Here is a 1,054,156-nt window from a genome sequence, read left to right as displayed (position 1 = left end):
GTACCGTAATATTTGATTGACTTCATTAAATCAAGACCACATTTCAGATTAGACAAGCCACTTCAGTGAAATTGGAACCTGTTCAAAGCAATATATATTTATCTTTACAAATAAACCTACAGTTTTAAATACTATATGTGTCAGTCTACTTTATGGCGGATCGTTATATCAGTTTACTCTTCTTTCTTTAGTTTTGCCCAAAAAGACATTAGTGTTTCAACATTACTTGGAACTTTGTGCTAAAATCAATGTCATCTTTGTCGATGGCTTTCCTGGAAACATCTCTGATGAATTCTTCCTCAACCTCATTGTACTCCATGTCCATCACAGGTCAGAACAGACACATACAACCACACACATTCATGCCTAAGGGCAGTTTTAGAGCAACCAAATAACCTAACATTTGTGTTTTTGGAATGTGGGAGAAGACTGGAGAACCCAAAAGAGCCTGCTGTTGAAAAGACAAAAACTTTTTGCTACAGGTAGCAAATAAAGAAAGGCATATCTACACCACCACCAGTATTGCCTGACCAATAAACGTACTTATCCAAAGCATATTTTTAAGGATGTTAGTTACAGTTAGACCCATAAAGGTGGGTTGTTCCACAAACTGTGAAAAGATCCAAAATACTCACAATAACAGACAGACAGATGGGGCTTTTCAGATGGATTCAAAACGGGAGCTTAAAGGTATTACTGCATGTTGACAGGTTGTCCTGCAAATAAAAGCATGGATTAAATGGAAAATAAAAACCAGAGTCCTGAGAAACAGGCATTAGAAAAAAAATGTCTGGAACACTTGGTTGAACGCCAAAACACAATCTGGCAAAGACTGAATCCCAAAAGCAAGTGAAGGAGAGCATGAGCAGGTGAGCTCCTTTGCTGCCTCTGGTGGAGGGAAGCGGTAATGCAGGGAAAACAAGACGGCTCTGCTGCTCTGCAAGAGCTTGTCTTACATTTCGCAATATATCGCAAAACATGGAAATTGTTAGAGCTATCTTGGGGAAGTGAATTATGCTTGGGATACTAACCAGTTAAACCACAAATATGGCATTCTAAAGTAGGTAATGAAATAAATTAATAATATGAGACTGTTTTTTGTTGTATTCAAAGCAATGTGGTGGGAAAAATAAAACTCCAGAACTACTTCCACAAATCATGTATCCATCCACACTCTGTAGTTTATCAGACATCAGGTATTGGGAGTAAAAGATCTGGTAAACTAGGACTCTCCTTTGAGCTCCCCTCATTTTACAGAGCTCTGCACCTTATCGCTGAGGGAAGCATTACTTCATCCACTTGTATCAGGAATTAATTTTTCCAGTCATGATTCACATCTCTATGCCATAGATCAAGGTTAGCCATTAGCAAATAAAGCTGAATGTAAATTTAAAAACCTGGACCTGACCTGGACAACAGTAATACTCTTGTTCAACTCAACATGTATAGCTTACCTTACAATAAAATACCTAATCATGTTTTCTTTTTACTGAACATGTCCATTAAACACACACAAGCACAAACTCCCTGCTGTGCTGGGAAGAACGCCTACAATTTCCATTATCTTTGATTTATTGTATTTGTCAAAGTAGAAAAAGCATTGTGTCTGTACGACAATGTATATGCGCTGTTTAACCACAATAAAACTGCTTAGCTCGATATGATTCTTTTATAGTTAACTTTGGAACCAGTTGCAAATGTTGAAGTTCAGCCACTTTTGTGACACACCTTATACTCTCGCCTCAACCACCTACGCTTCAGTGTGCTGCTTTGCTTAATAAGGTGTTAGTTTAAAATTTCCACAAACCACAAATTTGAATGAATGACATGTAACAGTGACAGTCACCTCATTCATACCATGACAGACACACCGGTGCCTGACTTTTTCTGGCAGCACTGAATGTTTCAATGCCAGGGCACTTTGAGGTTCGCAGTGTTGCCTTGGAAATGTCTTTTGTTTTACGTCTATCAAAGAGAACACTGAGAAGGTGAGGACACACCCTGAGGCACACCTCAAATGCCAAACGAAAATAGAAACGCAGGTCTCTTGCCTTCCAAAACCTCTTCAGAAAACCTGTTGGTGTACAACACATATTTCTGCTTTAGAGAGATCTATGAACTGGTGCACAAACAAGAAGTTCCTTTCAATATTTCCTTTGTTGTTGAGTGACACATGCTTGAGCTAAAACGAATACAGCTGACGTCCACTTAGTGGGACTGACGTTTTGCAGGCGTGTCTGGATTCTGCATGAGAAAATCACAGTAGAGAAACACAACCGCCAGTAGCTAGACTCAGGTTTGTTTCAGCCAGGAAAATGTTTGTGGTTGGCTTTGTGGTTTAGCTTTTCTTGGATTCTGCTGTGGGAAGTTATGCTCCATGGAAATGAAGACATTATGGAAGCTCCATCAGTTCATTTGGCAAGATTCTGTTGCCAGCACAAATTGGGCTCTTCTGTCAGGTAAAAGTTCTGGTGGTGGTGTTGCACTGTTTTTGATTAGAACCAGCTCTTCTAAAGTAAAATGACTGTGAACTACATAAATCTAAACACATAAGTCTAAATTATGCACTTATAAACATATAAGTAGTTTTTAAATACATCTTTTTGTGTTTTATATACTGATACATGTCATTCAAAACAAGTACTCTCACATATACGTATACATTTCACATTTTATTTGTATAGCTCATTTCAGCAGCAAGGCATTTCAAAGTGCTTTACCTCATAACAAACACAAAAACATTAAGTCATGCAACATAGAATCAACAATCAAAACACAACATTAAGTTCAGAGCCATTAAATTTGTAATTGATTAAGTTTCAAATAAACTCTAAACAGGTGGGGTTTTTGTCAAGATTTAAAGGAAGTCAGTGTTTCAGCTGTTTTACAGTTTTCTGGAAGTTTGTTCCAGATTTGTGGTGCATAGAAGCTGAATGCTGCTTCTGCTCATTTGGTTCTGGTTCTGGGGATGCAGAGCAGACCAGAACCAGAAGACCTGAGTTAGGCAAGCCAACACCAACTGTGCTGAACCCAAACCAACAAATAGACTTGACACCATGTTCAAAGATATTCATAAGTTCTCACCTGTCATTCTGATTAAAACATAAGACTGGAACATTTTTTTCAAAGTCTAGACATTTATATTTTATCTCAAATGTTGGATTTTATCAAAATGTTCGTTATCCAGGCAGAAAACCACAGCTCTTCAAGGATTCAAACTGAGCTCTGAGCAATCAAAATTCAGTCCTCCTATCTGAGGAGAATGTCAACAGATGACTTTACTGGGTTTAACATAGTTAAGATAATAGTATGTTCCGAAAAGCAATAATTAGAATTTTAGCTAAAATATAATGCCTTCATCCTCCATTTAGTTCACAAAGGTTCACAAATGATTTCTCCTTGCAGTTCTCAGCCAGATCAAATTGCTTGCAATAAAACGTACACAGCAAATGGAGGCATCAGATTTCAAGTCATCTTTACTTGATTCACTGAACATTAACAATACAGCATCATAGCCTTCTATGATGGGATCTAATCTGAACAACAGAGCACCGTATTAATGGAAACTTCTACACAATGTAATATACAATGAACTCTGTTTGCTTTTCATCACTGATGCCCGTGTCAGGGTGTTTTTACTTTTTTATTTCCTGTCCCTAATACTAATCCAAGATGTCGGCCGATACTCAAAAGCCAACATCTCAAAGGAAGTTTTATCAGTAACATTTTAAAAATCGTATGTAAAATATTGTTTTCACCAAACCAGCATTAAAAGATTTTTAAAAAGATATGGTGTGTTTCAAAATCAGGAAAATTAGAGCAACTTAAACTTTGAAATTCTGAATTGGTTTATGCTCCTTAGTTTACATAAAATGTACAAAATTTTGTTACAAAACCATATGTATTTTTACAGAAGATGTAGTTTCTACATTTTTATTTTAGATACCACCATGAAATATTTAGTAAATGGTCTTTAAAGACTGTACTAATCTTTTCACTTGATTAAAATACAAATTATTCATTTTAACTGACTTCCAATATGATTTAATTTAGCTAAAAGGCAAAGTTAGTTATTGTAAAAGTGCAATTTTTCTACAGTGACTACTATTGCTAGAAACAGTAGATGGAAATATTAAGGAATTGAACAACAAAGTCATTGAGTCGTTTTTCAAGATAAAAAGATTTATAGATTAATTACGCTGTTCCACTTGTACAGTTATTTTCAACACCTTAAACACAGAAAAAAAAATTTTCTTGGACTAATAAAGCGTTTACCAAATCAGTAGATTTTTGGTTCAAACATTTAAAACCAAATATTGGCAAAATATTTTTAACGGATGTATAGCCATTTCCCCACACTATCTGATACTAAATGAGACTAAACCATTTTTGTTTTAGGTTACATTTCATTCAAACAGAAACATTCGGCCGAAGTATTTTAGAGCAACACCCCTAAAACACAACTTACTTGTATGACATAATAAAAGAAATCTGGAAATATTTCAGGAATAGAACTGGCGGACCTCCACAAATCTGATTGATCCTTGGGTACAATTTCCAGATTCCCATTGGTGCCACATTAATCTGATCTCATAGATATAAACACCATTGAGATTTCCAACTTTCATACAGTTCTGGAAGGATACAATTTCTTTGTCCCTCAGATAAAAGTGTTAAATGTTGGCCTAAACAAATAATAGAGTGTTATTATCCGTAGTAAAATGAGTCCTATATCAATATGGACAAAGTTAATGCCATATGAGGAAAGAAAATGATGTGAAAACATTTAGGCAACATCTAAAGACATTTATAAGGAAGTTAAAGCTCAGACATAAATGTTTCCATGTGGTGCAACCACCCCATTAGTTACTAATAGTTTCTTCCTTGTACTGTGAGAATCATTGTAAAAGTTGAAAAACAAAACACAGACTGTGTGGACAAGTTCAGGTGTGGTTGACCAATGAACTAATTTGCATGCCCCGTTGAGGGTGATATTAAATTTGCTCTAGAAAGGGACAAATATATGAATGTCAGTTCAATTTAATCACAACAAACCTGCAGGCCCTGCAAACAAAAAAAGGCAGTGTTTCTTCACTACAAAAGACTCCCAAAATCTTAGGGAATTTAGTGATATCAGTCTTTTGAAACCAATATTTATGTTTGCAATTTTGACTGGTATGGTTGAATAAGAGTGTTTGATCTGTTACATAGGACTTCTCAGGAAAATTTTTCTCGCATGTCTCATTGCTTCTGTGACAAAGATCAGACAGACTGATGAAAATTAAAGATAAGCTTATCAGAGACTTTATCCAGGTTGTTTGGTGTTTCTTGTCACAAAGAGATGTTTATCTTTAATCAAAACTTTCCATTACGTACTTACTAACTGTAAATTATTTCACAGACTGAAGAAACCTGGTTCTTGTGTTACATATGCAATGTGGCTGAAGATACATCTACTTATTGTCCTCCTGTCAGGTGAGATATGACATCACTCGCAGTATGACTAGAGACGTGAACAAAGATTATTAGCAAACAAAGTAAAAGAGCATTGAATCAACCTGCACTAATAAACGACTTATGACTGCATTCCACATAGTTCATCATACCCGCATGTTAAATTCCTTTCCTTTTCATTCTGTAACCTGTTTATCAACATTGATTCCAGTCTGACTCAAAGTACAACACCTCCAGACTGCAGATTGTTATCATGCAATTTTCAAAGCAGTAGTTGCGCGACTTTTCTTGATCAGAAAGTTTGTTCCTGTGACTGTGACCAAGACTGAGGCTATTGTATAATATTTCTTAGTCATTGATATGATGTAACTCTTTAACATGGCTCCATTTTGGGCAAACAGACAAGTTGTGAATGACTGGTGTCTGAATGTCTCATTGAAAAACCCAACCAGACTGATTCAAAAGACACAATACCTTACTGTAGCTGTTTTATTTCTCTAAATCAGGTCAAGCTTTTGGTCAACTAACCTCCGCCGCTCCGGCCAGCATTGCCACATCAACAACAGCTGCACAAACCTCAGGTAAATAATATGCTAAGGCTTGTACAACCTAAAATGAGAAATAAGACAGAACTGAAAACAACAGTACTCGAGACAAAACAAGGATAATTGGAATTACCATCACTTTTACAATGCAAACTTTAAATTCGCACAACATTTCTTTCTACCTCTATTGATTGACAGTTACAGATAGAATGATGGAGAAAATAAAGCGGTAGCATATTACACAAGAAATTAAGCTGTCATGTTAAGAAAACTTAATACAGAGGACAAAAATCACAAACTGAAAACAAAAATGAAAGTAATAGTTTTTTTATTCTTCAGCAGGTGAAACATCTGTTGTTCCAAGCTCCCAAGTTGCTTCCTCTACTTTTCACACTTCTACAATTACAGCAGGTAAATTAAACTCCTCAGCAAAAATATGAACCAGCTGTAATACTTGTAGCTGTATAACAGAGAAACAAATCCAAAGGCGGACAAGTGGTCACATTATGTCATTGGTAAAACAGCCAATTATTTTGTGAATCAAATTACTCAGATTATTTAAAAGATTACTCAGCAGTTGGTCTTTGCAACAGCATTATATTTGAGGTTGTAGTCTTGTATTTAAATATGCATTTTAACAGATTTTCCATTTCTTCCAATCAACTGAAGTTTCTGATAGTCAGTCTTCTGCTGCTTCATCCGTTATTCCAACCTCTGCAACCACCACACAGACCTCAGGTAAACAATTGACAGATGTGTCTCACCTACAATAAAAACATAGAAAAATATTTTACCCAAAGGTCTTTACAAAATTGATTTTGACATTACTCTTTTAAATGTTTTATAGTAGTGTTTTATTTCCTTGACGTCAACGTGGATGTCACCGGACCAAGTAAGAATGAATCCGACATCATTGCCTGGGTACGTAAGGAAAATAGATGGAGGTCGAAATTCGATTATATTACCAGAATTTAGAAGTCTGGATCCTGTAAATAAATGTGATCATGGTCATTTTCTTTCAGCTTGACCAGGTTTTCCGAAATGAACTGGGGCACTGCATGTTTCCAGGAGCAACAACTACTGCCCCCACATCTCAGCAAACTGTAAATGTGACAGAACAAGTGGCAACAACACAGACTTATAAATCAACAACAGCATTTTATACTTTACTGCAAAACTTTAGTGCAACTACAAATGTACCAACAGTGTTACACGGCAACATAACAACTGAGGCTGCAACAATGCTAAATGGCAACGACACAACAACAATGGAAGCAATGATAAATAGTAATATCACAACTACAGCTGCAATAACAACACCAGTAACTGAAAACGTCACAACACCAGCTTCGATAACAATGTTACATGACAACACAACAACCACAGTTGCAGCAACTTCAACATTGAATGACAACAAAACAACAGCGACATCAATGGCATCAATCAGCAACAGAACAGTTACAGCTGCAGGAACTACAGCATTTGATAGGGACATAACATTAACAGCTGTATCAACTACTGCAACAAATAGCAACATAACATTAACATCTGCATCAACTACTGCAACACAAAGCAACATAACATTAACAGCTGTATCAACTACTGCAACAAATAGCAACATGACAATTACATCTTCATCAACTACTGCAACACAAAGCAACATAACATTAACATCTGCATCAACTACTGCAACACAAAGCAACATAACATTAACATCTGCATCAACTACTGCAACACAAAGCAACATAACATCAACAGCTGTATCAACTACTGCAACAAATAGCAACATGACAATTACAGCTTCATCAACTACTGCAACACAAAGCAACACTACAACTACTACTGCAACAACTACAAACCTAAAAAGCAATGATCCAACAACTTCAAGAACTACAGCACAAACAAGTAACAATCAGACAACTCCAACAACTACAGCACTAAGAAGCAACGGTTCGACAACTCCGACAACTACAGCACTAACAAGTAACGATCCGACAACTCCAACTACAGCACTAAGAAGCAACGGTTCGACAACTCCGACAACTACAGCACTAACAAGTAACGATCCGACAACTCCAACTACAGCACTAAGAAGCAACGGTTCGACAACTCCGACAACTACAGCACTAACAAGTAACGATCCGACAACTCCAACTACAGCACTAAGAAGCAACGGTTCGACAACTCCGACAACTACAGCACTAACAAGTAACGACCCGACAACTCCAACAACTACAGCACTAACAAGTAACGGTTCGACAACTCCAACAACTACAGTACTAACAAGTAACGACCCGACAACTCCAACAACTACAGCACTAACAAATAACGATCCAACAACTCCAACAACTACAGCACTAACAAATAACGATCCAACAACTCCAACAACTACAGCACTAACAAGTAACGATCCGACAACTCCAACAACTACAGCACTAACAAGTAACGATCCGACAACTCCAACAACTACAGCACTAAGAAGCAACGGTTCGACAACTCCAACAACTACAGCACTAACAAGTAACGATCCGACAACTCCAACAACTACAGCACTAACAAGTAACGATCCGACAACTCCAACAACTACAGCACTAACAAGTAACGATCCGACAACTCCAACAACTACAGCACTAACAAGTAACGATCCGACAACTCCAACAACTACAGCACTAAGAAGCAACACTCCAATCACAGTTACAACAATTACAGCGTCACAAAGCAACAGTCCAGCCACAACTACACCAAGTCCCATCTTGCCATCTTTGATCACCAGCCTGTCAACTTTATTGCCAGACATGACTGTGTTATCGCGGTCATCTAATCAAGGAGTGAATCCTCAAGCCTCGCCTTCAGGACTCTCCAGAAGGAAGCGTGCCGTCCCCCAGAACAGCGACAGTTTGACGCGAAGCAGGTATGAAAAATGAACTCAAGCGAATGGATAAAATAATCTATTCTATCCTAACATTCAGAGAACAGTATATGTTTGATTTGTAATGAATTGTAAACATAAATGGCTGTAATTCAAAATGACAGGTTATCCAAAATAACTGTCAGCCTAATTAGGCAGCACTTTACATCTGTTTTGTTACAATGTTGATTTTATTTATTTATTTATTTATTTATTTTTTTTTCATTTTTAGCAATGACACGGCTTTGGTTTTTCAAGTAAGTTAATAATTACATCCAGCATTAGGTTTTATGGTGAGTAGAAGTATTCAATAATAAAGTCTGATTTGTGTTTTAACAGGGAATGGAAGTGTCCTGCTCTATAAAAACTGAAATAAAGTAAGTGAAATAACACAGCTCTCATATTGGACACATGCATATCTCCATTCTTGTTTTTGAGAAAACTGATGATATGTTTCAGTCATACCAAGTGCACCGTCATCCTTGGGCTCAGTCAAACAATACCATCATGCTGTATCCTCCAAACGCTCTGTGCAGCCAGCAAAAGGTCCTCTGACATCCATGTGGTGGGAAACAGGATAGATGAACAGAGTGAGTGATAAATTAGACTTTTAACCAAACTCAGAAGCTTCTCATTTGTAACAAAGTCTTGATCTTTCTGAACAGATCGGCTTCAAAACGAGTGCAATTTAAAGGAGCCAAACAGCTGCATTTATTCTGGTCTGCCGGGTGCGTCATGGTAAGGGGTTTGGTATTTGCTAAGCATGTTTACAACATAATGTGTGCAGTACCTGAAATAGAACAATTCCACACAACTGATCATGATACTCTAGGATAATTAAGTGGAAATTCATCAAAAGTGACACACATACTTCACAGATTTCACTGGGCTTGATAATTCAGAAAATCATTAAAAAAAAGAAGAAAATTTAGATTTTTCTGGAGCACAAAAAATCTCTGTGCTTGATATTGATACCAGTAACCGACTCGTACTTTCCTATACTGATGTGGAAAGAAGAAGAAAATATGTTTCAGTGCGCAAAGAAAGACTTTTACTTTTATATGTACAAATTACATTAACCTCTTTGAACCTGAGGGTGTTTTCAGTGTTGAATTTAAATTAACCTACTGATGTTTTCCTGCATTTGACATGAACAGATTAATAATCTTTACAGATGTCCTGAACCTAAAATATTTATTTTCAATGTTTAAATCTTTGACAGCAGTATCAGCTCATTGAATAAAAGAAATGTTATTAAAAAGCCAAAAATATTCTTTCTGTGTTATGCAGTTGGGGAATATTTTTATTTCTAAAATATGCAAAGAGCAAAAATGAAAAAAAAATATCAAAATATGATGTTTGTCTTTTATCAGTGTGGAGTCTGGGCCTCCATATGTCATTCCATCAATAAACTTAACAGACTGTGTGACAGGTGAGGTATTTATTTAAAATATATTAAAAATGCATATAGTATTTAGATTTTTATGCATTGTTTTCTTCTTCCTTTTTTAGAGAACAATTGTAGCTGCTCTTCCTACTGCAACAGATCTGGTTAGTATTTCATCAGTCAAATGAATGCCTCTCATCGTTCTCAAAATAAATACAAAATTTCTGATGTAATTTGTGTTTTTGTTTTCAGATGCGTACTACACTTTTTCCATTTCACTACAAGATCAAACAATGAACTCTTCGTCTCTTTCGTCTCTGGTAACCTCCTTTTTTACACCCTGCTTATGAATTACTCTCGCTACACACTCTTGTTGTATAAAATGATAATATTTACCTACATTTACAGATTTCAATCCTGGCACAACCACCTGTCTGCTCCAACACTACAAAGTATGTTTTGGTTTTTGTAACAATACTTTTTCTGTAAATTTTATTATCAGTTCACAAATATAAAATTATCTATTTGTTTATTTATAACAATAAAAATAAGAAACAGAAAAACATAGTCATGCTAACTGACAATTGAAATTATGTTTTTAATGTTTTGTTGCAGTGTTACATGTCAATTATTGGCCACGATTGCATCTGAATACAGGGTAAGTAGAAGCTCAATAAAACTACCACAAAAGGTCAAGTTCTGAATTTCTCCTGACTAAATTTCATAAGCATCATTAAAGTGTTAGACTGTGCTGAATTTATCAAGTATAATTTTAAGAAATGAAAATATAACAATAAACAAGTATCACAAAATAATAAATATATAAAAGTATCCAACAATGCACAATTAAGAGATCACATGTGTAATTTACATTTTTTGCATGTTTATTAATTTCACCATTGTACAATTTCAGAATGCCAGTGTGAACTGTGAAATGACAAGGTAAGTCCATTTGATGTACTTTCATTTCATAGCAGGACTAGTCACCTGCCCACACTGCAAAATGTAGTTAATTTGATGACACTTGTATAAATGTGTTGATTGGCCTGCAAATCACCTAACTTAAACTCTAAATTTAGGTCTCTCAGCAAAGCAGATGAGGTGAAGGCCCCCACACAAAATAAAATATAGATTAATTACACTTAGATTGATGTTTTCATGCCTTTATTTTTGAAAAACGGTTATATTTAGGATTAGAATATAGCATCACACCAATAAAAACATTTTCAATACAAAAGTGTGGGTATTATACAAGTTATGTTTCATACCTGCCTAAAATTTGTTTTGATTTTCCAGCTGACACTTATCTCACAAATGAGCCTCATCTGAACATATATTCCAATTTATTGCAGTAATCTGTGTAAAAGAGGGCTCCAGCAAAGAATTGGGTGCACATACTGCACAGTACACGGAAATATTCAACAGAAAGTCAACATTTGTACAAATGAATTGAATTACTGACGTAACTTAGCTTTTCATTGATATACTAATTTTCTTAGTCACCTGTATGCTCATATGTTGGAAACCTTTTAAAAACTATTTTATTCCCTTCTTTTTATTGAAGGCAGAGGTGCAGAGTGATATTAGGTTTTGCACGGGAAGTCTCAATTTGTTCAGTGGCAGAAGCTGTTTTAAATGTGTTTCTACTTGAAGAAAAAATTCAGTATGACGGGCAAGTGAGACGAGCAGGTTAGTATCTCAATGTATTCACTAAAATTTGATTCAGGCTAAAAGTAACAAGAATGATGTATTTAATGTAGCTTTTGCTTTGTGTTGCAGCAATTTGTGGAAGCGCAGAAATTAATGCCAACTCACTCAACTTCCAGTTCAATTATACTTATAGAGAGATAAGCCCAGGTGACCTTTGTGTCAAAAAAGAAGGATCTAACTTCACATGGTTCGTATGATCTCACTTTTGGCTATAAGTAAAGTTTTGCAAAATTACCAACTCAGTATTATTGTTATCTTTGCATGGTTGTTTCTGAAACATATTCCATGGAAACTGAAATGCTTTCAAACAATACAGTGTTTTACTTCTTTTTCATTGCAGCCAAACTGGAGAAAATATTGTTGTACCTTTGAAAGAACAATGCGTTGTACCTACCACAGCTAGCCCAAATGTGACAATTAGTCCCAACGTGACTATCCTAAATACAACAGCAAGCCCAAATGTTACTATCCTAAATACAACAGCAAGCCCAAATGTTACTATCCTAAATACAACAGCAAGCCCAAATGTTACTAGCCTAAATACAACAGCAAGCCCAAATGTTACTATCCTAAATACAACAGCAAGCCCAAATGTTACTATCCTAAATACAACAGCTAGCCCAAATGTTACTAGCCTAAATACAACAGCTAGCCCAAATGTTACTAGCCTAAATACAACAGCTAGCCCAAATGTTACTAGCCTAAATACAACAGCTAGCCCAAATGTTACTAGCCTAAATACAACAGCTAGCCCAAATGTTACTAGCCTAAATACAACAGCTAGCCCAAATGTTACTAGCCTAAATGCCACAATTCCCATAAACTCTACAATTGGCCCAAATGTGACAACAACCCCCAAACCACAACAGAACACAACATGGGCCCCATCAGTGTCCACAACTGCTGCTGGAGGAAATCCATCATCAAACACAACTAGGAGCACAACAAGTGGATTTGTTTCTGTGACCACCTCAGTGAGTTCAACAGGAAATGGAACAGGTTTGTTGCCACATCATTTTTTTCCAGCTTATTTTGTAGTATTAACTTTTATTTTAACTTGCATTTGGGCTTTGACTCGGCCAGTCTAAATATGTAAACTTCCGCATAAACCTCAGAGTGGTCATTGTTCTGTGCTTTTGGTCCTTTTCAAAATTTATTTTCATTTCTGATAAATGTCAAAAGAAATTGCTAATAAATTTTTTTTAAAAATCCCACTGCATAAGGGTGCCACCACCGTATTGCACTGTAGGTGATGGTGTAATGTATAAAATGATTAGAAATATTTGGTTTTTGCAACATCTAGATTGCTTAGAAAATAGGCTTCCAGCTAATAACTAATTAACATAGCTCTACTGTACACTTCAGCAGAGCTATGTTCTTTCTGTGTTTGCTCCTTTGGTTTTATGGGAAGATAACAGTGATCTTTTTTCAGAACATAACCTCTTTTCAATTTTGTTCACTGCAGCTGAAAGCCAAGCCAAAGACCTTCTTGCACTGGCTCAAGACGTGTCAAAACTGACCACAGCGCAGATAGATCAGCTGGTGTCACAGCTAGAGAAGCTTCTGTCAGGCCCGACGGTCAGCAAGGAACTGGGAGACATCTCCGTCAACATTGTCAGCAATCTGTTGGATGCTTCACCTGACAAGCTGTCGAGCTCCTCTAACAGGTTACTCTCACATATTCAACTTTTCCCAACACTTTGACATTTAGAAAAATATCTAACTCTTAAGTTTTGATCATATCGAAGAAAAACAAGGACATATGAAAGGTTCAGATGCAAATAAACTTCACTTTGTTTTAATGTTGAAATTTGACATACTGCTATATTATTATTATTTGCTAAATATCAGAATAATATATAATAAATATTTTTGGAGAATCTTTACTTATTTCTTCAAAGTCAGAAGTGGATATTCACTGTACATAAATAAGTTTTACTTGTATGCTGAACAATTAAATATGATAGCGATCATAACCTTTTAATTTGTAAAATGCTTTTTGCAATTTTATGTGGCTAAATATTGTTAGTAGTTAAATAGATTAGTCATTCTGCTTGACACTGACCAGTTCCTTTGTTCCATCAGGATTATTAGGATTGTTGACACTGTGGGGTTAAAGTTGGTGATTGGAGCCACCGCTCAGAGCCTGCTGTACCCTTCTTTGGCTGTCTCTGTGAAACCAGCAGATGGCGCCAACTTTCAGGAGACAGTTTTTTCCACCTTAGCTCCAAATAACGTACAGGTGAGACTATGGTCACTCAGGTAAAGGCGTATTTTTCTCTCAGGGCTTAAAAGTTTGAGAAAAAACATAAATAATAACTCAGGTCTAGCACATTTTTTTGCCAACCACTGAATTATATCCTCTTCTGTAAGACTTTTCACACATTTACACTTTTTAGATTCTGTTGGTAAAATTATAGTACTATTATATTGTGAAAAATATATTCTTGAGAAAGATCTATTTTCCACCATGTATGTTCCCGTGTGTGCTGCAGATTCGGGGGAATCCAAGGTTGAAAAGGAGCACATTAAAGGACTCCTCCATCCCTCAGGGCTCCATTACTCTTCCTCCCTCCCTCACTCAAAATCTAACCGCTGAGGAACAAAAGCTGGCCTCCAGGCTTCAGTTCAATTTCTACCAGAAGAGCTCAGTCTTTAAGGTCTATACAGTCAGCCTGTGTCATTGATATCAAATAAAATAACAAACAAATTGATGGCAAATAGAAGAAAAAAATGTGCAGTAGAGTTTTTCCCACAAACTAACGATTTGATGTGTTTCTGCATGAAAACACAGGATGTCTCATTACAACAAGGCAAACTTAACAGTGGGATCTTGGGAGCAAGCGTGGCCAATCTGTCAATCAAAGGATTAAATGAAAGTGTTGTAATTCGTCTGAGAAACACAGAACCTGTTCCAGTAAGTCTACTTCTAACAGGAAATGCTCAATATTTTTCCCAGGCTCATTAACAACAAACTTTGAAAGGAGTTCTGGTGGCTATTAGAATAAAAAGCTGCTGAGTACTTTTTTTTTTCAGACTTAAGCTAAACAATACTTATGTGGAAACTGAAACCTTGCTTCTTTTTCCAAATTTCAGGCTAATTTTGTGGCAGTGTGTGTTTTCTGGGACTTTACATTTAACAGTAAGTCAAAAAATGTAAACACACACTCTAAAACCCTGAGATTAGGCTGCATTTTTGAAACTGTTGTTGTTCCTACAGAAGGTTTAGGTGGCTGGAACTCAGATGGCTGCTTTGTCAAAGAAACCAACGACAATGAGACAGTTTGTGGCTGCAACCATTTAACCAGCTTTGCTATTTTACTGGTAAGCACAATTACCTGTTGCAGATTTCACACCTCTCTGTGTGTCTAACAACAATAGTGGACACAAATGTCATTCTAATGTCTTTTATTTGATTTCTTTTACTTTAAGGACATCTCCAGAGAGACTGTTACCAGTCGTGTTCAGGCCACCATCCTCACCTTCATCACATATATAGGTTGTGGACTTTCTGCCATCTTCCTGTCCGTAACTCTCCTCACTTACTTGGCATTTGGGTGAGTTGTTCTCTTCGTTTAACCCAGTACAAGGGCTTGTAAATGTATGTCACAGGGTTTTTGGTTTAGGGTTGAAAGACACTAGATGTCATTGCATAAGTTTTCAGATTTTTATTTGTGAGAGCAAATCCATTAGTATTAGTTTTACATCAAATCTCAGTAAGTTTCACCGATAGTGGTTGGATTTGAAGAAAATATGGAAAGGTAAAAGAATTTTAGCATGTAAAACAGCTTTCGACTGATGTATCAGTGATTGATGTCTGAATCATTTCACCTCAACAGAAAGCTGCGTAAAGACATCCCATCCAAAATTCTGATCCAGCTTTGCCTGGCTCTTCTGCTGCTCAACCTGACCTTCCTGGTGGACGCCTGGCTGGCGCTTTATCCCCAAGCCGTGGGCCTCTGCATTTCCACGGCCTGGTTCCTTCACTACTTCCTACTGGTGTCCTTCACCTGGATGGGACTCGAGGGCATCCACATGTACTACGCACTTGTGAAAGTCTTCAATGACAACATATCCCACTACATGCTGAAGTTCTCGCTGGTGGGCTGGGGAGTCCCAATGATGGTGGTCATCATTGTGATCGCGATTGACAAAAACAACTACGGCCTCATGTCCTATGGAAAGTTTTCAGATGGCACGAGTGATGACTTGTAAGTTCAGTAAGCTGAAAGTGGGCTTACTCACAACTACAATCACTGGAAAATAAAGCATGCCGTTTTCAAGTTGAGCTTTTATGTGTCAGGGGATAATGAATAGAAATTCTCTGGTCTTTAACAAGTTTTAAAATTAGTCAAATTTAATCTCAGGAGTCCAAAATTACATTATCATCAACAGATTTTAAATCTAAGTTGATGATACACAAATAAGGCCCAAAGCTACATTAAGGAAGAATTGTATCCTGTCCTCCTTGCAATACTTCTCTAATATATTAAGGTTTAGACCCTTTTTATCCCTGATTAAACTTACATATGAAATCAATAATAATAAATCGCTTATTCACTCTTCCTCCTTGTTGTCTTGCAGCTGCTGGATAAAAAACGACATCGCCTTCTATGTGGCAGTCGTGGCCTATTTCGGTGTAATATTCATCTTCAACATCATCATGTTTGTTGTGGTCTTAGTCCAGTTGCACCGGATAAAAAAACAGAATCCTCATAACAACAAGCACCGCAGCACGGCGCAGGACGTACGCAGCATGATCGGGATCACCCTGCTCCTAGGTCTCACATGGGGATTTGCCTTTTTTGCGTGGGGTCCTGTTAATCTGGCATTTATGTACCTCTTTGCCATCTTTAATTCTCTGCAAGGTGAGTTGTTGAACCCTACATCTTTCCTATATCCTAAAGAGAAAGTTAAACTTTGCTGATCCCCAAAGATTTTTCTTACATTTTGTAGGATTCTTCATATTTGTGTTCCACTGTGCGGTGAAAGAAACCGTCAGAAGGCAGTGGAGGACCTACCTATGCTGCGGCAGTATGAGACTCTCAGAAAACTCAGGTGAGTCTGGATAAAAATGTGCACCTGTGTCCAAGGCTCGCAAACTAGTTTTCAATGCATTTTTCAAAAGATAAAAAATTATTTTCTTTCCTTCTTTCTTTTTTTTCCTAATTCTTTTAGAGTGGAGTCGCACTACAACACAGAAAACCGCAAAGAAGTCTCCATTGACCTCCTTTACGTCCTCACAAAGCAGTCGACCATCCAGATCCACTTTTGTGCCCACTACGCCATCAGGGCAGATGAACGGCATTGGTAAGGAATAATTTCTACTTTCACAATGTTATGCCTTCTGTAATAGGTTTTGACTGATCCAACACGCCACATGCATTGGCATCCCTTCTAAGGATTTGTAAAATACCTGAAAATAAATATTATTGCAGAATAATCTCACACAGAATTAAATAACTGAGGTCATTCTGTCAGGAAAGATCTCAAATTGCTTATAAAATCATGTTTACCAATGCTATTGGTAACAATTTTGTTATTGTTTTGAATCATTGTCCTAAGGATAGTCCCTGAGCATGTCTTGGTTTCACCTAATGACCTCTGGAGCAAGGTACCAGACATGCCCAGTGGGTCCAGTATGGTATGAATGCTAGCAAAAATAGGCTTAATTTAAGCCTAGCTTCAAGTAGCAGCAAAGTGACTTCAACATGATCCTTACGTGTTGAATATACATGAATAGGATTCTGCTTGTACTTCAACTTTAAAGAAATAAGCTGCTGGCTAAGATATGAAGTATTGCCTTCTATTTATCTTTACCATAGTTGCCAATAATTGTGGATATGTTTAATTATTTATTTTCCAACATATTAGAAATAATGTTGTGGTACATTGCAGGAAATCCACTTGAAGATAGAATAATTACAGCTGACGAAGAACCGAGGACAGATGTGGTTCTCAACGAGATCAATGGACAGCTCCGGAGTCGACGGGGGTCCTGACCTACAGAGAGGAGCTTGTTAACTGCCTGTATAGAATGTAATTTACCAGAAAATATTTATTGTTTATCTCCGTCACATGTATTAGTTGACTGATTTCTAAGAAATTTTAAGTCTAAAGTTTTGTTTTTTTAACTCTAAAGCTATTGTACTTATTTTTTTACATATTCTTTATTTAATATACAAACCTATTTATTTACTTTCAGATAACATTTTAATGTGTATCTTAGATTTAAGGATCTGTTTGAAAGCTGTTGCTTTCGAACAGCAAATTAAATTTTATAACAGTACATACATTTCTTTTATGTCTTATTTATGATTTATGGATTTCCCTTTTCAAATCTAAGAACTGACACCGAGTGGGTTGAGATGTCTTCAGTTTAGATAATCCGATAACAGCAAATTTTAAAATCCCACACACACGTCCAAAAAGTTCTGTCACATTAATAAACAGCTGAAATATGAATGACTGAAGTTAAATATTTGCCAAAAAAAAAAAAAAGACAACTGACAAAAAGAGATCAATCTGAGTCATGTTTGTCAACTGACTTCACAAGCTTTTTATACTGCTGCTGGTGAAATTACCAACACTGAAAAATGGTGGATAAATCACTCAAATCTCCCTTTACCTGCTTGTTTATAAAATAATAGAAAAACATAGAATTTTCTGTAGTTTAAAGTTTTAGACAAGCTTTCTGTTTAAGTTTTGGATCAAACTTCAGTCTGTCTGCTGAGAAACAGCATTATGCTTCAGACATTTTGTGTGACAGAACCATCTGGACCACGGTGCCGTCTTCAGGCTAACCTTGACAACAGCCGCAAACACACCAAACGATTTCTCTGTGCATCTTACATTACATCCATCCATCCATTTTCTATACACCCTTTGTCCCTAATGGAGTCGGGAGGGTTGCTGGTGTCTATCCCCAGCTAACGTTCCGGACGAGAGGCGGGGTTCACCCTGGACAGGTCGCCAGTCTGTCGCAGTCTTGCATTACAATTTCACTGAAATTATTAGAAGAAAACGGAACCACAACAGAAGCTAAGTGAGGCAGGTTGACATTGTGAATTTCCTGTCTGCAAAAAAGCTGCAGCCAGGACACAACGACTTGGCTTTGTTAAGAGGCTTATATCAATTTTTTATGTTTATTTCAGCATTTCTTTACATAAGCGTAAGCAGTAAGGCATCCAGTTGCTACAATGCAATGTGTGTTGCAACATATTTACTCTACAGCTCCAAACATTTGGTATTTTTGCTATAAATATGAAACTTAGTGGAAAAAAACAAACAACAGAAACCATTTCCCCCAAAACTCTTTAATTGTAGATGGTCAAATAGTTTCAGAACAGCATTTGGTGAGTTTGTAATGAATAAATAAATGTCCCAGAGGGTTAGTCTAATGTGCTGTGTACTGTATATATATGTAAGCTACATTCACAGTCCTCAGCATGCACCCAATATACGTAATATATCAGGAGAAATCAAAGATGCTAAAAACAGAACATAAAAACCCGCACAAGCACAAAAATGGCAACAATGAGGAGGAATAAGTTCCCTTTTAAAACACACCTGGACTACAACACTTAGCACTCACTGGGGATGAACCACACTGCCTTTATATAACACTGAAAGAGCTGCATCGTATTTCAGTGGCAGAAACAAAAGGAGAAAAAAAACAAACAAACTTAAAAACAACTTACATCAGGCTCACAACTCAAGGTTTAAAATAAAGAGTACACACATATGGTGGGCAAAGTTACCACATTGTCAGTGTACCAGATCAGTGTTTATAAATTGCAAAAGTTTCTTCCGAAGACATGCAAGTCAGGGTCAAATCTAATAACACAAAAATAGTTGCAGCAAACAGTGATAAAACAATCAAAACCTAAGGAGCAGGAGAAGGATTCGATGGCATTGATAAAAACATTATTCATGTGCACTTTCAAATAAGATCAGTTTGAATTTACAGCAACCTTTGCATGTTCCTTTTCACATTAGCCGGCTTAAAATAGGGTGGAGTGTTTCACCATCACAAAACAGAAGTTTGCTGATTTCGCAATGGACATACTGAAGTCTGCCTTTTCCCTCCAAGTTTTACTTCACCGGGATGATCAAGCTTAAGAACAGAGCATTAAGATGAGATCTCAACCTCAAACAGCCTAATTCCTTCAGACTCTGACGAAACTCACTGTATTAACTCAAGAAATTAAGCATACACAGCATTGACGTTTTCAATCAGTAAATCTGCTTCTTAAACCTTAATAATAAACTTAATATCCAAGAAGAGCCTGAAAGTTGGATCTAATCGCAACTCGTCACCCGAGACGCAGTCTCTCAGCACGTTGGTATTTATTAACAGATATACTTTTAAGATCTATGTTAATGGTTGGTGCAACAAACCTTGCGAACAAGTCAGTAACTATTTAATAATAATTTTCCAAGCCTTCCGTGTTCATGTCATGTTCAATCTGACCACACATTCAAGCCAAAGTGAAAAGCAGAAGGGAATTCAAACGTTCACATTCCAGCTGCTCGGAATCTTCGAGAAAACTGGAAGTCTTCACTTCTTCCATGCAGTGTAGAAAACCCATCTGAAAGGATGATTAAGGGCTGCCAACAAAAAGAGTCTTTTCTATATTAAGTGTTTTTATGACATGTTGATCTGCATGTCATCATTTAAACCCATGATTGGGGGGTAAAAATAAAGGATACTGCTCCAGGTAGGAGGGTACGCACACCACCTCTTTTTGGAAATCTACAGGACAGGAGAGCTTTCCCAGCTGCTCTTCATATAGACTCAGCGCTTCTTTCAGATTCACGCTGTTACCCTGATGGAGTAAAAAGGGAAGAGAAAAAAAGTTATGATGCATGTATTAAAAAAAAAAAAGTTTACTGCATTCTATCTCTATCGATATCATCTGATATATTAGTTATTTTTCAATTTATCAGTATTGATCCGATAAATAAAACTGGGCCGATATTAACAACAGATATTTCTTTCCATCTTGTTGCCATTTGAATGGAGGAGTTTGGTTATGTTATTTGTTTCGTCATGTGACAGTATTAGTGATAAAGAGGGGGATTGTGGGAGTTTAACTGAAGAGGAGAAACAGTGGTGAATCGTGTGTGGTCTTTTTCAAGCCGTCAAAAAACGTTTTGGAATATTTCAGTATAATTTTATATCAGTCCATCCCTTCTTTGAAATTATACTTCATTTGCAAAAATGCCTGACTATGCTTGGGAAAAAACAGCATGAAGTCAACATACATTGGAACAAAATATCATTTTGGGTTAATGTCTGAAGGCCCTGTTTAGATTGCATTGTGTTGTTCATGTGATTTTAAACAACCCTGAATCATCACACCTTCACCATTATGCTTGAAAGTTGCCTGGTTGGTTTTTGTCAAACATGTTTACTGTGTTATAAAACATAATACCACTTGTTTTCTAATTGTTACAATCGTAAAAAACAGAAAAGTCTTTAGACATACATTTTGTAATTTGGAGCAAATTTGCCAGTTTCTCTTAAGATAGTACATCATCTTTTGACAAAGATCTTTGATAAGCTTAACTGCTTCATTTGCAGCTTCACTCTAATCTCTGCAGATACTGCAAAAAACCCAACTGACCTGTGTAAAATATTTCCCCTTGGGGTGCAGGACGCGCACTGACAGATCTAAGATGAGACGTAGAAATTCCCACATAGAGTCTGCAAAGAGCACACAGTTTCAGAGAAAAGGCTGAACACGACTTCTCTATATTATGCATATGTAGCCACAGCCTGTGCAATAGATTAATGGATTTGCAGGAACCTTCTTCTGGTGAAGTAGATATTGGGATTGCAGTGAGGTCATTAATTACATAATCAAATGTTCTTCCTTCCTGGACATACTTCTTCAGCAAGGGGACACAGTCTTCAATCAGAATCTGCAATTCACAACACATGTTGATGACAGTAAAATCTTTATTATTAATTTTTTTTTAGGTATTTAACATACACAATTTGCTCTGAAGAAAACTTTTACTGTAAAGCACCTCGGCCAGCATTTCCTGTTTTTAAACGTAACAACATGCGTACACCTAGAAGTCAACATTTAACATTGAAAGCATCTACAGCATATATAAACCAGGTAATGTACAATCATCTGGTTGAACACAAACAGCAATAAATGCATTATTGTTAAAAACAATTCTATTCAAAGTCAGTTACACCCTAATTTTTAAACAATGCTAAAAAGAATATTTAAACTAAAGAAGCAAATAATAAAAGCGTTATTTGTACCAAACTCTATTTTGCCTCACAAGTTGTGAGATGGCAATGAATTTTTCCCAGTAGATCATTATTTTCCCAGCACTCACTTGATAACAATCGCCCCTCAGGTTGTCCAGGGTATTCCCACAAGTCCTCCTCATGAACATCTTGCATCCATCGATTACCTTCTGGTCAATGTGCATGCCTCGTCAAGGAGGAGTCAGGTTAAGTAAGTAAATTTTATTTATAAAGAGCTTTTCACAGACATAAAAACACAAAGCGCTGTACAGTAAAAATGAACCATAAAAACCGTACAAAACCAACAAAAGAATATTAATCCTTGTAATATTTCCATGTTAAGATGTCGACTTACTTTCATTTTGGGTGTTTGGGTCAGAAAAAAACAGAACACAATCTCAAAAGGATATCTCCACCATGGTGACCATCTTTGGCTTTTGTTTGACCAACTCGGCGAGGATGCCTCCATCACCTCCTCCTAAGATCAGCACCTCCTTCCCTGCATAATTCTCTCTTCCATTCCCTGTGATGGCTTGTGTGTACGCCAAATCACTTTCTGCCAGGTCTGCAACATAACATTTATACATCAGTTACGTACAATTATTAACAAATAAGATGCAGTTTTGTGCAAAGCAATCCTCAGTGAAGCTGAAGTTACCAATAATGGGCACAGTTGTCCACAATGAAAAATATTTTTCTTAATGAACAGAAATATAACATAAGGTGTCCATTTGTCCCCTTTGTTGCCTTCTGTTAACATTTTTAAAAGAGTCATCAGATGTCTAAATGAGCTTTCTTGTGTGTAGTAGTTTATTATATAAATACTTACTGACATCTCCATCGAGGACTAGGATATTTCCATACTGTCGTGAGTGCAATATCTTTATGTTTTGGTATGCAGAATCTTCTTCGTAAACCACTTCATCAATGTCATACTCCACCAGTCTGCCATCAGCTGTGGGCCAGTATCGGTCAACTTTTGCTCCTCGTACTAAGGCTGGAAGCCTGGAGGGAAAATGAAAACAATACGTTACTGCAGGACAGATCCATGATGAAATAAAGTCTTCAAACATCCAAAATGGAAACACATCATGAGAACCAGGACCCTTACCTTTTAATCCTTGTAATATTTCCATTTAACAGAACTTTTAACTTCTTTTCCAGTGCATTTAAAAGCTGTGGAGGAAATGAAAAAAAAAATGTCTGTGCACAGCTGTTGTTCACATCGAGTCTTGCATTTTAAACTGTATGCCATGACAAGCTAGAAATACAGTAATTTAATATTGGAAACTCCACGTTTTTTGTTTTGCTTTTGATCACTTACATTGTCTAGCTGTGCAATGCTGTCGTCTTCATGACACTGCAGATCGATGGTGACCAACCCATGGGAGTGCACACGCAGAACAACGAGCCTGGTAAACAAGATTTAATAATGCAAAGTTATAAAACCTTTTATTGTTGAGATGACACTCCACCCATAACATAAAACTACAACATCTAACCCCACTTCTACTCCAACAGAGACAACAATTTTTACTTCCAAGGTATTCAGGGGACAGTAGCTTGAAGGTTTAAATTCAAACATTCACACTGGACTAACCTTGCTTGCCACTAATGCAATCAGTTTATTTGAGAAAATATTTAAAAATAAATGTAAAACCTAGAATCCTCTCAGTTTACCTTTCAATTTCTGAACATTCCCTCTAAAAGAGGAGGACTCAAACATCACTAAATCCTGTTCAGAGTAAAGGATTTCATTCCAAAAGAATACTTTAAACTGTACTTCTCAATTTTGATTCAAAAGTTGGTCAAACAACAGGTAACAAAAACAGACTGAGCATTTAACCTGGGCGTTCCTAGTTCATTCTGAGAAAAAAAATCAGTTTATACTTCCACAATTGAGAGCCAAGTCAGAACCACCTCAAGTAATTTTTATTGCAAGATTTATTAAGAGCACTTTTTTGTTATGAAGTAACAAAAAACTGAGACAGAAGCACATGTCAAACACAGCCAATTACTGCACATCATTGGAAAGCTAATTTATCGATATTATTTAACAATAGCATTTCTTTTTTAATCTTTACAAATGGATATTTAAAGCAACACAATGACTCAATATCTCAGGCAGTCATAATAAAATAGCACAGTAAGTTGTGTATTCAATTTAGACTTCTTACTTTTGGTCACTAGATGGCACCAAAGAAAAGCATGTTGAAAATTATGAGGAATACAACTTAATTCACCTTCACTAGACTCACTATTAAACTCTGAGACGGGAGATGTTAAAATAAATTGCTGCCAACTTGTTCTTGGTTTAAAATTTGACATATTAGAAAGGAAAATAAGCTCTGGATCAGAGGTCGCGTTAGCCGAATATTTTCCGTATTTGACCGTTTGTTTTACTTTTAAACGACGGGAAAATTTGGAGCCCGGTCATTTTGACAGGTTACAATTAACACCCTTGACTGGTGCACATGCGCAGACCTCATAGACTTTACGCAAAGAGTCCATCGCAGAAGCAACTAAAATCAATCAATAAAAAAATCCTTCCTGAATATGGTCTCATGGACACTGAACTAAATGCCTCTTTCTGACCGGGAGCTGACAGCGTGTTGAAGAGTTATGGACGGGACGCTTTGGAGTGTCTAGTTAGGAAGAACGTAGAAATGACGTTTAATTCTAGTTCAGAATCCAACATTGTGTAAGCAGAGGAGCCGGCAGTTTATCTTGAGGAAATAAATAATGGTGCAGAAGTAACATGCGCAGTGCACTGCGGCTGCACAACCAATGCGGGCTCCGCCGCTGCGACGAATTAAACTTAACTCATCCTGCGGTTTTAACAAATGGAGCCATTTATTTGTCCACATTACCCTCCCGCACCCAGAAGGAGAATGGTGCTCAGGACAAGCGTGACAGACGTAACATTTGTCCGTGTCGGAGAAGCGAAACCACGCAAAAAATAAACAATAAAAAAAAATAAATCCTCGTAAAAGCGCACGCCCGGACCGCGCACAGGGTAAAAAAATTTGTAGAGTTCAATTGATCGGGTTGGATCAGGCGGATCCAACTGACTGATGAACTAGCGCAGATTTCTCTGCAGATGTGGACCAGGAGGAATTTGTGAGGCTGTGCGTTCAGAACCCAGCGGGTGAAGCATTGGTAATTAAATTAAATTTATCATAAGTTATTGGGGCCACGGTGATTTTTGTCACTACAGACAAAAAAGTTAAATGCATTTATCTGCTTTATGTGTGATGGGATCTGGTTTCGGTTAAACTAGGTGAATATTAACTAAACCGCATAAAAATGCAGCAAAGTATAGCCTTTGTTAATAAAAAAATAGAACATGACCGATTGTTTTTAATTCTGTCGGGTCAAGATGACGAAGAAGAAAAAGCCTAGCGCGACCTCTGCTCTGGATACCTCAGCATCAGTGTCATATACAGTTGCTTTCTTGCTTTGCTTACCGCCCATTCTTGCCAACAAATGTAGCTAGATATCCATGGCCATTTGTGTCATGGATAGTCTCCGACAGCTCCTGCTCATGAAATATGGACAGCAGACCAGGCACTACAGAGGTTGAGTCGACTTGAGATAGACAGAAACAGAAAGATGGAAAAAATTATAGCAGTCTGCCACATTAGAACAATTAATAAAGTCACATCTGAATCGGTAATGAATACCTTTTTGTCATAGATAGATAGACTTTTCAATTACAGGTAAACAGTTACAAAAGAAAATAAAGTATTATTATTTTTTTTGTTTTTATTTTGTTGCAGTTTTAAATTTATGCCTTCCTTATTTTATAACTAACTCACTTATAAAATAGTTATTTCATGGCACATGTTTTCAGTTGCCGGGCATATTGAAGCCAGACATATGGCTAATGTCACTTTAAGTTAAGAATAATTGTACATAATTTGTATTTCATCTATAAAATACCATGCGTAGTTTTTAATCAAAAAATATGTAAACGGGTCTCCTAAATGTACTTTAAAAACAAATATATTATTTTAAAAAAATCATCATGCAGGTTATAAATTAACCTGCACGATGGGAGGTTATTATTTTTTTTAATATATTCAATTGTTGTGACATTAGTACCTGCAAATGTCTATTTTTGTATTTTTTAAACAGCGAGGTTTTGGGGTCAGTTCAGCCTTCACAAGCAAAACTACAAAAATGGCGGAAGAGGGACTACTTCCTCTGCGACAGCGCAGAATTGAACATGCTTTATTCACATTGTTAGCAAGACAAGCATCGAGCCGCGGACCAGTGCCTCGGAAATTTGCGAGAAAATCCCCCATAACATTCAAGTGCATAACAAGCAGCAGCATATAAATGTAAAATGTTTATCCACAATAACTTTAAACTTCAAACCAAAATTTACCGAACATGCTCGAGCTAAATTCCGTCTAAATCACTCCCAACCTGCAGTTTTGAAGGGCAATTACAAAATAGCAAGTCAATATTAGCTGTTCAGCCGGCTAGCTAATATACAGCCTGGGTGCAGGGGCCGTAAGCTGAATAAACACGTAATTTTTGGAGACTTTTTCCAGGCATCTTACCTGGCGTAGAGAGATTAATGTCGAGAGTATAATGTCGCACTGCCATGTCTCGCTGCAACCGACATCCATGCCTGGGATAGCAGGCTGCGAATACTTATCTGCAGAGACAGAGAGAGGGCCAGGCTACCACTGCTGCTGCCGCTACGCACCACACTCAACCAAAGAGGCGGGGCCAGACTGTGAGACCAGCAACTGAGTCCTAAATACACGTTTTTAGGACTTGTACTACAGCGCTTAAAACAAATGCTTCTTTTAAATTAACTAGTGCATGAACATCATTATGTTGTAATGTCGATCTTTGCAAAACACTTTTTGGCAGTTGTTTTAGATAGTACATTTAGAAAATAGTAAGTGCAGGGTGTTTTTTGGCCTGTTTGAAAACATTCACAAGATGTCAGAGGAAAATGCAAACATTAATCCTGACAATAGGTTTTCAACCTTAAGCGTAAAGAAATAATTCTCTATAAGGTATAATTACTTTGTAACGTATGTTTTATAAAGTACAACAATTTTTTTGTTGATTAGTTTTTCTTCACGTGCATCTTAACATTTTGTGCGTTAAATTAGAGCATGTCACTTCAACGCACTTTACAAGACAGGTAAAAATTCTGATGTGATTGCATTTTCCTACTGAGGATATTTTATTGTAGTAATTTGTGGATAACAGGTGCAAATATATTTAATAAAAAAACTGAGAAACAGTGAGATCTCTTTTATGAAAGAGGTAAAACAGGTGAAGGAAAGTCCCTTTAATCGTCACTGTTTTCTTTAATTTGTAACAAATTTTTCATCTTTGTCTCTGACTGAGGCATTTCATCTACATGTGAACAAGCATGTGTGCGTGATGTTCTGCTACTTACTCCCTGAAGGTATACAATATGTCACAATCCCAGGTACACGGGGGAAAAAAAGGACTTTCAATTTTGGATTTTGGGTTTGCTCAGTGAAAGTGAAAGACCACGTTTTCTCAGTAACATAACATGTGAATTTGTTCCCAGTGGACAAGTGTGTCATCACAGTCAAATTGAAGCTTTGCGAATTTACAGACTGGTCTGTGAAGAAGGGTCAAAAGTGCATGCGGCTAGATTTATGTGTGAGTCTATTGTATTTCCTACCCTTGCTGGAATTTAGGGAGGGTTCAGAGATGCCAGAGGTATGACAGAAATAAGGATGGAGTTCTCTGTTTGGTCTTTGTCAATATTCTAATAGAAGAGTTACAAGGCTGTTTATCTGAGCTGGAGATGAACAGCTCAGATAAACAGCAGAGATTTCAGAGATTTTCCTCTCTGAGGAAAATCTGAAATGTGACCCCTCCAAGTGTTAACCCTGGTGTACTAGATAGTAACGTTTGTTGCCTTGTTAGAATAGGCTTGTAACAAATATTTGCTTGTTGTTCTGATTCTTGCAAAAATCTAGAAAATGCTGCTGAGTGGAAATCATAGATCGCTGTTTTGTAAATAAGAGCAACAATTAATTATTGTTTCTTATTTGCACTTTTCCTTTATCACTCTACCACAGTTTGGTGGAGTTATAAAACATTAGCTGGTAATAGGTTTCATGAAAACTGCGGTACAGTGTTGGTACTGGAGTAAACCTGAACTTATTCACTTTAACTATCTTAAGGGAGCAATTTCTCATAATTTGGTACCAGAATTATTAGCTATATCGTTAGAACTATAGCAATAGTCCAGAATCATCATTTTCAGAGTTATATTTAACAATTTTAAATGCATGTTTCTGTCTTTTGAGATCGGCCTGCATAAAAGGTAATCTGTGCTCCCACATATACAATGATGGTGCATCGTTTGGAACAGCAATGATCTCTGCCACATTTTCACAGTTTCTTTTTTAAAAATTGCTATTGTTTAAAATGCAGCAATTATTAAAACTGCTACTTCCAGAGATGTGTAAGATTGCCAAATTTCAGAGATTAGTGTCAGGCATTAATGTCTAATCAATTAGCTGAACCACTGAGACAACTTAAGACCATGTTTTACTACAGCTTCAATCTGATTGTAATTTGGTATTTTAACTCCTCCCATCCACCACATGTTTAGCATTAGCTTTCAGAGATTTTTAAAGACCAAACAGCATGTTCTTGTTAGAGTCTGAGTGGTGTGACAGATGGTGTTTTGACAGCTTACGTTGCTATAGTTTAGTGAAAGCCCTCAATAGTAAAACATGGACTGTTCGTGAGAGTAGGAGTGAGACTCTTCCATCAATTCCCACAATGATTTAGATAACCACTGCATGACTTGCTGATATTTAGAAAACATATTTGTTCCGAGGACAAGGAGTATTGCTACACATGTGGATTAGCAGGTAAGGAAGGAAAACACAATTCATTCACATCTAAGCTAGCATTTTTTTGTCACCAGAGTCTCAAATCACATGCAATCCTTGGGGTGGACAATGTGTTGTTGTTATTTTACTGCCAACGGTTCTCCTAACTTCATTCTCCTCACTGGAGAAATAACTAAAAAAATAATTTCATTCTGCAGACTTAACTATCATTACTTTCCTCTTTGGTGTTCATTGAATTATGTATTATTGCTTGAATTTGAGTTACCTGAGAGAACTTACTGCATTTTTACTTGTTGGTGGGCAGTAGAAGGACAGACCTCCTAGGGAGCCATCCATCCATCCATCCATTTTCTTTACACCCTTGTTCCCTAAATGGGGTTGGGAGGGTTGCTGGTGCCTATCTCCAGCTGCCTGGACAGGTTGCCAGTCTGTCGCAGGGCAACACAAAGACATACAAGACAAACAACCATGCACACATACACTCACACCTAGGGAGAATTTAGAGAAACCAAGTAACCTGACAGTCATGTTTTTTTTGGACTGTGGGAGGAAGCCGGAGAACCCGGAGAGAACCCACGCATGCACAGGGAGAACATGCAAACTCCATGCAGAAAGATCCCCGGCCGGGAATCGAACCCAGGACCTTCTTGCTGCAAGGCAAGAGCTCTACCAACTGTGCCACTGTGCAGCCCCTAGGGAGCCATTCATGCAAAAAAAAAACAAACAACCAAATAGACACCCTTCTGTCAAAGTTTAATCGGGGAGTGATTTATGATCCTAATCATTAAGTCATTATTGAGAATAATATACAATATAGTATTTTTCTCAAAACCAGTTTTTGCTCACAAAACCATTTGTGTTTGTGTATGTGTGTCCGGCTTTAATACAGAATATGGGGCAGTCCTCTCCTGTTGCGGGATAAAACCGGACATGTCAGCATGGCGTGCAAGGAAACTCTATGTCTCTGGAAAACACATTTTCAAACCGACAGCTCTCTGGATCTGCGCTGAACAGGCCTTACCTGTTGTGGGACAGGCCTTACCTGTCAGGATTTTGCACGGGAGAGGGCTCTGCTCCAAATTTAACTTTTAGCATTCCTCAGTTAAAGTGAAAGACAAGCTCTAACATCACTCCCTTTCTAGAATTAGTCCTCTCATCATTGTGAATGCTACTTTCATTTAGTAGTAAAAATGCAATTGGAAAAATTTTGTTTTAATTTCTTAGTTTTGTCTCAAAAATGAACTTTTGATGTTACAAGAAAATGCCAATCTTTGCTTTCATCCACCCATAAAACATCGCTAATCATTTCTCTTCAATCCAGTCATTCGGGAAAATTTCTTAATTCAATTCAGTTGAGTTATAAAAGTTGATTTATAAAATCTTTCGGTAACAAAACAATTCACCATGTTGTGATCAACTCTTGGAGCGTGGCTGTGTAATGCGTATGTTTAATTTAATTAAATTTTTTTTAGGTAAAGTGTACCAATAGCAAACTTAGTAAATGTTATCATAAGTTGGTCTAGCTGTCAGAAGATGTAAGTAAGTCTCTGTGAGAGGGAGTATTTAAGAAAAATCACAAATTCACTGATTGAATTGTTGGTTGATAGCCTGAATATATTTAAATGTGTGCAACAAACACCAAAAGAAACTATATAAAACCTGAATGGCCTTTCAGTTTGATAAATATTTACACATTCAATAAATCGATAGAAATCCAAATGCACACATCAAATCTAAATACATAATATGAATTGCATTAACTATTTTAATACAGACTGATGGTTTAAATTGATTGTTTATAAGCTTTAGTAATGGAACCTTCAACAACTTCAGATGTACTATATGTTGTTAAATGAACACACTCAAGTGTGTGAGATAATGGATGAAGGGAAAACATCATTAAGGCCAAGAAACATGCAGCATATAAGTCAGAGACAAAAGTAGTGGATAATGTTAAAGGTAAAAAAAAAATAATTTCCCATGTTGGAGCAACTCTTGGAGTGTGGATGTGCAATGTAAAAAACTTCCAACTTTAGGACACGTATGAAAGATACACATGAGTATCCTCACCTAGGCCTGTTTAGTGTCTGTCGGATATTCTTCAGAAATAAATTTACAGACGAGGAACTTTTACTGACATGTATCACACTAGCAAGTGTTATGGAAAAAAAAATCATCAAATTAAAGAGATGAAGGAAATCACAAACTCATAGTCAGCACTCACTAATCGTGCTACCATAAATAATGCAATAAAACAGTTAAACTCCAGGTTTTCTTTAGAGGTATGCGTTTATTCTTACGCAGGGACGCGCGCACACACACACACAAACACACACCCATATACACGCGCACAGACCCACACCCATGGGGCGGGGCTGGGGGTCAGCCCCTGTCCAGCGTTATGCCCTCTCCTGTAGTGGATCATTTTAAAGGTAAAAATAAAACCCAACAATTTCCCATGTTGGAGCAACTCTTGGAGCGTGGTTGTGCAATTTAAAAAAAGAAAAATGTTTTCAACTTTGGGGAAAGCTGAAAGATACATATGAGTAGCTCACCAGCCTGTTTACTACCAGTCACATATTCTTAAGAAGTACATGTACAAATGAGGAACTTTTACTGACATGTATCACACTAGCAGGTGTTACAGGGGAAAAAAAATCTCTGAGTTTCAAATGTATTTAAACCAACATTTACTATTTTGGAGAAAGCATGAAGCAGTGGGGAGATCAGTGTTGAATCAGCAGGAGCAAGAAAAAAAAAAAAAACTAAATGAAAGTAGCATTTACAATGATGAGATGACTAATTCTAGAAAGGGAGTGATGTTAGAGGTTGTCTTGTCTTTCACTTTAACTGAGGAATGCTAAAAGTTAAATTTGGAGCAGAGCCCTCTCCCGTGCAAAATCCTGACAGGTAAGGCCTGCCCCACAACAGGTAAGGCCTGTTCAGTGCAGATCCTGAGAGCTGTCGGTTTGAAAATGTGTTTTCCAGAGACATAGAGTTTCCTTGCACGCCATGTGTTTTTGAGCCATAGGTCATGAGACATGCTGACATGTCAGGTTTTATCCCGCAACAGGTGAGGACTGCCCCATATTCTGTATTAAAGCCAGACACACACGCACAAACACAAATGGCTTAGTGAGCAAAATCTGGTTTTGAGAAAAATACTATATTGTATATTATTCTCAATAATGACTTAATGATTAGGGTCATAAATCACTCCCTGATTAAACTTTGACAGAAGGGTGTCTATTTAGTTTTTTTTCATGCAAACAACGCAACTGAGATTTGGGCAACTGTCAAATATTTTTCTGCAGAAGTGCTACATGATACAGCAGAAGTTTTACTTTTTTAGTGAAGGACTTCACATATAAATCATTTGCTGAATAAAGAATGAGAAAACACAAGCTCAACAAAGTTCCAAAGCCAGCTTTAATCTTGTAAAATAAATTAGTTCACATCAAGATTTTTCATGGGACAAACATTAGAGCCACAGGGTGATGACAAGTGGATGACTGTAGTGAAGCAATTTAACTGTGAGGAAACAAAAAGTTTTAAATGAGCTCTGTGGTTTCTGTGCTGTCTGAAGTTACTAAATCCATTTTAATCCAGTGAGGGTTATACAATAACACTCCTTAAACTTCATGCAATATATCGTATCACCAGTGCAAAAGAGACAGATTACTCACTTTTATTAAAATGTACTATCAAACAGAATGATAATATTCACAACATAAACAGCCTGAAATCAAAGAGACACACATAAAAAATACACAACAATATAGTTTTCTGGTCTGGTATCTGCTTTTTAAAGAATAATACAACATGGCAGTGAGAGGGAGTTCTTCATTGCGATCGACTTCAGATTAATCACTCAGATCAGTTCATCCTTTCACCACTTTGTAACTTTTGTGCTCACATTTGTCTTCTCTGCCCGTTAAACCCAGCAAATGTGCAAAACTAGAATACCAAACCAGCTTCTAGCAAAAAGCGGAATTGTATGTTTAAAAAAAAAGAATAAAAATAAAGTAAAAAAAAAAGAAAAGAAAAAAAAGCGGGCTGAACTCTAAGAGTCCATTTGGATTTTTCACTTTGATAGAAAACAAAAAGGGAGCCCATCTGTTTTCATCTAGGGCTTGGCTTCTTAAAAAGTAAACCCACCACAATCAAAAGCATCAAAATCAGAGTCCCCCACCTCAAAGTCAAAGCTGTTGAAATGGGGGGGGTTGAGTGAGGAGCTACCGAGGTCGTACGCCCCCACAGGTCCTGTGCCGGTGAAGTCCGTGTCGGCAGCCAGGTCGGCTTTAACGTCCAGATTAGTGGATGAGCACGCGCCGAGGTAACCCAAGGCAGAGGAGGCAGCAGCCCCTCCCATCAGCATATAAACAGCCTTCATGGCTTGGGCATTATTGAGAGTGCCGTGACGCAGGCATCCCACCGCCTGTGCACCCCGTCTGTAATTCTTTGTCTGAGGGGAATTTCTGCCTGTTGGATTAAGCGTTTTTTTCAAAGATCATTTTATATATATTTCCTCATCTTTATTGTAACAAAATGCATGAAAATAATGTCTAAACTCACAATTCTCCCTTGGAGTAGTGTTGCTTGTTGATCCTGGAGAGGGTGCCTCTGTGTCACTTACAGGTGGAGTTGGCGGATCTTTGTCCAGAATTTGCTCAGGGACGAGGTCTTGTAGAGTAATGCGTGGGGGAACAACCTGATGGCGCTTACAAGGGCTGAGGGGCGATGGCAGGCTCTGTAGGTAAGAGAAATACAGAGAACAGTAATAAGATGACTGCAGAAATTTAATTTCTTACATTAACCTGCAAAAATAGTTGTCAGCGAAAAAAACTGATTGGAGATTTTAAAGTTGACACCAAGTCTTACGACAAACACAAATGCTGTAATTTAACCACTGCTAAGTGCACACATGTTACATTAACTACTACAATGTACCTTGCATTGAATCCCATTTATAAAAAAATGGACAAACATTGGTGCTCCCATGGAACAAGTTAGTTGAAGAACAGTAGGAAAATCAACCTTGAAGTCATTTTTTATATGCAAATTACAACATTAGAGTCTGTCATCTCAATGATAAGTCGCAGTTACTATGTTTTTGTTTTTTTTTCCCTTTAAATGATAAACAATAAATACAATAATCTGTCTTACCTACCAATAACATTTCTTTGAAATCTAATTACCTCCTCTAACTCCTCAGGCCTCTTGCAGAACATTACTGGACTTTGCTTTGGAGGTATTTTGTTCCTCAATAATGCACATTTTTCTTGCAAATTGTCATCACATTTTTATGCAATGGCTGTTTAATAAGTACACACATCTATGTCATTTGCACAAGAATTACAACTGTTGTTTTCTGTAAGCAGGCTGCATTTTGATAGAAAAGGTAATGTAAGATGGAACCAAGCTAATACTGGGAAGCATCTAAAGCCGGGGTGGGCACTCTTGGTCCTTGAGGGCCAGAGTCCTGCAACTCTTAGATGTCTGCCTGGTCCAACACACCTGAATCCAACAGTTGAATGACCTCCCAAGTGCAGTCAGGTTCTCCAGAGTCCTGCTAATGACCTCATTATTTGACTCAGGTGTGTTGAAATAGAGATACATCTAAAAGTTGCAGGACACAGGCCCTCAAGGACCAGTTTTTTTTTTTATGACTATACAGCTCCAAAAGTGTTATCCAAACTCAACTCACCATTTTGACTTTCTTCAGCACGTTTAGCCACTGACTGAAAGGTGATCAAAAATATACATTTTGTTAGCTTTAAAAAAAGCAGCATAAAAATCAAAACATTCATTTAGATAAACTGAAATAAGATGCAATGTCTCTTCAGTTACTGGCAACCCATGCTAACGACGAGGGCAAATTCAGGCTATGTTGTAGTCACAATGTCTTCACGTAGATAAGATAGATAGAAAAAGTTACTCCTGCCTTATTCTCACCATATTTTCTTGTCGTTTCACTTTTGAAGAGCAGGTAACTGAAAGCCCCTCCTTTGTGCTGTATTACTGTCTTCATGTTGTTTTGAGTTCACACAAGTCATCCTGCTTTAACACCCCACAGCCAAATGGTAATGCTGCAGACAGCCATTGTCTCCCAATCCATCCATCCATCCATTTTCTTACACCCTTCTTCCCTAATGGGGTCGGGAGGGTTGCTGGTGCCTATCTCCAGCTGCGTTCCGGGCGAGAGGCAGGGTTCACCCTGGACAGGTCGCCAGTCTGTCGCAGGGCAACACAAAGACATACAAGACAAACAATCATGCGCACACACACTCACACCTAGGGAGAGAATTTAGAGAGCCCAATTAACCTGACAGTCATGTTTTTGGACTGTGGGAGGAAGCCGGAGAACCCGGAGAGAACCCACGCATGCACAGGGAGAACATGCAAACTCCATGCAGAAAGACCCCGGGCCGGGAATCGAACCCAGGACCTTCTTGCTGCAAGGCAACAGCTCTACCAACTGCGCCACTGTGCAGCCCGTCTCCCAATCCACAGGTGGTAATCCCAATCGCTGCAATAGAATGTGACTCTCCCATGCGAAGCTGTGTGGGATCTTATGAAACACAACTGCTTGTGACTTGACAATAGACTGTAAACCAACCCCCCCATTTGGGAAAGGGAGGAACTTTGTGTGTAGATGAGAAATCTACTTACAGTAGATTTCTCATCTACTGTAAGTAAATGAGAAATCTTGCATCTTTCAGGGATGTTGTGTGTAGTTTCTCCCTCTGCAGATCTATTTTATAAACAGTCAAGGAGTCCAAAGCAGCTAATGTGGGATTAACACTCTGGTTTGGGGATCCAGAGGTAATACGGAGGCAATCGGCTTGGGGCCAAAGAGATTTGGTTGAGGACTAGCTTCTTTAATATTTTTAATATTAAATATTTTTGATATTTAATATTAAAACATCATTTTACTATTGATCTATGTTAAAATACCAAGTGCCAATTATGGCAATTATGGCACTTTGCAATGCCATAATTTATCCAAACGAAACCAGACAGTCACAAATTACTATTGAAAATCTTGCTGGCACTGATTACCTGAAGGAATAGTGTGAGATTAAAAATTGCTTAAGTCACATTTATTTGTATAGAGATTGCTAGGAGTGTCTCTAATAGCTTCACAAATAATTTTATGTATTTTTTTGTAAATCATGTTATTTTTAACCCCCAGTGTTTGTGTTTAAATCAAAGGTTAGATCTTTAAAAAAAAAGAAAAGAAGGTGTGATAATAGAAAGATTGCATCATTTGAAGGCTTTTTGCAGGTCTTTACAAGGGGTGCCAATATGAGAATGTGATCTTTACTTACAAGAAGGAGTGTTTTATACAGTAATATATGTGCCATTAATTAAAAAATAGAAATATTTCATCAAATGTAGCAATGTTGCCTTATGAAAAAGAACATAACTGTATAAAATAGCAGCATTTAATGTCAACTCCAATATGACAATATTAAAGCACACGGTCTGTCTGACCTGCAGTCTGTGGGGCTGTCAGTCAGCAGCAGGAGGTACTTATTCTGGGTGAGGATCAGAGCGAAGCAGCTGTCTCTGGACGCACCGGAAGGTAACTTTGGCAGGTCCAGGATCTCCTTGCCTTCAACAATTGTCTCACAGTGACTTTGCAGCAGTACAATCTGGTGAGGTGGAGACAGAGCATCATGGCACACGAAGAGGCTGCCTTCAGCAGTCAGACGCACAAAACGTTTCTTCCACTGTTTGAAAATGAATCCACCTTCAGGAAAAAAATAAATAAAAATATGCACAGGACATTTTGAGTAATTACTGGAATAAAGAGGCCCAAAGAACAGCTTTCAAGGTTCCTACATGTTTTCCAGGTAATACTTCCTGACTTTTCCGCATCATAAATTTTAGTTGTTTTCTCCTAATCTTGTTATTTTTGCCAAACGAATGGAGTTGTGAAAAAAACAAGGTCGACAGCCATAAAAAAACAACAACAACACAAAAAACAGGATAGGCAGTTGTGGAAAAAACAAGGAAAAAAGTTTTGAAAAGATACAAGACCGTTGTGAATAAATAAGGTTGACAGTTGTGAAATAACAAAGACACTGAACTGAAATTTGCTCGCTGTACACAGATGTGTACTGTCTATAGCAACAATGCAAGCGGGGCTCAATCAGAGGCTCCTGGTGCCAAATGTAGCCTCTCACCTGGTGACTTTTAAAGACAATTGGCAGACCCTGTTTTTTGTTTTTTGTTTTTTTGTTTTTTATCTAAAAAGGAAACTGTCTGATTTGAGTTGACCACTGAGGTGAATCAGCATAAATCATTTTCAAATTGATATTTCTTTATTGGGTATCTGAGTTAACTCCTCCTTGTGCCTAAGACTGGGTTCAGGACCATACTGGCCACACTTATCCAGATTCGACAACAAATCAAACTGCATACATCTCCAGGCTGCGTGTGAACCTTAAGCATTAGGTGTGGCCTCAGCGATCACAGTGGCAGCGTGAGCAATGTACATGTGGATTAAAGAACGGACACTGTGTCATTCCATCATCCCACCAGATTAGATTAGAGAAAGTCAGATGGAGAGAGGATCAGGAGGCTGTGGACGCTGAATGCGATCAATCCACATGGATTTTCTCATTTCGAAAAGGTCTATTTATATGTAAGTAAAGAGAAAGGACCAACAGAAATGCTGTACTTTGCATGAAAAGTAAAAAAAAACAACTTAACTTTTCCTTTCAGGGCCTGCAGTAAAACGCTGGCTTTAGAACATACTAAAATGTATCATGACTGAGACTGCACAGTTAATTTCTGAACAATTCAAAATTTATTACAAAATTATTTATAAACGTTTGACATCATACATGCGAAGTAACACAAAATATGGTAAAGATTGCAAAACTTCCCTACAGCTGAATTTGGTTGTTGATTGTATTTTCCCTCTAGAGTACAGAGATGTTTGTCGCTCCGCTTTTACTCACCGTACATCCTGAGCACCCCGTGGTGTATCCCCGAGACATTCATGATTCCAGACTGTGTCGCGCAGTCCAGCGCTGTCACAGAGAAATACTTGTGGACGTTTGGAGCACAAGAGATTCAATGTGAGTTTTTAATGCCCACCCTTAATCCCCCTTGGTCAGCTGGGATGCTGCAGAGCCATAGCTCAGCAGATTGGTGTAAAAATGGGTTGTGATGATCTGCTGGACGCAAACTGTTGCACTGTGTGCAGAGAGTCAATGGAGAAAGATATTTTCTCATGTTTTTCTTTATTATCAGATCAATTTTACATACACAAAATCAGGATTGAATATAAATAAACAATATTGTGACAGAAAATCACCTCTGTCATCCTGCTGTCTTTCCACAGCAAACATGAAAACAAAACAAAAAAACAGTTGTCAACTTACTTTGAATCCAGTAAACAAAGATGACAAGACAATATATTTCCATATTCAGACTTCCATATTCAGCCCAGCTACTGGGGTCCACTTCATCAAAGTATTAGTTTTAATGCGCGCACACTTATTCAATGTTATTGCAGCCTTTTTATTATTACGCTAAAGCATTTTGAAGTTTCTTTCAAAATGCTTTCAAACGCTTGTTTGAAATTGTGTGTCACTCAGGATAGGATAATGAACAGATTTTGACACCATATTTATAATATATTTGACACATTAATAGTAGGAACACTCCTGAAATGATTTATTCTGATTACACGTGTTCACATCAGAATATCTGGTATTTTGACTTGGCAGGTGTTGTTTTATAATCTTCTGTATATAGGTGTGTGGTGACTATGCAAGTAATTTGTCATTTAAAAAATACCTAATAATCAAGTATTATTTAGTTACCATTTATTATCATTTGTTGAATAAAAAAGGAGGCTGCAGCCACATCACTAGTGATTCAGGATATGCAGCGCTAGAGATGGCTTACAGGCAGGTAGGCATGATGTAACAGAGTATAATCCAAAATACAATGTGAAAGCTTACAGATTTATCTACAAATCCACACGTAAGGTTATATAAAGAATAAAACTCCCAATATTTCAAAATGACCAAACTGGAAATAAATAAATTAAGAAATCACACGGTAGAAATGGATACTTGAAAAACTGATAATGACTGTAAAAATTACAGCCACATCTAAAGTTATTAATGTTATTACATACATGTGCATTGTGTGCTTACTTAATCTTACATACTGGCAACTATTAAAATCCCTTCTAGAAATAAACCACACTGGATGGACATGAGTGGTCCTAAAACAGGAATGAGGAGGATGGGTCAGGAGAAATGATACGTAGGGATGAACAGACGATACGTGGGAAGTGTCTTACACAGATGAGTGTGCTGCTAGGCCTGCTGGTTGATTAAAAGTATAATTCAGGCATGACCTTCCCTTCATTCCAAAAGTACTTTTTGTTTATTTGTCGATTAGGAAAGCTGATCTTCAAATTGCTTTCTGAAACAGTCTCCAGCAGGAAAGAAGTCCCAGCATCGTTCCTGGTACATCTTCCACACGTATGACTCCTGCAAGCAGAGGATGCAAGAACAAGAATTCAAAAGTTCAAAATTTAAAATGAAATAAAAAAATTAAAACACCTCAGACCGACCTGCCCAGTGTGTTCTGTCTCATCTTTGTTAATGAGATACATCAAGAAGAACCTGAAAATGAAACTCCAATATTAATCTGCTCTCATCTGCACCTGTGCAAACACTGCAGTACAGAGGAGATGCTTACATGTAGTTGGCCAAGTTATGTTCGTCAAAGGTGTGGGTCTCAAAGCCATGCGGGGTTGTATCAAAGTAGTCACTTCCAATGCCACATATGAAGCATTTTGTCTGCACAAAAATCAACAATGAAGATTATAAACACTCGTCCCAAATGTACTTTAAGGTATCAACCAACAATAACAGTACTATACTGTACCTCCATGTCCTCCTTAACCTGCTCCTGTTGGTCTCGGAGTTCTCCAAAGGCATCAATGATCAGACCTGCAGGGTTTTAACATATTATGATAGGAGTTGAAAATCTGTTGCAACCAAAACATCTGTTCAGAGTTTTATTTGTCGATTTTTCTGATTTCTCTTTAAGCCTTATGATATAATAAGGTTTAACAACAGTTTTCTGCCCTTCCTGCCTTTAGAGGCTGCTATTCAAAAGTATTAGGAGGAGACCAGAGGCCATAAGTAAAAGCTACAAAACACATTTGAAAGCTGAAAATGATGACACAGATCTGCTCAAAGTCTCATCCTCCAAGCCTGAATGAACCTGGACCTGCCTTGTTTCTTTCTTTCAAATACCCATGAAAATTGCCAACTTAAACCTTCTTCTCTCAGTAACAACATCCATGCCAAAGAGTGTTGCCTGACCAGCTTAGCTATGGTTCTTTCACTGAGTGGAAAAGATCAAATTTTTTTTTTACTTTGCGCTCCTTTTCAAAATAGTCTGATTCTGGTACCAGCCAGTTTCATTGTGCATCTCCATTTCAAGTATCTTCACATATTGTTCATTTAAAAACCATCATCCAGGATGTGTTTACCCTGAATAATGGCCAGCAGAATGACAATGACGAAGAAGAAGAAGGTTATGTCAAAGACCACTCGATAAAGCTCGTATTCGTCTCCTGCGGGATCTTCTATCTCGTCTCCAATTCCTCCACCAGCACGCACGCCCACGTACATATGGAACAGGTAGCACTGCACAGGAGAAAACCTCATACACATAAACTGGGGGGTTATATATGATTAAAATCAGCCGTCTTTTGCAAAAATCTGTGGTTTACAGTCATCATGTCGTCGCATTTCATGTCGGGCTCGTCTTCGTCCTCGCTCTTGTTGTAAAACTTGCGGAAGAAATTGAAAGCAACCACGGTGTAAAGATACACCACCACAGCCAGTAAGCCCACTGTCATCATGAGCTGCAACACACAGCACAAAAAAAAAAGTTAATAGTTCATTGTGCATCTCCATTTCAAGACGGCTAATAGTTAATTAAATAGTTAATTCTGACTAAAGCTAAAGATGCATTCTGAAGATCTTATTTTGCTCTTGCCTGTTTGCCGTTGTGTGTAACTGATGACAGGATAGTGCGTAGAGTTTTGACACCCATTGCAATGTCGAGCAAATGGCAGGCAAAGAAGAAGTTGTTGTAATGACCAAGCAGGGACATCACCAGGTACCAACAAAGATAAAGGAAGGTCTACAGGAAAATACGGGAAATAAAGTATCAAGGGGATGGACAAAGCACAGAGTGAAATATACAATTACTCATTTTCTTACCCCGTCTGTGAACACAACTCCAAATTTCCAGATCTGGTACTTGATATCAATGGAAGTCACCCTAAAACATAAAATATGGTTTAATAATTACTTTTTTCAGTCGAAAGTAAATATGTAACCCATTTTCTTGTCCTTTTATAGCAAAGCTCTACTTCACCATGCAAACACAGAGTTGTCTGGCTCCTCTTGTTTCTTCTCATGTTGCTGACTGACATCCAAAGAGGCTAAATCAACGCCCAGCAGCTCAGCAATTCTTTCTCTCCCATAAATATCTCCATACTTATCCAGGACCTGGATACAGACAGTATGTTACATATTAGAGAGCCTAAAATCTCTATTGCACCACAATCAAGAATCCACTCACTTTTCGTTTGACAAATTTATCCCAGTAGTTGTTTGGGAAAGAGCTGAAAAGACAAGCAACATGAAGCATTAACTGCATTAACAGAAACCTAATAATTCTGATATTATTTAATAGTATCTGTAATGAAACAGCCATTTCTTCCTCCGGTCTCCCTACGGTGTGTTCAGGACTAGACGATCCCATTGGCCCTTGATGTCGTCATCCTCAGGCTGCTCAGTGATGTAGAGGCCATCAAACTCCAGCTTTCTTGCAAGTTCCTTTTCTCTTTTAAAGATCACCAGCGGGATCTGATGAAACCAGACTTAAGTTAAAAATTGCTTCATTGCTAGAATAATAAGCTAATAATTTTTGTTTTCAACACTGATGCACAAGTATTCATTCCTCTTTTTCCAAATCTGGTCAGATTACAACCATAGATTTTCAGTTACTTTGTGATTACTGCAAAGTAGTGTATTATTGCAATGTGATGAAAAATGATACCTGCTTACAAATATAAAGCTCAAAGGCGGGGTGTACATTTATCTTTACTGGAGTACCCCAATTCAAATCCAATGCAGCCTGTTGACTTGGACGCTTTAGGCTGCATTGGATTGAAGAATCAGGCATCCCACAGTTGTGGCTTAACATGACAAAAATGTGGAAATATCGAAGGGGCATGAATACTTTTGCAAGACACTGTAAAAAGTAAGTGCAGGTATGTTTTGTGATACCTTCAGACAGTTGTACCCAATGATACAAATAAATGAAATGACTGTATGGAGAATGGCTAGGAATGACAGTGTGGGCTGCATGTATCCAGTGCTCTCCTCTAAATAGTAATAAAGTAGAACATCTTCTTCCTCGTCTTCTCCTCCTCCATCTGCTCCAGATCCTTCAGCTTCATCCCCAGAGCCCTCAAACAAGCCAGAATCCTCAAACAACCCGCTTCCCTCTGACAGTCTGGATCCCTCCATCTCATTTCCTTCAGGTGGCGTATCAGAGACCTTTACAAAACAAAAGACCAAGACGAGCCATAAAATCTATTGCTGCCAAAGAACAGAAAGTCAGAATGTTTAGTAGGCCTAATTCAGCTACAATCTGTACAACATCTGAAAACAATGTTTCAATACAAAATGCTTTACCCGGTAGAAAAGAAGAATGAAGTTCAGGGCAAATGCAAGGAACAAGGCCAAAAATCGCAGATTGTAGAAGTTCCTGGAGAGGTAGTTCTGGTAAAGAGAGGTAAGCATTTGTGGTGCTCCATAAACAATTTAAAATGGCATGCCATTACATTAGTTTTTACCACAAAAGGAACAATGCCCTCACCATGAATTTATTTCTTTGAGTTTCCAGCTCAGTCCAGATTTGAAAACCCTCGGGCTTCTTCTGCTTTTTCTCTTTCTTGGCTGCAGATTTCTTTGGTTCTTGTGGCTTTTCTTCTTTGCTCTTGGCTTCTTTCTCTGATTTTTCACCAGTTTCAACACTGGAAATGAAACACACAAGTTTCATTGTATAATTTCAGTCATCAACATCAACTTGGCACTATTGATCCATCTTAATGTGCTTTGCTTTGATCGATATCGTTGTTACTTTCTAGTACTTAGATTTTAAGTCAGTTTCCTACACATTAAGTACTTAATAGAAAACTTAAACGTACTCTGACTTTTCTGGTTCTGGAGGGGTTTCTTCCACAGGTGCAGGCTCAGGTGGTTTTTGGCTTGCATCAGACTCTTCTCCTGGCTGTAGTGAAACGGAAAGATCATCCATAATACAATAGTTTTTTTCAGATTAGTGATTTTTTAGAGATGTCCTTACCATTTTTCTCTTTGTAATGGGAGACCCTTCAGGAGTCGGAGGTTCAACTGGTTCCTCAACACCCATATCTCCAAGTCCACCTGGAGCATCCATACCCGGAATCCTTCCTCCTTCATTTTCCTGCGTGTCCTCCTCTTCCTCTTCACCACTCCCAGATTCACCAGTGTCTGTTGTCCCCCCAGCTTCTTGTTCTTCCCCTGTCCCCAGCTCTCCTGGTCCATCTCCGTGCACGTCGTCTTGAGTGGGATCTGGCATACTTGCTAAAATCTCAGTGACTGTTATGTTTTTAGCTCCCTCCACCAATCCACCTCCAAACAGCGCTTGCCAGATGATCATGAAGAAGCCTTTGCACACATTGTAAATGAAGGTCAGGATGCTCATCAAGATAGCCCAGAAGAACTTGGACAAAGCCACCATGATCTCCTTAAAGGTCATCTTTCTGATTCTGCGATACTGTCTGCGGAGGTTACGGAAGGTGAAGATGCTGAGGAAACTCGACATGCTGTGGAGGAAGTCTGTAAACGCTGAGGTTGATTCGGGTCGCCCTTCGTCGCCATTGCTATCTTCATCCCCGCCTCCTTCGTCTCCCTCATCATCCTCTTCTCCCTTCTCCTCTTCTTCCTGCTCTGAAATCTGTGAAGCGATATTCATCTCAAAGATGGTATCCTCACAGAAGTTGACGAACATCTCCATTTTCTCAGATTCCCCGCCCTCGTTGACGACATCAAATATAAACTGCCGTTTGGACTCTCGCACTTGTGGCATTTCCCACTGTCTGCGGTTGACTTCGCTGATTTCAAAGTAGATGCGCTCAATCTTTCTACTAGCGCCCATTATCTCAATACGGCCAAGGAATGGGCGGAAATAGTTGAGCACACTCTCTGCTTGCTCCAGGAAATTCTGCAGCCGGGAGTCGTGCGGCACATGCTCAGAGAGGTTGGTGAGCAGGACTGCGATGTTGAACCCGATGTCCTTGGCTGGCTCTTGAAAACGATTGGAAAACTCCTCGTAATTGATCATGTCGTTCTCATCTGCTTCTGAGCAGGACAAAAGAAACTGGATCTCAGAGGGGGAGTACTGTTTCTGACTGTCCATAGCCTTCTGAAAGTCCTTCTTGGAGATCAGCCCTCGAGGGTCAGTGACATAGTCACGGAAAGCATCAGAGGCAACAATGTCTTTCAGTTTGAGAAACATGTCAAAGAACTTGAGAATCATCTCAACGTTGCTGGAGGACTCCACCAACATGTCGACCATTTGTCGCGCAATTGTTCCATTAACTATGTTCCCTGAAACAAGAATAAAAAAAATCAAACAAGTGATCTAAAGGCATCACATGAATCAAGTTTATTTGGCAGTATTTAAGTTGTTTTTTTACCCTCTAATAGTGAGAGCAACATAACAACCATGTCTTTTTCGAGGTCAAGAAGCTCCTTCAGCAGAACAATCTGGCTGGAGTCCTGTGGTCATAAAGAAATGCGGTAATGATATCATGACTGGAATGCAGTTGGTAATAAAGTACAAGATATTGTACTCAGTGGACAACTTAAACATATAAGGAAGAATTAGCAAGGAAGACATGTCTTATTATGAGACATCTATGGATAACTTTTATAGAAAACATTCACTGTGCGTTCATTTCAACTGCCTAATTTAAGAATACTGAACTTATGCAAACTTCTTGGTGACATGATGTAACAAAACTGAACATAAAACAGTAATGTCAACTATTATTTTGGGTCATTTTTGTTTGAGAACATTTGTTAAACTCTGCTTTATTATGATGCTTTTCGCACAATATTCTTACTTCTCTTTCATTTAATGTTGTTTGCATTGAAATCTGCACCGGCAAGTCAAAGCTTTACAAAAACTCATTTGAAAAATTATATAAAAAGTTATGATAAATGCATTTTCGTTTTGTATGTTTGAGTTACGTCCATTTGTGCACCTGTGCCAACTTCATCATCATGTGGGCAAACACATGAAGGAATCCAACAATAGCATCCCACAGTCTGCTGTGGGCTAAGGACTGCTGGTTGCCTGTACACGGGCCCTGCAGAAAACAAAAAGGCTCCTTGTTACAAACTAACTTTCAAAGAAACAACATAAATTGGTAATTTGTTGTAAAAGTACCTGAATATATTCTGTTAAGCTGTTAAAAATCTGTTTTGCCACTGTCATAGCTTTGGAGAAATTCTTTTTGCCTGGATCATCAATGATATCCTTCCCAGAATAATACCAGTAGAAATCACTGATAGATTCCTTGATTGGAAAAAAAACAACAACAAAAAAAACTGTTAAAAGCATTGGATTATTTGAAAATTATCTATACAAACACTGACTCTGGAATGATTTGCTCACATGTACTGCACACTTTATTATTTTAGGTCTCTAATAATATTCACCATGCGCTGTGTAGGGCAGATTACTGTCAAAGTGTACCTGGAGTCGAAGGAGGTAATCCACAGTGCAGATGATGACGTTGATGCTGGTTGTGCTTCCTGTCTGTGTCCGCAAGTAGTTTTGAAAATCTGCGGAAACAGGATTATTCAGCTTGCAAAGTCTGTTTTGATGGAATTCATAGTTGATTTGATTTCAGTCCAACTTGAATCTGAAACATGACTTGTTCCCACCATTATTGTGTCCTTCACAGAGGAGCTGCAGGAAACGGAACAGGTCACAAGTGAACTCATCGTCCGCCATGACTTTCTCATCTTCAGAGGAAAGATTAACACAAATAAATGCATGACTCAAAGTACCTGAATTCACCTAGATTATTAAACAAAATGAAAAAAAAGGATTGCTGGCAACAACTTAAACATATCTCTTAAGAATTGATTAAATAAATTTTTTAACTTACCATCATAGGTAAATGAGTTTTAGTGTCACATACTGCAACTGTCACCGCTTACAAAGAGTTATAAATACGTGGTTAATTTGAAGACACAGGTATGCAGTCATATTTTATGTCAAACAACATACAAGAGGTGCTAACAACAGATACAAACACGTCAGGTGAAAACAAGCTGCAGTGGAAAACAGCCACATTAACAACAAGTATAAATTGAACTAAGAATCCACTGCTTGACAAATGGAGAGATGGAATTAATGGCAAGATTTTAAAGCGTTCAGGGGTGAACTGATTAGTTAGCCATATTTATACTACATTGCAGAATGCAAAAATTGTAAAGTGCACAAAAATTACAGATGTGGCCCTTTTATCTGTTTTCTAAAGTCCTCTGTATGTAATAAAGCTTTTTCGGACGAGGTGCTAGATCTGAAAACGTTTGCCTCCAAAACAAGTAAGGTGGTGATCATTTTCACAATGTATATATAGCATGCTCCAAAATGGGACTTCAAAAATAACACAATTGTATAATACCAATATTCATACTTCTCACTAAAGCAGAAACAATCTAATGTTTAGTTTTCTATGTTTGTCCCATTTCCATTTCATCATAATTGTCTTTTGTCTTGTTAGGTGGGAACATTTATGGACACATTTAGAAGTTGCTTAGGATAAAGAGATGTATAACATCCATATATTTTCCAGAAAACTAAACTTCAGTTGGTGTTTGCATACAATAAATTGAGGGCAAAAAGTTTGGATCGAACACCTCGTGCCTGACAAATTGACAATTGACTAATCAGCTGCCCCATTTTAATGACGATTTATACTACCATGCTTTCCAAAGCAGTGCACCCCTGCCTGCAGTGAACACACACAAACACTGAACAATTCAGGACATGTCAATTAAATGTAAGAGAGGACATTGTCCATCAACGTTAGTGATGCACCAATCAATTATCCAGACAAAGAAATGAGACCAATTTACATTGATTGGCTCATTGAGTGGTTTGTTTCACGTCTGCATCGACAGAATCAAAACAGAAATGACCCACTTTATCCCCATCTACAAATGCATCAACATATTGTGAATCTTATTAAGTCAGCTTTACCAAGTTACCGAGCAAAACTCAAATTTATTGATCAGACCTCGAAGGAGAAGAAAGTTTGTCAGTGAATGCCTGATTGGCGCATCTCATTGAAATGTTGAAGGGAATCCAGTATTAGATCAGTCTGAGGCTCTAAGGGACCAAACAAAAAGTCCAATGTGAAAATGACTTTTGAGTCAACTTCCTGTTTCCATCTAGGTTTATCTTTTAAGGCGTGCAATCAGAGTTGAATGGAAAATTAGTTGTTTGGGTTGGAACAAGTAAATGAACATAAAATATTGGATTCCATTCATGGCATTTAAAAATGGAAAACACATGGAATATCGAGTGCCAAAAGTGCCATAATGTAAAACAAAATTAACAAACCAAATCAACATTTATATGTGAAATTTGGAATAAAATTAAAAGTGTTTTTTAATTAAGTAAATACTAACAAAATGAATCTATACATAACTAATCCATAACATAATACGTACTGATATTCATATAAACAATTCAATTCAACAGTAATCAAAATTATGAGATATTATAAAATAAGAATACAATTTTATTTCAGTATACATTGAATTATTTAATATTTGCTGAAAAGTGAATTTATCTTAGGCTTCCGCAAGTTTAATAGGGAGGGCTAACAGAGCCGCGGAGCCTAACAACCAATCAAATGTCAGGCTGAATCCGACATCATGATGACGTAATTTCTACTTTCTAAACACCAGAATAACAAGGGAGCATTGATTAAGAATTGTTTATTAGCCTCAATTTCTGAAGTTTAACTACACTAAAATTATAATTCATTTAAATAGTTTGGGAGAACATAGATGATGACGTTTAAATTACATTTGGGAAAGTATTTTAAGGCCACACCTCAAACACAATGTGTTATGGTGTGGGATTTGTGCTTGATGAGAACAAAAGCAAAGGACCTTGTGGAGATAATGGCTTAAGCTGGTTAGTGAGAGTCCCTAACCACAACAAATTAAGTCACAGGCCTTTCAAGTTAAAAGGGCGCTAAGCAACATAGAAATCAAGATTACAGTTTGCAAGTCAGATCAGGGACAGCAGCCTTAAAGTGAAATTAGAACCCAAATCAACTTGTTGTTGCTGATAGACTGTCCTGTGGGCTAATGAAACTAAAAGTGGAGTGTTGGGTAACATTAAATTTAGGGGGAAAAGAGCGAACTTTCAAATTCCTCATTAAACTGGCATTTAGAGAAGAGTGGTTATTTGGTCATTTTGACTAACCTAACACAGAAAAATGTCATTGTGAAATCAAACTTAGGAAAATATTTTGATTTGTCTTGCTAAAGATCTGGTTTCAATTCATATTTAGTAGATAAACTATGCAGTTGTTGGATTGTGCTCCTTTTGACCCTCGATAATGGTGGAAGGTGCACACCAGGTGCGAACATGAACAATGGACAATCCCCTCTCAACAGAGTCATCATCATAAAAAAAAAAATAAAAAAAAGATAATTGAGCAAGTGAGACAGGGGAATGAGAGAGCAGAGAGGCCGATGGAGAGGATGATGATTTACCCCGATCTAGGTTCATGTCTGAGGACCATGAAAGGAGGGACATGGGGAGGGTGGCAGTGATCATGGGGAAGGGAGAGAGGAACAGTGTGTTGACAACAGCAGAGGACTAAGAGATGAGGTTGGGGAGGATATTAACAACATTCCATGGCAAAATCATTTTGGTTGAAATTTCTAATTATTCTCCAGAATTAGACCACTAATAGACATACAAATGAAATGATTTTTTTTTGGACTAAATTCTGTTACATTTTCACCGTGTTAATGGTACTTATGTTAGCAAACTTGTCATTCTATCAGATCAAATTTGTGTTTTAATGTTGAAGATGGTAAGCAAATAAAACAAAATGAATTAAATAGTAAATTACTTATTTTGGATTCACATGGAGAACTTATCTGATATCTTGTTGAGAATGCGCAGCAAAGAGTACGTACATTTAATTACTTAGCAAAAAATATCAAACTATGGTGTGATATCATTTTCACTGTCTGCATCTTAAATATCTTATGCATGAAAGTTAGAGAGAAGAAATCAGAGACTTACTTGTTCCTTCCTCTGAAACCATGCCAAGCCCCTCTGCCTTGTTTTGCCTCTCAAAGGCATTTAAATCCAGTACGCTGTTTAAAACATAAACCTTTGATTTCATTCAGTAGTCCTAACTGGTCAGAAACATACAACTACTTTACTATTCTCCACAGAAAATAGCTTAAGGACTGAAAACCAACCAGCACGTCTGCATTAGAGCTTGGACGCTCAAAAAGAAGCCCACATCCTTTTTGTCTTTCAGGTACTCCAACATTTTCTGACAATACAGTGGAAGAAAATCAGTTTTAAAACGGCGTCACTAAATTAACAAATAAACGGCTTGTTTCAGAAACACATACCCGCTGAACCTCGCTGTTTCCACCATTAAGGATAGAAATACCCAGCTTGAGGGTTGTAGATACCATTGGGCCAGTTTCACCTAGAAAACAAAGGAAGATTCGCGCACAGGGAGACAGTGAAGGAAAATATTCTTTAGAGTAAAAACAGAGGAAGATTACCTTTGCAGGCACTTATCATTTGCAGGACCATTTCTGCAGCGCCACGGTTATGAAGTCTGGACTGTTGGTAAAGAAGCCTTTGCTTCTCCATTTCTTTTTCCTTTGGTGGGCAGAAATCAGGATGAGTTTTTGGTGGTGATACATTTCACACAGATCATTAAAATAGGAAGGTGAGGCTCTTTACCAATTGGTAACGTATTCAATTAAAGAGCGCCACCTATCACCGTAGTTAAGGTGACACAGTTTAATAATTCCTTGTTACAATATATGAGAAAGAAGGTATATTAATCCGCACACAATTAAGTTGATCTTTACTCTACATTTAATCTACATTCATTCATAATTTGAACCTTTATGAAAAATAAATAAAATGTTCTAACATTAGTAAAATATAATAATCAATACTGTATATTACTTAAGCCACAGAGATGGTTTGCTTTTTTAGTAGATCAACATGTTTTGGTATTTCTATGGTATTTGTATGGACAGTTGTCATACCTTCTTGGAGCAGGGGAAAAAGAAAAGTTAGTTTCTGCCATTTTAGAGAAGCTAGATTCCAATTTTGTAATATTTCCAGAGGACAGTAAATTGTGCAGTTTTACACCAAGTCCCTTTAGAGCGATACATTGAAAAATAATGCTGTATATTTATTTTCTATTTCTTTTTGTAATCACAAGGGGCTAAACTCTTGACCGCAGCAGGCGGCAGCCAGAGTGACCTCAGTTTAAAGAATCAGAGCATATAGTGGAGCACTCGAAGCAGTGAAGTAGTTTAGAAATGTACAATGTGTCATTCACTTCAGTTTAGGTTTAAGGATTAACACCGTTAAGATTGCATTTTTCCTGTTACTGCACTAACCATGGTTTAAACTTGCACTGACTATGAAGGTTTCTTCACAAATCTTAAAATGTAAAAACTCTGTTGACTGCCTTTAAATGCTACAAATTGCCACAATCCTGCTAAAAATAGACCTGGATTGTCGATCACTATAATTATTTATTTTTCATCTACAGCACTAAAGTTTCCTTACATGCATCATTAGGAATTATCACTACTATTTCAAAGTGTCTGTCTTTTACACACATTCTCATAGCTCAGTTCATTAGTAAAGGATCTGTTACACTAATTCTTCACGTTTGCTGGCTTGAGCAAGCGTTGGACTACAGGAAATGACCCCACTGATTTGGCATATTGCCCCCAGTATCGTTTCCAAAGTATCTCAGTTGCAGAAACTCTGCAAATAAGATGTTTTGGACAGAGGCTAACAACTACCCACTGGGATTCCTCTTTATTGGCATTTCATGGTAATGTTTCAATTAAGAAATATATCGACGACAATACAAAGAGGTATTATTTTTACTTTGAAATAAAATGACATGTGCAAGAAGACAATGGCTGTCAAATGAAAGTCCTGAATTTAGAGAACATTCATCTGCTCAACCAATTCACAAATCATTTTTAGAAAACCTTTGATCCCCGCCCTCCCTTGCCTCCCACCACCACCCTCCCACCCACATACATTTAGCTGTTTTCTACCCACTATGTGTCGTGCGACCTGAAAGTTACGCTCGAGCTCGTGTCACCGACAGTCTAGTGATATCAAATTGTTCTAGGATTTTTGTGTGCTAACTTTTGAAAGCGTGACTGCATGAACAGACTGCCAACTGTGATGCGTGTCCTATTCTGGCTTTCACTGTAGTCAGTTTGCTATGTGAGTGGGGGAAGGGAGCATGGGTCAGCAGCATCCAGTCAGTGAGACGGGTGTTATGAAGGTGAGGGACATTACATGGAGCAGTGGAAGAAGCGAAAGAGAGAAAGACAACAGGCAGCAATATAAACTGGGAGGAATAACATTGTCCTTGATCTTCCTTAACAGCATCTTGAGGTATTTTGAAAGATCAAATAGTCTTAAAAAGCTCTGACTTGAGGAATGTCTTACTCCCCAGTTTGCAGTAAGCATTTAGAAACATTTAAAAGCCGTTTTTGGATTCATAAACATTTTAGTTGTGTAAAATGATACATCTTGACGAAGCACAAAAATGCCCAAAGGAAACAGAGAAAGCTGACTTGACTGATATTGGAGCTTGCAAGGTCAGCACAGGGTGAACAAGTGAGTGCACAGACTCGGATGGAAAGGAGTGATGGTCTGCTCAGAAACAGCTGGAGTTGCACATTAATATTGCATATTATCTCCACCAAAAAAGACAAACATTTAATTTTTACTCTCTTATTCTTACTTTTTGTTTTAATATTTTACCTTAAAATAAGGTAGGACACTAAAGGTTAATTGTACTGTATACAAAGTTTATTGCAGTTTTAAGAAAAAAAATATGTATGCAATAATAAAGCAGAAGATTAGTACGATGGAAACGTTTATATTAACTTGAGTTATGCTGCTGAAAAGTTACAATGCCCTTACAGATTTTTATGCCTTTTTGGTTGCATTTGAATGTTTCAGATCATCAACAAATTAAATATTAGATACCTGAGTAAATACAAAAAATAATTCTCCAAAATATTGATTTCATTCATTTAGGGACAAAATAAATTTAAGCCAAATCCACTTTACATGTGAAAGGTAATCCCCTCCTCCATTACTCTCTTCTTGCTTAAACATGAAGTAGTAAACAATTTTTCTGTCAGTAACTGCACTCATTCCTGGGAAAATGCAAACCTGTCTTCATGTTCTATAAAAAGAGTTTATTGACCTTTCTGAACTTCCTAGCTGTTTCAACCACAACTTTTTTTCTTTCCTAAGTCTCATCTAGTTGCATAGACCCGATATGAAAACACCAGACTTGATTCCTCAGTCTTGCGTTCACAGTCATTTCCTTTGAATGCCATCTCTGTTGTCGCTTAGGCAACACTTGTTTTTCTGAACCCTACACTTGCGAGCGCTTGGTCCTCATTCTAGCCTGTATCAGAAATGTTATTAAATATTTGTTTTCTGGGATGTTTATTTTTATTTAGGCTAGAGGCAAAAGGATCTAAAAAAAACAACAACTAAGAAACCAGAAACAAAGTCATTAGTATCTGTCCATCTTGAAAGTGTCACAAAACTGTTTCCAGAAAACCACTGTGACCACTATCCCCATGTAGAAAAAGCTAGGAACACTAATGATCTTTTCCAGAGTTGGCTGGCCTACAAAATTCTTTCAAAGGATAATAAAACTACATAAACCGTTTTTGATGATCTGAAATATTCAAAAGAAAATGAGCTAAAACAGAAGAAATCTGAATATTCAACACTGTTGTTAGACCCAATCCAAGTTTAGGCCATGAAAAAATAGATGTAGTAACAAACTCTTTGAAATGGTATACGCCACATCAAACTACCTAAGATGCTGCTTTACAATAAAATCATATGTAACGTTTTGTTTTTGAAACCGAGATACTGGTAAAAAAAAAAAAAAAGAAAAAAAAGAGGACATCTGGATTGGAGCTTTGTGATTGATGAGTTAGAAAACTAGTAATGAATGAAGCAGAGCCGACAAAAAGCACATAAAGATAACAAGACGGGACAGAGAGAAAGAGATGTGGTTGTGACGTAAATGCTCCAATGATGAGTTCACTCGATGCATCGAAAGCTACCGCTCCGCCGTGTTCCTGGTCCCTAGCCCCTGGTCGCCCATTACCAGTTCTGACTGTCGCACCTCAAAGGACATCTCATCTTCAGATTGTTCCATCATTTCCTCTCCCATTTCTTCTTCTTCACCAATATGGCAACTCTAATATAAAGACGGAGTGAAAAGTCATTTCAAGCGAACAATAAACAAGATGGCAAATATCAAATCTCGCAGCTGGGATCTCACGTGAGAACGCACCTTTGCCATAATGTCTGCATATGCCATATACAGGTGATCTGTATCGAGTTTGCTGCAATTGAAAGAAGAGGCAACAGTCATGGTTTAACGCTCTTCATATTATTAACTGTGTTTGGTTGGACCTGCCTGACCTCTTTTCTGTCAGCGCTGTTCGACTGAAGTGAAGAATAAGCTGGTGAAGGGGATCTGGCTTGGTTTCCTTCTCTTCTTCTTCCTCTGCTTCTTCCTGCTCCATCGCTTTCTAGACGTCACAGGAAAAAAAAAAATGTAAGAGAAAATCTGAGAAAATCTGGATCTAGATGAAGGAAATGTTACTCACAGATAAATCATCTATCATCCTGTCCTCAAATGAGCAACCCTCAGTTTGAACCCAGTTGCGCTTGTATCCCTCAAGGAACATGTTTGAAGCTCTGTGCCTGGAAGGAATGTAGGCAGTCATAAATGTTGAACTCCATTCAGTAAATATCCACGGTATGTGTGGCTTCTTCACCTTGCAATGTTGTAAAGTGGTGTCATTCTGAAGCAGGCCACCACAGCTCTGCGTCTCTGCTTAGACAGCAATTTGTGCCACACCATCTTCTTGGATTTAAAAGGATGCTCCGTCTTGCAGAGACAGAAACATTTTGGTGTTTACTTTTCCTACTAATGTCCCTTCCTATCTACTTATCTGTGGTTGAGATACATAATTTACATTTGCCATATTACTGGTTCTCTTGTGCTTACCACTTCAAGATGGTAGAGGACAGCAGACACCTCCTGCACTCTCTTGACAACTTTCACTGGAGCATCAGCATCTTCAGCCTTTCCTGCCATCTCTTTGTAAAGGGCCATCTGCCAGCGCATGGAAGGGTTGTCCACCTTTATACACAAAAACAGGCCACAAACATTTCTGAGATGTGATCTGTCTGATTACCTAGAATCTTGACTCATCTGTAAAACTTGACCCTGCTGTGTTAACAGATATTACACCTTGCCCTGAAGATGGAGGTTGTTCTGCAGGAACTCTCTTACTTCTTCATCTGTGTCTCTCTGTTAAGTGAAACAAAAATTAATTAGCAATAAATAACAATCTTCAAACCCAAATATTTACTATACCAAATGAAGAAACGTTACTAAAGAGTAGCGGATTTTGGCCAAGTTGATGAGCTCCTGATCCGCAGGAGAGCACATGTTGAGACCGATGGGCAGCATCTTCTTCAAGGCAGCAACAATAAGTGACGTCTGAACAGAGTAGCGATCTCCACGTTTCTTCTTCTTGGTGCGCTCAGTGTCTGAGCCTCCACCCTGAGAACAGGAACGACAACAAACCAAAAGCATTCACAATATTCCGTAAAATCTTACAGGTGCCACACCTGGGATATGCACTGTTATTAGTCATATATACAATGTTCTAGAAAACAGAAAATAACAATAGCTAATTATTTAGATTAATGTGTATTACAAAGTCTAATTGAGTGTGTAAGCTTTGGCCTAAATTGCATTCACAAGACTTAAAAGCACATTTTTGAGCATAACTAATTTACAAATACAAGGTATTCACTCTTTTGATCCTATCTACATCCATCAGTATCTTTTAATGGGAGCGTTTGTTCACTGGATCTCTCCTGCAGCCTATGCAGCAGAGTTAGATTTATATAAAGAACAAATTACACACAGGTAGGTAACGTCTGAAGGTGAGGCATTGCACATTTGCAGGGGTGCACTCAAATGTGAGTGAATAGAAATTCACACCAGAGTTTTCACATTTTTATGACTAGAAAAGTCAAAGCTGTATCCTTTTAATTTTACTCTCATATACTACTCTTTCACCAAACATATCAATCAAATACATTTAGGTTTGTAGTGACTACTCAATCATTTCAGCAAAACTTGAAATTATTACTTTTACAAGGCAATGAAGAACATGAAAGTTGTGCAAATGTGGTGGGATGGTGTTCCACCCTCCCAACTACACACACCAGGTGTAGCGACTGATTGGTGGGCGGGGCAGATAGCTTTAAAGCTGAGCAGTCCGCTGCGAGGTGCATGTGCCTTGTTTCCTTGCTGTATGTTGGCTGCCCAAGTGGCTGGTGTGCTCGATCCACTCATCCAAAATAGTAAGTGCCATTTTTGCCATCTGGGCTGGGATTGTTGTCGGGTTCTGGTGCAATACCTGCCGTGCGTTTCTGCAGCGTTGCGCAGCTGGCGTTGGCGGCTGCAGTTGGAGGTTGGTGCGGCGAGCGGCTTCCATCCAGCCCTCGCCTGCTGATCCGCTCCCTCCCTGGTCGGCTGTGTCACCACATCTGGGTAAGCTACCGGTTTAGAATTTAATTTATTTTACCTGAATCCGGGTTAACGAGTTTTCTAATTTAGGATTCTTCCAGAGTTGCAGCGCTTGGACTCCTGCTGTCTTGTCTTGTCTTGCCGGTTTTGTTGAGCCTGCTGGACGCTTGGGCTGGCTGAACGAGCGGGCACGACTCCTCTGGCCCCCGTGAAAAGACATTGGAAGTCGGACAATGACAATTTGTCCCATCGTTTGTAGTGGTTGTGTTCTTTTCTTTGCCGTTTGTTTGCTTATTATTTAAATTACTAATTTGTTTGCTTTCCTTTGTTTGATTTACTAATTTGTTTTCTTTTGCATTGCATGTTTTGTTTGTTCATTCATTTTGTTGGGAATAACTTAAATTGTCCTTATTTTTGATGCCTTTTCCTTCTAGGGGCTGAGTAGTGGGCCTGAGGCCATGTTTTAAAGGAAAAATGTTTTAATGGAATTTGTTAATAAATCATTGTAGACTACTCCGTGCTCTGGTGCGTCTTGTGTAAAAAGATCAACCCCCTCTGCTGGTCACATTTGGCGCTGTGAGCAGGATGCACCATTGAACACGGACTTGTCTTTGTTTTTTTTTTTTGTGTGTGTGTTTAGGGTCTTAGCTGTGTTTTTATTCATGGTGTTGTAAGACAAGACAGCAGTAGCTATCCAAGGAAGACTTAACTGTGGGTTCAGGATTTATTTTCACTATTTTTGGGGTTTTTTTCTCGCGTTTCCTTTTGGTAGTCTTCCCCTGCAGGTATGGAGGAGGTGGCAGGCCGCCCGGTGGATGGAGTGGGTCAGCAGAATGTGACGGTTGGAGGTTCGCTGGGCGCCGCTCCTTCCCCAGCTGTGGCTGGTGGTGTCATGCCTGCTGGCGCTGTAGTTGCTGAGCGGTTGGTGGTTGTGCCCAGGGATCGGCGATGTCCCATGTTCGGTGGTAGGACTGGCATTGGGATTGGTGAGTGGATCGAGGAGGCCCAATCATGTATTCGGGCCCGCCATTTGTCAACGGCAGACCAGGCTTTCTTCCTTTTTGATCATCTAGAGGGGGAAGCAAGGGAGGAAATAAAGTACCGCACCAGTGCAGAGAGGAATGATCCAGCTAAGATCTTGGCTATTTTGAGGGAGTTGTATGGTTGCACCGAGTCCTATGTAACTCTTCAGCATGCATTCTTTTCTAGGAAGCAGCAAGAGGAGGAAACCCTGTTGCAGTTTTCCCTAGCATTGATGGCCCTTATGGAACCAGTTAAGCAGAATGCTCCTGATGGGTTGTTGAATGCTGATATTCTGCTGCGTGACCAGTTTGTAGAACATGTGTTGGATAGTGCTCTCCGCCGGGAACTTAAGCAGTATGTTCGGGGTCATCCCACTGCCACCTTGTTGGATGTGCGTGGGGAGGCAATTCGGTGGGAGAGGCAGGGGTTTCCAGGTGGCGCTAGGGAGCGTAGTCATTCTCTCCCTTCTACATATGGGCTGCAGTTCGGGGTGTATGGCAGCTCTCAGCTAACTCCACCTACTGCTGCCCGCTCTGAATTTAGTGAGTTGAGGGAACTTCTAAAACAGCAACAAGAACAGATTAATCAACTCACCCAGTGTATTGCTTCTCTGCAGACTTCTTTACCACAGGTGCGGCATCCTCGTCCAGGTTCTGTGGTCTGCCACAGGTGTCAACAGCCGGGTCACTTTGCCAGAGAGTGTGATGGTGAGCGGGTTCGTGCCAAGGTTAACTCTGTGGCAAGGCCAGCTAATGTTAACCAGGCGGAAAACTAGCACCCACTGAGCTGTTGAGCCACAACTCAGGTGGGGGAATAGCAGGCTCGCAAACAGCAGCCGCGTCAAAATTGTTGGCATCCTGCCCAGTCATTGATGTCGTCATGAGTGGTGTCTCTGTTACTTGTTTAGTAGATACAGGTTCCATGGTGTCGACAATCACCGAGAGCTGTTTTCAGGAACATTTTGCATCATTGGGGCATGATGGCCTTCAGTCATGTCACTGGCTGCAGCTTCGGGCAGCCAATGGTCTTTCCATCCCATACATTGGCTATTTAGAGTTGGATGTCACTCTGTGTGACAAAGTGCTTCCTCATTGTGGAATTCTGGTTGTGAAGGACCCCACTAATGTTGGTTCTTCTGTTCCTGGCATTTTGGGAATGAACATAATTAATCGTGTCTACCAAGAACTTTTTGGGGCACATGGAGGCTCTTTCTTTGATTTACCTTCAGTAACACAGTCTCCTGGTCCAGTTGTGGAGGCCCTGCAGCAGTGTCATCAAGCAGCAGCTAAGTCCCCAGCACAGTTGACTGGTGCTGTTAGGGTCCGGGGCCCTCGACCAGTGAGGATAACTGGTGGGGTTATGAAATTTGTAGCTGCAACCTGCCCTGAACAACTTGCTGGTCAGGTTTTATTGTTTGAGCCTCCAGAGTCCGGCTTACCAGCTGGCTTATTAGCCTCTCCATGTCTTATTCAGGCTGTGCACGGTACTGCTTATGTTCCTGTCCTAAATTTTGGAACTACTGATGTAGTACTCTATCCCCGAACTCACCTTGGTTTGTTGAGTCGAACTGAAGTGGTTAGCCTGCCCCGTGATGTGACAGAAATAAGGCCCTGTGCTACAGTTTCTTCCCAGGTTGCCCTTGGTCCAGAACAGAGTTTGCTTGATTCTGTTGATTTGTCTGCACTGACAGAAACTGAACAAAGGCAGGTCCAGTCGCTTCTACAGAAGTACAGCTCTGTCTTTTCCACCCATGAAGGTGACTTGGGGTGCACTAATCTGGTTTCCCATGACATTCCCCTGTTGGATGAGGTCCCAGTCCGGCAGAGGTACCGACGTATCCCTCCCTCAGAGTACGAGGCTGCCAAGTCACACATCAACCAGCTCCTACAGAACCAGGTAATAAGAGAAAGCAGCAGTCCTTATGCCTCTCCCATCGTTCTTGTTAGGAAGAAAGATGGCAGCCTGCGTATGTGTGTGGATTACCGTCAGCTTAACAGTAAGACGAGAAAAGATGCTTTCCCATTGCCTCGCATTGAGGAAAGCCTGGACCATCTTTCTGGGGCCCAGTGGTTTTCCACCCTAGATCTAGCCAGTGGGTACAATCAGGTGCCTGTGTCAGAACAGGACAAGTCAAAACTGCTTTTGTACGCCATTTGGACTCTTTGAGTGGAACCGTATGCCCTTCGGGCTTTGTAATGCACCTAGTACCTTTCAGCGTCTTATGCAGAGGATGTTTGGGGACCAGCAGTGCCAGTCTCTTCTTTTGTATTTGGATGACATCATTGTGTTTTCAGGTTCAGTCTCCCAGCACATTGAGCGTCTGGAAACGGTTCTTGCTCGGCTCCAGAGAGAAGGTCTGAAGGTAAAGCTTGAAAAGTGTTCATTTTTCAAGCGACAGGTTAAATACTTGGGGCACCTTATCTCAGATAAGGGTGTAGCTACAGACCCAGCCAAGACTGAAGCAGTGGCTAAATGGCCACGTCCACACATGTTTCAGAGCTTCGCTCTTTTTGGGCTTTGCAAGTTATTACAGGCGTTTTGTGGAGGGTTTTGCTAGGCTAGCGGGTCCTCTTCATAGGCTGGTGGCACAACAAGTGGGCACACAGCCCAGGAAGGGGTCTGGCCAGGCTTTTCAATCTGCTTGGACATCAGAGTGTGAGGAGAGCTTTGAGGCCTTAAAAGTTAAATTAACATCTGCACCAGTGTTGGCATATGCTGATTTTTCACGTCCCTTCATTCTAGAGACTGATGCCAGTCACAGTGGACTTGGGGCAGTACTGTCACAGGAAACAGAGGATGGAGTGAGGCCCATTGCATATGCCAGTCGAGGTCTTAAACCTTCAGAGCGTAACATGGCTAATTATAGCTCTATGAAGTTGGAGTTTCTGGCATTAAAATGGGCCATGACTGAGAAGTTCGGGAGTATCTCTTGGGCCACCGGTGTATAGTTTACACAGATAACAACCCGTTGAGTTATCTTCAGTCGGCCAAGCTTGGTGCCATGGAGCACCGTTGGGTTGCTCAACTTGCTGCTTTTGATTTCGATATTAAGTATCGCTCTGGACGCAGCAATAATAATGCTGATGCGCTCTCCCGCCAGCCAACATCAGGTGCCAGCCTGGCAGAACTCTTGTCATGTACCTCTGTCCCAGAGGCTCTTCAGTGTGCCCCAATTCCTGCTCCATTGTCAGTAACCCAATCTATGGTGACTGTTTTGCCGTCTCATTCTGTGTCTGATCTTTGTGCTTTGCAGGAAGCTGATCCTCTCCTGAAGGACATTTTGGGTTTTGGAGGAGGCAGGTTTATCCTACTCCTGAGGAGAGGCAGCGCTTTCCCAAATTATCCTTGGTTCTTTTGAGACAGTGGGGTGCGTCTCGTGGCGAGAGATGGTGTGGTGTACCGTCAGGTCCATCGGTCAGATGGTGGTGAGGAGGTCTTACAGCTGGTTTTGCCGTCAGTTCTTAAACCGGATGTTCTGACTCAATTACATCAAGAGCATGGACACCAGGTGTGGAGCGCACCACAGAGTTGGTGCAGCGCTGTTACTGGCCTGGGATGTCTAATGACATCAAAAAGTGGGTACAAGAGTGTCAACGGTGCCAGGTTGCTAAAAATGTACCATCTAGCTCTGGCACTTTCATGAGTCATCTGTTGGCTTCTCGGCCAAACGAGATTGTTGCCATGGATTTTACCATGTTGGAGCCTTCACAAAATGGCCTGGAAAATGTTCTTGTAATTACTGATGTATTTAGTAAGTACACCATTGCTGTTCCAACTCGGGATCAGAAGGCAGCCACTGTTGCCCAGATTTTGCTCACTGAATGGTTCTTTAGATTTGGGATTCCAAGTCGCATTCATTCAGATCAGGGTAGGAGTTTTGAGAGTGCATTAATTCAGCAGCTCTGTAACCTGTATGGGGTTAAAAAGTCGCGCACTACCCCTTACCACCCAGCTGGAAACGGGCAGTGTGAGCGCTTTAATAGAACACTTCATAACCTGCTGCGCACTTTACCAACATCTAGGAAGCGGGATTGGGCTTCCTGTCTTCCACAAGTACTCTTCTGTTATAACACTACCCCTCATCAGAGCACTGGCGAGTCTCCTTTTTTTCTTATGTTTGGCCGTGAACCTCACCTGCCTGTGGATTTCTTGTTGGGTCGCATTCGGGACCCTGCACCAGGTGAAGTGGTGGACTGGCTGGCTGAGCATCAGACCAGGTTAACTATGGCGTTCCGTCATGCTCAGGATCACTTGTTGGCAGCTGCAGGGCGTAGAAAAGAGCATCATGATCAGGGCATCCGGGAGGTTCCATTGCAGGAGGGACAGTTGGTTTACCTCTTGCGATCATAGTGCTAGAGGTCGCCATAAAATCCAGGACCTCTTTAGCCCGGTTATCCATCAGGTCGTGAGGGCCCCAACAGCTGGAGGGCGGTTTATACTGTGGCTCCTGTAGGTGATTTGCAGAGAACTCGAAAGGTGCATCGTGACATGCTGAAAGCTCGGGTTGGGCCAGAGCCTACGCCAGTACCCCTGCAGTTAAAACCTACCTTTCCTTCAGGGGGGCTGGATGACTCTATGGAGGATGATTTGTGCTTATTGGTTCCCGATACTTCAGTACCATCCACCTCTGCAGCTCCACAGGTTGCTTCAGGACATGGTCACCCTGCTCAAACTTCTGGGACAGCTCCTCTACCCTTGCGTCGCACTGTTCGTTCCAGGGCTGGTCAGCATACGAATGTCCATCATCTTCCTCGACCTGTGGGTCATACTGCAGGATCTAGTCAGCCAGTCTCCAACTCCCAGTTAGCAGTTTTTCGTCCTTGGTGCTGAGGTTTGTAGATTCATCGTCGGGGCGACGATGCAACACCGGGGGGTAGAATGTGGTGGGATGGTGTTCCACCCTCCCAACTACACACACCAGGTGTAGCGACTGATTGGTGGGCGGGGCAGATAGCTTTAAAGCTGAGCAGTCCGCTGCGAGGTGCATGTGCCTTGTTTCCTTGCTGTATGTTGGCTGCCCAAGTGGCTGGTGTGCTCGATCCACTCATCCAAAATAGTAAGTGCCATTTTTGCCATCTGGGCTGGGATTGTTGTCGGGTTCTGGTGCAATACCTGCCGTGCGTTTCTGCAGCGTTGCGCAGCTGGCGTTGGCGGCTGCAGTTGGAGGTTGGTGCGGCGAGCGGCTTCCATCCAGCCCTCGCCTGCTGATCCGCTCCCTCCCTGGTCGGCTGTGTCACCACATCTGGGTAAGCTACCTGCTTAGAATTTAATTTATTTTACCTGAATCCGGGGTTAACGAGTTTTCTAATTTAGGATTCTTCCAGAGTTGCAGCGCTTGGACGCTCCTGCTGTCTTGTCTTGTCTTGCCGGTTTTGTTTGGGCCGCTCTCGACGGAGCCTGCTGACGCTTGGGCTGGCGGAACGAGCGGGGCACGACTCCTCTGGCCCCCCGTGAAAAGACATTGGAAGTCGGACAATGCCAATTTGTCCCATCGTTTGCAGTGGTTGTGTTCTTTTCTTTGCCGTTTGTTTTATTATTTAAATTACTAATTTGTTTGCTTTCCTTTGTTTGATTTACTAATTTGTTTTCTTTTGCATTGCATGTTTTGTTTGTTCATTCATTTTGTTGGGAATAACTTAAATTGTCCTTATTTTGATGCCTTTTCCTTCTAGGGGCTGAGTAGTGGGCCTGAGGCCATGTTTTAAAGGAAAAATGTTTTAATGGAATTTGTTAATAAATCATTGTAGACTACTCCGTGCTCTGGTGCGTCTTGTGTAAAAAGATCAACCCCCTCTGCTGGTCACACAAATAATAGTAGAAATACCTAGCTAACATTATCAAGGGTTCTTGCAAGGATATAACTATCATGCTTAGCTGAAATATTACACTTGAGCATGAAATTCAAATTACAATCTTTTAGCTCAGACTGATAAACTGAGGGAAAATTTCCTCTAGAGAAAATTAGAGGAAAGGAAATGTGACATCTCTGCCTTAGGGAAAGGGAAGGCTGAAAAAATTGGGTCTTATTAAAACAGATGAAATTACAATTACAGCATGCAATAAATATATTCCACTCAGGCGAGGAACCAGTAAGCATTCTGTGAAAACTGTTACTTGTTATGTTTGTTAAGAGTTAAAATATCAGATGGCGTTAAGAGTATAAAACTATTATTCAGGTTGAATCTATTTGCTGCATGCAGTTAAACTGTCAAACATCTGTTTGGGGTTTTTATCACTTTACATGCCTCAAACTCCGACTTTGTTGTTGTGAAAGTTCAGTTCTTCTGTTAGCTGCTCTTTCTGGATTCCTCCAATGTGGACAAATTGATGGGAGAGTTTACTGTGTTGCATGTGAAAGTACTTCACGGTAAAAATATTTATCCTTCAAAATGCCTGGTTTTTGAAAAGACTGATGCTATCCACCTTTGAAGCAGAAATAAAACTACAACAAAAGGCAGAGACTGCTCCCATTTGAAGGCTGCTAAACAACACAATCTGTGAATTCAATCTGGCTAGCTGGCTGAGTGAGCTTTGATCCAGTGAAGAATGTTAAGCAAAAATAGTTTTTAATAAAATTGAAGATGCAACAAGTATTGGCACCAATGCTATTTTTGTTTTGTATGAACCTTTGTTGCCACTAAGACAGCAACAAGTTCTTTGTCACATTTCAGGTTGACGTTTACAGATAGAGAGATCTTTCTTTCTTCTCGCCTTGCAAGTTTTCTATAAGATTTAGGCGTAAGGACTGGAATAGCCATGGATAATGGTTGATTTTGTATCTTTTGATTTTGGAACTTTCTTATTTTTTTTAGCATCTCTCTAAATACGAAAATCCGAACCTGATTTATTGGTTAGGATTGTGTGCAGAAACAACGTGGATGTGCTAAAAGCATGCAGTGAGTTTGAGTTGTTCTAATCTGTTGGTTGACAGTAGAAACTTTGGGTAATTGGCTATTTTTTCCTAACAATATCAGCACAACATAAAAAATACTAAATAGTGACTAAGACAAAATAGGCCTTTATTTCATTATTTCACATAATTTTTATAACCAGGAGAAACAGAAAGTTGTGGATCACTAATTAAAGGTTCCTTGAAATTATGTTATAAAAGATTAATTTTATGCTTTTTACACATCTTTACCATAATAGTTGTATCTAAAGTAGTTATAGTATAGCGAGTAAATTGCTACATTGGCTAATGTGTACGTTTTTCATTTAAGAGAAGTCAAATTTTAGGCATAATTTCACATAAATACTGAAATCAAAAGCAAAATGATTTTCAATGAATTTCTTTCACTACATATGAAAGAAATTCATGCAGGGAAAAGTGCTGCGAATTAGCTGTTGCTGTTGCACTATGACGCAAACATGGGACTGCAGTTTTGTTCAGTTTTGTCTATGTCGATGTGTGTCTGTCCCTACCAAATAAACGTAAAAAATAAATAAATACGATTTTGCTAGATGACACTTAAAACAATTGATCATTCTCTGCTAACTAAGGTAATATCCAGTACTAATAGCAAATGCTATTAAGTAAAACATATATTTATGTTACATAGGAGTGGTTTAGAGGGTACAAACAATTTAGGGAGTTTATAAAATAAGTGTGAATTAATGTTTTAGTTAGGTTCATGGTCATTTTAATTTTAAGGGGGAACCCAACAAGTGTGAGAAAAACCTACTTCAGTGACATTAAGCATCAAACCACGTATTAGTCTGCAAACTAACAAGTTTAAAGGAAACTGAGCCAAAATGTGCTGTGGCATTTTAAGGGAGGAGAAAAGAAAGAGCACAGAGAAGACTAACATCGTCCCCTAGAGGCGAAAAGCTACATTACAAAAACATACAGCTCAACCACCCATCAATGAAAATAAAAATAGAAAAAATAAATAAAAAAGGCAAACAAAAAGTCTCCAACTCAACTATGATGAAATAAAAGGGCAAACTCAGTGAGAGGATGATGGCACTGTTCTTTCATGGCCTCAATAGGATCCATGTAAAGACCAGTGCCATGAGCCTATCTCTACAGATGTTTACTTTCATCAAGCGCCTCCAGACTCCCCTCCACACACACTGGCAGGACTGGGAAAGGCCCACAGGCCTGCCCGTCTGTCCTGGGATCCACTGAGAATGTCAGCAGGTTTAACTCGTGATCATTTATCACCAATTCTCTACCTGGGCAACTGTTCACAAGTTAAAGCAGTTAGACATGTCTCTTTGTATGAACCATACACATGTTTATGTGTGTTTCTGTAAGTATGACCAAATGCAGAGCTGGCCCAAGGCAAATGTGAACTAAGCTGCTTAGTAAAACGTCCAGCGTGAAAAAGAGGGCCTTCAAAACCTTAAACTGAAACCCAGAAAATAGATCTCAAACATGACATTTCCCTTTACTTAACTTTTTCAATTAAATTTCAAAGATTTTAAATTCTTCTTGATCTAAACATATTGAGGATTTAAGAAGGAAAAACTCAAAGTTTGTTGTTGCTAGTTTTATAATTTCAGTTGTCTGTGCTAAAGTCAGTGTATAGACATATTGTAGTTGCAAATTAACTAATGTAGGGAACACTTAGTACTTAGGAAAATAACTTTGATCTCTTTATTATTTTTTTCTTAAAAAATGCTTATGGAGCTTGAAGACGTTACCACAAAAGCATATGCTTTTAAATCATACATTTTTATAGAGGAATCACATTAGTGGTAAACAGTATTTAATTTTTTTAATTAAACCATAACAACAGTGGTTAGTGGGATATGTTTGTCTTCAAATGGCTTAAGAGAGTAGTAAAATTTAACCTGTATGCTGCACATAGACAAATGATACATGAAAGTCAATATTTCCCCTGAGCCTTGGCATGTCAAAGGCCGATTAAAAAACACCCAGCTTTACATAGGGTAAGAAGCAGAAAAAATATTGGAGGGCTTTTTTCTCCTTCATGACTCAAGAGCAAATTTGCAATAGGGTGATGCCCAAAAGCATAAAAGTCACTATTTTGGCAATATTTTCACATAACTAAGACTTACTTTTTTTTTTAAAATGTCCCAAGCCACTAAACATTTCTTATACAGAATTAGAAATGAGCATTATTGTAGTTTTGAGGAGAACTAAGGTTTTGTTTTAAATACTTATGGCGAAAAAAAATCCAGAAAAAATGTATCTGTTTAGCTTTAATATCTTCCATTGCCATGAACTCTGGCCCTGTAGGGCTGTGAAATAAAATCGGGACCCCCCATATCAAATTCTCCTCATGGCCCCACACAATCTTGGATCAGCTCTGTCTAAATAAAAGCACCAGTATGCACATTTGTTTGTGTATGGAATACACGTGAATGCAGATTAGATGTGCCAGTGTGCTGGAGGGGTTGATGAAAATTTCCCCCAACAGTGAGGTGCCATGCGGTCAGCACAGCGGTCGTGCAGAAAAAAAGCCTAACCTCTGTGTCAGCGCCCTGGAAACCCAGCCGCAACCCAAAGGAAGAGGACAGCCAGAGAGAGAATATTGTTAACACAACTGCTACTCTTAAGAAAAATGGGAACTAAAATGCAAGCCTTAAGAAATGACAGCAAACTACATCACATTCCACCGAGCCCTGCGGACAGGATTATTGAAAAATATACCATAAGCAAAACCAGATATACTATAAACATATATATTTTTAAATACGTGCCAAATAAAAATGTTTAATTTTTTTTTTAAAGAAGTTGTTGCATATGCCAAGGACACCCATCTGCTCTTTGAATGGTTTCAATGTGGTTTTCTTGAGATAAGAAAATCATCAAGTCATGATGAAGAAATATTTACTTTTGGGAAAATGCTTCATTTTTAATCTCATCAAATGACTAAGTGCAGAAATCTAAAGTTATTGTCTTCTGTTTAGTTGATCAGTATTTCCATTAAATATAATATTTAAATAGTATTTGCACTTCTACAGAGCTTTAAGTGGCACCACATATAGATAAGGATATTCAGATATTAAACTACAAACCGTAAGGCTAAAAAATCTGTTAAATTTCAAAATTATTCCTTCTTTATCAGAAAATTTCACTGCAGCTTTGTTTAGGAGTATCAAAAAACTATAAAATGCTGAAAAGGGAGATAATACAGGAGGCTACAAATCCAAACTTGTTTGTAATTTTCAAAAACTACTTTTTGTATCGATAAGATCGTAATCAACGTAATCTGTTGCTTTATGGGTAGCCCAGTGGTCAAGTTCCCAGCTGAAGTGGAAAATCATTGATGTCTAGTTAAATTAAATCAAACAGCACATTTTCCCCGAAGCAAATGTCTCATGATCAGGCAAAAAATAGCTTCATCATTTCTGGATCAAAACATGATGAGTTATACTTTCTCCTAATAACAGACTGATGTTCACATCATCACAAGAAACCACACAAAAATTCAACATCCATACTTTTACTACAGCTTATTGTTGACCAACGGTCAATGTCAGAAAATGGTTATAGATGTAAAAACAAATCCTAAAAGAACAAAAGACATCTACACAAAAATACAAAAGTATATGTTCTATGCCAATAACAGTGACAGAAATGCCTAAAATGAGATTTAGCAGTACAGTAAGACTGCAATCGCTCACCTTGCTCATTTTGCTTTTGCTGTCAGCAGTGAGGAATGACATGTTATTGATCTCATTCATCACAACAAAGTTCTGTTCTTCTCGCTTGAAGTTCTACAAAGTAGAAAGCAAAGAGAGCAAGCAAAGTCAGATAAAGGAAGTCAACTTTCCAACTGATATTTGTTTTCAAAGGCTAGATGAACAAACTCACATGGGATTTGGACCAGAAAATAAAGACTTCTCCAACCATTCGGAAAAGTTCTTCAGCATCTGGATCAGGGCAGGTCAACCACCTCGCTCTGTAGCAGAACAAGACAAGATGGAATAAGTAAGTACCCTGGTTTAGAGGCTATAAAAGACGGTGGTCATTTTCTTTTACCTGTTGTTGTCCACATAGCGAATAAGTAGAGGATAGAGGGCATACAAGTCTCTACAGAGCACAGCAAACTCATCGCGTATCGTCCCATCTTCCTCATCACCCTCTGATTTCCCCTCCATCCGCAAATGGTCCTCTTCAGCCACCACCTTTGATGTCCGCTTCTTCAACTTTTCCATTGTTGGAATGAAGTGGGATTTCAGCATTTCTGGCTTTGCCCTGCTCACAATGGGCTGCGAAAACACTAGCAGAGAAAACAAATTGTGCCATTTCATTTGAGCCAGAAGGCGAATTCAGGGATACACGGCTTTGCAGTAAATGACCCAGTGCTCACCAGCCAATCTCTTCATCCAGGAGGCTTCATCAATACCCAGATTGTTGACTACGATTTTCATGATGCTTCCCAGGAGTTGATTCAGATGTTCTGAAGTGACCTCGGTGCAGAGTTGACCCTCCATCTCAGAAAAGTTTTCAGGTCCTCTCTCCCACCACCGTGGCAGGTAGTTGCACAGCATGGGCAGAGTGATTTCAATGACGTGAGGCATCTCAGTATAGCGGGCCCCCGACTCTGCCAAGTCTCCAATCTCCTTTAGCAGAAGGTCCAGCGGTGGGATGTCAGGGCATAACTCTTGAACCGCACTGGGAAGACCCAGGACTTTGCACAAAAAGGGATGAAAGAAAACTCAGGAACAAGGCATTGCCGAGCAGGAACATACGTGAATAAACATTGGTTTTAAACTCACTAGATCTCTCTCTTGGTGTCTTTGTGGTGTACACAGAAAAAGCGTTGAATTCATTTAGATGAGGCTCTAAGTAGGCCACTGGCATTGCAGCAGCAAGATGAGCCAGACATTCCCCAAGAGCTGGCTTTTGCCTGTTTACAAAAAAAGACAACTTGATGCCAACACAATCATTCTTCTCTACTCTCAAATTCCCAGAAGTCCTAGTCAATTCACAGTGCAGGAAATGCTAAAGAGTGCTGTATTCCTTATTACTATAGCATTTGTGTGAGCAAAGGTTAAGTTACCTCTCAACATGTGGGTTCTTGACTGTCCCAACTGAGTAGATGCTACACATGATTCTATAACAGGAAATCTGCAGATCATCCACTGTGTACAAGTAACCAGAGAGAGAGAGACAGCAGATTCAGTTCAAATAATACAATAAAAGCAAAGGAATAAACAGAAATATGAGGAAACAACTCACGCATGACATCATCTCCGAAGAGATGCTGAGCGATGTGATCAAACAGGGAGGTAAGGACAGGCAACAGGGCAATGGTTGTGTAGTTGATATTCTGGGAAACGCCTTTCACTTGCTATCATGGACAAGGCAGATGGTATTTTGAAATTAGATTTAATTCCAGTGTTTAATTTCTTTGCACAATTTGTTTCGAATTTTATGTACCTGATTGCCTTTGGACACTTTACCCAGTTTGAGGTTCTCCACCATCTTCTCCACATCGTCGGCCGCACTCTCGAAGAATGACCGCAAGCCTGCTTTCACAATCTCAGGACCTGATTTCATCACAGTCCTAAAAAAAATGCAGTAAGAACATGTCGCAACAGAAATTTCAAAGAGTAAGAATAAATACACATTCATCTTGAAAATTGTTTTAAGAAGCAGCCAACCTTGCATCCAAGGACCGGGCCAGTATGTGAAGACAGTTAACTATTGCAGAAGCATCCGTTCCTACAGAAGCAAACGCAGGTTGTTTTATAAAACCACGCAAGATTTTAGTTGAAGTCATCCAGGTTAGAGTAAAACGAGGTCTCCACAGTCAGAGGGAACCAAAAGACTCAGAAATAGTCTTGTGAGAAATCTTACCAAAGAGAGAAACTCTGTGCCTCACCAAAGCAGCCATTTTACAGAAGATACTATGATAAGCAGAAAAAAAGAAAAGGGAGAGAGAAGTCCAAGAAAAGGGACATGCATAAAGAAATGAGGGTCATTTAGAAAAAAGAATTCAAAGCAAATATTTGCCCACTAGAAGAATGGGAGAACTTACCTCGCAATCATCTCCTTCTCCTTATTAGAAGAATGGCCGCCACTGCCCAGGACTTTTGCAGGTGTTGATAAGAAGTAAAGGCAGTGATTTTTGAAGTACTGGTTGATTAAAGGCATCAATATCTACAAAAGTGTATTTTTTTTAGATTAGTACTACAAAGAGATTTAGCATTTAAAATTATTTTCTCACAAGCTTTACCTTAGCAAAAAATTTGATTTCTTGCTCATGAGGAGACTTTTCTACTCGTCCACTGCTCACCACAGCCTCTGCAATAGCAATATCACATTAGCACTGGCTTAACAAATCTAGATTAGGTCTATTAATACATTTCTTTTGCAGTTTTGCCCCACAGTACCGAGATGAGCAATGAACTCCTGGGCTATTTCCATCCATTTCAACAGCTTCTGCAGGAAGCCATAAGCAAACCTCTTTTCAATAGACGATATCTCAGACTCCATGTCTTTCAGGCCCCTGAACACAGACAGAGGTGAAAATATTTAAACTTTCTTTGTTTTATATGAACACACTTGTCTTAGATCAATGCATAAATGGAAAGTGGAAAATTCAAAGATCTTCCTCTGTATGCTGCAATTTGTGGAAAATTACAAAGTTTGTGAGTTGCGTTGTTGTGGAAAAAAGAACTTTCTACCCATACATCCATTTTTTACCAAGAGACCAAACCAGTATTTATGTTGTTTCTGATATTTGTACACTTAAACAAGTATTTAATTTGCTTCAGTTTTCTATTACCAAAGCTTGATAAAAAAAAAGTCAGCTTTGGTCTTTGGAACGGCCAGGAGAAAAGACTAAATCTATTAGGACTGCACAATTAAATCACAGAACATAAACAAAAACTGATGTAAAAAATGTAATTCCCTGCTCCTTATAACCAGCACCCCAGATTATTTTTTTTTTTACCTTGTGACAGCATATCCATTAAGTTGCAGGAACTTGAGCAACTCGTAAGCTTTTTCTCGGTCTCTGGCCTTTTCCTTCGCTGTCAGAGTGTCATAAGGCACCAGCAGAGGATGTGTCCCCCCTCCTATACAAACAATCCCACAACCAAAGAGAAATTAGGAAAAGCTCCATCCTCAATATTAAAATATAATATAGCAGCAGATTTTTTTTTCCACCTTTTGCTTGGAGCTCTAACTTTTTCTTTCGTCCCCAGGTGTTGTGATAATTTTCAGCAAGTTGCTCTGCCATTGACTGTGTTCAAATGTAAGCTGTTATTATTGACTAAAAATTGAGATAAAAGCAGGCGCTGTTAAACTTTTACTGCCATACCTGCAGATCTCTTGAAAGAGCCATGTGTGAGATGTCAATAGGCTGTGGACTATAACCATGGCTCGGGTCATAAGTTGCCTGTAACAGAAAGATAACCTTATAACATATACGTAGCGCTGCAACATAAAGTGTGGAGACATAAAAGACCTTCAAACCTGAGCAGTCTGGGAAATTTTTCTAGAAGCTGCCTTCTTCTTCTCTGACTCCTCTTCCTCTCTGGCTTTTTCTATGTTCCATTCCCATGCCAGCATGGCTTTTATCGACTCTTTGATTGGCCAGCGGTAGATCTCTTTGTCCTTTGCAAACAATAAATAAATAAAAATCAGCCTCACATGAAGAGGAGAATGAGCGATATGAAACAACCTGCAATGGACAGCTTACCTTCTCTGAGAAGGTTTTGTATGGTCTGAGCATGGGATGAGTCTTTGCATTCTCATCCAACACCTCTCCATATGACCAGTTGTTTTGAATCTGCCACACAGAAGACAAACGGGATCATTTATTGTTAGAAAGAGAATTGATTTCTGTGGTTATCATATCAGCTACAATCAAAGAAGTTTATTGTGTTGGTTCTGAATTGGTATAATGGATATACTGGAAACTAAGCAAGCTGGTAGGAACATGTCTTGCCTTTTCAAAGGCCCATTTATCATGGGTGTATTCAGCATATCTGTTGATGAAGGGATCCAGTCTTTCAGGGATAATGGTGCTATTGTTGGAGGCAAGAAATCAGAGAAGATTTAGCTATAATATTAAAACAAATGAAAAATGTGTTCATCAAACAGATTCAGAAAATATTTACTTTGTGGTCTCAACTGGTTTAGGATCAAAGTTTCCCTCTGCATCTACCGATGCCTTTTTCTCTGTTTTGGAGGAGTAGCTGGCATCCACATAATCTGGAGGAATGGCTCCAGCAATGGCACAGAGGCAGGGCATTGAGATCTTGAAAATTTCAGCATCAAATTTCTGGAATGATTAATGACAATATGTTACAGTATTAACAGACACTTGGCAGCTAATGCATTTGAGTATTTGTACATCAAGAACTTTTTTCACTTTTTCGCATGTCAGAGCCACTAATCCCGGTTTGTGTTGTGTAACATGAGAAAACTTGAAGAAGTTCAAATTTTGGCAGTTCCATTTCCGGGACCTCACCTTGTGGGCCAATGATTCAAAAATACCCCAGAAAAGTTTGCGAGTCAAATGCAGCTCTTCCTCTGAAGCAACTCCAAAATTAGCCCAGCCATTTGGGAGGCAGTAATATTTCCAACAACGCTCATAGTGGCTGGTGAGTAGCTGCAGATCCAAGACAATAAAAGTGATAAAACAAAAAAAACAACTTGAAACTCAAAAGAAGACACTTTTTTTAATCAAGAAAATAATCAAACGTCTTCACACCTTCAGTGGTCGTTTGGCATATTCATTTAGAATGGGCACATCAAACACCAGGCGTCTCAGCAGGTGCTGAAGCATGGCCGGGCGCAAATTTCTGAAGGCAATACAAACAAAGCCTCCTTCAGGAACAAACCTAACAATATTAGATAAAGGAGAGAACTGCTATATTTGTTTGAGGCGTTAGCTTACTTGCACAAAGCCATGAGGCACTCCTCTATGATGTCTCTCTGTGCCTTTGTAAAGGCTCGTCCTCGAGACAGTCTGTAGATCGTGTGCAACATGGAGTCTATCATTATGGCTCGGTGGTCACTGCCGGCAAACAGTGGGGCACACTTGGTGATGAGTGGCAGCACAGCAGTGCACAGATAGCGGTTCAAAGCGAGAGCCATCTCAGTTGTGCTGAAAGCGGCCTGTTGGAAATAAAACCCAGCTGTTAGCTGAATCTACACTTACTGGACACTGAGTATTGAAGCAGTCCAGAAGACGTTTCTGACTCACTGTGTCTAGAGAGGCGGCAGCCCTCATGTCAGGTAAGAAGCCCACCTCCAGCACATGCAGCAGAAAATCCTGGTTGTCAATCCCATAAACTCTATCCAGGAATAACACCATGGGGGCCTTGTGGTCTGGCACAAAACTAGCGGACATCTTTGGCTCTATGATGCTATTGTCTAAGAAAAGCATAAAGCATGTTTAAAAGTATGCACACAAAAGGGCTGTATGATACACTGACAAAAAACGAGTTATTAAAACAGTGAAATAAAACAACTCAATAATCTAGAAGTGATAGAAAAAGACTAAAGTTCCAGTTTGTTAATGCCATTAAAAGAAGTAAATGGTTTTTCATGACTTTTGCTATTTTTCCTGCAGTCTGAATGGACTGCAGGAAAAATTGCATTTTGTCCGACTTTTATGTCATTCAACTGAGACGTGCATCATAATTCTGCACCAGATAAAGCCAGACATTGTAAATCAGGATGTAAACAATGGCTGAAATTATAATTGTGAACTTGTGGAAGAAGTCTGTGTCACTGAAGAGAATCACATCAAAATCTTATCACTCCTGGTCTGACTTCGCATCCACAAAGACTTCCCCGTCAGCGCTCTGCAAACGACCGCTGATATTATTTGTGCTTTCTTTTTATTAGCATCCTCTGTCTCGTTGTGATTGTGTGACGATACTGTCATCTGCCCTTGATGAATAAACTTTAAAAGCAATCTATAAATGGCTCCATCCATGATTACTTCCTCTAGCATTGCTCTGCGGTTTGATATGTCTATGTTCCTCTTATAGGCCGCTTTGGGGTCATAAACGTTCCACACGAAAGTCTAACTGCACTTACAATTAATTAGTGGTGTGTTATGTATGACTGTACGATATTTATATGTTTTTAGAAAATACAGTAAGTGACAAAGTATATAGTTAAGTAAAATATTATTGCACAGTGCAAAAGTATTAGAATCGCTCTGTTAAATGAATTAGCAGTGTAAATGCTTTAACATTGCCATGCTTAAACATTTTACCTTTCCCCAAAGCAGGAATCTGAACAGGAAGACTGATGACTCCTACAAGATCCTCAATAGGAACCAAGGACCTCAGAATTGCCCTGATCCGAAGAGCTTCACCCTTTCCAGCTTGAATCAACTGTAAAGAACACATTTGTTTACTATTATATCCGATATGTTATACAAATCTAGCATGAATGCTGTGACTCTGCTCCTCTTACATGCATCTCTGGAGCACATCGTCCCAGTAGGTCAATGAGAGCAGAATAGAAGGACATGATGGCATTTCCGAGGTGCACTCGATTCTCCTCCTGCTGCTCTTCTCCTCCAAACCTTCCAGGAATAAAGGAATACATTTTGTAATTTGTTCTTTAACTCAAAGTGGCTAGGACAAAGTTCTTTCTGATCCAACACTGAGACCTCTTACATGGGGAAACGTCTGTCTTTTTTAATGCTGGGACCATCTCTTGCAGGGTCCTCTGATATTTTGATGGCTTCCTCCACAGCAGCCAGCAGACCATTACCACCCTCGCCTCTCAACGCCGGACCGAAGCACTCGGGTCTTCGAATGAGAAGACGCACAACAACGTTGGCATTCTCTTCCACGCTTTCTCCTAGGTGAATGAAAATCATCTTATGTCTTGTTATTGTCAAACAAGAAAAGGAGAAGGTAAGTGTGACTTTAAGTTAAATTTTAGAATTTAAATATTTGGTAAATTACCATTGACAAAAACAGCAAAACGAAGAAAGTCAAGGTATTTCTCTCCACCACAGGGATTCCAACCGATGTCGGGGTAGCCTTTAGCCAGCAGCATGGGGCAGCTCTGAAGCCCACACCCAGCCAAGTACTTCACCACCTACGAAAATATTAGCATTGACAGATAAGTAAAGTGAATCTACTATTTAGGGTGTCATAGGAATCTTTTACCATTTCTAAATCCTGCTCCTGGAGAGCCAGCGCCAGTTCGTTATTGTCGATGCAAGATGCCGCAGCCACATCCAGCGGGGTAGAGCCGCGCATTCCTGAACAAACAGCACACCATGTTCAGCTAGGCTTCAGCAGTAAGAATTGTAGAAGTGAACAGAGACAGTCACCAAGGCCAATGCCGCTGTTCTGCAAAAGGTAGCTGAGATGATCAAACATGGAACGTTGATTCTGGCGACTGATGCGGCAGAAGTAGCAGAGGAAACGGCAACAGTTTGTCACCACTCGAGGGAAGCGGATTTCCTGTTGAAAGACAGCATGATCAAGTTGAGCTTAAGGCTATTTAAGGCTTAAATAGCCTTAAATGTACTTCACATGTACATGTATGTACTTCACATATCCCACAAAATTTTACTTTTTCAGCCTTGAGTCCCATCAGTATTTAACCCAAACAAGGACATTGAAAATGAATACCTTTGAGTCACCACCACCTAGCACATTGACCATAACCTCCATGACAGTCTCATGCATCCCCAGAGCACGCATCAAGTTGGGGTGCTGATAGAAAACTCTGTTACTCATGATGTTTCTAAAGAGCAGAAAATGATTGGATTAATGTCTTGTCACCTTCGGTTTTAACCAAAGGAAAAACCTCAATCAAAAATTTTATCCATATACCCAATGCTTTGAATTATGAGCCTCTCCTCCTCTGGACCCATCTGCACAATAAGCAGGGAGCGGATCTGACCCAAGCACTCCAGGAGATCCATGGTGTCCTGTATCGACACCTTGTTGATGGTGTAAGCCTTGGGAAGTGCTCGCATCAGTTCACCGAGTCCGTCATACTGCCTGTGAAGGAGGCTGAACATCATACGCACTAACTCTGGGTTTTGGATGAATGACTCCTGGGCCCAATGGATCATGGTGTGGGAAATGAGCTCCTGCAATGTGCCTGGTAGAATCGGGAAAGGGGAATAAACAACAAGGACAAAACAGAATTTCAAAGATTAAATGTGAGATTCTCTTTCAAGCCAAACCTGCCAGAAAAAAAAGGTATATCCGTGTTGTAACGTCATGTGACAGAGCGGAGTAACAGCTCACTTGGTTTTTTATCTTCCTGCGGTTCAAGCTCCACCTCCACTTTTTTCTGCCGAAACTTTTTCACCCTTTCCAGCAAACGAAGCAGGCGCCCGCGAAGAGAATTGTCCACCTCCTCCCCCTGTTCTTCCTCATCAATATGAACACCTGCAAAATTTAGTTTGGAAATTAAGCCTTGAACATTTTATTTATTAGCCACTTGAAGAGGAGAGATTTAAAGAATTCATGTCAGACTGGGTATAGCAGATTAAAACTGACCACAATGTGTCAGAAGAGCATTATGAAAAACCAGCAAGGAGTCACGGACTTCATCAGGAACTGGACAGTCTTCGTCGTCTGGGCAGCTTTTAAAGTTCATGAGCATGTTGACCTACACAATAGTGCACAAACAAATGGAAACTCTTTGGAAAGAGATCAGCAACATATGTAACAAAATGTTATTTAATGTCGTCTAATCAGAATCATATTTTTACTTCAAAATCTATATAATAGGACAACCATTTTCCCCTCAGCCTTTAACGTTAGATAAGTCTAGACTTTCACTGTTTTATGTTAGGAAAACCAATGCTACTTTTTAAGCTTAATGACAGAATAGCAAGATAGTTTTTTTTATTACTTTCTATGCAGAAATATTGAACAGGCTGATTTTATGTCAGACAGTGGGAAAAAATTTTGTATAGTGTATGTAGGTGCCATTTTATACAGTGTTTGAAACCAGGGGGTTCAAACACTATAGATAAATCTGATTTAAAATAGGTATTTAATGAAAGAAAATCTAATCCATATTTGTTTGATTTTCTATTTGCATGGGATGAAAGTTGCAGTTGTAGGTTCGTATACGGTTTTCTTACTTGCTCCTGGGGCGGAGAGCGAAATTCACGGGTCTTTCGTGCGGTCTCTGCAGCTGACATGGTGAAGGCCATCATGAGCTCATTGTAGCGCTGCCTCTGGTTGGTCTGTATCTGGGTGACGAACTCATCTGAGAAAGCAGCAATGGCCTCCACTCTGTGTCGTAGCTCGCAGTCACAGAAATACTGCAACAGGGTGCACATCTAGATAACAAAAGCAAAATGAATACTGACATTGTTTAGAAACCTTTTTGGTGAAAAAAGTAGCAATACTAGTTTGTACCTGCAGTTTTACAGACTCTGGTAGTTTCATCTGAAAAAGTCCTTGTTCGAGGTGTTCCTCTTTAGACTCCCCACAGGTTTCCACTGGTTTTGTCTCTTTCTCTGTGTCCTCAGCTCCTTTCTCACCATTTATGAAATCTATTTCCACTGCTTCCCCTTGTGGCACATTTACATCTGTTTCCTCTAGTTCTTCCTCTTCCTCTATTTCTTCCTCATCATCATAACCATAATCTTCAAACTCCTCTTCCTCTTCTGCCTCAACTCCCTGCTCATCCTCGTTGACCACTGCGACTTTTGATGGTTCCTCTTGTTTGTTCGACTTTGACGGCTCCTCCAAAGGCTCCTCTGATTTTGAAGTATGAAAGACTGTGGGCTCAATCATTTTCAGGATGTGCGTGACATCTTCATCGTCAAACACACCCATTATGAGGAGGGTGCTGATGAGTTTCAGGATTGGAACAAAGTGAAACTCAACGCTGCCTCCCACAGGATCTCTCATGGCTTGACTTCCATCCTGGACAGCTTCGATAAGCATGTTCAGAGCCTTGGTCTTTAACACCTGCAAATTTAATACAAGAAGATTAATGTATTTCTTTCTCTAGAGAGTTTCTATAACATACGACAACGAGTAAATCTCACCTGTAAGGGGATGGTTGGACTCAGTGTGTAAATATCTGGATCTGTCCCCACAAACCCAACGGAAGAGAAATGCAGTTTTGGACGGAGGCACGTAGTGAGGCCAACCCCGGGTAAAGCGTGAGACTTAGCGGTGTAAAGAGTGATGCTGCGCGTGTGGTCTGTCATCGGAACTATAAATTCCTTATTCGTTCCGAGGCGATTGCGTTTAGCAGACTCTAGATGCATGCTGATGAGGAGGTCGTAAAACCCGCTCCTCATTGGTCCCGGCAGGTAGGTGCTCTCTATGGCGTAGAAAAGCTGAGATTCATCCACATGGCTGCACAGTGCGTGTGCCACCCGGTTGTTACCCAGAGCGCACACAGAGCCATAGAGCTTCAGAGTGTGATAGTGGAACTTTAGCAAGTCCATTCGTTCAGACAGTTCCAGTATGTCTATACACCTAAATAAAACACAGAGTCAGGTTTAACTAGAAAAAACTGAAATAAATTATTGTTTTCTCTTTGGCATGCAGGAGGAAATATTTCTGACCGACTCTCCTCTGGGATGTGAAGGGCCATCATAGTGAGTGGTACCATACACTGCACCATCCAGCCAAGTCTTTCGCTAACACGACCTGTCTCTGGAGCCAGGAAGTTGTTGGGCATACGACTCCAGATCACTGGGGTTAGCATCTGGACATCCAATCTAGGAGGGCACTGCGGAACTGGATTCTTGCGTTCGCTCCGAAACATGGCCGCTGACAATGGCATGATGTTCTGGCAAAACGAGAAGGATCGATCATGACGGTGGCAAGGAAAACTTATTTGGACATAAATAAGTCTGACCTTTGGCCGATAATTCTCTTTGCATCTTAATTTAGTGGAAATCCAAATTCGCTAGCCATGCAGGTTAAACATAAGAACCCCGAAAACATAAGCTAAACTTGAGTGCACTGACTACAGCTCTCTCAGGTGTGAAAGTCTTTGCTGCAGGGAAAAGAATAAAAGTTGGATAGTTTCAGTAATAAGGCAGTTCAAAGTGCCATTTGATGACGAGTGAATAATTTAAACTTATTCCTTATTTCATCCAAATTGCTCTATTGTAGAGGGGACTGCTGTCTTTAATCCTAACTGTTATCTTTTATCCTTATCTTTTTAGTACAGGGGGTATGCAAACTCTAATTTTGGGGGGTTAAATCATCTTACAATGTCTTCATCCAAAAATGTACCCAGAGTGTTGCTTGGATTCATTGATTAAGTTCTGTTTGACATATACAGGATAACAACTGAAGGTAACATTTATTGTGCTATAAAATGGAACTCTGTGTGTGGAAAATACATAGTACCCCTCCTTTAAGTAATTCTTAAACCTTTTTAATAAATGTTTCATATAGTAACATAGATTTACGCAAACTGAAGTCGAAAAGAGAGGCACCTTCCTCAGGTAAGATGTAGATTGGTGTTAACCTCGTAACCTGTACAGCTGCAGTGTGGATGAAGGTTTGGTAACAGAGAAGATCGTGGATGTTTACCTTGAGCTTGCCGAGTTCAAACTGAATCACATTCTGGTTGGAAGGCTGAACGAAGACAGCTGGGAAAAGCTTTGTGTTCGGCTCCACCTGAAAGTAGATGATGCTGCAGCTGACCAGGACTTCATGAGAACTTCACCGTATCAAGGCAGAAGCCCACAAACCTGGTAAAAGGTGTTTATCTCTTTTCCGTTAGCAGTGAAAGTCATGAGTCCTGTGTCCAAATCAACGAGGCAGCCAATCACAAAGTCCTCCTGACTGACACGAGTTTGCTGGGAGTTTCCAAACTCTCCTCCCCACACCATGTAACAATTACTGCGCTTTATACTGCAGAAGGCAAACAAACCAAGAAGATTCAGGATTTTGGAGCACGCTTTTACATTTTTAGGGAAACAAACCCACCTGTCATGAATATTTCCTCTGTCGTCCCCAACAGTTACTGTTACATTTCTCACTTTGCTGAGGTCAAAGTGAAGATCATACTGGTGATAGTCTGGTGTGACCCAGCCTACCCACACACCCCCTGGTTCCTGTCCTGCGAATATTCGCACCGAGTAATAATACTGAAAAAGGACATGAAAAGCTTATTGGTTTAAGCATATTATTCATAATTGTTACAAAATAAACCTTCAATTTCTGATTTTAGAGTCTAAATTGCTTCCACTTGATCATTGACAATGAAATAACTATGAGTAATAGTCATACAGTTGTGGTGTTCAGGATTATGTCCATGTCATCCCTGTCATCTGGTACGACATCTTCCACTAAGCGAGGCAGCGTGGGAACGACAGGGGGTGGAGTTATTAATGCAGCCTTCTTGGCCTTAAAAAGGAATCTGTAAATGACAAAACCACTTACTACATGTATAGTACAAGCTGGTTCAAATGTTGAGACTGACAGAAATCTTAAACTGCTTTGGTTTTTATAGCATTTTCATATTGCATTTTGCATTATGTCTAGGTTGCTATGAAAAATGATCATATGAAATGCAATTATGTCAGGACTCAGGGTTGTTAGATTTTCAAGTTTCTCTAGCAGCAAATGTCAGAGAAAATTAACCTCTGTTGGTCTCAAAACTTTTGGCTATTATTATATTTTATCAACATCCCAGCTGCATAGAAATCAAATTGTCTCAGAATACTAAATAACCACATACCCTTTCTTCTTGCTTTTCTCGGTAGAGGCATCTTTCTCGTTCTCTCCATTTTTGATGGCCAAAGTCTCTTTAGGCACAGAGGGTTCCTTCTTATCATCTTCCTGTTCTTTGCGAGTGGCTGACTTCTTCAGTATTTCAAAGTCTGAATTTGGGTCGACCTCTAAAACCTGGTCTTCGGGAATGGTCAGCGCCCGAGTTAGGAGTGTTGTCCCCGCAGGGACTTTAAAGGTCTCGTGAAACTCAATTGGTATGCTGACTCTGAAGAACAGCAAGTCTGTGTTGGCATTCTGAGACCCAAATGTCTTGTGAGTCACCTTGAGACAAGGGGGAGTGTCAACTGTCCCATCAACACGTGATATCTAGAGAAAAGCACGCAAAGAAGTTACGTTTTCATGTGAAAAACTGATATTTAGAAATAATTTGAGAAAAGCATTGCATTAATACCTCAATATGTGGATGATCTGTAGGAGCAGTGATAAACTGGGGAAGGCTTTTACTGAACCACATTGTAATGTCTCGCTTCATGTTGATAGCAAATGGTTCGAATCCTTCTTGCAGGCCACAGATAGTAAAGTAACGAAGACTACTGACATTCTGGCCCAGGTTGATTCTACCAACCTGCGACAGCCCCAGGCTGCACACGGGTATGAAACCTATAAATGTTTAAAGCATGATCATCAGTGTCCATTTATTCGATTATTTCTGCTCCGTTTTGGATCTGTGCTTACCTTCCCCTATCTCAATATCCTTAAAAGCCATTTCTGAGCCTGAGTCACTGATCAGCATTTCTCCATTGAGTGTGAACATGATGTTCATTTCTGTGAGGTCGATCATACAACCCACCACATCACCAGACTGCCACTGGCGGCCAAATGGCTCATTTCCAATATGCCAACGTTGGGCCTAAAACGTCGATCAAGAGAATTTAACATCATAAAGGGTTTAGCCCACTTTCACAATCAAAGTGAGTCTGCATCCCACCTTGAAGCCATTGAAGACATACGCCAACTCGTCGGCACCAAGTTCAGTATCTGCACGAACACAAGGCCTGGCCCAGCCCACTCTCATCTCTCCAACAGTCACAGCCTCAAACTCAAAGTACCATTTCCCCTGTGTGACGGCGTAAGATTTCTCAGCTCTGAACACTCTGATTTTATCGCCACGGGCGCTGCCCGGTCCATGCCCACCTAGAGTAAAAACATGGCAGTAAATAACATGCTACAACCAGGATTTAAGGAATACTGGTGGGACGAAGGCTGCCTTTAGAGGTACGCAAAAGAAAGTTTGTTAAAATGTTTTTTTCTGGTAAATAAGAAAACATGGAGACAAGGCAAAATGGAAAGATTTCTATTAATATAGATGAAATAGCAGTGCAAACTTACTACTCTCCTGATCAGGTGGTTCTATGTTGTAGCCATAGCCGATAAGAGTGCGAACTGCTGCACAAACTGTCTCTCTGTTGGTCTTTTTTGTCTTTTCATCCAGCAGGTTGTAGGGAACCAAACGGGGATTACGCTTGTTCAATATATCCTATTTGAAAAAAGTCCAACTGAAGTTAAAACGAAATCAATTAAACACTAAACATTGAAAAGTTTTTATTACTCACTGTCACAGCATTTTTGCACATAATGAAGTTGATACCTGTACAATACTGTATGTCCAGCCCTGTCGAACCCGGTCTCTTGCCCACACATTGTGTCCATTTTCTGCCAGTCTCTCCACTAGAGTGTTTTGATTTGGAGTCAGTTTGACGTGATTAAGATCCAAGGGAGCTGGCTTGTATCCATTACTTTGCATGTAGCTAACAAGCAATACATTGTGATGTGAAGGGTAAGTGAATCTTTCAAATACACAACTATGGCATTTATTATTAAAATGATACAATATCACATGGTACCACACTCAAATGCCATATGTATAACATGTTGCAGCTCACGTTTTGGGGAGCTTGGTCCTTTTCAGATTTTCCTCCGCTTTTTCATCTCCCATTCCCACATGACAGCCCAGAGCTAGCAGAGTCCTGTTAAAGTAAACACAATACACATTAGACACAGGTCCTACACATTTTTCATGTCAAACTTCCACAGATATACTCCTGGCTGCACTTTGGGCACCCTTGTTTTAGAGGCAACAATACATATCAAAGTCTGGTAATACAGTTACATTTCCACATCTACTTCCTCTTCTATTCTTGTTCAGGTTTCAGTATAATTAAAATCATAGATTATGCTACTCCACACTAAGTAGAGTAGCATAATCGTCAGAAGTACCAAGAACTGTTGATTTAAACTTCTACGTACTTCAGTGTCTCTCCTGACATTGCTAAATTGTAGTTCTTCTCCGGCTCCGGTAAACTCTGGAAATCTACCAGGCAGGGGTGCATCTTCTTGTTGTCATCACGAAACTTTAGAAACAGAAAAGCATAAACATTTGCTTGGAGGAATAGTTTTTGTTCCCAGCAATGCTTTCTCTACAAAGTTAAAATAAAAAATTTAAAATCCTGAAAACCCTCACCAGTCCATATGTCCACCCTTGTTCAATGCGATTAACAGCCCATAACTCATGACTGTTTTCCGCGAGTTTCTCTCGAATGCGCTCCAAATGAGGAGGAAGTACAATCTGAAAGAAGAAAATAAGTTAATAAACTGAGACTAAAACCAATGCAATATGATTTTTAAGCAAAATGCAGTTTTTGCTTAAAAAGATTCCTAAAAATCTTTAGAAATTTTGTCAAAATTCCTAAAGATGAGATGGAGATTTGACTAAAACTAGAATTTGTTCTCTACACTATACGTTTTGCAAGAGCTAAAACTCCTTTGCAGGATTTACCTGAATTGTGTCCACAGGACAGGGAGTGAATGCTGTGTGAGACAGGGACTGGGTTGGACCGAGCAGGTTGCGAACATCATTAAAATCATGTTTATATTCCTTGATGGGCTCAATCCTCAATCGGTCCCTTGGCAGCACTGCCTCATAACAGGGAGCATAGCCTGGAGGGGGATGAAACTTGAAGTCCCCATGACGACCCCCAAGAAGAAACCGTAGCCTTGCATTTGGAACAAAAAACAAACATTAGCTGTTTAAAATACTGAGCCGTGGCACAGGACAAATAGAGAAACTTTGAGAATAAAAAAACCTTCAAAGTGCCATACTTGACGCCTGCAGAAAAGCTGACAACTGGAAAGAAGAGGCCGTCGAGGTTGAAGTTCTCAAACATTCCCTGCACAGGGTGTCCGTTGATACGAAAGGAGATGCTCGGCACACTTAGATCCAAACAGCAGCTGACCACATCCTCTGCTGCCAGAATGTGTTGGCTGGGAGAAGCAACATGCCGTGGTACGCGCCCTACAAGTAAATCCACAATATAAAACAAAGAAATTAATTCACTTGGCTTGAGAAACAGGGACATGTTATGCTTAACCCACTCAGCTGGTGATTACCCTATATAAAAAAATTAAACCACAGCCTTTATTTCCTGTCAATGAATGTTCCATATCAAAATGCTAACAGGTTAATCAGAGAGCAACAGTTTTTAGAGTTGAAGTATAAACTTAGGGAAGAAGACATATTAGCCATCTTAAATATTAATAAGATGTCTAAAAATGACATCTGAGGAAGCATATAAGATGTAGCTGCTTTAGATAATTAATGCAGAAAGTCAAAACATTTCCGCTGAAGGCAAACTGGCAGTGTGCTAAATGATTCATCTGTGTGTGACACAATTCAGCTGTGGTGCTCACACAGTTTTTGTAGTCTTGGTGGAAATTGACAAAGTTTACCTCTCCACTTGCTTGAAACTTGAGTAAAACGTTTTTAGCTTTGCTTTAAATGTCAAAATTTAGACTCAAGCTGTTACCACTACGATGAACATAAACCCCAATTTTATTATTTATCATCAAGCGATTGTTTGCTTTACCTGACCACAAGTGAAGCCCATCAAAGCCATAGGAGTAGAGGTCATCGCCGACACCATTACCCCCCCATCCTTCCCCTCCACCGGGGTACGGACTGTAGCCCTCCGTCAGAGCCCAACCTACTCGCAGGTGATACGCCTGGGCAGTAATGAACGGCTCCACGTGATCCACCATCACCTCAAAGTACCACTTCTTATACTGAGTGGATCCTTCACAAGTTCCAAGGAAAATGTTGGGTCTCATGCTAAAGCATTAAAAAAAGGAAAATCAATTCAGATTAACTGTGCAGGGATGGGGGGTGGAAAGTATTCGCTCACATAAACTTACCCACCTGGTTACATAGTTAATAATGTTGGTTTGAAGAAGGAGGTCACGACCTGGAAGTAGGTTCTCTGTGATGAGATTTTGGTTAGATCTCACAGCCACGCCATTGCACACACACAGGGAGCACAGCACATCCAAAACCTAAACAGAATACGTTGTTAGAGGTCTGTCAGTAATACAGTCAACAAATGGACTGCTCTTAGAAACAGTCTAGACAAAGTATTTTGAATTTACAAACCTTGTGGTTGCGCCCATGCTTATCCAGGAGAGAGATAATTGATTTAATGTGATTCTCCTGAATAATATTCAACACTTCTGGACTCTCAATCAGAACACAGTACAACACCTCCAGAATTCCTGTCATGCAAATGAGAACATACAGAAGTTTAGGCATTAGAAAAGTCTTAAAGGTATTTAGAGAAGTTCCTGAGTCATCCAAGAAATAATAATAATAAAAAAAACTAAATAAAATCTCCTTTTATTTCTCTATATACTTTTTATAAAGAATGAGCTCAAACCAAACCATTCTGCCACTGATACCTGAAGATGCCTCCAAACGATCGAGCTTACTGACCAGCCAGTCCAGGTTGTCACAGAAAAGAGCACAGTTAGCGCGGTTTCCTCTGATCAAAGAAGCTTCAGGAAAGCGGAAAAGCAAGAAATAAAATTAACAAAACCAAATCATCCCAAAATATGTTTATCAAATGTAATGTGCAGGACCTACCTAAAAGCTCATACAGTAAGTTCACGATCTCCTTCCATGACTCTGCAGCTTCCTCTCCAGCGTACTCTGAGAAATGGGCTGCAGTGTTGTACACATTGAGCCGATCGATGCAGTCCAGAACCAGGGAAATCATCCCCTATAATAAAATAAGAAAGGTTTGAGAAAGTCAACTTAATGAAAGTGACATTAAATCTATCTTCAGCTAATTTCCACTGATTAAATCCTCATTGGGCTGGCCAACCTCCTCCTGGAAAAGGTTCTGTCTGTTCTTCAGGGAGCGAAGCTTGAACTGCTTGTCCTCGTGCTCCAGCTCCTCCTCAGGTGGTCGGAAGTAAAAGATGAGATCCTGCAGCGAGAGCACCACTGCGTCCATTGGCATAGACGGCGGATTAGCAGATTTGTTTTTTCCACTCAACGCATCCAAACCTCTGGGAACGTGACACAACCATAAAGGGTAAAAATAAAATGTTGATTACCGGATAATAAAGAAACACATTCATAAAGGTTAATATGGAAGTAATGAAGTTACTTGATGAACTGGTTGAAGAGGCCTGTTGTGCTGTATATCATTCTGGCAGCTTGAGACTCTTCGGTCTGAGATCGAGCAACTGTGAGTGCATCATCCATGTGACCTTCTTTATGCAGTATGGCCTGAGAGACAAAGTCATGGACACTTAAAATCAGGCAAAAACGCAAAACGTAGACATATCACATCATATTTCAGTCATTTAGGTGATTTTCCTAAAAGCTTTTCAAATCTAAAGACTGACATTTCCACCCATTCTGGTTTGAAAAAGAAGCTCAAGCTCACTTCATGTACATAGCTAAATAACTTCTATTTTACTGTCATTCCTGCACTTTATATTTAATATTTATATTTTATGTTGTATCTTATTTATTCTGGAGTAACCTCATTGGAACCTCAATGAGGTTCCAATGAGTATACATAACATTTTGTTATGTATACACATAACAAAATGTATACACAATTTTGTTATGTGTATACATAACAAAATTTCGTTATGTATACACCCTGTGCATACAAAATGACAATAAAGTCTGTCTAAGTCTAAGTCTAAGTCAAACTGGAGGGAGAGCGTCCGTGAAAATCTATTTTAAATTTCGGCCACTGATTCTCAATTGTATTTATGACTGGTTGCATCTTTCGGGTTATTGTCCTGCTGGAAGGTGAACTCACTCCCCCAGTCTCAAGTTATTTTAAAAGTTGTTTTTTTTTATACTTCATCCTTATTTGCTGCTTTGTATTTTACCTACAATCCCTAAAAACAGATAGATGTTTTGGTTAAAACATGACAAAATGTGGCTTTAGAATATCAAAATCACATTTGATTTAAATATGGAGAAACATAACAAAATTTTCTAAATCTTGTACACTGTTGGAAAACCACTTTTAGAAACTCTACATTTACCCCCAAACTTGACATATTTTACCTTTCTTTTCAGAGGTCCTAGGCGAGCTGATTTGGCATCTACAGCAGCATATGTAAGCCAAAGGCCAGACGAAACATGCTGTACAAAGCACATAGACTCCCCATACTTAATCTCCGGTATTCCCATGCCTTCCACATCCCGCTTCTGCGCCACTTCAATTTTTTCCTTTAAATGGAAAAGAGGTTTTGTTTCCTTATATGTACAGTACAGACCAAATGTTTGGACACAAACTTTAGGACACAGACCTAAAGTTTGTGTCCAAACTTTAGGTCTGTACTGTACATCTTAAATTCTAATCTAGACAAGTTAAAATAAATCTGACAGCTGATTGAACAGAAACCTTAGAAATTCTGAAGCAGAAAGCAGACATCTTGGAATTGGCTTTCTCTGGGTCTACCAACAGAAGTCCCTTCTCCTCGTCGAGGAACAAATATCGCCCTGTTGTTATGTGGCGTACACGGAAAGACTGTCCCCATTTGATGTGGCCTCCGCTCCACCTGTATAAAAATGCAAAAGTAAGCCAGCAAAATAAGTCTTTCCAGTTAATGTTAGAAAAGAAAGAAAGAGGAAGATACCCACGCGATTCGCAGTGGCTCTAGTCTCCATAAGGATCGAGCATGACTGCAAACGGCACCACCTTCATAATGGGCAACTCTGGGATGTGGAGAGTAATATTCTGATCAATTTGGATATTTCCAGATGGTGAACTGACAAGCTGATTAAATTCCCAACAAGGTAGGGGAAAAAAAGATCTAACAAAACAAGGCGACAGCCACCTGCGTTGGTCATCCCCCTGATCTGCACATGGGATGACCAGACACTCATCCATATGACCGTGAAAGAGTCTGAGCACATATCCACCGATCAGAAAACCTGGAAGGCAACAGTTTCTTTATAACAGAATGTCAATCTCCTGGGGCAGAGCCAATTTTGAGGGGAACTACAGACCTTCGGCGAGCTCACAACCAGACATCACAGGAGTCATGGTCCAGAGTGTTTGCATGAAGGATGCATCTACCATTAGGTCACCACTTGCATAGGAAAGGTGCTGGAAATAGCAAGGTTTTTAAAATTAGTAATATTCATTATCAAACAAGCACCGTTTAATAGTAATAAAATAATAATTACCAGGTATCTCTCTGAAGAAACACTGACAAGAATGAGGTCATCTCCCACCCTGACCTTTTCACCCTCTGATCTTTGCTTGGAGGCTGGATGTATGGTCCACCAGCAGGCCTCTCCTACAACAAATAAATTGAATATTTTTTTCCCCCTACGATCCATGTGTGTGTTGTCCATGCTTAGTAGTAACATCTAAAGCCACCTGTGGAGTCTTCCTGCAAGCCCACATCGAAGGCCAGCTTGTCAGTCAGTGATCGAGATGTAGTCAGACAGCTCAAGTACTATGGTGTAAATACAAGACAACAAATTACGATTGTGGAATAACGCGGACTTCAGAGTCTTTATGAGATAATACATGAATACAACCAAAGCTTTAGTTAGAGGGATTCAATGCGAACTGAACTACCTCTGTCTAATGCTGCTATTTAGAGGTACTCGGGAAAGGTGTGCTTTTGTCCTAACAAACCTGGATCACATATCTCAAATTAGGAGTGTTGATCAGGGAAACATCAATGCTCAGGAGAGAATCCAATGAGAACTGGAATAGGCTGCAGGCTTAGGCTGCCAGAGGATCTCCTGACATTATCTGACCATTAACTCTGTGACCATTGTTTCAAAAATACTCTTGGACCAGTGTTTTTCTTTTTGTTTTCTTTTAATGTATCTGCCTGTCTTCCAAACCACTGCATCATGGCAGACGGCGACACAGAGCCTGGTTCGGATGGAGGGCTTTTTTTCTGATAAAGGGAAGTGGTTCCTTTCCACTTTCACCACATGCTTGTTCAGGCTGGGGAAATGTTACAAATTAAACAATTAAATGCAATCAGCTGGATTTAAACACAAATCTCTACAAAATGGAAGTAATTTGTTGTTCTATAGTCTTGATTTAACCGGATCACAGATAATACGATTTGAGTATGACTTTGATAATATTGCATTGAAATTAATTTGATTTGTTTCATCTAAATCAGATGTCATTGGATATGAACCACACTTTTTTGTCTTGACATGATATGTGTTGCTAATTGGCACTACATAAACAAACTCAATGAACTGAAATGCTGTAGTATTATGATGCCTACCTGCTGTTAAGTGTAGGCAAGCAGAATGAATATCACTGTGCTCACCATGCTGGAGTGAGTGTGTTTCAGGAGAATGGCGTGTCCATACAGAAGAGTTCGACTACCCCCACCTTGTGATGACTGAAGAAAATGGGAAAAGGCAGAGCAACATTAATCATAAAATGAGGCTGATGAGCTCATAGCACATTTATGTAGAGACATAAAAACAGCTGCGTCTTTATAATTGTGTTGCCATGCAGTGATTGAGTGTAAAAGTAAATACATTAAACTCCAGAGTAACAAAATAAAATATGTCAATGAAACTGCTGAAATATGTCCATAAGGGCAGCACTTACCCATTTGTCCAGATCAACCGCCTCCAGCCATCAGGTTTAGGATTTGATGGGTAAAACAGAAACAATACATTTAACTTAAGTAAGTAAGCATTGCTTAAGCATATGCACACCATTTGAAGGGAATTACATTTTAAAACTATGGTTGATTGTGCAATACCTCATCCACAGAGGAGTTAGACAGCATCTCTTGCAATGCTCGCACGGACAAAGACTGTTCCAAAATGAAACAGCAAATTGCAAGGTCTGGTGGGACATTCTGAGAAAAACATAACCAGTGAACGGTGATGGCTAGAGGGAATAGCAAATCAAAAAGCAATGAATCTCGCTTGTGTTGTATACCTGAGCATTTGATGTGGTCTCCAAGAAACACAACCGATTCCCAAACCCTTCACATGACAGACACAGTTTGATCTGTTCCTTGAGAATGGATGCAGTGCACTGCAGCACCACTTGATCATCCTAGAAAGAGGAAAAGTAAAAGGCATTTTTGCTTGAAGCATATGAGCTGCCAATTTACCAGACAACAAAGTCAAACAGAAACTTCATCTTTTGGACAGATCCTCTGTATTCCCCTGTTAACCTTAATTCATTTGCTATACACACCACTTTCCCAATATGTTTCCTTCACTGCAGTCATTCTAGTGTGAAGCTTCATCTCCAAAGTCTGGCTTTCTTTAACTATGCATCAGATTCTACTCTCAGAATGTGACATTTTCAATCGTTATGTCATGATGTCATGACATCGTTACCATTCGCTGACAGACCTTAGACCTTAGACCTATTCCAAGCTGAAGGTCACAATCACAAGATTCTTTCTAGCTGAGAAATTCAAAGTTTGAATCATTCTGTAATTGTTTTGTGGCTTCAAATATTAGATGACTATGTCACATTTATGAATTGATTAGCCTATTGGAGTCAATAATTGTATAGTTCATGTTTAGAGTGTTGATATGGTTCTAATGATAGTTTTCATGTTTAAGGCAGTTTAAAGTGTTGTTTTGGAAGGGTACGGGAAATTCTAAGGCCTTGTGCAGAAACATTTTGTCCTTGGTAAGATTGAGTTGAGGATTGTCCCCCAAGGGAGTGACACACTTTGCCCACACCATTCTTTAAATGCGTTCTGATATTACTTGCACCCCATATCCCATTCACGGCTCTTCCTATTTAGAGCAACATTACAGAGGTGTCTTGATCTTTCGGGAACAGAGAGACATGTTTAAATGTGACCATTGAACAGCATGTCAGAGATGGGTGCAAGCTTTTGTTTTATCAAGACATGCCGTCTGTGCAGTCGAGTCTGATCACTGAGTTCTAGCATGAACGGAAACTCTTGAGAAGCTACATTTCCTTTTCATCCATTTGGTAACTTCCAGTATCTAAATCCAACAAGTAATCCTTTTTTATCCACTGTGATGCTGGTAAAAAGCTCTGGCAAGGATCTAAAACCTCATCTATAAGCAAAAAGGTGTGTAGCTGTCAGATAACTCATTTTTAACTGCTAGGGCAGCTACTTGATCCAGCGGTGCCCAAAGCGAAGAGATTCACCCACCACTGCCAACGGGTAGCGACTTAACCATTTCAGCTGTTGGTTTTTTAAAAACATATTCAGCATATTCAAATTAAAGATGGGATTTTATCTGGAGCAGCTTTTAATGTCAATATACAAACTTATTATGAAGTTAAAAACCTTTCTGTGAAACATCGTAATTCTCAATTTTTTTAATATATATATTTTATATTTTTGCAAACAAAAAAGGAATAGAGGTCCCATTATTTCCGTACAGCAGGGCCTCCTTGCCATGGCGACAGTCACAGACTCTGTGCCAGCTTCGCTTCCCTTAGCGTTGGCAACATGCAGTGTAAATCATGAGTTCAACCTATCGTTTTCGTTGCAGCTGATCGGCTTTGAACAGTCTGATAGGATTGTTTGATGCTACGATCTCAGCAGAAACAGCAGTAAATCAAGCAGCACTGTCCCCCGCCTGGACTGAAGCAAGCAGGTGCTGAATTGGGTGAAGCTTTGAACCTGTTAATCCTCACGCAGTAAATATAGAAGCCAGCTGAGTTCAAGCCTAAACAGCGCAGGAGTGACAGTAACTTAATGACACATCGCTCACATATTCCATATAGTGCTGTGTTTCACACCAAGGGACAATATCTGAAGACACGTCTAAACTCCATCATGTCAATGCATTCACACATGACTTGTTTCTGCAAATGACTTCTTTAACACTTGATACATTTTAACCAGCATGTGAGCACTTTAAACGCACCCCACCCCTGCCCAGAAATGTAGTGCACAGATAATCAGAGTCCGGTTCAGGCCATAAGGAAAAAAAGAAAAAAACGTGAGAGACACAATGTTGGAGTATAAACACTGACCCTCCAAAGAAAGAGTGTAATGTTACCGCAGTCCGCTTGCCAACACACAGTGTCCTTCAACAGGCGGTGGCATGGAGATCAAAAAGGGAAATATGATACACCGGCAACGGATACTGCAGCAAAAATAAACTAAATGTCTCTAACACTTAGATATAATACACTGAAAGTACACAGGAGAAAAATGGTACGATGAAAAGATTACTAAATCTTAATTATTTAGAAGAGATTTGATGAACAATGTACTTTTGTTATGTTTTTGTTTTTGTCTTTTTTGGTTCTAGAATCAGGTTCTGGTAAAATATAAAGCATTTTTGAATCTGTAAGAGAATTGTATAATTAAGAAGAAGAAAATCTTTCATAATATAATATCACAAGTATCACTAAAATGTTGTCTAAAAACCTGTAATCCAAACATCTCTTTCTTTCTTTCTTCCTTTTTTTTTTTTTACAAAACAGAGAACTAGTTTCAATCACATAAATTTATTCAAACAACTTCAACTTCTTTGAATATTCATACCACAATAAGAACCCATAATGCAGTATAATCCTAAAGTATAGAGCAACCGAGTCAAATTATCCAAGTTCATTCATCTATAAGTATAAAGTTCTGCTTATATTCTTAGTTTCATGTTTCTTCAAAAATACAAATATTATTCTTTCAAACGTTGCATATGCCTAAAACTTCAAAAAATATATCATGGAACTTCTTTAATCATCTTCCTCAGAACATGAAGGTGAACTCCTATTCAGCCATCAACATTATTTGTTTTACAGGACTTACTTTTTAAATTGCATTAAAAAGGTCAACCTGAAGTTAAACCTGTTGTCAGACATTCCTGTATAACAACTTCGATTGTTTTATGAGGTCTGTAGTTAAGTTTTTTTGTCACGAGACAAAACTAATATATCAAGTGCTTGCTGGGATATAAATAGAGAACAAGGCAAACAATAGCAGCCACCTGTCTTTGTCTGTCTCTGTTCTATCTAAGCAAAGAACAAGTTACAGAATAGCCCAAGATTTTACAATTTGCAGTGTTTAAAAAAACGTGTACTCCAGTCTGTGAATGAAAGTAAATAGCACTTACTGTGCGCAGGAACTGGATCTCTTCCTCCCCATCAGCGCCTTCTGCCATCCTCCGAAGGTGTTAGGACACAAACCTAGAGAGAAACGGGAATCGGCTGCATTCACGGATCTGCGACTTCAGAGTGCTGTTGTGTTCCAAACATAGAGCAGGTTTCTGAAGGACAAAAAATAAACCCCCTGCTGCCACTGGCTTACCCAAGCTGAGTTATGAAGCTCAGAACTGACTGTTCATTATTCACAGCTGTTCAGAAACAGAATCATGAAGAGGTGGAGCAAGCTGACAAACTCACATGGCTTACCTTCACAAGATGACAGATACCAATATTTTTGAACTTTTGTAATACTATTTTTTTATTTAAATATCTTACAATGCAATTACTAGTTTACAAATTTATTTATTTATTTTCTCTTTTTTTCAAAAATATTTAAATTCGGTTTGCAGTTAAATTGTCAGTTGCATGATTTTCACCTTCTCCTAATTTCTGATGGCACAGAAGGAAATTTTGTGCAATATATCCTGTTACATGGTGATGGCAGCATCATGCTGTGAGAATGGGTTTCTTCATGAGGCACAAGAAATACAGGACAATCAAGGGCGTGCACAGACAGACAACAGGTGGTGCTAGAGCACCACGATCTTCTTTCCCTTTGGCGAAAAAAAAAACTGTACTTATTTTTCCATGTAGGCTACTGTGTGTAGCCCAAAATAGCATTTCTGCCCCAGTATATGTGTACCCTGTACGATATTGAAGTACGTCACTACTTTGTAATTAAAAAGTAGTTGTAGTTTATGGTGACCATGTTGTGTTGTACTCAACAAGTACATTGTACTCTAAATATTTTAGAACCCCTTTTTTTCTGGGAATAGTTGATTTAAAGCTGCAGTATGAAACTTTTATAAAATATGTCGTGACGATATAACATGAGACAGAGATAATTCTTTGAAAAAACTCAATGTCATCTCCCTTTTCTCTGTAGCCATTTGTAGAAATACAATGACAGTCACTGGTGTACGCTGCAGAGTGTTGATGGAGAAGAAGCAACTTACCATAAAAACTTTATCCGCCATCTTCGAGCCATGCCAACTAGACTGTGTATTCCAGGAGCTGTAGCCTAGCAGAGGTGTTGAAGAGGGTGCTGAACAAAAAGTAAAGGTTTGAAATATTATATAGGTTTCTGTAATAATTTAAAGAAATGCCAAATACTAATTAAAATTGCCCAGCTAATGTTTTCTAGGAACATTATTTAGTTAAAAGGTTTTAGTAAAGTTTATATTTGTCGGGGTCGAAAATAATAAGAACAATATTAAAATCCTAATGAAGCGATCAGCAAACCACTAAGCATTTCACAGCGAAAAACTACAGTTTTATCTTATATTTCGTGTGGAAATGAACTCATGTCTTTACACTCACGTTCCTCCTGGGGGCAGCAGCGGGCACGTTTAGCATCCATTTCCAGTAGAACGAAAAAAGAGTGCAACAGGGAAATAGTTCCCCATTACTCCAAAAACAAACGTTATAAGGTAAGACAGATTTACTTTCTGTTTGCGCTTATATATTACATTGCACTTAATTAAAAATGTACACTAAACGAATCATGCCTGTACTAACTGGTAAAAGTTAAAACGTAAGCGTTGTGTGTTTTTTAAAGTTAAGGTTAGCTTACATTTGTGCTGCTAGGTCATTATTATCAATCAGATTAGCTGGAGAACATGATTTTATCTTCACTTTATTTTGGAAAATATTGATATGATTCCCGCAGACAGCTCTGACACTGGAGAATGGCTTTGATAAATTATTCTCCACCTCACTGTAAAACCATGAACGTTCGTAGGCAGAAACAGTGAACGATTAGTTACAGAAGGCAAAGAAGGAGGAAGATCAGAAAGACCTTGTGGTTTGTGAAGTGAATGACTTTTCTGTTTGAAGCTTGGTGGAGAGAGGAATGGATCCGCTTGAACACATGCTGACAGACCCTCTGGAGCCTAAAGAGGAAGACGGAAGACAAATCACTGAGGAGTGTTTGCTTGGGAACTGTAAGGTGGACCTCCCAGAGGATCTGCTGGAGGATGTAAGATTGTGGATATCTAGAACCTGGAATACATTTGCAGATGATGTTTGCGCTCTTGCAAGCATGTTGATTTTTTGTTTCCTTTTTCCACAGCCTGACATTTTTTTCTCTGTGCTGAGTGAAAACACCTGGGACGAAGTACTGACAGACTCCCAGAGACAACATCTTCAACAGTTTCTGCCACAGTTTCCTGACAACAACACAGAGCAACAGGATCGTACCATCAGGGAGTTATTCAACAACACCAACTTTAACTTTGGGAATCCACTCCATCTTGCACAGAGGCTGTTCAGAGGTGCTTTTCTTAAACTTTTCTGTTGCATTTACACCTGCTTTGTTGCCCCCAAGCTTGTTCAGTTATTTAATTATTTAGTTTCAGAACTTTATTGTGTGCCGGAAAGTCTATAATATGATCAGTTAATCCTTTGTTCACCTTTTTCTTATTGTTATGGTTGAAAAAACGTAAAATAATGATAAATTTAATGCATATATGTTAGCATTTTATTTTGATTTATGCAATTATTAAATACCTAGACCAATATGCATTTAATACCTATTGGTATTAAAAACCTTTCACATTAAGCTATTTTTTAAAAACCAATGAAAATATACAAAATGATTGCACATCAGACAGAACTTAATCCACAGTTTTTTGTTTTTTGGGGGGGTTTTTAAGTTCTTGTCAGTTATGCTAATTTTTCAATAAATATTTTGATATGGCATTAATTTATGTTGGTATTCCAACTGAAACATAGTGTTGCATTATTAGGTCTAATTGGTGATATTTTGAAGACAAATTATTGTCTGAAGTCATAAATCCTCACATGTTTCAGATAAAGTTTGAATATTTCTTGGTTATAAAAGATGCTTTGCTTTCCATTTAATTTGGGAAATCTTGAATGTATGTAATATAACAAAAGGTTACCATGACTTTATTTGTGGTAGGTATGATAGCATACCTACCACAAATGGCATGCTATCATACCATACATCTTATGTTGAAACGTAACTAAATGAATCTTTACTCCTCTTCCTGATTACAATCCTGATCTTCTTCATCTAGATGGTTACTTCAATCCAGAGGTGGTCAAGTATAGACAGTTGTGTGCCAAATCCCAAAGGAAGCGCCAGTTGCATTCCCTTCAGCAGTATTACCACAGACTCTTGAAGCAGATTCTTGTTTCCAGAAAGGTTCAGATATTTATTCTACATAGTATCAATTTATTTGCCTTTCGCCCACATCTTATTTCATCAGCTTACAAGTCTTTTTCTTCTCTTTGAATAAGGAGCTGCTTGACTTCACAGTTCAGAACGGTCTGGACTTTCCACCCAAACGACGGCTGCCAAACAGGACTCAGCCTGAAACACGCGAGTCGAGAGTGAGAAGACGACTGAGCCGCATCCTGAAGGAGGTCAAAGCTGAGTGTGAGGACAGCAATGCTTCCTCTGATGACGAAGGTCTGTCTTTTGTTTGAGATCTATCGCTGCAGACAGTATTTACCTGTATATAAGTTGAAATTTGTGTAAGAATAAGTGTGAGAACAGAAACAGTACAGAAAAAAAATTGGTATTTTTATTATTTCCTAATCCAACTCTCTAAAAATGTTTATTTTATCAATTTCTTCGCCTGTTCATTGACGCATTTGTATATGCGTCTGTCTGTCTGTCTGTCTGTATTCACCCATCCATAGAAATTTCTGCCATAAATTTATTGAGAACTTTTGGATTTCTGCTTTAAAAATGCTAAAAAGAGGCAACTCCTGAAATTTGAATCTGGAAATATTTTCAAAACGCTGTAGGAACATTGTCACCTCAGGGCTCAATACAATTAAACTGAATTTTGATTTCTTCTTTCATAAACTGAATGAAACTGAAAACACCCAATAGCAGAAAATATAGTCATAAAATATTTCGTTGACCATCGCTTTTCTGTTTTCCACCACCGTGTATCTTAGACGTGTCAGTGTGGAATCCAGCCCCTCAGTCTCCCTCCTCTCCCACTCCCACCGTCTCACTCAGAGTTCTTCCTAGCCTCTCTACACCAGACATGAAGATTACAGGTCAGTGAGTTTTTGCCTTAAAGGTGACAGCAATCCTTTAAGCCGAAAATGCGTCCCTCAGTGTTCAAGATAATGTTTTTCCTTTTACAGAAAAAGTAGAATTGGGGGAAATGGATTTAAAAGTCATGCTGCATCACCATCGTGAGAAAAGGAAACGCCAGCCAGTAAGTTATGATTTGAGCAGAAAAATTTGCAGGATTTAAACTTTCCTTGTGTATGTTATGACTATTTTGGTGTCTTAAGGATCATCCAGACTTGATAACCTCTGATATCCACCTTGGGGATGTTCTCTCAAGAGCAAACATTGGTCGGAAGGGAGCTTTGCGTAAGTAAATCTGCTTAAAGCAAACTGCTGTTCCTTTAGGATTTTCACTCAAACCTGACCTTTTTTTTTTTTTTTTTTATCAATCAGCACTTTTTGATGTGTTGCTTCCCAAGAAGAAGATGAGAGACGAGAGAAAGAAGAAGAAACTCAAGGCAATAAAATTGGAATCTGAGGATCCTTGTGAAATTCTGACTCCTTCAGACTCCTGCTCAGCACCACCAGTGAATATCATCAACTCTTTGCCAGAGGCGCCTTCCACACCTCTCGCCAACATCAAGGAGGAGTGAGTCTAGTTCCTCGAGACCGTCCTGAAGCTTTTAACTGTTGCTTTGAATCTTTGAATCTGAGTCTTGGATTGTTTATTATTATTATTATTATTACTATAATTGCAGAATTGTGGAGGAATCTCAAAGCAGCCCTGTTGCAGTTGAGGAAATAACCGCCAGTTTCTTCAGCTTGTTGGAAAGCATCTTCAGAACAGAGGGTCCTGCCAGTACCTTGATGGTACGTCCTCATGTTAAAGTGCCACTTTAACATGGAATGCAATCAATTGTGTTACCACATAGCTAATATGTTTTGATCTCTCAGTTGGAGGAAAAGGTTCAGATGTGGCAGTCCTCTCCAGCCAGTTCGCTCAACACCTGGTTTTCATCTGCCTCCTGCTGGTCAGATCTAGTTCTTCAAGCTTTGCAGTTTCTCGCAGGAGAGACTAAAGGTAAACTATAATCAACACTGGAGCTGAAATGACAAGTTTTGCACTAATTTTTATTTTAAAGCACCTCTGAACCTACATAATTTTTATTTTAAGCTTTATTACTCCCAACAGAAAAGTGGTTTTAAAGACGAAAGTTTAAAACTTTCACTTTTTAGTGGATTTTTTTTTAATTCACACAAGGTTAAAATCAACTGGTTTTTTAAAACCTGGTCTAATTAACTAGTCTTAGTATCTGACAGTAACACTTTTCTCCAGGAGACATTTGATTTGTCCCAGCTGGACACTGGACACTTGATTTTAAAGGTGGAAGTGTCTGTTCTGCAACTTGGTAAAGAACATTTATACAAATATTGCAGGAATGTTTGTTTACATATTTTTACCTGGCTATGTAAACTTTACCCACAATGAGTTCAAATTTGTCACTCAGTTCTTGATAAAAATGATTGAAGACAAGTGTCGTATAGTCGCTCTGTCCTTCAAAAGTGGAAAAAGAACCGTTGAAGTTAATAATTAAAAGCTGAAGATATAACGTTATTCATAAATGTTAAAAGGACTACATTTTTATGGTGCTGGAATTGAACCAACAACTCTCCTATTGCAAAATGACTTTGTCCATGATTGATGTACCGGTATTTAAACTTCTGACTGGAATGTAAGAAGTCAAATTTCTCACATTTTTTGTCGATCAGATGGCATGATGGCGCTCCCTAGTGGCTTTTCTCCGTTTGTGGAGTTTGTTGAAGATTTTCAGCAGTGGAGATGGATCGGTAAGACGGCTCGTTTAACGTCTTACCTTCTTGATGGTTGTGTTTTGTGTCCAGAATGTTTGGATTCAAACCAGTGGTTTCTTTCAGGCCCCACTCAGGACACAGAAAAGGACCTCAGTGCACTCTGTCAACTCTGGCTGGACTCCAAAGACTTTGTTGTCAAAGTTGTACAAATATTCAGTTTTAGTTTAAAGTACTGTTATGATTTTCATATTTTCACTTTATATAACACTGTTTCTTTGTTTCTATTGTTTGTTTTTTTTCTATATAGACAGAGAATGAAGACCTGTTGGAGCTTACGTCCTCCACTCCCAAACTGTGAGCCTTTAAACATGTTACTGTATTTTGTGTTGGGATTTTTTTGCAGTGTCAAAATAACTGTTCATTGCCTTTACTATTGCAGTTCAACTGATTATGTGGTGCGGCCGAGCACTGGAGACGAGAAACAAGTGTTTCAAGTTCAGGTTTGTGCTGCAGTATTTGCACTGTTTCACACCTGATCTCGACGTAAGCTCTCTAAATTTGATGTTTTGTGCATTAGGAGCAGCAGCGATATAACCAGCCTCACAAAGCCTTTACCTTCAGGATGCACGGCTTCGAGTCCGTGGTGGGGCCAGTTAAAGGCGTGTTTGACAAGGAAATGTCCTTAAATAAGGCCAGAGAGCACACACTGCTTCGCTCTGACCGACCACCATACGTCACCATCCTCTCTCTGGGTTAGAAATCTTTTATGTTACCACGCAGGAACAGTATGCTGGGTTTTTATTTTTATTATTATTTTTAAAGAACATTACTGAAAACCAATCCTGCCTCTATTTATTTTTTTTTATGTGTTATTTTCCAGTTCGGGATGCAGCTGCCCGGTTACCCAATGGAGAGGGAACAAGGGCGGAAATCTGTGAACTTTTAAAAGATTCGCAGTTCCTTGCTCCAGATGTCACAAGTGCACAAGTACTGCGATTGTTTTCCTCTATTATCCTGCTTTTTGTTTGAGTAATGTAAGGGTTTGCGGGTTTGCATGACTTGTTCACGTTGCAGAAATGGATGCTGACTTTGCATTGGACTTCCTGGTTGTACCTGTTAATAGACAGCTTCTCTTCCTTTTAGGTGAACACAGTTGTCAGCGGGGCTCTGGACAGACTTCACTATGAGAAGGATCCCTGTGTGAAGTACGACATCGGCCGCAAACTGTGGATTTACCTGCACCGCCACCGCAGTCAGGAAGAGTTCGGTAAGCAGGAATCTGCTTTAGAAAAACACATTTTAACTAACTACATTATAATTAGTGATTGTATAATAACTGGTCATATAATACATAGCTAGTACAATTTTGAAAATTGAAAGTTATATACTGTAAATATATATGCCAATTTTTGCTTTTTATAAAGCTGTTTACCAGATTGGTCTACAAGTTTTAGTCATTTCTGCTTCCTGAGCTCAAATCAGTGTGAGGTCATAATGTTCTCTGCTGCATTCAGAGAGGATCCATCAGGCCCAAGCTGCGGCTGCAAAAGCAAGAAAAGCTCAGCAGCAAAAACCCAAACCAGCATCTAAACCGGTGAGTTCACTGCCTAAAATGTATTCAATAAAAAATGGTCAGCATTTGGTTTTTCACTCTTAAGTAACTACTTTTTGACTTGACCCTCTGTTGGGAAAATAAGCACTTTTGAGCATTTTTTTTGATTTACTAGCATGATTGGGAAACATAAGGGAAAAAAAAAACTTAGCTCCATTCACTTCCTGTCAACTTACCAGCCTCCTGGTTTCTGCTGAGGAAGAGTATCCCCACAGCATGATTCTTCCACCGCTGTGTTTCACCATAGGGATGATGTGTGGTGTTAGTTTATCGTCATCTCTCATCTGAGCAGGGAGCTCAGATGGCAGAGACTCCAAACAGAACTTCTTTCAATAATAGTTTTCTTCTTGCCTCTCCTTCACTAAAGCTGCATTTGTGAAGTGAATGACTAATAATTCTCCCAGCTGAGCGTTGGATCTCTGCAGCTTGGTGTTGGCCTTTCACGTAAAACTTATTGAAGCGATTGAAGTTTGCATTGTGAAAAAGTCCAAGGGCATTTTATCACTTTATCACTTATCATTTGACTAAACGATAATTTTTTTTTTTTTTTTTTGCTTTTAGTTGTAAAAGAATGTCATATTTGCATTCATATTGTAGAAGTCCGGAAGTAAAGACGGAAGCAGCAAAACACCCGGATCTCTGGAGGCCGGACTGGACCTGGGCTGTAATTCCATGTCTCCAGTCCCAACAACTCCCACCCCAAACACTCCTGGAACCCCCAAATCACCTCTACCTCTCTCCGCTACCACACCAACAAAGACCGGAGTTCCAGACACGCTCAAAACCAGCCCGGGGTCAGTCAGACTGAAGCTTTTCTTTTGTTCAGTACTTTGATTTCATCTGTCCAGTTTGAATGTGCATCTTCTTCTTCTTCTCTCTCTGGCAGTGTTCTCCTCGTCTCTCCTCCATCGCTGCCTCAGCTGGGAACGATCCTACCCACGAGTCAGGCTTGTCCGCCGGCCTCCCAGCCAGTAACTTCCCAGCAGGCAGCTCGGATAGTGAGCCACCTGGCGGCAGGGTCCCTCCCTCAGGTCCGGGTCGTTTCCGCTCAGCCCAGCGGTCTGGGTCCATCGGCAGCCGCTCAGCAGGCCACTCTGGTGCATCAGACTTCGCACCAGATCCGGATGCCTGTGTCCATGGCAGCCAAGGGCATTTCACAGGTACGTTAAACACAGAGGGTTAACTGTTTGGCTCCTGCTTTTTTACATTTTAAAAAGGAAACGAAACAGGTTAAATCCCTTAGAAAAATTTTATTTGGGTAACTTACTTGCAAATATATCATGCAGATCCGAGTGAAAGAGAATTGTAGTTTCTGTTAAAATGAACACCAGATTTCTGCCGACACTATTTGTTCCACAACGGGCACAAATAGCTCTATAATTATACTTGCACAGAGGCGGGTCTTCACCTACATGCTTTTATAAAGCACCATGTAAGCATTGTCAGTCTTGGGTTGAGCTATTTTAGAAACTGATTCGATCTCTGCATTACAAGCAAGTACAAACTGTGATCGCTAAGCATTAAGCATCAGAGGTAAGCTCCTTGCATCTGTCACCAAGTATGTTTTGATTTTTTTGTGTCCTGTCTGGCAGTGTGGCACACAGAATTGTTGTCCTTGTGCCAAGGTGAGGCCCAACAGATTTCCTTTCACAAGCGAAGCATTGCAGAGTTTGCTATGATTCTTCACTTGCTGTATTATGTACAACATTATTATAAATTGCTTTGGTTTTATTTCAAATGTAATGGAGACAGAAGTGATCTAATTAGAAAAAAAGAGTTAATCCCAGTCAGTCCAGCAACCTGTGAAGAGGTTTGCTAGAGAACATAAGAATCAAGACTAGTGATGAGTTAATGTCCACTTCAATCTGTCTGATCAATACCAATAAAACATGTTGAAGTTTTAAACTGTACTGACAAAAGACAGTGATGTTCCAGAAATACAAACACTTATCAAGATGCTGTACTTTTCTTTTAAACAATACAAATATATATGTTTTTCTTTCGTGCAATAGGCTGTTGTTTCCGTGCCTCTAAGAAGTCCGTCTGGTAGCAGTCCTGTCCAGGTTCCAACCAGTCTCTCTGTGTCGGCTCTTAATGTGACCAAACCTCAGACCGGTTCTCCAGGTAGCCCCGCTAACAACCCTACTCCTCCAGCTGTGCTGCAAGGTGTCACCTCCTCGAACGTCAAACAGGTAAAGAATTTTACTCCGGCATGCAAGGCCGACGTTTTGATTGAAAATGCTGGTTATGAAACCAAAATCCATATACCTAAAAAAAAAAAAAGTTAGTGATTTCTGAGTTAAAGTTTCATCTGCTGCTGTTTGAGGTTTCCATCACTGGGCAGCTGGGAATGAAGAGTCCAGGTGGAGGAGGAATTCCAATAACTGCAACAAACCTGCGTATCCAGGGTAAAGATGTCCTCCGTCTCCCCCCATCCTCCATCACCACCGATGCTAAAGGCCAAACAGTGCTGCGGATAACCCCAGACATGATGGCCACGCTTGCCAAATCTCCGGTCGCGACTGTAAAGCTCACCTCTGACTTCCTGGGTGGGGCCGCCGCCGGCAGCAAGAGCATATCAGCCACGCTCCACGTAGCACCGCCTCACCCTTCACCGTCACCTGCCTCCGCTACCCCACCCAGCACCGCGGAGGCGCAGTTGGCTAAATCGGGCTCTGTCGCCTCCACCTTGCTGAAAGCTGGAGGAGAAACAGCCATAAGGCTGATGCCGACTTTGGCCGTCAGCGTGGCCGACCAAAAATCCAGGACCTTCTCCACCGTGGCGTCCCCGGACAAGAGCAGCGCTACCATCCGCATAATGCCCGGCCTCGGGGTCATTCCCCAGAAACAGGGTCAGACCATCACCATGACGACTGCCAGTGGCAGCAAACCACTAGCAGCGTCTACATGTGGCAATATAGTGACCATGGCAGCCAGCGTTGTGGCTGGAGCTAAAGGCATCACCGTGGCTCCCGCAGCCTCCGCTTCACCGCTGTCTTTGGGAGCAGCTACAGCGACTGTGAGACAAGTCCCTGCTTCGGTTGTTACAACACAAACGGTAAGAAAATGTCCGTCTGAAGGTAAAACCGAAGGTCCTTTACCAAAAGAATGTTAGCGTAAGGTTCTAAAGTGTTCAAAATCCTTAAACATGTCACAAACGTCAGTGTGTTTTCGTGGAATTTTATGTGAAAAACCAACAAAAGTACATCATCATTGTGTAAGGGATGGAAAAGGATACGACATTTTCAGCTTTTTTGTTTTTGCTCGTTTTTTACAGATCAAAATCTGAAGTGTAATGTGAAATCCCATTGTGCTTTCTTCACTTTGACACCCCAAAATAAATTTTTTTTGTTATAAAACAATACCCAAAGCACTGCACTTTTCAGATTCTTGCTTGGCAAAGAAATTTTAAATCTTGTATCACTTTCATTCCTCTTCACAAATCGTGTTTGTCAAACGAAAAATAAATTAGTTAAATTTGTCTTTTGAAATGTCTAAAAAATTGAAGGCGTATGAATACTTTTGTAATCGGGGCCAAATGTTTTGAGCATTTTTTTTCCCACCAACTTTACCAAGTCGGTGCTTCATCTTTTTGCGAGGTGAGCCAAGTTAAACTTCTGTTTAAAAAGGTTTTTATTGAAAAACCTTTGGCCACAGCTGTAAAAGGAAGAGTCATATAATCACTTTCTAGACGAATGGAGTAATTCTCACAGAGAGCTAACAATTTTTTTTATTTAATTTATTTTTCTTAGATATTTTGTTTCAACTCGACTATAAAATCTCATCACCGATGTTTTGAACATTGCTTACACTGAAACCTGAGCTGTTAGAAACTGAGATGATCTCTGATTACATTTCATTATAATGCATAGAGACTCTTGCTGCAAATGCTAATCTTGCTCAGGGAGTTGTTGATTTCTTCAGTAGTAGTTATTTTAAATGATCCACCCAGCTGACTCGGGAGATTTTATATAATATTATATTATATATAATATTATATTTTCTTTGCTGTGATTGCGATCGGTAGGGAAAGCTACCTGCACGGATCACTGTGCACTCCGTCCTCAACCAGCCTCTGAAGAGCAAGAGTGTGGTGACGACGCCGATAGTCAAAGGGAACCTCAATACAAAGTGAGTCAGTTTAGTGGCGATTCTGGTTGAGTTTAAATAAATTTTTAAAAAAAATCTTTCTTCAGCCTGAAATTTTTTCTCTTTATATTTTAGTCTTAACATGACTTGATTTTTTTTGTTTCTTGAGCAGTATCAGCAGCCTGGGTAGGAACATCATCCTAACCACGGTGCCTGCAGGCACAAAGCTAATAGCCGGGAACAAGCCGGTCAGTTTCGTCACCGCACAACAATTCCAGCAGCTTCAGCAGCAAGGCCAGGCAACACAGGTTAGTATGGGCCATGAAACACAATGACATTATTCCAGAAAACTGTTTGGCACATTATGGAGAATGTTGTGATCGCTATTTCAATTTTTTTTCCTTTATTTTTTTTTAATTTTCATTATTAATCCATCAACAAATGTTTTTGAAAAAATGTATTACGTTAGGGAGCTTTTTATTTCTTATTTTGTTATCCAAATTTGGTATTTATGAATGTAAAAGTATTATTTTATTAGCTTGGATTACATTTTATCCATTAACATTGGGTAAGTAAGTAAATAAAAATTATATGCTTGGTTGTAGAAAAGTTTGCACATTAATGTGCAAGAACTGGAAGATACTAGAAAAGACTAATAGCTTTTCTAGTCTAAAATTTTCCTCAGGCTTTTATTATATGGGAAGCGTAGCAGAGAGGCATTCAGCATCATTAAAAATTACTTGGTGACTTTGTCTTGAGTGGCTCATCATGTTCAAACCTCTGCTTATTGTCACCAGACATGAAATACTCCAGTACTTCACACAACTACTGCTCACAAAATCTTGATGGTTTATCTGAAACATTGAAGTATAAAGACGCTCTATCCACTAATATTCTATTATTATTATTATGTACAGTTTGGATATTCCTAATAAATGACTGGAGCCAAACGTTTCTAAATTAGGTAGCACCTAAACACAAGAGATGTGTTCTCTTAACATGTTTATTGATAAAGATTATGTGCCAACTGAACATATCAAGTCGCTATGACAACTAGTCAAGGTAGCCGTATTTTGACATGACAAAAGCTTACCAAACTAATTTATGCCATATGCTTTGACTCTGAATGCGTTTCACTCGCATTCTGTTTTCTTATCTGATTAAATGAAAGTTATCCAGAACGTGTTTAGGCTCACCAAATTAAATCTCCTCAGGTTCGGATCCAAACGGTCCCGACTCAGCAGCTCCAGCACGTGGCAGCCAGTTCCCCCAAACCCGTTTCAACAGTGGTTGTCACGACAGCACCGTCACCTAAATGTACACCCGATCCTCCACCCGCTCCTCAGCAGTGACCTGACCAGCGATACGCGTTACTGTGAGGGTTTGTATGAGATTGACGTGTTTTCTGTTTGAGAGCGTTGACATATTTAAGGTATTTTCTGAAATGTTTTCTCCTTTATGATCTCCACATTGTTAGTCTAAATTATTTGGAAGCAGAATGATTAAAAAGATAGACCGTTTGATTTCCAGACACTTGCTACTGAATGAGTAATCTGAATGAGTTTGTCATTTGAAAATTTCATAAATCCAGATATGGTTGGATTCATTTAAATGTTGTGATTTGTGTTCTCCTACAAGGTGATGTATTTAAAAACAGATCATAATGTTTCATGGTCTTCCCATTTTTTTTGGTTTTGTTTTTTTTTATCTTTTCCTAAAGAACAAATAAACCACACTAATATCTAGATTTGTCTTTTATTTCAAAAAAGATAAAGTTTATTTGGCCAAACATCTGGCTTGTTCAAACATATGAAGCATTATTTTCTCCTTAGCACATAATGAAATGAAATTTTGATTTAAAACAGAAAATAGAGAGTGCAGTAACCTTTGTTTTACTCTTCATCCGACTCTTCAAGTAAAGCTTTCTGAGAGCTGCTCTTAGAGGAAGTGTTTCGCATTCCGATCTCTACATCCCGTCCTTTTGCTGAGAGTCTTGTTGTGGTACTGTTGGAACAAAGATAAAGGCAAGGCAGTTTATTTTTATAACATTTTCAGCAACAAGGCAATTCAAAGCGCTTCACATGATTTTACTTTGCCATAATAGTGGCAAAGTAAAAGTAAGAGGACACAATGATAGGCTGAAAGTGACTATAGTTAATGATACACCAGTTATTAATCAAAGGCAGCTCTATGCAAATTGATTTTTATTGTTAAAGAAACACAATCCCCTAATAAAAAAATAAATAAAATCATATTTTATAAATAACTGGCTTTAAGATTCTAAGTAAGTCACTCAAACTGAGAAGAAATTATACATTTTACACTCTCTGGAGATGAATCTAAAATAAATCAGATTTATTCCCGAGACTTTGATTACCAAAAATATAACTAGCATTAACTTTACTTTGGAAACTCTAAAAGTGCACACCTATGGTAAAAACTAAGTGTGCTTTTATTTCCTGTGTTTTGTCAGTGCAGACTGACTGTAGTTAGTAATGTGCCTTTTGCACCAAACTTTGTCCTTCCATTCAACTTTATATTGATACACTTGAATGCAGCATTCAGACCTTATTTAGCAATTAACTTTTTATTCATCCTCTTTGTGGAACTTCTCATCAGCAGTCTTTTACCTGATGTGGGAGTTTTCATCCGCTGTAAACCATAATCATTCAGCAGACAGAAACTTAATTTGATCTATATGAAATCTATCTGAAGATTATTCATAACCAAAATTAGACACAATTTTTTTTTTTTTTGGTAAATTTGAAAGGATGGAGGGCTCCAAAACCAACCTAGCTTTATAAGAAAAGTGATTGCATCCACCTTTGTAATTAACAGAAACATGGAGTCTTCTCCCCAGCAGAAAATACTCAGGGAGAATCTTTGGCTGCCAGTTTGTGACATTAAACTCAAGTAAATGTGGGTTATAGATCAACAACCAAAAGGACAACAGCAAATGAGAATGTGCCAAAATTCCTGTAACAGTGATGAAATGACATTATCATAAACACTTGATGCACCTATACCACTACTGTGTGTGGGGAAAAAAAAAAAAAAAAAGATCCACTGGTCTTGTTTCCATAAACAACTTTGTAAACACTCTGCCCATTCCTTCCATTGTTCAAGTACTTTCTGCGCTGATGTAATCAAAGTCACGTTCTTGCTGCATTCCAGCACCGGTTAATCTTGATGGTGGCAACTTAGAGCCAAACGGCTCTTAACTGCTCTTGTAGTGTCTTCTTAGCAACTCCACTAATATAGAATTTAAATCAGAAATCTGCAAATATTTTTGATAAAAAGAGGCACCTGGATGTTATGCATCTCTTAAAAAAAAAATCTCTTGATTCAGTTCGTGAGGAAACAATCGAAAAAAAGTAAGTGTTTTCTAAATACTTTATTCTGTTCTGCAGTCACTATTACTTAACTATTCAACATTTTAAATCCTGCAAAGGTTGATAGATGAGATACTTACAACCAAACTATGGAGGCGGTACAAGAGACCAAAATGAGAGACAACGCTAAATGCCAGCAGAAGCACATCGTGACGAACATCTTGTTGGCAGGTAGTTTCAGGTCCCACTGGTCTCCATTTAAGGGGTAAAGAACAACTCCAATCTGGAACAACAAAAAGAGCCAATAAGACAACATTTACAAATCATGTTTAGTTAGGTTAGAGGCAAAATTACAGCTGAATTTAATAAGCATGCGTGGATTAGAATCGTCTGTGACGGACTGGCGACCTGTCCAGGGTGAAACCCGCCGCTCGCCCGGAACGTTAGCTGGGGATAGGCAGTAGCAACCCTTCCGACACCATTAGGGACAAAGGGTGAATAGAAAATGGATGGATGGATGGATGGATTAGAATCGTCTATAATCCTCTTTGATTTTTGTGCATTTCAATCCAGTCTACACTGAGAAAATTTTACACACTGACCCTTCATAAAACAAACTCTGGGGTGAAAAACATCTTAACACAGGTAATTTGTCAGTAATAAATGTTTTCACTTTCTGAATGAATACCTTCTAGTTCTACTGTAAAGTGATATCATTGTTCTGAGTACAATGATACAATCATTGTAGCCCTTTATAGCTTATCACTTATTTGCAGCGTCTTAGAATGGCATCCGTTACTCTTGAACTTCCTTGTGTTCGTCATTTTAAAGCTACATACTTTATATGTGCAGTATGCAGCTTTAAAATACAATAAAGCTGCATACTTTATTGTATGATTGTATTCTGTTGTGATTTCATGTGACAGACTAACTTTCTTTTAGGCCTTAACAAACCTCTTGTTTGTAGTTTGTTTTTTTTTTTCTTTACAAATTAAAGTGAAAAGTCTTCAGCACCCCTGAGTTAGTATGCCAGAATTATCTTTTGTCTTGGTCTCTAGAGTCTTTGAACATGTACACACTACCATTTTTGCCTATTCGTCTTTGCAAAAATCCCTAAAGTCAAGTCAGAGTCGAATATTCTTTGATCTAAACTTAAGTTAGTTTTCATCTCATTTCTTTCCACATGTTTGATTAAATTACAACACACATGAATTTGTAGTTTCCAATTCATGTGCATCAATAGGTTGCACTGGATATTGTTTAGGAGTATCCAAGAAAAGAGTTGAACACAAATGATTAAAATACAATAAAGTTATATGTGATGTGACAAAAAAAGGTTGAAAAGTTCTAGGTGTGTGAATACTTTTTCAAATTTCCCATGAGTTAGCAAGATAACTTATGGGGACAATAGTCAGACAAGATAAAACCTCCTTTCTCGGATCACCTGGTAGAACCAAGAACCCTGCAGGATGAACATGTCTGCCCTGAACAGCTCCAGAAGAAAGTTGTTTCTTATGAAGACCTCCAGCATGGTGCTGGCCGATCCAGCGAAGACGGCAAACAGCAGCAGGGTATGGATGTGAGCATCCAGGGGCTCACGGCCGTGCACATGGTACAAGAAGAGAAATCCTGGGTGATCCGAATGAAATCGTATTACACACAAAGACGCGCAATGAAAAGCAACAACAACAACAAAAGTTATTTACCCTCAACAAAAAGAGCCAAGGAGAGAGCAAGGCGGTCGGCACCAACCGGCACCCGTTTGGTTGTTACGCTGGCAATCAGTGCTATTCCTGCGATCCCAAAGAACAAATACATGGTGCTGTGCTGCCAGTTCATCAGCTTGACCCATGAGGCGTTCTCCCGATCATACAGGCGGGCATGTGGACCGTCCACAACAAACTGCTCCACCATAATACCTGTCACAGTCAAAACAACATGCAAATCAGATGAAGGGGCAATGTAGCATTTTGTGATGTAGCAACCGCAAGCTTCACCACGTTACATTTGGGATATGATGTTACAAACCAACATCATATCCCAGCTGAAGGAAAGTGATGCTTGGTTTTCAACCTTTTTTTCTTTTCCTTTCTCCAAACAATACTCAGTTTACTCCCCTTTACTTTTAAATAAAAAAAATAAAAGCAGTCAAAGAGACTTTGCCAACTAAAGAGGAGCTGCAGGTCAAAGAATCTTCTGATGTAACAGTTCTAGTTGCATTTAACAAATTTGGACTTTGGGGAAGAATGGCAAGACTGATGGCTCTTTGAAAGACAAGCCAAAAGGAGTCACTTTTTGTAAAAATCAACACCACAACTCAATCTGAATATACCATCCTAATGGTGAAACAGTGTAGTGGCAATATAATGTTGAAAATGTTTTTAGCACTACAGGAAACGAGGGCTGGTCGGAGTTAAAGAGTTGATTAATACTCCGTTTTCAGAAAAGTTTGTCTAATTTGAATGGTTTCTTGGTCTCATTCTTTTGAAATATGTTCCTTATTTCAGGAATAACCTCCAGAACACATTTAAGTTACTTTTGTTACCACTTAGTAACCTAAAAACAACCGTTATATTATATTTTTCTTTTTAAGTATTAAATTTGCTTTCTACCATATTGATTACTGTGATACTGTTTTAGATTTGTAGTTTCCAATTCATGTATTGAAAGTTTTTGCTGCTCAACTTGACCAGAGCTCCTAAAGGAGCTATAATTTCTCAATGAGGTATTACTGGTAATATAAAATACACTTAGTAAAGTAAGTAATATGAAAGGATGGGTTTAAAAACATTTTCACAGCAGGAAAGAACTGAGTTTGTTCCATCATGGCCAGGGCTACATATAGAAGAATGTTCTCCACTCAATCTGACTGATCTATTTTGCAAAAAAGTTCAATTCAAAAAGAACTGCAGCTGTAATTGCCTCAAATTGATAGAAAACAAATACCAGGATTTTTAGATTTTGTTTCCCTGCAGCTTCAGAACTTCATGTTGGTCTGTCACATAAAATCCAAATAAAATCTATCAAACGAGGATTTTATTTGGACTGTAAGCAATTTGTCGGGAAACTGACCGACAAATGATGCAAAGACTTGGAATCCCCCTTCAACGTATTCCATCCTCCTTAAGAAAGGAGGCATGCCCTGTCTTCCTTTGGGTTGGCTCGTCCTCCAGTAGTGTTGTAGGACACACTTCACTGTTAGCCAGAAGCCATAGAACAGGAAAAAAGTGCCTGGTATAGCGTGTCCTCCAAAGTTGGCCATTGTTTGGCCTGAAAACAAAAGAAATGAAGTTTTGCTTAGTCATCTCAAACACAAACACAACTGTTTTTTTTTTTATTTAGGTCAGTTTATCTCTTCTGCCATAAAAACCATTCAGCTTGGAGATGTTAAGTTATAAAACTCACTAATCTGCTTAAACAACAGCATCTGGCAATGGGAAACCCACAATCCTCACATGTTTAATGTCATAGGACAGGTGTTTAATTTATAAATACAGTCAGGAATATCCCGCATTCTACCCAAACAGGAAGAGCTTATTTACCGTCAGTATGGTCTTTTATTTGTCTTGCAAAACTGGCATTCAAATTTCCTGCTTTGGAGGCAGCGCTGAAAAATAAATAAATAAAACAATATTCCAGACTAACATATTTCAGTTTCTATAAAACAATGGAAGACAGTTAGTCTTCACTGCTTTTTTTATTTTTTATTATTATTTTAATTTTTATTTTTATGAACACAGGTGTGATACTGGGCATACATTATGGGTGTGTACAGTCACCTACTGAGTCAGGTGGACAAGTTTTTCCTGATCCGCCTCGTTTGACTGCGTGACTTCTGCGTTGCCTACATCTACTCTAATGCCAGCATCAAGATACCCGAGCATAACAAGCACAAAGCAGAGCAAACGCTATTTCCTTTTCTCCTATATCAAATGAGAAGCTGATTTAACACTAGCTAAATGTTAAGATAAAGATCTCCTTTTACAATAACTAATGACCAAATTAAACATACCTTATTCTCTCAGCTGTTTAATCCCCTCCCAAAAAAAAGCTTTTAGTTCTCCCTGCCGGTCAGATTCACACCGAGAGCTCCCTGCTCTGTGTAAACCGTGCACACCTGTTGTGTTTCTCCCCTAACCTGTATTGTCACAGCACTTAACCACTCCCCTTATTTATCTGCAATAGCTTCAGTGAGCTGTGGCACATCCCTCTGAGACAACAACCAGGCAGGCAGCGTCTGCTCACTGCAGCTTGTTTACCCAGGCATTCATTTAACAACAAAAGCAGCGCGTGCCACCCGAAAACCCACTCTAGTTTTTGTGGTATTACAAAAAAAAAAAAAAAAAGCTTTTTAAAAGTATATTTAGATAACTCTAGAAATTATCTAAATAAAATAATAATAATTTTAAAAAAGCCCTCCTTTTTAGTTTTTCATCAACCGTTGGCACTGAATTAAAAATAGCCAAGGCAGTTTGGAGAGCTTTAGAGGAAATGACATGCAAGCAGTGAAAACACAGATACGTGATTTGGTTAATGTGTAAACCGTGTGCACAAGGCAACCGTGTTGGGCTGTTCAAATGAACCTTGCACTCTTTTTCAATAAACTTTTATTGCCACTTTATCATGTCGAAAAGACAGATCATTCGTTTGCATCTGGAAAGTCGCTCAAGATTGATTTAATTAGAAAGACAGTAATGCACAAAAAAAAGTATTCTGCCGACTTTTCAAGGCATTAGAGTACGACACAGAATATCTTCTTCTCTCTGAAAGGGTTCTCCGATGAAAGGACAGGAGTCACCAGAGGGTCTTCTTTAGCATGAGATTCACAGTAGGACATCAGTTCCGCTGCTGCTTTGGATATCTGTGAAAAATAGATTGTTAAAGATAGGACATTACTTTTGGATATACTTGGTTGCATTGATTTGACACTCATTTAATTTCATCAAGCATTGTGTGACAAGAATTAGATTTAAAATCATGTCTTAATTTGAATCTGTCGATATGTTTCACAGGATTCCGAAGATGTAGATATTCCGTATATAAATTGAATACTTTTTCTTAGAGTGTCTTTTGATGACATCTGTAAGCTAGCACTTTGTAAATAGACTGAACTGAGCTAAATTTAATTTTAAAAATGTTTTAGTATTCATTATTGATTGTTTTGTATTTGCAGATTTAGTGAAAAAAAACATTTAAACTTTTAAAGCATAATCCTACCCTAAATTGTGAAAGAAAAAAACTTATCGTTTTCTGACTTAACCATATATGACAAAAATTTTATCTTTTTATGTAACTTATCAGAACATTCAAGAACTACACAGTATTAGTTAGGTGTCATAAAAAATACTTTGTACATAATGGAATGATTCATTTCAAGATGATCATTAACATTCGATGAGTTTTACACTTAACCAAGTTTAAGGATATCAAAATGAAAATGCTGTTTTGTGTTTAAAAAAAAAAAAGACAGAAGAATTTTGCAAGTGTTAAGCTATTCCTTCAGGAAACATCAGGTTTGGTCAATCTAAGTATAGGCGATTTTAACCACAGAGGATTAAATGCAGTTCAGGATCATTCATGAACTGCAATAGCAGTTCATTCAGTTCATTCAAAATGCTGCAATAGCATTTTAGTGCCAGATAAGAAGCTGTGATGAAGGTACCAATTTCAGCATCATTGGTCAGCCAAGGTTTATGGGCATGTTTTCCCACCTTCTGAACAGCCATTCAAATGAGGAAACTTTAAAACTCAACTTTTTGCTTCTCAGTTGCTCGTGCCACCACCTAAGGTAGTGAGCCACATCAAAAACCTGTCACTGAATACGTATAGACACAGGGTAAACTTCAATGATGACTTATGCTGACGTAGTTAAAGTATTGACTTTTGTTTGAAGTCCAATTAGGTGCTCACTCACCATCATCCTCTCTATGTTGACCTCCAGCTTCAGCTGCTCCACTGTCTTTCTTGCGTCTGCAATCTTGGCCATGTTGTTAGACATCTTCCACTTTGCCTCTGAAGTCTGCCACCCTGCAGCAAATTAAAAAGTGCATTGTGGGCAGAAAAAGAAGAAAACTCTGAATCACGTATAGTCAGCAACTCATGTGAAAAGCACATCTTAGAGTCTGTTTCAATTTGCTCGTTAATTCTGCTCCCTGGGTCTCAGCTGTGAGTGGTGCAGGGAGGGTCTCAAAGGAGGAGGGCAGGAGACCGGAGGCAGAGCCCTCCCTGGGGGCGTCATCCGGCCACCCGGAGCAAATACATTTTACATTACCATGTCAGTCTTAAAATATATACATTTATGTTATACAGAGCCGATTTAACTTCGTGCAATGCTTCCACTTTTGTTTTAATACAATGCTGGAGCTACTTTTGAATGAATTGTATATAATATTAGAGTGCATCTAACAACAGAGGTAAAGAATTAAAGTTAACAAATACTGCTCACCACAAATAAGAAAACCATGTATTTAGTGTATCAGTGTACATGAATTGTTGTCAGACATTAATTGTTTTTAAGTTGATATCCTTTGATAAAATACTGACAACAGTTATATCGTTCAATTAAAGTCTCCCCCCCCAATAAAAAAAAATAAAAAATTGTACTTACCACCAAGACAAATTGAGCAGCAGCTGGGTTCCTGCAATCAAATCACTCTTATCTTCAACAGGGTTCGCTACACACAATAACAGTAACAATGAAGTGAGAGTAATAGCAAAAGATGATGAGGAGGAAGGCTTCAGTAGGTTCCCTCCTTCAAACAATTAGCGCAGGTGGCTCTGCCTCCAGGACTGGCTCCATGCAGCCGCTAAAGGCAACCTGTGGTGCGACCTTCATCTTCCAAGTCTCCATTAGTCTCTCACCTGAGATGGCAGCCAAGTTGAGACAGTGCAATAGTTAAAAAAAAATATAGAGGAATATTTTTGCTATAATTACTATAATCATATTATACCTGAAAGCCAGACAAAAATTGACATTTGATAAGAAGAGAGGGAGATGGAAAATCTCAGGGAATTATTTCCATGACTTTAATTTTCCTGTTGTACTACATTCCCAAAGGAAGTATTTATAACTAATTTGGAAATAAAATTAAGGAATTTCATTCTTTCTGGATACTATACTTTCACACCAGGAGTAATGATAAGTGAAAGTAGATCTTTATGACATGGCCTTAATTTTCAGAAAGAAGCTTTTTCTCTTAGAGGAAAGAAAAAAAACAACCCAGTGATTTGTATGATTTTTATTATCCACCTTAAATATTATTTGATGCACCACCTCATGTAGCATTATTACCTGACAGCATCTGAAAAGCTGAAAAGAAATATCTGGATGCGCTATTTTTTGTCCAAAATTAGTTTCACAAAAGAAACTTATATATATATATATATATATATATATATATATATATATATATATATATATATATATATATATATATATATATATATATATATATATATAGATATCTATAGATAGATAGATAGATAGATAGATAGATAGATAGATAGATAGATAGATAGATAGATAGATAGATAGATAGATAGATAGATAGATAGATAGATAGATAGATAGATAGATAGATAGATAGATAGATAGATAGATAGATAGATAGATAGATAGATAGATAGATAGATAGATAGATAGATAGATAGATAGATAGATAGATAGATAGATAGATAGATAGATAGATAGATAGATAGATAGATAGATAGATAGATAGATAGATAGATAGATAGATAGACAGATAATTTCTCTTTATTTACTGACATTCTAAGAGGCTTTACACTGTGTTATTGTTTTTATTCATAAATGTGATTTTTCATATAATGATAGCACACTCAACTGACTTACTGTCTTATTATTATGTTTTATGAACTGTGACAGTTTTTGGAAGCTAAACAATTCAATTGGTTTGCTTTATCGTTAATAATACTAATGAATTGTTTTGTAGATAAATATTTTATCTAATTGTACACCACAATATAAATTTGTAGAATTAAGAGGGAAGGCAATGATACTGAACATTATTAGCAAAATGTATAAAATCTTCTGATTTTGAAGAAAGTGAAAAAAATTCAATTATTGGTAGAATTTGGCAAATGTTTATATTACATGACCTCAAATAGGAAAGGCTTAATCTTATTTATGGTCTGAGAACTAGAAAAAACTCTAATGTGATTACGCTTTATGAAGCGTATGTAAATATCTGGTTTCAATAGAATGTGTTTCTGGCTGTCACTACATTCCCTCAAAGGCTGCCAGTCTTCCCTGGCTGTTATTTCAAGGAGCAGCAGGGGGCAAAGTGACAGTATTATGGAGTTAAATGTCAAGTGTCTCATTAACATTTGTTTCCCCTTAGTAATTGGCTTCCCTTCATGAGGGATATGGAGACCTTATGAGTGAAAACAGCTACTGTCACCAAGAACCAAAATCCTAAATAAGCTAGTTGTGTGGTATTATTATTCCTATATGGTTAGAATCCTATTTAATAACATCATGTCACTGTAAATATGTATTAACTTCTCAGTAATGCCAGTCTCTTACTGTTCATGTGTGATTGATGCTACACAGCTTCAGCCTTAAAATCATTAAAAGATATTAGCACGAAGACTTCATGAATCATACGTGATATATATTGATATTATACAGTGTTGTATTTTGTTTTAAAGTATGGACTGGAGTATGAATTTACATTGCGGGACTTAACAGCATGCAATTTTTACAAAAAGCTCACCAAATAAAACAACTCCTAATTCGGCTTTGCATGAATTTGAGTCTATGACATCACAAGAAACATAAGAATATAGTCGATCACTATGGCAAAGAAGCGACTCCTGATAGATTTCAAAGCATTTCAGTTGTCATCCTTATGTGCTAAGCACATCTGATGATGTAGTTTAATAAGTCTTTCTTTTTCTATGAGCTCATTTTTGGACAGAAAACATTTTGACTGATTCAGCTGATCCCGTTTTTCAAGGTGTGTGTATTGTGCTTTTTTTCTACCACTAGATGGCGATAACGTTCCCCAAAATAGGACGTCAGGTGTAAATTAAGCTGAATTAGATCTGTCAAAAACGACGTCATAGGAAAATAAATTATACGAATACATTTATAACAAGCTTGACATAAAAAATAGAATTAAATGGATCTGAACACTGATTGTAGATTAAAGACTGAGTTGTGGTAATGCTAGTGCTGATAAATTTTTATATACTGTTTTTCTCTCCTCTGCATAACTCTCATCTCAAATATGACATTGCCATATAGTTTATAAAACTTTTTACAAGCGATATTTATTATATTTAACAACTTATCTCAATTGTTTAAAAACGACCAAATAAACCTTTACAGAACTTTTCAAACCTTTTTTGAAATCTCCCAGATCAAACCAGGTTCAGCCTAAGCAATCCTGACTGAAATGCTCCATGCAGGTTTTTCCAGTTTTTCTGACTGTCTTGGATGATTTATTTTTAACATATAAAACCCAAAACCAGCTTTTCTAGCTTGTGGCCTCTGCTGCTAAGTATATGACACATCTATGCCTCGTTTCCTTTCTTTAACAAGTACACAGTTAGAACACTTCCCCATTTCTATTTGTTATACTGCTACTACAAATTTAAAATACAAGAATAAATAACAGTCTGTTTTACTATTTTGGTTTTTGTAACCAGAGCTTCCCCACAAAAGTCAATGTCGTTGATCTGACTTTGTATTAGCTGCAGCTGGTTTCCCTTGTACTAAATGACATGAACATGAATCATACCTGCCTATTAAATATTTTGCTCATCAATCAGAACATATTCCATGTTTTAAAGACATGTCTTTTAAACAACATTAAATCATGTAAAAGTCTCGCAATAGTACCTCAAAAATGGTCTTTGTCATTTAAAATACTATATGGTATGGACTCCTGAGGTATACTCAAATTTTTCCTTCTTATGTCACTGCGTTTATTTAGCACCGATTGCTCTAAAATTTAAGATTTTAATTGATAAGCAACATAATGTTATGTTATGATCATATGAAGTAAGCATGATGACTAATGATATTGCACAGAATTCTCAGTTCCATTAAATATTGCTCAGTTGGTGGATAAATAGAGGTAAGTCTGGGTTTTAGGGGGAGTTAGACATTCAATCAATGCATGTGTGAGTTTAGAGTAGTTTTGGCATTTGACATAAAACTCTTCTTGAGTGTGTTTGTACTTTTTGTGATGCACCTATAGCACCTCCTGGAGGGCAACAGGTCAAACAGATGAAAGTCAGGATGGGAACAGTCCTTAAATCGCATGTGACGGTGCATCACACAGGTAGGTTTTGCTTTCCTATCTTTATTATTAAGTATAATTTGTAAAAATAAAATAAAATAAATACAATTTAAAAAAAAATATGGGGCCTTGGGCAGAATCTATTTCACCCCGCTTTCCCACCCTCCTTTCTTTCCTACTAAGAATATCAGCATCACTAATAGAGTTTAAATATAGATTTAGTGAAGTTTGTGAGCCCAGGTTAGTGGGGTGAGCTTAAAATCAGTCACTGATTATTGGATATTATTTACTGTGTATCTGTGACCAAACCCATTTCAAACACAAAGATTACAGACAGCACCATATCCTAGCAAAGGTAACATAACAGTCAAACTATCAAGATGGATCTTTGTACTTTTACAAAGTAAACTTCCTTATTAAATTCTAAATTTATTTGTTTATTATTTCTCTGCTGAACGCATTAAAAAAATGTAATAGATTGTTATTCTTAATAAATGAATGATAAAATTGGTTTGTGTTACAATTCAAATTTGCTTATTTCATAACATATGTCATAACCTGTGACATTCTCTCCTAGGCTCTGTTTAAAAACTACAGTCTCACATCAACACAGCCCTTCCACCACCATCAGCAGCAGAAACCCCTCAACAGCAACATTATACCTATAGTGGGAAACAGAGTGAATTTGCTTTGCAGTGATACCATATGATCCGTTCAGATATCAGATTCTTGATTAATATGGGTTGTTGCTATGTTGTATGTTGTTTTAAGATCTTGTTTAATGTACCCGTCTTTAACTTTGAGCCCTGCCCCTCCAAAGGTCCATGTTTGTTCTTGAAGATGTAAATGTCCATCAGTGACAACCAATGTTCTTCTGTGCTGCCTTTGCTTCTCTCTAAAGCCTTTTCTTGTCTGGCATGGTGGAGCTGCCATACCGTACTGTGATGCAGAATGTCAGCAGAGGATCATGAGGGATGTGCAGCGAGTTTTTTTTGTAACTACTGCCTACACATTTGTATTTGGAGGAAAAGTAATTGGGGGAAGTCACATCAGATTTATATTTGGAACAATTTCTAAACAGATGTGAGGTTGTATTTTCATCTGGTCTTTCTGTGCATACCCCATTCCGATGATGCCCTGGGCAACTGCCCATAAGACAATTAACTAAACCAGTCACTGGTGGTAACCTAACAAAATGTGGAAACGTTCAAGGGGTATGAACACTTTTGTTTGTCACTGGAGATTGGGATAAAAATAAAACACTTTTAAGATCTAAAAACCAGATATTTGCATAAAACCAAATCAAGCTAACTTCTATAAATCGTTTAGCCTTTGGGGGTTGTACCATCATCATAAGTGAGGTGGGCGTGAAGGGACAGTTCACTGCTAGCTAGAATGACAAATAACCTTGTGAGTAGTGAGCTAAAATCATAGGGGGGCTGAATGCAGCTCGGTAGCTGAGTTTCTGCAAAGGTTCTGCCGAAACTAAACCCTTTGCGCTACTCCTAACTCAGTCAGCTGAACGCAGCTTTCGAGCTAGCTAGTTGGAGTCTCCAAGTTACAGCACAGAAGAACCGCAAGAATGGGACGGTGATTCAGCGTGCTAGCTAAGAGAGGGGGGAAAATCAGCCTGAACGCAACACAGACTGATGTTCACGTCCACAGTTTGTCTGTAGGGCTGTGTCGTTTTCGGTCGCCGTTAGCCGTGTTTTATCGCCGGGGTTTCCTCCAACAAGATGTATGGAAGGTCGGGATGACAGGAAGATGGCAAACGGGGTTGGAAGTGAGTAACAGTGGCGCACACAGCCAACGTTACTGTTGGAATAAGCAGCACTAACTTCTCTTCATGGCAGCCCTGCAGGGGAGCTTGCCGCAAGGATTAATGCATGTCATCACGAGTTGACAGCTCCATCTAATACACTGCTGTTTATTGAGTTTTCATTAATGTGCACAAACGACATTTTGATTTTCCGTGGGGGTCTGATTTACAGCTACTGCTGGAATTTCGTTCATAAAACTGCACGAAAACAAGCCACGGTCATAACATGAACAGTAGAGTCGATCCTAGGCCTTTTCTGAACGACACGAGCAGTAGAGCATGAAGGTTTTATTTATTAAACATTATCGGTGCGTAGTGTGTGTGTATGTCATGGCTCATCCACATCCTCCCCTCGTGTAGAGCACAAGCTGCTTGTGATTGGACCAACGGAGCCATGGTCAGTGAGGGAGAAGCTGTGTTTGGCCACATCTGTCATGAAGAGCGGAGATCAGAACTGGTAATGCATTCTCTTCCATCCAGTCAGTGCAAAACCATTAAACTCTTCATGAAATGTTACTGCATGATGTGCACATTTAATGTGTAACAAACTTGTTATAAATGTGTAATAGCTACAGACCGATCGAAATGTTGTATCCATTCAACTAGCTACATAATTTTTTTTTATGTTGATAATTGGCTATTAAAGATGCATTTGTACCTCTTATTTGTAGGGGGAGGTTCCAATTATAAAATATACACATATTATGCTAATATATGTTGTGGTTTTTTTTGTCTGCTTTTTTTTTTTTTTTTTTTTTTAACAGAGCATTTAGCTCCGTCTACCAAAATGCATAACTCAAATGTCTTAAATTTTTTTAATTTTCCGCCCGCAGGGTTTTCGTACCCCTTGAACTTTTCCACATTTTGTTAGCTTACAACCAATGCTTGACAGTTCTTTTTTTGCAGAATTGCAGAATAACATAGAAGTGTGAGCTCCAAATGTGTTTTGGCTGAGAACAGCAGCTGGATATCATATTTAGTTTCATATTTAAAAGAATCAAGCAAGCTAGCAATAATCATCTAATAACAATAATAATACTAATGTATTTTATCTGTATAGCACTTTTCTAAAAACCCAGACACCCAGGTTTACAGGAATCAACCAAACTCATAAAACAAGCAAAAAATAGAATAGTTCTGACCATTCTTTGTGTGTATTAGAGAACCCAAATTTGTGCTAAAAAAATTTGTTTTTAGGAATCATAAAAGTTCAGCTTTATTATTAGTTCACCCTAGAAAAATAAAACAGTTCAAATTAATAATTGAAACCCCCAAATTATATGAACTTCATGCAAATGAGGAGTGCATATACATATACTCCTGGCCAGAATTCAGTGTTTCCGCTTTTTAGTTAATGATTTTTATGCATGCTGCTCAATAAATTCTGCTTTTAAAATGTAAGGAGATTTTCCAAAATGACTCGCGTATCTCTCCGTGTCAGCAGGGTGTCTGTCAGTCGAGCCATCAAGCCGTTTGCAGAACCGGGCCGACCCCCAGACTGGTTCTCTCAGAAGGTATCCTGAGTTCTTTCTTGTTGCATAAATTCATGCTGCAGCTGTGACTCATCATGTTTTATTGAGTCACAAAACCGATCCCCTTTCTTTTTCGCATCCTCACAGCACTGTGCCTCCAAGTACTCTGAGCTCCTGGAAACAACAGAGGCCCCAAAGTGAGCAAACAAGGGCTTTGTTTCTGATATATGCTAGCAAATCACAGTGCCATAAATCGATGTTTGTGTCACTCGTAGGCGGAAGCGCGGTGAGAAGGGTGAAGTGGTGGAGACGGTGGAGGACGTGATTGTACGCCGATTGACGGGCGAGAGGATCGAGGAACTGAAGAAGCTGATCAAAGAAACGCAGGAAACTCACAGGTTACCTTTTAAACTCCATACAAATCAGCAGCAAGTCGAGGTTTAGTGAGTTAATGTGCTGCTGGTTTAACAGGAAGCTGAAGAGAGAGGCTGAGCTGATTCAGGCTGGACATCTGGATTCCAGGTTGGAGGAGTTATGGGAAGACATTCAGCTGTAAGACAAACTAAATCTGTATTAATATCTTAATAAAATGCGACGTGTAAAAATATTCATATTTTGTGTCTGCCAGGAAGAGAAAGCAGGAGGAGGAGGAAGCGGAGTTGAAAAGAAAAAACACAGATGCTGCTTATCAGGGTAAATGCTTCTTATTGCTGTTATTTTCACTCAATATTATATTAATTCAATTTATTGAACTAAAAATGAATGCCATTCACAAGTCAGTGCAATCTATTTCGTGTGTCCCAGGACTGCTAGACAATTTTACAAACACCTGTCCACATTGCCAAAAGTACCAAATACCATCTTTAATGATCACACTGTGCTGGATTAGCCAGAAAACCACTGACCTAAACGCCTCAGAGATCCAACAATGCAGACGGCTTTTCAGAGCACAGACTTTCCAGCAGCTAGGCATTTATATAATAAAAATCCATTTTGTTAATTGCCCTTAGTTAATAGTGACCTTATTGAGAAATAGATTTTTTTTTTTAATTAATCATTAAATTTAACAGAAATAGATGCGTAAAATATAGCAGTCTATGTGTAATGAATCTATAAAGTACAAGAACATCAGTTTTTTAAAATCAAATGCCTGGAATTAGAGTTTTCTACTAATTTATCGAGATGCATCTATTTACCACCAACTACTGATCTGATCGCACAGCTAAAAGCCGGAGCATCATTGTTATATTTCCCTATTTGAGGCAGAAAAAAAAAGCATGTATGATTAGAAAACTGCTGCTTCCTCTTTCAGCCAGACAGGCAGCAAAGAGCCTGTCTAAACGGATACCCAGCGTCACCATGCATTCGCCCTCAGCTTGTAGCTCCCCAAGGCAGGACTTCCCACCAGGTGACCAACTGGAGAGCGTGACGCCGGATGGTCCACCGGCAAAAAATGTAAGTCTCTAAAGTTTCAATGCATAAAAATTGTGTTGTTCTTTCAATATGTGTATGACCAGTGTAGGAAAAAAGAAAATGCCACATTGAAAAACCATTGAAAACCAGTGCATAAGTGAGCAGATTTCTGTTCTGACTTATTCTCTGCGTTTCTAGTCTTCAGGAACAGCAGCATCAGTAACGTTTTCCCAAACCCCTGGACCTGCTAACGATGACATCAACCATGGGGCAATTCTGGATGACCCCACTCAAAAAAAGCTCCTGAGCCAGAAAGCCACCCCACCGCCGTCTCCGCTCCTCTCAGAGTTACTAAAGAAAGGCAGCATCTTGGCATCAAATTCCAGACTGGTAAGCAGCTGGACTTCCACTAAAACTGAACAAGTTGAAGAAACAGATCTTCCAAAGTTTACATCGATATTTCAAACTGCTGCATGTAAGAGAGTGGGGTTTACCGTGATAGTGTTTGATATTTATTACTAGAAGAGTGATGATAATGATTATTTAAAAATCAGGTTTCTTTATCAGTGCACCTACACAGACGAATCAGCTTGTATATTTATTTTGTTGATTAGCAAAATTACAAAGTCTGGAGGTTTTCCTCACAACCAAATGATGATAAAAACGCAAACTCAGAGAGCTAATATTCGTCAGTGGTGAAGAAGAGAGCAAAACAAAAATAAAAACATCAGCTGGCCAAACTGTTGCCATTTACTGCTAATGACCACCAGACAGTGCAAATGTACTGAATAAACTGCCAGTTCAGTTGTTTAATAACTCTGAGTACAAATTCTATTTTATAAATGGCTAATTTGCAATCTATCAAACAAAAAATGCTCAAACAGATGGGATCCAATTTATTCCAACCAGGGATGAGCATAAGCTTATAAATAGCAGAAACTTCTATTTATGAAACGCAATAAATCCCACCTCATTGTTTTTACAGCCATTATTTGCTTTCCCTGCTCCTGCTTCAAATAAAACCCACAAAAGGATGTAAAATCCATCAGGAAACTTAAATGATTTCCTGCTTAGTTTCCTCACCATTCAGCTTTTTAGATCTCTCTGTTTTTGCTGTAATATCTGACGCCCTGAAGCATAAACAGTCACTTCCTAAAGCATGAGGGAACGCACTCTCAATGTAAAAAGTCTACACTCCCTTCTTAGCATGAAAGTTTATTTTGTAAAAAATAAGAGTTTAATAATTCATTTAGAAAGTTTTGTTATAGGAACTGTGACTTGTATGCTTTGTTCCTAAACTGGGTCAGGGAAAAGATGAATCAGTTTTAGTGAACCTGATTAACCTGAAATAAAGTTGGTGTCCTAGAAGAGCTTTCGTCAAATGACATCAGAATCAGTTACAAGCTTTAGCTCTTGCTGCAGTTTAATCTGTAAAAGAACAGTGGAACAAGGTGGTGGCAGCATCATGATCAGGGATTACTTTCCTTCACATGCAGTAGACAGTTTTGAAGGATTGTGGAACTTATTAATAATCTGTATCATGTGATTTCTTTTTGCTGTTGTTCTTCCCAGATTGGAGAGAGTGACGGGTCGCCTAGTAACGTATCAGGATCACACGACTCACAGCTGCATTCACCATGTCAGCCTCTTTCTCAAGTAACAGGTACGCGCTCTACACGACTGATGACGCGTATGTGATATTTCCTTCTTATTGTTTGCTTCAGTACATTTGTGTGTTTGTGAACACGCTCGGCAGGTGCGCCGATGCTGTCCCGTCTTCTGGAGGCGGGTCCGGCCCAGTTTTCCTCTCCGTTAGGTTTCATGGTCGGTGCAGACTCCGCCTCCTGCGGTCCAGTCCCCGCACCTCATTCGGCTTCTGTCGACCCGGCCGTCTCGGAAAGTACAGGTAGGCCCTGTGCTTTTAACTACTAACTTCTGTTGGTAGTAAATTATGGTTTTGCTTAAATTAAGTTAAATTATGGCTTGCTCTATCTGCAGTGGTCGATGTGATGGCGCCATCTGCACATCCAAACTGCCAAGCTGACTCTGCAGAGAGTAAAGTGGCAGAGCTCAGCGAGGCAGACGTGACCGCGTCCTACATGGGAGACGAGTTGGACCTGAAGACAGTGGGGGACATTATCGCCATCATTGAAGACAAGGTTGAAGAAATTATTAAAACCACAGCTCAGGTGTAGATAGAACGACATTTATAATATGAGTGTTTTCATTACAGATACACCAATCAGGATTTTGTGGATGATTTTGTGATCTACTGATATTTTTTTCCTGATTCTTATTTCCCCTTGTTTGCTAGCTTAGTTTATTCAAACTGGACGATGTACAGGTGGATCCACCTTAAAGGAAATTAAGTTTTTTTACCAGATTTTATTACACAATTAAAATGTATATGACAAAATAAGAGGAAATATATAAACATTAAAAATAATTTTAAACATACACCTATTCTCAAGCCACTCTACATCTCTCCAAATATGCGTCCAATATTACAAAATATGAATTTGAATGGAGGAAATGAAGCTAAATGATCAAATTAATGGTCATACATCTGTTTTATGTTTGTGTGCAGAAAATGTTTTCAGGCAGCATTTTAGTTTAAATTCTATGGAGAGTGTGCTCTGTTCCATTCCCACCTTACAGCTGTAGTAAGTAACTTTTATAAACAATATGTTTTTTACCTATTTGTTTAAACTGTCACTATGTCATGACAGTATAAAATGAGACAGATAATATGTGAAAAGAATCAAGCTCCTCTGCCTCCTTCCTGTGGTCTTTTTGCCATCTGCAGAAATACACCACACAAAAATGATTGGCAGCACTAGTACCCTCCTCCTGGCTCTGATTGGTTGTTTCTGACCAGTAGCAGTGCATTTCTACAGAGGGTAATAGAGTTTTTCACAACGTGAAAAACGTTTTGCTGTCACTACATGGTGACAGTTTTAACAAACGTGTAAAGAAATATTGTTCACAAAAGTTACATACTGCAGCTTTAACTAAAGCCAACATTTCCTAATTCATCATTTTAACAGCTTAAAAGCTAAAAAAACAATAGAACAAAGGAGTTTTGCTGTTCTCCAATCAGCCTTCCTGTTTTCTGCTGAAAGTCTTGCTCTCTCTCGCAGCCTGAATGTCTCAACATATAGCTAAATAGCCTACTTCTCTGATTTCTGGTTTGACTGAAGTTTCCCCGCTTTGCAGGCGGACGAGGCCGCGGAGGCGCTGGATGCTGCCGCCGTGGAGGCCGCCCTGTCCCTCTGCGAGGAGAACGACCACGCTCTGACTGCGGCCTGGGACGCCGGGCCTTTACAGCCCCAAGAACCGCACCCCACTCACCGGATCCTTGAGGGCAGCGCAGAAGTGTCGCTCTCTTCTCTGTACAGCAGCCAAGATAAAAATCTGTCAGCGTTTCCCCTGGAACTGGAGAGCCTTCCTCCCTCTTCCTCGTGCGGCTCAAAGACTTTGGAGCACAGTGCCACACCTTCACAGGTCAGAGGAGCGAGAGAGGCAGAGAGAGAGGAAGGCTCAAGTAAACACATTTCAATAGATGGTAGCACAGATTGTGAAGGTAAAAAGCAACCAGCACAAAAACTGGAAAAAAACTTTGGAGGTATGTAGACGCAAATATAAATACAGGTGTGTGAAAAAGTGCTTTCTACCTCAGATTTCTTCTATTTTTTTGCTTTTTTTTGGTCACAGTTAAATATTTCAGATCATCAAATAAATTTTAATGTTGGATAAAAAATAATCTGAGTAAATACAAAAGGCTGATTGTTTCATTTATTAAGGGAATAAGGCCTTCTGTTACACTTTAGTTGAACAACAAAGCAAAAACAGAAGAAATCTGTGAGGATAAAACACTTTCACAGCCCCATATTAAAACCTCAACTGTTTTTTTTTTTATAAACAAACCTTCCTATTATTCATCTTTGCAGTTTTAGCAGACTCAATATTAGAAGACAAAGAAGAAGCAGACTGGGACTCCCAGGTAAAGCAAACGTGATGCCTGACATTCTTCTATTCAAACGCACTTTTATCTCCGTATGCGTCTTCGTTTTTGTCCTAGGAGACGAAGGTAGAGGACGGACTCGGAGCAGAGGAAGGAGAGAACGTTTCGGGGTCAAAGGCGGACAGCGAGGTCACGGGACCGGAGCTGTGCGAGGAAGAAGAGGGCGACGGGGGGGAGGAGTTCTCGTCAGAACCCGACGGCGAAATGGAGCTGGAACCTGCGGCCAGCGAGAGTGAGGATGGGTACAGCCTCCACACGGCGTCTTCGTCCCTCCAGCTCCACACCACAGCGGACTCTAACCCCAGCAGCCCCGCATCGTCACAGTTGTGAGTGGAACACGTCGAGGGACACGCGAAGGAATGACTGTCATCAGCGTGTGACGGCGGAGAGGTGTTGCAGCTTCCACTTCCTGCTGACATCTGCGTTTCTTCTTCTTTTCTGCCTGCACTGTGCAGCTCGGTGTGCAGTGAGGACCTGGAAGCTCTGCAGGCTCACAAGATCTGGAAGAAAGCCATTATGCTAGTGTGGCGAGCAGCAGCCAATCACAGGTCAGGAAACGCATTCACATCAAAATAAAGTTATTGTATTTCGTTGCATCATTATTTTCCATCGGACTTTAACATAGTAGACCAACACCCAGTTAAGGCCAAAATTATTCATACCCCCAGCAGATTTACATTTCAGATGTTCATTCAGCAAAGAGGTTTGTTTCCAATAGGAAATGATATGTGTGTCTCTTAAAAGATAATAAAATGATGTGAAAGAGTATCGATTTTCAAACAACAGATTCTGTTTTTATTTACATATTAACAGAAAATAGCTTTTAAAAAAATTATTTATGCCCTTCTCAATCATCAAATCCTGATTTGAGTCGGGATTCTGGCTGGGCCATTCCAAAACATTACACAGTATTACTTTTGGTCAAACGACAAATGTTGGACAAATTCTAAGATTAAACCCCCAGCTTGGCAGAGAAATACCGTAAATAATCTGGGTTTAAATTTAGATTACTTAGAGCCCCGAATCATTTCTTTTTAGAACTATGTTTCACTGAAGTCACATATTTTAGGGTTGCTAAATCTCAGTCAGGTTGGATGGAGATCATCCGTAAAGAACTTTAGTCCTGGCTGCATGTTTTGGGTCATCGTCTTGCTAAAAGGCCCCAGTCTTAAATGTTTTGTAACCTCTAGCATCTCCACTTTTCCTACCACGTATTCTGATCCGCTTCATTATTCCTGGTGAAGAATACAATATCCACAACATGATGCTGCATCCATTATGTTTAGCTAGACTTGGATAGTGCTGGATAGTGTTATCAGTGTTTTCAGGGTGAGGTACAGTTTTAGTTTTACACACGCAGGGTTTTTGCATGTTGGCTAGAAATTTACATGTTAGCTTCATCTGACTGGTGTACCTTCTACTACATTTAGCACAGCTTGTAACAAACTCAAATTGGAACTCATGGTTCTCTGGTAACTCTGGTTTACGTCTCGCCTCTTTAACATAAAGGAAAACCGTTGAAAACTACTTTATTTCTTGTTTTTGGTGGACTAAAATGTCTTGGTAGGTTGAGAATTGATCTGTGAGATGTTCACAGCTTTTCAACCCAACCCTGATTCTCTCCAACTTCATCCCTGACATCCCTGCTGTGTTTCTTGGTTTTCATTAAATTGTTTATTCACTGATGTTCTCTGACACACCTCTGAAGCCTTCACAGAACAGCTGCTTTTATTTTGTTGCAGGTATGCAAATGTCTTTCTTCAGCCGGTAACAGATGAAATTGCTCCAGGATACCACAGTATTGTTCACAGGTCAGCACTAAATCCACCTGCAAATGCTAATAAATTAAAGAAATCCCATCACTGAGACTGAACAACTCGTCTCTCTGGTGGTTTCTTCTGCAGACCCATGGACCTGGCCACCATCAAAAAGAACATCGAGACCGGCTTAATACGGACCACCGCAGAGTTTCAGAGGGACATCATGCTGATGTTTCAGAACGCGGTCATGTACAACGGGCTGGACCACGACGTGTACCACATGGCTCTGGAGATGCAGCGTGACGTCCTGGAGCAGATCCAACAGTTCCTGGCTACACAGCTCATCATGGAGACGTCTGAATCCGGCATCAGCGCCAAGAGCCTGAGGGGCCGCGACAGCACCCGCAGACAGGACTCCACTGACAAGGTGCTTCACTAGACCTAAGACAAAAGGCAGGAAGTGGAGAAAATGAGACCAGAGAGAGACATAACGCGGATCTAAAGACAGAGGATACAAAACTTTCAGTCTTCACCAAAGATTTAAACTAAAAAGGGTTTTAAATTTCTTACACAAATGTATACCTACTTCAAACTCCCAAATGTATTCAAAGTTTCAAACTTTGAATGTTTACTAACTTTATTAGAGCTTTATAGCTGATTAGGTTCCTGAATGTGTCTGTGATTAGCAACCAGATTAATTAATCTGATTGCATCAGTATTTTTTAGACAGTCCCAGGTGCTCCATGTTGCCAAAAATGGACTATTAAATGCTCCATTAACATTTATTAGGACTACTTTTTATCTCACTGCTTTTACAACACAACACCATGCAATTTACAACGTCTGCATTTATTATAAAGAGATTTTTTACTATAATTCACATCAGTCCACTGTTCAGCCATTGAAGACAGATGCATGAGATTATTTGTTTTTCCTCTCATATTATGGAGCAATATTAAGGGCGCCAGAACTTCCTCTGTGTGTTTGTTAGTTTTGTTCATTTACAGTACACACCTGCAGATCCCGTGACATTTGACCTGGTATTCTGTACAAATAGCACAAATGTACATTTTTGCTATGATCTTTTTTAGAGGTACAAAGAAAGAAAAAAAAGGAAGTTCCTAAACATTTTCTTTCAGGAGGAATTACCTATCTGAAGCATATTTCTAATGATTTTGCATTTATTTATTTTGAGAGGTAGTTGTGTATTTTTTTTACATCATGCATTTAAACTGATTACAAAGAATATTAATAAACATGTGGCACACTATTTGTTGAATGTAGCTCCCGAGTCAAACTAGTTGACATGTTTCAGAAGTATCTGGAGCAAAAGAAACAACCCAAATGTTTCTTTATCAGTTTATACAGAAACGTGGTTCAGTGCATTTTTTAGGAAGCTTGTCTAAAGTCATGTTTTCATGTTACAGGACACTGTCTCCATGTCCTCGCCGGCCTTTCTCCTTTCTCTTTTTGTAAGTAAACATCAATTACCTTCAGAAACGTTTCCTTTAACACTTTAAATCCAGATTCGAGGTTTCCGACATGCTACTGTGTGGATTTTTTGATCACAGGACGGTGGCACCAGAGGGCGCCGTAGTGCCATAGAGGCCGACCTCAAGATGAAGAAGTGAAATCCGTAAAGGAAAATCTTGTCAGTTGAGTTTGTGAAGCAAAAAAAAGAACATGAATGAGTGTAGATCAACTGTCTTTGACTTGCTGTCCAGGGTGATTGGACAGAGTGTAGCTTGGGAAGGCTCTGCTCTAAAACAACCTTTCAGACATGGATTATATTCTCTATAATCCCAGATCACTGTGGGGTGTTCTGTGTGACCAGGTCAAACCTTTTATAAATGTTACTGCGGATCGCTTAGACTAAACCTGCTTCTTATATTCAACCGCCTGGAACATTAAAACCTTTAAAATTCACTCCTTCACAATGTTTTAATAGGTGTGGTCCATACATGAGGATATGAGTTACTCCTTGCCTGCAGTTGTGTTGAAATTAAACCAGTTTAGTGTTTTTAATTCATGAACTGTGTGTGTGTGTGTGTGTGTGTGTGTGTTTTTGTAATATATAAAACCAAAGGTCAAAGATTCTGGTTAAAGATTTGCGCCCTAAAGCTGCAGAGCAGAAGGGCACATTTTTGCATCTCAAACAAACGCATTTTGTGTAACATTTCATTCTTAGCCTCTTAATTTTATATATATATGAATATGGTTGTTTTGATTGTGTAGGACTGATTTTTGCCTTTGTGAAATTTCCTGTGAAACAGTTACTCTTATGAAATTTGCTTGGATTTATGTTCGGTGTACCGAGAAGATATGACATTAATATTTTTGTTCTGCGGACCAGAAAGCGTTACAACACAATAAAATTGTCCTTACAGCAAAGACGAGTCCAGTTCTAGTTGTAGATGGACGGATGGATGAAAGGATGAACAAATAGATGAATGGCTGGATGCATGAATGGTTGGTGGCAAAGATGGAAGGATGGATGAACAAGGATGGATATATGAATTCTCAATAATGGATAGATGGTAAGCAAATGGACAATAAACTGGTTAGCTGGATGAACAGAGAAATAGTTAAATTGACGAATGAAGGATAAATGTATGGAGGGATAGAAGATCGGCCGAAGGATTTATTAATAGATGATAGACAGATAAATTAGACAGATGTATGGGCAGATAAAAAAGATTCATAAATTGCTGAACAATTCACTGATTGAGTATGCAACAGGTCTGGAAATTCAAATATTTTTCAGACATTTCCATACAAAATTGTAACACTTACGCAACAGGAAGTTTTAAAAACCCCAAAAAATTGTAAGCAGCCTTTGTTGCCAGGAGATCAAATTAAAATTACAGCATCGGGCATATAGGTAGACTTACCTCAAGCCGTATTATAAACTGTAAAGATACCCAAAACAGTGAAAAAATAATGCTGATCAAGGGATCATTATTTTTGTTACTTAAAAGAGCTCAACCCCAAGTCCACAAGCTCTTAAATAACTTACCACAAACTGAAGATAGTTTCTAATATGAGCAGAAGAGAAGAGACAATAAAGGTCCTCAACATGTCAGTATTATAGAACAAACCTAACCAACATCCCATTTAATATTTAATGCTCCCTTTAATCTAAATTAATCAAGAATATTCTGTGACAAATGTTATTTTGCTGTGGAAGTTTCCTTCAGTCATTGTGTCCTTGAGATTAAGTCAAACATCTAGCTCAGGCTGAATTTGGCTCAACTTCATCTAATTTGATCCATATTCATATTTTCTTAAAACAGGGCCCCCTGTTGACTTCACTAAGTCAACCTGAAATCACAATGGAATCAAAAAAGACAGTAAATGTTTCAATACTGGTTACAGGTTTAATTTTCATGTATTTTTGGCCGACAGCTTACAGTCAATTCAGCAACATAACTTGTGGTTATACATTTGAAACCTAGCTTGTGTTTTCTGTCACAGTTAAGGATTTAAGTGTTGTAAGATAACAGCGTGAACCTGAATATTCTGCTTCATTTACATTTATAGTCAAATAATAAATATGCAATAGAAAATAAAATAAAATAAAAAAAACAACTTCTGGGTTTCATGCAATTGTCACAGTATGGAACAAAAAAAAAAAAAAAGATGATTTAACTTAAAAGTGCTCAAGATGAACCTGAATATTTCAGAAGTACAACAGCTAAGGCAGTCTGGTAAGCGCAGTGCATGGCAACAAATCAGACTTTCAGCTATAGGGAAGAATGATTTTGTATTAATATCGCAAAAGAGATTTGGACAATGTCAGCATAATATTTAGTAAGATTATAACACCCCAAATGTCCACAATATGAAATTGGTTTCATCTAGTTAAAAAAAAGAGGAGTTTTAGGCCCATCTGGTTATATTAATTAATTTCTCCTTTATAAAAGATCTGTACAAAATAGGGAGACTGGATTTAGAAAACACTTTTAGATGGTTAAGCCTTTTTGTGAAAAGAAAATAAATCTTTGTATATTTATAATAATATAGTGCTTGCAAAAGTATTGATGCCGCAGTTGTCAAATTTCAACCACAAACTTTAATGTACCTCTATGTGACAGACCGACACAAAGCAGTAAATAATTGTGAAGTGGAACGAAACACAAATAAGCATCTGAAATGTTTATTTCAGACAGACGCATGCATTTGTTTTCAGTGATTTTTTTTTTTTAATGCCCCTAAACAAATCTAGTGTAATCTGAATGAGTGTCCCTGTGCGTAATGTAACCTGAGTGCATCTACAGTTGTTCAGTGAAGGCCTCAGCGATCTGCTAAGGAATATTAGCGACCAAACGCATCATGAAGACCAAGGAGCACGCCTAACTAAATCAGGGTTACGATGTAAAACGATGTCCATTTGAAAAACAGAAGTGTTCAGCTCATCAATTGAAAGCACAGAGTTTGTAAACCTACGAAGACAAGACGCTCTACCTAAACAGAGAAGAGCTCCATGGGAACTCTGGAGGAGCTTCACAGCTCTGGGAGGAAAATCTGTTGATAGGACAACTAGCTGTGCAAAAATCCATGAGAAGTCCCATTTCAAGTTTGCCAGGAGTCATGTAGGCAACACAGCGAACACGACAACATGGCAAATGGCTTTATGGAAGAAGACTAACACTGCATATCACCCCAAACACAACTTTTCCATGGTGAAACATGCTGATGGCATGTTGCAGGAATGGTTTTCTCTGGTGGATTGAGCTGAATACAGGCCAGTCCTGGAAGAAAACCTATTAAAGGCTGCAAAGACTTGAAACTGAGGTGGAAGTTAATTTTTCATTCTAAAATTGAATCTAAACATACTCTGAGTGGCTCAGTCAAAGTGCATATCTAAATTAGAAGAGAATCTGTGACAAAACATGGAAACTGATTTTTCACAGACGCTCGTCATCCAATTGGACTGGGACTGAACCGTTTCACAAAGAAAAAAGACAAACCATATGGTGCACAGTATTGACTCATGACAGCTGAATGAGTATACCCACCAAATTTTCAACAATATTATGAAAAAAAAAAAAAAATCTATCAATCAATTTTGGTTCAATTATTTTAAAAAACCCCAAAGCATTACCATGTATAATTTTTCTGCTTTTTTCTCAAATATGCACTACTGTGTGTTGGTCTATCATTTAAATCTGATTAGAATTCCAGTTTGTGGTTGCAGTGTGACAAATTGTAATTTTACTATGACTACTTCTGCAAAGCACTGTGTGCAATTTCAAATATTAGCTTTGTGCATACTGCCATCATATGAGCTCCTAATGATCAGGAAACATTATGTTGGAGCATAAATCAATCTGAAATTTCAGATAAACAAGACTGTTTAAATGCAACCTCCAAAGGAGCTGCAAATAATCCTTACACAGCCACCAGTACCAGTAGTGCTTATGGGGGCAAGGAAGACTAAGATTCCTTGCAGAAGCTTTAACTGTCTTGGTTTTAAACACCTAAAAGGTCCTTCATAATTTCACAAGAAATATGAGCTGATTTGTCCAAACACTGCAGTATTATTTAGGTCTCTGTACTAATTTCCTACTGGAAAATCCTCACGAACATTCACCCTGTTATCTACCAAATAAATACATCAAACATTTCAACAAAGACGCAGGAAAACACAAAACCTAAACAGATAAAACATGTATGTCCCAAACATACAACTGCCTTTGTAGCCCCAAGGGGAGACTGCATATGTCATGCCATTTCTATAAGAAAGTTTGAAGGCTGTGAGACACCATACACCCTGCCAGAACGTGTTTCCACTCCCTGCTGCTAACGCCACAGTGCAACTCCTTATGTTCCTAACGACAAAGAGAAGGCACGTTGTTTTCAGAAGTGCAATCTCCCATTGTCTGCACCGTCCCCAAAGACATGTCGCAACAAAGTGGCCAGAATGGGTAAATTACACACTTCGCTAAAGAAACGTTTCCTCCTCTCAAACTGTCCTCATTTGACTCTCAGGCGGCCGACCAATCGCTGCAGCTTCTCACAGTTGTCCAGCCTCATGGACTCTGCCTTCTGCTTTAACCGCTCGTCTCGGTAAAGCTGCCCCAAGTTTGCCAAGTCTGACTCTGAAAAAGAGCAAGAGAGAGAGAATTTAATCAAAAATAACAAAAAGTCTTTGGCATGCATTTAAAAAAAATAAAAATAAAAATCAAACTTTAGTTAACTGTGTGTTAGCTGTACATAAAGGGAAAAGTAAAATAACTTAAGAAAAAAATGCCTCTGGCAAAACTTTTATCTGTGACCAGCTTGCTTTTACACAGCTGTACCTGAAGTCACTGGGCGATGAAACTGCCTAAATGTACAGATAGAATAGTTCAATTATTCAACTTAACCTGTTTCAGTTCTTCATGTACACCACTGTAAGCCTGAATGTTCATTTTGGGATTCCCTTGCGCCCTCTTTTAATGACCCCTGAAAATCTACACTGGCACCATATTTATATTTAAGGTGGGAAACCAAAATGACAGATAATTTTGGATCACGGCAATTACTTTAACCGGGTTATTAATCACGTTTTAATAAGGGTTCTCACTTACTTTGCTGCTTCTCCTTCCAGCAGCTGCTCTGCAAGTGTTCGATATAATCGCTCTCGATGCTCTTCTCTAGCTCCTCCAGTGCTGCCCCGCGGTACTCTTTCTGAAAACTTTTGTCCACATAGTACGGTACACCCATGTGTTGTGTTTCTCTGGACACCACCAGTCCCATCGCCCTGACGCCACAAAAAAATATAAATAAGCAAATTCAAATATACTCCATGCATCTAAGGTGGACAGGAATACGATCTTTCTAAACTCACGGCTTGTAAAAGAGACTGTAGGGCGGGTTAGTTGCCATCATCTGAGTAAAGACTGATATGAGGATCAACACCAGCACAGGCAGAAGCTGCAGAAGAGCTGTGAAGGTGTTCTGAGGGAAGATAAAAGAAAGACTGTAAATCACGTAGGCTGATTGGATTCTTGACGTTCAAGTGGATTTCATATGCAGCGCTGATGTAATCTTTTAATCCAGTGAACGAGACATCTGCACCCTTGTTAAAAACGTCCACAGTCCATCAGAACCCGCGGCTAATTAAAGCACCGCTGCCTCTCCAGGCGGAGACGACGTCGTGGTCAGCTGTTAACGAGGGATTGTCTTTACATTGAGCGAGCCACTGACCTGACTCTGGTTTTCCTCCACCACCTCCTCCCGCCTTTCGTGAGCCCGCTGCCGACGAGGCTGGTAGAACTGAGAGTAGGAGGCGCCCTGGTTGGTGTATACGTGAACGTTTCCTGCAGAGTCAAACAGTACACACTATTCTTAAATTTATGTGAAAAATAATCTGTTAAAATAACTCCTTCACACACACACACACACACACACACACACACCCACGCACACACACACACACACACACACACACCTGTGGGAAACCTTCCACCAAAGAAAATGTTGAAGAGCTCCTCGGGGGAAATGTCGGCCTCAAAGTCTCTGTAAAAGTTCCGGTAGTGTCCGGGCCGGCTGTTGCCAGAGCGATGGGGTACGCTTGAGGTCGGACTCTGTTCTCCGTATTGATCGTACTGCTGCCTCTTCTCTGGGTTACTAAGCACTGCATATGCATTACCAATGGCTGTTGGGAGAAACAAAGGATTACATGAAATTCAAATAATACCAAGGGTTAAGTCATTCTCAAACCACTGGTGGTCCGTGTTCGCCCTCTAGTGGTTTGCAAGGTACTGCATGTAAACGACAGTTTATTTGTGGGCCGTGAGCTCAAACTGTGACATGTACAGTTTAGCTTATCACAGAATTGTGTTTAAAAATAATAATGGATAGGTGGCGTAAGAGAACAATGCCATGACTACTTATATGATTGGAGGAATTAACGTCTGCGAGAATATATTTAAGTTTTTCAAGGTAAGTTATAGAACCTTTTAGAACACTATTATGATATCATACCACTGACACACAGATTTAGTTTGTCGACTCGTGGCTAGTCTTATTTACAAAACAGCACCACACATCTCATTAAGATGAACAGAGAAGACAACAATAAGTGAGTTAAGATTTGTTATTGCGGGGGCAATTTCAAGTTAAGTGTTTGTTAAATGGTCCTCTAATTGAAAAAGTTTGAGAAACATTGGTCTAGTTTGATCTGGTCAACTTGGCTGTACTGCATCTGTGCAAACTTTCAAAAACTGTCTTCTTTTACTAGATATCACCCAATATCTTCCCTGTGGCTTCCTAAGGAAGGTAGAGTTTTGTTATAAATGACTGGTTGAAGAACTGGGTGTACACATTGAGAAAATCTCATCATCGCTCCTCAGGTAGGTTGTCAGTTTGATTTCAGCCTCCCTCCACGTAATCTTTGGGCAACATGTTGAACCCTGAGTGAACCCATACATATCAGGCTGTGAATGGTTGACTGCGGTTTGGAGTGTAAAAGAGCTTTGTGTGGTCAATAACAGGAAACGGCAGAACAAGTGCTGTCCGTTCCCCACTTACAACACGACGTTTATCAGTGTGGATATGCATGTGAAAACATAAAGCAGCATCTAACCAGTGGACGACTAACCTACATTTCAGACTGATGGCGTTACAAGGAAGAGACTCAGAACCAGGAGTAAAAATGATTTGTTGATTTAGAAGCTATGGTAAGAAAAAAATTACTAGTGCCTCTAAGGTTGTCACATTACAAACACTTTAGTCTATTTTATTGAAAACATATTTGACAAGCCACTGCATTGTGGCGTAGAAGGACATTTATTTCACCATCTAAAATATGAAAAGTGTGGCATGCATTTGTATTCAGACCCCTTTTTACTGTGATACTCTGACATAAAGTCAAGTATAGCCAACTATCTTAAGAGGTCACCCAATAAGTAAATGGAGAGAGTGTAAAAATCTGTCCTTAAAGAGCAGCAAGAAGAAACAATCTGTTAAAAGAAAGCTGTGCTTTTTATCAACAGCGATAGAGAAAGATGAGAAGATAACTAGAAAATTCCTGAAGAAATTTAACTGGGGCCTGCCAAAGTGTGCCCGTCGGTTTGGACCCAGCGTTCTGATGCTAAGAATTACCATCAATGCTAAAGAAAGCTGCAATGTAATCAATAGCATGTGGAGAATCACAAGAATGTTAAGTAAGCTGGACATGCAACATTCAGTATGATAAAGTAAGTGTATTAGCTAAAATGAGCAAATATGCTAATGTAAGCATAAATACTTTCAGTAGCATGTGGGGTATCATTAGAATGTTTACTGTCATTTACTTACTCCATTAAGTATACTAAACATGGCTAATAATTCTGAAAAATAGAAAATAGCTTATTTAAGCTAAAAGGCTAATGCTAATGAACTGCCTTGCTGCGCAAGGCAGTTCCCTAACCTCGGATAAACAGATAATGCAGCCGCCTCCGGTGATTGCTCATCCAGAGGGGCATTTGAGGCTTTTATTTTGAAATTTGCAGTAAGCTTCATATTAAATGCCCACACTAATCCAATGTGTAAGAGTGCTTTGGATAAACCAGTCACATAAAGCCAAAAAGAGCAATTACATGATGTAAAAATTCCCAAGGCTTTTATTTTGAAATTTTGTTAAGCTTCATTTGAAAGGGTCAAAGTCATCCCATGTGTAACAGTCATTGGATTAAATCAGTCATATAACGCTCAAAAAGCAATGACCTGATGTAAAATTTTCAAGGGCTTTTATTTTGAAATTTTCAGTAAGCTTCATTTCAAAGGGCTAGACTCATCCCATGTGTAACAGTGACAGGGTTAAATTAGTTATATACAGCCCATAGCAGCAAGTTTTTCTAAAGGCCAGCTCAGTCCTCCTCTGTTTTAACTGAACTACTAGTTAGAACTACAGTGATGCGTATTTGTAGTCCTCAGCAGCTCTCCCTGCTCTGGGTTCCCATGGTAAATAATCCTCTCTGCCAGCTGTGAGTGAGACATCCAGGGGAGACAATTCTCTGTTTGAGCCAGCCAGTTTGACTAAAAAGCATTGCAAACAACTGTTTCCTGCTCGGGAACCGTAATACATATTCAAAAACCGTTTGAAGCATATGAGAGGGCTATTTGTCGTCTCACATAGTCCCGCCATTCATATCTCTACCTCACTCACAGTATTAACAGCGATGAGATAAAAAAAAGTGTGTGCCAAGGTCTGAAATTTTTCAGAAATACATGGAAGTGAATCAGTGAGATCTGTCTGCTACCCTGGCGCATGACTTTGCTCTGAAGCACCTGGAGAGAAAACTGTAAGCGCTAGATAATTTTTGAAAACATTTGACCGGAGCAGGCACGCGTATCCATGTCATGACCAAGTTTGATACCAATCATGCAATATTTGTGAGCGTGAGGGCGAGTTAAAAAATGATTTGGGGTCAAAATGTCGCTCTGACTCTCACTCTAGCGGAGCGGCCTTCACACTCTGATTTTTCCAAAAATCAAAAACTTTGGGTCGCTAGAAAGAAGTTGTGGACAAACCATAATACATATTGACGTGTTGTCTTCACTTTAAAAGAGATCACGGAATCTACAAAATGAAGTTTGAATGGCGTTTCTACATGAAGTTATGACGACACAGAAAATCCTCAAAATAGGGTATTTTCAGGATTTACTGGTTACCTCATCAGACTTGCACCTGGTGAGCTCGTTAGTGATTTTAGTCGTCGTTTTTTGCTTTTTACGCCGCCATGGTAACTCCAAATCCCACCAAAAGAGGTCACCCAATAAAGAGACATTCTATTGGGTGTAGAAAATCTGTCCTGCCATGCAGCAAGAAGAAACAATCTGTTAAAAGAAAGCTGTGCTTTTTATCAACAGCGATAGAGAAAGATGAGAAGATAAAAACATAACAATACTGGGGAAAAAAAATTCTGTTAGAAAGTGTCAAAAAATTCATGGGCTGCATTCTTCCAAGGCAGCATTTGAAGGCTAAGGAAAGCTTTTCAAACTCCAAAACCTCCAAATGCAGCCAACTTCTCTTTAGCATGTTACTGCTATGTGCTACGGAAATGTGAAGAATAAATCTGAAGACTGGTCTGTCCAATTTCATAGCCACTCATTTCTGGTCTTTAGATCCAGCCTACGTCAACTGGATCCTCAGTACAATGAGTTTAAGATAAATAATTATTGACAACAAGAATGAAATTGCCTTTCTATTTCCCCCAAAAGAATGTTTAGTGTTGTGTTTTACAAGTACCTTTGAATGCATCTGTGGCCCCTGGGGCAAAGTTTTTGTCTGGGTGAAACTTCAGAGCCAACTTCCTGTACGCCTTCTTCAGATCTTCATCACTGGCACTTTTGTCAACACCCAGGATTTCATAGAAGTCCTTGCAATTCTTTATTCTGCATTAACAAAGCATGCCGGGTGTTAGAAGAGAAGCATGAAGAGCTGTGGGAAGGAAACCTTGAAAATGTTCAGAGTGCATCACTTATCATCTGTAACGGTACCATTGCCTTTTCAGAAAGGTAGACTCAAGGAAGACGAACTGTTCACCTGAAAACACCTTGTCGCTGATCCTCAGTGTAAGTCTTCTTTTCATCATGATTCGTATTCCTTGTTTCTTGGTTTCCAATGTCCTCATCCCTCCAGCCTGTGGGCGGAGGCACGTGGTTCGTTTCTTGGGACGCACTGCCTCCATTTCTCAGTATGGCATCTATCAGCACTGTAACCAGTAGCACAAGTGTTTGCACTCAACAATGACTGAGTCAAGAAGTCTTAGAGACAGATATGAATATTAGCAAACATAGGATAGAATTAAGCTGCACATTTTGGTTTTTAGAACTGTTTTTAAATATTAGGATTCCCGTTGTGTTGGAGCACCCAACAGTGCTCAAATTTCAACAATCTGACAAATGTGGTCTCCTTAAAATTTAAGGATAATGCTTATATTGTTCAGGAAAAAACTCAAAGGCCACACAGACTCATAAACTGCAACATGCTAGAACCAGAATCACTGTTCACAGTGGGGCAAGGTTCAACGTTAACATGGTAGAGTGGGTTCAGGCCAAGAAAGAAGAGCTGCTCAAAAATGTAGGTCTTATTATCACATGAATAAGCCCAAGGTCTTCTGGAGAGCAAGTTTATGGTCAGACGACGCACAGTGACAAGAAGTGTGCTTTAAGGAGACAAAGTTAGTCTTTCAAATCTAATAACACTTTACTAACCACTAAGCATGGTGGTGGTAACATTATGCTTAGGATCTGTTTTGCTGTATCCAATATTGCACGAAGTAGGGTGAATAAAAAAGGAGAACAAACAGCTAATTCTTCAACTTTGACTCAAATCAGCTTGAATATTCCTAACACTTTTGGGCAATCAATTGTTGCAAATCATAGGATTACATTATGTAAATGTAATATCAACTATTGTCTTAATTAAGCATTAACAGACTTTTGTCCCAGGAGAGATTGAATATCCTATGTTGTCTCAGATTTGACCTTTTCCACACTTCCTCACATCTGGAAAACGATAAAAGCAAATTCCATTTATTAAGAATACATAGAATGCCTGCTATAAAGGATCTGCATTAATAAGAAGACATTGACGTCCATGATGTAAAATCCTAGTCAGAAATGTATGCAATTTTAATGTAAAGTATGAGAGTGGAGACATCTAAGCTTTTCCCAAGCTGCATTATTTGTGCACTCACTGTCGTGCCTACAGGAATCCTGTATGGCAATAATGCAGTTTGGATGCCAATGCTGCACAATGCATGAATAAATAGACTTTAATACATTTCTGCCTGATGGTCTCCAAGTAGGCTACTGTGAGGGGCGGCGTGGGAGCCGCAAAAAACAAGCAGATCTACATTTTAGCATGAAGCTCACTCATATCTAAAGGATTAAAGCTAAATGGCTTTTCTGGATCCACAACAACTTTAAACTAGCTTCCCAGCACCATACAGGCCCGGAAATAATAAAATGAAACAAAAAAATTTACCAAAAACAATCAAAGGAAGCCTATTTATAAAATTTATAAAACAAGACAAAACTACAAATATAATCCAAAAATAAATGAATTCAAGTTTACTATTTGAAACACAACTATCTATCACAATTATAATCTCACATAACAACTAGGAACTTAATTGCATGCATTGATGCGTTCCATACCATAGATGCTGTGTTAAGTCACTTTTTGTCCATCTTTACTTCACACACCTTTATCACTGAAAAGAAAAATGGCATCCAAACCAGGACAACATTAATGAATGACCAAAAATTCAAGAAATTTGTTGCAAGGTGGGCATCAAAGATGTTTGTCATTCCGTTTTAGATATTTTACTCAGGATGTTTCCTACTCTAGAGGTACTCCAGACTCTGAAAGATTCACATAATGTTTGGGAATAGTGATTAATTGCATTTAATCACAGTGAGACTTTAGCTTTTATTTAATATCAAATTATCCAGTTTTGATTATGTTCTAGAGTAAAAACAAATGAAAAAAGTATTCAGAAAAAATAAAAGTTTGATTAAATAGTTGAATACAAGATTAAATTATCAATGTTGGCCTGTTGTTCCTTTTTTCATAAAGAAAGTATTACAGATTAGCTATACTGGTTCAACGGTACATCTTTGCAAAACGAAAAGGCATTCTGCCATAGACTTATTCTTTAAAGTCTTTCTAGACTACTTCAGATATACAGTTTTAAAATGATCTTTTCTCATTTTTTTCTCTATTTTTGAAAAAAATAAAATAAAATCTGAGTCTACAAAGGCTATGGGATTCCAAACAAACTGCTGTAATATCTACACCAGGTCAGAAAGTGGTGAAAATGTCGGAAACCACAGAATCTAAATTTCAAAGAAGTGCCTGAGCTTGAATAAATCAGTGCTGGGTTGAAGATTTTCCAAAGCAAATGTAGTTTGTTAGCATGGCCTTTACCCTCATCCCATTATAATTAATCAAAGGCTGTGAAATCCTAAGAACACCAGTACGGATGCTGTTTATGATTAACTGAAACATAACAATACCTGCTGAACGTCTAGAACTTCCTTCCTTGTCACATTTTGCAAGCATAAAAATCCAAGAATATTTTGGAAAAGCAAAAGATGCAAAAAAATTTGCAGGATACTGATGTATGCTGAAGTCACTGTTTGTATTCTTGCTATTTCTTTAGCAAGAAGCAGGAAATAAATAACAGTTCATTAATAACTTGAAACCAAGGTATGTCTTAACATTCAATGTGACTTTTTTTCCCCTCTGAAAGCTGCGTCAATGCCGAAGGGAAGAAAGGTTATTGTTAGACAGAAATGAAGCGTAAATATCCTGAAATAAACTATGATTTTTTTTTATGAATTTGTAAGGTGAAATTGGTTTTTAACATGAAGCTGTTCTGATGTGAAGTTAGGCATGGGCTGGTTATGTCTATTAAGTTATGTCATGCATCCAAAAAATGATGACTTTAAAACTGATTAAATTTTCCATCACACCGGTGGGATAGTTTGAAGTGAGATTAATAGATTAATACATTTTGTATACAAGATATCAAGTTGGGCAATTTGGGAATATTTAGTAAAAGAGATGGTTTTCTCATTGCTAACAACATACTGTAAAGCAGGAGGCCGCAGCATTACAAACTAATCAGCTGATATTTACTTTTTATACTGCTGTTACTCAAAAACATAATTCTGTGCAATAAGCACTTACAAAGTAGGCTGTCACTAAATTCAGTTTTTCTAGTCTATAGTTTTCCTTACTTCTAAGAATCAAAGTAAATATAGCAGAAAAGTGATAAAAAATATTAAACAACTTATTATTTCAGCAGCAGTAGGGATATTCGTTGCATTTGCTGACTTGCCAGGACTACAGATAAAAATGACCTTTCAGATAACTCTGATACATTTACATCAGTGTCCCGGCCAAATATACCAATTAAATTATATTTCATTTATTCTATTTTTTGAAATTAGGGTTGTTTGATTAAATTACACATTATTGCTTCAAATCTTTGTGTTAATATTGTGAGAAGCTCAAGCCAGCCCATGCCTACGTACAATGCTCTTTTGGAAGAGACGTGAAACACCATAAGACTGAGATTAAAAGGAGTAAATGATATATTTCAAAGTCAAATCTCTGTGTTTAATCTGGGGTGCTGAGGTAGCATCAGCAAACAGTGGGACTGCGTCTTCTAAATCATCTCTCCTTTTCCTCCAGGTTCTGTGATCCTGTAAGGTGGTAGATTTCGAGGAGAGAAGGAACGAGGAAATGCCGGAGGTTACTAAGACATATCCAAGGTGGATCTGGGTCTGCAGTGGATTTGTCCGTGATGTGAGAACCCCGTCTTCTTTTTTCCCCTGCAGGTTGGCAGCATCTTACAACAAGGTAAATCAATAAATTTAAGTTCACCGATAAGATGGCGTGCTGCAGAGTTCGAAGAGGTACACACATTTACATATTCTCTTTTTCCTTTCCGTGTTGTGTCTCCCAAAGTGACGTGACCTAATACTAGCAAAAACAATAACATAAAGTAGATAATTCTCCTTTTGATGTGCATTTGTGAGTGATTCATAATAAATATTTTATAAAACATTATGTGATATGGATACTGCACTCATGTCGTCTGTCAGGCCCTGCAATGAAGGAGCACACGTGTGTCAGCACTTGCAGCAAAATGACTCCCAACAATTCAGTCTGTAATCGAATTGAGAAAGGGAACTACAGTCGGACACAACTTCCAAAAGCACTTCTTTGCTGCAGCTTGTGGGTCTCTCTGTATCCCTGCCCCTTTGCTGTGAACCCCAGCTCCCCCCACCCCCTAACAGTGCAATGACATGCCGTCATGAAATAAATGACCTTTTCGCCCAGTGTTTAGATTTGCTGCAGGTTTCATGTTCTAGCGGTAGGCCTGTTTGATTTCTGTGTTCTGAGGCCTGGATTTCCCATTAAGCAAAGTCTTCCTGCATGACTGCAACAGCGGCACAGTTTCCGTGGCTCAGACAACACATTACTGGATGTTGCTGTTGTCTTCTGTGCCGTTTGCCTCCGACATATTCATCTTGCCCATGGAGTGCCCCACGTGGTTCACCCCATCCTTGCGAGGTGGCATGCGCTCATTGATGCGGTCTAAGCCCTTAGCCTCCTCGAAGCTGGTGATCTTGTGCTGGGGGGAGAACCCACGAATAGCTGAAGAAGAGGAAAAACGCAGGGTCAGAGTTATGTCACTCAACAATCTAAGAGTATTCCGCAAGTCGTGTACCGTGTCAGACAGTTTACATGCACCCATCATGGACTGCATTAGTTTTGTGCTTCTCATAGTTAATTTTGGACAATTAGTTTTCCATGGAAGCTTGATCACACAACATATAATTCTGATTGACTTTTACAAACAAGAACTAGCAAGAGGAAGCTGAAGAGTTTGGATGTACTCCCCTGTCTTGTTTATTCCACACACTTTGTGCAATTTACCAGAACCTTTTGCAAGTGAAGCAGAAAGTTAAGGCTATTGTGTGGAATATGCTTAAAAAGCAGCCCCCTGCCAGGAATCAATAAAGAAATTTGGTCAACCACTTTTTATAAGAGGAGTTTCCAAATATTTGTCAAGATGAGCATGTAAACATTTGAGGTAATATGTATAATATTAACAGAAAATCCAACATAAATTCAAACCTGTGGACTTAATTCTCCTTTTGATGTTGCTAAATGTTGGAATGTCCAGCTAATATTAATAGATTGTTATGACAATCATGTCCATGATGAGTGAATGCAGACGTCTGGTAGCCATTATAAGTGCAAGTTATAAAAAGCTATGATATGATATATGATATATCCCCTCATGTGCCCAAACATGTCATGATTTAATAGCGTTAGATGCATCAAAAGTGTTATCACATCTAGGAGTGACAATCAAGAATAATAATTACACTTCCCTTTGCTAATTTCCTTTACATTATATAGTCATCAATACCAATTGTGAGTCACTGCCTCATAAGCAATGTTTAAAATACAAACTAAAACTATGATCAAAGTTCTTTTTACCAAGAGAAAAAGAACGGATCATATTTACAATCCGAATATGAGTCAGTGTTCAATAAATAAAGTGACAATATAAAAACCCAGATTTGCTATAAACTGACTGCAAACTATGATGATTGAGATATTCTATGCGATTCTTGTAAAGAGAGGCAAAAATGGGTGTATTTATAGGATGAAGAGGAGATCTTTTTCTGCAGATCTTAATCTAAAATGCGTACATACTGCCAGCACACCTTACACACATTTTACACATGTGTGACACAATTTGGAGAAAATTTCACAACATAAAATTGAGCAGGTGATCTCAGAACTCAACTTGGCAGAAATAAAAAAAAATATGTTCACATATTTCTATAAACGTATTATTATTATTATTATTATTATTATTATTATTATTATTATTATTATTATTATTATTATTATTATTATTATTATTACTTTATTTATTTACAATTGAATTTATTAAATCAAATGCAGTCTGTAAAGTCTTTGTATCTGAACTTTCTCCCAAAAAACATTTAAAACAGGCTTTGATTTTTCTTTCTTGTTCTTTTGCTTGGAACACATTGTAGACCAAATGGAGGACATTTATAACCCTAAACAATAAGCTTTACTTATGAATCCCTTAACACTTTTTTTTTTTTTTTTTTTTGCTTTGCAGAGTTTTAATTTATAATAAACATTCTTTAATACATTAAATAGCTACATGTTTTTTATTTTGTGGTTTTCCCTAATTTCCTCCTGCTCCACATATAAACTCCACTTGTTCTGTAAGCTATAAGCTTCTCTGTTTTGGTAGCAGCATTTTATGACGGCTGGAGCTTTGTTTAGGGCACACATAACTTCTAAGTTCCATCCATCCTCGAGCCAACAGACCTAACAGTTTCTGTTCTAAAAAATCAACAAGTATTATTCAGAAAAAATAACCTTTTTTCTTATGCTTTAACTCTATTTGGATGAACTTCACAATAAGTTGGAGCTCTATGAACAGAGAAAAGCTAAGCGTGGACTCTATATTGTTTCAACTATTGTCTAGAAATATTTTATAGCAGGATACCCTGATATTAAAGCAGTGGGACAAGGAGCACCAGTTTTACCTTCTCTGTCTTCATCATGCGTCTCGATGGCTTCAATGGCTTCAATGGTGGCTGAAGGGGGGAGGAGGGGAGCAGGTTACTCCTGATAAAGCCATGCAAATGTACAATGCAGCCCCAGGGAGAAGGCGACTCATGTTATTTGGCCAGATGAGCTGTACATGTTCACTGTTATTGAAGCCAAACTCAGAGGAGCGCCATGCATTAGAACTGAGTTAGTGTCAATCTTGGGTTAGAAAGTTTTCATGAAAAGTCACACAAATAGATCCACGAAGAGAGACACAGAAATGAGATGATGGAAAGTGCGGGGGCTGAGATGACAAAGATGTGAGAGCATCTGAATTACTTTTAATGCTTTGTGCTGTTTAAGGAGGTAGTACTTGTTCCTGCATGTCTGATGAAACAATTTATATAATTGCTTAGGACGGTCCTTATCTGAGTAAACTCACCTGGTCCTCCTGATAAAAGCTGTTACAACTCTCAAAACATTTTTACCATTTACCACTTTTCCAATCATTGAAAACACAATACATAAGCACTTTATGCTACATTCTCAGTGTGGAAGTTGCCTCAATGTTAAGAGAACCCAAAGAAAACATTTATCCTAGTTACATTTCATCCACGTAGTTGAAATCGGCTCTTATTAACTCAGCCGTGCGATGAAAATTGCATCTGCGTCCTCTTCTATTTTTCACATAATTCCGTGCGGTGAGTTGTGTGATTGGCCTGAAGTTTGTTGCCGTGTTTTATGCCGAAATGCACTACGACATCAGTGTTGATATTTCGCTTTAACTGGTCAGCTTCCACTCTCCTGCTTTTGCATCTGCAAGACGCATGAATACTTTTGAGGATTGTTTATCAGATGTGGTGGGGAATTATGTACATTTGTATGATTCTGCACTAAATGACTACAAAGACAGTCAAACATTGTTGTCCACAGAGGAGGCTATATGCAGCGGCGTTTTCTCTGTGAATGATTTGTAAATCATTCACAGAAAGCACACGTGTGTCAGCACTTGCAGCAAAGATGAAGGACGCATGGGGGGAGTGGACACTCAGGAGGTTAGAGGCGTGACGCAGTTGATAAGCTGTGGCTACAAGTAAGATGCTGACAGCAAATAACTTTGTCACAGAACCCTACTTACAAAACTCCAGCTGCTGAAAATAGGCAGCAGAAAAATCTAAATTATACCCCATAAGGTTTGGATTAATATACCATTGGAAGATCCAAAAAGAGACTAAAACAGCATTTATTGGCTGCTCTTTATTTAAGGGGGTTTGGAGAAAGAAACAGATAGAACAATAGATAAAGGCAATGGAAGAGATGAGAATGCTGATGAGTACAAGAATGAACCGAAAACAAAGAGAGAGAACCAGTGTTGGGAAAAAAAGACTTAGGCCGAGCCTTCTGCTCACCACTCTGCAGTGTCTGTCTGCCTCCAGAGAGAACCCCACTTGGCAACATGCCAGTGGGCGTCAGGCCCTTAAGCGTCAACACATTTTCACTCTCCTCTCTGCAGGAAGAACAGATACAAGCAAGCAGGTCAGAAAGCTATGCTGAACCCAGATCAGACTGGAGAAAAAAAAAACACTTTGCCCTCACTTTCCCCACACACAAACACCCACACACACTGTACACGCACGCATACAGAACAGACCTTATATAATGTCTGTGTTTCAAGATATACATTACAATCATGTATATATTTACTAACACACTCTTCAACAAAACGTCTACCTGAGAACTGAGAACATTTTGGCCATTTTTCCAATAGCACGGATCTTGTTTCTGATCACCTCTTTGCGAGCCGCGGCTGCATTGGCTGCAAACAAACACAGGTAACCCATCCACAGCGATTATAGACACACATTATAACAGTAAGACAGAAATCAGAATTTGCCACTTTGGTTAACTCTGACAGATCAAACACTGAAAGCTTTTTATTCGTTAAATATATGAAAAAATAAACAAGTATTTTTTGTGTATGACAAAAAACAGGTAAGTATGGCCCTTAATAACAATTAATCAGTAATTTCTGAAAAACAAACAAACAAACAAACAAACAAAAAACACTCCATGCCTTCTTTTTAACATGCACCTTTAAAACACACTATCCTAAATAACTGCTGAGCTGTTTCCCTTTCTGAACAGCGACGTGCGCAGATCTAGGTCAACCCTGAACCCACAATGGACCCGTGAGAAATGCAAAAGATGAATTATGAAACGTTCTTCTTTAGACTTCTCACCATCAAATATCTCATCTTCATCATTCATGAGTTCATCATCAGAGCAGATGCTTAACACATTCACCAACATTTCAGTGACTGTGGAGGAAAAAGTGGACAGGAAACAGGTAGTCACAGAATGATGCAGAAAACAAACCAGGGCGTAAAGATAAACTGCCTTACAGTGTCTATAAGAATTATTCGCCTTCTTGGATGTTTTGCCATTTTTATTGCTTTGACAAAATAAGTAATTGCATAAATATTCAACCCCTTCAAAGTGTCTGACTTAATTCAACAGTGGTCTAGTCAATTGGTCCTATTAGTTTCACAATAAGTGGAATGGAGATTACCTCAGGAAAAAAACACCTGGGTCTGCAAGCCTTTCACTGGTTAACCAGTGTTCTTGGCTAGCATTACAGCATGACGACAAAAGAAATCAGCAAATCAGAGAAAAGGGTTACTGGAACGTATATGTTAGGGGAGGGATACAAAAATAAATCTCTAAGCCACTTAAAATCCTCTGGAGTTCAGTTCAATCCATCATCAAGAAACAGGAAGGATATGGTCCATGTTTAAATCTGTCTAGATCAGCTTGTCCTCACAAACTGAGTGAACCATGCAAAAAAGAAAAAAGCCTAGAAAGACATCAACAGGTCACCTCAGACAGCGTTACAGATGGGAGAGACTCTGAGTTCAACAATTGTGACCAGTCCAAGCTTTCTGGGACAACCCACTATTGAAGGAAACTCATAATGGAGCTTTTGGGCCATCAGACAAGATGCTACATACATCACCACCACAAACATCCTTACTGTGTGAAGCATGATGATGGGAATAACTCTTGAAAAAGTAGAGGGTCAAATGGATTTATCAAAATATAGAGAAATTCTAGATGACAATTTGTTTTCATCTTCAAGAGAACTACAGCTTCAGAGAACATTTATCCAGGCCAGTGTCCAACTTTTAGATGTGTCCCAGGTTCAACAAGCCTCCTCAAGTTCTTCAGAGACTTGCTAAAGACCAGACTCTCATTATTTGACCCATTATTTGTTGAAGCAGAGACACATTTAAAACCTGCAGGACACCAGCCCTGGAGGACTCACAAAACAATGAGTTGAAGCATCCAGCTAAAGCCTGGCAGAAACGATTTGAAGACAACAAGCTGGACGTTCTGGAGTTGCCAAGTCAAAATCCAGATTTCAGTCTGATAGAGAACTTGTGGCAATGCTTGACCGGGGTCGATCCCCATGTACATCCTCAAATGTTCATCTAATGACTTGAGAGGGAGGGATATCTATGCATCCACTTATTTACCTGCTATTATTTAGTAGAAATCTGTTTTCACTTGACAGTTAAGGGGCTTTTTTTTCTCAAAAAAGCCAAACTTTGTTGATCACAAGTAATTTGTAAAAGCAATAAAAGGGGTAAAACATCCAACGGGGCGGATACATTTTATAGGGCAACATAAAAGAAGCGAGGAAGGTTTCTACCTTTTTCTCCAACAAATGGCAGGGACCAAGTAAAGACGTCCATGAAGTTGGGCAGCCAGTAGGGGTGTGGCGAGCAGTTGAACTGTCGAATGTTCATGACGTTATTTTCATATTTCAGTACAGCAGCTGTAAGGGAAGCAGCGAGAACAGGGGAGTAAAATGTTCCACTTAAACCCGACTTCTCCTTTCAACCAACACACCTTAATGATGCTGTATGACATCCAGCTCGTTACATACAATCACAATCAAACTACGTCATACCGCATAAGGCAACAGAAGCTGTGACAATAAGACTGGACAAAGACACAAGATAACAGAGAGGATCACAAGGAAGATTCTGCTCCTGCAATAAAAGCTTCATTTATATCAGGATTTTTTTAAAGGTACAGTTGTTGTATATTTAGATTTCAGGTCAAGAGAATTATTCCTCTGCCTGATTAACACAATTATAAGAGGTCTATTGAGGCATAAGAAGTCTATCTTTTTAATTATGAATTCACAATTGCATGATGAGATGATGACAAGATTAATAAAGCATTCCTTTTGAAGTTAAAGTAAATGCGAGTTTGCATCCTACAGTTTGCCATCACAAACTAATCACTGGCATTATGCCAGAAATATATTGGCAAATGACAATTTGTGACGACAGCACAAAAATGTAATTAATATATTCAACTCAAAATAACCCAAGCTTGAGCTGTTTGAGAGCACTTACCGTAGTTAAAAATGCATTGAATTGAAAAATAACATCACTTTTCTGGCATCGTTACTCTAAAATCTACCACAAAATCACAACTTTTTAAATGAAGGCAGAGAATACTTTCATACCTTGTTATAGATACAAGGCTCTGTTTACATTTAATATCATATACTGGATGAAAAAGAAGAGAAAAGAAAATGTAATATTCATCCACTAGGTGGCCTTGCTGAGGCCAGGGATTGCTGACACTGTTACATCAAGAGGCATAAAGCCACATGGAGATAGTCAGCAAAGCTGACAGTCCCTCCCACGCTCCCCATCTCCCATAGCCCATGGCAACCAAGACACAGATCTGAGAACACAAACAAACGGGGGCTCCCTGATGCTTTATTATGCCTGTTCACAGCTAAATGCACTTATATTAACTCATACACTACAATTTGTTAGTTAAACTCATTTTTCACGGAAAATCACAGGAAGTCTTGCTAATTATTTACAACTGACAGGGCCGCTTTTAGAGGATTCTCAAATGTCAGATTTCCCACATGGTCCTGAAAAATTTAGCAAACATCTGTGAAATTGTGCAACGTATTTAACGTATTTAAAAGAAGCATGGGTACTTCAACTATAAGAGAAAATTAATTAAGACACTTCTCTTTTACACCATTAGACTCCTATTTTATACTTTTTTTATGTAATTTAAAAAATATATGTTCTATTTGACCTTAGATAGTTGAATACATCGTATGCATGATGAGGATGACACATTTGAAAGCTTCTTGTGATAGTGGGCCAGTTTCTGTGACTCAAAAATCACCAAAAAGCAACTCTCTAATGTGCAGAAATAAGACAAAGATTAATGTGATAAAAGGTACAAAGAAGCAATGAAAAGAAAGAACAGAAAATTAGAAAATAAATTCTGACCTTTATTGTTGTAAACATCCAGGTAATTTGGCGCAGAGAAGATGGTTATGAGGGATGGGAATCCAGTTGTCTGACTTTTACGGTACATCCGGTAACTTCAGCATAGAAAGGAAGAAGTGAAGACAAAACAGAAAGAAGTTCATTCAGAAATTAAAAATCAAGTTGGATTTGTCTTTAGTCAAGAATTGTTTTATTATTGTCACAGACGTGCTTTGTGTTTCAACGTACCCAGCATCTTGTGCTTCATGTGCTCGGATAATTGATAATAGGTTATTGCTCTGTAGGAACTCACATACAGCTGGATAACTGGAAAATAGAAGAAAACAACGGTGTTTAGGGATGTGACAGAAAAACATGATTAAAAAGGATAAAAAATCCTAGAAAATAGTGTAAAGTTAAGACAGATATTTTACAGGCAGAAACTTGCAAAATTGGCATGAAATACATTCAAATATATTCAAACAAAACATTACACTCTTTCATTAAAAAACTTACTGGAGGGGAAGAGAGTCATAGTGCTTTTTTCATAGCATCCATTATTTCCTAAATGCATAAACCCTCACCCTGCCGGGGGTGAGGAAAAGATTACAAATTAAATGTTTCAACTTTCACCTAAATCTATGATATTTCAACTGATCAGCAGATAGACATGAGTGAAGGTTACAGCAACTATGATAATGTCCAAAGTGTCTCTATGAAACATGTGAAAGATGGATTTAGCACTGTAATTAAAACTGTCAAATATGTGGCTGGTTATTGAAAAAATGAAAAAAGTTGGGAGTGAGCATCTCTGCATTTCCCATTACTGTTGTGCAGCTAAGCCTTACCCAGTAAAATACATGGACTAAATACTGTATGTGCAAGAAACCTTTGAAAATTGTTCATTATTACAGTTTCCCACATTTGGATCTATTTTACTTTTTGCATTATTTTTTTCCTGATGCACATTTCAAAAATATAGAGTTTGGTTTTATATACTCTATAAAGCCATCACTATTAGGTTACTCATATTCAGTGGTCAAGAACAAGATGCGGCTGACATGAAGCAGCGGTGAAAGTATTAATTAGTTTATAGGCTTTAATTTAAAATTAGCTAGATTTAAAGAAGCTTTCCCAGACATCATGCTACCTGATACACTACAGGGCACCTTCAGAAGTGTATGCATCTGCATGATAGAGCTTTTAAAGGTAATTGTAAAGAATCAAAAGTATATTATTATGTTACTTAATGCTAAAATGTTTCTGTGAAGCTGCTCACTTCTAACCGGCTTTTTGCTTTAGGCCGGCTCTTATTTATTTATTATTATTTATTGATTTGTTCCTATATATTTTAATAGCAAATTTGTTATTTTAAAAACGGTTTATCATTGTGATTTTTCTTAAGCTTTAAATAGTCAAAAATATTTCCTTTAAATCTTCTACACATGTTTTTTGTGTGTCCTTGATAATTTTTATTGTCATCTGCTTTTCGCACTGGGTCATTTTTTTTTCTTTCTTTTTGCTGAAAGCGTCAAGCTTCACGCAGACAGAGAGACACCAGGACACAGCATAAAGCATAAAGAGCTCGAAGGGCGGCACAAATGAGTAGCCAATAAGTTGTCCTCATTATAATACCACTAACAGTTAGATTGTTTTTCAGCAGGAGATTATGCTACTTTGATAAATAGATCATTTTTGTAAAAGGCTTTTCCAGCATCTTTTGGGTGTTTTGAAATACTAGTTTAAAATTCCAGTCATGTAGTTACTGTTTGCACTGATCATAATTCAGTGTTTCCAGATTAATGTGTCCAACTGTGAAGGCATAGAACAAGAACACAAAAAGAAGCGGAAATGCATTATGTATACACCGAGTCGTCATATTGGAATCTTCAATGCAAAACAGAATCACTAGATGTTAAAGCTGTGATCAATCTCTGTCTCTATGTGACACTAATAATAATTTCTTCAGTTCTTTTGTTTTACTCAATCATCATGCTCATTAAAGAAATGTATAGAATTTACTGACAATTATTTAAGAGTGTCTCTAAATTCCTCATTTTTTTCCCCTGGAGAATAAACCATACAATTATTGCATTTTGACTCATGAAATTTAAATTACATATCCAAATTGACTCAAACATAAAACACCTAATACCATCAAGTTAAACCTTCACAGTAATAATCGTCTTCTCCTGCTCTTCGGTGCAGTCGCTGCCATCCATGGACCCATCAAACGTTCAGCGGTGTTTAAAATATTAAAGTGCTCCAAGGTTTATGCCGGAAGAAAAACAAGGGGAATGCTGTGCCCTAAGCACCTAGCAAAACTGTGCCATCCTCCCCTTTTATTTAGGTCACACAGGTAACACTCCCTTGAGGAGAAAAATATGCTTTAAATTACATGCGTAGCTACGGAAAAATGTTCTAAGGTTTCCTCTGTGGCTGACATTTGAGTTTAACAACACAGCAAGATACTGCACTCAAAAGAACGTTACATAACCGTTTCTATTAAAAAACATCTACAGCACATTTTAATATCCGACGTAAGACTGAAACTCGCCTTGCTTTAAATCTATGATAATATTCAAACGAAATCAAACATACATTAACATTTTAGTCACATTTTATTTGGTCAAACTACATTTATCGATTAATGCAAGGAAACACAGTATGGATTCAATAGCTGCCCTCCAATCATTCCTTTTCTCTCCTTTGTGAAAACGCACAATGATATGTGTTGGTGAGCCTGTGACTGAAAACGAGTGAGGAATCTGACAAGTGAGTATGAGTGAAAGAGACAGAGAGGGATGGAAGTGCTGTGTCGTGAGTGTGAAACTGAGAGGTTTTTTTTCCTTTTCTTTCACCTAAGATAATCCATCTGTGAGGCTGCTGGTCATCACACTCATTTTCCCCCAATATTAAAAAAATAAAAAATCTTCCCTAGTTCATCTTGTTGTAACCACTACACAAAACTTTACAAGTGAGCAAAGATAGAAAGCCAAGACGAAATGTAAGCTAGACTTTAAGTCCGATTCTTAAAGTCTAACTTACGACTTTAAGAATCTGACTTAAAGTCAGATTCTGGTAGGTTTAACCAGAGTGGCAGCCTATCAAAAATGGGTAATTTTGACTTGGTCACATTTGTTTTTAGGTTACAGTAACAAGCATAAATGGTATTTCATTGTAACTTTAGAACAACTCAATGTAGGACACAGTTGTGAAGTGGAAAAAAAAACAAAAACTTATTTGGTTACCAGTTTTTATTAATAAAATTTGAGAAATATGGTTTGCATTTGTACCAACCTGAATCAATAAGAATACAGAATGTTAGTAAAGAGAAATTTTTAAATCATGTAACATATTCTTTAGATTTAGGGTTATAGTTTAACTGGGACATCTTAATACATGAATATGTTTTGATTATATAGCCTATGCCATTGTAGCATAGGCTATACTTTAACCTTAACTTCACAACCAGGTCTCTAACAAGTTTTCTTCCAGCGCCTCCAGTGTGTTGCTCTCTTCATCCTTCTATCAACTCTGACTCGCTTTCCAGATGCTGCTGAATTAGCACTAATTCAGATCATCAGAGGTATTCAGTTCTATGGAGAACTGTTTATATATTTTCAATTGATTTCCAACCCATAAAAAGCTGCATTTATGAAGTTGCTATCATAGCTTAGCTTGCCTTTGTATACACTGTGTTTGAAACTTTTTTTTTTTTTATTTACATTTCTCTCATAGTTCCCAACTAGAATTTGGTACATTCTGCTGCATCCACAGTGTACGGATGTTGAGAGTCATGATGATGGAGAGGTGTGTTGGAGAGTGAAGGCAGAACAAAGCCAGGGGGAGATAGATGACTATAATAGCAGCATCCTCCACACATGTAGAGAACAATCCTCACTGAGTTCCCATCTCACTGAATACCAGTTGGCGACCATTTTGCTCTGGTGGAAGAGAGAGCGTTTTGTTTTATTCATCTAAGACATCTGGATTGTTTTGGTTGCTATTAACTAAGTACTTTGACTTTTAGGTCACCATTTTACTCATAACGGTGTCATTCATGTTTGTGCTGGTCACAGTGTCACGGTTTATTAAATTTAACCTTTAAAAATGATCATTGTATTATCTGTTACCATGAGCTGGAATAGACAGCTATTATCATTATTATCCTTTCCATATGGAAAAAATCTAAACATGAATCACAAAAGAAACTTACTCTTCAAGCTGAGGAGTTTTAAACTGAATCTTTTGTAAGGCAACTCTGCTGCTGTGCTAACATAAATAGTAAGATGAAGATAGTAGCACAAGAAATATGAATTTTAGTTTCCCCCATAACATTGCTAATGGTGTTAGCATTTCATCCATCCATTTTCTGTTCACCCTTTGTCCCTAATGGGGTCGGGAGGGTTGCTGGTTCCTATCCCCAGCTAACGTTCCAGGCGAGAGGCGGGTTCACCCTGGACAGGTCACCAGTTTGTTGCAGGGCATCACAGAAAACAGACAGGACACACAACCATTCACACACACACTCACACCTAGGGAGAATTTAGAGAGACCAATCAACCTGACAGTCATGTTTTTGGACTGTGGAAGGAACCCGGAGAGAACCCACGCATTCACAGGGAGAACATGCAAACTCCATGCAGAAAGACCCCGGGCCGGGAATCGAACCCAGGACCTTCTTGCTGCAAGGCAGCAGCTCTACCAACTGCGCCACTGTGCAGCCCACGTTAGCATTTCAGTCTTCTATAAAAAAATTTAAACAAAAAGAGGCATTTTGTGCTGAACTAAGTTGCTATATTATTCAGCCAACCACAAAATGATGTTCTGTGTCCAGAGAAGCTAATTTCTGATTATAAAAACCTGTTTCCTTGAAGTAGTCGCACATTTTCTGAAATCATATGAAAAAGAGAAAAACCCTGAGAAGAGTACACAGCGCAATAACGGCTAAAAATATTCATGGCTGTCCTCATTGTTGTGTCTCTTGTGAAACTGCCAGAGGTACTTGCAAAAATCAGAGAAAATTAAATTTTAGCTGTATGGTTGTATGATTTTTAGCAGCACACCCTGCCTGGACTGTAATTTCCCCTCTGAAGGAACCCAGGAAGTCTTTCAGATTCTTTTGGAGCCAATGTGGTTCAGGTTCTGAGCTTTCATTAAGAATGTTTTCACTGTAATTGCCACCTAACATCGTCCCCTATCCACCACAAGCTCCCTATCATCCCACAGCAATATCAGGTGAGATCTTACTTCTTATTATTTTACCTCTTATGACTGATACAAATACTTTTGTGTCTCCTTTTTCGTGCCCATCCATTAAATCATCTCCATATTGAGTCTTTATGAGCTCTTTTAAGTTGTCTTGCAATTGATGTCTATGAATAGATTATAATCTCAATATCTATTTTTAATCTCTAGTCACCATTTAGTCACCAGAGATCAGTAAAAATTTTGATCTTATTTATATACGGTTCTCTTCTTTGATTTTTGATGTTTTACTCAATCTAATTAGAGTAGAAATGACACATTCAAGAAAAACTGTGTAACTATAATTTAAAGCAGTTCAATTTATTGTGAAGTGTGACCTGCAACTCATAAGTGCTGCTGCAGACACAACAGCCACATGAGTCAAGTGACTGTGATCACTGTAGTATTTGGACTTTATGTCAGGAATAAAGAGCAATGCAGGCTGAAATATAAAATCTTTTATTACCCAGGGATCTTTATAGACCAGAGGCTGTTAACGGTCTCGACATTGTATTTATATTTACTGTGGTTTCATAATAATGAATACACAGATGTCTCTCAAATAGAACTCAGAATAAAAGGACTTCAGGGCATTTCAAAACAAAAAATACTCAAGTTACCTGAGGTGTGTAGCTTTTTCACTGTAATTGATTCATTTGGATATTCAACATTGAGTGGTGTCAGTCTTTTTCTACTAGTTTTCATTGAATGTAAGGTGAAGTTGTACAACAGGCACCATGTGGCCACTATGTCTACTAAGGTAACAGGAAAAAAAAGGCCAGAGAAAGACCTGGAGAGGTGATACTCTTTCTTTAACCCTCTGATGCATGACATGTTGATGCTACAGTCTTCCATGAGTGGGTCTTTTTGGACCCGTGTTTAAATCTGTGTTTTTATGCTACTTTTGTCATTTCGATTCAAAATAATGTTTAGTTTGATACTTTTTGCTGTGTTTTCTCCGTGCATATTGTTAGTAATGAGATCAATTGAAAATGAGGTGCATCAATGGAGTATCCATGCAGGACATGGACTAATTACGTAATTGGTGATTTTTTTTTATGCAGAATAATTCAAGTTAAATCTGAGTTGTCCATGTTTTTAACAAGAAACCAAAGTAGTCTTTTTTAAAAAAAAACAACAAAAAAAAAACAACCAACAAGCAAAGAACCTAAACAATAACAAAGACTGTAAAATAGCTATTCACTGCCAAACAAGAATTTACAAATCAGATGTAAAGTTCACCACTTTTAACCTCCCCTGGAAGTTACCCTCAAATCCACATTATTCTTGTGCTGCTCACCTGTAGAAGTAGGAGCAACCTCGCACTGTGTTGTGGCTGAAGTATTCCTGGGTTTTCTCATTTCCAAAGTCTTCCAGAGGATCAGACCAGAGCAGGTCACACATGGGCCCAAACGCTGGCGGCTCTTTGAACCGATCCAACTAAACATGAAGAAGAGAAACGTTTTAAGGCAGGAAACCCACAAAAATGACAAAGCATTACATGGCAGACGCCATTCCGCTGTTTGTTTCTCCGTTACCTTTTTAATGTCATCTAAGGTGTGTATTTCAGGTGAGAGTCCTCCGTGGACACACAAAAACTGCTGGTTCATGAGTGCAGCCAAAGGAAGGCAGTCAAACGCATCCATACATGAGTCATACACCTGCTCTGAGTACTTGATTTTACCTGATAGACAAAACAATGGATCAGCTGCACGTATGAGAATTTATGCTAAATCTCAACTCATATTCTTCACTAAAACATTTAGCTATCAACATAACATTTTCATCTGTTGACAGAAAACTCCAACCTTTCATACTGTCACATGTGCTAGACTGTAGTGGATTAGCTCCTCCCGACATGCTGCAGGCTATACAAGAGCGTTTCAAGACCAGAAGAAAAGCCTCAAAAGCAACGCGTTGAACCCTGCGAGGTACTCACATTCTTGTTTGAAGGTGAAATATTCTGTCAAATGTCTACATTCATGGTTTCCACGAAGTAAAAATAGTGTCTTTGGATAGAGGATTTTCAGCGACCAAAGGTATAAAACACACTGTCAGAGCAAACAGACAAGCATAGATTTAGTTATTTTGGAGCACGCATTCATTGCTTTTAACAATAGTTTTTTTTTTTGCCTTTTAGCACATATAAAAATATATTCTCACCTCAATACTGAAGTAGCCACGGTCAACATAGTCCCCAAGGAACAGGTACCGTGTTGTGGCTGGCGATCCTCCCACTTCAAACAACTTCATAAGATCAAAGAATTGACCGTGGATGTCCCCACAGACTAGAAAACGAGCAAAGGAAAAAACATGGTATCGAATTAAAACTTTTCCTCTGAATGTTACTTTTTTGAGCACAGCAACTTTGTCAAGTTTGCCAAAAATGTCCTAAATTATATAAAAATAAAGAACTCCTTTAAACTAGAGATATATCAATAGTTTTTTATATTATCTAAACGCATACATGTTAGTTGTATTTGTGTTGTGTTGTGTCGATCTAATGATCTATTTAAGGTAAACACAGGCCTCGTTATTAGTATAATTTCAATTGATACTAATCAATTGAAATGATTGGTATCATTTCAACCGGCAATTGAAGAGTTTTTTGGAGTATTTTTTGTGATATTGGTTTAGTAAAAAATAATAAAAACCCATCCATCCATCCATTTTCTATACACCCTTTGTCCCTAATGGGGTCAGGAGGGTTGCTGGTTTCTATCTCCAGCTACATTCCGGACGAGAGGCGGGTTCACCCTGGACAGGTCGCCAGTCTGTCGCAGGGCAACACAGAGTCATACAGGACAAACAACCATTCACACACACACTCACACCTAGTGAGAATTTAGAGAAACCAATTAACCTGACAGTCATGTTTTTGGACTGTGGGAGGAAGCCAGAGAACCCGGAGAGAACCCACCATGCACAGGGAGAACATGCAAACTCCATGCAGAAAGACCACGGGCCGGGAATCGAACCCAGGACCTTCTTGCTGCAAGGCAGCAGCTCTACCAACTGCGCCACTGTGCAGCCTTATAACGAAAACCAGAAAGGCATTTTTCTTGTTGGTGAAGTCGTATTTTATTATTTGGGAGATCAAAAAGTACTTTGGAGGGAGAAGAAACGTTTACATCCCTTGATGCCCAGCAGTAGGAAAACTTGCAAAGGAAATCAGTGTGACTCCACAGTCAGCCTGAGTCAAGCGTCTCCATGGTAACAAACTGTTCCACTGGCCAATGAATGGTGATACGAACTTAAAATCCTTTCTCTTGGTATTATGTGTCGTTTAATGAGATGAAAGGTGATGACAATTAATGTCTAATAATCCATCAGTTTCTTTGTCATAAATCGATCAAGTATAAGATTCTTTTGTCTGGCTAACATTTCTCCAGTTCTTTAAGTAACAATTGGAATATCAAAAAGTGAAGTCTGTTTTTAAGCATGCCATTGTTTTCTTTTAATTTGTTGAGCAAATATAATGTTTTTTTGCTTGTGATTTTTTTATTTTATATATTTCTTTTACTTCTAATTATATAAAACACTTTGAATTTTGTTATTAAAAATGAGCTGCACAAATAAAATTGCTTTATCTTGCATATTACTGGGGTCAAGGTTGTGGCATTCCCAGTGTTCAACTGCAGAATAATCAAGTCCTTTTGCAGTGACATTAACACTGCAATGTCACTGCAACTGACCTAACTGGAGATGAATGCCACTTGAGATGTCCCTAATGGTGAGATAACAAGGATAGACCAAAATGTAGGTCAACTTATCAGATTCAAGCATAAATGAATCCACATCATTGCAGACACCACGGCTTTGAGTGATTTTAAATAATGTTAATAGTGAGTCATTGCTGCAATATTTCAATTGATTGTTTAACATTAAAGGTGTGCGAGAGCTCATTATCGACATTTTCACAAAATCCTTGGCAGCCTGACTTATCTTGATCAAATTGAGCGTTCCTCTACATCATAGAAAAGAAATGCAGATTTGCAATAGTGTGAAGTGGATATTAGAGATAAATCAGCAGATCAGACCTAAACAGATACCAAAAATCAGTCTTTACCAGAACAAACTCTCAAGAGATCACCCCTAATGTTGATCAAAAAGAAAAACAATGTATTACATAGCTTACATCTAATCACCAGAGAAATAAAAGCAGATATTCAGAGAGGAAGTCAAAAACAGGCATACAGAAAGCAGTATAACCTCAAAAATCCATCCTATTGGAAGCACTGCATTATTTTCTTCATTTAAAAATAGACAATACACACACATTGGTGTAAACCAGATGCCTTGTGTTTAATCTTTCTAGCAAACCTGCTTTTGTCCATATAAAAAGAAAAAAGGGAAAGAAAGGGAAAATAGCATAAATGAATGACAAAAGATACAACTGATAAATAATGTTTGTTACATTTTCACATGTGAGCAGGTCTGCCCAGACTTAAACCACTGCTTTAGATCTGTACCTCGCCAACATTACAATAAACATGTCAGTTTTAGTGCAGAAATATAGGAGACTGTTTTGAAGGGCTTTACCCATCCTCTGCAGATATCTGCTATTCTATCAAAGAACCATGTCATCTTTTTTATCGTCAGTGTTGCAATGACATGGGATAACAGCAAATCACAATGACAATAGTCGAGGTGTAAATACAAATTCTAACCCATCTCATGCAATCCGTCTGCCACATGCAATAATGTTTTGAAACAGACGTATAAATCTGTGTGTATGCAGATCAGAAGATATCTGTGCAGATACAGTGACAATAAAATCATGGTGATGATGTTTGTAAACAACAAAGCGCAGAGTACATTATTGGTGCTGAGATCATCAGTGAGTAAAGCAAGATTTTGTCCATGCAATATGGCTGTTGTTTGTACAAAATGTAAAAAAAAAAAAAAAAAAAAAAAAACATTTATAGTTTGGAAATAATGAAGATGATTTGTGCTACTGACGAGACCTTTAAATAATTATGGAAGTACTTTGAGCAATTACATTGAGGACATGATGGTAATGAGATATTTCTGTGGTCTTTAAGGCCTCCTTTCTCTACTTCTGAGAAATGAGAAGCGCAAACCTCAAAGGGGTAGAAGAAACCCAAGCCCCCAGGGAGATGTATGCTTTTTCACAGCGAACACTATGGCTCTGGAGTGCAAACCTACATCTCATTTCCTTGCTGCCTTCAATTTTTCATTATCTACTCGCTCTGTCTCGTTCTCTCCTGCTCGTCCTCCATCTCCTCTCGCTTTTCCGTCTCCCCTATCAGCTCCACAGTGGCCTTCGCCCACTCAAAGCTCAGAGCAATGTGTGTGGGAGACTGCTTGTGTGACTAAAGCAATCAAACACACACATGCGCACGTAGGTGCAGGCCCATGCACAAACACCAATGTATTACATGCAGGCAAAAGCCACATTGAAATTCAAATGCAGCCAAGCTCACAAAGATGTGAAACAAACGCACAAATGCCCGCACACAATACTTTTACAGATTTTCACCTCAATACGTTCAACATCTATTTAGACCAGGAGGCTGAGGCCTGAAGGTGTGATTTTCATCAGTTTGTCTCTTCTGAAAATGGTGATCTGATCATGAGCTAATTAATTAATACTGGTGGTTATATGTATATTTAATATCATGCATCTTGTCGTATTAATCATGCATGTGAAAGTAAACAAAGCATTAACGAACCATGAGAAGTGGTTTCAAATCAAATGTCCAAAGAACTAAACCTTTGGGAATCAGAGGAAATTTAGAACAACGATTTGCATGAAACGTGCCCTTATTAAGTACACATTCAGTCCTCAAGACCTGCCATCCAACAACCTTTAGACTCTCTTGACTTCAACACACCTGAATTTCTATACCATCAGTCATTCAGCTTTGGGGAGGCCTGGTAAGGCGAAGTTAATTTGATAGAAGTATGTTGGAGAAGGGATGCAGGATGGTAGCTCTTTAAGACTGGACTTGGGAAACACTAATGTAAACCGTATGGGTATTGGTTAAAGGGTAAAATTCACAGTGTCCCGCTAAGTGATGATAAAAGGTTCATGACTTTATCCATGATTTCACCATCTGGTTTCCATCCATCCATCCATCCATCCATCCATCCATCCATCCATCCATCCATCCATCCATCCATCCATCCATCCATCCATCCATCCATCCATCCATCCATCCATCCATCCATCCATCCATCCATCCATCCATCCATCCATCCACCCATCTAAATGGAAATGTTAAAAGCACTTCCCAAAATAATAAAAAGAGGTGAGTACTGCTGGATAAGTCCAAAACAACATTTATACATTTATTTATTTTTTAAATTATGGCGTGACTACACTTCTGTTTTTATTATTATTATTATTATTATTATTATTATTATTATTATTATTATTATTATTATTATTATTATTATTATTATTATTATTATTATTATTATTATTTTAATAATAGGCCAATGTTGCAACTGACAAATAAGCTGCTATGCTATTTCTTGTCCTATGTTTTATGTTGGTATATTTACAAAACAATTATTTGTGGGTCTAAATGTAGGGAAATAAAGCATAATTCCTGAAATATCAACTCTTATTAAGTCTATAAAGTCTTTCTCTAAATGATGTAAAATATTACATTTGCCATAGACTGAAAATGCCTCAATTAGTTTCCTTTTAATTCAGTAATCTCTGTTTTCCTACATCAAAACAATCAGTGCAAAACTACTTAAAATTTAAATCTGACCAGGGCAACATCAGTAAAGCTCTCCTGGTCAGTTCCTATCTGAACCAAACATCGACTGGCCTGAAACAATAACAAAGATCAAAAGAAGGAGGCGAACTAAAAATACTCATCCTGAACATCACCAAAGAACAGACTGTCTATGATTATTATCTACAAAACTGGGCCAAAATCAATAACTAAATAGTGCGTGCTTTACTTTTAAGACTCAGTTTCAACTTTGGAGTTATTATTTCTTCCTTCTTCAATAAAACTACTGCAACCCACTACATCCGACAATAACTTCAATCCTCGTCCAGTTTTGTTTGGGTATTTTAAATATTTGAATTATTAACATGACCGCAGATAAGATTACATTGAGCAACTATATTCTTACTGCCATTTCCAGACTAATCATGATGAACACACATCTACCTCATTCGAGAATGATCTATTGTCTTTCCCATTTTTAAGAGTAGCTAAGTAAAAGGCTATTCTCATACTTATACAACAAGGACAAATAAATTGAAGGATTACTCATTAAATGCTCCTCAATAATGATGCACATGAACAAAGAATAGACATCAGATCAGAGACTAGGATGTACATCAACATGTCAACGATATATGTGATTTGTATAACTGCTGAAACAGAAATTTACTGGGAGTCATCAGCCTCAATTGTACATTCCCTTTTTAGATAATTGTCCCCTGTTTGGGGGTGAAAATAAACACAAAGAATGATTTAAATAGGACTGAAAGAGGTAAACAAAAGTGTTTAATAATATAACCGCCTAATAATAAAATGGCTAGCTTTAATTTAAGTGAGTAAGCTCTATGGTTTTGATGCTGATGCTAAACATGCTAAATCACTGTCAGAAAGAGCCCATTTTCAAACTATGACATATCAAAACATATGTAGTGAATTACGGTCTTTCGTATGTTTAACTAAAGATCATAAAAAATTAGTTCCAGGTTTAGCCTAACTCAGCTTGCCATGAAAAGCTGGCAAACATCCCTAAACCATGCGATACCTGTGACTGGTGCCTCAATGTCGAGAATAGTTTTCTCCTGACGGAGGATGGCTGCTCCCTCATTGATGATTCGAAGCGCGACAGCTTCCTCCACACGGCCCTCCTTGGTCAGGTGAGCCTTCAGCAGATCTACGCGAGGTTTGCCTTCACAGTCGAACACTTCCTTCATTGTAAGGCGGTGGCTCAAGGGGAAAGGGACAGCTAAGGAAGGACAGAGCATAGAGGCAAAAGTTGTAATTCAAATAATTGGCATACAGCAGAAACATCAGTAACTGTTAGTGCTACTGACAATCCAGTTATTAAATAATTTGCTTATAATGTATGATATTCACAAGAAGATCTGCTTTTTAATGCAACGTATTCCAGTGCAGATGTGGAGTTTTGTGTTTTCTGATTCCTGCATAAAACATTCAAGCAATTGGTTCACTCTTCCCGGTTTTCTAAAGTGTGTGGTCATTAAATCTGCACCAGTCACCTACCCACCAGACAAGTTTGTGAAACTGTGAAATCCAAGCACAAATCATTACTGCGGTGATGGCAGGCAAGGATCATTGTTATTATTTTCAAATTTGCAGATGGTCTGTGTGGCAACTAGTTTCTGGGCACATATGCAAACATTAATCTAGATATGCAGAAAAAGTGTCAAAAGAATGAATAATTTACATGGGAAGAAAATGTAACGAAATGAATTGAAGCGAAGGCACCAACACATTCTTACTGGAAACATGCACATATGTTAGAAGTAAAAAAATAATAATAATTAAACTCAGAGAATGAGCACTTGTATGTGTGCCAGATTTCTGCAGTGTGCATCTAACAAGGCCACTCAGCACAGCCAGAGAAAGAAAAAACAAAGAAAGAGGGTCTGAACTCAATGTGGTGAAGATGGTCTTTAATAATGAATGCTAAACTAGAGAAATCTCAAAGACACTACTTCTGGGATAATAAGGCAAGCCCCTGCAAGTGTAGTTAAAGGGCCTAAAATTTTTCACAGGGCGCAGTGTGTATCTGTGATGGCGACGTGTGCTTTGACACTTAACCAGCAAGTACAAAGCAGCGTTGGATGCACTGCAGAGGAAGTGAAGGAGCCCACTACATGTAACAGCACTCAAAAAATCAGTTCATTTTTTTGTAAGCAGTATGAAAAGCAGTTATCAGTTTAAAACGTGAAGAAGCAAACTATGTTGTATGAAACAAAAATCACCTTATTTCTGCAAAGTTAGCATACAAATTAGAAAAAAAGAGTGGGAGGAAATGCACACTTTACTTCTCAGTAAGTAATTTGTTAGTTAGAAACATTCTTTGTTATTATATTTCAGATAGTTTAGGATTTTTTTTAAAGTAAGGTTTTGTGTAACCCTAACCCTACAATAGCATAGGTAATGCTCTGAAGCTAATACTCCAAACTAACGTGAAACTAAAAGCTAGTCCAAAGGGCCAAAGTTAAAAGTCTGAAGTTAAACAACTAGACTGAGAAGAACAAAGCTCGTGTTCTGAAGCTAAATGGAACATGTAAAATAATTTATTAGCCTAATTGTTTAATAAATAAGGTAAACTAAATATCATTCAAACCACTACAATGTTTTTGGTTTTTTACACCACTTTACATTCACATCAAAAGGTTACTCTGTGTTACTGCTACTCTGTTCTCAGTATGTTTCATGCAGAAAAATTATTTTTGGTGCACCACCTCCAACGTCCACTTCTTGAGGAAATATTCACAGATACTGTCCAGCGCAAAAAAGTGACATGTAAAAAGCTCACAAAATAGTCTTAGCATACTATGTTGAAAAAAACAATAATTATATTTGTCTGAACTTTAACTCTGGCAAAGGTTTCTTTAAATGACAGTGTACTTTTTTATCTGTTTGTTTTAGTGTGGATTTTTTTATTTATTCTTTTTTTTTTTACTAAACTGGAATAACACTAAAACTTAATGTTAATGAAATACGTTGACCACAGCTTTAGCAATTTGGATCAATTTGTTCCACATTTGGAACAAATTTTGCTATAAAGAAACTTTATATTTGATAATAAAATATGGCCATTCCATTGTGCTTTATTCATTGCACTCAAATTGTACAGCCAAAAATGAAAAGCATGCAAGTAAAGAATAAAAAATAACAACAATATTCACATATATTCATATAGCTCTTTTTTCTTTCATAAATTAGAACATGCTTTGCTTTTTGATTATTATATTGTAAAAATCTTGTAAATGTAGCTCCTAATTCTTCTAAAACAATTTATCATAAAATTATTAAATAAATTCCTGACTCTATGAGAAAAACATTTACTCACTGCGTATTTACTCAAAATGCATTTAGCCTACATTTTTATAATAGTCTTCTTAATATGGGTAATAACAGTAAAATCCTAAATATAATATCCCTGCATCTTATGTAATATCTTTCCACAACACCTTCTGCAGAAGCAAAGGCACATTATACAAGTACACTGATATAGATGTGTGGTGCAGAGATGAAAAGCTGACTTCTGCTCAGCGCCAAGCTCAGCTGAGCTATGAAATACTGTATGTTGCCGGGCAACAGCAGCAGCAGCGGCAGCGGCAACAGCAACAGCAGTTGAGTGTTGGAGTGCAGCCAGTGGTGCTCCAGAAAACTGCAATTTGCACTGGAGGCTCACATAGAGACAGGGATTTCTTAGACACGGTCAGGCAGCTGACAACACAAATTTTCCAATCAGCTTTGAATAAAACTTGTGTTGTATTATGTTCATGATGCCTGACAAATATTCCTAAGACACGTTATCACTCTGAACAACTGAAGGAAAAAAGACAACCATATATGTAACAGATATTATTGCAAAAGAGGGATCCTGGATCCTATTAGGAAATACTGTACAGCCCCACGTGATTGGACTAACTAGAGTAGGTAGGTGTCAGGTTTCCTTCACCCCTCCATGTGCAAGGTCTACTCTGTAAGATATTCCACTATTTGAACCTCCAAACAAAATGTATTTATTACATTTAGCAAACACTGGCCTACTTCTATCTAGTCAAACTATTCCATCAGTGTGACTGTCATTAGAAGTGACTTTAGGATGAAGGAACAAGTGACAAAGTGAGGAAAGATTGTGCACAGGTAGAAATATAGCCTCCTGCCTGTTGATGCTAATAGTTCGGCAGACAATCAAACTGCACTGGCCAGGAGAAACCAAAGTGTACACGTGTACGTGAAAAAACAACTGAAGATAAACCTAGTTTGCTTTAGGTTAAAGCTATGCAAAGAAGGATAAAAATATCCCAGTCTCACGTAGTGAGTGCACCAGAACACAATAACTCACTATTGTCATGATTTCAAACTTTGATCAATTGATGCCACTGTGATTCAGTTCTTTAGGACTTTTTTTTTTTTACATTTGGCACTCTGGGGATTGTAAAAAGAAAGGCTTGTCTCTTCAAAGCTGAATACCAAAATAGGAAAAGCAGATAAAAGTGACAAAAGGAATATCCGCAAGCCTGTCAAGAAATAACAAAACCTATTGCACGGTTTAGAGCCTCTAGAAAATGACTCGAACTTGGATTTGAGTAAATTTTTTCCTATTTTAAATGGTCAGATAGTTTCTACAAAATACACAAGAAATAAAACTGAAACAAATGCGTAACATATTTAGAGTTTCAGATTCCTCACAGTGTTTGGTGTTACATGTTCATGTTACAAAAGCAAAGCGTTTCAGTCAGAAAGCTGGCTGTGTGCCTGCGCTGGTATGGACTTTCTGTTTGCTTCACACGTTTTTTTCAACTCTTGGTCAACAGTCATGTTTGTTGTTCGAATTGCCAATCAACCTTAGATATACAAGTGATCGCATAGCTGCCCTCTATAATACGCACAATATTTGTAAATCATGCCATGGTGATATCAGATGCGATTAATCCCCATTTTCCTTCGATGTTGCTCAATTTCTTCTAATTCTGTGTAATTCAGTATTTTTGATAATATCAGCTACATTGAGGAACCAAGAGGGCAGCTGTCACCAAAATTTCCTTGCAGGTTTTTCCATTATTTCAGTTTTAATTTGTGCCACATAAGTAAGGGAAAAGCATTTTTGGGTTTAGCATTTAAGCTGAATATGTTGGTTAAAATTCATCAAGTCCTCTCTGCCAATGGAAAAAAGATACTGACTTTGTTTTTGTTTTTGTTATTGGCCTGGATGTTTGGGGCTTGAAGGGACAAGCAAGTCTCTGATGCATTCTGGTCAATGTAAACATGTGATTGCAACTGGTTGTGGTATCACACCTCGATATGTATGTGCATTTAGACTACCTGCAAGGCTCAGACATTAAACCCACATATTAGAAAAGTTTTTACTGATAAAATGTAATCTTATGTTTTCATTAGGTGTAAGTGTAAATTAATCATAAATACAGAAATAAAGGCTTATTAACATCAGTCTTGTATATTTAATCTATAGTATGTGTTTTTGTGAATGGATATATTGAAAGGAATTAACTTTTCAATAATATTTTTAATTCATTGAATATGACACTAACTATTTCCCCAACTGCAATATTAATTTTAATGTTGAACCTGATAAATAGTTATAAAAAAAAGTTGGCACACAATAATATTTGAAAGATAAGTTATCTGCAACACCATGTGCAGCTCAACTCTTAAATATATCTGTTATGTGTCTTATTTATTTCATTTGCAACTATCAGAAAATAAAATGTAATCAGATATGCATTGATGAGATAATGCTTCTTTAAAATAAGTTAGTGGGTTGATTTGAAAAACTAAGATTCAGCCAGTTAATTTTTTAGAAAATTTAAGCCCTGAGTAATATTTAATTTGGGGCTACCTCCAGTAAACCGAACAGCAGGAATAAGACAACTGATATTTTATTTTTATGTATTTGTTTAAACGATAACTCTTTGACATGTAACGGGGATCCTTAACACACACATTTTTTCTCTCCATCCTGTTATTACCCATAAACTGTGAGGACCTCTAACATTGCATTCACAAGAACTAAAATAAAAGGCTTTTGGTTAGAATGTGCAACTTGTACACATGTCTTGTCTAATTTCAATTTCTGTTGGGTTACCCATCAAGCCAGAAGCACCAAGCAGTGACAAAGTTTACTCATACCTTGGTCTGTCCCTGCATTGGGGCATCTACTGTGCAGGAACTGCAATGAAGACACATTTTTAATATACGGTGCTGTGCTGCTGCCTTGGCAATATGAAGAAAAATTTTGTGAGTCAAAAGATTTTCTTTAGAATGCCTTGTATGTCTGTAATGGTTTATCAAACTAAATCACTTTGCCCATATAGATTTGCTGTGTTTCATGTGGGCTATAAGGCTTGTTGCCAAGGGCAGTGCTGCCTGTTGGGGGGCAGCCACAGCAGAAAAAAATTACTCTACACAAAAGTTGGAATCCATGCCAGCGTATGAATTGGCACTACATGAAAGTGCTGTTTTGGTGTCTCTGTTATGGAATCTGGACAACATTTTATCATATCTAGTTAAAAATCTTGGCTTTAAACCTGAACTGACAGATTCTTCTCCACCCATTTTCGTTTCCAATCAACAGTAGAAGTCAAGTATTGTGGTTTCTTATTGGTTATATAACAAAAATACTGCTTGCAGTACAAGCTTTGTTGGAGAGTGGGTGTATCTGTTAGTGTGAGGGGCAGCAGAAGCAGGTACTCTTTCATTCACGCAAGGACCACCAAAATATATATATAACTTTAAGCTTATATTTGATGGTTTAATAGATAATTATCACAAATATGTAGCAGTTCACATATTCCTGTGTTTCTCCAAATCTTGGGCCTATAGTGTTTCTAATGCTGATAGATCTGCTAGGCCATCCTGATAATGCACTGGACTGTATACATTAGAAATACATTCATGCACAGTGCAGATGCATGCTCAAAATGAGCTGGGCCGAGTGAGCTATGGCAACTGTGAGGACCTCATCATCCCACATCCATCAGTCCCATACATGCCTTTTGCTTCTTCTTCTTTATTCCCCCTAATCAAATGAAAATGTGACTCACTCCTGGTAAAGTATATCCCATTAAATGTCAATTTCATGCCCCCTTCCTCCTCTGCTGCCCCCGTTAAAGCCCACGAAATCCTGCTGCATCACTGCTCCAGCTTCTACCACAAAGCTCGCCAACTGAGCTTTTCTTCCTCCTCACTTCTCCTGCCTGCTACAGCCTACACGCTATGTTACTGTAAAACCGAGCAACAGCAAAAAAAAAGAAAAAAAAAAAAAAAAAAAAAAAGAAGATCCAGTTAGATCGTGGAATGCATGCGTATTTATATACAGATATATGTTTGAGCAATGCTTCGTGCTTTATGCCTGACTTCCTTGGGGGAGGGCTTGTGCAGCAGAGAAACCTGGGATTGTTTATCAACATCAAAGCTTCTCTTGTCCACTATAACCTCCCAACCAACGCAACTTAATCAATCATTATGGCACGGTGAAAATAACAATAAAGGACACGTTACCCCCCCTTCCCCCCAACCCCCTCTAACCGCAGCGCTTGAGATATTATGTAATGCAGCCACATCCGAGCGGAAAATGTAGGCTAACTTACATTTTACCACCCGATCGGTGGGGTTTAAGACGGTGTCAGCGTTAGACATCTTCATGGGCAGTTGCCGTCTTCGAGGCTGAAGCAAATTTTCCTTCACCCCGAGCTCTCCTTTGCGGGATTAACTCTCGATTATTTCGCGTCGAAATGCGGATGATGCTGTGGCATCACTCACACGGTGTCACGCCGGGTAGGACTGCTGCTCCCCAGGCAGGGATAGAGGGATGCTGGCTGCTGGATGCTGTAGGATCTACTTCTGCCGTGCTAAGCTGTTATAATGTGGGGGAGGATGTGTGGAGAAAGAGAGAGAGAGAGAGAGAGAGAGAGGGAGAGAGAGGAAGAAAGAGAGCGATGCGCACCATCCCGACATGGCGGTGGAGGGAACTCCCACGCAAACGTTTCACGGGACTGCCTGATGCTGCCATCAGATGGAGGGTGAGTTGGGGTTGCCCCCCACGCACGCACGCCGCAGAACCATATAATCCTTGGTATTCTGGAAATGTGGTTGCGCAGCATGAGAAGCCTGCAGGCCGGTTTGAATATTTTGTGGACATTTTTTTGTTGTTGTTGTTGTTGTTGCAGCATCCACAGTAAACGCAGGTTGGTTCTATACCCTGCTTACCGGCGGATAATTCTCTCTCGGTGGCGACAAAAACGTCAAAATTGTTTTGAAATTGTTTGTTGTCATGTCGGAAACCTCGAATTTCAACGTGATTTATTGGAATGTCGTGTCATAAACTAACACATGGTAGGGTAGTGTTTAAATGTGAGCTTTAAAGAATATTATACAATTTACTTTCAAAGCTATTTAAAAAGAAAGTTAAAGGAAAAAACTGTTGTCAAAAGAAAACAAAGCACTGAAGCCAAATATGAGCTCTTATTTGTTGTTGAACCAACCAATTTTTATTCCCCCAAAATACAAACACTTTGAAAAGATTTAAAATTTATATATGTGCTTTATTTATTTTTTTTTCTTTTGTGGGCTCTAGTGTCCCTTATTTGAAAGTAGGCTGAAAGAAAAGAGGGGAAGACATGCGGCAAACGTCGGCCAGGTTCGGGAATTGAACCCGCGACCGCCGCGTCGAGGACTGAAGGCCTCCAAACGTGGGTCGCGCTATCCCAAGCGCCACCACAGCACGCCCATGTGTGTTTTATATTTTTGACAGAATTTGGACATTGAGGGGTAAAAATGCCGGTCAAATAAATACATAATTTGCCTGAGAAATATTTATACATGTGACAATTTGAAGTAATTGTGAAGTGCATTGAATAAGTTAAAAAATATTCACAAACATCTACAAATGTGCAAAACAAAGGCCATATGCAATCTTAATTCATCCAAAGTATAATTTTTCATGGAAATCTTCTTCTATTAAGTGTAGAAGAGTAGACAAATGTTTGACCTGATTTATTTGACTGCATTGTGCACTGAAACTGGAAACCACACAATGCGAAACACTGACTGGCTGGACGTCAACATCATTTAATGGTCTATTAGTCTAATGAACTGAAGGACAAGCTATAATTATAGTTTACTGACAACTGATTAAAAATCTATCTAGTGCAGAATAACTGCAAAACATACTTCCCCTGTAAATAATTTGAAAGTAATTTTTATGAATCAAAGCAATTTGGATCAATTAGCATTCAGATTGAGTTTAGTGGAGTATGAAACTTCTGGCCTGTGGAGTTGGTCCAGCTGTCTGCAAGGCAAATCAGTCAAGCAGAGGCCGTCAAAAGTTCCTCAAGATAGGTTTTAAAGGATTCAGCTCAAGCAGAAAATCTAGTCATCTGAACTGAGTTCGTTAGAGTTTTATCAATGTAGATCTACAATAGAGGCATTTCAACCATTCTCTTTTTTTAGTGTGAAACACACAGGCAACAAATGTGATAAAAACTAAAAACTGAGGGATTTTCTTTTAATAGCTGTCAACAAACGTCATGTGTAATTCTCGCTGTTTACTTCACTACTACACTATCAAACATCAGTCAAATATACTGGCAGAATTAAAACCAATTCTGAAAAAAATATCCGTCATATCTGTTTTAAAATCAACATGGACGTTTTTTTGGGTTTTTTTTTAAAAGTGATGTTGCATCACTTTTTATTTTTTAGCACTGGTCAGTGAGGAGAAGAAGAGGGGAGAGCTCCATCAAGTTACAGAAAAGGGCCATTAACTATAGTTCTTATATAAGCAGAATTTCAAATACTCAACTTTAGACTTTAAGATGATGTCAGTGTTTGATATTTTTAGTTTATTAGTGAGCTGTGAACACATTTTAACTTGTTTGCCTTATTGGAATAAAACTACCTGAGGAATGGGGTGCAGTGGAACCACTGAGCTTTCGAAAAAGTCTGCAGGACCCTGGTACAAGACAGACTTTTCAACAAATTGTCCCCAATTACAACAACAGGCACATTTTGGTATTGCAAAGACATCTTAAACTAAATGAAAAAAGTTCCCTTTGTTAGGTGTCGTTGAGTTTTGATATTACAGACCAGTTTTATCTCTAAACAAATGGTTTTCCTGTGGTTCCAGATATTGCCATGTTCTGTATTCATTAGGCACACTATTCATTAGGTGCCTATAGGGAATGTTGAATATGTTATAGGGAGACATACGATCAGTTCCCATCACAGTACCATCAAGAATATAGGAATCTGGTGCCACGATTGGTCAAAGCCCGGACCTCAACCTTTGGGCTTTACTTAAGATTTTGCCACAGATTTTCTCCCCACGCTGAGCTTACCAGACACGTGTTATAACTGTGCATCTGTGTGGTCATTACTGTCAGGCGCATGACAGCTGCTCTGAAACATGAGGAGGACTTTTCAGAGCTCGTGATGCTTAGAAGTTATTGCTCTTGGCAATTAAAGCTGAGACCACAAAGCTGCTTTTGTTAACAGTTTTGAGTTCCGTTTTTTTTTTTTGCCTTGTTAATTTGCCATCGTGCCTCGTATTTCACACATTTCCAACAAGTGTAAAATAGTTTTGAAATGAAATTTAACGGCACCAAAGGCATTTTTTTTCTTTCTATCTTACGTGTCATAATAAATTCCCTTATTATAGGCGGAACACACAGTGCTACATTCTGCTCCTTTGAGACTATAAAATGTAAAATATTAATAATAATTATAATAAAAAAAGCTGACAAAACTCTCAAGTTTTACCACAGCAGACTAAAATCCCTGCTGCTGTCCAACACAAAGAAACAAACAGGAGCAGAATGTTTTTTATTGAATTTACCCCGGGTGATCAGCGCTGCGTCAGCAGGATAGCTGGTTTGATATTTGGAAGCTTTGATTTTTATTTTTTTTTAAGAATATAAAAGACTCATATGTCATTGTAAAGTGAACGAAAAGACAGGAAATGCTTTATATAGCTCTAAGAATAGGCATGGACCGAATAATATGTGAAAATCTAAAGAAAAATTGACAATATCTGACTTAAAATTCGTATTTTTTCTGATCATTTTTCAAATTTTGATGTTTGGATTCAAGATGAAAAAACTACTTCTTACAATAAATAGTTATTGTAAAACAGCACCTCCTAAATCCTGCAAAGAGATAATGAAGTTTAAATATTTTGGCAAATAACCAGATTTGACTCATTATTTGGAGAATTCATTATTAAAATAAAATTAAGACACTGTTTATTTCCTTAAATAATAACAAAAACTAAATCACTAGGGTGTTCTGTAAGATAATATCAGAACAGTTTTGATAGAAAAAAACCCCCCAATTGCTTAAAAATATGCAATGCCACAATGTCTACCACTAGATGGCGAGCTAACCTTTAATTTTCGTCTCTCCAACAGCTGGTCTGCTGGATCTGACACACGAGGGGCAGTGTTTGCCTGTTTACTGTGAGTCATGATCATTTGAGAAAGTAGTCACCCCATTTAGGTGGCAGTACATGCAGCTGTTGTTGTGGCTTTGGCTTCTATTAGTCGTAAAACTAAATAACTTTGTTTGTGTCAAATTGATGAAAGGGTAAGTTGCTCAAGTTTGCTGCTCACTAATGACACCAAAATAAATAGCATTCAACCTCACCTTCAGTAGAGAGAGGCCAATTATTCAGTTTTAGCACTGTGGAGAAAACCCATGCATGCAGAAGGAAAAAGGCCCCATATTGAGATTTGAAGTTAGGACCTTCTTGTTGTCCCTCACTGTGGAGCCTTTGTTTCATACAATGCATGAAAGAAATGGTTTCAACTGTAGACAGAAAGCAGACAACCCCATATTTGATAAGAAAATCAAATATGAAATTGATTTCACATTTGAAATCAATTTCAAATATGAAATCAAATGTGAAACTTGTGAAATTTCGCAACTTTCACAAGTTGCTCCAGTGACCTGTTGGCGACCAACATTGTTAGACGCCAACTTGAAAATCCACTTGGTGGAAAGCAGTCCTGGCACAACTGTGGAAGGAGCTTGCTGGTTGAAAGTCTCTTAATTATTCAAAAGGTATCTTCCAGATCCAGGGCTGGTATAAACAACAACAACAACAAAAAACAACTTTTTTCTGTCAGTCCAAGTCCACTCATATGCTTTAAAGCTATTTTAACATAAAACTGCAATCACTATTATGTTAGTCTCTATAGAAGTTTATGGAAGTGGTCTTAAGAGATACGAGTAATTTAGCTAAAATAATAAAATAATAATTTAGCTTTTTTTATTCTAACCTAAGTACTTTAAGAAATGCCAATTTGCAGCAGGCTGCAGCTTCTTCAGAGCATTCTTCGAAAGCACAAGCAATTTCCTCCCAGGTGGAGCCGAGGGGTGTACTTCATGTGCTCACTCTAACAGATGTTGCTCCATGCACGGTTCTGTCCTTTAAAGGAGCTTCATCTGCTGCTTATTTACAGCTGCAGGACAATTTGCTGCTTGATCATGTTATAGCTCTACTTTATACCTACATCTACATTGTTTCCTCCTCTCGTTTCACACCTCCACCCAAACTATTTTCGTCTACATACTTAATGTTGTAGCGCTGAGTATCGAGTTATTTCACTTGGTAGTTGCAGTGGCGTCGTATTCATCCACTGCTGTTGTAGTTGCTAAGAAATTTTTGCTTAGTTCTTTTAGGCAACAAGGCTTGAAATTCGTAAATTTTGTGCTTGTGTGACGCAACCAAATTTTCAAGCTGTAAAGGTTTGTCGATGATCAACCCTCAAACAAGGTGAAAATCGGTGGTGGCACCAAGCTTACAGCATCATCAGGTCAGACAGCACTGCAGATTTACAATGTGCTAACCGACAAACTAATACAGCTTAAATATACAACAATGTTTACAGTTTATTTCGAAAGATGCAAAACTGTGTCAATTCCCTCAACTTCAGTACACTTCCATCCTCATTCTTAGTCCAGTGGTCTGCCCCAATGAGGCGGATGGTTAGAGAATTTCCTCCAGGTGATTTCATTATTCTGTGAATACTGTCAGGAAGTTGACTTTAAAAAGAAAGAATGGTTAACAGTTTTCAAAATAAAAGTCTGGCAATGGAATTGTGTGTGCTTCCCATCATGTTTTCCTTACACAAAGCATGATGGGATTCATTCCTGACTGCTTTATGTTGTGTTGTATTTGCCCGATGCAGTAGATTACTGCAGATGGACCGAACAAAGGGTCTTAATTTACTTTTCTATGTTTACTCCCTAATTTCTTCTGTTTTTGCTATTTTTTTCATCAAACTTTTAAAATTACAATCGTAATTGAGTGAAAAAGTGAAAGTGTCCTTTGATAAAATATAATTGTCCCTCATAATAAATATTGAATTGACTTCATTTAACCACATTTTTTGATTTCAGTTTTACTAACCACACCAGGCCTGGTTAATGTCAGACCAGGAGAATCAAGAAATTATAAAATATGAACATGCCTGATAGCATGAAGTGGGTAGGAAAAAGAAGCACCATGTTATGCTTAGAGTTTGTAAACATAAATAATATAAAAGTGTTAAAGCAGATAAGAAGCAAAGTCATTGACATTCTCCAGCCTGGAAAGATTTAAAGAGATTTCTAAAGATTTGGGACTATAATAGAGCAATAAAAAAAAAACAAAAAAAAAAAACATAGAATAATTTTATTAAACATTTATGTTTATCTGTAAATGTATCCTTAAGGCTTTATGATTATTGGAAATTTCAACCAGAAAGAACACAAGTTGAACACAACCTGACTACATTTTAACCTCAGAATGGGCATTTGTCTGTAAATAATGACTTCCATTTGTTTTACTGCTATAAAAAATTAAAACGGACCCCACAGACCCAAAGAGCTTGCAAAGGTTAAAGTTGTTTAAAATAAACAAAAATCACTAAATATAATTTCAGTGTCATGCTGGGGGAAATATTTCACTGTCAGACGCCTTGAACTGGCAAGTCAAAACTGACAGATTACTAAACTGGGACTTAAGTTTAGTCATGTTTTACTTATAACACTAGGACTAAAAGACAACATATTAGAATTAACACTGGTTGTTTTTGAGCCAGAGTAGCTGAAATAAGGATCAAAGAAAGTACGAACCAAAGGGTAAGGAACAACGCATACCTACTGGCACTAAATCCAGATGCACAAAGAACAGAACGTAAGCGTAATTGAAGAAACAAAACACAAAGAAATAAACATATAGCAACTCCCTTTCAACAATAATCAAGATAGAGAACCAAATATAGCTAGACCAAATTAATGTAAACAGAAAAGGGAAGGGTCAGCATTCACAGATCATAATAATGTTAGTTATGGAAAAAAGGAAAGACGTACAAAAAAAAAAAACAAAGAAAAAAAAATCTAAGAAAAATACTACATAAATTAAAAAATGTACGTTTGAATGTTTGAACATTTTTAACCTGGAGAAAAGCCTTTTTAATACTGAAAAGTCACATTGCCATATTTGTGAAATAAAGCTAAATAAATAAAGGCACTAGAGACAGAAAAAAAGGCAAAAATGACCAATTTCCAGTCAAATGCCTCTTTAAAATGCATTTGTTCCACCATGCTACTTCCAGTGGGAGCCACATCCTTTTCCCGTAGGAGCATGAACACTAGAGTGGCACAAACATTTGAAAACAATTAAAGCGGAAGGTTTTTTTTGTCTTTGGTGATTACTCTTTGCTGACTTTGAGTATTCTGTAGCTGTGCTTAAAAAAGAAGTATCTCTTGGTGAGTTGTGAAATACTCGGTTGATGGACCACATGCGCTAAATAAATTTGGGTGTTATTTTACAGAAGATCAGCCAACATGTCAAGCATGTGTGTTGGGTTTGAGACTCCCGGGGAATTTTCTTCGGAAACTTTATTTGCTGCAAAAGGAGCAATTTATTGCTGCTAAACTGACAGAATAGTGTGATGGCGTAAACTAATGCGGTACAAATGCTGCAGCACAAGTAGTAATAATAAAAGGGGAACAGATCGCTTTAGGGAGAAAAAAAAAATCAACATTAAACTGCACTTCCAGAAAGAAACATGTTATTTTAAATGGTTAGTGTTTAAAAAGTTCACAACATTTTGCAGGAATGGACGAAAGAAAGCTGGTCGCTCCTTGTCTCTCCCAGCTCCCTTCAGCCCTGACGTACCTCTTTTTGGGCCATCATGCGGGGCTTTCCTGCAGCGCTGGTCATGTGTGCAGCTGGGGATGGAGGCCATGCAACGCTAATCCTCCTCCCCGGCTCAGGAAAGTACCGTGCCTGGCTGTGCAGAACGAAAACAACAAAGAGCCGAGTGTGGCTGCAGCCTCCGGGGTTCAGCGCACCCACCAGAACATGTCCAAGAGTCACAGCTTGCTGCTCCTTCCAACCCATCTATCCACGCATGACTCTCCTTTCCTCCCCTGCTGTCTCTTTCTGACCCCCTTTAAAACCCATGAAAGGCCCAGATGATTGCAGATTGCAAAGTAAAAAGTCTTCCTGTTCTAGTACAACTGACTAGATTAAGGGCAGAATAGAATAGAATAGAATAGAATAGAATAGAATAGAATAGAATAGAATAGAATAGAATAGAATAGAATAGAATAGAATAGAATAGAATAGAATAGAATAGAATAAAGACCTTATTGTTTTACAATTCACAAGCATTATTCTTAAGGTTCACAGACATGGCTAAAACAAAGATACATTTACTCAAAATGTAGATAAATTCATTTCATGCTTGTGTCATGGTTCTTATAGCATAAACTAATAAAAAGACAAACACCAATGGAAGTAAAGACAGTATGGCTTATTTTATCTTTAATGGCTGAACAGGACAGCCTTTTGAGCAAGAGTGGGCAAATTTACATTAGAAGTAATAAAAAAACCCCAAAAGTGATAAGCTAGGGGATTGCATTTTCATCCGCAATTTTCTGGAAGTGCGTGTTAAGGACCAAACTAATGTGCACATTTTTGTTGCTGTTCTAACATTTTTTAACTCGCTTTTTTTTTCACACTGGGAGCACGTTGTTTCACCTAACTTGTGGCAGTCACTTCCAGGTTTTGATGATGTCAGCATGGCTGGGAAGTGATCTGAAAAGCCACAGTACATTAAATCTCAGGCAGCTGGAAGCAATGCATTGATAAAATAGCTTAGTTTGTCTAGTTGGACTTCTCAGATTTAAAACAACTTTGTATATATATATATATATATATATATATATATATATATATATATATATATATATATATATATATATATATATATATATATATTTTTGTGATGTAAGGACAGAAAAAAGGTTTTTCATGGTTTCACTTTCAAACAACTGGTGGCATGTAGATAGTAGATAATGGTTGTTATGGAGACTTGGTAAGCGCAACATGCTATCTGGGGGTTTTGAAACCATTCACCCACATCTTTACCTCGCATTGTGCAAGTCAAACTTGGATCCTTGTATGGTCAAAGAGATATGAGCATCTATCTTGTAATATTCATTCCCTGCAGACACAGATATCTGTGGATTAGAAACAATGATCAATTTAAAAAATAATCAATATAAAAATTATCCACTTATATTTATTTAAAGGTAACTAACATATGTGCCGCTAGGGATTTTGTCAATTATTCCTGGAACAAAGGGTCTTCTCATTGTTAAATAACTGTAATAATATGCTGGGTTTTTTTAGAGCGCAGAAACTTCAAACCTTCTTTTGCCTTCAAAAGGAATCTTATCTTACAAACAAATCCAACCACCATAAAGCACAAATGTAGCAACAAAGGTGAGTAATGACGAATTACTTTTACTCAGTTATTCTTACCTTCAACCTGCTGACCTGAATTTAACCTTTAGGGGGCAAATAAATGTTTACACCATCTCTTGTCAATGGATGTAGTTTGCATTGTTTAAAGACATATGTTGGCTACTGTAGGTACTGGTTTCACAAGTCTTGTTTTGTGATAAACTGCATTTACCATTGTGTTATTTATGTTTTATAAATTGCATTTTATTAGTTGAAGATATCACAATCTGCAAAACTTTCTGTCTGTCTCAATTAATTGCTACAACTGTTTAACATTTTCACTTTTACTTGAGTTGTTTAAAGTATTACTAAACTCACTTGAATACAATTTTTGTCCACTCAAGGCTAATAAGATTTAACAAAAAAAACAAAAAACTTAACTGTACAATTAATAAAATGTAAAGTTTTTCACATATGTCTGAGTGTGAGATGCAAAATTCAAAAATCCCAGCATCTAAGGGTTCTGTTAGGAAACAAAACCACAATAGTATGTGCAAATATCAAATGGGTTTTAGGAACTTTAAATGACATTTCTCATTTTTTTAATTCACCTGTTCAAACTATTGAAATAAATTCAAAAACAGAATAAAACATGTTCAACCATACAAATAAATACAGTTTAGAGCGATTCTCTTATTGTAGCTAGTTATTTAATCATAAACGTGAAATAACCTTCACTGTAAGTACGTTCGGAACTCAAATCCCGTGCGTAATTACGCACGCAGTGACTTTTTGACTCCCGTGTTTGCATAGTGAGCGTCATGTTTATGAGGGTCAGAGCGCATTTATTTGCAGGGATGTTTGTTGGCTACGGGCAGAGTTGAGTTGAACACCCCCTCCTCTTTCTCTCCCTCTGTCTCCCTCTCTCTGTCTCTCTCTCTCTTTTGCTCTCTTCAACTGCCGCGATATTTTCCAGCTCTGGAGCCTCAGCCGCGCAGCTCGATCGATTCGCATTGATTGTCCCTGACGAGCTGCTCCACTTTCTAGCCAATGTCAGCCAGTCTGCGATCGGGAAGGAGAGAAATGAAGGAAAATCTCTGCCGCCCTGGCGGTGTCATTTCCACACACTTGGATTGGCCGCCTGCCAGCAGACAGGACAGTCGGAAGAAATGGAGTGGAGTTTTAAGAGCTGGATGAAAAGGTTTGACATTGCTGTTGCTTTGCGTTTTGTTTTCGGTTTCTCCCGTTCTTCCTCATCAGGTTGCATAAAGCTATACTCTGGTTTAATCCACCACCCATAAGAGCCCAGCAGGTTCCATTTTCTATACTTGAATTTTTGTTGTAATTATACCTCTGATCCAAACCAAGCTGAATGAAAAGAAACCACTGAAAAAAGTCTAGTACCCAGTGACCCAATTACAATTAATTGTATGTACAGTTACAATTTTTCATATGAGCACTATGGGCACAAGCATCAGATAAAAAAAACAAAAAAAATATCTTACATCCCAGTTGCACCTTGAACTTTATCTGAACTTTTCAGTTACAGTTTTTCAAACTTTTGAAAATAGTTGATTTCATACATTTTGATTGGTTTGGAATAGAAATAGCTGGTCAGGGCCTCAACTCAAGAAAGAATCGTGACTGTATGGGCATAAGGTCTCATCTTTGTCATTTTTTTAAAAAGTTATAGCCACTGAAATGCAACTTTTTTTTTTATTGTGAGATTTTCTTTCTCTCAACGTGCATCAATTTGTACCTTACACAGGAAACATTTGTACCCGCTTTGATTACAAATGATTTAATTGAATCATCTGTAAGCTTTTCTTTGTCTGTTGTAACAAAATATACTTACATGACTCTAATAAACAACGTCTATCCAGAGGAGGTCTATCAGAGTCATTTCAGGTGTGATAAGGAGTCATGTGTCAAATATTAAATGCAACTTGTTCCAAAGTACATATTAACACGGCGTAAAAAAAAAGAAAAAAAAAAGGTTTTCTGGAAAAAAAGTTTGATTAACTAAATAATACCTTAAATTGTAGCATTCTTTTCCTTAATTATCACCATAACGTCTGAAAATACCTTAATGCACAGAAAAATAAACTTATACACAACAATTTAAGTGCTACGAGTACAAAATGGATTATTTAAGCATCTGAAAAGGAAGTAATAAAGAATGAATCGGTAGTGCAAGATTGCTACACAGTGGGGGTAAGAATTGTGGAGGTGATGAATTGACTTTTGCATAGAATGTTTCTCCAGCTCAGAAAGAAGCAGCATAAATAACAAAAGGTAAACAACAACACGCAGGTTTTGCATAACTTGTATACTTGTCAACATGTATGGCGTAAATAAAATTACTCTGCATCAAATTCTACCAACAATGTTTTTCAAGCAGCCTCATTCTGTCAAGAAATGCAAAACAATAGAAAGTGTTGGGCTTTTTTTTTTTTTTTTTTTTAACAATAAATGAATAAAATAGTCTTGCCCATTTGTACAGCATGTTTGTGAATTAAAAAATATCTTATTTCCAAGTTGGAAAACAAAGATAAGAAAGCCTTGTGATGAGTTTCACACTAACCTAATCTCAAAATCCAATATGGCTGTTGTTTAAAAATAGTTGCATTACGCAGTTTTTTTTTCTTTGTTTGTTTTGTGTTACGTAGTTCTTGCAGTCTGCATCATTCTCAAATCATTTCCAAAGATCAATACATCTAAACCCTCCATTGGTGAACATGTTTATTCAGTGTATGATTGCATAAAATTCAGGAACACATATCTACTACTATAGCTTGTTTTGCTCAAAGTAATTAATCTTGTTGCTTGTTGCTAAGTAGCAACTGAGAAATCTGCCTGACTTGTTACTAGAATATGGTTAAGTTGTGTTTGACGTTATTCCTACATAAAACTAGTAACTTTAGAGGTAGATTACGACAGAAACAGCTGTTCAAATTGCCAAACACTACAGACACTTTAAAAAATTGTCTGAAAATAGTGCTTCTGAGGTCAAGCTATGTAGTGAGACACTCTGGCATCCATTGCTGAATACATGCAGACACATACTGTTGTCCATTTCATATAGGACCCATTTGTGCATTTTGATCCCTTGAGGTGTTGATGCATTTAATATGAATATTCAGAAAAAAATAGGAAACTGATTTAAAGCTCATAAGGGTCCCACTTTTCATAGAGAATGGTCCTACAACAAAGTTAAACAAGCTAAGAACATGGTGTCGTTATGTCAATGGCAGACAATGGTGTGAGGACTATTTTCAGACAATTTTCAATGTGGCTTCATTTGTAAACTTTCTCTAATCCAGATGTTTTTGGCATTAAATCAATGTAATCAATATTAATTTTCAATAAGACGTCAAAAAGAGATCATTTCCATGTTAGGTACAGGAGTAAACAGATGAAAGGGAGGATATTCTTGCCCCGTTAGCCGGCAGCTGTATTTTGAAACAGCTTCTGTTTGGCTCAGATCTCGCACAGAAATCCACTCCGGGTTTTCCACCAGGCTCCAAAAATCTATGAAATGTGTTTGCATGTTCCTCTCTGCAAACGGGGATGTAGAGGTGGGATTGCAAGCGCCGAGAAAGCTCGGGGAACCCACGCGTTCAACACAGCCTCAGAGAAAGTGCGCTTTTCTCATTGAAGCGACGCAAAATCAGAATTTTATTTTATTTTATTTTTCTTCACGTTTGTCACTAACAAGCAGGCACAGGGTTAGGATTGTGTCTTTGGAAAAAGAAGCTTTTTGTGCCCCTGTCTTTCCTTGTCTTCTTTCTTTCTCTTTTTTTTGTCACCATTCGCCACGGAAAGGCTGGGAGAGACACGGACCGCTCGGACTGTGGGAGACCTCCCTTCTGTTTGAATCTGCTCTGGTAGGTGCGAATAAAAATATGCAGTTTGCAAATATGCAGATAAATGGAAAAGGAGGGAGGAGGGGGTGGATTATGGTCCGAGGTGGTGGAGGGAATCATACTTTGCTGAAGTCTGATGAAAGTTGGGATGTGATGTTTGTGTGGGATGAAGTTAAAGCATGATGTATCTGTAACCTGAAAGGTTTGATCGCAAAACAATATAAAATACTATTTTGGTATTTAAAAAATGTTATAGGGAAATAAACTAAGCTGTAACTAAGGAGACGCCACGCTGGTGGACCTAAAGTACCTGCAGTTTTACGTAAACCAACTGACAATATCAGTTATAGTTAGGATCCATTAATTTGGACGTGGCTTTATTAAAAGTCGCCTGGTGTCTGTTTTGTTACAAAAACTCATTTGCGTATCCGTGCGGAGCCTAAAATTAAAGATTCCCACTTCCTCGGCTTTTTTTGTTGTTGTTGTTTCCAGCTTGTCCTCATTTGGAAGTTTCCCACAGATGTTTTATTTTTCCGCCACCACAAAAGGTACATAGCGGCTTCTCCAAGTGGATCCAAAGAAAAGAAAAGAAGAAGGGGAAAAAAAAAATCCTCTAACTTTTTCTGTGTGCGCGCCCGCAGCCTATTCGGGGGGGTGAAAGAAGACGCAGCAGCAGGTTATGGACAAAGGATGGAGCGTTGAATCTAATTATTGCCACCAGGCTTTCTAACCTCCTCTGCGTTTGTGCGCGTGTGCGCGCGTCAGTCGAGACGGAGGGAGCTCAGCGAGAGGACAAGTACATACAGAGTCCGCCTGAAAATGGAGAGCTGCGTTCCGCGTTAGGTGTTCCCAGCGTCTGTCGCAAATGATTCACAACCACGCAGCTATAAACCAAACAATGCTCCCCCCTCACATCACCACCACTACCGCTGTTAAATAAAAGCTGCTAACCTGGCACCTGCGCATGCACTGACGTCAGTCACGGAAACTCATTCAGGACTGATTCCCAAACAGGGTACCTGACAGTTTATATCTGGCTCACCAGGACAAGACTAAGAATCTGAAAGCAGACAGTTACAGTGCTATGTTCATTTATACTTGTTGTATTTTCTAAATTTGACTACATCACACACTATTTTTGACTCCTTTTTGCCTACAGAACTGACAAAATTGTTTGTTGCATAGACTCAAGGTGTTGGAAACATTCCTTAGAGATTTTGGTGTTTCAGATTTGTCAGCTGCACATCCATGATGCTAACATCCTGTTCAGCAATATCCCAAAGCCATGTTTGATTGAGATCTAGGGAGTGGAGGCTACCGTACTTGAATACAGCGAACTCAAAACAGTTTCAGCTGATTAGAGTTTCATGCCATGGTGCATTTTCCTTCCAAAAACTATCCATCAGAAGATGAGGACCCTTCAGATATGAAAGGATGGCCTTGAACACCAACAATAACAAGCTGTCTTGTGGTGTTTAAATGATAATCATTTGGTACTAAAGTGGCCAAAATGTGCCACAAAATATTTTTACACCTAATTTTGAATATACCATCTTAATGTTGCAACTGAAATTCAGATCCATCAGACCAGGAAGCATTTTTCCAGATCTATTACTTTCCAGTTAAGGTGAGGAATTGGGAATTGTAGCCTCCGTTTCCTGTTCTTAGCTGCATGAGTAGCATCTGGAGATGGTTTCTGAAGCTTTGGCACATCTGCTTCAAGCTTTCACGTTTTGTTCACTGACGGTGTTCCACGTACTTTGAATCAACTGCTAAATGCATTTAAAGTTACTTTAATCCCTGTTTAGTCCTTATCCTAAAAAGGACTGACTTAAGTTGTCTCTTCTACCTCTAGACTGACTAAGTGGCAGCAATAATATTTTCTTGTTCACAATTAAATAGCACTGATTAGATTGTAGATTACAATTTACAATGTCAATCACTGCAATCATCTGGATTGCAGTTGCTAGAAAACATACAAATTAAAAGTACACATTGTACTTTATCCAAAAATCAAAGTTAAAATGACAGAGATAAAGGTGGCCTCAGCATTTATTGTAGCGCTGTTCCTCACTATGAGTAAAAAGTCCTCTAATTTGAGTCTTTGGTCAGGAATATCAAACATTTTAAAAAGTGACATTTAACTCACAGAAGACTTCAGACTTGATTTTGACTTGCACTGTACAGATTCAAGACTTTACTATGACCCGCTGTCTGGGACTCAAGTCTGATAAACAATATTTATTCCATTCAATTGGGGGCAAAAATGAGGCAGAATATACATTTTCTTTAATCACACTTGGTGAATGATTGATGTTGTCCTCAAGTTTCATAGTGTATACAAATGACACACTATCATTGTAATGTTAGGCACTATAAGTGTGGCTTCTCTGTGTGGTTTCTCATCAGTATGTGCCAGTAAAAGGAGCAACCAGCCCCTTTCAAGTTTACCTGCTTTTATTAAATGCTACCATCAGTCTATATCTAAATCAAACATTCACTAATGTTTTGTTTAGGCATGACCAGCAGACTCAAGACCTCAACTTATTGCATATTTATTATATGCTACAATTAGCATGCTATTTCTTTAGCCTTCTCCATGGTTTACAGAGCTTTGCATTATACAGTATTGTGTTGATAGCATATATATATCTATGTATACACAATTCATGTTTGAAAAAAAAAATATATAAAAAATATATACACATATATATATATTTTTTTTTTTCAAATGTGAATAGAAAACTCTTTTGGAAGGAAAACATAGAGAGATGACAAATTCTCTATACAGCACAGAAAATGGGTAAAAAATGGTAAATGGGCAACAGGGCTGACATTATTTGGTAGTATGTGAACATTTGTGAATGAAATCTCTGAATGTTTGTCAATGCTTCAGTTCTTAGTTTATTAGCTCTTTTAGTACTTCCAGTGTAATGATCATATTCCAATAATTTACCGTACATAGATTAAGATTAATAAAAGAAAAAAGTCACAACATCCTAATTTAACACATGCATAGTCCTGCATATTTATTGGCACCTCTCATAAAATTTTGTTAAAGATCCTTAAAATAAAATAATTGATTTGGAGATTTTGCATTCTCTCATGTCTTTCCTATTCTGGGGAGAGGCTAAATGAAATTGGTGCCAGTGTCACTTAATAATTCTACCCCATGAAAGCAGGAAGGCTCAGATGACTGATCAAAAGTTTCTGTTCATTCCGATCAACTTACGAAAAGTTCTTATTCTTTCATATCTATAATTAGGAGTTTTCATTAATGATTACTGTATTTTTCTTTTTTGTTAACTTATAAGTGGGATCATTTTCCCCACCCCAATATCTGGGGTCTTTCTAGATGGAGTTTGCATGTTCTTCCTGTGCATGTATTGGTTTTCCCCTGGTACTCTGGCTTCCTGCCACAATCCAAGAACAAACTGATCATTTAAAGATCAGTTTACAAAAACAACACTTTGTATTGGTGAACTACAATTTCATTGATGTCATTACTTGTAATAAAGGGAAAACAATGTGCAAACTGTAAGAGAGAAGCCTTAGGTTGCTCTTGTGTGACTGTGCTTGGGACTTTTGTCTTAAACTTGGCAAGATTTGTCACTAGGCGCTTTTAAGTGGGGGGAAATAAATGATCAGAAGATACAAAATGTAGTTACAAGGTTGATCATTGTCAAGAAGGAGGTGAGCAAATATGCTTAGATCCTTATTAAAACTAAGAAGTTCAAATGTGATGCATGGGAAGTTCTACTACTCACTCCTGCTTTACAGCCATAAATGCCAGGCTATTACATTATTGTAGCAGAATTAAATTGGTTATTCTGTGCTAATGCCAAAAAGGCAAACAGTTTCTCTCCTGCTTGTAGTATGTAGACAATCATTTCTGGCTGTAGCTTCATATTGTGTAAATGGATCTCAGATTCCTGTACAGCATGTAAGGGTGAAGTGCATACACTGTTTTTTTTATTTTTTTATTTTAGGTTTAACCTCCAGCTAATTATAGTCACTGAAATCATGCAAATTATTTCATTAAAATAAACCCACAACATTTGTTGTCAGGGGAGTGTGCACACACACATGCAGGAATGAGGGGTGAGGAGTGACAAATTAATGACAATGCAGTCAGTTGTATGTAGGAAAACAGCTAAATAAGTATAATAGCTTATTTATCTGAATACTTCTTTGGTCATTTTAGAATGTTCTCAGTTTTTCATTTAATATATTTTCATATAACATGTAAGGGAACCTTTAACTGCAATGAACCTCTCCATTGCAGATGTATAGAAATTCAGAAATATATCAAGTAATCCAATGTGGCTGAATTAACAACAATAAAACTCTAAATCCAATTCAGATTGTCTGTGCTGAGTGGGCACTAAACCTACAGCGAGATTTATCTTGCCATGTATGTTGGCATATGTGAAATGCTTTCCATGTAGGTCCATGAAGAAATAAAGCATGTTCTATAAAACATCAAGTCCTGCTATGATGCACTTCCGTAATCAGTGCGTGCTTTTAGAAGACAAGTGTTAAACTCAGTGTTGTTTTGCATTGGAGTAGCCTGGCCAGTGCCTTCCTATGAAATTCTTCTTGATTAAAATGCCGCTTCACAGCACAGTCTGGGCTTTCTCCCATTTACTTGGATTCCTCCTGTAGAATTTCTAATTTCGTCAGCGATTTGGTTAATTAAAACTCCAACAGAGTCCACGCCTCCAGAAATCAATCATTTCTCAGTAACCAAGCTTCCACTCCTTCTGTACAAAGAAAAACATGGAGGCTGGTTTTTAATCAGGCTAGCTTTGGAAGTTACATTTTGCCCTATTGTCACTGCTTCGTTTTAGTGATTCTCTATATTATGATTACCTGTCTATTTTGGGCTAAAGGTAACAAAATGTGGTAGTGTCTCCAAGTGGTCCAGTCAGAGAAGTCCAAGTCTCCTGGCATGTCAATCCCTCCAAACATTCGGCCTGCTGACGTGGTTGAATCCTTCTCAGTACAGACAGAGCTTCTGCATAGCATGCCATGAGATTAAGTTACATATTACCAGGTAATTGCTGCAATGTGGGTTTAGCTCTCGCATGTGAACTGCAGCAGTTATTTAGTGGTAAATGTGGTATTTCTAAGTTGCAGCGTTAATTTTACAATTTAAAGCCGTCCCTAAAGCTGTATGTCTCTTTATTTGCCATTAAATTAAAAGACGGATAAGCAAACATGTGAGGGCTTTATATCATTTAAGGATAAATTTGAAAAGGCTTTTGACAAAGCTTCCCAGTGTTTTTCACTAGTCAAATGGTATTTTGTATGATGACCTTAAATGTATATATGCAAATGCTTAAACTTGCTCTCTTCAAACTGTGAGGAAAAAAAAGCTAAATTATGACAAAGCTTTAAAAAAAATAAACAGTTCCAAAAGAAATACCTCAACACTATGACCACCGTTTCTTCTCCTGTGTAACTTCACCTAAGGAACTGGTCACCAATTATTTTTGCAGATGCTTTAATTATAGGTTCTCACAAAACACTAAGGCTTTTGCAGTTTTGAGCTGAGCTATCTGACCATTCTGAAAAATAATTCAGTTGTGTAGTTCTTGGACTGTATTGATCTTTTGGTAATTTATACATTGGTCTTTATCTCTGTGCTGGCATCCAGTGTTGCGCGTTGTGCACAAAGAAATTTGCAAAAAAAAGAACACAAGAAAGAACCATTGAGATGTCAAGAACAACTTATACGAGCACGTTAGGAAACGGAGGAGGCTTAATGTGTAAGAAATGCCACTTTAATAGGTGGCTATTAGCTTAAGAAAAAACATTTTCCTAAGAGACGTTACTTAGTCTTTATATTTTGGATGTGCCAATAAATAAAGTGAGCCTGCCAGATGAATTAAACTACATCAGCTATCCTGTTTTACCAAAATGACATCCAGGCTGTCTTTAGAATGCAGCTGCAGTTTAGGAGACAGTTCACATGAGGACACGAGGCTTCTCTGTAAATGATGCGCTGAGGGGAGCTGAGAAGCCAGGGTGTTGGAAGTAGAGGAGGGTGATTAACTAGGGACTATATGCCATGCTCAAGGTTTATTATGATTGAAAGAGTGTGACTGATAGGGCACACAGCACAGGAGGATGAGTGCAAAGCTAATACATTGTAGGTGGACTTGCTGTCAGTTCTTACCTTATGTTTTAATGCAGTAACAGTGCTGTATGTGTGCATGCTGGACAACTCCTCACCCCCCACATAAATATGGTAAATAAATATTTGCCATTGGCAGCACTTTTGTAATTTTGCAGTTTATATTCTTGTACATTTTTACGTTTTTTAGCCTCATAAACAAAACAAACATTAAACAACGGGATCTGAGTCATTCAAGACCAGTGCCAATTCCTAATACAGTGCTACGTTAAATTAACAAACGTTATGCCATGTATATTGTTAAAAACAGAGTAGTTTTACAGCGTAATAATATGACACACTGTATCCCATTAGTTTTACATGCCTTACATTAGTGCTTGGATTTTCACTCAGTGATGATGTTCAGGACAGTGAAGCACAGCCTCAAAACATAGTTAAGTTTTGGTAATTTATTCATTGGTCTTTATCTGTAGGAGTTATTAGGGAACAAGTCTTACAGTTGTTTACTTAAAAGGGAAATAGCTTTTATTATTTGTGTCTAAAGGTATGTCTGACTCAACACATGCAACAGGCTTTATTAAACTTACACTTGTTGACACTTACTGTGTTTCCACTACAAATGTTTGCAAATCCTTATTGATTTTCCACCAATATCAAAAAAATACAATTTCGCAATTGAGGTGTTCCCATTATATAAGAAACCCTATTAAAAACATGTGACTACGTTTTGTCATGCGATGAGTAATTGAAAAATATGATGCACCGTCATCCTCCTATCTCGTCCATACGTCGTCTTCGTCTTTTCTGTCAGTAGTAACATCTGGTTGTTGGGTGTGCTGTGGTGGCGTAGGGGACAGTGCGACCCACATTTGGAGGCCTTGAGTCCTCGACGCGGCCGTCGCAAGTTCGATTCCCGGACCCGGCGACATTTGCCGCATGTCTTCCCCCCTTTCCTGTCAGCCTACTGTCATATAAGGGACACTAGAGCCCACCAAAAAAAAACCCATCTGGTTGTTGATCACATAACTTGTGTGATGATTGCAGTTTTGCAAAATACACTAATTTTGAAATGGATGGAAAAGCACCTCATTTTATTGCAAAATAGCTTTTGTCAAAAAAACCTGAGGTTTTTTTTTTATTGGTGTGTTTAAATGGGCAAATTTATTTTCCTAACTCCAGGTTACGTGACTTCATGGTCAATGGAAATAAAAGCTAATGTTTTTAGCAAGGAGCAGGATTTCACAACGCTAGACTGTTAGTTTGTTTGCTGTCTGACATAATATGACCTTCATCATGTTGATAAATTGACTTGCAAACATATGTCAGTTCAGACCCAGTTAGTTGTTATTTTATTCTCTTACTGTTTTGTACATTTATACCTTTGTAACCATCAGTGGTTGCTAACATTCGCAAACATTTACTTTCCTGTTTAAAAGTGAAGTTTTTAAAAATGAATATGTTTACATGTTATTGACTAGTGCGGTATACAGTATATGTGCTATTGTTTTCCTTTAGGACTTTTTAGATTATTTTGGATTATTGTACATAGTTTTCACACAAAAAATCTAGCATAAGGGTTAAGGTTAGGGTTATGGTAGACCAAAATACTTTTTACATGCTCTTGATGTGCTCATTTTCACTCCCTTCCATTTTGACACAAATTAAAAGCCGTCGAGTTTTAAAGAGGTTAGTAAATCTTCGTCTTTGAAGTTGACAAAGACAAAGATTTTATTATCACTATTTATGGAGTTTATTTAAATCCACTTCTTCCACTTAACTTTCAGGAAAAGCCACATTTATGCAAGTTTATATGTAATTTAAGTATTTTTCAAAGTCTGTGCACTACTAAAGTTGCACTTTTGTCCCTCTCTGACACTGATTTTTGCTTTCTTTAGGTCTTACTTGGTAGTTATGCATTTTTATAGAAAAATGTCTTAGTTTTGAGGCTTTCAGTGACTTGGGGAAAAAATATCATTTATTTGCAAATGAACCACCAAAACTGAAATTGGCTGATTCTGATTTCTGACCAGGAGTGCATCTCCTGCTGAAGACCTGCTGACTCAGCTGTTTGTTTAATTTCCTGCAACCCTTCTGGCTTCTTCATTCAAAACTCAAATAGCTTTGGGTTACATGTAAAACTAAAGACAGCATACAGTAGATTGAGATTGGGTCTGTACAGTTGAAACACACACTGGAGGAGATGGCGACTTGAATTTCAGAGTCCGACTTAAATTGCACTTAAGTCACAAAAACAAATACTTGAACCTTGAATTTGACTCACGGTCTGGGACTCGAGACTCATTAACACATTTTAAGTTTCAGAACGCAGCTACTTCATTACCAGATATATATGGCTAATCAAAATACAAGTACTTTCTGTTCTGTTAACGCTTAAATTCACTCACTAGACTATGTTTTGTTCATTACGTTTTAATTTGTAGCGTTCTTCGCCTTATGTTTTCTATTTAAATTGACATGATCGGTTTTAAATCTAAATTTAGAACATGGTTTCTTAATGTAAAAAAAAAAAAAGCTAAATCAGAGTGACAAGAAGAAAACATTTTCAAAATAGTTCAGGTGATGACAATATGAACACACGAGGAACAGTATTTACTCCATTACTTCAAATAAAAGAAAAACGTTTGCATGAAATGAGATTAAATGTAAAACTCATTCCATTAGTTTACACATATTTGTATTGCTAATTGGTTAAATATTATGATAAATCAATCAAAAATATATTGAAGGTGCCTCATTGCAATTACCTTGCAAGTTGAATCGAATGCTAAAATATTGTAAGGTAATTGCTAATTAGTGTTAAATGATGTGTGTTAAATGGTCAAATTACAGCAATTCACTGTTATTATAGGTTGCAAATGTTTGCGAGTGCTTTTTTTTTTTCAAAAAAGAAAATCTTGTCATGTATTCACTTAATTAAACCATAACTAAAACAATTGAATGTTGACTGAAGATATAGTTTAGAGGAATTTTTTAGTATTTTTCTTAGTCACATACAAGGCCTTCTCCAGAGACTATAGAAAACATGAAATTCACTAATTCAGCACTCTTTACTCGCAGCTGAGCACAGATTCTGGTAGGAGGGGATGCTGTCGGGAAACCAGACCCGGGTCAGTGCAGCACCGGGGAAACTGAAACTACGGGGTTGAAGGGCTGCAGAGCTGGCTCTGGTTCTTTGGCGCCGCATCCCCCTGAGCTGGTGAAAATGTGGGGGCTGTGCTTTAGCCTTTGAAGCTTTACCTCCCACTAATTCTGGCCTTCCAATTTCCACACACTGCACAGACACCCCCCCCCGACCCTCCATCCTCCGCCCCTCTCTTTGCCTTTGTTTCCCTTATAAGGATTTGCCCGGCCATTTCCTCAACGTTTCTGAAAGGTGGTGCGCCTGTTTGTTAACCTGGACAGGTCAAAAAATAGTGTCATTATATAATAAAGTATTTCCTTGCTCTGGACTGGAGTGTCACAGGTTTGTTTAAACTACAAGTAAAACTCGTCATAAATAAATACCACTTTACATTGTTTACATTTGAAATTTTGATAGATAAATGAGAATTTCAAGATGACAAACTTCTTTTTTCATTCTGAAAGTAAAAGATAATGACAAACAGAAATGTTTGTCAGTGAAAAGTGGATAATCTGCACAATCTTGAAAATCTGGGATTTTTGTTTATCATCTTTCAAGCCTGATTAAGTATGAAAAAGTAAAACGAGTATAATAATTATATGAATATATATAATTATAATATAATAATTAATAATTACATTTTTTAATAAAATTCAAAATATTTGAAAAATAAAGTTTTTTTTTGTTTGTTTGTTTTTTTGCTAAATAATGTCATTAGCTTTGATTTTTCACACCAAAACATACATTTATGTCAAAACCTTGAAGCTTTTATGCTCCTGAGTTATTGACAGAGCCCACAGATAAATGGAAAGTCATTCAAAAATAAAAAATAAAGCAATTTTGGAACTTTCTTCCAGCTTCTAAGGCCATTTTTATATATCTTTATAAATTGATTTATAAAAAGATTCATAGATCACAAACTTTTTCTATGCAATATGTATTTATTAAAGGATGATGCAGTGGAAATTTGATGTTATTTGAAGGCTAAACATGATACATTTTAAAACATACCTGTTATAAGTTGCTCCATATTTTCTACAGAAGCTGTGAAATAGCCCTTTAACACATTGCTAAATTTGAAGTCTACTTCACATTTATAGTCATTCATTCATGGTATCAATATTAAAAAGAACCTTGTAAATTAGTTGTTCTCTGTGTTATGAACTGCTGCTGAAAACATCCTAAAAATTAAATCTGATAAATAACCGGTGTTGTTTATGAAAAAACAACTTTCTACTGCTGTGGCAGCAGTAGAAAGTTTGGACATGAACTCATGTGTCCAAACTTTTGATTGGTGCAGCCAATATGTCCTGTTAGAAAAAGACAAAAACAGACTGTTTTGGAATACATTGCAAGCACTGCCTTGCTTGCGATAGGAAGTCGTTTATCAAGAAAATTATTGTCCTCGCTACAAATTAATTCATTAGATTGTATTATATTGAAGTAGCAGGGACTTGGCTCCCCACCTTGTAATTTCCTTGCAAGCCAATCAGAGAATCTGCAGGGGAGCAGGTGTTGCCTCATCAGGCAGGAGTGTGTAAGGTTTGATTAATGGATTGATTTGGTAAGAAAAGAATTAGAGGTGTTGTAAAAGCTGTTGTTCTTGGGCAGAATTTTCATAAAATTCTTCCACAGTTGGGCGAGAGTTTTCAATGCTCCCAATGAAACTCATCCCCAGGTAACCATGTTTTTCTGCACAAATTCCCTAATGAATAGCAAACGTTACATCAAATCTGTATTAAAAATGTTTTATATTAAATTCTAGTTCAGAGAGATGTGATAAGTTGATTGATTTTGGGACCTCACCTGTGGAATGATTTAGTTTTGTACTCATTTGCTGTCAGGTTTACAGAGTTTTAAGTTTAGCATCTTTGTTGCTTTTCAGCCACACAGAGCAGCTTTTAAACCAAAATGCTCTAAAATGTTTGTGCCCCACTCGCTCAGCAGATGACACACTATATACACCCTTAATGCGATGGGCTGATAAGAGCAAGCGAGACGTAAAGCAGAACTGAATCTGCGTGTATAGTAAATGCTTTAATGTTTCTAGAAGCCACAAATGTTGCCAAATGAGCGGTGCAACAGAAGATGGAAAGTGGATAGGTGATGAATTTTTGTTCAGAATCAGTGATTCTGAAAAATATCTGATTGTGAAGTGGTAATTGATCATTTTAACCGACCTTTTGTATCTTACATTAGTAACTAACACGGCTAATCATGCTTTAAGAACGTAGATCCTTCACTTGAGTCTGAGATTTCTGAAAGGCTGTCACCATCTCTAAATCTAGCATGATCCATGACAAAAAGAGCTTGAATCTCAGAACAGAGTAATTTTACTCTGCTTCATTCAGCCTTCTTGTTATCTGCTTGTTGTCTTGCTCTTTCTCAGATTGTTGCAGTGTGAATGAAGTGAAGAGATGCAGTATTTTTATGCGTCACAGAAAACTATTCCTCTTTCAGCAGCTTCTTACATCTCTGTGCATGCTCTGTGTTCATTTTATGCAATTCTTGGTTTGGTTTGCGCAACCGCAGAGATTACAATCGTCCTATTTCAGACACAGGGCAATTTCTTGGTGACTCTCCATAAATCAGGGTTCCGACACAAAAATATGGAATTTGATTAAATCATGTTCACTCTGGATGAATGTGGAAAAATTTAAATTGAGTGCCAAACAAGTTTGTGATTCCAGACTTTTAACTTTTTTAATTATATCTACAAATTAGAAAAATCCTAATTTCAGTAATAATAAAAATATTATTTTACTTAAATTTATTTAGATGATGGTCTTTAGTTTTTATGGACAAAATAACAAGCAAGATTAGATAAACACTCATTCTAAAATTAGCTTTTTTGCCCTCCATGTCATTTTAGTTCTAGGTTTAAATTGAATCCATGGATCTTGAAGTGATGCCAAACAAATTCTGATTTCTCTTTTTGTTTTGGGAATTTAAGATAGAACTGATCACAAACTATGATTTAAAGGATCTGTTTGCAATCCAGGACAGTGTAGTTTATATATTTCAATGTTCTATACATTATACTTGATCCAAGTAGATATGTCAAAAAGTTGTGAAATGGCCCTCACTCATGAACAGAAAACCAGCTTCAGCACAGACAATAAAAAAAACCCAATGCATAACTTATAAGTTAATACATTTACTTAATGCAAATGTTCCTGCTTAATGTAGGAATTTAAGTCGGCAGAGTTTTGGAAATATTGAATGAAAACATCTTGAGAACTTTAAATAATAACCCTCTTTCTCTTCTCTCCCTGTAAAGTTTCCTGAAAGCCAATGGAAGAACGTGGATGAGGGCCGCGCTTCTAAGGAGGAGGAAGGCTTTGGTGCCTGTCTCTTTCTGACTGGCTGACTGGTCCGCTAACACCAAGCAACACTCTCACCAGGGCAAATAACGGGCAGAGTAAAAGTCCTTCATTGCTCACCCCTTTCCCCTTTCCACCCTCACCCCCGACCCAGGCACGTACGCACCGGACCATGTCTAGTGGGCTGTCGGAGGGACCCCAAACAGAGGACCTGGAGCGGAGTAGCTGCAAACAGGACTCTCCTGTCATAGAGCGCAGGAATCGGAGTGGCATCATCAGCGAGCCCCTCAGCAAGAGCCTTAAGAACTCGCGCACCCTATCTCAATATACAGCGGTCTCCTCTGCCACCACCAATGGACACACGGACAATAGCTCAACGAAGAGCCACTCGGCCAAACCTCAACCGCCCCCAGTTCCCCAAGCCACTGTCTCCACACTAACAGCAGCCAAGTTGGACAGAACCTTAGAACAGGTTCTGGAGGGACAAAATGGCCTGCTGCACTTTGCCCAGGCAGCAGCGCTGCTAAAGCGAGCCGGTATGGAGCACATGCTCCTGCCTGGGGGCATGGGAGTGGGAGTTGGCGGCGGAGACGCAGGCTCGGGGGCTAGCGACTTGGAGGGTACGTCTGTCACGGACGCCGTAGGTGGTCCCGTTGACTTCCCATATGGAGTAGGGAGCGGCTTCCCCTTCAATCCGGGCCTTTTCATCATGACACCGGCTGGAGTCTTTCTGGCGGACAGCGCGCTTCACATGGCTGGCTTGACCGAATACCCGGCACAGAGCGAGCTGGCCTCTGCTATCAACTCCGGCAAAAAGAAACGGAAACGCTGCGGCATGTGTCCGCCTTGCCGACGGCGGATTAACTGCGAGCAGTGCAGCAGCTGCCGGAACAGAAAAACAGGCCACCAGATCTGCAAGTTTCGCAAATGTGAGGAGCTGAAGAAGAAACCCTCTGCTGCACTGGAGGTAAGACAGTGGTGGTTAAGATGTACTATTGCTTAGTGAGGTGAAACACCTGCTTGAATGGGTTTGATTCAGAGCGACAGAGACAATCTAGCAGAATTTGAATGCACCAACCTCAGCCCCCAAGTAAGACACAACAATTCAATCATATAGAGGGGGATACAAAATGATGTGGAAAAGTCTGAGGTTGAGAAGTAAACTCCTACTTAAAAATACAAATAGGACTCTTGAATAGTCTTCCCCCTGAAAGAAAATTAGCAAAGTGGGGGTATATGGTGGGCTGAAGCTTCTCGAGCAAGGAAATGACAGGTGGTGAGTAGAACGGAGGGCATGTTCAGTGTAAGCAAACACTATGGGGTCTCTTTAATCTGCCCACTATGGCCACACAAGCGCCATGCCTACATATTTCAACCCGAACACTGATTCAACCTGCCACCACAACGCAACTGTATTATTCAAAACGTTCTGCGGAACATTATACTTTCCTCAAGCGGGACCATTTTAGTCTGATCCAATATAACTCTTGTTTTGCCTACCTTGGCGACAGAAATTTGACTAAAAATAATGTGTGAGTTTGTGGAATAAGATTGGCAGTAATTGTGGATATGTGTACAGTATGTGTTTGAATGTCAGTATACATGTGTGGGTATGTTTGTATATGAGTGTGCGTATAATGAGGTCCATCTGGCTGCAGAGCTGTCATCTGGAGCACCAGGTGTCAGTGTGGCACACTGCACCCCCTCTTCTGCTTGCCACTGTCCTTCTCTCCTGTGACACTCCTGCTCATCTAAATGGCCCTCCATACTTCCTGTCTGCTGCCTCGCGCTCTCTGGCCTAACTAAGCCTGGCCGTGGTGGCAGATGTTTCATCTCAAAGGAGACAAACTTTTGTGGATAATGGTGTCACTTTTGCATTGCATAATAAATTGATAGACATGAAACACTGTGTGAACATAAACCAATAGAGAGGCCGCTGGTCTAATTGACCCAAACCGAATCTATGCTGCAAACAGCTAATGGCCTTGCTACGATCTCTGTCTGATGTTGATTGGGACGGACAGCTTAGTCTTGTGTTTGCAGGCTAAAAGGTTAGTTATCCAGGCCTGATGTGCTGAGTTTGGCCCTTCATGATAAACTTGATAAATGTGTAAATATCACATAATTTTGAGTGATACAGCTATGCACATGGCAGGAGATTTCAGAATAATGAAATGCCACAATTCTTTTTGTCAGCATGGTTGTGTTATTATACCTGTCTTGTACATAAGTATAAGGACATTCTTTAATTCTGAGTCACAGATGTGAAGGTAAGTTCTCTAAGCTTGGAATCTCTCTGTTGCAAGCTTATAGCACTCAGCTCTCCATGTTGAAACTCTTATTTTGATAAGAGAGAAAGTAGTTCCTTAGGTTCCCTGTTGTGTTGAGAAAGTTGACTACTTGCCTGATTTGCTGAAAGCACTCTGTTGCAGAAGCATCAATAAAGCCTCGATCTTCTTTCAGTGGCTTATTTAACCAGTTTTTTGGGTACGTGAAGTAAAAAAGATAAACACTGACAGATTGATTGATAACTACAAAGGATTTATAAACAGAAAATATCACAGTTTGCTAATCTTAGTTGCCAATAAAGTTAATATCTACTTCCCATCAGCTGCAAATGAAATGACTACCGGTATTTTGGTTTTAATCACTCTGGACTTTATTTTAACAAATCAAGTTCTAATATTAGAGGTCACAATAAATGTTAATAAGAGACGGCATTATATAGTTTGTCACTTTGTAGCTTTCAGACAAGAAACCTCCTCAGAAGAAGGGTGGGAGAGAGTTTTCAATACTATATTCCATTTTTAGTGTGGTAAAAATGCCTGAAAAACATTGAAATTTGAGGTATGACCTTTTTACCAGTTGGCATATATATAAAGTACAGACCAAAAGTTTGGATATACTTTCTAATTGAATTCAATGAGAAGGTGTGTCCGAACTTTTTTTAAAAGTTGTTCATTTCGAAGGCTAGTGATAGTGGAATGGATCAGAGTAAAAAATCAAATTTAACCCTTTTTTCATTGGATTTACAAGTGGAAAAGGGCTCAATACGCCTGGCCTGAGAAGGACTCCTACAGAAGAATACGTCTCATCGGGGGCAGTGAAACTGAAAATTGTTCAATTCTTGTCACTAGCAGATTTCTATTTATATTTTAGTACAAAAAGAAAAAAAAAACTGTTGTGGCTTGTAAGTCAGTGTCACGTTATCAACATAACTCTTCTTCAGTACTTCTCAAGCGTCCTCAGTGGGGTTAAAGTTTTGACGTGGTGGTGGAAGTGGAGAACTTGTGTACCAGTATTTTGATTTAAAACCTGTTTGGGTAAATAGTTACTTTACAGTGAGTGAGAGAACATGAGCCCTGTGGGTTTCTACTGTCCCTGTGACGTACTGCCGATCTGTCTGGGGTGTATCCCGCCTATTGCCGGATGACAGCTGGGAGATGGCAGCTATAGCTGACCTCATTTTTCTGGGCACATACAGTTGCTGATTGTGGACTTGACCAACTAAAACAACCTCATATCATAACCCTGTCCACACAAGCTCATACAGTGCTCAAACCAGATTCTTCACAAATCATTTAAGTGCCTTGTTGGTTTTGCTAGGGATAAAATGAATTACTTTAAAAAAAAAGATTTCTCCACAAAGCTTGTTAAGACTCTTGGATGTGTATTTTGAATGTATATTTGAGTATGATTCAGTACAGCAATCAACAAAAACCTGAAGGAAAACTTTAGCGAGCTGCAGTAAGTGATACTTAATTTGAGGTTTGGAAGTAAAGGTCATTGTCTTCCTGAATCTTGGTCATCTGACCACTGGCCTGCATGTTTTAGCTGTTTGTCCCTCCATCAAACCTGATTCAAATAAACAAACTACCTCCTTGACATTTATAGAAATTCAAAAGAAGTCTGACCCAATAGTTTAAGAGAGGTGTGTGGAACAGGGAACTCTGCAGGACATTGGTTCCCAGGGGCCAAACACTGTTGTGAAATTTTACTTTTAAACTTTGTTGAACCACTTTTGCTTCTGGAATTTACTGGAACCAAACTGAATTGTTTCTGAAGTTGTACTTTCTTCTAACTTGTGGCTACATTAAAGTTTATGACCTCATAGAAATTGTTTCTATAGCAAAACTTTTTTAAACATGTACCCCCATTTTACATGCGTGTTGGTAACCATGTACATAACACAGTACATAAGTTTACTTGTTTCTTTGGTTTAGTATTTTTTGTTATATATATATATGTATATATATATATACATATATATATATATATATATATATATATATATATGTATATATATATATACATATAAAAATAGTGATAAAAATGTTCAAATCCTCCCTGTGATGTAGCGGCCTAATTCTATTTTATTCTTGTTCTGATCCCTTTGGCCGGTTGAATCTGTTGAAATATGATACATTAGCTTCTGATCAGACCAAAATAAACCTAAATGACCTCCACATTTTCCTCCGGTTGACTATGAATAGATTTTAGAAAATTATTTTAAATTTGCCAGTTGTCAAAGCGGGTACGGTACGTTCCCAACGAGTATAAATTGATTCACAGTCATTGCAGCAAAAGACACCACTTACTAAAATAAAAAAGTCAGGCACCTTCTCAACAACTCCATCTTTATGTAAATATTAATTAGCAAAGCTGTAGCATTCAATTTTGATTGGAATAAGCAGGAGGCTCTCATCTAAAGACTTTGAATGTCACATAGGTGCAGGTGTTACACATCAGACCATTGCAGTGGAGTTTGGCTAACTGATAGTCTTTCTGAATGGTTTATGCCGCTTCAGTTACTGCTTTGTCAGATTAATCTTCCTGATGTCAAATTGCCTCCACCATTACTGTGAACTGCCACTTGTTTTATTCATAACACAAAGTAAAACACAACCCAACTGAGCTAGTACTTTGCTGTACATTTTTTTGTACTAAGAACTGATCATGAAAAGTTTTAAAATGTTAAACAGTTGCTTATATGAGCATGTCAGACTCTTTTCAAGTCACTCATTCAGTGTCAAAGCTTGGGCTCCTTGTGACATCTAAACTTTTTGTTTCCTTTTTTCATCTTAAATTTGTATGTAGAATAAATAACTTTGAAATATTGAAAAGAAATTTGGCATCTTTAACTTTGACCTGTCAATGTTTAGGGGCTAGCCTTGACTGCATCCTTGTGAGTCTCTGTTCCAGTTGTTTTAATCTTAGTCATTAGCCTAATGACTAAGGCTGCAGAAATAGCAAATTTGGGTAAATGGCTATTTTCTTGCAGCCATTTTCCTATAAAGATCAACACACATTGGACTTCCTTAAATAGCATTGTCTCTCATCTTTCCTATTTTGAAGAGTCGCAAATAGGACTCTACACATCATAATTATGTCAGAAGAAAACAGGATGTGAATGACTGCAGCAAATTCTTTGAAAGCCCAAAAGGATGAAACAGATAAGACAATATGACCAGCCTTCCTGTTATCTACTAAAAATCTGAATTTCTTTCAGTCTCAGTCAAACATGCATGCTAGCTTCAGCAATACAGAAAGACTAACATGCTTTAGCAAGCCATCTTTTGGAACCAGTGTCCTAATTTGATTGCAAATGCTATGTTTGGTAGGAGCTCTCGCTTTCTCTTGTTCATCTAAGCTGTTAGCGGGTACGACGTCAATACAGACATGAGATTCATAGCCAATAAATTAGAAATGTCTAATTCAACTGATAGGTTTAGATTGCAATTCAGTTTTTACTTATGATTTATGTTTGTATTGTCTTTCAATTTTGGCTTTTTTTAAGTGGGATTTGTGCTTCCCATCAGCAGCTTTAGTGCATATCCAGGGTGACTTGGGCACCACCTGCGCCAGAGCAGATCTCCTGGCTCTGGGAGTCACGCTGAACTGCGATGAGCCTCAGCTGTAGTTCAGACAGCCCCTGAGTGTCATGTTCCACTCCAATCAAAGATGGCACAGTACATCCCCGTCTGCTCTGACTATTACACCCTGTGCACGCTTTCAAAGGGGGCATGATCTCTTATTTGAAATATGTGTTGGTCTCAGTTATCCTGGATAGATTTCACCGCTTTCTTCACATATCTATGTGTGCACTCAGTGGACGTGGCACCACGTGCACGTGTTTCACTGCATTTGCACGAAACACATTTTTATTCGCCTCTTTATCCGGTTGTTTGTTTCGGGCTACGAGTGCATGTACGTAAGAACACAAGTGTAGTCCAGCGACGACGACGGTGGCAGCGTGCTTATTTTGGGTGTTGACGGTTTCCATTGAAAGCTCATGGCAGCTCAAAGAAGAGCGTAAAATTGGCAAGTGAGGGGGAGTTAGCATGCGGAGGCCTTTGCCACCTCACCGCTCACTGGCTGAAGATGTCTGGATTTATTCTGGGAATGCTATGTTTGAGAGAAATAAGTGCAAAGGCAGTTCTCTTCTGCTCTGCGTCTGAATACCCTCCAGGGGTGTCAGTCTCAGCAGTGGTGAAAAGAGGGGAAAAGTAAAGGTTTGGAAGTTCTACTCCTCCTTGTTGTTATCTGAATGTCAGAAGACTTTTAGGATCCACTGTACTAATGGCTAATATTTAAATATCCTATCAAAAATAAGAGGAGCTCAGCTTTTGTAGACGTTGTGAAGCAGCGCTGGTTAAACGTATACACTTGGCCCTGCATGTCGTTATACGCAGCTAGCACCTGAAACATTTTCCTCTGAGACCCACTTTGCCAGCATCAGATGGCGATATGGGAGCAGTATATTCCCTCACTGTCTTCCCTGCCTCCAAGTTACCGCACACCAGAGAGTCAGGACAGCGGAGACTCATAGAAAGTGACAGGCATGCAGACTGACGCCGGAGATGCAAAGATGTGTGGGCAAGTTGCTGGGCAGGCGGAGGGACATGTTGAAGTGGACAAGAGGGGGTTTGAGGGAGAGGACAACTAAGGCAGCCAAAGTGTCACTGTGGACTGACATCCGCATTAACCTATGAAACTTTTAGCTCAAAGAGTTTTCTTTTTTTTCTTTGTTTTGCAGGACAGTTCCTAGCAAACATTGTTCACTCCTTACTGTTTTTTTTGTTGTTTTGTTTTTTTGCCATTTTCATCAGACTGCAACCACAAATAATATGGTATTTTATTAGGAATGTGATGGATCATAACATGGATCTGTATGAAGACCCTTTTACTTTGATAACCTCAAATAAAATATTGTCCAACCAACTGATCTCAGAAGTCACTTAATCTCCAGTGAGATTAAGATCTGCATGGTGGCAACATCTGGCTCTGGAAATGTAAACACGTCTTTACTATATTTAGATCCCTTCAGCAACTTTTCATCCAAATAAAACAATGAAGCAGAATTCATCTGCTTGGGACCTGGAGAGGCCAGCAATGAGATGGTGTCAAGCAAAAATATTGCAGAACTAAACAAATTTACACTCAATTATCAACATTTGCACAGAAACATAAAAATAGAACCCTAAATGACCTATTTAATTATTTTTATTGGCAAAAAAAAAAAAAAAAGAAGCTTATTTTGGTTTAATTACACTGTAAAAGTGTTCCGTAGACTTCACATGTGATTAATGGACTCAGATGTCAGAGGCTGGACTGGAGGTACTTTAAAAAATTTAAATTGAATAAAATTGATAAAAAGCAATGGAGGTACTAGATTTCTTGTATTTATTGACATAGGCATGTCTCTAGCATCCTCTGTGTCATATTTATGCCGAGAGCTGTGACAGCCAGCTGATTAATTAGAGGATTAGCTGAAGATTAGTCTGAAATTATTTTGATGATTAGCCTCTTCAGACTCTTTTCTGGACTGAAATGAGCAAAGGCAATTATCTGTTATTTTAGTTCACAAAATCTGATGCTTTTCAACACTGTGTTGCACTGAAGAACCAAAAAAAAAGAAAAAAAAGTAAGAAAACAAGAAAAACACTGATGTTTTGTTGGACACTTGAAGCCCCTGATGAGTGTTTATTGAGAGGGATATTCTGAATCAGTATTGTTTGTCTTACATATCAATCAGTCCTTCAAAATTACACATTTGTTAACATCTAGTCACAGTCCTACAATTCATTAAAGTCAATTCAATGTACGTACTGGAAAACACAATAGCTTCAATATGCAGTAAAATAACACACCACACATCAACAATATTAGTTTCCATTAGTTATGTGGCTTTCCACCATTTCACTGACACATCATAGTGCTGCAGCATCTGTTTTTCTTAGAAGAATCTTTTTTTTCCAACTTGAGTTTCTGTTGGATAGCCTCCACATGCTACGCTAATGCAGGATTAAAGCAGTTAATAAGGCTTCTATACTGATCCTACAATGCTTCTTTAACATTTGTTACTAAAGATATGTTTGACTAGAAACAGAGCTGGTGTTTAACAATCTCATGTCTTGGTTGTGCTAAAGATGTTTTTATTTGAGCAGCTAAAACCAAGGCTGATGTTCATATATTTAGTCTCTGTTTTGATATGACTTGTCGATATTTTAGATGCTTATCTAGTTACATTTGTCTGGTGACACATTGTGTTTAGTTACCTGTTTCTGAACGTCATGGAAACTGTCAACCATGGCTTGGAAGTCCACTTTCTGACACACCAATGTCTGTGCTCTAAATCGGAGTGGTCAGGAACTGCTCTGCTCCACTGCGCACTTCTCCGGTGGCGAGGAGTGGAGACGCATACTGTGTAAATACGGAGGTTGCATAAAATGTAGCAGTAACCCTACAAAGTCATTTTCATTCATTTTCTTAGCAACCAGGGCATGGAGACATACCTCTTGCCTCTCCCAGCAGCATTTTGTTTAAGCATCGAACTGTGGAGTTGTAATGAAGTTTCCTGGTGCTCTGAAGGAAACAGGCTCACAGCTGCCCAGATCCTCCCACATATGAGTTTGTTTTATCTGGCCTACTTTGAGTGTAGACTCATCACACAGATCCTGTGAAAATCTCAGTAGAGTTCCGGTAACTCCACATGTTTATGTTTGTGATTGAAAGAGGGAAAATGCTTTCTCTTTAAAAAAAAAAAAAGAAAAACAGCCAAGTTTGTCACGGTTTCTCTTGTTTTGTACTTTCTAATATTGGCTCTAACTAAAGGGGCAGGTTTAGCCAATAGCTAATTCCTTAATGCCGTACTTGCATGTTCTCTTGTCTTTCACATTTTGAATAAAGCTAAGAGAAGTGTATAAATTTGAAGCATAAAGAAAGGACTGTCATGGATTATAAACAAGAAGTTTAATTTCACTCAAATCAAATTGTATAGGAAATAAATAAAAAAAGCTGGATATTTTTTTATTTTAGTGTATTTCTTAATTTCCCCCATTAAATAAACTAAGTAAAGCGTGTGATTAAATTACTTTACAGGAAATCTTTTTCACATTTTTACTAGTGGTGCTAATAAATGTGACAGGCGCTCTTTATCTAAGTCTTTTTTTTTAAGCAGACATTGTAACATCTCACATTTGCTTCAGCATGTTGAGATGTTTTGAGTTGATTTCCTTATATGTGTTTTGGGAATCCATTGAAAACAATCAGCTGAACACTCAGCGGTGCCCTGAAGCCAAAGCTGAATTAGGAATGGTTTAAACAGGTTTACAGATTCTTGCATCACTTATGCTTTCCTTTATTTGGTTTATTACACGGAAAATGTTTGTGTCACGTGTCAGCCAATGGGTTTGCCTTTATTTGAGATGACGGGGTGGGGTGGGGGGAACACATCCATCGACTTGTAGTGATTGGCCTCTTCACACCCACAGATCCCATCTGCGTGAACTCTAGCAATCAGTGTTGAGGAAGGATAGGAAGGAGGTTTTCTATTTCTGAAATGCTGCCATAACCCCAGCAACCCCCCCATCCCATTGATTGCACACGCTTGATAATGAGGAAAAACAGCATTACCGCTCAGTCCCAGCCGTGTGTTGTTTTTCCTCCCACACATTACGTCATGGTCGGTCCAGCCCTTACCAGGTTTTTAACATCTGTGGCAGTGCCAGATGTTGCTGTCCTCCAAGTCGCTGCTTAACAGCTGAGCGCGGCAGCAGAAAGGTCACCGTCAAGATGGAGGAGACGCTGCTGCAATATGTCGGTAGTTAACCTCGGGGTCGTTTGTGTTAAAAATGCTTTTCTTAAAACGCATAGGCTGAAGGCTTGAGTAGCTTTCAGATGTTAATTGTAGGTTTAGTTGCTAAAATAATCATGTTATCCATACATTTTTGTGAGTTTTTGTCTTCCTGTAGCTAGCTAGTGTTCAATATTTTTGATCAAAACTAGAGGCTTTTATTGACAGTCATTAGATAGGAAAAGAGGGTGTTCAAGTAAAGGTCTGAGGGTCTTGAAAGTAGACCCTATACATGGCATGCCCACTCTACCTCACATGTTTCCTACTCGTCACTGTCAATAAATTCTCTTGGTCCGTGAAAGACCAACCATCTGGGCAAATGTGTTATTTGCAAACAGGGCTTTACTGTATCTCTTGAAATATATTAATCTACTAAGCACTATATTTGAGCAGTCCTGTGTGATCGCAGTTTCACTTATATTGATTTTGTGTTGATGATTGTACAACAAAAAAAGCTTCTTCTTATTGACGCTACCCTTTCGGATATAATCATATGATAAGGTTTGTTTTGGGTATCAGACCGAAACATCCATCCAAACAAGAAAATGTGGAGCCTGCACCTTGTTGCCACAAATGTTCATGTCCATGTGAAAAACCAATAGTGGCCACAAAAGATCAACCCTGACCTAAGTGTAAATTAATGATTTAAATCAGCCTGAAAAATAACTAAGGCAGGTATTGTTTGTGCCTGAACTAATTTGAACTAATTCCTTTGCGGAAAACACAATTTAACAGACTGTATAAGAAAGCTGAACATAGCTACACCAAAAACTTTAGTCTGATTATGTCAGTGGTAGCCGCTCTTCAGTATTGTTTTTTTATACCTCAGTTTGACTTTAACAGCAGCAGCAAAGACAGAAACATGACAATAAGATCTTCTTTCATTTAAATAACAGATCAGTATTTGTGTTTCTACTCACTGTTTGGGTGGTTCTTTATTTTTTTTTAAATATATCTGTGCTGGTGAGTGTTGAGGGAAAATTGAGCCTGATTCCAGCATATATGAGAATTTCACTTAACAGTCTCACTGTTTGGTGTGATTTCGGGGGTGTATTGCGAGAGTCGGCTAACGTGCCACTGTGTGTGGAGGTGTGTGACTGCACTTGAATACATATTGGTTTCGATGTGAGAGTGTGTGTGGGTGCGTAAATGTTTGCCGAGCTTCTGCCCCTCACTCCCTCCCCACCCCTCCATCGCTGCCACCGCCGCCGCCGCCACCGCCACCTCACTCCAGGCAGTTCTGGCAAACGGAAGAATCCGTGCTGCAGAATAGAGGCGTGCTTTGCAGGACGCCAGCCACGTTCTGGCTCCCGGGACCCGAGCTGCTCTCTATCTCCTGACTGGCAGGCTGCTGCTGAGCCCTGCAGCTGCATGCATGTGTGCCACCCCTGCTCAGTGCAGTCAGACACGCTGATAACCACAGCAACAGGGGGGGTGGAGGGCCGGTTTTGGTTGGGGGGGGGTGCAAAGCAACATCGCCATTCACGATGGTGTGGGAGAGCAATGTGTGTGGTGGCTAAATAATAAATGTGACGTATTGGGTTTTCTGTGAGCTGAGGCCTGTTCCTCCTCTGGTGCTGAGGGCAGTAATGTAGAGATTTCCCTCATGCTGCTAACCAAGGGTCAAACTCCGAAATAGAACCACTACTGAGTGGATTACATATTCAGTTTATTAGCTGATTGACATCCATATTTTAGGTCACCAGAAGTTTTCCAGAGAGGTTTTGTTTTTCATAACTTTACAGTTAAAATCCCAATCTTTCGTCTTGTCATATTAACTTAGCAAAACTACTTTAAATATGCTTTCGACATTAATAGTAGTTAGTAGTAGCAACTATCATACCTGCTGTAAACACTGTCTTGTACTGGTTTTAATTTGGATGACAAAAGATTAAATAGAATCAGTGATGGGACATTTAAACTCATATAATTCAACATGAGAGACCAATGAAGACTATTCATGTCTAAAGCCAACTTCTGATTCAAATATTCAAGTACATAAAAGCACCATTTCTAAAATCTGGTGGAAAATTTTACAGCATTCGATTAGTAACAGTTGTGGAAAGATTGTGGAAATTCAACTCTGAGTAGTATTAAAAATAATTTTCTAACTGTTTTTTCCAGCCTCCCCGTCATAAACCAACTGTTGTATTTTTATGGAGAACAAATATATATATTTAACAATTCCCTGGAAAACTGATAACTTTGGGGTTGACATTTTAAACAACCCTATTAATTTTTAGTGCAATTAGCAATAGGAAAACAATAATCCCTGCATGTATTCCATAGCAAATAAAGGTCATAATATTCAGTCTTAAATTTCAATAATCAGCTGATATTTCCAAATTCACCAAATTCCATGACAGACTGAAGACGAACATACAAAAATGTGTTCTGTCCTTCTGTTGTCTGTGGCAAATCACACCTTCTTCTAGTCTGAATTAACAGCAGATTTCAATATGAAAATGTGGTTTAGAACAATGGCACCAATGTGGGTTATTTAAAAAAAAGCAAGAGGAAGTCCTCACACCATTATTTCAAACCCTTAATTCATTCATCCCTCTACCTTTATTTCTTCTAAAAAATTTACTATTCCTTCTTATTTGTAGATCATTTATGTAATTTTTCACTACTGCTGTGTATTTTACTACTTGTTTAAAATGTATGCTTTAAGCTTTATTAATTTTTTCTCATGTAGTAAAGACAGAGTGTTATTTTATTGTCTACTATGCATTGATATGTATGTGTGTTTGCGTAAAAATTATTTATGTATGCAAGATGTGGACATTTTTAAGCTTAAAAGGAAGTTGTGTATTTGAGGCTAATATTTGCAAACAGACACACAGAAAAGTATAGTTGGTGTTCATTAACAACTACTTATTCTTTCTTTCTTTTTTGCCCCCTCTTTCCTCTCTCCTCTCCCTTGTTGTCTTCTGTTTCTCCAAGAAGGTGATGCTTCCTACAGGAGCAGCGTTCCGGTGGTTCCAGTAGGGCTCCCTCCTCCGCTCCTTTCCCAAAGCTCTGCCATCAAGTGCAATGCCAACTCCTGGATTGTCTCCGGAACAGACACTGGTTAATAAACAAACTAGCAATGAATAAAATTCTATATATAAAAAAACAAAAAACAAAAACAAAGCAGAAAAAAACAAAAAAATCAATCGGATTATGGATGCACCTACTTATTCCTTGAACCAAAAATGAAGCGTAAAAGAAAAGCATCTATGGCAACTTTTCATTCCCTTTTTCTATGTTTCCATTTTTCATACCTTTTTGTCCTTTTCCCAGCTGGATTTTTTCCTCTTTTTTGGTTTCTGTCTCTTAAACACGGAACTGCTCATTGCCAGAAACAGAAATAACGGACAGATGGTGGACAATCAACTAATTTCTGTGTTTGGTGTTAATGTTGTTCATGTGTGAAAAGATTCGGTACTTGTGTAGAGAATGTAAATTTACAGCTATATTTTAAAGCTAGCGGCTAATGGCAAACATCGTAACTCTTCACTGTTTTGTTACCTAAACCCTTGTCTAGTTTATGGTTAAGTTTGTTGAAGATGGAGGCAGGAAGTGATTTAAAATGTGACGCTGTCAAGTTCAGAGTGAAATGAAAGTGAATATTATTGCTGGGCAAAACTCTCTTGAGTTTAAGCCATCACTACTGTAATCTCCTTAATGAGCCCTCCTCTGCATTTCCAAACTTTTCCTTTCTTGTAAGACTGGCAGCCTTACGTTACTGTGGCCCTACTGAGCATGTGCCAGTACTGCTCAGGGCAATAGCACCAAGCAACAGCACTTGCTCTAAGTCTACCCTACTGAATGCACTGAAAAAGATGCATTTCTTTTTTTTTTTTTTTGGTAATTGTTGGTTTATTTGTTAAATTTTCATGAGATTTTTTTTGTTAAGTTGTTGGGTAGCTGCAGCTTTTGAGAGAGAAAAAAAAACTCAATCTTTGTATTTGTTTAGGAAATTCGACTGGTTTTGTGAATAAAAGGAATGCATGTATTTGTGTCGAACTTTACAATTCTGAAGTTTTGTCTGATTGTCTGTTTTGCATGTTTTTTTTAAGAGCGGTTTTGAGTAAGAAAATGAAATTTTCCACGGGTTATGAAAAATGTTTTCCTTTGTTTTATAATTAGATGGCATGAGACGAAGAAAAAAAAAAAACAAATCCTTCCCCCGCCAAAACTCTTAAAAAGCAAATGAAAGATGGTGGTTACAGAGATCACCATCATGTCCCATTTTGCTGCCTGTGTTATCTTCCTACACTGGAATGATGGAGCCTTGCTGTGCTAAAATGTAACCAAAATGATTTAAAAGATGTTTGAATAAGAACAAGTTTGATTGCCGTGTTTCTTCAGAGTGCATGAAAACCCTGCGAAAATCCTCCTAAATCTCATTTATTGTCAATGATTTTTGGTCTCCTTCGAGGTCTTTGTGACACTCGCCTCGCTCACTGACATTTATAGTCAGAAAGCACGAGCTGAAATGCAGGAGATCGATGGCAGTCATGGATTACTGAAGAGAAGTAAGCGGAAGCTTAGGTAAAAGTGTTAGGAGCTGAAAATCTTGTGAGGTTCCAGTAAAAATAAGGTTCTGGAAAAAAAAAAAAAAAGAAGTTTTTTTGCTATGTTCTAAAGGTGGATCTTAGTTATTTATCACTAAAATGTTATTTATTACAATAATTAATTTGAAAAGGGTTAATTCACACATCGGATATGATGCGTCTGTGTATATTTCAATCTCTGTTCCTTTTATTTATTGAGGCTTCAAGCTCATTAAAACCAAAAATTTAATTGATCAGAGAAAGAAATGCTGACTTGGCAGTTGTTCATTGACACGCCACGAGGAGAATAAGAAGCAAAGTTTTATTGCTAAAGAATGTCCACAGAGTTCTGCATACAAGCATAATTGTGGAAGATTTAGTGTAAAGAAAAAGTGTGGTGGAAGAAAGTTGCAACAAGCCCCATGGATGACTGCAGCCTTTAGATGATTATGGAACAAATCCTAAGTTTTTGTGGTTGAAGTCTAAATGTTCTTACCTGATCTATAGACAGAAAAATTCTAGTTGTAGACATTCTCATTCTTCTCGCTGTTTACAAGCTTCAGGGTAGATATAAATATATGATTTTTTTTTTCAACATTTCAATAGGAAATGAATACGTGGATGAAATATTTTGTCGGCCAATAACACATTTGGCTAGACTTTCATGCAAACTCCTGATATAGATTCTGGTGATAAAAAGCTTAGGGGGAGTGGTGGAGACGTGGGAAAAGAGAATAGTCACGACTAATAACAGCAGATGTAATGCGTGAAAAATATAGGGATTTTATGTTTTCCTAATGTTGTGAAACCCATGTTCAATTTCCTGCAGGACATGATGCCTCTTCTCAATACCAAAAGTAGCAATACATGGTTCAAACTTGGTATCACTGCACTGGATAGACCGAAACAGAAAGATATAAGGGACACCAGACCTAACAATGCAAATACACTAAAGTCTTATTTTAAAGCAACCTGTGTTTACTTACCACAGAAGTGGCACAGGATGATCATCTCCATGCCACACTATACTGATGCAGTAATTCAATCAAAGTAACCAAGTACGGAGCGCATATGATCAACAGTACATAGGCATTCTTAACAATGGACCAACATTTCCTGTTCACAATCCCTTACTTGATCGGCTTTGTATTATATTTACATTTAGTAAGCCTTACAAAACGGGGCCACATTCAGACGGCTCTCTGCATAAACACTCATTTCCATCTGCTGATAAGTGATGACTGCCTGTGTTGTTTTAAAGGTGCTTCTTTGCAGCCAGGTGGGGAAGTGGATGCAGATTCCTTCCGCAGCCAAAAGTGTGGTTTTAATTAGCGGCCGTCCACAGTGGAAGGCCCAGCGTGGCGCGCCTGTGTACGAGCTTGTGATCAGCTTTGTGAGAGCTGGAGAGCGGAGCTATATCCCAACTCACCCCCCACACCTCCACTCCACCCCCACCTCCCCCTAGGTGACAGCACTGGGCTAGTGCCATCGCCATGGCGATGGGGGGAGTGTGTGCGTGATTGCGTGACTGCGTGTGTGTGTGTGTGTGTGTGTGTGTGTGTTTCTGGGGGTGGTGGCTGAGGCCTTTCATTATTAATGTGCACCGCGGCGTCCTTACCTCCTCCGAGCCCGCACAGCTCACCGCCTGACCTGCCATCCAAGGGAGAGGAGAAGGAGAAGGAGGGGGAGAGACGGAGGGAGTGGGGGGGGGGGGTTAGTGAGGCGGCAGAGATAAAGAAAGAGAAGTGAGCCGAAGAGAAAGAAAGAGACAGCACGCCCAGCGTAGAGTTAGAGGAGTGTGTGAGTGTAAAGCACAGATTCATTTACGTGTTCTTATTAAACACCAAGAGTATCTCAGATTAAGATCACCACTTTGGAGATTCGGGGTGTGGTTTGCAGGTGTTTGTGTCGAGGGGAAGGAGCCCAGGAGGAGTGGAGGGTAGGGGTGTGGGGGTGAAGAAAGTCAGGGAGGGTCATGCGGTGGCTGTACGGCTCATGAGCTGGGCTGTCACACTGGGAAAATCCTGGAATCTTATCACTGCTTCACAGACACTGAGCCGCACTGATCTACTCACCCTTGTTGCCAGCAGACATGCCCTTCCCCCCCTTTTGCAAATGCCCCTGCACAAGCTGGCCCTTCGCAGTTCCGACGCCACCTTCTCCCCGAGCAGGGAGATAGCAGAACCGATGCAGTCCAATTGTTGAGGAGGGAGGAATGCTCCTCGTGAAAATGGGACTACCAGGAAGAAAAACAAGCTTTGCAACTGAGCAGGCGGCAAAGAACCGAGAAGCCCGGAGAAACCCTGAAAAATAGCGCAAAGTCACAACCAAATCTCAGTGAGGAACATAAAGAAGTGTCTGAATTTTAAACATACCTGGTAGTTGTTTTTGAAATAGTGTTTTTCAATAGTGGCACAATAAGTATTAAACTTACTGTGCCACACAAACTGTTTGGATTTAACAATTCCAAACTATTGTCTCAAGCAAAATGTGTTATTATTAGAAATAATTATTAGAAATTATAGCATTAATTCTCATTGAACTGAAAAAATTTAAGCACATTTGTTTCACTACATTCACAATATAAGATATAGAAGTCTTAGGCTGATATCTTCATCTTTTTTCCTTGACAATTACTTTCTGTCGAATGGCTTTACATGTTGCTCCGTGATGAGTTTAGTGTAGTTAAAAACCTAACAAAGTTTTCACAACATGTCACCTAAAACATAGATAGCATAGCAATTTGTTTCTAAATACATATCAGCTCAACATTTACAACTATAGTCTTCAATAAACTCATGTTTTGTGCTGACAATGTTTTCATTCACCATTTTGCTATGCTAATGCTAACATGCTTCCTATTTGTTTTGATAATACTCCTTGATATAGCAGCTTGCGATTGAAGTAAGACGGTTTGATAGCAAAGGAAATTGTTCTCCTGCTTCATTATCTTTGTTATCCTTCTAGCATCATTAATTTTAACAGATAAAGTCAAAATTAATTTTAATTTTCAGTTTTAGTAATAACATTCTGTTTGCTTAAATTTAGAGCAATGAACTCATGCTGCAAAATGGCCGGTAAAGAAATCAGCTATTAACTATTGGTAACATTACTAAAAATTACATCATTATAAAATTACCAAAATAGTTACTTTTTTTCTTTCTTTCTTTTTTTTTTTTTTTGCATGTAAAGGTAATGAGTGATGTAGGAGGGATAAAAGACTTGGTGGAAGAGACAAAAAGTAGGTAAAAAGGTTCTAAAAGGAGCATTCTTCAGACTAAATTATTTAACATAATTTAATTTCACATTTTGTTTAGTGTCACTTTATTAAATCTAAGCTAAACCAGAAAAATCTGACAATTCTGCCATCTCCACCCAACTGGTGTACACCACACACAGAATCAAGCACGCCATTCCCTTTCGCTGCTCAATCTCGGCAGCAAAATCTATAAGGTAACCCCCCCCCTCACCTGTGCTCACATAGTGGGGTCTCTTCAGACAAAGAAAGCTTTTGCAGAATCCGTTTACCCCAGTTTATGTTGTATTATACAGCTAAACAGCTGGGACAAAACATTATTACGCTACGATATGATTAAATGTCAAAGAATGTAGAATGTGTTCAATTTCAACTTCAATGACTTCATACGTATTTACCTTGAAAAGAGTCATCAAATTAATTCATCAAGATAACTGAGCATGATGAATTTTCTTCATAGAGGACGATGAACAAGATGTGGAATGAGTACGGTAATCAGCACCTCAGAAGGTATCCTTCAAATTCCTGGCTTCAATGGTTCCCAACTTGTAAATTTTTTATTTGTAAAAAGTGACTGCTAAACACAGGGTCAGCGCAAAGGTCATGGATGGAAATCAGAGTCTCTATCTAAGCTCAGATGGTGTAAAGGTCACAAGATAAAGTTAAACTGTGGATAGGAGCCAAGAAATAAACTTCCTTGTTGGCACAAAACTGTGAGACAAAAACCTTTTCGACACTCACTAGTTCATTGTTGTTGTTGTTTTTTTTATTTTATTTTGGGAGCAGGGGGTATGTAAGTAAGTTATGAAAGTAAAGCGTGGAGGTGAGAGTATGATAATATCAGCCTCCAAGATATTATTGTTGTAATCCTGCAATTTAAAAATGAGGCAGGAGGGAAATAAACGTTATACGAAACTTTTCTTTTTCATTTAGTTCCTCCATGCACGTTTTATTTTAATGAAAGTGGTTTTCTTTTAGTTCCACATTTAGATAGATAGTTAGAGATAGGTGGATAGTCACAAATAGATAGATAGATATCTAGAGAACTGGACAGATAGATATGTTCAGCCTGTGGAGGATCCTCCAGCTATAGGATAAACACAAAAACAAAAATTTCAGATGAACAGAGCGCCACATTCTGACCTCTGTTTAATGCAAACCAGTGTGAGCTGCAATTTATTGGTCGGACATGAACCTGCACTGCATTATTTATCCAAGCTAATTAGATTGTGGCTTCCCTCTTCGCTCCATCACTGCTGTCTATTGGTTAGCTTTTCAGTGACGAAATAAAATCTGACATTAGTTGTTTTTTATATCTCTAAATGAATCTACAGGCAAAACAAATACGTAAGGTGAATGAAAGACAAAAAAATCTACTGTTATCCTGCTTATTAGATGCTGAACTTAGGATTCTTCCTAGATTTAAACGGTAATTTTCTGAGCTCTAATTTATTTATCAGAGTTTATTGGGATTCACCAGAGAAAGATATGCTGTTGACCAGAATCGGATGATTTACTGCTCAAGAGCATAACATGCATTTGATGTTTTTAAAATCAGTGAATGCACCATATATAAGTGCCAATAGGTTGTCCTGACAGCACTTTACAGAGTGGAAGCTGTGACTGAGGGGAGAATGGTAAAACCTAGCTATTTTCATAATAAGTAAGGTGTTTAGAGTAAGTCAAAGAATAGAAAAAGGTGTAAGATGCTCCAAAAAAGAGAATATTTTCCCTGTAAGCATGTTTACAGTTAATTAACATCCAGTTTAACTGTGGATATTAAAAGCATATCTGGCATATCAGCTCTAGATTGTTTTTCTGTCTTTTTTTTTTTTTTTTACCTTTGTAAGCTGTTTGGGTCTGTGCGGCCCATTTTCACTTTTTATTGTAGCAAAACAAATAGAAGTAAGTATCTTTTCAAATTGAGACTCACTGGCCTTAAATCATTTTCTGTGTACAACATAATTCAGAAAAAAAAAAAATTGATGACCACTGGCCACGTACACCCTCCCTACACATTTACTATAGTTTTGTATATAGATGACCATTATAACCATTTTCACCAACAAGAGGAGGTTCATTCATGGAAAAATTTTCCTGGTCTTCGTTTCTTTCAGTTATGCTGAGCTCTGTTAGTTAGGTTTGATGTAGGGTGTGAAAAAGGTTTTGGCAAATGTTGGGGTTAGGAATATAATTGTGATGGTAAGATTATGGAAAATGCCTGGGTTTGGCATAAATGCAGTTACTAAGATGTATTGAAGTCTATAGAAAATAATTGGACCGTATAAGGATGTTTGTGTGTGTATCTGTGAATTTTGTCTTACTGCACCTGGCTTTCTGGACAAAGTTGAAAGATTGTTGCAATGTGCAGGTGCCAGATCTTTTACTACTGACATTCCTAGGCCAACATGGTGCCCATTTGCATTCAACTTGTGTTTTTTGTTGTTGTTATTTTGATTTTTTTTTTGGTTGAAATTTCTAATAGAAGTAGAAAAAAGATCAAATTAAAGATCAATCATAACTGAAAAGCTACATAATATAGTAAAAATATTTTTCCATAATTTCCATAAAAAAATATTAGTCCATAATTATTTTCTATTGTTTTTCTGTTTGGTAACTCACTCCAATCACCTAGAGGGTTACTGTTGTAGCTTTCCAGTGAACAGTTGTCTAACTTCGGTCTGTTTTTGAAAAATATGAAGTTTTTTATTATTATTATTATTATTATTATTCAACAGTAGCCTGTCAGGAAAAAGGGCAGAGAAAGAATGAGAAAACATTCAGTAAATATGGCCCAAGGCCAGGAATTGAACCAATTGCGGTCATAAATATGATGTTTAAACAAATTTTATGAGTATACATTTTATCTACAGCCACAGCTAAGGTAGAAGTGCTGCAGTTGTTAGACTTTGATTGAGCTCTCATGTGAAGACCTGTTGTACCTTTTCAACCTGGACCATTGAATATGTGGAAACTGTCATTATGTGGGTCTTTTGTGCTAAAATATGTACTGGTGTCAATGTGAATTTACCAAACAGTTATTCAGTGTCAGAACTTCTAATAGCTTCCTGCAAGAGTTGGTTCTCAGCTATAAAATAGTATAATAAGCCTTCAATACCTGTTTACTGGTGTTATTATAATACATGCTATTATAAAACAAATTAGATTTATTGTCTATTTAAGACTAAAATATACAGATTATTTTATAACTGAAAATAAATGGTTAGTAACATTAACCATATATGCTAAAATATATTTTTAAGACTAAAATAGGTAAAAATGTGCTTTTTACTGCATTTATAAATAATTTGTGACATAAAAGTTCATCTTCCAGACTTTGAGCCTCAATTTCCAGATTTTAAATACATTATTGATAAGCACAAAAAGATGCCTCAGAGTATCCTCATCATCAAGAAATTCATTGTAGATCAGCAAGGCTTACTGCTGACCTTTCTCGGGGGAATCTTTAAACCATTAAAAGAAGAAAAATCTTTTACGTATAAAGATTAATCTGGAGCCTGGTGATGGACTGGCGACCTATCCAAGGTGTATTGGTTTCTCTCGCCCAGTGACCACTGGAGATGTGGACCAGCCCAGAGATAAGCAGTATTAGACAGTTGATGGATTAATGTGGATCTATCTTTCCTATCTAATCATCTTCTAGTAAACCAAAGAGTAAAAAAAAAATCAAACTAAATAACCAGCTTATATGATTGTGGGACTAAGTTTTTGGGCATAATTTTCACATCAGAAGTTAAACCTGGAAGCAGAAATAAAATTATTTTTACTGTTTTAACAAAAATTTCATGCTTAACAGGCACGACCTTATCTTTGATTCATATGTATCAACATTAAATTACAAGAAATATATTTAAAACTCATTGCAGTCTTTGAAAATGACTCAAATGAAAGTAAGTGGCTAAAATATCTATTTGAGTATCCCACCCCAGAGAATGTATTATAACTTAAAGGAAACAACATGCATGGTTTACACAAATGAATTCACATTGGTTTGTAAACCAATTTTTTTATATGTACAAGAATTTCGCCTCACTCTTATTTGAAGGAATTTAAATTCATTCACACTGGTGGACTTTGATACATAAATATTTAAGAGTTGCCACAGTATTTCAACTGGATTGAAGTCTGGATTTTGACTAAGCTACTGTTGCGAGACAGGCGTTTTGTTTAGCTAATGGCAAAACTCTCACATGTGTGCCAGTTTTGTCCTGTCCCATTTTATTGTTGAATAAAAATGTGTTTATATTTTTAGACGCTTTGATTACGTCATGATGTCAAACAGGTTTTGTTTAGTAATCATGTCGGGGTGTGGCATAGGAAAAGGGGTTAAATAGATTTTCCTTGATAAGTGAAGCTATCATTTGAAAAGTCACATTTTGTATTTTTTATGATTAAAAAGGAAAAAAAGAAAAGAAATACATACACTTTTATGAAACTGATAATCCCTTTGAAAATAAGATATTGCCCCCCAGCTACATTCCTTAAACAATACACAACATGTATTCTATAATGTTATTGTAATTTAACTCGGTTGTGTTTATCAATGTATGGACATACACCTCGGTCTTTGCGTAAATGTGAGAGAGCTGTACACACTTTTTGAGCGGCCACACAAACACGCTGAGGCCCCACTCAGGCTTTCTTTCCTTCCTCTCACCTCTCACTCACGCGCTAACAGCTCTCTCGCGCGCCGACACGCTCACGCGGACACGTAGGAACAGATTAAGTCCAAATCAATGGCAGTGGCTGGACTGGGAGGGAGAGGGAGAGAGATTTCACCCAGGGTTCTCGTTAAGGTCTGACACATGCGGCAAAGGCTCGGGGGAGTGTTATTACCAAGGTGATGGTTGATAAGACACTCGTTTCTCCACGCTGCGTCCTGCGGGGAAATGCGTCTTGCAGCCATGGAAACCATAAGGCTAGGTGTTATGCTATAATTGGGACAGCGTCTCTAACGTTGCAGCTGCACTGCCAGGTATGCCACCGTCTCCAAATGAGAAATTACAGTGGAGCCACAGAGGAGAGGATGCGCCCAATTTCCAAGAACCCCCCTTCTCTCCCTCCCTCAATGGTTTCCTTTTGATTTTTTTTTTTTTTTTGGCCAAACTAAAAATAATTTTCTAGGACAAGTTAAGACATACAACTCCAAAAAACAACTCCACATCATTATCTAAAAGTCTAAGTAATACACAAAGTATCTGAATCAAATCAGAGTGCAGAGTGGAACATGGAGAAGGAAGATGGAGGAAGAACGAAGAGGAGGAAAGGAGAAAGATGGTTGTCGGCCAACCCCTGCTCACTCTCTGTAACTTGGTTGATTACGATCAATTTCCACGGTATCGATGGCCTCCCTTGCCCTGAGCTACACTCCCTCCTGCACTTTGCATGGTACGTGCTTTGTGTACCGTGACGTGACGCACACTCCAGCACATCTCCAACCAACCCTGCCTCCTCCACCACCTGCATCCCCCCGATGCCGGCCTTGAGAAATATCAACAGCTGGGTTTACCACATTCTGGTAGGAGGGCTATAAACAAGCATTCAAAAAAAAAAAAAACAAGCACAAATGTTTCCACTTCTTGTTCTCAGAGTGGGTGAAAATCTGGGTTAGCGCAGTGGTTTCGCTTTTTTTTTTTCTTCCCTTCCATCGACTGCCTTGTGAGTCTGATAGGTGTAAAAAAGTTTGGGTGGTGTTACTGCAGCAGAAAAGAAGAAAGGAGATTTTCTTGTCTTCTCTCTCTCTTATCCTCTCTCTCTGCCAGGGCTGCAGTGGGACTGAACACTAGCCAAAAAACTCCAGGAGACAAGGTGGAAACGATGAGATGAGGTCTGGTCACGACGTGCACGGACCAAAAGCCCCCAAATCTGTATTTGTTCTGGGGAATGGGAAACTGTCCTCCCTCCGGCATGTGCGAGGGCGCATCCCGCCCGCTCTATCTCTGCACACTTGGCACGCTCTATGCGAATTAATTGCATCTCTGCGAGGGAGAGAGTGAGATGGATAGAGAGAGACGGAGTGAGGTTTAGTCCTTCTGTTGGGCTAGTCTCGCTACGAGGGGAGTCATTTAAAATTCTGCCTCCCATGTGGCTCCTGGTTTTCACTTTAATGACTGCCCCCTCCCTTTTTTATATCCATGACTTTCTAGAGTTCTAAGTTTCTTAACTTATGGCTCATATACATCTCACTCAGGCAACTAATACAGCCGAGATGTCTTGCTTGTTATTTAGGATTTTCCCTCCTGCAGTGCCTTGCAAAACATACTTATACGGCTTTAACTTTGCCAGTTCTTTGTCATGTTACAGCCACAAACTTCAGTTTAATTTATCTAGAGTTTTGGAGGTAGACTAACAGGAGGAAAACACATGGTTCCCACTATTCTTTACAGAATAAAAGCAGAAAAGCATCCACTTCAAGTCAGTCCAACGATAGTTTTCAGAGCAACATTTTACTGGAACTACGACTGCAGGTCTTTTGGGGTATATTTCCACCGGTTTTGCATGTCAGAGTGAAATTTTTGTCCATTCTTTACTAATACCTCCAACTGAGTCAAATTGGATGGAGAGAGTCTCTGAGGAACTCAAGAATAGCCATTGATACTCAAATGGACTTCTGTCTAGGTGATGACTAGTCTTTAGCAGCCTGTGAATATGCTCAACCTACATCTACATCTTCGCAACAGCTGTATGTTTATAACTGTTGCTCCACAGGAAAATGGAAGGAGTTTTATATATGAAGGCCTAAACAGTTCAGTTTTTGTTTCTTCCACATGTTTGCAGTGTCTCCTCCATGGCTTAACTGCCTAATATGGCTTTCTTTAACCAATCTTCTTGCCACTCTTCAATAAAGACTCAATAGTTATCTTGTTGACCAATTCTGCAACCTGAGCCATGTATCTCTGCAGCTCCTGCAAAATGTTTACAAACCATATATGATGTTCCTCCAACGTGCCCTACACTTTGTTAATCTACTACAATAATGTGAAAGCGTTGAAAGGATATGAATACTATTGCAAAGCATTGCGTACCTTTCAACTTTGCCTACAGACATCAACAAGTTTAGCTCCGCTGCTATTGTTTGCTTTCCAGTCACTTGTCGTTTCTCACACCAAATTTTCTCCGTGTTGTCAAAAAAAATATTGGATGAATGATGCTTTTTAATGGCAGTAATGATACCAGATAATGGTTGAATCATGTGGGCCTGTTCTGATCCATGAAGCATCTTTAGCAGTGCGAAGTAGAGACAGCAGCCAGCCCAGTATTAACTGCTGCAGCGCGCTCCTCTGAGCCTTCATAGAAGGCACGATAGGAAATGGCCTCAACAAGATAAAGCTGAGCTCTCTGCATGGCTCTCAGCAGGGGTCCCTGCCTCTCTCACGCACACTCGCACACATATATCTTCGTGTGCGAATAGTGGGGGTAGAGTGATGTGGGCTGTAGGACAGCAAAGTCCCACAAGGTCAGAGCAGGCAGTGTATATGGTTGTTTTTCTCAGTTTTTTTTTTTCTTTCCTCTCAGCGGTGGAGCTGTGTGCAGCCTCCCTGGGTCTCTCCTCTATCTGGTCAATACCAGCACGCAGCTTCTGGCGATCAATGGAGGGTCAATACCTCTCAGACGCCTGCCTCTTTGTGCTCTCACTGATTTAGCTACCACCTACCCAGGCCTTTTTTTTTTTTTTTTTTTTTCCAACTTTTTCCTTCTCGCTCGCTGTTTTTTTATGACCCAAAGGTCTCAGTTAAACACACCAGCCTTCGGAAACTGGAGAGACACTGCAGTAAATCTGAAGGGCAGAGGGCATGTTTTAGGCAAAATGCTTTAAACCGAAGCCCATCATTAGCTAGGAACATAACTGCAGTGACCTCCTGTTAGCTGGAGCTACTTTTAAACATTTTAATGAAGTTTAAGAAATTAAACCGCTCTCTTGTCTTACAAAGAATCTATAATTCACACGCTGTGAAGAAAAGATTAGGTTATGCCGGTTTATTTTTTCATAAGAATAAAGTTCAGTTCACCTGGGGGCGTCCATGTGCTGAAGAAACTGAATGAAACTAGCAGCAATTCATAAAGACCTACTCAGTCGTGTATGTTACTACCTGATCCCAGAGCATACAATGAATAATCAGACTGACGAAAAGTCTTTGTGTAAACGTTAAGGTGGCTCCCACTCAGCATTTCCTCTCTGCTGCTGTTGATGTGAAAGATCAATTTTGGCTCCTGTATTATGCACCACATCCTTCCCTCCATCTGGACTGAAGCTACTAAAATAATCTGGTGGTGTCTGGTGACTTTCCCACCTCTCTTTTTTTAACTTAAAAGACTACATTAAAAAGAAAATAGTAGAAGACAAGAACAAGGGTTAATCATAATTTTATTGGAAAGCAAATAGTAAGCTCTTCGGTCCCATTCTCTGCTGAGGTCAGACGTTAACAAGGCCTTTTTGTCCACACAACTGACACTAACATGATATTTTCTCTGTTGTTGTTGTGTTAAAATCCCAGTAGATTAGCAGTCTCTCAAACCCAGGCCCTCTAACACCAACAAAAAAGTTACTTGAATCCAGTTTCCTTCCTGTTTTGATGCTGGATTGAGCAGCAATTTCTCTTCACTATTTCATTTAAATTCTCTGAGTTGTAGAGTTGCTATTTGTGTTATCTGGCAATTAAAAAGCTGCCCCCAATAAAGTGGCTGTGTAGCTCATTTTGCGAGAACAAAGATAAAGTTACAAGATTCTTTTTAAAGCTGTGTTGTTGCTATTTTCAACAACTAATGTCTAATGTCATGACTTCAGGTGTGGCAGCAAAATTAAAATCAAGTCATCATATACATCTTGGTAAACATCAGTAATTATACAAATATGAAGCTTTGCTCTTTTAATGTCTCTAACATTTTTAAGAATTAAATTACAAATACATTCATTCATAGTCAGAATACAAAGTCCAGTGTTTACAAAGTCCAGTATTCTTCAAGGTAACTTTCTTCTACAACTCACAACTTCATTAATATAAAACTGTCAAGAAGACGGATTCCAGAAAGTATTCCAACGATTTTGTGACGTGAAAATCCTTTGTAGTCTACAGAAACTCAGAAAAACACTTCCTATTCTTTACACACCTTCTGAATAATATGATCTGATCAGACTCCAAAGACCGTCTTTCACAGGGTAAAATAGCAAATGTAAGGGTGGTAGATATAGTAATGTGGGTAATGACTTTCAAACTAGACAGCAGTTTGCTCCATTAAGATGATTAAGACTCCATTAAGATTATCTGTTTAGCTGCTAAGTAAGTGAAAGCTAGAAAGCTTGCTAGCAAATGTTTACTCTCATTTTGACCTTAAAATCTTTTTGAAGTACTGGTCATTAAGTCAATATGAAGAGGAAATGTATTTTGTATACATTTCATATGTTGAACATGGTTTCTGTCTTCAACTTCAATTGTCTTGTCAGATCTAACAAAAGTAGATCTGACAAGGGTTATTTATTTATCTCAAATACTGAGCTGTGGCTGGGGCAGGAGATGGATAGTTTTATATAAACGCTGAGGAAAAAAAAAATTACAGTTATTACATTTAAATAAGCACAGTACTTAGCACAAGTTAGTACTATGTTGAACATTCAAATTATGACAAAAGAAGTGCGTATAGAACCATTATTGACATTAGTGACAAGTCCTTTTCTGGAGTTTTAGTATTTTGATAAATTTGTCAAAGTTAGATTGATTAAAAATCTAAAGAACAGTTAACAATAGAAAACAATTATTGCTTGTGGTGCTAAGCTCATGCTGTGTGATACAAGTTCAAAATAAATAAACTTTTTTATTGTTGTCATGACTCTGTCAGTCAAAGCTGGAACAAAATTGTCTTAATAGATGAAGACTTGACATGATACTTCACTGCGGCGTTGAATGTCTGTGCAAAACTGAGATTTGTAAATTGTAGCTTAATATCTAGTTTGCTCTTTGTAAAAGTTTCTCCTTTGTTCTCTGTAACAATGCTTCTTTTTTCTTCAGGGGTCACCACAGCGAATCATCTGTCTCCATTTAGTCCTGTCCTCTACATCTTCTACCCTCACACCAACTAACTTCATGTCCTGTTTCACCACATCCATAAATCTTGGTCTTTCTGGTTTTGATGTCTGTTGGTGTTTCACTGGGGCGTTTTAGCTTGCTTTACACTTTTAGAGTTATTCAAGAACGTGGTTTTCCAATTTAAAATAATGTAAAAAAAAAAATAAATAAATCAGGAAGGAAAACAAACCATCTTGCCCTATTAAACTTTTGCTCATCTTGCGTTGAGTTTAAAAGGTAAATGAATACATACAGCTTCATATAGATACATCTGATGGCCCATACGCACCTAAATTAGGCTGGTACTGAATTTTGGAAGACGTTGAAAAACTATGATTTCATTCTTGCAACTTGTAAACAATACATATGGATCGCATGTGCCAGTACCACAGAATTTAATGCTGCTCTGTGGTCCATCAGCGAAAAGTTTTCAGACCTCTCCATTAAGGAAGCAAAACAAAATCAACTCAAAAGAAAGAGCAGCAAGAAAGGACAAGTTAATCAAATCAACATTTGTGATGCTCAGAGAGAGGTTTGTATATACTTTATGTACCTTTGTTGACAATCACTACTATCCCTTGGCTTCCCATTAGATCTGGGAATTTGCTCAGAAATTGCAGTTTGGGGTGATCTGGTCACAGGTCAGGTGCTTATTTCATCTTCATTTTGTCATATGCATGTTAGCAACCTAAAATAATGGACCAGTTCAAAGAAACAGTTAATTTTACGTTTCTTTTGACGTGATACAATTTGAGTCAGAAAATTATGAATCTCGTATCAACTCTCGGCTTTAATGCCTTACAATAGGTCCTACTTAAAGGAGGAGTAATACCTAAACAATATGTGTCATTCTAAAAGCAAGAATGCTGGTGGACAAATCTCAACTTATAGATTTTCCTTCATCCAACCCAAATAACATTTGAATAAATGCCTCTTGGCAAGTTGCACTTCAAGTACACATTTTTTGTTGCCATGAGCAAACCTCTGGCAAAACTCTGGGTGGATATTTGACCATTTCTTTAGGGAAAAAACAGTTAAGGCCAAGGGTTTGGGTTGGACGTTCAAGAAACTTGACTATCCAAAACCAGTTTGATAGTCCTGTTTATGAGTTCTGCTGGAACATCCAACTATGTTCAAGTTTTGTTCATTTTAGCCAAATTGTCACCACCATATTAACAAAATCAGTTGGGTTGTTTGGAAACAACCTAGGAACCACAACGTCTACAGGCAATTATTAAGAACAAGTTACTGGAATTTCAGTGTCTCTGTTCACAATGAAGTCAGTGTGGCATCAACATGGACTGAGAGGATTCTGACTAAGGAAGGAGGCATTCCTGGAAAAGTAACACCTTAAACTCCAAGTGGAATGCGCAGATATTCATGTGGATGATCTGAAGACCTTCTGGGGAAAAGGCTTATGATCAGAGAGACAAAGATAAAACTTTATGACAAAAGCTACTGTATTTTGGAGAGGTTAAAGTGATTCTTTTATGCTACTGGCTTGTTTCACCGTCACATGCAGTGACATGATGCCTAAAATCAAGGTCTCTAGCCAAACAACTTAAATGAACCCCACCATTTATGCCAACACAAATAGCAAAATATTCATCTCAAAGTATTCCAGAACATTGCTGATGGCATGTAGTTTTTTTCTTTTTTTACTAAATGTTAGGAAACACTTAACATTAGCAAATAAGAGGATATGTATAATTTAAACTGTACATTATTAGACCTATGTGTGTGTGTGCGTGTGTGTGTGTGTGTATGTATGCGAGTCCTCTATTTATTATGATATTAATAACCATAATTAATCCATTTGTAAATTTCTGATTGAAAAAAATGTTACTTATATGTTCTCACAAATAGTCTTCAATCAAAGTAAAGGAACTAAGTTAAATAAAAGAGAACTGTCATTTGTATGTTTAGAGAATATTTAAATAAAAAAAACAGATTTTAGAGCTGAAGTCAAAAGATAAAACTATATGAACAAATTCATACCTTGACTTTGTATTCTCTTAAAAATATTTAACAGTTATAAATACATTTTTGATTATGTCCTTGAGTAAGCGGTCTGTACAGGCATCGCTCTGACTGTCAGTCTGTGTGTGGGCGTGTGCGTGCGTATATGTTTGTGTGTGTAATCTTCCCGTTTCTGTCTGTTGAAGCACGATGATTAAGAACCAGCTTTCAGTGAGAGAAGGTATCATAATCAAACATGGTGTTGCAACCTTTTAATCTCCAGCAGCAGTTGACTAACATCCCATCTCCCAAAATGACAGATGATTGGACGGCCCCTGTGGAGCCCGGTGACATTATGGTAATTGTCATTACCAGGGCTGGGGTGCTTGCGTGACCGACGCCATTAGAGAAAGTGCAATTACAGTGGGCTTTTGGTGACCTTGCTGACGAGTGGAGGTCAGGGCTTCTCATTAGAGTGTGGTGGAAGGCAGCCCAGTGTCTCCTCTGTGCCAATCAATAAGAGCGTAGCTTGGTCGCTGCTAATCATAGCTTTGACGCAGCCTCACGCCCTGGCCACCACCACCCACCCTCAACCCCACATATACTCACCCAACCTTTCTGTGTCCCACCATTTGTCAGATTTTCCACCAAAGCAAAAGGGATAAAGCAGTTAAAACACATACAATGTACTTATATAATTTTAGATATACACATGCTGTAGAAATTTAAAGATTAACAGGAGCAGATTCTACTTCCAATAAACTTATGGGTAGTACGGGAAGCGCTCACTCCAGGAAGCACATGAATAATGACAGAAGGTGTATTAAGTTATTGACACAGCTTTACGATGCAGGAGAATGATAAAAGAGGGCTTTTCCAGGTGTGAATATAAAAAGGCAATGAATACATGTAGAGGCTTAACACACCACAGCTCAGGTTTTGCGACCTGGCAGGGTCAGTTTAGGGACAACCCATCATTTTCTCAGGCTTCTTTCCTTTAACCAGCACTTGATTTTTAGAAGTTTCCCTCATAGATGTTTCAGTATCTTATCTGACTTCTGCTAAACTATCTGTTTAGCTGTTTCAAAGCAAATTTTGGTTATGGCAATTAATAACAGTGAGGCATCAGTTTTTGTTTTCCTATACATAGTTATGGATTCAGTATTTCTAGTTTCTTGTTTTGGCAGGAACTGATCACACACAAGATATGATGTTTTGTGGCTGAGAAAACAATTCTGCTGCCCAAGGAGTCTATAAACATCATAATAGTGAAAAACACAATGTCAGGGTCAATTTTACCCTTGTTAAATCCCTTCTTAAGAACTTTTATTATTCTTTGTTTCAAATCAAAATGAGTTCACATTTTGCTTTTTTTCCTGCTTAATTTTAACACTCAAGATTATATTGTATGTTTTACAACTTTTTCTTTTTAAATGTCAGGCATGTGGCTCACAACAGTCACATCTACTTTCTTCTTTTGGACTAAAATTTGGAGTCAAATGAAAGTTTGGGGATGACTGAAAAATACAATGGCCACCAAAGACATAAGCACCAAAGGTTTTTTTTTTTTTAAGCAAGAAAAACATTTTGTGTTTACAACAGCAGTTAGCCACAGTTAGCCTTTTCCAGCCAACACATCATTTACAATAGTGAAGATTATGTTTAAAAGTTAGCTTTGAAATTACCTTAATGCTTTGAAAAACCATTTTGATTTACTCTTGTTTCGTACTTTCAAGATTGATATTTTATCATTACAAAGAAGTATGAAGTTTGATCTTCAATATAAGACTGGAAGATGCTTATAGTTACAGTGTTAATTTAAAAGCAAAAATTCTTCACACTAACCTCTAATAAAAACCCTAAGAAAACTTTAGGACAATACAACAGATTTTATTCAGGGCCTATGTTTGAACTTTTGCATTGCAAATTAAGATCCCACAATGCACTGATGACACACAACTTTATCAGTTTTCCGTCTTGTTGACGAAGACGCTGCATTATTAATATGCTGAGCTGAGGAACCGTTAACGCTGCGGTGTGATGGAGGTGTGCTGCGCCATGAGCTCTGTCCATGGCGGTGTGAGGTATGCGGTATGGCTTGGGGGCAAGTAGTCAGGCAAACAGGCTGCGAGCCAGTTGTTGAGTTGTCTGCAGAGAAAGAGGGGAGGAGGGGTGGCTTGGCTGGAAAACTCTAGATCTGCCACAGCTCTTTTTCACCGTTTGCACTCCAGTGGTTTAGTCACCAGACCTGCCTATTAAATCAAGGACCTCCTTTGAATGAGAGTGACAATTATGCCCCGATGAGTTGCAACCTCCCCCCCCAATCCTCCATTCTGCTCCATGTCCTGTCCCTTTGCTTTTTCTTTCTTTTTTTTTTTTAACATTCCCTACCTACTCCGTTTCATCCTGCTTCCACCGGTTTCTTCCTTTGCTCTGTGTGACTTGTTTTTTCAGGTCTCGCTCAAATGGGAAAACACTGTGTTGCATCTCTGGCCTTCTCTCAGTGTCTGCGCAGCTTCTCTGAAGAATAAAGAGACGAAGGATTTCATTTGGCAGTGGCAACACTAATTGTGGCAGAGGTGTAAAACACATATCCCATGACTATTATGACTTCATATGTCTTGTTTGCTGAGGCTCTGTCATTTGGATCAGGAGGGACAGGAGGAGCAGAACTTTTAACTATGCTTGTGATGTGGCATGAGGGACAGAAGTGTCCTCCTGTCTGTCTGGCATATTAGAGCCGAAAGAAATATGTCAACAACTTCTGAATGGATCATTTCTAGCACAGGTGTATGCGAAATATTTGATCTCATGATCTCTCAGGAAATCTCATGATCGGTAGAGTTTAGCTAAAGTAAGAAATAATCTTTGAAGAGGTAGATAAGTCAAGTCAATTTTGTGTCAAATTTTCTGCAAAACAGCAGCTTTACATGTTAAACACATCAATTATGAAACAAGCAACACATCTTCCATTCGGCTGTCATCAAGAATTATCAACAAATTTACATCAAATACTGTATATCAATCAATGTTCCTGTTATTGTTACTCAAAGGCGACTTTAAATAGGTGGTTTTTTGGTTTTTATTTAATGGTTTCGGCAGTTTTGCAGTTTTCTGGAAGTTTGTTCCAGATTTCAGAACTACATGCTGCTTCTCCATGTTTGGTTCGGACTCTGTGGTTGCAGAAAAAACTTGGACCAGAAGACCTGAGTGGTCAGTAAGGCTGATACGACAACAAATGTTTAAAGTATAAAGCCTGGCCAAAAGAAAAACTGCCATCTGAATTTAACTGCGCAAATAAGTCCAAGCTTCCTATTGGATAGTTACTGCATGGACAACTGTGTATTACAAGAAAAAATTGAAAACAAATCTAAGGAGATTGGAGAAAGTACTCAAGTTTGGTTTAAATCTAGGCACTGTTGCATTTTATTTTAGATCTTTTCATGTTGTCATCTTTCCAGGTTGTCAAAAATATTGTGTTTAACTTGTGAAAATTAACTAAAAATTATGATATGACAAAGGGGCAAAGACAAGTCTCCAAAGGTTTGTTTTGTGTCAACTTGTTTGCTTTGAAAAGAGTGAAAATAACAATAATGATTTATTTATGTGTCTTGCTTTGAAATGTGTATGTTTTCTGGCTCAATAATATCAACCAAGCGCAACAGCTCAAATGTTTAGTCACCAAGAAGAGCCTCAAAAGTGAACAATGTGAACAAGTAACATTCAAACTCTGTTCAGAAAAGATTAGACAGAACAACCCTCAGAATAATCCTTATTTATATGCAACACGTTTGGCTAGAGCCGAGTTTCACAGTGTAAAGTTTACCTGCGTTGATGGGAGTTGTTTCAAATATCATCTTACTGCATGTTTCAGTTGCAGGGAGTCTGACAGGCTCCACGCTTACAAGTGTAACTGTAAACTCTGGAAAATGTTGTCGTTCACTTCAACTGGATTTTTCAGTCTTTTGTAGACCAACATCAATATGTGAGCAACTTGGGTTTTTGAGTAGATGCTACAGTCTCAACTCTTGACCCCAAACATGCAGGGTTACTGCATAAACTTCTTTCTCCAATCAAATGGCACTTTTAAATAGTAAAAAAAAAAAGTTAATTGAAAGAAAGCCATAAAAAGTCTCCCCCTAAGCCATGAAGAAAACACGTGGAAGAAAGTGCTCTAGTCAGAAGAGAAAATCTATTTTTCATCCTGCAAAAAAGTCTTACCAACATCTTGCATCTCTCCCAAAAGGACTTACAGATGTAACTGCATCAGTGGATCTGTAAGTTATTGACTCTGGGGACTGAATACAGATACATGACACTCATACGCACAAATTGTAATAGTTTTTTTAAATGTGTGAAAACAGTGCAACATTTTTACTGTAATTATTTTAAAACATACAATTTTAAGAATTCTAAATGACCTCCATATGACTAAATCAACAAGTTCGTAAAGCTCAAATTAATAATTAATTAATTGTGAGCACATCAAAGTAGCTGAATTTAGCAAATCTGTACCCCTTAAATCAGCAAAAGAAGTTAGTAAAAATGTGTTTTTCAACTGAAATATGCAAGACTTTACTGTTTTGCCTTTCTGTTGTACTCAAGACAGGATGTGATAAGACAACTGCTTGTCCCACAGAACGGATGAACAAACTGAGGGATCCATTCAATGGATGGATTAAGGCTGGATGGACTGAGGGGTTGATGAATAAATGTACAGAGGGTCTGTGGACGGAGAACCAGAAGGATGGAGTTGATGAATAGACAAACCAAAGGGTCAGTGGATAAATGGACTAACAGACAGACTGAGGGTCACTAGATGGACAGACAGAGGTGACCACACTGAGGAGTCGATAGGATGGGCAGATTGGCCATGAGGGGTCATTGGATAGCTGGACAGACAGACGGATGAACTTAGGGGTCAGTTGATGAACAGATGGACGGATGCTAATATTTATCTTATAAGCAATGCGAAAGGAAAAAGGTCTTAAAATACAATTGAGTTTTATTTTCTTTTGCTTTGCACCTATCCAGACCTACAAACAAATATTAGAATCAAATTCTGTACCTCTTAAGACCTTCCAAGACTAACTTTAAGTGTCATGGCAGCATTGTTCCCCTACATTTCATAACTGTTTTGCCTGTGTCTGCGTTGGGAATGAACCGAAGACTCTGGTGCAGGCACACAGCATTACAGAGCGAGCCGCACCCCTATACCTCCAGGCAATGCTCCAGCTCTGCACGCTGCTCATACGCCACGCTCTGCTTCCCTCTCTTGCTTGGCCCTTAACTCTCTGGTCAGCACTCCACCTAGCTCCAGTTCTTCTACTCTGCTTCCCAAATGCTTAATGACCTTCCCTCTACAGCATGAGCAGCAGCTGCTACCTGTCTTTGGATTTTGGCACAAACAGTGTTGCAGAACCCAAATCTATCTTTACAAAGGCTTTATTTTGTATTCCTATGATTAAAACTTGAACAAAGCTTTTTTTCCAGGGGGCCCAATAACTATAATGGAGTATCTTTTTCTCCAATATTACACCACAAAGGTTCATGAAATTTTCTTATGAATATCAGGAAGCAGGCACTCAAGAAGGGATACAGGGAGAACGTCACCAAGCCAAAAACAAATTCAACAAGGCAATCAGGCTTGAGAGTAAGGTTGCCAACAGTGACTCATTCTGCAGAAAAAGAGTGAAAAAGACTCCTTATTCTTTCTCTTCAACAGCCTTAGCCCCATTTATTGTCTCATGAAGCAGTAAATCCTATTTATTCAGCCTTCCTATGTTTGTAAGTCATAGGTTATTGTACCGTATATATGTACATGAGGAAATTTTGTCTCACTTAATGGTAAGAATACTTTAAAGTGCTACATGTAAAATAAATTCCATAAAATGTATCATTGAACACAATGGTGGCATAATTTAGATTCAAAGCCATGATGTCTTATCCTGTTGGAAGTGGAAATCAGCGCACTGAGACAGAAATGGTTAACAACAATACTCAGGTTGGCTGTGGCATTTAAATAACACGCAGTTGCTAATAAGGGGCCTAAAATGTGATGAAAAAAAAACAACTCCTCACCAACATACCAACACCAGCAGTCTAAACTATTGATTTTGTTGTTTTTACACTAAACTCTACATACTGTAGTTGTAATAAGTGGTTATATGAGCTGCTGTTGTCTTTCTACCATTTGAACCAGTCTGACCATTCTTATCTGACCTCTGACATAAACAAAGCATTTTCCCCCCCAAACAGCAACTGCATGTTCTCTTGTTGGCATTCCCAGTAGATCAGCAGTTTCTGAGATACTCAGAACATTGCTCTTCTCGCTCCAACCACTATGCCAGATTCAAAAAAATCACTGAAATCCCTTTTCTTCTCCATTCAGATGCTCAGTTTGAACTGTAGCAAATTATCTTCACGTGTAGATGCCTGCAAGTAAACATATACCCCACTGAAGCTGCTGGTGAGTTTGTTAGTCAGTATTAATATAAACTTATAAAGATCGATTTTTAAAAAATTATAGTACTTAGTAGGTCACAGTAGACGTTAACTACTCACATATGACCTCAGTAAGCAGTTTATAGCCCTAAACAAAACACATGTCTTAAGAAAGTATTTGAGTCTCAAAAGAGTCTCAAACTCCTGCATTAGCTAGCTAGAGGTCATATCTAGGCTCTAATTCAATTTTCTAGGAGTTGTTCTTATTTTCACCCTCTCTAGTTTTGCCATCTACAGCCATACGGGGACAGTGGAGAAGAAGGGAAAGGAAATGGGCTGGTCTGAGTGGGTTCACCTTTCAGTGGGTGAGACAGATGCTTGTTTACTGGCCTCATTATGTCAGCAGCTGTCCTGAGCAGGTCACTCGGCGGTCCTCTGTCCACCTACTGAGACACATAAGTCCAGCACCTGCCAGGGGACACACTGTAAAGCCTTCCAGACATGAGAAGAGCTTGACAAGCTCTAGTTTAAATTGCTGTCACTTGGCCTCTGTCCGCACAAGCATAATAGCATCTTGAAACTAAATATACCCTGGAGTAATGGCCTCATGAAGTTATGTAAACGTGCAGAGAAATTAGTGTTTTAGACAATACACACTAGAAGGATATTCACTTAAAATGATAAAATAAAGAACAGCTTGAACTAAAGCTATGCTTTAAAGGCACATTCAGGTATGTTTGTTTGAAAACACGCAGTGAGGCTAGAGAACAAATACTTTGAGTCCTGCTAATTACAGGTTTTGTAGAGAAACTGGGATTGACTATAATCTGTATCAGTAAATCAAAGCAGGACAGTCTGCTGGACACAAAACTCTGGTTTGTACATCTCCGGTCTTAATTGACAATTGAAACTCATCAATTCTAAAAATATAGCATTGAGATACCCTCAGTAATTAGAGCTACACATGCAAGACCTGGCATAGTATTTTAGAAAAGGTTCAAGTGTCACAATAACACTTCAGAACATTGAAGTACCCACTTGAGCACCCTAAGTGGCTTGTGATGGAGATAAAACGGGGATAATTTTCTCAAATTTACACTAACTTGACAGAATAAATGACGGATTATTTAAAACGAGATAAAAACCAACCTGGTTTTCTCAAGATTGAGAGCTTTCAATTCATACTTTAGAGAAAATCCACTCTTTCAATTGAAAGAATTGAGTTCCTCTCATCATGCAACTAGATCTCTAAAAAAAGATCTCTAAAAAAATATCTGACAAAGATAACCTGAGTGATTACGGAGCACATTGTTATTTATTCAAAAGACATTAAGGAGAAAAAGCTATCCCATACAACCTAACCCTATGCAAAAACATAAATACCCCCTTGTTTAATCAGGAAATAACTATAATTACCCGCATTATTTGGTTCAGTTTCCATAGCCTGATTACTGCCTGACTCAAAAAAAATAAATAAATCACTCAAACATAATCTGTTAACATGTAGTAGGCTTAAATATCTCTAAAAGAATATTTCCTGATCTAAAAAAAAATCTAAAAGAGATGAGAAGCAAAGTGCATGTCATCATTTAACGTACATTAAATTATGTCTTTAACAGACACTTAATGCTTTGTGCAGAAGTGTGCTGACAGGACAGGTTCCTCGATTCAAGTGTTGGATCATTTTCTCAGAAGTATTGATGTTTCTGGATAGAAGAGGTCAAAAAGGAACGAACGCTCAGCCCACAAGAATTATCCTGAGTGAATCAAAAACCTCATCCAGAAGGTCAAAACAGAGCTTAATTTTAAAACACTGCATGTCTCACTTGCCTCAGTTAAGATCAATGTTAATTTTTCAACCAAAAGAAAGAGGCAGGAAAATAAGAGACTTTCCGGGAGAACACGGAGAACTTTCTGTGAGAACACCATGGCAAAACCAAATGAACAGAAAGGCCCATTAAACATTTCCCCAAATGATGAAAGATATGCATTCAGTTCCATCTGGTATAAGACTAACAGTATTTCAGAAAGAGAACATAACTTGGATGTTCTTGGGTGGCTTTGCTTCTTCAGGATCTGGACGACTTGCCTAACTGAAGGAATGATGAATTCTTCCTACCAAAATAATCCAGCCAAAAGTTTATGATCTTAAGCATAAACACTCTTTGATTATGCAGTAGGGCCATCTGAACGTAAATCCAGCATGGATGCTGTAGCATGACCTTAAAAAATAGGCAAAAAGGAGAGAGCCAAAGACTTATTGCTAACCATAACAACTGCATGATGGCTGTTGTTGTCGTTAACGGTGAAAGAACTAGGTAATAGTTTTAGCAGGGGTCACATTGGCTTGGATTGACATATTTGTTTCTTTAATAAATTAATTCATCATTTGATTTTTTTCTGATAACTTGAGCTGTGACAGACTGGCGACCCGTCCAGGGTGAACCCCGCCTCTCGCCCAGAACGTTAGCTGGAGATGGGCACCAGCAACCCTCCCGACCCCATTAGGGGGAAGGGTGTTAGAAAATGGATGGATGGATGATAACTTGAGTTCTCTTGTTTGATTGTAAAATTTGACAATTAAAACATTTAAGTGTGACAAAGAAGCTGGAGCTTGGGACAAATGCATTTTTACAGCAGGCCTGTGCAGTTTAGAAAATAAGTAGTTTGTATTAAGACACAAGTTAGATGGTAAAAACTTGTCTTGTCACTGAATCAATATATTGTCACAAAAAAAAGTCCTGTTCTTGTCCACAGGACATTTTGAAGTCACGTCTTTGACCGTCCAGGCATCCATTAGCGTGTTGTTTTTCCTCTCTGCAGTCCCCACAGCTATAATCCCTTTTATTGAAATCCGTGTCACCTGCCACCTGCGCAGTCCAACACCCTAAAGCATTAGATGGCTGGCATAGTGATGGCCACTGCAGTAAGAGGAGACCACACGGAGACCTTCTTTTACGTTTATTGACGGCCTTTTTTTATAGATTTATATGAATGTTCTTCATGATGAAACTCAACCGGAAGGCCACAACATACACAAGAAAGAGAAAGTAAGAAAATTAGAGGTTTTTCTTTACATACTGCCCAGCTCAGGCAAATCGGGAAATCTCCCCACGTGTGTATTAGCATTTCATCCTCCAGCAACACCAGAGAGAGCCGTGTGTTTTAGGGAAACATGGAGACGGAGAGGGGACTCAAACCACGAGGGAAGAGGAAGAAGAAGACAGAGTGAACAAGAAAAAGGAAAGCCAGAGGGAGCAAGGAAGAAGGGAAGATGGAGAGAGAAGAACGTGAGGCAATTTTGCAAACCTGTGACACATTAATTATTAACAAACTCAGGGCTACATGCGTAAACTCTCCCCTTCTTGTTCATTCCCTCTCATCCTTCCTTCACGCTCGCCTCCTGCGGAAAATGGTCGCACTCGAGATGCGTACGGATACTTGTCCGCACACCGTTCGTAGAGGCAGCATGTGACGCCCATAACATGAAGTGAAGCATGTCAAAGGGTTGGAGGAAGGTGTGAGGCAAGAAGAGTCCACAAAGAGTGGGAGGACAGGAGGAGAAAAAGGCAGTGAGGATTACAGGAAGTGGAGAAAGGACTGGGCCAGGCATCCAGCTGCAATATAAAGTAGAGGTAAAAGACAAAGAAAAGCTCCAAAGAAAGGGAAGGACATAAAATAAGAGATAAGGTCAGTGGGAGAGAGTCTGGTAGACTGGGAAATTTAAACAAAAGTGAAACAACCAAGAGTTTACTTGCATCCTCGAAGAAAACAAGCAGAAAGCAGAATTCAACCTAACGCTTGTGAAAACTTACTGAACTCAATCCTGCAAGGAAAATCTCACTTGCATATCTTTGTTTGCTGCTAATCATTAATTTGTGGTCAGCCCGTTTGACTTTCAGCATTGTCTAATCAATGGTCTGGGGTGTTGCAGTAGGACAGCACAAACACACCTCTGTGTGTGCACACCCGGTCTTGTCTGCATGCGAGTGTGTTGAAATGGTGCTGCTTGAACGGTCACTCTGCCCCTCAGGCAGTGATGTGTGTTTGGAAAGCAATGGATCCTCCCCCAGGAATGGAGAGAGGAGATGCGTGTGAATGTCGCTACATTACTTTTGCAGCTTTTTTTTTTTGCTTCTCTTTCTCATGGCTTTTGGGCGTCCGTCAGGGAAACAAAGCAGATACAGAATTTACAAAGACAAACGCCAGACGGACAACTGAAATGATCCTAGGCACCCAGCCAAAGAAGGACTCAAACAGTTATAATTATGAATAATAATAATAATAATTCAACAGTTCTAAACTTTTTTTAACAAGTACAACCTCGAAAAATTATAACTTTACCATTCTTTTGACATATGTAAAACAACAACAGGATTTGGATTTTCTATTTTTGTGCATACGTACATATTTAAAAAGAAAAAACACATTCTTGTCCATTTTTGGCATGTCTATCCTCCAAATTTCCAAGCTTGAAGTTGGAAAAATACACAGACAGATACCCAGAAGTCAGTTTTTTAAGGGCAAGAATCGCAGGTTTCTAACCAACCTTAACCTCAGAATCCAACATGGCCGTCTTTCATATAAAACTGTCAAAAAGGGTAACGTGACATTCTATGAAGTTATTATTGAGTAAACAAATCTTACAGTGTTTAGAAATTAAAATGATCTATAAAAATATGCCTTCCAACCTTTGATAGATTAACTGATCATGAGTACTCCAGCATTATTTTCTAAACTATGAGAAGTAGAAACACAGGAACATATCTTCTTTGATGCTGCTGCATGACGCATATTTCCACACATGGGAATGTCAGCAACTTAAGTAATTACCACAATAAAAATGTTTGTTTGCTCTCATTATTTGTATTTGTTCGAATTCCCAAAGTACAGTTACAACCTCCTCTACCAAATATTCTGCGGTGGTGTTTGAAGTACAGCATGCTGATAAACACAGATAAATATTAGCTTGTAAAGCTAATAGCATGTAGTCTGATTATTGAACATATTAGTTAGCAAAGGTAATTTGTTTCCAAGGAGAGAGACTGTAGCTGGAAAATCATTCCCAGCTACAGTCTCTAGCTTCAGCGGTTTTGGACCAGCATAAGTTGCCATCGGTATTCGTCCATGACTTGCCGCTTTCCATTTCATCTCGGCTAATTTGTTTGCATTTATCTTGCGAATAATTCCAACTCCAAAGTTTCTTTTGTGTTCCGCTAATGGCAGCCCAAGAACCACCCATGATATTTGTACCACAGTTTGGCAACCATGGTTAGAATGCATTTATGAGCCATTGGGGAGGCAAGATGCAACTCTGTGATGACAGTTAAGCCCATAAACGTGTTTTCGAAAGTCATTTTTTGCAATTTCACAAACCCCTGTTTGTTTTATATATATATATATTTATATATATAAAATGAGCCAAATCTGTGCTGTTGAACTAGCAATATCATAGTTTTATTCCATGTGATCTTCTGTTTTATCAGACTGGAGGCTTACATTTCCCACAACATCAACATGAACATGAGGGGCTCAGTTCTAATACTGTAGGTTTAGGTGAGCCGCCTCAAGCCTTAAGCCTCAAGCAGAGAAGAGCAAGCCAAGAGTCCGGGTAAGCTCGTGTCTTTCCAACACCTCTCCACAGGATTTTTTTTTTTTTCCCCCAACATTACTTTTATCCAGATTGTAATAACTCAACTGAACCAGGTTATAATAATTTTTACTGCAACTTCTGAAGCAGTAAAAAACTTTTTTTAAGGTGTGCAGTATCTCCCCTTAGGCCTATCAATATACTTTGATCTACTGCTATTAGCACTACTAGCTAATATTTATGTGTGATGGAGAATTAACATTTTGCATCATCCTGAACTATCTCCACATTGCTGCAAGGATGCTTTCTTCAGACTGAACAGAGGAGTAGATAGGAAGATGGATAGAACAAAATACAGGATACACCTGCATTTTTCAGCCTGTTAGAGGAAGGGAAATAGTTGAGGCATACAGCTAGTGCTAAGATAGTTTAGATCCATTTAGTTCAAATCAGTTAATTTACTTTAACAAGTGGCATTTCAACACACTTTAGAAGACAAATGTACAAGCAGAACTACACTGTTTAATTCAATCATTTAAACAGATTCAATTACATCAATTTCAGCTCAGCTCCTGTCAAAACAGAAAGTAATTAATGCCATCTTTTTATGCAACTAGCTAAAAAAGGAATCTATTTTTAGGAAACTCAGTCCCCTGCATTGAGTCACTTGCATCTCCTTAACGAACATCTGGCACCATTGAAAGGTTCTCTGCATCAAGTTGTTAACTTTGCAACAATACTCCATTAGAGAATCCATGTGGCGACAGTGGAGCGAAAACTCTTTTTCAAATGGGGGAAAAAAAAAAAAAAAAAACTCCAACAGAACCCAGTGCAGCAGCCATCTGCTGCTGAGTCTGTTTGAGAAGACAAAGACGGCTCATTTAAAAAAAACACACATTAGCACTGGTTCAGAACACGTTTCTGTCCAAGACAAAATTAGGAGTGAATTGTAGCAGCAGATTTAGTTTTTTTTACTGGCTTGAACCAGGATAAACTCTGAGCCTGAAGTAAAATCCTTGGAAAGAAAAACAACATGTACATGGAGTCAGTGGCAGCAACAGTTTTGTCAGTGGCTTTTTTCAAAAGGGAAAAAGGATTAATCACATAAAAATTTCAAGTTAAAATTTAAGTTCTTTTCCCAGACAGAAATTGGTGTACATTTCTTCCAGAGTATGACGATCTATGTTTTGTGGTCTTCTGCACAGATTTTATGACCATATGCAGAGCTGTTGCCATAACACACTAGTATCCTATGAACGCGTCCAAAGAGGATCAGTGAATAGACACCAGCAGCTGTTGGGAATGTTTCAGTTTATGAGGCAATCTCAGTTGATATGTAATCTTCGTTGGGCCTTCTTGACCAGAGATTTGAGATATTTGTGTGAATTTGGTGGGAGTTCTCTAGTGGATGGCAAAGCCACCATGAAGTATTCCAGTACATGTCCTACCAGGCAGATAATGAGTACTGGTCCTAAGGCAACTAATCTGTTGCCCTACATATTGAGACTGTTAGTTTCAAACTGATTTGTGACTTGATTTAGATTGCAATAGTGTGTGACGGTTTACAAGGTTTTTGCTTCTTTTGTTTTTTTTTTAAATGGGATGCCAGCCACGTATCCCTCCTGACAACTAGCATTTGCAAAGTTATTTCACTTTTGTTGTTATTTTAAAACCAGTCACACTAGGACCATACACTTCATCACTGTTGACCCTTTAGTAGGCTACAATTAAAAACAAAAAGTATTTGTTAAAAAATAAAAAAAAAGGGAGAATTCTTTTCTTGTCCTCTCAGAGCAGGCATAGGCTCCCACACAGAATTTAAAATTTGTAATTTAAAATTTAAAATTTTATTTACAATTATGCATATCACAAAAAAAAGAATAAATAGACTTACTGGCCACGTGACAGTCTCCCAGTAAGCAGAACTAGGAATCTTTTCTTTATATCTGCACCTGACAAAAGTAACAATTTAGTATCATTATTGAGCTTAAATGATTAGTTTTTAGACATTTAATTTTTGTTGAATTTCTAGGACTTACGAGTAACTTTTAAATCTTTGACGTCACAAACTTCCCATGACTTCCGGCTTCCCATGTCGAAGAGACTGGCTCACAACAGTCGAGGTATTTTTACTTTTTTTTGTTGTCTTTATCGGTCCACGTTAATTGTAGCCACTCGGATGCGATTAGGAACAGGTGAGGTATTACACCGCCTTGGATTTAATTTTAATAGTTCCAGCAAGGGACGGCAACGTTGGTGAAATGGTGGCGGCGATTGTTGCTATGATACCGCCTGAAGGCTATCAGTCATCTTTACAAACAATCAAAACCAATTTGAACAGCGGACCAATCAGGTGAATTCTGGGCGTGACCAGGGGCGTGTTTGGAAGTGTGACAAAATAGGACAGACAAGATAGGGATAGACGAAAATCGTGCAAGCAGCTTTGTCCAACAAGGGTTGTTGCAAGCGTTCAGTGATAAGGATGGATTAAGGGCATTTGTTGTTAAAGAGTAGCTTCAAATTAATATTCATCCATCTTTTAACCCACTTGTCCTTGCAGGGACACTTGAGGTACCCTGAGAGAACGCGCCGTATGCACAAGGAGAACATGCAAATTTGATGCAAAAAGACTCCAAACAGGACATTCTTGCTAAAATGCAGTAGTGATACCAATTCTGCCATCATTTAACCTTATTAAAATAACATTTGAAGTTCAAATATAATATCGTTCTCTTCATTGAAAATAAAAGATTACACAATTTTACATTTGATAAGTTGGAGTCATTGCTTCCTGTTTTCCTGTTTTTGCTGCAGTGGTATTAGCATCTACAAGAGTACAAACAGCATTTATTGCAATAACTTCTGAAAACATTTTATGGGTTGCTGCTTGGTTCACCTTGTACTTTTGGGAGCTTAACAGACAATATGCTGATGTACAAACAAAAAAATAGAAACATCATCGAATGCACTCCTGTGCAACAGATCACAGTGACTTCACAATGTGCGCATTTACGCAACAATGCTGCTCTAATGTGTGCAGCAGGGTGTGGAACAATTAAGTAATTCTGTGGAATGACAAAATGCTTTGCTTCCTTTTGTGATGAACAATGAAACCCATTCTGTCACACTGGATCAATGCTGGCACCACGCTGGGAAGTGGACATTTTCAGTCTTGGTTGTGCACACACATCTTCTCCTGGTTTCTCTCATTTTCTGTTGTCGGATATTTGAAATCTAAACTCTTCTCATACACAGGCACACCAATTGTATATGCAGAATGTGAAATTAGATTTGAATTATTGTAATACGTTTAATTTATTCATGAAAGGAAAATATAATCTGAGTTTACCTTTTCTTCATGTAATAAATAGAGAAGAGCAGTGAGGAAGAGCCTTGACTTATTAGCTGGGCTCCGTTCAACAGCACTGCACCAAGCAATTTTTGCCAATGGTTGCAGTAATGCCATGTTGACTTTTATGCATCACAGGTTTGGCTGGTAGCCATCTTGATAAGGCCCTTTGCATGACCTCAGGGCTTCTCATTACACCTAAAAGGATGCAGAGATGCATTTTGAGGGGTTGGTTGAAAAACACCAGCAAACAGGTGATTAATCAATCAATCAAACTTTATTTCTATAGCACACCCACCAGCAACACCTTACATTGGCCAGAAAATAAAACAAATAAATGCAGTACACATTAAAACTGAAACAGTGCCAAATAAAAAGCTAGAAAATACAACTCCATTAAAATAAAACATAAAAGTACTAAAAGTCAAGTATGAAAAGCCTTTTTAAATAAATGACTTTAAGTTTGGCTTTGGACAGAAACAGCTCGTAGATGGGAAGACATTTCCAGGATGTTGGGCCAGCCACAGAAACAGACCAGTCCCCTCATTGCTCACCCGCAGAGCGAGGCACCTCCAGCAGATATTGACCGGCAGACCGTAAAGTTCTGCTGGGCTGGTGGGTTTTCAAAAGTTCAGATATATAGGGCTGATGCAAGGCCATTCAGTGCTTTAAAAACAAACAGCAGTGGTTTAAACTGTATCCTTAGCTGAACCGGTTTAAAATGTGACCTCAGCTGAACCGAGAGCCAGTGCAGATATACTGTAAAAGGACAGCAGTGATAATGTTGATGTTTATGTGAGTTTGTCAATAAGCGAGCAGCAGAGTGGGTTTTTTTACAAGGTGTAAGCAGGAGATGGAAGACTGATTGATACAGACTCATAAAGCATTGCAATAATCAAGCGTACAGGTCATTGTGGCTAAGAAATGGCTTTTTTTTTTTTTAGACTGAAAAAAGCTTGTTTTCAGAATCAACCTTTTTGTCAGGTTTTAAGCTGCAGTCAAGTTTTGCCCCTAGATTTTTTTTTCAAACCTGCTTGAAGACCAAGACTGAGTGAAACATTACATAACTTACCATTGAACAACATCCATTTGGTTTAGGTGGAAAAAAATATTTGAGAGAGCCATTTCTAATGTCCGTTAGGCAGCTGTGAATTTATAGAGTGGAGAATTTTGAGTGACTGGCAGATAACGGCTGCATGTAAAGCGAGAAGAGCACAGGCCCCAGAAAGGATTCCTGCGGCAAACCAAAGGTCACAAATAGGGTTAGTTTTCCTCTTTATTGCAAATTAATATGAAGAGCATTGTACAAAATAATTTTTAAACATCTTCTGTTAGAAATGCAAGTAATTTGTTGACATGATTTGTGGCCATCCAGTCATACTGATCAATACGAACAGTATTTGCATTCACATTGTTTTGCTTTAAAACTGTGTTGAAATAGACACTGGTCATTTCTACACCTCCTCCAAGCTAATATGGCAAGTGTGTAAAAAATCTGCCAATCCTCCACAATAGGACATGTTTTAAACCTGCATTTATTTTGGCTTTACACATACATAAAATGGCATATATTTTTCTCCTTGGCAACTAAGTTTTACTTTTTGATTCAATATATTCCATTTGCAATTAGACACATGAGAAGCGATAACAGTCCAATCTTGATAGTGTAGAAGTCATGTCCAGCCATATTTTCACTCTCTCTGTGTGTTGCCACTCATATCACTGAAACAAATTTAATCAAAACTGAATGGCACAACTGAATTAATAATCTAGAAATAAACTGTGCCACTAAAATTGACGAAGTAGAAAAAATCTATTGTGCAGTCTAACTCCTCTTTTCCAGACAGGTACAACTTGTGTTTATTTTGGAGACTTTGTTAAAATAATTTTCTTCTTTTGCATAATTTCAACAGAATAAAGACACTGAAATTGAAGTTTTGATTACTTTGAGACGCTTGCGTATTAAACAAAGATAATGTTAAGAAATCAATAGGAAACGTGTGGTAAACTGATAGGAACAGACATCCACACAAAAACACACATGCACAGACATTTTAGGTGCGATCCTCTAGCTGCTATTTAGGGGAAGGTGTAGAATTGTGGGTAGGAACAACAGGACAAATTCAGTTTGAAATCCAACACTTCAGGAGAGTGTTGCTGATTTAAAGGAACAACTGTAACAAAACGAAAACCATGCCCAGAAACAAAGAAGCATGAGTTCCAAAAGTAATGCAACTGGGTCTCCAGTAGGTTTAAAAATCAATCTTTTACCACCGTTTGGTCCAGGATTTGGGATAAAATTAAGATAAAAGCACAAAAATTCTAATCAGATTGTAAACTTTTCATGCCAGATCCAACATAGAAGCTCATCTGAACTAAATGTGCAGGAGTTGAACGACGTATTTAGAAAGTGGAACTGAACATTGCAACCTACTATCAGCAAGAAAGTGAACAAGCTTATTCCAAAATTGAACTGTACATTCATATCTTTGCACATACACAACATCCATGGTTTCTCCAACTATGTTCAGGGTAACAAAAACTTTGCTTCCTTAGTCCGTCACACACAGATGACTTTAGTAGACACATTGTGCTTGGACACTGTCACTGTTCTTCTCTGCAGGCTCTGCCTCCGCATTGCTGGTCCCAGTGGACAAGATCTCTGAGGACATCTCATTCTGTCAGCTGCTGTGTCGGAAGAAGAGGGGGAAGAAGGAAGCACAGTTTGAAGTAGCCTCTGGATTTGAGCACCCCTGCTGTAGCTGTTGCTTATCTGTGCAAATCCAAGACATATTGTTGCAGTTTTGGTGTTTTGTATTTGTGCAAAACAGTGTGTCTACCTCGACCACACATCAGTGACTGCAGCAGCAGCCAACCCAGCTGCAGTGAACATGTGGACGGGTAAGAACGGTCTTTCTGGGCCTGATAGCCCATCTCACCATGGCAACACTTCCCCACTGTGCGTCCCTGCTGCTGCATTAGTTTTCTGCACACTGCGTGCAAACCAGGTCTGCAGCATCCCTTACACTTACTAAAGGGCGCACGCACAGCAACAAGCCCATCTTACCAAACTGATAAAGACTTCTGATCCAGTAACTCTCATGTAAATGTGCTCTGAAATTAGAAAACAATTTGGAGTCAAATATGATACAGAGATGGTTATTATCTTAATAAATTCATAAAATAAGTCTTTTAAGGGATTTTTTTTCACATTTGTGTTATTAAAGTTTTAAAAAATACAAAAGTCGGATGTTGGCACACATATCTATGGTCCATAATCAGTGTGAAAGTAATGCTATTGATAAAATATTGTTATCTGGTCAAATATTAATAATACACATCACTTTACAAAAGCACAGAAAGAGCCTGACATTTATTCATCCATTCATTGTTGTAATTTTAATTTGATCCCACTATAAATAAAGCTTTTCTATTACAGTGGCAGAGACCTGCAACACAGTATTCAAGTTGGGAATGAAAGTGAACGAAAGTGCAGGGTTCAAATCCCAGGCTTTGAAGAATATGTCATGAAATGCTTCTCATTCAATGAAAGAAGGTGCAGCATGATTGAATATTTTGCCAAATGCTATTGCCTGGGAGAAAACTAATATTATCCAGGAACTCTGACTATTTCTGTGGTGGAACATGGTCTGAAGTACATCATGCTGTGGCTCTGCCTTTACTTCAGCAGGAACAGAAAACATGTTAATTATTACAAAACACTTTAAAAGAAAAGGTTAAAGACACTCTTCAAACAGAGCAACAAAACTGAAATGGTTTAGCTCAAAGCATCTTCACTTCTTAAAAAGGCTCAGAGTCCAGACATAGATCCTATTGAGAATGTGTGGCAAGACTTATAAATTTGACGTTCCCAGATGGTTTCCATCTAAGTGTGTGCAAAGTTAGAGGAGAAACACACCAAAAGAATTGCTGCTGTCAGAACATTATATTTTACTGCTGTAGTGTCTAAATACAGATATTCCACTCATATTTCAACAGAAACACAAAACATAGCATCTGTTTGATTGTTGAACACCTTGTGAACCTTGGTGTTCATTGTGTGTTAATTATTTAGTATATTACATATCTTTATATAACACACATCCTGGTTTTTTTACTTGAATTTGACCTGTGAGAAATGTGAACAGGTCAGGTTTTATTTTTCTTCATGAGTGGCAGATATTTACAGTTTAACAAGATATTTATAGTTCTATGAGAAAAGGGAACACTACACTTATATATGTGAGCTTCTACTGTTTATAAAATACTAATAACTTTATTATTGCAAATAATACATTTGAAGTATTGATAATTTGCACAGGACCTATTGTAAAGTAGCCATTTGTGCCTTGTTATTAATATTTATCCTAAAAATATATTTGCAAAAGGAAAACAAGGAAACTAACAAAAGAAAACAAACACAGTGTAATATTAACATCAGTTTACAATGTTGTTATCACATCAAAGACTCCTGGCAATCACTGGTAAAGAGCATACATATTTTTTTATTATTTGTCTAGAAATGCATTTGCACGGGGGAAAAAGTTGCACGACTTGCCTGTTTTTAACCCCTGTTAAATGAAGCAGAGGCAGGGGTACGTTAAGCCAAAATGTAAATAATTAAAACTAAATAGTGCCGTGACCTGGAGCTGAACTGAGGGTTGCTAAGGTCACAACATAAAGTACCAATGCCTCTATGATATAGACGCTCCTCTGCTGTGAATCGGCTTGGCAAACAATAAAGGCTTACTATAAATCAATAAATATAAGAGGGACAATTCAATTAGAAATAATATCAGAAAAAGTTAGATTGGAATTAACTATTCAAATTCAAAGGTGAAACTAGTATCTAATTTTGATGACACACAGATGGATATATTTCCAAATAATCAATTGCATAAAACCAATGAAATAGAGATTGTATTGGAGAAACGTTATTATTGAAAATTATCTACATGCACTGTTCAGTAATTGATCTCAGAACTTGGTCTGGGCTCCATTCGCGTGAGTTTTTGGATCAGTGCAGCTTATCATGGAGGTGATCAGCCCTATGGCTGTGCTGAGGTGTTCAGGAAGGTTGCTATAGAAACTCCTCATCTGTCAGGTGTCGATGACAATACTCTACAGGTTCTCTTTGCAGTGTAAGTCAGGCCAGTGTGCTGGCTAATCCAGCACAGTGATAGCATGATCATAAAACCAAGTATTTGTGCTTCTGGCAGTGTGGGCAGGAGCCAAGTCCTGCTGGAAAATGGTATCCACATCTCCAGAAAGCTCATCAGCAGAGGAAAGCATGGCGTGCTCTTAAATTTCCTGGCAAATAGCTGTGCTGACTTTTCGCTTAATGAAACACAGCGGACCACCTCAAGCAGGTGGAGGGGCTCCCCAAATCCTCGCTGGATCTGGAAACGTCACGCAGGACTTAAAGTGACTTGGAATTTACGCATCCATGGTCTTCTTCCTGATGCTGGCAAATAGATTTTTAAATGAAATTGGTGTGAAAAAAGGACTTATCTAATAAAAAGTCAGTGTTCATCTCTTTATGGCATAAGTAAGATTCTGTTGATCCCGTCATTGGTTCAAGAGTGTTACAAGGAGAGTGACAGTGGTAGCCTGTGTATTGAAAACGTCACCACGCTCGTAACATTGCGTGCTAGCTTTTGACTTTCTGACCGTAGCCACAGTTCGCACATAAATCTCTTTTAGTCCCTCAAAAGATAGACTTTGACTCGCTGTCCTCTCAAAGCTGCATTTACTTCTGTTCAAGTTTTTCCTTCAGTCAACTCTTTACTATCATGCTCAGATTTAGCAGTCTATAAACAGCCAGCGGTGACCTTTTATGGTTTACCCTCTTTGTGGAGGTGGGCAATGACCGTCTTCTGGACAACTGTCAAGTCAGCAATTTTCCCAAAGATTGTGAAGGTCACAATATGACATTTCTGTGTTAATTACTTTGCTTTGGCCTGGGAAACCACAATAACTTAGAAAAATGTATTAAACACTTGAAATTATGTCACAGTATATGTCTGTAATGAATTTATATACAAGGTTTTTCATTGAAATTAGTAAAATAGATTCCATGATTTTTTTAATATTCTTTTTAATCAATATTCACTTATAAACCTCCTCTGAAGTGTGGATGTCTGGTGTTACCTGGCCTTTGCTTTCATTCCGTTCAATTCTCATCTCCCTTCAGTGCTCTGTCTGGGATTTCTCCCTTTGAATTCAATTTCTCTGATTGAATTTTAATCAGGCTGACCACTGAACAGAAGGGGGAGTTGTGAATGATGACGTAGATTTTCTTCCATGGTTGTATTTTGGCAATGGCAGTGAAGGAAGCCGATCAGTCCGTGTTGCCAACACTTCCAATACTGAATTAACATCAATAGATATGTTGTCGCAGTGGGGGATGGTTGTTTACAGCACACAATTTCCAGTAAGCTTGATATTGTGGAACTGCTGCATTGCATACACATTAACGATTGGGTGAAATTTAAGACTTTGACATAGTCCGCTCCTCCAGCAAGCAATTGTTTCTCAATAGCCAAGTGTCCAGACCCTAAAGCAAAACTTAGAACAAGGAGCTGGTTTTTACCCGGCTGGTGTCATAATAATATCTGTGAGCTGTTTAAGAAACTAACTTCTGTTAATTTGCCCGTTTTTTTCCCCTTACATACTGCTTGAGATCTTGCCTGTGTTTGCATCTTCCTACCTTAACATATAAGCACAACAAGGATCTATCTTTCCTACTGACTCAATCTTGAAGTATGCGGCTCACCTGATTGGTTGGACATAAGTACTGGATCAGAGGTAAACACATACATTCATGACCAACTGCCAAGGTCCTCTTAAAGTAGATCAGATACACAGTGACACTCTCACACACCCACACACGCACACACACACTGAGCCCCTGGTTTGTCCCCCTGCCCATTTCCTCTGCAGCCTATGGTGTTTCCGCTGGGGTGAGGCAGTGCCAGCTCCCTCCCTCTGCTTCCCAGTGGGGTCCTGCCTCCCGGCATCTGTCAGGGCAGCTGTCTCTCCTCTCCACTCTGCACTGCGCCACGCTATGCCAGGCCTCTACACACCATCGTCAGCTACGTGCGTACACTTTCATTAATATACAGGCAGACAAGATGGGGCACGTCTGCACAGATTTATCGCAGGAGGTAAAATGGCTTGCGATAGAGGTTTTACTGATTTAGAGTACTGAATCACCCTAAAATCCAGGGAGGTGAAGGGGGGGAACATCCAGTGACAGTGATATAGGCTTGTGCACCTATCTTGTTATTAAAGTTAAACTACAGAGAGAGCGCAGGACATCTTTCTGATAATCAAAATAATGTTGGAAAAAGAAATTGGGATTTTGCATCCAAACAGAAGCGACAGTTCTGCTCGGAAATTTAAACGCTGGCCCGTATTGTTGCACTGGTTAGTCATATGAATCAGACTGGGAAGAGACTTGAGACTTAACTGCCAAACAGGGGAGGAAGGAAAAAAAAAAAATGCAACCACGCTCCAGAGCAGAGATGAAAGAAGAGCGGCTATCTCAGCTCCAGGTGCGCCAGGAGCTTCGCGAGGTAAACATAAATGCAGGTGCTGAAAAATGATCCTTTTCCTGGTGAGGTCAGGTAGAGCAGGAGAGGAGTGTGCACGTGCAGGCGTGGGTGAGTGTGTGTGTGCGTCACGGGAAGGGGCAGGGGAGAGAGGTCAGGCCTGTTGCTGACACCGAAACCCCAAGAATAATCTGAAAGTGGAGGAGGCGAGCGAACCAGGAAGGGTTAGTCACGAGAACTCATAAAACAGACAAACCTTTCTTTATTCCTCAAGCATTTAACATGCATGCTGAGCACTCCCACAGGTAGCACGCACGCATGCACACACGCATGGTTCTGTTCACGCACACAAGAACAGAACCGGGAACATTAAAGTGTGAAGACAAAAAGTGCTTCCACTCCGCCCCCTCCCCTCGAGGAAGAGGTCCATCCAACACAGATGTAGCCTTGATTAATTGGGCGCAACGCAGGGAAGTGGGTCTGGAAACTACCTGGCAATTTCCCTCAACCTCCACCTCACCCCAGTCCAACTCCTTCCCAAAGCTACCCGCTCTGCACCTTAACCCACACCACACCACACCACCCCACCCCGTCCTCGAATTTGGATCACGTAAGTCAGCAGGTGGGCTGCTGGGCCGAGGATCTGCCGCGTGGCGTTGATATTCTGCCCGCGTCCAGCTCGCCGGGCGCCCTACATTGCAGGCGCTCCCTCTGGCAATGCTTGCATTGGCTCTGGGCTGAGTGCTGGAAACGGCGAGAGTCTGACAGACTCTGTGGGTGCACACACAGGTATACACACAAACCCACAGACGCACGGAGAATGGACCGCTCTCCACTTGCCAGGAGCAGAGCATAGAAAGAGGAAAAAAGAGAGAGAGAATTGTAGGGGAAGAGATAGGAAAATAGAGGAGATGCAAGCAGAGGAAGGGATAGACATACTGTATTTACCTCACACTCTTTCAGTAAAGCATGCGGATTACCCAGTGAAGCACAGGGAGGCTTTTTAATGAAAGCACAGGAAGGGGGCAGCAGCTGGTGGCATGTGTTTGAGCCGGGAGGATAAGACCCCTCGTGCTGGGCTTGCCAGCTCTCTTCCTTTCCTGCTTTCCTCATCTCCTAGCGCTCCCTTCGTCCTACCAACACCGCCAATCTCCCTGTAGAGAATGAAGTCCTTTGTCTGCTCCACTGCTGCCTGTCCTGGAGCTGTGGCTTGAGCCGCGGGGGCCTGCTGATCAGCCAGCCAGCACCAGAACCGGAGGAGAACAGAGCTGAGCCTGCCACGGCAGACCTACTCAGAGGGGTCTCTGGTCACCATTTGCAGGGAGACGAAGAAAATTAGCTAAGCTGAGAGAGAGCGAGAGAGGAGACATCAGCAGAATTGTTGGACAGGATCAGCGAAAGGAGAACAATAGAAATGTACAGACGAACTGAGGCCACAAGCTCACAATTAAAAAAAGGACATGATGTCTTTTATTTTGCAGATCTGTTTTGAATCAGAATATCATTAAACAAGCAACAGGTAACTTACTGACATTTATATGAAAACACATGGGGTAGCTACATCTTGTCATTTCAGGTGTTTTTTTGTTTTTTTTCTTCAGTAACATACCTGCAAGCTTTCATACCCACCTAACGATCTAATAAGTTATTGGAGTCATGAAACAAAACTTCATTAGAGTGCACTGCGTAGAACGTAGAAAGCTTCTTCAAATAATTGATTGTCAAAGCAGATATGACATGTCCCCCTGCTGGGCACTATTTGACACGTGGTCAATATGAAGCATCCTGTGGGAGGCTGAGATGTTCCATATCCTGTTCAAAACAAACAAAAACTGCAACAAAATCCATAAAAAGATGGAACAAAAATTATTACAATTAGAAAACAAAGAGTGAAATGAATTAACTTTCTTTATTACTTCATACATAATATAAAGATAGTTTCTCCTTTTAGATGTTATAAAAACATAACAGAGAGCTATTGGTGGAATTTCACTCAAGAGGTTCTCTCATCAGAAATGCTCAACACTCAAATGTTCTTGTGTTTATTCAAGGAACTTGATTGACATCAACATGTCCAGGCCCACATCCAGACTTTGTTAAGTAATACCTTAGACTGAAACATTTAGATATGACAGTGTCAAACGTCTGCTGGTTAATAATTTGAGGGGCCAACATTTTGTCCATGAAAAGATTTCTTTTATTGCATCGTTACGGCTCAAAGATTACTGTCATAACTGGTGATTTTTTTTGTTTTTGTTGTTATTTCATCCACTTCTTCTCAAGTACAAGACTTGTAACAGACATGTTGTCTGCTACAAGTCTATTCAGATCAGAATCAAAACCTAAGCAACAACTTCCACACTTTTCACTCTACTGAAATTAATGTAAAATATATGCACATATTTTAAAGCACATTTATGACTACAGACACAATATCAAGAACATTTTGTAAAATATATGAATCAAGGTGATGAAGTAAACCGCATCATGAAGATGAACTGTGTGTCGAGGAAAGGGCTTCAGAGTGGCCTCTCTGCCTGAAGGACTTTAGTTGCACCACCTAATCAGCTGTACTGACTCTACTAAAAACCTATTTACAGTAATGTGCAATAAAATACAGTTCTGTGAGTGCAAAAATGCATTTCTTCTGAATTGCTGCTGTACTGTGGGTTTGTGTTAGCGAGTGATTAGCTTTAAGATGCAAAATGAAAAGTAAAGCAGCCTTTCACATAAAAGCTCCTTATTTTTGATACTATTGTAGTAACGTCGAACCCCCCTGCATACGGGTTACCACAACAAATCTTAAACACGAAGGATGAACAGAAGAATTTGTGGAAAATGCCCTCACAGGACAAAATTAAAGGTCATCAATAGTGATTGGTTGGTTTCAGCTGTATTGAGCTGATTGAATTTAGAAATGAAAGTTAACTGAATCAAAAGGAAAATTGCTGCTGTTGTAGCATGTGTCAAACTCGCTATCCTGTTCATTTTTTATATATTCTTTGAAGATACAACTTCTCTATGTCTGCATGCACTTGTACAAATATCATCAAAAATAACAATCAGTTATTGATTTTAAGTAACGGACCCCTTGTTGTATACTTTCTGAAATGAACTAAACAGTTCAGAATTTCAGATCAGTTACTGCACCAGTTTGATTCAAAGTTTTACATACATTTTATATTCTGCCTTGCTTATTTTTATTTAACAATATTTAACAGAAAAGATAATAATAATAATTAAAAAGGTTATAATTATCATATGACACTAAACATGTTCAAAGGTCATTTGATGATGAGATGGGACCCTAGAAATAGAGGAGTCAGAACCTTTTCTAATTTGGAGTTGCAATTATGAGTAAATTTTAAAAAGACATAATTTAAAATGCTTTTGTAAATGCTCTATTAAAGTTTGAGTCCTCTTGTACTCCAAAGTATGTTTTTCAGCAGCATCCATGCATGGCAACTCAGGCCCAGCCTCATCCGTCGCCTAGCAACATCGGCACTCGGCCCCTAAAGGAAACTGGAGGTCTCTGCTGGAGTCACACCAAGTGATTCCTGCAGTGCAATCAGCTTTTTCTCCTCATCTCCTTTCAGATTCCTCACAGCGATCACCCAACACCTCTTTGAGCTTCCTTTGTCCAAGTGCTTCGCTCAAGCTACCTGGATTGTTTGGAAGAACGCTTTCTTGCAAAAAGATTAAAAAAAAAAAAAAAAAAAAAAAAAGAAATCCAAGGATATTTTAAAAATCAGGATGAGATCTCGACTTGTTAAGAGACAGTAAAGAAAACAAAAGCATGAAAGGAGTTTTTGTTGTAGTCATTTTTGTATTTCTATATATTTTTTTATTTTATTCAAGATACTAACTTTTATGTTTTGATATGTAGTATTCGAAAAAACAGTTTTTAAAAAAGATTGTATCATTTTATAATTATTTACAGTGTTTTGTTAAGATTCCACATTTTATCGTGTTATAGCCACAAAAGAAAATGTGTTTTACTTGGATTTCATGTGACAGAGCAGCAGAATAAATCAAGTCTGTGAAGATAAGTTAGAAATATGCTGCTATACATATCTCATTTCCCCTCTGTGGCAGTCCTCACCTTCCCAAACCACCATTCCCAGTATTCCCAGGATCCTTTGCTGGAGTCCTCCACCCAGCTCCACTTCCCGCAGTGGGTCCAGACATGATAACAGGGGGGCTGCGTTGGCGAGCAGCAAGCCGCTCTAGACCACCTTCCTCACATCTGAGAACCTCTGTGAAATCCTAATCCCCGGAGCAGGGTGAAGCACAGGCCCAGCTTGCCTGACCTCTCTGGTTGCCATGGATACAGCGCACTATAAATAAAACAGAGGGGGCTTTTTTTTCTAGCAGTTTGGCAGGTCTGTGTGGCCTGCTCACTGGTGGGGCTTATTTTTCTCTATCCCTCGTTCCGTCTCTCTTCACTCTCATTCCACTCCCCTCGTTCATGCATTCTCTCGCTCATTGAGTGCTCCGTCTCGCGCTTCCTCCCTCTTCACCTTGTCTCTCCTCAATTCTTTCATTCAGGCCCTCCAAATCAGAACACCTAAGTTTGCTATGCACTTGCAGAGGCTCTTTCAGGTCTTTCAAAACCCTTCTTCAACAAGTTACGGCGCGCATCAAGAAAACGCACAACCTAATTTCAAAAAGAAGACTCATCGTCTTGTTTGTGGCGTAAAAGCAACAACCATAGCTGACTGGACTGTGCAGCTGATTTTTTTATTTTTTTTATTTTTATTTTTTTGGCAAGACAAATCTTGGGAGGCTGGAAAATAATTTGGTCATGGCTGTGGGAAGGTTGTTGGGTGTGGGAGGCATGCGGGTGATGTGGGGGAGAAGGGTTGAGGGGTGACTGGTCTGTAGGAGGAGGAGGAGGAGGAGGAGGAGGAGGAAGAAGAGGAGGAGGTAGGGCTTTGACCGTCTCGCTGCGGTGGAAAACATGCTTGACACTTCATTCCTTTCCAGTTAATGTGGAGCGGACCGCAAGATGTTAACCCTCTGCCTGCCTCTCGAGTCTTGCTCTTCCACTTTTCAACAAAACCCAGCGCTCAAGGATCACCTTGGCACAACTTTCCTTTAAAATCTGTGAAATTTGCGTGACATTCAGTTCAACGTGTCATTGTCAGTTTTGCCAGTTGTTTTCCTAGTTGACTGTAAATGTTTACTTATTAAAACAACATGTACCTCAACAAGAAACCAACTCTCACAATCTATGTAGGGGATCTGACAGAACGCACTGGCTAACAGAAAGCAGTATAGTCATGCTCCAAATAATATTATTGTGTTTTTATCTATGTTTTTATTCACATTTGTATAATCCTTTCTTTAACCTTTATGTCTCATTGAGCTTAAGAATCTCTTTTTCAAGAGAGACCTGGCCATTTGTTCTCTTTTGGTGTATTTTTGCAGAACAATGGCAGAGCCACAGATCAAGACCAGTGCATAGGTTTCTGGACAATTCAGAAACGAAAACATACTTAAAACCGCTCCGATAGTTTCATTTTCAAGAACCAAAGCCGCTGCATCCTTCACTACAACTGCCGAGACTGATCACTAGACAGACAGACTTATAAGGGCTGCAGACGAAACACGATCCGAAGCATGCTATTAATTCAGTTCAGTTTATTTATAAAGTAGCAATTAACAACAACTGTTGTTTGAAAGCTCCTTTCTAGATAAATGTATCCAATATATAAACAGAAACATGCAATTACATCAATCCAATTACACCGACTCCAATTCAGTCCTATTTATGATACATTCAAATATGGTTTATATGCTAACTAGCAACTAATATGCTAACTATCTACTTAAGGAAGCCGTTAGGTATATGAACAAGCATGTGGGGACAGTGGTAAAGAACAACTTCCCTTTAACAGAAAATAAACCTCCAGAAGAACCAGACCGTCTTCTGGTGTTTTCATTATAAAGAGTGAGGCATCAAAAAACTGAGTCCTCTCTTTCTGGACTGTATGAAGAGCTTGAAGGGTTAGTTTGGATTTTTATTTAGTGAGGTTCTGTGAAGTTGTAGTTTGAAATAGTTCCCGTAACTCTAGTAGAATGTCGTGTCACTATGAACTTGTTGAAAATCTACATACCTTTTCAGAGTTGTGAAAGCTAATCACCAGTTAGATTGTAATTAGCTTTTAAAAAGGCCTGATGTTCATATTAATATTTAACAATGAAAAAATATGTATTGGAAATTCTTCTTTTTTTTTTGTCCCATTAATTTTATACAGTGGTTGAAAGGAGACGCACCTCTGGTCTTGTAGAGGTCCAAAAATAACACCAATACTTGTCTTCAGCGCTGTCCATTAGCAGAGTGTAAATCTGCAGGACAATATGAAGCGCCTCAGCGGTCTTCAGGAGTAATGATGATTTTTACTGTCAGATGTGCTTTTGTCTGGAAGAGTTTTGAAGAGCAAGCCACATTTTCCGGGCCCATCTGCCTCGTAAGAATTACACAAAAAGAGGAGCCCGGCATCAGGGAACATCCACAATGTTGCCTGGGAGACAGAGGTCACATGAGAGGATGAGTCACCGAGAACCGCAACTACCTAGAAACCAAGACTATCGAGCGTCCTCGCGTCATGGAGCTCCGCTCGGCTTGGGGATGGGCGAGAGGATCACTGTCATGTCGGCCTGTAAGCAACATCCAGACTCTGTCCTTGGCGGAGAGACAGAAGTTAAACTTTCTCCAGTCTCCACTGTTGCTGTTTTTCTCCAAGTTATAGCTCCAACCTCAGTGTGACCATGGGTCTTCTGCTGATCTGTGAGTTTGCTTGCGTGTGTGTGTGTGTGTGTGTGTGTGTGTGTGTGGAGAGTAGGGAGTTAATGCAGGCAGGGCCGTGGCAGTCCTCTTGCCCCTCAGCCAGATTAATCATGCAGGAGAGACACAGCAGGCCCCCGTTTATTCTGCCTGGGGGTGAAGCTGTGCCCGCATGCTCTCCGTATCACATGGCCTCGGCCCCCCCCTCCCTCCTGCTTCTCTCTCTCTGTTGCTCTACCGGGGGTGCTGTGGATGGTCCTGGTGTTGGAGTCAGAGGGAGGTTTGCAGTTGTTGGCAGTTAGGGGGAACACCACAGCACACTGTGTTGCATTTTTTTTAATCTTTCTTTCCTCCATGTTGTTTTTTTTCCCCTCTTCCCTCTTCTTTGACTGTGAAATAAGACGTCCGTCTCTCCTGCAGAACAACAAAACCCCCTTTTTTATACCTCCCCCCCCCCAACTTCGGTCGGAGGGCCCTAACCACAACAGAGGCCCGGCTTGCTGGATGAAGAGGAGAAGTGTGTAGGGCAGAGGGGAGGAGGTGGGAGGACATACCAGGGGACTCGCCACAGATATCTCCTGGAAACTGCTCGACGATGTCTCTGCGCATCAGAGAACAGCCACGGCCATTGTTGGGCTCTTTGGGAGACAGAGATCTGAGTGGCGGAGAACAGTTGCGTGCTTCAGCGTTTTCAGTGCGCTTGCATGCGGAGCCCAGTGTGCACAACAGAGACAATATATTTTACCACATGGTGTGACCAGTGAAAAGATGAGTGACTCTTTGTAGTTTTTATGGGACTGGGACGCACTTTGCTTCGAAAGAGTGAAACTGGGCCAAGAAAGGGGGAAAAAAAACAATATGGAAGATCAATGTATATCTGGCCTGCAGTGTTTTATTTGCAGCGCAATGCTTTCTCATCCAGATCTGATTACTTTGACTATAAAATTACACAGTTGCACAGCTTTTCAAAGGGTTACTGTTTCAGTTTTGGGAAAATCCACTAATCCAAGCAGCCATCCTGCTAACTACCAAATAGTGCTTTGAGATAGCTTTTCAAAGCTTTTTATTCATTTTCACAAAACATTGTAAAGCTTTTTTAATCATGAATATAATTCTGATAACTCAATTTACTGTGAGCTGCTTCTTTATTCCCTCCTGTTTGGAAGACACAGTAAAGAACTTGAATCCAGATTCACACCCCTCATCGCGCTGGTTGAAACAATGCATCATAATGGTGGCAGAAGAGTGCGTTTGTTTTTAAGAACGCAGCCTGTTGAAGGGAGAAAAGAGGCTTGATGATCAGTTTGCTTCTGGACTATGAACAACAAAAACAGCAGATCTACAACACGAGCACAACACGCTGGGTTCCCTGTGGAGAATGCAGCGGCTGCTGCACATTGTTAAGCTGCATCATTGCTTTGTTTCATAAATGCACATTTACCACAGTGGTGTAATGAAACGTTTCCATTTTATTTATTTTTTTTATAAATCTTTCTGCATTTGTAAAAGTGGGCCAACAAAACAGTGTCCAATCTTTTGTTTTTTAAAATGTAAGTTATTTAAAAAAAATACGTTTGTGCTGGTTTATATCTCACAATCTATTCTATATCTTTAGCTCGGGCATCGAAGAAAGACCTCCATCTGAGTTTGTTAATGATGCAGTTAACCATAACTCATCATAAAGAGTTTTTTAGAAAGTAGTGCATCTTGGTATTTTCCAATTAGATCCCAAGTTTCAATGTAAGGGGTTGGAATCAAGGCTTTTGTTAAAATGATACACATCCAGGCTCATATCAGATGTATACAGTGGCTTATTGTGTTTTCGCTGTAAGTGAGGAGGGAATTAAACTTCACTTTTAGCGGTTTGTGAGGAGCTTTTGACTAAACGGAGATTAATTTTCGTATTCCAGAGATATTTTTGCCTCATTCATTGTCTCAGTATGTCGGTTCATCAGGTTATGCCACAGTATCTTTCTTGAATTTAAGTTCAGACGTTGACTATTCTATTTCAGAAGCTTCTCAGAAGTTCTGATTTTAAAAATTTTGAGATGGATTCACTGTTCTGCTTCTAATCTTTGTCTTATTGTAACCAAAGTCCTAAGCTTAAGGTCCCAGACTGAAGGCCTGACATTCTACAAGCTTCATGGGTTTTCTACAAGAGACCAAAACTCATGGCTCCATCAATAATGGCAAATCATCCAGATCCTAAAGCAACAAAGCAAAAAGCCTAAATTTCTTTCTGAAATCATATAGATGGTTGTTAGGATGGCCCTTATGGTTTACAGAGGAGTCTTGAGGCAGAGAAATAGTGCAGACCAACCAGGTGTTTATTCTCCAGCATTTAACATAGAGACAATCCTGCTTACAATGGCCATGGGTCTCAGCAGCAGCCACACCTACTAACCTGCAATGTGGCCAACATACAGGTTTTTATAGTCCCTGGCTGCTCCCATTAACAACCCCACCAAGAAACAGGGTAGGACAAAATACCTATACACAGACAATCTTGACAAAACAACTAAATCTTCAACATAATAATAACACTCTTCATTTTTAAGCAGCCATTTGACCTCTAAAATACCTTTCTATAAATATAAATCCAATCATTAAACTTCTAAAATACACAGTTTCATCGCTCCCCCTCTTCCATCTGCACGTGGTCTCTTCCGGAACCTTTATAAGGTGTTCAGACCCCTGGGGAATCTTTTAGCCTGAACACCCTGCAGAGGAAGAGACAGAGGTAAGCCCTTTCTACAAACATTTCAGTGTATTTCAGACAGTTACAAAACCCATCCATTTGTTTGTTTTATTTTAACAGGACACCATCAGTTCCAGGCACCTCAGTGCCACTGGACAAAACACAAACAATAAAATACTTCAATTTGTATTTGTCTCATCATTCAACCCCTTTTAAGTGTTTTTATACAAGTAATGAAAACCTTCATTACAATGGTTTTTGGGAAATGTCAGCCATGGCTCTCTCCTGGTAAATCTCCCATGGATGCCATTTTAGTCTAGCCATCTTGCCCTGAATTATAAATACTGACCTTAACAAGGTCAAGACAATTATATCATTATTTCAGTGATGGAAAGTGTTGAACATTTGTTTTCTACATGTGGAGAGCCATACTGAAAACTAAGCACAGACTGCCTTAAAGTAAGCATACTGTAGGTAAACAGCTTTGCTGCAATTCAAATAAAAATTCTAACTGAGTTTGTGAATGTGAATCTATGTGCTATGATTTAAGATTTAAACATACATCACTTTTTAAATCGCATCAATTGAATTACAACATCAGAGAGTACTGTCAAATACTGTCAAGCATGTTTGAAAAATCATTAGTTTGCATTTTATGAGAATTATTCAAACTGCTACTTTCCCAGGGTGCAGTATATAAACAAGATGCAGATTTAACGATCACAAAAACTAGACCGTGGTTTGCAAATTTGAATTAATGAAGGATTTTCTGTAATCTTTAGAGGGTCAAAATTATGCATACAGGCTAAAAAATTCACTTGAATTTCTTACCTTGACAAGACACGTTAGCGTATTTTTAGTAATTGTGCCTATTTGCAATTTATAAATTTTTACCACAAGTTAGACTCATTAACACAGATTAAAGCAATTAATTATCATTTATTTTTTTGTTTACACAAGTGGTTGGATCATCCAAGATCATCAGTTTAAATTGCAGCACAGATTAGTACTGTGCGTCAGTGCTTTACCAGAAAACTCCTCAAAACTCACTCAAAGGTAAAGAATATTATTAATATTAGATATTTGGGAATACATTTCGGAACCGCCATGCCTCCAGCCTGCCATAGACTGGAACCTGCTGGGGCACCAGTGTCACCGTCTGTGATGAGGCCGGTTTTCCAACAACAAGGACAGAGAGACTGAAAAAGAAAAAGAAACCCAAAAGGAACACCTTTAACTCCTTAGCAGCAGGGGCTGGTTTGGGGAATGGTAACACAAAACGTTTGTTGGATGAACAGTGAGGTGAGGGAGTGACGTGCTGTATCACACACTGAACGACCGTTGGTGCATTCCCACTGTTCTCTCTCTTTGCATCATCTACATACATGTTTAATTAGACATGAACACAGTTTGTCTGTTTAATCTCTCAGGCTGGCCTTAAAAGGACATTGAAAATGAACAGGGTGAGGCAGAAAGCACAGTGTCACATTGATAGGGGGCAGCACTGAGCCATATATTTTACAATGGCCAACAGGTGCTTTTCTACACACTTGGAAGACTAAAAACTTAAAAACAAACACAAACAAGGATGATTTTGAAGATATTCATGGAGAACAGGAGGCAGATGGACTTCCTTTACAAATAAAGGTAAGATCATCCATCCATCCATCCGTTTTCTAACACCCTGGTTTCTAATGGGGTCGGGGGGTGCTGGTGTCTATCTCCAGCTAACGTTCCGGGCGAGAGGCGGGGTTCACCCTGGACCGGTCGCCAGTCTGTCGCAAGATCATACATTAGTTTCAATTTTAATTAAAAAGAAAAAAAAACTGCTAACATTTCAACTTTTAAAAACATCTTCTTTAACCTTGAATTTTTCATCTTGTTGAACAGCATGGAATTGAAAACTTTTGAAACTAAGTGATTTGATTAAGGTCACAACTGAAATAAAGGATTCTATGTTGGGTTTTATATGTTTGAACATTATCAGTCACGGACCTCGCTGCACAAGACTGCAACAGGACGTCCCAAACACACGACAACGGAAGCAGACTAACATTAAGGAAATGTCTCGCCAAAACAACAACCTGAACTTACTGAATATTTTTAAACTATGCCTAGTAGGTTCAGAAAATATTTTAGATTTTATCTATGCAGTTAATTATGCAAGAAGCTTCGACAAGTCAAAGTGAAAACTTCATCAGACATATTCAAACAAATATTAGCACTGGTTAATGCAGACAAGAGAGCAAACTCATACATTACAAAATGTGATTTAAACATATTTATTGAACTGCACCCTTCAACCTTTACATCAGAGACTTTGACATACATCATATTTAAAAAGAGCATTGTACTAATATCAAATTCCCCCTTACAAAATGTGCATCCATATAGAAAAGATAAAAACAACAACAACGGCAACCAATCACATCTCAAAAATAGGCATGGCAAAAAGAACAGCAGAGCACAGAGCTGGATTATTTGGCACCAACTGTCTAACTTGCCAGGATTTGATCCACTGGGAGTGACAGATGAGTGTGCGTTTGGCACTGTCATTGGTCCACAACAAGTCGCAGTGAGACTCCTGCCAGGTGGCGGAGGGAGACATACATTGCAGTGTGACAAATAAACAAGCCAGCAGCATCCTCTGGGAGGAGACGGTAAGGTGAGGGAGGACCCTTCTGTACCTGCTTTCACCCCTCCGTACCTGCCCAGGCCCTCTCTTTTGTTGAAACAGACAAAAACCAGGAGGAAAATACCACCGCTTTGTGTTTGTGGCTGGGAGAAAATGAAAATGTCATAAATTGATCGAAACGCATTATGCAATCGGCGACATTATACTGTGTTAATTTAATTAAACTGTAAATATCGCTCCTCATCATACAAAGTAGAAAGCATCCAAGAAAAATCTTTTGAAAAATCATAGATTTTTTTTTTTTGGAACAACAGGTAAAAGAATTGCCACTTTCAAAACATAATATTCAAATACAATCAAATGTTTTTGGAATTTCTTTCCCACAAAGACCATTTACAGTACTGCAGCATTTGATATTAAAATAAATCTTTACATTTAAACCTTTGCCTGTTTAGGCTTTGGAAACAGAGCGACAGAGTTCATTTGGTTTCTTACATTATCTTGTGTGGCACTAATTCAAGCAGAAGGACTCTTGGACCCGGGTGAGAGGGCGTCTGTTGTCGTTTATGGATTACCTGACGGAGGGTGAGGTTGTTAGGCGCAAGTGGTCAGGCTTTGTGGGAAGGGGTGGCTTGAGGCCGCGGGACGGGGCCAGTCCCGGGTTGTCAACACTGAAGTTTTTCATCAGATGAGCCACCCGGCCGCGCCCTGTGAAAGCTGTTGCAGTCAATGCTTTCCCGGCCTCGGCTGAGTCAGCCCTCTGAAACTTTCCCAATGCGCCAATATCTGAAAAAGAAAAGATTTGATCACTTTTAACAAAGGGTGATTAGTCCTGAAAGTCCTGGCATGAGATTAGAGGTGCACCGATAAATTGGTCGGCTGATCGGACGAGATTTACTTCATTTCTGGTGTTCGGATTATTGGCCAAAACTTACATGTGAAACCAAACTCATCTATCTCTACTGAAGTCTGAAAATCAGTCCCTGCCCCCTTTTGCTCTTCCGTGGGAGAGGGCCGACTGACACAATCACCCACAAGGTCACGTCTGGACGTGTGCCATTAATAATAGTCACCCCACTGTTGCCAACGACTGTGTCACAGTGTCGGCTAAGAAAAAAATAAATAAAAAAATTGGTATTTGCCAAAATTTGAATCAGCAGGTCAGGCTTTTAAAAGATTGGTGATCGGCCAAAATACTGGAATCGGTTGCCCCCTACATGAATTATTAAAACACACAATATTTCTTGCCATAATGAAGACTGTCTCACAGACACTATAGTTCCAGTTTCAGTGCAAACTATTATTTGGATATAAAACTCAGGCAAGGCTATGCCAGTTTGTTTAAATGCCAACATTCATACCTAAGGCAATCAAAAGTACTTAAAAGAGAATCAAGTGGGGGAAGAAAAAAAATCTTCTTTCGTTTTTGCCAAAGTGTGGCAAAAACGACAACAAATATTAAAATGCATATTTAAAAGTAAATTTCATATTACAACAGCTCATCAGTGATTGAGCAAACAGTTAACTGGTGGGACTGTAGAGTGCTGTGGTTATCAGAGTATGGCGAGAAATGTTGTAGCGGTCTGTAATTTTAAATAGGGGAATAATTAATTAGCTGTTAAATAAAAGAATAGATCCTTGAGAAAATCCAAAACTGATTTGTTTGCACAGATTTATAATAACTGGATGACAAACAGTGCTTCTGTCAGTCAAATGAGTTTAGGTTATTTGCTAATACAATGATACTATACTGTGAAACTCTTATTTTTACAGAAGGATATCAAAGTATCTTATATTGGAACATTCTCCATAGATACTGCAGTTATGAATCCAACTCAAATGCAAAATATTTCAACTGATTAAACATGAGATCATTTCAGATGAGCACAGATTAAGATAAAATAAAAAATCCCTAATTTAAGAGAATACTTTTTTTTTAATCTTTATTCATTTCATTCAATACAAAGAAAAAAATTCAATACAAAGAAAAAAAAAATTATTAAAAAAAAAATGAAATGAAAGGTAGCAGAAAGAAGAAAATAATCTTATAATATCTGCCCCTTTTTCTCAACTATGGATCAAAACAACAAAAAAACAACAAAAAAAATTTTTATTTGTCTTATGTGACAAAAAAAAGAAAACAAAGGAAGAACAAAGAAACAAGATCAATCATCAATCTCAACTGAACGATACTATACTCTGACTTTATACTATTTCATACTTCTTCAAAAAACCAATCTTTAACATTCTTTTAAACGTGTAATGATTTAACATTTTTAACATCGTTTTGTAGGTCGTTCCACAGTTTGACTCCTTGTATCGAAGTACATCATTCTTTCAAACAAGTTCTGAATTTAGGTTTCTTAAAAATCTGTGTCCCCTTAAGGTTATAACTACTCTCTCTCTTTTCAAAATTTAATACTTCAATGCAAAGACACCAAAGCTGAACTTTTGGTCTACATGCAAATTGGCAAAAATTGGCTATATTAGGCAAAAAAAAAAAAAAAAGACCACAGCAGGAACAATACTTTTCTTAAGTTATGACATGATTACAGTTTTTTTTTGTTTGTTTGTTTTTAGGAATTCCCCAGGTCTCAGAAAAACATCATCACACATCCTTGACGTCTTTCTCAGAAGTAAAGGTGTCAGAAAAACCGGCATCAGAATAAAAGCTCTCAGGTGTCACAAGAGACTCCCAACAGGTGTCAGGTCAGAGGTTTCAAAATGCGTAATCAACGTGTGATAGAGGCAGACAGGAAGGTAAAGCTGGTATATACAAGAGGATCTAAAGCCACACCAACAGCAGCAATGGAGGTAGAAATGGCAGAAAAACACAATTAGGAATAAATTAATGGTTAAATTTGTAACGTAATACCCAGGATCATGACACATGAGAAATTTGAAATTCATGCAGGAAATAAGAGAACAAAGTAAAAAAAGACTTTTGGATGGACAATTAAAGAGAAAATACAAAAAAAAAAACTCAAGTGGATAGCTTAGAAATTAGCCCAACATAATCAATATCAGTTATACTTCTGCATTCTTCCAAAGGCAATATTAGATATGACACTAATGGAAAGGAAAAACAATATATTATATTATACAGCCATGTGAAAAGCCTTTAAGCTGTTTTATGTTTGGTAGAATAATCCAACACTAAAATAACTACACAAGTACCTTTAATTAAAAAACATTTGCTACCAGGTTAGTTTCACTTTGCCAAAGGCCATTAGGTGAAGCAAGGAACCAAGTTCCTCTCCTCACTACACACAGAGAGAATAGCGGTGAAAAAAAAAATTATTAGCTAACATCTACCTGCAAAAATATTTGGGATTGAGGTAATAAAGTTTTTCTGTTTCTACCGTCAGAAATGTAAACATGTAAAGTTCACTAAACTTTGGTTTTAACTGGAACCATGTGTTCCAAACACATGAGAACAGCACCAATCCTTCCACATCAGTGTGCCAGGAAACAAATTAGAAGTACTTGCAAGTATGGAGGAGAACCTATGATGCTGTGGGCTAATTTCTCTTCCAAACTTGATAGAAGATATAGCATTCTGAACACTTAAAAGAAAAATAAGCAAAAAAAAAAGCAGTGACCTTCAATAAAAATCTTGGGTCACTTGGTTTTTGTTTTGATAGGAAGAGCATTATGTCCAGTTGAGATTTTGTGGAATAATGTGGAGTAGCAACTTGATTTGGAAAAGCTATCAGCAGCACCAAACCGGTTTCAAACAGGAGTCTACACCACCGAGACAGATTGTTAATGGTCAAAGGTTCCTGTTCCCCTCTCTCTCGCTCTCTCTCTTGCTATGATCCAACCTTGTGAAATTATACTGGAGAACATTAAGTTCTGTTTGCAAAAGGTACAAAGTGTTACCCACAGCAGAATCAAAAATCATTCCATCTGCAATATCGTTAAAAAAATTACTTCTTAACATGAAAATTTTTCCCCCACACCCCAGAATGTACTCAAATTCAAGGGTGGATTTTCCTAAAATATTAGTGTGGGATTATTGGTACTTCAATAAAACCACATAAATTTATATAAAGGCTTTTTATCTAGGGTTTGAGTAAATTAATAAAAACAAAATCACAGGATCGGTTTAACATTCACATCAGTACATCAAAAAAACAAAGCAAATAATAAAGTAAACATGCAGCTATAGTTTTAGATAGTTTCCCAAATGTAAGATTCTAGCTCAGCAGCAGCTACCATTCCCCTACTCCAGATGTCGTCCATCTATATTCCTTCTCTCGCTTCCATCTTTTCTCTTTTCCTTCGCTTCCCTCCATCCAGCCGTGGGTGAGCAGAGGTCATCCTCGCTGGAAGTGTAGCGGGGACACAGCTGGGCGTAGTTTGTGTGTGCGTGCTCGCCACGGTGCCATGTTTTGGAAGAGGGTTGTAACTGAGGGAGGAATGGAGGGAATGGAGGGAACGAGAGTAACGAACGATAGGGGAGGGAGGGCCGCAGGGACGGCAATGGAGGAGCGAGCAGACAGACGCTGCTCAGACACCAGAAGGCTTGAGGAGCCACATATTTTTAGCGTCGTCCCCTGGGGGACAGAGATATGTGAGAGTACCCGAGTGCGTGGCTGCAGAAAGACACACGAGCGCTCTCTTTCTTTCTTCCACACACACACAAGCGAGCGCGCGCACGCACGCAGCAGAGTGAAAACATGCACACACTGACGCACATGCCACATATCGTTCAGGTCCGTGCATGCTCTTTCGCACACAAACACTCACACACCCCTGCTGCTCACGGATTCAGTCATGCATGCCGCCATCTCTGACTAATACCCCGGCACTGCACACGCACAGAGGTGGTTGTTAAAGCCCAAAAACACAGACAGATACACCTAGGGGCCAGGAAACCTTTAAGGCGCTTTACATCTTGCAGGCATGAAGGGAGGAAACCTGAAGTAGCCTTTAAGGGGGTTTTATTGTTTATTGTTGTTTACCCTCTCCTCTTCCTCGGTTTTGGCCCCTCTCCCTGTGGTGACACTTCATCCCTCTACCTTTCTCCTCATCTTCCTCCCCACATGTCCTGCCCTGCCTTCCTTTGCCCCCTGACCTCGCGGTTCCTGTGTTAATGTCCTCTCGCCGCGCTGCGTGGGCTTGCCTCTGATTGTCTCGTTGTGTTGTGCGGTCACCACGGAAACCTTGGATAGGCTCCAGCAATTGAGGCCGACACACATCGAGGCACGCACCCCGTGCAGGCGCACGCACGCGGAGGCAGACGCACACACCCGCGGTCAGTTTTCTGAGCTCGGAGACTCGGCGCGGGTCTGAGCGGAATGCTTAATGGAGAGACGGAGCGATAGAAAAACGGAGAGAAGAGAAGGAGGACTGGTGTTGTGGGCATTCACTGTAAAATCTAAGGCAAAAGACCAACACCTTCCCTCAGGTAGCCTGACTAACCTGTCCCAACACACCCAGAAAATGCTTAAACTCCACGCCTTCGTGCCTGAAACCCTCCTGGGCAGCTGCACCCTGATCTCTGCTCACAGAAACTGTGTTTGAGGCTCCCTGTAAATCCTGTAAATACTCCCATCGATGTAATAAGCATTAAATTAGCTATCAGCACAAATTTATCTTCTGCTTGAGCTTTTAAGTGTTGCTCAGCACCTTCCGGGACAGCATGTGGGAAGCACAGGGAACACGAGGAGGATGAGTAAGCTAGCAAAAAAAAAAAAAAAAATTAACGCCAATCTATCTCTTTAAAGATCTCTGCGTCTCTGGCTGGAAAAGAGGAGGAGCTGTGTGGGGTGGAGGGGTGGGGTTGGGGGTGAGGGGGGTGGGATGGGGCAGGAGCGGGGCATAGGGCAGAATTCCTGAGCAGCACATCTGTGGACTGAAGGGCAGGGGAGAGGAGGAGGAGGAGGAGAGGAGCAGGAGAAGAGTAGGTGTGCGTGTGTGTGTGCGTGTGTGTGTGTGTGTGTGCGTGTGTTTGTGTGTGGAAGCGTTGGCTCCTGTGTGGGGGGCTGGGGCCCCTGTCACTTATCGGCTCTGGCTGAGCGTCACCTCGGGCTAGAGTTGGGAAGCGGCGCTGGAATGCCTGTCCTTTCCTCTGAAGGTGAAGACAGAGGAGAGGGAAGCCAGCGGACTGAGTGGGAGTAGCTTTGAAACGCAAACGCTCTCGCAAATGTATGGGTGCTGAAAAATCGCTCATGGAGCTGTTCTCAAAGCGCACACGCTACATAAACAAAAACTGCTAATCTTAGTTTAACTTCAGATCAAGCTGACACACTAGTTTCCACAGCAATAAATGTCTTTAAAGCAGCATCAGATAGCCCTGAATTCACTGAATCAAATTATACTTGACGCATCTGTGCAGGAACAAAAAGAAAAAAAAAAAACAGCAAAAGACAGAGCTATTCAGTGATGGCATTTGTTTTCCTACTAATTTCCTGGAACAGTCAGCACTCACATGTTCTATTATGTGTTAAATAGGTCATGTGAACGGAAAAAAAAAAAGTGTGTTTCTTCTTTTGGATTTATTAGGGCGAGAGTTTGGCGGTTTCCAACTGATTACAATGAGTCGGTATTTGATGTTCTGCACCATTCGTGCCATTACATCAGTGAGACACTCAGGATTTCACCATTTCGGTCCAGTTCAGGAACTGAGGTGCAGAGGCTTTCCTGATATTTGGGCAGCACATTAAAGGCCAAGCAAGAACACCTGAATGCAGACACAATATTTTCTTTTGATATTTGGGAAAATATCAAAAGCTCCCCATTTAATGGTTTCCTCATTTGTATTATTTTACTAAAATTGTAGAACTGAGGCATAATTGCTTTTACACTCTTTCCCAATTTGTAAATGTAATGTTTTTTAGTAGTTAGTTATTTTCTTATCTTTTCCTTTATTTTACACAATGTCAAAATATTGTTGCTTAACTTAAAGCACCTTTAGTCCAGTTCCTCCCAGTTCATGTTAACACAACAGACAGCCATGTCGCTGTTAGCTCTGTAGGTGTCTCCTCTCCGTGCTGACGGGAATGCTTGTCAGTACTTCCATTCAAACGAAAACAACCGAGGCTCAGTTCGCCTCGTCCTCCCAGAGGAACGAGCTTCCTGCAATTGTCAAGGTCAGACCGTCGTCCAGAGTCACGACCCGTTCATTCAGGACGGTTACAGACCACTAGGAACTCACCCGCCCACCACAGCAGCTGTTCCTTCAAACTGCCGTCTCTCCTTAAATCTGTGTTACACGCTGTCCTCGAATTACCAACCCTTAACCACATGCAAAACATCCTCTTTGCTTTCTTTCCAACTTGCATCTTTTAATTCTTGTGCAGAACCACTCCTTTTTAAAGAGAAAAAGAAAAGAAAAGAGAAAAAAAAGCCCACTTTATATCCTTCTATAAACTGGCTTATTCCAGCAAAGTGAGTGAGACCAACATTTCATCTGGAGGACAATATGATGAGCAAAAAGTAGTTTTTAACTCTTCAGAGTCCACAGAGATTCACCAAGATCGTGTAACAAAAAAATGAATTATTTCAGTTTTTGTTGTTGCCGTTTTTAGCAAAAGTGCCAAAAAGATGAGGCAAAATAAGGTGCAAAGCTTCGACCCTGAGGAATTCTCTGCTATGAAGTCAGTATACTGGCCGCTTGTATTTTTTTTCTCTCCAAAGGTGCATATATACACAGAAATATTCAAATGCTCTTATTTATTTATTTTATTTTTTTTGCAACATTTTTTAGAGAAAAATTAAATCATTGCCTTGTGATCAAACTTCTGTGTCACTTCCCAGCTGTGTAGTCTGAGACGGATTTGGACAATGAGGTGCAGCAGGATATGGAAAGGAAGGTGTTGCAGGAAGAGGATTTTTCCAGCAGAGGGACGCTGTGGGAATGAGACACTCTCCCCAGCTCAGCTTCCCTTCGCTAATATCACAATTCTCCACTAGGTGGTGCTAACTTCACCCTCACACAACAAATGTTTTTGCAAATTTGGGTCAATTGAGGCTGAATAATTGTCAGATCTTGAACGTGAATAATGTGTTGTGATAAAAAAAAAATTTGAATTGTCTGTAAAAAAAAAAAAAAAAAAATGCCTGTAATATTTAAAATATCTTTCAGGAAGAAATTCAAATTCTGTCTTTTTATCTGGAAAATATTTTTAGATTCAAAATGGATTAAACATAGTCGAAAGTTTTTAGTTTGCTGTAGGGTTTTCATCTCTAAAAGTTCATCCTAAATAAAAATAGCTTCCCTTATTTTAATCCGTTAAAGAATAAAGTCAAGTTACAGCTTTATGTTGACACATTAAATGACCATAAACTTTACATTTTTGGTTTTTGGGCTGCATCTCATCAATATTTTCCCAAAATAAAACACTGGGGATGCGACCAAACATGCAGGTGTGTAGCAAGGGCCAAATCGCAGACTCATTTTGCCCCCCTCCTCCCTCTCTTTGGCAGGCCCCTGGTTCTTTGCCAGTCCATGCGGATTCCAGCAGGCTGAGGCACTGTTTGGCGAGCGCTCAGGGCTCAGAGAAATAAATCGTTCCGCCTTACTGCAGCACAGAAATCCGTTTCTAGTGTGAACTTTGCTCAGTCTGTTTCTCCTCAGCTCTCGGCAGCCATTGTTTTTCTTAAGCGTTATGCAGATATTCTGACGAGGATTCTCATATACAGCGACTTGCAAAGATACATATGTGGCTTCAATTCTTCTACGTTTTCTCACGGCACAACCACAATCCTCAATGTACTTCTTACACCTGACATAAAGCAGCACATAGCTGAAATGCAAATTGATACATCCTTTTTAAAAATCAGGAAAAGTGGACGGAAGAAAACTACTGCTGACAGGAAGCCGTAAGAAGCCCAGAGGATGCTTGTGTTCAGTAGAAACAGGAAAGCTTGTCAAAGTTGATGGAAAAGAGGGATGGAGGTAAATACAGAAAAAATACAGGAAGGAAACCTGTTTGAAGCTACAAAGATGAGAGATGAAAGTATACCTCCCAAAGGCATAACCCATACAGCCAGAGATCCAGTGGGATCAAAGCAGAATCATAAGTTGTTAGAACGGTCTAGTCAAATTCCAGGCCTATACACCCAATTGAGTAACTGAAAACACTGATGCTCTCCATCCAACCTGAGTGAGTTTGAGCTGTTTTACATGCAAGAATGACTGAACATTTCTGACTCCAGATGTGCAAAGCTGGTAGAAACATACCACTGCAGCTGGGATTGTAGTAAAAGTCAATTCTGTAAAATATCTACTGGCGTGCTGTGGTGGCGTAGGGGATAGCGCGACCCACATTTGGAGGCCTTGAGTCCTCGACGTGGCCGTCGCGGGTTCGATTCCCGGACCCGGCGACATTTACCGCATATCTTCCCCCCTCTCCCTTCCCCTTTCCTGTCAGCCTACTGTCATATAAGGGACACTAGAGCTCCTGGAGGGGAGAAAAAAAAACCAAAACAGAAATATCTACTCGAGGACAATGAAACACCTTTCCCTATATTGTCAATAATTTTCTCCACTTTGTGTTGTTCTGTCAAATAAAACCGCAATAAAACAGATTGAGACCATAAAATATGGATCAGTTAGGAGGGAGTCAATGCATTTGTAAGGAACTGTATGTTCTCTTCAATATGTTGAAGATTGTTTCATTGCCAATGTTTAATTTTCTTTTCTATCTATGTGTGAGCCTATAATAAGTGGCATACAGGAAGTATTATTAATGATGGAAGGTTTTCTGTGGGGGCTTTTTTGTGCATCATCTGAGAGTAAACCAGGATATGATCCAGTAAGTGGGCAAGTCATCCACATTCAGGCTTACAACAATCACTCCCTAAATTGATTTTGACATCTGACCCAACATTTACCTTTATCTGTGGCGCCGCATGCTCACTCACCTTTCCCAACCTGTGAATCTTGGGCCTCCTGGGGCTTCTCAGAGCACACGCTGCCTTTAGCGGTGGATGCTGACGTGGACTCTAATTGGACAGCGCTGCTGGAGGATGGCGTAGAGGATGCCAGTCTGAGATTTCCGAGGTCAGCCCTGGCGTTGATGCAGCCCGGCGTGGGGTTTGAAAAAGCCGGTCTGACGATTATGGCGTTGCTTCTCGTGGGCGGCCTGGAGCTCAGGGGCGCCTGGGAGACGGGATTCACCTCTGCCGGACCGGACGCCTGTTCCTGGAGCTGCAGAGCCAGGAGTGACACAAAGAGGACCAGAGAGGAAGATCAGTGTTGACAACCAAATCACACGCAGTGGAGATACTGTCATGCGCATTTAAATCACAGGATCAATGATTCACTAAATTACCGCTATCCAATGACAGCCCTGTGTGTACCCAAGCACACACACAGACACGGCTATGACCGGTGACTCGGCGTTTGCGGATGTGAGGGGAGAAAATTATAAGGCGACTTGAAAATCAAGCAGACTTGCTAATCTTCCTCCCCAATCTTACGCCTTCTTAATCAACAGCTCTCCGCCTACAGAATGAGGCCGCAGAAAACCAAGCTCCTTCCTCCTTCCAGAAACAAACCACTTCATTTATAAGAAACACATTGAAAATAAGGATTTGGTAAAGGGTTGTCACACTGATCAAACTTCGTAAAGAAGAGGGGGATCAGCAAAGATCGGCATCTGTCAATAATTTAGACTAACAAAAAGACTGACATAAATAAATTAATACATCAGTGCAGTGCGCTCTGGAAGCAATGGGCCTCTCTGCTGAAGTGTTCAGAATGTCCAGGTTGCTTTACTAGTGACCTTCAGGTCATTGGACTCTACAGTCAAACCAGACTCAGTTATTACTTAGCTACTTTACTATCTTATTAGTAACAATAACCACATCAGGGCAACAAGGCACAAAAAGCAATTATCAGTTGAAATATCCATTAAAATAATCATCACACTGTAAAAACACAAATTCTTACCAAGTAATTTTGGTCCAGTTTCTAGTGCAAATATCTTAGTATGCTTGAAATGAGACAAAACTAACTTACTAGTAACTTATCAGCAAGATGTAGGAGCTTCTTTTGAGTCAATACTTCCTTTATATTGGTTAAAAAAAAAAAAAAAAATTAAATGAAGTACTAGTCCTATTGGCTGATTATTTTACTTGTAACATGGGAAAAAGTCTTGTTATAAATAAAATTATCTGCCAACAGAACTAGTACTTTTTACTTAAAACAAACTCCTATATCTTCTTGATAATTTACTTGTAAGTTAGTTTTGTCTTATTTCAAGTTTGCTGAGATATTTGTGCTAGAAACTGGACCAAACATTTGGGCCAAAATTACTGGACCAAAGTAATTTTGATTACTTTGTAAGATTTTTGTGGTTTTCTTTCAGTGTAGATACTAGCATATAAACAAATACAATTAAAAATGTGTCAAATGAAAAACCTTAAATGAAAAATACAAAGTCCAGGACTCTATGTGATGGTGAAAAGCTATTCTGATGTTTTTATATATAATTCACATTTTCTGAGAAACTAAATGTTGGTGTTTTTTCAACTGTAAGCCATAATCATAGAAATTAAACAGAGATTCTATACACAATCTATATGATTGGATCTATATGAATGAACTGAATGACTGAAATTAACTTTTTGATGACATTTTAATTTGAGATGTAATATGAGGAGGCTGGCCTAGACTTTGTGGACTTGAGGTACAGACGTTTCTTTTGTGGCAAAGAGGGGAAGGGGAAAAAAAAGAAAAAAGAACGCAGAACAAACTCGCTCGCCCAAATCTCAAGGGACTGTTCCACAATCCCATCCATCTGCGACTGACGCATTCTCCTTCTCTGGCGTTTTAATTCCCTGATCAAGTTCATCAACCATCTGTTCTGGGGCAGTCCTGAAATCCTGTCTCATATCAACCCCCTCACACATACCTACATACACACACACACACACACACACGCGCGCGCACACATCGTTTACACACTCATAAACACAGAAACAGAAAGCAAGCAAGCAGAGATAGGAGGCACAGTCCCCCGACAAGGAAAGTCTGGAAAGATAATGCACCCCGTGGGAGGACAGTCGAATACAACTGCCCCAACTACCCCAGAGTGAGCGATGAGGGCTGGGGGGGGGTTTAGGCCGGACGGAGTACAGAGAAGAGGGAATGCAGAGAGAAAGACGATCTGGAAAGAGGTAGGGAGCAAAGGGACAACTGGCCCTGACAGACATTTCCTGCTCCAGAGGAAGGGGACCTGTGAGCAACGTCTATAAAAGGAATGCTACACAGTAAATCGTCTGTTTATCACAAAGACCAGTGCACTAAAACATTTAAAACAAGATGCTCCTTCACAAAATGTCTGCGTCTAATTACACACTGCGGAAAATTAAACAGGAAAAGTATAAGAATCTGAGAAAAATTCAAAGCCGTTTAAAAATGGGTCCTCAGCTGCTGCTGAAAGTGAATGCTCTCCACCTGATACCTGTGGGCTTAACAAGGGCTCTGCAGGAGTGAGAGCCGATGGAACAAAGACTGGATGCAGTTGCTCCAACTTACCGGCAGAGGGCGTAAAGTGCTGGTTTCCTCATGTTTTTCCTGCTGGGAGAGAAAGGAGCATTGTTAGTTGGTGTAAAAGGTTGCACTTTCTATGTGAGGCGGTATTCAGATCTATATTTGCAGCGTGAAAGCGGCAGAAGCTGGAAGAAGAACAGAGCAAAACCTAAAAATTCTGAAAATGCCATGAAGCATTGGGAGCAGCGATGTGTGAAAACCAGACACGGCGTGAGATGCTCTCATTTCCGCTTCAGGCCAGATGAGACCTGGATCATTACAGCTTACTGTGTGCAAGGTTGCCATGACAACACACCAATGTAGGGGAAAAAAGGTTACTATTATAAAAAAAAAAAAACTACCCCAGAAATGAAACATACAGCTGGTCTTCTGGGACTAATTTATCTACAAAAAATTATATTTTCATTTTAGGGTGTGAGCACAAGATCCCATTTCAAAGAACTCTGCATATTTGCCCAGATTATCTTTGAGTTTAAAATGTTGTCATGATCTAAAACTTTTAAGTTTAAGTTGTTAAGAAAAGGAGAAAATCTGTAAGAAAGTACTTTATAAAAATGCCAAAAGCAAATGTATTTGAAACAGATAGAAAACTCCAGAGAGACATCATGTTTGGTAAAACCATTGTACATCGGCAGAAACACTCCGTCTCCGCTGTGAAACACGGTGGTGGCAGCATCATGTTCTAAAGATGCTTCCCCGCAGCAGATTCTGGAAAACTTATGAAGGTGGAGAAATTTATAAAATGTGTAAAATTCACACGGACAGTCTACCTCAATATGCAACATAACTACAGCTTGAAAGGAGATTTCATTAAAAGATTCAAAGACATCAAAGTGAATGCTTTGGAGTGGCCAAATCACAGCCAGGGTTGACAACTAATCAAGAATACGTGGTTGTACTTGAAAAGAGTTGTGTAAGCTTCCTGGGAAATCTGACAGACGATGAGCTGTTGTGTAAAGAACGGAGAAAAACTGTCCAGACGTGGCAGCCTGACATACAGTATTCACAAAGGGAGAGTTTTGTCTTGTCAAAAAACTTTTCCTTTTTAGAGTTTTCTAAGTTACCTGGTCTAAAATGTTCTTCCCAATAAAATATGTTATTTGGTGACGTACTTTCAGAAGGAACCGCAGCAACAATTACGATCACTTCCTGTTTGGCAGATTGTTGTGACATAATGAAGCTATAGACTCATTTCTAGTCGCCTTTAACTACATTCTTTGCTGTCAAAATTAATCACTTCCAAATCAAAATTGATATCAAACATGTGGGGTAACAGTCCTACAAATAAAATGTTAGTTTAAGATTTCTGCAGTTGATGTTTGTGTCATAGAATTATTAAAGAATTCAGTGCATGTCTTAAAGTTTTAATCATTTTAATTGCCTGTTTAAATAATTTTGTCTTGTAATTTACTTCTATTAAATTTAAATCTACAAATTAACATTTTTAGCATGCCTTTTCAAACTTTTAAAAATATAAACATTTCTAAATGAGCTGTAAAAAAAAATACCTGCATTCACAAGTGCATGAAAATAACTTTAAAATAAAGACTTAAAAAGGAAATTCGTTTTTCAAAAGCTATGCTAAAAAGCTTTACCGATTGACATAAATCCAAGTAAGAGGATGAAACAATGGGAGTAGTCAAGAAAATCTTATTAAAATCGATTTCTTTTTTACTTAAGCAGCTTTTTTCACGCGTTAACAATGATATGCTAACATTTGTACAAGGAATGAATTATGGTATAATCACACAAAGAATGTAGGGAAACAAAAATATCTGAATTTCTTTTTCCTCTTTGTCTCCAATGTTTAAGTCATTAATAAGGTTTTCTAAGAGTAACCCACCTTTAAGTTCAAGGAGACTTCTGCTTGTGTTTTCTGAGGGATGTGCTGGCCCTCACTTTTGACCTCCTGTGTGACCATGATGCTCTTCAAGGTAGTTTGGTGGCTGTGAAGTATAAACGTCACATCATTTTCTAATTTAAAACAGGAAAAAAACACCGATGTGGTTTTAATTTTCTGAGTAGTTCACTGCCTGTCACGTAGAAAATCTGTTTTATTAATGGGAAGTATTTACTGCGTGCTGTCCTGAAGACTTGGTGGTGACTTCTTGTCTACGGCTGCAGAGTTGATGAATTTGGAGGTCAGTTCATCCACTTCTCCGATTACAAGGACTGAAACGTCTCCATCCCGGCCGAGCAGCCAGCTCACACTCTTACTGTTGGCTGTAAAAAAAAAAAGAAAAAAAAACACAGTTATACAACTCTATTCCCCAAATAAATTATTACTTGCTAAATGTAACTTAAGCTAGTTTTTGATACCATCGTAGTTTAATATAAGAGATAAAAGATAGAAGGGATACCGAAAGCTACATTTATCAATCACCTCAATTTATTTTAAAAATAACGTTTTTCTTAAAATCACCCCATGACAAACACCAGTGTCGTTATTTCTTTTTCTTATTTTTTTTTTTTTTGGGGGGGGGGGTCGTTTTCTACACAATTCAGACAACTTGTCAGAAAAAAAAAAAAAAATCTTCCAAAACAGGAACATTTAGCTTTTATTATTACTTAGAAACTGTGGAGTACTCATTACTTTTACAAATTTAGAGCACACTTAGTCCAGAGAATACTTACTTACAGTTATTTATTCCCAGAACAGGGATTAGACCTTGGAATCCAGAAAAACCATCCCTGAATAGGAATATATCTAGAAAATATCTAGATTATTTACTTTGGATCAACATTATTAGCTTTTTCATCTTTTGCTCTTTCTTTTGGTTTGTTGTTTTGTTTGTATTTCCTTTTAAATCCTGTAAAGCACTTTGCATTGCCTCGTTGCTGAAAATGTGCTATATAAGTAAAATTACCTCTACCTTTACCTTATAGATATTTAGATACTCTAATCTGATTGGAAGGCAGAAATTTGCATATGACAAGTTTTACGTTTAACATTGAGTATATATTGACTTTTCAATCAATAACTCTCCCTAATGTTGCATAAATTTTAGAATGAGTTTTTCTGTATCTGACAAAAATCCCAGAATATTATTTCATCATTCATTTTTTGGAGCAGAGTGTTTCTCTGAGCTTTAAATCCATCCTTACTTCTGATGGGCTAAACTGGGTTTAGCAAGAGTTGGTTTCTGGTATGTCAAGGTTACAGAGAGTTACAGTTTTAAGCCTGATTTCATTTCCCATCATACATTTCCTACAGCTTTAAGTCAGTTCAATGAGGTGACGGAGTAACCGGAGCAAATCAGAAAGAAAGGGAGCAACGTTGGACATCATCTTGTTCTCAAACTTTTTTTCAAAACTGAAAATTACTACAGCAAATTCTAGACTGTTCCAGGTACCTTTCATGACTAGTTTTTTTCTTCTTGTTGTTGATAAAATCTTTGCAGATTTCCCATCTACTCATTGCAGATGAATGCCTGCGCAAACACTTGGCCTCATCTGATTGGCTACTGCTCAGCTGATTGTTTGAAAAACACTGCAAACCTATCAACAGTGTATCTGATGTGAATCCAAATGGAAGATATGATCAACAGGCGTTTGCTTCAGCGCGGCAACTGTAGGTCACAGAAGGTTTATATACTATGTAAACAGATCAGGAAGCCCGGGGGAAAAACCCGGCCACACTGGTTTGCCTCCCATCATCACTTCTGACCAGTACTTAAAAGCTGAATATCCATCTTCTTAACCCAAGACGCACTGATAGATAACCGACATCTCCAGTTGTCTTGGTGTAACTTAGCAGCACAAAGGCACACAGACACTTGTATCTGAACAAACATGTGTGTCACTGCCATGTGACTGTGGGAGCTGAGAAGTCAATTTATTCAGATAGCACAGCCAACACAATCCCAGGGCGAGAGCTTGTTGGGTGAAAACATACATTCATGGTGAGCTGGTTGCACCAGTCTGCCCTGTCGATCGCATTCCTACCCACATACCAGGGTCACAGAGAAAACACGGCGCTCACAAACAAAGGTGATACGTCAGGAGCACACCGGATTCTTTTAATGCGTCGGCTTCTCGATTCTAATAACAATAAGCAGAACAAAATAAGATGAATTTTTTTAATCAGGGGAATGTGCTGAATGCTCTCGAGTCTTTCCTGGAATTTTCAAAATTGTTCCGGATACATTTTTGGGTGTCAGCAGTCTCCCTGCATAAACAACAAAAATAGAGTGGAATGCCGACATACTGAAGGTATTTATAGGACTTAGCATAAAAGTCAGGTTACCCACAAAGATCACATGACCAGAAAAGCCTCAGGGTTAAACATGAGCTCACAGTGCCGATAAGAGAAACATCAAACTTTATTCTGTGAACAAAACAAAACAAAAAAACCTTTCCACCTACTCAGACAGTTAAACATATGTTTGCAGGACACTTCCTGTTTTGCTCCCTGCTAATTGTTTGAAGAATTTAGTCTTGACTCACTTCCTATTTCTCCCCCACAGCAGCACAACATCCACTGTTTCCTCTAAAGGAAAAAGGAAAAAGGGAAAACGAGGCGCATGGAAGCGTTGCCACTGTGAGTTCTCAGCTTGCAGTCTCCGTTGCGAGGCTGCAAAGGACAGCTGCACCAGCCATTAAAGACAAAGAAAGGCCACTGTTCCTTCACTATGAGCGGCAGTTTATAGGAAGATCCTTGTGGTCAGTGAGAAGACAGAAGGGTTAATTCATACACCGCGATGTGCTTTTAAGTGACTGTAGGTCATGCTGTCATTTTGTGATTTTTCTCTTGTGAAAATAACCTAGAAGAGCGTTTTGCTGTGTCCGGGTTAATACACAACACTTTCTCACATTATAGCTCCCAACAAGGACAAACGAGACAAAATGTGGACTGACCACATTCTGCAGAGCAGCGTCCTGAGTTCCTGGCTGTTCAGTTGTTGACTGTTTCAGTCTGTTAACTCCAGCGGTTGCGCCTGATAAACAAGGATACTATTTAAAATCCATGAGTAATTTCCCCTCTGCTGAGAATTTTATTTATTTTTTGTCCTCCCGATATTTTCATCAAGCACCTGCTTCCTGCTTGGTTCTACATAAAACTGTGCATTTTGGAATGTGTTGCAAAATGACCCATCACAAAACAACCTGGAAATAAAATGCACAATGCCTTGCAAAGATTTTTGTGCACATTTAAATTTTTCACAATTTTTCATGTAACAACCACAGACCCTGATATACCTTATTGGGATATTATTTTTGTCTAGTGGACAAAAATAAAAGTAGGGCACAGTTGTGAAACAGAAAAATAAAACATACAAACATGAATTTCAAAGTATTTCATCATTTGATACACTGTTAAAAACAGCAAAATCCAGTTTACCAACTGCTTATGGTTGTCCACAGGGAGTAATTTAATTACAGCATAAATTCAGTTGATTTCTGATGTTTCTTAGAGACCATAACTGAACAAACAGTATCATGATGACCTAGGAACACAGCAGATAGCTCAATGATAAAGTTAGGAGATTAAATCTCTGGCAGTACTTACGAATTCAACAAGATGCTTTTCATCTAATCTGACTTCTTCGTAAAATAGCTCAACGGTTTGAGCTATTTTATGAATAAGAACGGAAAAAATATTCAGTCTCTAGTTTTGCAAAAACAAATCTACCCCAAAAGACTTACAGATACAGTAAAGGGCATCCTAATACTTGAAAACAAACAATTTATAGTTTTGTAGTAGGGAATTTTTAAAACAGTCCTTTCTTTGCCCTTCACAATGCTGCATCGCTTTGTGTTGGTCTATCACATAAAAATCTGTAGAAAAAGCTTGAAAGTTTACAGCTGCAACAAGTGAAAAGGTTTCTAGGGTTGTGAATACTTCTGCAACACACTGACTACTTAAGAATGGCCTTTATGTCAGACCTATGCTGCCCTTCTTTTATACATTTTTATTTGCCGTAAAACGCTCACTGCGGCGTATTTGCAGCTTTTCAGAGTGGGAACATCTGTGAGTGAAATGCTAATATTAGTTTATTCATCATTAATCAAGGGGGAACTTGTTTATGGCCCCGAGGCGTTCATCGTACTTTCTGCTTCAGCTCTGAGTATGTTTGCAAACAGCTGCTTAAAGAATGGAGAACATGAGCTAAAGCGGCAACAGCACAACCAGAGACTCAGGGAACATTTCACAGGTAATGCACAGGCGTCTCCACAATCCCCTTCTCGAGGTCTGTGAGTCTATCAGGCGTTTTGCAGGAGACTACACAAACATCTTAAGTGAAGGGATTTCGAATGAGGATCTCAGGTGGTTTGAGTGGCAAGCTGCACCGCTGTGCAGCCTCTTCTTTAAAGAGACAGGACGTATCAAAGTACAGATGTGTTCAATGCAGCAGCTGCCCGTGCCGTCTGATCGCTTTTTCTTTTGGTAGATTCAGATTGATAAATTGCAAATAATTCACTTGTAGGTGTAATAAAGTAACGGAAAACCTACAGACTTAAACTCCACACTGGGCGAGCTGCTTATTTTGTGTGACTAAAATCTATAATCGAAAGGGGGATGTGTTAAAAAAAATAATAGTGTGGTGAAGTCACTCATTCTGTGAACAAAGAAGTGTCAAACAGGAGGCCGATATGAGAGGATACAGACAGGAAGAGTTCAATAAGCTTTTTATGGGGCATTCTTCTACAAGCACCTGAGCGTCGTGCTAGAATTACAAAGTTGATCGAAAAGATGGAAACACACGCAGAGGTGCTAAAAATGACAGGCTGCTCAGCTGACATGATCTCAGAGGCCTTGAAAACGGAAAACACAACAACGTGGAAGAAAACAGAGAAGTGCTATTTGAACAGATCAAAGGAAAGCCAAAAGGATGAAGGTTTCTGAGTTATCGCCTGTATGTATGTACTGCAACAAATAGAAGATGATAATCAAAATCCAAGGAAAGGTGAAGAGGAAAGGTGCGAGATTTTAAAGAACTTAAAGTAATGTCACTTATTACACTGAAAAATCCATGTATATTGTTAAGCTCAGGGTCCCAAGTATCTTGGTACAGACACGTCTCTCATACTGTGGTGTCAAAACTACAATCAGATGTTGGCGATCGGGCGATCAGTTTGAAAACATCACACTAAAAAAGAGGTTATGCTGCCTTATGCTGAATAGGAAATAGCTTTGAAATGGGTGTTCCAACAAAACAATGAACACAAACACAGCAGTGAGAAAACAGCATTCTGGTTCCAGACCAACAAGATTAACACGATGGAGAGCTCAGCCTAATCCTCTGACCTTAATGCAATAAGAAAAGAAAACCTATAGGGTGACATGAAAAAAAAAAAAGTTGTTTCTGACGACAACCGAAGCAAAACAGGGGAATAAAGTCCAATCGTACTGAGCTGGAACAGATGTTCACCACAGCCAGAATTTGGTCAACTACATGAAAACGAGAGATGTGAAACAATTATCACAAAAAAAAACAAAAAAAAACGATCACTGGGTCAGGGATTCTAGCATTTACAGTTTATACATTGAATTTCTGAGTTTGTACATAAATGTTTTTGATTTGCGATAGAGCATGTGGTGTATACATGCAGTTTTGTGTGGGGAGGGGGGAGAAAGTTATTAGAAAGGATTCTGAGCTTATTTTGAACACAAACATTTCAGTGTCTGGTCGGTGCGGTTACCGTTTCTTGGTTTTGTCCCCTTCGACTGGGCAGCACCTCCCTCCCTCTCCAGCATCTCCTCGTGCTCTTTCCAGCGTCGGACCTGCTCCTGGCGCATCTTCAAGAAAAGCGTCTTTTTCTGCTCCTCGTTCAGAGCTTCCAGAACGTCGGGGTCGATGTACATGTCCTTTAAAATTTGCTGCAGCATTTTGGCGGCGGGGTATATTATTTATTTATTTTTTTATCTAATGTAACTGGGAGAAGTAGAAAGAGGGTCTCATGGGCCGACTGCTGGAGGTGACAGTTTATAGTCTCATCCTGTTAGATTTTCTTGTCTTCTTTAGCCTACCAACAACCCACACAAACTTTTCTCTGTGAATCACAACGCATGCATATCTTCTCACAATATCACACACACACACTTGAAACCCTGTTTCCTTTCTGTCTTGTGCTCCCTGCCCTGCTAAGACATCAGATTTTTGGAGGCCATCTTTGGGGGAAAGATCTATGGAGAAAAAACAAACAACATATAGAAGATCATGTTATTCCCTCAATTTGATAGGTAATGCTACACATATTTCTTGAAAGACTACTTCGTCTTGCAAACTTTCTCCTTTTTGTTTATTTTTAAATTTTTGGGGGGGGAATCATTTGGTCTAAAATGATGCACCAGTTTTTATCTTGTTCTTCCCTTCAAGAACACGGAAGATCCTGTTTCTGCTCCGACAGAGAGGCTGATGTCAAGAATGGGAGGAGATTCCAGAGGAACGGGGGCGATTCTGTCATCAGCTGCCGACCTCACTCCTTCCCCTCCCCAACACGCATCCCTTCCTCTAGACCATGTTCTTGTCTCCCCACAAGCTAAGCACGATAGCAGCTCCATTTTAGCATGTTCGGAGTCAGCTGTTGGACATAAAGAAGTTGGCTATATCTTCGGAGCATGTGGGCCAGTCTTCCCAGCAGTGGGTGTGAAACTGGCTCCTCTGCTCTCTGCGATAATAAGTTAAACAAAGGCTTCCACCAGCAGTAACAACACTTGGAGGGAAAGAAAGGTTTTGCTCAAACTGACACATTAGTGGGACACAGACTGCTGTCTGCTACACACTGCAGAGGAGGAGGGGGGGATTTAGAGGGGAAACCCAGAGGGGGGGCGGGGGACAGGAAATGTGAGGGAGGAAAGTGAGTGATAGAACAACAGAAGGTAAAAAGGGTAGAATTTGTTCAAGTACTCACAGTGGGATGTAGAGAGCCGCCGCTCCACAGCACAGTGTGCTAACTGAGCTGAGAGTCAGAGAGCCTGTGGGTCCTCCTCGTCTTTGTGTGTGTGACTGGCTGATGACATCACAGCATTCCACGGTTCTCCCTCCCTCCCTCTCGCTTGCTCTCTCTCTCTCACGCACACACACACACCCTCATGCCCGCACACACGCACACACACACACACACACACACACACACGCATACACACATATATCTCAAATAATTGGAAGACTGCAGTCCAGGAAACACTTTGGGAATATTAAAAAGAAGAGATGAGAAGAAAACTGCTTCATTTAAAGATTGCAGGCCACATCTGGAATTCACCCTGATCATAACTAACACAGAGCTGCTAGCATCAGCTAAAACATATGACACCCCGCAGAATCATTGGCACTTTATTGGACTCTATCAGGCTTTTAAAAAGTGACAAAATAAAACAGTATTTCTTTTTTAAGGCTTTCTGCACAGCATCTGGGGTGGTAACATAACATTTTTAGAATTAAACATACGTCCACAAACTAAAAGCATTGTGAAATGTTCCGTCTTAGAGTATGTGACAGCAGTAAAAATTGAATAAGGGTTTCTGCAAATCCTAATCTGGGAAAACCACTAACTAACAAAACACAAGGTCCCAGAAAAACACATATTTTCTTGATAAGAAAAGAAGAGACAGAAATAAATGAAAATATTTATACATAAATAACAAAATAAAACTGACAAAAACATTGTCGTGTATTTCATTTCTTTTAAGTACCTTTTTAAAAATTGATTTTACATTTATTTTCCGAAAACGTCACTACTGCTGACACGTAGCTAAATTAGGTCAGGTTTTGGCATTTCAAAAAGATTTGTAAATACCTATTTTAACAATGTAACCATTCCATGCGAAATAAACACACTGCAATTTTGCACCACACTGTAGAAAAGACACTAATCATATAAATGTGTTGAAACACGAATTAATAATATTTCCCTTTGTTCCATAACGTCTCCCAACAAATCAATCTTCTAAGGTTCCTACTGTTGGCTGAAATTTCGAGTTAGAACTTTCGCTTAGCCAGTCATTCATTGGTAAAGGTCTCCATCTAGCGGCCGTAGGGAAAATGTCCCTGCAATGAATTACGTCACTGGCAAAGTCTGGCCCAGACAACAGTAGAAAATTAAAGTTCATTTACAAAAAATGCAATGGCAGCGACATTAGGAACAAAATCATCGCCACCCGCACACATACTACCACACCACACGACTGTACAAATGTTGACCATGTCACCACAACTAAATATGGAAGCAGATACCTTTACAGCAAGCAAAAAGTATCCAATTTTAACTAAGGAGGTGTAGCAGGACCATCAGTTGACAGAGGTCATTTTCAACTGAAATAAAATATAAATGTGACCGCCTTTCACGGCCTACTGTCGATATGTCCTTTCTGTTTCTAACTAAAATCTGTTCGAGTTCAACCCAGAACCTACATAACGAATCGTGTTGGTAAACACTAGCTAACGTCTTTGCTTAAAAGAGTCTTGATTTCCTCGTGTTGACCCCTTGCCAAAAATAAGTTTAAACAATTTCATGATAAATATTCTACAGAAAGGCCCGCGAATGTGCATGAAACACTCACCATGGTCGCTTTGGAAGGGTAATGGAGGTATACCTTAGGTTTCTGTGTTTTTTTCAGAATGCATTGGGAAGAGCCAAATGCGATTGGAAGCAAAAAAATTTATAAAATTATTTTCCGGATTAAACGTGCTTGTGCCTTGAGTCAACACCAACTTGTTATTGTATTCTGACACTAAAACCAATAATTTCTATAAGATATAATTTCTGTCATACTGCATTGAGTCGTTTTTTTGATTTCCGCCATCTAGCGGCTAGCTCAAGTAATACAGGTGATAAGTACACGTTTTATTCAACAATTCAAAAGCTGTGTGCCCCTTATAATGGAACTTAAAATCCTTTAAAAATATAAAGGAGAAATTGTTTTTATTTTCCTCTAGAGTCTGGTGGTAAAAACATTCAACAAAAGTCATAATTTAGATACGGACAGAATGCTGCACATACATTTTAATATCAGATGAAGATAACCTGAGTAAATAAAAAAATCATTTAAAATATCTGGTTTTGAAAGAATATTGGATGTGTTAAGGAACAAAAGCTATCCAAATCAACTGTAAGCAAAAAAAACTAATTGCTGACACTTGTCACATAAATTAACTGCATCTTTTTTAATTTGACATCACTTATGCTAACTACATCCTCAGTCCTCATCAGTTCTAAGCAACCAAAAATGCATGAAGTACCATTTAATTTTTGCCATAAAACATCTTTATGATCCTCAAGACTCTTGGGAAAATGTCCCATGAAGTCGAGAGAGAAAGAAAAATATTTTTTTGCAAAGTATATCTTCTGTTATACTAAAGCCATATCAGAATTTCCAAGGACTTAATAAAACAAACAAAAACTCTACCAAAAGTCACTCTGGACTTAATTCCAATTAGAATACAGCAGCATGTCCTTAAACAGGATGTTCTTTCTCAAATGCCATCATATATTGCTTAATTAAAACAATTCAAAATAAAATATTTTTTTTTACTCTGGACATCAAGTCTGGGCATTTTTAGCATAATTCAACAATATAATCATGTAAAGGGATGAATATCTTGTCAAAAACAACTGAGCTAGATGTTTTTTAAAAACTTGTGTTTTGTGTCAAGCATTAAAGGGTTAAACAGAAATGTGATTGATGTAGAGAACCACAAATCCCAGTCAGTCTAGATGATTAGAGAACAAAGTAATGCTTTATTTTACAGCCTGGCATTTATTACATATACAGTACTTTGAAATTTTCCAAGAAGACATAAGTCATTAAATAGTTGAAAGGTTTGCATGTTGGAGGCTGTAAAATTAAGCTTTAGTAATTAGTATCATTGCAAACGCAGATTCAGACATCGTAGACAACACTACATCAAAAATAAACTTTTTCTTGCTCCCCGACCCTCCTGCACAGGAAACAAAACATTGGGGGTGGGGGGAAGACATAGTGGGAGAAATAAATTTATTCTTTCTTTTAAATTTGTCAAATGTACATAAATTATACTTAATGCATCAAATGAGCAAATCATATATATCATCTGAACAAAAACAAAAAAGAAAAGAAAAAGAGGCAACATAAAAGAAAGAACAACATTCTTTGATGAGATCATTGTTAAACAAGTATTGGTCAGGCGTTTCATTAACCTGGGAAAAACAAAGTGCTACACACAACAACCACTGAAAGACAGTTCACCATACATCTTAATGAGGATTTAGACTGAAGCACCTTTTCTTAGCTTAAAGCTAAAAATGGAGATTTCTTCTTTTTTTTTTTTTCCTTTCATACAAAAACAAAAAAAACAAAAACAACCTCCATTTGGATGTTTATAGTCTATCTTCAACAACCCACGACCCTTTTCTCAGAGGGACACATTGCAGTGACAATGTTCTGTTTCAAGTTAAAGTACATTTGTGAACTGCTTGACCCAACAGGCTGCCAAGACCCTTGGTTTCTGCTTTTTTTTTTTTTTTTCCTCTTTCTCTCTCCAGGGTGAAACTTTTGAGTGCAAATAAAGGCGTACGACTCCTTCATGAGAAAAACACATGGAATTCAGTCACATGCTTTTCAAATTATAATCATATATTTAATTGATATACATATATTGCCACCATTGGCACATATGATATTGCACACAGTGATGAAATGTTGCACAGGAAAGCAAAAAAATAAAATAGATATATCTCTTTCATGGGCAAAAACATTCCAAAATCACAAATAAAGTGGAATAATGCTGAAAAGGTAGAGTTACATTTAAATTAGAGAAGAAAAAAATAATAGTTATGTTCGCTACTGCCCGTTTACTGCCACATATAACCACCACTTAACCTTTTAAGCTGGAAAATTAGCAATTTAAGTGGGGTGGGGGCTTACCGTCGAGGTCTTATTTCCCACAATTAGCCCCCGCTCAGCGAGACACAAGCCTGCCCCTCTGCATCGTCTTGCATCGAGGTGACCACCCCCTTCCATGTTTACATGTAGGCCGATACCTGGATGGCTAAAAAGGGAATGGCAATGGAGTTATATAGGGAAGAAAGGAAGGTAGCAGAAAGAGAGTTAAGAATTCTGCTCCCAGGATTTGTAGCAAACCCTTTTAGCACCACGAGTCGTGCGCTAGCACACAAGGGGGCCGAGACAAAACTGGAAGAAGAAGAAGAAGAAGAAGAAGAAAAAGAAGCGTGAAAAAGAAAAGCTAAAACTGCAATCCAAAGCACCAGGCCAGCGTGTAAGCATGCGGAGTGTGTAAGGCACCAGGTTGTTTTACATGCTGAAAGTGGACGCTCCCCCATACAGATGTGGTTTAGGCTTTAATCTGGATGCTCCTGAAAAATAAGGTGGTCAAGGAAAAGGACAGTCTAGTTTTGCTGGTTTCCAGTCAATTGGAAGGCGGGAGCAATCGTTCGATTCATTGATGAGGTAAATCTGAAATAATCCGATTGTTGCCAATTTCTCTGGAGTTTACTGACAAAAGAGTTTATAAAACTGCTATCGAACATCTATGAGATGCGACTGAACTGGTTGCAGAACCAGTCTTTTTAACAAGTGGCAGCCCGAATATTTACAAATAGAACCAGTCTGCCTCCAATCCCAAATCTGACGTAAAGCTGCAAGCGTGCATCCAAAGTAACCACTCAGGCCTTAAACTTGTAGGGCTAAAGTCGGAGAACCACCAACAGGTGACTAAACCCCCTCCTCATCATCTTCCTCCTCCTCCTCCTCCTCAGCTGAGCCAGGTGTGCACCTAGGGGGGGTAGGGGGGCCTCCTTCTAAACCAACTGTGATATTCTGATTACCATTTCTGCTTTAACTATGCCGAAGCCTTTTGGATAAGTACTCAAACTTGAGATTCGTATCAATGAAAAAGTTCATATAGTGCAGGTTAACATGCAGCAATAGCACTGCTTGGCACCATGTAGACTCTTGTGACTGAACAAGATCACGGAAAGATGTTTCAGATAGAAATGCACCGATCATTTACCCAGATGATGACCTCTCCCCACCGAAAGCTAATCACAAAACGTTACTGGCCAAAATAAAAAGTGATCGGTGCATCTCTAAAGACCAGACATGTCAACAAAAAGTTACTATTAGGGTCGAGATGCACCAAACAATCGATCGGAGTCAGACGACTGTGCCTTGATCGACTCCGATCAGTTATCTGCAGGTCAAATATTGGGGGCGGGGGGAAGCTTTTCCTATTCTCTAAATGCATAAAAAAAAAAAACACAAAAAAAAAGCATCAACAAATAGCATGTACTTAGAAATTTGTTTTAAAACTTTAAAAAGTACACCTAAAAGACATCAGAAAAATTATAATGCCTTCAATTTCTAATAGACCGTGATAAACACAAAAGAATTAGCTGGTTGGATTTTAAAGAAAACTATCAATCGTGATCGGTGCATCTCCATTTCCACTCATTTCAATGCGTCTCTGCATTTAACTGGGCCAATTAACACAGCTCTTGTGTGTGTCTTGTTAAGTAATTTGCAAATAGGGCAAATTGCTACATGTTGTCACCGCATTTCCTCTATCAAATACACATAACGTACCTTTTCTAATTACCACATTGCATCAACAACGAGACAGAAAGGTAGTCTATAATATATCGATCTGCATGGCAACAATTTCAACTCAAACAGAAAAAAAAAGAAAAATTACAATATCTATATTTCTTTGAATGCCTCTAGCAACGGCCATGTCAACTGTTGACCAGTTCAATATAAATCGATTTATCTGAAATGCATATTGCACAACAAAGATAGCACTTATTTCATTTCATGAAAATGCCTATATATTCCTTTTTTTTTATATACTGCATGACATCTAACCAGTTTCCATAGCAGGCCTAGCCCTCGTATATATGATTTATGTGTAAACACATCTCCACTCACAGGTAAAGGTAAATAGGATGGCAAGTACACGTGACAACCTTTCACAAAGATTTGGAATTTTGTTTCGTTTTGTTTTTTTGAAAAATTAAAATATCTGATTTGTGCTGAAGTCATTAGCTCACATGTAAAGGACCCCTGACCTCGCAAACACTTTTTCTTCTCCTTTTTTTTTTTAACAATAGCTTTAACTGGTACAAAAGTTCTCTGTTAATAAGGGAAATAAACACTCCGTTCAATATTGTTTGTCAAGTAGGAATCAATGTTCAAATATAATGTTATTACTTTGTTTAGCAGCCTGTTACTGTATTAATGGTGATAAGTGGGGCAACATCCAGCGATGAGTGACAACATGTCATAACTGTCAGGTTGTGGTTTCTTATACTGAGAGTGATGCTCCCTTGGAGTTAAACCTTTACAGTTAAAATATTTAGATTCTTTCTTTATACAGTAGAGTTTTTACTTTAATTCTCTTGTTATTTTTCATTACTCTTGCACGTTTTCTCTATTATCAATCCTCGTCTCCATCGTCCGCCTGCATCTCCTCTTGTTGCTGCAGCTCGCATGCCCTTTTCTCCCGCTGCTTCTCCTGGATCTTCTTCATCTCCTCGGCGTATTTACAGAAAGTATTCCCGAATTTGGACCACACTTTGTAGGGCACCGTGATAGAGTTGCGGTAGGTGGGCTTCACCTCGCTCACCCTCATAAACACGCCGTACTTATTGGAGCCGACGTCGAAGAAAAACCGCTTGTTGTCCACAGTCAACGACGATCCCTCCGGCAGCTCCGCGGGCTCGTCCTCTACGCCGTAATCGTCAATAAGTTTAGCCAGAGCGTCGCGAAACTCAATAAGTCCCTGTGCGGGCAGAGCGATCGTCTGGCCTTGCGTCGATCCCAACCCGGGCCCCCGGTTAACGGTCTGTCTGATCCGCAGAAACCGTCCTCTCTGGTTCTCTTTCAGATCCATATAGTATTTCCGATTCTCCCGGACCAGGAACTCACTTTTCAGCGCCCGCCTGGGCTCGTCCTGTACCATCCCAGGGTTGCTCGGTCCCAGCTGGGCGTAGTGCTCGATGAAGTCCCCCAAGTAGTCTCGGAACTCGACCGCCACGGACATGGAGAGAGTGAGGCGGCTCTTGTTTCCGCCGGCCCCGACTTCGGCTATCTTCAAGAAGCGGCCCTTCGCGTTCTGCTTAACGTCCAAATAGAAGCGCTTGTTCTGGATGTCGACCCGTTTTGACGCCAGCTCCTGCGTCTCATGCTGGAGCCCGGAAGCCGAGCCCGCCCCTCCTGCCGCTAGGTGCATGGAGCCGAAGCCTGGGCCCGTGGCCGCTCCTCCCTGCTCACTTCCACTGTCTCTGTCCGCCATGATGCTGCCTGCCTGCCTCGCCTGCCTTCTCCTTCCGTCTGCTGCAAAGCCACGGCCAGCTGAGCCCGTGCTCGGAGCTCTCGCGAGATCTACACAGAGGTATAAAACAGCGAGGAAAGGGAAAGGGAGGGTGCGTTAATGCAGATCGAATACTGCTACTGAGTTCTCCATCTCCCGGTGTTTTCCTAATGTCAAGAGCTATCTTTTCGCTTCATGTGAAACGAAACTTACGAATTCCACAGATTAATATCAGTTTCGATTCTTCAGGACACTCGACGAAAGATCAGGTACTTTTTCTTTGTGGGAAGACCCTACTTTCTTTTTCTAACGCTGATTACGTGAAAAGCATTAGATTGTATGTAACTAACCAGCCATATATATAGTGTATGTTTTTAAAATCTTTTCAAAATCATATCAAAAGTTGGAATTGCCTCAAGGCTGTTTCTTTCAATCGCGCTTTCGTTTCACAGTACCCTGTGGGCACATTAAGACAAATAAAATAAAATAAAATAAAATCATAGGTCAGTCTAATCGTGCCTGTTGTTTGGTGGCAGAGATGTGGTGTTCTGTGCCTGTTGCACAAATTAGACCCACCTCTCTTTTCCAGCAGAGTCAGCAGGATGACTTATTATGAAAATGTAAATATTGTCCCTTTTATAATTAAGGAATCTTCACACATTTCTATAATGATCTTGGCATGGCTATAGTGAGTCATTAAGTCACTTTCTCCAAATGACTAAAAACAAGTCAAAGCAAGAAATTTGCAGAATCCGACAGGCTGGTTCGCTGCGTTCATTCAGGTCCCCTCCATTTTAAACTGAACAGTTATGGTACGCTTTAACCTCAACCGGCGCTTTGGGAAATAAAAAAAAAAAAAAAACACCTTATTTATTTTAATATTTACTTTAAAGCCAACATGTCCTGCCGCCGTATTGATGTTGGCGGTTGCCACGTTGCTTGGGGCCTTTAATTAGCACAGAGGCCTCTCTCCTCCCCGCTGTATGGCCGCACGTCGTTTACGAGCCATTCCTTATACTTATTCTACGGGTTTTCCACACTCACGAATCAGGTGGCAGATCTTTCTTTGTAAATGTCTTCCGAGTGACACTACACGCCCTGCTGTGTAGTAGAACCACGATCAGTAGCATTTTGTCACAGTTAACTCACATTTTGCCTGAAGGCACGGTCATCTTTGAAGGAAGGCATTTATATTCAAAAAGTGTCACCAGCGTGATAAGTAATTTGTATATTTGTTGTCTAAATTAGCTAATTGGGCGACGCATCTCCTTCATAGCACACACACACAATAAAAGAAAACTACAAATAAATAAATAAAAAACCTGCAGCCTATGGAGTTCTACCCCCTTTCTGGAAGGACGCGTATATTAACTGGAACACATTTTTTTCTGCACACTGTCGTACCCAACTATTCAACTAGAACTAATACAACTTTTATAATAAAAATGAAAAAACAACAAATAACTTAAAATGTAAAATAATGCATAATAAATACATTTATTGAAGTTAAAATATATATCTATATTTTAAAAAAAAGGGAAAGTCGTCGTTTACTGCCAGTCTAATAAAAAACATATCGTAAATAAAAATAGGTGGAAAAATATACAGTTAGCTATTTCTGGTCCACTATATGATTAATAGTTGGTTAATTTTTATTTGAAATATTTCAAATGTGTTTTTACGCCATTTTGAGCAGCTGTTTTGCCGTGCTTCAATTAATGTTCAATTGAAATTCATTTCTAAAGACCAAACAAAGGATAACAATAGTGGATCACGTCGCCAACGGAACGTTTCACTGAGTTGAATACAGTTTCTATGAAATGTGTGAGCACCGACTCAGGAGATTTAATACGAATAAAAATGATAAAATAAATAAATAAATAAACGTAATTATTTTTTGGCCCCAAACATTGACTTATGTGATCACGGTCTCCTCTTTTTTTTCTCCGTTTTGCATTTAATCTAAGTTACTTTTATTAATAATAGCAAACAAATTTTTTACGTACATTGAAGGCCATATAAAAGAGTAATTCAGTATATTCTGTTGAAAGATTATATTTATATACGCTTTTCAAAGGTACTTTGAAGGTCCTGGATGAAAGGTAGTCTATCATCCAAACAATACTGCTAATTGCTTAGATATGAAACTTTGTTCACAGTTTAAGATCCAAAATTAGTTTTTAAAAAACTGTTAACGAGGAATAAAATATATTAAGCAAAAGATTTAAAAGAGTCCAAAATCACAAAAAACACAAAATAAATATTTTTAAGAGCAAATAATTATTTTTGATATCCAGAGCAATAAAAATACTGATGATATAAATATCTTTAGTGATGGCTCATTTATATTCCTTATAAATGGAAGTCTATGTAAAATAAATTAATAAGTCGACGTGTGAATTAAAATTTTGAGACTGTATGTTGAAGGCCTAGAGAGATTTGGTCAGTTTTCTATTGTTACATTTCTTTATTTAACCATTACTTTTCATGCCTGAAAAGTAATGGTTGTCTTTCTGAATCCCATTCTACTATATTACGTAGCATATTAATATTTTGGAGTGCGAAAACGCGCTCGTTTTATACTGGATGCTGTCCAAGAATGATCCGTGAAGCAGGTATAAAATGAAACATTATTTTTGCGTGAAAAATAATTAGTTGTGACAATGCATCAGATATTTATTTAATTATTTTAGTCTAAAATACGTGTAGTGTTTTTAAACGTTTACATAGCCTAAAATAAGCGGATTTCTTTCTTCTTCTTTTTTTTTTTACATGTATTTATTTTATTTATATACAGAGGACAACTGTGACGTACATAAGTCTAATTGTTGTGCAATTAACGTTTCTCAAGCGTATAACCACGGTGGTTTTATGAATGCCGCGATGTTTTGCCCACTGCACATAAACTGGGCAAAGACACAACCAAACTTCAGCAGAGTTTTAGATCCAAAAACCTGGTCAACATATTTGTTTTATAAACCCTGCATTTCCCCCCCTCCCTTCTTCCTTGCCTCTTTTCCTTGCTGGCTGATTCATTCACTGCTCCAGTATGCGAATAACCAATCTATCAACATATTTACATGCTGTCAGTGGGTCACCTTATATTTATTGAGGTGTTTGTTATTTATTTATTTTTTCTTTTTAATGGTGAACAAAAAAGTATTTCTGTTCGGGTCCAAAACAGGCTTCTGTCTCAATAATAAGGTGCTGTCGCAGTTAGTGGAAGCCAGACCCCCGTAATCTCCGCACAAAGTTTTGCCCTACATCCCAGCACTGAAATGCTGCGTGGCGACGCTCCAGACGACAAGCTCCGTCGCTGCTCCCGATCAGCCATATGTTGAGGTGTCATGCTTTGGAAACTCTGCAGAGCGCTGTCATATGCTCGGTCGCACGTCACGGCACTTCGATAGGGCGGCTATAATGACCCAAATCGCAACTATACGCACGGGATTTCGTTCCACAGACCGTGGATTTCCTGCTGTAGCCTTACCTTTCTTTTCCCCCTCCCCGCAGCTCCGTCTGCGGGGCTGAGAGCCTTTTACAAACCAGAACACGCAACGCAGGCGACGAGACGAGGCGTAGGATTCATGGACAGACGCTCGAACGGCCCCTTCTTTAGCAGCACCCAACACTACATCTGCCTGCTTCTCAAGATGGACCAGAAACGGCGAGTCGTGGCAAGCCGAGCGACACACGCACAAGTTCGGCGCAGCACGTTGTGCCGCTGATGTCAACACGTAAAGTGGTGAACGATGCCTCACTTTGGTGGAGGAGAAGAATTGCAGGCTTTGCTTGAAAATGGTAACTGTTAGGTAGGAAATGTGCATAAAGGTAAGCGGTACTTGTAAATGTTTCAGCGTTTTGATGACTTCTGTCATTAATTTGCGTCACCTTCGCGTGAGAATTATGCTACATTCTCCTGCTTTTCCTGAGGATATTTTAATGCTTTAACGCTTTACAATATCCAAAAGCAATAATGATGCCAAAAGCAAAATATAATTTTGGGTGTCCCCAGTTAAGTCTACCAGTTCCTACAACTCCACTTGTCTAAATTTATACAAATTAAATTTATTGTGAAGCATATTTAGCAAGTTTGCACAAGGTGCTGCACAATAATACAATAGATAAAATATGTTTTCTAAAGTTTAGTAGCCAAAACAGAAAAAAGATACATCCACTCTAAAAATCCATTGACTCTTAATTTTTGGGGGGTCACCTAAAAGCAGCTGGTCAGCTGATCTAAGGGTCTGTGGAGAAAGATACGTTTGGAATTGACAAGTTCATGTCAATAAATCAGACAATCATAAGAAAGTTAACTTATTTTAGTAATTCATAAAAAAAAAAAGAAACTCATCATCACATCCAGATCACAAATTGTGATAGTTCAAGTATTTATGTCATCTAAATTTTATAATTATGGCTCAAAATGAATGAAAAGCCAACATTGAGCCACATTTGAGATCATTATTGATCTCAATTTTGCTTTGAGGTCAATAATATATTTTTGAATTTGAATTTAATATCGTTAAAATTGACTTTCCATGTAGAAACGTCATGTTATTGGGATATTGTAGCCTAAACAATGGAGCAGTGCTGTTTTGACAGTTGTCCAGCAGACAGTCATCAATGTTCACAAGGAGATCAGGTCACCAAATATCATCAATAAAGCAGCTTGTTTTACCAAAGCAAAACGAACTAGGTTGATGGAAAAGGCATGTAAGAGTGTGGGAGACATTCACAAAGCTTGAACTGGTGCTTCATTTAGCAATTGCTTCTTAATATGTTTGGTATTTTTCTGTTAAGTTCCGGTTTATGGGCTCTGATTGAAAATTTTGCAACTTCAGCACCATGGAGAGTAGCTAAGCCTGAAGCCCAGAGGGCAGTCTCCAGAGACACAAAAATTGAAGTAACAGCGATAAACTTTTATACAGGTTATTAAGCTAGATAACTTTATTTTGTATACTTGAACCATAAGCAAACTAAGTTGTTGCTAGTGACCCCCAAACCAGCAAAGGCCTCTCGGATTTAGCTATAAATAATTTTAAATGATTTAAGTTTGACTTTGAAATTTTTTTTAATTTAGAAATAATGTCATTACAGATCTACTAGTGTTACATGTCCTTAATTTGATATCTATGTCCACAACAACAATTTACGGTGAACAATCTATCCTTCCTGCTGATTGAATCTGTCGCAAGGTCAAACTCTTTTGCAAACTGTAACTGTTTGAAAATAAAAATCTCAATCAAAAACAGCCAATTTATAGCACCTTCACCAGAAGTTCAGTTTTTCATGAATTTCTTTCAAAATTTTGAACTCTTCTCCTCAACACCTTTGCACTCAGTTGCATTTTTTCAAGAGCATTTTTCTTCACCTTCATTTATTTGCTGCATTTATCTAAACTATCTAACAAAGAATCCCCTTCAGGTTGGCTGGAAAAGCTGCAGAAGGTTTGGACATGCCAGTTAAATACTGGGAAAATGTAATCTAATTACCTGTGGCCAAAGTTGAACTCTTTGGATTTCAGTGCATGCATCATGTTTGGAGGAAGAATAGACCTGCATATAACCACCAAAACACTATGCCAAAGGTGAAGTTTGCAGGTGGGAACATTATGCCGTGGGCTGGCCCACCACATATGGTGCTGGCAGACTTCATATAATTGAAGGGAGGATGATTGGAGAAATGAACAAGGGCATTTTTGATGAAAACTTGGAAGACGAAACAAGGTGTGGATTTCTGAGCAATAGTCCCAAACGCGCAGCCAGTGAAACTCTTACTTGGCTTGAGAGGAAGCAAAACTGTGAAAAGGACCAAGTCAATCACTACATCAATTTGAAAATGTATGTTAAAAAAAAAAAACCTGAAGACCAGAGTGAATAATCTGTACTGACGAATGAGTCAAAATTACAGCAGAGAAATGCTTATAAGTAGTTTCTCCACACAATAGAGAATTTGATGTTTTTATTACCAGAAAAGGTTTTTACATAAACTACCTAATTAAATTTGATTTATGTCTTTTTTTTATCTATACCTTCACTTGGTGAATAATTTATTTTGATTGCTTTCCATGTTTGATTTCTTTGGTAGTGTATGACCAATGGCCCCAAAAGACTGTAAAATATGGAGAGAAAAAAACATCGAGGTGTCCAATAATTTATTTTATAGTTAAGTAGAAAAACTAAAAAAAATTCTTTGAGGGAAAATTATAGAGCATCAAAAAAGATGCAATACTCTGTATACATCAGTGAGCATATCTGAATATGTTGTTGCTTTTTTTCTTTCTTTTTTTCTTTTTTTTTTTTTTTATACATGTTTGCTTAAACTATCACCATGTCATGACAGTATGATATGAGACAGATAATCTGTGGAAAAAATTATCATACTCCTTTGCCTTCAGAAACAACCAATCAGAGCCAGGAGGATGGCCTTAGAGCTGTCAATTACTCTTGTGTAAGTGCTGCTCACACTCTCCCCATTGCTCTCTGCTTGCCTACAGTTAGTTCCCCACAAGAGACTCTGCCATGAATAGCCAGGCCAGCTTGCTTGGCCTCCGATGATGGTGGATAAACAGTTTTCCTAGAACTGTAAGTTGTTTCTCTGCCATTAGCATATTGAGCTAAGACCTTCCTCCTGGCTCTGATTGGTTGTTTTTCACTGGTGAGCAGCGCATTTGTACTTATGGCAATAAGAGGAAGTGGAGGAGCTTGATCTTTTCACATATCATCTCTCTCATGTTTTCATAAACGTGTAATGAGCATATTGTTGTAAAGGTTACATACTGCAGCTGCATCTGAAGCAACTTTTAATTCAATTTTGTTGATAATTTTTAACCATTCATCCTGTTGATACCTTTCCTTGCTTTTGAATCAGAGACGCATCTAAACTGAACTGAAGACCCCTGCCTTAGACTCAGAGACCTTTTTTTGAATTAAAATGCAAGACTGACTTTCAACTGAAGAATAGACTTTGAATCACTTAGCAACACTGCAGTCTTGCTTCCCCATAGCCCAGATTAGAAGCTTCTTACTTTAATTCTGGAACAGCTATAGTCCATGTCCTGGACTGACTGTCTCCATGCCATGTAATTCCAGTAAGAATGATTTTTACTTCACAATTCTTTCATGGTTACAGTGTTATCTATTGCTCATCCATATTTTTCTATCACACTTTTACCTTCCACTAAACCAGGGGTGGGCAATCCTGGTCCTCGAGGACCGGTGTCCTGCAACTCTTAGATGTCTCCCTGGTCCAACACACACCCAAATCCAACAGCTGAATCGCCTCCCAAGTGCAGTCAGGTTCTCCAGAGCCCTGCTAATGACCTCATTACTTGACTCAGGTGTGTTGAAGTAGAGATACATCTAAAAGTTGCAGGAGACCGGACCTTGAGGCCTGGAGTTGCCCACCCCTGCACTAAACTTTCCACTATGTGTACCATCTGGAAGCCAACTATTGGAAGCTTATTCAGTAATGGACCTTTGTGACTCATCCTCCATGTGGACTGTATGCTTGACAACAGTGAAGTCTCCATGAATGTTTCAACCCCAACTTAAGATGGCTTACATTTCGGAGAAATTTGAGTTTTCCTTTGTTGTAGCTCTTACTCATAACATCATCAGAAATAAACATTTAAAATATAACACTTTGAGTATAGTGCATCTAACTTTTCGACTACTCCAAATTTATAGAGAAGCTGCGGAGAGACGGTAACATAGCTGCTCCCTCCATGTGTGGATGCTCCTTTTTTTTTTTGAATGACCATTATAGTCGGTAGATGTCGCTCTTTGTGAATACCTACTTCAACGTCCTGTATCCGCAGTGTATTTGGCACACAAACTAAACCTTTATCTTCCTTCCCTGAGTTAGTTTGTCAATAACATTTATCAAACAAACCTTACACAAAGGATTCTATTTGATTTTGGTTGGAGGTTTAAAGCTCTGTGCAAAAGTGCAAACCTAAAACTGCGCTAAAAACATACAAAAAAGAAAAAGGAGAAGCTTTTATATAATATTTCTTCTTATTATTATTATTATAATTTATTTTTTTTTAGTTGTGGACTTTTGTAGTGTAGCTGAATTAGATGTGTAGATTAAATGTGGGTTCTTCAACCTCAGTTTTTTCCGAGGCAGAGCGGCGAATGTGACCTGAATGCAGGGCATGACTTAATGGGATGAGACGCAAAACTCATTCAGAACAGTCTCCTGAAGACTCCGAAACGCTTTCGCAGTGTTAGTCATCGCCAGAGTTCCAGGACTTACATATGCGGCTTCATCTTTCTTCCCCCTCTACCCCTGTTGTTAATCTATATGATTTTTTTTCTCTTTTTTTTTATGGAGGGGGCGAAATGCCTTGGCTACAGTAGGATGCGCTTGTAAGGAGGGGGAGCCATGGATTTAGGATTTGCATTCGTTTTATTAGAGCAAGAGATCCTCGCTGAAGAAACACCATGGAGTGACTGACATGCAGAATTAAAAGGGGGGGAGATAGACCCTTTTGGTCCATCGGTTTCTTGTATTCTGCTTTTCTTTCTTTCTTTTTTTTTTTTTTTTTTTTTTTTGGAGCCCCTTGGCGATCGGTCTTATTTTCTCTCCGTCAGCGGCTGGTAGGGGAGGCGGAGAGAGAGCCGCGGTGGAAGACGGCGTATTAACGCTGTAGCTGGCGTGCAGAAATAATTCCTTTTATTTATTTTTTTTAATTGTTATTATTTTTTATCATTGTTCTATTTTGTTTTCGTGGAATGACACGGGTCCTTTTGTTTTGCGATCAGGCTCCCCCAACTTGTGCTTCACTGCAGCATTTTGCGTCTCTTCCCTCCGTTGCAGATGATACGGAGAACCATAACAGCGGCACCTTCCCACTGCAATTTTTGGGGGTAAAGATAAAGAGTGGCGTCGTTTCATGGCAGAATAACGAAGAAGGGAGAGGGTCCACAATTCCTTCCTTTAAAAAAAAAGAAAGAAGAAACATTTACAATGCCTTATCATTAGTAGGAAGCAGTGACTGGATTTAAAAGCCAGCGTCATCCCTGCTGCAAAAGCTGCTGTTTACCCGCTGAAAAGCATTTGGGGAAAAAGCAGCGGATCCCGATGGCATGGACACTTATGCAAGGTCCGCCGCGCTGCCGTGCTACTGCTGGAGCCTACTCGCTTTCTCCTCCTTCAACCCAGGTCCACCGCCATCGCCCCGCAGCCCAGAGTGCCCTGCCGCAACGCGACCAGCCCCCACCGAGCCAAAGCAGGCGGCATGAGGCTTGATCCGGTGCATCTATCTATGCTGCTCATCGGGGTCTCATTCGCCTGCTACTCCCCGAGTCTGAATTCCCTGCAGGACCAAGCCTACAGGTCCGCCGTGGTGATCGAAGGCAAGGTGCAGTCCACGCCTGCGGGGAACGCGTCCGTGGAGCCGTACCGTGTGAGTGTCAAAGTGCTGGAGGTCTGGCCCCTGAACAGCGGCGGTCTGGAGCGGGAGCAGCTCGTCACCGTGGGGGTGTTCGGATCCGAGGCTCCGTGCGTCAAAGTGAAAAAGAACCACAAGTATATCTTTTTCATGGACCCCACGGACGAGCCCTTGGTTTTTAAGGCATCGTTCGCGCCCGTTGACACGAGTGGGAAGAACCTGAAGAAGGATGTTGGGAGGATCTTGTGTGAGAACTGCGGTAAGTTCATGTTGCCTTTCTGAGGTCCAGAACCCGGAAGAATGGGGGAGTGTGTTAACAGGTATACCCGGCTGCAGCTGCAGGTTGTCTGCTTGGCCTCGGAAGGGCTTGGAGTCACTAGCCGCTAGATAGGTGCCAAAGGGGCGTCTATGCAGCAATTTTACACAATTCTCGCAGGCTTCCATAGCCCACATGATCAATCAAACTCTCTTTCTCTCTCTCATTCTGTAAACGGAATTAGTCTCGGCATGCGCCTCGCACTGTTGCTTTGGAGGAATTACAGTTTTAACAGTTGTACAGCGTTTTATTAAAATTATGCGTTAAACTGTTAACCCAGTTCTATTGCAGCTCCAACATAAATAGGATTCAAAGTTAGATGTCTCTGATTTATTATAAATAAAGGCGAAAACCTCTACCGGATGCAGTTTCAGCACCAGGGACAGCGGCGTGTTGCCCGTTGCCTGTCACGTGTAGAAAATCACGCTGTCCTCAGCAAATTGGTTCCTAGGCTATTTTTAGTTTCACACCCAGCTTTAATGCTTTAATACCTAAAGCGTTTGGAAGTCTAAGTCCTTCTCACCCACATGCTTCTTTACACATACAAGTGTAGAGGTGTGAGCGGTACTTATCACCAGGAAGAAATGAGTGCTGCAGCTTTTCAGATTCATTAATATTTTCATATTAAATAGTCTGAAATAAATATAGAGGGACTCATAAGTTGTAGACATTCTTGTAAAAATCTTTGAGAAAACTTGTCAAAATGTGTGACTTCAAACAACACCATGATAAATTACTTGCAAATTATTGCCCCATTCAATGGGATTATTTTATCATTTCAGCAAAAACAATGAATTCATCTTTAAGAGAGGGAATAGAAGACGAGAAGCTGCAATAACCCCAGTTACATAAGTGTCCACAGAAATACTCTAAAACTTTGTCAAACCCATCGAATTTCAAACTTCAAACTTCTGCTGCTTCCTGTTGCCATTAATTGGAGGAAATTTGATCAAGCTAGAGGTTTTTTCTTATTTGTTAGTTTAATTGTACATACTTTTGGTAAGAAAAAGGTTACAAAACGCTCTGTTATTCTCAAAATTATTCATACCCCAGGCAGATTTAGTTTGCAGTTCATCTTTAAATTTTGGAGATGCGTTTCTTCTGACAACGTGGATGTTTTTGGAGTGGGCTAGCCAGTGTACCGGCTTCGGTTTGAGCTGATAAACCTCTTGATTGGGAAAAATAATCTAAAATCTAAAATACACCAATAATAATATTAAATATTATCGAGCTTATACTGTGGTCTACTGTATTAAAGTGAAGCGAGCCATTATCAGTAACTGAAGGAAATTTGGGGCAACAATGACCGAAACATAAAATTTCTCCAAGATGAGGTAGAACATAAGACTGAAAGTAGCTAGAGAGGTTGCCAAGAGGCATAAAGTAACATCGAAGGAACAGCAAAAGTTTATAGCAAGTGCTGTTTGTGCTCTGTATGTGACAACAATCTCTTGTATGCTCCATATGTTTGGAGTAAGAAGTAAGTTTGCAAGACAGAAGTCATTTATTTTCCCAATCAAAGTATCTGGATCTGATTGAACGATCTAATGAAACCAAACTGGGACTGTATGGCCATTGTTTCAAAAGGCAATGAAATAGTACTATGCACCAGTAAAAAGAGCACCGTACACATAGTGAAACATGTTCGGGGGGGGAACATTTCTTCAAATTGTAGTGTATATTTTTGTTTAGGTGGATAAATGTTTGAGCAACATCTCTAGGGCTTTGTTGATAAGTGCCTTAAGGTGGCAACCATTTCTAAACTGAATTGAACTGAAATTGAATTAGAAAGCGGAAGAAAAGCAGAGATATTAAACAGCATCATTGTGAACCTATTTTGTAAAATAAAGGTGTCAATAGAAGAAAAGTAGATTTTTTTTTCTCCTCATAAACAGATTCTCAACTCCCCTGCCACTGCATGCAAAGTGTTAACTGAAACTGGACCATGAAAGGACAACACCACATGTACAGAAGTCTTGTTGATCTCTCAGAATGTGGGCTCCATTCAGACAGGCAAAAGGAATATAGTCACTTTCTTTGTTTGATTAATCTGTAGTTTAGCTGCTTTTGGAGGAAACAGATGTTAGATTCATAGTGCCAAACATTAGAAAGACCCTCCAGGTAGTTATCGCAGAAACAACTGTGATGGCGTAGGGGGTGTATTATTGCCCAAGGCATGATTGATTGGGTTAAAAGGTTTAATTGCTGCAGAATTAGGGAGATAAATCAGCTACAATAAAGGAGATGTCTTTTCCAGGGCAGCCTGCTGTTATTTTGAAAGCAAAGCTTCATCGGCGCTGAGAGTGTTTGCTGTACTTGACTCTCTGCAGTACACACCTTTCTCTGCATGGCACATCATAAAGAGGAGAAGAATGCTACAGTTGAGATCTGCTGAGCAGCTGGAGCTTTGACTTCATGTTTAATAGAAACTGCCTATGAAACCTACACCAGATATTCTCAGCTCTCAAACTTAAGAAAAGTATTTTTAACAACAGCAATAGAACGAATATTATACCCGCCTGCTACTTTTATGTTAATGCGCAATTAAAAGAAAAAAAAACCCAACAAAAAACAATTTACTTATCTGTCTGCTACAAAAAATGTTAATAAATAATTACAAATTCTACTTTATGTAGAAATTTTAAAAAAATCCATCATTTTGCTAAAATAACCCCCAATTGTTCCAACAAAAATGGGAACAAGTGTCTTTGCAATCAAAGTTGAATTCAATAATTTTTCCACTCTTCTCTCATGCTTTTGACTTTTATATTTTGAAGAGTAGCAACAAGAAGTTTTTGTCTTCACTTAAATAACCCAGGGAATATGAGGTCATGGATTTCTATCCTAGAGTTCCTAGACGCAAATGTATATGAAAAAGAAAACATTAAATTGCTTTAGTTCTATTTACTTTACAGGAATTTGTAAGCTTGAAAGTAAGTTTACTACTGATAAAAATAACCGTACAATGGGATCCCCTCATGAAAACATTTTCATAAATCAAACATTGGGTTCTTCTGAAGAAAACAGCAGCAATTACAAATACAACATTATGCTTCTGCAGGAGCTTATACATTTAATAAAGAGGCTTTTCCGATCTTTACCAGGGAAACTGATTCAGATTGTTTTCTTTTGACTTGTCAGCAAGTTTTCCTGTTCTGTCAACTCTGTTCATAAAAATATTTTAGTGTTTCTCCTTGATGTTTAACTCATTTACTGCAGCTTTTAATCTCTGTTGAGTTAGAAGCAGCCCACACTGAACCGTGTCACATCACAGCTTCAATAAAGGACCATCAGCAAGTTGTTAAGCTGGTCCGGCCACCTGTCCCAGCTCACTCTTCAGCATAAAGCTCCTATAAGATAAGGAGTCTTGTACTCAGAGGGAGCACTCTCATCATAGATTCTTATGCTATACCTTCTTTTGATCAATTAAATTATTTCTAGTAAAATATAGTCATCCCCACATAAAAACCTGTGTTAGTATCAGTCTAGCTGGTTAAATTTGTGTTTCAGTTGCCATCATGGCCTTCAATATCTCTGTATAGGTCAAGAAACTCAGACAACATATCTAACATGCACTCTGCTGGATGACTACGATATGAGGTCTCCTGCAGACATTATGAAATGAATGCATACAGGTCGTATTCGGCTGCATTAGGTTATGATAAAATGTTAAAGTTGCTTTCAAAAAGCCAAACTTTGTTTGCATCAGACTCTCTCTTCTTCATATGTTCTGGATCGACAGTACTCCGTGCTTTGAAGGTCTTTTGAAGTGTTTCGAGGAATTTGTAAGATTTTTCTGTTCGTACTTAATCAGTCTTACCTGGCCATGGACGGTGCACAATCATGTGTTTGAGTGAGCGTGTGCGTGTGTGTGTGAGAGAGAGAGAGACGAAAAGAGAGAGGATAGACAGAATATGAGAGAAGGAGAAAGATAAAATATTTAGGGCCTGGAGATAATAAAGAGAGGATCTATCTGTGAGAATAAAGACATGTATTTAAGTATAAGTAAAAGATAATGGAGATCTGACATGGGCATGCTAATTTTTGCCAAATTGTCATGTCACTTTTTTTTTTTGTTGTGAAAATGCTATTTTCTGTTGTGCTGTCATCCTCGTATTTTTGTAGATTAATCTAAAGAGATGGGAATAAAACAAGCCTTTGTGACAATCTGTCTGAAACAAACTGGCTAAAGGAACCATTTAAAAATATTATCTTCATTCATTAGTTGTAGATGTGATAATCACAGAACAAATGGGTCTAACACTTTCTTTCCCAGTCACATCTTCCTTCCCCAACTCAACAAAGTCTTGCAAAAGTGTTCATACTTTGCTGACATTTTTACAATTTGTGTCATTATGGTCAAATAAAATTGAAAGAAAACACATTTAAATTTGTGATAGTTATATGGTGAAATGTAAAAAGCTTTAATGTGTATGAATACATTTGCAAGTCACTGTTTAGTGCCACATCCACTGTGTGGTTGTTGCTCTGCTATCAAGGAAACATAAATAAAATACACACATACGCTATAAAACATCCCTCCAAATTTGAGTGTGTTTTCTTTTTCTGGATGAATAGAATAACTGTTTTTTTTATAACAAACAAATGGTGTATAGGATATTTTGTTGTGTATTTGTCAGGTTTTGTCAGATATTTGAAATGGGAAACTAATTAAGATTAACATTGTTTCATTAGTAACTTGGGTTTCTTCCGCATCTAATACACCTGGAATCCATTCAAATTTTGACATGTTAAAACTTAGTCGTTCTTGCATGAATGGGAGCCTAGGTAAATCTCTTTTGCAGTCCCCCAATCAATACAAATGCAAGATAACAATTTTAGAGGTGGGATAAAATGTATCGCTGTCCTGCAACACAAAATAGTCCTAGTAGCAAGCAGAGGGCGCCAACTCCCTATTGACTGCACATGCATAAAAGCAATAAAAATTTGTTCATGGCTCAACTGGCAAGTAAATTAGATCTGCTGCTTGTACACTCCATTTCTAATGCCACCCTGGGCAACTGCCCATTGGCACATGTTCATAAAAGCCAATGGTTGCAGCCAGAAATGTAAGTATATGTTAGTGTGATTTTTTTAAAATATAAGAACAAGAAATAGTTCACAGCTATTAAGTAAAACTATGCTCAATTTTCATCTTTTTTTTTGCTTCTAAAAATTAAAAATGTTTGACATCCATATTTTACCCGTTGAGTCAGAACTAGATTCACATTTTGCTGCAATTACAGGGTATGTTTGGGTATATCTGAACCAGCTTTGTAAATAGCTTAGACACAGTTAGATTGGATGGAGAGTATCTGTGGGCATGAATTTGTACGTTTTGCAGTAGATTCCTAATTGGCTTTAAGTCTGGATTTTAATTGCACAATTGACATGGCGACATCTGTCAATCATTCTACGGGGTTTGTCAGAAACTGACCAATCGGCCTCGCAATTTGTCCCTAAGTACACGCCCCTTATCTGGAGGAACATTGCCGGGGTTTATCGTCGCTAACGGCTGCGGTCATACAGATTTTGAAGAAAATAACAAGAAATCACGGTCCAGTGTTGTCAGTGAGGAACATGCCGTTACTCAGAGCGTGTAGAGGGCGGAAAACAACTTATGACATTTCCAAAACCCAAACAGAGTGTGGAATAATGCAAGAAGTGGACCAAGGCCTGCAGCCGACCTCATGTCCACTTGAATGACACTGTGAGGAAGGGCAACTAAAACGTCGTCTGCTCTAAGGTAACTGGTAGATCAATAAGTGAATGTAGTTATTCTTGATTTTATGTGTGTAAATTCCAATGGTAGCTCTACAGCAGCGTGAAAACATGCTGCAGTAACTGCTGTGTTTACATGTGAGAACCTTCTTATCCTACAGTTTATTTTTAAGCATTTACGTGAAGGCAGATTTTCACAAGCAGGTATTATTTAAATTATTAGTCACCCATTTTCTACGTGCAAAATGTGCCCGCCACAGTTTTTACAGTCACATCCAATAAGTCTTTGTGCCCCTCAATCTTCCTCTGGCTATGAAAGTCTTGAGCTTTAACATTGATTTCTTCGTTGTTTCTCGTAAATAACCTTACAGACCTGATATAGGACTCGTTGGAGAATTTTGCCTCAATAGAAGCAAAAACGACAGGCAAGAAAAAAGAATCTAAGAAAAAACTACTCTTAAAATGTTTCGGGTAGCCCCTACACTGTTTGCTTGTCTGAGGTTACTTCCGCTTGGGGGCGGAGCCAGCGTCATGTATAGATCTGCATGTTGGTTTAGGGTAATTTTTCTGCTGGAAGGTTAACCTCTTTCTCAGTCTAATGCCTTCAATTTCTTCTACTTTCTGTTGTCCTATTTCAGAAATGAAAAAAAAAAAAAACTTTGAGATTGTGGTTGAAATTTGGCAAAGGGAGAAAAAGTTTAAGGGGTATAACTATTATTACCCTATTTTTATTTACCTTGTGGCTGTTTTTAGACTAGTTGCATCTTTGCATCAGTGAATATATTGACAACTGTGTTCAGAAGGTGTGTTAATTTGTGGAGTGATGGATTGACATATTGCTACTCACCAAGCATTGTGATCGTTTTTAATTGAACAGGCCTTTATTTAGCTTGCTTATTTTCAGATATTGTGATGTTTTTCTTTTTAAAAAAGAAGCAGCCTCATTTCCTCACAAATCTGTCACAATGAAGTGTGTGCAGGTCGCAGCTGTTGCATGGAGGTGGCAGACAGAGTGAATTTCACCCCGAGCTATGCATCTGTCTGTGACCTGAAAGAGTTGCTTCAGTGAGCTGGATGTTGTGCGTGTGTGACAGCTGCCTGATGGCTTCAGGGTTCTGCTTCTGCACCACAGTTTGTCTGGTGGCTAATTTAACTCGTATGTATCTATAAATTTACCTTTGAAGAGTTTTAATTAAACAACCTGACATCAGTGGCATGCTCTTATGGTATTAGAGTGCCAAAAATGTTCTTCCCTTTATGTAGACCTTCTGCTCCAATTGTCTTTCTTGAGCTGACAGGAGAATTTGATGTATATTTATAGGGTGTGTGGGGGAAAAAGAAAAAGAAACAGTCATGGCCATTTCGGTAATTGGTCACTGATTTTCTTGTCCATTAGGCACTTTCTTGCCATCATTCAGATTTGTACTCCACATTCCAAAGACAGAATTTAACAAGTTATATTATGACACCAGGGGCAAATTAGAATCCAAGCAGAAAACGTTTTACTGGTAAAGTTAGAGTTTACGGAACCCCTTTTTGCGTTACACATTTGAGAGAAAAATACATTTCATAAGCCTTCATTTATGTTCTTTATTACATCCTAAAACAGGGTTGTCCAAAATGTGGTCCACGGGCCATTTGTGGCACTTGAAACGCTTTTGTGTGACCCATTACTGTAGTTCAAGAAGGGTACCAATATGTAAATGCCTGGTTCCATTTTCTTAGGATGAGATATCAAACAAAATATTTGAAACAGGAAGTTGACTGTTCATTTCAACGCAAAGTGTTTATTATGAATTTATATATATTTTTTTGTTCTGATTTTAATTTCATAGTACATTTGAAAAATATTTAGCAACTTTTACTCAAACCCAGGCTTAAACTTGCTGGTTATTAGTCTTGGCTGATAATGGTCACCAAACCAGTGCTTAGACCTGACCGGATGAAGTTGGGTATATTTACTTGAAAAATTTGACAAATTCCAGTTTTCTTTTCACACAACCATAAGTTCAGTCATGTGATAAAAGATCAATTGTGGCAGAAGGAGACTTTCCAATGTACTGTGTTTACTACACAGCAGTGTAATCAAAATAATATCTTACTGCTGTTTACCGTTTTATCAGGTGCTTCCTGACATCACTGAACACAAAACTGGTAGGTAGATATTTTCATAAATGGGAAAATATAAGTAGTCATTATCTGTCAACTAAATATAGCAAAATATGAGATTTTAAAAAGGACGTCATGTTCTCCTGTCCTGAAAGACTTTTGTTTCTGAATAAGAAAATTTAAGTTTAACTAAGGTTTTGTTTCTGCACTCCTTTCAGTACCAAGATGAACACTGGCATGCAAGTGCACTTTGAGCTCCTCTTAATTCTGAAAAATTGTTAGAAATTGTTAGCTTTTACATGAAAATGTTTTCTTATTAACACTAATGCAGTTTAATGTAGGCATTATAAAGGTTATGTCTGTCATATGTGAGGTCTAAGCTGCTTGTCTGGCATTTCACCCTTGCAGTCCTCCGACGAATATTTCCAGAGTGTGAAAACGTCACTGATGAGATCAGTAGCGCCTGTGGGCTAACTCGCCACATAATAATCCCCTCAAAGCTGATTTTAAAAAGAAAACAGAGCCGATGAAAAGACTTAACATTTTATTTGTCTTCTCAAATATAAAGGACGGAGTGAAATGTGAAAATAATTACTTGCTGTTATTTGTGTAATCCTCCTTTAAAAAGATCCAGATTTCTCACTGAGCTAAAGGAATTCCAGGAACAGAAAATATGTGCATGGAGATTATCTGGATCGGTTTCCCAAAAGACTTAAAAACACGAGAGAGGCAAAACAAAGCTGTGTTTTTATAGCCTACTGTAAGCATACAAAAGTAACATGAGGCAGTTGTCACTCTTATCACTAGAAAAATATTTTTAGCACTCAGAACTGAACTGGCAACATTTGAGTTTACCTTAGCACATCTGAGTTCTAGGTCTAAGCTCTCTGTGTGACAGATACTTTGCGCGGATGGAATGACTGTTTCCTTGTCCTTTAATCACACTCGCAACAAAACAAAGCTTTGGATGATTGCATATCAATGCTGCAATACAGAATTACCTCTAGGCTTGTTGGAGGACAATGAGCTTACTGTAAGATCTGCTGGATAAATACTGGGAAGACAAGTCTGGAATTCTGTTCTGGGTAAGACTTTGAACATGTTTCCTAACTGCTAACGACTTGAGAAAGACCGTATAAAGTGTTTGAATAGCAGCTAGGGTAAGGTGTGTGTAAGTCTGGCAAAGTGACATGGAAACTAATGTCATTGGATATCAGCCCTTTATAAACAAAAGTCAGTGAAATCTCCATGCACCCAGTAAGAAAATAATTTTGGGCTATAAAATAACTTTCTGCACCACTTCGACAGGGGTTTCAGTAGGTGTGGAGGAGACTTAAAGCAAGAAGAACTAAAGGTCACTATTTTAATTAAATGATAAGCAATAATCCCAAATAATGTAAGTGAGACTTACCATTTCACTGAGCCCATTGAATTCTAACTCTGAGAGCTGCAGACAGCTGGCTGAAATCTCAGGGAGCAGCAGGACTGGGTCAGCTGGCAGTGTCAACGTAAATCAGATTTGAACTCCTCTCACAACAACAATTTTTCATTAATCTCTTTTTTTTTTTTATTAATTTTCTGACATGAAAGTGGGGTTTGTTGCACATGTATATATTTCGGATAGAATTTGATTCAGATCAGTGAGGACAAATGAGCATAGAACCATTGCCCACTATTTAATAAACTAAGCCAGTGCACGAATGCAGAGAAGATGTAGAAAGTTAAATAATTTTCAATTTTTATTTACAACAAAAAAAAGAAGAAAAAAGTTTGTATTCTGCCCCATGAGATAGTATTTTGTCTCTTCCAGTTTTGTACATATGAAGATTGAATTATTTTTTCCATAATAGCTAAGGCTTACCGTATTTTCCGGACTATAGAGCTGCACCTACAATTTTTTGGAAAAAAACTGGAAACGTACATATATAAGCCGCACTGGGCTATAAGCCGCTGGTATTGCCGCCACTCTCGGTTTTCTACAGCAGAGGGCAGCATTCTAATAAATCTGCTAGATATATTAAGGCGCAGCCCTCCGCCTGCAACACCGAACCATGGTTTTGTTCACGCCGAGCTTATGTGCAGTGGCTCCATTTCCCTCCTGTACTGCCGGATCGATAGCCCTCAACTTAAAAGCTGCATCATATGAGTTTGAAGAAATTTCTCCGTCATGCCTAGGGCTAGCATGTGGTTGTTCTAAATGAAAATTTGCGCTTTCTTCTTTGAATTCCAATTTTGACTTCCAATGATTCACTTCCTGCTAAAGAGCCCCCTGGCGGTTGAAGAAAAATCCATAGAAAAGCTGCTCCGGGCTGGAAGCCGGATGGTTCAAAGCGTAGGAAAAAAGTAGTGGATTATGGGCTGGAAAATACGGTAGTCAGACTTGAGAGAGAGTGTCGGTTAATGACACTTTTCAACTCCTGGCATAGATTCTCAAGTGTGTCTAGGTCTGGACTTTGACTGGACCATTCTAACATATGAATCTGCTTCAACCATTCTGTTGTAGCTGTGAATTAATTCTTAGGGTTCTTGTCTTGCTGTAATTTGAACCTCTTTCCCAGTGTCAGCAGCCCCCACTCACCTAATAAGTCTAAGTATGCCCCTTTAGTTCTTCACTACTGGTTCATGTACTCAATATGCTTTGCGCTCAAACGCTGCTAAGTCTTCCAGCTCTGTTTAATTTTTACATTCTTTCTTCAAGTGTTTGGATTTTTTGGACCTTGCTTTTTTTTTCTGTATCTGTTTGGCAAATTAAAAATGTTTATTTTTTTCATCCACCTCTGCATCTCTAGCCTGCTTTTGGACCCTCCAAAGGCAGTCCAGTTATTGACGTACGGCTAGTGGAAAACTCAAAGATTCACTGCAGTCATACTTAGATTAAAAGTCGTACTTAGACCAAATTAGCTGACAAGCAAAGGCAGTGGGATGTGTTTAAGCGTATTAGAGGACAGGGAGCTGAATTCAGATGGACAAATTTAAGAACCATCTATAATTTTTATTTATTTTTTTTCTTACAGTTCATAATTATGCACTAGTTTGTGTTGCTCTATTCCAGACAACAAAGGTCACTAGATTTTGTGCCGAAATGTCATAAGATTCAAGGAGTATGAATAGTTTTACAAGGATAGATGTAAAGTCCTGGTGACCTGTCCAGGGTGTACCCCGCCTCTCGCCTGAAATATTCGCTGGAGATGGACACCAGAACCCCTTCTGACCCCACTAGGGACAAGGGTGAACAGAAAATGGATGGATGGATGGATCACATTTCAGCGATGATGATACATAATTTTCTTCCACAAGAAGCTTGAAGAAAAGTAACACAAAGTGACTCTCTAACCTCTTCTGCTGCATGTTGTCTCTATGAAGCAACTTACACAATACATTCTTATAAACATATTCTATGCACTCTGACATAAACAGAGAAAAGGACCAGAAACAAAATGCTCACGATGCAAAAAACCCAAAAACTTAGCCTCTCATGTTGACTTCACCACAATGAGGCAGTATATGATCAAGATATGGAAGCAGGAGAAACTCCCAGAAAAAAAAAAGAAAAAAGTTTGAAGGGATGACTCCGTTGGGAATGTCACAGCAGTTGTTAGGCCTGCGGCCCCTGGAGCTGGAACAGTGTCAAAAAAAACTCAAAAGCCCCACAGTTGAGTTCAGTCCGGAAGATATGTCCAGTGCAACAACTGTGAAAGTCAGTGCCATTTGGATTTCAGTGTGATCGCTGGAGTGAGCCAAGTTTTATAAGGCTACAGTAAAACCTGGGCAGTTAATTCTGCAGGCAGCCTAGAATATGTGTTCCTTTGACTAAACTAAGAGTAATGGTGTCTCCTGGGCAAAAACAATCATGTTCAGCATTGGACTGTAGAAAAACAGATGGCCAGTAGTAACTTTATCCAGAGATTTGTGTAGATAAACACATCTATTGCTGCCTCTCTACTGAATATCCCCAAGATACAAGAAATAAGTCATTTTTAACTAAGACTCTTCCTGAAAAACAGGGAATCTGGACTAATAGCATAAAATTATGAGAGCACTGCCAAAAATAAAATCACAGTGGAAACATTACTACAACACAAAATCTCAAATACGGAGAGAAAACTCGCTTTGTTGTTGCTATTCATTGGGTTACTCGTGATATAATTTAACATGTTTCATGTCTGCCAGCTCTACTATTGCTCTTGAAGGCAGTTTAAGTTTATCCAGGCTTTTGAATCATTCAGTTATTTGCAGCTATCTTGGGCTGCAATACTCTTCCTTCTCAAGCTGCAGCCACTGGATGTAATTAATTATTGAAACATTTTTTTTCTTCTTCTGTGCAAAGCAGGAAAGGTTGTTGGAAAAAATTAATCTTTTAAACAGTCAACTTGTACCAGAATTCTCATCCCAAATCTGTTGCTAAAGGAAGCGCGACACAGCTGACCATTGTCAGAAATGCTTTATGCTGCCTTGCAAAAGTATTAATTCCCTATAAATGATTTCACAGCCACAAACGGTGTACTTTGTTGGGATTTAATGAGGCAGACTGACACAAAGTAGAAAATAATTGATATTTATTTCTAAATAAAAATCTGAAAAAGTGAGCATGTCTTTATTTTCAGCCTCCTTACGTCTGATTCCCCTTAATAAAAATTCAGTGCAACCAATTTCCCTTCTGCAGTCACCTAATTAGTAAATGACGTCTGGCCTTGTATTGTTTAGTCTCAGTGTGAATACAGCTGTTTTGGGATTTTTATACAGGTGTGATAGAAAAATCATATTTTGTTTTACATGAGAAAAGACAATTTGTGAAAAAAAGCAGGTCTATGATTAAATACTTTAAAACCAAGTTAAAAGTAAGACATATGCAAAAATATATGCATGTTACCATGATGGGATACACGGACTGTCCTAAATGTTAGAAGAAAAAGTAGATTTATGTTCTAACGTTGAACTAATAACACTTACAGGAAAAATAGGTCATATTTTTATCAGGTCTATTAACACTTTTTATATACATTTGGCAGTTCTGGTTCAATAAATACCCATTAGATCATGTCTCTGTGATCTTAAGCCTATTCAGGTTGCCTGACTCACTGCAATAAAAGAATATTTAAAAAAAACTGGTTGCCGTGGCATAAAAAACCTCCGGTCTAAACTTCTGGAACTTGTTATCATCCCAGACAGAGTCAGATCAGCATTTGATGGATGCTGTTTATGAACTGTATAATTGTCTGCAACATAAGGCTGGTGATTGGGAGTGTCAGGATCACACAAATCAAAGTTGAGATCAACACAGTTTTGGCATGTTGCTGGAATAATCTAACGTTTCCTACGCCAAGAAGGGATGGAGGAGATGACAAGCTCTTCCGTGCTTGTTTTCAGCCAAATCTGTCTGGTTTTGAAAAAAATAAAAATAAAAAATAGCTCCAGAGGATAAAATAAAACTGGTTTATAAATGACAGGAAGGCTTTTTTATTATGATTTATTCACGGATTTAAGGAGGATTAGTATCAGTCATCTGGTAGTGCACAATCCTTATTGAGGATAGGGGTGAACCTTTTTTTGTTTTCTTCAGGTAGAATTCTGTGCTTCGCTAAACATACCAGGAAACAAAACATGAAAGAAATCCTTATCCAGCTTTCTGGCAAAGGATAACCTGATGATGATGATGACGACGATGATGTTCCAGGAAGTGAACAGCCGGTTTTAGCTGAAAGCCGTAGGGAAAGGAAATGGAAAGTATCGACAGCGGATTTTAATACCTTGTCACTATTTGCTTTGCAAATGTCTAAAACGTGCATCAAGTAAACCAGAAACGTATCCGACATGCTGTTATGTATCTGCGTTGGGTGTGGATTTTCCTTTATAAATGTGCATACTTCATTGACCTTAGCAGCAGCCTGGGGAAGAGAGCTATCACAAGGCTCTTTATGAGAAAACCTAACTGGCAATAAAACATGAGCAGATCCGGGTTCCTCCTTGTTGCAACATCTCCTGGTTGAGGTGTCAGTTAGATTCACAAGAAGCAACATGACACTGAAGGATAATTCAGGAGATAACCTTCTGCACTTTCTCTCTTCTTGGGATTCATTGAATATAAGCCTCAGGCCACTGTTTCGCTCTTATCGAGCATTTCTTTCTAGTCCCCTTCTGGTCTTATCTGTTCAGATGAACCTGCTTTGTAACATCACTGACTTCAAGGCTGAGACACCCAGGCTTTCTTTCCGTCTACAGGGTCATGTCATGTTAAGTAGATCACCCTGAGCACTGAACAATAACTGCAGCATGCTACATGCATATGAATACCAGTTAATTCATTCTTGAAATGCACTAAAGTTTTGTTTTCTGTCTACTCAGCCTTGCAGAAATGGTAAAATTCAGTTCTGTTTCAAGCTCTGACTCCAGTGACTTGCTGGATCCCCTTCGTTGACGTGAGCAACTTGAATTTCTGTAAAGTCGATCTGCAAAATTTCTGAATTTGCAAGCAAACAGTGCCTTGCAAAAATAAACAAACTACCACTATAAAATGACTCTGCAATGTGCTGCTTGCAAATTCTGCTTCATCATTTGGTTGTAAGATGGCTAGTTTCATTAATGCACATTCTTCTGTTTCATGAGTGAAAAAAAGTGACTTTTCTTCTGATAGTTTTTGCACAGTCTTCATGAAATATCAAAGAAACACTGCAGTGTGCTTTGTTTCAAAAATACTCACACTTCTTGGAGGTTTTTCAAAATTTTGGCATTCAGAGACCAACTTCAGTAAAATCTCCTGAGAATTTATTTAATAGAAAAAAAGATCAAACATGAAGGTTTGTTTATTTGTAATTTTTTTTTTTTATTTACCACAGGAACAGTGAAAAGTCCCTTTAGAGTAATTGTGCATTACATTTAGTTTCAATGTAATCCATTGGGATTTTAGGGGATAAAACAACACAATGTAATGAATAATGAAATAGTGAAGGCAAAGCATTCTTATTTTTTCACTACCAATAAAAAGAAATGTTGTAGCATGCATTTATAGTCATCCCCTGCAGATCTAGTGCTCCAAAATAAAATCCAGTGCAACCGAATCTTTCCTTTACACTTACTATGTACTGCATTGTGTTGCTCTTTCACGGGAAGTTTCTAAATAAAGTTTGTGGTTAGGTGAGTGTGATTACTTTAGCCAGGCTCTTTATGCACACAGACTTTGAGTTATTGTAGATCTACACAACTTGGGCATTCAAATTACATTGTGTAAACATGCCAGTTGTAGATATCATCTCTGCAGACTTTAAAATGGTAGATGTTAAGTGGAAGGTTTGCATGTATATGGGATTATTTTCATGGTATCTAACTTTAGGAGGGTTGAACACAAATGTACCCCTGGGATTTTAATTATTTTTCTTCTGAAACTATGCAAAATTTTCCTATCGCTTTCTGTTGGTTTATCACAGACAATCCTAGTAAAATGCACTTATCTCAGCAGTACAATTGCAGTGCTTGCATTGCAAGAGAAGAGCCTAGTTGGAGAGAAGTGCCTCCTTTTGTTTAGTGATTTTAAAATGTGATTGCTCTCACATAATCTTTACGAAATATCAGGGAACACTGAACTGAGTTCATCCTGGTGTTTGCCAGCTATAAATGTCCAAAGAAAGCTGAACGTGCCCATGACAGGAAGTACCCACAAAACGACAGGGAACAAAAGGACCATGGAAAGGGCAACTGTGTTTGTGTGCACCGTGCCGAAGTGTTGAAAAGAGGGGCTGCTGGCACTCCTGCCGGGCGCCTCCCGGTGCGTTCAGGGAACGTGTCCGGCCACGTTTGCCCCACACACACATCAGCGCATATCCTGAGAGAGGGTTTGTTTCCTCAGGTATGTTGTAGGTGTGGATTGATGTGTGTCTTAACATGAAAAGACTTTACACAGAATGGAATGGCTTGTTAGCAATGTTTGGAAGTGGACCAGGAGAAAAACCATGTTTCCCTCTGCGGGGGTCTCCTGCTTGCAGAATTGAGGCTTATTTCAACAGAGCTCGTGACAACACGCCACCGCGGCAGAGAGGAGATGAATTGCTTAATTCTGTGGTCTTATTAAATGAAAGAGAGAGGAGGAGCTGATAGAATATTATGACACTGCTGACTCACAGAGAAATAAAATGTCAACAACTGAACACAGACATTCCTCAGTATTTGCTACACGAATTGGACAGTTTGACATATGTAGGTTCACCACAAAGCCTTCCATACAAAGTGCCTTGAAAGAGTATTTACAACCGCTGAAATTTTATTTTTCATGACAAATATCACTTTACAGCCATGGACTTTAATTTTTTTTCTTTTTTTTTTTGGGAGTTTTAGTGATAAGCTAACACAAAGTGGGGATTAATCATGACAAGGAAGTGGGCATGGTGGTGGTAGCATCATGCTGTGGGAATGTTTTTCTTTATCAGGGAAAGGAAATATAGTCAGAGCTGTTTGGAAGATGAATGGAGCTCAATAACGGACTTCATTCCAGGAAGAAAACCTGTTGAGACAGAGGCTCAAATATCTTTTTGTCTATTTTTATTGTCTTTTTAAAATTTCAAGTGTGTGCTTTATTTTATGTTTTTTTTATGTCTTGATTTTTATTCCATGTCTCGGTTGTCTCAGTTTTGTACAGCACTTTGGGCAAACTTCTGTCCTTTAAATGTACTTTATAAATAAATTAGATTTGCATTTGGATTATACAAAATGTGGTAAAAGATGAAGCTTGTTTTCAATAAAAGATCTGTGAAATTGCTGTTCAAAGACATTCTCCATCTAATATGACTGAGCTCTTTTATTTTAGGTATTTTGCAATGAAATGTCCTCAAATTTTTTTTTCTCTTGATGTTCAAAGCTGGTGTTGACAAACCTAAAATTAGCTCTAAATGGAGCGAGTTGTGGCCCTTCAATGTGCTGACTCGGGGTGGCTGGAAAAAATACGCATAGAACAAAAAGATCTTTATTTGTGTCAAAACATTTCAAAACCACAAATTATTTCCCTTCCACGTTATAATCATACACTTCTTTGTGTTGTCGTATCAAATGAAACCTGAATAAACTACATTGAGGTTTGTGGTGGTAGCAACGTAATAAAATATGTTCAAGACCCATAAATACATTTTCAAGGCATTGTATTGAACACAATACAATGCCTTTTTATGCTTGTGATACTGATACCAATGATTTTTTTTTTTCTTGAAATATCATCATCATTGCATAATTTGGCAACTTGACTTCAGTTAGTTAAATCTGATTTTGATAAAACACATGACAAAGTTGGATCTTTGCCATGTAATGTTACATTGCATTAGTATAATGCAATGTAACAGAAAATAAATTAAATAATTCCCTTTTTATCTTTTTCTACTACACACAATTGTTTCTGTGTTGTAGTGGACACATAGCCTTATCGTATTGAGCCATATTAATATTTGCAAACATTACAGAGGCATGAAATCCTGCTCACAAATTGAAAATGGAAGCAAAGTGATTGTTGGCATTTTCATTCTTGCATATGTGACTGGCATGAACTTCAACAGATTTGAGTAATTTGTTAGACATATGGAAGAGGAACTGCAAACACAAATATCATTCTCCTCACGCTGATATCAATCTGATACTAATCCTTACTTTATTGAAAGTATAGATCTTTAGACCAATACATCCAGTCCTAGTTTCCACAACTGTGGGGTTATTCATATTCATTTTGACTCTTTTCCATCTGATAATAGTTTTAGGAGGAAAGGAAATGGATGGTGAACCTTCCAAAAGGATACATTCATATGAAAGGGGAAATGTCTCATTTGAATAGTTAAATAATAAGTAAATTAAAGTCAAAATTATATTTTGTTGCAAATTCATCCCTTTGATTAGCATAAACCTGCCGAGGTAATGGGACCAACTGTATGTTTCTTGCAAATGTTCCTGCATATATAATGCATTGTGGAAGTGTGTGTTTTAGCAGCTTCCCTGTCCTTTTTACCAACGCTCGCTCCTGACCTTCCACCGGTGCTGCTGCTTTGCTCATTCTTGTGCTGCTCTAATCTGGATCGGACAGGACTGGGTGCAGAAGTGTATTTATCTTCCTGCACAAATAGGACCTCTTTCCGTCTGGTCCTTGCTCAGCTTGTTGTTGAAAGATAGCGAGCAGCATAGAGCAAGCTTCAGTGTGCGTGTGTGTGCATGGGGTGAACTCAGATGTGTCCCAGCTGGCCCACAGACCAGCACGCTAACCATCACCTCACTGCAGCAATGTAGACAAAAGGGGGATATATCTCCCCTGTGATATCGATACTACTCGACTGTGGGGTTGTTTTACTCAGAATGAAAAAAGCAACATTCCTCAAAGAAGTCTGGTAAAAAGTCTGTAAGATCACAGTTGCAGAAAGTCCCTGCAGAGTCTTCTCCATAAGCCCTTTTCTGCTTTTCCTACATCCCATCTGCTCGGAAGCGAATGGACTGTCTAAGCATGTTTCATTGTATTCCCTTGCCGTCTCCCTGATATTAGGCTCATAAACCGAGCTTCCAATGGCTTCAAGCCAAGTAACCAATACGGGTTAGCCAGCAATACAAAAACGCAAAAATCTACCTTTAAAAAAAATGATGCAGCTCATCTTTCTGTCATTACTTGCCATGAGTGCAATGATACATTCAGCTCACAAGACAATAGGATACATAATATTGGATTTATGAGAACAAGATTCAGGCAATATTTTGGAGAAAACCAACAATCTACATTTTTGTATTGTATATACAAATACAGTATATGTTTGACAAGTGAAAAACTGCGTTTTAAACTATTTCTACTCAGTATAGAACATCTTGACATTCCTTCCCACTTTAGTTCTTAATAGGAAGGTTCAAAGCCAATGTTAACTTTCGTGATATCCTCATAATTTATGCAAACCACTTGTATCTTATTTAGGATGCTGGTAATCATTCTAATTATTGTCTATAGAGGCTATGTCAACATATCCATCTCAAGAAACCATAAAACAGTAATCTTAAATGACAATGCGTCTTGTAAAGAATGTATAAATGCTGAATAGTTCAGGTTTGCCAAGTTAATTTACTGCAGTTTATCATGAATTCCACTTCCAACAAATGAAAACACAACATTTAAGATTAGGCTATTACATCAGACCAATGAAAAAAAAGTACTTTTTACGCAGAAATGTGGTCTTCATGGAACGGAATGTTCAATACCAGCTTAAAGGTTATAATTGTCAAAAAGGACTTTTAATCTGACAAACGAGCCTCGTTGGAATGCAAATTGTAATTAATTAAATATGTTATAAATTACTTATACTGTTCTCACTTATCAGAATCAGGACCAGAATTTGCTTTCATTGGCCAGAACTGTGTGCACAAACAAGGAATCTATCTTTGGTTTCACAAGCTCACAGCAAAAAAAAAAACAAAAAAAAAAAACAACATAAATTTTAGCAGACGTAGAATACAAGGAAGGATATATATACATGTATGTGTATGTTCACACACTATGGTTTTTTTTCTGAAAGGTTGTGGTAGCTCAAAATATACTTATTTTGTTTCACATTGGAGTAGTTGACAACTTTTCCTCTAAGATGTGTTGAGATTGTGTTCATCAGAGAGAACCTGACAGAAGAAACTGTCTCTATGGCTTTTGCAAATAGTGCTCCACAGTGCTGACCTGAAGATGAAAGGCCAAACAATTTGTGTCCAGCATGTGTGGGGTATGTGGAGATGTAAGCTGCCCCTTTCCTGATGCTAAACCTGTACATCCAGACCTAAACTATATAGAGGGAAGATCATCTCTGAGGATCCTCTCTGTAGATCTGATTGTTTGTTGCGGTTTGTCTCTGTCTTGTTTTTTGGCTGAGTGAAACCACACAGTGATCGACGAACACAGGACAGACTAAATGGTACCAGGGTAAAAGACCCAGTAGTGGGTTTTATTTCTTCAGTTGCAGCAGGAATTACATTCTCTGCTGGGCTCTTCCAAACAGTATCTATGTGCTAGGATGATCTCAAGTCACAAGAAAGGTTTTCCATTTGTAAGATGACAATTTATCTTTCATGCTGTGCTCCAAGTCTTTGAGGTAGGAAGGCCTCCTTGACATCAGCTTGATGCTTTGCTTCAGATTCTCCATGAGAATCAGTCGAGACTCTAGTTGAACCACTCCAAAACTTTAGTATTACCGAAGAAGAAAGATATAGTTAAAACAATATATTACTTTAAACTTAAATCTGTTTGGGACAACAATATTTTAACTCTGTATATTGTAACATTCATGAAAGAACCACTTCAGACAACAATGAGGAAGTAGATAGATTCCAGTTTGATGAGAACAATTGTGGCAAGGCTTTGGCCTACATTTCTACACTTGATCAATTCATCCTGATCTGCATGTTTTGTATTACCTTCTTTTTTCATGCAAGGCATCTTAAGATAATTATCATTAATGTGTTTTTTTTTTTTTTTTTTTTTATTTGATTCTGTGTCTTTGTCCATAAGCTGCTCAGCAGTGGCAGCGCTTTGCCTCTTTTAGCTATTACAGCTTGAGTAAGACTTGACCTCCTTCTTATGCTTGTCATTCACTGCCACGATGGGATTTACCCCGCTTGTCCGGGTCTTTTTTTTTTTTTTTGTCCATCCGAGCGGTCATGTTGTTGCTTTGAGATGACCCAACTGCCACTCTGGCTCTGTGGCTGTCGGCCAGAACGCTGTGTGAGGCCCTCCTGGCACTCTCGGCCACTTATCAGGCTCAGTCAATTTGAGCCCGCCTTCATCTGGACGTACGCTGGCCGAGGCATGATCTAAGCTTACACATGCGTAGTGGCCTGTTTTCCAGGAAAGGCCGACGTTGGCGAAAAACAAACAAAGAGATAAGGCATACTTTTGATAAGCCGTGAGAGGGGCAAGCAGAAATGTAAATGATGTAGCCAAGATGCTGGTTCGACTCTGTGTGAAACTCCTCACAGTGTCCTCATGCTGACATGTTTGTGTTGCTCCAAAAGCACATTCTGGAGATAAAGGACAAGTGCAGAGCGCTGGAGGAATTTGATTTGATGCAAAGAATGTGAAGCAGAGAGCGGATGCTTGTATGTTTTTGAAGAGGGGGGTCTGCTGATAAAAGGGCAACCTTCCTGTGTTTTCCTTTGAGTAAACTCACAATTTTGTGTTTTTATAAAAACCTAATTGACAGAATCAACCCTCAATGAAGACAGTTAGAATCCTGTTTAAATCTTTAATTTCACTTTAATTCGAAACAAACAAAATAACAATCCAACCAAAACAGGGTTAGACATCTCTATGTGAAAAGTTTCCCATCGTAATTTATGATTAACCACCCTGTTTTGGAGTTGCATTTCACTTTTTGCAACCGGACCCAGTTATTGTCAAACTGGCAGAACCAAGAAAAAAGCACCTCAATAGAACCTGTTTTACAGCATGAAGTTGGCAAAAATATGACAAAAAGCAACACATCATACTCTGACCTTGATGGGGTAAATAACTCCCAATGCTGTATGTCTGAGGGTCAATGTTAGTTTGAGTCTCCTAAAAGCAAATCTACGCATTACCAACAAGCAGTAAAGTTATTTAGAAGGTGTGAAAATGTGAGCGTAATGGAAATAAAATCGCAATTCTGGGGAAACACTGTGATTCACATGTGATGTCCTAAACGCCGATTTTGTACATGACGCATGGCATCACACAGCCGAACGGTTTACGTTCTCAGTTAGTGGAAAAATGTCCATTTTGAAGACATCAGAAACTCATGAGCTTTCTCGACAGTATTTACTTGTGGATGCACCTGCGTGTTTGCATGCGTATGTACGTGTTTGAGGGGGTCGTGTTTGGATCCGAGTGTGACAGTGTATACTTAGTCAGCCGGAGGATACTTAGTTTGAGTGCGTACAGTCCTCTCTTTGGCGAGAGCGCACATATGTGTTTGTGCGAAGACCCGGTCCTATGTGGGTGTGTGTTTGATAAACTGTGAGAGCATGTGGGAGACTGTTTGTCTATTCATCTGGGTGAGAGCGGGAGAGAAAGAGCAGAATGAGGAGGTGGAGGAGATCTGCTTTCCAGCCTCTATCTTCAAGTCAATCTGCTCACAGTAACACAAACCTCTTTATCTCTGCCTTAAACAGAAGGGAGGGAGACAGGCAGAGAGACAGACAGAGGGACAGACTCAAAATAAATGCTTTTAGAAGGAGGAAAAATACAGAGAGAAGGAGACAGAGATTCAATCAAACACCCTTAAGAAGATCAAGCAGATAATCATATAAGAGGAGCGTGTTTTTAGCATTCGTCGTTAAAGATGTTTGTTCTGTTGTAGTGAGCCATAGTTGTTCTATTTAGAGGCCTCTTCTGGTTAGGTAGATAAAATACATGTCAGTACCTTTGTTATTTCAGTGCTTGTTATTCCCAGTGTTGCAATTGATTGTAATAGTTAAAAAAAAAAAAAAGGATAACCAACTGGCTTTACTGATATGGTGTCTTGCAGAAGTATTTAAAATTCTAAATGTTTTTTTAGAAATTGTGTCGGATTCCAACCACAAAATTTAATGCACGTTATTGAAGTTTTATTTTAGAGACCAATTCAAAGTTGTACATAATTGCAAAGGGCTAAAACATAAAATATGGTTTAATTTAATTTTTATTTGTTTTTGCAAGTAAAATTGTGTTGCGGCTTCCACAGACTTTCCTTTAGATTCATCCAAACCACCATAAACATGATCTCCACATTTTTCATCTGCTCCATTACTTGCAGCAAGACTGCAAATAGGACTTTGTGTGTGCTTTTTTTTTTTTCCAACAATGTTTTTCTTTAATCCATTTTTTCAGAAAGTCCAAATTTATGGAGGAAACAAGTGATAGTTGTTCCATCAACATATTCTATCACCTGAGCAGTGGATCTCTGCAGCTCCTCCACAGTTTGTGGTAAAATGATTTGCTACATGCATTTTAAACCCTGACTTATATCTTTTTAGTTCACCAACATGCATTGTTTCATCCCAATACAAAACATGAAGTTTCAGATTGTAAAGTGTGACACTTTTCAAAAGCTCCATTGATGTAAATACTTTTTTAATGCCGCTATTAATTTCTGAGCCACTATATGGACTTCTCTTTTTTGTCCCCCCTTGTCTTTACAGCAAAAAAAAAAAAAAAATAAAATAAAAAAAATCACACACATAACCAGACACTTCCTCACACAACCATGACCGATGCCAAAGATAAGAATCATCTTCCAGGCCTGAAACAAGGAAAACCACACAGTTTTATCTCTGTCTTGGTGAGTGTATGTCTGCCTGCAGAGCAAGCATGACCAGCAAAAAAAAACAAAAAAAAAACAAACAAAAAAAAAACAAAGAAGTTGGAACGCGATAGGAAAGAAGGAATCATTATAAACTCCTAATTGTAAGGAATCATTATAAACTCCTAATTGTAATTTAAAGACGAGTGGGCGGGGGCGGGGAGGTCATTCACCGCTCGGCTTTTGCAACCGACCGAATTAGGACGGCGGCCAGTGGGAGGGCTGCAGGCGCAGAGATCACATCTGGTCGCAGGGTGTTGTGTATGTGTTTATGTGTGGGTTCAAGGCAGACGTGGTCCCGGCCCGATGTTGCAGTATCATGCCCCATTGGCTGATGTGTTGCTATGCTCATCTGTCGGTCCTCTCAGCGCCGATCAACCCTGTCACAATCTGACTCACTGTGGCCGTAAGTGGGGAAAGATGCCTCTTACGATTACATCAATCACTTATCAGGCGCATCAATCAAGCCACGTCCACTGAGGGGCCACGTCTGGGAAGGGATCGGCCGTGTCATGTGCTTGTGAAGTGAGTGGAAGACTGGGATGGAGGGGGTGGGGGGAAAACTGAACTAACCCATACAGCTGAAATCTCATTTTCTCCACGGCCTTGAGAGTGGAGCATGCCCAGTACTGATGTTTGTCATGTCTCCTCTCTCTGAGATGCTGCGGCAGTGCTTCCCAGCAAGCTTGGCACAGTCTTACCCATAGACATTTCTCTTATTGAACAGATTCAGCGCACTAGCCTAGTAGATACCTCTCTCTCTCTCTCTCTCTTTCTCTTTCTGTGTTTGGGCATTGCACTTCCAGCTCTTCACTGCTCCCCTGCCTTTGCTTTTCTCGCTCTTCCTCTCGCTGTATTTCTCACACGTTCTCTCCTATTTTCTCTTATCCTCGCTCAGCCATTCTCTCCCTCTCTTTCTCTCTCTCTCTTACATACTCTCGCTGCTACCCTTAAGACTGTGGTTGTCATGGTGACAGCTTTGTGCTGCAGGAAACGTCAAAGAGCCGAATCCGCCCAGCATCACTTCCTCGTTTAACACATAAATTCTGCTTCATTGTTTCCTCCTTGCTGTGATTGCTGTAACGTGACAAATAGCTGAACTTGAGTTGTGTGATTAAATTTACATTTATCCATGCAGGTGTGAGCATTGTCAATGAGTCAGCAACTTTGAATTTGACATACCAGCTCTCCACTCTTTTACCTTTAGATTTGCCACAATTGACCTTGGAAAAACTCGCTTAGACTACAAAGAATGCTCAGTGTTTCCCCCAGGAACTTGGTCCTGAGGCATGTGGACGGGTGCTAAAAATTTCATTGATTGATTGAATCCAATTTCCTTTAATTTTGGGTGATCAAAGTTCAGCTGAAACTTGCATGTGAAGCTTATCTTATCCACTGATCCAATCTACCTCCACAAAGGTCTTGAAATTGGCCACTGTCCCCTTTTGCTCTCCCGTGACAGAGAGCTGGTCAATTCTGCGGGTGCACGTCACAGTCAACTGACTGTTGCCAACTTAGCAACTTTCTTTTGCTATAATTAGACCAAAAGAATATCTGTATCAGCAGGTCAGACTTTTTCATCCCTACTTTCTTTTATTAGCAGCAATCTGTAGAAAAACTGCTGTAAGACGTAACAGTGATTAATACAAATAAATATATTTAACAGTTGTTGAAGAAGTCCTTGAATATGTCTTGAATATATGCACATGTTTAACAGAGAAGTCCTAGTAAAAGGAAATAGATCATGCTCTTTATTTCTCTGCAATGTACGACATTATTATAATTTTTAATACGTCTCTCTCTATTTTTCAATCTTTATTTACTGTATCTTTGTCTCCCTCTTCAACAGCCACAGGGAAAATTTTGCCCCGACAGCTGAGCCAGGTTAGGCTGGCTGTTGCGTTCCTGTCCGCTCAATTCTCATCTCCCTTCAATGCTCAGTCTGGAATTTCTCCCATTGAACTTGATTTCTCCAGTTGAATTTCAACCAAGCCAATTAGCAGACAGAAGAAGGAGTTGTGAACAATGTAAAGGCGATGAACATGCCATATTATGTAGGGGGATTGCATGCAATGACAGCATAACCTGATGGACAAGTTTCATCTTAACAATGTTAATATATTTCTGCTTTGGATTCATTGCAAACATAGACCCCAGCGTGTGAATTGTCTTTGCAGTGACTGAAAAACATAAGATTCATTATTTTGAACTTTATAACATGTTTTCTATTTTTTGTTGTTGTTTTTATCACTAATCTGCTGTGTGATGCAGGGTTAATACTACTGCCCCCAACAGGTCAGTTGTAGTAATTTAACTTTGCTTAGGTAGCGCACCTGTCGCTTCAGCACATGGAGCAAATTTGCAATTAGCAGCCTCAAAGGATATACGCCCTTTGCTGCTAACAGTGTTAGGAATCAGGGCCCTTGAAGTGAGGAAAATCTAAAGCTTAAACTAAGAAAAGCGTCAGCTCTCACAGAGTTGGCTATAAACCACAGAACATGCGCTTCTTTTGTGTCTCCTGAAACCGCCACTAAAGCCAAATGAGCAGCTTTTTATCTCTGCAGTCAGTCGGCCTGCATTTGTGTTTTGTTACCACAGCATGGTTCAGTGCCTGGCCAAGGAGGCAGATGCCTTATTAAAAAAGGTGAAAATCAGCAGGTGAGGCTTTTTTTCTGCCATCTGATGTTTAGGTCGTTATCTTTTAGCTCTCAAATACCTCTGTCACGCTTTTTACCTTTTTTTTCCCCCTCCCTCTTAAATTTTTTTGTGTTAATTCCATTTGATCTCCCTTTAATTTCTATCTCCTGCTGCGGTTTTACACCCCTCTACTCTCCTCCCTCACTATAGAGAATTAAACCTGCAGATGGGTGTCAAAAGCAAGCACCAAACAGTCCTCCAACTCCCTCAACCCCCCCTGCAACCACCACCATCACCACACATGCAAGCACACCCATGTCCACTCTATTGGAGAAAAAGAAAGGGGAAAAAAAAAGCCCAGACAGATGTAAACAACAAAACCTAATGGCTGTTTAAAGCCATTATGTCGAAAAAGATAAACTCTCCTGGCTGTGAAAGGGCAGGAGTGCTGTTGAGCGGTATCAGTGTGATGATGTGCAGGTATGCTGCTGTTAGGAGTGAACTGCTCGGCGTCTCTCTCTCTCTTTTTTTTCTTTTCTTTTTTTCTGGGAGCAGCAAAAGGAGGGATTAGGAGGCAGGCAGAGATGGGTTCTGTGAGGCATTTATGGCAAGCGCACGCAGTATCAATCAAAAGTTTGGACCTATTTTCTTCAGGCTTTATAAATATGAGCCCCATAAAAATAGTTTCATTTTATTACCGTTCCATATTTTTGCAGAATTTTTTAAAAATAGCAATGGAAAAGCTCATAATTTAATTAGATATTATTATGTCTGAAAACTTTGTTTTGCTCTTCGTACCTAGTTATGTCGCTTGTGATCTCAAAAAACTCTGGTATGAAGTTGGGAGGAAGTGATCACCAGTTTTATTCATTATCATTATCAAATTTCCAACTGTATTTAAAAATGGAGAAAAAAAAAACTATTACATTTCTTTTTTTGTTGCTGTTTTTCTGTGGGCTTTACTGTCCATTGAACGCACCATCTTAGCTGCTCACTAAAATATTTCAACTCATTTTCAATGACCAGATGCTCCAGTGTTTGTATCCTGGCCCATTTAGTTTGCATGTTTTCCTCATGCTTGTGTGAGTTCTCTCCAGACATGCGGCTTCCACACACGGCCCAAAAACATGACTGTTAAGGGGCAGTGTCATGTATGTTCCAGGCATATAGTGCCAAGGAGAAGCTTTTGTAAATAGGCAGCATTTAGTATGAGCTGGCATTTAGGAATGGCTGCCAAGGGAGATTCAAGGATTTCTCAAATATTCACGAAAGAATCAAAAGATTGAAATGTGGAAATATTTCTGTTTGGGGAAAAAAAAAAAAAGACACTTCTGGTTTGGAACAAAAGGAGCACCATTTGTTATTCTGACAAAAGGTCAGCTTTAGAAATAAAGTTGGCAGGTGGCTTTAAATCAAAGTATCGAGATGGTAGAATACATTTTTATTTTGAATCTTAATGTTCATATGTGGATTCTGTGGAACCATGAGAATCTCATGCCAGCCAATGCTTAGCTCTTGTGCATTCTCGTAATTCTAACCTCGCTGTATTTGCATTGTTTCATAAATTTGTTTCAAAACATGCTTACGATGTTGAAAACAGCAGACGACAAACATTTCCACAGAAAAGATTTCTTTCCAAATCTGCATACTGTCATCCTCAAAAGCTGTTTTTTTTTTTTTTTTTTTTTTTTTTACAACTTGACGTCATGTGTGCTCACATAAACTCCGTGCCCACCCAGAAACGTGCAATCCTGGACACAAGTCCCATCTTGTCAAAACGGCAAGTGGAGGAAGTGAGCGTTGAGATTGGGGAGATAGGGCGGGACGAGGCGGCAGGAGCGTATCCCTGTCACACCGCGGCCCCTGCCAGCTCTTACTCCTTCCTCCGTTGATAGATTAGATCATGGAGAACTACCACAGGAGGAGAGAGCAGAGGAAAGAGCTATTTGTTTTTTTCTGAACTCGGGGAAAAGCACTGCGTCGGAGCCGGTTGGTGTTTCAAACCTTGGCCTCGTTTTGACCCCGTTAGCCCATAGATAAGGATTATGCTACTGAGTGCAGTGACCTGTTAAGACATGACCCATGAGCTGCCCCTCTCAATCCCTGCCGCTACCGCCTACTCGAAAGAAACGACAAGAATCCTCTGAGGGCTTGACAGAGACAAACCCCGGGATGGCCCCACAGATGACTCATCGATGAGTTTCATTGAGAGTAACTGTTGTTGTTCTTCTGTTTCTTTTTGTCTACATTTTTTTTTTTTGACACTTTACCAGAGCAATGACGTGCAGGAAGCTTAATTTCAGAAAACCTTGCTTTAATATGTAGTGCCTTGTTTTCCCACATTTTCTCATATTATAACTGCAACCTGTGCTATAGGAGTTTTTTATTGGAGTTTTTGTGTGATTGAGCCACACAAAGCAGGACATAATTCAGCAGAGAAAGGAGGCGATACAGGCTCTCCATTTATTTTCCCAAATTAAAAATCCGAAAAGTGTGACTTTATGTTTACTCTAATGAGCCTCGGTAAAAGCTTATGCATCCAGTTACATTCAGTATTTAGTTTTATCTCAGTATAAGTCCAACTCAGGGGTTTCTAAGATGGCAATTGCAGATAAAGAGGATCATGAGGACAACAAGGAGCACACCCGATTGGTCAGGGGAAGTTGTGTAGAAGCTTAAAGAAGAGTTAAGTTCCTACATATTACCTAAAGCTTCGGACTCAATTTGATCAATCGTCGGCAAAGAAAAATGCACAACCACCAACCTGCTTAAATTAGGAGCCTGAAACCTGGTGGCTTCTAGTAACTTTGACCAAAGACAAAATCAAAATGAGCTATGTTTTAATTTATAAAGATAATATCATTTCTACGCCAGGGTTATAGATGAGGATCTTTAAAGTCATTTTTGGTCATTTATTGTTAACCTATGTACTTTTTGATGTGTTTTTATGTCCTTTATGAAAAAAAAAGAAACATAGCAAATTTTTTTTTATTCTTAACTCTAAATAAATAAAATAAAGTGTTGTTTGTTTGGCTTTGTTTCACTAGACTAATTGTACTTTGGAGTAATGTGGATAAAAACGACTGTTATCAACACGCATTCATGTTTCTGAATTGCCTAGTCAAAGTCTGTGGCAAGAATTGTTGTTCAGGGGCTCCTTATCTAATCTGACTGATTACTCTGTGAGTAAAGCTGATTGAGCCCTAGCCAGAAGAGGTGGTTCTACAAAGTATTCATTCGGAGGCGCTGAATACAAATATGCATGCCACACTTTTCAGACTTTTATTTGGAAACCAAAATTGGTTTTGTGAAGCGTTATTCTTCCACTTCATAACTATTTTGCTGTCAGCCTGATGTATATAATCTTAGTAAAGTATACTGAAGCTTGTGGTTGTAAGTGACGCTGTAAAAAAATCTTTCCTTTTATAAGACAGTGCTGTAGGTTGAAATAAGAGTTGGAGGAAGCCGTCACTGACTCACTGTTGCGGACATGTCAGATGGACATGAAAGGGAAAGTTGTCCCTCTTCTACAGTGTCACCCTCCTGTCTTTTGGAGCCACGAATGTAACTGTCCTGATCGTCTTCTCAGTTCTGCCTGCCTTTTATCCAAAGTGTCTCCTTTGCTCTTTTTTTTTTTTTTTTGTCAGTGCTCCAAACTGTCTAGACAAAACATCAAGGCTAATAACGCTTTTTAGATTGAAGAAAGATACAGAAAAATATCACAATATCAGTGTAAAGCATGCTGTACCTGTTTTGCACTCTTACTGCTGCTTGGACAATAATAACAACCGGCCAGAGGCGTCGGTGAACAGAGAACCTCAGGCACCGGCGTGCTGAAACTCGCCTATCGTACCGGTGGAGGTACTGACAGACGAGCGAGGAGGTGTGGAAGTGCAATTTTGAGCAGCAGTCCTGCATAGATTGTTATCCGACATTCAGCACCTCACACACGCATATCCACAGAATCTGCGCTCGGCAAATGGGAACCAGATGTGAGGCTGCTCTGGGACCCCGACATCATCCTGGCAAGGGCAGGTCGTCTGCAGGCTTATCTGGGTGGGGTGAGCAGCGCTAAGGGGGGGGATAACTTAACTAGTCTCATTTCGCTTTTCTTCTATGGGTCAGTAAAGAGGAGAAGATGCTGCCCGGGATGGCGAAACGGAGCTCTCCGGAAGCACTGTTGTGAAGTTGAAGATTTATGATCAGACTCCTTGGGACACCCTCTCGGCCTCCGCCTTGACTCACGGCTTCAGGGTCCGGACGATCCAGTCATAGAAGGGTTGATTGCCATCATGCAATGGGAAATGCTTTTCTTGTTCCCACCCTCTTCCCTCCCTCTCTGTCAGAGTTGCTATCCTTGATCAGTGCAAGTCTATATAGGAGCAGAGAGACGCTCTCTCAGCTTCAGAGAGTCTGGTGGTGCCCATTTGCCACACGTTTCCTAAAAGGACTACCGTTTGACTGCAGCATGACAGAGCCCAAGAAGAAAGACAGGAAAGGGAGAAAGAATGGCGGTAAGAGAGGACGAAAAGACAACGATCCTATTGGAGGTAAATAAAATTTAGTTTCTGTGTTACATGTTTAAACTTGTGTATGTTTACAACAGAGGGGAACAGTGACGCAGACATAGACTCGGACAAACGAAAGAGCAAGATTAGGATTGAATTACTGTATTAAGAAGGGGAAATTATAGCCTTGTTTTGTAAAAGTTGCAGCCAAGTTGTCACATGAACTTACCATTCAGTAGCCAATGACACACAGAGGCACTTGTTCTGGCAGCTCTTTATTTAAGCAAAAATGATAAACCAGATTAAAAAAAAAATCAGATTTTGAAACAGTGAACAGATGTAAAAACTTGCTCACAGTAGAGTTTTAGCAGTCCATGTGTTTTATCCCCTATCACAGGGTATTAATTGAAAAGTGATGTCTGTGTGTCAGCAAACCCTGCGTCATAATGCACTGTTTGACAGGGTTAATATTTCAAAGGTTGCTAAAGTGTTTTCACTTCTCATTTTAATATTGAGTCTGCCGTGACTCATCCAGCATAAGAGTCTGCACTTTTCTTTTCTTTGTGTGTGTGTGTGTGTGTGTGTGTGTGTGCCCTAAGCTGATTTAGTTTTACAAAAAAGAAAAAGAAGCTGGAGACCTGTTTGTATTTCATATACACAAGAGGTAGAAATGTGGTTGCTCTGTAGTGAGTTCAACAAGCTGCAGCATGTCACTTTAGTTTGACCTCGGGTCATGGGGAGGCCCAGCCCCCATTTTAGTGGCACTTTAAGGACAATAGCTTGATTATTACTGTAGTTTCTACATATGTCATTCCTTGCTTGATCAGATACTGTCTCTTTGAGGGTTCATCTTGATAGACATTTTGTACCTGGTGATGTCACCCCCGTCAGCCTCCAGCAGATAAAGCCGCAGATTAAATGGGATGTTTTTCTCCAAATCCAACTTTTTTCTGTTTGTCCGTCTGTCTTTTTTTTTATTTTATTTTATTTTTTTTAAGTCTGCTAAATGTTTCAGTTTCCTTCCATTATGTAAGCTTTACTGGTGATCTGGTGATCTGGCTTGTTTTATTGTTTTAAACAAAGTGTTGAAATACTTGCTGGCTGCCATTCTAGATTTGAGGGTAGCCTCTAAACTTGTGAAATACGTAGCTTAAAAAAATCATCCTTTTTCAAACAGCCTGAGAGAGGTCAGTGAGTTTATGATCAAAATGGTTTGTTTTATGGAAGTGTTATCTTGCAAGAAAAATTTACTCATGGCAAAGCAGCATTGGGTGTATTTACAGGGGTTTATTGTTTAAAACAAAAAGTATGCCGGGAAAAACCTTTTCCAAAGCTCAATGACGTTTCTTCAGCTCTTCATTAAACATCTGACTCTTGATTAAACAGGGTAATTAAAGCTGAATTATTTGGATAGGCTTAGTAGTGTTGGTCCATGAAAATTTCTATATGTCATTGCATGAGTAGCCACCGGGGGGCAGTATAGTGACCTTCTTGAACAATCTGGTTGTCTTTTTCTTGTGCAAATGAAATTGAAAAATCAGTATTCGCGCAATGTGTTTCCTTTCACTGTTGTAAGTGCATCGCAGTCTGGAAAATACATGTTTCTTGTGCTGTATCCAGGTCTCAAATAATAATGTAACCAGACACATTTTGGTACACAAGCGTTGTGATTTATTTATTTATTTTCGGAAAGTTGATAATCCTTAAAATAGCAATATATAAGTGTGAATTCTAGCTGTGCACGGTGTAAGTAATGGGACTTTCACATATCCAGATTCTTCTAATTTTCTCATAATAGCGTTTCAGTTTTCACCTAACTTTGTTGAAGAAAGGCCACGAGTCAGTTTGGCTTCGTAGCGGAACGCAATATTAAACATTAATCTAGTTTAGTTTTGATTATTTTACACGTCTTTGTTCTGTGAAATTAGTTCATTAATTAATTAGTTAATTAAAACTGCATGCAACCTTTTATTTTTCGATATACACCCATAACCCTGTATTTACATTACCAATGTGTTCTTTTTAATCTAACTTAAACAGCTCATGATTTATTTTAGCAGGTGGTTTATGATGACTATAACACTGACACTAGTGTCTTCAAAGTTGTTCAAGTTATGCATAAAAAGTTATTTTACAAATAAATATAACTGTAATTTGACTATGAATTATCTTACTTCCTACTTCTGAAAAGTAAGACCATCATTCATTTCCTCTTTTTTTTTTTACTATATTTGGTCTTATTCAAATTTTAAACTATGTGTGCTCTTTATTTTTATAACAGCCCTTTTCACTGTTGTGCTTGTGGTTTTATGTAATAATAATTTTGGACTCTTGCTGGTAAAAGGTCAAAAAGAGCCAAAACTAAACCTGGTTTTCTTATTTGATCTAAAAAAATATATAAAGAGACAATGTACAACATACCTAGGTTCATTATTTATATTTAATTTTCACTTAACATATAGATAATGAAGTTTATTTATTGCCTTCTAGATTCCAAATTTCACACAAATTATCCTTTAAAATAGTTTCAAGTGCACTTTGCCCATTCAGCTCCTCCGGACTAGCGGCAGCAATTAGCAAACAACCCGGTGGAACTGTGCATCTGCTGAGCTTATCGTACAAAATATTTCTCAATCCGATGTTCCTCAGAACGTTATGAAGCTCATAATGGCTCCTCATTGTTGTGATAATGTCCTGGAGACAGAAAGAGCAGGAGCTTCTTAAAGGGATAGAGCCCAACTTCAAGGTGTCAAATTGTGAAGTCAAATTTCTCTTATATTCAAGATATACATAAGATGGCCGTATGACGTTAAAATACATAATTCTGCCCCTTTAAGTAAAGTGAATAATCCAAATGAGGAATAATATGCCAGGATTTGAACATGCTCACATTCAGATACATTATGTTGTTTTGCAACCAAATTTTTTGAGATACAAAATGGTGCCAATTGGTTGGTCTGTTTTACACCGACCTTTTATAGCCACCTGGAAACCACTGACAATTTACAGTAATTTTCTATCTTCTACTCATAAGCTTTAACATGAATTTATTGAATAGAGCTGAACTTTATGCCCTTTTAAGGCAAGCAATATTGTGCTAGCTGGAGAGCATCATTTCCAACTTTTATTATCAGTCCTAAGAGAAAACATTCTCCATGTGTTTTTAAGCATCTCACGTATTGCATTGAATTAACACTTAAAGTAATATATTTGATCACTGATGATGGTTTTTGAAAATATCTTGTTTTTAAGTTTACGCTGTTGAAAAATGATAATGTAAGTGTTGTAACCTGGAGTGGAATTTCACTGCTGAAAAAAAATGTTCGATGTATATGTTGTGAAAATAAGCAGACTGAATATGAATATGTGTATTTTTTTAATTTAATTCATGAATTATTGCTTTTCATTAGTTCACGCTATCTCCTTTTAACTAATTAGCCAACAAGCTAGCTAAAACTAGCTAACTCATTTAAAAAAATAAGACAAGAATTATATATTTACTTCCGCCAAATACTCCAGTGCTCAATTGAAGTTGTCATATTTGAACAATTTTTCTTCGCATGTTTCCAAATTGGCCAGTCGCATGCCAAGATATCTTTTACATAGATGCAACGATATGCAGCACAATTTGAAGTTATACAATATGCTGTGGGAGCATGTGCATGTGTATACGTGCCTGTCTGAATTAGGTGTGTCGACCCATAATTGTATGTAAACAGGAGCAATCTGCCGAAGCCGTCAGTCGGTGATCAAAGAGATCAATGTGGCATTGGGGGCGTGAGACAGGTTCGTCTTCTGGTTTTTTTGTTTTGTTTTTTGCAGATTTTTTTTTTTGTTCACATTAATTTCAAGACATCTCCTCATAGCAGGTGCTTCTTAAAGTAAGCGCCCTTTCATTCAAGCTGACATCTTTGAACCAAAAAGCGTTGATGTGTGCTATTTTGCATCTGCTTTGTTGTTACATGATTATTTACTGACTCATTTATCTACTTTAACTACTTGTAAGGTAACTGCAAAGCTGGTAGTTTCTAGAAAATGTCAAAAAAAAGGGACAAGTTTAACACACTTTTACAATGGAAGGCCTTCATTTTTTTAATACAAGTTGTTAGTGGAAGAAAATTGCATCTCAGCAGAAGAAAAACTACGCACTAACTGTAATTGGATATCTTTGCAGTCTTCCTGACCTATTTAAATAGGCTGCTCCTGTTCGTGATGTTATAATTCATAATCGTGCACCTCCCACCTATCGTATGTCAAGACAAAACACAACAAGTTTCTCTCTGCGTGGATGGGTTTGCGTGTGTAGCCAAGGATTGCAATAATTACTCAAGGAAGTAAGGAAATGGCTGTTCATTTTGTGCTTGTTGCTTTTCATCATGTTGTAATACCTACTGCACCTTTAAATTTATGGTGGTGCTGTTTGAATTATTCAGCAACTAGTCAGTGGAGGCAGCAGGGATTGCTTCCAACTATTTCAGAGTGATCTTGCATTTATTTCTCATAAGAAGAGGATTCTCACAAAGAAAATAAAATCCAGTCCATCGTTTCGCCTTCACTCTGTGACACGTCTTATTTATTTTTATTTTTATTTATTCTTTCGAATGCCCCTTAGGTGTGTTCATTAAAAGAGATGGGGGTTGAAATGTGTCCTTTCAAAAGCACGGAGCTAGAAAGTCCTTTTCAGGCTGAATTTTATGAAATATTCAGATAAATTCTGATCAAATCTTAACTTGAACACAAATTTTAGATGACAGCAAAGATGTAAAATTTACTCCTTGTCTTTATGACGATACATTATTCATATAGTGTCTGTTTTTAGCAGGATTCAGGTGTGACTACAGTCAACACTACCACACTGTCAGCAAAGACTTGATTCATCATTAATTGTAGTTACACAAGGACTGGCTAACAGTATGACAATATAGAGTTTAAATAGAACAGCAGAACATTATCACCACCCACGTTTTAAAACAAAAATGTAAACAATTATATAATTTCTTTCCAATCAATAAAGCAATAGCTTTTGCATTGCTGCTGCTAAATAATATTGAATATTACAGGTAATGTTGTCTGTAACATTTATTATTTATTGACAAAATGATTACAGTCAGTTGTTTCATGTATTACAATAATTAAAAAAAAAAAAAAGTTTTGCTTCAGTTGCAAGCACCCAAATAGACAGTAGCAGATACTACTGACTGTTATCTGCATCAAACTGCAGATGATTTTAAAGGTTAGCTAGCCTGCACTCTGCTTAACATACAAACTGCTACAGAATGATGGAACAATATCTGTAAATTCAGAAGAGCATTATCTTATAGTAGCAAGTAATGTATGGTGTCCTATACTTTCCAGTTTGTAGCTTTCCAAGTAGCTGTGACTTTCCTCCAGACACTCCTCATTTTACTGGGGAGTGTCGCAAGAGCAGAAGCTTCTTAAAGAGACAAAGGCCCATGTCAAGGCTTCAGATTACTGTAGTCAAATGTTTTATTTTTTATGAGACATTTTCATAACTGAAGGTAACATGGTTACTTGATTGTTCTATAAAATGGCACTATGTATCTGGAAAATAAACTCCCTTTAAAGGAACTTAAAACCGTTAGAGTGATATAATAAAAACTCAACATAATAAAGACGGGAGACACTTGTTAAGCTGTGACAGACTGGCGACCTGTCGTGTACCCCGACAGGGTGAACCCCGCCTCTCGCCCGGAACGTAGCTGGAGATTGGCACCAGCAACCCTCCCGACCCCATTAGGGACAAGGGTGAACAGAAAATGGATGGATGGATGGATGAACACTTGTTAAGCTTTTGCACCATGACTGGCTTTCATTTTACAAACTCGTACCGTTCCAGTGATATGACTGGATTAACTTTGCTCTTGTCTGGGAAAACATTTATCTGATGTGCTGACGTGTGTAAATTTCTTCCTGCATTTAAATGCAACTGTGGAAACTTCTGCTCCGTCAAGGTAGAATTAGGATTCAGTCCATTAAAAAAATGTAAGGTTTAGAAGTAAGTTTTGAAGGGATAGTGTTACAAATAGAATAGCTGGCTGCTTGCCAAAGCAATAACTAATAGTTTGTGAGCTGCTGGGTGGCCAGCAATGTTCCTGCAATGATCTGAAACATCCTGAGTTGAAATTCTTCCCTGGCTTTATTTAATTTAATTTTTTTTTTTTTTTGTATGGCATTTGCATGAAATCTCTGTGCATGGATAAGTTTTCTCTGGGTACACCAGTTTCCTCCCATTGTCCAAAAACATTCATGTTTGGCTGTTGGTCACTACCTCTTGCCCACTGATCACTTGAGCTGGGAACCAAACAGTTAGTTAATGCAAATGATTACGCAGCATCATCATGATGACACACCACAGAGTTAAAACTAATACATTTAATTACTTTTTGTGGTGTCCTGTCTGTAATTTATAATTCAAATTTGTAGTGCACAATATAGAAACATTTATGTCAGGATTGGCCGATGTTAGTCATAGTTGATGTTGGTGCATCCATAGTTATACTACAGATGAAGAAGCTGGATTTCAGTCACTGAAGTAGATTATTAAATCTGATTTCAGTTTAAAGCCTGATAAACTGTGTTTCATGCAGACTGTTTCAATACCACCGAGGTTTCAGTGAGGTAATGTTGGCATCACGCAAGTGCAAACAAACAAAGATGTTTATCCTCTGAAAACATCAAGTAACCATATTCATTACTAGCTGAAGTTTGTGCCGACATGTTTTGAATAATGTGGACCGTTGCAAACAGCACGTCAATAGTTATTTGAAATACGAGTGAAATGGTCTGATTAAATTAAACATAGTCCAACATGACTTGTCAAGATCCTTGGCTCCAAACAGCTTCTTATAAACAAATATAAGTCGGCTGGCCTTTTTTTGATCTGAGATCACAAAGTGAAGGAGATTATTATTTAGCTTTTCCTGTTGACTTCCTCAGTTTTTATGAAGTGATTCATCTCTCTTTGGCATAATGCATTAGGTGTTGAACACCGGGAGGGTTTTCAAAGAGACAAACTAAAACTGTAAATTGAGAACTATGACTTTCAAGAACCTTACCTTTTGCCTCAACCCCTGAACACATGATATATTCACATTCTCTATTAAAACCTAGAATTGTCCTTTAGACCTGAAGGACAATTGTCTATCATGTAACAAAAAGTGTACTAGAGAAAGTATGCATGTATAGTCTGACAATGCATGAATAGTTAGACATTTTATTGATTGTTAAGCTTGGCTCAAACGTGCAAAAAATCTCAACTAATACAGAGTGTTGGCAATGAAGTATCCAATAAAATTTTACTTCCAAAGGTTAGAAGTAGGTTTGTTGTTTGAATTTGTCCACAGCTGAAAGTTTCAGTACAGGATTGATAGTAATTTGGGGGATCTCCGGATGGTAGGTAAAACAATCCCAAGAATGTACAAGGTCCTCACTTTGTAAAAGCAGATTTGGCTGGATGCTGTTAAACTGATCTTTTTGAACAGATGTTGTGTTACAGTAACTAGTGTATGGCATCTGAGGAGCATTTCCACATTTAAACGGCATATCTGGCTGCCTTGCAATGCGGTTTGTCTTTTGACAACGTGCAGCGAGGTGACATAACACCGCAGTAATCAGGGATACTTTGTATGGGGGAAAAAAGGGAAAAACACAAAGGCATGCCTTAGATTCCTTTCCTAAGCTCCTGGAAATGAAACAGAAATGTTAACTCGATAATAAGGGTAAGGCATTGTTAATATATCAAATAACTTTGTTTTTGAACAGCTATGTGGGCTGAGATCTCCAACTGTTACTCAAGGCATGAGCTGTTGACACGCCAGATAGGCTTCTATTCTCAAATTGGGTTTTTATAGTCCATGTCTGCAGCTGTCCCTGTGCTTCAAAAAGAGAGAAACAGGCTGTTCTTGAGGCCACGGTTTATCATCACTGCTGCACAGTTTTTCATTGAGGATAAGGAAAACGACTGTTTGGTTATATTGACTACTTGTTTGGTGATCATAGCATAGTGCAGAAACTTTAAAGGTTATTTCAGACATTTTAAGAGTGAGGTTCTGCAACATTATCAAGCGGGACAGCTCATTTACCTGGATTATGAAGATTTTAGTGAATCTATAGAGTGTATTGCTAAATTAATGAATATTTACATTCTGCTGTTACAACTGTTATCAAGTTTATCTCTGCTGTCTCAGTTAAACAGCTTTCTATGCTAAAGATGGTTGACTTTGTTATTAAGTTTATTATTGTCTTCATATTACTATTCTAAGATGACATTTTGTGAAGTTGTTACCTGCTTCATTTGTGGCTGCAGATATCATTTTTAGATGTCTACAACACCTATAAAATCACCATTGAGATCCATCTTTGAAGACACTGCATATATTAGAGACTTATTAACTATGTACATTTTACTTACAGATTTAGAATAGAGTGATTTTAAGGATTAATCTTGTGTTAATCCTGTTAAATATAGAAAACCACATGTGAGAGGACAGGTAAGTTCCACTGAAATAACACACCCTGTCTTGGTAGAGAGGAACACTGTGAATTCCACACCCTTGATCCCAATACTCATGCTTGATTCAAACTGGGAGGAGATTAAAACCAACACATTTCATGACATTTATACCTGCGGAACGTGTTTTTTTTTTACAATGGCCATGTTGCAAGAAAGAAAATACCATGAGAGCAGCTTTTAAACTGTCTTGCTATTTTTGTGTTAATGTTGGAAGAGAGCATTTTCAGTCTGAGTTGTGTTGAGTTGTGTTAAGTTGCTAAAATAAAGAATCTGTCTGATTACTTCTTAGCCATCCATGATTTATTTATTATGACAGTCAAGTTACATCTTTCTACTACAGGGAAGGGAAATATTTTGATGACTCCACAGAACTTCACTTAAAAACCTTAACCTATTCTTTTATTTTGTTAGATCTGTGTACAAGGGGGATTAATTTAATGATACTGATCAGTGTCTGAAAGCTGAGCAGATGAAGCAGACCCTCCAGCACATCTGGCTAGCTGGACTGATGAAAAGTAGAGTCCTATGTTTCTGTTGCTTCTCTTGCCAAGGACAAATCTTTGCTAATTCTTTTGGCAAGGACAGACTCATGTCCAGACATTTTTTTTTTTTTCTTTTCCGTATAGTCGGTGCAACCTCATTCTTGCCGCTCTCTGACTGACGAGGCTTTCCTCAGGCAGTATGCACGGGTTCAGTCTGGCACAGTTCAGTGTGTGTAGATATCACGAGCAGAAGTTCAGCTTCTCAGACTTGGGTCGGCTCACGCAAGCATTGCTAAGTTCTGCTCTCCGTGTTTCAAATATCTGAAGAAGACAATGAATTGTCTAAGCCTTTCAAATGCCAGACATTTGCAGACACTCTTACGCAGTTACAGTGCGACTAATACAGTACTGGTATTTTCCTTTGGTGAGAGAAACGTAAAAATTAGAGGTAGGTCAGTAGGGTAGAACACAGCACTGTTTAACATCAACTCCCATGTAGTGCATTAAATTGTTAAACAGCTAAAAATCTTTACCGCTCCGTATTATACCTCGCTTCTAGCTATCAATAAACCTGAAGCACTTGCAGAGTTGATGTCAAATGGCAATATGTCGTATATGTTCAGCCCATATAATGTTATGACTCTCAGCATATCTGCAGTAATGCTTTGCCGGATTAATGGGGGGTTTATATTTCCAAACTCTTGGGACTTCAGAATCTTGAAGCAATTCCTCGAGCAATTGCACCACCAATATCTATCTTGAGACCGAAAGCTCATTAAAGTTTTAAAGTGCTACATTACAAAAGTACATCTTGCCTTTTCCCTCAATGTTAGATTCTTTGTCTTTGTTTTCCCACTGCTACAAATATCATCAGCCACATTCCCCAACTGCATGCTGTTTGTAGATAAAAGGCCCTTGTCTTAATGAAAACAGGATAATTTTAGCAACAAAGTGACCGCTGTAAAGCTAAATATGGCTATGTTTCCATTGATCTGTGTGCTATTTTGATTTTTTTTCATTTGTAAACTGATCTATTTTAAACAGAGGATGTGCTATCTTCATTAATATATCAGTTTTCCTTGGATATATTCAGGCCGCTTTGCATTTAAAAATTTAATGCGTATTACTTTTCAAACTTTGTGAAGTACACTAAACGCAAAGACTTTGTGAAGCTTTTGCTGGGGTTTAAGTTTTAGCAGATCATGTTATCTGCATGATCAGGAATAAAACATCTTTCCTCTGAGCAAAGAGATGCTTCTCTCATGAATATTAGTGCCAAATGCAAAATATGAGACATACTTAGAAACTTATGCACTGCTTGACAAAAGATTTTATTCTCCTGGAACTTTTCTGCATTTTGGTATTACTGCAAACTGCAATGTAAATAATTGGTATTTGGTTTGTCCTGCAATGTATTACTCTGGCGCCCTCAAATAAAATCAAGTGCAATCAATTAACTTCAGCAATGTCAAGAAGACAATGCCTTACCCCTATTTCTATTAATTACTATCAGAACTCTCAATAATTACTTGTGGGACTTCTGAATGCTAAATGTGTTGGAAAAGTAGCACTGTATTACTATAAGACAGTAGTATTATAGTACAGTGTATGTGTGTATAATAATAAATGCTGTAGGGCTGCTTTTCCTCAGCAGAAACAGTGAAACTGGTCAGAGTTGGTTTGATATGGATTGAGTTAAACACAAAAAAAGCATAGCTGGTAAGATGTAACCCATAAGAGTTGCAGCTCTAATTGCAGTGACAGATGGTTCTGTAAGTGTTGACACAGGCTGGTTGAAAACATATGAATCTCTTACCTCTTAGATTTCTATTTGTGAAAAGGTTTAATAAGTTTTAAAGTATTATTTTTTAACTATTCATCACTTTGTGCTCGTCTTTGTGGAAGAAGGTGCTCTGGTCAGATAAAATCAAGACGGAGAAATTTGGTATACATGTAAAACGTATAACTGTGAACATGCCACCCCCACTATGAAACATGGTGGTGGCAGCATGGTGCTGTGGTAATACTGCAGGGACAAGTTCCCAGCAGCCCAGTGACCCCATCCAAACAAACAAAGTCTTCAGTGCAAATCCATGAGATAAAATGAACTCAGTCAGTATTTACTCAGGGGGCTAAACACAAATGTAAGCCTCACTTTTCAGATGTCGATCTACAGAACATTTAAAAGACATGCACTATTTTCCTCTCAGCAATTATGCGTTATGTTTGTCAGTCATACGACACATGTTGATATTTGTGGTTGCAGCAAGACAAAATGGGAATAGCATAAAGGGATTAAATACTTTTGGAAAGTACAACAGTTCACTGTTGTAAGAGTTCCTGGCATTTACATTTGCAAAAGTCTCCCAGGTATGTGACCTCTCGAGAACTGATGATTTCTTCAAATCCAGGAGAAGATTATCATAATGGCTGTTTTGTCATAACTCACTTAAGTGTTTAAAATTTTCACTGACAGTGGAAAAAAAAGTGTCTCAATACCTCTGTGAATGCTAACCGAACATTACCCTAAATCCATCACAACTGTCTACCTAAATCCACCAAAATGTCTTAAAAACTGCAACATCATTGGATTTTTTTTTTCTTTTTTGGCTCTGCGCAGACATGTCTTCTTTTAATAGGTCAGTAAAGTAGGACAGTCTCTTAAAAAACGAGGGCAAGGGGGGATAAATTTGGTGCAATGCTATTTCTGTGCCCAGTTGTTACCTGCGGGAACTTTATTTTGCTTGTCATGGTTTGTTCGTCTTCATTCAAGTGTCGTCTTCAGGAGGTAACTGCAGCAAGCAGCTGTAATTTGCAGGACAGCATGGTGCAGATTGTGCATGAAATTGTGAATGTTACTCATGGTTATTGGAGGTGATGGAGGGTGTGAGTGTACCAGGGGTCATCCCCGGGCTGACCCTTGCTCACCCCTTTTCTTACTCCACCTAAACGTGTGCAGCTGTCAAAGAATGTATGTATGTACACAAATGACGTACATGCATTCATTGATCATATACACAAATGATAGCATTGTGTATATGATCATCACAAATATGGTTATTGTAGAACGAAAGCACAGAATGAGTGTTATGATTTAGCCTGTTTTCTTTTCCCCCTCACAAACACAACAGGCCAGTTTTACAATGTTATAACTTTTCTTATTTCCAGATTGACTTTAATTGTGCGTGATATTTGCGGTTGCATATTTTCCCTCCTCAGCTGGTGGATGTTTGCTAAATACCGCCTCAGGTGTTGTTGTTGCAGCAAAGCCAGAGTGAATATGAGCGTGTTTATTAGTCCAAGGCGAAGTTGATGATGTCTCCAGTGACCACATCTGGAGGTCACCAGAGAGAGCTGTTGGCTCACTCCATTAAGAGGGGTTACTGGCTCAGCTCCTGTTTCTCCTCTCTTCCCCTGTCTCGTTTTGTAGCAAACCATGATGCATAAACCTGAAATATGTTTTCCTTTTGTTACACTGCATTAACGCTGAGTTTTTTTCTTCTTCTTCTTTTTATTCTATCTTAGCTGCTGCTCCAAAGTTAAAACCAATCAAGAATCCCATCGTCGTTGGTGAGGGAAGCAAGCTTACGGTGAAGTGTGAGGCCACAGGAAAGCCTGTCCCAATCTACAGATGGTTTAAAGATGGCAATGAGCTGACGAGTAGTCGAAAAGTCAAGATCAAGTCCAACTTGTGAGTACAAAGAATCGTTTTCTAGTAAGCCAAACACCATCACACTATCAAGAATGTTGTAAGTTGTCTACAAATGATCTTCTTGTAGTCGGCCACCATCTAATAAAAAACTTAGACAATGAAAGAATCAGTAGAACAGCCCATGTACTGTGATATTTCACTTTTTACACTACGGTTTAATCTGAAATAACCTTCAACTTTTTCTTTCAAAGCTTTTGTTTATACATCAGTGGTGTTGCACCGCCACCTACCTCCATTTCTGATTAAAAAAAACGTTCAGCTTTAATGTAAAAAGAAATAAGTGTGACACCAGCTTAGGAGTTTGTAAAATAGTATTCTCATAAACAGCTAAGAGATTTTTGAGGACGGAGTGTTTTTTTTTTTAAAACACTCATTGCTGTCTTTGGTCTTGGTTCCTCCTAGGCCACGCATTAGCTTGAATCCATTAGCTTTTCTTCTGAGTAGCCATTCACTTCAGACTCTTAGATTAGCCTTTAGATTCAGATAATCAGTTTGACCTCTTTTTGATTAGCTGTTTGCTTCATTCTTTAAAACTAACTAATCTGGATTTATACAAAATAAAGAGCATTAAGTCAATTATGCGCTAAAGGACGTTAGGACCTACTCAGAGGCTTATGACTGAACCTCACTTCAAAAATCCTGAACTATGTCTTTCAGAAAACATTTTACAGTTAGTTAAAAGCTAAGTTACTAGTTTAAATAGCTTGCAAAAAGAAGTCTTACCAACACTTAAGTTAGTGTAGAGGCCATGTAATGTTGCTGTCGCCAGCATCTTTTTTGTAATAAGCTTAAATAACTGAGAGACGCAGCTCAAAGCATTTAGCCAAAGATAAAGAAAGAAAGACAGCTTTTCATTGTGCTTAAATCCTGTAATTTCTCCTTTTTGACAAAGTGGCTAATGGTGAGCTAAAGTTAAACATACTCACTTTGAGGAGAAAATACCCAAAATAAGAGCTTACGTTGACAATATAATAGCAAGGTCTTTATTGATAGTAGAAATGTAAACAAGTTAAGCTGCAAAGGAACATGTTAGGTAACCTGGATGCCATACTGAAGCATCATAAGTTAGAGATGAGCGTTTGCCATGATTGCTCTTCAGCCTCTTTGTCTCTCTATGTTCCCACTTGTATTTCCATACTTTTTTTTTTTTTTGCCTCCCTGCCCTGATTCCCCTGACTCAGCTGTGCAAGTGTTGTCACCTGCAGGAAATCCTCCAAAGTCCAAATCAACAGAGCGAAACTGGAGGATTCTGGGAATTACACGTGTGTGGTGGAGAACTCGCTGGGGAAGGACAACTCCACTGGCACCGTCAACGTACAAAGCAGTGAGTACCGACTCCCAAGCAACGGGCAGAGGAGCGCAGATGCGCTGGCGTTGTTGTTGTTGTTGCGACTGTTCTCTTGCCAATTGAGAGATCTGACAGAGTCAGATGGCATGCAGGGATAGTAACATGCATGGAGAACAACTGTCCACACATGTGGTTTTGGCCTACTATTTAGTGGAATGGCACATTATACTTGGCAATGAGCAACAGTGAAATGTATCGGAAGGTTTGTCTATTTCAAGCAAGAACAGCAATTAATTAAAATGGGAAGTTTCAAAAGGAGCATGGGATAGAAGTTAATGGGATTGTTTGGTAGAGATTGATGTCTGTGGGTTACAGATTTTCACAAAGCCTGTAGCAGATGAAAGAGTTTTGATAACAGCTGCTTCCATTTGGTGAGGTGGTGAGTTTGCCTTTGGTCCAAGAAGTGTCGGGAAAGTTCAAGGCTGCTCTTGGTCGCCTTTATTTTTATGTTGATTAGTCCAAAATAACATAAGAGTTGAAGGAATCTCACCTATAGATCTTCTTCTGCTTCTTATCAAGAAACAACATGCTGGATATTGGATACAGATTGTTCAAAAAAGATGCTGCATTGAACTTTCTGTGCAAGATGAAAACATATATGTACAGAATATCCACATTGCCTTAGAAAATATCCATATTTATTCATTTAATAACTGCACACTTTATTGTATTTTAATGGGATTTTATCTGACATGCATAATTATGAAGTTGAAACAAAATAGTCAAATCTAAAATGTGTGGTAAATATTTTCATTCAGACTTGTCTACTTTGTTGCCACTGAAGAATTCCCATGCAACAAATTACGCATGCAGTGAAGCTTTTGGACGCCTTCTGACTGGTTTAATGTCAGTCTAAATATATGTTCTCTAAAGGGATAAGTGTTGGAGAACTTCAGTGAAGACCCAGGAACGCAATATAGGTCAGAAAGAAATTTGTAGTTTGGGTAAAGCCATGTAGAAGACACAGCAAACATCTGGAAGAAGGCGGAGTTTACAACTGAACATTTTGGCCTACAGGCAAATAGGTTCATGGTTATGTATTACATATTGTTGATCTATTACATAAAATCCCAATATTATATATCCAAAGCTTTGGTTACTGTATAACTAAAAGTCAAAAAGATGAAGGGGAGATAATTAGCAAGCCTCTCAATAGTTTTGAATATTGTGTGACTTCAAAACAATGGACACCATTTCTGACCTTGGCAGCTGGTTGATTTTTGTTGACATCCTGCACACCTAGAGATATAGCTGCTGAAAAAAGACGAAAAACTGGCTTGGGCAACCGGGGGCTCTTGAGTTACACTTGGTGTCCTTGTAATCACTTTCAGGCACAATATCTGAACTCCCCCGTCTTTCTTTACATTAGTCAAGGCCACCTTTTTAGAGCTATTGTTTAGCATTTGCAGCTTGAGCTGCATTATTATACTTATTAGTATAGCTGCTCTTTTCACAGAAAGAAAGCGCCCATTGTGTTTGGGGAAAAACAGAAAAGGCTTGATATCCAGCAAACAATTTTTGCAGAAAAGGAGCCATCCATCTTGTGTTTGTAAATCGGCCGCAGATTGCCTCTTTTATTTCTCTGACATCTAAAAAGCTTTAGCTGCGTTTTATGAGCGGATCATGTGACTCCTACTTTATGCGTACAGTGCGACACTCGGCTTTGTCCAGACACGGCGTCTTATTTTTCTTTGCCAAAATCAGTGCAATATTTATGCATCCTTCTAAGACACACTGTGCTGACATTTATTAAATGTTAATGTCATACAGGTAAGTAGCTGCACATCAACCATGTTTATTGGCAATTAAAAGGAAATGGGTTGAATCATGCTCTGAAGCCTCAGAGGTTGGGGAAACCCTGGTGACAGCACCTGCTTGTCTTCATATTCAGTGAAAGCTCAAGAGCATGTGATTGGTGGCCCATGAAACTATATATGATGATCTTAGCAGGCTGAAATCCTGGTGATGCAGAAATATCACAGAAAAATCTAAAATTACAAAGCAGTGAGCATGTGGGCTTATTCCCACAGTAGCCATAATGGAGAAAACATGACAGAGCAGCAATATGGAACAGTGTTTTCACTTGCAGTGCAGACGATTTAAAACAAGTTGAACAGGATATCCTTACGTGTAGCTCAATGTATGATAAACAAGAGCTGGCAACTGGTAGAACAGACGCTAAAACAAAGGAAAAAAAGTTTCATCTTTCTTATTTACCATCTGTGCATATCTTTGTGTAAAAGCATCTCTGTGCTTTTCCATCTGTCAGCAGGGACGTTTCTTTAAGCCGCTCAATGGCGTAGCTGTCCTTCCTTTAAAACGCCAGCGATCGCTGGTTGTATGTCACAGTTGGGTTTGTTTGTGTACGTGTGGATGTGTCTGTTCACCGTTCCTTAAAAAACATCCCATTGTGCTCCAACAGCACGCCCACTTCTGTCATGCTTCAGGGAAGAAGGCAAGACGGGGCGAATCGGGGGTGACACGTCTATAGGCAGGTCTGAAGACTTTGCTGAGGAGATGTACGCTAATTATCCATAACATTATAACTACTTTTTGACTTTTAAGCATCACTGACTTGATGAAACAAGGACTCCATTAATCCTCTGAAGCTTTGTATTCATATCCAGCTCCCGTTTAGTCCGATTTCCTTAAATTGGAGTAAATCCAGCGTAGCCTAATGAATTCAGAAGTTTTCTAATTGATAGAAAAAGGGTCAATTTGTGTACAGTAGTGAACAAATGTCATCAAGACGACAAGAGAACACAGAAAACTGATTAGTGATAATGTTTTGTGCAACTTTAAAGCATTGGTAGGTAGGATGTGCTGTGGTGGCGCAGGGGTTAAGCACAACCCACATAAGGAGGCCTTGGTCCTCAACGCGGCCGTTGCGGGTTCGATTCCCGGCCTGGAGACCTTTGCCGCATGTCTTCCCCCTTCTCTCATTACCTACTTTCCTGTCAATTAACTTTCAAATAAAGGCCACTAGAGCCAATAAAACCTTTAAAAAAAAAGAAGCAGTGGTAGGTGATAAAACAATATCCCAACCGTATTCATGTGTATTAGTGGCCCAGTCAAACTCTGTACTTAAATCCCACTGAGAATCTGTGCAAAGAAGTACACTTCATAACAACAGAACCCTCCATTCAATGTAATTTCTGTTTCTAGATGTATGAAACAGGTGAAGACGTATGTAGATGAACTGCAGCTGCACATGCAGTTACAAGGCATTGACTTGTGGAGTTGAACACAAATGGACGACACTTTAAACCTTGCATCACCTAAATGATCTACTGTGTGTTGGTCTGTCACATAAAATCTCATTAAAATACACTGACATTTGAGGTATTTAAGTACTTTTGTACTTCACTGTAACATTTTCACTTTTTCAGTACTTTATTTACATTAGCTGTGCTACTGAGTACAACAACATGGACCAATAGAGGCTTTGTTTCAGCCTGTTGCCAGCTTTCATTTCTTAAACAAAAATCTTCTTCTTTCGATGGCTTTAGGTAAGCCCTGGCCTTCGCAGGCCGGAAACATCCCACAACAGCTGCAGATGTTGAGATGCTATGACTCAGCTCTTTAGGCATCAAATTTTGGCTGTTGCAAAAGTCTCCCCTGTAATCCTTAGCCATTTTTTTTTTTCCTGCTTTCAGCATATCATCTTCATGGACAAAATGTCCACAATGTGCCTAAACTTATCTCTGGTTCTACTGTAACAAATTATTTTTTTTCACTGTCTTGCTTTCACAACCTTGTGGCTAAATATTGTGTTTCTTTAAAGAGGAATGTTGCCGTGATTACAACATGTGGTTGCGAGGCTTAAGGTAGTTGTTTAGGGAAAATGACACATTGCAGTTAAAGCAAATGTGATCAAAGAAAGGCTTGTTGGAAGCTAAGAGCACGGTTTTATTAAAGACGACACGTAGTTGATTAAGAGAGTTTCTTTCCATCCTGTTGGGATGGAAACACAACTGGCTGTTGTGTTAAAGGGCTGCAGTGGCGCGCGCTTTCCTGCTGCAGTATGTTGCCAAAGCAGCATGTAGCTGCAGTATTATCTGTGTATGTGTGCCTTCAAGTGAGGGAGAGCGAAAGGAGGGAGGGTCGGGGGGGGGGGGGGGGTAGGGTGCAGATGTAGATGGACAGGGGGAGCAAAAGAAGAAGAAGAACAGAGCATGGATAAAGGGAGGGGAAAACATGTAAAACGAGGGAATGCATGACAGAAAACAGACAAAGCTATTAGTAAGAGCAAGAGAGATATATATTACTTGTGGAAGGAGAATAGCAGAACCAGGAAAAAAAAAAAAGAGTGTGAAGAGGAGGAAGATGTGTTACAGTGCAGTCATCGGTTGCAAGCTTTCCCCCTTCTTCTTTCTGCTGTATCTGATGTCTGCATTAGGGTGCAACAGTGTACCTCCTTTCAGGGTGTGATGGGTGTTTTAGCCAAACCTGAGCAAAAAGAAAATGTTAAAAATCTTTCTTTTTTTTTTTTATTAAAAAAAAAGAGATCAGAGATAAATTGTAAAGCCGCTTGGTGCAGCAGCTTCAGTTTGACTCACAGCGTTACCTACAGTGTAGCACATGGCTGTGCCTGCATGCTGCCTGAAACCAGCAGTCAGCTCCACCACATGGTGAATCCAGGCCACCACAACCTACTTCTGCAGAACGTACAGACTTCCTCAGACAAGCATTTGTGTGTGTTTTTACTTCCATATTTGATAGTTATTACAGAAATGTATGTTCATAGATTTTTGAAAAGGTATTAGGCAGTGAAATAATACGTCTCTGGCACGGTAAATATAGCAAAGACATTTTTATCAGCATGTCTGGGTAGCACTGAAGGGTGATGACATCTGAGTTGCCTAAAAAAAAAAATTCCCCAAAGTGAAAGTGATAGCTGGATTTGGTGCAGAAGCTTCTAACTAAAAACATATAAGACGTTTTCACTGATACAACACTTTACAGCTGGCCACTGTAACAATATTTGTGCAGCAAGACAAATGTAACCAAGTCTGCCTCGGACAAGAAAAACATGCCAGTTTTCCTCAGAGTGAACCCCATCTCGGCGTTTGAAGGCATGCAGTGGCTTCATGCCAGCGGATGGAGTTCGCCAATAATATTGATTGATTGGACTTGTGTGGGGATTTTGCTCATGCCTCTCTGTTGGACGGGTGGAAGAGAAACATACAGTGATTAAGTGCCAGTTACTGAATATTCTACACAGATGGCAGAGATAAGAGTTTGAGTTTCTTGTTTTTTTTGTGTGTGTTTGTGTATGTAAAGGTACAGTTTTGGCTGCATTTATTCCAGATTTTCCCTGGCGGGCGGTTCGCCGTGTTTTTTGTATTAAAACATGTTCAATGTAAAATGTGAATTGGTAGTTGTACGTTGCTGGAAGTGATTGTTGACTCCCAATTAGCCAGTGGATCTACAAACACTAAGCAATACTGTTCACATTTATAACAGACCCAAGGCATATATGAACTAAGCAGCTGATTTGGGCCCCCCAGGCCTGCAGGGGCCCCATAAATGCTCACATTTTAACACAAACCACAGCTATAGAACTTCATCACGTGTTTATTGAGAATATCAATACTGTTGAATTTGATTTAATGATTTCAGCATAGATGAATTAAAAGAACTCAATGTAAGATTTTACAAAAGATCCTTATAAAAGTGCAAAGAATATTTTTTTGTAGTTGGATTAATTGTTGTTAAAATCACAGCATTAGTGAGAGCTTAATGCTGTGAGTTTAATCTTTGAGTTTGAGCTCTGTTTGTTCAGTAATACACCTCAGTAAGTTAAATTTATTACTGATTGCTTTTATACTTGGCCAAAGCAAAGACGCATGCAGTCCGGGGTTCCTAGTCTATAAAATAAGCCATTTTCAGCAATTATTCTTTTTTTTTTTTTTTTTTTATAAATCCAGCGATGCTTAGCCTGTCGGGGCCAAGTGCAGCCTGGCGACCCGACAGGTTTATAACACATTGGTGGAAACCCTGTTAATTCGTTTGAAACGAGGTCAATTATTATTATCAGTAGTTCCCCACCAGCAGTAGTTTAGATGTCGTGTTTTAGTGAGTTTGTAGAAAATTTAACACATCCTCTAAGGGGTAGAAGACTAATGGCAAGTAAAAAAAAAACAAAACAGTTATTTCAAAATAGGAAGTTTGTTTTTTGTCTACTAAAGATCTTTGGGGTTATTGTTCAAATTGCTATTTGTTGCGATACCAAACAGTAGGACTAAATGAACTTTGGGAAGTGTAATAATACACTTTTACGGTTTGATATTGGTTCAGAATTTCTTTTTTCCAGTTGTCCATCCAGTTGTGATTTTGAGGATTTTGCGAAAAGGAAGAAATTTGTTCTTTCATGCAAGGTCGCAAGGACACATTTCTTTCATTTTTCAGAAGAACTCACGTTCAGAGACCCTGGGAAGTCCTCAAAAGTCCCTCCCAACTTTAGACTTCTAACTAAATGTTATATTCAAATGTTGGGGTGTAGTGTAGATTTTTGAAAGCGTAGCAATGCATCTCTTGAATATGTAACATTGTAGTTTGAAATCTTTTAACTTCTAATATGAGACAAAACCCAGGTCTGACAACCTTCTAGCATTTAAGCTCTCTAAAGATCGAATCGGTTTTCTTTAAAGTTTCTTTCATTAAACTATGAAACACCATATGCTGTTGACGGAGTACATTAGAAATACTTTTTCTTTCAGGTAAATGGAACTTTGTTTGTCCTCTCCAGACATCTCGGCAACAATTGCTGCCATTTAGCAAGTGCTGGCTTAAACTTCATCCACGACCCCCAGTGTAGACGCCCGGGGACCATTTGTTGTCCATGTGGTCTGACCTCTACCCTGTAATCAGTCTGGCATGGTGAGACCTGCTGGCCCTCTGCAGCGCGGTGTAGTATATCATCAACTGTTTTCTACAGGGCCAGCTTTGAGAGGCAGCAGCAGTCAGAGTTTGCTTGTTTCCACGTGGCTTCAGATTAAGGCCGCCATTTATCCTGCAGGCCGCCGTGTTGTGATAAGCGCCTGCAAGGCAGCCATGTGTCTGCAGGCTGCAGGTCACATCCTTGGGGGGTGCTGCACACAGCTCCACAGAGAGGCTGTGTGAGCGTCCAGGAATGTGTTGATGGAAATCACAGCTGAACATATGATTGCTCCAACCTCAGTAGTCATGCTGAGGCCCACTAGAAACAATTTGCACGCACCGGGACCCTCCTCTTTACCCCCAGTCACATACACACATAGATGTGCACATGTATGTTTTCCCTCTGTGTCCTGAAGTAATGATTAACTAATTCGCAATGTCTTAATAGTTTTATGGTTGAGTGGAAGGAAGCTCTTTAGCATCTTTTCCACACCACAGTTTGGTTTGTGATCTATACACAGAGGCAGAATCCGGTCCAGGAGAGATGTTGTAATCTAACTGACAACATTGCAACAAAAAGATTGTTTTTCCATGGGTCGCTTTGCCTTTAGAATCCTCCTGATTATCTTTAGGCCATCTAACATCATACATCAGTAATATTTGAATTTTATTCGAGGGTTTATTGTTGAGATTCTGGGATGTTTTGGTGTAACATGACTAAACCAAATACAGGAATAACTTTTGTCATCAAGCAAAAACAAAACTGAAATTTCTTCCTGCGTTCTTCCAGTAAATCTGAAGATCTGTTTTACGTAAGCGAAACTGTAAGCACTTTGACTGGGATAAACAACAACTTCCTTCGTACCTACTATGTCACCCTTTAGCCTGCGTGCGTAAAACAAAACTTACTCACTTGTACCACGCAAACAGCAAGCTAAACTCGACTCCAATGACGCTAAAGGATGTTAGTTGTGGCCTTGTCGTAAGCCAGTCAATTGTATTGATCGCTGTGTGTAAGAAGGAGCAGCAGCAGCTGGACCGTCTATATCTAAGAAGAGCAACCCTTTACATCTGCCAAATGATTTGTATTTACAGCCCACCAGAGAAGACCTCGTCAGGCTCTGTGGATGTAGCCGCTGTGCTATTAGTCATACCCACTTTTTCCAAATAATCCTAAGTCTTGAGTTCTGGATAAGAATTCCTGTTTGTGCCAGAATCCCAGGTTCTTTTTTAGTTGGAATCAAATACACAGAGGCAGAATCCGGTCCAGGAGAGATGTTGTAATCTAACTGACAGCGTTGCAACAAAAAGATTGTTTTTCCATGGGTCACTTTCCTTCAGAATCCTCCTGATTATCTTTACTTTGTTGAGTAAACAGAAATGAATGGAACTGATCATAATCGGAGGATTTAGGGCTAAAAATAACAAACTTGCAAAAGAAGATTTTTACCATATTTAGTTTTCTGTGATTATCAAAGCGAAGTGCGTCAAAGATATTATCCCTAGCAACAGCTCACTGACCGAGGGTGGCTTGTTTCCAATGGAGACATGACAGTTTGCACTTATCCGAGTTCAAGCCCTCTTTTTTTTTTTTTCTCAAATCCAGCCATTTCACCCACGCTGGCGTTTGTTTTTGTTTACTGTTTGGGCCTTTCTGGAAATCTGGTCAGTTTCCAGAAGTGTGGGAGGATTGAGAGTAAGTGGAAAAATTTCTGCTTTGAGCAGATGAACACCTCCAGTATCATAAGCACCAATCATTCACTGGAGCAGCATTGCTGAACTGTGAGGCTGCAGCATGGGATTGTTATAGCATGTCTTTGGCCGACTTAAACTAAGCTGACTTGATCTTAAAGTTTAACCTTAAAAAAATTCAAAGTCTTCAAACTAAATGTATTTTAGTGTGACTTTTATGTGACGGGGCAGCAAGGGCAGTGAAGACTGCAAAGTGAAAGAAAAATGTTTTTGAATTTCTTTCTCCTTTTACAAATAAAAATCTAAATAATGCGTTTTTATGTTTATGTATTCAGCCACCTCTACTCTAAATAGTTTTAGCAAAATCCAGCACCACTATTTACATGCAGAAGTTATCCAAAAGTGGCAGAAAGCTAAACGATGACATCGTCCTCATGGGAGAAACATGGTGGTAGAAGGATCACAGTATAAGAATGCTTTCTCTTCCTCCTGTGTTTAATGTTCCTTCTACCTTAAGTGGACCACAATAGATAGACCTGCAACATAATCCAATAAAAACACAAAAACTGGAGTTTTAAAGCCTTGAATTGGGTTAAACCTCCTTCACGAAATTGAAATATTTCCCATTTTTGTGCTTCTTCTTTGATGCTTTCCAGATTATTCTGAGAAACAATTAGTAATGTTTGACTTATAAAACACAATTAAGCACTTTAATGTGGCGTATCCTTCTGATCATAGCCTTTTATATGCTATACAGGCTTAAGAAGCATAATTGGACAAACAGAATAAAGCAGCTTCCAAATGTTTCCCTCAAACTTTTGTTTTCTCTCTCAGCTTAGTTTCATCCGGCCATTTTGGTGTCCTAATGCTCTAAATAATCAAAGCACGTCTCATTTCATAAGATATCCAGTGATCTCTGTGTGCTCTATGGGTCAGTTAAGCCATCAGTTTGAATGGATGAGGATATGGCTATGAATGCAGGAGGAAGCAGCTGTTACACTTGAAAAGCTGAGTGATGTGAGCAGGAGGTGACACAAGGTTTTCGCTGTGTGCAGGGGCTTTGTTAACTCTTCCAGTACTCCTGGACTGAATGTATCAGGGCCTTAATTTGATAGCATAATAAAAAAAATCCCTCTCAGCCCCCTGTCAGCTGTCCTGGTGGTCTTTTCTCTGCTGGTGACCCCAGCTGTGGCTGGCTGTGCTCCGGGTTCTGTTTTAACTTGCCAAATAACTAACAAACACAGCCGCGTTTGTTACTGTTTTCAAAGAGGAGAATTATGGCCTAAAATGTTTCATTGCATCATAAAGGCTTGTTTGTACTGAGGCCGTAATAATTCGCAGTTGCTTGGATGTTTTGTGAACAGAGCAGGAACATTGAAAAGGGGCTTGCCAGAAAACTATTGTTCACTCACATCAAACAAAATCGAGGCTCCTCCTGTTGCCTTACATTTTTCAGAACGGGGTATGACTAACTCTAGGTGTCTTTGTGCTTTTTAAAATTTTCTTTGTGCACCAGGGGAACATGTACTTACCATTCCATTGCTTAAAGCTCAGCAGCTCAGTGTTGTAGTTGAGTTGCCACAGATGTCTGTTATCCTAAACCTCCCATTACTCCATCATTCTGTTTCCGTTCCGTTGGTGATTTGGCACCTGTACTCATCATCACATCATGTTTGTTAAGGTGAGCAAGGTTCTTCTCCGGGATTTTGTATGAGTAGTAGGTACCTGTAAGTTCACACTGTCCATGTTGAGGCACAACTTGAGGATGAAACCGTGAAGTCGAGGTGAGGCCCAAAAGCCTAACAAATACCCTTGCTACATGGCCTGTTTTCAGGGTGTAAGACAAGTGTGGGTGGTGTGTGTATGCAAGTGTGTTTATAGGCATAAGAGGGCTGTACTCACGCACGCACACACCCACTAAAATACACATAGGCTATGTACAAATAGGCTGAGTGCTTTTTGGCTTTCGGGGAATAGCAGTGGGAAAATCTTTGGTCTGTACAGCTGGCCATCACAATAACCGTGAGTATGAGACCCAAATTTGGAGTAGGGTTTAAAGGGTTTCCTTTTAGCTCACTAAATCTACTTCTCCTCGGTATAAAGAGCATCTCAAATGCTGACTTTCCAAGTGAAACTGGCATCTGTATTCGCATTCCCTATTCATAGTTAACTCCAAAATTACTGATGGTTGATAATCAGATTTAAAGTAAAGTTTTAATTTTATCAATATATTTATAGGCTACTGACTGGAGGTAATATTTTCGAGTGACCCAGCTAGACCCGCCACAGATAAATTGTGAAAATACTGGTGGAACTTTTAAGAACAGTTTCATTGCTGCAACACCAGTAAAGCTTTTGATTTTTGACAAGTGTGTAAATATTTTTAACATGCCATTTTTTAAAATAAATGCAATAAAGGTTTTCATTAAAAATTGAAATTCATTTGACATTTTTACTGTCTTTACAGAGATATCAGAAATCTGCTTATGGGTTGAGATAAAAAGTGTGAAGTGTGGTGTTTGAAAAATGAGTTGATTAAAGCTGCAGTATGTAATTTTATTTTGACCAACGCGTTGCTCCAACAAAAGTGTCTACTTCGCCTGTTACTTTCACCTTCAGCTAACCTTGCTTAAGACTTAAAACTGTGGAGGGAAAAACATCATCATCTTGCTGAGTGACACATTGTATTCTACACATGCTGAAGGAATTTCCACACAACTTACCATTTGGCCTTTAAGTTCAAATGTGTCACCTTATGGCTGCAAATCTACTTTGTTGACACAACTATCAGGAGCTCTGCCCTGTCGGGGGCCTTTGACCAAAGACGTTGGCAAATTTAGGGGTTCTAAAGTGGATGGGCGTAGGTCCTCAGGGTCAGTGGTCAGTGCTAGATTTTACCTTTCCGCATCAGTGACTTAGTGTTTCAAATCTATCCCAACTGGGTCTTCAGGGTCCGTCCAGCACTGAAAAGAAGGACACTCCAAAGGAAGTTTGTTCACCACTTCTTGCTCAGGAGCTTTATTTCTCAACCGGAAAAGATTCAAGGCTGCATTCATTTTTATTTTTTTAATTAATTTTTTTATTTTTATATATATTTCAACATTTAAAATGTGCAAATAGTTTGAACAACAGAAACGACCAAGCACAGAGCAAGCCTGCCTGGAACTGAGCTGCAGAAAGCACAGTTTGGCCATTGGTTGCCATTTGCGCTCCAACTGGTGTCCGACAGCAGCCATAGCAGCGCCCGCGTGTGTGTCGTGCCATTTTCCCGCCCTGCCAAAGACGCACTTTGCTTCCTTACAGTGCCTGAACAGCTGTTGTGCAATCACATACTAGGTTGCTCTTTGATTACACTTCAGCGCTAAGACGTTTGAGGCAGACAAGACCAGGCATATCAGCTATGTGACTGAAAAATGGTAATAGGAGACAAGAATATAAAAGAAGACGCACTGGTTGTGGTGGTCCTACTGACGAGTGGGTGGTAGATTAATGTTGCGGGCGGGTTCCATTTTGTTCATTTTCTAAACGCTCCTGTTTTCATTTCAGAGGTGTTTGAATTGTGGGCAATTTTCTATTGGAAAGAAGCTTTAAAGGAACTCTTATTCAGAAAGGTTTTTTTTGGGGGGGGTTTTTTGTACATCACACCAAGAGTAAATAGTAATTTAATTCCTCTGGTTATTTGACATGAAATCTCCCTGGCTTGAAGGCACAGATGCTGGATGCAGCTATTGATTGGGTGTGGTTAAACGCTACGTACAGTATTTGGTTTTTGTTAGTTTTGGCACGCTTTGATATTTTCCTTCTGATCGTGTCAACACACCATCTTTTCTCTTCCGTCGTCTTCCAAGCATTCAGTCTGTATTTTGTGCTTTCTTTCAGGCTACCTTTTTATTTGTTACTGTTTTTATTATTATTATTATTATTATTAATCTTACTTTGGCGACAGCTTTATCTCGGTTTCAGCTTCTGTCAACATATGCTGTAATTCCGAATCTGGAAGTAAAAACATGTTTTATGCGTCGGCGTTCATATTGATACATAAAAATGTCAGTGCTTGCTAATATCTAAAAGATAAAGAGCCTTCGTGTAACTTCTGCTTCATCTTTTGCTTTGTTTCGTGTTTAATTTGTGTTCAGCTGGATAAATGGAAATTTTGTCCCCTTTCTTTCATGCACTTTGTTTAAACCACAGAACTTAAGCCAACAAACTTACATCTAAAACTCTCTGCACATCCTCTGCAACCACATCAGACCAAGCTGTCAACGACTTTTTATTCAACCAGAGGCATACTTCCCACTTTGGTCTTTTGTGCTGCCAACTTATCAGGTTCAGTGTATTAAGTCAATTTAGAGAAGACAGCCTTTGCACAATGGCATAATAGAACATTCGGCACGCAAAAGTGTAGCAAGAATGCTTGCAACTTGAAGTGGACCTAAGTTGAAAGATCCTGGTCCCAGCTGTAACAGGAGACCTGTCAGATATTCTCTGCCAAGAAGTAAGGAGGTGAAGGGAGGTGAAGGGTGTGTGAGTCTGAAGAGGGGGGAACAATCTGAATTTTTTTCCTCCCCACTTCATAAAAGTGAGTTGTGGAAAAGCATGTATGGGTGACAGAGATTACAGGTACCATCACCCTCTTTATTTATCTGCTTAATATCCTGTACTTGTGGCATTTATAACGTTCTTCCGTCTGATTTTCACAGCCCAACCAGGATATTTGTTTTTTGTGTTAATTGTGATGGAGATTTACTGGATCTCGCGTCTGTATATTTTTGCAGCTGAATGTCTGAATGAAGGCCTGTGGACTGTTCTCTTACGACTGTGATTTACTCCTGAATCAGAGACACGATTTATATGTCTTATCTTGACAACGTTGCTTTTAAGAGCAAAAGTAAAAAAGCCGTAACAAAGACCAGATGGATGCTGGTCCAGCGGTGTTTAAATAACTGCCTTGACGCTCGCCCTGCTCGGATTCAGATTCTATCTCATGCTTTGAGATGCTTTCCTGTTCAACGGCGCTCCACAGAAGTAAAACAGATTAAGCAAAGCTGAAGAAAATTATCAACATTTGTCATGAATTAGCAGAACATGTGTAGAACTTTGCATCGTAGTCGGGCCAAACTGAAAACTGATTTCATTACACAATTCTGGATAAATGGGCTGGACTGTGAGGTGCGGTTCAGGGCTATGATTCGGTGCAAGCAGTTTTCTGTTTGCTGCATATGCAGAGGGTGCCTCAGGAGAAGGGGGAAAAAAAAAGAAACGTGCAAAAGGGACCTCTCTTTTCACTTTTACGATTTTCCTAGAATCCTTTGGAGAGCGTGGAAAGACAGGCATGTTTATGAAGGCTTCCAGATGGTCCGGCTTGCACCCCCAGCTTTTCCTTTTCAGTTCTTGGGCCATGAAGGATTAATCAAAGTCAGTGGCAAAAGCTGATGCCTAAACACTGTGGCTCTCACTAACCCAGGAGGAAACCTCTTCTCAACTCTCTTCACATTCAAACCCCCGGGCTACACTGCTGTGGAAAACTGAAACGCGAGGTTAAGAAACCAAGCAAACTTATCAAAACCTTGGCTGCATGAGCATGTATAAACAGCACAGGAGAAAAATCCTCTTACTTCAACCCTCATCAACCCAGCAGCTAATCTCCTACTTGGGGTAAAAGTGAATTGCCCCCAACGATCGGCCAAGAATTAATGAACATACCTAAACCCTTGTCTCTTTAACTTTAGATGATGGATAAAGAGCAATATGTGGAATGCAACTGAACTATTTACTCTACAAAACACAGATTGTTAAGAAAGTAGGAAGTTTAGATACAAATGATTCAATGTGACGAGTTTCTACATCTTTGGGAGCTACATATCAATAAGTTGGATGTCAGAGAAAGCAGCATTCAGAGGGCACATTGGGAACTGACAAACAAGTTGAAGGTTTCAGAGGAAATTTATTTTAAAAACTCTGATCTATACCTCACACAAATACTTTAAAAGAATGCCATGAATTCTATTTTTTAAAGAATACATTTTATTCATAATCACCCAAAGTCATCTCTATGTGACTCAATAAAGTTGTGACTTTGCATTAGTTTTGCCACTGAACTAAGATCATTTTTGTTGTCGCCTACTGATGATGACAATTATGCTTTTCTAAAAATATAGAATGTCATATTACATTTGAACTATTTATTTGTATAGATAGATTGTACAGATAGCCATGCCTGATAGAGTTGTATGAAAATAGTGGAGTCAATTTCTCAGTTTTTAAAAAAAGACATGTTTGTAGGTGGCTCACTTTTGCTATATTATAAAAAAAACGTTGCTCTAAACTGGATGAGCACATTCAAACACCAGAAATAAATATGCACCTGATTTACCAAACACATTAAATGTTGTATATTTTAGAGCTACAAACTGTTCCAGATTACGTGCATAAAAAAATAAAATAAAACCGTCACTGCATTATGAAAAAATAATGTAAAGGATATCAAACCCACAATCAAGAATCTAGTGGTGCTATTTATTAGCAGTGGCTGAATGAAAAGAATAAAGGAATGCAATAGGACTAAAGGTGTTGTAAGTAAAATATGTGCTTTCACTGTGATTATTTTCACTTGCTTCATGTACAGACATTATTTTGAGAAAGATTTAACCCACTTAAACCTAATCTTCCACTCAAGAAAAACACTCGTCTGCTGCAAAACCGATGTGACTGAACGCAATTAAAGAAATCCAAACACACACATAAAACAGAATAACTACTCAACATTATAAACCCACACTGCGTCTATCTCACAGGTTGTGAATGTGTACGTAAGCTGAGTTTACTGAGCGTGAGAAATTAAACTCTTCTTCAAGCCGTGAACTGAACCATCACAACATATTGAAAATAAGTGAGCCGGTATAATACTTGAAAATGTTTTTTTACACACTTACTGCCAAGAAATTTGTAGAATTAAAAAAAAATGTGTGAATGAGCAATTGAGGAAAACAATATCTGTTATAATCACAGAAAAGAAATGTAGACAGGATGAATGTGCTGTGTTGTCAGAGTTTGCAACAACTCTGGAAGAATATTCAGTCTGTGAAGAAAATCTGGTCAAAATGTGCCATCAAGTCAGCGATTTACGTGACAGTGGACGTTTTGCTGCATCACATTTACACAAGAGATGCTCTGGTGACATGTCAGTGTTGATCTCTAAACAATTCAATAAATACTTAGGCTTTATCATGATGTTTAATTTCAAGCTAATATGTTGTTGAGCCTGGACAAACATCAGCACAAACAAATTAGAAGAGAAACACAAAGAGATGTGAGAAATCAGCAGCCTCATCTGTAGCGTTTCTGCAGTCGGGTCATTAGGATCACTGATTGCCCTATAGAAAAAAAAAACATTTTATTTGTGTATTGGAAATTAGAAAAACTCAAATGCTCAAACATATCCAAACTTTTTTTGCTTTGATAAAGAGGGAAACTTCAGCCTTTTTCACACCCTTATTTTGATTTTTATTGTTAGCCTAATTATGGGCTTTCCAAGTGATTCAACTGTATAGGCTGCGAACAAATGACGTGGTTCCTGTAATCTTATCACGTTTTGTGTTGTGACAAAAGAAAATGCGTCAAAAAAGCAGTTAGGGAAAAAACACCAGCTTTGTTTATGACATGCAATACAGACAAATTGCACAACATCAGTACCAGAGATGGTTTAATTCCAAACATGTGCCCCTTTTTCAGTCATGTTTGGATGAGACACGATGGGTTGCACAACAATAAAAAAAAAAAAAGACCTTCATTTAATTAGGTAAGAGCCAGCAAATCGATCGGTTTATTTTTGCAGCTTGTCGAAGCGAGTTATGGTATTTATACGTGTTTGTAGCCTGATAAAACCTCCTGCAGATGTGCAACTCACTGAAAAGCTTCCAGAGGATACTTAACTTAATGTTAAGTATATTTAATAAGTAAGTTTTCAGAACGAAGTGGACAAACTTTTTTTTTTTTTTTTTTTTTTTAGCTTTCATCAGTGCTTCTGAAATCCACAGTGACCTACATTAAGCACTAAGGAGAATTTCTATCTGTGCATGAAATTCTTGCATAGACAGTGATCACCTTTACTGTCCAATGTGGTTACTTTTATTTCATGGTTATTTTCACAGAATTTTATATTTAGAGTTTATTTAGACTTAGTTTATGTGAGAACATGCTAAAACTACCCCTTTATTTTTGTCGAGCATCAGTGGTAAAGTTGTGCAAAAAGGGGTTGGAGAACAGAAAAAATTAGAAACCTTGGATTTTTTCTTCTGTAATGCCTAAACATTACATATAATAATACAATTTTTTTTTACCGTTGCATTTAGTGAAAATTTATATTTACGCCGCTGAAAAAAATTTACAATATCTTAATTTTCGTACATACGTTGCTTCTATTTACAACTTTCACACACGTCAATCCATAATTATTTGTTGACTTTTAATCAATTATGAAGAATGCATTTATGAAAATATTGTTAGTAGAAAAGCTATTTGAACATTTAAAAGCAAATGATATTTAACCCCCACAGAAGTAGACACAGTCTCATCAATTGCAAAATCATACTTACAAACACAGATATTGTATCAAACGTAAGTACAGCAACAAATTGTGGAGCAACTTTTTTTTTTTTTTGGAGTTCTTGAATCGTCTAGGAAGACTGCTTTCTTTTTTTTTTTTTTCTTTTGATTTCACTGTAGGAGGGTAAAGCCACACTTCTGCTTCTTAGAAAAACCCCTTGAAGACAAACAGATGGGATTTGTTGTTTGGCCAAATGAATCCTGTGTACGGAGTGTAGATGTGTGGGCTCCACCTGCAAGTACTCAGCTGGATGTCAACACCAGACCAGCCTGCTGCTATAGCTGTCTAGCAAAGGTTCCCATTTTAAGGACGTTTGACGACAAACCTGTTTGCTGTACTTTAGCCCCTACTCTTCGTTTTCACAATGTATTGATTTTGAACTTCATGTTTAGATTTTAAATAAACATCAAGTGAATCGAAACCTGCTTAATATCCAACTAATATCTCTTAAAGTGATTGCCAGAGTTCTTTGTGTCTGGAGGACATACCTGTAATGTACCAAACTGATTGGATTTGACAGGACTTGTCAACAAATATTGCTGAGTACGAAGAAGCATAAAAATGGAAATCAACCCCATGCTTACATTATCTATTCCTTTAGAAATGCTCAGATGTGCTGCAGACACTAAGAAAACAGCACTAGTCTGATTTTAGACAATTTTAAACCACGTCTAAAAGTGATTTCAACCATTTTTCTGATATTTTTCTACTCATTAGAGCTGCTTATAGAGAACCACAGGGTATAGTGCTTGAACCAATTTTCCTTTTACAAAAATATCCATCCATCTATTGTCTTATATCAATAAACAATTGTTGCATGTCAGTCAAGAATCTTGCCATGTTTGAGTGGAATAAGTTCCATGAAGGACCAAACACAGCTGGTGTTATTTTACAGAAACTAATAGGGATGATGTTTATTCATCTGTGACCAAAATAAGCTTGGCTGCTGTACCCTTATCACATTTTAAAATAAAACTTTTCCCATACTGTTAGCAGCTGAAGAATTGTTATTGACTAAAAATAATAGACTTCGGTAGTTAAAATATTGCTACAAAAAAAAATCACAAATTACACATACAAATGAATTGCAGAATATTTGAACAATATTATGATATTTTTCTTTCTTGTAAGCGAGAAAAGCAGTACAGTAGGCTTCTGTCAGGCAGCTGACTGGCAGTGTGCAGCATTATGATGGGAAAGAGCAACTCTCGAAACAACTTCGAAACTTTATGAAAACTTTGCAACTCCTCTCTCCCCTCTTTCTCTGCCCCATCTCGACATCAACAGCTGCTGCTCTGTTTAATGATCCACCCAGCTTGTTTTGCAGTCTTTCCACTAACACTTTTCAGAGCCAAACCCCTAGGAAAGCTTTCCATTTTTAGCATTGGAGGGTGCGTGCAGTCCTTCGAGGTGCCTCAGTCCTTACCTGATCTTTTTATCAGGAGTTTTACCTGGCAGGACGCAGACTGAATGAGTCAGGTGAAAGTGAAGTTAGCTCCGATCTGCTGCTGAAGCTGAAAATGTTTTCCCACGGAAGTGGCAGCGGATAACGCCGAGGGGTGTGCTGGTATGAAAATATTATTGTGTTTTGTTAAACCCTGGAATATGGGTGACAGTGAAACTTAGGAGTTTAGACATGTAATCCAGTTGCAGCTGAGATATTGGCCACGAATCACACATTAGCTAATCTAATCAGATTAAACCTGCCGTAAACGTATATCTTGGTTTATTATTTGGGAGGATGTTTATTGGAGTTAAACCTGAGATTCTTTGAGTGCGGCCTGCTCTGCATTTTGAGAGTTGAGCAAAAGCTTCTTACTGCTTCGCAAGGCGGTTGTACTTTCATCATGTATGCTCTGGCATTTTAAATTTTTATAAAAGCTCTATGTTTTCTGACTAGAAACAAGAGCATTGACTGAGTATATATTTGATTCACCCTGTTTACCAGCAGAAGAAGAAACCTTTCGAGTCTTTTGTCAAAGCAAAACATCTCTACCTTCTTGAAATAATAACGAACGAGAAGCAAGCGTTGTGAAACCTCGCCGTGGAGGGAGACAGACCCAGAGGTCTCACTGAAGAAATTCCTTGAGCAATTTCTTGTCACAGCACTTTGCACGGCATGAGTATCAGACTACAGATGTATTGGAGCTATTGACAATTTTTTTTCCTCAGTCCAAGGCATCTGTATCTCCACCAGCAAACTGCAGCATCTCACTTCAGGTACAATTGCATGTCAGCATCTGACATGCAAAGCACAGCCCTCTCTCCTCAAGCCCAATCCTGCCATGTTTTACCTGTCCCTGTGTTTTGATAAGCAGACTTCATCCCAGGCATGTTATGTCGGCTCAGTCAGAGGAAGGGGGATTAAGTTCAGATACATGACATTTCGGGCCATTCCAACGAATTGAGTCAGTGCATAAACAACTCCTACGTTATGTCAGGGAAATATTTATCTTTCTTCGTAGAAGCTTCTTGAGATAATGTCAACACTGCTTAGAGACACAATTACATCTGAGGCTGAGCATCGGAGAGTCCTTTTGGAGATAAAAGTGTGGTTTATGAGTAAATCACAAAATACTTGTAGATATACAGGACTATCACTCTGATAAAACTGTCCCAGAAGTGCATATTTAAAGAGATACTAAGCGTGGCCATTAATCACATCTTTTATTCATAGTTTGACTTGGAGAGATTGCATCCCGGTAATCTTTTGGTGACTATTCAGCTTCATAATTACAGCAGCCTTTATGCTTTTGTCACCACAAATAAACTTGAATAAAAGCCTTAAAATAAGTCACAGTACCATAAATTTAACTTTCCAGTGTTCAATTTAATTCATTGATATCACCATTTTTTGTCACCTGTACTATCGACAATATTTCCCTTTTTGGAGCCTAACTCCACAGTACGGCCACCCACTCTCCACAGCCACGTGCACGCAGACTTGGGAGAGGTTTAATGTCTGATGCCCGGCCTGACACCCCCAGGAAGGGAGGGAACTAGGATGAATGGGAGAACCTCCAGGCCTACAGCAAACCTGCTCTACCACCCAAACCACTTAGCACTACTTCCATCTACTCCAAAATTATTGCAACTAAGCCATTTTGCAAATCTTTTCTTTTCTATTTGTCGTGATTGGTTGTATCTTTTTTAACTCGCATGCAGAATCACTCAGACATGTTAATAAATTTATTGTATTTGTTGTAAAACACTGGTTTCTTTATTATCTTTCAGGCGTGGATTGTACAATGAGCAACTTCTCTTGCAGCACCACTACAGAAAGGACAAAAGGAACAGGTGAGTACATGGAATAATGTACAACAAGTATGAAAATCTTTGGTTAATGGGGGCAGAAAGGTTAGACTGACAAGAACAAGAAGGTCAGCTTTGGAGGAGGACGCTCGTGGCGGTAAGTGTTCCAGGTTTGTTCTTCGAATTCTTCTTAGAACTTGGACGATTTCCGAGGAAGTAACTACAGAAAACGCAAAAGGAGAAACTCAGTTGAGTTTCTGAAGGGAGACAAGTATACACAAAGGTATACTAGTAGACTAGTAATATAAAGAGCAGCAGAACTGCATTATTCCTTTCCTGATACAGAGATTACACGGGGATGTGAGAAAGGAAAGCCATGGACCCCAGATCTGTGCTGGCACCCTGCCTTAACAGATGCCTCTTGGTGGCTCAGAAGATCCAGATGGTGGAGAAGCCGTGCAGCTGGTGATCATGGAGTCATCTCTGCTTGATTTTGGGCAAACAGAAGGTCGTGCTCTTAGGTTAGCGAATAGACAGCAGTGGGATTGATGTTGGATGTTATTAAGGCACCTTGTATGTCTGATAATAGCACTTGAAGGGCAAGTCTTTTGCAGAAAACCATGCCTTGTTCAGTGGTTCTTTGGAGGGGTGAAGTAGTTTAGTTCCACATCTTTCAGTCCATATGGTGGTGAACTATATGTACGTTGGCATGGGATTTATGTGCATGTTCAACCAACGGTAAACTTTGACTTCGTGAATAAGGATTAGAATTGGTCGCAAACCTAATTGTGACTTCCATTTCCTGACTGAGTTGTTTATTTTCACCATTATTTCAAGCATGGCAACCTGAACTAAGCATAACTATTCTGATTGGGAGATACCATGAAGTCTACACACACTTTGGATGAAAAGGTTGGTCATCTTGCTGCCAGATGGGAGTTTTTTTCTTGAGGAATGAACCAACAAGACTTGGGGAAGCAATTATTCATAGATAGGGTTATTTTTGAAGAACCCAGTAAAACGTATCAGGACATCTTTGACCGGGACTTGGAATACAGCAAGGGGGACTCTGAGTTTGAAGGGTTTCAAAAGCTTTTTCCATCATTGCAGGTCAGTTGATAAGTTTTGTGGAGGTCTTTGTTGGCGAATGCAGTGGTGTAATGTACTGATCTGAATGCTGTGAAAATGAGAGGCAGTGATTTGGTTGAGAGCGTGGTAATCGGTAGACTTAGGGAACTATCTTTCTTTAGAGCAAACTTGATTTCAGGTCTTGAAAACTTGAGACCTAATCTCAGGTTTTGAGAAACTTCATAATTATCAATTCATACAAAGTTTCCCTATGACATAAATATAATGTGACACAGGTTAAAGGCTTTTCTCACATCTTTGCCAACATGTGTGGGGTTTCCTGTTAATTAAACTGAATAATTTTTCCATCTAAATATTTTAAGATTATTATTTATGATCAAAATATGGACAAAAACTATGATAAATGGCCGTGCTTAGTTCTTATTTAACGTAGTTCTTAGCTTAACTTTGTACTTGTGATAGGTTTATCACAAGTATTTTTTGCAGAAAATGCACTAATATTTCCTAAAGAACTCTTCAATATTCATCTCCCTTCATGGTGTCTGCATTACCTGACTTTTTGCACATCTTTACAAGTTTTGACAATATTTGTTGAGGTCTGGGCATGTATGTGAAGATGTCTTAATGTTGTCTTTTGTTTCTTTTTGTTCTTTTTTTGTTTGTTTGTTTTTTTACTAGTAACCACAACGCTATCTCCAGGCTCAGGCCATGCCAGAAGATGCAATGACACAGAGAAGACCTTCTGTGTGAATGGCGGCGACTGTTACTTCATCCCTGGTATAAATAAGATTTCCTGCAAGTGAGTTTTCTTCCTGGGGATGCTGGGACTCCCCGTTTTTATTGTCACGGTTTGATCTTTACAAGATGTTTTGCTGTGTAATAACATTCTAGCACCATATTAAAAAAATGTTTTCATCATTATGCTGCAGTTTTCTTTCAGCAGCAGTAGTTGCACATCAAGTGGGTGGTGGAGAAAAACTCAGTTCCTCTAATCTGCCACCTGTTGTGTATTTTAACGCTAATAATGAAGTGAGGCGGTGTGCTTACTCTTTTAAGTTTTGTTTAGTGTAGAGAAGGGCTGCACATTGAAAGCCCTTTTAAAATGTCATGAGTCACTGGTTTAGTAGTGAGCAAATATTTATGCTTGTTCGAGGCCTCCAATGAGATAAATACAATCATTGCTTACATTTGACAGAAGGGATCAAGGCCAGTGTGCGAGGATGTGTTTAACTCTGTATCATTGCTTTTTAAGTGGAGAACGGGTTGACGTTTTCCAAGAAACAACCATTTTTCTCTCCCTCTGACGTTTAGATTCGAGTTTGTCTGATGCTTACAGTCAAGAAACATTAGTAAGGATGGTGTGTAGCAGAACATAAACAAGGAGTTTTCTATTTGTTTTCATCAGACATTTTTATTTTTGAGCAGCTGTTTACTCACTCAGTTGTTTTCTCTAAACTTTAAGACATTTCTAAGTTCAGGTTCTGAGTTGGTTAACCTTGGCTGGATATCTTCTAATCTGTTACGGTACCTTTAAAAAACAACCCAATCCAAAACTGTTTGCTAATTTTATGATGAAGCTTTGCCGTCAAGCCTGTGATTTTAATTTAGGTTTTTGTTTAGCATTATTTTCGTAATGTGGCTAGATGCAAATTCATGCTCCTTATTTTCAGATTTTTAAGTAAAAAATATTCTATCAGATGCAATTTTACTTCCGCTTCTCCATTTCTGTATATTGTACACTACAATATATTGGCTTACCACATAAAATCTAGAAAAAAAAAACAATACACAAAAGTTTGTGGTTGTAAAGCCACAAGCTATGAAATGATTCTAGCAAGGCACTGTGTTTTACTTGGGAAAAATTTTTAGATTTTTATCACTTCTAGTTTATGAACTGGTTAAATTAAAACAATATACAATCCAATGTGAGTTGCATGCAATATCTGTTCAAAATCTGGGAAAAAATTGTACATCTTTGCTTCAGGTTAGATTATTGAAAGAACAATGCAAACCGTTCCAAATTTTGATGAAAAACAAAAACAGTCGGTGAATATGATATTGCTAGTTTGACTTTATAAAGTAAAAACTAATATCAGAAAACAAATGAATCTCCCTCCAAAGGTTGTCAGGCGTTACCATGCAGATTTTTTGAGGAGCACAAACTGTCACATAAGTCTGTCAGCCGGTTTGATGTAAAGTCGAAATATTAGCAAGGCTCTGCTGCCAAGTCGGCCAGAGAAAGAACGTCTAAACAACCAGCGAGGACACGGCTGCAACCGAAGTTTGATAGGCTTTGTACAAATCAGACGCGGCAATAACTCAGCCGCTGCAGCTAATTCACTCACGGCCGGGGCATAGGTCCAGAAACGTTGGATAATGCAGGGAAGGCCTGCAGCAATTTGTTGTCTCACTGCCATTTCACTCGATACCGACCAGGTTTCTCTTGGGTTACAACTGAGAGGCTAAACAATCATGTAGACAACAAGTCTGTGTTTTACACCCATCTGCTTCTCATTGATGTACAAGTTTTGAAAAAGTGAGGTTAATTAATAAAGCTGAATATATGTATGTGTAATCAAATATAAACAGAAAAATAAACAAGATTAGAAAGAAAGTAAAACACAAACAGAATCAACAAGAATATTTTTTACTGTTAAACATGATGATTTTCTTTTATATTAGATACTTTTATGCAGTGGGAAACAAAGATGGTCAGATTTTGCTAACAGGAATTGATCATACAATTGCTGGCAAAACGTTTTTTGTTTTTTTTTTACATTTTGTGACAGGTTAACACAAATTACTTTCATAATAACAAAGTGTAAGAAAATTGATAAATGGTTTTCAGAGAGTTTTAAAATTACATTTTTGAAAAGTGTAGCTGGCATTTATATTCATCCCCCTTTACTCTGACAGCCCTAAACAGAGCAATCAGTTGCCTTCAAACATTACATCTTAAGTAAACACATGTTCAAATATGTTAAGTTTGATTTTAGTATAAATCCAGCTATGCATTAGTGAACAGTATAATGAAGCTCAGCACAGCAGACAGTTCCAGTATCAAGTTGTGAAGCATTTAGCTGGCAGCCTCATGCCACATGTATGCTTAAGGGATATGGATATATTTGTAATCAATAAATGTGACACCAAAGGTTTTACTCTGAGGTTCAGCTCATTACAGTGAGCTGGACACAAATTAACACATTTGTGCTGACAACCTTGTCTTGCTTTTTCTTCCAAAATATGTTTGAAATCTATAAGAAGAAATTAAATAACTATTACATAAGTAAGTACAAAAAAATATTTCCGCCTCACTTTGGGACTGAAATATCTGTGCAAGTCCAAACCCATGCTAATTTGCTTATTTCGTTCTGCATGTAACAAGTTTGGTTTTGGCCCCATCCCAGAACATTGTTTTCTCTTCTAATTTTTTCTTAATTACTCATCAGGGTTTGTTTTTGTTTGTTTGTTTGGTTTTTTTAAACTGTCAGCAAAGTTTTCTTGGATTGGCCAGTCTTGTGTTACTTGTCGGTAAAACGTTGGTGGCCCTTTGAAAGGCCCGCTGCCTTATCCTAATGGGATTATAATGAGGAAGTTTGGTCAACACCCTTGATCCTGGAGATAGTCTGTCTTCAGTTACAAAAACATGAAGCTACATGCTATCATCATAAACCATGTAAAATAAACAGTCCAATATTAGGAAGCATCTATGTTTTCACAAATTCCAGTGAAAAAATTAGAGTTTGCTTTTGTCTGATTTGTTGTTGCAATAATAAAACTCCCACATTTGCAGGTTGTGAGCAGAGCTACTGGGATTCCAAGAGGCTTTACAAAGGAAGACCTCATTAATCTGTTTTCAGCTTTGTTGCACAGGTTTCCTTCAGGTGATTTATGGATGAAGACTTGCACGGGGAAAAACGAGGGGCTATCAGAAATCAGCTTTTATTTGATAATAGCCATTTGTTGATTATTTTGTTATAGATTTGTGTTTGTTTTATTGATATGCAGAGGCTCTAGAAGGGCCTTTTTATATGTGTCGGGATTTTGTGATGGAAAAAAAAAAGTCAGACCATAATAATGTTACTATCAGGGAAAAAAGTTTAATCTGGCATTTTGGTTTCCTTGTAGGAAAAAAGCCTCTATCCATCACCACTGACTGGGTTTTATTAATGTATACATTTTCTATAAATGTATCAAAAAAAGCATTAAAGTTTAATCAAAGAGCATGAGTTTACATTTAGAAGGAATAAACTTTTTTTTTTTTCAATGGCCTGAAAATGAACATCTTTGAACATGCAACTTTCACAAAAATCCACCTGCATTTGTAAAACATATGAAAACTCCACTACCATGCTTTACTATTTGTATGTCAGTTTAACTCTTTCTTTGAATTCATTTAAAGCCAAAAATGTATTTTGATTTAGCACCTCAGTGCTTTAGTTCAACTTAGTTACAGCAGACCACAATGCCTTGTAAGATTATGGGGAGTTTTAGCCAGGACTGCAATTTATTTTACAATCTCATACCTTCAAACAACAAATGTGAAAATTAGGAGACTTTTTTTACATGTAGAACACAACCAACACTTGACAGAATTTATTTACCATTTATTCACCTTTTCTTCTAATAGTTTCTTTTATGTTAATGTTGTTGTCCCATCAAAAATGTGAAAAAATTCTTGAATGATTTATGTTTTTTTTTTTAATCATGTCACTTTTTAGGTCTCAAAAGCCTGGCTTTAAAACTGGATATAATCTCGAGAGCCCCTCTTTTTTTTCCCCGTACATGACATGTTACGCTGCACGAATGAATGCCTTGAAATGTAAAAATGCACCCCACTCCCTGTGTTTTCTTCTTTCATAACACATGTCTGCTCTTTCCCAGTTGTCCACCCGGATACTTCGGTCGTCGATGCTCGCAGACCGAGCCCCTGCGGTCGTACATGCCCTATCCTAATAAAAGTATGTCCACCTGATATGAGCAGCTGAGAACAGAGATGCAGTTGTCCCTGGATTCTTCCAGTGGACTCCTGTCACCCCGACCGTCTTGCTCTTTCTCCTTCTCTTCTTCCCTCTTAGGTCAACTTCGCAATGAGCAGTGCGAATGCACACAGTGGTTTCATCCATGGGGAACACTCTGCTTTTGCTGTCTATAGTTTTGCTGTTGTTCTAATTCTGTGTCTCTCTCCCTCTCTCCCACCCCTCCCCTCCTGATTTCTCCCCCTTTTTTTTTCTTACACATGCTCTTCCTTTTCACTCCGCTGTCCCTCTATCTTCTCCCTTTTTTTTTTCCTCACTGATCTCCTTCTTCTGTTCCTTTGGCTTTCTTCCCATCAGGTGTCCAAATGACTTTACTGGTGATCGCTGTCAAACCTACGTTATGGCCAGTTTCTACCGTATGTCAACTTGTCTCTTCTGTCTCTGTGTCAGACTGTCCTCGTTGTGATGCATGTACGCTGGATGTAGAGAGATTGCACTCATTTCCTGTTCTTACCTAATAATTATATCTGTGTCTCCTTTGATGACTCATTCACAAGCTGGCACAGATTAGTAGAGCGTGTTTCTGTGGTTGGTCACCATGTGATGGCGTGTGTGCGTGTGTGTGCTTCCCCTGTAGCGCAAGAGCTTTGCATGTGCTTTCCCGTGGTAGATTTGCCTGCAACCTGTTGTGAAGTGAAGTGATTTTGCTTTAGATGCTGCCTGAAACAACTGTTTGCACATAATGAGCTGCATGTAACAACACCGGCAGGATAAATGCTAAAACACACCTCCTTATGCAATCAGTTGCAGACATGCAAGCTTGTGCAATATTACCTGAGACAGTCCATTAATGCAGAACCAGATCTGAACAAAACTTATCAATGAAAAGGCAGGTGAAAGGTGATGTTCAGTGTGTTCCAGCCTAATGAAAGAAGAACACACTACTGCTCTACTGCATAATGTCTCTCACTGAAGTCCTTTATATTTACAGTTTTAATTAGATGTATTGTCAGACACACATGAACCAACGTGACAGAACAGTTCCCGAGACTTGTTTAATTCTTGACTAATTGTACCTGCATGCATCTGAAAGCCAAGCATCACATCCCTTCAAGCTGTGACAAGAAGCCCCGGCTTGTTTCACTTTCAGACCAGTTGATTGCATGCTGAGTTCCTCAATTACAGCCATTCTGAGAAAATTAAAGGTTAGGGCTCCATCATTAAAAATACAGCTAGTTGTTTTTGTTTTTTTGGGGGGGGGTTGTGTCTGCTAACATGCAGCACTTTAGAAAAAAAGCAACAAAATGGTGCTCACAATTGGAAGAGCCCCATTGCACAAAGTGCCTTGCGAAAATATTTAACTCTTTTCATCTTGTCCTGTCACATCTGCAAACATCAGTGTAGTTTTTTAGAGTTTTATGTGATAAATCAACAGGAAATAATGAAAAAGTGTGAAGTGGAGGGGAAAATGACACATTTTCACATGAACAAAAACATTGGAGGCATTAGAAATGATGAATTTTAATATGTCAACTCTACATGGTGACATTGGCAGAGACAGCCATCACCTGAAAGATTATCCTAAAATTGCTGAGAACTCTCCTGGAAGGATCCTGCCCTCCAGGCATTTTCCTATGAAAACAGTCTGGAGATGAAGCTTCTCCTTCAGCCTGTCTGCCTTTAAAGCCGCTGAAGTGCTTTCAGTATCACAAAAGTATTCAACAGTGTTAATAAGTGATGCTGCATTACTGTTCCAAAAGCATAACAGCTACAGAAAACATTCATTCTTTCTGTTAAAAGAAAATTACCTCCTGCTAATCCCATTGCATATTTGAAGTCATCGAGTGTTTGCAAGGTCATACAGTTTCAATTTAAAGTACATAGCAGTGAGTGCATCTGCTCTTGCTGATTACAGAGACCCGTCTCTGCAGTCCGTGTTACACAACTCACATATGCTGTTTGTTGTATGTTGGCAATGAATGAATTGCAAACAGTCCATCTTTCCCCCCATTGTCTCTCTTCTCCATCTCAACTACAAGTAATTTAGCCTCACACTAAGCAGCAATGCACTGCGGTGAAATTACTTGTCTTTTGGCAAAGTATTGTTGCGTTTTTTTTCCCCGACACTCACTCACTTTGGTGCAGCTGTTCGTCTGCGTCAAGGTCGGCGTCTATTTCCTGTTGCTGTGTAGTCGTACGGAGACAGGCCAGCCTTTCTGTGCTTTGTTCCTTGTACAACAGCTTGTCGGCATAAAGAGAGACCAAAAGATAAAAGACGAGGAGTTGATTATAAGTCTTAATAAAGTGATTTTATTCACACTTCTTGAACGCGTCCATGTTTGGTCGCATTGTGGCCACAAACTTTGCACGTGATTGTGGAGTGGAAGCTGTTTTAGAAAAAAAAAAAAAAAAAGTAAAAATTTCAATTTTAAGCAAAGATGGAAAGGGCAATTTTCAAACTTGTATCTCTAAAAGATTCTGGTAACCATGCATCATGCTCCTTCCACAACAAAATGAGGGTGTTTCATATAAGAGCCCAATAAAACACACTGCATTAAAGTCTGTGATTGTAACATGAGAAGATGTGACAAAATTCACTGGATACGACATTTTTGCAAGGCACAGTAAAAACATCTTAATTGTACACTAAATTAAGGTATTTAAAAAAAAAATCATATTTGAAAGAGCATGCACAAAAAAAAACTCCCATTTTGTACCTACTGAGCTTCTCCCAGATAAAGGATGCATCTCTCCTCATGAGATACAGCAGAGAAGGAGGATGGTTTCTTCCTCTCCGCCGCGAGGGCTTGAATTAATAAGGCATGTTGTCATAAGGACAGCTGGGACTCGCCTAAGCCCAAGTAAACCAACAGAGTTGCCAGAGTTATGGACTCGGCTAGTTGGTGCCACATCCCTACGGCCTCGCTCTGCCAGAAAGCTTAGGCCCAGCAATAATTCAACGATATTATTCCAATATTGAGTACAGCTGTATTGAAGCAACCCCTGTACTAACAGCAGCCCTTTAACTTGCCTGTTCATGTGATGGGTGTGTCAGGGAGCTGACAGTGTAGCAGTTCTGCACGGCAGAACAGTGAAAAGCACGGGTAATCTCTGCATATGACACATATTTTCCCCAAACAGCAGCAATAAGGGTTACTATGCAACCAAAATTCAAATCCCATTCACAGAGTTTGTTTATGTAACAACTTGAAACGTCTCTGAAGAACGGAATTGTATAAAAAAATAAAGCTGTGCTGCTTTCACTGGTTGCACGACAAACGGTGCCTCGGAGAGTAGCCATGCAAAATGAGATGTTTAAGACTAAAACTAAAAAAAAAAATTTTTTTTTTAAAGTGGTTCATTCTGTTAGGAGTTGATGAGTTAATACAAGACGGTGGCACCATCATCCTGAGGGACGCTATTCTCAAAACGGCGTATTCTTTTCCTCCAGCTTCTCAATTATTCTCGACGTTGTGCTGATTTGTCCCTTAAAACACAATCAAGCACATTAAGGTTTGTAGTTGTGACAAAGTTAAAGACTTTATATGTTGGGTTGAGACATGCAGCTACCGGAACACGTTTCACCTCTCTAAACTGAGAGCCCCAATCGTCAATGTGAAATTAGCATTGCTCATTTGTGTTGTGTGGAGTTGCATAGTCTAGTTTAAAGTGTGTGCTGCATGCTTTTGTCTCGTCTTGCACAATTTCTGACGTGTTTGTTGTTTCAGTTGGCTGTGTTGTCAAGTTACTTATCCGCCACTATGTAAATGTATGCTCCGAGGTGCCACTGCCTTAATCTGCTCTCTTGTTTCTTGTTTTTGTTCTTGTTTCTCCTTCCATCTGTCAACCCTCTGCAATGGCAGAGCATCTTGGGATTGAATTTATGGGTATGAAACAATCCATTTTGACTCTGTCTAAGCCTAGCTCCCACAATGTCCGTCAATGTGACATGCTTGTTGATTTGTAAAACACATCGTTCCCCCTTTTTTTTTTTTTCATTAACCAATCAACGTCTGGAGTGATCATAACTCATACGAATGACAAGCTCACATGTCCTCCGCCCGGCATCATTAACATGGATTCAATACGTCCCTCCGTACATGTGATCAGAAGTTTCCACCTTTATACTCACGATAGTTAGTTTTCCCTTTCAGAAGCTTGGATTTTAATTTAATTCATAACAAGCATGACGTCTCATGTTTGTCCCTACCAGATGATTTGACTCCGTTTTCAGTCCAAGTCATTTTTCCTTCATCTCATCTCTCTTTTTTTTTCTGACATGCCTTGTCTCACTTTCGATTTACATGTGATCTCGATTTTTCTTGCGATCGTCTGTTGTTAGCCGCGCAGAAATCCAATGTTGAAGTCTGAATCATGATATGTGTGTTCCTGGCTCAAATTCTCCCTCTTCTAATGCATGGTATTTTAATGTTTGACAGCTTTCCCTTTCCTTTCTATCAGCTTCTGTCTCTTTTTCATTGTTGGCTTTTGTCTTCTGACACTTTTTTTTCTTTTTTTTTGCTTTTACCAGAAAAGAGCTTCAGAGTGTGAGATTTTAGAATAATGGCTAGAGGCATCCTTTCAGACATCATGCAATTATACAAGTGTATTCATGCACTGGAACAGAGGAACACTATGTTATTGCAGAAACACCAGTATTATTTCCTCCATGTAAAGTCATTAACAGCAGATGACATGCACCGTGAAATATTTCCCACTTTACTCCCATTGATAAACTAACTTTATTTATGGTGCCATAAACTTCTCACAAATTGGCATGATGACGAACATGGCTGCCGGTGAATGAAAGACGAAGCCTCCTATGAGAGGGGATGAGGGGAATCTATCACATTACTTATCAAAGACCCCGTCAGCACAGCATTTTCTGCCTCAGCCATGCCGCACTGGAGCTCCTTTTTGTTCAAAAAGCAAATCACTCTTCAAAATAATCATATTTAACTTTTAAATTAGCTTGTTTTTGTAATGTTGTGACAACATGTTTCGTTCCTTGCTGAATTCTAGAGCAAGGAACGACATATATGTACATATATGTAGCAGTCCTTGCTACATATATGTTAGACATTTTAGATTTTATTGCTGCTTAGAGTATATTGTGTTTGTGTTGCTAGGAGGATGAAGGTTTATCCGACAGAATTTAGAGCTGGAAAGTACTTTGGGAAGCATCACCTCCTTTGTGAAGCTAATCGTTTCCTGTCTTTTCTCTCTGTTGTCTCGTGGGTTTAATTTTGACAGAGGCAGAAGAACTCTACCAGAAAAGAGTCCTGACAATCACGGGTATTTGTGTGGCTCTGTTGGTGGTGGGCATCCTGTGTGTGGTCGCCTACTGTAAAACCAAGTAAGTCCTGCAGATGACATGTTAATGTGACTCCGTGTGGCTATTTCAGCCAATGGATTTCAGTGAAAAGATTATGAAATCTTACCATAGGATTAAGTTTATAATCTAAAGGACGTATATCATCACTTTTTTTCTTCAGTAACGCACATGCTTACAGCTGAAAATACTTGTAGATAGTTATATCTAGTTTGGTTAAAGAAATTGAGAAAAATGTTTTCTAGAAAAAAATTATCTGGCACTAGCCTGACTAGAATGCAATGGAAAGTAAAGACTTCGTTTGACATGCCAAGATTTATTTATTTTTTTTAGATTTGCCAAAATGTGATTTTTAAAGTGACCAGTCTGATTTGAAAAACAATGAGTAGGTCACTATACACACACACACACACACACACACACACACATATATATATATATATATATATTTTTTTTTTTTCATTTATTTAATACAAATAAGCTTTAAAATATAATATGATCCCTCTAATATGCAGTTCTACGCATAATTAATTCTAGTTTTTTGGTTAAATTGCAAGCTTAGCATAAAAAAAAAATTCATCAAAAATCGTTCAACAGGAAACAAAGAAAGAAGATGCACAATCATATGCGACAGAACATGTGTCCTGAACATCCCAATCGTAACCTTGCTAATGGACCTAATCACCCAGGACCCGGCCCGGAGGAAATCCCCATGGTGGATGTACGTTTTTATCAGAACATAACCAAAGTTTTCTCTCTTTTGCATTTCTTACTCTTTTAATTCTATCTTTACAGTACATATCAAAGAATGTCCCTGCAACCGAGCGAGTCATACGGCCCTCGACAGAGCGATCATTCCCAGCCAGTCACACTTCTTCCAGATCTCACAACTCTTCCACACGAGCCCACTCATCAACTCAGAGGTAAGCAGTCATTGTGTGTCATGCTGTGTGCGTCATGTTATGCCTTCTTGTACTGAAGTGATGTTCTGCAACAAAAATCAATCCTTGGGTTAGATTGTGTGACTAATTTTTGTTGGTCCACTCATTTTCACTGAATTTCTGACGACTTGGGTTAGGTTTGATTTGAAATTGACTTCTTCTTATTGGGCTGTATCTGTTGTGTGAGAGCCTTATCTCTTGTCCCAGAGAGTTTTGTTGCCTGTTATCATCACTAGGTGTCCTCAGTTTCCCTCGGGTTCTCGCAACCTGCTTCCTTCAAATCATCTTCCCACCTGTTGGCTGTTTCTGTCAAACTATTTTCTCTGTTCTCCCAGCATCTCAACTCAGAGGATCCCTGAATCTGAGAAACAGAGGATGCTTTTCAGATTTCCATTTTTCAGACTGTTCCTTTGATGTTAGTGTTTTTGTGTTTTCCAGTCTGTTTGGTTAGTTGTTTGGCTCATGCTGCTTTGTTGAGATTTTGGCTAGTTTTAGTCAAAGAAAGGTTTTCAGTTGTTGATCTGCTTATGTTTTCACTACAGATGGACAATGCAACAATATGCCAGTCATGAAATAATTAATATGATGCAGTATTTGCCAACATACATAAAGTATTGAAATGATTATCTAATTTATTATAGAAAAAAATGCCATCCAAAGCAACTTCAACAAGGGTGGAATAAATAATCTCCTGGATTATGCCGGACATTGATCCAAAACACACCAACATGCTAGCAACTCAATTTCTGACAGGGTGGCGAGAAAACAAGTTAAGTGATGGTTTGGTTTTAGCCTAGTCAACACCCGGAGTTAAACAAGCTGTAAGCAGGAAATTCTTGTTTGAAAATCATCATTTTTTTATCGAAGCAAGCCATTGTTTAGAGGAGTGGGCCAAAATGCAGCCACAGCAATGTAAGACTGATTTCCATTTATGGTAACTTTTTTGCCCCAAATGCCTGAAATCACCATTTAAGAATGACTTGTGTGTATATTCTGGTTGTCGATGTCTGAAATTTATATGACAGTCAAAAAACCCCTAAAAACTGTGATGAATTTGTTGTGATTTAGGGTAATGTAAAACAAAATTGTTTACATGTTTGGTGAATTCAATTCATTCGAAATATATTTTTTTAGATAATAATATAATGAAGCTTTTAATGTTCATAACAAATACAAGTTTTTTTCACCTTTTAGAAAATACTACTGATTAATTTTTGCAGCATTGAAATAAACCCATCTTGTTTAGCGTATAGGAATATCACCAGCATTAGTTCCTGCTGGTCAGCTCAGCTACGAGGGAGGAAATTACGAAATAGAATTTGTGGTTTTAACACACATGAATTATACCCAAACACTTGCGCCTGCGGAAACAGTAAAACGGTTCCTTTTGTTCTCCAAAGGCATTCTTCAGAGTCTACAAAGAAAGAGAAATATGTCTTGGGGGACACTTCAGGGTGTGGGTATGTTAACACCTATTTTATTTGACAGACATGAGGAACGGACATGGAGCCTGGAACGTTCGGAAAGTTTCCTCTCCGACTCGCCGGGAATGATGTCATCGTCCGTGGGGACCAGTAAATGCAGCAGTCCTGCGTGCATGGAGGCGCGGGCGCGGCGAGCTGCTCACTGTGGTTACTCTGATCCCCATCGGCCGGGGCTGCAGTACGGGGACTCGTTCGACTCGCTGGGAGACTCTCCGCACAGCGACAGGTGGGAAAGCGAGGCCTGCCCGGCCGATTTGGCTCTCAGGCTGTAATAAACACGCTGAAAAGTTTCGCCCTCTCTGCTGGCTCCGTGTCCACCTCCAGAGGCCAGCGAGGGCAATCAGTGGAAACTGACACACAGCAGGCATGATGTTCAATTATGCAAAGGAAGGCAAAAGTTAGAAAAAGTGCTCGTGTCAGTGGGAACTCTGCTCTTGCAGCTATAGGACCATTTTTCCTTTCCTAATATGTTGTTCTTGAGGCTGTTTTTCACTTGCTGCTTTCGTTTTTTTTGTTTTGTGTTTTTTCTTATTTTGTAGTAGGCCACGTGTCAGTCACAAAAGACGATAATTCTGCCATAAAAATAGTTGAAGCTCAAGTTTGCACAAAGGGAAAGCCTGACAAGGGAGGAAATGAGGCTTTCATCCACTCTGCTGTAGTCTATATTTATCCCCTGCATATTTCTTTATATTGTAGGCAGCAAGATACCAATCTTCTTATGCAGCTCTGGGCATGACAGACAGTAACCCTAACACCTTATCTTCTAAAACATCAGGCTAGTCGCCTTAGCATGAAAGTTCTGCACAGCTGCTCAGTCACAATGGACTTTCTAAAGTATTATGCTTTCATGTCTGCCGTATGCATTTTATTCGAAAAATCTGTTTTTTTATGTACAGTAACTCACTTTTTATGGCTTTACTGTAAGCTGAATTGAAATTTGCCAGCAATAACAATGGCAAAAGATCCAAGCAACAAAAGATTCCCTCTTTTCTATATTGTAATGTTTGAAATTCTAGTTACAAAATGTGCATTATTGCTTCCTTATCCAAATTTACAGCTGTTCGGCTGGACGTTTTCATCCAAGTATCTGACTTTATGAAAAACTGGTTGTTGTCAGTAACATCAATGTATCTATTTCAACTCTTTCCATATCTTGGGACCCGCCACTAAAACCTGATTTGTGCACTTTTAAGGTGTATCAAAGTTTTAAAAATGTAAGACTTTCAAACAATATTTTTTTTTGGGGGGAGGGGGGTTGTCTTTATGTTACCAGGTAAAATGTCTGAGAATCAGTTTTAATCAGAAAGCCTGACTTGGCCAAGAGGCTGTTAAAAGAAAAAGTGCAAGAACACACAAATAAATGGGAACAATATGGAACAGTCATGTAAATCATTAAAATGGAATCAGAGCTACGAAGTAAAATAAATCATCTAGGACTAACGGGAAAGAAGGAGGACAATGTGTATATGTTACTGTGACTTAAACTCTGTTTAATGGGATCCTAGAGAAAGTGCCAGAATGAGAAAAAGTTTTTGTTTTGTTTGTATGGAGCATAGAATAATACAAGTCCTTCTCTTCCCTACGGACTACGTTACACCGGCCTAATTACACTTTAAATTTTTTTATCAAGTTAAAGAAAAAATTTGTGATTGATCACAAAATTGTTCCACTTTAAGAATATGTCTATTTTTTTATTGCTGCCTGTAGCCATTTGAATGCAGAGAAGATGCAAAAGTTGTCACAATCTGTTAACAAGGAAGATGACGAATGTTTTTGGGCACTAACGGAAATTATTGTAGACATGAATTTTTATTTATATCCAAAGCAGATCAATATGATATACGTGTATTATTGGATCCAACTGTTAGCAAAACAGCGATCCAGAAAAGCAAACTCACTGGGGAGCTGTTTTGAGCCTGAGCAGGATGGTTTCCAATGAAGACTATTTCATCATCAGCAAAAGTCGAGCCAGCTTGAGCAGTAAAAAGAAAAGAAATCAGCCAACAATAGCATGTTTTGTCTTGAATCAGTTGTAAAACGTAATTTGACAGACACTTGATGAAAGACTTTCTGCAGAAGGAAGTAGATTAATGCCCACCATGTATCCCAACTTGTTGATGTACACAGAAACTCTGTGGAAAAGTACCTCCCACTCACTATTCTAGTTTCTGCTCAACCTGACAATAAGGGTGTGATTTGTGTTCAGTTATCAAAACGCTGTACGCTCCTCCTTCTCTGCTCTGTTCTTTGTCCTGCTCCGATCACCTGTAAATTTCTCTCTGTATTTCAAACAGGTACGTGTCGGCCCTGACAACACCAGCCCGCCTGTCCCCGGTGGATTTCCATTACTCGTTGCCCCCCCAGGTGCCTACCTTCCAGATAACATCCCCCAATGCCAGCCACGCCATGTCGCTTCCTCCTGCTGTCCACAACCCCTATCCTCCAGAGGATGACCAGCCGCTGCTGCGCCGCTACCAGGTGCCCCTACATGACGCCCAGTGCCAGGAGCCCTACCGGCAGCAGCGCCGCACCTACCTAAAGAACAGCAGGGGCAGCCTGCCCTCCAGCCCCTACCGGCTGGCCGAGGAAGAAGACTATGAGACCACCCAGGAGTACCTCTCCTCTCGGGAGCAACCAAAGACAAGTGGGTCCAGTGAAACCGGTAGCCGGCGCTGGAAGAGATCCAGACTGAACGGCCACGTGGCCCCGCGTGGATACGAGGCATCTCGGGACTATGGATCTCGAAGCTGCCTAACAGAAAGCGAGTCAGAGGAGGACGGTGAGAGCACTCCCTTTCTCAGTATGCAGAACATGAACGCCGAGCCCTCTACCATCTACAGGCCGGTGGACAGTCGGACTTCTCACTCGTCAGGGTGGCACAGCGGGCGTGGCAACATGCATACAAGACTCACACAGTCGCACTCCAAACCGGACAGTACGCCCCATTAAAGAGTGACGATGAACCAACAAAAATCAATATAGTATAGACCTGCATCTATAAGAAATATTTTTATTTTATATAACTGACAGATATTCTAAACAAATGAAATATTTATTTTCATTTTAGCAAAAGTTGTCTACTAGTTAACAGCAAAGAATTTTTTATAGGGAAAACTCTATTTATATGTACATTTTGATTTACAGCATAAAAAAAAAAAGATGTGCCAGTTTTTTCACAACGTAAAAAAAAAAAAAAAAAAAAAAATAGAGTAATATTGTGGTGCCTTTTGCTGTTTGCCGATGCCAGAGGGCCAGTGGAGGTTTTTGTAGCCTTTCTTATATGGACGCCTCATTTTTTATACACATTTATGTTCTTTTGTTCTGTCTGATTTATTTTTATTTTTTTTTTCCTGTCTCACTTTCTTTCCAAAAAAAAAAAAAGGCATTCTTTGAGAAGTCTGTCCCCACTGGAGCATAACCCCTTCCATGTCACGCAATATAAACCACTTCAACATAAAGTGTGTGTTTACATTAATATGATTCGTCCTGTAGGGTTTGGTGGTTCGGGGGATATACCAGAACGCCTGACAAATACAATGTAGAACATTTCTGACGTGTGTGCCCTGAGAGACGAAGAAAGAAGATAGTGATGTTCGGTTGAGTGCAGGTACAAATGAATCTGTGCGAGTGTAACGTTGCTTGCATGCTTTCGTGAATGTTAGGAGAATATCATGTTGTGAGATTAAATGTGTGGATCTCAGGAGAGCTGCCACTGACCCCTTCTCCTCTTCGCCTCTCCCTCCCTTTGGGTAGTCGGACAGGTAAGGCCGGGTTGTATTATGCAGGTCATTTCTTAATGATGTATTTACAACTATCTGGCCCCCAAGACTTCCCCTATTCTGTCCTTTTTAAAGCATCCTTGTACGAGGCCAACAAACGCTTAGCCGATGGGCACGGAGGGGGCAAACCGACGTAGGAGACCAAATCAAAAGATATCATCTGTTTTCACTCAAAACGACTTCTTCTCCTCCCACATCTCATTGTCATTCTGTTTTCATTTTGTTTCTGTGGCTTGTTTTAAAGGCCACACAGTGTCTCAGGATTTCCACATTCCCCACTCCACCCCACACACCCACTTTCACCCCTCCTCACCCCTTGAGTAAGGCCTACCTAAGACGACGGTTCTCGGAAGTTGAGGACCTGGAGGTAAACGCGCAGTCTGCCAGTCCCACGCAAAGAAAAGGTGGAAGCAGCTCTGTTGAAGGAGAGCAAAAACAACGTGGGGAATTAGCTGTGAAAACTGCGGAGGATCATACAATGCAAAAATATGCAAACTTTACATTTTGCTGTTTGACTACATCATTTTCTAAGAGGTGACTGTGGTGTGTTGTGTGCACAAAAGAAAAACTCTGTAATGCCTGTGGAGAAAAAAATGGGAACCCACCTGAGTTATTTTTTAAAGCCATTATGCAGACATCTATCCACTTCTTTGATCCATCCTTTACTTGCTCACAGAACAACTGTGTCTGTGACACAGGATTTAATTAGACCACTCCACATCACACACGCATTCCCAAATATTGTCAATTCCAGTAGTGCTGTGTCCTGCTTTGTCTGTTTGACACGTTTTATCATTTTGAATTTAATCTGTAAATGATCGTTTTACCAAGGTGCTCATATAGTTAGTGAAATCACCCTCGTTTAAAGTAGAGATGTGCCAAGAATCAAACTCAACTTGTCCGGAGACTGTTCAATCAAACGGACTTTGCAAACCCAAAGGAGGCGACACATGGAGATGAGTGGGGTCGATAGAGTATTAGTCTATTTTGTTAAACATTTCAGCTCTTTTCAGTTTTATTCTTTTTTTTTTTAAGGCTAAACAGCATTTGCAGAAAATCCAGGGATCTGCCTTGTTGGTCTTTAGTATGTCCCATGCTACATGACATGATGTGCGTGGTGAAGGTTTCGCCTTAAATATGCTACTTACCTTGGCACATGGACCATCTGTAACCAGAGACCAGCTTTCACAAGTCAGCTGATGCTATGACTGACTTGCTTGACGAGTGCGAGGACATAACGGGGAGAACTTGACCTCAACCGCCCCAATCCCCCTTCACTATTTGATCCATTCATCAAACACATGGAGAGAATAAAATAGTTCCACCTGTTCTCATTATCAATGAGGAGTTTGAAAAGGAAGTCTAAGGAAGTATGTAGATGTAAGAAATTGTGCAAACTGAAACTATTTTTTATTGTTGATTTGTTTTTTCATGCTGCAAAATTAAAGAGCAAGTATCCAGATGCTGGGGATTTTGGTCCCTCATCACCAACTTGTACTTTTGCACTTTATGTAGTGTTTTCCCCTTTTCACTAGTCATAGGAGAGAATTGTCCTCTTCCTGGACCAATTGATGTCCAGGCAGAGGACATCAGTTGGTGACTCTTACAATATTTATTATTTAAAGACAAATCTTGGGAATGGACATCTTTTCAGACTCGAAGATGAACACTTATCTAGGTTTTCTTTTTCTTAGTGAGAAGCATGAGCTTTCTATCCAAAACATTCAGAGGTCACCCAGTCGTCTCTCAGCAGTGTGTCCCAGCTGTAGACAAGAATAAGAGAGCTTCATCCCATTTGTGTCCAGACAGTAATGGCTGTAATGTTGTCATTTTCCTAACTTCTACATGGATTTAAAAAAAACCTAAACAAATATAAATAAAATTTGAGAATGTATTTTAGCTCATTTTTTGTCACGTCCAGATAAAAATCTAAAATTGTGACTTGTGAAGAAAGTTTATTTGTAATCCAAAACATCACTGGGGTGCGTTTTACCCCATGTTTGCTTTCCCAAAAGGCCCTTTGACTTTTAGAACAGCTGTTACAAATATACACACTTCTCCAATTGCACAAATTAGATGCCAAATTATTGTTAAACCAATAGCTACTTTGCTTAGTGAGGAGCTGACAAAACAATGTTTCGCTACATTAGCAAAGAAGCAAAATGACTTGGAGTTGTTTCCTGTAGATACCAGGACGGCCGAACACATTACCGAAAATATTCTCTGAATTTCAGAATCTTAAGGTAATGGTTTACATTGTCTTGGGGATACACACAGAGACTGGTGTTCATATTTACTTATACTAAGAGCACTAATCAGACCAACTCCTAACATAAGATGCTAAGTTCAGTTTTAAAAGGGCACGCCATGTGATCTTGTTTTGGATTAAAAGAGTAAACCCGTTTTAAAGCTTGTGCTCTCAATAGGATGTCAACTCTATGCTGAAGACAGATAACGGAAAAAGTCTAATCAGAAAACGGTCACAAATCTCTTATCGGTGCATCTCTACTTTAAAGGGACATGGTAAGAAATTAAGCCAATGATCACATGTCACAACTGGTCCTTTTTGTTTGTTTGTTTCTTTTCAAGAAAAACTGAATACTCAGTTGTCCCATGAATATTGACTCACAACTGTATCTGCAATTTGGAAAATGCACAGAGGTGTTGTTATAGACGGCGATTTCTGGTCACACCTCCCTCACATCTGCCAGATATTTCATCAGGTTTCTCACCTCGGGCCGAATTTTGTGTGTCTGAATGAGATGAGAGACGTCTCCACACCTCTAGTTCAAATGTGACACCCTCTTCACTTCACCAATCCTCTCACACAGTTGATACGGTACCAGGCATGTACCTGCCAGTCTCTTCTTTTTAAAAAAAATTATTTTACGATCCCCCACCCATCCACGCCTACACACACACACCCACATACACCTGACCCCGCCCCTCGCTTGAAATGTTTGAACACCTCTCCTCTGCATGTCTTTGTGATCAAGGTTAGATGGGTGCATGGATACTGAAAAAAAATAAATAAGGAAGAAAAATAAAGCAGCAGACAATTATTTTCGAGTCAGTGAATGTGCATTTCATTTAACATTCAGCAATAAAAAGGAATCCTTGCCCCCCGGCCCCCCATGTCATTCCTGAAATATGCTAGAAAAAAAAAAAAAAGTTAAAAATGCGAGACTGTCATAGATTGTAAAATAAAGTGAAAAAATGAATCCACCTGTTCATATGAAAAATAAATCTTTATTCATATCATTTTATGTTGCATTTATTTCTGGAGAGCATTTTTCTTTCCTTTTGGATCTCAGCCCGAAGGCTGAACTCTCTTTTGGCATGTTGTTGCGCCTCTCAGGAGTGCACACATAAAGTCTCAAGGTGAAAGGAAATCTGTTTAATGTGGCGGTCGGGGCTTTATAAATTATACTAAAAGGGTTACAGTCTCAGATGCACAAAAAATTAGGGCAAATACCATAAATTGATTTTTAAAAGGTGAAAAATGTGTCTTTGGGCTCTTTAATAAATAAACTGACATAAATTGGCCTTTTAAAGAAATATAAATTCCGGCGATAGATATTTTTCATCCGCCTCATTGACGCAATAAGAAAAATAAGTAAATAGAAGCTATCTTTAGCATTTTACTCTAATTTACCAATGTTAATGTCACTTAAACCTTTACCACATAATGGATTGGGATTTTATTTTTTTTATCCATTATGCAATACTACAAAAGGTCCACTAGATGGAGACAAAGCAAACAGTCTCAAGAGCACAATTGGCCTTCTGTATGCGGAGACATTCGGGTTTTTGGTCCTTTAGTATAATAGTATATAAACAAATGATTCTACATTAGGATGTAATTATTAGTATATTCTTTTTAAATATTTGGATTTTTGCTTATTTATTTTTATTTGATTTCTTTTACATATGGGTCAAACTAAACCAATATATGGAAATTTAGTGCATGAATGACACATTTTGTATTTCCAGAACTTCATTTATTTCACATGCGTTCTCTTGCAATAATTACTTGTATAAAGTAATTTTCTCAAAATGGGTTAAAAAACAACAACAAAAACACACCAGAAAGATATGCTTTCATTAACAAGAGAAAAAAAGAGAGAAAATGATCCCACATAGAAAAACCATTTAAATTGACTGTCTCTCAAATAAAAATGACTGAAGGGTAAAAAAGGAGTCCATTGATACTCCTTGAGCTTTTCCTCCCTTGAATCCACTAAGTGCTCAATAACTTAATTGGGACTGCATGTGACAGACCAACACAGGAAGAGTTATGAAGGACTTGCAGTGGTAATTATTCAGGTAATTGCAGCAAAAGGAGTTTCTACTCAGTATGTAATCTGGGTGGTTGCGTTCTTATAATATGTATCATTTACCCTCCATTTACCTTATTTTCTTCACGTAAAATTCCATTAAAATACATTGCATGCAGATGTAATGTGACAAAACATGGACATTTGTATGTGTAAAGAGCGCTCTGTTTCAAGATTAAGAATTTTTTTTCTTTTATTAAATTATCAGCCTTAGGAAAATGCCTTGCGAACATAAATAATATTCAGAAACAGTGATGGTATACTTTCAAGGTTCATCAGCTGAAAGTTGAATTAGCAAAGATGATGTTATTAACTTTTGCATTCTTTGGTTTCTTCTGCTTTTTAAATTAAACTTTGACAGCTCCCACTCTAGTAATATCTGAGTTAAAAACAATAAAACCAAACTCAGAAGTGGAGTATGTGTTCACTTTTATTGAAAAATACAAAGTGGTACATACAAAGCAAAACAAATTTACAAAAGCACCAATAAACACATAGTCAGCCTTGCACTCATTCTACTCAAAGATTTGGGTTATAGACATGATTGTTGCAAAGAAGTGCTGAATTTCTCAAAGCTACTGTTTCACCAACACACATACTGCAGATCAGATTTTCTGATGCCTTCAGGTTATTTTACTGACCTTTTTAAAATAACACTCTTTCTCCATTTTTCGGGATAAAACAACACAAAACAAACTGTGAAAACTAATATGCAGTTATGGAGAAAACAAACTGTACAAACGCCATTTTTTATTTACGTGTCTACACATCCACCAGGTTTATATGCAGGGATTTCAGGCAGCCTGTTTGAGGAGATCCACTTTAGTGTCCTGCAAGATCGTTGTTTCCTTTGTCGGCCTCGGACACTTGGAGCCTCTTCCAGAACCCCTGAGATCAGAACAGAGAAGGAAAAACTGAACAAACTATCCTGCTCTCTGCATTTCAAAGTGTTTTTGCAAGACGAAGCCATTTCCTGTTTTTAATTTTCAACTTTACATGTTGATCTTACCTGTCCTCCACATCCTGTATTGTGTCAGGGAGATGTGTGCCCAGTGTCTCCGGAAGAAAAACTGCAGCAAACCCTGAGATAATTGGAGCTCCTCCGAAGATTAAACCTGGCAGCCAAGGTATGTAGTCCCCAGTGAGCTGAACCATTGGGGCCACCATAGCTCCCACGCGAGCAGTCATGGACACCCAACCCATGCCACTTTGACTGAATGTGGAAAGAGTCAAAATGACACAATTAAAGCAGAATCAGTGGTCTAGTTACTGTGCAGTTAGAAATTAAATTATTTTACAGCCTTTTATTGGCATTTTTGTCTAATCAAAGCCTGTCAGAGGACATTCTTAAAGGAAGATAGTAGGGGCTCCAGAAGTGCATGAATGAATGAGTTTAATATGATTAAACTAAATTTGAATATTGAATCAATTTTTGTATTTTTGCAGAGTTCACACACAATTCCACCATAAAAATTTGACAGAGTGGACGATTTTAAAAATGTAACGAAATCAGAAGGGGGAGATCTTTGACATTTAGCTCAAGATAGAGTCCATTGCACTTTAGAGGCCAGGAAATGACAGTGTTAAGCAGCTAAGGGGTTTACTACAACGTCTACAGCTCATGAGGGAGAACTAGTAGCATCCTGTTAAATCCCATTAGCAGGTTGCTTCAAGTCAGAAGCGAGGTGTGGGAGAAGGTGCTCCGATCAGATGAGACTGAAAATAGACTACATACAAAACGTTATGTGGAGGAAAACTAACACCACACATGCCCGTTAACACACCATCTCCTGCTGGGTTGCATGAAATATGGGGGAATACTGAGAAAAATAAAATCTGAGGCTTAAACAAACCGGGCACAGAGGTTCACCGTCTGGCAGGACAACGCTAAGCAAACGGTCACAGCTGCAATCAAAAGATTTGGATCAGTGAATGACCTGAATCCAAATGCCCACAACAGATCTTTGAAAGAAAAAAAAAAATCAAACCACACATATTTTTCCACTTCAGAATTATGCCTTATTTTCTCTTTGTCTGTCCCATAAAATCTCTATAAAATACACCCAGCTTTGTGGCTAGAACATGACAGCATGAAAGATACTGTATCACCAACACTGTGTGCGTTTAACCAAATTACTCAGGGTCCAGTGCTTCAACAAACCTGGATTTGCTTCAGTTTCTTTTAAATAGGAGTGGAAATGTTTTGTGGAAAAAAAAAGATTTTGTAATAAATAAGTGAACAAAAACCATGTGATGTTACAAACTTTATATCCCAGAAAAAAAACAAAAAACAAATACTGTGTAGATCTCATCTGACACATTGGCAGTCCACAATAAGAGGATATATTAGCCTGCAGTCATTGACACTCATCACCATCTGTTTGCAGAACCTGTTTGAAACTCAAGAGTATTTATCCTGGCCAAAGGTCACCTGGAGACTTCCCAAGCTCAACCTGAAACTCTTAGATTGTTCTTCCTTTTTTCTCAAAACCTTTTCAAACTCCTTGAATGCTGTCTTTCTTTCTTCCTTTTTTTGGCACAAATTCCTGCTGGGATATTTATCTGTATGTCTGTAAATGTTTCTCAGGTAATGTTTAAAAAAATCACTCAGCTTCATGGTTAAATCGTGTTTTGTTTTCCTTGATTGTTTGCTGGTTCGAAACATCGCATTGAGATGAATAAAAATAGTCTTATGAATCACTGCATTCATACTGTTTAATAACACGCCCAATTGTTTGTTCTAATAAAAACTAACAAGTCTGGCTTGCACTTGAATTTACCCGTTTGCACTTGTTAGACGCCTTTCATCCAATCTTGCTGAGCTCGAGCTGCTTTGCAAGAAAGAATCGCTATTAGTTTCAGTCTGTAGTTGTGCACAGCTGATAGAGCTGCAACCCCAAAATAGTTGCAGCTGTAAATACCACAAAATGTGGCACTGCAAAGATTTGCAGAGCCACAGTACTTCTTTGGATTTACGACACTCCTTTAACACCAGGCACCACTTTACTTCCTCTTTCATTCTGTTTTCTGACAAATAAAATCAGAGTAAAATACATTGAAACGTGTTGTAACTCAATGGAATCTGAACGGTTTGAGGCGCACGGATCCTTTTGGTGACATGTGAGAAAATGGTCACTTATTTAACTCAATCCCTCACTGTTTAGTTTGGAGTTTGGATTGAATTGAACTCTGAGTAACACTGTTAATCTGCAAACCTCCGCCCTCTGACCTGTTTCACTGAACAGTACATAAACAGAAGCAAACATAATTCATTGTGTTTTCACTACTATATCACAAACCTTATCAACTTTAATCTTCATTTGTTTTTATATTTACATTACTTTCTTTCTCCTGAAATTGTTAAGCAAATAAACATTTACGTTTTTTTTTATTATTATTATTTGTATCAATTATCACTTTTGTGTCTTTAATCAGGCTTTAATTTAATCATGTTTTAATTTTGACATTTTTCTTTTTTTTTTTCATTTTTTTTTGTCAAGACGTTTGTGAACTGAACAAAGGCACAAGTTCTATTTTTGTCAAAAACACCTGTCCGGTCCAGAATTACACTCACAACTTAAAACTGAGGAACGCTGATCTTCATCAGGAGGAATCAAAGTCAATAAATTCATTTCTGTTTTTAAAACGTACCGGATGATAGTCGGGAAAAGTTCTCCAGAGTAAAGGTAGCAGCAGCTGAAGGATGCAGCCAGACAGCCTTTGCCCACCACCGCCAGACAGGTTCGCACAGTTTGTTTGTCTAAAGAAAAAAGACACATTACTAAATGTATAATAACTTTTTCCATTTCAGTAGATAACTGTATGTTTAGTTTATTATGAAGCATGGAAAAAAAAAATCCTTTTTTCTTTCATTTTTCAAATTATTTTCGGGAGTTTTATTTTCTTTTTTGCCTTCTCACACCATGATACTGCCACCACCATGTTTTACAGCAGGACTGGTATATTCAGGCTCAAGCGCAACATGAGATTTCTAATGCAACGCACTTTACTGCATGGTTTTCATGGATGCTCTCCTACAAGCTTGGGAGCCCTTCCCTGAGCAACTGAGCAACATTGAGGTTTAATTACACACAGATACTCTATACACTAATTAAACCACTTCTAAAGTCAATTGGTTGCTGACACAGTTTGAGTAAACATATATGCATACAAAAATTTTTAGGTCTTCACTTGGAGAAAAAAAAAAAAATGTTGTACATTGTTTATTCGTCCAATTCAAAATTATGCACTGTTTTGTGTTGGTCTCTCAATTATCGTCTCAAGAGACACTTTTCTGGTTGTAACGTAAAATCTAAAGAAAAGTTCAACAATATAATACCAGTATAAGAAATGTGTTCCATATTTACCATAAGGTACCAGTAAGTTGATCAGAATTGTGACTCCTGCTACGACAAGAGCGCCGCATTGTGACGGCCGGCGTCCAAAGAAACTCATACACACAGTAATGACAACTTTAGCGGGGATGTCGACCGCTCCAAAGATCACTTGTATCAAGTAGATGTTCACCCCAAATTTCTGGAGATCCATAGCAAGGCCGTAGTATGCAAAGCTGGTTGATAACCTGAGAGAGAGAGAGTGTCCTTTACTGCAGGTTATTTAAAGATGGGTTTCGTTTGTGTCTTTTTATAGAAAAATCCGGATGTCTACCAGGTGGCACTGAGGCATAAAGTCATGATGCGCATTTTGGGCGTGCGGAACAGATCAAGGGCAGAGTGGGTCCCCTGGGAGCAGGACAGTTCTTTGTTCATACATTCTTGCAGCATCTACGCATAAAAGAAGACATACTTTCAATGCACATCCCTTTTATGAATAAAAACACAAATCCATGAAAATGACATTGCCATACTTTTACATTAATCTTTTCCCCTTCTTCGTGGCGGCCATTAAACCTGGCCACGCTTTTAAGCATCTTGACAGCCCGTTCAGGTTTATTGTTTATCGCCAGCCATCTTGACGATTCGTGAAACCACCTGAGAATGCACATGTGTTTATTTTGTTAGATGGTTTTTACCATTTTCAGACCCTCCCAACATTGGAACAGTCCATCCACTTGCATCTTTGTATTCACCATCTTACCATGCAATAAGAAAGAACACGTAGAAGGGCAACGACACAGTCAGGGTCAACCACCTCCAGTCCGTGATGAAGTAGGCAATGGCTGGCAGAAGCATCTGCCCCGCAGTGTAACAGTAGCCGGTTGCCGTCCCTGTGAATGTCCGCACACGAGTCGGGATCCACTCCACAACTTCAAGTGAAAGAATCACAGAAAAAAATTTCAGTTCCAGATAAACATCCATAAAAAGTCACATGAAAGTTATAGATTACAATAGAGAATATAGAAAGAGGCAGGTGAAGAGACGGACAGATATGCTGCTCAAGAATTTTATTTCAGTTTATGTTAGTTATAAACAGCCATTTAAAAATAAAATCAACATCAATAATGATAATTAAAAAATAACATCTTGGTTATTATTGTTATTGCCTTTCACAGTTTGTCTGACGAGTTGTAGTTTAGACAACATTTTATCCATTTAGCAAACAAATTCTTGTTGTTTTGGTGTTTTTGAGTGAATGTCACTTAATTACTGAGTGAGAAGGTGTTGAGTCCCACGCCGGACAGAGCCATGCCACAGCCAAACCGGAACAGACAGAAGAGGGAAAAGGAAGGGGAGAAAGCAGCACACGTTCCTGAAACGGCCATGAGCAGGTTAGAGATCAGCAGGAGGATCCGGCGGCCATATCTAGGAGGGAAGAGTGATGTTTGGAATTTTTTATAAAAATTTTTTTAAAGGCAGTTTAAAGGAAAAGACTATTTTACTGGTTTTGAAAATGTTTGCAATTAGCATCAGATAGAGTTGGAACTACTGATGAAAATTTGGAGGATACCTGTCTGAAAGGCCTCCGAAGACAAGAGCCCCCACAAGCACACCGCCCATATAAATGGTTTGCCCCATTTGCTTTAAGGAGCGAAGGTCGCACACCAAATGCCACTGAAGAAAAGAAGATATACATCAAAAAACAAACATGTAAGTGTCTCCTACAATCATCTCTGGCTTGATTAAAACCCCCATGATAGCAATAAAGTCTGAAGAACGCAGCCCTACATCAGATATGATAGTGGAGGTCATATCCGTCATGTTGTAGGACCATCCATCAACACATCCCTCCAGGACGACGCCATTATTCATCTGTGTAGCGGAACTACCATTCTGAGCCAGGAGGTGCCACTGTGGAGCAACGTATCGCTGGCAACTCTGTGGTTTCCCTGCTTCATTCAGTGGTACTGTGATCTGCAGAATCTCCTCTGGGCTCAGCTGGGTCCGAGACATGTTGGAATGTGTGCTGCAGTGATGAGGCGGCACCATGGCCACAAAGTTCTGCAGCAGGTTGTGACTGGCCATCAACAGGACGGGTGTGCAGAGGAGTATCACATGGAGGACCTGGAAGCGACCCGTGCTGCCAACCTGTTCAAGGAGGTCTGCAAAGGCCATCCTTCTGCACAACCGCAATGTTGATATTAAAATTCAGGTTCAGCTGCATTAACAAACTTACAATAGATGATTAAAATTTTTTTTAAAGCAAGCACCCTGTAACCATCTGTGACATCAAAGTGTTGAAAGATGAGAAATGTAACAAACGTACCTGATTGATCACGCTTTGCTTTGTAAAGAAAAATTCCTAAAACAACTTTAAAAATGCTGATGTGTAATGCACAAAAACTAACCAAGTTTAAACAAAAATCCCCATATAAGTCCTGAAAATGTGGGGGAAAAAAGGGCACCACAGAGAAAAAACTACACCATATTTAAATCCATAAGCGGCTCTGAAATTCCTCTACTTGTTCTCAACCTTAGTAATTAGCAGCTTTCTGTTTGAGCACAGAGGTAAAAGTACAGAGTCCTTGCTGCACAGATCTTGTTGAAAGATCTGAAAGAACTCCAGCATCAGTCGAACCTCAGCTCTTTTCCCTCTTTGCACTGAGAAACTCACTACCCTTTAGTGGTTACTTAATGTGAAGACGTGTGTGTGTGTGTGTGTGTGTGTGTGTGTGTGTGTGTGTGTGTGTGTGGGCATGTGTGTGCGCGTTGGTATATGTGTGTATGTGTGTGTGTGAAAGAGAGAAAAAGAGAGAGAGGCAAACAAGAGATCAAGCAATAAATGTTTTTCTTTGCAATTTTTTGCTGATGCTTCTGATTACAGCACCACGAAGTTAGCAGGATTACAGATAAACAACAAGAAATGAGGTAATAAGTGAGTGAACAATGAGTGAGTCATTGGCGTAAGTTGCAAAAGACGTTGATCAATATTCAACAATTGAAATGCCCTTTAACACTACAAACCTTATCTCCTTCTCTCTAGCACCTTGTGTTATAACACTGTAAATAAGTTACTGCGCTTTGCTTTGCAAACTAAATAATATAAGAGAAAATGACAGAGAATAACATTTTAAAAAATCCAACAATTATATTGTCAAGGTGAAAAGATATTTAGGCTTGATCTGATTGTTACTTAAATATGAGCTACTTTAGCTTTGTTAGATTCCTGCTGATTAGTTTTGAGGAATGTTTTCTCTTATGTAATAATCAGCATGAGACGTCGGAGCGAATGAAGCCGCAGGTGCACCGGGGCTAAACAAGAAAGTCTTAGTTTTTTCAGCTGTCTGACTCAGAAACTGACTTGGGCTGCTAGATTATTCCTTCTTTAGCATATTTCTCGTTTATCTATGTATTTAAAACTGGAATCAGTGTAAAAATAACTTTTGCTCTGTTCCATTTTGGAAAGCTTTAATATTTTTTTTTTAAATGGGTTGTGAAAAAGCAACACAAATTGTTGCATAACTGTGGACGGGAATTTTTTTCTTCAAGATTTATCAAATAAATAAAAATCTGAATAATGCAGCTGGTATTTATGTGCAGCCCCTTTAATAATGCAACAGGATAATTCAATCTCAGTATAAATACTGTGGCTCAGTGAAAAAATATGTAGATTTGATATGAATTTGGGGGGAAATTTTTATATATATATATAAATGAACACAGAACTATCTTTACTTTTGTTTCTTTTTTACAAATAAAAAATTGGTTGTGAGAGCTCCCTCTTTTCCATTTCACACACTTGAGATATTCTTTAATGAATATATCCATAAGAAGAAATAAAAAAACAAGAAGAAGAAAGAGAAACAGGAGATATTAAATGTTCTGCTTTCATCTTTTATTTTGTTCTTTCCCTTAATCTCACATTATTCAAAGAATAAGGGACTGAAACAGAAAAAAACAATAATTAACAGAGAAATCATCCATAAACTATAACATAAAACATTGATGTTTAATGTCTGACACGAGATGTGTTAACATTTTGGCAGCTTTCTATGGTCAAGGTTGAATGACTAACCAGACGGGACAGAATATGCAAATTATTTATCTGATCCTAGAGGTGAGCAGGCAAAGTTTCTGTGATGTTATAGTGAGACAGGAAGCAACAAAGCTTCTCAGATCAAAATAATAATAATAATAATAATAATAATAATAATAATAATAATAATAATAATAATAATAATAATAATAATAATAATAATAATAATAATAATAATAATAATAATAATAATAACAAACAAATGTTACATTTTTTTTAAAGCATGTACACCAGAGAATCAAATGCAAAGGAAGATTTGTGGCATCGTTTATCTTAAGTTGAGTTGGGCTGTTCCATTAGGTCCACTTTACATGTCACTGTGTTGCTTAAGACCTGTTCAGAATATTATTTCCCATTGCAAAAGTATTCAGAACCCAAGAACCTTCTCACATTTTGTCACCGTGCAACCAGAAACCTCTGTCTTCTTTGTAATGATGAGCCAACATAAATACAATCTTGTCGTAAATTTTTTGCTCTTCTTGGAAAAAACCTTTTTATAAATGAAATTAAAATATCAACCGGTAACCTGGACTACCATACAGGAAGTCTTTTGGTTAAAATATTTTCTGTACCCACTTATTTCTTGCAGGATGCCTCCTGGCAACGGTGATCCTAACGTCCAAGTGAAGTCTGATCTCATCATTGTTTAGTTAAAAATGGCTGACTGAGAATAATTGTGAAGCCCCTCTTAAGGATTAAACAAACCAAGTCACAATTTATGACTCAATTATTGGTTAAAGTTGTGCAACATTTGTCACAACTGCAAGAACCCAGCTTTTGGCTTAAACAAATAAATCACAAAAAATCAGAAAGACTCCAGCCTTGCTAGCAATTCAAGTTTACCTTTAGATATGAAAATAGATAGATATGTTTATTTTGCTCCACATCATGGTGAGAACATGAGTTGAAGGCAACTGAAGTTTCCCTAGCAAGCATCATGTTTGTGGTTTGTAATTGCAGTGCAGTGTTTTAACAAACTGGACCAAACAGAAAAAGCCGTATACTTTTATAAATACAGCGGCCAGTTAAACTAGCTGGGATATTTGTTGATGTGAACTTATTTAATGAACATTCTCCTCTAAAGTTCTTAGTCCTTCTTATATCAGAAGAGTCTGACTCTGTTGAAGAGGGCAGCAGGGGCGACTTGTTTCTTGGACTGAAAGACTGACTTATTGAGCGAGACACATTTATTTTTTTTAAACAAGAGACTGTTTTCTGTCTCTGTTATATATTGATCAAAGCGAGTCTCAAGCATTTCATTTACACCTCAGGAAAGTCTGTCACAAGGCATAATATCTCTCCACAAAGACAGAGCTACAAAGTGAGCCATTTACAGCCAGTGACTCCTCGAGAGGAGCATATTTACAGACCCACGGACAGTGGTGCAAAAAGTGGATATGCACTGTATGCTAGGGTGACCAAACGTCCGTATTTCCCGGGACATGTCCGTATATCACGTCCTGTCCCGGGCGTCCTGGGATATTTTTAGAAAGTGAGGAAATGTCCTGTTTTTTTGCAGGACCCGGTCCAACGTGTCGCAGTTTCTCTTCCCCCCCACACTAGGTAAAGTTATGTTTTACAAGGGAACAAGACATAAGTGGAAATCTTGTTTAAATTCATTATATATCTACTGTTATCTGAACTTGTACCGTGGGATTTATGCTTGATCCTTGAACTCAAAGGTAAGCCCAAAAGCAACAAGTTATCTTACAGTTTACTGCAACTCTAAAACCAGACTATAGAAGCCAAAATTGATTAATCTGACATAACGCATGTATCCTTCTATCCTCTCGTCAAGTCTGTTAATGTTTTTTTCAGGATTAAACACACTGGCCTGATCTTTTGTCACTGTGCAAGCAAAGCTTATTGAATAGAAATGTGTGAATCATCAATTTAAAGTCAAGCTCCAGCATGGTTAGGAAATAACACAACTTTTTTTATTGGTATCAGATGTATATAAAACGATTCTCTTCTTCACTGGCAATTGTTCTGTTTTTCTTTTGTTTGTCAAATTTAAATATTTCAATTCATCAAGCAAAACTTAATAGCAGCTAAGAGGAGTAAAGTGAAAATCATTTTTAAATGATCATTTATTCTCAAATTAAAACCATGAATTAATTGTAATTAACAACAATTTGTGGAAGACTGAAAAGACTTTCACACATGATACCCATTGGAGGGAAATCAAGAAATCATTGACAACATAGCAGGCTAAAAGGTCTCAAAAAGCAGAACATTCTGTCATAGTCATTGGCAACTAAAACACCTCACTTGTTGGTTAGTGGTTTTTGAGAGCAACGTAGATCTTAGCTGCTCCGGCGTGTGTTGCTTTGAGAAAAAGTGGTTGTCAAATTTAGCATCTGCAGCAGGCTAATATTCAGCTTCTTTCATGGGTTTGTCCACATTACTTCCAGGCATTCACTACTCACCGGGTTTGTTTTTCTGCTTCCTTAGATGTCCTATCTACTTGTTGACATTGTCGTCACCAGGCACAACAGGGCCTCTCAATGTTAATGTTCACTTCTTTCAAATCTTGCTTCACTATTTGCTACAGCAGCTTCCTCAACCTCATTTACTTCTTATTTATCCATGAATTCTAAAAATCTTTGCAAAGTCAAGTGTCACAGTTGAATTCTCTCTAGTCAGGTTAGTTCAACCTGACCAAAGAGAATTCTGACCAGTCAACCTGACCAGTCTCTGGTTATTTCAAATAGTCTTCAAACTTGATATCTGATGACCTTGAATTTCATCGATTCTTTGTATGCGGTTCTTTCTCTGACTATTACTGAGAAAAGTTTCTGTTCTTTAGTGGTTTAGAAAAAGAGGGTTTAACTCTGCAGGTTGTGACTGATGACATACTCGGCATTTCAAATGCTTGTATTTGCCATCTGGTCACAGCCAAACTCCAAAAATGTCATTTATTATTCACTTTTAATACTGTAAGCATATCACAGATACAAAAGCTATTTACTGTACAAAGGTTTTAGATTGGCAGAGATTAAAAAAGCCTGGATAAGATTTTTCTTTTTTTTTTATGACACATTTGAACCCACATATTACAGAGGCTTTATTTATTAGCTGTTTTTCAGTCATTTGTACAATTTTTAATTTAGAGTGCTCTTCCGCACAGGAGTATTTCTAACCTTTAAACTTTTTCACCTGTTGTCACAAGGTGAAAAAGTTTCACGTATTTATTATGAGATAAAAATGTCGAAAGTGTAGCATCCCTTTGTATTCTTCGTTATGTTTGCTGAACTAACAGCTGCAAATGTTTCCCAATAGTAACTTTGCATATCAAGGCACTAAAATAGTTCAAATTTAGTCAAATTGGCTGGAAAGTGTCTATCAACAGTGAATGTCAGTTGGTTGTGGGTCTAGTCTTTATAAAAACCAGTCTATTGTTGCTCTGGCTGCATGTTTAGGGTTGCTCCTCTGCTGGAAAACGAACATCCCTCTGACTCTGTTTAGTGATAAGGAAACTTCAGAAGATAATGGAGTGCACTGGACTTTATTTGAATAGAAGTAAATAGATCTGAGCATGATATAATGTGCTAGCAGATAAAAGACTTCTAGTTGGGATTGCAAAGGAAGGGGTTCTTCTCTAAATCTAAATGTTGTTCAGCACATGCTGCCAAATTAGGGCCATTTAAATTCAACACTCAGTTTTTATTCCAGGGCATGACCTCATTATTAAATGTAAAGAAAAAAAAAAAAAAAAAAATTGAATAACCGCTCTAACAGGTCACACATCCTATCTGACTGGAGAGAGGAGCCGGTTTATTGTAGCAGATGTTCTTATTTTATGCTGATGTTGTGATCCGTGGCTTTTTATTTGACTTTATGAGTACATTCGTTGCGCTGGAGCAAATGTTATCAGGAAGAGCCTGTGATAACAGCTCGCATTAAGATTAACTGCTTCTGGCTGCATTTTTCCACTGGAGTGCTGCCCTCACAAACGAAAGTGCCAAAGTCCTGTCTCCTGGTAAACTAGGTCTCGTGCTAATGTTGACACAGAGGTTTACTGTGGGGCAACAGCCTTATCAAACACCCATATCACTGTTTTTGTGCTGCCCTATTTAACTGTGGCACATATTGTCCTTTTATTTATCTATTTTGCAAAGCCATCCCATGTTGGATGTTGGTGTTTTGTCCAAAACAATCCATCCTGAACTCATTCACATCTTGACTGTTTTGGCAGGTACAATATTTATTTTCCCAGCAGCTGGTATGCTTTTACTAGGGCATAAACGAGTGCATTTTGTGATACATTTATGGAAATACCTGTCACATCCATTAACGTTAATGAAGGGATGTGCTTGTTAAAATGTAAAATCTGCAGGTCTGCGGAAAAAGAATTGACTCCCTTACTTTGCTTTTTTGCAAGAGTGAATGTTTCAAATAATCAAACAAATGTTATCAAAGGAAGCACTAAAAGCAGTTTTCAAATGAGGATTTAATTTTTAGGCAACAAAAGCAATTCAAACAACATGGCCCTATCTGCTGCGACAGACTGGCGACCTGTCCAGGGTGTACCCCGCCTCTCGCCCGGGACGCAGCTGGAGATAGACACCAGCAACCCTCCCGACCCCATTAGGGACGAAGGGTGTTCAGAAAATGGATGGATGGATGGATGGCCCTATCTGAAAAAAGTTATCTTTCCTTACCCAAACATAAATTAATTAAGATGAGTTTGTTCAGGTAGGTAAAGGTCATCTTGACCTTACTTAATACAGGATCTTTCTCACAATCTGCAGAATATAGCTGGCAAACACTACTGATTTGGGTAGACCATTTAAGCTGAAAAATCTCTTAACTGTACTCTTAAGTTCATGAGCTACCACTGGCCGCTTTGTTACCTTCAGCCCCTCCATCTCCCCTGCACCTGTATGGGCTCTGAGGTCAGAAACCCTCTCTTCATTTTCTGAAATGTGGAAGAGATAGTCAGGGTGTTTACATGCACTTATCACTGATATGTTAAAGAGCATGCTCATGTTTTAAAGAGACTGAAGCTAATAATCATTTCATTTTAAATTTACATGCAAGTTGTCTGTGATTATGCTAATTTTTCAAAGCTAAGTGCAGGATCACCAATTACATAAAGGCCTGATTACTGCTAGACAAGTAGAATCAAGAAGCCACATAAATGGAAACCATCATACATCATTAGGTATGCTAAAAGATCATAAACAAAGGTCATGGCACAAAGTAAAGAATTTCAAGAACAAACCCACTTTTTTATGTAGAGCAATATATAGATGTGTTTTCATTATTAAAGCAGTGCAGTGGTCCCCAACCTTTCTATCACCGCGGACCGGTCAAGACTTGGCAATTTGGGGGTAACAGGAGGAGGAACCGTCAGATAATGCTTCTGCATGTTGGTGTACCCGCTAAAGCCTTTTTTTTTGTTTGTTTGTTTTTGGGGGTTTTTTGGTGGAAGGAATCTTACAACGTCCTGCAGTGTGCGGTGTGTTACGTGGTGGTGTGTTGAATATGCCCGATCTAAATTCGTGCATATTCAACATTGCCTTGGCCTGATTATCGCAGGTTGTGGGGTCTGGTCTCCCTGACTGGGGGGGAGAATTAAGTCTGTTGAATGTGACAGGTAGCCAATCAGAAAGCGCGGTGACGTAAGAACGGAAGAGAATTCCAAACATCGGAAGTGATATGTGGAAATGTTTATTACTTTATGTAAAAGTAATTTTTATGTATGTTTATTATATGTGGTTATTTTTATTCAGTTAAAAATGTTAACTACGAGGAAATATAACTAATCTCCAAATTATAGTGCAGCACATAGAGCGGCTGCTCCTGCCGTCTTTTCTTTATGTTTCGTCTTTTATCGTTTAAAGTGAGTCCACAAACTATCACTACATAGTTATGCGTGTTTGAGTATGGTATAGTATTCACGTATGGTATGTTGGGGTTTTACTGAATTTTCTTGTGGAATCGGGATGTTCGTGAGTGGAATCGGTTCGTGTGTGGTGTATTCCTCCTGCCGTATGGCTGGACACACGAACCGATCGAACCTGTTGGACTTTTATCGGCTCGTGTCGTGTGTGGTCACAGAGGTTTGGAAAATCGGCCGACAATCTTTAAATCGTGCCATGTGAACCAGACCTAAAACTCACAAGCTCTACTCCTCCATCTCGTCTCGACCACTGCCGTAACTCTCTCTGACTCTGGCAACGTTTACATATCCCTTCAAAATAAGAGACAGATGCGCCACAAAAACGAACATTTTACTTTCGTGAAAATTTTAACTCAGGATAACGACTAATGGGAGTCCTGGGCTTGTTTCTCTGCAACGAGACGGTCCCATCTCGGAGTGATGAGAGACCGCATCTCGGAATGATGAGACCGCATGTCATGCAGAGCAGGCTTGGAATAAATCCATTCTCCCGTGTCTTCTCTGGGCCTTTTTCCCTTCGCAAAGAAACTTTCCAAAGACGTGATCTGTTTCTTACTCATTTTGCTGCTTGTGGGCTCAATGTTGGCGTGCAAGACGTAACTGAGAGAATCCGGTTAAAGGTTTTTCAAAATAAAAGATCATCCAGACTCAAATAATACATAAAACGGAAATGGTTAATTACTTCGTGCGCGGCCCGGTATCAATTGGTCCACAGACCGGGGGTTGGGGACCATTGTATTAAAGGATATTAAAGACATAATTTTTTATTTACTAAGTAAAGATCTGATTTAATATATATATATATATATATATATATATATATATATATATATATATATATATATATATATATATATATATATATATATATATATATATATATATATATATATATATATATATATATATATATATATATATATATATATATATATATATATATATATATATATATATATATACATATATATAACGTGAAAATGTTAAGTGTGAAAATAAGGTAAAACCTTTTTTTTTCTACTTGTAATACGATTGACATTATGAGACAAAGCGTTAAAGAAGCAGTAAAAAGAGTATGGTGACATCTGGTGGTCAAGGTACACATTGCAACCACCCCAAAACATTTTCCTAATGAAGCACAGCATCACCCTTTTCATCCAACAGTTTAGGTGAATTTCAAAATAAAACAATGTATTGTACTTCTATTTATTAGTCAGATTTGCATAGAAATACATAAAATAATGCTTACTCATAACATGACTTTTAGACATTTTCTCTGTAGTTACTTTTCTGAAACAAATGTGATTATATCCCAAAATATATATTAAAATTAAAATTTAAGGTGGGTGTGCTGTGATGGCGCTGGGGTTAAGCACAACCCACATATGGAGGCGTAAGTCCTTGTCGTGGCTGTCGCAGGTTCGATTCCCAGCCTGGCGACCTTTGCCGCATGTCTTCCCCTTCTCTCATTATCCACTTTCCTGTCGATTAATTATCAAATAAAGGCCACTAGAGCCAATAAAACAACAACAACAACAAAAAACATTTAAGGTGGAAAATAATGTCTAAAACCCATAATGAAGTCCACATAGCCCAATAATAGTGTTTCAAGTAAGTAAAGAATCAGAAAGGAAAGTTAAAACAAATTTTATTTAGAATGAATCTGAATGGATATATAATACCAGAAACTTTTAAACAACAATAAAAAATCATCAAAAAAAAATGTACAAAGCCCACCACAAAGCTCTTTCAATCCACTTTACATCAGACACATATCAACTCCTACATCTCCAAAGAAACTGCAACAGTTTTACTTTGCCAGCATGTTACCTGGATTAGTAATAAAGAAGGTAAAGAGAAATGCAAACTTTTTGAGGTTTGAATGTACTGTGGATGCAAGCTTGTGGGGCCTTCTTGCCTGACGTTACAGAGCCAACAATACCGGTTCAGCAGGTGTCGGAGCCTAGGTGAGAAACTGTGTGTGTGTTGGCTGTCATAAGGAGAGTTTATTGCTTATCATCAGGGGCAGGCAGTTTCTCAAGTGTGGGCTCCATGCCCCAGATCTCACGCGCGTACTGGGCAATGGTGCGATCACTGGAGAACTTGCCACATCCAGCAATGTTGTAAATCACCTTCTTGGTCCATTCCTTAGGGTTCTGTTATAAGACGAAAAAAACAAGTAAGCAATAGAAGCAGTCACTTTTGTCTCCCTCTATTAAGACTATACTAACAGTTCACTAACAGGACTAATCCAAAGCAAGACAGTTAGAAATAATGATTTATTTTGAATTTATACCTTGTACAAAGCATTGACTTTCTCCTGGCATTTAATGTAGTCTTCATAGTCGGCAAAAACCTTGAATCTGAGAAGAAAACATGAAAAACTTAATGAATAAAATGTCGACAATACAAAGGTAAGGTTACAGAGATCAGAGATATGACATCTTGATGTCTGATTCCAAATTCCTAGATTCAATGCCAACTTTTATCAATTTCTTTTCTTTAAAATGCTTAGACTAGTCAGACCTGACAAACAATAGAAATTCATCAAGGCGTAATCCAGTGTGTTCTACCACCTGCACAACCAGGGGGCCTATATGTCAATAATGTCCCTATTTGTACACACTTGCTAGAGTCCACTATGACTTTCTGCACACATATATATGTACATAAATATCTCTATATTCAAATATACACAAATACTAGGTTGTTTGTACCTGTCGTGATGCATCAGCATGTTGACGATTTCCTTAAAAAGGTCTGGCTGCTTTGGGCTGAAGAAGCCACTGGCGATCTGGTCAATGGCCTGTTTCAGCTCAGGCAGCCGGTTGTAATACTCCTCAGCATGGTATCTAAGCAGGATGAAAAATAAAAATGAAAAACATTGACTAAAGCACAAGCTTATCGCTGTGGTAACAAGCTCTTTCATCGGTGCAAATACAAAACAGCTCTGTGTTCTTTACAGTCCCTCATTTTAATGTACAAAATCCTCATTATGCGAGGAAAAAACAGTCTTTGAGCAAAGGAAAAGGAAAAGATTATTATTAAAACCAGTGAAACAGCTCAGAGCAGCTGGACTGTCAGAGCTTGTGGAGCTCACTGCGGTGATTTTAAAAGGTCTTGACAGTTGGCCTCTCTCGGAGGTATTTCCCCAAATGGATCTGATAATGATACTCCGATGGCACAAGTAAAAAGTAGTACAAGATTTAGACTTAGTACAAGTCTAAGTCTTCCTATAAGGAATTCTAACATTTTTCAGAGCCAGTAAAAGATTTTCCTGTCCTCTTGATTACACATAAAAGATGGTGGGTGTGGTTCACTCCTTACCCTTTCTTGTCGAGTGCATCAACGTCATCTACTCTCATGCCAAAGATGAAAAGATTGCCTTCCCCAGCTTCCTCTGCCATCTCAACGTTAGCTCCATCCATGGTGCCAATGGTCAGGGCTCCGTTAAGCATGAACTTCATGTTGCCAGTGCCGGATGCCTCAGTGCCGGCTGTGGAGATCTGCTCTGACAAGTCTGATGCTGGGATAGCTGCAAGATGGCAAAAGAAGAATGTTGATCTCTGCAGTAAGCGCTTCATATTAGTCTTTCACTCTCGACATAGAGTGGGTTCTTACCTTTCTCTGCCAGTGTGACTCTGTAGTTCTCCAAAAAGATTACCTTCAGGCGATCTCCAACGACAGGATCGTGGTTGACGACCTCGCCAATTGCTGTGATCAGACGAATGATCATCTTGGCTGTGTGGTATCCAGGAGCAGCCTGCAAGTTCACTTCAATTAAAGATGTGGTTACATATCTTGTCAAAGTGTAATTTTTTTTATTGTAAAACAAACCTTTCCTCCAATCATGACTGTTCTTGGAGTCCACTGCTTGTTTGGTTCTCTCTTAATGCCTGGTAGGAATAGCAAAAAAATTAACAACCAAAAACTACAAAAAATTATATTTTTTATGTAAATAAATTGCTGTAGCTCCAACACAAATACTGAAATGAAGGACCCATTTGAATGAGCGGTAGAAGAACTCCAAAAAAACGAGTCAAATTCCTGTGTCCTTTGTATGTTTTATGTCCTGCCTAACTGATAATAGACACCAGAAATCTCAGAAGTTGTTACAGAAAAAATACAAAGAGTTAAAGGGCCTCAACAGTGGAGGGTTTTACATAATAAAGTAGATGTGGAACCAGAGGCAGCTAAACGAATACTTACGATTGTAGTAAGTGATGATGTGGAGACAGTTGAGCAGCTGTCTCTTGTATTCGTGGATTCTCTTGACTTGGACATCAAACATGGAGTTGGGATTGATCTTCACCTTGTAGTGCTCCTCCAAGTGCACAGCGAACTTCAGCTTGTTCTCCTACAGGATCAAAGCATTTGTTTTTGTTTATAAAGAAAAAATTTTTTTACTTCAGTGTCTGCCACTGTAAACAGATTCATTATGCAAATGCGGTTAAAGCAATTACCGGAGACAAACAATGCGCGAAAACACAAACGCGGGAAAAATGCCAATGAAAACTCATAAAATGTCATGTCACCTCTCTACGCTGATTGCTGGCTGTCACAGCCTGGGTGGGCTAGGGGCCAAGGATGTATTCATCATAATTGCTTTTTAATTACACAGAGTTAGAAGTAATGAAACTGGGACACGCCTGTGATGTATAGAGGAGAGATATCCAGATGGAGCTTGGCTATGCCTGGGAATTATATTTGTACTTGAAAAGCCAGTAGCTGTTTCTATGTGTGAAGGACATGATTTTGGTGTTAACAGCCTGCAACTACACAAACAATTTTATATGTTGTCATAATCCAACCACAAGCTTTAAATACGTTTATTGGGATTTTATGTGATAAACCAACTAAAAGATCCATGGTAATACTGGAGGAGCAACATGACATCAATTCATTGTGCACCCCACAAACATCTTTGACAGAAGAGAGAAGACATCCATTGTTGCTGTGACCTTCAGGATAGGGAAGCTGACCACAGCTTAAAGAAAGATGGGTGAAGGTAAATACAAATCAATCCTGGGGAAAAAAACGACGTGAGAAAGCAGAACAATGACTCTTTACGTGCAGCCGAAGCTGCAATGGAATGGTTTGGACCAAAGTATATTCTGAAGTTAGAATATTCAAAATCCAGACCAAAATCTAGCTGTGGCAAGAACTGAACATTGATGTTCAGACATGCTTTCCATCTAATCTGACTGAGATTGAGATAATGGGCAACAACTTCAGTCTCTAGAGGTGAAAACCCAGAAGAGAGAATCCTCAAAGATCAACAGCTATAACTGCATCATAAGGAGGATACACAAAGCATTGAGTCAAAAACACTGAAAACAAACAAGTAGCACATTTATCAGAATTATATTAGTGAAATCAACAAACTACTGGGATAAAATGTGCAAATGGTTAGAGGATACAGTAACATTATCAAGACACTGTTGAAAGCATTATGTGAAGACATACAATATATGTGAAATCTTGCAAAAACCTATTTTCTTTCACAAAGCTGCTGAAAAAGATACCAAGATCAGCAGTATGCTCTATTTTTGTGCTGCTAATTAACCACGCTGTGAACCCCAAGGAATGTTGCTACTAAGGTGAGGGAAGTGGCTTTTTAGATATTTTTGCTGGGTTAGTGAACAGTTGATGAATCACAAACTCAAGCACATACAGCTAAATAGTCCATTGTCCACCTGTTTCACTTTGGCAACATCCCGAATAAATGCCTCATCATTCACAAAATCCCGGAGACGCTGCAGCTGGTCCAGATCACGAATGAAGTCCTCCCCAATTCTCTGATGAGCAACAAAACGACATCAAGTCAGCCCATACTGTGAAGTGGTTCGCTCTGCCAGATGACCTAAACATTAGCTTGGTTTTGTTTATGCCATCTGAGCGCAGCTGACCTCAGCAATGACCTCTGCCAGCCCAGGGTTGCACATGACCAGCCAGCGGCGAGGGGTGATGCCATTGGTCTTGTTTTGGAACTTGTGTGGCTCCATTTCATAGAAATCCTTAAAGCTGGTGGGAAAAGAAAACCTTAGATGTATCTGCACACAGCTGCTTGACATTCATTATGTAATCATATTATTTACAATAGAAGTCGTTAACAAAGCATTCAGGACACGGTGAAGGTTCTCTCTCATTATTTGCAAACCAGCTCAGATTTGTCAGATCAGACTGGGGCAGTCGGTTTATTTGATTTTTTTTAACCATTCTGTTGTATCTCAGCAGTATTCTTTTTCTTGGTAGTGACTAAAATTCATCCTAATCTGAAGTGTTTTCCTGCCTTAAATGTAGTCTTAAGTTATTGTCCCATATTTACCTCTATTGATCGCATCAGATCTAAACAGCTGCCACCACCATGTTTCATGTGGAGATAGTGTGAATGAAGTGAGAAGGTAAATGAAGATAAACAAAGCTGCCCACTCTGCTTGCGTCTTTTTCTACTTCCAAGATTGCATCCTGCTTTACGTTGCTGCATCACAAAAAATCCCAAAACATAAAACATTGTTTGCTCTAATATGATTAAATGAGAAAGTAAGTAAAACAGGGATATATGCTTTTTCTAGGGACTGTAGTTCTAATTTCATTACTGGTAAAAGGTTTTTGGCTACTTACATTGTAGCTTTCAGGATATCAGAGTGGATTCTGGCCACACCATTGACAGCATGAGAACCAACTATGCACAAATGGGCCATGTTAATCCTCTTCTGCCCTCCTTCCTCAATCAGCGACATCCGACGAAGACGATCAACATCTCCTGGAAATGCGGCGGCAACTTTCTGCAAAATCAAAAGGAATTCCTGATTTTAGAAAGAATTAAAAACACATCTTTTGCTTGCTACATCAAAGCTGGTCGTTGTCTGTACACGAAAGGTCCCACCATACATTTAAAAGTTAGCAGCATCATGACCATTTCCACCAGTGTGACAGTAGATGAAAGCTTTCACATGAAAGCTTTGTCTGTTTTTATTGTGTAGCTCTGCCCACCACTTCATGTTAGAAATATCTTTGTCTTGTTTCAGAAGATACGTGGGAGTTTTTTTCTGACAGATGTTGAAATTAAAATTCAAGATACATCTTTTTTTGTGTGTGTTTTCACATTTTAGAAAATATTCATCTTTAAAACAACCTTTTTGGCACAGAAAGTCACTACTGCACTTTGTGTGTTAAATAAATTCTCATTTAATTGTTTTCTAATCTTGTTATTGTTACTGTAGGAGATTAGATACAATTTAATTTCTTCATCATTTTATTTTCAACTATGCTGCGTATATTCTGTAAAGATTAAACAAAAGTCTTATTTCACCATCCACTGAAATAGGGTTTGGATGCAACACATTGCTGTCTGTACAGATGTTGCAGTTTGCAGCACCAACCTCTAGGTGGCGTCGGTTGATCTCATAGACGATTTCCAGGTGACGGGGCAGCAGATGGGAAAACAGGTCTACTGGCCAGCGCTCCAGAGCTTCAGGAAGGACCGTGTGGTTGGTGTAGGCACAGGTCCTCACACAAATGTCCCAGGCCTGAACATCAGCCACAGGAAGCAACAGTTAAACATCTTGGTTTTGTCTAATATCAATAAAATCACATAGTTTCTTGAATGATATGCCATTACCAACACAAACAAACTCACATCACTCTGTTTGTAATCTATTATTTCCAGTCTTATGAATTGAATAATTTACCTTTTCATTGATTTACTACTTTGTTAAGATATACTTGTGCCTGGTACCTGTGAAGAGCTTTAGGCAGATAAGGAAAACAGGACATTTACCGATTCCCAAGAGAGTTTTTCATTATCAACAAGAACCCTCATCAGCTCCGGAATGGCCATTGCAGGGTGGGTGTCATTTAGCTGGATTGCAACCTGCATGTGCAGAACATTTGGTCGATGTAAAAAATGCACAAAATGCCAGTAACAAATATAAAAAGACATTGTAGGTGCTATTCATGCCAACTTATACTTAAAATGATCAATAAACAACTACAATATCTACTCAACACACTGACAGAAAGTCCTTCATGCAGACTGTTGTGGCCATTTATGCTACATTTTTGTAGTCTGTAATTTCTACCGATTTAATTTTCTTCTTTGAGTAGTTAGAATATATTCAAGTTAGTTTAGAACCAAAATTTGTAATTAATTTTTGTATTTGGAATTGTTTAGATTAAGCTGTTAATTGTTAGACCCTCCCATTAATTTGAGTAATTAAGAACCCACTGGGTCTTGGTAAATGATTGTTTGGTAAATGCCTCATTAAATTGAGATTATTTTCGTTTTCAACTAAGTTGCAAGACATTTTTAGTAATTATTTTGTCTCTTCTTTTACAACAAATAAATAGTCTTAAGTGCATACAAATCCTAAAACCACCTGTTAGCACACATGGGCTTTGTTGGAAATTTTGGTTTTCAGAACACAGAAGGCCGCGACACAGACATTTGACAGAAGTGACTTTGTCAAGTTTTCCCACTGTACCTTGTCAGGGAGTTTGCTGAAGTCTGTGCGAGCGACCTCCCTGGAGCCAAACTTTGAGACCTTGAAGCGGCGGATGATGTCTTGCAGGGTGGCAGACACCACAAAGTATTCCTGCTTCAGACGGAGCTCCTTCCCTTCAAAGAACTGGACACAAAGACAGCATTTTGTTCTGAAGTCAAATTTCAGTTATTTTTATTCATTAAATGGGTACTTTTATTCAAAACATGTTTGTTTTTTACCTAATTAGAATCAAGGCCTTGACTAAAAGGAAATTAGGTGTTTGTTCAAGTTTGTTGCTGCTGTTGTGCTCTTATCTCTTGTAGATCTGCATTAGTGTGAGTTAATTTTTTTTTTTTTTACAGTTCAGTAGACGGTTTCACATCCATTCATCCACACCCAGACATCCTTCTCCACTAGTCCATTCTAGTGAGTCCCTATACATTCCCAGGTCATAAGGAATATATAGTGCCTACAGCAAAAAATGTATTAATACGCTCAGAAGGCTTCCAGATCAGATATCCATAAATATCTCTGCTGACTCCTTCCAATGCAGAAGAGCAGTACCTCTACCCTAAATAAAGTAGCACCTCACTCAGTTTCTGAGCGTCAGTGAATGTTGCCACACAGCCAGGCTAAACAAAAGAAGCTGATATCAGCAGCTTGTGTCTGGAATAGTGTTTCTTGAGTCACAAACAATAAGTCATGACCATAAGCTTTGATGTTTTAAAAACCGTCAATGCTTTGTTTATTATTAAAAATAGAAAAGTGTGGCATGCATTTATATCCTCCATTCTTCCCCATATACACAGACACACACACACGCACACACACACCTACACACACATCTCACCCATCAAGCAAATACTTTGTAGAACAGGATGTTGTCACAGTAAAAGCTGCATATCTTTTGATGTGTGTATCTTCTAGTTTTGCACATCTACACAAACTTTTTTTAGCCAAACTTGCTTTCAAAATATCTCAAGCTCAGTCAGATTCGATCTAAACCTTTTCACTGTAGCTTTGTCCGAATGTCTACCGTTGTTCTGATGGAAGATGAACCACTGCCTCAGTTTCAATTGGTTTTCAACCACTGACAGGTATTTTCAGACTGAAAAGACGTCCTGATAATACATATGAACAAATATTGTTACATCTTAATGCAAAAAGTACACTGTGTTCCAAATTATGATGCAGGTGATATTTTCTCAGATTTTCTCAAACGGTCAATGCAAATGATGGTCAGTATAATTTTCAAGTCATGAACTATTACAGTATAAATCAAGTTTTACAGAACAAAGCTCCCCATGAGAACAGTATGTTTTTCAAAAATAAAAAGCTCAACATGCACTGTTCCAAATTATCATGCACAGCAGATTTTCTAAACATTTTTTGGATTATAAAGAACTGCAAAGGGTCATTTTTTGAATGAGCAGCATTAAGTGGTCACATGTACTAAAATCAAAAGCTATTTCAATCAAAAACATCTTAATGGACAGAGTTACATGTTAACATAGAACCTTCTTTGATATCACAGCATAATTCCTGCATGCATTGAACTTGTGAGTTTGTGGAAAGTTTCTGCTTGAATTTCTTTGCAGGATGTCAGAATATCTTCCCAGAGCTGCTATTTTGACATGAACTGCATTAGACCCTCAGATCTTCTGCTTGAGGAAACTCCAAAGGTTCTCAATAGGGTTGAGGTCAGAGGTCAGAGGAGGATGGTGACCACACCATGAGTTTCTCTCCTTTTATGCCCATAGCAGCCAATAACACAGAGGTATTCCTTGCAGCATGAGATGGTGCATTGTCATGCATGAAGATGATTTTGCTACGGAAGGTACGGCTCTTCTTTTTGATCAGTCAGAAAGTCCATATAGTTTGCTGAGGTCATTTTCACACCTTCAGGGACTGTGAAGGGGCCGACCAGTGATTCTCTCCCCATGATTTCGGCCCAAAAATGACCCCACCACCTCCTTGCTGACGTCACAGCCGTGTTGGGACGTGGTGACCAGCCACCACCAATCCACTACTGAGCCCATCTGGGCCATCCAGGGTTGCACAGCAGTCATCAGAGAACAAGTCTGTTTGAAAATTAATCTTCATGTACGGCTGGGCCCACTGAGACCGTTTCTGCTTGTGAGCTCTGGTTAGGGGCTGAATTGTAGGTTGATGCACCGCAAGCCTCTGGAGGATCCTCCACCTTGAGATTCCAGAGGCACCAGCAGCTTCAAACTGTTTGCTGCTTTATAAGGGAATTTTAACAGCTGCTCTCTTAATCCGATGAATTTGTCTAACAGAAACCATCTGTACAAACCCATCTTTGTTCTGAATCAGCCACAAATCTCTTCACAGTACGATAACGCTTTAGTTTGTGTTAAATATCTAATGTTTTCGTACCTTGTCATACGGCACTACACTATCTGATGATTTTCGTCAGCAGAGATCCTTTCTCTTTCCCATATTACTTGAAACCTGTGGCCTGCTTAATAATGTGGAACATCCTTCGTAAGTAGATTTTCTTTAATTGAGCTCATGAGACAAACTAATCAATCCAGCTCTCTGAAATTACAGTGATTCAAAGAGCCCTGACACACAATACCATCTACAAATTTAATAACACAACAAAAAATTTAATCTTTACGACACTTAAATCCAATTTGCATAATAATTTGGAACACGGTGTATATAGTGCTGCAAAAAGCTCTGTTTCAGTTCACTAAACATTTGTGATTTCACAGCTGCAGTGGCTGACCATCCCAACGTCTGCTCTCACTTGCACAGTCATAAATTTCTAAGCTCTTCCTGACTTATAGCTCAAACCAGACGTCTGCCTCCTGGAGTAAATCCTTATTCTTGGGCTTTCAGAAAGCAGAGGTCAGGCCTTAACTCAGCTCTAAAAGACACCAGAAAACTCCTTGGAAATGGGACAGTGATTAAACTGAAGACAAAACACATTCATTGTCATGTCAGGTGGGTCCAGTCTCCAGGTTAATCACACAACAGCCACACTTTCTCATCCTCTCACCAAATATACTGTGCAGTGAAAAATCAGAAGACAAACCTGTTTTCCATGATTTGATTCCATGCAAACAAACACCAAAAGAAACATTATGTTATTAGTTAAGGGAACAGTTTATATATTTTCCAGGCATTTTATAGCACAATCAAGTAACTATGTTACCTCCCGTTCTTATGCAAATGCTTTATATTACAAATATGACTTTAAAGATATTTGACTTTATAATTTAACACCTTGAAATTGGACGTCTGTCTCTTTAAAAACTCCTGTTCTTTCTGAAACTCTGCTTTCAGGAAGTCATCACATTATTTGTGCTTACTGGGTTTTATGAGGTTTTATGCTGGAAATGTTTTATTTTTTTTATCCCAAACTGGTCCTCTCTCTTAATGTCCAACTATTTAAATTTCAGGCTCATCTGTTGAAACATTTTCTTTACATTTTCTGCGGCAAACTTCAATGTTGGTCTCATCTTCAGTTTTCTTTTTTGTTCGTCAAGAGCAGAACCTCCTTGCAAACCTGCCTTGAAATTTAAACTTGTGCAGTCTCTTTCTGACTGTACAGACATGCAGTTAAATATTAATAGGGGCCTGTTGTAGGTTTGGTGAGAAAAGGTTATGGGGGACGTTTAGCATTTTGCAGACTTAATGGCTGGGGTTTAAACAGCAATAACTTCCTTTAAGATCTTTATTTCTCACCATTTTAAGTGGGCAAAAAAGTGGGATTTTCTATTAAATTGGTATTAAATGTCCATATTTACAAATGTGTTAGAAAAACACATGGTGTCCAAAATGTTGGGTGAGTGGCTCCAGTTCTTGTGGATTAGAAGGTAATATGGTTTTTCTTACATTATCATTGGGATAAAGCACACGGGAGATGTTCTCAGCCAAGTTCCTGTCCAAAACAGCCTGAATGTAGCCACCAACGTTGACTATGAAGAGAGCATAAAACACAAACTCATTGGTTTAAGCAAGATCTGGAATTAGAGAATGTATTAAAAAGCGTCACTAATTGTCAGACACGCACAGTCTTTGAGGTTAAACTCGCAAGGTGCCTTTGCAGACCACAGCCTCATGGTGTTCACAACGTTGTTTCTGTAGCCAGGTACAGGCGTGTCATATGGCAGAGCCAACACAACCTATCAGTGCATGAAGGGACAGAAGTATTGTATGTCAGCAGTGTCCCATCTGAACAAGATTTAATCTTTGTTACTTCAAATTATATTTTCACCTGGGTGTCCACCCATTTCACGCCGTCGGGCTGATGCTCAGTTCTGCCATAGAAATGAATTGGACGCATGTACTCTGGTCGAGCCTTCTCCCAAGGGTTGCCATAACGCAGCCAGTCATCGGCCTCCTCCACCTGATAAGTGACAGACAGGACAAATGCATGAGTAAGATCACAGACAAAAATTAATCTTCCATGCGATTTATGGTACAAATAATAATAATAATAATAATAATAATAATAATAATAATAATAATAATAATAATAATAATTACTGCTAATTGCAGTGCCTTGTAAAATTATTCCTACCACTTGAACTTTTGATATCATCCAATGTTTCAACATTAAGGTTTTGCATACTTTTTATGATTGTGTGAGATACGGTAGCAAGAAATTTGGCATGAATATTATACCCACGGTTAAACAGTGCCATGTTTTATTAATGACAAGGTAAAGGATGAGCTGCAGAACTGTTTAAAAGTCACATTTTCATCTCATCTGCCCAGAACCTCTTCTTAAACATGTTACCTGGATGGTTTGTGCCAAACTGTATATGGTAAATTTTTTCTAGCTTTCTTTCAACAATTTTGTAAATTGTTATGAAGAGCGTGATTGTCGCCATGACTATGAGCTGTCCTGTTAACAGATTCTACCACATTTCCCCCAGGGCTCGGTTAAGAGGAATGAACACAATATTTGTTTTGCAGAACACTGTATTAACATTCACTATTTTTTCTATACCTGCCATCCATTGACAATTCTTTGGTTAAAGATGCCAAATTCATAGCGAATGCCGTAACCATATGCAGCCAGTCCCAATGAAGCCATTGAATCCAGGAAACAGGCTGAAAAAACAAAAGCATGTAAGAATGTGTTCATAAAAAAACAAGAGTGATAATTTTCATCTCATGCAAAGTGCAACAAAATAAAAGACGTACCAGCAAGACGACCCAGACCTCCGTTACCCAAGCCAGCATCTTCCTCCATGTCCTCCAAGTCCTCCATGTCCAAACCCAACTACACAGAATGGACAGAAGGAGAGGGGGTTTGGGGGAAGCTGCTCCTTTATGCACTCTTTGGAAACAGAATTTCACTCTCATAAGAGGATTAAATTAAGCTGCTTTGTCTCACCTGGTACATGGCCTCATCACAGGCGTTCTCCAGTGCGAGGTTCACCATGGTGTTTTGGAGCGTGCGGCCCATGTAGAACTCCAGAGAGATGTAGTACACACGCTGCAGATTGGACACAAAGAAAGATGAAATCCTGTCACCTTCAATAAACTGAACAAATGAATAAAAAGCCGTTAAGAGGTTTCATTTGTGTCACTGTTATAACAGTGAAGCCTCCTTGGATGGTGGCGGTGGTTCTCAAAGGTACACACATTCCTGTTAAAATTCCAGGTCTATATGCTATAAGCAAATGAGAGGAAGAAAATTTAGCACTGTTTCAACGTATTCTCCATCAACAGAATTCACCATGTAATGTCAGAAGAAAAAGACATTAATGATAAAATTAGTGCAATTGACTGATTAAATATGTGTGCACAACTTAAACTAATATTTTACTAGGGCAACTTGAGGTCAAATTTCATTATTTGGTTTACGTCTCAAATTAGTAAAAATTTTTCCTTTGTCTAATTTGACAAAGTTCTCTGTGCAATTGCAATCCTTGGTAAAAAGAAAAAAAAAATTCCTCTCATTAAAGCTACAGTATGTGATTTTTGCGCAAAAAAAGTTGCATATTTATTACAGCTGCTACTATATCCTGATAGCGTAATATCAAACAGATAATGTGAAATATCGAGCTCCGCTGCCTTCTCCCTGTGTTTCTACTGCCATCGGCAGAAATACACCACTCGGTCAAAAACAACCAATCAGAACCCGGGGAAGGGTTTTAGCACTGTCAATCATGCTCGTGTACACACTGCTCACACCCTCCTCCTTGATCTCTGTTGCACTACAGCTCCTTTCCTTCTTTTCCCTCCTGTGAATGCACAGGCTAGTTAGCATGGCCACGATGACAGCAGAAGATAGATTTTTCTGAAACAGGAAGTTGTTTCTCCGCGATTTGCACAGCTGCAGTAAACCGGCAATCTTGACCAGTACATACACTAGCATGATCAACAGTGCTGAGAACTTCCTCCTGGCTCTGATGGGTTGTTTCTGGTGCAGCGGTATATTGATGGTAGTAGGACCACAAGCAGGAAGGAGAGGAACTCGTTTTCCCCAGATTATCTGTTTCATGTTACACAGTCATGACATAGTGACAGTTTGACCAAATATGTAACAAACCTATTTTTATAAAAGATACCGACTGCCGGGTTTCTTTTGTGAACATCTTATGCATGCTTGAACTCTCAGTGATGCTTGAATTCATCAGACCTTAACACATTCTCCTAGAAGGCTTAAACATTGATCTTCAAATCCAGGCCTTGAGACCTGGTGTCCTGCAGGTTTTTGATGTGTTTCTGCTTTAACACACCTCAGTAAAATAATGAGATCATTAGTAGGACTCTGGAGAACTCGACTTGCATGGAGGAGGTGATTCAGCCATTCAGCTGTGTTGGACCGAGAACTCATCTAAAACCTGCAGGGCTCCAGACATTGAGGCCTGAACCAGAAGACCTCTGGTTTAGGAGACTTTAGCCAGGCCTGGATGGTTTCTTTGAAGGAATAATATTATTTTAATACCCCACTTATTAGTCCAGACACATGAATAATACAGAACATTGTTGACATATGTAGAATTCAACTAGTTCATGCTTGAAATGTTGCTCTCTGACCCTTGCCTGCCTCCCTGACCACTACAGTGTCTCACCCTTTTAAGCAGTTGCTGAAAAGATTCAGTTTCTATGATATTCCTCTTGATCCATAGATGAAATTATTGATAACTTTCTACATTGTCGGCATATATAAAATGCTAAATGATGCATATATATATATATATATATATATATATATATATATATATATATATATATATATATATATATATATATATATATATATATATATGTATATATATATATATATATATATATATATATATATATATATATATATATATATATATAACCATTTTCTGCACTGTAATGATGGGACAGAATGACATCAAGAAAATCTTACTTGTGCAGCTTATCTTAATTTCAGGTTAACCCAAAGATCCTTGATATATTACCAGTGTTGGGTAAGTTACTTTAAAAATGTAATCCGTTACAGTTACAAGTTACCTTGTTTAAAATGTAATTGTAGTGTAACTTTTTCGATTACTTTTAAAAAGTAATGTAACTAATTACTTTTGATTACTTTTTGATTACTTTAAGATTTTAATGAGTATTGACCCATGTTCAACATTTTATTTTTCTTAGTGCACTGCAGGTTAGTGCACCGCCACAGGCAGTGCAATAATATGATTCTGCATTATCTGGTTCTCTCAGGTTAGGGAACTGCATAGCAAGGCAGTTTATTAGCATTAGCCTTTTAGCTTAAATAAGATATTACCTATTTTTCTGACTTAATAGCCATGTTTAGTATACTGAATGGACTAAGTAAATTATAGAGAACATTCTGATGATACCCCACATGCTGCTGAAAGTATTTAGGCTTACATTAGCATTTTGGCTAATTTCAGTTTATAGACTCATTTTAACAGACTGAATGGTGCACGTCCAGCTTACTTAACATACTTGTGACTTTCCACAAGCTAATGACTACTATTCAGCTAAGCTTAGCATTGATGCTAATTTTTAGCATCAGAACCCTGGGTCCAAACCAACGGGCACACTTTGGCAGGCCCCAGTTAAATTTCTTCAGGAATTTTCTAGTTTACTTTATGTTTATGAAAACCATAACACTAGCACATTGCATACAATGTCTCATGGGAAAGAATACATTCCTACGTTTGTCATGCATCAACACCAAACAGTCAAATATTCGTAAAACAATACGCTTCGTTTATCAGTGAGCTGCAATTACCTCTAAATGTTTCCTCAGGTTTGACATAGATTGCTTTGACGTGGACAAGTTCTTGATAGCTGGCAAACACTTATTGCACTGCACGGTTAAATTTGAGCCATTTTCACAGATGTAAATGTAAAGCAGTGCATAAATGTTACAGAAGAGGGTACTATTGTTTTCTGTAATTGCTGGTATTACCACAATTCCGAGATGTTTGTCCTGCCGGGGACACCGTAGTGCAGGGGGTTTTTGCGCGCGAGCTGCTGTATTTCTTACAGTGTGTTTACTGCCTGTAAGGTAAGCAGCAGCTCCGCTAGCCCGGTGTAAAATATACATTGCGTTGGTATGCCGATCTTTTTTTCTGTTTGTTCAGTGTGCCAGTTGGCTGCAGATTGCATCTTGTTTTGCACCGAACACACCCCACTTTCACGAAAAGAAACACAACGCAGAGCCCATAAGGTGTCTTCCACCAGCTGCAGGTCTGAAGAGGGAGAGCCTGGGTTACATAAATAAAATGCTCCTTATATTTCCAGTGCTGGAAGGTTGTCATTTTTGAAGCGCTTCTTGAGCTGAAATGGAACCGTCCGCTCGCTTGCTGTTCCTCCAGGAGGGTCCGCCAGCACAGGATGGAACATCAGAGTGGCATTGCGGCTATGATAGAGACAAGGAGCCGGAAGGGATAAAGGCAAAGCAATAAAAATATCATTACATATTTCGCAAAGGTTTTTGTTTATATTTTTTTTTAAAATGTAACTAAATTTGTAATTTTTAATATTTTCGGAAGTAACTGTAACTGGATTACATATTTTCTCAATGTAACTGTAACGAATTACAGTTACTCTTTTTTTGTAATTAAATTACGTAACGTCGTTACATGTAATCCGTTACTACCCAACACTGTATATTACAGCTTTGAACTCAATTCTGAAACTGATTTAAAAGGAGTTCAAACAAAACATTAGCTCAAGGGTGTGCGTATTAATAAAGCCAGAATATCGCTGCTCTTTATTTTCATATATTTCCTCTAATAAAGTTGTTTTCAGTTTAACTGTGCAGGATCTGTGCCACTGACATTATCTGTGGAATAAGATTTTTTAAATCCTTTATCAAAGTCTAATTTTCTTACCTCTCACTTTTGAACAGGGGTTTGAACCCTTTTAGAGAGTCTCTGTATTTGGCACCGAAACTATAAACCTGTGAAATCATATGCCAAATCATATGCCACACCTTTCTTAAAAAAAGGAAAAGAAAAAAAGTCAAGTTTCATGATTTAGTTTCATGGTTGGGAGCTCTTATAAATGTGCCACCTGAGACAGTGTTTAGCCTTTGCCATTTAGATGTTGTTGTTTTTTTCCCCCCTTTCCTCTGACATGGAAGGGCACACACAGGCAGAGGAGGGAAGGAGGAGGACCAGGAAGGGGAGCGGGTAGAGAGAGGGAGCGGGGGGTGGGACAAGGGGAACAGATTGCTTTGGGTATTACATAACATCCAACATTTTGGGCCCGGTAAAAAATAGCTCCTGTAGAGGTCGTTGTAAAGGTCAGCCAGAACCTGATAACCTTTAATTGTGGAGTTCAAGTCCTGGTAGACAGAGACAGTAGAGATAGATGTTTAAAAACGACGGCGAGGGGAAATGACAGGGGCTCCATTTTGAGTGGTGCTGAGGATTCATCAAGTTATATATAACAACACGTTCCTATCCGGTTTTATTTAATCTACCCTGCTTTTTCCAAGAATGCAATCAGTATTAAGAGAATGGATCACGGAAGTCCACACCTTATTTTAGTTTGGATGACCTTCCTCCCTATGCTTTCCAGTTAAACCAACATGTTATTTACCTTTGACCTTTCAGTTCAGAGCCCAACATGCCACTCTGCTTCTGATTGTGCTGTTGTAGCCCACTGGTGGTGTGCTCACAAACATTTTCAGACAATCACCAGGATCTTTCTTGAAAGCATCGCCTCAGCACGTGTTGTTGAAAAGCGGGTTCCCTCTTCTAGCTTTGCTCAAGTTGGTTTATTTATGAGCCTCCAAAGAACATATTATCACACAACGTAAGGGGAGATGGAGCTGACTTTTCTCCTTCTCAACCCTGCGCCTGTAATTACATACGATTCCGGCTGACATTTCTAAGTACAAATGTGTTGCAGCTTGCAGTTTTATTGTTCTGTTCAAGAGAACCACAGCCTTATGGTTCCTCTAAGGTTCCCAGCTGTAGCTGCTGCTTAATGACTGAGCGGCTGCTGGCACAAAGCTTTAACGTAACTGCATTACAACAAGCGGGCTTCGTACATCCTTGGATCTCACACACTCACACAACCTAAGCGAGGAGGAGGAGGAGGAGGAGTACGTGTTGGTGGTCAGAGGGGACAGGAACAGAAGGTCAAGGGTGAGTTTAGTGTTTCAACACACTGTAAGCAATGGGGGCATACCAGCAGAGCGCTAAGAACCCCCTACCCCAAAGAAGTCTAAATGTCATGGCTGACAAACATTGGCATCAGTATGTTAAAACTGTGCTTGGTATTACTATCCTGGGATCAAAGGAAGAGTTCATATAATTTACCTTCAGTACAACACAGTTTAGTTCCTTACTGTATTTGGTCATATAATAATATTTTATTCTTATATATTATTTTATCTATATAAAGGCAATATTTTGTTTTGGCTAAACACACAAAACCCTGGCTGGGCTGCTGGTAACCAAAACCTCCACAAAAATACTGATGATAAACTAACATACTATTACAATACAATTACGCAATGTTTATATAAAAAATGCTAGTTCATCACTGCTTTCAGGCTGATAAAATCTTAAATTTTTACTGATCAAGAAACAGCACATGGGCGTTTTAAATTGCAGCAGACAGTTCTCATTGTTGTATTACTGTACAGTACAAGCAACATTTGTTGCTCTATGCGACGGTAAGCAGCAGTAAAGCTGGTGGTGGGTTCAGTGGTTCTAGACTTAACACAGTTGTTACAGCCTAAGTATGGCATGACTGTTAATTTTAATCAAATACTGTGATATTTTGTTACAAATTGATCTTTTCATACAATATAAGTTATGGTGATATTTTAGGTATGAGTCAAGGCTGATAAGGGAATAATGTTTATTACGCATGTTTAGTCTTTTCTTATGGGAATGTTTCCAAACAGGGCCAGTAATTATCAAAGTAAGTATGACTCCACTGCAATTTGTGTTTGTAGTCAAAGCCTGCTTTGTGTAGGTAGGGCCCCAAAGCTGCCTTTTGACTTTTTTTCTTCTCTGACTCTAGACAAAATTGGAGTCAACTAAAGATGTCCCACCTTCTTTAAAGCATTTACTGATTACTTTTCATCTATTTAGACCTTGCATTAAATAATTTAGCAAAACAAGTGCAAATAATTGTAGCACTTAATATCTTTTTGAAAATTGTGTTATTTGAAAACTTCAAAGCTTTTTTTAAATTAACTGATGGGCAGACTTTGAGGGTGGCACACCAGAACCAAAAACTAAACCAGAATTTCAGTATTTTTGTCATGCTGGGGAATGATAAACCAGAATAAACGGCCTGACCATGAGGTCAAATAAATAAATAAATTATGCCATTTAATGAAGCTTGCACTATGATTCCTTTAATTAATGTAATAGACTTGATCAGGGAGAGAAAACTGGTGGGTGTGGCTTTTTTTTTTGGGGTGCCATATCCATCCTTTTTGGATCCCATCAGTGACACCACTGTTAAATAAAAATGGTAAAATCCAAAATATTTGCATATAATGATTGTGATCATTGTTCATGATATAGGTGTGGGCATTTTAATTTAATCTCACGAAAACAATCTTTCACTCCCTTTTTCCCATAATAGTTAGAGAAGTGGCTTTGCTTTTGAACTCTTACTGTTTATATATATATATATATATATATATATATATATATATATATATATATATATATATATATATATATATATATATATAAATTGGAATATAAGCATATTGGCTTACATTTAGTGCTGTACTGAGTGTAACTTACTTTGGGATCTTTCTCATAGTAGTGCTGCTGGGTTCTGATCCACCTGCCCACCAAGTGGTCTCGCACCGTGTGGGCGAGAGCAAAGTAGTAATCCCTTTTGGTGGCGACATTCCTGTCCTTCACCAGCGTGAAGTGGAGATGTCTGTTGAAGTTCTGCTTCAGATCTGTGACGTTCTCGACGCCGGCAAGACCCCTCACTGAGATCTGTTTCTTCCTGTCGTGGTCGGACAGAGGCTTGGACATGTTGGCAGCTCAGCTCTCTGAGGTGGGTAGCGATGTAAACAATAAACAAAAGCTCAGAGACGCAACTAGAGAAGCAGCCAACACCGCAGGCTGAGGGTGAGCATTTTATAGACACGGGTATGAATATTAAGCAAAGGGTGGAGTGGCCTCCTTGTATTGGGTAAACGGGAGGAGAGAACATGCTGAGGCAGAAGACATCACTGTCAGACTCATGAATAACCCAGGAGGGGCTGTTTGGGCCCAATGAGGTTTCCCTGGCAGAAAGACAGAACACCCCATAACATGACAGTATCATTTACAGGACGCAAAATCATTCTAAACAATGTAAAGATTTTCATAAATGTTGCATTCAGTCAGTACATTCAGTTCCATGCAGAAGTATCCATACACATAAGGATTTACACATTTTGTCAAGTTACAGTCCCAAAACCCAACATATTTTGCCACAGAACAACACAAAGTATCATATAATTGAAAGTTGAAAAAAATTGATTTAACAGTTTTCAGAGGTTGAAGAGGTCTAAAAAACGTGAAACTTAAATTTTTATTCAGCCCCATTTACATTAACAACCCCAAATATAATCTTGGTATAAATTGGCCTTAGAGGTTTTTTGAAGAACATGTCAATGACGCTTTAGCTGTTTTTTTATCTATTCACACTATGAATAATGTCTCATTTCTGCACTGGCTTGTCATGCTGCTGTATTACTACACAATGCAATACTACTGTAAGCAGTGAGTGATCGATGCAACATGTGTGTTTAAATCAAATCTGTTCAGCAGCCCAGAGCAACGTCAGGCACAAAATTAGCAGCAGCAAAGCAACTAAGACCCACTCTATTCTCAGTTATCACTCTGGCCCGTACACTATCATAAAGTCTTGACCTTCTATAAATAGTTACTCTGACCCAGTCCCAAAGGCCATGATATTTGAAAGGCGTATCTTGTTAATGTCAGCAAGAGCCGGCAGAAAAAACTAGTATATTACTATCAGTCGGACGGCAACAGCAGTAGTTTCCTCAGCTGGTCTCAGTGGGACGCAGTGCTGCATGATTATAATTTCTCCCGTAAAGAGGCGTTCTACCTCTGGACTGAAATTGGATAAAAGCTGGTTGAGAGAGTGAATCCTGCTTTGCACTTTGCAGCGCCGTTGAGTTGCTCAGCACTTTGAATAAATGTTGACAGGGAAAGTGTGAGGAATAAAATTACCATGTCTCTGCAGCTATTTCTCCAGTCTGTCTCAAGATGCAAACAAGAAAGAGAGAGAGAGAGAGAGAGAAAAAGATCCCGCTGTCAACCATTACACCACTCAGACAGAAGCTAAATAGAAATCAAGCCGCAGGTGGCTGAGGTGCAGTGCTGCAGAATCTTTAGAATCTGAGCAATATGTTGAATTTAGTCAGTGCAGAAAGGTTGTTTCTATTATGTTCCTGGATGCCAAACGACCCGCAGGACAGGAGAACAACCGCAGAGCAAGTGACAGAGATTGAAGCTGGCATGCCCCTGATTTGTCCAGCATGATGAACGAATTATGCTCTTACATGTCTACCGGGTGTTCAGTCAAAATGCGTGTCAAGCATTTCACAACCAAGCTAAATGAGCACACTGGCTAATGAAGACGGAAAGGAATAATTATACAGTCTTAGGAAGCCTGTTTCCAGCAATATTATGAATTTCTTGAACTAGACTCCTCTTTTCCCATTTCTCCAATACTAATAAGAGACACTGCAGAGCAGTTTCTTTCACACAAGTCAGATAAAGCGGATTGTTTCTACAGTAACAGAAAATGTCAAGAAAATATCCATGTTTCCCAAACGCTTTCACAAAACAACAAGTTTCAAGGTTAGACCGAAGAGATGTGATGTGTGTGAGTTTAGCAGGAAAGAGAGCTCCATCAAATGTGGGCTCTAATAGCGAAAACCCAAATGCCTCAGCAGTAAAAAACTGTGACCTTGGTACAGGTAGCAGGGAGCTTTTGTGGATATAAGCAGCAACAGGTTAGTCTTAGAAATGGATTTAACTGCTGCATTTTGTCCCAGCTAAGGAGGTGAAGGGAACTGCGATAGCAACTTGAATTTATGATGTGCGGACTTGTCTTGAACATAAATTTGAACTGACAACATTTGCATGTTTTATTTGTTTTCGTACACTTTAGAGCAGGGGTGCTCAGGTCCAGTCCTCGAGAGCTACCATCCTGCAACTTTCAGATGCATCCCTGCTCCAGCACACCTGAATGAAACGAATGGCTTGTTACCAGGCCTGTTTAGAGCTGATCCCGGTCTGCTGGAGTAAGGATGCTTCTAAAAGTTGCAGGATGTTAGCTCTCGAGGACTCGACTTGAGCACCCGTGCTTTAGAGCGATTTCCTATTGTGCAAACTACAACCTAAGGCTCATTAACTGACGGCTGGACAATCCTTCAGGATTTTTCACCATTTGAAAGTTGAATTTACTTTAGTTATCCCTTTACCTTTGTTGATGATCACAAAAAATTATAATAATGTGAAAACAAATCAAAAACAGAAGGCATCTGTAAGAGAGCAAATACTTTACAAGTTCGTGTCAAATAATTCAAGCAAAATTTCACACTGTCTAATACAGAGATGCCCAAGTCCGGTCCTCAAGTCCTCACACCTGAATCAACTGGCTGAGTTCCCTCATCAGCAGGTCATTCAGCTCAGCAGAAGCCTGGTAACGAGTCATTCGTTTGATTCAGGTGTTTAGGAGAAGGGACGCTTTGAAAGATTGCAGGATGGAAGCTCTTTGGTGCTGAACTCTGGCGACCCTGCTCTAATGTATAATGTCAGTTGTCTGTGTTTATTAAAGTTTTATTAAATCATGATTAAACACAGGAGTTGCAATAATTAATTCAAACTCTGTCATTTTGGCTCTTTGATCCAATAAAATCTGGCGACAAAACACTTTAGGTAAAGACAAAAGTCAAAGAGTTGAGTCAGTCCTTATGTAAACACCAACCTTCCTGGTTCTAAATTTGCTTCCTTGACAAGAAACACTTGAGTCTCTTGGATCGTCACTCAAGACACACCCCGGAAAATCTGCATGTCTACTGAGACTAAATAAACACAGCTAGACTTTATTTACTATTTCAGTGAGTTCTGAAGGATATTTGCACTGGATTTCATTTAGTGGGATCAGACTAAACAGGGATGAAGTCTAATGTATTTAGATCTTTATTCCAATTTAAAAACGTTTTTAAAACAGTATATCAATTTGGTCATGCTTGGTGTTAGTATTTTTTAGATTGTCATTTTGTTTTGTTCTAATTTTGGTTAGTTTTTCTGCTCCTTGTGTTCTGAAAAAGTCAATCCCCAGCCAGATAAGGTCCAGCGCACAGTAAGTTTAACCTTTAGTTAGATTAAAGACACTGTTCAACATGACTGAGTATAAATCCTGCTAGAAAGAGGATTCCACACAATAAGTTCTATTATTTTCTCCCTATTTTGTTTTTTGTTTTACAATTGTGCATAGTCATGCACTACCCCACCTTGGTGTATCACATGGCATCCCAATAAAAATATGAAGGTTTATTGGTGTAGCATAAAGGTTGTAAATCAGTAAAGTAGATTATAAGAGCTTTACAAATTGCTCAATGAAACCAAATCAGAAACTTCACCTTGCTTTCAAAAAGAGATTTGCAACTAGTGGACTAAAAGCAGTGCTCAGCCTGTTTCGTGCAGCAGAGACTGGCTTCTAAGCAAAGATGACAGAACACTTAATGAAAAATGTTGAACGATAAAAGAAACAGAGTTAGCTGGGAAAACAACCTACTCAAAATTTGATCCTGTGCCATTTACAGTATCTGCTGTATCCACAGCATACCGTACTTATATGCATCAATGTGGATGAAGATTTCTGTTTATATAAACACAGCAGTTTAACTGACATTTATTTTAGGCCACATGGCTACTTCCACAAGCTAAAACAACTGCCTACTTCTCATAAAGAAATTTCAGCTCACTTTTGAATGATGTAATTATTTTTTTGGGTGTCCTAATTTTTTATGGGTGCTTTTCACAATTTAGAGTCAACGTTTGCTTCCCATCTTTTATGTTCCTTTGATGGATGCAAAAAATGTATATTTCACATGCAAACAAAAGGTAAACAAACAACATATTTGCCTGACTTTTAAAAAGAAACATCAGCAGAAAGGTTTTGGTGACATTATTTATGGATCATATTGCTTTGTTGTTGTTGCTCCATTCTATGATGTGAACTTCAGGGAAGATTTGGTTTCCCTTTTTTTTTTTTTTGCGTTTGTAGGATGAAAAACTGTAAAACAACAAGCCCACCACTCCTTCTCCTTACACAGCTGTGAACATATCTGAAAGCTGTCATACAAATGATGTGCTACATTTGCAGGTGTAATATTTGTCTCGCACTTCAATGTCATAAACATGATGTTTCTCCGTAACCTTTCACAAGCTTTCAGGTCATGCATTGGCTCCCTTTTCCTTTTGCTTCTATTTTTCTCTTATTTGCCTCATATTCTTGCCTTTGGCTGGTTGTTGAAACCTTTCATGATGAAGGGAGGATTTACATCCCTTATTTCCACAATATTAGATCAGAGATGTCATGGGACTAAAAGGATGAAAGGATTAAAAAATTTAAAATGACAGTAACAAAACTCTGGTGAAGAAAGGAAAGTCTTTCCTTCTCTCATACGCTAGTGCAATCAAAGCCTCTCATTTTTGTGTTTTCAGCTCATGATTTTATACTTGTCTACATTCTACATTACAACAATGCAGAACAAGACAGGACTACTCTATAAATATTGTATAAAAAAGCAAAACAGCCAGACGATTTGATCTTGAAACCTTATGTCACACAGGAACATTAACATTGTTACACACAGTTAGCTGTTTCCCTTCTTTAGCTGAAGGGAAGCTGCATCTTTGTTTACATCTCACCAAAACTGAGATGTAAAATTTATTAGCACTTTGGGATTCACTGTTGTGTGTTTCTGTGTGAAACATTAATTCATCCCTGAGGTTTAAGCAAAATAACTTTTCTTTGTATGTGAAAAAAAAATAATAATGTTTTTTTTGCCGCAAATTCTGTTTGCAAAATTAGTTCTAGAGGTTTTCCCACAATGTAACATTTTACAACCACAACCTACAATTTATTATTCTGTCTGATTGGACCTACAAAAAGTTGAGTGTAGCTTCGAGGTGAAAGGAAAATAATGCACGACTTTCAAAAACAAATTTTTATTTTTTTTCCTCTTCCACTCTGATACCCCTAAATCAAATCCAATACAACTCACTGGCCAAATGGCCTCTTCAGTAAACAGAGTTCCCCTGTATGTAATTTCAACTCAGTATAAATATTTTTGTTCTGAGAAGAGATCAATGTTTGTCAGAGAGTATTACTGGATGTTTTCATCCACACAACCTGTTTTTCATCTCCTGCTGCACTTGCTTTCCTTAAGTGGGCATGGATGCTCTGTTGTGGTGTCTGCACAGCTGATCCTTATCGTCTCATCAGGCAGGAGATATAGGTGCAGCCACCTCATAGTCACTTTTAGATCCCATTTTTGCTGCTGATCTCTAACTAGAATCTCCCACACAAACACCCAGAACTCTTCTGCAACTCTTTACCACAAGGATTTATAAGAATTCCTTGGTCCTTATTCTCAAAGCATTATAAGACTAAAGGTTGCTCCTGACATCATTTCAGGAAAATTCAAATAATTTCTAGACAACCACTAAGTGTCTTAAGCAGGGACAGTCAGTGGTGGAGAGATTGACAGGAGAGCTGTTCTCCGTAAAATGGATAGAGCTGTGCCAGCAGCAGGCCCTGCACCTCTGTCCGGTTGGGATTCCTTTTCTTCGTTTTATGTTGGTAGTTTCGTCAGCTCAAACAAGTTTATACAAGCTAACAGTCACAGCTAAAAGCTGATCATAATATCAAATGACATTGTAAAATGACCAGCATGATGAGAAGTTGTGACAAATCTCAGTAATGATGATGTAAATAAGGTGCGGTTGAACATGTTGATGCTGTGTGGTGATTAATTCACTTTTGGATAGTTTCATCATCATGACACACTTAATATTCCAGCCGACATTCAAAGATCGTTAAATTTCTACCAACTGTTTGGGACACATTTGTCTTATATTTTCTTTGTGTTCATCAACCAATCACAGTCAAAGCTAGAACTTGAACTCACCTTGCTCTTGTGCTCAGTTACGCACTCTATTTACGACATACACTGATGCCATTTAAGACACTATTTTCTCACTGTAAAGTATTTGATAGAGTGTAGGTCAGAGAATCTGGGCGCTGTTTATAGCGGAAAACTAGAACAGTGGTTACATTTGTTTAATTAGTAATTCAATAAGTGCATTTGTAGTTGAGGTTTGGGTAGAATTATTATGTTACATGTAGGTAATTTCATAATATTTTATTGTGAATAAGTCTTTTATTAGACGTTTGTATGTTTTCTAGCTTAATTGGCCACTTCGCAATTTATGCAAATGAGGAGCGATAACAAGGATAGATAGCAAAGGAGGGAAGGCCCTGTAAAGTAGATAGAGCCACACGGTTTTTCAAACATAGTTTGTTTTGTGGATGTTATCTACGATTTAATTGTGCTTGTAGAGGATAAAACTGTGGAATAAATTGTTTTGCATCTTTACATCGGAGCACAGTGGAAGTTTTTATTTTTCCTCTTCAAACACACGAGTGAAATCTGAGAAATTAACCTTGTGGCAACAAACTCACCTTGCATATTGTAAGCATTTGTTGCAACCATTCAAAATCAATCAGCACGTCACTCTTCTGTCGATAAATGGAAACAAGTTTGGCAATTTTCTAATCAACAATCTGCTTTTCCTCTTGCAAGAAAAATCAACAAGACATACTGGACCTTTGCATATAATAAACTTTATCATAACTTGTACAAGTCAAAAAATAAATCTTTTAAACATAATATGAAGACTGTGGAACACACAGAACATGGCAGGGATAAAGCTGTGCTTAAGTTCTGGTCTAGTTCTGGTAGAAGAATGTGTCAGCAAGACAGCTGTGGACTCGGTTTACAAATCTGACCTTCAGCCGCAAGAAGAAAGCAATCAAACTCTTTGACCTACATGTAGAAAGCACAATGTGTGATAGACACATTGCCCTGGCATTATGCTGTGGGGATGATATTTTGTTCCGGCAGAGCAATTGAAGCCAGTCAGATGTTATGAGAAGATGGATAATACAAGAAAATTTGTGAGGTGCAGCAAAAAGTTTGGAACTGGTTCACTATCCAGATGGAGCAACAACCTGAAACGCACAACCAGAAATGCAGTGAGTGCTTTATTCATGTGCCAGAATGGCTCAGTCAAAGTCTAGTATCCCCAGTCTGAATGAGCTGGAGCTAATTTGCAAAGCTGAGAAATGCCACTGAAATTCTGTAATTAAAGTAAAATATTGACTCAGAGGAGCTTATTACACAAGTAAGTCGTGCTGTTCTTATCTTTAAAAAAAAAAAAGTAAAAATTATGCAATAATTTTACCATCACAAAAATGCTCTCTGCCGCTCTTGAGGTTGTACCACCTCAACTTATATACAAGCTTGAGGGGAAATCAATATATTTGTAAAACATTTTTCTCTGGTGGCGAATTGCAGAATATTTCATCTAGATGGGTTCTTGTTGCAGCATGTTTGACTCGGGTCCAAGGCTTTTATTTTGTCTGTGATATCCTCAATGGTTTGGGTGGACGGAGAGCAGTAGGAATACTGTCACCTGCTGGTGCATGAGGTAATCTCACAATGAAAGCCAGGTTTTGCTCTGTAGCAGACTGGAGCAGCACCAGCAGCTGCACCTGTTAGACGTGAGCATTATCAACTAATTACATTTACAAATTGACACAGAGATGTAGAGTAATCACCAGCTACATCCTTATTTGTGCATGTGTTGCTTAACTTTATCCAGTTTCTAACAGGAATTAAAAAAAAAACATCTGTAACAATAAAAATATTATACAGATTATAGTTAAAATTTGTGAATTAATTTGGTTTGTCTGACTTTTCCATTATATTGTCATTCCTCTGATGCTTTTTCATCTTGTAGTTGGTAATTGTTTCTTTCATGTTTCTGTTTTTATGTGTGTTTTTGTCTAGATATATTCCCTCATATATTGTCTAGATATATGTTTGCATTCATTCACCAGCCATTTTATAGGTGCACCTGTGCAGTTGCTTGTTAACACATATAACAAACTATCCACTTAGCGTGGTAGCAAGTCATTGTATTTAAGCGTCTGTACATGGTGAAGACAACTCGCTGAAGTTTAAACATAGCATCAGAAAGTAAAGAAACATGATTTAGGTGTCTTTGGCTGTGGCTGGGTTGTTTGGTCCCAGACCAGCTGCTGTGGGTATTACAGAAGCTGCTGATCTGCTGGCATTTTACACGCAACCAGCTCACGTCTACAGAGAATGGCCTGAAAAACTAATTGTGCAGATAAAAGCACCTGCTTGATGTAAGCGTTCAGAGAAGAATGAACAGTCTGGTTCAAGATGGTAGAGTACCAACACCAACTCAAATTGCAACCAAGGTGTGCAGAATACCATCTCTGATCATGCAACACGAAGGTGTGTGCTACAGCAGCAGAAAACACATCGGGTGTGACTCCTGATGTCTGAGGCTACAATTGGCAGATGCAAATAACAGACAACAACAGATTGCAAAAATATTATCTCATCCAATAAATCTCAGTCTCAGCTGTGACATTCGTGATGTTTTGGGTCCCTTAACTCTACAGCCTACCTGAATTGTAGATCACTATCACCATGACGACCACAGTGTGCAGATCGTCTGATGAAAACCTCCTCAACTAATGTCTTAAACATAATGAGCTCAGTGTATTGCATTGATCTCCACAGTAACCATAGCTCCATCCAATAGGATACTTTTAAGGTTGACAAACAGGAGATTTAGAAATAGATGTGACACCAACATATTTGCAGCAACTGCTTGATGTTATGTCCATGTGGACAAAAACTCAGGAATATTTCATAAACCATGTTAAATGGTGTGAGTAAGCAATTTTTTCCTATAATACAGTTCTCTTTGTACCTGTGTTTATGCTGCCCTATAATTTTTATCAGCTGTTCCCAGGCCAGTTACTCAGACTCACTGTTTTTACACCAGCAATTACCTGTCAATAATCAACTTCGCTGCTGATTTTTTTCAGTTTTCTTCCTGCCCTTTGTCGCTCCTGTGACAAGGGGCAGCTTGAGAGCTATTGAGAGATATTGTTTTTCTCTCATATTTGGATTTCCTTGGTGCACAAATTCTTCACAATAACCTTTTCAGTTCCATTCCTATTAAAGTACTGCTGTCCTATGAAAGTACTGCTTTATATTATACCAAAATGTCCCATGTTATGCTAACATGTGACGTAGATGTTAATGGTGGAGTATATTATGATTTTGAAGTTGTCCGATCGGAGCCAGCACATAAACAACTTCATAATCATCATTATCCGCCATGGCGGTTGTCCTTTTTTTCCAGCTTGCACAGAATAGTGACGTTTGTCGAATAGTGACGTTTGTCGAGTATCAATGACGTTTAGGTAGAATGTCAAACGTGACATTCTGGTCACGTTTAATGCAAAAAAAAAATCGGATTTGGGTGACTACAAGCTGCAGTGTGAACATACATAGCCATATATATATATATATATATATATATATATATATATATATATATATATATATATATATATATATATATATATATATATATATATATATATATATATATATATATATATATATATATATATATTTATATATATATATATATATATATATATTAGATAATTAATAGAGACACCTATGCAGATGTTCTTTCCTTTGCTGCTCTGTTCTAGTGTGGGGGGTAAGTTTTAAGGAGTATCCAGCCTTGTGAGAACAAACTGACAATTGTATACATGCTTTGCACAAAGTTGAACTGTTCCCAGTGTGAATTGGACTTCCTCGCAGCTGCCCCTTGTCACTGATTGTGTTCGTGGTTTTCTAGGCATCTTCAGATCATTACCTCTAGGATGAACTGGAGCAGTTAACAACTCAATCTGAAGCAAAAGAGGGTCAAATCCTTGGAGTTTGGAGCCATGCTTCCCAACATCAAAAGGATGGATTTCTCTCTCCAGGTAGGAATTATTCTCAACTTTTGTCATAATGTAATGTTGTACAGAGCAAAAACAGCAAACCTGAGAGTGAGGTAAAGGATAATTTATTAAGAAAATGGAACAAGAAACCAGCATGTAGACTACAGTATTATCTAATATCGTGTCACTGAAACCGAGAAGTGTAAAATACTAACTTGACTCCTGGATGCAACATAGGTGAGTCAATGAGCAGATGGAAAGCAGGTGTAGATGAACCAGAAGCTTGGGCTCTGATATAAAAATGACACTATTTATCTAGAATTTAAGAGAAAATTAATAAAATGGAAAAATATAATGAAACTAAGTCATCTTAATTTCAGTTCCATGTTTCATCAATAGTCATTTAATGTGGGTTATGATTTTATAAATGAGATCCCAGACCCAAGTGGATGAAAAAGCTTTCAGAAGCACATTCTCACCATAGACATCAGATTCTGCAACTTCACTTACAAGGTACCTTCATTTCTTTTTCTGTGCCATATTCCAATCAGAATCTCATTGTCAGCCATATTACGATCTCTCTTTTTTTTTTATAAAATGTAATTTTAGAAAAAGCAAAATTGATCTGTTATTGTAAATTAATTTGACATGGAATTAGAATGTTCGCTCTTTATGGTCAAAATATTTCTTTTGCCTCTTATAACTGTTACCTATATTGTTTGTTTTTAGAATTATTTTGAAAAATCAAAATACATGTGCCTTTTTGCTTTGAAAAGTGTGCTCACTGGAAAAGTAACTTGTCACAGAGAGTGATTCGGGAATGAATGACAGGCAAGATTTATGAAAGACCTTGAAAATGTGGCTGCCAACCTGAAAGCAGCAAGTCACTAATTGTATCGTTCACACCTGGGATTTTCTGACTGAGGTGACAAAATACTGTCAGTGAAAGTAATTATTGATTTTCTGACTTTCTCCATGATATTTCATTTTTTGACAAGCAATACTGATGCAACAACCATTATGAGATCAACAATCGACCTGTTATACTGTTATTATTTGATGCTTTTATGTCATTAGGCAGTCACCTCTGGTTTTTCTGCTTCCTTGTTTTCCTGCACCTCGCCTCTCATATCAGTAAGCTATCTGTTTAGAGTCCGGTCTTGACTATACAAGCCACAAAAGTCTTGTAAGCTGATGTCTGAGTGTTCTTTGTTCTTGTTCTGCGGCTGAATCCCAGATAGAATGCTCAATAACGTGCGTGCTTTACTTAAGTCCTGAGGGCTTTCTCCTAATATGGGCCTTTCAATATTTTATTGCAAAAAGTAGCTCTCTGCTCCGCAGATAAGCACCCCTATTTCCTCGACGAGGCCGCAGAGCTTCAATCTGTCTTACATTGGAACAAAAATCAATAATTGGCCCAGACAGGGCACTAAAACACAGACGCACACACATATCTGTTTGGTAAAGTGTTTTTGAGGTAGAAATTACTCAGATGTTCAAAAACAAAAGCGCTGGTTTCAGAAATACTCCAACACTGGAACAACAGCTGTATGATTAAAGCTAACTGTGACGTGGTGTGGTAAAGCAAAGCACCCATTCTGTCGAGTTTGTTCCTTGCTACGTTGTTGATATTCTACTTGGCAGCCTTGGTTACAATTGCACAACATTTTTGCTTTTAAACAGCATCATAATAAAATCTGCTTCCGTGCCAGTAAGCAGCATAAAGCGCATACAGTGATGAAGCTCAATGAAATGCCTAAAACTGTGTAGATCCCAAAACAACCGCAGCGCCCTCCACAATTGTTTGCACTCCTGGTAAAGATGTGTGAAAGGCATTAAGCTGGATTCATCTTTTATTGCAGCATGATTTCACGCAGCAAAATAGAAAAGCTGTTTTTTTTTTTTTTTTTTCTAAACGGTGAGGTTTTAGAGCCTTTTAATACCTCCACTCTCTGTGAGGGCTTTTCAGATAAACTAGAATGCTCTACAAGCTTTGATTGACACACTTCAAGTTATTTTAATGAACATTTCATTTGTTCCTCTTATTAATATTATTATATGTACATGTAATTTTTTCCTACCTCAAACTTTAATTGATCTTAATTGGATTTTATGTGACAGACCAAAACTAAGTAGTGCATAATTGAGGAGTGGAAGTTAAATGATTTTTTTTTTTTTACACATCCCTAAATCCAATCCAGAACAAACATTTTCTTTTAATAGGCACAAAGAGTTCACTTGATTAACAAATGTGTGGCGCATTCTTCTAATTAAACAGTTTATCCACCTCATCTCACAATTATGCACTACTTTGTGTTCATCTGTCACAAAAAATAAAAAATGTTTTATTATGTGAAAAAAGTGTAAAGCTATGAATAATTTTGCAACGCATTTTTGGACAAATCTGGGCAAGTAGCTACTTATAGCCATTTTCTAACTGAGTCATGTACATCTGGCATGTCCTCTTGTGTTTCCTGTTTTGAAGGGTAGCTAAAAGAACTGGACCTCTTTTCCATGTCCTAGTTATATTTCAAGGACTTTGAAATTTACTTAGTACCTTAAAAAGTAAAGTTACATTAAATAGTTAAAATGCAACAATTGTGTTTTTTTATGTACATATAAAATTAAAGTGGATTTTTCTTAATGAAATTATTTGAAAGTTGCATTTTTCTAGATTTTCCAGAAAGTATGCTACTGCAGTAAAATAAGATCACTTATCTTTTCATATTTACTATAGGTGTCAATGAGTTTGGAGGGTATTGTAGTGCTATAGTTTTGGAAAAGAAATGACGGTCCTAATTATCCTCTTTACTATTAAAAGGTACATTTCAACTTCAATGCTACAACTAAATCTTTGCCCATCATTGGGCTGCATTGTTGATCACTTATTTGTGATATTTATCTGTGACTTCCACATCTTTGTCGATCTTCACTGAAACACATTCTGAGAAAGTAGCTAACCTTCATCATCCGAAAAAATTTTTGAACACCAGTTGTAAAATCCTGAGGAGGAACTGGAACTGGCATTCTAGAGATAAAAAGACAGAAAATTGATACCACTTCTAGTTTCTGTGCTAAACAAGGCCAGAAACTATGCAGGGGTGTCTAACCTCTGAAGTTTGAGCGTTCAAACAGGCCTTTGAAACAGTCACACCTCTGAAGTGGACTTTGTTTGAAATTCACCGCACATTTCCCACTATGTGACTGACAGGCAAATGTGTTGTGGAGCCTATTCTTTCTATTCAGAACCAACTGGTGGGCTTTGCTGAGGTCTTCCTGTACCATATTTCTGTAAACAATATTATTATGACTTTGGGATTTTTAATACCAGGACATAAAAGCTTGAAAACAATAACAGATTTCCATATTATAATTTGGAATCCACAAAACTGCCTCTTTGTTGCTATTCTTCAGGGTCCAAATGCATTATCAGGTCTGACCAGTTGCCATTCTGGTCAGAAGTTTACATACATTCATCATTGTTGTGACTGTAAATATAATTTGGAGCTTTTAATTATCCAATTAATCTGTTTTTAAAAACTGAAAAAACTGTTTTTTTGATGTGTTTTGGGATCATTGTCCTACTGCAACATTCAATTATATGCAGGCTTCAACTGTCCGGCCTAAACTGCCAACCCTGATAAAAGGAAATTGGACATTTCACCTGGCTGCTGAGAGACAAATGCATACATTTAAAACAACTCTTTTCTAAAACTTTGACATTTGCAGCTGCCCACATGAACAAGCTGAATAGTTCCAGGTGATGGTTTTTATTCGGCTGCTGTTCCCTATGAGCCCGCCTACTGAGGTTTAGAACCACAAGGATCCCAGACACATATGTCTGGAACTAGTTAAAGGAAATGTATCTAGAATTAGCTGAGTTTATGTATATTTTTTAATCTGCGTGTAGGAAACCAATGGCTTCAATTGCATAACGGCACGCTTAGCCCAAGCTGAATACCTAAATTTGAGTTTTTTGTGGTGCCTACTCAGACATTACTAGTAAGTGTTACTTACTTCCTCACTTGGACTGAATTATTTAGCAGGCAAAAATAAAATTTTTGAGCATTTATTATTTATCCATCGCCCTCAGATTCAAGATTGCTTTGACTTTTACCCGGAAGTAAAGTCTTTGATGTACCTCGGCGCTCTGGAACAGGCGTTTAGAGGTTTGTTCATCTGAGTCAACTGTCACTGATATGTCAAATAGTCCACACTCCCAGACAGAGCTTGTGCAAGGCACACGATATGAAATTTGACTTTTGAAAACATTAACGTGCTTAAAATTCCTCATAGCAAAAAAACAAATGCTTTTAGCGTTCCATCTGGTTCCCTGGTAGCTGTAACCTTTTGAGTCTAAGCCCGAAATGGAAAAGCATCAACATTTTCACACAGCTGAAATGAAAATGAAGTGCTAAAAAGGACAGCTTGCACCTTCATAGAGCACAATTTAACCACAAAGAACCCTACAAATTAAAATAGACAATTTAAATGTCTCAATTTGAAAATGAATTAGCTCTTTTTTTAAAAAAAAAAAAAAAGAAAGACAACAAATGTTTGAAGTGCTTGCTTAACAGTTTGGCTTTGCCGGCAGAGCATCTCGGGGTTAACCTCTAAAAACGACACAAAGCTGTCACTGAAACAAGTTATTTTGATAGACTAACCATTGTTGAGAGCTGCTGTCAGCTCGAGTAACTTTGTCTTTCTTTCCCTTCTCTTTTCTCCCTTCTACTCTCATTTTAAAGGAAGCACCTTCTCATTACTTTGCTGTCTTCACTCTGATAAAGCAAACATGTATCATTTGTGAATCCAAAAGTGCTATTTAAATCTCTTTATGATTTATGCACACAATTTTGTTATCTGTGTTTATAAATACTGTAGATGTGGATTGTCTATGGATAACAAATGTGCTAAAGTGTCATAAATTGAAGATTTAAGGAAGAGAAAAATTAATTCAGTGAAGAGAGGAAATTTGTAGGCACATACATTGTTTTCTTTTACTCTACCTGTGTGGCAAGAATTTTTTTTGTACTTAGAAGTAGTATATACAGTAAATTTAATTTAGATTAAAAATGTGCATATTTTTAAAGGCAAGATAACACCCCATCTACAAGGGAAAGTTTTTATTTTAATTTTAATATTTATTTTTAAATTGGTTGTCACTGTTTTCAGAATGTTTCATCTACACAGAAATGCAGAGAATGGCCCAAAACATTTTTTCTTTTACTCTCCCAGACCAATAAGTTGGATTATAAAAATTGTTATAAAACAGGATTCAGCTTGGCTTTTAGCTGAAAGGAATGTTTTATTACCAATTCATGTTTTCATAAACTAGAAATTCATCATTTGGATTATTGAAATCTATGGATTTTAATAACTATTAAAGTCTAGATTTATGCACAGCTATTGTAATGTACTTCTGTTAAAACTTTAGTAATTGAATTTCTACTCTATTCATCAAACATTATGATAACTGTATCGTTAGTCTTTAAGATTTTACCACTTATCACTCCATTTCAATGTTCACTAGTTAAGATTCTATAAATCAATTTCTCACTACATGATAATTTTCTCAGTAAATCTATATGTGATTTTTCTCTTTTGATTTTGTTTATTTTGCTTGACATATTTCAATAAACACTTCTATCTAATTTTACCCTATATAAATGCCCATGCATGTGATTCTGACTGTTTCTTTGCCTTCATAGTTACAGTTCTGTCACAGTAATTGACCCCAATGTAATGTAAAGTTCTTTTACTTTTTGATTACATTTTAATAATGTGTACTTTACAGTTTCAGGATTGTGTTATGTATTTGTATGAGGACTTTTATACCAACTTGCTTGTCTGTTTGAAATGTCACTTATTTATGTAGAACTTTTAATGTCCACCGAAGAAAAACGCAGAAATGTAAGAATTCTGGATGGGTAGATTTTTATCCTTTGACTTGCTGAGAGGTTCTTAAGATTTGGGTTTTAAGGTCCACATGCGTTTGATCTGTATCTGGAGAGGGTTGACAAGTGTGGACCTGGAGGCATTCTGTGGAGTAAGATGTTCCACAGTAGGTCCTGCTATGTCAAAACGGGACATGCTCAGATGTCCCGTTTTGACACTTAAGGATTTCATCTCTTCATTTTGCAAATGAAGTTGGTATTTTCCATCCTTTACTTTCAGAGCACAAAGAGCTCTGGTATCTGAGCTCTTTGTGCTCAGGGAATAAGTGAGTAAAAAGAGGTGACATTGATCACATATTACAAAAGCAATAGTGGTAATGTTTATTAATATATATCGATGGGTTAAAGTGCAGACACAGGTCTGCTGCGTTGTGTCAGTACAGGTAGTTTAGGCATCAATTCAGTATAGCTACCTCTTAAACGCCTCCCTTAGGTGGTTTTCCCAGACTGTCCCACTGAGAGGGAAACCTCAGAGTAGACCCGGAATCTGCTGTAGAGATCTAAAAACCATGTGAAGAGAGAGAAGGGTAGAGTTTGTAATTATCCCAAAATGTGGATGAAATTGTGGGGTTAGACATGCATCCATTATAATTATGTTGCTTACTTTGAGTCTTACAGCCTGGTCACTGATGAAGTTAATGTCAGAAATGTTTAATTTCTAAATCTCACATTCATCACTCCATCCCTGCGTATAATGTGAAAGGCAAGATCTAATGACAACAGAAGAACTTTGTATGCATTTGTCAGCGAGTAGCGTAAATTGGAGAGACCGAGAGGAAATGAATGTAATTGATCCTGATCTGTTGAAAATAAAATCATTCGCAACAAATAAATTTCCCTTGAGTCATAAGGATTTTCCTGAGTGAAATTCACAATTAAGGCAGGCTGCTGTTGTAGGAACTGCATGGGGATCTATTGAGTTTAATATGTGATATAAAAGGTTTTCATTTTATGTCATGGTAAGCCAATTGAAACCAGATAAAAAATGAGCTGAGTATGAAAATAGCTTAAGTTTCATTTAAGAGAGTGAAGACCCCCAGTGGACCAAAGCAGAATCTGACGCTCGTGAAGAGGCAAAATATTCTTGTAATTTTATTTAGCAAATGTTTGGACTTCAAACCTAGATTGAGTTTTACCATTTGACTATGGAAGAAATGTCATTTGTTTTAACATATGAAATCTTAAAAAGGAACTTACTAAAATCTGTTGAGTATGAACTGCAATTTGTATCTACCTACATGGACACTCTCTCTTGAGGAAAAAAGATTTTTATGGGTGGAGAAAACAGTGGGTGACTGTTCCCCCCTCCACGAGGACATGAATCACAAACACAGGAGTTAAGGTGAGGCTTCAAAATCCAAGAAAGCAATCCAACTCTCATGCTGAGGCGTCTGTTGCTTGTGGAGCTCCTGCTTTATGCAAAGTGAATGGTAAGACGAATTATTGTTCCCTTCAGATTCGTTAACTTCAGCACAAATTAGCAGCTTGATAGTTGAAAGTTGGGCAAGAAAATGATCCCAATCACATGTAATGGATAAAGTAACCTTAAGCTTACTAAAAATGTACATCCAATTAAAAAGAGCCATTTGTGATCATCATTAATGTTTAGTGTGTTACCAGATGTTCCTATGTTTATTTAACAGTAATCTAACCGGAAGCAGTTAAATGTTAGCTCTCGATTTTTAATGCATGGATAAAAAGTTATCCACCAAAACAGGGAATAAGTGAGTAAAAAGAGGTGAGTGGCTTACGCCTTGCTCAAGGGCACTTTAGCAGGAGGAGGACGTGGGGGGCTGATGGAGGGAGAGGAAACAGGAAACATGAGATGCCTCCTGTATCATGATACCTGATCACGGCAAATTAAAATACACCCGCTCACAAAGCAGGGGTTACGATCCCGCGTGGTATATTTATACGCAGGTTAATCCTCCATGGCAACGTTGATGTTCTAGTTTTGATGGGGGTGGAGGATTGGTCAACAGCAGCTGACCGCGCCCTCAACCCTTATAAGCTACCTACTAAACTATTACCATCAAGTGTCGGGGGAGAGAGGGATGACGGCTCTGCTGCTGCTGCTGCTGCTGCTGCTGCTGCTGCTGCCCTCAGTGCGGCGGAGGAGAGAAAGCATCTTTGTCTGCACAGAGCAGCTCTGCTGGGCTTCCCTGCCTGTCTGCTTTCATCTACACAGCAACATCTAAAGATAAGGGAGACTCTTCCTGAAAACGGGGTTCGCGGATTCATCTGCCGCATTCATCTCAGCTTAAATTTTCGGACTTTTCCTCCCCGTTTCCTTCTCTCTTCCTCTCTCTCTCTCTCTCTCCATTGTGCTTTCCGGGGTTTTTTTTCTTCTTCTCTTTTTTCTGTTGCCTTGCTGGAATAATCCAACCCTCCCTCCGTGTCCATGTGTCGGATCGCTGGATGATGCACAGGTAAATGACACCACGCACCTCCTACACACAAACGACCTTACGGACGGAGGTAATTGCTTTTTTAAAAGGCATGCCGCAGCGGAAAGCCACGTTATACACGCCGTGTATTTGTGTTTAAAGCTGCGAGGCTGAGCTTCTTTTTTTCCTTCTTCTTTCTTTCTCTCTCCTATGTCAGTGATTTGTTTTCCGTCTCAATTCGGGGGCTTCTCATTTACTTCTTCTTCGGGGTGTCTTTTGGAGATCTCAGTCTCTATGCAGGTAAAGGTGATCTGGGTTATTTCAGAATTTGCATACATTTCCAGTCAGCTCAGCTGGGTGGAAGAGGACAGAGGTATGGTTTCAGAATCTCGGCACGGTTTTGCGGATGAGGTCGCCTAATTGCGCGCCGGAAGACATGCCCCGTGGTTGGGCTGTACATGCACCACATACTGTGGGGGCTTTTCCTTTGAATGCATACAATACAGAAAACTGGCATGGTTTCAACAGATCCCACGTACCAGGCTGACTGGTGAAGATGCTGAATATTTTATGTGGACGGGGGGTGGGGGGGGGAGAAAAAAAAAAGTGAAGTTGAGGTGGTCTTTGAGTCATGCAGCAGGCAGGGCCCTTGTCTGTAAAATGCTGGAGGTAGCCTATTTATTATTGAGGGGGATTTTGTGTTCTGTGCCAGAGGACCAGCTAGTTTAAATAAAAACAGAAGGAACGGGAGAGGGAACAGTTGCAGCCAGTTCAGCTCTAAATACGCTAAAAATATTTGAGAAAAGTTGCTATTCCTTCCAGCGTTAATGGTTGCAAAAATCAAATTGTGTGGTTTGCATTTTAGGAGGTGTTGTGGTTCAAATTGCAGCTTGTTCTCTATCTTCTTCAGAATACATTTGCTGTATTTTATTCTCGGTACTAATTCACAACCCCGCACATTATAACTAGATTATTGTGACTGAGCAGAGGGAAACAGCTTATTTAATCACAACCTATTGTTTATGGGAAGGCATATATTGTCATGGTGCACTGTTTGGGTGTTACTTTCCTCCTCGCTGGTGTTTGTTTTTATTTTGTATATCTTTTGTGTCTTGAATATTTTTTTTATAGAACAGTAGTGACTGATCACAGCTTGATGTTTCCCCCTTAATAATTAGATTAATTTATCCAAAAACTGAGGGGAGGTGCCCAAGGGGGTTGCTGCCGCTCTTCTCAAAAGGAGTGTGGCTGCCCTCCTTGCACCTCCTGCAAACCAATTTGCTTTGCAAATTTCAGCTCCACCTGTGATCTGATGGACACCGTTACTTGTCTTCGTCAGGATGGAGCAAAACATCCAGCTCAAGATATTAGGCAATAAACCAAGTTGGGTTCACAAGAACACAGCAAGATTTTTTAAAGATATTATTAAGCAATAGTATTTTGGGTAAAAATTCTTACTTTATATATTATTTATACAAATAGAGTAGTCTCATAGTGTTTGAAGAATCTCTCATTTACATTGGACATTGAAAATGCTCCTTTTTGTGTTTTCACAAATAGAACAAATGATTAATTAATGTCAAACTTAAATCTCTCCAGTGAAGAATTACCCACTTTTAGTTTTTTCAAATCAAGTATTTTAGATTTTCAACTAGAGATGATTAAATATAGTCTTTAAAAGAGTGCAGATGCAAAGATCAGCTCTAAAGCAGATGCTAACTTTAGGATAGTTAGCAGCTAATAGTTATCCAGACGCTGTATACTTCCATTGCGTACATGTAAGCTGTATTTTTCTGTTGGACCTTCCTTCAGTGCCTTTGGAAAATAGAGTTGTCGGTCAGCACAATGGAGAGTTTTGTTTTTTTTCTTTCACTGAGTCAATATAACACAACATCTGGTTACATCCTTAAATTGTCGACTCCAAATCAAATCAGAAACAGTTAAGATCAATTTAATCCTATACAAACTGTGTAATGGACCTTTAATTTAACACCCATAGGAAGCTCCGAAGCAGATGGGAAACATTGCGTCATTAGTGGCTGATGGCTTTTGCACACACTGTAGTCTCACAGTGCTTACAAATCATTTGTGTCTTGTCTACAACTCTTTTAACGTTTCTATACTGTGCACCCAAATGCTACTTGACCCACAGCCAGAAAGTAATGAGTGCTTTTGTTCAGCTTTCCCAAACAGAAATATTTTTTAAGTCGACTCTGGCAAGAAGTAAACTCAAGAACTACTTCCTAGCTTACAAAAAAAAAATTGAAATAAATACATAAAATCTATCCCACCATAAACACAAGAGGTCTGTCAAGGTTCAGAAAAGTTTTAAACAGTTAAAGCATCTTTCAGCGCTGCCCCACCTGTTGCTGCGCATTGATGGTCAGCTGACACCGTTATGCTTTTCAGACGCACAAGGCAAAGATGATCTTCTGGAAATATTTCCAGGTGCTGCATACTTTTTCCAGTTGTCAAAAGTATAGAGTATCATTGTGCCTAAGCTTCAAAACAATGATAAATATTATAATATTGCAACCAAAATGTTTTACTATTTCAGCGGTAGCAGAAATAATTGCTGGTTTTCTGTTTTACATAACTATAAAATCGTTTTACATATTTTTGGTCAACATTACCATACCATTAGATTGTCATACCTGCCCAGGCCTACTAATTACTGAGGTCAAGCTTAAAGTACTAACCTTCATATCATATTCATAATAGTAGCTTACACTCACCTCACTAGATAAGGTCAAATCCCAACAGCAACTACTAGGTTGTGCTTTTGGAGACAGACTTTGTCTCGTTTTGATGAGAAACATCATGGCGTTTTAGTAATGCAGTGACTTCAGGTTTCATTGAATAGAATGACCAAAATAAAGGATTTTGCAAAGAATAAAAAAGGGCGAGGGACCCTTCAAAATAAGGTATTGCTAAGGTCATAGTTACAGACTTTGGTGAACTAAGCTTTAGTTGCAATCGGATTCTTAATGGATTTACCAATCTTATTGCTTAATACTACATTTCTGATTTTTAAATCAAATTTCAGCTTTAGCTTCACTCAATGTGTTATAGCTAGGATTTCTCCCATTACCCAGTTGCTATTTTCTGGAGGGGGAGGAGCTTTCAGGGCCACACTTTCAACACTTGTGTGGCTAAGATCTGACTCACAAGGCATCTGCTTTCATTACTGCCTCCAATAAAATGTGAGAGTTTGGGAAGGGTTGGGCGTTTAAGAAAGAGGGAAATTGTGTCACTGCTGTCATCACAGCAACTTATTTAATACCAAGTCATTGGAATCATTTTGTAAATAATTTTGTAATATTTTTTTCAAAGCTATTAGAATGTGGCAGATCACATAACTTCACTTTTATTTAGTTGAGACATTTTTCTCCCGAAGGTATTTCTTGTCTATCGGAATGAAACAGAAATGCAGAATCCAGACATAACATAAAGCACCAGCTAGAACGCAGCGAGAGATGGGTGACTTGACCAAGGAGACTGCTTGAAATAACAAGAGGGCAAAGTTGACGTGGTGTGTGTGGATGTTTGTGTGGTTTTCATACATGTGTGTCACAGCTCAGTGGCTTCAGCATGCATTCTGGGGAAGCGGAAGGTTACAGATATTGTGTGGCATTGCAAATCGTGTCGCTTCCTCTTTATCATACCCCATCAAGGTCATACCCACAGACTGAAAGTGGTGGCCCTGGCCTTTTCCACTCCTGGCTCTGGCAGAGGAACGGGGCCCGCGGACCACTGTTGCTTCTAATCAGGACTGACGCGTGACTCAGTTGCATGCCAGCTGCAGAGCCAAACAGGGTTTATGTCCCTGGATGATGAAGACAAAAAAACAAAGGTCACTGTTGAGATCTTTGTCTCTCTGCACCTTCAGGGAGCTCGAGTTATTTCATCATTTGTGCGTTATTTTCTAATGAACTTTGCTCCACAGAATGGAACAAATGGTAGAAATAAAAAGAAAATCTTTTACCCAGTACAAGTCATATAGCCAGAGGGCTGTATAGTTAGAGTTGTGACACCAGCAGCATAGTGTTGGTTAAATTACAATCTGGGTCATTGTGCCACTTGTTTCAAAGGGTAGAAACAAGGATTTAAAACATTGTTATACGCAGCCGAAAATCACAGGGGACGGACCCCCTGCCCTCTTTTCTGGGAAAACTGGAGCGTTATGCCGCAAAGTATTTCACTGAAATTGTAACTATATAATTTTATACCCTTCATTATGCATGCTAGGTGCATGTGGTAATTACAGATACAAAACAAGTCCTTTCAGAACTTTGAATTTATTTTTTTTCCCTTCTCCTACGCCTCACAATGCTATATATGTTACAGCCCACTCAACTGACTGGAAGTATGTCAGATGCTGCTGAGAACTAGTAAACAGATTTATTTTTTTGTAGTAGTAGTAGTTAAAACAGGGCAGGATTTAAAAAAGACCTTTCCCAGGCAGAATAAAATATGCACTTTGTCTTACCTTGCACTAGACAAAACGTCTAACTTATGAGACAAAACATGTAAAGAAGATGCATGAAATTGGACTTGGGAAAACATGAGATGATGAGTATTTTTGTTGAAACAAAAAAATTCTTCTTCTTTTTTCACAAAAATTTGTGTTGAATAGTACAGCCCAAGTTTGGCTTGTGTAGTCTTTACCCATCTAATCTAGGGTGCTCCTGTTGTACCAAAAACTAACTAAAATGTTTCCTCCTGTGTTTTCAAAAAATAGACTAGAGGTTTCATATCTATTTCAAAGAACCTGTCTTCAAAGTTGAAATATCCAGTTCAGTCCTGAAAAGCCTAGTTGTCTTTGAAAGCTGACCAAATGCAGTCCACACTAATTAAACACACTGAAACATGCAAATGTGAAACAGATGCTAACTTAACAGTGAGCTTGTTGTGGTTTTCTTACTGTGAGTTGTCTATCATCCTGTCACAGTGGCTTTTTCCCCTCTACTTTCATTTTAAATTAGTCTTTTATGCATATTAAATATGTGGAAATTACTGATGCAAAACACGTCTTTTGAAAGCTTTGAAATTTCATATTGCTCTCCTATACTTCGTAATCATCAGGTGCAATGTCTTACAACCCACTCATCTGACTTGGAAGATAATTATTGCTTAAAAGTCAGCATCAGGCATTTTTATTTTATTTATTTATTCATTTTTGCACGTTTCCCACTCAGAATAGACAAATGCTTTGCATTTGTTTTCTCCATTAATGCTCCATTTGGGATATAATAATACATACACTCACAGTACATGCCATACACCATTGGCTCACAAGAGCTTGACAAGATTAGATTTAAGTAATATTTTATTTGTTGTTGTTTTTTAATAAATACAGTAAAGATTTCAGAAATTAGTATGTTTAATATTTTAGTCCATGCTTTGCTTGTGTATACACTGTAATTTTTATTCTTTTCTAAGGTGATCCCACAAAATCAAAATTTTCTAAATTCTTTAGATTTTCTAAATCTAAATTTATAGATGTTGAAAATCTGTAAAGATTTTCTAAATGTAAGACTGTTCTCAAAAATGGTTCCCAAATATTTTTGCTGGCTCACAAAATAGGAATGAAAGTGACTTGTCACTGTAACTATTAGCCGATTACGCAAGCATTACATGAAGTCAGTTAAAAAAATCTATTACACAAATCAAACATCATCCACGGCAACATTCCTTATCCATGACTGATGTAAGATTAAGAGCATCAATGTTTTAACATAACCATTTTCTTCCTATTTTTGTTTGGATTTCTTAAGAGAATCTGTCTAGTGTGCAGTTATCCATATCTGTCTTTCACAGTCTTTTTAGATTCTAATCTTTAGTTGATCTTTAATTCTACGCAGCACTTTGAGTTGCTTTTAGTATGAGGCGTGCTCTATAAATGTCAAATGTTTTGATTGATTCATTGATCAAGCACTCAGCCAGCCCAGATTCATCAGCAACTGGTCATTCAAAGTTTCACTGCTAATGATGCTAAAGTTAGCATCTGCTTCCAGCTGCAAGCTGAATCTTAAAATTTATTTTTTTTCTGACAGTTTTATTTTTCTTATTTTTAGTTCTTTTGGAGCTGAGTAGCATATTGTTTTCAGTTAAAATCCTTATTTACTCCGTCAACACAACATCTGGTGTGACAACATCTGATCATAAATCTGCCTGGCACCAGCTCCTTATCTCAAATTGTGAAATGTCAGCTCGGAATCAGTTGAGATCATTTCAATCAAATGCAAGTGTTTATCTGATACACCTTAGTTAAGCTCAAAAGTCAGGTTTTAACACCACAATGCTTTTAATTTAATCATTTTTTTTACACCCCGTACCCGCCAGAATGTCTGACAAAAGCATTGAAACATGCTGTTGAGGACCAAACAGGGGCCTTTTGAAACATCTATGAAGAAAAATAATAACTTATTTGCATATGCAGTAGCTTCTGATTTTAAAAGCCTGATTGGTCCTGCCATATATCTGTGAAATAATTGACGGTAAAATTGCCTGTGATTTTCACCACAGGTGGTACAGTAGGTGGAAAGGAACGAAAGGCGGCCTGTAATTTTCCGTAAGCACAATGCTACTTAGGATTCATCAAAGGTTGTCAGCGGAGTCTGTCATACTTAGGAGACACGGTGACAAAAATGTCTCATGAAAAGCTCAGCTGTTGTTCATTAAGTACGCGCATGACAAAAATGTACCCGGTCAGATTTTCCCCCCGACATCTTGCACTCAAAATGGAGAGACATTTATATTTGTTAGGTGTGTTTTTTCTGTCATATGTTTTTAATAACACAGATGCTGTTAGATGGAAGTTGTTGTTTTTTTTTTTTCTTTTTTGTAAATGAGCCACATAATTTACGTAGGGTTAATGTGAGAAACATGTGGCATGCAGAACCTAAAGTCTTTTTCCCTTCATTCTGGAAATTTTACTCTATTCTATTTTGCTTAACTTAACAAATACGTTTCCTCCCACCCCGTCGAGCAGCTGAATTTTGTAACTGATGGGCTCCTGAGGTTGACACCACAGACTCCAATCAGCTCCAGTCTTGATTAAGAGGCTATTGTAGGCCAGTAAAGTAAAAAAAAAAAAAAAAAAAAGTAAAAACAAAGTAATGTAAGTGCTCATTATCACCCTTTTTAACTTTGTGATCTGCTATAACCTTGCTAAAATATCATAGAGTAGTGGGTTCTGAGAGTGCTGATTGAAGGGGATATTTATTCACTGTTGAACTGAAGACGTACAGCCCCCTAGTTAAACAAAGTGGCTTCATCTTGCAACGCCGTTCAGGTATCTTTTGCACATTTAAAAAGTGTTGCATTACATTGCAGATGTAGGAATTTTTAAGCCCATCCATCTTTGTGACAGAATGAGTAAAAGGAGGCTGAAGCTGCACTGTTAAGCGAAAGGTGCCTAGGCAGCATAATCGGTGCCCTTAGTGAAATAAAACACAACATCACTTTGTCAGGACATACGTTGTGCCGTTAGACTGCTCAAGAAAACAGCAATCCTACAAGGACCAAATCTGCTGCTGGAAGGAAAAGGATTTGAGTTTGCAAGAATAAAAAACAATGCAGTTATAGTATTGCTTTGAATTAGTATTTTCTTTGGTCTAGAGAAATGGTCTTGGTTTTCTGCTATCAAAATTAAGGATGCACCAAATGCTCAGTTGGCCACCAGAACCGGATGATCTTCAGCTTGACCGACTTGATTGCTAACAGCAAAACATAAATACAATTTAAAATGAGTTACAGAAAGTATGAGATGTAAGAAGGTGCTAATGAGGGAAAGAAAAAAATGCTGTGGAATTTGTTTGTTACTGACTGTATTTCTCAGCGCTGGATTGGCTGAGGTTTTCTTTGTATCTATGACTTAAATAGTTAATCTTTTCAAATGTAATTAGTTATGATTTGAGGCTTAGCAAAAATGTGCTTGGCCTGTGCACTTTTGTGTTTTAAGTCATGATTAACTGCATAAAAAAAAAATAATTAGTGGTTTTAGGGCAGGTCACATTGTTTTGCCTCCCTACAGCTCAGACTAACTCCTCCCTCTGTTTTAAGTCAGGTGTGTCCAAAGTCAGTCCTCAATCCTGCATGATTTAGTTTTCTTCCTGGTGGTAGTTACTACCTCCTCAGCATATCAGTGTTCTGCAGAGGCCTGCTAATGAGCCATCATTTGAATCAGGTGTGCTGAAACAGAGGGAAAACCGTGCAGGATACTGACTGGCCTTTTAAACTGACTTTGGAGACCCCTATTTTAAGCATTCTCAAACACTCTCTCACATAATGTAAAGCTGAAAAGTGCACATATATTTCTCCTGTCTTTTTTGATTAATGCACCGCAGCTTGGAAAATGAGCGAGAAGGTAGATGGTGTTTGGAGGGTTTTGGAGATGTCTCCTGTGCTGCATTGAAAATAGTTTGCGTCCCTCATGATATTTGATGAAGTGTAAAAGCTCTTAGCCATGCAGAAAACAACCCTGTTGTTGTAGTGGTGGGTTGGTATTGTCGTAGCAGTTGTTATTAAAGATTGAAACTCTGGTGTAGTGTTTGTGGTATTCACTTGGATTTCACTTTGGTTTGAAAGCCAAAGTGTACTGCACTAAGACTTATGTACAAAATGGCAGCCTCTGCTGTGCATTGTAAAGGCCCCTCACATACATTGTCAGATGTTGATAAACTTATACAGTCAATATTGTTTTCCTCTTACACAAAATGGGTGGAGCTGCTAGTCAAGGTGCAGAAATCTCTCATATAAGAGAAATTAGGCATATTGTGAAGGAACATGTCAATGCAGGTATGATTCTTGTGGCTGTAGCATCCTGACAGAATTGGTAAAAAGTACACCAGGATCTTCCTATTTTTCCAATTAAACTGTGTTTCCTATGTTTTTTGCATTCACACTTGGATCTCTGGACAGTCTTGAACAGCCATGAAGGGAATGGTACTGTCTTCCTGATTATTTATATGGCATGTGTGGGCATTTTGACTTCGGGCCTATTTGTGTTAAGAGTGGCACTAAGAACTGATGAAATACCGGTTTAGTTTTGCATTGAGATATTTTAAAACACTATTCAAAAGATAGTGGTAAGGGTCGAGTCTCAACCAGGTGTATATGAAAGCTTGTAACTTAAAAGAAACATGCATTTTATGCTGTCTGTTCTCAGTGAGAAATTGGAATCTGCCAAAATCTTAATTGACAGGTCAAGGCGTTGTAAGTGTAAAATGCTGCTGTTGGTGCATCTCTAATCATGATGAGATTGTGCGTGTTCATCTGATTGTAAAAAGCCAAATTGTAGTAAAGTGTTCCAAATTACAGAGTGTAATTAACTGTAAAGAGACGCACATTCCCCAGGCTGTTATTCAGATTTCTGTATTCTTTATGGTATACAACAATCTGAAGCTTTTAGTTTTGCAAACTACATATTTTGGGTATAACGGCGTCAACTGGAAAGACTTGCTGCATTATTCAAAGGCCAGCTTTAAAGAAACGTGCGCATCAGCCTCTTTCTTCTTGAAAGATGAAAACAATGATGACACGGGGAAGGTTAAACATTCACCTTGGCTGACAGCGCGTGATTATGTATTATCTGCATCACCTCAGCAACCCGTGGCTCTGAATTAAGAAAAAAAAAATAGACTACATTTTGGTTTGCTGAAATATTTTTGATTGAACTTGCATCAGATTTGTTGTCAGAAACTCCTGGTAGTTGCCACAGAGGTTTTGCTCAATCTTAGTTGCAAATCGCACAGTGGATCTTTCTCTTTCATACCAGCATTACTGTCACCATCAGGGGAATTCATCTTCTCAAGGCAATATCCACACGGCTCTCGCATGGGAGGCGGGAAGGAGTTCACAATGAATGTGTTGGAAACCTGGGCAGTCTTGTAAAAATTGCACTGGTACCTGTGAGCTTTTAATAATTTTTTTTTTCTCCCCTCTCTTATCATGTGACAACAGGGCGTAGGGCAGATTTACGTGGATGCAGTTGATCAGTGAATGGCAGGCGGGTTGCGAAGCAAAAGATTCCTAGCAGCTGTCTGGCTGTCCATCCATCACGCCGCACTCAGGCGCGCCAGTCACACTTAGATGACCAGCAGACTGCAGAATGGGGGATGCTGTGGTAAACACTGGTACAGTCGTTTATTTCAATTCAAGCTGTGTCTTCTGGCATCTCTCATGGGGAGCGGATTCTCACTAATTTGTTACAGTATGCAGCGGAAATCTTGCCTAATGCTGCATTGCAAAGTCAGTCTTTTCCTTGCCCGCGGCTGCTTCATCTATAAAGGTGTCTGTCTCATGTGTCCTATCTGTGCGAGGGAGCTTTATGCCGTATCAATGTCAGCTTTCATTGGGTCTTAGTGGAGCTTTCTGATTCTGGCAAAAGGAGCTGTTACCTAAGATCAACCTAGGCCTTTCTTTTGCTTAGCCGCCGAAGAGGAAAGAGGAGTCGTGGGTTTGTGTGCAAGTCTGTGTACATGTGTGAAAAGAAAAGGCTCAGCGAGCAGGATCCTCGCTTTGCTTCCGCTCAGGGTTTTTGTCTGGTGGCATCCTCCTCAGGATGAGATGTGACAGTGCTGGATGATCTAATCATGGATGTCATGGCATAGCTGCTTATTAACCGAGATTTCAAGGGCAAACATTTCCATCATTAGTAGCTAGTATACTGTATAAATGGCTCCATGAGCAAGTGGTGCAGTGGTGATGGCTTCTGGTAATGTCACAGTATGTGGTGGTGGAGAGGAGCTTGTCTCATTACATTTTTTGCACATATATATGAAGAACTTATCTTCATATATATATATATATATATATATATATATATATATATATATATATATATATATCTATATATATATCTATATATACATATATATATATATATATATATATATATATTATATATTTTCAGAGAAATTTTAAGTCCTCTGAGGTTCAGAATTACAGAGGGTGTAAAATATATGCTCATTCATGTTATTTTCAGAGAAATTTTAAGTCCTCTGAGGTTCAGAATTACAGAGGGTGTAAAATATATGCTCATTCATGTTATCTAAAACATTAAAAAATTTTACATTTTAATTTTTTGAGTGCTGTCATGAAGATTATTTAATGCACATCAAATATGTTGGTCAATGTTTCATTTATTATGGTTCAAAAGCAGCTCTAAAAAGTTGACGTTTTAGTGCAGATATAAAGTAACTAGGTGTTTCAGCTGTTTTGGAGTTTTCTACAAGTTTGTTCCAGATTTGTGGTGCATAGAAGCTGAATGCTGCTTCTCCTCGTTTGGTTCTGGTTCTGGGGATGCAGAGCAGACCAGAACCAGATGACCTGAGAGGTCCAGAAGGTTGATACAACAGCAGCAGATATTTAATGTATTTTTCTGCTAAGCTGTGACGTGATTTATAAACTAACGTAACTATTTTGAAGTCTATTCTCTGAGCTACAGGGAGCCAGTGGAAGGACTTTAGTGTGAGGTTCTCTATCTTCCTGGTTTTATTGAGGACACGAGCAGCAGCATTCTGGATCTTCTGCTGATGGTGTATAAAAGATTGATGTTGATGTTGATTTTTTATTTATTTATTAGTAGACCTGTGAGGACTCTGTTGCAGTAATCAATTTAACTCAAGATAAACACACAGATGAGTTTATCTAGATCTTGCTGGGACATTAGACTTTAATCCTAGAAATGCTCTTTAGATGATAGAATGCTGACTTTGTAACTGCACATGTTAAATAAGATTGAATACATCATTTGCACTTGAGTCTCGTTTAAAGGTCAGTGGCAATAATTGACCTTTACTGATCTTTTCTTATTTACATCTCTAAGCACCATCCATTTAACATGTCCCTTTAAAATTTGTGGAAAGACGAGAAGAAAACTGGTTGCTGGTGCTGCTAAGAGGCCCACCTCTATGTTTAAACTACTGGCTGTGTTCACTGCACATGACTGGACAGAAGACTAATAATAAAAACAGCCAGTCATAGCAAAGTCTCTGTAAGCATGTGTGAAAATTGAATTTAGTGCAATCAAACTATGTTTGGCACAAACCTACGCTGCACATCACCAAAAGAACCCCGGCCTGAAATGAAGCGTAGTGGTGGCAGCAAGACTGAAGCTTTGTTTAACCCAATTCAACAAGAGAATAGTTTATTTCTGTCACATTTCAAAGACAGGATTTCATTTTCCTGTCCTTAAGTAGCAATGCTTGAATAGAAGATAAGGGAGTAAAAGTTAGCAGACTGAATTGCTTTCTAATGCAAATTTGTGTGCATCAGTTTGAGCAGAGAAGTTTGAGTCAGACTTGTGAAATTGCATTTCAAAATACTCTATTGTTACTACTGTGGTGAATTTTCCATCGCTGCCTTGCCTAAGTCACCACCTGTCTCTGAGATATGCAGAAGAAATCCTCTGGCAGCAGCACGGAGACATTTTATGCCTGAAGCACATACTGTCTGTCTTACATGAGAAACAAAATTGTACACGTCAAGTGACGGAGTGTCTCTGTGCACTGGACACCGAACCATTAGCTGTAAGTTTCTGCCCATATCATCCACTGACAGAATCCACCTATATTATTTGGTGACGCTCTAAGTGATGTCACCGGCTCGGTTGTTGCCATGCTACAACCACAACATCCAGATACAGTCACTGTGATCCATAGAGATTTGAAGCACACCTCTACCTTTGCCACACATCCAGCTTTCCTTCCGTTTACTCAGATAGAACATGCTGTAGAATTATTTTCACAGTGTAACAGATGCCTACCCTAATAAAATGTATTAAAATGAGCAAAAAAAGGTAATTAACTTGCCAGAAAAGCAACCAAAAGCAGCCAGTTGAAATAAACTGCCAATTTTTATGACAGTAGATGCTAAAAATCCAGCCAAAGTCATGCCACAGCCTTTCTGACGGTTACAAAAGTGATATTCCAAATATTTGCATGAATGTATGTGAAGATTTGAACCTGTAATATTCCCATAAAATTCACATTCATTTAAAACTCAAAGGTCACGTAGTATACCAAATTCAGATACAAACCAAAGGTGTGTGAACACCCGTCCTGTGACAGTTTGACATGGAGGGGCGCTAACATGTTGGCGGTAGAAACGGTCTCAGTTCACATTTTTGATTTCCATACGTCTCACCAGAACATAACACCCTCAGTAATGCAGCTCCTTACCTTCTGTAAGGCAGCCTGGATTTATTTCTGAGATCCGTCTCAGGCGAGAAGCTTTTCTCGAAACTTTAGGAAGGGCGGAAGATTACTGTGTATTAACAGAAAATCAGAATCATTTATGATGCTGTGACATTGATTGGCTAAATTCAGTCGAGCCCTAAATTTTTCAGACTCTATCAGATTTTGGTTTAAAGTAATCTTTTAAGTTTACCAGCATGTTTCTTCTGATTTAAAATAATAGTAAAGTTTTGGGTTAGTCTCAGTGCTGGATCATCTATGGAGGGAGCATAGGATTAAAGTCATGACAAAGATCTGGAACTCATTTCCAACTATAAGCCATTCAAGTTCCAGGTAACTTTATGCAAAAAGCTGAACTAAAAAAAATATTATTCTACTCATTGAGAAGAGTGTAATTTTTAAATTTTAATTTGTGGATAGACATCTATATCTCACAATTGAACCTTTGCACTTTCATTGTCATTGTCTTATTTCTTATGAGAGACAAACTTCTTGGTTAACTTGAAGTTAATTTTTTTTGCATCAAAAGCCCTGAATATACTCTGCAAGAACAGAGAATTTTGTTCCGTCTCCGAGGGATGCAAGAACAAAATGATATCATTCTGTTCTTGCAGATTATCTTGACACATTTTAAGGGGAGAACATTTTTCTCTGGTGGTGTCTGAGATAATATTAAGTAATTGAAAAGAATTTAAAGAGGGCAGTGTTACTACGCTGAGAAATGGGAGCGTCCTATGAGGACTTCCCAGGAGTTCTGCACAAGTATTGATATTACACTGTTGCTAAATGCTGTTGTAATTCTTGATATATTAATATACTTAAAGACTTGGGGGGTTTTCACATCTGATAGTCTGCTAGACTGTTCGATTGGGACCAAAATTGGAACATTTGTTACATGTTCAACTGGTGTGGTTCACTTTCACACTGTTGTGTTGAACAAACCAAACGCTTTGAGCAACCTGTTTACCTTCTCACCTGTGGTGGCGCTACACCAGGAACCAAAGAACTACTGGGAGAAAGCACTCAACAAACAACACCTATGAACAACACAGCTTCCTTCTTCACAAGGATGTCACACAGTAAACAGCAGTATGACATCTGATTTTAATGGTTGTAGAATTTCTCTTTTGTCTTTAGCAAAAGGCCACAAGGCATTTCTCTAATCAACGCCATACACTCATTTGTTTTGATTGCATTTACCCAGAATGCCATGGGCTAAAGTCTGCTTCGGTCTTGTGGGGTTGTCTCCGGTCCACTTGCCATTTACATCTGCGTTCAAACAACACCACTTCAACCAAGAATTAGGTTTTTAGGCGGACCAGAATTCACTTTTTTGGTCCGGCATCAGTTTGATCACACCTCCCCAAACGATCCAGACTTTCTAGGCAAATTAACTTGCGTTAGATTAAAGCTGACTAAAGTTCAGAGGGCCGGTCTGAATGCTCCCTTATACTTAAAAGTCATATGTTAATATTTTTCTATTAAAGCTTTTATATAAATTGATGTTTATAAAATATTTAATCCTGTCAAGAATCCTGCTGTTTTTTTTTTTTTTATTATTTTAGCAGTTATATGCCTTTTTTGTCTCATTCTTCATCTGCTTTCTTTTAGGTTAGACTTATTAACACTATTTTTAAACTACCTTCTGGTAAAAAAAAAACCATCAGCTCTGGATTTAGACATCAAAATTGTGCTCCTCTGATCACCGGACACCAGTGCATTTGGCTGGGTCAGAGGTGAGTCTCTAACAGCTATCAGCTAACTGCTAACTGTTTGACATGTGATCGGAGGAGCATAATTTGATTGGCTAAAAGCTGCTTGACCTGATCTAGGGCTGATTGCTTTGGCTTGGGTCACCAGAAGGTCACCACTTTGGCAGGTATATTTCTTTTGCTAGTGAAGTTAAAGGATATATATATATATGTATATAATTGAACAGGAAAGAAATTCAGTGTTTCAAGTCAGAAAAAGTCTGATTCAAATGAGACTATATTTCTTCCATATTAAGACTGTATTTCTTCCTTGCTAAAGTTAACGTCTAACTGCTTGTATCATCACTTTCTTTGGAGCCAGGACTGCATTTGGTCATTTGTAGTTCAAATCTAAAACGCTTACAGTAGTGAAACCTGAACTGATTCATCCTATACTGAACATTCTTTGAAACACACATTAAGTCATATGAAACCTTTGTTTTGTTTGAGAACAAAAAAAGGGTATTCTTTTTTTAAACGTCTTCTCTCATTCTCATGAAACCAACATCAAACGTGGTGTTGTGTAGTTAGCTTGATGTAGCATCACACCCTGACAAAATAGCACTTCATACCTCCATACTCATTCTCACACACATCATGCCTGCCATCACATGCTGAAGTGGGTGTCAAGCAGAGAATTTTAGTCTTCACTAAGCTTGCTAAAACAAATATTTCTCTTCAGACACGGTCATGTTCTGATTCCCTCTTACCCACACCGTCAAATGTTAATGGAGGAATTTCATCTTGATGGTGTGCCAGGACAAAAATCTGCCTAATGATGCTTGGGAGGGTTTGGTGCCTGAGCTGAAGCCTCTGTTAACTCAACCTCCACCTCAGTGTGTGATAAGGGTGGCGCTCTGATCCTGCTGGGTTGGACACAGACAGCGAGGCAGGCTCATTTGCAACGTGCAGGCGCACAAGCTGCACGATGCCTGCCGTGTTGTCGTTTAAATCACTTTTTTTCTAGCTGCGGGTATCCAGCCAAATGGCATTTCTGAGGAAGGTTTTTCAAACGCCACAGTTACAGCCATGCAGGGAGCAGATGTGCATGCGTTGTATCATTACTACGCCTACAATACATTTACATTCGCTTAATGAGGGCATTGTGCGCAGTACCATGTTTATGCTTGTAGCGACTGTTACGTATTTAGTTACCTAATTACCTGGCTTGCTGGTTTGTGAAAGTGTCAGCTGTTATAATGTCTTGTACCACAGAGAAAATGGAAGCCTGTGTTCTGTTGACATGAGCTCGGTGTGTACGGCCTGTGCAGGATTCCACTGAGCTGACAGAACCTTTAAACTGGATGTTCCGCCTGACACAAGATCTGCTTATATTTATCCAACTCGCATCGAGGAGTGCTGTAAAAAAAAAAATACAGATTTTTTTTTTTGGTGTGTGTATTTGTGTCTAAATGTGTTAGTGCTTCCTCTGTGGGACAAATTGGCAGTATGTGTGAGGAAAAATACAGGAGCGTGATCACAGATTCTCAGAAAATGGTTGACATGATCGTTTACAGTTAAAGTCAATATTCTAGCCGGCGCTTTCTGTATATTTGAGATAAAAAAAATGTGGAAGCAAATATTGATCACTCCATGAGGTCTTCTGTTTCTTCAAATGGCAGAAATTTCAGAATAAGAGTGGGTTACATGCCACACAATCAGCTAAAAAGTACAGGTTTGGCAGTAAAGCTGATTTTGGCGTTGGTTGGGAGACAAATTGAGATATTTCTTAAGCTTGCTACTGAAGTAAAAAGTATTTTAAAAATCCAGTTGATGCAGGAAAAACACAAATATAAGACAAAAATAGTTTGTTTTGTGACTACACAGAAGCCTTTATATTAATAATAATAAGTTACTATAGTAAAAAGCAATCATAAACCTTTTGAACTGAATATCAAATGTTTTATTCTCCCAAGCCATTTTTATTTACCTGAAATCCCAATGCTGCATTACAAAGCAAAAGTTCAGTGCTTTGAAAAGGGCTTTTGCTATTTTGTGTCTTGCTGAGAGTTAGATGAGACAACTGATAACACTCCCGTGTCTGGACAGCCGATATGAAGAGATTGCCAGCAGCTAGCCAACTTATCTTTCCACAAGAAGGAAAAATGGTGGGAACATAGCTGCACCTCATTTGTTCAAAGGTAACAAAAAATGTGCACACCGGCAACTCTAATGCACCTCCATACTGACATGTTATGTTTAAGATGGACAAAAGGTGTAAAAACTAAAAATGAATTGGATTTTACAGAGATCAGTAAGGATTTCTGGAATGTGCAGGTGGTGATCATCAGTAAAAAGTAGATTTCCTCTATGATTTTCTTTCAACCTCAGACCCTCTTTATTTCTGGTGCTAAATGTGTCCACATGCTACATTTTCCTGTTGTTAGGATTTGTGATCAAAAAAAAAAAAAAAAAAATTGGGTTTTGATTTTATTTTGACTCCAGAAACAGTGAATTTGACAAAAATAAATATTATGAAGAAGTTTTGGCCACAAGTGCAATAAATGTAATGTTTTTTTTTTTTCCAAAGCTAAAGGATATAGTGGCAAATCATGAGGAAGAAAACATATTTAAATATCAAACAAAATAATTGTGATTAAAAAAATAAAAAATAAATAAATATACTTTCCGATTTTCTTAATTTATATTTAATGTTACCTCCTTGGTGAGTGCACTTATGTAAGTAGAAGACACAAGCTAAAGGATATAAAAGCGGGAAAAAAAAAATCACTCCTACATTCTAACTGCTCACCAGCACTTAAACGTTTAATCCATTACTATTTTCTATTTTAACTAATTTCTTTCCAAACTCACTGATAAGTGTTCAGATAATTTTCCTCTTCAATTTTTTGATTGCTGTTCTCTCATAATTGGATAATCTCAAATGCATTTCAGCTGCAAGTCTGAGAAGCTCCTTACTTTGCTTCTTACTTACTCATATTTACTAAAAATCAAATCTGTTTTGACATAATTTAAGGAAGCAAGAGGACAAAAATGTAACTGTAAAATGAAAAACATCCATAGAGCGTAAAGTACAAACAAGATGTATCAAATAACTAGCGTTTGTAAAAGATTTAATGAAATTTAACATATTTCTGAAATTAAACTTAATAAAATTAATTTGAGATTTTATTGATGAAGGGATAAATGTGGCCGGAAGGGATTTTGTCCAACTCGTATTATTTATTTTTGCTTGTACCCATTGTAAAACTTCCAATTCCCACCACAACATAATCTATACGTCGGTGCACCAAATGATTGGTCATTAATTACACATTCTCTGTGTGAATTGAAGTCTGTGGATGATGGCTCTCTGTGAGGCATTATGTGTTTTATGGTGATGGATCTATAGCGGTAAAAATCTTTATTGTCTTTGTGCTGATATTGAACTCTCCTTTATTTCTCATATTGACATTGTCAAAGGATGTAGTTACACTGGGGGAGAGTTTTGTGGCCACAGAAATACCCATTTTGTGTCCTCATGTATAGAATACAGATTTCGAAAACATTTTTTTAAAGACTGACTTTGAAAAGTGAGAACACCATACCATATTATACTCGCTGCTCACATCTGTTAGGGAAAAGTGGTATCACAATAAAACATGTTTTAAAAATACTTACCCTTCTCTAAATGCATCAAAATAGTAGACATGGTTTTTATGTTCCTGCTTTTTTTATATTTTTAGTTGCAAAAAACAATAAAAAGCAGCCGCATGGGAAGCATCAATTGTCTGTGCTTTAGAGCTTAACTCTCCCATCAATCTATTTCTTAAGCAAGGTGCATTTTCAGCAATAGAGAGCAAAAGAAAGACAAATACTAGATCCCTTGTATCTGTAATTAAAGTTTTAAGTTACACCAGCCACTATGGGTAAGTGCAGGCCCATCATAAAAGATTAAGTTACTCCAATGAAGTTGGCTCCAAAAAAAGACTGAGTACCGAGGAAAAGGCAAAAGGAATAAAATGTAAGATTCATAAAGCTGGAGGAAGATGAGAGAGTGTTGTTTGCAACGTGACATACATTAGAAGATGGGACACTGACATGCACTGTGAAAAATGTGGATCTTTGCTATAGAGAACAACACGGATATAAAAACAGCAGGCATGTATTTACTGAGCAAATTACAGCACACAACATGGGTTTGTGTGACAAAAGTAACGCGGGAGGAGAGAGATCGTCTTAGTGTCTAATACACTTTCTTATGGGGAAAACTGTCAAACAATTAACTCCAAATTAAAAAAAGATTATTGCTAACACATCGTTACTGCCGATGAATTAGAAAAGGAGCCATGTGGAAGAATTTGTAGCAGTAAATAAATGCATACACACGCTCATTAACCTTCTTTTGATAAAGTGACCGTTTTCCTGTCTCGCCAAGACTTTGCGCAGTATTTTCTGTTCCTTAGAATGCTCCTTTCAGACATAAAAAATGCAGCCATCAAGGGACTGAAATGCAAATAATTGATGCTGTCCTCTGGCTCCAGAAGGTTGAAATGATAAACAATGACTGAACATGTCCTCAGATTTAGTCTCTAGGTTAAACTTGAGCAAAAAATTTAAGAAGAAAATGATTGTCAAAAAATGCACTTGGTTTTTAACGCGACAGAAAAATGAAGTTCAGTCATAAAATATTAGTTTTCTCCAACATTCATGACGTAGACTTCAAATAAAGCAGCAAATAGTTAAATATATTCATGGTTATTTGAAGAGGTATTCTTCTCGGCGGAAAACCGTGGCGAATATTTGGAAAAAAGCACTAGGAAAACAGTCTTTTCTAATTACAGCTCGACACACATCACAAAATAAAATAAACAAGACTGATGGCAAATATTGCAACATTTTTTGCTGACTTGACTGAATGCCTGAGAGCCCGGATGAATAGATCTGCATAAACCTTGAATTCCCCACACAGAAGTAAAAACATAGCTAAGATTCTTAAGTTATTGAAAATTTAGTCGCGTTCAAAGTCTCATGTATGCGACAGAAGAGAAAATAAAATGAAATGTTCTTTTCTAAAGAAAGGACGATATTGACTCAACAGATTTGTTTCTTTTTTTATTTTATTTTTGCAACATGCCTTCAACATATCTGAATTGAAATTTTATTTTTATGACTCAATATATGCTTCCTTATATTGTCTAAGTAAATTTTGCACAAATTAAAAAGCGCTAGTGAAACATTTCAAGATTGTGAATTGCTTTGCATTTGTGTCTTAGCAAAGCCCCACAGAAGCACTGGCACGCTAAATATGTTTCGTGGCAGACATTTTGACATGTCTTAGCAGGAAATAGACTGGTCTGCTAATTAATTAGAGGTTGATTGCCAAGGATTACTGGGGCACTGAAAGGAACCGAGCCATCATTCATGTCACTCAGTAAATCTGTGCTCTGAAAACGTCTTCTGTGGAAACCAAGCAGGTTTTAGAGTCCGATTTTATAGCAGTTCATCTAAACTTTCTATCAAAGTGCACCTTGTTGTTTGTTTCTCTGAGTTTATTTATTTTTAGAAATTATTCACTTTAGAGCTGTAGAAAAACTTGCACCTTGTTTTTGCAAGATCTTTTCCTCCTTTTGTGTTGCCTCCACTTCAAGGGACACATCTGCTGTGGAAATTGTCCCTGAACACAATTAACCGTCTGGGTTATTGCTCAGTCAGGGATTGTTTACGTTGAGAAAATATTTGAACTGAATCGGCCTTGTTCAAAACTACACCTTATGGCCTGACAAAAGGGTGACCTGTGAGGATTTTTTTAATTTTTTTTGTTCAAAAGATGCCATGTTGCTTACTGCAGTATTAAAATTAGCATGTTTGTTGACATTTCTAAAAATACTTTTTACAGTATGCGACTCAGAATGTAATCAAATGAAGCAAAACATCACCAGTAATGTCACATACTGTCTATTATGCGATTGTGTTGCTAATGATGTCCCCTGTTTCATCTGCTTTGAACTTTATAGCATTTACTGAGAGAACCCTGTTTTGTGATTCTGTCTCTTTCTTTTGGAAAGACCATCTTGGGCTGAAAGGTCTATGCTACAAATGAAGTTTGATCGCCTTGACACGGTCAAGTAATTAACTAAAGTATTTAAAAAATAAGTGCAGCTTCCCCGTCACGTCAGACACACATTTGGTGTACAAAAGTGAATCTTCACCAGTAAAGATAGAGCGTCTGCATATCTTATCTTGACATGAAAATATGTTATTGAGTTATTACTGTCATTTACAAAATACAAAATTTTTTTCATAGCAGTGTTGTGTGTCATAGTGTTGACACTGATGCTACAAAATGTTCCAACATGTCCACAAAAGTCTGATCCCACCTCGACTAGCTTGAGTTCACAGCACATGCTGCTCTAGCGGATGTTCAGAAATACAATGTCGGTGCCACATTTGCTATATACTTTGAAGTTCTTTATCTCGACACAAAATCGGAAAAACAAATGCAGTTGTGTGATGCAGGTGTAATGTTGAGGTAACCTAACCAGGATACTACTGTTCCTTACGTCAAACTAAGCTATGTAGAGTGTCAAATTTAAATGCTAAGATAGTAGCTGTAAAACTGACCCTATTAATCTACTTGTTACATCAGCTGGATGGCACTTCTTGACAAGACAGACCTCCCTTTGACAAGTATACGTGTGTTTTAATATCTCGTGATCTCATGCCACAGGATCTCATCATACCGCTAATAAATGCTTTTCAACTTGACAGAAATTGCATAGTGGTGACATTGATTAGTTCTCAGTGGAACATGCTTATGAGTTTAGATCTCATTTAAATAATATAAGAGGTTTATGAAACAAACGTAGCTCTTCAAAATCTGATCTTCTGACTTAATGCTGACTAATTGTGTTCCCTATATGTATAGTGTTCAGCATCTCTAAAAGTATTTGAATTTTTCTTTCTGTTTCATCTGCAATTAGCAACTTTCTTTGAGGATAAGCTGGCAGTATTGACAAACCACCTAGACATTTTCTGTATTAGAGAAACAGCGTCTTGTGCATGTGCAAACAATGCTTAATTTTAGAACATTGCACTTTATCATATTAACTGTACATAAAGATAGATCTTTGTGTACAGAACTTTACATAATGACAGAACATTGATGTAAAGTCAAATGACATAAGAGGATAAATGCCCTCACAGTTGAAAGGAAGAAAGTCCTTGTGACAGCTGGCGAAGATCCGCTGTGGACTCACTGACAGGAGGAATTTGTTGTAACAAAGGCAGCCGCAGCTCGCTGAGGCCGCCTGTAAGCAGAGTGAAAAGCTTCAGCCAGGCCAGACTGAGGTAGCAGCTTGTTAGAGCGACCCCACACAGCTGAGCAACCTTCTGTGGCTCGTCCTGGCTGCTGCAGGGTGGAGGACGGGTGCAGTCCTTGTGACTTTGCTGTAGCTCCCCAGGCATTATCAGTGCCTGAGTGACAAGTCCCCCCCGTCTCCTCCCCCTGCTGCCTTTTGCTCGATCCCATTTGTATGCACATCCTATTTATAAACTTTCACTTTAGCACAGCAGATTTTGCGCTTACATATTTAAGGTTGATGAATATTCATTAGTGTTATGATAGTCATCCTCGGAACTTTGCATAAATGTACAAATATCTGTGACAGCGGCTTGCAAATATTCGTTTTTGACATTAGCGAAAGCTCAAGTTTAGATTGGTGTGAATCACAAGGAGTGAGAGATTCCTGCAATTCTTGTAGATGTAGAGAAATTATGACACAAACACTACATGGCTTGGAATCATAACCATATACCGAGCTGTAGAAGAAAATAGATAACATTATTGTGATGTTCTCTCATTTTTGTATTTTCATTTTGAGTGCAGGATTCCTTATTTTCAGTTTAAGATGTACTGAGAAAAACTCTGCGCTCACGCTCAAGTCAATTTGGCTTGCTTCCAAATTCACCTTTCTGCATTTCTGCTCTCAGATTTAAAACCTCTGGCACAAATATTTCCATCACCTGTGTGCTACTCCTTGTGCTCAAAACAAAACTCTGAGGTTTCTCTTGTCTCCTCATGGATTATTTTGCTCTTGCAAATCTGCCTAGTAACGATTTAAGCCAATAGAATGTCAGTGTGTGACTGTAGCATCACGGCTTCTGTGTGGAGTTCTTGTTTTACTGTCACTCTTACCAAACTAGCTTTGAAAAGTATTTAGGTTAGGTCAATGGTTGAGAATTGAGAGACAAATAAAGGGAATCTTTGTGCTAGAGAGATATCTGTAAGCAAGCAACAATGTTGTGCTTTTGTGGTTTGAAATTAAAAGTCTCCCATAGTTTGTGCCCCATCCTTAGAAGCAGACAGGCCTGTGATCTGCCAGTTTTGCTGGTAATTCAGGTCAGATTTACAGCATCAAAGAGCTTCGCATTGATTAAAACGTGTTTATATATATATCTACTTTGGGTTTTACCGGGAGGTCATTTAGTTCAGTACTTCAAATGCATGAAATTTATATGGTTTGCACGGTTCTGACAAAACTAGTGGGGAGAAGGGTATTTTAAAGAGTTCTCACTGTTTTCCTGGGTGTAGTCTGTGCATCCCGATGCGTGGTAGACTTACAGGTTTGTAGAGCGTGAAAATCTTCCGGTTCCAGCTCTTTTTGTCTGCCATGCAACAGCACAGCACTTCCCAACATGCTGACCTAGTTGGGTTTCCTAGTGTGATTGAGGCTCCACTTGTTGGATAATGTTTTGTCTCTTATTTTATTTCTTAAATAACATTCCTTGCTCTCATAGTTTTGCCACATAGAAATTGATGAGGCTGTTAGTGGAAATAAAATTCTAGTGTGAACGAAAGCATACAGCTACATCAAGTTTATTTGAAGAAATCACTCTCCTTGTTACACTCTGTAATTAACATACCACCAAGAAGATACATAGATGATTCATTTTTAGAGAGGAAACAAAACAAACAAACAAACAAACATTTTTGTGACTCAGTGGCTCTCCATTTGGCAAAAAAAAAAAAAGATAGCTTGTGCTGACAGATGACGTGTGAAGACAGCACAGGTTAACAGATGTCCATAAATGCTCAAATTCTACTTCCTTCTTTTTGTTTCTGGTAGATGTTTTACTACTTCTAAGAGCTTCTTCAGTTCTGAACATGGATTAGCAGTACCAGGTTTAATAATTTGATTGTATAAAAAGCCTTAAAGTGTTCTACTTAGGCCTACACAATAAAATAAATGGCTATATCAAGTGACATTGCAAAGCATGGTTTAGGTGCAATGTCTGGTCGGCTTTGTCAGTTATGTATTTGGAGAGTTGGATGGCCTTTTTTGCCTTTGGTCCTGAAATAGTGCATAGATTTTTCTGATCAACATGCTGCAGAGTGATTTTTGAGAATATTACCACGTTGTAAATATAAAGGTGTGCCAAGAAAACACCACGATCTTATTATCTTACTACCACCAGCCCGAAACATGGATTCAAGGCAGGACTGATCCAGGTCTTCATGTTTTCTATCCCATTTTCTGACTCAACTATCTGAATGTCACAGCTAAAATCAAGTCTAATTGGTCCAAAAATATGTTTTTCTCCAATCATGGTGAGCCTCTGCAGCTTGTAGCCTCAGCTTCCTGTTCTTAGCTGACAGTAGCAGCATCCCGTCTGTTAATGTTTAATTCCCACCATGTTAAACTAGCCTGCCTCTTCTCCTCTGGCACCAATAAGGGATTTTTGTTCACATGACTGCCACACATTATTTTTCTTTTTTTGACTATTCTTTGTAAACTCAAGAGAATGTTGGAGGCCTGTCTGGCACCAACCACCATGTGACATTCAGACATTTAAATCCTCTTTCTTCCTGAGTATTAAGTTTTATTCAGCTTGTCACAACGACCAAAGGTTTTGAGTTTCTGCCTTATAAGAAACTCAAAACCTGATTTGCTGTTAAGTAGGAATTGTACAGTGGAGGGATATTAGGGGTGAGAGTAAAATAGAGTACCCAAAAATTGTACTCAAGCAAGAGAAGCATTATTTCAGAATATTTTTTACTTGTGTAAAGATAAATTGTAGCCATCCAAGAAATTGCTCAAGAGTAATATGGTGGTGAAAAGGCTACTCAATTATGGAGTAACTGACCAAAACAATCATTTAATATTTAAAAATTACATGATCAAATGGACCAAAATGTAATGTTATGTGGAAATTTTAATATCTTAACAAAAATGAGCATAATTCATACAAGTAACATAAATGCAAAATAACAAAATCAGGCAAAAGAAACATGTTTTCCAAATCAGTTTCTTTCAATACAAAAATTATGAAACTTGGACAGTTGTGAACAAAAACTGCAGGCGTATATCTATTTCACTTTTGATTTAAACAAGCTTGTTCTTCATTCAGTGAAATTACTCAATGGGTAGAGTATCCAGGAATTATACTGAGGAGTAGTCATAATAAAATTACTCCCAAAGGTTCCTTCTTGTCCAAAGAGTTACTCAAGTAAATGTAGCTAGTTGCTGCCACCTCTGCTACAACTATTCATGTTTTTAAACAGTTTCACCATAAATGTGACCCAATTTTGTAGTCTGTTTCTGTCTTTCCAAACAGCTACAGAGAAACTTTAAACAAATTCAATGGGTGAAACATACACAGTTTTGTGACTCTTTTTTTGTCCAATTATTGGAGCAAAGCTATAAAAAAACCTCCTCCTAATGATATAAATAATAAAAAAAACACATTAACTTGAAAGTAAATTGAAGAGTCGTCCCCCTCCCCCCTCCCAACAGGTATTTCCTTGAACATTTCCGCATGTTGGAGCGACTTCTTACACCCAGGGAATCATCTGCTCAAATGCAGCTCCCAAACGTCATGAATACTTCATTAGATGTTTGTGATTCATGGCGGTAATTAATATCCAAAGACATGCCCTATTTTGCTGCTAGCATCGCACAGACTACGACGCCGAAGATTGAGGGGGTAAAAGATCACAGAGGCGTAGAGAGAAGTCATTGCTTGCCGCCCAACTCTCACTCTGTGCACAAAGCCATGACACGCCCATACCTTTTGAAGATTGGGCATGCATATTGAGTGCAGTTTTTCTCCTATTTGCTCCTATTGGGACCTATTGGAAATGCATCCACGCTCTCACAGGCCCCATTTAGAAAATGACTGGATATTTAGCCCCCTCTGGTCCTCTAATAGAAAAAAAAAATGATGGATGAAAGCAGCAAAGCTAAACAGCTGGAGAAAAAAAATAGCCACAAGGAAGATTGGGTTCAAATGCTAAATTCTTCTTCCTATTGGAAGCCTAATGTGCTTGGATAAACGTTGGTTTAAAAGAATAGCTTCAGAGCATGTGCAGTTTATTTAAGCATTAAATAGAAACCAATCCGTGCAAGGAAGGCAAGCTGTAAGACAAGAAGACCTTGAGCTGTGTCTGCAACAAAACAAACTCTGTCTGCGTCGCAGTGTTTGAAGATGCCTCCGTGACAAGCAGGCGCAGACGCCATATATGATTAAGTCAAACTCACTAATGCATTTTAAACAGTGCCGCAGCATTACATACATGTTACGGTATCTGCTGTGTCACACAAACTATAGCAAAAAAAATTTTTTAATAAATGTTCTATACTGTTCTAAGATCTCTTGGACACATTTCAGCCTCTCTGAGCTGTTTTAGTTTTGTTTAGCCACTTCACAGTCCACTTCCTGCTCTGCTCTTTAACCCGTTTGCTAAGTTGATTCCATGCAGGGAGTCTTTAAGATCACCACTGTGTTTACTGACACGCTGCTGAGGATCAGGAACACGGCGAGCCTCACGCCATGATCCCTGTTGTTTCATGTCAGCTTGTAGAATCAAGAAAAATGGTTTGGTCCTATTCCCTGCAACACTCACTCTGTGGGGAACCAACACGTATAATCAGTAATTGGTGACCCCTGGGCCCTTCCTCTGGTTACCTCTGAGCTTCAGCAGCAGCTCATCTGTTTATCTCCTGTGCAACACAATACTCTTAAAGACTGTGGTTGTATATATTTAAGAGAATGTTTTGATTGGTAAGATTATGTTTAATTGGTAGAAATTTTTAGCTTCCTTGAGATTTTGATGTATTATACGGCTACATTTTTATGGCCAGTAGCAACAGCCTGAGATTAATGGTTGTTGTCGGACAGCAGTTTCTACGATATCGCATTCTTGAGACGTGTCATAACTATTATCATCATGACTGTCTTATATATATATATGTGTGTGTGTGTGTATGTGGCATGTAACAAAACTAGCAAATCTGTTGCAGTGTCCAAGAAATATGAATTTAGCATATTGTTTAGATTGTTTTTTTTCTTCTTTTTGCTCATGTAGCATGACTCATACAGTTTTTATGACATGGTTGTCCAACCGTGTGCAGCTGTACAGAGAAAGGCTCCAGGATTGTTGTTACGCCTCCAATACAGAGGTAACATAAAAATGTTTCCAGGGAAAAGTGGAATGTAAAATGATTTATTACAATTAAAATATGGTTTTACGGAAGAGGATTAGGGCCACCGAAAAAAAAAAAAGAATTCCGAGATTAAAGAAAGTCCGAATTTTTTATTTTTTTTATTGGTGGCCCTAATCCTATTCCGTATGGTTTCACAAAACCAAAACACAATACAATTTAACCCAATTAAAACAAAAGAGCTAACAAATTCAAGAATGGTTAAGTGCAAATTAAATTGCAAAATGTTCAAACAAGGGCCGCAGTCCTGTAAAGTAAACTCAAAACAACCCAAAGGAAAGGACAAAAAGGGAGCAGCAAACATGAGCTTCTAGCTTGTATAAAGTCAGTCTAAAACAGAGTCAAACTACTTAGCAGAACAAGCAAGAACAAAATAGTTCAAACTGCCCAAAGCAGTTAAAAACACCAGAGGTGGGGGAACAGCTTAACAAAACCTCTTCCTGCCAGCTGCCCCACTGGAGGAATAATTTCAGGAGCCTTTTATAGGGAGCAGGTGAGGCTCATCAATGCCTGATTGGCTTGCAATTCCCTGCTGGTCCAATGGGGTGGCTGCTCTCCTGCAGCCAATCAGGAAGGTGTGCCCTCACAGCTGAACCTGCATAACAAAAAAGGAGCCTGCACAGCCTCAAGAGGCCAGGGGCCATAACAATGATAAATTCCTATAACCTGCTCTTTAGCAGTGTTAAACTCTTTGCTTATCAATTTCTGCTACGTCTGTCATAAAATTGACCGAGCAGTCTTTATTGTTTTTATTTGCTAAGAGGCAAATAAAAACAGTAACACTTTATTTGGCAGTGAATAAGACTGTCATGACACTGTCATAAACATGACATAACAGCTGTCATGAACATGAGTAAGTCTTCATGAATATTTATGACTGTTGTCATAAAGTGGCATTCGGTAAATTATGAAACTTTTAATTCAAAGTTGACATTATTCAAAATGTCTTTGTTATGACAACTTGACATTAACCAAGAAATTGTGATCTGACATAAATTTGTTCTAAAAGTGTTATTGATTAAACTTTAAAAATTCTGTAGCTTTACGTTATTAATGCTAAAGTTTAAGTGTTATGTCATGTTTATGACAGTGTTATGACAGTCTTATTCACAACCCGTCAAATAAAGTGTTACCATAAAAACAAATCTTCTCACCAAAAGATTGTATGTAGTTTGTTTTAAGAGAAAAAAAAGTTAAGTTTGCTTATAAATGCAATATGATTTATGTTAAGCCAATTTACATTAAACTGTAATAGAGTAACTTTGTAGTTGCATAGAAATTCTACTTGTAGTTTTAAAATAAGTGTAGAAAACACGTCAAAGGTAACAATTATTGAGTTATTTCTGCTACTGAATTTACATAATCTTTAAAAATTCTGAAATAAAAAGCTTAATTTGAAAAACATTTTTAGACTTTGCCATGAAATGATGAAGAGCAGGACACAAATGCAAGGAGAGCAGGCAGGCGAAAATAAACAAAATTAAAGAATGTTTTTCAAAACCTAAGGCCAAAATTATACATTGCTATGGCAACACCAAGAAACAGACAGCTGGGAACAAAAGGATTTGACCAAGTGAGAGATTTTTAAGCTTCAGAGTTGATTGCTGAACATGGAAAAGATGGTTGACCAAAACCTGGGTGCAGCTGTGAGGCAATGCAAGTGACTGAAGTTGAACTGAGGAGAAATGGCTGCTGGAGTACACAGGAAACATCAGGGTGTGCTAAAATAAAGCTGAACATAAAATCTCCAAGGTCATTGCAATAGATAGCCAGCTTTTTGTTGCTATTACTTAAATTGCATTTGTTACTGTAGATCAGGGGTCTCAAACTCCAGGCCTCGAGGGCCGCAGTCCTGCAGTTTTTAGATGTGCCACAGGTACAAAACACTGGAATGAAATGGCTTAATTACCTCCACCTTGTGTAGACCAGTTCTCCAGAGCCTTAATTATTCTATTCAGGTGTGCTGCAGCAAAGGCACATCTAAAAGTTGCAGGACTGCGGCCCTTGAGGACTGGAGTTTGAGACCCCTGCTGTAGATGGTTATGTTTTACTTTTTAAAAACAGCGCAGATAACACAAAAATAGATACAACCCTATTCAGAGCTCCACATTTAATATTTAGTTACAAACAGGAATTAGAATAGCAAACGCATTAAGTTTAAAGACAGGCTAATATTACTAAAGTAAACTATTGATTTATCTTTTGTACAGATGGTCTATTAAGTTATTTACTTTTTTCATCTGTTTTGCATATGCATGACGTTTGCATAGTGTGCAAAAGAGAAGCAGAGAATATTCTCTCTTTAGCTTCAGGAAAGATTTTTTGTTCATCAGACTGCAGTCCAAAATCTTTAATACATTGATGAAATATGAACTAATTTAATATCTAACAAAAGCATTGAAAAGGGTGTCAAAAGAAGTCAATCTGGCACTCGTTTCTTTTTTTTAAAGTAATTGCAATTCAAGATTGCTTTTCCCAGATAAGAAATAAATCTAATAAGGCAGCTGTTGTCAAAACCTGACCTGCAAATCATTAGTCTTGCTTTTGTTTTTACTAGGTTACTATATTTCTTTTTTTCATCTCTTTTTAAGAAATTGATTTTAATTTATTGAGGTTCCAAAAAAAAAAGCAGCAGCAAAAATTTTATCTTGCACAAATAAACAAGCCACTGTCAAACTCCTGTTTTAACTTCACTCCACTTGTTGCCTGGCAATTTTAAAGTTTAATATTCCTGTACAAACATTTAGATGAAAAGCTCCTCAATATATCTCAAACCTACCAGAAACTTATTCTTCCTCTTGGCGGTCTTATGTTTACCAGCCAAAGGTTGCTGATGGTTTCATGCACTCTGTGTTCAACTCTTCAGTATTGATCTTTTGAATCAGTTGCACTGAGACTTTGGAAAGCATTTCCTCTATCTATTGGGTACAAAGAGACTATTGACTCTTTTAAATAGCATCTGAAGGCACTTTTATATAGACATGCATTCTGTTAGCTCTGTCACTTTGATGCTTCCTGAAAGTGAAGCATCATTGAACACATTTTACAAATTTGTTCAATGTATTGTTTTCAATTTCTCTGTTTTTAGTCATTTCATTAACTTGTTACTTTAAAATCGTTGTTACTAGAACTTTTTAAACTTGTAAATAAACCTTACCTACGTTAGAATCCTATAGCCACAGACTTGCTTTATGAAACCTAAACTGTGTTTGTGAAAATAACAAATATTGTATTCTTAATTTTCCATAAAATATTTAAATAAAGTCTATTTGTAAATTATTAATTTTGACTAGCCAGACAAATGTAAAGGGACAATGCCTTTTCTGAGCTGCTTAGTTTTTTTACGCAGGCTTTTAAATATAAACAATGCACAATCATTGTTCATATGCATTCCAGTATTTACCAGGGAATGCATTTAATATTACTCTTAATGTTTGTTATATAAATGTTGGTTAATGGGTGTACAGTGCAGTGCAATGGATTTGTCAGGGTTTAATAATACATGATGGCACACAGCCCTGTTCTCTCATTGTGTTATTAGTGCCTTAATATGGATAAAAATCGCCACTGTCTTTAATTTGAACTATATACATCTCTAGAAAATAAACCCAAAAAACCTCTGCATTGAACCCCATTGAAATCCTCCTGGTTATTCCACCAAATCTTGATTTCTGAACTCTTCCTGAATTTGAACATTAGTATTGTTGTTTCCAAATGAATGTGAACTTGTTTTCTTTGCACTATTTGAGGTCTGAAAGCACTTAATCTTTTTCATTAATTTGACCATTTCTCATTTTCTGCAAAAAAAATCTACATTTTTGGTTGGGAGTTTGGAGAAATGTTGTCAGTAGTTCATAGAATAAAAGAACAATGTTCATTTGACTCATTTTGAGTTCATTTGAACTCAGTATCTTTATAAAGAGATACTGAGTCAAATAGTACCCAGGACTAACGGTACAGTTAGTCCTGGGTGCAGATGATCTGATGGATCTCAGTGAGATGTTAGTCTGGAGAAGATGCATGGCATTTATATACCACGGCTCAATAAAGACTCATTAAATAATTGGACAAATTGGGTTATCAGTGACATTACAGAAACTGGAGATTTATCTGAGATTGTTTTAAAGGCAATCTCACATGGCAACCATTGTTTTAGCAACAGTGCGGCAGCTGCAGGTATTTCCAGCATTCACTGGTAACGTTCTATAGGTGATAACCAGCTTTAAGGTTCCTAAGCTGAGGAATGTGGTTATCAGGCAGAATTATTGCCACCCAAAGAAATTATCCTGGAGTTGCTTACATCTCCCTTATGACAAAAATGCTAGAAAGGTGTTGTATAGATTAAATTAATGCAAACTGAGATACTTTGCAAGGAAGATCACTGAGTTAAGATGTGGCATCAAAATGTGCAAATTTATGTAATTAATTTTTATAGTTTTTTTCCCCCCATGTTTCAAAGGGTTTATTTGGTTTTCTGTTGAATTTTACAGGATAAACAGAATAAACATTTTATGGGTGCAAACCTTTGAAGCAATAAAACATGCACACAGTTTTCACAAAGGGTGTGTGTAATTTTGAGAGCCTCCGTGTGAATAAAGCTTTCCATTGTAAAGTGTTACCAGGCATATTTTATTTTGAAGATGTTCTGTTTCTATTCGTCTTTTATTCAATTTAAGAAGAAAATCCAGCAGGCTGAGTGGATTAAATTCATGTTTTCAGGGTTTGTCGGTTGGCAGAAGATAGAGATGCACATTTGGCTTCGTTATTGTTTTGGGCAGAGGTCTCCAATTTAATGACATTAATTTACAACCCCGAATAAACGCTAGAGCCCATTGTGCTCATGATCTGTAATTGGTCTGCTGCTTTTAATGGAAAAAGTGGATGTTATCCAGTGAGAAAAGCCATTAGATGTACAGAAGGCTCTGGGCCATTTTACAAGCATTGCTGTTAAGTTGTCACAGTATTGTAATGCAACAGGCTCCGCAAACACAAAGAAAGACACTTTAAATTCTGCTGCATCTGTATAATGTTTTAGAAGTTTTCTGTAGATTTTTATTTTCTTGTTTTTGGTTTTCATTGGACATTTTATTTCATTTTCTAAAGCTGTCTTTAAACAGTCGTCGTAAACTGAATAAATAATGTGAAGTGCTACTGTGTGGTTTTAAAAAAGCCTTGGTTTCTGAAGAGTTTACTATAAAATTCCTTTCAAACATTAAAGATGACAAGGCCCACAGTTCCTATAGGAGCTAGATTCAGCTGGTTTGCTGGATAAGGATTAAATTTATTTATTTATTTTCACGTTTGTAGACAGATGACATTGACCGAGTTGCCTCTCATAGCTCTTGTGGGGAATCACTGTCTCTATTAGCTATGGGTACCATGTTGATAGAATTGGCTGTAAAAAAAGATAGAGGATTATTACTGTAAAAAAAAAAAAAGCACAGAAAATGTGGCATGCGGAATCATAAATAGGTTTGAGCTGTTGCACAGTCTTCTTGCTGTAAAGAAAACCTGTTTGTCCTGCCTTCATGTTTGAATTTTAATACCTCTAGCTCATTTTAATGAGTGCAGGCTGGAGGAGGATCGACATGCGATGATGCTTTAAACCTGAAAGGTGCCGCAGCCCTCCTTGTTTCAGCGTGTACAAAACGACCAATGTGTTGTTTTTCAAAATCAATACAAACCCCGGCTGTATCAGAAAACGTATTTCCCACACCGTGCGTGACCCTGACAAATAGCAATTCATTCTGCAAGGAAAGTGTCAACTTTTATGACCTTCCTCGATGCCGCCGTTCCCTTGATAAACCTGTCTGTCAGTAAGTTTTTTCAGCCTACAGCAATCTGATACTTTGGTAAGAAATTTGGATTGATCTTGTCAAGAAATCTCTGTTGCACTTCTTTTATTCATTTAAATGTTTTTTTTTGTTTTTTTTTCCCTAGGAAGCTGAGTTTAGCATCAGTTTGCTCTGATTAATAAGAAGAAGCCCTGGTAGCTGCAAATATTCTTGGATGTTTAAAAGGAATCAAATGCCCTAAATAAATTATACTTTAGGTGGGACTGTGTGAGCTAATGTATTCTGGAGGAATCATGAACATCTACAACTGTTTCATTCTTTTGTGAAAACTGTAATCGATTGTGGCTGTTGATTTTGTGTTTAATCGCTTAATTGGATCAGACAACGGGTTTGTTCTTTTATCTTATTATAATAGAATTAAGGCAGCTTTGGGAAATTAGCTCTACTAAGGTGTGTATTCTGTACACTCCATACTTACTGTTTTTTTTTTTATTCTCTTGCTAAAACGTAAATATTCTGGGAAGAGTAGACAGAAGGAATCATTCACATAGAGTCTGAAACTAAAGTTTTCCTTATTTTATGAGTTGTAGCGTTGTTGTACTAAGTCTGCTCCCATTTTATCATTCCCATCCTTCAATTCTAGGACTACTATGTCATGTCAGCGTTACAACATAAACCTACAGACTAAATAACTTACAGTTTCACTCAATCTGCCAGCGACCTTCAAAGCACATTTGAACCTAAAGTACATGAGCCTGCACATGTTACATTTTAAAAATTTTGATCCTTTAATACTGTATCCCTTTTGAATGAAATGGGACTATTGTGTAATCGCACCTTATTTTGGCACTTTACTGATGTCCTTTTTGTTGAAGCCAATATCTCTTGTGCCAAAAGTGGGAAAGTAATTTAGGCTAATTAAAGTACTGCCTGGCCATTGTGTGTGTGATGAAGGTGTATCCCTTCATCACACACACAAGGCTTCACATTGTGTGATTACCAAGTCACACAGGTGCAGGTGAGCTCCCCATGTCACCAGGACAAAGATAAACGATAAATGGATCAAACTGTATGTACTGCTGTGTAGGACTGTACAATATTAGGAAAACTTGTGAAACGGAAAAATATTGGAATAATATTGGTTAATGATTTAGTCTGGTATTGAAGTGGTGTCAGGGGTTACTTCAGTGGGGCGTTGTTCTAAATGATTGTTGCTAAGTACAATATGTGATAGCGATCCTTTTCTTATCGACAGAAAATAAACATTTAATTTTGCTTGTTTATTTACAAACCGACTTGTTTTGCTGATTTCTACCTTCTTTCTTTGAGTGCCAGTAGGAACCTGTTAGGTTAGCTTGATTTTTTTTTTTCAAGTTAGTCAGCCTTTATGTTGTGCCAACATATTCTTGTGAGTAATTTTCAAACATCCCACTATCATTTTAGAAATTAGTTGACTTTAGCTGCTTTCTCTGTTTGCTTGATTGTGAAGGGATATGGTAGGCTGCCAGATTTTAGAGAATCCATTACTATTGGAAAACATCTTTTCACTAGTCAAAATCTTTGTTTTTAAAAGTTGCCCTTAAAAGCTTCTAACTGCTGATTTCTGAATAAATTACCCTGATCTCCATATCTCCCTCCTTAATAATTTGTTAGATTTTTGTAATTCATTCGCCACGGTATTGGTAATGAATGCAGGTTATTTACCTTTTTTGTGCAATCAGAGGCTCATAATGCTTCCAGCTATTCATTACACATTCTTCTTTCATGTTTTAGGATATTGGGATGCTGAGCAGAGTGGAGGCTGTACCTAGGCTGCATGCCTAGCTAACCCATGGAGAACTGACAGGAGCAGTGCTGGATGGAGGCCAAGTCACTGGATGGCGAAGACGAGGAAGCACACAGTACTGTGGATCGCTCGCATTGTTTGTTCTCTTCCTCAGATGAAAAGTAGATGCGCCTCGATTGTCAAGAGATGGCAAAAACAGATCAGGATAGGCAGTCAGTGCTGAACAAACTGTGCTGCACATAGGATTTCAAGTGTTTTTTTTTTTCTTTCGCCAATTTTATGGTGACTTTGAAAATATTATAGACATTAGATAAAATTCCCTGATTAAATTGGAGAACACACAGACGCCAACAATAGGAAGCAGAGAGAAACCATCATGGGCAGCTGTGAACACAAGGTGTCCCGGTTTTTGTTTTTAGCGTGTTTAGCGTTGACAGGAGTAGCCTTGGAGTACGAAGGGGTACCTGGTCAGTGGACTCGCTATGCTCAGTGGGACGCTAAGACGACAGGCGAGCTGAGCTTTATTCTGAAGACCAACATCACCAAAGCCCTGGTCCTCTACCTGGATGACGGCGGGAACTGCGACTTCTTGGAGCTCCTGATCGCAGAGGGGAGGCTCCAGATGCGATTCACCATCCACTGCGCAGAGCCGGCCTCCCTCCACACGGAGACGTACGTCAGTGACCAGCGTTGGCACAGAGTCCTCCTCACCCGCAATTACAGGGAGACCCGATTAATGCTGGACAATGAGGAGAAAGTGGCCGAGGTGAAGTCCAAGAGGAAAGAGATGGTTGTGGCCAGCGACTTGTACGTCGGTGGGATCTCACCCGATGTGCGTCTCTCCGCTCTGACGTCGAGCACCGTCAAGTACGAGCCCCCGTTCCAGGGCTTTGTAAGCAATTTGAAAGTTGGAGATGCTCTGCCTGTGCTGCTGGATGGTCAAGCCGTGCACAATGATTTGGAGTACATATGTGAGGCATACTCACCCTGCAGCAACCAAGGCCTGTGCTCTGTCAGCCAAGGAGAGGTCCTCTGTGAATGTATCAATACCAGCTTTAGGGGAAGGTACTGCCAAGAAGGTGTGTAAACTCCAGTCTTCTTTCTTCTTTCTGCAAGATGTGTGAAAAGATTTACAGGCTAGACAGAGTTTCATTCGGTAAGCAAGACCAGACGCTGTTTTAAAATTCATAGCAAAACTATTAATTTGAGGCTCGTGCAATTATTAATCTGAGTCCCTCATAAGTTTGCCAACAGCTGCTGAAAATTACCTAAATGTTCAAACGGTACATCTGCTCCAGGAAAATAAATTTTAATCTTCAGTTCTATTATACAAATGCACTCGATTTGTTACAGCCTAAAGACAAAATACACTGATTTCACATTGGGCGACTCATAAATCACGTTGATAGAATATGCCATTAATATTCTTGTTTTTGTCTTTAGTTTTGCTGACTGGTTCACTGTTTATGTCATACTTAAGAGAATATTTTGGACTTTTAGTTTGAGGTCTGTTTTTCAAGGGTGGAGTGACTATACAAACAACTTTAACAAAATATATTTGTTAATTTTCATCTTTCTTCAAAAATGCTCAAATATTTACATGCATGCACAATGTTTGTTTAGTGTTCATTTTTAAGGACAATTTTAAAAAGGAATTAAGTAGCAGTATAATTCTGACTGCTACAGCTCTTTGAAATTGTTTTCCTTTCTGGAATGGAATCAGCACTGATTTGTGTTTCAGAATTTTTTCAACAGGTTTGAGGTTAAACTGGACTTTTCCAGACCAAACCAGTTTTTACAAATGTTTGGGTTAGTTGCCTCATCTCAGGCAACTGCTGAGATGAGGCAAGATTGACCTTTCACCTCATCTGTCCTCAACTATCAATAAAAATAGTTTTATACAGTAATGCTGCCACCATTCTTTGGTTTTCTGTATAATCTTCCTTTTGAGTTCACCTTTATTTATACAGGTAAAAATCTTGTGGAGATCCATTGTCTCCTTTTCAAGAGCACCTGCTTTATATACACATACAAAACTACAAAAAACAAACAATCATCAGTATATTTTATACAACAGATTAACTGTAAAAGTACAACTGAGTAAAGATAGTAGCAATAAAACATTAAGAACGGTGATGCCATCTCTTTCGTCCTATGACACAGGATCTACTGTGGTTGGCGACTGGTGCAACCGTTCCAAAGCTTAAGATGGACACAGGTGGCTTTGTGCTTGGAAATCAACTCATTTTAACAATCTCTACCCTTTCTGCCTCAGAGAATTGTAAAATATTCAATCCAGATTGTACTTTAAACTTGTTGATGGCTCCGAAGAGGGCACTAGCCTAATTTTAGCAGAGATGTGTATATTTTTTTGATTGTGTGGATTAAAAATCATCGAAGATGTATGTTTAGTATTCACTCCACCCTGGAAAAAAAAACTAAACAGAGTGGTTTGTTATGTTAACATGACAAACACGCCCATAATATGATGTGCATGCAGACTTCTGAGTGGAGCAGTCTTTTGTAATTCTTTTGCGCTAAATGGCAGATGCTACCATCAGCTGCATTTGTTTGGCCCGTAAATGGTACCAATATGTTATTAATATCCCCTTCTAAACATATAGTTCAAACTCTCATTGAGCTCCTGGGGATAATCAATAAAGCCCACTTAACAGCAATCCAAGACAAAGTACGCTCCAGCAGTGCTCACAGGCTGCTCGGTGAAACAGTTATCTTCACAAGACAGAGGATTTAAGCCGTCTAATGTGATCGGTGTTCGCATCGTCTTTTTTTTTTTTCTTTTTTAAATGCTCAGACATCTAACGGGCCTCCCAAAATGGATGTCATTTTCTTCTTCTGGAAAACGCTGAGCAAAGAATTTAGCATTATAAAGTGAGCTCTTAATCTCCTGCAGCTCGGAGCGGAACGTGTAAACGCAGAATATACTTTCCACTCTGCACTTAAGGTTTGCTGTTCTATGAATGTTGGTCATTAAAAATATGACTGACGTGGAAACCATGCAGTACAACCGCAGGGTTTCTTTATAGTCTAAAATACTAAAAATCCCAAACTGCGGTCCTTTTAATTTAACAGTGATTGTATGAAATGCATTTATATGCCACAGATGTGATACAATGCCTCCATTAAAGGGTATTCATTTTATTGCTGTGAATATAATGGGCAAAAAAAAATCACACCCCACCATGCAAAGCTGAATTGTTTTAGCCAGCATGTATTTTCTTATTCAGAGCAACAGCAAGAAGCTATATAACATAGCATGGCGTATCCACGGTTTGGTATGCACATTTCATGTATTATTCTGTTGTCAACATTGTAAACATCAGTTTTCTGTTCTTTATTCCCCTGCAGCTGTCCAGAGAGAAGTTGAAGGTAAGGAAATACATCCGATAATGAGCGCAAACGGAGAGCGTGGCCTGTTTTATGGTGATGTTCTTATTTGCAAAGGATATCACCTTAGCATGACTGTGTGAGAGAGTGTGTTTGGTTATTATAAGGTTGTTATTTTCAGTTTGGACTGCAGTTCCAACATCCAACAAATTAAGCTGAGCTGAGACATACTATTGCCGGTCACAGGGTCACAAAAAGGGAAAAGCGCCTAATGTGCTCAACGCTCATTGTGTACATAATCAGTGTGCTCAAGGTGACTAAAGGTCTGCAGAGTGCGTGGGTGTCACACAATATGGACAACATTCACAAACTCCATAAAGGAGCAAATGACAGTGCAAAGTTACAATTCAATTATTTATGAATCCTTCTTTTTCCTGCCTCTGCAGGGCATATTTTTCACATCTTAATTACTGTTATAAGGTTTAGTGTGTTTAGTGTGCCATTAAGTGCTGAGGTCAGTAAGAGTGCAGTATTAAACTCAAAATTACTTATCTCAACATGACTTATCACTGAAACCTTAACAATTAACTTGTGTGTAATAAGATTTAGAAAGATGGTTTTCTTTTCATGAAGGGGGAAAAAAAAAAAAAAAGCTTGTGCTACTTCTCCTGACTACATTTTGGTTTGTAATGAGGTGCCCATACCGAGCTGAAATGAAGATTGAGCATGAGTTGGGAGATTTGTTTAGTTGACACTGGAGAGATACATCCATCTCCCCCCAGTAAGGACTCATGGTTCTGGTGAAAGGGCAGCCAACGGACTCAGGAGACCAGTATGAGGTGTGCTGCTCTGGTGCACGTTATAAATCACCGCAACTTACACAAGATGCCAAACCCATACACACACCTGTTTTCTGAAGTCCTACCTCTGGCACACACCTGCCATGTGACAGCAAAATAGACTAAAAAAAATTCATACCTTTTGAATGTTTTCCCATTTTGTCACATTACAAATACAAAGTAAAATATTTTTCTAAAACAGAAAAGAAACTCTGCATGGTTTTCTACAGTGTTTCACAAACTAAAACAAAAAAAAACCTCTGGCCTTGATGTGATTTTATTTAGGGTTACTCTGATAACCCTAACTGGTGCATTGAGTCAACTTGTGTGTAGAGTAGCAAAAATCTTGGGAATGGGCAATATTAAGTAAAAAATAGTCTACAGTATTTTGTTTTATTTGTTACAATAGTGGTTAAAAGAAGCCATTAAAATTCTCTGCAGTCTAGTAAGCAATTATATAACTATGACTGTATGTCACTGCATACAATCATAGCGTCACAAACACAAATGCAGCTCTTAAAGTTCCCTGGTCTTCATGCAGGGACACTGAAACAAAGTTCTTTTTTTTTTTAGATTTTTATGAGAAATTTAAGAAAACCATGTACTGTTTTCTTTCAACTTTACATTTATGCAGTGGTTTGTGTTGGCCTATCAAATTTCATCAATATACACAGAAGCACGTGGTTGTAATTTGACAAAATGTGAAAATGTTGAAGTGATATGGACACTTTAGCAAAACTCATTAGCTCAAAAAGCATGAGGACAGAATGTGTAGAGATAGTAGCCTTGGTGTAGATTCTCTGCTGCTTTGACGACTTAGTCACAGAGATATGTGATTTTTATTTTTATTTTGAAACATTTAATGGGTTTCATCTCAGCACAAATAGCAAAAGCAGGCATTAATCATTACTAATGTGAGCAAAGATGTCAGGACTCTGCTTACAGCTAAATTGCAAGGAATATCAAATGACATGCGCAAAAAAAAGAGCACATCAGAATGTTTATTGGATTAAAGCTTGACACGGAAACAATCCCCCATTGCAGAATGCATGAAAACAACACTGACAAGAGTGGGGGGGGAAAAAAACACATTCACCAGATGCCTCTTTTCTGTCCTTCACACCAGTCTGTGAGAAGGAGCCCGTCTTCTCTGTTGCCCTTGCATCAGCTGAAATAGACCGATCTATGCATTACCTAAATCGCCTACTCCCAACAGAGATGACAAAGATGGTAACCCAAATGCTATATTTGGTCTTTGCTGTGTGTTTTTAAGTGGCACAGGAGTAGTCTTTATTTGTCTGAGGAGCTGCTCTAAGATGGTGAAAACCTTTCGGATTAGCAGGTGAGTCCTCTGAGTTGTCCATCTGCATTATGCGGCACGCGAGCTCGCATTGATCTGTCCCCACAAAGGCCGCGCCGGAGCCTGCTCAGCCGGCGAAACAGTGCAGCAGCCTCTGACGTGCTGCGAGATCTGTGAACAAGAGATAAGGAAAGCCACCACAAGAGGCAAATAGAAAGAGTAATCACTCCAAATATATATATATATATCTTAAGCATACATATATATATTTATATGAAACACATGCTGATAGTGCAATTGTAGTTTGAGGGTGGACAAGACAAGTGTTAAAGTTTGTGAAGGACAAAGGACACGTAGGCTTGCATTTTGGAGCAGCCGTGACTTTGGTCTAATCCGTCATTACTATTAGCCCCTAAACGCTGTACTTTTTGTGGGGGGAAAAAAAGAAAAAATTGGTAAATCCTAATCCGTCTGTGCTGCCTCTTTCTTCTCAGATGTCTGCTAATTAAAGCCACAATAATGATGCCTTTCAACATCTCCAACTGTTTCCACTTTATTTTTTTGTTGAAACATTCGGAGATAATTGTTTTTATGCTATGATAGAACATCTTAAAAGGGTAATGTTGTAATAATAAATTATTTTTCGCTTTACAAAGTCATGCCAAAAAGTATTTTCTCCTCAAGCACATAGTTTTAAAAGTAAAAAAATCTATGTGCTTGCCCATCAAGAAAATCATGATGGGCAGTAGACAGGAGAAAATGTCTCAAGGAATACCCTTTGCTCTTTGCCGTTATTTCACGTTATTGAACAATGGTGAAAAGCTTTCTTGCTCAGTGGAAACAGGGCTTTTTTACCAAACCAGCTAAAGTGCTGAAGTAGAAGTAGAGCCACTTCTTAACTGGTTCCATTTTTCACAGCCAGAGAGCCAGCTTGGTGCTTCGGCATTAATTTAATTGAAACCTCTCTTCCAGTAAATGTTGGATCCTCCCCTCGGTTATATTCAAAATTTCTGCTCAGATCACATTGCATCGAGACAGTTTATGTCTTTCACATTATTTAACTCCTTTTCCATCCAAACATTTATGTTAATATCATCAACTTGATTGATTAATGTGAAAACAACAGTCTGTTTGTGAATACTTTACATACTCATAACCAGCTGTTCTCTAAAGTATATTTACAGGTCTAGAAACCATAATTAGGCAGGGTTCATTCAAATAACCATAATTTTAAAATGCAGAAAATGTTTGATTTAGAAAGGATTTTTGCAGCTACGAAAAGCAATATACCGTAATTTCCGGACTATAAGCCGCGACTTTTGTCTCACGCTCTCGACCCTGCGGCTTATACAACGATGCGGCTTATTTATGAATTTTTTCTAACGGCCAGTAGGGGCGCTGGAGCAGAAAAGGTAAGCGTGAGACAGCTGGAATATATCTGTAGAGGAAGACTAATGTAACATCGTGAGTTGTGCATGAATAAAATTAGCTTGAACAGACCCTCATCATGAAGAATGCAAGAAGAAATGCGATGCAGCTTTTAAGTTAAAAGCAATCGAGCTGGCTGATAAAGAAGGAAACAGACACTGAGGAAAAAGACTTCCATGGTTTTCAGAGCACAGGAGGAAGAGGATGACAGCTCTCCGTGACTTTTAACTGTATGTTATTTAAACCAGCCCTGTTAGTGCTGTTTTGCTATATTGCTGCTGTTCAGAAAGAAAAGCTACGGCATATTATTAAAACTTTAAAAACACTCATGTTTCAATGTAGGCACATGCGGCTCATACACCAGTGCGCTTATGTATGTACAAAATGTGTTTCCTTTAAAAATGTAGGGGGGGCGCGGCTTATAATCAGGTGTGCTTATTCCATTGCTAGCCACATGTTATATATCTAATCAGTGTGAAAAATTCATCTTAAGAAAATTAGATTAGAAGCTAAAGTGTAACTCAGCATGATGCTGTTAATGTTTTGATTATTAGTTTTCATAAACTTTACCTTTAGCTCCTGGCGAAAACAGTTCCTTTCACCCAGTGAAGGTTTTGTGCCAAGATGGTCTTTACAGTGACAAGGTTGGTGCCTCTGGCTGTGGAAAAAAGAACCAGCACTAAGAAAGAACTGGTTCACCAAGTCCTGTTTAGTAATGGAATCGGCTGCTTTGGCTAGAATTGGGACTTGACTATTGTAGCAAAGCAGAGAGGTTTTTGGTTAGGATTTTTTTATTCATATACATTATGCATACAAAGCACATGGATGTGAATTAGAGATGCACCGATTAGAGATTTGTGGATGATTTCCAATTGGAATTGGCATTTTAAACGGTCTTAATTGTAAACACTGTAAGCAACAAACCTTTGCTTGGAGCACTCAAATAAAGTTGAACTATACCTTAATTTTGAGAATTACAAAGTCTACCAGCATTTTTAGCAATTTATGTGAAATTTATTTATTTATTTGTGAAATTTAACAGATTATTTCTGAAAGAAAAGTTCCAGCTCCCCGGGTCTAGCATAATCAAAAGACTAATCATTATAATAAATAAGTCTGTCAAAAGTAAAGGACTATGGAGCTGGAAAAAACACCAGGAAGAAATAATGAATGAATGAGTAAAGGTCTTTTACAGCTTATGCTATTAGTAGGTCTCAGTTGGCTATTAAAAATCAGCTTTTTTCTGTCTTTATATTATAGTAGAATATAAAAATACATGTTCATTGAGTGAAGGCACTAATCTGTTTGTTGTGCTGTTGGAGTTCTATGTGTCTTTTTTTATTTGATAGAATAAAGATTGCCATCCTTTCCCATGTTGATTGTATTCTCAACCTGCAATAGATCATAAAAATAGTTGAATATGAAACTACTGACCGAAATTAAAGAGCAGATAAAAAAAACTGCAAAATGTGTTAATTTGTCTCTAAATCAGCAACAGAATTTCATTTTATCACTTGATCTAGAAATAAGATGAATAGTTTCTTTTATGTTGCTTCTTTTTGCTGCTCACTCATCCCTAAAATGAGAAAAATCTTCCATCTGTTACAGCTTCCACACTGAAGAGTCTTGTGCTTTTTGCAACCTTGTAGCACTAAGGTTTAGTGCATTTGTTTATTCCTGTATTATTATTATTATTATTATTGTATTTCAAAGCAGTTGGTCATATTGGAAATCATTCTGTTCCAGTTACCATCAGATTTCTCGGTGCATCTCTAATGTTCATTCACAGAATGTGAATATGAACAAACCAAACCAATTATTTCCTGAAGCTTCCTCAGAACAAAAATCATCCAATTTACATCTTCCTAGTTCAATTAGAAATTAGCAATGGTTATTTTACATTGTCTGACAATAAAAACAAATGATTTGACGTATATAAAGGCCAAGTCAGAAGGAGAAGCAAAGTAGTTTTGTTCAGCGGTTTAGTTTGCTTCTTATTTAAAAATAGAAAGCTGGTAGATTATGGGTAGGACGGGCAGCTTATTTCCACAGTCTTCCTCCTCTACTGGGACTCTACAGGTCTGAGCCAGTTATCTCTGCATTTCCACTCACTGAGATTTGGGTGGAAGGCGCAGCAAAGTAGGAAGCACACATTCAATAGTTGGCCGCCTCTATGAAAGGGCAGGAACGACACCTCTCCTAATCCACACGAGTGTTTTGAAATATCGTCAGAGACTTAATTCACTGACTGGTGTGTTTGCGAGTCAACCACCTTGACCTGTTTTTTTTCTGCCAGCGTTTCAGAAAGATGTGGATTTTCATTGCCCGGTGCACTACAGAAACTGGTGGTGTGAGGAGGCTAAATGTTTTGGTCAAAAACCTTTCTTCAGCTTTGTAGCAGAAAAGCTGGAGGAGGAGACCAACTGGATTTTAATCCAGTCGCATTTAGAGAGAGAGTGAAAGAGAAAGCTTTTGTACTGTACATACACAAGCTAGTAGTGGTAAAGAAAAAGTGAATTACTCGTAGGTTTGTCAAAAGCAAGTACAATATGCAATAATAAGCCATCCAAGCAGCAATAAAATACATAGCAATACAATTTAGCTTGACTCCTTGTGTTTCCATCGTTGAACATCAGAGTCTGAAACCCTTCTGTCACACCTTCTTTATTCTGTCATGTATTCAGATATTGTTTGTTTTCTGGAAGATGATTGTACATATTAGAGATCTGCAACCGACTAAACACCAACTTTTTTTCCTCTCTCCCTTTCTGGTGACTGGGTTGATGCATAGATTGGCCTGTCATGTAGATTGCACAGCCGCAGTGTGGGTGCACACAGCAGCTCTTTGTCTGCTATGCAGACCGGGCTTTGGCTGAAACCTGTGAGTGAGCAGAGGCTCAGTCACTGGCTTTGCGATGGCACACTCTATCAAAAGCCTACGTGTTGGCAAGCAAGGACCCTCCCAGGGGTAATTATGTTCATTCCACACTCAGAGCTGCAGCATTAATAGCCTTGTTCAGCTGTACATGTGAGTAGATTTCTACAACCTGGCCCTTCTGAAAGTTTTAACTAATGACTAAAATGGGACAGTAGTGGTAATGTAAGTATTAATGAGTAATATAAATGACTTACTGTGCAGAGCTGTTTGTGTTTATTGGCACAGTGGCCTCATGTGCACAAGTGTAGCAGAAGGAGCAGATGACGTACGCCGTGCAATTTTCAGCTGACCTATTGAGATGTTTCTGTGTCTCACGTGTGTATGTGCTTTACAAAAGAGGTAAGGATACAGAACAGAGGTGTACAGGAATGTAATTTTCACTGTTTTGCTCTACATAGTCTACATCTTGCAAACCCCCAAGGATTTTATCCATTGTCACCTGCAGTAAGGTGCCTCGTTACTTTGCATTTACTTTCTGTTGGGATGAACCGTATCACTCCTTCCCCTTTACAGAGCTGTGCTAAATCAAAATTTAGATATACAGAGCCTTGTAAAAATATTCACATCCTTGAATTTTTGCGCATTTTTGTCGGCTTACAACAACCAACTGTAATGCATTTCATTGAGCTTTTATTTGGCAGCTCGACACACAAGATCATGTAATTTTGAAATAGAAGGAAGATGAAGGTTTCATTTTTGGAACAAATCAAAATGGTGTGGGTTGCATTTTGAATCCATCTGTTCAGTGAAGGCTTCGGAGGTTTTTAAGTGGACAACAGTGAGCAAGCGTCATCATGAAGTAGAAAGCACAACCGATCAGGGATGAAATTAAAGAGAAGTTTAAAGCAAAGTTAAGTTATGAAACTATCTTAGGAGCTCTGGTTAGAACTACTAGAACAAACCTTTAGCAGGGTTGGACATAGTGGTGGCAACATTATGCTGTGGGAATACGTTACTATAGGAATGACAGGACAGCTGGTAAGAGCTGATGAAAAGATGGATAGAATCAAATTCAAAGCAAGATAATGTTTTCAACATTTCCTCGTGCTTAAGCATATAATAAGGGCTACATTGGGAAGGCTCAGATTTAAGCAAAACTGGTTGATGGAGTCCAATCTAAATTCAGACCTAAATCCAACTGGGACTCTGTGGCAAGACTTGAAAATTGATGTTTACATGAACCGCAGTGAACATGGAGAAATCAATACAACTGCACACCACACCGTTTAGGTTTTTAAATGCACCATTGTGTTTCACTCTTGTGTTGAACTGTCATCTAAAATCTTCAAAAATGACACAAATGAATATTTATTTAATACGCCAGAAGGTAAAAAAAACGTTGAAGGGATATGAATATATTTGCAAAGAACTTCAAAAATCAACTGTGCATCTGCAAAACATAATAAAAATCAGTGAATGAGCCTTACCAAGTGCGGTTTATTTATACGAGGTGTTTTCAACACACGGCAGCCTCTATGTACAGTAACACATCCCAAACGTCTGCATCTACTAAACATACAATATGTGTTCCATTAGAAAAAAGCATCTGTGTGAGCAACTACCTGTGAGGGTTGCGCCGGTCAAGATGTTTTTTTCTCTCCTTGCCTCCCCTCTCCTCCCTTGAGATGTTTGTCTGTTTGAGTTTAATTTTCCCCTTATATTTTAGTTTGAACTTTGACATCCGTACCTACCCCCAAGGATGTCTGTCACAAACTGCAGTCCAACATTGTGACAATGCTTTTGTTCTCCCGAACCTCTTTATGAACTTCCTGTTTTCGTATCCTTTTTTCTGTTCTTTCCCTCAAGGTCTGGCGCACCTGATGTTAAACCGCCAAGGTATGGGGTCTATTGTTTTGCTTTTCCCTCCCAGCCACCTGAACACCCAGAGATCATTCGGTTTACTGTGCTGCACTAATATTTCCTCTCCTCTTTTTATTTTTTACATATACTTGCCTGTTCATTTTATGCTTCCTCTCATGTTATTCTCACTACTCACTCAATATTTGTCCGTCAAACCCTTGTCCTGACCACTGACTGATCTACTGGAACATCTTCATCTCTGCAGTTTTACGCCAAGGTAATGCTTCTAATGCTAATAGAACTTATTCGGTTTGGTTTAATGGTGTTTTCAGATGATTCAGTGATGAAGAGCAAAGGTTTCCCATCCCAAAAGTACCGTTAGCACTTTCAAAACAATCAAGACAGATAATTGTATTCTGATAGGAATAAATTCTTGCATTAGGTTTTTGCTATTTTTCATTCTCAGGGTTTAATTTCAAAACTACCCAGATTTCTCACTGAGTTGCTTATGATCATTGATCAGCAGGGGATTTCAAAGCACAAATGGAAGCGAAATCTTTACCTTGGGGAGTTTCACTAATAAAGAGCTAGCAGCCCAGTCATACACACTTGGCAATGCTGTTATTTATCATTTTTCACACTCTGTAGAACGCTTAAATTAAAATAAAGCCACAGCAGTGAGAGTAAAATCTTGGAAGGCAAACATGCATCTGCTGCTAAACTGGGAAAAAAAAATTACCTAAATTAATTCTGAGATGCATACGTTTACCGTGCTAAGAAAAAGCATTAGCTCCCTTACAGTTTTCTTCTGCTTTTGCCTTTGTGTCAATTTAAAATGTTTCAGATCGTGAACTTTTTTTGTATATCAAAGATGACCTCGCTCAAGTAACAAAATAAACCCATAACCACATTGAATGCACCGCAGGCCTCACTTGCATCAATTATGTAAGGTCAGTATTGATGATTCAACAATATGAAAGAGACTTTTCAAAACGGCATCCAAGGGAGAGTTCTGAGATGAAAATCACTGCTGGGAAGAAAAAAAACATAATGTCTTGTCTTAGATTTTCCAAAGAAATCGTCTTTATGTTTCCCAAGATTTTTGGGAAAATATTCAGTGGAGTGACGAGACAAAAGTGGAAACTTTTTGGGAGGTGTGTGACCTGTTAGGCATAAAGTACATCACAGCTGCAATCAAACTGCAGGTGTGAATGTCTGGAACTACCTTGCTACTTCAGGACAACTTGCTTTATTTGATGAAACCACAAATTCTGATCAGTTTGTGACATTAATCTGAAGCCCATTTGGGTTAAGCAGGAGAATAACAATACTAAGCGCATCAGTAGGTCTAGCATTGCCTGGTGCACAAAATAAAATAAATAAATGGAGATTTTGGAGGCACTTACTCAGTCTGGTCCATAAATTTAATTAAGATGAGGTTGCATACTCTTAAGCAGACTTTTCATGTTCAAAAAACCACCAATGGGGTTGAATTAAAACAATTCTGGAACTAAAAGTGGACCACATTTTCTCCATAGCAATTTAAAAGACTTATTGCCAGTTATAGGAAATGCTTAATAGTTATTGCCTCCAAGGCTGGACAACCACTTAATGGAGCTAGATGGCTTTCACTTTTTCCCAAAAGGGCATCTGAAGGTTTAGTTCACTTCATCTCCTTTTTTAAATTTAAATCACAATTTGAAAAAAATGGATTTTTGTCATTTTTTGTTTATTTTAGATTTTCTCACCAAAATTTCTCCACAGCAATGTAAAAGAATCATCACCGATTGTAGGAAACACTTGATGACAATCCTCAGTCGGCATGTTTAATGGACAAATACTTTTTCACACAGAAACAAGTTGGTTTGGATAGCTTACACCCCAAATAAATGAAATCCTCCTTCGAGAACTGCAGTTTCTGTGAAGGTTATCTTTGTCTAATGTTAAATTTAGCTTCATGGTCTGAAATATGTAATAGTGCCACAAAACTCAAAATCTGTAGAAGAAATCTGTAAGGAGATAATTCTTTTTTAAAGCACTGTCTGTACATATAAATTCAAACACATATAGATATTTAGTTTTGAAGCATGTGCTGTGCCTTCAGGTTTTCCTCGTGTCTCCTTGGGAGTCTGTATTGCCTTGAAACCTACTTGAGACGTGGCTTTGATGACCCATTCTGGCCAAGTCCTTGAGATAATGAGTTACCTAAACAGAAAAAAAACACTGCTGTTGGGTTATCATTACACTTCCTGTGTTCTTTGCTTTTTCTTTTCTTTTTTTTTTTAACTCAATTTCCTCAGAGACGTAAAACTGAATAATCTGCAGCTGTGAACTGAAATTGCTTTGTCTGTCATCTTGTGTTATTTTCACATCCTCTGAAAAAAGAGGGTGTGGCGGCACTCTCAATGTTCTCATGCACATGTTTTGTGCTGAGCTGATTATGATATCAAGGCTATTCTGATTAAATTACTTAATCGAATTAGACCGGTTTATCTGCACCTACAAATTATGCAGCTAGAGGCCAAGCATGGGTCTGATATTTTAGATTAAAGTCTGCTTTTATTGTTTTCTAATTGTGGAGCTCATTTCTGCATGTTTAAGGGCAGTTAAGCTGCCTGAACGCTGTGACTGAACACACTGAATGCTTCCACATCCTCTGCTTTCTCAGAAGAACTGCTCTATAGCTGATTCAGGACATTGTACAGTAAGTGTGTCCCAAAGCCACACACAATGTGAGTTATCATGAACTGAAGAATGGGATATGTAATTGCTTAATTTCATGCATTAATGTAAAAGAGAAATTCATTTTAGAAGGAAGATTTACAGAATTGTATCTGCGAGTGATAACCATAACGCAGCCCACAGTTATTAAAATGATATCATAGCATGTACATGAGACATCAAATTTTTATTCAAATGGTAAATGTTTGAAGGACCATTAGTTATTAGCAATTACCCAGCTTTAGCCTTAGGGGCTGTTCGAGATAGAGTTCTGATATGATGTGATAGATTCATGCAGACCTCAGGAGGTTGAATATTGGCTGGTGTGCACAGAAATCCTTGATGTAACGCAAATTGTAAAATCATTCAGGCCCCCATGGACTGTGCTGGTAAGCTACACTTTTTTTAATCTCTCCTTATCTGCTGTAGCCCATTGTTGAGATGATTGTCCGACTGTATGTGAACACTGCTTTTATTCATGCTTAAGAATTAGATTACGGCCTGCTCCATTGACAGTAACTTTGCTTTAAGGTTGATATTAATGAACAGATGTGTTCATTATTGTGGTCAAACATGCAGAAGAAATAAGTGTAGAAAAAAACACCACAGTTACTTGGTTACGAACTCCCTAAGCCAATTCTTTGTTGAAGGACTTGCTGTTTCAGTTTCAGTATTCTCTTTTCTTTCGTAGGAATTTCTAAACGTCACAGATTCTCACCAGTAGAGTGATTAGTATCTGATCGGCCTCTAATATGAAAATTCTACAAATCCTCCAGATCTTGACAACATCTCTTGAGGAGACCCCACAATTTTCCTGTCAGATTTAGTTGTGAACATTTTAAAGTATTCTTTTTGTTTATTCAGGGTTTATTCTTGGACTTTCTGCAACACAGAGAAGTTAAATGGGGGATATTATGCAAAATTGACTTTTATGAGCTTTACACCCATGTTATAAGGTCATTGTTTCATCAAAAACATACATACAGTGTTGCTTTAACTCATTCATGTATGTTTAAAAAAAATCATGGTGGCCATTTGAGGAGCCTAAGTGCCTTCCTATACCATTCGCCACCTTTTTACCCAAAGCTACACCTTGAAGCTGCAGTTGCCAGCTAAGCTTCCACCCCACAGAGCATCGCTCCTCCAGACTAGCAGCAGCAAATAGCAAACATCTAGTGGATAGATAATCTGCTGAGCTCATCATGCAAACTATAATGCTCCTAAGAACGGTGAGCAGCGTGGAGAGGCCTTGTGATGATGTGCTGAATAGGTAGTGTCAGAAAGTGAAGGAAGTTCTAGACAGACGCCAATTCAAGGCATCAGATATAACAATGATGCAAAGTCAATTCTTTGAAGGTGTTTTTGATGCATAAAGCACTTTTTTATAACAACTGATGGCAAGATAGTTATTTGATTGTGGAATAAAATGCCATTAGGCGTGGAAAATACACAATGCCTCTCATTTAAGAACCTTTTAATTTTTTTCTGCAGACACCTGAAGGTTTTGGGGTCTAAATTAATCATTGAAATGATTCACAATTTCAAACACTTTTACAAAAACGTAATATTTCACATTGGGTATGTTGTTTCTTTGGAGATACCAAATGTACTTTATGGAATTGTGGTCCAGGGGTTTAAGGCCTGAGTGTTTTGTTTTGAAGGAAGTGATTCTATGTTTCAAATGTCCATCTTATTCCAGACATATCAAATTTAACAGGGACTGTTGTCATATGTATAATATAACCAGTACATGACCTAGATTTTTACAGCTTCTTCCATTATGTTATTGGCCTCTTAAGCTTTCCCGACGCTTACATCTCGTCGTTTTCTTATTTTTGAAAAACATCCAGTTTTTGTTGTCTTTTCTGCTGTATTTCTTTACTCTTTGCTGCACCGTGGTGTATAAAATGTTATAAAATGTTCCTTATCTTCTCCTCACACACCCTTAAACATTAAGATAATTTTAAACTTTTGACTCCGTATGCAAACTGCAACCTTAGCTAAAAGATGTAAAGGTCATGAAAATCCATCTAGGACAGCTGATCTTTATTTCTGCTTAATCAAATTTACTTTAGTTGATGTGAGGCATGAACCCAAGAGCAATGAATGCTAAAACTGAACCAAAAGCTACTTCAGTTAATTCAAGGATAGGACAGGATATATGTTGTGTTAAAACGTGAGTTAGCTGTACCTGGCCCGCAACATCAATTGTTTTAATGTAATATTTCAACAAAGGCAGCTAAAAGTAAAGTATACAGCGCCTCTTTTCCTGTTTATTTATTTATTAGCAAAGAAATCAGATATCTTTAGATGTAAAATGACTTTGAATGAGACACTTTTTTAAATCCAAGGGCATAAACTGTTAATGAATTGGTACAATTATTAGTTCACAGGCAGTTTGATATGCTAGACAATGCTACAATGCTGTTTCCTTTGGGAAATTAGGATAGCTACATGCTAGACAAAGACAAATAACATAACAGTCATCTTTATGCTGCTTCCAAATAAGAGATATATATGTATTGTAACACATTGTTGCATATTTTTCCCACTTTTCAATGCGATATGATCCCTCTAATTGCTTTTATTGTGTTAAACAAAGTGTGAAACCAATAATATTTGAGGCCTCTCTTTTTGGAAGTAGCTCAATAAATCATAATTTTTTTTGGGCACACACATACTTGCAGCGATGGCTTTCAGGGAGTGCCGAGGTGGTTGAAGATCACTGAGAAGGCAAATTGCTGACACAAAAAAGAGCAAGACATGACATCCAGTGGAGAAGTAGGAGAGATTCCTGGAGACTGTTGGTGTTTCCATTATATTCTGCTGAGCTTTCATTTTCTATCGAAGGGTTCTTCTATTTGCATCTTGGTTCAGCACAATGGTCTCATGCTTAATTCCAAGAGAGTTTGAAAGCAAAGCCTCCCCCACCTTATTGCCTCCAGTCAGCAGCAACGTACAAAAAAAAAAAAATCTGCTTGGAAAGCATCTTTTGCAATAATGACTATGGCCATCCTCTTAGAAAGCGTTTTGACAGAGTTAGCGCCAAAGTATGTGTGATGTTGTGACTAAAAGAAAAACACTGTAATAAATATTTCTCATGCTGGGAAATTGTTGTTGTTTCTGCAGATATTAGTCCACTTTCTAGATAGGCTCCCCATGTAATTACTCATAATCCCCTACAGAAGACCTTTAAGATGGTGTCATAGTCATTTACAGAGGACATTTTCATGGCAGGAAGTTATAATGAAAAAAAAAGATTGCACTAGTTTCGGTTTCATTTCTTAAAAATTTTACTTTTTTTTTTTTTAGCTTAAATTGTGTAGTGTCTACTTCTGGGTTGTTGTTTTTGGTAAGAATGCACTTATCAGTAGGGAGGCTAACTGATAATTTATCAATTTGTTGTGTGCACAGTGTTTGAGCACCTACATAGCCTGAACAATAAAAAGTAATGGGGCCCAGTCAACCCACAGCCTTAAATTGGCCCTGGAGCATCGGCGCTGACATTTACAGTACAAACAAGCACAGGCTTTACGGACGGCTTATCCGTCCTGCTTGAAATAGCTTGCTCAGTCGCAAACACTGCAACTATCTAAGGACAAAGCTTGAAACAGCCTACACATTTTAAATGGGGGTATTTTATTGGTTAACAACTCCTATTCCATGTTAATGTCAAACAACAGGTGAATGGCAGAAATTATAGCGTTGGTACTGTACTGGAGACGTTTGTCATAGTCAAGAGTGGTTGTCTCAGCATACTGTATTTATGTGGTCGTCTGTCAGTCTAGCATTTGTCTGTCTGTTTATCTAGCTGTCTAACTTTTTTATTATATATTTGTCATGTGTTTTAGTGTTATCTACCACATATATTTGAGTGGGTTTCAAATAGAAATTCAAACTGCTAGAACAGTCAAACCAGCAAAAACATCGTTAGTCATCCTCTATATGATGTCCTCTGTAGTGTTGGGAAAACATTTCACTGTGCATCTATATCACCCAGTGACAAGTCTTGGAAAGTAGGTGTAAGACAAATATTTGACCAATATTTGACATTGTCTTGCAAGAGTATTCACATGCCTTGGGTTTATCCCAAAGTGTATCACAAGTTTAAACTTTGCCATATTGCATTGTTTTTTTAGACCAACATAAAATAGAGCGTAATGTGAAGGATGAATGGCCTCAAACTGGGATTTTTCAGAAATACTTTGTATTTAGCTCCATCCATCTTCTCACTAACTCTGACAAGCATCCTTGTCCTTCCTTTCAGATTTGTATTTGTAAAATAAGTTGAAAATAATATAACACTTTTGTTTCACTTCACAATTATGCTCTTCCTTGTTTTTGTCTGTCACATAAAATCCCATTAAAATAAACAGCTGTTTGTGTTTATAACGTGACAAAATGTGAAACCCTTTTAGGGGATGTATATACTCTTGCAAGGCACAGTAAATGTTAATGTTGAAGAAATAGCAATACTGTATAATGCTGAATGTATTTTTCAAAAGGGTGAAAAAAGGTCATGCTTAGATAGCTTGATCTACATTGTGTTATACTCTTTACTTGTTATTTGTTTCTATTTAGTTTAAATGCATGTAGACAGTTTGTCTAAATAGCTCTGTCATGCAATATTGTCTTTTCTACTCATTTTAGTCCTTACTTTTACCCGCCGAACATATTTTACTCAGCCATGCCTCAGAAGTAAATGCATTCATTTTGCAGAGTCACAGTTTTATCTAATTATACGGACATTTTCCCAAGATGTTTCTTTTCCCCTCTCAGGGCGCCAAGAGTCGGTGGCCACCTTTAAAGGCAACGAGTTCTTCAGCTACAACCTGTCCACGACTCCCATTCAGAGCAGTTTGGATGAGATCACGCTGTCCTTCCGGACCCTGCAAAGGAACGGCCTGCTGCTCCACACCGGGAAGTCAGCCGATTATGTTAACCTGTCGCTGAGGAACGGAGCGGTGTGGCTGGTCATCAACCTGGGCTCGGGGGCCTTTGAAGCGCTGGTGGAGCCTGCCAGTGGAAAGTTCAATGACAATGTTTGGCATGATGTGCGAGTGACACGCAACCTTCGCCAGGTGTGTATGCAACTGTTACCTCAGCATTCAGTGCTTGGAATCAGGACTTGAATTTAAGGCACCGAAGCCTCAAATTCAAGTCTTGAGCATTAGCCCAAGACTTTACTTTGGCTGATGCTCTAAAGATTCTGGAGTTTACTAAAAAAAAAAAAAAAATGTATTAATCACCTGCAGGCTATAATGTAAATAGGCAAGTTAGCTCCAGAGTTTGACAGAGATGTGCATATTCTCCTGTGAAAGGGAAAGTTCTGATTTATCTGGCATGGTGGTGGTGCAGGGCATAGAGCGCTGAACCCACGTCCTCAGTCCTTGACGAGACCGTCACAGGTTTGAGTCCTGCCTCTTGAACCTTTTCCAGATGTCTTCCCTCTTTGTCTCAACCCTCTTTTCTCTCAATCTAATGTCTCTCACAATGAGCTCTTTAATTATTTTCAGGTAATGTCAGAACAAAACAAACTTAACCTCCCTGAAATGTCATATGACATTGCAGATAAAAACAAAACTTACCAAAAACTTTTCAGTTAAATTTTTTTACCTTTTTACTTTACTTTAGTACACCTGACTTTTGTTTCATAATTTCTCCAATGCCTAGGAACATGAGGGAATGAGGGAAGCATTGCACCAATTAAGTTTCTAGCGGTTTCTTTAGATGCTGAGCGAAATGTGAAAAAATAAAGAGAATTGTTGATCGTCACGTGTTAAAGGACAAAGCAGTTTCACAACCCTGAACAGTCCCACTGTTAGAGGACAATAACTGCACTTTTTGTATTACTACAACAATAATTTCAGTCATTAATTAAATTAAATTCAGTCAGACTCGACTTGGACATGAGTTGAAAGAGTGGAGGCCTGACATTGGTTGAGATGAAATACTTGGCATTTGACTTGGAATTGAGATGAAATTGTTGAGGACTTGGTTGGACTTTTCCCTTAAGGGTTTGATACTTTGACCCGAGACGTGAGACTGAAGACTTGACATGAGCTTAAAATGGAAGGTTTATAACGTGAAAGACCTGATATTTAACTTTGATTTGGAAACAATTTGAGACTGGATTTAGACTTGGGGATAAACACACAAAAAAACCCATCTGAGGCTTTAATTGGACTTAAAACAAAAGAGTTAAGCAGATTTTCACCTCTGAAACTTAATGGTACACATTCATTTTGCTCCCCATTTCACTTTGTGACTAGTAGGTGGGGTGTATTTTGATCATTATTTTATCATTTAAAATGAAACATATTATATTGTCTTTTCATACAACACTTTCAATTATTTATTTTATTTTAATTTTTTTTACCTCAAAGTCAATACAAACAAGCATTATAAAAAGACCATCTGTCCATTCTAGGGCTTAAGCAAATGACTGACCTATAATGATAAGAATGCACTGCAGACTGCAGTAGTAATAATTTTCCAGGAGTCTGCTCGTTTTGCCACGTCTATCGTCACTCAGATTGCCATATTTTTGTGTGCTTCAGTTTCACAAAGCGCTCTGAATTTGTTTTGGTATCTGCAGACTCTGATGCAACACTGCAGCAGGATAAGTAAGTTATACAAAAACGAGATGGGCTTATTTAATGAACATAGCAACTTTATGTGTCCAGCATTGTTTTCCTGTATTGTTCTGCAGCCGAGTGTTACTTAGCTTTAAATCTTCTATATTGGAAATAATCTGGACAATGTGCTGATCTCCCAAACTTATCTAATACTTTCACTGTTACCTTTAGTGCAATTGTTCTCATTTCACTGTGACTTACATGTTTGTTTTTTTCAAACCCACCAAATTTAAATTATTATAATGTAATTCACACTACTTGCTTGCAGTGAGAACTGTGCAAATAATTAGCCTTTTTTTTCATTATGATACATTTCTATGCAAAACAGTAAATGGTAATAAAGGAACAAACATTTAAATACAATGTCATTACTTTTTTCAATCATTTTATCTAATAGCAGCAATAATATGTTAATAATCTTTATTATCATTATCTATTTTATATTCATGTTTTCTATAACTTGGATTATCTCCAACCTAAAACAGGGACTAATGCCTGTGCCCACAGATTCATCAATCTGAGTTTGGGCTTTGTTTATATTCAGGTTTTTCTACCAATTAATTTTATCAGACAAAACACTTTTAGACATTTTAAACTGTTCTCAGCCTCACAGTTACCATTAGAAACAGCAAACAGCTAAGAGAGTTTAGACCCTCTACATTAAAACAGAAAGTTTCATTTGATTTATGTTTTGAAAAAAGGCAATGTAAGCAAGTAGCTGTTTTTTTTATTCATACAAACATCTTTTCACATAAAAATCGCATAAAGTTAAAGCCACATATTTTATCTATTAAAGTAAATAAATATAGTAAATAAAGTAAATAGAACATCATTTGATATAATTTCCAATGTTTAAATCATTGTTGTAAATTGTACTGACTGTAAACTTGTCTACATTGATTTAGCTCATGTCTGACGGTTGACTTTGCTCATAGTTTTCAGGCAGTTCTTGGCCTTTTCATTTCTGACTTAAAGGACTCAAAATTCATTGCAGTGTATGCATTTTTTTTGCGTTAGAAAAGAAGCCCTTTTTTGTTAGTTGAGAGCAGAAGGCTAAGTTAGTTTGGTCCTGGTTTTTTAAATTATTATTATTATTATTTTATTTATCTTAAACTCTACCTGTAAATTGTGTCACTCACTGACATTCTTTTTTTCACTTAATATTTACTATTATGAATTTGCTTAAAACCTGCAGCAGCTCTTACTGCTCAACCCCACACACCACCCAAAGAAAAAAAAGGCCATGTTTTCTGCCAGAAAAGTCCAAGCTACATTAATGCCCTTAAATATTTTGAGCATGCCATCTTCTTTGGCAATGGTGTTAATTGGGCCCTCGCGGCGCGGGGCAATTCTGTTACAGTCGATAACATTGCTGGAGACTGCAATAAAAAATTGTTAAAAAAGCAGAACACATTTGAATAATCCATATCCAATACAAGCTGGTGATGAAATGCAGTATTTTAAACATGGTTTTGTTTAAAAAGGTCAAATTTCTGCATGCTGCAGTGACTGAATTTATAGCACTTGTGTTTGAAATGAATGTGTCATATTGAAGTACTGTCTATGAGATGCTTTTAAATCCATACAAAAAAAAAAAAACCTCCACAAAGTCTAACATGATGCATTTCTAAAAATGACAATAGAGCATCTACTCTCATGGTGGTTAGTCTGCATAAATTATCTAAGATTAACTTAGCTAAACATGAGATATTCAATACACTCATAGCAATCTTTGTGAATGCCAGTTGTTTTTAACATAGCCACATCTATTTTGTATCTAACCGGCTCATCATCACCAATATGTTCTGAACCCGTCATACAAAAGCTGTGTGTGTTGCATCCTCCTCCACATCTATTTCTTTACCCTAGCTTCCAGAGGAGCAGCAATCCAATGTTAGCCACGTCACTTATGCTTTCAGGCATGCATTTGATCCCTGTGTAAATTGCTTTCCCTTCAGATAAGTTACCTCACTGACATGTAGATAGGGGGAACTGTTACTCCCGAGAGATTGTGGGTGGAAGCATTTTATTAGATCTGGTTGTGCTTTTGAGGCTAGAATTTCTCCTATTACTTTTTTTCTGATTGGCAGTGTGTTTCAGTCATGGGTGAGCAGGGCTTGGTTCGTCCTTAACCTTATTTTTTCTGTTTGGGTGGAAATCTGCTCACTCCACACAGCATACCCAATGAAATTCTCCATGAGAGGTCAGTTTCAAGTTGTTGCCACCCAAATACTGAAGCGTAGCCGTGGCTGTGTGTCTTAAATTAATCATGACCCAGTTCTGCATGTCTCTCTGAATGCATTGATCCCATACCCCAGATATTCAGTCCAGTTCAGGTACTATCTATGTGCTGCACATGGTGTAATTTCATGCCACACTGTGGTCGTGCCGCGTTATCGTTATCGAGAGAAAAGGAGAGCAACATCAATCAGTTTGTAGCCATGAAAGCTTGTTTTTCTAAAGGTTCCTAATGTTTCGTGTCATCAATTTGAAGCCTTTTCATTGTCTGCTGTCCAAGCCAACGACTTTCCGAAGACTTAGATGGACACAAATCAATATAGGATGTTGAATAAAGAAAGACTTTTATCTGATAGAGGTTAAAGCCGAGCATGCCGTCCCAGGTATTCCATTAGTCTATTGTCTAGTTTTCACATGACAGACACAAGCATCGCATAAATTTAGGTAAAATGTTAACCCCTAGTGATCTTTGTCGCTTGATTATAATTTATTAAAAACTATTTCTACATTTACTATTTACAAATGTTGGCACTACTAGTAAAGATTTGCTAAATAATTGAGTCTTTTTTTTTTTTTTTGCAGGAGCATAATATCATACTGAAAATTAAGAAAACAAAATCCAACCTATAATTTGATAAACTATTTTTTAGACAAATCTTATGACCTCACTTATATGACACCACTTAAAATTTTTATATGCTTTTTTTTTTTTTTTTTTTTACCATTCCTCTATATATACAATTTAACTACATTAACTAAAATTCTGTTTTCTCTCTGATGTCGTCTTCAGAACATCCAGCAGCTTTTCTGCAGCATTTAGTCTTTAAAGAGTGAATGTCTGTGTGGATTTGGCCATATGTTGTGGATCATTATCCATCTGAAAGACCCACCAATGACACATTTTCACTTCACTAGCAGAGGCCAACAGATTGTTTCTTAAATCTCCTGGTATTTCAAACAGTTGATGCTGTCCAACAAGGTCCCCAGAAACAGGCCAACAATATCATGGATCTCGCCTCCTGTGTGTTTTGCACAGGTTTGTCTTTTGTCTCACACCAAATCTACCAGAAGTTGTTGTTGTCAAAACGTTTAATCTTATTGTGATCAGACCAAAGCACACAGTTCCAGCTACATTCCAGGTAGAGTTTTGCAAACTCCATGTTTACATCTGAGATGGTTAGACAGAAAATGTCTCTTTCTTTCTACCTTTGTCCCATGTGGAACAGTATTATAATAAATATCACCAGTGCCAAACATAAATAAAATATAACAATAATTTTTGTTTTAGGTAAATAACATTATTGCAGTGGGTACATGAAATATTTAGAGAAAATGGAAAAAAATCTTTAGTCTTTAGGCACCAAAATATTTCCTGCGTGACATTTTCCCACTCAAGATTTAAGAAATGATGTTGAATAACCTCAATGACCATTAACAAAAAAGAGAGATTTCACAAGATTGTTATAGTGGTCATTTCCATTTTTTACCTGACACACATTTTACAAAAGAATATTACGTTTGGTTAAAAATTGAGACAAAAAAAATGGAGAAATTGTTTTGACATGCTACTCTTAAGTGGGAGCTTTTACATCAGTGCAAGATTCTGTCTTAAATGTAGGCTTATTGTCATGGCAACAAGCACATCGCTTTTACCTCCACAGCCCCGTTCAGCCGTTTTGTTTCCTTCTCTAGGTAGTGATGAAACTGATATGGAAATTATCTCATCTTGTTTATGATGAAGCACAGGTACTGCGGCTTCCTGGTATCTTTCATCTCAAATTAATTGAGCAAACTGTGGCATTCTGATCACTTTGGAGCTGAAGGAAAATTTATGGTGCATTGACTCCGCAGCCATCCGGCTCACATATCAGAAACTGGGATCAGCTGAGATTAGTGAACTCTTTAAAGCTGTTCTTGTAATTGCCTCCAAGTGCCAACATTAAGGCGAGCTCAACCAGAATCAAGAAATGAGGCGTGAAATAATTAGGCCACTTCTTTCTGTTTAGGCTCATAATCTCTGCTTGGTTTTGTAGGTGACGATCTTAGTGGATGGGATCCTCACCACCACTGGCTACACCCAGGAGGACTACACCATGCTGGGCTCTGATGATCTCTTCTACATCGGGGGAAGCCTGAACACAGCCGACCTGCCTGGCTCCCCGGTCAGCAACAACTTCATGGGCTGTCTGAAGGATGTGAGTACTACTTGACCCCTCGCTGTGGCCTGCAAATATTATCTGAACCTCCCTTGATAACAACGCCCCACCCTGGAGCAGAGTGCATTGAAAAAGCTTCTGTTGTGTGTGTACTGATGCCGCTGCTGGAGGGTGTTTGAAGGAGAAGCTTTCAGTTGAGAGGCAGCACTGTGCACTTATGGATTCCTCTGGGAAACGCTTTGAGAATGTTAAACTAACACACATGAGAAACAATGCTATCTGATGTTCGCTCCTGACACACAGGACCAAACTCACTCCTCATCACTACTTCCACTATTTTTTCTGAAGCATTTTCGCTCCAGCTTGCGCTTGTCACATTGATTGTCTAGGACACAGGTGTCAAACTCCAGTCCTCGCTGGCCGCTGTCCTGCAGTTTTTAGGTGTGCCACAGGTAGAAAACACTGGAATGAAATGGCTTAATTACCTCCTCCACCACACCTAATTATTCTATTCAGCTGTGGTGCAGCAGAGGCACATCTAAAAGTTGCAGGACACCGACCCTTGAGGACTGGAGTTTGACACCCCTGATCCAGAAGATCAGATCATGCACTTTGCATGAGAAGTAACATGCAGCGCTGCCATCCTACATATTTCTAATATACAATCTGAATAATAATAAAATATGATCTGAGTCAGCTGCATCTTTCAATTTAACTATGTTTTGGGGGGTGTAGACCAACCAAACTAACTTAGTTATATGTGAAAAAGTGTTTGCCCATTAAACATAAAGACTGTTTGTCCCACCTTGGGGGCAACAGCTGCCATCAAGAGTTAACTAGCAATGAGTGTTTAACATGTCTGTGGATGAATTTTAGCTTATTCTTCTTTGCAGAAAGGTTTTCACTCATCACCATTGGAGGATGCCTTTTTGAAGTCATTTTAATTGGATTTAATCTTTTATTTTATTATTTTTTTATTAAGGTTTTGAGTCTCTCACAGGTAGTCTTGTTGGTAGGCTTCAGGTCTTTGTCATATTGCAGGACCCAAAATGTACTTAATTTTAAGCTGAGAAACTGATTGCTGGATCTTCTCCTGTACAATTGTGTGGTAGACAGCATAATTCAAGGACCCATCAATTATGGTAAATCATGCAGGTCCTGCAAAGCAGCCCAAGACAACCACCACCGTGACTGTGCTTGTGATGTTCTTTATCTGAAATGATGTGGACGGATTTATGCTGGATGTAAACAGACTCACCACCCATGAAAAGTTTCATGTTTATCTCACTATTCCACTAAATAATACATTAAAAGTCTTAGGAATCATCAAGTTGGTTTTTGGGCAAATGCTACCCTGGCCTTTGTGTTATTTTAACCTTGGGACTCTATCAGGATGCCACTTTGCTCAGCTTCTTTTGTTTTGTTGAACCAGGAAACCCTAATGTTAACTGAGGAAAGTGAGGCATGCAGCGCTATAGTTGTTCTGAGTCTCTTTTGTGGCCTTCTGCATGTGGAATACTTACACTCCTGTTTTGTAACATGGTAATTTTGGCTTCATAATAATATAATAATGATAATAAATAAATGATTATTTTGAGGCCACTCGTCAGAAGGTTCTCCAATGTTCTATATTTTCATTTAATAGTTCTCACTGCTGGTCAGTGAAATACCAACGACTTAAAAAATGCTTTGAAGAAAGACTTTGTCATGGATTTGGCTATCTTTGTCTGATATTAAAATGTGCTTAAGATTTGAAATGTGGATCTTGGAAGGTGTGTGTGAAAATGAACATCCAGAAATCACGTCAACAGTTGCACTTCGGTCCGACCATGTTAGGCGCTTTTGGGTAACGCAAGAGAAACATTACTTTAAACAATCAATAGTAGAGAACTGATTTAAATAGGCCACATTATTTAGACTAAAACAGACGCCAAGATTAAAGTGTCCTTGCAGATACAATATCTGAAGCAGATGTTACAAATAAGGTTCTAATCTTATTTTCTTTTAATTCTGCTAAAATAAAAGACAGGTTTATAACTAATGATATATAAAGGACTGTGACTTGTATTGGCAGGTATATTGTCTTACAAGGGCATCTTGAAGGCACTGAAAGGAAAGCACCTAAAAGATAAAACCTGGTGTTTTTGTGTAAGCTAGAAAAAGCAGCAAATGTTGGTTTTCTAAAAGAATCTTAACAATCTGCCTTATCTTTAGGAAACAGTGATGAGTTATGACCGTCGTTTTATAAGGGTCAGTGCCCAACTACAAATAAGTTGACTTCTCTGAGCCTTTAACGTCATAGATAAATGAATTATTTCATTATATAAATTGCTGTTAAACTCTGCTCCCAATCCCTATTAAATCCAGCTGCAGGGGATGCATCAGAGAGTGCACCAGGAATAGAACAGACACATCATTCAGACATAGGATACATAAAATGCACAAGGCAAATAGAGTGGAAATAACCTGATTAGGCTACATGCAGTAACAGCAGTGGCAGGTTGGAAGGAAGTTTAACCAGCTGCTGCTTCATTATGCATGAAAGCAAATGCTTGGCAGTTATTTTTTCTGTAATTTCTTAGGGTTTATACAGCCTGCCAAATTGTGTGTTCATGAAATCATGTATCATATAAAAAGACATGTCTGTAATGGGGAAGCGGAAAAGTTGAAATGAAAAAAGGTGCGTATGAAATCTTTCGAGCACATGAATATATCTATTTTTAGTCAGATGGTAGGTACAGTAACTAAATATTTTCATAGCTAATGTCTGCACTTTCAGGAGGCCAGATAGAGAAAATGCATTCTCTAAATAAAGAACCAAAAAAGTAAGAAAAACTCATAAAATGATGCTAACCTTTTCAATGTATTTTCACAGATCTGAACTTCTTAGAAATTGTAATAAAAAACGGTTTTACTTAGGTAAATAACAGTGTTAGCACAAGTAAAATTTCTAAAGGTGTTATATACAGGATCATTCAAATTACTGAAACCCCAGGCGGCCCACTGGGCCTGTAATACTTTGCGGGGGGGGATCTGCGGTTTGAATCATAGTTCACAGAAGACAAACCTGTCTTTACTATTTCTGCTCAACAACATTTTGTTAAAGGAAGTTCTTCAGACAAAGTCACTGGTTCTTATCCCAACCACTTAGCAGTTCGGCAAAGAAATTAATAAGTCAATAAAAAGTGTGTCAGTCTTCCAGACCTTGGGTGATCAAATTAAACGTTCCTGGAAACTCTGCAAGTCATTATTATATTTGACCAGCTGGAGGAACTTTAACTGCTTTTGATAGAACATAATGGTGTATTTAGGGACCGAGATACTATAGTGGAAGGGTCTTGTGATGATGGAAAAGAGTCAGGAAGATGTGAGTTAAATGTAATCAATATCAACATTGAAATTCAAGTTTTTCTGAAATGATGAAGCCAACACTTGCAGCCCACACAATAAAACACAACCATTTTATTCAAACGAACATCTTCATACTAGTAATACACACCAATAACCTTTTGTTCAGTTTGCCCAATTAAATATTCAGAGATTGTCTTGATGGTGTCTTTTAAATCTTCTAAATAGATTGTGAGTATCATAACTTGTGGAGTTGCTTCTGTAACCACAGCATCAACCATTTTCTCATCATTATTGAAAATGGCAGTAGTGGCCAGCAGTCATAAAGTTATTTTCAGCCTCAACAGTTTACATGTACACGCTTTAATCTGCAATATGATCTGGTTAATAAAATGCAAAGACAGAAACTAGAGTTTGATCATTTCAATTAGGTTAGTTTACAAATGTTCTTCGCATTCACGGTTCCACAACACATTAGACATTAATGACTAGATAATCACCTCACTCTCGGGTGCTGTTCATTGACCTGAAAAGCACAGATGAAAGAACTTTAAATAAATAGAGGAAGACTACAGATTGAAGCCAAATGTGAAAGCAGAAATGTGTTTGCTTTTAAGGAAGGACAGATAACCAGTCCTTTTTTGTTCCAACATTGTTTAGACATTTTAATTGGGTCACTGTTTATCATCTTGATCATGTTTGTTCTTGAAATAAGTATTGCTGCTTTTAACACTGAACAGACATGTTTGCTGCCTGAGAAGAGTCAACACCTTTAGTATAGATTCCTTTTCTCAGATCTTTTCTCAGCTGCTGAACATGCTACTCCTGACCAAAGTTCAGGACACACTGTGCGAGTTTCACTGTCTTCACAAATTTTTGAAAAAAATAGGTGTTCACACCAACACACTGGTTTTTATTTTAAGACTGATAGACTGAGGATCACATACTTATCGACTGGACCTGGTCAGGGTTCACAAACTACAGGATTTATGAAGCCAACTAAAGCCAGCTGAGCCCATAAAACTCATGGGGACTCTAGCAAGGGCTAATGTTTGAAGGAACAGTTTGAAGTTTGTATTATCCGCAGTGGCGATTTGTGGTTATGAGCATATTGTTGCATCCAGAACAGTCTGAACAAACTAAAACATCTTTGTTTGACTTCGACTGAGGTCAGCGGGTTCTCCTCAGACGTGTGCAGGCTCCAGTTTTCACCCCATCTCACACTAAGATTTTCATTCTGACTCACCCTGCCAACAGTCCACAACTTCTGCAGACTGGCACCAATTTGCCTGACTGGGAATTGGGGGTAACTTTGGGCAAAAACTTCATGTCGTATAACCTGAGCTTAATGTGCCTATCACAGAAGATTTTTGCTCTAATTTGCAAGGCAATTCTATTTTCTTTAGTATTTAGGCCCTCGTGAGGTCATTAGCATCTTGAAAGAAAGTTATTAACCCTCTTGGTCATCATGTAAGTCATTTGAAACTCATGTAACACACTGCTTTTAAACAGGGAGTTACTCACACACAGTGTGTCTTGGTACAGTCAATTATGAGCAGACGTGAACATAGAAATCACTTTTTTGTGCAGACCAGAACAAGAGACCAAAATGGAAAACGTGGTCTTGGTACAGTTCCAAGCAAATCTTGAAGCAGATAATGTGTATATGATCCAATCGCAGTAAAGCTGTATGCTGGATTCTTCACCTTCCCATAGCCATCTTTGCACTGCATTGTGGGATGCATTTGAGTAAACTAAGTAATAAAATATATTCCTTTCAAAAAGCATAAAGGCCTATCCATCTTGCAACCTGTCTTCTCACAATCCTTTGTTGTACATCTCAGATAGTCTTCTCCTGAAATAGTAACCAGAACCACAACGGCAATACATTTCAAATCTGAGTGTTTATTGCTAACATCTGATTCCTGTATTTACATTTTCTACTTTAGCCTTTGACACAATTGGCAAATAAACAGTCAGAACATTTTTGCATGGTTTGTAGCGACGGATTTTGGTTTGCTTGGAGTTTTGAAAGAAACCAATAAATGGACTACAATAAACAAACTACAGGTATAAAAATACCTATAATTAAAATACTGGGAAGAAGAAAAAAAAACAATAGCTAAACAAAGAAGTACTGAGACTGGGGTACTTTCTATGGGACACTCAAACTTTCTAGTCATGATAGCTCTATCAATGGGTTAGCCAGGAAAATTACACAGTGAAACGTTGAAGCATCGAGTCTGGAGGACTTTCTTCGGTAGAGAGAGGCCACATTTAGTGGCAGCAATAGGTCTAATAATAGCATAATCTAAAAAAAACACAAAGTTGAACAGAAACATTGAATTAGGAGTAATTTTAAAGGAGAACAGAAGAAGGGCCTCAGCCACACAGCTAAAAACAAGACAGTAATCACAAACAGCATATAAAGGCAGCCACTTTGTTCTCACTGACTTTATTCACATACATGTATGTATCCTGTCAGCTAAATCCAAGTGGATCCTTTGAACAATTGAATTAGAATAATTTCTTATATTTAAGATGGACATTTTAAAGCACATCTGTAGAAAGGCTTTCAATTCAGTGTTTACATAATTACTTTGCCATCTGTATGCAGCGAAATGAAAACGAGATGTTATTTATGGACAGGTTATTGTTCCAGCATCACTGCCAATGCTCCAACCTCCGCTCTGTGGGCGGTGTGGCTGTTGGTGGTGTTTAGACCTACTACTGCTGTGGATAATCACACAGATGTACTGTAGGCATGCAGCGGGAGCAATATGGGAGGAAGGAGAGAGATAGTCTTGAAGATGGGCTGACATATCTCAGAAACCCTAAATTGTGGGAGTTGTGGGAGAAGCAGAGGTGATGAAATGGGATCAGCTCTCCAGACGGTCCCGCCGCCTGGCGCAGAGACATGTCAGTCCAGGCCAAAGGTCCTGAGGTCGGTGATAAACGAGAGGAGCAGAGTGGATGTAGTTCAGACAAGATATTAATCTTAATCCACGAGAAGAGAGAAAAACCTGCAGCGAGGAAAATATTTATTGTCTAAGCGCCACATCTATTTAGGGAGTCTTATTTCACTGACTCTAGAGAGTATGCGCCATGACTAATCTCTCCAGACGTTGCACAATAACAGATGTGAATGGAGCTCGGCAGGCCATCGGGATCATCAGGTGTGAGGAAAATAATGGCGACTTTCCCATGAAGGTCACAACTACAACGACAAACAAGGAAAGGCAGGTTTGTCTTTGAAGTCGAGAGTTTGTTGCGCGCACCCGAGGGATATTCCACACCACTTCATTAGGTTCCTGTATTTTACCACTTCAAAGATGGGACCCAATTTACTCATGAAGACAGTTGTTAGCAGCGGAGAGGGTCATTTTCAAAGTGATGTTACTCTTCACAGCTTGAGCAGTAATGACAGAGCGGCTTTGTCGGATGACTCTAAAGGAGCTTTATTCTTGTGTTTTGGGATACTCTATAATCCAACTAACACACAGTAAGCATCTGAATCTGTGAAATAGGATTCCACTCACTGTATTGTCCTTTGGCTTATATAATAGTTCTGCAGAGGTCATAGCGCCTCTTTTTCATGGCCATCTGTGCCTTCTAACACGTTGTTTCCTCTTTGTAAAAATGGCCGTCTTGACTGGATTCCCCTTTTAGTTTGCCCGTTTCATTCATTTCTCAACGGTCAGTTTCAGCCTCTGATTTCACCGTCTAATTAGTCACACCGAGGCAGTGTAAAGTGTGATATTGGCTTACACAGGCTCCAGGCTCTGCTGTTAGTCCTGTGTGCAGTGTGGTGTGTCACCTCAGGCGGCGGCTGGTGGTAGAGTGAGGTGGCAGATAACAGTGGGGCGACTTACAACTGATACAAAATGAGACAAGGGTTGCTATGTCTTGTGAATATTGATGAAGCCAGAGTGAAAGCCAAAAATAACACAGTAACATAAAGAAACCCACAGGCATTCTTTTAATGTTTGCATCAACTTCTGGTATCGGATGCAGGTTGATTGATTTAGATTGTTTTGTATTTCAGTAAGTCAAAAATGACCTGGTAAAAAAAAAAAAAATTCACTCCCCAGAATGTCCCTTTTTACATTTAGTCACATTACAACCATAACATTTGGTGTCTTTTAGTGGGATTTTATGCAACAAATCACATAATTGTGAAGGGGGAGGACTTGGAACAAATTTCCACCCTTGCCACAGTTCCTCCTTTGGATCTGGACTTTGATTGGGCCATTCTGAATCTTAATCTGAATCTCTCCACTCCAGAACTGTCCTGCAACTTTGTATTTTGAAAAATAATTTAAAGCAATGTAGCCTTTTCTTTCCACTTTGCGTTTATGCACCGTGCTGTGTTGGCTAACAATATTTTTTTTAACACATTTAATAAAGTTTGTGTCAAAGTCTGAAAAGGTTTTAGCTGCATAATTCCTTTGAAAGAAAATTTATAGCAAACTGTTCCCAAAACACAAACAAAACATGGGCATAGTAACTGTGCTAGAAATCAAACACAGTGCTGAGGGACTTTAAATTTGTCGTTGAACAAATGACTCTGCTTTTCTCTTTATATAAGAAATTAGGATACATGTGTGTACAGTGATAGACTCCTTAAAGCTGCTGTTTACTCGTTATTTCAGTAGTTTTATGCCATATTTAACATTAACTTTGTATTACTTTTGTTATTTTTCTACTAGCAGGTTGCACATTCAAATCTGTGCTTTGCAGGTATTTGTGTGTGATGTTTGTTCTCCCTGTACCTATATGGCTTTTCTGTTGGTACTCCAGGCTTCTCCCACAGTACAAAAACACATTAGGTTGACTGATTCAGGAAAAAATTGGCATAATGAGCCAGAATGAGTGTGCATCGTCGTTTTGTGTATCTCATTGTTGGCCCTGTGTCGCATTGGCGTCCTGTCCTGAGTGTTGCCCACAGACAGCCAGTACAGGTTCCAGCTTCCCACAAGCTGAAACCAAGTAGGACCAAGAAGGTGTGAATACGTAGATGAATCTCTTCTCCTGACCTTCATCTGATTTGAGATTGTTTGTGCTTGTGGGCCTGAATTAATTACATTTTAAACACTGTTTTTCCGTTTTTTTCTTTTTCAGATTTGATTCCTACGTCTTTGAGTAGCTGAGGCCAATTAACAAACGCCTAAAGACTCTCACTGAAAGGTGTTAAATTATTGTGAAAATCAGTAAATTCCTTTTGCTAAATTATCTCCTTCAAATTTGTGTGTGCACTTCCAGAAAATACTCATCAAAGGACAGCTTCTTATCTTGCCATGTATGTTGCCATATCTGAAAATGGATTTTACATAATGTCCACAGATAATAAAAAAAAAAAGTTCACTGTGTCCTTTTGCATAGACAGCATTATATATTTGGAAATGAGACAAAAAGTAAAAGGAAACGATAACAGAAGAGGAATAGTAATTTAGTCCTTTTGCTGTAACATCCTGTACACTTTAAACCTTTCATCACAAAATACTGACAGAATATATTAAAGGGCCCAGAATATACATGCATAATGTGACTAAATTTTTCCACATTTTGAAAAAAAATCAGTGGCTGCCTGGCTTAGCTGGAGATCACGTTTCATGTACTACAGTATCAAATGTGTAGGAAGGTGATGCTGAATGTTATTTACTTAAAGCAGTGTCTCTTCAACCCATGGAAGTACAAAGCCTATGTGCAATAGCCTGATGGGGTTTAACAGAACAATGGTTTAAAGCAGGAGGCCCTAGACTCAGACTTCAAAACCATTTATGTATTTAAAAGGGAACATGTAAGCATTCTTTTTATTGCTAAATGTCCCATTTTTTACCAGAAAATTTATATGTACCATATTCCTAAAGTTGCCAGCTCATCCAATCAGATCATTCCATTCAGGATTTCCGGTCACCTTAATGGCCACAGGTCTATAAAATCTTGCACCTTGCCATGCAGACAGAAGGAAATAGTTGTGAACAGATGGGTCACTCTAGAGAAGTGACCCACCTGTGCAATTAGTCCAGTTGTGAACATTTATAAGTAGTTTTTATTCAACAGTCGACTGCTATACTAAAGTGGAAGTTATCAGGATCAACAGCAACTCGGCCACAAAGTGGTTGGTCACATCAAACCATCGAATGAGGTGAGCAGAAGCTGAGGTGCACAGTGCATAGAGGTCACCAATATTCTGCAATAGCTACAGACCTTCAGTGGAGATGAAAGACGTTTGGGTGGCAAAACACCTGCATTTATGCCTTACATCACCAAATATAATTCAAAACATTTAGCGCAGAGGTGTAAAACATGGCAACAGTGAAGTAGTTTTCTCTGAAGTGACAAAACGTTTGGTAATTCTGTTGACCAATCTGGGTTAGGCCTTGTCAGGAGAACAACACTTGCCTGACTTCATTGTCAAATGTAAAGTTTAATGCAGACAGGATAATGGGGTGGGCTATTTTTAAGGAGTTGAGCCTTTGGTTCTTAATTATTCCAAATACCAAGATATTTTTTGAAAAATTATGCTCTAGACTGTTTGGGGACTGTTTAATCCCATTTCCTGTTTCAATGAAAGCATAACATTTGGTGTAGAAGAACTTGACTGCCAGACTTCCTGGTAGAAGTAGAGTGTAGACTGTGAGCCAGGTCTTCCTGTCCAACACCAGTGTTTGACCTGTGTAGTTTCTGAATGGCTAGAAACTAAACAACCTGATAAACCTTGCAGAGAACCTTCCTAGACGTGTTGATGGGCCGACATCTTAGTAACACCTGGGTTAACAATGTGATGTCACTCGAATCCAAATGTGAGTTAAGGCAGGTAAACAAATGCTTACATACACAGCTCTGGTAAAAATGAGGAGTCCACCGCACTGAACCCCATTGAAAACCTCCTGGTTATTCCACCAAATATTGATTTCTGAACTCTTCCTGAGTTAAAACATTAGTATTGTTGTTTCTAAATCAATATAAACTTGACTTCTTTGCTTTATTTGAGGTTTGAAAGCACTGCATCTTTTTCCTTATTTTGGTCATTTCTCATTTTCTTGTAATAAACACATTTTTGCTTCGATTTTCAGTGACATGTTGTAACTAGTTCATAGAATAAAGGAACAATGTTCATTTTACTAAAACATATACCTATAAAATGTAAAATCAGAGAAACTGATCATTTTAAATGTTCTCTTAATTTTTTTCCAGAGCTGTATATAAAGTCTATCTAGAGTTGGAAAGGATGATGTAACATTTTGCAAGCTGAAAAATAACTAGCCTTGGTGGCTGTGTAATTTTTTCTGTGAAGTAAAGAAGTTTAATTCTTCTCTCAGTGTGTAGAAAATAAGATATTTCAATTTATTTAAAATAAAATAGTCCAGTAAGAAAATTTCTGTATTTACTTTTGTTACAATTTACTGTCAGTAGTATGAAAGTTAACATTGTAGAAATTATACAATTTGTTTAAAGACCATGCAACAAAATGATTATTCAGATTTTAGGTCATTTGGATTTGACCTTTAACATACAGTGTGATTTTAACAGCTCATGCTTTCCTCAGAGGTCTATCTAAGTGCTGTAGCTCTATGTAATAAACCATCTGGTGGATCAGAGCAGACCTGATGTCTGATTTCACAAAATAGTATCGCAACAACCCAGTGTGAGACAAGATAGTTGGAAAATAGCTGTCTCCTGTGTCTAACATGTTTTCTGTGGATTTGGTTGAATGCAAAACATTTCGTTTTTGCTGTTTTGAAATCTTGTTTTTCCCATTTTCTTCTTCTGCATTTTCTGACATCAATTTTGTCTGAACTGATGTTTTTCAGTTACTTGACACTTAAAACACATATATTCGGTCACTCTGGATATAGATTTTTTTTTTTTTTTTTTTTGTGTGACTGTGAGTGACAACTTAATTTTGTTGTTTTGTTTTTTTTTATCTGCTTCAGCATAAACCAACTTAAGCATATTTCTTAAAAATGTATACATTTCATCAACATCCGAATGTAAATCAATTTTTCCAGTTTCAGAGTCCTTGCAGCTCTCTGCTTTGATCCTTGCAGGTTATAAAAACAGGCAAATTAATACATGATGCAAGGTCTCATTTGGGAGAAAAATAATGTCTGGTTTCACAAATAATTTTTAAAGCTTTCAGCTGATGAGTTTATTAAATCGTACAATCTGTTCAGTGCTCCTCTGTCAATGCATTGACACACAAACCATCTCAGCGAGGCTAAATGTGTGATTTTTTTTTAGATTACTGCACTAAGTGGTCATAATTCCATCTAATGAAAATTTGCCTGTTTATTTGAGCTCAGGGATCACTCAACACGCTGTCTGCTGTGTACCCTCGTAAATGCTGCTGTGCCATATTGATTCCTGGATTTATTGATGAGCAGTATCCAAGCTCGACGCCAAATCTCACCCCCCTCGTCGAGCTGTCAACTCACTACGACATCTCTCTCATTTATTAGGTGGTCTACAGGAATAATGAGTTCAGACTGGAACTGTCACGGCTGGCTGAGCAGCGGGACCCCAAGATCAGTATCCATGGCGACCTGATATTCAGCTGCGAAAACGTGGAAGCTCTGGAGCCGGTCACCTTCGACACGCCGTCTGCCTACCTGACATTGCCCAGGTGGAACACAAAGAAGACTGGCGCCATATCTTTCGACTTCCGCACCACAGAGCCCAGCGGCCTGCTGCTGTTCAGCCACGGCAGCCAGCAGGGAGAGCTGCCCGACAGGAAGCCCCGCGCGGACTTCTTCGCCATAGAGCTGCTGGAGGGATTTCTCTACCTGGCCATGGACATGGGCTCTGGCAGCATTAAGATTAAAGCCAGCAACAAGAGGCTCGACGATGGCGAGTGGTGGCATGTGGACTTCCAGAGGAAGGGGCGCAACGGTGAGATAATTTCATGCATTTGTGAAGGTGAGGGGTGGAGGTCGGGAGCCTTCTGTCTGCTTCTGTGTGTCTCCAGTTTTAGCTGTGGAGCATAAATGCCTCCAAGCTGTGAAATTGCCATATGCCAGCATGGATACGGTGACATCCGCAAGTTCCTGCTGCTTTTTATTCTCTGCTGTGAAACAGGCGCACGTACTAGGCATTAATTATGATGATATTTTGGGATGGTGTAATCTCGACGTGACATTTTGAAATTTGTGTTAACCTATTTCACAAGTGACCAATTATACAGTTACCTAGTTCAAATGAAACTGTTAAATGGCTGCTGTATTTGAGTAATGAAAACGTCTTATTAGCAGAATCCAAGTGAGACACACTGATCTTTTCATTTGTATTCCTGCTATGCATAAGTGAGAAGTACCCAGATAGCTTGAAGATTTTTTTTTTTTTTAAACCACAGTTTTCATTATAGTTTTGTTGAGGTTCTTATATTTTAGATCAGCAAAAATTGCCACGTAGTTTTCAAAAGATTTTCTTCTCTTTTGAAAACTATTACAAAGAATCGTGGTGTGCATTTGTCTTCATTTCCTCTAAGTCAATATTTTGTGGAACCGTCTTTCACAGCACTTACATCTTCTGATCTTTTGGGGATTGATTCTTTCAGCTTAGCGCATGCAAATTCTTTGCAAAATCACTTAAGGCTCATTTAAACTGAATGGAGAGCAACTGTGAACAGACATTTTCAAGTTTTGCCACAAATTCACAAATGGGTTGAGGTCTTGATTTGACTTGACTTGGTTATTCTACCACATGAATATGTTTTGATCTAAAACAGCCTATTGTAGCTATGATGATCGACTGTAGGTTTTGGGAAGTTTTCTGCTAGAAAATTTCCCTTTAATCTCAACGCTTTTTTCAGTCTAACATTTTTTTTCTGTTATTGCCATCTATAGCTCCTTTCATTCCTTCATCACATCAAACCAACTTTTCAAAAGAAAACATGATGCTGCGACCATCACTTTTTCTGAGAAGAAATAATAGACAAGTTAATTGTCTATTACACAGTAGTTATAACTTTAACTTTTGTGAGCACCTTTTTCTGTATGTTTTCACATTTATTTTCTCTTCCATATAAGCTATTAACAGATCGCCCCAAATGAGCTATGAAACTCTGCAGCTCCTCCAGTGTTGCCATAAGCCTCTTGGCTGCTTCTTTATGTTTGTGCTGAGTTACAATCATTAACAGGTGGACAGTGTTTAATAATTTAATAATATGGTGTCTTCTAACATTCTGTGCATGCTGAATTTCACTGAGGAAAAACAAAATAATTTGTAAAAATTAAATAAATAAAACTATGTGTCCTTTTCTTTTCACGTCACAACTATTTGGACCTTAGTGTTGATCAATTACATGGAAACAATTTATACATAAGACAAAGCTCAAGAGCACTGAATACGTTTATGAGTCACTGTTATACAGTGTGCAAAATGTGGATACCTAATTTGAACCTTTATTCAAATGTTAAGCTCTTAGACACTGAGCAACGTCTTCATGTGGATCCTTCAGAATTAGCGAGTTGGTTCTCCATTACCGCAGCCTTATACTTTGTTTATGCATATCACTCAGCACAGCCCACACCCAGCTGCAGTTTCCTTTTTCCTTTCCAAAGCAACAAAACCCTTCTACGAGTTCAAATTGATTCAGTGTTAATCTCCACCCCCCAGGCTTCATCTCAGTGAACAGCCAGAGCATCCCCTTCACTGCCAACGAGGGCAGTGAGATCCTTGACCTGGATGGAGACATGTATCTGGGAGGTTTACCCGAAGATCGGCAAGCCCTCATTCTGCCCCCTGAGGTGTGGACAGCCTCCCTCGGCCTCGGCTTCGTGGGCTGCGTGAGGGACCTGTTCATCGATGGACAGAGCCGCAACCTGTGGAGGCTGGCCGAGGTGCAGAGTGCTGCGGGTGTCAGCAGTTTCTGCACCAGGGAGACTCATCTGAGGTGCTCCAGAGACACGTGCGCCAATGGCGGACACTGCAGAGAGGGCTGGAATCGGCATATTTGCGACTGTGGCGGCACAGGCTACGTGGGCCCCAGCTGTGAGAAGGGTAAGAGTCCCTGGAAGAGATGATGGTGGCGGTGCATGGAGGGGACAAGTGATTTTAAAATGCTGCAGGAATGCTTTTAGCACACTTTGGGTAGTATTTTATTTATTAGGCGAGGTGTAAAAAGTGACTGCACAGACAGGAATAATGTAGACACAGAGAAAATTTATCATCTGACCTAATATCCCAGGCCTCCACAGAAATTTAATTTGCGGTTGCAAGTGGGATCATTCTTTAGATTCTCATATGTATTTAAATGAGATCCATGAACTCACCTCCAAATATTGCTTTATGTCTTGAAAGCAGTTTGGTGAAAATTACAGCACAATGGGAAAAAAAATGTTTTATTTAAGGCCTTCTAAAGTAAATAGCAGTATTTTCCCACAGTCGACTAGTTCATTAATGAATTGTCTGTGTTGTACGGGTGCATGTGTGTTGTGCGTTTCATTAGGGATGCACTGGTGCTTGGGCAGTCATTCGCCCTGAATCACTTTGCATTATCCATGCAGATGGTTTTCTCACGGAGAGGCCAAATTACGCAGATCCATTGGCAGCTAATAATATGACGGATGTTTGAAAATCCCTCCTGTATTGCACTGGGATGGGAATAAATCCTTCGGAAATTTAATTGCCGCTGCATTTCTCACCCCCTGCCTTCATCTGCTCCAGGCTTTTTCTGCCATCTGGTGCGGCTGATGAAAACTGCAGTCTTAAACTATGTCATTCTGTCCCCAAGATTGTCTCAACAGGGGGTTCAGGTTTTCTTTAATAAATGCTCCTTTGTTTTTTTTTGTTTTTTTCTTTAGTGTTTATTGATTTCAGTGTCCATTAAGACACCCCTGTTCCCTAATTGCACAGAGGCCACAGCAGTGAGCTATGATGGCAGCATGTATCTGAAGGTGGTGCTGCCGAGGACGCTGCACACAGAGGCCGAGGACGTGTCCCTGCGGTTCATGTCCCAGAGGGCCTTTGGTTTGCTGATGGCCACCACATCTCAGCAGTCAGCGGACACCTTACGCGTGGAGCTGGACGGAGGCAGAGTCAAACTCACTGTCAACCTGGGTAAAGCTGCTGCAGCAAATTTAAGCAGATCATTCCACCTGACCTATTAGGACGTGTCACCTAGACAAATGAAATTTGTTTAGTTAGACTTTCTTCCATTCACATCTTCATGCACAATATCTACAGTTGTCTAAAGAGATAAACACATCTCCCATCTCCCATCTTCAGCCTGTTGGAGCTTGAAATCGTTTTAATGTTGAATTTGACCAGAGATCTGAACTACTGAAGTAGAAACCTCTCGCTATGATCATTCACACCTAACATTGAAAGTCTTATTTTGAAACTCTTGAAGCGTTTAGTTATGTAGCAAAAGTTGCAAGTGCTATATAACTTGTCATTTTTAGTGACTTATGGGTTAAGTCACTAAATATCTCAACTCATAAAAAGGTGCAGCCATATGGAGCAAGTGTTGTTTTTATTGCATGAATTTATTTACAACAAAGAAAAAAAAACAGTTTTTGCTTGAAAAGGGATTCTAGATTCAGTTGAGATTGTTCATTTGAATGTATTAAATGTGAATAATATATGTAGGTATGCAGATTAACAAAATTGCACATAACTGGGTATAATCTGCTCCCCTAGGAAGTGAAAGTGAGACAGACAGTGCTCTTGTTGGTATTCATACACTCTTGGAGTGATTTTGGTAGGCCAGTCTGCAATTGTCCTATGACTTTTCCATTTTGGATAAGGACTCTCACTGTGTTTTGCTGAAGTCCCAAAGTCTCAGGCTTGAATGTCTTTAGATTGGAGCTTGAAGTGTTACTTTTTGTGATCTATTTTGTCTCCTTGATGTTGATTCAATTCCTTGATTCAACAGTTCAAACAGTAATCAGGAATGGGTGTGAAAACTTATTGAGAATGGTTTAAGTATAGTCGATTTATGGTTTAACATTTGTATAGAATTTAGAGAAAAAAACATTTTGTAACCCCACAAAATATGTAATTGTCCTTGCTGATTTTGAGCACAAAATTAGCACAATGACAATATGACTAGAAAATGTTGGAGCCAGAGTTAGTATGCACATTCTTGTAGTCAATTCACTTCATTTAAAATCACCCTGATCCTCTGTATATTGTCCTAATTTCATTGCGAGAGTCATATATAAAAAAGAAAGTACAGGGAGTGGCTTTGACATTTGATAAAAATCAGTGTTTCCATGGTAGCCTGGTCAAATTAAGCAGTGCAGATCAGTTATTCAGATTTTCTCGGAGGCAGAAAAGCAAATCAATTACACTTGTGTGTGTTTAAGAAAATACTGTGGAAATTTTAACCTTTATTGAAAAGGTTTTGGCACAGAAAGACAAAGGGAGAGATTGCCATCTGGAACCCTTTGAGCTTCAGTCATGTGGTAGGCAATATTATATAACAGAAAATGTGTCATGTTTAATGAGTTTAAAGTAGAGGCACTCTGCAGACAAGTACAAGGAATAAGCAGAGTGAAAGATTTTATTTATAAAGCTAACAAGAAACGTGCACATAATGCACAAGGGAAATAGAATATGGAGCGTGGGCAGCATAATGCAGGGAACGATGCAAATAATAGTGAAAACCAGTGAGCTTATGCTTGGGAAAGGATGGAGAATGATATAGGGACTTGTTAAACAAAAAAAGAGGAAATTTTTGATGAGCTGTTGATGCAAACCTAACAGGCAGACTGAGGGAAAGTGACTATTCCATTGGTTAAAATTTAATTTAAGTATTAAACTAAAGAATTTAAATATTGACTTTAATTAAAGTGTAAAATATAATGCTTCCACCCTCTTAGTCAAACAAAACCCTTTTCAATGAGGTTATTTGAACTTTAAAAAAGCCCAACAGAACATGGGATGCTGTGCCTTTTTAAACAACTGTACATGTGCATGTTTCGTCTGCCTCTTTATTTCTCTCTACCTATACCTGTCTCCCTGTCTCTCTCCTCTCAGTTCATCCTGGGGTCGGGTCCCACCCGACTGTCTTGGCTCTATCAGCCCTTCAATGGCTTGTCTGCAGTTCAAGGAGAGGGCAGTCAGAGACCTGATCCATCATTACGCTGAAATATCACCACTTAAACTCCTCACACTGTAGATGGTCCCATTGTCGTGCCTTCCCCTCACATTTGCTGGCTTGTCCAGTTTAGAGTCACTTCACTGAGCAGGAAGCGCCAGTGATGGACACACACGCAGACACGCAGACTCAAAGAAACACACACACACCATCATCAGAAAACTCTCAGGTCTCTGGGTGTCTGTTTCCACTGCTCTGTGATGGTTGACAGCTTGAGAGCACTCCGCCGCCACCTGATTTACACCAGTCTATTCTTGTACATTTCTTCAGGTTGTCTAAATTTTCCAAACTTTAGTGTGTTTTATCTGGATTAATCTACTTTTGAGTTGAAAAATGTTATTTCTTGTAAACTTGAAAGATCCAATCAGTTTTGAATGCTAATAATGCATTAGATTTGTGCTTTAATCACTTCGTATGGTGTAAGTTTGGCTGTGGCTGCAGGCTGTGCAAATCGCCACTTTTCCTCCCCGTTTAACATGGTAAATAAATTGCCATTAAATCTACAGAATGAGGCTTAATGGCAACTTCAGTTGAAATACCATACATTCTTTGAATAAAGGTGCATCAGCCTAAACATTTAGAGAGTTTGCTATCAAACCAACAATGCATTCATCAAAATCGCATCAGTCAGTTTGTATTACTAAATAACCAAACAGTTCTTGGGATCAAGTGTTTACTTTGTTCTTATTCTTCCCGTCATGTACTGCACACAGTTTCAGTACAGACTAGAGATGGAAAGGAGAGGTTTTAATTGTGCATAGTAAATCATTTAGTTCTTTTAATATTCGTGTTGTACATGAATTAAGAATTGCCATTCAAAAAGTCAGCTGATTGTCATAAAACTTGCATGCAAGCAACTAAAGTTCTGAGAGCTGTGCTGCAGGAGAATAATATAATATAATATACAAATAAACTGTCATAAAAACCCGTAATGAAAAAAAAAATGTTTTCAGACTCTAAGGTGCTCCTAGTCCATGTCGCATCGGTCAAAAAATATGTCGTGAAGATAAGAAAAACATAAGCCGCATTTATTTAGAAATCGTCAATCATGTGGGGGACCTTGACCGACATAATGATATGACCCAGTAACATGTTGTGTTCAGTCAGCAGCTCTTCAATAACATGCGGCAGCTTGAAAGTCTGCAGCTCGAAAATCTGCTGGCAGTGCATTCGTTTTAAATCAAAGTTGTCACGAATGGCTTCAGTCTGCTAGTGAGGTACGCATCCGAGCAGAGACGCATGCAGAGTAAATGCTGAGTGGAATGGACCAGGGCATAAAGACGTAACTGCATTGATCACATGCTTTAGCTTGTACAATTTAAGCTAGCATTGAATGGTTGAAGGACTTGAGTATACTAAGGTTTCTTTGAAGGTAGAAATGGAAGTGGGAAGAGATGAAATAGTAATTTTTGGGTAATTAACTAATTTAATGAAACTGTTTAAGTGTGATTCTTCACAATAAAACTGTAGAAAAAATGTTACAAGCTTTGTTTTTAATTATGAACAAACAATTTTACAACATGAGCTGTTTATTGCATAGTTGTTACAGATGTTAAAAAGCCAATCTGGCATTATCTAAATAGATAAATACATGAATAAATCTTTATCGTAAATGTTTTTTGCTTTGCTGATATGTTTGAACTCGTTTCATATCAGCCGCACGACATGCTCAAATTTAGCACATGTTCCGTTTTCTATTTTCGTTATCTTCTTCAGACGACTTTCCTCACAGCGGTGCATGTTTGCTGATTTACCCTAGAGCACATGTCAGTAAAACTATCAGTCACGGCTTCTGAAACAATCAAACTCTGCCAAAAGCTAGGCATAAGCAGCCTCACCAGAGCCGGTACTCATGCAGAAAACAAAGTAAAGCTGGTGCACCTTTACTTTTATGGTCAATAAAGCTCTTATTGATCCTAACTTTGATGTGCTCTGTTATGCCTCCAGCAGAGCCAGACACACAGTGAGCTTTGTCCTTTCGCTCGCTGGTTTGTTGTGAAAACTACAGGGAGGGAAGTGGCGGTTTAGACTCTCGAGGCTGTCCCCGGATGGTGGGCTCTGAAAAGCACTGAACTGTCTGCAGAATATACCTTGAAGGATGTGAAATATTCTCCTCTTTTGTGCTGTTCTTTTTTTCCTTTAATCTCACCATCTCACTCTCTCTCTCACCAGATTGTATCAGGATAGACTGTAATCTCAGTAAGTGTCTCCTATGATTATCTTTTGTTCCATGATTTAGAGAACATGCACTGTGATATATTTATATTCTTCTTTCCTCTCGTTCCCCTCATGAAACAGAACATTCGTCTTGTTTACTGTTGCTGCTGTTTCTCTGAAGTACCATTACAGATAACAGCAAAAACGAGACCTTTATTCAGTGAACAGCTGCACAGCTAAATGTAATTAGATCCCTTTGTGCTTTGCTCATGAAACCCAACAATCTAGTTACATGTTTTCTAATTATTTTAGCTCCATAATGCAGTAATCAAATGTAGCTAAATTTGACATATACTAGTCTGCTGCCACTGAGTTAATTATTTGTTTGCATTTTGCTAATTGGCTCTCATGCCAGACAAATGGATTTATCTTAAGAATAATTAGCAGGGGTTTTTTTTCTCATGAGTAAATTAGATCTAAGACTTAAAGAAACAGAAGTGAAGATAGCAACTAGAGATAATCATACATTAAGGATGTTTCATTCAGGAATTGGTGTGACAAACTTGCAGACTGTTAAAGTGCAAGTTTGCACGATTCTACATTAGAATTGCAACAAATAGTTTGTCAGAACTGCCTTTATATGCTGCATCAACATAAGATTAGCTGGGATAAACTAGCTGATATTTAAAGAATAACTGATCACATACAATGCACCAACCACAGCTACTGAGATTTGAAAGTGTCTTGATTGTAAGCCCAGCTAATTATTGGGACTCTATTAATATACAATATATCCTAAATGTTACCCTTCAGTAAGTAATACTCAGTAAAATGAGTATCACAGCAGCAACAAAAATTTTCAAGATGTCTCAATGACTCCATGATTAGAGTTAAATATTTACATCTAACATTCATGAGGAATTTTCATGGCATAGTTCAACAAGCATTTTATTTTTCTGCTAAAGATTCCTAGATTAATCCTGGACTTATATTTGACTGAATAAACAAATTAGAATAAAAATCAATAAAAGAATGCACTGTTTAAGTCTTTCAAAACCAGCAAGGCATCAAAAGAAAGCCTTCCTTTAGATCAACACAATTGACTTTCTGTAATTCAGTCCTATGAGATGGAGCGATATTTTATATCTCAGCACAGTCAAATAAATGATGAAGACTGTTGTGCTCAACAGATAGCAAGAGGCAGGCAATTTAGGCTCTGCCTGAGATAGCAGCAGTGTTAGAAACAGATAAAATGTATCAAAGCTGTGAACATGCTTCATGTAGACGCTGGGAAAAGTTACTTCTGCAAAGCAGGTTGTTTGCAACCTCTGTGTTTGAATAATTCCGGATTATTTTTGAATAAAATGTCTAAATGTTCCATTTCTCAGTGATTTACAGGATTAGTGTGCGTTATTATGCATTTCTTATTACATGAAATGAAAACCGTAATCACAGCAGTTTTTGTTAGACTCGCAAATGCAACATTTACTGTTCATTGAGACCTGGTCTCAGCCTGTAATCCTATTAATTTATTAGTTGGAGATCAAGCTTTAACGTCTTTGTAAGGCACATTTGCAACAGATTTATTGCACATCTGTAAGACTAATTTGCTGCCCCCTATGTTCAATTGATTGCACTTTCTTTGTCTGGTCAAGGTAAGTAGAGCGAATGTTTATGTATGTGTGTGAATAGTTATCTTAAAGGTATTATTTAAAAATTTTCTGTGACTAGTAGAAAATTGTAATATAACAAAAAAATTGTGAAATTGGCTAAAGCGAGCAGTTATCCCTCTTTCCTTCTACTGTCTGGGTTTAAAAAAAAAGTCCCAATGTGTGCCAGCAGATGGCAATGCACTTTCACATATTGATCATAGAACATATGTGTTGTATGTGTGTAATTAAATGGCTTCCAGATATATATATAAAAAAAAATGATGGCCTATGCAAAAGCCTAATCGACAGATGTGACAAAAGAATGCTGAACCAAGCAGCACCAAACCTCTGAGCGAGTCAAAAATACATCCTGGAGGACATGAAAAAAATCAAAAAATAAAATTCAAAGGTTGATAATTAAGATATTTGATGTATAATTGTGACAGAACCAGAGAATGAGCATCTCTGCAGAGAGTGCCTGGAAACCATCCATCACTGGATGCACACAGGGAGGGTAAAAGTTGGTTTAACAAATCCTGTTACAGCGCCCTTGATTAATTCTTGTATAACCACAGAATAATGGGCCACTAGATGCTTCTGAAGTAAGATGCACCAAATTACAAAGTGACTATAGCACGCTTCGATTAACATGCACGTCACGCACGGCTGGGCCTCGACGCGCTCGCAGGGATGACCTGTATAGCTGCGGCGGCACCTTTGAAGTCGTCTTTGTTTGAGAGTATTAATCAAATTCAATTTTAAGTGAGGATCAAACTGGACAAAACAGATTCCTTACATGGGCGGCTCGGGCCTGAGCTTCTGGAAGAAGAGCTTGTGAAGTGAAGGAGGTTTGAAAGGAAGCCAGATTTCAAAGAGTTTACGGTCAGATACCTGGAAGAATATACATCACAGTTCACCATCTCAATACCTTCTGCTGAATCAAAGATAGATCTCTGTCTTTTAGAAGAATGCACTTTTATTATATTTATTACATGCAGTTCATTTATATTTACTGATACACAATCAGTAATTATAAATGCTAACTAAGTTAGGATGTTTAAATTAGTTAAACATTCTAACTGTATCTGTATCTATACGGTAGATACAGAGGCTTTTAAATTTAAAATTCAATTGATTCGCTAAGATGTGAAAGAAATACTGTATGTAGAGGACAATGTTTAATTAACAGAGTTTCATTCATCAAGAATTTTTTATCTGAGTTTGTCACTAAATTCTTAATCACGGACAAAATAGCAGGACAATCACTGCATTTAAGTAAAAGAATTAGAATCACATGAACCGTTTGATAGATAATACGGCTCTTTTGTTCAGTGTTTGTTTTTCTGCTTTTTTATTTAGATAATAAATTTTCTCACATCTGGAAACACTATAAGTTGAGTATTTGCTTTTTTAAAGGATCCAACACCATGTAAACAATATAGTAATTCAGTATAGTATAGGTGTATTTTATGTTTCAATCAGAAAATAGTTAAAACCAAAATGATTCATTCCTTTGGCAGATTCGCATTAAAAGTAATTTAATGTTTCTTCTGAATAAAGGAACTTTAAAGTTTTGCAGAGTCCAAACTTGAATCTGACGGAGAATCAATAGATTGAACAAAAAATTAGAGTGATGGCAAAGAGGCCTTCCAATTTTAAATATTTTTTAAAATACCAGTGGAAATTTTCAAAAAGCTGGTCAGAAACCATAAGAAGAGTTTCTGATTGCTGTAATGCCATTTTTATTTTTTATTTTTTATTTTTTTGCTGATTTCTGTTAATTATTAAGAATTCTTTAAAAAATTTTGGACATGTTGTATTCTTGTAAAATGCAAGGAAAAACAGATGTTGGTAACAGCCCGGATAATTCTGACATAGAAAGGAGTCAAAACAGCTAATTCAACAGTTTTAAAGATATAAATGAAATAATTAAAGCTGCAAGCATCTCCGTTCAACTCGTTTTCAGAAAAACTTTAAATTTATAGAGAGGATCATTCACCACAGAAATCTTCATTCAAAATTAATGTCTTCAGTTTACCACATTAATGTTTGCTCAGATAAGTCACTAAAACTGAGTTAGCTGCTTTCTGATAGTTTAAATTTGATTAGTGAGGAAATTTTAATGCCAAAGTGGAGTTTGTCAAAGTTCGAGATTGGTAAATTGTCAAAATTCCTCAAAAATGATCTGTTAAAAATTGCCTGTGGGAGAAAATGCCTCTTACGCCGTTCTTGATTAAAATTTAAATCCTAAAGTTTCCTGCTGCAAGGCAACTGCGGTTTATATGTAAACAGTAAGTAATTGTACTGAACTGTGGTCACCTTAGTGTATGCTCACTGCTCAAAACTCCACTGTTGAAGAAATAGATTGCTGAAGGAAATTTGGAAAATGTAACATACATCAAAAGCAAAGTAAAGAATAGATTACATTCAAAGGTATCTCTTTAAATGTTAATGCACACACACTATTTAGAGAAGAGATGGCACCGCACACCACAGTAAAACACATCATCAGTGAGGTTTGAATCTGGGACTATCACGATGGGGAGTAGTTTTAAGCAGGCGTCATATCGAATGAAGGATCAATGGAGAAATGTACCGGGACCTTCTTAATATGAATCTGAAGAAGAAACGACGGTGGATTTTTCAGCAAGAGAATGATCCTGAGCACACAGCCAAAGAAACTCTCAAATGATTTCTGAGACAAAAAATAAAGCTCCTTGAAGATTAGATTTCATAGAAGAGGCCCCCAGAAGCTTTAAAGATTGGAAGACAGTAATGTGGAAGAATATCTCAAACTCAAACCTAAGAAATGGAAATGACTTTTTTTTTTACACAGAAGATGACTTGACTTGAAGTCGTAATTACTCTAAAAAGCATTGAAAAAATTTCCGTAATCATGTTCCATTCCACTTTATTACACATAATTTAATGGACCGAGTTGTCTATGTTTCTCCATATGCACTCGTGTAAGTTTTGTGTCAATGGCTTCGTGAGAAATATATTTTCTGAGGGAAACATTTGTTTGCTCAATGTTTATTTGTATAAATCATTACTTCCAAACTTTCTAGAAGTAAAAAAATTTTCTGTGTGGGTATTTGTGTATTTGGTGTATTTATATGTTTAGATAGCAGCAAAGCTCCCCTCTGAGCAGCACAGATTAGATGAACAACCTCCTCTACCCTTCGTCCTGCAAACTCCTATTTCATTACAGCAAATCCTGCCCGTATGTCTGATTTCATGATAGGGATCCACAAGGTAAACATTTCTGCCTTTTCAGCTCTACTTGACTCCACACAGTGGTTTGTTTTTCCACATCTAAGTAAGTCCATTGAATGCAAAGGATGCAGGATTTGATGTTATTGATCCACTCAGAGTGCATAGCCAATATTCGGTCCGTATCATGCGATGTGCTATGTGGAGACACTTAATTTGCAGCCGGACAAGGTCTCCAGGCACGGGTTTTATTTCCCAGAGGACGAAACAGTGTATTGTTCGGAAACCAGCTGATGTTTTTCATTTATTGCCCTCTATGCGTCCCTTGTAATTCTCCTGCGCCCTGAGCACAATTAGACAGACAAACCCCTCAAGGCAAAGTCAGCTTAGGCATGGCCAATTAGTTTCCCAAGCGATGTCAGAACTCCTTTGAACTGCCGTGTCGGCCTGTTGCATAGGCACTGATTCGGGTTGACGGTACTGCAGTGGCAAGCCTCTGCACTGTGACCTATTTTTAAACCAGTGAAAAATGCAGAGGATAGTGAAGAAAATCTGAAACTTGAATTTATATGAGCGAGCCAGGGCCTTCACTGTAAGCCAACACAGCTTTTCAGCGGAGATCACACAAATGTCTCAACACACGTTAAATATTTAGCCTGAAAATGACTGCGATGTAGGTGTTTTGTTCTTAGTTTTACTTTGAAATGGTGTGCATCTCCTGAATCTTTCTGCTGTGTGTGTGAGTGATAAGTAAATGGATGTATTCGCCCTGTAAGTGCTTCTCAAGTTTGAGTGCTCGTGTGAAAAGATACTGCGCCCCTGTGATGTGATTGTCACTTGACGCTTTCCTCCTCTTAGGCAAGGGACCAGAGACTCTTCTTGTAGGCGAGAAACTGAATGACAACGAGTGGCACACAGTGAAGGTGGCGCGACGTGGGAAGAACTTGCAGCTATCAGTAGACAATGTGACAATGGAAGGTAGAGATGAGAAAAAGAAACTTGGCCTATCAAAAGTGTTTTAGCAGCTGATAATAAATGGGTTTGTTCTGTAGGCCACATGACTGGTGCCCACACCCGCCTGGAGTTCAACAACATCGAGACAGGAATCATGACAGAGCGCCGCTTCATCTCAGTGATGCCCTCCAATTTCATCGGCCACTTGCAAGCGCTCTCCTTCAATGGGATGCTCTATCTGGACCAGTGCAAGAATGGAGACATTTCCTTCTGCGAGCTTAATGCTCGGTTTGGCATGAGGCACATTGTGGCCAACCCTGTAACTTTCCTAACTCAAGCCAGCTATTTGGCCTTTTCGACCTTGCAGGCCTATGCTTCCATGCACCTCTTTTTCCAGTTTAAAACCACCAGTGCGGACGGCCTGATATTGTACAACTCTGGAGATGGCAGTGACTTTATTGTGGTGGAGCTTGTCAAAGGGTGAGTGATGGGATATTTCATACATGCAATTTAAAGGGGTGATATTATGTGTCTTACAGGGATATAACACCATTTTATAGCAAACTATATAGCAAAAATGCTATACCTCAAACAAAACTTAACTGTATGATGTAAGAAAACTTGCCTTATCAATTTAATACTTTGAAATTGGCCTCGGTCTCTTTATGAAGCTCCCAGTCGTATTTAGGCAGCGCTTTGTATGAGTAAGTATTTAGGCATGCCAGAATGGCTGCCACAAGAGAGTCAAGGATTCTTCAAGCAGGCCTGAGAATTTCAAAGCAACACTTCAGGTTTGTTTTTGATGAAGGAATAACATAATATATTATATAAAACTCAAAGTCGATTTTACATAATACTTCTCTTTAAAGTAGGACTTTTATATACAGTATTTATGAATGTCATGTTACTTGAAAGACTTTTTTTTATTATTAATTAATCTCATGGAAGATTTTTCCTAGTCGAAATAATGCAAAATATATTTTTAATAAATTTTTAAAACAAGAATTGGCTAAACAAGTTGTTAGTTTTAGTGAATTTTCCAGAAACCATATATTGACATACACTGCAGGGAAACAGTCCATGCATGTTTTTTCTCATTTCTATACTGTCAGATTTAATAATTGCTGTTTAAGTAAGTCAGGATAAATAAAAATGTTTATTAGCTGAATTAAATTATTTTTGCGAGAATCTTTATATTCTTTAAAATCCAAAGTTTACACATACTGAGCTTGTTATGCCTTTAAAAACTGACAAAACCCGACATCATGCAAGTAATTTGTTCTATAATCAATCCGCTCTGGGGAAAGAACTTTTCAAATTCAAAGTTAAAAGCCCCACAATTATATGATACTAGATGTAAATTCCTGAACTGAACTGTAAATGCTTAATATAGGGGTTCATTTAAAAATTATCTGCGAGGACAATTGGTGTCCAGGAGTCTCAAGTTAAAACATGTTGATAGATCCCCTATAGAAGCATCAATAACATAGATACGTTTCAAAGGACCCTTTTTTTTCCATTAAAGATATTTTTTCATGGCAAGAACATCAGAAAGTGGCTGTGGAAACAGAGCCAGCAAAGCCGCAATTGTATCATCCCACTGAAATGCCAAGCACAGACTCTCTGTCAGTGAGCAATTAGTCAGCAGGAGGTCTTGTTCAGATCTGGAACCAGCAGCAGAAGCTCCCAAAGAAAACACAGACAACATAAAAAAAAAAAAGAAGCTCCCAACACTTCTGTCAGGATTTTCCGGCTGTTCAGTGTTTTGTGTGAAGTGTGGCGGCTCATTCATGGATGGTTCTTAACTTTGATTATTAACATAATTAAGTTTGAATGAAGTCTGTCTGATGACTATGCTTCAAGTAAAACACACTTGTTTGCAATTAAATCACATTATTTTATTTGAATGGCAGCAAAGGAAAATTAATTGTTGGCAAGTAGAATTAGTGGTAATTTATGTGTGACATTTGTTATGAAAGGAATTTAAAAGTACAGATCTTGAACAAATATTTTGTCCTATAGGTACATTCATTATGTGTTTGACTTGGGAAATGGACCGTCACTAATGAAGGGAAACTCTGACAAGCCTCTCAATGATAACCAGTGGCACAACGTGGTGATCTCCCGTGACAACAACAATGTACACGTACTCAAGATTGATTCCCGTACCGTTACCCAACACACCAACGGAGCCCGAAACCTGGACCTAAAAGGTAAAAGTCATGCTGTTTACGTCAAAATCCGACTATTTTCATGTTTAATTTGAAATAAAATTTAGCTAAAGAGCGTTTCTATTTCTTAACTTGGGGTCTTCTAGGGGAGCTATACATCGGTGGTGTTGGAAAGAGCATGTACAGCAGCCTTCCCAGGTTAATAGCTTCTCGGGAAGGATACAAGGGCTGCCTGGCTTCTGTGGACTTAAATGGAAGGCTCCCTGAGCTGCTGGTGGATGCCCTTCACAAGGTGGGAGAGGTGGAACGAGGCTGCGGAGGTGAGGGCAAAAAATAAAATCCCAGATCATTTCTGGAAATGGTTTTCCTGTTGTTCAGCTTGGCGTATTAGGGATTAAACCAGAGGGACAGGAGGGCTCTCACTGCGCGCTAATTGTTCCCGATTGGTCTTAGAACTGAACAGGTGTCTCAAATATTCCACATTGATTGGGAAGAAAACAAATTCAGTAAATCTATTTTTTATATTAAATGTTGCAGTGTTTATCCATGAGTGGTTTTTGACTTTTTTGATTTTTGTTTTTTTTCTTTTTTGTAATTTTTTTTTTTACGGTCCAAAATCGAATCTATAAAAACTGCCTAATAAAATGCTGGGAGAGCTGACGAGTGGTAATCAGGGGAATGTGGAGCAGCTGGGAAAGAAACCATAAGGGAAGTAGATTTATAAAAACCGAATGAACACAAGAGGGGACAAACCAAAACACAAAATAATCTACTAAACAACAGGAGAAGTATTAATACAAAAAAATATGTCTAAATCAAGATACAAGGAGAACAAAACTTAAGAAACAACTTTTAGTTTTAGCCAAAATAACCCAAATACAAACACAGGGGATTCCAAAAACATTAGGAACATTTCCAAGTCACACTCTATGAAGTCCCTCCCTGGGAAAATTACATAAATAGATATAAATAAGCCCTAGATCTATCTAAATAGAGTCAGTTATTCCCTCATGTAAAATCTGTTTCACATTGATAAGTTGTCTTTCACATCTTGTGCTTTTGCACCCAACCTTCTAATGCCGATATTGCCCACATAAAAGACGACTTGAATCTAAACAAAATGTGATTGAATCCCTTCATATTCAGGGATATATACTTCTGATATATCTTTGTAGAGGTGCTGCACAGTGGCGCAGTTGATAGAGCTGTCGCCTTGCAGCAAGAAGGTCGAGGGTTCAATTCCCCGCCTGGGGTTTTTCTGCATGGAGTTTGCATGTTCTCCCTGTGCATGGTGGGTTCTCTCCGGGTTCTTCGGCTTCCTCCCACAGTCCAAAAACATGACTGTCAGGTTAATTGGTCTCTCTAAATTCTCCCTAGGTGTGAGTGTGTGTGTGAATGGTTGTATGTCTCTATGTTGCCCTGCGACTCTGTTAACCCTAAATTAAATCTGGTGCAACATGCAAACTCTTAACTGAAGAGGGTTGAATGCGAATGCAGGCCACTCTCTCAAGATTTTGTTTGTACAACATTCCTAAACTACATAGATTGTTGGATATGTAAAGGTGGCCATATGTAAGCGTTTTACTTACTTTGGTTTCATTCACTCCTCTTGAGTAAAAGCAGAGGTGCATAAAGTGAAGTGAAAAGCCCTTGCTTAATCTGCTGTGAACACCCTTCAGGGCCCAGCACAACCTGCACAGAGGACTCCTGCCACCACCAAGGTGTGTGTCTGCAGCTGTGGGAGGGCTTCTCCTGCGACTGCACCATGACCACCTACGGGGGACCTTTCTGCAGTGACCGTAAGTAAAGGTGTATCACGCCCGACTGGCTACAGCGCCGGAAAATGTCTTTTTGAGGCTCATCACTGACACAATGCAGATCAAATTCCACCATCAATACAGAATTCAGTAACGCATAAAATACACTTTAGAAAGAACAGTCAGCTTTTTTTTTTTTTTTAACCTCTAAAGGGATGAAACCTTTAGGTGGTGTCCTGCCTGCCACGCATTGAAACTGCTTCCATTTACATCTTAATACAATTTTAATGGGTTTTTGTCACAAGCTAAGGACTGGAGGTAAGTTTTACACGATGATATGAGATTAATGCGTTAACCATTCCAACAAAATCCAAGCAATAATTATTTCTTCTCCTCTGTGCATTTTCTGTTTGAACATAGTGACACATGACTTACCGTTTCACCATATTGCAACAACAAAACATATTTCTTATGTAGCAAGGTTATGAATAATACAGCCAACTGTTACCAAGGGCTCCTCAAATTAATTATAGAAAAGTATTGGGTTTAATAGGCCAGCGTTGGCAAGTTAAGCTTCATTTGCTGCAGAATCATTTAGAATAACTGCAAGAAATGTGTCTTTGTGGTAATTGTTTTTAAAATGTGGTTTTATGCCTTACTTTTTAAGAGGGTAAAGTACATTACACTATAAGCTCAGCAGGCACTGTAGCAGAGGATAATTTCTTGATAAGTGGTGTGCTGGTTAGAAAGTTAATAAATAAAGATAAAAAAAGAAACACTTCAAGTGTAGGAGCTCATTTGTTCGCTCACAAAGACTGCAGGTTACGTCTGAGGGAAGAATTCAGTGAGCAGTACGAAAAGCATGTAAGGATAAAAATATGATACTTTGTCATTGATGGTTAGAAGCATGTCGGTTCACTCACATTTTACCTTTGAAGAGAAAATTCTGCAAACCGTTGTGCACCTGATGTTGCAGAAGTCATCAAAAGTGATTTCCTCATCTGAAGGTTTCCTTGATGTGTTTTTCTTTTTAGTTAAATACACTTTTCTGTAGTTTTTAAAGCATCCATTAATGTTCAAAGACAATAAAGGTTGTAACTAGAGCTGCACTTAAAGATCTGCTGGTGACTAGAATAGGACTGCGTTTAGCTTCCCTGGTTCTAAAAGCAGATTGACCCATCGGAAACTCAAAACTGGATTTTTTTTTTATTCAGTAAATGAATAAGAAAGTGACGTATACAAGTTTGACACTTGTTGTACACATCTTGATATACCATAACCTGTCTAATATAATTCATGAATATGTGTGACATATTTAGTCTTTCAGAATAAACAAGCAGTGGAATTTGCAAGGTGGGGCAGAAAGTACCGTGCCACACTGAAAGGGGGCAGCACTGAACATCTGCTGAAAATTATAAAAACACACATAAAATAGTCAGAATAGAACAATTTAAGGATCTCTGTCCTCCTTAAAACAGTCAGACTTTTACAAATGAAAGCAAACAAGAAGGAGACAGTGATATGTGGAGATGGATAGATAGGCCCATGGACTTTATATACAAATAAAGGTGAGATCAGATCCATTTTCAAGCTTATTTTCAAAAAAAGAAAGAGATCAGAGCAAAAAACAAAAAGTAATTTTACTGTGAAAAGAAGACTGAGTTATGTCAAAAGTGACACCAGATGAGGCATCAAAGGTGTAACTTTATAGCTCAGCTTGAAAAGCATTACTGATAAAGAAGATCGTATCTGCTTTATCAGATAAGATGAAGGATATACCCAAATGGAATTAAAACAAGAAAAAAAATGTTTAAAAGGATGACGTGAACCATGGACATTCCTAGTTTAGTTTTTCCTTGTATTCAGAGAACCTTTTATGTATGCTTTTCAAAGTGTGACCTGGTTTGTTGATTTTCACTTCACATCACTGTCTTGAAATTGATTCATTTCTCTTTTCACTTTCAGTCATGTATTTGTTTTCCCACTTATACGGTAATTCTGCTTATGTTGTAAGCTGTAGTCTTTGAACTAAACAGACTTCCAGCATTTTATTTTCCCTTTCTCATAAACAGCAACAACATGCAGTTGATCCTTATTATTCTTGAATAAGATGTCAAATGAGTTCCATAATGTTGCTATGCCGGTTTTCAGTTTTAATTACAAGCCTACTGGATAAACCACATAAATCCTTGCATCAACCTTTGCTGACTTTTCTTTTTAAACTCCAGATACCTGATTTTACTTTTGTAATTTTGAGACATAATCACACGGCTTAGCTATTTTGGCTAAGTCATTTTTGAAAGTATGTCCGATTCCAGCATCATGTTATTGCGATTAGGATGTTTTGAACTGTTTCAGTCTTTCTGTTCAATTCTTTTCACAAGTTCCTAGAGAAAATGTTTTTCAAATTATGCAAAATAAGACTTAATATCACACCAAAACAACATATTCAACAAAAGCCCAATTTCATGGAAGGTTTTGTGATTTTCATCTCTCCGTTTTTGGGAGGCCTCTCAATCAAGCCGATGCTAAATGGCATGGCAGCCCGATATCAAAGGTCAACCCAATAGATCAAATCTGTTTGAAGTAAATAGCAAGTCTTGTGCTTCACAGTGAACCATCACTGAGTCCTTGGAAGCAAACAAAATGTTGCTGTAGTGTATAAACAATGAACAGTGTAGCAATGGTACATTTTTTTGCCTTGCAGCAATAGTTCTTGGGTTCAGATCCTCTCTGGGGTTCTTTCTGCATGAATACTCTTGACTTCCTTCCACAGTGCAACAACATGAATGTTAGGTCAATTGGTCTCTAAGCTAGCCTTCGGTACGACTCTAAGCATGTTTTGTTGTTTGTATGTTGACCAGTGATGGGCTGGCTGGTTAGGGTCAATAGATCTGTGTAAAAACAATAATTAATACACTGGAATTTTTAAATTTTATTCAGCATGAGATGTCAAAGCTCGCCTCTTTTCACACTGGAAAGTAAATTTTGGTTAATATTATCAACACCGACAATCTGAAGAATTTTTGCATGACCAAGGATTAGAAAGAAAATGTTCAGTTTAGCCATTTAACCCATAATAGGAAAAGCTGAAATCACTTCTGCTTGGTTTGTGACTCAGTGCATTAATATTCATATACAGACATTGTTTAAGTGAGTTTGCTATAAACATCTGTGCTTATTATTTCTAGGTCATGGCTTCATTACCAGAATTAACAAGAATGATGTACGGTGCTCAATTTTCAGCACTTCCTCCTCTAAACATATGGTGTGTGTGTAATTATTGGTTAACCTTTGCAGCTGCTGATAATTGATTTGGCATATTTATTACCTGCTTGTGTTCACACATTGGTCCGTTTGTCACAGTAAAAAAAGAGAAACTATAAGGATTATAGATGTACTCATGTTTCTTCCATAACATTTTATTTTTTCATTTAACTTTAATTTCAGAAAATGTGACATTTCTTTTATTGAAGATTGATTTACTTATTTATTCTTAGTTTGGGCTGAGTAAAGTTTTTAGTATATTCAAATTTATTTAGTTATGGTAATCCTTGCTTTTCCTTTTTCTTTGGATAAATAAGTATAAAATGTGTCATTTTATACTTAACACACATAGGGAATTTGCCATAGCCACTTTTCAAAATAGGAAAGACTAAAGTACGTGCAATTTACATAACATGTATGTTTATCTTTGTAAATCAGGAAGTATTACTCTGATGCTGTTTTCCCACTGGTATTTATCTGCCATTCCCCTCTTGAACCCGGATTAACCAACCACATATTAATCACCTTTTGCCTCCCTCTTCTGTTACGCCTTTGTCAGATCATCAGGTTAGTTGCTGCTATCCTCCCTGACACCAAATTGAATAATGTTTCTTCTAATTGCTCTCCCAGTTTTTATTGAAACAAATATCTTCAAAATTCTATCCATACCACTTGAATTTTGGTTCTACTAGTGTTCTTCCTTTGGTTTTGGTAAGTTCCTGTCGTTCTGCTCGCCTCCTCCCAATGACTGAGTTCACTACCAGTGAAAAACATGACAGTGACAGCCATTACAGCGGGTTGCCAACACACGTGTAGAGATTTAAGATATTTCGAAATGTGTTTTGTTACATGCTTTTAGAAAGATTAAACTTCCTGCTTTGTGGTTTTAGGAGAAATGTGATGTTTCGCCTGAAAACGGAGGGGAAAAGGAGAGAAAATGTATCATGATGCAACGCTCGATAAACTGCTGCTTTTCTTTTGACCTTCATTTCAGGTGGATTCATTCACAATTACTCGTACGTCCCAGACGGGATAATCCAGGATAGAGGTTTTGACTTAATCTTGTGCCTTGGGACAGAGGCTCAAGAAAATATATTGCTCTTCATAACATGATGACCTAACAGGAATAGAGTTCAGATATGTGACTCTTCCAGGAGCCTGTAAAGTTACAATTTTAGTTTGCTTGGGATCAAACAGAGGACTTAAAAGAAATGTCCAATGCTTTTTGTTTTGTTTTTCTTTTAATCCCCGTACATGAAGCACATCTGCTTAAAAGGACTTTTCATACAACAGAAATTTTACGAGCTTGCAACGAATGTTTGTATTCCAGGTCTATTTAAGTATTTCTGATTAGCGGTAATTACAATTAAACAGGCTAATGCAGAAAGCGCATGTTGAATTGGAGATATAAATGAGTGACTCACAGCAGCGTTCATTTAACAGTTTCAACTAATCTAACATCAAATTCAGTGCAGCTTGTCGAAATTGTCTTAATTAAGTTTTTGAAAATGAGCATGGCGGTCTGTGGAAAATGATATAAGCAGATCACTGTAAGGTTTTAGTACATGTTTCAGAAAGTTAGGTTTGTGCAGATTAAAAAGTTCTGCTTTGATGCACAATTAATGAAATGTCTTCTGTTGGTTTGCCATAATTAGTTTCAGAGGACACGTTTAGGCTCTGATTTCTGCATATAATAAAAATAATGAGATCCTGCCTGCCACAGAACACTATTTAAATATACCCAAATGGAATTAAAACCAAAGTTAAGAATAATAGCTATTTTGGAATATAAATGCAAAAGACCATTCTTGCACTTTTAGTTTTTGTTTTTCCTAGAGATGAACTAACATTTCTTCTAGAATGTGAACTAAAGATGCAAAATATAGCAACATTGCACATTTCCATTGCTACATGAATATATGCAAAAGAGAACTGCAGTACATTATTTGGTAATGTACTGCATTACCAAATAATGGTAATGCATTATAAATTGCATTCAAGTTTCCCAGGAACATTTTTGGCCAGACTTTTATTATCTTTATTGCCATAGTTCTCTGAACAAAGTGCTAAATGTTAGAGAAAACAGTCAGAACATCATATTGATGGAAAAGGCAGAGAATAGTTAGAAAATTGTGGGTTAATTGCATAATGATATTGCTATTACATTCCAATTAAGGATTCACAAAACAAAAATATATATATTCAGAGATTAAAGGATTATCATGGCATAAAAGACTTGAAGATGTCCGTCTGCTAATTGAGTATTTCCCTTTGCGGGAACTTGCAGACATCACACTCCCTAGTTTATTCTTTGGGATCTCAAGGTTTTCTCAGGTCAACTGTGACAAAATGGCCATCAGATTTTGAGTTTTCGCCCGAGTCTCCTCCCAGTAGGATGTGCCCTGAAAACATTGAAAGAGGCATCCCAACAGGATTCCTGGACCACCTCAAGAGACTCTTTTCAAGGCAGTCTATCTTTACTCAGGGCTCCCTTTGAATGACGGTTCTCCTCTGCCCATCTATACAGCCAAGAACAGCCACCCAAAAGAAGCTCTTTTCAGCCTCTTATATGTGGGTTATCAACCTTTCTGTCACAATCCATATCTAATGACCGCAGGTGAGGGTTGAAACGTAGACAGACAGATAAATGGAGGCTTTTTGACTCAGCTCATTCTTCTCCACAGTAGACAGAAATAGCACCCATATTACTGCAGACAACACCCCAGTCAGCCTATGCTGCTCCTGCTTCGTCATGCGATCAATTGAGGGAAAAAAGCAGAGAATGAGTCTTCACTTGTATGGAGAGGTCTACTTTCTCCTGGTTGAGGACCATTGTCTGAGAAAAGTGGATTTTTATCCCTGCTTCTTCACAGTCGACTGCAGACAGCTACACTGCACACCAAAAGCCATAGTCACATCATCTGCAAAAAACAAAGATGAAACCTTGAGGTTCCCTTCTTTAGACTTTGTTTAAAGAAAACGTAAACAGGGTCAGAGACAAGGGCCATCCTTACGGAGTCCAGCCTGCGTTTGAAAAATGTTCAATGTTCAGCTGAGATTGCAGACAAAGCTTTTACTTTTAGCCTTTTTCTGATCCACAAAAGCAAAGGTTGACCTGACAAGTGCACGCCGGTGACCCTCCTAACAGTGGTTCACTGTTCTATGGACAGAATATAAGCCAGACTGCTTCTCCTTCAATATCCAACCATCCAACTTTATTAAGATCTTAATATTTTTTAACAGAGACTGGATAAAAGCTGAACAGAGTAACTGAGAGTATTTAAAGTCTTTAAAGATTAGCCTCTAATCTAATTCTATTTTTATGAGGAAAACATTCAAATTCATCATTTAATAAAATTCATCACGTCAGGTTGAATCAACACTACACGTTTGCAGCATTCAGCCCTTCAGCCTTGTGCAAGAAACACTTAGGACAATTACATAGATGTGAGAAGAAGTCAAGCACCTGAGGGAAAAATGTCCTTTCTGGCTTATTTTTGTTTCTGTCCTTGTAGTCTCTCACATCATGTCTTGTGGGGCAGACTTTAATGTTTTTTTCTCAGAAGAGCAGCATCACTGCTCAGACACTAACAACTCTAGTAAACGTAATTAAATACTAATCTGTTTTTTATGTTAATCGTGCATTAAAAGTGCCATCAGTAATCAGACCAGATTAATATCTTATCCTGTTCGGCAATATTTGAAGTGAAACTATAGTGGGTTTCATGTAGTGACACTGACAAAATGAGTCATGCAGTTTAATAAACTGGAAAAGACATAAAGCGGTTTGTCTAAAGAGTTACTGATGATGCTCTTCCATAAATTGCATTTATAGATCTTGAGCTGGCAAGATAATAAAAAAGTGCAATTTAACAGAATAATTTCAGATAAAAGTGTTGGAAATGAACAGATAGAAAACATCAATTGTTGCTTTTTTTTGGATAAACTGACTCAGGCTTAATGCTGTTCTCTATTGATAGTTTACTTCTCAAAGGCCAATTGAGGATTTTCCCTGTCAGTCCAATTCAAATGTCAACGTGTGACATTATAAGAAATGTGAAGCAACTTCATAATGATGAAGTCAAATACAGTGAAGAGGTGTACAATTTATTTTCTTTTTCACAAAGCATCTGTTAAGAGATTGTAATTTGTCTTAAATGTGTTGGTTTTCATTTGGGTGAGTGAGTTTAAGAAACATCCAACACCCATCAGGTAAAACATAATACTGAAAACAAAGAAGGGGAGAAAAAGTTAATTTTACAAAACTAATATGAATCAATCTTTAAGATTCAGAGTCTATATATCTACCTTAACTTTATACTGACCTGCCATTTTATTGAACACACCTTGTTAGTACCGGTTCAGGCCTGATTTTGGCTTCAGAACTGCCTTAACAGTCAGTTTTATAAGATTTGAGCTTTGTGACATGGTTTTATTTTTATGCTGCTGGAAGCAGCCAGAAAGAGATGGATGTACCAAGGCAGCAAGTAAACAAGGCTAAATTGGTGGTAAACAGACTCTAAACATACTAAGAAAATGTCCCCAGTTTTATTACACTACCAGCAACATGAATTATTGATGGGAGGAAGATTGGACCTATGATTTTGTGTTTACATTAAATTCTAACCTACTGTCCGAATGCGGTGGCTGAAATCAAGACTTACTGAGCCGGGCATTTTTTCCTATCTCTTATTGCCAGTTATTTTGGATTGCCTGCATATGTTTTAACCTTAGTTGACTCTTCTTACCTGATAGGAATGACACCCACTGTGATCTTCAGCTTCTGTAGCTCATTTGCTTCAAGGTTTGATGTGTTGTACATTCAGAGATTATATTCCCCATATCTTGGTTGTGGCTATTTAGGAAACTGTTGCCTTTCTTTCATCTCGAACCAGACTGCCCATTTTCCTCTGACCTTTGGCAGAGGCAAACAAGGCATTTTCTTCCACACTGCTGCACTGTGGACAGTTTCCCTTCTCCCTTCCCATTCTCTGCAAACCCGAAACATGGTTTTGTGTTAAAATCCAAGTAAACTGTCCATTTTTGAAATATCCATTCCAGCCTGTCTGGCACCAACAACCATACTACATCACACAAAGTCCCTGTCTTCTCTGCTCTGATACTCAGTTTGAACTTCAGCATGCCATCTTCACATTCGTAAAGGCCTAAATGCACTGAGTTTCTGCAATATGCTTGAAGGGTTTGTTGATTGAAGTGATTAAATAAATAGACTGTGAATACTAAAGAACTTCTAAACACAAGTTTGAGATCAGTGGTAGAAAAAAACATTAAAACTTAACGTTTGCATGGAAAAATCTAGTGCTCATTTGTCCAGTTTCTTTTTTAGATTGTGCTTCTCCTTTGTTATACATTTTTTATGGTATCCAACATGGGTTGATGCACCGTTTAACTTAGAGCACAAGTAACAGTGGCACATAACAGCTGGTTATTTTTCTGAAGTCTATGTAACACTATTTTGTATCTGCTTTGAAGTTAAATTACTTAGTAAGATAGACAAATAAATGATGCATAAAGGATTGACTGCTGATTCTCTGCATCTATTTTTGGAAAACCTCCAGCTAAAACAGGCTACCACAAACCTTTTGGAACAGTCGAATGGTTTTGTTGCACGAGCATCATGACAAAGAGATTGGAGAGTGATTGGCCAGTAGCAGGATGTGCTGTGGTGGTGCAGGTGTTAAGCACAACCCACATTTGGCAGCCTTAATCCCGAAGCGGCTGTCGCAGGTTCGCTTCCCGGCCTGGGGTCCTGTGTCACATGTTTTCCCCCTTCTCTCATTACCCATTTTACTGTCAATTCACTATCAAATAAAGGCCACTAGAGCCTATAAAACCTTTAAAAAATACTACCGGCAGTCAGTAATCATCAAATTCACTTTACAAAACATTACATGTCACTTGAATCTACAAAAACACCAACACAAGTTGCAGTGTGAATCTACTTGTATTTCAAAACAAGAACATCGTCAAGCAGCACTGACAGCAACATACAGCAAAGGTCACACAGTATGGAAATCTGCTGTTTTCTTTCCCACACATTTCAGAAAACTGCTGGTCATAGGGACTGTAATAAACCAAGTCATTAATCGGAAGAACATAAAACGAATCCTCTGTAACGATACAGAATGCATTTAAATGATCATTATAATGGAGACTGTCCACATTCATCTCCTCAAGTGTCGTGCAAAAGTCCCATCAATGCTACATACTTATCTGAACTCAACAAAATATGCTTTATCTCCTGATATTTGGGCAGACGTAAAACAAAATCAAAAAAGTGATTATTACTATATGTGACAGGGTAAAAAACACTGACTGCAGGTTTAGGTTGTTCACAATGAAACATGTACATCTTAACCACTTCAGATGACTGTCTCAAAAAACAGTTTCATTTTAAAACATTATTTGCTTTTGGTATTTATCTTTATTGCAATAAAGCAATCAACTTTACATATTGATATCTGCTTTTACAACAAAGTCCCCAGTCAACATAACTTACTGGTGAAGTAAAACTGAAAATGTTATGTAAGTGATGTACTTCAATATTGAAGCAAAACTTCAAGATGTCAGCCGGAAAGCTAAACATTGTACACAATATTTTTTCAAAATGTGGCTAAAAGACAACAAAGTCAGTGTTTTGGAGTGTAAATTTTTATCTGAGTCCCTTAGCAAATTTGTGGGCAGAGCACAAAATAAATGTTCAGCCTAATCAGCCTACAAATCTGACTCAGTTACACTAGTTCTGTCTGGAGGAGGGTGTCAGATTTCCAGCAAACTACTGTGAGAAACTCGAGGAAAGATACCTCAAAATGTTCGGCCCAAATCATAATGTCAAAGATAATCCTTCTCAAAATTAGTGAAATGTTTATAGCGTTTTACATCTGAAGAAAGTATTTTAAAAATTCCTTAAACGTAGATCTCTCTATAATATGAAATTTATCAAATATAATTATTCGTGGAAAAATTAAGTCACCTAAAATAAAATTCCGACAGTGAGACAAAAAGTTTGCCTTAAGTTGCATACAGTGTATGTAAACATCTGATTTAATCTGTACTTTTAGCCGTGATGGTTCAATATAATATAGCTTAGCAAGATTGTTTTCCAGTAAAATCAATGCTTACTTTGGTCTGATGTTGTTTACGCTGACCTGATTTAGGTCTAAAGTACCAAAGTTGCCTGTGTGACTGCTGACTGCAGTGCTGGTCCTCGGTGTCTTCATGTCCTCATTAGCCTCAAGAACTTATATCATCAGCAATCTACATTTTTTCCGCAAATAAACCTGTTCATTATTTACAGTGACTAGACATTGCTTCCCTTGACCTCTTGTATGCTTTTGGGTGAAGTGTCACGGATTGAGATAATTTAATGCGAGCTGATGGCTCATTAGAATGCAAGCAGACGCAGGCTGTGCTGAGCTATGTTCAACAGATTTGAAAATGCGAGCCACACTGGCAGCTCACTCAGATATGGGACAGGTTATTTCATGATTAGTCATGGTCTCTTATGACTCACCCTCCAAACCCTGAATGCAGGAGAGAGGGAGTTCAGTCTTTTGCCAATGTCACACTGACTAACGGAGTTAGGAGAAATATCCAAACCGCTATAATACATATTTTACTCTCTGTGTCCACAGAGGGGTTCAAAACTTACAGGAGGAAATTGAGCTTCTCTTTGCAGCTTTTGTTTGAAATCCATAACAGGGTGGTCCCTCTGGTTAACCAAGTGAGTTCTCATTTCTTCCCTTCTTATCAGAGAAAATGCATTTATGTGTGAAATTATTTAGGAAATGTCTGTGCAACGTATTAGCATTCAATCTTGAAACTCAGATCTTATTTTTATCCGTGGTAGTAGTTTGGTTCATTTTATTGATGTAGCACCAATTCGCAGCAAACGTGATCTCAAAATATTTTACAGGACAAAAAGGTCCAACTCATATCAACATAGAACAAATTATGGATGTGGCCTATAGGTTCTGCTCAGAAAATCACTAGTAAACCACAAGAGGTTTCTTGTGTTCTTATTATAGAGTGCATTATTCTTAATTAGTATTTTTTTTACCTATTTTAATACTTTTATCTTTGTGGGAACATAAAATCTTCAAAGTCGTATCATTTTGCTGTTGTTACACCTGAATTACCCCACCATCAGAGAATAAAAGATACTTTTATTTAATGATAAATTCCCAGGCAAATTTGTGTCCTATGATTCAAAAAGCTGTTTTTGCCCTCCATTCTAAAAATTAAAATATGTTTAGATCTGAAAGACTTCCAGTGGCTTTTCCAGATCATTTATTGAAATCTACTTTGTAAATTTTGTTTCAGAGTGAAACTCTAATGTTTTATTTATATGTTTGAGTTTTAGAGCAAACCAGAGCATCAATTAAAACCTACTTTCAATGGAATGTTCTGCAGTTATGCAAAGAGAAAAAAAAACACCCAGTTTGCAGCATTATAAAATATAACAAAATAAATTTTTTAGCTCAAAACAATTCTGATTTCCATATCAAATTAGCTAAACTTATTAGGGGCCACTGTGGATCCCCTAATGAGCCTAACAGGGCTCCAGATCTGCAGCAGGACGACCTCTGGCGTGTTTGGGAACCTTTCTGTGACCTAAGACTAGCAACCCTCTTCTCTGCAGCATCAAATTGAAAGTAAGCAACCTCATTGCACTGTGGTTGTTCGAACATGACGGCCACTGTGGTAGAAAGCATCTGAAGGCAGCAGGCGTAATCAGTGGTTATTCTGTCGGGTGAATACTAAGTGTGTCAGCATTGTCCCCTTTACTCCAAGGAGGGTTTTCAAAAGTTGTTCCAATATAATAGGTTCTGCACAGAATGACTAGTTCAACCCAGTTGATGTTTCACTGCCAAGAAACCAGAACCTATTTAGTCACTGCATTCACACACGACTTATTTTGTGTTACCAATTTAAGTGTCATTATTATTGAATAACTGCTTTGTTGAACATAACGGAGTCTATTATGTTGTTGAACCTCATTGTCAACATCCTCGTCTGTTCCTTCAAGCAGAGAGGAATTATTGTAATAGAGCGCGCTATAAATTGCCTGGAAGCATCCCCCTTGCTCTAAATGGATTAAAACAACGTACAAACACCAACCAGTAGGACACAATAGCTTTGAATAGGCCACAGGAAGTACTGCATTCTGGCTGCGAAAGTGAAAACAGCAAAACAGTGAGTTATTCCATAGTTATAAACTGACTTATGATGTCTGCTTTCTTTCTGCTGGAAGCTACAATGCTATTTGTACTTAATTATGTCTTAAAAGTCAAAGGCAGTTATTGCAATTTAAATACAACACAAAGGACGGCCAAATTTAAAAATCAGTTTTACGATTTATAGAATATTAATCTCTTACATTTGATAGAATAACATTTAGTATTGAAAAGTATCAGTTTATTTTACCATTATGGTGGCTTACATAAGTATTCATAACCCTTGATCTAGACAAAGCAGTTAGTAATATTTTTAAGTGGATTAAAGTTATAAATAATTTTACATGGTTTTCCAAGCTGTTTAGTAAAACATAGGACATCTATTCAGTAAATGATTAATTAAAGAACATATTTCAGCAAACAGAATCATGAAGACCTACGAACACAGCAGGGAGAAAGTTGTGGAGGAGTTTCAAGTTTTGAAAACCTTTTTTTAAAGAAGCCTTCGGATTTCATCCTCTGAAAGCAGAAATTGCATAGTGCAGCTGCAAAACTGCCCAAAAAGGAGAGCATTTCTGTCACAAGCCACACAAGTGGTTTTCTAGCTCCCAGGGGCTTTTCGTTGTTCTAAAATGGATACTTCATTAATCCACCTATGAGTTTTTAAAACATATACTGTAGTGCTCAGGAGTTGCCTTGTCAGCACTGCACATGACATCTGTCATTAGTCTCCCTACACTGCGCTATTCAAAACAATAATGGCGAACAAACTAAGTGAAGCGATCATGTTGTTGGTTGTGTGATTGCTTCAAATTTAAATATCCTTCCCTTCCTTGCTGTTACACTTGGAGGCTTGTTTATGCTTGTAAATCCTTTTACAGTTGAACATTTTGTATCAAAGCCTATTCATGTGATGGAGACCTGAATCCTATTTCAATTCAATCTCCAAATTTTACTACATTTCATAGATTCATAAAACAAGTAGAAAAGTATGTATTTTTATAATCTTGCATTTATCTACGTATTACGTTGTATTCAAATGTCACACAAAATCCTAATAAAAACACTGAAGTCTGTTGTTGCAAAGTGACAATACAGGAATGCTTTGAAGGATGAATCCCTTTGCATGGAACTGTACAGGAGGCATGCTTTATTTACTATTCGCAGCCTTCAGTGTTACATTCCTAGAGCAATTGTACCATGCACCTCCAACTGTATCTTCCAACTTTTTCTACCCATATTTCACTCTGAATAATATTATGGAAAAGCGCAAAAAAAAAAAAAAAAAAACATGTCTGAAACAATGCACACAAATTTGATGCAAACAGGAGAACTATTTTTTCCTCTTCTCAAAATCTGTTTGGGGAAAGAAAGAAAACACACAGCCTCCTCTGACTTTGTTTGCCAGAGGTAGACCTACAGGGTGGAAAGCCTCTATTGCGGTATTGTAAACAGACAATAAAACTGAAAGATTCCCTGAAAATAGCTATTGGGAAGGCTGTATATCAGCCAGAAAGAACTTCTGCATGATGACTTATTCCAGCGGCCACAGGCAGTTTAGAAGCCTATTGTAATATAAGAGCCAAGTAAAAGATTGCAGCAGTAGCAAGAACTGAGTTCCACACAAAGGATTCGTCTGTGCTAGGGAGGAGGTTTTCTTTTTATAATAACAGACACTTTATTAGAGAGGACATTTAAAAATAATTGCCATTTAAAGGCTGTTTATTGAACAAACATTTTTGAAAATTACTTTCTCACTAGCAAAAGAAGAAGCAGCAATCATAATACGCCTGCAGGTGAAATAACCAAGAGCACACATAATTATAGCAATAAATGGTGTGAAAGTGGGGTCAGAGGCTCACCAAGAGGCTCTGTGCTGCTGCTCACAATGAGTGCAGTGGGTGTTTTCAGATGTAAAATACGCTGCCTTGCACTGGCAGTTAGTGCCTCTGTGCAGCTCTCCCATTTCCAGGACGATATTCAGCGCTGCATCTCCCCGGTTCCAGTTCTGAGGCCGACATTATGCAAGACTTGATTACCAAGTGGCCGGTCGCTGCTCAGTGCTGACTGTTACTCTGTGCCCTGCTCTCCATGGGAACATGGTGGGTTTCACTTGACACTTAGACCACGCTGCAGCTGAGCCTCAGATGAATGCTAGTCTATACCTGCTCCCCCTGGGGGCGGGGGTAAGGCGGGGGAGTCTGGGGCTTCCGAGTCGCTGCTGCAGGGGTTGTGTGAGAGGAGAAAGGTTACATTCAGTTTACATCATAAAGGCCAGACACACACACATACTCACACAGAGGCCTTCAGATACAGAGCCTCCCTCTATCTGACTCCATCTTTGACTTTCTGTTGTTTTTTTGTTGTTTTTTTTTTCCTAACACTCTCCGACACACTGATACTCAGTGATACATCATTCACTTGCTGTTCCCCTCAAAAAGTCACACTTTCATTCTGTTCAGAGCTGAGTAAAATTACAATCCTCCATTGTGAGTCCCTGCAATGTGTCAACGTTGTTGCATGTGTCTTGAAATATGTATCTTTATTTTTGTTGGAAAAAAAAAAAAAACACAGTTTTATAATATCTAGCAGACAATGTGAAATCAGATTAACCAATTTCATTTTATTGCACCTACTAATTAGCCTGGCTATTTGTGAAAAAGTAATTAGAACAACAAACCCCCTGATTAGTAAGCAGTTTTCCTAACATACATGTACCTGACTAGTTTTCAGCTGTAGTTGTAAAACAATGCCTAAGGTGCTATTACAATTACATAATAAAGCATATGTAACTTAATATGAAAATAATACCGAACATGGTATTAAGATCTAGGTTTTTGTTTTGTTTTTAACCTGTCCAGTCCAGCAGTGAAGTTATCAGAATTTATGTTAGCCCCAAGAAGAAGCCTAACAGATTTACAGGAGATTTCCAGCAAATGTTCCACTTATTATGCATTTCAAAAACTTTATTAGAATTTGCTTTAGGTTTCTTTCAATCGCGACAGAAACTGAGAGGGGAAAAGAAAAGGCAAGGAGAATATAGAAAGAACAACTCAGTTACCTGAAAATAGCTAAAATTTTTGCTGGCATTATATTAACAGCAATATTCTGCTCCATGACCTAAATTGCTATTTTAAAACAGTTGTTTTTTTGGGTTTTTTTTACAGTTTTAATAAGAATTAATTTATGATGCATGTGAGGGAGTCCAGGTGTAGAAAAGATTGATAATGAATTAAACTACACATGGATGTGTAAATGAAGAGCACCCAAAAAATTATATGAGCATCTTGGGTATTTTTACATCATGCTGACTTTTATTTTGACTATGCAAATCTGAATTACCATAATCAATAAATGCCTTACTGTTAAGAAGCAGACAGACATTAAAAGAAGCCAAAATTTCTATTTTCTTCTTCTGAACATTAAATTTATTCAATATCCCTTAGGTGTGTTAGATGTGTGACTTAAACTATTGTCAGCTAAACACCCAAAAAAGTGTTTTAAGTTGCGGCAACAAAAGCGTGCCAGTTTTTGAACATGCTGCTAAAAACAAGAGATTTGAATCTTCAAAATTACCTACAAAACAAAGTTGAAACTGATGTTTACATACACTTTATATGTCTGATTATCTGACATTAAATCAGACTACATCTTTCTTGTCAAATTCAAATATTTGCTAACACTAGTATTCCACTGCCCTTCAACAGTCTGGGATGCCTGGTTTATGCTTTGGTACGTTTTCCAGGTTTGGTGCATTTGGTGCAATTAACCCAAATCAAAAGCACAAAGTCTTCTGCAGATTGTCTTTGTGTTTATCCACAGGTAAACACAAAACCTGCACTGACATGACCTGTGAGGCTCTTGGCAAGAAAGGGGTAATTACTTCCAAAGCAACATAAATATCAAATTAAAGTTTACAAATGTAGTCTGAGACAAAAACATAAATTTTTTGAAGAAATTTCCCGGAGCCTGATGAAACTATAATGGAAGTTTTTGGCTATAATGATCATAATTACATTTGGAGGAAAATGGGAAGCTTGCAGCCCTCAGAGCATCATCCCAACTGTGAACTTCAGTGATGGCTGCGTCCTGCTGTTGGAATGTTTTTTTAAAAGGAGGGTTTGTGCTCTTCACAATATAAGAGGAGGGATGAGGAAATGGTAAGACATGTCTAGATATGAACCAGGAAGTTAAAATTTGGGCACAAATGGGTCTTCCAAAAGTACATGAATCATAATCATACCACAAAATTAGTTGCAAAGTGGTTCAAGGACATGACACCACAAAGCCCTGTTGTCAGCTCCGTAGCACATTTGTGGGCAGAGCTGTCTAGACTGACAGAAATTCAGCCACTAATTCTAACTCACTTTGTAATTGGTGTCTGAGATCTTTCGGTTTTGACCAATCACCTATTAGCTCTAATGCACTTCAAGCTACTTCGACATTTTAGGTTTGGTTTGCCCTTCTTCTTTCTGCTACTTCTATTCACTGCAGCACTCAGTAATCATTGATCTTTCCCTCTTGTGAACTTAAAAGTGGTTTTATTTGCATCATAGTAACATTTGGTTTGAGTTAAATCAAATCTTCCCTCAGAGACCACGGTTTGAATTTCATATTGCATTTTCGCAGTACACCAGGAAATCCTCTGTATATGTATCTCTTTCTCTTGCACACACACACACACACACGCACACACACACGCCGACACAGCTCTTTACTTCTTCCCTTTCCATTTTCCCCCCTCTAAGTCTCTTTGTCACCTGCTCTCTATTCTCGGCTCATACTCTGGTCATTGCACAACAAAGCGCCAGTCTCTGCATGCTCAGCAAAAGAAAACCTTTAGATTTTTTTTCTTTTGCTCCCAGTTCATTTTGATGAATTGTTCCCTCACTTTCTTCTCTGTTCAATGAATAATAAAAGGATCTTTTAAGCTTCTCCCTCTATTGTGAAGTAAGCTTGCTGTTCCTCATACAATTTTCCTCAGATGCAGTTGTAATGCAGATAATGATATATTCATGGCCCACATATGTATTCATTTCTCATCTGATTTGATTCTTTGCGCAGTGTGGTTTCAGTACACAATGGGCGCCCCTGTTATTTGAGCTACGATACAATGCATCATGATTTCAGTTTGAATACTGTTAGGCTAATAAACTCTAGAAAGAGCTGTTTTTTCACCATTACATTACCTAAAATTGCATGAATAAGACTGTTTTCTATTCATATCCAGTCTAACCTTTATGCAAAATAGCAAAGTTTAATACCTTTCTAAGAAATATGTACAATGACAGACAATTATGTTAGCAACCATAGTCTCAATATTTAAAAACTTTCCAAACAATTTAACCCTTGGCATTATTTAACCCTACAATCTGTAGATAAAAACATCCAATTTTACTCATATCACTCTCTAAATTAAATCTAACTGCAGCATCTTGGTCACTAGTATCTTCTAATCAGCATTCATTGATTTGGGGGTATAAATATGATGTGACCCTTGGGCCCCTTTCTTTAGCCTTTTGCTAAAAAGGCTGGATGAAGACCCATACTTGTCTTGTCACCATGCTTAATGACCAAGATGGTTAGGGCAACTTGGGACAAATGAGTCTCCATAACAACCATTAGAGGCCATTTACAAGCCATATAGTTTGTAGGTGATGCCAGATGAAAGCCCTATCTGTCCTACGATCCCAAACAGTTTGCTAAATGCTGCTGAAACATTGACTGGAATCATGCGCTTCTGTGACATTAGACTCAGATTGAGCTTTCTGGCAACAAACGATCCACAAAGGATGAGTATGTGCTTCATCAGCATGACTATTGTTAAACACGTGTTACTTCCAAATGCTCTAAGGACCATGAATGGTTTAATTACTAGGATATTTAAGATCGACAGACACAACATCAAGTATCTTTCATTGCCACATCAGTCATCACCTTAAGAAAGTAGAAAACTTTTGGTTTGAATGAAAAAAGAGAACATGAGAGAGAAATTATCAGTAGTATTATCTAACGATTCTTGTTTTTGAGGAAGATTGAATGGATGTATTGTTAGATTGTGAATTCTAAATCTCGCAATATAGTCATAAAATAATATTTCACTTTAATTTTAATTTAACTTTAATGTCTTTCAACTGATGTGTAAAAACTTTTCTCCTTTAAGCAGGAGGAAACGTGAAGTGATGAATTATCTGTTCAGCATCCTTCAGTAAGCTTCATGGTTCATGCTTTATAATTACTCCTTGTTTTAAGTGTCAACATCATCCTTGTCTTTTTATTGTCCCCTGAATTGCTATCCAAATTACTTACCAGCTTACCAGTGTCATGAAAAAGCACCACTTGTTAAACACAACAGAAACCAGGATAAATGTTGATTAAGATGAAGAGTATATAAAGCACACCTTGAAAATGCACACAATATCATAGTATGGTCAGAACTTCAGTCAATAGTGCTTGTTGTTTTCCCAAAACGCCTGAATACTGTCTGCTAACCACCTGTACTATGATGCAAGACCAGTGGTTTATTGAGTTAACTTCTAGTTAGATTCAAGATTTTGAGTATCATAAAGCTGGTTCCCTTCTTGCCTGGGTCTGTCATCTCATGGTAATTTATGCAATTTGTCACCAAATTACAGCTCAAGATCATGGAAGCACTGCTTCTCAACCAATAAATGACCCAAGAAAATGGAAAAAGGAAAAGGACGGCAGAGTTTGGGCACTGTGTCCATTTTTGCCCCTCATGTTGCAGTCATATCTTCCTTTCACCAGCAAATATTTGTATGAGAGCTTGCAGCAGAATTGCAACAGACACACCAAAAACAGATACTGATTTTTCTGAAGCTTGTTTCTGTTTGAATCTGAAGCTAGGAACTTGGTTAATTGCATTTTCTAATTAAAATGTAATCCTCTGAAAATCGATTCCTAAATTCTCAGCCAAAGCTATTTGCTGCATTTCTCTTCGCTCTCTCTCCACATCTTCCTGTCCATATACTGTTGAATAAACACCATTAGTGCCACAAAAACCTCTACAAATTATTTTCAGTGCACTGAGGAAATCCGACTTTTATACAAGCGATAGCCAGAGGCTTGGCAAAGTTTTATTATGGGGGTCATATACTGTTAAAAGAGAATATTCCGTTTCTAGTACCTGAAGAACATGCTTTCTTGACAGCTCTCACTCTACTTGCCATGTGAAAGTAGAATAGTCTTCTCTCAGTTACAGGAATCATGCTTTGCAATATTATCCAAAATATCCCAGAAAGTATCTTTATTGTCAGAGATCAATTTCTTGATGGATTTTTTTTAGTCGAGATTTAAAGGAAGTCAGTGTTTCAGCTGTTTTACAGTTTTCTGGAAGTTTGTTCCAGATTTGTGGTGCATAGAAGCTGAATGCCACTTCTCCTCGTTTGGTTCTGGTTCTGGGGATGCAGAGCAGACCAGAACCAGAAGACCTAAGAGGTCTGGAAGGTTGATACAACAGCAGCAGATCTTTAATGTATTGTGGTGCCAAACCATTCAGTGATTTATAAACTAACAACAGTATTTTAAAGTCTATTCTTTGAGCTACAGGGAGCCAGTGGAGGGACTTTAAAACTGGTGTTATGTGCTCTATCTTCCTGGTTTTAGTTAGAACGTAAGCAGCAGCGTTCTGGATCAGCTGCAGCTGTTTGATTGATTTGTTGGACAGACCTGTGAAGACGCTGTTACTGCTGAGCAGTAGTCTGTGTAAATGATGTAGCATTGGAACATGTTTGGTATACATGATGCGTGAGAGACGGGGTGTTTTTCTGACATTTAAAAAAAAGAAATCCATAGCAGCCTCACTTATCAAGTGATCACATTATGCATGCTACCAAGTTAAATGTGTTATGCATTATTTGCCTAAGGCGCAATATCCTCCTGCTACATTGAAATGGAGAACAGATATGCGTTACTGCGGCGTGGGATAACACACATTCTTGGCAAAGGTTGGCTACAATCTTGAAACGTCCTAAAAAATTTATATTTGAACACTTTCCCTTCGACAAGCTTTACTAATTCCTTCTCCTGTTTTACATTCATTTCCATATATTCCTTTTCAGTTACCCTTGAGTGACTAACAAAGCTAAATAAAACATTTCGTGGTACTAAAATCAATAGTGTAAGGAAGGTTAGGATCTTTTGAAATAACCCATCGTTGTATTGGGCTGTGTTTTTTTTTTTGTCTCTCACTGCTCACACGTCTCTTTTGTCTTTGTTTTCTGTTAAAACTGTATTGTCTTCTTTTTTACAGTTTCTTTTTCCCCATGCTAGGTTTAGCTCTTGCATACTTGATCAGTGCTGCTTGGTGTTAACTGTTTTGTTATTTATTAAACATTTGCTCTCTTTTTTGTTTGTTTCCTCCCTTTTGTGCATTTGGTTTCTCTCCACCGTTGTGATGCACAGCAGTGTGATATATTTTTACACTCTGCTAATTGGAGATATAACAGCCAACTTTAAAACAGTGAGGAGTTCAGGCCCAATCAGAAGTAAAACATCCTTTTAATGGCTGTCGTACAAGACTGTACAAGTGCAAAGTGTCTGTGAGTTTGGTGTGTTGAGGTGTTAGAGGAGGTGTCCTCAGAAGAGATTTCGAAGGCACAGTCTGCTCTGATAACCTTTTTCCATCATTGTGGAACTACGAACAGGAACAGATTCCAGAAACAAAATTATTACAAAAATGTTGCTTACACAAGATTTCATTATTTGTTTTGTCAAAAATGGAAGAACTAGTAGTGTTGAAAACAGTGTTCTTCTCTCTATTTTTTTGACAGCATTTTTGAAAATATGAACACATTTATCACAGTGCTGTTTGCACCAAAGCCCATCTTTGCTGCTGCTTAAAGCAAATTTCAAATATTTATGCCACCCTTGGGTGTCTTAATAGATGACTCAATTACTAACATAAGTGTTTGGGAATGGCCCCTATTTCTTAAGGGGATCCATGATTAGTTGTACATGTTGACCTGAAAATATTGTAATTTTCCCATTAACTCAAAAAATTGCTATTTGTGATAAATAACAATTTTTAAACATAATTACTTCTAAAATGTTATATCTTTCGTTATATTTTTCACCCATGGAAGTCATTAGAAATAAATATATTGGTGAATCAAAATATTTAAGTGCATAAGAGTTTAACTTTTCTTAATGGTGAATTTTATGGCACAACCAAACTGCACATTTAGACAGGTTTATCTAAATAACCAGTTGGACAGGGTGCATTACTTCTTTCCAACTGCACTTTTGCACATTTCCCTCTGGCTGCAGGTTACAGTTTTATTTTACTCCTTATTGTTTTTCTACACTTCTTCCTTAGCTTTGAAACTTGGCAAATGATAAAGAGTTGAAAAGTTTGTGGCACCACCACTGGGAATAGAACTAAGAGAACATTGTCTCTATGAATAAAACACATTCTTGCATAAAGGATTATAAAAGCGTTAAGAGTGAAATATAGCAAAATCATCAATGGAGCCCATTTTGAAATAGTATTTTAATAGTTAAAAAATGACTGGTGGGTAATTTTAGTATCATAAATTAATATCAGACGTAACTGATCCTTTTGAAAAGTTATCTGTAGCGCTTTCCTAACTCGGCAAGTTAAAGTTTAAATTAACATGATTTACTCAACATCTATCATATGTTGCTAGAAATTTAAAAGCTCCAGGAAGTAATCCAACCATGTGGTTTTACATGATTTTTCTCAGAAGGAGGCATTTTTCTCCTGCTTCTCTCATTCACTCTGGTGCTTTAGTCAGTTTCCAATGTTAGATTTCCTATTGGTGCATTTCTTTGCCTCACAATTCAGTGAATCACATGTGAATGGTGTTAAAAATTCAGTTGTGCAGCGCTTCAGCAGTCAGCGATGATCCAAAATGTCAGGGTGGGCAAGGCAGTGAATTCAGATGCAGCCCGAGGTTTGAATGTTAAATCAGCAGTGTGTTAGCAACAAATGAAGAATATCTCATTGTTTTGTCTCTGTTTCCCCCGAGTGTCTTGATGCTGAAAGGATGGAAACAATAATAAAAGGAAAAGCGTATACAGATCTTCTGTTTGCTTTGTCATTTACAAACCACAACAAATAAGATGTACGAATTTGAACCTGTTGAATTTAAGACTCTGTGATCAAATCACTACAAATCCCTGCAGCACAACTAACAAAACAAAACCCTCTCCCTGGTAATAAGCTAGAACATATGCTGTCGTATAACAAGAACTCAACATATCCTTCCCCTTTCTATGGTTTGTCATTTTAATCTTCTCAGCAGTTTTTTAGCTGTTCCACTCTTAAATCTTTACAAGTTGTAAACTCCATGCAGAAAAAACTCAGACTGGGATTCGAAACCCACAGTCTCATAGAAGCAAGGCATCACTCCTACCATTTGCACCACTGTGCAGCCCAAACAAAATTTGTCTCTTACAATTTCCAAAGCTGCGACAGACTGGCGACCTGTCCAGGGTGAACCCCGCCTCTCGCCCAGAATGTTAGCTGGAGATGGACACCAGCAACCCTCCTGACCCTTCTAAGGTCAATGGTTTTAGAAAATGGATGGATGGATGGAAATTTCCAAAGTATATTTGGAGTTTGATGGAACAAAAATGCCAAAATGTTCAGAGTCTGTAAACTAAAGGTACAGTTCAATTTAGTTCCATGTGTGTGTATATGTGTATAGTTTTGAATCCCTACTAAATTAATTTATGAATACTTTCTCAAATCTTTGGTAGTGAAACAGATATGGAAAAAATGTGACATTAAAATAACATCCATTGCATTAAAACACCACATTTTTCCTTGCTAAAAAATAATAATATAATTGTAGAGACAAATTAACAATGCAGTCTCATCGTGTAATTACTTACACTATTACCGCATAAATACTAGGTAATAACATGCTTTGATGTTACAGTCAAAATTTTGTTTATGTAGCATAAAATGTAGCATATTTCTGTTTACTTTCCAAAATTATTATGTATTCTGGTAATAACAGTGGTGATGTTGTGATAATACTAGAGTAATTATTTGGTTGTAAATAAAAATTGTATAAGTTTGTATAGTTATTAAAGTTATCATAACAATGTAGTATTTATTTGGGCGTGTAAGGTAAAAAGTGATATCTTGTAATTACATCAAAGGAAAACAAATTTTCATATTAGGTAGTATATAGGAAACAGACAACTTAAAATTGTAAAGTTTCTCAGTTTTTGGGGTTCTTTTGACAATTTTTATTGAGTTTGTTCAGACTTTCTTCCTGTTTAACACTCCTCTCAGTTTGAATAGTGCAGTGTAATTTATAGTGTTCAGGTGTGATGACTAGACATCATTGTATTTTTTTAGTATTTAATGGTCATTTGGCCATCTGGCCGTCATTCAAGCATTGAACAGATACTTAAAGCAAATCACTGCATGGACATACCATACGTTTCTTCATCTGAATAGAAACCAAGTTTAGGTAGTTATTTTTGTCAGGACACAGCTTCAGTTATTACTGATCAGGCTTGAAATCCGAGTGTAGTGATAGATCCAGACCTGAACCGTTGCAGTCTGTGTTGTATCACCAGAAGAATATTTCTTGGCTTAAAGGACGAATTTCCCAGTACTATGTAGAGAAACTCATTTGTACCTTTGCAGAGTCTTCACAGGTTTGCTGAAAAAGTCAATCAAACAGCTGCAGTTGTTCCACAATGGTGTTGCTTGCCTCCTTACTAAAACGAGGAAAATAGAGTGCACATCACTTAAACCGGCTCCCTACAGCTCTGAGAACAGACTTTAAAAAAACTGTTGTTAGTTTAAATCACTGAATGGCTAAGAACCAAAATACGTAAAAGATTTGTTGTCCTGTCTACCTCCCAGACCACTCAGCTCTGAAATAAACTTCCAGAAAACTACCAAAATGATAAAACACTCAGCTCCTTTAAACCAAGAATAAAAAACCCATTTGTTTAAGGTTGCCTTTGATTGATAATACCTGGAACATCATTAACTGTAGGTTGTATTCTTACTTTTGATTAGTTTCATTTATTTCTTCACTTCAATGTAATGTTTCTTGCTGCTTGTTATGTTTTCATCATGAAAAACACATTGAACTTCCTAAATGCAGTGCCTAATATGCTCCCCCAAATGTTTAGATAATTATGTGCCAAATGAATCAGAATGTAGGTCATGCTATCTGTTTCACTTCCCAAGGTGAGTGAATGTTTGTAGTGTTTGCATTGTGGTGCAGGCAATTAGATAACTGCGGTTTTTTAAGTGGTATTGTTGTGGATGTGTGATATACCTGGCATGTGTAGATTTTTCAACATCCAAAAAGATTTAGTAGATGATCAAATTATTCATGCTAGAGTATGAAATGAGTTAGAAAAGGATGCTGGTTGGTTATTTACCCGAGACATTAAAATGCAGAACTAATGCATGTTACTGTGACGTTTAAACTAATTTAGGTCTAAGCCTAAAATGCTGCTACACCAACAGTCTAAAAGTGGCAGAGGCCTTTCTATTGCAAGATGTTTGTATTATAGACCTATGAAATATAGTTTATACTTACAGATAAAACCAAACGGTGATAGTAAACTGAATCGTTTCACAAGAAAGAGTGGAGCATTTTAGCATCCTGAAATCTCATCCCTTGAAGCCTCAAGACATATCTAATGTATTCCTTGACTAATTTCATGCAAGAGAAAATGGAACATAACAGCTAGGTGTCAGTAATTAAACTGATTATCAGCAAATAACAGGTTTGATCCTCTATTGTATTGGGAGCTTTTGGGCTGGAACCAGAACAAACCGTCTCAATCCACTAAACCTTCCAAGCTGGGAATTTGTGAACACAGTGAAAATATTCAGTGAGATTTTGCTGCAGTTTTATATAATAAAGAATAAAGGATGAAAGTGAAAATCAACAAGTGGGATTGAAACATTTTTAACTCCATTTCAAATGTTTAAAGTGATTTCTGAATGCCTTAAATCAGTACACGAGTTGAAAGGTACCATCTCCTCTGCATGCCTGCTTGTTCTACCTACCGTAGTGATTATATAATGAGCAAAACCAGCTGATCAAAATTAACCAAAACTCCTTTCTAAAGAGCTTCCAACTCATAGTTTCCTAGATTCATTGTCAGAATGATATTATCAGATCATTAAGCTGGGAAGACTTGAGATTCGTTCTCAGGTTTGGATTTCCATGATGGCAGCATGTTTAATTTATTCCTCTGAGTTTAGAATGATGGATATTCAGATTTGGCTGACTGTGGCTCTTTATCCCTTGTCGTTGGCATTTGTCTGCATTGTATGCATCGCTGCCGCTCTTTGTTTCCAGGAACCATGCTGGGGCTAGTAGGCTCAGCTAAACAAGCAAATGGAGTCTATTTTTGCCAGCACCATGTGCAGCCGGCAATATGCAACACACTTCTGCAAAGGATGTCTTTTCGAATGAGAGGATGCCAAGTCACCAGAGTTGATTTTTTTTTTTCAAGCAAAGAGGGAGAAATCAATGTGCACTGAAAATATGAATTCTGATAAGAAAAAACTGCGAATAAAGTTGTCCATCATTAAGCCCTCCTTTACTTCAACTCTGAATAAAGAACTGTAGATTTTTTTTTTGTTCCCAACTGTGGAACTGCAATTAGTATTAGCGCAGTAAAAAAATAAAACAGCAAGCAAGTTGGTTTTCAGTTTTGCAACAAAATGATTCTTTGCAATTCTGCTGGTTTTTGGTGCAGCTGTGGTGCATCGTGCTGCGTGTTGTCTCCTTCTCTTCCACCGTCTGAGCCAGGTTTATTTTAGGTGTTGTCGCTTTGAGATTAATGAAATCAACCAAACATCACAACTGCAGGCCATGCCTTACAGAGGATGCTAGCATTATGAGTAATTAATCTGAAAGTGCTATGATTAATCCTGCTACTTTACCCCCTGGGGCAAGACTGGATGTCTGCAGAAAAAAATCCCCTCACCAATCCTCCTGAGAAAAAACATGCACATTTAGCTTTCTTAAGTCCTTAAAACCCCGTGCACGTCCTTTCATATCATGTCATTTGCAAGTTTACGGGATACCTCCTGGCTTCTTCTTCTACTGCGATATTCAAAGCTCTCCTCATAATATATACATTATAACATACAAGGAAAAGAGAGAGTCTTGGTGAATTCAAGTGAAAAAGATTTGGTTGTAATGTAAAAAATGTATCTGGACAGTGCTGCAGAAATGGAAAATCTAGGGCAGTTACGATCCCATCCAAAAACATTTTCCCCATCAAATATATATCTTTGTTTTAGCTTTTTTTTGTCACACTTGAATGTGTCAGACCATCAAAAAAATGGACCAACAAAGATAATCTGAGTAAATACAAAATGCAGCTTTCGAATGTTGATTTCACGTATTAATTGAATCAACTGTCTAAACCAGGGGTGTCAAAGTCAAATGGACGGAGGGCCAAATAAAAAATTTAGCTACAAGCCGAGGGCCGGACTGATCGAATGTTCATTGAGATTTTTTTAAATGACGCATTTGGTCTAGTGCAGCGGACCGCCCAAGCTCAGAAATTTCCCATGGACGGACGGGGTGCGTTGTGGAGGATCGAACGGGGTGTATCTCGCATTTTTTCAGACGGGGTGCCGGCTTACTGCGGGCCGGTTCTAATAATAAATCAAGATCATCCCAGGGGCCGTAGAAAATCTTCTCGCGGGCCGGATGTGGCCCGCGGGCCTTGACTCTGACATATGTGGTCTAAACCATCCTGGCTCTATGTAAAAATAAAAATACAGTAAAATCCTTTTGTTAAACTTTCATTTTATAGTTGAGATCATTTTCATTAGCCTCACCCAGAGTAATAAAAATGAAAATTGAATCAATATTCTATTAAATGTAGCCGATCATAAAGGATGATATCGGCTGACTCATCTGCAAAAGTAGTTCAGTTCAATTTAGTTTATTTCTATATCACCAATTCTCAACAAATGTTTTTGCAAGGCACTTTACAAAATATCATTTCAGTTTAATCACATACATTCCAATTGATCCTAGTTATCAAACAGGACAATATGCTCAATTAATTCTTCAAAGTATTTTAAAACGTTTACCCAGCACTTCACTCCTCTTCACAGCAAAAAAAAAAAAAACCCTCAATACCAAACATGCATGTAGCAACAGTGGAGAGGAAAAGCTTCCGTTTCACAGGAAGAAACCTCCAGCAAACCCTGGTTCAGTGCAAGCAGCCATCTGTTAACGCTGACTGGGGCTTTGAGAAGATATGCCAGATCTAAGGAAAACATTATTCTTTGGTGTAGAATCAATTTAAGAACAGATAAAGAACAAACTCAGTGGCGTTTCTAAGTTTAAGAATCATAAATAAAGTTACAAAGGCATTTCTAAAGCTTTACCACTCCAACGTAGCACAGTTAGAATAGTTATTCTCAAAAGGAAAAGACATGAAAAGGGAGTGTCTGGTCTACTAAATAAAACTACAACTTGAATTGAATTGTAGAAAAAACATCATACCAACAAATATTGAAATATTGTTTGTTCGCCATATATTGTTGATATGTTTGCATTGTAAAAGTGACCTATACAGCTGATCCATATCGTACCAATCTAGACCCGCTCAGCTGCAGGTCCATAAATTCAATTTACAATTGAATTTTGCTCTTCGATTGAAAATTCCATTGGACAATTAGGAGCTGGAAATGAGGTCAGAAAACAGTGGGATTCAATAGTTATTGTGATCCTAATTACTATTAGCAATATAAACTGATACTAATATATTTTATTCCCCATTTATTTTAAGAGACAAGAGTAAGTCCACAAATAGCTATTGCACAATACAATGTATAACACTGTACAAAACTTAAAAAGTGCTATTAAAAAGTTTCTATCATCCACCTCCTCTTCATTCTATGTTCATGGTTGCCATGTTGAATAAAAATACTAGTGGTGCCTCAGTAAGCACTGACGTTCCCAGCCGTAATCCGGACTTTATCGGGTGTTCTTGTTGAATCTCCAACTCTGAACGTGGAAAATCCACCTTTAAGAACAAAGAGGGCGCAATAAAACTCAAGTGCTTTTGGGGATTTGCTGCAGCACAATGATCTGAAGCACACCAGCAACTCAACCTCTGGATGAATCATAAATAAATCAATAGATAAACATTTTGGAGGGACCGAGTCGTGGTCCAGGCTTAAATCAGACTTTGATGCTGGATTGAAAAACCCTCAAATGTGACTCAATTAGAATAATTCTGCAAAGAAGAGCCAGGTTGGTTAAGATAACATTTTCTCTTATTAAATGAAATCATCATCAGCAATTTGTATTTTCTTAGGCTATCTTTTATGTTAAAATTTGTTAGGTTTTTCTCCAAAATTTAAATGTGATTATTTTCTTTAAATCTGGACAACTTCACCAGAATTTTATTTTAAATAAATGAACTAAGTATGTATTCAAAAACTGCATATCCGTACATCTCGCGTGGTCTGTCGGAAGTTGTACATGGGATGCTCAGCCTATCGAATAACCAAGGACAGCACAAGGACAGCTAGTGAGTCTCAGGCTTCTCCATCTCCCCAGACTTTCTTCATGTTGAGCAACCCTCGAGCCTATAAATTGATTAAGGACAGCTTTTCACTGCTGACAGCTCCCACCAAGATATCATCACTGCCTAGAAAGATGATCGCATGCTGGACAGCCTGACAGTCCAAGTCGCACATTATAAATCACCCCACTCTGTCCTGTTGTACTCAGACTTTCACTATAATTGGAAATTACATGCTGTTTTTATACTTGTGTGTTTTCATAGTGTGAAATCCCACACATTAGTGTTGGTTTTTTTTTCATAGTTATTAATGTACTGTAGTTCATCCACTAAGTAAAAAATAACAGTAAGAAAGTAAAAAGACAAAATCCAAAATTACAATTAAAAATTTTAAAAACATAATGCGAAATTAAAATATCACAAAACCAAAATGAAAACATGATGACCTTTAAACTCTTAAGCTAAAAACATACACATATTTTCAAAGTAAAATTAACATGATGCATTTCCGGACTCCTTTTTATTCTCCCTGACCAAGTAGCACCTGGGAGTAGTGATGGACTCTGACCTGAACGTCCAGAGCCACATAAAGACAGTTACAAAGTCGGCCTTCTATAACCTGAAGAACATTTCCAGGATTAAAGGACTAATGTCTCAGCCAGATCTAGAGAAACTCATCCATGCGTTTATCTTCAGTCGTATTGATTATTGTAACGGCGTCTTCACAGGTCTGTCCAACAAATCAATCAAACAGCTGCAGCTGATCCAGAATGCTGCTGCTCGCGTTCTAACTAAAACCAGGAAGATAGAGCACATAACACCAGTTTTAAAGTCCCTCCACTGGCTCCGTGTAGCTCAAAGAATAGACTTTAAAATACTGTTGTTAGTCTATAAATCACTGAATGGTTTAGCAGCACAATACATTAAAGATTTGCTACTGTTGTATCAACCTTCCAGAACTCTCAGGTCTTCTGGTTCTGGTCTGCTCTGCATCCCCAGAACCAGAACCAAACGAGGAGAAGCAGCATTTAGCATCTACTCACCATAAATTTGGAACAAACTTCCAGAAAACTGTAAAACAGCTGAAACACTGACTTCCTTTAAATCTCAACTAAAAACCCACTTGTTTAGAGTTGTATTCAAAACGTAATCAATTGCAAATTTAATGATGGAACCTGACTTGATGTTGTGTTTTTATTGTTGATTCTATGTTGCATTGTGTTTTTGTGTTTGATTTGGTGTAAAGCACTTTGAAATGCCTTGCTGCTGAAATGTGCTATACAAATAAAATTTGATTTGATTTGATTTAGTCAAGAAAATGACATTGCACCAGCTTACAGCATCCACCAAAAATTAAATAATATAAAATTTTATTGGAGCAGAACAGACACTTACATAAAAATTCTGAAAAATATAACCTTTAATTTGAGTATATTTATTGTGGTATAACAAATGTGTTAAATTCTACACCTAAAGGTATTTCTGCTGTAGATAAATGAACAGCGTATCTTCAGCTTTCTTCAGATTCAATAAAGTTGAAGCATGCACACAGAGGGATCTTTGCACGCTCTTTTTATGCTCTCTTCTCCTCAGCTCCCTTATGAGCCAAATTTAGGAGTTTTTATGGAAGAAATTTGACTTTATGTCTAGTTTTGACATATTCTAGAAATCTTCTCGGATAGATTTAATTCTTAAAAACCTGGTGACCTATTATGAGTTTACAGGCATTTTTATTTAAGATTCTCCCTCCCCTATTTTTGTCCTTTTGCCAATGGAGACAAGATAAAGTTGTCCAGCCCAGTGACCAGTGTGCTGTCCCATCTTTTTCCTGGTAAACAAGGGGGCATTTATTAATAATTAAAAGTTTCTAGATGCTTTGCTCAGCTTAAATCAAATGAAGTTTTATTTAACTAAATGTTTTTTCTACTGTAATTATTATATAAGAGTTGTTGGGGTGTCATTAAGTTTGCCACCACTGATTTCATTAGGAACAATTGTTCCTAGATTAGAAGTTTTTTGTCCCCTAACTAAAGGTACGCAAATTAAAGTCTGTATTTTTCTAAATTGTTCAACATAAAATAATAGTGCTGCAGTAAAAAACTAATTTATTTCAGGGGTTTTTATGTATCTTTTCCAAGGATGTATGTGGAAGTAGATTTCATGCCTACGATACCTTTCATTTTTGTTGGCATTTTTATTTTGTGTTGTCAAATTTCTTTCACTGTTTTGTGTTTTTGTTTTTGCATGCGCCACACCAATTCAATCACTCTTTTCCTTTCCTTTTTCAAATTGTATGCTCATCATGATGCATATGTAAACATAGTTTTATAAAATGATCCAATTACTTTACACTCATGTGTAAAACAATTGGAGTTTCCTTGTCTGTGTGCGAGGGATCATTCCACTGTGTATATCTCTGTAAGTCTCCTTATCTAAATTATACAAAATTCATATGTACTGACATGGACCTCCACATCATAATATCACGGCCTCAGAACTCCACTGTTGCTTTGATATTTAAGGATTGCTATGTTCATTCGCTTGTCCAGATGTAAATTATAAACAAGTTTAAGCCTCTTTTTTTTCCTGCAGTGGAATCTTGTGAGTAAACAGAAGAAATTGCATTACTTGATGTTTTGATGGTCGAATGGTGGTTTGATGGATCTGCTGAAGTCTTTCTGAGACTGTAAACGAGCCAACTCTTCTGGTTATCTAAAATATTGTGGGGTATAGCTTTTCACGGCTGGTTTACGGTGAAATAATGTTTTCATTGACAGATTATGGCCCCCATGATGCTTTCTGAAATTTTCAGAAGTAGAGATAAATCTGTGACCGCTGCCATCATTTTCTTCCTCAGGTGAAAGGTTGTGAATGTCTTGGGAGAGCTCTGTGCTGATAGCTATCACAGGATGCTTCCTGTGCGACAACCTGGAAATGAGAAACCGTTATATTAGCCACAATTTTGATTAAATCGACTTATTTGAAGGGTTTGTGCTTCAACTATTGACAGATTCCACTTAGTTTCTCTGCCTTTTTATACCTTCATATGTTCTATAATTTGTTGCCTTTGCAATTCTAATTTAATACACACAATATAATATGAGATAACTTTCGATGGTGTCTTTGTGCGTGTGGATTTCTTGGGTTGTTACCAATTATTGGAGCCATAAAACAACAACCTACAATTTACTTGCAACAGACTCTTTGTAGATTATAGAAAATTGCTTTAAATCAGTAGTCATCAAAGCAGGCATCAATGTCCCAACTGATGCATGATTGCTACAAAAATAACGGCCAAAACCGCAAAGATGCAAAATAGCAAAAGGGAAAATGACCTGGCATACAAGTCCACAATGTTTCCTTTTATTGTGCACTGCTAAACTTGAGCAGACGTGTTGTAAGGAGAGTGAAATGTGCATCTCTGCAGATATTGCCGATGAGGTGTCTGTATGTTTTGTTACCAAATAGACATTTGCCATAAACTAGTCTTCATGTTATAGCCAGGCAGTGTCTGTTTGGGAGAGCTGACACGCATTACGATTTACTGAGAACTACAAAGAGAAGGAAACACATAAATGATTTAAATCTCCTTCTGACTCAGATGGGAAGAACGAAAGCAGATCCACAGCCTCTATCGGTTTATTTATGCCCACAATACCCGCGGATGAATGTCTGAACGCCGTTCAGCCACTTGTGATTTCACAGCGTCGTGCGAGTATCTCTCCTCAGTTCCTTTAGTTCAATCAGCCTCGCTCCACCACACGCAGCATTCCCTCCCTCTCTTGAGTAATGGCCTGTGTCGGCTTCTTGTCACCGTGAGAGGTGGTGCTGCATGGCTCGACTCTGTCCTCCTGTTTCCATGCGTGTCCTTTCAACCGACCAGGCAATCCCGGCTGATATCTCTATCGACCGTGATTCACTTGATACAGCTGCAGCCTCCCTCTCCCGATGCCTTCCTCCCCTTGTGTTTTTCCTCTTCTCCCTTCGCTCCTGTCCCTACCTTCTTCTCGTAACGTCTCCGTCGTGCCCAGAACGCCACGTATTTTCCCGTGAGCAGCTCAGACATGGCCGGAGAGCCCCTGACCCCACGGATCAGTCGTGGCTGTGAATGAGTTCAGCATGGTTAAGCAGCATGAGAGCTTCTGAGCAAACAAGAGAGGTGACTGGTATACAGATGTAGGAGGAGGGATTGTGAGCAAATAGATTGGGAGCATGGCGATGCTCTCCTGCGAAGAGACAGGTCTTCGATTGGATTTTGATGGAGCTCTTCTTGATTTGTTCTAGACAGATTACACCGCCCGACCTCTAACTTCCTCTGTCCTGCTTTGTTTTCGGCATGCGTTCTCATTCCCCTCTCCTCTCTACCTGTTGTAGCGTTGGGGTCTTTATGCTGCTTGTGTCCCCCTGTGTTCTCTGTGTAACAGCTCTGACAGCTCACCTAAATCAAGCTCCTCCTCTGCAGTATGATTCCTACGTGTTACTGCCAGGACCTGCAAGCCAGCGCGCTGCGAATTCTCTAGCATGTATTTATTCACACAACCCATTTACTTGCCTCACTATTTCCCGGAGTGTTTGCCTGTTCTCTCTTTCGCCGTCTCTTCCTGAGTCGCCCTCCCTTCCTCCCTCCCTCCCTTCCTCTCTGCCGCTATCCCTCACCCACCCACCCTCACCCTCCTCGCTCATTTGCTCACAGACTCTTCCTCAGACGCACACACACACACAAACATACACAGAGGCACATGCTGTGCCTCGCTGGATCAGAGCACCCTGACTACAGTGTGCCTTCAGAAGAGCTCCTTTAGCTCGCCTCCAGTCCAAAGCGACGATACCGTCCTCACCAGGAATCTGGGCTGTCCTGGAATCTCAGTCATTCCTGGGATTTATCACAGTCTTTAATTTTAATTAGCATAAACCTTTCTGCAGCAAGTCGAGCATCACCTGCCCTCCTCCGGAGACCAGACGCCGCCACTTAAATGTCCTCCATCAGAAGCTAGCGGATCTGGACAAGGTAACCGGAGAGGATAAAGGGAAGAAACGAAGGAGGGGGGGGAAGGAGCAGCAGCGGCAGCGAGGGGAATGCAGCAGTAGTTGTTGCTGCATGAGTCTGAGCAGGTGGAGCGTGAGAGATGGAGCCTACGTCCGTCTGAAGCAGAGGCTGCTGTAGCTGCATTCTGATGGATCTCTGAGCACGCCAGAGGTTGCGGTTCGCCAGATCTGCGGCGCCACTGAGAAGACTGGGGAGAAGAGGAGCTGCTGACAAATTATTTATTTATTTTCTGGATTTTCTTCTTTACCGCGCTGCTGCAGATACTGCTCCCTGGCTTTCTAACCCTCCCCTCCCATCCTCCTCTTCTTCCTCCTCCTCCCTGTCTCTATTCTTTTTTCTTTTTTTTAATCATTCCCCGGTTAAAGGGAACAAAAGCTCTGGCTCCAGCGGCATCCTCCGTAGCTGCGCCCCTCGTATTTTTATCCGCTCGAGATTTACTTATTTATTTATTTATATCCTTAATGAAATGATTCATTTTCCCACGGAAACGTGTTTCATCTTTTACTGCGGTGGAGGGGCTCTCTTCTTCTTAGTGGGCAGGTTCAGCTGCCCTCAAGCTCTACCTGTGGGCGATGGAGGCTCTTATCAGAATTCTTATCACATGAGTCTCTGCCCTGCCACTTTTCATGCCTAAATATAATGACTGGACAACATGGCTGTTGGATTGAACCCCAAGCTTTGTTTGGATCTGCATCTTCCTGCATGCTGGAGCTCAGTTTTGGAAGAATGTTCTCAAGGAAGCTTTTCAGATAGAGTTTGAAATTTTGTGGGGGGTTTTCCTGTTTTAGTAAACACCTTTGCGTGTGGCTCTGGGTTTGGATTGTTTCTTTTTAATTCTTTTTTTTTTTTTTTTTTTTTTTGGTGCAAATCTAAAGGATATTTTTCTACCAGAGTCCAGGCCAAAGAAAAGTGACTAATCCAGCAGGGGATCCTGAAAAGAAATGGATCCAGCCTCTCAGTGAGATGCCCTGCTGTCTTCAGGCTGAACGATCAGAGGCCAGAGCCCGGCCCCGTTGTCTCTCCTGGGCCTTCGTGGAATTAGCACACATGGGTAGACTTTTTGCGGCCACCCCCGTGCTCGGACACAGGAGCAGCTGGTCCCAGTTCAGTCTCAGCATGGGTCTGAGTTATTGTTCGAGGCAAATACTCTGGTTCACCTTGATTACTTTGCTCCCAATCCAGACCGGTACGGCGCGAGTTTCTTCGAGTTTGAGCACCACCCACCATGTCCACCACTTCCACAATAAACATGGCACCGTCCCCATTGCGATCAACAGGATGCCTTTTCTTACAAGAGCGGGGCATGGTAAGACATTTCCCCTCCAGCTTCCTGTTTCTTGTATCTTTTGGTTCCGACGGTGCAGATTGGTAGAAATGATAAGAATTAGTTATCGCATGCGTAGTGTATACTTGTGGTTACATTGGTGGCTTTCTTGTGACGTACATTGAAAGGATGAGTGTTTCATCAACTGTGTATGTGCTGCAGCCTCTGTGCACCATGAAATATCTTGTGTCTCTATTAGAATCAGTGGCGTTTGCTGTTTCACATGCTTACAGCATCAGAGTACAAACACACACCAGCAGTGGAATGAATCATCATTGCGAGGTTTTTTACTCTTTTTTCAGTGACATATCTGATTGTCTGAGCAGCATAAAGCACTGATGTATTAATTAGGATGTTTTTGTGCCAGTGGTGTTCAGAATATTTCCATTACTTTACAGCTGGATCTCAGTCAGTCAGAATAGATTGAAACTTCATTTAATATAACTTATTAATTTATTTCAGTAATTCAAATTCAAGTGAAACTTATTATTTACGTTAACGTCACACAAAGTGGTATGTTTTAACACTTTAGTGTATCATAAAACTATAATAGTACATTACAGCAATAAAGATGCTTTTTATTACATAAATGTTATTGAAAGAGTCATTTACAGCCTAAACTTTAAAGGATATTTCTTTAGAATCTGGCTTTTCACATCCTGCTTCATTTAAGAACATTAGTGGGACATTAGGTGGAAGAAAAAAGTGTGGTGGTCAGGGTCAGGTACTGGGGATATCTACTGCCTGGAGAGGATTTTGAAGCAAAGACCGTTCAAGGGTTGGGGTAGAATTACAAGCTTTAATAGTTTTACGGCCTTCCATGCACAGGACAGACGGACAGGACAGCTGTTGGATGTCAACCCAGAACCACCAGATTCTGGATTGACAGAACCAGGGTTCAGAAAAATCTGACCTTGACTAAGAAAAAAACTGGTCCAAACTCCTCCTTTCAGATGAAAGTAAATTGTGCATTTCCCTTTGGAATAAAAGTCCCAGAGTATTGAGGAAGTTGCCTAAGGTCCAAAGTGAATCATCACAGTCAGAGATCATTTGGACTCTCATGTCTTCTGATGGTGTTAACTTATTTTACCAACTCCAAAGTCAGTGCAGCATTTGCAAGAAACCTTTAAGTGACTTAATACACATATGTAATATGTAATACACATACATATACTTGGCAGCTTCCAAAATTACCAGTACCTTGTTCAATGACCCTAGTATGTCTGTGGTGGACTGACCAGCACATCACCTTAACCAAAGCTCAAATAGAAGCTATACTGTCAATAGATAATGAGAGAAGAAGAGCCAACAATGCAGATGAGTGCTGTTAAATCAACTTCGGCTTCTTTAAGCCCTCAGCAGAGTGACACGCTGATTGCCTCCATGCAATGCTGCATTGATGCAGTAATTCAGGCAAAACGTGGCCACATTAAATACTGAGTGCATATACTATCCAGTGGCTGGACAAACCTTCCAACAGGCTTACATTTCTTTAACAAAAAAGCTTTTTAAATTAGAGCTTATGGGTTATTCTAATTCTCTGATCTAAATGAATTTTAGGTTTTCATTATGTGTAAGCCATGAGCATCAAAATCTGAGCAATAAATGTTTTTAATATATCACTGTGCAAAAGGGAAATCTGTGTTTCCCTTTTTGAACTGAATTATTGAAATACATTAACTGAGAGGTACCTGTGGTGTCATTGCTTTTGTAGGCTTAATATCCCGGTGTTGGAACATTTAATAAAACTTGAAATAATGCTCAATATTTGAGTCATTTTTACCAAACTTCATTTTGGATTTAATCTTTAAATCCAAAACATCTTTTCTGTTTAAAAATTCATGCTACGTTTGGTTGGGGAATGTGAAGTATCAACCTATCCCGGAGAATCTACATCAATTTTGTTACGCTACTCAAAATGGCTCGATCAAAGCGCTGACACAAGTCGTTTCTCTCTTTCATATCTCAGTTTGAGAAATCAGTCCTAGGACTCACTTTTATGTTCTATAAAAAGACGCACAACGTATTTGTAATGTTCTTTTTTTTTATTATTGTTGTTGTTTTTTTTCCACCGCAGCAGTTTTGTCAGTTTCAAAAAGGGCCCAAAAAAGAATGTGATGAATTACATCTACGCTGTTACAGCCGTATCATTCTGGGCCAGACTTTTACAGGCACAGCAAAGCCGCTGATTAAACAAGACCATAAAATACTCTTCAAAGAACTCACTGATATATTTTCAATTACCTGTATTGCAGATTTTCTGCTGTGAATTATTATGAAGTATGTGCTTCAGAGCAAGAAATTCAATTTCCTTTGACATAAATGATACAGACAGCGCTTATGATTTACAAGTCATGTACACAAAGCTCGATTGCTCTGTGTGGAGTACATTTTCTGATTTTGTTCAACATTTGTTGGTGCTGTAATTGCTGTAGTGAGTCAAATTACAACGTTTACAGAAGCATGATGGATTTAAAAAGCAAAATTACCTTTGAATTTATTAACAGTCACAAATCTCACATGGTTTTTTGTACGTCTTCTTTTAGGTCAGGAAGATACATGTATTCATTCCATTAAGGTGTTTTTTTGAGGGCTATATTTATGAAATAAATCTACACTATGGATGCATAAGCCCACACTTGTATCCCAACGTCAATAAATTAAATAACTGCAAGCAAAATGGGCCTGTGGATGTCATTAGATTCACCCTCAGTTCCAGAAACACACATATATAGCTCTGAAAAACATTAAGAGCCCACTGCACTGAACTCAGTTGAAAACCTCCTGGTTATTCCACCAGCTTGATTTCTGAACTCTTCCTGAGTTGCATTAGTATTGTTGTTTCTAAACGAATGTGGACTTGTTTTCTTTGCATTGTTTGAGGTCTGAAAGCACTGCTTCTTTTTTGTTCTTTTGACCATTTCTCATTTTCTGCAAATAAATAACTTTTGCTTGAAATTTTGGAGACATGTTGTAAATAATTCATATAATAGGGAATGTTACTCAAACATATGCCTAGAAAGAGTAAAATCAGAGAAACCGATCATTTTAAATGGCCTCTTAATTTTTTCCAGAGCTGTATATTTTCTTCCATTTCCAGTCAAGAAAGAAAAAAGGAAATTTGACACATTTGCATCACATTGCCACAGTCAACCACAGAAAATCTCACGTCTTCTTAATTCATTTTAGCTTAAAGTCATATCCTACTAGCTTGTACTCAGTTTATCTTTGTCACATTTTACAACCTCAAACTTTAATTCTTCATTAGTTTTTATTGTGATAGGCCATGGTAGAGGTTTTAAACATTTTTAAAGTAAGAATCTTGAAAGTATGGCATATACTTGTAGTCATCCCCCTTTACTCTCACACCTAATTCCACAAAAAGTCCATCTGTTTGCAACTTAGCCTTCGTATAAATCGAGCTGCTCTGTGAAGGCGTCAGAGGCTTGTTAGATAATATTAGTGAACAAACCGCATCATAAAGATGAAGGAACACATCAAACAGCTCAGGAGAAAGTTCTAGATACGCTTATAGCCCAGTTGGCAATTAAAAAAAAAAATATCCCAAGCTTTGAACATGTCATGGAGCTCGGTTCAACACATTATCTTAAAATAGAAACAGCGTGGTGCAACTAAGATTCACAGTTCAGGTGGGAACTACAGAGCTCATCTTTATGGAAGAAAAATAACATGAGAAAGAATCCGTTTTTGAAAGAAAATCACGAGAAGTCCCGTTTGAAGTTTGTCACAGTTAACGTGTAAAAGAAAGTGAACTGTTCAGATGAGGTCAAAACTGAACTGTTTTTGAAAATGAACACTGCACATCACCCTAAATAAACCATCCCTAACATGAAACATGGCAGTGGTGATGGTGATGCTGGTCAGAGTTTATGGGAAGCTGCAATGGACTCAGTGTAGAATAATTCTGGATGAAAATCTGCAAAATAATTAAGACTAGGGTGGAGGTCTTCCTTCCAGCAGGATAACAACCATAAAGGTACAGTTAGAGCTGCAGCTGTTTAGATCAAAGCATGTTCAGCTGTTAAATTAGTTCAGTAACTCCAGACCTAAATTCATTAGTGGCAAGACCTGAATGTTGCTGTTCAGACACACTCCACTCAAGCTTAAACTATTTTGTTTCCCCCACAAACATTGACTGCACTGTGTGTGTCTATCACATTGAACAATCAAATACATTGAAGTCTGTAGTCACAGTGGAACAAATTTCAATATCTTTGCAAGGCCAGTTTGGTCCAATTTCAAGCAAATCCTACACTGGGAGGATCCTGGACGAATTGTACTTTAGAGTCTAATTTTATCTAAAATGCAATTCAGTCCAACTGAGTAGATCAGGAAATGCCAAATGGCAAAAAGTTACCAGTCTGAAGAAATTACATTGAGTCAGCTGGCTCTGCAGCAAGACTCAAAAAGCTTGATGTGATACTTGAGAGGGAACAAGTGCGAATTTCAAAATTTCTAAAGATTTGTTTGATCAAAACATAATATTTAGATTTATTTTTTTTGTTTTGTTTTACCTTGATTTTCACACTTGTCACTTAACTGGCTTGTCAACCAAGCCAGTTAGCGTATTAGCTGGTAGCATTATTTTTATTCGGACATCTCTTTTGTTTCTATCCAAAGCAAACATTTGTATAGCATAGCAAAGGGAAAAACATCTCCGTCCATGTAGCAGTCTGATGCTGTGACTGCTTGATGCAGGCACTCAGTTTATTTGCATAGGCTGCAGCATGCCTGAGCTGGTTGTTAGCAGAGAAGTATAAATCAAATTTCGGACTCCTGGAAATGGATGTGAGTCATTGTGATGCCCTCCGTCATGGATACACAACTGTATAAGTGTGCATGAGTGTTTCAAGGCTGGCCAAAGACTTCTGAGCGCCCCGGGGCAACTCTCTATTAATAGCTCACCTCCCCTGCTGCAGCGCCTCTCATTCCTCATCTAAAACAGAGGTTACTGCATGGATTGTTACATTATTCCAATATCAGGACTGCAGACAGTTCATCACAGACACACGAAAGAATAATGACAACTATTCAGACACTTTTCACATAAATAAATGAAATTTCAACTGCTTTGCACAAGTTCAAATAAATGACTAAACTTATATAAACAATAAACACACAAATTTATGTTAAGCTAAGAAACTGAAATAATTCTTGACAACTATAATAAGGTGTTATATTTAGTATACAACTAGGGAATCGCAATCACAACTGATGAATGCTGAAATATGAACAAAGGAATTGAAACTCTGACACTAGAAACAGTAGCAAAATGTAAATGATCAAATCCAAAAGATCTCACTGAAACTAAAATAAAATTATAAATAACACTAGGGCATCATGGCTGAAATAGAAAAATAATTGCATTAAACAAATAAGTGAAAGGATGTGAAATAAAGTAGATAAAAACCAAGACAGCACGGCTAAAGTGACTGAAATCCAGGCTAAAAATATTTATTTTTAAGGAAAGTTGTTGCGAAGGCAGAGGTTGTAAAAAATAAATTATTGACTGCAAGGATTTCTAGATATTATTCAATAAATGCATCATGTGTGTGTTCTTTATTATACTGTTTTATGCTTTAATGTTTTATTATTTTTTTTTAAATTTCATTCTTTACACTCAAAAGAAATCAAGTAACTCTAAAAACATACTCCAAAAAAGTTTTTTCATAATTGTCCCACATAAAAGTAATGTAATAATACATTAAACATGTAATATTTAACTGGCCAGAATTAGGATTGGCAACTTTTTGCTCAATTGTTTCAGATTGCTGATCAGCAGTTCAAATATGGAAAAATCGCAATAAAATTCCTCAATAAACAATTAGATCAAAACAAAGTCCTGCCAACTTTCCTGGTTCTGCTTTGAAATTTCCCTCTTAATCTTCCCATCAGTGTATAAGACATGCTTCAGTTGGTGTAAATAAGAATCTTTTGAGAGAAACTTTTTTTTTTCGTCCACTGTGTATGATGATATGAAATTAAAATCTTGTAATTTGCATACAGATCAGACAATCAGATTTCTATTTAAAACTTACAGTCTAAAATCCCACATCATATTTTAAATATTAGGTTTTGCAGCTAATATTGACTTAAACATTTCATATTTCAGAATTAATCTGCCCATGATAAAGTTAACATCCATATCTGTACAAGTTAGAAAAGGCCTATCAGAGAAATCTTTCGGCGTGTCTGGTTTCATAAAGATAGTGATGCTTCAGCGCACATTTTACTCTGTACTTGTGTCGCACCGCAACGCCAAGGGAAAGTCAGCCGCCACCATGACCACAGAACCAAAGAACATGTATTCTCTCAACTGGATTATAAAAAAAAAGCTTGCACTGTAGCTGACCCCTCATCACAAGCCCAACACACCAGCCCGATCAACACACTCATGAAAAATCTGCTGCACTTCATTCTCCAGGGCCTGAGTGTTAGTGTTAGGGCTGTCTGGCTGTGGCAAAGCAAAGAGCAACTAATGCCTCCAGAGAGACGTCTGAAAGGAGGAAGGAGGGGGCAGCGTCTTTCGAAGGATGTATCCGTTGAGCCTGATTCAAAAATTGAATTTAACAGAGGACAGGTTGTCCTTAGATCAATGCATTAGTGTTGGGAAATGCTTATCTATGGGGCTCTCTGCAGTGATGTGTGGAGCAATGTTTATTTTTTCTGGAAAATTGGAGAATAAAGGGCCCTGGGCATCATTGAGTCAGTTCAAGAGGGCTCAAATTCCCACCTGGGTAGCAAACTGCATTACCTCATGAGTGATGGCGAGGCTGGCTTAAATACACATTTTCACTGACCTTTATAAAAACAAACAACAGCAAAAACCTGTACATTTTGGCTAAGTATTATAATTAAATCAGTATTTAGAGGTACAATAATTAGAATATGTTTAAAGAGTTCATTTGTGTTAGTAGTGGAATTCAAAAATTGATGCTGATATGTTTATGCAATCATTACATGAAAAGTGATCAATTTCAGGCATCTTTTTCAGTTGACTTTAATTAATATGGCTTACAGCTAATGAAAACTCTAAATTGGGTTTTTCAGGAATAAATATTGCATAAAACAGATTTTAAAAAGGATGTTTTAGAAGGAAGAGTTTGTCTGTATTCGCTTTAAAACAGATTTGCGATGGCTTCACAATCCAGACACAGTGTGTCATTGACACAAGTATTCATACCTCTGGCAATGTGGAGAGGTCAACTCAACATTTCCATTAAGATTGAAAGTATAAGGATACAGGAAGTGCTCTAAAATGTCCTATTAGACGGCTATGCTAACATTGGATTTGATAAAGCACAGTAGACCAACACCATGGTACCCCAACTCATCGCTGACTGTGGAAACTTCTCACTGAACCTCAAACAACTTGGATCTTTTGCCTCTCTACTCTCCTCCAAGCCTCTGAGAATTTGATTTCCAAAAATTGACTTTCATGTGTAAAGAAGACTCCGTACCACTGAGTAGCAGTCCAGTCTAATTTCTCAATAGCCCAAGTAGGACCATTCTGACATTGTCTCTTAATCACAATCCTCTCAAGGCTGCAGTTTGAACACCTTTTCTTCTGCCACACTTTTTCCTTCCACTTGATTTTCCTTTTTACATTCTTGCTTTGAACTGCCAGATTTTTCATTACAAGAAAAATTTGTTTTGATAAGTTTTTTAGATGCACCTGCATTTTATATTTATGACCGATGAAGGAAAAACTGTTGAAGGTTTACATGTGCAGTGTATTAGCAAACAGATCAAGCACACCACTGCACAAGTGCGGCAAACCAAACCAAGCTAAATGTAAACATAAACTGACAAACAAGGCTTTAGGTTTTGTTGTCTATTTGTAGTTTCACACAGTTGATGCCTTTTCAAAATTACTATGACAGTCATAAAGATAAGATCTTTCAGAAAACTGCCAACTGAAATCTAACAAGGTCGTAGAAAAACGTACAAAAAGCATTTGTTTTACTGCTTCTGGTTAATCAATGAAAACAGTTTTTTTCCCTCTTTTTTATTTTTGAACGAGTCCAGTAAGTAGCAGAACCATCTGTACTGTTCTAGATATTTGTGGCAGCTGGTAAAACACCGGTCTAGTTTTCTGATCTTGCCTGTAATGTTTTGGACTTGAACAAGCAGTCGGATTTTACAGTGAGCATCAGCAGCATTTTAGAGGAATCCATGGTGATATTTATAAAGCGACGCAGACGGATGTGCTACATATGTTTTTGCTGTCATGATGGATAACTTGTCACAACCAGTTTGGACAAAAACATAATAAACCCTTTTATGCAAATTTTATGAGATTAAATAAGATATATTGGTTTTATGTAAATTTTTAAAAATGCCAGATAAAATAATGAGGTGCGAATTTACAAGAGAACATCTTTAATATTTATTTTAGGTCCCTTTTGAGTCTTTTGAAACCCTTAACATTCCTGATAAAGCAAACTGTCTTCATGATGTCAGAAAGATACATTTTTTTCACAGGAGAGCTGCACAAATAATGAGCATACCGTGTCTCATACATGTCAGGATCTTAAAATCAAGTTTCTTCTTGATTGTATTAACATTCTCATCCAAATTAGAAATTGTAATGTAATATATTGTGACATCTTAGTTTAGAGAAACAACAGGTACAGCTAAGGATAACAGTAAACAATCCTGTTGCTAAGAAACATGGGGGATATAATAATTTAAAATGTATAAAATGATTGGAGAGTATACTTCCACAAAGCACAAAAATCTTTCATGTGCTCCTGAGATTCTTGTATTTTTAAGTTTGCAAAACAGAAGTGTGTTTTGGGTTGCGTCTTCTCATCTTCTTGTTTCTGTTTTGCTTTATGAAATATTTCTTTTCTCATTTTTCTGAGTCACATATAGTTTGTTTTGAATGTTTGGGACATGAATTAAAATTTTCATTTTTACTTTATCTGAGTCACAAGATCTAAACAGTCACATTTTCTAAGAAATCAAGGTATGAATAGCTCAATTTTTAGGATATTTCTTTTTTCCAGAACTCTCTGTGAATCATTTCAGTCACCATCATCTTACCCAGCAAGTCGCACAGCATGAGGGATATTCAAGGTTTGATGGTGTAGATTACACTAAGCCCACAGCCTTTTTTAAAACCTAACCTCGAAGATTTGGTGGCCAGAACCAACAAGAAAAAGCAAAGGAAATACATATCACTAGAACAATTTAGAAACTCAGGACTGGACTGAAACATTGTTATATTTTATCAAATTCCTTCTGATGTGACAATCCCAGTGCTAATGCAGGACTAGCCTACGTTTTATTAGAAACATTCATACGGTATCTGTCTGACATGTTACTTGACTGGGCTGCATTACGTTCGGCACAGTAATTCATGTGCTGCATTCGCATCGGCATAATTTCACCGCAACCCAGAGTCACCTGAAATCTGAGTGGGAGAAAGCCTGAACGCCATAATGGAGAAGAAAGGGCTGTTTGAGGTGCCGCGAGCTGCAGACATTCAATTTGAAAACTGGCAGTCTGAATACGTCTTGCTGAAAAGCACAGAAGCAGCAGTTCGACCATAATAAAGCTGAAGTCAGCGTGTGCATGTGTGGTTTATTTAAGATTCATAAGACTTTTCCAGCCCACTTTCGCTTGGCCAAATTTAATTGGTGTGATTGATTTTTATTTGTTGAGTCTTTGCACACAGCTCTAAGTGTGTGATGCTGCTTTCTAACTGGAACACTGTATTTTAGCTTGAGAACCATATGTTCTCTCTGACAGGCTTCAGGCCTGAGTATTCATTTTCATCATTTCACTAAGCTGAATTTAATAGACCATGGTGCAAGTCTGCCTCAGATGCTATAAGCCAGATGAGAAATTTGAACTCCATGACTCCCCGTTCCTTCAGAACTGCTCACATTAGAGAATTTAAGTCTAAATCGAACAGCTTTGTTTGATGTGGCCTTGTTGCCCTTCACAAACTGTCTATTCCTGAAGTGTCCACACAACACTGTACACATTTGGCCACTTTTGCCCTGCCAGAAATATTTCCAGACAGCAAAACGCTTTAATTCAGAAACAAAGCAAACGGCTATAAAAAAAATCCTGTGTAAGTTATAAAAATAAGAGCTCTTATCACCATAGATGCGATTTCAGATTAGTTCTAACCTGTTCTTTCCGCTCTCTGCCAGTTCAAGGATGAGACATTATATTATGAATTTAATAACAATACCACAATTTCATGCAGTGGTGGTTCTTATTTGAGTGGTACAGAAGCGAGTCTCTTCCCAACCACAATTTAGTGTGGGCTTAGTGCCAAAGCAGTATGTGTATTTTCATAAATGAAAAAGGTTGCAAACAGTATTTTTATATAAAATTGGTTGAATAATGTAGTTTAGTTGTTGCACAATCTAAGTGTCTTAGATTTTGAGCAAAAGATGATGAAGGCAGCCCCAATTCCTTACAAATATGTAAAAAAGTTTTCTATTCAAGCAATGAATCAAAAGGCAACAGATGTGTTCAGTCATATTTCTAATTGAACTTTTACTAAAACCGACACTGGAGGGCACGGTATCACTCCATACTGCCACAATATGAAAATAATTTTCAGAAAACTTGTACAGGGAGTGACTGACTGGTTTCACTGGTTTCATAACATGAAAATTGAAGCAGCTATGCATAATATGATCTGATTGTCTATTTAAAATAAAATACTAATAGATTACCTGTATTTTTCAGACTTTATCTAAAGCCAAATGTTTCTGTTCGACCATTCAGAAGATCATAAAATATTAGATAATGTTAGACAATGTTTTCTAGGAGCCCGAACAAAGCCAGATGTAAAAATATACTTTATTTTAGGAGTTACAGTTACTAGATACAGTTGGTCAGCGCAGTGCACAGAACTGCTCGCTTGCCTGGTCGCCATGACATCGCAATCATTAGTTGCTGTGCAGCGCCGGGCCCAGATCTATGTGCCGGTGGCATGCTATGTATTGCAATAATGATATAAAAACAAAGTTTTGAGATGAGAAACTGAGAAGTGTCCCTGCAGACATGAATGCCTCAGATTATATAAATGCTCATTGGAGTGTTTTGGGTTTTTTTTCACCACTTTGTTGCTGGTGGATGTTGTCATCTCCAAAGTCAGTAACTAGTAAACCAGTTGGTTTTAATATGTCCAATTATTGCATTTTTTTTTTTTTTATTGCATTGTAACTTGCCATCATCAGTGTGTGAATATGTGCGTAAATGGAAATAACTGATTTCATAGTAGAGCAAATTTGAGAACGCTTTTGAGGGTGGAAAAGCAGACGTACAAGTCTGATGAAATTTTATTTAATTTCATTTCTTATTATTCTCATGTTCTACAATGTTGCATCGGTGACTAATCAATTCTGGGATCTCATTGTATTTTCATGTCTTATGGCTGCAACCTTTCTTCTTTTTCACAGTCAGCTGGCGTAGAGAACATATGAAAGAAGGACAGAATATTTGTGTGGGTAGCATTCATCTTGGCATAAACAACCCCTCCATACTGTTGCATTTGTTGTGTAAAGATCCTTTAGGACATGATAGAGTGTCATTATTACTTTTTGAGAGCTTAACCAAAACGAGTTGCAATTAATTTTAAAAAACGAACATCTTTAATATAATTCAGTCTTCCTGGGATTTGAGGGGGTAAGAAAAATGCTGTTCATTTTGCATGTAAACATGCAGAGGTTCACCTATATTTCATAGACTTCTTGCATATTGTTTCAGATGCAGGTGTTACTAGAATGTCTGTGCAGCTTGATTTAATTTTCAAGGTTACCAACTAATAATGATGACACAGTACTCGTCGTGCAGTTTAGAATCTCAAGGCTGCCTTTTTATTCATGTCGTGAGAAAAAAAGACGAGCAGAGCAGCTCCCAGGAGACGTTCCACAAAGCCCCGTTACCGAGGTGCTCCAAGGTAGTAAACTGTGTTGTTTTTAGTAATAAATTTAATAAAGCTGATTTGCCACCAGCTTTTCCTCAATGCAGGTCTCCCTTTTAGAAAGGTAGAGCTGGAACGGCGAGGCAGAAAGGTGTAATGAAACACTTTAACGTCATAACTAATGCAGATGGTGCTGCTGTCTATAGATAGATGCCTCCATGTTTTCCTCCAGGTGCATTAATATTCCATATTTCAGGAAGCGCGTAGCAGGGAAGCATGTTAACCTCATTCGGCCGTCTTCTTTTTCTCTTGTCTGTCTTTGCTTGTTTACATAAATCTCCATTTCATAAGCTGTTTTTTGAGGTCTTCACAATAGTGCAAATTTTTATTTTTTTTTTCCAAAATATTATTAAATTACCTTTATTTACAATACACAGAAACTTATTTTAGTATGTACTGATGTGTTCAAAGCCTTGACGTGATCCAGCAGAATCAATTGAATTTCATATAGTTGGATTTGACTAGGACACTTGGATAGCTTTTTGTTTTGATTTGGTGCTAAACATTAAAACTGAAATACCTTTGAGTAGTATTTAATCAATCAAATTACTTAGTTATACTAATTATGACCTTTATATTCATAATCTACCATTACAGCTCATACTCAATTAACATGGATGCCCTATAAATCAAGAATTTACAACTTTTTCTGATTACTTTGTCAAACTCAGGCCATGTACAATATCTGCTGCCATAGGAAAACGTAAACTAAAGTTTCAAAAGTTAAATACATTTTACCTCATTGCCAGAAGTAACTTTAGCTTGAGTGAATTGATTAAATTAACATCTAGAAAGGAGAAACAAACAAATCATGCCTTATTTGAGTCATTCGCTTGCTTGTTGAGATTGGCCAACTGCAAATCATGCAAATGAACAAAGAAGCAACCCACACAGTAATGCTTTTGAAAAGACAAGCTGCAGGATGATGTGACCATATAACACAGGACAATACAGTAAAGTATAATCCGTCAGGAGGACCTATTAAAATAGGTCAGAATCCTAATATAACTGGTAGCTTTAGCTGCAAACCTTGTAGCGGACTGTAAAAAACTTTAAGGGTGTATCATTATTGTAAAGTCTGTTAGTAAGTTCAGCAACCTAGATTCTTGATAGAAAAAAGGTTTGCAACAAGCACTCTGCTGCAGAGCACAGTATGCACAGTTCAGAATATCAAATGGTTAGCATTAGCTGGCAATATTCAATTTTAGCCCTGAGACAGACTGGCGACCTGTCCAGGGTGAACCCCGCCCCTCGCCCGGGACGCAGCTGGAGATGGGCACCAGCAACCCTCCCGACCCCATTAGGGACAAAGCGTGTTCAGAAAATGGATGGATGGATGGATGGATGGATGGATGGATGGATGGATGGATGGATGTTCAATTATAGCCAGGTCAGAATCGCCAAAACCTCATTTTTCTAATGAATGATTTAAAGTCGACAAAGAATAATTTGAGGTCTTGTCTGAGTTTGAATATTAAAGGCAATTATCTTGCATAATTACCTCAATCAAAAAAGATGTTTATGTATTTACCCTGCAGGTCAGCCAGCTAGCGTTGCAGAAGATTTCTCACTAAAGAGCTCAGTTAAATATTGATTTGATAATTTAGACTACTGGAGCCTTTTTCCAAAATAAAAATCAATTGGAAAGAGCTCTCTAAAAACCAGTATGCAGTGGCTGCAGAGGAAAGCTATTGGAGTGCAGTAAATGTTTGACGTACATGAGGAAATTTCAGTATTATGTCTGTAGTCTGAAACAGGATGATCCAGTTGTCCTCTCACAATGGAAAAAATCCTAAGTTGATTAATGGACTGAACATATGTAGCACTTTTCCAGCCGTACTGACCACTGAAAGCCTTTTACACTAGAGCACAGACATGCACGCTTTTGTACATCAATATAGAGACCTTAAGGTTAAGTGTCTTGCCCAAGGAGATATCAACATCAAACCTACAACCTTCCAGTTGCAAGACAACAACTTTACCAACTCAACCATCCTCAACACAGTTAGAAGTCGCCCTCTCTTATATTCATATACTGTTAATTATACGTGCAGAAATGCTATGCTGTGGCCTAAATAATCAAGGTTAAAACTGTTGACTTGGCAGCTGCTTAGCAGACACTAGAGACACTCTAGTGTCCCTTGTGTTTTACTCTCTGCAAGGAGGGCAAGACACAAATGGTCTTTGCTAAAGAAGCTAGAAATTCTTATGTGTTGCACTTATCTAGGTATCCTGACTAATCAAAGAGCTATTAGGCTAGAGAAACAATCACCCAGCCACACTTACTCATACACCAATGTGCAAATTGCAAAGCAACTTGGGATTAAGTCCATTTGCATTCATTTCTTTTCAGATGAAAGTCAATATTCATTTCATTTTGCATAGGAATAGACACCAGATCCAGCTGAACTAACTAAACTTTTGTGTTTCTTAACATCTCAGCCGAATCATGGAATAATAATAATAATAATAATAATAAATAATTTTCAATGACCAATGTGAATTTTTTTAGAAAATACTAAAAGATTGTATTTAGGGCAGAAATCTAAAACATTTGAGAAAGTAAAAAGCCACGTCTAAGGCTATGCTCATGATTCTGTTAAGTAATTTAATTGTGGAGAAAAGGGGGGAAACTTAGAGGCCAGATGTAGATAACATTCACTGAAAGGAAGAAACTAATAAACCACTCAGTGAGCCTCTTTGATGTGACTAATGTCACTGACTCACATTTGACTGCAAATCCCAGACATTAATTAAGATTAACTCAATAAGAAATAATTAACTCGGAAACAATCACCGTTGGAGAGCTCACCCTTTGAATTAAATTCAAAGTCAGCGCTAGGTGTTTTTTGAACCCTCAGATGAAGCGTTTAATGTTATTTTTAGCCGTCAGCCAGCAGTTAGTTTTCCACAATAGGAGACCTTTTATGCACTCAGCAGAAGAGCCTTTGCAGATTGTTGAAAATGGGGCGACAATTTTTTTCCTCAAGTGTTCCTCAGCTTCACTGAATAATACCAAGCGCACTAAAGCGCAAGCTACACTTTTCAGGTGTGACAACAGTGCCATAAACATGGAGCTGTGTTCTTTCTAAGGTGATTGTTGTTTCCGCTCCCAGCTGCATGACAGCTGCACAATAAGATATTATCTGACACTTTCTGCAGTCACCACATGAAGTCCTAACTTTGAGCTGGCATGATTTACATATGCATGGGGTGCATAAATGGATTACTGCTCTTCTCATAATATCCTTGAACAAATTACAGAATTTAGCAATTTGCAGCAGGTTTAGCAAACAACCGGGACGGTACATCTCTTCACATCTTTCAAAGGTGTGATTTACAAGCGACAGAATTTAAACACATGACTTTGCGGATATTCTCAGGTATTTCTTTTAATTGAGCTAGACTTGTAAATGACAAAATTAGCTTCAACGTTTCCTCATTTATCTCAAAGACAGACATGAATCGTTGTGAGTGGAGAGGAATAACTTAAGGGGTAAAAAGTTCACGCAGAAGCCATCGCTTTGCCACGCACCTGCCAGATTCTGAAGGACCAGGTGGAGGAATTTCAATCAGACATGACTTAATGCTTTAAAAAAAAAATTGAGTGTTGCGCATTTCTTAATCTTTGACTTTTCTAACGCTCCAGTCACCCTTTTTCTCTTTTTGACTTGTGTGCTCTTGTTTAAAATAAAAATCAAATGCTAGGCGGGGATAAAAATGAAAAGAGGAAGCACATTCTGTTAAGTAGGAAGTCCTTTTATGACATTAAATAGCATATGCTGCTCTTGCCTTATAGGTCTTAATACAACATGTGTATCTGGGTCAAGCATGTCAAATTTACAGTGTTCTGCTGCATCAGAACAGGTCACCTTTCTTTTGCTGTGACGTCACGACTTGTTTTATTTATTTCTAAGTCAGTTTATATGATGTGAAGTAAACTAGCAACAAAAACAGAACTGTTTCCCTGTGGCTTAGAGTCTCCCTGCTCCACTGAAACAAAAGATAGGCATGGAGTGGTGTAGCAGAGGTATAAGATTAGTATTTGTTAAGTATCTACATGTATGACGCAATAAGTAAAAGTGAAAGTCGAAAAAATTAAAATAATGAATCAGTCAGATTTGAGAAATAAGCATGACTATGGCTCAGAAAGAGAATGAATCTTGCATAAAACATAAATCAAAAAATTGTTTGGTTTTGTTCAAAATTGAGAATTTAAACCTTTTATAGTGTTGAATGTAATATTTGAAACAACTTTATGTGTGAGTCCCAAAATCTTATGACAATTATTTGGCTGCATCATTCAGCTAATGATTGTCGCTGCTTACTTTCAAAACCCTTATTCTACTTTCTAAATTAAGGTTTTTAATAACTATTAAATGAAAGTATTCATCCCTAATTAACTTCTATTCTTTGCAGTCTGATGGAAGCTTTTGGTTTGCTTTTTTCATTATTTTGAATTACATAAAAAAATGGAGAGCATAGCTGAGGACAGAGGTGGCCTTGTGAAGAGAGGGTTAGAGGAGAAAGCATAATTTCATCTTCATACAAGGGTTGGTGCTTTAAAAACTGAAAAGAACAAATGAAAAATCTGAATTTTTATACTTGACGAGACCTATCTTTAAATACCTGCAAAAAGAAAAGAAAAAAAAAACGATGACTACTTACTAATGTTTTCTTTTTCTGTCTGTTCCCAGCTGGGACCACATACATCTTTGGCAAAGGAGGGGCCCTCATCACATTCACCTGGGCCCCCAATGAAAGGCCAAGCACCAGGGCCGACCGGTTAGCCGTGGGCTTCAGCACTCAACAGAAGGAGGCCATTTTGGTCCGCGTGGAGAGCACCCATGGGCTTGGAGACTATCTCCAACTGCACATTGTAAGTACACCACAGGGAGACACTTTTTTAAATGTTGTGGTCAATATAGGCTGCAGGCAAAAGATTTTTCATGTAAAATTTATCAATTTCAATTTAAATACGGCGAGTCGCATAGTATTTACTAATTTACCAATCAGCTTAGTCCTCCTGGTCATTGTGATGTCATCAGCCTAAATATTTGTAGCTTTTTTTCTAAATTGCACTACTTTAAAAATGTATTTCCTGACATCATGAGTTAAAAAAAGAACATACACCACTGGATAGTATTTTACATTTTTTTACCTTTATGTCCTTTAAAATTGCAACTTATCTGTAAATGTTGTAGGCTGTTGAGCAACAAACTGCTGAGATGGATTAAATATAAGCGACCAGAGGGACACTTTACAAACATTTCTAGTTATACAAGGGGAAATCTAACTTAAAAAAATCTCCCAACAGTGGCAAAAATTAAAAAAAAGATGAATTTCATTACATGGAAAAAAAAGAAAACAGTTTCTAAATGTTTGAAAAGCTGCATGATTACAATGTTAATGCACTGTGCTCCACATTTAAACAAAATACTCCTAAAACCTATTGTAATAAATTGTGAATTAGGTTGTAACTACTAATGCTTTTATTCTTGGCTCTAAGACGCCACAGCTTGTATGATTCACCAATGTTCAGCTACGGTGTCCAAACATTGAAGTAAATTAGTAGCTAAAAAAATTTTTAAATACAAGGAACAGGAAGATGAGCATCACATTTGCTATGCGATGTTTTCTAAAATATATTCTTCCATAGATTGAGTCCAAGTGAGTCAGCAGATGCTAGTTTATTTTCGTCAAGGTCTGTTTTAGTGTGTAGACGCAGCAGGATGTGAAACCAGGCAGACAATCTGTGAAATATCTGAGTGGTGTAATAATTAAAATCACATCTGTTGTCAAAGCACCTGACAAAAACTGGTGTGTATGTAGTTTGTTGTGAACACATGCTTACTGAAAGCATATTATGCGTCCTGTCATAAATCAAACCTGAATAATTCTTTGGTAGAACAACACATGCCATCCTGGGATGATGCTGTATATGATGAAAATGATGCAGGCACACATCTACTGCTGGTTTAAAGTCACGTGTAACTGAACACACAAATGTTGTGATGATGAATGAAAGCCTTATCAGTCATAAAATTCATCAAGGCCTGCAAGAGTAAAACATCTATTGGTCTCTACGCACAATTCAGCATGTTGCCTCATGTTTTAAGACACTTATTCTGTAAAATACAGACTACAAGATCATGGGGTTTTTTTATCTAACATGCTTAACATTTTTAAAATAACCCTCTACAAATTCCATGATTGCCTTTTAGCATGTACCACTAATTTCAAGACATCCAAGCCTGTTCAAGTTACAACTAAAAAAATATATTTATATATTTTTGAGCTGTTAGGCTTGATGACCATGTAAACTACTGTTAATTGGTAACAAAGCACTAAAACTTAAAATCAATAAAATAAATCAAATTGTGCCTTTAGGTTATAGTAAGACAGGCATTAAAAACTGAAATTTGAGGAATAATTTCCCTCAGTTTTCATTGAAAATAACTTTTTTTTTTATTTTTTGATAATCCCAGTGAAATGTTGGAGAAGCAACCTCCGATAGATTTACCTTTTAGATGGTGCAAATAAATGTCAGTTAATTCATTTGTAAAAGTCTCTTTATTCAGCCGAAAGGGCACCTACCTCTCCACACTTCTCGTTTAAATTATTTTACTTTTAAATGTGTGATGCTGACCTAGCCTGCCTTGCACATAAATGCCTTGATTGCTGCCGACGTGCAAACCAGGCAATTTTTTTTTTTTCTTCCTTTTTTCAGAAGCTGCCAAGCTTCTCACAACGCGACAGATTGCTTAGTTTGACACCTTATTACCACTTTGTGGAAAGACATCCAGAAAGATTTCAGAGGGTGTCGAGGCCTTTTGTCGCTTCGTAAAACTCCTTTTTTAACATATTCTGTTTCTTTGCTTTAATTATCATTTTGAAAGGACTGTGGAGACTCTGGGAAGACAAAGAGAAACTGCTTGCTGCTGGCCAAAATAATACTGGTCACAAGGGAGAGCTGAAAATAGTAAAGGAAACAGATGATTTATGACTTTTAGAGGCTGCACGCATATAGGTGATTTAGATAAGAGCCCTTTCTTTCGATGCTCCACACCCATCTATTTTTTTTATTATTATTTAGAACTATAGTAAGACAAATAATAGCAGTGAAACAGAAGAGTGCCATATTAGAGTAGTCACACAGTTCACTGCAACTGTTACTCAGAAGATGGCCTGTGCAGCAGCTTCATAGACCAATTACTCTGCACAAACTGAACAAACCATCACAACATTCACCAGAGAGCATATTAGAGGAACTAATGATGGTCTCAAATGATCATGTTTTTAATGAGTGTCTAAAAGATGCAACTTACAAAGCTCTCACTGTTCAGAAAATTATGTCGATTAGAATTGCTGAAGAAGTTACGGAGCACAGCTATGCGTCAAACCGCAGAGAGGCAAAAGATGCACTTATTTGGTAACCAGATGAGGTTCGGAGGATGCTTTGTTATGCATTTTCATAATAAATTTATCAGGTACATGGCAAAACAAGCCAAGTTGCTGAGTAATATTTCAAATAGCCGAGAAATGTTTTTATTAACCTGATTACTTCAGATGTGTTGGTGAGGTAGAAGTCCTGCACCCAAAATACAAACTACAATATATTTTATTGCAATATTATGTGACAGATTAACATGAAGTAACACATAATTGGGAAGTTGTAATAAAATTATGCATTGTCTTTATTTTTATTTTATTTTTTTTAACAAATAAAAATCTGGAATTTCTGCACTGTATCCAGACTCCCATTTATTCTGATAATGCTAAATAAAATTAATCACATCTCACTGCCTTCAAAAATTATGTAATTAGTGAACAGAATTGTGTAGTGTGTAGCTTTATCTCAGAATAAATCCAGCTGTTTTAGTAAAGCTTCAGAGGTTTGTTAGATTGTTTGCAATTTGTTTGCAAATTTCCTGGAGCCAAGCAGGTGAAACAGCAACATGGGAGAAGGAACTCAGGTCAGGTGGGGCTTATGCAAACTGCTGTGTGTCAGAAGACTAACAACCTCTTTGTGCAAGACTATATGTCACTGGTCATTAAAAGCCAAAGCCTGATGTTTAAAATTGAACATTTTTCTGTAATGTTAAACATCTGAAATGAAGTTTACTGTAATAATTTATTTGCACATGGATGTCATTCTAGAGAAAATACTTTCTTTTGATCATTTGGGAAATGTGTAAAGCTCAAAGGATGAACGCTTCAAAGGCTTTTTTTTTATTTTTTGATGTCTCATTTCCATCAAGTAATCTTCCGAAATGAAAAAGAATCAGCTCTCCATGCTCACCGACAATTGTATCCGTCGTCGTCTGCCATTCCTATCGCCGAGCTGCTGAAAAGACACTTTCTTTATTCCAGTGGGAATGAAAGAAGATAAGAAGCCTCTGAATCCCCAGCAGCACTGAGACGTCTACAGCAAAAAACCTAGTAAAGCCAGGCAGAACAGAGGAAGACAGTTGGCTGATGACAAACTGAGACAGACAGATCTGCCGGTCTTCTTAAAAGAATAATGATCTGTCCACTTTAAGCTGTGTTTAAAGATGTATCAAGTGGCAATGATGACTCATCACAGATCTGTCAGTGATAGAGCCCTGAAGGATTTTCTTTTTCAACTAATCAAAGATAAATCCTGACGATCATAATTTATCTACATGATAATCAAACCTTCTCCCTTGGAATGGGATTAAATTTTGATCTCAGCTCTGAGAATTGAGTTGATGGTGTCACCGAATACTTCATCAGATGAGTTAGAGGGAAGATTATTTCAAATAAACCGACAGAAACAGCAAATGAACAAAAAAAAAGGGAATTGTGGGTTAATTGAAGCTGTAGTGCCAGATTGTTGTTATACCAGATATCACAAGCTGCTTCGCTGCTATATTGTTGTCAAGCCGTGAAGAAATAAAAGTAGATCTTTCTATGGAGCAGCAAGAGACCATCAACAGACTGTTTTGACCTAAGAGATTTTAATTGCGTTGTCCAACATAAGGGTTAGATTAACCTTAGGTCGCTCTGCCCTGTAGCTGTCTAATGACTACTCGTCAGACGGCCTCATCAGTAGAGTAATTAAAGTCTAAGTAACCTTCTACAAAGCCTGTGGAATATAGAGAAACATGGAAAGTGCAGGACTGAATTTAAGAGATACTGTAAGAGCGATTAATTATGTATGTGAAAAGGTGATAACAGGGTTTCTAGTCGTGCGTTTGTGTGATTTAGGTGTTCTTTACTGTGAGGTCTAACACTGTGATCTTTCCCACTGAGGATCAGTAACACTGACTTTAATCAGCCGACAGGTTTGTATGAACTAAGTGTGAGGGCTGAATATTTTGACAGTAGGGGTTCTCGTCTTCACTCTGACTTGTGTGGTATTGATTAGCTGGTGCTTTTGCATCACAAAGCAACAATATTGACAATTGTGTTTCCCACTGTTAAAGTTTATTCAAAATAATTTGCATATAAACCAAAAACCTGGCAGTTAGATGACAGAAATGTTCACACTGTCAAAGTTTCCTTTTATTCTTGTTCTTAAATTAAGCCAACAGTGCTAACAACAGCACCACCATGCATTAAGGTACAATATGTAGCAGACAATGAAAACTCTGAGTGTAAAATTTGGTAATGTGGATGCATATTTGCAATAACTCTTAGCTGATCTAGCTGATCATCTTTAAGACGGTGATGGCGTTTAACTCAACTCACACTTGCAAGTTGGAAAACTTCAGGTTTTGCTTAGACTTGTAATCTGGGACTTGAGTTTTTATTTTATGTAATGAGGAGTTAAACTGAGCTGGTGCTCAGGCTAGGCATTTTTTTTACTGGCATCCAGATTCTGCTCCTGTTGCTGTAGCTTCACAATATTAGCCACACTGATAGCTCTGCACACAAGTGATGGATTAAATGACTTCAGGGTTTGTTTGGGGGTTTTTTCTGGAGAAAACCAAATTAACTTACTTACGAGATTTGATTCTGTCACTTTGAAATATTTTTATTGCTTAGGCTTGACAACAAATGTTTTAAAAATAGGTTTAGAACACAACAATCTGACAGTCTTAAAATTTACCGACTAAAAAGTCGGACTAAAAAATAACTATGATTCAGAAATTGATATTTAGAAAATGCTCATCTGTTCCTTATGTTTTTCTTGTATTAAACAATGTATGATTGTGTTTATATTTATAACTGGATATTGTGATAGTAAACAGCAGCTTATAACAGATGAATCGCACATTTAAAGGCTAACAGTTAAATGTTGTGATAAATTAGGTCTGACGACAACTTTCAGCGATTCAGTGTTAGAGGGAAAAATAAATGGCATGCTTTTGATGAGAAAATGTTTATTTCAGTCATTAAAAAGTGAAGGACTGAAACTGTTGAGACTATTCATACTTGGAAAAAATGATTTATGAACATATTTGGTCAATGGTAGATACAGTAAACCATCCTATGTTTTTTAATACACAGTTTGCTGTCCCTGTAGTCACTATTATGACGCTACAGCAAAAATTGAAAGCTTGTTACGAACAATTACAAGCACACAGTGTGGTTAATAAATCAAACACACATTTCACAAGAGAGCATGCACATCACTGAGGTCATTCATGATCTTTGGTAGCAAGGATCTCCACCAACCAGCTTGCTGCTTCTAGTTCAGTCTTTGTTTGTGCAACTTAAATGCACCTCAAGTCTCAATCACAGTCCTCATCTTTACTGAAGAATAGTCTCGAGGGTTGTTTTTTTTCAATCACAAACTTTATATTATTAGAGAAACACTTAAGGTCTCTGAGAAGACCACTAAATTTAAAACCAAATGTGTCTGCATAAATTATCATTTTTTTATTTCAAAGGCCTACATGAGTGATTGTTTTTTGTTTGTTTGTTTTTTTTACAGATTTTGCAAAACAGAAAACAGAAAAAACAGAAAAGAAAAATTCTGTCTAGATTCTAGAAATCTTTTTTATGTTTTAGTCATTAATGCGATTTGGGGTGCAGGAACAATCAGTTATAATAAGTGGGACATGTCAGGAACTTTTTTTTTTTTAAAGAAAAGTTATTCTCAGTCTCAGTCTCATAAATGTTCTGAGACCTGCTGGGTTTGTCATCCTAATGTGGTGTGCAGGAGCAGCCATTTGCAGGGTTTTGTTTCAGTAAAGCACCACTCAGTGTCATTGTTTGTTTACCATCTTTTCTCAAGTTATGGGTGTAGTCTGCTGGATTTAAGATTTTTTTAAATAAAAACTTCAGCGCTGTTTGTTCATAGTAAAGCTGAAACGAAAATAATTTGACACAAAAAGCATATTTTTATTGCATTCTTCCATATTCTTTGTAGTTTCAGGCATTGCTCAGACAATGGTGAAGTAAAACTCTACCTTCGGTGTGCCTGGCATTTTCTTTTTCTAATGTCCTCTACAACTACCACTGCCACCATCCCTTGCATTTAGAAAGACTTTAAGGCAATAAGGAAAAAGTCAAAGAGGCGCAGAAACCACACTGTTTGTTTTCCAATGTTTCTTAATAGCAGCACCCAAAGGCTGTAGATTAGGAAGCAGCTCTGACCTTTCAGGGAAGTTTGTTGGTCTGACTTGGGAGAGACTGAAAGGCATGAGAAGCTGGTCAACCAAAAGAGAAACAGCAGGGTTCTGTCAAGACTGATCAAAATCAGGAAACCTGAGCTGACTCTAGAGGAGAACTTTCACTGAACCCTAAAGGAAAAGCTTAGCATATTGTTCAGATCTAAGAAGATAGAATATTTTCTGCGAACAATCGTTTTAGCTCATTTCTGTGTAGTTTCAGTATGGAATGGCTTGAATTTTAATTTAGAAATAGGTACATAAAAATAAGATATATAAATATAGTCAAAGAATTACTTATGAGGAAATAAATCAGCATGGGTAAAACAATGTTGTTAATTTTACAAATGATTGTCACTGTCTTTGTTCTCTCTCTCATGGTAACTAACCGTATCCCTTGTTTTAGTCATTTGCCTAACTCCTTAACTGTCTTTTGCCGGCAGGATCAAGGGAAAGTGGGTGTCATCTTTAATGTGGGAACAGATGACATCACCATTGACGAGCCTGCCGCCATTGTAAATGATGGCAAGTACCATGTTGTGCGCTTCACACGCAGTGGTGGCAATGCCACTCTCCAGGTGGACAACCATCCAGTCATTGAGCGGTACCCACCAGGTAAGGGAGGCGAGACCGCATGTTGTGTAAACTGTGATTAACATGAGGAGCAGCATGGATTTTTTTTTTTCTCTGTAGGCTTCAGGGGATTGCAAGTGTCCACTGGAAGTCATTTTGTTCATATAATTACCTCTGCAAATTATTACATTTGTACACACACATATGAAAGCTGAACTATTAAAATTTCAGGGTCAGAAAATTAATAAAAGAAGTTTAGTCAATGGTTGTTTTTTTTAAACATACAGCCACTCATGGAGAAGTCGGTTCAAGTAATTTTCAAAAACATTTTTAAGCACTTATTTACCAACATTTAAACTTCAGGTCAAATAAGATATTATGCACCGTGCAAAACTAATTGCAATAGTAACATAAACTATCAGGGTTATTCTATGTCATTGTCAGGGAAATGTTCATAAGAATGTAAAAATACTGATGCAATTAGAGAAGAGGAACACAACACATAAGGAAAATCACTAACCTCCATAAATATAAACTGCACATAGAGCCACCGATGGTATAAAAACCCATAGATTATGTGATCATTGCTGCCTGTGCTTTAACCTGCTCTGAAGCAATCAAGTAATTAACATCATTCAGCACAGGTGCACAAGCTGGCAGAGCGAGAGGAAAGCAAGTCCCCTCTCTGCCTCCAGCTGGTGCTCAAAACACACACACACACACACGCACACACACACCTACACGCGCACGCACACGCACATTTGCCACAGTTGTGCCGAAATCAGAATTGTATAATATAGATGAATATGTGTGCATTTTTTTTTTATTCCGCTCCCACTCAGTAATCAGTAGTTTTTAAACATTTGCTAAAGTAAATGATTGAAGTTCACCGGAGCAATCATAAAGGAGGGCTTTGTTGCTGTAAAAAGAGTGTGCAACATGTGCTGCAGGTGACAATTATGAATATTGTGAAGCCGTTTTGGCTTCAAATTAAATGTCATGAAGTAGTGATAAAGCATCAAAAATGCAGGTGTGTCTTATGACACACCGAAGGTTTAAAACGTGTTCAGCTTTATTTAATTTACTACATACTCTCTGCTGAATCAGAACAAAGTAAACACATTCACACTGTCTCATATTCAGATGCTAACCTTGCTCTTGTGTTTTTCAGAGTAATTAATCTATTATACCATAATTTTGTTGTAAATGTTATGTTTTGTGCTTGCATGTGGTACATAGAGAGCTAAAGTCATCTTCCTCTTCGGCTTTCTGATTTTTTTTAAAGCTACAATGTATTTGGTGGCTCATCTGTATCCAAATACTGTAGAGTTAACAAACATGCAACTGCGATGTATTATTTTTCATGTGTCATTGGTAATTCAAAATTTAATTATAAGTGTCAGATATTAAAATGCTAACAGGACCTCTTAAGTCTGCCCAGTAAATCACTCACTTCATCATCCACCGTTTATGCGCAGTTATCCAATTGAACATTTGTGACTTAATTCATTACATTTCATAAGATCTTTTTAGCCCAAAGCAGCTACAGTTAAAAGCAGACTGAATTTAAGACGAATTGGCCAAAAATATGTTTAGATGATGCTGAAAAGTCAAAGTAATGAGATCTAGTAAAAGAAAATGTTGCATGTTAATGGCAAAGTACTCATACAATTAAAAATAAAGCCAATATCTGCCAGAAATGCCTCTTGTAGGTAATGTCAAAATGTACAATGATAAGACTGAAGCAACGCTGTAGCGTGCGATTATCAACCAGATGTGTTGAGATAACCTCAGACTGATTCTTCTCAGGTTTTTATTGGCTGATGAAGTCAGAGCAAGTCGTGATGAAACCTGCTTCTGGATCATTGATAAAGTCAGAGCTGACACAGGTGGAGGACAGGTGTTTCAAGTTAATGATGGACTGAAGATAACATTTCCAAACACAATGATAATCAACGCATCACTGTCATCCTTCAAATCAAGAAAGGCCTTAAAAAATAATGTAGAATGAGCTCTACCTTTTTACTTCCCTCATCTTTCCAGATGAGAGAGTCATATCAAACTTGGCAGCTCTTTGAACAGCAGGGGTGCCCAGCTCAAGACCAGGCATCATGTAAGATGTAAAAGTCTCCTAGCTACAGTAAAGAGTTAAATCTGAGCATTTTGTTAAATTAAGATATAAGATATTTTTATCACTTTCATTGTTAAGAACAAATGAGTGCAACAAAATATCAGAAACGTTTCAGCTTATTCATTAGTTGTATAGGTGATCACTTAAAAATATTAAAGAATTTGGCCCAATAACTCGGATCTAGATTGGAGCATCCCTACCAGTTACATAAATTTTAATAATGTTGCTTGTTGTTATTATATTTTTAAGAGTTTTTTTTCTTTCTTCATTTTTTTCTATCTTTTATACTTGCTGTAGGATTAATTGGCCTTTGGTACTTGAATAAACCTGAACCTAAACCTGATCTACTAACTTTTACCGCTTAACATGGAGTGGAGAAAGATAAAACGTCCTTGTGTAACGTGCAAATTTGAATTCAATAACATTTTAAATTGACTGCAAGTGTTTCAATAATTAAGTAATAAAAAACATACTGACAGTTCCTGATAATTGTGCATGCAATGTACATATATTGTGTAACAGAAGAGGCCTGAGACTTTAGCTCTCTATAGTATCTGGGGTTTCAATTTTGGTTCTGCAGTCTACTGCCTAATTGCATGGGGTTTTCTGACTGGCTTTGTTTGAATCATTAAGCTGTTATGTATTTCTTGTGTGTGCCTAAATTAACCTGTATTTGCATAAAATGATTTTTGCTGTAATTGATCTCTGATGTAAGATTTTGATTTGCTTAAATAAATAGATAAATCACACTAACTAGAGTAGTGAATTATAAATAGCCTAAACGTTTCTCTAATTAGCATTTTAAGAATGTAACTCACAATAACTAGATGGCTCTAAGTAAAGCATACCTTTGTTTTAACTCACAGCTGGATGGAAAATTGCCAACTTGTTAACCCTGTTAGACCTTAGAACGTTGTTGCTAACCTTGTGATCTTTCAGCTTGCAGACTTTAACCTTTAACCTGTCTCTCCAAATTCTTTGAAGGACACTATGATAATGAGCGACTGGCTATTGCTAGACAAAGAATCCCGTACAGACTTGGTCGGGTAGTTGACGAGTGGATAAACGATAAAGGTAAAAATGATTAGATGAATTAACCCTAGAAATAACCACTAAATAACCTTTCCCCATAAGAGGTGCAGCGCCAGGACACAAGGATGAGAGGGATCTAGCTAGCCTCATTCAAATTTCCACTCGAATTTGAACTTCTATTGGCAGTGAATTTGGATGGCCTCTATTTCCTTTAAATAAATTTTGAAGCGTAACACTATATCAGCCTTGCTATTTCTTTTATATCCTTACACCTTGTGGAGATGCTGCACCTTAAACATTTTAAAATAAATTAATCAAAGCTCATAACCCTTGTCTAACCCCCATTCATCCCTGTTAACCAGTGTGTATAAATAGATGCTGTGTCTAATTAGTAAACATAAAACATCATTAAAATGTTGTATAACCTTTTCGGTAACCCCAAGTGAAACTAACCTGTGATATAAATGTCTTTCATAACACCTAAACATTTTAAACCCTAACTTCTGGATGTGATCACACAGATGAATTTGCTCTCCCTTTACTTTTTCCCTGTGACCTTGTATTTCCTCATATTGTTCTGCAGTCACACTAAACTCCCACGCTAAGTATATTTTACCACAACACAGCGGACCTGACAGGCTGTTTAAATACAGCAGTTCACTGTTTGCAGCCATTAGCTTTGCTAATAAGTATTCTCCTGAGTTAGGCCCATTACTGCAGTCCTGTGATGTAACTGCTTATCAGTGAGGCTGCTGACAGTGTTGCAGTGGGCTATCATTGCCCCTCTAAGGGGGGTGGACACAGCTGGATGTGTTGAAATCCCTAGCAAAGCATGTTTTAAATACCTAATGGCTGAAGGGGTCAGTGGGAGGAGAAGTCAGCTTCACATAGTAAGAAGCTTAACAGTTGGGAGATTTAAATTCTTAAAAAATGAATAAAAAATGGACATGGCGTACAGTGTTGTGAAAAAGTACTCACCCCTTACAATTTTCTGTTTTGCTTACTCATTTGTCACACTTAAGTGTTTCAGATTATCAAACTAATTTTAATATCACACAAAGATAACCTGAGTAAGAGCAGAAAAAAACACTTTTTAAAGCTATCCAATCGTGTGAAAAAATAAGGTGAACCACATTTTTTAGAAAACTGAGTTCACAGAATAAAGAAATTAATTAAATGGTGCCTGTCTAATATCATGAAGCAGGCTACACTGTCAGAATAAATAATATATTTTACCCTGATCTAAAGTAGTTCAAACAAAGTCATTGACATCTATCAGTCTGGAAAGAGTTACACAGACATTTCGGAGGTTTTGACACTCTAGCAAACCACCTAATACCATTATTATCCAAAAGAAAATGGAGAAAAGATGGAACAATGGAAAACCTCCAAACAAAATTACTTCAAGAAATCGTCAATGACTTAATCAAAGGGTCTCAGACTGAGCATGGAGCTTATTGACCACTGCAGACCTCTATTGGGTCAGTTAAGGTCAGTGTTCAATAATAAAGACTTGGTAAAAAGAGCTCCAAGGTCAAAGCCACTGCTGACCAAAAAGGAAACAAAGGCTGTCTCACATCTGCCATAAACACCCTACTGATCCTCAGAACCTTTGTGAAAATGTTTTATGGGCCAACAAAAAGAGCAGGTCCTTTTGGAAGAAGTGTCTTCTGTTAAATCTTCAGAAAAAGAGAATAATGCAGTCAAACATGGTGGTGGTAGAGTGATGGGATGAGCCTGCTTTATTTCCAAGTCGGGACTTTGGTGTCTTGCTATAATTGATTAACTCATTAATTCTCCTCTTTGGTAGAAAATCCTGAAGGAGAATGTCCAGCTCATGCCAGATATAATGAGGCTGAGTTTCTATGGCATGACTTTATCAAAGCCATTCATGTTTAAAAGCCCTGCAGTGTTGCTGAATTGAAGCAACTCTCAATCCACAGAGAGTGGGCTAAAATTTCTCTATAATGATGGGAAAAAAAAACATTAACAGCTATCACTTCGTGGGAGTATTTGCCAGAAATTCACAAGAAGTTGTTAGATTAGAGGATTTTTTTTTTCCTATAAATAGAAAGGCCCTAATTGGAAACCGTATGATTTTCTTTGTCTGATATTACGATTTGTTTGATGTTCTGAAACATGCAAAATAATTACAAAAAGAAAAATGAAATATCTAAGGGGGAAATACTTTTTACAGAGCTGCACACAAAATTTATTCTAAAGCTAAGAGATTAATAATGATGTTAGTCGTTTTTCCCACAGAGTTCAGTTAAAATGTTTAAACACGTCCAAAATGACACCTAAACAAGTTTTAATCCTCTTGCATCAACTGTGAAGTCAAAGTTTTAAGCTTCCCTTCTAAAGTTAACATCTAAATAAACCTTTTAAAAACTGTACTAATCTCTATAATCCTTAAAGCTCACCTGGTTCAAATGCTTTACCAGTAAAAAAAAAAAAAAGAAGGAAAAAGTAGTTCTCTGACTTTGTCATGTCTGCGTTCTTTTTCCTGCCTTTTCTTTGTCCATGTTTCTGTCTGATATCAGGGAGACAGCTGACCATCTTTAACAGCCAGGCGGCCATTAAAATTGGCGGCTACGACAAGGGTCGGCCCTTCCAGGGTCAGATTTCCGGGCTGTACTACAACGGCCTCCAGGTGCTCAAACTGGCTGCAGAAAACGACCCGAGCGTTCAGGTGGAAGGGAACTTGCGCCTGGTCGGAGACTCGCTCTCCGCGTTGACTACGGACACCACCTCTGTGACACCGCTGGCCGTGTCCGACATGTCCACCACAATTATGGAAACCACAACCACCATGGCTACCACCACCACCCGCCGGCAGCGGTCTCCCAGCTTGAGGGAGAGCATCTCAAAGGTTGGGCAGCTTAAATGAAAACAAGTTGACGGCTGATTTTTGAGAAAAGGAACTTAATCGGACTCTGAATCAGATATTTATGGACAAACTTGTTTCAAAATGGTTTGAGACGATGCGTGATAAGGCTCACCTGATTTAATATTGTTGTCTGAGTTGATTTGATTTACTTTTACAGTTGCTAGTTGCTATTATTTTTCTGGTTTACTTTGAATTTGAATATGTATTTGTATTTTTTTTTTTTACCTTAATCCGAGTCCAGTTTGAACACACTTCCCTGCTAACCAACGCATCATGTTTTGTTGACACATTTTTAAAAACAAAAGACAAACAAACAATAAATTGTTGTGTGTACGGTTGTTAAAAGTTATAGCTAGTTCCACAGCCAACCAAAAGCAGGGCTTCTCAATAATATTATAAAGATCTAGATCCTTTCCAATTACTTCTAGTGTCACATTGTGCTCTTAGTCGGAGGGACCTTTTCATGCATTATTCATACACGTGCATTGAAATGAACAGTGCAAAGAGAAGATCAAAAGTAGGAAATTCAAGTCTGAGGAAGAGCCTTGTGCTCAAAAAGTCAGCACTAAGTAAAAACCTTTAAATGTAGCCATCAGGTGTCAGGATCTCTCAAGCTCCAATAAAAGAGCGTGATCACACGAACGAAGGGAAATCAGATGATAGATTAGGCTCCTTGGTTCGTACACTTGGAAAGGCCGTGACATTTTGGAACAATCAACCTTGGCTTCTTACATTTGAAAACGTCCTTATTGAGAACAAAAAACATTTGTGCTTTTGTTCGATTATTTTTTTTTCCCCTGAAGACCAACATGTTAAAGATGTACTTATAAATTAATACCATTTGCGTATGCTCTCTACCCATAAAACAGAGTGAGAGTCTTACAATATAATCATATTCAGTTTTATTGTTTAGATACCTTGTTAAACAAAAACCAGCATCATAATTCAAATGATCAATCCTGCTAAATTACCATAATACTCTATTTACTAGCGTTATGATCATTTTATCAATAACATTAATTTGTTTTATAGATTTTCACACAAAGAACATAGTAGAAGCACTCCGGTTTAACTCAGGGCCAGAAATGTTTCCAAACTCTCCAGTTTGTTTTCTTGTAACTACGGGCAAAATGTCTCAGCCTTCTGACTGGAGGTGTGCTGCTAGAGAAGGGACCTTGATGCATTATACATCGTGTTCTCTAGCATTTCAGTAAAAGGACTTTAAATAAAAAAAATATGTGATGCCAAAAAATATTCCACATGCTTTTTATGTGGTTGTACAAACTGAACCTAAAACTATTTTAAAATAGTCTTTTTAACTGACTTATTTAATATTATGAACTAGAAATGACAAAAAGAAGCCCAGATTTGATGAAAAAGAGCAAAATAACCATTGATTATTTTTAGCATCCAGCGTTTGTGGTCATATTTTCTTACAGTAATTATGAAGGAACAAACTGAGTCACCCACTAGCAATATGTACGCAAGCAGTAGAAAACTTGTTTCAAGATCAGTCTGCATGATTCAGTATATATTTTCTGAGCCCTTTTGTCAAACCTGAGGAACCACAGAAACTGCCACTGCTTCCATGACCAAACCCCTGAGCAAAATAACGTTATTGAACAGAAATGGTAATTACACTGCCTCTCTTCTAACCAATGGGAAGATGTGGTTAGAGGTGAAAAGTTAAAAGATTTCTATATAAAAACATCCATTGATGTCGAAGGATGGAGTTAATCAGACGTGCCACATATAAAAAAATGTCTTGTAAGTACAGTCAATGTATCAAAAGGACAGTTCTCCTCGCATTCGGCTTCTTAACTTAAAGCTGCATTTTTTTGTGGAAATTCATCCAAGATAATTGCTTACAAAACAAACCTGTTCACAATAAAACAGAAAGTATTAAAAGGCATTTAGCCTACAGGTAATCTATCAGTGATGTTTATTCGTTGTTTGCACACAGTGCATGAAAACCGCCACAGGGGTTAAAGGATAAAGAGCAGCTGCATATGTGCTTGTTTTGAACATGCACTCTTACCGGAGTTGCTCCAAGCAAAAGAACAATAAAAACACTTCTGTGGCATAGCTCTGTATGGAGCAGATATTCCTTAAATAGAACAGTCAGCAAGAAAAAAAAGCAGCTGGAAAACAATTTCTAGCTAAAAATGTCTTAATAGTTCATTCACTCTGCACTGTAAAAAATGAACTTAGGGGGTTATCAGATTAACAAAAGAATATTATATACTTTTAACTAAGTAATTTCATGTTTCAAACAAAAACGTGATACAATCATGTTGGATAAACAAGAAATTCAGCAACTTCACGTTTATGAAATTTAATCATGTTGAGATAACACGATTCATTACAGTCAGACTGATATAGTGCTGAAGCCGAGTGAGATCACGGGATGTCACGGGAGTTCACGCAAGACAATCATATCGTCATATTGACAATCGTCAACTTAATAAGTAGTGTGACGGTATCACTGTAACATAAGTTGGTTTCTCCAGCGTGCTGTGGTGGCACAGGGGTTTAGCACGCTGCACGTTTGGAGGCCGTAGTCCTCAACGCAGCCGTCACTGGTTCGACTCCCAGCCCTGGCAACCTTTGCCATGTCCTCACTCTGTCTGCCTACTGTCTCAAAAAAATACAAGCCACTAGCACCGCAAAAACTCTTCAGAGAAAAAAAAAAGTTGGTTTCAACTAAATTGCCATTAATCTTAGTCAAGTAAATTATCTGGTCCAAAGCATTGCAAATTAGTTGGGCTGGCTCTTTTAAATTACATTGGGTCCAAGTAAATGAGTAAATTAACCATAATATATTAAGTTCAGCCAAAACTTAATAAAATAACTGTAATAAAATAAGTTGAGCCAACTCATTTTATTTAAATTAGAATAACCATAATATATTAAGTTCAGCCAACTCTTTGATTTAAGTAATCAAAGTTTAAAGTAATCAGGTGGAAAACCTTTCCATGATTTTTTTTATGTTCATCCAAAGAGGTATTTTTGTCAGTGTGTTGTTTTTTTTTTACAGCCTCAGAGCTCTGATGATATTCTGGTGGCATCAGCTGAGTGTCCGAGTGACGATGAGGATCTGGAAGAGTGTGAGCCTGGAACAGGTGGGTAGCCTATCGGAAAACCAGAAAAACATTGCATTGGACTGCTGCTCAACTCCTGCACAGGATTGTTAGCGGACAAAGTGTTCTGGTTCCATTGTTGTTTTCCACAGCAGTTGAATTCTTTCTTTGTGTTTCCACTCCTCTTTCCACCACTTGCTCGAACAGCTGTTCTCATTTTGATTGTCACTAAAACCTCGTCTAATTTTTACCCATCATAAACCCATCTGCAAATCACTCAGTTGGACTGAATTAATGAAAATGAGTGTGGAAAATTAAGAGCATGCCAGAGTAATTAAGATAGGATGACAGTAGATCAGATTTGTGACAGTTACAAGCTTTGAAACTCAAGAATGAGTCTGACCTTATTATGGGTGCCTCCATTATTAATATGACCTTATCAGAATTGTTTGTTGCTGGCTGGCTCTGCAGCATGTGACTCAAATGATAATGATGAAAGGGAATGGAGTCACCATAAATATCTGTACAACTCTGTAAATAGAAACAGATAGATGGATAGACAGACAGACATTCAACCTCTGAGATATGTTTGTGTTTCATTCAAATAACTGTTTCCTCTCTTGTCATCCCTGAATTTCTGCCCACAGATGTGCACACAGCAGCACGGCCAATTAGTTTTTTGCACTTTCATCCATTTGTCATGTGCCTTTCATTGAGCTTTCACCCTCTTAGGGGTCCTAGTGTGTTTGCATGTGTCCTGACTAAGCTTTTGTTGCGTTTTGGTTACCGTATGTCTGTGTGTTATTAAGGATTTCTCTTTTGCATACCCAGGCATTTACGAATCACACCTCTAAGAGTGTTATATGCAATGTCTTGCAAAAGCAGTCAGTGATGTGTGGTTTTTTTTTGTTTTTTTGTTTTTTTTAGATTTTTTGTATAAAAATCCTAGAGATCTCTTTGTGGAACGTTCCTTCACTGCAGATTTTTTGAGGTGTGTCTCTACTAGCTTTGCAGGTCTGCCCATTCTTTCTCAGAAATGGCTCAAGTTCAGTAAGCTTAAAGAGCTCAAAGAGCGGCTATATTTACTCTGAGAAATGCAGCCGCTGTGTGTTATTAAGGATTTCTCTCTGAGAATAGTTTGCAACTTACCAAACAGGTCATTTTTGAAGTATAGATGATGATTAGGGCCACTGAGATGTTTTTTTTCCTCAGAATTCTGTGAAAAAAGTTTGAATTATGACTTTTTTTGACAGGGTTCTGACTTGAATATAGATGGTCAACTGGAAGCAACCAGAATCAATGAGAGAGATGTGAGTTGTGCAGGAGGAGAACTAACTTTGTGAAGGAACATGTCTGATTTAAGGGATTGTATACAAGGTCGAATGGATCCTTGAAGATGGCAATTTTGGTTTTTTGTTGTTTTTTATTGTCAGTGGCCTTAATCTTTTTTTTTGTGCTGAAAGAAATTGTTTCAACTAGATTTTATTTTGAAGGATTATTGTTAAATAGGGGAGGGTGTATATAAATGCACACCAAACTCTACAGAAAAACTTAAATATTTCTCCTCCACGATCACAAGTATAACCCACTTTGTTTTGGTCTGTCATAAATCCCCAATAAAAAAACAATGAAATTTGTGGTTATTCAAGGAGCATCAATACTTTTGCAAGGCAATGCAGTATAATAATATCACTGACATTAGCATAAATGCCAGAAAATGTTGAACTGTTTAGTCAGACAAGTTCTAATTTGGGATACCTTACTTTTTCTCTTTCCTTTCTAGGAGGTGAATTAGTGTTGCCTATTATAACAGTGGATTCCCTTGAGCCCCCATCTATCGCCACTCGTTACCCTGTAATCCCTCCTCCCCCCACCCTCCTCTCCCCTCTTGAAACCACCAAAGAGTCCCTGATCCTCCCCCCTCATCCCTCCTGCCCCCCGGACCAGGAGGACTGCGGTGACCCTGTGGAAGTCTCGGCCTTCGGCTCGGGGGAGATGACGGAATCGGATGATGAGGACTTTTACAATAATAACTCCCCCATGGTCACTGACAGGACAGTCCTTCCTCCACCTCCCGCCGTCGGTGAGGGTGGAGTTCAGAAATCCCGCCCTTTACCTCCTTTTGTTCCCACAACCAATCCTGACCAGCTCCACATTCCCGCAGGCAAAATGAACACCCGCGACCAGGTGCTCCTGCCCCCTGCTCCTCCATCCTCCCGTAACACACCAGGACTAACGTACCCCCCCAATTTTCCCCATGTGCCCACAGCCAGTCCCACAGCCTCTGATGAAAAGAACCAACCAGGCGCCGTAGAAGTCATCAGGGAGTCCAGTAGTACAACAGGGATGGTGGTCGGCATCGTGGCTGCTGCTGCTCTCTGCATCCTCATCCTCCTCTATGCCATGTACAAGTACCGCAACCGGGATGAAGGCTCCTACCCAGCAGACCAGGGTCACAGTTTTGCCAACAATTCCACCGTGGAGGGCAACGGAGCAGTGGTTAAAGACAAAAGCACAGCCACCGCCTCTGTGGCGAAGGCCATCACAAAGGGCAAAAAGAACAAAGACAAGGAATACTATGTCTGAAAGAGAAGGAGAATAGGCAACCATGGACTGAGACTGGAGGATGAGAGAGGATGCTGTTTTCCTTTTTGGTTTTTTTGGTTTTGTTTTTTGCAACCTGAATCCATCAGGTATCTGAAAAACTTCCCAGACCGCAAGGAAACATTCACTCGAAGCGAATAGATATTGGTTTCCCTACCGTCAAGGATGCCCAGTTCCCCAGCAGTGCTATATTCCCCGTCAATGACACGAGATCTAACACGTCATCTGTGTCAAAATGGACACTGTATTCACCATCTCTTTGTTGGTGTACGATTTTTATTTCATGTTTTTAACTTAGCTAGAAAAGAGAACATCCACTTAGGCTTTGTACATAGCATGGATATGGTACTGTGAAGAAAGTGCTGAGAACATCCAGTTTCTTTGGACTTCTTTATAATTCTCTATCCTGAGTCTCAATGTCCCCATTATGATACATGAGGCAGAACAGGCCAGTTATTGAATTTTTATGGTATATGAGCAGCAAGCGCCCCGGCAGTCATCCCGAGCGCACTCGAAGAGAAAGCCCTTTTCACTATGAGAAGACATCACATCGGCAGCCTTCGTTTTATGTTATGTGTTTCCTTTTTTTTTTTTTACTACCCCGATCGCTCTGCGTCCGTCCGTCCTCCTGAGATGGGATTATTTTCACTGGTGGATACTTGTACTGTAAATGAGCCAGGACATCTAGCTCTGTCTAAAAGTGGTCATGAAATCACTATTCATACCTCTACACAGCAGGCCTCGAATGTTTCAGTCAGATGAATCTGAGGAATTGTGTGATATAATGAAGGGATAACTGTGAACATGTGAAGGTATTCCTCTACAAACACTGCTCGTATGTACTGTACATATAGAGGTTAACGGACTGACCAGGATGTGATCACATCCAGGACTGTTGGTCCAGCACCCACCATTGATTCCATCGCCACATCCAAACTGTTGCAGTTCGATGGAGCTTTGAGAAACGCAAAATCCCACTTTTGAAGAGCGTTTTGGAGAAAGGCCGGCTCACTAACAACCTTTTATTTCCTCTATTCTGTCATTGGGAATTTAAAAAGCACACTGAAAATGGAAGCGTAGCTCTGAGACATAAAATAATCCTTGTAAAGCAGCCAAAAATATTGATTTTTTTTTCTATCAGTTATCCAAAAGACTATTCTGTGGGATGAATAATTAAATTTGTGAACTGTAATATTTCTCTGATATTTCGATGTATCTTGTCACCACTCTTCTTAACACACCACATTTTAGATTGCTTTCTACTTTAATCCGGACAAAAAAATAATAAAAGAAGCACACTCTCCTCTGATAGCTGCAAATATCATTGTTTTTTCCCATTGTTTGCCATTCAGGTAATGCAGAGGAAACCGAAGGATGGAACCAATCAATGTTTTATTTTGTTGTGCTTTTTATATGTGCTGAATCTCAGTGAATCTGATGATAACTTTTTGTTTTCAGTTATCTGCTCATGCTGTGTGATTTCTTTTTTTTTTTTATGAAAGTGCCATTTATTGTGAGCTGCTCAGCGCTCAGAAAATATACCATTCCTCACTCATTGCTATTGTATAGTGTTCATGTGAAATGGATCTTAATATGTGTACAGAACGTGGATAAAGATGAAAATACACTTGATTATATACTTTGTACACACCTGTGTCTTGTGATACTTCCTTGTGACTTAAAACTGTTTACTTACATTGCAGCTGATTCAGTTCATAAAAGGAAATTCATATTATGATTACTTCCAGTAAAATTAAACCCAAAATTCACTTTTTCAAAAATAATTAATACAGAAATGTTAGTCCAGTTCACAGTACGCCATTGTGCTGTATGATATTTATTGTCAGTTTTCTCCAAATATTTGAACATTTTTTTTGTACTTTCTTTTTCCACTTTAGCTTCTAGTTATAATATACCTACTATAAATGCATACAGCCAACTTTTAAAGCAATAATTTTTTGTAGGTTACTCTCCACTGTCAGATGGGAACATTTTTGTATTAAGAAAATGTTTACATTGATCTGACATTAGATTTCACATAGAATTTAGGTTTTTCATTAGCTGCAAACTAAGATAATAAAAATAGTAGAAATACACATTTAAAAATACATCAATCAGGGTTTAATGAATCTATAATATTAAATTTTTGCTCTTTGTATTTAATTACTGATTTGATCTAAACTTATGATGGTATTCTAACTTACCAACATGCACCTGTGTGTTCCAAACATTCCCAAAGAAACTTGCAAAGTTATCATGTTAGTAAAATACAAGGTAAGACAAAATGCAGAAAAGATTCCAGGTATTAGTAAATAAATATGAGAATCAGGTTTTGAAATGTGAGTTGAAATTTATAGTCCAGGGCACAACTCTGGATGACACAAGTGCTTGGATTAAAAAAGAATTACTTACTAATTGTTCCCCACCATCTTATTTTCATGTCATGTCAATTAGGAATAGTCTGGAGTCTTGAATCAAGATTTTTTGTTTGGGGCTAAACGAGAAGGCAACGTCTGCTTTTTTCAGAAAATCTGAAAACTGATCAAAATGTAAAATACAGCTGTCTAGTTAAGTGTTCTGCAAAGTTTTGAGCATCGTATCATGTTATAATATCCCATCATCAAAAACATACCTGGTGAGTTGTTTTGATTCTTTCATTCATGTTTGAGACATCCTCAAATTGGAACAACTTCTCAGTTCAACACTCCAAAGAACTGTCTCCTGAAGAGTCAGGGGCCAATTTCTGCACCATGGCATAAAACATTGCCATGATGCAAAGTTACATTTCTCAAAAGTTGTTTTTTTTATTATTATTATTCATGTAGTAATTTTATCACAACTGAAGGTAACACATTTATGTGATTGTAGTACAAAATGACATTATGTTCCTGGAAGATGCATAAGTCCCCCCTCCCTTCCATCAGCATTTTCCTGATGCCAAGAAGGCATCAGGAAAGTTGTCTATGTTCAACAATACGTTGCAGCAATAATCCAGCTTCTCAGAAGATGCCGAGACAGAAACATCAAGAACATGGATACATGGAACATCAGAAGCATAAGAAATACCAAGGTCTCAAAAAGAAAGTATAGAAGTTGTAACTCGAGGATGTTACCCTACAATAAGAGTGACTTTAATTAGATTGGTTCTTTTTTATCAATCTAAGGTTGTTCCAATGCCAATAAAGCATCAAGAAGCTTCTTTATATATACTCATTGGACTATTTACTAGGCACACCTGTTCTTTTCTTTATTAGCACAGATAGTGATTCAGCCAATGACATTGCAGTAACTAAATGAATTTAAGCATCTATAGAAGATGTCTTGTTGAAGTTTAAACTTAGATCTTCATGCACAACAACAACTATAGTTTATATAGTAAGGTCTAAAACCAGTAATATCCAGTAAATGGCAATTGTGTGAATGAGAAACCATTTTAGACGTGGTGTAATGGAGAGGGAGATATCATTGTGGTGCTTAGTACCAGGAGACTCAAGTTTTACATCTAGAGTCAACAAATCTGCTGAAACCGTGTGGCAGCATCACGGCAAATCTCAGAAATGTTTCCTACACCTTGTTAAATAAACAAAGAATTCAAGAAACCCTGAACCAAATGGTGGTAAACCTTATACTAATAAGATGTATCAAGTAAAGTAGACTGTGAATATATTTACAAAGGTGAACAATGAGGGCAGTGTCACGGGCAACATTTATGCAAGAACCAATGCAAGTGACCTTACATTTGAAAATGAATATCCTTTGTATTTAACTTGAAGGGTTTCTTTCGTAATTACTATTTAATGCTACTGCAGATTAAATACTTACTGATTTAATCTGAAAGGGTCACACTATACAAACAAGAAAAGTTAGCATGTTAACATGAAGAAACAGGTTTTTATACAAATCATAATTCAAGAAAAGTGTGCATTACACTTCAGTTTCATCATCATTTTCTCGCTCATCCTTTGCTCTTTTCCCGTCTCTCTTCTTTGGAGGCAGCATAATTCTGTAGGGACAGTAACGCCCGCATATCAAACATTCATCATGGAACAAAAGATTTTTTTGGGGGGCTGAAACAGAATGTCTTTATCTTGATTTGTCTAATTTAGCCCTATTAGGTCTAAATATGATAAAGCCTTAAGCCAGCTGACTCCTTTGTCTGGGATGATGAATCACTGCACAATGTGATAGAATCAGGACTCAATCATGTTTCCACAAGTACGAAGACGACCCAGATGGCCAATTCTTTCAGGGTGATAGAGGAGGAGCGCAACACATTACACTCCGTTTAACTGAGCCAGTTCATGTATAGCTGCTAGATTTGTTCAGGTTTGGGCAGCATGAATGGCACCCCATGGATTTAACTACATTTGATCTTGTAGAGCTCCATAAGTCTGTTTCTTGTTCAAGCACCTTCATCCAATGTGCTTGTATCTACTCTGGGGAGTGATTTGAATCATAATTGGATCAGTGTTATTTCCTTGGACCTGAGGAAAAGTCATTTTTGTTACCTTGGGACCTTATATTAGAGCAGCCAACACAACCATCTGCCATACCAGCACATAGTCATTTCATAATTTCGTGCTGCTAAGTATAGAGGAAGAACTGTAAAGAGCATCCAAGTAAAGAGGAAAATAACAATTTAAAAAATGAACATAAAAATGTTCATGGTCATAAAAATTACCAAAAAAAAACTGTGGTCAGTTACCTTCTGTGAAATCCCCAGAGCACTGCTCTAATGGAATCACGAATAGATTGTTCCCTGATTAAAAAATGATTTCTAATAATAATAAAACAAATGGAATGAAACTGACACTGGCACATTGCTAATTAGGTGACAAATTAAATCTAAAATTGGCTTACTTGATTTAGCATAAAAGCTGGCCAGCATGTTATAATGTAGTTGTGAACTTTAGTAAACTAATGAAAACGAGATGTCAGATGTCAGAGGATGTCAGGACATCACTGCATGACAGTAAATACATTTTTATTAATAGTTTGAGATTAAAAGTACCTACTAGCAGTCTCATTATAAATTTACCCAAACATAATAAGAATACAACTTCTTTTTTAACTTAAATTTCAAACACTTTTTTTACAAGTCTGGTATACGGAGCTAAATTAGGTTCAAATGTTTTGTTTAGTTTTTCAAATTAACAAGCCATTTTTGGTTTAGTTAGAGTCTACGGTGCTGGTAGGCTCTTCTGGGTAACCGCTGGACTCCACTGCAGTTCACAATAATTTAGTTGCAAGTGGAATAAATGAAAAAAATAATTATAGTAATGGATGAATCCACAGGAAAGAATTACTTTCCAGTCAGGAGAGATGCTGGTTTATTGGTTGCTTCATTAAATTGCATGATATTAAATAGCTAAGAAGACAAATCAATGTTTTTAAATGCCTCTGGCTCCATATCATCTTTACAGTAGGAATAAAGAGGTTGCATACTAAGTGAGTCATAAATGAAGCCATGGCAAAAGCAAAATATGTCCTCATACATAATACTTTTGATGAAAATAGCATGGCTTCTCCATATCTGAGGAAGAACTGTATGCTGTTATATGCTACTTGTGTAGTTGGACCCCCCCTGCTGAGATAAAGAGGAACTGTCCACTGTGCACACATTTCTTTCTAGGACTGAGGCAATAGCTGCCTGTTTTAAAGCAGCCATCAATTTTCCAAAGGTTTATCACTAAAGACAAGAATTTAGAACGGCTGTTTTCCAAGCCAGCGGGGGTCACTTGTCCCGTCAGTCCCTTTGTGCTGAGACGGAAAGGAATAGTCCTTCAGGCTGCAGAGTTGTGGTGTCATTGCAGGTCTGGTGCAGGTGAGGACTGATCCATGCTGACAGAAGGTATCAAACTGGGGTAGCTGAAGGACACAATAAGCCACTCCTGAGAATTGCAGAGATGTCACGAGGTTAATTCAACAAAACGGCTCCAGCAGCAAAAGCAGATTACAGCTGTCTAACCAAGCCCTGGTCCTGCGAGGTAGTTTTTTAAAAGTGATTTAGGATTATATTTTCTACATTTTTCAAGATATAAATAAATATGCCTGTTGAAAATACATGTGCAATGCATTTCAGAAGTATTCAAACTCCTGAAACCTTTCCAGATTGTACTAAATAATGTATTTCAGAGGAAACTCATTGGAGGAAGTAACGTATAATTGAGATTATATGTTATCTCGATTATACGTAATGTAGGTAGGACATTTAAAATGTCCTCTCTACATTTGCAGGTGGGACAAACTGTTGACTGGACAGCTTTTGATCATGCACTTCACAGATCAGGACATTAAGGAAGATTCCTAATGAGAGCTATATAGTCCTAAACTTTACCAAAACAATGTAGGGACTCAGCAAACATGTGGAAGATGAAGGTGATCAGGTCAGATTTGGTTCAAATTCTAACTATTTTGCACAAATGCAAAATCCCTATGTGAGCCAGACGAGTAACTGTACACCTGTACATACAAGCTCAGCATCCACCCAGTTAAACGTGTTAATGGCAGCATCATGCTGTGGAGATGCCTTTCTTCAGAGAGAATAGTGAAGCTGAGAGGCCTTGACCGTGAGCAGGACAGATTTAATTTTGAGGCATTAGCAAAAATGCATATATAGATAGATAGATAGATAGATAGACAGACAGACAGACAGACAGACAGACAGACAGACAGACAGATAGACAGATAGACAGATAGATAGATAGATAGATAGATAGATAGATAGATAGATAGATAGATAGATAGATAGATAGATAGATAGATAGATAGATAGATAGATAGATAGATAGATAGATAGATAGATAGATAGATAGATAGATTAGCATATGCTGCCACCCCTGAAAATTTTTCTAGATTCGCCACTGTGTATACATATGAGAACAGAGACTTTAAGCAGACAGATTTTACTTCGTGACGTTGACATTCACTTAGCCAATCGGGACCATGGGAACGTCTCCCTTTGCGCGTGCGTACTTACGTACGTACGTGCGTGCGTGTGTCAGCTAGCTGTTAGCTGGGGCTAACAGGACCTCGGTGTGCCAGACCTGTAACAGTCCCACACAGACTTCGTTTATGCCAGGAAACAGCTGTCGTTCGTGTAGAGAGGGGTTCACTGTTCTTGTTTTATGTCTGTCAATGTTTAACACCGAAGAGGATGACGGACTATGAGGAAAATCAAGATAAATTAACCAGCCCCAATACAACAGCGAAGCTCCAGGTAATCTACAGTTGGAGTGCCGTCTTCTGCTAGCTGCATCCTAAGGAGGAAAGCTCTGAGATTCTACAAGGACTGGATGCGGAAGGAGATATGAGGCAAGCTCAACAGCTAATGCTAACTGTAAGCTATGTTTGGGTCCACACTTGGAAAGCTGTTTACTGTGAGCATTTATTTAAAACTGTCCTACTAACCTGAGTTTACATAGCTAAAAGCATCCACCAGCGGATAGTTTAGCTCTGTTTTGTTTGTTTAAAAAACGTTACATTCACCTTTCATATGGTATGCGGCCTAGCATTAGCCGGTACCTAACGTTAAGAATTCGGATGTTAAACGCTGGCTATCGATTTTTCAGACTTGTAGCAATTTTATTATTTGTATCGTAAGTGTTTGCAGAGGCTAACCCACGCTGGTGGCTCACTGCCTCTACGTATATCATTTAGAAAAGCAAAGCGATTCCATAAAGCTAGGCTAAAGTGTCTGCTAGCCTGCTAATGCAAATCTAAAACTTAATCTCGCTTGCACAGCCCTGACTTGGCTCTAACATTTTGAAGTTTTAAGCTCAGTCTTTTGAAATTGGAAAGATGTTTTGGTCATGTCACGTACCCTCTCACAATGGCGCAAATGGGTGTACTTGGGAATATTGTGGTCAATGGGTGCTTAAAGTAATTTTCTTGCTTAAGTCAAACAGTCTGGCTACTGTTTGAATAATAAATACTTAATTACGTGTGTAAAATAAAACGAACGAGAGACATTCATAGTCAAAACACGTGAATAGCAAAGTATTATAACAATTGGGAGTACTGTGGAGTTTGGCTTTCCCCTAAATGCATTGCTAAAACAATATCAATCACAGAAACAGATCAACTGTCAAGTGACTATCTTTGATTTGTCTTTCAGATGAATGCCATTTCACACTTTCAGTGGGATGTCAAAGTGCCAAAAGATCATACAGCTGAATACCCAGCTGGGGTTAGGGTAGAGAAAAGCAGCATTGGTATAGAAAGGGCACAAGAATATGCAAGGACTTTCAACCTCCACTGAGATCTATAAATATCCACGATACAGAACTGTTGTCCTCAACAAACCAGCCTCGGTCACCATGCTGTCTATGTTGGAAGTGCCATCATAGAGAGAAGATACCGTGCCTCAATCTGCTGCACGGTTTTTTGAGCTCCAGCCTAGGAGGAAGCTTTCCAGCTTTTGTCTAACCCTAAACAGTGGAGATGGGCTCGCAAGCTTTACAGATTTTGCGGCAGGGTGTGTGGGCTTCACTCACAGGAGGCTGGTATGTGGACCCCCATCAGAGCACATTCTCCAACTGCATCCACCTGTACCTGTGGATCTTTCTCCTGGCCTTCCCCTTTCTTCTGTACATGGTAAGACCACAGTTAAAACGGCAGCTACGTTTACAGAATCATTCTTCTTTAAAAAAATGTCTTGTTGACCTGAGTTTTTTTTTTTTTTTTTGTTGATGTGGCAACCTGGCAAAAAATCAACACAAAAATTGTCAGTCAGAACTTTTCATACACTCAACATGGCAATTATGTCAAAGTAATTTTAGATACATTTGAATAGTTCTTTACCTCAGGGAAGTTGTACAAGATGCTGGGTGTAAGAAATTTGAATTTATTGTGGATTTTCTATATGTTGCACTTGGACTGAAATTTTCACATATGAAAAATGTCTATCTCTGGCACCAAGGGAGGATTGCTTAAGATCCATTTTCTCCTACAACACGTTTAACAAATTTTAAGGCTCTTAATTAAAGCAAGTTTTAATGAGTAACCCCACTTAATAAAATTCCTCATAAATATTGTTGTTTCTGTCAATACAATATGTTATGTCTTATTTAAATTTGTTAGTGGGATTTTAGAAAGTAGCTTCTGCTACTTTGTGTATAAACCCAAAAAGGTGTTTACTTTGGTTCTTCCAGCTGTAGCCAGATTCATGTGAGGCTCACTGTGTTTTTATCCGACTGGAACCTCGGGAGGGTTTAGATAAGAATGAAACCCTCCTCCATTTTCAGTGTTTCTAAGGTTTTGAAGGTCTTTAATGTGCTAATACTGAGCCAGAAATGTTGGTTCCCAAACTCCCTGTGAGAAACGTTTTGATAACCCAGGTATAATTAGGGAGTGACTCTGTCTAGAACAATTAGATCAGATCAGGCTGTACGGACACCGGGGGAAAGGAGACCTTAAAATTCATCCTTAATTTCTTCTTTGATGAATGGTGGATTTCTCTCATGTTTTGTTTCTTTTGCCTATTTATGTTGTTTAAATGCAATCGTTCCTTTTATAACTTATTTGGGTTTGCTGGACAAATTTAGAGTTTTCAAAGATTGAGATAAATGTTCTTAAACAAGATGTAGAGGAACTTAATCAATAAAACCCTGACATAATTCTGGCTGGATGTTTGAACAGTCTTATTGTCACAAATTGTACTTAAATTTGTCCTGTTTCTTGGCACATAAATCAAACCCACTTTTAATCAGACTTCATCAACTGTATAATAAGTTACAAGGGAGGAGGTCAGGCCTTGTTCCAGAAGCTTAATGTTCTCCTGCTTTATCCACTGCAAAACCAGTTTATATGTGTTTTGGCGTACATTTTCCAAGTTTGAACCATCTGAGATACACTATCACCCTCAGATAAAATTAAATTACTTGGGATGTTCAACAACAGTCCAAGACCCACCAAGTCTCAAGATGATCACAAGCTGAAAACTATAGAAACACCAATATTACTCACCACTCCAGTGAAGTTAGTTTAGCTTAACCATGGGATAAACGGGTGTAGAAAGAGAAGCTGCTCCAAAATCAACCTGTTTTAGCTTGACTTAAATCTTCAGTTGTCCATTTAGACTAAACATTTCCTGGGTCTCTAATTCCACCTGGTTTCTTTTCCACTCGCTCTCAGGCTCTTCCTCCAAGCTTGGTGGTGGCAGGCGTGTACTCTGCTGTGGTAGCGATCTTCTTTACCGCCATTAAGGTGGTTAACTACCGACTTCACGCCATGTTCGACCTCGGTGAGATTGTCGAGAAGAAGCAGGCTTCTCTCGCCGCTGACGCCCTGAGGACAGAAGAAGGAGACGATGGGTCAGGAGCTCATGATGGAAATCAACACAGGTGTGGAGATATAATTGAAAGGGATGTTGGAGAATGGCATTTTTATACTAACCAGTACTTATTTTTTTCCTGGGATAGTCACGTTGGTGTGGAGATGACCGTTTTTCGGAAGGTTAACTCGACTCCCCCGGTTCGCTGCAGCTCCCAGCATTCTCTTTTCGGATTGAACCAAGTGTCGGTGAGGATTGTTTGGTTCAGTAGCTGCATGTTGGCCTCACTCATGCAACTGTAATCCTTGTGAATTGACAAATATTTCATCTTTAGTTTTCAAAACTTTTTCAGTCATCTAACAATGCGGTCAGTGCAGAGTTAATAACTATTGATATGACTGATGAATTTTAATAAGCCATATATTTTTGATTTGTTAGGAGTTTTTGCCCCAGCTTGAGGATGTAGGAGGAACTACTGGTAAGCATTTAAACGGTCTTCTCCTTTTTTCTGAATTATTTGCTTGATTTTTGCAAACATTTCTTTACGTATAAGTATTTTTGATTAATTTTTTATTTTTTTTTTACAATATCTTTTCTTTTGCTTCAGATCTCAAAGAATTAACACAGGCACAGGGAAGCAATAATGTAATTGTGACTTCGGCCCATCGTGCGATTTTACGTCAGAGCTCCCAGGACGCACAAAGTAAGGCTGCTGTTTTTTTCTGTGATCTGCAGTGAGCTTTATTGCATGCTGAGTGGTGTCTAATCCTTGCCTGTATAAAAATAACTCTGCCTCAAAGCATGTGCAGATGCACATTCTTATAAATCCTTTCAAGAATAAAGAGTACGTTTTGAAACTGTGTTTGGTCCTGTTAAGCCCAACTTGCATTCCAGGATTCCTACACAGTCTGGAAAATATGGGAAAAGTATAGACTTTGATTGAAGTATCTTCCAAGACCTCGATCAGTTTACGACTTTATTCTATATCTTATTGCTTCTATGCTGTGTCCTTCTGTACGCCCTAGCTTCTCTGTTCCTTAATATATCTTTCCTCCTTGTTTTTCTTACTGCCTTCCTTCAATGTGCCTTTCCTGGTCCTTCCTCCTTTTTATCAGTTCCTTTCAGTCTTCTGTGTCCTTGCTACTTTTTGCCAATCTTTCTTCCTCCCTCTCGTCATGCCTTTCTTCCTTTGTCTTTGTATCCTTTCTTCTGTCCTTGGATGTGGTTTCCTCTCAATTTTGAGCTTACTTCAATCTAAACTCTGAGCATTGTGGATGTTTCTCCAATAAATTTATGAAAAACACTTGTATTTTACATTTAATTTTGCATGAAAAATACTGGACTTTGAAAAATCATCTTTTTACATGTAATATTTGTAGAATGCTAAGTAGTTGATGGATTTCGGTCTGATTTTGTCGTTTTTTTGGGGATGTTTCAGGGCCCTCCAGTATGGCCCAGTCCTGCATCTCTGACTCTCCAGGAGGAGAATTCCCGGGTCTCATTGGAGTTCCTGGAGTGTCATCTGGACCTGATGATCCTGGAGGATGCCTGTCCATCCCGCCTTCACCTTTAAGTCAAGAAGATGGAGGTGAGAAGGAACAGCCGAAGGACTTGCCAAAACAATCATCTCAACAGAGTACCAAGGACAATGGGTTGGGAACATATTGTCCACTTGGACCCTCTGCCGAATCTGGAAGCTTAGGTGATACACCCCTCAGCCCTCTTATAAAGAGCAGCTTAAGCGAGGAGTTAAGCGAAAACCTCATGGGTTTGGGTCTGGACCCCGGAGCTTTTGCTCCAGGAACTGAGCACCCAGGCAGTCGCAGTGGGGTAGCTTTGGCTGCGGGGTCCACAGACAGCTGCTTCAGTGCAGGCGGAGCTACCACAGACCGAGAGACACTAAGCACCGTAAGCAGCTACCGCTCTGAGAAAACGGACTCCACTCAGTTAGAAAGTCCATCGTTGAGCCAGTCGCGGCCTGCGGATGGACAGACTCCTGCTGCAGCACCAGTGTCAGGTTCTATTGCTCTGAAAAACACAGAGGATGCAGCCGGACAGGGTGGCAGTGACACTGACAACCTGTCGGACAGTGTGCTCCTACGCTCCCCTTCCAAAGAGTTGTCCATCAGCCAGGGCTTAGACCGGACACTTGTTGAGGAGGACTTACCCCCTGCACACTCTGATATTGCACAGCCCCCTCCTCTCCAGAACTCTTCCCCTTCAAGTAGTGGCCACTCAGAGGTGTGTGACTTGGACAGAAAATCTCATGGTCCTCCTCTCCCCCCACCTCGGCAGGCCAATTCAGTGCCTTCAGGACTGGCCCTGGGTCTAGTGTGTTCTGAGCCTGCTCTGCCCATATCCTCCACCCCATTGTTACTTTCTGATCCGCCTGCGCTCCAAGCCCAGCAGGTTGTTCGTCCTAAAGACTTAAAGCTGCTGCGGGCCGGCGGCGGAAACATGGGCCACAGGCCGGGCCGAAGGAAAGCTCCCAGACGGCGAACAGGAGCGGGCAGCAGCAGTTTCGACTGCGGCTCTTACAGGCGTCACCACAATCACAGGCAACACGGAGATTACATCCCGGTGCGCAGCCGGCTGGGGGCTAAAGCTTACAGCGAAAGTTTGTTTGAGGACTCCAGTGACGAGGACGACGGCAGTGATATTAGTGCCGGGTCCAGCCTGGGCTCCCAGCGCAGATACAGCTCAGACGAGGACAACGACAACGATGACGACTCGAGTTCCTCTACCTCTTGCTACTCCTCAGACCTCGCCAACATCAACATTTCATCCCTTCTCTCCACTGCTGCTCAACATCCTGCTCCAAGGGAGGGCGATTTACCCGAAACCTCCGCCCCCTCTCACTCTCGTGCTGCTCAGCGCTCCTCTAGCACAGCGAGCGCTAAGACTCATGCGAGGGTACTAAGTATGGATGGGGCCGGCGGGGACCAGAGCAACGCAGCGACCACGCCCTCCGCGCTTCTTCCAATGCCCTCCACGTCCACCCCGGCTCCTCGCACCCTTACTATGTCTAAGTCTGATCTGGAAGCCCGGACTATACACACTGACGGCTTCCCTGTATGCCATCGTCATCATCGGCTGGATTCTCTCGGAGGGTCTTGGACCGGCAACCAGATGGGTTGGAGGGCAGGAGAGCTGGTTGAAGAGGGAGCCGTGGGCGGAGGTTAGTTCACCTGAAAACCAGTAGTTTAAAGCCAGTGTTTCAGACTTACCCCTTTTCTGAGAAGGAACTCAGTTTTAAAAATGTTTTTGACTACCCAGTTAAGTATTCAGACCCTGATTTTATGCCAAGTTTTATGGTTTATTCTTAGAAGCACTTGATAATGGAGCTGCACAATGTATCAAATCTTAATATCGAATCCTTCCAGGTGTTTCACTTCAACTGCAGTGCAGTAGGGTTCTGCTTTCTGATGATGCATTTGGCCATTTGAATAGATGTTTGACTTTCCTGGGATCTGAGAAACTTCTAGAGCTCACCGAGCGTTATGGGTACATCGTGTCGAAGGGAAGGAAACGGTACTGAGGAAAACGGGGGTAATAATCATAGAGCTGCACAATATAATAAATTACAGTCATTATCACAATATCATTGTTGTATTGCAATCTTAAAGGCAAACGTTTCAAAACCATTTAATAGGCTACAGCGGCCTTTAAGGGCTGAGATCCTTGTATAGTTTGAAAGACTCAAAATGTCTCTGGGAAATTTTGTTTAATTATAATAGGTGTTACCATTTAAATTTTCAGCAACATTATTGCAGTTTTGTGGGCTCTAGTGTCCCTTATTCGAAAGTGGGCTGACAGAAAAGGGGGGAAGACATGCGGCAAATGTCGGCCGGGTCCGGGAATCAAACCCGCAACCTCCGCGTCGAGGGTTGAAGGCCTCCAAATGTGGGTTGCGCCATCCCTTGCGCAACCACAGCACGCCCAATATTGCAGTTTAAATAATTTTGTAATATGGTGCAGCAATGCCTATTTATCAGCCAATATTATTTCTAGCAATGTTATTTATTCTTAATACTATCAAATCTAGAAATACGTTAATATTTCTTGTTGAAAGGTCATATTTCTTTAGTGTTTAGGTTTTTGTACCTACACTTTGGAGCTTTTCTAATTTTGTCATTACAACCAGAAATCTTAATGTGTTTTATTGCGATTTTATTTGACAGACCAAAACAATTTAGTGCGTACATTTGAAGAGGAAGGAAAATAATAAACAAGTTCTAACATTTTAAAAGTAAAATGTAGCGTGGGATACATTTGAATTCACTTTGTTGGACCACTTTCCCTGCACTTTTAGCTGCAACCTTTTGTCTCAGTTTTTGCAAAAAAAATAATTCAATCATCTGCGATCTGTGAATCACAGGTGAATCTGTACATTTTCAAGTTTTGTCACTCATTCTTAATTGTCTTTGCAGTCTTTTGCTGAGTCCCGGTCGGTTTTCTACATAATTGCTTGTTTTTAATTCCATCTATTTTCCCTTTAGCTCTCACAAGTGTCTCTGTCTCTGCTGATGAAAATAATCCCCGTAAAATAATGCTGCCATGTTCACTATGGGGTCAGAGTGGTTGCACATTAGTTTTTCACCGCGAAGCATCTTACATTTGCATTGTGGCTCCCGGATTATTAATAGGTCAAATTATGTTGACCCAGAATTTGCCTTGGAATTAGTAAAAAAACACGTCCTTAATTGGGAGTGAGTAATTGAATGATAAATGTATCAGAGGCATTTTTTGCTCATCAAAACTGTAAATCAGCATTTTAACATCACATCCCCAGAGCAGTGCTGAAGTCTAATTATGGCTTTCCCCACGTTGTAAACTTTAACGAGTCGCCAAGGAGGAAAACATTTTCTGTGGCATGAGGGCAAGTCAGGTGTGGTGTAGATTAAATCCTGAAAATGTGGTTCTGATACCAGACAACCCAGGGCTCAAACAGCCAGCAGCGTGTTTTATGAATAGCAGCAGCAGCAGCTTGTAGGCAATGTCTCCTTGTTTTACTTTCTTTAGAAAGAAGTTAAAACCATGACGCCTTTGCTGATTTTTATAAGCTTGTAGGTTTTGCATTCCTGATGAGCGATGTAGAGCAACTAGATTTGCTGGTGCTTTGTCACTGATTAGGAGGGAGGAAACTTGCTTGAAGATGTTTGAGTAGATGTGAGATTAAAGTTGAAGAAAATTCCAAGATGGCTCTAATTTAAGTCTTGCATTTAAGGGGAAAAAAACATGATTTCCCTTTCAAAAGAAGATTTTAATGAGCACAAAGAGTTTGGCCATAAATAAATCAAAGGAAAGTGTATGTTGAAAGGGGGACTTGGATTATATTATATATGATTTATGAATTTATGAATTACATTTTTAAATTTAAAAATGTGGCTTTTCCACAGAGAACTTTGCACAAAACTTCTATAAAAAAAATAGTTCAGTTCACACCTCTTAGGAGCAACGGGTATTTAACAGACTTTAGTGTACGTTCTCATAACAAGGTTAGAACACATCATGCTGTATCGGTTCGATAAATTAGTTTGTGTAGCTAATCTTAAAGCTGATAGGGGTAAGGTTTTACTAGTACTTCCTGCCATCAACAAATTCACTGACAAAGTTTGAAACCTAAAGAATCAAAAATCAAATAACAAACCTCAAGTCAAATGCTCTAACTTGGATGTGAAATGTTCCAGACATTATTGCCCAAGAATGGTTAGTTTGTCTTGATGAAAATCTGCTGTTGGTATGTTAAACGGTAAGATCAAAAGAATTTACACTCCCACTTCTGAGATGAAGCTAGTGCTTTATCATATAAACGGTTGATATGATGCAGGAGGGATGATTTATTTCACTCGAAGCCGGGAGCACGGTGTACTTTTCATCCTCAAAGCTGAATAATACATTTTCAGGCCAAAGTGTGAGCTTTCTGTCAGAGTTGAGTCTGTTGTGACGAGAGGCACCTCACTGTTTGTCTATCATAAATACAACAGAGATTGCGTTTAGAAGAATCGCCTTTCCCTTTAACGTAGCGTTATCCACAAGAACCAGTAAGTGGATGTTGCTTCTTTTAAATAGCTAACCGACTTGAATGTATAACCAGTTTCGATGCAGCCTTTTCTTGCTGTTATTTATGTCATCAATGGTGTAATTGAAGCCATTGCACTGATGAACCCGTTAACTCTCCTCCAGCTTTAGGTCCAGAAGACGGAAGCAAACATGAATGCCTGACGAGCGTGAAGAGGACCCAGGCGATCCGCCGGAGGCACAACGCCGGGAGCAACCCCACACCCCCACCTTCAACAATGGGATCGCCTCCCAGGTTAGTGTGGTAGACAGGAAGGAGTAAAAGGTTGCATCAACCCTTTCTTTCATCACTCTGATCTTTAATAAATCTGTAAAAAAATTAAAAAATCTGCTATGATGGTGTCGAAATCATTTTTGTTAAACTAGTTTATAAAGATCGTGCTTTTCTTTGGTTTCTTATAGCCTCCAAGACCTTCAGCGTGTTCGGACCTCGTCTCATTCCCGCACCCGCACGCTTCCATCAGCCTTACAGTTTGCGTCTTCGCTCCTCCTCCCCCGCAGCGGCATCCACGAGGCCTCCAACTTCGACGACACATCAGAGGGAGCGGTGCACTATTTCTACGATGAAAGTGGTGAGTCAGTGAGTTTGAAGGAATAACTCAGTGGGGAAGAGGCATTGTCAGGCAATTTGGATGTATATTAGATTTCAGCCCCGGTCTAATACTTCAATCAAATTGATAAAATTAGTAACTTGTAAGTGCTTGAAAATGTGACAGTTATAAAGTTCAGTAAAATATCGCTTCATCACAGAGTAATGCACCTACTGTTTGACTGGAGTTGTTCATGATGCTGCATTAGATGCGTTTAATCTTTACTTCAGCCGATCTTTTGTCCCAGTCAGGGATTTTTTTTTATTACATTCAGCTGGGAAAAAAATAATAAAGCAAATATTGTTTATTCTTAATAAATACTTTATATAAAGTTGAAAAAAAAATATGGATTAAGAAAGTTTAAACTTGATACAAAGGCAGAATAAAATCAATACATACTTCATATTTACTTTTATTTTGGGTGTTGTGTCTCAGGAGTGAAGAGATCATACACTTTTGGACCGGCTGGAGGTGGTTACGAGGACCCGGTTCAGTACGTAAAGACTTCACAGGCTGCATTATTTTTAAAAGAATTTTTTATGCTACTGAGTGAATCGGTTTCTTGAAAAGCATACAGCACAGTGAGTTGTTAAAATGTGAATGTTGCAGAGAAAGAGAGAGGCAGTCCCAGTCATCAAGCTTCACCTCCACTGAGGTTCAGGATGGAGCTCCAGTCCTGTCCATCCTCCAGCCCAGACCCGTGGTTCTGCAGGGCATGCAGGTCCGCAGGGTGCCGCTTGAAATGCCGGAGGTTAGCCGTCCTTAAGTACTTGAATAGTAGATTATTCCTGGTCGAATATGTTGGTCAGTCTTTTTTTTTTTTTTTAATTACCAGTTTTTTACCTTTTTTTTTTCTCTAGTTTGACCTTGATCACGAATCCCTCCAAGAATCCCATGAGAACACTCTGATGATTGAGGAGAAAGCCAAGCCTAAGCAGTACTACCGGTTTTGGGTGCTGCCTGGAAAGTGGTTGAGGGTTCGATACGATCGACTGGCTCTTCTGGCTCTGTTGGACAGGTGGGACGAAATGTTGGAGTAATGAAAAGAAATGATAATTGATGGCCTTTTTTCTTTTTAAGGCATTTAAGTCGGTTTATTTCAAAAAGCCTTCATACCTAAGGCAGTTAGATGAAGGAGTTGCAGCCTGGTGGAGTTAAAAATAACAATTTCTCTGGACTTTGCGTGCAGGAATCGCCGTGTGGGAGAGAACGTGTTTTCGGTGTTGTTGGCCAGCCTGGTGGCCTTCCTGGGGTTTCTGCTCCTGCTTCAGGGCTTTTTCAGGGACATCTGGGTCTTCCAGTTCTGCTTGGTCATTGCCAGCTGCCAGTACTCTCTACTGAAGGTAGGTAACCTGCATATTTTAGAAAAAAGCGTTTACACTAATCATGTATCTTTCTAGACATGTGGATTCAAATGTTTTTTTCCTCCAGGATGACATGTTTGTTTACGCCTTACAAGTTGTAGAATCTTTATTGTTTATGTTACTGATTTGATAAATGTGAAATATAAAATTGTCTCCTTCTACTTCAGAGCGTACAGCCGGATGCCGCCTCCCCGATGCATGTGAGTATTGATTTATGTTCATCATTTGATTGGGGAGCAAATGCTTTCATGTTGAGCTGATTTGGTGAGGTCTTAAGGAAATGTCTTAGATACTTTGCTCAAAATTTATACTGCCTTCCACCTTGATCTTTGAGTAGAGGGAGAAATGATGAAATGAGAAATGGTTTCACAGCAAAAGATGAGACGAGCAGAAGAGTTTTAATCAGGCACTGGCAAGTTACCTGTGTCACGTAAGGCAAGGTTTTAACGAGCTTTTATTGAGATAAGAAAAACTCCCAGAGAGATTGGAGTTTCCTCCAGATATATGGAGCATTTAGCAACAGTGCTGCCCCTTCCCCACCTGTTGCTTTGCAGTGCTGGACTCTTGGCTGAAATAAGGCTTCTGACCTTTCAGTGGTCTCCATAACATTTAAATTTGGCTCATAGTGTCTTCATACATGCTGCATGAAATTAAAGAAGCATCACTCATTACTCTGATTTTACACAATACCATAAAGAACATTTGAAGTGTTCCATTGGTGTAGATTCAGTCCATGGATAGGAGAGAAAATCATTCATTGTACAAGCACAAACCTGAGTCAACCATGCCAGTACAACTAAAATAAGTGTTTTCTTGTCTTATTTCCCAGGGCCATAACTGGATCATTGTGTACAGTCGGCCTGTTTACTTCTGCTTATGTTGTGGGATGATCTGGATATTTGACCTGTCTGGGCGAGCTGGAAGTCTGCAGCCATTCTCCCTCTATGGGGTCACTTTCTTCTCTGGACACTTCCTGCTGTGTGTCAGGGACTTGCTTATTGGTCAGTTTTTATCAATCACTTTTTAAAATCAACTTTTTGCTAGGTGATGTGTCTTCAGATTATACTAAAAAGTAAATGTCTTTGAGAGTAATTGATTTTTTTTTCCCCCCGTTGTTCTACAGTTTTTGCCTTGTGCTTTCCGGTCATTTTCCTGTTTGGGTTGCTACCTCAGGTCAATACATTTGTGATGTGTCTGCTGGAGCAGATTGACATGCACATTTTTGGTGGAACCGGTAAGACTACTCTTGCCCCGACAAGAAACAGCTTCTTCCTGTTTGTTGTGAACAGCTGGGGAATATTTTCAGATGATCGTGCTATTTTTGTTTTATTTTGCAAACTGTTATAGCTATTTATTTTATTTTTTTCAAAACCCAGCAAGCAAACAGCAGTGTGTTTCACCCTGTATTTATAATATTTAAAAATCCATTGTCTGTTGATGTAGTTTGACTCTTCCATGTGTTGTTTCTGAACTTTGTCTCCTCTTTCATCAGCTACTACCAGCCCGCTCTCATCTCTGTTCAGCCTCATACGCAGCATAGTGGTGGCAGCTCTGCTTTATGGATTTTGCCTCGGCGCCATTAATGTAAGTCCTTCTGAAATTTAGATTCATCGTCGTCGATATTAGTTGATATTTAATGTCAATATGCATTTAATTGGAACAGGCCCCATGGGGGGATGCCCATGTGCCAGTGCTGTTCTCCGTGTTTTGTGGTCTACTTTTGGCCTTGTCTTACCACCTAAGCCGCCAAAGCAGTGACCCAACCATTCTGTGGTCAGTGTTCATTCTTCCTATTGTCAGCAGTTTGAACAGTGAGAGATTATGTATAAATCTCCTTATATGTAAGGAAGAAGCAAGTTTTTTTGCTTTTATTTCAGAAGTGGTGATAAATGTCTTATTTCTTCATCATGATGCATTAAAATGGTATGTTATACAGTAAGCTACTTAAAAAACTTGTAGAGTTTACTTTTCTAAATTTGGATGAACATGAAAAATGAAGGACAGTGGAAACAGTTTTGTTTCTAATCATTCCTGTTTTCCGTTTTACTCAACTCAAAATTTTGACTTTCTAAAAAGTGGATGTAGACACTTACAGAGCTTTCATTTGCTTTTTGTCTTCTGTATTTTAGTTTTCAACTTGAATACACTCGCCACAACTTTGCTGGTATCCTGCAAACAATATCTGGAAATTTGAGACTAAATGATAAATGTACTTAATCCCTGCCAAACACAGCTGACCTTTTTCTGTTTTCGCCACACTGCAGCCAGTGAAGACTTATAATGCATATTAGTTCCTCTGTGATTTATTTAGCTGTTGGCTTTTTGCTTTAGGTCACTGGTCCGGTCCAAATTATTCCCAGAACTGGAGAACAGAACACCAGAAGATCCCCCTGTGGAAATCAAAGATCCTCTCCCTGAGAAGCTGCGTAACTCTGTGGTAAAAAACGGCCCGACTGATTCCAGCGGCATGTTTCCAGGTGTTTCCGTGCTCCGTGGTTAAACCGTCCCCGTTTCTTTACAGAGTGAGATCCTTCATTCAGACCTCGTCATGTGTCCGCTCATGGCTGTGATTACCTTCGCCATCAGTGCCAGCACCGTTTTCATCGCTCTCCAGGCAGGAGCTCACTCTTCCAGTGCTTTTCGCTCAAGATCGTGGCAACAGGTGGTCACAGATTTGTAATGCTCGTGCTTTTCTTTCCCCTCTTGACCCTCAGCCTGCTCTCAGCTTCGTCTTGTACATCCTGGCCGGAGTTGTGGGGTTTGTTACACACTATCTCCTGCCTCAGCTCCGTAAACAGCTGCCATGGTTCTGCCTTGCACACCCTGTGCTCCGATCCAGAGAGTACAGCCAGTTTGAAGTCCGAGGTGAGCGTCTGAGGAATTTTATCTTCTGAAAGTACTTCTTAAAATAAAATTCTTCTAACACAGAAAATACATGGAACAAGCCAGTTCACAGTCGGTTTCAGGAATGGACTGGAGCTGTGTTTACTGTTTCAGTTCATTTTTTTTGTGCATCTTCCCTTTTTTCATTATTTACTGCTGTGCAAATGTATTCACTCATCAAATTTTGTTGTCACACTATAACCACAAACATCATACTTTATTGAGATCTCATAAATTTTGAAGGGAAACACAAATGAAACCTAGTTCTCCCTTTCTGTTTTTTTAAACAAATCTAAAAAGTGTTGTGTGTGGGTACACATGGAAGAATGACAAGGAGAAAGACATAATAATTCCTATATACAGTGTATCATAAGGAAATATTAATATTTGATTTCTCAATAATAATGATAATTCTAAGAATTTTATGCTGCATCTCAAAATCTCAATACTTTGAAGTTTTGTGACTGTAATGTGACAAAATGGCAAAAAAAAAAAAAAAGGTCCTTCTGATTCAGCGTCTAATTAACAGCAGTGTTTCTACCTCCAGGTTATTTTACAGCTTTGATTTGAACGGTGCACTTTTAACTGTGGATTTGTGTCTGGAACAGTCTGTGTAACATTTTGCTCTCTGCCTTCCCCAGATGCTGCTCAGCTGATGTGGTTTGAGAAGCTTTACGCATGGCTTCAGTGCGTGGAGAAATACTTCATCTACCCAGCAGTGGTGCTGAACTCTCTGACAACCGAAGCCCGAACTGTCGGCCAGAGTCATAAAGATCTGGACATGTAGTGAGTCTTGTCAGGGTTGGCTTTATGGCTAGCTCCCGCCACTTTTTTCACCTGAAATCCTCAGTACAAAATCAGAATCCAGCTGTGGATGTTATGTTCAGCAGCTCGTGTCTGTGTTTTTCCTCCAGCAGCCGAGCTCTCTTCATCTCAGTCGCAGGAATGAAGCTGCTGCGCTCATCCTTCTGCACCCCGTCTCAGCAGTACGTCACGCTGTGCTTCACCACGCTCTTCTTTCACTGCGACTATCCACACTTCTCGGAGACCTTCCTCATCGACTACTACTTCATGTCCATCGTCTTCAGCAAGGTGAGAACACAAAAGATGTCATTTTCTCCAGTTGATTAAAAACACAAATTTAAGACATTGCTATATATAATGGTGTTTTTTCTTTGTGTTTCGACAGATGTGGGATCTGCTGTACAAGTTGCGCTTTGTTCTGACTTACATCGCCCCTTGGCAGATCACATGGGGCTCAGCCTTTCACGCTTTTGCTCAACCGTTTGCCGTCCCTCGTATCCTTCTGTTAGTCCAACCTGTTTGCAGTGTTGATAGAAAAAGATTCAACTCTTCAAGTTATTTCTTGTTCCTTTCTTACAGCAATCAAATTGAATTCCCACATTGTGTCCTTAACTCGTGTTTCTTCAGACTCTGCTGTGCTTTTCGTTCAGGCAGTCTTCTCCGCCATCTTTTCCACGCCCCTCAACCCCGTTCTAGGCAGTGCCGTGTTCGTCACCTCTTACACGAGGCCTGTGAAATTCTGGGAGCGAGACTACAAGTATGTGTTTTGACAATGTCTCGCATGCATGTGTGAAAGTGCTGCTCATAAACTCCAAATACTGGATCAAGTATCGCATTTGAACACCAAAACCTTTGTTGCAGCACAAAGCGGGTCGACCATTCGAACACCAGACTCGCCACTCAGTTAGACCGCAACCCAGGTACGCCGCCAGGGATTTTTGCTCGTGTTTTTACAGCACTTGCAAAATTTATACATTTTATGTTTTCACATTTTATCATACAAATATCAACTTTAAAATTTTCTTTAATAAATCAACACAGATTAGTACATAATTAAGTGGAAGAAAAATCGTATCGTTTTTGACATCTTTCACAATATTCCAGAAGTGGTCAGGTTTTTAACATGTAAATAAAAACAATCAAGTGCACAAGAAGCAATTGTCCTTTTCATTTAAAGGTTTACATTTTGCTGGATTTGTATGTAGCCTTTGCTATACTTTCTAGAGCTTATTGTGCTGAAGGTGCAGCTGCTGCTTTTGTGGGATGTTTCCTCACCATCCTTGCTCAACTAGACAAAATAACTTGGTATGATCTCATTTTCCTCTGCTGTCCCCTAAAATGACTCATAGGACTTTAAATGAGACTTCTTCCATGAAAGCCGGATTTGTGGAAGTCCAAAACTTAATTTCTCCTGTCACCAGATTCAGGTCAGAGCTCTGCAGCTCTTCCAGAGGGAACTGCTGTCCACTAATTGTGTTGTTTGACTCCGTTCACAAATTGCTTCTGAAGACAGTTGATTGCACGTCATTGTATTTAGGGTTTTCAGAGGAAGGGTTAAGCATCAAAAAGTCCAGGGGTATGAACAGTTTTGCAAGACACCGTATTGTTTTGTGTTATTGCTCTTGTGGTGAGCATCTCTTCTTTTCCCCCCCCGAAGGCGCCGACGACAACAACTTGAACTCGATTTTCTACGAGCACCTGACGCGCTCTCTGCAGCACAGCCTGTGTGGCGACCTGCTGCTCGGTCGCTGGGGCAACTACAGCACGGGCGACTGCTTCATCCTGGCGTCGGATTACCTCAACGCTCTGGTGCACATCATCGAGATCGGCAACGGCCTCGTCACCTTCCAGCTGCGTGGGCTGGAGTTCAGAGGTCAGCTGTGGCTTAGGGTGCAAATGAGTGGAGCCTTTGAAAGCTGCAGCTGTTACCAGAGAGCTGTCACGTCTCAGTCTAGAGAGTTTTTACTTTCTAATTTCATTCATGAGAATGTTTCAAAGATGTCATTTTAAAGAAGGCTGAAGAGGATTGTAGCAGAGCTTTTATGTCTAAAAATATTTTCATCTTGTCTTAAAATTACATTTTATGCCCAGATTCCTGGCACTGTCATTTCTTACAGAGTATAAAGGCTGTTTATTTTGTTACAAGTTTCTGGAAGTTTAGTGATGTCCTACAGTTTCTAACCTTGCTTGATTAAATAGAAATGTCATCTTTGGCTTTGAGGCTGATTGTGACACGTCACGCCCTGCCCAGGTACGTACTGTCAGCAGAGGGAGGTAGAGGCCATCACAGAGGGGGTGGAGGAGGACGAAGGCTGCTGCTGCTGCGAACCAGGTCATCTGCCGCAGATGTTGTCCTTCAACGCTGCGTTTGGACAACGCTGGCTGGCCTGGGAAGTGGCCGCCACCAAGTATGTTCTGGAGGGCTACAGCATCAGCGACAATAACGCAGCCTCCATGTTGCAAGTGTTCGACCTGCGCAAGATTCTCATCACCTATTATGTGAAGGTAAGACGTTGATCAGTGGAGGTTTGTTTTCTAGGCTGATGGATTCTTGACTTGATAACCAGCTGTACGATTCTCATGTAAGGTGTTACGTGTTGTAGTCCGGAAGGAAACAACCTTGAAGTTAAAAGTTTTATAATATAAAACAAGAGGTACTTGGAGAGTATCTAATGTTAACATATTGAAGTTTATTGTGTAAAATTCATCCAAATAAACACACAGTGTCAGGTTGTTTCTGTGCTGTTTGACTCTCCCTCAGTGGATGTTTTTTTATGTTTTTTATTTTTATGGTCTTATTGTATTAATACATTGGTCAGTGGAGGAAAAACTCACCATCAGATATTATTTTTAGGAACTTGTATCTTTACTGCATGAACGTCTATTCTGATGTAGAATGGTGCCATGGCAACAGCTTCTCTTTTTTTTCGCAGATTCAGTTAATGGCCAGTCATATCTCTTCTCTTAAATTCTTCTCTTTAGTCAAAGGTTCACAAATATTGATAATTGCTGTGATTTTAACAACTGTTAGTTATAATACCACGCAGTGCTCATGCACATATATTCCTTCTGTACATTTATTGAGTCCCACTGTTGATCATGCACAGAATTTCTCTCTAACCATTGTTTTCAATGTAACCGCTTCATATTGAAACAATCTGGATGTTTGCGCCACCAGAGCATCATCTACTATGTGAGTCGGTCCCCGAAGCTTGAGGAGTGGCTGGCGAACGAGGCGATCCAGGAGGCCCTGCGGCCGTGCCTTGCCCCCAACTACGTGGACAGCGACCCCACCTTCAACTTGAACATCGACGAGGACTACGACCACCGAGCCTCGGGCATCACCCCCTCCTCATTCAGCATGGTTTACCTCGACTGGATTCAGTACTGCAACAGCAGGCGCCAAACGGTTAGACCCGACGCGGCACGACGACAAGAAAGCTAACGAGAAGAAATTGTAAATGTTGCATGTTTTAATTTCTGTTCTTTAACTTTATGTCGGTGTTGTAGCCGGTAACTTGTGAGAGAGATTCCCCACTCGTCAACCTGTGTTTTGGCCTTTGTATCCTGGGAAGAAGAGCTCTGGGCACAGCATCTCACAGCATGTCTGCAAGGTAAAAAACCGCAAGACCACTTTCACATTATGCCACATTTCAACCGCATACTTAAATGTATTTTATTGGGACTTTAAGCACTATGAATCCGCACTGTTTACCATAATGATGATGTAGAAGGGAAAGAAGCCTGGCTGTCTTTGTGTTTATCAATGAAAATGTGCAAGAACAAAACCATGAGAAGTCTTATTTGTAGTTTGCAACAAACCAGTTAGAGAGAACACAAAAGCAGCTCAAGAACGACAAATCCTCCTGCAGAATGAAACCTGCAGGTATCATTCTGTTCGGATGCTGTTCTTCAGCAGTCAGTGAAGCATTGGAGAAATTTCTGGAGCTAAATACAGTGTAATGCTTAATAGGTCGACCTTCAGGCAGGACCCCAACCTTAAACAATCCAACAAAGATTAATTTAAGTGGTTTAAATCGATGTATTTGAATGGCCCAGTCAAAGTCCATGTAAAATCTACAATTGCAGTTCAGACTCTCCATTCAGTCTGATTTTGAGCTATCTAGCAGCCAAGAGAAGTTAAATTCAGTTTCTAGCTGTGCAAAAGCGGGTGGAGACGAATCCTAAAAGATTTGCATCCATTTACGTCTGAAATGTTATACTGTTACTTCTCCCCATGTAAAGAAATATTCAAATTTTTAACTGTGACAGTTTGGAGCCGTTCCTCTACGGCCTGCATGCGCTCTTCAAAGGAGATTTCCGCATCACGTCGCCCAGGGACGAGTGGGTGTTTGCGGACATGGACCTGCTGAATCGAGTTGTGGCGCCAGGAGTCCGAATGTCCCTCAAACTGCATCAGGTGAACGCCACTGAAAACAAAAGAGCATCTAACTACGTTTGGGTATTTTTTCGTCACTGGTGTTGAACGGTTGCTTTTTTTTTTTTTTTTTCCCCTCTGTAGGATCATTTTACGTCTCCAGATGAGTACGAGGATCCGATGGTTCTGTATGATGCAATCACTGGCAACGAAGAAAAGATGCTGATTTCCCATGAAGGTGACCCGGTGTGGCGCAGCGCCATCCTGGCCAACATGCCGTCACTGCTGGCGCTGCGACACATCATGGATGACGGCAGCGACGAGTACAAGATCATCATGCTCAACAAGAGATTCCTCAGCTTCAGAGTCATCAAGGTCTCTGTTGTGTAGAAATGTCCAATTTTTACAGTTTCGTTAATGTTTTTAACAAATCTGTAATGTTTCTAATTACACATTAATTAAACGTATATTTATAATCTGTAAAAGAATAGGATTGGATTTGGGCATTTCTAGGTTTGGAAATGATTTTATTCCCAGACTTTATATGTCCCAATGTCTAAAAGTTTTTTGCTTCTGTGACGTTCTTTCCTAATCCCTGTGGTTCCTTCTTTCCTTCTTGTGTTCTGTCTTTGGGTTGTTGCTTCTTTCTTTCATCATGTCTGTCTTGGTATCTTTGTGTCCTAGCTCCATTTCGTCCCCGTTTGTTCCTCTCTTCCCTCTTTGTATCCTTCCTTCTACTTTTCAGGTTCTTCTTTTTTGCACGTTACGTCAGAGTAGTAAAAGCTAATCCGCTATTAAATATTTGCAGTGGATTTCTATGAATTTAGTATTTTAGAGGTGAATGTAGAGGTCTGCTAACTCTGGGAGGTTGAGTGTTGAAACATATGCAATTTATTTTGAAAAATATCTAAGAATTGTGGATTCTGGATGTTTTAAAATATGAAAAATGATCTTTTTTTTTTTTCCCCCAACTTTGTGCCCTTAGGTGAACAGAGAATGTGTGCGTGGGCTGTGGGCCGGCCAACAGCAGGAGCTGGTTTTCCTGCGTAACCGTAACCCAGAGCGAGGGAGCATTCAGAACGCCAAACAAGCCCTGAGGAATATGATCAACTCCTCCTGCGATCAGCCCATTGGTTACCCGATATACGTGTCCCCGCTCACCACCTCGTACGCCGGGGGTCACGGCCAGCTCCGGTCGGTGTGGGGCGGCCCGGTCAGCCCGCACAACATCTACACATGGCTCATCAGCAGCTGGGATCGGTATGGGTGTCTGTTTTTTTTGTTTGTTTGTTTTTTTTTCTTTTTTCAGTCGGTGCTTTCAGTGTAGACTCCGATCTTTTTGTGACTGCAACGCGTCTCCCTGCAGGCTGCAGAAAGGCTGCGGCGCCGGCTGTAACAGTGGCGGAAACATCGAGGATTCAGACTGCGGAGGAGGCTCCACTTCCATCTCCACTAACCCAGCCATTCACACCACGCAGAGCACGCCGGCCTCCGGCCTGCCACAGCCGCACATCACCACTGTCCAGCCCTCCATGGGTAGAGACCTTTTGTTTATTTCATATCATTTAAAAAAGGAATATGATTACTAATTAAAAAAGGAGATCAAAGCTGTTGCGTCGTCATGTTTTCTTCCATATTTAAGAAGTAGAGATGCACCAATATTGAAATATTAAAAATCTCCTAGATCAGGTCTTGGTGACTGTGTGGCCAATCTATGAGGGCGGATCTATTCAGTCTAATTCTATGGTTTGTGCTCTAAGTGACCTCATGTTTTAATATTTATTTTCACTTTCTGGACCATTTGAAAGATTTCTTGGTGTTTATTTTTCCATGTTTGACAACAGTGGTCAACCTTTTTTTATTTTAGTTTCACTATTATTTTACATCTGCTGTCCATGCTCCTAATTGCAGTGACTGAACATTAAAGTTGTGTTGTTTTTACATGTTTGACCAAGCTTGTGCAGCTTTTGGTGTGTTTAACTGGTGCAGAGTTGTAATTTAGTACATTTATGTCAGTGCTCATAAAAAAGAAAAAGGAAAAGTTTTAAGTCAATTCTGCATTGCTTTTCTGTTTCGGATCCGCCGACATTAAACCTCAGATCTTGGTATTGGTAGTGCAAGTGAAAAAAGTGGATCGGTGCGTCTCTATTAAGGAGCCATTTTAAGGCTGGTCTTGCGTTTCAGGTACAGACAACCCCGCAGGCCCGACCCAGAGCTGGCCCCACCATCCCCAGCCTCTCCCATTGGCTCTGCTCAGCCAGTCCGAGAGCAGGATGGAGGCTGGCCTGCTGTCCTCTCTGCAGCGGACGTCCTCCATCCAGGGGCTCCTGGGCCAGCAGCTCTCCAGCTCCCAGCTCTCCTTCAGCAGCTCCGTGGTTCCGCCGCCTCTGCCCGCCCCGGAACGGTTCTGCCCGGCAGCCCTGCTGGAGAACTCGGGCCACAGGTTGAGCCACAGGAGCGGCCTGCACTACGAGAGCCACTTTGGCAAGTGGAGCTTTTCAGGCAGGAAGGGCTTTAACGGGCCGGCCGCCGTGGAGATGGAAGGAGGGCCGGTACAGACGATACGCACACAGGTAGGCAGACTGCTGGTCACGCCATGTTTGTTTACTCTGAGCTTCAGTACAATGGAAAACTAAAGACACTAAACAAAATCTGCTATCATGTGTAGCCTCCCAAGTTTTGAAAGTCTGATCATTTTTTAAATCTTGCAATGTGAACCAGGCATTAGATTTCTAACTACTAGCTTTTTCGTTGGATTTCCATCACAGTACACATACAGTTTGTGATTTCCTTCTGGTACAATTTCAGCTGTGGGGAAAAAAAGAATCATATTTTTATATTGGGCTTCATGGAAAGGTGGCTGTGATTTCCTTGCGTCTGTAGATGGTGGTTAAAAATCCCCAAAGCACTGGTATTAGAATGCCACATCATGTGAAAGGGGAGAGATTTTCCTACGTTTTGATGCAGGATTAAACGTGGTAAAGTAGTTGTGGAATACAGGAGCTCAGCTGAGCAGCAGAGTGGGTGAAGTTACCAAAGCCCAAAAATATTCGCAGAACAGAAACTGTCATTTTTAATAAAACCTGAATCGTTGCAGTCAAACTCTGACCTACTTCTGATTGGAGTTTCTCACTGAGGTTGTTAGCCTTCAAGTGTTTGAAAGCTTCCCGCTAAATTTTTTAAAGGATTGTTCTTTTTATTATTATAGTATATTAGAAAAAGAATGTTTTAAATGGACATAGAGACATATTGAAATGTATGAAGAGCTGCATGTTTGACGGTATTTGCATCATCTGGAATCACGTGGCTCATTAAGGAGGATGACGCAACATCTGCAGCTTCTTCATTGTTAATCTTTTTCTTTGCCTTTTCGGTCAGGGAGAACACTTTAATTAGACTTTCCTTTGTAGTTTTTATTTTTATTTTTTATAATAATTATTTATTATTATCTCTCAGCCTCCTCCTCCTTCAGCGCCACCGCAGGAGGCCGGTATCAGACACGACCCACTCGGAGCCACTCAGAGGCTGGACCGGTCTCTGCTGGATTCAGGTGGCTACGGCTGTATTTGAAGCTCCGGCTTCAAAAGAGGAATCCACAGAGCTGCCTTTACTCGATTAACTCCGCTGACTTTTGCACTGGCGACATTTTCTACGACGAAAGCACACCGTGGGACCCAGTCGGCCCCACCCTGACCGGACGCATTCCAGCCGCTTCGGGACCCATTCCATCGATCCCCGCCTGAATCTGGGAGCAAAAACGTCCCCGGCGCAGCCGGAGCGGCTCAACGTGCGGCAGAATTTAGCCAACTTCACAAGTCGGGTTTCATCATGACATCTGATCATCTACCTTTTTTTTTTTTTTTGTGTTTCTTCGGACAACCTTTGGGTTGTAACAGAAATGACAGGCCAAAAAGGCCAGTGCAATTAAAAGGGATATTTTGCTTCAGGAGTGCTTATTTTTCTACACCAGAGAAAAGAATCTAGCGTCTGACTGTCTTTTACTCGACAGATGCAGTGACAAGTGTTTCTTTTTCATCGATTTAAAAAGAAAAAAAAAGAGAGATCAGTAGGTTACTGTACCTGACGTGTGGAAACCATGAAAAGCCTTGTTTAGTTTCCCCCCCCCCCAGTTACTGCGTCCTACTGGACCTGCGGCCGAGCGTCGATATCTGATGGAGCGCATTGACAAACTTCAGGAGCCTCCGCGGTGCCTCTCTCCACCGCACGCCGCGTGGAAACAGAAATAACACCCAGTCCTCTGAGGAGCGCGGCCAGATCAGCAGTTAACAAAGACGTCCTCCCTCACCCAGACCGACGGGCGGTGCGCCAGCGGCTAGTTTACAGATTATTTAGAAGTCCTGAGTTGAACGGTGGAGATGTGGAAGACGGAATGGGCCAAACGGAGGCTCCTCTGTCTGAAAAGCCTGGGGCTTGAAAACCCACGAACTGGGAGTTAGAAATGTCAAACCTTTTTTGTTTCAGTGGGTTGGGTGTCCTTTCTTTGTTTTTTGTCTTGTTTTGTTTTTTGTTTTTTTACTTGAAGAATCCCAAGTTCCTCAGTGACTTAAAAACACACTGAGTTTTCTTTTTGTTTGATAAAAGATCAATAAAAGCCTGACTGGTTAGATCCAGCCGGCTGTCGGCTCTCCAGATAGCAGGGATTCATGCTGCTCAGTGTGGGGAGCAGCGCTTCCTCTCCCGTTACTGTACTACTGCTTCTGCATCCCCCTGCTACTACTAATGTACCCACTACTACTACTGCTGTTTCCTTCGCAGTTAAATCCAGCGTTATAGTTGGAACATTACACCGCGGAACAAACGGTAAAAGCAAAGGCGAAATATTTATTTGACTAACGTTGTCTTACTGATTATCTTTTATGAGCGGGGCTGTCTATGTGGTGTGCTGATGTATTTGCCTTCTGTCAATTGCATCCTCTCTCTCCCATCAGCTTGTCTAAAAAATGCATCACCAATACCAAGAGTTTTGTTTAAAGGGATAGTTTGCATATTTGAAGTGGGATTTTGGAAGCACTTTTGACCAGTGTTTATCTTATTTTGAGACTAATCAAAGTTTTGAACTCGCTTCTCGGTATTAATTTTAACTGCGCATAAAATATTTTCTTTCTAGCCTCTCTGACTTCAGTGGTCAATAATTATTTACATCAAGATTAAAGGCAACATCACAGTATTTTTATTCATTTAAAATGGGAGCAAAATGATTACTGGGTTAACATTTTAAACTGGATTTAGCATCTAATGTAGCAAAAACCAGTCAGCCCAGTCTGTGTGTACATTCTAGAGAAAACAGATCTTTCACACTTAGATTTCTACAAGGCTGCTTACATTTTCAGACCCAGTATGTATTTAGGACAAATTTGCAGTTATCCTCTTATCTTCCTCTTATCCCTTTAAGTCTTGCTCTCTCTCGCTTTCCCGCAGCCCGAGAGAATAAATCGTCACGTCAACATATCGCAGCTTCTTGCATCTCTGCACTTAATTGCTAATTTCTTATTCATTTTTAGTCGTATTCACTCAATAACCACCTCTACACGGAAGAGTGTAGTTGTTGAGCTTTGATCATGATCGAGGATCATCCGATTCAATTCACCCTCTTTTTTTTTTGTGCATCACCAACTTCTTTAGGTAATATCGGATCATTCCTCTTGAGTATCGGGGAGGTTTTAATGGAGAAACCAAACTTATAAAAAACTCTAAAGAAATGAGTAAATCTCAGTTTAAAGTTGGTAAAGAACATTCTTCTTTTTTTTTTTTTTTTTAAGTGGATCATTGTTCAAAAAGTGATTTGGATTACGCTCTGTTTGTGAAACATGTTGGGACTGAAATCAAGTTACAGAGGAGAGTTTAATCTACTGTCCATCAGTGCTTCACACAAAACCATCTCCAAATAAACAAATCGTCTCTTTACGCCTGTAGCGTGACTGGAAATATTCCTGAGAACTCAAATTTAGCTTTTCTCCTTTCCACTTCTTTTTTTCTTCTCTCTCTCTCTCTTTTTTACCGCTGTGAAAACCTGCGAGTTTTAATGGGTTGCAGGTAAACATGAAACAAGACACAGAACCTGGCAGATGTTCTCCTCCCCGCCGCAGCGCCCAGCTGTCGGCTCTCTGCAGTGTTTGTAACGTTGTGCCATAGCATTAATTGCCAGATCCTGGTTTGCTCACAAATTAATTTCTCTGATTTTTTTCTCTTTTTTTTTTTTTTTTTCCCCTCTGTGGGAAACTTGAAAGAAGACAAGCGTTCTCAGGATTTAACATTTTGGTGGGAGGAAAGAAAATTAAGAGGGATTTAAGATCTTTTTTTAATTATTATTTGAGTCGGGTGGCTTGAATTAGGCTCTGGTCGAAAACTGGATATTGGAGGCAAATTTGACGCTTAGAATTAAAAATAGAGTTTTAAAGTAAAGGTCACTTAGTGTGTGGGTTGGGAACTGGGTCACACTGGTGTCACAATTCTTCATGGCGTTTGAGAAATCACTCTCTTCGCTTTCGTCTTTGCTCCACTTTAAGCTCCTTACAGATTTTTTTTTTCTTTCTTTTTTTAATTTAATCTTTTGAGCAGCCCTGAGAATTTTTGTAAATTTGCTGCGAGGAACCTTGTACAGCATCTCTCCCAGGACTTGGTAACAACACTCTCAACTCAGGAAATACAGACTTCTCGATCAGTGCTGTTTTTTTTGTTTTGTTTTGTTGTTTTTTTTAATATAATTTGCATCCAAAGCAACGGGGAATTTTTCTGTCTTTTTTTTTTGTTGTTCTTTATTCTTCTTTGTTGGGAGACGGGAAAGCACAAGCTAACAGGCAGACCTGGGTGTCCAAAAGGGATTTCTGAATCTCTAGATCTATGTACAGCATGTTTGCTATATGAATATATATTTAAAATATAAATCTATTTTATTATTGGGTTGTTTTTTTTTTGGTTTTTCTTCTCCATCAATGACACTATGTGCGAAAGGGTGAGACTCTGGATTTAACTCAACCTGAAGAGCTGAAATGTGCAGTTCGGGAAGAATCACTTATTACTTCTTTTGCACACGATTTCATCGTCCATCATCCCAGTTTTTGATTTTGAACATTTTTGGGAAGGTGGTCTTTTATTTAAGAACTTTAAGTCATTGTTCTGTACAGTTTTTTATGTGACTTTTTTTTTCTTCTATTTAAATTAAAGTTTTTGTCTTTCTTTGCAAACTTGTTGGTCGAAGTGATTTCTTTTTCTTTTTTTTGTGAAGTCCTGTATTAATCTTGAATACTTTGACTTTTTGTCAGTTTAAATTTGTTGTAGATTGGAAATTAATTGCCTTTTAACTGCATTAGCACCCTGTGAACTTCTTCGAAATCAAGTATGCTTCGTTTTCAGATGGACCAACACAAAGAATCGAGTATTTGTGATGAAGTGCATTTAAACCGTTTTTAGTGGCCTTTGCTGTATATTTAGGTTTGAAAAAGTGAAAAATATTAATAGTTTAACAATCAGATAATGGGGGAAAAAAAAGACCAGATGATCCTGAAACTGAATATAAATTAAATGGCAGTTTAAAAAAACTTTTGATATAAAAACAGACGTTGCAAATTAGATGACATTAGAGCGATGTGAAGCTCCCTTCCATTACCAAACAAAGAGATGCTAATTTAGTGAAAACTCATGCAGTCGAGTCCAGAGGCGATGAAAGCGTGAACACTAAACGCTTTTCAAGGTCGTTCGACTGAAGAAAAGGTTTGAACTTGAAGGAGAAACACAATTTTTGCTCATTTATCCAAAAAATACGCTGCTAAAATTCTAAAAATATATATATATATATATACTGCAAAACATGTACATGACATTCAGTGGATAAAGGGAATAAAACATTAAGCTGAAACACTGCACTTATAAAGAACATGAGACGATGGCATCCAGCTTACATTCAACAAAGACCCACGATTGCTTCTGTAGGCAGGCAGAAGAAAGAAACAAAAAAAAAGCGTACAGTTTATTTTGATAGTTGAAAAAATTCTTGAAAAGGAAAACCCTGAAGGAGAGACGCAGCTCGACATTTTTTTCAATTAGGTTTATATCTGGTTATAATCATGTAGCTTTGAAGGCAAATGGGAAAAAAAAAAAAAAACCTCTGAAATTAAAAGAATAAACTATCAGAACTTGGATATTTTTTTTTTATTTCACAATATGTCTGGCAGTACAGCTGTGAGGAGAGCAGAAGCAACGCTGAACAAGTCCTTCGTTTTAATACCTGACGCTGAGACTTCAGACAAAGGAGCGCTTCATCAGGGACGGCGTGTAGCGTATCTCGTTGTAACACTCCTCTTCCTCTGCCTTCCTGTGCCTCCTCCTCCTCCTCCTGCTGCTCCTCCCGTCCTGCCCCGTGCGATGCAGCCACAGGATGATGACCAGCAGAGCCAGCAGCACCGAAGCCATCACCAGAGTGAGCAGCACGCCCGGCAGGACGCCTGAGGGCCCGCCTGGAGCCGCTGCGGTGCACAAAACAGCTCCGGTCAGAAACGGCTCGAGCAAACCAAAAGAGGCGCGTGGCGCTGGTGAAACGGACCCTCGCTGTTGTAAATGGCCAAGTTGATGTAGCAGTTTTCCGTTCCCAGGACGTTGGTGGCCGAGCAGCGGTACAAGCCGGACGTCTGAGACGACACGTTGACAATCTGGACTGAGCCGGACAGCTCACCTGAGAGACGAGAGACGCAGTGAAGACACTGAAAAGAGGACAGGAATCACATGAACGCCAACGTGTTTTGATGAGGAAATGAACTCAATCTAATGAACGAGGGCTGTTACTGAGAGAGTTGCATGGCTGACAATGCGACGATTTAGCTGCATACACAATAAATACAGGTGGACTCAAATGTTTACATCCCTGACATTAAGTAAGACTAAACCGTAATGCTTTATTTGAAGAGGTGTGCATAAGGCTGACATGACGCTGTCATCAACATGAAGGAGTCTTCATGAATGTTGTCATGACGAAGTGTCATTTGATACATGATGACACTTTTAATCCAAAACTGGCACTTTTACTGGACTTTTAATGAAAATTTGCATTAAAAGCGTCATTGAGGACCAAATGACATTTCATGACAACAGTGAAACATTTATGAAGATTCCTTCATGTTCATGACAGTGTCATGTCAGTCTTGTGAATGCCCCTTCAAATAAAGTGTTACACATTTTTTATTTAAATACATTTAAATTTAGACATGTACATACATTTATTTAGCATTTGTTTTCAGAATAAGTCGGATTAAAGTTTTCGGTGTCCTTAGACAAACAGTATGATGTAATTTTCAGCTCTGCCCACAAATTTTCCATATGATTGAGATCAGGGCTTTTTTAATTGACAGCCTCTAAAACCACTGAGTTTGTTGACAAAAGCCCTTCGGTAACTGTGCTTGGATTCATTGGGTATTGATACTCTTATCAGCCGCAGCCCAGATCTTCAAATAATCTTTTTCCTTCATGGTTTCACAAATTGCTTAAAGGTGTGGTAATGTTGGTGTATGTCAACTTTTATAAATATAGCCCCTATTTAGTGGTTTCATGTTGTACATTGACGGTATGAAGTCGTACATACATGTCTACATCCTTGTGACGATGCGCACAAAGCCTTGGAGTCTCACAGAGGAACACTTTCTACTTTTTATACAAACAGCTTTATCAGAATAGTTTTATCGTTTTCAAATAAGCAAACTGACTATCCAAGATTGGTTTTGTATGGTGTGGATTTTTTATTTTTTTTTCTTACCACAAGAGTAGGATACTGACCCTCCATGTTGATTGGAAGTGAAATTTCCTCAGGGTTCACTTTCTCCCAGCGGATTTCTGGGGTGGGGGCGCCCTCTTCCACGGAGCAGGACAGCCTCACGCTTCCGCCTACGTCCACCGCTCCGTCCCACTCGCACACAGGCAGTGAAGGTGGCTCTGCACGCGTCATGTTCAAAGTACCTATGCTGGGTTATGCGTTCAAGTTGCACCATCTAGTCTGACTTCAAGAAATGCAAATATAAAGGTTTGGAAGTGGCATAGTTAAAGTCTGAACTAAAATCCAATTAAAAGGTTGAAGCCTGACAGGATGCTCTACCTTGAAAGCCGTCTAATGTGTTTGATTTTAAAAAGATTTTGTTGCATCTTTCAGTAAAATAAATAAATAAATAATAAATTATTGGGTTTTGGGGGCCGTTCTAATTTCACGCAAGACCAGGCTTCTTTGAATGCTTTTGCCATCAATGAATGAAAGTCATTTAAATTTTGCATTTTGTGTTCAGTCAGATTATCTTTCTTTAATATTTATATTACCTAAATTTGCATATTAAATTAGACAAATAGTCTAATTAAATAGTTCTTTAAGTATGACCAAAAAGCACAAACCTGTATGAGAGCAAATAAACAAATACCTTTTTTTTTTCCAAATGGAAAATGAAAATGTCGTTGATAAACAGGTGAAATATCGCATACCACAATATTTTGAAATAAAGACAATGAATGAATGAATAAATAAATAAATTTTTATCAGATAAAACAGGCAACAGGTGAGCCACCTACCCAGCACGCTGAGCAGCAGCTCTCCCACGCCAGGGTCCGCCGTGTCTGGCGGGTTGTTGACCATGCAGCGATAAATCCCGCCGTCCGAGACTCGTGTTTCATTTAGCATAATGTCTGCACTGAATGGAAGACCTGCAGTTTGTTCACATGAGAGAATAAACATTTACTTGTCTTTAGCTTGTAGCTAAAATGCGTAGAAGGCAGCGTGAAGAAGAAGGAGCAGCTGGTTTCACGTGTACCTGTAAAATCCACTCGGCCAATCAGGGAGGGGTTCTTAATCACCTGACCGTGGTCATACACGATCACCTGAAACAGGAGGAATTTGAGAAAAGCGTCGTCTTTATTGCAACTACAACTGACCTCGTTTCTTATACATGTCCTCTCAAAAGTACTCTAGATTTTATCATATCAACCGCAAACCAGCAGAAACCCACAGCGCATTTATATTTCTCATAAATCCAGCTCTTCTGAAAGAGTGAATTGAACTGAAGTTGAATATTGGTGACTAATAGAATGTGTAAAAAGGCGGGACGAGAAAATACCTTTTCAGGACTAGATGGCAGAAAAAGACGTCACTACTGCATTGGTAAAGCAAGGTAGTGGCTGCATTATGCTATGGGGAAAATGGACTTTTACATAAAATCTCTTTAACATACCTTGAAGTTAAAATCTGACGGTATGCGAGGGATATGACTGCTTTTGTCAGGCCGTGTGCGTTTTTATGTTACACATTGAAGATGCCAACCTGCACTGGGCTCCCTGGGCTGGAGAACGGAGCCAGAGTCCAGATCACATTAAGTCTGGAGAAATCAGAGGAGGTGAAAAAGGAGCAGGGCAGGAGGACGGAATCACCTCGAACCGCCTCCAGACTGGATTCCCTCATGGTTACCCTGAGAGCAGCTGGAGCGGGATAAATCACACAAACTTATTTCCACGTTTCCGTCCCGTTTCAGTCTCGTCGGTTTGCTTTGAACTTCTCCAGTTCTCCCGTTGAGACCAGTCGCCTCCCCCCCACACACAAACTTTTCACTTCATTACTGCGATAATGAACCTCCTCTGTCGCCCCCGGGCCTTTTTGTGTGAGCGACGGAGGGAGGGCGACTCGGTGTGCGGATCAGCTGTTAATTACACTCGACAGTTTTGATGACGAGCCAAACTAATCACAGACAAAGTGGAACAACAGGCCGCTTCACTGTGAAAACAGAACGACGATTCACAGCATTGTTTTTGAAATATAGATCACTGGGCTTTAAAAACGTCGTCCTACAGAGAAGTCTCTGTCATAAAGATGGTGAACTATCATCTGTATTTGGTTTTGAAACCTTATCAGAACAAGACAGATGTAAATGCAAAACATTCTGTGCGAATTGTTTAATTTCTGCCCAGAAAAACTGATTAAATTAGGTTCTTACCATAACAAAATGATATGTTGGTATCCTGTGTCATTAAAAACTGTCTAATATATATATATATATATATATATATATATATATATATATATATATATATATATATATATATATATATAAATATATATATATATATATATATATATATATATATATATATATATATATATATATATATATATATATATATCTATATATACAGCCTTCAGAAGTAGGCCTACAATTTCTTATATTTGTTTCAAAGCAACAAACAGGCTGACTCACCGTTCTGCAAAGCTGCAAAACACACAAGCAAAGTCCAGAGAATCCACCTTACAGGAGAAGCCATGATGGACAGGGAAGGCAGAAAGGCAGAGCTTTCTCACTGTCCACAAACTAGTGGCACAAATTGGGACAACAAATGAGCATGCATGATTAATCAGCTGAGCGACGCGACCGACTCCTCCTCCCCCTCCTCCCTGTGTCCACTCTCCTCTTCTCCTCTCTGACTGCAAATAAACCTGCAATTGAGTTGTCGGGTGAACAACTAAGAGGCTGTCACAATTAACCGCGTAAACCCCAACGAGCCGCAGCGGTTCCTTTGAGAATGAGCCCAGCAGGAATTCACTCAGCTGCTCCAGGTCGAGTGACTTTGTAGAGCCACAGCGAGAACGTCTGCCACCTCAGAAACAGGAGCAGCTCCAGGGTGTTTTTACTTATAAGATGAACAAAATAAACAATAAAGAGACAATCATGATTTTCATGGTGCGACAAAGACTCCAGATCAGTCCGAAATCTGCAAGACATGAACAACAACAACAAAAAAAGGCTTCTGCAGTTTTGCAAATGAATATTCTCAATGGATGCTTTAGAGATTAAAACTATTCAATTATCAATTAAGCTCAATTGATGGTTGAGAAAAGGAAAGGACTTTACATACGGACCAAGTTCTTTAGGTATCAAGGAAATCCTCAATGGAAATAAAAGTCTGTTGTGGATTACAACACACTGCTAATATTGCTTTTTTACATATTTACAAAAAGTGCAGCACTCCAGTCCTTGGCAACCAAGCCTTCACCTTTGTTCCTTGAAGCCGATTTAATTGTGGGATGGAAAATTAATTAAGACAGAGTTCAGTCAGCAATAAATAAAATCAGCATTTTAAAATCTGGGTTTTTGTATTTTTCCCAGATTATCTTTGACATTTACATTTAGTGAATTATCTGCAACAATTATGTTGTAAATCGAAATTATTATTGCACATATTGGAAACTGAACATTTCCAAAAGTTCAAAATCTCAGTTTTTCAACTTTTCAAAGTCAGAAATATCCAAGTATTTTCAAGAAAATGTCTGAGGTTAATACTAAATGTAGTAAATGTAGTAAAAAAAACCAAAACGAGAGTAAATCTCTGTCAAAAGACAGAGATTTACTCTCGTTTTTTTTCTTTCTATAAAAAAACGAAAGACATGTCCCCTGCGGTCAGGGGAGGCAGGTGAGTCTTTTTCTGCCATCTAGCCCTGAAAATGTATTTTCTCGTCCCGCCTTTTTACACATTCTATTTGTCACCAATATTCAACTTCAGTTCAATTCACTCTTTCAGAAGAGCTGGATTTATGAGAAATATCTAAATGCGCTGTGGGTTTCTGCTGGTTTGCGGTTGATATGATAAAATCTAGAGTACTTTTGAGAGGACATGTAGCCTATAAGAAACGAGGTCAGTTGTAGTTGCAATAAAGAAGACGCTTTCTATAAAAAAAAACGTAATTGGAATTTCTATTTTCATGTAAATCTTAAAACTTTGAGCAGAAATCTCATAAACATGTTGTTCATTTAGGATGAATTGAATATTCTAGGAGTAAATAGAACATACTTTTTCAAGTAATCTTAAGGATAAAGAGTTTTTACATAATTATAGTGAGAATGTTAAAGACTAGCTTCAGCATCAAACATGATGAAATTAAATCTGACTTAAAACTCCATAATCTACCTTATTACAATGCTGTTAACTTTGAGGTTTTCAACTACAACATTCATATTTTGTGGGGAAAAAAATAAATATTTTTCTCTCTGTTGAGAACCAAATTTAGATATATCTGTAAAAAAAAAAAAAAAAAAAAACAGTATCTTTAGCTTTTCATTGTGCAGCAGTCGTGTATGGATTCAAGGCAGTGAAAGATCTGAGGCTGTCAGTGGCGTAAAGAAATATTCAAAGACAAGTTCCCGACACCGCCAGTGAGCCGTGCGATGATAAGGAGCTCCTCGGGTTCTGACCTGTGGGCTAAACAAAATGCAGTCAGAGCCGATCCATCCTTTTGATGGATTTACATAAAATCTGTTTGTGACTCACACAAGTTGATCCGCCGCAAAGTTTCCCTGTGATCACCCAGAATGTTAAGCCCACAACAAAACGTCGCGAGTGAGCCTCACAGCGATGCCACGAGGGGGAAAGTTAAAGCCAGTCAGCGTGTCAAGATTAATAAGCCTCATATGGCAGCATTAATTATTCAGCTTCATAGCATGCAGGAATGCTGAGCATTAGCATGCGGCTACACCTGTTTGAGCTTTACTGCGAAGCGGAGGGAAGCTGAGCTCCAAACAGTCAGACTCTAGGAGGTACAGAAGAGCAGCATGTGACCTTTTCAGCTTTTCTGACTTGACCTTTGAGTTACGTTCTCGTCTCTGACAGCAGCTTTTATATTTTCTCTCTCTCGGCTTGTTTGGAGTCTCCCGCTTTTCGTTCTCTTCCGAGATCGCCGTGTTGCCATGGTGCTAAAAAGAAAGGGAGTTTGTTAGTCACTGCCTGGTTGTCTTCATGGCGTCTATGAAAGCAAAAAGATCGTCGTAGTTTGTCCTGACGACATCTGTGTAGCTTTCTAACCACTGTCCTGTGAATAGTGGTTAAACTATTACCTCACCTGCTTGCATTTACGTGACCTCCTCCCATTCTTAGTCCACTTAATATGATGTGGGAGAATCTTTTACAGATACAACAGCTGTCAGTTCTTCTGGGAAGGTCTTCCAAAAGACCAGTGCAGTTTTTCCCACAGCAATCTCACTTACCGTCGTCTTTATAGACCTGGTTTGTGCATTCAGACACAATTAAGTTCAAACAAACAGTGTCGTCCACTATCTCTTTCCACAATGTCCAAAGTACCTTCAAGTAACCCCAGTTTCTTTCAGTGAAGCTAAAGTTTGGAGGTCTGCAGCCATAAACTCTGTTACTGTTATAATACCAATAACAGCTGACTGTGGAATATTTAGTAAGAAGGAAATCAAAGAGTTTGTGTTCAACGATTGGAGAACCTGATCAATGATCTGTAGGGATAAACCCAGTACTGTTTTGAGATACAGCGCATTTACTGTGTCACCTAATTGAGACAGTATCTGAAATGTGTTGTTGACCGGACAAGGCAACAGAGCAGAATGTGAAATAAAAATATGGAGATTTTTCAGCATTCAAAGTTTTACTAACAGGGTTGAAACGAGCAACCAGTGCATACAGAGGTACTACTACTTTTTAATTTTTTATTTTTTTACCATTGTCTGTTGGGAGAGAGTAGAATGCTATAAGAAAGAAGTACTGAAATGTTAAAACACACATTTCTAGTCACTGGATTTCCTTTATTCTCTAGGTTAGATGTTATTACTTCAGACATACACACGTGAAGCTTTGTAGTAAATAACTGTTGTTTGATAGCAGCTTTCCACACTGTTGGCACTCTCTTCACTCAGCTTCATGAGGCAGTCACCCGAAACGGTTTTTAAGTGCCAACCGTGCCTTTAAGAGGCGTTTCTTTATATGGGTCATATTGCCTACGGTCACTATAGAAAGGGGAGGCACACAAGCACCAGATAGAAAAAGATAAAATGAAATGGTCTTCTATAAAGTTTCTTTTTTCTCTGGTAGTAGGAAGTTGGCACCCTACTTGCCCCACATCCATGCCATGTAACAAACACCGATACAAAAAGCAGCACACACTAAGTATAGAATGCAAAATGATACACGTTTTCCTTTTCTGAGACTGTATTTTGTTTGCCATGACCTATAAGCGATAATTAGAGGTCATAACCTATAATTGTCAAAATTAAAAACTGAACAATTGTTAAAATGTATGACTTTGTCTTGAAATGAATGTACTTTTCAGTAACCGTTTAAATGAACCTGCAACCGGACATTTAAAAATGACGACTTCCTCGTTGTGAGCCAAATCAAAAGAATCTGTGCAGAAGGTCGGAATCTCCCAATTTATTCCTTCACTGTTATGAACAACATCCAGCACCGGGTTTGTGCGTTTTAGCTGCAAGATCAACAAAATGTTTGACAGTAGACAACAAAACGGATAGAAGAGAAATTGGTAAAATTGTTCCGTGTCTCTTTCCCCTCAGAGCTAGACGAGCTTGTCGTTTCTACGGTGAGGAGCTTGGTTACTTTAACCAAACAGTTCAACACCATATACATACATATACAACACTGTGTGTTTTCCACAGTGATTATTATTATTATTATACACACACCGTAGTTTTAACCCACAGAAAACGCATAAAGTATTCCAACTGTATGTGTGAAGATGTGTGTGTGTGTGTGTGTGTGTAAATTTGAACCGTTTATCTGTCAATTTCATTTTAGATTTTACCATGTTCACACATAACAGTTTGCAGAAATACACACACCCACTGGTTTTAAGCTTAATATGCTAAGTGGATGGACATGTAACACTTGCTTTTGTCAAATATTCTCTGTATTTTAGCGACATAAAGTCTTTTTTCCAGGTTTCCTAAAGCCTAATTCCGGTCTCTCTTAGGATGGGGCCAAAATAAATAAAAAAAATAGTGAAAGAGAGTGACAGGAAGGAAAGCTGGGAGAGACAGTGAGATGGACAGACAGGAAATCGGAGTGAGTTCTGCCTCTTCCCCCGTCAGGCTAAGTGGGAGTGACCCTATGGGAGGCCAGCCAGTCAGACGAGGCTCTGGGCCAACCAGATCTCCTCGGTGTGAGCTCTGCGCCCGCTGCTGCCGCTCAGTGGCGGTTCAGTCTGATCACAACAGCATGGTGACCGGTTTCTCCAGGAGCTTCCTGAACTCTGCTAGCCACTGCGCTCCGACCGCTCCGTCCACCACCCGGTGGTCGCAGCTCAGCGTTACCGACATCATGCTGGATACGTCGAACCTGCGAAACCGGCAGGGTGACCGGGGGGGTTAGCTTTGCGTTACAAGCATTATGTTCGTTTTTAATCAAAACAGCTGTTGCCATGACACCCACCCCTTCTCGTTGTCAGCGGGCATCAGACGTTTCTCGGAGCCTCCCACAGCGAGGATGCAGGCCTGAGGCGGGTTGATGATCGCCGAGAAGTTCTTGATGCCGAACATCCCCAAGTTGGAGATTGTGAATGTTCCTCCCTAAAAGACGCAACATTAATAAATGTCAGTTAATGAGTGAATGGATATGATTACATCATGAGATTCCAGCTGATACGGCGATGCACCTGGAACTCGTGAGGCTGCAGTTTGCCCTCCCTGGCTTTGGCTGCGAGAGCCGCCACGTCAGAGCTGATGGCGGCGAGGCCTTTGATGTGGGCGTTGAAAACGATGGGCGTGATGAGACCGCTGGCGGTGCTCACCGCCACACTCACATCCACAACGTGATTCCTGGAGAAAAGCAGTCAATAGTGATGTAATCGATGAGATTCTGAGCCAGAGAAGCATCAGAGTGCCCTCTGCTGGCTCAAATGTGAAGCTGCAAATTCTAACTTGCTTATAGATTTCTTAAGATTGAGGAGTTTGGTGGATAAAACATTCATTTGGAAACACGCGCACAGTTACTAAAGGATTTGTTATGCATGTTAAAACACTTTAGCTTTGTGCTCCACCCTCAAAAATCTTCTCTTAGAAATAATCAGAGAAATTCATGAATGTACTTTTCCAAATATCATCATAATCATTCATGAATTTCCTTTATTTAAATGCTCCTACCATCAAATTTATACACATTAGAAAATGTTGGATGTGTGAAATTATTTTAGCAATGTTAGCTGTGCTAATCTCTAGTATGAGAGGTTATGAAATGTTTAAAATCTTCCAACTTTTAGCATAGAAACAGAAAAAACCTGTTCATGTATAAATAATTAAATTCTTACAACAGGAAAGAAAGAAAACAAAATCGTAAATGCTTTTCTTACGTTACGGTTCTTAAAAGAAAATATCTAAATAATCCAAAAGTGGTGCTTAAAAAAAAGAAAAAGGGACAATTCAGTCCTCAGAAATATACTTAATTTTGCAAATTATTTTGCAAATATATTCAGCAATGTCCTTGAACGACTTCCGTCTTTCTGGTAATTTTGCAGTGTAGGAACACAAAGAAGGAAACCCTAGTTTTTTTCTGCTCTTGGGAGGGCGGCGGTTTGCGTTGCTGCGTCGCTATTTGGTAATTCAGTTAACTAAAAACAACAGAAGGCTAAAATGGGAATTCAATTCATTTACATTTAAGCACTAATGACAGTGACAACAACTAAAGGAAAATGAACTCTAGTTTCTACTTACTGCCGTATGACTGTGTCCATCCAGGAGGAGTTGCACTCAGGAACCTTGAGGCAGGCCAGAGCGCTGGCTTTGATGATAAAATCATTCACACTGAGCTTGATATTCTGGGCTTTCACTTCCTGCAGAGTGGGGACAGCATGTTCACTTGCTCATTTCAACAGTAATTTAATGCGTTGCATAAAAAAAAAAAGAAGAAGATGTACCTCGCATGACTGCTTAGAAGCTGCACTAACCTCGTTTAGCTCTTTTCGAAGTTCAAGCACTTGGTCCATGTTAACATCTACAGAGAGATAATAGTGCGGGATGGTTTGCTTGGACTGCATCAGTCTCTGAGCGATGACCTGGAGGACAAGACAGATATACGCAGCTTCAGCTTTGATCCATAATTCATCACAGAGAGACGGAAGAGGTGTGCATATCCAGTCTGGGCTGATAAATGGAGTTGCCCGTCTGTAAGGCAAAATGTGGAAGCGCAGGTCACAGATAACAGAGTATCGCTGCGAAATCCTCCTCAGGGTGTTTACTTCAAAGCTCTGAACGCAGCCGGTGGAGAAGGAGGCCGCGCTAAAGCCCGGCTGCCGGCCGAGCGGAAAGTCGTCACGGCGGGAGCAGAAGTCAGGCGTTGGCTCTAATTTGTGCGATCCGCGTCGGCTCTCACCTTGCGGATGTTGCTGATGGGGATGTCGGTGAAGGTGCCAGCTGGAGCAGCCGGAGCTGCGGCGGCTGCAGGAGCGGCTCCGACAGCGGCGGGACTGGGAGCAGCAGCTGCAGGCTGCCAGAGGAAAGGATTTAATCAGCAGAAAAACATTAAGTCGCGAACAGTTTAATCACCTAAGAAATAAATAAACGATAGCAAATAAAAACAGGTTAGATACCAAAATCTAACTTGAAAAACTAAAAAAAAAACAAAGCGAAATTGGATGGTGACTTTTTCAGACCACCCCTGACTGGCTGGTCTGAAACTTTAAAATCCAATCTTTCTTTTCATCACTGAATGCTTTACTGCATAACCAGGACAGTAAAATAGACAGAGGCAGCAGAAAAGGTGTAAAAACTGTATTTTCAGTAATATGTTTGGAGTCTGTAGAGGCTGTGGGAGAGAGCAAAACATTACTTTTAAGGCATGCCTGAACCAATTACAGTAAATGTAATTCGATTCCAATATTTGAAGCCATGATTCAAATCAAAATTTATTTTGAGTCCAAACGTTTTTCTGTCATTTTTGTAGCTTCCTCTTTGTTGTGGTGCTTTGCTCGCGTGCGTACGTTCCAGTGACTTTGGGATATATTATTTAGATTCTGAATCAAAATAAAGTGAGAATCACAGTTCTTATGTGAATCCATTTTTTCTCATATACCAAAGAAATAAATCCAATGCCTTTAGATTTAAAAACACTAGTAATTCCAGGACTTTGTTGTCATCCCAGAGCAGCTGATTTTTTATTTATTCAGTTAGTCATCAATAATTTGGGGATATCCAAACTGCTGTTTTATCAAAGCCAGCAACAATTAATGGTAATTGAAGTCGCTAAAGTTTGTTTGAAATTTTGTTCATCTTTGCAAATAATAATCAGCCTTTTTTCATTCCTGCTGCTCTATGATATCATCTCGACTCCTGATGAAATTATTGGCCATTTTTTTCCCCCACATAGTATTTATATGTTATAGATATCAAGAAAATAAATTGAATCAACTACACTCGTCAAATAAAGCTTTACAAAAGGCAGAGAAAATTTTCTTTAAACAAAGAAAGCTGGGCTTCACTCACAGGAGCAACCTTTGGTGGAACAAAGCTTTCAATATCTTTCCTGGTAATGCGTCCATCAGGACCAGATCCTGAATGGAAACAAAATAAAAGTACCATGATTACATTGTTCTTTGTAATAATATCAAAGCTGCCCACAGTTAGCCCAGTTAGCCTCGGTTACCTACCGCTGACCTGGGCCAGGTCAAGTCCTTTCTCAGCAGCAAGCTTCTTGGCCAGTGGACTGGCAAACACGCGGCCTTTCCTCGGTGCTGCTGGGGCGGCGGCAGCTGCTGGAGCAGCACTGGGAACTGGAGCCTGCAACAAACATCCAGATACAAAACCTGATATTAGCCAGTTTTAAAAGTTTTAAAATCTCTCATGATGCAGTACTTAAAAAAAATAAATGAATAAAAAATTTTGTGTATAAAAGTAAGAAACTCCAACCAGAAACAGAGTACATGATCACTGATCAGATTTCTCAGCAATCTGATCAGTACTAAAAGCGTCTCTGAGAAAGAGGGGCAAAAAGTGCTTTGAAGAAAAATGCATAAGTAGACTAAAGTAAACATGTTGAAAATTATACAATAAAAAGAAAATTATACATTAAAAAGAGTAAATATCAGTCGGCATCCTCACTTTGTTAACGCTCATCAATCTACTTTCAATTACACACTGGCTCAATTTGACAAAAACACTTTGTATCACAGAGAAACCTGGGTTTGTTTTAATGCAATGATCAGAAAGGTGGTGATGCAGTAAAATACCAAAATAAAACAAAACTCTGATTTCACGAGCGCTCTGTCTCATAGTGGTTGGTCTAATAAGAAACCTGATTTTGGTAATAAGGTAAACAACAATATCATCATCATCAAGGTAGAGTTAGTGTATATTCTACCTATTTAACAACTGATGGGTCTGCACAGTGCAAACAAAAACAGCTATGGACAGATTCCCGTTTTGATAGGACCTGTTGATCATTTGACTCAAAGCAGATTCTCTTGTGTTTCCAGGTATTCATAACTTTCTCTACAAAGATGCAGGATGCCATTCTCTTACTTAACTAACTTGGTGCTTTGCATCGCCAATCCCTAATTAACCTATACAACTAAAATGTGTTGATTTTTATCCACATGCAAACACAGCTTGAGAAGAAATGAATGTCCCACCGTTACAGGAGCAGGAGCAGGAGGTGGCATGGACACGTCTCCCACACCGGTCTCTACGTAATCCTTGAAGGCGCCGATGTCACTTTCTTTCTCTACGATGATGCAGAGCGGCGCTCCCAGAGGAACATCCCGAGTTCCCTCTGATATCAAGATTTTTGCCAGATAGCCCTCCTCCTGCACCTCGAAGCCTGCACAGAAACAGGAGATGTTCATTTTCAAGCAATTTGAAACTGAAATCCTACAGATGGGGGAAAAAAAACCCCATTTTGTTTAATACATCTGTATAAATCAACCCAACCCATCATTCAGGTTTGATTCCTACTCCATTTGTACCTACCAATTGTTGCCTTGTCAGTTTCGATCTCAGCCAGTAAATCTCCTTCGCTCAACTTTTCTCCAACCTTCTTCTCCCAGCGCTGCACTGTTCCCATTGTCATGGTGGGAGAGAGTGCAGGAAGTGCAACCTGTAGAACACAACACCCAAAGGCTTAGAGAGCACAAATTCACAGCCTTGCAATCGGTCAGAAAAAACTTCTTATCCCTTCAATAGTCCCATTTTGCCACATAACAACCACAAATTTCAATGTATTTCATTTGTTATACAAACACCAAGCGGTGAAAGTATAATGATGAAAGAAAGCAATACGCAATTTTTATTTTATTTTTCCATAAATAAATATCTGAGCTGTATTTGTATTCAGCAGTTTCTAACAAGTTTTCATTGTACTCAGCTACATCCAACTTCAAATTATTTCTGGATAAAAAAAAGAGAGAAGCATCCCAAAAGCTTGTCAAACTGTAAAGTTTATTTTTGTATGGCTTCTTGCCACTCTTCCATAAAAGCCAGAGTTATGGAGTGCATGAATAAAAAGCTCAAATACTTAATTTGAGACGCCCTCCCACCTAAGCTGTGCATCTCTGCAGCTCCTCCCGGGCTTTCATGGGGTTCTCTGCTGCTTCTCATTTGAAGTTGCAGTTTTTCCCCATTTACAGATTCTTTGTGACACATTCAAACCTTGGGATGTTTTACAACCAAAAAAAAATGCTTAAGACTTCAACAACTTTCTCCCTGTCCTATCTACTGTCTACTCTGTCTGCATTTATCTGTATCCGAAGGCAACTGGACAATAAAAAATAAAGACATTCCAAAGCCACAAATAGCTCAAGGAGTATAAATACTTTTTCACTGAAGTCACATACAGAGAATCCGCCCTTATAACTCTTCCGCTGACACAAGCTGTGACTCTAAACAGAAGTTTCACGTCACTTTCACCCTCTTATTAGTGCGCACCTGATGGTATTTGATGTTAGAGCACACCTACCTTCATGTGTGGGGGGTAAGAGCTGCCTGGTGCTGCAGGAGGCGGAGCCGTGGCAGGTGAAAGAGGAGGAGGAGGAGGAGCAGAAGCTGCAGATGAAGGAGCAGCACCAGCAGATTTGACAGACTCCAATGTTACGTCCTTAAAAGCTGGGATAAGCTCTGGGCTGGAGGAGAAAATTTGCACAAACATTTCATTTAGATCCTCATTTGATCACTTTCTGAATGAGTAGAAAGTTTGCCACGAATCGATATAAATACAGAGCGCTGACTTGTCAACTGTGATGCAGATTACTGATCCAACATTGACGTCTCTGGTGCCTTCAGGGACCAGGATCTTTGCTAGATAGCACTCCTCCAGCATCTCAAAGCCTACAGTGGCTTTATCTGTTTCTACCTGCAAAGGTGGTTAAATAAAAAGCGAAGTATGTAGTGTACGTTTGGATTGTATTGGAAGGCTTTTTTTTTGTTTGTTTGTTTTTACATTGATACAATAAGACAGCAGCTAACCTCAGCTATTAGGTCCCCCTCACTGATTTTTTCCCCTTCCTTCTTCTCCCAGCGAGCGATTGTTCCCGTCTGCATGGTGGGGGAGAGAGCAGGAAGCTCCACCTGATGAGCAACAAAAAAGAACAGGAAAGAATACACATAAAAAACCTATTATGTTATAATAATCTCGTCATAGAGGATTTGTAAATAATGTCAGCTGTTGTGAGCAGAGTTGCAGCGTCATCGTCGCCTCATTTGACTGTTCAATAAAATGGCCCGCATGTCCGATTTCATCACATCTGCAGACTTTACGGTGGCTACTCGGGTCAAGTGACATCTGATAGCAGAGATAAGAAAGAGCTACCAGCTGTGAAGCCGACAGGAGAGAGTGGGAGGTTTCCCAAAATAAACCTTACATTACGCTGAAGAGAAAATAAATGATTTATCTAAGAGAAAATCTGAATGTTGAAAAACAGAACAGGAGCACTTGAAAATGTCTGGAATATTAAAATATCTTTAGAAAATATTAATTAAGAAAATGACAGACACTGACTGCTCTTTCACATTAAAGAATTTGAAATTAAAATGAATAAAACAAACAGATATTTTTTCTAAATCAAGATTTTATTCTAAGTCAGTATGAATTCACAAAACTACTGATGCTTAAAAACATTGTCTGCCAAAGTGTTAAATCCCTGCTAATTAATCTGAATTATTTTTGAACAGCAGACTTTTTAAAACACTGGTTCTTCTTGCACTGCATTTAGATAGAAAGTTGGTTAGTTTTGACATAAAGTGACACTGAATAATGGAATAAAAACATCAGAAACTCACAGAATAATGTAAATGTTTCCATAGGCAAAATATTTAAAAAAAATATTTGTTACAAAAAAGCTATGATATATGTAAATAGTCAGCATCGGAGCTAAATACAGGTCGTTAAAAAAGCCTGTAATAGATTAAAAAAAGCCTTAAGGTTCAAACTCCAGCAGGACAACAATGAGAAACAGTTTCAAACCTACATGGTTGAAATCAAAGCAAATTATAATTTTTTTGGGAATGACCCAATCAAAGGAAATGGATGAGGACATACTATGCTTAAGAGAAAATCATTCCAGCTCATCATTCTGAAGTTGAACTCACCATCCCCATAGTGAAACATGGTGGTTGTTTTGATGTTTTGTTTTGTTTTTCAGCAGGGATGCTGGTCAGTGTACAAGAAAATGAATGCATTTAAATCTACGACCAGTTTGTACATTATTTATAACCAAAATTTAAATGTGTACATAATTTTTCTTCTTCACTACTATATAAACTTGTGTTTATCTGTCATAAAAACATTGATGTTATGTGATGTTAAGAATAAAGAAAAAAAAGCTAACATGGGGTTTGAATACTTTGGCAAGGCGCTGTACGCCCCCACTTTTAAGGTCAGAGTTAATCGTTTTAACAAACAAACACAACGTATTACAAAGTTTAAACTCTTGTGCCGACATAATGCTGTGTCAACTTGATGGTTTTCAATCCAGCTATTACAGAGAAACGCCAAGTCACGACTCATACAGGTGTGACAGCTGCCTGATGTAGCTGACCGCTCTCCGCTGCTAGCTGCTACCGTGAGCCTCGGTGCTATAGCAACCGGTCAGGTAACCTTACCTTCTGGTGAGGAGGGAGACTGTAGAAGCGGCTGCTCTGAAAGCCACCAACCAGCTGAGGACACCGCAGGAGAGTCGTTCTGTGACCGAGACTAGAACCTAGGGAAACGACTCGGGAGCCCGCTCCGCAGTGAAGCCGCCTCAGACAGCCGGTGACGGGCACAGACCGAGAGCCGAGCGTGGAAGGCCCCGCCGGGAGGGCACGGGGACAGGAGAGCCCGGCGGACGGTCTGAACCGGAGAATTAAACGAATCATTTTGCAGCGCTTGAAATACTACACGGGGATGTTAAATAATGTATTTGCCTCACATCGGCATCAGAAACTAGCTGGCACCGAGTTAGTCTGTGCCCGGACTACTTCCTCCTCACTTTCTAATGACCTCCTCCAGTCCAAAACAAAACGCTTTACGGCTGAGGTTGACTGCAGTTTACGACAACGTCTTATCGTCTTTAGAGGAGGTGTCGTAAATATCGGCCACCAAAGTTTAGTCTTGCAATAATCTCCAAAGCTTGAAATGAAGGTAGAATTCAAAACACAGTAAATAAAAAAAATTATATTTACAACACGTTTTGGTGCGCTATAAACTATTGAAAAGCTGTAAAGTTAGTTTACTGCAATACCACTAGGAGGCACATGGTGGCAGTAAACATGGCATACCCATAAAACAAAACAGAACAACCTCTTTCTGCTTAATTATTCACTACTTTGTGATGTTCCGCCACATAAAATCCCAATAAAATACATTGTAGGTTGTTGTAACGTAAAATCAATTAAAATGGCACTACATGGACGAATTCATCAGACGCATTTTCTCTGACCAATTTTAGTTACTCAACTTTAGTTTACTCTTTCCTACACATGGACTGACTGAAGTATAATGCAATAGGACGTTATATGGCTTTCTTTCTTTTCCCTCTTCCAGAACTACAATAAGTTTAGGTGGACAGCCATGTTTCAGTGTGCCTGCAGCTGCCCCATATTGTGCCTAGGGAGATGTTCAAAGCTTTAAGTACTTGCACTAGATTAGGGGTATCAGCATTAAAGGGGCTTAACAGACTATGCTCAATATTTTTAATTTCTTTTAAAATTTGAAAACCATATACAACTCTTACAGTTATAAACCATCTTGTGTTGGCCCACAATATATCTTACCAAAATACTCAGAACTGTGTGGTTCTAACATGACAAAAATAAAAAGATTCCAGTTATTGGGGTGTTAAGGCACCACTTAATTCGCACAGATGAGCAAGTGTAAAAAAAGTTCAAACGTAACGGTATAAAACATTAAAAAAAATATTTTTAGCCTATTTATACTGTAGCTGTATTTGAAGTACAACTGTGTGTAACCATACATTGGACAACAATAAGTTGCAAAAAAATCTCTGATTAAAGCATTTCTTAAGTGCAAGTAAGCATACAACACAACACAGCTCTTGGTGTTAATAAAGTAGCAGAATCATATATGCAAATGCACATTAAAAAGCGGCATACAAAAATTTTATTTCAAAATATGAAACATTCAAAGGCTTTTCCTCCCCAAACATGCAAATATACATACTTTGCAAAAAAAAATAAAAAATCTCAACGAACGCCACAAATTGGAAAATACCATCTCACCAGAAAATTGTACAATTTTACTGTACATGCAGTCATGGCATTTAAATACATGTGATCACAAAACCGACTTGTTTCAGTTGACTTGTTAGTGAGAGATCAGTCAGAATTTTCCACAAATATGCAAACCTCCATAGAGAAAAATAAACAGCATAAATAATGGAATGGTTAATTATGAAACAACTAAAGTTTGCTTTGAACTAACATTTAAATCTCGCACTTAAAAAAGGCTGTTTTATTTTATTTTTAAAATCTCTAGACAAATAAACCATTAACATAAATATGATATTATTCAAAATATTAAAAGACATAGTCTACAATTATCAAAAAATGGAGCTAGGTATGGGAAGAGGTCTTTTTGTCTAAATTTCTACATGTGTTCTTCCAATGACAATGAGTTCAGATACTTTAAGGCTTTTTCTTATACAACTGTAACTGTTCTCTGCAAATGCTTCCTACTACCGCTAGGTGGCATGCAAAACTACAACTGTGGGACAAAATGTTTCGTCCCACAAAAATAAAAATAAAAAAGAGGAAAATTCCTATAAATTTGTTTTGTCTCGTCCCATCTATTCTGTCTTCCAAGACATTGTTCTGTTTTCTAATACATTTTTTTCTAATTAGTTTATAATTTTATATTCTATAAACAAGAACTAATGTAGTTGCATAAATAACTATGAAAAATATTTGTTTTCCTCTAATTCTCCAGGTAAGCCTCAGTACAGTAGTTTCTAATCCACTTAGTCCACATGAACGTTCTCGACTATTTTTCTACAGCAGTTATAGTGTGGCAGTGTTAGGAACATGATAAAGTCAGCTTTCCTTTGTAAGGCACAGAGTCTTATGTTTGGTTGGATGGCTGGTGGTGTAGAGACATTGCCAAATATTTGCACAGACTGCAGAGATATTAAGTTCATATTTAATAATCCAAAAAATAATATGTTCTGACAGCATTGTGCTAATTTGTCCAGTCCACAATGTGCATATTTTGTAGCTGCTCCGCTTGAATCTACAAAGGTCTAAAACAGAAAAGAAAATGAGTCTGTTGTCATAGAGAGTAATTAAAATAGCTGAGAGACACAACAGTGATTATTACCTCTCATCGCCGTGGTCCTCTTCCAGCCAGGCCACTATTTTTCCCTCCCAGCCTGGAACAATTGCTCCATCCAGGAACACCTGGGGAAAAACCAAAACGCTCGATCTCGGTCTCATCTACATTCAGCTGGTTTCCAGTTAAACTCCCTACAATATTTAGCAAACGAAATTTTAGCGATAAAAGGTTTAGGTTATTATAAAAAAAAAATATGTTAAAACTTAACACATCTTTATGAGGGGTGCCAATACATGCAGCCACCATCCTTAGTAAATGGTGGCCCACTGTTGCCCTGGTTTTATCTTTCTTAGACTTACCTCCTCTTTTACAGTGCCAAACTCTGGGTCCAGAGCCTTGAAGTGGTACCTGTAGTTTCCCTCTCGATCAACAGCCGCCTTAACATCCTTCAGAGTTACTTCACCCAGCCTGCATAATGCATGTCAAGAAAAAGAATTCAATTTTTCCTCGTTTTTTTTTTTTTATGACATGTGGAATCATTTTGTTTATTGTATGTTCTATTTGTACTTCATTGACAGGATCAGTTGTACTGATGAATGGCACACAGAAGCTATATTTTCTTATTTAGCATTAAGGCGAACATGTATTTCATTGTGCACCAACAAAGACACAAACCTCTTGGAAATATTGATCATGGAGGGTGTTGGGGATTTCCCAGTGAAGTAAAGGATTTTTGTAGAAGAAGGAGAACCATTCTGTGACTGACAGCTCTCTGCAGCAAACGGCAGTTTCAGTTAGAGAAACGTTTTAAGGTAGAAATGCTTCGTCACAATTACAAGTAGAGATTCTTACGGAAGGACGTCCAAGTGTCCAAATCTGTGTGCTGACCTTTCCGTCTCGGTGATTTCCCTCTGCCCTACCGATGGAAAGAAAAAAATATTCAGAGTGTAATTAAATCGCCCTCAAAAGCATTTTTTTTTTTTTTCACGGTACATAATAATCCATTAAACAATGGCATTGTGTTAGATTTTACTGTGTATTTTCTATACACTGAAAAGTGACGACAAAGTGCCATTTTATAGCACAATCGCATAACTGTGGTGGCTTCGGTCATTATGAAAATGCTGCATATATGAAAAATAACTTGACTTGGCAATACGATGCCTTAAAATTGGGCTGGGAACTCAAGTTCCGATGATGAGCTTTAATCCATACTTGGTCTGAACTATTTATTCCGGTTTACATCTAAGCATTTGGTTAAATGATCCCTAGAGAATTGCACCATGACCACACACACCATAGGTATTCTGTCATGGAGTGAGATTTCAAGCAGTCCACAAACTTTCAGCGGGATGTCTGGTTTTTCTGAGAGCTCATTAATGAAGCTATTACGGTATATGTCATCCTGCTGGAATATCAAATTTAATCCCAATTTCAACTATTTGACCGAGACAGTTTGAATTATTATTGACTAAAAGAGTGACAGCTGTCCACACAGATAAGTCAAATGCCTTTAGGTGAAGAGAATTTTGGTCAAGATGAGGCTTTAACCTAGTAACAATATCCCTATTGTTCAACACGGCAGTGGTACCATAATGTCCAGGGCTTGTTCAGCAGTGGATTTTAGCTGAGAAAGGTGGATCGAATAACAAAACAGGTGATTTTTTTTTTATGTGATTTTTCAAAATCGCCTCAATTTGACAGCTAGATATTGAAAACATGGATAATTTGGTGGTCCAACAGGACGACGATCCCAAACGCACATCGAAACTGCTTTTGGAATGGAAGAAGGAGGCCAATATTACGCTTCTGGAAGGGCACCAAACTCAACCCTACTGGAAATGGACCATGTTTAAAAGCTTAAAAGAGTGTAAACAAACATGCCTCTATATGTAAACATTTAACCAGAATTGGACTTTTCAAATATAAGTTTTCTAAACCAGAACATTTGTTTGAAGCTGTGATACCCTGTGAGCGTGCACAACATGCAGTCTGTCGATGAGCGACACTATTCCCTGCTCCAGGGTGTCCAGTGTATGGTGCTGCGGGTCGTGGTCTCTGAAGTTGTTCCGCAGGCTCCTCAGCGCGTCTCTGAGCAGCTGGACCTCCTCCGCCTGCTGGCAGAGCAAAACCAAAACACACTTTCAGCCCACTGAGCCGCAGTGAAAATGCACCATGAACCCATCTCGGACAGATCACTTTGTCTTTGCACATCATACAAATTGAGCCATTTGTGAGTGTTTCTATGTCACATGCGATTCATATTTAAGGGGGAAAAAAAGTGACAATTAGCAACATTCATCTCAGCAATAAAGTGTGTGTTGGGAAGTTTCTGTCTAACTGGTTGAGGCTATCCAGTCCAAAACATTCATAAGTTTGTGATTACCGCCTGAGGCAGATTAGAGCAGTAGATTCTCCCTCTCCCCGTTCCATGTTAGCATTTCTTATTTGATTGTAAGATGTAAAAACATGTGTGGCTCACAGAACAAACTTTTGATATGAGATGGGCAATAGGACCATGTCAACCTTAATATGACAGAAATGAAATGTACAGTAAATCTATTAAGTCTTCAACTGATAGAAAGAGAAATAATACTTACACCTGACACCGAAGTAGTTGGGTTTCCAGAGTAAGAATATCCATTGTTTTCTGCGCTGACTGGAATCTGACGAAGAAAAAAAAAAAACATAGCTGTAGGTAGAACGGGTGTGTTCTTCATAGAAAAAAAAGAAAAGAAAAACAGCAAAAGGACAGAAACAGCGTTACCTCTTGCAGATTTCTACTCATTAGCTCCTGTAGCATGTCGTTTTTATGCTCCGACTCTCTCTGTGCTTCAGCCTATAAAGAAAGTCACACGATCAAAAGTTGGGAACATTTCATGTATGAATATTGCCCATGAATAACTCGCTGGCGTCTCCCCATTTATTGTTGGCATGTCTAAAACCTGTCGTACAGTTCTAAAGAGGACAAAATCAAATGCATTTCGAGAAACATCAAGCTTTGCCAGCTTTATGACGTCCCTCATGCCTAACTTTACTCTAACCATCTCAGGATGAAAGTTCAAAAGCCCTACCAGTGACCCTCAAGCCATTATGCATGATTCTTTACCACTCTTGCTGAGAAACTTGTAACTTTTGTAGCACGCTGTGATAATGTCTGAATTATTAAAAACAGTTCACTTCACCCCTCAATCCAGTAAATGAACGTACCTGGAGTTTTTGGCTTTCTTCTAGTTTGTGTTTGAACTGTTGGAGTAACCTGTCCTTCTGGCCGACGTCCTTCTGCTTCCGGCCACAATAGAGAAGACATAAAAGAGTCTTTATTCAACACAAACTCATCTGATGTCGACGAACAAGATTAATTAAACAAAATGAATTGTATTGAAGCCTGTCACCTTGCATTCACCCCACAGCCTGTTGCATTCCTCCAGCTTCCACTTCAGCTCTGCCTACAGCACATCATTACAGAAAACGAGAATTACTACTAAACAATCTTCATAAATACCGTTTTGGAAACAATTTCAGGTGCAGTGTTTTAATAATTTTCCATGATCAGAAGCAAAAAAAGGGAGAAGAATTTTTAAGAAAAGCCTGAACGTATTTCCTACGTGATGGTTGTTGAGTTCATCTTTCGCCATGCTAGCTCGGAGAAGTTCCTGCTTCATCTGCAGTATAGAGGCTTCCTGAGTGCACAGCCTCTGCTGCTGGGCTTCCTGCACAACAAGAACCAAACACAAAGTCAAGACCTGAATCGGGAAATTATTACAAACATTATGAAAATGCTGCTGCTTCGACTCACCTTAACTGCCTGCAGGTTTCTGATCTCCTGCTTGCAGAGCAACAGCTCTCTCTAACACGAGGAGCAAAGAACACACAATGCATCAAACATTAATGCCAGAGTGATTTCTGTAGTTAGTCCTAACAGAAGAAACAAATCAAATATTAGCATCAAAAAGATAACGTATTGTGTACCTTCAGCTCTGTGACCTCGTCCATACTCTGATCCAAACGGCTGCGAGTGACTATCTGGAAGAGAAAAAGGTGTGCGAGAACTACAACAGAGGGAGAATAAAGGGAAACTGATATCCGTGTGGCTCTGTGACATACACAAGCACGCGCCTACTCAAATGGCTCAGGAAAAAGGTAATGTGATCTGCAGCGAGCACAAAAACACTCAAGAGATTCAGAATTGAGACCGAAAAGAATCAGACGGACGGAAAATCGAATCAACAGCTAAAAAAGAAAAATAAATCAAGCAAACTAAAACCTACCAGCTGTTGTTCAGTGTTGACTGGCTCCAATGTCAAAGACACGTCCTGTTCATCCTCAGGGAGAGAGCCATGCAGTAACAGAGCCTGGAAAAACACCCGCAGTCCAACATGTGACACCAATTTGTACTTTGCGGTGAAGCCACTCACCCATTAGCTGACAAACTACCCTTTATTTGAAGTGGAGTTAAGTTTGTGCAAAATGTACAAAAACCAAAGCAAATGAAACAAAAAACAGCCAAAGATGAATGTCTTACAATTAGGTTTCAGACATGACATTTTTTTTATACTTTCAGTAGCTTTTACTATGTTTTGAATCTCCTCATAAAGCCAACCGGATTTATTTTCCCCCCTCTAAAGGTGTGCTGAAGAAATTAAAATAATCTTTTAATACAGAGGCACAATCTCACCATTACATAAAAATCCAGGTAGTATTTTTTTATACTCTACATATCAAATTAGTTAAATGGTTTAAAGTTAAAGGGAATGATTCAGATGTCTATTTCTCTTATATTCTGGCCTCCAGAATAGACGAGGCACCGTCACACACCTGTTAGAAAATTGCTGCAACGAGCTGCAACTTTGGACGACCAAAACCTCCACAGCAACAATGGATGACCACTGGTTGTATGGGAGTCAAAAGAAGAAAAAAATAAACCACTTCCTGTTCTACCATCATAAACGTAAACCTGCGGAGCCGAGGCCGTAACTAGAACTGGGTGCTTTGGTCACATGAAAGTAAAATTAAGCAGCAAAAAAACACTCCAAGTGGGTTCGGCTTCAAACAAAAGATATAAAAGAAAACATTATGCCCATTGTTCAGAATGGTAAACAATGGGTATATGATGCTTTGGAAGAGTGCATGACATCATGATCACTTAGAAATAATATAAGAATTTAAATAATGATTGAAAGTGTTAAAAACTGTTTATTTGCAACACGTTTTTTTCCCTTCATGAAATAAATTACCTTCAGCGTGAGATTTAGCTACTGCAACAAAAGATCGATTAATCTTAAGAAATGTTGCACATTCTTGCAATTCTATGATTACGGTGTGAAATTATTGGATAAGAGCAGCGTTATTAAATCAAGAATTGTGCAGAAATGTATCAAATCAAAGGGGGAAAAAAACAGATGGACTATCGTCGTATATAAACAACTGTTAACCATTATTCTCAACAGGCTTAAACATCTCACCGTCAATGTGGGAACAAAGTAGTTTCAGCTGATGCAAAGGAGTAAATCAACATAACTTTAGTACTAATTGACACCTTTATCATGATAACAATAAAATCACGAGGATGAGGATGTTAGCGCCTCATCCTCGTCTTCATACCTGTAGGGCAGACACCATCTTCCGTGTCTCTTGAACCTCCTTCTCCAAGGTTTCACTCAGAGAATCCTCCAGTGAAACTGTCTGTACTACAGTACATGACTCCCCTACGAGCACACACATAAACGAGTTACACAAGCCAAATCAGTATGTTTTCATGCTCACTGTAGGCCCGACAGGACGTACCGCTGCTCTCCTGCTCCTGCTGCAGGCTGTCATGCGCCTGTCGGTCAGAGTTGCTGTTCTGCTGACTTCTTGGCGACGACAGTGGCGTGACGGCGCTGAGGCTCACGAGACAAAAACACTAATTAATCTATCTATTGGTAAATGTTTCGATGGCCAAATGAATTGGCAGGATCCGAGTCTATACCCAGTGGTGGTTTTCAGATTGGTCACAAGAGCTTCCAGACGAGGGATTTTGAACACTTTACCTTCCTTTGTTGTAATTCTTAAAGTGAACTCTGCATCACAAAAACTAGAGATCAGAAATTGCCTGCAAAATTCAGATTGTTGGATCTCTGCTTAATTTGGCAGATGGTCACAGGTTTAGCATCGGCACCCTAACCAATGCAACTTCTCTGGACCCCTTTTGGTGCATGTGGACCACTTGATAGCGAAATATTCACGGAGAATCAATTGTGAAAACGGTAAGTAATCCATCAACACAGCAACCTCAAGGACAAAATAATAAGCTGTAGTCAAATTCAATGCAATATTCAGAGAGAAGGGGCTTTAAACCATATTTGCGATGTGCATATTTTGACCGATGCTAAAGGCGATTCTGTTAGCTTTTTACCAGAGGGTTGAAAAAAAAAAAATGCTCACAGGCAAACTGAATGTTGTGACAGTTTGGATTTTCAAATTAATAAGGCATGTCACAAACCAGACTCTATCAGTATTGCAAATGCAATATATATATATATAAAAACAAGTTAGTAGTCATTTTGCATGTTATATTGTCTTCCTTGATCGCAGTCAGTTTGCATAAACATTTTTGTTGCTGAAAGATATATTTTATAAACGAGGGAACGTAAGAGCAGAAAGAGACAAACCATACAGAAAAGAGCATAACATGAAAAAGCCACAGGCACTAGTTAAACTCAATCTTGTCTGAGTTTAAGTTCCTTAAAATTTTGAAACTCAAAGAGACTCTGTGTCTCGGCTTACCATTTAATCTGGGTTCCCCCCATAGTGGGCTGCAGACAGTCCGGCCAGCACAAAACACTTTGCTCCTTTCCTCTGTTTTAGCCCTTAGGATCTTGAGAAACTCATGACAATTTCTGTATCTCTATGCTGTCCAGCCACGCCCCCTGCCCTCCAGATAGCCAAGAGTTACCAAGGCAACCGATACAGTTGGCACTGCGCAGAATCTCCCTGTTAACCTAAACATCTAATAAAGGATTGTTATAGCTCTAGTGAGTCTGAGACAGTCTCTAAGAAGGCAGCAAGCTTGGAATAAATGCCCCGGTTTTCACCCATTATTTTCACGACGGGTAAAACGCTGGAAAACAAAACTTTGCACCAGCATGTGACTGCAGAAAATAAAGACAGATCATTTCTTTTTCTCAAGAATCAGTCCGGTGGTTAGCTCAGATGTCTCTGAGGAAACGCACACAAATCCTAACCAAGATAAAAGCTTAGGGGACAAAGACAAAAGTCATATGCCCTGTCAGACACACACACACAGACAGACAATAATGAACCACATAATATGATCTGAGGGTCTGAAAAGTGACAAATATGGAAAATAAAAAGTAACTGTGAGAAAAGGTGAAACAAACAACAAATATGTATTTTTAAGTAGCACAAAGTTCTTTAAAACAGGAGCCATGTTTTTTAACTTCAATCCAACCAGCCTCTATATTTTCTAGGTCACAAAGAAACTAAATATATTCTTTTGATGAGTGTAAGCTGTTGTTGCTCACATCTGCAAGATTTGACTGTTTTAACCTCATTCAATAATTCTGTGTCAAACAATGCAGCAAATAAAATCCTATTTTTATTTTTTTCTGTTAAATCCAAGAACTGTTTTATCTAAATAAACTTCAGATCATTTTAATGTTCCCTATTAAAAAATGTTTTAATGACAATTAATTGCTTAACATGAGAAACAGCATTTGAGGTCAATCATTCTTATTTAGCCCTGTAGTTGACTGGGATTGAAATACTTCAAAATAATTTAGGACTTTCACTTTGAAAGTAATTTCAGTCGATACAGCTAAAATCCTTTTCCTAATAGAAGCTAGATATAACTGCATTTTTATGATAGTGCAGGTACAACAACTACCTGATTGCTGCCAGAACTTTTGTTTTACTTAGTCATAATTTTGTCACAAGTAGTTATTTAGACTGTTTTAAATTGCAGTCAGACCATTAGTTCCCTATAAAGAGCTTTTAATTCCCTGGATATGGTGCTTGACTGTTAGGTTTCCTACTTCTCTCCACACAAAATGAAGTAAAGAAAAATGAATTGCTTATTGTGAAGAATTTATCTTGATATCATCCATGGTTGTTTTAATCAAATGAGAAATGCAAATGACTACAGAGTGCAAATTTGTTTCTTAGAAGAGTAATTTGATTCCATGTTGAAGCAAATCACCTGCTGAGATTAGGATTCTCCTGCTCATCTGTAACTCCTCTTTCATACTGCTGGACCAGTGCACGAACACATTTGCTCCTTTCTCCATCGAACCCCCAGCCACTAGAAGACGACACGCAAAATAAAAACAATCCAATTATGTGTGAGAACTGTCTGATTCATCATCTTTAAACAAGAAGATGAGCCTCAGCTCAGCAGCTCAAATGGAGGATAATCAATTGATATCCATTCTTCTGAATGGATATCAATTAGAGGTCAGCAAGTCCTTTGAGGATGTTGCTCTGAGAATCAGTAGATCTGTATCTGGATGGTTTAGATGAGTAAAGCCAAAGTAGGTGTAGGCTCAAACAGACCAGGATAAACAACAAATTATAGCAAACTAATTACAGGTAGTTGTTTTGTTTTTTTAGCTCACCAGTTAGAGTTAAAATGCTCTAACTGGTGATCTAAAAAAAAGCCTAGCTGATTTTGAATGATCATAACACCCAACATCAAATTATGAAATGATTCAGAGAGGATGCATTTACAACTTCTGCTATTTAAGCTATTTATATAAACACACCAGGTAAGTCAGTGTAGGCCACTTTACAGAACGTTGGCAAAAAATCTAAACGTGACCAATGAAAAATGTTATAAGAGAAAATAGCCCCTGTTTTGTGTCTACTTTGGTGTCAGACGGTTTTATGTTGGATGCAGTCATATTATAATCATTTGATAATCATTACAGGCTATAGATTGTTTTTTGCCACAGTCCACAGCTGAAGACAGACAGGAGGAAAACAGAAGGTTAAGTTCATCAGAGCTCCAATCGAGGTTAAGACTAACGTACAGATTCGCAAGATTTAAGTTATAGTGATCCAAAAGCAGCTAAGGTACAGAAAGGCATTTCTAAAAGTCTCTCTTTACAATGTGGGATTATCTTACAGTCAACAACACTGGCATACCTGTTGATGCGTGCAAAACGTATTGGCAGTGAGGCGTCCAGGCGGGCAGATGCCAGAGCAGCAGCAGCCCCTTGAGCCAAAGCAACCGTGGAGAGAGGATTGTGAGTTATGTTTCCTCTAGTTAAGCTCCTCCCACTTCCAGCTGCAGCCCTCTGACTGGCTGAAGGTTTGAAATGGGCTGCCAGAGCCAGAATAATCCTCATGATGGACTTCAGGTTCCCATCGACGATGTCTAAAAACCCAAGACAAAGCCTGTGATGCAGATGTCTATCAACCATAAAAAGTGTTTCTGTTTTTCTTTTACGCTGTTAAATGGTCTCCTTACAAAAAGCTTGGTCAAAATTTACAGTTTCAGGCCCAGTGGGGAGACCAAGCAGAATAACTTATCAGAGAAATTAGTTTTGTTCACTGCTTTCCACCAACACAATACAGCAATAACAGCTTTTCTATTATTGTCCAAGGACAGGAGACCAAGTGTGTGTGCAGAACAAAACAGAAAAAAGACAGACAAGGTCAAATAATCTTATAAAGGCATGTCTATGACTGAGACTGACAGTCAGTGAGGTTAGATATATAAAAACGACAGCTGTGTAAAAAACATTGTGTAATAATAATTACTTGTGGTTTACCTTTTGCAGATATGTGTGGCATGCGTATGTTTCTAGAGGAAATGAACTTTAAGACTTCCTCCACATTCTTTCTGCTTTCCTCTTTGTTCAGTGGAGGTGTGTAGACTCCCTGCAGAACCTCACCAGCTGCCATAATAAAAAAAAAAGCACAGATAAAGAACATTAGGGACTTTATGTTGAGGGATGTGATGTCCCAATCAAAACTTCCTTCTCACACAATCCTAGTGACTGAAAAGGCATTTGCCTAATGTGAGTCCCATTCTGACAAATCAATAAAAACATAAGACAACCAAAAGGAAAAAAAAAGAGTGCAATCTGTGACCTTGAAAAGAAAAGAGAGTAGCTTAAAAATGCAGCAAAACAGCACATTACCTTCACTCTTATCAATTTCGTTTTGACAGCAACAGACGTTTTGTCCACACAGGAGTTTTTGTAGGACAGCGTTAAGCTTCTAAAAATATATCTGACTCATTGCTGCAGTCTTTGGTAAACTAACACCTTGTTTCTGCTACTGATGTTTTTATGTGAAGTAGTCTCTGAAATGCTAAGCTACAGGTCTCAAACTCCAGTACTGAAGTGCTACTGTGCTTCAGGAAGTGGATGACTGCAGATGGTGTCATCCACTTCAGCAGTCACGGTAATGGGCCATGTACTGGATTTAATTTGATTGTCTTAAGTCCAAAAACTTGTGACGTTTGCAAACGCGAATCTATTTTTTCAATTAGACCAAACTTCAAAATCTCTAAAGGAAGAAACACTTTAAAGCCTAAAAGGCACTCAGATTTTATGAACTCAACAAATGTGTTTGTACTATAATAAATGAACTATTTGAGCAGCAAATACCATGTGCTTTTTCAAAAATGGTTGCAAATAAAGCATATATGTTTTATTTGCTTGTCTAGACATATAAAACAAAAAGCTTGAGTTTTATTAGAGATTATGATTCTGATCATTTAAGAATGACATAAGCAGACATTTTTTGGACCACTATACTTAGATTTAAATTTTCTAAGCTGTTTTGCTCATCTCATAGATTCACAAAAAATTAAGTCATATTAGGCAGATGATCCAATCAAAAACAACGATGAGTTTTGCTGAAGCTTTTCCCCAATTGAGTTACATCAACATGTGGGACTGTATATCAGCAAATATGTGAATCTGTGTACATTTACCAACAATCTCAATGAGTTGAACAAGCACAACGCCATCCTGCAGATCACGCCGGAGGTCTCCAATGGGCTGTAGGCCCAGCTTCCTCTTCAGCTGAGAGTTCACCCAGGAAACATATGCTGCCAGCTGCTGCTGCAAGTCCGCAATCAGATGCACACATCCAACACACCACAGATAGACACACACACAGATGCAGGGCTTAGTGATTGGGGCCACATGAAGCTCAGACAAATAAGAGCCTTTGTTGCTTATGTTAGGACGGAGCAGAGGGAGGGCGGTAGGGAGGAAGGTCAGCCTATTGTCCCAATAATTTCAATTTTGCTTTCGCTCCTGCAGATCCCTTATTTAAAGTTTTACTCCTGATTTAAATATTCCTTCAACACATTAGCTTTAATAAATTTGATGGTTACTGATCCTTCATGTGACAGCTCATTGTTACCAGGATACATCACAAACAAGGCACACATTTTACACACAGCAGAGGTAATGTCAGGTTTGGCTTCCTGTGTTATTTAGCTTCCTTAGCTAACGTAAGATTGAAGAGCTCCAGTAAGGATATAGCTTAACAACTACAAACTATACATTTAGAGTCGTTGATGACTTTATCAGCACTTTATTACTAAGTCTCGCATCAACTGTTTTTTTTTTTTTTTGTTTTAATTTTGGTTGGAAGAAAACATTTACACTCGCGATGTTACTCGCATGTACAAGATTGACATATCTAAATAAATAAAATAAAAAAAACTAAACTTATTTTAATTGTTCGTATAAAGGAACGCGCACGCGCTTTTAAGCTTTGAAAATGTAAGCAACGTCCGCTTGCTAATTGGCTCAGCAAATTTACAAAACACAGAATCAGCAACGCTGGGTTACCTCATTGTAGCCCCCATGAAGAACCTCATCCAGCAAACTTCCTCTTGAGAGTGAAGCGATCATCTTTTAACTCGAAACTCCATTTAAACACGGCTAACCAGCTAACTGTCACAGCACTAGCCTGAACAACGGGCGGACCCCCGTTACTAACCACTGCTGGACTCAAACAAACGTCAGTTGAACCAGACAATTGATGGTTCCGAGCAGGCTACCGTTACTCTGGACAGCATACCTGCTATCAAGTCAGCCATGGTAACAACGGCCACATCCGGTGACGTTTCACAATAAAACACTTGACCGCCTTAACACCGGAATTCATATTTTCACTTAAATTTAGCTAGCCAATGCAAATTCTTGGATATTTTCTGTAAAGAATGTATGAAACAAGCAAAAGGATGTGTTTAGTGAGATTTAATTAATCAAAAATTGTACAAGAAAGATAAAGAGTTGTGAAAAGGGTTTAGCACTTGACAGATTTCTACTATTTTTGCTTTTTGTCTCGCAGATGTCAGATCATCAAAAAATATTTTATTGTACAAGGCAAGGATAATATGAAGAAGTTAAAAAAAATGTTATTAGAACCAACTTGTCCTTCATAAAAAAGTAAGTTATTAGTAGTCTCCTAATAACCGTTTTGCATTAACCACTTACATCAAGCTGGTCTGATATTAATTTACCTAAAGAAAATCACAAAAAATCAGTTTGCTTAATTGTTTTATACTTTTATTTATCAAATACCAATGAAGCAAAAAAGTGATCAAAAACAAATATATATGCAAGGGAGAAAATATTTTTAAAAGCACAGTAAATAAAAGAAAAATTAAGAGTGAAAATAAGAAAGAAATCATTTTCTTAAAGGTAAAGAGAAAAAAATGTATCAAGTTTAAGTCAAGTATTTTTTTTAATTCTTGAAATTAGGATTGTGCAGTCTTGTTGTTTCTCAGCACAAATTTTATTTGTATTTTGAATAACTGCATTGTTGTAATACAGAACAAAGATAACCCTGTAATGAAACGCAGCATAGGTTACACAAAGGGAAGCAAAAACTCCTGCCTCTCAAAATGGCAAACAATCTAATGGAAGCTATGCCACTCATCAGGATTCATGGCTCGGAGAGAAAACTGCTTGAGAATCTTTCTCAGTGTTATCAGATAGGTGCTGACTCTTCATGGGACTGGACAGTGATGACTGGACAAATGCTGATCCTTCCACGTTGCCAACATTCAGGCTTGAACCTGTAACAAAGGAGGCAAAGCAATTTTGAAAGTTAATTCTTCAACTCTACAAATTTATGTGGACACTTACAAGATCTTACCAAAGACTGGTGGGATTCATAGCTTCTAGTGAACAATGCAGACAGATTGTTCGATTTCTGAAAAAATCTCACCAAGGAGCGCTTGTGTTGCTTGGTATTTCATACCAAAGAAATCATGCCATAGCTACACTATGTTTGGAATTACACCGCAAAGCTATTTAAAAAATAAAGTTATCTTCAGCTTAGTTAGCACCATAATTCATTTAAACTACTCTGAGAGACGTCAGTGTTGTTGAAAGGACTCAACGAGATACCTCCCGAATACAACAAGAAACAAATTACACAAAATAGAGACAAAAGCATTAACAAATTTTTATTAGAAAACCTAGTATACTATTTGTTAAAGTACGGGCTAAAACATCCTTTTATGTAATATGCAATAAAAGTGACATTACAACTGGGTTCGCAAAAAGCACCAATTGAGTAAAGGGCTTAGTTTTGTGTGTTTCTCTGAGATGGTCCTTCCTTTAAGCTGTTTAACTGGAAAATTCACAAATAATTAGCTGCTCGTGTCCCTGGTGACAGACTGGCGACCTGTCCAGGGTGACCCAGCCTCTCGCCCGAAATGTCTCGCTGGAGATAGGCACCAGCACCCCTCCAAACCCCGCTAGGGACAAATGTGTAAAGAAAATGAATGGATGGACAGCTGCTTGTGTCCCGTGTATGCAGGTTCATGTCTTACCAATCCGCATAGTAATTTTGTTCAGCATGTCGAAGTAAGGGAGGTAGATGTTTCTGGGTCCGGGTGGAGGGAAACTTATATTTCCATCAAGCCATATTATTTTTTCATCAAACAGGCACAGCTGAGACAGAAGGTCAAGAGGTTAACTGTATGTTTTTCAGTACAATGACAGAATGTATACATAGTGAGCTTCATCTTATTTTATGTGTACCTTGTTTTCCAAGAGCTTCTGTGTCAGTTTGAGAAGTGTCGTGCTTTGTTCTTTATTTAGGTCACTGAGCAACAACGTGACTTGAGCAAGAGTCAAAACAGAGCCAGGTGGCATACTTGGCCGTCCTGACAGGAGACTCACTGCTTTCTAAACAACAGATATAAATATAAGGAGAACCTTAGTTTATCATAGTCCCATTTGATGGACAGAATTTACAGAACCAATAAAGTGAAAGAAAAAAAGAAAATGTGGATGTGACTAATTTGTGGTTTATACTCTGAAGGTGCATATGCCCTAACCCTAAATCCTAGCTATGACTTAGGTTTTTTTTCTTTTAGCTGTGTTGGTGCTAAAATTAAGTGTGGGGTTATTAAGTGTGCCAGTTTTGAAACTATCAAAACTGGCAACAAGATTGCAAAAAAAACCCCAAAAAACACACTAAACAACATGTAAAAGACAGATCAGGTCTATGATAAAAAAGAAGTCCCAGGTATACATTTTGCTAAGAGATCTGAAATTAATTTTAAAACTTAGAATCAGCTAAAAAAAAAAAAAAGGAAAAAGATTTGAAGAAGAAAAATAGATATTTGAAAAACATAAATAAATAACATTTACTAAAAAAAAATAAATTAAAGTTTCTTACAACCAACAAATTCATTATTACAGGACACTAAGATTTCATGACAGTGATGACTTCCTTATAACATGAGTTAACTCTTGTTCTAACATACATGCATAAATGTAACTGTATATTCATAACGGCATAAATTCTGTATAGTATGCATTAAATGTTGTGAAAAGTGCCCTTAATTGTTATCTAAATTTCTAAAAATAGAGAAAACAAAAGGTTGCCCCTGTTTGTACCTTCAGCATTGTCATGCACTCATCAATTCTGTTTCTCTGTGCTTCTAATACCACAGCTTCCACCAGAAACAGAGCTTGATAATCTTTGTCTCCCCATTGCACACATTCATCCAGTCCCTGCTGTATCACCTGATATATTTCTTCATTAATGTTCTTACCTTGAAAGACAAAATGCCAGTCATTAACACACAAAAAACAATTTAATCATGGAGTTCATCTTCTGCTATCATATTGTATAGCAGTCATAAGGAGAGATGGATCAATAACATCACTACCGGTAATTAAAGTTTTCTACGGAAGAGGATTAGGGCCACCGAAAAAAAAAAAAAAGAATTCTGACTTTAAAGTCAGAAAGTCAGAATTCTGAGATTAAAGTCAGAATTATTATTATTTTTTTTATTTTTTGGGTGGCCCTAATCCTCTTCCGTAGTTTTCTTGTGATTTTTAGAGTGCTATTTTATTTATACTCACACTTACGAATCCTTTCTGCAGTAATATTGTAAAATTAACTTGAAATTGAATCATGAAACACTTGGGTGGGGGTGGGTGGAGTCTAAATGTTTCTACAACCTGGAAAAAGAGTCGCAGTAGCAGGGATGTTAGCAGTCAGGCAGTGGACCAGAGTGAGCCGGCAGCGTAGCCACAGCATCACACCAATTCTCTCACGGGCTTCAACAGCCCTGGTCATGTCTCTTTGCAGGTTGTCTGGTGCACTGTAGTCCTTGGTGTCCTTGAAACATAAAACACATACTGGTGTTATGGCCCCTGGCCTCTTGAGGGTGTGCAGGTTTCTTTTTGTTATGGAGGTTCAGCTGTGAGGGCACACCTTCCTGATTGGCTGCAGGAGAGCAGCCACCCCATTGGACCAGCAGAGAATTGCAAGATAATCAGACATTGATGAGCCTCACCTGTTCCCTATAAAAGGCTCCTGAGCTCATTCCTTCAGTGGGGCAGATAGTAGGAAGAGGTTTTGTTCAGCTTTCCCCCACCTTTGGCGATACCAACTGTTTTGGAAACATTTTGTTCTTGCTTGTTCTGCTAAGCTGTTTGACTTTGGAGTAGTTTGATTTCACAAGCTAGAAGGCTTCTGTTTGGGAGGCTTGGTTCTCTCTTTATGTGTATTTTTTTTCCTTTCCCTTTTGGGCTATTTAAGTTTACCTTAGACTTGTTTGGACATTTTGCAACTATAATTTGCACTTAACCTTCTTCAGTTTTTAGACCCCTGTTTTGTTTTTATTGGGTTAAATTGTACAGTGTTTTGGTTTTGTGAAATCATCTTTTTTTTGTAATAAATAATTTTACATTCCACTTATTTTCTCTGGACACACCTTTATGTTACTGTCTCTGAACCCCTAGACAGTGGGGGCGTAACAACTGTAAATAAGTTTGTGGTAATAAAGATTCAGTGCAACACAACAGAAAATCACTCTTATCAAGAAGGAAACTAAGGAGAAAGAAGCAGTATCAAAAAATTGAGAGCTATCCTGAATGTGGATAGCTACATACACAGATATCAAATATGGGAATGTACTTAATTTGCCAGATATTTCTCTTTAATAAGAATTTTGTTATTGGTAAAAAAAAATAAAATAGGGCCTGGTGAATAGCAGGTGAGTATTTTATTTTATTAATATATTAGCATCTAAAAAAAATAAAAAATCACTTTTGTATTTTCACCATATATGGATACATGTTCCACTTTACCTTGTTAATTCTAGGAGTGGATGGCATCACAGTGACAGGAGATGTCTGCAGCAGCACCAAAGCTGAAACTGCAGCCTCAGAGCTAGGGGAGAGCAATCGAACATGGCAACATAGAAAACTTACGCAAATACTAAGGATGTAGGCACATAACAGTTGCCTAAATCCACTTTGAAGTGTTGGTACCTTAGTGCATAGTTTTCTTGCTGCAGACAGAGGTTAGCTTTAAGAAGGTTGAGCTCCACCACCAGTTCCAGTTTCTCAGCTTCGCTGCAGGTAAGAGAAGTGAGCTGCTGCATAGCAGAGGACAACAGAGTGGAAGCTCTTTCCAATAAAATAAACTATAAAAGAAGAAAATGACACATTTTCATACATGGGCCACCACTTCCGCAGAATCTGTGTTAAAGTGCCAGGAACAGTTAAATACAGAACGGGCCTGCAGCTAGCAAACTCAATGGGATCTATTGGGACAGATCTTACACACTCTTACCTTGATCTCTTCTGGAGATTTCTCCCCCTTCTCATTAGCAAAAGAGACAAGTCCCTGTATCTCTGTTTTAGGGGATGATTCCTGTGTTTCATGTCTGTTCTGCTCATCTTGTGCCATATCCTCTGTATGCTCTTCTGTACTTTCTGGGCTAGACAAACCTTCATCAGAATCTGAAAGACAATATGTCTTTATGCAAAAAAAACAATTTTGATGTACCTCAGAAGTTACAGTTTAAGGCATATATGCAGCACACAGTACCATTTCAGCCCTTAACACAATATTCTTTTGCAAACACACTGATGACAAAACAAAGTTAACAAAGAACAGCTTCTTTCTTACAGACCTGACACAGGGCTGCCATGTACAGACTTGGTGATTGCTAAGATTAGTTGAATACGAGCCAGGTTGAATTTGCAGCACAGTGTAGAGCCATACAATGTGCCGACCTCTGAAGGAAAGTCACAGTTCACAAGCTCTTCCAAAGCCTAATCATAAACATCACAAATTAGATTAAAAGAAAACAATTTTATTTGACAAATTCTACAGCATTTATAGTTTTTGTTAGAAGTTCACTAATCAGCATACATTTTGCATTTATTTTTCTTTCTATTTGAACCCATCCTTAAAAAAATGGTGGTTCCAATAAATCATTAAGAGCCAAAAATTAATCTGAGAATAATGCAGATGAGAATAATGCAAACTTCTGAAAGGCACTGCATTTTTTAACTTAGGTTGAAAAATCCAGTAGAAAGGAAGAACCATATCAACAGTATACTTATCTCATTTATGCAAGAGTGTAGATAAATATGAATAGATGTATAAATACATCAAAGTCGTTTTAATTGACTGATTTGAAAGTGGAGTCATAGAAATTGCGCAATTTACCGCCACATTGTCAGGAAGAGGTGCATTGTTGTAGAAAGTCCTTAAAGGCTGTTTAAAAAGCACAATTACCATTAAAATCAGGTTAGAAAAACAGTATTTCTGTTGCATGATCACACCTAATCATCAGAGAATAGGAAGGCAGTGCTATGGAAAAATGCAAAAAATATGAACATATTTCGAATGGATTAAAGAGAAAAGGTAAACATACTTGTTGAATTTTTGTGGTCATGTGGAATCCAGATGGGAGAAAAATGTCTGCTCCTTGAACGAACTGAATAGCTTCTGTAATGGCTTCAGTAAACATGCACAACTCCGTAAGAGCACGAACCTGCAGAAAACAACAGTCAGATCAGGCAGCTAAGAAAGATTTTCATGTTAAAAGAAAAGGTAATATCATAAATGTTGTATTTTAATTCTTTGAGTAGGTTTTATCTGACAGTGTAATTGTTATTATTCCTTCTGCAAGGGCATGTGGCTGTCTAGTGTTATAAGTATCCACTGTAGGAACATTGTGCTGTACTCCTGCTCCAATAGGAGGGTTCAGTGTCATCAAGTTGTCTTTTCCCCTATGATATCTGTGCAGACAGAAGTGTTTGCCCTCTCCTCAGATAGAGAGAATGAACAACTTCGCCCTCCCAGCTTACAAGCTTGACTAAATCTCCAAAACCACACTTTGGTTTGTCATGACAGGGCTCATTTCTCACTGATGATTAACAGAAGAAACAAACCACAGCAATAACTACAATCCTGACCTTGAGGATCTTGGCTTCAGCTGTGCGCTGTATATCTCTACACAAGGGCCCCACAAAGTAGAGGTAAAGGGCTAGAATGGGAAAAAGCTGAAAAAAAGAGAGTTTACCAATAAAGTCTATTTTATTTTTTTTTTCTGAATTGAAGTTCAAATTGAGGACAAATGTTAATAAATACCGTAATGTAGTTGCCTGTGATGAAGAGCCAATGGCAAACAAAGTGAAGACTTGCTACTGTGGAGTTGACTTGAAGCCTATGGGGCTCAGAAAAAAGGTCAATGCCAGGAAACAGTTCATCCCTAATGGTGTGTGAGGAATATTGTAGATCCTCCTGAGGGTGAGCCATGGAGCAACACAGCACACACTAAAGAGCATGAGCAGACACCATGTCAGAGATGATACAAGAAAAAGAAATTGAGTGACTTGCAAAAGTATTCCTACTCATGAAATGTTCATCATTTTGTCACATTACAGCCACAAATATCAGTGTACTGTAACAATATTCCTGAGACAGATTACCTTAAAGAAATGAGCAGACAGCCGACAACGCTTTGTGCACTTCTTGATATCAGAGGTTGAACTAAACCTGTAAATTAAAACACCCGCCTCAGTAGAAGTGTAGTTTTAATGGGACATTGCTTGCGAACACACACACACACACAAAACATAAAAGTCAACATAAAAGTCCAACGTACTGTGCTATCTTTGCAGCGAGCACAGCACCTTGCAAGCATCCCCATATTCCAGCTTTCTTTACAATGTCTTGCGAGAAGCTGCTCTCAAAGTTAACATCGTCCCATTGCTGGATGACACCTGAGCTCTGGAAGATGCAGTCAACAGCTTTACGCCAGCAGGAGTGTGCAGCACTAGAGGCAACACAAAACAAGCAGATACCAAAATTACTGAGAGGATGAAAGACAAATTATGACATAAGAATGCACGCATTCTTGTTGATTGGTCCACATAAACCCATTTAAATGTTTTCTAACCCTATGTTTCCAGTATAAAAGTGCAGGTCTCCAATTTCATGCAGAGCTAAAATGTGAAGGGAGTCGTGACCTTTAGCCTGCAGGTACTCTGAGGAAAATCAAGAGAAGAGAAAGGACAGTGAGAGCTTCTTACGTGCCTATATGTCTGCGCTGTAATTTGCACATGATCAAACATGGTTACTTTGTCCTTTCATTCTGCGTCTTTCTAAAAATATACAATAGTAGCAATTCTAAGTTCTTACTGATGGAGTTTGTGTAAGCAGCAGTAACAGTTGGTGCACTGTTAAGGCTGATGGGAAAGCTGTAGATAGCCCTTGGAGAACTAAAGTCCTTCTCAAGCAGGTCCTCAGGGAGGAGGTCCGGAGAGGTAACAACTGCTTGGCTGAATGTCACCTGGCTTGCTGGACAGCTGGTACCTCCTCTAGTTTGACAAGTTGGAGTCTGAGGTGCAAAGCCTGAAGAATGACATCAGCAGAGTTTTTACTGCAGAGGAGCATATGCGCATGCACCTGTTGTTTAATAAGCAATAAACTCACAGGGTTGTGTGCATGCTAAAAGCTGGACAGCTAATGAACGACTGTGCTGGAGGAGTGGAAGACTGGGCGATCTTTTTCCAAGGGCTTCACGAAAACAGCTCAGGGTGTCTTCCACGACAAGGGGAACGCGCACAAGCGACATAGCGAGGTGCAATTCTGAAACTTCAGCACAAAACATTTTTGCATTGTTTTACATTTTCTATTTATTTTGCACTAAGAAATTTTGCTTTCAATTGTTTGTCTTTGGAAGATCTGAATTATTGTTTTGTGTCAAAATAAATATTCTGTATGACTCTGTTCAGCACGTTTCTAATGAATGAAGCTTTTTGTCCAATCAAACCTTTCAGTGTAAATGGATCTTTATAAGAATGCTTTTTTGCTCCCTTTTTCTGAAAGCTCTGTTTCCGTGGAGGGGGTCGATTCCACACACTGAGCAGCTGGTAGCCTACGTAAGTTTTGTGAGTCATCTATGATGAAAAAAAGGAGGACACAAACAATTCAATGCACACAATAAACAAATACACAAGACTAATCTTGGTATTGCACTAAAACCTCCCTAGAGTCTCCGGCAACACGCATTGTTGAAATGCTACTGGCAACTTAGGATGTTTTTTTTTTTTTTAAACAAATAATAAAAGGATATTTTAAAAACGAAGTTAAACAACACAGGAAATAATTTTCAGATGGCACCCATTGTTGGAATGTGATCTAAAGTCTTGACTTGCTTTGGTTTTACTTTTTGATTTTGTATCATTACAAAATGTTTTGTTTTGTGTATGCCCTACTTTCTTCCCAGTGGTGTTCTCTGTCTTGACATGATGTGGCTGTGGGACTGCAGGTCCTTTAAAAGAAGAAATTCTTTCAAGCAGGTTTCTTTGAGCATTAATCAGCAGAGGAACTATCGTCAAGGCGTAACGTTCCCTGGGGACAAATATAAATGAATTTCAAATTTAAAGTCTTCAGCTGCAGGACCAGGTCATAAAATGAAACTGCAAAATATCTAATAAATCTGTATGACACACCCTTGCTTTACATGCATTGAACATAGCATAGTGCAAAAGCATTCATACCACTTGAACCTTTTCACATTTACACACAATACCACAATCTTCAACATATTTATTTTATTCCACATGATAGAATAACACTGTGTGGAGTGGAAGGGAAATTATTCATGATCTCCTGAATTTACACCTCTTAATACTGAGTTTTTGATGACCGTTCTTTGATGCTGAACAGCTCAGACTTAATGGAGCGCATCTAGCTCAGCAACAATTTTCAAGTACCTTACTTCCATAGATTCTCAGTTGGATTTAGGCCTGGACAATTTTTTTTAATCTAAATCATTCCACTGTGACTGTGAGTGTATTTTTGGTACCACTGAGCTCTCCAAGTCTCAAGTCTTTTCAAATATTTTCCAAACTACACTGACCAGCTTTCCCATCCATGCTGAGGAGAAATGTCCCCACAGCACGATACTATCGCAACTCTGCGTCTCCCTTGGTATGGTGTGTTCAGGGTGATGTGCAATGCCACAGACAGAATACTGAATCTAGGCCAAAAAGGTACATTTTGGTTTCACTGGACCCAGAGATCTTTTTTCTGTGTGCTACACGGAGTGCATAACTAATACTGTTTTAAAATCTACACACTTTTTGCAATATACCGAGCACAGTGTATAATCCTCTGTATTTTTGACCATTTCTTTTTAAAAGTAATAATAATAATTATTCACCGTGTGTATGAGTTATATAGTAAGGCAAAGTGTGCCAGAGTCTCCCATTTTCCACAGTAATGAAGCTGCTCAAGAGTGTATAACACCAAAGTCCGAACCCAGTGCAGGTCCACCAGGCGGCAGTCATCGTAGTGGGGTGAGAAGTGGAGATTCGACTCAAGTTCTTCAACAGTCACGTCGAGATCGTACAAACTCCATAACTGGTGGGAAGATAATGAACAGATGTGACAGAAACTCACAAAAATCTTAAATAAAATGTTCATCTGTGTAAGTAGAATTAGGCTGACCTGAAGGTCTGTCAGCATGTCCAGCGTAAAATCTGTGGCTAGCACCAGAAGAGGGGTGAACATGGCTTGCAGCTCATCAGCTGTGACTGGCGGAAAACTTTTATTTAAAGCACCATTTTGTACCGCTGTGGTAAGATTGAGGGTTTGGTCCCACACAGTTTGACACACGTACTGCAGAGTTGTCCAGTGGCTTCCACGATGGGCCAGTACCTGACAAGATAGCAGTTAGGTACATCGATCGAGTATAGTACAAACATAGCAGCCAAACATGCCTGTTTATCGTTACATCTTGTATACCATTGCTCTGCGAAAATATAAAGCAGCATTTTCAAGAGTACTCAGTAGTACATAAGAACTCCTTCTATGTGTCTCTTTATGGACTTCCTCATTCTCTTCAGTGCTCCCCTTTGTCACATGGATAACCTTTCTAACAGCTAGAAAAAAAGAAGCATCAAGCTATAAAAAAAAAAAGCCAAGTCATACTTCATTACAGTCTTTTGTGAGGTAATTTTCTCACCCTCCCTTCGTTTCCTCACTGTTTTTGGAGTCACAAGCTCAATCTTATGGACGGAAGCCTTGTGTAATTTCTCTTTAGTTTCAGGAGAGGGCAGAGAATACTTCTTCATCATGATGCCAGAGCGGGCGAGGGAGAACCAGCCGATATCAAGCTGGCTATACCTAAGCAAAGTATGAAAAAAAGCACAAAAAAGAAACAAAAAACAAAAGAGGCTTCACTGCAACCTGAAATTATTGGTCACAAAATGTACAATATCTTGTTTCAAAAGATAAAATTAAATATTGGCATAATGTTAACAGAAATATAGTGCTGCTCAGAGGAACTTGATCTTGACTGGGAACCTTTCATCCAGATGCCCTGCATTAACCAGATGCATGCCCTGGTAAAATTTTTCTAAATGTGCCGTAGCCATGCAGTAATTGAGGAAAGATCTCTCTGCTCTCTCGTCAGCTATTAAGTTCCTCAGCTGAATCCGCTTCTTGTTGCGTTGCACCACAAAAGACATCAAAAACAGTAAATGCTCCACAATGTGCAGCTCTCTAAAAAAAACACACACACGAAAGTTGTTAGTCCAAACTACTACACTGCAATTTGAGTGTCCTTGACCATCGATATTCACGTGCAATACCTGAGAGTTTTCAGATTCTTCAGTAAGCTCTGTGGCAGCTTCTTCCTAAGCTTCCTTCTTAACTCCTCAAACGTGGGTAAACTCTGTAATAAAACACAAAAAAGACTTTACTGAAAATAAAAAAGCTGTGCAGATGCACAACACAAAGCTTCAATTATCTATATGCTGTTCTTTGAAATGTTTCAAAGATTTTTGCATTATAACAACAAATTCCAACTTAGACTTTCCCTGGATTAGTTGAACTCATAAACATGCTTGGACCTTTCATTGGTTGCCTGTTTTGGGTTGCTGTCCAGCTAGAGAAGGGGTGTCATACTCATTTTCGTTTTTGGGCCAAATTAAGATCATCACTGTTCTTAAAGGGCCGATTGGGCCAAAATGTATTAATAAAACCTGCTAACAAAACTGTTAAAATATAAGTAAATTCTTAAAATTAAATTATATTGTAAGTCTTTTCAGTCCCTCCAGGATTTCACGATTGTCTTTGTGGTTTTTTTGCAATCCAAATCAAAGTGTTTGTGTTATTAATTTACGAATATTTGTGCTTATGTGTAACTTTTTATTACTCGCGGTATCATTATGAATAATAACTTCACATCAACAAAGGCTAAAGCAGCTGTTTAATAGAAGTAAGAAATATCGCCACCTGCAGGTGGGAGCAAGATCACTTTGATCCAATGTTTTTCAACATTTTTTACTAAAAATCTGCATCAAATTCACAATTATGTATTAGCGTGAAAAACTGCTGGGATTTGTTGATTTTGTGTTAATTTCCATGATAATATGAAAAAAAACAGGAGGGACTGACTGGTGTAATTTGGCAGAAAATGGAAAAAAAAACTGATTTGATTTGATTGATAAAATAATATTTAAGCCCACAATTATCTTAACTGTGTGTCCCTTTCGAGTTATGGCGGGCCAGATTTGGCCCACGGGCCTTGCGTTTGACACATGTGAGCTAGAGGGTCAACGTTCGACCTAGTCTTAATTCTTCTGCAAACTTTACAGGTTTTCTTCTAGGATTACTCTGTATTTAGCACCAACTATCTTCCCAATCAACTACGATCTGCTTACTTGACCCTGCTGAAGAAAACCCCACCCACAGCATTGCTGGTGTTTTCAGGGTGAGGTGCCAATAAATTTTTCTACCAAACATAGTGTTTTGAATGCAGGCCAGAAAGTTTCACTTTTTCAGCTGGCCAGAGCACATTCTCCTACATGTGTCCTGTATCCCCCACATGGCTTGTGACAAGAGGAAAAAACAACTTATGTGTTTGTTTCAACTTATGTGCCACAGTTTTCCTGCCACAGTTTAACACTAATACTTGTCTTGTCATCAGATTCTCTCACCTGAGCTGTAAAACAGTAGAACAGTAGAAGTTATTGGACCACATAAAAACCATGTATTATTTCATTTTCATTCACAATAATGCACAACTTTATGTTGCTGTGTTAAAAAAAAAATCCAAAAGGAATACACTGAAATGTATGGTAGTATGACAAGATATAAAGAAGATCCTAATGTATGGACATTTTTGCTAAGCGCTCTGCACATGCTGTACATGTCTAAATATGTGATTTTGTGTGTATTTTATGTTCACCTGACGTATTTCACTTTTTCTCTGAGTCGACAGACTCTGCCTTTCTCTGCTTTTGCTGCTTTCCTGCACAGTTTTTGTGGCTAGTCCCAAACTTTCATTACGTCTGCAAGTGTAGAGAAGAGCAGCAGTATGATCAGAGAAGTATGCTGTAATGTTGAGGCTCACTGTAACATAACTATTGACTTAGTAATTACATCAACTTGGAAAGGGGTCACGTCTATTAATTGAAGCATGACGATGAACACGTTTAAAGTTGATGTGAAAATTTGCTTTCTTGTCTTGCCTAGATATCTGTGAAGCCTTGAATGTCAGTAAAACACACCTGGAGAGAGCCTGAAAAATGGCTTGTCCCCACTCCAGCACCAGTTCTGGAGTGCCTTCCTCCATGGTCCTCTGTAGAAGCAGTGACGCAAACTCAAGGAAGTATTTTTTCCGTTGGAGCTTTAGAACTATTTAAAACACACAAAGATCAATCTTGCTTTGAGTGAACTTGACTAATCATTCAATAATAAATAGATTTTATTGAATGAGTGAACTTTTAGACAACCAGACAGTAATGCTCCTGTTTTAGGTTGGTTAGAAAAACCAAATTGATAAGTGGCTGAATACTGAGAGATTTTTTTAGGAAATTATTTTAAATTCAATTAAGATTTTTATGCTTTGAAACAATTTGAGAAAGCACACATATAAGTACACTCAACAACATCTGATTTCTGAAGTGTCAAATTTAAACATGTACACATATGTAAACAGATAATGAGAATTTCCATTTATCATAGGGAACTTACAAAATTGAGGAAAAAAAAAAGTATGTTTTATTGACAGACAATAAGAAAACAGGTGAAGTGCTTCTTATACAGCATATGTAAATATCTGGTTTCAGTTGTTTGTAAAGATAAGCTACTCACCGTTGTCAAAGTTATCCTGCAGTGACATGTTGGGGAACAGACGATAAAGAACACTGGGATCTTCAAGGGTAACCAATGAAATCTCTGGAGACATAGACAGCTGTGTTTATAAGAATTATTTTTGACTGAGGTGAACTGAAATGCCTGCAACAGACTGGTGAGCTGTCCAGGGTGAACTCCGCCTCTCGCCCAGAACGTTAGCTGGAGATTGGCACCTCCCGACCTCACTAGGGACAAGGGTGTTAGAAAATGGATGGATGGATGGATGAACTGAAATGCCCTAGCACATGCTTGAAAAGTTAATTCACATTTTCTATATTTAATTCAACTCAGGGCTTCAGAAATGGGTAGCATGGCCCAAACATGTATGGGCAGAACATGCAAAAAAGTTCCACATATAAATACCAATCAATTAACAACAAACTTTTAACTTTTCAGCTTTTGACACCATTTAATTTTTTTAGATGGAGTAAAGTTTTACTAAATATAATCCATCCATTTTCTAACACTGTTGTCCCTCTAATGGGGTCAGGAGGGTTGCTGGTTCCTATCTCCAGCTATCGTTAGGGTGAGAGACGGGGTTCACCCTGGACAGGTCGCCAGTCTGTCGCAGGTTTTACTAAATATAATAAAACCTAAATATAAAATATAAGGCTTTATAATTTAATTTGCTAAGGCTAATTTGAATATATACTCTTCAAAAGTCAACTTTTGTTATTACCATTTCCTCTCCTAAGATCCTCCTCGGATAGAATGCATTTTATGCTTTTCACATGCAGTGCTTTTATCAGCTGGCTCATCTTTCTTTGGCTCTCAGCTACAGCCATAGCTGCTGCTTTATCCTACACATAGATACATAAAAGCTGAACTGTTCATAAACCACATTTCATATACAAGCATGCACACATAACTCTAAGTATTATGATAAATGATAAAACAGACTCAGTATGTTTCTTGTCTTACATTCCCAACTTGAAAAATTTGTTTGCTATATTTAAAATGTGTATCAAAGACATCCTGAACCAGACTCCGCCCACAATCAAGCACAGCAGCGGCCGAATCATATTTTCTGAACGCTTGCAGTGCCTGTGAGAGGAAGAGAGTAAAACATAAACTTTGATGTTGATGAAGATACAAGTAAACTCAACAGTAAACACAAGGAAGTAACTAATCTTTGATAAGGTGCATTGTTAAATGGGTTAATATGGCATGTACAGTCTGTCTTCAGTAAAATGTGTTGAAATAACTGCCTGGTTTCAAGCTGCCAATCTAATTGAATAAGAAAGAGATCATATGAAAGGGGGCATTCTATCCACTACACTTCTATGTTATCCTGCAGCAGTAAATGTACCACAATGTTAAGGTGAAAGCTGCCTCATTTACCTGTGGGTGTGTCACGCTAAACTAAGACAGAGACAGAGGACCGCACAAGATACAAAGTTTTTAGTGTTTGGAAGAAACCCAGTTACAGGTAGGCCAGAGGATTTCTCCTGACGGTACCACGCTTTATAAAAACAAACTAAGCTGAAAATATAAAAACTGGGCAACCCTATGAAATTTTGTTTTTCTCCTCTTTATTCTCTAATAACCTCATCAATAATTTCAATGTCAGTGCTTACCTGGGAGCTTAACATTTTGCACTTAAACTGCAATCTGAAAATTACAACTCAATCGGTATATGCACATCTTTAGGACATCAGAACGGGACCTAGTGTTGGCACTGACTGTACTTATTTTCATTATTTTTTTTATTTATTTATTTATATTTTTGCTTGATGAGATCTGATTAGGTTGCTGTTGGAGAAGTAAAGTGCGCTCTAGACCAGGGTTAGAGTTAAGAGTACACCACACACAGAACTGCACATAAACAAACCATTGACAGGTAGTAGGTGATGCAGGAAACCATGTGCAAAAGGAACTCTGAGGAGTTTCCGGTCCATTTTTGCTTCATAAGAGATGAATTATCCTCCAAAACCACTAAACACTTTAATAGCACCTGGGCATTCAAACAGACACACAGTTGTAAATTTTGAAATTATTTTAAATGTACATATAATTTTAGATCATTTTTGCATACTTTGACCACAGGATCGCAAGCGATTTGATGGTAGATCAGAGGGGCTAGCAGCCTGTAGCAGGTAACTACAGCTCGTAATAAAGCCCCACCATCATTCAAATATATCGCCAGGTCCATAGCCAACATCATCCGCTCAGTCTCTGCTAATCTGGCTTCCTTTATACACAAAAATAAATGCAAGTATTTGTGTGAGCAATTATCCACAGTATAATTAATACCAGCAATAGAGACATCATGCTTTCCACATGAGGCTGCTTTGTGCTAGAAGATGTGGACATATGTACCTGTTCCCAGATAAACGGTCCTCTGTCACCACATGTATCCCAATGGAGAGACTCCTGTTGAATGTTGATTTCCGTCTCAGTGAAAATGGAATTCAGAAACATCTTGCAATTGTAAGGAGAAGAGTGCTCTAGGGTCTTCTTATGCAGCCTTGAAATTGGGGAATTTTAACAAGTTCATTAGAATTTTAAAAAAGGCTAAATGGAGAAAAGGTGAACTATGTATGTTTCCATCCTCACCCAGTGGAAGCAAATATGTTGTGTTTGCTGTTGGCTGAACAGTCTGGATCTATGTATTGACTCCACAGTTTCCTGCAGGCTCTTTTAGCTACAGCATACTGCCCTGTTTCAAATGCCACCTGGGAGAGAAGGCAACAAAGATACATGAACATGTGCATTTCTGCCTTACGTTTCTTTGTCTCCTTGGTAAAGTTTATGTTTGTGTACATAATTTACCTGAGCCAAGTGAGCCCATGTGGTAAGCACTGGGGTGGGCAAGCTTGCCAGCACCGGCAATGTTGTGTCCCCTATAGAGTTGCCCACCAGCTGCCCCTTGCTGTCATAAGCTGCTACAGCAAACGCATACTTCTGGTTGGACTGCAGACCGTCTACCCGGAGCAAACACTCACCAGAAACCACTGGCATCTACAACATAAATTGAAGTGCTGCATGAATTATGTAGATAAAACTATTGGCAATTTCAAACAGTGTGCCTTTCAAAACTAAACGGTACCATATTCCCAGTTCCTGGTAAACTGCATTCACCCAGGCGGACTTTAGAGTTGACACCCTGGACTGTTCGCCCACAAAGCTGATACCAGCTCACCTAAAGAAAGGGAAATTATAAGGGACAGGAAAACATAGATTGTGTGGAAAAATTAGCTCAATATAAGCCAATCTCACCCGTTTTTTCAAGTCATACTCAGCAGGAGTGAAAGTAATGGAGTGGTCAGTTCGTGAGATTAGCATAGGTGGAGGTGGAGCTTTTTCACCTTCATCATGTTCTGTTTTGTGCTTTTTTTCGTTGACATTCTTAACAGTGGCCATATATGTTTGCATCTCCTCCTGCTCTCCTTTTTCTATCAGGACGAGAGCTTCCTAAAGAGAGTACATGAACACCCTAGTTGAATACCAATTATTCATTATTGAATAACGTTTGTTTCTGTCATCATCAAAACATCAAGCTAAATATGAAAAGAAAAAAGTATTGATTTTAACTGTATGGAACGTGTCTGGATTTTACATTAATGCCCCTTGCATCTTCTTATGGGCAACTACATTGCTGTATATTTTAACAATATTTGCCACATAGAGCAAAACATGTCTGTTTGTTTTCTTGTAACACATTAAGTCATGTTCACTAAATTAGTTCTGATGAAGCTCGGTTGTCAGATTAAATGTACCTTTTGAAAATAATAACCTTAAGCAGGAATTAAACATATGTTCAATGAAGCCCATATTTCTGAATTAATTTTTTTTTTTCATACAGAAATGTGCTCTGATTCAATAGTCCAACTTTAAATTACATGTTTTATGAACTGTAGTTTGAAAAATGATCATCATTTACAGAAATGAAGATTTGAAAAGATATGTTTGTGTGTAGTTAATCGATACCATGTTTCACTTACTGCATTGAGTCACTGAAATAGTCTTTCAGTATTATATAATTTATTGAATATGACCAGTTTCATTTGATTTGTTTAACTTCAAAGATAAAACAAACTGATTCTGAACTTAATAAGTTTCAACACACAAGATAATTTGCAGAAGGCATTTCTATATGTTCAGATAAATCTAGAATTTCTGCAATCGTAGATTAAAAGGCACGGAACAATTTGTCCCACAAAACAGATTTAAATTTTAAATGGAAAATTGTTTTTATAATTACATGCATGTGTGAGACTAATTAAAGCATGTTAAGTATAAATGTTTAACCTCGAGGAGACTTCTGATCTTGCTGCTTTCACGTGGCTCCCCTTTACTGTGCTCCGCTGATGCTTTCTGCATCATTAGAAGAGCTTTGGACAGCTTATTTTTCCTGATCCGATGAAGCAGATCAGACTCTTCAACTGAAAAAAAAAAAAAACAACAAAAAAAAAACCAAAGCTTCAGCAAAATCCTCTATTTTTGAATTTGCACATTATCAATAACATTTAAAGGATAGGGACATTTTAGCTTGTGATAATGAGCACTATATATGCTGTATTAAAGCAGCGAATCAAACCTTCATTTAGCAGCAGTAGTTTGGCAGAAGCCTTGTGGTAGATGACATCCAGCCCTAGATGAAAATCCTTGGCCAGCAAAAACAAATCTATGTCCTGACGGCCTTTGGTTTTGGACTTTTCTTCTTCAGCCTTTACAGTGAGTTTATCTGTTCCACTTGGCTCTTCAGCTGGTGCAAATGATGGACTACAGGGATGAAGGGACTTGCATTTCTAGCAGAAAAGAAGGATCTGTTTATTGAATTTTCACAATTCAATTGGAAATTATGCATTAAGAAGTAAAAGCTTTATGTGACTTTGCATTACAGGAAAGATCACCTGCTTACCTGCATGCAGGCAGTGTCAGTGATGGCTGAGCGATCTTTTGGGATCAGCGCAGAGACACCATTTGACAAAGCATCAAGGCCCTTCTTTGTCATTTCACACACCTTCTTTAGTAGATTTGTGTCTGACTCCTACAAAAGTAGAACTTTAATATATTTTATTGATATTTCATGTGCTGTACAAACACAAAGAAAATGATGTTTAGAGAAAATAAAATAAGAGTATTCAAAAATGATCATATCCACTTGGTTTGGAAGTTGAGTATTTACCAAATAGAAACCACCTGTCTGTAATTTGATCTTACAATAAATACAGCAAACATGTAAAAGAAGATGGTCTGGTTCTGTCGGATAAAAATGTAATCTTTTAGCCAACATGTATCAGACATGATGTGTCAGAAATTTTAAAGGGACAGTACTATGTATTTTATATTTGTCATGTTGTGCTATTTGAAAGCAAAATAAAGTAATGTCACTTTCAGTTGTTATAAAAATTATATATATCAAATATGACTTAAACGAAATTTGATGCATTGAAATTGGGTCTCTGTCTCTTCAAAAACTGTGCCTACAGGAAATCCTTTGATCGCTCCTGATAAAGATTATGATAAAACACGGAAACAACATTTTTATCAGTGTTGTATAAAGAGCCACCAGGAATCCAAGTGAATGGGAGAAAGCCCAGACTGCACTGTAAGCAGAATTTAAATCAAGCGCAGGAATGCAATGGCCAGGCAAAGTGTGGGACAGTTCCAGAAGAAAACCTATCAGAGACTGCAAAAAGCTTACAAATGTAGGTTCAGATTACAGCTGGTTGTAATCTGAACCTACATTTCATATTGTATGGTAAAAAAAAACAGATTACGTAACCCATAATAATGTGTTAAATTGACAAAGACAAAATCACTTTTCAAATTTGCACTTCTAAAAAGACAGAACTATTTTGTCTCAATCTACCACATAAAATCCTTGTCTTTTTGCATAGTAATTTAAGTCATTCACACACCTTAAGAAGAGAAAAGGAGCTTTGCTTCATGTCCTCAGATCTTCCACAAACTGCCATAAAGAAATAAAAAAGTATCTCAGGCAGAGTCTGTAAGACATTACATGTTCCTGTGTTTATGTGGCTCTACATGAAGAACAACACAGAGGCATTTCTCACCTGATCCCTCTGCTTGATTAATACGGCGAAGTACTCTCTCAACATGTTCACCCAACATGTGGATCATCTCTGCCACCATAAGGCAGTCAACATAGGCCAGCTCACAGATAATGGCCACATCACACAGTACAGAGAGACACCACAGCAACTGGCAACATGTTCACAAGAAACATAAAAACAAGGAAGCAAACTGGTGGATCCTCCCTTTTCTACAATTATTAATTGACTTCTTTTACATATAAACTTGGCTTTTTAAGCAATATTTCCTAGAGAAAACAAACCTTGTCATAACACTGTAGCTTCTGTTGATCATTTACAGAGTCTTGGATTTCCAGGTAATGACTTTGCATGGTATTTTTTACTCTTTTCCAAAGAAATACCAAAATATCAAAAACAAGGTCTGGATTAGGCTGCAGTTCCTGCAGAAAACATGCATAGACAGGATATCTGTAACATGTAACTCTAAGAATACATCCTCTGAGTACTTCTTCAGTCTGGTGTCTAAAAACATCCAAATGCAACAATAAGTTAAACACACAACATGGAAACTTACAGGATCAGGGCCAGAAACACACAGATGCAGGGTGTCGACCACGCCAACAAGCTCATCGCTCACGGCGGAAAAGAATTTTTGCCTGTCTGTGAAAAAATTTTGAGGAAAAATAGATACAAAAAATAGCCATATTTTAATGCAATAATAGGTGTAAGACCAATAAAGGTCATGGTTAGTACATATGTGACAACATTTTGTCAGTGTAACCTATAGCATGGTTTCACAATACCGTGACATAAAAAAAACAGAAATAGATCAAATCATCTAACAGCTGTTTTTTTTAAAACAAACAAAAAAAAACTATAAATATTCCAACTGCTGCAAAAATAAAAGAGAATATCCTTTTCTACAGATAAAATGTCATATTTATATAATCTATAGCATGTTATGTATTTTATTTTTCTAACATTTTTTACTTTATTAGTTCACTTCACTGCTGTTCCATTTTTTATAAAAGCTGATTTTTTTTTTCTTTCTATGCTAAGCGGCAGTGCTAAGCAACAGGTGGGGGAGGGTTTAGTTATTTGTTTCTAAAAACTCTAACTGACTAATGCCTTTTCCACTGTAAGGTTTCTAGTCAATAAAATAGTTAAATATTTGCTCAACAAAATATTTTAGTCTATTCTTAAATACATTTTAAACAAAGTCTCCTCAATGAGTATTAGAGTAATGTAAACGATAATGCATTTGTAGCCATAAATGGTAAAAGTGCTGATGACCAAACATAATAGCTCTATTGTTACCATCTTTTTTGTCCTCTTTAGTGTTCTCTCTCTGAGAGGGCAGCAGGCTGCTGTAACTGTAGAGTAAGGTGAGCTCACGTTCTGCCTTTCTGATGGTCGAACCTTCCACAACCTGAAGCAGAGGGAGAAGTTATGCACAGAAACTCATTTGAAAACGCAGAACAGGATTTGAATGAAGGTCCTTTCTCATTTCTTTAAGGGATAAACATTGACGCCGGTTTGTGTTATTTGCTGCCAAAACAGTTATCTTTTATACGTCAATGAACAACACCTTCTATAAAAATGGATACAGAACACAAGAAGGAAAAGGGAAAAACTCAAAATGTTTTGAGACGCATTCATGTCAATATAGATAACAGCAAATATCTTCAGAGGTACTTACAGACAAAATATATAGCATCTCCTTGGTGAGTTCTGAGAATGCTTCTGGCTGCTTGTACTTAAACAACATTTTGATGAATCTCACTGCAGACGTAATCTGTATTTTATTCTCACCTGGAGAAACAAAATTTCACATCTCTTGATTCCAACTATAACAGTTAGTGCTTTAGTTAAACTACGGGTGTAAAGCTACATTTTGGGTGAGAATTTTCCTTTGGAGCGAGGGCAAATATCTATCAGTGCTTAGTTATATATTTAAAAAATGCATAAAATAAATAAGAAAAATATGACAGAAAAACATATTGGACTTTATTATGAAAGTGCATATAGCACATTAGATAAACATGTAATCACAGTCATCATTGCAAATGACTATGATATTGCAGACACTGACTAGAATCCGTATCTGCAATATTGTGATGGTGAAAGACTGGGAGCAAATGTGGGCGGTTATATTAGTTTAAATGTCATTCATTCAACTCAGTGCAAATTTTAATAAAATATGAAAAACTAACTGAACTCCAATTTCCCTTAAAATCCATGTCAGGCCTTTTTCTGCCAGCTGGCAGGTACCTTCTGGTACATCCTTTGGAATGGTATTAGAAGAACCTTGCATTTTCACTTCTTCAATATGAACATTTTTAAAATCTTGATATTCCTTGTGTATAACCATTTTATGCTTACATTGGATCAAGAAACATACTTGGTGATGCAGACTTACCTTCTACTGCTAGATCCACTAGAGTGGATTCTGCTGTCAGTACATTAGGACAAAAATTCTGGTAATCGTCACACTTTTGTTCACAGGTACTTGTGCCTCCTTAGCAAACATTAACATGAGAAAAAGTCAATTTCCTAGTCAGGCCTTCACACTTTCACAATACAAGGTTATTATGTATATTTTTTACAACACCTCTAGATTTCATTACATCACTGTTAAAAAGGTAGTAGGTTGGCGTATTCGATGCACTAACCAGACAAAATACTCATGCCAGCAGAGAGGAGCTCAATGATCATCTCAAGCAGCTCTGGGTCATCGGGTAGCTTTCTTTCCAGTGGACGTGAGTGGCTTTCCCAAAGTGCCTCTAAAATGGCTAGAAATTGTCCTGCAATGCAGTCAAACTGGTTAACCAGCATCTGCTCTGTTGGGGTACGAGGCCATGGGATCTGGGGGAGAGGCAGACTTTACTTGCTGTGCTTTGTCCAGTGTAGAAGTTATACAAAGATTTCTGCATAGAGCTCTGCAACTAAAACATTTAAAATCCAACCAAAGAAGTACTTAATAGCAGCTCGACATGATGGCAAACATTTCATAAAATTAAAAAGCCTTAGAGGACTTGCAAGAAATATGACTGTTTTGCAAAGTACTGCAGCTCAAGAAGTGCTACATTTCACTCAAAGATTAGATTTAACATTGTGGTCGGTATCACAATGTCCATGTACATGATATTACATTGGGGATTTCTTTGAGGGTGGTTTTGTTTTTGGCTCTTAGCGTGGTTTTAAGTTTTCTGCTTTCGAAGACTGTCCGCTTGAACACCAGGACGCCAAGCTAAATGTGGGACAAAAAAGAAAATAGTCTTAATTTAAACTGCATGACTCAAGCTTGTATAAGTGTCCTTTCTGTGTAAAATTTCAACACAATAACAGCATCGCTATATATTTAAAGCAACATTTCTTCCACATATTTTTTCATACAATCATTCAATTATAATATTTGTTCTGAGGCTCATTAGTCAGATGAAAAACTTTAAGTGGGTATTAAACGTGATTTTGATGAAGCTAATATTTTTAAAACTGTATTAGTTGCATGTAATATTCTAAAGTTAAATGCAAAAACATCACCACAATTGACAAAAATAAAAACTTAAAAGCAGTCTGAGTGTAATCAATCTATGAAATGTGTTCCAGTCAATGAATTGAGTTACTGAAAGAAACATTTCGGTAATATTCACCATAGCATACCTAATGTAGTTTACTGAATATGATCTGGTCACAACCAGATCCAAAGAATCAAAAAATCACTTAAATAGAACTTGTTTGACAACATGAATTAGGATAAAAGACCTCAAAAGCAACACATACTCTGATATTAGAAAATTCAAAAACATTAGTCTGAGTTGAATAGAGGCTACAAAGCCATTTGTAAGAATTGAGGACTTCACTATTGTGAGATTTGTTATCCACAAATGGGGAAGATGAGAAAAATGGCTGAATTAAACCAACTCTGAAAATAAGTGGGCTAAAATTTCACTCAATTGATGGAAAAAACTGCACTTTGCACTTAATCTGGTTACTTTTGTGTGATAGTAACATCTGCCTGATTATTTGAAACATTTAAGTAAGCCAAAAATGCTAAAACACAAGGAACGTGGAAGGGACCAAGCATTGCTTCACTACACTATATGACATAGTCTGCTTACCTTCAGAGTGGCTGTTTTGTAAGCTTTCTGAGTTAATGCATTAGTGCATTCAGCCTCATCTTCCAGGCTAGCCATGTCATTTACTTTTCCAAGAGCTCTCCTAGCAAAATCCTGAAACCAGTAAAAATGATAGATTTGTAAAAAGAGAGGTTTATGCTTCCAGGCACACTTCTATAATCCTACCTAAATTTCCAATCAACAATTAATTTAAAAATTATGTGTTTATCCTTTTACCTTGGGATCAATAAAGTATTTTTGAATTTGAATATAATGTACTATAAGGAGTAAATTGTAAAGATAAGGCATTTAAGATCAATTCATGAGTAGTGTTTTTATGTGAATGTTTGGATGCAAACGTCTTTCACCTCTGCTTGCAGTTCATCATGGTTGTCATAGAAACACTGGCAAACTGAACAGTAGAGTGTGACAATAAGTGGCAGATATCTGGGTGTCATCAAAGGGATGGACAGCTCCAAACTGATACTCGCCCACAGAAGGTACTCCAGAGCCTGAATAGAAGCATAAATAATCCTGTTAGGTGTCATAAATAGGAATGCATTTATATGCATGCCGTAGATGTGAAAGAGAATAAGCTGGTAGCAACTCAATTATTTTTGCAGACCTTTTCAATTATAATTTCAACATTATACTGTAGGTTTTATCATAATTCACATCTGGTCCCTCAAGCTATTTCCTGCCAAAATCCATTTTATCATATCTGTGTTGAGCATCTCTGAAATTAGATGCTCAACACAGCATCTGATTTCAGATGAAACATATGAAAAATCATCTGTTTTTCATATGAAACATATGATTTGTATGTTCCAGATTAATCATATGAAGAAATAGTACAGAGTCTATGAATGTAAAAGCACCTGCTCACTGTAATTCATAGACATCAGGTAACGGCAGATGTTATAAATGGACAATGAACCTAGGATAGATGAGAAAGTAGATGTATTAGAGCATGGAAATAATTCGGAAACGCAATCTGCAAAACAGTTTTGCATATTTTGTGTAATAGAGCAGCACAAAGGGGTGAATCATTGTGAAACAGAAGGTAATTGACGTATGATTTTCAAATAATTTAACAAATTAAAAGAAAATCTGACAAGTGTGATGTGCATTTGTATACGTATATAGTGAAAACCAAAGAACGCAATAGACAGGTTAATGTAAAAGCAACAGTTTTAAAGCAGAGGATGCTGTGCTTTTTCTCTTGTTATGTTTAGTCCATCATACAAAATGGAAAGATCATAATATAAATGCAAATCTACCACAATGACAGGCCAAGCAATAATTACAGAATGAATCTAGGGTAACTGGTGCAGCTTGCTTATTTAGCAAGAAAAAAATGGCCAAAAGACCGTCTCTACATAGGCAGATCTGGTAGAGGCATACCATACCACATTTCTAACTTCAGTAAAAAGTAAAAGATAAAAAAAACATTATGATCCTTTTACACTACTTTTTGTTGATTTACAGTCCCAAGTGTTATACATATTTATGTAATATTCAATACTAGATACTAGATTACCTATAATCAGATTTTTAAAAGACAAAACTATTTTGGGAACTTGTTAATTTATCTTTTCTTAGAAGCTGAAACCAGATAACTAGTTGACTTTGCAAACCATTATATATGAGCCAGGAGAGATGCTCATGTTGCTGGAATGCCTGCATCATGATCCTAATGAAGTTCAGCACTTTCAGCAGTATGGAGAGTCCCTTCTGGCTGAGGATGTTGTGCTTTTTCTCTTCCTCAAAGATACATATGGCACAACCAAACATCGCACGCGTCTGGGTGCACAGAAAAATACACACTAGTTAATTTTTTGTGTACTTGTACTTGTCTAAAAAATTGCATTTGTCTGTATACCTTTATTGTAAAGGTGCCTTTTTCCAGTTCAAACCCATCAGGGAAAAAGCAAGCCATAAAGTGGTCCACATCGGTAATGTCAGTTATTTGCACTGAGCTCAACTGCTGCAGGCTGAGACCGTAGCCCTGCCACAGAGCCAGCTGGTACAGCTAGAAATAAAGAGAGTAAGAGTAAAATCTGAAGAGTCAGAGGCACATTTGTCAGCTTCAAATAGTTTTGCATGAGACATTGTGTTGCTGTTAACCTGCATATGTTTGGTGTGCAATATCATGCACACCTAAAATGGTCTGTGTTCCCAATACCAGCCTGTTGACTGACAACGTTATGCAGCAATAATGACACTGACGATGGTGCAAAACAGCAGCAGGATTACAGCATAAATAACTGTTGTTTATTAAGGTACCTTATATTCACAAAGGATATCTGCAACCAGCAACAGGTGCTCCTGGTAAAACCTCTCTGGTATTCGGTGTTTGTACTCTTTCCGTATTTTCATAAGTAGTTCAATCCTAAAAACAAAACTACGTTAAAATATGTCTTGAGACTATGACAAAGAAAAGCGGCCCCTCTGCCTCCAAGTGTACCACTGCTTTGGAGAAAAATAATAATAATTGCGCTAAATGTTAGCAATATAACATTAACAGTTTTTTTTATTGTGAATAAACGTAAATGACGAGAAAATCAGGAGGGTAACGTGATCATATTTTACCACTTTCTTACCCTTTAGCATAAGAGCTGTTGTCGCGCTTCGTCGTCGAAGTGACTCGTTTCATAAACTTTAAAAATGATTCCGTGTCGCGTCTAAAACCTGCAAGGACAGGATTTTTTTCGTTCAGTTCGCCATAGTATGTAGCCGGTAAGTTCATTTCTGTAGATAGAAAAGCATTTGAAGCAGCTGTGAACAAATTTTGAACAAACTCCTTCTCGCGGCAGCAATGTTAGGCACGTCGCTATGGCAACCATTGGTAGACAGGAAGTTGAATAACCGAAACCCCTTTTGTGTCTTTCTACTAATTAATTAAATTTTAAACCAACTCTTAATGTAATATGTAGTTAATTAATTACATGTAAATGTAATGTAATTCATTTATTAATTACATTTACGCCCAGAGCGGGTCATAGAAGTTTTTGGTAAAATCACGCTTAAATACATTTTTAAATTTCATTCACTTTTCTTTATGATTTTACGTATATTTACTGAAAATTGAGATTTGTTTGACCTCGAAAACAATTGCTCTTATTATATATATATATATATATATATATATATATATATATATATATAGATATATATATATATATATATATAAACTGTTATACCCATATAACAGTTTATGTTGTCAATTCAAAAAGGATTAAAAAGGACTACAATACTATGATTAAAATGTGTTGATACAGTTAGACTATTAATTTAAAATACGCAGATTAAAAGACAGATCAGCAATCTTATAACCTTTAATACATAAAAAAGAAACCTTTCCAATGTGCCCGATTGGGTCAAAATTACTCAACAGAGATGTAAAAAAAGCTCTCTTGCTACCAAGAGCGGCACAATTATTTATTAGGTAAGGGATAATATTAGCTTGATGCAATAACTTTTTCACATAAGGTCAGGTATGTTTGCATAGCTTTCTTTACATTAATAAATAAAATAATAATTGAAAAACTTTGCTTTCTGGGATCACTGTGTTATTTTTTTTTTCTTTTTGAGGAGAAACATTTAAGTAGACAAACAAGCTAAAATAGAAGAAATGTGTAAGAGGACAAATAACTTTTACGTTGAATAACCAATGGGAAAGCAATTTTTAAAATCTGAGCTCATGGCAAAACTTTACGCAGATAAAGTCTCACCTAATGCTGTCCCATACAAACTCATCAGTTTCCATTCAACACCACATCCACTCCACACATAGATCTAAGCTTTTGGCACATGGTGCACCACTGGCTAATGCTCTGTAAGCTATACGCCAAACAAACTCTCGAACACTGGGCAGCGGTATTTCCTGGGGCATAAGCTTGAAGGTATCAGCAATATTCCCAGCCAGTGTCCTGTCATGACTGAGAGAGAGAAACATGGTGTCAGGGGGGAGAGTGTGAGACAACAATCAGACAGAGGAAACAGTGAGGGGGATGAAGGGACAAACAGCTGACATCATTGTTCCAGAGAGATCAGCCTGTTGGCACAGTTTTACTGCCAGTGATGGCATGGGAGGTTAGGGAGGCTTGGATGGGTTGGGAGGGGAAGGCCTATAAATTCAGTGTAGGACTGGAGAGCTGCACCCATCTTAAGCCAAGTTAGACCAGCTCTGAGCTTAAAACTGTTTCTGACTTCCACTATGGATATTCCCATTCAGTACCCCTGGTACCGCCGTGGCTTCCCAAGCCGGTTTTCTGACCTCTCCTTGGCAGAACCTCTTGCTGACTGGCCACTGGTGTGGCCCTTTCCCTGGTCCTTCCCCTGGATGCGACCTTCTATTATGCGCTGGTTCAACTGGCCAGAAAATGGACACAGTGAGGTAAAATGCTGTTTGGTTCACCTTTTGATGGTACTTCAAGCCTTAGTGTTTGAATCAGAGTTCTAAGTGCTTAAGTTGAAGTCAGAAACACAATTAACTTTCTACTGATATGAAATTGCACTGAGAAAAAAAGCAGCATCTTGCTACTTCTAACAAATTTCTGCACAGATGCGGATGGAAAAGGACCGCTTTGTTATTTATCTGGATGTGAAGCATTTCTCCCCCGATGAGTTGTCCGTCAGTGTTGGCGACGGGTTCATCACCGTACACGCTAAGCACGAGGACCGACAGGTCAGGAGAGATTCCAGAGATCGGCAGAAACTGCAAGCTGTAACCTTTCTAACTCTCTGACTAATTCTGCTTTCAGGATGATCACAGCTTTGTGTCAAGAGAGTTTCTGAGGAAGTACAGGCTTCCATCTGGCGTGTTAGGGGCTGACATCACCTCCAACCTGTCATCTGATGGTGTGCTAACAATCACGGCGCCTCGGCCGTGTCTTGGGCCAGACTGCAACATTCCCATCTCATTTGAAGATGGCTCACAGAAACAAAAAATGTAGAGTACCTTGACAGCCCTGATACTGATTAAGTACTAACCCACCACTGCTTGTTTATATGTTGGCATTTTGGTTAACATAATAGCTCAGACAAGTTGAAAAACAAAAAATGCAAACATAACCTGCTGACATCCAACTTACATTCACTGATGGATATAGAACATGGTAATCTCTGGAAAAAATTGGATCCTGCATAAACATCTAACATTACATGTAAGTTTCGTCTGCACAATATTAAGCTCCAGAGAATAAGCCTATCTTTGACAAATTATAGACATGCATTTATCTAAAATTACCAAATGTATTTCTTTCCTTTACCTAGTGTGTGAATATGAGACAAAGCCTGAGAAAGCTTTGGATTTAGGAGACCAAACTCTAAAAAGTTGGGTGGAGGGAAAAAGGCTAGACAGCTTAAAATGCTCTTGTCTAAAACTAACATTGTCAGACTTATTAACAAAATGCCAGCTGTGCTCTCTTTTCAGCGGGATAAGGTGCTGGTTTCTGTAAGTGAAGAGATACAGGAGCAATGGGAGCATTTGATTGCTTTTTTGGTTATTTCAAAATGCCACCGGAGGATTTAGGGCCAAGACTGTATGGAGCGGAAAAAGCAACAGATGAAGAATTATTTGGGTTCAAAGATGAACAGATGACAGGTGTAGGTCGCAGTGTAAAGGATGAGCACAAGAGCCACTTTTTTTCTTCAGATATCTTATCTATATTTACTGTTTTCGACAGTGAGTACATTTTTACTTGTAAACCCAAGGCTCTACTATTACTGTTAAACTGGCTATAGCCTCTAGCATATTAACACAGAAAACCATATTTAGAATAAATATTGAAACTCAAATTTGTCTTGTCATTTTTTTTTCTTTATTCTGTTAAAAGTATAATTTCACACACCAGCAGAAGCTGAAGAGTCAAGTTATTTTATTGTTTAGTCCCCAAAACATTCGTAACAATTAAAAGGCAATTTTTAAAATTCAAATCGATAAACCAAGATATGGCAAACATTTTATTTGTTGTTTTAAGAATTATTACAAAATCAAAACAAAACAAAAAAAACTGAACGACTGCCAGAGAGCAATAGTTGACTTTTTTAAAAAAATAATATTTAAATCTAAGTGTCCTGTATATTCTGAATGTCTAAGCATAACAGTTAAAACAAACAAACAAAAACCAAAACATTTATTTAGAAGATGTATGTTTCACCATCATATCGTGCTACAATAAATAATAGGCAGCATATTCAGGTGAAATCTCTTGCCAAGCTCAACCTAAAAAAGACAAATTTTTACAGTTTTTGTTGAAATGTTTATTATCTGTAAAACTGAAAGTATGAAAAGCCAAAGTGCCCCAGATATAGGTAGGAAAACTATCTTCTGAATAATTTAAGATAAAGATGATTACATGTTTAAATACAGATAAGATAATTGCAATATATTTTCTTTATTTAATTTTGACAGAAAATATGATTAAATTCTGTTAAGTCATGTTGTGTAAAGTAAATCTCACTTAAATCCCAAATAACAAGAACACAAAAAAACATGAAAGACGAGCCCAAGTTTGATATATAACAGGAAGAGGAAAACAACTCGACTTTGAAATCAATAATCAGTAATCAAAGCATCTATTTGACAAGGTTATCAGAATGCAATTTCTGACACCCATAAATCATTTCATGATTTTTAAAGACTTATTCAGAGATGAGCTAACATGGATTAGACCATAATTGTGTGTTAAGGAAAGCTGCTCCCTGTTGTTGTTTTCTCTGTGTGTCCATTCAACATCAGTTGCAGTAGAAGTCCCAGTTCTGGATAATAAAAAAATGAAAGCAGTGAAAATAGAAGAATAAAATAGAAATAAATTGATAATAGTTCAACTTATTTGTAAATAGAACTGTTGGTTCACTTACGGTAGTTTTGACTTCAGTGGTTGCTGGCATGAGAGCATGTGTTTCCTCCACAACGCTGCTAGGGAAGTGACCAATGCGAGCCTCCTGTTCTCCATAATATGTATTTTGTACCTGCAAATAAAATAGCTAGATTAGAGCTTCTCAGTCATTTTTTTACTATATCTTAACAAACTTCAAGATGGCTGAACAACATCTTTAAGTTTATAGAGACATTTTAACGCAATAGAACGACAGGACGTAGTTCACAAACCTAAAATCTATCATTGATGATTGTTATTTTATTTTATAGTTTTTACTTACAGTTGGAGTTACCTGGTTTGTAGCAGATGTGCCTTTTAAAATGAGTACAAAATAATCCATTATACCATTTACCAGCAACTTTCTCTTGTTTACCATGGAAGTTGCTACGTTGATTTATTCCTCCTGGAACATGCATGTATTGACTTAAGACATTCAAGGCTTGAGTAGAAAGATAGAGTAGAAATATTGATTTTCAGTCAATATTTGCTTTGCTGTTCTTGGCCTGTTACATCTGTAAGCTGTGACTGGGTCATTTGAAAGTAGCAGAGGACAAAAACATGAGTGGTATTTTTTATTTATCTACCAGATTCTGAATTTCAGAAAGAGGTCTTTTTTTATTTCAAGTTATCTTCACACCCAGCAGGTTTGAATACCTTACACATGACATTTTTTTAAAAGGGTTGAAGCAAAAAGTAGGTCTTGTTCACTGGACTCAACTCTTACAACAAACAAGGCAATTATTTGGGTTAAAAGTTATTGGCAGGCTTGTGTTGCCCCAACAGTGTGCTACAGACTACCTACCATAAGCCTCATAATGTTGATGGTTCTTCAATGTTTTCTAACAAACATCTGAGACCTTCACAGCTGAGATTAAAATTACACACAGATTGACTTTATTCACTTACCAACGACTTTTTAAGGAAAGTAAATTCATGATTATGTGGTATTTTATATTGATCAGTCATGCAATAAAATTCTGCAATGTTTGTGCTTGTAATATGACATTCCAGAGGTATGATTCATTTTGCAAGGCACTGTGTATAATGGTAATAATTAATTTTTCTAAAACTCTTCTTCTTTACTCACACTGCCAGCCCAGAAGAGATTCCCTCTGTCTTTCAGCATTGCATAAACATAGACGAGCTGCCCCTGTCGGATGGGGATGAACCTGCAGTCTCCAGGGTAGTAGTCTTGAAGCGCCCGGGCTATGAGGATCGGATCTGTGTAAGGACATAGTTTAGGATTTGTAGGGGCTTGAATGACTGGTGTAAGATTTTCAGTTTTTTAATTGTTGTGCAGCTCAGAAGATCATCAAAATTTTAGTCAGTGCAGTAATTGCGTTTAAAAAGTGAAATCTGTATATTAAATACATTTCTGACACACACTGGTTATATTTCAAGTGTTTGTTACTGTTAACTTTGATGATTAAGGGTGACTGATACAGAAATGTGGTCCTTTTGAAAAGTTAATCTGGATCAATGTGGCGTGGCATGGAAATGATGAACCTGTGACTCTGAGTTGTTAAACAGGTTGTTTCCATGGCAGCCAATAGCTCATCCTCATTTTACTCTCTCGTTTCTCATCTTCTTTTTCACAAAACTCTGTACATTCTTTGTATAGTTAAGTCAAACAAGGTTTGTTTTTTTTCCCCTGGCCAATCCAGTACAGTGATAACATGGCCATTGAAGCAAGTATCGGTACTTTTGGCAGTGTGGACAGAAAATAAAATCAGTACTTTCATAAAAGTTATGAGCAGAAAAAAGCATGGAGTGCTCTAAAATTTCCTGGTGGATTCTGAGCCCTCTTTGGGCTTCAGAAAACACAGCGGACCAACACCAGCAGATACGGCTCCCCAAGTATTGGATTCTGTATCTTTTTGCTCTTTCTCCAGACTCTGATATCCTACTTTCCAAATTATGCTCCTTTATCCATGAAGAAGCAACAGTATTTTTTACATTTGTTTAAAAACTCAGCATTTATCTTTCATATGTTCCAGTTGTTAGATAATATAATCAGTAAGCAAGGAGGAAATAGAAGTTGTTGCTACTTACAACTGCATTCAGAGTCAGCGCAGAGTTTCTTATTTGATAGTTTGGGCATCTGCTTTCCAGCTTCACAGGCTGTCAGGAAAAGCATCACAGAGAGAGCTAAAAACAGTCTGAAAGCCATGTTAGAATGCAGAAAACACAGAGACTAAGACAAAATAAAAAGTTTTATGATTGATGAGTGTCGTGCTCAGCTCTTTATTCCTTTTTTTCCCCCGTTTGCTGACTCCTGAGAGGAGGTGGGGTGTCAGTTGCCCTCTCTTCGACACTCTCCCTGCCCCCTTCCTCATAAACGAACAGAGCACTCCTTTGAAACACTCCAAGCAGGTAAACAAGACAGGAGGAGAAGGAGGGGGTGTGAGCTGAAGTTAACAGACCCCTATTTGTGTCCTCATCGCTTTCCATCCCAAAAGAAGACTGCTGAACTTTCAAGCAGCAACTTCCTCAAACTTTATCTGCCTTTTAATATCCCTCCTAAACCACTAGAGATCCAAACAGCATCTGCTTCATCTGTTCCTGACTCTGTTTCCTTTACACCTTTGTGACTTGGGAAGAGGTGTGGCCCTCAGATTGTATTTACATACCGTATGTTTCCACTACCAGGGAAACCAGCTGAGCTTCTCTTGCGCAAACAGTCCCAGGCACACAGACAAAATGTGCGCACAGTCAACACCAAACAGGAAGACTATTTCTGGTGGCTGGTAACCCGTAAGGTAAGACAAACCTGATTCTTCTTCTTTGAGCCAGAATAACTCGGTTTTTGTCTGGCTTCAAATTTTGAAAAAATTTGACCTACAGGCAAGTTCTGAAGTGCTTTAATTTGGATGAATTATTGGCTTTAAGAGGTGGAAGTGGAATGTTACGTCAACGAGCGACCTCAGAAGGAAATGGTTTTGAATGAAATTTGTGTTAGAGCAACATCACATTAGTTAAAGTGTGTGGAAAAAAAACATGGAATATTCTCAATTGTTTCTGTTCACAAAGCTTCAGAAACATTTTACTTTAGTTTCTTGACAGTCTGGGACTGAAACTCAAAGCTTACACTTGCTGTGGAATTTAGGGAGGGGAGCAAAACAATGGTAATAAAGGAGCTAGATTTTCGGTCAGAGTAACCAAATCACCAGTCAGACAAAAGACCTCCTTGTTAAGGTTGTTAGATGATATCGCCAGAAAACAACTTGTCATGCTAAGCCTTTCTCAGATTGTCTGCATTGATTTCTTGCTGTTACAGATTTGTCTCTGAAGAGGAGAGTTTCTGAACGATTGCAGCGTTGGTGCCTCTGAAGAACACAGTGGGAAACTAAATGAAAGGAGGAGGAATGGGAGTTCATCCCTCACCTATCTGACTCTGGAGAAGCCATTCAAGAGGGTGATGGTTTCAAACTAATCCCTTAAGCCAACACTTTTCAGTCATGTTCACTCCCAGGAAAAACAGCCTTCCCTCACCCAGTCTGGAAGACTCCTTCTTTCCTCTCTCCTCTTCCTCTTCGGTATCTCTCTTTGCTTTGCAGTCAGCCTCGTCCCCCCCTGACGGCATGGATGGCGGGGAAGCGATAGAGACTGACCTGATACTGGCTGCAGAACTGGGACGGGCCTTGCTGGAGAAGAATGAGGAGCTGGCAGAAACTCTGCGGCAGAGAGAGAAAGAGGTGGAGGTGAGGAGATAACTGGGCTGAAGGAAAAATAACTGCACAGAACTCTTGTCTTTAACATAAACAGGAAAATATCACATGAGTCTAAATGTGAGTCAGTTTCAAATGTGTAAAAAGTTGCTGTTCCGTTGATCATAAGATTCATTACTTAGGGTTTTTCCATCTAGGAAAATAGAAATGCGGTTACCCAATGTTGAGCTACCAATTGTTGACACATGAGTCTGGAATGAAAGCTTTCTGCAACAGTAGGTGTTATGTTGTGTCACAGAGTCCTCTCAACATTTTTCCACTGAGCTTATCTTCTATGAAAACACCGAATGATTATTTCAACACTGGTTTGGGCGCTGAGTCTGGGTAAATGACATAGAACTGAATTTCAACATGTTGATGTCTTTCTCAGTAAACATGTTTCTAATGATGCTACAGGAAATCCAAATATTGTCCAAAAGTGTTTGTTCCTGTGGGGTGCCTGGAAAACATGGGGTCCAGGTTCCTAAATATAGCCCTAGCTTCAGGTTTCTCCTTATTTCATTTATGGGGAGACCCCTGATGATTTGCATGTCTCCCTTTTGTAGGCTCTGCTGCCGATATTCATGCACATCTTGTCAACGTCATGAAGTTGATTAATGTGCGGTTTACTGTCTCAGGCTTTACAGCAGGAGAAGCACGTCCTGCAGAGGAAGCTGGAGATGAATGAACTGGAGTCTGGGCAGAAGGAGTCAGAGCTCAACGCAGACATAGCTTCACTGAGGGCCGAGCTGCAGAAATACCACAGCGAGGGGCGGGACCGGAGGAAAGACGACAGTGAGCAGATGACTCAGTTGGCCAATCACAACCAGAGACTGGTGGAGCAACTATCTGAGGTTGGATCAGTTTCACCTGTATATTGGGTCACATTTGATGAACTCTTCTGATTGCTATGCAGACAAACAGGTTTCACAGCCTTCCATCTTCCATGTTTTCTAGGCTGTAACACTGGAGCACTCCCTGAGGACTGAGCTCCGCACCCTCAGAGAAGAGATGGAGGAGTCGTCCTTTAGTCGAAATATCAGCTTCACACAATTAGAAAACATGCAAGCTGAGGTATTAGAACTTTCTCATGATCGTTAAAGTACTTTGCTGTGGAAAAGCATTTACTCCCTCACAGATTTCTCATGATTTTACTTCTTTTGACTTAACATTTCATCTCATCTGACTGATTTTAGTATAAGACTAGACAAAATTTGAGTAAACAGCAAGAAAGAAATGATTGCACCTAAACATAATAACATTAACATCGACTGCCATGAAGCATTTTGAATGACTGTCATTTACTCTGCCATCAGAATGGCAGAGTAATTGCCACTACACATGAATACTGAATTGTTGAATTCATCTACACAGCAGAATATGAACAAGCTGTTTCAAGGGATGCCACAACATCTTAATCAGATAAATCCAGACTTTGACTAGGTCAATCCAAAACCCTCGTTTGCTTTTTTTTTTTAAGCCATTCAGAGGGGAACCTATTTGTGGGTGTAACCCCAAGTATACTTAACTTTAAGGTCACAAACTGATGGCCAACTACTCTTCTTCAGGGTTTTCTCATCGAAGGCAGAATTCATGGTTCCACTAAATACTGGAAGTCATGCAGGTCCCGAAGCAGCAGGAATCTGTCAGGGGCAAATACTCATCCCAACCCAAATTAGCACTTTGTATATTTTTTACGGAAAAACAATTAAAGGTCAAACTATTTACGAAATATCTCCAAATAGTGCATTGTTACAGTGAATTACTTCAGTATTGCAGTGCAAGATAGCTATATTCAGATTTCCACTTAAATAGAACTAAAACATGATTTAATTAACATTTAAGAATAAAAACTCAAACATTATTATTTCTGTTCACCCACATTTGATGCATGAAAAAAAAGTTAATCTAAATATATTCAGAAGTTTAAAGGAAAGCTTCTCACTCAATTCATGGAAAAATGACAATTCTCATCTTCATTCATGCAGAACAGAGTATTGCAGGAGCGGCTGTCGCACATGGAGACACAGCTAAAGGCTTCAGAGGAGGACAGCCAAAGGCTCCGTGTGGAGAGAGACGGACTGCGGGACAGACTGTCAGAGCTTCATGTCAAACTGACTGAGAAGGAAGCTGAGGTGAAGATCAGGCATTAGTCACAACTGTCCTAATAATAATAATAATAATACCATTCATCACTAGCAGAAATAACTAACATGTCTGCTGTAAAATCCTACACAGTCCGCCTGTTTGCTTCTTATGGTGTGTGTGTGTGTGTCTGTATTTCGTGTGTGAACATAGATAGAGCAGGAGCAGGGGGTTGTGTTTGAGTTACGCACCTTGAATCGCTCTTTACAACAAAAAGATCTGAGCGTGGGGGAGGAGAGCTTCCTGGACAGTACGCACACACAACCTTTGTCTCTGCTCACTGAAATTCAGCAGACACAGGTACTCACAGATACACACACACAGTAACTTTACTGTCTAACCTGGGAACTGTCTGCTAGTTCTGAACCTCTACACACATCCCTTATGTTAAAAGTGTCTGGTACTTAACGGGTGTCCACAATTCATTTTTATTGGAAACCTTGCAGAGATGCCAACATATTGCGACAAAATCTGTGTAAACATTTTGCGCTCGTTATGTTTCCTGTTATTTATAGGCTACAGAGGCTCTCTTGGCTCACTCCTCAGTGCTGCAGGCCAAGGATGAAGAAATACAAGCATTAAAGGACGAGGTCTGTTAAGAGCTACATATGAATTCAACATTCATTAAAGCAGCAGGTCACCAGAGCAGAGGATATTGCATCATTTTGGGCCAATTAGCGAAAACAGAAAAAAATAAATAAGAAAGTCCCCCTTTAAGGCAGTAAAAAGTAACATAATGTTTCTAATGTGTGTTCAACGGGAGGATCATTTTTGAGACAGCAATGTAAGTTTTGATATCTTAACCTACAAAGTTGGAATCATTACAGGATGTGTATATTGTTGAAAATTATGTCTTAATTCTTCCATTAGACAACTGGTGTTTTGCAGTTTGTGTTTTATATAAATACTCCCAAGATGTATTTAAAATAAAACGCTGAAACTTTATTATTTTCTGTCCTTGCAGCTCCAGTCTCAGCAAAAGGAACTTGAGTCTCTCAGGGAAGAAATTAAACCCTTCAGAGGAGGAGAAAATCAGAGCTACAGGTGATACTGCAACACAAAACGCTTCAGTGTTTTATTAGACATTATCTTTAATTTATAACAAAAATAAATAAATAAATAAATAAAGGCTAATAGTATTTTCTTTTCTATCCAGCTCTCTGGAGAGTGAACTGGCCCAAGTTCGTCTGGAGAAAGAATCGCTCACTCAGCAGCTTCTCAACACAATCAAACACAAGATGATGCTGTCTCAAGAACTGGATGCCTGGCAGGTGGGTTTGTTGTTTGTGTCAAGATTTTATTTAGAACATGTTCAACTAGTACATTAAAGTAAATGTATACAGTACTAAAATATTCAGAAACGTGGAGGAAGAGGCACAAGCGTTTAATCCTCTCCTCTGCACATCTATGTCAAACTTCACGCACACACACAAATACAAAAACCTTCAGTGCAATGTCTTACAATAGAATAATAAAGTTGTAAGAGCTTGATAATATCTGTTACAAGTTTGAAAACATATTGGAATACCAATGATTGTGTTATAAAACGTTTTCTTATTGGAATGTGGAACATTCTCCAGTTATGATGTAAACAATTTATGTCGTAGCAACAACGATTTAAAGCTACGGTAACTACGGTAGTGTGCACTCTAAATGACGTCCTTTGGCAACACCTCACATCAGTATTTTCTAAAGTCTACCATTTTGTCCTGCTGCAGGAGGACATGCGCTTCGTCATCAATCAACAGGTGCTGCAAAGGGAGGAAGAGAAGAAGAAGAAGGAGGAGAAGCAGGAGAAGGAGAGCACTGTTGGCCTCCAAAGGAGCAGGTCTTTGAGACTGAGGGGTGAAGGAGGAAAAGGGTTCTTTTCCTCTTTATTCAAGGACAAATAAGACACGGCCTCATTTGTCCTGTTGGCAGCAGATGATGGACACTGATCAATATCGGCAATATCAGCAAGTTAAATGTTTACAAATGTAATATCTGAATGTGCTTTTCTGTTTGTAAATATGTACAGTATATTACTAATTTTAAACTTTTAATAAAAACATTAAAATTTAATGTGTTTTATTTTTTCCTGCAATCTGCACACAGTCTCCTCTTTTATGGAAACAGACTGTTTCATTCATTATTCTATTTAAAATTGTGCACCTCAAGCAGGAAGAGCTGAGGGTCAGTACAGAGGATGAGGATAAGATTAGAAGAGCTGAGATATTATTTTTTACTGCTTTGAATCATGCAAAACCTTATCTCAGAGAAAGAGCTAAAAATAAGCATGTGTCTCTGTGTGGTTCATAAATGTGAAGAGGAGGGGGAATTTTGATCAGTTTCTTGAACATATGACCAATTCAATATATATATTTTGTTATTATTATTTTTTTAATAGAAAAACAAAGAGAGCATTTCTATCTTTTCTCCAAGAATCACTTGCTCTGTACATTTGGAGGGAGCACTTCAGTGAATATTTTTCTGAATTGTCAATAGTTGCCAGAGATTCCTAATTTAGTTGACCTGATCTTTTACTACGTCAGACCAACACATGAACACGCTTTGATCTAAACCAGGGGTTTTCAAAGTATGAAAGGGTGAGCCCCCCTCCAAGGAGCACAATGCCTGCTGCGCCCCCCCTCCCCCTCCACGGGTGGAGTTGTAAAAACTCCACCTTCAGCCCCGCTCTGGCCAAAACCAGTGATGGCATAGTTACTTTGAAAAAGTAACTTTAATCGGACTACTGATTACTCCTTGAAAAAGTAACTTAGTTATATTACTGACTACTTGACTTGGAAAGTAACTAAGTTACACTAAAAGTAACTTTTTAGTTACTTTCAGCAGCTGCTAACAACAACGCTCTGCCTCCTGTGAAAATCACATTGATCTTTGTCAATACTTAATTGGAAGTTATTTTATAATGGTAACATCAACAATGTGTCTCCACTGATAAGGTTGAACTGAAGAGGAGATTGTACAAAAATAAAAAACATGAGTAATTTGTGTGATCCACTGTTGTCTGAAAAACTCTAACAAGGATTGTAAAGCCCCCCTCCCCCCAGATTCTGCGTTACGCCCCTGAGTTTGATGTCGCAGCCCACAGAGCTCCTCCGCAGCTCCACAGCTCAGATGGCTGCGACACTTACCGTAATATTAATAATTATAACGGTGCTAACTTGCCATTATAACTATTGCCAACTACGGACACGTTTATTCGTGGCTGTTTTCACGTTTATTGCGCTGTTCATATTGGTCTCGATGTTTGCAGTTTTCTGGAGCGCAACGCGAAACTCGACGTCATTCAGAGGTAATATATTAACTTGACATTAACAAAGACACAGCGGGACGGATCATCCGGGAAATGATGAACAGGGAGAGACTGAGTAAAACTACCTTAATGACGGACAAATTCTGGGATTTATTATGAGTCTCTGCTTATTTCCAACCCCAAATGAGCAACTTCACGTTCAAAAACGAGCCCAAAAAGGCGCAACCAGCAACTCGTTAAATCTGCAAGCGACTTTTAAAAAATGAAGCCCAAAGCCGCTTATAATAATCGGACTTGGCGACAGAAACTCAAACTAGTTCCAGTTTGTCCACCAACAAAATGCGCATCTCCCTCCATTGTTTACATTTCTGTTGCATAGAGACGTCGGTCACTCGACAAGACGCGTAGAGGAAATACGATTAAATAACAAAAGAAGATAGTAACACAGTAACGCAAAAATGATTTTGATAAGTAACTGTAGCAGTGACGTGCGGTCAGGGGAGGCAGGTGAGGCAGTGCCTCACCAGCCAGAAATAAAATATATAATCATAAAGTAATTTAAATTGTTATATTCATCCGGTGGTTTGTACTAAAAAATATTTATTTTTCATGTAGCTTCACCAATTTCGATTTTTATTTGTTCAAAATCGCTGAATTTTCTTATTTTCCCATTCAAATGCTTGGAAGCGATGCCGGTGAGGCAGCAGCGAGCTCTGCCTCACCTTGGATTGCGCAACTCCTGGCTCTGCGCTGGCTGCTAAGCGGAGAGAGCATGTTGCTGTACGGCGTCAATAAAATGGTTTAAACACATTTAATATGTGAACTTATTTCCAATAATTTAGCTTATGTATATAATGTACAGTGCTTTTTGTCACCAACTGTGTTTGTGTAACGTGTTTCGTGTAATGAGCGATTATAAACGGCAGAGAACAGGTTCGAGGTGAGGCAGGCAGTTCTCTTGCTTCATGGCAGGGGGCGCTCAAGATCCCAGACGTTCGTCTGGGATCTTGCCGAGTAAGTGACAGCGAGCTAGGCTAAACGATTCGGGAAGCAAGTCAAGTGCAGCGATAGATTATAATAGAGATAGTGATTTTTTGTTTTGTTTTTTAAGGAAATGTGTGTTTTGTGAGCTACAGTTTGTATGTGTAAGGATGCAGAAGTGAAACATAACCTGTAAACTGCTGTCAATCTATGCATCTATTTGCTAATCTGATTCTGATGACGTCAGTGCCTCACCAGCTATGAACCTCACCGCACGTCACTGAACTGTAGTCTGACTACTGGATTTGAAATAGCAACGCGTTAGATTACTCGTTACTGAAAAAAGTGGTCCGACGTCAGTAACGTTACTGACATCACTGGCCAAAACATCCTCTAAGGGGGGAAACATTTCCACTGATCCCCGCTCCACACGCGCACCCCACAGTACCAACTTTTTCCTAAATCCACAGAGTTGATCGTGTGCGTAAAAGACGTTTCTCTAACATCACATAGCTTTTCCGGTTTACTTTTTCCCTCGCACCGCGCCTCCCCTAAAGTGCTCTGGCGCCCCCCAGGGGAGGCGCGCCTCACACTTTGAAAACCGCCGATCTAAACCATTCCACTGACTCAGAGGGATTTTTTAATAGGCAGAAGACCAAGGGTTATGACATAAATAACATCTTTATTAAATCATGTCAGAAAAAAGTACAGTCATCTTGTTCTCCAGTCCAATGTCTTGTTAAGTGGATTATGCATTGCAGATTTAAAATATTTAGAATTTGTGTTTTTACATTCCTCTTTGGGCAAACATATAAGAGACAAATCTGTTTGTGCAAAGACGCCCTCAGATCTGTTTGCTTTGCTCCTCTGTGTTTCTATGGAGATCATACTAACATCAACTGCTGACAAATATTCATACAGACCTAATCTAGCTGTATTTATTCCATTTGAGAGCAAAAACTTGCTTCATGCCGGTGATTTTGTTCTTTTTAACGCCAGACAGTGCTTGCAAACTCATAAAGCCCGAAAGATAGATGCCACAAAAATGTTCCATCTTTCAATTTTGTTGTTTGCTGCTTTATTCTTGACCACTGGCTTTGTGAAAAATGTAAAATACCATAATTTTTTGAATTTCTCTTTTAGAATCAGCTTGCAGAACAATCAACAATACATAATTTCAAGGTAAATCACTAAAATGGGAGATACATTTTTATTATTTTGTGTTTATATTTATACATTTCTTCATGACTACCGACTTTGCAAAATTGATACTTTAAGTATACAGTACAATTTCACCTTCAGCTTTCAAAGTTCAGAAGGTGATGCACCCTTCTAAAAGTAGCATCCACTCCTCTGGCACAGAGCTTTCCCCATAATCAGAAAACATCACCTTGTTAATGAGAGGTAGGCTGCAAGGTGAGATACATGGAGTTAAACCAACAGGAAGAGTTTCAGTGCAGGTGATGCACCCTATAAGTCAGTGCATTTTAAAAAACATCTCAAACGAAGGTCTCTGGATTGGTGTCCTGACATTCTTTTCAGAATTCCAGTTTGAGCATGTGGAGGGTCATCCCACGTTGACGCCCAGGCCGACCTGCAGCTTGTCACCTCTGTGGTTCACAAAGGCTCCCATAATCAGGGTGGCAGGAAGCGGGGTGAGACGCTTCTCCAACACACCTCCAATAATGCACCGGCTGTTGATCATCCCTGAACATTTGCCATAAAAAGACGCCTGTTACATTGATTTTTTTTTTTTGACAGTAAGCAACCTCAGTTAAAATCACCTTAGAATACCTCGAAAAACCATGTTGGCCTCCGGGAGATCCATCTGGTACCCAAAGGAGGCTGTTGTCTCCTGCGTCCTGGTGCTGGCTTCAAACTCCACTCCAACTTGGATCTGGCAAAACAAATTTTCCTTTAGCATGCTGCACACAAATAATGAGTAAATAACAGCCAGGCTGTTAGTGTTCATACCTGTTTGTTGGCTCTGTGGTAGTAGCTGGCATGGGCGCCGCCTTTGCCAGCATTAAGGGTTGCAACCCAGTTTGGTCCTGTATGGCAGCAAAGTGAAATGAAGAGAAACCTTTTGAAAAACATAGGTATAATACATCACATCCCAGCTTTTCGCCAGCCTGGAACACATAATTTTCACCTGCAAAACCAAAGTGAGATGATGCTGTAGGAAAGTCTCAAAAGTCGAAAGCGCAGGCAAGCTGATCCGTGCCCTCATATTGACCGGTCCGTGTTGGCGATTTGTGCACATGTATTTTTAGATTGGCATGCGTAATTTATTGCTACTTGTGTAGTTTGAAACATGTAAATTCGACAAACTGTTTACACATATGTGAATCTTGAGGTGCGCATTTATGCATTGTGTTATACACATTTGTGAATTGTGTGTTACATTTACAAATATAAGCATCCAAATATCATTGTGCGCTTTGTCAATCTTTATGAGACTAATTTAACTCTGTACGAACACCACTGGAAGGTTGTTAGTGGTGCACATCACATACTTTAATGACATGAGAGCATTTTGTGTAAAAATCTGGCAGTATTGGTTTACAGACACTGAAAAAGGATCATCATTGGCCTTTTTGTGGAGCATAATTGAAAGCTGTGAACACAAATATGATTTAGGAGACACAAAATCTGCCTTTTTAAGTTAACAGGAAAAAAATCCAACAGAAAATCTGAGGCACACGTTCAAGGAAAGAGAACACAGGAAAGAATCTTGAGAGATTATTCTGAGATAATTGATCAAAGATAGCCCTCTTTATTATCTTCAACCTTCTAAAATGTCAAAGGGTAAGAAAGTGCCTATAAAAGTGGAAAAACAACATCTCACCTGAGTACTGTCCAGCCAGAGTCAGGATCCCTCCTTCCTCTGCTCGCCCTCGGTGGTACACCAGTTCTCCTCCCAACACCAGGCCAGATGACACACTCTGCAGGAAGTGTGCTACCAGAATGACTGCACACAAGATGCATATAATAAAAATTTACCAGAGAGAGATTATGAAAAACTTTAAACATGCTACAAACTGTGCAAATTTCTCAGTTTTACATAAAATTGACACACTGAAACTATATTTTACATCAACAAGCAAAACTTTTAATGCATATACATTGTTTAGATTTTCAATTGCGACTTGGCCACTTCTCACCTGACTCTCTGAGGATGTCTGGGTTGGCCACTGTCACAGCAGCGGTGAAGTCGCTCCCTCTGTACTCGGTTTCAAACTGCCACGTTACGAACTGAGACTGCTGGGTCTGAAATACAGTTCAGGCTGTGAGCTTCTGGCAAAAAAAAAAAAAAATCTGCACCAGTTTATAATCGGACTTGTATGGATGCTGCAAATGGGACGGATGTAAACGGCCCCAAAAGACACCGGGAAACTCACCTGGAATACTGTTCTGGCTCGAACGCGCTCGGTGAGATGAAGGAGAGCGTGAGCGTTCAGACTACCTGAAGAGTCCATTTCACCAATCAATGCTGGCGCGTCCTAAAATTGGACAAGATAAGGAAAATGTATTTATTTGTTTAATTGTTACTATAACTTCTAAAAAAATAATGTTAACACAGTGAGGATTCCTACAGATATGCTAAGTCAAAATGTTATACATTTCCAGGATCAAATTGGATGAAATACATCTATGTGCATCATTTATTTAACCCGTGTCAAAAACAAACCAGTTGTACTGGTTACTTTTAAAGTTCAGATATCAATAAGGTTTAAAATAAAAGACTGCAAATATAAATGTATTTGGGTAGTATCTTTTTTTATTCCACACTTATCCTAAACTAAAATCCATAATTTTCTAAACTTTTCAAAACTAAGCAGGAACTCTGAAAAGCAGTAATAATTTAGACATCCGATTGTCCAACCTTGTCCTTGCTGTAGTCGTCAGACTGCAGATGCTCCACGTGGAACCGATAGTAGGAGGGACTTACAGCACTGAGGTGGAGGGTATGACTGACCTGGAAATAGACTCTTTACTTTAGTCAACAATAAAAATATTGTTTCAAAATATAAATGTAAATAATAAAGAGTCACCTTAAAAAAGCTACTCAAAGTTTTATTGATAATCATCTTGACACCCTCAATCTGATGAGGAAAAACATCTGGTGGGGTCAAGGAAGAACAACATAAATAAAACATGAACAGAATGATAAACAGCACTGTATAAAGTATTAATAGCCTTTGAGCTTTTCCACACTGCAAACCTCAATATATGTTACTTGGATTTTTTTGTGATAGGCCAACACAAAACAAAGCATTATTACAGAAGGAAAAATTTGTGTGTGTGTTTTTTTTTCTTTTTTCCAAATAGAAATTCTTCTCCCTTTTAATCTAATACTCCTAAATGAAATACAGTGCAACAAGATGCCTTCATCAAATGTTTGAATGGCATTCACCTGTGCAAAATTACGTATAAATCCAGCTGTTTTGTGAAGGTCTTGGAGACCTATTAGAGAATGTTAGTGAACAAAAAGTCAAAAACATAAATATGAATATATAGGGATATGATACAAAATAAACGGTGTAACATAAGCATGACTACACGCTATTTTGTGTTGGTATATCTCATAACATCCAAAGAAAACACAATTGAATTTTAAGATTTTGATGTTATGAAACGTGCAGGGGACTGTAAGTCACGCCACAGATCTTGATTCATCAACCTAAAGTTACCTTTGCAGCTCCTGTGGAGAGAGTGAAAGCTGCCAGGGTTGGGTAGGCGTCCATCTCGCCTCTCCCAGCGTGGTGGACGGTCCCAGTGGGCAGGATGTGCGTCCCAGCGAGAAGGAAGATGATCCTTGGAGAAAGGCCAGTTCTGATGGCCCGGATTGGAAGACAAAGCCAGAACACTGCCCATGTGGGCACAATGCTTCCTAAAGGACGAAGAGACAAAGAGCACATTTATGACACATTTATTTGCATACCTGCTACCTTTACAGGCACTTTTATACAGCTGTAACATGGGATCCTGCATGAGAACAAGATAAGTAGAGCATAAACATAGTAAAGTTAGCCACAGACAAAACGACAAACAGATTTGTACCAAAGACCCCAGAGAGTAGCAATGCAGAATGGATTGTGTGGAAAATTTAAACGGATTAATAGGGAAATTATAGCTACAATTCTGAATGAGATAGATAGGCACTGGTTCCATGACTAAGTGCAGCAATTCCGTTAGCTAGCATGACCTTAGCATCAGTAAAATCTGGCATGTATAGGTGATTTCATTATAAACTCCTAATGTAGTCGGGGTACCTTAATATCCCGAGCGAAACTGGGAACCGCACATCAGAAACACTGTCAGGGGTATTTACTTTCTAAATAAACGAATAACTTAAAATATGCGAACTGATGCTGCAGATCAAGTGATGCTGTAGATTCCTCCCTGTTCAAGATGCGGTGAGTCGCTCCTGCGAATCCTTCCCTCCACACACATAATTATGAACACGAAGGCTAAAAATTAGCGCATTTCTAAGCAACGACGAGGAAATCACATCTATGACTTTTTTTTAATTTTTTTATTTATAGGACCACGATTTGGTGTTTTTAGAACGTGAAAGTTCAGGGAAAATTGCGTAACGAACTGGGGATTTGTTTCTCGCCGGACAATTTATGTGCGACACCAGCGTTGGTTGCCACAGGTGACTTCAGTTGTAAGTACCGCAGCAGCAGCCACGAATCCAGGAAGGTCATTTGTTTATCTCTAAAATAAAGTGAAAATAGCTAATAGCTCTTCTCGAGCTAAGAACTAAAATGAGTCCGTTTTAGATGCTTAAACGCTGGAGGTTTGATTAAAAATGCAGCTGGTGAGTTTTTATTAGACCGTTAAGCAGTAGGACAGAAAGTGGTCTGTCCCTTGTCGTCGTCTCATTATTCCTGTCTCAGAGCATCAAAGGCCAGAACAACGTCAGAGCAACTTGTTGGCGAAATTCATCATTTAAGCCTCTCTTCTCGAGTGTGTGTGACATGTCACCTTCACGGTCCATTCTGCTGGTGGGAGAGGGGAACTTCTCCTTCTCCTCCTCAGTGTGTAAGCTGGATTCTGAATCGGGGAGCAACATAACGGCCACCTGCCTGCAGCATCATGAGGAGGCACTGCGGCACGATGGAGCTGCCGCCAACATCCAGACCATCAAGGATTCAGGTACCGAGAGCTCCAGAATCTGTGGCTGCTGTAGTGGATTTTATTTTGGACTTTTGTGATTTCTTCTCGTCCTTGTTATTCAGGAGGAAGTGTCCTGTTTGAGGTGGATTGCACAAAGCTGGGGGAGTGTGCCTTCCTGAAGGGCCGTGTGTTTGACCTAGTGGTGTTCAACTTCCCCCACTGTGGGAGGAAGAGTGGGGTGAAAAAGAACCGAGAGCTTCTCAAAAACTTCTTCCTCAGGTAAAACAGCATCTCACGTCATCTTGTCCCCACATGCAAGGGGCTTTCTACACATTTTTCACCTCCAAATACCAAACTTCTCTTGACTGAAGTCAGCACAGTTCTCGCTCTTTACTAAACACCTAAACTAACTGAAAAAGAAATTCATGGTGAATTTATTCGTATATTTTTTATGATGGATGAATGGACAAACAAATGGATGTTAGACTGGATGGATATTCACTTAATGGTTGGATGGACACATGGTAGATGCAGCTTTGAATGAATTGTTAAACAAATATGACTGAATGAATAGATGGATAATCCAATGTATGGATGAAGGAGTAAATGGATAAATAAGTGAACAACAGGATATGTGAATGGATGGATTGATTACAAATTGGTGGAGTTATGAATGGATGGATGGATAGACGACTGGATGGATGAACAAACACATGGATAACTAGATAGATAGACAAACGGATCAATTGATAAATGAATAGATGGATTTAATGGACAATAAAAAATTGTCTAAAACTTTTTTTTTGTTTTTCTAAGCATATTCAGACCTACCCCTTTTGATACTGAATAGCACATGTGTCAAACTCAAGGCCCCGAGTGTCTAATATTTTTCAACTTTTATGAAGTCCTCAGGAGTTCTGAAAGATGTCAAATTTAAATTCCCATTTTTTAACTTCCAGTTGTGTTGAGGTTCTGGCCGAGGACGGGGAGGTTCACGTCTCCCTGTGCAACGGACAAGGTGGGACTCCGGCGGACCAGCCGAAACGCGAGTGGCACAACAGCTGGCAGGTGAGTGCCATGGCAGCCGAAGCTCACCTCATTCTCAGCGCTGTGCGACAGTTTGAAAGTGACAACCTCCCAAGCTACAAGTCCACTGGATACAGGTAAGAAGTCGAGGTGAGTGTTGAAGTGTAGGATTGTGTGTCCTCTGCGTGTTTGCGGTGTGTGTTTGGGATGCAACGTTGTTTAACAAGCGTGTTGCTGTTGTGCAGGAGCCAAGATAAAGGCTTTCACGTGGGAAAAGCTCTGCTGCATGTGTTTTCACGCAGTGCCCCATTCACTCCTGTCCAGATAGTTCAGATGGAGGAGGTTGTTGAAGGGGAGACGGTCCACTATAACATACCGGCTGAGCTCAGTGATTATGTGTCCAGGTACTGGAACTGATAGACTTTTATGATTTATAGTGAATAAGCAAGGAGGTCTTACTATCTCTTTATTTCTCCTTAGAGGGTTCCTCTCCTCAGATTCCATCCATCCTGTCAAGTTGGTGCAAGACTTTCTTCTCGAAGGCTTAGGGGAACATTGGCCAGTGTCCATGAAAAGAGACCCTTTCCCCCACCTCATGTCAGCCAAGCAACTGCAGACATGCTGCCACGATCTTGACAATTTGCAGTACTACTGGATCCACTTGCTTCAGAAAGAACTCACCTCTCAGGCTCAAGAAGACGACGCAGTTTGCTCAAACATAAAAGCCACTTCACCTCCTACCAAGACGGACAGAGTGAGGAGTAAAGGAACTGAGAGTTTACAGCCTGTGTGCTGCCATGATTTTAATTTGGAAGTGGAAGGGGGTCTTTACCTGCTCCGTCCATCGCTGCTTCCTCAGCTGGAAGAGCTCCTCATGAACAAAGATATTAGTGGTAATGCAGAGCCTCAAGAGGAAATTGATCAAAGTTCTGAGGTTGAGGGCAGTAAGGCGGGAGAAGCCTGTGACGGCTGCAATGGGTCTTCTAGCTTATTGTTTGGTATTAGTGGAGTGGTGTTCAGGAGCGTGCCCATCAGCCTTTGGGCTCTGCCTGCCTTTCACGAGATTCTCCTCACAGGTGTTTTCCCTTTGGAAAATGAGCCTGTTAAATTGATAGGACATGAGCTGGAAGCGCTCCTCTCTCCCTATGGGGTCTCCATAGTTACAGAAGAGAAAAGCCTACATCTGGTGGCTCAGCCGATGGGTTTGATCGGTAAGGTGTTTGCGAGCAACACAGCTGACGACAACAACCACGTCACTGTCAGTGCGTCTCTAAATCTAGACCTCCTCGCTGTTCTCTTGTTCTCACTGCCTGACTGGCGTCTGCTTTGGAGTCACGACCCACGCTTCCTCAAACAGTTTTCTCTCCGTCCACCACCAGGGACATCTTTTCAGCCTTTTTCACTGTACCCAGAGTCCTTCTCCTTTGACATCAGCTTCTGGACGGGGCCAGCGTGGGAGGAGAAAATGTTCCACGCCATCGTCCGAGAGGCTAGCTGCGGAACTGTGGAGCAAGTTAAACTCATCGACACGTTCTCGCACCCTGACCTGAGTCAGACCAGTTATTGTTACAGACTCATCTACCACTCACACACACACGCCCTGTCACACACACAAGCCCTGACATTTCACAAAGAGCTGGAGGTTTTGCTCTCGTCTCGTATGCAGGTTACAGTCAGGTAGCACTTCACACAAACTGTTGGGAGGCATTACAATAATTCAGACATTTTTGTTCTCCACATGTGCTTTTAGCTGGAAGAAAATGTATTAGAAAATCTATAGTCGGATTGTCTACAATGGTTGTAAATGTGGTTGTTGTATTATGCATTTGAAATGTGAATGAAATCATTCAGTGTATGTTGGTCTCATAACCATATAATAAACCTACTATTGAAGCTGAAATGTTGTTCAACTAAAAATGATTATGAAATAGAAAATGTTGATCATTTTAAGGCTTTATTTTTTATATGTTAAAAATAATAAACAAACCCTCTCAGCCCCCAAAAGAAATAGTTTTATAATCAGAATCATATCATTTTGATCATTGATATTAAGAAAAAATACCAAATGAATAACATTAATGAGTATAAGAATTAAAAAAAAAATCTGTCAATAACATGTTCACATTGGAGTATAAAGAAGCAAATCCTATTTAATTTCCCTCCTCCACTTTGTCGTCATTTGTTTATTTTCAATCCAGTAAAGTTATGAATGGATGAATCAATGACTGTGAGAAAAAGAGCAGTTCACCTTTACAAAACATGAAAAATCAAGGCATTTCTTAAACACGTATATGTCACAGAACTAATTACTTTCAAATACAAACTTAAGTTTCTAATTGTTGCACTACTGCCACCTTCTGGAACTACTGAGTTTCTGCAGTCTACAGTGAATCATTTTGACTAATGAGTCCTTTTCACAGGCTCAATTGGTAGAGCTGTTGCCTTGCAGCAAGAAGGTCCTGGGTTCGATTCCCGGCCCGGGGTCTTTCTGCATGGAGTTTGCATGTTCTCCCTGTGCATGCGTGGGTTCCTCCCACAATCCAAAAATATGACTGTCAGGTTAATTGGTTTCTCTAAATTCTCCTTAGGTGTGAGTGTGTGTGTGCATGGTTGTTTGTCTTGTATGTCTTTGTGTTGCCCTGCGACAGACTGGCGACCTGTCCAGGGTGTAGCCCGCCTCTCGCCCGGGACGCAGCTGGAGATAGGCACCAGCAACCCTCCCGACCCCATTAGGGACGAAGGGTGTTCAGAAAATGGATGGATGGAGTCCTTTTCACCCTGTCCAATGACGTAGTCCAACCTTTTTTTCTCTGGTTTTCACCTATCACTTACAAAAGCATGTGCTTTTTACTCAATATAAAAAAAATAAACTCTGCTGGTCATATTTCCTTATTATGTAGATACATTTTTGTTTACTTTTAATATGTTTGTTTACAATGCAGCAAACATTCTTTCTCCATCATCCCTTTTATTATTTTGAATCTAAATCACTAGATTGCAGCTATGTATTGCTTGACTTGCTTAATTCGGTCGCTATTCTAAAAAGCAATTGTAACACAGTAAATTTGTAAGCCATCTAACTGATTATGATTATGCTGAAAAGCCGGACTTGAAGTGTTTTTATGCGTCATTGAATGTGCAAAAGTTTATCAAAAAATCATAATATTCATCAATACATTTATCACCTCCTGATGCAGCCTTGTAAACAGAGATATTGCATTAAGAAAGATTTGTGTAAAAATTGTTGCGATAGGTCATAACAAAAATACTTTTTTTTTTGTTGCAAATTGGGCTTTATGTTCCAAATACATCAGCGGAGAAAGATGAAGTACACTCATTCAGGTTATCATTCATGATTATAGAACCGCCTCTGTAAATTATGACTTTGTGGATTAATATGGTTAAGTAAACTCGTGGTTAGATGTATATATTTGAACATAAAGCCCCATTTTTAGATTCTCTGTACAGATCAAACTTTTAAATAATTCTTTTACTTTAATTTTCTAAGTTATATAAAGAAAACGAACGCCTTATTCTTGCCTCATATAATAATATTAACATTGATGCGCTACACGACGTCTATGAGAAGAAGAAACGAGGATGACTTAATAACCGAACAGAGACGAAAATGACCGAAGCGCGACTCGGCAGAGCAGCGCTGTTGAAACATGGCGGCCAAGGCGCTTCGGCAGCGAGCCAGACGAGGCAGCAGACAGGATGCAAACAACGTGAACGTCCCAGCCGAAGCCCGGCCGACGAAAGAAGAGAAAGGCACCGATGAAAGCAAAATAACAGAGACCCGGCAAGAGTGAGTACGAGCCCGAAGAAGAGAGGTTTGAGTCTACGGTGTTGTGAGCTCTATGGAGTGACTGACAGCTAGCTTTGCCAGCTAGCTACTTCATAGCAAGTTCCGACCATAACAAAGCGATAAAAAAAACATTTGCCTATGTCCACTGGATAATCAATAAGACTGTCTGCTCACGGTAATAAACCCCCAACGGACAGTTAATTGTAGCGCAGCTCCGCATTGTTGATCTGAAGCTGTTGCGGTTCAATACCTGATCAGATTCATTCATTCTCCCCAGATGCTACGGCACATTTTTATAAAGATAACAGCTTTTCGGTGTCAATTCCAGAACTACTGTCATGCCAGCGACTGCTGTTTTTGCTGCCTCACTGAAGCCATCTAGATAAAATGTTGACAGCTTTATGGGATGACGTGTCTTAATAATAAGGCAGCATTGGATCTACTCTGGGCTGGATCTGAGCCGTCTATCTAATCCGATCTAATGAAAGTTGTGAAACAAAGGACACTTACGACCCCAATCACATCCTTCCAACACAGAGCATGTTAAATATACCCACTTTAATACTGGGAAAGCTCAGGTATTGTTTAGTCTTTAGAGGAAGACTTTTACGAATGAATATATTATCAAGACATGCAGAATTTCCGAATAAAATTACTCTTTGTTGGCCGAATAAGCCAGGTACATTAAAATATATTTTGCTAAGATATGTGCTGACTGTGTATAGGCATGGCCAAGGACCAGATTTTCACAATGTAGTCTAGAAGAAAAATACTCCTGCCTGTCAGGTAATCATTTGCTTTTAAAACAAAATGAAACCATTATTACTGCTGACGAATTAACCAATCATTTTCTCTATTACAGCGCTAGTAATGTTATCTATCACTCTTTCATTGGTATTCTGTCACTGATATAAAAAATAGGATAAGCACTCAAAATAAAGGAGGGAGGAAAAAGAGTATTGTTGACCGGATGCACCTGTATAATGTATATTTCTTATTAAAAATATTGAAGTATGCTGCTGAGACATAATGTAATATATTTTTGTTTTCTGGGACACAGTGTTTCAGGCTCTTCACTAGTAATTGTCTCTGACATGTACTTTGTTTTTCATTGCAAGTTTATATATATTTTTAAGTTAAATCATTTCGACAATAGTTTTCATTTTTGTTCTGACCGATTGAAAAAAAAAAAGGTAAATGGATAGTTAATCATTAATTAGTAAAACACTGCAAGGAGCATAGTGCCCACATGGAGCACAATTATATTTGATTTGAAAATAACTTTTTCTAAGTCATTTATGTATTTTTTTAAAAATACATTGTTAATATTTAACAACCTTTTAAATATACTCAGTGCATTCTTCGAATCTTATGCATGTTGACTGTAAACAAGTTTTAAACAAGGATGTTTTCTTTTCTTTTTTTGTTCAACAGGCCGATAAGTCGTGGAGGGCAGGTGTGGGCTCCAGAGGGGTCGACTGCATTTAAATGTCTCCTCTCTGCACGCTTTTGTGCTGCTTTGCTCAGCAACATCTCAGACTGTGATGAGACGTTTAACTACTGGGAGCCTGTAAGTTCCCCTTTCCGACAGAAATTGAAGTCGTTAATAATGCTAAAAATCAGCAAAGTTGTCTGAAAACCGATCTTACAAATTTTGCGTTGTTTCAGTTGTTTTTGTCACATTGTGTTTCCACAGATGCACTTTCTCTTGTATGGGACAGGAATGCAAACATGGGAATATTCCCCACTGTATGCCATCAGATCCTACGCTTACTTATGGCTGCATGCGCTTCCTGCTTGTTTGCATGCCCATGTTCTACAGACTAACAAGGTAAGTATCACAAGCTGTAATCTCAGTTTTTGATGTAGATGTTTACTTTTTTTAATGTTTTGCTGAGAGTCATCAAGAGTTTCGTTCACAACAAATGACCAAACGCTCACATGAACCTCAGCCTTACTATTAGAGCAATGTTTTAAGGACTCTGTCTTTTTAAATATAGGATTTTATTCATGTGAAAATACACACTGTTGCAAATCACGATGCCAAAACATGCACTTTGATTTGAAACTTGTGTTTCAGGTGTTGGTGTTCTACTTTGTGCGATGTGTGTTAGCATTCTGCTGCTGTGTCTGTGAACTCTATTTTTACAAGTGAGTTTGTTCACCTAAATACAAGATAGTGATAAAGCACCTTGAAATTATGTTAAGTTTTACACTGCCTGGTTAAAAAACAACAAAGACAACTTATCATGCCGCCATGTTTGAACTGATCCTCTGCAGAGCGTCTTAATCTTTAAAGTGCTGCTTTTTTTTTTTTTTTTTTTTGCATAAGATCCCCACTGAAGGTTTCTGCTGATATTCATTTTTGGTAAACTAAAGGACCAGTCAGATCCTTTCAGTATTGTGAGATTTCTTTTCGTTTTTGGCCAGGCAGTGCTTGAATGCATTTTGTAAGTTGTATGGAGTTGAAGTAAAGTATTTGATTTGTTTGTTTGCTGTGATGCAGGGCAGTTTGTAAGAAGTTTGGTTTGCATGTGGGGAGGCTGATGTTGGCATTCCTCGTACTGAGCACGGGAATGTTCTGCTCCTCGGCAGGTTGGTCAGATTTATTCCTAGCTTATCAGGCTTTATTGTTTTATATATACAGTAATTGCTGCAGCTTAATAAACTACCTATTATGGGAACTAAAAGCTAAAGGATTACATATTCTGCCTGACTTGATAAATGACCTGGGCAGTGGGTATTTAGGTTTTTCCGGAACATGACAGTCTAGGTGGGGCTGGCACATTGCACAATTATATAAGTTAGGCTATAATTAATAATTACATAATTTCTCCTTGTGTCCGTCTGCTTACAATTTGAAACAGAAAAATGTCCAACCCCAGAAAGCAGCATCTGTGAAGCCACCATTTCTTAGATTTCAGGGCTTGTTTACTTTTTAAAGTATTTTTTTGGGACTATAGAAACATGTCCTGAATGTTTCCTGTTTTGTTTGGTTGAAATTCAGAAAATTCTAAAAGTAAAAAAATATCTATTTCTTTTTTTAAGGTGCTTTTCCAAAGCACTCTCTTTGTCTTTAAGACTTACAGTTGCACAAGTTTAAGACGACATGCTCGCTCCCTGCTCCCTCAATTTGCTTATGCAACCAAAGTTTAGATGACATTAATTCATTTTGAATTATTCTATGTATACAGGGTCAATATGGAACAAGAAGCCCTTTAGAAGACCAATTTAAAAAAAGATATTAATAGTCAGACTAATACAATCATGTAGACAGATTCAGAGTCAGTTACATGCATTCCAACTTTGTCCTAGTTAGAAAACCATCCAGTCAAGTTTAATTTATTACACCAATTTGCAAAGCATAAAGAAACTCAGCCAATGGCATCGAATCCCTGACGCAGCAGCAATCCCTCTTTCTGGATGAGGATGTGGTGACAGTGGATTGTATCGGTTCATTAACCGTAGCATGCTATGACTCTCTTTTAACAAGAACAAGCCTCCAGTTAGTATTCTTAGAATGTGGTATGAGTCTTTGACAGGTTTTTGTCAGCTTTTTCTTCCCAACTGTTCATAGTTTTTATTTCTCTGCTCTTTTTCCTCAGCTTTTCTGCCTTCCTCTTTCTGCATGTACACGACCCTGATTGCCATGACGGGGTGGTTTCAGGACTCCATACCACTGGCTGTTATGGGCGTGGCCGCCGGTGGAATAGTTGGCTGGCCATTTTCTGCCTTGATTGGGTAAGATGGTAAATAGTAATTTTCTGAAGTAAAATTCAGAATATCTGAATTATGATCTGTGCAGGTTTCCGATCGCCTTCGACCTGCTGGTGATAAAGAGAGAGTGGAAGAGTTTCTTGATCTGGTGCGCTCTTGCTTTGCTTCTGCTGCTGGTGAGAAGAGATTCACTGTCATATGTTGTGAAATAAGTCAACTTTTAGAAAAATCTCCATCTTGTTTTTGAGTCAAACCGGAGAGAGATCACATGTTTGTTTTTCCATTGTACAGAAAATTACACAGTATGTACTTTTTCATGTTTTCTGTGTTCATAAATGAAAAACTGTGTTATTTATTTTTGTCTCCATCTTGTTCACACTTTCTAGGTCCCTCTGGTGGCAGTGGACTCCTTCTTTTATGGCAAACTGGTGATTGCTCCACTCAATATCCTGCTTTACAATGTCTTTACAGAACATGGGCCTGATCTTTATGGTAATTTGCACAAGTACATCACAACCATGACTCATTTTCTTAGTCACATTCCTTTAAAAATACGTCAGAAAAATAAACAACTCAGGGGAACATTATAATTTAATATTTCAATCTGAGAATTTTGTTTGTGAGGAACATGGCTCATCGTTTAGTGCCAGGATTTAATGTTGGAACATTTTTAATGGCTGCTTCAGAAAAGTTTAGCGAAGAAGAAAAAACTGACCTCCTTACTTCAGCTTGCCAAGAAATAAGTGAGGCATGATCATTTTTATTATGTGTCAATTTGAAATAAAAATAGTGAATTTAAGTCAATTAATAATTATTCATATATGTCTAATTTATTTGATACACAATTTAAAACATAGACGGCCATTAATGAAAAGATTTTTGTTTATTAAAATGACAAATCTGATGTAATTATTTTAAGGGGTTTTTTTTTACGTGGTAAGTTTCCATTTTATTTTAGATAATAAAGTGGAATCATTACTTAATTTACAGAATAAATTAAACTGTCTCTATCCATAACAGCTTAACCTCAGACCAGTAATTGTCCTGCTGCATAAGACCAAATTAAAAATTGCAACAAGTTTATCATTTTTTAACATCTAATGAATTCAGATAGCTAACCATTCATTTTCACATCTAATTATTCCGATTTAAATACATTACTAACTTGTATATAATTTATTTACGTAGTAACAAACAAAGATTCTACTGCTTTATTGTATTTTTTAATCATAGAAAAAGATGAAATACTGAACAGAGCAAACATTAGTTCAAAAGTATTATCAGATTACATATGTCACATATTACATGTGATATCCACATTTAATGTAGTTGCATATCTGCATGATAGATGCCTTGAAATAAATTTTTGATCTGATGAGTAACATTGTGAGTAACATTTAGAGCGACTCACAGTTAAGTGATAATTTGACTCCGATTGTGTCACTCTGTTCTCAGGTACGGAGCCGTGGCATTTTTACTTTCTGAACGGAGTCCTGAACTTCAACCTGGTGTTTGTTTTGGCGTTGTTCTCCCTGCCGCTCACCGCTCTCATGGAGACGCTGCTGCACAGGTTCAATGGTCAGGCCTGACTCTTTTCTGTTTTTATTTTTGTTTTAATGGTAATCAAAGCACTCAGGTTTCCATTTGGGACTCATGGCGTTTTTTTCCAACAAGATCTCACTTCCAGCGTCACAATGACAAACTATTAGAAACATACCCGTTTACTGCTGCTTTTCTGCACATTAGCTCCCCTTAGTTTAGGTATAATTAAACATTACACATGGTTAAAGTGTTTGTCTGTACTAATAGTCCGATCAGATTGTGATTTAACATGTTGCTTTATTGTTGTTGTTTTTTTTGCAGTTCAGAACCTGGGCCGCCCATACTGGCTCACTCTTTCTCCCATGTATCTGTGGATGTTGGTTTTCTTCACTAGACCTCACAAGGAAGAGCGCTTTCTCTTTCCCATCTACCCTCTCATCTGCCTCAGTGGGGCAGTAGCGCTCTCGTCTTTACAGGTATAATCAGCTCTTTTCCAAGTGTGTGGCTTCATTTTTTTTTTTGACAGTGTTTGGGCAGGTAAAGTATCTTGGCGTATTTTCCCACAGAAATGCTACCACTTCCTGTTCCAGCGATACCGACTGGAGCACTACACCGTCTCCTCCAACTGGCTGGCTTTAACCACTGTCGTTGCCTTCACAGTGCTGTCACTGTCTCGCTCTGTCGCTCTCTTCAGAGGTTTGTGCACAAACGAGAGTCTTGGTTGCAGGCCTATCAGCTCAATGTAAGGTCAGATTTTGTTTTGCTTCGTGTTGACAGGGTACCATGCTCCTCTGGACCTGTATCCAGAATTTCACCGCATCGCCAAGGATCCCACGCTGCACTCCGTCCCCGACGGCCGACCAGTCAGTGTGTGTGTTGGGAAAGAGTGGTACCGCTTCCCAAGCAGCTTCCTTCTGCCTCACAAGTTAGCTCTCATTAGTAACAGATTTTTTTTTTTTGCATTTCTGGGTGTGATTGTGAGAAAACCTTAAAACATCCCTTTTGTTAACAGAAAGACATGATATAAGTCATTTCAAAGTGTGGTTGCGCCTCCTCAAAAGATTGCTAATGTCACAGGAATCCCACAGTCTTTAAAAAAATAAATAAAAGCTAGCTTGCTGTCTACTGATGTGAGAAAAACGTCTTTTACGCACACGATCAACTCTGTGGATTTAGGAAAAAGTTGGTACTGTGGTGCGTGGAAATGTTTCCCACCTTAGAGGATGTTTTGGCCAGTGATGTCATCCATCGTTACTGACGTCCGGACCACTTTTCAGTAACCAGTAATCTAAGCGTTGCTATTTCAAATCCAGTAGTTAGACTACAGTTACTTATCAAAATCATTTTTGCGTTACTGCGTTACTATCTTCTTTTGTTATTTAATGTATTTCCTCTACTCGTCTTGTCGAGTGACCGACGTCTCTATGCAACAGAAATGTAAACAATGGAGGGAGATGCGCGTTTTGTTGGAGGAAAAACTGGAACTATTTTGAGTTTCTGTCACCAAGTCCGATTATTATAAGCGGCTTTGGGCTTCATTTTTTTAAAAAGTCGTTTGAAAATTTAACGAGTTGCTGGTTGCGCCTTTTTGGGCTCGTTTTTGAACGTGAAGTTACTCATTTGGGCTTGGAAATAAGCAGAGACTCATAATAAATCCCAGAATTTGTCCGTCATTAAGGTAGTTTTAGTCAGTCTCTCCCTGTCCATCATTTCCCGGATGATCCGTCCCGCTGTGTCTTTGTTAATGTCAAGTTAATATATTACCTCTGAATGACGTCGAGTTTCGCGTTGCGCTCCAGAAAACTGCAAACATCAAGACCAATATAAACAGCGCAATAAACGTGAAAACAGCCACGAATCAACGTGTCCGTAGTTGCCAATAATTATAATGGAAACTTAACGCCATTATAACTATTCATATTAAGATAAGTGTCACAAATCTGTGCAGCCATCTGAGCTGTGGAGCTGCAGGAGGAGCTCTGTGCTGTGACATCAAACGCAGGGCCGCAGAATCTGGAGGCTGGGGGAGGGCTTTAAAATCCTTCTTAGAGTTTTCCAGACAACAGTGGACCACACAAATTACTCAGGTTTTTTATTTTTTGTACTGTTTTTTGTACAATCTCCTCTTCAGTTCAACCTTATCAGTGGAGACACATTGTTGATGTTACCATTATAAAATAGCTTACAATTAAATATTGGCAAAGATCAATGTGATTTTCACAGTAGGTGGAGCGTTGTTGTTAGCAGCTACTAAAAGTAACTAAACAGTTACTTTTAATGTAACAATTACTTTCAAGTCAGTAGTCAGTAATATAACTAAGTTACTTTTTCAAGGAGTAATCAGTAGTCTCGATTAAAGTTACTTTTCAAAGTAACTATGCCATCACTGGTTTTGGCCAGAGCGGGGCTGAAGGTGGAGTTTTTACAACCCCCACCTTCCATTGTGCTCCTTCTTTCATACTTTGAAAACCCCTGATATAAGTAACAAACCATCAAGTGTGGTTGCAGGAGATTTACCAAAAGATTGCTAATGTCACAGGAATCCCACAGTCTTTAAAAACACATAAATAAAATTCTAATAACAATATGTTATGGAAAAAATACAGCAATTTCTATATTTTATTCCTCGTCTCAATGCCAACAAGTTCCACTCATTCATCTCTACATCCATTTAAAGTTTTGATCATTCATCCATCTGTTACTTGTTTCTCCATCCATTCCATTTGTCAATCATCCCTCCTTTCTTCGGTTTGTCCATCCTCTGGTTGCTCATCCAAATCTCTTTGCTCTCTTTAAGCTCTGCAGAAGTATCTTGTGTAATTCCATGGTGAACTTTTGGATTTATAGGTTTAAAACGTACCAAGAGTGTATTAAATCTGGAATTTTGATGAGACAGATGTGACGTTAGTTTCAAATAAAATGCTATTGTCTAGATTTATCCTTTCCCTTAAGCTTTCTGTGTGAAGGTATTTAATTGCCTAAACTACTTCTTCTGCAGTTTTTGCTGCCAAATCATAATTATCTCCCCTCATTCTTATCCAATTACCAGATCAGTTTTGGAAGGAGTCTTACATAAAAAAAAACACTTTTATTTCTGTATGTGTTTTAATAATTAGAGTGGATGATTCTTATCTTTTCTGCTAAAAGTCTCATCTTTTTTCTGCAGCTGGCAGCTCCACTTCATTCAGTCGGCTTTTAAGGGGCAGCTTCCTCAGCCGTACGCCTCTGGGCCTCAGGCCACGCAGATCATTCCAGCCAATATGAACGACCAGAACCTGGAGGAGCCTTCCAGATATGTGAGCCCCTTAGACATAATGATGTTTGGCATTGCGTAGTGTAATAATTTCACTGACCCGTGAAAGTTCCTTTTTGTGCAGGTAGATATAAAACAGTGCCATTACCTTGTGGACTTGGAGACGGATGAGGAAACGCCACTTGAGCCTCGCTACTCAACCAGTAAAGAAGAGTGGTCTGTCATCGCTTATAAGCCTTTCCTTCAAGCGTCAAGGTACTTTGACAGATTACTACAGACTTTCTGACAATTTCCAGTTGTTCTGCACTTCCATCCATCCATTTTCTTTACACCCTTCTTCCCTAAATGGGGTCGGGAGGGTTGCTGGTTCCAATCTCCAGCTGCGTTCCAGGCGAGAGGCGGGGTTCACCCTGGACAGGTCGCCAGTCTGTCGCAGGGCAACACAAAGACATACAAGACAAACAACCATGCCCACACACACACACCTAGGGAGAATTTAGAGAAACCAATTAACCTGACAGTCATGGTTTTGGACTGTGGGAGGAAGCCGGAGAACCCGGAGAGAACCCACGCATGCACAGGGAGAACATGCAAACTCCATGCAGAAAGACCCCGGGCCGGGAATCGAACCCAGGACCTTCTTGCTGCAAGGCAACAGCTCTACCAACTGCGCCACTGTGCAGCCTTGTTCTGCACTTGATATTTAAAATAAACATGCTGTTTTTCTATGTTCACAGAAGTTAAAAGACGGATGCGTGTTTTAATACGTTTTTTGTTGTTGTTTTTTTTCTCAGATCCTCTGCTCTCTTAAGAGCTTTCTTCATCCCATTCATATCAGACCGCCACACCACCTACAGGCGGTACATGATCTTGAAAGCACGCCGACAAAAGCAGCCTCGTAAGCGGGCCCACGGCTGACACGTGGACCTGATCCTTCTCCCTATCCCGTCCAAGATTATTGACAAAAAAAAATTTATAAAAATTAGGAGTTGGTTACATCCGATCCACGCAGCCGGTGTTTGTGTGTCAGTGTGCATGTGGTGTGGTTTGTGTAAGAAAAAAGTGTGTGAATTAGAGGACCCTTTAAAGACGTCACGTCTGCTTTGGGCTGGAGCGATTGTCAGAAGATGTTCTGAATGGAGATGTGATTGCCGATCATCAGCGGAGCTTTTGTTTTTTTTTTGTTGTTTTTTTTTTTACTTTTTGTACATTCATGTCTTAAAGGTGTAAGCAGAAACTGGATTTTACACTAAATCAACCTTAAGAGGCCGCGGCACAACAAATCCAACTGTTTTCTGTTTATGCTCTACTTGAAAACGTTGCCTGAAATGAAGAATTCCTCTGAACATTTGATCCGAGTTATGTATCGCCTGCTTGTCTGGAAATGATAAATGAATGAGGGTGCGTTGTTGACAAGAGTTCCTACTCAGCCTTCTCCTTCCAGTATTTGGTTTTGCAGGTTCCATCGCTGAAGAGTGACCACTGCAAATATTTCTTCCATAAATCCACGGTGAAGTTCGGTTTTTGTATGTCAAAACCTTCTGCCAAAATATTGACCAAACAAATCTGGAGAAGTATGAAATTTGGAAATGACAAATGTGTAGGAACACTGTGTTAATTTAACTTGTGAATAATGTGAATAAATTCATGATTGACTGTGTGTGCAACTTTGTTTTCTCCTTTTTCTCACACTGAAAATCACTTGATGACCTGAGTGGTACATTTCTAATCATTTTATTTAAAGATGTTTTCATGGGGCAACCATACAAACTCATCTCACTTGCAGGAGAGTTGTCAAAGGATTACACATTCTAAAATAATAGTGAAAATGCATTCTTTCATTCTCTTCAATTTCATGCTGTTATGTATGGCGAGGCTGGAGCCACTTCGTCTGAATTCAGAGCAGGATCCACGTTTGAACCGACTCTGTAGGCAAAGGATAATGATAAATCACACAACAGTTTTGTGACATCTCACAATTTAAGGCAGTATCCAAAAACACAATACATATAAACAGTTTATAGTTTGGTCTGAAGTGCGTCTGGTTTTAAAACAAAAGTTTTTCAGGCACTGAACGCAATTATCCATGACATCAATATTTTGAGTGACAAAGCAAGGGCTGCATGACAAGTTCATGCAAACAGGCTCTTACATGTTTTTTGAAAGCTTCTCTTTTAAAGATCTTGAACTTGATCAAATCTATTTTTTTTTCTTCTTCAAATAGCATCAGCTGCCTCTGAAAGTTGCATATTTTAATTTTTGTCACTTTTCATATTATTAATCGATGAGCTGTCTCCCTTGATGTGAGTGGATCAGATAAGGTCCTGAGATATGATTTAGACTTCATCAAGTTAGCATTCCATCATATCATTACCGAACTGAAAATAGACTTAAAAAGGGATCAAAATAAGTTGTTTTAAATTTTCCAAGCATTGTTTTCTTTTAAAAACCCTCTACCAGCAAGAGCCGGCATATTCATGTTAGAGAGATGAGATTACACGGTACAGGAGCAGCGAAGCTCAAGGTGAGAGGAGAGATGGATTACAGCGTCACGAGATCCACACTCAGACTTTTTAATCCCTAAACCCCAAATGACCAGTGAAAATAGGTCAGCTGAGGTTATATTTAAATGCTAAAAGAAGATACAAAGCTTTTACATATTAGGATTGTTGTTCTATGCATCCCAATCTCATCTCTAACCAACATAGGCAGCACAGAATGCAGGATTTTAACTAAATTGATGCTAAGAAAACTCAAACGACCCTCATGTTGTGTTATGCAGATGCACTGTCTGTACTGATGAAGATCCACTCACATCTGGTTGCTGATTGTTTTAGGCAAATACTTTCTTATTTCAGATGATAAATATTTGCCGATTTAGGCTTTCATAAATGAATTCATCTGGTGCTGTAAAAAACTATTTCACATACCAGATGTGAAATATCTGGTACTGTTATGTCTTTTAGCCATTTCCGACTCTTACTTATTTTTCTAAATAGAATGAATTTTAATTTCAGAAAAAGAAAACAGGATTAAATACAAAATGCAGTTTTTAAATGATGACCTCAATTCCTGGGAAGGAATTTTGCCCCTTTAGGTCCTAAAATAGCAAAAAATAACCACAAAATATCACACAGCAACACCATGTTTGGGTGTCACTAAAATCTCAGTTTGCTACTTCATATTTTCCCAGGAGTCTTGGGGATCATCATGCATGTTTGACAAACTTGCGACTGGCCTTGTGTCCTGTCTGATCAGCAATACAGGGTTTTTTTGTCTCAGGATTCTGCTTTAAATGTTGTTGTGGGTTCTTTTATGACCCAGAAGAATCACTGAGGAAATCCTGAAGGAGTTTTGGTTCACCACTGTATTGTTTTCTTCATTTGTGGATGATGGTTTTCACTGGGATTCGCTGGAGTCCCAGGGCTGTTGAAAAAGCATAGTATCCCTTTCCAGATCTAAACTGATGAACAAAGGTAATCCAAATTAACGCTGGGTTAATTTGGATTACCTTTTCTTTTTATAAATTATCTCACCATAATAATCTTAATTTTCTAGCTACGTAGGTTATCTTTGTCTAATTTAAAGCAAAACTTTATTAAATCTGTAAGGGGACAAATAGTTCCCCCTGCACTGTAAACTCTCTTCTGATGCAGGTTTAAATTGAATTTTACATCTTCATCATATAACAAAGTCACTACGCAAATATGAATCACATCAGACACACGACAGGACTTAATGTTCCTAAACATACGCATCATCCTGAGCGTTATTCATCAGATATGCCAAGACACATGGCAACATAAGAAGCTTTAACTATTTAAATGTGTCTGACTGAAAGGACCAAACTTCAATATCCATATGACTGACAAAGTAAGGGTTGGAGTAGAAACAAAATTAGTATTTTCAACCTTACATAAAAAACAAAAACAAAAAAGCAATCAGGTCTTGCACATGCACAAATTATGTCCATTCTTTTATTCCTGTTCAGTCACCCTTACAGTGGTGTGAGCAGACTCGAGTGAAAAATCAGTATCTCTCTCTTTTTATCCATTCCTGCTCATTGAAGTACCTCCCTCCACTGTCAAGATTCAGGCCGTTTCTGTAGCAGTCCAGGTTTGTGTGGAAGGACTTCCGGTTTGCGTACGTTCCCAGACTGGTTTGAAACGCCTCGTGCCTACCGCTGGTAACGTATGTCTGGTAGAGGTCAACCTTTCCCGCTTGACCACCAGCTTTGAGTCTGGCATCATACAAGTCAGTGCCTGCTCTGATGCTGCTGTCAAATAGGCCGTGGTCTCCATACACAGTGCCGCTGTAATGCTCGCTCTTCGTGGTGCGGCGGCCCAGGCTCCTGTCGTAATACTCCCTGTTTTTGGTGCGACCCAGACTGCCGTCGGCCAGAACCCTCTTAGCCGAGCGTCCCAAGCTGCTGTCATAAAAGTCACGGGTGCGCTGACGCCCCAGGCTGAGGTCGTTGAGGTCAAAGTTCAGAAAGTCGCTCTCTGTGCTAGCAAGGGTTACGAAGCCGCTTTCGGTGTCCCGTCCACCAACGTTGTCGTAGTCGCCCGTCGGCGTGTCCGGAGAGGAGCACAAAAAGGAGGTGTTCTTTGTTTGCGGGCGAGCAGAAACCAGGTCATCGTCCTTCTGGGAGCGGATGACGTTGTAGACGTCTGTAGTGGTTGGACTGGGATCTGTTTGGCATACTTCTGATTTCTGTACGTTCCTCCTTCTGTGTCACACATAAGGATAAGGAAAACACCCAAAGTAATAAAGCCTATTCAAAACTGTACTTTTAAAACAATTAACTCTAATCACTTGGGTTGATGCATTTACATGTTGGTTAAATATCTTTTTGAATCAGGGTTCTCTAGGATAATTGGCAGTTGACAATATTTTGCTTGCAGTAGACACCAGTCAGATCTCAGTTTTATATCTTGACCATGTGAAGAGTTTATGCAAAATGCATTGCATCAAGAAAAGCTGGTCACTGTCTGAAACATGTGAGGTGAAAATAAGGCTTTGTCGGTACCAATTATTTCAGAGCTGTTCAGGTTAACATTGTTGAGTTGTTCTTCACCGTTTCTGGATTTGTATCAGATAGTTTTGTCTTGTCAGTGTGGGTTGTACATGGTAACGTTTCCTGTCCCATTGGCCAGTTTGGCATTGGTTGTAATTTAGCATGGACTTGTAGAACAATAACAACCTAAGGAAATACACCAATCTGATTTTAGCAGCTGATTGAGCAATGTTACTTAATAGGGCATATGCATAAACTACTAAGATATTTTTAGGATTTTGGTGTGTTTTAGGATGCCAAAAATCTACTTTTGAAGCTCTACCTAACAATTAGCTCTTTATCCAACCGGAATTTACTTTGCACATTTTTGCTGTGTACGTTAGCAAACAACTAATGATGACTCCATCAAACCCCATTCTTTAAAAAAAACTTGACTTATCCCCTCAAACATATTCTAAAGAACTTTCTTTAGAAAAATTACATTGAAAAACTACATTGTCTTGCTGTATTTAAGAAAGGTGAGATGATCTTTTTTGGTTTAAGCTTGAAAACTGCTGCAACAAAGGGTAAGCTGTGGAGCTGCACAAGAACAAAAAGTTTTAAATTCAAAATCTGCATCAAATTTAAAGTCTGCAAACGTTGCCTTTTCAGTAAAACAAAATATAATAGTCCCGTAAACAGGTTTATTATCTTGTACAATTACAAGCACTGTGCATAACTGATAAGGAGTCTTATTTTTATTTTGTGTTGTCTTTTTTTTATGCAATTCAGCTTTAGCTTCTCACCGTCTGAGCAGCATTTTGAAGCAGCAAACTCCCATCACTGTCAGAAGCAGCAGGATTAGTGGGATTGTGGGGATGATGACGTAAACTAAATTCACGGCTACAAGACAGAAGCAGATGTTAGAAACTAACGTTTTGTTATAACTGTGTAACTTTTGGCAGTAAATGCAGACTTTAAATGACCTGTTCTTTGCTGGTTGTTGTCACTCGGATCCAATGGGAGTGCAGATGGAAGGGAGGCATCTGCAATATAATGACGTCTCAGGCTTTGTACATATATATATATACTGCTTAAAGTAGCATAAATGTCCAATATCAATGTGTTGTCATGTACTTTACCTTTCTGACTGGAGTTGGGAGACAGAGTGGATGACGGTGGCCTTTCTGTGAAGAATACGGAAAGACAGAAATTTAGAAATATTCAAAGTGAAACAACAGATAATTTGTTTTCAGCTGTACCTCCTGTGTATTTGCAGATAAAATTGTTCTTGGTTTCGCAGTTGTCATCGTTCCACTGGAACATGTAGAGTCCACCGTGTCCGGCCGGAGCGGACGGCTGGTGATACATCACCACACACACTTCATAGCCGCACGACGGCTCATCAATGTGCCAGTTCCTGAAACACACAGTCGGAGCACATTTAGTGTCTTGGGAAAGTATTCATATAGCGCCGACCTTTACGCATTTGGTCACATTATAACCAGAGATTTTCACGTAGTTTTGGGGGCATTTTCTTGTGATAGATAAATACAAATGTAAGAGATAAATGGGTTCCAAGGATCTACAAAAGTCAATTTTGATCAGTTGTATTCATAACCCAAATGATTGGTGATTGGAATAGTTTTATGATCTACTACCAAAGATCGGAATCAGTTGTGCAGCAGAAACTCATTAGTGTTGAGATAGAAACTTTTGCTTGGAAAAACAAAAGTTTTGAATAAATCTGTTTTGACATTGATTTTGCCCCTTTGATTTCTCTGTTCCCATATTATGCAATCATCTTGTACACTGTTTTACCTCTGGATGGTTCTCTAGGACCAGTAGAGGATTGTTGAAATGAATTTAGTTCAAGTCTTTTAATTTATTCTATATTAGATGAAGGGCTTCTGTTTGTATAATTCAGCCTAAACCAGGCCTCATAAACCAGGCCAAAAATGTTATGGTCATAAAATCCACGTATTCCTTATTTTTCCAAGACTCTTAGTTTGAAAAATCTGCTGATCATCTAGGTAAAGTCAAGAAGGATTAGAGTAAATAAAACATGTTTTATAACCTGTCTCTGGCATGTTTCTCTTTTTGTTGCCAAATTGAACTCACTGTTGGCAGCATCGTTGGTGTTGTTATCTTGATTAATGCCTCTTGTTGTATTTCAATTAGATTTTGATGTGCACCCAATTCAATGGCCACGGAGCGGGTGTAACTCAGCCGTCTGTGTTTCACCTAACAGCTCCGGAGATGGAAGACATGCACATTTAAATTTATAGAAAGTTTGAAGGAGTTTGGGCAGTTCAGATCTGAAGCTTCTGGGCGGCAGGGTTCCTATAAGACAAAAATCATCCTGAAATGTAAAAAGCTTTGAAAATGACCGAGCTGTTGTAGTTGATAAACCAATTTAGAGTTCCATAAAGGGCTGTATGACGGCTGTTCACACCCTTAAAGAAAGAACGTAAGAGAGTTTGTTCCAACTAGAAAGGATTTACACTATTCAGCCTCCTTGGGAGAGTTGACTATTGAGTATTTAATAGAAAATTCTGACTCATTCAGGAGGAACTTTGTGAATTTCATACAGGTCTTTACCTTGGTGGAATAGCCAAGAAGTCTGATTGTCCTTTCCGCAGGCGTTTAGTGAATCCGGAGAAGGCTTACAACTTTTTCCATAGAGACATTTTGTGGAGGTTGTTGTGGGACTATCAGTTGCTGGGGGATGATTTTAATGGTAGCACAAGAGTTTGTTTCCTTATTCACAAATAAGTCTGTGCTCCTGGTCCCAAATTTTCCTCTGGTTTTCATGTACAGAAACTATCATAAAAAAGTGGTTGGTTGGATTAATCTTTGCTTTTTGCACATGATAGTTCTGTTCTCGTCTTCAAGCAATAACTTTCAGCATGATCAGAGCTGAGTGAGAGAGCCAGCTGCTCTAAGTATGAAGCCATGTTCCCTCACCTTGTGAAGGTGTCCCCAGTGTGAAAGGACACTGTCCAGACAGTGTACCTTCAGTGTCCATGAAGGTTGCTACCTTCAGGTCGGGTGTCAGAGGAGATCAAGTATTTTTGTTCATGAATGTTGGTAGGATGGAACAGGAGATGGAAATTGGATTGGAACCTCGTGTGCCATAATTGAAGTTCCGCCTGGTGTATTGACTTGAAAAAGGATTAAAGCAAAAAGGCAAAGCTTTCGATTTACCAACTGTCTACATCTTGACCCTGACCTTGGTCATGACATATAGATCATGCCTGAAGGAAAAAGACACAAGTGGCTGAAATGAGCTTCCTCCATCAGGTGGTCAGGCACAGCCTTACAAATCAGGGGAGAAAGTCTGATATCTGGGAACTCAGGGTAAAGCAACTACACTTTAGAGTCAATTTAGGTGACTCGGACATCTTCATTTGGAGATTTTCTAGGCATGTTGGGAAGGAGAATTTGGGGAAGACCCAGAACCCACTGGAAATCTCATACATGGCTTATGTTCTGGAAACACATTGATATCCAGGATAGACAGCTTACTCCTGCAACATGATTTCAGATAAAGAGAAGACAACAGACGGAGATTGAGGTTTCTTTAGAGTAAGATTTGTGGCGGCTGCTCTGTTGGACCAGACAACACTTTGATGGGCTGGAGTAATGATGGCACTAAACGAAAGTGAAACAAGTTTCTGATCAAATGATTCTGTAACTGTGTGGAGCTTATAAAAAAAAAAAAAGCCATGAGTGACCCCTGCTGACCCCTCCACTCCTACCTGAACGAGGATTTGCTCCCGTCCAGCCAGTAGTACTGAGACGAGCAGTCCGAGCTGCTGTCCTCGTGTCCCGGTCCACGCCGGAGACCTATCCAGAAGTCTCCGTCCGTGGGACGGAGATCTCTGATGAGCTGTTCTACGACCTTCTGCTCGGACGCAGACTCAATGCTCAGCAGCTGGCCTCCGTCGCGTTTGCAAGCTCTCTCTGCCTCCTCAAAGTTCAACTTCCAGCGCAGCTCTGAGAAATAGGCCAGCTTGTAACAAGGTTTCCCTTTTCCTGTCTTGCACACTCTTTGGCCTGGACCGAGACACAGAAAAAAAGAGATGTCAAGTAAACACGTGGGACCTTTTCTTTACTGGTTTCTAACAGTGAGGCAAACATATACTGAGATGCATGCTGTATATGTTGTCTGTGTACCTCTCGCTTCAAATATGTCTGCTTCAGGAATCGAGGTCCAGTTTAGAGTTCAGAAGGCGAAAACAAAACAGATCCTCAGAGTCATTCAAATGTTCTTGACTTTGTGTTGTGTGTTTTTAAGAGTAGCTTACCTGTAATGACGCTTGCTGCTGCAGACGGATGAACACAAAAGAGCAGAAGAAAAAAGGCACTTATCACCATCTTCATTTACTATTTTCAATTTTCTACCAGAACTTCAACTGAAGTTTCGTCCTTTTCATTTCTGTTCATCTGTCAGGTCGTCAAATCGGTTCGAACAAATCCAGAAAGTCCATCTAAATTCCACAGAAGTGTGAAAAAAAAGTTCTGAAAAGTTGAAATTAAAAGACAAAGAGTGATTTATTTTACAAAACGGGGCAAGAGGGACAAGTCTCCTGTTGTATCTAGCGAAAAGGCTGTGTGTGTGTTTCAGAAGGAGGAGCAGAGAGAGAGGGGAGGAGAAAAAGACTTCATCTTTGGGAGGGGGGCTGTAATCTGTTAAGAGCAGTCTTAATGATAAGAGAAGAGGATACATTGATCGCTAGACATCCAATCGCCCAAGTGGTTCTCATTGTAAATGCTGACAAGAGGCAGATTTCACTCATTCCTTTATTACTTAAGCTTTCGATATTATCATTACAAAAGTGTTACATGAAAACGATCCCTCTTAACTCGATCAGGGATCATTTAAAACGTTATTCCCAGTTCCTCCGGGCTGCAGCACTCTTACTGGTTGCAAAGCAGCGTAGATCTTTGTTTGACATCTAAGATGTCTATTGAATAAAAAAAACAAAGTAAGGATGAAAGCTGAGAAATGCACTTTACATACTTGGATATATGTGTTAAGGTTTGATTTAGATGCATTACCTCAATTGGGAAGACATGACTTCACCTCCTTTAAATCAATAAGCAAATGGAACAAAAGCAAAATCTGTCTAGAACTGTAGCAGAAGCAATCTGGATTTTTAACCAGAAATGATGCTCACCGTTATCAGTAACTATTATTAGTGGGTGCACTTAGATTACATTTTTTAAGCATTCATTGTCGTATTGAAATAAAAGATAAGAGAAACATTTCTGCACAGTTAGTTTTACAGGAGCTTCTGCTGTAAAACTGGACTCGTCTTTCACTGCAGCAGCTTGATGTCAAACTGAAAAATTACTAAAAATATGACGTCCAACCAGACCGCATTTAATCAGTTGGAAACCTTTCTTATGTCAAGAAAAAAAAGTTTAAAATAATGTAAAATAAATTGGAGTTAGCCATGTCTCTGATTTATGTATCCTTTTATTAGGTTAAGAAAGGAGTTTTGATTACTAATCCACATGTTTTTTGTTTTGGGGTAATAAATGTGTTGTTGCACAAAGGCTCATTACCCCTCAAACGTGTTTCTTCATTTCAGTACTTTGACTGTTTAAAGTGAACACATACACTTTTTGGATCAAATGTTATTTTACTTACCTTTTACGTAAAGTCAAGTAGGCAAGTTGTAAGACAAACCTAAAAATTATCATTTTTTTTAAATCCTTTTGAATCTTAAGGAATCATTTTCATTATTATGACGGTTTTAGTCAATTTTACTTATACTGGAAAAGCTGGTGAATTTATCTCACAGTTTTACAACTGTTTAAATTGAATTTAACCGTCCTGTTGTCCTCGGGTCAAAATGACCCGCCACTGTGTTAAAACTCCCCAAAGATCCACTAAATGTTACTTTAGGACAACAGGAGGGTTGTCTTGTTTTTTTTAAAAATGGTTAAATCAGTACTTAGCGAAAATATAACTTATCAAGCTAAAGTCAAAGAGGCTTTTGCTTCAGTAAATAGCAATTGAATTTGGAAGGCCCTGACACTAAACTTTATCACCAGTGGTAGGAAGATCTTTAGATTTCTCTGATTCAACATCTGATTATGTTTTCAGTTTCTTTTACAAATTTTCGATCAATTTGTATATTTCAAAACAAGGTTAACTGATTATTGAAGACAAATCGGGCTTTACCTGATTTTGGTAATTAATGTGTGTCAGCAGCATATTAGCTGAAAAATATGCCTATTCTTTACAACATGACAAACTGGGCCAGATTAAAAGAATAGCCTGTTTGGCCATTAATTTTCAAGCTGTGCCACAGACATTCATTTACTAAATATGCTTTGATTGAAACCATTCAATTTTGCCAGGTTGTGTTTTTTTAGGGTCTCTGTTTTCCTGGAAGATAATCTCCAAATTCAGGTCAAGTCGTTTGCAGCCTTTTCTTATGATTGCCTTGGCCATGTTTCCATCCATCTGCCTATTAACGCTGATTGGCTTAAATGTCCATGCTGAAGAAAAACATCCCAGCAGTATGATGCTGCCACCACCATGTTTCACTGTCATTTGCCATTTTCACTGTCCTGGGGGCGACGTGTTGATTTCCTTTAATTTCTTCAGAGAGATGTTTAGAGTCTGATTTATTCTGACTTCTGATCTAACTCTGCTTGAAGTATTTCAGAACTTTCTCGCTGACCTGTCTGACCTGTTCTTCGGTCTTCATGATGATGTTTGTTCCTTAATGTTCCCCAATAAACCCATTAGACCATCACAGAACTGCTTAATGCTGAGATTGAATTACACACAGGTGGAATATATTTACTAATTTGATGACTTCTGAAAGCAGTTAGTTGCACAAAATTATATTTAAAGGCAGTGAGGGAAGAGCGCAAAAGTCTCTTCACCATCATGCACTACTTTGAGTTGGCTCTCAAGAAAACATATTAAGGTTTGGAGGTTTGAACGGGGCAAAATGTGAAAATAGTCTAATGGGTTTGAATGCTTTTGCATCTACTGTACGCACTAGTAAGTCAGAAGTTGCTAAATTTGCATTACCTGATATTTATATTTACCACAAGAATAGAAAACAGGTCATGAGGGTTGAGGCACATAAAGTTTCATTGTCTATCTGTGCAATTTCATTTTAAAGTAACAGGATCAGCAAAAAAATATGCATTCAATGCATGCTATCTTCTTTTCTAGAGCTCAAAAGAGGGGAAAACGTGTATGCATGCAGTTCCTAATGGCAGCAATTTCTGAAATGGCCTATAAGGTTGATTTAGGGCTCTCAGTGAGACAGATCAGCCAGAGTTTAAACAGCAGGATGCTTCATCAGGAATATGCTGTGTGTGCTAGCAGTGCACAGACGGTGAAGAGAGGAGGGGGCTTAGCGGGGCCTGAAATTACGGCCGCTCGTGCACGCTGCTCTATCCAAACACCGCTAATCAGTTTAGGTGTAGATTGATTTCAGTGAAAGCCGAGGGTTCAGCTTCGGTTAAATAGAAGGCGGAGAATGAGGCAGCTGTGAGCCAGATAGAGAAGAAGACAGAGAGGTTAGCGAGCCCTCAGGAGGGATTCAATAAGAGTAGGATCCTGGTTTAAATTTCCTCCCTGTTTACGGCATCTGAGACCTGAAGAAGCTTTCATTCAATTAAGCCTCTGCCATTCGTCCGTCATCGCACACAGTCCGTCTTCTCCTGTCTCTGCCATCCTCTCTCATCCCACTGACCTCCTCCCTCTCTCGCAGTTAGAGGGAAACCAGACAAATGTTCCCAGGGGGAAGCCGAACATCATGCCTCCGTTGCTGCACACACACCGAACTACATTTTCTCTGACACTGCCACAACCAATATGCATTAGTTCGGAGGTTTGCAAAAGTGTACTTTTGTATTATTATTACTATTATTATTATTGAAAGCTGGCTGGGTGGCAAAACAAAAATAATTCGAAGCAATGAAATGGCTCCAACCGCAACAAATCATTCTTGATGTAATTGCCTTGTTTGTGTCGGGGTTGTAAAAATACAACAGCTGACAAATTCAGTATCGTTTCATCTCACGGCCATAAAGAGCAAAAAGAAAAACCTAATTACGCAAAAGAATAACTCTCCACTAAATTTAATTTAAATGAGCTGGCCGTGGCACGCGGCCAAATGGAGTGTCCGCATTGCGTACGTCTGCACCGGGAGCTGGAAATGGGGCTTGACTCACTGACCCGGAGGGGGGAGAGCGAGCTGGAAAGCTTTATCAGCAAGAGCTGAGCAGCCATAAAAGAGTTTGGATGAAACCTTTTAAGGGCTGGAGCAATTCCTCAAAGTGCTCCTTTTCTCATTTTCAATTTTGGAAAAGAGAATTGTTTAAGAAATGGTCATTTGGAGTGGAGAAACTGTTTACCTTTCTACATATAGATAAAAGATAAGCAGTCTGTTAATTTGAATATATTGAGAAAATAAATGAAAAAGCTCTGTTGTTAAGTAGTCAAGTTGTAAGAACAAAATGTTTAGAAACTTCCTGCCAAAGGTAAAACTCAAGCTACAACAAAAGCAGTATAAAAAAACATAAAGCTTTTTATGTTAGCTATAGTTAAGATAGCTATCAGAATATGAATATTGTTTTTGATATTGCTTACAAAACATTTTGTAGTTCTTTAAATTTTTTTTATTTAGGATTTTAAGTCACCTTGATGGTTCAAGATTTAAATAGTCCCAAGTCTACATCATCATGCATCAAAATCCGTTACTAAATCAGATTCTAGATCCTTTCAAACAACTTATGGAAATTAAGGTGATTTTTTTTTTTTTTTTAAATTGATCGGGGTTTTCCTTAATTTAATAAGATTCTAACAAAGATGAACCTTGACTGATCACCACATAAAAACACATTTTCTTTAGTCAACAAGACCTTTATCAAATAACTGTTGTATATTTTTTCCTAATCATCCTCAGAGTCACAATTTGTAGTTCATGTCCCTTTGCTCTGCATTGGCTGCTTCTCTTGTTGACTCTTCTGTGCAGCTCTTGTTGGGTCATCCAAGGACTCCGATTTGGTTGGTCATTTGTGGGAACTGATGTCTATTTGTTAGTTTGTCTTGGAAAGTCATGATTTGTGCAACATCTGATAAAAAAAAATAAATAAAAAAAAGAACCATCTCCCTGAGGCCATTTGGGGCAGTGGTTTACACTCAAATGAAAAAATCATGGACGACTGTTTCCATTTTGTATTTTAAGGCTAAATGGAGGAAATCCATTTGGCTTTAAATGGATTGTTGAATGAAAATAAAAAGATGAAGCTGTGTGCTGACTCTTGAGTATTCACTATTTGCTTAAAAAATAATCACTTTATAGTTTTGTTTTGTTTTTTCAGCTGAAAAAAAAAAAAAACGTTACGGCAAATCCTGCAGGTGATTTTTCTCAGCCACCCAAAAAATAATTACCTTTAGATGCGAAGAATGAGAAAGCCCAACTTTCTATAAACAAAATGACAACAAGTAAAATACAATGATAGCTTTAATCCAAAGTATAGTTATTTTCCAGATTATCTGCATCTTTGAAACAGCAGAACATACATTAAAACCTGATTTGACAGACACATAATCATTCATTCGTTAATAGAGGGAACATTTATTTTCAAACGTTACATAAACACTGAATGCCCTCTCATGTGGGGTATAACCCAAAGGTCAAAGTCTGAGAAGAGAGCAAATGTGTGAGTTTAAAATGCCTTAAGTGCACATTTTATGTTATGATCCAATTATAGCGTGCAGTTATGCTCAGTTTTTCAGGAATTTCAGTGCTGTGTAATCTTGACTATCATCTCCAAGGTTCTGAGAAAGAAAAGGAATCATTCTAAACAGATTGATATGGAAATCTCTGGACTCAGCAGTGGACTCAATGTATTTGTCCGTGGGGTTGCACAGATCGTGTGTTCCCCAGCTGACCACTCCAATCTGTGAAGAAGAAACAAATTTGTCATCTCCGTTGTTACTTTGTTCCTTTTACTCCATGTTTATGACGATAAATAACTTTCTGACACATTTGCTGCACATGACTCTTTACCTGGATTGTCCGCTGGTTGAAGTTCTTGAACACAGCACCACCAGAATCCCCTGTCCCAAGAGTTTTCAACAGACAGAGTTACCAAACTGGACCACCGTTGTTAATCATGTTGAAAAGTGATAAGAGTACACACACCTCTGCATCCTATGTGATCTCTGTACTCAGACACACCACCGGTGCACAAGAAGTTATCGGTCACAGCAACCCTTTCGTCGTTTGTGTTGATTCCTGGTGCCGCAAGAGCTTTTTTGATGCACAAATCTCTCTGCAATAAACCATTCAAGCATCAAAGAGACATAATGTTGGCAAACAAAGCGTCTCATTTATATAAAACTTACGTTTTCTCCAAGTTTGGCGTAGACGGTTTTTTCTTTTACCAGCAGGTTCTTCTTTGTTAGGAAATTGAGTTGCTCACGGTAAGTCTTTAACAGAATGTCCTCTGTTAATTCAGAACACAATAATTTGTAAGGGGCCTCCATTTTGACTCAAATCATTACTTGACAGTCTTTCTCTATAAAACTTTTACTAAATCTATAAAATGGCTTGCTCCATGAGACTACACTTTTTCAGAAAAAGAAGAAAAGAAAGTGTGCCATCTTTAAACAGCCATTGGGCTAATTTGTTAAAAAAAATGTTTTTAGAAGAAAGCTACACTTCAAAAAACAAAGTTCAATGCAGTTCTTTGGTAGAAACATATGTACATTCAATAGTAAGCCTTTGAAGTCTCTTAATTACAGTTTGCTGTATACACAGTGTGAAAAAGGCTGCTTGGTAGTCTCCTATGTTGAGCCCTTTAAGGGGCGGAGCTTAGAGCACCGGTGAGCAGCATGCAGACGAAGAAGGGGAGAAAAAGGGAAAAAAGGAGCTGCAGAGTTTTTACCGTTCGCAGTTGTGTATTCCATCTTGCTGTTTGCAGTTTGTTGTCACCTTCTCCCGATGTGTGTGCGTGAAATGTAAGTAAGTAATGTCGGGAGGGTGGGTGACATTGTTTATTCAAGAGAATATGTCAGTTTACCCTTAATTGATAGCATGCTTCGTACACGTGTGCGCGTAAGAGCTACAAAACGTGGTTTTCTTTCTCGTGCAGTGTATTTATCTAGAAACGAGATGTTTGTAGTTATTAACATTGCAGTTGTTTAGCATGGGTAATACTAGTTCAGTCATTTGTTGGGAAATATTCGGACACTGATTTTGTATTATTGTCTGTCTTTCTAGAAAAACCATACACACGGTTACAAGTTGAAAATAAACAGCAAGTACAAGTTGAAATTCCTGGAGTGCGACTCTGCGTTTCTTTGGAGTTCTGACCGGACTCACCACAGTGATCTGAACTTTCCACCAGCAAACAAATTCCCTAAGTTTTAATGGTCCTTCGAGCAGGAGAGCAGATTGCTGTTTAAGAATGCAGAACCAAGAGTCAAAGGCATTGGACACTCAACCCAAACGACGAATGTCAGTTCCTTCCTACCTGTCAGATTATGACTTAAGTGGACCTGGAGCTCAGAGTAGATTCCGGACAGCAGCTGCAGGGGAGTTATCAGTGGAGCAGAGGGCACTAGGGTGTACAACTACCAGATCTCTATCACCACCTATTAGCCAGAGCTTCGACATGATGAGCCTGGGGGATGATGAGGAGCAAGAACTAGAGCTTTGTCAATCTATGGGGCAAGTCACCGGGGAGCAGCAGACCAACCAAGTTCCTGAGTTCAGTGCTGCTCTCCAAGAGATGCGCCAAGAAAATGCTGAGCTTCGTAAACAGTTTCAGAGCCTGATGGTTGCTTTACAGTCCCAGCCAGCATCCCATCAGCCTCTGCTCCCACCTCCTCCACCTCAAAGTGTTTATAGTGGCGGTTATGGACCTTACCAACCCCCTACTGATTCTCCAGCATACCAGCAGCTACAATATCCAACATACAGCTCACGAAGAAACCTGCGATTAGATTTCACTAAACCTAGAGTTTCTCAAACATCCGGTGGTTTGACTCACAGCCTGTACTACGCAGACACACCGCAGCAAAGCGCATCTTCCTATTCACATAGAGATTCTACATTTTTCCAAGCTCCCGGATTTAATGAGCCACAGAGAGAGACCACATACAGGGGGCCGAAGCCCACCATCCCCAGATTTACATCACCAGATCCCAGAGAGTTTGCACGTATGAAGATTGCCTTAGAGAATCTATTACCAAGCGATGCTACAGAAAGATACAAGTACCAGATCCTCACTGATCACCTCCAGTGTGAGGAAGCTTCACTTGTAGCAGACTCATACTGCAACTCAAGGCAACCTTACACTGATACAATGCTGGCTCTCACGAAGATGTATGGACAGCCCCACAAGCTTGCAGTGCAACGGATTGCAGAGTTAATGGATGGACCAAATATACGCAGTGGTGATGTTAGGAGTTTTCGTCTGTTTGCCCTCAACGTGCGGTCACTAGTCGGCATGTTGGAACAACTAGGGCAAAGAGGTCAAATCGAGTTAGTCTGCGGCTCTCATGTTTCAAGACTCTTAAGTAAACTTCCCTATGACCTCAATGCCAGCTTTAAGAGATTTATCCACCCACTGAGAGTTGCCATTCCTACCCTCATGGACTTTGCTGATTGGCTAGAATATGAGCTAGAAATTCAGGAAGACGGCATGAAGCCCCCCAAGAGAGAGGAGTCATTTAGCAAGAAGCCTGATACCAAGCGCACTCCCAAGCCCTCAAGTAAGGCTGCTACTATCCTCCTGGGCACTGAGAAGGTCTCTGGATCAAATAGCGTAGCAGCACCACCTGCATCTCCTGTCAACAGGTCAAAGGAGAAAGAGAAGGTTATGGCCTACTGTCCTTATTATGACAACGACAAGCACTTCCTGAACAACTGTTCTAACTTTAAGACTTTGACCAAAGAACAGAAGGTGACATGGATTAAAACAAATAATAAGTGTTGGCGTTGTGGAAATCACCAAGCAGCCAAGTGTACACTTAGAGCTCCCTGCAAAACCTGTGGTAGGAGACATCTGTTAGTGCTGCATGAAGTGAATGAAAGAGCAGAGGAAGAACAAGCAGCAGTTCCATCTTGAGAAGGAAAGTCATTAATATTTACTTAGGCTGCCCCGTCCATTGTCAATTTCAACTACTATATCCTGTAGCGAACCAACAGAGGCGAAGCAATGGGCAGCAGTCAGGACAAAGTCCGGCGACACCAGTGACCCTAAGCAATTTTCTGATATTCGTCCCGCTACCTGTACAGAACAGGCAGTGGAGAAAGTGTATGCTGTTAAACCAACGTGGCTTTTTGCTAAAATAAAGATGTCACATAACTCTAACAGAACCATAGATAAATGGTGCTGCAACAAATATATTTCATGGCATCTTAATGCTATTTTGCTGTATGATTAATTAACTAAATTGCTCAATTATTCACCTGGACAGTAACAAACGCCCACCATGGATATCTTTTCCTTTGGCTTTCTCTACTCTCCTCCCTTTCATAATCCATGTGCAGGCCACACATGCCTACAACTTCGCTTTCATCTGCAATGAGCAGAACAAACAAATACATGGTTAATGTAAACGGTAAACAAACGGACAGCATTTAGAAATTAAAAATAAATATTTAAACTGTAAAGGAAATACAAAAATAACAAATTTAGACCTATAGCATTAAATTAAAATAATCCACTCAGGTCTACCGAGGGGCTTCATCACATCCACCCCCATCAGAAGAAAACAGCTCTCTTCCTTACTACTTTGGGAAACTAGAGAACAATTCAGAGTCCCATTTAAGATCACTTACCTCCCCTGAGCTAAATTAGTGCTAAATGAAGAATTACGGGAACTATACCAGCACACACACACACACACACGCACACACACGCACAAGCCCACGCAAACACACACACACACACACACACACAACTGAATAAAAAATAAAACAGAGGCTTTTTACAGCTTTCCCTTTTCAAAGTTGACTCACCAATTATTGAATCAAAGGTCTCCTGTAATTCTTCGTTTTTTAGCAACCTGAAATAATGACGTCCTCCTGTTCCTACAGTGAGGGGCTGCAGGTCGTCATCAAAGATGTCACTCCCGATGGCGAAGATATAGATGTCTGCAAAACGATGTTACTTTGTAAGTTTGTGTTTTGTTCACATTGCAGATAGTAAAGCGCCCTGCAAAAGTATTCATACCCCTTTAGCATTTTTAAATTAGGCCACATTGCAACAAACTTAAGTGTATTTTCTTGAGATTTTACGCACCAATTCAAAATAGTGCATGATTGTGAAATTGTAGAAAGTGGTACACTGTTTTAAATTCTTTGTTTTTTTATTACAAATTAATATCTAGAAAGTGCTCAGACATATAATTCAGCCTCCCTGGGTCGATAATATTTACAACAGTGTACAACAGTGTACTGAACAAACATGCATTAGTGCATAATTTTGAAGGGAATTATTTTTTTTATTTATTTTTTTTCATATCTTTTGAAGCATCATGGAAAGGTATTGTTTTTAGAAGACACTGAGAAGCTTGACTGATGGAAGGAGCAAAATATAGACCAATCTTTGATGAAAACCTGTCAGAAGTTGAAACTATTGACTCACGAGGGGTTGAATACAAATGCAAGCAACACTTTTCAGTTTTAGATTTATTAAAGATTTTGAAAGGCATGAACACTAAGCACTATTTATTTTGTTAATCGGTCAAATAAAAACGGAACTAAACTTACCAAGAAAGTCGTCTCTTGTGCCGACATGGTTCTCCACAGTGTGATTCATATAGACCATGTTCTTTATTCTGGCAACAGCAGGCTCAGGAGAACCACCCATGTTATACGCACCTGTGGAAAAGGTCTTGCTTGTAAAAGTTTCAGATGTAAAAAAACATATATGTTTATTGATATCCCTAGATATGTGTGAAAACATATCTTCTTTTAATGTTGTTGTGGATTTACAAAGTAACAAGAAAAGAAACGACTTGTTACCAAGGATATCAATAAACTGTGGAAGGTTGACGTGTGTTTGCAAGCACTATGTGTGATGTGGGCTTGTTACCATCTGTGAAAAGGATCAGGACATGCCGATGAGCTTTAAATCCCTCCTCTCCAGCTCGTTGCTTTATATAAGCCATCTGGTTCTCAAAGCTTTTGAAGACCAGGTTCAGATCTGTTCCAGTGTTTTTGTCTTTAAACCAAACGCCACAAAAACACAGATGTTAAACCAGAGTCCAGGTACGTATTTAAAACCGTTTTATAACCATTATCTTGTGCTCGGGGTAGACTCACTTTCTATTTTAAATGTTTCCAGGTCTTCTATGACTTTATTAAGTTCCACGTTGGCACTGAAAAAATCGAGAATGTTGACGACCCTGTATACTTCGGATGAGAAGAAGACGATGTCGTAGTTTGGAGACACACTGAAGGAGGCGATCTGTGGAAAACAACAACAGTTGAGGTGCGGCGGTCCTGTGTAAACGTCACACACATCTTTACGAGCACAAGTTAACCTGAACAATTGCTGTGAAATGCTTTGTTAATCTAGCAAGTTACTGATACTTTAAATTGCTTAGGGTTGTAATTCTATAGAGAAAGCTATCCATTTATCAGCTGGGTGCTTTTCCAGAAGCGGACTTTGACAACGGGCCAAGGGCCTCGCGCCAAGGAACATCAGTCAAGATTATGATTTGTAATTCATAATTAAATTTACCTCTAATGGGCTGCTGTTGTGGCAGCCAAAGGGAACAAGAAACTGTATGTCAAATGAGCCTATAAGTGCGTGGAAGCACTGAATAAAAGCTTCACACACAACCAGACCCAACTGAGTATTTTTAGAAAGACGGATTCTCATTTGCATGTAAAAATTGTCCTCTCTGTGCTATAACATGTCTTTTGATTAATTTCAAAGATTGAATACATGTCCAGACCTAGTAGCACCAACTGCTACGTTTCTAACCTCCTTTAAGAGCTCAGCATATTTATTGCCAGCGCCCATCAACAGCAGTCTGTGGTCTCACCCTGTGAGCGTCCTCAGACCCCTAAACTCCACCCGCAGTCAGCAGAGCCATCATAGAATAACTGCAGTCCAAGCACTATGCTGCTGAGTCTCTGCACACTCAGCGCATCGTAAGGCAGAGGGAGCTCTAAGGCAGTTGACCTTTCCATTAGAAAATAATATAAAACTTTTAATATGACCGGCTGATGACACCTAAATGTCTCGGTCTTTAGCGCAATTTTTTTGATGAACAGTAAAGATTATGATGCCGATCATTATTGTGGACTGCACAAATGCTTTGTGAGTTTATTCTAACACCGTGACAAGTTTTGCATTGCAACTTTAAAAAGGGGCGATGCAAGGAAAATAAATATTTTGTAATTTTGGAACGCCTACAGTAATGCAGGGAAGAATATCTTTTAAATTATTCTGCTGCTGAAGAAATGTTTTAAAGCCATAAATACTGCCAGGTTTACGTGTGGGTTTTCATTTTGTGTATCAGAATCCTCACGGTTATTTTTATTTCAGACAAGAATATTCCTCAAAGGTTTTTGTCACATTTGTTTGCTCTCCTAAAAATACAACTGACATCTTTTTTTTCTTTAAAGACGTCCTTACCTTTTTAATCAGAGTTACGACAGCGTCTCTTGCCTTCTCAAAATCATCTTTTCCTATGCTTTCAGAAATGTCCACACCTATGTAGATGTTGAGAGTCCCACTTTTTGAAATCCTGATATATCTCCCTTCTTGGGTATCATCTGTGTAACGAGAGGTTTTATGAATGAGCCACGTTCATACAGTTGTTTTACATGTGCAATCAGGAATAACTAGCAATAAATATCTTTTTGTCATGCCATATGTCATGTCACTCTTAGTCAAGCTTAACAAAACGTAAGACACTCGTTTCTAATATATCACAGTTATAGTTTCAAATATTGTCATAAGATAAAGTCCAGGAACTTACTAAGAGATTGTGTAATGGTGAGGGTGCCTTTAATGGCACCTCCAAATGATTCTGCAACCTCTTGTGGGGTATCAAATGTGTGCTTATCTGAAAGAAATAGCAGCAAAATAAAACACAATTTAATTCAGTAATGCAGATTTAAAGATCTAGGGGGAAAAGAATTTTGTTGACCAAAACAAAAGAAGTACAGGCAAAAAAATATAACGTTTGGTTGGTCTTTTCAAAAAAGGTGTGTATGAAAGTTGGGTATTGACCCTTTTCAACTACGTCACTAATCATTGCACGTACCATAATGGACGTCGGAAGAGAGGGACGGGAGTATTGAACATAGCCACTGAAATTGTTTTCCAAAATTATTTTTGCCAGTTTATTCATGGCTTCTACTTGTTCTAGTCAATTTAATTTGTCTGTGAACGTAACACACCTGGTTGGGGCTCATAGACGGCGGTATTTCTAAAAGTTGGAAATAGCTTAGAAACCGACCCATACCTCCTCCCTCCTGACGTGTTAATCAAGTTAATGACTTTCCCTGAATTCACAACACATCATTATATTCCTACGTCATAAACAGCGTTTCCCTTTACAGTGGAGCAGCCTTAAAAACATACAAGAGACAAGATGCTAATCAGTTTTTTGGGTTTTTTTTATGCATGCTAGGCTACATGACAGTGTGGCATTGTCTCCATGGTTACTAATGGTTAGACGCGTACCTTCCCCATAAGTGATGTCTTTTTAATCATACGTACTTATAAAGTATATGACCGGTAATCTTATTTCCTTGTAAAAAGTGTTCGATGCAAATCCGTGATTTCACCGAGGGCTGACAGTCATTATTATTGACAGCAGCTGTCCATGGTCGCCATATCTCTCCTCATTAAAAGTTATGAGATAAAATTACATGTTTTGTTTCTATCCTTATCTGTTTGTCCAACCGACCGCGCAGGGCCCAGTGACCATTTTTAAAGTGAGATTAACTAAAGAGAAGCGATATAAGGCAACCAGTCTGTTTTAAACTAATTTTAAAGGTGCGCATGTTGACTTCCGTCATGGTGGAGTGGGTGGAGTTCTGGACAGCGTGACGTCACGTGCAAAAGCTCCATAGGGCTTTATTTGGTTCAGAAGACTCCAGTCCAAAGCACTTCACACTGTATTCAGTCATTCACAGGACGAATTAAACAAGATGACTTCATTTTAAAGTAGCTCTGTATCTAAGGAACAAATTATTTAATAACTATTAATATAAAATTAACAAATCTTACAGTAGCATGCTGGCTCCGTCCCGGTCCACTGGCCATTCTCCAGACACACTCTTTCCTTAGAGCCCACCAAAAACAGTCCGCTATTGCAGGTGTATATCACTTTGTCATCAATCTCAAACATATTTCCTGCTCTTGAGGCTCCAGGTGGGACTCCAGGATCAGGACAGGCAGCACCAGCTGGGGAAAAACAAATGAAACTCAGTTCCCGACTGTTCTTTCTAAAAGGGTATAAAAGGTTTGAGGTCTTATTTCCTGAAATGTATTGATGTAGTGTACTCTCTATTACATGTTTTCAACCCTTTTTTTTTTCCTCCAAAGAGTTTTTGCGGTGCTAGTGGCTCGTATTTTTTGCGACAGTAGGCAGACAGGAAGGAGGGCGAGGAGAGGGGGGAAGACATGCAGCGAAGGTTGTTGGGACTGGGAGTCGAACCCGTGACATCCGCGTCGAGGACCGAGGACCAGGGCCTCCAGGCGTGGGGCGTGCTAGCTCTCTGCACCACCACAGCACGCCCTATGTTTTCAACCTTAACTCTGTTGGCTAGCACCATGTTTGAAAGCTGCATTAATGAGGATGGTCACTTCTTCTTTGTTTTCAGATGTTATCACATCCTAAAGTCTAATCCTGTCTCAAATACTAATTCTTACCCCATTTAATTCATAGTAAATTCTCCATGCACCGAAAAAGTAAGCAAAACAAAGCAAAGCAAAAACCAATGAAATGTTGCTCAAGACTTACAATCACGGCTGCAGATTGGAGTGGAGCCACTCCACTTCCCATTTGGTAAGCAAATCCGTTTGGATGATCCTCTCAGTGTGTATCCAGGGTAACAGTCATATGAAGTCTCATTCCCCACAACGTACTGGACCTCAGGAGGAGAGACGTTTCCATTCTCCAGAACATTCGGATCAGGGCATTCAACAACTTCAGGAAAATCAGCAAAGAGGAGTCAGAGTTGTTACTTTGATGAAGTCTGGCGTAAATTATGAATCACTGAAAGTTGTGGCGCTCACCTTTGCATCTCTGTGGTGGAAACCTCTTGGGTGCTGGTTTCCAGGAGCCGTTTTCCTGGCAGATGCGGTTCAAATGAGGGTACGGGTAGTATCCCTCGTTACAGCTGTAGATGAGTAAGCTGCCTTTCTTCAGCTCCTTGGTCAGTGTAAAATTACCTCCCTCGATTTGTATACCACGGTCAGTGCAATCACAAAGAACCTCAGCACCTATGCAAACAGACAGACATTTTTGTTTTTTGGTTCAGCGTTTTTGTGTTTGTTAAACACAAAAATAGGCACACAACTACATGGCATATGCTTCACAGTATGGAATGGCTTTCATCCAAGGAGAGCTTGAAGTTCCATAATATAATATAATATAATATAATATAATATAATATAATATAATATAATATAATATAATATAATATAATATAATATAATATAATATAATATAATATAATATAATATAATGGCTGTACAGTGGTGTAGTTTGTAGAGCTGTTGCCTTGCAGCTAGAAGATCCTGGGTTCGATTTCTGCCCCTACTTTTAACAAAAAGTAAGACACTTACTTCCTGTAAGTGTCTTACTTACAGGAAGTAAAACAGGAATTGAGAATTCCTGTATTAATTTTTGTTGTCTTTTTATTATTTATTTATGTATTTGTTACTTTTTCATTTTCTCTAAAACATATACGTAGTTATTTTTTTAACATTTGCACTTCAAAATTCTTTCTATATAAAAGTCAGTAATAATAATAGTGTTATTTATTAATGTTATTAATATTATCATTAGTGATTGATTGCCAAAAACAATTGAAACTGGTGCATTCATAGGTTTACCAGGAAACTGTAATCTTCAGTATTTCAATAGTAATGTTCACTGAATAAATAAATAAACTCTTTTTTTTGGGGTTAAATATGTCAAAACCTTATACTAATTTTTTTGTACTTAAATCAAGGATGTTAATTTTACAGGCGCATAATGACCATTCCATATTTCCAGCATCTGACTTTTTAAATTTGTAAAAATAAACTTTTAGGATCTGGTGGTGTCCAGCAAATTTTATACATTTCACTCAAATGTACAAGAGAGACACCTGGACATTCTTGAAAATCTGGAGTTATAAACAAAGTGCAGGTATTGCATGTTAATTATAAGTTTCTTACCAATACTGAGGAGACACAAGAGTGCAGCATGCCAGCTCCAGTTGCTAGAAGCCCCCATGTTTTAGCCTAATGAGAGAACAAACTGGAAATGCGATAAAATGGCAGGAACATCTGATTTATTTCAGAGTGGATAAGGTTCGGGTGGGGGTGAGGGGTACAAAGACAAACAAAAACTAGTCTGTTACTCATTACCTGTTTGAGCACTAAAATGAGATCAATATGTGTGTTTCCCCGAAACTTTTCAGTTTAGAGTACTTTGTTTAAAGTATCTGCCCAAATACGAAGAAAGAAAGGATAACTTGTAAAAAAAACCAAAAAGCCCGAGATGGCTTAGATAACTAGGAATAATCATGCTTTCTTATGGTTTTAAAATCTGCAGTTTAAATTCTTGTATTTTTCTGTAAATGTCCTTTGTAAAGGTTTGCTGTCCAAATTGCTGCAGCCCTGTCCTGATGCGAGAATCGTTATCGCAGACATACAGAAGGATCGCTGGTTTACTCAAGGCAAGCCTGATTCAAACTTTTACCTTTCAGGCTTCATGTAGCATTAGATCAGCATCATTTTTTCATAAAGAGCTAATAATTCCTTTTGTTGTATTTTGCGTTAATAGACATAAAGATGAACCCAAATTATTATACAATTAGAGCAAGTTTAACTTCTCAATTTGGTTTTATTTACTCTTTTGAAAGAAGAAAAGGGTTTTAGTTATTTTCAGACGTTATTTTAATCATGTATCTTAATGGGTTAATATTCACAGGGCTGATTTCTGTCTTTTGTCCTGTAGGTTGTCAGAGATCAGGGTCCAACAAAGTTCTTCGAACGGAGTTGGAGCTTAAATCCCGGACAAACAGGTCCAAGCCTTGGAACAAAGTGATGTTTTCATACAGATTTGGCCGAAATGCTATTTATTTATTATCTTTCCGTGTGTGTAGTGATGACAGGATGCACACTGTTAGCCTTTGCTGTATTTTCTACAGCTAAATACCGCAAAATGCCCAGTAAAACTAACATAAAACATCTTTACAATTAGTTACTGTAATTTGCATTGCATTATGGGTAAAGGACATAGTATTACAGTAACTTACTGTATGTTTTGAAGTTGCAGTATTTTACTGTTTACACATTGCAGTAGTGGTACTGTATTTATAATGTCTTGCACTGTTAGCCTTTACTGTATTTTTTTACAGCTAAATACCACAAAATGCCCAGTAAAACTAACATAAAACATCTTTACAATTAGTTACTGTAATTTGCATTGCATTATGGGTGTAGTACATAGCATTACAGTAACTTACTGTATGTTTTGAAGTTGCCGTAATTTACTGTTTACACATTGCAGTAGTGATACTGCACTTATAATGTCTTTGCGCTGGCCATGTAAGAATTCTATTTGATTTCCAACGGTCATCATAGATGTTTCTTCGTGGTTCCCTGTTTCTGTATTTTTTACTCCTTTAGTGGTTAACATATTTTAAGGCAGAAAGAGAGCATGTACTTTTGTTTTTTCACATCCTAGCTAACATTAATATGCAGTTTATCTAGCTACGTCATCAAGGGTGGCTTCGCCAACGCTTTTTCTGATGACGTTTGTTTTAAACTCCGAAGCTTTTTCCGTCCAAGTGCAAGTGCAGCTCTGTCGCCGTGCTGTGGGCTCACACTGCTTCAGCTCTTCGCAAGACAGGTAAAAAAACACTTAGAAAACTGTTTGAAGCCAAAACTTAATCTGGATCTGTACATTTTAGATGGAGCTAACGTAACTTATAGCATAATACTATAATGCTATAACTTAGCATGAGGTGAAAGATAGAAAAATATGATGGTGTTATTTTTTGAGCTGGTTCGGAATTAACGTTAGCTAAGGTGCTAATTTTACCGAAGGTTTTAGCTTGACTTTTGCCGCTAAATCTTCCTCGAACGACTAGCTTTGGGTTGAGATAAGCTCAGTGCTGAGTGTCTGTTAGCATTGTTGTTACATCCTTTGTCGAACAATATAACGTTAACTGATAATTGATCCCCCTTTTTAAAAAAAAATAACTAATAACTAATTATCTAATTATTTTATTAGATAATAAAATAATCTAATAACTGTTCATTTGTTTAAACCATGACCTTGCAAATGTTAAGAGTGCAGATTAGCTAGGTCAACAAGGATGAATTCTAACGTTGTTCTTTTTTTTCTTTTTGTCAGATGACTTTTTTTTTTAACTCCCAAGCTTTTTCCCTCCAAGTGGCTGTGCAGTTCTGTCCTGCTGAGTGCTAACATAGTTTCAACTCTTGAAAAGACAAGACAACAGGTAAAAAGACAGCTCTTCAAACATATTTGAAGCCACAAAATAGTCTGGAAATGTAGAGGAGCAGCTAACCTAATCTATAACTTTGAGCTTGCTACAGCTAGTTAGCCTGCTAAAGTACCATTACATCTCCAACATAGTGTATAAGAGTCTGTAAATGAGGACAAAGGTGGAAAACATTCAAGTGGTTTCTGTTATTTTTTGAGTTGGTTCAGTCACAGTGGCAGGTGGACAAAAAGTTAATTTCCAACCCTGGTATATAAGGACTGTTCACCTGTTTAAACCATGCTCTTGCAAATTTAAAGTTAAGTCAGTACTAACAGGTGCAACTATGTACAGGTGTAAATTCTGCAGCATTTGTACTTCATAATTTAGAGAATTTTGTAGTCATGTGAAGAAACATCAACACACAGCTAATTATTGGTTTGTGGAATAGAGCAATGTCCTACTTCTGTCAGAGAAAAAGAAAACATTTCGAAGAAAAAGAGGACTCAATCTTCATCTTGGTTGATGTAATTTTATATCGACTCTTAACTTAAAACACACATCTTAAATCAGAATTGTTCAATTAATTTGTTAAAGGTATCAATTCACCCAAATTACAAACATTTCGTTAACCCATATTGTACTTAGCCATTCAGATACTGTATTTGTGGAATGTAATGCTTTAAAAAATTCATTTAGCCTCACAAACTGTCATTCACATCCGCTGTTTCAGAGTGGTAGCAGGATGTAGGGGTAAAGTCTAGTCTAGTCTCCGGGGTGAGGTTCTCAAAAACCTGTTGTAATCTGGGTGAACCGGCCCTTTAAATATAAATTACTACCAGTAATTCATATTTAAGAGTTTTCCTTTTATGTTTCAAAGGTATCTTCCACCAAGATGTCTGTTGAGATGGAAATGACCTTACCTACAACACCAAGGGTAATCATGCTTGGTAAGAGGAATATTTTCTATCACTATAATTGTTTTGTAGCAATGTATGTAATAGTTATGGTAGTCTGTACTTTTACTCACTAGCATTAGCCTGACAAGGGTTTGTCTATTTTAGGAAATAGCTTGATGTCTGCAACCCGGTGGATGGTCAGTATGGAGGAGAAGGTATTTTTCAAGCCTGAGCAACTACATGACTTTGCCAGCGTCCTTGCTGTCTTTTTTAGGTCATATTATGACTTCAATCTGGAGTATCAGGAGTCAGCATCCACCACGCTGGAGATGATACAACAGTAAGTACTCTACACCAAACCATTTATGAATTAAATTTAATGACAGTTTGACTGATGATGAAGATCCATAGCTGATTGCTGTATTGTATGTCTTCATTTTAAAAAATACAATTAATATATTTTATTTCTGTTAAAAGATTCTTTGTGAGGATCAATCCAGATGTTGGTACCAAATGCACAGCCAAAGTCAGTACAAGCTGTAAGACGGGAAGTCTTGTCAAGAGGAAAGTAGTCAGTGTCAACTCCCGGATCAACACCTTCCTTCAACGACTCGCTGAATTTGAATAGAGGACTTCCAACTAGGTAAGCATTTTACCAAATGTTTATTATTTTATTGTCTTTATTGTCCACCAACAAAATGACTAAAAAGATTGCTATGACATGTTGTATTTCATCGTCTCCTTGGGGACACTTGCAGGGTCTCAATACAGTACGCAATCGTTTGAATTAGTGAAGACTGACTGACTGCTTTTGCCATAAACAATCCAAAAACCTGAAGTGAAGCCAGTCCTGCTCATTCTTTATGCAGCTTCTATTATCACTTCAGTGCAATTGATTTTTTTTAAAACAAATTATCACCTTAATGCTGCTTTATACCAATGGTTTTATGCATTTGGACATTGTCACTTCAGCTTAATTTGTCAGCCTTCCTGTCGATTTGAAAATGTAGATAACTTCCTGACCATCTCATGACCTCCCACATCGTCTTATTCTTTACAGTTCAGCTTCCACAAGATGGATCTCACTGATTTTGTTTGACAAATGGAATAAAAGTTCTTCTGATGTAGGAAATGCATCTGATATAACAATATTTATTGATATGAATGCCTACCATACTGTACATTATCACACTTGCACTGTTATTGTGATGTATTGTGTAACAGTGCACATTTAAGCTTCTGTTAACTGCTTTCTGATAATGCAGCCTCTGCTGGTTTTTGACTGTTCACCATTTGAATGATATACGTGTTCATGTTGGTGCATACCTGATGTGGTACATAAAATTTGTAGTGCCCAATTTTTTTAGTTGTTCTTTTGTTGTACAGTGTGCAACAAATAGAAAAGGTTATGTAAAGATTGTTACTGTTATTGGATCCAGATGCATTCAAGTGTCCATATTGAATGAAATACAGTTCATATTCAAATGAAGTTAAGTATATTCTATATATTTTTTAAAAGTCAGTCTTTTAATAGTTTATGGCTGGTACTTGATGCACACATGTTCATGTTGCTACATACATGTGCCATAAAAATATTGACATGACCTGTAGTGTGTTCTATGGTTTTGTTGTTTTATAGCACATTATATTGTATTGTGACATTGTTCTTTATGACATTGTGAATATATAAATGGATTTTATTTCAACAAATCTGCTGAAAATAAATACCTGTTTTTATTCACAGTACTTGGACTAAAATTTCTTTTGTGAAACTTTTCGGTTTATGGTAAAATATTCTTGTATTAAAAATTGTAAACTTTAATTTACAGTAAAACTGACATTATGTTGTGAAACAAGTTTACAGTAGACCAGCTTTACTATAAAATACATTTACAGTTTTATGCTATAAACTACATTTACAGTAAAGCAGTTATAACTGCAAAGCACACTCACAGTAAAAATTAACTGTGAAATATCATGACAGTAAAGGTACTGTAGAATGGTAATTACAGTAACCTACTGGCAACACTGTTGCCAGTAAGGTACTGTAGAATGTCAATTACAGTAACTTACAGGCAACACTGTTGCCAGTAAGTTGCCAGTAAGTTACTGTAGAATGGCAATTACAGTAACTTACTGGCAACACTGTTGCCAGTAAGTTGCCAGTAAGTTACTGTAGAATGGCAATTACAGTAACTTACTGGCAACACTGTTGCCAGTAAGTTACTGTAGAATGGCAACTACAGTAACTTACTGGCAACACTGTTGCCAGTAAGGTACTGTAGAATGGTAATTACAGTAACTTACTGGCAACAGTGTTGCCAGTAAGGTACTGTAAAATTACAATAAAAAGTCTAACAGTGCAGTTTTCCAGCTCTCAGCCTGTTGATCGGCCCGACCGAAGGGCAGGTCAGCTTCTCCCAGCCGACCAAACCTGAGCACATGTTGCTGGGCAGTCAGCTGCTGGCCACGCCGGGAGCCAGTCAGGTACGGCACATTCAGAAAATACTGCAAATGTGTTAAAAATGAACAAAATTCACATTTCTTTGATACTTTGTTGGTGAAGTTGATGTGTTTCTTCCTGTAAATAGTCGCTGTGGCAAAGATTAGTCCGAAGAATGACTCGCTTCTTTACCAACGTGAACGCCGACGCCTCCTTATCTGCCCTGAAAGACGTCTGTGACGGCATGGCACTCGTCTTCAAACTCACCTGCACCCAACAGGTAAACACTTTCTTTTCTCTTTCTTTAAGCGGATGGCAATTAAGGACTGCCTCCTCTAACTGTAGCTGCCGTGTTTTTATCCTCATAAAATTCTCCCTTCTCCTCAGGTTACTGTGAGCACTCTGGACAAACGTAACAACAAGCTAATCTTCAAGGTCCTTTTACTGGAGATGAATCAGCGAGTGTTGCTGGATTTCAGGCTGTCTAAGGTAAGCGGTTGCGTTTCAGATTGATGCCCGAATGTGGTTTTCCATGTGAAAGAGCATTCAGGTTGAATTCTTCTAAAACCTCGAACGTGCAAAGCAATTAATATCGCTTAATCGCTTAAGAGAATACATCAGATGCTTTTTGGGAGTTCTGGTTTGCGTTGCTCTGAAACGCTGAAATGACTTTGCCTTTTCAGGGTGACGGATTGGAGTTCAAGCGACTCTTTGTGAAGATAAAGCAGAAGCTCGGAGATGTGGTCTGCACCCAGAAGATTTTACTCCCCATCACATAATAAACAGAGACAAACACACGCTGACATGGACTTTAGAGACAAACTGTATATATTTACATGTTCCTGTTGTTAACACTTGTTTTTTTTTTATACTCTTGAAAGATCAAAACTTTATAGATCACGTAGTTTTCTACAATTTGCCTTTCATAAAGACGGAAGTGTTCTGGTTGTTTTTGCTATGTTAATGTTCAAAGCTGAATAAATTAATAAATATCTTGTTTGCTAAATGATCTGTGATAATGAAAAAAATCATATGTTTTAATTGATACACAAACGCGTATTACTATCCTGAATGCAAATCTGAAAGAATTTGAGGTTAATGTGTAATGAAGACGGACGCCTGGTAAGGCGAAAAGCTAAAAAAAAACACTTAACATGTACATATTATACATAGCAAATTGACCGTCTAGCTCATTTTTGCAGCTCCTGACCTTTTAAACCAACATCAAAATGTTTTGTAAGATAAATCGGACAAATCGATGTGCATGACGCTATCTACAGCAAGAGCTCCAGTGTAAACTACCTTTGGTTTATTTATTCTAGGATTCTGCAGCCTTGACTGTGATCGTGACGCTCACTGGCTCGTCGTCTCCAGAGGGAGGGGCTTGACTGGTGGGGGTGGGACTCCTGGGTGAGGCGGTGAGGGGCGAGGATGCCCTGGGTATAGAAACGGCTGGGCCTGAAAGAGGTCAACATCAAGGGTCAACATCCAGTAAACGACAGGGAAATATGCACTCAAAGTTCCATCCATCCATCCATCCATCCATCCATCCATCCATCCATCCATCTTCTGCTTATCCGGGGTCGGGTCGTGGGGGTAGCAGCTTCAATTGATCAGTCAGGATTATTTGTGTGGGCCATTTTAGCAAAAAGACAGTTCAAAGTGCTTTACATCATAAAAGTTATGATGTAAAGCAATATTTAGTGTATATATATATATATATATATATATATATATATATATATATATATAGATACGTATCTATATATATATATATATATATATATATATATATATAGATACGTATCAGTGACGTGCGGTCAGGGGGCCTCACCAGCCATCATGGAAAGAAAGAAAATATATAATCATAAAGTAATTTAAATTGTTATATTCATCCGGTGGTTTGTACTAAAAATATTTATTTTTCATGTAGCTTCACCAATTTCTTTTTTTATTTGTTCAAAATCGCTGAATTTTCTTATTTTCCCATTCAAATGCTAGAAAATTCCTGAAGAAATTTAACTGGGGCCTGCCAAAGTGTGCCCGTCGGTTTGGACCCAGCGTTCTGATGCTAAAAATTTGCATCAATGCTAAGCTAAGTTCAAAAATTCCAAAGAAGTATGTGGAGAATATTGACTAACATGGACTTGGACCATTCAGCATGATAAACTAAATGAATCAGCTAAAATTAGCCAAAATGCTAATGTTAGCATGAATGCAGTCAGTAGCATGTGGGGCATCGCTAGCATGTTGTCTATACCTGACTTACACCATTCAGTATATTAAACATGGCTAATAAGTAAGAAAAATAGCTAATAGCTTATTTAAGATAAAATGCTAATGCTAATGAACTGCCTTGCTGCGCAAGGCAGTTCCCTAACCTAAGAGAGGAAGATAAGGCAGGCTAATATTATTGCACCGCCTGCGGCGGTGCACTGACCTGGAGGGTATATTTAGGCTTTTATTTTGAAAAGAAATGTAAGCTTAATAATAAATGCCCACACTAATCCAATGTGTAAGAGTGCTTTGGATAAACCAGTCACATAAAGCCTAAAAGAGCAATTACATAATGTAAAATTGTCTAGGCTTTTATTTTGAAATTCTTCTTAATCTTCATATCAAAGGGCCACACTCATCTAGTGTATAAGAGTCATTGGATTAAATCAGTCATATGCTCATGAAAGCAATTACTTGATGTAAAAATATTCAAGGTAATAGAAAAATAGGTAATAGGTTATTTAAGCTAAAAGGCTAATGCTAACAAACTGCCTTGCTGCGCAAGGCAGTTCCCTAACCTGAGAGAAGAATATAAAGCATTCTAATATTATTGCATCGCCTTACGGCGATGCATTAACCTGAGGGCAATATGAAGGCTTTTATTTTGAAAAATAAACATAAGCTTCATATTAAATGCCCACACTATGGCGTTTTGGTTGTCCTATTTAATATCATTAGGTCAAAGGTTAATGCCATTGCACTGACTTGCTGCGCAAGCCAGTGCCATAACCTGAGAGGAAAAGATAATATAGGCTGATATTATTGCAGCCTATTGGGGCTTTTATTGGGAAATTTCCATTAAGCTTTATTTAAAAATTACACACTAATCCTTTGTGTAACAATGGTTTGTTAAAATCAACTATAAAATGCCCAAAACACAAGTAGTTCTAAAGGCCAGCTCATTCCAGAGAGTCCTCCCATAAATCAGCTGCTCTGGCCTCATGTGTTCCGTTGCTATGGTAATGGATCAGCTGCTAACTGTCATATGTGTGAGAGAAATTAAGGTGATTTTTATTATAATTTTTTTTTAATTGATCGGGGTCTTCCTTAATTTAATAAGATTCTAATAAAGATGAACCTTGACTGATCACCACATAAAAAACACATTTTCTTTAGTCAACAAGACCTTTATCAAATAACTGTTGTATATTTTTTTCCTAATCATCCTCAGAGTCACAATTTGTAGTTCATGTCCCTTTGCTCTGCATTGGCTGCTTCTCTTGTTGACTCTTCTGTGCAGCTCTTGTTGGGTCATCCAAGGACTCCGATTTGGTTGGTCATTTGTGGGAACTGATGTCTATTTGTTAGTTTGTCTTGGAAAGTCATGATTTGTGCAACATCTGATAAAAAATAAAAAATAAAAAAAAGAACCATCTCCCTGAGGCCATTTGGGGCAGTGGTTTGCACTCAAATGAAAAAGTCATGGACGACTGTTTCCATTTTGTATTTTAAGGCTAAATGGAGGAAATCCATTTGGCTTTAAATGGATTGTTGAATGAAAATAAAAAGATGAAGCTGTGTGCTGACTCTTGAGTATTCACTATTTGCTTAAAAAATAATCACTTTATAGTTTTGTTTGTTTTTTCAGCTGAAAAAAAAAAAAACGTTACGGCAAATCCTGCAGGTGATTTTTCTCAGCCACCCAAAAAATAATTACCTTTAGATGCGAAGAATGAGAAAGCCCAACTTTCTATAAACAAAATGACAACCGGTAAAATACCATGATAGCTTTAATCCAAAGTATAGTTATTTTCCAAATTATCTGCATCTTTGAAACAGCAGAACATACATTAAAACTTGATTTGACAGACACATAATCATTCATTCGTTAATAGAGGGAACATTTATTTTCAAACGTTACATAAACACTGAATGCCCTCTCATGTGGGGTACAACCCAAAGGTCAAAGTCTGAGAAGAGAGCAAATGTGTGAGTTTAAAATGCCTTAAGTGCACATTTTATGTTATGATCCAATTATAGCGTGCAGTTATGCTCAGTTTTTCAGGAATTTCAGTGCTGTGTAATCTTGACTATCATCTCCAAGGTTCTGAGAAAGAAAAGGAATCATTCTAAACAGATTGATATGGAAATCTCTGGACTCAGCAGTGGACTCAACCAGTTTTTTCCCATCGCACAGATCGTGTGTTCCCCAGCTGACCACTCCAATCTGTGAAGAAGAAACAAATTTGTCATCTCCGTTGTTACTTTGTTCCTTTTACTCCATGTTTATGACGATAAATAACTTTCTGACACATTTGCTGCACATGACTCTTTACCTGGATTGTCCGCTGGTTGAAGTTCTTGAACACAGCACCACCAGAATCCCCTGTCCCAAGAGTTTTCAACAGACAGAGTTACCAAACTGGACCACCGTTGTTAATCATGTTGAAAAGTGATAAGAGTACACCCACCTCTGCATCCTATGTGATCTCTGTGCTCAGACAGACCACCGGTGCACAAGAAGTTATCGGTCACAGCAACCCTTTCGTCGTTTGTGTTGATTCCTGGTGCCGCAAGAGCTTTTTTGATGCACAAATCTCTCTGCAATAAACCATTCAAGCATCAAAGAGACATAATGTTGGCAAACAAAGCGTCTCATTTATATAAAACTTACGTTTTCTCCAAGTTTGGCGTAGACGGTTTTTTCTTTTACCAGCAGGTTCTTCTTTGTTAGGAAATTGAGTTGCTCACGGTAAGTCTTTAACAGAATGTCCTCTGTTAATTCAGAACACAATAATTTGTAAGGGGCCTCCATTTTGACTCAAATCATTACTTGACAGTCTTTCTCTATAAAACTTTTACTAAATCTATAAAATGGCTTGCTCCATGAGACTACACTTTTTCAGAAAAAGAAGAAAAGAAAGTGTGCCATCTTTAAACAGCCATTGGGCTAATTTGTTAAAAAAAAAATGTTTTTAGAAGAAAGCTACACTTCAAAAAACAAAGTTCAATGCAGTTCTTTGGTAGAAACATATGTACATTCAATAGTAAGCCTTTGAAGTCTCTTAATTACAGTTTGCTGTATACACAGGGTGAACAATTTTAAATCTCAGAACCATATTTTGAAGGGCTCCGTATCATGCTGGTTGATAACATAATCTAGCATACATGAATAATAATCATAGATTGCTTAAGGATAGAAATTAACCTCAGAATGAGAGGAAATGCTCACATTAGTTTGCCTTTGTTTTGCTTAACTGTAAATTAAACCTTAGGAAGTTTCCAACCTAACCAGGACAAAAATGACCTAAAGGTTTTTTCCACGTGATGTGGAAACAACATGCAGCCTAAACAATCAGGATGCCGGTCAGAAGCAAAAGCAAACTAAGGTGCAGCTCCACACCCCACAAATCATAGATGACATAAGGTTCATATTTCTAACTATTTTGTTCAGAATTATTTTAGTTTAAACAACATTCTTAACAAAAATAATTAGAGTTTCAGAACAGCTGTCAAAATGTATTGATGAAATCTTTATAACTTTATAACTCAAAAGTCATGCTTTAATGTTTCTGTTTTGGTCTTATTTTTTATTTATTTTGCTGTTTATATCCATGCTAGGATCTCATTTTGCAGCTTCACTTTCTAAGTTAAATGAGAATTGTATTGTCAGTAAAAAGTTTTAAAAATTTGCCTCATTGTTCTGATATTTATACATTTTTATTAAAATACTGTCACCGCCATACTAAGCGAGGAGGTTTTAACCACATCTTTGCTATTTATGCGCAACTGTCACCTCATGATGTGAATGTGAATTTTGCATACAGATTTTTTTTTATTTTTTTTTTTTATAGTTTTTCTATTATTATTATTATTATTATTATTATTATTATTATTATTATTATTATTATTATTATTATTATTATTATTATTATTATTATTATTATTATTATTTTGCAGCAAAGTGATGACAAATTCTGTTCACTTTGTTAAATTTTTAAGAAAAAATTAATTTATCTTAGCTCCTTTTTGCTGCAGTAGCAATTTAGTATTTGTTTCCTGATTTCTGGAGATCAACACATATTTATATGACTTGCTTGAGTGTTATGTGCTCATGTGTTACCCATTTTGAAGAGTGTGTAAGAGATCAGATCATTTTGTCTCTGAAAGCACTTAGCCAATAAACTTTACTTACTTACTCCCTCAATGAAATAAGTTTTACTTGCCACATGCAAGAATAGTGAAAGAGTGACAATGTTTGTGTTACTGTTTCAAATTGAATTAGTTTTTAATCTGCATATATGAATAATAACGTGACTTGTTTCAAGCGTTTTGGGTGTTCTCTCAATAGTTTGCTATAATTGTGGCCAATTCCTCCTGCTTTAATCAAACCTTTTTAAAGTCTTTGGAGATGCGATCAGACATATTTTTGAAGCCACTCAAAGGCAATGACTTTGTTTTTATTGCAGCCCTCTTTCTAAATGTTTTGGGGCTACGTTTAGGGCCTTTCTCAATTTGAAGACATAAAACATGAGATTTTTTATTTGTCATTATGTTTGTAGAACATAATGAAATCGGAGTGGTACCCGCAGTGAAATAAATGAAGTCTTAATCAGTCCTTAGGCTGCAGGAAATGGGTGTGAGCGTGTGAAAGCTCTACTTGTTCCCATGGTGTATGTTGGTGCGATATTTCAACTTCATGTTTTCCCTCCTTTTGCCAACTATTTTGTGAATTGGATCAGTCCCTTCTTTTGATTTCCCTGATGTAGCAAAAGGAAGCTGGGTGTGTGTGGTGTTGCCTTGAAATGCATCTGCAGGCATTTCGAGGCCTGCAGATGCCATTTAACTAAAACTGTTATCATCTAATCATAAAGTGGTATTGCCTGATTTCAAGTGTGCGTAGCAGAGCGCAGGAGCCAAACCCCCAGACCTTGTTGCTTGCATGTCGACTCGCCAACCAGGTTGAGAGCTTCGCTGGTCTCCTGGGTGCAGGGTATGCATATTGGTCTGAAAGAAATTCAGGTTTTTGAAGCAGGAATGTGAAAATTGCTATCTCAATAAAAAAAAATCTAACTGTAGCCAAATTATTTAAAGACAAAGTCGTGAAATACCTCACAGATTTAGAGATATTCACAGGTTCTTCCAGTCGGATAATGGCCAAGTCGTAGTCATAAAACTCGTCCACGCCTTCTTTGACTTTGGCCTTGAGGTTATACTGTGGGTGCAGCGTGAGACTTTTCACCTTTTTCTCTGCATAAATAAAGATCAAGTATTATACAGACTGACTAAAATAGTCTGAGAAATTTAGTTACAATATTGTGTTCAAACACAGTATAATAATCTATAATAAATGTCTAATACATATTAAATGGTGATAAAATGAAAAGCTTGTTTGGTCAAATCGAGAAGGAAAGTCATTAATATTTACTTAGGCTGCCCCGTCCATCGTCAATTTCAACTACTATATCCTGTAGCGAATCAACAAAGGTGAAGCAATGGGCAGCAGTCAGGACAAAGTCCGGCGACACCAGTGACCCTAAGCAATTTTCTGGTATTCGTCCCGCTACCTGTACAGAACAGGCAGTGGAGAAAGTGTATGCTGTTAAACCAACGTGGCTTTTTGCTAAAATAAAGATGTCACATAACTCTAACAGAACCATAGATAAATGGTGCTGCAACAAATATATTTCATGGCATCTTAATGCTATTTTGCTGTATGATTAATTAACTAAATTGCTCAATTATTCACCTGGACAGTAACAAACGCCCACCATGGATATCTTTTCCTTTGGCTTTCTCTACTCTCCTCCCTTTCATAATCCATGTGCAGGCCACACATGCCTACAACTTCGCTTTCATCTGCAATGAGCAGAACAAACAAATACATGGTTAATGTAAACGGTAAACAAACGGACAGCATTTAGAAATTAAAAATAAATATTTAAACTGTAAAGGAAATACAAAAATAACAAATTTAGACCTATAGCATTAAATTAAAATAATCCACTCAGGTCTACCGAGGGGCTTCATCACATCCACCCCCATCAGAAGAAAACAGCTCTCTTCCTTACTACTTTGGGAAACTAGAGAACAATTCAGAGTACCATTTAAGATCACTTACCTCCCCTGAGTTAAATTAGTGCTAAATTAAGAATTACTGGAACTATACCAGCACACACACACACACACACACACACACCCACACGCATGCACGCACACACACAAGCCCACGCACACACGCACGCACACCCCCACACACACACACACACACACACACAACTGAAGAAAAAATAAAACAGAGGCTTTTTACAGCTTTCCCTTTTCAAAGTTGACTCACCAATTATTGAATCAAAGGTCTCCTGTAATTCTTCGTTTTTTGGCAACCTGAAATAATGACGTCCTCCTGTTCCTACAGTGAGGGGCTGCAGGTCGTCATCAAAGATTTCACTCCCGATGGCGAAGATATATATGTCTGCAAAACGATGTTACTTTGTAAGTTTGTGTTTCGTTCACATTGCAGATAGTAAAGCGCCCTGCAAAAGTATTCATACCCTTTAGTTTTTTTTAAATTAGGCCACATTGCAACAAACTTAAGTGTATTTTCTTGAGATTTTACGCACCAATTCAAAATAGTGCATGATTGTGAAATTGTAGAAAGTGGTACACTGTTTTAAATTCTTTGTTTTTTTATTACAAATTAATATCTAGAAAGTGCTCAGACATATAATTCAGCCTCCCTGGGTCGATAATATTTACAACAGTGTACAACAGTGTACTGAACAGACATGCATTAGTGCATAATTTTGAAGGGAATTATTTTTGGGGGTTTTTGTTTTTTTCATATCTTTTGAAGCATCATGGAAAGGTATTATTTTTAGAAGACACTGAGAAGCTTGACTGATGGAAGGAGCAAAATGTAAACCAATCTTTGATGAAAACCTGTCAGAAGTTGAAATTATTGACTCACAAAGGGTTGAATACAAATGCAAGCAACACTTTTCAGTTTTAGATTTATTAAAGATTTTGAAAGGCATGAACACTAAGCACTATTTATTTTGTTAATCGGTCAAATAAAAACTGAACTAAACTTACCAAGAAAGTCGTCTCTTGTGCCGACATGGTTCTCCACAGTGTGATTCATATAGACCATGTTCTTTATTCTGGCAACAGTAGGCTCAGGAGAACCACCCATGTTATACGCACCTGTGGAAAAGGTCTTGCTTGTAAAAATTTCAAATGTAAAAAAAAATATATGTTTATTGATATTCCTAGATATGTGTGAAAACATATCTTCTTTTAATGTTGTTGTGGATTTACAAAGTAACAAGAAAAGAAACAACTTGTTACCAAAGATATCAATAAACTGTGGAAGGTTGACGTGTGTTTGCAAGCACTATGTGTGATGTGGGCTTGTTACCATCTGTGAAAAGGATCAGGACATGCCGATGAGCTTTAAATCCCTCCTCTCCAGCTCGTTGCTTTATATAAGCCATCTGGTTCTCAAAGCTTTTGAAGACCAGGTTCAGATCTGTTCCAGTGTTTTTGTCTTTAAACCAAACGCCACAAAAACACAGATGTTAAACCAGAGTCCAGGTACGTATTTAAAACCGTTTTATAACCATTATCTTGTGCTCGAGGTAGACTCACTTCCTATTTTAAACGCTTCCAGGTCTTCTATGACTTTATTAAGTTCCACATTGGCACTGAAAAAATCGAGAATGTTGACGACCCTGTATACTTCGGATGAGAAGAAGACGATGTCGTAGTTTGGAGACACACTGAAGGAGGCGATCTGTGGAAAACAACAACAGTTGAGGTGCGGCGGTCCTGTGTAAACGTCACACACATCTTTACGAGCACAAGTTAACCTGAACAATTGCTGTGAAATGCTTTGTTAATCTAGCAAGTTACTGATACTTTAAATTGCTTAGGGTTGTAATTCTATAGAGAAAGCTATCCATTTATCAGTTGGGTGCTTTTCCAGAAGCGGACTTTGACAACGGGCCAAGGGCCTCGCGCCAAGGAACATCAGTCAAGATTATGATTTGTAATTCATAATTAAATTTACCTCTAATGGGCTGCTGTTGTGGCAGCCAAAGGGAACAAGAAACTGTATGTCAAATGAGCCTATAAGTGCGTGGAAGCACTGAATAAAAGCTTCACACACAACCAGACCCAACTGATTATTTTTAGAAAGATGGATTCTCATTTGCATATAAAAATTGTCCTCTCTGTGCTATAACATGTCTTTTGATTAATTTCAAAGATTGAATACATGTCCAGACCTAGTAGCACCAACTGCTACGTTTCTAACCTCCTTTAAGAGCTCAGCATATTTATTGCCAGCGCCCATCAACAGCAGTCTGTGGTCTCACCCTGTGAGCATCCTCAGACCCCTAAACTCCACCCGCAGTCAGCAGAGCCATCATAGAATAACTGCAGTCCAAGCACTATGCTGCTGAGTCTCTGCACACTCAGCGCATCGTAAGGCAGAGGGAGCTCTAAGGCAGTTGACCTTTCCATTAGAAAATAATATAAAACTTTTAATATGACCGGCTGATGACACCTAAATGTCTCGGTCTTTAGCGCAATTTTTTTAATGAACAGTAAAGATTATGATGCCGATCATTATTGTGGACTGCACAAATGCTTTGTGAGTTTATTCTAACACCGTGACAAGTTTTGCATTGCAACTTTAAAAAGGGGCGATGCAAGGAAAATAAATATTTTGTAATTTTGGAACGCCTACAGTAGTGCAGGGAAGAATATCTTTTAAATTATTCTGCTGCTGAAGAAATGTTTTAGAGCCATAAATACTGCCAGGTTTACGTGTGGGTTTTCATTTTGTGTATCAGAATCCTCACGGTTATTTTTATTTCAGACAAGAATATTCCTCAAAGGTTTTTGTCACATTTGTTTGCTCTCCTAAAAATACAACTGTAATCTTTTTTTTCTTTAAAGACGTCCTTACCTTTTTAATCAGAGTTATGGTAGCGTTTTTTGCCGCCTCAAAATCATCTTTTCCTATGCTTTCAGAAATGTCCACACCTATGTAGATGTTGAGAGTCCCACTTTTTGAAATCCTGATAAATCTCCCTTCTTGGGTATCATCTGTGTAACGAGAGGTTTTATGAATGAGCCACGTTCATACAGTTGTTTTACATGTGCAATCAGGAATAACTAGCAATAAATATCTTTTTGTCATGCCATATGTCATCTCACTCTTAGTCATGCTTAACAAAAAGTAAGACACTCGTTTCTAATATATCACAGTTATAGTTTCAAATATTGTCATAAGATAAAGTCCAGGAACTTACTAAGAGATTGTGTAATGGTGAGGGTGCCTTTAATGGCACCTCCAAATGATTCTGCAACCTCTTGTGGGGTATCAAATGTGTGCTTATCTGAAAGAAATAGCAGCAAAATAAAACACAATTTAATTCAGTAATGCAGATTTAAAGATCTAGGGGGAAAAGAGTTTTGTTGACCAAAACAAAAGAAGTACAGACAAAAAAATATAACGTTTGGTTGGTCTTTTCAAAAAAGGTGTGTATGAAAGTTGAGTATTGACCCTTTTCATCTACGTCACTAATAATGATTAGTGACGTAGATGACGTCCATAATGGACGTCGGAAGAGAGGGACGGGAGTATTGAACATAGCCACTGAAATTGTTTTCCAAAATTATTTTTGCCAGTTTATTCATGGCTTCTACTTGTTCTAGTCAATCTAATTTGTCTGTGAACGTAACACACCTGGTTGGGGCTCATAGACGGCGGTATTTCTAAAAGTTGGAAATAGCTTAGAAACCGACCCATACCTCCTCCCTCCTGACGTGTTAATCAAGTTAATGACTTTCCCTGAATTCACAACACATCATTTATATGCCTACGTCATAAACAGCGTTTCCCTTTACAATGGAGCAGCCTTAAAAACATACAAGAGACAAGATGCTAATCAGTTTTTTGGGGTTTTTTTATACATGCTAGGCTACATGACAGTGTGGCATTGTATGCATGGTTACTAATGGTTAGACGCGTACCTTCCCCATAAGTGATGTCTTTTTAATCATACGTACTTATAAAGTATATGAACGGTAATTTTCTTTCCTTGTAAAAAGTGTTCGATGCAAATCCGTGATTTCACCGAGGGCTGACAGTCATTATTATTGACATCAGCTGTCCATGGTCGCCATATCTCTCCTCATTAAAAGTTATGAGATAAAATTACATGTTTTGTTTCTATCCTTATCTGTTTGTCCAACCGACCGCGCAGGGCCCAGTGACCATTTTTAAAGTGAGATTAACTAAAGAGAAGCGATATAAGGCAACCAGTCTGTTTTAAACTAATTTTAAAGGTGCGCATGTTGACTTCCGTCATGGTGGAGTGGGTGGAGTTCTGGACAGCGTGACGTCACGTGCAAAAGCTCAATAGGGCTTTATTTGGTTCAGAAGACTCCAGTCCAAAGCACTTCACACTGTATTCAGTCATTCACAGGACGAATTAAACAAGATGACTTCATTTTAAAGTAGCTCTGTATCTAAGGAACAAATTATTTAATAACTATTAATATAAAATTAACAAATCTTACAGTAGCATGCTGGCTCCGTCCCGGTCCACTGGCCGTTCTCCAGACACACTCTTTCCTTAGAGCCCACCAAAAACAGTCCGCTATTGCAGGTGTATATCACTTTGTCATCAATCTCAAACATATTCCCTGCTCTTGAGGCTCCAGGTGGGACTCCAGGATCAGGACAGGCAGCACCAGCTGGGGAAAAACAAATGAAACTCAGTTCCCGACTGTTCTTTCTAAAAGGGTATAAAAGGTTTGAGGTCTTATTTCCTGAAGTGTATTGATGTAGTGTACTCTCTATTACATGTTTTCAACCCTTTTTTTTTTCCTCCAAAGAGTTTTTGCGGTGCTAGTGGCTCGTATTTTTTGCGACAGTAGGCAGACAGGAAGGAGGGCAAGGAGAGGGGGGAAGACATGCAGCGAAGGTTGTTGGGACTGGGAGTCGAACCCGTGACATCCGCATCGAGGACCGAGGACCAGGGCCTCCAGGCGTGGGGCGTGCTAGCCCTCTGCGCCACCACAGCACGCCCTATGTTTTCAACCTTAACTCTGTTGGCTAGCACCATGTTTGAAAGCTGCATTAATGAGGATGGTCACTTCTTCTTTGTTTTCAGATGTTATCACATCCTAAAGTCTAATCCTGTCTCAAATACTAATTCTTACCCCATTTAATTCATAGTAAATTCTCCATGCACCGAAAAAGTAAGCAAAACAAAGCAAAGCAAAAACCAATGAAATGTTGCTCAAGACTTACAATCACGGCTGCAGATTGGAGTGGAGCCACTCCACTTCCCATTTGGTAAGCAAATCCGTTTGGATGATCCTCTCAGTGTGTATCCAGAGTAACAGTCATATGAAGTCTCATTCCCCACAAAGTACTGGACCTCAGGAGGAGAGACGTTTCCATTCTCCAGAACATTCGGATCAGGGCATTCAACAACTTCAGGAAAATCAGCAAAGAGGAGTCAGAGTTGTTACTTTGATGAAGTCTGGCGTAAATTATGAATCACTGAAAGTTGTGGCGCTCACCTTTGCATCTCTGTGGTGGAAACCTCTTGGGTGCTGGTTTCCAGGAGCCGTTTTCCTGGCAGATACGGTTCAAATGAGGGTACGGGTAGTATCCCTCGTTACAGCTGTAGATGAGTAAGCTGCCTTTCTTCAGCTCCTTGGTCAGTGTAAAATTACCTCCCTCGATTTGTATACCACGGTCAGTGCAATCACAAAGAACCTCAGCACCTATGCAAACAGACAGACATTTTTGTTTTTTGGTTCAGCGTTTTTGTGTTTCTTAAACACAAAAATAGGCACACAACTAAATGGCATATGCTTCACTGTATGGAATGGCTTTCATCCAAGGAGAGCTTGAAGTTCCATAATATAATATAATATAATATAATATAATATAATATAATATAATATAATATAATATAATATAATATAATATAATATAATATAATATAATATAATATAATATAATAAAATATAATATAATATAATATAATATAATATAATATAATATAATATAATATAATATCATATCATATCATATCATATAATATAATATAATGGCTGTACAGTGGTGTAGTTGGTAGAGCTGTTGCCTTGCAGCTAGAAGATCCTGGGTTCGATTTCTGCCCCTACTTTTAACAAAAAGTAAGACACTTACTTCCTGTAAGTGTCTTACTTACAAGAATTAATACAGGAATTGAGAATTCCTGTATTAATTCTTGTTGTCTTTTTATTATTTATTTATGTATTTGTTACTTTTTCATTTTCTCTAAAACATATACGTAGTTATTTTTTTAAACATTTGCACTTCAAAATTCTTTCTATATAAAAGTCAGTAATAATAATAGTGTTATTTATTAATGTTATTAATATTATCATTAGTGATTGATTGCCAAAAACAATTGAAACTGGTGCATTCATAGGTTTACCAGGAAACTGTAATCTTCAGTATTTCAATAGTAATGTTCATTGAATAAATAAACTCTTTTTTTTTTTGGTTAAATATGTCAAAACCTTATACTAATTTTTTTGTACTTAAATCAAGGATGTTAATTTTACAGGCGCATAATGACCATTCCATATTTCTAGCATCTGACTTTTTAAATTTGTAAAAATAAACTTTTAGGATCTGGTGGTGTCCAGCAAATTTTATACATTTCACTCAAATGTACAAGAGAGACACCTGGACATTCTTGAAAATCTGGAGTTATAAACAAAGTGCAGGTATTGCATGTTAATTATAAGTTTCTTACCAATACTGAGGAGACACAAGAGTGCAGCATGCCAGCTCCAGTTGCTAGAAGCCCCCATGTTTTAGCCTAATGAGAGAACAAACTGGAAATGCGATAAAATGGCAGGAACATCTGATTTATTTCAGAGTGGATAAGGTTCGGGTGGGGGCGAGGGGTACAAAGACAAACAAAAACTAGTCTGTTACTCATTACCTGTTTGAGCACTAAAATGAGATCAATATGTGTGTTCCCCCGAAACTTTTCAGTTTAGAGTACTTTGTTTAAAGTATCTGCCCAAATACGAAGAAAGAAAGGATAACTTGTAAAAAAAAACAAAAAGCCCGAGATGGCTTAGATAACTAGGAATAATCATGCTTTCTCATGGATTTCCTCCTTAATTTTTTGGAACTATTCTAAAATAGGCCATAACCTTTTCCTTTCTCTTTAAAATTCTGGTTTTCCCACTGTGTGTCCACGCACAGGGTCACATGTTGCACAACAAAACAAAGTCATTGTGAAACAGAGATAAAGTTCAAACATTTGCCTCATCATTTCCCAAAAACGAAGGTAAATTAGAGTGAAGTTTGCTGATTAACTTGTTGATTTAAGCCAACACAAGTATGAACAGCACCGTACCCTTATATCTTATATATACCGGGCCCTCATCTTTTTATGTTGATATTTTATTGTAAAAAAATAAAATAAAATCCCTAAAGCCTGGACGCTGGAATTACAGGGAAAGTAAAATATATTTTTGAACTTAATGAAAAGATTTTTCAGTTACAGGCTCAATTTTTATGCATAGATTTTTCTCAATATTTTCTTCTTGACTTGTATGATTTTCTCCAGCGCCATCTTGTGGGGTAATCTCTAGACCCCATGCAACCCGACTTATGAGATGGTTTAATTCGGCTTTTAAAAAACTATCACCATTACTTGCGTTGTTGTTTGTTTTTCATTCTAACCAAATATTAATGAGAAGGATGATTAATTATATTAATTCGATTAATTCGTGCAATTTAGTTAATGTTCCCTTCATAAACATTTTATTTTATTTTGTTTTGTTTTGTTTTGTTTTGTTTTGTTTTGTTTTGTTTTGTTTTGTTTTGTTTTGTTTTATTTTATTTTATTTTATTTTATTTTATTTTATTTTATTTTATTTTATTTTATTTTATTTTATTTTATTTTATTTTATTTTATTTTATTTTATTGCGAGAGAGGGCAACAGCGCACAGACCAACGTTGTTCTAGCGGAAATGACGAAGCTTTGCGGAAGTTGCGTCCAGTTAAACAACAAGGCGCCAATTTTTCGTCAGGATTTTCTAAAGTTTCCACCGCTGACACATGACAAGGTTATTTTAGTCTTTCGCGAACCGCCTTATGCGAAAACTGCAGCTGCAGGCTGTTCAGGTGCGATGAAATATACAGATATTTAAATAACTTTTTTCTTTAAATGAATGGTGACATTTAACATCTCGCGTCCTTCCTAGCATGTCTAGACTTTAGGAATGACGTGTTTCAAATGCACAGTTGTTAATGAGTTACGGAGTCCTTGTTTGATATGTGTTGTAAAAACGTGTTTCTGTTTGCATCGCAGCATGGCGATCCCTTTTGTGCAGGACTGGGACGTCGTTCAGACTCTGGGAGAAGGAGCTTATGGAGAGTAAGAATGACTTGTTATCGATATTGTTACTCTTTACATAGTCGTCAAAAACAGTAGATTGGGCATATTTGTCCACTCGAAAATGCAAATCGTGTGTTAAATTTTGTACTCTCTGAAATATAGATGTTTGCATATCAGTAAAAACCGCAATACATTTATGCATGATCCACAATTTTGCTTTTCCACACAACTTATTTTCATTTATTTAAAACGTTGTCACGTGCCCCATAATTCAACCACTATTTTTGTTTTACTGATTGTGTCAGAGTGAGGTTACTGGTGAACAGACAGACTGAAGAGGCAGTGGCAGTGAAGGTGATTGACACTTCTCAGGCTAAGGAGTGTGCAGACAATGTCAAAAAGGAGGTCTGCATCCATAAGGTAGGCTGCTTATTTTGCACTTTAAGCCTCACAAGCTCCACATTTTAACACTTATCCTCTGTTAGATACTCACCCACCCCAGCATCGTCAGGTTCTTTGGTCATCGAAAGGAAGGACAGACTGTTTATCTTTTTCTGGAGTACTGCACCGGAGGAGAACTGTTCGACCGCATTGGTAACGGACAAGTTGTTGCAGAATGTTTTTGTGACGTTTATTCTCAGTATAAATTTGCATCTACAACCCTTTGTGAAAGTGCTAAGAGCTCTTGAAAATTTCCACATTCATCACATTTCATCCATAAACCTTAATATATTTTATATGGATTCTACAGATAAATGTGTGCTGCAACAACATATCGTCTGACTTTACCTTTTACTTCATATATTTGCACTTTGTTGTGTTGTTTTATCACATAAAATCCCCCAAAAAATACAAGTTCATCTTGCATATAATTTTGTATGTGCTATGTTTAAGCCTTTTTGGGGTTCCTTCTGTTGTTCTAGAGCCTGACGTGGGGATGCCAGAGAAAGATGCCCATAGGTTTTTCAAGCAGCTAATAGCCGCTGTGGTGAGTAAATTCCGACTGTAAAGGTTTGCATTTAAAACTTGTTTTAAAGTTTTTTGTTCTTGCTTTGTTTTCACAGGAGTACCTTCACAACCTTGGCATCACCCACCGAGATATAAAGCCAGAGAATATTTTGCTGGATGACAAAGGTGAGGAAATAAAATGTGGAGAAACGGGAGTTCATGTTTAATGTATTCATGTATCATGAGGTGTTTTCTTTCCTCTTAGACAACGTGAAGCTGACAGATTTCGGTCTGGCCACCATGTTTCGTTTCAAAGGGCGGGAGCGCCTTCTGAATCGACTCTGTGGAACGCTCCCCTACGTTGCTCCTGAGCTTCTCAGCCAGCAGGAGTACAAAGCTCAGCCTGCAGATGTCTGGGCCTGTGGGATCGTTCTGAGTGCCATGCTGGCAGGAGGTGAGACACAAACGGTGCATTTGGACTGTAGGAACTTTCAGTTTTTGGGAAATTATTGATTCCTCGAGTTTTGCATTTTGCCCACAGTCACCATAACCAGATACATTTAGACACCTTGGAAAGTGACTAAATCAATTGTTTGATTAAAAATAAATATATAGAGAGGTGTTCTACTCGCATTGTACAGTGAACCGTAGCTCTATGTGAGATTGTCATTTACGATTGTCATTACTACTATTAGTATTATCCGTACATTTTCTTGTCTCATGAGAATTAGCTTATAGCTATCCTATCTATGTAATATAATTTATTATGGGCATATTATATTATGTAATATGATATATTAAACAGGCACATGAACAATGTAGCATGGATTCAATTACACATTTTTAATAATTATTGAGTCAGTAAGTAATATATTCCATTAAATTGGGATAAGGGATAGGATTAAATAAGTGTTCCCTTCACTTCTTCCTACTCCTTTTCAAACAGAAAAGATGAAGTAAACAACTTATTTTGCTCTTTATGTATTCACATGTTTTTCTCTGTCCTACTGATTGCTTGTTCTCTTGTTTTTTTTTTAAAAAATATGTTTGAAATAAATAAACAAATACAAATAAAGTCGTCAGCTTTATTAATCAGGGTTTGTCACTTTTTTAATGTGAAGCAAAAGTGATGAGATGAAAATTATCTGGATTTTTCTTTTCTTTTTCTGCTGAGTATCCGTGTCACAAATGATCTGGAGGATTTCCTGTGACTTGCTGCTGAGGTACAGAAACCTTTGGTCGACATGTTTGTTTTTGTTTATCAGAACTGCCCTGGGATCAGCCCACCGAGAGCTGCCAGGAATACTCAGACTGGCTCCAGAAGAAGACTTACCTTCCTCCCTGGAAGAAAATCCAGCCGATGCCACTTAGTAAGACTCAGACTTACAACTATATTCTGGAGAAAACAAAAATACACAGCATCTGACATGGATTGCAGTGTTTTTCCTACTAAAATGAACTTGGCTTTATTAATTCATATTCTGTAAAGATACAGGTGGAAATCACTTATATAGTCATCATCCCTTCATTAATAAAATTTTAAAAAATACTTTTTTTAATAAGTAATTGCAGAAAGTACTGTATTTCTAAATTATGCAATTTTCTCAATTATGCAATCTTAAAAAGCTTGTTAATTTTAAATTTGAATAACTGTCAACAAATAAGAGTTTGTAGGATATATTCCCCATTCCATACATTAAAATGTAAAATTTCAAATATCTGAAATATAAAGTATGTTTTATTTTTTTAATTTTTTTAAATTATGTCTGTTTATTTACATCACAATTTGACTTTTTGCCCAACTCATCGATCAGTTTGGTTTCAGACCTGTAGATAAATGCAGCCTCAGGTTCTGGTTCATACTTGAATAGGCACAAACACAATTTTTAAAAACAAAATAAAGCCAAACCAGAGCATAAACTGCTTCACAGAATCTTCATTTACAAAACAACAACCAGTTCCAGGTTTGGTTGAGTCTGCATTTTCTGATTTTTTGAAGTAAAGCTTGTATAAGTTAGTCTAAAATATAAAGATTTTACTCATCAAATATTTTGTATTCAAAAATGTTTTCAAATCTGCAGTTTAAATTCTTGTATTTTTCTGTAATGTCCTTTGTAAAGGTTTGCTGTCCAAATTGCTGCAGCCCTGTCCTGATGCAAGAATCGTTATCGCAGACATACAGAAGGATCGCTGGTTTACTCAAGGCAAGCCTGATTCAAACTTTTACCTTTCAGGCTTCATGTAGCATTAGATCAGCATCATTTTTTCATAAAGAGCTAATAATTCCTTGTGTTGTATTTTGAGTTAATAGACATAAAGATGAACCCAAATTATTATGCAATTAGAGCAAGTTTAACTTCTCAATTTGGTTTTATTTACTCTTTTGAAAGAAGAAAAGGGTTTTAGTTATTTTCAGATGTTATTTTAATCATGTATCTTAATGGGTTAATATTCACAGGGCTGATTTCTGTCTTTTGTCCTGTAGGTTGTCAGAGATCAGGGTCCAACAAAGTTCTTCGAACGGAGTTGGAGCTTAAATCCCGGACAAACAGGTCCAAGCCTTGGAACAAAGTGATGTTTTCATACAGATTTGGCCGAAATGCTATTTATTTATGATCTTTCCGTGTGTGTAGTGATGACAGGATGCAGTTTTCCAGCTCTCAGCCTGACTTTGCTCCAGGTGGGTGGGAAGCCATGTTGTTGATCGGCCCGACCGAAGGGCAGGTCAGCTTCTCCCAGCCGACCAAACCTGAGCACATGTTGCTGGGCAGTCAGCTGCTGGCCACGCCGGGAGCCAGTCAGGTACGGCGCATTCAGAAAATACTGCAAATGTGTTAAAAATGAACAAAATTCACATTTCTTTGATACTTTGTTGGTGAAGTTGATGTGTTTCTTCCTGTAAATAGTCGCTGTGGCAAAGATTAGTCCGAAGAATGACTCGCTTCTTTACCAACGTGAACGCCGACGCCTCCTTATCTGCCCTGAAAGACGTCTGTGACGGCATGGCACTCGTCTTCAAACTCACCTGCACCCAACAGGTAAACACTTTTTCTTTTCTCTTTCTTTAAGCGGATGGCAATTAAGGACTGCCTCCTCTAACTGTAGCTGCCGTGTTTTTATCCTCATAAAATTCTCCCTTCTCCTCAGGTTACTGTTAGCACTCTGGACAAACGTAACAACAAGCTAATCTTCAAGGTCCTTTTACTGGAGATGAATCAGCGAGTGTTGCTGGATTTCAGGCTGTCTAAGGTAAGCGGTTGCGTTTCAGATTGATGCCCGAATGTGGTTTTCCATGCGAAAGAGCATTCAGGTTGAATTCTTCTAAAACCTTGAACGTGCAAAGCAATTAATATCGCTTAATCGCTTAAGAGAATACATCAGATGCTTTTTGGGAGTTCTGGTTTGCGTTGCTCTGAAACGCTGAAATGACTTTGCCTTTTCAGGGTGACGGATTGGAGTTCAAGCGACTCTTTGTGAAGATAAAGCAGAAGCTCGGAGATGTGGTCTGCACCCAGAAGATTTTACTCCCCATCACATAATAAACAGAGACAAACACACGCTGACATGGACTTTAGAGACAAACTGTATATATTTACATGTTCCTGTTGTTAACACTTGTTTTGTTTTTTATACTCTTGAAAGATCAAAACTTTATAGATCACATAGTTTTCCACAATTTGCCTTTCATAAAGACGGAAGTGTTCTGGTTGTTTTTCCTATGTTAATGTTCAAAGCTGAATAAATTAATAAATATCTTGTTTGCTAAATGATCTGTGATAATGAAAAAAATCGTATGTTTTAATTGATACACAAACGCGTGTTACTATCCTGAATGCAAATCTGAAAGAATTTGAGGTTAATGTGTAATGAAGACGGACGCCTGGTAAGGCGAAAAGCTAAAAAAAAAAAAAACACTTAACATGTACATATTATACATAGCAAATTGACCGTCTAGCTCATTTTTGCAGCGCCTGACCTTTTAAAACCAACATCAAAATGTTTTGTAAGATAAATCGGACAAATCGATGTGCATGACGCTATCTACAGCAAGAGCTCCAGTGTAAACTACCATTGGTTTATTTATTCTAGGATTCTGCAGCCTTGACTGTGATCGTGACGCTCACTGGCTCGTCGTCTCCAGAGGGAGGGGCTTGACTGGTGGGGGTGGGACTCCTGGGTGAGGCGGTGAGGGGCGAGGATGCCCTGGGTATAGAAACGGCTGGGCCTGAAAGAGGTCAACATCAAGGGTCAACATCCAGTAAACGACAGGGAAATATGCACTCAAAGTTCCATCCATCCATCCATCCATCCATCCATCCATCCATCTTCTGCTTATCCGGGGTCGGGTCGTGGGGGTAGCAGCTTCAATTGATCAGTCAGGATTATTTGTGTGCCCCATTTTAGCAAAAAGACAGTTCAAAGTGCTTTACATCATAAAAGTTATGATGTAAAGCAATATTTAGTGTATATATCTATATATATATATATATATATATATATATATATATATATATATATATATATATATCTATATCTATATATATATATATATATATATATATATACTGAGATGTCTGATATATATATATATATATATATATATATGTCTTCCAGTTTGCAGGGTGACTGGCACCACTGTGGTCTTCACCTTCCAGGCCCTCCAGTTCCTCCCTTAGGCCCTGGTATTTCTCTAGTTTCTCATGCTCCTTTTCCTGATGTTGCAGTCACTTGGTATTGCCACATCCACCACAACGGCTTTCTCTGTTGTTTATCCACCACGACTATGTCTGGTTGGTTCGCCTCACCATTTTGTCTGTCTGGATGTCATTCTCCACTATATATATATATATATATATATATATATATATATATATATATATATGTCTTCTAGTTTGAACATAGCAGGAGGAGCAAAATGTGTGTGTAGTCCAGGTCAGACTCTATTTTGATTTTCTATGGAAATGAACTGAACTGAGGGCTGTACAGTAGAGCTATTGCCTTCACCTGGAAGGTAGCTGGGTTCGATTCTTCGGCTGGGGTCTTTCTGCATGGATGCATTGTGCATGGTGGGTTCTCTCTGGTTTCTCCCAGTCCAAAAACATGACTGTCAGGTTAATTGGTTTCTCTAAATTCTCCCTAGGTGTGAGTGTGTGTGTGAATGGTTGTGTGTCCTGTATGTTTCTGTGTTGCCCTGCGACAGACTGGTGACCTGTCCAGGGTGAACCCGCCTCTCACCTGGAATGTAGCTGGAGATAGAAACCAGCAACCCTCCCGACCCCATTAGGGACAAAGGGTGATTAGAAAATGGATGGATGAACTGAACTGTTAATCTTCACTGCAAAAACCCAAAATCTTACCAGGTATTTTTGGTCAAGGTTCTAGTGCAAATGTTTTTTGTAAATTTGAATTTAAACCAACTTCCATCTTCTCAGTAAGATATATGAGCTTCTCTTAAGTAAACAGTTTCTTAATTTTGATTTTAAGTTAAGTGCTAGTTCCATTGGGAAATTATTTCACTTATAAGATTTTTTTTTCCCATTTTGTAAGGCAAATAACCTGCCAATGAAATCATTATTTTTTTTAAATCAATATCAAGAAATTATAGACAAGACATAAAAGAAGCTAATATATCTTGCTGTAAAGATGTATTTTTTCAAGCATTTTTTCAAGCTGTTGGGTTGAAAATGTTGATTAGATATACAATATCAAAACATCTGATTTTTCCAGAATGGTTTTAGTTTAAAGGTTAGAGGCTGCCAATTCCCAATTGTGTGAAACAGTGTAGGTGGAAAGGCTTTTAAATAAACTGTTGATTCTTAAAATTGCAAAATGTTATATTAATAATGAAAATAGAAGAAACGGTTTTTGAGGCAAGCTTGACTTGCCTGCAGTTGATAATCCCCCGATGTCCTCTATCCCTCCATCTGACCCTCTGACCATTTCATCCTCTGGAAAATTAATGTTCTCTCTTGACTGGCTGTGCTGCCTAGAAATAAACAAACAAGAAAAAGACATGGATTATTTATTTGGGAAATGAGCTTCATAAGGATTAACAAACATCAATACCCAGATACTCACATGCCAAACAGCATGTCATGCAGTCCTGGGGGGGACAAAAATACAACATTAAGCCATAAAACAGTTTAGGTGACTTTATTATCACATGCTGCATTTTCAACATTGTGATTCCCCTTTCTAGGACTCACTGGGATTGTTGTTGCGGTTGCGGATTATGTACATGAGCAGCAGGACTGTGAGAATGGCTGCGAAGAGCATCCCGCCTATCGCTGCTCCGATCACAGCAGGGTACATGCTGTTGCGTGGTTCCGCTGCAAGAGACCACAGTTACAGATTGCAAAATAGTACACCTCTGAAATGAAAAAAAAAAAAAAAAAAAAGAAAATAGTTCATCCTGACAAATACATTGTGTAAGAATTTGAAGTGGTTCTAAACCAGTTTGTGCTGCAAACTATTGCGAAACTGGGGAATGTAAATCTTACTCCAGTCTAAATCCTCTAGTTAGCCCAGTAAAATTTCTACAACATGTATAATCTACTTATTTTGACAAATCAAGTGTTTTATAAGAAGAATCTAAATGGGGTCAGTTTTTAGAAAGTTTAGAGAGGAAGGAAATGGAAACAGAGAGAAGTTGGGTGAATGTGCCAGTGTCAGGTGTGTGTCAATGTGTGCACTTGTGTTTTTGTTGTGTGTGTCTTTCACCTAAGAGGATAAAAAGACAAAACAAAATTAGACCTTCAACACAGTAATCAGCAGCAATCACAAAAAAAACTGATGGCTGAAGAGATTTAAAATATCATCTGGTCCTGTTCAACACATATTGGTCTACTTGATTTGCTTTTTCCTACTGTTTTTAAATCTTGCTGGTATTGTTGTTTTTTAAGAGTTCACTTACTGTACCTGGAGTTTTTGTTGGAGACGGGTGTCCGATGGTGCGGTGGTTGACGGGTGTTATGCGGAACTGGTAGGTAACGGTCGGAGTCAGGCCTCGAACTGTGTGACTCCTGCTGCCTGGATCCTGGATGACGGTACGGTACCAGTCTTGGGAGGAAATCCTCTCCTCCATCTGCAGCTGTGAAATATTGCTGCTCCCTCTCTTGTTTGGTCGCTCAGACACCCACTGGTGCTCCAGGTGGAAACCAGTCCATCCTCCAGTCTCCTCCGTACCGTCGACCTGCCACTCCAGCTCCACCTCATTACGCTGTCGGCTGTTGTACGTCGCTCTGATCAGGGTTGCATTGGGTGGCATGGGGTATCCTGACAAAACCAAAACAAAAAGATATAAACTAATGTATAATGTATATATTTTACTTTCTGACTTTTAACAGCTAAAAAATGTCAATAAGAATTTAAACTTTATTGAATCCTAATATGAAAAGTTACTTCTCCTTACTTCTTCTAAGGGCTTAGAAAGAAAAATTAAATCTGATTCCTACTCTTGACCACCAGAGTGACGTTGATCTCAGCGCCTCCCACTGCGTTTGAAGTGGAGCATCTGTACTCTCCGCTGTCCTGCATCTCGTCGGTTTCTCTCACAGTCAGGTTGGCCCAGGCAGACGTTCGCAGCAGCATGTACTTCGACGTGTCTCGGACATCCACGCCCTGATTGTTGAACCAGGTGATTTCATTGGCTGGAAGGTAATTGGCTCTCAGATTGCAGGTGAGCTGAACGTCACTTCCCTCGTACACAGAGATGACTCTGCGCTGCGTCAACAACACCGGGGCCTCTAAAAATGAAATAGGCTATAGTAAGTAATTTTTTGTGCAGTTCCTTCTGCTGTTTACTGTTTGGTACAGTGATCGTTAGGACTGACCCAGTGTGAGCCTACAACTCTTTGCTTCCACCAGAAGTGGGTGTTTAGCGTAGCAGGTGTACGGTATCCCACTTCGGGCCATCCCATAACGGAGGACCAGGATGTTGGAGTTTTCTTGTCCTCCTTTGCTTTGGCCCCCTGGTCCTTCCCACCACACTAGGGCCTTTGGGGCCCCTCCATCCCAGGAGCAGGACAGCATCAGGTATTGCTGAGCGTTTGTGACGTAGGCAAAACACACCGGTTCTGCAGGAGGAATGTCTGTAAGGAGGAGTAACATGGAAATAAAATATGGAATAACAACACCAAAACACTTTTTTTTTTCATCGTCTGCTGTGACCTGTGTGTACTCACATGTACGCGTGCTGCACTCTGTAGTTTGTTTCAGAGCAGGATGGGAACCCACACATCTAAACAAGCTGTTAGGGGTCATGCTCTCAGAGGGCAGAATGACGGCGGTGCCACTTTGTAGATTAGTTTGTTGTTCTGCGTTCACCTGGGTTTTTCCTGCCTGCACCAGATCTCCGGCCCAGTCCAAGGACGGGGAGGGGAATCCCCCGGCCCAGACGCAGAGCAGCTTCAGAGCAGTGTGATTCAGAGCCGCCTCCACAGAGCAGGAGGGGGAACCATCAGGAGGGTCTGCAAGGATAGATCATACAGTGGCCACGCAGTGACGTTCGAAGTGGCGGTAAAGTGGAGAATACATTCTTCAACATGCTGGGTTTGAATCTTTTCACGTGACTAAAGAGTAGAATGAGTCATACGTAACCACTTCTATGATCAACCTGGACTTGCAACAAAGGGTACCTGCCAAAGTGCCTTCGAACTCTCCGAAGGTCCAACTCCTGAACAGATGTGCAATACTTCCTTTCTCTTGTTTGTGTGTTTATGTTGGTGTGTGAGTTTGATCTGATGTCTGAATGAGTGAAAATGAAATGCTGAATTATTTAAGAATAAAGAAAGACAGCAAAAAAAACAAAGCTTGATGTGGCAAAAGAGGAAAGACCCCATCTATAGTTCTGCATCTTATTGTACCAAGACAGAGAAAGCACTCTGGAACTGAAGAACGTAGGGTGGATAGAAGAGCAAGAGCGGTAATATCAGGGCCAGAGGTCAGAGGTCACACTCACAGTAGACAGTCAGGCTGATGGTTTTTTTGGAGCGGGTGTTCAGGTATGTGTTCTGGGCCAAACAGGCGTAGTCTCCTGTGTGCATGCGAAGGATCTTGGTGATGGTGTACTGCGGCCCACTGTAGACCTGGGAGTTGTTGTAGAACCAGACGTACTGACTGGCTGGATTGGACGGTGCTTGACACATCAGTGAAACAGTCTCTCTCTCCAACGCTGAGTAACCCCGCTCTGTTATACTGTACGGAGTCACGTCTATCCGGGGGATGTCTGGACCATCTACAGAGAAACAACATGGGAGCCTGTAAGAAATGAAAGGCCCAGATGGTCCAAGCACTGATACCATTTGTCAGTTTGGGGTGGGAAGACATGTGATGGTATTATAAGGAGTAAAGCTTTTACTACTCTATGTTGCATTCAATTGGATGAAAAGCAGCCAATCAGCATCACCAAATCAAAACACTTCAGTAAAAAAATAGGGTCAAATTTACTAAACAAAATTTGAGGTTTTATAACAAACACAAGACAAAGTAATAAGATAAACACATGAATTTAGAAGGTAAACTGTGATCTGTGTCGTGATTAATGCTTGGGATATTTTTGTGAGATATTATTGTAGCTACTTTATTTTTTTGTTGTTGTTGTTTTGCCAGTGTCATCTTTCTCTTCACACAATGTTTTTGTTCTTGAACTAAGACCTTCAGAGGAGAACTGGACTTATACTAACACGAAATTATACACTTGTGGACTCTACTTATTGATTATTTGTCAGAACAAAAAGATTAATAAAAAAAGCCTTTTTTTTATTTTCATTTCTGAAAACAGAAAATAAATGGGTATGTATTCTTTTCGAAGTCAAAAACACTCATCGTGAATTTGCAAATACACTAACACTTTTAAAAAGTTTATAAAACATGATGAAAGAAACTTTTTAACACTCACAGATGGTGTCCAGCCATAAGCGGTTAGAGCTCTCACTGTTGACGGCATTGGTGGCCACACAGCGGTACCAGCCAGTGTGGTTTCTGTTGATGTCCGTCATGTTGATGAGGTTGCTGCTTCCCTGCGCCACCACCGTGATGTTGCCACTGCGGGTTTCGTGCTGCCATACGTACTGGATTGGCTCGGTCCCGTTTTCCAGGTTGCATCGCATCCACATTGTGGAGCCTTCCACCGGAGACACATCGCTTAGCAACAGATACGGCTTACTGACGGGGACTGCGTTCAAGAAAAGTACAGAGAGAAATAAGCGTTTTATGCTAATAGTCATTTTCATTATGTTGTGTTTTCGCAGTGCATGACTGAACCACTCAATGAATTCTGACTCTTTTGTTTGCATGAGACTCTACCAGCTTTAAGGCTACTTGTAAACTGAATGACTGTTAATTCTGTTGATCACAAAAAATGGACAGACTTGTTTTGGTCTAAAACTCTTAGACTTGATCTATGATTTGTGTGTTTCTCTTTAAGATCACACAAACTGATTGAATGAGCTTGTTGCCAAGCACTTTATTTATGAATTCACAAATATATCCCCAAAATTGCTAAGTTTTAAAGTTAGTCTGCGCATAAGGACAATGTTTTAAAGCACACCAGCGAGTTCACCTGCGAGTGACTGACACAAAACAAGGTTTTGGAATGACCTAGTCAAAGTCTGGACTTACATTGGACTTACATCCAATTAAACAGGTGTAGGCTGATCTTCAAAAGGCAGTAGATGCTCAAAAACCCCCATAACGATGTTGAACTGAAATAATTTTGCAAAGAATTGACCAATTTCATCTACAGTAAAAATTTGATTAAAATTTTAAAATTTTAAGTTTTTGAAACTTTAAATGTTTTCAGAACATGTGCTTTGTAATTTTGCATGCTCAGTCATGGGCTAAAGCGAGCGCTTAAATTAGATGTTTCAAAATATTTTAATACAGGAGATCAGGCTTAGTGGAAAAAGAGCACTGGGGACAAAACAGTCCTTCACCGAAACAGAAACAAACCAAAAAAGAAACACCTGTAAAAGAAAAATGGTTTCGTTTCAGCCCTGTTTGCTTCGCATTGCTGTAAGGACGCAAAGCAAAAAAACAAGCACATAAAAAATATATGACTTGGCATCCAAAGCGAGACAGTATGGAAGACCAATTTTTAAAACTTTATTGCTTCTTGATTTTTATTTTATTTTTTTAAAGACAACTGTTAACTATAAATAGTTGGTCACTGATTTGGTGATAAAAAAGGTTACAGCTATCAGAAGAAGTGTCAAAGTACACAAGAAAAGCTGAGCCTGTTACGTACACCCTGCCTGACGAAGAAGCGTAATTTGAGTTGAGTCTCTTACCTCTGACATTGAGGTGAACGTAGTAATAGTAGACTACGGGCTCCTTGTCGATATTGTAGAAGGCCTGGCAGGTGAACAGGCCATGAGCAGCCAGAGGCAGTTTCTCAATGCTCACTGCTGCACTGTTTGAGATGATGGTCAACTGTCCAAGTGTTTCAGCAAACTGCTGGATCCTCGGCCCTTTCCCCAGATTATATACCACTGCTCTGATGGCGTCAGTGCCGGGCTTGGTGAAGCTCCATATGTAGATGTCAGGCACACTGGTGCCACACTCCAGGATCACGGCTTTGCCCACCACCCCATAAACGTCAGTATCCTGGTAGACCACCTCCCAGTTTGGATTGATCTTTACAGATGAAGTTGGGACAGGATACACTGCCGTGCCTGCAAAAGGGTCATGGAGAAAAATGGTGGTGTCATGTGCCCGGCTGGGGTTCTGCTGCAGGTTTGATTACAGCGCAAGTTTCAGGAGAGGTTTACAAGACTCCAGAACAAGTGTTGTCGATGCCGTCTCACTTTATTTTCAAATGCAACTTGGAAAAAAAATTATTTACCTTTTCAAATTTCCTATTTCTCTGAAATGATAGTCATGTTTAATTGTTATAAAGCAAATATAGAGGAAATGGCAGCTCAAAAACAGAGAAAAATTAAGGATTTAATTGTACAAATTATGTTGGAAGAAATCTGCCTTTAAAAGATTTTTATTTGTGGCATTTGTGGTCAAAAATACAGCGGAAGTGGAATGGAAAGGATGCAATCGTCTGATAAATTACTTGTTTTAATTTGTATTTAACTCTTTTTACAATTATTCTACACACTGACAGCTGATAAGAATACCTTTTATTTGTAGGTACCTAAAGAAAAACCATGCAATTAAATGTCAAAATAACATTGCGCATAAAAGGATCATCAAATATTTAAGAGCCAAAAAGTAATTTGTAATTGAATTCAAACACTGTCAATCCTTACCATGTGCAGAGAAGGAGAATGGACCGGTCGTGAGATAAAGAAAGGCCAGCCCTAACAGTTTGGCCACCATGGTATCATGATGATCCTGAGTCCAGCTGCTTCTTTACTCTGAGAAATACTGTAGAGCACAAACTGAGAAAGAAAACCCCACAAGAACTCCCAAAAAGAACCTGCAAACACCCAGGCTCTCCGTCTCAGTCACGGTTTCTTATCCACAGGTTTCTTCAAGAGTCCAGTTGGAGGCACTGACTTCATTAGGCTGAGAGTAGGAAGAGACTGATTTAGATTCAATTATTGATGTGTTTTTCCTTTCTCTCTGGTTCCCTGTGCTTCTCTGTGGGGTTAGAATGACACTGTGTTACTGGACCCCTGCATTATGTAGGACTGACTCATAGGGTTACCCTTCTGCATGCACTCATGCATGTTAAATAAGACAAAGTCAAGGCTGCATTATATAAATCTGACCTCTATGGTGCTAACATGAGCATTTCTTCATGCTGGACCGCCATATGCTGAGCAAAACGGCATAAGCAATTATATTACCTTTTCCACAATTCACTTTCAAAAAGAAATGTTTATATTTCTAGATTATGATGCAAAATATTCATACCCCGAGTCAGCATGATTTGATGTATTTTGTTGGTGAAATAACTCCGAAAGAAGTACATTGTTTTTAGACTTTTCACTGGAAATTTCTCTGTCACTCAGCGCTGTCCCTGCTGCATCCCCACAGCATGACACAGCCCCTTCCCTACTTCATCGAAGGCACAATGTGTTCAGGGTGAAGTCAGTATCAGTTTTCCTACACAAAGAGTTTTGCATGTAGACCCAAACATTAAATTTTGGTGTCATCTGTCCAGAACCCTGCCTTTCACATATTTGCTGTGTCCACTGCACGGTTTCATGTTACATAAAGGCCAAAACTAATGAGGTCAAAACTGATGTCTTGTCGTCAGATTGTCTCACCTGAGCAATGGGTCTTTGCAGTTACTCCAGAGTTGCCTGAGGCTTCTTTGCTGCTTCTTGTTTCACGATTTACTAGTCATATTACTTTATTTAGTGGTATCAGAGCAGAATGTATTTGTGCAATGTGTTGTTTTCTTTCCTTTTCACATTTAAGCATTTCTTTGTGTTGTCCTATCACCTCAAATCTTAATAGAATACAGATGTAAAAAAGTTCCAAGGGCATAGTTTTGTAAAGTAATACATTTACAGTGAGACTGCATAAGCGACACATTATCATTTCGACCCCTGAAGAAGATGAACCAAGGCATAAGTTTATCATAATATATTTTTTTAAATGCTTAGATTATTTAGATGAGCAGAATTACCAAGGTGAAGAAAAAAAACAAAAAAAGAAGGATGTTTTACAAATGGCAAGTAAATGGTCACATTAAACTTTCCTAATGAGGAAAAGGCCCCAAAACCAAACCTGGTTTTCAGTCATTTTAGCAAACAGTGTCCAGCCTGGCCTGGCATGAACCAGAGTGTTTCCTGCCCAGTCCTTCTTACCTTTACCCTGCCTTTGAGCACCTGACACCCCCATCTGCACTCCAGGAACATTACGTGTCTGGGAGATAGTGCTACTGACATTGAATAGTTCTCTCTTAGATTTAGATCCAATTCATTAAAGTGTTGATAATATGCACGAAGTTTAACATTTTGCAGCTCTGTTTGAAAAAAGAGCAGACAAGCCGTTGATGCTCAGGCAGGGAATCAAATTGAGGACAGAACGCTGTGGGGAAATAGTTAGGATTTGTTGAACTTTTTGTTAGATGCTATCTTACACTTATTATTATTTTTATGTTTCAAATGTTTTAATATAGTTTTGTTTTGCTTTAATAAAAATATGTCGAGTGGGAGATTTATGATTTACACAACAAAAGACTCCCCTCCAAAGGAAGTGAGTTCCAGAGTCTGGGGGACAGTGAATAAAAAGCTGTCTCTCTTTTGTTTTCACCTTTGGATGGGGCACCGTCAGCAGGCTCTGATTATTAAAGAACCTTTGCGCACTTGCCAGGAAAGTATGGATGCGGACGTCCTCTTGTGTAACCTAATGCTTGGCCATGGAGAGCTGTCAGAGTCAATACAGGACCTCAAAGGTGCACTCTGAAACAAAGTGGGAGCCAATGGAGTTCACTATTTACTGTTTGGCCTCCACAGGGCTGTGGAAGAATTTTGGCCCACTTCTCTATACAACGACTTTGCAGTCATGGAAGAAGGTGTTCTGATCAGACTGAAAACGTCAGCATAAATGCAACGTTTTTGGAAAATTAAGAAACAATCTGGGGATGCTTTTCTTCAGCAGAAACAAAGTGGAGCAGGAGTTGAGGGAAAGGTAGATTAATTAAATACAGGCAGTATTAGGAGAAAACCCCTTTGAGGCTGCAAAAGGTGATCTATTATGCTGGATGTTGATCTTTCAGCAGGACAGTGACACTAAAAAGCTAAATGTTTTAGATCAAAGTATGGTCATGTGTCAGAATAATTAAATCAAAATCAATTCAGACTTCTACTGAGAATCTGTAACACAACTTGGAAATTGATCATTGAGTCATTATGTAAAGAATAAATTAGCACAAAAAAGAAAAGTATTCCCATATATGAGGCTGGTAAAATGATGCCAACACCTGTGAAGACTGTAAAAGGTATTTCATGAAAAGTTAAAGTGGGTGTGAATACTTACAGTACAGACCAAATGTCTGGACACACCTTCTAATTGAATTCAATTGCAAGGTGTGTCCAAACTTTTGGTCTGTACTGTATGCATAAAAATATGAAATGCAAATTTCATATTTTCTTTCCTATTTGTTTCATTGATATCGTAGTCATACGACCTATTACACTCTGCACAAAAAGAATGATATAAAGGTTGCAAAAAGCTATAGTGGTGGGTTGATATCTCCATGACTAACCCCATTAAGTTAAAATAAAAGGTTTCACATTGTAATCTCTAAGGTCAGGAAGGATTAAAGAGGCACAGAAACTTTTTCAACCAGATTAGGATCTGAATAGATTTTAAAAACCGGGCATCTGATCATAATTCTGTGCGCTCACAATGTTCTGCAATATCCACGGCTTTAAATTCCCACATTTAAAGATAAACTCTAACGTAGTTATTTATCTTCATGGATGCACCATTTCTGAATTTTGCGTTTCATTTTGATAATAGACTAAGAAAGCTTATACAAGCGAAAGAGGAGAGACGGTTAAGTGGATCCGTGAGAATGTAATGTGAGATGTTTTTCATGAATGGATGCAGGACAGAGATCAGTTTTCGTTGCCTGGCAAGGGCAAGCAGAGACTCAAAGGTAAGGTTAATAGCTCTACGAGGTTTCAGTCTACAGCTGATATCCATATGAAATGATACAAGTTACATTAAATAAAATGAGAAACAAAACAGCCATTGTGCTTCTTTTAATCTACTCAATGTGCTCTTAATGTTAAAAACTGTTTATGCACCAAATGTAAATCTGAAACTGTTTCAATTTAAGGAGGGGATTTTCCAGTCAAATCCTATTTGGGATTTTTAGAAATTGGAATTTTAGGAATTATTAGAAACTGAAAACCGTCGTTTTGAGCTGGAACACATACATTGTTCACGTTCTGGGATTTAACACTAAACTATTCATGAACCTAAACCCTGGTTTAACGTAGCTAATACAGCTAAAAGCTCAAAATAACTCACTATTTCTGACCATGAAGGTGACCTAAACCTGAAAGGAATTTAATCTTGTATTAGTTGGGATCCAGTTCACTGCAGAGAGGGATTTAGAAACTCCCAGTTCCTTACCAATGCTTTGCTGCTTTTTTCTGTCCTACTTTAATTTTGTACCTAGAAATAAGCCAGGTATGTTTTTATGAACCGTGTTTATTATCATTCATAAACTACTCAAATCTCACTGGCAATTTAATTGTCATTATTATCTACACACAGTTTCTATTTTTATTCCTTGTTTTGGCCTTTGACTCAACATTTTGTTTAACACATTTTAACACATTTGTTATGGAAAACCAGAATTTAGAGAAACCATAATTTCAATAATTTTCTGATCTCTTCTGCGGTTAAGTGATGGAATAATTGAAAACTTGGCAATATGAGGCCAAATGAAAAAAATATTTTACGAGTATCGGATTTGCTCGTAAAAGTAGTGACCATGTAATTAAATAGGTTGGAAACACCCCTCAGCAGACAGTAACACATTCAACTTCATAAATGACATTTCAGATTGTGTCATAATCTGAAATTATACTGCCTTAATCTGAAATTGGAAAGTAAAAGAATTAGTCTTAAAATTGAGAGGAAGGAAATCTTCCTTATTTTAATGTCATTTTACAGATTCAGTACAGGAAGAAAAAAAACAATTCCTAGAGATTTAATGGGAAAAAAAACATCTAGTGTAAAAATGCTGAACCTTATGTAAAACTGACTTTTGATTTACTTAAACAAATTGAATTGAGCATAACTTAACCATTTTCAAAAGCATACACATAGTATTTTGTGACACAGACAGTCTTGGAGATAGGTTTGCATGTTGTAGAAATAAAAACACACTTTTAATGTTTGGGGAAATAAACATAAAACCTTATCTCAGCATGCTGTCAATTGCTTGTAAAGGCTAAATGACACTGAGTGGTAAAGAACTGTGAAAAATCTAATAGTAACGTAATTACACATTGCACAGGTGACATTCAGACACAGATCTTTCTGTTTTCTGGCTTCCTTCATTCCTTCATCTTCTGCAGCTGTGGAAAAGTTAACTAAAAAATAAATCTCGGTCACTACCTAAACAAATAAATTGTTCATACATTGATAAAATGCCTTGATGTGACGAATCAAACTGCCTACAGTCTATAAAACTAATACGGGATTGAATAATACCCAAATGATTTAGATTTGTACAATTAGGATCTTGCAGCTGGTGCAAACGGCGGTAAAAGGCTCATTACGTTACTGCAGTGGGAGATGCTTGCCTGCGGCGAGAGAAGATGATGCCTTTGGTTCTGCTGAAGTTGTACCTGGAAAAAAAGAGCGTAATATTTCTACAATTCCCTATGAACGTTCAAGACTGTGCTTTACTGTCCTGTTTTTATAGTGTGATGACATTTAGGCTCTATCCTTAGATTGATCAAAAATGTGTTTGATATGACTTTTTCTTGCCTGATCCAGTAGTGTTCTCTAGCCCACCATCTGAGTCGGCAACCACCTCATCCTCTGGGAAGTTAATATTTTCTCTGGATTGGCTGTGCTGCCTGGAATAGCAATAAAAAAACAAATAAAAGAAAAAGAAAAAAAACTAAAGCTGCCTTGTTTGTCTAGAGATAATTGCTTAAATACTCACGAGCCAAAAAGCATTGCATGTAGTCCTGAGGAAAGAAAGCAAAAGCTGTTAATATAGCACAACACATTTTAGTGTCTATATCAAAGCAACATTAAAGAATTTTATTTTAAGGCTTCTACTGCCTTAAAACAACTTCAGTCCCAAAAATGTTATGGGGTTTGTGCAAACAGCCAGCAATTGGAGGTTGGGAATATTGCATTAGCAATGAGCTTCCTGTGTGCAACACATGCTGTTAGCAGAACATGTTAAATATATTAGGTCAGAACAAAAGTCTGATAGAACGGTAAATCAGTATAAAAATAAAACCAAATGTCTTTACTTAACGCACTATTTTCGCATTTTACATCAAAATCACTGTTGGCAGATAGCCTCTAGCTTCCACTTCCTGTATAGCGAATCATTAGTTTATTTGCTAATAAACACCCAGTTCTAATGTGAAAATAGTTAAAACATTTCTAAAGTAATGCTTGCATATACAGCTTTAATTTTTTAGGACTCAAGTTTTTAAAGACAGTAAAAGCCTGCTTTGGTCTTGGTCCCAATTTCGCTAGCCATGAGCTTGAGCCAGCGCTACAAACATATCTGGATTTATACTAAACTAAAATGCAAGCAGAGTTTTTGAGGACAAAATATATACAGCCTATAACTTTTTCAAAGAGCCTTTGATGTGGGGGACTTACGAGGATTGCTATCCCGGTTCCGTATGATGAAAACAAGCAGCAGCACAGTAGGAATGGCTGCAAAGAGCATCCCACCAACAGCTGCTCCAACCACAGCAGGGTACATGTTGTCACGCAGCTCCACTGCAAAAACATCACAGTTGCACAAAGATTAAATATAAAAAGCTTTTTCCCAGTGGAATAAACTCCACAGCTGTATCTGTCTCACCAAGTTTCTTTTCAGTAGAATCACCTCATCACTCTGAAAGTATATTACTAATATCCAATTATGGCCAACAGCTCTCTGAATATTTTCCTGTTTAAATTAGAATTTATGTGAATTATCTGGTATTGAGATCTGCCTCTTACACTAATCATAAAATGGTTTCATCCTTATTATTCCATCGCAATAAACAGAAAAAATTCTGCAATTATTGAAAAAACAGAAACTTAAATGGATGTAGCCTATTGGAAAAAAAATCTATAAAATAATGTGAAGGGGAAGCAAGTGAAAGATGTAAAGTGCATGTCATTGTTTCCACAGGCAGGGCAGAGTACCAAAAAATGTACTCAAGAAAGAGCAGCACTAATTTTTACTCAAGTATAAGTAAAAGTAGCCATCCAAGAAATTATTCAGGTAAGAGTAAAAAGTATTTGGTGAAACAGTCTACTCAAGTATTGAGTAAGTGATCAAATTATCACTCATTTAATACATAAAATTACGTAATCAGATGGACCAAAATATAAAGCTAAGTAGAAATTTTGGTATTTTAAGGATGAAAATGTAAACAACTCATATAAGTAACAAAAATGACAATCAGGCAAAAATAAATAAAATTCCAAATTAATTTCTTTATTCTTCATTCAGTGAAGTTACTCAGAAAATTCTGAATTTTACTCAAGAGCAGGGATACTTAAAAACAAAATTACTCAAGTAAAAGTAAAAAGTACATTTTATCAAAAAGTTATTCAAGTAAATGTACCTACATTTACTTAATCAATTCTTTCAGATACTTTCTCTGAGAGAAAATACGTTTGACCAAGCTTTCTAAATTTTCTCTTTGTTACCTGGAGTCTTGGCTACAGACGGGTGTCCGATGGTGCGGTGGTTGACGGGTGTTATGCGGAACTGGTAGGTAACGGTCGGAGTCAGGCCTCGAACTGTGTGACTCCTGCTGCCTGGATCCTGGATGACGGTACGGTACCAGTCTTGGGAGGAAATCCTCTCCTCCATCTGCAGCTGTGAAATATTGCTGCTCCCTCTCTTGTTTGGTCGCTCAGACACCCACCGGTGCTCCAGGTGGAAACCAGTCCATCCTCCAGTCTCCTCCGTACCGTTGACCTGCCACTCCAGCTCCACCTCATTACGCTGTCGGCTGTTGTACGTCGCTCTGATCAGGGTTGCATTGGGTGGCATGGGGTATCCTGATGCAGAGGCAAAGCAGAAAGAAATGTGCCCTCAAAACTGATCTAGTAATAGCTATTACGAAATTTAGACAATCCAAAGAGATTCCTACTCTTGACCACCAGAGTGATGTTGATCTCAGCGCCTCCCACTGCGTTTGAAGTGGAGCATCTGTACTCTCCGCTGTCCTGCATCTCGTCGGTTTCTCTCACAGTCAGGTTGGCCCAGGCAGACGTTCGCAGCAGCATGTACTTCGACGTGTCTCGGACATCCACGCCCTGATTGTTGAACCAGGTGATTTCATTGGCTGGAAGGTAATTGGCTCTCAGATTGCAGGTGAGCTGAACGTCACTTCCCTCGTACACAGAGATGACTCTGCGCTGCGTCAACAACACCGGGGCCTCTAAAAATGAAATAGGCTATAGTAAGTAATTTTTTGTGCAGTTCCTTCTGCTGTTTACTGTTTGGTACAGTGATCGTTAGGACTGACCCAGTGTGAGCCTACAACTCTTTGCTTCCACCAGAAGTGGGTGTTTAGCGTAGCAGGTGTACGGTATCCCACTTCGGGCCATCCCATAACGGAGGACCAGGATGTTGGAGTTTTCTTGTCCTCCTTTGCTTTGGCCCCCTGGTCCTTCCCACCACACTAGGGCCTTTGGGGCCCCTCCATCCCAGGAGCAGGACAGCATCAGGTATTGCTGAGTGTTCGTGACGTAGGCAAAACACACCGGTTCTGCAGGAGGAATGTCTGTAAGGTGAAAAAAGCAGAGTGTTAATTTTAACAACAACTTTTCGGTGTTGATTATTTCTTTTTTATGTGTGAACCTACATGTACGCGTGCTGCATTCTGCTTGCTGTTTTATGACAGGATGTGCACCAATGCAAGTGAACAAGCTGTTGTTAGGAATCCTGCCTTCAGACGGCAGCAAGATGGCAGCACTGTTTTGTAGATTCGTTTGCAGTTCTGTTTCCTCCTGTTCTGCTTTTATTCCATCCCCAGTCCAGCGAAGGGACGGAGAAGGGAGTCCACCAGACCATGAACAGAGAAGACTAAGAGATGTATGATTCTGAGCCGCTTCCATAGAGCAGGAGGGGGAGCCAGCTGGAGGGTCTGTGGGAATTTAGTATAGATCAGTAAATTGATAAGTGAGTCAGAAAAGACATCATGTTCAGTTAAGTAGATGGTTTAGGTTTTTTAAAAATAATTTTTTTTTACCAATTATATGAGATCTAATGTCCTGAATGTGTTTAAAATGATCAAACATCCCTTTATGAGGAATAAAGGGAATGGAAATGAATTAGATAAGCACATCAGACAGGGAGGTAAAATTGGGAGGATGAACTGTATGGCACTATATTTGTACTTTACTTTACTTCTCACTATTCATAGACAGATGCATCTCCATGTACAGCATCATTTTTGAAGCACTGGGTTCAGATCTTATTTTTTAGGCTGAAATCACTTTGTGTCATTTCCCAGTTATAAATGTGAATTAATCAATTTAATCTGAAGTTCCTCGAGGCTCTATTTCCAGACCACTGTTAAATAGCAAGTTTTATAACATATATTATCATATGTATTCTGATGACTTTTGAATTTTGGACTTTATATTTTTATGTGTCCATGACCACAGTTTTTTTACAGTTAATAATGAAAGTACGTTCATCATGCTAACGAGTGGGAAGGTAGGAATTTCTTCAAGCTTAATGTAAAAAGGACAGAGGTAAGTAGATTCATTGAGGTTACCTTGGGTGTTGGTACCATCTCAGATTTAAATTTTAGTTTCAGCAGAAAGTGTGTTATTAAATCAGGCTACTACCATCCTTAAACAAATTCCTATAATAAAGGCTTTCCTTTCAATAAATTGCTCTAAGGAAGTACACAAAGTGAAAACAGGAACCAGCTACACTAAACAGGAGTAAATAAAAACAGCCAAAGCCTCACTTTGACTACGTTCTCACTGCAGCATGAAGTGACCCAATTCCGATTTGTTGTCAATCGGACTTTTTTTTTGTTTTTTTGTTTTTGTGGGGGCGTGGTCGTTCACACTTCCAAACATGTGCGACCAGTAAGTGTTCTTCAGTGGGAAATGCGAACGACCTGAAAGTGTCTCGCATGCGCAGTACAGGGCGCAACAACGTCACACATGGAGAGTGCGCTCAAGGTTCTGCCAACCGCCATAAAAAAGAAGTAGTGTTTGCGGAAGTAAACGTGGATGCTAACGGTGGAGCATAGCTTTCGATTTTTAACTTAAAAATTTGAAGTTGTTGTCTGACGAGAGCCAGCATATTAACAACTTAATCCTCATAATAATCCGTCATGGTTGTTGTTTTTCTCTCTTCCCGCTTGTTTGTCGAGTATCAATGACGTTCAGATCGGATGATTGCGACCTGGCCGTTAGGATTCAGGTCACATCTGAAAAGATCAGATGCGCATGTGTCGGATATCCAGGTAGCCTGGGTTGCATTCGAAAAAAATCCAACATGTGTTGTTGAGGCAAACAAATCAGAATTGGGTCACTTCAGGCTGCTCAGAATTGTTACCATGGTTTTCATTTATGTGAATGCTGGTTCAATGTCAGAGGTCACACTCACAGTAGACAATAAGGCTGACGGTTTTCCTGGAGCGCGTGTTCAGGTGTGAGTTTTGTGCCAAGCAGGTGTAGTCACCGGTGTGCACACGGAGGATCTTGGCAATGGTGTACTGTGGGCCGGTGAACACCTGGGAGTTGTTGTAGAACCAGATGTACTGACTGGCTGGATTGGACTGGGCTTGACATGACAAAGAAACCGGCTCAGTTTCCAGAGCTGAGAATCCTCGATCTGTTATACTGTATGAAGTCACGTCAATCTGAGGAACATCTGGGCCAACTGAGAACAAGAAGAGCGTGAACACAGTCAAGAGCTGAACGCTCTGCTGAATATAGTAAATTAGCTTGTAAATAAGCACTAGAAGATATGAGAAACGTGTTGGTAACTGTTGTCTAGGTTAGCCATATGAAATTTACTAAGCAGCATTTTGTAGAACTTTACATTTTCAGAATTTACATGATAACTTGATTTTGTTCTGTCAGGATCCGCTCCTTGTTACACAATTACTCATGAGAGCTTCTGTGTCAGAACTTAGTAGGTACATTTACTTTGTTGTAAATGTTATGCAACTTACTGTTTACTTCCAATTAAAAATTTGTAAAAGTATTAGGTTAAAAAAAACAATGTTTGGAAAGATTATAAGCTCCTACTAACATGTACATATAATTAGCAATTACTTACAGATAATGTCCAAAAACACCCAGTCAGAGTTTTCAGTGTTGAGAAAGTTGCTGCCTATACAGCGGTACCGGCCACTGTGGCTCCGGTTGACGTTGCTCATGGTGATAATGCTGCTGCTGCTGCCCTGAGCAAATGTTGTGATGCTGCCTCTTTCAATTTCTCGCTGCCACACATACTGGATGGGCTCAGTCCCATTTTCCACGTTGCACTGCATCTTTACCGTCGCTCCTTCCACTGGGAGTGTGTCTCTTATCAGGACAGATGGTTTACTAACAGGGACTGTGAAAAAACAAATCCAGCAACAAGTCAGTCAAAGGCTCACATATATGTAAATATTTTATGTAGACTTGGTTGCATTTCAAAATATTGCAATAACAGAGTACAACAGTGGTTGTATTTGTTTATTGGTCAGGTTTTGCCTTGGTTTTTAAACTGACTATAACTAATAAATTTATGACAAACAGGTTATAAAGTGGAATAAGTAAAAATGATCATTTGTATCTTTATGTTATACCAGAAATTATATGGCCCTGTGAAAAAAATATCCACAAACTGGCAATTTTATGTTGTATCAACACAAATTTAGCAACCATTTTCATCATTGTTAAACAAACATTAAATATTTGAGTGTACAAATCTGCAAGCACATTGAGTGCCAGTCTTATGCTGTTTGTGACCATGAGCACTGACCCAGTGTAAGTCCACAGGTTTTTGTTTGAGTCACAAGCGGGTGTTTAGCAGCGCATACGTAGGCCTTCCCAAACTGAAAGGCGCTGTAACGAACAACCAGAACGTTGGAGCTCTCTTCTCCGTCTTTGCCCTGACCACCTGGACCTTTCCACCACAGCAGCGCTGTCGGGAACCCTCCACCCCAGGAGCAGGACAGCACCAGAAACTGTTTGTCATCCGTCACATTGGCGAAACACACCGGCTCTGCAACGGGGGTATCTAGAGCAGAGGGAGTAAAACAGGACTGAGTGACTTTCTTTCTCTCATTCATCATTTGTATGGAGCTTTCTGGACTCACATGTGACTGTGCTGCAATTCATCTGTTGCTTTAGAGCAGGATGGGAGCCGTGACAGGTAAACAAGCTGCTGTTAGCGGTTAAACCTCCAGAGGGCAGCAAAACGTGTGCGCCCATTGGATTTATTTGTTGTCCTGCAGGGATCAGGTCTCCAGTCCAGTGAAGGGACGGGGAGGGGAATCCACCGGGCCAGACGCAGAGCAGCTTCAGTGAGGTGTGATTCAGAGCCGGCTGCACGGAGCAGACGGGGGAGCTGTCAGGTGGATCTGCAGGAATTAAATGTGTACAGTAAGAAGTGAGTCACTGGGGAGGGAAGTGCACTAATTATTTGTTCAGATTCACTGACATAGCTTATGTAGATAATTTATTAATTTCCAGCTGTAGGTTGTCAGAAAAGCAACTATCTACATGATCCCATATTCTCGACTGCCTGCATTTAAATGTGGTATGTGGCAATAACTAGAAAGAAATGTACAAAATACTTCTGCGTGTAAAATAATTTTATTGAATCGTGATTGAAAATAAAGTAGCAGATGAATCTGTCATTAATAAGATCAATTGTTATTGGTATGACTTAGAAAATATTGCATACCAAATGGTGTCTAACAATTTATATCAAATTTGTCATAATAAGAAAAAGTCTATTGAATCTGTGGGAACTAATGTATAAAAATATATAATCATTTAATTCTTAAGATTTCATATTCGTCTGTGAAATTAGGAGAATCCTTTTCAATGATTTGTTGAAAGTTAAGAAGTTTTGAAGTTATTTTCTGTTAAATCCTTGTATGCAGCTAATATCTGCAGCAGATAACTGTATTAATGTCCTATCTGAGTGGAAATCTGGATTAAGTAGACCTTAAGACTGAAAGTATCAGTTTGTCCAAGTTGGCCCAAAACCAAAGTAAATTTTCATCATCTTAAAACAACTAAAAAATATTCAAGTTATATTGCAATTTAGACATTTAAACTATTGTTATGTTTGCATTGTGCATTTATTTGCCTAGGAAATAGAGATGGGAGGTGGTAAGGCATCAATAATACTGAAAATGTATTGAGAATGAAGAAAGCATTTGATAAAACTATTTGTGAGTAAAATGTATGGATCTGCGTGAAGTGGTTAAATAAAAAAATATTTGGGATTTTAGTCAAATCATCTTGTGATGACAGAAAGATGCCAATGCACCTTCTTGCTTTGAGGACTGTTAGTTTTGTGATTGAAACTAGAAATAAGGTTTTGTATAAAAACTGAACCATCAATAACATCAAATCAGAAGAAAACTTCAGATTGATTAAATTAAAGTAAATAAAATGTTCTGTTGAAATTGATAAAAATGTGATACATTTCACTTTTGACTTGCCTGATGTTGTACTATGACATATTTGGATCAAGGAGCCTGCAGGGATGCAGCATAGAAAGAGGAATGGTCTGAATTTTAAAGTCCCACTTACAGTAAACCGTCAGGGTGATGGTTTTCCTGGACTGCGTGTTCAGGTAGGAGTTTTGTCCCACACAGGTGTAGCCACCGGTGTGCAGACGGAGGATCTTTGTGATGATGAGTTGTGGTCCAGAGTACACTTCAGAGTCATTGTGGAACCAGACGTACTGACCGGCTGGATTGGACTGGACTCGGCATGTCAGTGAAACCGTCTCATTTTCTAGCGCAGTGTAGCCTCTCTGTACAACACTGGATGGAGCCACGTCTATCTGAGGAACATCTGGACCAACTGAGCAGAAATAACATGAACATTGTTTACATCAATGCTGTCAATCATCTGTCTTTAGAATGGGGCAGCTGTTAAGTTGACAATGGTTCATTAATCACCCAAAGATGTTATTTTTTTTCTTTGGGGTAACACTTTATTTGATGGGTTGTGAATAAGACTGTCATGACATCGTCATAAACATGACATAACACCTGTCATGAACATGAGTAAGTCTTCATGAATATTTATGACTATTGTCCTAAAGTGTCTTTCGGTAAATCTTGACACTTTTAATACAAAGTTGACATTATTCAAAATGTCTTCGTTATGACAACTTGACATTAACCAAGAAATCATAATCTGACATTAATTAGTTATGAAAGTATTACTGATTAAGCTTTAATAACATAAAGCTACAGAATTTGTAAAGTTTAATCAGTAATACTTTTATAACAAATTTATGTCAGATCATGATTATTGGTTAATGTCAAGTTGTCATAACGAAGCAGTGCATAATATTAAGGTGGAAGGAAAATTATAAATGCTTTTATTTTTTTCTGCAATCAAATATCTGAAAAGTGAAATGTGCATATGTAAACAGGTGATCTCATGCACCATTTGCTGCATTTACAGCTGCAGGTTCACGCAGTTTTAACTTGTGGAGTGTTTTTGTCCCAGTCCCAAATCTTTTTGCAGCCTCCGTTGGGTTTCCTTCCATGACTCTCCTGGTTTTAGTTCATTCTGACTAGTTCTCCTGTCCCTGCTGAAGAAAAGCCTCCATTTCTCTGAGGCTTTAACAAAGCAGCCTCATTTATGCTAATATCAAATTATATGTAGGGTAGCTATTAATTAAGTTGTGGAGTGCAAAGCAAATAAGGCAAATTTAGAACATTTAATGCAAAATGCAGAGCACAAGGAATTAATTTAGTGGATCCTTTACTACTTACATGTGACGTTGAGCCATAACTTTTCTGAGCTCTCTCTGTTGACGGCGTTTCCTGCAGCGCATCGGTACCAGCCAGTCTGGTTACGGACAATGTCTGTGATATTAATGAAGCTGGTGTTGCCCTGTGCAAACGTTGTGACGTTTTCATTATACAGTTGATGCTGCCACACGTAATGTATTGGCTTAGTTCCATTTCCAATGTTGCATTGCATCCAGACAGAAGATCCTTCCTTTGGGGACGCGTTGCTCATCAGGAGGAACGGCTTACTAACGGAGACTACAAAGAAAAGGAATCGCAAATGTAAGGAGACTGAAGACAATATATTGTTCACCGAATGAAGAGTTTTTATTCATGGTGTGTGAAACTGGAAATTGCATTACTGAGCTATTCTACATTCACTCAAAGTATCTGACACCTGGGGTCAGGTTGGCGTTTCCAAACACCCTTTACAATGGATGACATTGTAAAAGGTGTTGGCTGTATTGGCTGGTTAAGCTTCTTTTAACTCTGTTATGCAACCTGCTTTGTACACTGCGTTCAAATCTTGACAGGCCTTGAGAAGCAGAAACTAAAACACAATTTATTAAATTTTACGATGTTCAAAGCAAAATGTTTAGTGTATGAAGCAGGAGAATAACTTTTTCTGCACTTCCGCTGGAAAAATGTAAGTTTAGTCTGTGTCTTCAGTAAGAAAGGTGTTCAGAACCAAATGATAAATTATTTATCCGAGCATCAGACTGGTACTAATTACGACCAAATGCTTGTTTTTGAGTGATGAATTTTAGGGACAAAAACAATCTTATCGTTTTTTTTTGTTTGTTTTTGTTTTGTTTAAAAAAAAAAAAAGACCATTAGCATGTTGCATGTAATGAAACCATAAAAATTATTTACAAAAAGATAACTCTCACTTCATTTATGCATCGCAGGTTTTTCTGCACATTTCAAAATTCATTGGAAGTAATAATTGACTGTTCTGTACAGCGAAGCTGAGCACTGACCCAGTGTGATTCTGCAGGTCTTTGCTGCAGTCAGAAGTGGGTGTTTGGCATAGCAGGTGTAGGGTTTCCCACTGTGGGCAGTCCCATAAGGAAGGACCAGGATGTTTGAGTCTTCTTGTGCATCCTTGCTTTGGTTTCCTGGTCCTTCCCACCACAACAGTGCTTTGGGTAGCCCTCCAGTCCAGGCGCAGGACACCATCAAATACTGCCTATCATTGGTCACGTTGGTGAAACACAGCACCTCTGAGGGAGGGATATCTGGTGTGAAGAAAAAAAGAGGTGAAATGTGCAAGTTTTCTGTCCAGTTAGTTATGAGAGATTTAATGTTCTTATTCTGGTTCTCACAGGTACGCGCGCTGCACTCTGTAGGTTGTTGTAGAGCAGGATGGGAGGCGACGCATCTGAACAAGCTGCTGTTGCGATTCAGCGTCTCAGACGGGAGCATCATGACGTTGGTAGTTAGACGAGGTTGTTGCCCTGTGTCGACCTGTTTTTGTCCTGCCTGTGTTGGGTCTCCGGTCCAGTTGAGGGACGGGGAGGGAAATCCTCCGAGCCAGGAGCAGAGGAGCCTGAGAGCAGTGTGGTTGAGTGCTGACTCCACAGAGCACACGGGGGAGCCATCTGGAGGGTCTGCAGCACCAAAAAACGCGTGTTATCAATAAATTTGCAATGAATTAGAGCTTAAATTAAGCTCTAATTAATCCTGAAAAATTTCAAACATTTTTCAGGATGTTTGAAATGAAATTTTCTAACATGGACGAACTTGAGACTGACAACAAAGATTAATGTGGGAAAGTGATGATTAATTAAATGTTCTGGTCAAAGGTCACACTCACAGTAAACAGTCAGGCTGAGGGTTTTACTGGACTGGGTGTGGAGGTGGGGGTTCTGGGCCAAGCAGGTGTAGTTTCCAGTGTGGCTTCGGAGGATCTTGTTGATAGTGAGGAGTGGTCTTGTGTAAATTTTTGAATCATTGTAAAACCAGATGTACTGACTGCCTGGATTGGACTGGGCTTCACAGTGCATGGAAACAGTCTCATTCTCCAGAGCGGAGTATCCATGATTTGTTATATGGAATGGAATCACATTTATCTGAGGTTGATCCGGACCATCTGAAGACAAACAATATGAGCAGAGTGTCAAAATGTGGAGCAACAAACAGGAGGAAAGCATTTTGATGCAATATTTTTTTTATCTGCATCTCATCTGCTCCTTGTAGGAAAATCCAAAATACTTACATGTGACATTTATCAGTAAGCGGTCAGAGGTCTCATTGTTGACAGCATTGCTGACTTCACAGTGGTACCAGCCAGTGTAGTTTCTGTTGATTCTGGTCACAGTGATGATGCTGCTGTTCTGTGATAAGTCAGAAATGTTTTCATTGAGAGTTTTATGTTGCCACTTGTACTGAAGCGGTTCAGAACCATTTTCAACACTGCAGTTCATCCATATTGACGATCCTTCAATTGGAGATGCTTCACTCATCACGAGATACGGCTTACTCACAGGAACTGTATCAGAAACATAATCACAGAAGGCAGTGATGTTTTAGAAGTGCAACACTGTCAATTAAATTTTTAAGTTTTCTACAGATTCATTTTAACCTGAATTTTTCATTTCTAAATAACTTGTAGGAAACATCACCAATGGATTTGGAGCAGCTAGCTTGACGTTTCTCCCTTTGTCTAGTACTCATGTGTCAGTGCTTTTAGTTTAATGTTTTGTTATCAGACATTGTGCCTTTGGTGCTAACTCTGTTTTTTGCCAATAAGAACAGACACACAAATCTAAAGATCTTACTGTCTAAATCTTTTTGTAAAAATGTAGCAGGCGGGTTGCTGAAATTAATCAAGATTTTGTTCAAAATCATTCACCTGATCAAATCTGTTACTGCAAATTGACTACAATCTACTTGAATGCTCCTGAAAAGGCTCATGTCATGACTCAGTCCCATTCGTTAAAATGTTTATATGCTAGCTCTGTCTACACTAAACAACCCAAACTGATTTCACATGGAATGACCCACTGAGCGCTACCAGAACTGGGCCTTCATTGTTTGATTGTGTTTGATAAAGTCAACGTAAACCTTCCAATACCCTCAGCGGGGAAACATGAAACTGGTTTCCTGTTGGAAGGGGCATTTGTACTGCGAGTTGTCTTTGCTTAGACGGTGATTGGGATAAATGGCTGCCATGTTTTTTCTGAAGCTTGAGGTTTATCAGAAAAGACATAGGAGGTCAGGGGTTCTGATTGCCATTTTAGCTGCTAATCTCAAAAGCTAATCTCAAGTATTGTTCCTGGAATTTGTTCAAGTTCTCCCAGGTTGGGGCTTCAAAATGTGTTATTCTGTTGCATACTTTGTCTGTTCTCAGAGGTTATTCCAGTGTTCAACTATGAGGGTACCCTTCTAACCATAGTCATACCTGCAGGTGAGACTCTTACCTTGGACAGTCAGATGTACGTAGTAGTAGTAAACTATAGGCTCATGTTCAATGTCATAGAAAGCCTGACAAGTGAACAAACCATGTGCAGCCAGAGGCAGTTTCTCGATGCTTATTGATGCCGTGTTTGGGAGGATTGTCACTGGTCCGACCATCATAGCTAACTTCTGGATCCTCGGTCCTTTCCCCAAATCGTAGAGCACTGCTTTGATGGCATCAGTGCCTGGCTCAGTGAAGCTCCATATGTATAAATCAGGTAACGCTGCTCCACATTTGAGAACCACAGCTTTATCCACCACCCCATACACACTGGCATCCTGATACACCACCTCTCCAGTGTGATTTATCTGAAGGGCTGAAGGAGAGAAATGACACCATGTTTTGTCAATAAAATATGTGTGTTTGTGTGAAGGAAACAAAGATGGAGGTGTCATGTGCCTTGCCTATGTTCAGCTGAAGCCAGGATTGATTACACGCACACACAAAGTTTTGTTTTACTTATATATAAGGTTATATATAGGTTTGAGACTCTGTATATGCTAAACGTATTTAGCATTGCTTTTTGTTCACTACACTACCAATGTGTACCATGGTATTATTTTTCAGTCATGAGTGAACTAAAAGAGAATAACATATGAACTTAAACAGTACTGATCTTTTGCAGTTGTGAAATTACATAACAGAGACAAATATATAGATAGATAAAATCCTTACCGCATGTTGCTAAAACTAATAAACTTGTTGAAAGAAATACAAATTCTAGCTCTAGCACTCGGGCCACCATTGTATCATGATGATTCTTAGTCCAGCAAGAAGTTTAATCCAAAAAATGGGATAGACATTGAAGGCTGAAGCTTACAAACACCAAAAAGAAAATCCCCTTTCTAGTACATCCTTTCTGTTTCTTTGTCTCTCCAGTCCAAATGATTCTTCATGATTGCTGAAGGCACAAGGACTAAATTTAAAAACTTGATTTTGCCTTGTCCAGTCTTGGTATTTGTTTTCTCTGCCCGTCTTTCCTCCTTTCTTTTCCTTCAGGGTTAGGATAACACGGGGATCGCAAGCTCATCCATTATGCAAGACATTTGCATGGGTGAACGGCTCAGACTTCCACACACACATACTCATGCATAAATGCACATACCTGCACATTACCTAACACAAGCAGAGTTGTTTGGGGCGACCATTCAAAGTTTTACCTGAATAATTTGGAATTCAATCTGGATTCAAACCCATTTCATAAAGGAATGCAAACGTGAATTAGACATCTGAAAAGGCACATTCTTTAAGGATTCATACCAAATTGTGTGGTCAAACTTACATTTGGGTTGGGTTACAAAGATATTTCCAATAAACAATACAGTAGATCACGATAAACTATAGTGTCAGCTCAATCTCAACAAAACAAACTATTTTAGTAATACAGTAGTTACTATTTATGTGATGTGCATTTCAACCCCCTTTTCTCTGAAAGTCCTAAAAAAATCTAACTTAATAAATAGTCTTTTTTTTGTGCAAGTTAGTCTTCAGTCTTAAGCTTACATATATATTTTTGTAAAATCATGTCAGAGTTTTTTTTTCAAACTGGAGTTTAGCAATTCATTGTTGAATCCGCCATCAGTAAGTGAAGAGTACACCACAACTACAAACCTTTCTAGACATGCTACTCTCTTTCCATGCCAGTAAGGAGAGTATTAACCTTCCCATATTTCTGATGTGTTGTTGAAGCGACAGTCTTTTACCATTTCTGTTACCTACCAGATATTCTACCAGTGATTCCAACAACATATAAGATGCTGCTCCAACAAGAAGGAAATCTTAACAACAGATGTAGGGTGTCAAGGTATTCAGGAATTATTGCAAAGCATGGTTAATCTTTTGGGTGACAATGCTAAACTACGCATTAGCAATGAAGGGAACGTTTTTACACAAAACCCTCTGAAAGTCTTCCAAGGTCTTTAAACCAACCATCCATCCAACCGTTCAAAAAACCATCTGTCGGCAAAAAAAAAACTGACCATGATCACATCAATATTCTAAAGAAAAAAGTTAAAGATAAATGCAGCAAAACAGCATTTATCTTTGTAATATTTACTCCACGCCAGCAGGGGGCGGGTGGCGGTTTTAGTGTCCTGATTGTATTTTCCCTCATTGCTGCATGACACTTGAACTGAACAAGCCGTTTCCTCGTCTTTCTCCTGTTCTTCAGGAGTATATCTGTCAACAGCGGTGCTGTCGCTACGGTACCCGTTACACATGCAAAAGGCTGAAATGAGTTTCCGGGTCGGTCGAATTCTCACACACATCCTGTAGGGCCAAGTCATACCCAGAGGTAACCCTTACATGCATGAGGAGAACATGCAACACCAAAAGGATAAAAGAATGTATGTGTTTCTGTCGAAAGAAAGGATTTGGGGGAAAATACTTTTTGAGTTGATTGTTTAGTAAAAAAAAAATGTTGCATAATGTCCAAAAAAGACACTAAAAACAAAAGCCATATTGTTCATGTGATAATTTTTATTTATTTTCTAAAATTTTTAACATTCATCCAACAACACCAGATATCAACAATAGACCATCACTTTTATAAACTCCCTTGGAATATAAAGATTTTTTTCTCTTCATTAGAAAGAACAAACCATAAAAGATACAAAATACAAGTACAGAAGTACGGTAGACCAGGAGACAATGCCAAGACCTTACATACAAGGATTGTATCTAAATACAACATCAGAAAACACAGGAATTGATGTGAATTGATGATAAGTGTTTTTATTTTTCTTTCTTTTTTTTATAAAAACCATGTTAATGTGGATAAAGGAAGGAGAGTAAACAACATCAAGGTAATCCTTTCATCTGGATTAAATACATTTTTCTTAACATCGTTCATTCAAACAGGCATTCTCTAGCCGAAACGTTGAGTATGGAGCACAAGATTCCCTTTGAGCATTAAATTAAGACAAAGAAAGACATAGCAAGAGTGAAGACATTACAAAAGTCCAGCCACAAAATGTTCAGTGTCCTCAGATGTCCATAGTGCAGATCTGCTGCCTGATAGTCCATCTAGCTTCAAATAAGGTTCACCAAACCTTTCCTAAAGATATATGTTCAGGTTCAAGAAGTTTGGGCATTTTGACATGATGCTGCTTCAGACGTACTGCTCTTTAGGGAACGTATATGGCCCCACTCCAGGCGGGGGAGATGACAAACCCGGCACAGAGGGGTATTTAAAGACGGCTGTGGTGTGTGCCGGTGGAGCAAAAGTGTTTTTTGACGGGGTGCTGGCACTGCTGGTGCCCAAAACAGGCATCGTTTGTGAAGGGTGGTAGGGCTGCTGGGGTAGAAATGAAAGAGGAGGGTTGATTGGTGGGGAGTAGGGTTCTGGATAATCCTCCTTGTTACAGGCAAGTCTGTAGCTCACGTAGTCAGCTGTGTTTGGAAGTTCCTCATAAAAGCGTCCAGCATGCTGCAGAGAAACAAAATCAAAATGCTAAAAGACAAAAACCCATTATCTGTGCTGTTCTCCTTTTGCTTGATAGTAGTGTTGCAGGAAACAGGGCTATTCTTGAGTATAACCCACGTGAGATAGAAATTAACCCAGACATATCAAACACAATTTCACAATCTTTATAAACTACTTCAGAAACGCTAATAGAAAGGAACAAGAAATTTTGTCACAGACCAACTCCACAGTGAACTAAAGCATTGAAATAAGCATTAAAATAATAATAAAAAAAAATACTAACTGGTAAAGCCATTTGTTGATTTCCTTCTTCTTTCTACAGAATGAAAAGTGTGAATTTTATGGAACATAATGTCCTGTCACATCTATAAACAATGTGATTTGCTTGTGAGGTGCCTCTGTTTTGTATAGTGTGTATATATTGGGATTAAAAATGTAAAATTCAGTGTTCAACAGCATCAGAACAGGGTATGACCTTTTACTGAGTGTTTGTTTAAGGCAACTTCATGACAATAGTCCACAAGGTGTTACGAACGAAGTGGTGTTAAGTAAGCGCTATTTAACCCTATAAGTCCTAAACTGAGCGGTGATGATCTAGTCAAATTTACAGCACCGTAATTCTGCCACACTTTGTGCTATCCGAGAAATTCCTATGGTTTCTGAAAGGGGCGATGTTGCGCTTTCTGGCCAATATCGGGTCATTACGGTAATTTCACCCCCGCTGTAGTAGGGAGTGAGTTTAATAAATCAGGCGGAACTCTTAGTAGACGGAAAATTGCAAAAATAACTTGGTAAATATTGAAAGTTCCAGTTGTTATGTATAAAATGGCAATATATATTTACTCACCGGACATTTTAAGAACTGTGTACACTTAAAATAAGCAAACAATATCCAGGTGGAGATTTTAAATTTAGGACAAAAAGGGTTAATACTCAATAGGTGCAGCTGTGAAGAGCTTGATTAATGTCCAAAATGGCTTTCCTTAATGGAAGTTTTAGTGACATTTGAGTTTAGTGTTCTTTAACCTTTTTGTCCTCGTAAAGCAACATAAAAAAGTAACATTACAGTATGGTTATAATACATAGCATAGGCTGATTCAAAGCCCTGAGATTTGAACATTTCAAGCACAACGTACGGGTTACCTGAAAATCATCTGGTCTTTTTCTGATGGGTTGAGACAGTTTTCCGGAGGGTGAGTCACCTCTGATCGAAAAGCATTAGGGAGAGAAAGCAAAACATGTAAAAATTCATGGGAATCGCTTTGAGAAAAAAAAGCTAAAATGTAATAATCTGAGATTACGTTCACGTACGAGGAGCTGTCTTTTCTAGTTCTTATTTTGAGCACCAGGACTGTGATAGTGATGCCCATCAGGACGCCAGCAGCCAGTAACAAGGCGATCACACTGATGACGTCTCCTGTTGCAATCTGGGGCAGAGGCTTTTCTGCAAGAACAGCAAATACACAAGTAAGAGGTTTTCATTAGCTATTAGAAAATAAGAACCTTATTGATAATTCAAAAATGTAAATGAAAATGTTTATACTTAATACTAAAAAAACGCATATCCACTAAGTCAGTGTAAAATCTTGACACCCGGCCTCATGCAAACCCAAAACAGTGTGCCTCTGAAGCTTCTTCAAGGGCTTTTTTTTGTTTTGTTTTGGGGGTTTTTTGCCAGTGAATTTGTACATTTAAATATATCATAGTTTTTGAAGGACCTAAAAGTAACAAATCAACCGAATAAGAGACGTACTCTAGCTACCTTACCTAAAACGCTGACCTCGACAAAGGCAGAGCTGGTCCCGATGCTGTTGGTCGCGTCACACACGTATGTTCCTTGGACCTCGTATGTGACGGGCCCTTTAAACAGGAGGACGTTGTCTCGGATTTCGACATTGCTTGGAATGGAGCTGTTAACCCTGCAGTCGCAAAAAAAAAAAAAAAAAACATTAAAAAAAATGCAAGGTAAGCACAAAAGCTGGTCTCTAGATAGTCGATGTTGCCTTTAGTTTCAATTTAGAGTAGTATTTAAAAGTGTTAGTTCAAATAGATAAGGAAATGATCTGACCCAAAGCCTCCTGGAAATTCAAATTTCTATTTTTCTCCAACATGACTTAGTCAAGAAAATTATAACTGGCTATTGCAAATTTTATCTAAAGGCAAAAACATGCAGGAAGGCTCAAAACCATCATTTTGGATATTGTGTTCTTTTTAAATAGGAAGATTCCTCCACCTGTCCAACAAATCAACAACATGATGACCGAATTAAGTTGTGGGATAGATTAGTTGAGGTTGTTTTGATTTTACTGATTCTGAGAAAATAAATAAGCTTCCCCATAATAACCCATCAGTATTCTGAAAAGTTGAACTTATACTCCACAATGTTTCACTATATCTGTGATGCGTCAGGTAAATCTATCCTGGCATTAATCTGGTAAAGAAACAAATGTGATTGTTCAGAGAAAAAAACTAAACCTGTGTAAGTCAACACTTACAGTCTCCACTGGTACAGAGAGACGACTGGATTGGCGTCGGCTTGGCAGCTCAACTGGACGTTCTCTCTGTTCAGATACCAGTTCCCATCAAAACCATCAATCATCACATTGGGCTCATCTAGAGAAGAAGAAGCAATATAGGTTTTTTTTTTTTGTTTTTTGTTTTTTTTGGGGGGGTTTTTATCATAACGCAAATGCAAACCTTCAGTCAGTTAGGTTAGCCTTTATTTCACCAGGCAAAATGTTAAGAATAAATAAAATAGACAGGTTAAAGCTGCAGTTTAAAAAAAAACTGCTCCAGCTGGCTTTTTAGGATCCAAAGAAAGCAATTCAACTTTGACTTCTCTGACATTTGACAACAGGTAAATCAGACGTGATATTGAGTTCAGCATTAGTTTCAATGCTTGCAAATACGTCAAGATGTCCAGACTTCTTGAAATACTGGTTTAAAAGATCTGCCACGTAAAGTTTGTCAGTAACGACAATATTATCTGATTTGATAGCTAATAGTGGATCATTTATTTTCCAACTTCTTAGCTGTTTTCCAAAATAAATAGGAATTTGAATTCCACCTGTGTTGCTCATTGACATAATGCCTCAGTTGCCTTATTTCTAAATTGTTGAAAAGAAAGTCTCATTATAATTCAGATTTTCTGGCTTTTTCTTTTTTTTTCTTTTTTTTTCTGCCTTAGTTGTAAGGCCAGGGCTTGGGAGAACACAGAAAGTAGCTTGATAAAATGGTCCTTAGAAATGCAAAAATGAGCACTATAATAATTTTACAAAGTGCCAGGAGAATACAAATAGGAAGAATTTGGTAAGATTACGTCAATAAATGATTCTTAGTCTAATCTTCTCGAGTCATACAGTGTTAGTTGGGATTCAAATTGGCGAAGTTTTAGAGAATTATACTGGAGCAGAACAGAACATCTGTTATACTTTGTGCTTCTCACGAATGACTTACACTGGATATCAAGAGTGACACTGTCCGTGTAGACCTCCTCATTGTAAGTGGTGACGCAGGTCAGTGTCTCCCGGTGGGTTTCCCTGCTAGGGACTAAAATGTAGTCGCTCTGAACAGTGAACGTCCCGTCTGAGTTGATGTACTCTCGGGTGGTCACTTCTCCAGGCACCCTCGTCTCCCACCTGTTCCCGCACACAGGACAGACAAATCTCAAAACACTTGCCGTTTAAATTACAGTAAAACTGCAGTAAAAACTTTAGAAAACCATCATTCTGCTTCACATTTAAGACACTACTTTGAAACAGTACTTGGAGTTGGTCTATCACAATGACAAAAGATGGAGTTTATAGTTAGTTCTTTTAGAAAATGTGAAAAGGTTCCAGGAGTATGAACACTTTGATGAAACACTGTGCATTTCAAAAAAAGGAAAGGTTCGTTTGAACATAAATACAGACAAACCTAATTGTTCCAGGAGGCTTTCCATTGGCGGAGATGCAGGTGGCCACTGGAGTTTTTAGGTTTGATGAACGAGCCACAAGTGTAGGTGTGGACAAACTCATCTGGGTTGTTGGGCGAACTGAAGAAATATAAATGGAGATATGTTAATATTCAGAGATGATGCACACGTGTCTGTCAGTCTCAACAACTTTTTGCTTAAAAGTTGTTGAGCGTACAAGGACTATATACAATATTAACTATTTATGCTTGGAGAATGCACCAAAATTATCCAAATACAAAGTTTTACCCTTCACAATAATAGTGTTTTACACTTCAGACACTGAAAGGCCACGCCGTCATGCTCTCACCCAACACGGTGAGGTTTACGGTGTTCTCCCGGTTCCCTGCGGGGAACGTCGTGTATTCACAAATGTAAGTGGCCTCATCAGAAAGGCGGAGCGAAGAAAAGACGATGGTCGTGTCCTCCAACGTCGGAGTTCGCCGTCTGACCGCTGCGTTCTTGAAGGTAACGCGGTCCCTGTAAGGAGGGGCCACTGACACACCCAGCGATGGATTTGCTATCGCCACATTCTGCTTGGAGCCGTTCGCCAGTTTCTGCCATGTTACCTTGAGAAATTGAGACAAAAATTGAATAGAGTCAAACAGAAATTCACAACAACTCTTTGTCAAAAGTAAACAATAAATGATTGGTTTTCTCTAACACGGACTCATGGTTTTGCTGTTTGTTACCTGAATGGAATAATTAGTGAAATGTTCGCTTCTCATTCAGTGTTTCTGTGTTTAGATGTGTGTTGTAACTGGACATACACTTAGAAAGAAAAAAACAACTAAAATTTTATTTCAGTGGTGCAGAGCAGCATACGCCACTATAATCTGTGTTGATGACCCATTATTTAATTCACTACCTGTTTTTAAACACTTTAAATGTTCTCCATCCATTATCTGAACACATTATTTAAATGTTCTCATTGATTTAAAATGTTGCATGTGACTTTAAGAGAAAATCCGTGACACTGTTTGTGAGGCATTTAATTTTAACATGTTTTTGACTGCGTTAATCCAACGCCGTTGACGTTTACCTGGGAGATTTTAACAGGTGGGTTACTGTTGATGAACCGGCAGCGAAGGTCCACCTTTGAGCCGACATAGCCGGACTTTCCATCATCCATTTCCACCCTCTGCCCGTTTACTTCTGCAAGCAAACAAACAAAACACAAAATGAAGATTTGGCTAATAAATTGCTATAAAATTCACAGCATGCTTGACACGCACGTTGGCAGAGGTGCAGGTAAACTGCGCCCAAAGGTTGTGGATTAGCCAGAGGTATAAATAAGCAGGATTTTGTTTAGTTACTCCTTCTACTGACTTACTGATCTCCTTTAACAAATCCACAGCAGAGCCTCGCCCACTGTACTGAGACAGTACAAGCATCACGTTTGTTTACTTGTGCCGGTCAGAATCAGTAGAAACCGCTTACTGTTCAGTTTTTGTGATGGTGAATGGAATTTGTCCCAATTATAATGTGGGTTAAGCAGTGAAGTGAACAGCGCTGAACAAAACACAGTGAAACAGTTCCTGCTCTATTTCTCAGACATTATTGTACACATCACTCGCAAACGTTTCATGGCCACAATTATAACTTTTTACTGAATAAAGCCACTTTTTTTTTCAGTGTTTCCCAAAGATCTCTTCTCACCCTGCAAGGTAACTAACCTCAAAAAGTGGCTCGTCTGCCAAGACCTGCGATGTATTTAGCTATTTTAATCCATGTTATCCACACCATCATTTAATGGGCTTTTCCTGCGCAAGTCTAAACACCAAGCTCCACATTTCCCTACTATTACTGTTGCATTGTGGGTGTATCTTTTAGATAGTTTAATCAACGCACATACAAATGGGAATTATTTATATTAGCTTGGAGAAACACAATAAGACAGATAAAGATACACCTTAAACATTCAGTGTGTTCAAAGAAATGTCCCGTTAGTTCTTAATGTAATAAATCATGACTTTTTTTTATTATTTTTGATTTGATAGTTTTGAGAAAATCTATTGGCAAATGCATCTAAAAATACAAAACTGTATTTACTTGCACAACATAAAATGAAATAGATTTTCATATTTTCATCTGTATTCATAGTTCCAGTCAAAAGTGTACATCCAACCAACATGGGAATAAATGTCACATTAATACAATTATTTTTTAATAAAAGTATGAATTTACGGAGGCTAGAAATTTACATACAGATTACTGTACAGTTACCTAAAACCTTTAAGCAAGTATTAAACATATTTTTAATTGAGTCAAGCATTTATTAAAAGAAAGGATTATTTTTTTAATTGTTCTGATGCAAGATGATAATCTTAAATATATTTTATTCGCTGTAAGGCAAAAATCCTCATAACAGAAATAAAAGCTTTAAAACATCAGTCTGTCTGTAGTTAAACAGTGTAATTTATTTCACTTTATTTCACAATTAATTAATAGGACATAATTGAACTTTTTAAGCATATTCTAATTCATAGAATGAAAGCTCAATGGATTTATTGAAATGTACTGAATAGTGATTGAAACGTGTTCTGTGTTTGTGTGCAGCATTGGGAGGAGACATAATAACACTGGGAGCAGTGGGATTTAGGAAATTAAAATGCATATCAGAAAATTCACACTCCATCTGCTGCTCTATATCTGACATATGGACGTCCAGAGCCTGACCCTCGTGACTCGGCCTAAAGCTGAGAGTAACTAACAAGGGTTCCTAGCTTATCTGCAGGCTATGTTAACTACTTCCTATTGCCGTCACTCCACCAGTGTTTACGTTTAGCTAAACAATGCTAGTCTTGTTTAAAATAGAAGAAAAATAGCAATTAAAGTGTTTAAGTCATTTAAAATCAACTCCATTTTGTTCTCTAGCCTGAAATCACTAACAACCATGCACTGACTCTACCACAACTTTTTGTTATTTATATTGTCCGATAAATTTCCTATTCAGAAATTACACGCTATGTGATTTATAATATAGGTTAAGCAGGTAAAATAAGTATTGGACTCATCATGTTTTTCTTCTGTTGGATTAAAAATGCACACCAGATCTCAGCAAAAACCTGTGTGATCCACACATTTATAAAGAAATCAAATCAGTCCATGAACTTAATAGGGAAAAGAGAGAGAGAGAGCAGAGGGGGTGTAGAAATGCAGCTGTAAATGTTGCTATTAGTCCAGTTTGTCCCTGAGCCTTTTTTTAGGGGAGTCACTTTGTTTTTTCCAGCTGTGGCACTTTCTGCAACCCTTTGATAATTTTTCAGCCCATCAGTCATTAAATCAGCTGATCCTCAGAATCCTTTCTGAATATTTTCTGGATTTTCCTTCTTTTCCTTCGTGTTTTATCAGAATTTCTTGTGTTGTTCCATTTTTTACCCATATTATCATCTGTGAAATAATTTGCTTTGATTTCTGTTTATGTGTGAATTATTTAGGTAGTCTCAATGACCTTGTTTAAACTGTAAAAAAAAAATGTTAAAATATTTACCTTCTGTACATGATACACAGAACACAATCTTAAAATCTCGGAGTCCAAACTGAAAATAAAATCTAGAGCTTTGTGAACTCTGATCTGTTTTGAATATTTTTACTTGATGACAAGAAAAGAATAACAAGTTGAAAATGTTAACAGTATTTCCACAAGGTTGTAAATCTTCATTTATCTTTATTAATAGTTTAATTTTAACAAAAGGTCATTCAGATGTTTGTTGTAAACAAAAAGACTATATGAAACTAATATTACAAGCATTGTAGAGTGAAGTCTATTTGGATAGCACATTTCAGCAACAAGCCCATTTAAAGTGATTGTGAACCCTCTGCATCTAATTCTTCATACAATCATACATTCACTGGTTGCATCAGGTGTTCCTCAGATTAAACACTTCAGATACCAGGACTGGTAACACAAATCTTTAGTTGCTGGGACAACGAAATTCTCCAAGGCTTCGTGTGGCACAAAGAAAGAAAATGATTTTAAAAATACACCAACAGCCTTAAATAATCCTGGAGATGCAACTGAAAGCAGAGTGGCAGAGTGGTTTGAGTTAAACAATAACAGCAAAGCCACCTGGACGTGGCAGAAAGAGGAAGCTACCAATAGCTACTACCAGATTCCCGGGAAGACAGGTGGTTAAAAACTCTGGACTGACAGCAAATGACCTGCAGCCTCTGTGATAAACTCAGAAGGGGTCCGTGAATGAACTCTTAACAAACTAGAGACTTTTGACTGGGCCAAGATTCCCGAGGAACGCAGCCGGACGCCGCTGTCTGGCTGTGACTCACGTTAGCAGCAGTACTAATGAAGTGGTTGCAGGAAACATCGTGAGTTATATTACACTAAAAATTCAATCAACAGATTTCCTGGTGTTTACATCAAGAGTCAATTTGATCCTTCTCATCCTTCCCAGTCTGAAAAGATTAAATATTTAGACCAAACATACATGACAAAAATCCATCACAGCCTAATCCACTTCAAATAGATGGTGCCAGTGAATAAAATCTTCTCTGGAAATGCATTAAATCTGTGAGCATGACTGGAAAAAATCTGAAAGGCAGTATGGGTGCAGTGCAGCATCTACTGCAAGAAAACTCTTGGTTACAGCATCGATATATATTACATATTAATGGTCTAAAGCTTAACTTTTCGCAACAACGTTGGCTTTACTGAATAAAATGGAAATGCAAGACACCATTTTGCCAATAAAATGCAACTTATGTGTAAAGTGTTTGGAAGCTTAAATAATTTTTTGGCCTTATAGGCTCATTCTCAATCACAGCAAGGAAAAGTAGGTTTGTTTGATTAATCTATTTTTCCCAATTTTTGTTAGATTTCAACTAGTATGCATGAAATATAAATACTATTTAAATTACCACTCAGTATTTTTACAGGGAAGGTAAGAAAATTTAATGTTTTTTTAATAAAATAAGATTTGACTGGCCGTGTCCGTTATAAAAATAATCAGCTGATCTGAATCGGCAGGCCTGGTTTTTTTAAAAATGGGCGATTGATCAGAAAACTGCAATCAGTGTAGTCTAGCGTGAATTCACACCATTTTAAATTCCATTATAATTGGTAAATCAGTCTCAAATATTTTGCCATTAATTAAACAATCTACTTCTCAATCTGAAGTGAATTCTTTTCTTTTTCTGTTGGAAAAAATGCCAAAATTTCTCCTGACTTCTTTTAACTCACTGGACTAATCGTCACAAAAATCTTCACTTTAGAAACTTACAGTGGATCTGGAGACTACAGGTCGCTACGTCGTGTTTGGCATTGATTAACAAATTAGCGCTCAACTATAGAAAAATCTAGAAGTCTCTAAAATCCCAACATTACTCATTAGGTAAAATTTGTCAAAAAAAAAAATAAAAAATCAAGCTATGTGTAACTGTTAACAATATATAGAAAAACACCAATATTTTAAAAGAATTTGTCTGGAGGCATAGAAAATATGTCAAAATAGTCTTTGCTTTTCATGACTTCTCTATTCAGCACAGACAACCGGATGGAGAGTCCGCCCTGATGACCTCTGCAATTGAGCTGATTAGGAGCTTAAACTGAAGCTAACGCAAAGAAAGACTACCTTTCTGATAGGTACTGAAAGCCTCGTTTCTCCACATCGCTCCCAGCTTCCTCGTTTCGATTGTGTTAGCTCACACATTCTTCTATTGTTTCTAGTATGGGAAATGACCTCATCATGCCAATAACCCAGAAACAGGAGCATGCTGGCAAGAAAAGGGCTTGGGAACGAAGCACAACAATAGCAATACTGTTTCCCGCCTGAATGGGCAACATTTAGGAACAGTTAGAGCAACACAGCATGATGGTGGGGCTTTTTGTTAACATCCTGCACGGATATCCTGCATCTTTCTTTGCTGTTATTTGAAAAGCTAATTTTACCGTTGCGTGTATGAATAAAACACTGAGGCAAGTGCAGGTGCTGTGGCTGAAAGATGTTGAAAATACAAAAAAAAGGTCACCTTTTTTTTTGTATTTTTAACTAAAAATCTCTCGCCTGGCATGTAGTTCAGCTTCTATAAAACAAGATGTGACAGTAATGTTTGAGGTTTGTTCTGCTGCATGTAAATTGAGATTTGACAGGATAAAATTCACTTCAGCAACCAGCAGGGCTGGAATATGAAGAAACAAGCTAAGATAGAGCTGCTTTTAGTGTTAACAGAAATTTATAAACTTTTTTTGATTTTATCATTATCCATCCATTCCTGATTTTCCATGCAGGACGTACGGTGCTGGTATCCATCAGCAGTCATTGGGGAAGAGGCGAGGTACAACCTGGAAGGTCGCCACCCCATAATAAATTTTATTGTTATTTTTTCAGTGGATTGCTTAAAATACAATATGCCAAAATGAAAAAATAACAATAAAACACTATCACACTCCCTTTTGTTCTCTTTTAGATGGTATCTAACATCCAACCTTTGTATCGAAGCCTCAGCTGCTTTCAATTTTACATTAACATATGAGAGATATTTCTGTTTTTATGTCTTCCACACACATCACAGCCTAAGGGTGTAAATCTTGCTGTCATGAAAATCTGCTGCACAAGTCACAAAAGTATTAATCCTGTCCTCACTCATCATTTGTTTTAACATACTACTTCACAGAGTGGTTGAGAGAAAACACTCAAAGTCAATTTGATGGGTTAGTAAATGGGACTCAAACAGGACAACAACCCACCTTACAGTCAGTTTAAGGTTAGGGGTGAGATGTAATTTTAATGTTTACACATTACTATTTTCAAGTAATTTCTACTTCTGTAAGTTGTTCTATGTCATACGTATCTATCCTCAAGAAGCCGCCTGTTCCTAAGATAAGAAGACAGGTGATACTCTGGATTTACAAGAATGAGACTAGAAATATTTGTTTTAACAAAAACTAAGACTCTTTCTTTGTTTGTCACAAACAGAAAAAAACCACAAATTTAAGAGCTCACCGTTGTAAATCTGGCTTTTTTGGTTTTTTTTTTTTTTTTTTTACAAAACTGCAAACATTTTTGTCTCAAAATATACTTCTCTTCAAAATGGCTTTCATTTTAAAATCTCGTTTGTAGTTATACTTTTGGTGACCTTTTGCTCAAATGGATATCAGACGAAAACAATGACGGCATGTGATGGATCAAGAGATAAAAAATAACTTGCAGAGAGAGAGAGAAAGAGATGAGGGCAGATTAACTGTTTAATCTTTCTGTCATAGAATCGGTGATTGATTGGGGATTACATGCCCCGTCTGCGTTTTGAGGTTTGTGACCAGGGATGCTGAACAATCTGAAAACTGCATTTACAGTTCCTTGGCAAAAGTTGTCATATATTCTGGTGATTTATAGTGTTATGAACAATTATTTTCCCGTTTACAGGTTTTTTTCTATTTTTGTATCTTCACCAGACTTAAATGCTGCAGATCACAAAACAATTTTTAATACTGAAGATAGAGGACCTGAATACATACAAACAGCAGTTTTCATATGGTGATTTCATTCTCTGAGGGGGGGGGGAAGCTCAACCTGGACAGTGTTTAAGCTGAAGTTCATCAGGATTTTCTGGTAGCGAGTAAAATTCCTGGTAACATTAAATACAGAAAGTCATCCGTGTCTCCGTGTAAGTAGAGAAGCAACTCCATACCAAAGTTACATCCAGAATGTTTGACGTTTTATTTATTTATTTTTTTCTGAAATGTTGCTTAAATGTACACCAGATGGAATGGGATTCATACCTTCCAAACAGTTCTGCTTTTTCTTGTACGACAACAGAAGATTATCAAGGTATTTTAATAAGAGTGTACTATGGATGTCACTTTTTCCCAGCCTCTTTCTTTTGGTTAAATCATGAGCCTCTCATTTTTCTGTGACCTCCTTGATGAGTTAGTGTGTTTTTGGAGTAGTTGTGGTAGATTGGCCACTGCTGGGAATGTTCACCATTATTTCATGTTTTCTCTTCTTGTGTGTAATGGTCCTCTATGTGGTTCACTGGAGTCTCAAAGCTTTAACGATGGCTTTCTAACATCTGCAGACTAATCACTGTTGGTGACATTGTTTATCATCTGCTTTAGAGCATTAGTTCAGGGCATAACGTGTTGCTTTTTTCAGATCTTTCAGCCAAATCCATGATGTCAGCCAGGTTATGTTCAACTGATTTCTTAATTTTACAGATTCTACAGAAATCACTCCTGGTGAAATAATTATTTGAACATTAACTCAGGTCGATTATTAAAATTTGCTTGATGAATCAAAGAAATTTTAACAAAAACAAACAAACAAAAAAAAACAGAAGAAACTGTATTGTAAAGTATTTTTCTCACAGTGCTGCAATGCCACTGAAATCAATTCACACACGTGTTTTCACGCGTGTGTGCGTGAGTTTATGTGGGTGCGTAATCTCCGTGGCAGGAACGTGGCGAGTACGCTTGGCAAGCGTTCAGCAGGCAGCTCACAGGATTATGGTGACTGCTGCATGTGTGGCTGAGGCATAACATGAGAACACAAAAGGCAAAAGGGAGACGGGATGAGGAGAAACGAAGAAAACACCCGGGGAGAAACTTTACCAGACTGAGGGGGCAACCAGGCAGAAAGATGGTTTCAATCTGCACGCTTCGGAGAGAGTGGCGTAAAAAAAGAGGGAAACAAAAGGCAGAGCGGACAGAAGGAGCGTGTTTGTGCGGGATTATTTCTGTAGAGTAGCGTCTGTGTGTTCCAGCTGTGGGCAGTGGATTACGCAGAAATGCGTGAGCCTGTCTGTTCGTCTCATTCAGCCTCTTCTGCGTCCCTCCCAGCTGGGGATTTCAAAGTTTTAATGCAAGAGGAAAAACAAAATAATCGATTGTGATAGCACTCATCACTAATCGATGCCAGGTGGCCCCGGATCACGCCGACCCGCTCCAAAACATCCACAGAAAAACCCAGCAGCAGCAGCAGCCAGCAGCCCTGGCAACATTCTTGTTGTCACTTCCTGCACAGCTCTAATCCAATGCTGTGTCCTTCAACATGACAATCTTATGGTGCACACTACTAATACGTATGAACATATGTGTGCACAGCAGCAAGTTGCTGCCCAGCTTCCAGAGAAAGCTTTTATTATTCTGAGAAAGGAAAGGGGAAAAAAAGCAATCACAGCTGATGTCACAACATCTCCCTCCATGTACGACGCAGCCACAGATCAAATGCCAGCTTAGATGTGTGGCCCAAGCTTACAGTGATTTCACTGCTGCACCTGTTACAGCGGCCATGAGTTGGTCCATTCATTCACACACACAATAAACCTCCGGACACACATCTATGCCATCTAAAACAGCACTCACTTTAGTTTTTCTGCTTTTCTTTAAATGCAGCTCAAGTCCAGGTGGATGACATGTAGGTCCTACTGACCAGCTGGTTATTATGGAGAGTAGTTTGATATCTTAAATCCTTTCGATTGGAAGAGACTGATGCTAGTTTGAGTTGAAAACTGAAGAACTATGCATGGTGTGGTGTCTGTGTTTGAAAATTCGTAGTAAAACTGGTCATTGTGATAGAGGCAGGAAATAAAATCAAAGAATAATATAAAATCAAAATATAAATATTCAGATGGAAACCCCCTAAGCGGATTTATTTCTGGAGACGCTCAATGACAGATGTCAAACTATCGGGCTTACCTGTTGCATGGTGACTTTGACGTCCCTTAAAATCTACGCCAAAATGTGTCAAAAATGGTTCATTCACCACTTTTTACACTTTTTATTTTTGTTACTGGTGAACAAAAATGCATTACCGGTACTGTAGATATTTAATATTAATATTAAACAGAGCAATATTGTGGTAATATTGAGCAATATTTTTGCTCAATCCCAAATGATCCATGTTATCATGGTACAGGGGACAGGAAACGCATATGTAGACAACATTAAAGAAACAGGAAGCAACTGTTTGATACAGGATCAGATTCAATGTGAAGAATGAACTAACAAAACCCTAAACCAAGGAAGGCAAAGGCACACCATAACAGAAACCAGGAAATCATTATGAAGCAGAGATAAATAACATGTGGATCTGACAAATACACATAGAGGAAACCGGGACTTTAAATCCACACAGATGTGCTGGCAACAAAGCCAGATGTGAGACAAAAAGGCAGGAAGGAAGACTGACAAGGAACCCGTATTGCAGAAAAAAATATTGCAGAATGACTGGCACAAAATGAACAAAATGAAACCCAAAGGAAACATAAAACCATGCTGACACAACACAACATGTAGAAATGTCCAGATAATCGAATATTTCTCTTTCCTTAAATTAAATTACCATTTATTTAGTTATGCCAAGGAGCCATCGTCCTCACACCTGCACCAATGTGCCTTGGCTGCTAATGATCATGTTGCCAGTTTATTAATTACCACTGCAGACTGGGAATAAACCACAGCATCTGCAATTGTGAAAATCCTTTCACCTCGTGGTCTAGTCATCAGAAGCTCTCAACGTCAGTTAAGCCATTTTTACTTGGCCAGTTTTTCCTGCTTGAAACACATCATCTTTGAGAACGAATGCTGCCTGAAGCTATCCCACCAAAGGACAGAAAGATATCCACTTCACTTGTCAGAGGTGATAATATTATGCTTGAACTTTGTTATATCACTGTAGTAAAAAATAGCAAGTAAGAACAATTTATTTAACATTAAGTCCACATTTTGTATGCTGAGGATGACTTACTCATATTTCTATATCTCTTCATGTAAGTTTTACTCTTTCATTACTTGTACTTTTACTTAATAAAAATACACAAACAGAAGCCTAAATGTGGACTGCAGTATAACATTACATTGTTGCCACTTAGGCGTCAGTTTCACTTAGAAAATTAAATAACTAAATTGCATTTACACTTGAACATATGTATTTAAAAATGTTTATAATAGTGCCTACGAGAGGAGACTATCAGAAACAAACAAGGCATCACTACTATGTTGTCACAGGAGTTAAAATGAACATTTTTGAATGAATTAAAACATAGGGGTCCAGTAAATCTTAATTGGTGAATAAAAATGTTTTAAATATTACCACACAAAGTACTTAATGTGTCAATACATGAAACCTAAGATAAGTTAAGAAGCGAATACTTTGCAGAAATTTTATTTGGAGCTTTTTTTTTTTTTTTTTTTTTTAAATCAACCTTACCTGAAATAACACAAGTAGTCACAATGAATATCCAAAGTCCAGCCTGTTCCATGTCCTGAACACCGTTGCCAGTTTCCGTCTGTGTTTAAATCCCTAGAGTAAACTTCTGTAACTCCTCTTGGCTCTTGGAATGATAATTGTTTTTAAAAAGTAAAGAAATAGACTCAGCTTCAGCACCAGAGTCCGTTCATGTGTGGCACAAGCCGTGCGCAACCTCCAACTGGTCAGTGCGACCTGTGTCACTTTTTCTTTCTGGCGCTCAGTGTGTGGAGCCGGAGCTGCAGCGGTCTGAGGCTCGGCGGGGATAAAGCCGCTTAAACGCGTGGGCAGATTATTTCCGAGATAGACTACCCCCAGCCCCGACCGACAAACAGCCTATGAGGGCTGAGCCGAGCAACCCGGGCAGCGCAGGGCGCCTCTGTAGAGAAATTAAGAGTTGTAATCCGAGGACGCAATTGACAGTCCAGACAGGGACGGAGCTACAGACTTTTAAGGCTGTCAATGAAGGGGCCCCCTTTACCTGAGCTTTAATTGGATGTTTATTTGTTTAAATACAAAAGTTAATCTGTAATAAAACATTATCTCATAATACATCATTTATGTTTTCCTTAAAAAAGATTTAATTCTTTGCATATTTGTATCCTATTACATTACAGTTAGATTTTTAATAGTTGGATAACAGTCTCAACTCTAGTCAACCTGGGCAGATTCAAGCAAAACAGTGAGAGCTAAAGGTGTGGAGAATGATGCAGCGCCCCCTGGTGGATGGCGGAGACAGTGCATGAGCTAAATTTTCTTACTCTACTTTTTTATGAGTTGTGGAGCAAGAAAGTATTTCATGCCACTTGATTATATGAAGCTATTGTTAATCAAGTGCCACTTGATGAACAATAAATTAATCACCTGGATATTTATCCTCTAAAATAAACACTTATGTCTGCACTTCCTGAGGAGGATCCGCATTTACTGTCGTTTTCTCAAAATGCACAATTTGTCAATGGACCTACACAAAAATAGTTTGGGTTCCACACAAAACAAATCAGTCATATAACATCCTGCTTGCTTCAGTGTGAACTAAATTATGTCATTTGATCATGGAGGGGATGAAAATAAATATTACTTTCAAATTTAATAGAGAATTTTCTAAGAAATCACTTCATATTAAATGCATTGATTTAGCAGAAATCTTCCATACATGTTGTTGTTTTTTTTTATTTCAATCATACCTGATTTTAACCTAACCTAACATTTAGGTTGTGTTGCAAACATGTTTACGTTCGTCTTACATTTTACACACCTCCCATTACTAACCTCCAGATGGAGACACTGAGCTTTTTTTTTTTTTTTTTTTAGCGGCACAGTGATGGAAATTTCTGAAGGGGCACAAATGAGTCATGGAATTCAGAGATGCTGTGAAAACATGACAGTGGGTTTTTATTCGGGCAGACTATCTCAGGGAGAAAGGCAAAAAGTAAAAGGAAAGAATGCGTTATATGCTGCATAGACTGAAGAAATGCTTAAAGCAGGATTTTAACTGTTTAATTCTATTTTAACTTGTATTTGTGTATATACTTTTATTTGGCAGGCATAGAGTACTTTTGTTCTTGTGCTAAAAACCTACTTTAGCTGATGGTTTTCAAAACATTTTACAGACTGAATACTGAAAATGTGGAGTGCACATGCATTCAGTTACCCTGATCCTCTGGCTATATTAACAGCGTAGCTTTCTGCTGGAGGGTGAACCTCAAACACCCACCAGGTTGGTTGGAAAGTTTTTATAACTGTAAATCTTTAAGTTTGGTTATTAGGTGTAGACTTCAGCTAAGTGATTCTAAGATATAGCTATACTGTCAATTTCTGACAGTATAGTCAAAACCATCCCCACACCAATAAAACAAAACTTTTTATTTCGGCAACATAACAAAATGCAAAGCAATGCACATGTTCTCATTAGAAATAATTTTCTTCATAACGAGACTGCTTGGTGCATAAAACACTTCCACTTTTTGAGAAGCATTTAGAGGAACAAACTGGACAGAGAGATGAAGGGCAAATCAGGTCAGCATGACTTAGAACATGAGACCCGGGCGAGAACTCGAAAGAGGGAAAGAGACAAGGTCAGACAACACCTTGCTGGCGAAAAGCGGTGACCATGCCCGAGTTCTGCCTCTCAGCACACGCAGACAGCCAGCTCATTGCTTCCGTCAGCCACTGCAGAGGAAAAAGACGAATCAGCGCTCTTTCTGGTCCAGGATCGTCCCTCCCCTCCCACTGCCTCCCTCCACCTCTCTGTGCTGCTCCCACTCCTTCTCAGTGGTGGGATGCTCTGCAGTGCTGCACACCGAGGTGACTCCCGGCAGCCGCTTAGCTTTTTACTAACGGAGCAGAAAGGAACTGCTGCATCATTCAGCTTTGACAGGAGGTAAGAGTCCCTCAGGGACTTTAATTAACCGTGGATTAGAGAGTAAATATGAAGTAATGAGGATGAGATGGAATATGCAGGAATATGTGGATATAAAGACATGGTGGATGTGAGAGGCCAATTTATTCAACCTAATATAACAAAAAAAAAACATTAAGACATATAAAAATGGCTATTAATGTTGAAAGTGCTGCTCTAAATTATGCTACGTCATCTCTTTGGACCGCAGATGGGTCAGGCTCTTCACACTGAACACATCTATGTTGGGTTTGACCAGAACTTTCCAACCTCTATGTGCTGTTTGTTGTGACAAAAAAAACCCAACTAATTAGGATCTATTTTAGTATTTTTAGCTGTTATTGGCACCAAGCCGAAGAAAAGAACTAGCATGCTTCAGTATTAAGGTTTAAGTGCTATCTCTTCCCTGTCTGATTAACCCATTTGTCATTTTTTTCCACAGTTGGATGGGTGATTCCTCAACATGCTCACATCTCTGTTTCTAAGTGGGATACTTGGAGGTGAGAGTACAGTTCTAGAAACTTCTAAGGTGTGGTACTGAGAAGCTAAGCCAAACTATTTTGAAGTATCAGAAGTTTCTGATGATAAAAAAAATCTGAGGGAGGAGATTGTTCTCATTAGGGATTAACTCATTATGGATTATTTCAAAACGCTTTTCCGCATTTGTCCAGATTATTTACTGATGCGCACTCAAACAAACAGCTTCTGGTTATAACACTTCAGGGTCATAAAAACAGATACAAGGTTTACCATGTGATACGATGTTGCTATGGCTAACTGTAAGAGTCAAACTGGGATATTCACTAATGACAGCTAAATGCTTATCTGATCTGTGGAGTCTGTGGTCGCTACAAATGAGACTTAGCTACTTCAATCATTTTCTCTCACGCCACATGTTTGCGTTTTACCCAGTGCTGCTGATCCCAGTGCAACCTCAGCTGATCTCTGTGTGCTTGGAAGAGGATGAGGACCTGAGAGTCGACTGCCGGATCGAGCCCAAGCCCAACAAAATCAACAGCTACGAGTTCTCCTGGTCATCTGGAGCCAGAGAGGCCCTGATCAACACGAATGTTTCCGGCTCAGCTGCAGAGGCCCAGTTCAGAGACAAAAGCGAAGTGGTGGAGCTTGAGCCCCACGGCTACAGGATGACCCTGAAAGGCTTCACAAACACACTCCCACACAACACCACCTACATGTGTAAAATAACTGGGCAGGTTGAGAGTATCAACGTGGAGAAAGGTGGGTGGTTTAGCTATTTACGTATATGTGGTTTGGCTTTGAAAGCAACACTGATACTTTTCCGTTCTCCTGCAGAACAACTGCAGCCTTGCTCGGCTGTCAGCCTGTTTCTGAAGAGCTCGTGGTCCTGGATCGTCCCCCTGCAGATCTTCCTCTTTCAAACACACTGCTAAATAAAATGTGACAGCCTAGCTTGTGCCTATCTACACACAAACAAGCCCAGCCCTGCTTCTGTCTACATACACATCCATCAACACCACAGCTTCAGGTTTTATCGCTGTTACAGCATTAGAAAGCTGTTATCGAGGAAGATGACTCAAGACGATCTGAGACCTTTTGCTTCAGTACTGCACTAATATTTTGTGATGTAATGCACTGTGAGAACTTGCACATGTGACTATATAGTGATGGAGCTCTGGTTTTCAATAAAAGAATGCTAAATGCATAGACAAACAATGATTTTCTGATTATTTGGTGCTCATAAAAAAACTGAAACGAATCAAAATGCATAGTCAGTTCAAAGTATTAGGCTTGCCAGCAGAATTTCATTAAAGTCCATTCTCCAATCAACCCATCAACCAACCAACATTTACATTTGCTGTCCAAAAGCAAAGGAAATGGGATTGTTTGCAGATTAGTGTTTATGTTTTGCAGATTTGATGCAGGATAACTCTGGGTAAAATGTTGGAACCCATATGAAATACTAAATGCGTTAACTATTCACTTTTTTGACATTTGAAACCCAGATTAAACTGAGTCAAATCAAGTCAAGTTAAGCAACAAGGCAGTTCAAAGTTCTTTACACCATAAGAATATCATACAGTAACCAATTATGAAACAAGCAATAAGCATTACATTTTGTCAAATGCCATCATCAAAGTCATGAACAAATATGCATCAAATATGCTGATCGGTATTCAAGTTATTATGAATCAAAACAAACTTTAAACCGGTAGGTTTTTAACTTTGATTTACATTAACTATGTTTCAGTATCATTGTAGTTTTCAGGAAGTTTGTTCCAGATTTGTGGTGCATAGAAACTGAATGCTGCTTCTCCGTGTTTGGTTCTGGTTCTGGGGATGCAGAGCAGACCAGAACCAGAACACCCGAGTATTCTGGAAGATTGATAAAACAGCAACAACAACCGATCTTTAATGTATTTTTGGTGCTAAGCTGTTCAGTGATTTAGAAACTAAGAGAAGTATTTTAAAATCTATGCTCTGAGAACAAAGAGCCAGTGTAAGGACTTGAGACCTGGGGAGATGTGCTCTATTTTCCTAGTTTTAGTGAGAGCATGACCTACTTAGTGTGTCCAACTGGGTTAGCCCACATGGGTCCAATTGAGACAAACCAATTGGGTCCCATGCAAAAATAAAAATTCATTTTAGATTTAAAGTAATTTATACCGCTGGTAGATCTGGATGTAGAATTATTTGCATTCAACCCAGGAGTTTATTTCTAGCTGGAAATCCAGGTTTCTGTTGTAAGATAATAAGACCATTATAAATGGGAATACATTTTTGAAAAAAATAAGATAAAAAATCGTTTTTTAGGCGCATTTTATAAAATATGAATTTAAAAAATGCTTATAAAAACCTAACTTTTTTATTAGCACCAACCTTTTTTTTTCAATACAGCAATCAAACTTATCTTTACACCAGCTCTCTACATGTTTCCATTAGTACTTTAAAAATGTTTCTAAGCGAAGGGCCGATAGTACTACTACTACTACTACTACTTCTACTACTACTACTACTACTACTAATTCTACTACTACTACTACTACTACTAATTCTACTACTACTACTCCTAATACCACTACCACTACTACTACTGCTGCTGCTGCTGCTACAGCAGTAAAAAAGAGGCCACATTACATGAAATGCAATTTCTCAAATAACAGCAGTCCATGCTAAAGACTCCGAATGGCGAGGTCTGCTTCTCTCAGCATTACCGGCCCATAAGCTGGCTCGAACTGCAAACGAGTATATGGGGAAGTATAATCCTTTCAGACATAGGGAGAATAGTCAGTTGATATTTACATGCCTGAAAGCAAAAGCAAAAATTCCAGTTCGAATTAGATACATGTGCAGCCCAGAGTATAAATATAATAAATCTCCAATGCAGCACCAAACAAAACATGCTTAGTATATACACTCACTTTATCTTTTCGAGTTGAAATATATAGTTACCTGGCATTAAAAGTATATGTTGTGTTTTTGTCCGTCAAAATTTACAAAAATAATTCTCCCATGCCCTGATCATTCGTTCTGATCTAGTAAAAAGAACCAAAAACTCCGCCCAATTTGGACACTCTCCACGTTCCGTTTACATAATGATGCGGATCCGCGTCTTCTGTTCGCTTGATCCTCAATGTCATCCGTAGTTTCCAAAAACATCTAGTTATGGCTGCCTCTACTAGCAACAGCAAGGGAGCAGAACTTTCTAAAGCTGAGTACCTCAAACGGTATTTGTCAGCAGACGACAATTCCAGTAAATCAAAAGGGAAGATAAAAAAGAAACGACGGAAGGTTCCCGAGAGAGGGTGAGCGAATGAAAAGTCCAACTGCGATTCTCACGTTTTAGATTTACACTAGCGCGCAAGCTAGTTTCGAATCTCGGCGACTCTTTGGCGGGTAGCTTGATGTGACATTCGTCTTATTTTGCTTTCTTCCATCTGAAGACTTAAAATAGTGGACGACGACATTGACTGGAGACAGATGGTGAAGGAGCAAACGGAGGTTGAAGAAGATGAAGAGGAGGCTCCAGTGGTAAGCATCGTGCTAACGTTAGCTTGCAGGCTAGCCTAAATTCATTTATTCATTCACTCATTTTATTGTTAAGTTTTACTTACTTATCAAATATTCAAATAAATATTTTTTTCTCAAGATAAATATGTTCTTTATTTATTTAAAAACATGCAAATTAAAATATATGTAGTCGTTAAAAGATATTCCAAGGAAACTATTGTACTTTGTTTTGAATTCTGTACTTAGATCGCTGAATTTATTGATGAGCGACCAGATGATGTGAAACAACTGGAAGTCTTTAGGACCAGCAACAGGTGGAAAGTTGTTGGAGGTAACAGTGAAGAAAATAAGAATTTGTTTATGTGTGAATCTGGATTGATATTTACTTCAAATCTCCTGTTGTGTAGCTGATGAGGACAGAGAGGAGGAGGATGAGGAGCAGGAGGAGAAAGGAAGTGAACACACAGACCTTGTTGTGTCAAGCGAAATGCGGCCTAACTCTCCAGAACGTTCACTAAAGGGAAATAAACACGGTTCTCCCACCACAAATAAGAGACACGACTCTCCAGATGCTTCTTCTCCCAGGAGAATTCGCCATGACTCTCCAGATGTATCTCCTCCCAGGAAAACTCGGCACGACTCTCCAGACGCGTCACCTCCAAGGCAGCATTCAGGAAAGCAAAGAAAGGCGCAAAGCAAAGGTGGGTGGGGAAAGTAAATTACTTTTTTGTTTCGAATATAATCTGGACTCTGTCTATGATATTGTATAACTTATACCATCTTTTTTTGACATACAGCGCTTTGCAAAAGAAAGCTATCCCCACAGCATAATACTACTACTACTACCTTGTTTTACTATGAGCATGGTGGATGTTCAGCTTGACGTGCTGTTTGTTTTTGCTTTGATTTCTATGTGGCAAACTGCAAATTTGGCTTGTTGTTCTATCACACTTTCATAAAGTCAAATTTTTGGAGTGCTTGGCTAGTAGCTCCTGTTGAGATACCATAACCCTTGTGCTCCTTGACCTTTGTGATATTTTTTGGAATTAGTATTGAAGTTGCACAGGATTTTATTTAAGGGCAAAATAGGTGCCCCACCTTCAGATTTTTCTTTTTAAAGATGTAGCCATTTATCATTATTCGTTCAGTACTTTAATGAACCATATTACATATTAGTGCTCCAACACACCAAGTCTCACTAAATACATTATAGTTTGTGGCTGCATTGCGATAAAATGTTAAGAAAAGATGAAAAGGGCCATGAATACTTTAGTAAGGTGCTGTAAAGATGCAATAGAAAGTCTTAAGTATTTTCATTTCAGTCATCTTTACTTTTTGTTTGCATCGTTATGATGAAACTTTTGACGAGCTAATTTGAATAACAGTTTGTGTATCCTGACTGACAGAAAACAGTAGACTGATCATCTAAATATTATTTTTAGATTCCTCTCCTAGCAGAAGCAAGCACAGTTCAAATCCACGATCGCCGGATGCTAAAAGAACTCAGAATCGGCATGACTCAGATTCTGACCAGTCACCTCCTCGAAAAAAGCCTGTGAAGCGGGAAGCGTGGGACTCAGATCAATCTCCTCCGAGGAGACGTCCAAAAGGAAGACAGGGCTCTGATTCTGACCAGTCTCCACCCAGACGGCTGCGGAGTGGAAAAGACTCAGATGACGACTTGTCGCCACCTCGAAGATCTGGGCCCGCACAAGTAAGCCAAAATATATCTGTATATATCCATGACTAATGTCAAAACATGTTTTGCTTCAAATTTTTTTATATTTTTTTTATTTATTTATACAGGGCCCAAGGATGCTTTCAGGGGGAAAAGCAGGTCTGGTTTCTATTGATGTCTTAAAAAAAGAACAGGAAGAAAACCGACGACGGGAAAAAAACAATCAGCCACTCGAAGGTTAGTTTCATTTTTTCTTCATTTTGTTTCTGTTTGACTGTAAAACATACAGGATGTTTCATTGTATGTTTCTTACTTTGACTAGATGAATCGCGGAATGCCCAAACGGTGTTCCGAGACAAGAGCGGTAAAAAGAGGGATTTGGACTCAGAAAGAGAAGAACACAGGAGAAAAGCCGGAGAAAAAGCTGCAAAGGATGAGAAATATGCTCAGTGGGGAAGAGGGTAAGTCTGTTAAGCATTATTTGACATCTGAAAGGACATTGAAATATGTAATGTGGTTCATTAAATCAAAATGTTTGTAGGTTGGCCCAGGGACAGATGCAGCAGCAGAAACTAGAAGATGCGCTGCATGAAGCCCAGAAGCCGCTGGCACGTCACTACGACGACGAGGATCTTGACCGAATGTTGAGAGAGCAGGAAAGGGAAGGGGATCCAATGGCTGGGATGCTCAGGCGCAAAAAGGAGCGCGACACAAAAACGCCAGGTTTGAATGTCTCTCACCTTCATTTACCTCAATAAAGTCTCTGCGGTTAGCTGTTTGCCAAAGAGACACCAAGTCAACAGGTTTGTTTTTGTGATTTTATTCACAGCGAAACCTCGCTACCAAGGGCCTCCACCGCCTCCAAATCGGTTTAACATTCAACCAGGTTATCGGTGGGATGGAGTCGACAGGTAAGGCTTGTAGATGGTTCACATGAAATCACAGAACAGATGGTCAAATCATTGCATATCTGTTCTGCGGTTGTACCTAAAATTATTCAACGCCTACCCTAACACAGACAGGAATTACCTTTATTGGCAAAATCCTAAGTTGTTCACCTGGTTGCCATCAGCAAATGAGACAAAAACAACTTCAATAGTTGAAGAACACTAATATCAAAATTATTTTTATCTAAATTCAAACTGCATCCTGCATTCAGTGACTATTTGCGTGTCAAACGGATTTAACTGGATGGAGTTCTTTCTAAAAGCACACATTTGCAGATTGTTTTGGGCTGTTGATGGGAGCTTTTCATTGCATGGTGGAAATACAGCTCAGTTTAAAAAAAAAATGTCCAAAAACCTGAGAGGAAAAAATCATTGCCTTGACCTAAAATGGAAAGGCGAAGGGGCACAAAAAGTTACAAAAGGCCCTGATAATTAGAAGAGACACCAGGAGTTTGGAGGTCAAAAACCCTCAAGTGACTGAAAAAAGACCTGCAGCCACTGAGGTTTCAATTTCCACTGTAGCAATAAAGAGGTTTTTGTTCCCTGGTGCTCGGGCATCACTAGACCTTCAAACAGGATATTGATCCTGAGTAGGCCTGTCGCGATAAATGATAAATCCATTAATCGTACGATAAATTAAAACTATCGACGTCATTTTAATTATCGCCATTATTGTCTCTTCCGGCCTTTTTCTCTTTCTGTTGATGACACTGAATGAATGAAAAAAGGCTCAACTCCGCTGCTCTCCACTGACCCTCCTTTCCTCATTTCCTTAGTGTAATGTCCAGCGCACACTACACCATCTTAGAGCCGTCGGTCGATTGTCGGCCCATTTTCAAAACCTGAGAGATTTAGCCGACAGAAATCCTAGGTATAACGGTTCGGTTTAAAATTAGTTAGCGCTGGACTTGTAGCCATTATGTTGTGCCCACTGTTGGACACCACACGGCACATCGAACCAGATCGAACCGTTATACCTAGGATTTCTGTCGGCTAATGTGTGATCTCAGATTTTGAAAATGGGCCGACAATCGACCGATAGCACTAAGATGGTGTAGTGTGCGCTGGGCATTAAACTAAGGAAATGAGGAAGGGAGGGACAGTGGAGAGCACCGGAGTTGAGCCTTTTTTCATTTAGCGTCATCAACAGAAAGAGAAAAAGGCTGGAAGAGACGATAATGCAGATAATTAAAATGATGTAGATAGTTTTAATTTATCGTACGATTAATCGATATATCATTTATCGCGACAGGCCTAGTAGTCGGATATGCCCATCTTCTCTATTTAAATCTAATGTTTACTGAAGGGCAATATGGTATACAGACTTCATAATCTGCACTCTTTTGGTTGAATGCAGGATTTATTTACACTTTGGTGTTTTTATTCAAGTACATTTTTGCTAATGGAGACTGAGAATCCATTTAGTTTTTGGTTGTTTTGTTTATCAGTTCCAGTGTTGGGTGTTCTTTTAAAATAAAATGTATCTATCTTTGGCAGGAAATCACAGTCATTATTATGTCATTTCCATTAAATCAGTGTATATCGTCTATCGCAATAGTTTTCTGAGACAATTAATCGCTCACCAAAATATGCTGTCATGACAGGCCTAGTGTCACCTTATTCTGTGCATCAAACATTTAAGTTTAACTTCGAAAACTAAAATGAACTCATAATTTGGTGTAGAATACAGTAAATATCAGAGTCAGAGTGTATTATAATCTGAGTTTTTGCCACCAAACTATTGTAAACAAATGGAAAATCTCTAATAATTACCTTTTAACTTGAAGACCACACACGGAAAAGAAACTCCTCCATCTTGGTAAAAAATCAGAAGTAAACGGTGTTTGTGAACGATGGCAGAATATTTCCAGATGTTACGTGTGAACATAAACCTCCCAGCTGTTTGTACCGTATATAACCATCGCAGTTTGCCACTCGCTTGCAACACATCTTGGTTACGTTGCTGTAGGAAGCGACGAAGATTCATTGTATGTTCCCCCGCTTTAAGTAAATGCAGAAAAACATTGAACATCCGAGACACGATATTCACACCAGCTGTGAGAACAATAATGAGGCGACTGAATAGGACTGAACAATGCTTCAGAAAAATCACAAATCTCAGCTCCTAGAAAAGCAACTTGGGAGATTTTCTGTCAGTTTAGAAACAAAACACTCCAATAGCTCTCATTTCAGACGATTCATTTACATGGTAAAAGTTAAACATCCATTGTTTATATTCTAAAAACTGTTTCTGCGATGCATTTTTAGATGGTGAATCTAGGCAAAAACTCTGCTGTCACGCTAAACCAAAGACAAACTAAACATTTTTTGCCCAGGTCTCCAACTGTAATTTGTATTCTTGGTTGCAAACATCATGTTTGACTATCACAGTGTTTACATTTTAATACATTAATAAAATCAACTAACCTTATTGCGCACTCATCGAAACCTTTTTTTCGACTTGTTAAATCTGCAAAACGATAAGGTTTTTGCAACGTTTATCTTGTGAAACACAAATTTTTACTAACAACCTCAGTATCTGTGACTCATTACCAGCATGAAGCTCAAAACGAGCACAAAGGCTGAAGCAGCTGGAAGTCAAGATAACTAGGAAGTCTGAGTCAACAAAACACATGAATACTTCTGTTACTTTAGCAGAATCGTATGTTGTGTTTTAACTGCTAAATATCTTGTTTTCTATGATTGGATCAGCTTTTTTTCCTCTCTTTCTTCTTTGCTTACTTCTGGAAAAGTCACATTTTTAGTCAAAAGCTTAAACTGAGGTCAATCGGTGACCAAAAGTCCAACATATGTCTCATTTTCAGCTGCTGCGGTTCTTTTTCTCACTACTCTATGTCAAATAAACCAAACTCTTTGAAAAACCAGCTGGGTGACACAGTTGTGTCCAAACTTTTGGTCTGTACTGTATATATATATATATATATATATATGAACCAATTCCAGAGTTCTGTAGGCCGTCTCTCATGGTGAATAAAAGGTCATTTCCCTCTCTGCTCCAGCGATCCCCCAAGCATTATGCTGCCATCAACCCCCAAAGTTCCTGTTTAGTGATTAAAAAATCCAGGGTGGCACCCAGGATCTCAACATTCCCGATTCATACATATTTAGAAAAGTTCTCCCGACTCGCTGAAATATATTGGGTTTTGGCGTCGCTTCTTCTGGGCTTTCTTCTATCTGTAGGACTTTCTTGGTTTTTTCCGCCACCCTGGATTTTATTCTGTCCTGCTTTATTTTCAGAGCTACAATTTCCTGATTTAGCTCTTCGTTTTGTCTTTCTAACCACTGTAGTTTTTCTGATGCGTCATTCAAATTGCCTTTTCCATTTTGTTTTGTTGTCGCCAGTGTCCGTTTGAGTTTTGTATTTACTCTTACCAAGGTTCCATAATCACAACTTAATTGTGTAATTATTGAATTCGCTTCTTCCAATCTTAAATTAAGTCTGGCAATTTGTTTCTTGTAATATTCATTCGAATTTATGAGGAGATTATTTTCTACTTTCCAGCTAACCGTGTCGTCGGCTCTTCTGTTACTCAGGCGCTCCAGTTTTATCTTCAGTGCTTCCACTGTCTTCTGAAGCTGCTCATTGTCTTCCTCTAGCTTCCTGTGGCTGCTCTGTAAAACCGCTAATTTGTTAATCAAGAAATCTTTCTCTGCCATTTTTGAATTTGATCCTTAAACTGCAAATGATTTTCTCTGTGGAACCTGGGAATATAAAGACAGTCACCAGTGATGTCACAGACAGGATGAGTGACATCACTGTTTGACATCAAAGCCTCAAGGAATCTGTTGTGGGGGCGGGGGTTATCAACTGCGTAGCAATTTCTCTCCAACTTCTCCCCTCGTCATTTCTGTATTCTTTGCACGAAATGTTTTATAAACATTAATGTTGTTTCTACATATCATCTCCAATGTCCGCTGGACTTCAGGTTGCGCTGTGTCAGCTGTTTGGGATTCCCCTCTGTAATTTTCCCTCAGAAAGCACAGAGGAGAATCCGCACTTTCTGATTGGCTACCTGTCACATTCAACAGGCTGCGGTAACAATCCCAGTGGGGAAAACCCCTGAATTAGATCGGAGCGGCCACAACGATCTAGCGTAACACACCACACAGTACAGGATGATAACAAGAGACAATCTTAGAACGATAAAAGTTCTAAGATTGTTGTAAGGGGAAAATGTAGGTGTGAACTAACGTGTAGTGTGAACTATTGCATCAGGTAGTCGGATGTGCCCATCTTCTCTATTTAAATCTAATGATTACTGAAGTGCAGTATGGTGTACAGACTTCATAATCTGCACTCTTTTGGTTGAATGCAGTATTTATTTACACTTTGGTGTTTTTATTCAAGTACATTTTTGTTAATGGAGACCGAGAATCCATTTTGTTTTTGGTTGTTTTGTTTATTTAATCAGTTCCTGTGTTGGGTGTTCTTTTGAAAATAAAGTGTATCCATCTTTGGCAGAAAATCGCATGCATCATTACGTCATATCCATTAAATCAGTGTACAGTACTATCGTCTATCGCAATAGTTTTTTGAGACAATTAATCGTTCAGCAAAATTTACTATCGTGACAGGCCTAATCCTGTCAAAAAAGTGCTGAAAGTAAGGTTTACTTTATTAACTCAAGTTTTTTAGTGAACATGTAAGACTGTTGTTGTGATGATGTTTCTGTCTGTGCTGTTTTACAGATCCAATGGATTTGAACAGAAGCGCTACACACGGATAGCTGATAAAAAAGCTCTCCAGGAGGAAGCTTACAAGTGGAGCGTGGAGGACATGTGAATTTAAATCAGCATCGGACATCAGCTTGTTCTGGTGAAACAAATGCAACGTGGACAAATATTTTCTAAAGGGCTGAAAAGGTTTTTGCTCTGTGGTCCAGTTCATTACTGTATCGAAGGCAGCATGACGGTGTAAATACTAGTAGAATCATTTTAATGATTTTGTTATGAGCCAAAGTAAAGAAAATTAGTTTTCACTGTTTTCATTAAATAATGTTTTTATAAAGTTTTGTGTAGTGTGTTTTCATCCCTAAGTTCAAAGTTAATTGTTTGTTAATTCATGCAGTTATACTGAAACGAAGCCATGTCAAAGTGGTGGAATGCACTTTAAGTGCTGCAGTAGTAAGACGAGGTATTTGCAGAACTGTGAAAAGGTATTTGGTTTGTGTGCCACGTTTCAAATCATCAAAGAGAGTTGAAGATCAAAGTCTTTAAATGTTTTTATTTATTCTGGGAATAAATCTTTTCAAGACCAACTGTCCCTATGTTAAAAAGCAACTAAATTCCCCATCATGTTTGTTAATTATGTATTAACTACAACTCACTGAGTTTAATTTTACTAAAATGGAAAAAATATGCTGCAGTGCCATAACAAAAAGTGGAACATTTTTGGGAGCTCCAATTTAAGCAATATGTACAAAAGAATTTGTAATTATGTAATTTATTGTGGTAAGGGAAATATTTTAAAACTAAGTGCATAATTTAAAGGCCTTGTTTTGATGATGTGCTGAAGGTGGGGTGTTAGAGTAGGAACTTTTTATAGATTGAGGCCGAATTTCAGCAAGTCAAATGTCTTTTGTTATATGTGACGTACAATTTTGTAACTGAAGGTAGCAGTTTCTTGAAAGTGCCATTTTTAGCACAGTGTGCCTGGAAAGTGTGTAATACCGCCTATTTAAATGATTTTATTATAATTTCGTGAAACCAACATTAAAAAATTCAAGCAGCAAAGGTAACAAATGATTTAATTATAATTTCGTGAAACCAACATTAAACAATTCAAGCAGCAAAGGTAACAATCTCAAAGAAACTAGCAGTTTGGGTGGATGTTTGTAGTTTATTATTGGTGCAGTAAATAAAAATTCCTATCCTGTTTATTGTTATTCATGATAATAATTAATTAATTGTGCAATAATCATTGTCATTGCGCGTCTCATTGGAAAGCATGGAGAAGAGGAGACGTCCTCAAGTAGGAACCAATAAAATGTGACGTAGAAGAACTAGTTTCCTCACGGATTATTTTTGTTGATGCGCTCCGACACTTAACGCTGTAATGAACAGTAGTGTGACGATTTTTAACGGTAAATGTCCGTGTTGCCTAGGTATATCAGTCAAGAGTAGCTGCCACTGATTCATTTGAAGTCTGAAAAACCACTACAGCTAAAATGTCTGACTGGTGTCCGATAGCGAAAGACTACAACCCCCTGAAAGCTGGCAGCATCGACGGGACAGATGTGGAGCCCCATGACCGGGCGGTATGGAGGGCCATGTCTGCCCGCTACAAGCCCAACAAGGGCGTCGTTGGCGACCCGCTGCTCACATTGTTTGTGGCCCGCTTGAATCCCCAGACAACTGAAGACAAGCTGCAGATAGTGTTCTCAAAATATGGGGACATACGACGGCTCCGTCTTGTTCGGGACATCGTTACGGGTTTCTCCAAAGGATACGCCTTTATAGAGTACAAGGAGGAGCGGTCCGTGAGTCGGGCCCGTCGGGACGCCGACAAGCTGGTGGTGGACCAGCACGAAGTGTTCGTGGACTTCGAGCAGGAGAGGACCCTCAGAGGATGGGTGCCGCGTCGGCTCGGGGGCGGGTTGGGCGGCAAAAAGGAGTCCGGACAGCTGCGTTTCGGCGGCAGGGACAGACCCTTCCGCAAACCGATAAACCTCGGTCCCGGGGCCACGCAGGAGCGAGGACTGGGGGAAAGAGACCGAGGAGAGCCGAGAGTCAGAGGGGACAGACGCCGGTACGGAGAGAGCGACTGGGGCAGCAGAGACAGGAGAGATTACCGGGAGAGAGAGAGAGACAGGGGTGATCGCAGACACAGAGACTGGAGATGATCATGATGTTTAAAGGCATTTTCGACTGTAAAGAACAGACATTTCAACTGATTTTGGATTGCTTTATCTGATGTGCAATAATTTCCATTCTCCCTTTTAAAAACATTGTTTTTTGTTAAAAATACTTATTGAGCTCTTCAAACTCAATAGGAGTCCAATTATATTTAGGCTATAATTGCACCTTCTACATTACATCAAAGTTGTCCACATGCAACGAAGTAAAAGTTTCTTTTTCAATTCTGCAAATCAGAATCAATTTGTTTTTCCATTCCTGTTTCAAGGAGACAAAGTTTATTTCAATTCTTATATTTGCCAGTTTGCTAACGTTGACTCATAGGTTTAGATTTTTGCTAACGAGGATTGTAAAGTGTCCTAAACCATGAGAGAGTATAAAGCCCCTCCCAGAGATCCAAATAAAACAAAAACAAGGAAACAAAAAATGTTTATTTGTATTTTTCACCCCCTGAGCAATCACAGCTACAGATTATTTGTGATTATGTCTCTACCAGGTTTGCAGATCCAGAATTTAAAGTTCTGTCATATTGTATGGAGAGGGTCTGTGAACAACATAAGGGGGGAGATGACTGTTTGATCTGGAACAAGAGTGTATTGTTACAATTTCATGACCTTGATGATTGGTTAAAGTGCAAAATTATTATTAAAAGAAAACCAAAGTTTTGAGATGTTTTGCAAATAGGCCTTTTTTAGAAATCTATTTTTTGTTATATATGATTGGCAAATGATAAGACTGTGGTAAGAATATTTGGCCTATTTGTCAAAAGTTTCATAGTTGTCAAAGATGTTACAGTAGCTGTTCCCTTTGCACTGCCTCAGGATTAAAATAGCAGAATATTTTATTTCCAACGTGACTAAACTTGTGTAGGTTAGAACTCGGAGGCCTTGTCTGGATGAAGCCAGTTTCTGCTTGTCAGCTTCCCTGAGTTTCATGCCAGCTTGGGTATGCGTCTTTTTGCACAGTGTTGAATTCAGTCCTGCAAAGTCAGAACACAGACAGCTGAGCTGTGCTTAGTGACAAAGCTGCAGGAAACTGAAGAGATGTCAAACCCGGTGTCTCCTGAAAACAGAGTTGATGTCGAGGTTATTATTACAAATAAAAACTTTATGTTTATAGATGAAATGAAAACCTGGATTTCACGTGTAAACAGTAACGTCAGCAAGTTTTAATGTACACATGAACCTTTTGTTTGACATTGTTGCAATACAGCCACAGGCACTAACATATTTTATATGTGTTAACAAATACAAACTAAGATGTGGGAGCACTACCCACAGAAGAAGATAAAAGTTTCATATTAACTCTGGAGGAGCTGCAGAGATCCACAACTCAGATAGAGAATCCACCCATTATTGACCTTGCTCTCCTCAAATTAGCCACAGGAGACACAGTTGAGCATGAAGATGGGAGTTTGGTCAGAAGAAACTAAAATGGGACTACATGCAAAATGCTAATGTGGTTGAAAAATAAGATTATACAGCATCCCCTTTGTAGAACAGCATAGTGGCAGCATTGTGCTGTGTGGATACTTTTCGTATCAGGGACTGGGAAGCTTAGAAGTTTTAATATAAAGATGAATGGACCTAATCATAGAGCAACCTTGGAGAAAAAAAGCCTGTTAGAGGCTCCAAGACTTCAGACAGGAGCAGATGTTCAATGTTCAGCAGGATATTGACCCTAAACATGCACAGCAACTACTGAAAGGTTTTGATCAAGGTATGTTCAAAAGCTCAGATTTATTTCGTTTCTAATACTTTGTCTTTTTCAGACATGTTCATTTGTTGCATTGTTTGTATTTCACTTCATGAAGATAATACTCTAATAAACAAACAATTACCCACAACCCTCACGCTAACTGAGAAGTCTATAAAGAACAAGTACAAATGTCTTCGCTAAGACCTATAAACTCACAGCTTATTTTAAAATGTACATAGCACCTTTTGATGTGTTCTCCGTCTTGGAAGCTGTGAAAACTGCAGTAAGGCCCTTTTTTTAACTAAGATCCTGATTATAACATTTTTTTTTGTTATCTTCTGCTTTACTCATCAGATGCTTAGTTATGTACTGTTAGGAAAATGTTACAGTTATAAATGACACTTGTTACTCAACACTTTGTTAAAAAAGTGCTTTATTTTCTTAACTTCTTTACACTTTCTGCTACACTCACCACCATCATTTCAGTGAATTTTCTTTGTGTCTGTTTGCTTGCTTCTTTGTTTCTTCCTTTCTTGATGCTCCTACTATGAGGAAAAGCTAAGTGGTATTAATAGTTTTGCCTGATAATGTGGGTAACCTGTTTTAAATATATCATTTTAATGACCACAAATGTAATAAAACAGTCTATTAAAGTCCACACTGACTGACTGTAAAAGAGCGCTAACTTCATCTGTTAGATTGCCCCAAATACGTGAAGTTTTAGCCGTTATGGTTGGAGGTTCTCCTTTGCAGGGTCAACCGCGCAGAAATAATTCATGGTAGCGGCAGCGGTGTCGTATGTGGGCATTTTCAAAGAACACTTTGTCTGAAGGGTCTCGAAACAGAAACATCAACAAAAGCTTTAATTCTTCTGTGCCTGGTACTTCAAAACCTTTGCTTTTATGTATTACTTTTCAGCAAATATAGAAAAAGACCACAATTTTCCATGAATTCGAACAAATGCTGCTGCCCAAAACACTTTTGAGTATACAGCTTATAAATATGGAAAAAGTCTTGTCTTTAATGTCTCTTCCTAAGCTGTCTGCGTCAAAACTACTTTTAGGCCTGTTGACTCCAGTAGTCATGGTGTTCCAGTCTGTTCCACCGCATATACTAGTAACCCAACAATAAAACAGCAGGATCACCGAGAGAGTACTGAAACCTCGCAGGAGTTGTTAGGTTTCAAGGGACGGAAGGGCCTGTATAAATATTTTTTTTTTCAGTTTTATTAAAGACTGATTAAGCAGAAAAAAGAAAGAAATAGCCATCTGAGACAATGTGCAAAGCTGAAATGTGGAATGACTCAGGATTACTCAGTTGTTCAGCAGCAAGTGTGATGTTGAAAGTGAATTTGAGAACTGCAGTGTTTCATTACACATACTGAAACAACCGAATGTGATTCTGTGAGTCTGTTCGGAGGTTACCACAGAATGTCTGGCCAGAGTTCAGTAATCCTGTGTGCCTCTCTATATTCTCCTGGCAAAAATCCCACAGCAGTGTTTCCCTCACTTTAAGTAGCCCAATCTATTCATCAGATGGCCTTATCCCTGGGAAAACCACAAAACACCGCCAAATTAATGCATGAAGCTTGTATCTTCTTTTCAAAAACTCTAATAACTGTAATTAAATTCTAAAATAAAAAACAATGAATTGTCTAGCTACTTGATATTATCTTTATGGGTCAAATGGAATTTGAAACTGGATCTAAACATAAACAAATATGTTTACCATCAATTATCCAAAGAAAAACTTCACAGGATTGTCACAGACCTGCAACACAATATTCCAACACTATTTCATATAAAAATGCATCTGCAGCAATTAAGGAGCCCAAAAAGCACCATCATGGCCACCATCACCTTTTGAGAACAGGATTGTAACTATTTGTATCACAGAACATTTTACAAAAAATAATAACATACATCTCACTTCCACCCTTAAATCCAACACTAGTTTTAACCCTCTTTCTAACACCACTTCCAAAATGAACAATTGTGTATTTTAGTGGTCTAAACCAACAACCTCTAAATTGTTTATTCTTTTCAAAAATAACTAAAGTGCATTATATTAATATGCATTTAAAAAACAAAAAACTTTGCTCAATATCTCAGAAAAGTAGTTTATACTAACAAAAAGGCACAGGAGTCTTCGGAAAAGCTATCCTTCTCAATCTCTGCCTACAGACTACAGACAAGACTACTCGGTTTTTCTTGGCAAACTTTTCTCCTCATTTCTGTCCACGCCAGCAGGAGTCTCCCGTTCCCATAGTAACAACCCTTCCATTGGAGCCGTAAGTGAAAAAAAAAGTTAGCTTCCAAGTGGTCGTCTGCAGCTTTTATGCGTCCTAAGAAAAGCATTTTTCGGTTCTCCGAGTCTTTCTGTTTCATTTTTATAGCTTATTAATTCAAAGCGAAAGTATATTTCAGAGCAGTGCGTTTACGAAGTAGAAGAAACAGCTCGGCAAGGCTCGCTGTGAAAGCTAGCCAAACTCTCTCTGTCACAGTGCTCTGCTATGTATCAGTGTCCGGAAGTTCTTGCGAGGGGGGGGAAAGAGAGAAAGGCATGAAAAGAAGGAGCTGGAAGAAACATTAGACCAAGAATTTTCGTGCGTAATAAAACAGCTCGTTATGTGAAAGGTTTTTCTCCCTACGGTTCAGATTACTCAGACGTCTTGTTGCAGTTCTTTAATAATTAGCCGCCTGTGCTGAGTTATCGATGGGTCTCCCGACGCTGGAGTTCAGTGATTCTTTGCTGGATAGTCCGGAGTTCAGAGAGCGACTGCAGTGCCATGAAATTGAGCTGGAGAGAACCAACAGGTTTATAAAAGACTTGATAAAAGATGGAAACATGCTCATATCCGCCCTCAGAAGTAAGTAAACAATGACTGATTAATGTTTTGTAAGATTATTTAGCCTGATTCGGCGCATGGTGTGATAACAGAGAAAAGCCCGAGGCCATCTGTTCAATCCCATTTAGTTTACCTACTTAAACTCTCAGAGGATATATATTTCTATGAATCTTTATTTACGATACATTGGTGCCGGTAGTTTCTATGTAATGTCTATTAAATAATGTATGTATGATAAAAGTACCATTATTTTAAACGGAATTTTACTATACATTTTCTATGGATAATCTACTATTTAAAAATACACATTGTTATTGATTGCACATTAGAGATGATTTAGTGGTTGATGGAGTATAAGTACATGCATTAATTGAAAGAAAGTCATCCAGTACCAGGGACGTTTCCAGAAAGTTTTGTAAAGGGTGGCAAAATGGGCTAATTAACTTGGGCTGCAGAAAAGAGAAGAAAAAAAGAAAGGAAAAGAAAAGAAAGCCACAAGAAATTTTCAGGATTTTTATTTACTGTCAGTATGTTGCGATGGCATAACCTGAAACTTAGGTCTGACGTAAAAATCATGATTCCCTTTCCAACAACCTAACAGTCCCTGTTTTCAAATACCTACACTCCAAAAATCACCAAATGTGATGACATTCTTTTTAGCCCTTGAAACATTTGTGCACAAGACTTTAAAAATAGTTACTCTCTTAATAAGGTAGACATTTAGGAAAAGGCATACAATGACAGACAGAAAGAAAACAGTAAGATAAAGTTTAAAAAATTGGTATTGGCCAAAATCAGAATTGGCAAGTCAGGCTTTTTAAAGATCAGTAGTTGGTAATTAGCCATAAAACTGCAATTGGTTGACCCCTACAAGGCATATATAGCTGTCTTTCTACAAAAGATGTTTTCTGCAAGTTTTTGATTTATGGTGGTTGCGTATATAAATGTTAAACTTAAACGTTTTATTCTCTAAACCATGTATTACATTGTATTACATGCATGTGGTTTTGCATTTGTGTGCCACTGTTTGTTGGTGTATCACGTTAAAGAAAATAAACTGAAGTTTATGAATGTGATCTGAAAAAAAAAAAATTGAGTTTAGAGGGTGTGAATACTTTGCACACAGCAAGACACTGTGTAAGTTTTTAAAAATTGGAAAAATTTAGCTTCCTCTTTTTCTTTTAGAATTATCTTACTACTTCTTCAAAGCTTGAGAAATCAGTACGAGTTTTCAAACACACTGTAAAGCAAACCCTTAGGTTGTAATGGGTTAACAACTGGAGGGTCCAGATTCTTTCTTCACTTAAGATGTAGTGATGCAGTGCAGCATTTCAGTCCCATTATGGTTACAGGTTAACAGAGAAAGGCTGAATTACCATAAAAACTGAACAGCACAGAGTCTAAAACCCCAGAGGCTCAAGAACCCCAAAGCCTCTCTGAGAAAGGTCTAAATTTAAATCAGATTAGGTGGTTTGTGCTAATGTATCAACCTTTTATTTATTAGCGTTTATTTTTACTGACCATGATTCTGTTAAAAACATTATTAGCAATAGTTGATCATCAGAAATACAGATATGATCAACCTCAGACTGCAGTTTTATACTTCTATCCTCAGCGCGTAATTAAGATCATTCATTTTTCTTCTCATCACTGATGAAGCAGCTTAATCTAAAATCTTGGTGTATTCCCCTGAAATTAATTCTCATATTCGGAACTCCTTTTGTTGTTCGCACAATTATTTTATTCTGGGAAAAATAAAATTGGAGACCAGCTTTTAGATAATCTGATCTGAAAATATTAATAGACATTTCAGCAGCATTTTCCTTCATCTGGTCCAAATGTTTTCAAATCCTTTGAAAATTAAGTCTTTGGGTTTCATTATCAATGCCTAAATAAGAGCTTTACAGTTGTAGAAATGTAATTATTGACACTGGGGTGAAATAAAAGTCTACTTTTTCAGTAAAGATCTGTTCTCTTTAGTCGAATTTGGCTTACTGTTTATTGTTATCATTATAATAACTTCCAATTATTGATGTTTAGGAATTAATTCAAAAATATGTTTAAATGTAATTACAGTGTGCAGCTTAGTGATTAAAATATCACCCTTCTTTCTGTAGCTGGTGTCCTGAAGACCCTCATTTCAAATGATTTTCAAGATTGCTTTGCCATGCAGTTCCAGCCATATCTAAAAAAGGCCACAAAGATGCCTTGATTTTTTATCGCCACTTTTATTATTTCCACAATATTACCACCTGCTTTTTACACAGCTAGTGTCATCTCAAGCCACACTGCAAAGACAAAACCCCCTGAACTACGGTGTGAAAGGTAGAAAATACTTAGGGAAATCTGTCTGATGGCTCATTGATTTTACAACCTGACAAAGAAGGGCGAGACTCTTCACCTGCCTACAGGTTACGTCCCTCAGTGGGGTCAAACTAAATGGCTGCATTGTTCTTGAGAACAAGTCCTTTTCTGTGAAGAATCACCTGAGCCACCATGTTTAGATCCAGCAGAGTGCAATTTGTTATTTGAGACACGTGTTTAGCATTTTTAGGGCTATTTATTTTTTTAAACAAGATGAGTTGCTAAACTTAAGCAGACGAGTACAAGTCAACTTAGTTTCCATCTTATGGCTGTAATGAATAGGACTTTCTTTCTGTTCCTGGTGGTGGAGAGCTTTGGGTTATTCAGTTCCTTTTTATATGTTGAAAAACCTCAGACCCCTGCAGGGGTTTGGTTCAGATCGCAGCGTAATGACAGAGTGAGACACACAGAAAGAGCATTTAACACAAACACATGTGTTATCACCAGGTGTGGCAGTTTGCTTACATCAGACTTTGACACTTCACCTCTTGGTATCACATGAAATGCCAGATCCTTGTTTCAAAACATCAGGATTATTCCTTAAGAGAAACAAGGATCGTTGATAAACTGGTTTGACCAGTGATATCAGTGAGCTTTTATTAAAATTATGATTATGTTTATATCATGATTATTGTACCTGCCTGTCCATTTTCCTCAGGTCTGTCTCTGGCAGTGCAGCGGTTCTCTCAGTCGCTGCAGGAGTTCCAGTTTGAATGCATCGGTGATGCTGAAACTGATGATGAGATCAATATAGGTGAGAAAAATACATCTAAACAACTTCCATCTACGTTTCCTCTGAAAGATATGACTCGACTTCAGAGATTATAAGTCTGTGATTTGTGCTGCAGCTCAGTCCTTGAAGGAGTTCTCTCAGCTTTTAAGCACCATGGAAGAGGAGCGAAAACGACTGGTGAGAGTTTACGCTCTTGTTTTATTTATATATATTGTTCATGTGCAGAGTAAAAGGAGTCTAATCTACAAACTTAAACAAAACCGGTATTTTCAGCCGCTTCCTTTTTCCAGGTTTTGTCTTAATGAAAGACATTATTTATTAAAACGAATTTCTGCAGCAGTACAAACGTCAAGTCGTTTATGTGTGTTGCACATTTCAGCCACAAGGCAGTTCAAAGTGCTTAGCATCTGATAATCATCATACAGTCACTAATTATAAAACAACATATCGCGATATTTTTACTGAACCCATCAATTTAGTTTCCTGGCTCCTCATTCAAACTGTTCGTTAACTTCTGAGTTCTTGAAAATAATGTTTTCTTACTTTTTTGCCATTTAGGAAATAGAAATATTTTGGTGATTCAAACTGATCTGAAACAGAAAACGTTCAGTGAGAAACAGAGGTTAAGTGTCTTTCATACAAAGTATATTTGTTCTGGTTTCAAATTAGATTAAATTTTATACTAACACCCATTTTTTGCAACATATTATTGATATGTTTCTCTTTCTGCTTTTCTGTGCTGTTACAGTTTATTCATTTAAAATCTGGTAAGTCAAACAGCTTTGAGACACGATAAAGATCATCAGGAAACAGCATCATGCTGGCACTATTTATTTACACGTGCATGTAGAAACGTGACGCTTTTCACACCGTTACAGCTTTCTGCTGGGGCTTTCTGTATTATCTGACTCGAGCTTTGTCTCGTCATATGTTTTGTGTTTCCTCTATTCCTAGTTTTACTTATGATCATCAGTCTAACTTTAGACACAAACACAAGTTAATATTGAGCAGATTGTGCATCGATGTGAAGATTTTAGGGAACTTCTCACTAACCTCCTTTTTATTTGTCTCTTGTTCTGGCTTTCCCACAACTTTGATTCACACATTTGTGGGTTAACTTTGTGCCAGCAGCAGTGTGTGTTCACCGCAATGTGGAAATGTCTTGGACTCGGTGATCCTCCATCATTTGGAGGCCTTTGTGAGGACTGACTCAATTCTGGCACACTCTGTGTGAAGCCAAAGCTTAGACCGCTTGTAACAGAGACGTATAGTAGGCCTCCTTATATATAAACCCTTGTGTGAGTGTGTGTGTTTGCCTTTGTGGCTGCCTGCATGGTCTGGTTGCACAGGAACCATGTGGAACCTATTCTGGCAATTCCCCTGTGAGACTGAGTGCAGTTTGACTGCCTGGGAAAGTCCATAAAAGGTTTCTGTGTGTGTGTGTGTGTGTTTGTCTTCTGTCTTTTTCTCTTTCTGTGTGTGTTTTGATTTTGTTGCTTTTTCAAACTCACTGTAACTGGAACCCTGGTGATTGAGCTAAACTTAGAATAATAACATTGTTATTCAAGCTCCGTTTGGAAAATAGTTTCCTCTAAAATACTTTACCTGCTTAACCTGAAAGTTCTCTTATTTGGATTTGACAATCCCTCCCGGTCTCAGTTTTCAGTTTCCCTCTACTTATTGTGATGTGTTGAAAAATCCAGCATTACAAAGAAAGCAGCCCTTTCTTTGAGCACCAGTGCATTATTAAACTGAAGTTAAGGTTCAGCGCCGAGTTACTCTCTATTGTAAATCGAATTTTAAATTGATTCATTTATTTAAGACATTCCACTTAAAGAAAAAAATAAAAATAAAACAAAAGTAGTAAATTCCTAAGTGTAAATGCAACACACACAATTAAACACCAACACACCACTTATTTGGTGACTGTGCCTGAAAAGAGGTATGAGATAGTTGAACTTAATCTTATAAGATTAAGGGGGTGTCAGACACCAGCTCCTTCCAGACCGAATACAAGTACAAGTACTTCAGTTTAGCTACTTGCCAATTCCAAGTACCAAGTTAATAAGTTGATACTAAGACATCACACAACTTTTGAAAACACATTTATTTTAATTCGAACACAGTGGCTCTTGATCGTTTAGGCCTACAGTCCCTCTGACTTCAATAACAAATCAAATATACAGCATGACATACGCTGCTACATACATTTAAAATAAATTGAAAATAGTAAAAGTTAAATTTAGGTTTTTACAAGTTTTCCTGAACTAACTAGCAAACATTTCAATTAAAATGTAAACTGTAACACATTCAATAAACTTTAGTACCACATCTCTATGATGGCAGAATTTTACACTGATGTTTTCTCTGTTTTTTTTTTTACATTTCTGGAGTTTCTGCTGCATGTTGGTTGTGCTGGTTCTCTTTGAATTCAATGTTGTGTTTAGTTTTCAAATTCTTTGCCAAATTAGTCATATTAAAGGAGCATTTTTCAACACTACGCTTGACAACTTATCGGAGCACAGCAGACAGTCTGCTTTTTTAGTATCCTCCATGATTGTCTTGAAATATGCTCAAAATACAGACGTTATTTCCCTCTTCCAACTTTTGTTTTTGTTTTTTGGGAGTGTCGGTAAATAACTTCTTGATGTATTATCACCACCACCTTGTATGGAGTGTTTGAGTTGCATCGCACCCAGTCCAGGAGGAAAACCAAGCACAAAAGTGGTGTCGGTTCACAGTATCGGGTTGCTTTTACAAGAACCTGACGCTGGTATCGGTACAAGAAGAAGAGATATTCCATTTACACTAATGAGAATACCTAAAAATGACTCAATGAATCACTAAATACAAATTTAACAATATTGACGACATACGTCAAAGGACATTTAACCGAGGTGGCTTTGGGATATTTGCAACCTCTTGCGGTTTTTTATTTCTTAACTCTACTACAGGAGTTAAATTTACAGTGATAGAAAGAAATAATTTGAAGTAGGGTTGCGTTATATTAGAAAAACACAGGATTGCAATACTATTTTCAAATATTGCGACCTCCATCCACTGTCTCCACCACTCTGCATGAGCTTTAGTGTATCAGTTGCTAAGATCTACGTCTGGTGCAGATGTGAGGGGCAGTCAGACTCTAGGAAGCTGGTAAATTATTAGCAGTCAATGGACAAAGAATGGCGCTTTTAATTTAAAGGTCTGCAAATTGGTACATCCAGGTAGTTGTCTGTGATTACAATTTTGCACATAAAATGCAACTATGATTCCATATATTTTGCAGTTCATACTTTTAAACCCATTTAACATTTTGAACCCTCTTACCCTTGTCACATATCTTTGTATCGACTTACATGTGATTCCTGTGTTATCTTGATCTCCTTGTAAATAGATTGTTGCTGTAGAATAAATCTCCATCTTCTCAGTGATACTTTTTGTGAAGCTAACTGTCGATTAGCATATAGTGTCTTGATTGAAAGATTTTTCTGGACACGTCACTGAATTAAAAGCTCCACAAAAGTAACAATCATCACTGCTTTGTAGAACGTGTCAAGGATTTAATGAAACCATATTTGAACTTCAACAGTGAACTTGCAGCTGGAGCCCTCATGGGACATTTTTGCTTCTGCTCTTGGTATTTACTGTTACAACAAGTTGAACTCACTTCTGTTTTTTTTTTCCTTCTTTCAGATCCAGAATGCCGATGACGTGTTGATCTCACCACTGGAGAGGTTTCGGAAGGAGCAGATTGGAGCCGTTAAGGTACATCCACTTCTCTCGGTGGTGAAGTTAAAATCTAAAAAATGTTCATTGTGCCGAGAAGTTATCCGGTGAATAATTAATAATTAGAAATTCGGTTAGTCCAGTTAAACGACGGATCCCAGTGTAGAGTCAGTGACAAGGTCATGGGAACGGACACTGGGAGAGACTGGGAGCATGTCACAGACAGAGACAGTATAAACACAATGAATATGTGGTGTCTGCTTACTGCAGCTGTTCAAGTTGTTTTATCCACTTATCTAACTTTCTCTTTTCTAAAACTGATAAGAAGACATTGTGTGATTTATTGAGTTTGTTCAGTTATAAAAAATAAAAAAAAGCAACCTGAAAGTTCAGCCTCAGCTCACCTCTGTGCATTTGTTTAAGCAGCTTCTCAGTTTGCAGAATGTAACACTAATGTGTGAGCAGCGCATCATCAGCTAGACCTTACAGAGCAAGAATGTCTGTGGCACATGTGGAGTAGTTCAATACTGCAGCGCAGCTGTTTGGAAGAGAGCTGTTTCTTAATTATTTCTGGCAGAGTCTCTTTGTTTATTATTAACGGCCTCTCTGTGCTTCGCCAGAGCTTTTAGTTCCTGCCTTATTATTTCATAAAAATCTTCCTACTCTTTCAGCAGCTTAGTTGCAAAGTTGGGTTGTTCTAGACAAATTCGCCGACTTAGTGGGCATATTTTCATGGTGTTTTAACGTTAATAGCTCTTACGGAATAAATCTTTAGGTGCTTTTCCTATGACAACACTGAAGAAGATTGTATTTCAAAACAATCTGCTTTTGAAAATGTAGTATACCTTGATGTCTGACATGCCAGAGCAATTTTCCTCTGAACGTTCTGTCTACTTTGAAATGAGTTTGAAATGTGTTGGCTTTGTGTCTCTTTTCACAGTTTCAATTCTTTCTGTGTTTTTTTGTTCTGTCATGTTACTGTTAGTTTCGAGGATGTAATATTCAGTAGAAAAGCTTCATGTTTTACATTAGCTACATTATATTTAAGATGCCTAATTTCCAGCTTCCTGTATTTCTCTCCAACCTCTATAGTGTAACTCACAAATACTCAAGTAGTTTTCTTTCCATTTGTCCTGTTTATGTCACTCCGTGCTGTTTGATCTTGTGACTTGATGTCACTATGATTAAAGGGCTGAAGTTTAAACCTGCCTCCTGCATGTCTGCATTTGGATACTTTCAATCTATGTAATGACAAGTTTCCTAAAAAAAAGACAGAGTTTTGAAGCTTTTTTTAAAAACATTCTGATATAATCCTTGTTTGTGATTCAGAAATAACAGCAGTAATAAACAGCTCTGTTGTTAAAGCCTCCATACAAACAAGTAGGCATGCAATTCCTTCTCTGTGGTTTTAGAAATCTTTGTTGCTAACATCCTGTCTCCTGAAATGTGTTTACCAGGAGGGAAAGAAGCAGTTTGATAAGGAGACAGAAAGGTATTACTCTGTGCTGGAGAAGTATCTCGGTGTGTCCTCCAGGAAGAAGGAGTCCCAGCTGCAGGAGGTAAATTCTCAACATTCCCACAAAGCTACAACACATCTCTCCCACACCTGTTAAGTTACGTCACATTCTCAGTATTTGTTGTTTATGTTTTTCCTTATAGGCTGACTCACAGATGGACAAAGACAGGGAAATCTTTTATGATGCGTCTCTCCAGTATGTCTTCAAGATCCAAGAAGTGCAGGAAAGGAAGAAGTTTGAGTTTGTGGAGCCAGTAAGATTGTATTCGTTAGTACCATTGTTATATTTATAACTATGTGCAACCCCTTTCTTATATTTAGAGACGGGTATTTGAAAAGAACAATTTCAAAATGGAAGGCAGGCCAGTACATGCTGTTTCATCACAGGAAAGTTAGAGCAATTAGACTTTTCCTGTGCTGTGTTTTCTGCATACAGACGTCAGCATCAAGCTGAGCCATTAACAAGTGTGTATATATAAACAGACTCACTGGAATAACAAGTGAGCCATGAGCTCAAAAACACACTTTGCACACACTGCATGACGAACTTTTTAAATGATAGATATCAGTAAAGGACGCTTCCTGTTGCCGTAGCAGGACTTCCTGTGATTAGGTTTTTCCAGCTGACACAGAGGAAGAACTGTTTGTTGTAAAATAAACAATGGCAGCGAAATACACAACAAGCAAAGCTCAGAGGGGTTTTCTTTTTAGAGCCAGTTTGGATTATTGAGCAGATGACTGAAAGTCAATTCTCTGTAATTTCCTCGTCACGTTTTAAACTCCCAAGCCCCGAGCTAACATGTCTTCTGTTGATCTCTCCCTGTGCTTCTCAGTTATTAGCCTTCCTGCAGGGCTTGTTTACCTTCTACCACGAGGGTTATGAGCTGGCCAATGAGTTTGAACCCTACAAGAGGCATCTCCAGTTTAATCTGCAAAATGTAAGTGCTTGTTTTTCCCCTAGCCTTAAGATTAAATCTATGCCTGAGATTACTGCTTTGTAAATAATCACTCACATTTCAACTGCTGGGAACGAAGTAAAAGTACTTTGTGTTAAAGTGCAAACTTCAGACTCAGCTGCTATTTCTGGCATATTATTTTAATAAGACTTTCTACTAATGAATTATATTTATCTTTACAGGGAAGTTAGATAAGTTTTGGGTTTTTTTAGTAGACAAAAAGTCGCTGTTGTTATTTAGTGTTTTCTTTTTCATGTCAATTTAAATGTATAAAAAAATATCTGGATAAACCAGAAAGTCCTGATCTGCTTGGTTCAGTTTTCTAAGTCTGAATAAATTAGCTTCTTAGGGTGTGTTTGTGTTGCACATTTTTATAATGTACAATCTGAACTTAGCTGTTTGAAAAGGTTAAAATTTAGCTCCAGGTGTTCAGAGTTGGTTTCAATTCTCTAGTGAGTTTTGGCTTTTTTTTCTTTTTTTTTTCTTAGGTTGGCATTTTTAGGGGCAGATGATCAGCAACATTTTGAGAGGGTTTAAAAAAAGCGTGTAAAGAACATTTTTCATTTATTCCATGTTTTGTTGTTCTAGTTGAGAAATCTAAGCTCGTCTGTGTCCCTCATATGCTGGTTGTAGTTAGTTATTACCTGAGTTACTTGGGAAAACCCTTCATTGTCAGAGAGTGTATGTTTAATAGGATATAGCTTTAAAAAAGAAATATTAATAGCTTGCTCAAAACTTTCATTAGTAACCATTACGAAGTTCACTGGGTGCTTTTTAAAAAGGTATTGAAATTGTGCAGCCTAATGGTAAAAGCCAATGAAATGTGTTAAAAGTTATCTTTAGCTGAATATTAAATGTGTAAGTTATTTTTCATTATTATTCATCTAGGTCCTAAAATTAGATTATGATGGTCTTAAAAGACTCAACATTTTACTGTTTAAAACTTTGCCTTTACCCCTTATTGCTCTTTTTTATTTACACCAGGAAAGATCAAATGATGATGACGTTCCATACAAAGCTAGATTACTTAATAAGTCACTTTCCTGAATGAGTTACAAATAAGTAATCTACTCATTAACCATAAATAAAACCAGTTGTAAGTTGTTTCTAATGCGCGTCTTCTTTTAAAGGCTCGCAATAACTTTGAAAGCACTCGTGCTGAAGTTGAGAGGCTGATGAAGAGGATCAGGTCTGCTGAGGATGACTTCAAAGGCCCCAGCTGCTTCGCCATGGAGGGATTCCTGTACATACAAGAAAAACGTGAGATACTCTTTACTATGTTAGTTACTTTTCCTTAAGGAGAATCAAAATGTGTGTCTTACTAAATCAGACTTGAAAGAGTTACAGCAGTGACACTGTGGGTGTCCAGGTCCTTTGGGGAGTGTGTGGACTAGGCATTACTGCACCTATGAGAGAAGCTCAAAGATGTTCACCATGAGCAACACGGAGACCAGACCAGCCAGCAGACAGGTGAGCCGGTGGCTCCCATGTTTACTGATTTATTTGTATAGGGAATATAAAGAAAATATGAATTTGTTTGAGTACAACTTTTAATCGTTTGGAGTTTGTGTGCAGGTTTGTGTGTCTTTGTCACTTGGAGACTTACATCTCTGTTTCCTCTAACTCAGTGTTTCTCAGTTCCAGTCCTCAGGCCCCCCTGCCCTGCATGTTTTAGGTGTTTCCCTTCTGCCAAACACCTGATTGAATCTTTGGGTGATTAACAGGTTTCTGCAGTACTAGATGACTGCAGAAGAATTCATGCAATCATTTGAATCAGTTGTTCTGGTATAGAGGCACGTCTAAAACATGCAGAGCGGGGGAGCCTGAGGACTGGAATTGATAAGCACTGCTAACTCAACTTTTGAGTCTTCACTCAGTAACAGCGACTGCACTGAAGAGTTTTGTTGTCAGTGCGACAGTGTTTCGACTCTAGTCACCATCTGAATTCTTTCTGCATCTTTAACTTATTCATATGAATTCATCTCATAGCAAATTTATGCTCATATTAAAACCTTAAATCCACCTCTAAGAAGGATGGATTTTTATTATAAAATCCTTTCTTGAACTTGAACAGGAGAATAAGTATTCAAACTACCTACATCAGACTTGTCTTTGTTGTGTTTCTGTCATTGTATAAAATGTTTAATTAAACTGAAAGACAGGACTAGCAGAAACATTTATGTTGACCGACACTGTTTTCTGCAGCGCTGCAGACAGTTTTTCCACATTTCGTTTCTCTCACTTAAGTAATTCCTTACAGTCAGCACTAAACTTTGGCATCCTGCTCATGCGTGTGTGTTGCTGGTCTCTCTGACAGAACGGCGTAGTGACTGGCGCCCCAGAGATGTTCAGGCTACGCTCATGCGTTCGAAGGAAGACGGATTCAATCGACAAACGCTTCTGCTTCGACATCGAGGTGGTGGAGAGGTGAGCGGACAATCTGACCGAGAGTCTTAGTGTTTCTCATGAATGATGCCTGGTTTATTTTTGCCTTCGAATAATTGGGGGTGTGGCTGCCGAATTGAGCTTGGGTGTAACTATGTTTTCATACAGACATGGCGTCATTACTCTACAAGCCCTGTCAGAGGCCAACAGACGGCTGTGGATGGAGGCGATGGATGGAAAGGAGCCTGTAAGGATCCACCCAGCTCCATAAAGAATACGCCTCTGGGGAGAAATTTCTGCTCGGGCTGCTAGAAAGCAACTTTTACTCATGTTTTGTTCCGTGTTTGTACAGATTTACACGCTTCCTTCTCTGCTCAGCAAAAAAGAGGAGAGTGAGTGTCAAATTCAGATTAGAAGATTCTCCTTAAGAAGAGAATCATGTAAGAATTGTTTGGTCTGATTTTGAGTTTTCATTTTATAGCATTTCTCAACGAAGCAGGCTTCAACTTTGTTAAGAAGTGTGTTGAGCTGGTTGAAACAAGAGGTATTTCTCGCCTTTACAAGATTTAACTGAAACAATATTTATGTATGGTTGTTATATCGACTGTTGACCTTTATTTTTTTAACTTGTCCGCAGGCCTTACTATCCTTGGACTTTACAGGACAGGTGGAGTAAACTCTAAAGTGCAGCGACTGATGGCATCCGCGTTTGGTATGCTGATATTTATATATCTGGGAAAACATTATTTATTTTATTAAAAATAAAATAACATAACATGGAAACATTCTGGCATATTAACATCCCTGCAGCTTCTTCTGCACCCTCCGATGTGCAGCTAGATGCAGAAATCTGGGACAACAAGACAATAACCAGTGGCCTGAAAGATTATTTCAGGTAATGTAGTTAAACAGCATGACATTTTTTTTTTTTTTTTTTGTACATTTCCCCACAAACTGTGAATTATTTCTATAAATTCCATTCAGGTGTTTGGCAGAACCATTACTTACCTACAGGCTGCATAAGGAATTCATCAGGGCTGCAAGTAAGAATTTTTTTGATTTTACGACAGAAAACATTATGAATTGCAAAACCTACCAAGATATAAACATCTATCTAAATTGACAGGCTGGACAAGCAGAGTATTAATCAGAGAAACAACCAAGAAGGTTAATGCTAACTATGCTAACGGCGGAGAAGCTGCAGAGATCCGTAGCTTAGCATAAGAATGCTGATTTGCAGTTTTTCAGATAGAGGTTGTAGCAGATATGAAAGAAGGTGCTCAGTTAAAAGTTAAACTTTCTGGCCTTCATCAGTATAAATGTGACACAGACACACTTTCTCCTTGAGACGTAGCGTTCCAGCATTGATCCTAAGCCTGCGGCCAGAGCTGCAACACCATAGTTTAGATCCAATGATCATGTGTTCGAATGGCCCAGTCAAAGTCAGAACCTAAATTGTAAAAGCCTAAAACAATATGTGTTATTTTACTTCCACCTCAAAATTATGTTGTTCTTTCTGTTTGTCTATTGCATAAAATCTCAATAAAATAAATAAAGGTTTATGTTTTTAATGTGAGAAGTTAGATAAAGTTGAAGAAAACTCAATTTTTGCAAGGTATATTATTTAAGTTGCTGCTAGCTTGAATTTGTTACTTTGTAAAGTTTATTTAGGGTTGAGTTAAAGTACACCAGGCTCCTCCCTCATCACTTTCTGCTTCTCTCACAGAATATGATGACCAGACGTACAGAGTGAGAGCAATTCATGCTCTTGTACACAAACTCCCAGAAAAAAACAAAACGATGTTGGACATCTTAACTAATCATCTTCACAAGTATGTACATGATTTCATGGTGCTCTTATTGTTTAGCTTTTACTAGCATTTCTGTTTTAAAGCAGTGTTTTAAAGTGATTTATGAAATAAAATTTTTATCTGTTTCGTCTTTTAAATTGTGTTTGCCAAATTCCTCTGTGTATGTAGCTATATAGCCAAGCCCCTCTGTTTTTGTTTTGGCGTGTAGGGTGTCCTCTCACAGCGATCAGAACATGATGACCGTATCTAACCTTGGGATGATCTTTGGCCCCACGTTGATGAGGTCACAGGAGGAGACGGTGGCCGCCATGATGAACATCAAGTTTCAGAACATCGTGGTGGAGATTATTATTGAAAACCACGACAAAGTGAGTTTGAAGATGCCACACACAAATAAGCACAGAGCCCACTGACATTGATGTCGACTGTCGGTGTTTGCGTCAGATCTTTGGTGAGGCTCCGGACCTGTCAGTGCCGCTGCCTCAGGCGCCGTCGTCTCGCTCCACTCCACGGAGGAGCAAGGCCATCTGTCTGTCATCTGGGAAGAGAAAGGCTCGTCTGTACACTCCTGCTCTCTGCCTGGCAGATAATGACAGTGAGTCTTTTAATGTATCTTATAAATAACACATCTTACCAGGTATATTAGGCGTGCAGGCAGGTAAGTCTCTTTTTACTGGACTTAAATATATATATTTCTTAAATCCAGTCATCTTCGCTTCACTCTACAGAGTGACTCTCAAAAGTCCAGACTATAATTTTAATATCGACTGAACCTCAAGTCAGTCAATTATTATTATCAGTTAGCAATTATTAAAAACTGATCACATTCTGAAAATATTTTGAATCACATAAAAAAAACCTTTTTATACTCTAGGAATAAATTAAGGTGACATATAAATAAGTCAGTTCCCATTTTAAATAAGAAAATAAACAGCATTCCTTTAGTGAACGCTTGGTAACTTGCAGATTAACTGATTATTTTTTTAATTGGCCGTTTAATGATTGAATGGCAAAAGGTGCTTAATACACTTTTTTTCTTTTTTTTGTAGAATTTGAAAATCCTAAACCTGAGGAGTTTGGGTAGAATATTTTTAAAGACACAAGGTTTTTTAAATTTTACATTCAAATGTATATATTTTTTGTAAAGTCTTAATTACTGCTCTGAGTGTGTGCATTTTTAGAGTTATTATATTCCAATGAACAATTTTTTAATGACTAAGTTAGTTGCTGATTATTTCAATAATCGATTCAACACGATTAATCCAATTAATAATTTCACTAGTCTGGATCCAGTTTATAATTTGGACTTCTGTGAAGTAAAGACCTGAAGACGCAAAGCAGAAATTGGGGAACATTTTCATTTTAAATCTTTCTCCTTGCAGTTAATTAGACCTTCGAAGAAAAAAACATTATTAGCAGAATTTTGTAGTCATATCAAAACAGAGGAAGTAAGATGACGTTAGCCTAGCACTTCAGCTAACATCTCGCTGTGCTAACGTTCCCTGACTGAAGACTGTTTATAGCCATTAGTGCTGAGTCAGATCTTCCTGTAACTGTTTTTCTTTTTTCCCCTCAATGTTTTCATTGTAACTGGATTAACATGCGGGCATTGCTTGGAGTTGTATCATATGCCACCAGGACCGCCGGACAGTAGATCAACAGTCTGGCTCCTCGGCCTGTGATGTGGCGTTTCCTCTTGTTTTTCAGGCGACACGTTCAGCAGCAGCCCTGATACGACTCCGATGGGCAGCCAGGAGTCGTTGTCGTCACACTCCTCTGAAAAAAACGGATTGTGTCAGATCTCCCCTCCATCCTCTCCCGCCGCTGAGCCTGGCTCGCCCCCAGCAGCACAGTTTTCTCCTCCTTCGACTTCCTCCGGCTCGCCACCCCTCAATGGGAAAGATCAGAAAGCGTCTCCAGACAGCGCTCCCTCCCCCCGCCTCACGCCTTCCTCTTCCTGGATCTCCGCTCCACTGTCCTCTGCCGAGCAGACTTCCTCTGTGTCCTCCTCCACATCCTCCTTACTCTCTGCAGTGGAGAGGTCTTTCAACAGAAATTCAACCGTGTCTTTGTCTTCTGCGAAAGACTCACGATGTGCTTCCACAGCTTCGGTCCAGCCCGCCTCAGGGAATCGTTCCTCTCCTGTCAGGGAGAAAGCAGCCTCTGTCTCCTCCCTGAAGAGCTCTCAGTCAGAGGAACGAAGAAACGCATCCTGTGCTATGGCCACAGAAGTCAGAGGAACAGACTCTACCTCTCCTCCACAGCACAGCACTGCCTCCTCGTCTTCCTCTTCCTCCTCTTCTCTGTTTCCCTTCCGGCTTTCCACGTCATCCTCTCTCACCTCCTTGCACATTTCAGAAGGTGTGTGAAAGACTCCTTTTTTTTTTTGTGCCTCTAAAATAAATAAAAGCCAAAACATTTACCACCGTGCAACCGTGATTCTGATCTCTTGTGTTTGGTTGAAGATTACAAAAGTTGCCATGGGTCGGTCCAGAGCCTCATGTCGCTGGAACAACAGGAGAGAGCGAAACCACGGAAAGGTCACAACCGCTGTGGCTCCGATCTGACCCCGAAGCTCTCCACTGCGACATCCAGCAATGGCTACTCAAGGCCCATCTCGCTGTGAGCGTTCCTTTTTAAGATGTTCCACTTCAGTTTAACATTTTTGTGTTTTGAGGATTTGAGAAAGAGAAGCTCAGGAGGAAGGAAAAGCAGTCTGTTGACTAAAACCTATCTGTGTGCTGTGATTTTCATCACAAGTTATTTGAAAACTACACATATTACTTCATTGTGATTAATAAGTTACATCAGAAAATAAAAAAGGATTTTTTTTAATGTGTTTGTTTTGCAGGTTATCGGTCAGGCAGCCTCAGCGTGAGAGTTCAGTGTTCTCCTCAGCGTTAGACATTTGTCCCTCTGGAAGGTAAGGCCACACGGATGACATTCGAAGCTGTCGCCTCTTGAGCAGCACATCTTCATGAACGAATCCCTCGTTAACTCTAATTAGCGAGCGCCTTTTTAATTCTCTCCTGCAGGGAAGCTAGAGCTCTGTACTCCTGTGAAGCAGAGCACAGCCACGAACTAAGTTTTCCACAAGGGGCGCTGTTCACAAATGGTAAGATTTTATGTTTCTGAGAGTGGATGTGTACAAAATAAAATCTACCCAGTGATTTTAAATGTGAATCTTTCATTATATTACTCTGACATATTTTGATCTTGAGAGAAAAGTATTGTTGTTCTGTTGTGTTTTGATGTTTTTCCTCTTTTTCATGCATATCTCATGGTTGTTTGTGACCACTTTTCTTTATCCAAATCTAGCCGTGTTTTTAACATGAGGCATATTTAAATGTCTTACGCTATTTTTGAAGTGTGTTTTGGCTTATTAAATTAAATATTAAGCTAATTTGTGATTGATCAAATGACTGGTCTAGTTGTGGATACATATAATATCACTATTTGCTCCATTCACATCAGTCTGGAATAGGCAGAAAAGGATCAGATCAGCTTTGCTGTTCTCCATTGAGCTTTTCTGTTATCTTTATCTCCTGCGCTTCCTTGAACACTGAATAAACTACAGACATCATGGTGTAGAAAATAGTGTTTAAAATCGCTTCCTACGAGTCTTTTTCAAACAATAACAACTTCCAAACTAAAGAGTGTTATTGTCAGGACAATGTGTTCTTGCTAATTACGGTGTGTTCACTGACTGGAAAAAGATCTGACCACCCGATCAGGCAGAAAGTTGTCTAATTCCACTCTCCACGCAAATTCTCCGAGCATCTCTAATGTGTTTGTAGAAGGGCTATAAAAGTCTGCATCTTTATTGCCTGAGTTTTCCAGTGATTTCTGTTTTGTTGTTTTCACAGTGGGTCCATCTGTGGAACCGGGTTGGCTTCAGGCGACATATAAAGGCAGAACTGGCCTTATACCTGAAAATTACATCAAATATGTCTAACAAGCCTGACGAACCGTTGGCACATGAAAGAATCACAAAGACCTGACTCAGATTTTAAAGTTTTATAAAGAATCAAAACCATGATACTGTAACTGTGACTATTATCACTGACTACTGTGCTGCAGCATGAGTAATCGGCCTACTGCATACGGCGCAGTAGATGTTAATACTTGACGTATACGGCTTAGCTTCTCAGTATCACCTTTTTATATTTTCTGTTTAGTAATTCTGAAAGTTATGTATTCAGTAAACATATATAAAAGGTACATAGAAGCAGTATTTTTCTATTAATCTTGATAATTTATGTCTTAATGTTTCATTAGTCGGTCTCGAAATTTAATGTTCACACCTCAGTGCCTTGAACTGTATGATTTGTTTATGTCCTCTCTGCCAGCTTTACTGCTGTCTAAATAAATACAAAACCTTCAATAGTACTCTGTATGTGTGGATTCTGCTTATTTTTATTAATTTATGCCTGATATATGGTGTATTTATTTTTAAGCGTTGATTTGTTTTTACTTAAAACAAACAGAAACTCTTGAATTATAACAAACACAAACTATGACACATTGTAGGAGCACATTTAAGAAACAGAAGAAAGCTGTTCTCAAAAGTGTACACGCCTCTGAAAATACCAGGATTTTGTGATGAAAACATGAAACGTAGAAGACTGAATCCTGAAACTGAAACAAGAGGTGCTTCAAAACAGCTTTGATTTAAGATTGAGAAAGCATATGACATTCCTGGATTTTTTTTTTCTTCTAGAACGGAGGAACAGAATTAGTCTATTAACCACAATCTGTTGTTTTGCCTCTCAAAAACCTGGCATTTTAAAAGGGCTGTAGAAACTAATGAGAGCTAACCTGTAGCTTAGTTCCTGAGCTTTTAGGAATCATTTTCCCACCAAATCTCGAGACAGAACCACATGTTCTGTTTAACATGTTTTGGGCAAACTCAGAAGATTTTTGCACATTTATTTGTGTAAAAATTAAAGTTCTAGAATGTTTCCAATCATAATGAATTTGTATCTTTGTATTCACATCACTCTACTGCATAGCCTGGTAATGCCTCTACCCAAATGCAGGTACATTTAGTGACATTTAAAAGGCACTTAGCAAGCTTTGAGCATTTAGCTAGAGGTTGTGCACTAAGATGATGGCATGCTGAACTCTCCCAGCCTCCTCAACAGTCCGTCAAGCGTCTCCATGTTCTGGGATTTCTCCTCCAGCAGCTCATATCGCAGGCTCGAGATGTCCTGTTTGATCTCTTTCAGCTCACCTGGACCAGAACAGATGCAACCAAGAATAACAATGAAGTTTGAGTACTATACCTAGGATATATACCATCCTAGGTATAGATACATAAGATGGAAAATAAGACCAGATCAAAACAAATTAATCAGGAATGGATAATTGCAGATACTTATGGCTAGGCAGTTTTGCAACGATTGCTCTAAAAGATTTATGCCTCAGTGTTTTTAATAGGAAAATAAATACCACAGACCACGTATTTATTGTCACAAAGTTATAATAATGACAAACACACAGAGCTTAGTTTATATTACCTTCTGTGATCTCGTCGCTCTCTCTGTCTGCTTGAGCTTTGATTATATAACGCTTGATTAGTCGCTTCATGATCTTCTGCAGCCAGTGAAGGAAAAGATGGGGCATAGAACATCATTATATAGTAAAATTCATTGTACATATATAGAGGTTAATTTCATACAGTATATAATAAAACACTCAATTACTTCAACACACACCTCATATCTTGTTGGACCATTTGAACCGCCATAACCTGGATTTTTGCTCTCCCCAAGCTGCGGAAAAACTCATATATGTTATGTAATTTGATTTAACTGAACTGAAATGACAGTAATTAATTTTACTTTGCTCTCAGGTGAGTTTGATCCTGTAGGAATGCTTAATACCACTAGAGGGCGCCAATGATTATTTCATTTACTTTTCAGCCGCTGAAGCAAAAAGAGGGAAAGTGCAAATTTGTTTACAACCACAACTTTAATGTAGTTCATTTAGATTTATTGTGATAGGTACAGTTATTAATTAGCTGTAATAATTAAATATAACTGTGAAGAAGCTGGAAATGATATATGGGTTTTAAAATGTTTTATGAAAAACAAAGTACATCACTGAACAAAGCGTAAAGGAGATCAATGGACACTCCAAGCTGCTTGAGGTTCAGGTATAATAAATATTAAAAAATTATAAACCTGTTCATGGAGGATGCAGCTAAGATATTCCTTTCGGTCTCAGTTAAAATAGCTGAGAGAATCTATAGATACGACAACTATTAGTTGTTCACTCTGCAAATCTGTGCTTAAATCCTGAGTTCAAAATATCTGTAAGACCAAATCTGAGAAACTTAAAGGAACATAAATACTTTATCATATGTTTTAAGTCATGACATGTTGAATCTGTATACCTGATTAAGTTGTGTCTCAGTTTTCTTCTCCCTGTGTCTGTGAGCCACATACAAGAGCATGGACTTTATGGCTTTGGCCAGTCCCAGCACAGACTTTGGACTGGGGACCAGATTGAATGGGACAGGGAGCGTCCTTCCCTCTTCAAAGTAAGAAAACCAAAGTTTCGCCCGAGCAAACTTCCACTCGACATCGGCATCATCCTGCAGAGTAACAAAATGGAAAATGAAAAAACAAAAAACAGGGTTAAAGTAGCAAATTAAATATCTTTTGGGAATAAATTAATTCATAATCAGATTTAGAAAACTAATCGGTGACGGTCTTCCTAGAAATAAAGATGACTTAATCAAATGGCATGTAACAAAGGCAGAAATCAAAAAAATCTGTTGTATTAAGTAATTTGGTGTCATTGTGAACATCCATCCATTTTCTTTACACCCATCTTCCCTAATGGGGTCTGGAGGGTTGCTGGTGTCTATCTCCAGCTGCGTCCCGGGCGAGAGGCGGGGTACACCCTGGACAGGTCGCCAGTCTGTCGCAGGGCAACACAAAGACTTACAAGACAAACAACCATGCACACACACACTCACACCTAGGGAGAATTTTAGAGAAACCAATTAACCTGACAGTCATGTTTTTGGACTGTGGGAGGAAGTCGGAGAACCCGGAGAGAACCCACGCATGCACAGGGAGAACATGCAATACTCCATGCAGAAAGATCCCCGGCCGGGAATCGAACCCAGGACCTTCTTGCTGCAAGGCAACAGCTCTACCAACTGCGCCACTGTGCAGCCCCATTGTGAACATTTTACATTCATATTTAGATCTGCAAAACAGTGGAAAGGTCTGGTTCAGGTAGAAAAGAGAGATGGACTGAAGCAAAACCCAGAAACTTTACATCATGCTGTAGATCCAGTGATGCACTGAAAGACTACAAGAAAAATAAAACAGCCTTTGCAATTCATTGAAAGCTAGATTAAAACACTGATAGCAGTCAGACTGGTTTTCTTGGTTGTGTTAGGGGGGAAAAAAAAACACATCGGCATCCCTTAAAGGCTGGAAACTTCTGGTTTGTTTGTCCAAAGGTAACAAAAGCAATTTATGAGATGATCTAGACAACAAATCCCAACTATATCTGGATATGGTGCTTCTGGATAGCCAGAGTGCAGAAACCTGCCTCTCTTTCTTGGTTTTTTTTTTTTTTTTCACCGCTTTGCAAATGTGTTCAAACAGCTTGAGCAATTGTTTCATTTTGTTTTCATCCTCCACAAACTCGCTGGATCTCAGACTTCCAACAAAACGTCTCACCGCGTCCTTCCAAGAATTGTTTTCTTCTTGCCTCTCATCCATGAAAGCCAGATTTGTGGAGTACAGAGCTAATCATTTACTATTTACTATGATTAAAACTCTCCTTGAAATAATATCCATAACTTAACCCTGCTTTATGTTTCTCCACAACTTTGAGTTTAACATGTCTTGGTCTTCATAATGCTTTTTGCTCACTAATGTTATCTAACAGACCTCAAAGGCTTTAACAGAACAATTTGATTTAAACTGAGATCCTCTACCGATAAAGTGACTTTTGAAGTCGGTTGTTTGTGCTAATTTTTATTTAAAGCTGTCAGAGACTGAATACATGTGTTTTATCTGTTAGATATATTTATGCTGTGTGCAGTAAAGCATTTAAATTATTTTTTATGAACACAAATAAAGTTTATTTTACAAGAAAGTGCCAAACACATGACTTCATATTTATAGGCTTATACCGGGACCACGCGATAATGCAATATACTTCAGTGACGTACCTCTATCTCCTGGAAGGAGCTGTTAATCATGGCGATGAGCATGTTGAGCAGCACTATCACCATGGTAACGTTGTAAACGCCATACAGTACGTAGCCAATGTTCTCAATGAACTTGTGTCCATTGTTGATGACTACGGATTTGACCTCAGAGAGTCCAAATATAGCCCAGAACAGCGTCTTGAAGCTCTCCTCCAGGCTACATAAACAAACGGAAGGGAACGTTTTGGATTTAAGTAATCTATTAAACACACAAAAAAATAATCCAACAGCTGGAAACCTGTTTCCAATATCCTCTCTAATATCTAAATACAGAGCACCCGTCTAGAAAAGGTAGAAGCAAAGCAATAATTCCTAAAAGAATAAGAATGAGAAAGAAAGTCTAATATTCTTTGTAATTTTCTTCTGCTATTATCAAGGTTGTTGTATTAATTGAAGTTGTCAAATATTACTGCATTGTGGTATATTCATTTAGAAATATATATATATTTAAGATGTTAAAAGTGATGATTGCTTAAAAATACTTTACTACTGTTCGTCTTTTGTTTTCTTTGCTTTTGTTTTAAATGTATTTTGTTTGCATATAACTTTGTTTATTCTTTAATTACACTGTGTTCAATAAAGTCAAACACAAAGTCAAACTTAAACTCAAAAACCTGATAAAAACAGGTGTATTTTAGAAAAATAGTGTCTGGTCAAATCAGATTTGTTAAAAAACGAAAGTTACTTCCGTAACTACGGTTCTATGAATCCCGGATGACCGCCAGAGTGCTTGGTCCCTCGGAATCTCTGCTTCTCGCGAGAGGATTGAGGGATTGAATGCCGGGTGCCACGTGACTATATAGAGTCACGTGGGTCCCCGGCAGGTCACAGGTGACTTCGTTGTCATTAGTACTCGACCTGCGCATGCGCAAGAATGATCACTCAGTGCTTGAAGCACCGCCTCTGGCGGTCAGTAGCGATGAAATAGAACAACAGATCACTGCAACACTCTGATCAAGAAACTAATGAGGGCAATATAGTTTAAGCTTTGTTGTGGATTTTTTTTCACAAAACATTAACCAATTTAGTTCAGAAATAATCCTGTTTTAGCCTCGTTCTTCAGTAAAAGCATCACTTACAGTGTTAAGTAATTCCCAAGTAGGATGATTATGTGTGCATGAATGTCTCACGTGGTGAAGGCGTCATTCTGCTTCGCTCCCAGGTAGTAAGAGTACAGGTTGAACATGCCAATCATGAACGCCAGAAAGACGAGCAGGAAGATGACCATGAACTTGAAGATGTCTTTGACGGTTCTTCCTAAAGAGATCTGGAGCGGCCCAAAGCTCTCGTTGGCTGGCAGGATGTAAGCAATTCGAGAGAAGCTCAGCACGACTGCGATCGCATAAAGACCCTCCGACACGAGCTGAGGGTCCGACGGCGTCCAGTAGATACGAGCTGCAAAACGGGCAAAAATCGGCTGGTAAGCATCAGGATATCTGCTGCGAATGAAAACCTGATTTGTCTTAAATGTTGTGACAGCAGCCATAATTAAAATTTATTTTAGTTTTAATAGCTAAAGCAGAAGGGCTTTGAAAGCCATAACTACTGTAACTTCTCTTGATGTAGAGGAGGAGCAGCTCTACTTTGTGTTACAATGAATAAACTTTAATGGTTTGAATTGAGATTTTACATGACGGACCAACACAAGGTCTTGACTTTGACTTGGCCATTCAAACATCTGATTACGCTTTCCATCACATCTTAAATCTTTTCCAGCTTCTAACTGGTTCCCTGACATTAGCAAGAATTGCCTTAACTTTTAACTGGTGATACTAGATGTGTGAATGTGTGTGTGGGTGTGTGTGTGCGTGTGTGTGCGTGCTTACCCAGAGTGAAGTAGTGTATCTCTGGGGGAAGTTGGACCAGAGTTTTGCAGTGTTTGTACACATAGGCCTGAGCCAGGTCAGCTTGCTTCATTGCAGAGAAGCGGCAGCTGAACGAGGCCAGAAAAATGGCCAGCATCCCAAAGTCCAGGAAGTTCCACGGTTCCACCAGGTACTCTCCAGGTCCCTGACTCCAGATCTCCTTCACTTCAGCCCAAATCATGCCTACAGCAGCACAGGTCAAAGGTGACATCCTTGTTTTAACATTTGCTTTAGTTGTTTCCATATATCGTCACCTTCCGCTCACCCATGACCCATGAAATGATTAGGATCTCCATCCAGGTGAAGGGGGTGGTGGTCTTGCGGTGAAGCAGCAGGGGGTCCAGCTTGAATTGTGGACTTCCAGGTTGCTGATGGTGGGTCATGTTTGGCAACAGCGTGGTGCCTGCAAAGCGGTCCGCTGCGTTCAGGATGAGCAGGCCCAGGAAGATGGTGAAGGACGAGGCGTGGGCGACAAACTTCATGAAGGGGCTGCGCATAACTTTTCCCACCTGAGAACAGACTGAAGAGCATGAGAGATCCGGTGGCTAGTGGGTCAAATCTAAGTCTGAATGTTGCATACTCTGCTGCACGGAGTGACCCAGTAAGCCACAGCCAGTCCAGGGAGTCCTATAGCCACAGCCAGCACCACCAGCAGCTTCACAGCAGTGGTTTGTTGTCTCAGGCCGGGCAGGTTCTCGTACCAAATACTCAGCAGCTGCTGCTGGCAGTTTGGATGAGCAACGAACTGGAGGAAAACGGAGCTGGGTTAAAACGTCGTCAGACAGCTGAATTCAGTTTATGCACAACCAATTCACAATAAAGGTGATGGTAAATCATTTTACGAGACAAACAAATCCTGTTCATTCGACGTTAGATGGGATCTGACACAGAATCAATCCAGTTCTTTCCAAAGCGATTAAGTCACAAACAGGGAAAGCTGCAGTGTCTTCTAGATGCCAAATTGTGCAAACAATGTGCCTTATATTCTGGAAAACAAAGTATGTTGCACTCCAGTCAATTTATGAGGATCATATAACAGGAATTGGTGAAAAGTTCAGTCTTAGATGTTTAAAGAGCATTTATTTTGTTTGTTTTAACGGAGAGCCAATAAAGAGGGGATAAAACTAAAGAGAAAAACTGCAGTTCTAGATTTTTTTATTTTTGGGAGTCTTCCTGATCCTGCAAAGTTACATTCGTTCAGCCGTAAAGTAACAAATGCGTGGACTATTTTTTTCTATGTCTCTGTGGGCTGGGACATTTCTATTTTCGGCAACACCACACAGATGGTGATGTCCTTGAAATCTGCCAAAAATAGGATTTAAAGGTCATCTTCTGGTCAAAGATAAAACCAGGGGTCTTTTCATTGATGCTGAACCCAAATAAATGTCATGGTGAGAAAACGGTCTGCACATACTCCACAATAACTAAGACCCTTTTTTATTACTCAAGGTGGCAGGAAAAAGAAGAAAGTTCTTGATGTTTCTCATTATGAAGAAATGAAGTGCAGAACTACTGGGAAGTCATTACAGGTCCCTCCCATGACCACATCCATCGTTCTAGTAATCAGAGCCACTTCAAAGTTCTGACCACACAATATTTCTGGGACACCGCGCAAGAAGAAAGTTCTGCCAAGGAACAAGTGTCAAGAACGAGTGGCAAGAACTCCCAAACCGGAGCGGGAAAAACAGAAGGATGTCATTTTGTCGGTCAGCAATTAGTATTCTCTGTGGCATGGAGCGATTTGAACTGAAATTAAATATAATTGGCGTTTTTTTGTTTTTTTTTGCAAGTGTTGTATTTCATTTTCTGTTTGCTTGAATCCAAATTACTCTCTTCCCGAGAGAATGACGAAGGTGTTTTATCTGTGCATGAAAAACACAAATAGAATAAGGAATTAAATATTTCATTCTTGAATTCACAGATGTCAAAGTACTGCTTTAAAAAAAAAAAAAAAAGACTTAACGTTCTTTTCTTTAAAATGGACAGATCCCGAACGGGATAGTTTCCACTAGTGATTCAAAATAAGAAAAGATTTTTGTAAATCACATTTCAAGCTACAGATGAGGGAAAGCTTATCGGTGCTTATCATCCATGTTAAGAGAGCATTGTTGCAATTTTTGAGCAATCCACCAAAACAGTTGTTAAAAATCAAACATTTTGTAAATTCTCCTGACAAAACAGATTCTGATAACGCCGCTGAAAGAAATGAACTCTGTTGTTTGTTTGAATGCCTGGTTACCTTTTTGAGTTCGTATTTGATGGCTAATTTGAGGCGTGTGAGGGAGGGACGACCTGGCATGTCGAAGCTGTCGTCAGAAACCGTTTCTCCATTCAAGATGGCCTCCACTTCCTCTGTGCTGCGACAAAGATCCAGAAGGCCCACCACATAATCCTTACACTGGTTTGACAGGCGACTGTAATCGTTCTGCAGAAAAATAAGAACGCCAGCTGAAGTCGTTTGAAAGCAGCAGTAAGGAAGTGTGGTAGGAAAGCAATTGTGATTTTCTTCTGATTTATGCTTTTGCAGATACTGTGCTCATCAAATCATTGTATTTTTTGGACAAAAGAAAATCACAACCGAGATTTCAAACATTTCGTTTCACGCCTATTTTATTCATTCAATTTATGTTCTCTTTACATTGTGAAAGGCACATTGCCCCTTTTCTGTTTTGGTAAAAAGAACAAGTTTAGTTTTAGCTGCAGTGTTTCTCTACACCTCAATGAAGTAACTAAAATATGGAGGAATAAGCGAAAGTCCAAAACAAAATTGGATCCCAAGAAAGCAAAGCACTTTTAGTTTCACACAAAACCCAAAAATTCAGTTTATGCATTGATGTAAATTCAGTCGCTATTGAAACTTTTACAATAGTAATTTAGTTATGTATTGTTTTTTCTTGTTGGTCAAAAAAGAAACAAAGGAAACTATACTTTAGTATCACTAATATGTACATTAAAACTTTTAGGTCCCAACACTAAACCTTGTGGGTCTCCACCTTTAATGGTTTCATTGTTAACCTGCATAAACAGATTCCAGTTATGATCAAACACTTATGAGCAAAGCTTTTCCTTTTTATACAAACCTGTAATTTTTAAAGTAAAAAAAAAGTACTCTTTATTATCAAACACTTCTTATAAGTGTAAATAATCTTAATCTGTACTGCTTTCTTTCTGTTCCTGCTGCATGTCCTTAAGTAAATTCAAGTGCTGAAAATGATGGAGATCTGTTAGTTCAAAATAATAGAAATTATTATTTTTTTTTGTGACATGCAGCACTTTAGAAAACTTAGATAGCAGACAGGAAGAACAATTTCAAACAGAACTGATGCTACTAATGCAACCCTGACTCGACCAGTACAGTTGCACTGACAGGATGTTTTTCCACTGACCTTAAACTCCTTCTCAATGTCAGCCAGCATGGCCAGCTCACTGCTGAGCTCCAAGGCAGCCAGGACCGGGTCCTCACTGGACAGGGAGAGGTATGCAGGACTGGCCAGGCCTCTGTAGGCATTGATCCTGGAGCGCGAGTGGCTGAAGGAATCGTACTGCTGCTGATAATTACACGAGTCGCAGCCACAGAAGTAGTCGTGAGGCGGGTCGATGCGGGCGCCTTTGCTCAGGAGCGTGTGAACTATCTCATATTCCTGGCAGTGGGCTGCAAGTATCACTGGAGTCACATCATGAGAAAACCTATGAGGGTAAGCATGGCAACAACAATGTTTTCAGTCGACCTTAACTTGGCCACCTTAGTAAAAATGTATATAAATAACATAAAACAGCTGTATTTATCTGCAGACTCAAAAGTGGTGGACATATTTTGTTTACAGACCAATTTTTTTATTTGTACTGTAATATCTGATTAAAAGAATAATTCAAATTGATGTAGTTTTTTTTACCACCTCATAAATGTCATTAGTTTTTGCTATTTTATCAGTAATGACCACATTATGGTGCTTCTTTTTTTTCCCCACCAGGGGGTCTTTTTGTGGGCTCTAGTGTCCCTTATTTGACAGTAGGCTGACAGGAAATGGGGAGAGAGAGGGGGGAAGACATGTGGCAAATATCGCCGGATCCGGGAATCGAACCCGCGACGGCCGCGTCGAGGACTCAAGGCCTCGACGCGGGTCGCGCTATCCCTTACGCCACCACAGCACGTCCTTTATGGTGCTTCTTTACCAGTCGTACCTTGTCCCATCTTCGTCATAAGCATAGAAGTCGTCCAACATGTCTACTTGAGCCGGGCTTGCTGTCAGACGGTGAGCGTCTCTAAAGGAAGGGTGACTGAGCAGAGCCTCTGTGATACGGACATATCCCTTACCTAGAGTAAACGTAGAAAAAAGCTGTTAAAACGTTGAGAAACAAAAGTCAAATTTAGTTTATATGCAAGTAAAATGCAAATTTGAAAGTAAAAAAAAGCGTAGCTTGCATATCTGGTTCACCTTTTGCTAAAGTCTATTACAGGGTAAATGTTATCTAGCTTTTTTAATCTGGTAGTCATTTTATTACTTAAGAACTTTTACCAAACCCACAACAAGTTACAAGTGTTTTTGGGTCTGTCCTTAATTAACAGCTCCAGACATCTAGAGAATTACATTTCTGTAAATTCTTCCTCTTAGTCAGATTTGATTTAGATGTGAGATAGGATTGTTGTTCTGCTGTAAAATGAATCTCCACTGCAGTAGCACATTTTGTAGGCTCTTGTAGTAAAAGTTTTATTTTAAAAAATCATTAATGTTATGGTATGTTTGTTGATGGACCCAAAATGCAGACAGGACCTGGGAGCATTGATCATGTTAAACTTTTTTGATAACAACACTGAAAACGTACTAAAATCACATGGAACGCAGGGAGCCAGAGCAGAACAAAAACAGAAATCCAGGGGAAATACCAGCAAGGAAACATGAAGTGTAACAGAAGGAGCCAGGGATGGGTGAATAAAAGAGGAAGAGAAAACTGGCAACTAGGAAATGAATGTAACAAAATAACTAGACAAAGAAACAAGTAAACTAGAGTAAGAAAGACACAATAAATAAAAATAATTAGAATCACTAAGAAGGAACAGAAGTGAAAATAGAAACTAACAAAAACCCCCCAAAAAAATCCAAAATCCTAACAATTAACTTTAAGGACCTTAAAAGTAGTAGAAGAAGACACTACGACATTCCTTTGGAATCATAAAAGACACATTATCTGCTTCAGTCATTACATTTCCAAGCTAATTTTGTCTCAGCATGCACAAGCGCAAATTTCTTACTGATGGCTAGTAGGAGAGCATCTCCCACTCTGGCCAGATCTGCCCTCCCCAGCAGCAGCTCCGTCACCTCCAGATGTTCGTTGGCCACAGCAAGCTGCAGCGCGTTCTGTCCCATGTAGTCCACTGCATTGACGTTCAGGCTGGGGATGTGGAGCAGCATGCGCCGCACCTCTGGGATGTTGCCGTACTCAGCCGCCTCCAGGAAACGCTGCTCGACCTCTGACAGGCTGAAGGAAGGAGCTGAGAACATGTAGGCAGGACCTCGCATAGCCTGGCGGCGTTTAGCAGCGCTGAGGTGAGCTGTGAGCAACCTGTCAGCGCTGCTGTGCCTGCTGGGAATCAGGGAGACGTGCGGTTCATTTCAGGACGTAATAAAATGGATCTGCTCTCTTCTACCAAGTTTTAACGCTTCTTAAATCTAACTTAATCTTAATCTAATCTTAAAGAGAGAGGCCAATCAAGTCCCACACTGTCATGATGTATTCAACAAAGATGAAGCCAAAGTGGAAAAGCTGGGAATTAAAAGCTGAAAAAATATATATTAATCGTTGAATGGATTATTTTCAGTCAGTGAGACTGTAACAGCAAAAGCAGGAGTTTGTTGTCTAGTGCACACAGGTGTATGTTCACACAATGTCAGGGTTGGAAAACATCAGCAATAACTTTTAGAGGGTTAGACCATTTCCAGACAAGCTGAAGTCCATCATTCCGCATTTAGAGAAATTATTCAGTGGTGAAAAACACTTAGGGCAGCAGTATTTAGCAAAAGTGGAAATCCTAACAATTTCAACCAAAAGATTGAAAAACTATGTGAAACAACCGTCTTAGATGCTACACATCAAAGTTACTGGTAAGGCAATTAGAAAAAGAGAAAGATTCATTGAAAAGGGTTGCTAATAAAAGACTGTGAGCGCATGGCTTAGATTTCTAAAACTGCATCTAAAAGATAAACAGAAGACTTCTGGAGTGTCGAGACCAAAATAGAGATGCTTGTTCGTTATATACAGCACCATGTTTGAAACGCCAAAGGCATGTCAACACAAATACGTCATGAAAACTGTCAAGCACTGTGGTGGAAGTGAGGCAGTGACTTAAATTTATTTTACAGGCATTGAGAGTCAACCATGAACGTGTTGGCCTACCACAGTAATTTATATTCAACACAACTATCTCAAAACAAAGAAAAATAAAAAGAATAAAAAACAGCAGAAAATCTACAACTCGATCTCCCTAAACAACAACAACAAAAGAAAATGTTCGAGTCAGTCCAGACCTCCCCCTTCCACACAGATGTTTACTGTTTGTTTATCTGAGTAGTGGATGTAAGTCAGAGCCTTACCCAAGGCATTGCCCAGCACAGCAGTATTCCTCTCCAAAGTCATCATATAGGAGCAGGTTGTCGCGGCTCCTCGCTCTGGATCTGTCATTGTCGCCGGCAGCCCGGCTGATGTGGCCGGCCAGCGGCGGCGGCGGCGGTCTGTGGTTCATCCTGGAGGATGACCAGCAGCAGAGGCTCCCGCTTCATGTGAACAAGTAGTCAAGTGCCTGTGGCATGTTCCTGCCTCGCTCGCTCTGCCGCCCTCCCCCTCTGTTTATTCTCCATCCTTGAGAAAGAATGCATCCTTCTGGGTCCCACTATGCTTTTATTTACATGACACATTGAACCTCACAGATGTGGAAGGATCCTGGAGGGTCAATTTCTGATCAACTTGTTTTCTTTAATTTCAGCCATCCATGGACGCCTCTCTCTCCTCCTCCTCTCGCTCTCTCTCTTAGCTTGACCTTTGACTTTGCCTTACCTGTGGGAGGATTAATAAAGTAAAGTTTCAGAAGAAAAAAAGATGAATATTCCTTCGTCTTAAGTTTTTGTACATTAAATACGTTTTTGTGTGCGTGTTCAAGTGCATGCATGCAGGAGTGACTGATGGCTGATGAACTGCAGATGAGATTCCTTCGGGGTTTAAATTCCCAGTAGACTTTGCTTCCTGTCCGCTCCTACTTTCAGCTGATCCCTGTCAAGTGTGGGAAAACAAACACACACACACACACACACACACACACACACACACACACACATAAACACATAAACATATATTCCTGAGACATGTAAATTAAAGTTTTCAGTAGCTTTTCTCTGTTTTAGAAAATCCTTGCCTCGTCTCTTGACTGGAGCTCGTTCTCGTTAAAGGTGGCGACGCATTAAAAAAACCCTTAAAAGCCGAAAACAATCTGATAAAACCGAGTCTCTGATGTCTGATAGTCAGAGAGAAAACTGCCTTTTAAGGCGCTGATTGGTGAAGATTAGTCACTTTGGACATTTCAAGCTATGAGAGCGTTAGACGGTTTCAAGGAAAGGGTCTAAACACTGACAAATGTCACCAGTAAGAGTTTTTGTTGAGACTTCCTTCCACAGAGCAGAACAGACCCGAGATCTGGATGTAAACACTGTCAACCCAAACATACACAGTCTGATTGGGGGGAACACAGAGTGCAAAGCACCTGGATGAGCCTCAGTCTCTATCTGTGTGTGCCTGTGTATTGATGGATGCTGCCAATATATGCACATACCAGACCACACAAAGAGCCAGAGTTCCTACAGAGTTATCAGCTGCGTTAATAAACCTTTATCACGCAAACACACACAAACAGAAAGTAAATTACGTGTTCCTGCGTGCAGAACATAACAGCAAGACAGAGGTGGGATGCAGATTCCTCAGATGAGCATTCTGGTCTTTGTTTCAAAGCTAAACTAACCTGTGTGCTTTCACGCAACAGCTCTTCTTTTAGGTTGAATATACACAGCAAGGCAATAAAAGATAAATGTAGCTGAAACCTTTTCTATTCTTCCTTTTTTGTCATATTAAACGTTTTCAGATCACCAAATAACTATTAACGCCAGGCTAATATAACCTCTGATAATACAAGATGCAGTTTTCACATTGTTCAGTTACAAAGGGGAAAAGGTGAGTCTTACCAACTATGTTAAAAAAATGTTCATATCCAGAGCTGCACAACATCCAGTATTAGAATGGGAACTGAAGTGAATGCATTCAAATTTTATCAAGATATCTACTAATCGAAAGGTTCTGTATACCCAATGCTTTATAAATCTGGTTGAAACCTTTCTGGAAATCGGAATCCTTTTCTGCCTGAAGGATATCAACCTTTTCTTAAATATCTTTATATCAGGGCAGGACTTGTAGCTACTGAAACATTTTGTCCTATTTTATGTTGACTCTTTTTAAGGGATTTTCTGATTCTACAGATGACATCAGCTCACCAGTAACGTTCACTTTTTGTGCTTTGTATGTACTCAGATTATCTCTGATATTAATTTTCTTTTTAGGATCTCAAACATTTATGGAGGGTTTTTCTTTCATATCTAAAAAAAGGTGTTTTCTATTTAGATTGGAAAGCCAGATGTTGAGCCTTCCGGATATGCGGCGGTAAAAGTTGTGCTAACATTGAGCTCTGTAAGATTTCAAGTTAAACTTTGTGGTTCTTTAGCCCTCTGTTGTCACACCTCTTACATCACAGACGCTTTAAAGGGAGCGTTTTTGTAAACTAGGACTTAAATAGATTAACTTTAAATAATAAATATGTCTTCTCTCTGTTTTTTTGTTTCGATAACAATAAGGACCTGCTTGGTGTAGATTGTGTGATAAAGAGTCCGTTTTTATGTGGGTCATTTTGTATGTTATCAGCTGAAGTAGATCTCAGTACAAACATAAAAAGCTTTAAACACAAATTTTGATCACGTTTCTTAAAACTCAATTCTGATTCTTGATTAGGTTTGTGGATTTAAAAGGTTTAGGTTCTTGACGTATTAAAGTTGGGGTCATTAGCACCACCTGCTGGACTGAATTGGTTCTTTTTTTTAATCAAAATCTGTTTCACCCGTTGCTGCTTCTCTGAAATTACAACCCCAGTAAGCACACTAAATAACTTCTATGTTAAACACAATTTAAGATATTTACTTTTAGTTGTAAGTAACGACAGTGTTAATTTTATTTTGTAATAATTGCGCTCAGTAAGAAATTGATAGCATTCTCAACATTCTTGACTCTGACTCTGTCATCACTTTAAGGAGTACATCAAAGATTATGCTTTGACACTCACACACACACACACGCGCACGCACACGCAAACACACACACACACACACCCACACACACTCATTAGTTAGAATTTAGATTGACCTGTTGACCTTACAGTTGTACTTATGCAGTGTGGGAGGAAGCCAGAAAGCCCAGAGAGAAACTACATTTGCATGTGGACAACATACAAAAAAACTGAACCCAGGACCTGCTTGCTCCAAAGCAACAGAGGTACCAAGTGGACCACTATTGGTCTATATGTCTCTTAAGAGGTCACTAATTTTACCCAGCAGTTTATAAGTGTGAAGGGTGCTACTCTCCTTTTAAATAATTGCTTTTTCTTGCTGTTCTGGTTGGGTAATTTTAACCCAGCTAATTCTGTAGATTTTTGCTCTTCGTTATGCGATTTGATCAAATTTATTTCATTTAATACTATTTAAGCGTTAGACTTTTAAGTACTAAAATAGTGGAAGGTTCACCCTACATGTCCGGTCTCTCCACATTTTTCGTTTACAAATTTGCTTTCAATCAGCAGAGACATGATGAGATGGACAGTGAATTTTTAGAAATGATTTATGGCTTCCTTACCATCCATCTTTCAACAAAGCTTGATATGCGACATGTAAATGCAGGATGACTTTATTGTCCACTTGTAATAAGTAAAATCTTAAAATCATATTAATAAAAACCAACTACAAAAAGCTTCGGCTTCACTGTTTCATCTCCTCTTGATGAAGAAGCAAATGGTGACACGGGATTCATGTTTGTTGTTGCAGTTTTTTTAACTAACATTTAGAATCAGATGTAACAAATAAAGACAGGTTACGTAGAAAAAATTATGGCAATTAAAAAAGAACTAGCACAATTTAACAAAAATCACAGAATTTATGTTCATATCAGGGATTTCTACTTGTAACAGTGGTCAATTGTTAATGGCATTTGACCACTGAGTTTAATGCATAAATTTGTCCTCTTTAGACAAGCTGTAGTAATAGTTTCAGATCATAATTATAGTAAACTTTCTTTAGCACTAAATAGCAATACTTTTGCTGATCTTTGAGGAAAATCCTCTATAACTTTTGCAGAACTTCAAAGAGACTTTTTCAAAACTCATCAGGAACTTCCATGGAATTTGAATGGAAATAAAGGAAAAGCTCTATAAAATGTTTGAAAAGTACTTGGTAGATTACAGAAAAGTTCCAGAAAGTAACTCAGGAGTCTCAGGAAAGCTTGATTTAAAAAAGCTCTTAAAGGTATCTGCCAAAATTCATGAAAGTTTCACAAAGTGCTTGTTAATTTCCTGAAAGTATCTGCTACGTTTTAGAAAGGTTCTTTGAAAGTATTATCTAAGTTCAAGTATAAGTTGTAATGTTTTGCACTACCGAATATTTGCTGTATTAGTAAAATTGTCAGAGGCCCATCATTGCTTCATCCCTCTTCATTTGGTGTCAGTTGTTGGTTGCAAGCCTTCTGATCTTCATCGTAACGGATTTGATGGCGTAAGGGACTCCACTCTGCCTCCAGGTGTCCCAAAGGATGCGCATCCTCTTCCCTTGGTTCTGTTCCCCGTCTTCGGGGGAGCCGTTGAGGTTTGCCAGTCCGCACTGGTTGAACCACCACCCTGTGTGGTTGTGCAGGATGCTGCAACTCTCCACCGTCCTGTTGGCAAAGCTGCATGACGGGTTGCAGCCATCGTTGTCCACGTCCGCGGCACTAAACGGAGCTGTGTCCTGGTTCTGCTCCTGCTCGTAGCCACGGAAAGCATCGCCTGAGCAAAAACACACATGCACGATGCCACATGTCAAACGGTTTGAAAATAACTGTAGATGTCTTCCTTGTTTGGTCACACCTGCACTGCCTGCATATCTGCCCAAGTGGATTCTGAAGAACTGGGTTTCATTGTCGAGGCGGAAGTCGTCATAGGAAGCGTAAGACGTGACGTCGTTGTTGGACACTAGAGCGATGTGTAGTTGGAAGCGAGCATCTTTCTGGTTGACGATGTGAAAAACCTTCTTCAGACCCAACCAGTGTTCTCCTGTAGACCCAAAGAAGGAGAAATTTGATGAGGATCAAACTCCACTGGAGCTTTAGGCTTCTCCTGGTTTGATCAAATAGGAGAAAGAGTTGGATTTGTCTTTCTGACCAAAAGGCTTGAAGGTAAACCTGATTCTTGAATTATAATGAATGCATGTATGCACAACCTGCAAGGTTTCCAAAGCCATCAATGTAATCAGCCCAGGATCGTTTGAAGTCATTCAGTCCATCGGTCCTCCTCTGCATCACTGTCCAGCCACCTTCCATGTAGTCCATCTCACAGAACACCTTAACAACATTTGTTTAGGTTTTAACAATGAAAATTAGCCAAACGGGGAATGCCTAAATTAAGTTTGTACCTCAAAAGAAGAGTCTGTTTCTTCTGGATGGATTATGTAAATACCACTGGGGATCTTTGGGACGACTGACATCAGGCTGTCCTTGATGTCACTGCAGTCCCGTCCTGATCGACAGCACAAGCAGCCAAATTCAAGAAAACTTTTGAGCCATTGTTGCTAACAACTAAAGGGGTTCCCTGATGAAAATCTCACTTTGCACACTAATAATTCCTACTTACATATGACTTTTAATTCTATCTTTACCTGATTTAGATGTGATGCCTTACACTTTTTCACATTTTGTCACATTACATCCACACATTTAAGCGTATTTATTTGCATTTTATTTAAGATAGAAAATAACCCTTCAGTTCGCATGTTGTTTGAAGGAGCCTGTGCGTTACCGTGGGACTGGACAGGCTTCATCGAGTACATCTCAGTGTTGCTTCTCTGGACCTCGGAGCTGAGCATCTGCACTTTGCTCATCAGTTCTGAAACCTGGAAATGTGACACAGCAGCGCTCACTACTGGCCAGTTAATTCCTTTAAAGTCTCCGCATCAAATCAGGAAATCCTAACCGGGTTTTACCTGACCACTCAGGACGTCTAAGCCTCTCTGCTGCTCCTCCATCACATCCCTGATTAGCTTTCGGGTGCTGCGTCCAAATGCCAGCAGGGACTGCTGCAGCTGGCCTGCACACACACAGAAACAGACGTGCTTAGTGAGCAGCCAGTATTGATGAGAGAGCCAGCAATGTTAGAAGAACAAAATAAAACCTTCACCACAGATTGAGTGTTTTTCATCCCGGAGGAGTTTGACGGTGATGTCACATGGGATGGAGCACGCATCGTGACCTTTGGTCTGCCTGAAAGCTTTTTGGTCTTTGACAGGTGAGTCAGAGAGTTCCTCGCTCACTGTGTCTGATTGGTTTAAATGGCCAGTGGTACCTTCAGTCTGGAGGTAAACAGAGGAACACAGTTTGATCAGATAGCACACAGACTGCCTGTGATCAGAAAAACACTGGAACTTTTTGCCTTCATTTTTTTATGTAAGGTTAAATGTTACAAGTTATTGCTATTTATTTTAGAACTTTTCAAAAAAAACTCCTCATTATATTGGAAACCGAGCATCTGCTGGAGAATATTTATTCTGCTTTTTAAAAACTTGAGAATCTAATTTACAGAGTTGCTAGCAATATTACTCTGTCAAAGTGTAATAAGTAAATATCAGACATCTTCATCATTTCACCTCTTTTCTCTTTGCTACATCGGGAGTTTTACCTATTTTGCATCCAGGAAGCATTGCATCATTTTCAGGGTCCAACCAGGTGTAAATCTTTAGGATATTTTGTTCCTACTTTTATAGGAAGTGGTTTGGAGTAGCTTCAAATAATAATCAGTAGTCTTATGAAAGTGACTGATCAGTCATTGGTTATGCTCTGTAACATTAAATCCTACTGAAATGCAACAAGAGATTTGAGCATCTTTTTTTTCCAAAATAACTATTTAATGATGAGACATACATTATTATGCTTTAGTTAAGTTTATTGGAATAAAATGGTTGGTTTGCAGACATAAAAGTGAATAAGACTGAGAAGAAATAGCGACGGATGAGGGCATAAAATGGCCAAGAAGCAAACTAGTCTGGAGCTTACTGGAATAAATGGCAGCTGGGATGCAGATTTCTTTAATTGTATGGTGAAAATACCATTAGACACATTATAATGCCTGAGAATGTCAAAAGCACAATTTTCTTAGACCTCAATTCAAGTATCTCAGATTAAAATATTGGGGGGTTTTTAGGGATAAAGTTTTGACAAAACATCCTTCACATTTAAAACAGTGTTCATCTCAGTAAAATATAAAATGGGCTCTCTAACTTTCTATTTTCTTTATAGGATATAAATGTTTTCTTCAAACAATGCCAACTGAGTAAAGCAGCTTGTTTGGGCCTTTCGCTGACAGCTTATGGGTCCTGCATTACTCTGCCTTCCATAAATCCTAATAAATGTTTCATGATACAGAAATGCAAAAAACAATTAACAATTTCCAACATGCATATACATACTGTGGAGGAAACCAGCTGAGGCAGGAGCAGCAGGAGGACAGTTGTTGCCCACATCATCCCAGTCCAACTGTGATTATTTCCTCACTGAGCGAGGGGGCGGAGCTCTTCCCACCAGCTTCGTCATTTATACCTTTTTTTTTTTTTTTTTTCCACAAACTCTCCACATCTACTGTTTGTATTCCAAACCCCTTTTCACTTTCTCCACAGTTCCTCTCACACGTGACAGTGGGAGTGACTGGCTGACGCTGCTCCCACTTTCTCGTAAACTCCCATTACATCAGACGAGTTAAAGAACGGGGTGTTAATGAAAATCTGATGACGTTTCCCAGAAGGAGCTGAATGTGCAGATTTTTACTTTCGTCTTGGAGTTATTTTCCTGTGTGGTGTGTCTCTTAACCAGGCATTGTTGTTTTAAAGGTTACATCCTGCCGGCAGCATGAGAAACAGATGTGGGGAGAAAGAAAAAAAAATAAATGTGCAGCTTGTTTTATTGAACCCCCAGTCTCGGCTTGTGTCGCTGCGTGGGAGCTGCAGCTGAAGGTAGGGTGCAGACAGGGCAGGGTGTTTGTTACTTGTGCTCATGTTTCCTCCAACCCCACGCACTGAGTCAAAGGTCTCCCATAGAGTGAGACCAATTATTCCAGTAAACTGAGCATTTAAGCAGTGAAGAAAGTGAAAAAGCAAAAGAACAGCTGAAAATGCCACAAAGAGTCCAGCTGGAGTCTGTCGCTTTCTTGGAAAACGTTGCTGAGAGTGCCAATGGAAAGGATCACTGCTGTTCCAGGCCTCTGTGAGTCTGCAGCTCTGGTCAGAAAGAGGAATGTGGAAAAAGCATGGCGCTGTTGCCTCAGGGACCCCACATCTGTGCAATTTTATATGCTGCTCAAAAACAGTGTGTCCATGTCAATAACGGGTGAACTCATGAAGATCAAGGGAATAAATAAAGGCCTAGTAAGGAGGATCTAAGTTATTTCAGGAACCATGCTTATTATTACAGCTTGTTACATTTTTTTGTGATTTAATGTTTAGAACAGTTAAATAAATATATCTTAAAAAAAACACAATGCCTCTAAATGACAAAGTGTACAAAATGAAAAGATGCCACCGATAGCGAGACTAATTCCAGTTTGCTGCCAGTGGTAGATTTGTGCGTGCTGTAGTTTACTTTTATTAGGCATGTGGCTTATGAAGTAGTAATATTGCTCTCTATCTAAATTTGTGAAGATAATGCAAAATATCCTTTTCTGATTTCAAATATTTTATTTTCCAAGCAGGTTAAAATGGGGCAAATTTTAACCTACCCCATAATGCTGATTATTTTCTCAAATAATAATCACTGCCCCAATTTGATAGGTTGACTGGGCTGTACAATCACTATTAACTGATTCAAATCTTTGCCATGTATGACAATTCTCTCAAATTTATGTTAAACAATTTGCTACTACAATACTATCTTTATTTGGTGTGAGGAGGCAACTCACACCGATATTGTTGCTGTTTGAAAAAGCAGCTTGAAAACCAAGAAGAATGAAGGAATCAATGAAAATGAAAATAACGAATTACAATTAGACAGCAGCGATTATCTACGAGTGTTAAGCTGCTCACAAAACATTTGTTTTGGTTTACTTTCAACTTTTATTCAGTGGGCAAATTTTTGATAGAAAAGAACACAAAGACAGAGAATACAAGAGTAACATTTACATTTCTTACAGTATTTAGCTCTCATCTTTTTATAGTGAATAAAGGACTAAATAAAAATAAAAGAAGAAATTAATGTAAAAAAAAAGGAGACACTGCCACCTGTTGTCCACAGGAGTGTTTCACAATAATGTTTCTTATCAATGTGTTGCTAAATTTCTGTTCTGGATGTAACCTACAACTATATTATTCTGGATGTACGCTATAGCCATATCACAGAAAATCATCACAATTTTAAAGTAACTCAACCAAAATGCAACTTATTTAAAACTAAATTTTGTTACAAAATCATCAAATTTAGGTTGCTGAAATTATTAGCAGTTTGCTTCTCTGCTCGCAACTTATTTCATGATGCAAGGCTATGTGACATCTGTTCATAAAATGGGATTGTATATACATAATCACTTTTCACAGAGCTTAGGAATGAATGTGAAGACTGACTCAAAACCCGACTGGTAACTCAAGCAGCCTACAGAAAGCATGTTTTACTGTATAAATGTATTCGACGCCGCCAAAGAAGGCAGCAATGACAGTGACTGTGTCTTGACAAAATAATCTCTTTGTTCCACAGTTTTAAAAAAAGAAGGAAAGAAAGAGAGAGAGAAAGAATGAATGAAAGAAACAAAGAAAGGAAGAAAGAAAGAAAGAAAAATTGTTCCCTCTCTTTTTGTAGAGGGAACAATTTACCAGTGCTCAACGCTGTCAATGTTTGCAGTCAGTTTAAAGAAAGAAAGGAAGGAAGATTTTTTTATTTTATTTTTACAACACATTTATTTCTCAATAAAAATACCCTTCAAAACAGTTATCTTCAACATTCAAGCAAACTTTGAATTGAAGAGTAACTTTCCATCAACCACAGAATACACGACATTATGAAAGCACCACAAAGATAAAAAGTTATTCGTCATTGAAAAAAACATAAATTCTGCTTTAACTCTGTTTTCTACCATCCAAATAAGAATAATAAGAAGAAGAAGAAAGAAAGAAAGAAAGTCTACACAGGTGATTACGATCATAGAAAATATGGAACATATGTCAGGTTTGATACTGAGCAGAGCTTCCCTGACGATGAGCAACTTGCCGGGAAGGTTTCTGTCGATCTTTTCCTCACCTTCAATGTTTGCAGCTCCTTCTTAATCACACAGTATCGATCTGTCAGACTGATAAAACACAATGTTTTATTCTTCTCTTTTTGTAGAGGGAACTATTTACCAGTGTTTAACACTGTCCTATTGCTTTTAATTGTTTTCTTTTCCACCTCGAGAACTTAATCAGATACTAGTGTAGGAAAAACCTCTCGACCGCTCAACAACTTAACCACAGAAAATCATTTTCATTAGATTAACTGAATAAATATTCAAATGTGAATTTAAATATTTTGAAATTAAGCAAAAGTACCCTAAATAGTACCCACAAATTGTACTCAAGAAAGAGTAGCACTACTTCAACACATTTTTACTCAAGTAGTCATCCAAGAAATTACTCAAGTAAGAGTAAAAAAAGTATTTGGTAAAAAGTACAGATCAAATTGATCAAATCAAATTTAATATTTAAAAATTACACAATCAGATGGACCAAATTATAAAGTTAAGCTGAAATTTTGGTGTTTAAAGGTACAAAAATGTCAATAATTCATATAAGTAACAAAAAACAACAAAATCAGGCAAGAGAAAGTTTTCCAAATCAGTTAATTTCAATAAAAACAAAACTTATGAAACTTTAACAAAAAACTGCAGGTGTGTGTCTGTGTCGTGTCTGGTGCATTTTTGATTAAAATATCTTAGTTTTTTATTCAGTGGGTAGAAAATCCAGACTTTTTACTCAAGTAAGAGTAGAAATACTTTATCATAAAATTACTCAAGTAAAAGCAAAGTACAGCGTAGTAAAAAAATACTCCTAAAAGTACATTATATTTTTTAAAAAAGTTACTCAAGTACATGTAACTGAGTAAATGTAACTAGTGACTACAAACACCGAAAATATGTCCCTGAATAAAAACACTTTTGGGACTTCATACTTTTGGCTGTCAGTAGTTACCAGCAGCAGCTGAATTGTGGGCTCACTGGTGCGTGTTTTCCGCCAGGGGGCGCTACACTGCGGCTTGAGCCTGCACGGGACAAACAGGCTCCGACTGGGTTGGCCTCATCATGGGGCGGATGTTTTCTCGGCGCAACTTCCCAATATCCCTTACCCAACCCCCCCAAAAATACACAAGACCCTCCAGACCCAGAGTCGGGGGAAAGGAAGGCCTTAATGCGGCGCTTTTATGAGATTATCTGAGGTTGTTGCAGTACTTCACTGTCTACTTCTTGCCTTTACTAGAAACAACGACTGGAAAATGCACAAGCTGGATTTAAAATATAAAAACTAAGTACAGAGTAAATGTGATTATTTCGTTTTCCAGCTGACCAGCTCTAATTCGGAACTGTAAATAAACTCCTGGTTTTCCTGAAGTTTTCACCAGCGATGGTTTACATATCTGTCTTGAGTGTGAAATATTTGCCCTGAGACTGCGGCAGCTTTAAACCCGACAACCCCGCCCCTCCGCACTATCACATGAATCTGGACTGAAACGCTGGATGGGAAAAGTTTAGAGGTCTCGGTGAAATCGCTCTTCCCCGGCCAGTTGGTTGTGCGTGCGCCCTGCCTCGCCTTTTAAAGGGTTTTTACTCCACCGTCCGTGTCGGGGAAAACGGAGTCGGCTTGAGCGTTTTCCACACTGGGACTTCTTTTTCTCCCTGCAGGAATACACAGGGGAGGAGGAGGAGGAGGAGGAGTGGGGACGCTCTGGCTGCTTGAGGTATGTGGGAGGCATGTTGTGCTCTACCGAGATTGATTTTTTTTTTTTTTTTTTTTTTTTGTCCGCGATCTTGGCTTAAATAATCCCATTTCGACTACGTTACCTGACGCTTGATGTTTTTTTTTCTGTTGCTAAATAACTTGGAGAAGTTCGAGCTTCAAACGCCGAGGCAGCGACACAAAAAGTTGAAATGGGGTGGGGGTTTAAAAGAAGAGGGAGGGGGGTCTGAAAGTGTAAACAAATCTGATCATAACTGTTGCACACGGGCGCATCCAACCCTGTTTTTCTTGGCAATCTGCGTTTTACTCTTCGTTTGTTTTACATGAGCGAACTTTTTCTACAGATACGTTTCGATTCCAAACTTTGGGCGACATGGACGCGCACCGCGGCGCGCCTCCGGCGGGGCAGCAGGTCGTGCACGTCCGCGGGGACTCCAAGACGGAGCTGGAGGCCCTCTTCAACGCGGTGATGAACCCCAGCAAGGCGGCCAGGCAGCCCCCGTCCGTGCCGATGAGGATGAGGAAGTTTCCGGACTCTTTCTTCAAGCCGCCGCAGCCCAGAGGCCACTCCAGACAAGTAATATTACTGCAAACTGCTTCACTCTGCAGGATGTCTATTGTTGCATAAAATTCACCAATATTTAGAAATTGAACAGGAAAACACACATTTGCTTGTAGCTTCTGAAATAGAGTAGAAGTTAATCACGATACAACATTGAGTGAAGTACCGCGGTTTGACGATATTTGCTCAAAAAATTAAAACCAATATACATAATCTGATTTTTATTACTATTTTTATCTTTTTTGCCATTATAAAAGAAAACCCATCATCAACTGTGCAGAAATTATTCATTTTAGCTGTTGGGGATTTTAGAGTGGATAACCCAATAGTATTTTCTGAAGTAGTCAGGCTATCTACTCTAGTGATCAACTTGTAATTACCTACATATGAGTTAGCCCAAGTAAGTCTATATTGTTATTATTTATATAAAAAGCACCTAGATGTTCACAGGTAACTTCCAAGGCTGGGGTTTTATATATATATATATATATATATATATATATATATATATATATATATATATATATATATATATATATATATATATATATATATATATATATATATATATATATATATATATATATATATATATATATATATATATATATATATATATGGGCAGATTTAGACAGAGGAAAAACTTTCAGATTCACTGTTGTTCTTCAGGGAGTTCTAGAGAGTTTATTCACAGATTTTTAGCAAAGATCAAATCTAAATGATCTGTTTTCTGTTGGTGTTAAAAGCAGCTCAAGTAGCCACCAGTGCTTTTTCTGCTGCAGCAGAAAAATAATGGACTTTATTAGGATTATAGTTTTAGACCTTTTAAAACTAAAATATGCTGAATGTATTTGCAGAAATCTTATGGTCACAGTTCACTTATGCCAACTTGGTGCCTTCTAATTTTATTCATTTTCATTTTTTTTTTTTATTTTGTATCAGTTTGTTGCCACGTATGACAGTGAGCATGGTCTCTCTGCTCAAGACTAATTGTCTAACTTTAAGTTATAATTAATTTCCTAAGAGTCACATTTGGATTAAATCTTTAGTAATTCCAGCTCTTAACATTGACCATTGCTTTTTACATTGATTCCAAACATATAAAATGAATCCATAGCTTAAACATACAAAAGGATTCAGGATTGAAGGTTTATGTTCATAAATTTACTTTTGTTAGCTGCTCTCTTTGATTTTCATGGACAAAAATAGAGAAAAAAGTTTCGACTGGCCTTTGGTTGGGTATGGAAGGATTAATAGTACCTAAATAAAACTGGTAAACATAAAAACCAGGCTATTATTAATATTTGTTTATAAATACAGTTTTTATCTGTCACAGCATTAAAATGCTTTTGCCATAATCATTTTTCTCTTGTAGTTTAATTTCAGGAGAAGATGTCAGGAGGTCGTGACCCCTATTTAAAACCACTGTGTTCACTAAATACTTTGCAAATAGGAATTTTAACAACAAAAACAATATAATCTGCTGGTTTTTGTACCAGTGTTTTGGGAGTGCAGAGTCCTCAAATCTTAACATAGCAGTAATCATTTCTCTTTTTAGATCCAGGGCTTCATAATTATTTTTTTTTCTAGCCTGTGCAGCTGCGTGGACAGTTTAAAACTGCAACATTTTACTGCTGTAAAACTGATCACAATGCATTCAAAGCAAGGCACAAACTGTCTAAGGTGACAAAGAATACACAGATGCTATAATACTTAAACTGGACTTTGTGCATCCCTGCAGGGCTACAAGAAATCTAATTATGTGTTTAATGTCTCTGCTGAATTCATTTCTAGTTGAATTTTTTTTTTTTTTAGTTTGATACAGGCTGTTGCACTCAGAACTACAACCATGAAAGGTCACTCAGTTTTGCCATTATCGGACCTCTTCATGTTGCGTTTTTGTAGCTGATTTCGTCTCCTTGTCATTTACGGTCCAGTTGTGGGAAAATCTCGAATGAACACAAAAAGGTGCAGAAAGTGGCAAACAGAACTTCACCAGCTGTGAATGAGTGCAATCGTTACTTGAATTTTTTTTTTTTGCAGCATCTAACACATGCAAGAGATTCAGTTTAGGACGTCTAAACCCTAAATATCAGACTGTAGGATGTTCCGGCTAGTGTTTTGTCACTCTTAAAAAAAAAAGTTGAAGTCTCTACAGAGCGGATGCTTAACCTTTTAAAATTAAAATAATTTTTTTATTCAAAAAAATTATAAATTTTAAACATTTTTATGATTTTGTTGTGACAAAGATCCTGCACACTTTAACAGAAAATCAAGCCAATCAGTAAAGGACAAAAATGTAAAAACAAAAAAAAGCTCTTAGGCTGCATGCGGATGCACACCTGTGAACAACCTCACATAAATGAAGTTTATTTATTTTATTTTTTTTGATTTACTTACATTATTTTGTCCCTTTAGTACATACCTGCTACCATTTAAAGTTAACTTGTTTAAGCAGAAGTAAATTTCTGCTACTGTATAAGGATTTCGATGCCATTTGCTCTTTTGCATCCTGCAGACTGTAGTCTGCAGAGACGGAACAACGGATCAAAAGATCTTGTTGCACAAATGTGTCCATCAAAAACACAATCCCATATTATAAATTCACACCATGGCACAGTAACAACATGCTTAAAGAACATATGAGAAAAGAGTGAAATCACAACTGATGGAAAGACGAAAGAAAAACCTTTCAGAGACAGTGCCTAGAGCCGGACGGCAACAGGGGAGGAGCTGCAGGAGTTTCTGCTCGGTGTGCTTCACATGTTTGTGTCCTTTATTGGAAAAGTGTCGGATGCAAGATAAGTTTGTAAGACAGAAGTCTTTTCTTCCAAAGAAAACACCCAAACTTTACTGAAGTCTTCCAAAGCCTTAGCCACTTGTGGTCTGATGAAACCAAACTTGAATTTTGATCCACAATTCCAAAGAAAACAACAGTGAAGCATAAACATGGTAGCAGCAGCATCATGCTCTGGGATTATTACATCTTTTGTAAATAAAAAAATGAATTTGTTTTCTTTTGTTTAGTTCATCAACTAAAGATATGTCCTCATAATCTAAATAATTTGGAAACTTTTGTCAGGCAGAAGAGGTAAATATTGAAAACTGAAGCTGATGGACGCTGATGGACTCTTGCCAAGGAAAACTAAATGTTGGACTTGATCAAAAGCTCCTTAGATTTTGGGTTAAGTGTGTGTACACTTAAGCAAACAGGTCAATACAGCTTATTTGTTTTTTGGTTGAATTATGGAGGAAAAATGCCACGTTAAAGGAGGAAATAAGTTTTGAAATGTTGCATCACAAAATCCTGCCATTTTCCAGCGTACATTTTGTTTTGCAATGAAGCCATTTGGCGGTGATACTGTCCAGCGTGAGAAAGCAAGTCTTGTACAGTCTAGCTTTCGTTACCCATTTGAACTTGTTCTGTTTTTGCTCTCAGTTTATGTTTCGGATTGCCGTTTGTCACTCCGCTGCAGACTTGCTAACCCTGCTCCTTTCTCGTCAGGCCAGTTCAGACGGAGGCGTGTGCGGCTCCCTCGCCCCTCATCACGTCCGCGCTCATTCCTCCCCGGCTTCCCTCCCAGTCAACTCCCTCTCTGCTCAAGCAGATGCAGATGCAGATGCAGCGGCCACACCAATCATACCCGACGATGTGCCACTCCCCGACGGTTGGGAGATGGCCAAGACGCCCACTGGCCAGCGGTACTTCATCAAGTAAGGGGTTCCTCCAGCTTTATCACTGTGTCGCATCTCTGGCTCTGCAGGTTTTCTTTAGAAAGGGTTTCTGTGCCAGATGACAGTTTCCCAAAGCAGGTTGTGCAAGACAGATTCTGAATCAGCAGATTTTGGAACTGGAAAGGGGCAACCTTAATATTTTAGGCTGATAGATGTCCCAAAGGATCATTCCAGCTCTGATATGATTCAAAATATTGTTTTGTTTTTCTAAAAGTTTATTTATTTTTTTGCCACACAAGATCATTTTTCTAAAAGTAAAGTGGCAGAGCTGTACACAGGATTGAAACTCTTGCAAACAGGAAACAGTTGAACCAGTTCTGTGGCCTGTTGGGTTTCACCTTCATGAGAGCATGTTTCCTGCTCTGTGAAAAGCCTCAGATTGTCTCAAGGAGCATAGATGTGCAAGCACATCTGGTTGTACAGGTAAAGCGAGTCTGAGGGAGAGCGCTCCTCGCCCTTCAGGTTACTGCGGTTTAATAGATGCATCGCTTGCTGTGTGTGTGTGTGTGTGTGTGCGTGCGTGCGTGCGTGTGTGTGTTTCTTTCTTTTCTTCAGCCATGTGCACAGGACGACCACATGGCAGGATCCCCGCCTTGCGCAGCTTCAGTCGGCTGCAGCCCAGCATCAGATCGCCTGCACCCCAAGCCACGCCCACTCCTTCAGCAACCCAGCCCCCACTACGCAGCCAAAAAATATTATTACTGAGACAGGTATCACACTGCAGTGCTGTACCCTTTTTGTTGTCATCTGTCTTCCTCTGACCTGGAGTGTGTTGGGTGTTATTCCTTTGGGATTCTCTTTGGGTTGCTTACACTAATCCCTCTGCTTTGAAAAAAGATTATCAGGCTTAATATGCGAACCTACATCAGGGTGCAATTTTAAAAAAAATTCATGCAGGTTCTAAAAGACTTTTTTTCCCCCATTTTTAGCTTGATATAAATGTCTAAAGGGTCAGTTTACCCAAATTGTGTTTCTTTAAATGAGAGAATCAACCACAGGATGTGATGATGCAACATGTGATCATTGACTTTAAGTACAACCTATAAGATCTCATAAAAACTCTTTCTGACTGGGTTTTGCTTTCAGTTGTCATCCACCTGCTTATTAGGCATTATCAGACCCATAATGGTTTTGAGTGTTACTGACAAACCTTCTCTCTGAGGAAAAACTGCTTGGAGAAGCTGTTTGAAAGCTCTGTTAGGCTTCACCCGTCAGAATATTACATTGTGCAGGAAATAATATGCATGTCCAGATCAGTATTCATTACCACTGAAACCGATTAGTCAGTTAAGATGAATTGTTTACCAATGCTAAGTGCCAGGCCAATGGGACATTCAAATTAATCTACTTGCTTGAAAACCCAGTAGTTTCAAATGGCAGTACAATGCCACATCACATTTCATCGATATTACCCCTATCTTAGCTTAGATGCCTGACATGTAGAGTAGTGCAGCAACTGCGTCCCTATTTTTAAAATTGAGAGAGTAATAAATTCGTTTTTGCTCAAATAAAAATCATAAAACAGGGAAGCAAGGTTAAAGCACCGCAAAACATAAGTTGGTGTCCATGTTAATTACTATCATGTCTGTCTTCCACTTATTAACTCGCTCACCAACGATGTTCAGGATGTTGCAGAATCTGTTTTTCTTGATAATAACGTATATTTATTCTCAGATTGAGTTTCAGCTGAACATCCTTTATATTTCCTGTTTCTCTAAGACCAACTTTACTCGGTTAAAATGGGCTTGGTTTCCCAATTTGTTCATCAGACTCGACACTTTCCACTACTTTTGTCAATAAATCAATGAATTGAAGTTTTAGGCTAAATCTAGCATGCTTATTGCATGCTTTGATAGGACTTGTTGATAAATAGACTTGTAACCTATGCAAAACTTTAATCTACTGCCTTTTTAACTTTTGTATTTGCACCTCATATTTGCAGTTTGCGTGGTTACAGTCAGACAGCTGGTATTCCCTCTCCTTTACAGTCAGTGTAGTTTTAAGTGGTGAAAAAGGCTTAAAAAGTTGCATTGTGTATGTTTAAAGTCTTAGTTCAGATCTTTGGCAGACACCGATCTTTTTTTTATTATTATTATTTTCATCCATTCTGAGTTTTTGGGGTTTTTTTGCAGTTGTGATTAGTTCCATCAACATTTTCCACCACACTTGTTTAGTCCATTGTTTACATCTGACCTTGGTACTTGCCAACTCCTCCCAATAAAATTGCAATGTTTGTCACACCTCAATGACTTAAAAGTTGGATGAAATGTGACATGACCGTTCAAGTTGGTCGCACCAACATCAGATAAGGATCCAGTTTTGGAGCGTGTGTGTTAGCAACCTGGGTGTGATATCGAGAAATAAAATTGATTTGTGCTGCTAAAAAAATAAATAAATAAAAAAATGAGATACCAGTAATACATTGGTAGAGAAGTTGGATTTGCGCCACTTTTGTCTGCTGTGTGAACATTTGGTCATTCACACCCAGATTTGTTTGCTCAACAGCAAAATGTGTGAAGCCGTAAAACAGCTTTACAAACCATGCACATGATACAAAAGCAGTGATTTTAAAATATCAACATAAATTAAAAAAGTTTCAGGCACATACATTTTTGAAATGTTAATTACTTACTTAGTTACTATTTGATTGGGTGTTGGAAAGAAGTCGAGACAATGTTGGGGTTTTATTTGCCACAGGTTTTCTGTGAAAAAGTAAAGTAATCAATCATCTTCTTCTTTTGTAACGAGTGCCTCACCTGCATGTATCTATTAAGAAGTAGCGATTAAAACATGTGGATGTCTTCATCCACAAAGATGTGACTCTCAAAGCAGATCAGACTACAATCATTGATTATGGAGATGGGACTCTGTGCTGTACTGTGACACTCAGAGAAGACTTAATGTCCTAACCACAAGATCATCATTGCAAATATTGTAGTCACATTTGTTTGTCTGAGCATATCAATTGGATGTTTCAAGGAATATTTGTCTTTATTAGGTGACAATCTACTTTATTTTGAACACATTTGTCACTTCCCACTCAAGATTATTTATTAATTTTCCTTGTGCATTTGTTTTTGTTCTAAAATATAAAAAGAAATATGGTTCTTTAATTTAAGCAGTAAGCAAAAAATGTAGGGTTGGTGGATTTTGATTTATTTTTTTAAGTTGGAGCATAAGGAAAAAAAAAATCTTTTGATTGTAACATTGCTAATCAAAGTTCACAGAGTTAAATGAAAAGGTTTACACTTTTTCCAGCGTAACCCCTAGTTTTTAAACATTACCTTGGCCCAACTGACTCCTTACCATCTAATGAGTCAAATATTGCTTTCAGAATTTGGTATAAAACAAGCTGAATGTACAATGGACTACAGGACATCACCCAGATCCTCAACTATGGCAAGACCATAATCAGATTGCTTTTTGTTGGCTGATTTTGTAAATGTTCCCAGCATTGGAGACATTGTTTCTTCTGAGAGGTATTTTAAAATTTTTATAGTGTGATTTGGGTGAGCAGACCCTTTAAGGATGGACGTTCGTTTACACACACACCGAGGTTAGGCAAAATGCACATACAAGTTTTTTATTATTTTAATTTTTTTTTTAATTGTAAATAAAATAAAGCAGTGATTCATTTCTCTTCCTAAAATCTGCAAACTACAAACTTTCCTCTCAACACTCCATTGGCTCCATCAACCATTTGCCTTCTCACTCTGTACTTTTACTGCTGTTCAGGTCCACTGCCTGAAGGCTGGGAGCAGGCTGTGACTGCAGAAGGAGAGATGTACTACATTGATCACATAAATCAGGCCACCACATGGGACGACCCGCGTCTAGGTAGCACACTATAACAGATTTTGTGCCTCCTGAGTTGACAATTGTCAATGAGAAACATTGTGTTCCAATGTGCGCTATTAGGACAGCTCAATGTTTGGCAACAAGACAGCAAAAAAGAAGGATCTCAAAGTGTTGGACACTCTATTCTTCATGAATTGTTTCACTGTATGATTTACGTTTCATTTCAAAGAAGTTCATGCATGTATTTTTAATGTTTCTTTGTGTTGTAGCCCCGAAGGTGAACCCGGCCATCCACAGTTTGGCAATGCAGCAAAGACTTGAAAAGCTCAGACTGAAGCAGGGCGTCCTTCCACAATTTGCCCCACAGGTCATAGAGAATACCAAGCTGGAGCGAGTCGTTCCACAAATATTCAATGTTATCTTAAACTTCTGCTTTCTTTAAAGTTCGATGAAATTAAGCATACGCGCATTCAGGTGCAGGAGGCGGGAGGGAGCAACCAGATGCCCGGCGGGATGGACCATGACAGAAGCGCACAGATGCTTGTCCCATCAGTGGATATCAGGATCAGGGCCCTAAACCAAGAGCCTAACCTTAACGGGTACGTCTTTACTAACACAATACTGCAAGTTAGTGAAACGTACTCAATTTACAGTTGTATTGTTCATACATAGAATATTCAGAAACAAATATGTGCCAGTAGATTTGTAAATGCATCTTTATTCCTGACCCTAAATTGCATTTACGGGCCTAGCAGAGGAATAAAAGTTAGCCGATAGCTTGAAGATGTTATATAGTGTTTATATAGAATCTGTCGGATACTGTGTTGTTGCTCAAAAGGGTTCCCAAAACTATTTCTGAAGCAATCAGGCTTGTCCGATCTATTGTCAGACATAATAAATTGGTAGAAGTAAAAGGTCAGGGCCTGAGGTCAAAAAATGGACTCACTCAAATAATGCTGTATGTAGCATTCAGTCAGGTGTCACTGTGACTTACAGTGAGTACTTAGATGCCTGAACTTTGAAACTACTTGAAGTGCCAAAAATTGAAATCCCAGAAAGGAAACTGAGAGTGCAGAATCCAATATGGCAGCCATGCATCAGAGAATATATGAAGTTCCCAAGTTAAATTGAATAACCTCCCTTCTGATGGGAAGTTTTTGGGAATATCTTCCTTTGGTGTTTGAATGCAGAAAATGCTGAGAATGTGTTTGTTTTGGCTTTTTTTTCCCCCCCCACAGCAGTTTTTAGTCTGTCACTCAGAACAACAATTAGTAAAACCCATGGACTTTCCCACCTTACAGCTGGAATGTTGTATTGTTGGCTGCAACATGATTCCCTGATCCAGGTTGAAACTTTTGGCAAATGTGACACAGCATCAGAGTAACTTCAAAGAAACTAAATACAACTTTCATACTGGCTTACAACGTCTGTAACCCCTTTATATTCTTTCATACATTTGCTGAATTATGATGACCGAAATAGTGATTCTCTAAGTGCAAAGGGTGGCCAGACCTGAAAGAAAAAGGTTATGATAATTATTTGTTTCTTACTCAGGGCTCACTCTCGCAACGAAAGCACTGACAGTGGTCTGAGTGTCAGCAGCTTATCACGCACGTCGGACCACATGTTGAGCTCTGTGGATCACATGGACACTGGTATTGTTCCTTATAGCTGTCTTTATTAACTACCAATCCAAACTCATTACATTTTTCTATGTATTTTTGTTCTTATTTGTTCTTTTCTTAAAGCTCCAGTTTGTATTTTTTTTAAATAAAGAATATGTTTGTTTTTTTGGTTTTTTTACATAATTGTGGAACCTATCACCATGTCGTGGTAGCATGCTATGTGACGGGTAACCTTAGAAAAGATCGATCAGCTCCACCTTCTCTTGGAACTCCTGTTGCCGAAATGCTAAAAAACAAACAATAAGAGCCAGGAAGAGGGTCTTAATGCTATTGGTCATCCTCATTTACTTGCTGCTAAATGTGCTAATGGCTGAGAAACAACTTACTGTTACAGAAAAACCGTTTACCACCTGTGGTGCTAACTAGCCTTAGCATTCACAACAGGCTCAGCTAGCTGCAGCATAGCAGATAAGACAAATTGCATAACATTGCGATTGCCAGCGCTAAGACCCTCGTCTGCCTAACAACATAGAGACAGTTTCCACAAATATGTAAGAATTTTTTTTTTTTTTTATAAAAGTTACATATTGCAGCTTTAAGACATTACTGTTTTTCTTTTTTAATATATAGATGGACTTAGTTTGTTAAACTTCTGTACCCAAATTAATTATTTCACCTTAAAAAAAAATTATTAAGTACTTAAATAAACTGAATTCTTGTTAGCAGGGGCATGGAAAGGGAAAGCGATGACAATTCTAAGGGCCCCTGACCAACAGGGGGCCCTCCACAATTTATTTATTTATTTATTTATTTGTTCATAGAAATAAATAAAAAATTGGGGGGCCCTGTCAATTACAAAATTCATCATATTAATGTATGTATTCTAAGAACACAATTGTACTGCTAAATTTTAGCAATAAAAATCAAATGTTGCCCCTTCCAGACCAAAAGGCCCACATCCATAATTGTCCTGAACGCCTCTGGGTTAAATGGTTAAATGGTTCGTTCCTGCTTGGCGAGCTTGACGGTGACGGTGTTCAGCAGCAGTCAGTGGAAAACAAGAACGACTGTGGCGGTTACTGTGCTACTAAGAAAAGTAATAAAATCAGGTTTTCAAAAAAATAGAGAGAGGGAGAGAGAGATAAAAGCAAAAGTGTCAATTTATAACCCAGTTTTTCTCCAAGAGAGGTGGGTTGACTGTGTGAGATTATCAACCATTTAGCATAGTTAGCTTAGCTTCAGACTGCTTCCTTTTCACTACCATCTAATGAATGAAGGAAAAAATTACCAAGATATTCATATATTTAACATGTTCCTGTACCTTTTACCACTGAACAGCAGGTGAGTCAGTCAGCAGCAGCTCTAACCCTCCTGACTCGTCCTCTCCAAAGTGAAATTAAAGCTGCAGTATGTAACTTATATGAAAATATAGATTTTTTTTTTTTTTTTTTTTTTACATACTTGTTAAAACTGTCAGTATGTTTTGACAGTATGGTATGAGAGATAATCTGTGAAAAATCTATTTCCTCTGAGTGAATGAAGTTGATTGACAGCACTAAGACCCTCCTCCTGGTTCTGATTGGTTGTTTTGGTCGGAACATTGCATTACTTCAGCCAGTAATAGTAGTTCAGGGAGGAGATTGATTGTTTTCACAGATTATCTGTCTCATAACAAACTGTCACGACATGGTGCCAGCTTTAACAAAGATGGAGAAAACATATTTTTTATTAAAGTTATGTGCTGCAGCTTGAATAAAAAGCAACTACATAGCATTTTTTGAAAAGTCTGGGTTGCTTTATGTGTATTTTGAATGTTGCTTTTGACTGTTGCTCATGGGGAGAGACATTTCAGTAAACTAAAACTAATAGAAAAAATGTAAGAATCCTATTTGCATACTGTATGCAGATTGTTTCATGTAAAATTCATGAGCAGTAAAAATTGTGCTAGTTATCAGTATTGAACCAAAGAAAGCAAGTTGCAAGCCTTTAAAATTGTGATGGTTTTGATGGGTCAGATAAACTCAAGAAATTGTATCAGCAGCTGCGTAGGGGGGCCCAATTAAAATTTTCGTCAGGGGGCCCAAGATTCCTGGCAGCGCCCCTGCTTGTTAGTGTATATATATATATATATATATATATATATATATATATATATATATAATATTTTTTAAACATTTGTACATTGGTGCAATAAATGTTTGTAAGTTGTCCAGGTTATTGTAAGTACTGGTTTATGAAGGAAAGTAAAATACTTATCTCATTCTGTGCCTGTGATTTGTTCAGGCGACTCAAGTGAGCCTCCCTCAATGGGGCTGCAAGAGTCGATGCCCGTGCTGCCGATAAATGAGGACCTGATGCCCGGCATCCCCGACAGTTTGACTACAGACATGTTGATGGAAATGGACACAGTTCTCTCCGGGCCGCACATGGACAGGGACAGCCTACTGACCTGGCTATAGACGCAAGCAGCCGCCATCCGTTTGAGTGTGGTTTGAAATCAAGCTTTTGTAGCATGACTGAGAATTCTGGGAAATTTGAGTCGGATTTAAAAGTGGTGCAGAACAGCTACTAAGAGAGAATATGCTACGGATATATGTGATGGATATCTACTTACAGAATTCACTTCACTAATGAATCTCACAAAAGCTGGAGGTTTTCTCTGTTTGGGTCTGGGTTTCGCAAATTCTCCTCTTCTTTTCATCCTGGTCCTCCATCCAAAGTCACACTTGGGATTGCCTTAAGTAAGAGTCAAGTGTTCTTGGTTCAGTGGTTTGAACACAAAAACCTGTTAAAGTAGCATTAATGTAACATACAGATTTTATTTAATAAAATAATAAAACATAAAAAAGCTCCTAAATTAGCCAAGTGACTTGTGAAAGTTAAAAGCAGCATCTCATGCTACTACCTCTGGGCAACTTGTGATTTTATTACATGTACTCGGAGTTGTATTTTAAAAACAACTTTTAACAACATTTTTGGCGTAAAGTGAGCAAAGAATCAAAGGATTTTTTAAGGTAAAATCTACGATAGTTTCGAAATCTCAGGGCATCTCTTATTAAAACGGAGGGAATGGTGCCCTCTTGTGGTGAGTCAGAAAATAACATTTCCTCCTTAAACCTACATCAGTTGCGCAAGTTTAAAAATAAGTAAAAGATTCTCAGGATCTGTCTGCCTGGATCAAGAAATCCTGCCGATTCGAAAGAATACTGCCAATGTGTTGGTTTTGAACATTAAATATGTACTTGTAAAACTTTGAGACTTCAATATATAAGCAAATGAGCACATGACCAGGATGAGGTCCAACATAATGCAGGATTTCCACAGAAAACTGCAAGGACGATTCATTAGTTTCTTGTTTTGTGTTTGTTTTGATTCTTAGATTTTCTTTTCTCAATAATGATTTAAAAAAAACCAGCAAAAAAAAATAAATAATAATAATCATATTGATATTGGCCACCGATATTTGGGTAATTTTAAAACACTTTTAGTATTTTTTTCGTTTGTTTATTCAAATATTTTTATTGTAGACTTCTATTCCATGCCAGCACTGAACATGAGCTTCACAGGTGCAGTATTTATTTGGGATTTCTAATGAACTCACTGTGCTGATAGTTGTCTCTTTTTCATTCTACCAAACTCTTGTTTTGGAAAAAACATCTGATTTCTGAAAATCTGTTCCATATACTGATTATTTCTTGATCCAGTATTTTTTTTAATCTTTTTAATTCTGCTTTTCAATCAAAAGTCATGGCAGTGAATGTTGTTGGTGTCAAAGCATCAGAAAGTGAGATGCAAGTGTTTTGTTGAAAGAAATGTCTAACTTAGAAAACTAGCTCCCTTCAAATCCCAAACCTTCATAATTTTCTTTTTTTTAGATTTAGCTTTCTAAATATTGCGTTGATTCTTTGTGTGACTCTTATTTGTGTAAATACATTTAGAATTAAAGGACCCTTCTGAAGTGTTTTCAAACATTAAGTTGATGCCGTACATTTTTGTAATTCCATCAAATCTTCATTTTTAAAGAATGCTTTATCCCATCATTGGTTTTGAGGTTTAAGCTTATAGTGGAGATAAAATTACGCCATTAAGATGCAACAGTTTGTTCAATCATGCAGGCAACTGCAGTGGTCAATTTTATGATTTTTTTTTTCCTTTTTTCTTATTCTAAACATGAGATCAATTTTGATTTTACTCCCTACCGTATGTTTTTACCATTCAGCCAATATCAATCCAAAACAATTAGCTGCCCTGATGTAACAAATATTGGTAAGACTAGTTTATTTTTTTGTTTGTTTGTTGTTTTTTTTTTAAACAATACCTTAAAGAAGATGTGACTCCTGGTAAAGGTGACATACAATTTGAAATGCTGCATTTTTAGTATATTTTATTCAAACTGCAAACATCAGGTCCAAGCATGGGTAAATGAGGGAGTTGTTTTTATTTCCCTTGTTAAGTCAAGCCATGTGAAAACTCTATCTGTTTCTGTCTGCTTGGTTGTTTCTGCAGTGTGTTTAGAGTTGATCTGAGTATTAAGCTATAAATGACCAGACAAGACCATTGGTTCCTAATCGACTTCTTTGTTTAATGTATATGCAGTGCCGTAGCTGAAGTCTTCATTCTGAAAATCCCACAGAAGCAGCCGGTCTTGTTTTTGTACCTCTCATTTAAAGTGCCGAACAGCTTAACAAGTGATTTATTGCACATCATCAAACACACTACCAAGTCTATTATTTATCTTGGCATGCATGACACTTGCTATGTTCTGTATGTTGCATATAATAACATTTATTGAACTATTTACAAAGAGTTTTGAGTTTCTGTTTTTGTTTTTTTTTGTTTTTTACTTGTTTATGCATGATTAATTAATTATAATCAAATTAAAGAAGTTTCTGTTTAATAAACTTTTAAATTACACCTGGATGTTCTGCTTCCTGCTCTGTTCATTTCTACGACCAAACTGCACACAGGTGTATATCTACCTGTAACGGTTTAGCTTAATTGGTAGGATTTATATTTTCTTCCTGGAAATTCAGAGCATTAAAGCATCTCTGCTCCCCATAGTATTTTGTTTTCATTTCCCTTGTATTTGGGAAATAAGAAGACCAAGGGAAGATTTAATTAAAATTTTTTTTAAAAAATTAGAATTTAATTTTTAAAGATTGAATAACATTTTCTAAATTAATTTTTTACATTGGAATTTTCACTCTTTCAATTTTCCAGTTCATCTTAGCATACATTTTTAAGTTCATCAATTGTACTTAAAAATTCAACAAAAAGTCTGGATTTGAACTGAACCGCCCAACCACAAAAACACCCAGCTGATCAAATCCTGCTGTGCATTTGGTCCCTGGAGTTTTCCTGAATCATACTCTTGTTTCTCTCTCGCTCGGATTTGTGTCATTATTGTTGTCATTCTCAACACTCTTCTGTATTTATTAGCTCAACTGTGTATATGGTTTTTAATTGAACTAACTCCTAGCGCTTCTGTAGTAGACATTGAATTTTCCACATCATGAGCCTACCATCGTGGCAGACTGTAGATAACCTATTGATGACCTAATTTGCATTGTGTGGTTTACACATTGCGACATGTGCTCTGAAGGTTCTGTTTCATCAGAACAGGAATTACGCCTCATGATCAATCAGGTGCAGTTTAATGAACTCCCTTCTTGGTATCACATGTTTATGAGTGACAAATGGTTTCTGTGGAGTCATGGTATTTTAGGAGGATTGCTGCGTTTGTGTCAACCACATCCTGTCGGTTTCTACTGATCAGACAAAACTCTGTTTTGGGCCCACTTTTTTCTTCATAGAGTTTCTTATCTCTGTTATCTTGATGACATATACACATAGTTATTTGACTCCTTCAAGAACTCAGAGGTCTTCAAACTGTCTAAATAATGTAATTTCCCAAAAATAATTGAATTAGTTCAAACTAATTAAAGAATTAGTTTGAACTTTGAGATGAAGATAAAGGGTCAGGTAGTTTTTGTCCTGGAGAGCCTGGTTGTTCTGGACTGACAACTAATTGGTTATGTGACATTTTTTTGCAACAAGGTCAAACTAGAGGAATTTAGGTGAATTTAGGTGCCTGTATATATCTATTTTTTTTATCACTTTTTTTCCTAATCATTCTTTGTGATTTTTATCTGTAAATGGTGATATATAGCTAATATCCTTACGTATTTACTCTGGCAACCACTATTTTTGCTTAATATTTCTGACGGGCATAGGTTTATTGTTTATATGTCGTACTAAATAATGTGATAGTACTATTGTTTTTTTTTTTTGTTTTTTTTTTTACTTTAAACATTTTAACTTGTCAAACTGTGGATAAACCACTGACTGTTGCCTGCAGTAAGAGCGGTGACGGCGGCAAAAAAGACAAGAAGTCCCCAAAAGTCAAAATGTGAAGTGGGAAATGTCAGCGGTTTCTCACCAATATATCTAAACTCAGCTCCCCTTTAAGTCAATAAGTTATACCCTACATATAAGCTAAGTGAGTAATTACGTCTTTTTATGAACGTGTCTCGCTTTCGTTTTCTGAGATTGGGGCGTGGCGATCTAGGGTAAAAGGACTCGTGAAAATTCAAATCTACTTTGTTCCTAACCACGGCGAGCACCGAGCAGATGTAAGTAACTTTGTGAAATATTTGTTATTTTGACTGCAGTTACTTAAAAAGTTGGGCTATTCAGTGATATCATTAGTTGATCTAAAGATAAATTATCAAAAATTCTTCTGGGATTTATCAATTAAATTAAATTGAGCCCAGCTGAATTAAAATATTGCTTGCTATTAAATATTGTCTTGTCCATTTTATTTGATTTATTCTAGACAAAGTTTGTGAATACAAGTTAATTGGTGCTTTTTTGTGGACACGTTCATCTGGATTTTTTTAGTGACCAAGGTTGTATTTATACATCAACGGGGTTTTTTTTCTTTTTCTTTTTAGCAACATGGTTTAGTTAAAGCAAGCTAGAAATTTGACAAAAAATCTGATACTGACGTACTTCAATTCTAGTCACGCTGACTTCCTTTTAACTTGTGTGATTTCCCAGGGGTTGCCAGGAGCAATTCAATCAGTCATTCATTCATTCAGTCATTCCTTTAATAACTGTTTTCATTTTTGCTCTTTAAGCAGAAACCGGAAGGTGACGTCATTTGTTCGGAACGTTCGGGACTTTCCGAGCTACAGTCTGTCTGCAGCTAATCTGGTGAGTGTTATATAAAATGGAAAAGGGCACCTGTTGGTGTGGTTTTGCTTTTCGTAATGGAGCCTTTACAACAGACCGTTTGAGTTAATTGTCCACTGAGACGCAGAACAATGAGTCGTGGAGCGGGCTAAGGCCTTGCTTTTATTAGCATTAGCGGAGGTTAGCTTTAGCGAGCTAACGGCTGTAGAGCTACACAAAGAACGTTTGAGTGTTTTTTTTTTTTTTTTGCTGCGTCATTATTTTCGAATTAGACGTTGATTCAAAACATGGATTCAGGTGGCGTTTACTCATCCATTGTGCCAGAAATGAAACACCACAACGCTGCCAAACGTCTGGTAAAAATGTAACGCAATAAAGCTGATGTACCCGGAACAACATTCAAATGAGAACGCTTTAGAGGAAATGGAGACTCCCTTTTTTTTTGCTTGCAATGTGGTTATTTCCCCTTGCATAATGAAAAGGTTAAACAGCTGTTGTTAATCAAAATGTAGGTTTGGCATGGGAGGGAAACGGCGTCCCGTTGTTAAGCCAGGGACTTTCCACCTGTTTTTCCGCATATACCTAGCTGCAATTACATTTGTGGGATCATTAACCAACTAATTATTTCCAGATAATAATCTAGATTTTAATATATATTTTTACCCTTTTTTGATTCTTACACAACACAATTCTAACCTACCATCTTGTATAACTAAAAATCCCCCAATTAAAATGTATGACCTCGTCTCACTAACATTCGCATACATTTTTATATGTATAAAATGAATTTTAAAAGTATTTTGAGTAGGATAAGTTGCACATAGCGATCAACACCACACAGTATGATTCATTTCTAGATAAAACAACCAAATTACATTGAACTGGTCATGGAAAGAGACGTATAAATAGTCATGGAAAGAGACGTATAAATAGCGGTGCGCCGCTTAAAGTGCTGCGTAACTCTTAACTTGTTGAGATAGCAAATCATAAAGCCCAGTTAATAATGTACAGTCGATTTTGTTGGTGGGGATAAAATTCTCTCTAAAAATAAATTTCAGCAGGATATAACAACATAGAGAGAATGAATAATTAGGACAAAGACAATGCATCAAATGATCACTTCAAACTAAAAAATACAAAAAAGATGTGTAGGAAAACCGTAACCACTCCAAAGTCCTTGAGTGAAATTCCAGTCCGTCACACTGAAAACTTTGTAGATTTGTAGGTGAACTTTTTAAAACCTGTTGGTACGTCCGTTTGCCAAACATAGATAGTTCACAAAGTGTCAGACATCTGTGTCATATGACGGTGTTCACCTAGAACCAATTATTACAAGGGGATAATTCAACATATGTAATTAGGTATTTCAAGTATGTTTTTGTTTATCTGTCGCCTTGTGTCTCTGCAGGTTCCACCAGAAAACAACTCAAAGGGGGAACTTCCTTATCCTCTAAAAGATTAAAATTATTTTTTAATTAGATTTTTAGCCTTCAATTATGGAAGCTTAGACACCCAGAAAAGGGATGCCCCAAACGGGGAGAGGGGTTTGAAAGCACATATTCCCAGGTCTGTATGTGTGCATGCTTGGGTTTTTTTGTTTGTTTGTTTTAAATTTATTTTAATGTTTATCCTTAAGCTTAGACAGAAGTTTCAAGGGTTAAATATGTTTGTGGCAGAGGTGGAGAACAGCAGGGTGTATACTGATCCAGGTTGATCTGTAACAGGATCATAATGCAGTTTGATTCACTAAAGGGTTTTATTTACTTACACCGATTCTGACAGGTTTCGCACTTTGACTTTTGTGCTCCTGTTGGCCACAGGTAAAAAATAAGCAGAGGATATGAGCTCTAAAGTTTTATGTGCGACTTGCCTTCATTTTCACTCTTAAGTGTCCTGTCTTGTCTTTGGTTTATTTAGCTCTATTGGTGTTCTCAGTTTCTGTGTGTGTGCGTGTGTGTGTGTGTGTGTGTGACTTGAGTGTGGGTATATTTGAATGAAAGAAAGACCTTGGGGTTTTTTTTTTTTTCAAACCCCTCTCCCTCGGAGGGACATCTTATTTTCCCCCTTACTATTAATCTAAAAAAAAATCCAAAAATGGAAACTCTTGTTCAGCTAAAAAACAACCAGTTTTTGATGGGACTGTGTCGTAATGGGCCGCCACCTGACCTACAATACGACAACTCTTCAGGTATTTTTAGACCTTTCCTTTGACGCATTAACTCAAATTTATCTTCATTTTTTTATTTTTTTTTTCCTGCTGCTCTCCATCTAAAGTAACACTGTGCTGTGGTCTATTTCCCCCAGAGCTCTATCGCATATCTACTTTTGCCCGCTTCCCAGCTTCCCCTGTCACAGAGCGAAGCCTGGCGAGGGCGGGCTGGTTCTACACCGGCGTGGGCGACCGGGTGCAGTGCTTCAGGTGTAACGTGACGGCCGAGGGCTGGCAGGCCGGGGACTGTCCGACAGAGAAACACAGACAGCTCTCGCCTTCCTGCTCCTTCATTCAGAGCCTCCCGTCCACCACCAACCTTCTCTCTTCCTCCCACTCTGCTTTCTCCCCACTTCGTATCGCCCCGGCTCTACCAGTAAGATCAAAGATCGTCTACTCAAAAGAGGACCCGACTCATACGAGAGAGGAGAAAGCTGATGTTGTTTTAAACTCCCATCGTTCTCTTCCTCCTGCAGCTTCCTGCCCCCAACCCGACAGTAAGCCAAGTCGAGGATCCGGTTGGTTTCTTGAACACGGCCTTCTCTGCTCTGCCGCCCTCCAGTCCCCTGACCTCTCGGGGTGTGGAGGATATGTCCCATCAGAGACCGACATGCCACAACCCAAGCATGCGCAGAGAGCAGGACCGTCTGGACTCCTTCCACTCCTGGACGCTTTCCATCATCACCCCCACAGAGCTGGCCAAGGCGGGCTTCTACTACCTGGGCCAAGGTGACCGGGTGGCCTGCTTCAGCTGCGGCGGACAGGTGGGCATCTAAAGGAGTTATTGACCTTTTTAATGCCATGTTTATTCTCTGTATCTGTAAACGCGACGCAGATAGATACTATGTAAGCTTTACGAGGTAATATTAGCGACGCGTTTCCTATTTCAGGATTTCAGATCTTGCCAGATTCAGTTCTGGGATTTATCTGTCTTCGTTTATTCATTTTATTCTTCATATAATTGGAAATATTAAATTAAGTATAGGCAACAAAAGTACTTGTGGGTTTACAGTTTCAGTGACATAGTTAAAGAAAATTTGGCATTTACAATTTTAAGATTTTGTTAAATTACTGTAATCATGACTTTATAGATCGAAATAAAACAAATTAGGAATGAATTAAGAAATTTATGCTTTTCTCTTTATTATATTTTCTAAGAGACGTGTTATTTTTTTCCTTTCCACAAAAAAAAAACATGACTCGAGTCTCATGTGAAGTGTCGGTGACCTTTGACCAGAGTTTGTCTTGTTTTGCAGCTGAACAACTGGGAACCAGGTGACCGGGCTGTATCCGAGCACCAGCGCCATTATCCAAACTGTCGCTTCGTCCGGGGGGACAGAGCCGATAATGTGTCGCTGTCCAGCGCCGCGGGAACCGTATCTTTAGCAACAGCATCCCAGGTGCCAGCCGGAGCCCCAGTCCTCACCAGTGTGTCCAACCCTTCCATGCAGCAGAGCGATGAACGGCTTCTCACCTTCGTCAACTGGCCGTCTCGTATTCCAGTCCGACCCGAACAGCTGGCCAAGGCTGGCTTCTACTATGTGGGTAAGGACAGCACACTATTACTATTTATTATTAGATGGCTCGTCTTGTGACTGTTTCCTCATCCAGTGGCTAAACTTTTAAGTAAACGGGGATTAGGAACTGCAGTTTTACTAATAATCTTGTTTGTGTTTATTAATTCTGTTAAGGGAAAAAAAAAATGTTTCATGTCATGAAAATTACCCCAAAAGAGGGAGTAGGGGATTTTATACAACAGCTTTGAATGCAGAGTTTCATTTTATTTCACTTGGAAATTCCATACAGACCGAATTTTTATGGACTCTACTTATGGTATGATTGTACCAGAACTCAAACAAGTCTTATGGTCATTTAAATTTCCCCCCAGAGAGAGAAAGAGAAAGATGATTGGCACGTTTTGAGATGTTGTCATCATCTGTTGACCTCCCCTAAACCCCTGAAATTCCCCTGAAACAACACGACCCACTGAGTGTGTTAATCTGTCTCCCTTCAGGGAGAAACGATGATGTCAAGTGTTTCTGTTGTGATGGAGGCCTGCGGTGCTGGGAATCTGGGGATGATCCATGGGTAGAACATGCAAAATGGTTTCCTCGGTAAATTTAGCCTTTTCCAAACTCTTTTTTTTTATTTTATTTTTTATTATTATTATTTGTTTATAAAACTGCTCTGATTGTTGAGCATAATTTCCTGGTTGTTCTTTTGCAGGTGTGAATATCTGCTTCAGGAGAAGGGACAAGACTTCGTCCACCAGATTCAGGCTCGATTCCCTCGCCTGTTTGAGCAGGTTAGCTCAGAGAATCCTTTTGGATTTTACTTGCTGTTGAAAAGTTGCTCCAGGTTATTTAAAATGCTAAATTTTTATCTCCAAAAGCTCCTAACAACAGGTGACACCAGCTCCAGAGAGTTTGTGGATCCACCAGGTGAGTTTAAACCCATCTGAAGTTAAAAATATTACCATAACAGAGGCTTAAAGTGTTCATGATATTATATATATATATATATTTTTTTCCCCCCATCAGTGGTACATCTGGGTCCAGGAGAGGAGCGGTCGGAAGATGCCGTCATGATGAACACGCCTGTGATCAAATCTGCTCTAGAGATGGGCTTCGACCGCAGCCTCGTCAAGCAAACGGTGCAGAGCAAGATCCTGACGAGCGGCGAGAACTACCGGACCGTCCAGGAGCTGGTCTCAGATCTGCTCAGCGCTGAAGACCAGAAGAGGGAGGAGGAGCGGGAGATGCTAGCAGAGGCGATGGCGTCAGGTGCTAGCTCTGAGGAAATGACTGAGAAATGTGCTGCTTCCGTGCTGTTGAACGAAAATTTGATAATGTTTTTTAATCTTTTGTCGTTTTAGACGGTTTTACGTTTGTGAAGAGGCATCAGGCGGCATTGGCTCAGCGTCTGAAGAGTGTGGAGCCGGTGTTGGAACATTTAAGAGAGCAAAATGTGTTATGTACGTTGACCTTTTGTTTATCTAATTCAATACAGGCTACCAGATCTTTGAGATTATAGAAATCAACTAATCGGATTAACATTAGTTGATTCAATATCCACATTGAGCAGCTGTCGTATTGGAAAGATTTTGTGAATTTAGCTGAACCTTCTGCTGGTTTAGTTTTTTTGACTGGTCTCTGTTCACCTGCAGCTGCTGAGGATTACAGCGGCCTCCTGGCCCAGACTTCAGCCCAGCAGCAGACTGCCAGGCTGATTGAGCTCGTCCTCAGCAAAGGAAACGCCGCCGCCGAGGTGTTCCGCAACTGGATCCAGAAAAACGACGTCCACCTGCTCAGAGACCTCATGGGTATGACTTCACCACAGGACACCAACACAGACCTGAGAAGTATGGACTTTAGCTGCACCCTTTTTCAACTTTGAACACGCTTTGATTTTATAGAATTGTTGATTTTCTGCAACAGTTTAGAGTTTCTGCATTTTTTTGCTATTTATATGATGTTTATTATGTTTTGTTTGCACAAAGCCATTGCTTTAGGTTTTGAGTTAATTTAAAGAACAACACGTATAAATGACACATTGATTCAAAAAAAATGGTCATTTCTCAGCTTCAGTGTTTAGATAGAAATTCTAAATGATCCACTGGATTTCAAACTGGTTTAAATGCTCAACAAATCACATTTGAATTAATGAATCACACACTGTGCTTCAAATGAAGGTCATTAATGTAGAATAATCCAGACCAGATTAGAGATATCTAGTCATAAAATATTTGGACACCCAGAAATCATTTGATTTTCTGTTTTGTTTTTATATAAATATATAACATAATTATAGCAATCTTAAAACATTCATTTGGCATAAATAATGATAAAAAAAAAACTTAAATCTTACTTTTCTAAAAAATGTAACAGAAATGCAGTGAAGAAAAATTTGGGGAACATTTATTCACACAGAAGATTTTTAAAAGGATTCAAAGGTCAATTCAGTTGTGAAACTTGCTAGAAAAATCTGAAATGTACTTTAAAGATGAAACTCAAAGTCATCGTTTTGTTTTGTTAATCAAAGCCTGACTTTGACACGTTTTCTTTCCCCTTTTTAGCTCAGTCGAATGAAGCTTCTTCACCAAGCCAAGATCTTTCAGGTAAAGATTTCTTCCTCAGATTCTACCTAATATTATAACATTTCTACAAGAAGAATGAGCTTATAGCAGAGGTTGTGTTAAGGTTGTATTGATGTTTTGTTTTTTCCAACACTTGTGATTTGTCATATTTTTGTATTTAACTTCCCAGAAAAGTAAATTTTGTATTTATTTAAAACATCTTACATTTTATTAGAATTGCAAAGAACTCCAACTACAAATAGAAGTAGATTCCTTTATACATAACAAATGGACTTGTCACTACACGATGTTAACACTAGGTGGTGCAATAGTATTTGTGATTTGTACGGTGTTTAGTTTTTGTGAAGATGGGTTCAGGTTCTTATGAGCATACTTGACTGAAACTTTTGTCTGTCTGACTCCACAGACCTACCGATGGAGGAGCAGCTGCGGCGCCTGCAGGAGGAGCGGACCTGCAAAGTTTGTATGGACAAAGAGGTCAACATCGTCTTCATCCCATGTGGTCATCTAGTAGTGTGCAAGGAGTGCGCACCATCCCTGCGGAAGTGCCCAATCTGCAGAGGCCTTGTTAAAGGCACAGTTCGAACCTTTCTGTCATGAGGCAACATGGTGCTTAAAGCTCTTAAAGCAAAATGTGTTGTAAAAATGTAAGAGGAAAGGCTTTACTTTTATCAATTTTGTGGCTATTTCATGTAAACTGAAACAAGCTCAAAAGGTTTACTCATCAAGATGTGAATCGCTTGTCCGTTCAGTCTGAAAGTAGTCACTTTTTTTTTTCTTGTATCAGAATGTGCAATATCCAATCAGTGCAATAATAACCTTACATAATTAAAACCCATTTCTTTCAGAACCCACTGTATTACTGTAACAATGCTTTTATTATATTAAACCAGTAAAACTCAAAAGATGATGTAAATGTCATTTGTCCCAAGGATAAAATGTAAATCCATCACATTTCTTATTGTAGGTTTTTGAAAATGTATAAACTGTTTCCACTAGATGTTGGAAACCATTTATATGCCACAAATCTCTAAATATCTGTGGCACGTTTAGAGAGCTATAGAATATTACAATTTATCGCTGGGTTTACCTTAGGGGGTTCTGGGGAGTTCATTTAAAATCACTATGGGCTCATGAAAACAGCTGAAGTTAGCTTAGTAACTTAAAATTAAGTTCAACATAACTAGAAAGATTTGAGGAACAAAAATTACAACAAAATTTGAGACTTTTGCAGTTTTCAAACTGTTTTGTCTAAAATTACAACACTCTCGCTGTAGAACTTATTTTATGAATCTACTTAGATACCATGATCTCTGCTTTAAGACATTTTCATCACATTGTCATCTTTCAACATATTACCTACGCCTACATAAACAGAAGTGCAAAAAACATGTACCAGCATTAAAATTTCATTATAAAAGTTTCACAATTAGCCAATCCCTAGGTGTAAATACTAGAACATAAAACTTTAGTTTCCTACCAATCAATAACATCAAGTGTGTAATATACATATGAAAGGTTTGGTGACGTCTCTTAAAGCATACAAAGACACAAAATTAGTTTTTACAAATATTTATTCTTCCACTTATATTCAGCCAGTTTAGATGATGCCAATCTACAAAAAGGAAAGAAAAATGCATGAATTACATAAAACTCATTAAAAGCAGTTAATCTAAAGCTGCAGCATCTGGCATCAGTGGTTCCTTTGAATGCATCACAGACATTCAGATCAAAATGATGTTTACATCACATGCGCAGAGTTACAAAATACAGAGGTCTATAAAATAAAACATTACAGCATCGGCCTGCTGGAATAAAACTCACCTTGTTTGCAACATCCAATGCATCGTAATCTGGCGCAAGCCGAACGTAGGCCTTCTTCTCACCATCAGGCCTGAACAAAAAATGCGCGTAAACACAAGCAAAAGTATTCCATGAAAGTCATTTTACAGTTATTTGAAATCATATATGACCCATGTTGGGTTCTAGATTAAAGAGCAGAGTGCATGTATATGCAATATTTCATCATGGAAACCAAAACCACAGCCTGGACCAAGATGTCGTACCTGATAAGAGTGTTGACTTTGGCGACATCGATGTCATACAGCTTCTTAACAGCGTGTTTGATCTGATGTTTATTTGCCTTGACGTCCACAATGAATACAAGAGTGTTGTTGTCCTCAATCTTTTTCATCGCTGACTCTGTTGTCAAGGGGAACTTGATGATGGCATAGTGATCCAGCCTGGAAGATTATTTTAAAAAACACATTTAACATTAGATTATTTCAAGTAGACAAAGCTTAAAAACAAAACAGACTAAACTAAAATAGTACGTTAACTGAGGTGCATCAGTAGTTAATAAAATTGGACTCATGATTTTTCATACTTTGATCGCATTTACCATCATGTGCACCCTGTTTTTGTTGGCCTTTTCATCGCTAGATGTCTAAAAACTTACTTGTTCCTGCGAGGAGCACTCTTGCGAGGGAACTTGGGCTGTCTGCGGAGACGGAGGGTTTTAGGGCGACGGAAGGTGGGAGAAGTCCTGATTTTCTTCTTCCTCTGGCTGTGTACGCCTTTAAGCACAGCCTTCTTTGCCTTCAGAGCCTTTGACTTGGCCTCTGTTTTGGCAGGGACAGCTACAAAAAAATAATAATAATTTAGTTAAAACACTGGATATAAAACAGTGCAGGCCAGAACTTGGACATTGAGAAAAGTCTTGTTCCTTAATATATTTACAGTTTTATAAGATTTCGGGTACAAAACTTGATCAAAACTTTTCTCCTCAGAATAAAAATGTCAAAAACATCAGAATCAAACAAGTTAACCTTCATATGCCTCTGAATCACAAAAGGTATTATTTCCAGTCTTCATTTTTAATCATACAGCTACAAAAATGTGCACATCAACGTGGATGCTAGATTTTGTAATTGAGTTCAAATTATTAATTCTCCCAAGATACAAATAAAAATCCCCAAACCACACTGGGTAGTTTCACGCCTTTAAGAAAATGTTGACGGCCGTCCGGTACAGTTTAGCATTTCCACACTGAAGACGCTCATGTTGCTAAAATTCAGGCTAACAGCAAAACATGACTGATGTTTAAACAAACGGTTAGCAATATATTGTCAGAAACCGATTTTTGATAGCAAATCCGTGACAAAGTAGGCAAAAGAAATTAATTTAATGACTAAGTAGACCACGTTTTGTCGGCAACATCAGCGATCATGTTAGCTTAGCTACAATCCCTCTATCACATTCTCAATGTAAATCACAACCATATTTAACAAGTTGGCAAATGTGAAACTAGATCTTGTATGTCGCCGCTGATATATACTTTCAGGCAAATCGTCTGTGTTTACTGTTCGAGCCTTTATAATCACAAAATCTGCAATTTATTCATTCACAATTTTAGGATTCACAAACCTTCCTTCTTCGCCTTCGGTGCCATGTTGAGAAAGGAAGAGCAGGTGGGGTTTCCTACAGTATAATGCAAGGGCGAGATCTCACAGCATTGTCGCGATATCACAAAGTGAGCTAATGGTAGCGCCCTCTTTTATCACGTGCAGGTTCCTGTCTCAATAAATTAGAATTTAGAGTAAATTTATTTCTGTAGTTAAATTGAATTATTAAAACTTTATTATGGCTTACACCAAATAGAAACTCAAAGATTTACTTTCTCAAACCTTTGAATATTTCATACTACAAATAAAAAAATATTTTTTAAAAATTAGACCTGCTTGCATGTTCACTACAAAACTCTTAACACATGGTCAGTCACAGCATCAATCCGGCCTGTCATGGAGATGATCAATCTGTGACTGCTGTAGGCAGGAAACAGTCAGCCAGACACTTTGTTGTCATATTTTTCCCATTTCTTTAGTTGAATTGATACAAACCTAATACGTCTTCCTTGGATTTAAATTGTTCTTACTCATTTTCTTAAACACACACATATGCTGCACACTGTGCTGTTATACTAAGAACTGGGCATAAAATGACTGAGAAAAACAACAGGCAAAATCCAAAATAAAGGAAATAAATGTAATTTTCAACAATATTCTAATTTACTGCAACAATCTGTAAACACAAACACCAAACAGTGCAATTCCTGATAATGTTGATGATACAGGTTTTTAATGACAAAATGGATGAACAAATAAAAGGCTGCAAAATGACAAAGTATAAAAGGTTTTTCTTTATTCTGATTATAAAATCCAGAACTGTGAAACCATTCAACAGAATGTTCATGAAAATAAAGTCCACTATAACACCGAACCACCGTCCTCTTGTCCTTTTGTAAATTTTTCATCTGAACATTATTATTACATGTAGCTCTTAAATAGTTAGTCCTGAAGTTTTAATATTATTCACAAGTCATTTAATGTTTTCTTATAAGCATTTTTGGTGAAAGTGATTAATTTACTTGAACTCTTAAGGTGTTCATGAATGACTCATCAATAAGCAACCGGTGAAGTCCGTGCTGACATTTTTAACTTGGCTCCTGCTAATTTTGATCCTCCTTTCTGAACTGCTGCTTTAGGTTTTCCTTTTTTTCTGTGCTGCTTTTTGAACTTTTCCTTTTGTCTTCTTCTTCTGGCCGTGCTGTTGTGCTGTCTGAGGCCCGTTTTCTCCTTTCTGTTTGCTGTTTGGCCCTTTCTGATGTTCCGTTTTCTCAGCTTTGACTTTCTTCTTCATGAGGAAGCGAGGGGTGGTGCAAATGGTGCTCCTACTGGGAGGTTTCTTCTCAAGTCTTCGCTTTACTTTGCTGAAAAGAAAAACAAAGTATCCAAAGTATGATAATCAAAACTTAAAACAGGAAGGGGGTTCCCTGCAGGCTGTACTTTGTGTAACTGATATACAGCTTGGCTTGGTCATAATCACAAATCTCACTTACCTGTGGATCTTTTTGAAGCCAATCATGTAGTCCGGCACAGGACACCCAGCTTGTTTTATAACATTAGCAATGCTGTTCAGATGAGAAAAACATATACATGTTAAAAAAGAAAATAATAATAAAAAAAGGGGGAACAGCCTTCATATTGCCAATCCTCCATAATAGCTTAGGTTACAGAATGTACACAACATTCAACTCGAGCTTCCCCTCCTGGTTATTCGAACCTAATCGGTTTATTTTGTACCTGCGCAACAACGGTTTGTCATTTTCTGTAAAGAAGGTGATGGCCTTCCCTTGATGTCCAGCTCTACCCGTACGGCCTGAGGGATAGACAGATTCATCAAAAAATAAACACAAGAATGAAAAAGCATTTAATAAATTCTACATAGTTTACACAGCCACAAAATACTCGACTAACGTGGTAACTTGAGACAATCTCAAAGTCAAACAAGTAAACAAACGGTAGTCCTCCAATGAACCCACCGATTCTGTGAATGTACTCCACGGCGCTGGTGGGGAAGTCGTAATTCAGCACCAGGTTCACTCCTTTGAAGTCGATTCCTCTGGCGAGCAGAGCCGTGCAGATCAGCACCCAAATCTTCCCGGAGCGAAAGCTGTTCACCACGTTGTCCCTCTGAAACGCAGCAGCCAGTCAGGACGCCATGAACCACGCTGGCCTTCCTGCACTGTTTACTTGGTTAGACTCTAAACTTTTCCAGACTCAAATGTCTAAATACAAATACTCACTACGATGGACGGATAGTGGTGGACAGATGGACAGATGGATAAATGCATGGACAGATATGCAGGTTGAAACATTGTTTTTTTCTGCACAAAGATGGTAAAGGCTGATTGCAATGGACTCAAACAGATGGATATACGGAAACGATGCACTATTATCAATTATTTTTTTCAATTGTATTTATAGTGTTCTCATTTATCACACTAAAAAATTCTTCATGATGATGTTTGCCAGCCTGAAAACCTCAAAAATGTACTTGAATTGCTACTTTTACTATTTTTCACTCACTCTTAGATCCATGAGAGCATCAAACAATAATATCTTTAAAAATATGATCAAATGCAGTTACAAAGCAACACTACTGTATGTCGCTGGAGTCCTGCAGCAGCCTGTTTAATAAAAGCCAAGTTCTTTCCAGGAGCAGAATTTCTATTTATAGTAATAAAAAATAATAATATAAATAATAAAATAAATATTTCAGGAGAAGGATGGAAAGCTAGATAAACTCATGGATGGGCAGCTAATTGAGAATGAAAGGCCAGACAGTAAGACTGTGTGTGTGGTGTGTGCTTCTTTCTACCTGCTGCTGTGTTCGTTCAGCGTGGATCACGTCGACATTGATCCCTTCATACACCAACTCGTGGAAAAGCTCCCGCGCTCGCTCTATGGACTGAACGAACACCAGCATGGGAGGCAGGAAACCCTGGAGCACAAAGAGGAAAAACATGCTTCACTCCACCAACTAAAAAGGCTCAAAACTACAAAGAGGCACTCCTTACTTTTTTGATGATGTCCCTCATGGCCACAAGTTTCCCGTTCTCCTCCCCGACAAACAGCAGCTCCTGTTCCACCGTCTCCACCGCTGTATTTCTGAGCATTTTTTACAGCGTTATTATGTCAAAACACAAAGAGGTATCCAGTTCTACTGGCAGAGCGCTTACCTGTGTCCGATGTTGACAGAAACCAAGTTGTCGAGGTTCAGGCGGCACCACTTTTCCACCTCCGGCGTGCAGGTGGCGCTGAAGAAAGCCCTGCGCACCTTGGCGTTAGAACATGCCAGGAAAATGGTCGCCAGCTGCTCCCTGAAGCCCGTCTTCCCGTCCTCAAAAAGCTTATCGGACTCGTCCACAACCAGCCACTCCACGCTGAGAAACAAGGGACGTGTCCGGAGTGAAGACAGACACTACGTTAACAAAACGAGAAGTGTGATAAATAATACCTGCTCAGGTTGATTCCTGGAGGATCCTGATTGAGAAGGTAGATCAGTCTGTTGGGAGTGCTGACGAGTATGTCTGCACAGAAAAAAAAAAAAAAAAATTCACAGGATTTAACAAGTAACAAAAATGAAAGATGTCAATATTTCCAAAAGTCAGCATTTGCGACCACTCACCATATTTTTTATTTGACCGTGGACCGTACTTCTTAGCTGCCAGGGAAGCTTTATCGATGATATGAACTCTAAAGCCGACTCCGTCTGACAGGCGCAGCAGCTCTCTGTAGGTCTGAACACAACACAACAAAGCTGAGTGCCAACATGGAAACAGTACCTACGAAAAGAGCACACATCTGTAACAACACCACAGTAAAGGACGCAATAACCAGGCAACATGTGCAAACTAAAACTCAAACTAAAACTTTATTAAAGCTACTTTTGGTTCAATTTAAGCTTTGAGTCAACTTGAGCCCCCCGTAGGAATTTTCTCAGTGTTCGTATCCTTCAGTTAAAGCCATAGTTTTGAAGAGAGTCTAGAAAGGATCAAATGGAACCCATTAAGCCATCAGTCACTGTTTCTTAACCTAAAAATTAAATCTTAGACGTAAGATGAAGTTAAAGCTCTGCTTCAGATTTAATAAAGCTACTTTTTGTTTAACATTCAACAAGATAAAATAAACTATTAAACCAGCAAACTTAAATGTCAGCATACTCTTCCTCTGCAACAAGTGAAATATCTAAAGTATTGTGAGCACTAACTGCAACCAAAACTTGATCGATATTATTATAGGTATTTGATAAATCCACAGTCGACACCAGTTAGAGGTGAGTTACACAAAAATAAGGTGTGAAACAAGCCTGTTGCGATAAGCAATTGATTCATTAATCGTATGACGAATTAAAATGAGTTCAATAATTTCCATTTTGATTTTTCCATTAATTTAATTTACAGAGCACATAATCCATTTTGCACATGGTTTCAGTTGCGTGTAGTTTTTATTTCCTTTTATTGTTTTTGTTTCTGTGTTATTTTGGATATATATAAACTATCTTCCAGTTTCAGTGTGAAGTGTTTTGTACAAAATTAAAGTGTCTTAGTCTTTGAGACAGTGAACTTGCTATCAATATAATGCCTGAAAATGGTCTCAAAACAAGAATATTATTGTTTACCGCAATAATTTCAGAGACAATTTATCATCCAGTAAATCTTGTTATCCTGACTGGGGTAGAAACAATCCGTGTGTGTACCTGGCTGGCCAGTTCTCTGGTCGGGGAGATGACCAGAGCCCTGAAGCCCAGGTTTGCAGGCTGCTGCAGGTGGGCAAGCAGGGGAAGAGAGAAAGCCAAAGTCTTTCCAGATCCGGTCGGAGCGCACGCTAACAGCTCCCGAGCCTAAAAGAGAAACCAGACCAGCAGAAATAATCTCAAATCAAAAGATCCGTGCTCTGATTGGCGAATCGCAAAGTATTTCGACCCACGTGCATCATGAGCGGTATGGCCTGCATCTGTATCGGCGTTGGGGTGTTCAGTCCTGCATCCTTGAGGTTCTGAAGAACTCGCGGGTTGAGATGATACTCGGACTGAAGCTCCTCAAACGAGCAGACCGGGTCGGGCACATCGCAGCCATGGACATTTATACGGTGCTGCGCGCGAATGCGATTCACCTTAAAGCCAAACACAGAAAGAAAGAAAAAAGCCTTGAGGAGTGTAGAGTTTTTTTCCCGGGCATCCAATTTACACAAAAGCAGACAAAACTCTCTTTCTGGGGGTTTCAGTGAGAGGAGACCTTTTCCTGATGAAGATGCTTCAGTCTCTTGAGCGAGAATTTCTCCGTCCCGTCCTTCTGTACGTTTTGGATCTTTCTGTCCAAGGAGGAGGTCCAGGTGATGCCGCCTCTCTGGGTCTCAGTCAGTGGTTCACCACTAGCTGGAGCTAAAAACACAGAAGAGAGTTTATACTCTGAAAAATTAACTTTACACAATTCAATTTGTACAGACAGTAAGGCAAGCTGCGACAAGCACCACTTCATATTTGTCATTTAAAAATCTGATCTCTTGGTCAAAGTGATGGACACTTTTGATACAGACAGAACTGTATCTGTCCTTCACAGAAGCTCTCCGTCCAATATGACTGATGTTGAGCTCTTTTACAAAGAATGGACAAAACTTTTAATCTCTAGAAGCACAAACCTGGTAAAATAAAACCCACGGGTTTTTTTTTAGCTGTATGTATAAATGCCCTAATTCACAATTAAAAGCTATTTCTTGTTTATCGAATATTGTCACTCCTAAAATTTAAAACAGTAAAAAAAACAAATTCCTGAGAAACAAGCATGGATTCTGCGTCCTTTACCGTCCTCCTCCATCCAGCTGCTTTCCGCCTTCTTGCTTTTGTGTCTCACTTCTCCCGGTCGCTCTTTGCGTTTTCTTTTGCCTCCCACTTCAGAGGCTCCACTTTTGATGCCCTCCTCATCCGCTCTCGGGGTCCAGCTCTGGGCTCCATTAGCTGCTCCGAAGTAGTTGATCGCAGACAGGGAATCCAGCGATGTTTCTCCGCCCTGAGACCTGGCCACCTACGCAATGGGTCAGAACATATGCAGGTTCTGCTGTTACCATAGTTGCTTGTATAATAATACCACAGCTAATCATCAAAAAGGAAGAGAAACCAGAGAAGCAACAGATATCACTGCTAGCCAACATGAGCAGCGACTATTAATTAGTGTTAGCTGCTACTTCCGCCGAGAATTGTTATCAAGAGTACCTTAAACCGAGCAGCATCTTGACCAAATCTCTTTAAGTCAAATTTAGCCCCGGCTCCGAGTTTCCTGAACAGCTCGAATGTGTCCATTGATGTGGCAGCAGCGTGGTCTGTGAAAAATCCACGCAAAGACAATCAACATCCGGTTCATACGCATTCCAGCCTCTTCTTCCCCCTGGTGGCCACTGCTGGTACTACAAATGTTTAGACGTTTTCCGTCAAACATTTCTGCGTTGGTCCGTTTATGGTGGCACTTTGAATTAATTATTGACTTCTGCGAAGAGTGATCAGATGAAACGCAACAATTAATACACGTGTTTATTTTTTTATTTTTTTTATTTAACTTTCATAAAAACCTGGATAAAAACCCATTGGGATTAAAAACCTCTTTTTCCAAGGGAATCCTGGCCTGAGAGGCAGCAACAAATATAACACACAAAAAATACAGTTAAAAAAATGTCAAGCTATAAACAGCAAGTACATGTAACTGAATTGGCATCAAAAACTTTTAGTTTGTGTGCTGCCACATTGTGGGGCAAACGCAGACTTTTGGTGGCATCCTGATGGCAAAATGTGTTGAAAAGTTTGACATTCTGCAGAAAGTATGATAATTTGATAGAACTAGGTTAAACATATTTTCCCCCAGCTCTTTGTACATTTAAGAAAAGACTATTTTCCCTGAGAAAAATCCTGCCATGATCAAACTATCCTCTAAGAGCAACCTATCTCAACAATTCAGGAGACATTTAGTGATGTACATTGTACTTTTCACCATTAAAGGCACCATATCAAAACACAAAACTTAGTTTGGATCTTAATCACATTGGATAGCGGGTGCCAGAATATATGCACCACAGCTTTTAAAATGTTATTTGTAAAAAATAAAACTGAAAACAAACTACCCTTCACCTTTCACCTCACAATATATTTTAAAATACACATACACAAGTGACTATCTCAAAAAGTTCAGGAGGTTTGAATACTTTTGCAAGGCACTGCAGTTTCGTGACAGAAAAAAAATTTGGAAGAATCAGAAAAACAACAACAAAGGTATCAATCTACTTTCAGACAGCCGAAATCATACAATAATACAAGAGATGTAAAATATATCTGTACACTGAGTCATATCTAGCTAAAGGCAGTGTAGTGTTTTCAATACTGGGAACTCTGGTATTGATCCAAAATCAAGTAAATACAAGGCTAGTATTGCAGATACCAATAGAAATATTTCCAAAAAGTGTCATTGAATAATTTGGTGACTTGACTTCAGTTAGTCGATTATGACTATGATAAAATACAGGTCAAAGATTTTAGGCAAGTACAAGCGTTTTTTATTAACTAAACCTAATAGAAAACAATGTAGCAGTATAGAAATAAAAGGGATGATAAGAAATAAAATAACCTGCACATACCCTAAATAGTAACACTATTTTTACTTCAAATGTTGACACAAAGGATTGTTACTTTCAACCATATTTACATTTCAGGTTTAAATTAGCATATTTTTGAGTTCCAGTGAGGCTTTTTTCACCTGCTAGAGACCCCGTCTCTGAGTTGGGGGTCAGGTTTGGGGATCTTCTCCTCCCTCAACTTTTTATTTCAGCTCACTTTTCTCAGGGGTAAGCTGTTTTAATAATTTGTGTACAGGTGCGCATGTGAAATTCATGTGAACGCTTGAAATCTGAAGGACAAATTCATCTTCAAAGCAGATTTTAATTCTTCTAAAAACATATTGTTCAAATGTATCAAGACTGATCTGCTCTTTGCTCCAGCCTGATTTACCATAAACTCAGGTTAAAGTAAAATTTCTAAAACTCCTCACAAATCTTCAACAGATCCTCGAGGAAATGAACCACCACATCCTTCTCCTTCTCCCCTCCCTCCTCTTCAACCTTCAGGCTCTTAAGTCTGTCAAGCGTCTCCTGGAGTCGACCCAGTCTTTGCTGCAGTTGTCCACTCTCCTCCCCAGAGTTCCTCTCTTCCTCTGTTTCATCTTCTCCTCCTGTTTTTCCTTCTCCTTCCTCCGCTTTAAGATACTTGATTAAATGCTCTCTGATGGCTCTGCCCTCCTCCCCGGCCAACGACGCGCTGAGTTCAGGCATGTCCTGCAGCGTGCCGAGGCTGAGCAGGTGCAGCAGAGCCCCGGAGAGCGTGTGTCGCAGGCTGGCGCTGTAGCGGTACTCCAGAAAGTCGACCGCGTCTTCGCTGTTTTCCAGGGCTGTGGCCAGAGAGCGCCACACGCAACTGAAGCGCTTTGTGTCACCGTAGCAGCTGCGCTGGGCTGGCACCGCGAGGGCGGCGGCCGACTTGATGCGGACTTTGAAGTTTTTGCAGGAGGTGACCACCTGGCAGAGGGCAGAGAAGGCATCCTGGGACCATGGAGCCGTTTCTGTCATAAAGAAAGTAACAAAGGCCAGCTGTAATGTTTGACATCAGCAAAATCCAACAACTACAAGATGGAAAAAGTTAGTTAAAATTTAGACTTGGATCTAAATCATTAGCTACTCCTAAAAGGGGACTTATAATGCTCCCTTCAATTAGGTTAGGAAAACTCAGTGGGCTATACAAAACGTGTTTATTACATTTTTTGCACAAAATCATTCTTAGATAAAGAGATTTTTGTCTGATCAGTTCTGAATATTTTGAGCTCCTTTCAGAATGAGCTGTTTTTTTAAAGGACGTCTTGTCACTTTAAATCCAAGTCAGCTTCTGCTAGACATACCCCCCTCAACTCAACATTTCAGCAAGTTTCAGCAGATGAAAACTGCTAAGAACAGATGCGTAACTATACAACCATATCTTTGAAAAGCAGAAATCGAGCCTCCTGCACAACCAACAGGAATGTAGCAAGTGGTTTCTGATTGGTAAGTCAGGAACCAAACGTGCCGGAGCTCTGCTTGGATTGCCATGTGACACACTGTGATCACCGGGGTTGCTAGGTAACACACTGGGATCTCTGGGGTTGCTAGGTAACACACTGGGATCTCTGGGGTTGCTAGGTAACACACTGGGATCTCTGGGGTTGCTAGGTAACACACTGGGATCTCTGGGGTTGCTAGGTAACACACTGGGATCGCTGGGGTTGCTAGGTAACACACTGGGATCGCTGGGGTTGCTAGGTAACACACTGGGATCGCTGGGGTTGCTAGGTAACACACTGGGATCGCTGGGGTTGCTAGGTAACGGCGCAGTGCACCTTGTTGTGACTCTTCAAAGAAGGTTTTTGAAACGGTTTCTTTTCCAGAGACCAAAAAACATTTGAGTGTTTTTATTTTTTAAATGCCAGGATGGTTGGACCCATTTGCTTTAATTTTTAAGGCTGGGATTCTTGGACGTTTTTCTGCATAGTTGTTTCATGTTTTGCCTGTTGTTTTTCTTAATCTGCTTAGAAGCAGTCGAGGCCCAACTGCAAGTATAAAAACAGGCAGAAAGTGAATTTTGCATAATATCCACTTGAATCTCTAGACTCTTAAGAGAAAATTAAAAAAAATAATAAAAAAAAAACTGTTACCAAGCGGCAGGGAGGAATTTCTGAACGCATTTCCCAGTGCATAACAGGCATTCCACCTGACTTTCATAGCTGCTTCCGACTGGACGGTTTTGACCAGAGCGCGAACCGCGTCTTCCAGAGGGCGTTGGAAAACAGGCCGAGTCATCTGACTGTGACGCAGGAAATGAAGCAGATTTCCAAGTGCTCGCACTGCATTGCACTTCACCTGGAAGATTAGAGGAGAAGAAGACAAGGTAACATTTTAATTTGAACACGTTGCCCTCAGAAGATCTGGGGTTACTACTGCAAATCTGAGTGAATGTATTTCTTTTGTCTTTGCACCTTGTCTCTGTCTGCAGATGCTCGAGTTGCTGCCTGCAGCATCTTCAGCAGAAGCATATCGGACAATTCTTCCTGGAAATCCACACCTACATTCTGCCTGAAGATAGAGAAAGATACAGATCAGGTCCAGAAGTTTACAGCCCTTATTGCCATGAAGGAAATTAATCCTCAGTTTTTAAATGATGAATTTAAAGTGTTTTTTAGTCTGGATGGAATTATGATACAACAAACAACAATAGTTTGATGCACAAGTTTGAATTTTTTGGTAGTTTTCTGTATTGGGTCAAAGTTATTCATGCAGGTGATATATTATTAGTTGAAATGCCCCTTTGCAACTTGCGTCTCAACTTCACATTTTCTGTGGCCCTCGACAAATTTCTTGTAAACTTTTGGCTGGTTGTTTGACCACTCTACCAGGGAAAGAGTACAGAGTTTGTTTAATTTGGTTGATTTTCTGGCGCTGATCAGGATTTTAATCATAAATAAAACGTTTATACAGTTGAGGTTCCAAACCAATCGATTCCAAAATCTGTTTTATTGAGTGTCCAGTTGAGATATCCATTAATGTCCACCTGATTGCTGCTGTTTTAAGAGGAAGTTCCAGACTTTTCACCCTATTTTCTCTCATTTATGAACCCAAGCAGTCTTACATGTTGATGATAAGTGTGTCTGTGAGGTTTCCCAAAGACCACGCAGCTTTTGCACGGACGTTTGTAGATCGGTCATCAAGGGCAGCAAGGATGATGTTCGCAGTATCAGCCACAAACATCACATCCTGAGAGAAGAATATAATAAGAAGAATATCTGAAAACATTCAGATGACTGTTTTTCCCAACAGCACAGATGCTGGTCTTTACTGATTACTTGCCTCTCTCAGACAAGGGAACAGTATGTAAACTCCCAAGGCCCTGACGGCTGCAGTCTTCACCAGATAGTTCTCAATGTAGGTCAGGCCCAGCAGCACGGTGATGCACATCAGCTGGGTTTTATCCTGAAAAACAAGATTGCAAATACAGCTGGAGGAATTTCAATTTTCTCTTCAGAAAATTAGAAGGTGATCAAAGGAGAAACTCACAGGCAGCAGAGCGAAGGCCTGTGGCAGGATGGAGGCGAGCGTGTCGCAGGCGCTTGCCTGCAGCGTGGGATGTTGTTCGTTTTGTAGTGCTGCATTTAGTGGCCCACTCAACACTTCTAACCAAAACTCCACCACCTACAAGCAGGAAACATTGCATTAGGGCACGTTCCACAGGTGGCTAAGATGATGTGAGCACGATCCAAGCTGAATGTTTGACATAAGGTCCATCACAGGCAACTTGGATGTCATTTAGTTTTATCCATTTTAAATTTGTGTGATTGTGGAAGTGTCCTGTAACCCATCATGACATATCGTTTAATCTTCTGAAAAGCTGAGCCTTCAGTTTTTACAACAAACTCTTAAATCTATCTTAGCTAGGGAATACTAATTTAGTAAGCGATTAATAATCAACTGGAGTATTCAGACTCAAACAAGACTGAAAAAAGATCAAATTCAGAGCAGTAATTAAGCCAAAATTGTATAAAATATGCACATTTTGCATTCAAGATAAAAAATAAAAAAAAACAGCCTTGTTTGTAAATATGTTCTGCTCAAAACTTCTCATAGTTTTAGCTTCACCCAGTCCAAATTCACTGAAGGAATGCTATGTTATTGCATTTTTTTAATTTTATTATTTAAAAAAATGGATCTGAATTGTTTATTTGCATTTTAATGCATCTCTAGTATTACATGAAAAAAGGCTTGAGTGCCGTGATGAACAATATGTCAATAATCGATTAATAAGAGAATAGTTGCAGCCCAAGACCGTAGCAAAGATTCTTACCTGGTTCACAGGAACCTTAGAGCTTTCAGGAACACTGTTCTCAGCTCTGTACTGTTGGATTATTCCTGCACCAAACTCTTCTAGTAGCTAAAAAAATACAACAAAACCACAAAGGTCCTTTGCTTATTGTAGTTTGGTGACCATGTGTAATGCTTGCAGCTGAGGTAGACAGCTTTACCTTTGCACTGTGTAGCTGTATGGAGGGGTCCGTCTCCTCCAGGCACCGAACGCTCACCTGCCCGATCTCATGCAGGCTTGATTGAGCAAGAGAGAAATAACCGCGTACCAGATGGGACAAAACCTGAAAGAAGAAGAAAAAAAAAAAAACATGTTTGAGAATGCTTCTTTAGAGAGTTTACAAGTTGTTTCCATAACCTTTACCTGCAGAGCTTCTAGTCGAACAGGAGAGGGCTCTAAAGCAGCGCCTCCTCCTGCTCCCTCACTGTCTGACTGATCCTCTCTGGGCTGAGTCACCAGAGAAACACACAGCTTCAAGAGCCACGGTGACGACTTCTCCTCCTCTCTTGGTGTGTGAGGAAGCTGGGGGGAATGTGTGCCTGAGGTTTGTTGGGAGACAGCTGCTGGTGTACGAGCAGGCGAGGCCGCTCCGTTCCTGTGTCTCCAGCTGAGAGCAGAGTCCTGCGGTGTTACCGAGCCGGAGATGCTGCCGCCGCCGAGGCTTTCTGGCTGCTGGAGGAGAAGCTGCACCTCAGGGAGGGGGGCCTGAGCAGTTACTGTTGCCCCGTAGAGTCTCAGCACAGACCCGCGTACGGTCACATCTGTAGACGGAGCATTCATACAGTCAGAGAGAGGCTTCAAAAAGCTAGACAGGTCATTGAGATGAGGTGCAGACCTCTGTGGCGCACATAAGGACGAATCTGTTTCCAGAGCTGACTCAGCAGGCCAGGTCTGAGGCGATGATAGGGAGCGTTGGCCACCAGGAACGCCAGGCACTAACAGACAGAAGAGGAGATACTCCGTGGCTGCAGCACTGTCTCTGTCACATATGTTTTCCTTCAGCACGAACTAACGTTATTTTGGTAAATTTTATTATTCAAAGGCAGAGTTATGGTAATTTTCATCATAAATGAGGTATTTAAAAGTTTTGTTCTCTTCACTGCTTCACCCCCACAGCCAACAGAACAATGCTGCAGACGGTCATTGTCTCCCAGGTGGTAAACCCAATCTCTTTGATGTTAGTCAATACAATGTGACTCACCCATGTGACGCTGTGTAGTATGAATGTAATTCAATCCCCCATTTGGGAAAGAGAGAGACTTTGTGCCATATATATATATATGCTGTAATAAATTTAGATAAATAAATTCTTGTTGTGTGTTATTTCTCCCTCTCCCTTGTTTTAACATACAACGGTTACACTTCATATGAATTACACAAATTGATTTCTCAACTTTTTCATGTCAAAAATAATATTTCAGATAAAGATGAATTTCTTGGAAACATATCAAGTTAATTGTTTGTATCCAAAATGAAAGATGACTGGAACAAAAGTCTTACAAGATTAATTCTGAATATCTAGCATAGGTGTAACTATTTAAAATAGATAAATGAGTAGTTTTCATTTCTAGTAAGAGTTTGCTTTCAATAGTTTTATTTATTTTTAATGCATTGTTCTAACAATGTATTTAAATATATATATATATATATACATACATACATACATATATATATATATATATATATATATATAGGTGTGTGTGTGTGTGTGGAAAATCAAACATGTTAAATATTTATTTTAGACAGGATGCAACTGTGGACAAAGTGTAACTCTACAAATACATTAAATTGTAAAGTCAAGAAATTCATCTAGAGAAAACTCAAAACAGACTTAATGCATTGATTGTGAACAGAGTGAATAGCACTCTTGATATTAAAAATCTCTTTTTTTATTAGGACAAACTCATTCACAAATACCTGCTTGTGAGAGCTGCCTAAACATTAAATGATAAACCAGCTTGCCCACCTTTATGACCTGTGTTAATGTTTGAGAGGACGTTTCAGCCAGGAGAGCCAGGCTGAGGCCGCGGTGCAGCTCTCTGATAGCAGCAGCTAGCATGAAGGAGAACGGGGTGTAAGACGTTCGAGGTGATGCTGTGTCTTCAGCCGCAGCCAGAAACTGCCGGGAGCCATCCAAGATGGCCGACAGCACCTGAAGCGCACACAGTCGCACCTAGAATAAGGAAGAATACATGAATTAAACATGAAGTGTAATGTTTCACACATCCTGATGACAAACAAAGCAAATGTTTGTGGTTGGCTGTACCTTTGGTGAGGGGTCCTTTAGTATAATTGTAAGGAGAGTTAGAGATGGGGGTCCACCAGCAGGAGAGTCAGGGATGAAGGAGGACCAGTAGCCATACAGAGTTCTCTTCTCAACAGCTTTCACTACTGCTAGCATGCAGTGCAGCGCTAACTGACGAACACGGCACTGGTAAACTCTAAAACAGAAAAATGGAAAAGTTTGTTGATGGAAATAAAAAAAAAATTTAAAATAAAAAAACGGCATTAAAACAGAGCTCCAACACATTGTTCTCTGTCCTGTCCTGATTATTTTCATAATATGTACACAAAAGTTGACTGAATTCATGGCAGAAAACAAAACAAAAACAGGGATGAATGTATAGAGTACAAGAAATACTTCTGGAAAAAATGCATTCCTTTCCAGACAGTGGAGGAATCCTGTGATCAAAAAATCAAATATGTAAAAAGCTCTCTGCGTACCTTAACTTGCTTTGCGCGTTCCCCTCGATGTCTGAGAACTCTGATTCAGAACTGTTCAGCTTCCAGAACGGGTAGAGAAATGAGGTGGGCGGTTTGGCTAAACTCTCCACATCATTTCTGCTGATGTCCCCTCCGCCTCCACAGACTTCAGGCGCCGCTTCTTTATCTTCCTCCTCTCTGTCATCCACTTTGCTTTCTTCATGTTTTGTCTTCTTTCCTTTTCCTTTCGATTTCCTCTTTTTTTTCTTAAACGAGAAAAGAGTGAACACCTTGCGATAAATGCGGAAAAATCCTTTGTACGTACTAAAGTCAGTAAGCACTAAGGCTCCTCTTACTCCTGAAGGTTTTCCAGTCTTATCAGCCTCCTTTGGTGATTCTAAAGTTTTTGGTGGTTCAGTAGGCCTTGGTGGAGAGAGATTTTCATACTGCGAAAGAGGCGCTGGGTAAATTACCTCTGGCCAATCGACACTCAAACCAGGAGCTCCCTGGAACATGAGCCTCTATGAAAAGAATCAGTGGGTCTCAAATGAATAGACTTCACCAGACAGATTTATGCAGAAGCAAATATGGTTCGTTTTTCCACCTTCAGGGCAGCCAGTACAGATCCAAGCTCCTCTCCTCCTCCAAATTTCCACTTCCCACCTGACAGACAGAACTGAAGTCCCTTCAGAGCAGCCTGGATGACCTGCAAGAAACAAAACATAGCGAAAAAGTGTTAGCTATCACTAAACATGCATTTTTCAACAATTTTTTTTTTTTTTTTTTTTATTGTAGCAGGCCAGATGGAGATACCATGCAGTAGAAGAGATCATCGGTGTTGGGAGGTTTGGGTGACTGCAGTGTCTTCAGAAAAAGTCTGAAACAAACACTTCTGTACTGATCGTCCAAAAGTGGCTGACCGGGAATCCTGCAGAGGAAAACGCGCAGCCATCCGGCAAAATGGCACAAAAGAAGCCTAAAGTTACATTTCAAATATGTACGTATAAAGACATTTTGGAAACAACTAAGCACCATTCTGTGCTGATCTAACACATAAAATCTAAAATGAGATAAATAGAAGGTTATGTCTATAACGTGATGAAATGTGGACATTTTTGCCGTCCTGAAGTCTACCTGAGGCAGATGTTGGCCATGCAGGTGAGCGCAACGTGCCTCAACTCGATATTTGGCTGGGAAGGAGAACTATACTGCAGAATGATTCCATCTTCACGCAGCAGGTCACCGACGAGCTGTGAACGAGCAAAATCTCAACGCACATAGGAAAAGACATGACTGAAACAGGAAAACATTTCTGTGACTGGTTCTGGTAGAACAATTATTGACAAATTTGACTTATTTTTCACTCTTCAAAGAAATAAAAACTGAAGACTCTGAGTTTAAATGTTAACTTGTTTAAGAGATATTTTTGGAGTTTATTAAAGAATATACAAAGGTTAGGCACATTATTTGAAGGATAAGAATTTAGAAACTCCTTGATTCACTGTTAGATTCAAATCTTCAATTAAAGCCATGGAAATAACAAATACAGTTTAAAGAGCAGCGAACAATGATAATCTACCTGGTGGCACTGAGATCCATTACCATACACAACTGTGGAAAGTGCCAAGAGAACATCTGAGTGTGTCCATGTACTGCACTGTTTCAGGGCATTGACAGTATAGTTTACCAGCACATGCAGTGTCTGTTCATCCATTATAACCTGGAGAAAATCCAAGCAGAATAAAAACAAGTTAATATATTCCAGCACATTGCAGAAAAAATAACTTCAACCTCCAGATATTCAAAATGATAATCAGCCTTTATTGTCATTGTACAAACGCTTGACGAAATTTATTTCAATTCAGCCCATGCAAGAAACAACAAAAACGACAAATGAACAACATAAGACAAGAGTAAACTGGTGCCCAAGGCTACAGCCATAAATTCAAATATATCCATTTAAATTGATTTTGAAGTTTAAAAGAAAATAGTGGGACAAGACGTTTACAAAGTCCTAGATGGAAAAGTTGATTTTTTGCATTATGCTTGTTCTTACCTTCAGCTGATTGAGGAGGTGATGAACAAGTTGACAGAATTTAACAACTAAATGTTCTTGATTCAAAGGTACGAGACCACTGGTGTGCTTTAGCAGGATACACACATCCTGGAAAAGAGAAGGAAGACGCCTTATAACAACCAAGAAAGCCTTACAAATAACCGAAGAGGAGTGGCTGCTGGTTGGTAGATTGAGTTACCTCTGGTCGGATGGTGGTGGGAAGCTCACAGCTTCTGTTGTAGTTCTCTGAAAGGAGCTGGTCAAACAGCTGATTGAGCTCCTCTCTCAGCTGGCTGCAGTCTGGTCTCAGGGCTCGAAGCTTTGCGGCGCAGCGGGAAAACTGCTTCTCCGCATCCGACAGAGAGTCTAGTGGCGAGCAGTCCGACTCTCCGGGACTGAACGGAGCGGCTTCGGCCGACAGAGCCATGGACGGGAAGGCAGGGACGGCAGGACGGCCGAACACCGGTGCCGACACCCCGACAGGAGCCGACATGTTTATCACCCGGAAGCACTTTTCTTCGTCCTTCTTCTTCGTCTTGTTGTTGTGGCGGTTGGTAAATAACCGCCACCAACTGGCATAGACCAGAATGTCACCCAATTTATATTGTTTAACTTTATTCATTTCAGATAACTAAATATTTTCTGATAACTTTGAGTTATTGCTAAATTAATAAATGAACTAAGTCTAGTTTTTAAGTTTTGGATCAACTGTTGTCTTTCTTCATAACAAATAGAATAACATAACATGTTCTAATCTAGAGCCTCAACACCACTGAGTATTCACACTTGCACTAATGTTTCCCTAAAATTAAAAATGCTTTTTAGTCTAGAAGGCAGACATCTGAGATGATTCCTCTGCATCTCATTTCTCTTTTGGGTTTTATAGAGCCAATGTCCTCCCATTTTTGCTTCATTTTCCGTTTTTTTGTTTTGTTTTTTTTTTAACTAAAGTTAGTAAAATCCATTAGTGTTTTCAATGGCATCCTTTCAAATATCCTTTAAAAAATATTAAAATTTATTAGGCCCATCATATAGAATTTACTAGATTTCTATTACGATATCTAGTCTGCTTTGTGAGTGGCTGTGTAAGTGTATTAGTGCAGTGGAATCTGAACAAATTTATCTTAAATCATCTTGTTTCACCAACTCACTGTACAGCTAATGTGAGCATTTTCATTGTGTATACTGAGATTCCATCATTTCCTTACTTTGATAGTAAACTGGTACAATGAAAGCAACGCCACCTCTAATGTATTTTTAGTTCCAACTGTAAGTTTAAGTTTCAAATTCTTTTACATAAAATTCACACACCTTGTCATAGCCTGAATACCAATCAGGGTGGTGTTAAAGCTATGTCAGATGTGAGGCATAATACCATGCAATACAACCAAATTAAAGTGCACCCACAGACATTATTTGAACTATTTAATTGTCAAAATTGGTTTGTGCTCAACATTTGATTTGTCAACAAATACCGTCACAATACCAGGCAACCAAATGAGTTTACAGATATACAGAACAGGATCGCTGCAAGTTTTCACAGGCATAATCAGGAATGTTAAAGCACGTTCAAACCTCCACATATCACAGCTTTTATTAGGTTCAAGCAACAGTCCTGACATTTTTAGTCCTGGAAATTAAAGGCATTTGAACAAAAACTCTGCTGCTCATTTTAATGCACTAAAAATAAGTTATTTTACAGCAAAATCGTTTGAAATAATGGGACTCTACGTCGACTCCATAACCAACTTGCACAAAAGCAAAAACACAGATATAACGAAGACAGATGTACAAACGCTGACCGAGGGCCTGATCAGACGGATCCTAATTCTTGGACTTCCTATGAATCATCTGTGCAGACATGATTAAAGCACTGATCGATGGATTGTGTTGCAGTTGGCAAAAAGTAATTGATGAAAGCAGCGGCCCAGGAGGTAGGCATGTCTGCAGAAAGGTGGCAGCATGCACATTGTGACAAGGGTGTATGCCTTAGCCGGACTTAAACAGCAGGATAGCCACCTGACCCAAGTAGAAGTAAATGAAATGTTTAGTTTCGTGTGTCACATAGCTGCCAAAGTTCCTGCCAACGATGCAGTGCCATGTCGGATTGTATTTCTTGTCAAACTCCTGCGGGAAAGATGAAGGTCAATGCTGATGTAAAAGTTCTTCAAAAGGTCATATTTTTTCAACTTTAAAAGAGGGCACCATACCTTTTTAACATAGGCAGCGATATCCTTCTCTATGTTGTACTTCTCCATTGCCTGCATGGCACAGTCTACAGCATCCTGCTGCATTTCATCAGACATGTCTGCATTCTTGATCACCGCCTTCTTGTCAGACATGATGCCCTGCAAGACACAAAAGTTTGATACATTGTCTATAAAAGGATGCAGACAAGACGCTGTTCGGAGCACAGAATCCACCGTCAGCACTTCTTTCAATCGATGTTTTTGCTTCAGTTTGCAAACCACGCGAGCCCGGCATTTTACAGCGGGAGGCATTTTGCGTTTCATGCAGTGCTGCTACAAAGATAACTCGATTTGGGAGTGCACACATCTATACCAACTTGGTGCTTTCTGTGCGAGAGGATGTTTGCTTCAGCCACCATTAGCCTTTGTAGTCAGGTTTCCACAGTGGCTCATGCGCTTTTATTGCTCAAACGGCGCAGGAAAGATGCAAAGCACTCTGTATCTCCTGCGCATCAGCTTTTGCATACTCAGTCATAGCAAAGCACACTGTGTAATATTTAAATAACTCTTACCGTTCCTGTGTGTAGTTTCAGTGTTCAGAGATGCACGCTTCGGGGGGCTGCACAGCTTTTCTTTCATTTATTGAAGGACGCGTGGTTCTCCCGCTCCGCCCTCTGCATCATCTCCTCCCGCTGATTGGCTCAGGACGAGCCTTAGCCCAGCTGACGCTCATTTTCTACTCGCGGAGAAGGGTCTGCATTTTATTTCCACCCAGATTGCACCGCTCTCACCTCCTTCCTCGCCGTAGATGTCATTTTGACGTACTTAGAAGCAGTACGGCAGCCTGCTCGCCATGTTTTGTGTGGCAAGATTTTGTCTGGAACATTTTCAGAAATTATTTCTATCAAGAAGTGAACACTGCTTCATATAAATAAATAAAACAATTTTTTCTTGCATGAACTAAATAGGATTACCAAAATAATGATATTTGTCTGACAATACTTTAATAACATAGATAGCTATAATAATACTAGGTTTATGACTTCAAAAAAAGTGTTTCTCACACAAATAACATTCAAAAATATCCTGTTCAGCAGGGTGTGTAATCACTAGAAAACTTCTAATTCTTGCAAAAAAATAAAAATAGAAATCACTTTAAAATGTAAAATTGTAAGATCTTTCAGAGAGTGAGTCACAAATTAGCTCCCTAAGATTTGAAATGAATCTAAGAGGAACCTGACAGTACCTAAAATAAGTTGGATCTTTTCTGGTTATTGATGGACTCTAGATCAACTCCATAACCAACTTTCTCTAAGCAGTGCTAAAGAGAAGTCTGAATCTTTCAAGAAAACTTTGATTTTTGCTCCATCACATAATAAACTAAAACCTAATGTGTAATCCCATCTTAAACAAGATATTTATTATGAAAGAAAACACATGCACTTTTGTGACGGTTAAATCATTTATTTACTGAAAAAACAGGGCTTTTTCTGAGAAAAAGGCTTACTGTGTTACTCTGCCCTTAGGTTTACCAGCTTAAGGAGACCAGTGGTTGTTACTCCACTAAAATACTGATCATAAGCCGATTCGAGAGACTGAGACCTTGAATGGAAGGCTTGTGATTATTATACAAGAAAATAATTATATGGGCAACTGATACACCTCCCCCTTTTCTAAATTACACAATTGTTCGCTTTTATAGTTTTACTTTTTTTAAAAGCTGAAAGTGAGATTGTTTCTCCCCCCATTTAGTTACCTAATAATTGAGCACATATATTCTCCTACGAGAGCAAAAACTTGTTTTACTTTCTATGAAAGCTGACTGAAAACTTATGTAATTGTTCAAAGTTAACAAATCCTTAGAAACAATTTAATTGTGCTCAGTGAACACTCTGCTTTGTCCACAAAGAATACTACTTTGGGACTGAACTGAATGTGATTGCATAGTAGTGGAATACATTCAATTCTCTGACTTGATATTAAGTAGATCTATTTAATAAAATGCTTTGAAAAATCTGGGAATTTAGGACTAGAATAATTCTACTTTTACAAAACTAGGAAGAAACGATTTAAATGAATGGAAAACTTGCTCGTATTACCTCAGCTTACTCAGAAACACTTTGTGCAAGTGATGCGCAACATAGTGCAAAACCTGTATATGACAAAAAAAATAATACAACAAACACAGCACTCACTTATTGTTACTGAATGTTTTATTAAAAGAGAAATAAGCAGTGAAATACTGAAAATCACAAATCATCCATCTTTGGAAATGACTGAACTAAGAAAAGCCATACCATTTTGAGCATCCTTTCCTTTTACCAACCACACCTCCCTCGCCCCCTGGCAAATGTTCCCCCACAATTTACCACTCTCCTTACGCGTGGGATCCATCCTGCACCTCCATGCCCTCCTACTGGATCCTATCCAAGCTTTGCTCTTCTTTTCATAATAAAAAAAAAATATATAAAATAAAAAAAATTGAGAAATGGTTTCCCCACTGCGCCGCCAGTAACTGCGTCTCTGAGGTCCCAGACCAAAAATGAAGGAATAATTTTGATAATTCCGAAAGCCAAATCGGTTTGATTTATCTCGTTTACATAGAGGTTTCCGGTTAGCCGGGGTAAGGTGGACAGGGCCGGGGTCGTGCTCCATGTATCCATCCTGAAGCCTAATCCTAAACTGATCCTGAATCCTGATCCGGATCCGGAAAGGTGAGCCAATGAGCCCAGTCCAAACCTTTAGAATAACCAGCAGAACCAAAGAGAAGGAGGTGAGTTAGAATCACACCTTTGGAAAACATTTTTAAAATATTAATAATTCAACTACCAATCAAATCCAAAACATACTTTGACTACAAAAAGATGAGAAGCAAACAAAAAAAACAAAACAAAAAAAAAAAAAGTTTTAGGGTCCCCAAAAACAGTTTACAGCACACTTTACTGTAACATTCAACAGCAGTATTCAAGTGGAAACTGAGTATTTTAAAGGAAAAGAGATTCACAAAAGCCTTAAGTGTAGATTTCACAGTCGACAAGGCACAGCCATCATACCATTGGTGCCATATTTGACTCCTCCTCCTCCTGTTTATCCTAAAATGAACTGTTTCCTCTCTTCCCATCCTATCCTGTTCCTCTGAATTCTACAGAGAAACACACAAGAAGGTCAAAGGACAGTTGTATATGCTAGGGAGAAGTCAAAGACGATGGCAAAAAGAAAAAAACAAAAGCATTCAATGAGAAGAGAAAAAAAAAATGCTAGGAGGAGAAAAAGATGGACAGCAGAAACAGAAGGGGGAAAAAAGACAGAGGAAGTGAAGCGGGGGGAGAAAAATCAAGTCTGCAAAAAAAGTAGGGAAAAACAAAATGGAGAAGGAGCGTTGGGTGAAACACACAAAACAACATTGTACACAAGTGAGAGATTATCCTGGGAGTAACCACTGGATTTTAAACGTGACCGCCTCCTCTCTGGCTCTGACGTACACCGCTGCTTCAGTTTAGGCAGATTTAAGTGCGGGAACGGGAGCGTGAACGAGAACGCCGGGGCGAGTACTGGGGGGATCCCCGGCTGCGGCGCGGGGAGTAGCTGCGGGATCGGCTCTTGCTGCGGCTTCTGCTGCGGCTACGAGAGCGAGAGGGGCCGTAGCTGGGGCTGCGATTGCCATCCATCTTCACACGAATGTAGGCCGTCTCTCCCTAAACACAAACGCGTGTGTTAGCATCTATGAACTGAACAACCAGGTTCAAGCAGACACCAGGAAGAGTTCACATTGGTTTCAGCAACCTAAAAAGGGGCCAATAATTCTCTTAATGTTGTAAAAAAAATAAATAAATAAAAACCCCCAACAACAACAACAACAAAAAAAAAAACAATGTTGATTGATCAAGCATCTCAACCTGCACTTAATTATAAACATAAATGAAAATAAAATTTATGTTCTTTTTTTCTCTCCCAGGGACACTTTGAGATTTACTTACAGTTGGGTATCCATCCCCCTCAATCCCGCTTCTTCAGCTAAATGAGCAAACTTCAAACTGCAGCTCAAGAGCACCTCCTCAGTAACAAAGCTTTCTGCTCCGACTCATTACGTACCTCGTGAGAACGAAACTTGGTGTTATCCAATTTACGCACAGCGTAGGTCATGTCTTCTTTGCGCACAAACTCCACCACACCTGTGCCATCGCGGAAGACATCAGCGTAACATACATCACCTGCCTCCCGCATGTGATCCTTCAGGTCCTGCCAGCTCCCGCTTTGGGGAAGACCTGAGAGAAAACAGGAAGATAAAAGGTGATGTACGAAATACGGTTTTTCTTGAGGCAAAGGCACAGAAAAGAGGAAGGCATTACTCACCTGACACAACCACTCTGTTTTCGGAGCGTCGGGATGGAGGGCCGTACCGATTCCTTGACGGCCCCATGCCTCCGCCTCCACCACCACCTCCACCTCCTCCTCCTCCTCCGCCACCCCTTCCACTTCTCGGAAACTCCACACGCAGTCGATAGCCATCGTAATCATAACCGTCTCGCCCATACACAGCATCCTCAGCGTCCCTGCAAATTTTTATAATCAGTAACTACAAAAGAGTACAACAACTGGAGGATCTTGACATCAACAGATCTGAATTACTGTGAAAGGGCCACTGTCACAGTATTTTCCCAGTAAGGTTACGTATTCATTAAATCTTAAAAAGCAAAAGTTTACAAAGCAGAGGTAGCCAACAAAGGAACACAGCTTAGGGTCCCACTAAGCCAGTTTTGGTATTTGTACCTCGTTAAGTTAAACCAAACGTCATGAAGGCAAAACTAGCACAGGTTAGAAAAACATGTGCTAGTTTTCTAAGAGTTTTCTTCAATAGAGCCATTCTTCAATGGCTCTATTGAAGAACCTAACAGAGCAATCTAAGTGAAGTGCAATGTGTTGTTAGACATTGGGGGAACTTTGGAGTGGTTTGTATTGGCGTTTAATGATTTTTTTTTTAGAAAAAAAAAACATCGTCACCACTGACCTGTAGACAACAAGAAAGAGATTTGACATATGCAACACGATAAAGTGGAATTTTTAAAGAAAATAAAATGTATTTTATTTTTTTTGTACACCTCCAATTAAAGTTATGCATGTGGAGGCTTTTTCCGATTGAGTACATGTGAGCTTTTATATCAACAGCAGCAAGAGCCTGCTGTAAGACCCATCATGACATTATAAAAACTTTGGAGACTTATTTTAGCATATTGCTGCCTGCTATCAAAGCACCTCGCTGAGATATCCAAACTTATTCGTGCTGGAAGTTTAATGTCCACCATCTTTCTGCTCAGTGAAATAGTTGATATTGTTGGACATTTTCTTTAATGAGAGATTAATGTGAGACAAAAAAAGTCACTTTTAACAGAACAGTTTTTTTTCTGTTTAGGAGGTACAGCATTTCTAAAACTTGTATTAAGAATGTTAATATGCCCGAAAATGTAAAAAAAAAAAAAAAAAAAAAAAAAAAAGGAAAGATGAAGAAAGAAAAAAAACACATACAGCCTGTTGTATATTTTTTCACGACATTGGTGTGTTACAAGGTCTCCCCTTTTAAAAGCTAGAGCCACTTTGCAGACATATCGAAATAGCAACTATTAAAGTTAAGTTCACATAAGATAAATACTGGGGGGGAAAAACTCTGATTATTTGCACATACCAAAAAGAAGTTAACTACAAGGACGGTTTATTTGTAACCATGACAACTTGTATTTAGGTGCCGTATAGAGCTCGTTTTGTGAAGTAGGCCTCAGTCCTACCACATGTAGGCAACCGAACACCTCACTTACAACAGGATGAAAATATAACTATGAGACGAATGTAAAAATTTGTCAAAACATAGTTTAGAGTTATGGCTAAAACTAGCAGCTGAGGGTAAATGAACATTTGTATCAGGGAACATTAAAACAACTTTGGGTGTAGCATCTGGCTAACAGTGTGGATAAGGCTAACCAGGATACAGATGCTTACCTCGGGTCCTCGAACTGAACGAAAGCAAACGGTGGTCCTCCTCTGCGGTTCTTCAGGTCAATATCACGCACAGATCCGTATTTATAAAATAAGTCTTCGACGTCTTTGGAGCGGATGTCTGGGGGAAGATTCCCCACATATATCCGACAATCGTTGCTTCCCGAGGGTCCTCGAGCGAATCCTCCGGACATGATAGCGCAAAATAAGCTAACCGTACCGCAAATGGACTAAGAGCTAGTGAACAAAAGGCTACGGCAGAGCTGTCTCGTAACAGAGGCGGGAAACTTCGGGTGAAAACGAACAGGGAAATGCTGCGACACTGTTCTGTTGTCTGCTGCTAAATCCGCTCTAACTTTAATGGCGAACTTAGCGCCATGTAGTGACGCTAGTTCACGTAATCACCTTTAGCATTGGTTAAGAAGCAACAGCTCGCCTACTATACTTCCGTATTACTACTGTAGTCCAATTGTTTTTTTTAGCTTTGTCTTTACAAAGAATACTAATTACTTTTTAAAGCAGTGCTTCTTTGTTTTTAATTCAATCATTTGGCTTTGCAGAAACTAGATGCTGCTTTGTTTTCTTTACCATATAGTTATGCTAAAAACAAACATTTTATGTCAGATTAGGTTCTCTTAAAAGCTGGCTAAATTTAGTGTAGTATTGTTGATAGCAGCATCACAAACATTAAGTGATTCAAGTTAAGCTAAATATGCTTATACTCAAACGAATGCATTCTAACCGTTATTTCTGTTCATTTTTATGGATGTGTGGCTTACCTCTAAATAAAACCCAAATAGTTTCTCTGAAAATTTTAATCTTGCATAAGATAATATTTTTAATACTAAAATGTGCTGAAATATAGCAGCTAATGCAATGAGTAGAAAACAGATACGCTATATTCAGAACATTAATGGGAAATTGAGTGGAAGGAAAACTTGTAGAGAAAAAAAATACACAGGTAAAAAGGATAACTACAACCTCGGCAGTATTGCAAAGCATAAAGTTTGGCAGGAATGAGCAAGATCACACCCTACAACCAAAGTGAGCTGAAGTCACTATTAAATAATTGCTGAGACTTGAGTACAAAAATGTTTTTGTGATTTGGGCAAACAAAATATTTGTATTTTATTATTTAGGTTTCTGCAACTTCAGTGTTTTCATAAATTGTCATATTTCTCTCATAATTTTGCTGTGCTTACAGCTACTGAAAACATAAAATGTTTGATAAAAAGCTTAAATGAAAACGTGTAAAAAGTGAAGATAAAAAAAATGGCTAAAATGTGAGTTAAAGCTTTTGTCTTTAATTCTTAATAATTTACAATAGGAAGTGGAGTTCATATATAAAAGTTTTTACACATTTACACATATTCAAGCTTACAGCAACAGTTCCAGTAGTCATTTGATAAAAACTTGCAACAAATAACCATCCTAATTTCAAACAGAACAATATCCCCAAACAACACTGTATAGAAGTCTTTCTATATGCCCCCATTGCATCTAAATGTCAAAATCACCAACAAAACAGTTTATCCATAACATCTTCACGTGTCAGTCCTTCTTAGCTTGCTTTTCCCTACGTTTCTGTCTTGCTTCAGAAGCTATTTTGATCAGAGACAGCAGAATAGGCACACACATCGGCAGGAAGAGAGGTATGTAAATAGCAAACTTCTGGTCATCAGGAAAGTAGAGGAGATGGAGCAGAGAGGGGTCAAAGAAGGCTTTCTCTGAAGCCAGGATGGCTTCTTTACTGAACTGCAGGGCAAATTTGAGGTTTCCAGCCTCCAGCTCTGCAACAGCAAGCTGCAGAGACGTCACAGCGCTGGACACCTGGCAGACAGCGACAGGAGTAATGGATTAGGAAACATGCAACTAAAAGAAAGATAATAAATCCCCACATTTTCCCCACTTGTTATGTCACAACCTCAAATCTCAATATATCTTAGTTAGGATTTAATAATGATCAAATTATGAAGTGGGAGGAAAATGATACATGGTTTTCACCACTTTTTACTCCTTTAAATTCCTTTAGAAAACCTTCAAGTCCTCGTAGTCGGTCACCTTTTCTGTTTTAAACTGTGTGATTTGTAGTTAGTTGTTTTAATGATCAGGTGGTTCTGGTACACCTGAACCACCTGGTTCACAGGTGGTTCATCACAGGTTCTAGACAACTCTGACGGGTTCGGAACAAACAAAATTGGTATCAAACGTTTGTGCAGCAGAAATTTTCCATTTGTGCTCCTATCATCGTGAAGAAATTAATAAAACGTTTTCCAGAGGTCAACAAAAATTTATGCTGGAACTGTCATTTAAAAATGCTTCGGTGTTGAACTATGAACATGAACAGATTCATTTTAACAAATAAAATTAAAGTAAATAAATATTTAGTTTGTTTATAACTAAATGAAATCGAGTGCAACAGATTTGATTTTATTATCCAGAAGTTACATACAGTGGACCTGGAAAGTAGACCCAACACTCTGCATTTTTTCATGTCACAGCCTTATTCCATCAAAACTCTATACACGCCACATCATTATGATGACAAATATTCAAAGCTTTTGCTTTAAGAAATTATTATATCAATCTTATTAAGTATGTATTAATGATTTTTTTGAGGTATGTATACTTTACCTGTTCAGCAATGTTGTCATTAATAACAATGTTTCCTATCTGGTCTAGCAGCTGTGCAAGTGAGGTGATTGTTGTGGTTGCTGTTGCTATGTTTTCCACTGAGCGGCTCCACATGAGACGGTCCAGCTCCCAGTCAGCTAGTCCGGTTCTGCCACAAGGTGCCACCAGGAAGCCGGGGGGAGGGGTTGATGACTGCACACCCAGCAACAGTCTGACAGAGAAAAAAACTCTGAAAAATTACCTCGTATAAACTGTGCTGTGCTGTGAACATTTGTTTTTCCATAAAATGCCAGATTGGGTTGGGAAACTTTTTTCTCATAAAGAATGAAATCACCATTTAAAAACTTAGTTTTGTATTTACTCAGGTCATTTTTATTTAACGTTCACATTTATTTAAGTGTAAGAAAAAAGCAAAAGCCAGAAGAATTTGTTCCTAAAAAATAAACTCAATCGACTTTAGGTTGAGACTTACCGAAGCTGCGCGAGGAAGACGCCCATGACTTTAGCCATGTTGATGTTTATGTCAACAGGGAACTCTGCCTCTGGCCCATAGTAACTATCTACGTTGTACACCTGAAAACAAGTAAACATTTTTATCCAGACAGTTCAAAACACATTTACAGGTCAGAAAGCTAACATTTGAATTAGCACAAGGAACTTGGCCTTATGTGAACATTTTAGTGAAATTTTGTAAGAGAAAAGTCCAACCATCAGGTTGTGACCTTAAGATCAAGCAGACTTGGGTTATGTAGCAAAACCCAGAACACACCAAGTTCACCTCTGAAAAAAGAAAAATAAAAGATTTGGAGTGGCTTTGAAAAAGTCTGAACTTCAGTCAAATTGAGATGTTGAATGATGAGATTCTGTAACATTCAGTTGCAGAATGGTCAAGCTAGAAAACCCACTTGTCTCCTGCTTGTCTCAAAAGATACTTTGAATATTAAAGATGTGCTTAAAAAAAGGGAACATCAATGCTAACTCTGTGTACAAATGAAAACCAATACAAGTTGGGTAAAATGGATTTTAGCACAATATTTGCTGGCATTTATTAATGTCATGGTGTTTTTGACAATATATTTTTCTAAAATAAAACATATACATTACAAAACAGGCTATTTTATTTCATTGTTATGCAACAGTGGCAAACAATCAAGCGAGATGTTGTGATTGAGTTTGCAACATTTTAATTTAATAACTGTTACAAAGTTATTAGATTTGTAAACCATGTCAATCTGCGATACAACTAGTAAATAACACACACAAAAAACACAAAACAGTATTAATTTACCTCGACTTTTCCGTCAACATGACCTATGTGCCACAGTTACATTGTGTAGGAAGTGCAACTATGCTGATAAACAGCACAGAAAAGCATATTCAATTACAGTACAACGTAAATGTAGCCTTTTTGATCCTTTTGTGACAATCACAGGACGACCACGTACTGTGAAAATTTTAAAAATGAAAATGCCCATATGGAATTCTTATTATTCATTACACATTTTTTTTAATAGTCAGGTATAATCCTGTGACCTTACCATAATCCCACCCCAGCGTGGTGAGTGAAAGGCATTGGAGGGCACTTCCTGCTTGTTTTGATCTTGGATGTAAAGAGGTGAATGGTAGGCATCAGGAACATATAGAAGAAAATTCAACACTGGGTTGGAAGATGCTGCATTAGAGCCTGAAAAAAGAAGTATATGCATATTAACAAGAAAAATCACATTATATTCATTTTGTATTTTATCTTTTATATATATGTGTATACTTTTTTTTTTTACCAAGTCTGGCCTCCACTGGGTTGATAACATGTGCGAGGCTGTCAGCGTTGAGCATGTAGGCACTGCGGGTGTTATCAAAACGTGGGTTGACACCCAGCATGGCATAATGCAAGGTCTGTAAAATTGAGGGAGCAAAAACTGAGCATTTGCATAAGTTTTGTCTGGGACTTTGATGAGACAACGGTACCAAGAGAAAGTGTTCATATAGTTTGAACATGTCAATTTCAGTTCCAGTTCAAACACAAACTTCAATGCATTTCATTGGATTTTTATGTGATAGATGAACAAAGGCAGTGTAGTTGAAGGATAAAAACTTCATTTAAATAATAATTGTGAAGGGCATTTGTCATCAGCTCCTCTGATCAATCTAGATGGACACAGACAGTCAAGCTGTAAACATAGATTTTTAAAAATAAATAACAACTAGAAGGAATTTTAAGGTGTTTGTTTGCACTGGATGTTTGTAGGGGCATTAGATTAATGTGGGCTGCTACAGAAGCACGTCAAACATTTCAGATTTGTAAAAATGTTGAAGACCATGCATCCAGTTTTCCACTTCACAGTTATGCGCTATTCCCTGCTGATGTGTCACAATAAAGTAGGTTAGGGTTTTTGCTTACAATGTGAGAAAGGACACAGTACACTCCCAACACAAGTACCTGAGAGTCAATGCTAAAATTAGCCACCGGGGACATTTTGGTAAATAAAGGCTGTATGTAGGTCTGCGCAGCACCCTCGATGTCCCAATGCAGCCGGTGAGACTTTGGGTCGGGGTTTAACAAGCTGAATGTTATCTCATAGCCTAAAATAATAAACAGAGAAGAGAAGGGAAGTGTTAAATCACACACAAACACACACACAGCCTATAAGGATAAATTACATTGAGGCAACTTCTGACAAAAATAACCAACCTGGACTGGATTTGAAGGCTCTCATACTGTCTGCAATGCTCTCTTTGTTGCCAGGGTGGAAACGGACTCTGTCGCTGAGGGCAGCAGTGATGTCAGCACGGCTGAATGACATCACTCTCAGTACCTGTTTGATGTGTGGCTGCAGGTGATGCAGCAGCTGCTCGAGTGTCTTAGCTGTTCTCATCTGGGGAACAACACGAAGCAGCGCAGTCCGTCGCTGACCAATGTACACTTTAACATCCTAAGAGAATAATTATATGAGGCAATCAGTTCAATCAACATTAAGAATCATAGAAGAAATGTAATCAAGCATATATTAGGTTAAATGGCAAATACAGGAGTTATTGTTCCTTATCTTTTATTTTTACAATAACTAACTTGAATCTAAAATAAATTTTACATTTGTTTACCACCTGGTTATGTTCCATTTTGTTAGAATGTTAATAAAAGCGTTTTCATGTCTTGACCTTTCCTTTTTTAAAGCAAACGTTTTCTTTGAAGTTTATTTGTTGTTTCTTTAATCCAAAATAACCTTTGATTATAGTTTTACAGACTATTTGATGCATTACTGCATTATTAATCCGAAGAATAAAAGGTCTGAGACCAAGCGCACAGTATTGTGGAACGGCACAAATAAACTTTGGTAAAGAGGTGTATAAATTATATATTCATATCCTTTATTAGGGTACCGTTACATCCAATAATGTGCTGTCCCTCTAATTTGATATCTCTTAAGCTTTTTCATCATCAACCCATGATCTGCAGTGTCAAAGGCATTTAATTCAATTCAAATAATCCTGAAATGAATTAAAATTTAGAATAGAAACATAATAGTTATTTCAAGTGTACACAGCAATTCAACATTATAGTAAGGAATAAATGTTAAAGTGTGAGCAGTTTTAACCTCAGGCAGTAGTGAGGACGACTCAGGGATCACATATATGACCAAAGACCCACATGGACTCTCACTTAGCACATGCAAAGAGAGATCTGCCTCTACAAAAGACAAAAAAAAAAAAAAAAAAAACACAAGCAGCATGTGACCACCTGTGCTTTGCGGGAAAAACTAAAATGTATAGATGAGATAAACAGCTAGATCCTACAGGAAACTCACCTGCCGCATTAGGTTTGTTCAGGGCGTCCTCCTCCATGATGGTGGCTGTGCGATATTTTGTCTCATACCTATACTTCAAACCTGTATCCTCTGGAAAAAATTGCATTAATGGTAAGAAGAACAAGAAAAATGTGCAGGATTCCACAAATGAAATTAAAATTTATAAACATCTATGTTTAAAAAAAAAGTCACCATCTACAGCATGATCCTCCTCCTGGGTTTGTGTCAGAGGCACCTTCTTCTGCTGCTCTGGTGTCACTGTTCCACGAGCAAATACAACCTCCACATCTGCACTCAGCTGGAGCTGAGAAACAAAGAGAATAAGACATGTTGAAAACTGATGAATCAGTAGATGAATCAGGTATTACGGTAATCTCTTCTATTACAAACCTGCAGCTTAGCCAGTTCTCTGATCTGACTGACAGGTAACCAGGCCCGGTAGGTTTCAGTGGTTTTCCACCACAAAGGGACTCCCACGATGATGACCACCGCTGCTATGGACAAAGCAGCAAGCTGACCTCGTCGTCGCTCTGAGAGAAACACGAGAGCTGGTAAAAGACCTTTTAAAGTGAATATATTAGTATAATTTTATTTTGAATTTAGCTTTATTCAGACTCTGTCAAGTGGTTGCACTGAGTTACTGGTTAAGTTATATTTTTGTTCATTAATTAGCCTTTATGTCCTGTAAAGTCCCCATGGTCATAAATTGACTTGAATTAAAATGAATTAAATAGTGCCTGACTGCATCACTGCACATTTTACAGTATGTGCTCTAAAAAAAAAAAGCAGAAAAGAGGACTAAAAAAGCCAAGGCCTAAAACCTAAACAAAGATAAAATAATTCTTCAAAACCAAAAAGACTTGGAAGAACCATAAGTTTTCCAAATGAGAAAAAAAAAAGTTAAACCTCTATTAAAAACTGATTATAAAGTCTGACTGCACGAAAAAGTAACATAATTGCAGAAAATTAGTAGCCTACAACGTGCTCTAAATTATTTTATGAAACTTCAACCTTTGGACTGACCTAAATCTCTAATTATTTTGGATTTTAACAACGTTTTTGACTCTAGTTAATGTGGTATTTTATCCTCATTTAATATTAAAGTTGACGAAGGGGGTGTAAATACATTAAACACAACAGTCTACATAGACACTGGCTTTCTGAATTGTGTGATGGTTAAAAAGATAAACCGAATTTTTTCAAAATCCTTTCAGTCATGGGAAAAATATGCACAATACGCAGCGGATATTAAAAAAATATTTTATAGGAGTTAATGGTGACTTTATAAGCGTTAGTAAAACACATATAAAGGTACAATAAACCTGCAGGGGTTTCATACAGCATCTTAAGGCAGTTGGAGCAAGCTAGCTATTAGCTTCCAGGTTCATAACAATGAACGTCATAAGTGCAACGAGACAGTTCTAGATAAGATGTAGAATACGTCATATAAAGTCTAAAACACTCGATAGTAGGATAAAGAAGCACATTTTAAAGCAAGAAATTCATCTTCACATAATTTGCTACTGAATTAACTCACCCACTTCCGCGGTGGCCATTTCTGTCAATGACTTAGGTGCGTTTGTTCATACACACATCTACACGCAGCCTCAAGTCACACGACAAAGGTTGGAATTAAATCGGGCGCGCCACTTTAAAACTGAGCCGTTAACTATGTTTAACGCCGCATTTTCAAAACGGAAGCAAATCTACTTTCATAAGGAAGAAAAGGGAAAAAACAGATACAAGGATTAGCGCTGTCTCCGTGCAACCCCGGTGAGGATATATAACGCATGTAGACAACGTGGGACATGTAACACAGCACCCCCTACTGGTTGGAAAATGCAAGAATAGTCGTGTGGCTTAACCAGTATATTTTCAATTTAGCAGCAAAAGTATGACATTATTCATGTAGGAAACATACGTAGGAAGTCTAATTGTTTAAATAGGCATTTAAATTATAATTTTATTGCAGTCAGCTAACTAGGTTGTGTATTCTGCTAATAAAGCCAGAATACACGACTTTTATAGTATACTACCATAAAAGCCAGTTTTTCAGAGGTTATTTTACCATTTGTCACTGTTGGGAGTTTAATTCAAAGCCTTGCTGAACCCCACCCCATTAATGTGCCATCAACTCCAGAATGCTCGACCACTGCCAACTCAACCCACTACAGGAAGCCTTAACACTCATTTTTTAATGCAACCAAAAAATTTCCAAATTAAAGCAAAATGGAAAAAAAAAAGTGAATGCAGCTAACTTTATACATTTACCGTTTTGTACACACAGACACAAAAAGACGTGTTTAGTTTTAATGTGTATTTTAGTTTATTTCTCCACTATTTGACACACCGAATGTTCCAAGAACAATAATAACATCACAAACACCACATTAATCCAATAAAGCAGTGACTCTTTCTGCGCTGCTGACCCCATGTCTTGGTCCATGTCTGCATCGATAGAAATGTATCCGATCTTTCCGTGGGGCAGGCAGGGGGGAATCAGGAAGGTCAGGCAGGGGGCGGGTGACACACAGAAATCACATAGACACCGTCACACAACTAAATACGATATTTACCAAGTGTAATTCAAAGCTAATGTTATACTGAGAAGACACACGTGATGGTCGTTTTTGTTGATAATGATAATAAGGAGCACGAGGGGAAAAAAAAAAAAAAACAAACAAAAAACATTACTGGTGTGTATCGTTCATTACAGTACACTGTGTCTAGTGACCTCTGCTGGAGCCGCCGATGACCTGCACAAGATCAACATTTCGACTTCGCTCTCCTCAGCTTCTCGTTTTACCCTTAAAACAGATGTACTGATGCCACTATTGGCTGGTTGGTCCCACAGTTAGTGCGAATGTTAGTACAGTAGTTAAACGAAGGGCCAACGCTGGGTTCTGACTGAAGCGAAACACAGATGTTTCTGAACTGCTGGGGAGCCAATATGAGCGGACCGATGATGGAGAAGGAACCAAACGTGGAGAGAGAGGAGCACTTATGAAGAGGCAAGAAAGGAATACTGACAGATTCTCTGGATTACATTCTGCATTAATCTCAGAGTCTAACTAGAGCTAGACATGAAATTCAACACTTCAGTCATTAATTGTCTCAAACCTGTCTGGATTTGTTTGTTGAAATAAAAATAAAAACCTGTTCCCTTTAGTATTGCATTCTTATATAGATTTTAAATAGACATCTAATAATGTAATGTTAATAACTATTAACAAAGTACAGTAGACAGCACAGGCCTGTGTCTGATGGAGGAGTGAGAGGGGAATAGCAGAGCAGATATTAAGACTAGCCACTAGGCCACAGCTGAATGTGGATGTTAAAGTTTAATAGGCATGGTTAGCCACGTAGAGGGATTGAGCAGCAGCACCAGCAGTTCCAGAGGACTTGTACTTTCCAAGGGCAGCCAGTCCGTTAGCCTGAAGAAGACAGAAGGGAAACAAAGAGAGATGTCTTAATATAAACCCTAAAGAATTTTGCATGTTGGTCCTTCTGATGAATCTTTGATTTGACTGACCTGGGCACGCTTGATGAATTCCTCGGTGCCAGCTTTCTCCTTATTCAGGTCTCCTTTCCATGCGTTCAGGGCGGAGGCTTGCAGGGCGCGGCCGTAGGAGAAAGTCAGCGCCCAGGGCTTAGTGAGGGGGCAGGTGTTGATGGCATTGAGGTTCACGCTAGCCTCCTCTTCAGACTGACCACCCGACAGGAAAGTCACTCCTGTGTAAGAAAAAATATGCAGAAACGTGATACTTTTCATAAGAAGAAAAAAATTATCTAATACGTATTTCTCTAAATAATATCTTGACTTATCACAATAAACTAAAAGTTTGAAAAAATAAAAACAACTTACTTACACTTTACAGTTTTGTAAATACATTCTTATATTTCCATGGCTAACCTGTAACGGCTGGAGGTACAGTGCGGCGCAGGGCAGTGACGGTAGCCATGGCGATTTCCTCGCTGGAGAACTTAGTGGGACAGGAGTGTCCAGGGGTGACCATGTTGGGTTTCAGCAATGTTCCCTCCAGGTACACATGGTGGTCTGACAGAGCCTTGTACACCGCTGCAAGGACCTGAAAATAAACACAAGGAGTTTGCTATTAGATCAGAAATATGTTGATATGTATGGAAAGCAGATCGTGACGTTCCAGATGCTTCACCTTCTCTGTGACATATTGGCAACGCTTCAGGTCATGATCCCCATCAGGCAGGATCTCTGGCTCCACAATTGGGACAATGCCATTCTAAAAGGTAGAAGTATGAATGTAAAATCATTAGTGGCTTTAAACTAGCCCCCAACAAGGCCCATTTTAACTGTATTAAAAAATGCTTGTGTCTAACCAGACGTTAAAAAAAAACAAAAAAACAAAACAAATAAACAACCTGCTGGCAGATGCTTGCATATCGTGCCAGTACATTCGCATTCTCCAGGATGGCCAGCTGAGACGGGGTGGTCTCGCTGATCTTCAGCACACAACGCCACTTGGCGAAGTCTGCACCGTCCTTCTTGTACTGAGCACAGCGCTCACTGAGCCCGTCCAAACCTGTGCATCAACACACAGGAATCTAGAGTTTCTGCTACACTTTGACTTTTTTTTAAAGTTCATTAGAATACTTCCTCTGCATTGGCTCACCCTGGGTGGTGGTCTCTCCATTTGTTCCAGCAAGTGGTACGACACCTTTGTCAACCTAAAAGCAAGATGGAAAGAAATATCTATTAAACAAAAAGCTGCTGAATTTCTACCTTTCCCAAATACACAACATAAAATCTCTTTTAGGGCAATTTATCCTCACAACTGAAACTGATGTTTGGGTTTTTCTGTAAACGTGCATACATTTCCAGTTTTACCTGCCAAACTATAGGACTGTTTGGAGGCAGATGAAGTTAAAGTTCAAAAGTAACATGTTTGAATCTAACAGTTAATTTCTGGGATACCTTGATGCCAACAACAATGTCACGGTCTTTGATGAGTTTAGCAAAACAAACGCCATCGTCGCTTTTCTGGTAGAGGGTCTCGTGGAAGAAGATGACCCCTCCGATGCAGCTGTCGATACGCTGGTCAGCGGTGAAGAGCAGCTGGCGGTAGCGACGTCTGTTCTCCTCCGTGTTCTCAACCCCGATGGGGTTCAGGCGTTTCGCCATGCTGCCTGAAATTCACACAATGAAAAGTTATTTAGCTTTACCTCATATACCTGCACAACTCCTTCTACAGTGTTCTTAATGTTCTTAGTCTGAACATACCAGTGGACTCATCAGCAGCTAGGATGCCTTTTCCTGGAGCCACTATCCTCTGAGCGATCTCCTGCAGCTCCTTCTTCTGCTCAGCAGTCAGTGCGGGGTACTGGTGAGTCATGGTGGCTGAAAGAGAAGGAGGGGACGACATTTTTTCACTGTCTGACCACCCAGCTCTCATACCCTTCTATTGTTTGGGAAATGGCTGACTTGCCACAGCAGTGAGCAGAAGGACTGGCTGAAGAATGACAAAACTCTAGCAGGATGCATTGAAAAAAATACTGAATTTCACACAATCCAGTGATGCAGCATGTGAGGGAGCTGTGATAAACCCAAAGGCAGCAAGCTGCATCCTGCAGGAAAGGAAATGCTACATCTTCTACACTAAAAAAAAAAAAGTAAGTTGTCACACTTCCTAATAGACCATACTTCTAGTGTGGGTCTGGTCAAAGTGAAACCGTTTGGCGGCAGCGATCGTACACAGGTTTCCAGATCACTCCCTTCTCCACTCAGCAGAAGTAAGTTGTTACGCAAGTCCTACCCCCACCACGTGTATCTGAATCACAGACAGGGGAGGGGTGGGAGGAGGGGAGTAATAAAACAAACGCTTCAACAGACTCTGCTGCCGGGATGGATGTAGTACGACTTGCTTTTCTCTTTCCTAGCAACATTTTTCCTGCTTTTCCCAGTTAACACCATTACGGCATTTTCATTCTTTAAATTTATGTAGTTGATTTACTGATATAAAAGAATGTAGTGTGCTTCCACCATTTTAGTCTCTTGTCGGCCTATTGTTGCCAGTATGCAACTACAATTTCCTTCTGCACATGTAATGCAAAGTAAAGCCACGCAATACTTGTAAATTTCCACACATCCAGAATATGCCTGAGGACACAGTCTGGCTCTTCGGTCTGGCTGACTGCACCAACTGTAAAGGCTTCACTGATCATTGGTTTGTTCACAGCTGCACAAGTGAAATGCTATGGGTTGCCACAATGGATCAGGGATGGATTAAATGGCCTAATAGAGGACCAGGAGTTTAGCCACAGTGAGCTGCTGGAATGATGTTTACTCAGAAAGAACAGGGCCGAAATATTTCTGTCAAAGAGCAAAAAAGTTACTTGCAATTTAGTACATTTGAATTAAGACAAAACCAAGTTATTTGCATTAGAAACCAGACCAAATATACTTGGTGAGATGTTGTATTTTTACAGTGTAACTAAGGCTGTGTTGCTGCTGTAGGACGCCGAGGGTCATATCCTCTGTTAATCCTCAGCTTTAAGCTATGGGATAAGGGCCTTGAGAGAACACAGGCAGGCCTCTCTGCAGGGCAGCCTCTGCTGCAGGAACAGTTCCCTACTGTTAGCCAAATTCTGCAGGGAGGTGAACCCAAACAGGTCAGGACAGAGTGCTGTAATTTGACACTCCGTACGGGAAATGTTAGCTCACCAGTCTGAAGTGCATGCACAATTTCCAGAGCACTGAATGAAATTGATAATTTATTGAAATCACAAAAGATAAGATGTGTATTTTAGGTGTTCTCTTAGCCAGACAAAGAGTCATGCTCAGCAGATACTGGCTTATCTTTAGGAAAGTGCCTGCGTGCTTCAACAATGCATTTTTACCAGTTCCAGTGTGTTCAGGTTTCCAGTCACCAAACATTGCAAAATGACGGCTGCTCTGTATGTAATCTACATTTTTAAGCCAATAGTTATAAAAAAGAAAAAGAAAAAAAGAGTTCGTTAAAAATACGTATAGTGCATGTTGAGAGTGAAGCCTGTTCACATTGTTATGGTATTAACTAATTAATATTGAGAGGAAAAGAAAACCTGAAGGGGATCATGTGTCAGAAACAGCACACCTTGGAGGGCAAACATGATCAGCAAAGTGCAGCGTTGGGAACCGATGGGAAATGTTATTAATGCCTATCCTATTATTCATCTGGGTTGCTTTTCAGCTCTTGGTTGATATTCGGATTTCTAAACCCGTCTATATGTGGACAGGAAACAGAAGGCCTCCACTAGATCCATTATCCAGTCTCTCTTTAAAATAAACTTCTCACCGTTAGTAGATATAATTCAGAAAAGAAAGTAATATTTCAGTCACTCATTGTTAGAAATAAAACTGTCAGTGATGACATAAGTGACTGTCTCAGGCTCAGAAAAGCATGAACAGATCAGTTGGAAACTGTAGCATTTATATGCAACCATTTTCCAAATATAATTCAGACGTTAAGCTCCTCCATGGGATCACGACTTGGATCAGTATTAAGTTAAAATATAAAAATGTCACAGATTTGACCCCATCTTAGCTAATCCTTTTAGTAGACTTGCTACTAATTAACACTAAATACAGCATATAATAATGCTTATGAATAAAGAGCTGCTTCTTTTAGCTCCTATTGGTTGTAGCTGCTATTACTATTGATTAACAGAGAGAAAATCTGGGTGGTCTCCCAGACACTGGAGATTATTTAACAACCATGTATGGATCACATCATTGCTCTCCTGTTTTATCCTGTGCTATAAGCTGCCACAAGTCATCTAAAGATATATTTTAATATCCAGTATCCATTTATTTCTGGATATTGATGACAAAAATAAGTGCAATTCAATAAAACACCACTAGTTAGTCTGCTGTAATACCAATGAGGTAATGCTGCAGGAGACTGATGTTTTCTGTTTTAGCATCTGCTCCTATATCTTCTCTAGGGAACACTCAATGCATTTGGGGAACATGAAAGGAAAATATGAAGCTCATCTTTGTTCTACAGACGTTTACCGTGTGCAGTGAAACTTAGACTACAGATTTGGTGAACTAAAGAGTCACAATCACTGTAGCTGGCTGCTGAGCCCAGCGATGGTGTCCTGGCAAAAACAAAACATTTCCTAAAATGGAGCTGGCTTTGGTGGAACCAGCAGCCAAAGATGCAACCAGGTCACCTGTGAGGCATCAAACTTTTTAAACGTTGTCTTCAAAGAGTATATTAGATGACAACAACCTGTAACCCGACTTGACATTTTGATTACACAAACTTCAAACATGGTCATGGTTCCTGTAAGGAGGGTTTGAGGAAGTGCCAAAGGAAGAGAAATATTCATCAGAGTTGCTGTTCAACTCTTCTGAGATGTGCTTTATAATAAAATACTTAATTAAAAAACAAAAAGGGGGATTTTGAAACAATTTTCAGATGGCATCTATTGAGAGAGTAGCTGAGATTATCTTGTCAGAAGCTTGACGTTCTCTCAGTCACACCTCAGATTTTCACTCCTGCCTGTTGCACGGTGATTTTCCTCTACCAGACAAACAACGTGTCTGCATTGCGACATCAAGATACGTGGCCAACTCCCTGCTGCGTCACACGGAATCCCTTAAGAAATGAACAGGACATGCCAGTTTGATCACAGAATACTAAAATATATGGCAGTTATACATAAAGTGTGAATTATAACAAAGATCCCCACATAATTTAGATGATTAAAATTATTGACCCTGGATCTCTGTCGGACTATTCAGAGTTAACAAGTTCAAAATAAATTTATTGGGCATGATTAAAACTTAACTACAGTAGAGCCCACTAGTATTTATTACTTCCTGATTCTGAGTCATGGTGTGTCTGATGCAACCATTTTCACCCTGCTAAACACAGAGCAGAATGTAGCCAGAAATCACAAAACCTTAAACATCTTAAACAGACAGAGTAAGCAAGTTACAGCTGGTCTGTTGTGAAACATTACTGCAAGCTTTTAACTACAAAATACTTCAGGACTGCAAACTATGAAGCCCAGCATTTATAAAGGCTGCAAGCAGGGATTCAACAGGCTGGTATCAACTGAATCAGGCTGGAACTGCACATATTAACATTTCAATTATTGTCATTATAAACAAGCCGGGAGAGGATGGCACAGTTAAAGGAAAACTGGATCTATGTTCTGCTACACTATCTGGATCATTACCGCCCCCCCCTGGAAATTTACCCAGCTTGTTGTTCTCTCTGGGTTGCAAGCTATAGAGCTGAAATGGCTCCTGCACAGCAGCACTAGTCAGAATTGTAAAACAATAGTAAAAAAAAAAAAAGCCTGCTTGCATGCGCTTTTACCAGACAGGCTGCTGGCCTTGGAGCTGATGAACGTTCCTGTATTTGGGCTGTTTCTATCTTCAGACTTTGATCCAGCAGCACTAGCCGGAGCACTGCCCATTGCCCACTGATACAGGAGCCAACAGCAGATGTGATGGCTGTGGTGCATGGTGCCGTTCAAAGAGAGGTTGACAGTTGTGAAAATGTGCAGGTTACACAACAGCAACGTTTTCATGTTAAACACAGGCGACATAAGGCTGCTGTATATCTTCTCTCTTTCAAAACGCCAGACTGCCTGCATTTGATGTTACATAATTTTTAGAAACAAGGAACCGGATTATTTTAGGGATTGGGACTAATGCAGGAAAAAACCAACAAGTAGTACAGCTGGGTGTTGCTTAGCAACAAAAATGGCAGTGTAAAATTGTAAAAAAGTGTAACAAAAAATATATATATATAATTTTAAAAAGGACTTCAACATTGACTTGATGTTTCTTGTTTGCCTTCTATTAAAACATAGTATCGACATTTATGCATTTGCGGTTATTATGGCGTTTCTCCTATGCCCGCCCCGCCTACGTCACATCAGAGGTCTACGTGCACTTTAACAGATACACTCCGACAGGAAACGACTTCATCATCACCCTCCCCCATCATCTTCCACTGCTGCTAACCACGTTTTTATTCAAAATGTGTCATCGACCTGAGCACGTTTCAAACTGCAAGCCCATGGTACGAATAACTTAACTAACCGAAAAACCAAATCAGTCACCTTCACTTCCATCCTTGAAGGTCAACGGTTTTACGTCCTCCCAGTTATGTGGTTCGTTGATCCTTAAAATGCGCAGCTTTCATATATGGTCAAATAAGCGTAAGAGCTCAAGGCTGTTTTTAGTGGCAAACACGCAAAATAAGAGACATACGTCATAATAACTGTAGGAACAATTTGTAGCTAACAAGTTAGGAGGACAAAGTTAGCTTGAATTGAGTAGCGCAGCATCACATTCCCATCAGCATCAACTCGGCCGTTTACAGCGGTCCAATATGAACATGTTACAATGTACAGCAGTCATAAATGGTAGTTCAAATTTGATTATTACCTGTTTGTTGACGTATTCAGTTGACAGAGCAGACGAGCTGTAAGTTAAAGAAGCAGAGTTGTCTCCTGTTTGACTGCTGCAGCGCAACGTGACCCTTTAGAAAGCCTCTCGGGGCGAGGGAGGAGCTAACACCCCTCCGTCATGTGATGGAGCGAAACTGCGTCTATCGCGCATGCGCCGGAGAACATCCTCCATCTAGAAAGAGAGCAACGCGAACGCAGCATGATTCTGCATCTTTTCCAGACGGGCTGCTTAATTTTCATCTAAAATAAACAAGCAAACGGATTTCTAATAAAATACACATCACCTTAAGAAAGTAGTTTAATTAAAAGCAGAAAATATGTCATAATATTCCCAGATTATTACTGAATGCTGAATTATAAGAAGCAGCGCTATAAAAAGTAATGAAACCAATGGACAATTTCACGTAATTTATAATATCTTGCAAAGACATCCCAATTCCCAAACAGTTTCGTATTTTATCACATTTACAGTCATGGATTTCAATGTTTTGTTGGGATTTTATGAGCTCAATTAATACCCAGTTAGGAAGGCAGACAATACTTGACATAATCTACAAACCTGGGCTCTATAGGAAAGAAGCCAGAAGAAAGCCATTGTTGAAAGAACATGTTAAAGGCCAGAGTAAAGTTGACCAAAACTGCTATTTATGCAGGAGACAGAGAAATATGTTAATTAGGTTCTTCAAGGGATGTCAAACGTCTGTCATTATGGAAAGTTTTGTAGATGTGTCCCTAGTAAAATGCCTCTGAATCAAATGTCTGAATTGCCTCCTCAGTATGCAGTTGAGGTTCTCCAGAGTCTTTCAAATTATCTAATTATTTATTTCAGGTCTGCTGAAGCAGAAATAAATCTAAATGTTACAGGACACTGGCCCATGAGAACTGCTGGTCAAATTGTAATAAAACATTTTTATCCTAAATGCAAAAAAACTATGTTTAGAGAACAAACAGTACATCTGAACAATTGATACATGGTGGTGGCAGCAGGATAAGATGGCAATAATTATCCAGAACAGAGACACGAAAACTAGTTGATTGTTCAATGAAATGGTCCAAAAATGGGACAATACTGGGTATAAAAATCTCGACTTCAAAAAACCTTGAAATGGGGCTGAAGTTCACCTTCCAGGAAGACACAAAACAAACTGAATGTTGACAATTTGTGGCAGGACTGAGAAACTACTATTTACTGACAGTTTTAATATTAGAGGTTTAGATACTTTTGCAAGCAATGTTTTTTTTCCCCTCTTTATTTTCATTTGACACCAACAGCAAATTTAATAAATTAAGGTTGGGAATAGTACTTGTTTACCCTCTTGTTGATGCACTCGGTGAAAACTGTTGCTGCGCTCAGTTTATTCCTAGAGGCCTCTTGCATACAAATTCTGACACACACGGTTGTTACATGACTGCTTTTGTAGCTGTGGCCTATGCCCAATTCACTCTCTAGTTTCCCCATTTACAGATCAGACATACACTCTAAAATCTACTGGGTGACTTTTTAACTCACTGGGTTCTCCAGTTTTACCAGGGAATCTGAGAACGTCAAGCTGCATGCTGCTGTTGGCATCTTGTCTTTAAAGCCTCTTAAGTGGTGTTTTTGCTAATAGGTGAAGTTATTTTTGGTGTGGGCCTGCATATATAGAGGACAGTAAACAATGGCTTCACAAGCTTTTCACAAGCCATTAAAGCAGAGCCAGTGTAAATAAGTCGAGCTCTGTTGTCCATCTTTATCAGGAATGACACTTTCTGTATGCAGCTTTTTGACATCTCTTCCTTTTCATAACTGTTTACCATTTATTTTTTTGGTAGCACAGATGAATGAAACCCAACTGTGTTCAACAACTGGAAATGGGACGAGGAATTAATGATGATGGAAGAATCTCCTTCTGATAGAACTGTGAATGACTGAAGAAACCTCTTTAATTGAAACATAATTCCCACAGAGGAATTATGCGTACATTTGGTACATTTACAAATGTAAATGCTGCTGGATTTGTATTTGGTAATACAAATGTGAAATTACCATTTGTATTTTCACTTTCTGTCACAGACTTCAGTGTTTATTGAGATTTTATGTAATCAGCCAACAGATAATAATTCATTAATTTATTATCAACTGTGTAGAAATGAGTGAGGTGGAAACCTAAGACTGCACATCACCTAGAACACACTATGACTACTGCAAAAATGAGGCTGTCGCATCTCACCAAGGGACAGCGATGGAAAGATAGAAAGTAGCAAAATACAAGGTGATCATTGAAGAAAACTTGTAGTTGGCTGCAAAAGACTTTAAACTGGCTGCATGATTCTTGTAGTCCTGCTGGAAGCCAGACAACAATGGAGGAGTTTAGATCAAAAGTTTATTCAGGCATTCGAGTTGCCACAACAAATTCCAAGCTTAAATCCAATTGAGAATCTGTAAAAGTACTTTACAATGATGGTTACCGAATAATTTCCTTGGAAAAGAATGAGCCAAAAAATAAAGTCCACATGTGCATTGAAGTTGTTAATGCAGGAAAAAGTGGTTTAACAAAGTATTCACTCAAAGCTGCTGAATACGAAAGCCCACCTCACTTTTCAGAGTTGTAATTTTCAATTTAAAATCAGGGGTCTTTTTGCTTCTGCATCACAATCCACATTATGTCAGTTTTCACATAAAAGCCCAATAACATACATGTAAGTTTGTGGCTGAACTGTGACAAACCGGTGCTGTATCTTTATTTTGGCTGTCAGGAAGCATCTTCGATTTATGGAGTGTTTTGTTTCAAGACAAACTGTTATGTAGCTAAAATACTGGTTTGGTTTTAGGCATGGGAACATTAAATACATACCTTATTTAAAAGAGAGAAAAAAAGATGTTAAATAAATACAGAATCAAATGTAATTGACAGCGACAGGAGAAGCAAACGGTTTTTCGTCTTTAATGAGTGAATTTGAAATATTAAATTTAATGGATTAAATCTAAAGAAACCTCTCTCTCCAAGTATAGACCACCATCTGCTTACTTTAGGGGTTTAATTGTCAATCTGTGAGTGAGGTGTGTTGAGTAACTCAGCTAAGTAAATGCACAATGTGATTTCTTAACTGAGCTAGGATATTCTGCAATAATCTGACACAATTTTGGGGTGAGTTAGGCAATAGAGATCCGTGCACCCAAAATCATTTCATCACAACAAAAAGTCAAAAGAAATCAGCAGAACTCTTTTAATACTCTGTTTTTGCTACATGGTAGCTGCAGAAAGACATCATAATACATGAGGAAATACTCTCCAAAAATGTTTATATAAATTTTATAAAGAGGAATATGCTTCTATATTTATAAACATGTACACAAGCATTTTGTGATCAAGAAGGTAAGCTCAGAGTTGTGCGTGCGAAGCAATCTGGGTAAACGTCATGCATCATTTATAAAATCAGAATACATCTAAATATCTGTTTAGTGAGGAAAAATACAATAGAAAATAGCCTTCATATTTATAAAAAATATTATAAAGTTCAAGGAGAAGTTTAGAGCATATTTAAATCACTGTTTAAAATCTGACTTGATGTGAGAAATGAAGCTAAATAGTAAAACCAGCAAGTGCGCCCCTGAGTCACCGATTGTAGGAAATAAACGCAGAGTTGCGAGCGTGCTCATCAGACCCTAAGGCTGTGTTGCTTGCTTCACTTTGAGATCACAGGAGAAGTTCCTGCTGCAACCAATTCTACAGGCAGGACAACAAAGTTAAGAAGTGAAAACGAATGACAGAGTTTCTTTTGCCCACTTGTGTTAAAAAATGGTTTCATGGTGACACAACATGATGAATAAAGGCAAAGGTTTGAACATCCTCTTTCCTTTCTTAAGGGTTTTGATTGGGTTTCACTACAAATAAGGTTAAATGGTTAAACAAATACAATATAGTTAGAGCTATTAGCCTAACTTTTCAATTTAGGTTTAAATTATCTTCAGTACACAATGTTTTGCCAGCTGAACCATGAGGAGACTCTGGATGTTTTACTAACCGGGTAATGGCACAAAACCACTGAACAAATGCTACTAAAGAGACATTAAAGATTAAAAGGTGAACATGTAAAATAAAATAAAATTACATAAAATAGTACAATGTTATTTCACTACCTTGCAAAAAATACTCTTCAGTCTTGAATTAGTCACATTACATCATGTTATAACCACAAATATTAATTTATGAGTAGGATTGAGACAAAGCAGCACAAAATAAAGCTTAACTGTAAAGCAGAAGGATAACTATTCATTTAACTATTCACACGGTGTACACATGAATACCAGTTTATGTTAAAACGTTTTCTTATCTTAGTTTCTATCTGTTGAAGCTGCTAAGACAATTGAAGGTGACAAATTGTCAGTGGTTTTATATAAAAACAATATCTGGAAACAGGTTTTACTTGGTGTGATTTGTTTTTTTGTGATTGTTTCTACAGTTTTCTAACATTTTATTTATATTTATTTTATATTTGTGCTTCCACATTACAATTATGCAATACTTAAAAGTTGGTCTATCTCATAAATTCCCTATAAAACACACTGACGTTTGTGGCTACAATGTTGCAATAATGGATACTTTTGCAAGGCACTGTAAATATGGGGGTTTATGTATTTTGCACAAAATGAAGGCCTTTCCCTTCCACACTGCAGCCAGACTTGTAATCTGTCATACAAACACTTCCCTGCGTGGGACCTTTTCCTGAGTGGGCTGCAGCGAGGGGCCAGGCAGCGGTACAGCGGCGCGTGTGCGTATGTCTCCGTCCAGATGTGTGTCCGGCGTGGCGGCAGGGCTGAGCAGAGAATCAAAGTCAAAGCCCTTCAGAGGCAGCAAGGACAAAGTGAGGCCCCGTCGAGCTTTGGCAGCACGGTCTGGTCTCTCTCTCAGCTCCAAGATCACCTGATGGAGGAGAAAAGTTCAATCAGATAATCAGAAAAAAAAAAACCCTGAGCTTTCTACAATCAGGCATTCATTGGTTACCTGCACAGGCCGACGCTGAAGGAGGTGGAGGTCAAAAGACGTCCCAAAGAAGAACGTTTGACGCTTGAAACGGTCCAAGGTTCTCAGGCGTCGTAGTGGATTTTTGCACAAAAGCTGGAAAAAAGTATCATGATGCTACAAATTAGTGATACTATGACAAAACTATATTTACATGCACCGAGAAAGTACCTCTGTTATTAGCATGGAGAGCGGTGAACTGAGGCTCAGGGGCATTTCATAGGGAAAACTCCTCACTTTCCTCAGCATGCTGCAATGATCTGGTTCTGGAGGAACAGGGAACTGTTGAGGCAAATGAAGAGACAGATTTCATATAATAAGTTTATTCATCAGTTTAATTATTACAAGGATCTTACATGCTGCCCAGAAGAGAACAGCTTTGTTTTTCCAACCCAGTTTAGGTTCAGCTGTCTCTATGTCTGCCTGTAGATGAGGCCTGCTGGACACATTGGAAACAAAGGCTCACCTTCCCAGTGGCCAATGAGAACAGCAGAATTCCCAGCGACCACCAATCAGCTGCGTGGTTGTAAGGTCCACCACTGAGCACCTCTGGAGCTGAACAAGCGGTAAAAGAGAGAGAAAAAAAACAAAAAAAACCCAGAAGTTTTATTTTTAACATTCAGCTCTTTAGTTTGGAAAAGAAAAGATTTAAAAACAGTTCTCAAACTGTTGGGGCATTAATGTTTCCATATACTGGCAGGTTTTCATCACCCATGTATTGGATGGTTCCACAGATTGTGAAGGCTCGGCCTCCTCTCTCCAGGCGGCGGGACAAACCAAAATCAGCCAAGCGGAGGTGGCCTACAAAGGATCATTTTCTCTGCATCATTACAAGAATTTATCACAATTCTCCAGACATCCACCATACTAGGAACTCATTTTTATGAGTTAAGACTCATAAAAATTTAAACATCTTCTTCTAATAACTCTTGGTCTCTTTGCTAATAGTGTAAAATATGAGCTGAGAGCTTTACAGAAAAGAGGCTCTCTGGAAGCTTCTGTAATGCCTGTTCAGAGGTATGCTGCCCTCTGCTGGTGACTGTTTCACTCACCGTTGTCTGTCAACAAGATGTTTTCCATCTGAAAGTAAGGAAGGACAATCTGAATGAGTCTACTTGAATTCATAAATAAATTCGTACAAGACCTGCCAAATTATAAGCCCCAAAGTTAAAATAAAATTAAGTAAAAAGAACCAATCAAAATTATGAAAAGGAATTCACACATAACACAGACATGTCCAAAAAGAAAATAAAGAAGCTCTGTTATTTATATATCCAGCTATGTATGAATGTTCTGTCTTTATATTAAATTAATACAATTTTCAGAAGTCAAGTTTGAGTTTTGTGCTCTGCGATTCAGTGTTGGTTTTAAATAAATGAGTCAATCATTTATTTAATGATTTATTCATTAAATAAATAATTTAATTTATTGTGTTATTTTTTTTAAATTCCTTTAGATTGTAAAAAAAAAAAAACAAGCAAAACTGTGCTATTATTACTTAAAGGTATTTAAAACTCATATTTTAATGAAAAACAAATAATTTCATAAATTTATACTTTACATTCAGATTTAACATTTACCTGTTAAGGAGAATTGCATAAGATATGGTTTTCATGTTTTATTTTAGGGCTGTTGAAACATAACTTTTCATGTTATGTTACTTTTAACATGAAAAGTAACATAATTACTTTTCAGATACAGCATGTTGGATCATTAATTCAATAAAGCCAATAGTGCCACACGTATCTACATTTAGGTTTGGATGGTTCAGTCAGAACAACAAAATGTACTGCTTAGTAAACTCTGTACTGCAAAACACTAGGATGGTGAATGGAAAAAAGCAAGTGGAACTAGTTCACACCTAACACCTTTAAAGTGGGACATCTATTTAAAAAAAACCCCCAACAACAACAAAAAAAAAAACTCCCTTACACCTGAGGATAAATTGCAGGTATAAAAAAATGGCTTTTCTTTCTAAATTCACATTGTGTTTTCCTATAATTAGTCATGCTACATAAAATAACTTATGGAGATTTCAAAAGTAATATGCCTATTGCTTTATAGTATTGCTGAATGTGTTAAAAAAGTAAGAAGTGACATCTTTGCTCGTCTTACCTTCACATCCCTGTGGATGATCCCAAAGTCATGCAAAAACCCTGTAAATTGAACAATAAGTAGTTATCAAGCTATAAAATGACTATGTAGAACATTTAATAAAATAATAATAATAATTTTGTATGTAAAAAAAAAAAAAAAATACCCCATAAAAAGGTTTGCTATTAAAATGGAAGTTTTCTGGGTTTTTTTTTTTTTTTTTTTACTCTAAAAGGATTAAATACTTCTAGAGTAATAAAAGTTAAAACACCATCTATTTTAAAGGCTTTTTGCTGTAATCCATTTTCACTAACACGAAAAGTTAAACTGACTTGCAAATCGCTGAAGAGCTTGACTCTGTAGCTTTATTCTTATCGGCTCCCTGACATTAAATAAAAAAAACAACATATTAAAATGTAGCATACAAACCGAGTGCACATCCCAGCTCTGCTGCGAATATTCGCAGGGTTTCCTCTGAGAACTGACCAATCATCTGCCAGTAGGTGTAGAGGTCCCCTGTGCTGCAGTAGTCGCACACTGTTGGAGCAGAACACGGTTTAACATGAGCCTCTGACGCAGTGGGACGTATGAGAAGCAGTGAAGGGCGGCAGAGGATGGAAAAAATACTGGTGAAAAACTTGAAGCATTGAAACTTGTGCTAAAGTGGAGAACACCTACATATCTTTATCTAAAAAAAAAAAAAAAAAAAAAAAAAATCAAGGAAAGGCTCTTCCGGTTTTCAGTCTGTTGTTGCTAATACATAGAAAAACTCCAGCAGAATGGTTACAAGAGGATTCTGGTTAAAAGCATGCAGCAGGCCCTTTAACTGTGGCATGTGTTTCTGTTGAACGGTGGAGTTCTTTTGACAGGGGGGTTGGGAGGCAGATTAAGTGGGTCACACTTTCTGAGTCAGTGAGTAATTCTGGAAAAAGGGATAAATCCTCTGGAGGGAAGGGAAACAGGGCAACACGGCTGAAGAACTGGTATGGTGGGAGTGGGAGAGTTTGGGAGCTTAGGTTAAATCCAGAATTTAAACACTTGAACTGAAGCATTTTTGTTATCATGTTCTAGGTGTTAGATTTGGGATTGTGGGGAGATAAGTAGCAGAGGGGACAGAAGGTGAAGTGAGGGGTTGCAGATTTGGGAACGAGTGGGATACTGCTAGCTGCCTGACTCACTAATGTAAAGGTGGCGCTGAGTCTGCCAGCAGTCCTGGAGGTCGAGGACAAATGGGTGGCGAACCTGACGCTGCGGGGGCAAAGGTCAAAAAAAATTATATTCCTTAAAAAGCTAATTCCTATGGGTTCTATACTTTAATTTTATAGACTCAGAACTGTACAGACTCAGAACTTTACTCAGTATTGGATACATTGAAACTTTCAAAATCAAACACGGAACTCGTATTACAAGTACAAGTGTATGAATTTTGAATTCTGCTGTGGCATGAAATGAATAAATACATGTCTATTGAAACATATTTAGAACAAAGCAAAAACATCAATAATACTTTAAAAGACCTTCGAAGACAGCGCTCACCTGAACTATAACTTCCTCTTTTGACTGCTCCAGAACCGCCAGCCTTAAAATCTCTGCTTTAGGTATAACCTGTTGGTGGACGCAAAAACAATGATGAACAAACTGTTTCAACTTTAGGTGGATGGCCATCTCTTTGGCAGTTCATTTTCACACGATAGATTAATATCCTCAAAGATTTTTTATTTTTTTTTTAAGCCTAACTGAGTGAAATTTATCCACAACTTAATCCCTGATTCTTTGAGCTTCATGATGATGTTTGTTCACTTTGTTCTATTGAGGCCTTCACAGAACAGCCTAATTTACACTGTGATAAAATTACACACAGCTGGATCCAAGTTAGAACCATTTATTCATAAAATGGTTCAATTATGAATAATTTTGCTAGATTAAACCCACTAAAAAGACTAAAGTGTAAAAAACCCCAGCTCATACAGAATATATTAAGAGATGGGATTTATGAATATTAATGCCTTTCAGTGGACAAATTCTAACAAGCAAGAATGTAGAATATTTTTTGTGAATTAACATGGCACATTTACATTACATTTGCAGCATCACATAGTATTCAATCAGAAATAACCCAAAAGATAGAAAAACTAAGATAGAAAACTATTACATCATGGCCTAAATAGGCTAAATAAACACATTAACATATAATAATCAAGTAGCACACTCACTTTAACAGCATATGTTTTCTGTTTGGACTTGTCCCTCACTTTCAGAATGGGTCCAAATGAGCCTTTGGCAATGTATCCCAGCACCTTGTCAGCAAAGAAGGGTAAAAATCAAATGAGAAAGTTTGAAAACGTAGAAGATAGACAATACAACTGAAGTGTGTCTAATAAAGGAGATTTTTTTTTTTTTACCTGAAAATGTTCGTGCCCTGGCACAGCCCTGTGGGGGAATTCAGGCAGAAACATGGTAACGAAGCCTGGAAGGCTCCATTCTCCTCTCGGCCTGCCTGGGCCGACTCCCGCCAACCTGAGGACGTGCTCTGGCACCTCAGGGGCTTTTCCTTGGAGCATCCGACGCTGGCCCAGACGGAGGGTGGGTGGGGCCAGGCGGCAGAGGCCTTCTGGGATAGACAGGCTCATGCTGGAGAGGAGACCCCGCCACCCAGATGGGACGGGCTCGTCCTCAGCCCCTCCTGAGGCCCTCTGGTAGGGAAGGAGTTCGGGACCAGTGATTTAATGGAGGCAGACACAACATTTAAAAGATACTACATCAAATGTCTAGACTAAAAAACCCACCTGTTTAGAGTTGCTTTTGAACCATTATAAGTAAAATATTAATCAACGTTTTGATGTGAAATTATGGCTCAAACTTTGTTTTTTTTGTGTGTGTGTGTTTTTGTGATGTAAAGCACTTTGAACTGCCTTTTTGCTGAAATGTTCTATACAAATAAACTTGACTGATTGATATAAGCGAACAATAAGAGAACACAGTAATACTGGATGCAAGAGAACCTACTAGAGATGCGTGCTTGTTTTAGCCAACCCTATTTTTTAAAAGACAAACAACGTTTGTTCTTTCCGTTTTACTCGACTCACATTCAGTCCTCATACAGGAAGGCATCCAATACTTAAAAACATTTATTTCTTTAAGGTTTCACCTAGAAAAAGTTAGTAGACAATTAGTAGGGGAAAAAGACTTGAACAGTACAGTCCATAAGATGCTCTTTTTGAGTGCTAAAGATGAAGTGGAAAAATGACCATATCAGAAATAAATACTCATTCTTGAGAATTTCTGAAGAATTTTAGGCAGAAGATGATTCATTCCTGTATTCATGTACAGGAATTCCACAGGCATTTCTTCTTTTGGAACACTTTGTCACATGAAAATATTCCATAGGGTAGTTTTTAGTTAAAAAAAAAAGAAAAAAAGATTTGTATAAGGTTTGTATTGGGGTACTAGAAGAAGATCCTGTAATCCTCCATCCTTGGTTTTAGATTGTTTTTCCCTTCTTCTGGTTCTAAACAGAACAGCTTAAAAAAATTTAAATGTAATAAAATCTATATTTTTTCATAAACCTCTTATATTTCTGTTTGGTTGGTCAGATTTGCATAGAATTGGGGAAAATATATATTATATCCCCCCCTCTTGTTGCATAACTGACCAAATAACATCTAAAAATGTTTATGATTCAAACAGTAAATAAAATAGGTCATGACAATCGTAGATATGCCAAGTTGAGTAAAAAAAATTGTTGTTCATTTCTACTAACATCTGAATGCCAGTAATAGGGTTTATAGTATCACTGTATGGCAAAGTTACAAAATAACCACAATTCATTTAATGCACTATTGCCAGTTATGTTACTGTATTTTTGTTTACAGTTTTAAAGTCACTACTGTAATGAATTTAGAGCAACAGTAGGCTATAAGTTTCAATTGCATACAGTACTGCTTTTTTTAAATCAAAACCATAATTCATTACACACAGCAGCACCGATATCTCAGACAGGAAAAGTTATACGACCTAAAATTAATAAAAAACATATAACATATCGCATATAACATATAAATCCAATCAATACTGCCACCTCACAGTGGTTTACGGACACAGGATGCAGTAGGCCTTTTGTATCAATATTTTTATCTGGAAATAAATTATGTACACAGGGAGATTGTTTTTTTAGACCTTCAAAGTAAAAGCTTTGATGCTGTAGGAGCGGGATTCTAGTGGAAATATTTTATTGACTAGGTATGTAAATCCTTAACGACAATATAATACTTTAGTATCGCATGCTGATTTAAATCAAGGTGAAACGGAGCCGTGTATTCTAGTTGTAAAGAAACCGACTTTGCATCCTGGACACCAAACCATCGCCATAGAAACAGAACGCTACAACTTAGCAACCAGGAGTTCCATCCAACTCACCTTCCTGTTTTTACTTCCGTCTGCCCCCATTACTATTATAAATATTATTATTATCAGCGTAAGGGAACATCGGCGCAGTAGGCTCAGTCAGTGCGACGTCTGCTGCTCCTCAGTCAGCCTCTCAATCGGCGCCGCAGGACATCCCAGTCCCATTTCCAAAACCCAACGCACATAGAAGGCTGAAACGAAAGGGTCTAGTGAAGCAAAGTGATATTTGTCAGTAACATCAGCTCATCTGGCCTCCATTAAAAAAAAAAATACGAGGGATGCGGCTACATAAAAAACAAGTTAATCCCAAATGTGGGCAACGTCAGAGCAAATCCGCCCACATCTCGGCCGTCCAGAGACTTTAGCGCCATCTGTTGGTCGGTGTAATTAAAACTACATCTGAATTCCTCAAAATCGCTTGGATTCAGTTGTGATTTCAAGAAATCTATAATCACTGTAAACAAAGAAAGCGTTCAGGGGAACATTGCGAAATTAATTACTGAAATTAAGCCATTGGTTGCAGAATTGTCTACGGTTTCAGCCTGCAAATGACAAACCTTCAGAGTAGCATTAAAGAAAATTCACAATTTACTCTACACATTTCACAATACATCAAATTAAGCTCTCTAAACACAGCACAAAACCTTAAATGTATTTTTTTTTTAAATCAGAGCATAGCCTTTTTAAATGTATTTTTTTGATTATCTTCACTATAAAACTACTACCTTGTGTTAAAGCAGTCCAACAAAGTAAAATATCTTTAACAACTTCATTTAACAAATTTGAAGAGATTTATTAGAGATTAGTGAAAAAAGCTGTTATTTATTTGACTCAGCAAATACACAACACAAATGTGGTTGTGGAATAAAAAAAAATCAAAAAGGTCAAAGAGTTGTTTTCTAAAAACATACTCTGGATAATATCATAAGCACAAAATGAAGAAAATCCAGGCAAGTAGTTGACAGCACAAGTGCCTTTTATTAGGGACGTAGGAACATAAAAAGCAAACAGAGCCATCTGTACTTTCTTCTTTCACATATGATGTTGATCAATGTAACCAGAGGTTGTCTACAAAATAAATCAAACAGTTGAGCTTTAAATAAACAAGTTGAAAAGGTTTGTGAATGCAGCAGGAACTTAAAATGGGAATCTTTAGGTTCAGTCATCATCATCAAAGTCCTTGTTGCCTTGGGGAGGTTTGGGTCCACCTGCTGGTTTGGCCATGATGATCTGAAAAAGAAAAGACAAAAATTGAATATCTTTTCTAAATGTAAATAAGAGCATTGAGTTCAACACAGCTGCTGGAATCCCTGAAGGTAAGTTGAGGAAAGTGAATTTCCTTGTAGGATTATATCACAAGTTTTAATGTGGCCACATGTTTCCAAAAGGTCAGGTTTAGCAATTTCTCATTCCAGCCCAAATGCTAATATTTATATATCAAAAATCTCCAAGTCAACTGAGAATCGCAAATGTTTTTCAAATGGAATAATTTTCTAAATTCTCCACTGTCTTGATTTACATGACATACAAGATTATAATCTCGTGCTGTTTTCAGTCGTACATGCAGCATGCCATCACACCATTCTCTATTTTGTGCAATTTCACACAGCTGCAAACCTAGTGTTGTTAGAGACACACTTGGAAAAAGTTACATCTCTTTAGGTCTGAAATTCAACATTAGTAGTGAGAGTCCAAACACAACGTCAGTGTTCTGGGAACTGTTCGGAGACCTACTGACAGAGCGCTTTATGTATACAAGTGCGCCCTCTAATGGTGGGTTTCAAAATGATCAGGCTCCTCATCCCAACCGTCTTTGTCCCAGTGGCCTCTCTGTTTGGGAGTCTTGGGTCCCCCTGCAGCTTTAGCCATGATGATCTGGATCATATACATACATATTACATCATCTACCTGGACTTTCTTTATTAGACTGCTGCGAAAAGAGAAGTTATTACCATGTCGACAGGAAGAAGAGCCTTATGAAAGGAAAAACCTAATCAATCTGTTTTTTAATTAAGCGACTTTAGAAGGCAACTCCTTTCAATATCAGCTGGAGCAACTTTTATATTTTTCATGTGTTTATACAGACCTGATCCACTCTCAGCACTGTTATGGCAGCATTGGTGGCTAGTCTGATGCCCCAGTGTTTCACCAGGTAGGGGTCCAGAATGCCGGCCTCAAGCATGTCCTTCACAGCCGGACCTTCTCCCTACAGGGCAGCCACATCATCAGTTGCTTCAAATAGTAGGTTTTTATCAAAATGACTTGAAATTAGTTCATCTCCAACTCTTCACCTCGATGTCAAAACCGATGTTTTTGTTTCCCTCGTGATGAGCAGAATACAGTTTAGAGATGAGTTCGTTCCCCTTCACTCCGGAGTTCTCGGCCAACGCCCGCGGAAACACCTCGAAGGCTTCAGCAAACTTTTTGATGGCATACTGCTCCAGCCCAGGGCAGGACTACAGAGACAGCGACAGGTTATTTATTTAAGGCTGGGATGATGTGGACATCAAATGACAAAACAGCAGAACTCAACTCTCTGTTACCTCTCCAAATGAGGTGATCTGCTTGGCCAGCTCGATCTCTGTGGCTCCTGCTCCGGGTACCACTCGTTTGTCCTGCAGAGGGAGGAAAAGAGGGAAACTGTAGCACCCGTCTCACGGCTGCTGAGCTGAGAATCTTATTCTACAAGTTACTTACCCTGACCAGAACCTTGAAGGTATTAACACCGTCGTCCACAGCCCTCTCAATGTCGTCCATCAGGTTGTCAGTGGAGCCTCTGATTACCACCGTTGAGATGGCACCATCTTCTTTCTCTGTTAAAGAACGCAGGAAACAATAAGTCACGCATAAAAGTCCTAAAGGATAAATCTGGTCTGAATTTGTGGATTTAACAAAAAGAGACTTGCCGTGTTTGAAGACCACCACCTGAGTGTCTCCCACCTCTGTGAGGTAGACGTTGTCGCAGTGACCTATCTCATCCGGAGTCGGAGCCATCTAAGAGTGGTTGACGGTAAGGTTAGTTTGGTTACAGTTCCGAAATCTGAAGACGGTAAAACATGGGTAAACTAACCATTTTGGGCAGAGCAACAGCTCCCACGGTCTTGCATAACCTTCTGAGATCCCACTTGGAGTTCAGCCTGCAGGAAAGATTTAGAAGTAAAACATGAGAATAGGGCTATGGTAGAAAGGAAAGTATTTCCTTTCCTTTTTTTTTTTTTTTTTAATTCAAGGTTAATTCAAGGATGTGTTCATATTACATGTGATGGCGCCATGCATTATGACCAAACATATCTACTTTCTTTCAGTCTGTCTGTAGGACATTGCACCATTGTTCAGCAATTTTCCAAACCAAAGGTTCTGCTAATTTATTGGTTTTACTTCTGTTCTTTTTTCTTTTCTAATTTTAGTGTCCTACACTTTAACACTTAACAAAGAAAGTTAGGAACAGTCTTGGATGTTTTCCACTTGTAACCAACTTTCTCAGTATAAAATTCAGGACTTCTAATTGTTTTAAAATTCCTCCTTTTTTTCCCTTTCACTTTAAATCTAATCACCTGAGCCTCTGTGTTCCTACCTCACCACCATGAGCTTGTACTTGTTGGCGTAATGCAGGGCCATGTCAGCCACTTTGCCTCCAGTTACCACCACGTTGGCTCCCGCCTCCTTGATGGCCTTCACCTGCGCCTCCATCATGTCCTCCTCCCCTTTACTGAAGTTCATCAGCTCCTGGGCATTATTTATCAGCACTGTGCCCTGTGGAGCAAGCAGCGCTGCTGTTAGGAGCCAACCAAGAAACCTCAATAGAATCTAAGCCTTTACACGTTAAAATGCTGCTGTCGACTTTAACAGAAATTCAAACATGGGACTCACAAGAGATGGAAATGATTTGCTATAAAATATTTTAATAACTCAAAGCTCTATGAGCAAAAATAAAGACACATAGACTGTTAATTTTGTCATATACGTAATGCAAGAGGATATAGTTTCCATGAGCATTAATTATTGGAGCAGCAACAACGATTATACTAGTAATCGATGATTATTCAGATAAAAACTGACACCTCCTGTAGATTTTTCATTTAACCACTGAAGCTTTTTTATACAATATTAGAAATACATTAAAAGATGCAAATAGACAAATAATTCAACTTCTTTCCAGAATTGAAAAACAAATATAATGCATTTATATATATATATATATATATATATATATATATATATATATATATATATATTTTCCACCATTTTGGCTTAATTACTGTTCTGAGTATGTTTTTCTTTTAGCAAATGGGCTTTTTTGAGTCTGTATCTGGTTTGGCAATAAGACTGAACAGGCCATGATGAATTTAACGAGTCAAAGAAACATCAACAATCACAAATACACCAGAATGAAAGAATTATTTAAAAAAAAGATTTATAAAAAAAAAAAAAAGTCTATTACCTTGGTCTCTGTCATCATGCAGTCGAAGGGACAGGAGAACACGGCGATCTTGGCGTCTTTAACAGATGTGATGTCTCCCTCTGCCTCCTTCTTAAAAACCATCCCATGCAGCACAGTGGATGCCGTCACTCCACAACCCTAAACGCATTCAAACACTTATAAGAAAACAACCTCAAACTTTAAAAAAAACAAAAACAATATAAAACAAAAACAGCCACTCACCAAAATCTTGCAAACTCTGACACTGTCAACATTGAAATTACCGGACTCTGGGTAAATGGATACTGAGAAACAAACCAAACAAAGAACAGAGTCAGACACTATTGTCAACGTGTTTTTACAAATGAGCTGATTGAGGTCATCCAACTTGCCAACTCACCACAGGCCTGTGCGATAAGGTTGGCGAGGAAGTCTTCGTTACCGTACTGTTTACTCATGACCGCTGTACGGATGAGAGCCGTGACCTCGGTAATGTCATGGAGGTTTTTGGCAGAGGAGCATATGCAGTCTGGAAGGATCTCCAGAGTCTTTTTACACGCTTTCTCATAACCATCGATGACCTGAGGTCAGAGGAAAACATTATGGTGATGGATTGGGGAAGAGCTGCATGTGCTTTCTGCTGTTGAACACACAGCTATATTCACTGGCTACGTTCACTGGCATTATAGGCAACAAAGTAAAAAAACAAGTATATGTGGTCAAACGCTTTAATGTAGTCTCTAAAAATGGAATATGAATAAGTGTTTCCATTGCAATTGCATAAAATAGCCAAATTTCTATGCAGCCGAAAAAACCACCTCATCCGAGCTCAAAAACGTTTTATCAAAGAACATTATTATTATTATTATTATTATTATTTTTAATTGGCATGTTATCATTAAGCAAATGTATTTTCACAATTCCAATTTGGGCAAATATATGGTCAATATAAACACAGCTATCAACAACAATGTTCAACAGCTGCATGTGATCACCTCTGACACAGACAGGCCCATCCTCAGGAGCTCTTCAGCCAGCTCCAGCAGAGCTCCGGCGAACACCAGCACGAAGTTGGTGCCGTCGCCTACTTCCTGCTCCTGCATGTGGGACGCCATCACTATCATTTTGGCGGCTGGGTGTTGCACCTTGACAAAAAAATAAAAAATAAAATAAAAAGTAAAAAGACAAAAATAATTAACCCATTAATTTTTCTGTTAATTTTGAGCAGACAGAACATGATCAGAAGAGAGTCTTCACCTCAAGTTCTCTGAGGATCGTTGCTGCGTCGTTGGTGACAAACAGCTTCTCCAGGTGGTTGATGACCATTTTATTCATACCTGCAACATTTGACAGTTTATTATTTGCCTATCTGATTTTTGTACTAGATTTTTGATCTCTTTGTTTGAATATACTTTTGTCGGAGGAAAATCCCTACCATTGGGTCCATATGCAGTGCGTGTGGTCTGAGAAAGCTCCTTACAAGCTCTGATGTTACGAAAGACTGCCTCTTCAAGTCCTGAAAAGTGCTGTTTTGACAAAAGAAATGTTTTGTTAAGTTACAGAGTGCCTTTTACAAACAAAGGGAATTTTTCTCAATAAAAAAAAATTGTGGTTACTTTTACTATGAATTTACACTAGGATTTTAACAAATATTAGAACTCCAACATATTTTAAACATCTGACTAGTGGCGTTTTATTACCTGTATATTTAAAAAAATAATGTAACTGCGCTTTGTTTGGATGTAAACCAGGTCCAATTTAAAACCTCAATCTAAGATGGCAAAAAAAAAAAAAAAGAAACAGCTTTTAGTGATTCTGTAACTTAAAAGCCAAAATAATCAATAAGCTGCACAAAAAGTTATGTTGTACTGCGGAAAATTTAAGATAAATGACGGCATCCACAAATAAATAGAACATAGAAAGCCACTTTTGCTAAAAATATAAAAAATAAAAATCTTTTATTAAAGGGACAATGAACAATCATTAAAATAAGATCTTTAAATATTTTTTTGGCCAGAGTTGGAAAATGAAAAATTCTAATTTCATTACTTTTAAAAATAGCAGGAAAACTGTTATAGTAACTTTTGTAAAAAGAAATATGAATTGATATGTATAAGCCTGGTGAGATGAGCGGCAATCTACTTTGTGAAAAGTGGAACAACTTGTAAAGAAAGAAACAACTTTATTTTTAAATAAAGGATGAATTTTATGGCTCATTTTGTGAAACGAGCCATAACAGGATGTAATAGACGTTCACAGCATCACTCTCAGTGGTGACAGCTAGCTGAAGGCTAGCTGGGTGTGCCTGCAGCTTCATAATCATTTATTATTGCAGCATCATATAACCAACAGAAGTAGATACTGACATGTACGCTGATAAAGAAAAGTCAACGGCGTTTAAGAAACTGAATTTTGTCTTTTATTACGGCCGCGGGACCACCAGCTTCAAGCGGCCTCTTTCTAGAAAGCTCCCACATGACTGTGAATGAACATGCTAACTCATGGCTAGCCGTAGCTAGCATGCTAACTTCCATGTTGCCCTCTTTAAAGTACTCCAAGAAATCTACAGGCCGATTTATTCTGACCTTTGCGCCATCCTTTAACATCTGGGAAAAGCCAGGGGGCTTGGGGATGTGGAGAGCCATTCTTCGACGTTATGTAGCCCCGGTATCCTGGAGAAGCTATCCGCGGCGTGTGTTCAGCTTTGGGTACAAAGCCAGAGAGACAGAGGAGGAGCAATCTGAAAACTAACGGGAGCCAACAAGGTACAAACCGAATGGTTCTTCTTTCAGATGATATAACCAGGATACACCACATGGGGGAAGTATTGTCTTTACTAAGAAAAACGCTCAGCTTTTAACCACTGATGGTGCCTTTTCTCATAAAATACATTTTACCGTGTGGCAAAATAGTGCTATGATATTTTCTACAATTCAATTCCAAAAATATTTGTATGTATCCCAGAGGAAAATTAAATGCGATTGTACCTCATATCCAGTATCTTCAAATAGGTGTGGATGCTGTGGGGAGGAAGGATCTCTGGTAGCAGTCAGTCAAGCAACCAATCTGAAGAGGCCTCTGACTCAAGACTGTTCTCATACGACAGTCTCAGGACATGCTAATAGTTCAGTATCTGACAGAACTGTTTTGAGAGAGACTCAGAAACAATGCTTTAGACATGGTTAATTTTTCGAGAAAACAGAATGGTTTCTATTAAAAACATGTTCATATCTACATGCAGCTGAAAATGTCCTTCCAGACTTAATCTGACTGGAAATACATTTTACATCTATTCTGACTGACTTGAAACTATTCTACCAAGAATGGGGAGACATTTCAGCTTTAGGATGTACAGAGCAGATACATTATTGAAAAACTTGCTGCTGTGATTACGACAAATTTTGTTTTTATGAAGGCATCGACTCAGGATTTCTAGAAGGCATTTGGTTTAGTGATGACAAAATAAACGACTGCCAAATTGAAAGCCTTTCATTCTGTCGAACAAAAACAAGCCCCTTTGTTCTTACGCAAAATGTTTGAATCTATTAATTTGGAAGACAATAAAAAATTAAGTCAAGATTTAGCTCTAATGATACAAGTAACATGCAAATAAATTACAACAGTTTTAGGTTACCCGACATGTCGTTTCAAACAAATAAAGGAGACTTTTAATGTTGACTTGCAGTTTTTATTGTCCAGTTTTTTCAGTTAGGTACAGATTCTCCCTTCTTCCCCATTAATTCAGAAAAAGGAAGCACAGCGAAGAAGAAAAAAAAGTGTTTTGCTTCATTTGAGGCTGTCACTATGCTAATAACTCACTGGATTTTTCTTCATAACATCATCATCACTGCCATCATCTGGTAATGAACCTTTAAATCCCTCCCTCCCCCATCACATTATCTGATGATTTATGTGTACTGCATTGGAGCATGAATCATTCACAGACCATTGCAAGCAACAACCTCTGCTAAAAATTGCCCATTTAAATATTATCCAGGCTATATTAAAAAAAAGGTCCCGTTGCAAATCTATAAAAAAGGAAAAATATAAAATTTTGGTTTATTAAAAGGAATATAAAAACATTAGGATTTCTACATACACATATAGTAAAGACAAACCACCTGTACTCTCTCAAAACACTTAGTGTTAGTTTTACAGCTACAATCTGAGTATAGTGTAGCATTTCTTTATACTAGTTAGGATATGTAACTAAAATATATGGTTTAAACATCACAATCCCTTTGGTAGTTATGAGGATGTTCACCCTACAGAGCTAACCTGAGACATGTAAACACAAGACTCACAAATAATGCTAAACATACATAGCAGACAAAAATCAAGCAGCTATAGGAAAGTTTCTCAGTACATGTAACAGTGACACCACAATAACACCTTTAGACATGGCTACTGAAGGCTCTGTGTGCTTCAGTTTGGTTTCCGGATAGTGTTCACAGCTGTGTTGGCCCATCCTCCCAGTGTGTTGGAGAGATTTGATGCGCGGCGCGTGAGGTTGGACCGACTGAGTTTCCCACTAGGGTCCAACTTTCTCATCATCGCCCCTCCAGGACAGTTGCTTGAACCAGGCCTGTCAAAAAACACAAAAACAGGACTTACAGTATTTAATTAATCTATCCATCTATAATCTGTTTAATCAATACAGGCAACATTATAAATATGAATGTACATGAGCTCTACAGTTCTGCCAAGAAGAGCAGTCAAATATCAAGCCTGAAATATGCCAGAAGTTTATTATAAGCTGTATAAAAAAATAACAAAAAAGTAGAGATCTCATCAAGACAAACTTGCTAAATTACATTTAGAAAAATATTAGGGGGCATGGATGAACATAGGAAAACATAAAAAAAAAAAATGTTGACCCTGTTTGGAGAAAATCTACTATAAAAACATTATACTGAATGAAGATTATTATTCCACCCTGAAAAAGCGTGAACCCAAAATGAATACAACATTCGTGGCTATGAGGAATTTATATAAACTATGTGGGACTGGACAGTTAGAAATAAGTTTCAAAAACAATATACTGCCATAAAAAATAAAAAAAAGTTTAAAACTAACATTGTTACGGTTAAAAACCCCAAAAGAAAATCATAAATTATTTGCACATGCAACAATATCTGTGAGCCAGATTTTTAATATCACAGCTTTCCATCAGGAGTTTTAATATATCATCAAGTCCCTCCAAGCTCTCTTGAAAACTGTCAGTATAAGTGCAACGTGACAAAAGAAAAACATTCCTTGCTTGAACAGTGAGTTATTCATTAAATGACAAACTGTTAGAATGTTAGATTTTCAAGGCTTAATTTGTGAAGCCACACAGATAGGCATAAGGGGGGCACCGTCATGCATTTTCATGCTGAAATTAGTAACAGTGTTCAGGTTTGGTTAAACATCTTTCCAGGAGTTGCGTTACCTTGGGTCCTACTCCACAATCAGGGGATGTGTGAGCTCCCTGTAGAGAAATACACTTCTAAATATGCATTTAATTAAATTATTATTATTTTTTTTTACAGTGAGGATCACCCATAGCGGCACGTATCCTGAACAGATATCACACAAGCTCACTGTTCATGTGTCTCCGCCTTTATCAGTGTCTGATTGTTTACGGTTCTGGCACTGCTTTTGGAGTTTGAATGTCAACACAGGAAGTGATGCAGAAGAAAAAAAGAAAAAAAAAGGGACCCACATTTTTGTCATTTTTGTCTGGCTCCAATTTCCCACACCCACCACCCCCACTTATCCCAATACCAGAAACAGAGGCACCGTTTCAAACTGAGGCGGGAAGAATGTTGAGAGGGCGGGTGAAGGGGAGGAAACATCACAATCTGCACTGGATTCCGACCCGCCTCAACAACCCTCTGACATTTCTCAAACAGATACAAGAGGATACTCTCTTTATCAGATGTTCTTTATTATATCATAAAAAAATGACTTGTCAAGAGAAACAAAACTAAATAAAAACACCCATTTAGGAAAAATATAACCTTACCTGTCCTCTCTTCGAATTATGTCATCAAAAGCCTTGGACAGATATTTGAGCCTTCTGATTCCACTGGAAACAGACTCCAAATCTTTGTCAAATTTTCTAAAAAGAAAAGAAAAGAAAAGAAAAAGCGACAAAAGTACACCAAAAAGGGTTTAAAATTAGGACTAAGTAATAAAGCATTCAAAAAGAATCCCCAAAAGGTCAACTATGTAACTCACATTCTCTGGTTCTCTGTGTTTGCGGAAGAAAACGGACTTCGCAGCGCAGCCATTCGGACCAGCTGCCTCCTGCCTCTCCCCGTTTTCACCCCACGTACAGACGCTTCAGGGGTCTTTCGCTCTCTAGACCCCGGCGTGCGGCCGGGTTTGGCAGCAGATCTAGGGGTCCGTCTTGGTGTTGCAGCTCGACGAGGTGTACGCCGCGGAGTGCAAGACGATGCACCTGCAATTTCTGGGTCTCGACCCGGGGTGGCCACCAAGCACTCCTCACGTGAAAACTCTCTGGTCCTTTGAAACCTCTGAGGCAATTAAACGAAGCCACTTAACTTCATGCATAACATACACAGAAGGCAAGCTGTGATGCAAACACTCACCTGACACATTTCGCTGATGGAGTTCCTGGCGCTGCGGGAGAGCTTGCGGGCCGTGCTGGGTTTGGGCTGCTTCCGGATTTCTGTGGTTGTCGTTTCCGGGAGGGAGTTTGCCTGAACCGACCGGAGCGGCAGCCGCTTCCGCAAGGACATCCGCAGGGAGCCGAGGGAGGATGACGAGGGCATCTTACGGAAATGATCAGGAACTTCTGGGGAGCTCTCTGCTCCATCAGATTCATCCAGGACTGTGTGCGCCCGCCAGACTCCAACCACAGCTCTCCCAAAACCATCCATGATTTTTTTACCCGTCTGTGGTTATTGACTGGTAGGTCTAATCCTAAAAAAAAAGATCCCAATCATTTTTGTTTCTTTTCATGACATGAAATTCTTAGTTTCAGGAATTCTGAAACTAATTCAGTTTCAAAACCATTTCCACATAAACAAATCGTCTCTTTGAACAGAACTCTTGGTATTGAAACATTTTTAGACAAACTGATGGGAGAGAGAGGATGCAATTGACAGAAGGCAAATACATCAGCACACCACACCACAAATCTTCATGGACTGAAGATGGTGGACAATCTCCAGTCCAAGAATGCATCAACAAACAGCATGTACTTAAACCAAATATCACTAATTGTTAGGAAAGGCTTGATCAAGCTGCTCAGCCAATCTTGATTTGGGTGGTTAAACAATTCAGATGCGTTTTTCACACCAAGAATATTTTCCAGAAACCCAAATTAGTGGAAGAGGGAAAACAGGCGAAGGGAATTGCTGCATTACTTTGAATACAGCACCAACAAGTAAAGAAAAAGTAAAGTAAAAAGTAGAACACTTTATAGACCATTTTATCGACAAATGTTTTTATTTTTTAAAGGAATTTTCAAAGAGAAAGTGTCAAGAAGTGTTAAAAAATATTCAGAAGGTGAAAAATGACCCGTAACAACCTTCACAATCAAGCAGTGACAATCATGTTAGTGAGCCTTACTTTCTTTTGTCGTTTCAGACAATGTGTCTGAGACAATGTGTGTGTGTTGCCGTGCAGACTGCCCTGCCCTGTTTAACTCCAGTCGACAGAAACTGCTTTCCAAACACCCCCAGAACAAAGAATAACTGAGATTCAACGCTCTGCTTTACGTTAAAAGTTACAAACTTTTTACATTCCTTAGCAACCGCGCGTCAAGCTTAGAAATAATACAGATGAACATTGAGGGGTTTGTCCGTGATCTTCATTTTATAAAGCAACCCCGTTTTTTGTGAAAACGCAGTCAATAATAACAACTCGACATGCTACGACTAGAGGCAGTTTTTAAAAGTGAGAAAGAGGAAAAATGTATTTTCACAGTGTAAATAACTCACCCCAAACAGACACTTGTGATAATCCTCGGTGCTCTGCTGCAGCTGCTCCCTTTCTCTCCCTTTTTTCCTTACAATTTGAATTTGGCGGTGGACCACAGCGTATTAACCACATCACCACGCTCCTCACGCTGCACGATGACGTAGCACGTTGCGTTGGTCACGTTTATGTATAGCGATGGAAAGAGTGTTTATCTGCCAATCTGTCTGGTAAGATTCTAGTAGGCCTACTTTTATTCTGACTCACCCTTTATTTTTTTAATTATTTTGTTTTACTATCTTTTAACATTTTTTTATGCTTTTATTGTTTTATGCTTTGCTTTTCTTGCAGTTATTTCAATTATCTTTTTATGGATGTTTAAATCAACAAAGTTTTCATATTTCTTTTTAATTTTGAAGAGTTTTAATGTAATGAGAGTGCAAGATATTATTGGAAATCGGTTCTGCCATATGGTTTTATCTTTAATGATCCTAGTGTTAGTAATTTAGCATAAGTTTGAAAATTAATATGTTATGGGTGGAAGTAAGTTTCAAAACAGAAGTAATATTTCTGCTGACATTCATGGAAAAATTCTTGAATACTAAGATTGATATTTTTAAAATTCAAATACTCAGTAGAGATACAAAATCACAAAATATGTACTGCCACAAAATATTTTTCTTAATTATAATGTTGAAGATGTCCAATAATTAATGTATGCTGTTTTCACTTTTCATATTAGTGAAAAAAATTATTGTGCTTTACAAGACATAAATGGTGCAAATATATTTGAAGAGGATAAAAATATGAATATAAAACAGAGAAATAACATCCTGTTGTGAAGGAGAATTTTTCTTCTTGATTTTGCTTCTTTTGCTTCAAATGTTCAAACAGATGATTATAAAACAACAACAACAACAACAACAACAACAACAACAACAACAACAACAACAACAACTAGAATAACATCAATACAAGAAAACCCAAGAAAATACAAAAAGCAGTTTTCAAATTCTCACTTTATTGCTTAAGGGGATAACAGCATTCAAAAATAATCTGGCCATCAGTGAAATTGTAACCAACACCCTCTTCTTAAATTATGACTCAATTGATTAAAAACTACTTTATTAAAAACATCTCTTTCTTGAAAAGTTTAAAACTTGCCAGCAACTTTGGGGTGTGGTTGTGCATCAGCCTTTTTTGTTTTGGTTACTGTTTGTGTTTTATGTGACATTATGTTCAGAAAATCAATAATAAATTTTTTTTTTTAATTATTTAAATAAAAAACATTCTATCAGCAACACCCAGGTCTGATTATTACCTGACCCTCTGAATCAAGACTTCTCTAAACACTGCTGACTTGTCTCAGTGAAGTTCAATGTTCACAATTAAAAAATAAGAAATATGCTGTGCACAAATCCAAGATAAAAAATAACTAACTATTGAAATAACTGTTTTACATTTGCCAAAAACATCTTGATTATATCCAGGATATTAGAGAACATTATTCAAGACAAAACCTTCAGAAAAGCGTGCATTTCCATCTTGTAAAAATAAAATTTCAGAAAATGAACATCATAACAACATAGTGGGACTGAGGTTGATTTGCCACATTGGAATTAAAAAGACATACTTCATATGTTGCTTTAAATGTAAATTACATTTAAACCAGTAAGCCTCAATAATACCAGAGAATGTCATTTATTTAGAAGCCATTCTTTTTTTCTTAAATAATAATAAAAAAAAACAGAAACTAGCAGTAACAAATAAATTAAAGTTTTTTTGATGAAATATTATTATTATTTTTTTTAATCCAACTGTTGATATAATTGATATTATCACCAAAGGACATTTTAACCTATTTAACTCGATCAGAAACTACAGAATACAGTCAGATGTCGATGGTCCTTAAGGGACATTGAAGTCTATGTTTACTCTGATACCTCTAGTTTACCTTTTACTGTTGCAGTGCAATGTTTTTCAAAAATGCCCTGTTGGCAGTAGCCGTTCTTGTTAGTCATGTGATGCTTGTATTATATTTTTAGATTTTTTTTTGTGCTTGTTTGTTCACACTAAAATGTGAATCTAATCTAATTTCCACAGACAGGTTTGAAGGTAAAGTGATTGGCAGATGCCACTTTAAGCCTGTGTGGGAAATGCTTTCTAGGGTCGGAGCGATTTGGCAGCCAAGTGGCAGAAGGCAAAAATCTGTTTCTCAAGGTCTTCATACACATCGTGAGGAGTTTCTCTTCTGCTGTTTTAAAACATGGCTGTGACTCTTGAGGCTTTCCCATAGGAGATTTCTTCTTCAACTCTGTGTTTTATTAAATTCTAAAATAATATGATATTCATCTGTCCCAAAAAATTTAATATCACACAGCAAATATGTATTAGTTTTGTTTAGTTGATCTACATGTGGTTTACATCAGAGCAGCTGTTGTCGCCTTCTTTCATGGAAGTGTTTGTTAATGGGCAGGAACACAAAGGTCCAGACCTTGAACCACACGACCTCATAATCCCTGTCCTTTTGTCACATTAAGAGTAAATGTATAACATGATTTTAACAAGCCTGGGCTTTATTGTTGAGTCAGGAGCTAAAGTTCAGTGGACATGTGGACCTCAGAGAAATTAGATTCAAAAATAATGGTTTACGAGTCACCAAAATATATTATGCTGGTTGAATTAAATTCGGATGTTATTACACGAGGTGTGGCTTTAAAATAGTTATCTGAACAATCAGAGAGCTGCTGATTTTTGTCTTTCAGCTGACAGCAAAGTTTCTTGAGAATCACCGATTTCTGTCTATACTTTGTGCAAAAAAAGAAATATGAGTACTTCTACTCATACATTGTACGACCATGGATAAATATGATGACAACTGAGTACAACAAGCAACGTACACATTTGCATTGATAAACAGGTTAAATATTCAATATTTAAAAATTCAAAAAAGTGCTTACTGTTTAAAGAGAAAATGCTTTAAATGCTTTTCCTGCATTAAAAAATAAAAAAAGTTAATAGTTTTTTTTAAAAAAAACCCCTTTTTTAAATGCAATCTCTTTTTGGAAGTACCTTTCTTAATTTAGCTCTATCCACCCTAAACAACAGGTCGAAAAATGAATTTTGTATTAAATCATTGCTAACATCAAAAGTTGTCAATATTTATATCTACTGAGCTAGAAAGAAAAAAATCCAGTTTAATTCCAAACCAAAATTTTATCTAGCTTGATTCTGAATTTTATTTTGTTTTTTTGTCCTAACCAAGCATCAAACACAAACTCAGTGATATTAACTTAAGTTAAATCATTTCTTTCTTTGCTGACTCTGTATTTATATAGTATTTCTTTCAACATTATTCAACTTAAATTGTATTCATGAATAATTTAGTTTTTTTTTTCTTTCTGGAACAGATAAATAAGTTTATTTCTTCCGTGACAGCAGGTTCTAGTACATTTAATGCCTCATTACATGATTCTGAAATCCCTCATTACAGTGTGTTTCCAATATCCCTTACAGTATACACAAGTTTGTACATTTGTCAGATTTTGACATACATTTGAATATTTAGCACAGGAAAAACGCTTATTGAACTGTTAGTGTGAGAAAGTCAACTCTTCTGTCTTCCCCAGACACAATGTGATGATTGTAGTCTGAACTAAAAAGAAAATAATGGAAACGCAGTAGAATAACAAATCTTGTTTGAATCTATTAAAATTAAACTAAAATAACTTAATACCATTTAAAACTTACTGACTGATATGTTCAGTTCTTCCAGGAAATACAACAGTTTTATTTATTTGTTTACTTATTAGGTGGGGAGAGCGTCTAGCTTCAGGTAAAATCCAGAAATGTAAGAAATCAAATAAGAAAAAGCTGGGTGATCAGAAGACTTCATCGACGGTCTCACTTGAGAGGACCAGGTTCTTTTGGATCACTTTTTGCAGCACTGTTGAAGGAGAATGAAACTCTTAAGAAATTTGTGCTGCAAGAATCGAATGAGTAATGTTTGAATTTTGTTTTGAGTGAGTTACCCGTGCAATCATCCTCCATCGTGAAACTATGGCAAGAAGAGCTGTGAGGCCCACCACCACCAGCCCCGCAATCATCGGCACCAGAGGGAACTTTATGGTCTTATCTGTGGACAAAGACAAATTAAATCGGATTAGCACTGGCACCTTTGAGAGGGGCATTATTTCTGTAGGTTTCTGTAAACATTTGAAGCAGTCAGCGGGGGAACTTACCTGTGACAGTGACATGGAAAATCTTGTTGCGATCTCCATAGACAGGAGAGGTTACTGTGCACTGGTACTCGCCTTCATGCAGGCTTCTGTCTACTCTCTTGACATGTAGCTTGGTGTTAAAGCCGTCGTTGGATATAATGAAGCCACCTGTCGATAGATCCACTATGGTTCCGTTTAGTTTCCACGTCACTGACGTTACCAAAGGGTTGGCCCTCATGTCACATTGCAGGTTCAGCGATTCCTCCTCTTCCAGTGTAACTTCCTCTGTACCATTGAGATCTGCGTGATCTGAGCAAAATTTAAGAAAAATGATTAACACTAAAACAAATGAGCAGGTTTAACATGCTTCTGAAGATTTGGTGCGGGGAATTAGCTCAGACTTATTAGGGTTGTGATGTTCATCCAGTTCCTGTAAGGCAGCAATCAGCTGCATCTTTAGGACAGCTTTCCACCCAGTGACATTTTATTCTTTGCTTCTTCATAAACAGTCATAAAATGCTCAAATCTAACATGTTGCATAGACCAATAGATAATAGAAGAACTGTCCAAAAATCCTAAAATACTGCTCACATTACAACACAATCCTACTACTGTTGAAGTAAAAGTACACACCTTTCCAGTCAATACAAGAAGGGAAATTACTAAAGTAATTTCAACCAAAGCAAGTTAGACTAGCTATTAGGAGATTGGGAGTCCCAATTCTTTCTTTAGCAAGAAAACCCATTTGTGTTTATATATTTTATTTAATAAGGGGAATCAGGTTAATACATAGTGTTAAGCTAAAATTAAATCACTTTCTTTTCCAGGAACAAAAATTAAAAGAGCGACACTGAATTGTGAACTTTTTTTTTTAAAAAGGAATTCAGTTTTTAATATGGGTTCCTATTTTTACAACCTTAAACAATTAAAGAGTGAAAGATCTTGAGATGTCCATAAAAAATTACATCAATAATATAAGTAACATTAGTTTAACAGTAGATGCATCAGACACAAATTGTTTCTTTTAGATTTGTTTTAGGAATCATTTTTTAGAAATAATTAACTGGCCTGAGATTGAAAATGGCCAATTTTGTCTTGAACATCTCATGTCAAATACTGAAAATCTCTTTTTTCCCCCCACAGCTTTATTAAATGCATCAAAACTAAGAACCACAATTATTTTCAGTCTACAAAAGGATACAATTATCTATGTTTTGATGGATAATATTGGGGTAATTCTTTTCATTTTCTCATACTTTAAAATCACCTCCTCACTCATTCAATCTGCAAAACACTTTTTTCTTTTATGTGTTTTAGTGTAGCTCTTAGATAACTACACTCAATGAAAGATGTTACACTGGATGGAAATCTACACTGACAGTAAAGTCACTTCCTGGTTTTCCATAGATAAAAAAAAAAGCAAGAAAACTACAAAAAATAATAGTTTATGAGAAAAACTGTGCTAAAATATTCTTAAACTGAAACCATGTTTAACACAAAGACCTTCAAAAGTCAAAGTTGAATCTTTACTATATCATAACAGAATGAACCAAGATGTTAAAATAATCTCAGCCTTTTAATCCCTAACACTTGTTATTTTCTAAGTACACCTCATGATTAGTACTACTATCGTAGTACAAAAATCCTTTAATTGGACTCACATGTGACATTGAGGGTGACCGAGGCCGAATGGGAGGAGTTGCTCTTCAGTTGACAGGTGAACGTGGCGCCCTCATCCTCATGGATGACCGGATGGATGCACACGCTGCTACCATTCTCCTTGTTTCCATCGTCCAGTTTAATCATAGCACCATTCCTCAGCCATACCAACTCCTTATCGTCGGGAGTGCCAGAGAGAATACAGAGCAGAGACACCGTCTCTTGAGTCTCAGTCTGGATTACCCCCTCAGTGCTTGGTATGGGAGTGGAATCAATGCGGATGACTTGGAAAGAAGAAATACGACTGACGGGTTTGACGCATCAAATACTGATAAGTTGAAAACCAAGAAGGAAGGAAGAAATGTTTCATGTATGTAAAGCGGTGAAGCTTACCTGATGTTTGGCTTGCATAGGAGGGCAGCAAAAATAAAAGCGGGATACTGACCATTAACTTCATTTCGATGGTCTTCCCAGGTGAACCTAAATAAATAAATGATATTTGTATAAACACCCAAACGATGTGTTTAAAGTTTTAAATCTCTTTCAGTATTTGTTGGTGTTTTCTTTTTTAATGATTTTTGTCCATGATTTCCTCTCCAGGAACAGTCTTCAGACTAAAAACCCTTATGACAGCTTGGATCATCTTTAGTCCAGCTCAATTCAAATTACAACATAATCCACAAAAGAAATGAATGCTTTTATTTTCAAGTGCAATGGAAAATAACTGTTAGCATATCAACCCACAATATAACAAATATTTTGTCATCATAAAGAAAGATAAAGTATTTTAAACAATGCAAGCACTACCAATAGTATATAAAAGAGTTAAATAGTTTAACTATTTAACACAGTTTTTTCTATGTGAGCATCAATTCATCTGTTCTTTTAAAGCATAAGGGCAAATAAAGATCAAAACTGCCAATGTATATGTTATTGAACTGATTGGGGAACATATTTTCTTTTCAAAGTGCTTTGTTTGAATATCCTTCTTATTTTTAAACTGAAAAAATTATGTTACATAAAAAATTATATAACATGGTGTTATGCATAACAGTATAACAGTGTAACATGTTTGATCTTGGGGCTGCACAGTGGCGCAGTTGGTAGCACTGTTGCCTTGCAGCAAGAAAGTCCTGGGTTCGATTCCCGGCCCGGGGTCTTTCTGCATGGAGTGTGCATGCGTGGGTTCTCTCCAGGCATTCCGGCAGGTACTAACATCAAAAACCTGACTGTCAGGTTAATTGGTCTCTCTAAACTCTCCTTAGGTGTGAGTGTGTGTGTGAATGGTTGTGTGTCCTGTATGTCTTTGTGTTGCCCTGCGACAGACTGGCGACCTGTCCAGGGTGAACCCGCCTCTCACCCGGAACGTTGCTGGTTCCGGGCGACCCTCCCGACCCCATTAGGGACAAGGGTGAACAGAAAATGGATGGATGGATGTTTGATCTTTGGTATAACTGTGCCTTGAGATAACAAAACAAGAGAAGATTTTGCCCTCACAATGAGAATTTATTGATAAATTAAGTGGAAAAAGCAAATAAAGTAAATTTTTAAATCTTCCAATCTATGTTGTATTTTGTCCATCCATCCATCCATTTTCTTTACACCCTTCTTCCCTAATGGGGTCAGGAGGGTTGCTGGTGCCCATCTCCAGCTGCGTCCCGGGCGAGAGGCGGGGTTCACCCTGGACAGGTCGCCAGTCTGTCGCAGGTGTTGTATTTTGTAAAATAGAAAAAAATAATAAAAAAGATTTACTCACCTTTTTGTTATTTTTATCTGTCAGAGCCTCCCCTGCTGTGATCAGTGTGTGTGAATGTGAGCACATGAAAGCAGGTCTGAATCCTCAGCTTCTCTTAAACGGCCCACCAGCACACTTTTACAACTTCTTGGCCCCAAAATAACTTTTTTCTTTCCCCCTCTTCAGGTTTTATTTACCTGTTCCTGGCAACACCCTGTCGGTCCTTCCACCTCTGATTTTATTCCATCCCTCGTTTTATTGTCATGCTGTTATAATGTGCAAACACAAGGAATCTTTTTATTGGCAATGACCATTAAAGTTGCACTAAAACCTGTTGGGTGTGGATGGAGGGCTGAAACGTCACATTTTACATTTTACTCTTTTTATTCTTGTTTTTTCTTATGACTCCACATAGAGATTAGCTTTGAAAAGATAAAAATAAAAACATGAAGACAACAAAATGTTTTTCGCTTTTCATAACCTCTGATGGAAATAACACAAAACCACAGAAACTGTGATGGAGGGACATATGGAGTAATATCTGGGGAATTATTATTTGTTGACTGATTTTGTGTTTTCTTGTTAAACTCTGGTAATTTGGTGTAAGCAAAGATCTGTGGTTTTCTTTTAGTTTTCCAGCATAAATAAGTCAGTGCGGAGGATCTGGCATGGTGTTACGCAACACCTGAGACTCTTGAGACATGTGTGGGACCTGTTGCAAAACTGATCATTAACCTGGCGAAGCTTGCTATATTCCAAGTGTCACTGGACTTACAGATCATAGGCGCTAAGGAGAAGGTCTCAGTAAGCCTTTTTGATCCATATCTCTACCAACTTTGCATATAGAAACTGAATTTTCAGCCCATTCTTTTCTGACATTACAAGAAGAATGAATCCGTTTGGATGGAGAGTGAGTCTAAACATCGGTTTTTCACTGCTTCTCAATTAGTTTCAAGTCTTTTTACCAGGTCACCTTAACACACGAATAGTCCCCTACACAACTAGTGGTGAACTGCAGTCTTAACTTCTTCTGAATACCACTGCAGAGCGGTGCATGTGACGGCATCTGGACAAATTAATTATGTGGTACATCCTCTAATACCTCTGAGTGTCAAAAGAAGTCAAGTGGAGGCGCTTGAGAGCCACAATTTTCTACACTTTTACATTTCAGGATTCTTCACCAGAGGAAAAAGTCACATGTAGCAAAACAGCACTAAAACATTTGATAAAAGAGCCATTCTTAGATGGATGGACCTCATCCAAATCTAAAAGAACCATTTTGAAACAAGATGTCAGAAAAATTCCTCAGGTTTTGGTCGATGTTGACATGACAGCAGCCTCACACCACTTTGTTGGATGCAGACCTGAAATGTAATGCACATTCTAAATGTGCTCTGTCGAATTGATATCTGGTGATATGAGGTGGAAAAAACTCATCATTTTCAAGAAACCCTGTTTGTGATCATTTGGTTTTTTTGACATGGTGCACTTGCTGCAGAATGTTCCCTTAGGCAAATGGATACAGTGTGGCCATAAAGGGGGTGGAAATGTTCAGCAGCAACATCCAGGGAGGCTGTGATGCTTAAACCAAAGTTTGCAAAGAACGTGTCCCCCATATGACTGATAAAGGCACAATAAATAAAAGTGCTCCCATTGTTAGAGCCAAATTGCCACCCTGCAAACTGAATGCAGCTGAAATCCAGACGTTTCTCCCACAACCTTCAATCTGTTAGTGTGCGATTTTGGTGAGCCTTCAATTTATCATCACCTTCCTGATTTAACACATTTTAACAAGAAGTTGATCAGGTATACCAGTGAGTTTATATTTGCAAATGAAAAGGCACTGTGTTCAATTTGATTTTCATAATCCATCTCTCTCTCTATACATATATAAACAAACAGTCCCACCAGGAACAGGGATCGTTACTGAACACATTTTATAAAAATCATATAAGACTTTATGCAATTTATGCATATCCCAATTCAAACAATAAGCTGTTTTACACAAAATCCACTTTAACAGTTGAAATTTTGTGCTGTTGTGTTTTGCTAATGTATAATTAGATCAAAAACCATCATGATAAAACATCATCCAATTACTTTTTCAGTCTTGAATGTTTTCAGCAGATGCCATTTTAAGGTTATCTGAACTGTTTAACACTTGGGGAAACATTTAGCTTTCAACTTCTCAGACAAGTTTTTTTCTAGTTTTAACTCCAACGTTGTCTTCATTTTAACAGTCCATGAAGGACATTCTCCTTGTTCTCCTTTTTCTATTCACGAAAGACCAACACAACCATCATCAGCCAACCAGAACTGAAATTAATGTGAGCTGTAAAGTTGCACAGTTGAGTCAACATACCTCGTTTTCCTGTTGTTTGATTGGATCGTTGAAAACTAAAACGTCTTTAGAAGAGCAGCAGCGAACAACACATTCACAGCAACGTTACTCTGTGCTAACTGGGTAATGATTATTTGCAGGGAAATCTGTGCAGGAAGAGAGAAACTGTGGATTTGTGGTTCATCCCAAATGAACCAGTTATAGAGATTTGTGAATTAAAGAGACACATTCACAAGATAAAGCTTCAAATTGGTTTGAATCCTACAAGCTATTTTCTTGTTTCCCTATTACCGGTAACTTCTGAAAATCCCTCCCGGGGATTTTTCTTAATCACTTAACTGACCTTTTGTTGGTCGACTTCATTGACAGGAAAATGTTTTTCTACGTAAATTATTTTTAAAATCTGAAAATAATGACATGTTCTAGATTGAAAAACCGAACAAGAGCATTTTCTGACAATCGAATCCCTTAAGTCTCATGTTGAATTTATTGTCCTTCAGTTGAATGGAGTTGTAAAATAATACAAACTGTCATCGTTATCTCTTCTACGTAACACACAGAACTGAAATGCTTTTTTATGAGTGCTGTTTATAAATGTCTCCATTAGCTTTTTCTAGCTTACCCACTAGGGTGAGGCATTGGCCAACTCTGGAAGAGATTATTCCTGTACTTCTATTTCCAGAAATATATTTGACTAAAAAAGGAGAAATATAGATTAGAGTATATGCATTGATACAAAGTCACCTTTTGTGTTATTTCTTCCTCTGTCTAATCAAAAACAAAAAGTTATTAAAGCTTAAATTACTTTTAATAAAAGTCCAAAACCCTCCATTGTGATGTAGATGATCATGTGTGCCCAATTTATTAGTTTTCTATATTTTAAATGTCTTTGAGTTCCCTTATGCCATTACAAGCTACCTACTTACATCAGAGGCCAAAGATCACCTGCAATTTCGACACATCCACTGGCTTGAGAAAAATGCTCTCTTTGTTACATTGCACAAGTGCTGTGGCTGCAACCTGTGCCCATAGTGTATAAACAAATCTTTTACTCATACATTGTAGAATATTTAATATGACTTCTGAAACCAAATAAAACTGTTGGTGTATTTATTCCTTGCAGCAAAGGAGAGTTTACACACAGAGTATGAAGCTCTGAAAAACACAAATTAAACATTTTCTTTTATACGGTTAGTTGTACTGGAAGAAATATTTCACATCCATGTAGAAACAGCTACATGCACATGTTCTACTTGTTCCTAGATCAGAACGCTCTGGATCTGCATATCAGGAAAACAATTCTAAACACGGTAAGCTGTTCCAGAATCACATGATGACAACAGGGTTAGAAGAAAGTTGGTCATACAGATGATCTCCTGCTGACACGCAGGACTTCATCTGGTACTGCTCCACCTGGCAACGCACAGTTCATTCAGAGAGATAAACGTCAGAAGTAATTTTTCCACCACACAGATGTACACACTCCTATAGATCATTGTTGTTGTGATTTGCAATCTGCCTGCTGCGGCGTGTTTCCACACCCAGCGTCTCCTAAATCTACATGCTCCATGACTGGATCAAGTTGTTCACCAGCATCACGTAAAGTTACATTTAAATATTTCTATTAAGTTCCAGAGCTGAGTCAGCAAACGTGGATAAGAGCAGGTTCGAGCGTTCACGTGACTCGGTTTCTTTGTGTTGAAATTACAGGAGAAGGGAGAATGCAGGCATGCAGGTGGTGGCCAAAGTACACTTAGCGTGAGATAAGATCCGTGTCTAATGCATGTGCGAAAAATAAAATAGAAAAAAAGAGCAAAATATATGTATAAAACCACAAATATGATTTAGCTGGCAGTTGGTGAATGTAGCTCCCGGCATTTGAGCAACAAACAAGCATTCCTCATCAGATTACTGCGGAGGGCTCAGAGACCACTCATACAAACCCACACAGGCGCTTTCTCACTCTGTGTGTCCAACTCAAACATTTATCCACTGCTCATTGCCCCCCAACAATAACCCGCCTCCAGCAGCCCTGATGTGACCCCTCCGTCAGCGGAGTGAACCTGAAGGGCAGACAGAGAGATCACATGACTTTACAGACTTTTTTTTTAGTTGTTGTCATTTTTGTTTGTCTGTCGGAAAAATGAACAAGACATATGTAATCAATCACCATGAATATCCCATTAACTCACCTGTTTTTTATTTTTTATTTCTATGCTTTCTTTCTTTGTTTCTGTCTCTTATTCTCTTTTGTTCCACCTTCAAACAGTGTGATGCAATCAATAACTTAAAAAAGTGCCTGTGCTGAACACAGAGGCCAATTCTCTTGCCCCCTCTCCCTCCCTACCCTTGCCCTCTTTCCCTCCCTCGCTCCCTCCCTCCATTGCTCTGCAGCTTTTCTTTCCTGTCCTGTCTTCTCTCCCTGTGCTTGAATGGAGAGGCCGGGTTCTCTGGAACCTGCACCCCCCTTGCAGGGTGCAGAACCCGTTGCTGGGGTTCCTGCTGCCAAGATGGAGGCGCCTCCTGTGGATGAGAGGGCAACATTTGCCAGCTCCAAGCTGTTTTGGTGTGCGTGTGTGAAGCGTTGGCTACCTCTGGCCTACAGAGAGGAACTTTATCACGTCTTACGACTCACAGGCCCCCTGGTGAGTAGACGGACACTTAAGTGTTGCTCTTTAATCTGCAAAAAGCTGCGATCGGAGTGACTTTACTTGATTTGATTTGTTGTGTGATGTGCTGTTCATAACCCAATTTAATAGTGGAATTATTTGTGAATATGTTTTGTGTGCTAAAAGTAAAAAAAAAAAAAAAAAAAAAAAAAAAAATGCTTCTGCTTATCGAGTAGAGGCATAATTAGCCCACGGCTGCTAATTTCACATGAATTGCTATCTAACTTCTTTACTTTTTAGTTGCCTGGATGCAGTTAGTGGCAGTAGCTGAATCAGTCCAAACTGTGTTTCTACAGCTGCTGTCCCGGATTCTGAACTTTCTCCTGCCGTTTGTTATCACCATTTTTTGCGGTCACATTGGAAATGCAGAGTTGGCTGGATATGCCCTGGCCTCAGCGGTATGAAATTGTTCTTCTGCAGATTAACAATGCCATAAAGTTTGCGTGTGCGTGTGCATGTGTGTGTGTGTTAGATGATTAGAAAATGTGACAGGTGTTTGAATTGTTAGCAGTTCTTGACAGAACGCGTCTTTTTATTAACAGGATTCAGTCTGTGGATTTTTAGATGTCATCAAATGAATCTTAAAAAAAATATGCTTATTTTTAGTTCCAGTTTGTTCTTTTTCTTTCTTTGTTTTGATCAAGACTTGTTTTCTAGTGAAGATGAGAAATAAGATTTCATTTTTGTTGTAGGACATAAAGGGGCTTCTAATGCAAGCAATGATGTTTTCCAGACTTGTGAAAGTTCTCCGGAAGTTTTCCAGAGCGGTTCAAGCTCCTCCAAAGAAAGAGTCAGTTTATGTCATTTATTTACAAAAATAAGATTTACTCAATATTCATAGAGTGATCATTCAAAGGTTTGGGGATACAAAATTATTAAATAGTCCAATAACTCCCAGCTGGGCAACACAGGCCACCAGAACGCGTTATGGGAAAGAAAGCAGACCAGCTAAATCAGCGTTACTTTGGCATTTATGAGCTTCCTAATCAGTGCTGGAGGCCAAATATTTTCCCTAAAGGTTCTCTTTCCGCACATAAAGCAGCAATGCTACAAAACAACAGTGGTTTAAGAATAGCTTGAGAAGCACAAAGACTTTAATGTATGGACTTAGGCTGCCAAATTCACCAGAACTCCATCTAATGGATCAAGGGGCTCCACAGATCACAAGACTGACCAGTGGAGGCCCCACTTTGCAACTTGCATGACTTAAAGGATCAGCCATTAACATCTTAGCGCCAGATACCACAGCGCACCTTTAGAGGTCTGGTGAAGTCCACCTCTTGGAGATGTTAAGCCCACTTTGACAGCAAAAAGTGGTCATGATGTTTTGCCTGACTGGTGTGTTTAAGACAGCACATAATGTTTCAAAAAAAATATTTTGTCTTTAAGATGTTGAATTACTTAGAACTTTCTAATATATAAAAATAGTCTAATGAAAAAATGACACCAGCTTATACTTTGCTTCAAATGAAAAAATAAATTTGAACTTCTTTTTAAACTACTCTTTCTGAAATATTTTCTCTAATGAGTTTAAATGGCTACAAAGCTCAAGGTGGTTTGTGGCAGGTGGACTATGCTGGTCAGGTTTAATGTTTTTAGTCCTCTAATAAGTTTGTTTGTCATAGGAGATGAGAAGGGCATTGCTCCACAGGTAACAAAACAATAACTATCAGTGGAACATTTTTTTTTCTTTTAACTTTACAGCAATCAAACGCTTCTTGTAATTACTGACCATATTTTTTATGTTTCCACTGGTATTTTGTTGATGAGCAACAAGTCTTGTAAATTCAAAACAGGACTCTGGCTGGGAAACTCCAAAACATCGATATTACATCCAAAAAAATCCAATCGAAACATGCCAGGCATGAACAATTTGGAGTCTAAGTTTACATGCGAGGTAGAGAAAGTAATGCATCATTCATGTAAAAATATTTCATTATGGTTAATTTTGTTTTCCCTGTTGATCTGCTAGCAAATTTTAATTATTGTCAATAAATTTGTACTGAGTTGTGTATTATTGTCGCCAGAATACTGTTGGGTTTCTCGATGGCCGAGTTTTTGGGTGTTAAACGTACAGAACACGATGTATCAGGGACTGAGTGGGATTTGCATTACACATTAAAAAAGATCTAAAACAGCGGAAAAACATTTATTATTGGAAAGAGTCAGAATCCTGACTTCAATCTGACAAAGTACCTGTAAAGAGAGCTAAGCATTAGGGTTATGGCACGGAGACCTTTCAAACTCAATGACTTAGGATATCATTACCTCTCTGCAACGGTCAGAGTATTAGTGGAAACAGGCAAACAGCTGGGCGCTTGTAATGTAGTCCTTTTACTCTATCTATTGAGAATTGCATAAATAATTACTGACATGCCTCTATTGGAAAAATTATTCCCCATCTAGATTGTTTTATGTTTTGGGAATTTCCTATCCAACAAATTCATTGGTAAACAAGAATTTCAATGAATTCGAATCTGACAAGGGTCTGAATGACGTTGGGGTGAAAGGTTGCAGTTGCAGCAGTGATGCTCATGCCTATAATTTTTCTAGTTCCCCAATACACCACTCCACACAGCCCTAAAGGCATGTAACTTTTTTTTTAAAATATAAGAAAACAATTTAAAAGAGAAGAGCCTACATTTATAAGACTTCCCAGATTTATTGCGTTTACACATTATTGTAAATATGTGTATTCTCACGACCTATTCACCTCCGAGTAGCTTGTATTAAACTTGAACGGAGTTTGCAAAGTTGATAACGAAAACATCCTTTAATTGTAGGCAAAATCGAGATATTTGCGTGAACATCAGATTTAATGCGAAACATCTCATAACTGAGTTTTGTTGTCTGTTGCTTTAGACGATCAACGTGACAACAACTGCAACAGGCTACGGCCTGACGATGGCGTGTGATACTCTCATTTCCCAGGTGACTGAGTGCTCCATCTGTGACTCATTGTGCTTGAAACCATCCGCTGAAACGTCTCTGTTTTGCAGACATATGGCAGCAGGAACATGAAACGTGTGGGAGTTATTCTACAGAAAAGCACCCTGATCCTGCTGATGTTTTGTCTGCCTTGTTGGGCTCTCCTTGTCAACTCCCACAATTTACTGCTCCTTCTTCAGCAAGAGCATGAAGTGGCCCGGTACATCCTGCAGCTCTGATATCTTTACACTCTGTCTGGGAGAAACTGGTTTAGAACATAAAATACAAAAAAAGGCTTGTCTTCATCTTCAAGGCCAAAGCTGGAATCCTTATCAGTAAAACTGTCAGCTAAATTATCTTTAAGCAGTTTATTATTCAGCTTTCTATGTGTCTTTACCAGTGGAATAAATCTAGTAAGACCCCAAGTGAATATTTCTATCTCTTTAATTCATTTATTCCATTTACAATAAATATTTAAAAACATAATTTTCATTCTGCAGAAACAGGGTATGGAAAGTAAAAAAATATAACTGTGTTTATGGCACTTGCTGAAATGTTTTTCTTTTTCTTTTGCAACATTTCAGAACTGCCCACCTTTATGTGATGGCATTTCTTCCTGCTGTTCCAGTGAGTACAATAAACTAAACTTGTCAATTTCTACTGAAATATAAACTAAATATAGTTAAAATGTATGTATTTAATCAGCAAAGCAATTCAACAGAAGCACTAAAAACGGCAGTTTTACCAAAAATGTTCCGCAGTGGGGAAGCTCTAGTCAACTTAATGTCCTGTGTTAGTTTTCCACAATATATTCTTTCATATTGAGGCCAAAAAGTTTAACTTTGGTCTCATTTGTACAGGATACCTTCTTCCACCTGCTTTCTATTTCATACAAAGCTTAGTCCTCGACACGGACGTCGCGGGTTTGACTCCCGGTCCCGACGACCTTTGCCGCATGTCTTGCCCTCTTTCCTGTCTGCCTTCTGTCGCAAAAATACGAGCCATTAGCGCCGCAAAAACTCTCAGGAGAAAAAAATGAAAGCAAAATAACCCCCCAATAACTTTCAAGTGTATCAACACTTCTTGCTTTTCTTCCATACTCTCCGAACTTTAACATCTGACATGTAAATCTCTGCAGCTCCTTCAGGTTTAGCATGGGACTCCTAAGCCCATTCTCTGTTGTCTAGTCTCAATCTAACCGGTTAATGTCTGGTTTGCTTCTAGCCAAGCTGAGTTTGTCTCCACTAAACGTGAGAGTGAAAATGCGCAAGAACATGAGCGGGAATGTGGTTGAAGCTCAGATGATGCAATTTTGCACATGTGTCCTTGGGTGCCAGCAATCTCTCTGTATATTTGTTTGTTGTGAGTTGCTTGTTTCACCTGACAATGTATGTGCTCTTCTGCCACAATAGATAAAAACGGTTTGGACCTGAAGGTTTGACGGTAGAATTATCAATGTGCAGCTCGCCATCTTGTCAACTACTTTGGCCTCATGTTTGAAAATGATGGTGGAGATGTAGTTGTTTGAGGAGTTTCCAAGGTCTGGCCTTTGCTCATCTTGTGACGTAAATCACGGGCCAATCAGCTGTCAGTAAAAATCCTTGTGCGTAATACACGGCTTGTACCCCCTTGAGGTGGTTGTGAAAAATGGGGAGGAAACCATGGTGGACCTGGTAATAGAGACGTGGCTTTAGCTGCTTTCCTGATCAATGATCTTTGGCTGGGTTGACATTAGGTAGACGGCCATATCTTGATAATGTTTTGAAGGTAATTGACTGTAATTGATGTTATTTACCTGAGTAAAAAGGTCTGAATACAGATTCTGACTTTGTGCTGGTCAACCACACAACGTGTCAGATGAAAACACTGAAGCCTGTAGTTGGATGTAACAGAATGCTAAGACAGTTCTCGGGTTAGAAATAGGAAAAAGAAAAAAATAAATCATTTGCCATTTAATCTGTAGGGCTTTACACAATTTGCATGTGTCCAAAGTTTTGCTGGTGTACTTAGTTTTCCTGCAACGGCAGAGAGGAGAGTCTGTGGCGTGTGGTTTCATACAAAAAAGAATACAAATCTCCATGCTAAACTTGTAAAAAATGTGTAGAATCAGGTGAAAGCCAGCTCATTCATGCATTAAATCTTTTGAACTAATGGGTGCATTTTCTTTTTACCATGGCTGTGGGATCATGCTTAAAAACAAAGAAAAGCTTGGAATAGTAGGAATTTGTTGGCTTGATAGTTCTGCCATTCCTGTTTATCTTTTCATTCTTATTTCTAATGAACTAAGATAATCCAGCAGCTGAATAATGCAATTATTCAACTGCACACTGAGATGGATAAGAAACACAATTTCCTTTTAAACAGTCGATGCTGGGGGCTAAATTGTTCTCATCTTGGCCGACTTTCAACAAAAATAACAAAGACTCGGAATGCCAAGCTCTTTTTGCCATCTATAAATTTAAAGCTTTTTAACTAATCACTGATTTTGCCTCATTTAAAAACTCGGCTGCAATTTGGAGGCGCCACAAAAAATATGAGCGGACACACAGGACACTCAATGACCTCCTGGAGCACATTAGCCTGTAAGAGTGAAAATATCGCACCCAGTTCAAGAAAATCTGACTGCTGAGTTTACTCTTGAATGTTTAGTTTTCCAAAGTTTGTCTCACTTTATGTGTATTTCATATTTTATTTTAAGATATATGACATTAAAACAGTACTGTGGGAGCTTTATTAGTATGACCTACTTATGCACTTAAGACTAAATGAAACATTTGAGAATCATAGATCTCAATATTATCATAAAACTGTAATGTTTTAAAGAAACTGTACACCAAGAAATATGTGAGATTAGTCATATAAAAAAAACAACTTTTGTCTCTTTTTGTTCCAGGCTATGTTTTTGCATCAGCTGCAGGTTTCTTATCTACAAAACCAGGTACATTCCCGGAAAAACTATTCCTCTGCTCAACTGCCTTGTATGTCAAAATCTGAGTTTGTGGAAACTTGTTAAGGGAAATCCTTTCAACCTGTTTTGATAGTTTAACTGTGTTTATTCTCTGATCCTGTTTTTGTTTCCTTTTGCTGATTTTATTGGTTGACCGAGTTTATTGGTGCCACAGTTTTCTACTAAACTTTCCATTTTGCTATCTATCTTCATGATGTCACACATGGTACTCAAGTCCTCCCTGTCTGGTTTATCAGATTTGATTATTATAATATATTTGACTAAATGATCCATTAATATTTAATTTTGTTGGATAATTTCTCTGATGTACATTTTCCTTATACATGTGAAATTTCTTGATATATATATGATTACATTTCAAGTTTTATGGCCAGCCAGTGTTTGAAAATTGTCACTGCAGACTACCTTTCTAATGATAACTTCTATATTTGTGTATTTATTAGGGAATCATTCTACCTCAGATGTACACGGCTGCAGTAGCCAACATTTTGAACTTGGGAATCAATTTTCTTCTTATTTCTGTGCTCAAGCTGGGTGTAATGTAAGTGTGCGTAACATTTCCTGCCTTTGAAATTTTGATGGACTTTGTATCGACTGACGAGGCATCAAACCTCAGAAGTCAGAACAGATAACATACATAATAATCGATATCATCAAAAGAGCAGGAAGTCAGAGAGAAAGGGAAGGTATGGGCTTATGCATTCAAGAGAAGGATTTTTTTTCTTCATTTCATCTTATAATTTGTCTTTGAAGGGTAATTTGTTATTTTGCTCAGACTGAGTCAGCAGTTCACTGACGTTTATTATTTTTGATCTTTATTTAGAGAGAAAGGGTCAGAATAGGGTAAAAACAGACAAGAAAGAAATGTTACGGCTCATTCCAGATTCCAGCTGGACAAACATTTGATTCATCCGCAATTTGACCAATCGGGCCTCCCTGTTCGGGTCACGACTCCCCCCTCCTCACTTGCTCCATATCAACCAGGGACACCTGCTAAGGGCCTATTGGACAATCTTACTGTTCCATTATGTGCAATTCGCAGTGTATGTTTTTCCTCTGTATGGTTCTGCAGAGATACATTTGTAAAATTACATCTTTTAACCGTCTGCCGTAAACCAGATTAAGAAATAAATCCGTTCTGTCGTGTGTGTGTGTTTGCAGAGGATCAGCAGCTGCCAACAGCCTCTCTCAGATCATCATTTGCCTTCTGTTGTTTGGCTACATCAGGTGGAAGAAGCTCTATAAGCAGACATGGGGAGGTGAGATCAAGAGGCTCTTTTATCAATAGACTGCCACAAAAATATACTTGGATTGTTTATTTCTGTTAATTCTGATGGTTATGGATTAAAGACAGTGAAACATATTTTTTTTTTTCAATGTTTTGCCTGAATTGCACCATTGTTATGTGGCATGGAGGTGGTCAGCATGTAGATCTGCTGAGTTATTAATAGAGACTTTCAGCTCCTCTGCATTGACTATGGAGTCTCAGAGGTGGACAGAGTAGCCAAAGAATTTGTACTTAAATTATAGTAGAACTACTTCAGCAAATTTTTGCTCAATTAAAAGTTAAAAAATAGCCATCAAAGAAATTACTCAAGTAAGAGTAAGCAAGGATTTGGTAAAAAGTCTACTCAAGAACTGAGTAGTTGATCAAATTATCAATCGTTTAATATTTAAAAATGACACAATCAGACGGACTAAATTGTAAAGTTAAGTGAAAACTTTGGTATTCTAAGGACCAAATTATGTTTTAGCAATGATTATAAATGCAGCTTCTATTTGTTTCAGAAGCTGCAGTTATAATCATCGCTAATACATCACTTCTACCCCATTTTTTCCTTTCACCTAACTTTCCATTGATAGATTTTATAGTTTCCCTCCTGGTAAAATGTTTGTTTGACTATCTACTGTTTTCCAGATGATTCTATGGAATGTGGCATATGATTTCTATTTAAAAAAATGTTCTTTTTAAAAAAAACTATTCTAATGTAAGACATTTTTTCCCCTCAAGTTTAATTAATTTTATTCATCAAAATGTATGTCTAAATCTAAAATATAATTTCCTGACAGACTAAAAATATTACAGATGTTCATCTGGGTTAATGGAGTCGTGCTTTTTACTGAGAACCTGGATGAAACTCTCTGCAGGTTGGTCCACTGAATGTCTGCAGGGCTGGGGTTCCTACATGAAGCTGGCCGTTCCCAGCGCATTCATGATCTGCTTTGAGTGGTGGGTCTGGGAGGTTGGAGGCTTTCTTGCAGGTATGTTTTTTCTTTTTCCTTTTACACGATTGGATCATACTGTAATTTTGATGGGATATTTGCAAAATCTTAGTGGACCTGACAAGAGTTTCTGTAAATTGGTTGGTTTCTTGGAATGGAGCAGTGATTCCCATCCTGCGGAAATGTGTAATATGATTTATACATACAGAGAATAAAATAAACAAAGACATTTGAATCGATGTATGCTGGTTTTACACCTACATCTGTCAATTACAAGTCTGTTCATGGAATAAAACTCAACTAAAAAACTAAAGTAAATTCACCATATTGGCTCAATTTACTTATTTAGAAATGCACAAATATTAACTCTTCACAGTAAAATTGTCAGGTGGATGCATCATCCTGAAATAAATTTTTTGTACATTCTTTTTATTGTAAAAGGTGAATCCTACTTGTCGTATTGATTTGGTTTTGCACCGGTCCAGTAACATCTGTTGTACTTGCTGACATGCTCTTTCCCAAACTGTTATACTCAAACCCAAAACCTTCGATTATTTTTAGGTTGGCTTGGAGAAGATGACCTGGCTGCCCAGCATCTGATGGTAGAAATAGGAGCCATAACATACATGGTACGCATTATCAGAAAGAAATGATCATGGTTATAAGTGTTTGAGAACCGAGTCTTATTTACAAACATAACCTGGAGTGAAAAATATATACATTTCTTGCAGTTTCCTTTAGGTATCCACGCTGCAGCCTGTGTGCGTGTGGGCAACGCTTTGGGAGCCGGCAACACATCAAGAGCCATAATCACCTGCAAAGTTGCCTTAGTTCTTTCAGGTATGAAGATACATGTTGCATGCACTTATACATTTGATTACTCTTTACAATTTTAATGCTTGTGTTCAACAAGACGGCTGGTTTGCTGTTCCCAACATAGTTACTGTATCATGTTTTTATCATGTAAAGCACTTTGAACTGCCTCTTTGCTGAAATATGCTACATATAGAAACTTGACTTAAAGGGTTTTTCAGTGTTTAGCTTCATCTTGTTCAACTTTAACCAGTTTCTTTTGTACCTACCACCATAGGATAATGCTACAACCACCATGTTTTACTGTGGTGCATTCAGTGTTAGGCGTAGTTTCTGTCACGTAAGACTTTTCTTTATTCCACATATCTCTTGGGTTCCTTGAAAGACTTCCAGCAAACTGCAAACTGGATTCCTTATAGCTTTTATTTTGTCAATCTTCTGTATATTTGTGAAACGTGTGACTAAACAAATCCCCCATAGATAACTCAATGATGCTTTGTTTTGGTCTGTCACATGGACACCTCTAAAGTTATAGTTTATAGTTTGTGGTTTGAAATTGACAAAAAGTGAAATCAATGTTAGCGAAAGACATTTTCAGAGACTCTAAATTAAACACCTCTGACACATTCCTACTGGAAGGAAAGTGCTTGTGTTATATCCAACACATATAATAATTATTATAATCAACACCATTCTTGAACAATTTGTAAAGTGTCACATGTTTTCTTTGCACCTCAGGAGTGCTGGCTCTGTTCCAGGGGTTCATCCTTGCTGGCTGTAAGTCCGTCATTGGCTACATATTTACCTCAGACGAGTGAGTCTTCAAACCAACACACATTGATTCCCATGCAGTGAATAAGCCGCTCTGTTTTGATGAGCTCATCTTGTCTTCTGCAGCAAAATTGTGCAGCTCGTATCAGACAACTTGACAGTTTACACATTTCTTCAGTTCCTTGATGCACTTCTGGTATGTTTTACTTTTCTGCTTTATTGTAATTTAAATTTTTTTCTAACAATAAAATGTTTTTTTTGGGGGGGTTGATCCTTCAGTGTGTCTGCTCAGGAATTCTTGTTGGATGTGGGATGCAGAAAATCGCAGCCCTGTCAAATTTGATATTTTACTACCTCATCGGCCTACCTGTCGGAATAGCACTGATGTTTTGGGCCAAGCTGCGAATATTAGGTAATTTGTTCTTAAATCATATTTTCTGTCCATATCACCACATCACAACATCAAAAATGCCAGCATAAGCCCTTGTCCAAACATTTTTGCAACTGGTGCAGAGACTGCCGGGTGTTTTGTGTGGAACCTTAAAGTTAGGAATAACCAAAAATCTTCTTCTCCCCAGACACGTCCACGTTCTGTTCAGTGCATCCGTCAGCTTTCTGTTATTGTTGAAAATGTCAAGGTTTTCATTGTTCGTCCAATAGACAGACTTAAATTGACTAGTGCGATACACGGAATGCCACAGCCCTTTTTTAAAAGTCAACGTCGTCTCCGAGGTGGTTGGTTTTTGTCCAGTCATAGGCAAGATGCTTTATGGACAAACCACAAAATAAATGTCCTTCATGCCATTCTGGTCACAACCAAATGTGTGGCAGAGTGAACTGTGTCTTCCCCCCTCTCCTGTCAGCCTACTTTTGAATAAGGGACACTGGAGCCCACAAAAGACCCACTGCCGGGGAAAAAAAAAAAAAAAAAAATATATATATATATATATATATATATATATGTAAAACAACCATACCTTAAATTTTTACAGTAAACTGAAAACATCTGGGTTCTCCCTTGTAGAGAGAGAAACCTGAAGACATGATTCTCAACTGGAAACTAGTCGAATCCTCCATCTGAGTCAGAGGCGTCGTAAATGAATAAATAAAATCTTCCTGTCGTGTAGACGATGGACAGACTTATTGGGGTTTTGTCTGCAGGAATGAGGGTAAAGAAAGTTTGTTGTGGTGAAAAAAAAAAAGAGCCGAGCTGAACAGTAGCTCTGTCGATTTACTGGCCTGTCAATTTTACAATTTCCATCTGTGGCTATTCTGACTAAAACAACAACATCGTGAAAACAAGTGACTATATTGAGCTTCCTCCACAGGGTGTCTGTCTTTAGCTTGATCAGTTTTATCAAACGTCTGCGTCAAGTCAGCATTTTTGTTAGATAAAGCAAACAGACGGATGTTTAAAGGTCAGATTTAATCCATTCAGTGATTCCCTCATTGTACTTTTATAGTAGCAGAAACAATAATTGAGATTTTGAGCATCATTCTGCAGCATGCAGTCACACAAAATTTACTTTACATTAATCAGAATGTTGCCCTATTTTCTTGCATTTTCTTTACAATTGTTAGTCCATGCATTCTGAATGACCAGCTCCTAAGAAATGAATGGGAAATTATGTTCGATATTGATATTTAAGCTCAGACTTATTTGCAAAGTCCATCCATCACTCTTCCAACCTTTCATCATTTTTCTTCCCTGCAGGCCACAATTTGCCTCCTGTTTTTTGCTGTCCACTTACATCAGACCTACACAGAGTAGCATCACTCCTCTGACCTTGTGAAATAAGATGATTATAGTCTCTGTCAATATTTCCTTTGTTAGGCAATTAGGAACATCATCAAAAGCGTTAGGAAAGTGTGTTGGACGCACATGTGTTTCAGACTTTCTGCTTTCATCTTCTAACTGAAGGCAAATGCTCTTTAAAGTAACTCAAACAATGGATTTGGATCTTAGTGTATCTGTAAATATTATTTTTGTTTTGTTACTCTAAATAGATGTAAAAATAGGCCCAAGAGCAGAAAGAGAGCCATGATGAGTATTTCAGTTTGATTCAAGAATAAAACATCTCAAATAACTCATTTGCTTCCTTTCTTTTACCTAACTCAAAACTTGCTGAAGAGCGTAGTAATTACTTGTCTTGTACGCTGATCTGTCTTTTCAGGCTTGTGGCTCGGTCTCCTAATTTGTGTTTTCATCCAGACGGGTTTCTTCCTTGCTTTGATCTTTAAAGCCGACTGGAAAAAAGTGACGCAGAAGGTGAGATATCCTCTTCTTTCTTTATAAACATATACAAAAGATTCAATTAAAAAACATATGTCAGAAGGATGAATCCTATACTCACATCAGGAAATTACTCCAGTGAGGAAATATTTATTTAAATAAGATTTTATTGACCAAACAAATTATTACATGCAATCAATGATTGTATCTATTAACTCTAAGGTCAATTTCCTGAAGTTTAATTGAAGCAGAAGAAGGACAAACAAAATAAAACAATTTTAAGTCAAAATAATGTTTTAGGATCTTAAGCCAATGATATTGTAAGGCAAAAACAATAATAAAAAAAATTATGAACTATGTGGAATCTTAACATATGTATATATTTTTTTATGTAACTACTGCTGAGGGTGCTGTAATTTCCTTTTGGACACATCTCTGAGGATTTATTTAGCGATAATAATTTAATTTCAGAGTGTAAACACAGTGAAATGATCACTAGTTAATAGCTAAAACACTTTGTTTCAGCTGTATTTAAGTTTAAATAAGCTTAAACAGTTTATTTAAGGTTTGTTTATAATCTGACTGTGTTAATTCCCTTTTAGAAAAGCTTGTTCTTGTGAGGGAAAGGTCAGATATGATGTTCATGGCAAATACACAGAGGATCAAACTTAAACTAATAAAATCAAAATAACTGCCTTTATCATGAAAGAAATTTACAGGACTCACAAAAAGAAAGTTTAGAGCAGATTACAGAAAATCACTCTATAGCCTCGGTTATCAAAGCAGGGATAAAACGTCTAATTTGCAGCAACACATCACTGCACAGTTGACAAGAAATGTTTTCCTTTCAGATCAGAATAGATCAGCTACCAAACGATCAAAAGGGCCAAAGCATGACATTGCAAAGTCATGAAATGGCCAACATCTTTTTTTTTTTTTTAAAGAAAAAAACATTTTGTAATGTTTATTAAAAATGTGGATAATTATGACAAAACACTAGTCTACTCAAAATTCACACTGAAGTTGTTCCGCGTGTAGCAATTATTTTTGTAATTAGATCTTTTATTGTTTACTAGATCAGTTTAGACTAATGTTTGTATTTGTGCCTAACTGGACATCTCGTCAACATGCTTTAGGCTCAGAAGCGAGCTGGGAAAACGGTGGTTGTGGCCCCAGTGCGTCCTGTTAGTGCAGTTCTAAATGAAGCGATCTTACCGGATGTCATTGTCTGCCCAGATTCGGTAGGTACACATTTCTCTCTGAAGCTTTGACCTACCCTGTACGCAAACCTCACATTTTTTGTGTTTTATTTTGTTATCCAAAAGGCCCAAGAAAAGAGTGACGCAGCTCTCGGAACAGAGGGCTACAGTCGGGTTAATACCCAAGATCAGGAGCTGAAAGGAGGCCACGGGTCAGAGGAAAGTCACACTAATGCTGCAGTAAATGAGACCGACGCAGAAAAGAGCAAAGAATCATCTGACTCCAAAGCTGCAGAGAAGCTCTCCACCTCTCAGCTGATCATGCGTCGGGGACTAACTTTGCTGTTCTCAGTTCTTATTTTGATAACAGGAGTTGTTTTCCAAATTGCTTTTCCTGTAGCAGCACCCAGTGCCCAGAGTGTGGCCAACGCCTCCTTAGACTGGGTTGATTTCTCCACTCCCACACCACTGGATGCACTGAACCTGACCACAAGCTTGTGAGCTTCTTGGAATGGGGCCCCCTGCTGACAACATGTGGTTACTGCACTGGTTCCATGCGGTGGGGAGAGAAAAAAAAACAACAAAAAACGCCTTACTGGCCAACTGCTGAGTGAATCCAGCAAGCGATATGAAACTCCACTGACTCTGGCAGGAAGAACAAATGTTTTGAAGCAAAGATCAGGTTTTAGCCCTCTCTGTCAAAAGTACATGGCTGTACTGTGGTGAGGAACATTGATACCAATCCCTCACCAGCACACTAAGTGTAAAGTGCCAAATATGCTGCTATCAGTGACGTGCGGTGAGGTTCATGACTGGTGAGGCTACACCACAGTCAGATGTACAAATCAAAAATCAAATACAGGAGCTATATTTTAATTTTGACCATGACTAATTAAAGTTTCTAACAATATAACGGCAAGAAAGATAGAAGAATATGTAAAGAGGTAATTTTCTTAAATTATTTGGATGTTTTCTTTGGCTGACCTCTCTTTTCTGATTAAAATGGAAAATTATGTATAATCCAACCTTTATTTTATAGATACATGTATATCTCTGTCATTCTGTTGTAAAACGAAAAAAAAGAAAAAGTTATTGTTTCTCCTTTACCTCTCATTAAAGAGAATGGCTTGAGCAGTTCTGTTTGTCTATATTCCCACCCCTGACTGTTTTCAGTCTTTTCAGTCTGTGTAGAAGAAGAGCACGTGTTGCTCGTTGTGTCTATGATGCTCAGCACTGCCCCCTATCACTGAGGCATGGTACTTCCTGTCTCGCGCCGAGCATTTTCACTGAACTTTTATGTCCGATCAGAAAGACTAAATATACCACAAACGTTCATTAAATTTATCAATAAGACGGTGGAATGTCAATATATGCAGAAAATGTGTAATTAAACAAGTACATTGGAAAGTGCCATTTCATTCGTTTGTGTGGATACAGCGACCCCAAAGGTCACTTTTCAGTCTCCTCTGGACTACTTTTTTTTTTTTTTTTTTTTTACTAATTGGAACAGAGCTTTTAACTTTAAAAACTTGAAAATTCAAATTTGCTTTAATTTTCTCCTCCAAATTTATAATTACAACAATGGCATTTCAAATGGTTTTGTGGGTAAGAAGGCCTTGACTACAACAGTGCCAGCTTCTGATTGGTTAACTTGTCCATTACGTAGCGACAGCCCCACCCACTCACTCTGAGGGGTAAGTCTGACAGATAAATGCAGCTTGTGACCATAAAGAAATTAAATAAATAGTGAAATAACTGTAGATTTTTTATTTATAAATTGACTTTTGTTTTAATTATTGAAACCAACAACAATATTAATTTAAAGATTTATTTACTTTTCTGAATTTTGGCACTTTTGGACCTGCATGGAAATTTGGCATGAACATATTATTGATTTGATTTCTGTGTGCATTGCCCTGTATAGTAAAACTTTAACCCTTCAGTAATTTTATTATGCATTAGAAGACTAAACATTGAGTGTAAATATGTATTTTGTACACATGGAAAAATTACCTGCACAGATGTAAATACATATCACTAAATATGTTAAATAATAGTTTTATTTTTATGTCATTATAAATTTGTTCTGAGTTTTGTCTTGGCATGATTGACTAATTAAAAACATTTTAAATGAACAATGTGATTGTGTGAACATTTTATGAACTTTACCAATAAAAATAATGAAGTCAATCAAGAGAAATTAGAGATGATGAAGCATTAAAGTCAGACAGGTATGACACTATATGATTAGTTTTAAATAAATGTGGCAGTTTTGGTATTTCTAAAGGCACTGACATCAGAAAATACAAAAGAATGCATGTATCATTCAGATTACCTCCATTTTATTGATGAAAACTGAATTTCAACTATTTTTTTCCCAATTAGGACTCATCATCACACAAGCACACGCTAGACGTTCCCCAACAACATGACACAACAAATAAGGTAGCACCATTTCTTAAGCGACCATGGTACACCATGACTCTGAAACTCAATTCAGACAGGAGATTTTTGTCTCTTTCCGCTGGTTAATGATGCCACAGCATGTTACTGATTGCAGTCTCTGTAAGGAGCCTCTGGCAAGATCTCCGCTGATGAGCAAAATGTGTCCATGTATGAATCCAACCTGATTTACATATTGAATAACAATCAATTATTTTGCATTTTAAAGGACTAAAACAAAGACGCGTCTGCTGTAAGAGTAGTGTCTCAACTATGATCTGGCTTCATACTGCATACAGACGCCTGTCAAAACTCACCAGAACGTGCTAATAGTTGTAATAATATAGCATGCTGAAAGGAATACTTTAAAGTGAACTTTAGTGTTCACCATTTTCAACATGACTTATTACACACTATGCTTACTTTACTTGCACGTAACTTCATGTGCATCATATAAAAGAAGCAGATCAGCTACATTTGGAGGAAGTCAAAAGAAAACGAAACCAGCTGTTTAAGTTTTGACATTTTTGCACCGGGAGATAGCGCTGTGTGGTGAAAGAGTATTTGCTGCCTGACATGTTTCCATTGCTTTTCAGTTTTATTACAACCTAAATACATCTAAATGTTTTAGATCCTCAAGCAGTTTTTAACATCGGAGAATGGCTACCAGTCTGAATAAGAACTTGCCCTCTGAACCAAAAAATTTGTTGTTTGCCTTTAAGAAGCTACAATTACTGGAATTGAGTTTTTATATTGCTTTGGGGGAATTTTGGCACACTCTTCTTGCAAAATTTATTGATTTAATTAAGACACATGAAAGGGTTTTTATGTTATGTATTCATGGTTTCACCAATATCAGTATCAGTTTGTTGCATGTTCCTTGAGGAAACAAAGTTGATCATCAAACGATCACCAGCATGTTTGACTGTCTGAGTTATTGTATTTGTCCTGTCTGAGCTTTATGACAAATGTAATGATACATGCAAGTTCAACTTTGGTCTAGTAAAACAACAACATATGTGCTGGTGAAGATGCTTTTTGTTGACAAATTTGAGATGGGTAGTTTTGTACCTTTAGGCCTGTATGATTTTCTCCTTGATACTGTCTGGCTCTGTATTTTTCTCATTGTTGAATCCCAAATACTCCAATTTAGTGAGGCCAGCTGTTCTTTAGATGCTGTTCTGGCTTCAGTTTAACCTCCTGGATGAGTTGATGTTGGACTCTTGGAGTGAATTTGGTTTCTTCAAAGTAGAACCTTTCAAAACCTTGGCATTCCTGATGGCCTAATTTGCACACATTTCTCAGAAACTGCCATTGCATTAACCATTTCCCAAAATTCGCACAGCAAACTCATTCATTAACAAAACAAAATCTGACAAATTGTTCACAGCTAACCTGAGTGAATTGTTTTACTTACGCCCGGTTCGTCCCTGATAAGCCATAGCAAGCTAATCATCTGCTCTGGCAGAGGAACAGGTGGTTGATCTGCTCACTGGGACATGTTTTTATCTGGCATGCTGTGAAGAGAGCGCACAGACATTTCATTAGAATCAAATTTGGCAATGAAGATCAAAGGAAAGAAAAATAAATCAAAGAGAAAAAAACAGCCTTTGTGTCTTTGATAATGAAAGCATGCATGCAAAAATGCACTGTAGCCTAAATTTAACATATAATAGCGTTTTTAATTATGGATTTTGTTCAGATTTTATAAAACAGAGAAAGTATGTCTCCTAAGCTCAAACAGCATTTGCTCATAAAAATTTTATTTCATTTCTTTCATTTTTCTATGACTAATGTTTACATTGAATACCTGACTGTGTTCCACTGTGGAATAAAAAGCGTAGGATACACAGACAGATTTTGTGCATTTAAAAGGCAAAGAGGCAATGCAGCAGCATCGTTTTAGAAAGCAGAGAGGAGCTACATCCAGCGTGACTTTAATGATGGATGATGCTTTAAACAAAGGTTCTCTGTGTACTGTGTGAATGCTGAACAAGAGTGTCGAATAATACTGTATTATTCAGATTAAGGGGAGCAGAAAACACTCAAACTAAAATACCATAACAATACTATATACATAAATATATCCATAACATTTTTAAAGTGTTGATTTTGTTTCAATGGTTATTTTTAAAGGCTATATTTATGTCTTGTTTTCTTTTGAATTAGCATAAAAAATAACATTTGTTTTATAAATCTAAACGAAGGAAAGTGTGAAACGCACTAAAGTAGGTATGTGTCAAAGATCTTTGACCAAATGTATTTCATGATGTAACTGCCTTTTTAAAAGAAACACATTTTGTGTCAATAGTGGCCTTTACTGACTTTTATTAGACAGAAAATGGGAAGAAACAGGAGAAAAGATCTGCAGAAAAGATCCCAAGGTTGGAAATCGAACCACAGACAAATAGTTTCAGTAACAGAAGAAGAAAACGCTTATTTCTGTCGTAGCTAAAACAAAACATTGACAAGAAAGCAGGTCAGTTACGGTCCTGCTTTCTTTTAACCAGCTGACCAGCAGTGTGTGGCAGCTTGGACTGTATAAAACCCACAGAAAACATTTTCTGTATTTATTAAGATAAACCAGAAGCATAAAAATAAAGACACACCTTAGTTGTTTTTTTTTTTATGTATTCTTTGAGCTATCCATTCTGACTTTAACAGATATCCATTACTTATCTTAAAAAGCTGTAACATAAGGATATGTAAGAAATGTTTTGGTACGCAAACTGAGGCACTTCTTGATTTTCTCAAAATGATGACAGAGCAGTTGCTGTAAAACAGGATTTTGTAAGCTAGAATGATTACATACACTACCTTGTATTAGTTTCCATAATTAGCTTGATTAGCATTAGAAAAAACATTTATTTAATAAGTAAGTTGTTTCATATTTGTGTACTTGTTCAAGGCAGTACACAGTAGTAGAAAATCATTTTTCAAAGCTAATCAAACTCAGCCATTACCTGTTGAATTGTCGTTTTTGAGAACAAATTCAATATTGACTTTAAAGGTCATTGGAGGACGTATGGATAAACTTATGGCCCACCTGAGAAAAACTGCTAACTGGTGCACAAAGTTTCAGTATGATTTACTATTGTATTTGTTTTTACTGGACAATACCAATACTGGGAACATTGGTTAAAGTTTAGTTATATAAATGATTTACATTCTGGAGTGGATGCACACAAACAAGAACACGGCAAATGAAAGTGTTGCAAAAATCCTAGCAGCAGAATACTGACTGAAATTTAATCCATACTTGGAGTTTTTTCAGATATTCCCTCGTGGCACGAGCCACAAAGCGCTTCAACATCAGCGAACAAAGTACACAAAGCAACCTTGTCCCTAATAGACCTACAGTCACTATTTCTGGTCTTGAATTGCACCTGATTCTGAAGATACCTTCCTGCAGCTGGCAAATGAAGGCAGGCTACAAAATTCAACCCAGCTAAATGGGGTTAATTAGACTGATAATGCTGCTCGGCAACCGTTCTGTGCAAACTGTAAGGATGCAGATACAAAAGACACGTTCAAAGCCAAGAAGTTGAATTGGGTCCCGGAGCCGCCATGAAGATCGACGCATGCAGCTGAGCGTCGTTCTGGCAAACAGAAAAGAGAAAATTGTAAATAAGCTCCAAACAATTCACTCTGAATTACTTGATGTGTGATCAGCAATGGAGCCAATCTGCAGCATTGTCAGAATATGATGCGCTGATGTTGTGAAAAAGGTTCACCTGGCGCCCTTCTTACTCCCACTTAGATCATGATAAATGGGCAAATGTCAACGAGAGCAAGAGAAACAAAGTGTTTAGAGAATCACCCAGGAATTAATTATTGTATAAACTACATATGCAAAGACTATCAGCATATTTAAATGACTAAATATTCATAACTCAACTAAAGTCCATGGTCATTTAAATTAAGCAAGTCTCATGACTGAAAACAATCACAAAAAATAAATAACTGAACAAAATACAACTGAGTCTAAATAACTAATGCAACAAATAGTAAACATAATGAACAAGCATTTGCAAATTCCAAACGTGGACTGAAAGGATCATGAGATATTTTTAAATCAGCACAGCTTTGATTAAATCCTGCATCTTATCAAATACCAGCTTAATTTGAAGGGAGATTGTTTTATTTCTCATCGTTTTATAAGAGGATACAGTTGGGAATAGGTCAGGATCTGACAAGAAGAAAGGACTAAGATACAATGTTGTGAATTTCCTTCTGGGATTAATATATATATAAAGTATATCCATTCAATACTTGAGTAGCACTTTTGACAAAAATTACTTTTACAAGTGTTTTGACGATGCTGTATCTTTTACTTTTACTTGAGTAATTTTATTAAGTATCGCTACTCTTACTTGAAATTTAAAACACTTTGGCATTCCTGGATTCTCTGCACTGTATTTGGTTAAAACAAATATGTTTTAACATAAGATGCAGGGTTTAATCAAAGCTGTGCTGATTTAAAAATATCTCATGATCCTTTCAGTCCACGTTTGGAATTTGCAACTGCTTGTTCATTATGTTTACTATTTGTTTTATTAGTTATTTAGACTCAGTTGTATTTTGTTCAGTTATTTATTTTGCTTAATTTAAATGACCAGGGAGTTTAGTTGAGTTATATTTGGTTAAAACAAACATGTTTCAACCAAAAATTCACCAGACACAGACACAAACCAGCAGCTTTTGTTAAAATTTCATAAGTTTTTAATTGACAGAAACTAATTTCAAAAAATTTTCTTTTGCCTGATTTTGTGATTTTTTGTTACTTCTATGAATTATTGTCATTTCCACTTAACATCATACTTTGGTCTGTCTAATTATGTAATTTTTAAATATTAAATGATTGAGAATTTAATCAGCTACTCAGTACTTGAGTACTGAGTAGTACTTTGTTAATTTGAGTAATTTCTTGGATGGATACTTTTTACTCTTACTTGAGTAAAATTATGTTGAAGTAGTGTTACTCTTACTTGAGTAAAATTTTTGGATACTCTGCCCACCTCTGATTATGAATTAGTTTGGTAACAAAAATAAATTTAGGTTATTTGAAATTGAAAGGAAAACAAAGTCTCTTTGAAGTTGTGCCACAAAAAAGCTTGAATATCGAAACCAGATTGTGACACACAATAAAAGTATCTCACAGAGAAATTAATCATTGAAAAGATGCCGATTGAGAATAAATCAGTCTTATTTGCTCCGGCAGGTGATGTGTTGCGCAGCACCTTTGTGTGCCTAAAACTCTTTCCTTTAGTCTCATTTCTTGACAAAAGAATTCACAATAGCTCAAGAAGGTTTCTGACATGTTTTTCTGCTTTAAAAGGTTCACACAAAGGAATCTAAATGCCATTATCAATTAATTTGTCACTTTGTGCAATGAATAGTAATCAGTGAAAAACCAATACAGCACCTAGAAATGCTCTATTTATGTAGAATACGAAAAAAAAAACATCTAGCAATTATGCAAAAGCATGTCTGGAAAATTGAGATTATTTGAGAGGAATTAATTTTGATAAAATAATGTGGATATTGTACAGTTCTCCATATGGCTTTTTCAAGATCAAATAATGAACTTCCAGTCATTCAATCAGATCACTGACAAGCTTTTTTTTTTGGTTGGAATGTTATGTCTCATCTTCAGCATAATGACAGTTTAAAAAAAATAAAAAATCTTCTTGGAAACAGACGATTTAAAACACTTTCCTAAATGAAAAGCAGACTAATTAGGACCCTGCAATCCAGGCAGATACCAAGCTAATAAAGTGAATACAAGACATCTGTTTTTTAAAAAATTATTATTATTATTATTATTTGTGTCATTCACATTAGATCATTTTTGCAATTACCATAACAATAAGATCTCTATCTAAATGTCACCTAACATCCAGAAAGCATTGCGTTTCACTCTTTTTGCTCTGAGCTGGAAACTCGTGAGGCAAGATCTGCAGCATGAGTCAACACTCAGAGCAGCAGAGAAGGTGATTCGTCTGTTTCAGTCTGTCTACTCACTCCTCCACTTGTGTTTTCACTCTCTAAATCTTTCATTCTCAGATGAGGTTCGGCAGAAAACAAGAATCAGTGCCATACTAAATTATAATTGTACGCTAAGATCTCCCATCGTACACAGACAGAGAAGCTGGGAGTAATCAATAACTAATTACCAGCAGGATAATCAATAACAGAGATTTTGAGAATGGACACCAGTCGCGCTGCTACGTCACGTAAACAAGCTTTTCGGCTCTGGAAGAAACGGTGCCGAAATGTCAGAGAGGTGTCACACATTTTCAAGGGTTTATAAATGTTTAAAGGAAAATAATGCTTTTGATTCAAATTCAATTTTCAGCTTGCAGCTTTGCAGATAAAGTTGTACAAAACTAGAACCAACACTTTATGCATAATGTAATTTTTTAGCATTAAAAATAATGCTTCAATTGTAACAGAACACAAAAAGTGCAAGAAAACACCAAAACAAACATTGTAAATAAATCTGCAAGGAAAAAGAGCAGGCTTTGCTGTATTCTGTTGGGACAGTGATGGATAAGTTAGTGCAAACATTTGAAGTGGATCTGGATTGATAAAAAGTTTATAAAGGTTTGCATTTTGGATTAAAATCTCACACAACCACCTTTAGTAATTTAAGTTATGCATATTTTGAGGCTTTACACAAAATTGAAGGTATCAAATGTGACCTAACGATGCTTTAATAATAAAATAATAATAAAAATCACTTTCCCTTTATAGGTGACTTCTGAAAGCAGAATTTATTTAGATGTATAATTTATTTATTTGTTAAAATCCTAGTCTTTGCACCATAATTTCTTTTGTTTGGATGTGACGTAAAATCCAAATAAAACACAAAAGTTTGTAGCTGCATTGTGAGAAAAACAGAAAAAAGTCCAAGAGGTATGAATGGTTTTGCGAGGAACAGTAAATGACAAAAGCCTGAAACGAACTGAACAGCCAGGTTATTGACTAAACATGAGAGCTACGGTATGATGCCACTACTTCATCTGTGGTGCAGAATAAGTGATATTATTAAACTGAAAAGCTTTTCACCTATCTGTTCACTTCTCTGAAATCCAACAATGACAGCAGAACAAGCTCATGTCATGTTCCCTACTCAGAAACACTCATTTATTTTTCTCTTTCTGAGTAGCTGTACCACCTGTCACTATGAAGCAACACACACACACAGGCCTGATTCCTGTTGAGCCATCATGTAGTACACCTCCTGTTCTGCCATTGTAACCCCTCATACTTCACACAGTGAGGTGCTCCTCTCTCTCTCCCCCTCTCTCTCTCTCTCTGTCTCTCCCGTTCAAAACTCTCCCAGTGGGTGGTGCTGTTTTTGTACCTGCTCAAATTCAAACACTTAACATTTTTGGCACACCAGGCTGCTTCATTGAACTTTGAATGGATTTCCTATCAGTTAATCAAACATTCAATGAGTATTTGCTCCCCGTGCTTCCACTAGGTTCAGTCATTAAAACACAGTTAGGGGGTCTCCTTCACAGGATTGAAGAGCATCTTGTCAAACACTCAATTAATTTTTACAGATTCAACAACTCCCTTTTGCTGTGGTTGGGGGAAAGAAAAATAAAGGCAAGAGAAAAAAAAAAAAAAAAAAGCAGAGAAGGTGTACAAAGACAAGCATGCGATGGAGGGACAGGGGACCGTGGGGGTGGGGGTGGCACTAAATGTTGGCTCTCATTCATTTTCCGGGATCAATGATGCAGCAAGGCCCAACGGGTCCTCCTACCAACCAAATTGTATTCCTCAAATCTCTCCCATCCCAACTGCACACACAGAATCACACACACGTAAAATACGCTCCACCAACCATCGTAGCCGGCGTGCGCCGTGACGTCACACTGCAGTTCTTGTCGCGCCCCGCTGGATGACACTGGCAAGACGCCGCTTACACATGCCGTGCAGTCACTCTTCAATGGCAACACTTGCAACGTCAACCACCACCCCCAACCCTTCCGCATTTGTGTGTCTTAGATGGGGTTTGTGCTGCATGGGGAGTGATTTTAGAGCTTTTTGAGGAATATGGGGTTTTCTTTGAAAGGGGTAGGAGGGCTGCTGATGCTCTAGGAGGTAAGGGGGGTGCGCGTGGTTAAAAGAAATCGCAAATGAGAGGAAATTGTTTTGAGTCAGAGCAGATTTGGTGGAGAGAGATAAGAGCTGATGACAACGGTTGTGGTGTGATTAGGATTAGGGGAGTAGAAGGTTGTGGCGATGAAGGGGTGCAGGGGTGGGGGCTGACTCTGTGCACAGAGGAAGCGTTTTTGTTTTTTTTTCTTTTTTAGTGGTGGTGGTGGGTTTATCTGTCTCTCTTTGATATAAAATTCTTCCCGACTACGAGCAATGGGAATCGAGGGGAAAGATGAGGAGATAGGTGGTTTAGATAATGATGGAACTGGAGGATGGATAAGGGCAGGGGATGTCACGCGGAAAGATAGAGTGAGATGGAACAAGAAAGAGTGGAGGAAACAAAAGAAGTCAACATTTAATAGAGAGGCAGAGGTTAGAGAGAAAAGAAGGGGGAGGTAGGCAAGAGAGGAGACACAACAAAAAAGCAGCAGAGTAATTTTTGACGTCGTCTTTCCAACACCCCCACCTGCTACCTCCCCGCCCATTGGGTTGGTGATGGTAGCTTTGGCGGCAAGAGTTTTAGAGGTTTCGGAGTGAACAATGACGCAGAGGGACCCGTCACGTCTGTCCCAGCTGATAGCAACGACGACGATGATGCCCATGGACGATAACAAACACCCCCCCCCCAAAAAAAATAAAAAAATAAATTAGCTTCTCGCAGAGCGCTAAAACCCGACGGCACGTAACGGGGTACGTCACGGCCCGTCACGCGCGGATACGCAGCCGCCGCTATCTCACGTCGGCAGCGTGCATGTGTGCGAGGGGGTTTGTTACAGCAAGCCAGCAAGACACAAAGAGAAGACAGAGGCAGAAACATGGAGGCAAAAAAAGGCAGGGTTAAATTCAGCTGCATATACTTGACATTCACGTGTCTGTGACCTGAGAGTGAAAAACAAAATCAAGGCATTTAAAGCTGCGCCTCTTGTACGAGGGGCAATCTTGTGTAATTTTCTTTTGTCATACAGACAAAAAAAAAATCTAATGCAGCTACTAAAAAGAACCCTACTGAGAGCCACTGCTTTGAAAAGTGGTTAAAAAAAAACCTCAATTAGGTAGTGGGAGGCATCCGATGGGGCTGGGGTCTGTCTGTCTCATATTTTGTGACTATATTTTCTCTTTACATCAACACACAGCATCAAGCATTTCACTTGACTCCTTGACATTTCACTTTTGTCAAAGAACCCAATCAGTGAAGAATGGACATGTCTTAGAAAAAAAAGTGACAGGCCAGATGAGAAGTAATTCAGCCACGACCGAAGCAGGCGAGAATTTGCTCTTTTCATGATGTGATGTATGAGTGCTGAGTCTGATGAGTCATATAGAAATTACTTGAAACAGTTACGGCGATGCTGCCCTCGAAATTGTAAAATAGAGGCCTAATGTTTTGGGAATTTTCATCATCTTTTGTGAAGACAGAGAGAGAGAGAGAGAAAGAGGGGGGAAAAAAAAATCCAAAACAAATTACAGTCACGACATGTGATGGTGGAGGAGCCTCTCCCCGTAATTAGGTTGGACGATGCCTTAATCAATTTCATGTCTGACCTGCTAAAACAGGCACGGCGGGAACACATTATGATTGCGCTGTTGATTTAACAGCGGCGTCCTAATGCAATGGACGAATCCTCTCTCAAATGCCACCAGCCCTGATTTGTCTTCTGTGAGTCATCCGGCGTCCAAAACAGTGCGACACCATGCTGCTCGCTTCCCCCATGACACACTGTCCTTTCCGTAACACCTCTGATAAAGCGTCGAGTCGGTTTCCCGGCAGTAAACACAAACAGACAGTGCCAATGGAGACTGCCTGCTGTGGGAAGAGAATGTAAACAAGGGTGCCAATATATAAAAAAAGAATCTAAAATCCGAGGCAAACAGGCTTTTGAGGACGTCTTGAATGAGTTGGTGAAAAGCGTTTCATTAAGCTTCTTGATGTGTGTTTTTGTTTGTTGAGGGTTCAGCGGGGCCGGAGGGAAGGGGGGCAGGAGGGCTTGATGACAAATTCATGGTTGGAAGTGACTCCGTGCTTTGTTGGCTCCCAGGCTGAAGAGGCTCATTGACTGTGGCAGCTGGTTGACCTTGGAGAAAAGGCAGACCTCTTTCTCTCACTTTCAGCTTCATCCTCTGGAGCTTCTTTTTTAAAAATCTCTTTCAAGGATGTGAAGCGGGAGACGTCGACTCTGACGTGAGAGGCGCGGGAAGGGAGCGGGTGGCACCTGGACTCACCGGCGGCGTGTCACGTTCCCAAACCGTCAGTAGATCTGCATGGCTGAAGAGCCTCTCGGTTTTGAATCGATCTGCTGCTGCTGCTCTGATGAATGGTGAAAGCAGTCGTGGAGTGTCTGGCTTTGTAAACTGATTGGAAACAAATTAACCTGAGTTATTTTGGTCTGTGTGTAAATTGCATCTTGTTTTAATAAATCTGTAGCTTTGTTTTACAGCTTTTCTATAAAAGTCAGATTTGTGGAGGGTGCCAATAATAACTGTGCAATCAACAGATTCTCTGTGGATCTCTGCAGATCTTCTAGAGTCACTGTTTGTCTCCTGACTACTTCTGTGAATACTGTGACTTACTCAATACTGCGAAAAAACGGAAACTCTACTAACATAAACAAACATTAACATTTTCTTTTGCTTTTCGGCAACTTTTTTTGTTGTAAAATTTATGGTTTCTCACTGGAAGCCCTTCGGTGCTTACAACATTACATTTTTCCTTTGATATTCTCAGTGCCTCATGCAGCAAATCAGACATGATACATGAACGATCCTCTAGCTTATAACAAGCTTTGATGGCCAGTGAAATGATTCCGCGATATAAAAATAGTCCAGATGTTAAGGTTGAGATAACTGTCGACAGAGGCAGCAAAGACTTGTGCAAAAGCACAAATCTTTTGGGAAGGAGAGAAAAGATTTAAGCTAATTGGTTTTGTAAATATCTACACTCAATATTCTAAAACTGGTAAAATCACACCATTTAACATTACAAATTGACAAATGCACAATATTGTTTATTTTACTGAAAATAGAATGGAAACAAATAGCTATCCCAATTGTGACAAACTTAGATGAGCTGTAAAACCGGATGCACCAACCATATGGTATTCATTTTAACGTGTCCTTTAGGCATAACTAAGTTTATTATAAACGTATATAAATGTGTGCGAAAAGAGGTGAACCGAAACAACCTTTCCAACATGTGCAGGAGCCAGCCCAGTTTTTGATCCAACGTGGATGTTTGTCTCTGTCTCACACGTAGTGTTTAAACAGAGTTTGACCGGATATTTGGTCGGACTGAACAAGCTGAAGGTCGCTATCAGAAAATGTAAAAATATCTGAGAACCAGCTCATGTGGCGATGACAAAGACGTCCACGCAGGAACATTCTCAACTTGTCTCCCGTTGCTTTCTTAACAATGTAAAGTTTCGAGCCCAGTAAGTGGCAGGGAAATATTAATAATCAGGACGTCTGTCAATGACGCTGTTGCCCTGACTACACAGTGAAAAGGCTAATTGCTTCTCCGCGGTCTTTCTCACCTGAATGTTCCCAGACTCCTGAAACTTGCATAAATCACTTAACTAAAATGTTGCCTAAATGAAACGCTTCATAAGATGCAGCTGTGACCGCATTCACACAGGAGGGTGCGAAGGCGGCAGAGCAGGCTATAGCAACACGAGAGCATTTATTTATTTTTTTGCCGCTGTCAAGAGAAGCAACGCGAGCTGCTACTATTAATACAAATAGGCTGAATTAGTCGCTATTCTCATTGAGGAATGTGGAAATGGGTGGGGGTAACTGTGGAGTGAGGTGGAGTCGAGGGAGTTAGTGGTGAGGCATGAAAAGAGCGAGATGGAAGGCGGGGTAGATGTGGGGGGGAAATGGGTGCGAGTTAAACGCAGGGAGAATCAAAACAAGTGATGACTACATTTACCTCCCCTTCACTCCATTCCAATGTTTTATCTCTCTGCAACTAAGACGAGCGTGAGACGTTTTTACATTAAAATACTTGAATAGTCTTACCTGATCTTAGTCAGCCAGTCTGGAGTGTCAATTTATGTGTTTTAAACTGGGGGCTTAAAAATGGAAGTTAAAGACGTTGGTGACGTCAAGAACTTATACGGTGTCTGTTGATCTGCGCCACGTTGAAGGGCAGGCAGTCTTTCCCATGAGCAATATCCCTTTGCTGCCTGCAACTTCATGTGGGGAAGTATCTTTACGGTGTGAAACAAACGTGAGTGCTTTAAGCTTTACATCCTTTTGTGCTTACGTTTTTACTTATTTTAAAGCATAAAAAAACGGTAATTGCCCTGTTTAAAAAAAAAAAAAAAAAAAAAAAGGCTTCACACTTAGCAGGCTGGTAAAACTTGGTCAGGGGAGAATTGAAGAAGCCACTACCTTTAAATCATGTTTGTGGCAGCATTTTTGGTACTAGATAGGAACAGTGATAACATGGCGAACAAATTGCAGCCTCTAACTATAAAAATGTAGAAAATGGTAAACAGCTTCTACCAGTGCTAAAGTTCAACTTCTGATCGGAGGAAACCAGAGCAATATTTCACAATACTGAGTCTGGATTGCATTTGATCATCCCTAATTCAAAATATAAAATACTTTGACTGAACTGAATAATTTCATACTGAACCGGGCGAGTTTAAAACACGTTTTATTGTTTGTTGAAACTTTACACTAGTTGTGACAACGGAAAACTGAAATCTGGTCTTGTTTCTGTGAACTGGATGTATCGTTACACACCTTGCATTTTTTGTTGAAACCTGATTGTATGAAAGGTTTTACACATAAATTATTCGGGCTACAGAAATAAATACATCTGCATTTTGACAGACTAAACTTTCTTCAAAACGTTGGTCTAATTCTTCTCTCAAGGACATCATTGCTGATAAATTTCTGAAGCTCTGAGAACTTTCTTTGATATAGCTCTTTTGTTTGCGTTTTTGGTTATGCGTTGAGCATTAGAATCCATTGAGTCGTAGCATATGCTACCATTTGTAGCTTTTAAAAGAAAAAAAGAACGGAAAAGACACAGAGGAAAATATGCACCCATGTTGCAAACGGTTGATTTCACCCACAGATTTTGTTTGCACTAATTACGACAGCGGAAACATCATGCCAGGAGTAAATCATACAAATACAAATTTTTGCTCTTTGATTAACATTTTGTTTGTCAGTTAATCATCTGGCAAACATCTCCGTTTCACCAGCGAGGGTGTGAAAGGTCAAATCATCAATCTGCTGTTCGTGTTTTTTTCAGATTCCATCTGTACGCTGATTTCTCTGAGAGCGTAATGTTTCCAGCGGATGCAGTCCACGAGACAATGTGGCATAGTAGCTACACAGCTGTGGCAGCTCCTTTTTTGGGCTGGTGTGTGTGTAGATATATGTGTGTGTGTGTGAGAGAGAGCGAGTGTGTTGCCTACAGGTGACTCATCGCACTGCAGATGACCACAATGTTTTTCTGCCGCCTTTCTTTCTACTTCTGCCTCTCCTATGATTACCTTCCTCTGCCTCTGCTATTTTTCCCAGCACCAAACCTCACGCTGTCCATTAGTGCTCTCCAGTAGGTGTAACGAGCAAAGCAGTTCCAGAATACATGATGCCACATGTATTTGTGCCTGGACACAGCAGAGACAAAAGGCGACAAATTACAAGACAAATCAAATGTTTGCATCTTGATTTATTTCTTTTTTTTAATTTGTATTTTTTTAAAAAAAAGATTACTTCTTTGCCTCAAAGTGAAAAAATGCTTCAGCCCAGGTGTAATGAGCCATAATGTCATGTTACGATCTGATTGGCGTGGCGAGCGTCACAGAAAAAGGGGTGGGATGAGAGGCTGGTGACACACAGAGATAAAGAAAGGGAGGGCTAAACGATTATGATGGTGATGGGTGATGATGAGGGCCATGAGCCGAAACAAAGGCAGTGTGGAGAATAAAAAAGGGGGTGAGGATGCCACCTCATTTTCAGCTTTCACTCCGCCTAAAACTGCCATCCGTCACCCATCCATTTAGCCCATCCATCTCTCAGTTGCTCCCTCCCCCTCTATTTGTATTCTCTGTTGTCCAGTCTGATTCGGACTACTTGATCTAAATATTTGATTTCGTTTGAAAAGCATTGTATGTTCTCTTAAAATGTCTATGGCAACTTTCCTTTTGTTAAATTTAAAGAAGTTGATCTTATCTTATTGGGTATTTTATTAACCCTGTTTGGGTTTTACATTACTTTTTTTTTTTTTTAAATGTCCAAGCAATGCACATCTCTCATATTTTGGAATTAGCATACCAAGATGTTTTTTTTTTTTCTAAGTCACTAATAATTCATGAACAAAAATTTGTTGCCATCAAATCCCAAACCCCCTCTTGGACAAAAAGGACAAGAGCAGATTAACCTAATCTTGGGAACTGCAAATCCAGGCAGGATAAAACACATACACACACACACACACACACACACACACACACACACACACACACACAGAATTTACATTGTAATTACCCCGGAGGCTCTCCTCGGGTCCCAGTGGGACATCAGGCTGAAGACAGCCTCAGAAGAGTCCCAGTTGTCCCATCGAGGAGATCATTAGCTCGGTTAGGGTAATCCGTGACACGCTGCGTGGCTGCGTCAGTGTGTGTGACCGTGCACGCGTGCTTGTGCGCCACTTGTGTGCTCATGCATTAAGTGGCTGTTAAATGGACTCCGCGGCCTTTGGCGTCTGCGGACATTAGCTTCATTGGTGTGATCTGAAAAGTTATTTAGTGACAGCTGGGATTTCCCTCCCCAGGGACGTAGCTGCTGACGACTCATGATAGCGGACATGAATGAGAAAGGAAATAGGCGTTAAATTGAAAGGCCTGGAAAACTGCTGGGGAGAACCCCCCTCCTGAATGGATAACAAAAAAACAACACATAACCCTAGAAATATATACTGCTGATAAAATGCACAGGATGACTCTTTAAAAAAAAAAATGTTTTAAGATTTCAGTAACATACAGCAAGTAGAACAACAACGAAAAAAAAGTGCTCTAAGATTTATTTTAATCACTTTAGATATTTTTATATGCAGGTAGGTTTCTATAATAAAAATTTTAAGTGCAAAAGCATGAATCTTCTAAGTAGATGTTTTAATTGTTTCTGTTCCTTTTTTCACATCTCTGGAGAACCTATGTCAGGGTTTACTGCGGAGTAAAACCTGCATTCATTGCTGAGTTGTCAGATTTGCCTTTAGACTCTGAACAGGCCAAACCACCGAGACTCCCTCTCTCTCTCTCTCTTTATCTCTTTCTCCCTCTTCTTCCCTCTGCCGTTCTCCCCCACCCCTCTAACACTGTTGTCTGGAAAATTATCCCCTCTGCTCTCTCGGTTGGAAAATAAAGTACAGTAAAGGGGCCTGCGCGGATGGGGGAGAGCCAGAGAGGCCAACTGATTGGTCCTATTGTTTAAGAGTGAGGCTTGCTACCTCTTAGGGTGTAATTGGTGCACATGGAGGGTAAATGTGTCTGGATGTGAGAGGAAGGGAAATTAAGCGAAAGGTGGGCCTTTTGTCTGCCCAATTTCAATGTATATATTTGAAGGAAAACAAAAAGCAGACATGTTTTCATGCTGTTGTGTTTTGAAATGCTTCTTTTTATCATGATAAAGGTAATGTGCTCTGCCAGCATATTTCCTTGTAGAGCAATAAAGTCAAAGACCTTTTGAAGAAACTCAAATGGTCTTTGAATTTCTTGAAGGATCACAAAAAAACCCCAACACAATCTAAAACCATGCATTTCTTCTCCTTAAAATATACAAGATACACATTTTATTCTCATACAAAATATAACACATTAATATATAAGGATATAAAATAAGGTATTTTTTATTGATTTATAATGAAACCACTTAATTTTATTAACTACAACACAAGTCTTGTTTTTCTGAACCTCATAGATCATTTTGGATAGATACCGGCCCTCAGTCAAAATAAAAGGCTACATACATGCATCAGGGTTTAACTTTTGATAATTAAAATGATTAAATTATCAAACAAAAAAAAAATTGTTACCATTTTAAAATATTCTTATTCCATTAATATTAAAAATTATGTTTTAAAAAATCTGTATCTCATGTTTATGTTTGGCTTAGTGTGATAAACAAAACTCTCTGTATTTCATAAGGTAAATTAAAATGACGAAAATTAAACTATATCTGATTACAACTGCATTTACGTTTACAGTTCTCATAAATAGTTTTATGTAATCAGTGGATGCTTACTGATCAAACCTCGGCTGTCCTGTTTTTGTACAGCATATTTATTGTGTTTGTGTTTTTATTGTGTTCTTTTACGTGTGGAAAAGCAGCGAACGAGTTTCCTATCAATAATAATAAATTACCATTGATTCTTAACTGTTGTTGGCATTTGTTATGCTTTCTTTTTTTATAAATCTGTTTTTATCTGCAATGGGGAAACACCACTATGGGAGGAATTTGACACATTTACCACACTGGCGACATCGAAAAAAACTTCAGCATTATGTTGAATCATGATTTGAGTAAAATGCAAAAAAACACCCAAAAAACCAAAATGTGTTTTCACTCAGTTGTCTAGGATGTAAGAAAACACTGGAAAGACAAAAATTGTGAAATGAAAAACAGCTGGTACTGTGAAGTTGCTTTAAGTTACACTCAGCTGTACTGAATGTCTGCACAGCCAAAATGTAAGAAAATAAAGTCTGAATATCTGTGTGAAAAATATACCGCAAATATATACCGGCAACACTGGTAGTTATGGTGACTTAAAATTATTTTACTCTTTTGTTCTTCTTTATTTTTACGCCTGTTTTATGTTAATAAATGCACTGCTTTGTGAAACGTTTCACTGAAAGAATGTTTTTAAGGCGTGTTTCTAAATACATGGAGGAAATGTCAATTGCAAGAAGGTTTTCAAATATATTCTGAAACAAGGATGTTTACAATGTCTAAAAATCAAAAGCACAACAACCTCCCTCAGATGGGTCATGCCTTGGTGGAAGCTGTCCAAGTGTGAATAAGTAGACAACAACAATGGCAGGCGATGCAGAAATCCTGCTCCCAGGATGACCTTTAACCAGCAGGACGACTTGAGACAACATGCGGCATAGGCTGGATTGTGAAAACTCTCTCGGTATAATCTGTGGAGAAGAGTTTGCCCCACTGCGTCATCAAAGCGAGTCCTCCACATCTCCTTTCTACGTCTCTGACTCTGTTTCATATTCCAGTCACAAGCAGTGTGGTGCAGCTGCTCATAGGGTGCAACTTGGTATTATGGATTTTCTTTTTCTTTTGGTTGGGTTGATAAGTTTATTTTTTTTGCCTCAAGGTCTGTCTGAGAAAGGGGGTAGCTGAACCATAATCACTGGCTTGAAACCAAAGGAACGTAGGGTGAAAAGATCGAATATTATTCCGGTCGCAGGTTTTCCAAACATGCGGCAAAGATCTTCTCCGTATATTCGTGCCAATTAGTGAACTTGCAAGACAATCCTTTGTGATATTATTTGATGCAAGTGTGTGTGTGTAGGTGTGTGTGTGTGTGTGTACAGTGTGTCTAAATTGGAAGGCTGTAATTAAATGCGTAGACCTCTCCACTATCTCCTCCTCCAGCTAGCGCCAGTGACGCACAAACCGCAGCACAGCCATGAGTCATCAGGCCCCCAGGATCACCACCCCTCCTTCTATCTCTCTATCCCTGCCTCCATCCACCTCAACACAGCTCTCTATAACCCTCTCTGCCTCTCGCTACACATTCCCATGTCCCACTCTTTCAAAATTACCCACCAACACCACCACCCTCCCTCAGGCACGCACACGATACAAGGAGTACGCTTCTGCTAACGCCCCTCCCGGTAAGCTCCTCGAGATTCGTGCTCAATTTCCACCTCAATCCGACACACTCCTGTTTATCTCCACACATCTGGCCATCGATCTCCCTCTTGACTCGATCTGTCTTTACCCTCTTTATCTGCCTCCTGTTAACCTCTCCCCGCCCACCCGTGAAACGATGGGTTAGTAAGTTCGGGGCGCACTCATGGCCAGTGTCAGGAACAGGAGGCGACATGGGCGAGGACAGAGGTGTGAGGAGGGGTTTTATTTATTTATTTTTTTTATTTGAGGGAGACAAATTGCAAGGGGAGAGTGGGGGGAAAAAGGAGTGGAAACGGGGAGAAGAGGCAGCAAACAAAAAGAGAAGCAGTGAGTATAGAGGAGGCAGTGAACAAGTGAGAGGAAATGAGAGGGAGAGCATGATTTTAGCGTTTTCCACCTGGTGTCCTGAATCACTATCTGACTCATGCTAATCTCTTGTCTTTCCAACCAAACGCATACAGAGAGACATGTTAACATAAAAAAAAAAAATAAAATAAAACAAACAAAAAAAAAACTGCAAGAAGAGTCAGACTGGCACTTTTAAGTGCCGGTCGTCAGAGAAAGAAGAAGAAGAGTCAGGAGCTTGAAATAGAGAGCGCTAAGAACCTCTCGACTGTCCAACCAAGTCTGTGATGTGGTTAAAGAGGAGAAAGAAAGGAGAATGCTTCAATTCTATCCCTCTGAGTGTTTATGATATGAGTAGGAAGGGAGAGCATATTAAATGTATGACTCATAAATGTGTGCCCCACCAACGCCCTGCAGAGAGGGCTTGCATCCACTGCAACTGCAGGAGGAATAAAAAAAAGAAAAAAAAAAGAAGAAGTCAATTTCGTGCTTTATTTGGTGTGGTTATCCAATTAGTTACACAAAACATGTGGCTAAGCGGATGTATGCCAGTATGCTTCTGTTCCTCACAGAACAGAAGCATACTGGCCTTTTTTATTTATTTATTTACAAATGTGTAGCAAAGCTCTCTGATGAAATTCTACATTCAGAGTGCAATAGTTTTTATACTGGGCATTACTGACAGAGGAGATCAGGCGCCATTATCCTCTGAGCTGACTGCAGTACAGCGAGGAATTCTGCACAGAAACGGCGAGAGCTGTTTGTTCATTAACAAAGCCACCAGGCTTCACTGCTCAAATTTTGAGTATTTCTTTTATCTGGCTCCAACATGCGCATCCTGAATATTTCTGGTAATGCTGTTCTCAACTAAAGATAACGCATGTACAACTTTGTTTAGAACATGTCCTGTATGATAAATGTGACCCAAAGCAGATTAATGTGAGTCAAGAGGGGTGAATCTGATCTATGACTGGGCTGGGCCAGCTGCAAAATGATTGTAAATATACAAATAGAACCACAGTGGAAGGATAAAAGCAAATCATCGTGTTTGAATGACCCAGTATAAAACCCCCCCGGCACCCAATCAAGTATCATATTTTGTATTTCACAAAAATGGGTTAGAGAGTCTTGGTCCATCTCAAATTCCCCAAAGTTACTGCTTAGAATTTGAGAATATTTGGAAAATTTCAAGGGATGTGACTTACTCAGCATAATTCAAAACCCTAGTCTTCGAGTGTGAGTATTTGTTTTTATGTATTTTATGTATTTAGTGTGTGAATGAGTCAACAATTCAGAATTGAACAACCCTAAGTTCATTTTTAACATCTGAAACTTAAATCAAAGTGTTACAGTATAAGCTCTTATCCTATAACCAAGGCCACAACTTGGCCTTCCAACATTGTTCTGCATTAGAAAGTTTTTGACAAAAATGTTCCTTTTCCTTCCTTTCTTCAGTGATTTTGCTTGTTGTGAGGGCCTGATGAGAGTCCTTTTGGATCTGAGTCACTGTGATTTTTTGTTATGATCTTAAAATGTTTTCCTTCCTCCATCCAGGTGGTTTCTGGGGTAGACAATCATAATCATTTTTGGCTCATTGAACAATTCACTTTTTAACCACTATCACCAAAGGCAACTTCTAGGCCAAGAACTGTAACAAGGCAGCATTTCTTTCTGGCTAAATACAATAATAAATCATCGGCTTTGTGTTGCTGGAAAGGGTGGACTTTCCCTGGGCCAGAATGTAATTTTCACACAATACGTTTGAGTAAAAATACCAGCTTGACATTTATACAAAAACGTAAAAGAAAAACGTTTTATTTCATCCAGCTAATATTTGGAAGTGAAATAATCATTCTTAATGCTGGCAAAACAAATGTTTTTGTAATGTCATTGTGATTTGTTATTAAAGAATATTGTTCATGTGTGTGACTTTATACTTCTATCATGTTCAAAATAAAAAAATAAATAAAGTAAAAATAAAACATTTAGTTCATTATGAAACAAAGGCAAAAGCAAACTAAAGAATGAACACCAGTTAAGTTTAGAAGTAGTTTTCAACTGTGGAGAATATTATGTTCAATAGTTCTGATCTATATGAGAAAAAATAAAATAAAAATAAGCCATTAGCTGTTGATTAGTCAGGCTATCTTCTGTGGTAACTAGGTATTAGCCCAACATGTTGCTTTCACTGATTTTAAAACGGTATTTCTTAAACATGCATGAAAGAATCAAAGGAACGCTTGATAAGGGAACAACATTATAGGATGATCAAAAAAGTCGATTTTACATAATACCGCACCTTTGACCTCTCTTTAAATCATAGTTTAAGGTGGCTGAGGATGTTTGAAGTTTTAAAACTAAAAGTTTTCAGTTTATTCCCAATTGGAGGGCTGAGTAGAAACTTGTTCGTAACCCAAACTCAAACCTATGTAGGTAGTAAACCTTAAAAAACAAACAAAAATCACGTTTCATAACAGTGACAGTAAAATTCCACCCATTTGTTGCTGGATGTCCTATTTTCTTCATGGGGCCTAAGTGGGCTCTGCTGCCAGATGTACTGATATGTTCCATTGATTATGCCCTGCTGTTTTACTGCTCTCCTTCTACTTCACATACTGCTACTCCAATAATGGAGATTTAATACCTGCAGTCAAATTGAACCCTGGAGAAGTCACAACTGCTTGATGCTGTTTTTGTTGTACACATTCAAGTGGTCTTCATGACTCTCCTAATGCTTAGGAAATCAGGCCTGACACCCTCACCACCTCTGGTCTCCATTGTAACTCGGACTTGTGTCTGTTTTTCACACTTTGTCGGTTGGTGTGTGTTTTTCCCTCCGGCAATGTGTTTTCTACGCGCTTTTACGTGATATAATGTTGGCATTGTTGTAGTGTTTCTTGCTGTATTTATCCCATGATGATGATAGAGGTTCTTTAAAGCGACTCCTTTAAGTTCTCAATAAAATCTACTGTTGCTACTAGCAATGTAAGCAATCATTGTTTTACTATACAAATTCTTTTGGGCTTACAGGATTTGAATTCTTTAAGGTTTAAAAAACCAGCCTGTGCTTCCAACATAATTCAAAAAGCTAAAAACATAAACAAAAAAAAACTTAGGTAATAATAAACTTTAAATAATGAAAATGTGTGTTTGTTAGTGGATTGTAATGGCTCTTTTATGTCTTTTTAAGAATAAACGGGATCCCACGGCCCTTCAACATAAAAATCAAAATCTGAATTAAAATTCCCCAATATGCCGCACCTGAAACATTACAGAAAGATACCATGGATCATAATAATATGGGCTTATTTTACACTTCTTAAATATTTAGAGAGAGGACTACTGACCATTATCTACTTTTACTATGAAAATACTAATATTTTCTAAACATGGTCAGTTTAGGTTTATGTTTGGTAATATAATGGCAGAGTACTTATCATTGAACGGAACACATTACACATTAGTTTTTGCCCCAATTAAGATTTAATTTAATTATTTGCATGTTGTGCAAGTGGCTAAATAGAGAAGTGAGAAGGGATAACATTTTCAGGCCAAATTAGACAAAAGACATGTGAGGTTAAGTGGGGTTTCTATCTTCTAATGCATCAAAACATCAAATGGCCTTTCAGCTAGCAGAAGACTTAGTCAAACCTTTGTGTTTTGCCTTCACACGCAAAGTGACAACATTTCCAGTTTTAATCTCTGTTTTTAGGTTCCTAAAGATTCGGTAAATTCACTGTCCAGTAGTCCTTCTCATCAGATGAAAAGCCAAAAATAAGTGTTGCAGTAAATCAGTGTTGTATCTTCCTAGACCAGTTCAGACAAAAGAGAAAAGATGAAAAGGTTTCCGCTGCCACACCACCTTTTCTGAGCAGGAAACTAAATGCATCAGTGAAGCAAAACAAAGTGTGTGACCAACACTGCTGACTACAAGCTTTTTGTTGCCAGGTCCACCAAAAGAGGAGAAAAAGCCTTTATTGTTCGCAAAAATCCATGCACACCAAGTCCCTCATCTTTTCTTTTGTTTCCCCAAGGAAGAAAAAAAAATCTAATATAAATATATATAAAATAAATAAATATAATTAATTGTGACTGGAACCAGACACTACTGGCGTGATGTCATTTCTTTGTGTCGGTGACAGGAGCTGCCTAACCTCTTTAAGGATAAGCAGGTTTAGACAATGGGCGATTGTAAATGTAATATTCACAACTAAAGAACTGTTAGATTGTGAAAAACTGAATTCTAATCCTTTCTAAGCATGTAAATTGTGGAGAATATTGAATAAACCCAAAGAAGAAAAAAAAAGTTTATCCATGGAACATTTTGGCATTTTATTCTTCTTTGCTTCTTTTGAAAATGATAGTATCCCTAATAAGAAACATTACATTTATGCTCATAAGCTAAAACATGAGAGGCAGAGGAAACTATCGCAAAGACAGGAAGGAAACATCATAACAGAGAATAATGATGAACTGAAATGATAGAGGAAGAAAGGGCTTATGACATTCAGTTACATCCAGAAAACACATCTTTGTTTCGGGGAGAGATCACTCTCTGGATTAGTAGAAGTGACAGATAGAGAAATGGGAAATTTCATTCCCAGCTGGCGCTATCTAGAAAATGAATTTTGTGAATACTCAGCTACTCAGGCTTTATTCAGCTTTTTTCTTGCTGGAATCCTTTCACATTTTCAAGCCATGGGCTTACACTCTCAGTACAGGAGGATTCCTTTTCCGTCTGAAAGAATAAAAAGCCAGAGTACAGTAGGTAGATTAAACACAAGTCCTCTCAGTTAGAGTTATGGTAAAATGTTACAACACTCTTTCATCTCCGAGAGGTTTTGCTGTTTTTACATTCAGCAAAATGTGGCATATAACTGAAACAGAGAATCTAATTAAAAATATCCTAATGCATAATTTACTTAATTTATAAGAAAGTTGGGCAGAAATAAGAAGATGCTTCGATGTACAGGACCAAAATACTCTTTGAAGGTTCCTTTTGCTCAAGACAGGTAACAATAATAATAATAATAATAATAATTATAATGTTTGCCAACTATTACAGAACTTCATTACATCTGGACTTGCCTTCTGGGTAAGACTCTTTGCAATTTGTCAGTGCATGATGATGACGACAACATTCCTATTTAATAAATGACCAATTCTGTTTAGTTTTATTTTTCTCATCAAACATTGTCTGCAACTGATAGCAAAAAGTTAAATCTATGTTTTACCAGTGTCTGATTCCTTTGCGCTGCTATTCTACCTGACTACTTTCCAGGAAATCCAAGTAATATACATAACATGTCAAGGCTTTTTAGCCATATTAATAAAGAGAGGCTATACTCTTTAATAACTGATTAGGCACTATAATAAGACCACCTGTCTAATCATCTGTCGGCCGCCTTCCTGATCCTTTAAGGCACTTACTTCACCATGTGCCAAAATTTATATCTGAACTTAACAACAATTTGTTTAATTAAGAGCTCTAATTTACAAGGCAGGGCTTCCAATGGTTTAAATTCAATCCACCCAAGTTAAAATAAATACTTTTCAACCTGAACATCAACTTTTCCATTCAAAATATGCAGATTATGATTTCATTCACAAATTAGCTTATTTATTTTGTCATCGCCTGCCATTTGTAATCTTGTTTTCTCTTCTTTTGCAGTTGGTCACATAAAAAGTGGGTTATGTCCATTGTTTTTGTCTTTGAACAGGAACATAAATTTGAAACCGGTGATACATTAACACTGTATTTGACACTTTTGTAATTGTCACTTTTAACACAATATTGTGTATTAAACAAAATCCCGACTGACAAGTGACAGGTGTTATGGGAATACAGCAATATATTCACCAGTATGATTGCTGCAGACTCTTGACTGCTTTAACTTCTGCCAGTGAATAAAACCACAATCCAAAAAACTGAACCCCATGTTGGTTCTTAATGTACAAGGGGACTTTTTTTTCCAAAAAAAACAATGAGTAGTTGACATGCGTCCTTCATTTAGAAGATATTCATGCAACACAGACATAAAACGTTACAGCACGATGTCAGAAAATGCTTCATCACACTCTTAATTTTAGGTGTTGTTTCTGAACGCAGTAAATGTGAAAACGATACATTTTTACTGTTACTATTTTATTGTTTAAACACAGTAGATCTGACATCACAACTCTAGATGGGTGCTTGCAGAAGTCACAGTCCACATTTTACAACTTAATAAGTTGATCTATTTTCACAGTAAGTTCAAGGTAACAAGCAGGGATAATCCATTTACACTTCAAAGGATCTCACAAGATAACTGGACTTGATAGGTAAAGAAAGCGCCAAAGGACGTCACGATGTGACTCAGCAAATATGGAGTGGCTAATCCGCACTACTTCCCGTATGCAGCAAGTAAGGGAAGTGTACTTTGTTTTACTTGGAATTATCATTGAGAAATCGTAAATCTTAAAGTGACCTTTTTTATTGTTTGATGTATGACATTGACCTTCATTCTGTTTCCATGAAAGAGTTTTTGGAATTGACATGATGAAGAGCAAAGTGGTGAATAATTTAATGTTTCTAACACGGTGACTTGCTACACGTTGTCACAGCTTCGAAGGCACTCGGCTCTGTATAATCCTTTAATTTCACCCTTTAATTCTGGTTCTTGGAAATCACTGTGTTGCATCTGAAGATTAAGGCTCCGCTGTCAAATGTGATTATTTTTTAAGATAAAGAAAAAAAAATAGACACCTGTAAATAAACAAGTTCCACCGACCTATTTTTGGCTTTCATTTGCATATTAGAGGATGTCACGGATGTTTTACTTTTTTTCACACAACCTAGATAAAAAATATCTTAGAGTGTGAATGAGAGTAATCCTGAAATGTCTGTAAAAACCATGTCCTGATACCTGCAACAGATTAGATTAGATTAGAACAGATTAGATTAGATTAGAACAGATTAGATTAGATTGGTATTGATTGGTAACTTTTTCTCAACAAGTTATAATCTGCCCTTACCTGCATTATCGTCCCTGCTGTTGTATGGCCTCACTTTGTTCTTCCTGTTGTGACAATAAAAAAATATTTTAAAGCAATAATGAGCACAAATTCTGCACAGAAATTAAAGAGAGCTGGGTTTATTCATAGCATTAAATATCAAACAAAGGATGTAACTTTGGCAGAGGAGGATAGAGTAGCTAGACTGTATTTCAGAGTAACACTACTGAACTTATTGCTACTAAAAAAAAAATTTAGCTTTCCAAGAAATTGAAAAAAGCTACTCAAGCACTGACTAACTTATCATAAAATCTGATGTAACATTTTAAAATGTCATCAATCAAAATACAGAGTTATGTTCAAATTCGGGCAATTCACAAACTAAAATAGAATAAAGTACAGCAAATAAATACAAAATAACACATTCAAGCAGAAGAAAAATTTTTTTAAATCCATTTTTTTTCAACATTAAACAAAATTAATTCTTGCAGTAGTTAATGTTGATACATTGGAACAAAGTAATATACTTCCAGTGATAATATGCAATGTTTATTGTATCTTATCAGTCTCCAAATGGCTGCTTTCATAACAGAACAAATGCTTGCAATTATCAAATAAAAAGTGATAAATCAAATACTCAAAACATTCCTATTTGCTAAATTTTGCTAAAATATGGGGCAGCAGATGATAAAAAATTAAGAGTCATTTGGGAGCCAAACCAAGCGGCTCTTCCCGTCACCATGTGTCCCATTTGGATTTTGCTCAGGCTGGACAATAGCTCACCAGTTGTGACCTATTGCTCACAACTGGTTTCTTCTGTGGGTTGAGTAAATACAACCTTTCAAACAAAACTATTTGTGCTCTCTAAGTAGATCCGGGTCTAAAACAGGTATTAGAAAATTTGTGCATGTGCTTAAAAATGTCTAAAACACATTTGAGCCCCATCTTTTAACCAGAGGGGTAGCTAATAAAATCTATGTCAGCAATTAAGAGGCCATTATGTAACCCAAAGACGTTTCCATCTGGGGCTCATTATTCCCCCCATTTTCCACCCACAGGGGCAGTATATGTAAATGTTAGCTGGATGAAAAACTAAAATGCTCAAACATAAACTGGATAGTTTCATACTCAGAGATTCTTCTGTTGCCTTTCCCAGCTGAAGCGATTCAAATTTTAGAGGCCTGGTAACAAACCATTGATTTTATTCAGATGTGTTGGGGAACAGAGGCACCTAAAAATCTAAAATCACCTAATAAGATTCTCAGATAGATCCTACGTTCTTATGATTTTCTTCTAATTTCTTGTTTTCAAAAGTGAAGTGTTTGTTGTGTTTATACTAACTTTGATGGAACTAAAATACATAATCTATGTTGAAGCATCATAGAGTCCTGTTTAAGTCTGACCAGGTGGACCAAGCACAGTTGAGTCATTTTAAGATGCAGAGACATGACAGCATACAAACATACAATCACGTGGTTAATTTTGGGAGACTGGAGAATCCCCTGGAACATTATCCAAAATGCACGTAAAAGATTTGACTGAAATTGTCCACAGGAGATGTAACAGTTTCAAGTGGAGCATTTTGAGTGTCCGATTTCCTGTATTCTAGCTATTAGATGATCTGAAGTCATCACCATCATTGTCATTAATACCATTATTTATGAGTTGCCAGCTCCACAGAATAATAATTCACCGTATGCAGGATACATGATTGAAACTCTTGCGTGATCCATCTTCCCACCACAATAGAGCTTGATGTCTTCTTTTAAATCTTCAGCCAAAATGAATCAGAGGAAGATAATGATTAGCAAGGCAAAGACTGATTACATTCCTGCCTTGCTGTAACCCTGTATTAATCATAATAATTTCCCTCAACCTGACACCTCAAGTGAGGCTACACTGTTTGCTTTGATACCATCAGGCTCTCATCAAAATTATATTAACTTGGCAGTGGCTTCCTGCTTGATGCCAGGACACAGACGGTTTGGTTTGCATTGCCACCCTCAGAAAGGCTCCACAACCTACACTAAGGTTGTTTTTCTTCTTTATCGAGATCAGTATGGCTAAAATATCTATGAAGAGAGACATTTCTAAACACCAGAAATGATAAATCCAGCTATACAATTAGAGGCACAAGTACTCAAGGGTGTGCAATCAACAGCAAACGATTCATGTGTTAATTATGCTAATTAAAGGTCAGCAAGTAGAACTTGGAAAATATTTACAGCAAAAATCAGCAGGCATGTGCTGTCCACATTTATGTAGCTGGAGCTACATACCCTTCTTTAGCTTTGTCTCTATTAACCTCAAATGCCATCTTGTTGGTTTTATCTAACACACAGACACACACACACAGTTACGTTACCCTCCTCTGCCTTTAAAGGATCAGAGTTTTTTTGTTGTTGTTGTTGTTGCTGTAGGTGTCAGTGATGAGTCACACTAGCAAATTACTGCATTTCAAACAGCTTTCAGATTACTTCCCTTCCAGTCGGGTGGTGCACTGATAACCGATAACAGTTTTCACTTCGACAAGGAGTTTCGGAGGACTCATCTTCCCTCCTGTTTGTCTGCCTTAAGGTAAATCTCTAGTGGAGCCTTAACCAGCATTTGGCCTGTACCACAGTAATCACACTCAAATGCAGAAGCAAAAGAACTGAAGAAAATAGCCATTGTTCCTACAAAAGAGTTAGAAATACATTAATTATGAGTTTTTTTTATTACACAATATCGTATTTACCTTGCAGCTGCTGGTGTAAAATCAATCCAGACAAGTGGTTAAGAAAATGGTTAAGAAAAATCTTATTAGGTTACTATTCATAGAAAGGTGCCATTAAGCCGATTCTGAACGTTCATGTTTTTGGCCTTGAAGGTGCTGCTTAAGACGTGTTTGCGTCTTCCATTTATTGGATCTTCGTCAAACATTTGATTAAAAAAAAGCCTAAAATAACTGTAATCAAGCAGTCTGTTGTCATGATTGTGGACTGTGAGTGTGTTGGGTGTGTTTCTGTGACTTTTTCCAATGCTTGCCTCAGTGGGCAGTCAGTATTCACACCTAACACCTCATCAGCTGCCCGCTGAACGACCATTCAGTATCTGATGATCAACCTATGCAAGTTATTTCCATGATAAAAAATAACTACCATGTATGTTCTCAATGCTTCCCAGGTCCTAACAAGCTAGGACTGAGATGAATTAGAGATGTAGCTTCATGAGATGCCACATTTCTTGAGTCACTTTTTCCTTTGTGAGATTTTGCCTGGATACTCACCTGCCTCCGTTATTTTCTGATGCAAACCAGGTTTCCTCTTCCTGTCTGGTAAATGGCTTGTACTTGTAAAGCTCTTTATCAAGACCAGAGGACCTCAAAGCGCTTCACACTACATTCAGTCATTCACCGATTCACGTACACATTCACAAGCTGAGCCCCTGGGGAAGCTACTATTCAGTAAAGGAAACATCCAGTGAGGAGTCGCTATATGGACAAATCTGACTATTCAGAAGCCAAGGAAGGATGGATTTGAGAGGACCGAAAAGCAACAGTCGCTAAAATAACAAGCTGTGTTGGAATTTATGAAACTCAGAATTTCAAAGTCAGAAATCCAAATTCAAGGGGTCCTTAAGCTATTTTTTCAACTGTGCTTTACTTATTGCAATTCTTATATTTTAGAAAATGAATGTATTATTATTAAGGTTTGTATTTAGGTTGTAAAGCATACATACTAGTTTTCTAAGTTGCTCCATTGTATAGGAATTACCCCCAAAAGTCCCAGTATCACAGGTTTGTGAACCACTCTTCTCTTGCATGCTAAAGGGTTAAGAAAAGTTCAATCTACTTCAGTTAATTTTTTATTATTATTTTTGACTGCAAGCTTAGCTGATAAAACTATCATATTTGCTTGTGTAAATTGAAATTACAGAAATAAAATTACTTAATGGTAAACCTACCAAAATTAGTAGGTTTACCAGTTTTTCTGAAAAAAAAAAAAAAAAAAAAAAAAAAGGTTGTTGGGCAAGGATGAAATGGTTTTCAGTCATATGAAAATTTGTGTATTTCATGAAGCTGCAGAGGAAACACTTTTCTTCTGTAAAATTACCATCTAAATTTTCTCGCTGCATATATACATACCCTATACCAAGTATAAGGAGCTTGATACTCCAACACTTGAATAAGACGCCAACATTTGCTCTGACGGCTGAAGATCAGCACTAGTGCCGTGACTGAAATATGATTAATTATCATTTAAATGTTCACATCTATCGATGCCATAAATTTTAATGACTTACCATTTGAACAATATTATTCTCATATGATTGTGATTGCCTTTCCTATTTGATGGAAATTTGAGATGCACCAATTTCATTCGACGTGCTTCTTCAAATTTTTATTGGTTCTCATTTCTCTGAACAGGGTCTAAATTAAATGAAAGTAAATGTGAGAATTCAACATTTTTATTCATTATTTATCGCCATAATTCCTCAACAGTGAACTACCAAGAAAATTAAAGTGAGTATGTGGGTACATAATGTCTTATTTACACTAATGAAGTAGACCCAGCTTCACAATCATTACTTCCACACCACACAAATCTACCATACAAGAAAATAAATCAGTGAAAAAATATCAAGGACAATTTCTCTGAAATTCTTTAAATTTTGTTTTTGTTTAACTGAATAACTGAAGCTGTGCACATGCGTTCAACATACTAGAAATTGTAAGTGTTGATTCACTTTGGTCTCTTGCAGCAAAGGTGTACACAACTGTTGTTTTCCTGCCACAATAACTGTTTCCCATCTTTGCCCTCTGTGCCATGAACTCAAACGATATGGATGCAAAATAGTGTCCTAATAAAGCCGCTTGCTGCGTTCTACTGTTTTACATTGCAGCATTGGCTGGAGGACAAGTCTCTTTCCACAAGGCCTTGCACAACTCTGTGTGTGTGTGTTGGGGTGTGTGGGTGTGTGTGTGTGTGTGTGTGTGGTCGCCTGGGTTGACTCAGTTCTCTTGCAGCCGTGTGTTTGCTGATGCATGTGCCAGGTGTCTACAGGGGACAGAGGAAGAGATTGATGGTGAGCACTGCTGTTGCACGCCCTGTTATGAGTCGCCTCATCAACCTCAAATTCATTGCCTGCTCCTGGCCTTCGACACCATTCATCACTGACACCACCACTTTCTCAAAGGTTGCAATGCACATTTTAACAGCTAATAATCAAAGGAGGTAAATAATTTCTGAGTAGCAGACAATGAGAGTGCAGGACAACAATTGCCAGGAATGTGCACACATTTTTTCAAGCAGGATCCACTTTCAGAGGCACCACGGAGTCTGGTCATAAGTCTTTTTATGGGTCTAAAAGCAGTTTGGCCGTCACTGGGAGCTCTACGCATCATTTATACTAGCTTATAGATCCAAATATTACTTTTAATACCATATTCATCATGAGGTAGATGTGCTAACCTGCCACAGATAACTTACGAAGTGGCGATGTTCATTTAGAGGGTGGTGCAATGTGAGCAGCAGGGCATTATTCTTTGCTGTGCCTGTTGAAGATTTACGGAGCTGATGGGAATGGAAGGCGTATTTTTGCCACCTTAAAGCTCCTTCTTTCTTTCTTTCTTTCTTTTCAGAGACTTATTATTTTCTCTTACAATAAAAATGCAGAATCCTATTTTTTTCAAGTGGAAAGCAATATGTCACTGTGTTTTATGGCAAGTGCTTACCCATTTATTTTTATTTTTTATTTTTTTACTTTTGCTGTTTCATTTTAAAGTTGCAATTGAGTATTTCTGCTCATCCAACACACCTCCCCAGTTGTTCCAGATCTTTGATCAAGTCTAAGAAACAAAGTTTGAAAAGGCTTGCAACTTGAATTGTTGGCAGATGATCTCGATCTATGTTTTAGTTGTAATTCACCAGAAAACCAAAAGTTAGGTTTACAAAACCCAATCCTGCTCGTTGTTTAACTAACAAACACAAACAACAACTACAAGAGTGACCAGAGCACCATGAGGTTGAAATGCTGTCTGGTGATGCAGTGCTGCCTCCTTTAACAGTTGACTCACATACGAACGAGTGAATCAGATTCACAAAAATAGGCAAAAACATTCATACATTCCTTCACACACACACAAAAACGGCTCTTATATCAGATTTTTTTTTTTTTTAGGTTATATTGCACTGCATACAGCAATTTCAAACTTTTGAAAAAGCGTGTTGCTAAAAGAGAGAGAAAAAAAACTTGGCTGTAACTCTGTTCCAGATTATAGTGTGGGCGCCAGAGTTTCTCACATCATCAAGTCCCTGCTATGAATTGTGTTGTGGGAACCTTATGGTGCAATTACTTCCCTCCTCTGACAAAGTGGCGTGGGCGGAAATAGCTTCTGTTAATCATGAGCTCCATTTTATCACTTCCAGGTAGAAACCGTTCACAGGGCTGAGCGAGGAGCTGCATTAGCGCGCTTGCTCAGAGATCCCCCCCTCCCCTCCTCTCCCCTCCCCGCTTGTATTACCGTAATTATGGCCAGAATTGTGTCAGCGTTAATTTGTCCCTATCTCCCGGTGATAAAGCATGTCGATTTTTCACCTTACCTCACAACCCCTGCTGCATTGCTCAGTCCAATACCAGGATGGTGAAAGAAAACCTTAATTAAATTAAACAAAAGACCATCTACATGTGGCCATTGTCTTGTGTTAGCAGCCTGCGCGGGGAACCATCGGCGACAGCTCCTCCTGCGGTTCATTTGCTTGAAATGTACATGACCGCATGAGAGGGAATGCATGTTTGAGCATGCTGTTTAAGAGATAGGAGAGCACAACAACAAAGGGAGAGACGGAACCATTACTGTGAGGCATCTGTGTGTTCTCCAGTGCATGTATTCCATTAAATGCAGCCATGGTGCATCAGTGTTAAACTGTGTGAGTGGCCGAGCAGGCGGGGGAGCGTGAGTCAGTGCGGGGGTGCGGACATGGAGTGAGGGTAAAGGGCCAACTAATGCTGAGTGGCAGTTGATAATACCAGACCGTTATATCAGCATCTGCCCTCCAGCTTCATACTTACCTCTGTGAGGCTGCTGCCGCCATCAAGCATTTCAACTGAGATGAACATACACTCACGCAAACATGTCTGCCGCTGCGAACACACTGAGTAACACTGCATTCTGCAGCAAACAATCACTTGTGCAGAATCTAATCAAACGGAGGTTATGCGCTGCCTCAAGGCATTATTACAAATTGCTTCTCCTTTTGATGTGTTTCTTTCATCCATGGACTCAGACCCCATATTGTAATGCAGAAAATAAGTGACCCTCTTCTTCTGAGCCAAAATAAAAACCCTGGTTGAGTCTTCAAGTAAAAAAAAAAAAAGTAAAAAAAAAGCCCATTTCCTACCTAATTCTGCAAATGTATTCTAACACTAGAATGTATAAGTGCATCACAAAGACCAGAGATGTTAATCCTGATTGCTTTTTAACATTTAAATGGGTCTTCTCAGAACCTTTCTGTCACACCTGTGAAATATAAAACCACCTGACATGATATTTTAGTAGCGTTGAATCAGAAATACCAAAATGACATTTTTAACTCTCCACAAACTCTTTAAGCAATCGCTGAGACATCTATAGAGGGGTTTGCCAGGATCCTGACATTGGGTTGTGCTTGTGTGTGGGAGGTCATTCCTTAATGGAAGATCTTTTCTGGAGGTTGTGGTCAACCTGCTGCAATCTCTACACCTGTCTGCAATTATCCTTTAGTTCGCAGAGGCTTTTAAGAAGCTGTTGGATGGCACCTGAAGATCAGGCATGCTTGGTGTGTTACCGTTCTCGCTAGTGGCTTATTCCTTGTGTTCTTTGTAGGTTTACCTCCTGCTGTGGCTTCCACGCCATCCTGGATCCAATCTATTGCTATACCTAGTTCTTCTCCAGGAATCCTTTTATTCCTCAGCAGTCTTCATCAACAACAACAATCTATCCCAGATGACCTTCTGGATCCTTCCTTCCTCTCAACATCTACCCTCCACAACTGGACCATAAGATGTCATTATTCTTCCTCACTTCAAATGCATTCAAAGCACGTTACACCTTTTCTAATCACCTTACTCTTCCTCCAGACGTCGCCAAGAACCACAAGCCTAAGCCTTTCATCATTGTACGTTTTCATACGCTTACTGTAAATAAACCAGATTCCTGGCGTTTGATTTTGTAAATGATAAGAATGACAGTGGCACAAACTGAATTGTTGCTGCACAAACCAGCACAAACATTTAATATCAATTTGTTTAATTGGGAAACGTTGGGGGTGGCTGGTAGCTTCACTTAGGCCATTAATTTAGTGCACAGTGAAAAGTTCTTAATTGTTCACCATTATTAACCGGCCATGTGGTATCTTATGATTGGTTTCTTGTGATACACAACACAGTCCATTCATCGACTTATCAGTGCACGGTTTTGGGAAGGAGGAACAGGAAAATTGGTACCTATCTCTGTGAGCATTAGGCAAGAGGAGGGGCACACCCTGGACAGTCACCAAACCACTGCAGAGTGACGCAGAAATCCACAGAGCACCACTGTGCAGCTTGTTGCATGAATTATCAGATGTCAGATATTTTCTTTTTTCTTTTAAATGCATTAGTTTCCATGAATGAGACCTTCGCCAACGTTTTAAGCAATACAGGGAAAACGTGCCATTTCATGTCCCATAGTTTTGATATTGACGTTGTGATTAGCATTCTACAGTATTTTACTTAAAATTCTTTTTAGTTTAATGAAGCCTAATTATACAAAAAGAGTTAGTGTGCACTAAATAAATGTACACTTTGTTTTATAATCCCAAATGCTTCTCCACTTCCTGATTGGCCCTCATTTCCCTAACAAGGTAAAACGTGTTAAGACTCTAATCGGTACACACAGAAGTTGCTTAAGGAACCAGGCCTCATATGATTGACATATTTGTCAAATATAAATTTAACCATGGAACACCAGTGATAACTCAGAATCCCTGTTTATGATTACCTGAACACACAGCGGAATCAAAGCCCATCCATAAACACGGAGGCTCTCAGCCAGAAGCGAAAAGCCCAGATGCAGAGAGGAGTTAACTCTTTGAGGGCTGACAGCTGAATCTCGTTGCACACAAGGCCGAAGCAGAGGTTTGACATTGACAAATGAAATGTATGGAAATGAGTTTGGCTTTAATGTTGTGACTAAGCTTGTTTCTACATTATGCACAAAGATGCCAGTAATGACAGCCCAGCGTCTTACTTTTATCTGCGGGGAAAGCCAAATGACAGAAATAAGTGTACTTTTTGTGGCCTTGAGCCGTAATGCACAAAAATGTGCCATTATGACAGACTTTTGGGAACGACTAGCTGATGGGGGAAGTGGAATGCGCTTTTTATTTAGTGATAAATGGAGCAGAAACGGGGCCTTAAAAACACAGGTAAAAACCATGTGTGGGTAATAAAAGTCTCCCTGTGTGACCAGTAATTGTTTACTCCAGGAAACCTTCTGATTCTTGCTTTGATGTTTCAGGCAGAATGTGAGAGATTTAAACCCTTTCAGTGTTCTTATGCCAGCTGTGAACTGCTTCTCCACAGCAAATGCTGCAGTTTTTTTTTTTTTTTTTTCTCCAATGCCTTGGTACTGACAATGATCGAGTTACAGCCAAAGTGCACAAAACTACACTTTTAGAGAAGCTTTTAGCTAACGGCATAGTGTAGAAGTCCAAAATGTCACACTTAGAAGATGCATAAATCACAGTGACATTTTAAGTCATAAACGAATGTAGGATGTATTATGAATTAAGTTCTTGTAAAATATCCTTGACCTTTCTTCTTTGTTCCTTTGCGATGCTGTTTCACAAGTATTCTTTAACAGACCTGTGAAGTCTTCACAGAACGGTTGGATTACTGAGAACAACTTTCACTCAGGTGGATTCGATTAAGCAGATGAAGGCAGTTGATTAGAGTGGATTTCACTTTGGCGTGTCAGAGTAAAATATACTGAGTACAAATGCATCACTTTTCACATTTTCATCAGTGAGAAAACATAAATCATGCATTTCGGTGCATTTCGGTTCTTCAAAGTGTACACTTCCCTCCCAAAGTGAAAGTTTGGTTAATTAAGTATATGAAAACAAGATAATGCTAACTTTTAACAACTAGGTCCATTACGATTTTAGTTAAGTAACAAATTTCTTTTTATTAGTAATAAATAAATAAATTACTGCAAGCTTTTTGGGTGTTGGAATCCTTTTCAATTGAATTTGTGGCTCTAGTTGTGTCTAGTCATTATCGATGGTAAATTTGGATAACCTGAAGTAAAGTCCAATTGTCCCTTCTGGACAGACAGATTAATCTCAAACAAAATAAAACATTTTTTGAACTTTCCTTTTGTTCAAAAGAAAGTTGGATGTAACTTACCAGTCAGTTTTCTGCTAGAAAGTCGAAAATTAAAGCAGATTTAACCATCACACTGACTCATATTACACACCAAATCAATCCTATTAGGATAATAGAATCATTCTGCATGCTGCTGGCACAGAACCAAATAAAACCTACATAGCAAGGATTATAATGAGTAATTGGCAATGAGGCTAAACAAGCTTTAAAACTAACAAAGACCAATTTTTGGTATGGGTTTAAACACCCAGTTCAAAATGCAAAACAACAGGAAAAATAGAACAATAATTTAATAAAATACTTTTTCAATAATAATTTGCTAAATTAGAAATCAGAAACAGTATGTACAGCTGATTCTTAATGTGGGCTGCACAACGTTGTAGTTGGCAGAACAGGCATTTATTAAAAATGATGTCCTGGGTCCAAGTGGATAATGTCAGTTTTTATTCTCATTCCAGTGCGAAATTGGATGTCAATAATTATCCACAAGTTATTGAGAAACCTGTGAATCAGTTTCTCAATAACTTTCTAGGCTTATTGAGAAAGTAGAGATAGTTGTTAAAAGCTGAAACTTATAACATATCATACGTTTCAGCAAACTTATAACAAATTATAAGTTTTAGCAAACTTATAATTTGCTGGAAAAAAATTTCAGCAATTTTTCTTTTTTTTTTCATTGTTTGCTGAAAATTGCCATTGTCTATGTGGAATCTTAATCTTGGACTATGTTAAAGTTATTTCAGTTATATAATTATTTAATCGTTATTGAGAAACTTGTGAATAACTATTGACAAAGCAAAGACCCTTCGTGGTATTACAGCCATCAAGCCACAGTTGACTTGAAGCTATTTGCATTTTTAATCTTTTTGGGATCTGCTCTGTTCATGTGTCAAAATATAAACTTCAATTCTAAACCTCAACTTATAAATGTATCAGGGTTGTGGGTGATTTTTAAGGCTAACTGCAATAATGGATTTTTTATTACCCATGTCCTGACTGATACATTTGTACAGAGAGGTACCTCTCTAAAAATTACGATTGCAGCTAAATAAAACGCAAATGAGCAACAGCACCCACAAAACTAATCCTGCCTGAAAAGTGGAGGAACTAATACCATTCTGAATATCACATATTCAAGCATAATCCTACTGTAAACCTAAAAAATTAAGTGCTTTCACAGTCAGGACGGTGATGCAGCCAGAGATGGCCATCAAAGACTAACAACCAGGCTGCAAGAGAAATGAGTCCAGACCACTTTAGTGTCGGAAGCTTCAGACTGCAAGTTGTTGGCGGATCTCGCCACCAAATGACCCTAAATTACAAAAACACACATGTTGCGCCAGTGTGTTTTTATCCTTCCCCGTCTCCTGGAACTTAATCAAGCCGGGGCAAAGGAAGGAGGATGCAGCACGCTAATCTCAAAGCGTGCGAGGAGGAAAAAAACAGCCCCGCAGCAGCATCATCACTACAATTTCTCCTTTTCATTCAGGAAAGTACTATTTCATTCATGCCATTTCCGTTCATTCATCAGCTCGGGCCAGCCTAGACTCACACTGCTATCTCCCCACCAACATTCTTATCAATGGGAGTGACGTCAGCAGCGCCTGCAGCTGGGGGTGGGGGCCATTGAGAGGGGGGGGGGGGGCGTCACGTGGTCCAGCGAGGGGTATATACGATAAAGTTGCGCTGACCGTGGTGCTGAAAACATTCATCCAATTGTACACCAGCGCCAGTACCGCTGCGATATAAACACACCTTCAAAGCTAAACAAAGAATCCTTGACTGAGATTTTTTATTTTTTGTCTTGATGTTGGTCACAGGCTGAATAGAGAAGAAGGGAAAAGTGACATTCTCTCAGGTGATCCACTATTTATGATAATAATCTTGGCTTTTCCAGTGCTTTGTGAGTTTCACCGCTTCCCCACCCCCCAGTGGGACTCCAGGTAAGTGAAGCGAAGTGTCATCTTTTATCTAAGGCAAGGCTAGGCAATCTGACCGAAAAGATCAGAACTGGGTTTTTTCTTCTTTTCTGAAAAGTAAAAAAAAAAGAAGAAAAAGAAGAAAGAAAGAAAAAAGTTTTTTTTTAAAATGTAGATTTGTAAAATGAGAAACGAGGTACGTTTCGTGCTTGTGAAATCGTTCAAAATTTTTCACAAATTTTGTAGCTTTTTTTTTGCTGCAACATTTGTGTGTGTGTGTGTGTGTGTATGTGTGTATGTGGTGAAAACTGCCATTGTCTAAGTGGAATCTTAATCTTGGACTATGTTAAAGTTATTTTAATTATATCAATTGACTTTATCATTATTATTGAAATAAAGGTAGCTTTAAAATTTTGAAAAAATAGTCCGTTTTTTAGGAAAGCGACTTTTGTCTATTTTAAACATTTTGGGTTCTAAAACTAATCATTGTTTCCACAGTGGAAACAAGATAGAAAAATGTATGCATATTTTTGTTTCGAGGAGACAATTAAGCATTTAACCCTCTATTGTGTGAGTGTAATTGTTTTCATTAAATATTTCTCCGCAGCAGCTCTTCAGACCTTTTTTGCGTTGAAATTTTGCGAATAGTAGGCTACACGTGAACTAAATAACAATGTATGCATTTCACTATAAATAGGCATTTAAAAAAAATCTAACTTTAAAGAGTTCTTAATTTCCAAACGAATCAATTTTAACCAAATATGTAAGAGCAGTTACTTTATTCAACGTTGATTGTTTCGTTTCGTTTCTTTTCGTTGAATTAAAACGGAAACAAATTTAAATGCGGGCAATGTTGCCCCCAAATGTTTGCGCTGGTCTGCATTCCGCCGCCGCGGCTGCCGCCACTGGAGGAAGATGCTCGCCTCATACAAAGGACAAAAGCCACGTATCCTCCCTGGCCGCTCCTTTTTTTTCTTTCCTCGCTCGCGGGAAAACGGAATCTTAAATTTTTTACATCCCGCTCCTTTACAAATTGTGTCGACCACTCAGAGACCGCAGGACTAAACACCGTCAAGCGTCGCTCCAAGCTTTTACGCATGACTTGCCAGGGCTTGCCATCTTTAAAGCCAGTGTCGTGCCAAATCGCCCTGACGCACGGAAATTAACCAAAGTCACGACTAAAACAGAGTTTTGTTTTTGCACTTTAATTTAAAAGAAAGGGATGCTTAGGATGGGAGGTGTCCGGATCTGGGTTGAGCTAGCTTGGAGAAAAAGGTGAGGCATTTTTAAGAAATTTGGTTTTATTTAAAACAAGTAATCTCGTTTATTTACGTGCAAATAATTACCAGTGTGAGATAAATCTCGTACTGCATTATGCGATTGAGCAAGAGTTATTCCAAGTCTCTTAATCTGCACCGTGTGAAAATAATAATCTGGTTCAGGCGGCGATTTGGCAAGCACAGAAAACAAAACAAAACAAAAATAAAAAATAATAATAAAAAAAAAAAGGCCACTCTCCTCATGTGATGATTTACGCAGTGAATCAAACCAACAAAAGGCCGATGAAGCTTCATCTTCATGTTTTCCATCGAGTCTCCTTTTAACTGCAATCTGGAAAATGCAGCTATAGAAACTACATTTTATCCGTGTAAAATGCTCTGGTTCTATGGATGATTAAACCGCTTTCCTCCCTGAAATGTCTTCATAATAATAATAATAATAATAATAATAATAATAATAATAATAATAATAATAATAATAATAATAAAAAGAGATATAAAAATATCTTTTGTATGATATAAACGTAAAATATCAGGTAGCAAAGTCTCCAAAGACATTAAATGGTACTTAACACATTAGAATTGAAAATATCAAAGTGAATCCTATTGATCAGATGACCTTTCTATCTTTTCTATCCGCTGAAATCCCTGCATCTAACAGAGACCTACTCGTGTGTTTCCTCTCCTTCTTTCTCTGCCTCCTCTTCCCTCTTCTTCAGGTGCTTCACCTCCCTCCTGCCAGTCCTGCATGGTCATGACCTGTCATAACGACTCTTCCACAGCTCGTCTCATCCTATTGGTCCTGCTCATTGTCACTCCACAGCTAGCCAGCTCCGCCCCGGCATGGGGCGAGCAAGGGGAGGGAGGGGTGCAGGGGCGCACACGGACAGACCACAAAGAGGACACTTTGGGCCCCCTCCTCTCACCTCCCCAGTCCCAGATTTTCCCTGGCACAGATGACGTATCGCCAGACCGGGTTCGTGGTCCAGGTCAAGATAGCCAATTAGATAAAGTGAGAGACCCTGAGCAGGTGCTTGCTGTTCTTTTGGAGTCCCTGGACCACCCAGGGGATGGCGAAATCCTCGCCAGCAGAAACAGAGACTGGGAAGAGGAGGATCAGAGTCAAAAGCCGCCCTCCGCTGAAGACATGCAGGGTGGTGAGATAAGAGGTGCAGAGCAGACAGAGGGGGTGAGGGGGAAGGAAGAGGACAATGAGAAGCTAGAGGCTGATAAGGCAATTGAAAAGGTAATTTTAGGCCATTTGGCAGCTGTTCAGGGGGATGAAATCCGGGAAAAGGAGGAAGAGGAGGCTAAAACTACAAGATCAGGGGAGGATCAAAATGCAACTGAGGAGGAAATGAACAACAAAGAAGGGGAGCAAGAGGAGGGAAATAATTTAGAACAACTCATAGAAAAAGTCAAATCTGCATCCAGATCAGAGGCAGAAGATCCCTCGTTGGAGCGCAAAATCCGAGGCTACTTCCAGAACATTGACTTGGGTCTGCAAGACAATGAGATCCTGCCTCCCCTGAAGGGCTACAAGGCGTACAACACTCAGCTCGCTCGAGCCGGGAAGAAGCAGCACTGGCAGGACAACATGTCGCGCAACAGACCCGTCAAGGGGGGGAACTTCATGGACGACTTCGACGACGCCGGCGAGGAGCTGGAGGAGGAGGTCGAGGAGGAGGAGGAGAGCCTCTCCCACATGCAAGAGGAGGCGAGGGCGCGCGCAGAGAAGCAGGAGGTTCTCCGGCAGCAGGAGGAGGCAGAGAGAGCCAGGGAGGAAGAGCAAAGGCTGGCGGACATCGCCTCCGACATGCTGCTGCAGTACATGGGCAGGAAGCAGCAGTCCTTCATGAAGCCGCGACAGAAGAGCAGCAACACTGCCGAGGACAAGAGGTCAGAGGAGGTCCTCCCAGACGAGGACGACCTGGACCAGCAGATGATCGATAGGCTGATTGAGATCAGCAGCAAGCTCCACCTGCCCGCCGACGACGTAATCGAGATCATAAGTGATGTGGAGGAGAAAAAGAAGAAAAGGAAAGAATTGCAGCAGCAGCCGATCAACAGCAATCCAATCATTCCTCGCTTCAGGCCTCTGGTGCCTCCTCCTCTTGCCACTCCACCCATTTACCACTACACAGCCTCAAAAAATCCCAAGAAAGCTCCTTACAAGCACAATAAGTCCAACAAGAAATGGCACAAGGACAAAGTCAAGTCATACAAGCAGGACTATTGGTATAAGCCTCAGAAGCAGCTTGACTACTGGTATAAACCCCAGAAACAGTTTTTAGCCTTCCCCTCCTATCCCTACTACCAAAAGCCATATCGAGCCTACTACCCAGTTTACTTCCCATATCCTAAAGCACAGTACTATGGCAAGTCCTCCCCCTCCCGAGATCAGCCCTTCGGCCCCCAGGAACTTGATCTCCAGCCCCCGAGGCGCAGGCACAGGGGTGGGGGTAAGAACCGGGCCGGACAGGGCTGGAGGCAGCAGCCGCCCCCGCGTCTGCCTCTCACACCTTATATCTCTAACTATATCCTTCCTCACCCACGGACCTACCAGCCTCTGCCCCCTCCTAAACCGGTGATCGCGCCCAGGAGGGGCAGACGACCACAGTACTACTACCCACAGGTCACTCCTGGAGATGATTATGAGGAAGACGGACTGGTGCCTCAGCTGGATAGTGAGGAAGAGCTGGAGAACTTTATTGAGAGGATCTACATGAAGCGCAAAATGTATTGAGGGACTCTTTTGGACACTGTCAGCTCAGAGGGACTAAAGGAGGGCTAGATCTGAAGAAAATTAGCTGAGAGGAAAGTTATAACTGAGGTGAAATGAAAGGACTCAGAGGAGATACGTTTTGAGCCTGTGGTCATTTTAAAAAGTTGGGAAATGAATAAAAGTTAGATTTCTTTTGTTCTTCACTGTAATTTTATTATGTTTTCAGTCAGGGAGAGAATGAAGAAGTTCCTCTTTGAACTCCCTGTAACCATGCTCAGCCTCTTGATGGGTTTACATTTTAAACCGGAACATACCGCAGTGTATGTCTGCCTCCATTCAGGTCAATCTCTGATGCTCTCTTGTATATTTCAGAGAATTACAGAGCAAGCAAACACGCACACGCCCACACGCGCAACCACACAGAGGCATGCATACATATGCACCTATGACACATTGACATGCACACCTTAAAAAAAAATATGTTTACAACCTCACTTTGTATCTTTTGTTGTATATTTATGTCACATTAAAAAGGAAAAGCAGCTCTGCGACTTCTTGGCGATACAAAAAAAATTAAACTGAAACAGTTTTGGGTTTTTTTCTGTTGTATTTGAAGTGTTTAGGTTTCTTTCTTATGCCAGATTGGATTAGCTCTAAACAGCTTTTAACACTTTTCAGTTCAAATTTGATATTCAGATTATTTGCCTTACCAGTGCTGTGGTTCTATAAGGGAAATATCACATTGCATATGACTTTTGATCCTGATATAGAAACCCTGTGGACTCCTAAAGCACAAACTTAAACAGTAAACACTTCCAACATGGTGGACCAGGGGTTTTTAACTATTTTGGGATCCAATTTTATTTGGGTCAGCACACATCTGATATTTATCTATGCCTTAATTTTTATTTTTTTTTTAATCATCTGAAGCCCTTTTACTTCTTGTGTACATTTTTGTTCTTTCACCATCTCTGGATTTCCTTATTTTTTGAAAAAAAAAAGAAAAAGAAAAAGAGATACTTGAAATCACACTATGTGTTTTGCAGCCTTTTATTACAGATGTTTCCACCAAGAGGCTACAAGCATTTTGTTGATTTTTCAGGAGATATTCATTGAAAAGCTTCAGTCCAGGGAGTCAGGGATTGTGCGTAAGCTGTTAAATGCACGTCTTTCTACTTGCATCTTAAAAAATTAACAAAAAAAAGAACAAAAAAAAGAGGAAAAAAATAAAACAGTATGGAGAACACAAAAATGATTGTTTTCTCTGAGTAAACTGTGAACCTAAAAAAAAAATAATAAAAAAAAATAAAAAATCAAAGGAAAGAGGGCCACTGTATATGCACAGTGGAGCCATCTGTCTTGTAAAAGGAGAGTGTTGTTGTTGATGTCACCTTTAGCATTGTAAGATGTACAGTGTGAAATAAATATGCCCGTGCAATGTGTAAATAACAGCATGATGATTACTAGTTTTGCTATATGATAAAAAAATAAAAGCAATTATTTTATTAAAGTTCAGTTTTTTAATGGCTTTTTGGAGAGTGCTGTATTGTATACATTCAGCAGCAAAAAAAAAAAAAAAAAAAAAAAAACCCAAGCGGGACAAAAAAAAGAAAAAGAAAAAAAAAGACAATGACAGTCAGCCACAGCTTAGTGACAGCACAACTCATATATGTCACAACTGCTGCAGGATGGAGACAAAGCAGAACCTTTTAGAGGGGTTTTGATATATTTGCAAATAATCAAGACCAAGAAAGCAGAATGAAAGGGAATGACAAGAAGAGAAAAAAAAAAAATAAAGTATGGAAAAATTCAGCAGGAGGTGGGGTGGGCGAAGGGGGAAATGGTAACTGCAGTGATTGATGAGTCACATGATTGGTGGATGAGTCATCCATCTGTACACTTTACTGCGCAGGACCACACACACACACACGCATGCAGATGCACTAATACACACACGTGTGGAGCAACGCACACACACACACACACATTCTCTTTGAGCTGTATAGTAATTTAGCTGCTGGCATTCAAGATAAAGATTGAGTCATGTTCGCCTCAGCTTAAAGCCTGCCAGTCGGCCGGTGGAAAAAGGTGTTTGGCAGATGGGTTTTGCCATATCTTGTTTTCACACCTCCCCCTCACTCACATCACACACACAATATGTCCTCCCGGTGTAATTTCCTTGAAGTGCTCTTGGTTTGCTGCTTGTTTGGCATCAAAACAAACTTTATGGATGCTGTCAGCGGAACAAACACTAACTGTGATTAGCAGCCTGTCAATATGGTGCACATCAGATGTCAGCCCTCCAGCTCACTCTGCATTTGGTTCGAAGGTCGCCTCTCCCTGAAATCATCTGGGTTTGGTCGCACTATTCCAGAATGACCTCAGACTCGCAGCTTTGGCAAATAGATTATATTTCATGTCAGTGTGTTTTATATGTTTGCATATACAGCTAGTGCAAAGTTGTATGGGGTTGTTAGTAGAATTTGATTTGGGTCCCTTCTTCTTGTTAGAAACATCAACGCCACTAACCGCAGTTTCAGTGCAGACTATTTGCAAACAAACCAAGCTCAAACACAAAGAAAATATTAAACCAGGTGCATCAAAAGGTGACTATGTTAAAGTCATTAAACAATAAGGCTTATTCTTTGCAATGTGTTGCGCAATAAACACATTGTAAATCAAACAGGCTCTGGTTTGCCAATTAATGCAAACAATTATGGCATTATAAATTATGAAAATTACTAACAAAACTTCTAATTTAGATAAAAAAATGACCAAGTTGGAGCACCACCTGATCAAAAGGAAAATAATAGCCAAACAGTTCAGTCTCAGGTATTATGTATAAATATATAATTGATAAGGCTTAGCTATTAAAGTAACAGTAGAGAAAGGCAGAAGCTCATCACTGGCATGTTTTGGAAAGCAAGACACCACACATAGAACAAACACAAACAACTTATCTCCAATATGTAAGTTTATAAACAACTAATTCAACCTTATGAATATTTCACTAAGCTAGTATAACACTAAACTTACTATTAAGTAAAAGATGAAAGAACGATGAAAACTAATAAACTACTAAAAGATACAGCAGTAAAAATGAGAATAGCACCAAAGAGGGAATGATATAGAAACCAGGTCTATTAGTTTTCAACTCATTCAAATGTATTTAATTATGTAAAGAATAAAATATAAAATTGCCCACAGAATAACATATGGTAATATCATAGTCCAGTATGAATATATATGCTCAAGGTTAAAGCTTGAAGCCAAATTACCGCTGAACTAATTTAGATTAGTTTATGTCTTGATTAAAGAATATAACTCTGTGTACTCTGTATGAACTGAGCATGATTACCTCGGGGCCCTCCGGCCTCTTGAGGGCGCCACTAAGCCTTTAGGCCAGGGGTGGGCACTCCTGGTTCCTCGAGGGCCGGTGTCCTGCAACTTTTAGATATATCTCTACTTCAACACACCTGAGTCAAACAATGAGGTCATTAGCAGGACCCTGGAGAAC

The 1,054,156-nt window shown here is 38.5% G+C and overlaps 57 protein-coding genes and 4 long non-coding RNA genes across 134 annotated transcripts; 22 read left to right on the top strand and 39 right to left on the bottom strand.

Moving 5' to 3' along the window:
* The first annotated feature begins 2,291 nt into the window (after nt 1–2,291).
* LOC122844451 (uncharacterized threonine-rich GPI-anchored glycoprotein PJ4664.02) lies at nt 2,292–18,293 on the top strand. Of its 4 annotated transcripts, none has more exons than XM_044139900.1 (33): nt 2,292–2,459; nt 5,402–5,475; nt 5,961–6,035; nt 6,339–6,410; nt 6,669–6,737; nt 6,847–6,920; nt 7,022–7,492; nt 7,577–8,910; nt 9,140–9,164; nt 9,247–9,284; nt 9,367–9,497; nt 9,573–9,645; nt 10,281–10,339; nt 10,420–10,458; nt 10,547–10,614; nt 10,703–10,746; nt 10,910–10,952; nt 11,208–11,236; nt 11,859–11,983; nt 12,074–12,191; nt 12,345–13,003; nt 13,470–13,671; nt 14,090–14,246; nt 14,500–14,664; nt 14,799–14,921; nt 15,101–15,146; nt 15,225–15,328; nt 15,437–15,561; nt 15,844–16,215; nt 16,589–16,872; nt 16,961–17,062; nt 17,183–17,314; nt 17,903–18,293. In XM_044139900.1, exons 1-33 carry the CDS (start codon nt 2,371–2,373, stop codon nt 18,004–18,006), a joined length of 5,625 nt encoding a protein of 1,874 aa, XP_043995835.1. In that variant the 5' UTR covers nt 2,292–2,370; the 3' UTR covers nt 18,007–18,293. The 4 variants fall into 4 exon arrangements, with proteins under 4 accessions (XP_043995835.1, XP_043995834.1, XP_043995833.1 ...); XM_044139899.1 differs by having other exon boundaries at nt 7,022–8,910; nt 12,345–12,445; nt 12,479–13,003; XM_044139898.1 differs by having other exon boundaries at nt 6,342–6,410; nt 7,022–8,910.
* Nucleotides 18,294–19,304: 1,011 nt separating this feature from the next.
* On the bottom strand, nt 19,305–27,007 carry sms (spermine synthase). Its single transcript, XM_044139901.1, has 11 exons — nt 26,843–27,007; nt 25,742–25,862; nt 23,599–23,686; nt 23,386–23,450; nt 23,104–23,279; nt 22,685–22,839; nt 22,364–22,453; nt 21,817–21,931; nt 21,634–21,713; nt 20,717–20,832; nt 19,305–20,595 (listed from the first exon to the last, which is right to left on the bottom strand). The coding sequence occupies exons 1-11, from the start codon at nt 26,886–26,888 to the stop codon at nt 20,565–20,567; spliced, it is 1,083 nt and encodes a 360-aa protein (XP_043995836.1). The 5' UTR covers nt 26,889–27,007; the 3' UTR covers nt 19,305–20,564.
* An 11,394-nt stretch (nt 27,008–38,401) lies between these two features.
* LOC122844448 (ryanodine receptor 1-like) lies at nt 38,402–93,445 on the bottom strand. Of its 8 annotated transcripts, XM_044139887.1 has the most exons (108): nt 93,432–93,445; nt 93,238–93,310; nt 90,110–90,229; nt 89,928–90,026; nt 89,771–89,791; nt 89,481–89,555; nt 88,556–88,634; nt 88,360–88,472; nt 88,180–88,279; nt 88,008–88,104; nt 87,811–87,885; nt 87,572–87,728; nt 87,232–87,396; nt 86,309–86,430; nt 86,021–86,207; nt 85,780–85,915; nt 85,596–85,691; nt 85,294–85,412; nt 85,063–85,196; nt 84,734–84,975; nt 83,970–84,162; nt 83,647–83,863; nt 83,332–83,436; nt 83,118–83,221; nt 82,754–82,837; nt 82,459–82,618; nt 82,200–82,347; nt 81,799–82,004; nt 81,546–81,720; nt 81,262–81,470; nt 80,818–81,176; nt 80,367–80,496; nt 80,064–80,224; nt 79,826–79,988; nt 79,665–79,751; nt 78,683–78,909; nt 78,155–78,593; nt 77,517–78,074; nt 77,237–77,437; nt 76,644–76,755; nt 76,389–76,532; nt 75,966–76,239; nt 75,762–75,876; nt 75,458–75,590; nt 75,291–75,385; nt 75,084–75,219; nt 74,790–74,976; nt 74,584–74,695; nt 74,381–74,501; nt 73,358–73,527; nt 73,049–73,269; nt 72,863–72,953; nt 72,620–72,760; nt 72,267–72,430; nt 72,095–72,173; nt 71,846–71,935; nt 71,620–71,760; nt 71,465–71,542; nt 71,311–71,386; nt 71,096–71,219; nt 70,533–70,648; nt 70,376–70,443; nt 70,178–70,299; nt 69,997–70,046; nt 69,801–69,861; nt 69,577–69,703; nt 69,376–69,487; nt 69,197–69,278; nt 68,913–69,043; nt 68,504–68,824; nt 68,173–68,413; nt 68,005–68,092; nt 67,815–67,907; nt 66,654–66,668; nt 55,047–55,217; nt 54,903–54,962; nt 54,657–54,791; nt 54,424–54,536; nt 54,253–54,349; nt 54,065–54,174; nt 53,934–53,985; nt 53,745–53,837; nt 50,110–50,209; nt 49,951–50,030; nt 49,792–49,868; nt 49,610–49,683; nt 49,069–49,086; nt 46,210–46,290; nt 46,019–46,107; nt 45,710–45,838; nt 45,525–45,629; nt 44,955–45,036; nt 43,580–44,865; nt 43,422–43,504; nt 43,091–43,247; nt 42,907–42,993; nt 42,496–42,768; nt 41,942–42,072; nt 41,786–41,828; nt 41,579–41,712; nt 41,422–41,482; nt 41,195–41,341; nt 40,926–41,060; nt 40,683–40,839; nt 40,070–40,134; nt 39,881–39,981; nt 39,753–39,804; nt 38,402–39,669 (listed from the first exon to the last, which is right to left on the bottom strand). In XM_044139887.1, the coding sequence occupies exons 2-108, from the start codon at nt 93,283–93,285 to the stop codon at nt 39,574–39,576; spliced, it is 15,216 nt and encodes a 5,071-aa protein (XP_043995822.1). In that variant the 5' UTR covers nt 93,286–93,310; nt 93,432–93,445; the 3' UTR covers nt 38,402–39,573. The 8 variants fall into 8 exon arrangements, with proteins under 8 accessions (XP_043995822.1, XP_043995826.1, XP_043995825.1 ...); XM_044139891.1 differs by lacking the exon at nt 93,432–93,445 and having other exon boundaries at nt 53,763–53,837; nt 93,238–93,408; XM_044139890.1 differs by lacking the exons at nt 49,069–49,086; nt 93,432–93,445 and having other exon boundaries at nt 93,238–93,408.
* On the top strand, nt 55,858–56,316 carry LOC122844450. Its single transcript, XR_006372885.1, has 3 exons — nt 55,858–56,029; nt 56,105–56,219; nt 56,286–56,316. It is a non-coding gene; the product is annotated as an uncharacterized LOC122844450 (long non-coding RNA).
* LOC122844449 lies at nt 61,655–62,678 on the top strand. The gene is made up of 3 exons (XR_006372884.1): nt 61,655–62,274; nt 62,350–62,464; nt 62,532–62,678. It is a non-coding gene; the product is annotated as an uncharacterized LOC122844449 (long non-coding RNA).
* Nucleotides 93,446–94,658: 1,213 nt separating the features above from the next.
* Nucleotides 94,659–106,580, top strand: nfrkb (nuclear factor related to kappaB binding protein). 3 transcript variants are annotated; one of them, XM_044139882.1, is made up of 26 exons: nt 94,659–94,758; nt 95,165–95,306; nt 95,400–95,601; nt 96,370–96,497; nt 96,593–96,764; nt 97,262–97,366; nt 97,457–97,530; nt 97,610–97,691; nt 97,779–97,974; nt 98,084–98,195; nt 98,280–98,406; nt 99,096–99,173; nt 99,261–99,337; nt 99,445–99,491; nt 99,577–99,637; nt 99,715–99,889; nt 100,018–100,124; nt 100,281–100,404; nt 100,652–100,731; nt 101,347–101,543; nt 101,636–101,909; nt 102,762–102,941; nt 103,076–103,807; nt 104,777–104,880; nt 105,011–105,146; nt 106,053–106,580. In XM_044139882.1, the coding sequence occupies exons 2-26, from the start codon at nt 95,181–95,183 to the stop codon at nt 106,188–106,190; spliced, it is 3,834 nt and encodes a 1,277-aa protein (XP_043995817.1). In that variant the 5' UTR covers nt 94,659–94,758; nt 95,165–95,180; the 3' UTR covers nt 106,191–106,580. The 3 variants fall into 3 exon arrangements, with proteins under 3 accessions (XP_043995817.1, XP_043995815.1, XP_043995816.1); XM_044139880.1 differs by having other exon boundaries at nt 99,261–99,340; nt 106,053–106,578; XM_044139881.1 differs by lacking the exon at nt 94,659–94,758 and adding an exon at nt 94,799–94,862 and having other exon boundaries at nt 99,261–99,340; nt 106,053–106,578.
* Nucleotides 106,580–112,325, bottom strand: tmem45b (transmembrane protein 45B). 4 transcript variants are annotated; one of them, XM_044139883.1, is made up of 8 exons: nt 112,183–112,325; nt 111,954–112,093; nt 111,713–111,777; nt 111,243–111,440; nt 109,877–110,089; nt 109,615–109,799; nt 108,311–108,453; nt 106,580–106,842 (listed from the first exon to the last, which is right to left on the bottom strand). In XM_044139883.1, the coding sequence occupies exons 2-8, from the start codon at nt 112,052–112,054 to the stop codon at nt 106,731–106,733; spliced, it is 1,017 nt and encodes a 338-aa protein (XP_043995818.1). In that variant the 5' UTR covers nt 112,055–112,093; nt 112,183–112,325; the 3' UTR covers nt 106,580–106,730. The 4 variants fall into 4 exon arrangements, with proteins under 4 accessions (XP_043995818.1, XP_043995820.1, XP_043995819.1 ...); XM_044139885.1 differs by having other exon boundaries at nt 111,954–112,025; nt 112,183–112,324; XM_044139884.1 differs by lacking the exon at nt 111,954–112,093 and having other exon boundaries at nt 112,183–112,324.
* A 437-nt stretch (nt 112,326–112,762) lies between these two features.
* gng8 (guanine nucleotide binding protein (G protein), gamma 8) lies at nt 112,763–114,918 on the bottom strand. 2 transcript variants are annotated; one of them, XM_044139878.1, is made up of 3 exons: nt 114,778–114,918; nt 114,085–114,197; nt 112,763–113,031 (listed from the first exon to the last, which is right to left on the bottom strand). In XM_044139878.1, exons 2-3 carry the CDS (start codon nt 114,166–114,168, stop codon nt 112,903–112,905), a joined length of 213 nt encoding a protein of 70 aa, XP_043995813.1. In that variant the 5' UTR covers nt 114,169–114,197; nt 114,778–114,918; the 3' UTR covers nt 112,763–112,902. The 2 variants fall into 2 exon arrangements, with proteins under 2 accessions (XP_043995813.1, XP_043995812.1); XM_044139877.1 differs by lacking the exon at nt 114,778–114,918 and having other exon boundaries at nt 114,085–114,346.
* Nucleotides 114,919–119,795: 4,877 nt separating this feature from the next.
* Nucleotides 119,796–131,328, top strand: brd8a (bromodomain containing 8a). 2 transcript variants are annotated; one of them, XM_044139866.1, is made up of 20 exons: nt 119,796–120,218; nt 120,615–120,711; nt 121,696–121,768; nt 121,874–121,923; nt 122,002–122,124; nt 122,198–122,278; nt 122,355–122,419; nt 123,039–123,181; nt 123,338–123,529; nt 124,712–124,802; nt 124,896–125,045; nt 125,138–125,298; nt 126,356–126,764; nt 127,090–127,142; nt 127,221–127,489; nt 127,619–127,711; nt 128,906–128,974; nt 129,068–129,350; nt 130,351–130,395; nt 130,495–131,328. In XM_044139866.1, the coding sequence occupies exons 1-20, from the start codon at nt 120,176–120,178 to the stop codon at nt 130,552–130,554; spliced, it is 2,550 nt and encodes an 849-aa protein (XP_043995801.1). In that variant the 5' UTR covers nt 119,796–120,175; the 3' UTR covers nt 130,555–131,328. The 2 variants fall into 2 exon arrangements, with proteins under 2 accessions (XP_043995801.1, XP_043995802.1); XM_044139867.1 differs by having other exon boundaries at nt 119,797–120,218; nt 121,699–121,768.
* A 958-nt stretch (nt 131,329–132,286) lies between these two features.
* On the bottom strand, nt 132,287–141,119 carry dnajc18 (DnaJ (Hsp40) homolog, subfamily C, member 18). Its single transcript, XM_044141512.1, has 8 exons — nt 141,110–141,119; nt 140,439–140,634; nt 140,142–140,287; nt 136,359–136,565; nt 136,115–136,227; nt 135,756–135,865; nt 135,496–135,668; nt 132,287–135,024 (listed from the first exon to the last, which is right to left on the bottom strand). Exons 1-8 carry the CDS (start codon nt 141,117–141,119, stop codon nt 134,900–134,902), a joined length of 1,080 nt encoding a protein of 359 aa, XP_043997447.1. The 3' UTR covers nt 132,287–134,899.
* Nucleotides 141,120–141,859: 740 nt separating this feature from the next.
* Nucleotides 141,860–180,309, bottom strand: ppp3ca (protein phosphatase 3, catalytic subunit, alpha isozyme). 3 transcript variants are annotated; one of them, XM_044139868.1, is made up of 14 exons: nt 179,483–180,309; nt 165,338–165,538; nt 159,746–159,870; nt 159,522–159,633; nt 159,121–159,266; nt 158,883–159,022; nt 152,582–152,659; nt 152,354–152,448; nt 150,730–150,855; nt 149,261–149,338; nt 148,752–148,836; nt 148,430–148,527; nt 147,017–147,067; nt 141,860–145,070 (listed from the first exon to the last, which is right to left on the bottom strand). In XM_044139868.1, exons 1-14 carry the CDS (start codon nt 179,550–179,552, stop codon nt 144,892–144,894), a joined length of 1,584 nt encoding a protein of 527 aa, XP_043995803.1. In that variant the 5' UTR covers nt 179,553–180,309; the 3' UTR covers nt 141,860–144,891. The 3 variants fall into 3 exon arrangements, with proteins under 3 accessions (XP_043995803.1, XP_043995804.1, XP_043995806.1); XM_044139869.1 differs by lacking the exon at nt 179,483–180,309 and adding an exon at nt 171,909–172,294; XM_044139871.1 differs by lacking the exons at nt 147,017–147,067; nt 179,483–180,309 and adding an exon at nt 171,909–172,047.
* On the top strand, nt 172,057–211,992 carry cxxc5a (CXXC finger protein 5a). Of its 5 annotated transcripts, none has more exons than XM_044139876.1 (4): nt 172,057–172,340; nt 182,034–182,258; nt 197,682–198,494; nt 210,612–211,992. In XM_044139876.1, exons 3-4 carry the CDS (start codon nt 197,700–197,702, stop codon nt 210,651–210,653), a joined length of 837 nt encoding a protein of 278 aa, XP_043995811.1. In that variant the 5' UTR covers nt 172,057–172,340; nt 182,034–182,258; nt 197,682–197,699; the 3' UTR covers nt 210,654–211,992. The 5 variants fall into 5 exon arrangements, with proteins under 5 accessions (XP_043995811.1, XP_043995809.1, XP_043995808.1 ...); XM_044139874.1 differs by having other exon boundaries at nt 210,609–211,992; XM_044139873.1 differs by having other exon boundaries at nt 197,485–198,494; nt 210,609–211,992.
* A 17,858-nt stretch (nt 211,993–229,850) lies between these two features.
* LOC122844440 lies at nt 229,851–241,722 on the bottom strand. Its single transcript, XR_006372883.1, has 3 exons — nt 241,574–241,722; nt 241,429–241,486; nt 229,851–230,020 (listed from the first exon to the last, which is right to left on the bottom strand). It is a non-coding gene; the product is annotated as an uncharacterized LOC122844440 (long non-coding RNA).
* Nucleotides 241,723–262,062: 20,340 nt separating this feature from the next.
* On the bottom strand, nt 262,063–285,657 carry zgc:100829 (uncharacterized protein LOC445149 homolog). 3 transcript variants are annotated; one of them, XM_044139865.1, is made up of 8 exons: nt 285,572–285,657; nt 283,924–284,198; nt 282,712–283,195; nt 277,143–277,290; nt 276,911–277,013; nt 275,053–275,094; nt 272,433–272,718; nt 262,063–263,345 (listed from the first exon to the last, which is right to left on the bottom strand). In XM_044139865.1, exons 3-8 carry the CDS (start codon nt 282,896–282,898, stop codon nt 263,131–263,133), a joined length of 981 nt encoding a protein of 326 aa, XP_043995800.1. In that variant the 5' UTR covers nt 282,899–283,195; nt 283,924–284,198; nt 285,572–285,657; the 3' UTR covers nt 262,063–263,130. The 3 variants fall into 3 exon arrangements, with proteins under 3 accessions (XP_043995800.1, XP_043995799.1, XP_043995798.1); XM_044139864.1 differs by having other exon boundaries at nt 275,053–275,091; nt 285,572–285,656; XM_044139863.1 differs by lacking the exon at nt 285,572–285,657 and having other exon boundaries at nt 283,924–284,203.
* Nucleotides 285,658–286,729: 1,072 nt separating this feature from the next.
* puraa (purine-rich element binding protein Aa) lies at nt 286,730–297,493 on the bottom strand. The gene is made up of 2 exons (XM_044139862.1): nt 294,808–297,493; nt 286,730–291,388 (listed from the first exon to the last, which is right to left on the bottom strand). Exons 1-2 carry the CDS (start codon nt 295,193–295,195, stop codon nt 290,442–290,444), a joined length of 1,335 nt encoding a protein of 444 aa, XP_043995797.1. The 5' UTR covers nt 295,196–297,493; the 3' UTR covers nt 286,730–290,441.
* Nucleotides 297,494–300,243: 2,750 nt separating this feature from the next.
* On the top strand, nt 300,244–383,090 carry nrg2a (neuregulin 2a). 6 transcript variants are annotated; one of them, XM_044139855.1, is made up of 12 exons: nt 300,246–300,976; nt 343,842–344,007; nt 345,234–345,352; nt 365,790–365,852; nt 367,575–367,695; nt 372,233–372,291; nt 375,739–375,762; nt 377,129–377,231; nt 377,805–377,928; nt 378,003–378,130; nt 379,637–379,858; nt 381,927–383,090. In XM_044139855.1, exons 1-12 carry the CDS (start codon nt 300,565–300,567, stop codon nt 382,579–382,581), a joined length of 2,196 nt encoding a protein of 731 aa, XP_043995790.1. In that variant the 5' UTR covers nt 300,246–300,564; the 3' UTR covers nt 382,582–383,090. The 6 variants fall into 6 exon arrangements, with proteins under 6 accessions (XP_043995793.1, XP_043995790.1, XP_043995791.1 ...); XM_044139856.1 differs by lacking the exon at nt 365,790–365,852; XM_044139859.1 differs by lacking the exons at nt 372,233–372,291; nt 375,739–375,762 and adding an exon at nt 371,781–371,857 and having other exon boundaries at nt 300,723–300,976.
* Nucleotides 383,091–388,167: 5,077 nt separating this feature from the next.
* slc22a6l (solute carrier family 22 member 6, like) lies at nt 388,168–394,762 on the bottom strand. 2 transcript variants are annotated; one of them, XM_044139854.1, is made up of 11 exons: nt 394,412–394,762; nt 393,874–394,272; nt 393,656–393,759; nt 393,356–393,510; nt 392,846–393,014; nt 392,616–392,739; nt 392,417–392,532; nt 392,116–392,330; nt 391,400–391,508; nt 388,758–388,961; nt 388,168–388,636 (listed from the first exon to the last, which is right to left on the bottom strand). In XM_044139854.1, the coding sequence occupies exons 2-11, from the start codon at nt 394,258–394,260 to the stop codon at nt 388,543–388,545; spliced, it is 1,677 nt and encodes a 558-aa protein (XP_043995789.1). In that variant the 5' UTR covers nt 394,261–394,272; nt 394,412–394,762; the 3' UTR covers nt 388,168–388,542. The 2 variants fall into 2 exon arrangements, with proteins under 2 accessions (XP_043995789.1, XP_043995788.1); XM_044139853.1 differs by having other exon boundaries at nt 393,874–394,264.
* An 8,958-nt stretch (nt 394,763–403,720) lies between these two features.
* pygma (phosphorylase, glycogen, muscle A) lies at nt 403,721–423,128 on the bottom strand. The gene is made up of 20 exons (XM_044139852.1): nt 422,791–423,128; nt 415,950–416,051; nt 415,757–415,835; nt 415,560–415,663; nt 414,822–414,953; nt 414,618–414,729; nt 414,440–414,522; nt 410,576–410,719; nt 409,873–409,965; nt 409,475–409,621; nt 408,714–408,877; nt 407,999–408,113; nt 407,786–407,887; nt 406,299–406,446; nt 405,927–405,985; nt 405,711–405,852; nt 405,417–405,624; nt 404,807–404,941; nt 404,386–404,452; nt 403,721–404,245 (listed from the first exon to the last, which is right to left on the bottom strand). Exons 1-20 carry the CDS (start codon nt 423,031–423,033, stop codon nt 404,096–404,098), a joined length of 2,529 nt encoding a protein of 842 aa, XP_043995787.1. The 5' UTR covers nt 423,034–423,128; the 3' UTR covers nt 403,721–404,095.
* An 18,019-nt stretch (nt 423,129–441,147) lies between these two features.
* nrxn2a (neurexin 2a) lies at nt 441,148–604,122 on the top strand. Of its 5 annotated transcripts, none has more exons than XM_044139847.1 (22): nt 441,148–441,542; nt 476,465–477,556; nt 479,847–479,867; nt 488,137–488,166; nt 488,396–488,407; nt 495,631–495,932; nt 501,761–501,922; nt 513,697–514,126; nt 515,852–516,235; nt 517,091–517,294; nt 521,511–521,537; nt 527,219–527,338; nt 527,413–527,794; nt 529,337–529,527; nt 529,632–529,805; nt 531,165–531,284; nt 583,282–583,463; nt 590,610–590,781; nt 593,855–593,944; nt 596,446–596,774; nt 599,830–599,914; nt 601,656–604,122. In XM_044139847.1, the coding sequence occupies exons 2-22, from the start codon at nt 476,854–476,856 to the stop codon at nt 602,456–602,458; spliced, it is 4,923 nt and encodes a 1,640-aa protein (XP_043995782.1). In that variant the 5' UTR covers nt 441,148–441,542; nt 476,465–476,853; the 3' UTR covers nt 602,459–604,122. The 5 variants fall into 5 exon arrangements, with proteins under 5 accessions (XP_043995782.1, XP_043995783.1, XP_043995785.1 ...); XM_044139848.1 differs by having other exon boundaries at nt 441,214–441,591; XM_044139849.1 differs by lacking the exon at nt 441,148–441,542 and adding an exon at nt 441,751–441,800.
* A 5,348-nt stretch (nt 604,123–609,470) lies between these two features.
* On the top strand, nt 609,471–636,049 carry LOC122844432 (pecanex-like protein 3). 4 transcript variants are annotated; one of them, XM_044139845.1, is made up of 36 exons: nt 609,472–609,815; nt 610,593–611,071; nt 612,611–612,819; nt 612,898–612,997; nt 613,188–613,227; nt 613,357–613,452; nt 614,188–615,927; nt 618,936–619,065; nt 619,233–619,402; nt 619,856–619,913; nt 620,030–620,171; nt 620,281–620,438; nt 620,610–620,763; nt 620,952–620,984; nt 621,614–621,785; nt 621,908–622,018; nt 622,277–622,368; nt 622,448–622,557; nt 623,116–623,221; nt 623,306–623,398; nt 623,499–623,649; nt 624,309–624,453; nt 624,582–624,759; nt 624,857–624,965; nt 625,099–625,228; nt 625,333–625,391; nt 626,129–626,344; nt 626,723–626,976; nt 627,650–627,880; nt 627,982–628,085; nt 628,744–628,891; nt 628,994–629,224; nt 629,835–630,109; nt 630,216–630,385; nt 631,034–631,422; nt 632,306–636,049. In XM_044139845.1, exons 2-36 carry the CDS (start codon nt 610,919–610,921, stop codon nt 632,417–632,419), a joined length of 6,771 nt encoding a protein of 2,256 aa, XP_043995780.1. In that variant the 5' UTR covers nt 609,472–609,815; nt 610,593–610,918; the 3' UTR covers nt 632,420–636,049. The 4 variants fall into 4 exon arrangements, with proteins under 4 accessions (XP_043995779.1, XP_043995777.1, XP_043995780.1 ...); XM_044139844.1 differs by having other exon boundaries at nt 609,471–609,815; nt 612,611–612,997; nt 624,585–624,759; XM_044139842.1 differs by having other exon boundaries at nt 609,471–609,815; nt 612,611–612,997.
* A 954-nt stretch (nt 636,050–637,003) lies between these two features.
* Nucleotides 637,004–643,556, bottom strand: zgc:165604 (uncharacterized protein LOC792578 homolog). The gene is made up of 9 exons (XM_044139841.1): nt 643,148–643,556; nt 643,072–643,078; nt 641,083–641,193; nt 640,155–640,309; nt 639,649–639,715; nt 639,410–639,541; nt 638,633–638,788; nt 637,410–637,538; nt 637,004–637,332 (listed from the first exon to the last, which is right to left on the bottom strand). The coding sequence occupies exons 3-9, from the start codon at nt 641,144–641,146 to the stop codon at nt 637,109–637,111; spliced, it is 927 nt and encodes a 308-aa protein (XP_043995776.1). The 5' UTR covers nt 641,147–641,193; nt 643,072–643,078; nt 643,148–643,556; the 3' UTR covers nt 637,004–637,108.
* A 1,466-nt stretch (nt 643,557–645,022) lies between these two features.
* dlat (dihydrolipoamide S-acetyltransferase (E2 component of pyruvate dehydrogenase complex)) lies at nt 645,023–654,131 on the bottom strand. The gene is made up of 14 exons (XM_044139840.1): nt 653,713–654,131; nt 652,078–652,179; nt 651,840–651,964; nt 651,572–651,734; nt 650,587–650,713; nt 650,250–650,437; nt 649,269–649,398; nt 649,105–649,172; nt 647,996–648,109; nt 647,571–647,678; nt 647,338–647,456; nt 646,284–646,446; nt 646,061–646,197; nt 645,023–645,967 (listed from the first exon to the last, which is right to left on the bottom strand). Exons 1-14 carry the CDS (start codon nt 653,965–653,967, stop codon nt 645,838–645,840), a joined length of 1,929 nt encoding a protein of 642 aa, XP_043995775.1. The 5' UTR covers nt 653,968–654,131; the 3' UTR covers nt 645,023–645,837.
* A 1,056-nt stretch (nt 654,132–655,187) lies between these two features.
* LOC122844428 (dixin-like) lies at nt 655,188–668,448 on the bottom strand. Of its 6 annotated transcripts, none has more exons than XM_044139839.1 (21): nt 668,194–668,448; nt 667,323–667,452; nt 666,151–666,276; nt 665,522–665,753; nt 664,578–664,679; nt 662,165–662,259; nt 661,982–662,085; nt 660,649–660,732; nt 660,350–660,403; nt 660,177–660,227; nt 659,986–660,090; nt 659,773–659,826; nt 659,588–659,659; nt 659,145–659,216; nt 658,978–659,043; nt 658,345–658,494; nt 657,230–657,293; nt 657,053–657,149; nt 656,737–656,845; nt 656,423–656,502; nt 655,188–656,345 (listed from the first exon to the last, which is right to left on the bottom strand). In XM_044139839.1, exons 1-21 carry the CDS (start codon nt 668,254–668,256, stop codon nt 656,336–656,338), a joined length of 1,920 nt encoding a protein of 639 aa, XP_043995774.1. In that variant the 5' UTR covers nt 668,257–668,448; the 3' UTR covers nt 655,188–656,335. The 6 variants fall into 6 exon arrangements, with proteins under 6 accessions (XP_043995774.1, XP_043995769.1, XP_043995772.1 ...); XM_044139834.1 differs by having other exon boundaries at nt 659,588–659,662; nt 662,165–662,265; nt 668,194–668,436; XM_044139837.1 differs by having other exon boundaries at nt 658,345–658,491; nt 659,588–659,662; nt 662,165–662,265; nt 668,194–668,436.
* A 678-nt stretch (nt 668,449–669,126) lies between these two features.
* LOC122844424 (cilia- and flagella-associated protein 54-like) lies at nt 669,127–695,290 on the bottom strand. 2 transcript variants are annotated; one of them, XM_044139824.1, is made up of 57 exons: nt 695,057–695,290; nt 694,740–694,845; nt 694,336–694,485; nt 694,091–694,256; nt 693,332–693,390; nt 692,822–692,965; nt 692,457–692,567; nt 691,487–691,585; nt 691,008–691,200; nt 690,755–690,853; nt 690,035–690,147; nt 689,653–689,764; nt 688,910–688,995; nt 688,638–688,775; nt 688,357–688,504; nt 688,201–688,250; nt 687,198–687,326; nt 686,874–687,084; nt 686,585–686,718; nt 685,553–685,747; nt 685,383–685,475; nt 685,106–685,294; nt 684,890–685,008; nt 684,653–684,800; nt 684,369–684,524; nt 684,165–684,287; nt 683,255–683,377; nt 683,013–683,133; nt 682,292–682,375; nt 681,706–681,832; nt 681,384–681,486; nt 679,783–679,865; nt 679,496–679,693; nt 679,155–679,315; nt 678,935–679,071; nt 678,638–678,847; nt 678,351–678,550; nt 677,401–677,536; nt 676,956–677,082; nt 676,616–676,777; nt 676,322–676,534; nt 676,080–676,167; nt 675,786–675,956; nt 675,610–675,676; nt 675,269–675,454; nt 675,094–675,180; nt 674,550–674,669; nt 674,342–674,389; nt 673,800–673,941; nt 673,457–673,626; nt 673,153–673,307; nt 672,970–673,051; nt 671,836–671,995; nt 671,266–671,423; nt 670,402–670,548; nt 670,191–670,311; nt 669,127–669,428 (listed from the first exon to the last, which is right to left on the bottom strand). In XM_044139824.1, exons 1-57 carry the CDS (start codon nt 695,200–695,202, stop codon nt 669,289–669,291), a joined length of 7,644 nt encoding a protein of 2,547 aa, XP_043995759.1. In that variant the 5' UTR covers nt 695,203–695,290; the 3' UTR covers nt 669,127–669,288. The 2 variants fall into 2 exon arrangements, with proteins under 2 accessions (XP_043995759.1, XP_043995760.1); XM_044139825.1 differs by lacking the exons at nt 694,091–694,256; nt 694,336–694,485; nt 694,740–694,845; nt 695,057–695,290 and having other exon boundaries at nt 693,340–693,361.
* cryabb (crystallin, alpha B, b) lies at nt 695,127–698,255 on the top strand. Of its 2 annotated transcripts, XM_044139830.1 has the most exons (4): nt 695,127–695,192; nt 696,691–696,852; nt 697,021–697,143; nt 697,220–698,255. In XM_044139830.1, the coding sequence occupies exons 2-4, from the start codon at nt 696,799–696,801 to the stop codon at nt 697,409–697,411; spliced, it is 369 nt and encodes a 122-aa protein (XP_043995765.1). In that variant the 5' UTR covers nt 695,127–695,192; nt 696,691–696,798; the 3' UTR covers nt 697,412–698,255. The 2 variants fall into 2 exon arrangements, with proteins under 2 accessions (XP_043995765.1, XP_043995763.1); XM_044139828.1 differs by lacking the exon at nt 695,127–695,192 and having other exon boundaries at nt 696,594–696,852.
* Nucleotides 698,256–698,764: 509 nt separating this feature from the next.
* Nucleotides 698,765–702,045, bottom strand: mia (MIA SH3 domain containing). 3 transcript variants are annotated; one of them, XM_044139833.1, is made up of 5 exons: nt 701,971–702,045; nt 701,393–701,461; nt 700,428–700,561; nt 699,321–699,431; nt 698,765–699,218 (listed from the first exon to the last, which is right to left on the bottom strand). In XM_044139833.1, exons 2-5 carry the CDS (start codon nt 701,439–701,441, stop codon nt 699,195–699,197), a joined length of 318 nt encoding a protein of 105 aa, XP_043995768.1. In that variant the 5' UTR covers nt 701,442–701,461; nt 701,971–702,045; the 3' UTR covers nt 698,765–699,194. The 3 variants fall into 3 exon arrangements, with proteins under 3 accessions (XP_043995768.1, XP_043995767.1, XP_043995766.1); XM_044139832.1 differs by having other exon boundaries at nt 701,764–701,995; XM_044139831.1 differs by having other exon boundaries at nt 701,393–701,995.
* Nucleotides 701,990–707,253, top strand: bicdl2 (BICD family like cargo adaptor 2). 2 transcript variants are annotated; one of them, XM_044139826.1, is made up of 10 exons: nt 701,990–702,099; nt 702,618–703,041; nt 703,686–703,901; nt 704,005–704,121; nt 705,036–705,182; nt 705,346–705,492; nt 705,708–705,782; nt 706,157–706,236; nt 706,349–706,463; nt 706,911–707,206. In XM_044139826.1, exons 2-10 carry the CDS (start codon nt 702,799–702,801, stop codon nt 707,082–707,084), a joined length of 1,314 nt encoding a protein of 437 aa, XP_043995761.1. In that variant the 5' UTR covers nt 701,990–702,099; nt 702,618–702,798; the 3' UTR covers nt 707,085–707,206. The 2 variants fall into 2 exon arrangements, with proteins under 2 accessions (XP_043995761.1, XP_043995762.1); XM_044139827.1 differs by lacking the exon at nt 705,346–705,492 and having other exon boundaries at nt 706,911–707,253.
* Nucleotides 707,254–710,477: 3,224 nt separating this feature from the next.
* si:dkey-71l1.1 (uncharacterized protein LOC569883 homolog) lies at nt 710,478–714,955 on the bottom strand. Of its 2 annotated transcripts, none has more exons than XM_044139823.1 (10): nt 714,706–714,955; nt 714,124–714,323; nt 713,485–713,552; nt 713,316–713,408; nt 712,831–712,932; nt 712,594–712,699; nt 712,278–712,400; nt 711,404–711,480; nt 711,214–711,326; nt 710,478–711,136 (listed from the first exon to the last, which is right to left on the bottom strand). In XM_044139823.1, exons 2-10 carry the CDS (start codon nt 714,305–714,307, stop codon nt 711,034–711,036), a joined length of 969 nt encoding a protein of 322 aa, XP_043995758.1. In that variant the 5' UTR covers nt 714,308–714,323; nt 714,706–714,955; the 3' UTR covers nt 710,478–711,033. The 2 variants fall into 2 exon arrangements, with proteins under 2 accessions (XP_043995758.1, XP_043995757.1); XM_044139822.1 differs by having other exon boundaries at nt 711,224–711,326.
* A 118-nt stretch (nt 714,956–715,073) lies between these two features.
* On the top strand, nt 715,074–730,561 carry LOC122844422 (alpha-1,2-mannosyltransferase ALG9-like). 2 transcript variants are annotated; one of them, XM_044139821.1, is made up of 20 exons: nt 715,074–715,256; nt 715,336–715,594; nt 715,678–715,834; nt 716,515–716,718; nt 716,827–716,985; nt 717,062–717,539; nt 721,846–721,959; nt 722,086–722,220; nt 722,470–722,540; nt 722,896–722,984; nt 723,995–724,130; nt 724,195–724,282; nt 724,493–724,598; nt 725,562–725,684; nt 725,970–726,124; nt 726,215–726,344; nt 726,426–726,573; nt 728,815–728,944; nt 729,026–729,156; nt 729,696–730,561. In XM_044139821.1, the coding sequence occupies exons 1-20, from the start codon at nt 715,248–715,250 to the stop codon at nt 729,817–729,819; spliced, it is 2,946 nt and encodes a 981-aa protein (XP_043995756.1). In that variant the 5' UTR covers nt 715,074–715,247; the 3' UTR covers nt 729,820–730,561. The 2 variants fall into 2 exon arrangements, with proteins under 2 accessions (XP_043995756.1, XP_043995754.1); XM_044139819.1 differs by lacking the exons at nt 715,074–715,256; nt 715,336–715,594; nt 715,678–715,834; ... (1 more) ...; nt 716,827–716,985; nt 717,062–717,539 and adding an exon at nt 720,205–720,389 and having other exon boundaries at nt 721,824–721,959.
* Nucleotides 730,562–730,748: 187 nt separating this feature from the next.
* On the bottom strand, nt 730,749–739,355 carry layna (layilin a). 3 transcript variants are annotated; one of them, XM_044139817.1, is made up of 9 exons: nt 738,208–739,355; nt 738,077–738,097; nt 737,659–737,956; nt 735,160–735,317; nt 735,040–735,084; nt 734,884–734,943; nt 734,704–734,800; nt 732,903–733,630; nt 730,749–730,827 (listed from the first exon to the last, which is right to left on the bottom strand). In XM_044139817.1, exons 1-8 carry the CDS (start codon nt 738,281–738,283, stop codon nt 732,931–732,933), a joined length of 1,455 nt encoding a protein of 484 aa, XP_043995752.1. In that variant the 5' UTR covers nt 738,284–739,355; the 3' UTR covers nt 730,749–730,827; nt 732,903–732,930. The 3 variants fall into 3 exon arrangements, with proteins under 3 accessions (XP_043995752.1, XP_043995751.1, XP_043995753.1); XM_044139816.1 differs by lacking the exon at nt 730,749–730,827 and having other exon boundaries at nt 732,865–733,630; XM_044139818.1 differs by lacking the exon at nt 730,749–730,827 and having other exon boundaries at nt 732,865–733,630; nt 738,077–738,094.
* A 4,033-nt stretch (nt 739,356–743,388) lies between these two features.
* LOC122844418 (complement factor B-like) lies at nt 743,389–744,613 on the bottom strand. The gene is made up of 4 exons (XM_044139813.1): nt 744,294–744,613; nt 744,091–744,220; nt 743,956–744,005; nt 743,389–743,846 (listed from the first exon to the last, which is right to left on the bottom strand). Exons 1-4 carry the CDS (start codon nt 744,432–744,434, stop codon nt 743,670–743,672), a joined length of 498 nt encoding a protein of 165 aa, XP_043995748.1. The 5' UTR covers nt 744,435–744,613; the 3' UTR covers nt 743,389–743,669.
* Nucleotides 744,614–747,031: 2,418 nt separating this feature from the next.
* On the bottom strand, nt 747,032–754,452 carry LOC122844417 (complement factor B-like). Its single transcript, XM_044139812.1, has 12 exons — nt 754,316–754,452; nt 753,167–753,373; nt 752,892–753,077; nt 752,156–752,332; nt 750,897–750,983; nt 750,551–750,690; nt 749,227–749,371; nt 748,997–749,125; nt 748,672–748,782; nt 747,919–748,053; nt 747,367–747,476; nt 747,032–747,184 (listed from the first exon to the last, which is right to left on the bottom strand). The coding sequence occupies exons 1-12, from the start codon at nt 754,371–754,373 to the stop codon at nt 747,035–747,037; spliced, it is 1,635 nt and encodes a 544-aa protein (XP_043995747.1). The 5' UTR covers nt 754,374–754,452; the 3' UTR covers nt 747,032–747,034.
* A 5,427-nt stretch (nt 754,453–759,879) lies between these two features.
* On the top strand, nt 759,880–760,975 carry LOC122844419 (serine/threonine-protein kinase Chk1-like). The gene is made up of 4 exons (XM_044139814.1): nt 759,880–759,977; nt 760,082–760,213; nt 760,321–760,422; nt 760,617–760,975. The coding sequence occupies exons 1-4, from the start codon at nt 759,933–759,935 to the stop codon at nt 760,710–760,712; spliced, it is 375 nt and encodes a 124-aa protein (XP_043995749.1). The 5' UTR covers nt 759,880–759,932; the 3' UTR covers nt 760,713–760,975.
* Nucleotides 760,976–763,922: 2,947 nt separating this feature from the next.
* LOC122844416 (complement factor B-like) lies at nt 763,923–775,120 on the bottom strand. Its single transcript, XM_044139811.1, has 18 exons — nt 774,984–775,120; nt 773,752–773,958; nt 773,477–773,662; nt 772,741–772,917; nt 771,468–771,554; nt 771,122–771,261; nt 769,798–769,942; nt 769,568–769,696; nt 769,243–769,353; nt 768,488–768,622; nt 767,900–768,009; nt 767,579–767,717; nt 767,262–767,400; nt 767,081–767,157; nt 764,825–764,925; nt 764,622–764,751; nt 764,487–764,536; nt 763,923–764,377 (listed from the first exon to the last, which is right to left on the bottom strand). The coding sequence occupies exons 1-18, from the start codon at nt 775,039–775,041 to the stop codon at nt 764,204–764,206; spliced, it is 2,295 nt and encodes a 764-aa protein (XP_043995746.1). The 5' UTR covers nt 775,042–775,120; the 3' UTR covers nt 763,923–764,203.
* Nucleotides 775,121–776,199: 1,079 nt separating this feature from the next.
* chek1 (checkpoint kinase 1) lies at nt 776,200–781,304 on the top strand. 2 transcript variants are annotated; one of them, XM_044139809.1, is made up of 14 exons: nt 776,200–776,314; nt 776,560–776,625; nt 776,892–777,006; nt 777,072–777,180; nt 777,510–777,574; nt 777,651–777,720; nt 777,800–777,988; nt 778,800–778,904; nt 779,655–779,738; nt 780,020–780,086; nt 780,168–780,336; nt 780,441–780,572; nt 780,682–780,783; nt 780,978–781,304. In XM_044139809.1, exons 1-14 carry the CDS (start codon nt 776,307–776,309, stop codon nt 781,071–781,073), a joined length of 1,377 nt encoding a protein of 458 aa, XP_043995744.1. In that variant the 5' UTR covers nt 776,200–776,306; the 3' UTR covers nt 781,074–781,304. The 2 variants fall into 2 exon arrangements, with proteins under 2 accessions (XP_043995744.1, XP_043995745.1); XM_044139810.1 differs by having other exon boundaries at nt 776,206–776,372.
* A 95-nt stretch (nt 781,305–781,399) lies between these two features.
* On the bottom strand, nt 781,400–787,672 carry LOC122844414 (V-set and immunoglobulin domain-containing protein 10-like 2). 2 transcript variants are annotated; one of them, XM_044139808.1, is made up of 10 exons: nt 787,433–787,672; nt 786,494–786,769; nt 785,718–786,002; nt 785,367–785,624; nt 784,989–785,279; nt 784,453–784,809; nt 783,741–783,863; nt 783,613–783,637; nt 783,420–783,520; nt 781,400–781,759 (listed from the first exon to the last, which is right to left on the bottom strand). In XM_044139808.1, exons 1-10 carry the CDS (start codon nt 787,647–787,649, stop codon nt 781,620–781,622), a joined length of 2,073 nt encoding a protein of 690 aa, XP_043995743.1. In that variant the 5' UTR covers nt 787,650–787,672; the 3' UTR covers nt 781,400–781,619. The 2 variants fall into 2 exon arrangements, 1 of the variants encoding a protein (XP_043995743.1); XR_006372881.1 differs by lacking the exon at nt 781,400–781,759 and having other exon boundaries at nt 783,436–783,520; nt 784,448–784,809.
* A 6,479-nt stretch (nt 787,673–794,151) lies between these two features.
* On the bottom strand, nt 794,152–801,532 carry LOC122845306 (V-set and immunoglobulin domain-containing protein 10-like 2). Its single transcript, XM_044141511.1, has 11 exons — nt 801,161–801,532; nt 800,471–800,749; nt 799,793–800,068; nt 798,027–798,308; nt 797,688–797,945; nt 797,310–797,600; nt 796,861–797,217; nt 795,814–795,936; nt 795,134–795,158; nt 794,953–795,044; nt 794,152–794,810 (listed from the first exon to the last, which is right to left on the bottom strand). Exons 1-11 carry the CDS (start codon nt 801,471–801,473, stop codon nt 794,743–794,745), a joined length of 2,364 nt encoding a protein of 787 aa, XP_043997446.1. The 5' UTR covers nt 801,474–801,532; the 3' UTR covers nt 794,152–794,742.
* Nucleotides 801,533–802,883: 1,351 nt separating this feature from the next.
* LOC122845305 (V-set and immunoglobulin domain-containing protein 10-like 2) lies at nt 802,884–809,846 on the bottom strand. Its single transcript, XM_044141510.1, has 9 exons — nt 809,684–809,846; nt 807,590–807,943; nt 806,386–806,658; nt 805,984–806,259; nt 805,493–805,777; nt 805,148–805,405; nt 804,150–804,425; nt 802,955–803,223; nt 802,884–802,892 (listed from the first exon to the last, which is right to left on the bottom strand). The coding sequence occupies exons 1-9, from the start codon at nt 809,844–809,846 to the stop codon at nt 802,884–802,886; spliced, it is 2,163 nt and encodes a 720-aa protein (XP_043997445.1).
* A 240-nt stretch (nt 809,847–810,086) lies between these two features.
* On the bottom strand, nt 810,087–832,139 carry nectin1a (nectin cell adhesion molecule 1a). 3 transcript variants are annotated; one of them, XM_044139801.1, is made up of 10 exons: nt 826,166–826,688; nt 816,046–816,158; nt 815,314–815,572; nt 814,967–815,084; nt 814,508–814,689; nt 813,547–813,664; nt 812,819–812,970; nt 812,363–812,495; nt 812,195–812,255; nt 810,087–811,054 (listed from the first exon to the last, which is right to left on the bottom strand). In XM_044139801.1, the coding sequence occupies exons 1-10, from the start codon at nt 826,215–826,217 to the stop codon at nt 810,737–810,739; spliced, it is 1,506 nt and encodes a 501-aa protein (XP_043995736.1). In that variant the 5' UTR covers nt 826,218–826,688; the 3' UTR covers nt 810,087–810,736. The 3 variants fall into 3 exon arrangements, with proteins under 3 accessions (XP_043995736.1, XP_043995738.1, XP_043995737.1); XM_044139803.1 differs by lacking the exon at nt 826,166–826,688 and adding an exon at nt 832,038–832,139 and having other exon boundaries at nt 810,118–811,054; XM_044139802.1 differs by lacking the exon at nt 826,166–826,688 and adding an exon at nt 828,295–828,358 and having other exon boundaries at nt 810,118–811,054.
* Nucleotides 828,451–830,300, top strand: LOC122844413 (thy-1 membrane glycoprotein-like). Its single transcript, XM_044139807.1, has 4 exons — nt 828,451–828,587; nt 829,048–829,105; nt 829,518–829,844; nt 829,920–830,300. Exons 2-4 carry the CDS (start codon nt 829,069–829,071, stop codon nt 830,015–830,017), a joined length of 462 nt encoding a protein of 153 aa, XP_043995742.1. The 5' UTR covers nt 828,451–828,587; nt 829,048–829,068; the 3' UTR covers nt 830,018–830,300.
* A 70-nt stretch (nt 832,140–832,209) lies between the features above and the next one.
* On the top strand, nt 832,210–840,249 carry bud13 (BUD13 homolog). Its single transcript, XM_044139805.1, has 10 exons — nt 832,210–832,390; nt 832,529–832,616; nt 832,842–832,926; nt 833,003–833,296; nt 834,038–834,309; nt 834,402–834,510; nt 834,596–834,734; nt 834,815–834,996; nt 835,103–835,184; nt 839,931–840,249. The coding sequence occupies exons 1-10, from the start codon at nt 832,251–832,253 to the stop codon at nt 840,022–840,024; spliced, it is 1,485 nt and encodes a 494-aa protein (XP_043995740.1). The 5' UTR covers nt 832,210–832,250; the 3' UTR covers nt 840,025–840,249.
* A 995-nt stretch (nt 840,250–841,244) lies between these two features.
* On the top strand, nt 841,245–842,764 carry snrnp35 (small nuclear ribonucleoprotein 35 (U11/U12)). The gene has a single exon (XM_044139806.1). It carries the CDS (start codon nt 841,409–841,411, stop codon nt 842,081–842,083), a length of 675 nt encoding a protein of 224 aa, XP_043995741.1. The 5' UTR covers nt 841,245–841,408; the 3' UTR covers nt 842,084–842,764.
* A 3,287-nt stretch (nt 842,765–846,051) lies between these two features.
* Nucleotides 846,052–865,156, top strand: arhgap42a (Rho GTPase activating protein 42a). The gene is made up of 24 exons (XM_044139798.1): nt 846,052–846,663; nt 849,665–849,760; nt 849,855–849,916; nt 853,433–853,504; nt 854,923–855,024; nt 855,125–855,235; nt 855,815–855,919; nt 857,068–857,197; nt 857,307–857,407; nt 858,255–858,364; nt 858,491–858,569; nt 858,675–858,714; nt 858,804–858,866; nt 858,960–859,034; nt 859,133–859,217; nt 859,307–859,365; nt 860,049–860,154; nt 860,342–860,501; nt 860,578–860,728; nt 861,841–862,494; nt 862,599–862,755; nt 862,985–863,056; nt 863,169–863,248; nt 864,000–865,156. Exons 1-24 carry the CDS (start codon nt 846,510–846,512, stop codon nt 864,086–864,088), a joined length of 2,913 nt encoding a protein of 970 aa, XP_043995733.1. The 5' UTR covers nt 846,052–846,509; the 3' UTR covers nt 864,089–865,156.
* Nucleotides 865,049–877,014, bottom strand: trpc6a (transient receptor potential cation channel, subfamily C, member 6a). Of its 2 annotated transcripts, none has more exons than XM_044139799.1 (14): nt 876,828–877,014; nt 875,489–875,820; nt 874,420–874,552; nt 873,624–873,924; nt 872,477–872,662; nt 870,818–870,982; nt 870,503–870,746; nt 870,199–870,420; nt 869,503–869,767; nt 868,334–868,529; nt 866,531–866,731; nt 865,851–865,907; nt 865,653–865,728; nt 865,049–865,366 (listed from the first exon to the last, which is right to left on the bottom strand). In XM_044139799.1, exons 1-14 carry the CDS (start codon nt 876,974–876,976, stop codon nt 865,236–865,238), a joined length of 2,658 nt encoding a protein of 885 aa, XP_043995734.1. In that variant the 5' UTR covers nt 876,977–877,014; the 3' UTR covers nt 865,049–865,235. The 2 variants fall into 2 exon arrangements, with proteins under 2 accessions (XP_043995734.1, XP_043995735.1); XM_044139800.1 differs by having other exon boundaries at nt 875,489–875,817.
* A 3,194-nt stretch (nt 877,015–880,208) lies between these two features.
* angptl5 (angiopoietin-like 5) lies at nt 880,209–884,156 on the bottom strand. The gene is made up of 8 exons (XM_044139797.1): nt 884,025–884,156; nt 882,740–882,911; nt 882,546–882,649; nt 882,362–882,455; nt 881,979–882,082; nt 881,787–881,907; nt 881,435–881,620; nt 880,209–881,353 (listed from the first exon to the last, which is right to left on the bottom strand). Exons 1-8 carry the CDS (start codon nt 884,079–884,081, stop codon nt 881,034–881,036), a joined length of 1,158 nt encoding a protein of 385 aa, XP_043995732.1. The 5' UTR covers nt 884,082–884,156; the 3' UTR covers nt 880,209–881,033.
* Nucleotides 884,157–887,957: 3,801 nt separating this feature from the next.
* LOC122844406 (transcriptional coactivator YAP1-like) lies at nt 887,958–902,546 on the top strand. 5 transcript variants are annotated; one of them, XM_044139791.1, is made up of 9 exons: nt 887,958–888,522; nt 888,866–889,098; nt 892,589–892,797; nt 893,374–893,528; nt 896,554–896,655; nt 896,886–896,983; nt 897,061–897,215; nt 898,171–898,271; nt 900,525–902,546. In XM_044139791.1, the coding sequence occupies exons 2-9, from the start codon at nt 888,895–888,897 to the stop codon at nt 900,698–900,700; spliced, it is 1,200 nt and encodes a 399-aa protein (XP_043995726.1). In that variant the 5' UTR covers nt 887,958–888,522; nt 888,866–888,894; the 3' UTR covers nt 900,701–902,546. The 5 variants fall into 5 exon arrangements, with proteins under 5 accessions (XP_043995726.1, XP_043995728.1, XP_043995727.1 ...); XM_044139792.1 differs by having other exon boundaries at nt 887,961–888,522; nt 897,091–897,215; XM_044139793.1 differs by lacking the exon at nt 896,554–896,655 and having other exon boundaries at nt 887,960–888,522.
* A 2,222-nt stretch (nt 902,547–904,768) lies between these two features.
* birc2 (baculoviral IAP repeat containing 2) lies at nt 904,769–912,645 on the top strand. Of its 4 annotated transcripts, none has more exons than XM_044139789.1 (14): nt 904,769–904,873; nt 905,384–905,456; nt 906,844–907,623; nt 907,740–908,020; nt 908,121–908,408; nt 908,901–909,189; nt 909,659–909,758; nt 909,871–909,949; nt 910,037–910,085; nt 910,185–910,427; nt 910,520–910,618; nt 910,811–910,966; nt 911,720–911,761; nt 912,147–912,645. In XM_044139789.1, exons 3-14 carry the CDS (start codon nt 907,530–907,532, stop codon nt 912,338–912,340), a joined length of 1,914 nt encoding a protein of 637 aa, XP_043995724.1. In that variant the 5' UTR covers nt 904,769–904,873; nt 905,384–905,456; nt 906,844–907,529; the 3' UTR covers nt 912,341–912,645. The 4 variants fall into 4 exon arrangements, with proteins under 4 accessions (XP_043995724.1, XP_043995721.1, XP_043995722.1 ...); XM_044139786.1 differs by having other exon boundaries at nt 910,811–911,005; XM_044139787.1 differs by having other exon boundaries at nt 904,842–904,873; nt 905,381–905,456; nt 910,811–911,005.
* A 651-nt stretch (nt 912,646–913,296) lies between these two features.
* On the bottom strand, nt 913,297–915,254 carry rpl23a (ribosomal protein L23a). Its single transcript, XM_044139790.1, has 5 exons — nt 915,167–915,254; nt 914,199–914,379; nt 913,807–913,983; nt 913,565–913,634; nt 913,297–913,355 (listed from the first exon to the last, which is right to left on the bottom strand). The coding sequence occupies exons 1-5, from the start codon at nt 915,189–915,191 to the stop codon at nt 913,341–913,343; spliced, it is 468 nt and encodes a 155-aa protein (XP_043995725.1). The 5' UTR covers nt 915,192–915,254; the 3' UTR covers nt 913,297–913,340.
* A 531-nt stretch (nt 915,255–915,785) lies between these two features.
* On the bottom strand, nt 915,786–921,512 carry ddx52 (DEAD (Asp-Glu-Ala-Asp) box polypeptide 52). Its single transcript, XM_044139784.1, has 14 exons — nt 921,353–921,512; nt 920,945–921,164; nt 920,379–920,524; nt 920,071–920,256; nt 919,841–919,984; nt 918,770–918,881; nt 918,599–918,671; nt 918,321–918,524; nt 918,159–918,249; nt 917,960–918,082; nt 917,121–917,271; nt 916,882–916,957; nt 916,638–916,709; nt 915,786–916,508 (listed from the first exon to the last, which is right to left on the bottom strand). The coding sequence occupies exons 1-14, from the start codon at nt 921,437–921,439 to the stop codon at nt 916,280–916,282; spliced, it is 1,914 nt and encodes a 637-aa protein (XP_043995719.1). The 5' UTR covers nt 921,440–921,512; the 3' UTR covers nt 915,786–916,279.
* An 857-nt stretch (nt 921,513–922,369) lies between these two features.
* heatr6 (HEAT repeat containing 6) lies at nt 922,370–932,400 on the bottom strand. Its single transcript, XM_044139777.1, has 20 exons — nt 932,017–932,400; nt 931,818–931,925; nt 931,341–931,481; nt 930,896–931,011; nt 930,575–930,689; nt 930,366–930,467; nt 930,118–930,282; nt 929,783–930,027; nt 929,325–929,499; nt 929,025–929,231; nt 927,894–927,993; nt 927,422–927,819; nt 927,219–927,341; nt 927,041–927,127; nt 926,257–926,391; nt 926,050–926,172; nt 925,832–925,956; nt 925,182–925,278; nt 924,861–925,065; nt 922,370–923,738 (listed from the first exon to the last, which is right to left on the bottom strand). Exons 1-20 carry the CDS (start codon nt 932,308–932,310, stop codon nt 923,158–923,160), a joined length of 3,642 nt encoding a protein of 1,213 aa, XP_043995712.1. The 5' UTR covers nt 932,311–932,400; the 3' UTR covers nt 922,370–923,157.
* An 829-nt stretch (nt 932,401–933,229) lies between these two features.
* dynll2b (dynein, light chain, LC8-type 2b) lies at nt 933,230–934,726 on the bottom strand. Its single transcript, XM_044139783.1, has 3 exons — nt 934,579–934,726; nt 934,028–934,165; nt 933,230–933,944 (listed from the first exon to the last, which is right to left on the bottom strand). The coding sequence occupies exons 2-3, from the start codon at nt 934,157–934,159 to the stop codon at nt 933,807–933,809; spliced, it is 270 nt and encodes an 89-aa protein (XP_043995718.1). The 5' UTR covers nt 934,160–934,165; nt 934,579–934,726; the 3' UTR covers nt 933,230–933,806.
* Nucleotides 934,727–936,204: 1,478 nt separating this feature from the next.
* srsf1b (serine and arginine rich splicing factor 1b) lies at nt 936,205–940,420 on the bottom strand. Of its 4 annotated transcripts, XR_006372880.1 has the most exons (6): nt 939,998–940,413; nt 938,360–938,559; nt 938,099–938,271; nt 937,489–937,701; nt 937,060–937,148; nt 936,205–936,745 (listed from the first exon to the last, which is right to left on the bottom strand). XR_006372880.1 is itself a non-coding variant. In XM_044139782.1 (5 exons), the coding sequence occupies exons 1-4, from the start codon at nt 940,186–940,188 to the stop codon at nt 937,513–937,515; spliced, it is 753 nt and encodes a 250-aa protein (XP_043995717.1). In that variant the 5' UTR covers nt 940,189–940,413; the 3' UTR covers nt 936,205–937,148; nt 937,489–937,512. The 4 variants fall into 4 exon arrangements, 2 of the variants coding, with proteins under 2 accessions (XP_043995717.1, XP_043995716.1); XR_006372879.1 differs by having other exon boundaries at nt 937,060–937,701; nt 939,998–940,412; XM_044139782.1 differs by having other exon boundaries at nt 936,205–937,148.
* An 858-nt stretch (nt 940,421–941,278) lies between these two features.
* pigs (phosphatidylinositol glycan anchor biosynthesis, class S) lies at nt 941,279–948,230 on the bottom strand. The gene is made up of 12 exons (XM_044139778.1): nt 947,972–948,230; nt 946,825–946,964; nt 946,627–946,738; nt 946,435–946,524; nt 946,225–946,316; nt 945,321–945,561; nt 945,069–945,211; nt 944,410–944,524; nt 944,167–944,312; nt 943,101–943,201; nt 942,629–942,839; nt 941,279–941,824 (listed from the first exon to the last, which is right to left on the bottom strand). Exons 1-12 carry the CDS (start codon nt 947,988–947,990, stop codon nt 941,546–941,548), a joined length of 1,689 nt encoding a protein of 562 aa, XP_043995713.1. The 5' UTR covers nt 947,991–948,230; the 3' UTR covers nt 941,279–941,545.
* Nucleotides 948,231–948,736: 506 nt separating this feature from the next.
* Nucleotides 948,737–957,052, bottom strand: aldocb (aldolase C, fructose-bisphosphate, b). Its single transcript, XM_044139780.1, has 9 exons — nt 956,861–957,052; nt 951,692–951,808; nt 951,386–951,597; nt 951,084–951,138; nt 950,833–950,993; nt 950,610–950,693; nt 950,348–950,522; nt 949,967–950,166; nt 948,737–949,868 (listed from the first exon to the last, which is right to left on the bottom strand). Exons 2-9 carry the CDS (start codon nt 951,801–951,803, stop codon nt 949,776–949,778), a joined length of 1,092 nt encoding a protein of 363 aa, XP_043995715.1. The 5' UTR covers nt 951,804–951,808; nt 956,861–957,052; the 3' UTR covers nt 948,737–949,775.
* On the bottom strand, nt 956,978–968,745 carry rskrb (ribosomal protein S6 kinase related b). Its single transcript, XM_044139779.1, has 14 exons — nt 968,397–968,745; nt 966,383–966,673; nt 966,194–966,277; nt 965,517–965,585; nt 965,159–965,228; nt 964,410–964,517; nt 964,002–964,042; nt 962,939–962,966; nt 962,598–962,687; nt 962,353–962,441; nt 962,058–962,168; nt 961,869–961,982; nt 961,573–961,787; nt 956,978–957,055 (listed from the first exon to the last, which is right to left on the bottom strand). The coding sequence occupies exons 1-14, from the start codon at nt 968,424–968,426 to the stop codon at nt 956,986–956,988; spliced, it is 1,410 nt and encodes a 469-aa protein (XP_043995714.1). The 5' UTR covers nt 968,427–968,745; the 3' UTR covers nt 956,978–956,985.
* Nucleotides 968,746–969,339: 594 nt separating this feature from the next.
* On the bottom strand, nt 969,340–975,811 carry cct8 (chaperonin containing TCP1, subunit 8 (theta)). 3 transcript variants are annotated; one of them, XM_044139773.1, is made up of 16 exons: nt 975,390–975,617; nt 974,240–974,330; nt 974,062–974,141; nt 973,800–973,949; nt 973,205–973,385; nt 973,048–973,109; nt 972,826–972,963; nt 971,959–972,137; nt 971,455–971,521; nt 971,291–971,378; nt 971,082–971,197; nt 970,928–970,999; nt 970,676–970,840; nt 970,471–970,590; nt 970,119–970,259; nt 969,340–969,614 (listed from the first exon to the last, which is right to left on the bottom strand). In XM_044139773.1, exons 1-15 carry the CDS (start codon nt 975,447–975,449, stop codon nt 970,152–970,154), a joined length of 1,677 nt encoding a protein of 558 aa, XP_043995708.1. In that variant the 5' UTR covers nt 975,450–975,617; the 3' UTR covers nt 969,340–969,614; nt 970,119–970,151. The 3 variants fall into 3 exon arrangements, with proteins under 3 accessions (XP_043995708.1, XP_043995710.1, XP_043995711.1); XM_044139775.1 differs by having other exon boundaries at nt 970,123–970,259; XM_044139776.1 differs by lacking the exon at nt 970,119–970,259 and having other exon boundaries at nt 975,390–975,811.
* A 1,024-nt stretch (nt 975,812–976,835) lies between these two features.
* LOC122844393 lies at nt 976,836–980,869 on the bottom strand. 2 transcript variants are annotated; one of them, XM_044139772.1, is made up of 6 exons: nt 980,757–980,862; nt 979,401–979,734; nt 979,027–979,325; nt 978,812–978,907; nt 978,236–978,274; nt 977,254–977,389 (listed from the first exon to the last, which is right to left on the bottom strand). In XM_044139772.1, the coding sequence occupies exons 2-5, from the start codon at nt 979,689–979,691 to the stop codon at nt 978,244–978,246; spliced, it is 717 nt and encodes a 238-aa protein (XP_043995707.1). In that variant the 5' UTR covers nt 979,692–979,734; nt 980,757–980,862; the 3' UTR covers nt 977,254–977,389; nt 978,236–978,243. The 2 variants fall into 2 exon arrangements, with proteins under 2 accessions (XP_043995706.1, XP_043995707.1); XM_044139771.1 differs by lacking the exon at nt 978,236–978,274 and having other exon boundaries at nt 976,836–977,389; nt 980,757–980,869.
* A 2,926-nt stretch (nt 980,870–983,795) lies between these two features.
* On the bottom strand, nt 983,796–988,586 carry tmigd1 (transmembrane and immunoglobulin domain containing 1). The gene is made up of 6 exons (XM_044139770.1): nt 988,369–988,586; nt 987,006–987,092; nt 986,615–986,896; nt 984,975–985,262; nt 984,765–984,868; nt 983,796–984,679 (listed from the first exon to the last, which is right to left on the bottom strand). Exons 2-6 carry the CDS (start codon nt 987,067–987,069, stop codon nt 984,665–984,667), a joined length of 753 nt encoding a protein of 250 aa, XP_043995705.1. The 5' UTR covers nt 987,070–987,092; nt 988,369–988,586; the 3' UTR covers nt 983,796–984,664.
* A 4,502-nt stretch (nt 988,587–993,088) lies between these two features.
* Nucleotides 993,089–1,009,168, top strand: slc47a1 (solute carrier family 47 member 1). The gene is made up of 17 exons (XM_044139769.1): nt 993,089–993,333; nt 993,654–993,755; nt 996,220–996,288; nt 996,357–996,505; nt 996,870–996,912; nt 999,179–999,223; nt 999,697–999,794; nt 1,000,415–1,000,512; nt 1,001,402–1,001,515; nt 1,002,038–1,002,105; nt 1,002,208–1,002,316; nt 1,003,028–1,003,103; nt 1,003,187–1,003,256; nt 1,003,340–1,003,472; nt 1,005,235–1,005,329; nt 1,006,430–1,006,534; nt 1,006,619–1,009,168. The coding sequence occupies exons 1-17, from the start codon at nt 993,121–993,123 to the stop codon at nt 1,006,991–1,006,993; spliced, it is 1,962 nt and encodes a 653-aa protein (XP_043995704.1). The 5' UTR covers nt 993,089–993,120; the 3' UTR covers nt 1,006,994–1,009,168.
* Nucleotides 1,005,151–1,021,245, bottom strand: LOC122844391. 2 transcript variants are annotated; one of them, XR_006372877.1, is made up of 4 exons: nt 1,021,118–1,021,186; nt 1,019,327–1,019,455; nt 1,010,352–1,010,451; nt 1,005,151–1,005,348 (listed from the first exon to the last, which is right to left on the bottom strand). It is a non-coding gene; the product is annotated as an uncharacterized LOC122844391 (long non-coding RNA). The 2 variants fall into 2 exon arrangements; XR_006372878.1 differs by lacking the exon at nt 1,019,327–1,019,455 and having other exon boundaries at nt 1,021,118–1,021,245.
* Nucleotides 1,021,246–1,046,407: 25,162 nt separating this feature from the next.
* si:dkey-175g6.2 (trichohyalin) lies at nt 1,046,408–1,052,144 on the top strand. 3 transcript variants are annotated; one of them, XM_044139765.1, is made up of 2 exons: nt 1,046,408–1,046,658; nt 1,048,634–1,052,144. In XM_044139765.1, the coding sequence occupies exon 2, from the start codon at nt 1,048,663–1,048,665 to the stop codon at nt 1,050,658–1,050,660; it is 1,998 nt and encodes a 665-aa protein (XP_043995700.1). In that variant the 5' UTR covers nt 1,046,408–1,046,658; nt 1,048,634–1,048,662; the 3' UTR covers nt 1,050,661–1,052,144. The 3 variants fall into 3 exon arrangements, with proteins under 3 accessions (XP_043995700.1, XP_043995703.1, XP_043995701.1); XM_044139768.1 differs by having other exon boundaries at nt 1,046,409–1,046,573; XM_044139766.1 differs by lacking the exon at nt 1,046,408–1,046,658 and adding an exon at nt 1,046,686–1,047,909.
* Nucleotides 1,052,145–1,054,156: the final 2,012 nt, after the last annotated feature.

This window comes from Gambusia affinis, linkage group LG15 (assembly GCF_019740435.1).
Source record: "Gambusia affinis linkage group LG15, SWU_Gaff_1.0, whole genome shotgun sequence".
Classification (NCBI taxonomy): Eukaryota; Metazoa; Chordata; class Actinopteri; order Cyprinodontiformes; family Poeciliidae; genus Gambusia; species Gambusia affinis.
Note: the sequence above shows the minus strand (reverse complement) of the source record. Positions and strands in the feature narration are given on the sequence as shown.

Bases quoted from the DNA above. Each gene is read 5' to 3' on its own strand.
- LOC122844451 (XM_044139897.1), top strand. From the start codon at position 2,371: ATGCTCCATGGAAATGAAGACATTATGGAAGCTCCATCAGTTCATTTG. The intron at 10,340-10,419 runs GTGAGGTATTTA...TTCCTTTTTTAG, and splicing joins CTTAACAGACTGTGTGACAG to AGAACAATTGTAGCTGCTCT. The intron at 15,147-15,224 runs GTAAGTCAAAAA...TTGTTCCTACAG, and splicing joins CTGGGACTTTACATTTAACA to AAGGTTTAGGTGGCTGGAAC.
- sms (XM_044139901.1), bottom strand. From the start codon at position 26,888: ATGGCAGTGCGACATTATACTCTCGACATTAATCTCTCTACGCCAG. The intron at 22,840-23,103 runs GTAAGTATTTAT...GTTATGTTGCAG, and splicing joins AGTCCTCGATGGAGATGTCA to ACCTGGCAGAAAGTGATTTG. The intron at 22,454-22,684 runs ATATCCTTTTGA...CGAGGCATGCAC, and splicing joins AGATGGTCACCATGGTGGAG to ATTGACCAGAAGGTAATCGA.
- LOC122844448 (XM_044139887.1), bottom strand. From the start codon at position 93,285: ATGGCAGAAGGCGCTGATGGGGAGGAAGAGATCCAGTTCCTGCGCACA. The intron at 83,222-83,331 runs GTGAGGGTTTTC...CTGTTTCTAAAG, and splicing joins AAGGGTGGACATATGGACTG to TTTCGTGATGACAACAAGAA. The intron at 39,805-39,880 runs GTAAGCATCTCC...TTTCATTTTCAG, and splicing joins CATAACTTGGCCAACTACAT to GTTCTTCTTGATGTATCTCA.
- nfrkb (XM_044139880.1), top strand. From the start codon at position 95,181: ATGGATCCGCTTGAACACATGCTGACAGACCCTCTGGAGCCTAAAGAG. The intron at 101,544-101,635 runs GTCAGTCAGACT...TCTCTCTGGCAG, and splicing joins ACGCTCAAAACCAGCCCGGG to TGTTCTCCTCGTCTCTCCTC. The intron at 102,942-103,075 runs GTAAAGAATTTT...CTGCTGTTTGAG, and splicing joins CCTCCTCGAACGTCAAACAG to GTTTCCATCACTGGGCAGCT.
- tmem45b (XM_044139883.1), bottom strand. From the start codon at position 112,054: ATGCTCGGGTATCTTGATGCTGGCATTAGAGTAGATGTAGGCAACGCA. The intron at 110,090-111,242 runs GTCAGTTTCCCG...TGACTGTGACAG, and splicing joins AGTCTTTGCATCATTTGTCG to GTATTATGGTGGAGCAGTTT. The intron at 106,843-108,310 runs GTAAGTATCTCA...TTGTTCCAACAG, and splicing joins ACCGCCTCCATAGTTTGGTT to TACCACAACAAGACTCTCAG.
- gng8 (XM_044139878.1), bottom strand. From the start codon at position 114,168: ATGTCTAACAACATGGCCAAGATTGCAGACGCAAGAAAGACAGTGGAG. The intron at 113,032-114,084 runs GTGAGTGAGCAC...TATTTTTCACAG, and splicing joins TCAACATAGAGAGGATGATG to ATATCCAAAGCAGCAGCGGA.
- brd8a (XM_044139866.1), top strand. From the start codon at position 120,176: ATGGAAGGTCGGGATGACAGGAAGATGGCAAACGGGGTTGGAA. The intron at 121,769-121,873 runs GTATCCTGAGTT...GCATCCTCACAG, and splicing joins CAGACTGGTTCTCTCAGAAG to CACTGTGCCTCCAAGTACTC. The intron at 123,182-123,337 runs GTAAGTCTCTAA...CTGCGTTTCTAG, and splicing joins ATGGTCCACCGGCAAAAAAT to TCTTCAGGAACAGCAGCATC.
- dnajc18 (XM_044141512.1), bottom strand. The intron at 135,866-136,114 runs GTCAGTGGCTCG...ATCTTCCCTCAG, and splicing joins TGGAGGAAAACCAGAGTCAG to AACACCTTCACAGCTCTTCT. The intron at 135,669-135,755 runs GTGAGTTTAGAA...TTGTGGCGTCAG, and splicing joins TACAGTCTCTTTTACAAGCC to GGCGATGGGACTGGTGGTGT.
- ppp3ca (XM_044139868.1), bottom strand. From the start codon at position 179,552: ATGGCCTCCATCCCCAGCTGCACACATGACCAGCGCTGCAGGAAAGCC. The intron at 148,528-148,751 runs GTAGACGTTTTG...TTCTTCCTGCAG, and splicing joins AAAATGTTCTCAGTTCTCAG to AGAGGAGAGTGAAAATGTGT. The intron at 145,071-147,016 runs GTAAAACTGGTG...CCTCTTCTTCAG, and splicing joins GCATGATGAAGACAGAGAAG to CTATTCGTGGGTTCTCCCCC.
- cxxc5a (XM_044139874.1), top strand. From the start codon at position 197,700: ATGTCTAGTGGGCTGTCGGAGGGACCCCAAACAGAGGACCTGGAGCGG. The intron at 198,495-210,608 runs GTAAGACAGTGG...TGTTTCTCCAAG, and splicing joins AACCCTCTGCTGCACTGGAG to AAGGTGATGCTTCCTACAGG.
- zgc:100829 (XM_044139865.1), bottom strand. From the start codon at position 282,898: ATGCTGCAGCAAATTTTAAAGGACATGTACATCGACCCCGACGTTCTG. The intron at 277,014-277,142 runs GTAAATACTTCC...TATACTTCACAG, and splicing joins AGTCTTCAGGACAGCACGCA to CCACCAAACTACCTTGAAGA. The intron at 263,346-272,432 runs GTGAGTGAGCAT...TTTCTTTTTCAG, and splicing joins AGATTCACAGGTTGGGAAAG to ATATTGGCGCATTGGGAAAG.
- puraa (XM_044139862.1), bottom strand. From the start codon at position 295,195: ATGACAGAAGTCATCAAAACGCTGAAACATTTACAAGTACCGCTTACC. The intron at 291,389-294,807 runs GTAAGGCTACAG...ACCTCTGTGTAG, and splicing joins CGGGGAGGGGGAAAAGAAAG to ATCTCGCGAGAGCTCCGAGC.
- nrg2a (XM_044139855.1), top strand. From the start codon at position 300,565: ATGAGGCTTGATCCGGTGCATCTATCTATGCTGCTCATCGGGGTCTCA. The intron at 367,696-372,232 runs GTGAGTTTTCTT...TCTTCCCATCAG, and splicing joins ATAAATAAGATTTCCTGCAA to GTGTCCAAATGACTTTACTG. The intron at 379,859-381,926 runs GTGGGAAAGCGA...TATTTCAAACAG, and splicing joins GACTCTCCGCACAGCGACAG to GTACGTGTCGGCCCTGACAA.
- slc22a6l (XM_044139854.1), bottom strand. From the start codon at position 394,260: ATGGCCTTTGCAGACCTCCTTGAACAGGTTGGCAGCACGGGTCGCTTC. The intron at 392,331-392,416 runs GTAGACATCCGG...TCTCTCTCTCAG, and splicing joins TTATGCCTCAGTGCCACCTG to GTTATCAACCAGCTTTGCAT. The intron at 391,509-392,115 runs GTAAATATGGAA...TTTTTTCTTTAG, and splicing joins CAACTTACTGGTACCTTATG to ACAAACAAACTGTGCGAACC.
- pygma (XM_044139852.1), bottom strand. From the start codon at position 423,033: ATGTCCAAGCCTCTGTCCGACCACGACAGGAAGAAACAGATCTCAGTG. The intron at 416,052-422,790 runs GTAAGTTACACT...TCCAATCTGCAG, and splicing joins ACTATGAGAAAGATCCCAAA to CGTGTGTACTACATCTCTCT. The intron at 414,730-414,821 runs GTGAAAATATAA...ATGCACTGATAG, and splicing joins TGAAATGGGTGGACACCCAG to GTTGTGTTGGCTCTGCCATA.
- nrxn2a (XM_044139847.1), top strand. From the start codon at position 476,854: ATGGGCAGCTGTGAACACAAGGTGTCCCGGTTTTTGTTTTTAGCGTGT. The intron at 521,538-527,218 runs GTAAGTGTCTCC...TCCTCCTCTTAG, and splicing joins CAGGATAGACTGTAATCTCA to GCAAGGGACCAGAGACTCTT. The intron at 590,782-593,854 runs GTAAGGGAGGCG...AATTCTTTGAAG, and splicing joins CATTGAGCGGTACCCACCAG to GACACTATGATAATGAGCGA.
- LOC122844432 (XM_044139842.1), top strand. From the start codon at position 610,919: ATGGGCTCGCAAGCTTTACAGATTTTGCGGCAGGGTGTGTGGGCTTCA. The intron at 612,998-613,187 runs GTGAGGATTGTT...TTGATTTGTTAG, and splicing joins TCGGATTGAACCAAGTGTCG to GAGTTTTTGCCCCAGCTTGA. The intron at 613,228-613,356 runs GTAAGCATTTAA...CTTTTGCTTCAG, and splicing joins GGATGTAGGAGGAACTACTG to ATCTCAAAGAATTAACACAG.
- zgc:165604 (XM_044139841.1), bottom strand. From the start codon at position 641,146: ATGGCTTCTCCTGTAAGGTGGATTCTCTGGACTTTGCTTGTGTGTTTT. The intron at 639,542-639,648 runs GTACACGTGAAA...AACAAACTGCAG, and splicing joins TGGCCGAGTGGATTTTACAG to GTCTTCCATTCAGTGCAGAC. The intron at 638,789-639,409 runs GTAGGTGGCTCA...TGACGCGTGCAG, and splicing joins GCTGCTGCTCAGCGTGCTGG to AGCCACCTTCACTGCCTGTG.
- dlat (XM_044139840.1), bottom strand. From the start codon at position 653,967: ATGATTCGTTTAATTCTCCGGTTCAGACCGTCCGCCGGGCTCTCCTGT. The intron at 649,173-649,268 runs GTAGGTAACCGA...GTTTCCATTCAG, and splicing joins TGACCTGGCCCAGGTCAGCG to GATCTGGTCCTGATGGACGC. The intron at 647,679-647,995 runs GTGAGAGCCGAC...CTTGTCCTCCAG, and splicing joins CCATCAGCAACATCCGCAAG to GTCATCGCTCAGAGACTGAT.
- LOC122844428 (XM_044139834.1), bottom strand. From the start codon at position 668,256: ATGATCGCTTCACTCTCAAGAGGAAGTTTGCTGGATGAGGTTCTTCAT. The intron at 667,453-668,193 runs GTAACCCAGCGT...GCGGACTTGCAG, and splicing joins TTCATGGGGGCTACAATGAG to CAGCAGCTGGCAGCATATGT. The intron at 660,404-660,648 runs GTAGGTTTTAGT...TTTCTCTTCCAG, and splicing joins TCAACACTGAACAACAGCTG to ATAGTCACTCGCAGCCGTTT.
- LOC122844424 (XM_044139824.1), bottom strand. From the start codon at position 695,202: ATGAACTTACCGGCTACATACTATGGCGAACTGAACGAAAAAAATCCT. The intron at 692,966-693,331 runs GTGCTTTTACAT...GCTTCTATTCAG, and splicing joins CTATGAATTACAGTGAGCAG to GCTCTGGAGTACCTTCTGTG. The intron at 676,778-676,955 runs GTTTGATTGGAC...TTTGTGCTGAAG, and splicing joins AGATCCATTTACACTGAAAG to TTTCAGAATTGCACCTCGCT.
- cryabb (XM_044139828.1), top strand. From the start codon at position 696,673: ATGGATATTCCCATTCAGTACCCCTGGTACCGCCGTGGCTTCCCAAGC. The intron at 696,853-697,020 runs GTAAAATGCTGT...ATTTCTGCACAG, and splicing joins CAGAAAATGGACACAGTGAG to ATGCGGATGGAAAAGGACCG. The intron at 697,144-697,219 runs GTCAGGAGAGAT...TTCTGCTTTCAG, and splicing joins CTAAGCACGAGGACCGACAG to GATGATCACAGCTTTGTGTC.
- mia (XM_044139831.1), bottom strand. From the start codon at position 701,510: ATGGCTTTCAGACTGTTTTTAGCTCTCTCTGTGATGCTTTTCCTGACA. The intron at 700,562-701,392 runs GTAAGTAGCAAC...GTCCTTACACAG, and splicing joins CGCTGACTCTGAATGCAGTT to ATCCGATCCTCATAGCCCGG. The intron at 699,219-699,320 runs GTAAGTGAACCA...TTTATTATCCAG, and splicing joins CCACTGAAGTCAAAACTACC to AACTGGGACTTCTACTGCAA.
- bicdl2 (XM_044139826.1), top strand. From the start codon at position 702,799: ATGTTCACTCCCAGGAAAAACAGCCTTCCCTCACCCAGTCTGGAAGAC. The intron at 703,042-703,685 runs GTGAGGAGATAA...TTACTGTCTCAG, and splicing joins AGAGAGAGAAAGAGGTGGAG to GCTTTACAGCAGGAGAAGCA. The intron at 706,464-706,910 runs GTGGGTTTGTTG...GTCCTGCTGCAG, and splicing joins AAGAACTGGATGCCTGGCAG to GAGGACATGCGCTTCGTCAT.
- si:dkey-71l1.1 (XM_044139822.1), bottom strand. From the start codon at position 714,307: ATGGGCAGTGTTCTGGCTTTGTCTTCCAATCCGGGCCATCAGAACTGG. The intron at 712,401-712,593 runs GTGAGAAGTGGC...TCTTGTGTGCAG, and splicing joins AGACATCCTCAGAGAGTCAG to TCATTCTGGTAGCACACTTC. The intron at 711,327-711,403 runs GTATGAACACTA...TTGTTTTGCCAG, and splicing joins ACCACAGAGCCAACAAACAG to ATCCAAGTTGGAGTGGAGTT.
- LOC122844422 (XM_044139821.1), top strand. The intron at 715,835-716,514 runs GTAAAACAGCAT...TTTAACTTCCAG, and splicing joins CTCAAAAACTTCTTCCTCAG to TTGTGTTGAGGTTCTGGCCG. The intron at 722,985-723,994 runs GTTGGTCAGATT...CTTTTTCCTCAG, and splicing joins AATGTTCTGCTCCTCGGCAG to CTTTTCTGCCTTCCTCTTTC.
- layna (XM_044139817.1), bottom strand. From the start codon at position 738,283: ATGAAGATGGTGATAAGTGCCTTTTTTCTTCTGCTCTTTTGTGTTCAT. The intron at 735,085-735,159 runs GTACAGCTGAAA...TATTCTTCACAG, and splicing joins TATCTGCAAATACACAGGAG to AAAGGCCACCGTCATCCACT. The intron at 734,801-734,883 runs GTCATTTAAAGT...TCTGTCTTGTAG, and splicing joins CAACAACCAGCAAAGAACAG to CCGTGAATTTAGTTTACGTC.
- LOC122844418 (XM_044139813.1), bottom strand. From the start codon at position 744,434: ATGGAGGCCCCTTACAAATTATTGTGTTCTGAATTAACAGAGGACATT. The intron at 744,006-744,090 runs GTGTGTGTACTC...CTCTTGGGACAG, and splicing joins AGATCACATAGGATGCAGAG to GGGATTCTGGTGGTGCTGTG. The intron at 743,847-743,955 runs GTAAAGAGTCAT...TCTTCTTCACAG, and splicing joins TCAACCAGCGGACAATCCAG to ATTGGAGTGGTCAGCTGGGG.
- LOC122844417 (XM_044139812.1), bottom strand. From the start codon at position 754,373: ATGGGGGCTTCTAGCAACTGGAGCTGGCATGCTGCACTCTTGTGTCTC. The intron at 749,126-749,226 runs GTGAGTCTACCC...TTTGGTTTAAAG, and splicing joins GGAAACATTTAAAATAGAAA to ACAAAAACACTGGAACAGAT. The intron at 747,185-747,366 runs GTGAATAATTGA...TGTTCTGTACAG, and splicing joins GGGCGTTTGTTACTGTCCAG to GTAGCGGGACGAATATCAGA.
- LOC122844419 (XM_044139814.1), top strand. From the start codon at position 759,933: ATGTTGCTGGGCAGTCAGCTGCTGGCCACGCCGGGAGCCAGTCAG. The intron at 759,978-760,081 runs GTACGGCACATT...TCCTGTAAATAG, and splicing joins CCACGCCGGGAGCCAGTCAG to TCGCTGTGGCAAAGATTAGT. The intron at 760,423-760,616 runs GTAAGCGGTTGC...TTGCCTTTTCAG, and splicing joins TGGATTTCAGGCTGTCTAAG to GGTGACGGATTGGAGTTCAA.
- LOC122844416 (XM_044139811.1), bottom strand. From the start codon at position 775,041: ATGGGGGCTTCTAGCAACTGGAGCTGGCATGCTGCACTCTTGTGTCTC. The intron at 769,697-769,797 runs GTGAGTCTACCT...TTTGGTTTAAAG, and splicing joins GGAAGCGTTTAAAATAGGAA to ACAAAAACACTGGAACAGAT. The intron at 764,926-767,080 runs GTCTGGGGGTTT...CTGAATTAACAG, and splicing joins GTCGACATGCAAGCAACAAG to AGGACATTCTGTTAAAGACT.
- chek1 (XM_044139809.1), top strand. The intron at 778,905-779,654 runs GTAAGACTCAGA...TCCTTTGTAAAG, and splicing joins AATCCAGCCGATGCCACTTA to GTTTGCTGTCCAAATTGCTG. The intron at 780,573-780,681 runs GTAAACACTTTT...CCTTCTCCTCAG, and splicing joins AACTCACCTGCACCCAACAG to GTTACTGTTAGCACTCTGGA.
- LOC122844414 (XM_044139808.1), bottom strand. From the start codon at position 787,649: ATGTGGATGCGATGCAACCTGGAAAACGGGACCGAGCCAATCCAGTAC. The intron at 785,625-785,717 runs GTGAGTACACAC...TCCTCCTTACAG, and splicing joins AGAGTGCAGCACGCGTACAT to ACATTCCTCCTGCAGAACCG. The intron at 783,521-783,612 runs GTGAGTATCTGG...GTTTATTTCTAG, and splicing joins CATGACATGCTGTTTGGCAT to GCAGCACAGCCAGTCAAGAG.
- LOC122845306 (XM_044141511.1), bottom strand. From the start codon at position 801,473: ATGATGAATGAGAGAAAGAAAGTCACTCAGTCCTGTTTTACTCCCTCT. The intron at 797,218-797,309 runs GTAGGAATCTCT...CCTCTGCATCAG, and splicing joins CATCACTCTGGTGGTCAAGA to GATACCCCATGCCACCCAAT. The intron at 795,159-795,813 runs GTAAGTCCCCCA...TTCTTTCCTCAG, and splicing joins GAACCGGGATAGCAATCCTC to GACTACATGCAATGCTTTTT.
- LOC122845305 (XM_044141510.1), bottom strand. From the start codon at position 809,846: ATGTGTAACGGGTACCGTAGCGACAGCACCGCTGTTGACAGATATACT. The intron at 805,778-805,983 runs GTGAGTGTGACC...TTGGTGCTGCAG, and splicing joins CCTCAGCCTGACTGTTTACT to ACCCTCCAGATGGCTCCCCC. The intron at 804,426-805,147 runs GTCAGTGCTCAG...TTTTCTTTGTAG, and splicing joins GACCTGCAGAATCACACTGG to TCTCCGTTAGTAAGCCGTTC.
- nectin1a (XM_044139801.1), bottom strand. From the start codon at position 826,217: ATGGAACAGGCTGGACTTTGGATATTCATTGTGACTACTTGTGTTATT. The intron at 813,665-814,507 runs GTAAGTCATTCG...CTTCTTCTCTAG, and splicing joins TGTCACTCTTGATATCCAGT to ATGAGCCCAATGTGATGATT. The intron at 811,055-812,194 runs GTAACCCGTACG...GTTTCTCTGCAG, and splicing joins AAAGACCAGATGATTTTCAG to CATGCTGGACGCTTTTATGA.
- LOC122844413 (XM_044139807.1), top strand. From the start codon at position 829,069: ATGCTCACATCTCTGTTTCTAAGTGGGATACTTGGAG. The intron at 829,106-829,517 runs GTGAGAGTACAG...CGTTTTACCCAG, and splicing joins TCTAAGTGGGATACTTGGAG to TGCTGCTGATCCCAGTGCAA. The intron at 829,845-829,919 runs GTGGGTGGTTTA...GTTCTCCTGCAG, and splicing joins GAGTATCAACGTGGAGAAAG to AACAACTGCAGCCTTGCTCG.
- bud13 (XM_044139805.1), top strand. From the start codon at position 832,251: ATGGCTGCCTCTACTAGCAACAGCAAGGGAGCAGAACTTTCTAAAGCT. The intron at 834,310-834,401 runs GTAAGCCAAAAT...TTATTTATACAG, and splicing joins GAAGATCTGGGCCCGCACAA to GGCCCAAGGATGCTTTCAGG. The intron at 834,511-834,595 runs GTTAGTTTCATT...TACTTTGACTAG, and splicing joins AAACAATCAGCCACTCGAAG to ATGAATCGCGGAATGCCCAA.
- snrnp35 (XM_044139806.1), top strand. From the start codon at position 841,409: ATGTCTGACTGGTGTCCGATAGCGAAAGACTACAACCCCCTGAAAGCT.
- arhgap42a (XM_044139798.1), top strand. From the start codon at position 846,510: ATGGGTCTCCCGACGCTGGAGTTCAGTGATTCTTTGCTGGATAGTCCG. The intron at 859,366-860,048 runs GTAAGAATTTTT...CTTCTCTCACAG, and splicing joins GGAATTCATCAGGGCTGCAA to AATATGATGACCAGACGTAC. The intron at 862,495-862,598 runs GTGTGTGAAAGA...GTTTGGTTGAAG, and splicing joins CTCCTTGCACATTTCAGAAG to ATTACAAAAGTTGCCATGGG.
- trpc6a (XM_044139799.1), bottom strand. From the start codon at position 876,976: ATGAACCACAGACCGCCGCCGCCGCCGCTGGCCGGCCACATCAGCCGG. The intron at 866,732-868,333 runs GTACGTCACTGA...GTTACTCTGCAG, and splicing joins GCTCCTTCCAGGAGATAGAG to GATGATGCCGATGTCGAGTG. The intron at 865,908-866,530 runs GTATACAGATTC...GTTTTTCCGCAG, and splicing joins CTGAGACACAACTTAATCAG to CTTGGGGAGAGCAAAAATCC.
- angptl5 (XM_044139797.1), bottom strand. From the start codon at position 884,081: ATGATGTGGGCAACAACTGTCCTCCTGCTGCTCCTGCCTCAGCTGGTT. The intron at 881,908-881,978 runs GTACAAACTTAA...AATGTTGTTAAG, and splicing joins AAACAGACTCTTCTTTTGAG to GTGTTCTGTGAGATGGACTA. The intron at 881,354-881,434 runs GTGTGACCAAAC...GTTTTTGCTCAG, and splicing joins CAGATATGCAGGCAGTGCAG to GCGATGCTTTCCGTGGCTAC.
- LOC122844406 (XM_044139791.1), top strand. From the start codon at position 888,895: ATGGACGCGCACCGCGGCGCGCCTCCGGCGGGGCAGCAGGTCGTGCAC. The intron at 896,984-897,060 runs GTCATAGAGAAT...CTTTCTTTAAAG, and splicing joins TTCCACAATTTGCCCCACAG to TTCGATGAAATTAAGCATAC. The intron at 897,216-898,170 runs GTACGTCTTTAC...TTTCTTACTCAG, and splicing joins CAAGAGCCTAACCTTAACGG to GGCTCACTCTCGCAACGAAA.
- birc2 (XM_044139786.1), top strand. From the start codon at position 907,530: ATGGAAACTCTTGTTCAGCTAAAAAACAACCAGTTTTTGATGGGACTG. The intron at 909,950-910,036 runs GTTAGCTCAGAG...TATCTCCAAAAG, and splicing joins TCCCTCGCCTGTTTGAGCAG to CTCCTAACAACAGGTGACAC. The intron at 910,086-910,184 runs GTGAGTTTAAAC...TCCCCCCATCAG, and splicing joins AGAGTTTGTGGATCCACCAG to TGGTACATCTGGGTCCAGGA.
- rpl23a (XM_044139790.1), bottom strand. From the start codon at position 915,191: ATGGCACCGAAGGCGAAGAAGGAAG. The intron at 914,380-915,166 runs GTTTGTGAATCC...ATTTTTTTGTAG, and splicing joins ACCGAAGGCGAAGAAGGAAG to CTGTCCCTGCCAAAACAGAG. The intron at 913,984-914,198 runs GTAAGTTTTTAG...ATAATCTTCCAG, and splicing joins AGTGCTCCTCGCAGGAACAA to GCTGGATCACTATGCCATCA.
- ddx52 (XM_044139784.1), bottom strand. From the start codon at position 921,439: ATGGACACATTCGAGCTGTTCAGGAAACTCGGAGCCGGGGCTAAATTT. The intron at 920,257-920,378 runs GTCTCCTCTCAC...TTTGGCTTTAAG, and splicing joins AGCATCTTCATCAGGAAAAG to GTGAATCGCATTCGCGCGCA. The intron at 918,882-919,840 runs GTACACACACGG...TGTTGTGTTCAG, and splicing joins CCAGAGAACTGGCCAGCCAG to ACCTACAGAGAGCTGCTGCG.
- heatr6 (XM_044139777.1), bottom strand. From the start codon at position 932,310: ATGTCGGCTCCTGTCGGGGTGTCGGCACCGGTGTTCGGCCGTCCTGCC. The intron at 930,028-930,117 runs GTAAGAGGAGCC...TTCTCGTTTAAG, and splicing joins AGACTGGAAAACCTTCAGGA to AAAAAAAAGAGGAAATCGAA. The intron at 927,994-929,024 runs GTGGGCAAGCTG...TCTGTCTGTTAG, and splicing joins CATTAACACAGGTCATAAAG to TGCCTGGCGTTCCTGGTGGC.
- dynll2b (XM_044139783.1), bottom strand. From the start codon at position 934,159: ATGTCTGACAAGAAGGCGGTGATCAAGAATGCAGACATGTCTGATGAA. The intron at 933,945-934,027 runs GTATGGTGCCCT...TCTTTCCCGCAG, and splicing joins TCGCTGCCTATGTTAAAAAG to GAGTTTGACAAGAAATACAA.
- srsf1b (XM_044139781.1), bottom strand. From the start codon at position 940,188: ATGTCCGGAGGATTCGCTCGAGGACCCTCGGGAAGCAACGATTGTCGG. The intron at 938,272-938,359 runs GTGAGTAATGCC...GTTTTCTCTCAG, and splicing joins AAACAGAGTGGTTGTGTCAG to GTCTTCCCCAAAGCGGGAGC. The intron at 937,702-938,098 runs GTACGTAATGAG...GTTTGTGTTTAG, and splicing joins CCAAGTTTCGTTCTCACGAG to GGAGAGACGGCCTACATTCG.
- pigs (XM_044139778.1), bottom strand. The intron at 946,317-946,434 runs GTGAGTTTCCTG...TGTCTTTTGTAG, and splicing joins GAACAAACCTAATGCGGCAG to AGGCAGATCTCTCTTTGCAT. The intron at 943,202-944,166 runs GTAAGGTCACAG...ACTTGTTTTCAG, and splicing joins CACGCTGGGGTGGGATTATG to GTGTACAACGTAGATAGTTA.
- aldocb (XM_044139780.1), bottom strand. From the start codon at position 951,803: ATGACTCACCAGTACCCCGCACTGACTGCTGAGCAGAAGAAGGAGCTG. The intron at 950,694-950,832 runs GTTGTTTATTTG...TCTACCTTTTAG, and splicing joins ATGCAAGCATCTGCCAGCAG to AATGGCATTGTCCCAATTGT. The intron at 950,523-950,609 runs GTGAAGCATCTG...GTTTATTTTCAG, and splicing joins GCCAATATGTCACAGAGAAG to GTCCTTGCAGCGGTGTACAA.
- rskrb (XM_044139779.1), bottom strand. From the start codon at position 968,426: ATGGGGGCAGACGGAAGTAAAAACAGGAAG. The intron at 965,586-966,193 runs GTGAGTGTGCTA...GTCCACCAACAG, and splicing joins AGAAAACATATGCTGTTAAA to GTTATACCTAAAGCAGAGAT. The intron at 961,788-961,868 runs GTAACCAATGAA...CTCCTCCATCAG, and splicing joins TTCAGCGTCGGCCTGTGCAG to GTGATCTTGGAGCTGAGAGA.
- cct8 (XM_044139773.1), bottom strand. From the start codon at position 975,449: ATGGCTCTCCACATCCCCAAGCCCCCTGGCTTTTCCCAGATGTTAAAG. The intron at 974,142-974,239 runs GTAGGGATTTTC...CAAATGTTGCAG, and splicing joins CACTGCATATGGACCCAATG to GTATGAATAAAATGGTCATC. The intron at 971,522-971,958 runs GTAGGAACACAG...TCTTTCCTGCAG, and splicing joins TACAAGCTCATGGTGGTGAG to GCTGAACTCCAAGTGGGATC.
- LOC122844393 (XM_044139771.1), bottom strand. From the start codon at position 979,691: ATGGATGGTTTTGGGAGAGCTGTGGTTGGAGTCTGGCGGGCGCACACA. The intron at 978,908-979,026 runs GTGAGTTACATA...TTTTCTTTTTAG, and splicing joins AACACAGAGAACCAGAGAAT to AAAATTTGACAAAGATTTGG. The intron at 977,390-978,811 runs GTAAGGTTATAT...GTTTTTTGACAG, and splicing joins ATAATTCGAAGAGAGGACAG to GCCTGGTTCAAGCAACTGTC.
- tmigd1 (XM_044139770.1), bottom strand. From the start codon at position 987,069: ATGAAGTTAATGGTCAGTATCCCGCTTTTATTTTTGCTGCCCTCCTAT. The intron at 985,263-986,614 runs GTGAGTCCAATT...AATTTTGCTCAG, and splicing joins GGTCACCCTCAATGTCACAT to ATCACGCAGATCTCAATGGT. The intron at 984,869-984,974 runs GTAAGTTCCCCC...CTTTGTCCACAG, and splicing joins TTTCCATGTCACTGTCACAG to ATAAGACCATAAAGTTCCCT.
- slc47a1 (XM_044139769.1), top strand. From the start codon at position 993,121: ATGGAGAGGCCGGGTTCTCTGGAACCTGCACCCCCCTTGCAGGGTGCA. The intron at 1,000,513-1,001,401 runs GTGAGATCAAGA...AACTCTCTGCAG, and splicing joins CTATAAGCAGACATGGGGAG to GTTGGTCCACTGAATGTCTG. The intron at 1,003,104-1,003,186 runs GTGAGTCTTCAA...TGTCTTCTGCAG, and splicing joins TACATATTTACCTCAGACGA to CAAAATTGTGCAGCTCGTAT.
- si:dkey-175g6.2 (XM_044139765.1), top strand. From the start codon at position 1,048,663: ATGGTCATGACCTGTCATAACGACTCTTCCACAGCTCGTCTCATCCTA.